The sequence below is a fragment of the Anabrus simplex genome, chromosome 2, assembly GCF_040414725.1.
Source record: "Anabrus simplex isolate iqAnaSimp1 chromosome 2, ASM4041472v1, whole genome shotgun sequence".
NCBI classification, from domain to species: domain Eukaryota; kingdom Metazoa; phylum Arthropoda; class Insecta; order Orthoptera; family Tettigoniidae; genus Anabrus; species Anabrus simplex.
The window spans coordinates 132,109,507-132,927,415 of record NC_090266.1 but is presented as its reverse complement, the minus strand read 5'-3'; the positions used below and the strand labels follow the sequence as shown (position 1 = coordinate 132,927,415).

At 39.0% G+C, this 817,909-nt stretch overlaps 1 protein-coding gene across 4 annotated transcripts; it reads right to left on the bottom strand.

The window, feature by feature from the left end:
• Positions 1-113,508: 113,508 nt before the first annotated feature.
• Positions 113,509-774,656, bottom strand: LOC136862701 (DNA helicase MCM8). Of its 4 annotated transcripts, none has more exons than XM_067138907.2 (15): positions 774,391-774,643; positions 760,351-760,476; positions 684,501-684,641; positions 648,969-649,201; positions 613,800-613,953; positions 535,839-536,095; positions 512,730-512,834; positions 508,669-508,827; positions 472,485-472,704; positions 422,114-422,274; positions 316,941-317,153; positions 316,715-316,848; positions 281,288-281,510; positions 230,062-230,223; positions 113,509-113,565 (listed from the first exon to the last, which is right to left on the bottom strand). In XM_067138907.2, exons 2-15 carry the CDS (start codon positions 760,469-760,471, stop codon positions 113,527-113,529), a joined length of 2,322 nt encoding a protein of 773 aa, XP_066995008.2. In that variant the 5' UTR covers positions 760,472-760,476; positions 774,391-774,643; the 3' UTR covers positions 113,509-113,526. The 4 variants fall into 4 exon arrangements, with proteins under 4 accessions (XP_066995008.2, XP_066995009.2, XP_066995007.2 ...); XM_067138908.2 differs by lacking the exon at positions 113,509-113,565 and adding an exon at positions 146,268-146,375; XM_067138906.2 differs by lacking the exon at positions 113,509-113,565 and adding an exon at positions 150,491-150,791 and having other exon boundaries at positions 774,590-774,656.
• Positions 774,657-817,909: the final 43,253 nt, after the last annotated feature.

The following is an 817,909-nucleotide window of genomic DNA, read 5'->3' as shown; positions in this document are numbered from 1 at the left end:
AATAAATTCTTTTCACGAAGGCGCATGAGTAATACTTTAACTTACGCCTCTCCCCTTGCATCAAACTCCCCTCAACCTCCCCTCACGGTCAGTCCTCAACGACCTTCGAGGACGTCACTCAGCTTTAGCACTTGAGGTGGAGTAGTCGACGTAGGACGGGCAAGCAGGTGAGTTACCAGATGGGCACTTAGTTCATATTTTAATTGAATTTATTCTTTAGTTCATTCATATTTTTCTTTTTCTTTTTAGGCCCTTATTGTCAACACATAATCATTCAACTTGTATCATCAGTGCAACTCCAACTTCTAATCAAGAAAGCTATTTTAATGTGGCATTACCACCACACTGTTTTGGGTACAATATGCATATAATTTTATTCGCACAGCCACTCACGTTGTTTTATAATTGGACAATTCGTCGTTTTTAACAACAATTTAATATGTGATTTTAACTGGACTTCGTGCTTCATATCATGTTCATGCCGCACCATTTTAACATTGAAGATTGACAAGACGCCATTACGCCGCATCATAGGATACAAAGATTTTTTATTACTTATTTCAACTTGTCCTCGCCTTTTTTTAAATGTTTTGTATTTGTGACTGAAGATGTCCCATAAGAGGACGAAACATGTATCACGAGTATAATCTAACGTCTTTAAAGACAATTACAGTATTGTAAAGGTGGAATTATAAATTCAAATTTTCACAAGTTGATACTTTGACAATACGGGCTCTAATATGAAATTTATAACGTGCAATGTTGATGCCAACCTGGCAGGTAGAGCTAACAAATATTTAAATCTTAAGACAAAAATCCAAAAATAGGTAAGGACATTCTATTCTTGAAAAACACTCTCAAGGAGGGACTCGTCCCTAATTTTCTTGAAATCTGTTCAAAACAAGAATCCATGAACCTACTGCGCTGGCGTAGCAGGGGGAGAGGTGATACTCCCAGGTGGCAGATAGAGGGGTCCTAACCGGCTTACCGGCAGACTTGAGGGAAATAAAATACCTCTCGCAGACCAAACACACAACCCCCTGTGGGTGGGGGACGCAGACGAAGAATTCACCCACAGTATCTCCTGCCTGTTGTAAGAGGCGACTAAAAGGGGCGCCCAAGGGATGATCAAATTAGAACTATGAAACTACTTGTGATTAGTACCACCACGCGGGGAACACCATGGGTCGCTTTTACTTGCGCGTAGTACCACTATGTTCGGTATCAAATAGGTTTGTGATTAGTAGCAAACGAGAGCGCGACGGCTTTTACAGTACCTGTGATTAGTAGCACTCTATGAGCGACACCATGGGATGACGGAACCCATGGTTCTGGATGCCTATGATTAGTACCCACTATATGAGGAACACTACGGGATAGTACGAGTCCCTGCGGTTAGGACACTTATGTGATGAACACCATAGGTTTGCGTTGCCTGTAAATGGCACCACAATATGCGAAACACAGTAGGTCTGTAATACATGTGCGAATTTCCTTACCTGTGAGTGGTACCACAAAGTGTGGGATACCATGAGTCTACGCTACTCTTGATTAGTACCACAACATGACAAATACCATGGTTCTACTTTTCTAGCAATAAGTACCATTGTGAGGGGCCGCTGACTTGGATTTTGGTCACCTTTCGACTACAAGTATCATCGATTCAGTATTGTGCTATAGAATCAGTCCCTTGGTCAGTAATACTAATTTTCTATGCCCACTTCTGTGCATGTGAGGCACTGTGGATCGGTTCCACTGATCGTTTTAAATTTTTATACATCCATTCATTCTTCGTCCTCACGTTTTCAATTGTGATCAGTGGATGAATTTTGGGCTTTTAATTTGCCATTACATTACGTCTCATTTCGTACCATTAGGGGCCGATGACCTCTATGCTAGGGCCCTTTAAACAACAAGCATCATCTTCAAAACAAGAATGCCATGTCGTACTGGCATAGAAAGACACAAAGAAAATCCAACATTCTATGGATCAGGAACGAAATTATATTGTATTTTATTTCGTCCAACTGATCATACAGTGATATGGGACACGTCAATAATCATATTTACAATAACAAAGGATAAAACAATAGTATACATGCCAAGATAAATAAAGAGAAATATACACTGACTGACAGAGCAAATGCAACACCAAGAAGGAGTGATCAGAACTTTATGCCAATTGCAGGGTACACTGACGTCACTGAGGTATGCTCATGATGTGAAATGCGCCGCTGTGCTGCGCACGTAGCGAACTATAAATGGGACACGGCGTTGGCGAATGGCCCACTTCGTACCGTGATTTCTCAGCCGACAGTCATTGTAGAACGTGTTGTCGTGTGCCACAGGACACGTGTATAGCTAAGAATGCCAGGCCGCCGTCAACGGAGGCATTTCCAGCAGACAGACGACTTTACGAGGGGTATGGTGATCGGGCTGAGAAGGGCAGGTTGGTCGCTTCGTCAAATCGCAGCCGATACCCATAGGGATGTGTCCACGGTGCAGCGCCTGTGGCGAAGATGGTTGGCGCAGGGACATGTGGCTCGTGCGAGGGGTCCAGGTGCAGCCCGAGTGACGTCAGCACGCGAGGATCGGCGCATCCGCCGCCAAGCGGTGGCAGCCCCGCACGCCACGTCAACCGCCATTCTTCAGCATGTGCAAGACACCCTGGCTGTTCCAGTATCGACCAGAATAATTTCCCGTCGATTGGTTGAAGGAGGCCTGCACTCCCGGCGTCCGCTCAGAAGACTACCATTGACTCCACAGCATACACGTGCACGCCTGGCATGGTGCCGGGCTAGAGCGACTTGGATGAGGGAATGGCGGAACGTCGTGTTCTCCGATGAGTCACGCTTCTGTTCTGTCAGTGATAGTCACCGCAGACGAGTGTGGCGTCGGCGTGGAGAAAGGTCAAATCCGGCAGTAACTGTGGAGCGCCCTACCGCTAGACAACGCGGCATCATGGTTTGGGGCGCTATTGCGTATGATTCCACGTCACCCCTAGTGCGTATTCAAGGCACGTTAAATGCCCACCGCTACGTGCAGCATGCGCTGCGGCCGGTGGCACTCCCGTACCTTCAGGGGCTGCCCAATGCTCTGTTTCAGCAGGATAATGCCCGCCCACACACTGCTCGCATCTCCCAACAGGCTCTACGAGGTGTACAGATGCTTCCGTGGCCAGCGTACTCTCCGGATCTCTCACCAATCGAACACGTGTGGGATCTCATTGGACGCCGTTTGCAAACTCTGCCCCAGCCTCGTACGGACGTCCAACTGTGGCAAATGGTTGACAGAGAATGGAAAACCATCCCTCAGGACACCATCCACACTCTTATTGACTCTGTACCTCGACGTGTTTCTGCGTGCATCGCCGCTCGCGGTGGTCCTACATCCTACTGAGTCGATGCCGTGCGCATTGTGTAACCTGCATATCGGTTTGAAATCAACATCAATTATTCGTCCGTGCCGTCTCTGTTTTTTCCCCAACTTTCATCCCTTTCGAACCACTCCTTCTTGGTGTTGCATTTGCTCTGTCAGTCAGTGCACAATGTAGTAAAGAGGCACAGATTTATATATTAAAAAAAGTGATACATAAGTTAATTTTCAAGAGCTAAGTATTCTTCAATAGAATAAAAACAAAGGTTAGAAACAAATTTGAATAATTCTTTCTTAAATTTTGAACATGGTTTTATCTGCTTAATGTAGTCTGGTAATTTATTAAATAAATGTACTCCTGCATAACTCAAACTTGATTTATATAGCTTAGTTTTGTGTGGTTCTATGTGCAGACAGTGTCTATTTATAGTATTATACCTATGTACATCAGAGTTTATGGTGTAGCTGTTTACATTCTCCTTCATATATACAAGTGTATGGAAGATATATAGGCTAGGCAATGGTAAAATAAAATAAAGTTTAAGGTATTTCTTGCAGCTTGTCCTCATGCCGACACCGGCCATTCCCCTAATTATTTTCTTTTGCAACTTAAAGATGACTTCGCTATATCGTGAATTCCCCCAGTAAATGATTCCATAGGTCAGTATGGGATGGACATATGTAAAATATATAATTTTGGCAAGCCTTTAAATTAAAACTATTTTTCAAAGATATTATCATGAAAACAATTCTACTAAGGTTTTTCCCTATAAACTCTGTATGTTTTTTCCAGGTTAATGATTCATCCATCCACAAGCCAAGAAACTTTGTTGATGATGAGTACTCAATTATGGTCTCTCCAAATGATATTGGACTAATTTCCATATTTAAATTAATCTTATGGTGAAATCTAATCACAGAAGTTTTCTGTTTACTTAAAATTAATTTACTATCTTCAAGCCAGCTCAGGATATTTTTTTCTATGGGCTTTACGTCGCACCGACACAGATAGGTCTTATGGCGACGATAGGATAGGAAAGGCCTAGGAGTTGGAAGAAAGCGGCCGTGGCCTTAATTAAGGCATAGCCCCAGCATTTGCCTGCTGTGAAAATGGGAAACCACGGAAAACCATTCTCAGGGCTGCCGATAGTGGGATTCGAACCTACTATCTCCCGGATGCAAGCTCACAGCCGCGCGCCTCTACGCGCACGGCCAACTCGCCCGGTGCTCAGGATATTACTCACTATATTGCCTGCCTTCAATTCTAACCCTTCAGAATTTTCATCAGCAACAAAAACAGTAATATCATCTGCAAACAAGGTTAATTGCATATCCTGAATATCATCGACAATTTGGACGATATCGTTAATAAATGCTAAACATAATAATGGTCCTAAAACTGACCCTTGTGGAACACCATGAGATATGTTTCTGGCACAGGAATACACATTCTTAATTAAATTTTTGCTCAAATCAGTACCGGTATATGATATTTCAACAATCTGTCTTCTATCCCCTAAAAATGATTTGAATCAGTCATAGGCCATTCCCCGAACTCCATACATGTATAACTTTTCTAAAAGCAAGCTGTGGTCAATTATATCAAAAGCTTATGTTAAGTCCAAGAAAATACCTAAACATGCACCCTTCCCATCTAGTGTGTCATATATCCGTTCAATAAAGTTAATGAATGCTGTGGTAGTTGATCTAGTTTTACGGAAGCCATTCTGGCAACCAGCTAATATATTATGCTTCTCTAAGAATGATAACAGTCTATCGTACATAATTCTTTCCAGTATTTTGGAGAATACAGAGGGGAGGCAGACAGGCCTATAGTTACCAACATCTTCTTCACTACCCTTTTTATGTATCGGAACAACTTTGGTTACCTTGAATTTGTCTGGAAATTTACCAGTGGTTAGTGACAAATTTATCAAATAACAGAGAGACTTGATTATGTATTGGTAACAGCATTTAATAAGGTCGTTTGAATAACCATCTAAACCAGAAGACTTCTTTTTACCCATCTGTTTTATTACCTTATCTATCTCTTCCTCAGTCACAGGAGTAAGAAACATGGATGATACATTCCTGTGAACTGTATTCAAGTTTGTTCTTGTCACTGATGTTTGAAAATTTTCCGTTAACCTCAAAACTGCTTCTATAAAATAGTTACTAAATATTTCCGCAAATTCTTCTGGATCACTGACTTCTTTCCCTGCATTTGTAAGAGTTATATTATTTTTTAATGGAACTAGAGTGCCTTTCTCCCTTTATATAATGTTCCACATACATTTAGACCTGTTTTTAGAATTTTTTAGCTCATTCTCATTATGCAATCTTTTGGCAGCCTTCAAAACTTCTTGATATATGTTCTTATATTTCTTATAATAATCCTTCAATTCAGATGAGGTGTTACTCCCTTTCACGCATTTGCTTAAAAACCTTAATCGTCTACTTGAAGTTCTAATTCCTGTTGTAATCCACCCTTTCCTATAATTATATACAATTACCCTTCTGACTGGTATTGCCACTTGATAATAATAATCGAACAAGCCCAAAAACTCACTGAAGGCCTCATTAGTTGAGTTATTTCTATATACACTCTCCCAAGTTTCCTTGGCCAATGACTGGTTAAAATATGAAATATTTTCCTTGTTACACATTCTAGTTTCCCTGTAAATTACATTGTTATTTTTTAAATTATGGTTTCCTATTACCCTAAAATTTAGATGCACAATTTGAGGAAAATGATCTGAAAAACCTGTATCATAAACTTCTATTTCATAGTTCCACATTTCCTCAGTCAATACAACTTGATCTACTGCTGACTTTGTATCCCCAGATATTCTAGTTGGTTGATTTACAACTGCCTTTAGACCGTACAAGGAAAACGACATTTCTAGCCCTTTCTTATCTCGCCCACCATTATTCCCTAAAATCTACATTGAAGTCGCCCATGATTATTACATTTTTGTTCTTATTCTGTAGGTCATCTAAAATAATTTCAATATTATTATAAAAAGTTTCAACATTACTAGAAGGATTTCTATAAATGCATATAAGTATTAACTTACAATCCACTAGTTCAACAAATCTAGCCTCGAAATGCTCCTCTACATTCAGATATTCAAAGTTATCCAACTGCTTACATTTGATATTATTCACATATATACATGAACCGCCACAGTTCATTTTCTTTCTACAAAACTTACTTGCAAGAGCATAACCTTCCAATACAAAGTTTGAAATCTCATCCTCTATCAACCAATGTTCAGTTAAGCATAAAACATCATACCCTTGCAGGTTATCTGCCGACAGAACCTCCATACTTAGAATTTTATTTCTTAAAGATTGAACATTCTGGTGGAACAAATTTAGCTCTCCCTTTAGATTATAACTATTGCTACCTTTTACCTTAAAAAATCTTGCTGTCTCTGATGATTGTGGTAGAATCACATTAATCCCTTAATTTCTTTACAGGAAAAAAGCATTACCGGTACTTAACACTCCATTGTCCCGTTAGAATGGAATTCATTTCAAAATTACGTAAATGATAAAATCACATACCTACTTGTAGATAAACAGAACAAGTTAGTCAACAAAACTAATACACTAAGGCGCAATAGTAAGAGAACTGTGACTGATTCTCCCTCGACTACGGATCATAACAATCTGATTCATTCAACCATTCCTGTATTTCAAGAGTCTGTTATTAACCTTTCAAAGACTCGTTTCGATAATTCCGAAATAAATGTTATGGAGAAAGGTCCCAAATTCAACTGGCCCATTCAATTCAAACTTAAAGACGCGATCACGATCACGGCGGAAACCGAAAGTACAATACAAAAGTTACTGATAGAGAACCAAACAGAGACTAGATTTCATATTAAGAAAAAACTCTCTAATTTCATAAATAATAACAAAGATAGGGTTTCTGCACATCACAACCAAACAATAGCTTCATTGAAACAGAACATTAAGGAGAATGGTTTGATCGTGACTAAGGCGGACAAGGGGAATGCGACGGTCATTATGAATAAAGAATCATACATACAGAAAACCGAAACCTTTTTCGCAGAGATTTCATTCAAAATTATAAAAAAAGATCCGACGAATATTATCCAAAGACACTTAAATCAACTTCTTAAACGATTTTCTTTCATCCTTAATGAAAGGGAGTCCCAAAAACTTATTAATATGAACCCGGGTATTCCGACGGATAGGGCACTACCGGTACCGAAGGTGCATAAAGAGAATATACCTGTAACACCCATCATTAACTTCAGAAATATCCCTATATATAAGACGTCTAGATTTATACACAATTTTTTTTAAAAACATTATAGATTTGAGGGTAAAAGGTCTATTAGGAATTCAAAAGAATTTTGCGATCGTATAAAAGATTTAAACATGCAATCGAACCATAAGATGTATTCATTTGACGTCAAAAATATGCTCTCGTATATTCCAGTATCAAAAACGATAAATCTTGTAAGGAATAATCTACTTAAGTACAGTAACTTTAGTAGGCAAGAGATAGCTGATTTTATTAATATTTTGGAGTTCGTCACCGCTAATAATTACTTTACCTTTAAGGCCAAATATACAAACAGGAAGGTTTTTCTATGAGGACCCAGCTTCGGGAATTATGGCGGATGGAGTTTCTTGAAAATAATAAAATCAACAACATTAAAGGAATAATAAGCTGGTTGAGATGTGTAGATGATACGTTTACAATAATTGATCATAGCATTACTAGTGGAGAGGAGGTATTAGAACAATTAAACAATATGGATTCACAGATTAAATTTTCTTTCGAAGTGAAAATAATAAAGCGTTAAATGTTCTAGACATTACAATTATTAATGACTCTAATAAACCTAGGTTTTTAAATATTCAGGAAACACAATCAAACGGTGAACGTAATTAGACAAAATTCCGTACACCCGGCAGCACATAAGAGGGACTCCTTTTACTGTATGATTTATAGAGCTTATAGTATATCCATGTCAGAAGTTGATCGTAAAAATGAGTTGGTTGCTATTTATTTTATAGCAAAAAAGCAACGGGTTCAACAGGCAATTTATGGATATAATGTTTAGCAAAATTGACAAGAAATCATTTTCCACATTAACCAAGGATACCAAAAAGAAACACGATAGTTACACCCCTTTCACATATACTCACAGTAAAAATATACAAAATCACGAATGTTTTCATGAAACTTAATACAAAGGGCACTAGGAAAATTTTGCAATGTGAGTGAACGCTTTAGACTTTTTCAAAATAATTTCCACCACCCTCGATACACTTCTCCATACGTCAAAACCAGTCACTGAAAAAACTCTGCCACTTTTCTTCGGTTACCACACTCTTGAGCCCACGCTGCCAGAAGCTCCTCGTCGGATGCAAAACACCGCCCTTTCAACATCTTCTTCACTTCTTGGAAGAGTGCGAAGTAACATGGGGCAAGGTCAGGGGTGTATGGAGGGTGAACAAGCACTGTCAAACCTCATCTGGCAAGAAAATCCATTGTTAGATTAGCACGATGTGCTGGAGCATTGTCATGATGCAAGAGCCAAGTGTTGAGCCATGACTTCGGACGGAGCTGCTTGAGAGTCTGGATGACCTGAGGCAGACAAATCTCACTGTTCAACTTCGCAGTAACTGTCCTTTGTGTTTCTAGCACCACCCGAGCCAGGATGCCCCGTTCAGTGAAGAATACTGCAATCATCCTTTTCTTCAATGACCTCAACTTTCGCACAGTAACAGGAATACCCTCAACTTCAAACAGCCACACCTTGTTCTGGGATTTTGTTGGGACATCGTAATAATAAAGCCAAGTATCATCACCTGTAACGATGCTATTGACGTTACGCGAAGTCCCATTTTCAAACTGTTTTAGCATTTTTAGGCACCATTTCACTCAATTTGCCCATTGTTCCTTTGACAGTGAATGGGGCAAGCAAAGGGAACAAATGGAGATTGTCGTGTAGAATTGAATGAATAACTGGTGCAGGGATATGGAAGGTCTCTTCTACCTGCCGATATGTCAACCGCCTGTCTTGCTCCAATATTTTCCTCACAGCTTCAATGTTTTCCTCAGTCACTGATTCAGACAGTCGCCCAGGAGGAGGATCGTCTTCAACCCCAAAATTTCCCCTCTAGTACTCTTTGTACCAATGGAAAATTGTTATCCGATGTGTATAGTCTTACCCCAGCACAGGAGTCATTTCCTCTAGGCAGTGGTCAACAGTTAATCTACGAGCAAAATTGTAGCGGATAATGGCGCGATATTCACCTTTAGACCACATTGACATCTTAACTTGCCTTCAGTCCCACTGCTATGTAACAACTGGTGTGAAGGTCGCGCCTTGCTGTCTTCTGGACCGGTTTTCACCCCTCTTTTCATTCCTCACCATAACAGGGGTGTCCAACCAGCCGTTTTTGCGTATTGCAAAATTTTCCTAGTGCCCTTTGTATGAAAGTTTCTTTTAAAACAACCAATAACAACGCCCATCTTTTCTTTAATCAGCACACTATCAATAGCGGCAATAGCAAATTTAAGAAATCAGGTATTTACAAATTAAGTGTCAGCAGTGTTCCGCCAGTTATATTGGACAGACAGGCCGCAATTTTAACATAAGGTATAATGAACATGTAAATGCGTAAAAGTATGGCAGATTCTCAGCATTCCGTTCTCATATGGACGATACCAACCATACATACAACAAGACCTTCAAATTCTCCATTTATGTAAGAAAGGAAATCTATTGAATATTTTAGAAAACATTTTTTATAAATATTGATCAAAAATGCAACCTGTTTTATAATCTTAATGAGAAATCGGAGGAAATCAATATACTTTCTGATGAGTTAATTAATAAATTCTTTTCAAGAGGGCGCGTGAGTAATACTTTACCTTATGCCTCTCCCCTTAGATCAAATTCCCCTCAACCTCCCCTCACAGTCAGTCCTCAACGACCTTCGAGGACGTCACTCAGTTAGCTTTAGCACTTGAGGTGGAGTGATCGACGTAAGACGGGCAAGGAGGTGAGTGACCACATGGGCACTTACTGTCGTATTTTGTATTATGGACACTCGAGTTTAGGCTTTAATTACAAGCGAATCAATCGGCCTATGGAAATTCGAGTTATACCAATATTTTCCTTGTTTAATTCTACATTAGCTTATATAAGACGCATTTTTTCGACGTTCATTAAATATTTTTTATTTGTAGTTGTAATAAATATTGCCCGGGTTTTTGGCTTCTCCTCTACGAAGCGCTCACTTAGGAATATATACAAGGAAAACGACTTGTCTGATTCTAATGAATTTTTTATATGATATAACCACATGTACTTTTAGTGTAATACTCAAGTTACAGGTTTTTTCAACCACTTCGAAAAAAGTTCTTATCATTTTTCTAACGCAACTCTTTCTCAGCCCAGGATAAAGGTACAGCAGCAAACTTGGGCTTATTTTGAAGCACGCAGTCATGGTTATCAGAAACTACAACAACTGTAGCCGTACAGTGTGGTACCGAATTTATGAAGAGTTATATTGAAGGGAGGATTTGTCCACGCCAGACCGTGCGATGAACAGCAGGCCGAGTGGTGAAATTGGGCGTAGTGTTGCCGCGTTCAGTAGTATTCACGCGCGCAACAAACACAGTACACTCGCCCCGGGCAGTTGTGAAACGGAATGCCCGTGACCTTGGTTTGTCCGGAAGTTATTTTCAGTTTCCCTATATTCTGCATGTTGACAACGTCACTTCAAGATGCCTCCGAGACCGCCGTTATCAGAGGGTGAACTTACAATGATTTTTTTTGTTATTTGCTTTACGTCGCACCGGCAGATAGGTCTTATGGCGACGATGGGAGAGGAAAGGTCGATGAATGGCAAGGAAGCGGCCGTGGCCTTAATTAAGGTACAGCTCCAGCATTTGCCTGGCGTGAAAATGGGAAACCACGGAAAACAATCTTCAGGGCTGCCCCCAGTGGGGTTCGAACCCACTATCTCCCGGATGCGAGCTCACAGTTCCGCGTTCGTAACCGCATGGCCAACTCACCTGGTTTGCAATGATTTTGAGTGCTATATTTTCTTTCAATGTGAGGGGGAAAAAGTAGGGGACAAGAGGTTCCCTGTGTACGGAAGGCGGCAGATTGTCTTGGATTATCGCTGTCGTCAGTGAAGACAGTAGGAGCCGCTTCAAAGGAGAATGATGGAAATACGACATCCAGGTCATAACTTTACACATCGGAAGTGAAGAACGATTTCTTGACGGTGCAGAACTTTGTTTTATTGGCAAGAAAAGTAGTGGTGATTACCAGAATGAGATGAACTCGACTCATTATGAAGAATGGTTCATGAAAGTCCTGAGTTTATTGCCTCAAAATTCGGCTGTCGTTATAGATCAAGCTCCATATCATACGAGGGTCGATCGTTCATCCTAAAACCCGAACATGTCATGGCTGAAACGTGAAATTATACATTGGATAACGTCAAATAATATTTCACTACCACCTGGAGTTGATGATTATAACAAATTAACTAAATCAGAGCTGATTGTCTTTGCCAGGCCTTAGTTTCAAACGCCGGTAAAGAAGCTGGAACAACTGCCTAAACGACTTCGACCAGATGTACAGATTATTTGGTTACCAGTGGGCCATTGCGAGCGTAATTCAATCGAGCTCATTTGAGCTTACGTAAAAGGGAAAATAGCAAAAACAAATATGACTAACACATTAGAAAATGGTAGAGGTATGGAAGTAATTTACGCTTTATGCCGAGAAGCCTTACGTACCGTGACCCCTGAACTCTGGAAACAATGTATTAAACACGCGAAGAAAATTGAAGACCACTACTGGGAAAAAGATGGACTGTCTGCAAATGTCCCTTATTTCGAGTCAGTCATAATCAACATTAATGACAGCAGCACCGATTCTTCGGAACACAGTGATTTTTCAGACGAAGAAAATTGATAGAATTAAATACCGTAAATATATGTAAATAATAATACAAATAACTCTTGTAAAAATTGTACAGTATGATATTTCTAAATTAGGAAGTTAACTATTTTTAAACCAGCCGTTGAAGGTCCAAATCCCTTATGAGAAAAGGTGATGGGAAGTGGAATTTATAAGAGGAAATAAAATTAAAGGTTGAAAGTAAACGTAAAGCTGTGTTCGTTGCGCGCGTGAATACTACTGAACGCGGCAACACTGCGCCCGATTTCACCACCCGGCCTGCTGTTAATCGCACGGTCCGGCGTACACAAAACTTCCTTTGAATATTACTCTTCATAAATTCGGTACCACACTGTACGGTTAGAGCTGTTTTAGTTTCTGATAACCATGACTGAGTGCTTCAAAACAAGCCCAAGTTTGCTGCTGTACGTTTATCCTGGGCTGAGAAAGAGTTGCTTTAGAAAAATGACAAGAACTTTTTTCAGGGTCGTTGAAAAAATTTTGACTTGAGTATTACACTACAAATACATGTGGTTATAGCATATGAAACTTTCATTAGAATCAGACAAGTCGTTTTCCTTGTACATATTCCTAAGTGAGCGCTTCCTAGAGAAGAAGCCAAAAACCCCGGCATTATTTATTACAACCACAAATAAAAAATATTTAATGAACGTCGAAAACAATGCGTCTTATATACGCTAATGTGGAATCAAACAAGGAAAATATTGGTATAACTCGAATTTCAATAGTCCTATTGGTTCGTTTGTAATTAAAGCCTAAACTTGAGTGTCCATAATAAAAAATCCGACAGTAGTTCACATTTTAATTGAATTTATTCTTTAGTTCATTCATATTTTTCTATTTCTTTTTTAGGCCCTTATTGTCAACACATAATCATGTTCAACCTGCAACATCAATGTAACTCCAACTTCTAATCAAGAAAGCTATTTTAATGTGGCATTACCACCACACTGTTTAATGTACAATATGCATATAATATTATTCGTTCAGCCACTCACGTTGTTTTATAATTGGACAATTCGTCGTTTTTAAAAACAATTTAATCTGTGATTTTAACTGGTCTTCATGCTTCACATCATGTTCATGCCGTACCATTTTAACACTGAAGATTGACAAGACGCCATTACACCGCATCACAGGATACAAAGACTTTTTATTACTTATTTCACCGTGTCCTCACTTTATTTTTAATGTTTTGTAGTTGTGACTGAAGGTGTCCCATAAGAGGATGAAACATGTATTACGAGTATGATCTAATGTAGTTCTTTTAATAAAGACAGTTACAGTATTGTAAAGGTGGAATTAAATTCAAATTTTCAGAAGTTGATACTTTGACAATACGGGCTCTAATATGAAATTTATAACGTGCATTGTGTTTTTAATTTGCAAATTATTGGCGACATGAGGGCGCTAGTATTGAAGACAGCGTGCGCGGTAAATAATCGAGACACAGCTGCAAGCTATGTGTGTGAGAGGGAGAGCGCTGTCACAGGCGGGGAGCATGCCGGATGATGTAATCTCCACGTGCAGCCAGCTCACCAGTCCAGAAAGTAACATAACATTTTTATATCTGCTAAACCCTTTTAGCTATAAAATAATAAGGAACATCACCGTAAAGCCCATATTTTAAATGTGAGCTGACCAAAGTTTCAAGAAAATCGACCTACAGATTCTCAAAATATTGAGCTGGAAAGAAAACATGTTTTCCGTGAGAAGCAGACAGCCAGCCAGCCTCGACTTCGGGTATATAAGAGCCACGACAGGAGGGGTATAATCGGTTGCAATCTACAACTCGACTATGACGGATTGTACGGTCGCCGTGTGCAGGTTTCGAACCTAAATTTTGTCGCGTTTCGCGAAGTCAGTCGTCGGACTTGGAGAAAACCCGGCGTGTACTAAGACGCACTCTAATATTTTCGGTATCTTATACATTTTCTGCAGTGCTACGGACTTAAAAAATCCAGCGTGTGCTAAGTTGAACTCTAATATTTCGATGATATGTCCGAACGTAGTAAAATTTCAGCGTGTGCTAGAATGAGTGTTTAACATTGGACAGTGAGATATCAGAACTTAGGATATTTCGAGAACTCGGAACTTAGTATTTGTCGTAACCGAGTGGGGACAGCTTTTCCCAATTTTTTTCCTACGGGCTTTGCGTCGCACCGACACAGATAGGTCTTATGGCGACGACTTTTCCAAAATATTACTTGTATTTGAACAGTGGTGTCAAATAACTTAGTAAATCTTAAGGGTATTTTTGGCAATTCCATGAAATATTAACGCAAGTGAAGTGAAATAACCCATAATATCCTCTTAATATTGGTGTTACAAATAATTAGAAACATTTGAATACATCTTTCGTGTGTAGTACATGGACTGAACTAGCACTTGTTATCCCGATAAGCTTTGAACTTCAGATTTCATTTTGAACCAAGTACAGCGTGTTCTGACTTGACAGAAACATTCTTCTCATGTGTAAATAGTAGAAATTATTTGAACGGTGTTACAAAAACTCGTATTATTTGAACTATGCTTAGAAAGTGTGAGTACCTAAAACTGTGGAAACTTTCGAGCAGTGATGTGTGCTTCGAAACCATAAATGTTTCAGACTGTGTTTTAATTTCACTCGAAAGCCATAATTATATTCAAAGTGTGAATATTACTTTGAATTTTACGTAACAGGCTGTGATTCAAATTGCGATTCTAAGTACTGTTTACCAGCGACTTGCTAATATTCACTTGCTAATCAGATAGTGCTATTTTTAACACTCACAATTAATCGTCAATTGGACTTTCTCGTGTGTCTTCACTATTAAGTGACACTAGAAATCTTGACCGAGTGTTTAATTCTCATATCAGCCTAACACCTGACTCGACTCGACGTGGGATATGGTACGTGGTATAACGTGGTGTTCACAACATCGAAGGAGTTCCAGATGCAGTTCATAGAACCACATTCCCCAGTTCCAGCGTCTTGAACATTCAGATGATGTGAGTGCATTTAGCATTAAACTTTTAAAAGCAGTGATTATTTGAAACCATTCAAAGCACTAGACATTTACGTACTTCCCGAAAAGGCACTTTATTCTTTTCAAATTATTCTTTTCAAGTGCTACTTTAACTACAAGTGCAAATCTAATTTCAAGTGCCGATTCAATTTCTAATTTCAAGTGATAAATTAAACAGACTTTAGGAGATTTAAAGTAATTTCATCTTAGAGAGAGTGTAGGTTATTCAAGTAATATTGTGAAGTGCTTAACTTAAAAAGACTGTAGGCATTATCAGTGAATGATTTAGAGAGACTGTAGGTCTTACAAGAGAATAAACTAGAAATACTACAAGGGTTTATTCCGGAGAATTCTAGAGACTCACGAAACAATATCTACTTTACAATTTTCATGAAGAAAATTAGTTCATTTTCGAATTTCATTTATTGCAAGAATTTTTCAGAATTCAAAATATTCAATTAAACATTCAAGAATAAACTTGACAGAAGATATTTCCAATTAATATCTACTTTTCAATGCGAGATGATAATGAAGTTATTTATGTGCCACGTCATTTGAATAAATCTTAATTTTGCAAAATAACATCTATTATTTCACTCTGCGAACTCCTTTCTCTGTACCGGCGCCTAACGACCGAACACTACCTAAGACCTTCCTCATGGTCCTTGTTACGGGGTTACCGGTGGACCAGCAGATGAGAAAGGAGGTGCCGGGGTGAATGGGTCTAACAACAATGCCACGAATTGATTTAAAACATTAACAAAGGTTATATTTCCTTAGAATTTCAAAAAAAATCAACATATAACAATGCAACAGGTACCAGTAGAAATAAACAAGTCTAGGAAAGGCAAGATTGGTGGTATAAACAGATCTTGGGCTTCAAGCCCTCACTTTACAGTTCCTGAGCTCCTAGCTCAAATTTACAAACGACACAAATTTACACAAGGGCAGAAATCCCTCAATACCTGGAGCGCTTGCTCCCAACATACAATATCCAGCCTTCAAAAGGCATTCAGTAGTCTTACTTTGAAAAAAACTAACAGGCTCTCAGTTTTCAAGCCTACTCAAGGCAACACCAAAAGTATCTTACATCTTTTGGCCTTCCATGGCCTAGCTTACAAACTGAAACAAGGGTGTCTCGTACCCAACCTATAGGGCCTTGGTGTAAAAAGAAGCAGTTAGATAAATGGCCTGAACACAAAATGAAAGGAGGCGAATGCTTGCACTCCTAGATATGAATTCTTAAAACCTAAAGGGCACTAGGCCGATGAAACAGGGGCTATTCCCAAACTATGGAGGTGACTCGTATAAGAAAAAAAAATTAAGACATTACGGAAGGGAAGGAAACCTGTTACAAAACGTAGTCACCTCAAACCAATATGAAGGGGAGCTCGAGAGGCTGCATCACCCTCTATCCCCGATTGACGGTTAAAGATTTTATGAAGTTATTACGCAAGCCGACAGAAGTTACATTTTCAGAGAAGTTGGTTACATAGTTAAAGTTTTGGGCCTCTCCCTCGGGTTAAACTGCAAAGCTAGCAAGAAATAAAGATGTTAATTCGTCATTACCTTGTCGGTGTACTCCTGCCTGATGAAAGAGGCGCCTCCCGCCTCCTGCTCGACACACACACTAAGTTAGATGACGATCAATTGGCCAAGAGACGTGAAAAGCCGCAGTTTATAAACCCTCGGGGAAAGTTCGAGACCTTTCATGAATAAACCAGCCACGCCCTGTCACTTTATTGGTAAATTTAAGAGTTACACTCAAAATCGAGGAAGAAGCCTGTGATAGGCGGAAATTAATTACAGAAATTCGTGATTGGCTAAATTCAAAACTGGCGGAGAGAAAAGATAAATATTGCTAAGCAAAAATATGGAACATTAATTAGTAAAAAAAAACTAATGAATACAAAACTTCTTTAAATCAAAGTTCATCCACTTCGCACCAGGGTGCATGATCATAGTTTTTGTAGTGACATCTGTTGAAGAAAGTCCAACTTCTTGATAAAGGGCAAACAAAACAAGTAGAAATTCACGCAGTACTAGAAACATCACAATAACAAAATTACGTCAAATTACTGTAGTGACATCTTCTGAGTAAAGGTTTAAGTAGGTCTAGTTTCAAGTTCACTGTTTCTCCTGTACAGGAGTTCTTTTAGGCGCAAGATTTGAATGCGTGGCATTGCGGTGTACCTCCCCGTACAGTCCTTATTCCAACAACTTTTCCTGGTACAGTATACATCTTTTTAAACCAGGTCTATAATAAAAACCAAACTCTCAATGATATTACCGATGTTAAAATACCTCTATATGAATCAACGCCTAGCTTATTGCGCATTTTGAACTCGAAACATAATAAATTCTTAAACATGTTTAAATCTTCGTACTTAAAAGCCCCCACTACCTCGCAAAACACTACGTCCTCCCCAGCCGCCCATAAAAACTCCCCCCCAGCCAATAGCACACACTTTCAAAGCTCCGCCTACCCCCTCTACCCCTCCATGTGCCCCATCCTTACCTTTACACCGGTACAATACTAGAAGTAGAAGCGCCAGTCAGGCAGGCACAGCCAGAGCATCCAGGCACGCCCAGCACAATTGAAGGAGTAAGTAACACGCACACGGTGACCTCGTTCAAGTTTAGCTGTCTTGCGTCACAGATCTCATTCTTCCATACCTTTCTTCACGTTACATATAATTTTCAATCATACTCCAGAAGTTAAGAGCCAACACCGAGCAACTGTGTCGAGGGTCACCATTCGATCTACAATTTCAACAACAGCGGTTGCACCTTCTTCAAAGTCGAGCAACAATTTCAGCTAAGCTTTATCAAGGACTTGTTACTCATTCAATTCATAACACATGAGAGCAAGCTGGATTCATCCAACAAACACATTATAACAACAGCAATTTCAACGTCAAATCTGACTGCAACTTAAACCAATCGTACAGCATAGATTCAGATAATGTCCTCATGATTAATGGTTTATAATAATCTGACAATTTTCACTCGTGATTGAGTTCACATTAGGCTCTGAAACCAAATAGCAATCCTTTTTCCAGAAATAACAAGTCATCAGACAAATGACTACTAACGTTTTTAAACAGTTCATACGCAAAAATTTTTGAAGTTCCATTTTAGTCATAGACATTCTGAACTTCACAATAGATCAGATAGGAATGACCAAATTCTAATTTTAGGAAAGTTTCTTTTATCATTAAGTTTTCTTTCATTAGTAATCATTTATATTAACCACAATTTTAGTTTTTATTGTATCAATTTCAAGGTATCATACAAGTACGAAATAATAAGAATATTTTAGGATCCTGACCAATGACTTTAAGGTTTGAGTCAAGGCTGATGATGCCCCTGGAGTAGGGCAAAACATGTACCAAATAAGACTGTATAATATTATGTAAATCTTAACTACAAGAACTTGTTTTGTACTGAAGAAGTCGTCTTAATAAACATTCTTGATAAACTAACAGGCATGATCGAAGCTATGCCAGCAGTTTGCCTTGAATGCCATAATTCCGTAGTTTTAACAAAAGTCGATGATGAGGTACCTGATCAAAGGCCTTACTCCAGTCGAGGCTCATTTCTAAAGATAATAGACAACTCGATATATTTGGAGTGTACAGATTGGGAAAGAGTAGCACTGACGCGGATTCGGAATTATTTGATACGATAGTCAGCTATGTGGGAAACGACATGGAACGAAATGTGATTGTAGCGGGAGATCTGAATTTGCCAGATGTCAATTGGGAAGGAAATGAGAACGACAGGAAATTTGACCAACAAATGGCAAATAAGTTAATATGGGAAGGACAGCTGGTTCAGAAAGTGATGGAACCAACCAGAGGGAAAAATATCCTGGATGTCGTGCTGATAAAACAAGATGAGCTCTATCGGGAAACTGAAGTAATAGATGGTATTAGTGATCATGAAGCTGTTTTTGTGGTAGTTAAAAATAAATGTGATAGAAAGGAAGGTCTTAAAAGTAGGACTGTTAGGCAGTACAATATGGCTGATAAAGCAGGCATGAGGCAGTTTCTAAAAAAGTAACTATGATCGGTGGAAAACGGTAAATAAAAATGTAAACAGACTCTGGGATGGGTTTAAAGAAATTGTTGAGGAATGCGAAAACAGGTTTGTACCATTAAGGGTGGTAAGGAATGGTAAAGACCCACCTTATTATAATAGAGAAATAAAGAGACTAAGAAGGAGGTGCAGACTGGAAAGAAATAGAGTTAGAAATGGCTGTGGAAGTAAGGAGAAATTAAAGGAACTTACTAGAAAATTGAAATTAGCAAAGAAGGTAGCTAAGGATAACATGATGGCAAGCATAATTAGCAGTCATACGAATTTTAGTGAAAAAAGGAAGGGTATGTATAGGTATTTTAAGGCAGAAACAGGTTCCAAGATGGACATTTCAGGAATAATTAATGAACAAGGGGAGTGTGTATGTGAGGATCGTCAAAAGTCAGAAGTATTCAGTCAGCAGTATGTAAAGATTGTTGGTTACAAGGATAATGTCGAGATAGAGGAGGAGACTAAGGCCAAAGAAGTAATAAAATTTACATATGATAACAATGACATTTACAATAAGATACAAAAGTTGAAAACTAGAAAAGCGGCTGGAATTGATCAGATTTCTGGGGATATACTAAAGACAATGGGTTGGAATATAGTACCACATCTGAAGAACTTATTTGATTATTCTTTGTTCGGAGGAGCTATACCAGATGAATGGAGAGTTGCTATAGTAGCCCCTGTGTATAAAGGAAAGGGTGATAGACATAAAGCTGAAAATTACAGGCCAGTAAATTTGACATGCATTGTATGTAAGCTTTGGGAAGGCATTCTTTCTGATTATATTAGACATGTTAGTGAAATTAATAACTGGTTCGATAGAAGGCAATTCGGTTTTAGGAAAGGTTATTCCACTGAAGCTCAACTTGTAGGATTCCAGCAAGATATAGCAGATATCTTGGATTCTGGAGGTCAAATGGACTGTATCGCGATTGACCTGTCTAAAGCATTTGATAGGGTGGATCATGGGAGACTACTGGCAAAAATGAGTGCAATTGGACTAGACAAAAGAATGACTGAATGGGTTGCTATATTTCTAGAAAATAGATCTCAGAGAATTAGAGTAGGTGAAGCTTTATCTGACCCTGTAATAATTAAGAGGGGAATTCCTCAAGGCAGTATTATCGGACCTCTATGTTTTCTTATATATATAAATGATATGTGGAATCGGAGGTAAGGCTTTTTGCGGATGATGTTATTCTCTATAGAGTGATAAATAAGTTACAAGATTGTGAGCAACTGCAACGTGACCTCGTAAATGTTGTGAGATGGACAGCAGGCAATGGTATGTTGATAAACAGGGTTAAAAGTCAGGTTGTGAGTTTCACAAATAGGAAAAGTCCTCTCAGTTTTAATTACTGCGTTGATGGGGTGAAAGTTCCTTATGGGGATCATTGTAAGTATCTGGGTAAGGAAAGATCTTCATTAGGGTAATCACATAAATGGGATGGTAAATAAAGGGTACAGATCTCTGCACATGGTTATGATGGTGTTTAGGGGTTGTAGTAAGGATGTAAAGGAGAGTGCATATAAATCTCTGGTAAGACCCCAACTAGAGTATGGTTCCAGTGTATGGGACCCTCACTAGGATTACCTGATTCAAGAACTGGAAAAATCCAAAGAAAAGCAGCTCGATTTGTTCTGGGTGATTTCTGACAAAAGAGTAGCGTTACAAAAATGTTGCATTGTTTGGGTTGGGAAGAATTGAGAGAAAGAAGAAGAGCTGGTCGACTAAGTGGTATGTTCCGAGCTGTCAGCGGAGAGATGGCGTGGAATGACATTAGTAGACGAATAAGCTTGTATGGCGTTTATAAAAGTAGGAAAGATCACAATATGAAGGTAAAGTTGGAATTCAAGAGGACAAACTGGGGCAAATATTCATTTATAGGAAGGGGTGTTAGGGATTGGAACAACTTACCAAGGGAGATGTTCAATGAGTTTCCAATTTCTTTGAAATCATTTCGGAAAAGGCTAGGAAAGCAACAGATAGTGGAATCTGCCACCTGGGCGACTGCCCTAAATGCAGATCAGTATTGATTGATTGATTGATTGATTGATTGATTGATTGATTGATTGATTGATTGATTGATTGATTGATTGATTGATTGATTGATTGATTGATTGATTTACACAGTCCACTTGGGATTTCTAGAATGGTCCACGGAATGTTGCCACTCATCAATTACTGTTGTTAAAAGTGTAGTAGTGGTACAGGATTTCCCAGGGAGGAATCCATGTCGGTAGGTATCCACCGGATTTGTATCAGCATGGGAGGTAAATTATATTTTGATAATAATTAAAATTAAGTCTGATATAATGTGAAGTGTGAAGAACTGACAGTACCACCGGTAACATTTTTCCTTTTAAAGCAACTACATTAGATGTAGCAAAATTGTGTTTCACTTTATAAAGTCGGTTGGGCAACTAAGTAAATCTCCCTTTACTCCGTTTACTTTGATTTTAAAGTAGTTTTTTAAAGAAGGAAGTCATACTCGGTTAATTCACGTTTAAAGCTTTTCTGCCTGTCAAAACACTAATTATAACACACACATTAATGTACCTGCAGTGTGTTATAACATTACTGGAATCAAATACCTGAAAAAATGTGAGTTTGATTAGTGTTTTAGCAGGTTGAAAAGCTTGAAAGTTTTATTTAAAAGAGATGTTTATAATTGGCTTAAAACTAACTTTAAATAAATTATTAATTTTGCACCAAGTCTCAAAAAAGAATATTGTTAGCCATCCAGACCTGCCAACCATTATGGATTTTCTGTAATTTGTACGGATTTCATGATAATATTGCCATATTATGATTTAGGGCATATTTATTATGGAACATCAATTTTTTGTTACTTTCCAAGGAGAAACTACAAAGTTTTGATCCTAAACGAAGCACCGAATGACAATGTGACATTACAATGTCCAAAGCGCATATGTGCATTTCCATCATGCCTCGCTCCGGTCATCCTTGTTTTTGCCTTCGCGGCTTCGCATTATGGCGCCATATTCATTCAGTCGGAGATCACACATGGTTCTTGTTCCAACTATTTTGTGGTTAAGGACTGTTTAAGTGCTGCAGAAATGAAGCATGCCTATGATTCCAACAAGAGGATAGGAAATTAAAATATTGTGCTCCAAAAGTATCCCGATAAATATACAGAAGAATGGCCCTGTCTAACAACCTCGAAAAGTAATGATCATCACGTGTTCTGTAGCGTTTGATGTGATTTTTCTGTGGCCCAACATGGAGAACAAGTTAAATGTTCATAACATAAGAAATTATCAACTGTATAAAATTGTAATATAGTTAACGGAGTTTCAACGACAATCATACAAGCCAAGCAACATTGAATCTATATAATTAGCCAGTTCTCAACGGTTTTAAAAAATAATTTTAAAGGATGTTCACCAGGTGAGTTTCGTCAATAAAATGTTAGACTTAGATTTTAGACAAATATGTTTTAACTCAAAGGCATCATTTTATTGTTATATGACTAGTAAAATATAATAAGATTTGTCAATCAGGTTTACAAGCATAATTTAATCCAATAGAATAGATTCATGATCGTATATAACCTTAAGTAAATTATATTTAGCTGATGTTGCTCACGAAAAAGGATTGAAACATATAACTTTAATCCAATAGAATAGATTCATGATCTTTTATAACCTTAAGTAAATGATATTTGGCTGATGAAGCCCACGAAAAAGGAGTGAAACATTTACCATATCAACAACTTAATAAATATGTAAGTTTTAATTACGTTTGTATTGTATTGAATAGGTGCTATTTAACAAAATTATAAGAATTTATATCACAAGTAGATCTTCAATAGGGCAAAAATGAAATTTATAACCTGCAATTTAATTCCCCAACCATCCTAATAATAAAATTAAGGACAGATTCATTAACCTTAAGGTTAAGATTAGTAAGATCGCGAAAGACATATGGTTATTTTAAAAAATGCTTAAAATGCAAACTAGTACCAAAGTTTTTGAAATATGTACAAAGACGACACTTATCTATACCAAATTTAGTAGACAATCAAAACAAAGTAAATGAAATCTGGCTAAAAACGAGATAAACACATTACAGAAAAAGTCGTTTTTAAACTTACAACTTTATCGCACACATTTAGAAATGTCTGAGATTTTAACCCCGTTAGAATGGCAATCAGTACAACATTTTACTGATGAGAAACATGTTGATATCTTAGAAAAGAAACAAAAAATCCAGAAAACAAAATATCACGTTTAAGAAAGAACAAAACAAAGTCCGAGAAACGTAATACAAGAGTAAAACAGACTAATTCAAACCTTAAAAACATCCCAACCACTGTAAAATTGTCGGGTATCGCCTTTACGGATAGTGAAATGAGCTTACTGAATAAAGGAGCAAAATTTAATTGGCCTAACCATCATCAAATAGAAGACGTAATAACCACTATAGCTGAAGTAGAATCTAATATAAGGAAATTGCCTTTAGAATCACAAAATGATACAAGATTCGAGGTTAAATAGGAACTACCAACTTTAGTAAAAGAAGTAAATAATAACTTAAATCTCGACCTCACTAAAAATCAAAGAATTCAAGACTAAAATCAACGAAAGTGATATAATAGTAACCAAAGCTGATAAAGGGGAAAATACAGTAAAATAAGCATGATTACATTAAAAAACAGAAGAATTTCTCTCGAATTGTGCCTGTTCGATAATACAGAAAGATCCCACAGTCAAAATTCAACGGAATCTAAAGGAATTGTTTAAAAATTCGTCTTTCCTCTTTAATGACCTAGAGTGTCAGTAACTAATAAATATGAATCCCAAGATACCAACAGCCAGAGCCATGCCCAAATTCCACAAAGTTAATATACACATGCGACCTATAATCAACTGCGTGAATAGCCCAACGTATATGACTTCTAAATGTATACATCATTTTTTAAAAAGCACATGGATTTTACAATAATTCTCAATCAATAACTCAATAGAATTCTGTGATAAGCTTAAAAAGTTCGAACTACAACCGCATCATAAAATGTGTTCATGTGATATAACTAACATGTACCCTTTCATAACGATTAATGAAACCATTAACATAATCAAACTCAATTTATTCAGTCACAGTAAATTAAGTAGTTGTGAAATAGAAGAATTCATAAATGTATTGAGATTTGTTTTAAATCATAATTACTTCACATTTAATCAAAAGATATATCATCAAATGTGCTTGAAAATGGGTGACTCTGCATCAGGTATACTAGCTAACATTTATATGTATTATTTAGAACATGTTAAAATTTTGAATAACATAGAAGGACTAAACCTTTGGCTGAGATACGTGGATAACACGTTTGTTATAACAGACAGTAAACGGAATAACAGTGATGATATTTTGATTTTTTAAATAAATTAGACAATAACATCAAATTCACTAAAGAAGATGAAAGTAGCAATTCGCTAAGTTTTCTAGATATAAATGTAACGAGAGCAGGAAACAAATTCGATTTCCAGATTTATAGAAAACCGACGTTTGCTCCAATAACTATTAAAACCGAGTCACTCCACCCCAATTCTCACAAACAGGCGGCATTCTTGAGTTTGGATTATAGAGCCCTAAAAATTCCACTAACAAGTAAGAGTTTCAAGAAAGAACTTAATTTCATAAAGGACCTGCCAGTCAATAACGGTTATAAAATAGAGATGGTTAACAAGATCATTAATAAAGTGAAAATAAAATTGGCCACAAATCTCATACCAGATAAAAATAAGAAATCCAAATTTGCAACTTTTACATTTACTAACCCAGCTGTATACCAAGTCACTAATACCATCAAAAAACGAGATATTAACATTACCTTCAAAACACAAAACACGAACGCAAATATTTTCTTCAATCACATTTATTTATTTATCACATTATAGATACAACAATAATAAAAAATATTTGCAATTAATAGTATTTACAGGTTCTTATTATTGACATATTCAACACACAAGGGTGAGACCAGAAAAAAGTATCTTGGGTTTCCCTGGTAGGCAGTGAGAGGATACTGCTCCACCATGTGCCGAACTGTTTGCTTCACAGCACCACAAATGCACGCTGCCGAATTAAGTATTCCCCATTTATGGAGGGAGTCGCCACATCTGCCATGGCCAGTGCGAATCCTGTTGATAGTTGTCCAGGTCTTCCGTGGAAGATCAAAACCCTCTGGTTTGTTTTTCAGCCATGGAAGGTAGTGATATTCTGATGGAGCACTGGATATCCATACTTGCTTCCAGGCCTGAAGCAGATTAAAGTTAGCGTCTGCTAGTTTTCTGGCTGTTATAACAGGTGGGCGTCTTGATTTTAGCCTGTTAATAAGAACATCATTCATGTCACCATTGATTGGCAACTGACCGTTGTTAGATATTTTCTTATCATCCCGTAGGAGGGCATTTTCTCGGCGGAGGTGAGGTGGTGGAATATGGGATAGAACAGGTAGCCAGAAAGTGCGAGTAGATCTAATTGTCCCTGATATGATACGCATAGTGTGATTCAGCTGAAAGTCAATTAATTTGGTGTGACTGCTGTTCAGCCATATTGATGAGCAGTATTCTGCAGGAAAGTACGCAAGACCAAGAGATGAAGACCGTAGGGTAGATGCTAATGATCCCCAGGTGGTTCCACACAGCATCTGTAAGATGTTGTTTCTTGATCGTAACTTAGCAGCCGTATTCTGAAGATGTTTCTTGAAGGACAGAGTTCTGTCAAGAGTAATCCCTAAGGTGAAAACATGTAACTTCACTTTTATTTGTATTCAGTTGTAATCTCCACTTGCGAAAGTACTGTCGCAAGGTGGTAAGATCAGCCATCAGTGTTTCAACAGTGTTTTCCATGAATTTATCTTGTATTGCCAGAGCCCAATCATCAGCATATCCGAATTTCCTAAAGCTAGTTTCAGGTATATCAGCTATGTACAGGTTGAAAAGCAGAGATTCTGGAATATATAGGCTTGCGTGTGCTGAATGCAATTTTTCTTATGTTGGCCAAACTGGCCGAAGCTTTATGATAAGATATCTCGAACATGTAAATGCACCAAAACACAAGAAACATTCTGCAATGGGAGCACACATGCTAGAAACTGGACACAGTTTTACAACTATTGAAAGGGATTTCAGAATTTTAAGAAGAGTAGAAAAAGGAAAAGAAATGAATTGGAAAACTTATACATTCATTTAGATCAGCAATATAACAAAAATAAAAAACCAAATGACGAAATTGAAATAAAGAACCCCATCTTAGTACAATTAACGGAATGAATACATATGCTTAAATCTGATATAAATAAATTCTATAAACATTTTAATCCGACAAAAGTTAATGATATATTGACGCAAACTAACTCAACCCCTCCACTTACTTCTCCTAGGCAATCCCCTCCAGAATCTACTGCAGCTATCAATGCACCGCCTACCTTCACTTCCCCTTCTCACTTCCCGCCAAAACGTATACTCATCCACACTCATTCATATAATTCAAGGAGTGCTAACAGAACAACAATTAGTTCTCAAGAGGCTAGGAGTAACACTAGACAATTACGCAGCAGAAAGAAAAGTAAGTGAAAAGTCTTCCGATAAGAAGTTAATACAGAATTATAATCAAAACCATAAACATATATTTTCATCTTTCATTACAGATATATCAACAAGCCCAATCTGGAACATACGAGAACCATTCAAATTCTACCTCACATTAGAAAGTGTTTATTCACCAACAAGTTTGTTCATGAACAATATTCTTGTATTGACAACATATATTAATGCCAATACAATTTGAACAAATGTTACTCCAGCAACATCGAGACCAAGTTAAATGTTCATAACATAAGAAATTATCAACTGAAGGAAGTTTTTAATATCGTTAACGGAGCTTCAACGACAATCATACAGGCCAAGCAACATTGAATCAATATAATTAGCCAGATTTCAACGGATTTTTAAAATAATTTTAAAGGATGTTTACCAGAGGAGTTTCGTCAATAAAATGTTAACTTAGATTTTAGACAAATGTGTTTTAACTTAAAGACATCATTTTATTGTTATATGACATGTAAAATATTATAAGATTTGTCAATCAGGATTACAAGCATAATTTAATCCAATAGAATAGATTCATGATCGCACATACATACATACATACATACATACATACATACATACATTATCATTATAGACTGTAATGCCTTTCAGCATTCAGTCTGCAAGCCTCTGTGAATTTACTAAACATCGCCACGATCCTCGATTTGCAACTAGTGTTGTGGCCTCATTTAATTCTATACCTCTTATCTTTATATCGTTAGAAACCGAGTCTAACCATCGTCGTCTTGGTCTACCTCTACTTCTCTTACCCTCCATAGCAGAGTCCATTATTATCCTAGGTAAATTATATTTAGCTAATTTTGATCACGAAAAAGGAGCGAAACATATGAATTTAATCCAATAGAATAGCAACGTTAACTAAATGATATTTGGCTGATGATGCTCACGAAAAAGGAGCGAAACATGTACCATATCAACAACTAATAAATATGTTAGTTTTTATTACGTTCTTATTGTATTGAATATGTGGTATTTAACGAAATTATAAGAATGTATTTCCCATACCACTTAGTCGAGCAGCTCGTCTCCTTTCTCCCAATTCTTCCCAGCCCAAACTTTGCAACATTTTTGTAACGCTACTCTTTTGTCGGGAATCACCCAGAACAAATCGAGCTGCTTTTGTTTGGATTTTTTCCAGTTCTTGAATCAGGTAATCCTGGTGAAGGTCCCATACACTGGAAACATACTTTAGTTAGGGTCTTACCAGAGACTTATATGCCCTCTCCCTTACATCCTTACTACAACCCATAAACACCCTCATAACCATGTGCAGAGATCTGTACCCTTTATTTACAATCCCATTTATGTGATTACCCCAATGAAGATCTTTCCTTATATTAACACCTAGATACTTACAATGATCCCCAAATGGAACTTTCTTTTCTTTTTTTTTTTGCTAGTTGCTTTACGTCGCACCGACTCAGATAGATCTTATGGCGACGGTGGGACAGGAAATGGCTAGGAGTGGGATGGAATCGGCCGTGGCCTTAATTAAGGTACAGCCCCAGCATTTGCCTGGTGTGAAAACGGGGAACCACGGAAAACCATCTTCAGGGCTGGCGATAGTGGGGTTCGAACCTACTATCTACCGAATACTGGACACTGGCCGCAATTAAGCGACTGCAGCTATCGAGCTCGGTAATGGAACTTTCACCCCATCAACGCAGTAATTAAAACTGAGAGGACTTTTCCTATTTGTGAAACTCACAACCTGAACTTTAACCCCGTTTTCAACATACCGTTGCCTGCTGTCCACCTCACAACGTTATCGAGGTCATTTCGCAGTTGCTCACAATCTTGTAACTTATTTATTACTCTATACAGAATAACATCATCTGCAAAAAGCTTTACCTCTCATTCCACTTCTTTACTCGTATCATTTATATATATAAGAAAACATAAAGGTCCAATAGTACTGCCCTGAGGAATTTCCCTCTTAATTATTACAGGGTCAGATAAAGCTGTACCTACTCTAATTCTCTGAGATCTATTTAGTAGAAATATAGCAACCCAATCAGTCACCCTTTTGTCTAGTCCAATTGCAATCATTTTTGCCAGTAGTCTCCCATGATCCACCCTATCAAATGCTTTAGACAGGTCAATCGCAACACAGTCCATTTGACTACCTGAATATAGGATATCTGCTATATCTTGCTGGAATCCTACAAGTTGAGCTTCAGTGGAATAACCTTTCCTAAAACGGAACTGCCTTCTATCGAACCACTTATTAGTTTCACAAACATGTCTAATATAATAAAAAAGAATGCTTTCTCAAGCTTCAACATTTACAAAAGAGACAAAGTCTCTCATAGTGCATTGACACTGTCGGTAAGTTTAAACAGCCTATGCAGTAGCCCCACCGTGAGCGGATTTCGTCGAAGTCTCCTTTTAAGTGGACTCAGATATTCTCTTACATATCCTATATTTTTGTGCGGCCGGGGTGACGTCTCAACTATACATCTCACCTCGCCTGGCCAAATAGCATAATTGGCTGTCCCTAAGTAGGTTGACGGCCGTCCCCAGCAATGTTATCCACTTGCATCATCCAGGACCTTGATCCCCATATCCCGGAAGAGGACATCTGTGAAGCCCTTCTCTCGACCGGTGTCTACTTTGTTCACCGCCTCTACCAATGCACCGATCCAGCACCAGAGGTCCTGCTCTACTACACGTCTGCCGCTGCTTGTCTCTCAGTCCAGAAAACCGGCGCTCTCATCCATCACCGCCTCCACTCCGTGGTTTCTACACCGGCTCACATCCAAGCTGAGATTGAAGCAGACGAAGAACTGGCTGCTAGTGCTGACATTACGCCTCCCCAGTCCCCACCACCCCTTTTACCTGTGTCTTCCTGCCCTTCCCCTCCTCCTCCTACTACCACCGTAAATACTCCAGCTTCCCTTACTACTCCTTGTATCGCATCTGTCACCACCACTTACCCTTCCCATTCACGGAAAGCACTTTCTCCAATATTCTTGAGTTTTATCAGAGGAATGAGGTGTGAGGGGAAGAATTGGAGAGTTTGAGGATTCTCTCAGAGGACAGGAAGGAAGTAGGCTGTGACAACAAAAAACGTAAGCGCTTCCACCAACAGAAAATGAGATTCATCTTGAATATTAAGTGGGAGGACTATGTGACCAACACGGCAGTTCTCGACAAAGCACAGCTAAATAGCACTGAGGCAACAATAATCGTTCATCAACTGAGATGATTAGGTCATGTTCACCTCATGGGTGATACCATACTCTCCGCCAAATTCTTTATGGTGAACTTTGCTCTTTCAGTATACCTCATGGAGCCCCTCTTAGGCGTTTTAAGGTCCAGCTGAAACATATCATGAAGATAACTGATATAGATATACAGACATGGGAAGAATGTGCTGTGGACTGCACACTGTGGCGGAACACCATTTCCACCGCTGTCAACGTGTTTGAAAGGGAACGCCACAGACATCAAGAAGCCAAGAGACAAGCAAGAAAACTCCGCCAATTACAAGTCCGCCCTCCTCAATCCATTCAGTGTGACTTGTGTGGCAGTATGTTTTATGCCAGGGTTGGTCTGTTTACTCATCGTAAACACAGTAAACACATCCATAAACTGAGTTGGACTAGTCAATTTATGCAGGAAGAAGTTATATATACTCGAATCAAGTTACAACCGATGGACGGTACGACGATATCAGAGGCATCGACTTTGCCTTCGTGAAATTAAGACCAAAACACCAGTCATTCATTCACCCTCCCCATATATCTGAGTTTGGGATGAGAATCTAGTAAGGTGGGATAATGCCCTAGGCAGTTTAATTTTTTAAATAACAAAAGTGTGAAATGGAGGAGAAGAGAATTCTATTAATTATGTGTGTTAATGGACACTTGATATGAATAGTCGGGTGCTTCAAACGATAACGTGCAATACCTATGGAAACCAGATTATGGCCAACTAAGACATAGAAACATGGTACAGCATGGGAGCAGAATTAAATAGGAATAGTGTTAATTCATTTTCACTGGATTGTTCTATGTTATTTTGGCTATTAAAATCAATGAAATATGAAGCACGAGGCAGTTTTTAAAAATTAACTATGATCGGTGGAAAACGGTAAATAAAAATGTAAACAGGCTCTGGGATGTGTTTAAAGCAATTGTTGAGGAATGTGGAAACAGGTTTGTACATTTAAAGGTGCTATGAAATGGTACCCACCTTATTATAATAGAGAATTAAAGAGTCTAAAAAGGAGGTGCAGATTGACAGAAATAGAGTTAGAAATGACTGTGGACGTAAGGAGAAATTGAAGGCACTTATTTCTAGGAAATTGAATCTAGCAAAGAAGGCAGCTAAGGATAACATGATGGCAAGCATAACTGGCAGTCATACTAATTTTAGTAATAAATGGAAGGGTATGCATGGGTATTTTAAGGCAGAAAGAGGTTCCAAGAAGGACATTCCAGGAATAGTTAATGAACAAGGGGAGTGTGTATGTGAGGATCTTCAAAAGGCAGAAGTATTCAGTCAGCAGTATGCAAAGATTGTTGTTACAAGGATAATGTCCAGATAGAGGAGGAGACTAATGCTAAAGAAGAATTAAAATTTACATATGATTACAATGACATTTACAATAAGATACAAAATTTGAAAACTAGAAAAAAGGCTCGAATTGACAAGATTTCTGGGGATATACTAAAGGCAATGGATTGAAATATAGCACCATATCTGAAGTAATTCTTTGATTATTGTTTGGTTGAAGGAGCTATACCAAATGAATGGCGAGTTGCTATATTAGCCCCTGTTTATAAAGGAAAGGGTGATAGACATAAAGCTGAAAATTACAGGACAGTAAGTGTGACATGTGGTGCATGTAAGCTTTGCCACCCCCACTCCACCAACCCCTGATCTACTCCGCCTTCTTCTTACTTCCCTCACCAACTTCTCCTCATTCTACAATACCTTCGCCTTACACCTTTTCCCTAGCCCACTCTCATAAATCATTATGCTATATCTCTGCTCTGTATCATTCATATTGCATCTCTGACTTTTATTTAATGGAAACAATAAAAAAAACTCATCATAATACTAAAGCCCCCTTAGCCACGAGGCCTTTCCTTTTCCATCCAGCCTTCTTCACATTGCCTTTTCCCAACTCCCAAGTTCCACACATCTCCTCCTCCCCGCCCAAGCTCTCGGCCAGAGGTAGGGCGTAACCCTTCAGGTGGTACGCCCCACCCCACCGCACTAACCATGCGTCTTGGTAGGTGTGTTATTTACCAAATGACAATCAAAATTAGCACACTGTGGTGAAACGCTGGAAAGAGGGAGGCCTACTTTGCTTCCTGTCCTCTGAGATAATCCTAATTATCTCCCTCAAACTATCCAACACCTCCCTCATACCCTATAATTCCTCGCTACACTCACAGTTCACACACTTGCACTCCTTAGCCATTCTTTACTGAATAATGAAAAGAAAAGGAAAATAGAAGATAACCTTTTCTTTGCAAAATAAAAGGAAAGAAATATTGTCTAAGATAGTTAACAAAGATCACACGACAATAAGGTAATTAATATAGGCTTCTACTACACTAAACACTACTTAGTTGTACGATATTTTATTCCTACAACACCCTAACAGGATGAAAATTGCTGCTAATTACTGAATACAGATAATAATACACAAGAATTACACAATTCTCTAACTGCAGTTAAGTCTACCCTAATTACTACAATAGATTTCTAGTAAGAGTGGTAATAAAGATACTACAGATTCTATACTACACAAATATTTCACAGTAATAGAATAAACGGACTAATTTCTAATAAGATACTGTAATACACTACAATCAGTTTAAACTACATTCAGACATATCCTAATTACATATCCTAATTACAACAGGTTATTACTAAGCACAAACACAAATGGAAATTACAATTAAAGTTTGAACTTCACAAGACTAGTAAAAATGATAGAATAAGCACCCTAATTTCTAATAAGTTACTACCATACACTACAATAAATTTAAAACTAAATTCAGATGTATCCCAATTACAATAGTTTGTTAGTAAACACAAATAGAAATGAAAATTACAATTAGGCAAAAAGTTAGAAATTTGCAAGTACTACTCATGGATTACCAACAAATTTAAACGCGTAGACAGATTAATATTAGTACTACTTTATCCTACTATGCTGCCATAGCAATGAAACCTGCCGTTTGGTTAAATGCGAAAGTATGGGAAGGGTTACCGTACACAAAGATACACACGAATATAACATGCAGGATACCATATCAACACTACAATTCTCAACTGAAATGTGTTTATTACAGATGGTGGATTACTATTATTTTCCCTACTCCGCAGGACAGAGAATACAAGTGTTCTTAAATGCTGATAAATATGATGTTGTTTACGATAATTTCTCAAAAATAATTCTGCCAAAACTACGCCAGGAGGGCAGATGATCAAATGAGGTGGGTAGGGTTGAGGCTCTGGTCATGGGGGATTCCATAGTTAGACACGTGGGGAAAGTGTGTGGAGGAAAGGGAACCAGGGTAGAGTATTATCCAGGAATTATGTTAAGTCAGATGTTGAGGAAAGTAGAAGAGAAGGAGGAGATGGTAGTGTTTCACGTTGGTACTAACAACTTAAGGCAAGCAGGTATAAGTACGAATATAGTTCGGGATGTGTGGGATCTGGTAAATGCAGCATGGGTGCAGTTTAAGGAAACGGAGATTGTTACACTGAAGAAATTGGAAATTGCAACACCCAGAAGGAGAGGTGTTACATTGCTGCAATTGAATATGCAGAACGAGTTTTCGGTTGTGATTTGATGATTATACTTTCAGGTCCCTCTGACCGCAAGTTTGGACAACAATCAATACAGGATGTGCCCACCACAAGCTGCAATACATTGATGAATTCGTCGAGGCATGGAGTCACTAAGGCCCTTCAACGCTTCCTAGGGAATTGTGGCCCATTGTTGCTGTACTGCACGGGTCAGTTGTTCCAGAGCTGTGGGTGGCTGGGGACGGTTGGCCAGATGTCGACCCATCATGTCCCACACATGCTCAATAGGACTGAGGTCCAGGGATCTGGCGGGCCATTCTAAGGTTGTGATGTTGTGGAGAGCTTCTCTGGAGATGCGTGCAGTGTGAACCCTGGCATTGTCTTGCTGAAACATCCCATTAGCAATGTTCGCCATCATAGGGACCACTGGAGTGAGTACTCTATCAACGTACTGTCGAGCAGTCATAGTGCCCCCAACAAGCACTCATTGTGATTTCACATGAAAGCCAATACCTCCCCAGACCGTAATGCTTGGTGTTGGCCCTGTGTGCCTCTCGACAATAAGATCTGGACGGTCCCTCTCCCCGGTTGGTTGGCTCACACGATCCCGGCGATCACTGCGGGCAAGACAGAAGCACGATTCATCACTAAAGACGACCCTATGCCATTCGTCGACCCACGTCGATCTTTCTCGACACCAGGACAGCCTTACACGTCGCTGTTGTAGGGTCAATGGAACACCTTCTGCACGGACATGTGCTCGTAAGCCAGCTGCACGCAGGCGATTACCTACTGTTTGTTGTGTAACGTGGGGTGCCACAGCTGCTCGAATTTGCGCTGCTGTTGCATGGGATTCCATCCGGGCCATCCGAATGATGCGGCGATCCTCTCTCACAGTTGTCTGTCGCGCTGGGCATGTGCGAGGTCTACGAGTGTGGGTACCTTCATTTGACCACTGCTGCCATACACATTGTACCGTAGATGCCTGTCGGCCAACACGTGCAGCGACAGTCCTTAGCGATAATCCAGCCTCACACAGCACAATTGAATAGTTTATTTCAGAAACCACCTAAGTGACACTTTTATCAAAATTGAGTTTTTGACGGGATTGTACTATTCGGAGATAAATATATTGTTTTTAGCAGAATCAACCCACATTCCATACAAGAAATGCTGTTAGGCAGCTGTGTAAATAATGTGTTTATTTCAGAAAGAACCTAAGCGACGACGGTAAATTCATTCCTCAGCTCATGACGGTTGGTGGCCCTGTTAGGATTACTTGTTTTGGGACTCACACAGAATCACACAGTTGTGAGTTTCTTATTGAATCTCTGTGACAGAGGTCAGTTTGAGACGATTACGCATAACTGCCCTGTCCGTGGCCACTCTTTTTTGCCTTGTGACAGGGATTTTGGAAGTATTAAACGGCTCTTGAGGAAGGTGGTCAGAATTTATACTCTAGATGAGTATCCTGAGCAAGGCAAGTGTGTCAGGACGTTTTACCGTTTATCATCTTACCTCGGACGATGTCTTAAATTTTGAACATTTGTGGCCTATATCGTACAGGAGAATAACAAACTCTAATGAAACTTCAGGCAGGGAAGTACCAAGAGAACGTAAGAAGCCATTCAAGGTTTCTAGTTACAAACAGTTTCTGTACTATAAAGTTACTTCAGGACAAGTTGTGACAAAGGCGTTTATTTGAGGATATTCATCTACTTTCGCACAACTGAAAACTGACAGCCCACCTGAGCTACCTTCCGAGAAGGCTTATCCTTTGTGAAAGGTAAGTTGATTACAATAGTATTATTAAAGGGATATAAAATTATTGAGCAAGTAAAAACATGTTGTAGTCTATAATAACTTTATAAACTTTTAATGGGTTCTGCACAACGCAATTTTTGATTTTAGGTTCCAATCAACAAAAAGGAAGTAGAAGACTTGAAAAAAATACTGGACTGCACCGTTGGTTATGAAGACTTTTATGGCAGCATCATTCAGTGGCCAACAACCGAGAGAGAACCTGCTGAGGATATGCCAGAGGCTGAATAAAGCCAGAAAGGGTTTTACTGTTCTAATTTGTATTTTGTGGTTCATTAACTGATATCTGTTAAATGTTGTATGAATAGAACGGTGTTATTTACGTAACCTTTCATCTTAAAACTTGCATAGATTAATCAAATAGCTGTGTTTTTAATAATTGCTACAAAAATTAACAGGAAAAGTTGTTTATTTCAGAAACAACCTAGGTGCAATGTTTTTAAAAAAATTGTTTATGGCATTTAAAATGTTTTAAAACTTATTTCTTGTTTGCTACACTTTTGTAGCACATTAAAGTTTAATTTAAAAAATTTAGAAGGAGATCAGAGTTCAACTTATACTCCCGCACAGTTTTATTCATTTTCCCAACAGTTTGAAAAAGTGCACTTAGGTGGATTTTGCAATTAGCGATTCAATTATCCGAACCCTCTCAAACGGCGACAGATGTTGATAGCGTGCTCTTCTCTGTCGCAAGGCATGTTTGACGGGAAACAAATCACTGCACAGACTGCAAGTCAACTACGCTACACCAGATTCCGTATACTGGAGTTGATTCCTCCGCGACCAATCGGGTGGGGAGACCTGTAGCAACAATCCAATGGGTCTGAAACTTTGATCGTTTACATACCTACATTGCATCGTTCCATGCCTTGAAAAACAACACAAACGACCAATGCCCTCATGGTGTTGCAATGTCCATTTTCTTAAGTGTATCAGTGGAATACTGTGTAGGAGGGATACTGATTGCAAGGTGATTGGGGATTTAAATGAGACTATGTAGTGGATATGTGGGAAACTCGCAGTGAGATTTCTAGATCCTAATGGGTGGATAGGAGATAGGGATCTGCGCTCAGGTGGCTTTCACTTAAAGCGCAGTGGTACATATAAGTTAGGAAATTTGTATAGAAGGGCTATAGGGAGGTACATTCAGCCCAACGGTGAGGTCTAGGGAGCGGTGATAAGGGAACAGGGAACTGGAAGTCATGTAAGGATGACATAAAAATGGTAGTGCTGAACTGTATAAGTATTGAATAGAAAGGAATAGAAATAAGGAATTTAATGGATTTACAGGGTGAACAAAAAATGTCGCACTTGTAGGTCGGCATGCGATTCCTCATCCTATTGCACGACGAAAGTTTCTATAGCTAAATCGGATCTGGTGCTGTTGGAAAACAAGTCGAAAACGAGAAACTGGCAACACTGTCACATCCTGCAGCGCATCAGAATGTAATAGAGCAACGTACATCATCCCATTCTACTGTACCCGCTGTCGCAGCTCACTTAGTAGACGGAAGGGTTATCAAACCCACATGCACCATGGAGCTACGGCTCGAATCTACGTCCGGTTGCTTTTTTTCTTTTGTGTGTGTGACGTCGAGTCTCTAGTTCCCATCGTGTAACTGCGTTTGTAAGCACGATATCTTGTTGTCACATGACAATAGTCGAATACATGACAGTGTGATACATTCAACTGAATGCATGAATCGACTAACCACACAGTGCACAACCATAACTGGTCCTGTCAAGTGCATGTAGGGAGGCTTCCTACTGGAGTACACACACGGCGAATACGTCGATATGCTTTAAGTGTTGGGTGCATCTGATAACCAAGCTTCTGCTGCTGCTACTCGTGAGTATGCAGCACGGTACCATCAAAGGCGCAAGCCCGATAAGAATGTTTTCGTCGCCTTGAGCAACGCCTGCGGGAAACCGGTAATGTTCGTCCACAAGTAGTTGACAGAGGTCTTCCAAGGACTAGACGTATTCCACAAACAGAGGACGACATTCTTGAAGCTGTTCACCAATCACCTCCGCGAAGTACGCTTGATATTGCAAGGCAGTTCCAGGTATCTCAAACACTGGTTGTTGACGTGTTGCACGACGCAAAACTGCATCCATATCATTACGCGCTAACTCAACACCAGCAGCCAGTAGACCGCATTCAACGAGTACAGTTCTCTGAATGACTTTACAAGTTGAAGATAATGAACATTTTATGAAGCATGTGATATGGAATGACGAATGCAGCTTCACTTGGGAAGGTATTTTCAACCATCACAACAGCCATTATTGGTCTGACCACAACCCACATGTCAACCGTGAACGTGGCTTTCAGGCACGCTTTGGCATAAACCTGTAGGATGGAATCTTGGGAGAAGTGTTTTAGGCTCTTACCTATTGCCGGACAAGTTGAATGCGCCCCGCTATCGTACGTTTCTGGGCAATACCTTGCCTGACGATTTAGAAAACGTTCCACTTGGTGTTGGGCGACAGCTATGGTTTCAGCATGATGGTGCACCGCCACACTTTGGAATGACTGTGCATAACTGGTTAAATGGAGAATTACCAAGGAAATGGATTGGTCATGGAGGTCCAATGTACTGGCCTCCATGTTCCCGGACTTTAATCCACTAGAGTTTCATTTGCGGGGACACTTAAAAGAACATGTTTATAGTACTCCATCCCATGGATGTACAAGACCTAATAGGTCGCGTGCATGCTGCATCGGCAAAGGTGGTTGCAGGTGTGTTGCGTAGGGTCCGACAAAGTATGCTCCAGCGAGTAGCGAAGTGTTTGCAAATGCAAGGTGGTCGTTTTGAACATCTGCTGTGAAGTGAATGTTGCTCGTAAATGTACGCACCAGCTCTGTGAGGATAAGGCTGGAAGTCACACGTACACCATGGAATTATTGTGCATAGCATAATGGGCAATGAAGTGTAGCCTACCTACTGTACTGTATTGTGTGTACTTGTTTCGCATTGGATAGAGACGATGTTACTGTATCCAATGTTATGTTCTACATATTGGCTTTATTTGTGCCATGGAAGGAACAAAGTGGTCGTTTACGTCTGTAGGAAGTTCATGTTATGTTTGAATGTTTAAATAAAGGTAACTATAACAGTAAAACAGAACATAGTGTACTGCATAGTGGAGGTGTACATTGGAAACAATTTGCTACATTAACTGAAAAATTTGGCGCGAACGCGACTCGAACACCGGCGCGTCCGCACAACCAGCATTTATGGCATTACCCTGTCTTACTGACCTAATGAGACAGCTCCGGCAGAGCGCCGAGTTCATGCGAACTATGGTTGGCCATGCTGCACGCTGTTACAGGGTTGCCAGAGCCACGTATTGGTGGGACTAGGTTTGGCAAGATAAAATTTTGTCGTGAACCGAGGAACCGCATGCCGAACTCCACGTGCGGCATTTTTTGTTCACCCTGTATACTTACCAGATGTTGTAATAGGAGTTGAATCATGGCTGAGAAATGATATAATGGATGCAGAAATTTTCTTACAGAACTGGAGTGTGTATCGTAAAGATAGGACAGGAATGGTACGAGGGGGAGTATTAATTCTGGTGAAAGAAGAATTTGTAAGCTACGAAAAAGTTAAAGATGACAAACATGAAATTCTAGGTGTAAGGCTCATCTCTAAAGATAATATGCAACTTGATGTCTTTGGAGTGTACAGAATGGGAAAGGGTAGCGCTGGCGATGTTTCAGAATTATTTGATAAGATAATCAGCTATGTTGGAAATGATGTGGAAAGGAATGTGATAGTAGCAGGTGATCTCAATTTACCAAATGTCAATTGGGAGGGTAATGCTAACGACAGGAAGCATGACCAATAAATGGCAAATAAGTTAATATGGGAAGAGCAGCTGATTCAGAAACTGATGGAACCAAATAGAGGGAAAAATATTTTGGACGTGGTGCTGGTAAAACCAGATGACCTCTATAGAGAAACTGAAGTAATAGATGGTATTAGTGATCACGAAGCTGTCTTTGTGATAATTAAAAATAAATGTGTAAGAAAGGAAGGTATTAAAATTAGGACCATTAGGCAGTACCATATGGCTGATAAAACGGGCATGAGGCAGTTTTTAAAAAGTAACCATGATTGCTGGAAAATGGTAAATAAAATTGTAAACAGACTCTGGGATGGGTTTAAAGCAATTGTTGAGGAATGTGAAAATATGTTTGTACCTTTAAAGGTGGTAAGAAATGGTAAAGACCCACCTTATTATAATAGAAAAATAAAGAGACTAAGAAGGAGGTACAGATTGGAAAGAAATATTGTTAGAAATGGCTATGGAAGTAAGGAGAAATTGAAGGAACTTACTAGGAAATTGAATCTACCAAGGAAGTCAGCTAAGGATAACATGATGGCAAGCATAATTGGTGGTCATACAAATTTTAGTGAAAAATCGAAGAGTAGGTATAGGTATCTTAAGGCAGAAACAGGTTAAAAGAAGGACATTCCAGGAATCATTGATGACCAAGGAGAGTGTGTATGCGAGGATCTTTAAAAGGGAGAAGTATTCAGTCAGAAGTATGTAAAGATTTTCGGTTACAAAGATAAGGTCCAGATAGAGGAGGTGACTAATACTAAAATTTACCTTTGACAACAATGACATTTACAGTAAGATACAGTACAAAAGTTGAAAAGTAGAAAAGCAGCTGGAATTGATAAGGTTTCACAGGATATACTTAAGAAAATGGGTTGGGATATAGCATTGTATTGTTGTATTGTATTTTATTTCGTCCAACTGATCATACAGTGATATGGGACACGTCAATAATCATATTTACAGTAACAAATGATAAAACAGTAATATACATGCCATGATAAATAAAGAGAAATATACAATGTGGTAAAGAGGCACAGATTTATACTTTTAAAAAAGTGATACATAATTTAATTTTCAAGAGCTAAGTAGTCTTCAATAGAACAAAAACAATGGTTAGAAACAAATTTGAATAATTCTTTCTTAAATTTTGAACATGGTTTTATCTGCTTAATGTAGTCTGGTAATTTAATAAATAAATGTACTCCTTCATAACTCAAACTTGATTCATATAGCTTAGTTTTGTGTGGTTCTATGTGCAGACTGTGTCTATTTATAGTATTATACCTATGTACATCAGAGTTTATGGTGTAGCTGTTTACATTCTCCTTCATATATACAAGTGTATAGAAGATATAAAGGCTAGGCAATGGTAAAATAAAATAAAGTTTAAAGTATTTGTTGCAGCTTGTTCTCCTGCCGACACCGGCCATTCCTCTAATTATTTTCTTTTGTAACTTAAAGATGACTTCGCTATATCGTGAATTCCCCCAGTAAATAGGATGGACATATGCAAAATACATAATTTTGGCAAGCCTTTAAATTAAACTATTTTTGAAAGATATTATCATGAAATAAATTCTTCTAAGCTTTTCCCTATAAACTCTGTATATTTTTCCCAGGTTAATGATTCATCACTCCACAAGCCAAGAAACTTTGTTGATGGTGAGTACTCAATTATGGTCTCTCCAAATTATATTGGACTAATTTCCACATTTAAATTAATCTTATGGTAAAATCAAATCACAGAAGTTTTCTGTTTACATAAAATTAATTTATTATCTTCAAGCCAGCTTAGGATATTACTCACTATATTGCCTGCCTTCAATTCTAACCCTTCAGAACTTTCATCAGCTACAAAAACAGTAATATCATCCGCAAACAAAGTTAATTGCATTCCGTCAATATCATCGACAATTTGGACGATATCATTAATAAATGCTAAACATAATAATGGTCCTAAAACTGACCCTTGTGGAACACCATGAGATATGTTTCTGGCACAGGAATACACATTCTTAATTAAATTTTTGCTCAAATCAGTACCGGTATATGATATTTCAACAATCTGTCTTCTATCCCCTAAAAATGATTTGAACCAGTCATAGGCCATTCCCCGAACTCCATACATGTATAACTTTTCTAAAAGCAAGCTGTGGTCAATTATATCAAGAGCTTTTGTTAAGTCCAAGAAAAGACCTAAACATGCACCCTTCCCATCTAGTGTGTCATATATCCGTTCAATAAAGTTAATGAATGCTGTGGTAGTTGATCTATTTTTACGAAAGCCATTCTGGCAACCAGCTAATATATTATGCTTCTCTAAGAATGATAACAGTCTATCGTACATAATTCTTTCCAGTATTTTGGAGAATACAGAGGGGAGGCAGACAGGCCTATAGTTACCAACATCTTCTTCACTACCCTTTTTATGTATCGGAACAACTTTGGTTACCTTGAATTTGTCTGGAAATTTACCAGTGGTTAGTGTCAAATTTATCAAATAACAGAGAGGCTTGATTACGTATTGGTAACAGCATTTAATAAGGTAGTTTGTATAACCATCTAAACCAGAAGACTTCTTTTTACCTACCGGTATCAGTTTTATTATCTTATCTATCTCTTGCTCAGTCACAGGAGTAAGAAACATGGATGATATATTCCTGTGAACTGTATTCAAGTTTGTTCTTGTCACTGATGTTTGAAAATTTTCCGTTAACCTCAAAACGGCTTCTATAAAATAGTTACTAAATATTTCTGCAAATTCTTCTGGATCACTGACTTCTTTCCCTGCATTTGTAAGAGTAATATTATTTTTTAATGGAACTAGAGTACCTTTCTCCCTTTTTATAATGTTCCACATACATTTAGACCTGATTTTAGAATTTTTTAGCTCATTCTCATTTTGCAATCTTTTGGCAGTCTTCAAAACTTCTTGATATATGTTCTTACTAGCAAGATACCCGTGCTTCGCTACGGTATTATACTGAAATTTATAATTGAATGCTTATTGTTTTAGATATATAATCCGCCGAAATTCGCGATCTGACTCGTTTTCTGCGAGAATCCGCCAAAATTCGCGATCGGACTCGTTTACTAATAGATTACGGCAAGTTTCCTCCCATTTTTCAATCTTTCTTTCCAGCAATCGATTTCGTACTTCCCGGGCTAGGTCCAGGTATTCCACCCAGTTAGTTGGGTCACTAAATCTTTGCCATCTTTTCCTACAAGCATTTTTAATATGGATGAAATCCTTCCGGGGATCTGTCGTGGTGTCGTCTTGGGTGCCTTGGCGGTAGCCTACTGAACCCGCGGCCGGACTGCATTCTTAGTCATTCCAGCGTGGTCCGCACATGTGACGACGGTCCAGAACATTATTATTATTATTATTATTATTATTATTATTATTATTATTATTATTATTCTTATTATTATTATTATTATATGTTCTGGACCCCCACAGCAATATGCAAGACCGCTACTTGGCGGTAAATTACATCTGCTGCCATTGTCATTGTTGACAATGTGACCAGCACCATTGTCGCGCGTAGGCATGTGTGCGGGATTTCTGGCGATACGAATGACATACCTCCGTGTATTATTGACCTTATTATAGAGGTGAACAATTTGACGGCCAATCTCATTCCATCGTTTATTTCAAATGTGTGTAAATTTTTATTTATAAGCCAGGAGAATCTACTGTAATCTAAGAACGTTCTCCGAAGGAAAAGATGGCTGTTGAAAAAGAACCCAGGAAAGATTAAAAATAATCGGTTTATGATCAGAATAAATACATCGAAAGTCTACAGCCTGTTTCCTATCATTCGACAGGATCAGGGATGGAATGAATAAAGCCCCATCTAGCGGCGAAAAGAGGAATTGTGCCAGCTGCCGAAGCTCCCCTCTGGGGCAATGATCGATGAGTGACCAATGAAATGAAATATTGGACAGTGTTGCTGGAATGAATGATGACAGGGAAAGCCGGAGTATCCGGAGAAAATTCTGTCCCGCCTCCATTTTGTCCAGCACGAATGTCACATGGAGTGACCGGGATTTGAAACACGGAACCCAGCTGTAAGAGGCCGGCACGCTGCCGCCTGAGCAACGGAGGCTCCTTATAAGTACATTATGAACAGTAAAATCAATTGGTCTCACCTCCTTTTACATCCCACCGCCGTTAAATTTATTTACCCCCACCCCCAAAAAATGAAAAGAAGGCGTGTTTCTTTATGTTTCAAGGAGATTACAAATACCAGTGTTCACGTTTATTACCTTCAGTTTTGAGATAAAAGTATCCCCTTAAAAATCATTAACTTTTTTAACTTCCTTTCACACTCCCCCCCTCACAAAGTGATATTAAGGCAAAAAATACTTGTTCCTTTAGTAGTAAAGGATCTTCTAAATACCAATTATCACCACTCTAACCTCTTCAGTTTTTTATTTATGTGCCCTCATGAAAGGAATTCAACTCCTTTTCACTCCCGCCCCCCCCCCAAAACGCGCTTTTTTTGTTTTTAAAGTAGATCAAAATACCAATTTTCACGTCTGTAACAACTTTAGATTTTATTAGCTGTATGTATTCTCATACAATTAAGTCAATTAATTTTTCAATCCTTTAACCCCCAAACCCCCTTCATTGGATTTTCCGAGAATACGTGTTTGTTTACTTTTAAAGCAGATTCCAAAAATCAAATTTCACGTGTGTAACATCTTCATTTTTGAGTTATCAGTAGCCTAATTAAAAGAATTCAACACCATTTTCAATCACTTTAACCCCGCCACTACCCAAGTGGTATTTCCGAAAACTAAAAATACACGTTTCTTTATTTTAATAGAATAAAAAATTACCATTTTTCACTTCTCTAACATGTTAAGTTTTTTTGAGATATACTGTAGAAATTCTCATTTTAATATTTCACCCCATTTTAGATCCCCTTAAGTGGAGTTTCCAAAGACAAATCACCTATGTTTCTTTACACTTACAGGAGATTCCAAATACCCACTTTTTACGTCTGTAACATTTTACGCTTCTCGGATATTCTGTAGATATAGTCTTTCAAAAAATTCACCCCAATTTGCCACTCCTGTTTAACCTCCATTAATAATTGAATTTTCCAAAAGCAAAAATATACATGTTTCTTTATTTTTAAAGGAGATCCCATTTACAAATTTTCAGTTCTGTAATATCTTCAGTTTCTGAGGTATATGTATCTTCATTAAAGGCATTCAAACCATTATTCACCCTTTTACACCCCTCCTATTGGGATTTAGAGAAAACAAAGAAATACGTGTTCCTTTATTTTTAAGGGAGATTCTAAACACCAATTTTTACATCTGTAAACGTTTAAAGTTTTAAGATTTAGACACACTCATTTTTAAAATTCACCCCCCCTTTTCACCCCCCATTATTTGGATTTTCCAAAAACGAAAAAATAGTTGTTTCTTTATTTTTAAAGTAGGTCCAAAATGCCAATTTTCAGGTCTGTAATATATTCAGTTTCTAAGATATAAGTATTCTCTTTAAAGGCATTCAACCCATTTTTCACCACTTTTCACCCCTCCTATTGGGATTTTCCGAAAACAAAAAAATACGTGTTCCTTTATTTTTAAAGGAGATTCTAAATATAAAATTTTACATCTATAAACTTTAAAAGTTTTCAGATGTAGATACACTCATTTTAGAAATTTCATCCCCCTTTTAACCCACCATTATTTGGATTTTCCCAAAACGAAAAAAATACCTGTTTCTTTATTTTTAAAGTAGATCCCATATACCAATTTTCAGGTCTGTAATATATTCAGTTTCTAAGATATAAGTATTCTCTTTAAAGCCATTCAACCCATTCTTCAAGCCCTTTTCACCCCTCCTATTGGGATTTTCCGAAAACAAAAAATACGTGTTCCTTTATTTTTAATGAAGATTCTAAATACCAATTTTTACATCTCCAAACTTTAAAACTTTTGAGATATAGATGCACTCATTTTAAAAATTCACCCCCCTTTTCACCCTCGCATTAATTGGATTTTCCAAAAACAAAAAGATATGTGTTCCTTTATTTTTGAAAGCGATCAAAAGTACCAATTTTGAGGTCTGTAATATCTTCAGTTTCTGAGATATAAGTATTCTCTTTAAAGGCATTCAACCCATTTTCACCCCTTTTCACCCCTCCTATTGGGATTTTCCGAAAACAAAAAAATACGTGTTCCTTTATATTTAATGAAGATTCTAAATGCCAATTTTTACATCTTTAAACTTTAAAACTTTTGAGATATAGATGCACTCATTTTAAAAATTCACCCCCTTTCACCCTCGCATTAATTGGATTTTCCAAAAACAAAAAAATATGTTTCTTTATTTTTGAAAGCGATCAAAAGTACCAATTTTGAGGTATGTAATATCTTCAGTTTCTGAGATATAAGTATTCTCTTTAAAGGCATTCAACCAATTTTCACCCCTTTTCACCCCTCCTATTGGGAGTTTCCGAAAACAAAAACATACGTGTTCCTTTATTTTTAATGAAGATTCTAAATACCAATTTTTACATCTCTAAACTTTAAAACTTTTGAGATATAGATGCACTCATTTTAAAAATTCACCCCCCTTTCACCCTCGCATTAATTGCATTTTCCAAAAACAAAAAAATTGTTTCTTTATTTTTCACAGCGACCAAAACTACCAATTTTGAGGTCTGTAATATCTTCAGTTTCTGAGATATATGTAGCGGTATCCTGATTAAAGGCATTCAACCCCTTTTTCACCCTTTTTCACCCCTCCTATTGGGATTGTCTGAAAACAAAAAAATACGTGTTTCCTTATTTTCAAAGAAGATTCTAAATAGCCATTTTCACATCTGTAAACTTTTAAAATTTTGAGATATAGACGCACTCATTTTAAAATTTCACCCCCCGTTTTCACCCCCTTAGCGACGGAATATCCAAAAATCCTCTCTTAGCGAGCACCTACATCTTAATATGAATATATCCCCAAAATTTCATTTCTTTATGTCCAGTAGTTTTGGCTCAGCGATGATGAATCACTCAGTCAGTCAGTCAGTCAGTCAGTCAGTCAGTCAGGACAAGCTACTTTATATATATAGATATTTCTTATAATAATCCTTCAATTCAGATGAGGTGTTACTCCCTTTCACGCATTTGCTTAAAAACCTTAATCGTCTACTTGAATTTCTAATTCCTGTTGAAATCCACACTTTCCTATAATTATTTACAATTACCCCCTTTGACTGGTATTGCCACTTGATAATAATAATCGAATAAACCCAAAAACTCACTGAAGGCCTCATTAGTTGAGTTATTTCTATATACACTCTCCCAAGTTTCCTTGGCCAATAACTGGTTAAAATATGAAATATTTTCCTTGTTACACATTCTAGTTTCCCTGTAAATTACATTGTTATTTTTTAAATTATGGTTTCCTATTACCCTAAAATTTAGATGCACAATTTGAGGAAAATGATCTGAAAACCTGTATCATAAACTTCTATTTCATAGTTCCACATTTCCTCATTCAATACAACTTGATCTACTGCTGACTTTGTATCCCCAGATATTCTAGTTGGTTGATTTACAACTGCCTTTAGACCGTACAAGGAAAACGACATTTCTAGCCCTTTTTATCTCGCCCACCATCATTCCCTAAAAATCTACATTGAAGTCGCCCATGATTATTACATTTTTGTTCTTATTCTGTAGGTCATCTAAAATAATTTCAATATTATTATAAAAAGTTTCAACATTACTAGAAGGATTTTTATAAATGCATATAAGTATTAACTTACAATCCACTAGTTCAACAAATCTAGCCTCGATATGCTCCTCTACATTCAGATATTCAAAGTTATCCAACTGCTTACATTTGATATTATTCACATATATACATGAACCTCCACAGTTCATTTTCTTTCTACAAACCTTACTTGCAAGAGCATAACCTTCTAATACAAAGTTTGAAATCTCATCCTCTATCAACCAATGTTCAGTTAAGCATAAAACATCATACCCTTGTAGGTTATCTGCCAACAGAACCTCCATATTTAGAATTTTATTTCCTAAAGATTGAACATTCTGGTGGAACAAATTTAGCTCTCCCGTTAGATTATAACCATTGCTACCTTTTACCCTAAAAGTCCTGCTCTAGTAATACTGGTCGTTTCCTACTTGACGTTCTTATTTCTGGTTGTTTGGCTTTCCCTCCTTCAGTTCGTCCTGATGGTGCTCCAACATCCAACTTCTCCAGTAACTCCTCTCCTCGTTCATCCAACTGACTGCTACTGACGATCTCAATGGTTTCCTCACAAGTTTTCCCTGAGTACTCGGTTTTTTCTGGTATTGCTGTCTCTGATGATTGTGTAAGAACCACATTAATCCCTTTCAGCTGATTTTCTTCTCCTAGGCATCCTTCTTTAATGGTAGCACTCACCTCAACTCTTCTTACTTTCATTACCTGCAAATTTTCTGCAACTTCCTCATCTTTATCGAACAGCAGTGGTATGGCATTATTCATGATAATTGTTCCTGGAGGCTGTTGTATTTTCTTTCTTATCATATTACATGTCTGCTTTTTCCCACTTCTGCTCAGATGCATGCCATGATTTGTGAAATATCCTCGATCCATATGTTTCTTATCAATTATTTCTGTATTTTGAAAACATTTGACAATTTTATGTAGCCGCCTGTTTGTATCATCAACTAACTTATTTACACAAGACCATTCAATTAAATCATGTCGATGTGGAATATTACATAATATTACATTGGTGGTCTTTAATTTGCAAAGTGCTTTCTTCACCCCAGAAATCACATTTGATGCTTCATTTCTAGCAATATCATTCGTCCCTGCCATAATAACCACGTAGTCATTCTCATTAAGTGTTCCCATCTCTTCCATATCTGACTGAAGAACCTCTTTGAACAGAGCACCTGGCTTGACAAAACCTACGACTTCAGTCTCCGGTAGCATATCACAAAGTTCGACAACAATACCCCGACCATGGCTATTCCCGTATACAACAACCTTACGTTCTTTCTTCTTCAACCCCAGTGCAGGCTTCCTTGTAATGGCTGGAACGTTATTAATCTTTACACATTCTTCTTCACTAGAGGTAATTGATTTAAGGACCTGGAACTTATTCCTTAATTCAATACCTAGGCCTACGCCCCGATCATGATTAGTTTTAGGCCTACTGTTGCAACTCCTCGTACTTACTTCCGACCATGTCCCAGTTTGCACTTCAGTCACACCATTTAAACTAAGTCTATTACGTTTAATACTTTCAATGTCTTCCCTTAACATTCGAATAATTTCATCCCTTGAGGCCAATTCGGATAATAAATTAACACAGTCAACACACTTTCCCGCTTCCGCATGCACGATGCGTGGGTCACATACACAAACATTTCGCGAATTATTTTCACTTTGGCCTATGACCATATCTGAAGTAGGTATTAGATTATTGGTTGTATGAAGAAGCTATACCATATGAATGGAGAGCTGCTAAAGTAGCGCCTGTGTATAAAGGAAAGGGTGATAGACATAAAGCTGAAAATTACAGGCCAGTCAGTTTGTCATGCATTGCATGTAAACTTTGGGAAAGCATTCTTTCTGTATATATTAGACATGTTTGTGAAATTAATAACTGGTTTGATAGAAGGCAGTTTGGGTTCAGGAAAGGTTATTCCACTGAAGCTCAACTTGTAGGATTCCAGCAAGATATAGCAGATATCCTGGATTCAGATCACATGGACTTTATCGCGATTGATCTATCTAAGGTATTTGGTAGGGTAAATCATAGGATACTACTGGCAAAAGTGAGTGCAAACGGACTTGACAAAGGAGTGACTGAATGGGTGGCTATATTTCTACAAAATAGATCTCAGAGAATTCTTCAAGGTAGTGTTATTGGACCTTTTTATTTTCTTATATATACAGTGTGAAGAGAAATTCACTCAGTCGGGCGTCGCAGCGCGACTCCTCACATGCCAGCAATTAAAAAAATGTGTTTCACAAACTTTAGTCCTGCGAGTATATCCGGCAGAAAAAGGACGTTGATGAGTGGCAATCTGGCAACACTGTAACCACATGTAGGGTAACTGCCTCTGTCATCACTTCTTATTAGTGCTGAACAGTTGGTGCAGTAGGTAGAGTTTTGGGTTAGCTTGCAGGAGGTCGAGGGTTCGATCCTGGGTTTAATCGTATGGTTTTTATTTCGTAAATGTACTCCAGGTGGTATGGAATCTGGCAACTTAATCGTCAACAGCGATTCCAGCGGGTCCTCTAGAAACCATTTGCACTTACATACTACGATCCTAGAAATGGATGAACAATCATTTTCATTGGTCAGCTTTGAAAGACGCCCTTTCCACGTCGTGGGCGTGAATTTACTCGCACCCCTTCATCTACTAGATGTGAAACCTGTTTTCTTTGTGTCCTCCTCCATTGGTCCCATAGAGTAGTACCAACTATTATTCTAGCCTCGTTCAGGTCCATTACATTTCGTTTGGGTCTTACGTTACCAGTAGGCCTAGGAACGTGCTTTGCGAATACTGGCCAAACTTGGTTACAATTTGTATGTGTAATCACCATTGTCCTACTAACATTGCGTCTGGTAACCGCATGCTGTTTAGTACGTATCTCAATGCATTATTATTATTACTCTATTGATGGGATTATGGAAACATCACGCGTATTACTGTTAGGGAAACAGTGTAATTCGAAACTGACCATTTCATAAGTACCGGTGTCGGGGTAGAATCATGCAGAACAATGTTTCAGAGGGATAATGCGCGTTAGGTGAAACAGCGCGCATGACTTATGGCGTGTTTATTACATAGTGTATGCGCTGTCCACCAGACAGGGACAAGTGGCAAGCGGAGTAACGCGCCCGTAACACACACCAATGCACATGCGTACACGTATCGAATGTCCTTGTTGTAAACTTTTAAACCAGTGTGGCAGACGAATGGCATGCACAAGCGATGAATATCTGGATATGCTTCTGGTCCTTGGTGCATCTAATAACCGGTCTGGTGTTGCCGCTCGTGAATATGCTGCTAGATATTCCCGTCGACGCCATCCAGATAGAAATGTGTTTCGTCGTCTGGAGCTGAACCTTCGGGAGTCAGATTCTCTCCTTCCACCATCGCGTGACGGAAGTCTCTACGGACTCGCCATACTCCAGCTACTGAGGAAGCTATTCTGGACGTCATACACCGAGAACCTCAGCGTAATACTGTACTCGTAGCGTAGCATGGCAGCTGCCGGTCTCGCAACGCACGGTCGTTAACGTGCTTCACGAGCATGGGCTGTCCCCCTATCATTATTCTTTCACGCAACACCTATATCCTGCAGATCGCCATCAGAGCGTGCAATTCTGTGAATGGTTCCAACTACAACAGGAAGCCAACGTTAACTTCGTGAACACCGTTCTATGGTCGGATGAAGCAGCATTCAGTCGTGAGGGTTTCTTCAATATGCACATTGCCCACCATTGGTGTGAGGTTAACCCGCACGTCTCCCACGACCGTGGATATCAAGTTCGCTTTGGTATCAACGTATGGGCCGGAATATTGGGCGACAGAACTTTGGGCTACTACATATTGCCTCATCGGTTGACTGCACGAAAGTACCATGCATACCTCTCAAACTATATGTCTGATGCGCTGGAAGATCTTCCACTACATGTTCGGCAGAGGATATGGTTCCAACATGATGGTGCACCTCCACACTCTGGAATTAATGTGCAACTGTATTAGAACAGAGCATTTCCAGGGAAATGGCTCGGACGTGGAAGTCCATTAGTATGGCCACCGCATTCACCTGACCTAAATACCTTGGATTTCTTCCCGTGCGGACACCTGAAGGAGCACGTGTACTCTACTCCGCCAACAAATGTGGAAGAATTGGTAGCACGTGTGCATGCTGCTGTTGTTACTGTGGACGCAGCTATGCTGCGAAGGGTCCGCAGATGTATGATCCGGCGGGTTGCGCAATGTTTGGACGTGCATGGAGGTCGCTTTCAGCATCTGTTGTTCTGAGGACAACGTATACTGTTGTGAAGGTCATGCGGTCATTAATATGGACAGTATTATTGCTGACGTGCTACATCTGAGCGCTCATAAAATTTACATATAGTACGTAAAAGACAAGTAGATGTTGCGTTATTGTACTGTGCTATTACCTTTAGCATCTCGAAAGTGATATTGTTTGTGTAGTTATTCTCTCCTATGACAGGCGATTTGTTTCAACTGTCTATTTCTTATTTGTCTAACCACGTATTTGTTTAGTTCAGCGTGATCTAAGATACGGTGTCTTACTGTACGTAATGTCCGATGGAAATTAGAAAAAATTAAAAAATTCGCCTCAACCCAGGATCGGACCCTCGACCTCCTGCATACTAACCCAAAACTCTATCCACTGCACCAACTGTACAGCACCACTAAAACCTGCTGACAGATGTAATTAACCTACATATGGTTATAGTGTTGCCAGATTGCCACTCTTCAACGTCCTTTTTCTGCCGGATACACTCGCAGGACGAACTTTTGTGAGAGACTTTTTTTATTGCTGACGTGTGAGGAGTCTCGCTGCGACGCCCGATTGCGCGAATTTTGCTTCACCCTGTATATCAATGATATGTGTAAATAAGTGGAATCAGAGATAAGGCTTTTTGCAGAAGGTGTTATTCTGTACAGGTCTCCCATAAGTCCAACCCCTCGTCCACGTCGTGGGAGACGGGCAACGTCATAAAGTAAGGGATCGCCTGGTGGGGGTGATGTACAGTGAGGACTGCGTGTGCCCCGTGACCGCTTCGGGAGATGTGAAGGCCCAGCAGGAACTCTGACAAGTGGTGGCTAACGGGGTTATGGTAGAGATGCTGCTGCCTTGTAGTATGTGGGGTTGGTTCTCCAAAGGCTACGGGAAGAAAACCCTGATTAAAAATTACCCGTCCTCCGGAAGAGGTTGGACATAGGGCTGACACTTCGCTCTGTAAAAAAGGTCAAGTTGCGAAACTTCAACGAAAGAAAGCCGGACTGATCAATGGAGACAAACTTCGCGTGGAAAAGGACAATGATAATCGACCATCAGTGCATGAAAGAAAGAAAAGTTATATAAAGCGTAAGTCAGATTTAGATATTGGAACCTGGAATGTGAGATCCTTGTAACGCAGAGGAGCCCTGAAGGTGCTGCTGAACCAAACAATGAAGCTGAAACAGAGTATCATAGCTCTACATGAAGTAAGGTGGACCTGAAGTGGAATCCTAGAAAAGCGAGAAGCTAGTATACAGTATTCTATAGCTGTAGCGAGGAGGAGCACGATTTCGGCACAGGATTTGTGGTCACCAGCTAAAGCACGTTGTAATTGGGTTTAAACCTATTAGTTCAAGAATGTCAGTACTCAGGATAAAGGGTAAATTGTTTAATTACTCTATAATAAACGCCCATGCACCAACAGAAGAATCTGAGGAAGAAGAGAAAGAATTGTTCTATGAACTTTTGGAAAGAACATATGACGGTTGCTCAGGCCATTAAAAAAGCTGCTGGTGATCTAAATGCTCAGGTAGGAAGGGAACAGATATATAAGCCAACAATTGGTCCCCAAAGCAAACATACTGTAAGTAATGATAATGGTACGAGACTTATATTATTTGCAGCAGCTAGAAATATGGTTGTGGGCTCCTCATTGTTCCCACACAAAGATATACATAAAGGAACGTGGACATCGCCAGGCGGAAACATAGTTAACCATATTGATCATGTGTTGATAGATGCAAGGCACAAGTCAGATCTCTTGGATGTGAGGAGTCTCAGATACCCAAATGTAAACTCAGACCACTTCCTGGTACGTGCGCGAATTAGGGCTTGGATCTCCAGTGTATTCAAAGGAACCCGAACCAACACACTAAAATACAATATAACAGCTCTAGAATCAACTGATGTTAAAAAGCAATACCAGGAGAGGATAATACAGATCCTTAAAAAGACTGAAAATGCAACGACATTGAGTATAGTGGGAAATTATAAAAATGCAGTGGAGAAGTCAGCAAATGAAACACTGGGGATTGAAACAAGATATAAATGATCTCCTTGGTTTGACACTGAGTGCAAGATAGCAACAGAAGAGAAGAACATGGCATACAGATGGACATTACAATCAAATTGGACAAGAAGAATGAAGGAAGTCTATAAATAAAAACGGAGGATTGAAGAGAAGATCCATCAGAGGAAAAAGAGAGAGTGGATGAAGGCAAATATCGAAGAAATGGAGCGTCTGAGAAATCAAAATGAGGCGTGGAAATTTTACAGAGAGGTAAATGCTGCACGGATACCCTTCTCTGGCAATAGCCCGATAAAGGATGAAACAGAAAAAATTGTTAGCGAGGAGAAATAGATATGTGAAAGATGGTGGTGACATTTTGATAGACTCCTGAATTTCAGAATCATAACAAGACACTCCATTGATGCGCAAGGAGAAAATGACCCTGACGAAAATACAGGTCCACCAACCTTAGAAGAGGTGATAACCGCCATAAAGAAATTGAAGAATAACAAGGCAACAGGAACAGATTATATTCCAGCGGAACTGCTCAAGCAAGGTGGCAATGAATTGGAACGGACTTTCCTAAGAATAGCTACTTCAGTATGGGATGAGGAGAAAATGCCTCAGCAATGGGAAGAAGGAATTATATGTCCTATATATAAGAAAGGTGATCAGCTTGAGTGTGATAGATATAGAGGAATTACGTTACATAACTTGGGATATAAAGTATTCTCCAACACTCTATTTGACCGCCTTCTCCTAATTTTTCAGAGAGAGACTGGGATTTATCAGTGTGGATTTATCCCAGGAAAGTCCACTATAGATCAGATTTTTACCTTAAGGCAAATGTTAGAGAAGACAATCGAATTTGGGATTGGCACGCATCACTTCTTCATTGACTACAAAGGAGCATATGACAGTATAGACAGAGAGCAATTGTACCATGCTATGATTGAACTGGGAATTCCTGGACAATTGGTAATGTTGGTGAGAATGACAATGAGTGGGATACGAAGAAGTATAAGAACGGGAGGAATGATGTCTTAGACATTAAATATTCAAACTGGGGGTACGGCAGGGAGACGCGCTAGCATGTCTCCTTTTTAATGTTGCCTTGGAGAAGGTGATGAGAGATGCAAACCTATTGAATAGGGGAACAATTTTCTATAGATCAGTGCAGATACTTGCTTATGCCGATGATATAGATATAGTGGCAAGAACTCGAAAGGCAATGGAAGGGACATTCATCGCCCTTGAAAAGGCCAGTAGGAAAATGGAACCGAACATCAACCAGCAGAAAACTAAATATATGGCTGCTGGGAAAGCACGTAAGGAGAACATGCCACATCAATAACCGTGGGCAATTACACCTTTGAGAGAGTTGATCAATTTAAATATCTGGGATCAACAGTCACCTACTCAAATGATACCTCTCATGAAATTAAACAGAGATTAATAGCAGCCAACAGAGCCTACTTTGCTCTAACAAGGCTTCTCTCCTCAAGGCGCTTGACCGTACCACTATCATTGTATCATTGTTGGATGCGCTTGAGAACGGTTGGCTGTTGAGAGAACTCTTGCATTATTGTAGTGATAAAGTAGTGAAAACCTATTGAAATAGCTTAATTTTGTGTATATCTGATTCATTTAGTGCTGTTTATATAGTGGTGTTTAGTGCTTGTTGGTAGAAATTGGGAGTAGTAATAATTATTTAAATTTTGTAACAAGTAATTCAGTTGGTCTTCAGTAAATTACGTTTTCTAGGTTAAGTAGGCTAGCTAGGTGCACCTTGTTTCGAATTTAGGTTTAGGTAATACTTTAGGTAACAATATTAACTTTAAAAATATTTGTAAATATCTGTAGATTCGTTGGTTGTACTTACAAAGACAGATTATCATAAGGAATAGTACCGTAACTTCTGCAGCAACTTCTCCGGTATTTCGTATAGATATACGTTCAAACTATCGCGAAGGTAATAATTTACTACATTAAAAAACACGATACGCCTGTAAACTTCCATTTAAAAATAAGTTAAAGAGATTACACGGTAATAGTTAACAGTCGTATTGTTATTGATTATTGTCGCTCCTCATATTCAAATATTGCATTGTTGGCTATAGTCGTGAACAAAGGGTGTAGTGTAGTCAAGTAAATATAAATAAAAATCAGCTGACCTTGTATTCCATTCATTTGTACTTCTGAGTAGGTAGTTAGTATCCGTAATTTATATTTCGCTCCCTCGATCTTTCAGTATTTATGAGCGGTTAGCTAATAATAATAAAGTTCATATATCCCAGTAATTGCAGTTCAAGTCCCTGGAGTAGTAGTGGTAGTAGTAGTTTTGATAGAAATATTTGAGAAATTATTGTAGACAACCTCGTATTTTTCAGTAGGCCTAATTAAGGACACTTCTTTTTTCTCCGTCCCGTGGAGTAGGGAAAATAATAGTAATCCACCAGCTGTAATAATCACATAACCACATTTCAGTAGAATTGTAGTGAAGACAAGGTATAATATATTAGATAGTATCTTGCCGGTTATATTCGTGTTTTTCTTCGTGTACGGCAATCCTTTTGATACTTAAGCATTTAACCAAACGCAGTGTAGTGTAGTGTAGATACATTGTAGTATAGATGCAGTACATTTAGATAGTGCCGTATCTTGCGTGCTATATTCGTGTGTTATCTTTCGTGTATATCTATTAGACCATAATACTAATAATAATTTGTCTAAGCATTTAGCTTCGTTGGTAATCTCTGAGTACAGTAGTTCTTGCAAATTTAATTTCTGTTGTGCTTAGTAGTGACATACGGTACGGTACCGGTATCGTAATTAGGATACGTCTGAAAGTAGTTTAAAAATTACTGTAGTGTACTGTACAGTAGTATACGAGTAATATCCTATTAGGATTTAGTGTGCTTATTTTATTATTGTAAAATATTTGTGTAGTACTGGTGTGGTAGATGTATCCGTAGAAACTCTTAGTAAAATATTGTTGAAATTAGGATAGGCTTAATTGCAGTTTGGAACTGTGTAGTTCTTGTGTATTACTTTCGATATTCAGTAATTAACAGCAGCTTTTATCCTGTTAGGGGTTGTAGGATTAAAAAAAAAATAGAGCACGACTAAGTAGTATTGTAGTGTAGTCGTATATTAATTACCTTATTGTTGTGTACTATCCCAGACAATATATCCCTCCGTTCATTTTTTTTGCAAATAAGTTATTTTATTTTTTTAATTTAAAATTTTCCCCCCGTAAAGAATGGCTAAGGAGCGCGAGTGTACTTATTGTGGGTGTGGTGAGGCATTGAGGGGTATGAGGGAGGAGTTGGAAAGTTTGAGGGAGATAATTAGGATTCTCACAGAAGACGGGAAGGAAGATAGGACTCCCTCAAACAATGTACAGGTTACAGTAGGTGTACAAGAGGGAGGGGAAGGAAAGGGATGAGTTGTAGAAGACAGGTGGTCTAATGTTCTAAGGGGAAGAAGATTGCAGGCCAAGGGCTCTATTCAGGATTAGAATTCAGGACAGCTGTCTGTGCGAAATCGGTACGAGTCACTCCAGGTAGAACAACAGAGGGAAGATGAGGGACAGGGAACTGTTGCTGAGATGCGTGGAAGTAGGAGGAAGGGAAAAGGTAGGAAAGGGAAATGTAGAGTAGAGGATAGGAAAAGACAGGTGGAACAGGGTCATGGGAAGGAGAAAAGGGAGGAGGAAGTAGCTTCTGCAGCTATCAGGAAAGATAGGGCTGACCAGGAGGGGAGGGGATCAAATGAGATGGGTAGGGTTGAGGCTCTGGTCATGGGGGATTCCATCATTAGACACGTGGGGAAAGTGTGTGGAGGAAGGGGAACCAGGGTAGAATGTTATCCAGGAATTAGGTTGAGGCAGATGTTGAGGAAAGTAGAAGAGAGGGAGGAGGGGAAGGAGAAGGTGGTAGTGTTTCACGTTGGTACCAACAATGTAAGGCAAGCTGATATAAGTACCAACATAGTTGGAGATGTGTGGGATCTGGTAAATGCAGCACGGGTGAAGTTTAAGAAAGCGGAGATTGTTATTAGTGGAATACAGTGTAGGAGGGATACTGATTGGAGGGTGATTGGGGATTTAAATGAGACTATGGAGTGGGTATGTGGGAAACTGGGAGTGAAATTTCTAGATCATAATGGGTGGGTAGGAGAAAGGGATCTGCGCACGGATGGCCTTCATTTAAACCGCAGTGGTACGTATAAGTTAGGAAATTTGTTTGGAAGGGTAATAGGGAGGTACATTCAGGGAAACGGGATGGCCTAGGGAGCGGTGATAAGGGAACAGGGAACTGGAAATCAAGTAGGGATGACATAAAATTGTTAGTGTTGAACTGTAGAAGTATTGTAAAGAAAGGAATAGAATTAAGTAATTTAATAGATATATATTTACCAGATATTGTAATAGGAGTTGAATCGTGGCTGAGAAATGATATAATGGATGCAGAAATTTTCTCACGGCACTGGAGTGTGTATCGTAGAGATAGGATAGGAAAGGTGGGAGGGGGAGTTTTCATTCTGGTGATAGAAGAATTTATAAGCTACGAAAAAGTTAAAGATGAGACACATGAAATTCTAGGTGTAAGGCTGATTTCTAAAGATAATAGGCAACTTGATATATTTGGAGTGTACAGATCGGGTAAGGGTAGCACTGATGCGGATTCGGAATTATTTGATAGGATAGTCAGCTATGTGGGAAACGACATGGAAGGAAATGTGATTGTAGCGGGAGATCTGAATTTGCGAGATGTCAGTTGGGAAGGAAATGCGAACGACAGGAAGCATGACCAACAAATGGCAAATAAGTTAATATGGGAAGGACAGCTGATTCAGAAAGTGATGGAACCAACCAGAGGGAAAAATATGTTGGATGTGGTGCTGATAAAACCAGATGAGCGCTATAGGGAAACTGAAGTAATAGATGGTATTAGTGATCATGAAGCTGTTTTTGTGGTAGTTAAAATAAATGTGATAGAAAGGAAGGTCTTAAAAGTAGGACTGTTAGGCAGTACCATATGGCTGATAAAGCAAGTATGAGGCAGTTTCTAAAAAGTAGCTATGATCGGTGGAAAACGGTAAATAAAAATGTAAACAGACTCTGGGATGGGTTTAAAGAAATTGTTGAGGAATGCGAAAACAGGTTTGTACCTTTAAGGGTGGTAAGGAATGGTAAAGACCCACCTTATTATAATAGAGAAATAAACAGACTAAGAAGGAGGTGCAGACTGGAAAGAAGTAGAGTTAGAAATGGCTGTGGAAGTAAGGAGAAATTGAAGGAACTTACTAGAAAATTGAATCTAGCAAAGAAGGCAGCTAAGGATAACATGATGGCAAGCATAATTGGCACTTATACAAATTTTAGTGAAAAATGGAAGGGTATGTATAGGTATTTTAAGGCAGAAACAGGTTCCAAGAAGGACATTCCAGGAATAATTAATGAACAAGGGGAGTGTGTGTGTGAGGATCTTCAAAAGGCAGAAGTATTCAGTCAGCAGTATGTAAAGATTGTTGGTTACAAGGATATGGTCGAGATAGAGGAAGAGACTAAGGCCAAAGAAGTAATAAAATTTACGTATGATAACAATGACATTTACAATAAGATACAAAAGTTGAAAACTAGAAAAGCGGCTGGAATTGATCAGATTTCTGGGGATATACTAAAGACATTCTTTTTTATTTTTTTGCTAGTTGCTTTAGTGGCACCGACACAGATAGGTCTTTTGGCGACGATGGGACAGGAAAGGGCTAGGAGTGGGAAGGAAGCGGCCGTGGCCTTAATTAAGGTACAGCCCCAGCGTTTGCCTGGTGTGAAAATGGGAAACCACGGAAAACCATTTTCAGGGCTGCCGACAGTGGGATTCGAACCTACTATCTCCCGAATACTGGATACTGGCCGCACTTAAGCGACTGCAGCTGTCGAGCTCGGTCATACTAAAGACAATGGGTTGGGATATAGTACCATATCTGAAGTACTTATTTGATTATTGTTTGGCCGAACGAGCTATACCAGATGAATGGAGAGTTGCTATAGTAGCGCCTGTGTATAAAGGAAAGGGTGATAGACATAAAGCTGAAAATTACAGGCCAGTAAGTTTGACATGCATTGTATGTAAGCTTTGGGAAGGCATTCTTTCTGATTATATTAGACATGTTTGTGAAATTAATAACTGGTTCGATAGAAGGCAATTCGGTTTTAGGAAAGGTTATTCCACTGAAGCTCAACTTGTAGGATTCCAGCAAGATATAGCAGATATCTTGGATTCTGGAGGTCAAATGGACTGTATCGCGATTGACATGTCTAAAGCATTTGATAGGGTGGATCATGGGAGACTACTGACAAAAATGAGTGCAATTGGACTAGACAAAAGAGTGACTGAATGCGTTGCTATATTTCTAGAAAATAGATCTCAGAGAGTTAGAGTAGGTGAAGCTTTGTCTGACCCTGTAATAGTTGAGAGGGGAGTTCCTCAGGGCAGTGTTATCGGACCTTTATGTTTTCTTATATATATAAATGATATGATTAAAGAGTGGAATCGGAGGTAAGGCTTTTTGCGGATGATGTTATTCTCTATAGAGTGATAAATAAGTTACAAGATTGTGAGCAACTGCAACGTGACCTCGAAAATATTGTGAGATGGACAGCAGGCAATGGTATGTTGATAAACGGAGCTAAAAGTCAGGTTGTGAGTTTTACAAATAGGAAAAGTCCTCTCAGTTTTAATTACTGCGTTGATGGGGTGAAAGTTCCTTTTGGGGATCATTGTAAGTATCTAGGTGTCAATATAAGGAAAGATCTTCACTGGGGTAATCACATAAATGGGATTGTAAATAAAGGGTACCGATCTCTGCACATGGTTATGAGGGTGTTTAGGGGTTGTAGTAAGGATGTAAAGGAGAGTGCATATAAGTCTCTGGTAAGACCCCAACTAGAGTATGGTTCCAGTGTATGGGACCCTCACCAGGATTACCTGATTCAAGAACTGGAAAAAATCCAAAGAAAAGCAGCTCGATTTGTTCTGGGTGATTTCCGACAAAAGAGTAGCGTTACAAAAATGTTGCAATGTTTGGGTTGGGAAGAATTGAGAGAAAGAAGAAGAGCTGCTCGACTAAGTGGTATGTTCCGAGCTGTCAGCGGAGAGATGGCGTGGAATGACATTAGTAGACGAATAGGTTTGAATGGCGTCTATAAAAGTAGGAAAGATCACAATATGAAGATAAAGTTGGAATTCAAGAGGACAAACTGGGGCAAATATTCATTTATAGGAAGGGGAGTTAGGGATTGGAATAACTTACCAAGGGAGATGTTCAATAAATTTCCAATTTCTTTGAAATCATTTCGGAAAAGGCTAGGAAAGCAACAGATAGGGAATCTGCCACCTGGGCGACTGCCCTAAATGCAGATCAGTATTGATTGATGAATTAACCATCTATAAAACACTTATAAGACCTGTGCTTACATATGCCCCGGAAACTTGGCCATTAACAGCAAAAGATTCTAAAATGCTGGATGCCTTCGAAAGAAAGATACTGCGAAGAATCATCGGCCCAGTCTGTGAAAGGGGAACATCGAGGAGGAGGTACAATCATGAATTGTACAACATTTATAAAGACCCACCTATTAGAAGAATAGTGAAATCAGCCAGATTGTAGTGGGCCGGGCATGTAGCACGGATGAGTGATACGGAAGTACCTAAAATATATTAAATGGAAATCCAGGGGGACAGAGAGGACGAGGTCGATCGAGAACCAGATGGATGGATGGAGTTACTGAAGATCTTCGGGAAATGGGCTATAGGAATTGGAAAGTTTTAGCGTTGGATCGAGATAAATGGCGGAAGATTGTTGAAGAGGCCAAGGTTCACAATGAACTGTAGAGCCATAGAAGAAGAAAAAGTTATTCTGTACAGAGTAACAGTGGCGTATACTGAGGGCTACCAAGGCTATCAGTGAAGCCCCAAACCTAAAATGCGAACGATGGAAATCTGAAGTACTTTATAATGTAAGCATCTAACACATTGTTCCATTTACAAACCTTGAAAGCAATGAGAAATCACGTCGCATGTATTTCTGAGAAGAAGGCTTCAGATACGGATATTGCAGCCCAGACTCTCGTCCCTCTCCCCTCGGCTCAACTCACGTGGTTTGCTACTGTATGCCCGGTAGGCGCGGGGACCCGGAGGAATAAGTGTGCTAAGCTTCGGCCCGTCAGATCGCCACTGCTAACTATCAATCATGTGTTACTCATCGTATATACTTCCTCACCTCATCCTTCTGACTTAATTATATAGATAACAGAGTGCCGGTATTTCTTTCCCGTTTACTTCTACATCGTTGGAGGAAGACACTGCAGAGCTGCTGTTGTAGGAGTAAATACAGTTTTACTTTTATAGGTATATCTACTAAAATGAAATGCAATTTTTCAGGTTTAATGTTGTCTTATGTTACTTGGATGCCTTTGCTGGCAGGACTTAGTGTTTACAGTGCACTGTGTCTTCTGGTATGGGCTAGAGCAATGTTGTTACTTTCATTGATCTGTTGCTGTCTTATCTTTGGCTTTGGCAGTACGAAGGTGACTGAGGTATGAGCGATGCTAGCAATGCCATTCCTTCTGCAGGCAGTCCCTACTATGAATGGTGTGAAAATGTTGCTCATAGGGTCGGTTGGTGCATGTATCTCAGTGGGCTTGGCAGACTGATATGTAATAGCAACTTCTGGCTCGGTGGGGGAAAGCAACGGGAAAATACCTCACTACTCATTTCCCTAGTACGCCTCTTCAGTGTTGCCTAGGCCATCTGTGACAGCTGATGGCAAATCTGTTGAGGATCCGACCAGCCTTAGGGCTGAAGACTGAACATATGTTAGTTAGAATAGAACCCATGATCATGGGTCGGACACGAGCAGTGATCTCCCGAGGAAGCTAATTAACCAGTGAACGATGGGTACCACCGCTGTAAAATTCAACATTTTAATTTAATGATGATGATGATGATGATAATAATAACAATAATAATGGTGCATGGCATCTGTACAGGCATGGTGGCGACGTAATGAGGATAAAATCAATGGCTAAGACGTGATAAACACTCAGTCCGCAAGCCAGGGGTTTGAGTCTGAAAATTGAACCGGGGGCATCGGACCAAAGGCAAGCAGTCTATCCTTTTAGCCACAAAGCCGGACTTCAATTTGCTATACCTTAGGCTACCATCTCGACTGATCAGGTGTTGAATATTGGCATTAGCAGAGGCCAGAGCAGTAGCTCGTGAAGCATCCTTGACAACACAGCAGACTTCTCTGTTGGCTATTGGCAGCAGCTCAAAACACTTAAGGGTTGACGTTCACTAAACCAGGTATTGAAATGGGGTAACCTAAGTCTAAGTGGTTGCCCCTGTCTTGATCCCAGCATACGCCACTGCAGAGTAAAATTAGTTCAAGTTTGTGAGCAACTGCAAACTGACCTTGATAATGTTTTGAGATGGACAGTAGACAATGGTATGATGATAAACGTGGTTAAAAGTCAGGTTGTGGGTTTCTCAAATAGGAAAAGTCCTCTCAGTTTTAATTGCTGTGTTGATGGGGTGAAAGTTCCTTTCGGAGATCATTGTTAATTATCTAGGTGGTAATATAAGGAAAGATCTTCATTGGGGTAATCACATAAATATGATTGTAAATAAATGGTACAAATCTCTGCTCATGGTTATGAGGGTATTTATGGGTTGTAGTAAGGATGTACAGATCTCTGCACATGGTTATGAGTGTATTTAGGGGTTGTAGTAAGGATGTAAAGGAGAGGACATATAAGTCTCTTGTAAGACGCCAACTAGAGTAGGGTTCCAGTGTATGGGACCCTCACCAGGATTACTTGATTCAAGAACTGAAAAAAATCCAAAGAAAAGCAGATTGATTTGCTATGGGTGATTTCCAACAAAAGAGTAGCGTTACAAAATCGTTACAAAGTGTGGGCAGGGAAGAGTTGGGAAAAAGGGGATGTGCTGCTCAACTAAATGGTATGTATATCAAAGTTTACAAACAAATGAATTATACCACCTTACCAAAACTTCACAATCCTTATATTTAGGATACAAACATTATAAAGATGTTAAAAATTGGGACATGTTTTGCTTAAACATAGTAAGCATCATCAGCCAGAAAAACAACCCCAAAGTTAGGTCAGGGCACTTAACCTAATTTCATAAAGTAGAATTGTTCATTACGGTCTAAAACTTCACAATGGTGAAATCTCAATCAACCATAAAAACTAGTCAAATTCCACTAAGGAGGACGAAATCAACAATTCTTTGAACATCTTGGATTTAAATTTAACCAGAGAAAATTATAAATTCATTTTTCAAATGTACAGGAAACCTTCTGCCGCTCCCTCGACACAAACGATTCTTTACACTCTCAGTCACACAAACAGGCTACCTTTTACAGTCTAATTTATCGGGCATTAAATGTTCCACTGTCTTCTGTTAATCGAAAGAAAGAATTCGAATATATTAACGAATTTGCTAAATTTAACGGCTTCAAACCTGATATAATTAATAAGATTATTGGTAGAATTAAATCAAAACTCACTAATAAAATTAATTCCGGACAAGTCTAGAAAAACAAATTTTGTCAGCAATCCGGCTATTTATCGCATTACCAATCCGTTAAAGAAGCATGACATCAAAATAGCAGGTGGGGTGGGGTGACAGTCGCATAAATCCTACGCTTCCGAGGGCTCGCTCAGACTGAGTAACTTTACCCTACCACAGCCGTGCGCCGCTGTTGTACCTCACGTCACTTCACCGAACACCACGTGACAAATACGGGAGTTCCTATTGGTAGAAACATCTCGAGATTGCCATTGGTCGATTTCGAGTTGAGAATTCCCGGTCGATCGGGCCGTTTATCGCTGTCATAGTTTGGAATTATGTGTTTTGAACTTGCCAACCCGTTTTTAATTTCAATTTCACTATATGCGAGTATGTTATTAATAACAATAGCTTGTGTAACATACATATTTATGTCACGTTATGGCTTTTCGGCTGAAAAAAAATTCGTAATTATTGCTTAGATGACCACGTGTGAGACCAGTTTACTTTGTCATTTTTGTTTATCTTCTTGTTTATGTTCGCTTTCATGCTCTGCGGGTGTTTTTCAGTTAAATTCTGAGTGGAATTTCTTATTTGAAGAAGTAGAATATATTTGAAGTAAGAATTCCTTATTATTCTTATATTATTAACCTCCTGATGCCGGAATATTAAATGCATATCACACCAATGTAAATGAAATTCTAATAAATATAACACCAACTTTTCGGCCTACTCAATGTTATATTTAGTTTATTGTTTAAAATATCTTTTTACGGGATATTTGATTTTATTTTTAAACAGTGTCCTCTTAGAAGAACACTAGGCCACAGGAAGTTATGTAAGTTATTAACTTGATGATTGATAGCTGTTTCTGTTCCCAAAAATATTTTTTTTTTAAAGTTTTTTCCGTGGTGGTTGTGTATCATATTTATTTACGTCACGTTATGGCCTTTTGGCTGAAATAAATTCTTAATTAATTTATTAAATTCAGTTGATGTAATATATTATTTCTGATAAGTCACTATCATTTTGATGGTATTGAATTTAGCAGTAAAAATATAAACTGTTGTCAGTGCTCTTAATTACTTTCTTCTATTTCTTTTCATTCCTTAGACCATGCATGGAAAGTGCCAAATTTGTGGGATATACACCAATAACGAAGAGTTCCGGCAGCAGGGAATCTTATCTTATTTCACCATTTCCCTGTTCCTAGACGTGATATTTGCAAAGAGTGGCTGGACATTGTGGGAATGCGAAAGTTGCAGCAGCTTTCTTCAAAGCAGCTGAGGAACCACACTGTGTGTTTAAGACATTTTCGGTGCTCCAGCTATCCAGGACCTCTATCAAAGATACTGTCCCAGATAGAAGTAAGTAATTATTATCATTATTAATATTATTAATGGTCACAGTACTATGACCTATCAATTTTTTCTGTTGTTCATTTCAAATTGCTCTCTGGAGGTAATTATGGTAAATTCAACTGTGGCAGACGAGGTTCAACCTCGCTTCTCGTAATGAAAATCACTGTAATGCCCGTCATACCTAGTCTTGCCTTACCTACTAAGTTAAAATTTGTACATCTCTTACAAGGAAACATTGGCAATGGGCAAGTCGCCGATCGCGTTGAAACTTGGAAAACACATTGAGGTACACGTAAAAAGGATGCCGGCATCAATTTTGGGAGCCAACATTCATTAGGGCGTTAACTAGGGGGCCTAAAAGTTGCGACATTTCAAATTCCGCGCGATCAGCGATGAATACCTGCTGGCCAATGCCACGTCTCTGCACCTCCTCCCCTCCCAATCCAATTGGTTCGCCAGCGCACGTTTCCCTACTCGTCGCGCTTGCCGGCTGTTAGCTGTCGAAGAGAACCGGTGCTACACTTTGCGTTCCTCATATCTCTCCTTTGTAATTTCCACATTGTATTAGTCAGTTTACATTTTCTGAAATGTTTATGAAAACGTTTGCACCGGGCGAGTTGGCCGTGCGGTTAGAGGCGTGCGGCTGTGTGCTTGCATCCGGGAGATAATGGGTTCGAATCCCAATTTCTGCAGCCCTGAAGATGGTTTTCCGTACTTTCCCATTTTCATACCAGGAAAATGCTGGGGTTGTACCTTAATTGAGGCCACGACCGCTTCCTTCCAACTCCTAGGCATTTCCTCTCCCATCGTCGCCATAAGACCTATCTGTGTCGGTGCGACGTAAAGCAATTAGCAAAAAAAGTATGGTACCTGTTGTTAATTGTGTTTTGTTTCGGTTTTCTCTTCAATTTTTAATGTTTCGAATAGACCAAAGATTGTTTTTGTTTACTATCTGTTATTGACGGGGAGTTCGCCTGATGTAATGTATACGGAGTCATTTATTGTGTTGCCTGTTAATTGTTTGTTGTTGTACCAGTTCGTACAATAGCCATTTCACTTTTTGCGTATGTAACTGCCATTATACCCAGAAGCCTGTAGTGTGATACTTTAATATCGGTACTTGTTGAATACATAGACCTTCGTCAGCTAAAACGCAAAAGTACCGGTAAAGTAAGGCTACAGGCCTGCCTGTGATTACTGTATATCTACTGCATATATAAATGCACACTTTTTTTTATTTTTCAAGACTTTTCTTATTACGTCAAACTTTACTACATTCCATGTCATACTCGCATCGAAGTTGCCTATGCATTTAATTTATTTATATTGGACAGCCGTTGCTGCAATTGAAATGTGTTGTGCCTGTCACTGCAAAACATAAATAAATCGTTCAGTACAAGCACAAATAAAAACATTCTACCTATAGGCCTATTCCTTATACCAGAGTAAGCAATACGGAAAATACCAGTAGTTTCAAACTCTAAGTTTATAACTGCTGTTGTTGTCGTCTGCGATGTCGTTTCGTTATGACACAACCGATAGCGTACACAAAATGGGTGGGGGATGAGGACATAAAAAGAAGATCTGGACCTATAACCAGGTTTTGATATCCCGAGGTACCGAATCTCATTACATTCATTGAGATCCTCTACCCGGGCACGTAATTTCTTTGCTTAAAAAGATGTTTAACGTTGTTTAAAGTTGGGAGATTTATTTAGTGGTGGGTGATTTAATTTAATTAATTCTATATGTACGTCCACTCTAAAGGACACTAACGACAGCTTTAAGGCGTTTTAGAAGTAAATAATAATTTACGCGTAGGTAGGACGCGGTACCCTATCCCACGTTTGACCACGCCCGGTGGTAGACTACGTAACTCGGAGTTGTACCCACGAATGTGACAACTCACCGGAATTAGCAGGAATGAAAACATAACATTTGAATAAGACATTGGTATATTAGTTTGGGTTATTTATTATCATTATGTGTGAAACGGAACGTTATTTAAAGGATTTCAATAAGTATAGTACGAAAAGAAGCAAAGTATAGAGCCGGTCCCGTTCAACAGCTATACTGGACTTGACTAAGTAGCCGGCAAGCGCGAGGAGAAGGGAAACGTGCGGTGGCGAACCAATTGGATTGGGAGGGGAGGAGCGTGCAGAGGCGTCTCTCCATGTACGCAGTGTCCCGGCCTAGCATTGGTCAGCAGGTATTCATCGCTGATCGCGCGGAATTTGAAATGTCGCAACTTTTAGGCCCCGTAGTTAACGCCCTAATGAATGTTAGCACCCAAAATTGATGCCGACATCGTTTTTACGTGTACCTCAATGTGTTTTCCAAGTTTCATCGCGATCGGCGACTTGCCCATTGCCGATGTTCCCTTGTTAGAGGCAGAGTGTAGCTGAAATTCTGAACATTTGAATGTACCTTTTTAAATTTTTGTCCATGTACCTCTCAGCATGTAGGGATCTACTTTTGAAGTCAGTGAATATCAAATTTGCAATAACAGTAATCAGTAGCGTAGCCAGGATTTCAGTTTGGGGGGGGGGGCATTCATCCAGAATTTTATTTTGATAGGTGTCCAAACTTCCATAGTTTAGGTGGTGTAGAATACCGAAAAAGGAAATGAGTGTCCTTGGGTCCAAGTAAGAGTGGTGGATTCGTGTGGATTCCGGAAGCTAATAGTAATTTCCTTCTTCTTTTTCCCCACTTTTCCCACATCTGTGGGGTCGCGGGTGCGAAATGTGTCGCACATGTGGATTTGGCCCTGTTTTACGGCCGGATGTCCTTCCCGACGCCAACCCTATATAGAGGGATGTAATCAGTGTTGTGTGTTTATTTGGTGGTTGGTAATGTAGTATGTTGTCTGAATATGAATATGTTGGGACAAACACCCAGTCCCAAGCCAGAAGAATTATTCAGACGCGATTAAAATCCCCGACCCAGCCGGGAATCGAACCCGGAACCATCTGAACCGAAGGCCCCAACACTGATCATTCAGCCAACGAGTCGGACTCCGGAAGCTAATATTAATGCACATTATATATAAAATGCTCAATAAAAGAACTTTCGTTAAAACTCCTGGGGTGTCTGGACTCCTTGGACAACCCCCGTTCCCCCAGCTATCTCTGTTACTCCTGTCCCAACATAACTGCAGCATTTCATATATTCCGCGTAGAAGTGAAATGAATGCAAGAATAAACACTTTGAGTAAGGATGCAATATTCTGGTTTAGAACAAATACGCTAATGTTATAATAATAATGGTCATGTGATAAGCAATAAAGAAGTGGCATTTTATACAAATAATGCGGCAAATATACACACACAAATACACACGCGCGCGCTTGCGCGCGCGTCGAATACAGATTTCTCGTCCTTCTTGTCCATGGCTAGATGATGAAGGCAAGAGAATGATGGCCCACCGTGACTCGTTATTTCGACATTATAAACAAACCCTAGATGACACAGACTTCGAATCTAACCGCATCTTAAGAAATCGCACAAAGCAGTTAATCAGAAATTTAAAAAATGCATATATTTTCGGATTTTAGCTAACAACTTAAATTCTAATCGCGCATGGGACCAACTTAGAGCTCTGGGAATAGGAAAACATCAACAGAGACAGACAACTCCTGACATTCCACTTGACGAACTGAACGATTACTTTAGTAGAATAAATATTCAACCTACCGAAATTAACAGCACCGACTCACCGCCCTCCCCTCCAGCCAATCCGCCATTCACATTTCACAGTGTCACAGAAAATCAGGTTAAAAGGCTTTGTACTCGATTAAATCAAAGACTACAGGTGTATATGATATTCCTATTACTTTTATACATAACATTATGGGTACTATCTCGCCTATACTGACGCACATACTGAACTACTGTTTACTAAACGGAACTTTCCCTACTGTATGGAAAACAGCCAATATTATATCGCTACCTAAAAGTTTAGATCCACAATCACCCTCTGACTATCGTCATATGTCCGTACTCCCTGCGCTTTCTAAAGACTTTGAACGTTTAGTATACGAGGAAGTTCTGGAATACCTAAATAAAAATGCTCTTTAGGACCCTTTGCAATCTGGATTTGAGAAGGGTCACAGTACCGCGACAGCACTTTTGAAGGTTACCGAAGACATTAGAAACGCTATGGACAAACGACTGCTCACTATACGTATCCTTCTTGACTTCAGTAGCGCCTTTGACACTGTACTAATTCCGACTATGATACAGAAAATGGAACTGCTAAATTTCGACCTGGCTGCGCTTAAGGTTTTTAGTTCTTATTTGAGTAACCGTCAACAGCGTGTAACAGTAAACGACAAGGCCTCTAAATGGAAAATGAAACTTAGTGTTGCCCCACAGGGCAGTATTCTACGGCCCCTAAGTTTCTGTATTTATATCAATGACATACCATCTGTGACAGGAAATAACACACATGACCTCTGTGCTGACGATCTTTAAATAGGCTATATCGACACTGCAAGACAAGATATTAACAGGGACCTCCGACGACTCAGTGTATATGCACAACGAAGCTCTCTTATACTAAACTGCAAAAAAAACTCAGACAATTATAATTGGATCACGAAAATTACTGAGCTTCTCAAACAATGTCGCAATCCCGCCTATCCTACTGAATGGTAACATTATATCCTACAGTAAAACGGTTAAAAATCCCGGCGTAATGATGAATGTAACAGTTGATTGGTCTGATCAAACGAAAGAAATACGTAAAAAGATTTTTGGAGTTCTTCACCCTCTTAAACGACAGAGGAATGTATTTCCATTTGAGCTACAGGCCAAACTAATACAGACACTCATTCTCCCTATTCTTGATTATTGTGACGTTGTTTTAGTTGACATGAGGAGAGAAGAAACACTTAAACTTCAACGAGCACTGAATTCCTGCCTGCGATTTATTTACAATATCGGGTACGATGTTCATATCACCCCATACTATCAGGCTGTCTCATGGCTGATGTCTCATAAACGTCGGCAGCTACACACTTTAACGATGGTGATCAGAGTGCTAGCTGAAAGTCAGCCAATTTATATTTCTTCTAAATTCATCTTTTTATCATCATTTCACAACATTAATACACGTTCTAGATCCATTCTTTCTATTCCACTGCACCGCACAAATAAAATTATTAGATCATTTGTGGTGACTGTCGCCAAATTATGGAATTCCCTGCCAGTTCAGGTCAGAGAAACTAGCTTTTTTAAATCACGATTTAAGGTCACCTACCGAGACTACCTGCTGAGGACAGCTGACTGAATGGTTGAAGTATGAATGTGTGCGTTCCTGAGGATTAGCCATGTTTAAGAGATTTTAATATTAATTAGTTCTAATATTAATTTAGTACGTAATTTATTTAAATTTATTTTAAATTCTATTAATCTATGTAGTTTTATCTATTTTAAGAATCTCAGTATTTTATTTAAGATTTTGATTAGTATGTGGTTAAGCGTACAAGAGGGCCGGGAGCCCTAACTTCGCCACTGTACTGAAGGCACTAATAAACAGACAAATAAATAAATAAATAAATAAATAAATAAATAAATAAATAAATAAATAAATAAATAAATAAATAAATAAATAAATAAATAAATAAATAAATAAATAAATAAATAAATAAATAAATACACTGACTGACAGAGCAAATGCAACACCAAGAAGGAGTGGTTCGAAAGGGATGAAAGTTGGGGAAAAAACAGAGACGGCACGGACGAATAATTGATGTTTATTTCAAACCGATATGCAGGTTACACAATGCGCACGGCATCGACTCAGTAGGATGTAGGACCACCGCGAGCGGCGATGCACGCAGAAACACGTCGAGGTACAGAGTCAATAAGAGTGCGGATGGTGTCCTGAGGGATGGTTCTCCATTCTCTGTCAACCATTTGCCACAGTTGGTCGTCCGTACGAGGCTAGGGCAGAGTTTGCAAACGGCCTCCAATGAGATCCCACACGTGTTCGATTGGTGAGAGATCCGGAGAGTACGCTGGCCACGGAAGCATCTGTACACCTCGTAGAGCCTGTTGGGAGATGTGAGCAGTGTGTGGGCGGGCATTATCCTGCTGAAACAGAGCATTGGGCAGCCCCTGAAGGTACGGGAGTGCCACCGGCCGCAGCACATGCTGCACGTAGCGGTGGGCATTTAACGTGCCTTGAATACGCACTAGAGGTGACGTGGAATCATACGCAATAGCGCCCCAAACCATGATGCCGCGTTGTCTAGCGGTAGGGCGCTCCACAGTTACTGCCGGATTTGACCTTTCTCCAGGCCGACGCCACACTCGTCTGCGGTGACTATCACTGACAGAACAGAAGCGTGACTCATCGGAGAACACGACGTTCCGCCATTCCCTCATCCAAGTCGCTCTAGCCCGGCACCATGCCAGGCGTGCACGTCTATGCTGTGGAGTCAATGGTAGTCTTCTGAGCGGACGCCGGGAGTGCAGGCCTCCTTCAACCAATCGACGGGAAATTGTTCTGGTCGATATTGGAACAGCCAGGGTGTCTTGCACATGCTGAAGAATGGCGGTTGACGTGGCGTGCGGGGCTGCCACCGCTTGGCGGCGGATGCGCCGATCCTCGCGTGCTGACGTCACTCGGGCTGCGCCTGGACCCCTCGCATGTGCCACATGTCCCTACGCCAACCATCTTCGCCACAGGCGCTGCACCGTGGACACATCCCTATGGGTATCGGCTGCGATTTGACGAAGCGACCAACCTGCCCTTCTTAGCCCGATCACCATACCCCTCGTAAAGTCGTCTGTTTGCTAGAAATGCCTCCGTTGACGGCGGCCTGGCATTCTTAGCTATACACGTGTCCTGTGGCACACGACAACACGTTCTACAATGACTGTCGGCTGAGAAATCACGGTACGAAGTGGGCCATTCGCCAACGCCGTGTCCCATTTATCGTTCGCTACGTGCGCAGCACAGCGGCGCATTTCACATCATGAGCATACCTCAGTGACGTCAGTCTACCCTGCAATTGGCATAAAGTTCTGAACACTCCTTCTTGGTGTTGTATTTGCTCTGTCTGTCAGTGTAAATAAATAAATAAATAAATAAATAAATAAATAAATAAATAAATAAATAAATAAATAAATAAATAAATAATGTAAAGCGTATGGGTATAGATATTTTGTTAGTTGGTAAAGAAAAATACACGTTACAACAAATGCTATGTAGGGTTTACCTTGTCCTGTTAGTTTCCAACGCGGTTAGGGCCACGCAGCTGTGAACTTGCATCCGGGAGATAGTGGATTCGAACCCCACTGTCGGCAGCCCTGAAAATGTTTTCCCGTGGTTTCCCATTTTCACACCAAGAAAATGCTGGGGCCGTACCTTAATTAAGGCCACGGCCGCTTCCTTCCCACTCCTAGGCATTTCCTATCCCGACGTCGCCATAAGACCTATCTGTGTCGGTGTGACGTAAAGTAAAATTGTTAATTACTTTTCCACGCAAGTCTGGGATACAGAATATAGTAGTATAAAGTTAGAGTTTCGTGACGCTAATATTCGTATCTATAATTTTTATTAACGTGCCAGAAATCAACGACACTGATCTGTTGCCATTTCAACACCGTTTTAAGGGTTACCGATCCAATCCGGGATTTGAATCTGCGAACTCAGACTCAGAAGGACAGCGACTCAACCAACTGAGCCACATGAAAAGGAGGCGTTTGTGATTATTGTTATAAATAGATGCAGCTAGTATTTTTACAAAGGTTTTATGAGGAGCATTTATTAAGGCGTACGTTTTTTTACTGTCCTAAACGCACGAGGCAGGACAGAAGAACTAGCTGGAAGCTAAGGAGCCTTACAGGGGTGTCGCTTCCTTCTCTGTTCACTTTTCCAAATCAAACTCCATGACGTAACAGCCCCGAAGCGCCATCGCCTACCAAGCGACGGCTGTTCAGGCCGGAGGCCTGCAGATTACGAGGTGTTGTGTGGTCAGCACGACGAATCCTCTCCGCTGTTATTCCTGGCTTTCTAGACCGAGGCCGCCATCTCACCGTCAGATAGCTCCTCAATTATAAACACGTGGGCTGAGTGTACCTCGAACCAGCCCTCAGATCCAGGTAAAAGTCCCTGACCTGGCCGGGAATAGAACCCGGGGCCTCCGGTAAGAGGCAGGCACGCTACCCGTGCACTGTGGGGCCGGCTGGTACTTTTAGGTCTCCTTATTTTCGAATTTGACTTAAGACATCCTGCATTAGATTCCCGGCACTGACAGAGTTAAGAAAGGCATTAGATGGGGAGGATACAGCCTTGTTTTTGGGTGCAGTAGAGTTTTCCTTGAGTCTCTCGTAATCGAAATATATACGGCCTGGAAGGTAGTCACCTTCACGGGTGTAGTACCAAAGTGGTTCCTTTTTCTTTAAGAAGACAAATTAAATGAAGATTCTACTTCCTCACAAACGAAGAACGATATTATCAATTTTACGAACAGTTTCAATAATGCAGCCGGTTTATGTTAAGAGTACAAAAGCTATGATTGTACATGGTAACAATCAAAACCAACAATATCTACTGAAGATCCGTCACCGCACTCGGTAGGTCCGGCTTTCTTTTCATATTCACCGGGCGAGTTGACCGTGCAGATAGGAGCGCACAGCTGTGTGCTTGCATCCGGGAGATAGTGGGTTCAAACACCTCTGTCGGCAGCCCTAAATATGGTTTTCTGTGGTTTCCCATTTTCACATCAGGCAAATGCTGGGGCTGTGCCTTAATTAAGGCCACGGCCGCTTCTTCCCACTCGCAGCCCTTTCCTTTCCCATCGTCGCCATTGAAGACCTACGGTGCGACGTTAAGCAAATTCTAATTAAAGAATAAAAAATATTTTCACAACCCCTTCCAAGGAAAAGTTGTATCCACACTACTGGCCTGGACTTATACCCCACCCACTGAAATTATTTTGTGGGTACGCCACTGCATCCACTCACCATTTAAGGTACAAGGTAAGTCCGAAGAATGGTTGGATACTCAAAATACACCACCATAAATGATGCGGTTCTGGCTCAAAAGTATAAAGAAAGGTAAGGGACGGGATCTAGTGTTTTAAGTAGAATCCGTATCAATAGAATGTGACTACCCATTTTAAAAATGTTTCATGCATCGACTGCGATTCAAGCCTGGGCCGTCCTGATGAGAAGATACAAGCATTGGAACTGAGTTATCACAAAAGCAATCAGAGAAAGAGCAAAGGATGCAGTGATCTACATATATGCAGACGACATGGTCCTAGGGTCAACAAAGAAGGAAGAGCTCCAACACGCTTTCTTAGCGCTGGCTGAATGGGCAGGAAATAACAGCCTGAAAATAAACTGGAAAAAAACTCAACAGATGGTCTTTCGGAAAGGCGGACGAAACGCAGCAAACGACAACATAGAATACGAAGACGGCAAAGTGGAAATAGTAAACTCATTCAAATACCTGGGAATAACCTTACAGACTACTGGGACGTTCAGACTACACATAAAAGACAAAGCAATTGCAGCCATGAAAGCCATGCACGACATCAACAATCTACAGCAGTTATCCTTAAAAACAGCTATGCGCCTATTTGACACAACGATCCTACCAATACTCACCTATGGAATCCACTTGATATGGGAAAGACTAACAAAGAGAGACCTGGCCACCATAGAAGGAGTTAAGGCAAAATTCCTAAAGACCATAATGGGCATTTCAAAATACACGCGTTCCCGCCTAACATACGAACTAGCACGGGAACCCTTTCTTATTGAAGAACTGAGGATAAAACTACCACTGCCATCCACAATGAATGTAGAAGCACACCTAGCGGAGAGGCGGAAGAAGAGAGAAGAAATTCCGCTAGAGTTCTACAGCACAGATGCCATGTTGGATCGAAATTGGACGAACGCCAACCAGAAGCTAAGACATGTGATAATAAAACTAGCAGTACACGGGTACCACCATAAAATATGTAAAAATATGTCTTATCACGACCCAAATGAAAAATGTGAATGTTCTCTGTGTGATCAGTTCTGTGACATGTATCACATCACAAGATGTAAAAACAACAACAAATCTCTATACGACTATAGCAAAGACTAAAACGGTCAATGATCTTTGTAATGCACATTCGTGCGCTTTTCTAATAATAATTATCACGCCCGCCAATTACAAAGTATTTACCCGCACTTTTGATGGTGCCATTTGAGGTTCCAATCAGTCCCCGGGCATTTGACAAAATATATAAGCCTACCTATCGAACTTAGGCACGCATCCGCGATTGTCTTGGCACTGTAAGAATTAAAAAAAAATACATTTCATAACTTGCCGAGGATGCACATAGTGTTGGCTTTTCAGTGACAAAACGGCCCCTCTTCAAAAAATGTTACTTATATGGCACAAAATGAGGAACTAACGTGCAGATCACAATCCTGTCACAGTCTTCCCAACGCTGCAACTCAAACACAGCACATCTCTCAACCACGGTGCAACCCGAGGATCCCTAGGACATTGTTGTTTCCTGAAACCGATCTGCAAAAGCTGACACGATGTTGTAAGCTTGCAGCTGTTTCTGGACGTGGCCCCCGTTATCTCGGTGGTCACGTTCCGGCCCCCTACTGAGTAATCCCTTGCTAATTGGCCCTTTCTTCATGTCTTGACATTTGTCAATACACGGTTTCATTCCCAATACTGAGGCCTCTACAGGGAAATATCCTCGCGCATCACAATTCTAAGTGTCTTCCTTTCATTCAAGCAGTACAAATATGGAGAATTATGTATGTCCCTATTGAGCCCTACTAATAGATTCTTGTCGCTACGTTAATTTAACATTTCGGCGTACGTTTTTAAGTTGTTCGTACCGTACGTAAAACAACGGCTAATCCTCGCTCTAGTTTCAGGAAATATTTTGGGGGGGCCCGGCCCCCTGCCCCCCCCCCTGGCTACGCCAGTGACAGTAATGTTTTCTTCATTAATTTCAACCAAACATGAACAGAGCAAAATCAGTCCTTTAATATCCATCAATACAATCAAGTGCTTAACGAATTTTGGTGGACAACGAGCTCAGTGTAATTTTATTCCTGTTATTCCTACCTTAAGAACTGTAGGAGGACCATAATTACTACAGATATATATAAATGAATGATGATTGCATTCACTGTAGTAGGGGATAAAAAAATTAATATCTTAGTGATTTTTTCCCCCATATAGATGTGCCTCGACATAAGTCTGGACGTCGGTCAGGTCCTTCAGCTGCTACGAGTTCTGCTGCAGCTGCTCCCACTGCCTCCACTCCTCCTGTTACCGGTTCTGCTGCTACTTCGACCACTGTTACTATCACTAGTAGTATTGCTGTTTCTACTACTACAGCCCTTATCAAAATGCTTAATTCCTTTTCATTTCCTACAGGCATTGGCACGGCTTTCGGAACAGTGTTAGAATCTCGAGTCAGAACTGTGAGTAGGCTAGTGATCAAAAAGTTTGGTCCCTCATTTTAATGAAGTTTCTTTGTCTGCTAGACTTCATTACAATGTGACTTTGGATTAAATTGGTAGATACAAATAGTATGGACACCTAGGATGTACCAACAGATTTGTTGTCATGCCACCGGGCGAGCTGGCCATGCGGTTAGGAGCGCGCAGCTATGAGCTCGCATCCGGGAGATAGTGGGTTCGAACCCCACTGTCGGCAGCCCTGAAGATGGTTTTCCGTGGTTTTCCATTTTCACACCAGGCAAATGCTGGGGCTGTACCTTAATTAAGACCACGGCCGCTTCCTTCCCATTCCTAGGCCTTTTCTGTCCCATCGTCGCCATAAGACCTATCTGTGTTGGTGCAACGTAAAGCGACTAGCAAAAAGCTGATCATGCCTTGGTGTTCATGGTTAGAGGTCTCCTCAGAAAATGGAAGCAACCTGTTGCTTACGTTTTCTGCAGAGCCACTGTATCCACTGAGAAACTTGAAAGATTTCAGATAATGACTGAAATATGTGTAGCCTCTGTAGTTCAGGTGGCAGCGCGTCGGCCTCTCACCGCTGGGGTCCGTGGTTCAAATCCCGGTCACTCCATGTTAGATTTGTGCTGGACAAAGCAGAGACGGGACAGGTTTTTCCCCGAGTGCTCTGGTTTTCCCTGTCATCTGTCATTCCAGCAACACTCTCCACCATCATTTAATCTCTCAGTCATTAATCATTGCCCCAGAGGAGTGCGACAGGCTTTGACAGCCGGCACAATTCCTATCCTCGCCGCAAGACGGGGCCTTATTCATTCCATCCCTGACCCTGTCACTGTCTGGAAAACAGATTGTAGGTTTTCAATGACTGGAATATGTATTAATATTATGTAAACCAAGTGAGTTAGGAGCACGCAGCTGTGAGCTTGTATTCGGGAAATAGTGGGTTCGAAACCCATTGTACCGGGCGAGTTGGCTGTGTGGCCAGGGGCACGTGGCTGTAAGCTTGCATCCTGAATTCGACTGTCGGCAGCCCTGAAGATGTTTTCCATTTTCCCATTTTCCCATTTTCACACCAGGCAAATGCTGGGGCTGTACCTTGATTAAGGACACGGCCGCATCCCTCCAACTCGTAGGCCTTTCCTATCCCATCGTTGCCATAAGACCTATCTGTGTCGGTGCGATGTAAAGCAACTTGAAATATATAACTAGCAGATATCTAGGTTATGATAGCTGGGCGGTCAGTGAAAGGTCCTAGGGAGAACACTGTGTATGGGTTAAATATTGTTGAAGACTTAAAATTAAACAATTTCAATTTGCAAAATCCTAATGATTGGGTATTAAAGTTTTTAATTTTATATTACAAAACACCCAGCATGTAGGTTACAGAGTGTAGTCACATATCTGTGAGATTGCGCTTGGGCAGTGGTGTGTTCGAGTCCCACTGACGGCAGCATTGAAGATGGTTACCCTTATTCGCAATAGGCAGGCAGATATACTAAGGCCGTACCTTAATTAAGGCCACAGTTGCTTCCTTCTGAGACCCATACCATCGTTGCCATGAATCGGTGCTATATAAAACTCATAGCCAAAAAAATGAGACATCATTATGAAGCCCATAATATGATTATAATTGTTCATAAAGGTGGGAAACAAGTATGTTCATGTACAGTGTTCTAATTCAAAATATGCCAAACATCTGCATGTTTCGGACTCCATTTGTCCTAATTGCATTCATAATGACTTTTATAAATTCCTGCCGTAGAGTTGTTGTATAATCGAACAATTTATTTAAACTTCATGGGACATTTATTATTAGCAGTAATATTATTATTACTATTAATATTATAAGGAGCATTAAGCATATCTGCTGAATGGGAAGTGACAAACTGTGGCGTTATTTTTCAGAACAATGAACGTTTCAAACGTGTGGTTTACTGTCCTCATAGTCTGTTTCTTTATATGAGCTCATAATTTCTGTAGAATTGTGTGAAAATGATCAAATACTTAAGTTTGTCATGAAATAACGTCTGGATGAATTTTATAAAGAAGTCTTAGTTTTGGTTTAAGCATCCATTTCTAACAAAGGTATTTTCACTGAAAAATTTGTATTTTGGAAAATTTCTCATCAGAAGCCAGGAAATATATTATGCTCTCTCTCTCCCCTCTTATTTGCAATTTGTATGCACATCTTCCTCTACAGAAATATGTGCTGGTATGTATTCAGTGTCCAAGTAACTAAATTAGTTTTTGTGAATTTTATGGTATTGGTAACTCATTTGATGTGATATTAACAATTGTACAAACTTTCCTTATCATAGTTGTCACCCTGTGAGTGGGCGCAGTAGAATAACACCCACGGCATCCCCTGCCAGATGTAAGAGGCGACTATAAAGGGTCCCATGGGGGCTCCGAGCTTGGGTAGGCGTCCGTGGAGCCCTTAGGTGAATCCTGGCATTAATTCCACTTACTTGTGCTAGGCTCCTCGCTTTCATCTATCAAAATCCCATCTACCTCGGTCACAACCTGTTCTTTTCTGACCCCGACTGTTTTACGTATGGAAGCCTAGAGTCTTATTTTCACGCCCTTCATGGCCCTGGTCTTTCTTAGGCCAGAACCTTCATTTTTTCGTAGTGTCGGTCCCCTTCGATTTCTTCTCTCCGATTACTAATATATAGAGGATGGTTGCCTAGTTGTACTTCCTCTTGAAATAATAATCACCACCAACACTCTTATCGTAGTCGGTGCGATAAAACTGAATAAGACATAAATTATCGGAAATTGCATTCCTTATAACTTTTGTTATGTGGTTTTTTTCCATAGGACCAATTATCCGGGGCGAATAAAATTATTTATAGCCTACATTGTAGTGGCATATTCTCCGACATAAAATACACATTTTAACTGAATTTTATTCAGCCATTTTCTCGTGACAGAAATGACGAAAATTTAACAACACCGGATAGTACGAGTCCCTGCGATTAGTACACCTAGGTGACGAACACCATAGGTTTGTGTTGCCTGTAAATGGCGCCGAAATGTGAGAAACGCCATAGGTGTGTGTTACATGTGCGCATTACTTTACCTGTGAGTAGTACCATCCCCGAGTCTACGCTACTTTTGATTAGTATCGCAACATGACAAATACCATGGTTCTACTTTCCTAGCGATAAGTACCATTATGAGGGGCTGATGACCTGGTTTTTGGGCCCCCTTTAGACTACAAGCATCATCGATTCAGGACTGTGGTTTAGAAGCAGTCCCTTGGTCGGTAATACTACTGCTTAACGCTAGTTGTTGGGAATGTGGGGCATTACAGGTTGGATCCAATGATTGTTCTAAATTCATATCCATCCATTCATTCTTTGTAATTGTGTTTTGAATCCTGGTCAGTAGATGATTTGGACTCTTAAATTGTTATTATATTTTGTCCCATTTCATACCATTAGGAGCCGATGACCTATAAACAACAAGCATCATCATCTTAGGCAAGGAGATTTGTGGTGAAGGCGAGGCATTTTGTGGCCATGACATATACTAGGAGCTGTCCCATCATTCGCCTTACTGCAGGCGAAAGGAAAACCATTCTCAGGACAGCCAGTGGTAGTGTAACAACCCCTTTCTGTGTCAAAATGCAGAGGTGTAGAGCCACGGTAGAGCCATGGCCACCCCTCCTCTATTCGGTTGGCCGGTCAGAGTGCAGTGCTGTCGGACCACGGATTAGTCTGACACAGATTTCTGCCTTGGACATACAGTAGGTACAAATGGCACTGTATTTGAAGTGAGTTTCCACTGCCTTTGACTGGCATTTTGACTAGGTCACAGCAAAGCCCCTTGCACGCGGTAATGTCGCGGAAGGTAGCAGCATATTGTTCATAATACTGTACATAAATTATAGACCAATTCCTTGGACGTAGATCTTAATAGGTTGAGCTATCTTGTGACGTGGCATGGGATTGTTTTGTGCTGGATCTGCTGCCATATTATTGTACGTAGATCCTAATGCTACATATTTCTTTCAATTTATTGGAACTCCTCCCCTGCGGATGGACTGAAAGGAAGCATTATTTGTACTTCCTGCATGTTGTAAGAGGGGAACAATCACAGAATCTGTAATCGCTTTCTTGTCTTTTAAGCCCATATACATATTTATGATTCTATCATTTTCCGTGTAGCAGAGAAATTTAGATATATCTTATTGTCACATGAAATAGAACATTTTAACTACCGGTACTGTAAATACAAGGAATGCATAAAATTTTGTAGCTTGACATTGTTTATTATCTAAATGCAGATGACTGATTGAATGATATGTTGTGTTGTGATGCAATATGTAAGAACAGAGTACGTGCTATCATGTCTTGGTTTCTTCAAACACTACTCTGCCGGAGACTTGCCATCCTCAAGCAGATACAAAAGAAGTACAAATCTCAATATTCCTCAGTGTGTGGCCCTACGTGCCTCATTAGACAGACAGAAAGATGTATCATATTGTAAGTTTCTTGAGATAATAAAAATGGTGTTGCCATAAGCTTTTGAGGTGTCAGTGCAACGTTAGACTGCAAAAAGAGAGAAAAGTATTTGTTATGTTGTAACTTGACAGTTCCAGTCTTTCTTTCATAAATGAATGATTTTGTGTTGTATTGTTTTCTGGCTGATGAATATGAATTCATGATTAACACTACCGAATGTAACTTACTGAAATTATGATATACTATGATCACAAAAAAGTTTGTGGAAATTTCTACACAATTTTTATACCTGTAATACTGTGGATAGTAAGTTGGGAGGGAGGATTTACACAAGTAGTACAAGAACCAACTCGTCTCAATAACTTGCTAGATGTATTCTTGGTTAAACCATGGGAAATTGTTGATAAAACTGAGGTAATTGAAGGAATAGGTGACCATAAGGCTGTAATAATGGATGTAGGACTTGTACCAAAAATGCTAATTAAGAGGGTCACAAAAGACAAGAAATTATACAGAAAAACTAAAGTTGATGAATTTGGGACTTACCTTAAATCACAATTCAGTTGTTGGATTAGTGAAGGGAATAATGTGGATACTCTTTGGGCTAAATTTAAAGGAATCATTTGAGAAGGAGAGAAGAGATTTGTACCTGTTAAGAAGGGTAAAATGACCTCAGACCCTGTTTATTATACAAGGGAAATAAGAAAATTAAAAAGAAAATGTAGAATAGTAAACAGGAAAATGAAAGAAGGTAGGAAGAGTAGAGAAAGTAGAAAACAGCTAATGAGGGAACTGAATAGAGTGAAAAAGGAAGCAAAAGAGAATTATATGAATGGCATTCTTCAAGAGGGTAATGACCACAAAGGGAAATGGAAAAAGCTGTATTCATATATTAGGAATCAAAAAGGAAATGGAATCCAAATTCCTACAATGGTGGGAGAAGGGGGTGAACACTATTTAACAGATACTGAGAAAGCAAACCTCTTTAGTAGGGAATTCCAAGATTCAGTAGAAGATTGTCAGGACTTGGAAACCGTAACAGAAGATAAAGAGGGAGAGACACAGAGGGAAACAAGAAGCTTCTCATTCACAAATGAAGATATTTTCAGAGAAATCCAACTGCTTCAGCAAGGAAAAGCAGCAGGAAGTGATCAAATTACTGGGGAGGTATTAAAGACAATGGGGTGGTATATAGTGCCTTATTTAAAATTTCTCTTTGACTATGTCATAAATAATAGTGTAATACCAAAGGAATGGAAGGAATCTATAACAATACCAATTTATAAAGGAATGGGTGATAAAAGGAAACCAGAGAACTACAGACCAATCAGCCTGACCAGTATAGTTTGTAAAATACTGGAGAGTTTAATAGCAAAGTACATCAGAGGGATATGTGATGATAAAAATTGGTTCATGAGGAGCCAGTATGGATTTAGAAAGAAATTTTCTTGCGAGGCACAACTGGTGGGATTTCAGCAGGACATATCAGATCAGTTAGATTCAGGAGGCCAGTTAGATTCCATAGCCATAGATCTTTCCAAAGCCTTTGATAGAGTGGAACATGGAATATTATTAAAGAAATTGGAGGGAATAGGATTGGATGTAAGGGTTATACGTTGGATAAGAACATTTCTAAATTCAAGGGTTCAGAAAGTCAAAGTAGGAAATAATATATCACAGGAAGAGAAAGTCTGGAAGGGAATTGCACAGGGTAGTATAATCGATCCGTTACTTTTCTTAATATACGCAAATGATTTAGGGAACAATATAACATCGACAATAAGATTGTATGCAGATGACATAATTGTTTATAGGGAAATAAATAACATTGAGGATTGTTCAGAATTACAAAGGGACCTTGACAGTATCCAAGAATGGGTTGAAGAAAATAATATGAAGATTAATGGAGGCAAATCAACTGTTACAACATTTACAAACAGGAGCTTTAAAACTGAATTTGAATATACTTTGGATGAGGTAGTTATCCCAAAAGATGGCAAGTGCAAATACTTAGGTGTGAGATTTGAAAGTAATTTGCACTGGAAGGGTCATGTTGATGACATTGTTGGGAAAGCATACAGATCATTACATGTCATAATGAGACTACTTAAAGGATGCAACAAAGAATTAAAAGAAAAAAGTTACTTAAGTATGGTTGGTCCATTATTGGAATATGCAAACAGTGTTTGGGATCCTCACCAAGAATACCTAATAAAAGGACTAGATGGTGTGCAGAGGAAAGCAGCAAGGTTTGTAACAGGGGATTTCAGGAGAAAGAGTAGTGTATCAGAAATGTTAAAGGAACTTGGGTGGGAAACTTTAAGTAAGAGAAGGGAGAAAACGAGACTTATAGGATTATATAGAGCCTATACAGGAGAAGAAGCCTGGGGAGATATCCGTGAGAGGCTTCGGTTGGAAAATAATTATATTGGTAGAACTGACCACAAGTACAAAATTAGAAGGAATTTTAGCAGAAGCGATTGGGGTAAATTTTCTTTCATTGGGAAGGGCGTGAAGGAGTGGAACAATTTACCAGGGGTAGTGTTTGATCCTTTTCCAAAATCTGTACAGATATTCAAGAAGAGAATAAACAACAACAGAGATAATAAATTAAATGTTAGAGGGCATTCGACCAGTGCAGGATATTGTAAATAATAAATGTGTGTGATTAAATTAATTCCATCCCCTGGTCTAAGGAGTTTGGACAGCCCAAGTAGGGGACTGCCTGTAGGGGTGAAGTACAGTGGGGAATTCGAGGGCCCTGGGACCGCTACGGTAGCTGTGAAGGCCCTTCAGGAACTCTGAAAAGTGGTGGCAAAAGGGGCTCTGGTTAAGACGCAGCAGCTCGTTATGCTACTTAGGTTCAAAAATGGGTAAAATATAAATATGTGAATAAATTCAGTGTTAATTTTAATCTTATACCAGTTGTATAGTATTATTAGAAGTAATTTCACATACCGTACTGTATATGAGTTGACTATGTTTGTAAGATATTATAAGTAGAATTTTGTAAACAATATAAATTTATTAAGGACGATGTGTGTGTTTAATAGAAAAAATTATTAGCGTAAATTGTGTAATATTGTATTCTAGGAAAATTTTCTTCGTCTCCTGTTAATTTAAAATTTAGTGCTTGACAATAATGTATTTTAGTGTACCATTTGCCACCGAGGTAGACACCTCATTTGCAAATAAAGAGATTTTGATTTGATTTGTAAGTATAATATAGCTCCATAAATCAAAAATCATGTTTAATTTCAATTTACCTTTGAATCCTACAAACTCCCTCCTTAGCATATGAGTTTCCTTTAATCATTTTGGTTCCTATGTATGGCTTTCTTTCTAATATTGTATTTATATTTCATTTCCTGCATAAGTGGCATATCTTGATACTTTTGACTTGAGGATGGCTCAGAGTGTGTTAAAGGGGACCGAGGTACGAGGAGATGTTAGTGTATATTTCTGTCGTAGTTCATAATCAGAGATAAGGATTGCCAATCCCACTCACCTTCTGGTCACTTCCTTCCTTCCTTCCTTCCTTCCTTCCTTCCTTCCTTCCTTCCTTCCTTCCTTCCTTCCTTCCTTCCTCCCTCCCTCCCTTTGCAAGTTAGCTTCTTTTTTCCTCAGTAGAAAAAAGCAGCACAGGCCAGTCCGGTTAGTGCCTTCCTTCACGGCTTTGTGAATTAGTAGAAATAAAATTATAATAAGCAGCACAGGCTGGTAAGCTTCTTTTCTCCAGCAAGAAAAAGAGAAAAATTAATAATGATAATAATAATAATAATAATAATAATAATAATAATAATAATGAAAAAGCACAGGCCAACCTTAAGGTGCATCATTGTTCAGAATGAAGTATTTCAAAAAAGGTAACAGAAAGAATGGAAAGAAAAAGATATGAAAGACAAGAAATGAATATATTTAAGAGTGGAGGGAGAATGAGAACCTGGGTACCCAACGCGCTAAACGATTTAAATCGCCCGCCCGGTAATTTTAGTTTACCCTACGGCCGCCAGAGGCGCTAAAATGCAGTTCCCGGCAGTCTTTGCGGCAGCCGCTTTGTACAGAAGTTAAAAATAACTTTGAGTTTCAACTCTTACACATTCTTTGCAAAACAGCGTACCGAACTCGTAACACTAATCGAAACTTTTTTCAATGCCAACACCGTAAACAGAACTCAGGATAAGTTTTCGAATTCTGGAATCTATAGATTGAAGTGCGTCCTATGTTAATTTTCTTTCGTGGGAAAAACTGTTCGAAGTTTCAGAACTAGATTCTTAGAGCATTACAATACATCAAATCACAGAACATACTCTTTCATGAGCGTTCACATGGAGGATACTGGGCACAACTTCACTACAATTGATCAAGACCTTCAAATTGTTAAATATGTAAGCAAAAGTAATTCAATGACTGAGTTTTAAAAACACTTAAATATTTTTAGATTAGCATTTCAATAATAATAATAATAATAATAATAATAATAATAATAATAATAATAATAGTAATAATAATAATAATAATAATAATAATAATAATAATAATAATAATAATAATAATAATAATAATATTTAAACGATGCCTCGGAAGTCACTTGTCCGATAATCGAACAAGTTCCCAATCTGCTCACTTATTTTGATGTAAATGTCAATTTCATTAAAATTTTCAACTATAAACTTGCAAACAACCCTCCTACTGCAACAGTAGCTACTTACGTGCCACCTTCTTACACTATATCCGCGCAGCCAGGCAGCCAGCCACTAACGCTCTCAATGTTACACCTACCCGTCCTCTCCTGACACGCTCGCGACCTTTGCAAGCACACCCCTAGGTTGCGTTCACAAAATACTACTCTCCAACTCCGAGTAAACTCAGAGTTCACTCTATCCGTTCACAAAAGTAAAGAGTTAACTGTATAAGGTGTTCAGAAAATGCATTCGAGTTAACTCAGAGTATACTCTTTTTACTCGGTGTAAATATGTGGGTAGATTTAACTCGACATGCGCAGTAATGCATTCATTGGTGGCGGTGAAAAATTTTTAAATGCGAGTATATTGACATGGCAATGAATTCAAATTATTTTCTAGTTTTTGACAAAGAAGGGCGTTATGTACAAAATAAGGGAGATATTTTCTTTTAAAATAGGAAAAATAGGTACGAATTTTAATAATCAGCGGAAATAACATGATTGAATTTTTATAAGAATACACATGTTATTAATGATCAGCTGATTCATTAACCTCAACTTTCTAAGATTTCCTTGGTAAATGTATAATACGTAACCTTTTTAAAATTTTAGATGACCTTCAGAATGTGACCATTTAATTATATGATCAGAAATACCCCGCAGTGCATTTATAACTCTCACGAAACGGATCTGTACGAATCAGGCGCTAAGAGCCAATTACTACCAGAAGTTGCTTTCGTGGGTCTTGCAATGATCTTCCTCGTACCCCGATTTTGGATTTAGAAAGTTTAGGGTCAATGACTCTGAGTAGATGTTCAAATGCTGATCCGGGCAATCGGAAATGTTGTTTAAATTCAGTTTCGCCGTAGTTGTTAGCAACATAATCTACATAGCTAGTTGTCCTAAATGGCTTATTGTGCACCTGTGCGGAGCCGATGTATTGGTATTCATCGTCAATGTAATTAGATTGTTCCTACGAGATAAAGAATAACGGATACTGTTTTAAGGCAAAACTTGGTGAGGAAAGCAGTAACAACTCATATAGCACGCTGCTATGAAGAAACTCACTTGGAAATTACACATTAAATTCCTCGCAAATGAGGTTATGGTAAAACAAATAACTTTCGTCAATTGATTAGCCACATTCTGTTACTCTGTATTCACTCCAGGCGTTCACGAAATAGCGTTACTCAGAGTTAACCTTACTAGTTACTCCGCGATACTCTACTCTACTCCACTCTACTCTACTCCAACTCTACTCGGAGTCTTATTTTGTGAACGCAACACTACCGGAACGAATAGAAATGCATAGTGTGACGCTTTCTGCTGGCTGATATGTTCTTACAATACGCGGCGCTTGTGTAGATAGAAGATGATCAGCTGTCCCCGAACATGTGATTCTAAATGAGATCTGATGTGACTTAATTAGGAATTTATCGTTTAAATGATTTAAAACCCTGTGTTAATTATTGTGATGTTTGAGTACTGTGTATTCTGTTCACTGGCCGATGACTGTGTTTATGTGCGATCTGTGTTTCGTTCAAATTCAGATATTGTGTTCTTTGTTTTGAAAATAATAAGTGAAAAATACGTAGGAAATATTTTGCATTTAGTAATGATTTAATGGCATTACATCTGAAATTGGTTCGTCGGTATCTTAACGAATATCTCAGACGTGTATGTGTCTATAGAGCTAAGTGATCTTTCAAAAACTGACCCCGAAATCAAACTCAGTTGCAATTATCAATTATAACCTTAAAAACCCATGTTCAACTGTTAGTGTACATGCTACGTAATATAAACATATTATAACTCTGCAGGCACCCACATGATTGTTACGTACTGGTATGGCATATACATTTAATTTCTATATAACTACTTAAAAACAGTCTAACCTAGTCAACGATCGGGAGCAGGCGTGCTGAGTTGAGTGTCCCGGTAGAGCGAGAGTGGAGTGTGAGCGGTGAGTGGAAAAAGTAAGACGGGAGAGAAGAGGAAGATGATTGGTGTGGATCAATATCGGGTAGTTATTGGAAGATGGCAGGGGAGATGGAAGAAGGAGGTAAAGTGGAACCAAGAATGATGGGTGAGATAATACTGGTGGCAGCGGTGATTATGGTACTGCTAGCTATACGGAATGTGGAAGTAAAGCCCGGCCCGACTTCCAGTGGCATTATTAGCTGGGAAGACTTGGAGGCCATAAAAAGAGTGGTTAAAGAAGTTGTGGAAGAGGTATTTCCGTTTGAGATGATTAAAAATATGATGAAGGAACAAGTGAAAGAATTTGAAAATATGAGGCTTTGGATACAGGGAAAAATAGACGAAACAATGAACAAAGTGGAAATCAACGAGAGAGAAATTTTATCACTCAAGGTGAAAATAAGGGAGATGAAGGAAGAGGTGGCGGAGCTGAAGGCAGAAATAGAAGACAGTAGCCAAGAACGCAGGAAGAAATGCTTATTTATATATGGAGTGCTGGAAAAAAAGGAGAGGACAAAGTGTTGGCACTCTTCAAAGTTGTGGAAGTCATCCAAAAATGATGAAAATTAACTTTAATGAAGTTGATATTGACCATGTGGAAAGGTTAGGTAAGGCACGGGGTAATAGGCCGATGAAAGTGAAGTTGTTTTCCACCTTGATAACGGAAATAGTGATAAGAGTCACGGATAATATACGGAGTACAAAAATTTGGATTAAAAGAGACATGGGAAGAGAAGGGTTTAAAAATATAAACACTCTGAAAAAACATTTAGGGGCTGCCCGGCCGAGGCGGTAAAGGCGTGCTCGGTTCGCCCGGAAGGATGTGGGTTCGAATCCCCGCCAGGAAGTCGTACAATTTAAGAAACGAGATTTCCACTTCCGGAGGTGCATATGGCCCTGAGGTTCACTCAGCCTACACCAAAAATGAGTACCAGATTAATTCCTGGGGCAACGGCGGCCGGGCGTAGAGCTAACAATGGTTAACAAAGGTGGAAGCCTTTACCTTCCACTCCTCCAAGAGCCTTCATGGCCTGTACGGAGGTGACTTTGCTTTGCTTTGAAGAAACATTTGTTATTTTTTCTCTCCATTACTGGATCATATATATAATGTAGATATACATTATATTCATTTATGAAAATGAAAACCTAAACCTGTTTTTCCAGTCTTTGACCGGGTCAGGGATGTGATGAATGAATCATATATAGGCTATTGGTACGATGGGGTCGCCACTCCCAAAGTGATTTATTAATGAGTGATAGATGCCATGAAATGAGAATGGAGAGTGTTGCTGGAATGAAAGATGACAGGAAAAACCGGAGTACCCGGAGAAAAATCTGTCCCGCCTCCGCTTTGTCCATCACAAATCTCACATGGAGTGACCGGGATTTGAACCACGGTATCCAGCGGTGAGAGGCCGACGCGCTGCCGTCTGAGCCACGGAGGCTCTTATATTCATTTATAAGGAGGGAAATTAGGGATTGGAATAACTTACGAAGGGAAATGTTCAATACATTTCCAATTTCTTTGCAACGATTTAAAAAAATGCTAGGAAAACAACAGACAGGGAATCTGCCATCTGGGCGACTGCCGTAAATACAGACCAGTCATCATTGATTGAACAGGAATGAGTTAGGCCACAAATGTACAATGACTAATAACGGATCCATTATATTGGTATTATAAATCATTCGGAACAAATTCAGGTTCCCTACGGGTATCTATATCCATATCATAAGAGGTATGTTCCGAGCTATCAGTGGAGAGATGGTATGGAATGAAATTAGTAGATGAATATGCTTGAGTGGAGCTTTTAAATGTAGGAAATGTAGAATATGAAGATGAGTTGGAGTTCAAAAGGACAAATTGGGGCAACTATACATTAATAGTGAAGAGGAATTAGGGATTGAAATAACTTATTGAGGGACGTATTCGATAAGAGTTAAATATGATTAAAATTGAGCCATCCTCTAGTGTTACCACCTACAGTTATTTGTTGTGTTGTCCTTAGTTATGTGCAGCCATATTGTAAGCAGTCGCGCCAGCAACTTGTCTTGTACATTGTGTTAATTGTGTCATTGTGTTAATCTTGTTCTCTTCTTGTGTACAGTAAACCTTCACTTTGGATTAACTGGCGTCATGTTTCACTTCGTGTTCCAAAGCCTTATTAATACGTTATGGGAAATAGAAATTGTAGAAAGACGCAAAGGCGTGGTTACATTATACTGGAACATTCCGTAACAAGGCAAGAATGAGAAATGGCATTATCTGCAATAATGCACATCGAAGTGCTTTTAAAACAGTCAACTTGGGTATATGGAAAATACGTATGAAAGCATTACTCGTTAAAAATGTTGCGTCGAACTGCGTAAGTAGTGCAAAAGGGAAGTCGAGGCAAGCGCAGAAAACGTGGCTGCAGTGATGTTGTGGGAAGCGGGAGATAGCAAGGCTATGTCAGGTATACTCCTAAGAATCTCTTCAGCAGAGTTGAAACAGGTGAAGAATTGTACGTCGCCATGAACTCTTTGGGAAATTTTGGAAATTGCCTACCAGCCCAAAGGCCTGCAAGGAAAACTAACCTACTGAAACAAATAATGCTCCAACGCTTGAACGAGGGCGACGATTTTTGTGATCATCTGCGAAGATTCTTCGATGCTGTTGACTGACTCAGTGACATAGAAGTGCCGACGAACAACGACCTTCTGCTGATACTGTTACTCTACAGTTTATCGCCGAGTTTTGATCATTTTCGCATTATGATTGAGTCACATTATGAGCTTCCGAGTCCCGAAATATTGTGCATACAAATAGTTTGAGAAAGTGACGGGCGATTGAGTAACCGATAAATTAATGTGCAGAATCCGATGTCGGTGCAGATACAGAACAATAACAACAGTTGGAACTGTGGGAAATCAAGTAAATCGAATAAGTACGATGGCGACACTTTCAGGTGTTTTAAGTTCAAAAGTCACAAAGCAACAAATTGTCGATCGAAAGTGATGAGTGATCAAAATACAAACAAGATTGAAAACACTTCGTTGTATGCTGCGCCAGTTTCGAGGACGTGTCAGAGAGCAAACTTCTCATTGGCTCATTCAACTTACAAGAAACGGTGGTGTTCGGATAGTGGGTGAACCACACACATTGCCAAGGACATTGACATTTTTAAATGCACTGAACTGAACATTTGCGAAACCCTGAACTTGCAAACTCCAGCTCCATGAAAATCAGTGCCAAAGGTATCACACAGTTGGTGACACAAGGGAATGAACACGATAAACAGTTGACTCGATTGAGGTACTGCATGTGCCAGATTTACGAACCATTCTTATGTCAGTCGGAAGAAATGTTGACAAGGGTTATCATGTGATATTCAATGAACACAAAGCTGAAGTTATCAACAAAATGGACAACAGTGCAATTTTGTACGTGGATCGGGACAGAGGGCTATAATATGCGAGTGATTTGCACGCGATCAAACCGGAAAAAGATGCTCTGTCAAGCTGCGAAGACAAATTTTTAATGGACTGGCACAGGAAGATGGGACATCTGAATATCAAAGATCTTCGAGAAGAAGCGAGAAACCACACATTGCAAGGATTTGAAAAGATATAAATTTAATTTTTGTCCCGTATTGAAGTGCAATTATAAGAAATAAATTGAATTCACAAGAGAGTCCACCTTTTCAATAGAATATATCAAGTAAATTATATTACATTAGCCTTCGGACTAGTTTCAGCCACTTAGTGGCCATCTTCAGTGAAAATTAAAATTAAACAGATCATATGATAACTAAACAATATGTATATAAGATAAAGACAATGTTGCAGGAATAGTAACATTAAAATACACACAGTATAATAACAAAAATTATGGTTGAGGTCCTAACTCAACTTAAAGGCATCATATTATGACAAGAATATCACACCATCATCATTTTTGTTATTATATGTACTGTATTTTAATATTATAATTATTCCTGAAAAATAGTCTTTATCTTATATATATGTTTTAGTTATCACATGATCTGTTTAATTTTTATTTTGGCTGAAGATGGCCACTAAGTGGCTGAAACTAGTCCCGAGACTGATGTAATATTATTTATTTGATATAGTGTACTTATAAAATGGACCCTCTTATCAGTTCAATTTATTTCTTATATTAGTGGCATTAACGCGGTCATTGGATGCGTGGTTTGTTTTCTGGAGAAAACGACACGTCAGCCATTTCCAAAATTGTCTCAAAGGAAATATGCTCCTGGTAACTCATACATGACCCATGAACGTCGAATTTAGTGGTCATGCCAGGTACTTTGTTACATTTATCGATGACTACATGGAGTGAAATTCATTTTCTACCAAAAAAGAGTGAAGTACTTGATGAATTCTAGGCCTTCAAAACCATGACTGAGACAAGAAGTTCCACAAGAAGATAAAATTCTTGCAATCTGATGATGAAGCGCAGTACATCAACAGGTAGTTTGACGACTTATTGAAGAACTCCAGCATTAAACGTTGATTGATGGCCCCGAACAAAACTAAGCAGAATGGCTTGGCCTAGCAGAAAAACCGCACCTTCGTTGAAATGGCTCGGTATCTACTGCTCCAGTCTGACCTTCCCCCCTTGTTCTCGGCAGAAGCAGTGTCAACTGCGAATTACATCAGGAATCACTGCCTAACTGCTGTATTAGATGGAAGAACCCTCATTCAAGCGTGGATGGGAGAAAAACCAGATGTGGGGAACTTTTAGGAGTTTGGTTCATTGGTCTAACATTTAAATCGAACCAAGATCTTGAAATGTTCTGGCAAGATATGAACAAAAAATGAATAAATGGTAACTAGAATAAAATATAAATGATGAAATAAATATAAATAACCACATTGGGCACCACCTGCAAAATATTTTCCGGAAAAATTAACTCTGTAGGCAATTAATGAACTCCTCCCAAGGCGACGGTCATCAGGCTGACGCGGCTCCAATCTTGCTTCATTACCTTATCTGCTACTATTAAAGTCTGGAAATAAATTTGGGTAGTAATGCCATGTTTTTCCTTACTCCACCAATAAAAGATTTACCACAAGTTCCACTACATGACTTTACTTCCAAAATAAAACAAAACAAACGCCAACAATTATTGCTGCCATTGATGCTTCACGGCCCGTACTTATAGACATGATATATGCTTTTGGGCTTATTACGTGTCAAGAAAATAAGGTGAAATTCTTTACCTTTCGCAGAGAACGTTGCTCTGCGTCATCAGAAGAAAATCTCGACTGTTCACGAGAAAGGCTTCTAAAGGAATGAGGTTTGAATTTAGACGTTATAATAGAGGTGGAAGTGGTACGATCATTCGTCACCAGATGGCTCACCGCAAGCGATACAGTGCTAGCGTTCGAAGCCGAATCTGACGGAACCATCAGAATCGGTCTATGAGGGAGTCACATAACAACAAGTGTACACACGTATAAAAGTATGACATAGATAAAAGACTGGAATGAAACATCTGGCGAGGCGGAACGTACGAATTTGGAAAACACCGAAACAAAATAACAATAGTGAAGGGACAGGGGAGGGGAACTACCTACGTAAACCCTTAATGGCTGGGAGCCATATTACTTAATTGAGGGCCAGTGTCCCTGTTGAAATTGTTAGGATTTCTGCGTACAATTATTTCCACAGGTTCCCATATAATGCTGGACCTGTATGTCTTGTGTGGGTAAGAGCTCGAGCATCTTGAAACAAAACATCATGACCCAACGATAGAACATGCTCAGCTATTGCTGATTTATCTGGCTGGTTGAGACGAATATTTCGTTCATGTTCCTTGATACGACTACTAATGGACTGGCATGTTTGGCCAATGTATAACTTCCGCAAGGACAAGAAATTTCGTATACCACAGGATGTAAAAGTGGGGACAATTTCTTTGGTTTTACCCGGACTGTGAGCAATTTTAGTGACTGTGCCGAACACGGTTTTTATATTGTGTTTGCGGATGTCCTTGGCAATTCGACCTGTGGTGTTGTAAATATAAGGCAGGTAGGCAGTTCCCTCCACTTCTTCCTTCTGTGAGCTTTGCTTGGTCGTTTATCTGGGATGCAGGGCTCTATGAATCTGCAAATCACTATAAACATTACCCTTGAACGCGACTATGAGCGTGTCCGTCTCCCCCAGGATATTTGATGGTTCAAAAATTCGTCTCACCCTCTTGGTAACTATCGTGAAAATGCCTTGTTTTTGTGCTAGATGGTGGTGAGAATCTGCGTGAAGATAGCGATTTGTGTGAGTAGGCTTACGATAGACGGCATGTCCTAAAGAGGCTTCTGGTTGCTTTCTTACTAGAACATCCAAGAAAGGAAGGCATCTGTCCGACTCCATCTCCATAGTGAATTCAATTGAAGGATGTTGCTGATTAGGTGGTTTAGAAATAGATGATTTTCTCAGGACCTTCTGTCCTAACCACAAATGTATCAACATACCTCCACCAAATTTTAGGTTTGACGAGCGCTGAAACAATAGGATCCTCCTCAAAATGCTCCACAAATAAATTAGCCACTACGGGCGAAATAGGACTTCCCATATCCACTCCGTCCACTTGTTCGTAAAAACTCCCACCCCACAAGAAATACAGTAGCTGGAAGTCATTGCTTCTTTTTCTTATTTTCTTCATGGGGCCTCTAAATAATAGTTCCTAATTAGCACCGACCTCTAAGATATTTTGCTACCATATTTTCCTTCACTCCCACCTAGATATACCTGCTCCCTTCACAAAGCTGCAAGTTGTTCTTAGTGGGTCTTCTTGGATTTTTTCTCTCTCTTCACCTGGTAGCCTTAGAGTGGAGAGTCTGATTCTATCCAGCGCCTCACATTCGAAAAGTATGTGTTCAGCTGATCCCTCTGCTTCGTTGCATTTCTTACATATGTTATCTCTTATTACTCCAATTCTATGTAGGTGTTTTTTCAGATGGCAGTGTCCTGTCAACAATCCTAGCACCCATCTTATATTTTCTCTGCTGAGTTTCAACAGTTCTTTAGTATGCTTCTTGTTTGGTCCTTTTATCAGTTCCTTTGCAAGCCTGCATCCTGGAGTAGTTTCCTTGTTCTCCATTTGTTTCTTTTGTAGCCATTTTCCTATGTAGTGTCGAGCTTGTCCATAGGAAATCCCGCATACAGGTTCTGGGCCTACAAAATGTGTTTCTGCCCCTTTCCTGGCCTGTTTGGCTGCCTTCTCATTTCCTTCTATACCTGCATGTCCTGATACCTATATTATTATGACGATGTTGTGCTTTGAGAGCTTCAGGAGAAGAGAATGGCGATACCACACAATTCTGGATATTGTCCGCAATGCTTCTAGTGCCTTAATGGCCGTTTGGCTTTCCGTAAAATAAAAATGTTCTTATTCCTGTAGTTTATTTTCAGATTTTCTTCAAGACATGTTGTGATAGCTATCACTTCCACTTGAAAGGCAGTAGTGTGTTTGCCCAGGCTCATGTGGATTGATCTCTCAGGTCTTCCCCGTTGATCCCTCCTCCTGTGCCATCCACAGTCCTTAAGCCATCAGTCCACCACACTATATCTTCTTTTTCAGTATTCCATTTGTTGATATCCCAGTCTTCATTTTCAATTATCTGGGTCTCAAATGGTTTTTCAAAGTGTCAGTATCATATGATCATATCATATGATCAGAAGCCCTGTGTAGAACTTCCTCTGTTATTACTCTCTCCTAGATTGGGTCTTTGTGCATTCCAACACTCTGATTGTGCCAGTCTATATGAACTCATTCTAGCCTGTCCTTTTATGAAATTGCATAGTGATGGGTGGTCTAGTGAAGTATTCAAGGCGTCTGTCGGCGTAGTTCTCATAGCCCCAGTTATGGCTATGCATGCCATTCTCTGTACGCTATGCAATGTACTACTGAATTTTCCTTGACTTACTTTCTGCCACCAGATGATTGCAGCATAGGCCATCAACGGTCTAATGATCATTGTATATATCCACATTACCATTGATGGTCTTAGGCCCCGTGTCTTCCCGACGGCTCTTTTACATGCATACAGCAAGTTCTTAGCCCGGGTTATGTTCCTATCTATATGTGGATTCCAGGTTAGATTTTTATCTATCACTACACCTAGGTGCAGTGCCTGTTCTTCCATATATATATATATATCTTGCCCAAAGAGCTTCAGTGATCTCTTTCCCTCTTATTTCCTTCTTCTTGTAAAAGGGACCGGAGGTATCTTGTTCGGGTTGATTGATAGTTGTTCTTCCCAACACCAGTTCTCCACAAGGTTAAGTGATCTTTGCATGAGGTCCTGGATAACATTCATCACCTTACCACGTACCACAATCATAAGTCATTTGCGTATCCTAGTGTATAAAAACTTTGTTCGTTGAGCAGAGCTATGATTTTGTTCACCACGAGGTTCCACAGCAGAGGAGAAAGACCCCCTCACTGAGCACAGCCTCGGGTGGCCCTATCCGTCAGAGTTTCTTCAAACAGGGTTGCTTTTATCTTCCTTCCGTCTAGCATGGATTTAATCCATTTGACGACGGTTTTACTCACCTTGCTCTTTTCCAATTCTTTGATCATAGTCAAAGGCTGTATTGCTGAAGGCTCCTTCTATATATATAAATCCCGCCAGTGCAATTTCTTTATATTCTAGGCTTTCCTCTAGTTTACAAACCAACTGGTGGAGTGCTACTTCAGTGGATCTGCCAGGTCTATACCGCATTTCACGAGAGTTTAATCCTGATGTAAACAAATAGGGGGCACCTTGGATTTGCACGTGGACATGGACGTAGTTGATTGGAGAAGCAACCGTCGCACTCACTCTTATGAATGCCAGCTCCAAGAAAAGTAGTACGTCGCATTAATTTTGTTTTATTACGTTTGGAAGAGAACGTAACCATATATATATGTGTATGTGTTTCTTTTATAAAATAGTGATTAAATACCGAGAAAGGAAGGCACAAGGCGTGATGTAATACAGGAAGTCTTCTCGTAGTGTGGGAAAGTCCCAAGCTGTACAGCGTGGAGATAATGTGTTGCATCTTGCAGAAGCAGTCAGTGTCAGTATTCATAGAGAGAGCGAATCACAACTCTTTCTTCGGCGGAGGCGTGGACATGCCATGTTTAGATCAGAATTTTAAACTCTCGTGAAAAGACATATATATGCAAACTGATTTGCATGTAACGCTGAGATCAGTTGAACCGTTCTTCTGATATATTTATCCAGAATTTTCTCCATTGCTTTCAGCATGAAGGAGGTTAAACATAATGGTCTGTATGCTTTGGCTTGGGCATAATTTACCCCTCCAGGCTTAGGTATGAATACTGCTTTAGCTTGACCAGGATTCCAACACGTACCCTAAAGCTAGACTAGCTCTGAAAAGGTCCGTCAGGGCACTGACGAGTATCTCCTGTATTTCCTATAGGAGTAACCAAAGTATCTCATCTGACCCCGGAGCCTTTATAGGATGAAACGTGTCGATTGCCCATTTTACATGGTTATCTTTTATGATTCTGTTAGCACAGTTCCAGTCTGCTCTTCGCGCGCCGGTCTCTGTTCCAACCGTTTCTTCTTCTGTCATCTCCTCAGCATCAGGAAAATGACACGCCATTACTATCTCCAGCGTGTCCCTCCCCGCCTGAGTAAATGACCCATTTGTATTCTACAGTGTCCCCACTTGATTTATATGGGTTGCTTTCAGAACCTTCTGGAGCCTTGCTGTTTCAGTATGTGATTCTACTTTCTCACAGAAAAGTCTCCAAGACTTTCTTTTTGCTTTCCGCATCTCTAGGTTATACTCGATGAGTTTTCTATTATATATGTCCCAAACACCATTTCTAGATAATCTATAAAACATCCTAAAATCTCTTTTCATTTTGGCTAGATTTTTGTTCCACCACCTTACTTTTATAGAGTTTCTTTCTTTGAGAGGACAGTTTACATGGAATGAGACTATAATGGCCTCTTCCAATAGTTCCACTGCCTCATCCAATTTTTCTGTCCTCTCACGTTAGTTTGAATTTTTTGTACAGCCATCCCTAGAACTTCTCTGTATCTGTCCCAGTTCTGTACATCTCAATCCCACATAGTCTCGCATCTATTGCAAATTGGATGTGCTGGTGGTCTGCCAATGATGGTTCCTCCAGCACCTTCCAGTCTTTAATAAAGTTTGCAATATGCGTAGTGCTTAGTGTAATGTCTATTACCTCCCTACGATTTTTATTTATAAATGTAGGCTTGTTTCCTAGGTTTAGTATCGTCAACTCAGTTCCAATAATAAACTCTAGTAAAGACTCACCTCTTGTATTGCAGTTTGTGCTGCCCCATGCCGTGTGGTGTGAATTTGCATCTGCTCCAAGGACTGGGTGTTCGCCTTTCCTCTTTACGTTGCAAATTAGGTTCTCAAATTCTCCTGATGGGGGCAGCTTCCAAGTTTAATCATGGCCACGATTAAGTCCCGGGAACAGTGTTCCTGCAACATAAGACATTTTCAGTCCCTGTTCACAAGAAGACAGGTTCTGGGTATTTCCGATGTTGTATCGTACAACAGCTTACCTCCAGATTCCGCCAGTCCTGCTACTCTGCCCTTGACTATACATGGCTCTTGAATAAGCGCCACGTCAATTGCCTTGGACTGGAACTTCCTGACGAAATTGGCCATTGCTGCTTTTTGTGCTGAAGATTGCTTTCAGTTCCATCTTTATCAACATTAGATTTCGTTTTTCCCATGATGACTTGAAACTTGATCTGCCCAAGTCCGAGATTAGCCTTAGGGCTTCTCTTTTTAAGCTCTTCAAAGTCTCTTTCACCAAGGGCTAAAACGACTGTCCTTCCTGTCTTATCGATTGAAATGGGATTCAGCACTTTCCACTCTTGTGTTAGAAGTTTGGTATCGTACTGAATGATTCTGACAGCAATCTGCTCTACTGGAGCTTCTGTTGTCATTTCTTGTTTTGAGTCGGCGAAAGCCTGTCCAATTGGGACTTCTGTCTCCATTTTTTCATCTTGGGCTTGCTTCAGGATCTGCTCTACTGGATCTTCCTTGGCCTCCCTTGATGTCGAAATTTTTGAAATTAGTTCTTGATAATCATCCACATTTCAATCAGTCATAGCTTTTTACCAATTCTAGGGTCCTGAGCGCCGTTCTCACCATCCGTGGCGAGGCACACAGCCAGACATTGTCCTCCCGGAACTCAGGCTCTCCGTAGCAGAGATCACGCCCCTCAGTCGTCCATCCAGAGGTCCCCCCCTGGCCCGAACGTAGCCAGGTTTGTTCCTCCTACAGTAGGCCTACTCACGTGGTCTCCACTTCGCATTATCATGACTGAGTTCACAGCCATGACTTTCCCCCTAGGTTGGCATCGCCTTTCCCATCCCGCTGCCTGTCCAGGCTACGTAGAGCAAAGTGATGTGTTGGTTCCAGCACCCCACAGTGAGCCTTCATCTCAATCAACAGCCCCACTACACCTGAACCACCGTATCGCCCATGTTGAGGAACCATGGATGCCTCTCTAGCATGTGCGGGAGAGGCCTCCACTTCCAAGCCTTGACTTGGGCTAGTAACCATCACAATGCCTCAAGACGTTTTTGGCAATACCTGTTTTTGGTCCGCGGGAGGGTATTTTACATCCCTCAGACCCTCCAGATAAGTCCGGAGGGCCCCTTATCCGCCACCTGGGACGCGCCCGATAGAGGGACAGGTAAGAAAACCTCCACGGAAAGTCATAGCTTACTAATGTCCTCAGGGAACAGGTGTTCAATGAGAGGCATGATCGAGTCAATCGGCATTTAGTTAACAAGGACTAAACATCGAAACTCACCAAAAGTGCATTAGGTTGAAGGATTATGGTTGACATCTTATTGACATGTCGCGAGCCCTGACGTATGATTCAGTACGTCCTATGTGTGGCTAAATAAATTTGCTTAGGTATTCATCCAGCGCATACGTAGGAGAACCTATTTTTTTAAATAAGTATTTTACTTTCTATAGCAAAGAAAATGATAATAATAAATTACAGTGCTGCTTAAATCAGACATACTGTTACAGATGAACATCAAACATAAAAGCAGCAAACAAACAAATCATCAGAGATACACGATCATTAAGATATATCGGTTTTTTAAATAACTAACACACGTGATCCATCACTTTAAAATGAAGCACAGAAAGGCGATTCACTTTCGTCTGTGACCGATAGCTACGATACAATTACATCGTTAATTTATTAAATGGAGAAACAAATAAATCCCTACAGAAACAAAGTAGTATTTACACAAGCTGTATCATCACAAGGCAAGAACATAGATTTCATTGAATTTCTACTGCCCTCGAGAACCACTATAAACTCTCAGTTTTTGTCTTGCTGTCTTGAGAAACTGCCTAAAACATTGTACAGAGCATCTCTCGTTGGTCTGCGCATAATGAAGAAAGCCTATTGCTAGCCATACTAGGGAAAACTGTTGTTCCTGTTGGGTATGTCCAAAGCAAACAAAATACTACATACATCGCTAGGGTTATTGGAAGATGTTAACTTCTCCACCAGATTCAGCGTCCATCGTCAAACGTCTATCATACCATCAAAACGTGTTAGTCTGTGGAGTTGTGTGTCAATAGTTGGAATCTCACATTTATTACACAAGGGTGGCTGGACCAAGTTGTGGCGAATTTCTTCTCCTCGGTTGGTATGGCATTTTGGATGGCTATGTATGCTGAAGTTTTCCAGTCTGTTGGGATATCTTGGGTTGTGAAATGCTTCCAGATATTTTTCCAGTTTCTAATGGGAATTTTTTTCCATGATCTGTGGGATAACAAGATGACGGTTTTTAAAGACGATTACTGGTCGAGTTGGTTGCGCGGTTAGGAGCGCACGGCTGTGAACTTGCATCCGGGAGATAGTGGGTTCGAATCCCACTGTCGGCAGCCCTGAAGATGGTTTTCCGTGGTTTCCCATTTTCACACCAGACAAATGCTAGGGCTGTACCTTAATTAAGGCAACGGCCGCTTCCTTCCAACTCCTAGGCCTTTCCTATCCCATCGTCGCCATAAGATCTATCTGTGTCGGTGCGCCGTAAAGCCACTAGCAAAAGAAGCAAAAAATAAAAGACGACTGTAGATGATTTGGAAAAGTCTGTCAAAGATGGCGACTACTGTGTGTGAGTCTGTGATATCCGTAGTAGATAATGGTGTAAGATGCAGTGACAAATGTGGCAAATGCAGAAGAGTAGTTAAAAATGGGATTCTGTGTCGTAAGTGTGATGAATGGTACCATTTTCGTTGTGCAAATATTGTAAATAGGACTGATATTGAAGAAAGTGAGTGGCTGTGTTCCGAGTGTAAACAAACTGATAGTGAGGCAGAACAACAAGAAAGAGAGACTTATGAACCTATAATTAAGATTTTAGGAGTGCTACAAGAGGACTTATGCGCTCTGAAACATGAAAATGAATGCTTAAAGGACAGAATAAAGAAACTGGAAGATAAAGAAGACACTGGAGAAGAAAGATCGCCGTGGACGGAAATGACGCGTGGCCATTTTAGGCCTAATGTTAAACATATGGGAGAAACTACGTACAAATTAAAACCGGGAAAAAACTCTTTGCAGTGCCAAAATAGATTTCAGTTATTGCAGCAAGTTCAAGAAGAAGACACACCAAGTTTTCCAAATAATTTTAAATCCAGTGGAGGTAAGAAAACCAACCGAAAGTCAAGATCGCCAAAGATTCATCTCTACGCAGACAGTCAAGGGCGGGGTATGGCAGAAGGCATCAAGGATGAGCTGCAGAATCCAGAGACTGAGGTTTTAGGACTAATAAAACCAGGTGCCAAAAGCGAAGACGTCCTTTCAAGTTGTGATCCTGTGTCAGAGAAGGACAATTATGTGGTGATTGTGAGTGGTACAAATGACATTGCTGCAAATGAAGGTGAGGAACTAATTACGACTCTCAGAGGTAAGATTTCCAAACTACCTGACTCAAAAGTAATTGTAGTAAATGTGCCACCCAGGTATGACCTTTTAGAGGACTCATGTGTGAACAAAGCTGTACATGATGTAAATATAAAAATCAAGAGATTATGTAAGAGTTTTAGAAATGTCTATGTAGTAGATACTTTAGGTCTTGGCAGGCAAATGTTCACTAGACATGGGTTACATCTAAATGGTAATGGAAAAGCAACTCTCTGTAGACAAATTGCTACAATTATCAACAGAGATTTGCAAACTAATCGGTACTTAAGAAAACCCATACCACTAAACTGGCACATACAGGGAAACTTGCCAGAAAACCCAGACCCTTAAATCAAGATCTATGTACAAGGATCTGGGTTCCAGGGAAGTTCTCAACTCATGAGTCAAACGTTACCCAATTGCAACAGTCAAGTTTTAGGGAGGAAGGAGGTCTGAGATTGCTCTTGGTAAACTGTCAGAGTGTAGTAAATAAACAATTAAAATTCGGTACATTGATGGAATCTTATGAGACGGATGTGGTGATAGGAGTGGAATCGTGGTTGAGAGAAGGGGTGGGTAATACAGAAGTATTTCCAGAAGGGTATACAGTCTATCGTAGAGACCGAGGAGATAAAAAAGGAGGAGGGGTATTTATTCTGGTGAAGGAAACTTATTGTTCGCATGAATGGTTTACTGATGAAAGGGATGAAATATTAGGGATAAAATTAGTTAGTGATAATATGAATGAGGTGGGAATTATAGGAACATATAGGCCTGGAAGAGAGGAAAGAGATACGGAAATATTTGAGAAAATAATAGATTATACTCATAAAAACAATAATGATACGGTAATAAATGGGGGAGATCTAAACTTGCCTGAAGTTGAATGGAATGGAGCTGCAAGTGAAGCCCATGAACAGAAACTGGCAAATAAGTTAATTTGGGAGGGAGGATTTACACAAGTAGTACAAGAACCAACTCGTCTCAATAACTTGCTAGATGTATTCTTGGTTAAACCATGGGAAATTGTTGATAAAACTGAGGTAATTGAAGGAATAGGTGACCATATGGCTGTAATAATGGATGTAGGACTTGTACCAAAAATGCTTAATAAGAGGGTCACAAAAGACAAGAAATTATACAGAAAAACTAAAGTTGATGAATTTGGGACTTACCTTAAATCACAATTCAGTTGTTGGATAAGTGAAGGGAATAATGTGGATACACTTTGGGCTAAATTTAAAAAGGAATAATTTGGGAAGGAGAGAAGAGATTTGTACCTGTTAAGAAGGGTAAAATGACCTCAGACCCTGTTTATTACACAAGGGAAATAAGAAAATTAAAAAGAAAATGTAGAATAGTAAACAGGAAAATCAAAGAAGGTAGGGAGAATAGAGAAACTAGAAAACAACTAATGAGGGAACTGAATAGAGTGAAAAAGGAAGCAAAAGAGAATTATATGAATGGCATTCTTCAAGAGGGTAATGACCACAAAGGGAAATGGAAAAAGCTGTATTCATATATTAGGAATCAAAAAGGAAAAGGAATCCAAATTCCTACAATGGTGGGAGAAGGGGGTGAACACTATTTAACAGATACTGAGAAAGCAAACCTCTTTAGTAGGGAATTCCGAGATTCAGTAGAAGATTGTCAGGACTTGGAAACCGTAACAGAAGATAGAGAGGGAGAGACACAGAGGGAAACAAGAAGCTTCTCATTCACAAATGAAGACATTTTCAGAGAAATCCAACTGCTTCAGCAAGGAAAAGCAGCAGGAAGTGATCAAATTACTGGGGAGGTATTAAAGACAATGGGGTGGTATATAGTGCCTTATTTAAAATTTCTCTTTGACTATGTCATAAATAATAGTGTAATACCAAAGGAATGGAAGGAATCTATAATAATACCAATTTATAAAGGAAAGGGTGATAAAAGGAAACCAGAGAACTACAGACCAATCAGCCTGACCAGTATAGTTTGTAAAATACTGGAGAGTTTAATAGCAAAGTACATCAGAGGGATATGTGATGATAAAAATTGGTTCATGAGGAGCCAGTATGGATTTAGAAAGAAATTTTCTTGCGAGGCACAACTGGTGGGATTTCAGCAGGACATATCAGATCAGTTAGATTCAAGAGGCCAGTTAGATTGCATAGCCATAGATCTTTCCAAAGCCTTTGATAGAGTGGAACATGGAATATTATTAAAGAAATTGGAGGGAATAGGATTGGACGTAAGTGTTATACGTTGGATAAGAACATTTCTAAATTCAAGGGTTCAGAAAGTCAAAGTAGGAAATAATATATCACAGGAAGAGAAAGTCTGGAAGGGAATTGCACAGGGTAGTATAATCGGTCCGTTACTTTTCTTAATATACGCAAATGATTTAGGGAACAATATAACATCGAAAATAAGATTGTATGCAGATGACATAATTGTTTATAGGGAAATAAATAACATTGAGGATTGTTCAGAATTACAAAGGGACCTTGACAGTGTCCAGGAATGGGTTGAAGAAAATAATATGAAGATTAATGGAGCCAAATCAACTGTTACAACTTTTACAAACAGGAGCTTTAAAACTGAATTTGAATATACTTTGGATGAGGTAGTTATCCCAAAAGATGGCAAGTGCAAATACTTAGGTGTGAGATTTGAAAGTAATTTGCACTGGAAGGGTCATGTTGATGACGTTGTTGGGAAAGCATACAGATCATTACATGTCATAATGAGGCTACTTAAAGGATGCAACAAAGAATTAAAAGAAAAATGTTACTTAAGTATGGTTCGTCCATTATTGGAATATGCAAACAGTGTTTGGGATCCTCACCAAGAATACCTAATAAAAGAACTAGATGGTGTGCAGAGGAAAGCAGCAAGTTTTGTAACAGGGGATTTCAGGAGAAAGAGTAGTGTATCAGAAATGTTAAAGGAACTTGGGTGGGAAACTTTAAGTAAGAGATGGGAGAAAACTAGACTTATAGGATTATATAGAGCCTATACAGGAGAAGAAGCCTGGGGAGATATCCGTGAGAGGCTTCGGTTGGAAAATAATTATATTGGTAGAACTGACCACAAGTACAAAATTAGAAGGAATTTTAGCAGAAGCGATTGGGGTAAATTTTCTTTCATTGGGAAGGGCGTGAAGGAGTGGAACAGTTTACCAGGGGTAGTGTTTGATCCTTTTCCAAAATCTGTACAGATATTCAAGAAGAGAATAAACAACAACAGAAATAATAAATTAAATGTTAGAGGGCATTCGACCAGTGCAGGATATTGTAAATAATAAATGTGTGTGATAAAATTAATTCCATCCCCTGGTCTAAGGAGTTTGGACAGCCCAAGTAGGGGACTGCCTGTAGGGGTGAAGTACAGTGGGGACTTCGAGGGCACTGGGACCGCTACGGTAGCTGTGAAGGCCCTTCAGGAACTCTGAAAAGTGGTGGCAAAAGGGGCTCTGGTTAAGACGCAGCAGGTCGTTATGCTACTTAGGTTCCAAAATGGGTAAAATATAAATATGTAAATAAATTCAATGTTAATTTTAATCTTATACCAGTTGTATAGTATTATTAGAAGTAATTTCACATACCGTACTGTATATGAGTTGACTATGTTTGTAAGATATTATAAGTAGAATTTTGTAAACAATATAAATTTATTAAGGATGATGAGTGTGTTTAATAGAAAAAATTATTAGCGTAAATTGTATAATGTTGTATTCTAGGAAAAATTTTCTTCGTCTCCTGTTAATTTAAAATTTAGTGCTTGACAATAATGTATTTTAGTGTACCATTTGCCACCGAGGTAGACACCTCATTTGCAAATAAAGAGATTTTGATTTGATTTTCGTGGGTGGAATGCACTGTTGATTCACATGAGGATAGAAGGATTCAATTGTATGCAGTACTCGTTTAAAGATTGAAGTCTGAGGTGATGTCCAAAGGTGCATATCATTTATATCTCCGAGTCCGTCCTTTGCCATTAGAATTGATCTCAGAAGCAGAGCCTGACATTTTGCGGAGACGGCGATGTGGCCTAGGCCCTCTTGGGCATCTGGCCTTCTGAGCTGATTTCTTGATATGCAATAGATGTATCCTCGCCATAGATAGTAACTCATTCCAAGGTCCACTCTTTGCGCATGTTTCTCTGAAATGGGAAAGACCTGAGCCGCGTACCATATCTTAGACAGAGCGAATGAGATAATGTGCCATACTTTCTCTATTAGATTAAGATTCCTGCTGAGATGCGTCGTCATTGTGTTCCGAACAGTGTTGATGACTGCAGTCCAATTCTTTTCGACTGTATCCTGAAAATTGCCTGTATATTTCAAACCGAGAATTTTTATTTCTTCTTTGACAGGGATTTCAGCAATTGTAATGTAATTTGGCCTGGTACCGAGAGGTAACAAGACAGATTTCTGATAATTCACTTTCGCGTTGGCGGCTCTTCCATACACGGATATTATTCCAAACAGCTGATCCGATAGGTCTCCGTTCCGTAATAAATGTGTTACGTCGTCGGCATACGTTCGGTCGGTAAACATCTTGTGCGGATTTGGTACATCCTTTAGGAGGTGATGGACAGCTCGAATGAAGGGTTCTACACTTAAGACGAAGAGGATCATAGATAGGGGGCATCCTTGTCGCACTGACTTTCGTATTGGAATAGGTTTGGAGAAATGACCATTGAGGAGTATTCTGGAATGAGCATGAGTGTATAGTTCTAATGATACTACATGTTGACTGTGGAATACCAAACTTATCGAGAATCGTGAACAAATAACCATGGTGAATTCTATCAAAAGCCGTATTGCAGCGTCATTGTGGGGGTAGTGTTCACATAATAATATAGCATCTCTTATTTCTTGGATATTAAAAGTGATTTTTTTGTTCGGAATGCCACACGTCCTCCCTAGCTGAATGATGGTTTCCAGAAACGGCCGTAACCTGTTGGCGAGAACTTTCATAAATAATTTGTAGTCTGCATTTCGTAAGGTTATAGGAGGACAATAGTCTGATACATTTCGGAGCATTGACATTTTTGGAATAAGAATGATTATGCCATCGCTGAATCCAGTTGATTCTTCGGAGTTGTTTAATAGAATGTTCATTAATTCTTTAATGATAGGTCAGTATTTTTGTATAAGGTATAGCTGAGGCCGTCTGGGCCAGGAGCTGATCTGTCACTTGCAGTGCCCTGGGCCTTTAAATCTTCCTCCTCAGTGATCGCACAGGTCAGCTGCTGTTTTCCTTCCTCAGGCAAACGTTGATCTAAGTAGGATAGTATTTTGTTTTGGTCGGGTATATTATCGGCACAATTTATCTTGGTTCATTTACAACCTAGTACTGAATCGGTCGACCTCGGCAATATTCGAGATACGTACTGGCATCCTTTGAAACACAAACTATATATCGCTTAAGCATCGTTGTGTGACATCTGGCGTACACTTTACGTACTAGTACTGTTGTTTACACAGTGAAGCCAAACTATAGAATTCATGTTAGGAAGAGGATTCGCATCGAGAAATGTTATATAATGTGTATGTGACACAGTTGTTGACTTAAGATAAAAACGGTTTAGAAACTTCATATCGATCGATCATACTCTCGATTCATTTCAGATTTCATTTTCATTCAGTTGGCAGCACTACCGGAACCCTCATTACTCCTCACCCCCGTACACAAATGCACCAAGATAAAGTGTGCCGATAATAGATACCTCACCTTCACTACATGTTCTCTGGAAGTATTTTTCGGCTTCAGTAATGCAGTCTCTTGTAGTGGTAAGAATCCTATTGTCGTCTGTAATTAACGAGTGAATGTACTTATTTTTCGCGTTATTCTTTTCGGAGGCAAAGTGGTACAATTGTGCTTTCTCTTCGTGTATGACTGATGTTGCACGGGAGCGAATGATTGCTCCTCGAAACTAGTTTCCTGAATTGAGTTGATTCGGCGTATTACTGCGGTCAAATGGTTGGATACGTCATTTCCGGCTTGCTGACGGGTGACAAGATCGTGAAGAAACACGTAATAAGAATCCAATGTACGGCGACTTTCGATAGCCTTTTCTACTCCCTTTCGTTTGAAAAAGCTCTGAATAGCTGGCTTAAACTTGTATAGCCACGATTTGATCGAAAATTGTCCACCTCTTCGCACTCTAGTTTCCAGATCATTCCACACGAGTGAACATTCATTTTGTATGTCGTCGTCAGACAGTAAGGAGCTGTTTATTTTCCAGTAACCCCTCCCCATCTTTACCGCTGGTCTATGCCCCGCAGTCTTCATCACTACTGCATGTTTATGGCTGAATGGCGCAAAATTTACAGCTACTGCTCGGATATTATTCTCAAATTCTTTATTTACATAAAATCGGTCTATATGTGAAGCACCCGTACCTCGGAATAAAGTATATTAGACTCTGTTACCATGAATAACTTCCCACACATCACAAAGTCTAAGTTCTCGATATATTCTCCCTAATGCCAGGGAGGGATGGAATTCACCTGTCTGATCTTTTGCATTTAATACACAGTTGAAATCACCTCCGAGAGTAATGTTATCGTAATTGTGACTCAGAAAATAAGGCAATTCCTTCTGACTGGAATCTTCCCCTTCTTGGCGTCTGTGTGTTCCTGAGTGTAGATACATTAATCATCAGTGCATTATCTTCGGCAAGTGTGGATGAGATCCTTCCACTCGGGTGACATCCACTGAGTTTGATAGTTATCTCTGCTCTATAGACTATGGCAGTTCCTCTTAAATTTTCTCCTGCACTGATTATATAACTGTATTGAGATCCACGGAAAGCTAAGTTCCTGACGTTAAATTCTTGCATGAAAACTACGTCAAATCATAATCTTCATAAATTCTTTTAGCAAGACCTGCTTGCGCTGACTTCGTAGGCAGTTCATATTCAGAGTACCGTAGCAGCTAACTACTGACGTCACAGCTAAGGTTACCAAGAAATATACATTAGCAGCCTCCATACTCGTTTGGCGTTATTCAACAGCACGTAAATGTAATTCAGATTAGTTTTGTGGAAGACATTTACTTAATTTTATTACTTTCTTCCTATCATACCCCTCAACCGGTCTTCTTAATATTGGATCCCTGTGACTAACTGCTTGGTGGGGTTTTGAATTGGTGGTTTCCGTTTCCATTAAACTACTTTCGTCACCGCCTACTTTATTTTTGTACTTCGCGGAATGCGTCTGCATGACTGGTGTCATTTTTTAAGCCAGTCATGTCACTGTTGGGTGTCGGGAACTGTTCGCTGACAGGTTCACAAAGTTGTATCTGTTTCTGTGAGGGTGGCTCTGATAGTACCGGTACATCTTTTAACTGGGTATTATTCTGGTAGGTCGATGAGCTTAGCGACTGTTCGACTGGGGAATTTCTGTCGCAAACAGGTTCTGTTGTCTCCTCAACGTGGTTGTGTGCCGGCTTGGCTACTTATGTCTCTTCCTCTTCTGTGGTAATTTCTGCCTGTTGTGCGGATGGTGTTTTTACATGTGAGTCTGGCGTATCAGCTGATCGTGTGTCCAACTCTGGAAAATCTGGGGTGAGTTGTGTTGATGTGAGAGGTATGCGTTGCGTCGTTAACTTCCCCGAGGCTGAAGTCAAGATCGCCCAGGTTGGCTTGTCGGGTGTAGCAAGTTATTTGTACTGATAAAGGTCGCTTCGGGCACTCAGTACGATAATGCCCTATCTTACTGCAGCTGGCACAGTTTGGTGGTTGGTTATCATAACTTACTAAAGCCTTACTTCCGGCTGTCTACGTAGGAAGGGATATGTTTTTAAGCATGATGCGTACTGCACGTATACCATTGTGCACCTTATATCGAAAATTGAACTCCACGTTTCATCACTTACTGAAAGTACAGTCCCGTATTGACGCAAAACGTCTGAAATGTGTCCATGAGATGTTTCGATGGGGAGATTAAAAACTCTCACAACTTTAATCCCTAGGCCGGCCGAATCAACAGTTATTTTAATACAATACCCAATTGCTATGAAAAAAGTATTGCTCACCTGCATAGTTCTTGAGAATACGATCAACTTCCACTTGCTTCCTGAAGAGTTGTTGGGAAATTCCGTTGAGTTGTAAGGTTTCGATGTCGGCTTCATTCAGTTTCAAATTTTCAAAAATCCACTCGTGGATTTCGTAGGGGGCTGGTCTTGGAATATCTCGTTCTGTGAATGTGATGACGATTGTATTTTTCCTTTCAATGATCATCGTTCGGTAATGACTTTACTTACTTAAGCGTATACTACGCAAAAGACTTATAAAAAACAGGCTTTAACCACTTCACTGTACGGCTCCATACATGTACACACTTGTGCGAGATGCGTGTTTTTCGTGCTAAGGCTAAACCGGAACTGACCCAAATTGCACTAACAAGAGATCTGAGGTGAACATCTTTTGTATGGATCTCATGAAGTCCATATACTCTAGGTGCCACTGCGTCCCCCGTCGACAGATGTTAGGCTCCTCTTTTTTGAAGCGATGATTGCCTTAAGAGCTTCACGGTGGCATTGGACACACCAGTGGTAATGTCACGTAAGCTCAGTCTGGCAATATAGCCGGGATCTTATTCTTACACTCGTCAGTGTCCTTAACCGCCGTTATCAGCTGACAGAATGGTCAATTCAGAATCATCTCCAAGTTCCTCCTCCACTCGCCTCTTGTTAAATTGGGAGCGGGTACAGCAGTAGGCCTTATGAGTCACACATTTCTGTCTTAACTCCTCAGCCTCTCCAGTAGGTAGTTTGTGGATGGCTGTTTCAACGGAAGAAATTAGCTCCTCAGTGGGAATTTTAGGGGGAGTGACAGCGCAATTGAGACCCCTAACCAGAACAGCCATTTGGTTCTCGGCCAAGGATTTCTTGGAAAGATTTAAGAGTTTTACTAGCATCCGGGTTCGTGCGAGACCGCCTCCAAAAAAGGAAGCTAAACATCTGTCCCCGGAGGACGCAGTGCCACCTAGATTATATGGCCTTCCTAAGATCCATAAAGATGATATTCTCCTCAGACCTATTGTTGGTGCGATAGGTTCTCCTACTTATGCTCTGGCTAAATACCTAAGCAAATTGCTTCATCCACACAGAGGACGTACTGATTCATAAGTTAGGGACTCTCGCTATTTCGTCAACAAGTTGTCAAACATAACCCTTCAACCTAATGCACTTTTGGTGAGTTTCGATGTGGAGGCCTTGTTCACTAAAGTGCCGATAGACTCGGTCATGTCTCTCATTGAACATTTGTTCCCTGAGGACACTACTAAGCTATGCCTTCCATCTATTTCTTGTGGGGTGGGAATTTTTACGACCAGACGGACGGAGTGGCTATGGCACTTTCGCCTATAGTAGCTAATTCCTTTACGGAGCATTTTGAGGAAGAGAAAAATCAGCAATAGCGGAGCACGCTTTATCGTCGGGTCATGATGTCGTGTTCCAAGATGCTCGAGCTCATACCTACACTAGGCACTACAGGTCCAGGATTATACGGGAAGCTGTGGTGATACGTAAATATCCTAACAATTTCAACAGTGACACTGGCTATCAATTAAGTAATACGTAGTTACCAGCCATTAAGGATTTACGTAGGTAGTTCCCCTCCTCCATCCCTTCACTATTGTTATTTTGTTTCAGTGTTTTCCAAATGCGTATGTTCGTCATGGCCAGATGTTTCATTCCAGTCCTGTATCTATGTCATACTTTCATGTGAGTGTACCCCTGTTGTTATGTGACCTCCTCTCAGACTTATTCTGATGGTTCCGTCAGCTTCCGCCTCGGACGCTAGCACTGTATTGCGTCCGGTGAGCCATCTGGTGACGAATGAACGTACCACTTCCACTTCTATTATAACGTCTAAATTCAAACCTCATTTCTTGAGAAGTTTTTCTTCAAATGAATAATATCCTACGGGTAAGATGACTGTCCATTTATAACCTTATATACATTAGCACAATAGCATCATCACCGTGGAATCCATTTATCCCGAGCCATAACTGTATGTTAAAGCAAACCCAGTCCCCTCACTATACTCTGTTAATCAAACAACTTCACCATTCAAAAAGAAACTTCTGTGGACTAGTTGCAAGACAAATGTCATGTCCAATCAATCAAAAAACAACACGAGCTGAACATTTGGGCAACGGTTTCTTCCTAGCAATAATGAGTTCTGTGCACATTGACATTACCACAAAGACGCACACACGAAATGCTGTAAATAAATGTCTACACTATTTTATTTACATGTTATTTACACATATTCTATACATACACACCAATAAGCTGCCCCCGAATCTCGCTCCCCTCGAGTGGCAATCAGATCAATCTACATTGCCTCTCTGATATGTTATTAATTTCTAAGAAGTAAAGAGTTAGCAGGGAACAATGGGAAGTGATACAAGGAGTATTTGCCGGTTTCCGAGTTAGACTCGCTACCACGACAAGAGTTTGTGTTGGTAAGGTGGTGTTAAAGTGTGGTATTAAGGGTCAGGGAAAACCACAAAGGCAGAAAATGGAAAGAGCCTGCGTGTAAAACCTGACAAATTTTGATAGCACATGCAAGGATGTGGGCTGGAAAAGTCCAGAGGTTGTGTTAGTCACGAATATGTGTCATTCAATCATAACTATTTCCTTGCCATTGTCAATTATTATGGGGATCAGTCCTTGTCCTTGCCGGATCGGCTAGGGTCCACTAGCGTCTGGGCTTTGAGCCACAGTTTCGGCCCATTGTCCAGCAGCCAATGGTCTCTGGTGCCAAGTCGCGTTTTGGAGAAGAGGACTAAGAGCCAAGCCTTACGTGGTGTAAGCGGTTATCTTCCTCCGCCTGGCGATTTCCCTCTCGTACGGTGTTGCTGGAGCACACTTGTCACTGTAGATCTGCAATTATACTAAGGTTATTTTTTTTGCTAGGGGCTTTACGTCGCACCGACACAGATAGGTCTTATGGCGACGATGGGATAGGAAAGGCCTAGGAGTTGGAAGAAAGCGGCCGTGGCCTTAATTAAGGTATAGCCCCAGCATTTGCCTGGTGTGAAAATGGGAAACCACGGAAAACCATCTTCAGGGCTGCCGATAGTGGGATTCGAACCTACTATCTCCCGGATGCAAGCTCACAGCCGCGCGCCTCTACGCGCACGGCCAACTCGCCCGGTACTAAGGTTATTCGTTACAATATATTTACATACCATATATACAGATGCCTGCTCTCGTGTCCAGGATTCTAAGTAAGTACAGAGTAAAAATAACACAAATGACTATCTAGATTAGTACTGCTGTCTTCGTTATAGGGTGCGGACTGGTTTCTGCTCCCGTGCCTCAGTCGGGGGAGGAGTTGGATTGATTCGTCTTTGGTCACCTGGCTGCTCTACCATCGTCTTCTTGTGTTGTGTTTCTGATCAATCTTTCCTCGCCTGGGTCTCTGGGGATGAAGACAGCTGTAATCATAGGAACATATTTACATAGATAAATGGTGTCCGCAGTGTAGTGTGTGCTTATGTAATGTATAGGTGTCAGCTTAGAGAGGGGGCCGGCTATTGGCCTCCCGCCTCCCAACCGTGTGGCTGAACAGAATGTGTTTCGGTGTGGGGTAAAAATTAGTATTTAGCGCCCTATCCCGCTTACTAGTGGGTTGATATTATTACGCCATGACCTGGTGTACATTCTGAGTGTTCGTTTAATTATTTGGTGCCTTATCGAGCTGACTTTCGCAATTGCGCGTAGGTGGCGTATTGGTGTGTCGAATGGGAGTCTAGCCGCTGCTCGAATGCATTTATTTTGTCTGTCGAACACGCACACATGTATATACAGGCTCGCTCCACGTGGCATAGCGTCTGCCAAAGCCCACTGGAAGCAATGATCCAAATGCCACATCTTTAAGCGTTTCTTGGTCAACGTAACCTCGTTCGAAATCGGAGCTTTAGGATTGGTTACCGAGCTGTCGATCTACAAATAGCTATCTTGCACGTTCATCCGCGTTGATGAATTACCAACTTCAGCATACACTTTCTGGTCGTAACCCGGGTTTCTAAACCATCTATACTGATATAGTCATTGTTTTCCTTGTTCTACAATCTTTACTGCTAGGCCATGTGCACAGGCTCTAAATCAAACAGAAATTTATACAAAATATAATGATGCACATATGCAGTATCCTCTGACTACAAATTCTTCTTACAATATTACGTTCCTATATCTTAATTTAACAAACTCACATTATACCCACTAGTTTATACACTAAAGCAAATGGAAATTGCAACACCCAGGAGTGGTGCTACATTGCTGCAATTGAACAAGCAGGACGAGTGTTCAGTTGTGATTCGATGATTACACTTTCAGGTCCCTCTGACCGCAAGTTTGGACAACAATCAATACAGGATGTGCCCACCACGAGCTGCAATACATTGATGAATTCATCGAGGCATGGAGTCAATAAGGCCCTTCAACGCTTCCTATGGAATTATGGCCCATGTTTGCTGCACTGCACGGGTCAGTTATTCCAGAGTTGTGGGTGGCTGGGGACGGTTGGCCAGTTGACGACCCATCATGTCCCACACATACTCAATAGGACTGAGGTCCGGGGATCTGGCGGGCCATTCTAAGGTTGTGATGTCGTGGAGAGATTCTCTGGAGATGCGTGCAGTGTGAACCCGGGCATTGTCCTGCTGAAACATCCCATTAGCAATGTTCGCCATCATAGGGACAGCCACTGGAATGAGTACCATATCAACGTACTGTCGAGCAGTCATAGTGCCCTCAACATGCACTAACTGTGATTTCACATGAAAGTCAATAGCCTCCAGACCATAATGCTTGGTGTTGGCCCTGTGTGCCTCTCGACAATAAGATCTGGGCGGCCCCTCTCCCCGGTATGTCGGCGCACACGATTCCGGCTATCACTGAGGGCAAGACAGAAGTGCGATTCATCACTAAAGACGACCCTATGCCATTCGTCGACCCACGTCGATATTTCTCGACACCAGGCCAGCCTTACACGTCGCTGTTGTGGGGTCAATGGAACACCTTCTGCGGGGACACAGGCTCCTAAGCCAACTGTACGCAGGCGATTACCAATTTTTGTTGTGTACCGTGGGGTGCCACAGCTGCCCGAATTTGCGCTGCTGTTGCATGGGGTTCCATCCGGGCCATGCGAATGATGCGGCGATACACTCTCTCTCACAGTTGTCCGTCGCGCTGGGCCTGTGCCAGGTCTACGAGTGTGGGTACTTTCATTGGACCATTGCTGCCATACACATTATACCATAGATGCCTGTCGGCCAACACGCGCAGCGACAGTCCTCAGGGATAATCCAGCGTCACACAGCCCGATTATCAGAGCCCTCTCAAACGGCGACAGTTGTTGATAGCTTGCTCTTCTCTGTCGTCGAGGCAAGTCAACTACGCTACACCAGAGTCCGTATACTGGAGTTGATTCCTCCGCGACCAATCACGTGGGGAGACCTGTAGCAACAATCAAATGGGTCTGAAAATTTGATCGTTTACATACCTACATGGCATCGTTCCATATCTTGAAAAACAACACAAACGACCAATGCCTTCATGGTGTTGCAATTTCCATTTTCTTAAGTGTATTACAAACTATTTTACGAACATTTCATAACCTAAAATCAGGGAACGTACTCTTGTACGGTTACAAGCTCATGCAAGTTTGAGCCAAGTGCACGAAAGGCCGTGTTCCTGGGCTTTGCAGTGGATCGCAAGGCCTTCAGAATTTGGATCCCTGAGAAACGTCGAGTGGCGAATTTGCGCAAAGTAACGAATCCACAAAGACGCACACGAGATGCTGTCAGTTGGTACAATTATTTTATTCGCATCTATTTACAAATTAAGCACACAAATAATCTTAATCACTGCTCTCACAAACAAAACACTCACATCACAAGCCGCCATTTTAAAAATAACTGAACGTCACTTCAATATGGAGATTGCAACTATTGCATGACAAACAAGATAAATATTCTTGTTACATCGTAACTCTACTGAACAATAACTCTCTTCGCCGTCAAGATCGTCTCCTTATATATGTACCTGGCCAGGCTTCCATAAAGATACGTTAAAAATATATTTTTGAACATTCTAGACTGCCTAATACATAGATTATAATGTACAGAACATTCTCAATCGTTCTAGTGCCTATTACCATTCTGGAAGTTATGGCGTGTTTCATATTTATGGATTACAAATTATATATACAGCTAAGAATGAATTATATACAGTTAAGAATGAATTATTTAAAATTTCTTACATTTCTGTACTGATATAAATGTCTATGTACAGTGCATGTTTCATGATATAATCTCATATACAGTACGATCATTCGACTACGTAAATAATAATAATAATAATAATAATAATAATAATAATAATAATAATAACAACACTTTCATGACAACCTCACACACACTACGATCATTCGACTACGTAAACAATAAATCTAATACTAACTGGATGTACTTCACTTCGTAGCCATACGTACAAGTAATAATAATAATCGTGAAATAATAATATTAATAATTCGAGCACGACATTTTCATTAGTTACCCTTGGGTGAGAGAATATTATTTTCAAGTTATATCTGTTTATCACACTTGCGTCAAACGTCCAGTTCTGAAAGAGCTTTAGAAAATGGATGGTCGCCGTCGTGAGGATTTCCACCCAGAACGGATGACCGATATCATCAAAACTGTTGACGATCTGAGTGTTGATGAGAGACCAGCGAAACATGTGTTGACAATGGAAACATTTGACGTCGTGGTGAGCAGGGATAACTCGACCAACATTCAAGTTCAGCAAGGATATATAGAACTGAATTTGCCAGATTAAGAGGACGAACCAAATTTCTTGGGCTTTGATGTGGATCCAGTTGCTGTTGAAGTTACATCGTTGACGAAGTACAGGCCGAGCAGGCCTAAGAGGGTTCCAACTGGAAGACCAGGCAGACCAAGGAAGCACCAGGTTACTGAAGAGGGAGTCTGAGATCATGCAGATATGTTGTAACTGTGCAGAGTATGATCCCAACTTCAGGTTACGAAATGTTTGTATACGCCTGACTATCTCCCAATTTTAGGTTAGGAAATTTTCGTAAAATAATTTGTAATATAAACGAGTAGATATCATGTCAGTTTTTAAATTAAGATGTAAGAACATAATATTGTAAGAGGAAGGTGTTGTTAGGGAATATTACATAGTGTAATTATGTATAAATTTCTGTTTGTGTAATAGTACCATCGTTGGATGCGCGAGCGAGTGGTTGGCTGTTCCAAGAGCTCTGTATTATATCAGTGATAAAGTAGTTAATAGTTGCAGAAATCTAGCAAATTGTGTGTGTGTGTGTGTGATACATTTAGTTCCACAAATATTGGTGTTAAGTTGTTTGTTTGTAATAATCTGCGATTAGTGGTATTTATTTACAATTTTCTCGCTGAGTAGTCCCACTGCGTGAAAGAAGAAATATCTCTCTCTCTTTAATATTATTATTAAAATATCAGTGAAAGAAGAAATATATCTTTGTTTTAAATATTATTATTAAAATATCAGTAGATTTGTTGATAAAATACTTACAAAGACGGGATATTAAGAAGTCGTAACTTCGGCAGCGGTTATAGTCCATTAGTGCAGGCATTTGACAGGGTATTTTAAATAGCAGTTCAACGGTTCCTCCTATCACGCAGGTAATAACGTCTTTAACCCTTAATTAGTCGCTCACGGAGATTTCCTCTGGGCCGATTACATTTTGCACGATACTGAACTTCCCAGTTGAACTGTAAGTCCTGGCCACAAAAACATACATGGTAACGAACAAGCTGATCGATTAGCCAAAGAGGCTTCCATATTAACTACACCCCCGCAAAAATTTACTGCTCCAGCATCTGATTTCTTTTCTCTGTTAAAAAGCCAACAAAAGAGATCGTGGCAAAACTTATGGAGTGCATCAACACGCTTGAAGGGAACTTTCTATCATAGTCTCCAACCACTATTACCTACAACGCACTGGTATCATAAAGCAATATACACGGAACTACTCAGCGAAAAAATTGTAAATAAATACCACTAATCGCAGATTATTACAAACAAACACTAAACACAATATTTGTGGAACCAAATGCATCACACACACACACACACACACACACACACACACACACACACACACACAATTTGCTAGATTTCTGCAACTATTAACTACTTTATCACGGATAGAATACAGAGTTCTTGGAACAGCCAACCACTCACTCGCGCATCCAAACAAACAGACAAACAGAAATTTATAGAAAATTGCACGTACGCAATATTCCCTAACACCTTCCTCTTACAATATTATGTTCTTACATCTTAATTTAAAAACTCACATGATATTTACTCGTTTATATTACAAATTATTTTACGAAAATTTCCTAACCTAAAACTAAAACCTAAAACAGTTACAACACACCTGCATGATCTCAGACTCCCTCTTCAGAAACCTGGTGCTTCCTTGGTCTGCCTGGTTTTCCAGAGAGAAGCCTCTTAGGCCTACTCGGCCTGTACTTTGCCAACGATGTAACTTTAACAGGAACTGGATCCACATCAAAGCCCAAGAAGTCTGGTTCGTCCTCTTACGACTTCGCCTTAACCACGCTCTAGGAAAGGTTATTCCACTGAAGCTCAACTTGTAGGATTCCAGCAAGATATAGCAGATATCCCGGAATAAGGACGTCAAATGGACCGTATCGCGATTGACCTGTCTAAAACATTTCATAGGTTGGATCATGGGAGACTACTGGCAAAAATGAGTGCAATTGGACTAGACAACAGAGTGACTGAATGGGTTGCTATATTTCTAGAAAATAGATCTCAGAGAATTAGAGCAGGCGAAGCTTTATCTGACCCTGTAATAATTAAGAGGGGAATTCCTCAAAGCAGTATTAATGGACCTTTATGTTTTCTTATATATGTAAATGATATGAGTGAACAAGTGGATTCAGCGGTAAGACATTTTGCCGATTATGTTATTCTGTATAGAATAAGTTACAATAACTTACAAGATTTTCAGCAACTGCAACGTGACCTCGGTAGTGTTGTGAGATGGACAGCAGGCAATGGTATGTTGATAAACTGGGTTAAAAGTAAGATTGTGAGTTTCACCAATAGGAAAAGTCCTCTCAGTTTTAATTACTGCGTTGATGGGGTAAAAGTTCCTTTTAGGGATCATTGTAAGTACTTAGGTGTTAATATAAGGAAATATCTTCATTGGGGTAATCACATAAATGGGATTGTAAATAAAGGGTAGAGATCTCTGCACATGGTTATGAGGGTGTTTAGGGGTTGTAGTACGGATGTAAAGGAAAGGGCATATAAGTCTTTGGTAAGACCCCAACTAGAAGATGGTTCCAGTGTATGGGACCCTCACCAGGATTACTTGATTCAAGAACTGGAAAAAAATCCAAAGAAAAGCAGCTCGATTTGTTCTGCTATACGTTGTGAAGGAGATTTGGATAAATTGTAATTGTTTAATCGTAATGTTGTTACTCTTTCAACTTTGATTTTTCATGAGCAATGGCATGGAATTTTTCGTTTATTATCAAAATGTAAGAGGACTTAGAACTAAGGTTGATATATTTATCCAAAATCTCCTGTGCTCTTCATACGATATTGTTGTACTTACTGAGACTTCTTTATCAAATAGTATATATGATAGTAAATTATTTGATAGTATATATTTAGTGTTGAGAAATGACAGAGATCCTTTAGTATCTGGTAAGGAGCGGGGTGGAGGAGTTTTGACAGCCGTCAAAAAAAATTTCAAGGCTAAACCATTATCCAAGTACTCTAAACAGTATTGTGAATCACTTACTATTTGCATCTCAAATAATAACAAGAAGTTATTTATAAATGTTGTATACATTACTCCAGCCATCATGTTTAACAGTTTATCAGGACTACTTTGGTTATTTAGAAAGCATTGATAATCTTACGATTTCGGATTGCGTTATCGTGGGTGATTTCAATCTTCCTGAAATTATTGGTACTGGTTACTCATTTACAGAAGAAACTGTGACTAGTAAAAGATTGGGTCAATTGATATCATATTTAGGTCTAACGTCGTACAATAATATTCTTAATTACAATTTTAGGACGCTGGATCTTGTACTGGCCAACTTCATAGTTGATGTGAAACGTGAAGAATTTGCTCTTGTGTATGAAGATTTACATCATCCCCCACTCTGTTTATCATTACCTCTAGTAAAGAAGTGTTCATTACAAAAAATATAAATCGAGAATACTATGATATCAAGAAAGCGGATTTTCTACAACTGTATTACGACTTAAGAGATATTGATTGGAACCCGTTGTATACCTATCAGAATGTGGATGAGGCTGTGGATTTCCTTTACTCGTCAATATATAGATGCTTTGATAATTGCATACCTAAGGGTCAAGTCATTAAAAAATAAAAAATTCCAGTCTGGTTTCATCACGATATCATTCAGACAATCAAAAAGAAAAGGAAATGTGCCAAAAAGAGGAAATTCTCCAGGTACTATGACGAATTTCCTTTACTCGTCAAAATATAGATGCTTTGATAATAGCATACCTAAGGGTCAAGTCATTAAAAAATCAAAATTTCCAGTCTGGTTTAATCACGATATCATTCAGACAATCAAAAAGAAAAGGAAGTGTGCCAAAAAGAGGAAATTCTCCAGGTACTATGACGAACGATTCAAACAACTCAGATCTGAATTGAAAGTAAAAATAAATAACGCACATCGAGATTATATCAGTGAATTAGAGGTAACTTTAAAATGTGTTATAACACATTTCTGGAGGCACGTTAAAAATAAGCGACTCACGAGATCAGGAGGAACTACGTCTGAGTATAGTGGTGAGAGATACGAAGGCGGTAATGTTGTTCATGGCTTTGCACGATATTTTTCGTCAGTTTATGTCAAATCAGATTTTAATTATACTTTGGATGATTTGGCTTTGGATGACATTCCTCTATTTCCCTCTGTTGATATATTATATGTCAGCGAGATTTCTGTTGAAGAGGTGAAAAATACTATTAATTGTAAACTAAAGCCTAAAAGATCGAGTGGTCCTGATGGCATACCTCCATATATAATTAGGGCTTGTGCCGATTTATTGGCTAATCAATTAACTTTCATTTCTAACCTTTCTATTCGCACTTCATCCTTTCCTGAAAAATGGAAAGTCGCTAAGGTTACGACCATTTTTAAGACAGGCAGTTTTGTAACGATATCTAATTATCGTCCCGTGTGTATTATCAATGCCGTAGTTAAGGTACATGAACATATATTGCACCATAAGATTTATAACCATGTTAAGATTGCTCTGTCAGAATTTCAACATGGATTTGTACCCAATAGATCAGTTATCACCAATCTTTTGGGCTATACTCAAATTTTGTATGATATCATAAATACCAACGGAAGGACTGGTGTTGTTTATATGGATTTGGAAAAAGCATTCGATAAAGTCGACCATAGAATTTTAATTACAAAAATGTATAAATTTGGTTTTTGTAAACAGTTGTTGCAGTTAATTTGTTCATATTTAAGAAACCGATAGCAGTTTGTTTATTTTAACAATGGAATTTCAGATAATTTTATCAGTCCTTCTGGTGTTCCGCAAGGTTCAAATCTTGGACCTCTTGTTTTTAATTCTAATTAATGATTTACCAGACAATATTTGCCACTCTAACTGTTTACTTTTTGCTGATGATTTGAAACTTTACAAATACATTAGCGACCACCACGACCGAGACGAGTTGTAAATGGACATTAATAATGTCATTTCTTGGTGTGAAATTAATAATTTGTCTTTGAATGTTAGTAAATGTAAATACATGACGTTTACCAGGAGGAAGGAATTTGAAGTCTCAGTCTATCATATACGGGGGGAAAATTGGATAGGGTTTTAACGTTTAAGGATCTTGGTATAATTTTTGACGGTAAGCTAACTTTCAACAATCATATCAATACAATAACAAAGAATGCCCACCGAATGCTAGGATTTTTGATAAGAATTTCGAGACCATTTACTCAGCCCTCTGTACTGAATAAATTATATATTACCTTGGTACGAAGCATACTGGAATATTCTGTAATAATCTGGAGCCCGTATACAAAACAACAAGTGAATGCCATTGAAATTATACAAAACAAATTCCTACGTTACCTTTATTTCAAAACTTTAAAGACTTTTTGCCCTTTCGACACATCAACCCAGTTATTAAGGAATATTTTACAATTTACTTCATTGAATACCAGACGGTCCCTAATTTTTATACAAATACTAAGAAAAATTGTAATAGGACGATATGATTCCTTGGACCTGTTAAGACGCATTTCATTCCATGTTCCGCAGACAAGATCACGTCAGCACCAATTATTTCACGTTCAAACGTCAAGAACATTGCATCAGTCAAATTCACCTTTCGTAAAAATGACAACGCTTTACAACACCATAACAAAAGAAGTCGATATATTCACCAAATCGGATAAAGAATTCAGTAAGAAACTAGAAGCCTGCCTTTACAATTTGTAAATTTTTGATAATTCCTTCTTTCTGGTATTCTTCATACTTCCCAGTGTACTCATCCATGTTTTAAGTTTCTTTGTTTTTGCATTATCTTTTGCTTTGTATTACTGTGTGATTTCTTAATGAATTTTTCATTTATTATACTGTAAATGGTATCATATATAATGTTAATTTTGTTCTATTTCGTTTTTTGTTCATTTTTAACTTTGTTTTTGTTAAACTTTAACTTCATAGATAGAGATTGTTACTGAATGTCAAGGAGGTACTTAATTGGGTATAAAACCTGTGTACTTTCAGATAAATAAATATAAATAAATAAATAAATAAATAAATAAATAAATAAATAAATAAATAAATAAATAAATTTCCGACAAAAGAGTAGCGTTACAAAAATCTTGCAAAGATTGGGCTGGGAAGAACTGGTAGAAAGAAGACGAACTGCGCGACTAAGTGGTATGGTCCGAACTGTCAGCGGAGAGATGGCGTGGAATGGCATTAGCAGACGAATAAGTTTCAGTGGCGTCTTTAAAAGTAGGAAAGATAACAATATGAAAATAAAGTTGAAACTCAAGAGGACAAATTGTGCAAATATTCATTTATAGGAGGGGAGTTAGTGATTGGAATAACTTACAAAGGGAGATGTTCAATACGTTTCCAATTTCTTTGAAATCATGTAAGAAAAAGCTAGGAGAACAACAGATAAGGAATCTGCCACCTGGGCGACTGCCCTAAATGCAGATCAGTTGTGAATGATTAATTTATTAACACCCCTCTATAAATTTAGATTTCGTCTACACCAGCATCCACTATGTGATTGTGGTTCAGCAGAATCTACCCGACGCCGCCTGTACTCAAGCTTACTAAATTTAAATCTCCTTCTACGAACGTGCATTGCATGTCTGGTCTATATCCCCTCTCCCACGATACTCAGTATATTAAATTAGTTCTTTGATGAATCGCATATACACCTCTAATCATTCGTAAGATACATTATTCGCCATCATATCAATTGTTTCTTAATATATTTGTCTCACTATTCGTATACTTCATATTAGGAATCTATCTTTTGAATTACTTCCCCTATTACGCCTGCGTTTAACCCAGTCTTCATAGCTACTGTCTATTGTCATACTTCCTCCCCCCCAGATTGCGGGTACTCCTTCATCTGACGTCATATTATCACAGCGTTACGAGGTTTGGATAGCTGCTTCCGACATCAACAAACCCTTCCTCAACCTATGTCCCCCCCAACACCATTTGTTAATTCAATACTTTCCCTCAGTCCAACGACCCATATTCCTTTAATGTTTCGGCCCTCAGTAGTTACACCTACTTTGCCTTTCTTGATCCGGTCTTCTTCGTCTTGTAATAAGTCGCTGAGGTGGATCACTCTGGCGTTAAAATTAGCACCTTGTGTCCTTGTGTGTTTCCTATATATACTGAGCATTATATAAGAAATGTTTACCACTAACGGTTGTATATGGGCTACGATTTCTAGTGAGCTTTTTCGTGTGCCTTTGTACCCACTATTTGTGCCCTGTTCACTCTCTTCTTAACTCAATCAGCAAGTCCTTGTCCATAAGGCAATTTTGAGAACATTATCTGTACACAAATTTATAGGAGTTCGGTGCGAGTGTAGTATCGTATAATTGTTTATAAGTATTGTATCTGGGTGACATAACGAGTCCATAAACATTTCAAGAAGAAGAAGAAGCAGAACTGTGGGTCTCCCCATCCCTATACCTTTCTCCTTGTATAATTGTCAACATTTCGGGGCGATCGTGCATTCTGTGCGCGAGTGTGGGATCATTGTTTTGACGAGTGACATCGCCTGGACGTTTCCTCCATGTGCGATTAAGTAAATTACCTTATATGTTAGTGCATATATTATTATTATTATTATTATTATTATTATTATTATTATTTTTGAGGTCGATGACCTTGTTGTTTTGTTCTTCTAAACTTATTTTAAAAAATATTACGAGTATTTCATATTTCATATGATGTGACCGTCGTAGGTAATGGCGAGTCTCACGAATTTAATATCATAAGATCATTCGACATATTTAAGGTGTACCGTATTCATCTTTTATATCAAACAAATTGTGTAAAAGTAACCTACAAGTAGTTAAAAGGGATTATTTTAATTATACCGAAGAAGTTATTTTAATTATACCGAAGAATACTGCAAACGAACATGCCAAAACAACATTTCAAAGGACGAAATTGACGCGCATTTTTAACCCCGGAAGTTACCTTCGTGCACGACTTGTAACGTACCGGTAATAAATTTCGTTCGACTAGACAAGGGTTAAATAACGCGATACTGTTGTAAATTTTGTTTAAAGAAATGATTTCAACAGAATATACAGTATTTCACTGGCGAAATATTGAACAGTTATATTGTTATTGATTATTGTCGCTCTTCATATTCAAATATTGGCATTGTTGGCTGCAGTCATGAACAAATGATGTAGTGTATCACGAAAATATAAATAAAAATCAGCTGATTTTTGTATTCCGATCATTTGTAATTCAGAGTAGGCAGTTAAAGTGTCCGTAATTTATATGTCAAACCCTCGATCTTTCAGTATTTACGAGCGGTTAGCTAATAATCAAGTTCCAATATCCCAGTAATTGCAATTCAATTCCGTGGCGCAGTTTAGACGGAAATACTTTAAGAAATTATTGTACAAACCTCACATTTTTCAGCATTTAAGGACACTTTTATTCTTCGTGCCGCGGAGTAAGGAAAATAATAGCAATCCACCATCTGTAATAATCACATAACCACATTTCAGTTGAGAATTGTAGGGTAGATACGGTATATTAGATAGTATCTTACCTGTTATATTCGTGTGTATTTTTGTGCAAACGGCAAGTTTAATTTCTATTTCAGCATAGTAGGACAAAGGTCGGTACTTGGTAGTCATGTGTTTCAACTGTGTTTTAAGGTTGCAATCTCCATGTGAAGTGACATGCAGTTGTTTCAAAATGGCGGCCATTTTGATGTTCTCGGAGTGAAGTGTTTTTTTGTGATACAGTGATTAATGTTATGCGTGTGTTAATTTGTAACTAGATGTTGATAAATAATTTTGTACCTACCAACAGCATATCGTTTGCGTATTTGTGGATATGTTAAGGTTAGGAAGCTGCAACTAAGGTGGGGAGAAGAAGCATATAAAGCTGGTGTTGAATTCCCTTGAAGAAATTACCCTATTCTCTAAACTGAACATGCAGTTGTTCAAAATTTTCACTTAATTTTGACTCTTTTGTGGTGATATCATACAGAGTGTTAATAGACTGAAGGGTAGACTTTATCATGGTTATCTGCTCCTTTGTTAACTTAATTAAGGATAGCTGTTCCTGCTCTAATTCATTAATTTTACTTTGATAAAAATCAGCATGCTCTTGATCGAGTGTACAAAACAGCGCCTTAGCTACGGTACCTACTACATTTATTAATCCTCTTTTGTTTCGTCTGCCTTCGATATCTGATACTTTTCCTTTTGAGATTTTCCGTATTATGTCCCTTATTCCCTGTATACGTTGTAATTGTATTTCTACTAATCTCACGTCATGTTGAGACAAGGTAAGTGCATTTCCTTCTCAATATAAATGCACAAATTCTGCGTCTTTTGCAGGTTCTTACGAGTTAAAATATACAACTCAGATAATTTGTTTAATCGGATGTACGCGACCAGTTTCTATTCTGTTGTGTATAGTCGCACTTCACACTTTCTTCAAAGTATACGCCTGGCGTGTTGTTGTACTGAGTTATCTGCAAGTCTAATGGTACTCCATATACGGTGGCTAGTGTTATCATAACCAAGGCCGTCGCCCTGAACATCGTGCCTGCTTGGCTGCGTTCGCCTGTAATTCAAATACGGTCTCTCTTATCTACGGTAGTGCTGACATAATGGTGTATTATGCTAAGTTTAGCACCTAGATGTTAGTATGACGAGGTGCCATTGCTTATTTCTGAGTGATTTTTGAAATATCTGCACTAGACATTATCACTCTCACCGATTATATGGCGGCTTACGGCGCCATGAGTCCTGGGTTCACAGTACCTTTGCATCACATAATTGGACTTGGGATATGGCTTGGAATTGCTCGATTGACCTTCAAGCAATTGGATAGCTACCCTGATTTGCGGGTAAAAATCCTTCTCAAGATGGTAACTCCCGACCATGATTGGCTCACCTTCTGGTACTCAACATGCTCCGAGAGAGGACGGTCGTCCGGGCTCAGTGATATCTCCGTAATTTGAGTACCAGAACTTTACCTTGTGGATGGCGCGCTGTGGTGCTCACCCAAAGTCGCCTATACAGTGTGCGTAGGGTATGCAGAGTGGTGAAGAGAAACATGTAGAGCAAATCTGTTGGTATCTCTCTATCAGAATACGGTTCATGTTGAACTTATCCGTTATGTTGATAATGTTACTACTACTGAGGTGGATACACTTTGGAAATTTTCCTCTGAAATACTTCAGAGACAGAAACTCTTCTGTCTACCGTCACTCTTTCCACTGTGTTCGAGCTCGGGACTGAATAACATCATAAAAGTGTAAGATTTCTCTCTGAAATGACTGGATTCTTCCAGGATTTTGTGCACGCTACAATCTGTTCTTCGAGAAATTTTTCTCAGTCCGAATTTGCTGTATGCGGTGTAGTTACCTCTTAACGGTTGCTCTTACTATAAACTACTTAAACTCGTAGATATTCGGTCAGGGTAATATGTCCCTGTCTTGGCCTATGTTCTTGCCTGCGCTTGTCCCTTGAATAGGGAGTCCATTAATCGCTTGATATGATTGATTGGACGGACCGTGGTGCTATTCTGCCTGTGTCTTGTGCTTAAAATTCTCTCACTCTTACCGTGTGTGCTGTGTTGTTTGTGTAATCTCTCGGCACCACATGGGTTTTCCCATGTTCTTTTTATTACTAGGACTCAACTGTTCTGTTTAGTAGTAAGAGAATTACTGTACAGCTGATCGTACCATTCAGTTTCCGAACAATTCAGCTGTGACTGTAACTTAATCATGGTTTCTTGCCCTTCATATTGGCTAAGTTGGGTGTGATTTCACTAATCACAACGTTTATTTATAAGGATAACAAGTTATGGGCTGGTAATATCCCTGTTAAGTCTCAATTAATACTAGGCCTTCTGGCTTCATTGCGTAAGTGAAGTTCGTGCTCAACTCTAGACCTCGTGGGTCAAGTTCGGCGAGGGTTGACGTCTGGACTCACAGCCTCTCCATTGTGGTCCCACTGACAGGTACTAAGGATCGTGCAATGTTTGACGTCCCGTACAAACAATCCAGGCTCTGTGTATTTCTAGGCTGAAATTTCTAATATCCCTAATTTAGCACGTGGCCTGATTGGGTATTTACACTAACCCCATCAGCGGCCATCAAAAATTAAAATTGCCGTTGGGGTAAAGGGAGTGTGGCTAACCGCAGCCTAAAATAGAGCAATTCATTACTATCTGCGATCTCCTAGTTGATATATAGCTTCAACCTATTTTTATAGACTCTGGTTTGTTTTCCTTGTTTATTTAGCTGAAGTGTGCAGTTCACACCATCTACCTTTGTTATTCTGTAAGGACCTTGATACGGAGGGGATAACTTCGACTTGCTACAACTGTCGTCTTAGGGTATCATTACGTAGTAGTACTAAGTCTCCTACTTTGAAGGAAACTTCATGCCACATGGTATCGTACCGTTCTTTCTCTTTCTCTTTACTTTTCACTAGCCTTCATAGCTATCTCGTGAATCTCTTGACGTCGCTGGGTCAATTCCTCTACGACATTTTGATATTCATTATGGTTCTGTTCGGGCTTCTTCTGAAGTACCCCTGGAATATTGGCCTTTCTTCTGAATATCAATTCAAATGGTGTGTATCCAGTAGTGGTATTGTACACAAACATAGCCATTGGGAGACACTTATCCCAATTGTTGTGAGCGCTACACACATAATATCTCAGAAATTCACCTAGAACTCTGTGTGATCTTTCTAGGCTTCCGTTTGATTGTGGTCGGAAAGTGGCTGTTTATACTTCCTTAATTCGCAATGTCCGACATAGCTTCTTAAACACATCCCCCATGAAATTCGCACCTTGACCTGTCAAGATCATTCCGGGTATAACAAAAATGCTAATTACATTATTGATCCGAGTTCTAGCTACTGTCTCTGTGCTCTGATCTTGCATCGCACTCACGACCAGGTACTTCGATAACTGGTCCTGACAAGTAAATATATAGCAATTTCCAGCCTCCGTTAAATCCATGGGGCATACGACATCTAATGATACTTTATCAAACACCGTGACAGGTATATCCACAATTACCATTGGCGCCTTCACTTCAGGCCCGGTAATCTTATTTTTCTGACAAGGACACGAATAAACATAGTTTTCTATATCTCTATGCATTCCATCCCATTGGATGGATGTAGTCCCTGACTCTAGCATATGCTCTAGCAATGCCTTGGTGACCTCCGACCAGCGAAACATGTGCTTCTTGAATTATTTCTAATTTTTCTTGCTCTGTTACCTCTAACTTCTGGCTACCTGTAGCAGGCGCTTCTGATCCATCCTCAGGCTCTGTCAGCTCTACCAAAACGTCCTCGGATTCAGAGCTGAGTCCGTTTGTCTGTTTATATTCCCCGTTCGAACTTGTGTTAGGGGTCGACGCCTCACCGCTACTTCCTCTCCCGTCACCTGCTGTCTCTGCCTCTTGGCCTTCAGAGCTAACTACCTTTACCTCGTGTTCAAGTACTACAGGTATTCGGCTCAGGGCATCCGCGTTACAGTTACGCTTGGCCTCCTTGTACACGATATCAAAATTGTACTCCGCTACTTTAAGTCTAAATTTGAGTATTCTAGAGGAGGGGTCTTGTACAATAAAGACGCAGTTTAATGGCTAATGGTTGACACCACAGTAAAATGGCGTCCAAACAGGTATGGAGGAAAATATTTCACACCGAATACTATGGCCAATGCTTCTCGTTCGGTGGTACTGTAATTTATTTTGGCCTTATTAAGCGTCCTACTGGCATAGGCTACAGGCAAGTCCTTGCATAATGGGCCTTGCGACAAAATAGCATCTAGTGCCTCTCCACTTGCATCTGTGGTCAGGATAAACGGTTTCTCAAAATCTGGATACTGTAAGATTGGGTTTTCAATGAGTTTTTGCTTCAGAACTTGGAATGCACGTACCTGTTTTTCTGTCCCCACATAGGGTACATCCTTCTTTAGGAGTTCATACAGCGGTTTCACTATTTTGGTATAGTTGGGTATGAATCTACGATAATAGCCTGACAACCCTAAGAATCCCTGTAACTGTTTTGTGGTGGTTGGTTGTGGAAAATCCCTTTCTGCTTGGGGTTTCCTTTCATCAGGCTGGACACCGTCCTTCGTATTGACGTGTCCTCAGGAGGTGACCTCAGTGCGCAAGAATTCGCGCTTATCTGGCCCTAATTTCAAGTTGCTTCTCTTAGCTTTTGAAATACATCTGGAAGCTTCTGATAATGGTCTTCTATCGAGCTTCTGTAAATAATTACGTCATTAGAATAACAGAGGCATTTATGTCCTCTAGACCTGTCAATGCGGTTTTCGTTAACCGTGTGAATGTTGCCGGGGCGTCCGTCAACCCAATCGGCATTTGCATATACTCATAGTGCCTACCTAGTGTAGAGAATGCAGTCTTCTGGCTTCAGCATGACCTGATGATAGCCGTGAGCCAGGTGTAGGGTGGAGAAATGCCTTGCCTTCCCTAAAGCATATAATAATTCGGTAATTAAAGGAAGCGCATACGCTGTACCGATAGTAATGCGGTTGAGCTCTCAAAAATCAACTACAACGCTGTATTTCTGCTTCCCAGAGGTGTCCATTAGCTTCGGAATTAAAAGAATAGGTGATGACCAAGGGGGAATCGAAGGCGCTATAATTCCATCGTCTAGCATTTTGTCACTCTGCCTACTTACCTCCTCTTTCTGAGCTTCAGGTAGCCTATATTGCCTTAAATGATTAGGAGGCTGATCAGCTGGTGTCAGAATGGCATGTTGCAGCACATCCGTGTGTGTCAATTTAACACCTTCCATGTAAAATATATCTTGTAGGCAGTACAGACTGCATATATTTTTGCGCGGACCTTAGGTGCTAAATGATTCAACCATAACTGTTCTCGCAGTCTTTGAGCTCTAGACTTAGTAATGGGATAGTTGGTTTCCGTTCGGTCATCATTATTATTACTACTACAGTCGGGGTGCAACGTATCCAGTTACATTCTCTAGATAAGGCGGCTCTTTTGACCTTGTTTACTACAAATGGTGGTTCAGCTGATTCAATCATTAGAGCATGAAGCTCCACTACTGGTCTTCGTAATCTCCAACCCTTATCTGTAGTATTCAGCATGCTAACAAGAGCCGTGTAATCTTCTGCCTTGGTCAGGCACTCGGCCAAATAAACACCCGGTTTAAATTCCTGCCTCTCAATTGTATTGTCTTTGTCTACTTCAATAACCACTATCTTTTCTGTCCTGGGTTGAAGTGTGTCCCACACAGGTTCCCGTGCACCACAAGGGTATTTTTTTCCTGCTATCAGCGCATAGCCCCCCTGGTGATTTAATATGCTATCGCGCAAGACACTCTACCCTATGATTTAATCTTGTCTTAACCTGAAATTTCAGCCCCGAAGATGGTTTTCCATTTTTACACCACGCAAATGCTGGGGCTTTACCGTAATTATGGCCATGGCTGCTTCCTTCGCACTGCTAGCCCTTTCCTATTCCATCGTCGCCATAAAACCTCTCTGTATCGGTGCGACGTAGAGCAACTAGCAAATTTTTTTATCATCACCCACTAGATGGAAATCTAGGATTTTCCCTCCTATCAGGATTCGAACCTCTCCTCTCGAGAGTACTGCATTTCCACTGATTCGTGTCAATTGGAATTTCCTTTCAATTCACGAAAACGTTCTTAGGTGCACACCTTTCTTTGAAAAGGGACATGTCACTGCCTGTGAAAGTTAGAAATTTCATTACAGCCCATACTGAACTGGGATTACAGTGAATTAAAGGTAATTCTGATACACCTTTTGGATACAATAATAATTTGTTGATGTGAATTATATCACATGCCGTTCATAAAACAGTGGTACTAGTACTAGTTTCGACACTAATTACGTGTCATCAGCCAGTGATACAATTAAGCAAAATACAAACATCCAAAAAATAGTATAAAACACATAACACACATACAATAGTAATTTAAAATAAGTTAAAATTATGGTACAAAATTATGAAATGAAGTAATATTCTTTAAAATCTATGGTGAGAAACTCAGTTGTTAAGTCCATTCACACATGAAAGATGACCCAGCTTGAGAATATAAGTCATAAAATGTTTATATCTTTGGCTTGTTAAAAGACAATGGCAAAACATATGTCATTCATGTGAAGAATAACTCTTGTTTGCCTAAGCTGTGGCATTTGACGGTCTTAACTCCGGTGGTTCCAGAGAAAATAGTATGGTCATATGAAGATCTTATTTTGAAACCATGCTTGATTCCCAGTTCGATATACGGGACCATGGAAACCTGATGAAAAAATTATGAAAGCAAATTAGGTATTGCGCCCTGGTGGGGGTGTGATAAGCGTCATTCAATTGCAATTAATTATTGAGGAATATATATTTCATTTTCAGAAGCAAGAATATCTTATTTTATATATTGTAAGTACAGGCAAGGCCGAGATAGTGTTGTGAAACCTGCCACAGACTGCTGTCGCCTCTAAGATTAAGAAATACAATGGCCAGCAGAACTAGAATTCACAGAAATTGTGATGAGGGGGAAGAGACAGGTAAGAGTTATTTCCAACTCAGTGGAAAGGTTTCAGAACCGCGGGCAAAATTATAGTGCGGCACACCGGATGAGGCCAGGTGCAGAATTCCTAGAAATGACGTCATGGGATCTCCAATGTACTAACGAGTGATGAACGCAAGGTTGGTACCTAAAGAAAAAATATGTAACTTCTCAGTCCCGCGTGAGCTTGGACCAATCGTAAAATTCGCAGACCAGAAGCAGGTACGACAACTTCGTATTGTAAGAAGCACTATCAACGTTAACTCCACGGATTAAATTTATAGAAGGAAGTGATTTATAAATTCGAGATAAGGTGAAATTTAGAAGCCTAACCATATAATAAAAGTTACTAAAAGTTATTGATTGAGGGAGATTGACTGGCGTAATTCTGAGAATTCATGGACGCTATTCGTTGATTGGCTGCAGGCAAGAGACGCGACAAAGCAGCGCGAAAACCCAGCCTGGAATACAGGAGCTAAATTAACGATTATATCAATTACCAGCGAACGACATTATTTGAGACTTGGTATAGAGGCTAATATAACATAATTACATTAGTGGATCCCAAGTTTAAGCCACTGGCTGGGCCGCATATAGTGGTATGAGGATATTGGAACTGTGTGCCCTAAGATGACCTCCCGTGAACTCGGAGGAGAGGGGAGTCGAATATAAATACATGGTTGTGGAGACGGAAGTATCATACTTGTGATAAATTGTTCGTGCTGTTACTACGCCAGGATGCGTACTTACTCGTGGAGAATTGTTTGAGATGTTATTAAGTTACGTAGCACAGTGATCCAGGACGTGCATTAGTTGGTATTACAGTCTTCAAAATCAAATCAAAATCTCTTTATTTGCAAATGAGGTGTCTACCTCGGTGGCAAATGGTACACTAAAATACATTATTGTCAAGCACTAAATTTTAAATGAACAAGAGACGAAGAAAATTTTCCTAGAATACAATATTATACAATTTACGCTAATAATTTGTCCTATTAAACACACACATCATCCTTAATAAATTTATATTGTTTACAAAATTCTACTTATAACATCTTACAAACATAGTCAACTCATATACAGTATGTGAAATTACTTCTAATAATAATATACAACTGGTATAAGATTAAAATTAACATTGAATTTATTTACATATTTATATTTTACCCATTTTGGAACCTAAGTAGCATAACGACCTGCTGCGTCTTAACCAGAGCCCCTTTTGCCACCACTTTTCAGAGTTCCTGAAGGGCCTTCACAGCTACCGTAGCGATCCCAGGGCCCTCGAAGTCCCCACTGTACTTCACCCCTACAGGCAGTCCCCTACTTGGGCTGTCCAAACTCCTTAGACCAGGGGATGGAATTAATTTAATCACACACATTATTTATTTACAATGTCCTGCACTGGTCGAATGCCCTCCAACATTTCATTTATTTTCTCTGTTGTTTATTCTCTTCTTGAATATCTGTACAGATTTTGGAAAAGGATCAAACACTACCCCTGGTAAACTGTTCCACTCCTTCACGCCCTTCCCAATGAATGAAAATTTACCCCAATTGCTTCTACTAAAATTCCTTCTAATTTTGTACTTGTGGTCAGTTCTACCAATATAATTATTTTCCAACCGAAGCCTCTCACGGATATCTCTCCATGCTTCTTCTCCTGTATAGGCTCTATATAATCCTATAAGTCTAGTTTTCTCCCTTCTCTTACTTAAAGTTTCCCAACCAAGTTCCTTTAACATTTCTGATACACTACTCTTTCTCTTGAAATCCCCTGTTACAAAACTTGCTGCTTTCCTCTGCACACCATCTAGTACTTTTATTAGGTATTCTTGGTGAGGATCCCAAACACTGTTTGCATATTCCAATAATGGACGAACCATACTTAAGTAACTTTTTTCTTTTAATTCTTTGTTGCATCCTTTAAGTAGCCTCATTATGACATGTAACGATCTGTATGCTTTCCCAACAATGTCATCAACATGACCCTTCCAGTGCAAATTACGTTCAAATCTCACACCTAAGTATTTGCATTTGCCATCTTTAGGGATAACTACCTCATCCAAAGTATATTCAAATTCAGTTTTAAAGCTCCTGTTTGTAAATGTTGTAACAGTTGATTTCCCTCCATTAATCTTCATATTATTTTCTTCAACCCATTCTTGGATACTCTGAAGGTCCCTTTGTAATTCTGAGCAATCCTCAATGTTATTTATTTCCCTATAAACAATTATGTCATCTGCATACAATCTTATTTTCGATGTTATATTGTTCCCTAAATCATTTGCGTATATTAAGAAAAGTAACGGACCGATTATACTACCCTGTGCAATTCCCTTCCAAACTTTCTCTTCCTGCGATATATTATTTCCTACTTTGACTTTCTGAACCCTTGAATTTAGAAATGTTCTTATCCAACGTATAACCCTTACGTCCAATCCTATTTCCCCAATTTCTTTAATAATATTTCATGTTCCACTCTATCAAAGGCCTTGGAAAGATCTATGGCTATGCAATCTAACTGGCCTCCTGAATGCAACTGATCTGATATGTGCTGCTGAAATCCCACCAGTTGTGCCTCGCAAGAAAATTTTTTTCTAAATCCATACTGGCACTTCATGAACCAATTTTCATCATCACATATCCCTCTGATGTACTTTGCTATTAAACTCTCCAGTATTTTACAAACTATACTGGTCAGGCTGATTGGTCTGTAGTTCTCTGGTTTCCTTTTATCACCCTTTCCTTTATAAATTGGTATTATTATAGATTCCTTCCATTCCTTTGGTATTACACTATTATTTATGATATAGTCAAAGAGAAATTTTAAATAAGGCACTATATACCACTCCATTGTCTTTAATACCTCCCCAGTAATTTGATCACTTCCTGCTGCTTTTCCTTGCTGAAGCAGTTGGATTTCTCTGAAAATATCTTCATTTGTGAATGAGAAGCTTCTTGTTTCCCGATGTGTCTCTCCCTCTCTATCTTCTGTTCTGGTTTCCAAGTCCTGACAATCTTCTACTGAATCTCTGAATTCCCTACTGAAGAGGTTTGCTTTCTCAGTATCTGTTAAATAGTGTTCACCCCCTTCTCCCACCTTTGTAGGAATTTGGATTCCTTTTCCTTTTTGATTCGTAATATATGAATACAGCTTTTTCCATTTCCCTTTGCGGTCATTACCCTCTTGAAGAATGCAATTCATATAATTCTGTTGAACAGTTTACTAGCAGGAGTTCGAATATATACAGAACTCATTAAATCAACACCTACAGACAGGAGTGTGAGGTTCTTTGTCAAGAATAGGAAGTACGTTACGTGAGAACGGTCGTGGGTGTTCGACGGAATTTCACCAAGTAAACAGTCAATTAATAACTGATACCTGGTCAGCTACGCGAACGTGAGACGGGAAAATTCGAGTGCGCGCCAGGCCGTTTAGAGTTATACCGAGATATCACATGTTCCTAATGTCCAGGGAAGGAACGAAGAATGTATATTTATATTAAGTGGGCTAAATAAAAAGCCAAGATTGTAAAATTTATGTGTTAAATTTAGAGTGGAAATTATTCCATGTGCTAAAGTTATTTTTTATAAGATTAAAATGTGTGATATTAAAAAGTGTCAAGGATTACCTCTTCAAGCTGGCATGAATACCAGTAGGATGCAGTGCTAAACACGAGTGAGGGCTATGTTCCTCGTCCGGTTTAGCAAACTACAGGCTGAGATGAGTACCCCTTAATATATATTTGTAGATTGCTATCGTTAGCGGGAGGAAATTATATTCTTTTATTATGGCAGCTTGATTGTGAAACGGACCGTTTCCGGCTCGTATAGATTCAGAGATAAATAGACAAAGGGACAAATTAATATGTACATAATTAGATCAAGCACTCATCATAATTTTGATTATTTAATAGAATAGAGTAGGGTTGATTTCTTTATTCAAGTGCTTGAATTGTTTGAAATGATATGGAGCACGTTCCACGTAAAGATAAGATTAATATTCATTTTAGAAGTCCTCAAATGTGGTTTTCAGTTATCGGAAACTTTATAGATATTAAGGCATGTGGTAACATTAGCCAGAGGTAGAGGGTTGCCAAGTGATTTTAATTGTTGTGGGACGGAATGAAGTCCATTGAATTGTTTGTAAATATCAATGATTACTTGTGCCGCGAAGTTTCGCCAGTGGACAGAAATATAATAATCAGTAGAAGTATCGGAGTGATAAATGAACATGGGTAATGTGTATATGCGTGTTTACAGTAATGCTTTGTGAATAATGGCACGGGCCTAGTTTGATGGAATGATTGCAAGTTAAAGTAATTTCAATGTCGAGATAACATATGGCGTGGACGACTTTAATTCAGGCAGTAAATTTGATTTTAACTTTAATTGTTGATTTAACGTTTCTGGACTCCATAATAATCAGAAATATTTGTTTAGAAGTGATAGAGGGACGTGTGTAGGATGGTCATGATATGTTGAAAGCCCAGAGTGGTTTGAGCCAATTTTTGAGATCGCAAGGCGTGCAGGACGAAAATTCGGCATGAGGTAAGAATTGAGCCGTACTGTTTTTGATGATGAAATAGATACATCTCGATGCCTACGTCGATATAATATGCCGATTCGGTGTCATGAGTGGCAGGAGTCCACGCACCGAAGACTAATGAATGAATTAAATGTTTGAAGAGTTCCAGTGGGGTAAATGGACTTCAAAATGAAATGGAAGGAATAATTTAGCACTTGCAGAGATTGGATGTATTTGCCCAACTGCGAGGTGCCGTGGGATTTGAGATCTGTCTTGGGAGGACATGGTGTTCCCATAAATTAACGACAGTACGAAAATAAGGTAGCGGGTTCGAATACCGTTATTATGTTCCAACCGATATGAAATCGGATCTTGGTGGTTCATATTTGGGAGTTAACATATATGACTAAGTTCTAAAGAGTGAAATTAAAATATAAAATTTCGAAAAATAATAATAATAATAATAATAATAATAATAATAATAATAATAATAATAATAATAACCTTCCAGGTAAATCGTGTTTTAATTGATTGATCAGTGCAAAACTAGACCGAAATTGTAAAGGGTTATGCGTTAAACATAATAATAGTTAACTGCCACGTAACAAATGAAATTTAAATATAAATTTTCAAACTAATAATAATAATATTCCAAGTACATCCCGTCTTAATTGATTAAGTGCCAAACTAGATCGGAATTGTAAAAGGGGTTATGCCTTAAACCTAATAATAGTGAACTGCCGTGTAACAATTAAAATATAGCATTTTCAAACTAGTAATAATATGAAGAAGAATAATAATTTATTATATTATTTCTGAGATTAATAATAATGGTGAAAAATGAAATTAAAACGTTAGATCAAAGTTGATAACCACGATCTCTACTGATAATAATAATAATGAAATTTTTTAAAATTATTTCGATTGATGATGTTGAATGATACTATAGGGAAGTTAGCAGGCGAAATAACGTAATAATGTCAAGTTGTTGTAAATAATAAGTTAAGTTGATATTTGTAGTGTGATGGCAAATCCCTACATCTGGACCGTTGGGTTAGAGTCCCTTTGTGGTTTCCTTCAGTTAACGATTAGGATATCTTGGGTAGGAACCCGGGGAGAGTTTGTAGTATCCCGCGTTGGTCTCACCTCAATAAAAGTGGAGACGATGACATGATTCATGTGATCGTGCCCACTTGGCCAACAGGTAATTAGTCCATGACCATCAATGGTCATTGTGTTCAAAAGGGTCGAACTGATACCTTCAGAAATCAACGGTTCCACCACTCAAATGGATGGGTGGTCAAAAGTGTAAAATATGATGTAAATTCTCAGGAATGATTTGCCAAATAAACTGCAAATTAAAGGTCAACAAATTTTGTTGTGTGTAAAAATTTTCATCTTAAATAAAATAAAATGCTCCTTTAGCATTTGCAAGGAAACAGTTCCAGGTTCTTGTTCTTGCAGCATAGTAAACCCTTGGTGACCGTTTAAATATCCGTCCCCTTTCCTAGGTCGGAGCCTTCATATTTTTCCCTTTGATATGATTTAATATATTTTCTTATGTGTTTTTATGATGAGCCTTAAAGTTAATGATTAGAGCGTCCTGTTCAACCCTGTAGTACTAATTGGATGGCGCCAATACATTTAATTGGAGATCTTATATCTTCATAATTTTTTATTATTGTTTATTAGTTGGGATATATTCGGACCGTAACACCCCCTGAGATAAATGCTGGTTGGGACTCAGGCTTTGAGCGGGTACAGTATGTTGGAATTACAATCGCGGAACGAGGAGTAGAAAAAGGTTTGAACTCACCTTGAACAGCGTGTTGGAGCAGTTAGTGAATTGAGTGGAGCTGAGGTTCTGAAAGAGTGCAGGAGCAGAGGCCAAGTGACGGCAAGAGAAGGAGGAAAGGGAGGGCATTGAGGAGGAGCAACAACAAGGGAATGGGGCTAAGGTGAGGTAGTGGGTATAAATGACGGGGATGTGCGTTGCATATGGCGTGAAATATCAAACTCATATTTGGAGATCTGATATTTTAAAAATAGTTGATTAGGAAAGCAAAAAGAACGCTAGGCTTCTTCGAAATTTCATTTAGATTAAAGTTGGGGGTAAAATATTGATCAAGATGGATAAAGCAATTGTCAATTATGTTCAGGGGAGGCCCTTTATTTGCTATTTTAAGGATTTCTAAGTCGTGCTCAATGTCAGTAATTCTATGATAAGAGTCAGAAATGTGTTGACCTATTGCCGAGAACCTATTATATTTTATGGCGTTGACATGTTCCAAATATCTTATTGTAAAACTACGTCCGGTCTGTCCCAGGTATGAAGAACTACAGTCATTACGCCTGAATCTGTAGACTCCAGACTTTGCAAAATATACTGGAATTATTTACTGAGGGGGAGTTGTACAGAAATTTGGAATTGGTATTGTTGGTTCTGAAGGAAATTTTTACATTATGCTTCCTGAAGATAAAAATTGGTTCATGAGGAGCCAGTATGGATTTAGAAAGAAATTTTCTTGTGAGGCACAACTGGTAGGATTTCAGCAGGACATATCAGATCAACTGGATTCAGGAGGGCAGTTAGATTGCATAGCCATAGATCTTTCCAAAGCCTTTGATAGAGTGGAACATGAAATATTATTAAAGAAATTGGAGGGAATAGGACTGGACGTAAGGGTTACACGTTGTATGAAAACATTTCTAAATTCAAGGGTTCAGAAAGTCAAAGTAGGAAATAACGTATCGCAGGAAGAGAAAGTTTGGAAGGGAATTGCACAGGGTAGTATAATCATTCCGTTACTTTTCTTAATATACGTAAATGATTTAGGGAAAAATATAACATCAAAAATAAGGTTGTATGCAGATGACATAATTGTTTGTAGGGAAATAAATACCACTGAGGATTGTTCAGAATTACAAAGGGACCTTGAGAGTATCCAACAATGGGTTGAAGAGAATAATATGAAGGTTAATGGAGGCAAATCAACTGTTACAACATTTACAAAAAGGAGTTTTAAAACTGAATTTGAATATAGTTTGGATGGGGTGGTTATCCCAAAAGATGGCAAGTGCAAATGCTTAGGTGTAAAATTTGAAAGTAATTTGCACTGGAAGGGTCATGTGGATGACATTGTTGGGAAAGCATACAGATCATTACATGTCATAACGAGGCTACTTAAAGGATGCAACAAAGAATTAAAAGAGAAAAGTTACCTAAGTATGGTTCGTCCATTATGGGAATATGCAAAAAGTGTTTGGGATCCCCACCAAGAATACCTAATAAAAGAAATAGATAGTGTGCAGAGGAAAGCAGCAAGGTTTGTAACAGGGGATTTCAGGAGAAAGAGTAGTGTATCAGAAATGTTAAAGGAACTAGGGTGGGAAACTTTAAGTAAGAGAAGGGAGAAAACTAGACTTATAGGGTTATATAGAGCCTATACAGGAGAAGCAGCATGGGTAAATATCCGTGAGAGGCTTCAGTTGGAAAATAATTATATCGGCAGGACTGACCACAAATGTAAAATTAGAAGAAATTTTAGTAGAAGCGATTGGGGTAAATTTTCATTCATTGGGAAGGGTGTGAAGGAGTGGAACAGTTTACCAGGGGTAGTGTTTGATCCTTTTCCAAAATCTGTACAGATATTCAAGAAGAGAATAAACAGCAACAGAGAAAGTAAATGAAATGTTAGAGGGCATTCGACCAGTGCAGGTTAATGTAAATAAAAAATGTGTGTGACTAAATTAATTCCATCCCCTAGTCTAAGGAGTTTGGACAGCCAAAGTAGGGGACTGCCTGTAGGGGTGAAGTACAGTGGGGACTTCGAGGGCCCTGGGACCGCTACGGTAGCTGTGAAGGCCCTTCAGGAACTCTGAAAAGTGGTGGCAAAAGGGGCTCTGGTTAAGACGCAGCAGGTCGTTATGCTACTTAGGTTCCAGAATGGGTAAAGGAAAAAAAAAAAAAAAAAGTAAATAAATGCAATTAAAATATCAAGGAAGGTTCAACCTTTTCAATACAAAACGTGTTGCATAAGATGTTCACAACATAATATTTATTAAATAGTTAGAACCGGTTTCGACGCTCATCGCGTCATCATCAGCTACAAAAATCACAAATGGGCAAAGTACATGTCATAAAAATTGCATTAATAACTCTTGCATGGCTGAATACAATGCAATTTTTATGACATGTACTTTGCCCATTTGTGATTTTTGTACCTGATGATGACGCGATGAGCGTCGAAACCGGTTCTAACTATTTAATAAATATTATGTTGTGAACATTTTATGCAACACGTTTTGTATTGAAAAGGTTGAACCTTCCCTGATATTTTAATTGTGAATCTCAGTTCAATACAGAAAAATGAAGTTTTTAACTTATAATAAATAAATGCAACGTAAATTTTAATTTTATACCAGTTGTACAGTATCATTTGAAGTAATTCCACATACTGTATATCAGTTGACTATATTTGTAAGTAGTACAGGATATATTATTAGTAAAATTTTGTAAACAATATAAATTTACTAAGGATGAGTTGTGTGTTTAATAGAAAAAATTGTTAGCGTAAATTGTATAATATTGTATTATAGGATAATTTTGTTCTCCTGTTAATTTAATATTTAGTGCTGGACAATAATGTATTTTAGTGTACCATTTGCCACCGAGGTAGGCACCTCATTTGCAAATAAAGCGATTTTGATCTTTTGATTTGATTTGATTAGTAATTTTGTAGACGTCGTTATTGAGAGTAAAAGTAGAAAAAATAGCGGCTTTGGATTTTTCTTTAGTAAGAGTAGTCTTAGGACGGTGTCTGAATTTACTGATTATCCGTTCTATGAAGGATTTATTATAACCATTAGACTTAGCAATTGCACGTATAGTATTGAGTTCGTTATTGAAGTCTTTCTTTGACATAGGTATTGTGAAGGGACGATGGACTAAACTGTAATATGTTGCATGTTTATGTGTTTGAGGATGTACGGAGTCCTGATGAATGGTGGTTGCTGTTTGTGTAGATTTCCTGAAAATTCTGTAAGATAGGGTGGAAGGATGTCTGTGAATAGTCAAATCTAAAAAAATTGATTAATTTGTCTGTTTCAGACTCAAGAGTAAATTCAATATGCGGATCGCTACTATTAAGAACCTGAAGGATGGAGTTCGCTTTATTAATTTCTTGGTTCATAATTACGAATTGTCGTCAACGAATCTAGCCCATAGGAGAATGTTAGGGAAGTTGTTATTGTTGATTTTTGAGTATTCCAAAAAGTCTAAATAAATCTCCGCTAAGATTCCAGAATAATACCAATATAAATGGTCCATTATTGGACATTATACATTTTCTAGCTAACTCGTTCCTGGTTGCCAGCGTTTCGCCTTGAGTGTGTTAAGTTGGGCTCATCAGTTGGTAAATAGCACACCTACCAAGACGCATGGCTGGTGCATACCGTGGAGGCCACTGCGTAGGCTAGTTGGGGCCATCTGCAGTGCCAATGCACTATGAGAGACTTTGTGTCATTACCAAAAGTTGATGCCTGCCTGGCCATCAAATGATATAGATGTTGATTCCCATAGGAAACCTGAAACATTTGTCCCGAATGAGTAAATATAAATGGTCCGTTATTGGACATTATAAATTTTCCAGCTAACACATTCCTGGTTGCCAGTGTTTCGCCCTGTGCCTTTCAATGATATGACCTACCAGGCAAAGCGAAAAGCCTACCACTATATGGACATAAAAATTAAGATCGCCAAATTGGGCAAACATATTAACTTCTTGAAACAGTGTATTACGTATGATCTAAGTCCAATTTTTTGAAAGGCAGCATTAAAAAACAACGTGCTGCACTGCACTCTATCAAAACTCATCAAAAAAATAGTAACATTTGGTTAAGTTATGAAATTACCTCCTTTTACACATGGAAATATCTTTCTAAAACAATAGACTTTATGAAACTCACCATGAAGCAGCCAATTTGCTTCCTATTGCTCAATGGAACCTATTCCAAAATCAAAATAATAATAGACTTTTTGACTTGCTTTCACAAAAACAACTTTCATCAGAGAAGAAATTTAAAACTTTAAGAATAACACAACTTCACGGAAAAATCAGTCCAAAGGGACCATAGTGTCAAGAAATGTAATAGAGCAACTCCACCCTCCTGTGTTTAATTTGTCTAAAGTAATTTTAAATGAGGAAGAAATCTCTATTCTATCGAAAGGCCCAAAACACAACTGGCCAAAGATGAACAAAATAAATATAGCCACAAATTCAGTTATAGAGTCTGAAGCCACCATAAAAAAAATGCCTCTAGAACAACACGACGAACTCAGATTTGATGTAAAAAGAAAATTAGACAAGATCCTCACTTCTGAAAATATCAATAAGAGTTTCTCCTCTACTAATCCTATTGACAATAGTCGATCTCTGAACATAAATAATTGCTGAACTTGAAAAGAAAATCTGTGATAACGACCTAATAATTACAAAGGCTGATAAAGGCAATACCACAGTTATAATGAAAAAAAATGTCGCAAAAACGAAATAATTTTTTTAACAACAGTATGTTCTCGATAGTTAAAAAAGATCCAACTCAAAAAAATACAGCAACTAATAACACAAACTTTAAAGAATACCTCATTTCTTCTCACGGACCAAGAAAAATCTAGACTTTTAAGTATGAACCCAGATCTACCCACAGCTAAAGCCCTCCCAAAGATCCACAAAGCTGGCACTCCCAGCCACCCATTTATTAATTATAGGCCTAGTCCTTTGTATAAAGCTTCTCAATTTATTTAAAGTTTCCGGTCTAAAAATTATCATTTTCTTTCCAGTAAGTCCATTATAAATACCATAGAACTTATTGATAAACTAAAGAATTTTGACATAAAACCCAATCATTCCCTTCATTCCTTTGACGTAGTCAACATGTACCCAAGCATTCCAACTGCATAGCTCTTCCCCATTATTGAAAGTAACCTAAATAAACATAGCTTCCTCAGCAAACTTGAAATACAAGATTTCATCTCCATCTTAAAATTGGTTGTTAATTACAACTATTTTACATCCGATAAAACTATTTTACAACAAGATGGCTTAGCAATGAGATCATCAGCTTCTGGAATCTCAGTGGAGATTTATTTAGACTTTTTGGAATACTCAAAAAATCAACAATAACAACTTCCCTAACATTCTCCTATAGGCTAGATACATTGACGACACATTTGTAATTATGAACCAAGAAATTTATAATGCGAACTCCACCCTTCAGGTTCTTAATAGTATCGATCTCCATATTGAACTTACTCTTGAGTCTGAAACCGACAAAGTAATCAATTTTTTAGATTTGACTATTCACAGACATCCTTCCACCCTAACTTACAGAATTTTCAGGAAATCTACACAAAAAGCAACGACCATTCATCAGGGCTCCGTACATCCTCAAACACATAAATGTGCAACATGTAATAGCTTAGTTCATCGTGCCTTCACAATACCTGTCAAAGAAAGTTTTCAATAATGAACTCAATACTATACGTGCAATTGGTAAATTTAATGGTTATAATAAATGCTTCATAGAACGTATAATCAATAAATTCAGACACCGTCTTAAGACTGTTCTTACTAAAGAAAAATGTGTGTTTTGTGTTTTATACTGTTTTTTGGATGTTTGTATTTTGCATAATTGTTGATGACACGTAATTAGTGTACCTTCATGCTTAGATACATCTGATGTGTTGGGACTTGATAGTATCTGGATTTTCACAGTCATCCCTTGCTCGTGATACCTTGTTTAACGCATCCCGTGACTTGAACCAACAGTCCTTACTCTCGTGAGACCATCACTTACATATATCACACCATACTTTGCGGCTGTGGCCACGCACAAGACTTCCTTCGACTTGCTGGTCCCTCCTTTTCGGACTAGCCTGTGCGTCCTTGCTAGAGTTAGGCTTAGCTGTATACTGCCACCGTAAATGGCCTGGGCTCCCACACGCATAACAATGCTTACATGTTCGTCTATGGCTCTTAGTACTCCGGCCATTCCTTTCCGGGCATTCGGGTCTCTTTTAACCCACTTCGTTACACTCGTAACACCGTACGTGGGTTGAGACCGCCCCTTTTGGTACCTTGTTTCCTGCGCACGCTGAGATCACGCCTGCGATGGTAACTTTGCGGACCTGACTATAATTACTTTTCTATCTGCAGGTATTCTCTTGTCTTTTGACTTTTTCTTTTACTCCCGTTTTTCATGGCCTATTTTCTTACAGTACATACATTTGCGTATGGCCGAATTATCCTTAGCCCATGGTCGATTGCACTCCCTTGCGATATGCCCCTCCTGTTTGCAATTAAAACAGGTCATGAGCACAGTTTTAGTCTTATACTGTTTGTTACCTGATGCCTTTTGTCGCCCTGCATTACCCTTGGTTGGTACCACCCGCCAACCTTCCTTACGAGGAGTTCTAGGCGGGCGTGGTTTGTACAATGCTTCGCGCTCCTCCTGGGAGTTTAACAGTGCCTCCTCCTGCCTAGCTTCGCTTACGGCTTCCTCAAAGGTCCTTGGGTTCCTGTCCTATACTTTATTCTGAATTTGCCTATTTCGGAGCCCATGGGTGAAACCAGTTATCGCTATCTTTACTATCAGCCGGTGCTGATACTTGCGGCCTTCTATAGGTTCCACCTCTAATATTGAATTTCTGAACATGACCGTAATTTCCTCTACTTCATGCGCCCAGTCTGCTACAGCATCTCTAGTCCCTAGCTGGGACTGGAATAGCTGACACAAATGAAACAAAAATGTGCCCTGCTTTCCGTAATATTCCCATAGAGCAACCTTTGCATGCCTCCAGTGAATAATATCACCCTGTGACCCTGTGATAACAACTTCTCACGACCTGGGCCCGTTATTTTTGTTGAGATGTATTGAAAGAACGGAGTTTTCTCATTGGGCCTTACATTTGCTATGAATTCGCGGAGGTGTTCTGGCTTACTGCTGTCAAATTCATGTCCTATTAGTTTATGGCCTTCTACATCTGATATATAAAAGTGTTCCTCTGCATGCACATTACCAGTATCAGATCCTGAGTCACTCACATGATCTACCATATTAGTAGATTCTGCCATGGTGATAGAGATAGTTACAGGTACTCACCCCTAGTTGCTGTTCTGCTCGTTGATGCTGGGCTGGTTTCTCGATACTCGGCTCGCTGCCTGGTCTGCACCGGTTCTGCTATCTCGTGCTGGACTGGATTAGTAGGCAGCTCACGTGCTGCTGGAGCCTCTCACTGGAACAGGAACTCCGGGGTGATATCTTCTCGCTTGACTAAGCCTCTTCTGTGGGGCTTTTAAAATTCAATATGTCTTCTTACCCAATGAGGTTGGATACGTCCAGACCTCACATTGCACACCAAACTTCTTCTGTCGTGATAGACAGGGTTTGGATCTCGTAGGAGGTTGATAGGTTGGCTGGACGACAGATTGGAAAGTTTCCGAGGGGTTGGGACGTCTAAGTTAGGAAGCTCCAACTAAAGTGGGGAGAAGGAGGATATAAAGAAGATGTTGAATTCCCTCGAAGAAATTACTCTATTCTTCTAAACTGAATATGTACACTATGTACAGATGATACAAGACTCTTAAGTGGCTGTCTTGAGCTGAAGTCGGTCCAGGCAAGCGTTCACACTTGACTACTAAGTTAAGAAAACATATTATTATTAGTTGCGTAATCGTCTTGTTGACCGACAAGGATTCTAGTTACAATTGAACCGCGAATTTCCAACGGAAGGCCCCGAGGCTGAGTGGCCGGGGCTTATATAGGATTTCCGGCCCCATCCAATCTTCTCAAAGCTCTTAAAATATTCTATGAGACGTCACTGTAGAACCTTCCATGGTTCTAGCCATCTAGCCATCCCCTGTATAATTCCTATATGTCTCGAAGTTGTCAGTGTCCTGACCTCTGTTCTGTGTACTCGTGAGTCACGGTCTTATGATTATTACTCTAAGTCTTGTGACCGACAGACTTCTTACCCAAAATTTCTCAGTATTCTAGAACACCACTCTCTCAACCAGAATGACCAATTATACGAATTACATTTTAAAGTGTTTTACCATATTTACAAGTACTTGTATTTGTAAGGACTGAGTCCCAGCATTTCTGCCGGTTACCCCTAATATGTCAGACCACAGCAGCTCCTCCTACTTCCCTACGGGTCGATCCTCGGAGGGAACCACTGTCCTGAGTTCATGTCCCGGGGAGGACACAACAGGAACATTCTGCAGTAATAAGATAATTGAGGAGGTGTGGGGAATAACATGGTTTTGAGAAGGACCTGAGATACGCTTACTGCTGATTAGCGCGGTCGAGACCTGTTTCCTGAATGAGGAGTAGAACAAGATGTCCTGTCCAGATAGAGGAAGTGACTAATACTAAAGAAATATTAAAATTTACCTATGACAACAATGATATTTACAGTAAGATACAGTACAAAAGTTGAAGACTATAAAAACAGCTGGAATTGATAAGGTTTCAGTGGATATACTAAAGACAATGGGTTGGGATATAGTACCATATCTGAAGAACGTATTTGATTATTGTTTGGTTGAAGGAGCTATACCAAATGAATGGAGAGTTGCTATAGTAGTCCCTGTGTATAAAGGAAAGGGTGATAGACATAAAGCTGAAAATTACAGACCAGCCAGATTGACATGCATTGCATGTAAGCTTTGGGAAAGCATTTTTTCTGATTATATTAGACATGTTTGCAAAATTAATCACTGGTTCGATAGAAGGCAGCTTGGGTTAAGGAAAGGTTATTCCACTGAAGCTCAACTTGTAAGCTTCCAGCAAGATATAGCAGATATCCTGTATTCAGGAGGTCATGTGGACTGTATTGTGACTGACTTATGTAAGGCATTTGATAGGGTAGATCATGGGAGACTCTTGGCAAAAATGAGTGCAATTGGACTTGACAAAAGAGTGACTGAATGGGTGGCTATGTTTCTAGAAAACAGAACTTGAAGAATTAGAATAGGAGAAGCTTTATCTGACCCTGTAATAATTAAGAGGGGAATCCTCAAGGCAGTATTATTGGACCTTTATGTTTTCTTATATCAATGATGTGTGTAAGGAAGTGAAATCAGAGATAAGGCTTTTTGCAGATGACGTTATTCTGTAAAGAGTAATAAATAAGTTACAAGAATGTGAACAACTGCAAAATGACCTCGATAATGTTTTGAGATGGACAGTAGGAAATGGTATGATGATAAACGGGGTTAAAAGTCAGGTTGTCAGTTTCACAAATTGGAAAAGTCCTTTCAGTTTTAATCGCTGCATTGATGGGGTGAAAGTTCCTTTTGGGGATCATTGTAAGTATCTAGGTGTTAATATAAGGAAAGATCTTCATTGGGGTAATCACATAAATATGATTGTAAATAAAGGATACAGATCTATGCACATGGTTACGAGGGTATTTAGGGGTTGTAGTAAGGATGTAAAGGAGAGGGCATATAAGTCTCTGGTAAGACCCAAACTAGAGTATGGTTCCAGTGTACGGGACCGTCACCAGGATTACTTGATTCAAGAACTGGAAAAAATCGAAAGAAAAGCAGCTCGATTTGTTCTGGGTGATTTTCGATAAAAGAGTAGTGTTTCAAAAATGATGCAAAGTTTGGGCTGGGAAGACTTGGGAGAAAGGAGACGAGCTACTTGACTAAATGGTATGTTATAGAAGTTGATTCCGATAGGGAATTCCGAGCTGTCAGTGGAGAGATGGCGTGGAATGACATCAGTAGGCAAATAAGTTTGAGTGGTGTCTATAAAAGTAGGAAAGATCACAATATGAAGATAAAGTTGGAATTCAAGAGGACAAATTGGGGCAAATATTTGTTTATAGGAACGGGAGTTAGGGATTGGAATAACTTACCAAGGGAGATGTTCAATAAATTTCAAATTTCTTTTAAATCATTTAAGAAAAGGCCAGGAAAACAACAGACAGGGAATCTGCCACCTGGGCGACTGCCGTAAATGCAGATCAGTAGTGAGTGATTGAACACAATCTTTCTGTGTTGTCTTCTTTCGCTAGAACTAGTTTTCCATCTGAGCTCTTAATATTCATATACCTAGTTTTCCTTTCTCCAAAAGTTTCCTTGATTTTCTATGCAGCATCTATCTCTCCAAGGACCATACAACTTTCAACACCCTTGCACTTCTCTTTCAGCCATTCTTCTTTAGTTGACCTGCACTTTCTCTCTACTTCATTCTTCAATCGCCTGTGTTCTTTTCTGCCCTCCTAATTTTTTGCATTCTTGTACTTTCGCCATTCATCAATCAAGTCTAATATATCCCAAGTTATCCACCGATTCATTCTTGAGCTTACCTTTCTCCGTAACTGTTCTTCAGTAGCTCTACTGATCTCGTTCTTCACATTTGTTCACTCATCATCTATTGTGTTTCCTTCAGCCTTTTCATTACTTTTTGTGCAAATTGTTCCTTGAAACAGTCCCTCGCACGCTTTTCTTTCAACTTATCTAGGTCCCATTTTCTTTCTTCAGTTTACATTTCATGACCACCACGTTGTGGTCGGATTCCACATCTGCTCCTGGAAACATCTTGCAGTAAAACAACTGGTTTCTGAATCTCTGTCTAATCATAATAAAGTCTATTTGATTCTCAGTTTTAACACACATTCATAGTTTGTTCCCCCCATATTTTTCAAATTTCTTTTTCCTCCCCACCCCTGGTTTTCAGGGTTTCAAGGTTCACTGGCCATTCTGAATAATAATAATAATAATAATAATAATAATAATAATAATAATAATAATAATAATAATTTATGAATATGAATTACTACACAAGAAACATACGAGGCAGCAGCAACACTCATTTAGCAGAACATTCTTCATATATTTCTTCCCTATTTATACTGAAGAAAGAATTTCGTTAATCTCAAAACAAAAACATTTTATTATGTGTTTAATTTCTGACGAAAATGCATTTATTAGAAAATTCTCAGTTTTTGACACAAATGCAAAGTTGGTTCCCTCCAGATTTTGCAAGCTGCCATTTCCCGCACCCCCACCCCCACCCCCTGTTTTTTTCAAGGTTTCCAGGTTCACTGGCTATTCTGAATAATAATAATAATAATAATAATAATAATAATAATAATAATAATAATAATAATAATAATAGAAAATACGTTAATTAATGGAAATGAATTACTACACAAGAAACATATGAGGCAGCAACAACTCTCCTTTGGCAAAACATTCTTCATACATTTCTTCTCCCATTGCAAACCCTACAGACCAAATTATAGCAGGAAATCATGAATTGGAAGACGGTCACAACAATGGGATCATTTAAAATTAAATATATAATTGAAAAAGTATATTTCAATTTATTTGCTTTATCAAGAACAATAATATACATGAACCATTCAACGATGCTGTATTAAAATGCCAGCATTAACTACAGAGTTTTCTGCTGACCACAGGCGGCTCTACTAATAATCTACTGTAAGTAATTGATACAACTGTGGACCTTTCTTCAGAAGAAATCCTTGAACATTAAGAGTAGATAAGAAGTTTCCAAAATCAGTAGCAGGCACACCAGCCATATTTGCCACTTCTTTCAATTCCTGGGTAGAGAATTTTGAACTGCTACGAATTTCTGCCTGTCGTTGCAGAGCATTAATGAATTTCTTGACCTGAAAAATGAAATGATGTTGTAACCAATACTAGTGGTTGTAAAATATATCTTTTGAGGAAAAAACGGAATGCATGGCAATGCATTTATTTATTTATTTATTTATACATACACAGTTCAAAAAAATTAGGGGAACATGTTTTGTAATGTCTGGTATGTGAACGTTAATTTGGTAGATGGGATTCCAATGGTCGTACAGCATACCTTGAGACCTCAGCTACTCAGGGTATGTCAAATTGAAGTTATACTCCATTTGTAGGCGTAGCCATGCATTAATCTGTCAGGTGACCCCTCAAAACAAAGTGAATAGCCATGCGTCCGCGTGTCGTTTTGAGGTACACGGACTACTGCGGTCATTTGAGCACGTTGTACGTAAACCAGCACGTGCCATAAGACATCTGAACAAGGTTCAAGTCGCAAGGGCTGTCACTTTGATCCAGGAAGGATGGACTTTTCGTCGTGTTGCTGTGGATCTCAATCTCTCTCCGTCGGTTATTCAATGCTTGTGGAATCACTACAGTGAGACAGGCTAGTTCACAAGGAGGGTTGGACAAGGTCATGGACGCATGACAACTCTACAGGATAACCGATATCTGACCATCTGTGAGTTGCGGCGTCGTTCAGCAATTGCCAGAGAACTGCAACAAGACCTTAGGAGGGTCACTGGAGTCATGGTGTCTGACCAGAGAGTAAGGAACAGGTTAAGAGAAGTGTCCTTACGACCCAGATGTCCTGTTCGAGTGGCCCGTTTAATGCAGCAACATCGGGCAGCTCGCCTTCTGTTTGCCCGTACAGACGTCAACCTGCAACTTCGCCAATGAAGATCTGTGTTGTTCACAGACGAGTCCAGATTTCCCCTGACACAGCGTGATGGACATCAACGTGTATAGAGACGCCGTAGTGAGCAGTATATGCCAAATATTGTCCAGGAAGGCGACCAATTCAGACAAGGTTCTGTGATGAGTGGGGTGGCATCGGTAATGATGGCCGCACGGATCTTGTCGTCTGTGGTAATCTTACCGCTGCAGGGTACATCGAGAAGATACTGCTACAGCTTGTGTTGGTTGCTGCATATGGTGTTGGCCCTGAATTCGTACTCGTGCACAGCAATGCCAGGGCTCATGTAGCGTGCATCACCAGCGCTGTCTTGCGAGAACTGGACATTCAAGAGGTGGAATGGCCAGCAGTGAGTCCCGACCTTAATCCCATCGAGCATGTGTGGGATAGGCTTGACAGAAGTGTTCGTGGGCGTCCTGTTCCACAACAGACTCTCCAAGACCTCAAATAGGCTCTCGTTGAAGAATGGGACCTGATACCGCAATGTGACCTCCGTTGATTTATACGGAACATATCACATAGGTGCCAAGCTGTGATAAATACTCGTGGAGGACATACACCACACTGAAGCTCTCCAACTGTGATAAAAATCCACCCTGGAGGACTGTTATCACTTTGTTTTCGGCCCTATTTGGACATTTCTGTTTGTGTTCTGAAAAAGAACGCGAATCCATCAATGTTCTTTTGCATACTTCAACGGCAAAGAATAATGGTTTAATTGGTAATATACCTGGGTGTGAGGTATTGTTTTGTAGAGCATGGCATACGTTCAAAAACAAGTTCCCCTAATTTTTTGGAACTGTGTATTATCAAAAAGTGAAATTAGTGATCATGTAGGAGCAATTAAAAAAGCTAAAATGTTTCTTCCTTTTCAATACTTCATTAGTAATGTACAAGCTAAAACATGTTGGGACTAGTTTTGACCTCTACTGAGATAATCTTCAACCAAGGAAACTAAAATTGGCAAGTTAAGACATGAAGATTTGGAATGAAGGAGTGTTAAAATAAGGTTCTGTTATTCAAAATGAACATTAAAATTCACAGTCTCAGTTGCTACACATTGTAGTCACGTAAAAGTTCCGTTCTAAAACGTTGGATAATGTTTCACCATCTTAGGCTTGTGGTTGAAATTGTTGGCACTGAATCACACAAATGAAAGGTTGTATCATAGTACATGTTGGGTATTCAGCCCAAAGGCTGGTTTGATCCTCCACAGCGCTGCCAAGAGCTGTCATAAATAGCCTATGCGTCACTGAAGAGGCATACTACAGAAATGATGAGTGAGGTAGTTTCCCGTTGCTTTCCTTACCGAGACAGAAGTTGCTATTACATATCAGCCTGCCAAGCCCACTGAAATGCATGCACCAACTGACCCTATGAGCGATGTTTTCACACCATTCATAACAGGGACTGGCTGCATGAGGAATGGTATAACTAGCCTCTCTTATACCTCAATCACTTTCAATCAATCAGTCAATCACTACTGATCTGCATTTAGGGCAGTCACCCAGGTGGCATATTCCCTATCTGCTCTTTCCCTAGCCTTTTCTTAAATGATTCCTATAAACAAATATTAGCCCCATACAGTATCTAACAAAAAGGACGGCTACGATCTTGATGTTTTGCGATAATTTGATCAAGTACTGTTCTGGGAAAGCAAGCGGCGGTGAACTTGCATTAGGGATCATCTTAGCATCGCATTCAGCTGGTAGAGAATTCTCAGAAATTATAAAGCAGAGAGTGGCCACAACAACTGGAAGGAGACAGAGCGCATTTCAACAGCTCTACTTCAAGACGGAAAGAGTTTCGTCAAATGTTCGCACTTATGCTCCTTCCTAATACTAATCTAGTATTTTTATATAATCAGATACAATCATGTTCTCGAGCCCGTAAGAGATGTTGCACCTTACATATATTAAGCCATTACTGTTTTGGGCCTCATATTGTCAAAGCCAAGGATGAGACTGAGACAGGAAAGTAACAAATTTATTCCAGCCCATACCGGAGGACATAGTGCACTGTAAACACTTCATCTCGCCAGCAGAAGCATATCATAGTACATAACTTACGGTATTTAATTGTTAATCACTTAAATAAAATGAAAATACAGGGCGAGTCAGACATATGACCAAATGTTTGATCGATTGCTGATGTTTGATTATTACTCTTACAGATGGAAGAATGGCACCATCGGAGAGTCAAGGCTACTTACTATCGATACACAACAATGCAATGAAATTGGTTATATTGTCAACCAAAATGGCACTGAATATGCAGCAGCAAGTTACCGTAGCCTGACGAAAGAGTGTAATGGACTAGTATAACTTGGGAACAATTCTCTAAACCCATGGATAATACTGAAAATATCAAGCTTGATTAGTAGGTATTATTATTATGGCTTGTGAGGTGTGACTATGAAGTTATTTACATCTATACCAAGCTCGATAGCTGCAGTCGCTTAAGTGCGGCCAGTATCCAGTATTCGGGAGACAGTGGCTTCGAGCCCCACTGTCGGCAGCCCTGAAGATGGTTTTCCTTGATTTCCCATTTTCACACCAGGCAAATGCGGGGGCTGTACCTTAATTAAGGCCACGGCCGCTTTCTTCCACTTCCTAGGCCTTTCCTATCCCATCGTCACCAAAGACAAATAGCAAAAAAAAAAAAAAAAAAAAAAAAAAAAAAAAAGTTTATGTCTATTATTATTATTATCTACATAGTTATGTACAACAGTTTGTCAATATGGACTTTATTTGGTATAAATCATAGTTGTATCATTTATTATTTGTGCTGTATGATCTGTATTGTGTAACAAAATATGTGAGGTTACGTCACATTACTTCTGCTGTATGTATATGAATATGACTTAGTTAATATAAGAACACGTAATTAATAGTATATAATTTATTATTAACTATAAATATGATGTATTATTATTACCTATAATGTTGTTCACCACGGGGTAAGATTCCACAGCAACACACCTTCGTCACTAGAGTTTTAGAGAATGTTCTGTTCATTTGTACATAGGTTACTGGAGACTCGAGAAGACACGAGAAAGCAGGTTGTGTCATACTTTTCTAGAAGCCTGGCCAGGCAAGGTCTTGGGAGTTGAGTTGTTAGGGAGGAGTTGTTAGTAAGTGTGTGAATTCATGTTGTAAGTTTGTTGTGTTGACATGCTAATGTCACAGTCTTCTTCTTCTTTGATTTAGGTCAAGATGGCAGTTCATTAGAGCGTGTATAATGTATATATAATTTGTAAATAAAACAGTGTACACATTTTGAAAGCATCTCCTGCGTATGTTTTTGTGAATACGATAAGCTGCATGTGCGACTGATTTTCAGAATGATAATGAGTCTGTGAGACACGTGAGACGACTGCTAACAACGGGAAATATCCATCAGGGAAAACTTCCTGGAAGACCTTGCAGCAGCACTGATGCAGCAACAACAGAAAGGACTGTGGAAGCATTCAGCCCGGAAATCAACACACCAAGGTGCACATGAACTTGACGTCAGTCAGTCCAGTGTGTCTCGTGTTTTGAGACGTGACAAGTACAGAACTTTCAAGCCGATTCGTGTTCATGAACTGATATTGTATATAATTAATTTTTGGCTGGGGATAGTCTCTAGAGACCAAAGCTAGTCCCAAACTGAATTAATGAAATTCTTACAAAATAAATGTGGTGAATAGGTGGAACCATTTTAGCAGTTGCCTTTTCTACTTGTTCATGAACTGAGTGAAGACGACCCTGACAGGTGGTTGCAACTGTATGAATTTGTGTTTAAGGGAATGTGAAATTGACAAACCATGGTATAAAAAAATTGCATTTTTCAGACAAAGCTGTATTCCAGGTGAATGGGAATGTTAATCGACACAACTAGAATTATTGATGATAAGCATACGAAATGTGGATCAGTGAAAGTTTGGGCAATGATTGGATGGGAAGGATTGCTAGGCATACGAATTTTGAGAGAGAGAGTTAACTGTGAAGGGTATTATGAAATCCTCAATGAAGTTTTGGTACCAGTGATGCCAAGTGTTCAGCACCAACATTGCGTATTCCAGCAGGATGGTGCATCCCCTTACTACCCTGTTGTGGCAAAGGAAATATTGAATCGCGACCGGCAGATTGACCAACTCGCTCTCCAGATATCACAACCTGCGACTTTCAAATGGGGTCATTCTTTTATCTATAAGAATTATAATTAAACATAAGCAATCGGTCAAACAAATGCCATATTTCTGACTCACCCTGTATATAAATATCCATTTGGGAGGTTTTGGTATAACTGATAGAAGTACATAAGAAATGGTATAGTTGCTTTCCAATTTGGATCAAATTAAAAGGTTATCTGAAAAAGACGAAAGATTTACTAAACTAGCCATGTTATTGAAAAAAGATAGAAAAATATGGCAATGTTGCTATGAAACTCACCCCTTAATTGTGATGTCCAAGGTGTGTTACCGATGCCATGACAGAAACCACAACAACATGTCGTTGAACTGGCATGAGTGAAGCGTTAGAAGGGCAAAGCGGAAGGCATGGTTGCCTTTAAGGTGGAGCTGCGGGGTGCAGAATGGTGGAATATTGATGGAGGGGTAATCTAAATGTATTATGAGAGAGGGTGTTTCAGTTTCTTGCCTGGTGTGAAAATGGGAAATCATGAAAAAACATCTTCATGGCTGCCGACCCACTATCTCCCGAATACTGGACATCTTTGTTTATCAAGGATTGGAATTATGTCAAATAAGATGTTAGGTTTTCTAAATATCTCGTTGAGTTTGAAATTAGGATTAGAATATTGCTGTAAATGGATTAAGCAATTTTCCATTATGTTAAGCATAGAGCCTTTATCAGCCACTTTAAGAATCTTCATATCTTGCCCAATGGATGTGAAATTGTGATAACATTCCTCCATATGTTGGTCCATGGCAGAGAATCTGTTGTATTTGATTGCATAAACATGTTCTGAATTCCATGCAGTAAAGCTTCTGCCAGTTTGGGAAACATATGTGAAGGTGGAAAATGTGATTTTAGGTGCTTTTTCTCTAGCTAAGGTGGCTGAAAGTCTGCATTTGATTATATTAATTTTTTTGATAAAACATCTACTGTAACCGTTGGAATTGGCGAAATTACATATAGTATTTAATTCAGAGATAAGATCCTTTTTAGACAATGAGATGCCGAAGGCTCGATATACCATATCATGGTAGGCGGCTTTTCTGTTTACTTGGAGGTAAAGAGTTGTGTTGTATCATACTAATTGTTTGCGTAAGTTTTCTACAAATTTGTAACTGAGGAAATTTGAATGTCTAGTAATGGTTAAATCCAAAATATTAAGGACATATTGCGATTCAGACTCTAAAAGTAATTTTGATATGTGGGTCAAATATGTTCAGGCTGGAAAGTGTAATAGTTGCATCTGTCATGCTTTTAACAATTATCACAAATGTGTCATCTACATATCTAGCCCAAAAATGGATATTGTTGAAAATATTGTTGTTAGTAATATTTGTGTATTCCAAGCTGCGTAGAAAAATCTCAACCAAAATTCCCAAGGTCGGCGATCCCATGGCTAATCCATTATGCTGATAAATTGTACTACCAAAACAAAAACAATTATTTTAAACCAGTTTTTGAATAGACATGAATTATAGGATTTCTTGTTGGCTTAATCTATTGTATTTCTTCAAATTCTTGTTTGATGATCCCACAAATTTCACCTATTGGAATGCTAGGGTACATGTTGAAAGAATGGATGGAATGACTTGTTTAAATTTTAATATCAATAACTTTATCAACCAATTCTTCAGTATTTCTCATAGATTTTTTAGCTAAAAATCAGTATAGTAATCTAGGTTTCAATTTCAATCACTACTGATCTGCATTTAGGGCAGTCGCCCAGGTGGCAGATTCCCTATCTGTTGTTTTCCTAGCCTTTTCTTAAATGATTGCAAAGAAATTGGAAATTTATTGAACATCTCCCTTGCTTAGTTATTCCAATCCCTAACTCCCCTTCCTATAAATAAATATTTGCCCCAATTTGTCCTCTTGAATTCCAACTTTATCTTCATATTGTGATCTTTCCTACTTTTAAAGACACCATCCAAACTTATTCGTCTACTGATGTCCTCCCACGCCATCTCTCCACTGACAGCTCAGAACATACCACTTAGTCAAGCAGCTCGCCTCCTTTCTCCCAAGTTTTCCCAGCCCAAACTTTCCAACATTTTTGTAATGCTACTCTTTTGTCGGAAATCGCCGAGAACAAATCAAGCTGCTTTTCTTTGGATTTTTGCCAGTTCCTGAATCAAGTAATCCTGGTAAGGGTCCCATACACTGGAACCATACTCAAGTTGAGGTCTCACCAGAGACAAATATGCTCTCTCCTTTACATCCTTACTACAACCCCTAAATACTCTCATAACCATGTGCAGAGATCTGTACCCTTTATTTACAATCATATTTATGTGATTACCCCAATGAAGATCTTTCCTTATATTTATACCTACATATTTACAATGATCCCCAAAGGGAACTTTCACCCCATCAACGCAGTAATTAAAACTGAGAGGACTTTTCCTATTTGTGAAACTCACAACCTGAATTTTATCCCTGTTTATCATCATACCATTGCCTACTGTCCATCTCACAACATTATCGAGGTCATTTTGCAGTTGCTCACAACCTTGTAACTTATTTATTACTATGGATAGAATAACATCATCTGCGAAAAGCCTTATCTCTGATTCCCCTTCTTTACACATATCATTGATATATATAAGAAAACATAAAGGTCCAATAATACTGCCTTGAGGAATTCCCCTCTTAATTTTTACAGGGACAGATAAAGCTTCACCTATTCTAATTCCCTGAGTTCTATTTTCTAGAAACAGACCCACCCATTCAGTCACTCTTTTGTCAAGTCCAATTGCACTAATTTTTGCCAGTAGTCTCCCATGATCTACCCTATCAAATGCCTTAGATAAGTCAATCGCAATACAGTCCAAATGACCTCCTGAATCCAGGATATCTGCTATATCTTGCTGGAATCCTACAAATGGTGGGCTTCAGTGGAATAACCTTTCATAAACCCAAACTGCCTTCTGTCAAACCATTTATTAATTTTGCAAACATGTCTTATATAATCAGAAAGAATGCTTTCCCAAAGCTTACATACAATGCATATCAAACTGACTGGCCTGTAATTTTCAGCTTTATGCCTATCACCCTTTCCTTTATATACAGGGGCTACTATAGCAACTCTCCATTCATTTGGTAAAGTTCCTTCATGCAAACAAAAATCAAACAAGTACTTCAGATATGGTACAATATCGCAACCCATTGTCTTTAGTATATCCCCCGAAACCTTATCAATTCCAGCTGCTTTTCTAGTTTTCAATTTTTGTATCTTACTGTCAATGTCATTGCTGTCATAGGTAAATTCGAATACTTCTTTAGTATTAGTCACCTCCTCTATCTGGACATTATCCTTGAAATCACTAATCTTTACATACTGCTGACTGAATACTTCTGCCTTTTGAAGATCCTCGCATACATATTCCCCTTGTTCATTAATTATTCCTGGAATGTCCTTCATGAAACCTGTTTCTGCCTTAAAGTACCTATACATACCCTTCCACTTATCACTAAAATTAGTGTGGCCACCAATTATGCTTGCCATCATGTTATTAGCTGACTTCTTTGCTAGATTCAATTTCCTACTAATTTCCTTCCATTTCTCCTTACTTCCACAGCCATTTCTAACTCTATTTCTTTCCAACGTGCACCTCCTTCTCAGTCTCTTTATTTCTCTATTATAATAAGGTGGGTCTTTACCATTACTTACCACCTTTAAAGGTACAAACCTATTTTTACATTCCTCAACAATTGCTTTATACCCATCCCAGAGTCTGTTTACATTTTTATTTACCGTTTTCCACCGATCATAGTTGCTTATTAAAAACTCCCTCATGCCTGTTTTATCAGCCATATGTTACTGCCTAACAGTCCTAATTTTAATCTCTTCCTTTCTTTCACATTTATTGTTAATTACCACAAAAACAGCTTCGTGATCACTAATACCATCTATTACTTCGGTTTCTTTATAGAGCTCATGTGGTTTTACCAGCACCACATCCAGAATATTCTTCCCTCTAGTTGGTTCCATCACTTTCTGAATCAGATATTAACTTATTTGCCATTTGTTGGTCATGCTTCCTGTCGTTCGCATTACCTTCCCAATTGACATTTGGTAAATTGAGATCACCCGCTATGATCACGTTCCTTTCCTTATCGTTTCCCACATAGCTGATTATCTTATCAAATAATTCTGAATCAGCATCTGCGCTACCCTTTCCTGGTCTGTACACTCCAAAGACATCTAGTTGCCTATTATCTTTAGAAATGAGCCTTACCCCTAGAATTTCGTGCTTGTCATCTTTAACTTTTTTGTTGCTTACAAATTCTTCTTTCACGAGAATGAATACTCCCCCTCCTACCATTCCTGTCCTATCTCTACGATACACCCTCCAGTTCCGTGAGAAAATTTCTGCATCCATTATATCATTTCTCAGCCATGATTCAACTCCTATTACAATATCTGGTAAGTATATATCTATTAAATTACTTAATTCTATTCCTTTCTTTACAATACTTCTACAGTTGAGCACTAACAGTTTTATGTCATCCCTACTTGATTTCCAGTTCCCTGTTCCCGTAACACCACTGCCTAGCGCACCCTGTTTCCCTGAATGTACCTCTCTATAACCCTTCTAAACAAATTTCCTAACTTATATGTACCACTGCGGTTTAAGTGAAGGCCATCTGAGCGCAGATCCCTATCTCCTACCCACCTATTAGGATCTAGAAATTTCACTTCCAGTTTCCCACATACCCACTCCATAGTCTCATTTAAATCCCCAATCACCTTCCAGTCAGTACCCTTCCTACACAGTATTCCACTGATAACAATCTCTGCTTCCTTAAACTTCATCCGTGCTGCATTTACCAAATCCCACACATCCCCAACTATGTTGGTACTTATACCTGCTTGTCTTACGTTGTTAGTACCAACGTGAAACACTACCACCTTCTCCTTTCCCTCCTCCTTCTCTTCTACTTTCTTCAACATCTGCCTTAACCTAATTCCTGGATAACACTCTACCCTGGTACCCTTTCCTCTACACACTTTCATGACATGTCAAACGATAGAATCCCCCATGACCAGAGCCTCAACCCTACCCACCTCATTTGATCCCCTCCCCTCCTGGTCAATCCTATCTTTCCTGACAGCTGCAGAAGCTACTTCCTCCTCCCTTTTCTCCATCCCATGACCCTGTTCCACCTGTCTTTTCCTATCCACTACTCCACATTTCCCTTTCCTACCTCTTCCCTTTCTCCTACTTCCAAACTTCTCGGCAACAGTTCCCTGTTCCTCATCTTCCCTCGGTTGTTCTACCTGCAGTGACTCGTCCCGATTTCTCAACGACACCTGTCCTGAATTTTGATCCTGATTGGAGCCCTTAGCCTGCAATCTCCTTCCCCTTAAAACATTAGACCACCTGTCTTCCACAATTCCCCCATTACCTTCCAATCCCTCTATTTCACCTACTGTATCCTGTACATTGTTTGGAGGCCTACTTTCCTTCCTGTCCTCTGAGAGTATCCTGATTATCTCCCTCAAGCTCTCCAACTCCTCCCTCATACTCCTTAATGCCTGGCCACACCCACAGGTTTGAAAATGATGATGGGTCTCATGGGGATGCCAGCCTTGAGGATTTTGGGGAATGCCCTAGTTGTAGGAAAACCAGGAATCATATTAAGAAGGTTGTTGCATTCTTAGTCGGTTAACAAACAAGATGTGTTCTTAAAAGATTTGTTTTAACTGGCGTTGAACCTTAGGTGTGGGGTACTTTTTAATTATGGAAAAAGTGCTAAGTGAAAATAAAATTCTTTGGTTTTGTCTACATATGGTATTTTATTTTATTCATAATAACAGTAGAATTGCTAGAATTGACATTATCAGCCTATGTACTCAGTTGACATTGTCGTACTACAGGAAACACACACAGAGAACACTGAACAGTTATCTGCAAGGGGAAAGATACCAGGATTTAAAATGATAGCAGCTCAAGACCATGCTAAATATGGAATTGCTACTTACATTAGAAATAACATTTGCAACTACAGTACCCTACCAGTAAGCGATCATCCAACCTATTTCTCCACCTCAGTACAAATAGAAGACATCATGGCAACGAATATTTACAAGCCACCCAATGAAACATGGCCTGATCCCATTCCCATAATATCCTCTCATAATAACATCATCCTTGGAGATTTCAACAGCCACCATACATATTGGGGCTATAAGCAAGACGATGAAAATGGAACTAAGGTCTCAGAATGGGCTGAAGTAAACAACCTTGCACTTATATATGACCCCAAAGATAAGGGAACGTTTCACTCTGGCCGTTGGAAATGTGACTACACACTAGACCTTTGCTTTGTCTCGCACAGTTTTATGTCACCATCTTGCCGTGTTAGGAGACAAGTGCTCAATAACTTCTCGCACAGCCAGCATAGACCCATAATCTACCAAATAGGAATTCAGATCCTAGTTATACAATATACACCCAGACCTCGCTGGAACTTTCAGAAAGCAGACTGGGTTGCTTATGCCAAGATCTACTGATGCCAACATCAGATGGATTAAACCTGTCCCAGAGAACTACATGAGGTTTGTTGGCTTAATAAAATCAGCAGCTAAAACATGTATTCCTAGAGGATTCTGTAAAGACTATATACCGGGATGGAGTGAAGAGTCCAGCAGACTGAGTAAGGAATTCGAAGAAAATAGCAGTCACGAGAAAGCAACAGATTTACTACAATCACTTGATCTTGCTAGAAAAGAGAAGTGGGTAAAGACCGTAAAAGACATGAATTTCACCCATTCTAGCAGAAAAGCATGGTCACTTATTCGGAAATTAGATTCCACATCCATACCACCAAAGCATCATTCACCAATCAAGGTAGAAGCAATAGCAAATCACCTCGTTTCCACCTCTAAAACAACAAGGAATAAACTGACTACGAAATGGGTTAAAACTGAGCTTAAACAGGCAAAACGAGAAACACAACCGAACGCGACCTATTCACAACCTTTCACATCACAAAAGGTTGACGAGGGATTAAAATCACTCCGAAATGGCAAAGCTGCAGGACTAGATGGAATCTACCCAGAACTCCTAAAAAGCTGTGGTCCAGCTACAAGAAAATGGCTCGCTGCATTCTTCAGCTCCATAATTCAGTCAGGAAGACTTCCCCCAATCTTCAAGAAATCAAAAATTATTGCCCTTCTGAAACCAGGTAACGATCCAACTCTCCCACAAAGCTATCGACCTATAGCTCTACTCTGCGTCACTTACAAGTTATTAGAAAGACTGACACTAAACCGAATAGCACCAGCCATCGAAGCATTCCTTCCAGTTGAGCAAGCAGGATTTCGACCTGGCCGTGACTGCAGTGACCAAGTACTGTCCTTGACCATATATCTGGAGGTTGGTTTTGAGAAGAAATTGAAAAGTGTCTCTGTCTTCTTAGATCTTACAGCTGCATATGACACAGTCTGGGGGGAAGGTCTTATGCTTAAACTGATTAAAGCTGTTCCTTGCTTAAAAATTACTACACTAATTGACAGAATGTTAAGCAACTGACTATTTCAAGTTCACTCAGAACACAAATTCCACAAAGTCAACAATGGTCTGCCTCAAGGGTCAGTTCTATCTCCTACACTCTTCAACTTATACATCCACGACCTGCCTGAAACAGTGTCCCGAAAGCTCATATATGCGGACGATATTTGCCTTACAATTCAATGGCCCAACTTCGCAGAAGCTGAAATAGTCTGTTGGAAGACTACTTTCAAAGATGGTTTCTTCATCCCAACCCACAGAAAACAGTGACATCTACATTCCATCTGAACAATGCAGAAGCAAATTACCATCCAAGGGTATTCTTCAAGGGTCATGAACTACAATATTGTGCCAATCCCAGTTACTTAGGAGTAACATTGGACAGGTCTCTTACGTACAAAAATCACCTGGAGAAAACCGCCAACAAACTAAAAAGTCGTAATAACATTCTCCAACGACTGGCTGGAACTTCTTGGGGAGCAGATGTAAACACATTAAGGACAACATCTCTGGCCTTGGTCTATTCTGCAGCAGAATACTGCTCTGGTGTCTGACTTAACAGTGCTCACACACAGCTAGTAGATTCACAACTTCGTCTAACCATGCGGATCATAACTGGTACACTTCGTGCTACACCGACCCAATGGTTACCGGTTCTCAGCAACATACTACCTCCACATATCAGGAGACAGAAGGCCCTTTTTCAGCTATGGACCAGAATGCTGAAGAATGAACATCTACCTGTTCATGAGGATATCAGACAGAAATGCACACGCCTTAAGTATCGCCAGCCTGCTTGGAAGACTGCAGTGAAGATAACATCCAGCGAATTCAACCCCACCTCTAAATGGTTAACAGAGTGGTCTTTATCCCCACCTCGGGCAATAGTGGATATTACTAATCCATCCACAAAGCTGGCAGGCTTCAATCTGCCACGTTGCACCCGGAGTAGACTAAATCGCACGAGATGCAGAGTAGGTAGAACAGCATCTACTTTACACACCTGGGGCTGGTCAGTTTCTCCATACTGTGATTGTGGGGAGGTTCGACAAACAATTAAACATGTAGTGCAGGAATGTCCACTCCGTGCTTTCACTGGCACCATGGAAGACCTCAACTCAGCAACACCCGAAGCAGTGAAGTGGGTGGCGGGTTTGGACATTCACATTTAGTGAGATGTACATCACTCGCACTCAATGTGTACATACGAACTGTCGGAGTTGATAGGTGGATAATGATGTAAATATATTGTGTTTTCTTCTTGTTCTTTCAAATTTTGCAAATTGCTTTCTTTGACTGTATAGATATGTTAATTTGTATTTACTTTGTATTCATCTTTCACTTGTTGTGTAAATAGTTTATAGGTTGTCATTATTCATCACACGCCAAATAAAATAAAAGCAGCCTATGTTATGATGAGGTCTTCAACTTAAATGACTTTCTTTCTAAGATCATGAATTTGCTTCTGCGTAATTGTCTTATTATTATTATTATTATTATTGGTTCATGGTGTAGGTCCTAGTTCGTGAACCATGGCCAAAGGCTGAGTGGCCTAGTAAGTGGTCCTGAGAGTCGGGATACCAGTTGCTATGGAATGGGAGTGGGCATCTCGGACATATTCTTAGTCTTGGCCCTCCATGTGCTCAGGCGGCTAGGACTATACAACCCACCGGTGGTCCCTAACCCATCAGAGGAGACATGCACACTTGGACTATGTGTACGTAAGGGTAGCATCCTGCTTCACAGAATTTTCGAGCACGCTCAGAATGTGTTAAGCAAGCCTCGCGCATGTGGAAGTTAATGGAGTCCCACTCCCATTTGACAGGCAAGGAACTCCTTGGAAACAACTTGGTGAACGAAATGGAATTTGATGGGGAGCTATTAATATTAATGGGGCTTATGGAAGAAAGAAAGTAGATCTGGCTTAGTCAGCAAAGAGGATGTGACTGGATGTGTAGGAGTTAATGAAATTTGGGTAAAGGGAGATAATGAGGAATAAATAGGAGGTTATAAAGTGAACTTGATGCATGTTAAGAAGGGAAGGGCAGAGTGTAGCATAGGACTGTTCATTAAGAATACTATTGCGTGCAAAATAGTTTCTGTTAGGCATGTAAATGAACGAGTGATGTGGGTAAATTTGGCAGTTGGAAGAACTAGGACAAGAAATGTCTCAGTTATTCACCATAAGGAGGTTGCAGATGAGGATGAAGTTGACAAGTTTCATGAAGAATTGAGCGACATCCTAGTCAGGGTCAACAGGAAGGATAGATAAGTACTAATGGGCGATTTCAATGCGAAGTTGGAAATAGAACTGAAGGATACGAAAAGGTGATTGGTAAATGTGGGGAAGATATGGAAGCTAATAGGAATGGGAAGCATTTGCTGGACCTCTGTTCTAGTATGGGAATAGCACTGATGAATACATTCTTCAAGCATAAGGCTATTCACCGCTACACATGGGAGCACAGGGGCACCAGATCCATAATAGACTATATCATAACCAACTTTGAATTCAGGAAATCTGTTAGGAATGTACGGGTTTTCTGGGGATTATTCAATAATACAGACCACTATCTGATCTGTAGTGAACTAGGTATACCTATGCCTAGGATAAAGGAAGTGAATTCTGTCTGCAGATGAATAACAGTAGAAATTCTCCAGGATGGGGAAATTAGACGGAAGTACATGGGTAGTATTAGTGAAAATTACAAACAATGGACAGTAAGCAGGTTATGGTTATGGAAAGATAATTGGTGTCATACAGGGATGCTGTAAAAGAAAAAGCAACAGAATGCCTAGGAAATACTGTGTGTAAAGATGGGGAAAAAAGCAAACATCTTTGTGGAATGATGAAGTAAGAGCAGCTTATAAACATAAAAAGAAGGCGTATCAGAAATGGCTCCAAAACAAGGACTGAAGTAGACAGGGAATTTTACACAGAAGAAAGAAAGAGAGCAAAACAAATAGCTGTTGAATCCAAAAAGAAGTGTGGGAAGATGTTGGTAATAACCTAAAAAGGCTAGGTCAAGCAGCAAGGTCACCTGTCTGGACAGTAAAGAAGAAAGGAAGGGAGGGGAAAAAGGAAATGAACAGTGTTTTGGGTAATTCAGGTGAACTCATAATAGATCCCAGGAAATCACTGGTCAGGTGGAAGGAAGGTTTTGAAAATCTTCTCAACCTAAAAGAAATCTTCCTAGTGATGTCGCGATCAAGCAAGCTCATGGGGAGGAGAACAATGATACTGGTGAAATTATGCTTGATGAAGTGGAAGAGATGGTAAACAAACTCCAGTTTCCTAAAGCAGCAGGAACAGATGAAATTAGACCTGAAATGGTGAAATATAGTGGAAAGGCAGGGATGAAATTGCTTCATAGAGTAATAAGATTGGCATGGATTTTTAGTAAGGTACCTTCTGATTGGGTAAAGGCAGTAATTGCACCTATCTGTAAGCAAGGGAACAAGAAGGATTGCAACATCTATCGAGGTATCTCGCTGATCAGTATACCAGGCAAATAGTTCACTGGCATCGGGGAAGGGAAGGTGCAATCCGTGACTGACAGTAAATTGGATGAAAACCAGTGTGGTTTCGGACCACAGAGGGGCTGTCAGGATCAGATTTTCAGTATATGCCAGGTAACTGAAAAATGCCACGAGAGGAATAGACAGTTGTGTTTATGTTTCGTAAGTCTAGAGAAAGCACACGGCAGGGTACCGAGGGAATAGATGTTAGCTATACTGGGAGACCATGGGATTAAGGGTAGATTATTAAAATCTATCAAAGGCATTTATGTTGACAATTGGGCTGCAGTGAGAATGATGGTGGAATGAGTTCTTGGTTCAAGGTATTTACACGGGTTAGGCAAAGCTGGAATATTTCACCTTTGTTGTTCATAGATTACATGGATCATCTGGTGAAAGGTATAAAGTGGCAGGGAGGGATTCAGGTAAGTGGAAATGTGGTAAGCAGTCTGGCCTATGCTGATGACCTGGTGTTAATGGCAGATTGCGCCGAAAGCCTGAAGTCTACTATCTTGGAACTTGAAAATAGGTGCAACAAGTATGGTATGAAAATCAACCTTTCCAAGACTAAATCAACGTCAGTAGGTAAAAAATAATGAGTGGAGTTTTAAAACTAGGAAAGAAGATAAAGTTGGAATTCAAGAGCACAAACTGGGGCAAATATTCACTTATAAGATGAGGAGTAAGGGATTGGAATAATTTAACATGGGAAATGTTCAATAAATTTCCAAGTTTCAAAATATTTAGTAAACAATCGATAGGGAATCTGCCACCTGAGTGAGAGCCCTCAATGCAGATGATTTGATTGATATATCCAGATGCTGCTGTCTGGAAGTAAATGAATGGTTATAATCAGTCTAATGATCGTTCATTGCGGAGAATGTAGTGTGTTTTTGGCATTGACATATTCTCTATTGTGACACACTCCAGGAAAACATACCTTATGCCGCGTGACAAAATTTTATGTCATGAAGAAAAAGGTGGGAAGGGCGAGAAATATTGATTTTTAGATTTCAGTGCAGTCTTTTAGCATGGTCCTTCAACTACGTGATGGAAGTAGTGACAGTTACGAGACCATACAGGAAATTCCTCAAAAGAAACTTGGAAACATTCCTTGCAGTCTAACAAAACCATACCATAAATCACAATGGGAATTTAACATTGGGGACTTAAGGTATGGTTTCTTAAATGGAGTTCCTGCATTGTCTTCTTGTACCAAAAATGAAATAACCACCTTGTGCATAAACATAATGTATAGTTAAAATTAGAGACATTTACTTGGCTTCATATTACACAACTAATAACTTATTTCTTCATGATAACAACTGCACTGCACAAAATAAAAACATCATGTGGAGAGTTATATCAGGTTTACATGAAGAAATATCAGTTTCTTTTCTGCCAGTGGGTCATACCAATTTTTCTTTCTTTCTTTCTTTCTTTCTTTTTTTTGCTTACTGGTCTCATAAAAGGAAGTACTGCATGACAGATATTGTCTTCATTTTTCACTGTTTTCAAAATTTGGCAAAGTATTCACTGGCATCTTGGAAGGGAGGGTGCGATCAGTCGTTGAAAGGAAGTTGGATGAAAACCAGTGTGGTTTCAGACCACAGAGAGGCTGTCAGGATCAGATTTTCAGTATGCGCCAGGTAATTGAAAAATGCTACGAGAGGAATAGGCAGTTGTGTTTATGTTTCGTAGATCTAGAGAAAGCATATGACAGGGTACCGAGGGAAAAGATGTTCGCCATACTGGGAGACTATGGAATTAAAGGCAGATTATTAAAAGCAATCAAAGGCATTTATGTTGACAATTGGGCTTCAGTGAGAATTGATGGCAGAATGAGTTCTTGGTTCAGGGTACTTACAGGGGTTAGACAAGGCTGTAATCTTTCACCTTTGCTGTTTGTAGTTTACATGGATCATCTGCTGAAAGGTATAAAATGGCAGGGAGGGATTCAATTAGGTGGAAATGTAGTAAGCAGTCTGGCCTATGCTGACGACTTGGTCTTAATGGCAGATTGTGCCAAAAGCCTACAGTCTAATATCGTGGAACTTGAAAATAGGTGCAATGAGTATGGTATGAAAATTAGCCTCTTGAAGACTAAATTGATGTCAGTAGGTAAGAAATTCAACAGAATTGAATGTCAGATTGGTGATACAAAGCTAGAACAGGTCAATAATTTCAAGTATTTAGGTTGTGTGTTCTCCCGGGATGGTAATGTAGTAAGTGAGATTGAATCAAGGTGCCGTAAAGCTAATGCAGTGAGCTCGCAGCTGCGATCGACTGTATTCTGTAAGAAGGAAGTCAGCTCCCAGACGAAACTATCTTTACATCGGTCTGTTTTCAGACCAACTTTGCTTTACGGGAGCGAAAGCTGGGTGGACTCAGGATATCTTATTCATAAGTTAGAAGTAAAAGACATGAAAGTAGCAAGAATGATTGCTGGTACAAACAGGTGGGAACAATGGCAGGAGGGCACTCGGAATGAAGAAATAAAGGCTAATTTAGGAATGAACTCGATGGATGAAGCTGTACGCATAAACCGGCTTCGGTGGTGGGGTCATGTGAGGCGAACGGAGGAGGATAGGTTACCTAGGAGAATAATGGACTCTGCTATGGAGGGTAAGAGAAGTAGAGGTAGACCAAGACGACGATGGTTAGACTCGGTTTCTAACGATTTAAAGATAAGAGGTATAGAACTAAATGAGGCCACAACACTAGTTGCAAATCGAGGATTGTGGCGACGTTTAGTAAATTCACAGAGGTTTGCAGACTGAACGCTGAAAGGCATAAGAGTCTATAATGATAATGTATGTATGTATGTATGTATGTATGTCAAAATTTGAACAGGTTTACATATTTAATTCCCGGAGAATAAAACTTCTAAATATTTACGAAAGTTATTTTAATACACAAATCTGATATTCCTTTATCCAGTGCAACAGTTGGATTTTCTCAAAACCTTAATTTATTATCGGAGTACTACTGTATATCCCATTTTCCAGTCGATTTTCTTGAAATTCAATAAATTCTGTCTTGCAACTTCAAAGTTACATAAAGTGATCAGTTTTTAAGATAGAGACTTTTCATATTCATGAAAATGATTGCAAATTTATCTACTATCAAAATATGCAATAAACCAAAAATTTGTATTGACAACTTAAAGTATGGTTTCCTCGAGAGCCATGCATATCGAACTGAAAATTCCTTCCAGTTTGACTCACGTAATGGGCATCACATTGGGAACTTCTTAATTTGTAAACACCAAATTGTGTACACTTATTGCTTTTGTTATAAATATGAATCTTGTAGAATACTTTGAAGTGGTGCTGTTTATTTTAAAAACAGTGTTAAAGTTCTCTTTTCTTTAATTACGTTTGTGACCTGAAATAAGTTACCATTTAAAGTAAAAGTGATAAAAAACTTTGCCAGGTTCTTTTTTGGATGTGTTTACCAGCTTATTCTTTATTTTATTAATGATTTTGTCCATGAAATTTTTATTGAAACGATTGTTGAATGCTGTGGTGTGTATGCTATTCATTTCTCTTTTATAATTCTCATTAGAAAGTGTTCAGTTTGAGTTATAGTGGTTGAATCAATTAAGAATCAATAGATAAATAAAATTCCTTTGCAAAAATAAATGAATATAAATGCCAAACTATATCATGAGCATCTGGTGAGTCCTCTTCTTTTGGCCCCGATAGAGTAAGAGTCTTTCCAATTCTATGTAATTTCTATATTCTCTCCCAAAAGCAAAACTCTTCAAATTAAAAACTGGAGAATCTTGAGGCCAGAAAATTAGCAAACAGTCTGAATAATGATCCTGTCTCTCACTATGAAAATATTACACATAGTTTTCATCCATCCATTAAGAATCTCACCAATTTACCTCTTAGTAAAACAGGACGGGACATCCTAAGTAAAGGACCAAAACACAACTGTCTGAATTTCTCCCCTCTGATAAACAAGATGAAGCCAGATACAAAGCAAGAAATTAAATAACATTGTCAACCTACAAAAAACTGATAGAACTACTAAACATAACAACAACAGTAATAATACCACTTAGTCAAGCATCTTATCTCCTTACTCCCAAGTTTTCCCAGCCCAATATTTGCAACATTTTCATAACACTACTCTTTCGTTGGAAATAGCCAAGAAAAAATCATGCTGTTTTCATTTGGATATTTTCCAGTTCTTGTATAAAGTAGTCCTTGTGTGGCTCCCATACGCTGGAGCCATACTCTAACTGGGGTCTTACCAAAGAATTATATGCTGTCTACTTTACATCCTTTTTTTCTTTTTTTGCTAGGGGCTTTACGTCGCACCGACACAGATAGGTCTTTTGGCGACGATGGGATAGGAAAGGCCTAGGAGTTGGAAGGAAGCGGCCGTGGCCTTAATTAAGGTACAGCCCCAGCATTTGCCTGGTGTGAAAATGGGAAACCACGGAAAACCATCTTCAGGGCTGCCGATAGTGGGATTCGAACCTACTATCTCCCGGATGCAAGCTCACAGCCGCGCGCCTCTACGCGCACGGCCAACTCGCCCGGTACTTTACATCCTTACTGCAACCCCTAAATACTCTCATAACCATGTGAAGAAATCTGTAACCTTTCTTTACAACCTCGTTAATGTGATTACCCAAATGAAGATTATTCCCGATTTTAAAATCCACGTACTTAGAGCGATCCCCATGAGGTTCCATCACCCCATCAACACAGTCATTAAAACTGAGAGGACGTTTCGCTTTGATGAAACATACAACTTGACATAATTTCATCCTGTTTGCCACCATACCACTGTCAATCTCACAACATTGTCTATGTCTTTTTGTAGTCGCTCACAATCCTGTAACTTATGTACTTACTACTGTATACAGGATAACATTATCTGCAAATATCCTTATCAACGATTCCAATATTTTACTCATATTATTTATATATACCGTGTGATTCAGTTGCCCCTTCCAATGTAGTTTTATGCGCGTGACCAAAACCGGTAATATTTCTTGTGAGACAGGATAAAATACTGTGTACAGTGTTATGTAGTGTTGATTAGGTGGATTCCTAATAAAAAGTCCTTCTACTGAAATCATGTAGCGATGTCCTATGATCATGTAAGGATATTAATGGGTCATGCTTCATGGCCGGGTGTAACAAAGACTGTACCTGATCAGAATAAAGGGAATTAATTGTGAGAGAAGTAGACTGATGGTAAAAAGGATAATCAAACAGGTTTATCAATGGAACAGATTTAGATGAAAAGTGAAAAGAAACCTGGGAGTTAACTGAATCAAGAATGAGCCCAGTGTGAAAAAAAAAAAATCAAAACCTAAAATAAGAGGAGACGATAAATGTTCAACCACAAGAAAGGTAAAAGGCCAGGAAAAATATTGCATTTTAATGTTTAAAGAAATAGTTCCAAGGACATAAAGGGGTTGATTAGATGCAGAAATACATTGCTGGGAAGATGGAACATACTGCAAATGAGGAAAATGGGCTTGTAATGATTCAAAGAATGATAAACTAATAAGGGATACAGCCGCACCCGAATCTAAAAAAGCAATGGATGGCAAATTATTCACAGCTATCAAACATGAGAAGTACATGGAAGAAAGGAAGCATTATTTACACTGGAAGAAAATTGAGGAACATTTTGAGCAGCAGAAAAGGTAGATGAAGGCAGGTTTTCCCCAATAATACGACAACTGCCTAACGACGCGGGTGGAAGGCGTTTCCCGAAAGTGAGACAGACTGAGAAGGGAAGGAAAGGGAAGGGGATTTTACCAGGCTGCTTAAACCCTATAAGTTCGCAGTGTGAGCGACTGCTCTGGCCTCAAGAAAAGTTCAGGAAGTGGCAACACTTCTAACATTTGTCCAGATACAGTTTATCTTGTAAAGTAGAAGATTAATTAAGATGTCAGTCTGAAGGACTCTGTTAGAATAAAAGCCATAAAGGCACAGAATAATCAATCGTTTAGTGTTCAAGTCTTGATGGAAAACATGAAAGATGAAAAGTTATAACATTTGCTCACCCAGTCCGAAGATTTTCAATGCAGCTTTTCACAGAATAAAAACGTAAAACATCACAACGGGCCAGCCGCGTGTGAAATGTTCCACTCTCTCCACTGAGGGATGTTTTCACTCGATGTCAGACCAGAGAAACAAAGTAATAGCACGCTTATATAGGTGGTGAAGTGAGTCCAGAAATTACTCTAAGGAAAATACGTAGCATGACGTCACAGCGGAGCAGCAACAGTGGAGTGGAACAGGCCAGTTTGTGAACGGCTGGGTGAGCAAGCAGATGGAGAGAAAATGCCAGCAGTAGAATGCGACGGATGGCAGACGGTAAGAAGAAAAAAATCTTGATGTAGTAATAACATAATCCACACATCAGTGCAAGGACGGCTGCACAACAGGTGAACACCAGCCATCTGTCCGTCTGGCGAATACTGCATGAACATAAATTTTACCCATACCATCTTGAGCTACACCGAGAGCTTCATGGGTGGGATTTCACAGCTCGAATGGAGTTCTGTCGGAAGTTATTAGGCAGGCTGGACAATGAAACAGCATTCGTATCGCACATCTTGTACTCAGACAAATCACGCTTCCACAATAACGGGAATGTCAATCACCGAAACATGCACTATTGGAGTCCGGACAATCCTCACTGGGTGCGACAGGCAGCCCATCAAGTACAATGGGGAGTGAATGTGTGGTGTGGAATCTTGGGGGATCGCCTGACTGGACCTTATTTCTTTGAGGGCCATTGGACGAGCCACGTTACTTGCACTTTCTACGTCAGGAACTCCCACTTGCACGATCACTCGATGATGTGGTTGCAACAAGATGGAACTCTGTCACATTCAACTACCAGTTTGTAACCATATGAATGAGGAACTACCAGGGAAATGGACAGGGTGAGGAGGCCCTGTTTCTCGGCCCATCAGATCACTGGATTAAACGCCATTAGACTTCTTCTTGTGGGGGCATTTGAAGAACGTCGTTTACACTCAAGCGCCAGAAAACCCTGATAAGCTCTGACAACTCATCACGGACGCCTGCCGAGCAATTACACCTGGAAAATGCTTCAGCACGCAAGATGATCTATTGGACACCGGGCCTGAATGTGCATAAACCAAACTGGTCATCACATTGAGCATTTGCTGTGATAAAATATTGTCAGGGCAGTTGTGTTCCTATTATTTCTGGTCCATATGTGTCTGGCCTGCTAACTAATCAGCTCTCCTTAGGGCCACAAACACATCTTTTTTTGCTACTGGCTTTACGTCGTACCGACACAGATATGTCTTATGGCGATGACGGGATGGGAAAAGGCTACGACTGGGAAGGAAGCGGCCGTGGCCTTAATTATGGTACAGCCCCAACATTTGCCTGATGTGAAAATGGGAAACCACGGAAAACCATCTTCAGGGCTGCCGACAGTGGGGTTCGAACTTACTATCTCCCGAATACCGGATACTGGCTGCACTTAAGCGACTGCAGCTATCGAGTTCAGTCACAAACACATTCACACACAATTTGCTTGAAGAGGAATGTTGAACTTACATTATGTGCGGTATGTATTAAACAATGCCTTTGCTGGCAAGATGTAGTGTTTACAGTGCACTATGTCTTCTGGTATAGGCTACAGCAATTTTGTTACTTTCAGTGACCCGTCTCAGTCTTATCCTTGGCTTTGACAATATGAAAGTGGCTAAGGTATGAGTGATGCTTGTAATACCATTCCTTATGCAGCCAGTCCCTGCTATGAATGATGTGACAATGTCGCTCACAGGGTTGGTTGGTGCACGCATTTGAGTGGGCTTGGCAGACTGATATGCAATAGCAACTTTCGGCTCAGTGAGGAAAGCAACGGGAAACTACCTCACTCCTCATTTCCCTAGTATGCCTCTTCAGTGACACCTAGGCCATCTATGACAGCTAATGGTGGACCTCTTGAGGATCCAGCCAACCTTTGGGCTGAACACTCAACACACACACACACACACACACACACACACACACACACACACACACACACACACACACATGTATTAAACATATATTTCAAAAATATGGAATCTTCGCCCCCGACAAGAACCTTTAACCTCACACATAAAGCCCTCTCCGCCGCGCCTTTACCAACTACACTACAGTTCCGTACATCACACTGATCAGCTTATAGCATGTATTAGGTTTACTGTGGTCACAATATCAATTTAGTGTTTCACCGGCGTGTCAGGTTCATATGATCTAGAAGGCATACACATGCCTTCCAGCATTTAATATGAGTGTAATATTACAGCATCCTATCGTGGTTAGGCCGTAAATACCAAGATATCGGGTTGTGTTGTCTGAGCATATCAGCAGGGCAGATGTTTTCAGGACAGAATTAATATTGAGGGTTGCATAAAACTACACTGGAAGGGGCAGCTGAATCACACGGTATAAAAATATGAAGGTACAATAATACAACCCTGTAGGAACCCACTCTCAATTATTACAGGATCAGGTAACACTTCACCAACTCTAATTCTCCAAATTCTATTTTATAGAAATTTACATATGCATTCAACCACTGTTTTGTCTAGTCCAATAGCCCTCATTATTGTCAGTTATCTCCCATGATCTACCCTACCAAAAGCCTAGGATAGGTCAATAGTGATACAGTCCATCTGACCTTCTGAATCTAAAATATCGGCTATATCTTGATAGAATCTGTTGTATGTCCGGCGCTCCCTTTCTCGCTCCACCAGCCAGCTGCAAGCGCGCCTGTGTATCATTCTGCTAGCTTCGACGCGCAGCCCTCAGTGCGCGTGCCTGACCATCGAGTGTACTATAAATAGGAGCTCCCTACCTGCTCAATTGCCCACTCGCCCCGGTGTCCAGCTCCAGAATACACCCTACGTCGAGCACGGAGGCTACTCCTCTTGAAAATGTGCTTCGACCAGGTGGACTGAATTTCTGGCAGTACGAGGTTTCACCTCTGGTCACCGCTCCCTTACCTGTTTCCGCTGCCTATGTACCGTAATTCTTTTACAAGCCATTTTCATTCCCTAATTTACGCAAGCTCCCTTAGTTTCGCTAGGTGGAATTTCTTCAATCAATTGAACTTGCTTTTTAGGAATTCAGGCACTTCAACAAACAAGGACTTTCAAAGACATTCATGTTAGTGTGCCAGATAGTTTTCGACTATCAACGTGTCAATTCACAAAGACTATCTTTTCAAGATAGAAGTGTATATAAAGACTGCAAACCTGTACATATTGTATAAAGACAGACTTTTCTCAAGATTCAATATTCCTTTTTGCTTCAAAATAAATTTCAGTTATTTGTGTAAATATCATAAAGTGAAGCAATAAAAGTTGTGTTCTGTAAACTTCAACCTTGGTTACAACACAACTCTATGGCGACGAGGTAAAAAAGCAACAACCTACAATTCTTCGACCCCAGTTGCCAACTCTATGGCGACGAGGTAAAAACGCAACCACCTACGATTCTTCGACCCCAGTTGCCAACTCTATAGCGACGAGGTACAAAGCAACAAACTCCACGTCATCAGCCCCAATCGCCAACTCTATAGCGACGAGGTAAACACGACACTGCAATTCAACAGGCCCAGTTGTCAACTCTACGGCGACGTGCTAAACAACAACGACACTCCAACCAGTTCTGACACACAGCTTACCTTACTATTTCCTGTACGCATCTCGCAATGGCTTCTGCGGAACAACTCGCTACGGTCTTCCAAGCCTTACAGCAGCAACAACAACAGTTTATGCAACAACAACAGGCAGCATTACTTCAGGCTATTCAAGCTATTTCTGTCTCTACACAGCCATCAGCTATTCCTCCGTTCTCTGCTTTTGAGCCGGCTAAGGAAGAATGGTCAGTTTATTTAGCCCGTTTACAACAACATTTCATCTGCCATTCTGTCACAGATGATCAACGCCGCCGCGCACTATTTCTTAGTTCGGTTGGCAATGCTACGTGTGAATTACTACGTAAATTAAGTCCAGAAGAACACTTAGCTGAGGTACCCTTCACGCAGCTCCTGGCCCGTCTCACGGAACACTATGCCAAAGCTCCTCACATAGTGGCTGCTCGCTATAAATTTTTTCAAAGCAGAAAGCAACCCCATCAGACACATACTGAATGGATAACTGAATTGCGTGGTCTAGCTAAACCCTGCCAGTTCATCTGCTCCAAGGACGGTTGTGGTTCATCCTACACTGATTCTCTCATTCGGGACATGCTAATTTTACATACTCCTGAAGACAAAATACGTTTTGACGCTGTCAAGCAGAGTAACCCTTCTTTAGAAGACGTCCAGCGTATTGCTACGGTTTATGAGCTTACTACCAAGACTGCCGCAGCCATAGCTTCTCCACACGAAGTTGCACAAGTCTCGCCTCAGGCCCGCAAGTCCTCTGCTACAGTGAACCGTACGGATAAGGCGCTCTCCACCAAGCATTCTCGCCAGGTTCCCTCTCGTAATGCTACACGGAAGCCCAATTCTAAAAGCACCTCGAAACTCCTGCCTTCCTGCCGAGGTTGTTTCAAGCATCATGAACGTCGTGACTGTCGTTTTTTCAAAGCTACTTGTGAACGATGTAATAAACTTGGACACATTAAGACTGTCTGTCAAAGTTCGCTCCGCCCTGCTAAGACTACTGCAGCACGCCGGAAGCATATACCGCCCCGCCAAGACATGGAAGTTGATCAGATCAATCTTATTCTTCCCACAAAGGATTCTCACAAAATCATCATTCCTCTCTCATTCTCTGATCGATCTGTCGATTTTCAATTAGATACTGGATCACCTGTCTCTATTATTAACCTGACTACCTACCACGACTTAAGTTCACCTTCATGTTCTCCAGCTGACATCCAGCTCGTGACATTTAACAAGAAGAAAATTGACATCAAAGGTCAAATTAAGCTTCAGGCTAGTTATAAAGGAATTCAGAAGGCCATTCCTCTTCTCGTAGTTAACAACTACACTGCATCAAACATTATGGGCATGGATCTATTTAACTTATTTGGTTTCCAGATACATGACAACATTAACGTCGTATCTACATTGCATCCTACTTCTGACGTTACCGCTCTCCTAGCGCAGTTTCCTGAAGTCTTCGACTCTCAGCTCGGCACAGCCAAAGACTATACAGCTCACATACAGCTGAAATCCGGAGCTAAGCCTCGCTTCCTCAAAGCACGTCCAGTACCCATAGCACTTCAAGACCAGGTCACGAAAGAATTAGAAAGATGGATACAAACTGGAATTGTTGTACCAGTTACTTCTAGTCAATGGGCTACTCCACTCGTGGTAATCAAGAAACCTGATGGTAATGTTCGACTTTGTGGCGATTTTCGATCTACAGTCAACGCACAACTCGACACAGATATCTTTCCTATTCCACGTCCAGAAGACTTATTCTGTCGTCTCTCTGGTGGACAATTCTTCTCTCGAGTTGATCTTAAAGAAGCATATCTCCAGCTACTTTTAGACGAAGAATCTAAGAAATTTCTCACACTCAACACTCCTCTCGGACTGCTCCAGCTCCAGCGGCTCCCATTCGGTATTTCATCCTCAGCGGCTATTTTTCAGCGCTATTTGGCTCAACTCACCGCCTCCATTCCCGGTTGTGCTAACTACCTGGATGATATTATTGTTACTGGAAAAGATCATCAGGAACATCTCACCAATCTACGCCTCCTTCTCCAGAAATTGAAAGACAATGGCCTACGAGCGAATCTCGCTAAATGTACCTTCTTTCAGCCTCAAGTTCACTACCTAGGACATATACTTGATAAGAATGGAATTCGTCCTAGTACACAGAATGTCTCAGCGATAGTAAACATGCCAGCACCTCAGAACCTCAAGCAGCTTCAGTCCTTCATAGGCAAAGCGAACTATTATAATAAGTTCATTCCCCGCTTCGCTACAGTGGCAGCTCCATTAAACGCTCTACGTAAAAAAGGTGTTAAGTTTCAGTGGACTCCGCAATGCCAACAGGCATGGAAAACAATCAACAACGCCTTAATTCAAGCTATACAACTCACTCATTTTCAGCCCGACAAGATCATCACGCTAGCTACTGACGCTTCAGACTACGGTGTCGGTGCCGTTCTCTCCCAGAAGGATCGTCATGGACAAGAACGCCCCATCGCCTTCGCTTCGAAAACACTTAATGACCATCAACGTCGATACTCACAGATAGAGAAAGAAGCTTTAGCCATCATCTTTGGTATTCGCCGTTTCAATGAATATCTCTATGGCAACCATTTCCTGATCATTACCGATCATAAGCCTCTCGTACACTTATTCCATCCTGGTAATAAGATCCCAGAGAATTCCCTCAGAAAGCTTCAAAGATGGTCCATGTTCCTTTCTGATTATTCCTATCAGATTGTATATCGAGCCACATCCCAGCATTGTAATGCTGATGCCCTCTCCCGCTTACCCGTTGGTCCTGATACTGCCTTCGATTCTCAAGAATCTGAATGTCTTCAGTTGGACATAGAACTTGAAGATACTGTATCCAGTTTTCCTATTGATGCTACCTGCATAGCTAAAGCTACGGATAAGGATAGTACACTTGCTACTGTACGTACTTACATCCGCAACGGTTGGCCTCTTCAGAGCACACTTCCTGCCCACCTGGCACCTTATCATCGTATGCAGCATCGTCTCACGACTCGTGCCGGCGTTGTATTAATAGAAGCAGGCACCATCTTCCGAGTGGTTATCCCACTTAGCCTACAGAAACAAGTTCTCGAATTATTACACCAAAGCCATTGGGGTATCTCCAGAACAAAGCAACTCGCCCGTCAACACTGCTACTGGCCCGGTATTGATGCCGCCATCGAAAAGCTAATACGTCATTGTGAGCAATGTCAAACGAATCAGAACGCCCCGTCTTCTGATCTTGCTTCATGGCCTCCTGCTACTACTCCATGGGAACGAGTTCACATCGATTTCGCAGGTCCTTTCCTCAATTCCATGTGGTTAATAGTCATCGATTCACTGTCAAACTTTCCATATGTCGTGGATATGCATTCGACTACTACAACCGAAGCTACCATTCGTGCTCTCCAGAAAATCTTTACTACAGAAGGTTTACCGCAAGTACTCATTTCGGACAACGGACCTCAATTTACAGCTACTGCTTTTCAGAACTTTTGTACACATAATGGCATTCGTCATATCCTAGCACCACCTTTTCACCCTCAATCTAATGGTGAAGCTGAACGCTTCGTACAAACATTTAAAAGAAGTATGAAGAAAGCTGTCTCTTCAGGCTTAACTAAAGACCAAGCCTTGCTCCAACTCTTAAACACCTACAGAACTCTACCCGGCGCTGATAATATCACTCCTGCACAGAAGCTCCATGGACGACCTCACAGAACTTTACTTTCTCTGTTACAGCCTCTTCCGGCCCAGCATAAGACCTCACCAACGAAGTTCTCCATCAACGACAAGGTCTACACCAGGACATTCAAATCCAACCCACTCTGGATACCTGGAGTCATCTGCAGATCTTTGGGTCATCGTCTATACGAGATACAGACTACGGAGAAACGTATCTGCCGCCATCAAGATCAGATACGTCTGCGCTACCGCCCCTGTCCAGCTATTGATGCTATTGCTAAACCTGATAAATCTATTGCTGAACGCGCTTTAGATCATTTAATAACAATGGGTTCCTTTCAGGACGAGACAGCGCCACTCCGCCCAGTTCCAGCTCCGGACAATACAACAGAGTCATCAGCAGCTCCGCCCCAGCATCGCAGTCGCCGCCAGCGCCGCCGCCGTTTCACGCCGTACCGGCGTATTTAGGAGGGGAGGGTGTTGTATGTCCGGCGCTCCCTTTCTCGCTCCACCAGCCAGCTGCAAGCGCGCCTGTGTATCATTCTGCTAGCTTCGACGCGCAGCCCTCAGTGCGCGTGCCTGACCATCGAGTGTACTATAAATAGGAGCTCCCTACCTGCTCAATTGCCCACTCGCCCCGGTGTCCAGCTCCAGAATACACCCTACGTCGAGCACGGAGGCTACTCCTCTTGAAAATGTGCTTCGACCAGGTGGACTGAATTTCTGGCAGTACGAGGTTTCACCTCTGGTCACCGCTCCCTTACCTGTTTCCGCTGCCTATGTACCGTAATTCTTTTACAAGCCATTTTCATTCCCTAATTTACGCAAGCTCCCTTAGTTTCGCTAGGTGGAATTTCTTCAATCAATTGAACTTGCTTTTTAGGAATTCAGGCACTTCAACAAACAAGGACTTTCAAAGACATTCATGTTAGTGTGCCAGATAGTTTTCGACTATCAACGTGTCAATTCACAAAGACTATCTTTTCAAGATAGAAGTGTATATAAAGACTGCAAACCTGTACATATTGTATAAAGACAGACTTTTCTCAAGATTCAATATTCCTTTTTGCTTCAAAATAAATTTCAGTTATTTGTGTAAATATCATAAAGTGAAGCAATAAAAGTTGTGTTCTGTAAACTTCAACCTTGGTTACAACAGAATCGTACAAGTTGAGCCTCAGTGGAATAACCTTTCCTAAGCCCAAACTGCCTTCTATCAAACTAGTTAGTAATTTTCTCCTAATCCATGGAATCTCCGAGGAACCGCGGGAGGACATTTAAGAAAAAGTGAGGGAAACCTTCCGAACGAAGTTGAACGAGGACTTCATGATGGAGAGATCGACTGGTGCCACAGGATTGGGCAGCCTCAGCGCTCAGCAGCTGACGTGGTATCTACAGGCAGGCGCCCAATAATAGTTAAATTTACCCGTTACCACGAACGTGACCGAGTGTGGAAGGCGAAGTGGCTCCTGAAGGGCACAAAGGTACTCATCACAGAGTCCCTCACCAAAACCCGAAAGTGCATATTAAACCTGGCTAGGGATCACTTCGGGCCATCCCGCGTACGGACCCAAGACGGACGCATCGTAATTCACCCGCCTAATGGGACGAAAAGATCCATCACCACTGTCACGGAACTGGATAGCATAAAAAATCTGCGAGATAACTGTGACAATTAAAATGGAACAGAACAGCTCAATAGTGCATCTGCTTGTTATTCATAAGTGTTTTTGTAAGTGTATTATGTGTGTGTCTGTGTGTGTGTTAGTGGTAGTCAGTGTAAGCATTTATCAGGATGTCGAGGTAAGTTGCATGCTATTTCTGTTCTACTATTTCGTTAACATTCCGTTATTCAGCTGATCCAGAGCTCTGTACCTGACACTGACCTTGGCAACATTCCCCCTCTCACCCCGTCACCTCTCACCACCGGCTTGCTCCTCAAACAGGCATTATCTCCCTCTACCAACTGTTTACAGTGCTGCCATGTCAACGCACTCTCCTTGGTAGCGCACTTCGACGAAATTCAAGCCATAATGAGGGAAAATAATATCCATATTTTTGCTATTAGCAAAAGCTGGCTTACACCGAGCATACCCTCTGGTATGGTACAACTTGACCGGTATTCCCTCTTACGTCATGATAGATCCAATGGCAGAAGAGGAAGTGGGGTGGCCTTGTACTGCAGAAACGATTTAAAAAGCCGGGTGATATGTGTATCATCTAACAATGCACAGCTAGGGCCAGAATTCATATTTGTTGAAGTCATTATTAACCAATAGAAACTCCTTATAGTTATTGTATACAAGCCGCCCAAAATAACAAATATGACTGAATTTGAATTTCGCTTACTTGACCTACTGCCTAGCTACAAGCATATTATTGCCGTAGGTGACTTCAACATTAACCTGCTTACTAAAACGCACGAAACTAAACAATTTATTGACATGTTTTCTTCCTGTGATATGACCATCCTCCGTTTAGAGCCTACTAATCATACTTACACAGAAAACTATGAAACACACACACTCATTGACCATATTGTGACAAATAACCCAAACAAAGTTATAACTCACGGCCAGATTCCAGTCCCAACCATCTCCACTCATGACCTTATCTACCTATCTTACTCCCTCCGAATGCCAAAATATAAACCTAAGTATGTTATTTCCAGAAACACAAAAGACATGGATATGGACGAGTTAAGACATGAGGCTTACAATCTACCCTGGAATGACATACTCCTATTGGACGATATAGACGCGAAAGTAGACAAGTTCAACTCCCTTGTAAACACTCTGTATGATAAACACGCCCCTAAGTGACAGATAAAAGTTACACGCCCATCTTGTCCCTAGCTAAATAATTAAATAAAAAACATGATGGTCCACCGCGATGCACTTTACCGACGCTTTAAACGAACTCGTGACCAAAGTGACTTTGAAAATTATCGGGTCCTTAGAAATAGAGTTAAACAGTTCGTTAGAAACCGTAAATTTACATATTTGCAAAACATGACTGCAAACATGAATTCTAGCAGTGCTTGGAACACACTTCGTTCCTTAGGCATAGGGAAACCTCGACAACAACCCCATGTGCCAGACATACCACTCAATAAGTTAAATGAGTTTTTTACTGAAGAAGGAACACCCCCTAATATACTAAATTCCCCAAACTCAGTACCCAACTCTGTTATGAACCATTTACCTGACCAACAACATTTCACATTCCCATCTGTTACTGCTAATAAAGTTAAAAAAGTATTATATTCTATCAAATCAAAAGCCAGAGGAGTGGATGATATCCCTATAACTTTCTTACACAACATTATTGGTGCTGTTTTACCAATTATTACCCACATTTTCAACTACTGCCTTAAAAACGGAACCTTTCCTTCACTATGGAAACTAGCTAATGTTATCCCTGTGCCTAAGAAACCTGACCCCTCCCTACCATCCGACTACAGATTAATTTCTATCTTACCAGCGATTTCCAAAGCACTTGAGCGTCTGGTTCATGAGCAGGTGTTGGAATACTTTAATAACCATTCTCTCCTAGACCCATTGCAATCTGGCTTCAAGAAGGGACACAGCACAGCAACTGCCCTGCTCAAAGTGACTGATGACATACGGCACGTAATAAACCAAAGACTAGTGACAATACTTACTCTCCTCGATTTCAGTAGCGCATTTGACACTATAAATATCCAGACTCTATTAAACAAGATGCAATCTTACTACTTCGATCAACGAACTATTAATTTCTTTTCATCGTACCTCAAAAATCGCGCGCAGCGAATTATAACCCTTGATCAAACATCTCACTGGCTAACCAGGAAGGAAGGCACACCGCAGGGTAGTGTTTTAGGCCCATTGCTCTTTATTTTGTATATAAATGACATTTCATCTAATTTAAAGAATTGTAGCTACCATCTTTATGCGGACGACTTACAAATTTACTGTCACTGTAAGACCTCTGATTTGCCGCATGCCATCGCAGGCATCAATGCTGACCTTCAGCGACTTAACGCTTACTCCTTGAAAAATTCCCTCCTCCTTAATCCCTCCAAGATGCAAGCAATCATTATTGGCTCTCAAAAATTGTTGGCCACACTAAGATACGAAACTATTCCCCCAGTTATACTGAATGGTAGAGTTATTCCATTCAGCCAAACTGTGAGAAATCTAGGAGTGACAATGAACGAAACTTTAAATTGGTCTGAATATATTAAGAATGTGTGTAAAAAAATATTTTCGATACTTCATTCGGTTAAAAGAAACAGCGATATTTTACCTTGTAATGTGAGAGTCAAACTCATACAAATGCTAGTGCTTCCCGTCCTCGACTACTGTGACGTCATTCTGGTAGACGCAACAAAAGAGCAGACTTCAAAACTTCAGCGAGCGCTTAATTGTTGCCTTAGATTTATATACAGTCTGAGTTATGATACACGTCACCCCATACTATCACACTATTTCATGGCTGAAACCTGACAAACGACGAATGTATCACATACTGATACAGATATACAGACTGCTCTCTGAAGACAGACCACTATACATTTCATCCCAGCTTAAGTATTTGTCCTCCTTTCACAGCAGTAATACCCGCTCTGGTTCCTCCCTTTCTATTCCTGTACACCGCTCCTCTATGTACAACAATTCCTTTGTTGTGGCGGGTTCTAGACTTTGGAATTTCCTGCCTGTCAGCGTCAGAAATTCCACTTCATTACTTAAATTTAAGACTGCTTGCCGAGACTACCTGCTGAATGCAGCTGACTAACTTGTATGACTGGAATGAATGAATGATCGAATGAATGTGAGTTAGAAAAGTGTAATGTATTTTTTTGTAGGTTATTATTTACTAAAATAAATAAATAAATAAATAAATAAATAAATAAATAAATAAATAAATAAATAAATAAATTAAATAAATAAATAAATAAATAAATAAATAAAACAAAACAAAACAAAACAAAACAAAACAATTCCTGCTCTGAGTGATTGAATCAGTAGTAGCGATTACAAAACCCCTCTGGAGATATCCGAGTGGCAGTGAAGTACTCGGAGTAACCGGAGGACTATAGGAGGGAAGGAGCGGTTAGTATGCAAGCGAGTCCTGTCCGGAGTTCGCATTTTTAGACTAAATGCCGTGACATCAATCTGCAGTTTAGCTGTTCTTTGAATGAGACACACCCAAGAAGTGGGCCAAACGTAAAGTGCATGAGCGTTCATTTGGAAAACGAGGAGGAACATGTAATCTGAAACATGTTCATCCCAACCAACTCAATTTGGACAAGAAAGATGATGTTCCCGTCTACTAACGGTTTTTGCAATGTGAGATACGGTCCACACTGGACATGAAACCAGATCCCAGTAGGGACATTATTGAAGAAATGAGAAAGACAACAGTCTTCTACGATAGATATTTCTCCAAAGGTGAAAGGGTAGCTGTTCGTGACTACAGGTCTCCCGATAAAATATGGGCCATAGGTACAGTCCGAAATAAGGATGGAGCGTTGAAATACACGATATCTGTCAGTGGCCAATTATGGCAAAAACATATCGACCAGATAAAGTCCTGCAGACCTTCAATTCAAGAGACACCCACTACAGTCTTCCAGCTCTCACCTTTACATCATCCAGAAAAGAAGAAAAACCATAATGACATCAATAACTCTACCATCGACACCGACAACCAGATTGTGATGTCCACTTCAGCCGATATGGACTCTGCCCTATAGCCTGTGTTGCGGAAACTGGAACCAGACCTAGCAATGTGGATTCACAGCCAACCGCGACACCTGAAAGAGAGCAAGCCCTGCAGTGCTCTACGAGAGGACTACAAATGCAGAGGAGAGATTGAAATTGGAAGGCACTTCTCTCTCCCTCTTAAACCTGGAAGAGAAGGCATGTTATATCTCTTTGGATTTTACCATCGATTTTATTGTAGCACCATTCGATATGTTAGATATGCAAAGTTCTTTTTGTAAAAATTTGGACCTAAGTAATATGTTATAATCCAATAGAGTATTCTTTTATATTATTAAACCAAATACATAAAGAAAATAACAAACATACTATGGCTGGGATTCGAACAGTGCCTGCTTTGGTGAGAAACCAGATAGTTGTTTTCATTCCATGTTAGGGGTGTCAACTATGATTATCTGGTAGTCTGGTGTTATGTCAGGACTAAGAAATGCACTACCATGAATTACATCACATTAGACACCTCCTATAAACACGTGTTCAGATCTCCGAACTTGTGTTGTAGAATCCATGTTTATTAGACATTTTTTTCTGTTTCGATGCATACGATGGTTAAATCTCTGAGGGAAATTATTGTTATTATTATTATTATTATTATTATTATTATTATTATTATTCACATGTTAATCTCATACATAGGCCTATTACAATTTGTGCATGTGCAGAATAGAGTTTGATTATTTAATATATTTTTTATGTTCCTCAAACTGTAAAAATGTGCTACTGGTACCTATATGACTTCTGTCAATAAATTATATTGATAACATCTGCCTCTTAACTGATTAATGAAGAATTAATGAAATGAAATGGCATATGGCTTTTAGTTCCAGGAGTGTCTGAGGACATGTTCAGCTTGCGAGGTGCAGGTCTTCTGATGTGACTCCCGTAGGCGACCTGCGTGCTGGGATGAGGATGAAATGATGATGAAGATGACACATACACCCAGCCCCCACTGTGCCAGTGGAATTAACCAATGATGGTTAAAATTCCAGACCCTGCTGGGAATCGAACACGGGACCCCTGTGACCAAAAGACAGCACGTTAACCATTTCACCAAAGTTCCTTCTCAAAGTCAGTAATCAAAACATCCAATATGTATTGTTACACGACTGCGAGTTGTAACCTAATTTGTTAAAATTTGCTAATAGGCCCTACAGCTTACACCCCTCCATTGTTGGAAGCGCTTGTGAACGGTTGGCTGTTGAGAGAGCTCTTGCATTATTGTAGTGATAAAGTAGTTAAAACCTATTGAAATTGTTTAAATTTTATGTGTGTGTGTTCCATTTAGTGCTATTTACATATTGGTGTTTAGTGCTTGTTGGTAGAAATTGGGAGTAGTGATATTTATTTGAATTTTATAACAAGTAATATATTTGGTGTGCAGTAGTTCACGTTTTCTAGGTTAAGTTAGGCTAGCTAGGTGTACTTTGTTCAAATTTTAGGTTTAGGAAATACTTTAGGTAATATTAACTTTTAAAACAATAATTTTTAAATATCTGTAGGTTCGTAGGTATAATACTTACAAAGGCAGATTTTCATAAGGAGTTGTAACTCGTTGTAAATTCCGCCGCAACATTTCCGACATTTCGTATGGATATCCGTTCAAACTATCACGAAAATAATAATTTATTAAATTAAATAACACGATTCGCCTGTAAACTTCGATTTAAAAAGAAGTTAAAGAGAATACACGGTAATTTCACTGGATAATTACGGTACTTAACAGTTTTTGGATTGTTGAAGATTCTATTAGAATTGTTGACGATTGTTGCAACCTGCATATGGTAGTTGCGTAAATAAATAAAAAATCAGCCAATTACTATATTCCGATAATTTGTAGTCTTAGTTCCCTGCATACTTTGTACTTTCCACCTTCGTTTATTAATCAAGTAAAAGTTAATCCCAATAATTTTGCAGTTCAACCCCCAGTGTAATTTTGACAGAAATTACTGTAGGCAACCTCTTATTTTTCAGCATTCTAAGGACACTTTTATTCTCCATCCCGCGTAGTAGGGTAAATAATAGTAATCCACCAGCGGTAAAAATTCATGTAACCACATTTCAGCTGAGAACTGTAGTGTAGATACAGTATATTCAGATAGTACCATATCTTGCCTGCTATAGGTGTGTGTATCTTTCGTGTGAATCTATTAGTGCATAGTACTAATAATAACCTGTCTAAGCATTTAGCTTTGTTCGTAATCTTTGAGTACAGTAGTTCTTGCAAATTTGAAACTTGCAATTTTCATTTCTGTTTGTGCTTAGTAGTGACATACGGTACCAATATTGTAATTAGGATACGTCTGAACGTAGTTTAAACTTATTGTAGTGTACTGTACAGTAGTATACGAGTAGTATCTTATTAGAATTTAGCGTGCTTATTTTATTATTGTAAAATATGTGTGTAGTACCGGTACAGTAGAGGTATCTGTAGAAACTCTTTTACTAAAACTCTGTTGTTATAATTAGGATAGGCTTAATTGCAGTTTAGATTTGTGTAATTCTTCTGTATTCCTTTCGGTATTCAGTAATTAACAGGTGTTGTAGGATAAAAATAGAGTTCAACTAAGTAGTATAGTCGTATATTAATTATCATATATTAATTACCTTATTGTCGTGCGACCTTTGAGTACTATACCAGACAATATATCCCTCCGTTCATTTTTTTTGCACATAAGTTATTTTATTTGTTCTTTTATTTTGATTTTTATCTGTAAAGAATGGCTAAGGAGTGCAAGTGTAGGGACTGTGGGTGTGGCGAGGCATTGAGGGGTATGAGGGAGGAGATGGAGAGTTTGAGGGAGATAATTAGGATTCTCATGGAAGACAGGAAGGAAGATAGGCCTCCCTCAAACAACGTACAGGTTACAGAAGGTGTACAAGAGGGAGAAGAAGACAGGTGGTCTAATGTTCTAGGGGAAGGAGATTGCAGGCTAAGGGCTCAATTCAGGATCAGAATTCAGGACAGGTGTCTGTGAGAAATCGGTACGAGCCACGCCAGGTACAGCAACAGAGGGAAGATGAGGAACAGGGATCTGTTGATAAGATGTGTGGAAGTAGGAGGAAGGGAAAAGGTAGGAAAGGGAAATTTAGAGTAGAGGATAGAAAAGACAGATGGAACAGGGTCATGGGAAGGAGAAAAGGGAGGAGGAAGTAGCTTCTCCAGCTATCAGGAAAGACAGGGCTGACCAGGAAGGGAGTGGATCAAATGAGGTGGGTAGTGTTGAGGCTCTGGTCATGGGGGATTCTATCGTTTGACATGTCATGAAAGTGTGTGGAGGAAAGGGAACCAGGGTATAGTGTTATCCAGGAATTAGGTTGAGGCAGATATTGAGGAAAGTAGAAGAGAGGGAGGAGGGGAAGGAGAAGGTGGTAGTGTTTCATGTTGGTACCAACAACTTAAGGCAATAACATAGTTGGGGATGTGTGGGATCTGGTAAATCCAGCACGGATGAAATTTAAGAAAGCGCAGATTGTTATCAGTGGAATTCGTAGGAGGGATACTGACTGGAGGGTGATTGGGGATTTAAATGAGACTATGGAGTGGGTATGTAGGAAACTGGGAGTGAAATTCCTAGATCCTAATGGGTGGGTAGCAAATAGGGATCTGCGCTCAGATCGCCTTCACTTAAACCGCAGTGGTACGTATAAGTTAGGAAATTTGTTCGGAAGGGTAATAGGGAGGTACATTTAGGAAACACGGGGTTGTCTAGGGAGCAGTGATAAGGGTACAGAGATCTGGAAGTCAAGTAGGGATGACATAAAAATGGTAGTGTTGAACTGTAGAAGTACTATAAAGAAAGGAATAGAATTAAGTAATTTAATAGATAAATCTTTACCAGATATTGTAATAGGAGTTGAATCATGGCTGAGAAATGATATAATGGATGCAGAAATTTTCTCATGGAACTGGAGAGTGTATCATAGAGATAGGATAGGAATGGTGGGAGGGGGAGTATTCATTCTGGTGAAAGAAGAATTTGTTAGCTACGAAAAAGTTAAGGATGAAAAAAATTAAATTCTGGGAGTAAGGCTCATTTCTAAAGATAATAGGCAACTTGATGTCTTCGGAGTGTACAGACCGGGAAAGGGTAGCGCTGACACTGATTCAGAATTATTTGATAAGATAATCAGCTATGTGGGAAACGACATGGAAAGGAATGTGATTGTAGCGGGGTCTGAATTTACCAAATGTCAGTTGGGAAGGAAATGCAAACACCAGGAAGCATGACCAACAAATGGCAAATAAGTTAATATGGGAAGGACAGCTGATTCAGAAAGTGGTGTAACCAACTAGAGGGAATAATATCCTGGTCGTAGTGCTGGTAAAACCAGATGAGCTCTATAGAGAAACCGAAGTAAGAAATGGCATTAGTGATCATGACGCTGTTTTTGTCATAGTTAAAAATAAATGTGTTAGAAAGGAAGGTCTTAAAAGTAGGACTGTTAGGCAGTACCATATGGCTGATAAAGCAGGCATGAGGCCGTTTTTAAAAAGTAACTATGATCGGTGGGAAACTGTAAATAAAAATGTAAACAGATTCTGGGATGGGTTTAAAGCAATTGTTGTGGAATGTGAAAACAGGTTTGTAACTTTAAGAAGTGCTAAGAAATGGTAAAGACCCATCTTCTTATAATAGAGAAATAAAGAGACTAAGAAGGAGGTGCAGATTGGAAGGAAATAAAGTCAGAAATGGCTGTGGAAGTAAGGAGAAATTGAAGGAATTTACTAGGAAATTGAATCTAGCAAAGAAGGCAGCTAAGAATAACATGATGGCAAGCATAATTGGCAGTCATACAAATTTTAGTGAAAAATGGAAGGGTATGTATAGGTATTTTAAGGCAGAAACAGGTTCCAAGAAGGACATTCCAGGAATAATTAATACACAAGGGGAGTGTGTATGTGAGGATCTTCGAAAGGCTGAAGTATTCAGTCAGCAGTATGCAAAGATGGTTGGTTACAAGGATAATATCCAGATAGAGGAGGAGACTAATGCTAAAGAAGTATTAAAATTTACATATGATAACAATGACATTTACAATAAGATACAAATGTTGAAAACAAGAAAAGCAGCTGGAATTGATAAGATTTCTGGGGATATACTGAAGACAATGGGTTGGGATATAGTACCATATCTGAAGTACTTATTTGATTAATGTTTGGTTGAAGGAGCTATACCAAATGAATGGCGAGTTGCTACAGTAGCCCCTGTGTATAAAGGAAAGGGTGATAGACATAAAGCTGAAAATTACAGGCCAGAAAGTTTGACATGCGTTGTATGTAAGTTTTGGGAAGGCATTCTTTCTGATTATATTAGACATGTTTGTGAAATTAATAACGGGTTCGATAGAAGGCAGTTCGGTTTTAGGAAAGGTTATTCCACTGAAGCTCAACTTGTAGGATTCCAGCAAGATATAGCAGATATCTTGGATTCAGGAAGTCAAATGGACTGTATTGCGATTGACCTGTCTAAAGCATTTGACAGGGTGGATCATGGGAGACTACTGGCCAAAATGAGTGCAAGTGGACCAGAAAAAAGAGTGACTGAATGGGTGGCTATATTTCTAGAAAATAGAACTAAGAATTAGAGTAGGCGAAGCTTTATCTGACCCTGTAATAATTAAGAGAGGAATTCCTCAAGGCAGTATTATTGGACCTTTATGTTTTCTTATATACATAAATGATATGAGTAAAGAAGTGGAATCAGAGGTAAGGCTTTTTGCATATGATGTTATTCTGTATAGAGTAATAAATAAGTTACAAGATTGTGAGCAACTGCAACGTGACCTCGATAATGTTGTGAGATGGACAGCAGGCAACGATATGTTGATAAACGGGGTTAAAAGTCAGGTTGTGAGTTTCACAAATAGGAAAAGTTCTCCGAGTTTTAATTACTGCGTTGATGGGGTAAAAGTTCCTTTTGGGGATCATTGTAAGTATCTAGGTGTTAATATAAGGAAAGATCTTCATTGGGGTAATCACATAAATGGGATTGTAAATAACGGGTACAGATCTCTGCACATGGTTATGAGAGTGTTTAGGGGTTGTAGTAAGGATGTGAAGGAGAGGGCATATAAGTCTCTGGTATGACCCCAACTAGAGTATGTTTCCAGTGTATGGGACCCTCACCAGGATTACCTGATTCAAGAACTGGAAAAAATCCATAGAAAAGCAGCTCGATTTGTTCTGGGTGATTTCCGACAAAAGAGTAGCGTTACAAAAATGTTGCAAAGTTTGGGGTGGGAAGAACTGCTCGACTAAGTGGTATGTTACATGTTATAAACCTCATTTTAGGTCCGTATTGAAAATTTAACAGTTCAACAATGATAAAGGTGTTTTAATTTATTCCACCTATTCAATACTTATATTATCACGTATAGTTGTTACATAATTAAATTGTTAGTTACATGGGACATGTTTCGCCCTCAATTAAGGGCATCTTCAGCCTAAATACAATAATCAAAAATACAACTAAATTAAAAGTGGACGTTAAATACAATCATCAAAAATACAACTAAAATAAAAAGTGGAAGTTAAAAGTTTAGTCTGTTCTTAAAATTCAGAACAATAAAATTGTGAAAAATGATAAAATAAAAAGATGCTAATGGAAAACTGTCTTATGATTAAACTATAATCTTGTCAGAGACTAAAACTTCTGTTAAAATTCGAATTAAAACAGTTCATATAAAATATTGGAAAATCAAAGTGGTAGTAATAAAAAGCCAACGACATGAGGGCGTGTACACAAGCATAAACTTGATTGTCATGAATACAATCTTTTCAAGGCCGTTGATGAAATTCGTAGTAAGTAAGGCAGAAGCATCTATTGAAAAATTGTAAGAGGCCGTTAGCACCGGTAGGTAATAAAATGGCTGAATCCTTGCCAGAAAATGTCAACAGATGCAGAAATAAGTTTTATGTAAGTGGAAGTTGTTATTTCTTAACTACTGTTGAGTTGGTTGCTGCCCGTCTGTTGGCTCTAAGTCTGGTGTTATATCTAAGCATGCACACAGATACAACACACGCAGCTTACGGGCATATGTTTAACAGACCCCCTCGAACGGCTAAGTCTCCGGTCAATGCTCATCCAACATAAGAGGTAAGCTATCTTAGACTCCCATTTTGAACACCCTATTTTCAAGGCCCGAGTACATCTTTTTCCCTTTTCCATTTTTCAGATTTCAGTTCACGCACTTGGCATCTTACTTTTTCCATTTCGATCTTGAACTCCCAGTAAAAATGAAGCGGCTTCAGGCGTGATCAATTCCTGTTTGAAGTGTTACTACTCCATGTCTGCTACAATATATGATTTCTCTTGCCCTTCTCACGTATCTATACAAGAGTGTGATTTAATTATTTCTTCATTCAAAATATAATTCATCATTTTTTTGTCATGATGAACATTCTTATTAACTGACTGGCAGTTTGATTATTACACTGCCAGCTCTGTGTTGTACCTTATGTTTTTAACCTCTGGCAACACGATGACGTGTTCTTTTTCCCTCACTTAGCCATGACGAACACATATATTTTCACTCTTGTTTTATGTTTGAACATTCTGATTGACTGACTGGTAGCAATGATACCCTAATGATTTTAATTATTTCATTATTATTTAATTATTTCACTACTTTCTGTTTTTATCCTCTGTTTCAACACAACTGTGTGTTTTTCTCTTAGCCATGTTGTAATATTTTATGTTTTTTTACACTAGTCTTAAGCCTATTTGATTTTCTAAATGTAAATGTTGTTTCTTAGAGTACCATATATATATATATATTTTTGCTATGGGCTTTACGTCGCACCGACACAGACAGGTCTTATGGCGACGATAGGATAGGAAAGGCCTAGGAGTTGGAAGGAAGCGGCCGTGGCCTTAATTAAGGTACAGCCCCAGCATTTGCCTGGTGTGAAAATGGGAAACCATGGAAAACCATTTTCTGGGCTGCCGATAGTGGGATTCGAACCTACTATCTCCCGGATGCAAGCTCACAGCCGCACGCCACTACACGCACGGCCAACTCGCCCGGTACATATATATTTTAAGGACACTAGATTTGGGGCCCTGACCTAACTTTAGGCTAAGATTTATTTTCAGCTGATGATGCTTACGACAGTTAAGCGAAATATGTCCCATCTTACAACACCTGTTGTAATGTTTATTTCCTAAATATAAGGAAAGTTAAGTATTGGAAAGGTGGTGTTAACTATTATTCTTATTTTAATGTTCATAAGTGGTATGTTCCGAGCTGTCAGCGGAGAGATGGCGTAGAATGACATTAGTAGATGAATAAGTTTGAGTGGCATCTTTAAAAGTAGGAAAGATCACAATATGAAGATAAAGTTGGAATTCAAGAGGACAAACTGGGCAAATATTCATTTATAGGAAGGGGAGTTAGGGATTGGAATAACTTACCAAGGGAGATGTTCAATAAATTTCCAATTTCTTTGAAAGCACTTAAGAAAAGGCTAGAAAAACAACAGATAGGGAATCTGCCACCTGGGCGACTGCCCTAAATGTAGATCAGTTGTTCTTTCCTGTATATCTCCCTCCTGCATCCCCCACTTCTTCCAAGTCCTTGTGAACCTCCTTAAGCCATAAAGTTTGTGCCTTCCACTTTTCTTGTAGACTAAGTATCCTGTGTGCCAGTCTCTTTGGATTCATCCTCTTAATGTGGTCATAAAATCATAGTATTCTTTTCCTCATAGTAGTTGTTATCTTCTCAATGCTTCCATAAACTTCTCAATTTGGTCTCAATCTGAACCTGGCTTGTGAATCTAGTGTTTTCTTTGGACCTACGATTTTCCTAAGGAATCTGCTTTCTCTTTTTCCCACGACTGGGTCTGTTACTTTCGTCATGGATTCCGCTGCTTATAGACACTGTGGTCTGAAGTCCTCAACAGCATCTACAGTGGAGAAGATGGACCTCAGTACAGTGTGAGATGATGCAGGAGGCAACCCAGTATTCAGGTTTTAATATGAATACAATATATCAAGACCAGCTGTAGTGTCTGTTCCCATATCATGCGGGTTGTTGGCCAGTGTCAACCCAGGGTCGGGTCAGCTGTTCACACATGCTCCACATCTTACCAATCTTGTTCTATTCTTTGGTGAGGCCTTACGTCGCACTCTGCTAACAACTACTGTCACACTAACTACCATGATGAAGAATTATTTGGTAAGATAATCAGCTATGTGGGGAACGACACAGAAATGAATGTTACTGTACTGGGTGATCTAGGTTTACCAAAATTTTTACAAAATTGCCTTTTTCAGCATACTTGAAAATATCTGGATAAATCTTGACCTAAGAAACAATCCTAACTTCAACCTCAACAAAATCTCAGAAAAAAGTAAGTATCCTTTTCAACAAAATAATAAAAATAAATTCACAGCAGCAAACTACAAAAAGCCTCTTGAAATAGCAACAAGCATGCCGCTCCCTTTTCCCCTTCACCGCCACTTCCCCTCAACAGCAGGAACGCAAGGCAGTTGCCTGGTAGTGCTCATTCAAATATCAACGCAACCAGACAGAATCTACATTACAAGGCTGGAGGAGGGGATATGAGTATTCAGGGCCGGATTAAGGGGGGGGGGCTAAAGGGGCTGCAGCCCCGGGCCCCACGTGCCAAGGGGCCCCAGCCCTTGGCCGAACCTAAAATTGCATAAAAAGGCCTGCTGCTCCACCTCCGTGCATGGGTATGAATAGTTACGCTCGCAAAATGTCGAATACGCACTCTTCCTTCCTTCTTATCAGCTGTCCGTGTTAGTATTTCATCACTGCTGGAATCAGTTACCGTCCGGAGACATGAATCCTCGCTACTTAAGCACTGTAATTATTGTAAAGGTTATTGTTGATGAAAATTTAAATCTGGCAGCTTGCAAGTACGGGCAGAAGAGGGAAGGGGTCTAGGAAGTGAGCGGGAGGGGACAGGGGAAGCACGATGGAATGCGCATGCACTATGTATTTGCATCAGGAAGAGAACTTCCAGTTCACCTCTGATTATTGAACCATTCGTTACAACTGTAAAGTTCTTGTAAATTGGATAGAAAATATCCTAGTAGTGCCAAAAAACGTAAATTAAAAGAACAACATTTGAAAGAAATTGAAAAGTTGCTGAAAATATCAACATTTTTTGACAGGAAGTCTACAAGTGCATCGACGACTGAAGAGACTGTTACTGGTGAATTGGAATCTTCTACAGGTAAGCGAATAGTGTAATATCTAAGTCTGCTGTTTTAAGAGATATTAGGTCTTTACGGAATTGGAAAGCATGAGCATTAGGAAGATGGTTTTAGGAACAATGAAAGGGAATCCTAATGTGTATTTTAAACTTCAGTCACATTGTATGGAATACTCGGAGTCGTAAATAATAAATTGCCGATCTCGTTGGTGTAGTGGTAGCAATAATGACTGCCACCCCCGAAGGCGCATGTACCTTCCCTGGCGCTGCCCTGGTGGGGGGGCTTGGTTACGAAGAAGGGGCCCCACATTTTTAAATAGCCCAGGGCCCCCAAACACTTTAATCCAGCACTGTGAGTATTTGTCTTACTACTCACCCAACTTGTTTTTTTCATTCTTGTTAGTCAAATTTTTGTCAGCACACTATTCATTTTCCTTATCTCTCTTTTTCTGGATATCTGTAGCAAATCACAGAAGAGCTGTACTACCACTGGACATTTTCAGTGTTCCATCTTGATGTTTGTATGATTAGAAGTATTCTGTCACATATTAAGGTCCACCCACATAAGATAAAAGAAAAGTTACCTCCAGCCTATTACGATCTTTTAACCACCAACCAATTTGATTAAGAAGATATACTCAAGAGAAAGAAATACACTGCAAGTTGTTTTTAAAATATCTTTTAAATCTGTTAATGTCTTCAAAACTTCATTTTACCTTGTCTCTTGCCTAAAATATTTTATGAATTTTAAGATGTCTCTCATAATCATTTATTACGTGAAAATTACCCAAGAAGGGTCAAAACATGTACTAATTTTAACACAGCTATATATCTGTGGTACAAAGGGAGAACTTGATGTGTCAAATAATTTTATTTTTTAGGAGGTGCAATTTTAAGTTCAAGTAACAAATCACTCGGGTGTATTAATATCTGTACTGAACATGTTGTTGTAAAGTGCTCAGCCCGAAGGCTGGTTTGATCCTCAACAGTTCCACCATCAGCTGTCATAGGTGGCCTAGGTGTCACTGAAGAGGAGGACTAGGGCAATGAAGAGTGAGGTATTTACCTGTTGCTTTCCTCACCAAGCCAGAAGTTGCTCTTATATATCAGTCTGCCAAGTCCACAAAAATGAACACACCAACTGACCCTATGAGCAATATTTTCACACCATCCATATAAGGGACTGGCTGCATAAGGAATGGCATTGCTAGCATCACTCATACCTCGGTCACTTTCATGTTGTCAAAGCCAAGGATGAGGCTCAGACAAGTTAAAGAAAGGAACAAATTTGTTCTAGTCCATACCAGAAGAAATAATAATAATAATAATAATAATAATATTGGCTTTACGTCCCACTACCTACTTTTATACGGTTTTTGGGGACACCAAGGTGCCGGAATTTTGACCCACAGGAGTTCTTTTATGTGCCAGTGAATCTATTGACACACAGCTGATGTATTTGAGCACCTTCAAATACCACCAGACTGAGCCAAGATCAAATCTGCCAAGTTGGGGTCAGAAGGCCAGCGCCTCAACCGTCTGAGCCACTCAGCCCAATCTACCAGAAGACATAGTGCACTGAGAACACGTCTTGCCAGCAAAGGCATGTACTGACATAGTGGAACCTTTATTTTGTGAACAGCGTATTCTACAGGCACCAGAATAATACCGGGCTTTGGCATCATACTCCAAGTTGCAAAATCTACCATACTGGCATTAAAAACGAAAATCTTATTTGTTTGACATATTGGGTTCTGCGTTAGTAACACCGATATACCATTTACATTTAAATGCATAATCTAAACTTGCATTGAATAGGTGGACGATCTACAGTATATATTTAAAACCCTATGCTAAATTTTGTTACTGTGAGTTTGAGAGAACCTACTGTGACAAAAGCTCTTGGCCTGTAGATTTACAGAGTGTCTTTTAAAGCATACAAATTTCTTGCTGTATATTCTTAACTTTACAAAGGTGAAAAATGAGAGTATCCTCCTAATGCAATACATTATAATATATTCCGTTATTAGACGGAGTAAACAAATTCAAAAATGTTTCGGCTCGTTTGAGCCATCTTCAGTGAAAAATTAGGGGGGTTGAAATAATTTACATAATATAAGTTGAAAAAATGCTAAAAAACAGTATTGAAGGAGCAAATGAAAAAACAAACAAAAGAGAGTCTAGTTGGAAACAAAATTAGCACAAATATACAATATTTACATCAATATGCGGAGCAAAAAACAACTTACTGCGACAAAATTCAGTGAAAAAGGTGTTAATTTAAAATAATAATTGAAACTATAAACTGTGTTAACCTAAGAAACAAAGGAATGAAAAGAAAAAAAAAAAAGAAAAAACCCGATGCAGATGGAAATGAACAATAGTAGCACATGGTGAGGTTGTGGGCCTCATAGTTTACAAAATATTGGTTTAGTAACAATAACAAAACAGGTTGAAATCACTGTCGAAAATCATCCTTGTAGAAACCCATCACATCAAATTGGTCAGGAGGGGAGCGGGAGCAAACATTTTTGAGAAACCAAGCCTGATATACCGTGCAGGCGAAAAGCCTGTGACAAGGAAAAAACACCAGTGAAATTTAAAGCTTTAGAAACAGCAGCATTCTCAATATCTTCTCAATCTAGCGGTCCCTTTCTTGATTATTGTTTCATAATGTTCGCTGGTGTCTTGCCTTATTATAAAGGGTTGGAAGGGCCACGATATAAAATTGAGAAGCTGTGTTAGGTAGAAGACAGATGCATAGTAAACTGTAAGTGATCTAGTGGAAACCGTCAATGAAGTTCTAATCTGTAATGGAAAAAAATGAGGTGGTGTGAGAAATGTGGGGTGATAAGTAAAAAGTGTGGAATGGGTGTGAAGAAAGCTTAAACTTACGGTGTTTAGCACATGGTTGTCCTCTCGAATGGCCTGGCCTTCTCAAAGTAATGGTCTCGTTCGCGTGATCGAGTCTATTGGTTCGGTTGTGTTTGCTAGGATGAAAGGAGAGAAGGGAAGGGGTGGTGCAGGGCTGGTGTGAGAAGGGGGGAGTGGTGGTGAGTTGGAGAGATGAAGGTGGGGTTTGTTCGTGTTATGGAAATTCTGACAAATATATGGGATGAATGTTTTAAGTAGAATGTTCTTTTTCTCGCTGACTTCATTTAAATTGTGAGAGGGGTTCATAAACTGATCTAAATCAATGTGGATGCTCTCCAGAACGTTGAGCAAGGTGCCTTTTTGCTCATAATGCAAGATCTTGAGGTCTTTATCTATTGAAGTGTATTCGTGGCTGGATGCTTTATGATGTTCACTCATAGCTGAAAAACGATTATCCTATGATATTACCAATATGTATTCCAATATTCCAATATTCCGGTAAGCAAAACGGTCAAGATTATTAAAACAAACCTTTTAAACCACAGTAAACTTAGCAAATGTGAAATAGATAATTTCATCAGTTTGTTAGAATTTGTACTTAATAATAACTATTTCACCTTCAATAATAGAATATATCATCAAAAGGGCCTAGCAATGGGTGACCCGATCTTGGGCATTCTAGCTAATATCTTTATGGATGATTTGGAAAATAACAAAATAATCAATAATATCAATGGTCTTCAATTATGGTTAAGGTATGTTGATGACACTTTTGCCATTATAGATACACAGAAAAATGATAGTCACAGCGTGCTAACATCCCTTAATGAGCTTGACAACGATGTCAAATTCACTAAGGAAGACTAGATCAATGGTTCTCTAAACTTTTTGGATTTAAACGTTTCAAGAGAGAATAATAAGTTCATTTTTCAAATATTTAGAAAGCCTTCTTGTGCCCCCATCACTATAAGAAATGATTCCTTACATCCGCAATCTCATAAACAGGCTGCATTTTTTTTAGTCTTGTCTATAGAGCATTAAAAATCCCGCTCACAACTTAAAATCGCAAAAAAGAACTAAACTATATCAAGGATTTGGCCAGAATTAATGGCTATAATCCCTTAATGATTAATAAAATCATCAACAAGATAAAATTAAAAACTGCAACAAAACTGATTCCGGACATGCCTAAAAAAAAACAACGAAATATGCTCCTTTACCTACACGAACACAGGCCTATTTCAAGTTACTAACCCTCTAAAGAAATACGATATTAATATCGCTTATAGAACCCGATATACGAACCGTAATATATTCTTCAATTCAAATATAGTTAACATTAATCACAATAAATTCTCAAACTCCGGTATCTATAGGCTTAAATGCACCCATTGTGGTTTTTCTTATATCGGACAGACTGGACGTAGCTTTTTGACCAGATACCTTGAACACTACAACACTTCAAAACATAAAAAGTATTCCGCCATGAGCACCCATATGGAAAAAACTGGTCACAGTTTTACGACAATTGAAAAAGACCTTCAAATCTTGAAATACGTCAATAAAAGTAAACTTATGACAGAGTTTGAGAACATTTACATATTCTTAGACCAGTATTTTAACAGAAATAAAAATTTAAATGATACTTCAGAAATTAAAAGTACAATAATCGAAAAAATTCCAGAACTACTCTCTCTTTTCAATATAAATAATAATAACTTTATGAGAATTTTTAATTATACAACCGCTAATAATATTTCCTCTGTAACAACAGCTACTGTTCTACCGCCCTTTCATGCGACACCCCCTCCACGAACATCCGATCCACCCAAAGAATCGGTCGCCCCTCCACCGCACATGACTCACTCCCCGCCTCTACGTTTACATACATACAACACTAGAAGCAGCAATAAAGCTACTCGCCAGTTTGCTTCACGCAGCTAACGCTAGCGGACACCTCACACTAGTCCCAAGGGTAAGCCTCCTCTTTCAATTTTTTCTTTACTCCTTCATTTTCCGTTATAACATAACTTAATTTTCCTCCTTTTTCTTTCATTCCAGATTTCAAACTCCAATTGTGCCATAATCTGCTTCATTCATCTACGGATTGCCTGAACTCTCCCTATATTCAAGATCGCAGTTACTCTTTAATGAGTTCATCATTGATGTTCTACATTGTATACGTTTTTAATTTTACTGCTAGCGCATGAATGTGGACTAGTTCAACTTGTATTTCCTTCTGGCATTGTGATTGTCTCTCCTACAGAATTCGCAACTACCGGAGATCACGTCATATCAACCTTGGTTACGTCGTCATGCGCCTTTTGACTGGTTCTATTTGACTCGTACTATTCAATTAACTCTATTTCAATGTTTGTTTTTGCACAATTGAAAGAACTCCATCGTCAATAATTAATCCACGCTTCACGCATTGACATATATTTTAAATGTCTACAATATCTGTCTTTTTACTTTAACAACCCCATGATTGTTTTTAACTTCACAGACTGCCATCGTTCAATGTATTTCACCACAAATTCCCGCTGTTGATCTGTACATACTGTTACAAATTAAGTCTAATGTTGTCATATTACTTTTTATTATGACATTGTTATTCTTTTAACAATTTTGATCACTAAAGTTCAGGGCCCCGACCTAGTCTTTGTACATTAACGGCTGATGATGTTCGTTATGCCGAATGAAACGTGTTCCGTTATTTAAGCCATTATTTAAGACACTTCATGATTATTTTATAATTCAATGAGTGTATTATATTGTATTGAGTAGGTAGTTGTTAATAAAAGAATTTTATAATTTTAATATATTATCTTCAATACGGTTCTATTATGAGATTAATTACATGTTACAGAGGGTTGACGAAAAGATTCAATCTGTCAGGTCCTCAGGTCATGTTCAGAGTTCTAGCATACAGAGACATATTATTAAGGAAACTGAGCTTCCTAAGTTTAATGGTAAGCAGTTCAACCCTCTGGAATTTCTCAAGGTAGTGGAGAAACGTTTTACTAGGAGCTTGGAGGAAGGTGTGTTAGAGTGGGACTTGGTAGATGATATGTTAGCTAGTGCGTTTACGGGTGAAGCTAGGAGTTGGTATGATGTTTATAGAGGTCAGATTAAGGATTTAAGGGGATTTAGGCAGTTGTTTATGGATAAGTTCTGGGATGAGGAGATTCAGGGTAGGGAAAGAGATAGGATTATGACTGGGAAGTATAAGGGTAATGAGGGTATTTCTCGTACGGAGTATTTTCTTGTGCACGTGGCTATTAGTCAGAACTTAGAAGAGGGTATGCCAGAGCAGGATATTGTTAGGAGGATGGCTAGTCATTTTAATGAAAATATTCAGTTGGTCACGTGCATACAGCAGGTTAAGACCATTAAGGGAATGGAAGGGCTGTTGCAACATTTCGATTCTTTGGGTAGGCAGGTAGGAAATAGGAGTGTGGGGGAAAGTAATCACAGGAGAGGAGTAGCATTTGAAAGTAATCGTAGGAATGGGAATGAGTATAGCAGAAGGGATCAGGGTAATGGGAATAGGCAGGAAAAACCAGGATTAATTTCAGGAATCAAGATAGTAGGAATTTTAATTCTAGTAATCAGTCTAGGGATTTGAATGATAGGGGGAGAAGGGATGAGAGAGGTAATAATAGTGGGAATAGTGGTGATCAGCAGAATCAGAATTTAAACTCCAACGGGATGTCCTAAATAGGTCCGTTAGGAGATCCCCACTTGATGTGCAAATCCATGTTATGAAGGAGGCTTTTGAGATTGATCTTGGTAAGGATTTGTTGTGTGACCAAGGTGTTGCTGAGGAAGGTGGTTCATCTGATTTATTGATCAACCCAGCTATGGAGGCTACCATATGGGGTGTTAAGGAGAAATTGCTTGTAGACTCAGGGAGTTATAAGTCTTGTGTAAATTTTAAATTTTGTGAGGAAGCTCGTCGCAGAGGTGAGAATATTGAGGAGATTCCTGTGAAAAACACATTTATTGTCACAGCAGCTGGAGCTAAGAGTAATCGTATTCGTAGTCAGGTTATTGTTCCTACTGAGGTTGGTGGTCAGACCATGTTGCAATGTTGCCTTGTTGTGCCTAACCTGGTATATTCCGTTATACTGGGGAATGACTGGCTATCTGAAACCAAGTGTGTGATTGATTATGATACTGCCGTGTTGAAATTTCTTGTTGGTGAAGAACGTAAACTTATTAAGTTTAATTATCAGGTGGACAGGAGTAGTTTTGTGCTTGATTGTAGTCATATTCAGGTTCTCGAGGAAATTGTTGAGGATGAAGTAAATGTTAAAGTTAATAGTGCAAGTATCAGAATTAACGACAGTATGATATCGGAAAGTCCGGAGTTGGTCAGCGAGTTGGAGGAGGCGGTACAACAGACATGCCTGGAGGAGCAACAGAAGAAGGACCTTTGAATGTATTGGAGGAGAACAAGGAGGTGTTCTCTGGTGAATTAGGATGCACTACTATGTACGAACACTCATTTGATGTTTTAGATAGGTCTAGTTTTAATAGTCCGAGATATCAGATTCCTCATGCTCATGCTCAGGCAGTACAGGAAGTGATACATAATATGCTTACAGGTAAGATTATTGAGCCTTCATGTAGAAAGTATGTTAATCCTTTGGTTGTTGTGGGTAAGAAGGATGGTTCTGTGAGAGTTTGTCTAGATGCTAGGCATATGAACAGTCGGATAGCTGAGCATCAGCAGAGGCCAGAGAATATTGAGAGTTTAGTTCAGAGATTTGAAAGATGTCATTGGTTTACTGCGGTTGACTTGAGTAGTAGTTTCTGGCAGGCACCGTTACGGGTGGAGGACCGGCCTTTTACTGCTTTTCTCTATAAGAACAGGTTGTTTCAATTCACCAGAATTCCTTTCGGAACCAGGATGTCGTCATCAGGGCTTATTAGAGCTCTATCTATTGCATTAGGGTTGGACACAGAAGAATTCACTACGTGTTACATTGACGACTTGGTTATTGCATCTCGTACATTTTCAGAACACATGACACACTTACGGAGTGCTTTTACGAAATTAAGGGAAGCGGGATTCACTTTGAAGCTGTCTAAATCTAAATTCGCGACGCATCAAATTAGTTTTATGGGGCACACCATCAATCAAAACGGGGTCACACCACAGGGGAAGAAACTGGACAGCATCTTCAATGCTAGCAGCCTACGCAATGCGAAGCAGTTAAGGTCCTTTTTAGGTCTCTGTAATTGTTTCAGGCGCTTTGTAATCAGACACTCTTATTTAATCAAACCTTTCAGCGAGCTATTAGTAAAGAATGCGAAATGGAGGTGGAACCATGACCTCAATGAGGCATTTGAGCACCTGAAAAGTGGATTCCACCAAGCTGTCACGCTGAAATTTCCATGTACCGAGCAGCCTTATATTGTAACGACGGACGCGTCTAATTCAGGTTTAGCTGGTGCTCTCTGTCAGCATGATGAGCAAGGTAATCTAGGCATTGTTTCCCTGGCAAGTCGAGGACTTAGCACAGCGGAACGGCGGTATATCACGAGCGAACAGGAACTTTTAGCGATTGTTTATTCTTTAGAGAAATTCCGCATTTACATTTTAGGCCATTCTTTTGAGATCCATACTGATCATAATGCTCTTATCTTTATGAAAACGTGTAAGTTAACCTCCAACAGGATGTCACGCTGGATTCTGGCAATACAGGAGTACGACCCTAAAGTTGTTCATGTTAAGGGTACTGATAATGTGTTAGCTGACTATTTGAGTCGGAACATTTCTGTGACAGCTGATGAGGTCAGCACTGATTTTAGTGAAAACATCTTGGTATGTGCTGATAAGTATGACGAATATAGAGAGGAGAGAAGGAAACTCTCGAAGATGAAATTGGAACAGGGACAGGATGAGGAGTTGTCTGATATTTTATCAGAGTTAGAGGCTGCTGAGCCTGATACTATTGTGGAAAAAGGGAATATGAGGTATAAACTTCCGAGTGGTTTAGTAGCTCGCATATGTCATAAGGATGTATGGAGGGTTGTAGTGCCTCAAGCCTTGCGGAAAGATATGATTTGGTATTCCCATAAGGAATTAGGTCACTTTGGTGCAGAGAAGGTATTATGTGCCATTCAGTATCACTTTGTGTGGCGCAATATGGGTACACAAGTCCGTCAGACTTTGGCTACTTGCGATGTGTGTCAGAAGTGTAAGCACCCAAATAGGTATATGCACGGGCCGAGGCAGGCCGTGATAACCGAGGATATAGGTGAGTTACTGTGTGTGGACATCTATGGACCGTTGGTTAAGTCTACCGATATATATTTGTAATACTCGACTCGTTCTCTAAATTTGTTAAATTATACCCACTTCGGAAGGCTTCTGTTAGAGGATGTGCCAATGCAGTGAGTAAGTATTGCGAGGAATTCGGTAACTCTAGGAGGATCCTATCCGATCACGGCTCACAGTTCACTTCGAACATCTGGAAGAAGACTTTACAGGACAGAGGTATTCAGGTAACATATTCATCTATAAGGTTTCATTGTGGAAACATGCCTGAGAGAGTCATGAGGGAACTTGGACGGATGTTTCGGATCTATGTAGGTCATAATCATAACTCTTGGTATGAACATCTAAGTAGGATGGAAAATTGGCTCAATGTCACAAGACATGAGAGTACTGGTCCTACACCCATCGAGGTGCACTTCGGGAGAAAACCTGATTTTGAGTTGGCCAAGATATTGAGGTTGTAGAGCGTGGAGGTGGTTTCTCAGGACATATTTGTACAGCTTGCTAGGAAGAAGCAAGTTAAGTCTGGTCAGAAACGTGCTAGGATAGTTTAGGATAGGTGCTCTGATAGTTTAGAGGTAGGAGATGAGGTATTGTTGCGAGTGCCTCACCCATCTAACGCATGGGGGTGAAGGTGAGATACGACAAAAGTACAACAGGCCGTATTTCAGGTCCATACCACTTGGAGGCGCTGCAGGGTGTAGAGTCGCGTCTTGATTGGCTGACTCGCCTCGTGGCCTATGCGCGTCTTGATTGGCTGGCTTGCCTCGTGGCCTATGCTCGTAAAATGAAAAATGGTGATTCAGTTCTGCACTGTTTAATACTGTTTAATTCTGTATGGTTATGAGAAGAAGTTGCGACGAAGAAAGAACCGGTTAAAGTTTTTAGATACGGTACGCTTAATGTCCAAGTGTTGCTGTATGTTTGAGTTCTATAGTTTTGCAATTTCATTGCAAGCTACATGTAATCAGAACGTAAACATTGTTATTTTCTGCCCGAAGATGCTAAGTACAGCGAAGGTAAGTTATGGAAATATAATTGTAAATAGTGTATTAAAGTATACTTTTTCATTCCTTCCATTTCTTTGTTTTCGGTATTGAAACTTTGTTTATAAACGTCATGTTCTTTATTTCAGGGAGTAACACCTTGAGGTTAAAGTACTCCTGCAAGTTTTCAGCATGTACAAGTGGCTATTATGTCGATATGACTGGCAATCTCAACATCAAGAATAAGCATTTTTATAAATAAAGATTCTCTGAAGCAGCGGAAGCATGTGTGTCGTGTGAGTGATGGTGTAAATTGTTCTAGTTTTTATGTTTGTGAAGTTCATTTTCTTGAGAAGGACCTTATTAAATACGGCACACTAGGCACCAATTAAATTATAATGTTGTTCAATCAATCAATCAATGATCTGCATTTAGGGTGGTTGGCCAAGTGGCAGATTACCTATCAATTGTTTACCTAGCTTTTTCTTTGATATTTTCAGGAAATTTATTTAACATTTCCCTTGATAATTTATTCCAATCCCTTACTCCTTGTGCTATAAATTAATATTTGCCCCATCTGTCCTCTTGAATTCCAACTTTATCTTCATATTAAACATCTGGAAACTATCCCCTATAATCCCTGTAACTTAGACATGCCTGTGTCAAGTAATAGCATGGCATAAAATAGAAATGTAGGCCTAAATGAAATTTTAGTAATTTCACAAACAGGATTTGTAATCTAGATATTTCAGTATTAAGTGATGTTGAAGTGGTTGAGGTTGGAGAAAACACACAAACTGTTATGGATGAAGGTGAGTAGGCCTATAATTTCTTGTCAGTAAATCATTTATATCTGTGATCAGTTACAGAATGCTAACAAATCTCTATCTGGTATGTGGTGGAATAAGGATAAGGTTATGGCACTTTCAATTTATAAATGTGGGCCTCTCATATATCGATATTTGGTTACCCGATAATCTTCCCTCTGTCAGGACTTTGAACTCTTTACCATCTCAAATACCTTATGACACTGGTCTGAATCCATCCATAGTTGAAGTGCTGAAAGTAGAGGTTCTAAAATGTCTGATATTGATAAATACTGTGCCCTCCCATTTGATGAAATGTCACTAGAAAAGGGGTTATATTATGAGGCTAATAAACAAGGTAAAGCCTATGTGGGTATGAAGATCTTGGTCCTTCAGGAAGGTCATCAGCTCTAGCAAATCATGCATTAGTTTTCATGTTAAGAGGTATTCACAGAACTTGGAAACACATAGTGTAATTGCCTACTATTTCACCACAAATTCAGTACCAGCATGTAATGTAGCCTTACAACAGCTGATTGAATTTGTTATAAGTACGGGTTAAAAGTTGTTTGCACAATTTGTGACCATGGCTCGAGAAATCGGAAAGCATTGTCAAGGTAATTTAGATAGACCCAGTCCATTCCATTTTCTTGCGAATAGTGAACCAATCGTTGTCATGTATCATGTTCCCCTTCTGAAAAATACCAGAAGTGCCCTAATTGAAAATAAGATTCAGGTTAATGATTACAGGGTGGTAAAATTTAAATACACTCAATATTCAATATAGACCAAGAGAAAAGATTTAAATCAATCAATCAATACTGATCTGCATTTAGGGCAGTCGCCCAGGGGGCAGATTCCCTATCTGTTGTTTTCCTAGCCTTTTCCTAAATGATTTCAAAGAAATTGGAAATTTATTGAATATTTCCCTTTGTAAGTTATTGCAATCCCTAACTCCCCTTCCTGTAGTCTAAATGTGTCCTTTTTGCCCAAACTGAGAAAACAACATTTCAACTTCCAGGATAGCTATGTGAATGAAAGTTGAAGTTGCTGCTGCACAGTTAAGCCATACCGGTACTGTGGCAGCTGTAATTGAAACATATGTAGCTACGGTACTCAAAGTGTTGCCCTCAGAAGCTATATACACAGCAGAATTTGTAGAAGCAAGTGACAACCTTCTGGATTCTTTGAACAGTTGTAACCAGAATGCCCATGAAAGTAAGATATATAGATGTGCCCTTTCAGGAAATTCTACACACATTGAGTTTCGGAACACTATTCTAAAAGAGATAGGTACCTGGATAATAAGAGACCTTAAAACTGGTAGAGATAAGACATGCACATTCAGTTTCATTGATGGGTGGCAGATTACTATAAGATCTATTATGTTTTTGTGGAATAGGTAGAAGAAAGTAGGATTCAGGTATCTTAATATGAAAGCTCTCAATCAGGAGCCCTTAGGGAATGCATTATGTTGCATATGACAGCATGGCATTTCCAACACAAATCCTACATGTTTTCAGTTTGTAATACTTTTAAAAACTTGTATTGGAAATAATATGGCTTTGCCCTTCAAGACTACGGGTAAGTGTGAGAGTGATAACTGTTTTCCCCTTAGCAATTTATAAATAAATAAATAAATAAATAAAATAAATAAATTAGCTGTATGAATCCCCTAAGGGCTATGGCCTCCTGCAATGCAGGGACAGTGCTCAGTTTAGCTCATCAGGTGAGCAGGTCCTGAAGAGCATTATTATATTGGTTAATCTGTAGTTTTTCATGATAACGTATTACCACATATTGTACACTTGTGTAGTCTCACACCCGAGTGAATGCAATTGTGTTTTTCTGGAACAACAATTCGCAAAAACGCACTGTTGCATTAATGACACGTGTACTCTTTTATCCCAGGGAGGGTTCAGGTTGCTTCTAGCTAAAAGCGTAAACTTGCACTCTTCGTTCTTGCATAGCTTCTTTTCCGAATGTTGTAGACGTTTCTTGTAATTTCTTGACCTTATCCTCCGTTGAAATTCTCCTGACATACATTGCAAGTGTATATCCTCCTTCCACTATGTGTTACATGATGTGTTATCATATCACTACTGCATGCAAACGTCTGTCTGTTTGACATTCGTCTTGCTATTCTCCCGAGTGCACAGAAGATGACCATCACGGTATCCTCTTCGTCGAAGCGTACAATTGTATGTTGTATTCTTTGCCTCTGTCCTGAGAGCGTACTTCAACATATTTTACACTTGCACGGCTTCTTTCCGCAGTGTACGCGAGGATGATAATTTTATATTCACCACTTCATAAAAACCTCTTTATATCAATTTTACTGTATTATGCCGTAGTGATCAGAGAGGTGATCTCCAGGTCTCTTTGCGGAAGCGCACTGTTGCATATTTCACTGCTGCACAATATCTATAATATATGTCTTGATCGACCTATGTTATCACAGGGCTTGAGCAAAGGTATATCCCGTAAGGTCAGTGATCTCTGCACACAATTTTTCCCAGCTCTTTCCACTCTTGCCTTATCTTTGCTGTTCTTGTCCATTGTTTTCCTCCCCATCTCACAAACCAGTCTGCCCATCTAGTTCTTTGCCTTCCCACGTTCCGTCTTCCTTGTCTGGGATCCCACATTGTCATTTTGTACGTTCATCGATTTTGCTCTAGTCTCCCTATGTGTCCTCCCCATTTCCACTTTAGCTGATCGGCTGTCGTCAGAGCGTCTTTCATGCCGGTTCTCCTTCGTATATCTTCGTTCCGTATTCTGTCTCTCAATGAGACCTGGAGTATTTTTCTTTCCATTTTGCGCTGGCATATCTGGATCATTTTCCTTTGTTTTAGTGTTAGCGCCCAAGTTTGGCATCCATATAGTAGGACTGGTATCACACATTTTTCTAGGACTTCAGCTTTAAGGGTGAGTTTCTGAGTCTTGTCTGTCAGTATGAACTTTAGAGACCAGAACCTCTTCCATGCTTGTCCTATTCGCCGTTTATATCAGTTTTTAAAAGTGCTGATGATGACAATCCAGGAGTACATAAGTGGCACTGGCTCTGTTGATCATGAAGGTATAAATTACTATCTCAAGTCAGACCAGTGAATCACACTCTGAACTTTTACAGGACAATCAAGCTGTGACATATGTAGAAGGATATATTTTGAAAGTTTTAGGTATAAATAATGAGTGTGATGTGTGCAAGGGAAATCTATATTTACCTAACTTGACTGAAGGCCATTTATTTACATATTTCAAAGAAAACAGTTCATCAGCTAACTTGCAGTATGCCAGTAAACAACTGAAAGATTTTCTGCTTCATATTCATGATGCATTGTATATATTTTTTGACAAATATGGTCATACAAAAGCATTAGAAGATAGCTTTAAAGGTGTATTCTCCAGGTCAGCCTACTCCTTTTGTAGGAAACATTGTTTTGAAAATGTAATTTTGCAGGCAACTCTTCCATTTCTCATTTAAAAGAGTGTAAACATTTGGCTGAGAGAAAGTATTCAGCTGGACATGACAAAAGGTTAAAAAAAAATTCAAATCCCAGTAACAATTGTGTATGTAAACAGTGTTAATTTTGCTAGAATTTATTATCAGGTTAGCTGTATGCAGGCTTAGGTAGTTTTAAGATTTGTGCAGTTGTATAGACTGTATGATTGCTTGTCCTATTTGCTGGCACCAATATATTTTCTTCATTGGTCAGTTGGGTTTGCTATGCCATATGTTGGCCTAGGTAATTTAGTTTTAAGACTTGTATGGTTGTAAGCATTATATATGTATAGCCTATTGTATACTGCTTCTCCTTCATTGATTAGGTTACACATTGTCATATGCAGGCTGAAGAATTTTAAGACTTGTGTGGTTGTAAATATTATCTTTTTTTTTTTTTTTTTTTTTTTTTTTGCTAGGGGCTTTACGTCGCACCGACACAGATAGGTCTTATGGCGACGATGGGATAGGAAAGGCCTAGGAGTTGGAAGGAAGCGGCCGTGGCCTTAATTAAGGTACAGCCCCAGCATTTGCCTGGTGTGAAAATGGGAAACCACGGAAAACCATCTTCAGGGCTGCCGATAGTGGGATTCGAACCTACTATCTCCCGGATGCAAGCTCACAGCCGCACGCCTCTACGCGCACGGCCAACTCGCCCGGTGTAAATATTATCTGTATATACTGTATGGGTTCATGGTGTGGGTTTCTGTAGTCACATCCTAGTTCGTGAACCATGGGCAAAGGTTGAGTGGCCTAGCATGTGGTTCTGAGAGTCCTGGGATCTGACAATTCGAAAAATGAAGGAACCTGTCAAAGAAAGAAAAGGGCCACAAGGGGCAGGAAAATGAAATACTCCCTAGACCTCCATATGTCATACCATCTGAGTTAGAAAAGAACAAGAGTTGACCAAGGGAAGTTGGATAGGATAGACTGTGAGGAGCCTGGCACAAGTAAGTGGAAACAATTCTAGGACTCAGCTAAGGGCCTCGTGGTCGCCAACCCACGCTCCCAATTCCAGGGCCCCTTTTAGTCACCTCTTATCACAGGGGATATTGTGGTGTTCTATCGCCCCCACTCACAGGAGGAACTAATGGATGAAGATGATTCCTAGGAGAATAATGGACTTGGTTATGGAGGGTAAGAGAGGTAGGGTGAGATCAGGACAATGATTAGACAGAGTTCTCAGGGATTTTAAGGTCAGGTTCACCTTTGGGGGGTGGGGGGATAGAATAACACCCACAGTATCTCCTGCCTGTCATAAGAGGCGACTAAAAGTGGCCCTAGTGGCTCCAAACTTGGGAGCGTGGGTTGGTGACCACGGGGCCCTTAGCTGAGTACTGGCATTGCGTCCAATTACTCGTCAGGCTCCTCGCTTTCATCTATTTTATCAGACCTCCCTTGGTCAGCTTTTGTTCTCTTTGACCCTGACGGTACTAGGTTGCGAATCGTAGGGAGTCTCATTTTCATGGTCCTTGTCTTCCTTTGGCTGATATCTTCACTTTTCGAAGTGTCGAATCCCTTCAATTTTTTCTCTCTGAGTAGTATTATGTAGAGGATGGTTGATTACGTGTACTTCTTCTCAAATCAATAATCACCTCTACCAACACTTAAAAGTCAGAGGTGTAGAACTAAAGGAAACCACAGAGCTAGTTGCGAAAAGAGGGCTTTGAAGAGACATAGTTAATTCACAGAGGATTGTAGGGTGAACGGTGAAGGGCATAACCGTCTATAATCAAGATATATGTATTTTATTGATGCTTGTACTTTTGCTGAAACTATGGTACTGTCATAAGAGGCGACTAAAAGTCACCTAGGCAATTTGAAGAGTTGTATGGTGGTAAACATTGTTTGTGAACATTGTAATGAAACTACCACCTCGGCGACAACTCTAAACGCACATCGCTGTTGACTGATTGTCTTCTTTCATGTACCAGGTACCTATCCTTTTTCTGAAGGAAAGATCAGTTTCATCTGCTTTTCCTGTTGTCATTTATAATGTTTGTAGTGTTTTCAATGTATTAATTAAGTTGCAATTCAATAAACTTCAAATGCCATTATGATTTTGTTTTTATTGGTTGATAAGTTTATGTTAGTGTTTCTCCCACAGAATACAAACCACTCAAAGCTCCTCATTCCAAACTGAACAGACAATGTCATTGTATGCAACGTTGTGGTCCTATTCCCAATGACAAAGTTTATTTTTCAGCTTGTAGGTTTCCAAATTTAGTGAGCTGGCCGAGGTGATAGGTATGAGAATCTTAGCTTGCAGAGTACTTCCTGGCATGAAAACTTTCGTTTTGTTACTTAGAATATCCTGCGTCCCCACACGTTTCTCAGTATTTTAACATATTGCATTTCGTTTCATTATGTATACGAAAGTCTGAAAATACAAAGTAATTTATGAACCAGTAGTAAAACATATTGCTCAGTCATGCCATATTCATTATGAGAGAAAAAATGTAGACTATTACATGTAATTCAACATGTTAAGATATTGAGAAACGTGTGGGGAGGCGGGATATCCTATACAAAAAACCGAAAGTTCTCATACCAGGAGGTACTTTGCAAGCTAACATTCTCATACCTATAACCATGGCCAACTTGATGCGTCGCTCTCGCTAGCGCAGCAAGGGATCCATTCGGCCGTGCTATCACTTAGGATCCAGACCACTAGGAGCGCTGCGGTCATCTTTGTTTCCAAGCTCTAACATGGACTGTGCACTTCTGTTATATATTGGTGTCTTGTGATCTAACACTGAAGATAAGACCATGTCTAAGTTTTTTCAATTGTTTAAGGGTCCTTTTATTGTTGCGAGAAGGATAGGGAGATGTGTACATTCCTTAATTGATGCTAATAGGAAATGTATTGGAACTTATAATGTGTTCAATTTGAGGAGATACCATCGGGATCCCTAATGTTGTATATTGATGTATATTGTGAGGAGCTGCCTTTGGGCCATCAGCCACCTGATTTGTGTTGTTTTGCCAACATTTGCATTTGTTGGAAAACAAAGGGGGAGTATTGTAACCTTACAAACCCCGGTCAGATATTCTTCTTCTTATTATTATTATTATATATAATTCGCTGGGGCCATCAAGGACCATGTTAAGTCTTGTTGCATTTGATACTGAACTTGGCCTTCTTTAGAGCCCAAATTTCCCTCATTCTTTGTGAGTGGGCCTGCTTACGCTCCTCTGTCCAAGGGGCACCGTGTCTTCTCTTCAGCTGCTCGTCTCAGTTTAGCCCGTTCGTCAATATTTTCTTGCGGAAGAGATCTCTGTTAAGGGCGTCTTCAGCTGAGATATGTAGCATTTGCAGGTCTTCTTTGGTATTTCTAAACCAGGGAATTGTTTTTTGGGGTTTGAATAAAAAAAAGTGAAAGATTTCTTTAGATAACTTTCTTCCGCCCATTCTTTTCAGATAACCGTAAAATCGTGCCCGTCTTTTTCTGATTGCGTCGGTAATTTTCTCTATTTTGCTGTAGACTTCCTTGCTGGATCTCTTTTGATGGATTCCATTTCTGTACTTTGATCCCAAGATTCCTCTCACAATTTTGCGTTCTCTTTTCTCCAGTTCTTTAAGGAGTACTTTGTTAGCATTTAGAGACAGGGTTTCGGCTGCATTTAGAACTACTGGCTTCAGAACTGTTTCATAGTGATGTATCTTGGTGTTTTGGGAAAGGCATTTTTTGTTGTAGATTGTGCGGGATGTTTGGTAGGCTATTTCCAGTTTGCGTACTCGCTCCTGAAGTGCTTCTTTGTCCAGTCCATTTTTCATGATGATCTCACCCAGGTATTTGAATTTGTCTACTCGGGTGATGTCCCCATATTTTGTATGGAGTTTTGGTGGAGCCTCTTTGATGTTAGTCATTACTTCTGTTTTCTCAACCGATATCTGCAAACCAGTTTGTTCGGCAATTTCCCTTAAAAATTTCAACTTGAGCTCTAGCGGTTTCTATGTCGTTTGAGAGAACAGCAATATCATCGGCAAATGCTAAGCAGTCTGTTGCGATCCCCTTGGATTTGGTTCCTATTCTCAATGGACTCTAGTTGGTTTCCTGCAATCTCACCCGCCAGGTTCTGATGATCTTTTCAAGAACACAGTTGAAGAGTATCGGGGATAGCCCATCACCTTGTCGGACTCTTGTTTTGATGTCAAAGGAATGCGAGAGACATCCGTGGAAATTCACCTTGGATTTTGTATCGGTCAGGGTGGCTCTAATTAATGCCAGCAGTTTCAAATCAATTCGAAATTCATTTAAGATGTTTAGCAGGACTTCCCGGTCAATGGAGTCGTACGCTTTCTTAAAGTGCACAAAGACAGACACATCCTGCTTGGACCTTAGTGTACAATATCTGATGATCATTTTGAGATTTTGGATCTGTTCAGCTGTTGAGCGACCTTTTCTGAACCCTCCTTGGTATTCACCTATTTGATGTTCGACTTGTGCTTCCAAACGCTCCAGGATGGCAAGTGATGGAATTTTGTAAGTCATGGGTAGCAAAGATATTCCTCTGTAGTTGTTGATGTTCTTCATGCTGCCGTTTTTGTGTAACGGATCGATCAAAGCTATTTTCCAATCTTCGGGTAGGGTCTCCTTGTTCCAAATTTCTTCTATTTGCTTTTGCAAGATATCAAGTGATTCCTCTGGGGCATATTTCCATAGTTCTGCTACTACTGAGTCATCCCCCGGCGCTTTGTTATTTTTGAGACGGCCAATGTGGCGCTTGATTTCATCTCTGTCGGGTGGTCTGGATTCTGGGTACCTGAGTAAGGGTTCCTTGGTCTCAATGGCGCTTTGCGGTTTAGAGCAATTAAGTAAATTCTTGAAGTAATCTGCCAGAATGCTGCAATTTTCTTCATTTGACGTCGTCAGTATGCCGTCCTTTCACTCAAAGCATAGAGATGGTGGTTTATAGCCAGTGAGTTTGTGTTTGAAGGCTCCGTAGTACTCTCTGCTTTCATTCTTCCTAAAGTTTTGTTCTATCTTTTCAATGAGAGATTTTTCGTATTTACGTTTCTCAGTTCTGAACACCCTAGCTGCTTGGGCACGTTGGGTTTTGTAGGTTTCCCAATCATTTTCTGATTTCGTAGAGTAGTACTGTTTCCACACATTGATTGAGTCTTTCTTGGAGGACTGATTCGCAGGTACTATTCCACCAGGCATGCTTTTTGCTTCTCTTGATTTCTGCAACGTCTTTGGCGGCCTCAACAAGGAGACTTTTGGCGTTGTTAAAGTCACAGTCATTTGGTCTAGCCTTCTCCTGGAACTCCTCGACCCTTTGCCGAAGTTTATCATTGTTGAAACGTGTTATCTGTTTGGTTGTCTTCCTTGTGTTTGCGGGAATTGGTTTGAATTTGGTAAGAGACATATAATGATCAGAGGCCACATTGATGCCTTTCTTTACCTCGACATTCATAATCTCAGGGCTGTTTCTCCTGGAGATTGCAACATATTCAATTTGGAACTCTCTGAGAGCTTGGACGGGAGAACGCCAAGTCATTTGCTTTCTGGGTAGATGGCGAAAGTGGGTCGACATGACCTGCAGGTTGTGATTTTCGCAAATGGACACCAGTCTTTTGCCGTTGGGATAGGTTCTTTTGTGAGCAGGGTAATTTCCTATAACTTTCTTGTACTTCTGTTCACGACCTAGTTGGGCATTGAAGTTACCCAAAAGAAGCTTGACATGGTGTTTGGGGATTTTGTTTAATTTTTCATACAGTAGGTCCCAGAAATTATCAACTTCGTCTGGATCAGACTTGTTCTTATCGTTTGTAGGAGCATGTGCGTTAACTAGGATGTAGGTTTTGTTCGCGCATTTAATTGTGAGTATAGACAATCTGTCATTCACAGGTTTGAAATTTGCAACCGATTTAAGGATCTTGGTTCTAACAGCAAACGCGGTTCCAAGCATCACAGCTCCATTGAGGATTCCTCTTTGCGCTTTGCTCTTGAAAAATCGGTAGCCTTCGGATTCAAGAATCTCTTCATCTGGGTACCTTGTTTCCTTAGGGCCATTATGGATATCTGATTTTCGTGAAGAGCTTTGGTGAGGGTTTTCAACTTGCCAATTTGTGTAAGTGAATTTATTTTGAAAGTTGCTAGAAAGGTTTTAGATTTTGGCCTGAGTTTTTGACTCTTCGGGGTACACCGAGACGCTCCGACTCATCTCTTGCATGATGTTGAGTCTCCGCCAGAATCCGAACGAGACTCGTGCGCCGTGGCATTCACGACGAGGGATTTATCCGAAGATTTACCCCCTGGGGTATGTTTCTTGAAATGTTGGGCCATCATGCTTTTTGACTTGACTTTGCTTTGGACGGGTACCCATCCTTTTACAACTAGGGTTGTTAGCCCTAGAGGTTGCCTCAAGATGTTTTCTGGCTTCGGGTCATTTACCAGTCTTCGCCGTAACCCCGGCAAGGGACCAGTTTTTTTTCACGATGGTATTTAATTGCCCTACTACCCTCTGACTCTGCTGGCGGCAGAGCCAGCGAGCTTCCCCAATTCCAATGGGACGTGCCCGATGGAGGTAACCGGTAAATCCCCACACAGGATTATTATTATTATTGTTATTATTATTATTATTTAATGTGTATACTTCAAATATGTGTATTTAGCCATCGCGGCATGGTAACTCTTATAGGAACTCTCATTATTATGGATACTCTCTAAATTTTATACACTCTCTATATTTTATTTGGGACTAGTGTGTTTCGATCACTCAGTTTATCTGCCGGTTGTGTACGTGACGATTCTCCGAGCGGGTGTTTACGTGTTGATGGAGCTGAGGTGGAAAATTCCAGGAACTGTGCTATTTTAGAATACTGTTGTGTGGGCTTGGACTAGCATGGAGCAGGCTAGCGTGTGGTGAAGGATTCCCAAGTTGGAGCTTGCAGTGCGCAGATGTGAGACTTGCTTTCGTTCGGAGTGTAATAAGAGGTGTTTTGAACGAGTTGTGGGAAGATGTACCAAGCCATATTGGGAGTTTGAGATCTGCTGTAGACGGAACCAGGAAGAGAGATGCTGGAGTGTGACAACATTCTATGATTATGAATCTCTACATAAGGTAACGTGTTGGGCCTTTTCCAAACTATATCAACGCTATCAGCAATGTGGAGTCCATTCTTGTAAAAATAGTCATGACTGCGTGTGAAAATTTTGCGTTTCGGAATAAACTGAGTACCAATTATTGAGAGAGAGTTACTTCATAATTAAGACATTAATTATTTATATCAATATTCTGTTTATTTTGTTATATATGTTCAAGGGTGTATCACGACGAGCTATGCTCAGATTTCAAGGTAAATACTGGTTTAATTGACCAAGTAAATTGTATGAGATTAAGATATATTCTGTTTAATTTCTAGGGGTGGGGGAAATTACCAGATGGACTCCTTTTCCAATATTATTTTTCAGGTATCAAGTGATTCAGATCTCCTTGTCACAAGGCAATGACCCTGAAGATGAGTTTCAACAGCCGGCAGTTTTAAGAATTATTTATTTATTTATATATTTCGATCGCTCCCAAATTTCTTTATTCATCATCTGTTATTATTTATTTAATAGAAGGATTACACTGCCTAGGCTCTCTTTTGTTTGTTTTTTCATTTGCTCCTTCATTATGTTTTTCTAGCATTTTTTCAACTTATATTACGTAAATTATTTCAACCCCCCTAATTTTTCACTGAAGATGGCTCAAACGAGCCGAAACATGTTTGAATTTTTTTACTCCGTCTAATGACGGAATATATTATAATGTATTGAATTAGGAGGATACTCTCATTTTTCACCTTTGTAAAGTGAAAACCATCAATACGGAATGATTCTAATATTTTGTAATGTATATTTCTAAGTTATTAAAGAAAAATGTAACATTCTGATCGCCAAGGCACTTGCCAGTACTCGAAGGCCACCTGGATTGTGGGAACGCTGAGCCATGCGATGGAAGAGGGGAGCTGGAAGGAGGCAAGTATGCACGCACATTCAGATGCATTCCTGGTCGACTGTTCCAGTTTGTGTTTTGTTGCAGAGTCGCTTGTTTGAGAAGAAGGTATCAGCGCAATGCTACTGTCCCTTTGTAGCTCTCCCTATATTTGCTAGCTTGAAATGAGCTGGAAAAATGTATAGTCCTTTTCTACATGTCGTAATTTCAACACTAAGGCTATGAACTTATTTCACTCTGGCAGTTAGGAAAGTGAGTCAATCGTCGTAATTTACTGTATGGAAACCCAAAGGTTTGTACCTTTACTACAAGCAAACAGCTAATGTGCCAATTTTCAATCTGATTTAGCTGGCACTGTGCTCAGAGCAAACCAGGAGCAACTTTCAGTTGTGTGTATGTTCAGTCCTCAGCCCTAAGGCTGGTTGGATCCTCAACAGCTCTGCTATCAGCTGTCATATATGGCCTAGGCATCACTGTAGAGGTGTACTAGGAAAATGAGGAGCGAGGTAGTTTCCTGTTGCTTTCCTCACCAAGTCAGAAGTTGCTATTACATATCAATCTGCCAAGCCCACTGAAATGCATGCATCAACTGACACTATGAGCAACATTTTCATACCATTCATAGCAGGGACTGAATGGGTAAGGAATGGCATTACTAGCACTGTTCATACCTCTGTCACTTTCATATTGTCAAAGCCAAGGATAAGACTGAGACAGGTGTATGAAAGTAACAAACTTGCTCTAGCCTATACTAGAAGACATAGTGCACTGTAAACACTAGGTCCCACCAGCAAAGGCATAACTTTCAGTTATATTAATGAAATTCTCGATGTACCCCAACAAAACAACACAAATGTCAAGAATGCATTTTTCATCAACAGTCCCGTGCACACTGGAAAAACATACACCGACAGACAAAAAATGTGGATCACTTTGTAAAAACAAAGTCATAATTGCTACACAACAATTATTAGCAAGAATTGTTCCATTAATTACATTAACTGTTGCATTAAGGCAGTTTCTAATGTGTATTCTGCAGAAGAATTGCATCAACTAGCAATAAAACCTTGAGTTTTACGATACTGGGGATGAATCTATTGATGGTTTATCAGAGTGTGATACAACATCTGCCACAAAAGAACATTTCCCTTCAGTTTCTCTTTCACACTTGACAAGTTAAGTTGCCTCTTAGACCAAAAGACATTTTAAGAGCAGTCACATTGGTGGATGGTGGATGCAGCATTCTTTATTCGGCTAATGCCATTGGTGCATCATATGGAAGCATCCAGTGTGCTTTAAGGGTCATATTCATGAACGAGACTTTGATTTAGACTTAGACTTAGAGGGCGGTAAGTCGCCATTTCCATTTTATAATCGCTACTTGGAGGTAAGTAAACTTAAATGGCGACTTTACTTCCAAGTCGCCGATGTTCCGTACTTAAGTAGACTCTGAGATCAGAAAAATAACAAAATGGCAGATATTGCTGGTGTAGTTAATTTTGTAGACGAAATTGAAGAGATCCAGGGAATTATTCAGTACATTGTGCCTAATCCTCGGCGTATTATAAGAGATGCACGGAACTTAGTTGAATTTTATATAGAAAATGAGTTCAAAAAGCGATATAGATTCGACAAACGTACAGTATTAGATGTACTAACAATGTTTGAAGACGAATTACAGAAATACAGGGTGGCGCACGATAAGTCACCTGATTTGTTCCATGAATAACATATTTGTTGTTGAGAAGATTTGTAATTTATTGATGTAGAAGTAAAGAATACAGCTTGGAAATACAACTTAATGAATCACATGTTCAACATGACTGCCGTTTTGTTTTACAACTTCTTCAAGTCACACACGTGCATTTGTGACGACTCTCCGACACAAATCTTCTGGAATGGCGCGGAATAACTCCACAGCGATGGCCCTAAGTTGCACTGCATTTTCGGGTTTTCTGTGGTACACCTTCTCTTTAAGGAACCCCCAAAGGAAGAAGTCACATGGGTTAATGTCCCGGCTGTGAGGCGGCCACATTCCTCCTCCTTCATAACGTTCTGGAAATCTGTTTGACAATACCCTAAGGCCAAGTCTTTCGTGTAGGAAATCAAGCACAACATTGGCAGTATGGGGGCGTGCTCCATCCTGCATAAACCATTGTGTCTGCAATGGAAGACCTGTGGCCATGAATTGAGCAAAGAACTGGTTTCGGAGCATGTCTAAATAGCGTTCACTGGTTACTGTAGCATAGAAGAAAAATGGACCGATGATTCCATGGCTTGACATCGCGACCCACACGCATACTTTCTCCCCGTAGGTGTCTTTCATGTGGATTATTCACGGAGGTTGATGTGCCTAAAATCAAACGTTCTGTTTGTTCACAACACCGTTCACGTAAAAATAAGCTTTGTCCGAAAACCATGTGTTGCGTAGCACTGCCGCTTGGTCTTGCTCGAATGCCCACCTTGCAAACTGTAGTCTCCGCTCCTTATCTCTCGCAATAAGCTTATGTGCCACAGTCATCTTGTATGGATACAAGCGAAGCAGGGATTGAATAATTCTTTGTACCGATCGGCGTGAAATTCCCAACTTGGCACTGGCTCTTTTTGTTGGTTTATTCGGACTAAGAGTCAAAGCCACTCGAACTGCCTCAATGCTTTGCGGCGAACGTACGGTACGTGCATGTGGCCGCTTACGAGTACACTCCAAAACATATCCAATACCTGCAAATTTGTGATATAATCTGCGTATTCCCTGTGGGCCCGGAGCCCACCGTGTGCCGAAATGAGCACGAAACCTTCTCTGTGTCAATGTAACACTGTTCGTCGCCGCGAAAAGTAGCACAATCTTCGTCTTTTTTGCGACGGTCAACCGTCCTTTGTCCGCCATCGCGGCAAACTGAAATGACGACTCAAAACGGAAGCGATGAACGTGTAACGACATCTGGGGTAATTTCAATGAACTGCACGAAGTTGAGCGCACAATTTGAAAGCTATTGCCCCAATAGTATACTTGTACGATCAAAATTCAATCGGGTGACTTATCGTGCGCCACCCTGTATAATAATCGAGGATCACCCATACCTCCAATAATACAGTTGCTAATTTCGTTAATTTTTTTTCTGTTTGCTTTATATCACATCGTCACAGATAGGTCTTATGGCGACGATGGGATAGGAAAAACCCAGGAATGGGAAGGAAGTGGTCGTGGCCTTAATTAAGGTACAGCCCCAGCGTTTGCCTGGTGTGAAAATGGGGAACCACGGAAAACCACCTTCAGGGCTGCCGACAGTGTGGTTCGAATGCACTCTCTCTCGGATGCAAGCTCACAGCCGTGCGCCCCTAACCGCACGGACAACTCGCCCTGTCATTAAGATATTATGCTAAAATTATTGTTACTATAGTGCAAAGTTTTTACACTTTCTACTCATCGTGTTATCTAGTTAGGTTAAGGGAAGATCAGTACAGATTAATGCATTTTTATGGTAAATACAATAGCCTTTCACACTTCCATGGTTTTCAGGTAACTTCCACATTGGTTCCGCAGATTTACGATTTAAGCCAGCCCTCAGTATGTAGAATAATCAGAAGAATATTGATCCTGACTGCCCGAAAGAGGTCACAGTTTGTTTTGTTCCCAAATGAATCTGAATGTCAAAATAATATGCGACGTGTGTATGAAAGATCCCGATTTCCTGGAGTGGTTTCAGCTACTGATTGAACCCATGTACCAATAATAAGTCCATGTGGCAACCATGCTGAGGTTTTCCGTAATAGGAAAGGAATTTTTAGTTTCATTTGTCAGGGCATAGTCAACCACAAGATGAAGTGTATTGATTTCATTTTCAGCTGCATCTTTCTTCTCTTTCACTAGTTCTAGTAACACCTCCCTTTCATAGTTGTTGAAGGCTGGCAATTTTTTCTTTCCATCCATCGCCGAGAAATAAAAATTAACTGTACTAACTGTATTGGATTGAGTTTAGAGTTCAATGCGATCTATAACACAGGAGACCGCTGAATTTATTATTATTATTATTATTATTATTATTATTATTTATTAAGAAAAAACATTGAGTGATGGGAGATGCTACACTGCTCTTCCATTGTTTTCATTGCCAACTTCATATCTAATTCTTCACATCGTAACTTACCAAAGTCTACTTACGCCAGAGTCTACTTTGTAAAAGTTGCGCCTATGATACAGACTTCCACGAAAATCAAGTAAGCAAACTTACGTAAGTCGAAGTCAAAGTCTCGTTCATGAATACGACCCTAAGACGATTTTGTTAAATCAGTACCTACCGCAGACAATCTGGATCAGGCCGCCGGAGCTTTACATCTGCTAGGGATGATATGTTCCTGGTCATCCAAGCCTTGAGAGAACGCCAATCTACCACTGTCCAAAACAGAAATCAATTTGAGGCAGGAAAGAAATTCCACTGTGATTCCGAGGACTGTCAGATGAAGTCTCCGAAAAGTCAATTTGACCTCAAGAAGACCTGCAACTGGTCCACAGCTTACCCCCAGCACAGAGCAGATCGATTACAGTGTGTGTGCCAACCTCAGAATTGGACTGTAAAGCAGTGGTCAATGGTACTCTTCACAGATGAGTCATGATTTTGCCTCCGGTCATCTGATGGTAGAGAGAGTGTGAAGAAGGAGTTGCGAGCGATATTCACCTTGCAAAATCTCAGAGAGGTCACCATTTGTGGGTGGCTCCATCATGGTATGGGCCAGTATCAGTTTTGAGGCCTGGACAAAACTTCTTTACATCCATAGAGGTACTCTGAATGCACACTGTTACATTGTAGAGGTGTTAGCAGAGCATGTAATCCCCTATGCTACCTTAGTTGGTGAAAATTTTGTCCTGATGCATGATAATGCTTGCCCCCATGCTGCTCGCTGTGTGACGGAATATCTACACGATGTCAGGATATGAAACCTTGACTGGCCAGCTCGCAGTTCAAACCCCAGTCCTACAGAACATCTGTGGGATATGCTCGGCCGAAATGTCTGGAGTTGCAACTTTGAGCCCCTCAACGCAATGCGGGCAATACTACCGGAAGAGTGGGAGCTCATCCCCCAGGAAATGATCCAGGACCTTCTAGCTAGCATGCTATGATGGATGGAGGCCGTAATCATCGCCATGGGTGGTAACTACCCAATACTAAGGCAAGACTAGTGTAAAATGTCATCAAGAAAACTTTCAGTGGTATGTCCGTAAGTTTGCTCTGTATAATGCCATGTTAATTTAAAGTAATGACATTTTCATAAATTACAGCATCTAAGAGCTCTTGCAATAACTTAAAGAAAAAAAAAAGGCCTTCCAGTAAGCAGTACGAGGTATGCAGAGCATGGTTAACTTTATTTTATAATAATATGCTCCAGGAATGAAGAAAAATCAAGGCTTAAGATAAATACAGTTTTTAGTCTTCAATTAAATTGATCCACATTTTTGTCCGCCAGTATATATATGCCGAATGCTGATGCTTAATACAAAAGTGCTTCAATTTAGGGCTTTGAGTTATATTAGTAGTGTGGAAAGGAATAGCCACCATTTTGCTTCCCAACAGTCCACCAGTGCATTATACATTCAAAATAGGCAGAGAGCTATAATCCCTCGAGATGATTTAACTCCATCAAATAAAACACATCAATTTTCTTTTAAGTGGCACCAATTTCCAATTTGCTTGGCATTTTGTATCGCGGTAAAAAAAGCTCAAGGGGAAATACTGGAACATGTAGGTTCCAATTTACCTCAGCCAGTTTGCAGCCATGGCAAGTGTCGCAATGTCAAGAGTGCGAACTTTTGATATCCTTGAAGTTCCAGTACTGCCGAAAAATAAGTGTACAAAGAATGTCGTATACAGCATGATTCAGCTGCCCCTTCCAATGTAGTTTTATGCAACCCACAATTTTCATTCTGTCCTAAAAACATCTGCCCTACAACATAACCGGATATCTTGATATTTACAAGTGATTATTTTCCTTATGACCGTATTGATATTCCATTATTAAATGTTAAACATTAATTTATTGAAACCACCTATTCAATACTGGTTGAGTCTTTATGACTACAATAATGTCATTACATTAGGTTTGAGTATGGTACATGTTTCGCCTGGCATTGCAGGCATCGAATCATGCAATGGATGTTATTCTCTATAGAGTGATAAATAAGTTACAAGATTGTGAGCAACTGCAACGTGACCTCGAAAATGTTGTGAGATGGACAGCAGGCAATGGTATGTTGATAAACGGGGTTGAAAGTCAGGTTGTGAGTTTCACAAATAGGAAAAGTCCTCTCAGTTTTAATTACTGTGTTGATGGGGTGAAAGTTCCTTTTGGGGATCATTGTAAGTATCTAGGTGTTAATATCAGGAAAGATCTTCATTGGGGTAATCACATAAATGGGATTGTAAATAAAGGGTACAGATCTCTGCACATGGTTATGAGGGTGTTTAGGGGTTGTAGTAAGGATGTAAAGGAGAGTGCACATAATTCTCTGGTAAGACACCAACTAGAGTATGGTTCCAGTGTATGGGACCCTCACCAGGATTACCTGATTCAAGAACTGGAAAAAATCCAAAGAAAAGCAGCTCGATTTGTTCTGGGTGATATCCGACAAAAGAGTAGCGTTACAAAAATGTTGCAATGTTTGGGTTGGGAAGAATTGAGAGAAAGAAGAGCTGCTCGACTAAGTGGTATGTTACAAGTGATGAAAATCATTTTTCGTCCGTATTGAAAGTTTCATAAACTGTATATAAGATAATATCTTTTGTTTATTTCCACCTATTCAATACATTACAAGAAGTTGGCATTTACTTTAAAACATTATTCAGATGAGACATGTTTCGCCTCTCACTGTGAGGCATCTTCAGTCATTATCAAAAACCTTATTATTTTACCAGGCATCTGGTTAAAGATATTCAAAAAAGTGTTTGACGATTATAAGAGAGGTAAGATTTACGTTAGTCATAAACATGTTCATGAAGTAACTAAAAATCTAATATATTGATAAAAACATATGTAGTTCTTTGTTGAATAGGACTTGTTTGATTGTACTATAGTAAAAGAAGGTGGCTTGAAGCCGTAGTCATTAATAGATGTCTAATACATAGTGGAAGGCATAAAATATCAGTTCTATGAGAATATACATTACATTCAAATGATACTAAAAACTAGTGGATTCAAAGGTAGTACATATAAAATGTTCAATGAAATAACTATAGATCTAATAAAATGATAAACACATATGTAGTTCTTTGTTAATTAGGACGTCGTAAGATTGTACGGCTTAAAGCCGTAGACATTAATAGATGTCTAATACATAGTGGAAGGCATATGAAATCAGTTCAATGAGAATATATAATACAAACAATTGATACATAAAAACTGGTAGATTCATAAGAGGTACATTTAAAAATGAAGGCGTCATGTGACTATAAAAGACAGTTGATGGCTTAAAGCCGTAGTCAAAGTTTGAAATGTAGGTCAAATAATTGCTAAATATATGGTAAAATGATATAAGACAAAATATACAGCTTAGTATAAAAAAATATGAAGGAAAAACATTCCAATTGCTTGACAAAAGTTACTTGACGTTGGCATGCGTTTGTCCGTGATATTTATTGTTCAACATTTCGTAGGTTATTTTAGATTTAGTCGGCAAGATTGCGTTGACAAGAAGTTCACCAGATGTTTATAGTTGGCCTAATTTGTAAAACGAAAGTTCCAGAGATGATGATGGGTGGAAATTCTCAACATTGGTATGGTTTTCTGACGTGAAGGTTGGAGAGCTGTTGTGTTCTTCTTCGATGACAATATATTTTATAAAACGTTGATTGTAAATAATTTATACTATTGAAGAGTATTATGGAAGTTTGATGAAGCTGTTGAATTATTGTTGTTATAGAATGGTTCTATGGCGTTGTAGGCCCATTCTATAACAACAATAATTCAACAGCTTCATCAAACTTCCATAATACTCTTCAATAGTATAAATTATTTACAATCAACGTTTTATAAAATATATTGTCATCGAAGAAGAACACAACAGCTCTCCAACCTTCACGTCAGAAAACCATACCAATGTTGAGAATTTCCACCCATCATCATCTCTGGAACTTTCGTTTTACAAATTAGGCCAACTATAAACATCTGGTGAACTTCTTGTCAACGCAATCTTGCCGAATAAATCTAAAATAACCTACGAAATGTTGAACAATAAATATCACGGACAAACGCATGCCAACGTCAAGTAACTTTTGTCAAGCAATTGGAATGTTTTTCCTTCATATTTTTTATACTAAGCTGTATATTTTGTCTTATATCTTTTTACCATATATTTAGCAATTATTTGACCTACATTTCAAACTTTGACAACGGCTTTAAGCCATCAACTGTCTTTTATAGTCACATGACGCCTTCATTTTTAAATGTACCTCTTATGAATCTACCAGTTTTTATGTATCAATTGTTTGTATTATATATTCTCATTGAACTGATTTCATATGCCTTCCACTATGTATTAGACATCTATTAATGTCTACGGCTTTAAGCCGTACAATCTTACGACGTCCTAATTAACAAAGAACTACATATGTGTTTATCATTTTATTAGATCTATAGTTATTTCATTGAACATTTTATATGTACTACCTTTGAATCCACTAGTTTTTAGTATCATTTGAATGTATTGTATATTCTCATAGAACTGATATTTTATGCCTTCCACTATGTATTAGACATCTATTAATGACTACGGCTTCAAGCCACCTTCTTTTACTATAGTACAATCAAACAAGTCCTATTCAACAAAGAACTACATATGTTTTTATCAATATATTAGATTTTTAGTTACTTCATGAACATGTTTATAACTAACGTAAATCTTACCTCTCTTATAATCATCAAACACTTTTTTGAATATCTTTAACCAGATGCCTGGTAAAATAATAAGGTTTTTGATAATGACTGAAGATGCCTCACAGTGAGAGGCGAAACATGTCTCATCTGAATAATGTTTTAAAGTAAATGCCAACTTCTTGTAATGTATTGCATAGGTGGAAATAAACAAAAGATATTATCTTATATACAGTTTAAGTGGTATGTTCCGAGCTGTCAGTGGAGAGATGGTGTGGAATGACATTAGTAGACGAATAAGTTTGAGTGGCGTTTATAAAAGTAGGAAAGATCACAATATGAAGATAAAGTTGGAATTCAAGAGGACAAACTGGGGCAAATATTCATATATAGGAAGGGGAGTTAGGGATTGGAATAACTTACCACGGGAGATGTTCAATAAATTTCCAATTTCTTTAAAATCATTTAGGAAAAGGCTAGGAAAGCAACAGATAGGGAATCTGCCACCTGGGCGACTGCCCTAAATGCAGATCAGTATTGATTGATTGATCAGCCATTAATTCTATCTCCAAGTCAGAGCTCTGAGTGGATGCTATTTTAGAATTAATCATAGTCAATATTATTTATATGATAGTGTAAAGGAGTGATCAAGCCGTCCATGTTTTAAAGTTCTAATGTGACATTCTACTTTTGTTCACATTTAATGGAAATATATTGACTGTTAACTTTCATAATGTCGGTAATGGGAACGGCTTGATGCAATTGGGATTAACATGTGCTAGAACTATTCTTAAAAACTATTTTTATACAATTTACATAATATATACAAACTTGTGGTACATTTTGGAACTGAACTGGTCGAACTTGTCTTGAAGCTTCAATGGGATGTCTTACTTATATCCTGTCAAATGAAGAAAATGCTTATACTGGGATGGCATTGTAGTCTATTGAAGTCATAGCATTTAAATATTCTTTTTATATTTGTAGGACATTGAAACATGTTCAGCTTATATGGTTTTATGGGGAGGTCTAAATATTCTATAGATCAGCATCACTTCTTAGAAGAATGAGCATCAATATTTAGGTGCCTTATAATGGAATGGCAAGAATGCTGTTAGAGAGTTTGATCAAGATTTGTTAGATAACGGATTAATACATGACCGTATAAACTTGTTGTATGTTGTTTTGTTGTGGAGCTTTTTTGAGGTTCTTCAGTATAAGGTTGAAGAGCAGTTTGCTAGATTCTGGATGTAGTGTGTGGCTGGTGGGTGTGTTGAAGTCTGTGGAATAAAACAAAAAAGTGTGTGAGGTGGTCTGAACAGTTGCTTTATCTCTGCTTCTCGTATTGTAGGTATGTGTCATTGTTGGCAGGGAGTGAGCTGGGTTATTGTTGGATTTATAGTTGAAGATTTAAAAAAAATTATTACCGTTTATGTTGAGAGATGACAATAAATTAGGAATTTGTTCCGTGACCGGGCTCTTTGTTTTTACGGTGTCATTTAGATTTTTGTTTTTATTGAAGTGTTGGTCTAAAAGGATGTAGGTGTTTTCAAATTCATTCATTAGAGTACCTTTATTGATGATCTTTAAGATTTGAAGGTCCTGGTCTATGGTGGTGAAGTTGTGTCCCATTTCTTTCATATGGATACTCATAGCGGAGTGTTTGTTGTGCTTAGATGCGTTGTAATGTTATAAATATCTTGTATGAAAGCTGCGTACAGTTCGATCTCTAACAGCATTCTTGTCATTCCATTATAAGGCACCTAAATATTGATGCTCATTCTTCTAAGAAGTGATGCTGATCTATAGAATATTTAGACTTCCCCATAAAACCATATAAGCTGAACATGTTTCAATGTCCTACAAATATAAAAAGAATATTTAAATGCTATGACTTCAACAGACTACAATGCCATCCCAGTATCAGCATTTTCTTCATTTGACAGGATATAAGTAAGACATCCCACTGAAACTTCAAGACAAGTTCGACCAGTTCAGTTCCAAAATGTACCACAAGTTTGTATATATTATGCAAATTGTATAAAAATAGTTTTTAAGAATAGTTCTAGCACATGTTAATCTCCAATAAGTTGTAAAAATGTATAGATGATTTAATCCCAATTGCATCAAGCCGTTCCCATTACCGACATTATGAAAGTGAACAGTCAATATATTTCCATTAAATGTGAACAAGAGTAGAATGTCACATTAGAACTTTAAAACATGGACGGCTTGATCACTTCTTTGCACTATCATATAAATAATATTGACTACGATTAATCCTAAAATAGCATCCACTCAGAGCCCTGACTTGGAGATAGAATTAATGGCTGATGATAGGTGATTTCAACAAATTAATGTTTAACATTTAATATCTTGATATTTACCGCCTCACCATGATAAACAAAACAGAAATTACAAATAAATAGAAAACTATATGTGATCAGACAAAAGTGAAACCAGATCTGAAATCAGCACATCAATCCCTATCTGACAGTACATTTACTTCTTTCAGCAAAAATTCATTGATGACCAATGAAATCAGCTTTCAGCTACTATGTCAACCACTTCCTGTATATGAGGGCAGGATTTTCTTAATGAACTGTATTCTGACCTGGTTTTTGCTGCTCATCCCTGACCCATGCTGAGATCGCTGGAAGTCAAGACCACCACAACCATCATTGAGGGTATCCACTAGGCTGTACTTCATTAGTTCAACTATATCAAGGGCATCAGTCTCCAGTACTTCATCTCGTAGCTCCAACTTGGCGCGAGCCTACAATATAAACCATGAAGTAAAGCAAATCAATGTCACATAACAATTGAGATATTGCAATAACCATTGGTACACTGATGACGTTCAAAGACACACAGGGGCCTCAAAACATTTACACACATTTCTATAGCAATTATTTACATTACATACATACATACATACATACATACATACATCCATACATTATAATTATAGATGTTATGCCTTTCAGCGTTCAGTCTGCAAGCCTCTGTGAATTTACTAAACGTCGCCACAATCCTCGATTTGTAACTAGTGTTGTGGCCTCATTTAGTTCTATACCTCTTATCTTTAAATCGTTAGCAACCGAGTCTAACCATAGTCGTCTTGGTCTCCCTCTACTTCTCTTACCCTCCATAGCAAGGTCCATTATACTCCTAGGTAACCTATCCTCCTCCATTCGCCACGCATGATCCCACCACCGAAGCCAGTTTATGCGTACAGCTTCATCCATCGAGTTCATTCCTAAATTAGCCTTTATCTCCTCATTACCGAGTACCCTCCTGCCATTGTTCCCACCTGTTTGTACCAGCATCATTCTTGCTACTTTCATGTCTGTTACTTCTAACTTATGAATAAGATATCCTGAGTACACCCAGCTTTCGCTCCCGTAAAGCAAAGTTGGTCTGAAAACAGACCAATGTAAAGATAGTTTCGTCTGGGAACTGACTTCCTTCTTACAGAATACTGCTGATCGCAACTGCGAGCTCACTGCATTAGGTTTACTACACCTTGATTCAATCTCACTTACTACATTACCATCCTGGGAGAACACACAACCTAACTACTTGAAATTATCCACCTGTTCTACCTTTGTATCACCAATCTGACATTCAATTCTGTTGAATTTCTTACCTACTGACATCATTTTAGTCTTCGAGAGACTAATTTTCATACCATACTCATTGCACCTATTTTCAAGTTCCAAGATATTAGACTGCAGGCTTTCGGCACAATCTGCCATTAAGACCAAGTCGTCAGCATAGGCCAAACTGCTTAATACATTTCCAACTAACTGAATCCCTCCCTGCCATTTTATACCTTTCAGCAGATGATCCATGTAAACTACGAACAACAAAGGTGAAAGATTACAGCCTTGTCTAACCCCTGTAAGTACCCCGAACAAAGAACTCATTCTACCATCAATTCTCACTGAAGCTTAATTGTCAACATAAATGCCTTTGATTGATTTTAATAATCTACCTCTAATTCCATAGTCCCACAGTATAGTGAACTAGGGTTGGGCATACCGGGACATTCAGTTGTTCCGCAACATTAGGAACTTGGAGGCTGAGCGTTTCGGTACAGAGTGCCGCCACACGGGACGCGGGACTGTAACTGCATAGTAGAGAGAGAGAGAGGCAACATGACATCCTCCGCGTCAGCTGGAATGTGCCTGTACCGAACGTGCTGTGTTGAAGGCCGCACTAGATAAGCTAGTTGGCCTTGGCTGTGTGCAGTGGGCACTTGGGACACGGGGCTGTAACTGCGCAGTATAGAGCGTTCCAACCTTAAATTGCAGTACAGCAGTAATGGGATAATTCCGTCTCTTTCCTTCTCTCATGTTTTGCGGATAGCGCTGTCCTACTCTAATGCAGCGGGTTTGCCAAATATCCGTAAATCAGAATGTTATCGGTTAAAATGGGTAAATATCGTGTTATGTATAGAATTTCAAGGCGCATTCGATGCCGTTAACAAACAAAATGTAAAAAAATACTTTAGTGTGAAAATGGTAATATAATGGAAAGTTTCGCCAAATGCAAAATCTTCATTGCATAGAACTTATCATGTCATAACTCCTATTTTATATTCATTACTTTCCTAATTTTTTCACTACTGGTAAAGAAACATTTCAGCTCGATGTAGATAAGTTTATTTTTAAATTTAAATAATAACAAAATGCAGTATATGCGTTTATTTTCAGTCATGTTCAAGGAATTTTATGTACAGGCACGAAAAAGTCAGTCGCTGGCCAGCGTCTTTCCTATTGAATTTGCATGGGGGGTCAAAGCGAGGCAAATGGTCTTCAGATATGGAAGTTATTTTTAAAACAATCCCGAAGTTCTTATCTTGCTTAGTTCTTAATTTGTGACAGGAAAAATATCTCCTTGAATTTTTGTTCCGCGCGTGGCTCGGCTGGCTGGCTGGCTGGCTGTCTGTCTGTCTGGCTGAAGTACCGGTAGTGATCTCCCAAACATGCGCTTTAAACATTTCCAGACAGCAGCATGCAGTGCAGTGCCCATTTCGTCAGTAGTATGTATAATAGTGATTAAATACATATCAGTGACATACGTACAATTCTTGAGGGAAAGTGTATTTCGTTTGTGTAGTTCGTGAGTTCGTGTTCGTGCGTGAGGATCTAATTTCGAAGAAAAAGTGCAGAAGGATCATGGCGTGGTTAAAGCAAAGCAAACGGTCGTCGGATATGGAAGTTATTATTAAATCATACCATTCATACCTCAAGTCCTTATCTCGTTATCTCTTAATTTATGACAGGGAGAACGTCTAGTTTGTTTACGTTTCACGAGTGACTCGGCTGGCTGAGCTTTTAAATATACTGACAGTCGTGTGCAGTGGTGTTCATTTAATCAGTATTATAAGATTGATTAAATAAAGGTCAGGTCTTTCGAGTTGACGCCGCATAGGCGACCTGCGCGTCTATAAGAATCGCGCCCTACCTGTGATGAATTCTAATGCTGAAGACGGCACACACACCCAGCCCCCGAGCCATTGGAATTAACCAATGAAGGTTAAAATCCCCGACCCGGCCGGGAATCGAACCCGGGGCCCTCTGGACCAAATGCCAGCACGCTAACCATTTAGCCATGGAACCGGACAAGATCAGTGATAAATGTATAGTTCTTGAGGACAAGTGGATTGTGTTTGTTGTGTTTGTGTAGTCTGTGTAGTTGTCAGTTCGTGCTCGTGCTCGGGGGGGTTCTTAGTTCGAAGAAAAAGTGCAGAAGGATGTACAATGGATCGCCAAATTAAAAAGAAACGTTCCGTAGGTAAACTCAGGGGAAAAGAACGCAATATTTTAATGAGTGTCCTGGATTATTTTTTATAGTCTATCCCGCAACAACAACAAAAAAAGCAAAAAACAGAAGGACGGCAGAAAAATGCATGGAAAATTAAATACGATGAAATTTTGCGAAGTGGAGTGCGTCGGGTGGTTCACTCTCTTTTATTTGCTAACATACCACCGACATTGAACGTGATTTTGAGTCGGGTAAATGGAGAAGATTCTTTGCCACGATTTTCCAAAACTACGTTGTATCGCTTCTTACATGATATAGGCTTCCGTTATTTAAGACGGGGTAATAAAGCAGCTTTCATTGAAACCGATGAAATTATTAATTGGAGGCACAGATATCTCAGGGAGATAAAACGTTTGAGGGCACAAAATAAAGTTATTATTTACACAGATGAATCGTGGGTAAATATTGGGCAGACAGTGACAAAAGAATGAAAGGATACGACAGTGAAAAGTGCACGGCAGGACGCCATTGAAGGGGTGAGTTCGGGACTTAGGCCACCGAAAAGCCGAGGACCGTGATTTGCCTTAGTCCACGCGGGTAATGAACATGGTTTTGTTCCAAATGCTGAACTAACATTTTTATGCCATAAAAACATAAGACAACTGGGCAAATTACGTGAAGGAAGTAAAGAAAAATGAAAGAGATTTGTGGAAAGCAGACGAATTACAGGACGATGTCGACGATAAAAAGTTTTTAATACGACGTTCTTAATCGTCCGGATCATTCTCAAGTTCATCTCCCGAACCCGGTTCATCCAAAGCGGGAACATTGCATTTCACTCTGTCGGGTTTTATTCTAGTAAAAATGTCCCAAACAGGACTTCTGTGCGACATCATGGAAACTTTACCGTCTTTTGTACGGTATATATTCCTAGACTTCAATAAAAACACACTTATAGAACAGTTAAACACAAAACAGAACACATTAAGTTATTCGCATGTACCGATTTACTACCGAAGGCCAGTGGCAGGCTGCAACGGAACTCACAGAACAAAGAGGATATGACAGAACACGGAACACTCCAACACGAGCAGCACGTGGCGGGACTGGCGGCGGCACGGGCACACTGCACTTCCGTCTGGCGCCTGACACTCAGGAGCCGTCATGAGCCGTCATCGGCTATATCCGCTGTCACTTGACTCATGGTGCCGAACGCATCGTGTCGTCACAGGTCCCGCTTACCTTTGATTACTTGCGAATCTTGAAGTGAAACCAATTAAACTAGTGTATTATTTAATTGTAAAATAGCCAAGAATAACTTCGTGTGCCCAGTATGTTCTACCCGTACTTCCTTTTATTATACACAAGGCTTTCTTTTCTTTCTTATAGTGTACGCATTCTCGAAGATCCCGCGTGAAAAGATGCTTTCAATAAGTAATCTGTAGCTTGCGGTAATGAGGTGAAGTTTGTTAAAACGTGAACTTGAGTTTCTTTCTTTCAGAATTTTCAGTGAAATTATTACTTAAGCTAGTGTATTATTTAATTCTCAAGTAGTTGCGAATAACTTGGTGGGCTCAGTATGTCAGAATGTTCTACATCCTTTAATTATAGGAAAACTTGAATCGTCATTTTAAGACGAAAAATTCAGGTGAAGAAGTGATATTTACAAGTCATGTAGATGTGTTTCATAATAATATTAGCGACTTAGTTTCTCTTTAAGGTGTTAGAAATAATGAATGTGTATCATGTAGCATTAGAACCGATTACAAATTGAGCACGCGATAGCATTGTGAGCGTTCAATTATGTCACTGAGCCTGTAATTCTGTTCACAATACACTCTGAACTCGAGGAAAGTGAAAATCATAAGTTCTGAAAAGCTCAAGCACAGGGAGAGTGTGGTGGCTAAATATCCTGCTACGACGATCATACACGAACTTAGCCGATAAAAATGAAATGGCGTATGGCTTTTAGTGCCGGGAGATTTCAGGACGGGTTCGGCTCGCCAGGTGCGGGTCTTTTGATTTGACTCCCGTAGGCGACCTGCGCGTCGTGATGAGGATGAAATGATGATGAAGACAATACGTACACTCAGCCTCCGTGCCAGAGAAATTAACCAATGATGGTTAAAATTCTCGACCCTGTCGGGAATCGAACCCGGGACCCCTGTGACCAAAGGCCAGCACGCTAACTTAGCCGATGACGGCTCCTGAGTGTCAGGCGCTAGAACAAAGTGCACACCGCCGGTATCGACAGTCAGCTAGTAGCCGAAGGGGAAGGGCAGTGCGTAGTGGCGCTTCTGACGGGATAGCAAGTCAATATCTCGGTCTCGCTTGAGAATGTTTCGGAGCAATTGACACTCCGTGTTCCGGAACAGCGGAACATAACTGTGCACCGGCACAGAGTCCCGAAACAGGGACATAGTGCCCAACCCTATAGTGAACATCTTTTCCCTCGGTACCCTGTCATAGGCTTTCTCTAGATCTACAGAACATAAACACAACTGCCTATTCCTCTCGTAATATTTTTAAATTACATGGCGCATACTGAAAATCTGATCCTGACAGCCTCTCTGTGGTCTGAAACCACACTGGTTTTCATCCAACTTCCTCTCAACGACTGATCGCACCCTCCCTTCCAAGATGCCAGTGAATACTTTGCCTGGTATACTGATCAATGAGATACCTCGATAGTTGTTGCAATCCTTCCTGTTCCCTTGCTTATAGATAGGTGCAATTACTGCTTTTGTCCAATCTAAAGGCACCTTACCAGCACTCCACGCTAATTTTACTACTCTATGAAGCCATTTCATCCCTGCCTTCCCACTATACTTCACCACTAAAGGTCTAATTTCATCTATTCCTGCTGCCTTATGACAATGGAGTTAATTTACCATCCTTTCCACTTCCTCAAGCATAATTTCACCAAGATCCTTTTCCTCCTCCCCATGAGCTTGGCTGTTTGCAACACCATAATGATGATTTCCTTTTACATTCAGAAGATGTTCAAAATATTCCCTCCACCTCTCCAGTGATTCCCTGGGATCTATTATGAATTCACCTGAATTACTCAAAACACTGTTCATTTCTTTTTTCCCTCCCTTCCTAAAAACCTTTATTACTGTCCAGAAAGGTTTCCCTGCTGCTTGACCTAGCCTTTCCAGGTTCTTACCAAAATCTTCCCATGACTTCTTTTTGGATTCAACAACTATTTGTTTCGCTATGTTTCTTTCAACTACGCACAAATCCCTGTCTGCCTCGGCCCTTGTTTGGAGCCATTTCTGATAAGCCTTCTTTTTACGTTTATAGGCTGCTCTCACTTCATCATTCCACCAAGATGTTCGCCTCTTCCCATCTCCACACACAGTTGTTCCTAGGCATTCCCTTCCTGTTTCTACTACAGCATCCCTGTATGCCACCCATTCACTTTCTATATCCTGAACCTGCTTACTGTCTACTGTTCGAAACTTCTCACTAATCATATCCATGCACTTCTGTCTAACTTCCTCGTCCTGGAGATTTTCTACCCTTATTCGTTTGCAGACAGATTTCACTTTCTCTACCCTAGGCCTAGAGGTACTTAGTTCACTACAGATCAGATAGTAGGCTGTATCATCAAAAAATCCGCAAAAATCTTGTACATTCCTGACAAATTTCCTGAATTCAAAGTCTGTTAAAATATAGTCTGTTATGGATCTGGTACCCCTAGCCTCCCAGTGTAGCAGTGAATAGCCTTATGCTTGAAGAATGTATTCGTAACAGCTAAACCCATACTAGCACAGAAGTCCAGCAAACGCTTCCTATTCCCATTAGCTTTCATATCTACCCCACATTTACCAATCACCCTTTCATATCCTTCAGTTCTAATCCCAACTCTCGCATTGAAATCACCCAGCTGTTAACCCTGACCACGATGTCACTCAATGCTTCATAAAACTTGTCAACTTCATCCTCATCTGCACCCTCACACGGTGAATATACGGACACAATTCTAGCCCTAATTCCTCCAACTGACAAATCTACCCACATCATTCGCTCATTTACGTGCCTAACAGAAACTATGTTGCGTGCAATGGTATTCCTGATAAAAAGCCCTACCCCAGACTCTGCCCTTCCCTTTCTAACACCCGTCAAGTACACTTTATAATCTCCTATCTCTTCTTCGTTATCTCCCCTTACCCGAATATCACTTACTCCTAGCACATCCAGATGCATCCTCTTTGCTGACTCAGCCAGTTCTACCTTCTTTGTTCCATAAGCCCATTAATATTGATAGCTCCCCATCGAATTCCATTTCCTTCGCCAAGTTGTTTCCAAGGAGTCCCTCGCCTGTCAAATGGGAGTGGGACTCCATTACTCCCATAGGTCCGAGGCTTGCTTAAAATGTTCTGAGCTCGGTAAATTCATGAAGCAGGATGCTACCCTACTTGCACATAGTCCAAGTGAGGATCTCTCCTCTAAAGGGTTATGGACCACCGGTGAATTGTATAGTCCTAGCCGCCTGAGCACAAAAAGGGCCATGACTCAGAATATGTCCGAGATGCCCACTTCCATTCCATATCAACTGGTATCCTGACTCTCAGAACCACTTACTAGGCCACTCAGCCGTTGCCCATGGTTCACGAACTAGGACATGACTACAGTAACCCACAAACAAGAACCAATTATTTATGCAAGTTTAAAAAATCTTAATTGAGTTATGGCAGCAAAGTGTAGTACAATATTATGCCGTCTCTAAAAAGGGTTACAGTTGCTATGGCATTTTGTGACCACCAAGAGAGCTGAACTAAAAAGCACAGGCTAGTTTAATGTTCAAACAACGTAACACCATTTTGAAGCAACATTTCCAAGTGGAGAACATGCACAGTTAAATGAAGAATGTTCACCATGTGGTTTCCTGATGAAGTTCAAAATTTAAATTAAATAGTACTCAGTTGCCATGATTGTGTTTGCTGGGATCCAGAAAATCTGCTTATTTATGTGTGTGCAATTTTAATTTCAGCCTGATGGTGCATCGCCCCACTACCACCCTAATGTTAGAGCCAATCTTGATGACATACTATTAGGATGTTGTATCGAACAAAGAGGTACTGCTAAATCCATGCCACTTTTCCCTGATTTCACACCCCTTGACTTCTACATGCATGGGGAATCTTGAAGGATGTGGTGTACCACCGAAATTCAGCTACTGCTGAGCCATAACTGATGGCTTGATTCTGTGAATATGACCCCTACTGTTGTCAATTTAGTCTCTAACTTGCAGTGTGGAAGTTTATTTATCTTTGCATTTTTTGATCTCTTGATTCAACATTAAAAACTTAATATCTGGTCCATATTGAAAGGAGATAACATACAACAGGGGGAAATTTAATTGATCCATCTTTTTTCAATACATAATATGTAAAAATAATCACATTTTTTTTAAAATTCAGTACCGGTTTCGGTGTCTATGGACACCATCATCAGCTGAAATAGGTTGTGTGAACAAAGATATAAAAGTATGTAGTACATATAATAAACCCACAGTAATAAGTGACATTAATAAGATGAGGTAAAAATACAATGCTTAAAAGAATATAAACAAGTTATATGCTTGTTGGTCAAAGTATAAAATGAAAGTGAGGATATTAACAAATGTTTAAAGACTTGATCACTTTGAAACGATTAAAAAGTCTTAAACGCAGCACAGCTAAACACTAGGTTAAATAAAACATGGGCATCCAAAAACTGACATGGGATGCAGGTGGTGGTGATTGGTGGTGATTATTGTTTTAAGGGGAAGTACAACTCATGGGATGCAGTCCTTCCACAGAGTATTGATAATAAAGTAACGTAAGTAAGTTTTCTGGTGGCTTGTAACATCAACTCATAAAAAGAAGCTGTCATTTATGAGGTACTCGAAAAAGAAGTGGATCATATTTTTTTTTGGCTAGTTGCTTAACGTCACACCGACACAGGTAGGTCTTATGGCGACGATGGGACAGGGAAGGGCTAGGAGTGGAAAGGAAGCGGCAGTGGCCTTAATTAAGGTACAGCCCCAGCATTTGCCTGGTGTGAAAATGGGAAACCATGGAAAACCATTTTCAGGGCTGCCGACAGTGAGGTTCGAACCTACTATCTCCCAAATACTGGATACTGGCAGCACTTAAGCGACTGCAGCTATCGAGCTCAGTGGATCATATTGCAGGCAAAGAGAAAGTGGATATATGGCCAGAAAGTTCTCGATCCAATTCGGAACCTGAAGTATGAAAAGAAAGTTAAGAGTTAAAATGAGATATTGGAAACAGGGCAAAACACTATAAAGTTAAGTAGGAGACTCACCTCAAACGGCCTGATGTTTGCGTGGAGAGTGGCAAGGAGCAAGTGCTAGAGTTTGCTAGAAGCACTGACCATCGTTAAGGGAGGAAAAGGGGTGGGGTCAGGAAGGGGGAGAGGAGGGATGATGGAGGAGGGGGAGTCAGATGGCGTGGTAGGTAAGGATAAAGTGATAACGTGGGACATATAATCAGAAAAAACAAGCTATTTTTAGGGAGTTTAACACTGTTGAGACCTGAAATAAGAAAATCAAATAAAATTCTGGGCTTTTTGGAAATGTCGTTCAAGTTGAGATTAGGATTGAAGTACTGGTCTAGATGTATGTAACAGGCTTCCGTGATATCTAGTAGGGGGCCTTTGCTCAATGTGTCTAATATTGTTAAATCTTGATCTAATCCATTAAATTTATGTTTATAATCTTGTATGTGCTGACCAACTCCGGAAAACCTATTGTATTTAATTGCATTGAGATGTTCGGCATATCTAATCTTGAAGCTCCTACCAGTTTGTCCTATATATGAACTGTTACAGTCACTGCACTGAAACCTGTAAATTACTGACTTAGTAAAAGGGTCCAATTTGTTGACCAGGTTGGAATTGTGGAGAATATCCATTATTCTGTTGTTGGTGCGGAAAGCAATATTGGTGTTATGTTTCTTGAATAGGTTGGTAACGCTGTAGATATTTCGATTGAATGTAAAAGTTGAGAATAACTTATGCCTGGGATTATCTTTTATTAAGTTAGATTTAGAGCGATGTCTGAATTTGTTGATAATATGTTCGATGAAACTTTTATTAATACCATTAAATGATACGATTATCTAATTCCCTCCATGGGAACTTAGAATTTCCATTCAGAATTGCTAGGCGGGCATTAATTCCATTGTGGAGTTTTATCTCCCGTAAGCAGTTATTAGACTGTGCCTCTTCTAATGGTCTTCTGATAAGTTCACTTGCATACACCCCAGCGTCACATTCCACTCTGATGAGTCTAGTGTCAAACCTAAACGAAACGCTGGTTAATAGAGCAAATGCCTGAAAAGCCATAAATCTAATTTTTTATCTGATTTTTGATATGCTCTATTGGTGGAAAAATATCTAATTCCCTCCATGGGAACTTAGAATTTCCATTCGATTAGCCAACTTTCAACAAGATATGCTGTCAGGGATAGATAAGTACAAGGGCGAAGTTGAGCAATAATTTCAGAATATTGAGGGCAAGATTGATGACAATGCCGAAGACCTCAAAGCGACTAAATTGGCATGGGTGTAAAAGTTTACCGGACTGAATGAGAATCTTAAACAAGTCGAGAAGGGGACCCTGGACGAAATAAAGACATCCCAGGCTGACAACTCCAAAAGGATGGACTACTTTTATGAATCACTCTAGGATAGCCGAACTGAGATGAAGTCCATTAAAGCTACTCTGATTAAGGAGATTCAAAAGGTCAAGGTCGACTCAAAAACCGATACCGATGATATAAGGAAGGAGTACTCAGATGGAATCAAGGAGTTGGTACATGAAATGCATCTCCTGAAAATCCAGAATGAAAACACTAGCACGATAACCAACTTGCTGCTGGAAAAACAAGCAATATTGGAACAGCGCTTAACCAGAACAACCCAGGCGTCAACCCCACTCATAGCAGTAGGACAGAGTGCTGCCAATCCGACTGACGTGTCTTCAGGACCGATGATAAATACATCACAGATGAATACGACTGGTCAGACGCAAATAGCCAACATTGTCAGACTCCACAAAGACCAGCCAAAAAAGTTCAATAACGTCCGAGGCATAATACCGAAAAGCTTCATAAATTAACTGCAGGACTACTTTCGTGATGCAAAAATCCCACCAGAAAGACAACTGCGAGTCACTGAAAGATTCCTGGAAAATTCAGTGCACACTTGGTTTGTGGCATTCAGGTTTTCGTCAATGACTTTGACGGATTCAAAAGGGCATTCCTGGAGAAATACTGGAATAGCGATGTACAGCATTACCTAAAGACAGAAATCTATGCCAGGAAGTATGCGTCGTCTATGCCTACCGAATACGCCGATTTCTTCGCTAGCCAACTGCGCACGCTTAGAGAACTAGATTCACCACCATCTGAGCCGGAATTGGTCAAGGTAATAGTCCGACAACTACCTGCTGATATACAGAGGATTATGATCGCTTCGAATACACAAACGGCAATCCAGGCTAAAGCGTTACTATGACAGCTGGCCATGATGTCCAAAGAACCAGCTCGTCAAGCACGAAATCCAGAACCACAGGTACATCAGATTTCTACCACAAACAAGGATGAGGAACAGAAATCAACCAACCAAGGGAGAATGTGGCAATGTAACCCCGAAGGTCAAGGCTTACACCAAGATAGCTCGCCAGTTCACCGAAAAAGACCCACAAGGAATTGGGAATATTCGCGACAGAATGGAAGGATAATATAAGGAAAATTGAGAAGTTTCCACCTTATCAATACATTAATTTATTTACTCTTACTTAAGTGGTAAAATCATTCAATACCGGTTTCATCCTCAGTTGGCACACAATGAAGTATTTAGAAAAACATCACATGTAAAAGATTGTATCTGGTAAGACTAGTTCAATTACATTAAATATGAAAGTTGTTAGGTTGTTAGTGAGAAAGTATTTGTATGTGTGCGGCACGTGACCACACTATGTCTAGGCTAACATATATTGAGGAGATCTTACATTTGTTCTCAATCATTGTTTAGGATGTTACATTCAGTATAGTTGTTTCATATTGATTAAAACATTAAAAATTGCTTGTAAAAGAATGTGTCTATCTTTGGTTTGAATAGCACTAATGGGTTTGAACCTGAACGTCACATGACACCTATATTACAGAACATAAAGTAAAATTTTTTTATATACACATTATTAATTGCGAATCTATTATGAAGTCTTAAAAATATTTTATTGCTTGAGGTATCTCACTTCATTGTATCTGTTTGTATAAAATGTCAGTAGGACTGTTTGCACTTTTTAGATGTTTGAGGTATTTCACTTTTATAAATAAGTCCAATCGGAAACAAACATGAAAAAGCTTGTTAAAATGATACCTTTTTGACTAGAAACACTTGTTATGTGGTACCTTATGTGTCCATTTTTTGTGCGTTAGGTCTGCATTTGTTGACACCAGTACAATAAAATTATTATAATCTATGATATATGTATAAAATATGATCCGACATGACAGGCCGTTAAAATATATAAAATATTAATCTAATAGGATAGGACCAAATTTCTTATTGGTACTGTCGTATTTTACCACTTGCACTAGTAAAGTACATGATATATAATATTGAGGTTAAAGCTTATGTTGTTTTTCATCCGTTATAATTCATAAATTGCTACTCGTAATGAAGTCGTCTTGATCTATGAATGTCGTAGACAAAAGCCGCGTATGTTGTTACTGGGTCAAATGGTGACGGTTATAAGTTTGATTCGATTTGAGTGTCGTGCAACTTGATGGAGATTCGAGTTGCACTTTATTGTGATGATAGCGTGGAGGCTTCAATATATTGTAGGATGTATGTATCTGTAAGCAGAAATAATATGTGTAAGAGATAGTGTATTGTGGAGATGCAAAAAGTGAGTTATGTGTTGTATTACTTACGTTAAATGTTGACGCTGTGTGCTCTGCATGCCTGCCTGTCGGGATCTGTTGCGTGTTATCCTAGGGCTGTAGTTCGCAGTGGCGGAGGGGAGGTTGAGAGGGATGGGTGGAGCGCTTGTAAGGGGAGCGGGGTTGGAGGAGGGGAGATCTTTGAGCGGTTCATTCGTATGTGTATGTTGCTGTTTGTTGATTCTTTTTAAGTAATATTTTGATAGGAAGGGAATAACTGTGTCAAAAAGAATATTGTTTTTATCTGTGTTTTCGTTTAAATTGAAAATTGGGTTAACGTATTGATCTAGGCTTATGTAGAATTCTTCTAATATGCTGAGTAAGGGTTTTTTGGGATTGGTATTGAGAATTTGCATGTCATTATTTATATTAGTAAATATGTGTTTTTGATCGTTGATATGCTGTCCCATAGCCTAAAAGTGTCTGTGCTTAACTGCATTTATGTGTTCATTGTATCGTATTGAAAAATTTCTTCCGGTAAGCCCTACGTAGCTGGCTCTGCAGTCATTACATTTCAAGCGGTAAACACCTGAGTGGTTGTATTTGTTAATATTATTAACTGTTTTGGAATTGTATAGTATATTATTACTGCGTGTAGTTTTGTAGGCTATTTTTTAAGGCCTTTATTTTTTTAAAATGTTTGTTATGGTGTGTATATGGTTGTTGTTGTAGGTAAATAATACAAAGTCTTTTTTATCTTTTGCGGTTCTGGTTAACTTGGTTTTTGATTGGCTTTTTATTTTGTTAATGACTTGGTTTATCATTTCTCTTTTATATCCATTTTGTTTGGCTATTTCATGAATTAGGTTCAGTTCTTTGTTTAAGTCTTTTTTAGTGAGTGGAATATTGTATGCTCTGTATATCATGCTGTAGTATGCGGCTTTCTTGTGGGTGTGTAAGTGGGTAGAATCTATTTTTATTGTGTTGGATGTATGGGTAGGTTTCCTGTATATGTTGTATGTTAAATGGTTGTTGTGTCTAGTTATGGATATATCTAAGTAGTTTATGGTGTTATTGTTTTCAGTTTCCATAGTGAATTTTATGTGATGGTCTATTTTATTTAGTTGTTCTAGGATTTTGTTTTCGTTAGTATGTCTGTTGTCTATTATAGTAAATACATCGTCGACAAATCTACACCAAAAGGGAATGTTTTCTATTTTTTGGATTTCTTGATGTTCTAGGTAGTCTATGCATATTCCAGGAACACTAACCAAACCCGAAACACCCAAAAAAAGACAAACCGAATATGGCTCAAAGAAGAGATCAAATTCATGCACAAGAAAAAACAACACCTCAACATACATATGTATGAAACACACTTGAAAGCTTCACGCGACTTACCACACACATATTGGAACAATTTCCAACAAATAACCAATGAAAAAATAGCAAACATAGCCATACAAAAGCAAAACACTTTAGATAAGAAATTTAAAGCACTAAAACAATCACAAGATCAGGATACATGCAATTCCTCACACAATAGACAGCATTTGACTACACCCACTGAGAACAACCAACATATATTTCACCCACCAGTAAAAAACCTAACTAATACAGTATTTAATGAAGTAGAATCTACTATACTGAGCAAGGGACCCAAACACAATTGGAAAAATGACTCAGTATTTGAAAACATCACTACTATCATCACTGAAACCGAAAATGCCATAAACAAAATACCTCAAGAACAACAAAATGAAATCAGATATGAAATAAAAAAAAACATTACCACAATACATTAACAGAATCAATCAAAAGACCAACAAACAAGATACAATCAACCACATACAAATTAAAGAACTCAAAAACAAAATCCAACAAAACAATTTACTAATAACTAAAGCAGATAAGGGAAACACAACAGTCATAATGAATAAAGATGAATATATAACAAAATCAAAAATTTGTTTCCAAGATGAAACCTACCAAATCAAGACCAAAGACCCCACCAATAGTATTCAAAAGAACTTAAAAACTCTACTAAAAAACACTCACCTCCTTTTAAATGAACAGGAAACTACAAAATTGATCACAATGAACCCAGGATTACCTACTGCCAAAGCATACCCAAAAATGCATGAAAATAATATCCCTATGAGACCAATAATAAACTACAGACCAAGCCCTACTTATAAATTATCACAATTCATCCAAAAATTTCTTAAAAAACATTATGCTTTCCAAGCAAAGAAAACCATAAAAAACTCTATAGAATTTTGCAACATCACCAAGAATATAAAAATAGAACACTACCACAAACTAGCAACATATGACATAGCAAACATGTATCCCAATATACCTACACAAAAAACCATAATAATCATTGAATCCAATCTCAAAAACCATAGTAAACTAAGTTAGAAATAGATGAATTCATAAGATTATTACACTTAGCCATTAACAATAACTATTTTAAATTTCACAATACTATATACCACCAACAAGGATTACCCATGGGATCAACAATATTAGGTATACTAGCTGAAATATACATAGACTACCTAAAAAATCAAGAAATCCAAAAAATAGAAAACATTCCCTTTTGGTGTAGATTTGTCGACGATGTATTTACTATAATAGACAACAGACATACTAACAAAAACAAAATCCTAGAACAACTAAATAAAATAGACCATCACATAAAATTCACTATGGAAACTGAAAACAATAACACCATAAACTACTTAGATATATCCCTAACTAGACACAACAACCATTTAACATACAACATATACAGGAAACCTACCCATACATCCAACACAATAAAAATAGATTCTACCCACCCACACACCCACAAAAAAGCCGCATACTACAGCATGATATACAGAGCATACAATATTCCACTCACTAAAAAAGACTTAAGCAAAGAACTGAACCTAATTCATGAAATAGCCAAACAAAATGGATATAAAAGAGAAATGATAAACCAAATCATTAACAAAATAAAAAAACAATCAAAAACCAAGTTAACCAGAACCGCAAAAGATAAAAAGGACTTTGTATTATTTACCTACAACAACAATTAAAAGTAATAAACTTCATTGTTAGTTCCGTATTGAGTTGAGACTATGCTTAAAGTAAATACAAAATTTTAAAATTCCACCTTCTCAATACTAAAAAATCATTTGATGTTTTTACAAAAACATTACAATGACATTAAAAGGTACTAGTTTCGGTCCACTGTGGACCATCATCAGCCTAGCCAAATTACAACAGTAAAAGACATAGTGATAAAAATAGTATGGAGAAATGAGAGAGGATCTAGAAGGATGGGATGGTGGTGGAATGACAGATAAAAGTGAAAAAACCGTATTTGCGAACAATGATAAAAGTAACAGAAGTGTTCACAATGACAAGTAAAATCTTGTGAAGTCACGTAAAAACTCTTGATGAGATAGTCTTTGGTTGGTAGTTGCTCCTCTGTTGCACGATTGACATATATAACTACGTATATGCTTCTAGAAAGTTGTAGATGTAAGTTCCACTTTTGCGTAGAGGGAAGAATTGTCCGATGAGACTAGCACCAGATTAAAATTGACAAAGTTGAACCTGTTCTATGGTGGAATTAAAGGCTTTCTGTGTTGAACTGAAGTAGTCTCAGTTCAATCGGGACCCCAATGAACCTGGGGAAAGAATATAGTATTAACGCGGGTAATCGGATAGAGAACAAGCGAGGCACAACCATATACACACCATAACAAACATTTTAAAAAAACAAAGGCCTTAAAAAATAGCCTACAAAACTACACGCAGTAATAATATACTATACAATTCCAAAACAGTTAATAATATTAACAAATACAACCACTCAGGTGTTTACCGCCTGAAATGTAATGACTGCAGAGCCAGCTACGTAGGGCTTACCGGAAGAAATTTTTCAATACGATACAATGAACACATAAATGCAGTTAAGCACAGACACTTTTCAGCTATGGGACAGCATATCAACGATCAAAAACACATATTTACTAATATAAATAATGACATGCAAATTCTCAATGCCAATCCCAAAAACCTCTTACTCAGTATATTAGAAGAATTCTACATAAGCCTAGATCAATACGTTAACCCAAATTTCAATTTAAACGAAAACACAGATAAAAACAATATTCTTTTTGACACAGTTATTCCCCTCCTATCAAAATATTACTTAAAAAGAATCAACAAACAACAACATACACATACGAATGAACCGCTCAAAGATCTCCCCTCCTCCAACCCCGCTCCCCTTACAAGCGCTCCACCCATCCCTCTCAACCTCCCCTCCGCCACTGCGAACTACAGCCCTAGGATAACACGCAACAGATCCCGACAGGCAGGCATGCAGAACACACAGCGTCAACATTTAACGTAAGTAATACAACACATAACTCACTTTCTGCATCTCCACAATACACTATCTCTTACACGTATTATTTCTGCTTACAGATACATACATCCTACAATATATTGAAGCCTCCACGCTATCATCACAATAAAGTGCAACTCAAATCTCCATCAAGTTGCACGACACTCAAATCGAATCAAACTTATAACCGTCACCATTTGACCCAGTAACAACATACGCGGCTTTTGTCTACGACATTCATAGATCAAGACGACTTCATTACGAGTAGCAATTTATGAATTATAACGGATGAAAAACAACATAAGCTTTAACCTCAATATTATATATCATGTACTTTACTAGCGCAAGTGGTAAAATACGACAATACCAATAAGAAATTTGGTCCTATCCTATTAGATTAATATTTTATATATTTTAACGGCCTGTCATGTCGGATCATATTTTATACATATATCATAGATTATAATAATTTTATTGTACTGGTGTCAACAAATGCAGACCTAACGCACAAAAAATGGACACATAAGGTACCACATAACAAGTGTTTCTAGTCAAAAAGGTATCATTTTAACAAGCTTTTTCATGTTTGTTTCCGATTGGACTTATTTATAAAAGTGAAATACCTCAAACATCTAAAAAGTGCAAACAGTCCTACTGACATTTTATACAAACAGATACAATGAAGTGAGATACCTCAAGCAATAAAATATTTTTCAGACTTCATAATAGATTTGCAATTAATAATGTGTATATAAAAAAATTTTACTTTATGTTCTGTAATATAGGTGTCATGTGATGTTAAGGTTCAAACCAATTAGTGCTATTCAAACCAAAGATAGACACATTCTTTTACAAGCAATTTTTAATGTTTTAATCAATATGAAACAACTATACTGAATGTAACATCCTAAACAATGATTGAGAACAAATGTAAGATCTCCTCAATATATATTAGCCTAGACATAGTGTGGTCACGTGCCGCACACATACAAATACTTTCTCACTAACAACCTAACAACTTTCATATTTAATGTAATTGAACTAGTCTTACCAGATACAATCTTTTACATGTGATGTTTTTATAAATACTTCATTGTGTGCCAACTGAGGATGAAACCGGTATTGAATGATTTTACCACTTTAGAGTAAATAAATTAATGTATTGATAAGGTGGAAACTTCTCAATTTTTCTTACATTATAGTACCAATCAATACGGAAATGAAGATAATAGATTATGATAGAATGGAAGGAAGCGACCATACACGGACTACCGTAGGAACTGGAAAAGGAACCAAGACTTCTGCCAGTCGAAACGACACAGGGATTGGCGAGAAGAAGGAAAGGAGAGGTTCCTTGAAGAACTCAAGAATTCAACTCATGAAAAAGAAAGGTGGAGAAGAGCGATCCAGAACCAGGATACCAACCCTGATATCGTGGGAGCGGAGAGCCTTCAATAACAAGAGGCCAAAGCTCGAAAAAATCAGCAGAAAAAATCGAGCCAGTAACATAGACAAGGCGCCGTGAAGAAAAAAAAACTTGATGTACAATAAGGAGAGCATGAATCCTGAAATCATGGTCGACGTGTCAAAGTCGAGACAAATCGTATGAAGGGGTCCAGAATGCAGCTAATCTGAGAGTTTACAGAACCCCTAAACAGTGAACTAACATCTAAGTAATCATCTACTTGAAGGAAAAATTGTATACTGAATAAAAGTCAAATTTGTGGAACACACTGTGTGAGAGTCCTAGCCCACATATGCAAGGAGCGGAACGGAGAACTTCTAGTCTCGTGAAGACCGAACACCTGTTGCGAGCTCAACTGTGCTACTTCAATCCACCCTGTAATAGAAATTTTCGGGACAAATATTTAATGGACACTACTAACACTAGCCAACATGATTTTGCGGTAAAATAGAAAATATGTAATTCTTATGGAAATCGCTGCCCTGATTCCGAAAATGATGCTATTTTTTCCAATCACGTCTAGTTTTGATGCAATTCGGTGTTTTAGTATCTGCATGAATTCGTAAGATGTAATGTTGAGAGATGTTCTCACGCACCTTTTTTTTAGAATACAATTATGTGATTTGATTTGTTATTGTTTGCAATTTATTATAGGTTTATTGCTGTCTAAATTTTCATTTTGTAGTTGGGGATTTCCTGGTAAATTCATAACAAACTCCCCCAGATACGCAATAGACCGCGAGGTATGCAGGATTGAAGATAAGGCAGTTGAGAGTTTGTCTTTCATCTTAGACCACTTGAATAATCAGACGTGTTAAAAGCCCCAGCCCTTAAGCAATGTTTATGATGGACTGATAAAGCAGTTTCCTTTCAAAGATAACAGTCCGAAAGTATTATACTCAAGAAGATGAACTTGTATTTTGTACGGATGTTTCAAATCTTCTATGTCGATTGGGAGAGAAAGAGTATGATCCTAGTAACTGGCGTGTTTTTATTGACTCTTCCAAAATAAGTTTAAAGGCTGTTTTGCTTCATAATACAAATGTTCTGGCATCCGTCCACTTGCACACTCCACAAAAATGTCTGAAACATACGAGACCTTAAAGTTGGTGCTTGAAAAAGTTAATTATCATGACCTTGGGTGGCAAATTTGCGGTGATTTGAAGATCATTGGATTGTTGCTGGAACAACAAAAAGGCTATACAAAATTTCCCCGTTTCCTATGCGAATGGGATAGCAGGGCATGGGATAAACATTGGGATACAGTGAATTGGACAGAAAGGAAACAACTACAACCAGAATCCAAAAATGTCTTGAATGTAAAGTGAGAAGTGCGCGTGTACCGACCAGCGGGCGACTTCAAGTTTATTTATAATCTTCATATATTATTTGATAGTGTTGTGACTTTGTGCCTGACAGAGTGTGAAACTGACCCATTTCTCCAATATTCATAAACATTTTGTGATTTCGCCTACTTGTTTTTACGGCTGACGATGACCTGGACTAGGGTCGAAACCGGTCCCATTTAAATAAGAATGTAATTACTACATTTCTTTCTTTTATGTATTGAATTGGTTGAACTTCAATTATTTAATTTTTAATGGGTGACAAGCTTCTCGAATAGTCACAACCAATTACAAGAGACATTGTGAACCAATGATCGTCTCGTGTTCGCATTAAATCCTTCTCTTACCGAGCTCGATAGCTGCAGTCGCTTAAGTGCGGCCAGTATCCAGTATTCGGGAGATAGTAGGTTCGAACCCCACTGTCGGCAGCCCTGAAAATGGTTTTCTGTGGTTTCCCATTTTCACACCAGGCAAATGCTGGGGCTGTACCTTAATTAAGGCCACGGCCGCTTCCTTCCCATTCCTAGCCCTCCCTTGTCCCATCGTCGCCATAAGACATATCTGTGTCGGTGTGACGTAAACCAAATAGCAAAAAATAAATAAATATATATAAATAAATAAATAAATAAATAAATAAATAAATAAATAAATAAATAAATAAATAAATAAATAAATAAATAAATATATCCTTCTCTTCTTCTTCTTCTTCTTCTTCTACTTTGGATTCCAGATTATTCTGCGCTGTGCTGCTGGCTACGTTCATCGGGATCACATGGGAATTAATTCAGCCTCGTAAACAGAAACATACTTTGCTAACTTACTGCAGTTATTTACGATAAAGTTTACAAAGTGTACTTCAAAATTAGTGGATCCAAGTTAAGTTTATTTCTCCACGAGAACATTAAACATTTCTGACTGGTGTGTGCAAATTTTAATGCTTATTGTATTATTTGCAGCTTAACATTACTGACACGTGGCAAAGACTCTTCCAACGGATCGTCATCAACTTCAAAATGGACTCTTCTTCTACAAGATTCAGCATAATTTCATCGTGGGACGTCTACTGCTGTGTCTCCATGACCTGCTAAACATGTAAGGCATTTCTGGCTGGAGGTGACTGACGGGAAATGCCGGAATGATGGACACTTCAACCGGGAATCGAACTTCAGCTAACAATTGAGTACCACTTTTAATTGTGTAATATCTTTCTCATCTATGTAAAACTAGATGATCTTTGTTCCCTGGATCGTAATTCTATTAGTTTTTGCAGTAGTTTGAGTTATTTCCATTTTCATTCTCAATGTGTCATGGTAGTTGAGTCACATTGTGTGACTGGAATTTGAGATTTATCAGACTGGTTGTTGTAGTCGTTCTTTTGAATGAATTCTCAAATGTAGGCTTTAGACATGTTAAAAATCACTGTCCACGTGATAAACTTCACTTGCTTACGTGTGATATTTGAAATAACGTGATATGGAGCTGTACTTGATTTTTGTGAAATAGTGTCGAATTGATTGTCATCTAAGTTCACTTGCAACTCTTTAGGATCGTGTCATCTGATTTCACAACATTTCAGGAGGACTGATAGACCTAATAATCACTAAAGATAATAATAAATTCAAATAGAAGACCGGGTTAAAAATGTAATTTAATGGCCGTGAGCTATAAATTGACTTAGAATATTCTCATATGATAATTAAAGTGCTCAGTTCATAATTGTGCCTGGAATATTGGTGATCCTGCGGGATATTAACTGAATAATTTGTTGCTTGTGTCCTTGGAGCACAGTATGCATTATAATAAATGTGGAGTACGTGTTGAGAATATTTCATGAGTGTAGGGAATAATAATAATAAAGCGATTAAGGCTCATGAACTCTAGACTTGCGATGTGTTAACCCATGTGATGGTGGTGATTATTGAATTCTATTGGAATCTTCAAGTTAATTTCTGAAATTTGGATGGATCTCCGTTGTTATTTAAAGATTATTTCGGCTAAAGTGATTACACTAATTTGATCCAGTCGTCTGTGAGACAGTGAGGTGAGCGGATGTGCTGAGTGGAGTGCGGAGCAATGGGTAACACGTTGACACAATATAGGATAGCGATTGGTAGCTGGAACTGTAAAAAGGGAAGTAGAATGGAAACAAGAATGGAGTTAAAGGGTGAAAAAAGGAGGATGGTGGCTACTCTACTGGTGGCGGCGGTGGTGATGGTGTTGCTGATAATAGGAGGAGTAGAGGTTAATCCTGGCCCAGGTCCAGTAGGTTCCATTGGATGGGAAGAATTCGAAGCGATTAGAGAGATAAGAGAGGCTTGTCAGACGGAGCAAATAAGAGAAATGTTCCGAGAGTTATCCAATGAATTTATGGACCTAAAATTGAGTATTAACGAAGATGTAAAGAAGATATTGGAAGAGGAAGGGTGAAATAAAGATGAATTAGACCCATTGAAGCACAAGGTAAGAAGTTTGGAGCGGGACCTGAGAGAAACGAAGAGAGAAGTAGAGAAGAGTGTACAAGAAAGTGTAAGAAACAATATCTTCATATATGGTGTCCAAGAAGAGGAAAGAGAGTCTAAAGTTGAACTAGTGTACAAAGTGGTGGAAGTGATCCAGAATAGGATGAAGATCAACTTTAGTGTTTATATAGATGATGTGCAGCATGTCGGGAGAATGAAGGGAAGGAGGCCAATTAGAGTGAAATTATTATCGACAATGATGGCGGACATATTATAAGAAATTCGAGCAATTTAAAAGGAGAGAAAGTGTGGATAAAAAGGGAGATGGACAGGGAAGCGATAGAGAAGAACAGAATCCCGAACAGGCATTTAAGAGAGGCAAGAAAACAAGGTCTTAGAGCATATATTAGAGGGCAGCAGATGGTGGTTGGAAACAGCAGATGGAATCGTGTGTGGGGGGGTGGGTAGGCTGAAAAAACTTGATGAAGAACATCAACAGCAGCAGAACGAGTCCTTGGCAACAGAGGGAGTAGCAAGGAAGGGCATAAGGAGTGGCAGTGACGTAGAGAAGAGTGATATTACGGAAGTGAGCAAAGTCCACATCACATCAGGTGCAGGAAACAGAGATATGCTGAACAGCAGTGCCAGCAACCAGATGGATGGAAATGCAGAGACCTTGAAGAGTCAACACAACACAGAGGTGGAGGAAGCAAGTAATGTGCCACAACTGGTGAGGAGTGCAGTGAAAGTTGTGAATGAAGGTAATACTAGGATGGGTAAGGATGCTTCCTCTCCGAGTAAAAGGAACACAGAAAATAAACTGGAAAAAAAGGCAGGTGCTAAATAAGGAATGATCATTAAGTTTGAAAGATTTATGGGGAAAGAAAAAAGGCGCAGGTATGGAGAAAAGGAAGGAAGACGGGAGAAAGGAGGATGAGGAGAGAGCTGGAGAGGACGTACAGGGAAGAGTGACAAGGAGTAGAGGATGAAGTGGAGAAGCACAGATGCAGAGAGGGGGAGGGAAGAAATAACTAGATACGGCGATAGGGTTGTGGAATATTGAGGAGTTGATGTAGAAGCTAGGGAATAAAGAATAAGAGAAAATAGTAAAGGAGTTTGAGATCATTGCCCTAGTAGAGACGTGGTTAGGGAAAGGGGTAGAAACTGAATTGGATGGGTATAGAGTAGTCAACGTGATAAAGAGAAAAATGGGGAGAATGGGAAGAAACACGGGTGGGATAACAATTTTAATAAAAATGAGATAGTAGAGAGAGTAGAGAGAATACAGAATGAGGTAAAAGGGGTGGTGTGGTTGAGAATTAAAATAGGAAGTGACGCGAAGGAGGCAGTTTGTCTGGCTCTATTATACAATCATCCTAAAGACTCAACTTATGCGAATAAAATATTTTTGAAGAACTGATTGAAGAAATAAACAAAATTAAAGGATTGTATGTGGAAGATGGAATGATATTGTTAGGGGACTGGAATGCAAGAGTGAGTAATAGGGTACCAGATTATGGGAGAGAGGATAATGAAGTGAGAGAGTACAGAAGAAGTAGTAGTAGTAAAGACAAAGGTATAAATAGCTATGGTGTAAGGTTGTTAGAGTTATGTGCTATAGAAAAATTATATATTTTACATGGATGGATGAAGGGAGATAGTAAGGGGGAACCGACATTCATCACATCGAAGGGTGGGAGTGTAGTAGATATAGGAGTAAGCACGGAAATAGATCTAAAGAAAATAGTAAGTTTTGAGGTGACAGAATGTGGGATAACAGAACATACGCCCATCAAGATAAAATTAAGAGAGGAGAATGATGAAGTGAAGAGAGGGGTAGGAAAAAGAGACAGGTATAAGGAGGGATGGAAGTACATTTCGAATGATACTACGATTGAGAAATTGAGAACAGAGTTAAAAGAGAGGGGAGAAAGTATAAGGGTTGAAAGTGAAAGAATGCTGGAAGGAGGGGACGTAGATGAAGTTTTAAAACTAATAGAACATCCAGTATGGAAGGTGGATAAGAAAGTGAGGATAAGAGAAGAGAAAGACAGAAACATAGGCACGGGGTGGTTTGATGAAGAGTGTAAGAGGAAACGAGAGGTTGTAATGACAGCTCTAGCGGACTTTAAGAAAGGAGGGGAACAAGGGAAAAGAGAGGAATATTGTAAATTAAGAAGAGATTACAAGAAGTTACTAAATGAGAAAAAGAAATGCTGGAAAGAGGCGGAAGCTGAGAGAGTGAACAGATATTGTAAAGAGAAGAGATTTGATAGGATTTGGGAAACTATAAATAAGATAAAGAGAACTAGATCGACGGGGAAAGGAACAATTATAGCAGAAAATGAGTGGACAGGATATTTTGCAGAGCTTTTGGATGGGAGGGGAGAATGGCAGGGGGCTATGGACAAGACGTATATTGTAAGAGAATTACAAATAGGAGTACAGTTACTAGATGAGGAGATAACAAGTCAGGAAATAGTTAGGGTGTTAAGCAAAGTAAAAACTAAAACAGCGGGTGGGGCAAATGGTATTACTAACAGGATATGGAAGGAAGTAGGGGCATATGAAGCAATGCTGAAGGTGATGGTGAAATTTTTTAACAAGATGTGGGAAACGAATAAATTTCCTAGCGAGTGGAGAAAAGGACTACTAAGTCCTATATACAAGAATAAAGGAAGTCGAAGTGATCCAAACAACTATAGAGGAATAACACACCTGGACTCGCTGTCGAAGGTATATACAGGAATTCTAGCTAATAGGATTAAAAATTGGGCAAAGAAGTATGGAAGGATATCGGAGTATCAAAATGGGTTTAGAAAAGAGAAAAATACTGTGGATAATGTATGGATTTTGGATACTTTAATTACGAAGTATGTGAAAATAGCAGGGATGAGATTATATATAGCAGCAATAGATTTAGAGAAAGCCTTTGATGCAGAGAATAGGGAGGCGTTATTTACTAGATTAAGAGATATTGGGTTATCGAAGAAAATGAGTTGGCAATAGAAGGAATATATGAGAAAGTATTGGTGATGATTAAATTACATGATGATGATGATGATGCTTGTTGTTTTAAGGGGCCTAACATCGAAGGTCATCGGCCCAATTAAATTACAAGGGGGTGGGTTGAGTAAGTGTATAGAATCGCAGAGGGGTGTGAGACAGGGTTGTAAGCTGTCACCGATATTACTTTTATTGTTTATAAATAATATATTAGACAGACATGGAGGTGAGAGATGGCAATGCCCTTGGATTGGGAATCAGGAGATACCGGGACTGCTATTTGCAGACGATTTATTGATCATGGCATTAACAGCAAATGGATTGCAAGCAGGGCTAAAAGAGGTAGTGGAATATACTAGAAGATGGGCGTTCAAAATAAATGTACAGAAGACACGGATAATGATATGTAGGAAGAGGAAAGCCAAAAAAGAAAAGAAATTCTGGATAGTCGAGCAGCAAGAAATCAGACCAGAAAAAAAAATGGAGTATTTAGGAGTAATAATTAGTAGTAACGGATCATGGGAAAATCAGAGCAGAAGGGCCAAATATAAAGGGAGGGGAGCACTTGCAGTAGTAGGGATATTAGAAAATAAATTCCCGGATATAAAGTACAAAATCCAGAGAATGGTGTTCCAATCAATGGTTAAAGGAAAAGTGTTATATGGGGTAGAAATATGGGGATTGGAGGAAAGTAGAAAAGAACTAAACCAGGTGGTGGCTAAATTTAGTAAGATTATTATGGGGGTCCCAGACTGTACTGCAAAAGTGGGGGCTAGATTAGTATGTAAAGAATCGATAGACATTACTATAGCTAAGAGGGTGATAAAGTAATGGATGAGATTGGAAGAAGGGAAGGGAGGGGATTTATTACAAGAGGCGTATAGGTTCCAGAAAAGTATGGAGAACGAGAGGTATTGGGTGAATAAGGGCAAAAATAAATTACGAAAACTAGGGCTAGGAGATCTAGGAGTTGAGAGATGGGGAGAGAGGAACGAATGGGTATGGAGAAGGGTTATAAGGAGAGTGGCCGATATAGAGAGACAGTTTAATAATGGAATGTAGAGAAAGAGCCTCACTATCAGTATTAAACAAACTGGTAGAAACTATGAACCCGAAAACCGAAGTTGAAGACAGGAAGGGTAAAAGAAGTTTATACTGGTGGATTAAAGAGGTTTATATGGGTGGATTATGGGAATTCCAAGAAATAGAGGTTGGATAGGTCGAGAAAATGCGGGTAGATGTATTCTATGTGCAGAAAGATGGTCGGACCTACATATATTTATCAAATGTAGTGAGTTAGAGGAGTTGAAAAAGAAAGTGTTGAGTAAGAAAGAGATAGAAAAAGTAGAACAAAGTGAAAGGATGACAGTATGGCTGGCCAGAGAATGGGGAAGAGGAACAAATATTTCCAAATATTTAAATATGGTTAGAGTTAGATTTTTAAAGAAATTAAGAGAATAAGAGGTAGAAGAGGGTTACAGAGGAAGGGGAGGAAATAGGTAGATGAAACTGTTAGGTTATATATAATCTTATTACAATAAGAGTTCAGAATATAAACAGATGAGATTGTATGATGAAAAGAAAATTGTATATATTGGGAGAGGATTGCATTATGTGATAGAACGTAGGTTGCAGCTAATGTAGTGATCAAAAGAAGAAAAGGACGATAATAGTATTAAGTATCGAGTTGGTAATAGCGGGAAAGAGACGGGATGAGTTGATAAATGTGTTATATGATAGTAAGCTGAACACAACAGAAGAAAACTCTAAACATTAGTTTAAGATTCTAATAAGTAACGAGTGGTTTTATGAGGGTTTTTTTTTAAAGTCCTAAAACAGATGAAAGATCTGTGAGGAAGAAGGAACTGTTGAACTGTTGACAAGTTGGGTGATGTTAAAAGTGTTTAAAGATTAACTATAGGGAATACTGGAGGAAAGTAAGCAAGAAGTGTGTGTACCACAGGGAATAAGTACTAATTAAGGATCGGTTGTTACAGAATAGAAACATAAATAAGTGGTAAGAAATGTGAGAATAAGGAAAAGACAGATTCGATTTGTTGGCAATTCGGTGTGTTTAAATATGTAAGTTCAACTATAGGGAAAAAAAAAAAAGTAATTAGGGAGTAGTTTCTAGTTTTTAGTCTAAGAGACGTAAGAAAGATGAAAGAAATGTGAGGAATAAGGAACTGGTGAATTGTCAACAAGTACGGTTGTAAATAGTATTTAAATATTAACTATAGGGCTTAGTGGATGATTATAACCAAACAGTGTGTAAAAGTCAATGAATAAATATTATAAGAGAGATGAACAGAGGCAAGGAAGAAGTTAGATGGGAAGATTGGGGAAGGAAGGGGGCGGGGGGGGGGGGGGGGGGGGGTATAAGAGGTAGACGGGTGGGGTGGAACAGACCCATCGCAAGGTGAAAGATTAAGCATGTCCGCTCACAGAAGAACAAGAGAATCAAGATGGGGCTGGAATGTGAAGTAAGACGACTCGGATTAATAGGCGAAGTAGTACATAAATGCGTGATGGATCGTATGATGGACTGGTTAACCGCCTCTGCGATTCGCCACACAAAAAGGGGACAGAAGCACGAGCTGTAGGTGGGGGTAATATCTGACCCGGGAGGAGTAGCTGATAGCGGTGCTGGGTGGGATGGTTCTCTCCTTACCAGGCAATACCGCGACCAGCCAGTTGTCTCTTTTTTTCTCTCTTTGTTTAGTTAGCTGTAGATAGCAGAATATGTGTTAGTACATTAGAATTGAGGTAGGGGATGCCCTAACATGCGGTAGGTGTTCCTCGCATGTCAGAGGCATCTCAATAGTTTTAGGCAAGGTGGTGCAGTACATGGTCTGGATTCTGCTGGTGCGGGCACCACTAAATGAGTAGAGTAGATAGTAAATAGTTTTAGTGTAGATAGTAAGAAGTTTTACAAGATATATAATAGTCTGTTAGTTCATTGTTTTGTTTTGTTTTTGTTTTATGTGTATTTCACGGTCTTTATTGCCTGTAAACCGATGGTGTACACTAGGGCGGGCAATAAAGAGTTGTATTCATATTCATATTCACTAATTCGATCACTAGCCACTAATTGTTTTGTTAATGTTACCGAACAAGAGTTCATCTACCGAATCTCATTGACGCAACCATGTAAAAATAATTGATTAATTCATTAAGGCAGGATTCGTTGTAAATATTTTGTACATAAAATACGTGTTACCCTTGTGTGAGTGTGGTGTGTGTGTGATGTAGTTAAGAATATTTTCATGTTTCCAATTGTTCATTGTGCTTTAATCTGGTTGTGCGTTCATCGCGACGACACAGATTATTTCAGTGTTGATTGGTCACCTTGATAATTTGTTTAGTATACCTTAAGGAACAATTTGCTGAGAATAACGTCAAGTAAGACTAGATTAGGATTTAATTTTCATTTAATGCTGATTTAAACGAAAGATAGTCTAGTTAATTTTCAGCAAAGGCAAGCGATTTATTAATAGGTCTTCAACTAATTCACACATGGTCAAAAAAATCTTCAAGTGCATTTATAATTAATTTTAAAGGATTTCTAACTGATCTTCCAAAACTTTAAATACTGTGCAATAAGAAATTAAATGTCTACTAACGACATAATTAAATTTGAGCTAAGGAGGTAACGAGAAATAATGATAATAATTAATTAATTAATTAATTAATTTGACAAGTGTGTCATGATTAGAGTGTGAATTATCTAATGAAATACATCAAGTTGTGAACACGATCGTGTGATAATTGAAGTAAATGTTACCCAGATAATTTACTGAAATAATGATAATATTTAATTAATTATGACTTTGGTGTTGACTCAGATTTTGTAGCAGAGTTTCTACTGATGTCATTAGCGAGTGTTACCTAGTGTTACCTACCTTAAGTAACGTATTTAACCATTAGCTAACAGTGACCACCTGTTGAAGTTCCCATGAGTAAATGGAATTTTCAGTTGAATTTTGTTACTGAATTAACCCTCTTGGAGCCAAGAGCCGATCTAGTCGGCCGCTCCCCATCAGCTGGAAGAGGCCAGAGCTCCGCCTCCACTCTACTACTGTAAAGTGCCAGGCCTTTTCAGTGGAAATACATGTATTTTAAAATTCGCGTATATCTAGCGTTGTATAGCAAATACCGGCATGAAATTTTCTACATATTGACTACGTAGAATAAGAAACTGGTTTGGAGTGATATAAAGAGTCAAAAACATTTTATTGTTGATTTATAGTTGTCGAAAACGTTAATTTTTAGGAAGAGAAAAATATTTTCGCACTTTCTCTCTCAGTATCTACTTTGAAAAAATAATATACGATACAAAAGAATATACGTAATTATGTATAATGTATTTCTAAATACAATTCTATAGAATAACTAATTTGAACGAGAAAAATAAAAACGTAAAACCTAAAAATTCAAACATATGTCACTAATAAAAACAAGACAATTTTACTCACCGATAAAATTCGCGTGTATGTATCGATGTTTGGCAAATACTGACAACAAATCTTCCACGTGCGGACAACACAGTATTAAAATAATAATGAATTATTAAATAAGTAAAAAATAGTAGTTGATATTATAGTTTTTTTTTCGGAAAAAATAGTTTCTCGTTTTCGGTTGTAGTATATATTAGAAAAATAATTTTACAATACAACAGAATTTACGAAATTAAGAAATGTATGGCACTAAAGCCGTGATTTGCTTTGACCTACTAAGCGACCGCTGCTCAGTTCGGTACCTGCACTTTACGAGGTGAATCGTGGCCAGTGAGACAGATCCTTTCAGTAATTATTCTTGGTTTTCAAGACCAGGGTCCCCTCACCCTCAGATATCTCCTCAATTGCAACCACTTAGGGTCACTTAGATTGAGTGAACCTCGAACCAACCCTCAGGACCAGGCGAAAATTCTTGACCTGGGCGGGAATCGAACCCATGACCTCCGGGTGAGAGGCAGGCATTCTACACTTGGCCCGCGGAGACCGGCATTTAGGTAATAATAGAGGACTATATGTGATTATAAGGTTTAGCAGAGAGTAAGTGAAAAGTAAATTGAAGTGTGATATGGGCAGAGAATCAGACGATAGGGCATGTTTAGGTCCAAGAACTTCCTTGAAGGAGACAGGAGGTTGAGGAATGTTGTCGGGTTCATTGGGACAAATTTCCACGAAATGTTCTCCAGAGACATCATCATCATCATCATCATCATCATCATGATATTCGTTATCACTAGTTTCATCTACCACCATATTCAGAGTAGCTTTAGTGCTGTTAGACACAATTAAACGTCTCTTCTTTAGCTGCGGTGATTCCGCGGACGTGTCCGGTATAATTTCGCCGCTACTCTCTGAACTAAATTCCGTATCGCTATCCGATAAATCATCAGCGTTAACTTCGCACTGTTATAAATACTGCATTAATTTATTGTGATCAATACCTGCTGAAAAACTATCGCGTGAATAACATGCCATTTTCCTGTCACAAATCCACTCACTGCAAGGAGCAATCTCTTACTGACCGGTTAGCGGTATTTGTAAACACAAGAAACGACTCTTGTGAAAGGTATAACACTCTCTTAGAACTACCAAAGCAAGGCCAGGCACACAATAACGTGTAGCCCCTTTACTACAGGTTGTAACAAAAGTGTGCACTTCGCTATAGGTTGCCTCAAAATTACGTATATCACAGAATTTTAAGCCGGCCGATGTAATCGGCTCTGGCAACTTCCGACTGGATTGTTAACGGCCGACCAGATCGGCTCTGGCAATTTAAAGGGCGGATGCTCGCACTACCGCCTGGCACCAAGAGAGTTAATAGACGAGATAGCTGCCGGCTGATTTCTTTTGTAAATGCAATTATGAATTATAGGAGGTGCAAGTTTTATTTTTATTTAATTTTTTTTTAAAGCAATAAAGGCCTAATCCTTCTGATTATTTGATTTCAGAGCCTAACCGTTGTATGCAAGGACGAACATCGTTTTTGTTGTTTGTAATTTAATACTGGAAGACAAGAAAACAGGAAAGCTCAAATGTATTTAACCTCAGCAAGGATATTTTGTTTGTTTTAATGAATGTTTATGTTAATAAATGTCAGAATGTTGTTTCTAAATTCATTTTTAAGCTTGGTCGTCACTCCTTTCCCTTAAAAGCCTCTTGAAAACAGAAGCCTTGAACAAACGGTCCCCCATGGGATCTCTCGCTTACTGGCTGGGCTTAGCTTGGTGATAAAGGGGGCAATATAACCTCAGTGAAAACTATACCAGATATCCAATTAACGATCCACAGCTGTGTCTTGTAGTGTTGGCTACTGAGTGTGATTCGAAGCAGTGCATCGATTCATTCAAGTGTCCCAGTGAATTGATTCACAGGAACGGCGAGCTCACGGCACACGATTCAGCTCACTCGCAGCAGACAGTGCTGAGTGGCTCACTCACTGATCAATCCGACACAACGCACACACCGTTCATTATCACCACACTGGACATTGGCGGGGAGCCGAACTTTTGCTGCAGCAAGACATACAGAGCCATAGCACACTAAAGGAATCGTACAGTATAACGGACTCCCACTCTCAGCTCATTTGAAAATAATACACACTTGCATTCACTGTCCTATTCTTACAGGGAGGTTTAAATAATAGATGGATGTATTTGCAGTCTTAAAAAGGTAATCATAGGTTATAAACTTCATGATTCTGCTCCGTATTGAATTGTAAGTAAAATATAATTGTTAAATTAATGTAGCCACCTTTCAATACTATAATATGTAATATTCTAAATTACATTAATTTGGGACTAGTTTCAGCCAGGGCTGGCCATCTTCAGCCTTAATGTAAAACATCTAATAACTAAACAAATGTACATGCACGCAATTGACATAAAACAAATGAAACAAATATATATAAATTGACATTTAAAAACTGTTAAAAAATATAAGGGAAAACATCCTTCATGCAGTAGAAGGTATATGAACTTAAACAGGACGTATCACCACACCTCTAACCCCCTCAAACCTAACCGGCAATACAGCACACCTAGACCCGAAGGTGATTATAAAAGAGACTTCCGGAATTCCACGGGCGACTGGAAGAGAACCGACTAGCTTCATCGAGGGATCGGTCAGTCTGTTAGGAAGGACTAATCTAAGGAAAAAAGTCAGTGAAAAAGAAGCTACTGACTGAGGCAAAACCCACTGGCATGAGAGTTAGCGCCTTCGACCTACAGAAGTACCAACTCTTCAAACATCTCCACCTGGAAGGAAGCAAAAACAAGATCTTACCAGACACGACAGAGCTACTCCACGATAAGATTCGACCCCTAGTGAAAGTATCATAACCGAGATCCTTTGATGATCTACGCAGAATCATTGCCCAGCTGGAGGAGGAACACATGAGCAAAGCTACGGAAGAGACCAGCGCAGTTAGGAAGTGCTACCAGTGTGAAAAACGGGACACCTGAAGAACAAGTGCCCAACCTTGACGTCGGAAAACTAGGTCCAGCTCATTCTGGATTGAAGGGGGATGGGACCAGGAACAGGAATGCACCTCATGACCTGACAGATAAGCAACCCTGGTCAGGTGGGAGAGGGATTGGTCAGATAGTGAGTAGAATAAGCCAACACCGCCCAGTTATCATCTTAAGGATTGGCAACGAGAATTTTTCAACCATACTCGACAGCCTTGCAAGCCATTCATTTGTCGACGGGACTGTTGCCAGATTACTACTGCATATGAAGTCTCACCGCCTCAGAAAGGTAGTGGGAGCAGCGGATGGGGTAACCTATTCCATCTAAGGGTGGATTAACCTAACTGCTAAATGTATGAGCGTGCCTATTGTAATTGACCTTGCAGTGATTCAGAACCTGATGCCTGACATCATCATTAGGTCATGACTTTCTGACGGAATACAAGGTGATCCTAGACTATGCAGCTCATGAAGTCTTTTTAGGAAAAGACAGACACCTGAGGTTCGCTTGGCACGATGGAAATCTCCGGACTCGCAAGGATACGGAAGTCAGCGTAGACCTGGGAGATATCCAGTTAACACATCTTTGACTGACTCAAGAAGAGGAGCTGAGACACACTTTAAAGGACTTTCCGGAAGTCATCACCAATAAAATAGGATGGACTACCACAGTAACACACACCATTGAATGCAGCGCTTCCTCAGCCATCAAGCAACGTCCATATCCAATCAACCTGGATAAGCGCAACTTCGTCATCCAGAAGATTCATAAGATGGATGGGCAAGGTCTCATTGAACCCTCTACATCCTGCTGGGCTTCACCAATCGTCCTGCTAAAGAAGAATGGGGAGTATCGTCTCTGTGTGGACTTCCTCAGGTTGAACGAGAAGACCGTAAGTGATGCCTACCCCATGCCTGACCTGAAAGATTCGTTGAAACAAGTAAGTTGGTCTAAGGTTTTCAGCACGCTGGATTTCAACTCCGGAAACTGGCAATGGAGGTCGAGGAAAGTTCTAGACCACTGACCGCCTTCATGACACCGAGAGGATTGTACCAGTTTGCAGTAATGCCTTTTGGATTGAAGAATGGTCCTGCTATCTTCATGCAAACTAATGGATAACGCATTGTCAGGATATGCCGGAAATTTCTGCCAAGTGTATCTTGACATCCTAATTCAAACAAGAATTTTCAAGAACATCTTGTACATCTGAGGAAAATGCTGAAACGACTAAGATTCATGGACTGACTTGCCAACTGGAGAAGTGCCACTTTGCCCCGTCCCATGTAGAATATCTTGGCCAAGTCCTGACATCTGAAGGCTTAGAAAGGCAACCGAAGAAGAATCGAACTATCGAAGAAGCTGAACGTCCGTGGACCAAGCGACAAATACGTCAGTTCCTTGGCTTGTGTGGATGGTATAGCAGCTTTGTGCCATACTTTGAAGAGAAGGCAATACAATTCACCGATCTACTCCATAACAACCGCCCGTTCCGATGGACCAGCAAGGAAGAGGCAGCATTCCAAGGCATTAAGGCTGCAATATGCAATGCTCCCAGTCTAGCCGATCCCGAACCTCAACACAAGATGTGCCTGCTTACGGACGCCAGCGACTCCAGCTTAGGAGCAGTGTTATTCCAGGAGAGGAGTGACAGCGGAAGGGACATAATCGAGTATGCGAGCAGGAAGCTATCTCCCACCAAACAACGCTACCGCGCTGCCGAGAAGGAAGCCTTATTACAATATTAGCTGTGGTGTGGGCCATGGGCAATTTCAGAGGCGACTCGGAGGGAAGTTCCAGCTCTACACCGATAACGCCGCTCTCAAATGGTTAAACTCTGTCTCTGGCTTAAAATCTACGCTGATGCCATGGGCTCTGTTAATTGCAGAATTTGATTTCGATGTTTGTCACGTTCCAGGACCAACGAATATAGCAGCAGACAGTTTATCCAGACACCCGGCGATGGAACGTGAAGCTAAGAGCACCATTGTCAAGAGGGAGTTCCCACGAAAACATCAGAGTGAGCCTAAGGAAACTGTCCTTATGACCATCAGGAAGGAACTGGATCTGGTAGTAATTAAACAGTGGCCAGAACAAGACAAGCCCTGTAGGACCATGACGCAGTGGATTAGGAGACAGAACACCGATAGTCGACTTGTCCCAAGGGAATTCAAGATGTGCTACAGAACCTTCGAGGTTGACGGAGGATTCTTGATGTGCAGATCTCAAAGAAAATCCGCTTCTTTAAAATACAGTCAAAAGGCATCAAACAGGCAATTATACTCCAAATGGGCATTTATAGGCACGATATAGTAAACAAAATCTAGCTACAAAGTCCCTACATTGGATTTTCTCAAAAGCCTATGTTTCTGAACACAGGAATAAAATATCTCTAGTTAGGACATTGTTTTTATTAGAAATATTTCAATTGTATTTAGGTCCTTTAGTAAAATATTGTCTTCAGTATAGGTCAAGTAAGAATTGGAAAGGTTTTTAATAGGGGAATTGAATATGCAAGTTTTAATACTGTTATTGTTTTTTACATTCCACTAACTACTTTTCTGCCCATTTTTGGAGATGCTGAGGTACCAGAATTTTGTTCATTTACATGCCAGTAAATCTACTGACACGAGGCTGACGTATCTGAGTACCATCAGATGCCACTGTACTGAGCCAGGATCAAACTAGCCAAGTTGCGGTTAGAAGACCACTGCCTCAACCGTCTGAGCCACTCATTCCGAATGCAAGTCTTATCTGTTGACCTAGGTGAAAAGGTATTATTATGAATATTATGAATACTGTTCTGTTTGGCAGTCTTTAAATTCTCTAATATTTTTTTCAAATTAGTTTTCTTTTTGTGTGAAGTATACTGAAGTTTATCACTGCCATAATGTTGAATAGAATGCCATTCAAAAGGTAGTAGGGAGCTAGAAGTTTCTAAATGTGCATTTTGAAGGTTAATGTTCAGGATTTTTTTTTTTTACATACAAATTTAATTTCCCTTTTGATCCATATTTTTTATCGTTTTAGTAAGACATTTTTAGCCTATTAAGTGTCACAATTTTTCCTTTGAATGGACGATAAAGTTCAATTTCAGCATTTATGAAATTTATTAAAACATCCAGTGCACAGGAGGGGTTTGTTTGGCCATTCCTCACAGTATGTTCTCACCTGCTTTGTTTTCTTGTCAGCGTCTTTCAATGTGCCGATTTCTCGCTGAGTTTGATGCAAGTGTCATAAACTAATATAACTTGAAAACAATATTCTCTCACCCATGGATAAATGATGCAAGTATCGAGCTCAAGTTATTATTATTATTATTATTATTATTATTATTATTATTATTATTATTATTATTATTATTATTATTTTATGATTATGATTATTATTATTATTATTATGACTTGTAATGTATGGCTTGAAGTGTTTCCATCCATTTAGTATTATTATTATTATTATTATTATTATTATTATTATTATTATTTACGTAGTCGAATGATTGCAGTGTTAGTGAGGTTATGTCATGAAGCATGTGCTGTATACAGTCATTTACATGAGTTCAGTTAACGTAAGAACCTGTAATTAATAGTATTTATTTTATTATTACCTGTATATATAATTTGTTATCCACTATAGTATTTTGAAACCACCGTAACATCCAGAATGTCACTAAGTAGACTAGAACTATGGAAAATATTCTTTACATTATACCTGGGCTTTAAGCACTCTAGAATTTATGAGAAGGTATTTTGTAACATATCTTTCGAGAAGCCTGGCCAGGCACATATATAAGGAGGTGGTCTTGATGGTAGAGACGAGTTACTGTTTATATGAAGTTATGGTTTAACAAGAGTATACTTGTGACCTCGTTTTGTGTTTAGGCAGACATGTTTGTATGCAGTCAGCAGTCAACTGTTTCAAGGTTGCAATCTCCATATGCTTAGTGATAGGCAGTTAAGAATGGTGGTTTGTTGTTATGGTGTTTTGTTGTGACGGCAGTTAATTAGGTTATGTGCGTGTGTAATGTGTAATGTGTAAATAAGTTCTAAATAAATAAGTGTACCAACTGACAGCATTTTGTGTGCGTCTTTGTGGGCACATCAAGTTTTATAGCAAATTATGCATTGTCTCCAAAATTTTCTGGGTGGTAATTCCATCTTTCACAGAGTGTGTGCACGTCTCCCCCTAGGATGATAAGTTCCGACTGTGGTCCAATTAGGCTTCTCGTGACCGTCCCTTGAAACTGCAGAAGCGGCTTTTCTTTTGCTGATGTCATGGTGTGAAGTATTCAAGCATTAACCAAGGCCGAACCAATAATAACTTACAGGGCTACTTTCCTGCATCATTTTAACCCTATCCATAGACCAGCATAATATGAAAACATTCGGTCGCTGAAACTGAACCCCCTTTTTAGCTCCGTTTTAATCAAGGACAGAGTGAGATTTCCTGACAGCTTTAATCTCTCTGTTTTTCTTTTCAGAGTCCACTGAACAACTGCTATGGCTCAGCAGTGTTGAAAACATTACAACAGGTCATTTGTCAACATACTTGATGACTCAAGTATCTTGCTGACACATTTTACTCACCACCTCTCCTTTCTTCCCCGCACACAAATGTTTTGTTCCTCAGCAGTTCTTCTGCCGGAGGTACTGAGGCCTTATTGAAGTGCTCATTTAATTAATCAGTCATTTATTCAAATGTACAGAGAATATTTCATTTTATTAAGTGCTAGTAACTGGCAGGAAACATCTACATTCAGCAGCACGTCGTAATTTCTGCAGGGAGCTTGGAGCTCGGATTTGTTTGCTCACCAGCTAAGTTTGGAAAGTGGAATTTCGGCATGACGCACATAAAGCCGAACAAGGGAACAATAGAATTCCAACGGACAACATTTTGGATGCCCGGGCGTGAAGCTAGGGTCGCTTATAAGAAATGTTTGAAGCAAGCGCCAGGCACGCGATGCGCCGAGCCAATGAAACGATAGAGCCACCGTCGATAAGGCTAGGCATTGGTCTAGGGAAAAGATGGCCCCAATCGAGGATATGACGGCGTCTTTGAGGACGAGTTAATAAAAACGATGACTGCGTCAGTTACCCTATTATTCGTCGAGATTCTGTGCAGGTAACATCGTAAGATTTTGTTGGAAGACGCTCAGTCTACATTTGATATACTCAAGTTTTCTAATACTGGGAGAATGGCATTTAACTCACGATTACCAAAGGGAGAGAACAGTTCCATTTAATTATTTCAAAGTGCATAGTAGCCTGCCTGTGTAAATCGTTTTCTGAGGGCATAAACTTTACCATTTTCAGTTCAACCGTTTATAATATGGGAAATATTTGACCTAGTTACGGGAGTAGATAAGAGAAGCGGTTCCGCGACTGAATGGGAACTGGTTTCACGGTCGGCGGAATTTACCCCCGGCTGTAGTATTCTTGTAACTGGCCGGTTGATCTTGACCTAATTTCTACATCGTGAACGAGGGGATGTTTTAGACGGCATCGTGAAGCAGAAGCAGCAACGGAAAATACGGCATCACCTTTCTACCCCTCGATGGAGACAAAAGGACTGATCCAAGTCTTTTCTGAAGGCAGCATTATCATCGATATGTCGGGCTAAAAAGCAAGATGGGATCGGCTGTCTCCTGAGGACGAGCGGCTATGAGCCAACATAACAGATGAGTACAGAATTTTTAATGTAATTATGTGAATGTGAACATGTTTAATGATGCAAAAGGGGATAGGTTAGTTTGATATTTAATTTCTGTAGATGTAGCTTTGTTTGGAAGGACTACGTTCCATTTAAAGTAAATGATAGGAAGCTCCTTAATGTAAATATAATTGTAACATAAATGTGGACCGTTTGCATGAGGTCGCAGCTTGCTGTCTTACATTTTATTCTGATTTATTTAGCTGAGTGGTTAGCGTCTTTTCCTTACGAGCCTGTTTCTTATTTTAGCCTCGTATATATTTTTTTATTTGTTTGCTTTGATGTTTGAGATGCTGTGTACGTCTTGGGGCTTAATTGTAATTGTAAGTAAGGATTCAAATTAAAGTCAGGAAGGACTAGATTAATGTATTATTAATGGGAGCTCAAAGTGTATGGAAACATGCCGTCACGTTTTCTGGGATTTATTGCATGATGTGTGAATGAGAGTGTGTAAGACGGTGGAGTGTGGATCCACGAAGTTGTTAGCGTCATCTTCACGACTATTTTGTATATCTAGGTTGTAAATTAGTAATTGATTCACAAGTTCCGAATATTAGAATAAAATTTCTGTAAAACGTATTATTATCATTATTATTATCCATATGAGTTTCTCGCGATGTGGGATTGAGATATTTCAGTAACTTTCCGATGTTCAGACATGATCGATTGTCAATGTGGCAATTTCTTAGTTTCAGTTTAACATATTTATTACAGAGTTGGCCACTTTATTATTCAGGTTTACTTTGTGCGCGAGTGCTTTGATTTGTGACCAGCGCGGTCGTGTTTCTTTCATGCGAGCGAATGTTAGACGACGTCCTTCATATTTCTTCAGTTTTACGCTACTTTAGGACATGAGAGATTATTTTGTGTGATTTTGAGTAAGAGGACGCGTTCCTCATCTGAAAGGCCTGCATTTTCTTGATTGCGTGACTTGCCTCGGGTAGTCTGTTGAGCAGCGTGTGTAAAGGGTTGGACCCTGTGATTTTGCTATTGCTGCTTTATTTTGGGACACATCGATCTCCACTTTGAGTCATTCCGCTGTGTGTTGGCGAGGGTGATATGTTTGTCTACCAAGGAGAGTTTTATTTGAGCGGCCTATACTTCGTGATTTTATTGTTTCTGTCCATGTCTCTACGGTTGTGGCAGTTGACGAGAGTTTTATATTGCGACGTTTGTTCTGGATTTTCTTTTATGATATAACCGCGCTGAGGAATATTTGTGTCATGTCATCTCTTCCAGGTTACAATGTTGAAATAAGTGTTGAAAGGTAAAGCCTACTATGTCTTTTCTTATTGATTTTGTGTCAAGTAATTATTTTTCAGGAACCTGTGTTGTATAGGAAGTATTGCTTAACGTCTAATTATGTTTCCTTTCATTTTCGTTGAGGCTTTAAGTGGATGCGAGTTGCGTGAATGCTGCATGCTTTCCTTGGTGAACCCTGGAAAATATGATATCATGTTTTTGTTTCTTTGAATGTATATATTGCCATTTACATGTTTTTTCGTTTGTGTGGCTCCTATCCACATTGTTTGCTGTTTGCATGAGATGGCTCATGACTCGAGAGGTATATTTTGTGCATAGGATGTTTTACCACTCAGCGTGTTGTATATTGTACAATTAGGTTAGTTCCCCCCCCCCCCCCCCACCCCTTTTGCACATTAAATCATGTCTTTTCTTAAGGTTAGGGACCCCACTGCAATGTTAAGTGTGCAGAAATGGGAAACGTACTCATCTGCAGTTAAAGGTGTTAACAGAAAGTAAAGCCAGGAGGTCGGCATACTTGTGAATTTGTAAAATATTCTCATTCTCAAGATGGACTTTATCCAGCTAAAAACTGAGTCGTGTAAATCTGGATTATTTGATACTTTTTCTATTTTTTTAAATATGTTTATCTTGTTAGTTTTTTTTAATTAACAGATTTTCCTCCAAAACTGACATCATGTTTTGCCTTGCTTTATTTGTACTTTTAATTGACCTCACCGTGTCCGTATTTAGTTATATGCTCTCCATCAAGATCCAGGGTGTACGTATTTTAGGGCATTATTTTTATCATATTTTGGACTGAGCACGCCTGGGATCGGCTGACTAGTCTGGGGCAAATTACCTTGATGGTAAAAACGGGGACAGTGCACTGGTGTAAAAATTATCACCATAGAGGATATGACCTTCATTTACAAATTCTCTTACAAGCTCCATTACCATCATTTCCAGTAGGTCTGACCAGCAAAGGCTATCATCTTTACTATCATCTTAAACATTTCATTTAAATGGCCTTGATATTATTGTCCTGTCTTTTTGTCAGTGTTCAGTTCACCACTGCATATGTTAGTATTGGGCAGTAGTACATCTTATACATCACCTCTTCACACTTCATTAGTACTTTCTTTCTCCACATCAGATGCCTCACACTCTGGTAGAATGCAATTCCCCGATGAATCCTTTTACCGATTCCAGGTTCGGCCCTGCATCTTCCATCAGTTTGTCTCCCATGTACTTCGAACACTCCGTAATTCCAAGATTTTACCCTTTATGTTTTAAATTCTCTTCCCTTTCTCCTCTAGTCAACACCAATGTCTTAATCCTTTCCATGCTGATTTTCATCCCATTATTTTGAATAATCTCACTCAAAATGTGAAGTTGCCCTTATGGTCTCTTGTTTGCTCCCCACACCACAAAATCATCTGCAAAGATCATTACCTTCCTTTGTCTCATTCACAGTTTCGTCCAATACTATTATGAACAACAGTGGTGATAGCACACCCCCTTGTCATAGTTTCCAAAAACCACTCTGTCCTTTCCACATGTGTTTGGAAACTGATACAAAATTTTTGGTATATAGCTTGCACATATTCCCTCGTTTGTTTTTCCAAATCCTTTCTGTTGCATTTCTTTCCATATTTTTGCTCTGCGTACACTACCATAAGCATTTTCTAACTTAAGAAATGTCATCACCATATCTCTTCACACATTCCCAATGTTTTTCCACTAACTGTCTCATACTGAAGGCTGGGGTCTAGCACTGACCTTCCATTGTCCTTCCACCTTTCTTCTTACTCTTTTTTTTTTCTAGTAACCTTTCAAATATTCTTGCTACCTGAGAGATGAGTGCGATTCCTCAATAATTATGACATATTTCATTTTTTCCTTGCAACTTACTTTACGCCACACCGGCACAGATATATTTTTGGCGATCATAGGATAGGTACAGCCCCAGCGTTTGCCTGGTCTGAAAATGGGAATCCATCTACAGGGGTGCCGACAGTGGGGTTCGAACCCACTAACTCCCGAATGCAAGTTGATGGCCATGTGACCCAAACCGTAAGCTACCTGCTACATACCTTCTTGTCTCCCTTCTTAAATATAAGTACAGGGTGTTTCAAAAAGAATATACATATTACAAAGTATTATTTCATCCAAACTATCGATCGCTGCACCTCGGCTTGGCTATTGGAGAAACGAATATAGAGTCTAGTTTATATTATTAGCCGCTAAAGTCAGTTGTCTTCTGTTTTGCTTGGTAACAGTCATATGTTTCAAATGGCTACTATGCAACAGAAATCATTTTGTGTTCTCAAGTTTGCAAAGTGCAATTCCGTGATTACAGTGCAAAGACATTTCAGGTTGAGGTACGAAATTGATCCTCTGAATGGGAGGAACATTCGCAGATGGTATCGACAGTTTGTAGATACAGGATGTGTATGTAAAGGAAAGATTCCTGGCCACCCTCGTGTTCCTGAAGAAAATGTTGCACGAATTGAAACTGCTTTCCAACGCAGTCCCTAAAAATCAACTTGTCGTGGCAGTCGGGAGTCACAACTACCTACAACAACAATTTGGCGTGTTTTGAGACGTTGGTTGGTTATGAAGCCGTACAAGTTACAGCTGTTACAAGCTCTGTGTCTTGATGACAAACGCATATGTGTGGTATTTTGAAACAAGATTCTTGATACTACTGACAATGATAACACTTTTGCACAACACATAGGGTTCAGTGAAGAAGTGACTTTCCATGTTAGTGGCCAGGTGAACAAACACAATGTTTGAATTTGGGGCCTACAGAACCCCCATGCAGTCATTGAACACGTATGAGATTTGCCAAAAGTCAATGTGTTTTGTGTGATATCCCAATCATCAGTTTACGACCCATTCTTCTTTGATGGAAACACGGTTAACAGTTGGCAATATCTCGCTATGTTACAAAACGGGTTGTTTCCGAGGCTGCACGAAGACAATTTCATTTTTCACTGGAGTCACCAAGTGCGTGAATATCTGAATGAAACTCTACCGAACCGTTGGATTGGTCATCAAGGAGCTGGCGACTTAGCATGTCTCAGCTGGGCTCCATGGTCACTGGATATGACACCCTGTGACTTCTTCCTATGGGGTTTCATTAAAGACAACATTTATGTACCACCAGTCCCTAAGAACCTGGAAGAGTTGAAGAACCGGATCCGTACTGCCATAAAATCAGTGACGAAGGACATGCTTGCCCGAGTATGGGAGGAATTTAAGTATCGATGTGATATTGTTTGTGTCGCTGATGGAGGACATATTGAACATCTGTAATCTGAAATTGAGAGATTCTTAAATATGTGTGTAAAGTTTCATATTCGTATGTCTTACAGTTTAATAAATATATGCATTCGAAATACATATATTCTTTTTGAAACACCCTGTATTATTACTCCTTTACTCCAGTCATTTGGTATAGATGTTTCTTTCTAAACAAGGCTAAGTAGCTTATAAAGACAATGTAGACCAACCGATTGTGCTGCTTTTACAATTTCCATACATAATTCATCCAATCCGCTGCTTTCCCCACTTTCATTCGTTTGACAGTAGTTTCCACTTCTTCCATTGCGATTTCACTCTCAGCACATTCACACTCTAACACTCTACCTCTATCAGGTTGTCTGCACCCTTTCTCACAGTCATAGGTTCATCAAAGTAATCCATCTTTTCTTTATCTCCTCTGATTGTGTTACATTCTCTCCTTGTTTCCCCTTCACCTGTGTAACGGACTCCTCACTTCACCAGCAACTACTGTTATGAACTTCGCCACGCACATAACCTTTTTCTACTATTAATATGGACTTACCCTCATCATGATATAAACCGCATTTTCTCTCCAACTGGAACTTACATACTTATGTGAATTTGCACACATCATACCTTGCACGAACTCTGCTCTATCCACCTTTACGATCTACGATAAACTAACTTCATTTTCGCCGCTTGACGACATGTGACATTGCCTGGTTTGTCACGCATGCTCCACTAACCTCTGGAATCTTCCAGACATATTTCTCATTATTCCACTCTATAAATACCCAGCCTTCCTCTGAATGTATTGAGATGGACTTTGGCCTGTGTGGAGGGAGCAACATCCAACGTCAACTCCGTCCTTAGGGACATGTGCCCAGAAGTCTCCATTTTTGGGCAGTTGGTGTAATTTGGTTCATGATGAGGTATGACAAACTGATTTCTTTACTGTAAATACCTTTAGTTGCATTGGGAGATACTTTCCTTGCAAATTCTGACTGGGAGCATGGCATTTCCAGGCCGAAATTTCACTTGTCTTTTTTGTATTTAAACTTTTCGTTGACGAACCTAGTAACGACTTTCTTTCTAAATGTGCGACTCCTACTGTACACACACTTCTACCCGTTCAGTGCCTCGCCATTTGAGTTTCTGAACGTTGTGAAGTATATTGTGATTATTCGCCTGTAGAACTACATTACTTTGTGTCAATCGAGTGATAACGGAAGTGGTTGTGACTTGCATATAGCATTTAGATTTTGCTCAGAAGATTTCCTGCTGGCATACTCGAATTTGGTAACTGTAAACATCCCCTTTTTCTCGTTGTTCTGGTTTTCTCTTTTTACAGCTATATTTATCCTTTCCTTGTTCGTCCCTTTCCATCACTGCGCTATTCTCTCTCATTTGCTTTCTTTCTCTTGGATATCTTATTTTACTATAATGAATCTGTATTTTGTATATGTGGTTGGGAAAATTTCATATTTGTACAGTTCTTCTTTCATGTAAATTGTTAGAGTTTTGATTTATTATTCTAATATATGTTTTCAAATTTTATCTTGGTTTCTCATCTATTTTCACCCGTCATGTCCCTTATTTCTCCTCACATTCTCTTTTAATTTTCTAATATTATCTAGCATGGTTTCCACTGCGCTATCTGTGGTTACTCTGGAATGCTTATTGGAGATTTTTTTTTTTTACCACGGCCTCCATTCTCAATTTGGCGTTTAACTCGCTGCGTAACATTACTACCTACTGATTGAAACTACTCGGTGTCACCGATACTTTGCGATTTCCCTCGGCGGTATTATTATGATATATCTATATATGCATATAACCCCCATGACGGGTTACACTTGCTTTATGTAGACCTTTTCTTTTCTCTTCCTTCTTGCAAGCCCATACAGCATACATTTACCACTATACACATCCCCTTCCAACTTTTGTGTAAATTCTTCCCTGCTTTTCTTCACCTACTACTTTCTCGCACCTTCTTTTAATTTCCTGATACTCTCCTCTACTTTCTTTCATTTTATCCCCATTCCATATTTGCTGTGCTTTCTTATTTTTCACTCTCTCCTTTATCCTTTCATTCCACCATGGAGTCTCTCTATCTTTTACTTTTTTGGCTTTTCTGCAACAAGCACTCTCTGCACAGCTTACATATGCCTTATTGAACGTGTCCCATTCCACCCCACCTCAGTTCTGGAAATGTGTTTCAGTTTATACTGGAATTTTAAATTCCAAACTTCTATTTCCTACTCTCTTATTTCTTTCACTTTTGCTATTTTTTTTATTTCCATTTTAGCTACCACTACTCTATCGTTTCCATCAAAGGCGAAGTAGTCTGGCAAGGCTGTTACATCTAGCAATAGTCTACAAGTTGCTCCTTCCATCAAGAAGTATTTAATTACTGTCCTTGTCCTTCTATTTCCCCCATCTATATCCTGTAATAATTCTACTATTCTTGTTCCTGTACCATGTATTTGCCACACTTAATCCATTTCTCACACAAAAATCCACCACCTTGTCTCCCTCTTCATTACTCTTTCCATATCCAAAAGGTCCAATCACTTCTTACTTTTCTGTTGCAACCCACCATTGCACTGTTATCTCCCATGACAGTCAGTCACACACTTTTTCTTTCTCTCTCCAGTGTCTCCAGGAATTTGACCATATCTTCTTCTTTGCATCCAGTCTGGGTTGCACACACTTGATGAAATTCTTTACTCCATTCTCTGTCCTTCACCATATCATTATTATTCTATCACTTATGTAGTCCAATTTACCTACATACCCATCTAAGATCTTGCTGATTATTATTCCTACTTTATTCTTTGTCATATGTCCTCCACTCCAGTAGAGTATGTATCCCTTCCTCAACTTCCTCTTTCCATTTCCTCCCCACTTAATCTCACTTAATCCCATCATAGCTATACAGTCTCCTCCTTCAGGAAACAAATCATCTCTTCTGAGTTTTCCAGTCAGTGACATGAGGTTGATTATTGCCACCTTCATAATGGGGCCGATGACCTTCGATGTTAGGCCCCTTTAAACAACAAGCATCATCATCATCATCATCACCTTCATAATGTTATCTACTGGTTGCCCACTTCTCACAGTTCCCCAATCACAAGAACTGCACGTCATTTCCGGAGAACACCCTGACCTTTTCCACAGCTGATTTAAAATTGCCATTTACATCTTAGGCTGTTATTACAATGGGGTCACGACACCCAGAGGCATTTCAGAGCAACTGCCAGCAGGTGATCAGGCTGCTCATAACATGGGGTACAGACCACATTTGCAGCCGGCCCTAACCTGGGGTCAGATGCTACTTGATGGGTTCCAGAGGCAATTCCTGCACTGAAGGGACTATCACCCCACCTAAGAAAATTGATCTGCCTGGAGCCGTTGGTCACCTTAGGGCAGCAGTGGCCAGGAATGTTGCACCTGCGCAGCACACTGATATGCTGTGCCATGGTTGCACATTAAAATTACCACCCCTCTGGAACTGCTCCTCCCAGCGTGACCGACTCGACTAGCCATTCGGGAGGGGAATGCTGCTCTCCCTCCCCACCGAGTAACAACAGTACAACACCCCAGCCATCTAGTCATAACAGTCATCCTTTCTAAGTCCGAAAATTTCACACCGTACATTATTTTATTATTTTATCTTTTAATTGCGGTTTATACACCATATACAATAAACAAACACAAATCCATACGATATGTCCTGGTTTGAGTAAACCTGTGACAATATATTCTATTTAACAAGATATCACATACGAAATGCTATTGTGTCTTATCAACGCTTCGTCAAAGTAATGATGAAACCAATGTCCGGCAAAAACATATGGTAAAAAGACAAGTTCAAGCCGTTTTGCAACCTTTTGTCACATAATCTTGCACGCAACTGTGGCTTGTGAAGTTTCATTACAGAGAAAAACCTCTCACAAACATATTGAACCAAATATTGAGAAAGCTTTAGCAGCCTCGTAATGGACACGTGGAAAGTCTATTACATGTGATAAATACCATTTTTGATCCATATTGATGATATTTGTTTGGAATAATAACAGCAAGTTAATTTATTAATTTGACCACCTAATCAATACAATAAGTCTTGTCTTAGTTGATTTATCTTGGCATGTTAACTAAAATGGTACATGTTTTGCCTTGTATTTAGGCATCATCAGCCATTACCTTAACCTTAAAATAAAATCAAGCACTTGATTTACATGTACATGAAATAAAACAAATTTTTAAAAAGCCTTGGAGAGACTTGAACTAAAATTAACATATGCTAAAAGACTTGTAATGAAGTTGGTTTTAAAGATATTACAATGAGTATTTGTAATATTGACTTTAGAAGGCTTCTATTATAATTAAAATGAAGAAAGCAACAGTCTGTAATGAACAAATGATAAGATTGCTAGAAAATTATGTTGGCCGACCAGCGGTTGCAACGAAAATGACGATGAAAATTGTATTTAATAAAAAATAATGTTGAAAGAAATAATGATGAAAGATGGTCAAGTGACCTGCAATTATTTGTTTACAAGAGATAAGAGTCGAAAGTCGATGGCATATGGTGATGTGGTTCACTTTGATCAAAAAATACGAAGTTGTAGTTGAAGGTTGAAGAACGATGTTTAAATTGGACCTTTATGGACCATCTCAATTTGATGCAATGCTAAAATGTTGTTAAGAATGTGGGTTTATTGACATTCTGGTCGAAATGGCAGTGTGACAGTGGAATCTGTAAAAGGAAACCAGAAACGTGGTGTTAATTGTGTGAAAAATCGTAATAAAATGTTTAAGTGGAAATTGTGTACACTTACCATTTAACGATGGTGAGGGTAATTTGTTACGTTATTAACTGAATGTTTTTGTCGACTGTCAACTTCTTACTACGAGTGTTATAGCTGTAGGTTTGAGTTGGAGGGGGATCTGTTTGCGAAGGCGTGACTATGGGATTGTTTGTAGTACTTGGACGGGAGCTACTATTGGTGAGAGAGAAAGAGGGAAGTGTATTGCTGCGCGTATTGTAACGGTGAGATGCTGTTGGAGGGAGTGGTATTACAGTGGGTGTGGCTACGGGTCTATTGGTTGCATTTGAATTAGAGGTACTGGCAGTGAGGGGAAAGGAGGGGAGTGTATTAGTTGTAGAGGAGGTAGGAGGACTTATTAATTTGAGGTTGAAAACTTTTAAGAATATATTGGTGAGGGGAAATTATTCTTGTAATATACATAAAATCTGTTCGTACAAGGGGCTTTTATCTCTTATCTCTTGTAAACAAATAATTGCAGGTCACTTGACCATCTTTCAACATTATTTTTTATTAAATACGATTTTCATCGTCATTTTTGTTGCAACCGCTGGTCAGCCAACATAATTTTATAGCAATCTTATCACTTGTTCATAACAGACTGTTGCTTTGTTCATTTTAATTATAATAGAAGCCTTCTAATGTCAATATTACAAATACTCATTGTAATATCATTAAAACCAACTTCAGTAAAAGTCTTTTAGCATATGTTAATTTTAGTTCAAGTCTCTCCAAGGCTTTTTAAAAATTTGTTTTATTTCATGTACATGTAAATCAAGTGCCTGATTTTATTTTAAGGTTAAGGTAATGGCTGATGATGCCTAAATACAAGGCGAAACATGTACCATTTTAGTTAACATACCGATGTAAATCAACTAAGACAAGACTTATTGTATTGATTAGGTGGTCAAATTAATAAATTAACTTATTGTTATTATTCCAATGTGGAAAGTCTACTCGCAGTTCTTTAGTACCTTTGACGAGGAAGAACTTATCTCGAAGGCATGCGGCAGACTGGAGATCAGCATATTCCATCTGCAAGTGAACAGGAACATCATCGACTCAAACAGTGAATGGTCTCGCAAATGTTTGTAGAAGAGGAGAAAGAATATTAATATCTTGGAATCATTCTGCAAATCTTTCTTGATATCTACGATTACTGAAATATGCTGTTCAAATGCAGCACAATTCACGAACAGAGTCCAATGTTGGAAAATGTGCTGCGTTCCCGCACTTGAGCTGGCTTCCACTTCCTCGACCATATAAGACATTATACCGTTTTCACATTGTACAGCAACGTTGAGAGCATTCATATGATTGGTAACATCAATTAGAAATGCAAAGTGTGCTATCCACTGAGGATCTTCTAATTTTGACTCATGTTTTTTTTCCCTCATTTAAGTTAACTATTATGAGTCTCAATTAAAAAAACCTACTTAAAACCTTACCGTGGCTAAGCCAATGGACGTCACTGTGGTACATAATATCATCATACTCTTCATCTCCTTCCCTCAGAAATTTCCTAAACTGTCGGTGAGTCAAGCCGTGGGACCTTAGGTGGCTTACAGTGCGCGGAACAACGGAGCAAAATGCAATGAACACCGGGCAACACGGTCTCATTGCACCCAAGTTTATTTTTTAACAGGGCAATGAATCCCTTTTTGTTGCCTTGCATTGCCGTTACACCATCTCCCATAACCGATACCATTTCATTTCAATCCAAACCGACTGCATCGATGATGACATCTTCTACAGCTCTACGGATGTCCTATACCCGCGGTGGTGTTGTTAATGGACACCATATCTAAAAGGTCCTTTCTAACGCGGAGTTTACTGTCCACTCCTCGGGAAAAAATAAACTGTGCAGTATCTGACATATCTGTGGATTCATTCAAGGTGACTGGAAAGGCAAAGAAATCCTTCATGCCTTAATTAATTGTCCAAGTTCATCGCTAGCCATGACACAGATGCGACATGTCTCTGTTTGTTGGGAAAGACGGACCTTTTCAACCTTGCTGGCTTCTGTGGGGCAGAGAAGTTTTGCTATTTCAACCAAGCACACAATTTCACCATTTTGCCATCGGCAAATGGCTTTCCCAATCTCGCTATTTTCAGTGCTATGTTGTCACTAGCTCTTAATGCCAGTGCGTCGAGATAATCTTCCTGAAAGTAGGAGATTGTGAGCCACAGAATGTTGGATCTTAAAGTATGTTTTCAAATGTTTAACTTACGTCAGAATCTGCCTGCTGACTGCGATAATGAGTTTTCAGATCCCGAGGCCTTGCTTCATGTTCTTTGCCTACTAACGTGTAATATTTTTCTTTGTGAACAGCATTATAGTGACGCTCGACAGTAAATTTCCAGTGTTCGCCGACAGTCCGATTTAGAATTGTTTCCGTCGGGTGTGAAAAAGAACTGCAAATCCCAGTCCATTTTAAAGAATTGCAAAATTTTGCCACCACTTCTCTTTTTTGATGTGCTTTCCATAATGCAATGCATTTGCAACAGCACTTCCAACAAAGTGCCGTCCTGAACTAGGTATGCTATGTTTCCTAGCCACCAAACTCACCTGGCCAACTCTACAATCAGTGCTCCCCACCACATTACGTCTCTCTCTCTCCCCGAGAGCTGACATGCCAACCAAGCACGCGTGCAAAGTCAAGGTGCGGTAACTGTACAACACTGAACTGTGCAGCGTTTGGGCACCGCAGCCTTAGGGGATCGGGTTATTTACCACCGCCTGACACTGATATTGTGACTCTAGCTGTACAGTCTACTCATTACCTTAGTGGGGTAACAAGCCTTGTTGCGTAACAGTTAAGACATAAAACAAAATTCTACTTGATATATATAATATTGATAATTCACTTTGTACATTCTTGAATGAAAATATGGCATATGAATAATTTCAATCTACTTACCTCACTGAGGCGAATCATGGATTCAAGCTGGCGAGTTGTGATTGGGGTACTATCCATAGCCTGGTGTTGGCGCCGTAGTTCCAGATAAAATCTCTGTAATATATTTGCAGCTGGGGGTGAAAGTTTAGGCTGAATATATTTACGAGCGTAAGCTATGTACTTTCTTAGCAAAAGATGAGGTATGGGTTCTAAAGTTTCATCCAGCCCCAATTTAAGACGTTGTCTGAAAGTAAAGAAATATATTTTACTAACTGTAAGTCTACAGGATAAAAATGCCAAATAATAGCATATTAATATACTATGTGACTGTGAAAGAAAAGCAGAATTCTGACAATGTTATGAAGCAGCAAAAGCAGAAATGAAAAGTTACTTTACACGAATTGTATAATACAGTTTTAAACCTCACATTAAGCTCGTCTTCTCACACTGAGGAAGGCTTATCAATTAAACTTCCTATTTTTGTTTTCATAAGATTGTACTGGGATACAAGAGTCCCTCATCAGAATGCTATTGTAAGTCACCTCCACCTCCCTCCTTTATCTCTTCTCATATCAGCAACTTTTCAAGATACGTATTTCTTCTCCTGAAATAGAAATTATCTTGATTTTTCACACATTACTGTCTACTGTTACATATCCTCTGTTACCATCAGCAGGAAATAACATAGCATCAACATTAAAATATTAGAACTGAAGTTACCATAGCCTCTTGAGCTGAAATTGCATTCTATATTCAGGTTAAATCAGGGCATTGCTCAATGTTCATCACTGTTAACCTCATTTCTTTTTTGAGTTTGTAAATCCATTACCAATATAGCTGCCTATTACCAGTCGCCACAGGTCTTTGCTGCCACTTTCCTACCACCATGCTACTGTACAGTATGGGAGGGCATTATTCCCAAGGGCTTCCACCAATTCATCGTAACATTCTCTCGCATTTCTCTCCCGGAGAACAGCTATTGTGATGTATGCATGCTGCTCAATATGGGTTGCTAACATCTCCCACGGCGAGTAACTGATTTCCCAGCACTCTATGTGCTATTACCAGCAATCAAAGAGCTATCTGTTGTTGTGAATACAGCCTGTGCCTGCATTGTTTCCACAGCACTCTAAGCACTTTAGAAATAGCAGAGTTCATTAAATTACTTGATTTTGCCATTAGTAACAACTACCTTAAATTCCATGATACTATTTATCAGCAACAAGGCTTACCGATGGGATCTCCCGCCTCTGGTATACTCGCCGTAATTTACACAGACCATTTAGAGCACACATCAATTAGTAAAATAGACATTTTTTTTTTTTTTGGTGTAGATTTGTTGATGACATTTTCGTCATCATCGACAATAGGTCCACAAATGAAACCGATATATTAGATAAACTCAACACAATAGACCCCATATAAAATTTACCACAGAAACCGAAAACAATCCCACTCTGAACTACTTGGACATAATGATAACCAGACATGAAGACCACCTGGCTTACAAAATATTTAGAAAACCTATGCACACCTCAAATACAATCAAAGTAGATTCCGTTCAGCCCAACACACACAAAAGTGCAGCTTACTACAGCATGATACACAAAGCATTTAATATACCGTTAACAAAAGACGACTTAAAGAAAGAATTGCAACTAATTCATGACATAGCTAAGAACAATGGATACAAGAAAGAAATGGTCAACAAAATCATTCACAAAATAAAATCCCAACCCAAAACCAACTTAACAAAAGCAGACAAATCCAAGAAAGATTACGCACTATTCACCTCCAATAATGTACACATATACCCCCATAACTAAGGTTTAAAAAAAACATAACTTAAGAATAGCATTTAAAACTACACACAACAGTACAAACATCATACATAACGTCAGGACAATCAACAACAACAAATACAACCACTCGGGGGTATACCGTATCAAATGCAATAACTGTGAGACAAGCTACGTTGGACGCACCGGTAGAAACTTTCTAACCCGATATAATGAACACATAAATGCGGTAAAAAACAAATCATTTCTCCTCAATAGGTCAACATGTTGAAGACTATAAACACAGTTTCACAAACATCGAGAACGACATGCAAATCCTGAACATAAACCCCAAGGGCCCCCTGCACAACATAACAGAAGAATTTTACATCTCTCTAGATCAGTATACCAATCCAAATTTCAACATGAATGAAATTACAGAAAAAACTAACATCATCTTCAATACACTCATCCCCGCTCTAAAAAACTGTTACCTTCAGATAATCAATAAACATAACACGACACGCGACAGAGAAACATCAAACAACACACCTAGCTTCACCCCTACCTCCACAACAGCAACTCTCCCTACCCCTCCTTCCCTTCCCCACACAGCAGCTAGTATGAGCCCAAGAAGAACACGAAGCAGTACACAACAAGATCGCATATCAAACACAACTCAACCACACCAATAACAGTAAGTACATATTCAAATTAGCACACACAACTCTTAGACATTCCTCCAACATAAAATATCACTCACAGCTCAATCTTATCTTCCACAGATAATATAACAGGGCTGGCCACAACGAGGCTCGCGAGCCGCATGCGGCTCTTGAGTCAGTCTTGTGCGGCTCTTGACACCAACCTTAAGAGTTAAATTAAATGATATAATTAATGGAATCTAACAACATCTCGCGGCTGGCGTCAGTCAGTAGCAGTGATGTGCGGCTTAACGCTATTAGCGCTGTAGGTCAGTAGTAAGACATGGGAGGTGAGGATTATTCCTGCGCCTTCCATTTGATAGTGCTTTGAGCAGGAGAGAGTGTCAGTGAGCCAGTGTTGTGAGGTGAAGCCAGTCGCGTTCACGTATAGGCAGTAGCGAGTGTCAATACTTTTCTGTGTGCTGCTGTGTGCTGTTTCAGTACAGAATCGACACTCGCTGCTGCCTATACGTGAACGCGACTGGCTTCACCTCACGACACTGGCTCACTGACACTCTCTCCCGCTCAAAAGCAATATCTTCCTTGTAAAGATATTTCTGAATTGGCCCAGACTGTATTTGGCTTTCATAGCAAGTTGAAGCTTTTTGGGAAAAACCTTCAGACTAAAACATTTTCTCACTTCAAATGTTTGAAGAAAATTACTGAAAGCCTTCCTGACGTTCAGGTGGAAACTGAAGATTACATGAGTAAAATGTCTGGCCTTCCTGAAGAAATCAATGGCAGATTTAATGATTTGAGATCATTCCTGGAAAATCCTATTTCTGTTGATGTTGTGAGCGATGGCTGTCCTGTTTCATGTCCAATATCAAAGGATACAGCAGCTGTAGAGTTGGAGCTACAAGAACTGCAAGAGGACGAAAGATTAAAAGGACTCAAACGAAGTGGCACTTCTACCATAGAATTTTGGAAGAATGTTCCAGAAGAAAAATACACACTAACAAAACAGTGTGCCAAAGGACTAATCTCAATCTTTGGGACTACTTATGTGTGCGAATCACTGTATTCAACGATTAAATTCATTAAATCTACATATCAATCTGAACGGACTGATGAACATTTAAGTGAAATTGTGCGAGCTGCGCCTACCAATTATCAGCCAGATTTCAAAAAAACTAACAGCAAAAATGAACACTCAGAAAAATCACTTCTCAAAAGTAAAATCTCATTCCTTGATGTGTACCTGAAAAATAATGTTCTGTGTAGTGTAGAAAATAAATGTTCCTTTATTTGTTATAAAATAAAAAATGTGTCTTCATTTTATAAACCATTTTCTGAACATACTCCCAATTTTTTGTCTCCAAAATTTGCAGCTCCCAGAAGTAAGGTTAGTGGCCACCCCTGTAATATAACATCACTGCACAGCTACAAATGAGAAAGGAGCCACTACTTTGAATCCAATGCCATTCAAATTTTACGGACGTCACAGGACAACATGATTCAATTTTAACATAAAGCAACAAGATTCAACACACAGCAGAGCTGTATACTGTATACATATTTTAGCCTAATTCTATCCATATGCTTGGCACTCCTTTTTAAAGTATTTTATTCTGCATATGTACATGAAGACAAAATCTTTTATACATACAACGTGACAATTTTACAAGCAAATCATATCATGCAACCAAGTGTACAACTATATAAATAAGACTTGAACACAGAAGTCAACCGATGAACTGAACAACACGCAAGACACAAACGTTTATGTGCATGAAGTATTCCTACATATATTGTCTTTGTCTTATATACTTATAAGTTAGTTTTAAGTAGAGATAGTGTTTTACAAGCTAATTTTAAGGCCTAAAGCATATCATTATAGACGTACAATTGCATTGTCGCACATAGTGACATACACGCCAGTTCCCGTTTTGACATGCCCCATTTGGATGTGACCAAATGTTTGTTATCATATGGCATTCCCTAGACAATGTAATCTTAATCATAGCTTCATGATATAGATGTGAATGTATTGTTCAGATGAAGATGACCCTATGTAGGGGGTCGAAACCAGTTCTGTAGCATAAGTGCAATAAATAAGTATTGATAGGTGGAAATCCTTTCCTATTTCTAATTGTGTAGTTCGTTAATACGGATTCGAAGATTATAGATTACGATACATTCAGCTCTTGTTGCGGCAATATAGCGATACTCATATGCACGTCACGCGACCACAAAACGCGAACCGCTATAGTTTACTGAAATTCACTGAAGTTAATTAGTCTGGAGGGTTTTATGCGTTGATAATAGATACCATTCATATCGTCTTTAAAAGAGTTAGATATCTTATGCGCCAACCCGCACCTTGGCATTACCTTAATAATCGCCATGGGTAGACGTTACTATCTTAATTCAATTTAACTGATTTCACGCCTGAATCAGAATAGTTTACACAGCACAGACACTGTGCAGAAAAATCACAGTCACAAATAATACTTTCGCGAATATAGCAACTCGCTTAGTTCAAATTTCACCAGAACTAAGCATCATGAGAAAAAATACGATGTCAGTGAGCAAACAAGTAACACCGATGAACAGCAAAGAAATTAATAAACTCTCCCCTCTACTTGATCTTATAAAGACTTACTCACTTCCATTTGAAACCGGGGAGACCCCTGAGTAAATAGGGTGTCGGTTCAACCGCCGTTTGAGTTTAAACAGCAAGCAGTTGAGAGTGCGAAATGTTTATATCAACTTTAAGTAATCAACATTTACACATACAGGCACTGGTAAAATTACGTCTATCACTCTGGACATATCAGAACTGTGGAATATTGCCCCGATGACGCATTCATCTCGTAACATATCACTGGTTCAGTCCTGCAGTTTACCAAGTTGGTTGTTGTTCGGTGGCTCCCAGGCACCTCATACTCCTCCTACCAGCTTGTGATTGGCTGAATTCGAACTTGCGGAACAAAGAGCGATGCAGCAGCTCTCCCCAGTGACTTAGTTCAAATATGAAAGAATCGTTGACACAAGCTAGGTACCGGCTGGTCTCTTACATTAGCGCGGTCCAGTATTCAACTGTCTTCTAACTGACTCCCACACAATGCTATGTCATGAAATAAACCCACAGTGTTATGCAATATTAAAATTATATACCTGAAGCATATAACGGTGTGGTTCAAGCTTTAAACTCAAAGTTGCAGGTCCACTAAAGCCAACTGGATCAAATATTCTCTGTGTCATGGAGAGAACGTTCCTAGCATAGGAGGTGACTCTTCACAAGAATCACCTGAAAACTCCCACCCTCTGAGATTAAAACCTACTTTAGCCATAACACCTGCAGCGGGAGTCTGCAGATACTCAGCCTCTGAAGGACTTCATAACTAAATTATCACCGTAAAATACCGTCTCGAATTTTTACAACATTGCACCCTCTCTCAACACATTTACTGAGATGGTGATCAAGAACAGCGACCAAGAGGAAGGGGCTACAGGTCACCGCGAAAACCACACAGGAGTGTCTCGATGTCATTAAATTTCCATCACGGTCCCACCACAGGAACTTGAGATAGTCTCGATCTTCAAGATGTATCACAACACAGCTATGGTGTTATGGCTAAAGTAGGCTTTCTCAATGTCTGCCTATTATTATTATTATTATTATTATTATTATTATTATTATTATTGTGAAGCAACCTCTGAGGACCATGTTACAATTTCATTTTTCTTCGTCTGAAGTTTCCTGTTCCTCCAGTACTCCATCATATGGGTGCTATGCTGTTTCTTCTGTTCATCTGTCCCGACACCCATGGTTTTCTCTGAAAATTGCATCAAAATTACGGGCAATAGTTCAATGAGATTCAGTCCTTGCTCCAAGCATTCATTACGAGAAGGAAAACGAGCAATTTTTGCAGAAGCATCAAAGAGGGGGTGCACCTTTGTGGTACTGCTAGTCTCTTGTACCACTGGACGATGGGGCAAGTAGTGTCCTTTACCATTCTCCTCCGCCTTCTTCATGATGTTATGTTTCAACCATTCACGAAATACCAATTCATAATCTTAAATAAACTGTTGGATCAGCGTATCTTTCTTGTTCTCACCAGCCGACACTCTGCCACTGCAAGATTGGAGGGCAATTCTGAAACAAGGGATCATGGAAGTCGAACTTGATATTGACCGTCCACATATTCAACAATTCTCTTAAAATGGTCCAAAGCAGTTAATTGCTTAGCTTTTCGATCCTGGTTCTCAGCTGGGTCACAGATACCAATGGCCTCAAGTTTCCAAAGATCAACACTGTCCCCATCAATTACAGTTGTCACAGTGTAGGTTGTGGCAAGTTTGGTACTGCAGCTACAATGGGCATTTTCTCACTGCCCATTAGAGTCCAACTAAATCAAGTTTTAACAGCTACAACACCAGAAGAAAGAATTACTCTGTTGCCCAACCAAATCTTGACCACAATATCAGCTCCTATCAGTACATCTATGGGCCGAGGCTTGTCTTCAGTGAGCTTGACACCTAATTGTTAAAGCTCTTCCTCCATTTCCGTGCTGGGCCTGGCCAATGTGAAAAACAAAGCAATGCTAACTTGGTCCAGTACTGACAACCTACAGGCGAAGTCTCTATTTAACCCTCGTAGATGAGATTTATAACATTGGTGCTTCACCAATTCAATGCTACAGCCTCCAAACAGAGAATGAATCACCAATGACATCATAGTTTATTTCACTTGCCAAGCTTTCTACAATATAAGAGCATTGTCATCCATTGTCAATTAAAACATAAACCCTTCGCTGCATATTACCACTGTACAGAATAGCACTGTAGGACGGCAAGAACACTTCATTTGAGACACCAAAAATCAATAATAGCAATTAATAATTAATAGCAAGGAGATCCAATTCCGAAGAAGGACGTGCCACAACATTTCCCTTTTCTACCTCTCAAATGGCCGTGACTTTGCTACACATCACCAGAATGTGTCGCCCTCTACAAGAACTACACCTCGCCCGACATCGACTTGCAAGATGGATCTTCTTGGTGCAGGTAAAGCAACAACCAGCCTGGCCAGAAGCTTCCTTTTCTCATCAATACACACAGTCATCACAGCCTTCTGGCAGTCAGTTGTACGGTGCTCGCCCTCACAAAACTGGCATTGATTCGAAAGGCTGAGACTGGCTAAGTCAGCTGCGGTAGTATACTGCTGAGTCTCACAAGGCGAATAATTTCCTCTATTCATTGGTTGTGAGTTAGAAGGAACGAATCGATTACAGTAGAACCTCGATATCCCGAATCACCTCGGGAGCTAAATTTTATTTCAAAATATAGAGAATACCATCGAAAGGGAGGTAGCAGTCTTTCCGTAGTTGCAAGGGCGGCAGTCTAGATGATTGATTGATATGGCCTTGTAATAATACTCAATATGGCTTAGCTGTGTTGATACTGCTACACGGCTGAAGGCAACGGGAAACTACAGCCGTAACTACCTCCCGAGGACATGCAGCTCTCTCTGTATGAATGATGTACTGATGGCTTCCTCCCGGGTAAAATATTCCGGAGGTAAACTAGTCACCCATTCGGATCTCTGGGTGGGGACTACACGAGAGGGGGCAATCATCAGGAAGATGGATACTGACATTCTGCAAGTCGGAGCGTGGAATGTTAGAAGTTTGAATCGTTGTGGTAGGTTAGAGATTCTGAAAAGGGAGTTGGATAGACTAAAGTTAGATGTAGTTGGTATAAGTGAAGTACATTGGCAGGAAGAACATAATTTTTGGTCGGGCAACTACTGAATTATCAACACAAAATCAAGCAGGGGGAATGCAGGAGTTGGTTTAATAATGAATAAGAAAATAGGGCAGCGGGTAAGCTACTACGACCAGCACAGTGAAAGAATTATTGCCGTCAAGATAGACACCACACCAATGCCCACCACAATAGTGCAGGTCTATATGCCTACTAGTTCAGCGGATGATGAAGAAATCGAAAGAATATATGAAGAGATAGAAGATTTAATACAATATGTAAGAGGTGACGAGAATCTGATTGTGATGGGAGACTGGAATGCAGTGGTAGGCCAAGGAAGAGAAGGTAGTACAGTAGGAGAATTTGGATTGGGACAAAGGAACGAAAGAGGAAGTCGGCTAGCTGAATTCTGCACTGATCATAATTTAGTCCTTGCCAATACTTGGTTCAAACACCACAAACAACGGCTTTATACGTGGGCGAGACCTGGAGACACTGGAAGGTATCAAATAGACTTCATTATGATTAGGCAGAGATTCAGAAACCAGGTGTTGGATTGCAGAACTCTCCCAGGAGCAGACGTGGATTCTGACCACAACTTGTTGGCCATGAAAAGCCATCTGAAGCTGAGGAAATTGAAGAAAGCAAAGAATGCGCAAAGATGGGACCTAGACAAGTTGAAAGAAAAGAGTGTGAGGGATTGTTTCAAGGAACATGTTGCAAAAGGGCTGAATGAAAAGGCTGAAGGAAACACAATAGAGGAAGAGTGGATAGTCATGAAAAATGAAGTCAGCGGGACTGCTGCTGAAATATTAGGAAGGAAGAAAAGATCAACTAAGAATCAGTGGATAACTCGGGAGATACTAGACCTGATTGATGAACGACGAAAAAACAAGAATGATAGAAATGAAGAGGGCAGAAAAGAATACAGGCGATTAAAGAATGAAGTGGATAGAAAGTGCAAGGTAGCTAAGGAAGACTGGCTGAAGGAGAAGTGCAAGGATGTTGAAGGGTGTATGGTCCTAGGAAAGGTAGATGCTGCATACAGGAAAATCAAGGAAACCTTTGGAGAAAGGAAATCTAGGTGTATGAATATTAAGAGCTCAGATGGAAAGCCACTTCTACGGAAAGAAGACAAAGCAGAAAGATGGCAGGAGCATATCCAACAGTTGCATCAAGGTAAAGATGTAGATAATTTGGTTCTGGAACATGAAGAGGCTGTTGATGCTGATGAAATGGGAGACCCAATTTTGAGGTCAGAGTTTGACAGAGCTGTGAGTGACCTAAATAGGAACAAGGCACCTGTAATGATGACATTCACTCTGAATTACTGACTGCCATAGGAGAAACCAGCATGGCAAGGTTATTTCATTTAGTGTGTAAGATGTATGAGACAGGAGAAGTCCCATCCTATTTTCGGCAGAATGTTGTTATAATCATTATAAAATATCAAAGCCATTTTGACAGTGCTGATATAATTATTTTATTATTATTATTGATATATACAGTCGTATCAGCACACACGTTTTTAAAACATAACCGGTTTTCGGACACTAAGGTCCATCATCAGTGTTAATATTTAAATTTAATTTCACATAAGTGTGTCGTCAAAATGAGTTAAAAATGAGTTTAAATTTGTAGCCCTGTTGACATCAACTGTAAAATGAGAAAAAAGAAACCAAGTGTTAAAATTATGAAATCAATACATGTAAACTTACAATGTTGTTGTAAAAATTATGGACATACCATGTTAAGGCTGGCTTTCCTTCGTGCTCAGGCTGTTGGTCGAGTACTAACAAGCGTTCAGCTTTAACTACGGAACCGCACTGCAAGTACATGATGTTACGTCACCTCAAGGTTACGTAGTGAGCACCTGATGTTTACGTCAACTCAAGATTGTAAACAAGATGTTGCTTGCGGCTGTTTCATTTAAAATTTTATCTGGTTCCCTAGTCTGCGCTAAAAATATCTCAATGTTTTCACGTGTATTTAATTCAAATCCATAATTACCTTTAAAAATTAACTTCATGTCCTTTTCGATCCCTAAAAAGCTATGGTTATTGTTATAAATGTGTTCCGCAAAAGCTGAATACTTGTTGTACTTTATTGCCTTAAAATGTTCTTGATATCTTTGATTTAAGGTTCGCCCGGTTCTACCTATATAAAACTTTTTACAGTCGTTACAAGTGAGCCTGTATACTCCCGAATTAGTATATATATCTTTTTTATTGACACTGTGTGCATTATATATATGTTCTGATATTTTATTTCTGGTTCGGAAAGCTGTTTTTAGTTGAAATTTCTTAAATATATTCGCGATTTTAAAAACTTGACTTCCAAAATATGTAAATGTCACAAATTTATTATGTTCATGGATTTTCTTTCTTTTCTCATGGCTTTTCTTTTTTTCTTCATTTTCTTTCTTACGTATAATATTGTCTATCATTTCTGGGTTGTAGCCATTTGCTTTAGCAATTTGTTTTATTATTCTAATTTCTTTCAGTTTGTTTTCATTACTCAAGGGAAGTTTTAGTAATCTACTAATGTAGCTGTTGTAAGCTGATTGTTTGTGGGTTCCTGGGTGGTTGGAATCTTTATTGATGGTAGTGATGGCCTGTGTGGGTTTCCTAAAAATATCGAAATCTATCCTATTGTTGGTTTTTGTTAATGTGAGGTCCAAGAAATTTAACTTTTTATCGATTTCTTTCTCCATAGTGAATTTAATGTTGCTGTCAAGCAAATTCAAACAACCCAGAAATGTTTCGGGAGTAATGAGGTCTCCATTTAAAAATACCACCGTGTCGTCAACAAAACGGACCCATAATTTTATTTCTTTCTGATATGTGTTCAAAATGGTTTTCTCAAGATTATTTAAATAAATATTGGCTAAGAAACCTGATAGTGGGCTGCCCATTGGTAAACCTGTGTTTTGCTGATAGTACTTCCCGTTGAATGTAAAGTAATTATTTTCTAATATTAGAGTTAATAAGTTTATCGTTTCATTAATTTCTATGTGACTTAGTCTATCTTGATTCTTTAAGTTTTCTTCTATTAAGTTTATGGTCTCTTTAATAGGAATGTTGGAATACATGTTGGTCACGTCATATGATACCATTACAGTTTCTTCGTTTATTTCTGTTGATTGTATTTTGGAAATAGCTTCCAGAGAATTCGATATTGAATTACTATTTTCTAGTGTAATGTGGTTTTGTAAGTGTTTAAGTAAATATTTTGATAATTGAAATGTGGGACTGTTACGACAATTAATTATAGGTCTAACAGGGTAATTCTCTTTGTGAATTTTTGGGAGAGACTTTAAAGTTGGGCATCTTGGGTTCATCAGGACTAATTTTTGTTTCTCTTTTTCATTTATTATGAACTGTGTGTCCTTTAGAGTTTCTTTTATTTTTGTGTTTAAGTTCTTGGTGGGGTCCTTCTTTATTTCCTTTATGCCATTTGTTTCTATGAAATCAATTGTTTTTTGGATGTAGTCGTCTTTATTTATGATGACTGTGACGTTACCCTTATCTGCTTTAGTTACAATCAAGTTATTATTTTTGATTTTAGTTTTTAGATTAGTTATTACTTTTTGTTGTGTACTACTTTCTTTATTTTCTGTAATAGGTTTGTTTTTGATGTTTTCAATTTGATTTGCTACTAAGTGTCTTACAGTTTCTTTTTTATTGTCAGGGACTTTTTGGATAGCTGATTCAGTTTCTGTTATTAGTTGTTTTAATGCGGCATTGTTAATGTTTTGTTTAAAACTGTGTTTGTAACCTAGTTTTAATAGGTTGGTTTCATTTTGGGTTAAAGGTGTGTCCGAAATGTTGACAACAGGTTCACAAAATTCGTGTTCAGTTAAATTATTGGAATCATCACGTGTATATTTGTTCTTAAGTTTATTTAATTTATTCTGAATTGTTTTTCGTTTTTTCTCAAGTCTAATTCTTATGTATTCGTGAATGTGTGTTGCGAGACATGTCCATTCCAGTTTATTGAATGTGTTCATAAGTTGAAGTTGAAGTTGAAACGCTTCTTCATTTAACTGGTCCTTCTTTGCATGTAGACTCTTGATTTCACTTTTTAACCATGTTGTCCGTGCTATTTTGACAGCTCGTTGGCTTTCCGAACCAGAAATAAAATATCAGAACATATATATAATGCACACAGTGTCAATAAAAAAGATATATATACTAATTCGGGAGTATACAGGCTCACTTGTAACGACTGTAAAAAGTTTTATATAGGTAGAACCGGGCGAACCTTAAATCAAAGATATCAAGAACATTTTAAGGCAATAAAGTACAACAAGTATTCAGCTTTTGCGGAACACATTTATAACAATAACCATAGCTTTTTAGGGATCGAAAAGGACATGAAGTTAATTTTTAAAGGTAATTATGGATTTGAATTAAATACACGTGAAAACATTGAGATATTTTTAGCGCAGACTAGGGAACCAGATAAAATTTTAAATGAAACAGCCGCAAGCAACATCTTGTTTACAATCTTGAGTTGACGTAAACATCAGGTGCTCACTACGTAACCTTGAGGTGACGTAACATCATGTGCTTGCAGTGCGGTTCCGTAGTTAAAGCTGAACGCTTGTTAGCACTCGACCAACAGCCTGAGCACGAAGGAAAGCCAGCCTTAACATGGTATGTCCATAATTTTTACAACAACATTGTAAGTTTACATGTATTGATTTCATAATTTTAACACTTGGTTTCTTTTTTCTCATTTTACAGTTGATGTCAACAGGGCTACAAATTTAAACTCATTTTTAACTCATTTTGACGACACACTTATGTGAAATTAAATTTAAATATTAACACTGATGATGGACCTTAGTGTCCGAAAACCGGTTATGTTTTAAAAACGTGTGTGCTGATACGACTGTATATATCAATAATAATAATAAAAAGAATGTTGTTATACCTATTCCCAAGAAAGCTGGTGCTGACAGGTGTGAAAACTACTGCACCATTAGTTTAGTATCTCAAGGCTGCAAAATTTTAACACGTATTATTTACAGAAGAATGGAAAAACAAGTTGAAGCTGAGTTGGGAGAAGATCAATTTGGCTTCAGAAGAAATGTAGGAACACGTGAAGCAATCGATAATGTTGATTGGACGAAGTTATTTACGATTCTAAAGATGATAGGGATCAGATACCGAGAACGAAGAATTATCTACAATCTGTATAAAAATCAGTCTGCAGTGATAAGAATAGAGGGCTTTGAAAAAGAAGCAGCAATCCAGAAAGGAGTGAGGCAAGGCTGCAGTTTGTCCCCTCTCCTTTTAAATGTTTACATAGAACAGGCAGTAAAGGAAATCAAAGAGAAATTTGGAAAGGGAATCACAGTCCAAGGAGAAGAAATAAAAAACCTTGAGATTTGCCGATGATATTGTTATTTTATCTGAGACTGCAGAAGATCTCGAGAAGTTGCTGAATGGTATGGATGAAGTCTTGGGTAAGGAGTACAAGATGAAAATAAATAAGTCCAAAATAAAAGTAATGGAGTGCAGTTGAACAAAGGCAGGTGATGAAGGAAATATTAGATTAGGAAATTAAGTCTTAAAGGAAGTAGATGAATATTGTTACTTGGGTAGTAAAATAACTACGATGGTGGAAGTAAGGAGGACATAAAATGCAGAGTAGCACAAGCAAGGAAGAGCTTTCTTAAGAAAAGAAATTTGCTCACTTCAAACATTGATATAGGAATTAGGAAGATGTTTTTGAAGACTTTCGTGTGGAGCGTGGCATTGTATGGAAGTGAAACATGGACGATAACTAGCTCAGAAAGAAAGAGAATAGAAGCTTTTAAAATGTGGTGTTACAGAAGAATGCTGAAGGTGAGATGGATAGATCGAATCACAAATGAACAGATACTGAATCAAATTGGTGAGGAGATCGATTTGGCTAAATTTGACGAGAAGAAGAGATAGAGTGATAGGACGCATCTTAAGACACCTAGGACTTGTTCAGTTAGTTTTTGAAGGAAGTGTAGGTGGTAAGAACGGTAGGGGTAGACCAAGGTATGAATATGACAAGCAGATTAGAGCAGATGTAGGATGCAATAGTTACGTAGAAATGAAAAGGTTAGCACAGTATAGGGTGGCATGGACAGCTGCATCAAACCAGTCTATGGACTGATGACTCAAACAACAACAACCACCATTTTTGACAACGTATAGCACAGAACTGAATCATATGTAACTACAGGCTTATACTGAATACATTATTTTTAACAGTATTTAAATGCAACCAAACTCTATTTTACAGCATCACTTTTAATTATAACGCTTTTTATAGTAACTTTTTTTAGATGACAGTTGTGAAACAAGAAACATACCCTGGTTAACACCTTTGGAAAAAATCTGTTAGTCTCTTCTATTTGTTACTGTTAGTCTTTCCTCCCTTCACGTTGTAACTTCTCACCAATACCACGCAGCCGAGATTCGTATATGAAGTTCGTCATCTGCAACTTCGGGGGTTGCTTTTGTACGTGACCGGCAATTAATTCAAATGTAAAAATTTTCAAACAAATTTATTAAAAACCACCATTCCAATACTTTACAATCTTTAAGCTTAAGATACAAATGTTACATAGATGTTAAAATGAGACATGTTTCGCTTAAGCTTTGTAAGCATCTTCAGCCACACTTAATCTAGAGCTAAGTCAGGGCCCTGAAATGGGTTCCTCGTTAAAGTATAATACATGCATTAATACAAGATAAAACAGTCATAAAAATCTAGTCTGTGGAGAAAGTGATGCTTAAATGTAACTAAAATTTAATAATAAACTTGTCATATGTACATGGAATGGATATTAGTGTTTGTCTAAAAATAGTAGAAGTTGATTATTTGTAAAATGAGACATAGTCATAATGATCCAACATACAATAGGACTGTACAAATTTGTTGATATTAATGAAGCGTAGATTCATTAAAATATCGAAAAATAAATCGTCGAACGTTGTTGAATGAGAATCAGGTACGTAGAATTCTTTTTTTCTGCTAGTTGCTTTACGTCACACTGACACAGATAGGTCTTATGGTGACGATGGGATAGGAAAGGCCTAGGAGTTGGAAGGAAGCGGCCGTGGCCTTCATTAAGGTACGGCCCCAGCATTTACCTGGTGTGAATATGGGAAACCACAGGAAAGTACTTAGAATTACAGTAGAGTTGTTAACTCCAAGTAGTTGCGTAATAAGGTCAAAAGGAGCTTAAAGCATCAGTGTGTAGAGGTGTTGTGTCTCTTTCATGGAATAATCTTTGTAGTAGATTGTAGTCATGAGCTGTCTTGCGTAGATTCAACAAATAAGGTGCTCAATAAAGCCTTAGATGTGGGAGAATTCTCAATGTGTTTCGTGTTGAAGACCCTAGTGTTGACAGAAAGGTGACTAGCCTTGTTGGTTGTTTGAGACGATTCATAACATGTAATTAATTCAAACCCGAGAAACAGTGACGCTTCACTGATTTTCTGATCGTTAGAAGTTTTAGTTTTTTGGTTCCCATCATATTAGCTCCCAGCATCATTGTAAACCTTTCTTTACTTGTTCAATGTTCCTCGCAAACCACAAATGCCGTATTGCACAGTTAATGTTGCACAAAATTCGAGTTACAGCTTATTTTTTGCTTCAAGGGAGGAAATGTTTGCTTTGAGAACCGTGTAACTAAATTTCGAGTAATAGAGAAATAAATACACATGAAGAATCGGACAAACGGCCGGGAAATTTAAGTTACTTCGAGACACTGAAAATTTCAGTAATGGAGGTTCAACTGTATTAGCAAGGGTCACACGCTCTTCCACCAGTACTTCTCTCCTGACATAAATAATTCAAATGTCCATCTGTTTCTCTAAGGTCACATCACAATCTCCATTAGTACGCTCCCACGGCTTTAACATTACTAGTGGCAAACATGTCTCCATTAACGGGAAGGGAATGGCAGCGTAATTATTGGATTTTAGAGTTTCGTATTCATATGACCAGTAACTAGTTTTAACAATTCCCTAATGTAATGTAGTACCAAGATGTCCTTACGACAGAATCTCTCCTTCAATGATCGAATTGCTTCGTCATAATTCACGCCTGAAGGCGGAAAAATTTCTTCAATGGAGTACCCTCAATTTAGGTACTGTAGCCTGTAAAAGGTATTGGAATTTTTCCTTGTTACTAAGTTTTTTTGTTTTGTTACTGGCTTTACGTTGCACTGACACAGATAGGTCTTATGGCGATGATGGGTTAGGAAAAGCCTAGGAGTTGGAAGGAAGCGGCCGTGGCCTTAATTAAGGTACAGCCCCAGCATTTGCCTGGTGTGAAAATGGGAAACCACGGAAAACCATCTTCAGGGCTGTCAACAGTGGGATTCGAACCCACTATCTCCTGGATGCAAACTCTCAGCCGCGCGCCTCTAACCGCACGGCCAACTCGCTTGGTGTGTTACTAAGTTCCGGGTCACTATCAATATGGGAAAACTGTGCCCAGAACCCTTTCCACAGGGAGTTCTCGCCACTGCACCTAGCCAATTCTAACTTTGGTAACCTAAGCGTCTTCCCAAATCACACAACTCGAAAACAGATCATGCCCCATTTACTTGGGACTTCTTCATTTCATCAACATCGCCTTTCATTGTACAATACTTCTCTTTATACTCATCAATTGACTGTAAGATTTCCTCATCAGTACACTCCCTTAAATAAAGGAAATCCTATTATATTAGTATTGAGAACCACAATATCGTCATACCTTACCACAACTACAGAAAGATTAGCGACAAATTTCTTACTCATCATTTCTATGACGGCGTTATAGTGCTTTGTGAATACCGACCTTAAAATTACGCTTCTTCACAGCCGATTTCAAAATGTCTTCTTTTTCCACAGTTGTCATCGCGATGGTCGGAAAAAAACTACTCCGAAAGAATAGACGATAGTCAATAACAACCGAACTTGATAGCACAAACAAGGTTCAGTAAAAGAGCAACTCCAATACAAGAGACGTGTCCTGTCATGGTCGCCAAATGTCATATATAACTTAATTAAACAGTTATTGGGACTGTTTATCCTTTTATTAGATGTGTATTTTAATGATTTGTCCCATACTATAATCAAGAGAGCATCTAAACATATAAAAAAACACTCACACATACCAAAAAGGTCCACGAAAATTTTTTATTTATAGTTCTGTGATTCACGCTGGTGCTGCCACAAGTCTGTCTACACTACTAATGTCAGTGAAGGTTTAATCAACCCATGCATCTGTAATGTCTCTGCAGCAGTCTCTAAATGTGTGACTGTTGTACTACACCATAGTTTCCACGTTAAAAGATTTAATGTGCAGGCATTTTCTGAGACATAATGGCAGGTCTTAACACACAACATGTTCTAACAGTGAGCAGAGAGTTGCAACAGAAATACTATTGTGTAGTTAGGGAGAGCTTGGTGACAAACCAGATAATAGGTGGCGAGTAGACGATTGCTGTTTTGCTCAAGGACAAGTTGTATAGCGACTTCTGTGCTGCATTTGTAACTGAGCAGTCATATTCAGGATGCACTGTGTTCATCCTGAATTGGGACTAATCATAGTTCTAATTATAGTCAGCCAAACCACTACCAGACTGGACAGGTGTATCAAGAGGGTTCACCATATGTGGGTGAAACTCAACAAGGAAAAATACCTTTGCTACAAGCAATGTTCAAACGCTGCTAAACACTGACAATAACACTCAATTACAAAATCGAACAGAAATTGTGGCTTGTGAATTGAAAAGATTTGACACTGACATTTGATGCAAGTGTGTAATGGACTCTTATAACTTGGAAACAATTCTCTAATCTCATGGGTAAATAGTGAAAATATCAAGCTTGAACAGGTATTATTATTATTATTATTATTATCTACGTAGTTATGTATGACAGGTTGTCAGTACGGACTTTATGGATACAGTACTTTTGCATCCATCTCTTGGCACAGGCCAGAGTAAAGTGTAGCTTCCACCGAAGTCCCAGTCAACATCCATGGCTGTGACAATATGGAAGTTGCTGGGATATGGGTAGTGCTGAGTAATGACATTCAGAGCATGACTAGTGCATCTGAGTTTTATGAAACGTGCTGCTCATAATAGGGTCAATCATGCTGCAATAGTACTTTCTGACCCAGTGAGGAAAGCAATGGCAAACTACCTCACTCCTTATCTTGCCTGGTACGCCTCATTTTGGTGCTGCCATTGGTTTTTGGGGTTTCCTTATAACTGCATAACATTTGGTAGTGCTATTTGAGGATCCAACCAGCCTCTGGGCTGATGACCTAACAGACACAGACATCATTTATTATTTATGTGTTGTATGAGCTGTCTTTTTCTTTAAATCTGTTTTACGTCGCACTGACACAGATAGGTCTTAAGGCAATGATGGGATAGGAAAGGCCTGGGAGTGGAAAGGAATTGGCCATGGCCTTAATTAAGGTACAGCCCCAGCATTTAAATGGTGTGAAAATAGGAAAACCATCTTCAAGGCTGCCGACAGTGGGGTTCGAACCCACTGTCCCCCGGACGCAAGCACACAGCTGCACGCGTATTAGCTGTCTTGCGTAACAAAACATGTGAGGTTATGTCACGATACTTCTGCTGTTATATATATTAATACGACTTTATTTAATGTAAGAACACGTAATTAATAGTATATAATTTATTACTACCTGTAAATATGATGTATAAATCCTATGTAATGTTGTTCAACACAGGGTAGAACAACGCACCTTTGTCACACAAGTTTTACAGAATGTTCTATCCATTTGTACATACGTTATTGGAGATTCGAGAAGATACGAGAAAGCATGTTGTGTCATACTTTTCAGAAGCCTGGACAGGCAAGGTATATAAAGAGACAGTCTTGGGTTGTTGAGTTCAGTTGAGTTGTTAGTAGAAGTAGCTAGTCGAGTGAAGTGTGTGAACTCATATTGTGATTTTGTTGTGTTAGTAGTTGGTTGACATGCTAATGTGGCAGTCGAGCTCAAGATGGTGGTTCATTAATGTGTGTGTATAACGTGTATATAATTTTAAAATAAAACAGTGTACACAATTGAAAGCATCTCGTGTGTGCATCTTTATGAATACGATACATTGCTGCTCTGAGTGAAATCAGGTGAGCAGGAGAAGTCAAGGAGCAATATACTGGATATACCCTCTATTGGAAAGTGAAAGACAATAACAAACCTCAAATTCACTGAATTGGATGTGAAATAAATAACAAAGTTGTTGATCATGTTGATGAACTTCCTTCCAGAATAAGAAAAAATACATAATACCCTGCCTCAAACTCACCAACAACCAGTGAGGTACTGTAATAAGTACAACTTGTAGAGTCTGAATGAATGTACCTCACTTGGACAAAATTATCCCTTTAGGAGATTTCAATCCCAGAGTTGGTAGAGACTACATTCTGGACAGGAACCATTGGCAAAGAGGTTGTGGGCAGGAGTAACTCTCATGGGATCATCTAGCTAACTGAATGTGCAGAAAATAATCTCATCATTAAAAAAATACTTTTGTTTGGAAATAGATTATGTTCAAAAGGTTATGGCAACACCCTAGGTCAAAGCAATGGAATCGAATTAAGTAATAGTGTGTGCCAGAGATCAGGACGATGCATAGATTATAAGAGACATGGCAAGTGCTCATGCTTGCTGAATAAACCAAACACCTGTTGCCTTAAAGATGAGGAATCTAAGTTGAACTTTCATATTCTTCTAAATGACAAAATACCATCCGAATATCCAGATAGCGTTATACAGTACGGGTCAGTATTTAAATCAGCAATGCTCTAAGCCTCTGAGGTGTCTAAGGATTCGTCAAGAGCAAGAACCAGGTCTGTTTGGACAAAAACTGTAAGAGAAACTCAAAGCCTCACAAATCAAAAATGAAAATGTACAACACCTGGCAAAATGATTCTCATTCAGCACCCTCACCAAAGTTACAAATCAAGAAGCCAAAGGTGAAGTACAGGGAACAACTCACAACCTGAAGAACCAATGGTGGACAGCAAAATCATCTGAAATGCAGAATCTAGCAAAGAACAATAATGCCAAAATTTGTAACACCAAAATCATACTGCTGATCAACAAAACGCTTTAATCACCACCATCTTCAGAAAAGGTGACAAGACTCAATGCAATAACTAGAGACGAGAATTATAAGCACTAAAAACAATTAAAATAGGCTCTTAAATTAGCCAAAATAGGCATGTAAATAGGCACTAATGTGTAAAATAGGCAAAAAGTAGGCATGAAAAATTACTTATAATTTAATAACACACTCTCAATTACTATATAAGGAATTTACAACAAGCAACTTTTCAATGTTTCCCGGTAACAGTCTTGTAGAATGTTTTGTACTGAAAGAAAGATCTCTCAACCTGACATGGAATGATCGGACAAAACTTCATCTGGCCTTAGTTACATTGTTTCATTTACCTCACCTCGTAGCACCCTGGTTACTTTTACCATTGCTTTCCATCCAGGATTCCGCTGCAGGACCCTATCGACCTTTTCGCTGACAGCGGCTATCTTCCCGGAGGTTCGGTCAAAACGTCCCCTGATTTCTTCCAAAATCCTAAATGACTCCACCTGGGGCATACCACTCTTATCCAACTCGGTGATTGCTCCCGGTAGCTTGTTGAAGTTTGAACATGATCCAGTTTATGCTCCCATCATTACAGTGCATAGGTCTGAAGAAAATTGTTGTAGGCCGCTCTTCACAGTGGTCTGGCAGAAAGGCTGCGTTCATACAGCATTTTGTACTCGTGTCAGATGCATCGCAGTATTTCTATGTCGATCTATATGGTACTTTTTTCACATTTGATATGAAAAATAAAAAATTGACTTAAATTACATTGTTTTTATATCTTACATTTCTACAGTTGGGCTAATTGGCAATAATGCTTAGTATTCATATTATGCATTTGTTTCATTAAAAAAAACTATTAGAGGTGATGTTTCCAGAAGTACAAAATTTTAAAGTAGGAACAAAGGAATTCGTAATTTACATGGAAATATGTCCTCAAACATTGATGATGATGATGATGATGCCTGTTGTTTAAAGGGGCCAAACATCTAGGTCATCGGCCCCTCCTCAAAGATTTTCCAGTTATAATTTGGCAGTATTGTGTCGAGTTCACCGAGTGAACAAAAATAATAAAAATGACATGAAACGGTACCTGACCAACGTAGAGGAGAGCTCCCTCCTTTATGCTTGGTAGGGACCCACCAAGCTGTCCCTAGAAGTATTCTTACTTGCATAGAAAAATTAAAACGGAGGAACTATAAATCTCAGATTTGTGAACATTTTATTCGTTGCTATTCGCCGGCTTTGGTCAGCCGGGTCAGTTGTCAAGAAGACTATTTTCTGTTGCCTGCAATACATCCTGCATCATGTGTGCCCACAAGGATGCCAACCACACTGAAAATTGGCAAACCGCGTAATCTGAAATTTATTACATGTAATAAATATCATAGCGTAGCAAGAAGTCTACTGTTGCAAATACTTCTTACTCATAATATTACAGCTATCTTTGTCACCGTCAAGTGATTCCACTTGTATATGCTTTTTCAACTAGAATATCTACAAACTCACAATTTACAACATTTGAACATCACTTCAAATTTTGAGATGGTCCATAGTGATCCTATTTGAAACTGTTCTTCAACTTCTATTCACCAACTTCATATCCTCAACGTGTTCTACAACTTCACCATATGCATCTGACTTTCATCCTTTATCTTCAAGATCATAATGAACTTCGGATCTCTCGACTAACTTTGACTTTTACTCTCTCCTCTTTACTTTGATTACATAAGATTTTTCGCCATCGTCTAATTATAACCGCCATTACTATCAACTTTACTTTTATGCAATCTTACTACTTGTTGTATAACAATCTGTTGTTTTATTCCATTGTACTTATTTTAGCAGCCTTCTAAGGTTAATTTTGTTAATACTTCCACTATTGTATCTCATCACATTGTATTTTCAAACCATCATTGTTATTTTTAATGTTATTTTACTTCAAATCTCTTCAAGATTTTAAAATTCATTTCATCACTACATGTTATTTAGACGCTTATTTTTAATTTAAGGTTAAGACTATGGCTGATGATGCCTTCAGAGAAGGCGAAACATGTCCCACTATTAGCTAACAAATTTATGTAAATCATCCAAGACGATTTTGTATTGATTAGGTGGTCTAATAAATAACTTAATGTTATTATTTTAATCTGAAATTGTCGTGGAATGTGCCCATAACCTTACTTTTTGTCACAGTTTGGCAAGACTCTAGAGAGGATGCTAGAGATTTATTGACAGCTTCGCTGCCCTTACCAGGGAGCTTACGCCCCCCCAGATTGTCTCTGCTTGCTCCCCAGCACAATGGTTACCAACCGGACCTCACCAATCCAGACCAACGGTCTTTTCACTGGCCTGGTCTTGTAAAGATAAGTCTTGGCAGCCTTGTAGAACACGCTGTGACATCGTCCAAACCGTGCCATGTTGTATGTCTAGCCTCTGTGACTCGTCCTAGCTGCGCCACATTGGATCTGTAACCTATGTTTTGCGAAGGCTTAGCGGAAGCGTAATAGGGCTCACGAAAGCCTACACATAGAGCTGGTGAAAGTTACGCACGATTTTTTTTAGAAATTGCATTTCAGTTGTAAATTTCTATTTTCACAGGAAATGAATCACAGTTCAAAATACCGGTTTTTAATTTTCATCCACTCTGTGACAAGAGACCACCCACATTATAACTCCTCGTTCAGTAATGAAATGATTATTTACATTTTAGCAATAAAAATATTGAAAGTTCACGACTAATACAGTATTGCAACAAAACAATTTGTCACAAGGCCTATGAATGCTACGATGAAATGCGATCACAGTTCTCAATCACAGAAAAAATAAAGGAAACAAAAAAAGGAACAAACGAACCTACCTCCTAATAGCAAGCTTGGAGGAAGACTACCCTTCCATCCGTAGTAAAATTGGGATCCCCGTGATCCACTGCTTCAGCCAGTAGGACTTTGATGATTTTTCTTCGGGCATTGCCGCAGACACATTTCTTCTTCTTCTTCTTCTTCACAATAAACCACAACACGTTCTGAAGATAAAGCGTATGCGTACAACAGTTCGCATCCAAGGGGGGTATAGGGGTTATGGGATGTGCAACATAGTTCGATGTTGATTGATCCTCGCATATGTCTTAGGAGGTTGGAGGGGCTGAAGGCTTCAATATCAGATTGTTCCTTGTTTGTCCTGATGGATATTTCTCAGCCACTATTCCTGGTGACTTCCGAGAATTCCCATATTTGTTCGTTGGGTAAACAGATATTGAGAAACGAGAAGATAATTCTGTCGAGCACACCAGCTACAATATCATGCACTGGAATAAAATCGGCTTCTTTAAAATACAACCAAAAGGCATGAAATAGGCAACTATACTCCAAATAGACACAAAGCCCTGAAATAGGCATTTATAGGCACAATAAAACCAACAAAATCTACCTATAATGACCCTAAAATGGATTTATATCTCAAAAGCCTATGTTTCTGAACACAGGAATAAAATAGGCAAATAGGCAAATTCCCGTCTCTAGCAATAATTATCGAGGGCTACATGGTCACTGTTGCTTGTAAAAGTTTACCAAGAATACTATCTAATCAGTTGCTACCATTCACAGAAGAATGCCTGTCGAAAACCTAGCGTGGATCTAAACCCATCTGAAGCACAACTGATATGGTGTTCACTGCCAGGCAAATGCAAGAAAAATCCAAATAACTTTTTTTTTGCTATTTGCTTTATGTCGCACCGACACAGATAGCTCTTATGGCAATGATAGGATAGGAAAGGCCTAGGAATGGGAAGGAAGTGGCCGTGGCCTTAATTAAGGAACAGCCCCAGCATTTGCCATCTTCAGGGATGCCGACAGTGGGGTTCGAACCCACTATCTCCCGGATGCGAGCTCACAGCTGCGCATTTCTAACCGCACGGCCAACTCGCCGGGTAAATCCAAATAACAGCCTCTTTATATGCCATTCATAGATCTTGTGAAAGCCTTCATTTCTATAAACTGAGAAGACCCTTGAGAAGTCCTAGCTTTAGTTGGATGTCTGCTGAAATAAATCAAAATACTTCAACTGCTACATGATGATATTCTGCAGCAACAGAACTGGACAACCCTTTCACAAGCAAGGATGTCCAATTGTTCTTTGTTCTCTATACAGAATGGTCTACCAATCCCTTAAAATTCTGAAGATGCACAATCCATAAGGTACAGCCCTAGCATTTACCTGGTATGAAAATGGGAAACAACGGAAAACAATCTTCAGAGCTGCTGACAGTGGGGTTCGAACCCACTATCTCCTGAATGCAAGCTCACAGCTGCGCGCCCCTAACCACTCAGCCAACTCACTCAGTAAGAGAAATATTTGCTGCCTCTGGCATTTGAACTGATAAAAAATATGCACCTCAAACAGGTAATTTCAAAGAGAGTTTAGAGGAGTACTTGGAGGAACTGAGGAGGTGCACTGAAGATAAATAAGTAGTGACAATGGGAGACATGAATTGGAACCGACAGGCAAGGTAAAGAAGAAATAATTGGTGCTTTCAGTTATGGAAATAAACATGCAAGAGGATTGATCTGATTTTCGCTGAGAGAGAGAAATGCAGATAATTGGAAGATGTGACAATTGTGCTAAGAGAAGGTTATGAAGGAGACCATAAAGTAGAAGTAGTTAAATTAAGACTTTAGTAAAATAGTGAAGATGTGACAGTTATGCCAAGAGAAGGTTATGAAGGAGACCATAAAGTAAAAGTAGTTAAATTAAGACTTGGTAAAATAGTGAAATTAAAGGAACAAGAGAAGATGAGACAAGAGAAAAAAATTAAAGGTAAAAAAATGAAAGGTGTGGAAATTAAAGGAAAAGGGAGCACAAGAGAAGTTTGATGAAGAACTGAAAAAACAAATTCCTAAAGGAGAGGTTGGGCAGTGCTGAAGAGGAATGGGCTAAGTTCAAACAAGGAATGGTGAAATGTGCAGAGGATACATGTGGTAGAGTATCACGGAAAAAGAAGGAAGAGGAGACACCCTGATGGAATAACAAAGTAACAGATGCACTGAAAGAAAAACAAGAAGCATGGAAGAGCTGGACAGGAGGCAGAAATACGGAGAGTAAGCAAAAGCATCACGAAGCAAAGAAAGCATGTCAGGAGATTGTACAGGAAGAGAAACAGAAGTGCTGGAAAAACTTCACAGAAACCTTGCGAGAGCATGTTAAAGAAAGTAAGAAAGTGTTGTATGAATTGGTTAAAAGCAAATTAAACAGGAGAGAAGATACAAAATTTGTAAGGACAGATACAGGAAAAAATTTGACACAAAGAGAGGATATTCTCCAGCAATGGGAGGAGTATTTTCCTAAATTACTTAATATCAACTTCAAAGAACTAGGGGAGGAGGAGGAACATGAAGAAGAAATGGTGGAGGAAGACCAAAACAAAGATATAACAATGATGGAAATAGAAGGTACTATAAAGAAGATGAAAAGTGGCACAGCATCAGGTGTGGATGAGGCAGCTAGAGATGATAATGTCAGCAGGAACAGTAGGATTACATTAGATACGGTACATAGATTATTTTGAGAAATATAGAAGAGAAAAAAGTACCAGAAGATTGGAGGAAGGGACTGATAATCCTAGTATTCAAGAAGGGTGATAAAAAGAATGTTGAAACTATGGAGGAATCACCCTCACTTCATATGTAACAAAGATCTTTGAGAGGTTATTAGGGGGAAGACTGAGGATGAAAGCAAAAGAGAAAATGGAGGAAGAACAATACAGATTTAGAAGAGATAGATCAGCTTTTGATGCATTAAGGAATATGATGGAGAAAAGATGTAAGTTCAGCTAGGATTCAGTGATGATATTTATATATATTGAGGAGGCATATGACAGTGTACCCTGGGTAGGCAGAGCATAAGTACAAATGATCAAAGCCATGTGTGAAAATTGTGTAAGTAGTGTGAAGATAGGACAAACAAATGGGAAGCAAAGACACAAAGGTCTTACTCTTAGCAGATGACATAGTAATATGGGGAGAAGATGAAATGGAAGTACAAGAACAAGTTAATGTGTGGAATCAGGAGATAAAGGAATATGCAATGAAAATAGGTGTGGGGAAGAATAAGACAGTAGTGATGAAGAGACATAATAGAGAAGGAACAGGAACATTGAAGTAGATGGAAGACTATTAGAAGTTGTAAAAAGCTTCAAATATTTGGGGAGTATACTTGCAGAAGATGGGATAATAAATGAAGAAATAGGAAAGAGAATCCAACAAGCCAATGGGTTTTACCAATGTGTGAGAGGTACAGTGTGGAACCAGGACGTACCAGAGAAATGCAAGAACATTCTGTACTCAATGTATTACGCACCAATTTTGACATACGCAGCAGGCACACAGACAACAACAAAACGTGATGAAAGCAGAATATAAGCAGCTGAGATGAAATTTCTTAGAGGAACAACTGGGGAGATATGAAGGGAAAAAATCTCAGAGAGAATTGGGTTCTTTAAACTGCAAGTCAAAATAGAGACCAGTAAGCAGAAATGGTATCGACACATGATGAGAATGGAAGAGGATTGAGTTCCAAAGCGAATATTTATGGAGAAAATAATAGGAGGAAGACAATGGGAAAGACCCAGAAAGAGGAGGATGTATACGGCGAAGGAGAGTGTAGAGAAGAGAGGAGTAAAAGTAGGAGTAGTATTGGAGGAAGGAAAGGAGTGATGGAGAGATAGAAAACTGTGGAGGTCTTTGATTCACAACCTGACCCTGAAGACTGGAAACTCGAAATGGAGGAGAAGAAGAAGGTGGATGGTATGTTATTTGTTGTTTTAGAATTTCAGTGACCAAGTGGTGTGTTGTTATGGGGCCTGGCTGTTCTATATCAGTAGAGAAAAATTAATTAACCTAAATGTTTGGTTTTGTGGATTTGTTGTCCAATTTCCCAGAGTTGGTTGAATGAAATAGATGCTAAATGTTTTTGAATTCAAATTTCCAGCAAGCTGTTGAAGGTAAGTAAATTTCTTATTTCAAGTAGCCTGTTTCATTTTATGGTATGCACCAAAATATATTCAGTACTGGATTTCGTGCAGCTCTCATGCGCACGTCCGCTCGTCGGCATATCATTGCATCCGCTTTATGTGTTCCTAGTATTGCAAAGAACATTGTGCTGTGAGGTTGAAGTTGAAAATGGGTCTCGAGACAGAGAAAAAATATTTCACAGTGGAGTATTATTTCACTTGTACAGAAATGGCTATCAAGGCAGGCCGAGTTTGAAGTTAGTGGCGGAACAATATCTAAAACAATTTAATATGGCGGCACCAAGGAACACAGTAATGTTGTCTAAAGTTACAAAATGTTGTAATGGTAGTGTATCGTGTCAATGAAAGGGAAGGTCTGGTACATCAGTAACTGAGTCTACAAATGAGAATCATGGATGTACTGGGTTTATACCCGGTAGCGTTTACAGGAAGAAGCGGTGGGCCGAGGGAATGGGGCGTAAAGGTGTGTTAAGTTTGCCAGATCACAATTTATTACATAAATGGAAGCCATTGCATTACTTCGATACACAATTTTTCAAACAGCACAGGGACATGTCCCATTTCAAAACCCAATTTACTAAAATACTATAAACACATGTGCCTAGCAGAATTTACTAGTTAACATACTATTCACTAGTAATGGGGGCTTAGCCCTAAAAACACAAGACATCGCCTTCACACAAACGCCAAATTGTAGAGTGTCTTGGTATCCCAGATTGCCAAAATAATCTTAGACTTAGAAATGCTGCGCGAAAGGCATATGCCTCGAAAGTGAACTCATTACAACTAGAAATAATAAAAGTACCGTAACATTCACCCTATTTACCAAAACATTCTGGTGCTTTCACCTACTCAGTAACTATGCTCATTTACACAGATCCTTTAAACTTCTCAAAGGAAGGACTTTACGCAACTTTAAATTTACAAACAACAATTAAAAATGATCGGTCCATATTCAAGAGACAACATAGCTAAGCGAAACACAGGTCGTAAGACCATAATATAAATCTAACATCCATACCATGTTTAAGAGTGAAGTATATACGGGCTGAGACGCTTTTAAAACTTTTTATTAACTGGGGCTATACACCTACTCAACATATACATAGCTTAAAGATTGTGATCCACTTCCTCAAACTCCTCATAACGAGCTACACAAGGGGAAAAATCTCTAAGTCTTATCTCCACGTCCAGTGAGTACTCAGTTTCGAGGCTGCGGCAGGACCTGCCCGCAAGTGTGCAGCGAACAAGCTAATAAGCCAGAATGATGACATGGTCAAGCGAGCGCTAGCCTGCCTGGAGCGGGGGAAGGCACACGCAAGGTGACCCGCCTCTGATTGGCGCACCAAATGGGGCGGGATGTTTCTACCAGAACGTGGAGCCAAGAGAAAGATAGCCAACTTAAGGTGGGTAAATACCCCAGGACGGGAAGAAACATCCCTTTATCCTGAGGCCATAAGGAGGATGAGGACCAGACCTTATTTAAGGAAGAAAGGACAATCCAAAGAATACATTGTACAATATAACATGTACAAATAAGAGTACAATTAAAACACAGCTTGCAAGCACAATCACAAACGAAGAACACAGATAAAATAATATGAAGGGGGAGGAGAGAAAACATTCTTCATGGTACAATGGACACTCATCAGATGTTGGAGTCACCAAAGCAAACACTTCAATGAACCTTGAAACTGAACATCAGCAATACGTCGCTTTGGCGATACAGGTTGGGCAATGATTTACGAAGCAAGTTGTGCATGCCAGGATTGTGTATTCTGCAAGATTTTTGGCCATGGTGTATGAGGATTCAGATTTCTTGCTTAATGTATGGTTCTCCAACAAAAATCTCCCTTGCACAGTTTCATCAATCGCCAAACAACTCGCCTTCTTGGTTTCAAGAGGTCAAATGTTGAGAATGTTTCAGCTGTATATATCCACCCAGAACTGTACCTGCATTACACAAGAAGATCGTCTTGGTTTTCAAGAATCTGCAGCAACTTGTGTTCCAAGCTATGTTTCAAAATCTGTGTGACCGTTATGAACACTGTCTACAGTGCGACGGCACACATTTTGAACATTTACATTATCGTCCCGTTAATTAACAAATAACAGTTCAATACTGCGTATACTGTTCCAGTACTGTATATTTTGGCACCAGTGTATTCCTTTGGAAAATTACAGTTCAAAATTGTCTGATGTGTTACATCAGTACTGCTATTATAATGCATCTCGAAGGGCCATCATCAATCCGATTTGTCTATTAAATAAAGTGCTGGTTTACGGGTTACCTTAGCTTTGAGTCAATAGCTATTTATCCTTGACCTCAGATGCTGCCAATGTCAATTTAGTACTTCTTCATTTATTAGTTTTTGATATTGGTGTAGCAAATTTTAGGCAGTATGCATATGTGTATATTCAGCTACTATGTGGTCTCCTTCCTTGCATAATTAAGAGGAGATTCTGTCTGAGCCTGCCACTTTGTGGTTCCTGAGCTGTCACATGGCTACTTTAAAGTTCTTGAAGAGAAGGAAGTTCATCTAAATGGTTTTGTATACTCTTTTGAGGAAATGTAGCAAGGATGATCTCAACATGCAAATCCTTGTTTAACAGTTCCTGTAAATGTTTTCTCCAATAACACTTGGAAAAGTTGACTTTGAGAAATCAAAGTGCTATCCTTAGATTAGCGGCATAGTATACTGTATTTAAAGGTAAAATGACAGAACCGAAAAAGGAACATCTGTATCTTCCAGGAAACTGACTCTTCAAGATTCCAACACAATGATCATCGTGGGCAATGACTGTCGAAGTCCACATGAATAGCTCAGCCACATCACTTGTGTTCTTTAACATGTCTTCCAAAGCAAGTGATGTATTCTTGATTGGAGGATGGACAAAGTACTTGGGGAGGACAGCAAATACGAGACCAGGACTTTCTAAAGTCTAATGTGAAAGAGTGCTCAAATGACATCACAAGCATCTGACCACAATACTCAGAATAACAACAACGAAAGTACAAGTCTGATAGAATAATTCTTTTATTAACAGACAGTCTTCTTTTTCTGGTACATTATATTATTGTCATAAATTTGTATCTTGTGTTCAATGCACTGAAAATCTTAAGGGTATTACAAGACAGAACGTCATAAAAATCATCAATAACAATATCTATTGACAGAAATGGATTTAACCTTACTAGTGCCGATGGTCAATTTATCAACCATGATAGTTTCTGCTAGAAATACCGTAGACTGACTGTGGATGGATTTATGGAAACTATATTTTATAGGGAAAAATGTGTTTCCCCAAAGGTTGCACTCTGATTAGAATTAACTTAATTTTGGAGTGTGTTGTTGTTTGAGTCATCAGTGCATAGACTGGCTTGATGCAGCTCTCCATGCACTCTATCCTATGCTAACCATTTCATTTCTACGTAACGACTGCATCCTACATCTGCTCTAATCTGCTTGTCATATTCATACCTTGGTCTACTCCGACCGTTCTTACTGCCTACACTTCCTTCAAAAACCAGTGTCTCTTCATTCGTGATTCGATCTATCCATCTCACCTTCAGCATTCTTCTGTAACACTACATTTCAAAAGCTTCTACTCTCTTTCTTTCTGAGCTACTTATCGTCCATGTTTCACTTCCATACAATACCATGCTCCAGATGAAAGTCTTTCTCATTGCTATATCAATGTTAAAGCAAGCAAATTTCTTTTCTTAAGAAAGGCCTTCCTTGCTTGCGACAGCCTGCATTTTATGTCCTCCTTACTTCTGCCATCGTTAGTTATTTTACCACCCAAGTAACAATATTCATCCACTTCCTTTAAGACTTCATTTCCTAATCTAATATTTCCTGCATCACCTGCCTTCGTTCAAATGCACTCCATTACTTTTGTTTTGGATTTATTTATTTTCATCTTGTACTCCTTACCCAAGACGTTGTCCATATCATTCACCAGCTTCTCGAGATCTTCTGCAGTCTCAGATAAAAATAACAATATCATCGGAAAATCTCAAGGTTTTGATTTCCTCACCTTGGATTGTGATTCCCTTTCCAAATTCCTCTTTGATTTCCTTTACTGCCTGTTCTACGTAAACAATGAAAATGAGGGGAGACAAACTGCAGTCTTGTCTCACTCCTTTCTGGATTGCTGCTTCTTTTTCAAAGCCCTCAATTCTTATCATTGCAGACTGATTTTTATACAGATTGTAGATAATTCTTTGTTCTCGGTATCTGATCCCAATTACCTTCAGAATCTTAAATATCTTGGTCTAATCAACATTATCGAATGCCTTTTCTAGATCTACAAACGCCATGCATGTGAGCTTGTCCTTCTTAATTCGATCCTCTAAGATCAGACGTAAAGTCGGGATTGCTTCACATGTTCCTACATTTCTTCTGAAGCTAAACTGATCTTCTCCCAACTCAGTTTCAACTTGTCTGTCCATTCTTCTGTAAATCATACATGTTAAAATTTTGCAGACATGAGATACTAAACTAATGGTGCGGTAGTTTTCACACTTGTCAGCACCGGCTTTCTTCGGAATAGGTGTAACAATATTCTGCCGAAAATCGGATGGCACTTCTCCTGTCTCATACATCTTACACACTAAATGGAATAACCTTGCCATGCTGGTTTCTCCTAAGGCAGCCAGTAATTCAGGGGGCATGCCATCAATTCCAGGTGCCTTGTTCCTATTTAGATCTCTCACAGCTTTGTCAAACTCTAACCTCACAACTGGGTCTCCCATTTCATCAGCATCAACAGCCTCTTCTTGTTCCAGAACCAAATTATCTACATCTTTACCTTGATGCAACTGATGGATATGTTCCTGCCATCTTTCTGCTTTGTCTTCTTTCCCTAGAAGTGGCTTTCTATCTGAGTTCTTAATATTCATACACTTATGTTTCCTTTCTCCAAAGGTTTCCTTGATTTTCCTGTATGCAGCATCTACCTTTCCTAGAACCATACAACCTTCGACATCCTTGCACTTCTCCTTCAGCCATTCTTCGTTTGCTACCTTGCACTTTCTATCCACTTCATTCTTTAATTGCCTGTATTCTTTTCAGCCCTCTTCATTTCTAGCATTCTTGTTTTTTTGTCGTTCATCTATCAGGTCTAGTATCTCCCGAGTTATCGACTGATTCTTAGTTGATCTTTTCTTCCTTTCTAATAGTTCTTCAGCAGTCCTATTGACTTCATTTTTCATGACTATTCAATCTTCCTCTATTATGTTTCCTTCAGCCTCTTCAATTAGTCCATGTGCGACATGTTCGTCGAAACAATCCCTCACAGCATTTTCTTTCAACTTGTCTAGGGCCCATGTCCTTGCATTCTTTCCTTTCTTCAATTTCTTCAACTTCAGATGGCATTTCATGACCAACAGGTTGTGGTTAGAGTCCACATCTGCTCCTAGGAAAGTTTCACAATACAACACTTGGTTTCTGAATCTCTGCGTGACCATAATCAAGTCTATTTGATACCTTCCAGTATCTCCAGGGCTCGTCCACGTACACAGCCATCGTTTGTGGTATTTGAACCAAGTATTGGCAAGGACTAAATTATGATCAGTGCAGAATTCAACCAGCCGACTTCCTCTTTCGTTCCTTCTTCCAAATCCAAATTCTTCCACTGTATTACTTTCTCTCCCTTGGCCTACCACTGCATTCCAGTCTCCCATCACAATCAGATTCTCGTCACCTCTTACATATTGTATTAAATCTTCTATCTCTTCATATATTCTTTCCATTTTTCATCATCAGCTGAACTAGTAGGCATATAGACCTGCACTATTGTGGTGGGCATTGGTGTGGTGTCTATCTTGACGGCAATAATTATTTCACTGTGCTGGTCGTAGTACCTTACCCGCTGCCCTATTTTCTTATTAATTATTAAACCAACTCCTGCATTCCCCCTGCTTGATTTTGTGTTGTTAATTCAGTAGTTGCCCGACCAAAAATTATGTTCTTCCTGCCAATGTACTTCACTTATACCAACTACATCTAACTTTAGTCTATCCAACTCCCTTTTCAGAATCTCTAACCTACCACAACGGACCAAACTTCTAACATTCCACGCTCCGACTTGCAGAATGTCAGTATCCATCTTCCTGATGATTGCCCCCTCTCGTGTAGTCCCCACCCAGAGATCCGATTGGGGACTAGTTTACCTCCGGAATATTTTACCTGGGAGGAAGCCATCATCAGTTCATGATTCATACAGAGAGAGCTGCATGTCCTCAGGTATTAGTTACGGCTGTAGTTTACCATTGCTTTCAACCATGTACCAGTATCAACAGAGCTAAGCCAAGTTGAGTATTATTACAAGGCCATATCAATCAATCATCTAGACTTCCGCCCTTGCAACTTCCGAAAGGATGCTACCCCTCTTTCGATGAACCATTCGTTATACCCATCCAATAGGGATGCATCTGCGGCTCGGCTATCTGCTTCATTGGGGCATGCAAGCCTCCCCACCATGGCAAGGTCACATGGCATGTAACTATTCTCATGTTTAGACCCGCATTGAAACTTGCTATAATTTGCATACAATTTTTTTTGGTCTTCCACCTATTCAATACATAATTGTTTTTTGTTGCTAGAAAATCATTTTACTACAATATTACATTAAGAGGGACATGTTTCGCTCGACTTCCGAGCATCCTATACCTTTATAACTTTTCTCAAGGTTAAGACATAACATTATTAGCTTATCATCTTAATATTAAGTAGTAAAATATATTAACAGAAAGACATTTGTGAACACAAGGAACAGACATTAATTCTATTAACACTGATGTCCAAAACATGGTAAATCCCAACAACAACGGCTGAGGATGCTCGGATGTCGAGCGAAACATATCCCTGTTACTGTAATATTGTAGTAAAACGATTTTCTAGTGACAAAAAAAAAAAATTATGTATTGAATAAGTGGAAAACAAAAATGAAAATTGTATGCAATTACAGGTTACATGGTTCGCATGGGAGGAATCTGAGTAATCACTGAATTTTGAACTGGTGTAGGAAGTGTTATAGGAATTCTAAGGACTACTGTAAATAAGGGAATTAATAAATTAGCCACTGCTTTTCTTCCTAAAGACGGTGATTGATTACCACATTCAAGATGAATAATTTCAGGGAATAAGATCATAGAAGTAAAACGGCTTGATAAATTAATGGAATGTCGTACTTTATATCTACACAGACAAAAGATAAGGAACAGGTCAGCCCCCTAAATCTGCTCTCGCCAATGGAGAGTGCATTTTTGCCATAAAAGAAAGAATCACCAATCAATTCATAACAATTTGAGCAGAAGCACAGTTGACTACTTGAAGTGCCGCCTTGATACAGTTGAGAATGAAGTAGACACCAAGTGCCACGTTCTGGATTTCTTGTGCCTGCCTCAAGATAAGAGCATTTTATGGCAATGAAGAGATTCTTCACTTAGCACCTTTTTAATTTCTACAGATACAAATGAGGATTTTTTGCTATCAGAACAGTTTCAACTGAAGACATTCGTTAAAGAAGGGCAAATGTCTTCAAGTAGATTAGGCAAACTATTAAAAACTCTACACAAGTCTCCCGAGCACTTAGGTGAGTTGAAGAAAGTGTTTCATGGAGTAGCATGCAATGCAGAACAATGGTATCTTGTGAAAGAGGAATTAGTTTCATTAGGAGGTGTCATCCAGCTAGCAGTAAATGAACCAGCTTTAGAAGACATCAACCCTGGTGTATCCACACAGAAATGGTATTTCTCGTCAGGACTACACCACATCAGAAGACATCAGACCAAATGCCCCAAATCCAACTAGAGCAGGGCATGCATTTTAAAACAAACCAGCATTATTTAATCTACAAATTGATAATGGGACTAAAAAATGAAAATTGGCAAAAATAAATCCTTCCTCCCACCCATCCCACGACTTCTGGCGAGTGAGATATACCAAAAATTTTCGAGGGCTGGTACAAATAAATCTTACTTTGTGAAGATCAATTTTAATACATTCACTGTATGAAACTGATTGTTTATAAGCAACTACAGCTTGTTATATAATGTAAAATAAAATATATATTCTATCCATAAAAACTAACCTTAGTGAAGGGTTTCCATTACTTCCAGAATGATATTCTGCAGAACTGGTTAAAGCAGAAGGTTGTGAATTTATTTTAGGATTAATGCCAGAGTGTATTCCCATAACATGCTCTGAGAGCAAATTATCCAATTGCTGGAAAGAAAACAAAAAGAATGATAGAAATGCTGAAAGTCAAACACTCAATGCAGAGAGTGGGAGGGTGAAGATACAATAAGTATACTCACTTCATCTGGTTGATCCAGAAGGATGAAAACTAAATCAAACCGTGATAAAAGAGCAGAACCAATGCGTAAATTTTCTGAAACTGTTTTAGCACGATTGTAGTGACCACCAGATGGATTAGCAGCTGCCAAAATAGATGTTCGAGCAGGAAGGGAACATACAACACCTGCCTTGGCTATACTTATGCTTTGCTGCTCCATTGCTTCAAGTAAAGCCTGAAAATTTAATACATTCTTAGAAAACCTTATCTTTTCTCAACACTGTTAAGTTGAAACACTATGAATAGTATCTCACACACACACACACACACACACACACACACACACACACACACACACACACACACACACACACACACACACACACACACACACACACACACACACACACACACACACACACACACACACACACACACACACACACACACACACACACACACACACACACACACACACACACACACACACACACACACACACACACACACACACACACACACACACACACACACACACAGAGAGAGAGAGAGAGAGAGAGAGAGAGAGAGAGAGAGAGAGAGAGAGGGGGGGGGGTTGTTTGGGAAATAAGTACAAATAACCTAATAGAAGGTAGGATGAAAGTCTACAGTTTTTAAAATATGATCTTTTTAATTTTTTATTTATTCAGTGAAAGGTGTGTCCAAGAGAGGAGCTTGAAGTAGAGTGCAATGTTTGAGAAGTAGATAGTTCCCTAGTTTGCCCCTTGGCATATACCACACAATGTACCATGCTTCAGGCAGTATATACTTACATGCGTAATGTGCAAGTTAAAAAGTTATATAGATACACTAGCAAGATACCCATGCTTTGCTACGGTATTATACTGAAATTGATAATTGAATGCTTATATATAATCCGCCGAAATTCGCGATCTGACTCGTTTTCTGAGAGAATTCGCCAAAATTTGCTATCTGACTAGTTTTCTGAGAGATTACGGCAAATATCCTCCCATTTTTAAATCTTTCTTTCCAGCAATCGATTTCGTACTTCCTGGGCTATGTCCAGGTATTTCATCCGGTCAGTTGGGTCCCTAAATCTTTGCCATCTTTTCCTATAAGCATTTTTAATATGGATCAAATCCTTGAGGAGATCCGGTGTGGTGTCATTTCGGATGCCTTGGCGGTACTGAACCTGCGGCCGCACTGCATTCGTAAGTCATTACATGGCCAGGACCCGTTTCCAGCGCGATCCACACATTTTGTATTATTATTATTATTATTATTATTATTATTATTATTATTATTGATTTTCTGGACCCCACAGCAAGATGCAAGACCGCTACTTGGCGGTAAATTACATCAACTGCCATTGTCACTGCTGACAATGTGACCAGTACCATTGTCGCGCATACGCAAGTGCACGGGATTTCTGGCGATATGAATGATATACTTCCTTGAATTATTGACCTTATTATACAGGTGAACAATTGGACGGTCAATCTCATGAGAATAATGGTTTCCAATCTCATTCCTATCGTTTATTTCAAATGTGTTTAAATTTTTATTTATATGCCAAGAGAATCTACTGTAATCTAAGAACATTCTCCAAAGGAAAAGATGGCTCTTGAAAACAAACCCAGGAAAGATAAAAAATGATCAGTTTATGATCAGAATAAGTACACTGAAAATTCACAGCCTGTTTCCAGTCATTTGACCCGGTCAGGAATGGAATGAATGAAGTTCCCATCTAGAGACGAGGACAGGAGTTGTGTCAGCTGCCGAAGCCTGTCGCACTCCACTGGGGCAATGATTAATGAATGACAAATGAAATGATATTATATTGGAGAGTGTTGCTGGAATGAATGATGACAGGGAAAACTGGAGTACCCAAGAAAAACCTGTCCCGCCTTCGCTTTGTCCAGCACAAATCTCACATGGAGTGACCGGGATTTGAACCACGGAACCCAGCGGTGAGAGGCCGGCGCGCTGCCGCCTGAACCACGGAGGGTCCTAATAAGTACATTATGAACAGTAAAATCAGTTGGTCTCAACTCCTTTTTCACCCCACCGCTGTTAAGTTGATTCACCCCTCCCCCCCCCCATGCCGCCAAATAGGAAGGCGTGTTTCTTTATGTTTAAAGGAGGTTCCAAATACCAATGTTCACGTCTGTTACCTTCAGTTTTGGGATATAAGTATCCCCATAAAAATAATTCTATTTTTTTTCACTTCCTTTCAAACTCCCCCCCACCCCACCCTTAAGGTGAATTTTCCGGCAAAAGATACTTGTTCCTTTAATAGTAAGCATCTTCTAAATACCAATTATCACTACTCCGGCATCTTCAGTTCTTGAGATATGTGTCCTCATAAAAGGAGTTCAACTCCTTTTCACTCCCGCCCTCCAAGGTGATTCCCCCCATAACACGTTTTTCTTCGTTTTCAAGGGAGATCCAAATACCGATTTTCACGTCTCTAACAACTTTAGTTTTTATTAGATGTAAGTATCCTCATACCTATTTTCAATTCTTTCAACGCACCCTCTCCCCCCCCCCCCCCCCACTTCATTGGATTTTCCGAGAATACGTGTTTCTTACTTTTAAAGCAGATTCCAAATACACGTCTGTAGCCTCTTCAGGTTTTGAGATATCAGTATCCTAATTAAAAGAATTCAACCACATTTTCAGTCACTTTTACCACCACCTCCCCCCAAGTGCTTTTTCCGAAAACTAAAGATACACGCATCTTTGTTTTTAATAGAGATAAAAAACATTTTTCACTTCTGTAACATGTCAAGTTTTTGAGATATACTGCATAAATTCTCATTTTAAAATTTCACCGCCTTTTCCTTTTTTTTTTTTTTTCTTTTGCAAGTTGCTTTACGTCACACCAACACAGATAGGTCTTATGGCGACAATGGGACAGGAAGGTGCTAGGAGTGGGAAGGAAGCAGCCATGGCCTTAATTAAGGTACAGCCCCAGCATTTGCCTGGTGTGAAAATGGGAAACCACGGAGAACCATCTTCAGGGCTCCCGACAGTGGGGTTTGAACCCACTATCTCCCGAATACTGGACACTGGCCGCACTTAAGTGACTGCAGCTATTGAGCTCGGTCACCACCATTTTAGTTCCACTTAAGTGGATTTTCCAAAAACAAATCATCTATGTTTCTTTACGTTTACAGGAGATTACAAATACCAATTTTTATGCCTGTAACATTCTATGTTTCTGAGATATACTGTAGATATAATCTTTCTAAAAATTCACCCCAATTTGTCACTCCTGTTTAACCGCCATTAATTGGATTTTCCAAAAACAAAAAATACTTGTTTCTTTATTTTTAAAGGAGATCCCAAATATCAATTTTCAGATCTATAATATAGTCAGTTTCTGAGATATAAGTATCCTCGTTAAAGGCATTCAACCCATTTTTCACCCCTCCTATTTGGATTTTCAAAAAACAAAAAATACGTGTTTCTTTATATTTAAATGAGATTCTAAATGACAATTTTGACATCTGTAAACTTTTAATGTTTTGAGCACACTCATTTTAAAATTTCAACCCGCTTTTCACCCCTGCCACTATTTGGATTTTCCAAAAACAAAAAATACATGTTCCTTTATTTTTAAAGGAGATCCCAAATACCAATTTTCAGGTCTGTAATATCTTCAGTTTCTGAGATATAAGAATCCTCATTAAAGACATTCAACCTATTTTTCACCCCTTTGAACCCCTCCTATTGGGAGTTTCCAAAAACAAAAAACAAAAATTACGTGTTTCTTTATTTTTAAAGGAGATTCTGAACACCAATTTTTACATCTGTAATCTATTAAAGTTTTGAGATATTGATACACTCATTTTAAAAATTCACCCCCTTAGCGATGGAATATCCGAAAATCCTCCCTATGAAAAAGAAAACATATGGTAACAAAATTATACCTGAAGAAAAATAGACTTAATTTATGATGATGATGATAATAATAATAATAATAATAATAATAATAATAATAATAATCAAGGGAGTACTAAAACTAAAACATCTAAAAGTAAACTACAGTGTGTCACTGAACTAGCCAGGGTGGCGAGGGGAGGGGGTAGGTTGGTGGAAGATCAACGGACTGACTAGCCAGCTGGAATTACACTAATGACAGAGTAATGGAAATGCAACAGCTTGTGCTCTATGCTGGAGCTGGGAGCACTGAGGACTTCATTAAAGTAAGTTCCTAAATTCAAGTTTTTAAGGATTTAAATAGAAATAAAAATAAATGTTTATACATTTCTAAAAGTACTTCTGTGTGAACTGATAGAATATGATTATGTTTTTCAAGAAAGGTACATGTCATTTTATTTTAATAGAGTTGTTTCTTTTTCAGGTATGTTTATCTTACAATATGTTGTTTTTTTTTTTTTTTTTTTTTTTTCAGATATTTTATGAACTTATTTATTCAAAATTAGTTTCAACAGACAGAAGAACCTAACAGTTATAAATTAACTGAGTTGAAACTGTAAAGAGATAGCTTCAGATATTAATAAAAACAAGTTTAAGAAGCAGTTCTAAGTACATCACTTCACCACGGCTTCAAGATGTATTCTGCATGCATAATGTGTAAGAAGCAATTATCACTGCACTGCAGCTTCAGGATGCATGTGTGCATAATGTGCAAGAAACAACTTATATCACTGCATTGTAGCTTCAGGATGCATGCGTGCGTAATGTGCAAGAAACTATTTACATTACTGCATTGCAGCTCCAGGCAGTATGAATATTTAAGTTGTATGGAAATGTTTTACGTACAAGAGGCAAACATTTCCACACTGGAAAATATTGTAATGTACGTCAGCAAAGCCTTATGTCATTCACCATTAAATACTAACCAAGCTACAAACATCAAATTTTTAACTCCATTTTTTTTTGTTTTTGAAATAGGACATTATTTTGATGTCATATATACTGGAGGTCATACCAATAACCAGCAGAAAAAAATATTTGTACATGTCTTCCAAATACACAGTATAGAGATAAACTGGCATCATACATTCCACTTTGTGGTACTGAATGTGACAATTATAGACAAGAAGAAATACTTCAGTAACCTTGATAAAAGTGAATTGTTAAGGAGACAAAGTGGTTAGAGCATTTCTTCTGCAGTATAGTTTCTCACTCAAATGGAGTGAAATGAAGTCATGTCTTTATATGACTTGATTTGACAATACTTCACATGTGGTTTTAATATATCAAGAGTGGTGCAATTATGGTAAATTCACCAACTATTCAGAAATCAGAGGATAAACAAGACCTATCAATTCCAAAGCACAGAGACCTTGCCATAATGTAAACCAAGAGAATGCAACTACTGCTCAAATTACATAACACTTTTTATAAAGGTTTATGAAGAAATAAATAACAAAAAGAATGTCAATTGCTGTTAGGTATGGTACTCAAATCAAATCAAAATCTCTTTATTTGCAAATGAGGTGTCTACCTCGGTGGCAAATGGTAAACTAAAATACATTATTGTCAAGCACTAAATTTTAAATTAACAAGAGACGAAGAAAATTTTCCTAGAATACAATATTATACAATTTACGCTAATAATTTGTTCTATTAAACACATACATCATCCTTAATAAATTTATATTGTTTACAAAATTCTACTTATAATATCTTACAAACATAGTCAACTCATATACAGTATGTGAAATTACTTCTGATAATAATATACAACTAGTATAAGATTAAAATTAACATTGAATTTATTTACATATTTATATTTTACCCATTTTGGAACATAAGTAGCATAACGACCTGCTGCGTCTTAACCAGAGCCCCTTTTGCCACCACTTTTCAGAGTTCCTGAAGGGCCTTCACAGCTACCGTAGCAGTCCCAGGGCCCTCGAAGTCCCCACTGTACATCACCCCTACAGGCAGTCCCCTACTTGGGCTGTCCAAACTCCATAGACCAGGGGATGGAATTAATTTAATCACACACATTTTTTATTTACAATATCCTGCACTGGTCGAATGCCCTCTAACATTTCATTTATTTTCTCTGTTGTTGTTTATTCTCTTCTTGAGTATCTGTACAGATTTTGGAAAAGGATCAAACACTACCCCTGGTAAACTGTTCCACTCCTTCACGCCCTTCCCAATGAATGAAAATTTACCCCAATCGCTTCTGCTAAAATTCCTTCTAATTTTGTACTTGTGGTCAGTTCTACCAATATAATTATTTTCCAACTGAAGTCTCTCACGGATATCTCTCCATGCTTCTTCTCCTGTATAGGCTCTATATAATCCTGTAAGTCTAGTTTTCTCCCTTCTCTTACTTAAAGGTTCCCAACCAAGTTCCTTTAGCATTTCTGATACACTACTCTTTCTCCTGAAATCCCCTGTTACAAACCTTGCTGCTTTCCTCTGCACACCATCTAGTTCTTTTATTAGGTATTCTTGGTGAGGATCCCAAACACTGTTTGCATATTCCAATAATGGACGAACCATACTTAAGTAACTTTTTTCTTTTAATTCTTTGTTGCATCCTTTAAGTAGCCTCATTATGACATGTAACGATCTGTATGCTTTCCCAACAATGTCATCAACATGACCCTTCCAGTGCAAATTACTTTCAAATCTCACACCTAAGTATTTGCACTTGCCATCTTTAGGGATAACTACCTCATCCAAAGTATATTCAAATTCAGTTTTAAAGCTCCTGTTTGTAAATGTTGTAACAGTTGATTTGTCTCCATTAATCTTCATATTATTTTCTTCAACCCATTCTTGGATACTCTCAAGGTCCCTTTGTAATTCTGAGCAATCCTCAATGTTATTTATTTCCCTATAAACAATTATGTCATCTGCATACAATCTTATTTTCGATGTTATATTGTTCCCTAAATCATTTGCGTATATTAAGAAACGTAACGGACCGATTATACTACCCTGTGCAATTCCCTTCCAAACTTTCTCTTCCTGTGATATATAATTTCCTACTTTGACTTTCTGAACCCTTGAATTTAGAAATGTTCTTATCCAACGTATAACCCTTACGTCCAGTCCTATTCCCTCCAATTTCTTTAATAATATTCCATGTTCCACTCTATCAAAGGCTTTGGAAAGATCTATGGCTATGCAATCTAACTGGCCTCCTGAATCCAACTGATCTGATATGTCCTGCTGAAATCCCACCAGTTGTGCCTCGCAAGAAAATTTCTTTCTAAATCCATACTGGCTCCTCATGAACCAATTTTTATCATCACATATCCCTCTGATGTACTTTGCTATTAAACTCTCCAGTATTTTACAAACTATACTGGTCAGGCTGATTGGTCTGTAGTTCTCTGGTTTCCTTTTATCACCCTTTCCTTTATAAATTGGTATTATTATAGATTCCATCCATTCCTTTGGTATTACACTATTATTTATGACATAGTCAAAGAGAAATTTTAAATAAGGCACTATATACCACCCCATCGTCTTTAATACTTCCCCAGTAATTTGATCACTTCCTGCTGCTTTTCCTTGCTGAAGCAGTTGGATTTCTCTGAAAATATCTTCATTTGTGAATGAGAAGCTTCTTGTTTCCCTATGTGTCTCTCCCTCTCTATCTTCTGTTATGGTTTCCAAGTCCTGACAATCTTCTACTGAATCTCTGAATTCCTTACTGAAGAGGTTTGCTTTCTCAGTATCTGTTAAATAGTGTTCACCACCTTCTCCCACCATTGTAGGAATTTGGATTCCTTTTCCAGTTAACTTCTGACCAATGGAATTAAGTGTTAGATCAGTGCAAAATGGTTGCCATCTTTGACTCCATTCACATCATAGGGTCACTGGCAGGGAAGGCATGTACTACAGTATTTACCCGGAAAGAAAAGGCAACAAGAGGCACTAGTATAGTAAGCTACAGGGTGGAGGCAGATTATCTGGGAAAAATATTGTTCAAGATATTACAAATATTTAAACTGCAATGAAGACCAGGTACAACACTTCACAACAAGAACTGTCAGTCACATTGAGAAAGTACATTAATGCTGTATGTTTAACAATCCATTAAATACTACAGGTCATTAGAGATGCCTAGAAGTAACTTGCACACTGTATGGGTTGTTCAACAATTGTTTGAAGAACATGAGGACGATTTTGCAGTTTCATCCTGGCCAACAAATTTATTTAATCTCATATCAGATGATCAGTTCTGGGATATCTTGAACAAATATGCAGACCAACCTCAACTTCATACAGTACACATTCAGCAGTTCAACGAACTATTCTTGGTCCTACATAAGATCTCACAGAATACCTTTATAGATACTGTATTGTGGAATGCAGGTCTAATAGGAGAGTAATCCTGACAATAAACATATCCTTACAAAGGGACCTAACTCTTCAGAGGGCACGCCGGTGTAAAATATCTTTATATTACTCGATATCTTCAAAGTCACGGAAGGTTTTATGACATCCCTCTGTGTATCCTTGATTGGACTCGTCCCCTCTGTCATCTGCACCTAGGGTTGACGATCTATTTTTACGCAGTTGGCCCTCACACCATGATTTTTGCGAGACTGCTCTTTAAGAATATGGGCACCTCCCCATGGTGAGTTTACCCAGTCAAATACACCAAACACATCCTCTCAAATAACTTATGAAGAGTGAATTTGTAAATTAATAATAGTGTTTCTTATTAGTTATTGGGTTCAGCTCTATGGCTAAATTGTTAGTGTGCTGGCCTTTGGTCCAAGAAATCCCGGGTTCGATTCCTGGACAGGTCGGTGATATTAACTTTCATCACCTTCATCATCATCATTTCTTCGGTCCAGCAAGCCAGGTGCGGTTGTGTACGAGCCTCCTCCAGTTTGTCCTATCCATCCACAGATGCTGCACACATATATGCGATGCCAGTTCACATCTCTAATTTCACGGTCCTTCATTATCTGTTTTTCCCAAACATCACGAGGTCTTCCTCTTGGTCTCTTTTCAGGAACATTGTGGTCAAAGTATGTTCAAGGAGTCCTGTGAGGATCCATTCTTTTCATGTGACCATACCACTGCAATCTCTTCACTTCTAGAGTCTCCAGCAAGCTTCTTTCCAATCCAAGCTGTTGTCGGATATCAACATTCCTTATTTTATCAATTTTTATTTTTTGTAGACAAGAACAGAGGAACTTCATTTCAGTTGCCTGAAGATGACTCTGTTGGTCCAGTAAGTGTTGCTGCTTCCGGGCCATACGTCAATATAGGTACTGCACCCGTCCACCTCCCGAGTCCCAGACTAGCATTTATCTCAGGGGTGTCGGTTCATTATTTAAGTCATCAAATATATATATAACGGCATAATAGAACACGGGGATGAACGGAGCAATTAAAATTAAAATAGGGAAGGCTCGATTGTAAACTTGAATTTAAGGACTCCATGATAGGACTAGGAAGTGACTGTTACTTTAAAAAGGGCATCATCTAACTACAATAAAAAGATTATGAGAGTGGTTTCCTTTGAAATAATTTGCCAGAAGGGGCGGTTTATTACGCCATCTAACGTATGAAACTTTGATACATTTGGCAACGACATTTAAATTTCCACACATGTTACATACACAAATCACTTGCCATACCGCAAGTGGTATCAATATCTTGCTGGGTTGCTTCTGAAATAAAATGACATTTTGGAGGTATAATTTACGGATCGATTCCATTTGAATCGAACCGTTGTTCAAAGATATAGCTTCCTTCTATCGGGAGCCCGAGCATAATCCATGTTACGGTCGGCTTCCCGATTTAACTAAGATGACGTACTCCGGCTATATACATTTTTCCGAGACCGGTGCTCGGACTGGGTAATGTTTCTCATGAATTACGAAAAATGGATTACACGGACAGTTCCTATCTTACGATATCCAGCTGATGCCATACCACTGAATCAGTATTTATATTTTATTTACATGTGATTTGAAATGTTGCAAAGTAGCGTCAACAGACTACTGACACAGATGAGATAACGAGAAGCGGTTGGGAAATACCGTGGCAATGGCCCCCCTCGCATCGCGAGCGAAGTAAACAAACACGCCAAGTATTACTGTCACATCGTCCCATGCGGAAGCCGTACGATAACGAGGTACCAAAATGACTCTAATATTATCATTCTCATTATTCAACATACGAATAGAGGGATGTTGTCACCAAATAATTAACTCCACCATCATCACAATATTCATGAATTTATCATCCTTGAAATTATTATTATTATTATTATTATTATTATTATTATTATCAACGGTTCCTGGCACTGTCACGTTGGATTAATATCGTCTTTATTATGCGGGATGCAAACACAAATCGTTAATACTGTTATTATTATATCCCTCTTGTGGTTATTATTATTATTAATGAATAGGTGACTCAAGATATTATTATTATTATTATTATTATTTACGTCACTCAAGAGGTTATTATTATTCACGTCACTTAAGAGGTTATTATTATTAATGAACCGGTCACTTCCGCCAAAATATATACAGATATCGGTCGCAATTACAAATATTTCACTGATCAACCAACGGCATCACACTGTTACTATTATGACAATTATTATTAATCTGACCGCGGTGATTTATCATCGTCCTTACATTATTATTATTATTATTATTATCGGTTGCATATTATCATATAGATTCCCGTTTAACATCTTTATCAACGCTCATTTAATTATGGCGGTCCAATCCTTTATCCGCAATATTTATTATTATTATTATCATCACGACATCATGATTGTCCTCGCTCGTCATTACAATGAATACAATATACGACCATTTATGTGGACTCTGAACTCTCATTATCCTTAGATCCGTTGTATCTCAACGAATAGCTGTGCAGTCTATTTATTTCGTACATGCTGTCACGGGTTCGAATGCTACCCGCTGCGTAACTCAGTATTTCTCTGTGACACTGCCCGTACATTTTACACTCATATCAATATCCTAAGTGTCTCTCGTACGGAATTTATTTTCCTTCCTATCTCAATATTCCTTGATTCGTTTATTTCTCACAGAATTATCAACTGACTTATTTATTCATTTCTGACATCGTACGACCTTTTATTATCTGACTGCAGATTCTTTAACATTTTTCTATCTCATTTTGACCTACGCCTTAGTTCATTTTCCACAAATAATCGTAACATCTTGAAATTATATTTACCAAAATTTGACAATCATGGTCTCGTAATATTAGTCCTACGTGTTCCGGCTAATGAATCGCAACCTTAAGACACGACATTTATACGTAAAAATATATTGGACAGTAATTTAAACCACACGTTCATAACATGTACGGATTATTAGCACCGATCTACATTTCAATATTATTAATTGATCAAATTAAATTACCACGCACTTTAATTCCGAATAAAAAAAACGACCTCCCGTCATTAAATGATTCCCAATAAACTCAACACCTGATCACATAAATTTATTATTACGCCCTGCTCACTAAATATTCCAATATCACATGAATTATTATTATATCCAAATTATATAAAAAAAAATATCTTCTTCAAAAAAAGTAGTTATATTATTTATTTATTATTATTATTAATAAAAAAAATAATAATTTTGTCTGTTACACGGTAGTCCACTCCTAATATGTTTAACGCATAACCCCTTTCACAAACTCAATTTATTCTGGCACTAAACACTCCAGATATGATTTACTTTGAAATTATTATTATTATAATCGCATCTCACAAATTTAACAACTTCACTATGAAATATGACCATATTAATTACAACAAAACACAACTGGTATGGCGAAGCTGGATTTTCCTTCCATGTCATTACATAGCTCGTTAAAATGATAAAACAGAAAACACATATCGGGTCTTATTTAACTACCATAACCAAATTCAAATGTAAAGAAAATTATTGACTACAAAGAAATATGAATGCATGCATGACTTAACGTACTACACTATATATACAAATTTACATCTCCAACAAACTGAATACATAAAAGACCCGATTATTTACATTATTATGATTTACTACTGTCCGTGCTACAAATTTAGGATGGGGTCGTTAAGCGACCCATCTTGTTACAGAAGGTAACCAAGTATAATAAAATTATTCCCATTTTTCCCATCACGATAACATTTCCCAAATATTATTTACAGTTTAGTACTCATCTTAGTTATCGGTATTCCATTACAGCTTTGCAGATGAGAGGCTCCATCCGGCCCCTCTCTGCGTTTTACTCCTCCATTCTTGATGGCGTAGTTCCACAAAGGATTTCCTGGCACATTACCATTTTACACTCGTATCTTAATTTCCACAAACCTTCACCATTTACAATGTTAACACTGAATACTTTAACTTTTATACAACAAATTACTATCCTAGACCCAAGAATTTAATATTTACACTATTTAATCTTCGTCCAACTACCGCACAATGGACCTGGACACGTACGACGAGGTGTCAACTTTTACGCCCGTCGCGATACGCTTGTTTCGTACGGCACTCTTGACGTGTTCATGACATCGGTTCGATATAGCAAAGTACAGGCTACTACTTCCATAAAGTACTGTTCGTCACACAGTCTATTATGTACGTACTTATTTGATATAATTTATACTACTCCCTTGCAGTGCAATTACTTTACATCACTGATATTTATAAATGACAAACACTGTCCTACGTTAACTATTTCTAGTTCATGTTGCTTGAGCGCGATCACATTTTACGAACACTGGCGGATGCTCGCGCCACTAAATGACTGTACGTCCGTAGAATTCTAAGTTAGCGGCGACCAACAGTTCAGCTCCCGATATTTAATTCAAGTGTACCGCGACCGTCAATTCAACTCCCGAGATTCACTTCAAGTGTGCTGGCGAGGATCCCTTGCCCCGTATATATGGATGAAGCCTTTTTCCCGCGGATTCGTTGACGTCATACCCCTGAGGGAGGGGGTGGATTTTTAATATCGGTACTTGCACTCCGAATTGGAAGTTAAAATTTACATCAAATTAATCCACTCCGCTAGCATATCTGCTGGATTAAATATGAACTCCTGGTGATCACAGATTTAGGAGATACGGGTGGATTTAGCTCCTCACATTTCGCGCCTTCGGTAGCGTCCCTTACAACGTGGTCTTCTTTCAGCCAATGAGATTCAAGCTGTCTGGTTTCCAAGAAATCCAGCCTTCAATTTATTTAATTTGCCAATAATTATTGATTATTTTTCCATGCGTGACATCTAATAAATTCATTACATCCATCCGTGTACTCACAATAATTTATTACTGAATACTTTTGTAGTTACGAAAATATCTCATCCATCATTCCTTAAGATGGTATCCCTGAGCCTTCCATTAAATTTTTACGATTGGCCGGCAAGCGGTCACGTGATTTAACTCTCCACCTGCTCGAACTTAGGCCAGCGAACGTACACGCAGCCGCTGTAATTTTCCACGAGCTCCCGGAATTTCCGTCCTGCCAAAAATATCCCAAGGTATTACTCATGTGGTGAGTTTCCTTTGTATGACTCTCCCCCTTCCTCTTTCTGACCAAGACTTATTTGTGGACTCTGTATTTCCTTGTTCGCCAACTAATGATATTCCCTGCTGTGAAGTAGCTAAAAGTCGTCGTGTTGAGCTAATCCGTCAGGCTCCAGTCTGTCGTCCTTCCTTCGCTCCGATTTCGACATTACATAAGCGAAATATTTTCAACTACACTTCTGTATTTCAATAAATGTACCATATATCATTTTATCAATCAAATCATGACTGACTATGGGCCTAAGTCACTCGGGTTCAGTACTAGATATATTTTGTACAAGCTGATCTTGGAAACTAACGGAAATGTTTCATCCCAAAGTATTTGATGTACAGTGTGATAGAATTTGGAAGCTTTCTGTATTCTGTTGCTAATCTTTTGGTGTATGGTATTGTCTGATGACAGAACACTACCTAAATACTGGAAGTTGTCTACAATATCCATCTCCTCATCTCCAATTCTTAGATGAACAGTTGGAGAGTTTCTACTCATCACCAAGCCAACTGTCTTCATTTTGCTGATTTTGAGATCTAAGTTTGTAAAAGCTTCATGCTAGAGATCTAGTCTAGTTTGTACTTCCGCTTCTCTCATACCATACCATTACATCATCAGCAAAAACCAGGGCATTATTTATTGGATCCTTTCTTTTAACTGCTTTTAAAACTTCATCCATTATGATTATAAAGAGAAGTGGTGAAGGCCAACTTCTTTGCTCGACTTCACTCTTCGTTTCAAACCAACCTGACCTTCCATCCTGGACCTGGACACAACACTTGGTTTCATCATATAATCGTTGTACTCGTGCTACAATGTCATCGGACACTTTCTTATGTAAGAACCTGTATATGTGATTTGTAATCCGCTGCAGAATTGTGTAACACATTGTAACAACCAGAATGGCACTAGATCAGACAAGATGATAGTAGAATATTCTGTACATTATAACCATGTTGTTAGGCACTCGAGAATTTACGAGAAGGTATTTTTGGAACTACTCTTTCTAGAAGCCTGGCCAGGCACCTATATCCCTTTCAGACCTGAAAGAAAACTGGCGGTGTGAATTTTTGTTTGTACGTCAAAAACTGACTAAAATGCTCCTAAATACATGTTTTTAGTTTATTCTACAAAATAAAAATTAACATCTGAAAAAAAAAAAAGCACTCGCACAATTGTGCGTGTCAGGACTTACTTCACGACTTACAAAAAGAAAAATGACCTCAATGCACGTGAATATACACATGTACATGATCAAATGTTCTATTTTCCAGTGGGAAATAATTTAAAACAATTAAATCTTCGTTCAAACACAAGTAAATTTTACATTTTCTACATTGAGGAGGAGTTTTGACATTACTGCCCTTTTGGCAGCAGCAGCTTGTCGTTAGACCTGAATGAAATCTGGAGGTGTCAAAACGTCAAAAACTTACTAAAATGCTCTCAAATACATGTTTTTCAGTTTATTTTACAAAATAAGAACTATCGGCTTAAAAACAGAACCCACACAATTGTGGGTGTCAGGACTTCCTTCACAACTTGCAAAAAATAAAAAAATAAAAAAATTCAACTCAGTACATGTGAATAAGCACGTGTACATGATCAAATGTTCTATTTTACAGAGTGGAACGATTTTAAACAGTTAAAATATTATACATCACATTTCTCATGTACAGTAAGAGTTTTTATTTCTCGGTCCTTTTTGCGACAGCACCCAGCACTCCTGCATGCATTGGCTGTAAGGAAACCTAGCCCGCACATATGTGCATATCAACATTCAAAACCTCATGATATTATGTACGATGTTGAAAGTTCACAATTTATGTTTGCTACTCAATCTACACACTTCATAGATTATATTCTGCTATTCAGTAAAGCTTCTAGATTAATATGAATGCAATAAATAAATACTTACTTTAGGCATTACTGCTTCCCGCCATATTGCTAATGAACTGTATTTTTAAACTCTTCTTCCTTCCCCCTGGTGATCAAGTACTAAATAAAAACAGCTGAAGTACATGCTACGTCTTCCGCACAAGCACTGCAGTCCGGTCTAGAGCCAAGAAAACGTCAAATAAGCTCAGACATACATAAAATACGAACCCGCACAATTGTGCGTACACGGTCTGAAAGGGATACAAAGAGGTGGTCTTGATGGTAGAGACGAGTTATTGTTTAGTAAGAGCCATGGTTTAACAAGAGTTGTTCTGATCAGAAGTGCGTCGTGCTAACGAGTGTTTGAATTGGTTTAGTAAAGTTGGTAGTTGACATGCAGTGGTTGCAGTCTCCATGTTGAAGAGATAGGCAGTTGTTAAAATGGTGGGTTGTTGATGTTTTCGGAGCGAAGTGTTTTGCAAGAGACTATCCTCATTTTTCCGTATTGAAAGACTATTAAAAAAGAAACAATAAAACTTTTGTATCCACCTATTCAATACATTAAAAGAAATTATAAAATTAGGATCTCATCCTTATTTTATTGCTTAAATATTAAAACATAGGACATGTTTTGTTCATATTTTGAACATCTTCAGCTATAAATATTCTTACAAGGTTAAATGATAACATTGTTTTAGAACTTTGCCACATAGGTGGATAAAAAAGTTTTAGCGAAGTGTTTTGTTGCGATGGCAGTGTTTTAGATTATGTGTATTAAATTTGTAAATAATTGTGAATAAATCCGTGTTCTGAAGATGATAACATTTTGTGTGCATCATTGGGGATACATTAACTTTACTCATCAAGAGTGATTTATGAACTGACAGATACTTGTTGTTTTGTTTGATATATACTACTATGGGCTACTTTATTCAGTTACGATGAAGATTATAAAGCAGCAAGGCACACTACCTGTTAGTGACATAGTGCCATATCTCTTATCTAGTTATGGTACAATTACACAAAGACGTCACAGAACGTTTTTTCCTTCTACTATTCAATGTATTATAACTGGCCAATTGGGATGCGGGAACACAAATCATTTACTCACACTCATTACCTCTTTAAATGGCATACGCTTCGAAATTATTTAAATTTTTGCAAAGTCACTATATCAACCACCATATACTATTCAACAAATTGTAATGCACAATGATTAAAGATGGTTTGAAATATTTTCAATTTAATGCGCATGAGCAAGTACCAAGTACCATCACCGGATGATGTACTTCCCAATTCTCTAATGATCTTTGACGATGTCGCTACAGAACAGCAAAACGTTATTCGTGCATACTTTAGTATGGGACGACATACATACATACATATATATATTTTTTTTGCTATTTGCTTTACGTTGCACCGACACAGATAGGTCTTATGGTGATGATGGGACAGGATAGGCTTGGAATGGGAAGGAAGCCGCCGTGGCTTTAATTAAGGTACAGCCCCAACATTTTCCTGGTGTGAAAATAGGAAACCACAGAAAACCATCTTCAGGGCTGCCGACAATGGGATTCAAACCCACTATCTCCCGGATGCGAGCTCATAGCTGCGCGCCCCTAACCGCACGGCCAACTCGCCCGGTGACATACATATGTACAGATTACATCTACTTATGTTAAACCTAGTCTCGTGTGCCTAAGCAGTTGATATGCGACAACAAAAATATTATTGTGCTTTTTCGGCAAGATGAGTGCAACATTCGACATGTGTATGATGATCATGTTAACAATGACATGACATTCAAGGACTTTGATATGTGTATGATGATCATGTTAACACTGATATGACATTCAAGGACTTTAAACATGTGTGCACTACATACTGGTCATCACATCGTTACGGCTTTTTAGTTCTTGATAAAGAAAGCGGTGTTCATTATAGACGGTATCGCATGTATTTTGATCATTTTATATGCATCAACACAGAGTTACAGACTCCACTCGATCAAAAACTGCCATCATAACAACATCCAGCAAAGAGATTACACAACATATAATCCGTGCTCGAAACAATATTCAACGAAAATTTAAAGGGCTTAAACATATTCAAGCAGGCACTGATTTATTTTTGAAGGCGCAACTAGGTATCTAGCTGTAAATATGGCATCAATAGTTGATCTTCCCGGTCTAAATTCTTGTTTTTCTTCTCAACTGTGAATCTATCTTGATTTTTTGTAAGATTATTTTGTCATAAATTTTCATGCAATGACACAGTAATGCTATTCCTCTGTAGTTCTCACAAAGTGCCTTATTACATACATACATTATCATTATAGACTGTTATGCCTTTCAGCATTCAGTCTGCAAGACTCTGTGAATTTACTAAACATCACCACAATCCTCGATTTTCAACTAGTGTTGTGGCCTCATTTAGTTCTATACCTCTTATCTTTAAATCGTTAGAAACTGAGTATAACCATCGTCGTCTTGGTTTACCTCTACTTCTCTTACCCTTCATATCAGAGTCCATTATTCTCCTAGGTAACCTATCCTCCTCCATTCGCCTCACATGACCCCACCACCGAAGCCGGTTTATGCATACAGCTTCATCCATCAAGTTCATTCCTAAATTAGCCTTTATCTCCTCATTTCCGAGTACCCTCCTGCCACTGTTCCCACCTGTTTGTACCAGCAATCATTCTTGCTACTTTCATGTCTGTTACTTCTAACTTATGAATAAGATATCCTGAGTCCACCCAGCTTTCGCTCCCGTAAAGCAAAGTTGGTCTGAAAACAGACCGATGTAACGATAGTTTCGTCTGGGAGCTCACTTCCTTCTTACAGAATACGGTTGATGGCAACTGCGAGCTCACTGCATTAGCTTTACTACACCTTAATTCAATCTCACTTACTATATTACCATCCTGGGAGAATAAACAACCTAAATACTTGAAATTATCGAACTGTCCCAGCTTTGTATCACCAATCTGACATTCAATTCTGTTGAATTTCTTACCTACTGACATCAATTTAGTCTTCGAGAGGCTAATTTTCATACCATACTCATTGCACCTATTTTCAAGTTCCAAGATATTACACTGCAGGCTTTCGGCACAATCTGCCATTAAGACCAAGTCGTCAGCATAGGCCAGACTGATTATTACATTTCCACCTAACTGAATCCCTCCCTTCCATTTTATACCTTTCAGCAGATGATCCATGTAAACTACGAACAGCAAAGGTGAAAGATTACAGCCTTGTCTAACTCCTGTAAGTACCCTGAACCAAGAACTCATTCTACCATCAATTCTCACTGAAGCCCAATTGTCAACATAAATACCTTTGATTGATTTTAATAATCTACCTTTAATTCCATAGTCCCTCAGTATAGCGAACATCTTCTCCCTCGGTACCCTGTCGTATGCTTTCTCTAGATCTACGAAACATAAACACAACTGCCTATTCCTCTCGTAGCATTTTTCAATTACCTGGCGCATACTGAAAATCTGATCCTGACAGCCTCTCTGTGGTCTGAAACCACACTGGGTTTCATCCAACTTCCTCTCAACGACTGATCGCACCCTACCTTCCAAGATGCCAGTGAATACTTTGCCTGGTCTACTAATCAATGAGATACCTCGATAGTTGTTGCAATCCTTCCTGTTCCCTTGCTTATAGATAGGTGCAATTACTGCTTTTGTCCAATCTGAAGGTACCTTACCAACACTCCATGCTAATTTTACTACTCTATGAAGCCATTTCATCCCTGCCTTCCCACTATACTTCACCATTTCAGGTCTAATTTCATCTATTCTTGCTGCCTTATGACAATGGAGTTTATTGACCATCCTTTCCACTTCCTCTAGCATAATTTCACCAACATCATTTTCCTCCTCTTCATGAGCTTGGCTGTTCGCAACACCACAAGGATGATTTCCTTTTACATTGAGAAGATGTTCAAAATATTCCCTCCACCTCTGCAGTGATTCCCTAGGATCTATTATGAGTTCACCTGAATTACTCAAAACACTGTTCATTTCCTTTTTCCCTCCTTTCCTCAGATTCTTTATTACTGTCCAGAAAGGTTTCCCTGCCGCTTGACCTAGCCTTTCCAGGTTCTTACCAAAATCTTCCCATGACTTCTTTTTGGATTCAACAACTATTTGTTTCGCTTTGTTTCTTTCATCTACGTAGAAATCCCTGTCTGTCTCGGCCCTTGTTTGGAGCCATTTCTGATAAGCCTTCTTTTTACGTTTACAAGCTGCTCTCACTTCTTCATTCCACCAAGATGTTCGCCTTTTCCCATCTTTACACACAGTTGTTCCTAGGCATTCCATTGCTGTTTCTACTACAGCATCCCTGTATGCCCCCCATTCACTTTCTATATCCTGAACATGCTTACTGTCTACTGTTTGAAACTTCTCACTAATCATATCCATGTACTTCTGTCTAATTTCCTCGTCCTGGAGATTTTCTATCCTTATTCGTTTGCAGACAGATTTCACTTTCTCTACCCTAGGCCTAGAGATACTTAGTTCAACTACAGATCAGATAGTGACCTGTATCATCGAAAAATCCCCAGAAAACTTGTACATTCCTAACAGATTTCCTGAATTCGAAGTCTGTTAAGATATAGTCTATTATGGATCTGGTACCCCTAGCCTCCCATGTGTAGCAGTGAATAGCCTTATGCTTGAAGAATGTATTCGTAACAGCTAAACCCATACTAGCACAGAAGTCCAGCAAACGCTTCCCATTCCCATTAGCTTCCATATCTTCCCCATATTCACCAATCACCCTTTCGTATCCTTCAGTTCTATTCCCAACTCTTGCATTGAAATCACCCATTAGCACTATTCTATCCTTGCTGTTGACCCTGACCACGATGTTACTCAATGCTTCATAAAACTTGTCAACTTCATCCTCATCTGCACCCTCACATGGTGAATACACGGACACAATTCTAGTCCTAATTCCTGCAACTGACAAATCTACCCACATCATTCGCTCATTTACGTGCCTAACAGAAACTATGTTGCGTGCAATGGTATTCCTGATAAAGAGCCCTACCCCAGACTCTGCCCTTCCCTTTCTAACACCCGTCAAGTACACTTTATAATCTCCTATCTCTTCCTCGTTATCTCCCCTTACCTGAATATCACTTACTCCTAGCACATCCAAATGCATCCTCTTTGCTGACTCAGCCAGTTCTACTTTCTTTCTTCCATAAGCCCCATTTATATTGACAGCTCCCCATCGAATTCCATTTCGTTCGCCAAGTTGTTTCCAAGGAGTCCCTCACCTGTCAAATGGGAGTGGGACTCTGATACTCCCATAGGTCCGAGGCTTGCTTAAAGTGTTCTGAGCTCGGTAAATTCATGAAGCAGGATGCTACCCTACTTGCACATAGTCCAAGTGAGGATCTCTCCTCTAACGGGTTATGGACCACCGGTGAATTGTATAGTCCTAACCGCCTGAGCACAAGGAGGGCCATGACTCAGAATATGTCCGAGATGCCCACTCCCAATCCATAGCAACTGGTATCCCAACTCTCAGGACCACTTACTAGGCCACTCAGCCGTTGCCCATGGTTCACGAACTAGGACGTGACTACAGTAATCCACAAACAGTGCCTTATTACCTTTTTTTAAAATAGGTACAATAATTGCCCATGTCCAATCATCAGGAATCTCTCTGTCAGTCCATACTATCTTCATTATTCTATACAGCCACCGCATTCAAATAGGTCCTCCAGCTTTAATCATTTCCACTGTGATGTCATCTATTCCAGGAGCTTTGTCATTCTTCATTTCTAATACAGCTTTTTCCACATCCAACATTTGTAAATAATCTCTTCCTATTTCATCTGATTGTTTATTTGACCCTTCCACTGTAATGATGATATTTATTTTACCTCCATCTATTTCCTTGGGTTCATTTGTTTCAATTTGTCCTTCATATAGATTTTGGAAGTATTCTTACCATACTTTCAAAACTTCTTTTTCTTCCCACACCGGTTTTCCATCATTGTTGATGACTTTTGATGTATTTTCTTTTTGCTTCCTACTGTTACCTAATATGCGGTATAATTTCATGTCATTCTTATAATTCCCTTCTATCTCCTTTGTACATTTTTCTCATGACATCTTTTTTAGCCAATGCTATCATTTTCCTTGTTGCTCTGCTTAGTCATTTCCATTTGTCTCTATTATGTTCCGTTCTGTTTCTGAACCATTCTCTCCATGCATTATTCTTCTTCATGACTTCATCTGCAATTCTCTCATTCCACCATGGAGTTTCTTTATGCCTGACTTTTGTTGATGTCCTTCCACAGGTTTCTTCTGCTGCTTTGACTAAAGCCTGTTTAAACCTTTTCCATTCTTCCTCTCATCTTTAGGAAGTTGAGTTTTAATCTTTCCCCTATACATCTCTTAGATTTCTCTATCTTGTAGTTTCCAGCATTTGATTTTTGCCTGTCTTTTCTCCCCATAGTTACCTCTTCTGAATTTCAACAGTGTCCTCACCAATAGTCTGTGGTCACCGTCAAGATTAATGCTTGGTATCACTTTCACATCTCTCAAGCATCTTCTAATTTCTTACATTATTATCCCTAGAACTGTAGACCGTCTTTCTGGAAGACAGTGCACGGTTTCGTCAAGTGCAATCGTCTTTCTGACAGATGGTGTCTTTCTTCTGCCACAGATTTATAACTGGATGCCAGATGGCATTAATATAGATACCACTTAAATACTGATACATTTATCTTCACTTTTGAAAGTCTTTGAAAAACAAGCAATAGTATGGAGAAGTTTATTTAGCTGTAGAAGTGAAAGTAGTTTCATATGTTCATAGAATCAAGATGGCAGCTCACTTTGTTGACTATTTTGGAATCGAGTGCTTGATTTCCGAAAATCTTAGTGACAGTAGTGATGGCGACAGCAATTAGTGTGTTAATAATTATTCGTTGAACGTGACAGCAAAGTAAAAGGTGCCTCGGAAGTAATGGAAAGTTCCGATAACCGGAATGATGTTGAAATCGGTGGAGGTTATATTATTATTGGCAGTACGTCAATATTTGAAGAAATCAGTGAAGGGATAAATGTGAACTGTTGATATTTGTGTATATTGTTATAAATACTTTGATCGCAAAACACACACACACACACACACACACACACACGCACGCACGCACGCACGCACGCACGCACGCACACACACACACACACACACACACACAAAGGAAACTGCCCTAAGAAAACTAAGATAAGCTGTAGGTTTGAAATTCGTGAAAAGAACTCAAAATCAGTATCGAGAAAAATATGCGTTTTACTTAGCTCTTCACATGAAAAGTGAAGAATTGTGTGGGGAAAATGTAAGAATATACCTGTGTATTTCAGAATATCATATTTCAGGAATAAATTATCTATCAGAAATGATTTTCTTAGAGCAAACTATTTCAACAATTCCCTTCGTTCAAAAAATATTTGTTTATTTCAATAGTTAGAAATAGAGACAGTTTTTTAAAATATTTCTGACATCTTCATGTAGATCGATCTTTCAGCTTTCTATTGGTGTATAATATAGATTTATTGGAACTAATACGAGTTTACAGGCATGATTTTATTTTCATAGTGTATATTGAGGAAAATAACTGCAGCATTTGACATATAAACCCGCAGCAGTTCTATCTGGTAAACTTGTGACTATCTCATTTGTTATACCATCCATTATCAATGATCCATTTATTTCTCAGACACATATCTAATAACATCTCCCCTTCATCACTTCTGTGATCCTTTCTGTGGCTTCCTATAACTGTTTCATATCCTCCTCTATCATTCCCAACTCTAGCATTGAAGTCTCCTATAATCACAGTCTTGTTAGATGTTACAAAATCCTCCAGTTTAGTGATAAACTCTTCCTTTTCATTTATTTCACAACCTATTTGAGGAGCATAAACCTGGATTATATCAAGGATATTTCCTTCCATCATTACCTGAACTTTAATTATTCTGTCGAAAACATAATCCACATTGAGTTCTTTGTTGGCCAGTTTTTTAGCCACTAAAATTTCAACACCGTTTCTTATTTTGTCTCTTCCTGACCACCACATTTTATATCCCCTCTATAGCACCTTACTACCACTCCCTTTTTTTCTTATTTCACTTGATCCCATTGTTGGTATGTTTCTCTCTGACATTATCTGTGTGATTTCTTGAATTCTTGCACCCTTTTCTAAGGATACTACATTAATAGTCCCAATTCTTATATTTTTCTTTGAACAGATTTGTCTATCATTGGAGCCATTTTGGCCGTCATACCTGACAGATCTGAACAAGGGCTTTGTCACTTCTGGTCTTGGTTTTACGTTTGATCCATGGCTCATTTGATTGTTGAAAGCGATGTTAATTCGCTACACTGGCTTGCTACGCCTATCATGGATCTTTCCGTTAATATTTTATTATGCACTAGCTGGTCCATGCCTGACATGCATTCCCTCATGTCAGTAAAGGTTTATGGTTTACCCGCCAATACTTGGGAGGCTAATTGCAGTGATTACCCACTGGGCGATGGGGTCGCCACATCCTTATGCCATAAGTTTTTAACTACAGATGTTATTGCTGAAACACCTACTACATCAACACAAGATCTACCTTCTTTGTCTGAGGTTATGATCACACCAGAATATGGTAATCAGTTTAAGACTTTAATTCAGAATACCAATGGATCTCCCTGCCAACAGTATCATCCTTAAAGGTGTTACGTATAAAGCTACTAAAGGTCTCTTAGAACTTCTTTTCTCACGAATACCTGACAATGATATAATTTCACAAGATGATCTTAAAAAATATAAAACAATACTTTTTGATACTGATGCAACATGACATAATTACAAGAGGACAGAAGCTGTAAATGCAAATAAGAGTTGCAAGTATCGAGAGTTTACTTTTAAGCTGTTTTCGTCGCATCAACCAACTGCACGTGGTCTTAATGTTATCTACAAGTCTTTGTTGCCATATGTAGATGTAAGATACTGGAATAACCCTACCTTACTGATAGAACGATTACAACTTCTAAGAGCTTCGCAAGATGCTGGTCACACAGGTCACATATCAGAATTTCTAGGAACAGAGAGAGAATTACGTCATGCGGGCATTATTCAGTCAAAGACGCACTTAAACATATTGTTGAACAATCAATACGCTGTCCAAGGCTCATCCAAACTGATCATGGTAAAGAGTTTTACAACATGGATTTTTCTTCTTACCTCAAGTTACTTGGCATTCACCACTACTCTATGTACAGCAATCTCAAGGAAAGTGTTGTAGAATGCTTTAATCATGCACTCAAGACAACGATGTGGCGAGAATTTACAGCTCAAGGTTCTTATTGTTGGACTGAACTGCTACCTAGACTCGTGTCTACCTACAATGATACACCTCATCGCACTATCGACACAAAGCCATGTCTGGTTACTAGGAATACACCATGCTTAGATGCTATTCATGTTGTAATCAAAACAGCTGATCCACGCTGCCATCGCTTTAAAAAAGGTGATTTTTTTGCATCAGCGAACAAGTCCATCTTTGCAAAGGAATACACGTAACTGGAGCACAGAAATTTTTCAAATCAGGAGTGTTAAGCTTACTAATCCAGTTACGTATTTTCTTTGCAATCTTTCATGACAGCGTATGAAGGAGGATTCTACATCAAAGAACTGCAGAAAACAAAATATCCTGACCACTATTTAATCAAACGTGTTATTTGTCGTCGTGAATATAAGCGGTATGTCAAATGGCTTGGGTTTAATAACAACTTCAATTCATGGATTAATAAAGAGGATGTACTTAGAAACTTGAATTTTTTATTATTCTGGAACCTCTACCTCTCCTTTCTTCTACTGCATAAGACAAGTTTAAACTTGCATGTCAACATTATTACTGCTGGTTAATTTAGGACATGGTGTGGGGTAGTATTAATATTAAAAAATCAAACACCACCTGGATTATGTCTCACAAATCGTATTTATTTTTGTATATATGCATTTCTCTTTCTTCAAGTAAATCTGTTCTGTCCTTTCTTACATAGATTATTTCTACTGTCTTCGCTGTTTAATGCCACCACCCAGTAACAGTTTTCCTTTCATTGGACTGGCAACAACAAGTGCTGCTATCTTCTCAGCAAATGTAGCATTAGGTGACGTCACACGCTGTATAGCTTTACGAAGCAGATTCTCATCAGCTACATATCTTAGTTCAGGTTTCCTTTGACGACAAGCAATGACATGCTCTTTGCAGGCAGCATCTAACACATTAATACCAGGATCACCACGTGTCAAACGGACGTCAAGTTGAGTTCCAGGGCCACAGTAATGATAATTAGGAAGTTGAAGCTCAAAAGGAAGAAGATCAATCACCTTATTGATGAGTTCATACCCAGCATGCTTCCTCACATTTCTCCAATATGTTTCTTCACTTTTTTTGTGACAGCTTGCTTACTCTTTTCGCAATCATGTTAAGTGTTTATAAGCGAAGACAACTCGTTAGTTTTAGGTCTGTGATACAGTTTAATGAGCTGACATGTATGGCACTGTCTCACTGAAGGTCTCTTAGCTAAACTCACTTGTTCATGATGTAAACTACACATTTGAAGCTCTGACAAAGCAGGATCTTGAGTCCACTCATGAGGCACCTTGTGCCAGATCTTCTTTACTGCATTCGCAGCTACGTAGATCAAACGTGCCTTTGGTAATGCATTCAACTCTTCTTCAGTAAAAGTGTTTAGATACTAGAAGCATAAAACTTTACGATTGCCTTTTCAACTGTGTTACACTTAGTATCAGATAGAAATGACATGATGTCTTTACTCTACACGTTTCTTTCACACTGTTGTCATTTCGACACTGCAATTTACAGATGTTGCTCACCTCCCGGCATGCACTGCAACACAACCAATCAAAGAACGTGCACACACGGCATGAAGACTGTTTAATAGTTTCTCCACTATGCTCCTTGAGAAGAGTTTCAAATGATGGACATCCTAATTCATGCATATAGATAATTTCACATGTTGATGATAGATAGTCATGCAATCATTCCTTCTTTTCACAACCTTTTAAAAAAACAAGATCTGCTCCTGACAAATGAGTGTTCATGATCACGGCTAGAAAGCTAAAAGGTATTCCTTTTTCTTCCCACTGCAGACCGAATTTTCTTCCTACCCATTGTGTCTGCTTTTAGTCTTTATCTGTTTGCAAACAGTAAGGGAAAGGTGGGCTAAATACTAAACCGACAAGTTTTGGTGCCCACAACACAGTGCAATCCAACACAGCCACCTCTTTGAACACAAATTTGTTGCCGTTCACTATAAAGCCTTGTGTATCTGTCATGATGGAATAAAGCGCTCTGCTCTCTATCACAGTATCTTAGAGACTAAAGAAAATACAAAGGGCACTAGGAAAGTTTTGCAATACGCAAAAACAGTTGGCTGGACACCCCTGTTATGGTGAGGGATGAAAAGGGGGTGAAAATTGGTCAAGGCAAGACCTTCACACCAGTTGTTACCAAGCAGTGGGATCGAAAGTAAGTTAAGATGTCAGTGTGGTCTAAAGGTGAATATCGCAAAATTATCTGCTACAATTTAGCTCATGGATTAACTACTGAACAGTGCCTGGAAGAAATGACTCCTGTGCTGGGGAGAGACTGTCCACATCGGCCAACAATTTTCCGCTGGTACAAAGAGTTCCAGAGGGGAAATTTTGGGGTTGAAGACAATCCTCATTCTGGGTGACCGTCTGAATCAGTGACTGAGGAAAACATTGAAGCTGTGAGGAAAATGTTGCAGCAAGAGAGGCGGTTGACATATCGGCAGGTAGAAGAGACCCTCCAAATTACTGCACCAGCTATTCATTCAATTCTACAACACCATGTCTATGTTAGAAAGGTTTGTTCCCTTTGGGTGCCCCGTTCACTTTCAGAGGAACAAAGGGCACATCGAGTGAAATGGTGCCAAAAAAATGCTAAAACAGTTTGAAAATAGGACTTCGCATAATGACAATAGCATCATTACAGGCGATGAAGCTTGGCTTTATTATTACGATGTCCCTACAAAATCCCAGAACAAGGTGTGGCTGTTTGAAAATGAGGGTATTCCAGTGACTGTGCGAAAGTCAAGGTCAGTGAAGAAAAGGATGAATGGAGTATTCTTCACTAAATGGGGCATCCTAACTCAGGATGTGCTAGAAACACAAAAGACAGTTAGTGCGAAGTAGTACAGTGAGACTTGTCTTCCTCAGATCGTCCAGGCTCTCAAAGAGCTCCGTCCAAGGTCATGGCTCAACACTTGGCTCTTGCATCACGACAATGCTCCAGCACATCGTGCCAATGTAACAATGGATTTTCTTGCAAGATGAGGGTTGACTGTGCTTCATCACCTTCAATACAGTCCTCATATTGCCCCATGTTACTTCGCACACTTCCCAGAAGTGAAGATGAAGCAGAAAGGGCGGCGTTTTGCATCCGACGAGGAGCTTTTGGCAGCATGGGATCAAAAGTGTGAAAATGTAACCAAAGAACAGTGGCAGAGTTGGTTCAGTGACTGGTTTCGACGTATGGAGAAGTGTATTGAGTGTGGTGGAAATTAATTTGAAAAAGTCTAAAGCGTTCACTCACATTGCAAAACTTTCCTAGTGCCCTTTGTATTCTCACTTACAGCATATGTGGGGAACCCATCTGAGGTTAGGTTGGCCTTCTCGTAGCGAGGTTACGTTAACACGTCATAACCTCAACTACCAGTCACCTAACCGAATGAACTCCTCCAAGGGGAGCCTGTGTGTGAGGTTAGGTTAGCGTTCGTGTGCAAGGTTAGGTTAACACTTCATAATATTGTCTTGACTTCATCTGCTGATCACTTAACTAATTTGTGGCTCCTCCATGGGCGCCCGACGGATTCGGCTCCTCCAAAGGGGGCCTGTCCGATCTGGCTCCTCCAAAGTGGCCCGTGAGGTTAGTATTGCCCTCGCACATAAGTGCATGATGTCGTAACCTCACCTAGCGGTCAAAATCATTCCAGGTTGCCCAGTGAGGTCAGCATTGCCCCCGTACGTATGCGTATGATGTCATAACCTCACCTAGGTGGTCAAAAAGCACCCCCAGATCATTCCCTGACCAGATAGGCCCTTCCAATGGAGTCTGTAAGGTTAAGCTTGCTCTTGTACGCAAGGTTGTGACGTTATTGTGTCTTCAATGGTTTGGAACCTACATAATCTTACTACTCAACTAGGGTCAATGACCTCATTCTAGAATTGACATAAACTTACTACTCAACTAGGGGTCAATGACCTCATGGGAAAATGCTGACTCAGCACCCATTGCTTTAGAAGAAACATTGCTCATACCGGTACTACTTATATTTCACTTTCTGTAAATGACAAAGATGAGTTGGTCTCATCATGTGATGATAGCTGTAGGTGTGTTTTTTGTTTTTTGCAAAGGACATTAGTGAAACTTAGGGTAGATGTTGCTTATTGGTAAAGTAAACAAAACTTGGCATGTTACCCAGATTCAATTTCAGGGATAAATAGTATCAGGTGAGATAAGCAAATTGGAGACCTCGTCAGTCTGATGATTGTCGCCTTGGGAGAAAGAGTTCATTTATGCTCCACAGAGTCAATAATTCCTGTAAATCCTTTGCGGGTGGTTCCCAATTTCATTATTCACATTTATTTTGTTATTTATATTTTATACAAGCAGTAGGAAAAGATGAAATTAGATCTGAGATGGTGAAGTATAGTGGGAAGGCAGGGATGAAATGGCTTCATAGGGTAGTAAGATTAGCATGGAGTGTTGGTAAGGTACATTCAGAATGGACAAAGCAGTAATTGCATCTATCTATAAGCAAGGGAACAGGAAGGATTGCAACAACTATCGAGGTATCTCACTGATTAGTATACCAAGCAAAGTATTCACTGGCATCTTGGAAAGGAGGGTGTGATCAGTCGTTGAGAGGACGAAGGGTTGGGACCAAAGAGGGGCTGTCAGGATCAGATTTTCAGTATGTGCCAGGTAATTATTGAAAAATGCTACGAGAGAAATAGGCAGTTGTGTTTATGTTTCGTAGATCTAGAGAAAGCATATGACAGGGTACCGACGGAAAAGATGTTCGCCATACTGGGGCACTATGGAATTAAAGGTAGATTATTAAAATCAATCAAAGGTATTTATGTTGACAATTGGGCTTCAGTGGGAATTGATGGTAGAATGAGTTCTTGGTTCAGGGTACTCACAGGAGTTAGACAAGCCTGTAATCTGTCACCTCTGCTGTCCGTAGTTTACATGGATCATCTGCTGAAAGGTATAAAATGGAAGGGAGGGATTCAGTTAGGTGGAAATGTAGTAAGCAGTCTAGCCTACACTGACGACTTAGTCTTAATGGCTGATTTTGTTTTTTTGTTTTTACTAGTTGCTTTACGTCGCGCCGACACAGATAGGTCTTATGGCGACGATGGGACAGGGAAGGGCTGGGAGTTGGAAGGAAGCGGCCGTGGCCTTAATTAAGGTACAGCCCCAGCATTTGCCTGGTGTGAAAATGGGAAACCATGGAAAACAATTTTCAGGGCTGTCGACAGTGGGGTTCGAACCTACTATCTCCTGAATACTGGATACGGGCCGCACTTAAGTGACTGCAGCTATCGAGCTCGGTAATGGCAGATTGTGCTGAAAGGCTGTAGTCCAATATCTTGGAACTTGAAAATAGGTGCAATGAGCATGGTATGAAAATAAGCCTTTCGAAGACTAAATTGATGTCAGTAGGTAAGAAATTCAACAGAACTGAATGTCAGATTGGTGATACAAAGCTAGAACAGGTCGATAAATTCAAGTATTTAGGTTGTGTGTTCTCTCAGGATGGTAATATAGTAAGTGAGATTGAATCAAGGTGTAGTAAAGCTAATGCAGTGAGCTCGCAGTTGTGATCAACAGTATTCTGTAAGAAGGAAGTCAGCTCCCAGACGAAACTATCTTTACATCGGTCTGTTTTCAGACCAACTCTGCTTTACGGGAGCGAAAGGTGAGTGGCCTCTGGATATCTTATTCATAAGTTAGAAGAAGTAACAGACATGAAAGAAGCGAGAATGATTGCTGGTACAAACAGGTGGGAACAATGGCAGGAGGGTACTCGGAACGAGGAGATAAAGGCTAATTTAGGAATGAACTCGATGGATGAAGCTGTACACAAAAACCGACTTCGGTGGTGGGGTCATGTGAGGCGAATGGAGGAGGATAGGTTACCAAGGAGAATAATACACTTTGTTATGGAGGGTAAGAGAAGTAGAGGGAGACCAAGGCGACGATGGTTAGACCCAGTTTCTAACGATTCAAAGATAAGTGGTCTAGTACTAAATGAGGCCACAGCACTAGTTGCAAATAGAGGATTGTGGTGACGTTTAGTAAATTCACAGAGTCTTGCAGACTGAACGCTGAAAGGCATACCAGTCTTTAATGATAATGTATAAATGTATGTAAAATTTTACTTCATTACCCAGATTTAGTGTACACATTTTGCCAAACATTTCACTATATCCCCTGAAATGTTAAACGAATGCTTTTCCTCAAATCCTTAAATCAGAATTAATCCAAGCATTCCTATTCCCAATTTTAGACTTCTTTAGAATGGTACTAGTCAATCCAAATGCTGAACAAGCTGCACGGCTTTAATGAATACAAAACTCGTATATATGATATGCCTACCAACTGTGTCATGACTCACATATTACACCACATTTCATAACGCTGGGTTAGCTACACATAAATGAATGAAGGAATGACACTTGTTTACCAACTTTCTCATTTTTGTCTCTTTTCCTCATTCCATGAAATTAGTACCCGTTATGTTTCCTTACTTGAAAATCCATTACATCAAATGAATTCCTACAATCATTCTTTTCTAGTTACTGGACCGAGATCTGGAATACACTCCCAATGGACATTTGGCACTTCACTTCCTCTCATACATTAAAATCTCCCTGCCAAATTTTTTCCTGTGCAAATATAATTGAGTTGTGAGTCATCGTGTGTATCTTGTGTGAATGGCTTTCTTTATTTTATTACAGAAAAACTTCCTAATTAACATTTCATTTTTTGTGTTTCCAATGTTTTAAATTCAATTTACATGTCTTACTGAGGATGTCCCAATGCCGGGTCGAAACATGTCTATTTATATGTAAAGTTTCGTCTTAATTGTACGTAAAGTATATAGTATGGAGTAGGAGGATTAAAATAGTTTTGTACAATTTTGTAAGAAGTTTCTTTTATTTATTATGCACTTCCCCCTCTAAAGAACCAGACGGTGAAATCCTACCATTCACCTCCCTATGGTAGGGAGGCAGCAATGGTTGTGTATATATATGTTGTTTGAGTCATCAATCCATAGACTGGAGTGATGCAGCTGTCCATGCCACCCTATCCTGTGCTAACCTTTTCATTTCTACGTAACTACTGCAATCCTACATCTGCTCTAATCTGCTTGTCATATTCATACCTTGGTCTACCCCTACCGTTCTTGCCACCTACACTTCCTTCAAAAACCAACTGAACAAGTCCTGGGTGTCTTAAGATGTGTCCTATCATTCTATCTCTTCTTCTCGTCAAATTTAGCCAAATCGATCTCCTCTCACAATTCGATTCAGTATCTCTTCATTTATGATTCGATCTATCCATCTCACCTTCAGCGTTCTTCTGTAACACAACATTTCAAAAGCTATTCTCTTTCTTTCAGAGCTAGTTATCGTCCATGTTTCACTTCCATACAATGCCACGCTCCACACGAAAGTCTTCAAAAACATCTTTCTAATTCCTATATCAATGTTTGAAGTAAGCAAATTTCTTTTCTTAAGAAAGCTCTTCCTTGCTTGAGCTAATCTTCATTTTATGTCGTCCTTACTTCTGCCATCGTAAGTTATTTTACTACCAAAGTAACAATATTCATCTACTTCCTTTAAGACTTCATTTCCTAATTTAATATTTCCTGCATCACCTGCCTTCGTTCGACTGCACTCCATTACTTTTGTTTTGGACTTATTTATTTTCATCTTGTACTCCTTATACAAGACTTCGTCCATACCATTCAGCAACTTTGAGATCTTCAGCAGTCCAAATAATTAATGAAAACAAAAAATTCCACCTAATCGATACTTTCTCTTTTATTTAGCCTTAGGCTATTTAAACAGACATTAAAATTAAATTCAGAACATGTTTCGAATGCTTTGCATTCATCATCAGCTGTTTACAATAAGCATAGGTAAAAATAGCTAAGAACGATCTCACAATTTACTGTAAAACCTTAAAAACAAGTGTTAGTTGAGCGCATGTGGGTGGATTGGAGGGGGGGGGGGTGTTGGGAGGGGAGGTTGCATTGAAGGCGATTGTTAGTTGAACTATGACTTATTATTAAAAACTTAATATTAAAAACACTGATTGGGCTAAAAATTATAGTTTCACTATGAGTCTTGTGAGTTTATCTATAAAATCATTGATTGTGGAAACTTGTAGATCCTTTGATGAAGTATTTCTGTAGAACAGTGTGTAAAACGTTTGTCTTCATAAGACGGCATCCGGTTGTTTTCATGTCTCTTGTCACTTGTTAGGTGGAGAGGTGTGGCTTGTTTTGATGAAAGAGGTTTACTATTTGATGTTTAAGAGACTTGTTAAAAATGGATCGTCTGTATCTCGACCCTTGTCTTGTGTGTTTACGTTTACTTCCCGTGCTACGGGAGTGGGTTTAATCCAGCTGCCTTCGATCTTGTATTGTAGCGGTGTACTGTCGTCTGTCTTTTTTTTTCTTTTTTTTTATAGATAAACTCACAAGACTCATAGTGAAAATATAATTTTTAGCCCAACCAGTGTTTTTAATATTAAGTTTTTAATAATAAGTCATAGTTCAACTAACAATCGCCTTCAATGCAACCTCCCCTCCCCACCCCCCCACCCCCCATCCACCCACATGCGCACGACTAACACTTGTTTTTAAGGTTTTAAAGTAAATTGTGAGATCGTTCTTAGCTATTTTACCTATGCTCATTGTAAACAGCTGATGATGAATGCAAAGCATTCAAAACATGTTCTGAATTTAATTTTAATGTCTGTTTAAATAGCCTAAGGCTAAATAAAAGAGAAAGTATCGATTAGGTGGAATTTTTTGTTTTCATTAATTATTTGGATCATACTATCGATACGGACATGAAGTGGATAGTATGTAACATCATCTGCAGTCTCAGATAAAATAACAATATCATCGGCAAATCTCAAGGTTTTGATTTCCTCTCCTTGGACTGTGATTCCCTTTCCAAATTCCTTTTTGATTTCCTTTACTGCCTGTTCTATGTAAACATTGAAAAGGACAGGGGAAAAAACTGCAGCCTTGCCTCACTCCTTTCTGGATTGCTGCTTCTTTTTCAAAGCCCTCGACTCTTATCACTGCAGACTGATTTTTATACAGATTGAACATAATTTTTCGTTCTCGGTATCTGATCCCAATCACCTTCAGAATCTTAAATAGCTTGGGCCAATCAACATTATCAAATGCCTTTTCTAGATCTACGAATGCCAAGTACGTGGGCTTGTCCTTGATTTGATCCTCTAAGATCAGACGTAAAGTCAGGACTGCTTCACGTGTTCCTACATTTCTTCTGAAGCCAAATTGATCTTCTCCCAACTCAGCTTCCACTTGTTTTTCCATTCTTCTGTAAACAATACGTGTTAAAATTTTGCAGGCATGAGATACTAAATTAATGGTGCGATAGTTTTCACACCTGTCAGCACCGGCTTTCTTGGGAATAGGTATAACAACATTCTGCCGAAAATCGGATGGCACTTCTCCTGTCACATACACCTTACACACTAAATGGAATAACCTTGCCATGCTGGTTTCTCCTAAGGCATTCAGTAATTCAGAGGGAATGTCATCAGTTCCAGATGCCTTGTTCCTATTTAGGTCGGTCACAGCTCTGTCAAACTCTGACCTCAAAATTGGGTCTCCCATTTCATCAGCATCAACAGCCTCTTCTTGTTCCAGAACCAAATTCTATACAACTTCATCTTGATACAACTGCTGGAAATGTTCTTTCTTTGATTTTCCTGTATGCAGCGTCTACCTTTCCTAGGACCATACAACCTTCGACATCCTTGCACTTCTCCTTCAGCCAGTCTTCCTTAGCTACCTTGCACTTTCTATCCACTTGATTCTTTAATCGCCTGTATTCTTTTCTGCCCTCTCCATTTCTAGCATTCTTGTATTTTGGTCGTTCATCAATCAGGTCTAGTATCTGCTGAGTTATCCAATGATTCTTAGTCGATCTTTTCTTCCTTCCTACCATTTCTTCAGCAGCCCTGCGGACTTCATTTTTCATGACTATCCACTCTTCCACTATTGTGTTTCCTTCAGCCTTTTCATTTAGTCCTTTTGCAGCATGTTCCTTGAAACAATCCCTCACACTCTTTTCTTTCAACTTGTCTATATCCCATCTTTTTATATTCTTTCCTTTCTTCAATTTCTTCAGTTTCAGATGGCATTTCATGACCAAGAAGTTGTGGTCAGAGTCCACGGCTGCTCCTGGGAAAGTTTTGCAATCAAACACCTGATTTCTGAATCTCTGCCTTATAATGAAGTCTATTTGATTCCGTCCAGTGTATCCAGGCCTCGTCCACGTATAAAGCCGTCATTTGTGGTGTTTGAACACGGTCTAGGGCCCATGTCCTTGCATTCTTTCCTTTCTTCAATTTCTTCAACTTCAGATTGCATTTCATGACCAGCAGGTTGTGGTCAGAGTCCACATCTGCTCCTGGGAAAGTTTCACAATCCAACACTTGGTTTCTGAATCTCTGCGTGATCATAATCAAGTCTATTTGATACCTTCCAGTGTCCCCAGGGTTCGTCCACGTATACAGCCATCGTATACATAAAAATTAGATTCTCGTCACCTTTTACATATTGTATTAAATCTTCTATCTCTTCATATATTCTTTCGATTTCCTCGTCATCCGCTGAGCTAGTAGGCATATAGACCTGCACTATTGTGGTGAGCATTGGTTTGGTGCATCTTGACGACAATAATTCTTTCACAATGCTGGTCGTAGTAGCTTACCCGCTGCCCTATTTTCCTATTCATTATTAAACCAACTCCTGCATTTCCTCTGTTTGATTTTGTGCTGATAATTCAGTAGTCGCCTGACCAAAAATCCTGTTCTTCCTGCCAACGCACTTCACTTATACCAACTACATCTAACTTTAGTCTATCCATCTCCCTTTTCAGATTCTCTAATCTACCACAACGATTCAAACTTCTCACATTCCACGCTCCGACTCGCAGAAAGTCAGTATCCATCTTCCTGATGATCGTCCCCTCTCGTGTAGTCCCCACCCGGAGATCCGATTGGGGGACTAGTTTACCTCCGGAATATTTTACCCGGGAGGAAGCCATCATCAGTACATCATTCATACAGAGAGAGCTGCATGTCCTTGGGAGTTAGTTACGGCTGTAGTTTCCCGTTGCTTTCAGCCGTGTAGCAGTATCAACACAGCTAAGCCATGCTAAGTATTGTTACAAGGCCATATCAGTCAATCGTCCAGTTTGTCGCCCTTGCAACTTCTGAAAGGCTGCTACCCCCTTTTCGACGAACCATTCGTTAGTCTGGTCTCTCAACAGATACCCATGCGATATGGTTGCACCTGCGGCTCGGCTATCTGCTTCATTGGGACACGCAAGCCTCCCCACCGCGGCAAGGTCACATGGTTCGCAGGGGAGGATAATTATTATATACAGGCAGCTAACGAATGTAGGGACCGATGAGCGGGTAGAAGGAAGGGCACTCTCTTGCCCTTGGAGTGAGGAACTGCTCCTAAAGATGGAAGACCCACTAGATGGCCAACGGCATAGGATGAGGAAGGGAACGGGAAACCACTCCATTTAAGACCTGAATGGGTACCCCAAGCATCGGCTGGTTGAGAACCTTCGAGGGTGTACCTATGTCGAGTAAGTGTACCTGCTAAAACTCAAGAAATATTTGGCTGAAGGACCACCTGCTATACATTGTAACCGGCAAATCCTACTCTAATAAAAGGAGTGAGGGCGAGTACCTGGCGCCTTAAAACTGGGACTACTAGGCTGCGGTATGGCAACCCTGACAGAAAAGCCTCTGGCTCTTCAGGTTGGGGACTGATACAAAGGGTTAACACCTCTATTGCGTAAAATTTTTTTATTGTTACGAATATCTCACATTTGCCTCAGATGAATAAGAATGGATATCAAAATATGACGACCCTGTAATGGAAATCGGCATTACGAATAGGAACTTGGAATGTAAGAGCCCCGTATAAACCAGGATCTTTCAAAATCATCAGTCAACAGTTGGAGAAGTATAGTGGGAACTGCTGCAGTTCAAGAGACTAGATTATTAGGTAATGGTATACAGGACATGGAGAAGTATACACTTCTTAAGAGTGGTAAAGAAACTGGACTCCACGAATTGGTACTGTATTTCGTTCCAAAATCCACTAATATCGTCAGTACTATCCTTTGAACATGTGAATGAAAGACTATTTGAGGGTACACTCCAAATGGTTTAACATCTCACTGGTGAACTACCATGCCCCGACAAACGACAAGGATGATCATGTTAAAGACTCCTTTTATGAGGATTTGTTAGAAATGTGGAATAAATTACCCAAACATGATGCCAAAACGAATTTGGGTGATTTTAATGCAAAAGTTGGAAAGGAAGAAATTTTTGTGCCAAGAATAGGAAGGAAAAGTTTGCATGACGAAGGCAATGAAAATGCCATTAGAGAGGAAAGAGACATGGAAATATTTGAGAAAAAGAATAGATTATACTCATAAAAACAATAATGATATGCTAATAACTGGGGGAGATCTAAACTTGCCTGAAGTTGAATGGAATGGAGCTGCACGTGAAGCCCATGAACAGAATCTGGCAAATAAGTTAATTTTTTTTTTTTGCTAGGGGCTTTACGTCATGCCGACACAGATAGGTCTTATGGCAACGATGGGATAGGAAAGGCCTAGGAGTTGGAAGGAAGCGGCAGTGGCCTTAATTAAGGTACAGCCCCAGCATTTGCCTGGTGTGAAAATGGGAAACCACGGAAAACCATTTTCAGGGCTGCCGATACTGGGATTCGAACCTACTATCTCCCGGATGCAAGCTCACAGCCGCGCGCCTCTACGCGCACGGACAACTCGCCCGGTAATAAGTTAATTTGGGAGGGAGGATTTACACAAGTAGTACAAGAGCCGACTCGTCTCAATAACTTGCTAGATGTATTCTTGGCTAAACCATGGGAAAATTATTGATAAAAACTGAGGTAATTGAAGGAATAGGTGACCATAAGGCTGTAATAATGGATGTAGGACTCGTACCAAAAATGCTTAATAAGAGGGTCACACAAGACAAGAAATTATACAGAAAAACTAAAGTTGATGAATTTGGGACTTACCTTAAATCACAACTCAGTTGTTGGATAAGTGAAGAGAATAATGTGGATACACTTTGGGCTAAATTTAAAGGAATCATTTGGGAAGGAGAGAAGAGATTTGAACCTGTTAAGAAGGGTAAAATGACCTCAGACCCTGTTTATTATACAAGGGAAATAAAATCAAAAAGAAAATGTAGAATAGTAAACAGGAAAATCAAAGAGGGTAGGGAGAATAGAGAAACTAGAAAACAGCTAATGAGGGAACTGAATAGAGTGAAAAAGGACGCAAAAAAATTATATGAATGGCATACTTCAAGAGGGTAATGACCACAAATGGAAATAGAAAAAGCTGTTTTTGTATATTAGGAATCAAAAAGGACAAGGAATCCAAATTCCTACAATGGTGGGAGAAGTGGGGTGAACACTATTTAACAGATACTGCGAAAGCAAATCTATTTAGTAGGGAATTCAGAGATTCAGTAGAAGATTGTCAGGAGTTGGAAACCGTAACAAGAGCTTCTCATTCACAAATGAAGATATTTTCAGAGAAACCCAACTGCTTCACAAAGGAAAAGCAGCAGGAATTGATCAAATTACTGGGGAGGTATTAAAGACAAAGGGGTGGTACATAGTACCTTATTTAAAACTTCTCTTTGACTATGTCATAAATAATAGTGTAATATCAAAGGAATGGAAGGAATCTATAATAATGCCAATATATAAAGGAAAGGGTGATATAAGGAAACCAGAGAACTACAGACCAATCAGCCTGACCAGTATAATTTGTAAAATACTGGAGAGTTTAATAGGAGAATGCTCAGCTGCAACCTGAACCAGTGCACTGTGAACTCTCTGCAGTACTGACCTTCACAGAGAGACCGACTCACACAGACTGGCACCTTAACGCAAACTGAACCACTTGAGCTTGTCCAGCCCCTAAGTACATCAGAGGGATATGTGATGATAAAAATTGGTTCATGAAGAGCCAGTATGGATTTAGAAAGAAATTTTCTTGTGAGGCACAACTGGTGGGATTTCAGCAAGACATATCAGATCAGTTGGATTCAGGAGGCCAGTTAGATTGCATAACCATAGATCTTACCAAAGCCTTTGATAGAGTGGAACATGGAATATTATTATAGAAATTGGAGGGAATGGGATTGGACGTAAGGGTTATACATTGGATAAGAACATTTCTAAATTCAAGGGTTCAGAAAGTCAAAGTAGGAAATAATATATCACAGGAAGAGAAAATTTGGAAGGGAATTGCACAGGGTAGTATAATCGGTCCATTACTTTTCTTAATATACGCAAATGATTTAGGGGACAGTATAACATCGAAGATAAGATTGTATGCAGATGACATAATTGTTTATAGGGAAATAAATAACATTGAGGATTGTTCAGAATTACAAAGGGACCTTGATAGTATCAAAGAATGGGTTGAAGAAAATAATATGAAGGTTACAACTGTTACAACATTTACAAACAGGAGCTTTAAAACTGAATTTGAATATACTTTGGAAGAGGTAGTTATCCCAAAAGATGGCAAGTGCAAAGACTTAGGTGTGAGATTTGAAAGTAATTTGCACTGGAAGGGTCATGTTGATGACATTGTTGGAAAAGCATACAGATCGTTACATGTCATGAGGCTACTTAAAGGATGCAACAAAGAATTAAAAGAAAAAAGTTACTTAAGTATGGTTTGTCCCTTATTGGAATATGCAAACAGTGTTTGGGATCCTCACCAGGAATACCTAATAAAAGAACTAGATGGTGTGCAGAGGAAAGCAGCAAGATTTGTAACAGGGGATTTCAGGAGAAAGAGTAGTGTATCAGAAATGTTAAAGGAACTTGGGTGGGAAACTTGAAGTAAGAGAAGGGAGAAAATTAGACTTATAGGATTATATAGAGCCTATACAGGAGAAGAAGCATGGAGAGAAATCCGTGAGAGGCTTCAGTTGGAAAATAATTATATTGGCAAAACTGACCACAAGTACAAAATTAGAAGGAATTTTAGCAGAAGCGATTGGGGTAAATTTTCATCCATTGGGAAGGGCGTGAAGGACTGGAACAGTTTACCAGGGGTAGTGTTTGATCCTTTTTAAAAATCTGTACAGATATTCAAGAAGAGAATAAACAGTAACAGAGAAAATAAATGAAATGTTAGAGGGCATTCGACCAGTGCAGGATATTGTAAATAAAAAATGTGTGTGATTAAATTAATTCCATCCCCTGGTCTATGGAGTTTGGACAGCCCAGGTAGGGGACTGCCTGTAGGGGTGAAGTACAGTGGGGACTTCGAGGGCCCTGGGACTGCTACGGTAGCTGTGAAGGCCCTTCATGAACTCTGAAAAGTGGTGGCAAAAGGGGCTCTGGTTAAGACGCAGCCGGTCGTTATGCTACTTAGGTTCCAAATAAATACAGTGTTAATTTTAATCATATACCAGTTGTATAGTATTATTAGAAGGAATTTCACATACTGTATATGAGTTGACTATGTTTGTAAGTACAGGAGATATAAGTAGAATTTTGTAAACAATATAAATTTATTAAGGATGATGTGTGTGTTTAATAGAAAAATTATTAGCGTAAATTGTATAATATTGTATTCTAGGAAAATTTCCTTTGTCTCTTGTTAATTTAAAATTTAGTGCTTGACAATAATGTATTTTAGTGTACCATTTGCCACCCAGGTAGACACCTCATTTGCAAATAAAGAGATTTTGATTTGATTTGACTTACCAATTTTGCTACATCCACAAGCATGAATGTGTGGAGTATCACCTCCCCACATAAACAAATATAGAACGAAATATGGTATTCATGTGACGGTAACACTGCCAATCACATAGATCATGTACTAATTGATACGAGGCACAGAAGCTCCATAACTTATATCAGAGCTTACAGAGGAGCTGAGATAGGATCTGATCACAATATGACAATTTTACTAGTTGCTATACGTTGCACCGACACAAATAGGTCTTATGGCGACGAATCTAGCAAAGAAGGCAGCTAAGGATAACATGATGGCAAGCATAATTGGCAGTCATACGAATTTTAGTGAAAAATGGAAGGGTATGTACAGGTATTTTAAGGCAGAAACAGGTTCCAAGAAGGACATTCCAGGAATAATTAATGAACAAGGGGAGTGTGTATGTGAGGATCTTCAAAAGGCAGAAGTATTCAGTCAGCAGTATGTAGAGATTGTTGGTTACAAGGATAATGTCGAGATAGAGGAGGAGACTAAGGCCAAAGAAGTAATAAAATTTACATACGATAACAATGACATTTACAATAAGATACAAAAGTTGAAAACTAGAAAAGCGGCTGGAATTGATCAGATTTCTGGGGATATGCTAAAGACAATGGGTTGGGATATAGTACCATATCTGAAATACTTATTTGATTATTGTTTGGTTGGAGGAGCTATACCAGGTGAATGGAGAGTTGCTATAGTAGCCCCTGTGTATAGAGGAAAGGGTGATAGACATAAAGCTGAAAATTACAGGCCAGTAAGTTTGACATGCATTGTATGTAAGCTTTGGGAAGGCATTCTTTCTGATTATAGTAGACATGTTTGTGAAATTAATAACTGGTTCGATAGAAGGCAATTCGGTTTTAGAAAAGGTTCTTCCACTGAAGCTCAACTTGTAGGATTCCAGCAAGATATAGCAGATATCTTGGATTCTGGAGGTCAAATGGACTGTATCGCGATTGACCTGTCTAAAACATTTGATAGGGTGGATCATGGGAGACTACTGGCAAAAATGAGTGCAATTGGACTAGACAAAAGAGCGATTGAATGGGTTGCTATATTTCTAGAAAATAGATCTCAGAGAATTAGAGTAGGTGAAGCTTTATCTGACCCTGTAATAATTAAGAGGGAAATTCCACAAGGCAGTATTATCGGACCTTTATGTTTTCTTATATATATAAATGATATGAGTAAAGGAGTGGAATCGGAGGTAAGGCTTTTTGCGGATGATGTTATTCTCTATAGAGTGATAAATAAGTTACAAGATTGTGAGCAACTGCAACGTGACCTCGAAAATGTTGTGAGATGGACAGCAGGCAATGGTATGTTGATAAACGGGGTTAAAAGTCAGGTTGTGAGTTTCACAAATAGGAAAAGTCCTCTCAGTTTTAATTACTGCGTTGATGGGGTGAAAGTTCCTTTTGGGGATCATTGTAAGTATCTAGGTGTTAATATAAGGAAAGATCTTCATTGGGGTAATCACATAAATGCGATTGTAAATAAAGGGTACAGATCTCTGCACATGGTTATGAGGGTGTTTAGGGGTTGTAGTAAGGATGTAAAGGAGAGTGCATATAAGTCTCTGATAAGACCCCAACTAGAGTATGGTTCCAGTGTATGGGACCCTCACCAGGATTACCTGATTCAAGAACTGGAAAAAATCCAAAGAAAAGCAGCTCGATTTGTTCTGAGTGATTTCCGACAAAAGAGTAGCGTTACAAAAATGTTACAATGTTTGGGTTGGGAAGAATTGAGAGAAAGAAGAAGAGCTGCTTGACTAAGTGGTATGTGGAAATTCTAAGTTCCCATGGAGGGAATTAGATTCTTTTCCACCAATAGAGCATATCAAAAATCAGATCAAAAATTAGATGGATGGCTTTTCCGGCGTTTGCTCTATTAACCAGCGTTTCGTCTTAGGTCTGACACAAGACTCTTCAGAGTGGGGTGTGTCAGACTCTACCCACTGACGCTGGGGTGTATGCAGGTGAACTTATCAGAAGCTTATTTATGAAGCACAGTCTGATAACTGCATACGGGAGATAAAACTCCACAATGGAATTAATGCCCGCCTAGCAAATCCAAATGGAAATTCTAAGTTCCCATGGAGGGAATTAGATTCTTTTCCACCAATAGAGCATATCAAAAATCAGATCAAAAATTAGATGGATGGCTTTTCCGGCGTTTGCTCTATTAACCAGCGTTTCGTCTTATCAGACTGTGCTTCATAAATAAGCTTCTGATAAGTTCACCTGCATACACCCCAGCGTCAGTGGGTAGGGTCTGACACATCCCACTCTGAAGAGTCTAGTGTCAGACCTAAGACGAAACGCTGGTTAATAGAGCAAACGCCGGAAAAGCCATCCATCTAATTTTTGATCTGATTTTTGATATGCTCTATTGGTGGAAAAGAATCTAATTCCCTCCATGGGAACTTAGAATTTCCATTTGGATTTGCTAGGCGGGCATTAATTCCATTGTGGAGTTTTATCTCCCGTATGCAGTTATCAGACTGTGCTTCATAAATAAGCTTCTGATAAGTTCACCTGCATACACCCCAGCGTCAGTGGGTAGGGTCTGACACATCCCACTCTGAAGAGTCTAGTGTCAGACCTAAGACGAAACGCTGGTTAATAGAGCAAACGCCGGAAAAGCCATCCATCTAATTTTTGATCTGATTTTTGATATGCTCTATTGGTGGAAAAGAATCTAATTCCCTCCATGGGAACTTAGAATTTCCATTTGGATTTGCTAGGCGGGCATTAATTCCATTGTGGAGTTTTATCTCCCGTATGCAGTTATCAGACTGTGCTTCATAAATAAGCTTCTGATAAGTTCACCTGCATACACCCCAGCGTCAGTGGGTAGGGTCTGACACATCCCACTCTGAAGAGTCTAGTGTCAGACCTAAGATGAAACGCTGGTTAATAGAGCAAACGCCGGAAAAGCCATCCATCTAATTTTTGATCTGATTTTTGATATGCTCTATTGGTGGAAAAGAATCTAATTCCCTCCATGGGAACTTAGAATTTCCATTTGGATTTGCTAGGCGGGCATTAATTCCATTGTGGAGTTTTATCTCCCGTATGCAGTTATCAGACTGTGCTTCATAAATAAGCTTCTGATAAGTTCACCTGCATGCACCCCAGCGTCAGTGGGTAGGGTCTGACACATCCCACTCTGAAGAGTCTAGTGTCAGACCTAAGACGAAACGCTGGTTAATAGAGCAAACGCCGGAAAAGCCATCCATCTAATTTTTGATCTGATTTAAGTGGTATGTTCCGAGCTGTCAGCGGAGAGATGGCGTGGAATGACATTACTAGACGAATAAGTTTGAATGGCGTTTATAACAGTAGGAAAGATCACAATATGAAGATAAAGTTGGAATTCAAGAGGATAAACTGGGGCAAATATTAATTTATAGGAAGGGGAATTAGGGATTGGAATAACTTACCAAGGGAGATGTTCAATAAATTTCCAATTTCTTTGAAATCATTTAGGAAAAGGCTAGGAAAGCAACAGATAGGGAATCTGCCACCAGGGCGACTGCCCTAAATGCAGATCAGTATTGATTGATTGATTGATTGATTGATTGATTGATTGATTGGGACAGGAAAGGCCTCAGAACGGGAAGGAAGCGGCCGTGGCCTTAATTAAGGTACAGCCCCAACATTTGCCTGGAATATGATAATTGCTTCTGTTAAAATTAAATTGAAAACTCTTTTAAGTCACAGAATGAGGCAAATGCAAAATTGATACTGAGAAACTGAAGCAGAAGGATGAAAGATTAAAGTATAATGTGGAAATTACAAACAGATTTGATATTCTGGGAGAAGATCCTATAGAAGACATTGATGAAACATACGACGAAGTTTGTGAATGAATGTGGAATAATGCAAAACAAATCATGACAACAGTAGCAATGAAAGTGATACGAAAACGTGTCAGTAAGAAAAAGAAATGGTTTGATGGGGCATGTCAAGATGCAGTTAATGAATTGGCAATATGGCATAATAAGTGGCTGCAGTCTATTAAGAATATAGATGTTGAGGAACTATACTGATAAAAACAGAAAGAATGTAGTAAATTAATTCATAGAAAGAAAAAAGTCTACCTGAGACAACAAAAAGAATCAATCCAAGATGACTACAGAAACAGGAACATCCGTAAGATGTATGGAACTGTCAACATGATTAAAAAAGGATTTCAATCAAGATCGAGTATTATGAGAGAAGTCTGGAAATTTAATTGCCGAACAGGACAAATTATTAAATTACCGTAAGCAGTACTTTGATTCCTTGCTAAATTGTGCTGATCCAGAAACATGTATTGGTAAACCATCTAGTTCCCCATCAGAATAACAAATACCAGAGCCATCATATCAAGAGGTATTACAAAGTATTATTTGTTTAAAAAACATTAAAGCTTCAGGTAGTGACAGCATTTCTGCTAAGCTTATTAAACATGGTGGAGAAAGATTACAGAAATACATATACAAGATCATTCTAAGGATATGGCACGATGAAGTTATTCCAAAAAGGATGGCAGGAATCACTTATTGTCCCATAAAGAAGGGGATAAGGAAGAACTTCAAAGGTATCATGGTATATCTCTTGTAAACACAGCTTACAAAATTATTTTATTCTTTTACAGTGTTTATGCTGAAAATGTTATTGGGGACTATCAGAACAGTTTTCATAGTAACAGATCTACTACAGAAAACATATCTGCAATTAAGACTAATAATGATAAGATGTGGGAACACATGGAGTCGGTTTATTATCTCTTTATAGAGAAGGACTGTGGAACATCATGATGGAGTTTGGCTTTCCCATAAAATTAATTAACATATGCAAACTATGTATGGATGGTAATGTTAGCTGTGTTTTGCTCAAGTGTAGAAAATCAAGTTCCTTCCAGAATAAAACTGGACTGAGACATGGGGATGCACTATCTCCTCTTCTATTCAACATTGCACTGGATAAGGCTATCAGGAAATAAGCTCTTGTAACTGCTGGCATCATATTGGGGAGACAACATAAAGTCCTCGCATATGCAGACAATATTCTTCTTATTGGCCACAATGAATTAGAAATTAGGCAGTTCTTTGTGGAACTAGAGGAAATGGCAGCAAAAATTGGCTTACGGGTAAATAATTAAAAGACACATTGAATGGTTGAACAGACACCGAATTATGAGGAGGTTGACAGACTGCCTTTGAATATTGGCAAATATGTATTTAAAAGAGTAGAAGAGTTTAAATTCCTTTGTGTACGTATTAATCGATGAGCAAAACCGAAGGCAACAGGAACACCAAGCTAGAATTAAGATAAAAATAACGCATTTTACTCTATGAGCCCTATATTAGGCTCTAAGTTTTTAACACCGAATGCAAAAATTCAATAATTCGACCAGGACCTCTGTGTGGTTCCAAGACATGGAGTATAACCAAGAAAGAGCAGCAGCAGTAGTTGCAAGTCTTTGAGAATAAAGTTTATAGAAAAATATTTGGTCCATAGTTCAATCCTCTCTCAAAGCTGGCAGAAAAGATCTAATTATGAGATTTACATCAGCAACACACTAAAATGGGTGTGATAGAATCCAACAGAATGCACTGTGCTGGACATGTACTGAGGATGCAGGATAACATAGCACCAGTAGATCTATACAAGGGAACTATTAATGGGAAAAGACCTTCAGGAAGACCCCGAAGCACCTGGAAGAAGGAGATCAACAAGGTATGCTGGACCCTCCAAATTGCTAACTGGGAAGAGCAGGCTCAAGATCGAAAAGGATGGAAGAGGATTGTGAGATCGGCATGGGAACTTCACGTAACTCAGCAACCTACCGCAGTGAGTGAGTGAGTGAGTGAGTGAGTGAGTGAGTGAGTGAGTGAGTGAGTGAGTATTGATCACTTCAGTCATTATTATTTCTTTTTTTTCAAATTCATATTTTTAATATTATCACTAATTGCCTTACTGATCTGTAAGCTGGTCTTAGCATATCTGTCCACAGTTTAATTTTTTGTAGATTTACTGTACAGGGTACAGGGAAATGGAAGTCAAGTAGGGACGACATAAAAATTTCCGTGCTCAATTGTAGAAGTATTGTAAAGAAAGGAATCAAAGTAAGTAACTTAACAGATATACTGTATATTTACCATATATTGTAATAGAAGTTGAATCATGGCTGAGAAATGATATAATGGATGCAGAAATATTTTCACGGAACTGGAGTGTGTATCTTAGAGATAGGATAGGAACGATAGGAGGAGGAGTATTCACTCTGGTGAAAGAAGAATTTGTAAGCTACCTACAAAAAAGTTAAGATGACAAATATGAAATTCTACGTGTAAGGCTCATCCCTAAAGATAATAGGCAACTTGATGTCTTTGGAGTGTACAGACTGGGAAAAGGTAGTGCTAACACTGATTCAGAATTGTTTGATAAGATAATCACTATATTGGAAATGATATGGAAAGGAATGTGATAGTACAAGGTGATCTCAATTTACCAAATGTCAATTGGGAAGGTAATGCAAACAACAGGAAGCATGAACAACAAATGGCAAAATAAGTTAATATCAAATCAAATCAAATCAAATCAAATCAAATCAAATCAAATCAAATCAAATCAAATCAAATCAAATCAAATCAAATCAAATCAAATCAAATCAAATCAAATCAAATCAAATCAAATCAAATCAAATCAAATCAAATCAAATCAAATCAAATCAAATCAAATCAAATCAAATCAAATCAAATCAAATCAAATCAAATCAAATCAAATCAAATCAAATCAAATCAAATCAAATCAAATCAAATCAAAATCTCTTTATTTGCAAATGAGGTGTATACCTTGGTGGCAAATGGTACACTATAATACATTATTGTCAAGCACTAAATATTAAATTAACAAGAGAAGAAAATTTTCCTATAATACAATATTATACAATTTATGCTAACAATGTTTTCTATTAACACACAGCTCATCCTTAATAAATTTATATTGTTTACAAAATTCTACTTATAATATCTCCTGTACTACTTACAAATATAGTCAACTGATATACAGTATGTGGAATTACTTCAAATGATACTATACAACTGGTATAAGATTAATATTTACATTGCATTTATTTATTTACCCTTTTTTTTTTTTTACCCGTTCTGGATCCTAAGTAGCATAACGACCTGCTGCGTCTTAACCAGAGCCCCTTTTGCCACCACTTTTCAGAGTTCATGAAGGGCCTTCACAGCTAAAGCAGCGGTCCCAGGGCCCTCGAAGTCCCCACTGTACTTCACCCCTACAGGCAGTCCCCTACTTTGGCTGTCCAAACTCCTTAGACCAGGGGATGGAATTAATTTATTCACACACATTTTTTTATTTACAATAACCTGCACTGGTCGAATGCCCTCTAACACTTCATTTATTTTCTCTGTTGCTGTTTATTCTCTTCTTGAATATCTATACAGATTTTGGAAAAGGATCAAACACTGCCCCTGGTAAACTGTTCCACTCCTTCACACCCTTCCCAATGAATGAAAATTTACCACAATCGCTTCTGCTAAAATTCCTTCTAATTTTATATTTGTGGTCAGTCCTGCCGATATAATTATTTTCCAACTTAAGCCTCTCACGGATATCTCCCCATGCTTCTTCTCCTGTATAGGCTCTATATAATCCTATAAGTCTAGTTTTCTCCCTTCTCTTACTTAAAGTTTCCCACCCAAGTTCCTTTAACATTTCTCATACACTACTTTTTCTCCTGAAATCCCCTGTTACAAATCTTGCTGCTTTCCTCTGCACACTATCTATTTCTTTTATTAGGTATTCTTGGTGAGGATCCCAAACACTGTTTGCATATTCCAATAATGGACGAACCATACTCAAGTAACTTTTATCTTTTAATTCTTTGTTGCATCCTTTAAGTATCCTCATTATGACATGTAACGATCTGTATGCTTTCCCAACAATGTCATCAATATGACCCTTCCAGTGCAAATTACTTTCAAATCTCACACCTAAGTATTTGCACTTGCCATCTTTTGGGATAACTACCTCATCCAAAGTATATTCAAATTCAGTTTTAAAGCTCCTGTTTGTAAAAGTTGTAACAGTTGATTTGCCTCCATTAACCTTCATATTATTTTCTTCAACCCATTGTTGGATACTTTCAAGGTCCCTTTGTAATTCTGAACAATCCTCAATGTTGTTTATTTCCCTATAAACAATTATGTCATCTGCATACAATCTTATTTTTGATGTTATATTGTTCCCTATATCATTTGCGTATATTAAGAAAAGTAACGGACCGATTATACTACCCTGTGCAATTCCCTTCCAAACTTTCTCTTCCTGAGATACATTATTTCCTACTTCGACTTTCTGAACCCTTGAATTTAGAAATGATTTTATCCAACGTGTAACCCTTACGTCCAATCCTAATCCCTCCAATTTCTTTAATAATATTCCATGTTCCACTCTATCAAAGGCTTAGGAAAGATCTATGGCTATGCAATCTAACTGACCTCCTGAATCCAACTGATCTGATATGTCCTGCTGAAATCCCAACAGTTGTGCCTCACAAGAAAATTTCTTTCTAAATCCATACTGGCTCCTCATGAACCAATTTTTATCATCACATATCCCTCTGATGTACTTCGATATTAAACTCTCCAGTATTTTACAAACTATACTGGTCAGGCTGATTGGTCTGTAGTTCTCTGGTTTCCTTTTATCACCCTTTCCTTTATAAATTGGTATTATTATAGATTCCTTCCATTCCTTTGGTATTACACTATTATTTATGACATAGTCAAAGAGAAATTTTAAATAAGGCACTATGTACCACCCCATTGTCTTTAATACCTCCCCAGTAATTTGATCACTTCCTGCTGCTTTTACTTGCTGAAGCAGTTGGATTTCTCTGAAAATATATTCGTTTGTGAATGAGAAGCTTCTTGTTTCCCTCTGTCTCTCTCCCTCTCTATCTTCTGTTTCGGTTTCCAACTCTTGACAATCATCTCCTGAATCTCTAAATTCCCTACTAAATAGGTTTGCTTTCTCAGTATCTGTTAAATAGTGATCACCCCCCTCTCCCACCATTGTAGGAATTTGGATGCCTTTTCCTTTTTGATTCCTGATATATGAATACAGCTTTTTCCATTTCCCTTTGTGGTCATTACCCTCTTGAAGTATGCCATTCATATAATTTTCTTTTGCTTCCTTTTTCACTCTATTCAGTTCCCTCATTAGCTGTTTTCTACTTTCTCTACTCTCCCTACCCTCTTTGATTTTCCTGTTTACTATTCTACATTTTCTTTTTAATTTTCTTATTTCCCTTGTATAATAAACAGGGTCTGAGGTCATTATACCCTTCTTAATAGGTACAAATCTCTTCTCTCCTTCCCAAATGATTCCTTTAAATTTAGCCCAAAGTGTATCCACGTTACTCCCTTCACTTATCCAACAACTGAATTGTGATTTAAGGTAAGTCCCAAATTCATCAACTTTAGTTTTTCTGTACAATTTCTAGTCTTGTGTAACCCTCTTATTAAGCCTTTTTGGTACAAGTCCTACATCCATTTCTACAGCCTTATGGTCTCCTATTCCTTCAATTACCTCAGTGTTATCAACAATTCCCCATGGTTTAACCAAGAATACATCTAGTAAGTTATTGAGACGAGTCGGTTCTTGTACTACTTGTGTAAATCCTCCCTTCCAAATTAACTTATTTGCCAGTTTCTGTTCATGGGCTTCACTTGCAGCTCCATTCCATTCAACTTCAGGCAAATTTAGATCTCCCCCAATTATTACCATATCATCATTATTGTTTTTACGAGTATAATCTATTATTTTCTGAAATATTTCCATGTCTTTATCCTCTCTTCCTGGCCAGTATGTTTCTATAATTCCCACCTCCTTCATATTATCACAAACTAATTTTATCCCTAATATTTCATCCCTTTCATCGGTAAACCATTCATGTGAACAGTAAGTTTCCTTTACCAGAATAAACACCCCCCCTCCCTTTTTATCTCCTCGGTCTCTATGATGGACTGTGTACCCTTCTGGAAATACTTCTCTATTACCCACCCCTTCTTTCAACCACGATTCCACTCCTATCACCACATCAGTCTCATAAGATTCCATCAATGTACCGAATTTTAATTGTTTATTTACTACACTTTGACAGTTTACCAAGAGCAATCTCAGACCCCCTTCCTCCCTAAAACTTGACTGTTGCAATTGGGTAACTTGAAATTCCTTACTATCCTGAGTTTCTTTTTCTAGTTGACTGAGCCAGCTTGAAGTACAGCTGGCTCTTTCTACTCGTTTTCCTGGGCAGTATTATAACTCATGGGAGTTGCCTGTTTTACAGTACATATCTTAAGATTAATAAAATCTAGAACAATATTTGCTATCTTTCGTTTACCTGAATTGTTTAGATGGAGGCCATGTTTTGTATAAAAGTATCTCTCAAAACTGCTGCATTCAATAACCTGAGTATTCCAAAAAGGTTTACAAATTTTAACAATATCTGTATTGACCTTGTCCACTTCAATGTTCACACACGAGTCTCTACTCAAATCATGCCTGTGGGGCACGTTCACTACAAAAACCTTAGTGTGGGTCAGTTTCCCTAGTGTATATTTAAGTTGTGATCTTACATTCTTGGGGTCGTCGTGAGCTACGTCGTTTGTCCCACCGATGATAAGCACTGCATCGCCGCTCCCGAAGTTCCTAGTTGCTGCTTCTACGTTTTCCACACCACTGCTGATAGAAGCTCCTGGATATATTTCTCCGGTTGCTGCTATATTCTCGTCGTTAATCACTCCCGCAATTCCCCTTCCTTGGCTATCACCAAACACAGCTACCTTCGCTGATTTAGGCCTAACTGGGTCTTGAATCTGAATTCTAGGCCTAAATTTTAAACTCGGCACGCCAACGGCAGCGGATCGCGATGATTTGGTTTCACGCGCGCGATCACTTTCTTCCAGAATTAAATTATTTAGGGCAGAAAACCTATTTCTGATGTTTATTTCCGGAAATTCAGTTGTAGATTTCTTCTTAGCCGGCCATCCACGAACTACTTGACACCACGTGCTCGAGTTTGTTACTTGTACCAGTATATCACTCGAAGAATGGTCAGTCCCAAATTCTAGCGATCGCAGTCTTTCTTTTAATTCTTGATTTTCAACTTTAAGAGTCTCATTGTCCTTTTTTAGAATGTTTATAATTTCGAATGCACTTTTATATTCCTCATCGACTGTTTTAGGTGCTTCGTCAACGCAGTCCCCAACAACAACATTCCGAACACACTGTTCACAAATCCAGTCAATATTTTCATTAGTTTTTACGTCTCTAGGGCAATTTCCGCACTTATAATGCCACCATCGATCACATGAATCACACAACATTCCATTTTTCACTAATCTTCGACATTTTCCGCACATTTTACGGTTAATTTACTCGGAGAATAAAACACTACGTCGTCATTACCGGGTGCCATTTTGAAAAAGAAAAAGGAAGGGGTGCTGATTCAGAGAGTGATGGAACCAACTAGAGGGAAAAATATTTTGGATTTGGTGCTGGTAAAACCAGATGAGCTCTATAGAGATCCAAAGTAATAGATGGTATTAGTGATCACAAAGCTGCTTCCGTCATAGTTAAATATAAATGTGAAAGAAAGGCAGGTATTCAAATTAGGACTATTAGGCAGTACCATATCGCTGATAAAACAGGCATGAGGGAGTTTAAAAAAAGTAAGTATGACTGGTGGAAAACGGTAAATAAAAATGTAAACAGAGTCTGGGATGGGTTTAAAGCAATTGTTGAGGAATGGTAAAGATCCACTATATTATAACAGAGAAGTAAAGACACTACGAAAAAGGTGAAGGTAGGAAAGAAATAGAGTTGGCTGTGGAAGTAAGGAGAAATTGAATGAACTTACTAGGAAATTGAATCTAGCACAGAAGTCAGCTAAGGATAACATAATGGCAAGCATAACCGGTGGTCATAAAATTTTTGTGAAAAATGGAAGGGTACGTACAGGTACTTTATGGCAGAAACAGGTTCCAAGAAGGACATTCCAGGAGTCAATAAAGAACAAGGGGAGTGTGCAAGTGAGAATCTTCGAAAGGCAGAAGTATTCACTCAGCAGCATGTAAAGATTGTTGGTTACAAGGATAATGTCCAGATAGAGGAGGTGACTAACACTAAAGAAGTATTCAAATTACCTGTGATAACAATGACATTTACAGTAAGATAGAAAAGTTGGAAACTAGAAAAGCAGCTGGAATTGATAAGATTTCTGAGGATATACTAAAGGCAATGGGTTGGGATATAGTACCATATCTGAAGTACTTATTTGATTATTGTTTGCATGAAGGAGCTATACCAAATGAATGGAGATTTGCTATAGTACCACCTGTGTATAAAGGAAAGGGTGATAAACACAAAGCTGAAAATTACAGGCCAGACAGTTTGACATGCATTGCATGTAGGCTTTGGGAAAGCATTCTTTCTAATTATATTAGACATGATTGCAAAATTAATAACTGGTTTGACAGAAGGCAGTTTGGGTTTAAGAAAGGTTATTCCACTGAAGATCAACTTGTAGGATTCCACCAAGATATGGCAGATATCCTGGATTCAGGATGTCAAATGGACTGTATTGCGACTGACCTATCTAAAGCATTTGATAGGGTAGATCATGGGAGACTACTGGCAAAAATGACTGCTACTGGACTAGAAGAAAGAGTGACTGCATGGGTGGCTATATTTCTAGAAAATAGAACTCAGAGAATTAGAGTAGGTGAAGCTTTATCTGACCCTGTAATAATTAAGGGGGGAATTCCTCAAGGCAGTATTATTCGACCCTTATGTTTTCTTATATATGTAAACGATATGAATAAAGAAGTGGAATCAGACATAAGGCTTTTTGCAGATGATGTTATTTTGTATAGAGTAATAAATAAGATACAATATTGTGAGCAACTGCAAAATGACCTCAATAATGTTGTGAGATGGACAGCAGGCAATTGTATGGTGATAAACGGTGTTAAAAGTGAGGTTGTGAGTTTCACAAATAGAAAAAGTCATCTCAGTTTTAATTACTGCGTTGATGGAGGTAAAAGTTACTTATGGGGATCACTGTAAATACCGAGGTGTTAATATAAAGAAAGATCTTCATTGGGGTAATCACATAAATGGGACTGTAAATAAAGGGCACGGATCTCTGCACATGGTTATGAGGGTGTTTAGGGGTTGTAGTAAGGATGTAAAGGAGAGGGCATCTCGTAAGACCCCAAATAATGTATGGTTCCAATATATGGGTCCTTCACCAGTATTACTTGATTCAATAACTGGAAAAATTCCAAAGAAAAGCAGCTGGATTTGTTCTGGTGATTTCCGACAAAAGAGTACATACATACATTATCATTATAGACCGTTATGCAATTCAGCGTTCAGTCTACAAGCCTCTGTAAATTTACTAAATGTCGCCACAATCCTCTATTTGCAACTAGTGTTGTGGCCTCATTTAGTTCTATACCTCTTACCTTTAAGGGCCTGTACTACGACAGCCAGATAAAAGTGCACTCACTAACGTATTTTTCAACAGTGATATAGACTGGGTATAAGCTATGTGTCCGTGAACTGCTCCCTGAACCTCTTATTCTAAGGAACACGACACCCCCAAACATTTTTGGCACAACAATGCACTTCAAAGATCTCATAAACCGTTGGACATAATAGTGGCTTTAACACAGATAAACTGGCATCTGAATACCAGTGATTCTTGATCAACTCCAAGAACTGTATCCGATTCCAGCCTCAATATATGTAATATTTGAAAATAACACCCTTAACCCCAAAACTGTACCATATGTATATATGCTATTAATAAGTAATTTTAGAATAGTGGTATCATGTTTATTTAATGGCATTCTTGTTTAGTTTTAATTTTAGTATTGTTTATTCTGTACAGTCGCTATTAAGTAAGTTCTCTAACAGCTGAAGGTGATCTATTTACGGGTCGAAACCAGTACTGTTTTTATGTAAATTATTGACACTATGTAATATAAAGTATTGATTACGTGGAGAACTCATCCTTCATACTTGTATAAATTTATTTGGGAGTTTGGACATTTATCTGGAAGTTCGGTTGAAAACGCGTACTACGACTTTCATTTATGTGCAATCTGGGAAAATATTCTCGAGTACAGCTATGCCGAAGTTGGAGAGGCTGTTAACGCTCTTATCTGGGACTTCACTCCTATCGGGGATGCTTCTGTAAAGAATCAAGATGGCTACACATCAAGACGAATATACATCTGCATGATGCTGTGCGAAATTAAGTTGTTACAATGTAATCTATGTACATATTTATAAAGTAGGTCATGCTTCCTGTCCAGCTATTACAGAATTCTTAAACATTTCCCATGCTAGCATGTTGTTGCTACTGACTATATCAGTAGCACACAAGCAGTGAACACGAAGCTTAATGGGTAGCCGTGGTCGTTAGGGCAACATCGTTTGCTGCTATGCAGTTTTTCGTGGGTTCGAGTCCCAATAGTCTAACATTTTTTTTCCTTCTAAATGATAGTCGGTAGGGTACTAGAGGTGATAGTACACATTTCCTAATCATTAAAATGCGTGTCAAAAATGTGGGTTCTATTCCAAATCTATCCACGACGCACATATGGAGTAAAGGTATACGACGTTGTTCATGGCGATTTGTCCATCGAATCAGGATGTTAAGGAGGTTATTTCTTTTTTTTTCTGCTTTACGTCGCACCGACACAGATAGGTCTTATGGCAATGATGGGACAGGAAATGGCTAGGAGTGGGAAGGAAGCGGCCGTGGCCTTAATTAAGGTACAGCCCCAGCATTTGCCTGGTGTGAAAATGGGAAACCACGGAAAATCATTTTCAGGGCTGCCGACAGTGGGGTTCGAACCTACTATCTCCCGAATACTGGACACTGGCCGCACTTAAGCGAGTGCAGCTATCGAGCTCGGTATATATTTCTTTTACTTCATAACAACTTGCTACAAAAGTATTTACGCTAAAGTGAGATAAATGCTTGCCAGTTACTATTCTCACATTGTATTGAAAAGAAAGAAACTAACTACTTACTCAATGAGCCAACAGTAAATTGAATTAATAAAAAGTTAATGATCCTACGCTGGATCAGTGGCATTAAGCACGAATATGAACTTTACTTTCGCTGTAACGCGCATCCTCGTAAATAGTACTAGAAGAAAAGATACATAACCTGAATCTTAACTTTTGCGTCCAGGTTACATTTTCAGTGTTTTTATTTTCTATAACAGTTTCAGTTTCGTTATACAGTTAATTAATTTTAACATTTCTTCGTATATGTATATTTCAGTCTTAATTCTGTTTTTGACCTGAACTTCCACATTATGGCTTAATATGAGTCTGATATTGGATTCTAGTAATACAATTTCAAAAGGAATAGAGTTAAACAAACAAAAACACCAGGGAACACGTATACCACCACGCTAAATTTCACTCTATTTTCAGTAACCTTATTACCAACCCAATAAAAATGTTACTACATCTTCCGCATTACAATACCGTTGTTAAAATCCATTGGTAGTATGCAAGAAAATATTTAACTTCTAGTTTGCAAAACTGCAGCAGACGTATCTGGCTGTTTACCTGACAGTCGTAGTACAGGCCCTAAATCATTAGAAAATGAGTCTAACCATCGTCGTCTTGGTCTCCCTCTACTCCTCTTACCCTCCATAACAGAGTCCATTATTCTCCTAGGTAACATATCCTCCTCCATTCATCACACATGACCCCACCACCGAAGCCGGTTTATGCGTACAGCATCATAATCTATAATCTTACTCCTCCATTCATCACACATGACCCCACCACCGAAGCCGGTTTATGCGTACAGCATCATAATCTATAATCTTAATCTTAATCTATATTTTAGCCGAATTTTATCCATACATCTGGCAACGTTTTTAAAAATTGGAAAGTTTTTTATCCCACATGAAGACTAAATCTTTTACTCATGCAATTTTACAACCATATCTTTTAAACTCCAAGAACAGCAGCTGAGTGTACAACTGTAAATGGGACTTAAATACGAGAGTTGATGAATTGACCAACAAGCAAGACACGAATGTTCATGTGCACGAAATGTTTTTTTTTATATATTGTATTTTATCCTGTACATATATATAAGTTAGTTTAAGTGAAGATATGTTTTATACACTAATTTTAGGACCTCAACATAATATTTTAGACATACAGTTGCAATATTGTGCATACTGACATATATGCCAATTCACGTTAAGACATGCCCCATTTGTATATGACTAAATGCACATCATCATATGACATGTCCGACTCGTTGGCTGAACGGTCAGCGTACTGGCCTTCGGCTCAGAGGGTCCCGGGTTCGATTCCCGGCCGGGTCGGGGATTTTAACCTTAATTGGTTAATTCGTACGGCACGGGGGCTGGGTGTATGTGTTGTCTTCATCATCATTTCATCCTCATCATGACGCGCAGGTCGCCTACAGGAGTCAAATAGAAAGACCTGCACCTGGCGAGCCGAACCCGTCCTGGGATATCCCGGCACTAAAAGCCATATGACATTTATCATATGACATTCCTTTGACAATGCAATTTAATCAAAGCTTCATCATATAAATATGTATTCATGGTTCAGCTGAAGATGACCTTGTATATGGGGTCGAAACCGGTCCTGTAGCTTAATATAAGCAATAAACAAGTATTGATTGGTGGAAATTCTTTCCTATTTTTAATAGGTTAATTATGCGTACAGCTTCGTCCAGCGAGTTCATTCCTTTGTTAGCCTTTATTTCCTCGTTCTGAGTACCCTCCTGCCATTGTTCCCACCTGTTTGTACCAGCAATCATTCTTGCTACTTTCACGTCTGTTACTTCTAACTTATGAATAAGATTTCCTGAGTCAACCCAGCTTTCACTCCCGTAAAGTGAAGTTGGTCCGAAAATAGACCGATGTAAAGATAGTTTCGTCCGGGAGCTGACTTACTTCTTACAAAACACTGCTCTTCACAACTGCGAGCACACTGCATTAGCTTTACTATACCTTGATTCAATCTCACTTACTATATTACCATCCTGGAAGAACACAACCTAAATACTTAAAATTTTCTACCTGTTCCAGCTTTGTATCACTTATCTGACATTCAATTCTGTAAATTTCTTACCTACTAACATCAATGTAGTCAAAAGGTGAAAAATAAAACCTTGTGTAGTAAATAAACAATTAAAATTCGGTACATTGATGGAATCTTATGAGACGGATGTGGTGATAGGAGTGGAATCGTGGTTGAGAGAAGGGGTGGGTAATACAGAAGTATTTCCAGAAGGGTATACAGTCTATCGTAGAGACCGAGGAGATAAAAAGGGAGGAGGGGTATTTATTCTGGTGAAGGAAACTTATTGTTCACATGAATGGTTTACTGATGAAAGGGATGAAATATTAGGGATAAAATTAGTTTGTGACAATATGAATGAGGTGGGAATTATAGGAACATATAGGCCAGGAAGAGATGAAAGAGACATGGAAATATTTGAGAAAATAATAGATTATACTCATAAAAACAATAATGATACGGTAATAATTGGGGGAGATCTAAACTTGCCTGAAGTTGAATGGAATGGAGATGCAAGTGAAGCCCATGAACAGAAACTGGCAAAGAAGTTAATTTGGGAGGGAGGATTTACACAAGTAGTACAAGAACCAACTCGTCTCAATAACTTGCTAGATGTATTCCTGGTTAAACCATGGGAAACTGTTGATAAAACTGAGGTAATTGAAGGAATAGGTGACCATAAGGCTGTAATAATGGATGTAGGACTCGTACCAAAAATGCTTAATAAGAGGGTCACAAAAGACAAGAAATTATACAGAAAAACTAAAGTTGATGAATTCGGGACTTACCTTAAATCACAATTCAGTTGTTGGATAAGTGAAGGGAATAATGTGGATACACTTTGGGCTAAATTTAAAGGAATCATTTGGGAAGGAGAGAAGAGATTTGTACCTGTTAAGAAGGGTAAAATGACCCCAGACCCTGTTTATTACACAAGGGAAATAAGAAAATTAAAAAGAAAATGTAGAATAGTAAACAGGAAAATCAAAGCAGGTAGGGAGAATAGAGAAACTAGAAAACAGCTAATGAGGGAACTGAATAGAGTGAAAAAGGAAGCAAAAGAGAATTATATGAATGGCATTCTTCAAGAGGGTAATGACCACAAAGGGAAATGGAAAAAGCTGTATTCATATATTAGGAATCAAAAAGGAAAAGGAATCCAAATTCCTACAATGATGGGAGAAGGGGGTGAACACTATTTAACAGATACTGAGAAAGCAAACCTCTTTAGTAGAGAATTCAGAGATTCAGTAGAAGATTGTCAGGACTTGGAAACCGTAACAGAAGATAGAGAGGGAGAGACACACAGGGATAAAAGAAGCTTCTCATTCACAAATGAAGATATTTTCAGAGAAATCCAACTGCTTCAGCAAGGAAAAGCAGCAGGAAGTGATCAAATTACTGGGGAGGTATTAAAGACAATGGGGTGGTATATAGTGCCTTATTTAAAATTTCTCTTTGACTATGTCATAAATAATAGTGTAATACCAAAGGAATGGAAGGAATCTATTGTAATACCAATTTATAAAGGAAAGGGTGATAAAAGGAAACCAGAGAACTACAGACCAATCAGCCTGACAAGTATAGTTTGTAAAATACTGGAGAGTTTAATAGCAAAGTACATCAGAGGGATATGTGATGATAAAATTGGTTCATGAGGAGCCAGTATGGATTTAGAAAGAGATTTTCTTGTGAGGCACAACTGGTGGGATTTCAGCAGGACATATCAGATCAGTTAGATTCAGGAGGCCAGTTAGATTGCATAGCCATAAATCTTTCCAAAGCCTTTGATAGAGTGGAACATGGAATATTATTAAAGAAATTGGAGGGAATAGGATTGGACATAAGGGTTATACGTTGGATAAGAACATTTCTAAATTCAAGGGTTCAGAAAGTCAAAGTAGGAAATAATATATCACAGGAAGAGAAAGTTTGGAAGGGAATTGCACAGGGTAGTATAATCGGTCCGTTACTTTTCTTAATATACGCAAATGATTTAGGGAACAATATAACATCAAAAATAAGATTGTATGCAGATGACATAATTGTTTATAGGGAAATAAACAACATTGAGGATTGTTCAGAATTACAAAGGGACCTTGAGAGTATCCAAGAATGGGTTGAAGAAAATAATATGAAGATTAATGGAGGCAAATCAACTGTTACAACTTTTACAAACAGGAGCTTTAAAACTGAATTTGAATATACTTTGGATGAGGTAGTTATCCCAAAAGATGGCAAGTGCAAATACTTAGGTGTGAGATTTGAAAGTAAATTGCACTGGAAGGGTCATGTTGATGACATTGTTGGGAAAGCATACAGATCATTACATGTCATAATGAGGCTACTTAAAGGATGCAACAAAGAATCAAAAGAAAAAAGTTACTTAAGTATGGTTCGTCCATTATTGGAATATGCAAACAGTGTTTGGGATCCTCACCAAGAATACCTAATAAAAGAACTAGATGGTGTGCAGAGGAAAGCAGTAAGGTTTGTAACAGGGGATTTCAGGAGAAAGAGTAGTGTATCAGAAATATTAAAGGAACTTGGGTGGGAAACTTTAAGTAAGAGAAGGGAGAAAACTAGACTTATAGGATTATATAGAGCCTATACAGGAGAAGAAGCATGGAGAGATATCCGTGAGAGGCTTCAGTTGGAAAATAATTATATTGGTAGAACTGACCACAAGTACAAAATTAGAAGGAATTTTAGCGGAAGCGATTGGGGTAAACTTTCTTTCATTGGGAAGGGCGTGAAGGAGTGGAACAGTTTACCAGGGGTAGTGTTTGATCCTTTTCCAAAATCTGTACAGATATTCAAGAAGAGAATAAACAACAACAGAGATAATAAATTAAATGTTAGAGGGCATTCGACCAGTGCAGGATATTGTAAATAAAAAATGTGTGTGATTAAATTAATACCATCCCCTGGTCTAAGGAGTTTGGACAGCCAAAGTAGGGGACTGCCTGTAGGGGTGAAGTACAGTGGGGACTTCGAGGGCCCTGGGACCGCTACGGTAGCTGTGAAGGCCCTTCAGGAACTCTAAAAAGTGGTGGCAAAAGGGGCTCTGGTTAAGACGCAGCAGGTCGTTATGCTCCTTAGGTTCCAAAATGGGTAAAATATAAATATGTAAATAAATTCAATGTTAATTTTAATCTTATACCAGTTGTATAGTATTATTAAAAGTAATTTCACATACTGTATATGAGTTGACTATGTTTGTAAGTACAGGAGATATTATAAGTAGAATTTTGTAAACAATATAAATTTATTAAGGATGATGTGTGTGTTTAATAGAAAAAATTATTAGCGTAAATTGTATAATATTGTATTCTAGGAAAATTTTCTTTGTCTCCTGTTAATTTAAAATTTAGTGCTTGACAATAATGTATTTTAGTGTACCATTTGCCACCGAGGAAGACACCTCATTTGCAAATAAAGAGATTTTGATTTTTTTGATTTTTTTTTTGATTCCCACCTATTCAATACATCAAAGTTTTATTGTTCACTTTTTAACAGACTTTCAATACGGAAAAAATGAGGATAATTTCTTGCAATCAATTTAGTCTTCGAGAGGCTAATTTTCATACCATACTCATTGCACCTATTTTCAAGTTTCAAGATATTAGTCGTCGCCATAAGATATTAGACTGCAGGCTGCAGTATAGGCTTACTACATTTCCACGTAACTGAATCTCCCCCTGCCACTTTATACCATTCAGCAGATGAACCATGTAAACTACGAACAGCAAGGGTGATTTTTTTTTTTTTTTGCAAGTTGCTTCACGTCGGACCGACACAAACAGGTCTTATGGCGACGATGGTACAAGAAAGAGCTAGGAGTGGGAAGGAAGCATCCGTGGCCTTAATTAGGGTACAGCCCCAGCATTTGCTTGGTGTGAAAATGGGAAACCACGGAAAAAGAATCTTCAGGGCTGCCGACATTGGGATTCGAACCCACTATCTCCAGAGTACTGGATACTCGCCGTACTTAAGCGACTGCAGCTATCGAGCTCGGTAAGGTGAAAGATTACAGCCTTGTCTAACCCTTGTAAGTACCCTCAACCAAGAACTCATTCTACCATCAATTATCACTGCAGCCCAATTGTCAACATAAATGCCTCTGATTGATTTCAATAATCTACCCTTAATTCCATAGTCCCCCAGTATGGCAAATATCTTTTCCCGCAGTACCCTGTCATATGCTTTCTCTAGATCCATGAAACATAAACACAACTGTCTATTCTTCTCGCAACATTTTTCAATTACCTGGCACATACTGAAAATCTGACCCCTCTGTGGTGTGAAACCACACCGGTTTTCACCTAACTTCTTCACAACCACTGACCGCACCATCCCTTCCAAGATGCCAGTTAGTACTTTGCCTGGTATACTAATCAATGAGATACTTAGATAATTGTTGCAATCCTTTGTCATAAGTACGACATCCTACTGGTGTAAAACCTTAAATTATAATGTTTAATATATTTTAATTATATTTTATAAAATGCTAAATTATCTTTTATTAAATGTTAGGTAAGACTAATACAGGGTTTCCCTGTAAACATGTATTATATATTTGTATAACCTCAAATACGTATTGTGTATAGATTTAACCTCAAAATCTATATATACAAGAACGGTAGAAAAACTCTATAATGTTCGTATATTAGATTTATTCCACTATAATTTAGTATATATGAAGGGTTCTGGAAACTTACTGTAAGGTTTATTATCCAGATACATGTTGAGACATTAGGTATATTGGAGAAATTTCTATGTGTATTGGTAAACAGTAATGAAGGTTCTAGCTAGATCCATTGCTTGAGTACTCCATTCGACTAGCTGGTTGATCAATATTTCAAGTGTGTTCCATTAGAGTGTTGTAAGAACCCTTCTAGAAATCGACAATTCTAGACGTCTGATTGAACAGTATATATATCGAGCTGTCAATCAGTGAGGAAGTCAGGTTGGACTCGAAGGCAAGTGATGGACTGGGAATGACTGTTGGGCTCTGAGGCGGAGTTGGTGAGTTCAAGAGAGCGTATGTTATAGTGCGCGAGTCAGTATTATAGTGTTGTTGATATCTGTACTTGTCAGAATCGACTTCAGGGTACTCCGCTATCAAGTGTTGTAGTGTCACTTGCTCGTGTGTATAATCAGACCAGTCTATGGACTGATGACTCAAACACATAATTGTGTGTTGTGACTTAGAGTGACAATAAAGTAATTGATACAAGAAAGTGAACGTGTTCTCATGTGATATTTATTTCCGTCAAATAAAATCGCATACCAGAATGATAAATTGGCAACCGGGACAGGACAGGACAGGACAGGACACTTCGAAACTCTGCAATGAAGATCAACCAAATGACTGTGGCGATGTTACAGAAAGTGAGGTATACTGACAGCCGGAATTAAAGCGGACTTACAAGAGAGGCTGTGCCAGGATTTGATAGACAATGAAGAGGACCCTTTTTTTTTTTTTTTTTTTTTTTTTTGCTAGTTGTTTTACGTCGCACCGACACAGATAGGTCTTACGGCGACAATGGAACAGGAAAGGGCTGGGAGTGGGAAGGAAGCGGCCGTGGCCTTAATTAAGGTACAGCCCCAGCATTTGCCTGGTGTGAAAATGGGAAACCACGGAAAACCATTTTCAGGGCTGCCGACAGTGGGGTTCGAACCTACTATCTGCCGAATACTGGATACTGGCCGCACTTAAGCAACTGCAGCTATCGAGCTCGGTGAAGAGGACCCAGTCAGTTTCGACTTCGAAGTCATCTCGGAGGAAGAAACCAACGACCAGGTAAGCATTATGTTCGCACAACTAACTGTTTTGATTCAGGCCCAGATTGAAAAAAATTGAGGCCCAGTCTAAAAACATTGAGGCCCAATCCGAAAAACTCAAGTGGAAAATCAAGGCCCAGTCTCAAGAAATAAACGACCAAATCAATTCTTTGGTCAACGAAGTGTGCTCTCTCAGAAGAGAAGTGATCACTGACGTCGTCCAGGACAACAAACTGGACGGGAAGCGATATGAAGTGATGCTTGTGGTTGTGAAATCCATAGTTCAAGGCCCAGCAGAAAAAGCAAGCGCCCTGTGTGAAAGTAGGACAGCTCTGGAGACACAGGTGAAGCCTGCAAACAGTGATGGCGGCACCAGCGTCGTGAAGATGGCTACTCCACGGGACAATGGGATCATTGCAGCGATCGCAACAACATGGCCAGTGAGACCCCTCAAGGAGATGAAGAACCAATGGGGTCTGAACCAACAACCAACAAACGAGGGTGCCCCCTGACCAGGACGTTAGTCCTGGCACGAAACCATATGCCGGTAGGAACCATGAATTCAGCACCCCGGCAAAAGAGAAGACTCAACAGGGCCAAGTCCGCAACATGCGAGCCTATCCTGTGCATCACACCGGTGGACTATGAAGAAGCGTGGGCCCTGACAGAACACAAAGGTGTGAACGAGCGGGAACTCAGTGGAGCTCTGACTGCCACGCGAAGACCTGCGGATCATCGCCACCGGGAACAAGGACACCGTTGGCCAGACCCAGCGGATCCCCCATGGAAAGGTGGTGGATACCGATCAAGCTATCTGGCTGCAAAATGTGTACTGCAACAGCGCCAATGAGAGGACAGTGTGATTGAAGTGTAAATTAACAGTGAGGACTAAGAGAGATGAAGACATAGATATAAGGACACCTAGATATAATTTAAGACCTAGAGTAAGGAATGTACAATATAGATATTAAAGGTTTTAGGGTGGATACCTTCCTGTTCTCTTGCTTATAGGTAGGTGCAATTACTGCTTTTGTCCAATCTGAAGGTACCTTACCAACACTCCATGCTAATCTTACTAGTCTATGAAGCCATTTCATCCCTAACTTGCCACTATATTTCACCATTTCAGGTCTAATTTCATCTATTCCTGCTGCTTTATGACAATGGAGTGTATTTACTATCCTTTCCACTTCCTCAAGCATAATTTCACCAACATCATTTCCTTCCTCCCTGCGAACTTAGTTGTTCGTGACATCACCACAAAGATGTCCTTTTACATTGAGAAGATTTTCAAAGTATTCCCTCCACCTGTCCAGTGATTCCCTGGGATCCGTTATGAGTTCACCTGAATTACTCAAAACACTGTTCATTTCCTTTTTCCTTCCCTTCTTAAGATTCTTTATTACTGTCCAGAAAGGTTTCCCTGCTGCTTGACCTAGCCTTTCCAGGTTATTACTAAAATCTTCCCATGACTTCTTTTTGGATTCAACAACTATTTGTTTCGCTCTGTTTCTTTCATCAGATCAGATGTAAGGCTTTTCAGGCGTTTACCCCATCAACCAGCATTTCGTCTTAGGTCTGACACTAGACTCATCAGAGTGGGATGTGTCAGACCCTCCCATCTTAACACAGAGTCGTTCCTAGGCATTCCCTTGCTGTTTCTACTACAGCATCCCTGCATGCCACCCATTCTCTTTCTATATCCTGAACCTGCTTACTGCCCACTGTTCGAAACTTCTCACTAATCATATCCATGTACTTCTGTCTAATTTCCTCAAACTGGAGATTTTCTACCCTAATTCGTTTGCAAACAGATTTCACGTTCTCTACCCTAGGCCTAGAGATACTTAATTCACTACAGATCAGATAGTGGTCTGTATCATAATCTATTAGTTTCATGTCCGTATTGATATTTGGTATTCACAAATATAAGGATAGGAAGCTTCCACCTAATTAATAATTTATTTTATCTTATTAATGTACAGGACCGGTTTCGACCTTTTTGGAGGTTATCCTCAGCTGGTCATTATTCTTAAGTTAACGTGACATATAATTAAAACATCACTAAATTCAATGAAGAGTGTCACATAATCCGAATAAAAGTGTTATAGTGTCAATATTACAGTTTCTTCCTCATGGCTTTAAAACAATCATCGAGTTCAATGACCTGAATATGAGACTTCAATTTTACTATTCTATACATAGATAAGATATATTTGGTTAAAATACAATGTTCTTGAGCTTAGAATGTTCACTGTGTACTTGCAGTCCAGAATAAAACTTCTGGGCTGAGATGATACAAATTTGTGATTACACAGGTGAGTTTATACGACGTTCTTGTATTTTTATACATATGCTACTAGATTACACTTATATCACCAACCATATTGTCTACTATTAACATGGCTGAGTATAAAACATTGCTGAATCCAGTGATAAAAGTTATATGATATTACTAGCAAGATACCCGTGCTTCGCTACGGTATTATAATAAAATTTATAATTGAATGCTTAACGTTTTATACATAATCCAACGAAATTCGCGATCTGACTCATTTTCTGAGAGAATCCGCCAAAATTCGTGATCTGACTGGTTTTCTGAGAGATTACGGCGAAGTTCTTCACATTTTTCAATCTTTTTTTTTTTTCCAGCAATCGACCGACTTCATACTTCCCGGGTTAGGGCCATGTATTTTTATTTTTTTTGCTAGTCGCTTTACGCTGCACCGACACAGATAGGTCTTATGGCGACGATGGGATAGGAAAGGGCTAGGAGTGGGAAGGAAGCAGACGTGGCCTTAATTGAGGTACAGCCGCAGCATTTGCCCGGTGTGAAAATGGGAAACCACGGAAAACCATCTTCAGGGCTGCCGACAGTGGGGTTCGAACTTATTGTCTCCCAAATACAGGATACTGGCCGCACTTAAGCGACTGAAGCTATCGAGCTCGGTGGTCCATGTATTTCACCCGGTCAGTTGGGTCCCTATATCTTTGCCATCTTTTCCTATAAGCATTTTTAATATGGATCAAATCCTTTAGGAGACCCGGTGTGGTGTCGTCTTGGGTGCCTTGGCGGTACTGAACCCGCGGCCGGACAGCAATCGTAGTCATTACCCGGCCAGGACCCGCTTCCAGCACGGTCCGCACATTTGGACGGCGCTCCAGAACATTACTATTATTACGGTGGGTGATATTAGTTGAATTTAGGTTATTATTCTTCTTCTTCTTTCTTCGTTTTGGCCTGCTGTGGACAACGTTATTTCAACCGTTTGCATCCTTGAGCTTTAATTCTTCCCCAGTACTCACGCATTCTCGTTCTGTGAGCCTCCTTTCTTTCATCAGTCCACTTGTTGCCTGCTTTCAACTTTGGCCTTTCTTGGAACCTCTTGTATCCCTGGAGCTTTTTCTGGAGAGGAGCACGTTTCTGGATGTCTTCGAGTGTGATTCCTATTTCTTGAAGGTCTTTTTCAACTTCGATAAACCAGAGTCCCTTGGTTTTCTTGTTAAGAAAGTAGGAAAATATCCTATTGGTCTGTCTCTGTGTGCTCATGCGTGCTATATGACCATAAAAATTAATCCTCCTTTTCCGAATCGTGTCCGTTATCCTCTCCATATGCTGGTACAGATTGCTGTTGTGTCGTCTCCTGTACTCACCATTTTCTTTGATTGGTCCAAGAATCTTTCTCAGGATTTTTCTTTCTTTAGCTTCTAGCTTCTCCATCAGACCTTTTCCGTTCATTGCAAGGCATTCTGCTGCGTACAGTGCTTCCGGGCGTACAACCGAACAATAAAGCCTAAGCTTGGCGTTGATGGACACTGATCTTTTGTTGTAGACATTCCTAGTCAGCTGATATGCCACCTCCATCTTGTTGATTCTGCACATGATTGCTTCTTTCTCAGAGTTGTTAGGTATTATCCACTCGCCTAAGTACTTAAACTTTTCCACCTGTTTGATTTTTCCCTGTTCCACAATGAGCTCTCTTGGAGCTGGCTTGATGTTGGTTATAAACTCTGTTTTTTGGAAAGAGATTTGGAGGCCAGCTTTTGCTGCTTGGATTCTCAGTTGGTTAATTTGTTTTTCAGCAGTATCTACGGAATCAAAAAAGATCGCTAGGTCATCTGCAAAAGCTAGGCAGTCTATGATAAGATCATCTTTCTTATATCCTATTCTAAGGCCATTCTCAACCTCTTCTTTGCACATCTCCTTGCGCCATTCCCGAATGATTTTCTCCAGAACGCAGTTGAAGAGAAGCGGTGATATTCCATCCCTTTGCCTACCACCAGTCTTGATTTCGAAGACGTTTGAAATTTCTCCCCTGAATTTCACCCTGGACATAGTGCTGGTTAAAATTTGTTGAATGATAGCTCTCGTTTTGTTGTCTAAGCCCATTTCCTTCAGAATGCGGAGGAGTGTGTGTCGATTTATGGAGTCGTAGGCTTTTTGGAAGTCAACAAAAGTAACTACAAAATTCCTATTCCTGGATTTTAGGTACGACAGGACAGACTTAAGGTTCATGATCTGCTCTGCACAAGATCGTCCTTTTCTAAAGCCTCCTTGGTATTCACCCAACTGTGAATCAAGTTGCTCTTCTACCCGAGTTTGAAGGGCTTTGGAGAGAATTTTGTATGTTACTGAGGGAAGGGAGATGCCGCGACAGATGCTTACATCTGTTTTGTCACCTTTCTTACGTAGGGGATGAATCAGGGCTGCTGTCCAACATTTGGGATCTTCTCTGTTTCCCAGATCTCGCAAATGATCTCAGTTAGTTTATCGATCGCCTTTTCACCCGCAGACTTCCAGAGTTCAGCAATTATCGCATCTTCTCCAGGTGCTTTGTTGTTCTTTAATGATGTAATTATCTGTTTGATTTCCTCTTTTGTGGGGGGATAATAGTCTGGGTTGGGATGTCTGGATTCTTCAAAGGTGAATTCTGATTCCGGTTCTTCGCAGTTAAGAAGAGATTCAAAATATTTAGCCAAGATTTGGCAGCTATCCTTGTCGTTGTAGGCAACTTTTCCATTGTGATCTCGGAAATGTAGACTTGGTGGGGTGTACCTGGTGAGGTTGCGTTTGAAGGTTCTATAGAAATCCCTAGTATTATTCATATTGAACTCCTGCTTGATCTGTGTCAGTTGGTTTTTGTCAAATGCGCGCTTTACTTGGCGGATCACTTTCGCTGCATGTTTCCTAGCCTCCAGAAAGTCTTCATATCTTTCTGGATTCTTCAGGGAATTCCATCTTTGTCTTTGTGTTATGGCTTCATCACATTCTTGAGTCCACCACGGATGCTTCTTTGGTTTCTTTAGCAATACTGTCTCCTCAGCCGTTTCAACAATGGCATTTTTCAGTTGTTCCCAATTTTCTGTGTCCAAAAACTGAAGTTTCTGAGTGAATTCTTCGCTGGTTTTCAGCTTTTCTGTATCAAATTTGCTAGTTTTCTTTATCTTAACTCTTTTGGTGTTTCTTGGACGAAGCTTAATTTTGATCTTGGATAGATAGTGGTCTGAGTCAAGGTTAGCACTTCTCAGGACTTTAACATTTTGGATCTCTTGTGTTGCTTTTCGTGCAATGGCAACATGATCTATTTGAAATTCTCCCAAGTGAGGATTTGGTGAAATCCATGTCTTTTGTTTTCTTGGTAGATGTTTGAAGGCTGTTGACTTAAGAACAAGATTAAATGCCTTACAAAGCTCTATAAGCCTTTCCCCATTTCGGTTGGTTCGTCTGTGGGCTGGATAGTTTCCAACGATATTTTGGAATTTCCTTTCTTTGCCAATCTGGGCATTGAAGTCTCCAAGCAAAATGATTGTGTGTTTGTCAGGAATTTTTGATATAACATCTTCCAGGTCCTCCCAGAATTTGTCTGTTCCTTCTGGGTCTTTCTTGTTTGCTTGGTTGATTGGCGCATGTACGTTCACAAGCGTGTGTACGTTGTTCTTACTCCGAAAGCTAAGCATCGAGACACTGCTGTTAGGAGAGCTGAAATCAGTGACTGAATCAATAATTTTCCTGCTAACAATAAATCCTGTGCCAAGGTGCGGAACAGTTTTCATCACACGTTTGCCAGTTTTGCCTTTGAAGATTCTATAACCTTGTGATTCAAACGCATGTTCATCAGTAAACCTTGACTCTTGAATTGCTGTAATTACGATTTCATGATTGGAGAGGACATCCGTAAGATGTTTGAGTTTACCAACTTTCAAGAGGGAGTTGGCATTGAAGGTAGCAAAAAAATTTCGGTGTTTGTGGCTGATTTTGTTCCTAGGAGTCTCTGATACCTCCTTGCATGTAGGTGCAGGCTCCCCAGAATCCGAAGGCCTGCTTGCGTCATTCAAGGCGACGGTGGATTGGTTACCACCTGGGGTACAATTTCCTGTTGACTTTTCCTCCATGCTTTGCAGTTGAAAACTTGTAGTCTGGGGTCGGTGTAGTTTTACATCGACCAAGTTACTTCCAAGATATTAAGCCTTGGGGAGAGCCTGGTGTTCGACTCGGGATGGCATTACATGTAATAAATATCATTTTTGGTCCGTATTGATGATGTAGATTGAAATAATAACATTAAGTTATTTATTAGACCACCTAATCAATACAAAATCGTCTTGGATGATTTACATAAATTTGTTAGCTAATAGTGGGACATGTTTCGCCTTCTCTGAAGGCATCATCAGCCATAGTCTTAACCTTAAATTAAAAATAAGCGTCTAAATAACATGTAGTGATGAAATGAATTTTAAAATCTTGAAGAGATTTGAAGTAAAATAACATTAAAAATAACAATGATGGTTTGAAAATACAATGTGATGAGATACAATAGTGGAAGTATTAACAAAATTAACCTTAGAAGGCTGCTAAAATAATTACAATGGAATAAAACAACAGATTGTTATACAACAAGTAGTAAGATTGCATAAAAGTAAAGTTGATAGTAATGGCGGTTATAATTAGACGATGGCGAAAAATCTTATGTAATCAAAGTAAAGAGGAGAGAGTAAAAGTCAAAGTTAGTCGAGAGATCCGAAGTTCATTATGATCTTGAAGATAAAGGATGAAAGTCAGATGCATATGGTGAAGTTGTAGAACACGTTGAGGATATGAAGTTGGTGAATAGAAGTTGAAGAACAGTTTCAAATAGGATCACTATGGACCATCTCAAAATTTGAAGTGATGTTCAAATGTTGTAAATTGTGAGTTTGTAGATATTCTAGTTGAAAAAGCATATACAAGTGGAATCTGTAAATGGAAGCAAGAAACGTAGAGTTAATTGTGTGAAAAGATATTTGAAAAATCTTGAAGTAGAATCGTATGCACTTACCACTTGACGGTGACAAAGATAGCTTGTAATATTATGAGTAAGAAGTATTTGCAACAGTAGACTTCTTGCTACGTGTGTTATAACTGAAGTTTTGTGTTGGAGGGGGATCTGTTTGCGTTGACGTAACTATTAGAGGGGGGCTGCTATTGGTGGGAGGGAAGGAAGAGAGTGTATTACTGCGCGTGTTGTAACGGTGTAAGGCTATTGGAGGGAGCGATGTTCCGGTGGGTGTGGCTATGGGTTTATTGGTTGTATTTGAATTAGAGGTACTAGCGGTGGGGGGAAGGGAGGGGGGTATATTAGCTGTAGGGGAGGTGGGAACTCTAATTGATGTGAGGTTGAAGATTTTTAAGAATTTGTTGGTGAGGGAAGTTGATTCTCGTAATAAAATAAGAATCTGTTCATACAAGGGGCTTTTTTTATCAATAGTGTCATTTAGATTTTTATCTTTATTAAAATGTTGGTCGAGGAAAATAAATAAGTTTTCATATTCTGTCATGAGTTTGCTTTTATCAACTCTTTTTAGGATATGGAGGTCTTGTTCTATTGTGGTGAATTTATGCCCGGTGTCCCTCATATGGTTGGCCATTGCGGAGAATTTGTTGTGTTTTTGGGCATTGTAATGCTCGGCGTATCTGGTAGAGAAGCTGCGGCCAGTTTGGCCAACATAAGAAAAATTACATGTAGAGCATTTCAATCTGTATATTCCTGATCCAGAGTAACTATTGTCTGTGATGTTGATAGAGTTGTGATTGAAGAATAAATTGCGATTAGTGTTTTTTGTTGTGTAGGCTATTTTTATTTCGTGCTTCATTAATGAATTGGTTATCGGGTAAATGCTATGGTTAGTGAACGTGAATTTAGCGTATTTTGGTTTGACGGGTTTTAATGGAGTTAAATTGGTAGCTAGTTTTAGTTTGGTTTTATTGATGATTTTATCAATCATATTCGTGTTAAATCCATTGAATTTAGCTATTTCCTTGATGAATAGTAATTCTTTCTTTAAATTAGTAGAGGACATAGGGATCTTTAATGCTCTATATATTAAACTGTGATAAGTGGCTTTTTTATGTGAGTTGGGATGTAAAGAATCATTTTTTATGGTTGTTGGAGAAAAGGTGGGTTTTCTGTATATTTGGAAGTCGAATTTGTTCAATGCTCGTGTGATTTTGATATCTAAGAAGTTCAGAGAGTTATTGAACTCATCTTCTTTAGTGAATTTAATATTATTATCTAAGTTGTTGAGGAATGATAGTATGTTATTGCTGTTGTTGATTTGTTTATCAATGATAGCTATGGTATCATCAACATAGCGATGCCAAAGACAGAGTCCGTTGATGTTATTAATAATCTTACTATGTTCGAGATTATCTAAGTATATGTCGGCTAGTATTCCAGATAACGGGTCTCCCATCGCTAGACCTTCTTGTTTGTAAATTTTCTTATTGAAGGTAAAATAGTTGTTGTCTAAAACGAAATTAAGTAATTTTAACCATTCATCAATTTCGATTTTACTCAATGTGCTATGTTTCAACAGATTGTTTTTTATGATGTTAATAGTATTGTTGATAGGGATATTAGTATACATGTTGGTGATGTCAAAAGAACATAAAACGTGGTTTGGTTGTAGACTGAACTTATTTAGGGAATTACAGAGTTCGATCGAGTTCTTTATGGGGTTGGAGTTGTGAAATTTGAAGTGTTTTTTTAGGAATTTGTGTAGGAATTGAGAGGTTTTATAGGTAGGACTATTGATACTATTAATTATAGGTCGAATGGGGACATCTTTTTTATGAATTTTGGGCAGTGATCTGACTGTAGGTAATTTTGGGTTCATTACAGTTAATTTCTGATAATCTTGATCATTTAAAATGAAGTTAGAATTTTTCAGAAGGTTCTTTAAGTTACGCTGTATTTTGTTTGTAGGATCTTTGTTAATTAAGGTATAGGTATTGTCTGAAAAAAAGGTTTCAGTTTTATTGATGTAATCTTGTTTGTTCATTATTACTATGGTGTTGCCCTTATCTGCTTTTGTAATTACTACGTTGTTGCTATGGATTTTGGATTTCAGGTTTAGAATTTGTTTCGAGACATTGTGGTTATTATTAGATGTTATCTCATTAATCAAAGTTGGTAGTTTCTTTTTTACTTCATATCGTACGTCATTCTGTTTATCAATTGGGATTTGTTTAACGATATTAGTTTCGGTTTCAGCGATGGTAGTGATGATGTCTTCTGCCTTTTTGTGATTAGGCCAATTATGTTTGATGCCTTTATCTAATAGATTTAATTCTTGGTTAGAGAAGGTTGCATTAGATAGGTTGATTGTAGTGGGAATGTTAGTCAAATGGGAAGGGGACACTTTGTTGTTTGTATTTTGGTCAGGAGTTTTACATTTGTTTTCTTGAAGACTAAGTAATTTATGGTTTAGGGTTTTCTGTTTCTTGTCTAATACGTAAGATAGTTTGAGGTCAGTGTACCTTAAAAATGAGCTCCATTCAAGTGGGGGTAAAACTATCTTACGTATTAGACAAGAAACAGAAAACCCTAAACCATAAATTACTTAGTCTTCAAGAAAACAAATGTAAAACTCCTGACCAAAATACAAACAACAAAGTGTCCCCTTCCCATTTGACTAACATTCCCACTACAATCAACCTATCTAATGCAACCTTCTCTAACCAAGAATTAAATCTATTAGATAAAGGCATCAAACATAATTGGCCTAATCACAAAAAGGCAGAAGACATCATCACTACCATCGCTGAAACCGAAACTAATATCGTTAAACAAATCCCAATTGATAAACAGAATGACGTACGATATGAAGTAAAAAAGAAACTACCAACTTTGATTAATGAGATAACATCTAATAATAACCACAATGTCTCGAAACAAATTCTAAACCTGAAATCCAAAATCCATAGCAACAACGTAGTAATTACAAAAGCAGATAAGGGCAACACCATAGTAATAATGAACAAACAAGATTACATCAATAAAACTGAAACCTTTTTTTCAGACAATACCTATACCTTAATTAACAAAGATCCTACAAACAAAATACAGCGTAACTTAAAGAACCTTCTGAAAAATTCTAACTTCATTTTAAATGATCAAGATTATCAGAAATTAACTGTAATGAACCCAAAATTACCTACAGTCAGATCACTGCCCAAAATTCATAAAAAAGATGTCCCCATTCGACCTATAATTAATAGTATCAATAGTCCTACCTATAAAACCTCTCAATTCCTACACAAATTCCTAAAAAAACACTTCAAATTTCACAACTCCAACCCCATAAAGAACTCGATCGAACTCTGTAATTCCCTAAATAAGTTCAGTCTACAACCAAACCACGTTTTATGTTCTTTTGACATCACCAACATGTATACTAATATCCCTATCAACAATACTATTAACATCATAAAAAACAATCTGTTGAAACATAGCACATTGAGTAAAATCGAAATTGATGAATGGTTAAAATTACTTAATTTCGTTTTAGACAACAACTATTTTACCTTCAATAAGAAAATTTACAAACAAGAAGGTCTAGCGATGGGAGACCCGTTATCTGGAATACTAGCCGACATATACTTAGATAATCTCGAACATAGTAAGATTATTAATAACATCAACGGACTCTGTCTTTGGCATCGCTATGTTGATGATACCATAGCTATCATTGATAAACAAATCAACAACAGCAATAACATACTATCATTCCTCAACAACTTAGATAATAATATTAAATTCACTAAAGAAGATGAGTTCAATAACTCTCTGAACTTCTTAGATATCAAAATCACACGAGCATTGAACAAATTCGACTTCCAAATATACAGAAAACCCACCTTTTCTCCAACAACCATAAAAAATGATTCTTTACATCCCAACTCACATAAAAAAGCCACTTATCACAGTTTAATATATAGAGCATTAAAGATCCCTATGTCCTCTACTAATTTAAAGAAAGAATTACTATTCATCAAGGAAATAGCTAAATTCAATGGATTTAACACGAATATGATTGATAAAATCATCAATAAAACCAAACTAAAACTAGCTACCAATTTAACTCCATTAAAACCCGTCAAACCAAAATACGCTAAATTCACGTTCACTAACCATAGCATTTACCCGATAACCAATTCATTAATGAAGCACGAAATAAAAATAGCCTACACAACAAAAAACACTAATCGCAATTTATTCTTCAATCACAACTCTATCAACATCACAGACAATAGTTACTCTGGATCAGGAATATACAGATTGAAATGCTCTACATGTAATTTTTCTTATGTTGGCCAAACTGGCCGCAGCTTCTCTACCAGATACGCCGAGCATTACAATGCCCAAAAACACAACAAATTCTCCGCAATGGCCAACCATATGAGGGACACCGGGCATAAATTCACCACAATAGAACAAGACCTCCATATCCTAAAAAGAGTTGATAAAAGCAAACTCATGACAGAATATGAAAACTTATTTATTTTCCTCGACCAACATTTTAATAAAGATAAAAATCTAAATGACACTATTGATAAAAAAAGCCCCTTGTATGAACAGATTCTTATTTTATTACGAGAATCAACTTCCCTCACCAACAAATTCTTAAAAATCTTCAACCTCACATCAATTAGAGTTCCCACCTCCCCTACAGCTAATATACCCCCCTCCCTTCCCCCCACCGCTAGTACCTCTAATTCAAATACAACCAATAAACCCATAGCCACACCCACCGGAACATCGCTCCCTCCAATAGCCTTACACCGTTACAACACGCGCAGTAATACACTCTCTTCCTTCCCTCCCACCAATAGCAGCCCCCCTCTAATAGTTACGTCAACGCAAACAGATCCCCCTCCAACACAAAACTTCAGTTATAACACACGTAGCAAGAAGTCTACTGTTGCAAATACTTCTTACTCATAATATTACAAGCTATCTTTGTCACCGTCAAGTGGTAAGTGCATACGATTCTACTTCAAGATTTTTCAAATATCTTTTCACACAATTAACTCTACGTTTCTTGCTTCCATTTACAGATTCCACTTGTATATGCTTTTTCAACTAGAATATCTACAAACTCACAATTTACAACATTTGAACATCACTTCAAATTTTGAGATGGTCCATAGTGATCCTATTTGAAACTGTTCTTCAACTTCTATTCACCAACTTCATATCCTCAACGTGTTCTACAACTTCACCATATGCATCTGACTTTCATCCTTTATCTTCAAGATCATAATGAACTTCGGATCTCTCGACTAACTTTGACTTTTACTCTCTCCTCTTTACTTTGATTACATAAGATTTTTCGCCATCGTCTAATTATAACCGCCATTACTATCAACTTTACTTTTATGCAATCTTACTACTTGTTGTATAACAATCTGTTGTTTTATTCCATTGTAATTATTTTAGCAGCCTTCTAAGGTTAATTTTGTTAATACTTCCACTATTGTATCTCATCACATTGTATTTTCAAACCATCATTGTTATTTTTAATGTTATTTTACTTCAAATCTCTTCAAGATTTTAAAATTCATTTCATCACTACATGTTATTTAGACGCTTATTTTTAATTTAAGGTTAAGACTATGGCTGATGATGCCTTCAGAGAAGGCGAAACATGTCCCACTATTAGCTAACAAATTTATGTAAATCATCCAAGACGATTTTGTATTGATTAGGTGGTCTAATAAATAACTTAATGTTATTATTTCAATCTACATCATCAATACGGACCAAAAATGATATTTATTACATGTAATGTCAATGCCAACCAGGCAATAGTAAAACCTAACAAGTACTTAAACCTAAAAATTAAAATAGGCAAGATTTCTAGAGATATCAAGTTTCTTAAAGATTGCTTGAAATTAGAGTTGGTACCTAAATTTCTCAAATCTTTACAAAGAAAAAGTCATCCCTATTCAAAATCTAATGCCACTCAAAAGAAAGTAAACAACATATGGTTGAAAAATGAAATTAAACTATTATACAAGAAGAAATCTTTACTAAATTTACAATTATATAGGACTCATTTGACCATCTCTCAGAAATTACCCCCACTTGAATGGAGCTCATTTTTAAGGTACACTGACCTCAAACTATCTTACGTATTAGACAAGAAACAGAAAACCCTAAACCATAAATTACTTAGTCTTCAAGAAAACAAATGTAAAACTCCTGACCAAAATACAAACAACAAAGTGTCCCCTTCCCATTTGACTAACATTCCCACTACAATCAACCTATCTAATGCAACCTTCTCTAACCAAGAATTAAATCTATTAGATAAAGGCATCAAACATAATTGGCCTAATCACAAAAAGGCAGAAGACATCATCACTACCATCGCTGAAACCGAAACTAATATCGTTAAACAAATCCCAATTGATAAACAGAATGACGTACGATATGAAGTAAAAAAGAAACTACCAACTTTGATTAATGAGATAACATCTAATAATAACCACAATGTCTCGAAACAAATTCTAAACCTGAAATCCAAAATCCATAGCAACAACGTAGTAATTACAAAAGCAGATAAGGGCAACACCATAGTAATAATGAACAAACAAGATTACATCAATAAAACTGAAACCTTTTTTTCAGACAATACCTATACCTTAATTAACAAAGATCCTACAAACAAAATACAGCGTAACTTAAAGAACCTTCTGAAAAATTCTAACTTCATTTTAAATGATCAAGATTATCAGAAATTAACTGTAATGAACCCAAAATTACCTACAGTCAGATCACTGCCCAAAATTCATAAAAAAAGATGTCCCCATTCGACCTATAATTAATAGTATCAATAGTCCTACCTATAAAACCTCTCAATTCCTACACAAATTCCTAAAAAAACACTTCAAATTTCACAACTCCAACCCCATAAAGAACTCGATCGAACTCTGTAATTCCCTAAATAAGTTCAGTCTACAACCAAACCACGTTTTATGTTCTTTTGACATCACCAACATGTATACTAATATCCCTATCAACAATACTATTAACATCATAAAAAACAATCTGTTGAAACATAGCACATTGAGTAAAATCGAAATTGATGAATGGTTAAAATTACTTAATTTCGTTTTAGACAACAACTATTTTACCTTCAATAAGAAAATTTACAAACAAGAAGGTCTAGCGATGGGAGACCCGTTATCTGGAATACTAGCCGACATATACTTAGATAATCTCGAACATAGTAAGATTATTAATAACATCAACGGACTCTGTCTTTGGCATCGCTATGTTGATGATACCATAGCTATCATTGATAAACAAATCAACAACAGCAATAACATACTATCATTCCTCAACAACTTAGATAATAATATTAAATTCACTAAAGAAGATGAGTTCAATAACTCTCTGAACTTCTTAGATATCAAAATCACACGAGCATTGAACAAATTCGACTTCCAAATATACAGAAAACCCACCTTTTCTCCAACAACCATAAAAAATGATTCTTTACATCCCAACTCACATAAAAAAGCCACTTATCACAGTTTAATATATAGAGCATTAAAGATCCCTATGTCCTCTACTAATTTAAAGAAAGAATTACTATTCATCAAGGAAATAGCTAAATTCAATGGATTTAACACGAATATGATTGATAAAATCATCAATAAAACCAAACTAAAACTAGCTACCAATTTAACTCCATTAAAACCCGTCAAACCAAAATACGCTAAATTCACGTTCACTAACCATAGCATTTACCCGATAACCAATTCATTAATGAAGCACGAAATAAAAATAGCCTACACAACAAAAAACACTAATCGCAATTTATTCTTCAATCACAACTCTATCAACATCACAGACAATAGTTACTCTGGATCAGGAATATACAGATTGAAATGCTCTACATGTAATTTTTCTTATGTTGGCCAAACTGGCCGCAGCTTCTCTACCAGATACGCCGAGCATTACAATGCCCAAAAACACAACAAATTCTCCGCAATGGCCAACCATATGAGGGACACCGGGCATAAATTCACCACAATAGAACAAGACCTCCATATCCTAAAAAGAGTTGATAAAAGCAAACTCATGACAGAATATGAAAACTTATTTATTTTCCTCGACCAACATTTTAATAAAGATAAAAATCTAAATGACACTATTGATAAAAAAAGCCCCTTGTATGAACAGATTCTTATTTTATTACGAGAATCAACTTCCCTCACCAACAAATTCTTAAAAATCTTCAACCTCACATCAATTAGAGTTCCCACCTCCCCTACAGCTAATATACCCCCCTCCCTTCCCCCCACCGCTAGTACCTCTAATTCAAATACAACCAATAAACCCATAGCCACACCCACCGGAACATCGCTCCCTCCAATAGCCTTACACCGTTACAACACGCGCAGTAATACACTCTCTTCCTTCCCTCCCACCAATAGCAGCCCCCCTCTAATAGTTACGTCAACGCAAACAGATCCCCCTCCAACACAAAACTTCAGTTATAACACACGTAGCAAGAAGTCTACTGTTGCAAATACTTCTTACTCATAATATTACAAGCTATCTTTGTCACCGTCAAGTGGTAAGTGCATACGATTCTACTTCAAGATTTTTCAAATATCTTTTCACACAATTAACTCTACGTTTCTTGCTTCCATTTACAGATTCCACTTGTATATGCTTTTTCAACTAGAATATCTACAAACTCACAATTTACAACATTTGAACATCACTTCAAATTTTGAGATGGTCCATAGTGATCCTATTTGAAACTGTTCTTCAACTTCTATTCACCAACTTCATATCCTCAACGTGTTCTACAACTTCACCATATGCATCTGACTTTCATCCTTTATCTTCAAGATCATAATGAACTTCGGATCTCTCGACTAACTTTGACTTTTACTCTCTCCTCTTTACTTTGATTACATAAGATTTTTCGCCATCGTCTAATTATAACCGCCATTACTATCAACTTTACTTTTATGCAATCTTACTACTTGTTGTATAACAATCTGTTGTTTTATTCCATTGTAATTATTTTAGCAGCCTTCTAAGGTTAATTTTGTTAATACTTCCACTATTGTATCTCATCACATTGTATTTTCAAACCATCATTGTTATTTTTAATGTTATTTTACTTCAAATCTCTTCAAGATTTTAAAATTCATTTCATCACTACATGTTATTTAGACGCTTATTTTTAATTTAAGGTTAAGACTATGGCTGATGATGCCTTCAGAGAAGGCGAAACATGTCCCACTATTAGCTAACAAATTTATGTAAATCATCCAAGACGATTTTGTATTGATTAGGTGGTCTAATAAATAACTTAATGTTATTATTTCAATCTACATCATCAATACGGACCAAAAATGATATTTATTACATGTAATGTCAATGCCAACCAGGCAATAGTAAAACCTAACAAGTACTTAAACCTAAAAATTAAAATAGGCAAGATTTCTAGAGATATCAAGTTTCTTAAAGATTGCTTGAAATTAGAGTTGGTACCTAAATTTCTCAAATCTTTACAAAGAAAAAGTCATCCCTATTCAAAATCTAATGCCACTCAAAAGAAAGTAAACAACATATGGTTGAAAAATGAAATTAAACTATTATACAAGAAGAAATCTTTACTAAATTTACAATTATATAGGACTCATTTGACCATCTCTCAGAAATTACCCCCACTTGAATGGAGCTCATTTTTAAGGTACACTGACCTCAAACTATCTTACGTATTAGACAAGAAACAGAAAACCCTAAACCATAAATTACTTAGTCTTCAAGAAAACAAATGTAAAACTCCTGACCAAAATACAAACAACAAAGTGTCCCCTTCCCATTTGACTAACATTCCCACTACAATCAACCTATCTAATGCAACCTTCTCTAACCAAGAATTAAATCTATTAGATAAAGGCATCAAACATAATTGGCCTAATCACAAAAAGGCAGAAGACATCATCACTACCATCGCTGAAACCGAAACTAATATCGTTAAACAAATCCCAATTGATAAACAGAATGACGTACGATATGAAGTAAAAAAGAAACTACCAACTTTGATTAATGAGATAACATCTAATAATAACCACAATGTCTCGAAACAAATTCTAAACCTGAAATCCAAAATCCATAGCAACAACGTAGTAATTACAAAAGCAGATAAGGGCAACACCATAGTAATAATGAACAAACAAGATTACATCAATAAAACTGAAACCTTTTTTTCAGACAATACCTATACCTTAATTAACAAAGATCCTACAAACAAAATACAGCGTAACTTAAAGAACCTTCTGAAAAATTCTAACTTCATTTTAAATGATCAAGATTATCAGAAATTAACTGTAATGAACCCAAAATTACCTACAGTCAGATCACTGCCCAAAATTCATAAAAAAGATGTCCCCATTCGACCTATAATTAATAGTATCAATAGTCCTACCTATAAAACCTCTCAATTCCTACACAAATTCCTAAAAAAACACTTCAAATTTCACAACTCCAACCCCATAAAGAACTCGATCGAACTCTGTAATTCCCTAAATAAGTTCAGTCTACAACCAAACCACGTTTTATGTTCTTTTGACATCACCAACATGTATACTAATATCCCTATCAACAATACTATTAACATCATAAAAAACAATCTGTTGAAACATAGCACATTGAGTAAAATCGAAATTGATGAATGGTTAAAATTACTTAATTTCGTTTTAGACAACAACTATTTTACCTTCAATAAGAAAATTTACAAACAAGAAGGTCTAGCGATGGGAGACCCGTTATCTGGAATACTAGCCGACATATACTTAGATAATCTCGAACATAGTAAGATTATTAATAACATCAACGGACTCTGTCTTTGGCATCGCTATGTTGATGATACCATAGCTATCATTGATAAACAAATCAACAACAGCAATAACATACTATCATTCCTCAACAACTTAGATAATAATATTAAATTCACTAAAGAAGATGAGTTCAATAACTCTCTGAACTTCTTAGATATCAAAATCACACGAGCATTGAACAAATTCGACTTCCAAATATACAGAAAACCCACCTTTTCTCCAACAACCATAAAAAATGATTCTTTACATCCCAACTCACATAAAAAAGCCACTTATCACAGTTTAATATATAGAGCATTAAAGATCCCTATGTCCTCTACTAATTTAAAGAAAGAATTACTATTCATCAAGGAAATAGCTAAATTCAATGGATTTAACACGAATATGATTGATAAAATCATCAATAAAACCAAACTAAAACTAGCTACCAATTTAACTCCATTAAAACCCGTCAAACCAAAATACGCTAAATTCACGTTCACTAACCATAGCATTTACCCGATAACCAATTCATTAATGAAGCACGAAATAAAAATAGCCTACACAACAAAAAACACTAATCGCAATTTATTCTTCAATCACAACTCTATCAACATCACAGACAATAGTTACTCTGGATCAGGAATATACAGATTGAAATGCTCTACATGTAATTTTTCTTATGTTGGCCAAACTGGCCGCAGCTTCTCTACCAGATACGCCGAGCATTACAATGCCCAAAAACACAACAAATTCTCCGCAATGGCCAACCATATGAGGGACACCGGGCATAAATTCACCACAATAGAACAAGACCTCCATATCCTAAAAAGAGTTGATAAAAGCAAACTCATGACAGAATATGAAAACTTATTTATTTTCCTCGACCAACATTTTAATAAAGATAAAAATCTAAATGACACTATTGATAAAAAAAGCCCCTTGTATGAACAGATTCTTATTTTATTACGAGAATCAACTTCCCTCACCAACAAATTCTTAAAAATCTTCAACCTCACATCAATTAGAGTTCCCACCTCCCCTACAGCTAATATACCCCCCTCCCTTCCCCCCACCGCTAGTACCTCTAATTCAAATACAACCAATAAACCCATAGCCACACCCACCGGAACATCGCTCCCTCCAATAGCCTTACACCGTTACAACACGCGCAGTAATACACTCTCTTCCTTCCCTCCCACCAATAGCAGCCCCCCTCTAATAGTTACGTCAACGCAAACAGATCCCCCTCCAACACAAAACTTCAGTTATAACACACGTAGCAAGAAGTCTACTGTTGCAAATACTTCTTACTCATAATATTACAAGCTATCTTTGTCACCGTCAAGTGGTAAGTGCATACGATTCTACTTCAAGATTTTTCAAATATCTTTTCACACAATTAACTCTACGTTTCTTGCTTCCATTTACAGATTCCACTTGTATATGCTTTTTCAACTAGAATATCTACAAACTCACAATTTACAACATTTGAACATCACTTCAAATTTTGAGATGGTCCATAGTGATCCTATTTGAAACTGTTCTTCAACTTCTATTCACCAACTTCATATCCTCAACGTGTTCTACAACTTCACCATATGCATCTGACTTTCATCCTTTATCTTCAAGATCATAATGAACTTCGGATCTCTCGACTAACTTTGACTTTTACTCTCTCCTCTTTACTTTGATTACATAAGATTTTTCGCCATCGTCTAATTATAACCGCCATTACTATCAACTTTACTTTTATGCAATCTTACTACTTGTTGTATAACAATCTGTTGTTTTATTCCATTGTAATTATTTTAGCAGCCTTCTAAGGTTAATTTTGTTAATACTTCCACTATTGTATCTCATCACATTGTATTTTCAAACCATCATTGTTATTTTTAATGTTATTTTACTTCAAATCTCTTCAAGATTTTAAAATTCATTTCATCACTACATGTTATTTAGACGCTTATTTTTAATTTAAGGTTAAGACTATGGCTGATGATGCCTTCAGAGAAGGCGAAACATGTCCCACTATTAGCTAACAAATTTATGTAAATCATCCAAGACGATTTTGTATTGATTAGGTGGTCTAATAAATAACTTAATGTTATTATTTCAATCTACATCATCAATACGGACCAAAAATGATATTTATTACATGTAATGTCAATGCCAACCAGGCAATAGTAAAACCTAACAAGTACTTAAACCTAAAAATTAAAATAGGCAAGATTTCTAGAGATATCAAGTTTCTTAAAGATTGCTTGAAATTAGAGTTGGTACCTAAATTTCTCAAATCTTTACAAAGAAAAAGTCATCCCTATTCAAAATCTAATGCCACTCAAAAGAAAGTAAACAACATATGGTTGAAAAATGAAATTAAACTATTATACAAGAAGAAATCTTTACTAAATTTACAATTATATAGGACTCATTTGACCATCTCTCAGAAATTACCCCCACTTGAATGGAGCTCATTTTTAAGGTACACTGACCTCAAACTATCTTACGTATTAGACAAGAAACAGAAAACCCTAAACCATAAATTACTTAGTCTTCAAGAAAACAAATGTAAAACTCCTGACCAAAATACAAACAACAAAGTGTCCCCTTCCCATTTGACTAACATTCCCACTACAATCAACCTATCTAATGCAACCTTCTCTAACCAAGAATTAAATCTATTAGATAAAGGCATCAAACATAATTGGCCTAATCACAAAAAGGCAGAAGACATCATCACTACCATCGCTGAAACCGAAACTAATATCGTTAAACAAATCCCAATTGATAAACAGAATGACGTACGATATGAAGTAAAAAAGAAACTACCAACTTTGATTAATGAGATAACATCTAATAATAACCACAATGTCTCGAAACAAATTCTAAACCTGAAATCCAAAATCCATAGCAACAACGTAGTAATTACAAAAGCAGATAAGGGCAACACCATAGTAATAATGAACAAACAAGATTACATCAATAAAACTGAAACCTTTTTTTCAGACAATACCTATACCTTAATTAACAAAGATCCTACAAACAAAATACAGCGTAACTTAAAGAACCTTCTGAAAAATTCTAACTTCATTTTAAATGATCAAGATTATCAGAAATTAACTGTAATGAACCCAAAATTACCTACAGTCAGATCACTGCCCAAAATTCATAAAAAAGATGTCCCCATTCGACCTATAATTAATAGTATCAATAGTCCTACCTATAAAACCTCTCAATTCCTACACAAATTCCTAAAAAAACACTTCAAATTTCACAACTCCAACCCCATAAAGAACTCGATCGAACTCTGTAATTCCCTAAATAAGTTCAGTCTACAACCAAACCACGTTTTATGTTCTTTTGACATCACCAACATGTATACTAATATCCCTATCAACAATACTATTAACATCATAAAAAACAATCTGTTGAAACATAGCACATTGAGTAAAATCGAAATTGATGAATGGTTAAAATTACTTAATTTCGTTTTAGACAACAACTATTTTACCTTCAATAAGAAAATTTACAAACAAGAAGGTCTAGCGATGGGAGACCCGTTATCTGGAATACTAGCCGACATATACTTAGATAATCTCGAACATAGTAAGATTATTAATAACATCAACGGACTCTGTCTTTGGCATCGCTATGTTGATGATACCATAGCTATCATTGATAAACAAATCAACAACAGCAATAACATACTATCATTCCTCAACAACTTAGATAATAATATTAAATTCACTAAAGAAGATGAGTTCAATAACTCTCTGAACTTCTTAGATATCAAAATCACACGAGCATTGAACAAATTCGACTTCCAAATATACAGAAAACCCACCTTTTCTCCAACAACCATAAAAAATGATTCTTTACATCCCAACTCACATAAAAAAGCCACTTATCACAGTTTAATATATAGAGCATTAAAGATCCCTATGTCCTCTACTAATTTAAAGAAAGAATTACTATTCATCAAGGAAATAGCTAAATTCAATGGATTTAACACGAATATGATTGATAAAATCATCAATAAAACCAAACTAAAACTAGCTACCAATTTAACTCCATTAAAACCCGTCAAACCAAAATACGCTAAATTCACGTTCACTAACCATAGCATTTACCCGATAACCAATTCATTAATGAAGCACGAAATAAAAATAGCCTACACAACAAAAAACACTAATCGCAATTTATTCTTCAATCACAACTCTATCAACATCACAGACAATAGTTACTCTGGATCAGGAATATACAGATTGAAATGCTCTACATGTAATTTTTCTTATGTTGGCCAAACTGGCCGCAGCTTCTCTACCAGATACGCCGAGCATTACAATGCCCAAAAACACAACAAATTCTCCGCAATGGCCAACCATATGAGGGACACCGGGCATAAATTCACCACAATAGAACAAGACCTCCATATCCTAAAAAGAGTTGATAAAAGCAAACTCATGACAGAATATGAAAACTTATTTATTTTCCTCGACCAACATTTTAATAAAGATAAAAATCTAAATGACACTATTGATAAAAAAAGCCCCTTGTATGAACAGATTCTTATTTTATTACGAGAATCAACTTCCCTCACCAACAAATTCTTAAAAATCTTCAACCTCACATCAATTAGAGTTCCCACCTCCCCTACAGCTAATATACCCCCCTCCCTTCCCCCCACCGCTAGTACCTCTAATTCAAATACAACCAATAAACCCATAGCCACACCCACCGGAACATCGCTCCCTCCAATAGCCTTACACCGTTACAACACGCGCAGTAATACACTCTCTTCCTTCCCTCCCACCAATAGCAGCCCCCCTCTAATAGTTACGTCAACGCAAACAGATCCCCCTCCAACACAAAACTTCAGTTATAACACACGTAGCAAGAAGTCTACTGTTGCAAATACTTCTTACTCATAATATTACAAGCTATCTTTGTCACCGTCAAGTGGTAAGTGCATACGATTCTACTTCAAGATTTTTCAAATATCTTTTCACACAATTAACTCTACGTTTCTTGCTTCCATTTACAGATTCCACTTGTATATGCTTTTTCAACTAGAATATCTACAAACTCACAATTTACAACATTTGAACATCACTTCAAATTTTGAGATGGTCCATAGTGATCCTATTTGAAACTGTTCTTCAACTTCTATTCACCAACTTCATATCCTCAACGTGTTCTACAACTTCACCATATGCATCTGACTTTCATCCTTTATCTTCAAGATCATAATGAACTTCGGATCTCTCGACTAACTTTGACTTTTACTCTCTCCTCTTTACTTTGATTACATAAGATTTTTCGCCATCGTCTAATTATAACCGCCATTACTATCAACTTTACTTTTATGCAATCTTACTACTTGTTGTATAACAATCTGTTGTTTTATTCCATTGTAATTATTTTAGCAGCCTTCTAAGGTTAATTTTGTTAATACTTCCACTATTGTATCTCATCACATTGTATTTTCAAACCATCATTGTTATTTTTAATGTTATTTTACTTCAAATCTCTTCAAGATTTTAAAATTCATTTCATCACTACATGTTATTTAGACGCTTATTTTTAATTTAAGGTTAAGACTATGGCTGATGATGCCTTCAGAGAAGGCGAAACATGTCCCACTATTAGCTAACAAATTTATGTAAATCATCCAAGACGATTTTGTATTGATTAGGTGGTCTAATAAATAACTTAATGTTATTATTTCAATCGGGATGGCATTTCCTCCATACCCCATGCTTCGGTTATTATTATTATTATTATTATTATTATTATTATTATTATTATTATTATTGATGTTCCGGACCCCACAGCAAGATGCAAGACCGCTACTTGGTGGTAAATTACATCTGCTGCCATTGTCATTGCTGACAATGTGACCAGCACCATCGTCGCCTGTAGGCAAGTGCGTGAGATTTCTGGCGACACAAATGATATACTTCCGCACATTATTGACCTTATTATAGAGGTGAACAACTGCACGGTCAATTTCATTTCTATTGTTTGTTTCAAATCTGTTTAAATGTTTATTTTTATGCCAGGAGAATCTACTCTAATCTGACTTTATGTTCTCCAAAGGAAAAGATTGCTCTTGTAAATGAACCCAGGAAATATTAAAAATGATCATTTTATGATCAGAATAAGTACTGTACATTACGAACAGTAAAATCAATTGGTTCCAACTCCTTTTTCACCCCACTGCCGTTAATTTGATTTACCCCCTCCCCAAAAAAAGGCGTGTTTCTTTATGTTTAAAGGAGATCCCAAATACCAATGTTCAGGTCTGTTACCTTCAGTTCTGAGATGTAAGTATCCCCATAAAAAGAATTCACTTTTTTTCACTTCCTTTCACACTCTCCCCCCTACCCTTAAGTTAATTTTCCGGCAAAAAATACTTGTTTCTTTATTAGTAAAGGATCTTCTATATACCAATTATCTAGACTCTAACATCGTCAGTTTTTGAGATGTGTGTCCTCATAAAAGGAATTCAACTCCTTTTCACCCCCGAGCCCCAAGATGATTCCCCCCAAACACGCTTTTTTTTCTTTGTTTTTAAAGGAGATCCAAATACCAATTTTCACGTCTGTAACAACTTTAGTTTTTATTAGATGTATCATCATACAATTCATTAAATTAATTTTTTAATTCTGTCACTCCCCCCCCCCCCCAGCCTTCATTGGATTTTCCGAGAATATGTGTTTCTTAATTTTAAAGCAGATTCCATATACCAATTTTCACGTCTGAGATAATAGTATCCTCATAGAAATAAATCAACTAATTTTTCAATTTCCCCCCCCCCCTTTATGGGGAGTTTCAAAAACAGAAAATATGTATTTTATTTTTAAAGGAGATTCCAAATACTAAATTTCACGTCTGTAACATCTTCAGATTTTGAGATATCAGTATCCTAATTAAAAGAATTCAAACCCATTTTCAGTCACTTTTACCCCTCCACCCAAGTCTTTTTTAGAAAACAAAAAAAACACATTTCTTTATTTTTAATAGAGATAAAAAATACTATTTTCACTTCGGTAACATGTTAAGTTTTTGAGATATACTGTAGAAATGCTCATTTTAAAATTTCACCACCTTTTTAGTTCTCCTTATGTGGAGTTTCAAAAACAAATCACCTACGTTTCTTTACTTTTACAGAGATTCCAAATACCAATTTTTACGTCTGTAACATTTTACATTTCTGAAATATACTGTAGATATAGTCTTTCTAAAAATTCACCCCAATATGTCACTTCTGTTTAACCCCCATTCATTGGATTTTCCAAAAACAAAAAATATGTGTTTCTTTATTTTCAAAGGGGATCCCAAATACCAATTTTCAGGTCTGTAATATCTTCTGTTTCTGAGATATAAGTATCCTCATTTAAGGTATTCATCCCCCTTTTCACCCCTTTTCACCCCTCCTATTGGGATTTTCCAAAAACAAAAAATTTGTGTTTCTTTATTTTTAAAGGGGATTCTAAATACCAATTTTTACATCTGTAAACTTTAAAAGTTTTTTGTTTTCTTGCTAGTTGCTTTACACTGCACCGACACAGATATGTCTTATGTCGACGATGGGACAGGAAAGGGCTAGTAGTGGGAAGAAATGGCCGTGGCCTTAATTAAGGTACATTTGCCTGGTGTAAAAATGGGAAACCACGGACAACTATCTTCAGGGCTGCCGACAGTGGGGTTCGAACCTACTATCTCCCGAATACTGGATACTGGCCACACTTAAGCCACTGCAGCTATCGAGCTCGGTTTTAAAAGTTTTAAGATATATAAGCACTTATTTTAAAAATTTATCCCTCTTTTCACCCCGTCCCCATTAATTGGATTTTCCGAAAACAGAAAATACCTGTTTCTTTATTTTTAAAAGAGATTTCAAATACCAATTTTCAGGTCTGTAATATCTTCAGTTTCTGAGATATAAGTATCCTTATTAAAGGCATTCAACCCGTTTTTCACCCCTTTTCACCCCTCCTATTGGGATTTTCGAAAACAAAAAATACGTGTTTCTTTATTTTTAAAGGAGATTCTAAATACTAATTTTTATATCTGTAAACTTTTGTGATATTCTCAGGTCTCATGATTTCTGTCTTGCCAATGATCAACCCACCAGGAAAAATTATTGTCTGGACAACATAATCACTAATGTTCAAAACAGTGACTTCACATGTGGTGTTACAGAGCATGTATTGTCTGACCACAGTGGTCTCTGGCTAAGTTTAAAAATTAATTTGGAAAAGCAACATTGGAATAGGCAATTTAAACATTTCAGGAGGTTGGGAGAAATTAATATTTTAAAGCTAAGAAATTAATTAATTCACATCAATTATGAAAACATTATACTAAACTCTAGTAATGCCTCTGAAGCAAATAACAATATTATACAGTTACTAGGTTACTGTGTGGAAGATCAGGTAAACTCAAAGGGAAGCATGAAGCGAAGTGGTATACTCCTGGCCTCGCAACTATCAGGAATTTAATGATGATCTATTACAATAAAACAAAGCAAGGAAAACAAACAGGTAAAGAAAATTATACCGTCACTAAAAAAATCTACCGTAAGAAATTCAACTGGCAAAACAACAAGCTAATGATTATTTTATTAATAACTCTAAAAATAAATGTAAGGTGGCCTGATCCATCATAAACGATGAAATTGGGAGGGTAAAGAAGGAGAATTCTGTGCCAATAGAACCGAATGTACTTAATGAATACTTTATAAACAGAGCCAAACATACGAATATCCGTAAAACCTCTGGAGACAATGACACTGCATACAACAATCTACTAAAGAATAGTGCAACTCCTGAAAATAACCGACCCCCCTTTAAATGGCAAGTTATAAACCCTAAGAAAGTTGGCAAAATAGTTTCAGAACTAAATTCTTCAAACTGTGAAGACTACTATGGCATAAGTAATTTTATTCTAAAACAAATTATTGACATAATAATAATTCCTCTAACTCACCTCATCAATTAGATACTGGCTGAGGGGACTTTCCCAGACTGTCTAAAAATTACAGTTACGATTCCTGTGTTTAAGAATGGAGATGTTATGGATCCAGGCAGTTATCGACCCATTTCAATTGTTTCAATCATATCTAAGATAATAGAACACTGTATAAAGGAACAGCTATCTGTATATTTTGAAAAGTATAATTTACTAAATGCCCCATAGTTTGGGTTCAGAACAAATAAATCCACCATTAAAGCCTTAGAAGCTGTTGTGATTGAAGTAATTCGAGGCTTTGAGTCTCACCACATTACAAGTGCTACACTGTTAGACCTCAGCAAAGCTTTTGATTCAGTACCACACAATATACTAATAAGTAAGCTGAGCTACTATGGCGTGAAAGATTTAGAGTTATTATTAATTACCTCCTACCTCAATGACAAGTATCAAATTGTACTGGTAGAAAATCAACGATCTGGGGCTCTCAAAGTAAAAACAGGGGTGGTTCAGGGTTCAGTTACAGGAACCTTCCTCTTCCTTGTGTATATAAATGATATTGTTAGTAATTTACCCTGTAGGTCAGTGCTCTATGCAGATGATATTACTATCATAACAAGCAATAGAGACTTAAAATATGTTGAGGAGGACAGGACAGAAATGCTACACAAATCATCCTCTTGGTTGCAGGCAAATAAACTTATCCTAAATAATAACAAGACAGAAGTGATCTATTTCCATTTAATTAATTCAGGTCTGGGTAATAATGATCAAAATTCTGTCAAATTATTGAGATTGTATCTGGATTGTAAATTAACCTGGAATACACACACACGAAAGATATGTACAAAACTGGCTAGAGTGATATTTTTGCTTCACAGACTTAAAGGATCAGTTAGTAGTAGTCAGATGATGAGTGCATACTATGCCTTCTTTCATTCACACTTATCATATGGTACCACGTTATGGGGTAACTCAACAGGGGCTCAAGATGTGTACAAGTGGCAAAAGAAGGCAATAAGATGTATTAAAGGTAAGGCCACAAGGTAGTCTTGAAGACCTATGTTCCAAGACCTTGCAATTATGACTCTTCCCTCATTATACATTTATCATGGTATACTCAATACTAAAGAAAATCTCATCGACGTAACAACTCGCAGCAATGTACACTCGTATGGCACAAGATATAGAGGAACGATTTAGATTCACCACATGTTAGGCTGAGAAAAACACAAGTAAACTATAGGTATAATGGCATTAAATTATTATTATTATTATTATTATTATTATTATTATTATTATTATTATTAAATTATTCAACAAACTACCTGCCCAAGTAAAGGATATGCCCCTATGTAACTTCAAAAGAACCCTCAAAAATTGGTTGACATCCAATAGCCTCTACTCAGTATCTGAATTTGAAGAAAAAATAACACTGTTTCGAGGGGGGAGGGAATAAAGGCCAATGCCATCCTAACATGTTGGTAAATTAGTAGTTATTTATCACTCTCTTGGATGAATAGTGTTATGTTTATTTTAACTTTTGTGTATATAGTTGTATTTATTTTCTGTGCTTAATGGGATACTTGTAATATTTTGTAACTATGCACCTATGAGTCTGTCCATTGCAACTGCCAGTTGCCTAACAACAATAAAATTATTCTATTCTATTCTACAATTATCTTCAGTTTAGAATTCTTCCATGGTATTCATGCAGTCCACATTAAAGCTTATATCTGTGCTGGGAAACATTCAACATGCTTTCCTGAGTTCCGAGCTAACTATTTTAGTTAAAATATCATAACATGTTATCTTATTCCATTTTTGTGACACACTGTGAAAACTCCCTCTTCACAGTTATGTTGTTGGACATGTCAATGATCTGTAAGAATAGTGAAAAGTGAAGTGTAAGAAATTTTCGTCTGCCAATTTGGAATGTCTGTAATGGGGGACCTTCACTGGTCAAAAAACATCATTTTTCAATTTATTGTTTTCCTTACAGAATCAACATTTTTCGTTAATATGTTGAAGGAATTTTGTAAATATCTCTAACAGTATTCAAGATATATCCCGTAATCTGTACACATGTTACGCAGCTTGTCCTTTTAAAACAGACAGTGACCACACCCACTTGCTCTACTGAGTAATTATTGCAAATGATTTGTTGCCGCTCAAATTTCCCGCTCCATTTCTACTTCTTGTTTGGCATGTATAATCTCTTTGACATTACAGGAACAGGAAATGTTGATAAAGCTTCTGTTTTGTTTATATTTTGTGGGATATTACAAAGGCAAACCTCGTGTGTACATTCATTGCGAATATTAGTGCCAGTAGCAATTCTTCTCAAAGTCATCAACTACAAATATAAAATGGCCAATCAGAAACCAACTTATAAAACAAAGAAGTGAAAATTTAATGGGAATAGGTTTGTAGCTAAGATTAATACTGACACTTCTAAGCCACAGATCTCTCCTAACCTAGAAAGTGCTTCTGCTAAGAAATTTGTAAATAGGACAAAATATGACAGTGTAACAAACACTAATAATGATGTTAATATTATTCGTAATGTAAATACAATGTTCTGGGAATTACAGAAGAGTCTGTGTTGTGTTTGTGGTGCCAGTGTACATTTTAATGTACATAGTGTTGTAGGCCTAGGTTGTAAAGTTGCAGTTGTCTGTGAAAAGTGCAGTGAAATTGGATCATTCAATAACTGTGACAAAATTGGGAAGAATGTTAATGTTTATTCTATAAACAGAAGGGCAGTGTATGCTATGAGGTGCATACATCAGGGTTGAGCTGCACTCAAAGTGTTTTGTGGTCTTATGAACTTGGCACCACCAGTAAAACGAAGTACCTTTACAAAAATAAATCACAGGATTTTGGCTGCTACTACAAAAGTAGCCAATGAATCCGCAAGTTCAGCAGCTGAAGAAGAATAGCAGGGGCATATCAGTAAGTTGTGATGGTACTTGGCTTACCAGAGGACACAGTTCCCTATATGGGGTGAGTGCTGTTATTGGTATCAAATCAGGGAAGGTATTGGATGTAAAGGTAATGTCCACATCCTGCAAGGGATGTGAACAGTGGAAAAGTAAGATAGACACTGTAGAATATGCGGAATGGGTAGAGAAGCATGAAAGTTTATGTACTATTAATCACAAAGGTAGCTCAGGCAGTCTGGAAGTGGAAGGAATGAAAATTATTTTTGGTCGGAGTGTTGATAAATATGAACTACGCTATTTGGTGATGGAGACACTAAAAGTTACAAGGCTGTTGCTGATGACCAATCCTATGGTTCAGAAACCAAAATATTAAAGAAAGAATGTGTTGGTCATGTCCAAAAGCGAACAGGGACTCAGTTGAGGAAGCTGAAAAGCACAATGAGAGGTAAGAAGTTGAGTGATGGGAAATCACTTGGAGGGAAGAACAGGCTGACCGATGCAGTAATTAATACCCTTACAGTATACTATGGCAATGCTATAAGGGCAAACAGTTCATCTGTAGATGGGATGAGAACTGCAATTTGGGCAATTTGGTATCATAAATGTTCAAATGATGAGAACCCAACTCACTACTTTTGTCCAAAGGGCCTTGACTCATGGTGCCCATTCCAACGAGCTGTTGCTGAAGGGACAGAGAACAGTTACAAGCACAAAAATAATCAACCTCCAGCCATCATGGAAGAAATAAAACCAGTTTTCAAAAATCTGATTACAACAGATTTATTGAGAAGGTGTGTGGGTGGCTACTCGCAGAATAATAATGAATCTTTCAACTAAAAAATTTGGAAAACTTGCCCAAAAACTGGTTTTGAAGGTCGCAAAATGGTACAAATAGCTGCAAATGATGCCATAGTAACATTTAATGTTGGAATGGAGGCTAGGCTTACGGTGCTGGAAGAATTGGAACTTGGCTTTAGTGATTTCTGTACACAGATGGTACATGAAGAGGATAGAATTCGACTTCTCGAGTTTTCCAAACTGGGTCTCAATGTTTTTAGCCAAGGAAATTAACTGTTCAAATATTACCATGGTCCTCTGGTCGTTCTTCATTTTTCGAGTCCAATAGATTCTAATAGTCCTCTCACGGTCGCCAGTTAACATATCCACAGAGACGCATACGAGATTCTGTCAGTTGGTACAATTATTTTATTCACATCTATTTATAAAGTCAACACACACATAACCTTAATCCACTGCTGTCACAAACAAAACACTCACATCACATAGCCACCATTTTAAAACAACTGCCAATCGTTGCACATGGAGATTACACCCTTGAAACACAGGTGAAACAGTTGCCTACCGACCGCCTATTTCGGCATGTCAGTTAACCACAACACGTGTTCACAAGTATAAATTTGCTACACCATAAATCTACTAAACAACAACTCGTCAACCAATAGCTCTCTCTGTCACCGTCAAGATCGTCTCCTTATATATGTCCTGACCAGGCTTCCAGAAAGATAAAAATAAAATTCTTTCAAGGTACTGTAATCCCACTTCAATACGGAACCAATGAAATTCATAACTGTAAGTTCCAGAAAGATATGTTGCAAAGAATACCTTACTGTAGAATGTTAATTAGTTTATTAATAATATTACCTATGAATATATTGAAGGATCTAATTAGTTTATTAATAATATCACCTATTAATATACTGAATAGGTAATATTATTAATAAACTAATTAGCATCCTACAGTACAGTATCTTCAATATGGATCCATATTGACATTTATCACTTGCAAGGAATACCTTCTCGAAAACTCTAGAGTGTCCAATATGTAACCTCCCCTTGGGGTTACAAGTTACAGAAATAATAAAGAGAAAATATTTGCTACCGTTGTGCATTTACCAAATACGTACACTACACGAGGCATATCAACATGTACGAAATTAAATTATAAAAACTTTAACCACAGAAACTAAAACGAACAGAATAACCAACATGACGGCTACGAAAGGATAACAGGGAAGCGGCTGGGAACCATATCCAGGGAGTGGAAGGTATTGATAATACTGAAGAAGCGAAGTCAATGTAATCCTAAACTTTACTTAACAATTTCGATGCAAATTCAAATATAAGACAATAACAAATACACCATTAAAATTTGACGACATTATTACAGCTGTTATTACAGTATACCTCGAGGTTAGATATAAATTATGTAATTTTTCACCGGAACATTGCACATGATGTTCCACTGTTTGTGGCGATACTTTTAAAAACCAAAGCAGTTTGAAAGAAGTAAGAGAAAGGCAAATTTACATTAAAGTGAAGACGTGCATGTAAGGAAATAATGTTTAAAATATAATCATGGAGCAGAGCGCCTTCAGTGGGTAGCCCCCTCAAAAACACTTCTGAGAAAGGGTACCTGACCTAAAGGGGAATACTGCACGATGAAGCAGAAAGAACGAGACAGTCCCGAGGAGTATTTACATTTAGTGGTTACATCGAACGGCGTATAAAATTTAATTTATCAGAACAACAAAACGGGAACTGTCTCTTTGCAAAGATGAGGCGACTTACCGAAATGGCTAAATCATATTAATGAAATTCGGTAGCTAAAGGAAACACGGGTACGCTCCGGCAAAGAAAATTAAACGAAACACTACATTTGAAACTGAATAACAGAAAAGTGAAAAATAATAAAGTGCTTACCGGATGGCGGGGCCAAGAAGACCCACACATTAGGAGGTGACCGTTCCCTTCAAAGGTCCAACAGCAAAAGACGCCTTCTCAGAGCCAGGCTCTAGCGACAACACTTCTCTCCGGAAATTAGGAAATCTTACAAATGGCCAATGAGCGTCCGATCTTTTCCTTCACCTACCAATCACATTCACTCTTATTTTCTCCAATTGGAGTACAGAAATTAGTGCTGACCAAGAACATTTGGGAATCCTCGAGAAATTACGAAACTGATGCAACTTTACGAAACCGGAAATCTCCCACGCCGATGTGACGCATGTGGTACAGAATGCACCAGAATTACCGTGATGATTGAATAATTTTAAAATCATATTAACATCCAAAAAAATTACACAATTCCAAAATTCACATACCGAGGAGAGACAAAAGGGAAAACAAATGAATACATACATTACATATATACAATTTCATCGCCATTTTCCGAGTCCAAATAATAGAATCCCAATAATCACAACACAATACATAGAAATAAAGTACAGAATATTCTCAATCATTCTCGTCTATCTATTACCATTCTGGAAGTTACAGTGTGTTTCACAATTAAGGATTACAAATTATATATACAGGTAAGAATGAATTATATACAGGTTCTTACATTAATTGAACTTATATATATATATATATATATACTAGCAAGATACCCGTGCTTCGCTACGGTATTATACTGAAATTTATAATTGAATGCTTATGGTTGTAGATATATAATCCGCCGAAATTCGCGATCTGACTGCGAGAATCCGCCAGAATTCGTGATCTGACTCGTTTTCTAATACATTACGGCAAGTTTCCTCCCATTTTTCAATCTTTCTTTCCAGCAATCGATTTCGTACTTCCCGGCTAGGTCCAGGTATTCCACCCGGTCAGTTGGGTCCCTAAATCGTTGCCATCTTTTCCTACAAGCATTTTTAATATGGATCAAATCCTTCAGGAGATCCGGCGTGGTGTCTTCTTGGGTGCCTTGGCTGTACTGAACCCGCGGCCGGACTGCATTCTTAGTCATTCCCCGTCCAGGACCCGTTTCCAGCGGGATCCGCACATTTGACGACGATCCAAGGCAAGTGTGCGGGATTTCTGGCGATACGAATGACATACTCCCGTGCATTATTGACCTTATTATAGAGGTGAACAATTGGATGGTCAATCTCTTTCCTATCGTTTATTTCAAATGTGTTTAAATTTTTATTTATGTGCCAGGAGAATCTACTGTAATCTAGGAACGTTCTCCGAAGGAAAAGATGGTTCTTGAAAACGAACCCAGTAAAGATTAGAAATTATCGGTTTATGATCAGAATAAGTACATCGAAAATCTACAGCCTGTTTCCAGTCATTCGACAGGGTCAGGAATGGAATGAATAAAGCCCCCGTCTAGCGGCGACAATAGGAATTGTGATGTAGATGTTGATTCCCATGAGGAACCTAAAATATTTGTCCCGAATGAGTAAATTTATAATACCAATATAATGGTCCGTTATTGGACATTATAAATTTTCCAGCTAACTCATTCTTGGTTGCTTGCGTTTCGCCCTCGTGTGCTAAGTTAGGCTCGTCAGTTGGGACTTAGTACACCACCCAAGACGCAAGGCTAGTGCATACCGTGGAGGCCATTGCATAGGCTACTTGAAGGCACCAGCAGTGCCAATGCACTATGAGAGCTATGTTTCATTTTCAAAAAATGATGCCTGCCTGGCCATCAAATGATGTAGATGAGTTAGCTGGAAAATTTATAATGTCCAATAACGGACCATTATATTGGTATTATAAATTTACTCATTCGGGACAAATATTTTAGGTTCCTCATGGGAATCAACATCTACATCATTTGATGGCCAGGCAGGCATCATTTTTTGAAAATGAGACATAGCTCTCATAGTGCATTGGCACTGCTGGTGGCTTCAAGTAGCCTATGCAATGGCCTCCACGGTATGCACTCGCCTTGCGTCTTGGGTGGTGTGCTAAGTCCCAACTGACGAGCATAACTTAGCACACGAGGGCGAAACGCAAGCAACCAAGAATGAGTTAGCTGGAAAATTTATAATGTCCAATAACGGACCATTATATTAATAGGAATTGTTCCGGCTGCCGAAGCCTGTCGCACTTCTCTGGGGCAATGATTATTAAATCACAAATGAAATGAATTGATACTGGACAGTGTTGCTGGAATCAATGATGATAGGGAAAACCGGAGCATCCGGAGAAAAACCTGTCCCGCCTCCGTTTTGTCCAGCGCGAATGTCACATGGAATGACCGGGATATGAACCACGCAACCCAGCTGTGAGAGGCTGCCTGAGCAACGGAGGCTCCTTGTAAGTACATTGCGAACAGTAAAATCAATTGGTCTCCCCTCCTTGACACCCCACCGCCGTTAAGACTATTTACCCCCCCAAAAAGGAATGAAAAGATGGCGTGCTTCTTTATGTTTAAAAGAGATTCCAAACACCAATGTGGTCACGTCTATCACCTTCAGTTTTGAGATATAAGTATACCCATAAAAATAATTCACTTTTTTCACTTCCTTTCACACTCCTCCCCCTCCCCACCCAACCAAGTGAATTTTCCAGCAAAAAATACTTGTTTCCTTAATAGTAAAGGATCTTCTAAATACCAAATATCACGACTCTAACTTTTTCAGTTTATCCTCACGAAAGGAATTCATCTCCTTTTCACTCCAGCCCCCCCCCCCCCCCCCCCCACACCCCAAGATGGTTTCCCCCAAAACGCATTTTTCTTTGTTTTTAAAGGAGATCCAAATACCAATTTTCACGTCTGTAACAACTTTAGTTTTTATTAGCTTATATATTCTCATACAAATAAGTCAATTAAATATTTCAATTCTTTAAACCCCCCCCCCCCTCATTGGATTTTCCGAGAATACGTGTTTCTTTACTTTTAGAGCAGATTCCAAATATCAAATTTCACGTCTGTAACATCTTCATTTTTGAGATATCAGTAGCCTAATTAAAAGAATTCAACACCATTTTCAGTCATTTTTAACTACCCCCTCCACCCAAGTGGTATCTCCGAAAACTAAAAGTACACGTTTCTTTATTTTTAATAGAGATAAAAATACCATTTTTCACTTCTGTAACATGTTAAGTTTTTTGAGATATACTGTAGAAATTCTCATTTTAAAATTTCACCCCTTTTTAGTTCCCTTAAGTGGAGTTTCCAAAAACAAATCACGTATGTTTCTTTACATTTACAGGAGATTCCAAATGCCTACTTTTTATGTCTGTAACATTTTACGTTTCTCAGATATTCTGCAGATATAGTCTTTCAAAAAATTCACCCCTGTTTGTCACTCCTGTTTAACCGCCATTAATTGGATTTTCCAAAAACAAAAAATACGTGTTTCTTTATTTTTAAAGGAGATTCCATATAAAAATTTTGAGTACTGTAATATCTTCAGTTTCTGAGATATATGTATCCTCATTAAAGGCATTCAATCTATTGTTCACCCTTTTAACCCCTCCTATTGGGATTTATAGAAAACAAAAAAATATGTGTTCCTTTATTTTTAAAGGAGATTCTAAATACCAATTTTTACATCTTTAAAAACATTTAAAGTTTTAAGATGTAGACACACTCATTTTAAAAATTCACCCTCCTTTTCAGCCCCCATTATTTGGATTTTCCAAAAACAAAAAAATACCTGTTTCTTTATTTGTAAAGTAGATCCCAAATACCAATTTCAGGTCAGTAATATCTTCGGGTTCAGAAATATAAGTAGCCTCATTAAAGGCATTCAACCCCTTTTCCACCCTTTTCCACCCTTCCTATTGGGATCTTCCGAAAACAAAAAATACTTGTTTCTTTATTTTTAAAGGAGATTCTAAATACAAATTATTACATCTATAAACTTTAGAAGTTTTGAGATATAGATACACTCATTTTAAAAATTCACCCCCCTTTTCACCCCCCATTAATTGGAATATCCAAAAACAAAAAAATATGTGTTTCTTTATTTTTAAATGAGATCTCAAACACCAATTTTCAGGTCTGTAATATCTTCATGTTCTGAAATATAAGTATCCTCATTTAAGGCATTCAACCCCTTTTTCACCCTTTTGCACCCTTCCTATTAGGATTTTCCGAAAACAAAATAATACATGTTTCTTTACTTTTAAAGGAGATTCTAAATACCAATTTTTACATCTATAAACTTTCAAAGTTTTGAGATATAGATACACCAATTTTAAAAATTCACCCCCCTTTTCACCCTCCCATTAATTGGAGTTTCCAAAAACAAAAAAATACGTGTTTCTTTATTTTTAAAAGAGATCTAAAGTACCAATTTTCAGGTCTGTAATATGTTCAGTTTCTGAGATATAAGTACTGGTATCCTCATTAAAGGCATTCAACCACTATTTCACCCTTTTTCACCCCTCCCATTGGGATTTTCCGAAAACAAAAAAATACGTGTTTCCTTATTTTTAAGGAAGATTCTAAATACCAATTTTTATATCTGTAAACCTTTAACGTTTTGAGATATAGATACACTCATTTTAAACTTTCACCCCCCCTTTTCACCCCCTTAGAGACGGAATATCCAAAAATCCTCTCTTAGCGAGCACCTACATCTTATTATGAATGTATCCTCAAAATTTAATTTCTTTATGTCCAGTAGTTTTGGCTCGGCGATGATGAATCAGTCAGTCAGTCAGTCAGTCAGTCAGGACAAGTTACTTTATATATATATATAGATATGTACAGCACATGTTCCATGACATAACACCACAAACAACACGATTATATAATAATAATAATAATAATAATAATAATAATAATAATAATAATAATAATAATAATAATAATAATAATTCAAGTACTTCAAGCTCGTTCCTGCATTATTTACTCAAGGGTGAGGCAATATATTTTTCAAATTATATCCATTTATCACACTTGCGTCAACAATTATAAATGTCTTCAATGTCTTCAATAGGATCTTCTTCCAGAATATCAAATCTGTTTGTAATTTCCACATTATACTTTAATCTTTCATCCTCCTGCTTCAGTTTCTCAGTGTCAACTTTGCATCTTACCTCAGTCTGTGATTTACAAGAGGTTTTCACTTTATTTTTAACAGAAGCAACTATCATATTGTGACCAGATCCTATTTCAGCTCTTTTGTAAGCTCTGATATCTGTTATGGAGCTTCTATGCCTGCTATCAATTAGCACTTGATCTATCTGATTGGCATTCTTGCCATCACACAAATACCAGGTTTCCTTATGTATCTGTTTATGTGGGAAGGTGGTACTCCTCACATTCATGTTTTTATAGATTTCACATGGCATGTACAGTCATCGCGTTTAACTGGAAAATCACACAGGTGTTTCACAAAATACATGCCTCGGTAAACTTTCAATGGTCCTAGGCATGAAAACATTTCTGTGTACTACTTTCGGGAATAATGGTTCATTGCAAATCGTTTTTGTCCACAATCACTTGGCTCTTCATTTTTTTGTTACTTTTACACATGCTGCTATCTTATTTAATGTTATCTTTACTTCACTGGAATAAATGTTTGCACTATACAACATAAATTTGCAACATAAGTAGGCAACAGAAGTGTTTATCAGTGCAGGAAACTCCTTACTATATCAGAGGTAATAGAACAGAAACTCAGCACATAAGCTGGCAATCTGAATTCATCAAAGAATGTTACTGAATGCATGCTCAGTGTTAAAGTTTGTACACAAATGTTGCTATCTAGTCATTTTTACATCAACTGTTTTCTAACAGCACATCTCCTACTCATGATTTTTTTTAACATTCACAGGTGAAATGAAGAATTTATAAAAGAGTATTTTGATTTAGTGAAATCTGTAATAATCAGCTTCCATATTGCTGTAGTATAAGTTAGGAAATCATAGAAACTACGGAAAATCGGTAGTGGTTTGAACCTCTGTAGATAAACAAAATTTGAGAGGCATGTTTGTACATTTGAAAGTTGATGCATATTCAAATTTGCACACTACTCAATGAATAGTGATGCTGGTAGCACCATTGTGACCTTGAAAAGCAAGTTTGCTTTAAATACGTGCAGTACACATTGTGAGTGTTAGTCAACATCCAGTGTTATAATCTATCAGCTTTATTGTCGTATTGATAGTTTGAGCACACAAGTATAAAGAATGAGAGTTTTCCACCTAATCGATACTTTATTATATGTACTGTATGTGTGTATGTCAGGTATTCAGCTCGAAGGCTGGTTGGATCCTCAACAGGTTCACCCTTAGCTGTCATAGATGGCCTAGGTGTCACTGAAGAGGCGTACTAGGGAAATGAGGAGTGAGGTAGTTTCCCATTGCTTTCCTCACTGAGCCAGAAGTTGCCATTGCACATCAGTCTGCCAAGTCCACTGAAATGCATGCACCAGCTGACCCTATGAGCAACATTTTCACACTATTCATACCAGGGACTGGCTGCATAAGGAATGGCATTACTAGCGTCACTCATACCTCAGCCACTTTCATATTGTCAAAGCCAAGAATAAGACTGAGACAGGTTAATGAAAGTAACAATTTTATTCTAGCCATACCAGAAGACATAGCGCACTGTAAACACTACATCTTGCCAGCAAAGGCATACTTTATTATATATCTAAAATATTTCAACCACATTAAAACACAGTACCGGTTTTGACCTCTTAATTAGGTCATCGTCAGCTGCTGATGAACCTGCTTATTCAACAACGACTGTACAATATAAAACATTAGACTAAACATGAATGCCACATATTCCAATAAAGTATAATGCTATAATGCTAAAATATAAAACAGGGTACAGTTCTTGTGGTCTAAAATCCTTGTGTCATGTGAATGCCACACCTTCCATTAAAATATTATGCTATAATGTTAAAATCAGGGTACAGTTCTTAACGTCTAAAGAGTCTCTGACATCCTTGTGTCAAGTTCAAATATCTTGTGCTGTAATGCCAACATTATATCCAACGGTTGTACAAGGTAAATTCAAGAGTGCATTGTTGGGCCGCACATATGCGGAAAAACGTTATGTTCAGTAGTATATGGGGTACTGTTCTGGTTTTATAGGTATTTATGCTCATCCTCAGTCCATTATTCTGCTGATTAACATGCTTGTTTTTATTAAGAATTTTTGTTGAGATATAAGTTGCTGTATATGAAGTACTGATATCAATAAAAGTAGGTGTGAGTGCTCCCCTCTTCATACTTGTGTTCCACTCGGGTAAAGTCAAAGTCTAAGTAATGTTTTTTTACATTGTAAAATTGTTATCAAATAAGCAGGTTCATCAGCAGCTGACGATGACCTAATTAACAGGTAGAAACCGGTACTGTGTTTTAATGTGATTGAAATATTTTAGATAAATAATAAAGTAATGATAAAGTGGAAAACTCCCATTCTTTATACTTGTGTGATCATCCAGTGTTGACGTAGTGAGGTAGGTGCGAGTTGAACACCCCTTTAAGGAGACGCAGAAGGCAGTATCAGCAGCTTACTGAGACTGAACGAGGCTGTGTAATAAGGCTAAGAGAAGGTGGATGTTCTTTCTATGATATTGCAGAAATACTTGGCAGGGATGTATTCTCAGTGCATCGGTGTTGGCAATAATAGTCACAGGAAGGCACTGTCTCAAGAAGACATGGACCACTACAGAGAGGGAAGATTGCTGTATTTGCCACATAGCTGTGGTGGATCGTACTGCCTCTGCAGCAGCCATTAGAGCTTCAGATGGCACCAGAGTGACACAGTGAACTGTAACAAATCGATTACTTGAGGGACCGCTCTGAGCCAGATGTTCTGTAGCGTTCACGCCACTAATTCTGAATCACTGCCACCTGCGAATTCTGCAGTGTCAAGCTAGAGCTCATTGGAGGGCAAAGTGGAGATCCGTTTTGTTCTCAGATGAGAGCTGTTGGTGCCAGGAATGGCCATAGGTTGGTATGAAGGAGGCTGGGTGAGCAGTTGGTACCAAGCTGTCCACGGTGTCATCACACTGGACCTACACCAGGAGTTATGGTCTGGGGGGGTGATTTCCTTTGACAGCAGGAGTACTCACCATTATCCAGAGAACCTTGACAGTGATTTGTACATCAGAGTGGTGACTGAACCAGTTGTGCTGCGATTCATTCGCAGTATTCAAGGGGGACGTTTTCCAACAGGATAATGCTCATCCTCACATTGCTGCTGTCACCCAACGTGCTCTACAGAGTGTCAACCAGTTGCTTTGGCCTGTGAGGTTACCAGACTTTTCACCCACTGAGCATGGACGGAACATTATGGGACGACAAACCCAGTGTCATCCAATACCAGCATTAATCCTTGCTGATTTGACTGACCAAGTACAACAAAATGACATACGGCACCCATATAACACAATGCATGTATGTTTGCATGGTAACTACAGCAGTTATTAATGTACCGCTATGTCACATATCTTCTTGTGCATACTTAAACCTATGATCTGGAAAGTTTAATCAAACAGATATGTTACCTAGACAACTGCTTATCCTAAATTTCATTCTTCTACACTAATGTCTTCATGGTGTTGTGATTTCATTTTCCACCAGTGTATATCTGTTGATTCTGTATACTGTGAACATATTTTACCATCAACTTAACAGCACACCGGTGTAAGAAAAAAAACAAAACAAAAAAAACAAAACACAAAGTCATTTATTATGCTGTATAAATATTCTTAGAACACTATAGAGTTACAGACCTGGTGTTGATTAGTCATTTTGTCAAATTCATCAATACAACAGCAGCCTTGATCAGCTAACACTAATGCTCCAGCCTCAAGAGCATAATCTCCGCCAGATTCTCGAGATAAGGTCACAGTCAAGCCTGAACTGGTACTAGTATTGCCACAAACATACATTCCTGCAAAGACATGTTTATGAAAGTTAAAAATAAAAACATCTATTACAAATGAACTTAGATAATGAACAAGCACAAATACAGTTGAAACTGGTTCATAAGTAACCCAATTATACATACTTCTTGTCAGTACCTATTTATTCGTATATACCGGTAGAAGTCCATTTAATTATATACTAGTTTAATCCGAATTGTGCATAACTGACTTATGTACAGGGTGGCCCACTTAAACCTTTCACTGCAGATATATCTGGAACAACAAGGGATATTGAAAAATGACTTTCACGGGCATGAAAGCAGGAAAGGGGCTAGTTAAAGTAAATACTATGAGCCAGTCCAAAACAAAGGAAAATAGTATTTTCAACATAAACTTATGTTTTTTAAATAGACACTCTGTATTATTTATTGCGCAATTGTTAACATTAAAAATCATATAAGTAATGGCGTTTGTTTCATCGCAATAGGTCAATTACATCCCGAGATATTGCAACGTTAAGTTGACGCTTGAGATAAACGAAACGCGCAGCAGTTGCACATCCCGAGAATCCAGCGCAAACCTCAAGGTCCTCTTACTCGCGATCTGATTGCCGTACTACGATGCGACAAGCGCTGTACTTAATGCTATTTGCACTATTATCACGATGGATGAAAATAAGAGAAGGGTTTCCTGCTACAGCAAAAGGATGTGTAAATAACAGTTTCTCTCCTGAGTGTTTTATTTACCTACATAGTACAGTGCAGTACTCAGTATTGTACTACTTCAGTATGTACATAATTCGTACAGCAGAGTTACTGTAACAAAATTTAATGTCACCGGTCAGTGTAAGCCGACCCATTACACTACCCAATAAGCCCCTCACTTCTGAAGGTCTGTACTGGAACGGAATGGTATGACATCACCGCTGTGTAGTGTGCGAAAGGTTCACTATGAAGAAGGTTGACTTGTTGGAGGTATGTTTGGGTGAATGACAGTGGTGTACTGTACACATTAATTGGTATCAATGTTTTAAACGTGGCATTAATATAACTGTCCACCCTTTCTAGGCATTTGATTTTCCATGTTAATGATTGCGCAAGAAATAATACAAGGTGTCCATTAAAAAAAACGTACGTTTATGTTGAAAATACTATTTTCCTACGTTTCGGACTGGCTCATAGTATTTACTTTAATTAGCCCCTTCCCTGCCTTCATGCCTGTGAAAGTCATTTTTAAATATCTCTTGTTGTTCCAGATATATCTGCGGTGAAAGGTTTATGTGGGCAACCCTGTATAATTAACCTTCATATTTATGCAATTTTCCAAATTGTGATCGAATAGTGCATATTTGTTTCAAGTTGTAACATTAAATCGGCTGCCGTGCTAGCTCGTGCTTCTTGTTGCCACATGAGAGTGTCAGATGCAGCTTCTTTCAGTCCATTTACCAGGGAACATCAATTACTGAGTTTTGCCATCAGTCATGTATTTAGTGTTGTACTGTAGCATTGATTTTGCTAGTTCTGCGGTTTCCATGGTGTGAGCAGACAACTGTTGACAATATTTACCTTGCAGTGATCACATGTGCAAGCTTTTGGCAGCTGTGTGCATTTTCTAGATTTTACACTGTTGTGCTGGCCTGTGAATGTATCCGCTCAACAGTATATACTTACACTAGCACTTCAGTTTCTTCTCAGAAGCCAAGGTGATAGGAAGAGGGTAAGTTACTCATCAAAGGATAGAGCTAACTCTGAGAAGCAGAAGGGAATCAACATAAATTAAAAGCAAACATAGCAATGAAGCTGAATGTGAAGTACACCAGGTACCTTATGCACCCTCAATGGAAAGGAGTAAGATTTGCAGGAATTTTGTAAAAAGAGGGGAAATTTACAGAATGGGAAAAGCACTTTACAAGTGGTTTCAACAAAAGCATGCCGTCAGTCAGCCTATATGTTAGTGGCAACAGACTACAATTGAAAGCAATAGAATTTTCCATGATGATGATGTACGGTTTGGTAATTGGTCAGAGGTATGAAGTACGACCACCTTATATAGCCTTTGGTAGAACTACCCTTTTGCCATATGTGGATCAAATTGAATTTGATTTGGGGTGAATTGCCAGAAAGTATATTCCACAATATTCAAGAAGTTTCATTACAATTAGAAGGTGCTGGGCTAAATGAGGTTTTTATGGTAGGTACAGAATAATTACAGGAGAATTTATTAAGGTTACTCACAATGAAGGGGAGAATCCTCTTTGAAAAACACATGTATTATTTACAAAGCAAGAACAACAAATACTGTAAAGGTACACGTTTGATATGACTTTGGTCTTTCAACAAATCTTATTATAATGCTGATAGCACCATTGACCATAGTAAGTAAAATGAAATTACTATGATACAAGTATGTACAAATTTAAAAGAAACTTCTGAAACTACAAGAATCACTGACTAGAATTAAACGAGATAAATCAGGACTTTGACAACACTAAATAATAACAAGAATTACATACGTTCATTTTTGTCTAAGACTCTCACAAATGCATAGAACGGAAGGGAGGGAGAAATGGAGAGTCCTTAGAAATGACTTATACTGAAATTTACTGAATGTCCGAGGCACAAGATTAAAGAGTTCTGTTTGAATTGATGAATGAAATATTCACATGAAATCTCACACTCCACAAAATGAATTAATTAAAGTCTTAGCAGGCATTCCACACAAAAGGAGTGTCAAGCACTCATAAATAATAAGAAACTGTCAAGGTACATATGCAAGCCATAGACTAAGTCCTGCTTTTAAGGACGAGCTGACTGTCGTAGTGAAAGGACGTACATGCGTCTCGCTGCACTTTCTCTCTCCTTGCCAGGCGCTCTGTACTTTTCAAGTATCAGCCAGGCACTTGTACTTATTAGTACATCTTCGAAGGAGCATTGTCTGAGCTGTAGCACTTTTCAGTGCTCGCTCTTTCTTCTGTTCCAGGATTTCTTACAGGAGGACCAGGATGGAGAAACTATCAGTTCCAGCGAGACCGGCCGACTACAACCACAATGGAGTGGTGGCGAAACTACAAGCGGTGCTCAGGTTGTTGGACGCGTCCGATTTGCGACGCCCGTCGCTGGTGGTGTACAACCAGTGGGGGAAGAACACCTACCGGGGAACCAGCAACATAATCGATCTCCTTAGTGTGATCGCTGAGTTCCTGGGAGAGAAGATCACCGAGATCATCGGCGAGGTGATCCCTTCCTGGGCGGTCATCATCCGCCCTAAGGACGCACGCCGCTTCGAGGTCTACGCGGAGATGGTGTCCCAACTGTACCAGGTCGCCCGGCTACCAGAACTCAGGGAGAAGCTGGACACCTGGGGCAGCCACGAGGATGCAGCCACCCAGATGGAGCCGAGGACGACGACGGCGGCGCTTCCAAGTGCCGCGATGGTGCGACCCCTGTTGGACCGCTGTGCTTTACGAAGTACACGCAGACCAACAAGGCCGCCAACCAGGATCGTCAACCACCTACCAAGGCGAAGTGGTCACAGACGCAGGCCTACCAGGAAGGGCCTGTTACCCGGGCGCAAACCAGGAGAGCGCTCGTGATGGTGGAGAGCAGCATAGCAGTGGAGAAGGACGTCCCCTGGCATTCCGAGGCTGCTGCCCAGGCCCAGCCTGCCTGAATGTCAGTCGAGCTGCAGACCTCGACGTGCTCCCCACAGGACAGGTAACGCAGTCAAGTCTTAGCACCGACCGCCACTGCCGCTGTCGCCAGCCAGGAGAAGGAAGAAGACGGCGACGCAGCGGAGCCACCAGCTACCCCGGGGTCACCAGGCCGGGAGGAGGGCCACCAGGACGAGGCCTCTTCCCCTGCCGAGAAGAAACCCCAGGGAAGAAGAAGACGCCGCCGGACTAGGAAGCAGAAGGCGACGCCGTCCCACCAGGAGAGGGCCGCCCAGCCGCAACCCAAGACTGCTCTCAGGACAGCAGTCAACCGAGGAGCCAATCAGGAGAGGACCTCAGCGGGTAGCGGCAGTCAGGTGAGAGTAAAACGTTCCCCTCAGCAGATCTTGCAGTGTTTCCGCTGTCTGAGGTGGGGCCACCGTCAGGTCAGCTGTGGGCTCAAGGTGAGGCGCAACCACTGTGGTGGTGATCACCACTACATGGCCTGCGTAACACTTAGGGAGGCGCCGGTGTGCGCCAACTGCTCGGGGGGCCACCCGGCCTCCCATCGCAGTTGCCCTATCTACTGGGTCATGGCGCGGACAGAGAGGAAGGAGGCCCGGCGCCGTGACCCATCCCCTTCCAGGAGGCCCCCACCTCGGCGGGCTTGGCCTCATTCTCCGGGATCGGAGACTGGGTACGAGGTACCCCAAGGAGGTGGAACCGTGCGGCAAGCCCTAGTGGTACTCGACGCATGGCTCCGCAGCCGGCAAGGACCGCGCTAGTCACAGCAGTGCCCAGACAGACTGCTCCCCAGACGATGGAATGGCGAGGAATGGGTTTATGTTTTGTGCATGTTACCTGTTCCTAACTAACACAACCTCTGGTCTTTTTCCAGCCCACATCCTTGCATGTGCTATCAAAAGATGTCAGGTTTTACATGTAGGCTCTTTCTTCTTTCTGTCTATGTGGTTTTTCCCTGACCCTTCAATACCATACTTCAACACCATATACCTAACACAATCTCGCCTGGTAGCGTGTCTGACATGGAAACAGGCAGATACTCCTTGTATCACTTCCCACTCTACCCAGCTATCTCTTTTCTTCTTAGAAATTAATAGCATGTCGGAGACCATGTAGATTGAGTCGATGGTCACGGCGGGGGAGCGGGCTACGGGGCCTCCCGTAAAAAAAAAATAAAAAGTCCTGCTTGGCCAGAGAGAGGGCATAACCCTCTAAGTTGCCCGCCCCATCCCTTCAAGGTGGGGAATGAAAACATTTGTAGATAGATAAGTCCCATGAACCTCCTTTGCCATTGGACTGTTTGCTATACTTAAAGCAGCCATGGAAGTTTATTGTCTATTAAAAAATGTGGACTCACCAGGTGGACAAAAGCAAATCAGCGAGGTCTCACCTCGGGATGAGCCCATTGGTTTCATCACAGCACGTGGATCAGCAAATATTCCAGCATCGATCTGTATTTTCCAGTATTCTCTACATCTCTCTGGGGTCTCGAGTCAACAACCCTGTACCCATACACGCCATATTTTTCTGCCACAACTACTGCTACTACCTGCACCACCATCTCCGTCAACATCTTTGGACAATTCGCCGCAGACACCGCTGCTGTTGCTCTCCACACAGCACTGATGTCCAGCAACGTAGCTCCAAATTATGAACCCCGCTTTCTACCAGTGATATCAGCTCATCATCCCTACACCTCATGAACACCATCCATGAGGAGGGTCCCACGATCAGCCAATAGAGAGGAACAAGCACCACCTTGCCTGGCAGTGGATTCAGCGCCAGCACCGCAGTTGATATAGATGTTGATTCCCATAGGGAACCAGAATTATTTGTCCCGAATGAGTAAATTTATATTACCAATATACCTGGACTGTTATTGGACATTATACATTTTCCAGCTAACTTATTCCTGGTTGCCAGCATTTCGCCCCAGTGTGCTAAGTTGGGCTCATCAGTTGGTAAATAGCACACCTACCAAGACACATGGCTAGTGCATACTCTGGAGGCCACTGCGTAGGCTACTTGGAGCCACCGGCAGGGACAATGCACTATGAAAGACTCTTCAACCCCTCCCATCACCACCCATTTAACCCCCACCTCCACCACCCCTCTGTAAACAGTTAAGCTGTGTCATCCGTGGCGTGGATCCCTCACTCACAGAAGATACGATTCTCGCTGAGCTTAACGTGGAGGGAATACCAGCTCAGAGAGCCTTCAGCATCAGGAATGCGGCGGGGCCAACATTCATGGTGCAGATCCTCCTGCCAACACCAGCCGATGTGGACGGACTATTTGCCAGTGGGATCTCAATCCACTGTAATCATCATCATAAAGTCGAACCGTCCTGCGCTCCACCTCCACAGTCTCTCAGTTGTGAAAAATGTCTCCATTATAATCAACACACAACAGCCCTGTGCAAAGCAAATCATCCCATCTGCCGTCATTGCACCCAACAACACTTCACCAACAAGTGCCCCAACACCCTTTAACCCCCCCAGTCTAACACCTGTGGTGGCAACCATGCAGTTTATTCTCACAGACATAGATGTCCCGTCGCACCTCTCCCAAACTGCCCTGAGTTAATAGCCTCCATTCGCACTATTGACCAACTAAACAACCACGCCAACCTGTTCACTATTTCCCCATCCTACAATTGAAGATTGGATCAGATTTATAACAATTTTACTGCTCAGTATCTACCCGTACAATAGATCTCTCGTTCTCAACCATCTATAGGCTGAAGCAAATCAGACGCTTCATTTACAGTTTCTCACAACACATTCAGGTTAAAATACACATTTCAACTTTACACCTTTAGAAACACGTGTACACGTGAGCAAGATTGTCTTAAATTGTTTAGCTCTTAACGTTACCCTAGAAACACGACGGGAGGTCACCAAACATCTTTTCTCATATGAAGCCTGAAGGAATTTTCACTGTAATGGTAGACCCAATTTCATACCATTAGTCACAATCAGCTTGGGATGTTTTCATTATAATGCCTTTTTGCATTCTCAGAAAGACTGTCTTAGCGGTTTTCCCAACTGAAATGAACATACAATGACGCCAATAGGAATGGCGCGATTAAAAGCAATGCTTTCACATTACGAAATACTCGTTCAAATGAAACACCACACATGTTGTCACTTATAACGAACAGGACTAAGCTGCCTAACTAACAGTCCAAAGTTCCAGACCTGGAATGACCAAACTGCAGACAGCCATGATCCGTGAACACTCTTGGGCTTTCTTCGGCGGGGAGAGGGTCGAAAAATAGAGACTCCCAGGGCAAAAACTATACCCTATTACTATTCTGTTTCCTAGGAGTACCCGATGAGTCGGAAAATATCAATTCACTACAATGGCAGCGGAAAAATCTATCTGACTTAAAGGCAAATTTTTCCTCCAAGCCAGAAGAGAAACCCCCTCTTCATGCTAGTTTGGAATAAATTGAATGTAGAATTTAATAACAGTGAAGAGAAAGAAGCTTTCCTTAAGAAACGGCTCTTTTCAAAGTTGAATTTTGAGTTATTTAGTGAATAGTGTAGTGCTATAATTTGGAAAAGGCCGAAATTGTTATTCTAGACCAGGCTATACTACTACTACCACCACCACCACCACCACCACCACCACCACCACCACCACCACCACCACTAACTGAGGCTCTGCCTTAAGTATGCACACTGCTCATTCAAAACAGCGCGTCAGAGTAGGGACCGAATAGCTGAAATACTATAATGAACCAGTGTGTTACGTACCAGCTGTATCAGAAAATGTATGAACCAGAGCAATGGCATGCTAAAGAAGAAAGTTTTCTAACTCCCCGGCTATGTCCCGCCAATATTGTCATGCTGTTATACTCGGTACGCAGCAGTAATCCTATCTATTGGAGTTGAGAGGCAGCATAAGAGACAAAGAACATCACAATAAACAATGGTCAATGTAACGTTATTGTTGATCAATATTATGCACATTCGATATTATAGGCCTTCATATTTCGTTTTCTTCCGACTCTGAAATGCCACTCTTATCATAGTCGGTACGGTCAAACTGAATAAAAGATAAATGATCGGAAATTGTATTCTCTATAACTTTTTAATATAGTACTTGTCAATAGGACCAATAACATTGGTATTTAAAAATTACATTTTACGCACCTTCCCCTAAACTACAATTTCATCCAGGATGAAAAAAATTGTTTATAGCTTAGACTGTAGTTTCTTATTCCCCGACTCTATATACCGATCTTCATTAAATTCTGTTAACCCATTTTTCTCGTGGCTTGGCGTTGATATGGACTTAGCAACAAAAAATACAAATTCATGAATATCTGTGTTATCTCAGCCGGTACGGTGAAAATGTATGACATAAATGGTCCGAAATTTAATTCTGTATAACTTAAATTAAAATTAAATTTTAGGCCTTCCCCTAAACTACCATTTCACTTAGCGTGAATAAAATTATTCATAGGCTAGATTGTAGCGACATATTCCTCGACTTTGCATACCAATTTTTATTAAGATAGAACTACTAAAAACATAAATAATTGAAAATTAAATTTTAGGCCTTCCCCTAAACTACCCTTTCTATCAGTGTGAATACAATTATTTATGGCCTAGATTGTAGCGACTTATTCCTCGACTTTGCATACCGATTTTCATTAAATTCTCTTTGGCCGTTTTCTAGTGATGCGTGTACAGACAGACAGACAGACAGACAGACAGACAGACAGACAGACAGACAGACAGACAGACAGACAGACAGACAGAAATTACGGAAATGTAAAAAGTGCATTTCCTGGTTACGGTGGACATGACCGATACAGAAATACCATTCTTTTCAAATTCTGAGCAATGTACAGACAAAACTCTTATTTTATATATATAGATATGTATTCATAACTCAATATTTGTAATGTATATCAGGCATAAGATAAGGAAAAAGAAAAAAATATTAATTAAAAAACAATGAAAAATTAATAATATTCATCTTGAATGTATGTATCTCACAATGAAACTCACTATATATATTTATGTATGTATCTTGTATAAATAATATTGTAACCACATGATAATTCAATAAAATTTAGCCCAGTGGCCATAAATTCCCCTTCCATCTCCTTAATTTCTCACATCCTTTACCCACCTCCCTCTTCCAGCACATCTTCCCAATCTGCCTGCATCTCTTGGCCAGAGAGAGGTCATTACCCTCTAGGTGGCCTGCCTCATCCCCTCAGGGCGGGGAATGAAAACTTCTGCATCCTCATCATAAGTCCTGTCGGTCGGTGTCTGCAGAGAGGGCTACGGCTTGTACGTGGTTCTACGGCTCTGCACCCCGACCGACTGAGCAGAGGCGGGGTGGCCGCAGCACTGACATGGCTGTACGCCTCTGCAATTGGGAGACAGAGAAGAGATGATTCCCACCGTCAGCTGTCCTGAGAATGGTTTTCCACAGTTTTAAATTCTCCTGCATTAAGTCAAATGCCGGACAGTTCCTAGTATAGGCAAATAGCTTAATATGATGTTAGTGGAAACTCTCCTCACATACCACACTGAGTAGTGGTGACAGTGTGTAGTGCTGCCATCTAGCACTCGAGGAGAACACTAGCACAACAAGCTATTAAAACACTGCACATTTCGACTTCGAAAACCCAATGAAAGAAAGATTTTAAGACATTTGCATTGTTCTTGTAACATAACATGGGGAAGAAAGAAGGTGGATGTTCATCTGAATGAACCAGTGATAATTTCAATTAAAACACTAAAACGTCGTGTTATGACTACAGTCTGATAACATCTCCAAGACCAAATTGCATATGCAGTATCTTTTTCAGTTTGATATTTTTACAGGCAAGATTTTTCTCTGTTCAATCATTGGTTCTATTAACATGCACCTTAATGAGGACTTTGAAATACTTGTCAGTCAGTAATTTTATACAGCTGTTACATATACCTTCACTACATTCCCTGATAAAAAACTGTCAGTTAATTTGCTTCTAATTCCATGTGTGCTGTCCAACAATATCAAAAAATGTTTCTGATATTTTGGCAGACAACTTTCCCCCACCCATATTTGGAAACACCATTTTAGAATTATCATATTTCTTCATTTCTATGCGCAAATTTTCGATGCTCTAATCATTATCATACTATGACGACAACACATCCCTACACTCAGCATGGGGAATCTTGCTACAAGCCCACCCCATGACATAATGGCCTGCATCTTCCTGTATTCAGTTAACGTAAGAAATTTCATTTTTCCGCATTGAACCAAGAATTACAATAAATAAACTTGATATTTCCACCTATTCAATACAATTTTAATGCTGTTATTCAATTACAACACATTAAATTTCACAGGACTAGTTTCGACGCGGACTTGCGTCATCTTCAGCTTTTTCGGAAAATAGGCAACCTTAAAATTCATGACATCTATTAAAATGTTTGGCATGAAATCCAGTTAAATCTATAATTAAAACCTTAACTCATTAAAAATTATTATGACAAGTAAAAACTTGCAAGTCAGTCGTATGATAAAAGTTCATTGGTTAAATGATATTCTTATGATCAAGCAGTTGTGGAGTCCTTAAATTTGTTGAGCGATTGATAAAATATTGTGTTCCATTTCACTACAACTTGTATACTGCTGAACCATCTTGAAAAATGTGAAGGTCAATCGCTCAACAAATTTAAGGACTCCACAACTGCTTGATCATAAGAATATCATTTAACCAATGAACTTTTATCACATGACTGACTTGCAAGTTTTTACTTGTCATAATAGTTTTTAATGAGTTAAGGTTTTAATTATAGATTTAACTGGATTTCATGCCAAACATTTTAAGACGTCATGAATTTTAAGGTTGCCTATTTTCTGAAAAAGCTGAAGATGACGCAAGTCCGCGTCGAAACTAGTCCTGTGAAATTTAATATGTTGTAATTGAATAACAGCATTAAAATTGTATTGAATAGGTGGAAATATCAAGTTTATTTATTGTATCTTCCTGTATTACATCATATTCATAATCATTTAACTCACACTGTTTACAGACATTAGCTTCAAAATTGCACTTCATCACATCATTATGAGCAGAGTTCGTGGTTTATAGCATTTAAAAATCAAAGATTTAGCATTTTGATTTTCAAATTTAGCGTTTTGTAGCATCTATACTTCTGAAGTTAGCGTTTTGTAGCAAAATTGTTAAAAATAGGCGTAATTTGATTGCAAAGTTGGCACATCAATATATATGTATCGCTTACATAAAAATGTTCCGATTTGTAATTCTTGGCACGCTGTTTGATTGTCACTTCGCTTCTACCCATGGCTACTAGACAATAAATCACTACCTTACTTTAAAACAGAACTAGTATTCAACATCTATGTCAATAATAACCGACCATGATCAAAGATCAATACAAAATGAATGAATGCGTGTGCTTGAAAGTGTATTAAGCTGTTTGACTGGTTTTTCTTTGCACTTCTCTTTGGCCACTGAAAGACATGCCACACACTGAAAGATTTAAGGAGCCATAATAATACTTCCCCCTGAAATATATAACAACATATATGTTATTTTTAAGAAAATGCATTTTATTTAAGAAGATATTTTGCATAAAACAGAGTATTTTGCATAAATAGTATAATTTCACATTTTGAACCGTTTTGCATTTTATCGCTAATTCAAAATCGCTTAAAGCCACTCGTAGGGGTCATATAAGAAGGTACATACACTGACCAAGTTTCAACATATTTCACATTTATCACACATGCTAAAAACCACAAACTCTAATTATGAGTCAATAAAAAGTTTGCAACATCAGATTCACAATTACCGTCATCAGAAGCACAGAGCTTCATTACCATTACGCCTCTTATGGCACTCCAAAAGTTTCTTGCGATTGGGAGTACACTGTTACCTCCTTTTGCTCTAATGATCAAAAAATTGTTTGCAATGCAGTCCTGTGTGATCCTCCTTGTTAACACATAATGGAATGCATAATTATTGTGTAATTTTGATCACAATAGTTTCAGTGCAGAAATACCACAAGGATATATACACCCTTGGCTTAAGTAATTTTTGTTTCTGAAATCCTTTTCTGTGAAGGGGTCTGAACACATAAATGTTCTGGTCCTTTAGTTAGGAGAATTTCATTTCAATCTGCCCGTATGCTCTTCACAACCCACTGAATGCACCTGAAAATTGGTTAAATGCGTAGGTTTAATCAAAACAATGTTTTAAAGAAATGACGTTCACATAAATAGAAAAAAATACAGGTTCATAAATATCAACAGGTATAAGCACAGCACTTTAATTTTATAATCTGTCAAATGACTTGCGATCACTGTTTCTTCTGTAAATAAAACACCCGTACATAGCACAAATAACTCCTCTTCCTGCTATTTCCAAAATAGTGATACATAACAAGCACAGAACTATCTGAATTACAAATGTGGCTCTTCTAACACACACAGCATATTGCAGTAGTGAGTGTAGGTATCTCCTCGAACTGCTAGGTGGAACGCAGAAGCAGTGTCGCCAGTTTCTCGCAGGAGTTTCCACTATTATTGTATGAAGCTATTTGGTACTGGCCACGGCCGCCATCCCCCTTACCTTCTCTGCACATCTCCTTCACTGTATTACATCTCCCTGCCCTAACAGACGGCGTTACCATCTAGGAGGCCCACTGTACCCTTCAGGGATGGGATGAAAATGAAGCAGCAGCAGCAGCAGCAGCAGCAGCAAGTCTCGTGAATTAATAAGTGTTTCTTTTGCTCACCATTTACTTGGAGAATATAGAAATCTCTTATGTTCAGGAAAAAAAGAGCAAGCTTGAGAAAAACCAATTGGTGCCCTCTAAACCACACTGGAGTCGTAAATGGACTGACCAAACGGTGGATTGTTCGGGCTTACATAGCAAAGTTCACGGAACACACTAGAACAAGGTGGAGTCTAATAAGTCTTCTGGAAGTTGCGGTAACAACAGCTTCGACGCAGGTGAAGGCCCATGGAGCAGGTCATTGATCAGCTTGAGTACGAGATAGTGTGCGGCAACTGACCCGGGAGGGACGAGATTTGCGGCCAGCGAAATGCAGTGTCGAAGTACAAAGGCGGATCAAATATAAATGGGAATTTGAATGTACCGCTGCTGTTAGTAATAATTCTGAGGCTGGGCTTTGCTAGGATGTTGGTGGGGGTGCCCAGAGAAGAGGTTTGCGTTGATAAACGACGGTGGAGAGCTGGCTGCTTCGGTGTACCATGAGTGAGCAAGAGGTGCACACAACTGTTTCTCACAAAAGAGGGCACCAAACCTTCCAAAATTTTGAGACGGCTCCGCACACAGTTTGGGGAAGAAACACTTTCGCAGACTCGAGTGTATGAGCGAACTAAACAATTTGCAGCAGGAAGAGAAGCTGTGGAAAATTAATCCTCATGAAAAGGAGACCGCGGACAAGCATCAGTGCATTGTTGCATTCATAACATTATTGGTGAAGATAGGCAAATAAAAATTTTACAAATTGTTTTAGCCATGGGAATAAGTTATGGAAGTGTTCCATCATCCATTCCATCATTTCATACAATTGTCTGCTAGGTGGGTTACTCATCTCCTCAACCAGGAACAAAAACTTTACGCTAGGAAGTTTGTCAGAGACTCTTGCGTCGCAACGTGGAAGGAGAGGATGTCTGGCATCGTATTGTGACAAAACTTGAGTGCATCATTACACCCCAGAGTCAAACCAAGCAAGCGTGGAGCAGCGGCGAAGAGACGAAGCAGGACCGGTAAAGACCAAAATGCCCATCCACTGGCAAGTGGCTTGCAACAATTTTCTGGGACTCCAAGTGGATTTTTTTCACGAACAAAGGATAATTAATGCAGCCTATTACTGTCACCTTTTGGATGAAGCAAAAGCTTCACATCACAAGTGACGCTGGCAACTGATCCGAAACGTCATTCTTCTACACGACAACGCAAAGCCGCATGCTGCGGCTTTAACGCGGGAAAAACTGGAGGAAATTCACTGGACACCTCTGGAACACCCACCGTACAGTCGAGATTTACCGTCCTGCGTCTACCATTTGTTTGGACCACTCGAACCAGGTCTAGAAGGACAGCGGTTCGATGATGATGATGCAAATGTAGAAGAGTTTGTGCGCAACTGGCTCCGCACAGGACGGCATCAAAAACTTACCAATCCAATGGAGAAAATGTGTATCGAAGGCTGGATACTATGTAGAAAAGTTATTTCTATATGTGTTTTTTTTTTTTTTTGATTGACACAATAAATTTAAAAAAATAATTCTCGTTTATATTTGATCTACCCTCATACGTAAGGTAGAGTTTCCAATAATTTCATATGTGCAACCGTTATAATGATTAACATAACAGATGAATTTAATGTGCCCACACAATGGTTGCAGGTGTTCAAGGATGACCATGGTATATTAGGGAGGATGATTTGTGGAGTCGATAGTCGTAGACACAACAGTGCAGCACAGCTTTTTCGAGATTACACACTTGATAATATATACAACTGTGATGAGACATTCCCTTTTACAATCTGCAGCCAAGTAAAACACTTGCTGAGAGAGGAGACCCATGTCACAGAGGAAAGAACAGTAAAATTTAGACAACTGTTCTGCTGGTTAAAAATTCTAATGGATCGCACAAGCTCCAATACCTTGTTAAAGAAAAGTCGCAAAATCCAGGCTGCTTCAAGAATGTCAAAACAAAGCTGAAAGATTAGAAAGGAAATTTTCATAATTTACTATTTGCTTTACGTTGCCACCAACAGAAACAGGTCTTACGGTGATGATAGGATAGGAAAGGGCTAGGAGTGGGAAGAAAGCAACCGTGGTCTGGTGTGAAAATGGGAAACCACAGAAAACCATCTTCAGGGCTGCCAACACTGGGGGGTTCAAACCCACTACCTCCCGAATGCAAGCTGATAGCTATGTGACAAAAACCGCCCAGCCACTTGCTCGATATAAAGCAGATACAATATTGTGGATGACTATGGCTTGATGGAGAAATGGTTGAAAGAACTAGATGCAACTATGAAGTAAAAAATGAGATTCTAATTTTTGTGGATCACTGTGCTGCTCATCCACCTCAAACTTCGCTGCAGAATGTTTGAGTAGAGTTCTTTCCAGCTATCTGTACCAGTGTGCCTCAACCCCATGATTTTGGCATCACTGCCAAATTTAAAGTCCATTACAAAAAAATGATCATACAACACACCATTGCTGAGACTGATAGAGGAAAATAGAATCCCATGATCAACATTCGTAAGGTGACTATGGCTTCCATTTTGTTTATCTTTAAAAAAAAATAAAAAATTACTGTATACTGTACTGTAACATCGACATGCTCGTTATTTCATTTGCTTATTTTAACTTTAAAGGCACTGAACTTCATCTCAGCTGCATGGAAACAGCTATCTTTATCAACCATTGTAAACTGCTTTCACAAAGTATGGATTGTAAAAGAAGATAAAAGACGAGAGCTCGAAGGATGAATCTCTCTAACACTTGCTGATGAAGATATAAACTTCGATTCTTATGTTCATTTTGATGAAAACCTTGCTGTCTGTGGAGAACAAGGTAATGAGGAAACAGTCAAGGCATGTAAACCCAGAAATAAGAACAATGATGAGGGCCACAAAGAGGAAGAAGAAAATTCTCCATCCTCTTTTCTGACTTTTGGTGAAGTTATTACTGCAATAAATCTGGGTAAGATTTCTGTGCAGTTAAAGTGGAACGCTGAAAGACTGTTAATATCACTGATTGACTTCTAGAAAGAGGTGAATTCACTCCATACAGAAAGTGCCAAACAGTGCAATATTTCAGAATTTTTTCTGAGCAACAATTCCTTTTTTTAAAGACAACAAGAATTAAAGTGATACATCAGTGAGTATTCTACAAATTAACCTCTTTTCTGCAATTATGGCCCGTACTTAGACATGAAATAGGCTTTTGGGCTTATGCCGAGTCAAGAAAATAAGGTGAAATTCTTTATATTTCGCAGAGAACTGTGCTCTGCATCATCAGAAGAAAATCTCGACTGTCCACAAGAAAGGCTTCTTTTAATTTTAAAGGCACTGAACTTCATCTCGGCTGCAGTCAAGATTTTCTTCTGATGACGCAGAGCACAGTTCTCTGTGAAACGTAAAGAATTTCACCTTATTTTCTTGACACAGCATAAGCCCAAAAGCCTATATCATGTTTATAGTAATACTGTTTGTAAAATGTACAAACCGTACTATACTGTGTTCTGAAACACGTCGTAAAGTTAGTTTTTTTTTTTTGCTAGTGGCTTTACATCACACCGGCACAGATAGGTCTTACGGCGACGATGGAATAGGAAAGGTCTAGGAGTTGGAAGGAAGCGGCCATGGCCTTAATTAAGGTACAGCCCCAGCATTTGCCTGGTGTGAAAATGGGAAACCAAGGAAAACCATCTTCAGGACTGCCCACAGTGGGATTCGAACCCACTATCTCCCAGATGCAAGCTTAATGCTGCGCGCCCCTAACCGCAGGGCCAACTCGCCCGGTGAAAGTTACTTTAACCCATTAGTGCATAGCGTCCACAAAAAAGGAAGTCATAAAAAAATTAATTTGTAAGATATTTATGCATGATACTTTCTTGTGCTGTAGAAAGCCTGTAGCTAACAATAACCAAGAATAGATCTTTCTTCATTCTCACCATTCATTGTTGAATCACACTTATTGCGAGCTTGGCGGCAAGATAGTACAGAGTTTTGTGAACAGTCGAGATTTTTCTTTATGTATGAACAAATATTTCCAATAATTGTAAACTTTGGTATGCACAGTATTGTTGACACTCCTACGAATCTACCAACATACAAAGCTGTCAATTATGTCTTATTATTGACGTGGCAGAGGCTTCCAAATATAGCTGTCCTGAAAATCGGATGCTATGCACAGGGAGTCCTACTGTCTCAAACATTTGTATTCCCTTACTAGTTTGATGGTGAGTGAAATATTTAAAGTTTTGGAGGAAGAACCAACATTTGGAGAGCAGCACATCAAACCTCAAATCAAATGACAGATGTGAAATGGTTGATGATAATGACAGATGAGTATCAGGGTAATCTAAATTACCTTGGCAGAAACCTACTTCTGAGTAAATGTGAAGGTCGAATTGCTTCAACAGGATATGAAAAAGGGAAGGCTAGTCCTGTGGGAGTCAAAATATTACTGAAAGTTCTACAGATGGAACTGAAAAACCAGAAAAACATTCAAAAGGAAGCTGGCATATGAAAATAAAGAGTGTCGTACACAAGATTGGGGATAATACCCCTGTTTTCGATATCCCTGATAGAAAATTCAAAAGGATTAGTAGGTCAAATTGTAACACAAAAGAAGCAACCCCAAACTGAACAAGATCACAATCTACATCTCATTCAGTGACTGACTGTGTACCTCTCTCCTCCTCCTGCCCCCAATGAGATGATGCACAAAATTGTGAAATTCTGCTAGAGATTTTTCTCTACCAGAGGCTATAGGATACCTTTCCTCCTTTCCAAGTGTATACAGCAATATGAAATGAAAGGCTCAAAGAATTTGGACTTAGAGGAAATGTAGTCCTACCTCTCCTTGATGCAGGTGGACCTGAATCACACAGGGGGCATACAATATTCTTGGACAACTACTTTACATTCCAGTAATTGGCTTCAAAGGGAATAAATGCAACAGGGACATTTCAAGGAAACCAAAGAAAGGTGGACAGGAAAAAACAAGCGGTTCATCTAGGTGGTCCGGCGTAAAAAAATATGAAAAGTGTCAGCACCGCAATGAAAATTGTTCGCGTCCTATAGCGGCATCCGGAGAGTGGATCAGTTTGACCAGTTTGGACTTCACCCGACATGCTCCTGTGGATATTATAATCAGTAAATTCATAACCGTAAATAGCATATACAGTATCATGATAAGTCTTTAGTGGAAATTGTAGATCTACTTTACAGCTAGCTAATCCCATTAAACGTTTATTTAATAAACACTATTTAATTTGTATTGAAAAGGTGGATTTAACTCACTTATTTTAATTTGGTTTCATCTAAGTTCAATACGGGTTCATAAAATGAAATACATTTCCCTAGATCTTCCGAGCTGTCAGTGGAGAGATGGCATGGAATGACATCAGTAGACGAATAAGTTTGCGTGGTGTCTTTAAAAGTAGGAAAGATCACAATATGAAGATAAAGTTGGAATTCAAGAGGACAAATTGGGGCAAATATTCGTTTATAGGAAGGGGAGTTAGGGATTGCAATAACTTACCAAGAGAGATGTTCGATAAATTTCCAATTTCTTTGCAATCATTTATGAAAAGGCTAGGAAAACAACAGATAGGGAATCTGCCACCTGGGCGACTGCCCTAAATGCATATCAGTAGTGATTGATTGATTGAAGTGTTTTGGTTGTGATACTGTGATTAAAGTTGTGTGTGTTAATTTGTAAATAGATGTGAAAAAAATAATTGTACCAACTGACAGCATCTCGTGTGCGTCTTTGTGGATACGTTAAACATGGCATTCATCGTTCATTAATTCCACAGTAGTTATTTTACATTGTGAAGTTGTATGGATAGATTCACATAGTACAGTGAGGAGATTAGGAAAGGGACAGCAATCGCATCTATACGAGATCACCACTCTGAAGCTTGGCCTTAAAAACTATGTACATACGTCTGTGAACCAAGGAGGCGATTCCTGTATATTGTAATGGTTATAGCGTCCGCTATGCCAACTTGCTACGGGTGTCACGGTTTCGGCATACCCCCTTACGCTCGACCGTGCCAATCATGAACAAAACTTAAGTGCTAGATTGGCCCCTTCTCACTTCCGTCCGTGGTAGCCAGCAGAGGACTATGGAAATTACTCAACGATTAATCTGGAGTCTTCCATCTCGCGAGGTTCCTGGATACATCTAGCATTAGGACTGTTCTGGAAGGGCCGGCGCAGGTATATAAGAGAGGAGTGACTTGCCTTTGGTTGGTGTATTTCATTCATGAGCCCAGTCAGTGAGTGACTGCCAGTACTGTGAAGTGTGCGGAATGCCGTGATTGTCGGACTAGCGCGCTACAGTGCGGACTGACGGCGAAGAAGAGAACGTGTGGCTGTGTGAAGTGTGACTTTGTGACATAACTGTTTACCTTGTGTGTGAATGTAAAACTGTGTAGTGTGAGAAGTGAGAAACTAAGAGTGAGAGAGAGCGCGCGCGCATACTGTGTAAGTGTGTGTATGAGCGAAAGTTATGTGTAGTCCTGTGTAGTTTAGTGTTTAGTTAATAAATCTTAGTACAGAAGCTACCAGTCTAGTGTTCATTTATCCTACTACCCCACCAACTTGTCACAATATTAATGTCCTGGAGCGTTGTGAGGAGCCTGACCAACCTTTGGAGATAGTTGTTGGAAGCTGGGAGGATTCAAGGAATCAGTGAAGAGACAGTTATAAGCTATAAATTTCATCTTTGTTCCGTATTGAAGTGCAATTATAAGAATAAATTGACAAGAGGTCCACCTTTTCAATACAATGAGAAAACCTACAACCTGTTTTCCAGTCTTTGACTGGGTCACGAATATAATGAATGAATCATATATAGGCTATTAATACGATGGGGTCGCCACTCCCAAAGTGATTTATTAATGACTGATAGATGCTATGAAATGATAATGCAGTGTGTTGCTAGGATGAAAGATGACAGGGAAAACTGGAGTACCCGAAGAAAAACCTAACCCACCTCATCTGTGTCCAGCATAAATCTCACATGGAGTGACCGGGATTTGAATCACAGTATCCAGTGGTGAGAGGCCGATGCACTACCAGCTGAGCCACAGAGCCTCTATCCTTTCGATACAATATATCAAGTAAATGATATTACGTAAATCTTGGGACTAGTTTCAGCCACTTAGTGAACATCTTCAGCCAAATAAAAAATTTAACAGATTATGTGATAACTAAAACATATGTATACCTTTTTTTTTTTGCTAGGGGCTTTACGTCGCACCGACACAGATAGGTCTTATGGCGACGATGGGATGGGAAAGGCCTAGGAGTTGGAAGGAAGCAGCCGTGGCCTTAATTAAGGTACAGTCCCAGCATTTGCCTGGTGTGAAAATGGGAAACCACGGAAAACCATCTTCAGGGCTGCCGATAGTGGGATTCGAACCTACTATCTCCCGGATGCAAGCTCACAGCTGCGCGCCTCTACGCGCACGGCCAACTCACCCGGTCATATGTATACCTCACAAAGAAAATGTTGTAGGAATTCTTCTTCTTCTTCTTCTTCTATGACCGCATAGAATCACTTTAGTAATTCCATCGTTCAGGTCACTTTGAAGGGATTGTTCGGGCTTTGCAGTCCTCCCAGTACTTCTTGAGGTGCTCCGCTTTTCGTGCCCTTTCCTCGCTTGAAAATATCCGTGTTGTTGGTTTGTTTCGCGTATGGGTAAAATGTAGGTTTGTATTCTTGAGTTTTGTATTCAATTTTATCTTATTTGTGGTGTCTTCTGTTGTAAGGCCTATTTCCTTCAGATCCTCTCTTTCTTCTCTGATCCATTTACATTCTGTTGTGGTATTTTTTGAGAGGAGATTGTATTGTACTAGTTGTTTCAGAAGTCTTGAATCCTGCATCCTCATGATATGTCCAAAGAATCCCAGTCTCCTGTAGTATCTGTAATGGGTTCTAGCTCTTTGTACACAACTTTATTAGGTATTATCCGCCACTGTCCATGTTCCTGGTATTTTTTGTTGATGCAGGTCCTTCCAATCCCCCTTTTAATTTTCTGAAGTCTGTCAGTCTTTGATTATTTATTCAGGAGAAAAAGTGTTTCTGTTGCATATGTAGCTTCCGGTTTTATAACTGTGTTGTAGTGTTTTATTTTTGCATTTATTGACAGACATTTCTTTTTGTAGATATCCCATGTTAATTTTTGTGCTTTAGCTAATCTATGTGTTCTTGTTTGGATTGAGATTTTTTCATTTATGTTATGTGTTATTACGCCTCCAAGATATTTAAATTGAGTTACTATTTTGATTTTATTACCATTTATGTTAACGTATTTTAGTTGTGTTGGTTCTGGGGCATAATATCTATTTTTTCAAATTATATTTTGAGGCCAATTTTATTTACAATGTTTTGAAGTTCTGATATCTGGGTTTTTGCTTCTTTTATGTCAACTGCTAGTAATGCTAAATCGTCGGTGAAACCAAGGCAATCTGTTTTAATTTTTCGGACAATCTTTATTTTTAGGGGACATTTCCTAAACCATTCCCTCATTACCATTTCTAGAGCACAATTAAGTAATAGTGGTGAGAGCCCATCTCCCTGCCGTAATGAAGTTTTAATTTCAAATGACTGATATTTTGCCCCGAAAATTCACTTTTGATTTGGTGTTAGTGAGAGTCAATTTTATCATGTTTATTAATTTGGAGTGTAGTCCAAGGTGTCTTAAAATTTTAAACAGAGATTCTCTATGGATGCAATCATAAGCTTTCTTGAAATCTACAAATGTTATCACCATATCTATGTTTCTTCTCCTGTTATAGTCCATTATCAAATTAAGACTCATAATCTGATGAGGCCAGCTCCTTCAGGGTCTGAAACCTCCTTGATATTCTCCTAGTTCTTTCTCAAGTTGTCAGTTCTCAAGTTGTAATTAGGATCAGTTTTCTCTCCTTTTTTGTGCAGTGGGTGAATGAGGGATGTTGTCCAGTGTTCTGGTAGTTCTCCTTTAATCCAGATAGAGACAAGTTGCTGATGGAGGACAAGTTTTGCTGATCTTCCTGCATATTTCCAGATTTCCACAAAGGTCTGATCTTCTCCTGGTGCTTTGTAGTTTTTAAATTTATCCACTGCTTGGTAGACTTATTTTATCATGGGGGGATTGATGTTCTCTGGTGGTGTTTTTACTGAGGTGTTGGTGTCCAAATGAAGGAGTTCTGTAGGTTCCTCACAGTTTAGAAGCTTGTTGAAATGTTTAGCCAGAATTTCTGCATTGTCTTTATTGTTATCAACCAGCTTACCATTTTCATCCTTCATCAGTAGTGTTTGGGGTTCATATTTTCGCGGCTGTTTTCTGAAGGTTTTGTAGTAGTCCCTTGATTGAGTTACTGAATTCTTCTTCAGTTAATTGCAATGTGTCTTTACGGTACGAATAATCTGAAAATACACAGCCTGTGTCCAGTCACTTGACTGGGTCAGGAATGGAATGAATGAAGCCCCCATCTAGCGGCGAGGATAGGAATTGTGCCGGCTGCCGAAGCCTGTTGCATGCAGGAATAATTATAACATTAAAATACAGTAAAACCTCCCTATAACGGACACCTTCGGGACCGAAAAAATGTCCGTTATGAAGGGGTGTCCGCCCGTGAGAGGTTATGAAACCGGTACCATTAAACATAAGTTGGAACACAATAACCCATGTATTGTATGTGTTAACAATTCTCGCAAATGTACCTTTAATTGTATACTGTATACAGTATTGTACAATATACTGCACTGTACTCACATGAGAAAGTTGTAGATGGGCTGCTGCAGCTGCGATGCACTGTATTAAAGAGACAAAAACACTTCTATGGAAACCTCTATTGAGCACACTGTACACTATTACCGTTCACCATGTTAAAATTAAGAAGAACGTATGAGTTTTTGAAACTTCAAATCAGTATGTAGATGTAGCAATATCTAGCACAGTACAGTAAAACATTAGCACTTGAAAAAATCCTTAATGTTTGTTTGTTTTGTCCATTTCGGTTTAGCAATGATGTTTTCACAAAGTGCAATTAAATCCTGGGTCAAATTTAAACCTATTTCATCGTTTTGTTTATAATAAAATTCTTTCAGTCGCTTAACAATGCCGAGAGCCTCACTGTACGAGGTTATTGGCAGCACATTCATTTCCGTATTTTCTTCAAAGTCGTCATTAGCATCACCTTCACTCCCGCTTTCGTCAGAATCTTCATTTTTGTCCCCCTTCCCTTGGATTGACTGAAGAATCGTTTTTGTGTCTCCACTCTCACACTCTGTTGGAATATCTGAATCAATTTCCATATAGGTGTTCACTTGTACACTGTAACCTGCTGCATTAATCAACTCTTGTGTTGTTTCCATGCTGTCAGGAAGGGTATCCGATTCTATTTCGGGATGTCCACCACTAGCGGGAAACCCAGCTTTCAGAAAGCAGTTACGAATTGTTGAGGCCGTGACGTTTTTCCATGCACTAGTTATCCATGAAATTGCTTGGAGAACATTCAGCCCCTTTGTCAGTGTTTGAAGGGTTACTTCATTCCCGTTAAGTTCTGATACTATGTGCTTCATCACTAACTGTCTGTACATAACCTTGAAGTTCTGGATCACTCCTTGGTCAAGTGGCTGAGAAACTGATGTTACATTTGGTGGGAGAAAGACGATCTTCACATTTTGCAACTTAATTGTATCCGGATGCGATGCTGCATTATCGAGGAATAATAACACTTATTTATCATGCCTTTGTAGGTGGCGAAGTTAGGGCTCTTGGCCCTCTCTTACACTTAACCACTGTACACATCATTGAGAGCAGAGTTTGAGTACATATTATATAATAAATGATAACCTACACAAAAATACCTTACACTTTTCTAACTCACATTCATACGATCATTCATTCTTTCCAGTCATACAAGTTAGTCAACTGCATTCAGCAGGTAGTCTCGGCAAGCAGTCTTAAATTTAAGTAATGAAGTGGAATTTCTGACGCTGACAGGCAGGGAATTCCAAAGTCTAGAACCCGCCACAACAAAGGAGTTGTTGTACATGGAGGAGCGGTGAACAGGAATAGAAAGGGAGGAACCACAGCGGGTATTACTGCAGTGAAAGGAGGACAAATACTTAAGCTGGGATGAAATGTATAGTGGTCTGTCTTCAGAGAGCAGTCTGTATATCTGTATCAGTATGTGATACATCCGTCGTTTGTCAGGTTTTAGCCATGAAATAGTGTGATAGTATGGGTAACATGTGTGTCATAACTCAGACTGTATATAAATCTAAGGCAACAATTAAGCGCTCGCTGAAGTTTCGAAGTCTGCTCTTTTGTTGCGTCTACCAGAAAGACGTCACAGTAGTCGAGGACGGGAAGCACTAGCGTTTGTATGAGTTTGACTCTCACAATACAAGGTAAAATATCGCTGTTTCTTTTAACCGAATGAAGTATCGAAAATATTTTTTTACACACATTCTTAATATATTCAGACCAATTTAAAGTTTCGTTCATTGTCACTCCTAGATTTCTCACAGTTTGGCTGAATGGGATAACTCTACCATTCAGTATAACTGAAGGAATAGTTTCGTATCTTAGCGTGGCCAACAATTTTTGAGAGCCAATAATGATTGCTTGCATCTTGGAGGGATTAAGGAGGAGGGAATTTTTCAAGGAGTAAGCGTTAAGTCGCTGAAGGTCAGCACTGATGCCTGCTATGGCATGCGGCAAATCAGAGGTCTTACAGTGACAGTAAATTTGTAAGTCGTCCGCAAAAAGATGGTAGCTACAATTCTTTAAATTAGAGGAAATGTCGTTTATATACAAAATAAAGAGCAATGGGCCTAAAACACTACCCTGCAGCGTGCCTTCCTTCCTGGTTCGCAAGTGAGAGGTTTGATCAAGGGTTATAATTCGCTGCACGCGATTTTTGAGGTACGATGAAAAGAAATTAATAGTTCGTTGATCAAAGTAGTAAGATTGCATCTTGTTTAATAGAGTCTGGATGTTTATAGTGTCAAATGCGCTACTGAAATCGAGGAGAGTAAGTATTGTCACTAGTCTTTGGTCCATTGCGTGCCGTATGTCATCAGTCACTTTGAGCAGGGCAGTTGCTGTGCTGTGTCCCTTCTTGAAGCCAGATTGCAATGGGTCTAGGAGAGAATGGTTATTTAAGTATTCCAACACCTGCTCGTGAACCAGAAGCTCGAGTGCTTTGGAAATCGCTGGTAAGATAGAAATTAGTCTGTAGTCGGATGGTAGCGAGGGGTCAGGTTTCTTAGGCACAGGGATAGTTTCCATAGTGAAGGAAAGGTTCCGTTTTTAAGGCAGTAGTTGAAAATGTGGGTAATAATTGGTAAAACAGCACCAATAATGTTGTGTAAGAAAGTTATAGGGATATCATCCACTCCTCTGGCTTTTGATTTCATAGAATATAATACTTTTTAACTTTATTAGCCGTAACAGGGTGGAATGTGAAATGTTGTTTGTCAGGTAAAGGGTTCATAACGGGGTTGGGTACTGAGTTTGGGGAATTTAGTACATTAGGTGGTGTTCTTTCTTCAGTAAAAATCTCATTTAACTTATCGAGTGGTATGTCTGGCACATGGGGTTGTTGTCGAGGTTTCCCTATGCCTAAGGAACGAAGCGCGTTCCAAGCACTGCCAGAATTCATGTTTGCAGTCATGTTTTTCAAATATGTAAATTTGCGGTTTCTAACGAACTGTTTAACTCTATTTCTAAGGACCCGATAATTTTCGAAGTCACTTTGGTCACGAGTTCGTTTAAAGCGTCGGTAAAGTGCATCGCGGTGGGCCATCATGTTTTTTATTTCACTATTTAGCCAGGGACTAGATGGGCGTGTAACTTTTATCTGTCGCTTAGGGGCGTGTTTATCGTACAGAGTGATTACAAGGGAGTTGAACTTGTCTACTTTTGCGTCTATATCGTCCAATAGGAGTATGTCATTCCAGGGTAGATTGTAAGCGTCATGTCTTAACTCGTCCATATCCATGTCTTTTGTGTTTCTGGAAATAACATACTTAGGTTTATATTTTGGCATTCGGAGGGAGTAGGATAGGTAGATAAGGTCATGAGTGGAGATGGCTGGGACTGGAATCTGGCCGTGAGTTATGACTTTGTTTGGGTTATTTGTCACAATGTGGTCAATAAGCGTGTGTGTTTTGTAGTTTTCTGTGCAAGTATGATTAGTGGGCTCTAAACGGAGGATGGTCATATCACAGGAAGAAAACATGTCAATAAATTGTTTAGTTTCGTGCGTTTTAGTAAGCAGGTTAATGTTGAAGTCACCTACGGCAATAATATGCTCGTAGCTAGGCAGTAGGTCAAGTAAGCAAAATTCGAATTCAGTCATATTTGTTATTTTGGGCGGCTCGTATACAACAACTATAAGGAGTTTCTGTTGGTTAATAATGACTTCAACAAACATGAATTCTGGCCTTAGCTGTGCATTGTTAGATGATACACATATCACCCGGCTTTTTAAATCGTTTCTGCAGTACAAGGCCACCCCACCACCTCTTCTGCCATCGGATCTATCAAGACGTAAGAGAGAATACCGATCAAGTTGTACCATACCAGAGGGTATGCTCAGAGAAAGCCACTTTCGCTAATAGCAAAAATATGGATATTATTTTCCCTCATTATGGCTTGAATTTCGTCGAAGTGCGCTACCAAAGAGAGTGCGTTGACATGGCAACACTGTAAACAGTTGGTGGAGGGAGATAATGCCTGTTTGAGGAGCAAGCCAGTGGTGAGAGGTGACGGGGTGAGAGGGGGAATGTTGCCAAGGTCAGTGTCAGGTACAGAGCTCTGGATCAGCTGAATAACAGAATGTTAACGAAATAGTAGAACAGAAATAGCATGCAACTTACCTCGACATCCTGATATATGTTTACACTGACTACCACTAACACACACACAGACACACACACAAATAACTTACAAATACACTTATGAATAACAAGCAGATGCACTATTGAGCTGTGCTGTTCTATTTTAATTGTCACAGTTATCTCGCAGATTTTTTATGTTATCCAGTTCCGCGCCAGTGGTGATGGATCTTTTCGTCCCATTAGGCAGGTGAATTACGATGCGTCCGTCTTGGGTCCATACACGCGATGGCCCGAAGTGATCCCTAGCCAGGTTTAATATGCACTTTCAGGTTTTGGTGAGGGACTCTGTGATGAGTACCTTTGTGCCCTTCAGGAGCCGCTTCGTTTTCCACACTCGGTCACGTTCGTGGTAACGGGTAAATTTACCTATTATTGGGCGCCTGCCTGTAGATACCATGTCAGCTGCTGAGCGCTGAGGCTGCCCAATCCTGTGGCACCGGTCGAAGCTCTCCATCATGAAGTCCACGTTCAACTTCGTTCGGAAGGTTTCCCTAATTTTCCGTAAATGTCCTCCCGCGGTTCCTCGGAGACTCCATGGATTAGGAGGCAGTTTCTACGGCTGTACTGTTCTCCTTCACTTTTCGCTCCTGATGTATCATTTTTCTGTCCAATTGTCCTAGCCACTCTGTCATTATTTCTCTGGTCATCCATGCTTTCCTATTCACTTTCCATTCAGTGCCAAACTTCGTAACGTCCATATTTTTAAAACACCTTGGTTTTGCAGCTTTTCCTATCACAAGGGGCTCCTCCCGTTCTCCACTCATACTTGCACATAACAAGACCGTAAGACGTTCTTTTGCAACTTTTCCACCAGTACAACGATTTCCTTTGAAACACAAAGTTTTGTCGGGTAAAGCACGGAAAAATAATCCAGTTTCATCGGCATTCAAAATATTTTCCGGAGCATACCCGTCTATGATTGATGGTATTTTTTCTTGCCAGTTGTCAACAATCTCCATATTAACACTGGATGATTCTCCACAAATCACTCTGAAGATGATACCATATCGCTTTCTGAATCTTTCTAGCCAGCCATTCGAGGCTTTGAAATCTCCAATACCTAATTCTGTCGCAAATTCTAATGCTTTTGCTTGTATGATTGGTCCTGAGACAAGGACATTCTGACTTCTTATTTTAGAGAACCACTCTAGCGTTGCCTTGTCAATGTGAACTCCACTACCACTTTGAAACAGCTTAATGCGCTGTTCGTTGCCATTTAAATGCCATTCTTTCACTAGTTCCTCTTGCTTTTTCACAATTTCAGCTGCCTGTGTCTTTCCAATCTTAAACACTTCGGACAGTTTACGCACACCATACTTCTCACGTTTATGATAGTCTATTATGCCTACCTTTTCTTTTAAAGTTAAAAACTTCCTCGGAGCCATGTTTACACACACTTACTAACGTAAAATTGAACACATCAAAAGCCCACGAGTCAATGAAAGTAACCTGACAGTGAAGGTACGAATTCCAGGGCTGTCGAGCATGTCAGATCACACAACTTCCGGAAGTGATAGCGTAGCTTAGTGTTGCCTTCCAAGAATGTGTACAGCCAGGATCAAAAGTTACAGTGTCTGTGATTCTTGGAAGTACCGGCTGTGAAAAAAGTAAGCGAATACATACTGTACAGGACACAAATACAGAATTTTTTGAAAAAGAAAGTGTCCGTTAGGAGAGGTTTAATTGGAGTTTCTCATGGCTATGGTGTGTTCGTGTCCGTAATAAAGGGTGTCCGAATAAGAGGGATAAATTACACATACACAACATGGCATTTAATTACGGACCTAGAAAATCGTCCGCCAATGAGGGGTGTCCGCCGGAGAGAGGTGTCCGTTAAGACAGGTTTTACTGTATATATAAAAACAAAAATTAAGGTTATGATCTTGTTACAATATGATGTATTTAAGTTGACTTAGGGCCTCAGGCAAAGAAGGAAATATCTAATGTCTGATGTAGAACAAGCACTGACTTGCTGGAGGAAGCAGGCAGGCCATGTAAATAAAGAGAAGTGGATAGGGAACAAGCACTGACTTGCTGTAGGAAGCAGGCAGTGATTATATATGCAATACTCTTGAAGAGGTGGACCCTTCTCTACCCTTTGATGGTCATTTGTTGTTTGTCGACTGTGGATTTTTTAGTTTGTGTAAGTGGCAAAATGAGTTGGTACCATCAAGTGATGATTATTGTTGTTATTGTTTTGCTTTGTTTCGGGAGTAAATTCACGTAGTGAAACTTCCGGCGAATCTTTTTATTGGAGTAAAGAAAAACCTGGCATGCCACCCAGATTCAATTTCAGGGTTAAATAGTAGCAAATTTGGAGCCTTGTCAGACTTATGACCATCACCTTGAGAGAAGATGTGTTCATGCTCAACTGAGTTATTTATTTCTGCAAGTATTTTGTAAATGACACCTATTCGAGTTATATATTTCAGTATTTTATAACCCACTATGATCTGCTACAGGCACCAGAGGCAAGATAGTCGACTTAGCACCTTCAGATGGACCAGGGGGTGTATTATCAACCCAGGTTGAAGATACGTCCCCTCTCAGTTTTGGTGCAGTCCTTGACATCATGATTCAAAATTCTTATACTGCAGACTTTTTGTAGCTGAGGAAGATAAAATCTCATCTTATAAGGGAGTTAGCATAAGCTGTGATCACAATTGCAGTTAATTTTTGGTTTGTATGAATATGTTTGAGGTGCTGATTATAAAAATGTACAATGAGTGGGTAAAAGTCATGGGAGGACACCGAATGTGATGTTAATAACGACTTGCTCCTAAGCAAGTCCTCAAAACGGCAGCATTACGGCTAGATGTCGACTCTGCAAGGTGTTGGAATCGTTCTGGAAGGATGTGGACCCACGCATCTTGCACTGCTACCCACAAACGGTCTTGTGTAGTTGGTGCGGGGTTCGTGGAGTGTACACCAGCATCGAAAGCATCCCATAAATGCTCGACTGGATTAAGACCGGGGGATCTGGAGGGCCAATCCATGGTCTTAACTTTACTGGAGTGTTCCTCCGACCACCTGCGTGCCACCACAGACTGGAGACATGGCGAACTGTCCTGTTGAAACATGGCATCTCCATCAGGGTACTCTAGGGCCAGAAAGGGATGCAAATGGTCTGAAAGAATGTCCACATTATGTTCACCTGTCAGCCCTCCCTGCAGCTGGACAATGGGGCCTAATTGTGACCATAAGAACACTGCTCTGACCAGAAATGAGCCATCTTCTGCCTGAACACAACCTTGTTGACATGTAGGATCCATAGCTTCATGGGGCACTTTACTGTCCTTTCCAATACAAGAATCCATCTACATTCGATGGGATAAAGTCTAAACATGTTTCAGCCTATCTATAGGCCATCTTCAGTAGAAGCTAAAATGTTATATGTATATGCAAACAAATAAAAACACTGAAAAATGTGGGGAATTAAAAGATAATGATCATGATTGACATATTAAATCACGTGTGAATGTTCAGGTAGAAAAAACCTCTCATCTAAAAGCTCTTCTGGTTAACATAAAACTTGCTAGGCCCTAGTCCTTTTTAAAAGTGGAAATCGATGTTGCTCGATATAGCGAGGCCGTCAATAAGGGGATAATGAGTGTGCATCGTCTGCAATGGGAGAAAAGAAAGAATGAACGGGTGAAACCAAATTAAACAAAATATTACATGAAAAGAAAGGATATAGGCCCAAACAAACTTACATTAGGAGGCTGTCGTCTCGAGTGGTACGACCTTTTCTGCCTCATGTCCCTATTGACAGTAAGCGTGTGTAGATAGCGGTGGGTCAGAGATGATGTGGTTGGGAGGTGAAGCGGAAGGGGGAAGGAGAAGGGGGAAGGACAAGGGGTAAGGAACGTGAGGGGGATACTGAGGGAAGGGCGGGTCTAGTTCTGAAACCTCAATGGTGAAACTAATTCTTTATTAACCAACTGCTGACAAATGAGCGGGACAAAAGTATCAAGTAAAGCATTCTTCTTCTCATTGATTCCATTTAAGTTGTGTGAAGAATTACTGTGCTGGCCCCGTGGTGTAGGGGTAGCGTGCCTGCCTCTTACCCGGAGGCCCCGGGTTCGATTCCCGGCCAGGTCAGGGATTTTTACCTGGACCTGAGGGATGGTTCAAGGTCCAGCCTATGTGATTAGAATTGAGGAGCTATCTGATGGTGAGATAGCGGCCCCGGTCCAGAAAGCCATGAAAAACGGCCAAGAGGATTCGTCGAGCTGACCACACGAGACCTCGTGATCTGCAGGCCGTCAGGCTGAGCAGCGGTTGCTTGGTAGGCCAAGGCCCTTCAAGGGCTGTAGTGCCATGGGGTTTGGTTTTGAAGAATTGCTGTATTGGTCAATATCAATATAAATATCATCAAGTATATCGAGTACCGTAAAATCTTCAAATCTTGGTCAATTGTTGTATATTTATGATTTAGATCCTTACAGTGTTCACTTGTAACTGAAACCAGTATAATAATGAACCCCATCTGTGTTGCACCAACGTTGGCAGTTAAGCCGTCCATTTGTGGTGTTACTGATTTTGTAGCGAGTCATGTTACTCTCACTGTCAACATAATCATGTGGTAATGAATCCTGGAAATATAGTAAGCATGATTGTCAGCCATTACAGACACAGAAAAAGATCCACAGAAATTACAGTAAAGGAGAGAAATGTAGCTGCATTCATAATCAATGTGATATATGAAACTGTGGCAACCGATGGTAATAATATACATCACGAAAATACAATAGATTATATTGAAGAATATGAATAAGCAGAAGACGATTTGTCTGATTGTGAAAAAATTATGGATGATCCAGAACCTGACAGTGAAGAAGAATTGTTAAGAAGTGATGGAAGCCAGTCATTTGCTTATCTGCCTAGCTCACCAAAGAGGAAGAAGTGGAGTGATGTATCTTTATGAAAAGGCAAAGGAGATAACTGCATTCCAGGATTCTGGGAAAACTAAAAGATTAAGCTTCCATACAGTAAGATATCGTATGATGCAAGACATACATCATCTATGATATTTATGTCACGTGGTAGAGTAAGGGGAAAAAGGCTAGCGCTCAAAACTTCATGTGCTTGACAATTATGTAGCTGACAAATTCAGATTGGCGAGAACTGTTCTCGACGTGAATGTTCATGACTGGGATATTCATGCTTGGGGTTTGGAAAAGGCCCAAGAAATAGGACTGACTCGATTCATTGGATCTATCCATGGATGGGTTGCACGGTTTAAATAGAGACACCATCTTGGCTCACGGGCAACAGCAAAATGTGTAACCACTAAAACCTGGAATACAAAGGGTGACATGAATGAAAGATGTGACTAGTTTCACAATGAGATAATTTCCTTAATGAACAACATGGAACTTATACATATATAATACCGATCAAAGTGGTATACACAATATAATTATTAAATTAATGTTGTAATGGTCCACCTTTCAATACTATAATATGCAATATTCTAAATTACATTAACTAGGGACTAGTTTCGGCCAGGGCTGGCCATTTTTTTTTTCATTATTTGCTTTACGTCGCACCGACACAGATAGGTCTTATGGTGACGATGAGGCAGGAAGGGGCTAGGAGTGGGAAGGAAGCGGCCGTGGCCTTAATTAAGGTACAGCCCCAGCATTTGCCTGGTGTGAAAATGGGAAACCACGGAAAACCATCTTCAGCGCTGCCGACAGTGGGGTTCGAACCCACAATCTCCCGAATACTGGATACTGGCCGCACTTAAGAGACTGCAGCTATCGAGCTCGGTGCTGGCCATCTTCAGCCTTAATGTAAAACATCTAATAACTGAACAAATGTACATGCACACAATTGACATAAAACAAATGAAACAAATATATACAACTTGACATTAAAAACTGGGATGAAATTATGAGTAAATTAGAAAATTTACTCATACCGTAATTTACTCTAAATTACTCATAATTTCATCCCAGTTTTTAATGTCAAGTTGTATATATTTGTTTCATTTGTTTTATGTCAATTGTGTTCATGTACATTTGTTCAGTTACTAGATGTTTTACATTAAGGCTGAAGATGGCCAGCCCAGGCCGAAACTAGTCCCTATTTAATGTAATTTAGAATATTGCATATTATAGTATTGAAAGGTAACCATTAATTTAATAATTATATTGTGATTACAATTCAATACAGAACAGAACCATGAAGTTTGTATCCTATGAAAGTGATATACAGAAAGCAATTCACTCATCGCAAAATCATCATTTCAAGGGAGAGAAGCCAGTAAGAAGTTTGGTGCGGAGTGATCCTGCAACAACTCATTCTTACACCATCCAACCCATTATGTTGGCAAGTGGATACATATTTCCAAAGATGCTGGTAATTTACCTGGAACCTATAGGTCAGTTTGGAGTGCAAGTAGTGCAACACATACTGAAACCACAAAATCTGACTCAAGTTGCCTCGAAGTCCAGCCTAGTTGCAAAACAAATCCTAAACACAATACTTTCAAGATGTCTACTTCCCATACGCAGCAAAGAAGTATCTTCCTCTGGCTGATTCGCTCGGGACATCGTGACAGAACACATATCGATGCTATCTGACCTCAAAACACGGTGTATAGAGTCAAACCATCCCTCCACGTTGCACACATTACATTCAGCCACTTGATGTGGTATTCTTCCGACAGTTCAAGGCGGTGCTGAAGTGGATTGAAGATCACAGTACCCTCAACGACCATCGCTGAGGGATTCAATTTCGTTACTGATGTGTATTCTAGACAATCAGTTCTGTTCTTCATTTTTCGCAGACTTTGTTTGGTACTCCTGGACTGTAGCTTGATGTGATGACTTCAGACCAGAAAGATTTAAAACACTGCCTGAACGTATTGCTGATGTTCAAAAGCAGTGTGACTCGGAAGACTGCTTAATGCAGGCATTCATGAAGTGCTCCTACTGTGATAAGCAACTCTGTTTTTGGCACTTTATACTCTGTGGACATGTTAATCCTCGTAATCTTTTGCCAAGAGCAACTGACAACCCATTTTTTGAACTTGGTAATTGAACATGCATGATTGCAACGTGCAGTGTAATTGTCAATGGCAAATATTGTATTGTTGTTAATTTATCAGTATCTTGCTTGCATTACTATCATGAAGTCTTTTCTGTGGTCGGTCGGTCGGTCGGTTACATGCAAACCAAAACATTCATGAAATTGCAATCGCAACGTGCACTAACTCCCTTGTTAGAGCTTCGACATTTTGCGCCATTTCTTGCAGAAGCAGACACTGATATTGGCCTGTCAGTTAGTGGTATAAAGAACAAGAGGGTATAAAGAAAAAACCAACCAACCGACCGACCGACCGATCGACCAACCACAGAAAAGACTTCATGATAGTAATGCAAGCAAGATACTGATAAATTAACAACAATACAATTATTCTACTTAGACATATTCTGATTATAAGCGACTAGGAATAACAGGCTGTTAACTGAAATGTGTAGTTACACTACACATGTATATACATACAGATTGTTATTATTATTATTATTATTATTATTATTATTATTATTCTTTCATCGTTTCGGCCTGCTATGGACCACGTTATTTCAACCATTTGCATCCTTGAGCTTTAATTCTTCCCCAGTACTCACGCATTCTCGTTCTGTGAGCCTCCTTTCTTTCATCAGTCCACTTCTTGCCTGTTTTCAACTTTGGCCTTTCTTGGAACCTCTTGTATCCCTGGAGCTTTTTCTGGAGAGGAGCATGTTTCTGGATGTCTTCGAGTGTGATTCCTATTTCCTGAAGGTCTTTTTCAACTTCGATAAACCAGGGTCCCTTGGTTTTCTTGTTAAGAAAGTAGGAAAAGATCCTATTGGTCTGTCTCTGTGTGCTCATGCGTGCTATATGGCCATAAAAATTAATCCTCCTTTTCCGAATCGTGTCCGTTATCCTCTCCATATGCTGGTACAGATCGCTGTTGTGTCGTCTCCTGTACTCATCATTTTCTTTGATTGGTCCAAGAATCTTTCTCAGGATTTTTCTTTCTTTAGCTTCTAGCTTCTCCATCAGACCTTTTCTGTTCATTGCAAGGCATTCTGCTGCGTACAGTGCTTCCGGGCGTACAACCGAACAATAATGCCTAAGCTTGGCGTTGATGGACACTGATCTTTTGTTGTAGACATTCCAGGTCAGCTGATATGCCATCTCCATCTTGTTGATTCTGTACATGATTGCTTCTTTCTCAGAGTTGTTAGGTACTATCCACTCACCTAAGTACTTAAACTTTTCCACCTGCTTGATTTTTCCCTGTTCCACAATGAGCTCTCTGGGAGCTGGCTTGATGTTGGTTATAAACTCTGTTTTTTGGAAAGAGATTTGGAGGCCAGCTTTTGCTGCTTGGATTCTCAGTTGGTTAATTTGTTATTCAGCAGTATCTAGGGAATCAGAAAAGATCGCTAGGTCATCTGCAAAAGCTAGGCAGTCTATGATAAGATCATCTTTCTTATATCCTATTCTAAGGCCATTCTCAACCTCTTCCTTGCACATCTCCTTGCGCCATTCCCGAATGATTTTCTCCAGAACACAGTTGAAGAGAAGGGGTGATAGTCCATCCCCTTGCCTATCACCAGCCTTGATTTCGAAGACGTTCGAAATTTCTCCCCTGAATTTCACCCTGGACGTAGTGCTGGTTAAAATTTGTTGAATGATAGCTCTCGTTTTGTTGTCTAAGCCCATTTCCTTCAGAATGCGGAGGAGAGTGTCTCGATCTATGGAGTCATAGGCTTTTTGGAAGTCAACAAAAGTAACTACAAAATTCCTATTCCTGGATTTTAGGTACGACAGGACAGACTTAAGGTTCATGATCTGCTCTGCACAAGATCGTCCTTTTCTAAAGCCTCCTTGGTATTCACCCAACTGTGAATCAAGTTGCTCTTCTGCCCGAGTTTGAAGGGCTTTGGAAAGAATTTTGTATGTTACTGAGAGAAGGGAGATGCCGCGGTAGTTGTTTACATCTGTTTTCTCACCTTTCTTATGTAGGGGATGAATCAGGGCTGCTGTCCAATCATTTGGGATCCTCTCTGTTTCCCAGATCTCGCAAATGATCTCAGTTAGTTTATCAATCACCTTTTCACCTGCAGACTTCCAGAGTTCAGCAATTATCGCATCTTCTCCAGGTGCTTTGTTGTTCTTTAATGATGTAATTATCTGTTTGATTTCCTCTTTTGTGGGGGGAGAAGAGCCTGGGTTGGGATGTCTGGATTCTTCAAAGGTGAATTCTGATTCTGGTTCTTCGCAGTTAAGAAGAGTTTCAAAATATTTAGCCAAGATTTGGCAGTTATCCTTGTCGTTGTAGGCAACTTTTCCATTGTGATCTCGGAAATGTAGACTTGGTGAGGTTGCGTTTGAAGGTTCTATAGAAATCCCTAGTATTATTCTTATTAAAGTCCTGCTCGATCTGTGTCAGTTGGATTTTATCAAATGTGCGCTTTACTTGGCAGATCACTTTCGCTGCATGTTTCCTAGCCTTCAGAAAGTCTTTATATCTTTCTGGATTCTTCAGGGAATTCCACCTTTGCCAAGCGATTTGTCTTTGTGTTATGGCTTCATCACATTCTTGAGTCCACCACGGATGCTTCTTTGGTTTCTTTAGCAATACTGTCTCCTCAGCCGTTTCAACAATGGCATTTTTCAGTTGTTCCCAATTTTCTGTGTCCAAAGACTGAAGTTTCTGGGTGAATTCTTCGCTAGTTTTCAGCTTTTCTGTATCAAATTTGCTAGTTTTCTTTATCTTACCTCTCTTGGTGTTTCTTGGATGAAGCTTAATTTTGATCTTGGATAGACAGTGGTCTGAGTCAAGGTTAGCACTTCTCAGGACTTTAACATTTTGGATCTCTTGTGTTGCTTTTCGTGCAATGGCAACATGATCTATTTGAAATTCTCCCAAGTGAGGATTTGGTGAAATCCATGTCTTTTGTTTTTTCGGTAGATGTTTGAAGGCTGTTGACTTAAGAACAAGATTGAATGCCTTACAAAGCTCTATAAGCCTTTCCCCATTTCGGTTGGTTCGTCTGTGGGCTGGATAGTTTCCAACGATATTTTGGAATTTCCTTTCTTTGCCAATCTGGGCATTGAAGTCTCCAAGCAAAATGATTGTGTGTTTGTCAGGAATTTTTGATATAACATCTTCCAGGTCCTCCCAGAATTTGTCTGTTCCTTCTGGGTCTTTCTTGTTTGCTTGGTTGATTGGCGCATGTACGTTCACAAGCGTGTGTACGTTGTTCTTACTCCGAAAGCTAAGCATCGAGACACTGCTGTTAGGAGAGCTGAAATCAGTGTCTGAATCAATAATTTTCCTGCTGACAATAAATCCTGTACCAAGGTGTGGAACAGTTTTCATCACACATTTGCCAGTTTTGCCTTTGAAGATTCTATAACCTTGTGATTCAAACGCATGTTCATCAGTAAACCTTGACTCTTGAATTGCTGTAATTAGGATTTCATGATGGGAGAGGACATCCGTAAGATGTTTGAGTTTACCAACTTTCAAGAGGGAGTTGGCATTGAAGGTCGCAAAAGAATTTTGGTGTTTGTGGCTGATTTTGTTCCTAGGAGTCTCCGATAACTCCTTGCATGTAGGTGCAGGCTCCCCAGAATCCGAAGGCCTGCTTACGTCACTCAAGGCGACGGTGGATTGGTTACCACCTGGGGTACAATTTCCTGTTGAATTTTCCTCCATGCTTTGCAGTTGAAAACTTGTAGTTTGGGGTCGGTGTAGTTTTACATCGACCAAGTTACTTCCAAGGTTGTAAGCCTTGGAGAGAGCCTGGTGTTCGACTCGGGATGGCATTTCCTCCATACCCCATGCTTCGGTTCTCCCGCCGGTACTCGGGTGGCTGATTGCAGTGGTTTCCCACTGGGCCTACGCCATATTATTATTATTATTATTATTATTATTAAACCAAAACACAAGCAAGATACTATCTAATAAAAATATCTACACCACAATTCTAAACTCCACTTAAACCTATCCTAATTACATGTTAACTAAAACTATAGAAATTAAGTAAGAGCTTAATTCCTGGAGAGACTTTCCCCAACTACATAAAGATTTGATAATTTTTAATAAAATAATTACACTACAATAATTCTAAATTGCATTAAAAAATATCCTAATTACAACAGGTTAACTGAAACAAAAGAAATGTAGTTAAAACTAAATATTTATCAGCCGAAACCCTTCAAAACACGATGTTCAATGGGGAACATATTTCGTGAAGGATTTACTTTTTAGGGTGTCAAAAGTTCAAACCTTTACATCACAGGCTGAATTCTGCAGGTTCCAGTGTTTTCCCTTCAGCTTTATTATTCGTGATAAAAAATGCCAAGTGAATCAGAAATTGGTGCCACTTAACTACTACTTTTTCTTCAGCATTTGTCCCTCCTGGTGGCGTGGTCTGCTACATGGATTCGTTGTCTCCATTTACAGTAGTTCTGTCCTGGGCCATGTCAGGGTGGAGACTGATGCTTTTCAGATCTGCGTGAACAGTATCGGAATATCGCTGTTTTGGTCGTCCTTTTGGTCTCCTACTGGCGGCTTCAAACATGTAACCCGTCTTTGCGATAATGTCGGCATCTAGTATATGTCCACACCAACATAGACGGCTCTCGAGCATTTTTTTTCTTGAATCGGAGCAACACCAAATCTCTCCCTGATGATTCATTGGAGATGTGATTCCATTTAGTGACACCAGCTGTCCATCTCAGCATCTTAGTCTCCTTGACACCTAATCAACGCTCTGTCTCGGTTGTATTTGGCCAACATTTGCAACCAAACAGTGCAACAGGTCGTACGACAATACGATAGATATTTGATTTGATATTATCTTTCATCCTCTGGTCGCAAATGACGCTGGTGGTTGTTCTCCATTTCATCCAGGCTGCGGATATCCTTTGCATTGACCTCTTCAACATGTCTGCCATCATCAGTTATCGTGGAGCCAAGATACTTGAATCTTGTCACTCGTGGCAGGTCCTCAGCATCTACCTAAACTCTAAACTAAGCTCTAAGCTCTAAAATGAACCACTTTTGTATTAAGCATTGGTATATATACCTTTTTCCAGTGTGTAATAATAATAATGTTATTTGTTTTACGTCCCACTAACTACTTTTTAAGGTCTTCGGAGACGCCTTTCCAGTGTGTACAGATCCAATGATCATAAATGCATTTTTTACATTTGTGTTGTTTCGCTGGGGCACATCAAGGATTTCATTAATTAAAATGAAAGTTGCTCCTGGTTTACTATGAGCACAATATCAGCCAAATCAGATTTGAAAATTGACACATTTGGTACAATCTTTAGGGTTTCCATAATAGTAAATTATGACATGGAGGATCGACTCACTTTCATAACTACCGGAGTGGAAGAATTTCACAGGCTTAGTATTAAAACTACGACAAGGAGAAAAGAACTTTACATTTCTCCAACATCATTTCAAACTAGCGAATACAGGGAGAACTACAAGGAGACAGCAACACTGCGCAGAATAGCTTCCTTCTCAACTAAGCAACTCCCTGCAACTACAACACAAACAGACTGGAACAGCTGACCACGAAGACTTTTGACTGTGCATGCATGCTTGCCCCCTTCCACTTCCCCTCTTTCACCGTATGCCTCAGCGCTACCACATTCAGGTGGCCTTGAAGTACTGGTGAGCACTTTGGCAAATCAGATTGCAACATTTTTCTTTAATAATTTAAAAATATACTGCAAAATTTTTTATGCTTTCAAAGACACACTGCAAATCTACAGGTCAAGAGGTTTTGTCAGAATGATTTACGATGTCGATCGGTTCAGCTGTTCTTCAAAAGTCGCTGGACGGGCGAGTTGGTAGTGCGGTCACAGGCGCATGGCTTCCATCCGGGAGACAGTGGGTTTGAATCCCACTGTCGGCAGCCCTGAAGATGGTTTTTCGTGGTTTCCCATTTTCTCACCAGGCAAATGCTGGGACAGTACTTTAATTAAGGCCACGGCCGCTTCCTTCCAACTCCTAGGCCTTTCCTATCCAATCATCGCCATAAGACCTATCTGTGTCGGTGGGACGTAAAGCCACTAGCAAAAAAAAAGATTTTTTTTTTTTTAAATCGCTGGAACAAAAATCAGACTACTGCTTTAAATATTTAGATTACAAGGTTGTTATTTTTGTATTCCTACAAGCTAACAGAAGTATATGAAGAATATGAAGAATATGAAGTATAGTTTGTAAAAAATACTGGAGAGTTTAATATCAAAGTACATCAGAGGGATATGTGATGATAAAAATTGGTTCATGAGGAGCCAGTATGGATTTAGAAAGAAATTTTCTTGTGAGGCACAACTGGTGGGATTTCAGCAGGACATATCAGATCAATTGGATTCAGGAGGTCAGTTAGATTGCATAGCCATAGATCTTTCCAAAGCCTTTGATAGAGTGGAACATGGAATATTATTAAAGAAATTGGAGGGAATAGGATTGGACGTAAGGGTTACACATTGGATAAAAACATTTCTAAATTCAGGGGTTCAGAAAGTCAAAGTAGGAAATAATGTATCTCAGGAAGAGGAAGTTTGGAAGGGAATTGCACAGGGTAGTATCATCGGTCCGTTACTTTTCTTAATATAAGCAAATGATTTAGGGAACAATATAACATCAAAAATAAGATTGTATGCAGATGACATAATTGTTTATAGGGAAATAAACAACATTGAGGATTGTTCAGAATTACAAAGGGACCTTGAAAGTATCCAACAATGGGTTGAAGAAAATAATATGAAGGTTAATGGAGGCAAATCAACTGTTACAACTTTTACAAACATGAGCTTTAAAACTGAATTTGAATATACTTTGGACGAGGTAGTTATCCCAAAAGATGGCAAGTGCAAATACTTAGGTGTGAGATTTGAAAGTAATTTGCACTGGAAGGGTCATGTTGATGATATTGTTGGGAAAGCATACAGATCGTTACATGTCATAATGAGGCTACTTAAAGGATGCAACAAAGAATTAAAAGAAAAAAGTTAATTGAGTATGGTTCATCCATTATTGGAATATGCAAACAGTGTTTGGGATCCTCACCAAGAATACCTAATAAAAGAAATAGATAGTGTGCAGAGAAAAGCAGCAAGATTTGTAACAGGGGATTTCAGGAGAAAGAGTAGTATATCAGAAATGTTAAAGGAACTTGGGTGGGAAACTTTAAGTAAGAGAAGGGAGAAAACTAGACTTATAGGGTTATATAGAGCCTATACAAGAGAAGAAGCATGGGAAGATATCCGTGAGAGGCTTCAGTTGGAAAATAAATATATTGGCAGGACTACCACAAATATAAAATTAGAAGGAATTTTAGCAGAAGCGATTGGGGTAAATTTTCATTCATTGGGAAGGGCGTGAAGGAGTGGAACAGTTTACCAGGGGTAGTGTTTGATCCTTTTCCAAAATCTGTACAGATATTTAAGAAGAGAATAAACAGCAACAGAGAAAATAAATGAAGTGTTAGAGGGCAATCGACCAGTGCAGGTTAGGTAAATAAAAAAAAATGTGTGTGAATAAATTAATTCCATCCCATGGTCTAAGGACTTTGGACAGCCGAAGTAGGGGACTGCATGTAGGGGTGAAGTACAGTGAGGACTTCGAGGGCCCTGGGACCGCTACGGTAGCTGTGAAGGCCCTTCATGAACTCTGAAAAGTGGTGGCAAAAGGGGCTCTTGTTAAGACGCAGCAGGTCGTTATGCTACTTAGGTTCCAGAACGGGTAAAAAAAAAAGTAAATAAATAAATGCTAGCTGCTTTACGTCGCACCGACACAGATAGGTCTTATGGCGACGATGGGACAGGGAAGGGCTAGGAGTGGGAAGGAAGCGGCCGTGGCCTTAATTAAGATACAGCCCCAGCATTTGCCTAGTGTGAAAATGGGAAACCATGGAAAACCATCTTCAGGGCTGCCGACATATAAATAAATCCAATGTAAATATTAATCTTATACCAGTTGTATAGTATCATTTAAAGTAATTCCACATACTGTATATCAGTTGACTATATTTGTAAGTAGTACAGGAGGTATTATAAGTAGAATTTTTTAAACAATATAAATTTATTAAGGATGAGCTGTGTGTTTAATAGAAAACATTGTTAGCGTAAATTGTATAATATTGTATTACAGGAAAATTTTCTTCTCTTGTTAATTTAATATTTAGTGCTTGACAATAATGTATTTTAGTGTACCATTTGCCACCGAGGTAGACACCTCATTTGCAAATAAAGAGATTTTGATTTGATTTTGAAATTAAAACTGTTAAATGCTGAAAAATTGAGGGTTCAAATGATAAAGTATGCCGTAGACTTGACCTACTCAGAACTACAAGTTATCAGAATACAGGAATCAGGTGATATTATTTTTGTTTTCCTGACTGCACTATACCATTTTTTCCTCAACCGTATGCCAGCAATGCAAGAGTGAATATGAAGAGCGGTAATAATCGATAACAAAAGAATGACTTAACTGTTCCGCCGGTGAAATACTGTACATACTCTTGATTTTCTTTCTTTAAACAAAATTTACAAAGGCATCCAGTTATTTAATTGAAGAAATTATTATCTTAGTGATAGGCGGAATCAGTGGATCAGCTCTTGAATTGCCATGTATACGAAATACCGTGACTATCGCCTGCATAAATGTTAAATCTGCAGAAGTTACAACTTCTTATAATATCCTGTCTTTGTAAGTATTCTACCAACAAACCTACTGACATTGAAATTTTTTTTTAAGGAGAATAATATTTCTTGTTTCCCCCAACCCAAAATTGAAACAGAATAAACCTAACCTACGTAACTAAGAATACACAATTTACCGTACTCAAACAGAACTACTCAATGTAAAATTTAAATAACCACTAATCTTAATTACTACCAACAAAAGACTAAACACCAATATTGGTAGCACTAAATGGAAGGAAAAAACTCACTCTCTCAATAAGCACCAATAGTGCATCCAGCAATACTACATACCTCACTGTTAACTCTACAACAGAGAAAGTATCTACAGAACTACTGTCTGTGACAAAACATCATGTCCTCTACTCCTGGAAGTACTTCAAATGGCCATCCCACTACTTAACTGTAAATATTTGTGAACAAAATACAACCCTCATTTCTCCCTTCTCAGTGCCTACCTGCTTTCTTGTAGAAACTACTGAGTTAGTAATCTGCCTCTAGGCAGTGGAGTAAGGAAATACCCTACACACTTTGTCACTTCCATTTTCTGGTAATGCCAGGTTAACGAAAGATAGTGCTGAAAGTTAAGCTGCATATAGGTGGAAGGATGTTGAGTCAATTGTGAATCGAGACCTATCAATCAGGCTATGTTTTCTAGAGCTAATTCGGAAGCGCAAGATGAAAAGTTAAGCTGGGAAATACCAGATTACACCTAAGTGGTTGACCTGTCATGCTTTCAAAGCAGGAATATGTATTTCATTACCATACTGACAACTTTTAATTTTAAATTTTAAAAATTCAATAATATGTGATAAAGTGTTTAATTAAGCAGTTGCCAAAGAAGCTTGATTTATGAAAAATGTTTCACTTTTAAACATATAATGTTGTAAAAAAATGTAGAAATACTGTAAACAGCATTAAAATTAAATGTAATGATCCTACTAGCCTAATTTATACACATTTTAAGTTTTCAGGGAGATACATAACAAAAGATATGTAATTACATAAAAATCCAGATGCTTGAGTCATCAGACAGCAATCTACAGATCTCAGGTGTAATAAATTTCACATTATCTGGAGAATATCACTTCTGATTTAACAGCAATTGGGATAAAATTTGGGTCAAGTTTGAGTACAGTTCTACAGATGTTATATTAGTGAGACAATGAAGGCCAAAAGTACAGAGGATTAAATCCACAATGGTGGTGAGAGGCGAAGATGTCTGCAGGCCAGCAGCAAACAAAACAATGCAGTCAGCGAATTGTTGAGGCTCATGATAAAGAAGCTCTTGGAGGAAACTGGAGCTAGTTAACAATGAAGAATTCACCCAGGATGATCTGGAAATGGAAATCACAGGAATCATCGACGGGCCTACATAAAGAGTGCAGCTGAGGATAGGGGTGAGTAAGTCATGAGTAAGAACATTTATTTACAGGATGGTCGTGAGTCCGTGATGATTCATTTCAGCGAGAAGTGAGTATGTCAGGCAGCTCAATGGAGCACAGTGAGGCTAGTTAGTTGTGAGGTGAACTATTCTGGAATGACACTGCGCTGTGAGAGGTCATGCTGGTGACATGAGCTTGACACACAACAAGGCTGTGTTCAATTACATCCATGAGAAAAAACTGTGTCAAGAAGGAACGCAAACAAACTTCTAAATAACTGTAAATAGTACTCGAATAAATTTAGTCTATAGTTAAATATGCTACCTCTCTCTGTAGTAATTATAGTTTTAAGGACCTTGGTAAAATGCCACATTAGCTTGGGTCACGATGCACATGCTTAATATGTCTTGGTCTCCACAGGACAATGATGCTTGCATTGATCTTAGGGTATGAACAGCTTGCATTGATCTTAGGGTATGAACAGTCAAGCATTTAACCTAATCTATCTTTCCATTTATGAAGTTAAGGCCATGTCGACTGTGCCTTGGGATGGAAACACCTTCAGCTGATGATTATGAGCATTATAATAGCTAATGAAGTTTTGAAGACTAGCAGTATTGACAAAGGCTTATGCTGAAACAACATTAATTTTAATTTAATTATAACTGTAGAAGGTGTTGCCACCAAAACTGAAGTAGTCACTGCCTTCAATCTACCTCAAGCATGCTGTGATTTGGATTTCCAACAGCCTTTAAAAAAAAAAAAAAAAATGGTTTTTGTTTTGCAAATGTGACACAATATTTCTGGCCAGACGGACATTATGAGTATGCTTAGTGTTTCCAGAATAGGGACAGGATGATCATGATGTCGCAAGCTGAACAGGAGGATCAGGTCTTGAAGACACACATTCACTTTCCTCTGAGCTTTCCAGTGACAGCTCCTTTTTAAGGGCGCAGGGTCACGTGCCCCCCCCCCTTAGCCCCTGCTCCTCTACATTCTCTTACAAGATATGAGCCTCCTTGCTTTTCAGGTAGAAATTAAAATTAGGAAATAATCGAAATGAAGGTATTTACGTCATCATGGCATACATACAGCGAATTATATGTATCTTATGCTTCTATTCTGCTAGTCACAGTGCTAAATGAAGATGAAGCAGCCAGACATAACCCCTCTGTGACTGAAGGAGCGATGTTATAAGGAAACCTTTCTGCTACTTTGCCAGAGCATGTGGACAAGGGAGAACACTGCAAACATAACAGGAGCCTCGGTCACAAGCTCGATGTGTCCAGAGGTCACAGCTGGCACTGTGGAGGGACGGCCGATTGGGGATTCCTAACAGTACTATCTTTTCACCCTGGAGTGCTGTTCGAAGGCTGCAAACTTGCTGTTGTAGTCAGTTTGTAACTGCGAAAGCAAGTGCGAGTGCGGTGGTTGATATTGATAAATCCAACAATTTAATTGTTATATTTAATAGTTTCTTCGCAAGGATGAAAACCGCCTGAATGATGGTTCACTCCTTAATTCAGGGTTCATTATTTACTATACAATACCCTTAGTGTATTCAGTTGACTATTTTACTATACAATGCACTCTATTCTGTGCATTGTAATTCATTTTTCTGTATATTCATAAGACTGTTGTAAATTTAAAAAATCTGGAGGATACTAATAATAATAATAATAATAATAATAATAATAATAATAATAATAATAATAATAATAATAATAATAATAATAATGTCAGCCTAAGTATTTCAGATGGTAGAGCACTGGCCTTCTGACCACAAGTTGGCAGGTTTCAACCTGGCTCAGTCCGGCAATATTTGAAGGTGGTCAAATACATCAGCCTCGTGTCTGTAAATTTACTGAAGCATGAAAGAACTCATGCATGGCAAAATTCCGACACTTTGGCGTCTCAGAAAACCATATATGTTCAATGGTGCCTTGTGAGCTAAGAATTTATTTATGTATTTATTTATTCATTCATGTATTTACTTGGTTCTGCTCCCGTCTGGTTGACCCCCTCAATTTATATCTCATGAGCTGCCACTGGAGCTTTCTGAAGAGACAGAATTCTCTGAATTGATTCAAAAGGAGAAAATTTCGAGCCAGACAAACATTATGACCATGCTTAGCATTTCCATGATAGGCATGGGATGATAATGATGTTGCAAGCTGAACAGGAGAATCAGGCCTTTAAGATAAACATTCACTCTTTTCCTGGGCTTTCTGAGAGACAGAATTCTCTGAACTAACAATTAATGGTGTGTAGCCTCCGAAGAGGCCGGCCCCATGGTGTAGGGGTAGCGTGCCAACCTCTTACCCTGAGGCCCCGGGTTCGATTCCCGGCCAGGTCAGGGATTTTTACCTGGACCTGAGGGCTGGTTCGAGGTCCACTCAGCCTACATGATTAGAATTGAGGAGCTATCTGACGGTGAGATAGCAACCCCAGTCTAGAAAACCAAGAATAATGGCCGAGAGGATTCGTCGTGCTGACCACACGACACCTCGTAATCTGCAGGCCTTCAGGCTGAACAGCGGTCGCTTGGTAGGCCAAGGTCCTTCAAGGGCTGTAGTGCCATGAGGTTTGCTTTTTTCTTTTTTTTTCTTTTTTTTGTTTCTTGACCTCCGAAGAAGCCTGGTGCAGGTGTTTCGAGCTGACGCCGTATAGGTGACCTGCGCGTCTATGAGGATGGGGCCCTACATGTGATGAATTCTAATGCTGAAGATGACACACACACACCCAGCCCACGAGCCAGTGGAATTAACCAATGAAGATTAAAATCCCCGACCCGGCTATGAATCGAACCCGGGACCCTCTGGACCAAACGCCAACACACTAATCATTTAGCCATTAAGCCAGACATTCTCTGAACTGATATAAAAGGAGTAAATTCTTTAGTTCTTGATCCAATACGACTCTACCTGCCTATGTGGTATTTCAAGGGCACAAACTGGATCCAAGGCAGTGTTGACGAGCAATGAAGAATTTTCACAGAGTTTTTAAATCATGATAACCTACCTACAAAGCATCCGTATTCCGTTATCCCTATTTTGATTTTAATGTAGGTCGAATTGTGAGGAAAGCAAGAGAAGTCCGACTCTGGTGGGGTGGTCATGTAACGAGAAAAGAATATGATTTTATGGCCAAGCCAGCACTCACCTCAATCCTGGAGGATGTAGACTGCATGGTATACCACGAAAGAGGTGGACTGATAACTTCAGGGATGATATTGCTAGTGCCAGCCCCGTGGTAGCCCCTATCGGCACTTCCAGTAAGGGGCTAGTGACTCACATGACCTGGGATCTCCCAGCTGGCTTGTGCGGTGGAGCCAGCCTTTCCATGTATTGTTCTCGTCGATCCGCTTACTTGTGAGTATCTTGGAGATTCAATGAGAATGTTCTGTTCTGCCCCTAGTAACATCGCGAAATTTCTGGCTCAATTCACGCGAGCTATAAAAAGGGAGGCTAGCCGCCGACAGTCAGTCGGCCAGTGTTGGACTCCAAGTCAGTACTGGACTCGGAGTGACAGTTGGGCTCCAAGGTGGAGTCAGTGTGTTGGTGTTCGGTGGCTGGGCTGAGGGCGACAGAGGTGTTGGCTGTCGCTGATGTCCCACCGAGGTCTGAACGAGCAAGCTGTTGCTGTGGTGTCGGAGAGACTAGTGAGTGCGTGAACTGGAGATGACAGAACAGAAGACTGTACTGTGTGTTTGTGTAATTCTGTGGACTGAGGATCACTGTGAGCCAGCGAGGAAACCCGCTATCGTGAGTGCGAGAATAAATAGACCCGTGTTAATGTTCGCTGTTGTATCATCCTGGTGTGGAATACTGTAGAGTTTAGTTGTTCGCTGTATGTGACTGTGTGAAGTACTGGACTATCTGTGGAGTCAAACCAATGAACAGTCGTAGTGTGTTGTGTAGCCAGTGTCACTGTGTTCAAATCCAGCAGTCTACACACAGCTGCTGTACGAGTTGACTGGACTTGGGAAAGTGAAAGCAAGAATTATAGCCGTTCCCAGGTAATTCCATCCGGCCGGGACACCCTGGTCGGTGTACAGAAGAGAGATTTGTAAATAGACAGTAATTAGTAAGTGTGGCCATTCATATCTGGTTAAACTTGTGTGTGTTCATATATGCGTGTGTGCATTTATTAGGTCATACTGAAGTAAATTAGAGTAATGAAACAGATGAAGTTTTATTCGTAACAATATGAATAATGTGGATCTCAAATTCTAAGATGTTCACAACAGAGCCCTATGGAAAAGACGCAGTAGAACAGCAGATTTCGTGCAAGGGGAAAAATTCCAGAAAAGAAGAAGTGACGGTCTTGAAACTACAGTCACTGCAAAGCTGCTTTAAACATTGCAAATAATGGTCTAAAAACTTACTAGGTTGTTTTTGTCCATTTAGCAACACACGCCTCCTGAAGAGTTAATTCTTAATTTCCCTATATATTAATAATAATAATTTTGTGTGGCTATTTCTAGCCGGGTGCAACTCTCGTAAGTCAGAACCTCCGATGAGGGTGGGCGGCATTTGCCATGAATAGGTAACTGTGTGTTATTATGGTGGAGGATAGTGTTATGTGTGGTGTGCGTGTTGCAGGGATGTTGGGGACAGCAAAAACACCCAGTCCCCGAGCCAAGGGAATTAACCGTTTAAGGTTAAAATCTCCAACCCGGCCAGGAATTGAACCTGGGACCCTCTGGACCAAAGGCCAACACGCTAACCATTTAGCCATGGAGCTGGACTCCCTATACATTGATTCATGATCAATGATGGTGCCTTGGTAAGTAACTTTCAATGTACGAGCAAACATTAGGACCGACATACTTTAACAGAAATTCGGGGGTGAAGCTGATTCCTGCACAGGTAGGCCTACTGTACATGGAACAGAATTCCAGTACTGAACAGAACAACAGAACTTGGCTGCCAGTTTATCTACTGATTACCTAGCATACAACACATGGATGAATCAGGAAATCAAGTTATATCCCAACTTCTTTAATTTCAGCTACACTTAAAACTGAATGACTTGTATCAATGATTCCAATGGACAGTAGAATTAGATGCATTTGGCTCCATTTCAAACTTATCTGGTCATAGCAAACTTTCCACCATCTTTATATTTTCCATTGCATGTATGTTGAGTAGTCAGACCAAAGGCTGGATGGACCTTCAACAGCTCTACCATCAGCTGTCAAAGACACCCTAGGCATCACTGAAGAGTCATACTTGGGAAATGAGGAGCGAGGTAAGATTCCCAAAGCTTTTCTCTGTGGACCAGAAGTTGCTATTGCATAGAAGTCCAACTAGCCCACTAAAATGCACACACTGACTGATCTTACGAGCAATATTTTCACACCATTCATAACAGCGACTGGTTGCAAAAGGAATGACATTACTAGTATCGCTCATATCTCAGTCACTTCCACTTTGTCAAAGTCGAACAGGGTGAGATGGTCTGCATGAAAGTAAAAAATTTCTTCTAGCCCATACCAGAAAACAGAGTGCACTATAAACACTAATTCTCACTAGCAAAAGCATTATTTTGCATTATTTCACTGTTTTAGTTCATTTATTATTAAGTTCACCTTTGAGTATTAGAAGGTTTTATTTAACTAAAAGAATTTTATCCAGGAGGTTTTTTTTTTAGAGTTTCTTTATGTCGCAACGATGCAAATAGGTCTTATGGCAACGATAGGATAGGAAACAGCTAGGAGTGGGAAGGAAGTAGCCGTGGCATTAATTACAGTACAGCCCCAATATTCGCGTGGTGTGTTAATGGGGAACCACAGAAAACCATCTTCAGATCTGCTAAAATTGAGGATAAAACCTACTATCTCCCAAATGCAAGCTCACAGCAATGCACCCCTAACTGCACGGCCAACTCACTCAGTACCTAGAGTTTAAATGAGTTCAAGAAACCATTAAGAACATAATGCAAGGAAAGATATGATTAAAAGATAACATGCTAAAAATAACAGGAAATTCTTCCCTGTAATGCACATTTAAGTAGGAAATGTGACACTGATATAGAATGAAGGTCAGACATGAGCAAAGACAACAGACTCAGTACCACTAGTTTACAAGATCACGCAATAATTTATCTTTTTTTTATTATTGGCAACAAAATAAGGGTATGGTATTCCTAACGGTTTACATCTAGGTTATAATAAATGTATGTCAGCACTATTGAGACAAAATTTTAGTTTAGAAATTTCTATTTTGCTTTGTTGCCAGACCATTTTCTTAAGGATAAATCAATGTCATCCATGAATATTCTTAATACATGGAGCTAAGGATTGAAAAAGGTGTCTGAGGACTTGAAATAATGTACTCTAACAGTATTTGCCAACAGTAAATGTAGAAAAAACTCTGATATAACCCACATTCAAGACAGGAACTCTTGGGGTCAGGATTCAATCATTTCCCAGCCGACTTTTTTTTTTTTTGCTAGTTACCTTACGACGCACCGACACAGATAGGTCTTATGGTGACAATGGGACAGGAAAGGCCTCGGAATGGGAAGGAAGCAGCTGTGGCCTTAATTAATTTGCCTGGTGTGAAAATGGGAAACCACAGAAAACCATCTTCAGGGCTGTCGACAGTGGGGTTCAAACCCACTATCTCCCGGATGCAAGCTCAAAGCTGCGCGCTCCTAACCGCACGGCCAACTCGCCCGGTCCAGCTTAATACAAAGCACAACTTCACAAAATAAGTAATGAACGATAATGAAACTTTTGAAGATGGAACTTTTCCAACCTACCTCTGGGAGCAACACTAGAACATGCTTGTAACATCTGTGACTTGCCCAAGCCAGGATCTCCAACCACTAAAACATGTGGATCACATCGTCCATCTTTGTGATGCTGGGAGCCCCCAAACAGAGCAAGTAACAAGCCTGCTTTTACCAGTTCGTGTCCGTAGATTGTAGGACACAAGGAATTTACCAGCAGTTTAAAGAGAGAAGGCTGTGAGCTGATATCCTAGAAGAGACAACATAAAAGTCCATCAATGTCAAGAATGCTTTCTTAACTAGCACACTAGCATTCTGGAAAGGATTCTAGGTAAGCTGACCCATACAAATGTGATAGTGACTAACGTGCCCCATAGATATGTTTTAACTGACTGGTCAGTTGTGAATAAAACTGTCAAGGACACAAATGAGAAATTCAGGCAAATATGTAGTCATTTGAAAAATGTTACACTATCAGACATCAGACCAGACATCAACCGAACATTTTTTTCTTTCTTTTTTTTTTTTCTATTTGCTTTACATCACACTGACACAGATAGGTCTTATGGCGATAATGGGATAGGAAAGGCCTAGGAATGGGAAGGAAGCGGCCTGGCCTTAATTAAGGTACAGCCCCAGCATTTGCCAGCTGTGAAAATGGGAAACCACGGAAAACCATCTTCAGGGCTGCCGACAGAGGGGTTCGAACCCACTATTTCCCGATTACTGGCTACTGTTACAGGTCATTATCCTTGTGGTTGTTCCATATTGAATGATATTATTCACATCAATTATAATAATAAGTATTTCTTGTCCACCTATTCAATACAAATCACCTTTATCACCTTTTCATACAATTAATTCTTCTAAAGGACATGTTTCGCTCATATAAAGAGCATCTTCAGCCTTAATTTTTAAATCTAAAAATGATGTTCCTGAACAGTCGTAAAGATATTAAAAAGACTACAGTAAAATTAAAATTACAGCAGTCAAATAATAATAATAATAATAATAATAATAATAATAATAATAATAATAATAATAATAATAATAATAATAATAATAATAATAATAATAATAATAATCATAATAATAATAATAATAATGTTATTTGTTTTACATCCCACTAACTACTCTTTTAAGGTTTTCGGAGATGCCGAGGTGCCGGCATTTAGTCCCGCAGGAGTTCTTTTATGTGCTAGTAAATCTACCGACACGAGGCTGACGTATTTGAGCACCTTCAAATACCACCGGACTGAGCCAGGATCGAACCTGCCAAGCTGGGGTCAGAAGGCCAGCGCCTTAACCGTCTGAGCCACTCAGCCCGGCACAGTAGTCAAAAAACCAAATTATATTACATCTAAAAAACAATATTAAAGCATTTCTAAAAACGTGATAACATAAACAATTAAAATTATCACAATGTCAATTTAAAACCTTGTCTGAAACTATTAGTGAATCTTCGTCTTAAAAAGAGTAGTAAATGTTTTTCTATAAAAACAGCACCAAGGTGAACACCAATCTTATGGAAAGACGAAAATTAAAATGCAACTTAACTGACATGGTATTACCAGAATGTAAGTTAAAATAGAGTGCCCACAAACTGAATTGTGAAAACACAGTAATCCACATTGCTTTAAACGTAACAGACAGAACGCAGAAGGTGTGCAGGAGTCAAATGTGGGCTCTAGTTGAAAGATGCTGATCAACTTGTTTATAAATGTAGGTAGTAAAATATGTTACGCAAATATGCGAGGTACAGAACGTTGTGCATGACCTCCGATTAATTTATGCAAATAGTGGAAAATGTAAAAAAAAAAAAGGGGGGGGGATTTAATACTATTTAATTTAATACTAATATTACAAGTGTGTGTGAATTTCCTAACTGACAACATTTAAATGGGAACTTACTTGTTATTATTAAGACGATAGGTACATCCTGTTGATTTGGAGTTGCTAACCTGTCTGCCAGTGTAGCTCCTAGTATTGTATTTGTGTGATAGAGGTGGTGGGGAACCTAGAGTGGGATAGGAGATGGGCAGGCCTTTCTGCGTTATTGCCGGTATAGGAGTGACGGGAACTTGGTTAACGTTTGGAGAGGAGGTAAAAGAGAATGGTGAACCCGGCAGGGGAGAGGAGATAGGCGGACCCTTATGCGTCATTGGCAGTGTAGGCGGGGCATTCTTGCGAGTGACGGGAGCAAGCTTAACACTTGTAGGAGGGTTATAAGCCTTTGTATTTAACAACTTAAACATCTGTTGGATTCCTTTCTGACCTGATTGAACAGTTTTTAGTAACTTAGGTGTTAATTTGTGTAAAAGACTTCTGACTTCTGTAACATCATTGAGATTTTATCTTTATTATAATTCTGATCCAAAAATATTGTTACCGGCACTACAGTGGCTACACAAACACAGTTAAAGGGAGGAAAATAAGTGCAATTACACGGTACCTAAGACACTACACACACAATAAAACATCTGATGAACTACGCGGAACTCCGCCGATAACAACACTGGTAAATATCAGTAGGGGACACTTGATGATAATAAACCAGGAACGTGGAAAGGAAACTGGGAAACCTTACCAAGGGCCATGGAGGTGCGAAGGTTGCGGTTTTCCGAAAAGCCAACAGTGATCTCTTGTTTTCAAAATATTATTTATAAAATCAGCAATACAAATTAACTTCCGAAACAAATTCGCCAGTACACCAAATCTAGACACACATTACACACGATATACACGTTCTTTGACAAGTATAGTTTTCGATGTTTCTAGACAAGAGCTTTGCCTTAAGTTCAAAGAGTTAAGCAAATACATCTCAGTACGAAACAAATTCCACAAATACCGTATATACGCGAATAATCTCCGCACCCTAACTTTAGTTAGGCTTATTTTGAAAAAAAGAAATGCCAACTTTGATGCAAAAAACCGCATCCCAATTTAGTGCCTCTAATTTTTTCAAAAATGTGCGGGTATTATTTGCGAATAATCCTCGCCACTGTATTTACGTGAATAATACCCGCCACCGAATAATCCCGCACCCTAAATTTAGGAAGGCTGATTTTGAAAAAAAAATGCCAACATTGACACAAATAAAACCTGCACCCCAATTTTGTGCCCCCAAAAAAAAAAAAAAAAAAATGTGCGTGTATTATTCGCGTAAATATGGTACAATATTGAAGGTACGAGGAAGCACAAAATACTATTATATTTTAGAGTGATATCGAAACTTGTTTTTCACATCTGATCAACCGAGTGGCGATTAGGGTAAACTTCTGTGATACACCAAGGAAAACTAAATGGAACTTAAAACTGGACAGAAAGCAACAGCGCTTACCCCAAGGCAGCCCAAGCTGGTACAGACGAGACGTTCACAACGTCATAAACTTTGGCAGGCTCGGCAGGCCAAGACCAAGACGGCTCAGAGACTTAAGACCTCTCACGAAATGCTGCCTAGCCCCTTTAAAAGGGAAATCTGGCCTTGGAGTAGCCAATCAGAACACAGGAGCTTGCCCGGATTAACCAATCACAACTCCTTCAGCAGTCGCAATCTTTGAACCATTTTCTCGAACACAAACGATCGCGATCCTTCCATTTCCAGGATAGTAAGAACATATTTCTCGAATGCGTAACTGACAATGGCCAGCACACCCTGTTCAAAAATTCGTGTTACAAACTTTCTGGACTGTTCCAGTAAATATAGAAATGTAATCTACTAGTTACAAATACAATATGTTACAAAAATATTTACACTGTACAGGTTAGGTAGTTAAATGGAATACAAATAAATATTCTATCACAACACACCAGATCATACAGTAAGTACTACTTAAAAAGTTTACAAATAAAACCCACTACAAACACTTTCCACTTCTAATATATTCTACACCTGTGTCAAATATATAAAGGCTTTCCAGTTCGTTCAATAGCTTACCTTTTTCCATACTCCTAATTATCGTCAAATCTTTCTCTGTGGAAGTAAAATGGTGTCCTGTCTCTTTCATGTGCATACTCATTGCTGAGTATTTATTATGTTTTTCTGCGTTAAAATTCTCCATGTACCTCGTAAAAAAGCTTCTCCCAGTTTGTCTGATATAAGAAAACCTGCATTCTGAGCATTTCAATCTATAAACTCCTGATTTTGAGTAATGATGGTTCCCTGATTAATTTTGCCATGATTAAAAAATATACTTAGATTCGTATTAGAAGTTCTAAAGGCAATGTTCATACCATGTTTCTTGAATGTATTTTTGATATGGTGAATCGTCAGGTTATTATATGTAAATATGGCATATTTGGTTTTATTAATTCTGTCTGGTATCAGATTTGTAGACAGCTTATTTCTAATTTTATTAACTAGGCGATTGACCATCTTGACTTTAATTCCATTTAATTTTGCTACATTCTTTATGTAGTTTAATTCTATCTTTAATGTTTCTTTTTTTGCTAGTTGCTTTACGACGCACCGACACAGATAGGTCTTATGGCGACGATGGGATAGGAAAGGCCTAGGAGTTGGAAGGAAGCGGCTGTGGCCTTAATTAAGGTACAGCCCCAGCATTTGCCTGGTGTGAAAATGGGAAACCACGGAAAACCATCTTCAGGGCTGCCGACAGTGGGGCTCGAACCCACGATCTCCCGGATGCAAGCTCACAGCCACACGCCTCTACGCGCATGGCGAACTCGCCCTGTTTTAATTTATTAGGAGAGAATGGAATTCTCAAAACTCTATAAACCAAACTATAGAATGATGCCTGCTTTTGTGAACTGGGGGTATAATGACGAGTTGTTTATGGTTATTGGAGCATGTGTTGGTTTCCTGTATCTCTGGAATTCAAAAGTGTTATATAATCTTGTGACTGTTACATCCAAAAAATTCAATGATTTATTAGACTCGTCTTCCTTCGTAAATTTTACGTTGGGGTCAATCCTGTTTAAACTTTCTAGTATCTCATTACTATTAGTGATGTCTTTATCAATAACAACGAATGTGTCGTCGACAAATCTTAACCATAAATCTATGCCTTTGATTTTTTTCCTTTATCTTCGTGTGTTCAATCGTGTTGATACCAGATATAGGGTCACCCATTGCAATTCCACTTTGTTGGAAAATGTTATTGTTAAATAGGAAAGTTGTTGTCCAATACGAATTCCAGTACCTTCATAAACTCATTCACTTACAATTAACTAAGGCCACTGTGTCTGGAGATGTTATGGTAAATAATTCTGACAGTTTCTTTCACTGGAATATTAGGATTCATATTGACTACATCGAATGAGCACATTACTTGATTGGGTTTCAAGGTAAACTTGTTTAAAATGTCACAAAAGTTGACCGAGTTCTTCACGAGTTGTTTATTATTAAATACATAGTGTTTTTTTTAGGAATTTATGGATGTATTTAGATACCTTGTAAATTGGACTATTATGACAATTAATAATAGGTCGGATAGGGATATCTTTTTTGTGCACTTTAGGTAAGGCTCTAGCTAATGGTATGTTAAGATTCATGTTGATGAGTTTCTGTTGGTCCTGTTCATTAAATAAAAACGTTGATTTCTTAATTAAAGATTTTACATTCCATTGTATTCTTATTAAAGGATCCTTTAAAACTATTCTGTAATTATTATAATTCAAGAACCTTTCTGTTTTTTAATGAACATATCTTTGTCCATTAGTACAACTGAACCCCCTTTATCAGCCTTCGTAACCAATATGTTTTTTTCTATTTTTGTTTTTGTGGTCTGTATTATGTTGATAAGGATAAAATTTAGTATCAAGTTCCTTTGCTAGCCTTTTTTTTTCTTCTTTATTTATGCTCTAATGTCACTGTGTATTTCATTCGGGAGTTTAGCAATATTTGCCTCCACCTCTGCCACTGTGTTAATGATATCTATTTCCTTCTTAGGCCAGTTGTGTTTCGAGCCTTTACTAACGAGCTCCATTTCCCCATCTGTAAACTGTATATTAGTGAAATTTATTATCTTAGGATTACTGGTATGTGTTGGAGTCTTATTAGGTGTATTTGTATCCTGTTCAGGTAATCGTGACTGGGAATCTTTTAGCTTTCCTAGCTTTTTATCTAAAGTTGCCTGTTTTTTTTATCTAATATCCCTATTAGTTTATAGTCCATATATTGTTGGAACGAATAGCATTCCAATGGGGCCAGAAATTGTGCCACCTTTAAATGGGACTTGTATAGTTGTATATTCAACTGAGTTTTCTTTCTATATAATCCTTTTATTTCATTTCATAACCAAATTTTGTTCGCCTTGTTTTGAGTTTTAATCTGGTTGGAATTACTTAAACTCCTTCTTTGTGTTGACTTTAAAAATTTTGGAATTAGTTTTTGTTTCAGACACTGTTTTAAAAAAGGTTATGTCCTTAGATAGTTTACATATTTTCATTTTAAGATTAATAAATTTGTTTAAATGACAATTTGCCTGCCTGGTTCATTGTTCCATTACAGGTCATTATCTTCATGGTTGTTCGGTACTGAATGATGTTATTCACAGCAATTATAATAAGAATTATTTCTTGTCCACTTATTCAATACAAATCACATTTATCACCTTTTCATACAATTAATTCTTCTTTTTTTTTTTTTTTGCTAGGGGCTTTACGTCGCACCGACACAGATAGGTCTTATGGCGACGATGGGATAGGAAAGGACAAGGAGTTGGAAGGAAGCGGCCGTGGCCTTAATTAAGGTACAGCCCCAGCATTTGCCTGGTGTGAAAATGGGAAACCACGGAAAACCATTTTCAGGGCTGCCGATAGTGGGATTCGAACCTACTATCTCCCGGATGCAAATTAATTCTTCTAAGGGACATATTATGCTCATATAAAGAGCATCTTCAGCCTTAATTTTTAAAACTTAAAATGATGTTGTTCTGAACAGTTGTAAACATATTAAAAAGACTATCGTCAAAATCAAAATTGCAGTAGTCTAAAAACCAAATTACATTACATCTAAGAAACAATATTAAAGCACTTCTAAAAACATGATAACATAAACAATTAAAATTATCACAATGTCAATTTAAAACCTTGTCTGAAACTATTAGCGAATCTTCGAGAACGGTTGGCTGTTGAGAGAGCTCTTGCATTATTGTAGTGACAAAGTAGTGAAAACCTATTGAAATAGCTTAATTTTGTGTATATCTGATTCATTTAGTGCTGTTTATATAGTGGTGTTTAGTGCTTGTTGGTAAAAATTGGGAGTAGTGATATTTATTTAAATTTTGTAACAAGTAATTCAGTTGGTCTTCAGTAAATTACGTTTTCTAGGTTAAGTAGGCTAGCTAGGTGTACCTTGTTTCGAATTTAGGTTTAGGAGATACTTTAGGTAATACTATTAACTTTAAAAATATTTGTAAATATCTGTAGGTTCGTTGGTTGTACTTACAAAGGCAGATTATCATAAGGAATAGTACCGTAACTTCTGCAGCAACTTCTCCGGTATTTCGTATAGATATCCGTTCAAACTATCGCGAAGGTAATAATTTACTACATTACTACATTTACTACATTAAAAAACACGATACGCCTGTAAACTTCCATTTAAAAAGAAGTTAGAGATTACACGGTAATAGTTAACAGTCGTTGTATTGTTATTGATTATTGTCGCTCCTCATATTCAAATATTGCATTGTTGGCTACAGTCGTGAACAAAGGGTGTAGTGTAATCAAGTAAATATAAATAAAAATCAGCTGACCTTGTATTCCATTCATTTGTACTTCTGAGTAGGTAGTTAGTATCCGTAATTTACATTTCGCTCCCTTGAACTTTCAGTATTAATGAGCGGTTAGCTAATAATAATAAAGTTCATATATCCCAGTAATTGCAGTTCAAGTCCCTGGAGTAGTAGTTTTGATAGAAATATTTGAGAAATTATTGTAGACAACCTCGTATTTTTCAGCAGGCCTAATTAAGGACACTTTTTTTTCTCCGTCCCATGGAGTAGGGAAAATAATAGTAATCCACCAGCTGTAATAATCACATAACCACATTTCAGTAGAATTGTAGTGAAGATAAGGTATAATATATTAGATAGTATCTTGCCAGTTATATTCGTGTTTTTCTTCGTGTACGGCAAACCTTTTGATGCTTAAGCATTTAACCAAACGCAGTGTAGTGTAGTGTAGATACATTGTAGTATAGATACAGTACATTTAGATAGTGCTGTATCTTGCCTGCTATATTCATGTGTTATCTTTCGTGTGTATCTATTAGACCGTAATACTAATAATAATTTGTCTAAGCATTTAGCTTCGTTGGTAATCTTTGAGTACAGTAGTTCTTGCAAATTTCATTTCTGTTGTGCTTAGTAGTGACATACGGTACGGTACCGGTATCGTAATTAGGATACGTCTGAAAGTAGTTTAAAAATTACTGTAGTGTACTGTACAGTAGTATACGAGTAATATCCTATTAGAATTGAGTGTGCTTATTTTATTATTGTAAAATATTTGTGTAGTACCGGTGTAGTAGAGGTATCCGTAGAAACTCTTAATAAAATACTGTTGTTGTAATTAGGATAGGCTTAATTGCAGTTTGGAATTGTGTAGTTCTTGTGTATTACTTTCGATATTCAGTAATTAACAGCAGTTTTTATCCTGTTAGGGGTTGTAGAATAAAAAAAAATAGAGCACAACTAAGTAGTATTGTAGTGTAGTCGTATATTAATTACCTTATTGTTGTGTACTATCCCAGACAATATATCCCTTCGTTCATTTATTTTTTTTGCAAATAAGTTATTTTATTTTTTAATTTAATTTTCCCCCCCGTAAAGAATGGCTAATGAGCGCGAGTGTACTTATTGTGGGTGTGGTGAGGCATTGAGGGGTATGAGGGAGGAGTTGGAAAGTTTGAGGGAGATAATTAGGATTCTCACAGAAGACAGGAAGGAAGATAGGACTCCCTCAAACAATGTACAGGTTATAGTAGGTGTACAAGAGGGAGGGGAAGGAAAGGGACAAGTTGCAGAAGACAGGTGGTCTAATGTTCTAAGGGGAAGGAGATTGCAGGCTAAGGGCTCTATTCAGGATCAGAATTCAGGACAGGTGTCTGTGCGAAATCGGTACGAGTCACTCCAGGTAGAACAACAGAGGGAAGATGAGGGACAGGGAACTGTTGCTGAGATGCGTGGAAGTAGGAGGAAGGGAAAAGGTAGGAAAGGGAAATGTAGAGCACAGGATAGGAAAAGACAGGTGGAACAGGGTCATGGGAAGAGGAAGTAGCTTCTGCAGCAGTGAGAGAAGATAGGGCTGACCAGGAGGGGAGGGGATCCGATGAGGTGGGGAGGGTTGAGGCTCTGGTCATGGGGGATTCCATCGTTAGACACGTGGGGAAAGTGTGTGGAGGAAAAGGAACCAGGGTAGAATGTTATCCAGGAATTAGGTTGAGGCAGATGTTGAGGAAAGTAGAAGAGAGGGAGGAGGGGAAGGAGAAGGTGGTAGTGTTTCACGTTGGTACCAACAACGTAAGGCAAGCTGATATAAGTACCAACATAGTTGGAGATGTGTGGGATCTGGTAAATGCAGCACGGGTGAAGTTTAAGAAAGCGGAGATTGTTATTAGTGGAATACTGTGTAGGAGGGATACTGACTGGAGGGTGATTGGGGATTTAAATGAGACTATGGAGTGGGTATGTGGGAAACTGGGAGCGAAATTTCTAGATCCTAATGGGTGGGTAGGAGAAAGGGATCTGCGCTCGGGATGGCCTTCATTTAAACCGCAGTGGTACGTATAAGTTAGGAAATTTGTTTGGAAGGGTAATAGGGAGGTACATTCAGGGAAACGGGATGGCCTAGGGAGCGGTGATAAGGGAACAGGGAACTGGAAATCAAGTAGGGATGACATAAAATTGTTAGTGTTGAACTGTAGAAGTATTGTAAAGAAAGGAATAGAATTAAGTAATTTAATAGATATATATTTACCAGATATTGTAATAGGAGTTGAATCATGGCTGAGAAATTATATCATGGATGCAGAAATTTTCTCACGGCACTGGAGTGTGTATCGTAGAGATAGGATAGGAATGGTGGGAGGGGGAGTGTTCATTCTGCTGAAAGAAGAATTTGTAAGCTACGAAAAAGTTAAAGATGAGACACATGAAATTCTAGGTGTAAGGCTCATTTCTAAAGATAACAGGCAACTTGATATATTTGGAGTGTACAGATTGGGGAAGGGTAGCACTGATGCGGATTCGGAATTGTTTGATAGGATAGTCCGCTATGTGGGAAACGACATGGAAAGAAATGTGATTGTAGCGGGAGATCTGAATTTGCCAGATGTAAATTGGAAAGGAAATGCAAACGACAGGAAACATGACCAACAAATGGCAAATAAGTTAATATGGGAAGGACAGCTGATTCAGAAAGTGATGGAACCAACCAGAGGGAAAAATATCCTGGATGTGGTGCTGATAAAACCAGATGAGCTCTATAGGGAAACTGAAGTAATAGATGGTATTAGTGATCATGAAGCTGTTTTTGTGGTAGTTAAAAATAAATGCGATAGAAAGGAAGGTCTTAAAAGTAGGACTGTTGGGCAGTACCATATGGCTGATAAAGCAGGTATGAGGCAGTTTCAAAAAAGTAACTATGATCGGTGGAAAACGGTAAATAAAAATGTAAACAGACTCTGGGATGGGTTTAAAGAAATTGTTGAGGAATGCGAAAACAGGTTTGTACCTTTAAGGGTGGTAAGGAATGGTAAAGACCCACCTTATTATAATAGAGAAATAAAGAGACTAAGAAGGAGGTGCAGACTGGAAAGAAATAGAATTAGAAATGGCTGTGGAAGTAAGGAGAAATTGAAGGAACTTACTAGAAAATTGAATCCAGCAAAGGAGGCAGCTAAGGATAACATGATGGCAAGCTTAATTGGCAGTCATACAAATTTTAGTGAAAAATGGAAGGGTATGTATAGGTATTTTAAGGCAGAAACAGGTTCTAAGAAGGACATTCAAGGAATAATTAATGAACAAGGGGAGTGTGTATGTGAAGATCTTCAAAAGGCAGAAGTATTCAGTCTGCAGTATGTAAAGATTGTTGGTTTCAAGGATAATGTCGAGATAGAGGAGGAGACTAAGGCCAAAGAAGTAATAAAATTTACATATGATAACAATGACATTTACAATAAGATACAAAAGTTGACAACTAGAAAAGCGGCTGGAATTGATCATATTTCTGGGGATATACTAAAGACAATGGGTTGGGATATAGTACCATATCTGAAGTACTTATTTGATTATTGTTTGGTCGGAGGAGCTATACCAGATGAATGGAGAGATGCTATAGTAGCCCCTGTGTATAAAGGAAAGGGTGATAGACATAAAGCTGAAAATTACAGGCCAGTAAGTTTGACATGCATTGTATGTAAGCTTCGGGAAAGGATTCTTTCTGATTATATTAGACATGTTTGTGAAATTAATAACTGGTTCGAAAGAAGGCAATTCGGTTTTAGGAAAGATTATTCCACTGAAGCTCAACTTGTAGGATTCCAGCAAGATATAGCAGATATCTTGGATTCTGGAGGTCAAATGGACTGTATCGCGATTGACCTGTCTAAAGCATTTGATAGGGTGGATCATGGGAGACTACTGGCAAAAGTGAGTGCAATTGGACTAGACAAAAGAGTGACTGAATGGGTTGCTATATTTCTAGAAAATAGATCTCAGAGAGTTAGAGTACGTGAAGTTTTGTCTGACCCTGTAATAGTTGAGAGGGGAGTTCCTCAGGGCAGTGTTATCGGACCTTTATGTTTTCTTATATATATAAATGATATGAGTAAAGGAGTGGAATCGGAGGTAAGGCTTTTTGCGGATGATGTTATTCTCTATAGAGTGATAAATAAGTTACAAGATTGTGAGCAACTGCAACGTGACCTCAAAAATGTTGTGAGATGGACAGCAGGCAATGGTATGTTGATAAACGGGGTTAAAAGTCAGGTTGTGAGTTTCACAAATAGGAAAAGTCCTCTCAGTTTTAATTACTGCGTTGATGGGGTGAAAGTTCCTTTTGGGGATCATTGTAAGTATCTAGGTGTTAATATAAGGAAAGATCTTCATTGGGGTAATCACATATATGCGATTGTAAATAAAGGGTACCGATCTCTGCACATGGTTATGAGGATGTTTAGGGGTTGTAGTAAGGATGTAAAGGAGAGGGCATATAAGTCTCTGGTAAGACCCCAACTAGAGTATGGTTCCAGTGTATGGGACCCTCACCAGGATTACCTGATTCAAGAACTGGAAAAAATCCAAAGAAAAGCAGCTCGATTTGTTCTGAGTGATTTCCGACAAAAGAGTAGCGTTACAAAAATGTTGCAATGTTTGGGTTGGGAAGAATTGAGAGAAAGAAGAAGAGCTGCTCGACTAAGTGGTATGTTACATGTAATAAATATCATTTTTGGTCCGTATTGATGATATTTGATTGAAATAATAACATTAAGTTATTTATTACACCACCTAATCAATACAAAATCGTCTTGGATGATTTACATAAATTTGTTAACTAATAGTGGTACATGTTTCGCCTTCCCTGAAGGCATCATCAGCCATAGTCTTAACCTTAAATTAAAAATAAGCGTCTAAATAACATGTAGTAATGAAATGAATTTTAAAATCTTGAAGAGATTTGAAGTAAAATAACATTAAAAATAACAATGATGGTTTGAAAATACAATGTGATGAGATATAATAGTGGAAGTATTAACAAAATTAACATTAGAAGGCTGCTAAAATAAGTACAATGGATAAAACAATAGATTGTTATACAACAAGTAGTAAGATTGCATAAAAGTAAAGTTGATAGTCTGGCGGTTATAATTAGACGATGGCGAAAAATCGTAATATAATCAAAGTAAAGAAGAGAGAATAAAAGTCAAAGTTAGTCGAGAGATCCGAAGTTAATCATGATCTTGAAGATAAAAGACGAAAGTCAGATGCATATGGTGAAGTTGTAGAACACGTTGAGGATATGAAGTTGGTGGATAGAAGTTGAAGAACAGTTTCAAATAGGATCACTATGGACCATCTCAAAATTTGAAGTGATGTTCAAATGTTGTAAATTGTGAGTTTGTAGATATTCTAGTTGAAAAAGCATATAAAAGTGGAATCTGTAAAAGGAAGCAAGAAACGTAGAGTTAATTGTGTGAAAAGATATTTGAAAATATTGAAGTAGAATCGTGTGCACTTACCATTTGACGGTGACAAAGATAGCTTGTAACATTATGAGTTAGAAGTATTTGCAACAGTAGACTTCTTGCTACGTGTGTTATAACTGAAGGTTTGTGCTGGAGGGGGATCTGTTTGCGTTGACGTAACTATTGGAGGGGGGCTGCTATTGGTGGGAGGGAAGGAAGAGAGTGTATTACTGCGCGTGTTGTAACGGTGTAAGGCTATTGGAGGGAGCGATGTTACGGTGGGTGTGGCTATGGGTTTATTGGTTGTATTTGAATTAGAGGTACTAGCGGCGGGGGGAAGGGAGGGGGGTATATTAGCTGTAGGGGAGGTGGGAACTCTAATTGATGTGAGGTTGAAGATTTTTAAGAATATGTTGGTGAGGGAAGTTGATTCTCGTAATAAAATAAGAATCTCTTCATACAAGGGGCTTTTTTATCAATAGTGTCATTTAGATTCTTATCTTTATTAAAATGTTGTTCGAGGAAAATAAATAAGTTTTCATTTTCTGTCATGAGTTTGCTTTTATCGGCTCTTTTTAGGATATGGAGGTCTTGTTCTATTGTGGTGAATTTATGCTCTGTGTCCCTCATGTGGTTGGCCATTGCGGAGAATTTGTTGTGTCTTTGGGCATTGTAATGCTCGGCGTATCTGGTAGAGAAGCTGCGGCCAGTTTGGCCAACATAAGAAAAATTACATCTAGAGCATTTCAATCTGTATATTCCTGATTGTCTGTGATGTTAATAGAGTTGTGATTGAAGAATAAATTACGATTAGTGTTTTTTGTTGTGTAGGCTATTTTTATTTCGTGCTTCATTAATGAATTGGTTATCGGATAAATGCTATGGTTAGTGAACGTGAATTTAGCGTATTTTGGTTTGACAGGTTTCAATGGAGTTAAATTGGTAGCTAGTTTCAGTTTGGTTTTATTGATGATTTTATCCATCATACTCGTGTTAAATCCATTGAATTTAGCTATTTCCTTAATGAATAGTAATTCTTTCTTTAAATAGAGGACATAGGGATCTTTAATGCTCTATATATTAAACTGTGATAAGTGGCTTTTTTATGTGAGTTGGGATGTAAAGAATCATTTTTTATGGTTGTTGGAGAAAAGGTGGGTTTTCTGTATATTTGGAAGTCGAATTTGTTCAATGCTCGTGTGATTTTGATATCTAAGAAGTTCAAAGAGTTATTGAACTCATCTTCTTTAGTGAATTTAATATTATTATCTAAGTTGTTGAGAAATGATAGTATGTTATTGCTGTTGTTGATTTGTTTATCAATGATAGCTATGGTATCATCAACATAGCGATGCCAAAGACAGAGTCCGTTGATGTTATTAATAATCTTACTATGTTCGAGATTATCTAAGTATATATCGGCTAGTATTCCAGATAACGGGTCTCCCATCGCTAGACCTTCTTGTTTGTAAATTTTCTTATTGAAGGTAAAATAGTTGTTGTCTAAAACGAAATTAAGTAATTTTAACCATTCATCAATTTCGATTTTACTCAATGTGCTATGTTTCAACAGATTGTTTTTTATGATGTTAAAAAATGTTTCAGTTTTATTGATGTAATCTTGTTTGTTCATTATTACTATGGTGTTGCCCTTATCTGCTTTTGTAATTACTACGTTGTTATCTCATTAATCAAAGTTGGGAGTTTCTTTTTTACTTCATATCGTACATCATTCTGTTTATCAATTGGGATTTGTTTATCGATATTAGTTTCGGTTTCAGCGATGGTAGTGATGATGTCTTCTGACTTTTTGTGATTAGGCCAATTATGTTTGATGCCTTTATCTAATAGATTTAATTCTTGGTTGGAGAAGGTTGCATTAGATAGGTTGATTGTAGTGGGAATGTTAGTCAAATGGGAAGGGGACACTTTGTTGTTTGTACTTTGGTCAGGAGTTTTACATTTGTTTTCTTGAAGACAAAGTAATTTATGGTTTAGGGTTTTCTGTTTCTTGTCTAATACGCAAGATAGTTTAAGGTCAGTGTACCTTAAAATGTTCTTTTGAAATCACCAACATGTATACTAATATCCCTATCAACAATACTATTAACATCATAAAAAACAATCTGTTGAAACATAGCACATTGAGTAAAATCGAAATTGATGAATGGTTAAAATTACTTAATTTCGTTTTAGACAACAACTATTTTACCTTCAATAAGAAAATTTACAAACAAGAAGGTCTAGCGATGGGAGACCCGTTATCTGGAATACTAGCCGATATATACTTAGATAATCTCGAACATAGTAAGATTATTAATAACATCAACGGACTCTGTCTTTGGCATCGCTATGTTGATGATACCATAGCTATCATTGATAAACAAATCAACAACAGCAATAACATACTATCATTTCTCAACAACTTAGATAATAATATTAAATTCACTAAAGAAGATGAGTTCAATAACTCTTTGAACTTCTTAGATATCAAAATCACACGAGCATTGAACAAATTCGACTTCCAAATATACAGAAAACCCACCTTTTCTCCAACAACCATAAAAAATGATTCTTTACATCCCAACTCACATAAAAAAGCCACTTATCACAGTTTAATATATAGAGCATTAAAGATCCCTATGTCCTCTATTTAAAGAAAGAATTACTATTCATTAAGGAAATAGCTAAATTCAATGGATTTAACACGAGTATGATGGATAAAATCATCAATAAAACCAAACTGAAACTAGCTACCAATTTAATTCCATTGAAACCCGTCAAACCAAAATACGCTAAATTCACGTTCACTAACCATAGCATTTATCCGATAACCAATTCATTAATGAAGCACGAAATAAAAATAGCCTACACAACAAAAAACACTAATCGTAATTTATTCTTCAATCACAACTCTATTAACATCACAGACAATCAGGAATATACAGATTGAAATGCTCTAGATGTAATTTTTCTTATGTTGGCCAAACTGGCCGCAGCTTCTCTACCAGATACGCCGAGCATTACAATGCCCAAAGACACAACAATTCTCCGCAATGGCCAACCACATGAGGGACACAGGGCATAAATTCACCACAACAGAACAAGACCTCCATATCCTAAAAAGAGTCGATAAAAGCAAACTCATGACAGAAAATGAAAACTTATTTATTTTCCTCGAACAACATTTTAATAAAGATAAGAATCTAAATGACACTATTGATAAAAAAAGCCCCTTGTATGAAGAGATTCTTATTTTATTACGAGAATCAACTTCCCTCACCAACATATTCTTAAAAATCTTCAACCTCACATCAATTAGAGTTCCCACCTCCCCTACAGCTAATATACCCCCCTCCCTTCCCCCCGCCGCTAGTACCTCTAATTCAAATACAACCAATAAACCCATAGCCACACCCACCGTAACATCGCTCCCTCCAATAGCCTTACACCGTTACAACACGCGCAGTAATACACTCTCTTCCTTCCCTCCCACCAATAGCAGCCCCCCTCCAATAGTTACGTCAACGCAAACAGATCCCCCTCCAGCACAAACCTTCAGTTATAACACACGTAGCAAGAAGTCTACTGTTGCAAATACTTCTAACTCATAATGTTACAAGCTATCTTTGTCACCGTCAAATGGTAAGTGCACACGATTCTACTTCAATATTTTCAAATATCTTTTCACACAATTAACTCTACGTTTCTTGCTTCCTTTTACAGATTCCACTTTTATATGCTTTTTCAACTAGAATATCTACAAACTCACAATTTACAACATTTGAACATCACTTCAAATTTTGAGATGGTCCATAGTGATCCTATTTGAAACTGTTCTTCAACTTCTATCCACCAACTTCATATCCTCAACGTGTTCTACAACTTCACCATATGCATCTGACTTTCGTCTTTTATCTTCAAGATCATGATTAACTTCGGATCTCTCGACTAACTTTGACTTTTATTCTCTCTTCTTTACTTTGATTATATTACGATTTTTCGCCATCGTCTAATTATAACCGCCAGACTATCAACTTTACTTTTATGCAATCTTACTACTTGTTGTATAACAATCTATTGTTTTATCCATTGTACTTATTTTAGCAGCCTTCTAATGTTAATTTTGTTAATACTTCCACTATTATATCTCATCACATTGTATTTTCAAACCATCATTGTTATTTTTAATGTTATTTTACTTCAAATCTCTTCAAGATTTTAAAATTCATTTCATTACTACATGTTATTTAGACGCTTATTTTTAATTTAAGGTTAAGACTATGGCTGATGATGCCTTCAGGGAAGGCGAAACATGTACCACTATTAGTTAACAAATTTATGTAAATCATCCAAGACGATTTTGTATTGATTAGGTGGTCTAATAAATAACTTAATGTTATTATTTCAATTCAATTAAGTGGTATGTTCCGAGCTGTCAGCGGAGAGATGGCTTGGAATGACATTAGTAGATGAATAAGTTTGAACGGCGTTTATAAAAGTAGGAAAGATCACAATATGAAGATAAGTTTGGAATTCAAGAGGACAAACTGGGGCAAATATTCATTTATAGGAAAGGGAGTTAGGGATTGGAATAACTTACCAAGGGAGATGTTCAATAAATTTCCAATTTCTCTGAAATCATTTCGGAAAAGGCTAGGAAAGCAACAGATAGGGAATCTGCCACCTGGGCGACTGCCCTAAATGCAGATCAGTATTGATTGATTGATTGAACAGAAGTAAAAGTTTTTCTATAAAAACAGCACCAAGGTGAACACTAATCATACAGAAAGACGAAAACTAAAATGCAACTTAAGTGACGTGGTATTACCAGAATGTAAGTTAAAATAGAGTGCCCACAAACTGAATTGTGAAAACACAATAATCCACATTGCTTTAAACATAACAGACAGGTCTCAGAATATGTGCAGGAGACATGTGTGGGCTCTAGTTGAAAGATGCTGATCAACTTGTTTATAAATGTAGGTAGTAAATTATGTTACGCAAATTTGTGAGGTATAAAACGTTGTGCATGACCTCCGATTATTTTATGCAAAAAGTGGAAACTGTAAAGAAAAAAAGGGGAATTTAATACTATTGAACCCATGACCTCTGTGCCCTAAGAACATTATGCATAGTGTAACAAAATAATTAAAAGTTGGATTCTTGATAGCATGGATTTGACACGTGACGAGGGGGTGATTACCTTCGGTCCCACGCTCTGGGGTACGTGACGTCAACCACACGTGTCGACGGCGGAAGAATCTCAAGTCATTTTTATGAACTATTTCAAAGCGCGTGTACACGGCGTGACCACGCCAAGTCAAAAAAATATAGTGCCTATCAAAGGAGGTCAATCATCTCACAAATCGAACCCGTAAAATTTTTAAATGTCCATGAACACTACCGCCAGAAATGTAGCAAGCATGTAGTCACTTTCAAAACTCTTGAAATTGCAGTTTAGGTAAGTCAGAAAATTTATAGAAATTTTCTTGGCGGCAAAGGGAGAGATCCGAAGAGAGGGGGTAACTGCTATAAATATGAAGGGACGCCATGACGAAGCTTCCTTCTCCGGCATTTGTGATACAAAGCGGACGAAAAATTGTTGAGCTGCTCTGCGAAATCAAACCAACGAAAGTAGACTGAGTTCGACTGCAGATTTTAGCCATTGCGGCTAAGTCTTGACTCCATGAGGAGATAGTTTTCTTGAGTGAAATAACTGTACCAGATAGGACGGTCAAAGTACTGAAATATTCTAATGTGATTGAGTAATTCGTGTGCGGGAATAATTGCAATCCATCGTGTGCGCCCAGCAAACAAGTGAAGGGTATTTTCTTTTTTTTTTATGCTTTATTCCAGGAAACCTGAAGAAACACAATGATATGTACAGCCATGAATGTAAAAATGGCTAAATAAAATGCCAGGGTCGCAGGTGAGCCCTATGACGAACAATGGTGTGACTACATAAGGTAATGTGACTTTCCATCTTACTACCTCTTATATCTCGTCTCGTGGTTTCTAAAAGTGTATTTGCATGGGGATATACGACGCAGTGGTCGCCCTACTCAGTTTTGTAAATGTGAGAGTACGACTAAAAGAGTCATTTGTTTTATTTTCCACTTGGATAAATTTTTGAAGTCTTGCGAGGGCCGTATAATGTTGTAAAAAGTTATTGAATAGGATTCCGAAGTGATATCACGTCCAATGTAGATCGTCATCCGTGTGAGTGTACTGCCTATTTTGTGATGTCAAATTAAGATGTTCATTCGACGTAAAATTCTTCTGTCTGCAATTTGACGTTAATAATAATAATCCATGGTTACTCATTTTCAATCGAGTGGAAGCGCGCTGTCGGGTGAGAACCTAGGGGATGAATTTGGTCACGGAGAGAAACGTTTTTCTATGCCCATTTTAAACTGTGTCTGACTGACAATAAAAGATCTAGTAGAATGTTTCAGTCATTTCTCGTAAAAATCAAGTTATTAAATACGATATCATTTATGCGAAGTTATTAATGAGTAATGCATTGTGCGATATTAGATGTCGGAATTTCTAGTGAGGATTTTATTCCAGTTCTTTGTCGATGATAATTGTGGAGCTGGGAAACAGAGGTTAGTTTTGTGAATCAGGTTGGACCTGTCATTGAAGCCGGGGCACTGAAGCCCGAGGAGTGTTTTATATGAGTTGAGATGAGATGTGCGAATCAGGTTAGAGTCCTGTCATTGAAGCCGGGATATGATAGCCCGAGGAATATTTATAATGTTGAGAATGGAAAGAAATTCATAGAAATCCATAGCGGTATAATTGGCGACGCGTATAATTAGTGTGGGCATCTTGAAGCATATCTGTGCATTTTGTTGGTTAGAATATCGTATTTGTTGAATCATGTCGGCAGAGTTTAAAGGGAGCATTTTGAGAAGTCAGTCATCTGTGAATAAACCAGGTGGTTCCTGTAACTGCCAAGCGAACATGGGGTGAGAGACCTAAGCGGACAGCGGGGATAATAACGGGAATAGGAGTGGAGTCGAGATTGTACTGCATTTCTTGGCCAGGGAAAACGTTAAAATGCTGGATTCAGTTGAAATTCATAGCCGGTAATGATCTGAGTATTGTGAAATACTGTAATTGAGGACGTAATGAACATTTGAAATCACGAACTTTGAGTATAAGGAACAGAGTAACCCAATTTCAGGGTTGTCCAAAATATAGAGCGATGGTCGTGATTGATCGGTTTGTCTGTGAGGGGTGTGCAAAATTCATAATGGTAATGACGAGATATGACATCGTAATTATATGGCGAGTTGTTTGGTTTGTACGTAGATTATTAGGATATCCAAGTGTTAATAACGGTTAGGATTAGATTAGATTTTAAAGTGTGATATCACGATACGAGATATATAGCTGGACATGAATGATGTAACAAATTCTTTTCCAGCCAGATAAACATCGCAATATTGAATTCACATCACAGCTGCATAGAAAGTTGTGAAGAAACCAGAGTCTGCGGAGATAAAATTTACTGTTCTTTAACTTCGATAAATCATTTAAATTTATTAAATTATTAAATTCAGTGAAACCGCATTTTGAAATAACTTTAATCAAGCGAATAACTTGGAGATGCATTCTGGAAATTTTAATTTGTTGTCTGGGGAATATTAAAATAAAGTAAAGATTAAAGGGACATATCCGAAGGAATGGATTTTTCTGCCACAAAGTTTGTGAGCATTGCTATTGTTGTAATTATTGAACTTTGATTGATTGAGCAGTGAATGTGCTGGGGATAGTAAAGTGGAAACTTTGGTCATCAACCGATGTAACTTAATTGTGTTTAGCCTTCAGCCTAGAAACTTGGATGGTCAGGGGGTCATCAACCTCAGTGACTTAGATTAGGGCCATATGCCATTGTAGCATCATTTCCTTGCGGTCATCATCCACTATGACTTTAAAGTAACTTAGAAGATTAGAGGTCGGTCCATGACATAGACGCAGGTCACATCGATTCAATTAAGGGTCCATGCCGTAGAACCACTGTGTGGCACACACCGATTGGACGGCCTTAATTATACTCAGAGTCCAAAGTTCGTGTTACGAGGGCTGGACCATAACGAATCACTATGATGGTACATGTGGTCTCACATGGAAGCCGAATTTAAGGATTTCCAGACTTTCCTTTCTTAAATGATTAATAATTGAGACAATGGTTTCTAGTAAGAATGCCCATCAGGCAATTACGTTAAAGTCTCACACCAGTGTTCTGACATTTATGTAAAAATGATTGTGGTGTCCAGTGGACACAATTGACTATGACATCGTTGACATAGTAAATTACTTCATTTCCCTGAATAAATAGGAATCGTTTAAATAGACCTTTCATTCCAGTAGATAGATTAGAATTAATGAACCCTACCTTTACCTCAGCAAGTGACGAAGAACCCGAAACGACCCAAGAGACAGATCTCATGAACTTTGCTGATAGGTAAGGAAGGTAGGTATCCCTCAATAAGGACCTAAAGGGTTCACTATAATACTACAAGTGTGTGTGAATTTCCTAACTGACCACATTTCAATGGGAACTTACTTGTTATTATTAAGATGATAGGTATATCCTGTTGATTTGGAGTTGCTAACCTGTCTGCCAGTGCAGATCCTAGTATGGTATTTGTGTGATAGAGGTGGTGGGGAACCTAGAGTGGGAGAGGAGATGGGTGGTTCTTTCTGCGGTTTTGCCGGTATAAAGGGGCTCTTTTACGGGAACTTTTTTAAAGTTTGGAGAGGGGGTAAAAGGTAATGGTGAACCTGGCAGGAGAGAGGAGAAAGGCAGACCCTTATGCGTCATTGGCGGTATAGGCGGGGCATTCTTACGAGTGACGGGAGCAAGCTTAACATTTGTAGGAGGGGTATAAGCCTTTGTATTTAACAACTTAAACATCTGTTGGATTCCTTTCTGACCTGATTTAACAGTATTTAGTAACTTAGGTGTTAATTCATGTAAATGACTTCTGACTGCTGTAACATCATTGAGATTTTTATCCTTATTATAATTCTGATCCAAAAATATATAAAGGCTTTCCAGTTCCTTCAATAGCTTACCTTTTTCCATACTCCTAATTATGGTCAAATCTTTCTCTATGGAAGTAAAATGGTGTCCTGTCTCTTTCATGTGCATACTCATTGCCGAGTATTTATTGTGTTTTTCTGCGTTAACATGCTCCATGTACCTCATAAAAAAGCTTCTCCCAGTTTGTCCGATATAAGAAAACCCGCATTCTGAGCATTTCAATCTATAAACTCCTGATTTCGAGTACTGACGGTTTCCCTGATTAATTTTGCCATGATTAAAAAATATACTTTGATTCGTATGAAGTTCTAAAGGACATGTTCATACATAGCATGTTTCTTGAACGTATTCGTGATTTGGTGAATCGTCGGGTTATTATACGTAAATGTGGCATATTTGGTTTTATTAATTCTGTCTGGTATCAGATTTGTAGACAGCTAATTTCTAATTTTATTAATTAGGCGATGGACCATCTCGTTTTTAAATCCATTTAACTTTGCTAAATTCTTTATGTAGTTTAATTCTGTCTTTAATTTATTATTTGTAAACAAGCTGATCAGCATCTTTCAACTAGAGCCCACATTTGACTCCTGCACACATTCTGCATTCTGTCTGTTATGTTTAAAGCAATATGGATTATTGTGTTTTCACAATTCAGCTTGTGGGCACTCTATTTTAACTTACATTCTGGTAATACCACGTCACTTAATTGGCATTTTAATTTTCGTCCTTCCATAAGATTTGTGTTCACCTTGGTGCTGTTTTTATAAAAAAGAAGTTTCAATAATAGTTTCAGACAAGGTTTTAAACTGACCATGTGATAATTTTAATTGTTTATGTATCACGTTTTTAGAAGTGCTTTAATATTGCTTTTTTAGGTGTAATGTAATTTGGTTTTTAGACTACTGTAATTTTAATTTTGACTATAGTTTTTTTAATATGTTCATGTTCATACCGTGTTTCTTGAACGTATTCGTGATTTGGTGAATTGTCGGGTTATTATACGTAAATGTGGCATATTTGGTTTTATTAATTCTGCAACTGCAACCTCAGCTACAACGATAGACAACATTTGTATCAATTTTCATTGTTCTAAAATGCTAGCATCCAATATAAATTTGGGATTATCAGATCATCATGTTCAAATTTTGCAAGTAGAACAGGAACATCATTTTAAGATTAAAAATTTAAGGCTGAAGATGCTCTTTATATGAGCGAAACATGTCCCTTAGAAGAATTGATTGTAGGAAAGTGTAAACACCAATAAATGTGATTTGTATTGAATAGGTGGACAAGAAATGCTTCTTGTAGTTCAAAACATTGCTGAGAATACTGGATACTGGCCGCAATTAAGTCACTGCAGCTATCGAGCTCGGTAAACCGAACTTCTCATACGTGAATAGACTAGGGAAGCAATATGTAAGCAAGTTAATAAGTAACATCATTACAAGTAAAGATCATGAAAGGACTGTCCTAGAACTACCTAGTATGGGAAACATGTTAGATTCTGAACCCAATAACATTTCAATCCAGAATGTGGGTCCAGAATTAAATAATGACTTGCAGGGTGGGAACAGGCAGTTCAAAATATTTCATCAGAACATTCAATGTCTTAAAAGTAAAATTTTAGAATTACAAGTACTTTTAAATTCAATACAGGATGTTATGTGTATCTGTTTGGATGAACACTGGTGAAATAATGATGAACTTGAACTCATTAATATCGAAGGTTATTATCTGGCAAGTAGTTACAGTCGGGTTAATAAGGAGCATGGGGGAGAGTTTGTGTTTTTGCTAAGTCAGGAATTGAATGTAAAGAAAGGAAGGATTTGAAGTGCATAATTCAGAACTACAATTTGAATTAACTTCAGTTGAAGTTAAGCTTCCCTATGGTAAAAGAGTAATTCTGTTAACCATGTACCGTTCACCGGATGCTGATGTTTGAGATTTTCTTAGGAAAATTAGATCAAATCCTTCATAACATTTTTGGTAGGAATAGCAGTGCAGAATAATACTTTGGGGTGATTTTAACATAGATTTCGCTGAAGAAAACCTTTCATCAACATCACAACTACTGCATATTCTTCAAAGCTGTAATCTAAGACAATTCATTTTTACACCCACCCAGGTAACTGCAACCTCAGCTACAACGATAGACAACATTTGAATCAATTTTCATTGTTCTAAAATGCTAGCATCCAATATAAATTTGGGATTATCAGATCATCATGCTCAAATTTTGCAACTAGAAACTGAAAATGTTAACAAGCATTCATCCAAAATGAAGCAAGCACAATTAATTTGTTTTTTCTCTGCAGCTGTATGATGCAATTTCATTGAAAGTCTTAAACTTCAGACCTGGGCTCCAATAATATTTGGTCACAGCATTGACCAAAGGTATAGAACATTTTTAAAGCATTTTTTAAATGCAATTTGAATTCAATTTTCCAAATATACTTGCAGTAATTAAGGAAACTTCAAAAAAGTCATGGATCACAAAAGGTATACGAGTTTCAAGTGAAAAATGTACATTACTAAGTACATTAGCACAGTAGACTTGTGACCTGGATTTTTGCAAGTATGTTTGAAGAGTTCTTAGGGCGGTTAAGATAATGCACAATAACAAGAAAGTTAAATAGTCATGCTATAAATTACGAACCATATTGTATGTGATCAAGGGAGAAACCAACAGACATGCTGTTGGAAATAAAGTTGCTGCCATAAAAAAAAAAAAAAATGATAAGGGAATACAAATGAATGACCCTCATCATTTGGCTAATTATATAAATGATTTCTTTCTATCCTTAAAGTACAAACTTGAAAATTCAAATAACTCAGATGTATTACCAGAACTTCCAACCTTTGTGCAAAACTCTATGCAATTAATTCCAGTAACAGAATTGGAAGTTCTTAAAATCATACAGTCTTTGAAGAATAAAACTTCCACAAAACTCGTTAAAAATGTGCTCCTTATCTGGTACAGCCTTTAACTTGTCTCATCAATGAATCATTTTCTAGTGCACAGTTTCCTAATCTCTTGAAAATAGCTAAAGTTATCCCAGTCTTTGGGTTCCGTGGTTCAAATCCTGGTCACTCCATGTGAGATTTGTGCTGGACAAAGCGGAGGCGGGACAGGTTCTTTTCTGGGTTCTCCGATTTTCCCTGTCATCCCTGTCACAGGCTTCGGCAGCTGGCACAATTCTCATCCCCGTCGCTAGAAGGGGGCTTCATTCATTCCATTCCTGATCCGGTCAAATGACTTGAAACAGGCTGAGGATTTTCATTTTTCATTTTCATCACAGTCTTTAAAAGTGGAAACTTACACGATTTACATAATATTATAGACCAATATCAATAGTTACTGTTATTTCAAAAATATTTAAATGTGCTATGAAAGATCAGCTTACTAAATTTTTAATCAAATATATCTTATTAAATAATGCACAACATGGGTTCAGAGCTGGCAGAAGTACTTTGTCTGCTTTATCACATTTTACACAGTCGGTTGTAAATGCCCTTGATAATAATGAAACTGTGATAGGACTAATTCTTGACCTTTCAAAGGCATTTGATACTGTTGATCATGAAATGTTATTGCACAAATTATAGCAGACTGGGGCTAGATGAATTGTTAATGACTGGTTTAGATCATACACGGATAAACAATCCCAGTTTGTTGAAATTACACATTGTAACAGTAAAGAGCATAATGAGACACGTCACTCAAGTGAAAAACATAGACTTAGGTATTCCGCAGGGTAGTATTTTGGGGCCTGTTCTTTTCGTGATGTATGTGAATGATATTCTTCACAATAATCAAATAGAAACTGCAGTTCTGTATGCTGATGATACAAACATAATTATTAATAATCCTGACCCTATGTCTATAGAATTTGCAGCAAATTCAGTCCTGTCTAGGTTAGAATCATGGTTCAGGAAAGACAAATTAATATTGAACCTGATTAAGATGCAATACACGGAATTCAAGGCATCTAACTACCATAACAAAACTGCAAAAATATACAAACTTACATTAAATGCAAATGCAATTGAAAATACGTTGACCACAACATTTTTAGGTGTTTGTATTGATGAAAAATTAAGATGGGATTGTCATATTAAAAAAATAGGAAGTCTCTGAGTTCTGTTTGCTTTGCCTTAGGATTTTGTCTAATAGTTGTAGTGAAGAATATGTTAGAATATATATTTCCATTCAGTCACCTCTTATGCTATTTGGTCTCTGGGACTGCCACAAATCAAATCTCGATGTCATTTTTCGAATACAGAAATGTGCTATCAGAATTATGTCAAGACATAACAGGTTAGATCATTGCAGACAATCAATCACAATTACCAGACGCGAATAAGAAATAATACTTTTATCGAGCACAAGAGTAAAACCACTGCCTTGCGACATGTAGTCTCTGTTGGTATCAGATTATATAATAAGCTTCCAAATAAGATTAAAGATATTAGTTCCCTCAGTTCATTTACCACAACTTTAAGAAATCTCCTGCTGAGTAGCTGCTTCTACAGTACAGAAGAATACATGATGAAGTGCTGGTAATGATGCCATTACATATTAACTTGTAAACGTTCTTAATATCTAGTATATAGCCTTAAAAATATGTTGATGTCACATTGATTATGTACGTATTGTTAACATCACACTCATAGATTTTTATTTTGTCTTGTAAATATTGATTCTTCTTCTTCTTCTTCTTTTATGACCACATAGGATCACTTTAGTCAGTCCGTCGTTCAGGTCTCTTTGAAGGGATTGTTCGGGCTTTGCGGTCCTCCCAGTACTTCTTCAGACGCTCCGATCTTCGTGCCCTTTCCTCAGTTGAAAATGTGCGTTGTTGGTTTGTTTTGTGTAAGGGTAAAGCGGAGGTTTGTATTCTTGAGTTTTGTATTCAATTTTATCTCATTTTTGGTGTCTTCTGTTGTAAGGCCTATTTCCTTTAGATCCTCTCTTACTTCTCTGATCCATTTACATCCTGTTGTGATATTTTTTGAGACGAGATTGTGTTGTACTAGTTGTTTCAGAAGTCTCGAGTCCTGCATCCTCATGATATGTCCAAAGAATCCCAGTCTCCTCTTATGCATAGTATCTGTAATGGGTTCTAGCTCTTTGTACACGACTTTGTTAGGTATTAACCGCCACTGTCCATCTTTCTGATATTTTTTGTTGATACAGGTTCTTCCAATCCTTCTTTCAATTTTCTGAAGTCTGTCAGTCTTTGATTGTTTATTCAGGTAAAAGAGTGTTTCTGCTGCATATGTAGCTTCCGGTTTTATAACTGTGTTGTAGTGTTTTATTTTTGTATTTATTGATAGAAATTTCTTTTTGTAGATATCCCATGTTAATTTTTGTGCTTTAGCTAATCTATTTGTTCTTACTTGGATTGAGATTTTTTCATTTAAGTTATGTGTTATTACTTCTCCAAGATATTTAAACTGAGTTACTATTTTGATTTTATTACCATTTATGACGACTTCTTTTAGCTGTGTTGGTTTTTGGGGCATAATTTCTGTTTTTTCAAATGATATTTTGAAGCCAATTTTATTTGCAATGTTTTGAAGTTCTGATATCTGGGTTTTTGCTTCTTTTATGTCCACTGCTAGTAATGCTAAATCGTCAGCAAAACCCAGGCAATTTGTTTTGATTTTTTGGCCAATCTTTACTTTGGGGGGACATTTTCTAAACCATTCCCTCATTACCATTTCTAGAGCACAGTTAAATAATAGTGGTGAGAGCCCATCTCCCTGCCGTAGTCCAGTTTTAATTTCAAATGTCTCTGATGTTTCACCCCTAAACTTCACTTTTGACTTGGTATTGGTGAGAGTCAATTTTATCATGTTTATTAATTTGGGGTGTAGTCCAAGGCGTCTTAAAATTTTAAACAGAGATTCTCTATGGATGCAATCATAAGCTTTCTTGAAATCTACAAATGTCATCACCATATCTCTGTTTCTTCTCCTGTTATAGTCCATTATCAACTTAAGACTCATGATCTGATAAGGACAGCTCCTCCAGGGTCTGAAACCTCCTTGATATTCTCCTAGTTCTTTCTCAAGTTGTAAACTTATCCTATTAAGGATGATTATTGAAAATATTTTGTATGTTATGTCTAGGAGCGAGATTCCCCTGCAGTTATTAGGGTCGGTTTTGTCCCCTTTTTTGTGCAGAGGATGGATGAGGGCTGTTGTCCAGTGTTCTGGTAGTTCTTCTTTAATCCAGATAGAGACAAGTTGTTGATGGAGGGCAACTTTTGCTGAGGTTCCTATTTCCTAACATTGAAGTATTTGGTGTTCTGGGTTTTTTCTTTTTCTTCTTTTTCAAAATGTTCATTATTGTTCATATATTATTGTTAGTATTAAGAAAACACTCGACAATTCCTATATTGTTGGCACATTTCAAAATATGTAATTGTACAGTCTAGGGAAGCTAAATATATGAATGAATGAAAATGAACACACTGAAACCTAATCTTTCTTATATTGCTGTTAATGATTTACATTAAGAGCTAGCTATGTTTAGAAACCAGCAACCAATGGCACAAAAAGAGGTGCAGATGTAGCAAATGATGGGGAAGTCATCGGCAGCTTTCATCTCCCATGGGAACGATTGGTCTCTGTAGCGACGGATAGGACGCCTGCTGTGATTGGTACTAAGAAAGGGCTCATTGGGTGTTTGCATGTGAAGCCATCCATTGCATTATTTTATATCCACTGAATATTGCACAAGGAAAATCTTTGAAAACAGCCAAATTGGGCAACATATTGAGTGTAGTGATAAAAACAGTCAATTTTTATCTGATCAAGAGTCAAAATCACCTTCTGTTTTGAACACTTTTTTTTCAGACTTTGAGTGTTGTTATGGTAGTAAATCTTATCATTGTGAAATTAGGTAGTTAAGCAAGGGTAAGATACTTGAGAGATCTTTCAAATTTTGTGAATACTTAACTCATCCAATCGCAAGCCAAATTAATTTTTTTTTAAAACACTTTCCTTGGTTCAAAAAACGCCCCTCAGTTTATAATCGGTATCATTAAGATACCCTTTATGGAAGCAATAGGAAAGAGTTCTGAAAAAATAACTCCAGAAGTTGCCTAAGCAAATTTTTACCAAATGTAAATTCAGGCCCAGTTTAATAAATAGTTGTCAAATATATAATTGATATACACTAACAACTTATTTCATCATCTTAAACATGCTAATATTCTCGCGTTTATTCAAACTTTTCCTGAGAAATGTTAGCCAACACGTTGTTAACTGTCATGAGAGTTACAAACAGTGCAAATTTAAAAGGCAGTGAGAGAACCAAGCAGTGTATGAACACAATCCTATACGGTTTTGTTCTACGTTGAATAAAGCTGTAAAACATATAATGCAAAATCAACATGTTGTACCAATGTTTGAACTGCAATCCGCAGCTAAGAATAGGAAACATACCGAGCTCGATAGCTGCAGTCGCTCAAGTGCGGCCAGTATCCAGTATTTGGGAGATAGTTGGTTCGAACCCCACTGTCGGCAGCCCTGAAGATGGTTTTCCGTGGTTTCCCATTTTCACACCAGGCAAATGCTGGGGCTGTACCTTAATTAAGGCCACGGATGCTTCATTTTCTATCCCATCGTCGCAATAAGACCTATCTGTGCCGATGCGACGTAAAGCAGCTTGCAAAGAAAAAGAAAAAACAGGAAACCGTATTTTACAGACCTCTATAATCCTTTCTACATTGTCCAGGATCCCTTTGCAACTTGCCCCCAATTCAAACAGTGCTCGGATATGGGAATTAAGAAATATTGTATTGTAATTTACTGAAACTGGCCAGAACTGCTCCCTGATTTGGAGGTTAGGACCATTAATCACTTGAATATTAATAGAAAAAGTATCCCTTCCAATTGCTTTGTTGGGATGAAAGCAATATTTTTTCAGTGTCGACTCAGTTAACACAACCTTAAAGCTTTGTAAGGTATTGAGAGACTTTAAAGTTTTACCTCCTGACTGCAGCATATTTCAGTTCTATTGCCTCCAGGTGATTAGATTCATGCAAGTGTACTGTCTATTGCACCTGAAACCCCAGCAAAATGGATAGTTCTTAGAAGTCGTGGATAATCTGTTGATGTTCTTCTACTGAAAGAATTGCCTCAAACAAATTAAATGAAAAATCGTCGGCCATACATTTCGAAAGTTTTTGGTCTCAACTGTGCTTGATGGCACTGTATGAAGACAGTGACAAAGAAACAGGCCTAAGTGACGGACCTGAATCTTCTTATGGCGATGAATGACTAAGCAATTAAATGGATGAAAATTTATTCGTTATGCTTTGTGCGCTTCATTAATAACTTGTTTTAAACATTTTCATTTCTGGTTTCCCAGGGGTCAGCTTACAATTGGTGTCAGCATATAAATGAATAAATATGGTAAACATCAATATTCATGGAAATTAAATGTGGCAGAGCTGCGAAACACAAAATGGGTTTATGCTGTTGCATTTTACATTTGACAAATTATTAGAACAACCTAAACTTATCTCTGTAGGGGAAACAAAAGCTCATAAATGACATATCTGATAAAAGTAACAGCCTTCAAGGTTAAACTTTGCCAGTGAAATATTCTCTTTCATAGAGCGATTGTGAAGAATATTCTGAAATATTTGTTGAAGAACAGGGAAAGTTCAAATTAAGATTCCAGGACTTGGACAATCTTGAATTTGACTTTGATGCATCTGCAGTTCCTTTCTCAGGAAATGCTGATTCCATCCCCTCACAGCTGTAGTTACGAAGTATTTAGCTACACTGTGATAGGGAGCAGAAGGACAATATCAGAAACAAAATTGAAGCGTAACAATTATGTGGAAATTTTACATTTCGGACCTTGTCAGAAAGCAAAAGTGATCTTGAAATTTGTATTAATGGAAAGGGAATTCGTCAATTACTTCTTCTATGATCTTTTAGAACATTACGATGGTTCTCAATAGCTAAGGAACTTGCATGTGAAAGTATTTAATAATTTTTAAGTTTCTGAATTCCATATGAACATGGCTTCGCTATTTTACATGCATTTTTGGAACTGGGAGAACAATAAGGCTGAAAATGTGTGCAACTGAACGTTCCAGTGGTCGTTATGGGTGATATCATATCTTAAAAGTATATTGCAACGCCATCTAACTCCGCACTTTGGAACTGGAACTTTGTCCATTTCTGTCCTCTTCATTGTGGCGAGATCCTCTAGCAAGCCTGGCATCTCTGTTGTCCAGACATTGTGGTGAGTAGATGTGTTCGTGGTGTGCCGGGCTACAGCACACTGCCAAGAGTCAAGATGAAGTAGAAACCTGCCTAACTTCATCTGATAGAGATTGGAGGAGTTGAAAGTGATTAATTAGTTTTGGTGACTGCTCAACTTGTCTTCCTGATTGAAAATGTAAATGATAATGATAGCAATGCTGGTAACTGGTATAATGGACTTACAAGATATATGTATTGATTTATATAATACAGAGTGCGAGTTATAACATTTTCTGTCATATCCTACTGTGAACTCTGGTGAATTTCAACATTCTAATTTGAAAAAATTGTTCATTTCTGATTGATGCAAACCAGTCAGTATCATGAAGTGATGCTATCCTTAATGATGGGAGCCACTGGCTATTGTCTTTCCCATATCTGATATTTTAAACCATTATGAATGATTTATTCTGTTCGATTTCCTAATATTCTCAAATTAAATACTATGTAAAATTTAAAAAGAAAAAAAAATGGGTTGCCTTTCTAATTTCGAAACTGTGAATGCTCCCTGGTAATATTCTGGTATGGACTACAGGCTTGTTGTGAGTTATTTTGGTTCAGTCACTTCTTATCATCCTAAATTGTATTAAAGATATTTAATAATGACCTAAGTAGAATTTTATGACAGTATATGTATACATCAAAGGGTTGATGTAAATTTTATCACTTACGAGTTTTTAAGTGACGTAACAAGCTTACATAACTAGCTATGTTTAATCACGCAGTGGCTCTCGCTGGCGAATTACCCCTTTTAAGAATGTGATTTTCCACATATTATGGTGTCCGTTTCCCATTTAATGATCTGAGATCTTAATCAGGTTGATGAGTTATGTTGAGCTTATTTAGTTTTCTTTCGGGTGTTACTGCCAGTTTAATTTTTGCATTCACTTTAACTTCCATTTATATGTGTTTAAGTTTTCTCCCCCCTGTCTTAGTTTTCCTATCATGTTCTGTTTTAAAAAATTTTGTATTTTATCGGTGTTGTGCATCACCATTCTATATTACTTTGGCATTTTTTGGTTTGAAATTGCTTCTTGTCCCTCTAAAGTTAATTACCTAATTACCTGCGAGGTATTCATTATTTTTTATTTGCCCGAATATGCACAGGGGTGTGTTACTTATGTGTTCTGAGGTTCAATTGAATTTGTACTTGCTGCACTTCCTTGTGGACCTCGGTGTGCTTTCATTTCCTTATCTTGCCAATGTAGCTGGTTCTCTCATATCTCTTGTTTTGCTTCCTTGTGGACGTAACCTACTGTGCTTTGGTCTCCTTGAATGTGCCTGTTGTTCTTCTGCCATGTGTGGGTGGATGTGGGTTTTGTTGTTGTTGTTGTTGATACTGATATTGTTAATGTGGAATTGATTTCATGTGGGTGTGTTTGGCCTTGGAACATTATTACTTATTCGTTTTGGGTTGATATTATAAAAATTATAATTTCTTTCTGTTCTCCGCACTAATTACTGAGGAATTGATTTATTGCTGGTTCGGTACTTAAAAAATGAATTTCTATTTACTGGATTTTATTGGACTTAGATTTCCTCATCATGTTTGCTGATATGTGTTTCTTATCTTTATGGTTCCTTTGATTATTTCCATACATTCTTCTCTTCCTGTTTTATTTTACTTTTGTGGGCTTACCTACGATGCCATTCGGGGTTTGGCAGGGAATTACGATACTGCTCTTTATTACTCATGTTATTTATCTTAAATTCTACTGATCGGGATCCCGGTGTTAACTTATAATTTTATCTTGTTACTTGTTAAGTTTAAAGATTATATTTTGGTTTTTAAAAACACATGCTCATCAAGTTATTTCGCTCTGAACCTTGTATTTATTCAGATTGTGAAATTATATTTTTCCCCTAGATTTAAAGAGGCAATTCATTTTTTAGTTATCACATCCTGGCATTCTGGGTTTCTATTACCTTTTTTTTCTTAATGAGGTGGGTTTCAGCACATGTTCCGGTGGGCTGTTCCTGGAGTGAGGGTGGTGGTAAGGTCTTGTGTTTGCTTTAATGTTTTGATGTTGTTGCTTGTTCTTTTCTCTTCCTGTGTTCACTCCAGCCTGGTATAAAACTGTGTACTATCTGTTAGTCATAAAATACAGTAGTAGCGGGTCACCATCGGGGGTAGCAAAACACACTTGAGAGATTACTACCACAAGTTTCCTCATTCAAGGCTCCAACATTTACACAATCTTTCAGCTAAGAAGTGTATGGTACAAAATATTTATGTAAGCAGCTATTTTTGGTTATTAAACCATGCAGACTGAAAAAAAAATGTTATGTAATGATATCCTGAAAGCTGTTCTTAGGTAAAATGTGCACATAATATAACTCCAAATATTAAATGCCTGGTTAAGGGCAAAATTATAGGCGAGCATTAAGACAACAATAGATTTACAAAAATCTCACTTCCACTGGCTGAGATTTTAAGTGCTGCAGCTTTGGTGGAAAGATAGTTGTGAAATCATTTTGTATCATGTCCACTGTAGATATCGAGAGGTCACCAAGTATAGACAATGCTTTAAAATGAACTTGATGTAATAGTATGAAAGCAGCCACAATGTGGAGCTTCAGGAAGATTACATATGTCTTGAATCATTGCCCAGTATATGAGACATATAGACATAAGAGTTGAAAGATGTGGGAATCTATGGGTATGTCGGGGCATCCACTGAAGTCTTGATGACAAAGATTAGCACCAAGAAACAAGTTTAAAGGCAGAAGCAGCTTCAGACGAGAAACAAGAATAAATCCTGCCATTTCCTAATAGGCACTTTACGATAGAAAATATAATACCAATATAAATGGTCCGTTATTGGACATTATAAATTTTCCAGCTAACTCATTCCTGGTTGCCAGCGTTTCGCCCTCATGTGCTAGGCTGGGCTCATCATTTGGTACCTAGCACACCTACCAAGACGCTGGCTAGTGCATACCGGGGAGGCCACTGCGTAGGCTAATTGTAGCCACCGGCAGTGCCAATGCACTACGAGACACTTTGTCTCATTATCAAAAATTGATGCCTGCTTGGCCATCAGATGATTAGATGTTGATTCCCATAGGGAATCTGAAATATTTGTTTATAAATAATTTATAAATTTACTCAATTTGTTTATAAATAATTTATAAATTTACTCATTTGGAACAAATATTTCAGATTCCCTATGGGAATCAACATCTAATCATCTGATGGCCAAGCAGGCATCAATTTTTGATAATGAGACAAAGTGTCTCATAGTGCATTGGCACTGCCGGTGGCTACAATTAGCCTACGCAGTGGCCTCCCCGGTATGCACTAGCCAGCGTCTTGGTAGTTGTGCTAGGTACCAACTGATGAGCCCAGCCTAGCACACGAGGGCAAAACTCTGGCAACCAGGAATGAGTTAGCTGGAAAATTTATAATGTCCAATAACGGACCATTTATATTGGTATTATAAATTTACTCATTCGGAACAAATATTTCAGATTCCCTATGGGAATCAACATCTAATCATCTGATGGCCAAGCAGGCATCAATTTTTGATAATGAGACAAAGTGTCTCATAGTGCATTGGCACTGCCGGTGGCTACAATTAGCCTACGCAGTGGCCTCCCCGGTATGCACTAGCCAGCGTCTTGGTAGGTGTGCTAGGTACCAACTTATGAGCCCAGCCTAGCACACGAGGGAGAAATGCTGACAACCAGGAATGAGTTCGCTGGAAAATTTATATTGTCCAATAACGGACCATTTATATTGGTATTATAAATTTACTCATTCGGAACAAATATTTCAGATTCCCTATGGGAATCAACATCTAATCATCTGATGGCCAAGCAGGCATCAATTTTTGATAATGAGACAAAGTGTCTCATAGTGCAATGGCACTGCCGGTGGCTACAATTAGCCTACGCAGTGGCCTCCCCAGTATGCACTAGCCAGCGTCTTGGTAGGTGTGCTAGGTACCAACTTATGAACCCAGCCTAGCACACGAGGGAGAAATGCTGACAACCAGGAATGAGTTCGCTGGAAAATTTATAATGTCCAATAACGGACCATTTATATTGGTATTATAAATTTATTCATTCGGAACAAATATTTCAGATTCCCTATGGGAATCAACATCTAATCAGAAGAGATCCTTCCGCAAGATAAACTGGTAGGAGACTGTTGGAAGTTGGACAGCAGTGAAATGCTTTGCCCCTACACCAATTCACATTAAGATGTCATCAACAGCTTCACTGGTAATGGTTCCATGACTAACTTGCTCAGACACAAGGCAAAAGGCAGCTAATTATGTTTAGTAATGAACTTCGTACTAAGTACAGATAATGCTCGCATGTGAATGGTGAATACTAAGGAAGTAGGAGAATTTTTTTTTTCTCATTACATCCCGGTGTCAAGGTTATGATGACAGTTAACACGGAGAGTACTCATGGAGGTACGTCAGACAGTACTCACTCACAGTACTGTACTCAGGGGCTGTATTTACAGAGGATAATGTCCACCTATGCAAATAGATCAAGTGCCTATAAGACACCACTATAATGTTCACTATAAGGTTGAAAGATCTGTAACTAATAAATAAATTCTAGGGTTTCTCTTTCCATTTATGATACAAGAGATAAAGTACTTAGCTCCTTTTACCACTTCTATAACAAGAACAGCACATTACATTTTTGAGTCAGAGTTACACAAAAATTCTAATATTTCAAGCTTTTACCTTGATTGCACATAAATCCTTCACTTCAAGCTTGACTCCCATGGCTGAGTTTCTGCCTAGAGATGACTGGTTCTTGTTATTAACAACAGACACAGCATCAATATAAAGCATGAACATGCTTGGAGCCTTTCTCTTTGTTGTCTCTTCATTATTTCGAACCTGGAAGATGAGAGCTTAACTAATTTTAAAGAACATTATTTTCTCTACACTATAAACGACATTATACAAAACTGATTTTAATTTAGTTACAGGTTAGAAACATATTGGGTCATCAGTTGCATACTCTTACACGAGTGACAATGCATGACACTGTACTGTTTGCTGTAGTATTTACAGCAGTAACTGTATGTCTTAGGAATTGGCATAGGTACTCTGGGCCAGGAAATATCATTTTATTCCATCATTTTCATGATGCAAGTGTGAATAAACCTAAGAAGAAACTAGATCCAAGATAGCAGCAGTTACAGCGAGAAATATAAATTTCAATCTTTGAACTGCAGTTTCTAAGATTTGACACACTGCCATCTGAGAACATAATTAACACATTTACTGCTGAAGATGGCTTTAAATGCCAGAACATTCTGAAATTCCATGCAGCTGATGCTTAGAGTTTTTACATTTGGAACCCTTCGATGATAAGAAATTATCTTAGAAGTAAATATTTAGTAAATAAAAAATGCCAACTACCAGATTTTATACAATTATGATTTTAACTCCTTGGTGATGCAAGGGTATAAAAAACTTACAAACGAACATGTTAAAGGAAGAGAATTATAATGAAATTTAAAAATTCTACCAAAAAAACCCTCTATTTATAACTAGGTCTGTCGCCTCATTTAGTTCTATCTTTAAATCATTAGAAACCGAGTCTAACCATCGTTGTCTTTCTACTTCTCTCGCCCTCCACGACCGAGGCCATTATTCTCTTAGGTAACATATCCTCCTCCATTCGCCTCACATGACCACACCAATGAAGCAGGTTTATGGATACAGCTTCATCAAACAAGTTAATTCCTAACTTGGTTTTACCTCCTCATTCCAGAGGACCCTCCTGCCATTCTTCAATCCTAATATTACCACAAATCATTCTCGCTATTTTAATGTCTGTTATTTTTAACTTATGAATAAGATATCCTGCGTCCACCCAGCTTCCACTCCCATACAGCACATCCAATAAAAAGACAGTTTTGTGCAGAAGCTGACTTCCTTCTTATAGAACACTGTTGATAGCAACTGCGAACTCACTACATTAGCATTACTGCAGCTTGATACAATTTTGCTTACTATACTACCATCATGGGAGAACACACACCCTAAATTCTTGAAATAATCTACCTGTTCAAGCTTTGTATCACCAATATAACATTCAGTTCTCTTAGGTTTCTTACCTACCGACATCAATTTAGTCATCGAAAGGCTAATTTTCCTACCATACTAATTGCACCCATTTTCAAGTTAAAGATATTAGACTGTAGGCTTTCAGCACAATGTGCCATTAAGACCAAGTCATCAGCATAGGCCACACTGCTTGCTACATTTCCACCTCCCTGAATTCCTCCCTGCCACTTTATACCTTTCAACAGATGATTCATGTAAACTACGAACAACAAAGGTGAAAGATTACAGCCTTGTCTAACCCCTGTAAGTACCTTGAACCAAGAACTCGTCCTACCATCGATTCACACTGTAGCCAATTGTCAAAATAAATGCCTTTGATTGATTTTAATAATCTACACTTAATCCCATTGTTCCCCAGTATTGTGAACATCTTTTCCCTCAGTACCCTGTTATATGCTTTCTCTAGATCTACAAAACATAACTGCTTATTCCTCTTGCAGCATTTTTCAATTACCTGGCGCATACTGAATATCTGACCCTGAGAGCCCCTCTGAGGTCAGAAACCACACTGGTTTTCATCCAACTTCCTCTCAACGACTGATCGCACCCTCCATTCTACGATGCCAGTGAATACTTTGCCTGGTATACTAATCAATGAGATTGCAATCGTTCCTGTTCCCTTGCTTATAGATATGTGTAACTACTCTTTTGTCCAATCTGAAGGTACTTTACCAACACTTCATGCAAGTTTTATTACTCTATGAAGTCATTTCATCCTTATCTTCCCTCTATACTTCACCATTGCAGGTCTAATTTCATCTATTCCTGCTGCTTTATGACAATGGAGTTTATTTACCATCCTTTCCACTTCCTCAAACGAAATTTCATAAACATCATTTTCCTCCTCCCCATGGGCTTTGTTGTTTGCGATGTCGGCAGGAAGATTTCCTTTTATGTTGAGATAGATTTTCAAAACATTCCTTCCACCTGTCCAGTGATTCCCTCGGATCTAGTATGAGATCACCTGATTACCCAAAACACAATTCATTTCCTTCTTCCCTCCCTTCTTAAGATTCTTTATTACTGTCCAGAAAGGTTTCCGTGATGCTTGACCTAGCCTTTCCAGGTTATTACCAAAATCTTCACAAGACTTCTTTTTGTATTCAACAAATATTTGTTTCACTCTGTTTCTTTCATGTACGTACAATTCCCTGTCAGTATCGGCCCTTGTTTGGAGCCATTTCCAATACGCCTTCTTTTTAAGTTTACAAGCTGCTCTCACTTCAGCATTTCACATAGATGTTCACTTTTTCCATCTTTACACACAGCTGTTCCTAAGCATTCCCTTGATGTTTCTACTACAGTATCTCTGTATGCCACCTATTCTCCTTCTATATTCTGAACCTGCTTACTGTCCACTTTTCAGAACTTCTCACTAATCATGTCCATGTACTTCTGTCTACTTCCCTTGTCCTCAAAATTTCCTTATTCGTTCACAGACAGATTTCACTTTCTCTATGGTAGGCCTATAGATCAGATAATGCTGTATCATCAAAATCTCCCAAGAAAACCTGTATATTCCTGACAGATTTCCTGAATTCGAAGTCGCTTAAGATAGAGTCTATTACGGATTAGGTGACCCTACCCTCCGATGTGTAGTGGTGAATAGCCATACGCTTAAAGAATGTATTCGTAACTGGTAATCCCATACTAGCACAGAAGTCCAGCAAATGCTTCCTGTCCCTATCAGTTTCCATACCTTCTCCATATTTATTCCATAACCTTTTTGTATCCTTCAGTTCTATTTCCAACTCTCAAATTGAAATACCCATTAGCATTATACTATCCTTGCTCTTGACCCTGACTATGATGTCAATCAGTGCTTCATAAAACTTGTCAACTTCCTCCTCATCTTAATACCTGGATCTGCCAAATTTATCCACATCATTAGCTCATTTCCATGCCTAACAGAAACTATGCTGCTTGTAGCAGTATTCCTCATGAGAAGTCTTTCCTTTTTTAACATGTATCAAGAACACTTCATAATCTCCTATCTCTTCCTCATTATCTCCCTTTACCTAAATATCAACTCCTGATACATCCATACGCATCCTCTTTGCTGATTCAGCACGTTCTATTTTCTTTCTTCCATAAGCCCCGTTAATATTGATGGCTCTCCGTCAAATTCCATTTTGTTCGCCAAATTGTTTCCAAGGAGTCCCTCGCCTGTCAATTGCGAGTGGGACTCCGTTATTCACATAGGTCCGAGGCTGGCTTAAAATGTTCTGAGCTTGGTAAATTCCGTGAAGCAGGATGCTACCATTACTTACACATAGTCCAATGTTCTGGGAAATTATGTTATAGAGTTCTCTGGGACCATTCATCCTTGTGGAACACACTGTCTATCAATTTGGAAATAAATCCATCTTTCCAGATCATTAACACTCATACATGGAATGGGATCTCTCAGCAGGACAATGCAGCATGTCACATTGGTAGAAATGTCTATCAGTGGTTCAAAGGTCATGAACAAGAATATCAAGCATTTTCTTGGCGCTATAATTTCCAGGACTAGGAACCCAACTGAGTATCTGTTGCACTACCTTGATTATTGTGTTCACCCTATGGATTCTCCGTCAAGCAAATGTGGGATGCACTGCAGGCAGCATGACTGTGACAACTTACTGAAGAGGACAAGGATACATAGGAATACACCTACCCACCTTGACTATTCCAACTAAGGTGACAACGTCGCCAGGCACACAGGAGTCCAAAAGATCTTCGGTTATTTCACATTCAACAGTCCGAGGAACTCTCCCGCCTTCACGCTAAAATCAAAAGGAGAAAAATGCGTTACTTCCATCGAACAATATATCAGTTATTAGCAAGTACATGCACAACACATACACTATCATGAATTATGGCAAGTTGGACTTGCTTTAAACACCAAATGAGAAAACAATCAGAAATGAGCTCCATAACAGAATATTGTAAAATTTATTATCATGTAGTATAGTTATTCTACTTCTATTCTAGAGATTTCCTTACTTATTCTGCAATGGCAACATTGCTCAGTTTGCCTGATATAACATCCCTGTTCAAGATGTTCCAGAAATTTCTTCATTGTAAGCCAACAGAGTGTAGCAATACGAAGAGTCAGCTGGAAGTAGCATTAATTCCTGTTAGTAATTGTTCATTGGTATCTTGAGAACTACACTGTTAAGCATGTTTTGCCAATTTGAAGTTTAAGTCTGAAATCAGGAATAAACACTGGCTAACCAGTGGATCGACAGCCTAAATGGACTCTCTGAATCAGAGTGGAAGGACGTGCCAAAATTGCAATATAATGCGGTTCCTGTACGGGCCCTCCCTGGACATAGCTGGGACGGAGCCTATCATTTTAGGAAGTACGACACTGCAGTGAGCCTGAAACCTTAGCTCATGTCGTTGGTTCATGCCAATCGGCAGGGGGGGGGGGGGGGGGGACGACACTTACTTAGGAATGTTAGGCACAACAGAATAAGATTCTCAGCATTCTCCAAGAAAGGTTATGACATGAGGTACATGAAGAGGTGGTATGTGTTGCTGGTGGTGGAAGCTATCGGAGAATAGATATAAGAGCAATTAACCAAGAAGAGGACTTTGCATATATTCTGGACTTACCATTAGATGTGAGGTTGACTCCTGTCAGCCAGCAGATGTAGACGCAGAGAAACGAGCTACCTGTGAATCAACCATCAACTACCTCAAAGAATCATACATCATCCCCAGTATAAGGGTTGTAGGAATTTTCAATGGAGCAAGAGGAACCATATCAAAATTCTTAGAAGAGTTTTACAGAAGTGTGGGCATTACCAAGAATCTATATTGTGATTTAGCCATCTTGGCTAATAAAGGCTCCGCCCTAATAGTTAGAAATCACCATTATAGTATTACATGCGAGAAGGACAAACTCCAGTATTTAAATGTCAGATTTAGGCAGACTATCATTGTAGGAAGTAAAAATAAATAAACAAAATAAAAAATGAAAACAAACACCCAACCTCTGAGCTAGAGGAATATACCAGACAAAGTTGAAATCCCTTAACCAGCCAGGAATCGAACCTGGGGCTCTCTGAACCAAAGGCTACTACACTGCACGGGCCCTCCCTGGACATAGCTATTACACTGGCCATTCAGCCAAAGAGCCGAACAGTTTTGCTGATACTCTATATTCTAATGTAGTGGATTATTTATGCCCAGACAAAAAAGCAACACAGTAAAATAAAATTCTTTCAAGGTCCACCTATTCAATACAATGACAATTTATTGTGATTGAATCATGTGTAAAATGGTACTAGTTTCAGCATCTATGTGTCATCATCAGCCGTAAGTACAAATTAAACAATTATATACATATGCCTAAAACATCTAAAACACATTTTAACACATTCTAAAACACATTTCTGTAATGATACATGAGATAAGTTAAAATTATGTTACAATTGATTGCTGTAATATAAAATTAACTACAACCGTCCTTCTGTCGGTGTTGAGGGTTCGTAGGTTTAGTAAATAAGCCTCGGCCAGAGTCAATGGTGATACATAAGATTCCACCCAGGGCATGGACATTCGAAGAGTAACAATGCAGTTCTACTGACATTTAACGCGAGGCCCTTATTAACGCAGCAAATAATATTTCAACTGACTATGCAAGGCTAAAATATATCTCATCTGAATAAAAGAAAATATCAAAATGTTAGTTTCTTGGAAGGATCTCCGATTTAATGAAATCATAATAACTAAACTAATACAATAATATCTACATCGCAGCATAGTTGGAGAATAATCATATATAAAATGAAATCAAACTCTTTGTTGGCTACTAACATTATCATTCACCATCATTAAAGAAATTAAATTTAAATTGAAAACTCCATCTTGATGAAATCAGACATGGGATTTGCTGAAGGCTTAGTGTCGTTCATAAAATTATTTCCTTGTTATTAACTGTCCGCCCATTATCAAAACATAAAATGAAAATCTCCAATGTCTCATTTATGTTTATCGTTCATGTATCCCAGATTTCATCTTTCAATGCCCTATCATTCTATCATTCTTCTCATAGACTGCCTAAGTGTTAATCAACTTGAGTTCCCTAATAATGACCTGTCATCAGCATGACCATCTTTAAATGAGCGATCGTATAGTATTAAAAGACATTATAATTGGATTTAGCAATAACTCAATCGAATAAGAACAGTGTGTCCCAGGAATTCACATTCGCCACCTGAAAAAGAATGCACAATAGCTAGCTGAAACTATCGTAATTAATAAGATCTAGAAATAATTAACGGCATCTGGTCTCACCGGAACTGTCCTCCTGAAAGAAAATCATGAAGGTCTACTATCTAAAACGATTCATGCTACAAGCAACTACACAAAGAACACAACTTACACTACACCAGATGATGATAATTTACTTAATATGGCACTCTACTACATCCATATTATGATTATTTAATGCTGAAGACCTCTTGTCAATGATCATTCATTTAAGATATTCGGTATCCGTACCACATCATGTCGCAAAATAATGTCTCGATGATCGTACACCAATGTCCACTCATAACCTTCGGACATGTTACACAACAAAAGTAATGATAACCTTACTGCTTGCCTATCTCGGATTCTCTTAATTTGTACGATGAACGCTTAAATCCACTTCTCAATCCTAAGTTCTTTGAAAACCACTAAAATTACTGATGACGCTTCCATAATACCTATTCTAAACGAACCATTTACTATAATAACTTCATTCATCATTTAAACACTTTATCGATGACCCTATCCTTATATTATTCACCATACTTCAAGCGCACCATACTTATGCACAATTACTTACCCCAAGAAATACACAAGCATCTATCTGAAGAATATTACCATCATTATAAGCCATATCACAATCATCGCTAATCTCACGAAATATTCGAAACTGTACAATGTACACACATGATATTATCACACAAGAAGACCTTCTTAAGATAGACATTAAATCACATCACCTCACAAAAATATTTATGCGGTACTAGTATGATTCAAATTATGAAGACAACGCCTCATTACATTCACAGTAATCATAAAGAATTCTGGGTAACTCACGACAAAAATGCGTATTCTACGAGCTGAATCTTGCATAGGACAAATTATATCAATACCTTCATCGAACTTAACTGTAATCACAAGTATCACTGGGCACTTGCGATGATCGCATTAGGTCACTCAAGCTGTTTCAATTAATACCACTTCATTATAAAATGAAATAAAATCTACTCTACCACTATGCATCTACAGATAGAATACAGAAGATGAAATCTTAGGTACTTATCAGTGCAGATCACTTAACACTGCACTCATCTCCATTCCATCGGTCTCGGTTTGGCATTCATCTTAGCACCATCCCGGGACTGTTAGGACACTAATCCTGTAACTCTGCATGTCAACTCTCATCATTACATCAAGGAATAGTGTTCATTCACTGTGAGTCCAAGGACCTGAAACTTATATAAATAGAATTAATACAGCTATATAGGCATTATACAATTATTCCAATATTATTCCAGAAGACTCGCCTTCTTTAAATATCAAATATAGGATCATTATTTAATACAATATCATTGTCTTCCTAATACGTCTTTCAATATTTCCTTTAAATTCTGCTACTCCAAAACGCTCCTCCTTAAGACGTGTGAATTGCAATTTTGTCAACCTTCAAACTCAGTTTTTCATACAACAAAATTGTTCATAAAAACAAATGTTCATTAAAATTGTTACATTTATAATATTGGTCCGCGTTTCATATCTTATGCTAAGTTTGCTACTTTGTAACTTCTCTTCCATATGTTTTTGACATTTGAGGAAATAAGCTCCGAGATAACATCTCTTCTGATTAGGAAGATGTATAAAGGAACACTTCACCATCTCTTTATCTTCATGATGTATGCAATCGATTTATTTTCTTCAACGCCTTCCTGATCATTTAACCTATAACGTTAAGTCATGGCCTCCACCGCGTTATTGCTGGACCTGAATATCATATGGTAGACTTGCTTCTTCTTGCTGTTGAAAATGAAAACTTTACTTGCTAGTCTCTGCTCATATATTAAATAACATTTTTCATGATTGTAAACATCTGATGACCACGGGGTTCTGAGCTTATGAATCTCCGTCTTTATTTTATCTCCATCCAATTTCTTGCTTGAATGAGTGAGTTATTCCGGTTATTATACACAGTTAGACGTATGACAACTTGATCTGTGGCTGCTGGACATATTTTAGGAGTAATTCCCGTTAATCTTTTCCTTAGCATGACCTTCAATGGCTCAATGACTGACTCACAAGCCATTGAATGGTTATATTTAAAATTCGTTATATAGTCCAGTCTGTGTGCATCCACGATAAGTGAATTTGTGCTGTTTTCAGCTGTCTATATGGGTGACACTTGTTCACTTTATACTAAGTGGTTCCAGGGAAGTTTCATTTAATCATGTAGGATCTTGATATAAATAGAGATGAATTCCCACTTCAATTTAAACCTGAAGAAGAAATTAGCCAAGTTAGATGTTGGAAGCAATGTATGGAAGTTACTAGAATCATTAGAATCATAAATGATGATTGACTCACCTTGAACAGCATGTTGAACGTGTTTGTTACACAGGCGGAGCCTACGATGTGTGTGTGATAGCTAAGGTAGGCAGCGGAAAAGGAGGCGGGGCATCTGCGAGGGAATGGAACTATGGCAGGGCGGAAGGATGGGGTAGTGGGGGTAATTCACGGGAGTGTGTGTTACGGATTACCTTGAAAATTGAACTGTTTTTTGATAGTTTGGTATTTTTAAGCCAATTGATTAAAAGATCGAAAAGGATATTGGGTTTCTTGTACATTTTGTTTATATTATAATTGGGGTTGAAGTATTGATCACAATGGCTCAGGCGGCAGCGTGTTGGCTTCTCACCGCTGGATACCGTGGTTCAAATCCCGGTCACTCCATGTGAGATTTGTGCTGGACAAAGCGGAGGCGGGACAGGTTTTTCTCCAGGTACTCCGGTTTCACCTGTCATCTTTCATTCCAGAAACACTCACCATTCTCATTTCATAGCATCTATAAGTCATTAATAAATCACTTTGGGAGTTGCGACCCCATTGTACTAACAGCCTATATCTGATACATTCATTTCATCCCTGACCCGGTCAATGACTGGAAAACAGGTTGTAGGTTTTCATTTTCTAATGTAACAACTTTCAATAATATTCATGATGGGTCCCTTATTTGCTGTTTGAAGAACTTCCATATCTTGTTCGATATCGGTAAATTTGTGATTAGTGTAATGCAAATGTTGACCCATGGCGGAAAACTTATTGTGCCTCATCGCGTTGACATGTTCTGAATATCTAATCATAAAGTTATGTCCTGTTTGACCCACATAAGAGCTGCCGCATTCATTACATTTTAATCTGCATATTCCAGATTTGGAGTAAATATTGGGGGTATTGATTGATGCAGAGTTGTGTAAAATTTCGGAGGTTCTATTGTTAGTTTTGAAAAAATTCTTACATTGTGTTTCCAGAAAAGGTTGGTGATTTTGTGGACGTCGTCATTGTAAGTGAAGGTGGTTAAAATAGGAGCCTTTTCTTTTTCTTTTATAAGTTTGGTTTTTGGCCGGTGCCTATATTTGTTGATTATTTGTTCTATAAATGACCTGTTGTACCCACTGAACTTGGCAATTGTCCTTATGGTGTTAAGTTCATTATTAAGATCTTTCTTTGTCATGGGTATGGCAAAAGCTCGATAGACCCTGCTATTATATGCTGCACGTTCGTGCATTAGGGGATGTATGGAATCTTTGTGGATCGTGTTAGCAGTTTGTGTACGTTTCCTGTAGATTTCATAAGACTAGAGATATTTCCAATAATGGTTATTTCTAGAAAATTGATTGTTTTATTGACTTCTGACTCTAGTGTGAATTTAATGTATGGGTCAATACTATTCAAGCCTTGAAGAGTGGAGCCTGCTTTCTTGATTAACTCATCCATAATGACGAATGTGTCGTCCACATATCTAGCCCATATGAGAATATTTGGAAAGTTGTTATTGTTGATTTTTGTGTGTTCTAAGTTATCTAAATGGATATTAGTCAAAATTTCTGAAGAAGTTGATCCCATCGCCAGTCCATTCTGTTGATAGATAATTTTGTCAAAAACAAAGAAGTTATTGTTGATGACTAGTTTTAGAAGCTGAATGAAATCTTGTATTTCTAGTTTACTGAGAGAACTGTATTTACTTAGATTATTTTCAATGATTTTTGGAAGTTCAGAAATTGGTACGCTCGCATACATATTTTCTATGTCAAAGGAGTGGAGGGAATGGTTAGGTTGTAGGTTAAATACCTTTAATTTCTCAATCAGTTTGAAGTGTTTTTTATGGATTTATTGGAGAGAAAGTGATCATTTTTGGTTAGGAAACTTTGAATGAACTGGGATGCTTTGTAGAGTCGACTGGGTCTATAGTTGATAATGGGTCGGATAGGAATATTAGGTTTGTGAATTTATGGAAGGGCTTTAACTGTAGGAAGGTCTGAATTCATGGTTACTGGTTTAGATTTTTCATGGTCTGTAAAAAGAAATGGTAAGTCCTTTAAAGTTTGTTTTAGTTGTTTCTGGATTTTTTGGATAGGGTCTTTCTTGATTATTTTAAATGTGTTGTTATTGAAAAATTCTTTAGTTTTGGATACATAATCAGTTTTATCTGCCTTTGTAATTCTTAAGTCATTATGTTTTATTTTCTTTTTAAGTTCTATGATTTGTTTGTGTTCAGAGATAAAATTGTCATCATTAGAGTTAGTGGAAATGGTTTTTCTGCTTACATTTTTAGCTATGCCCATCTCATCTAGTTTTCTTTTCATTTCAAAAATAATTTCGTCTTGTTTCTCTAAAGGCATTTTATTTATTGTGGCTTCTGATTCTATAATCATGTTAGTTATTATATTTATTTTATTCATGTTAGGCCAGTTTTGGTTCGGGCCTTTTGATAGGATGGCGATTTCCGTCAATTACCCCCACTACCCCATCCTTCCGCCCCGCCTTAGTTTCATTCCCCCACAGATGCCCCACCTCCTTCTTTCCCCTCGCCTCCTTTACCGCTGCCTACCTTAGCTATCACACACACATCGTAGGCTCCGCCTGTGTAACAAACACATTCAACATGCTGTTCAAGGTGAGTCAATCATCATTTATGATTCTAATGATTCTAGTAACTTCCATACATTGCTTCCAACGTCTAACTTGGCTAATTTCTTCTTCAGGTTTAAATTGAACTGGGAATTCATCTCTATTTATATCATGGTCTTACATGATCAAATTAAACTTCCCTGGAACCACCTAGTATGAAGTGAACAAGTATCACCCATATAGACAGCAAAAAACAGCACAAATTCACTTATCCCAGATGTACACAGACTGGACTATGTAACGAAATGCCCAAATTTTAAGAATTTTATATTACAGCAATCAACTGTAACATAATGTATCATTACAGAAATGTATTTTTGAATGTGTTAAAATGTGTTTTAAATATTTTAGGCATATGTATATAGTTGTTTAATTTGTACTTACGGCTGATGATGGCACATAGATGCTGAAACTAGTACCATTTGACATGTGATTCAATCACAATAAAATGTCAATGTATTGAATAGGTGGACCTTTAAAGAATTTTAATTTACTGCAATCCCGCTTCAATACGGAACCCAATGAAATTCATAACTATAAGTGAAACGGCCTACCAGGCAAAGAGAAAGGCCTATCAATATATGGGCCTAAAAAAATTGTTAAAGTTGTCCAGTTAGGCAAAGATATAAATTTCCTGAAGCAATGTATTACACATGATTTAACACCTAATTTTTTGAAAGGAACAATTAAAACACATCGTTATGCACCACATTTGATCAAAACTCAGCAAAATACCAACAAAATTTGGCTGAAAAACCAAATTTGTTTTTTACATAAGAAAAAAATCCTTCTTTAATAACAAATTGTATGAAACTCGCCTTGAAGCAGCTCATAGGCTTTTTTAAATTTTTTTTATTTTTTTAATTCATTTCAATATAGGCACCTGAGCCAAGGCTCTTCTTGGTGCAATACAAATAAATTACAATGGCAGCTATATTCACAATGTAATTACAAAATAAAATACAGTAAGTATATAATTTAACATGATGTAATAGATAAGATAGGACAAAGCTTCCTTACCAAAATTACCATACTACTTCAAGTATTTAGTTACATTACTCTTGAAGATAGATAAAGTTGGTAACATTTTTATACTTTTTGGAAGCGAGTTATACATAGTTATAGAAAAATGCCAAAGAGAATTTTGACCATAACTAGTGGAATGAATCTGATTGTAGTGAATATTATGAATAATTCTTGTTTCATAATTATGAATCTGTGAATTAGTAATTACTGATGTGTTTGAGTGGACCAATTTGTTTTGAATTTTATAGATCATAATTATAGAAGCCTTTATGCGGAGGTTTGGAAGTGATAATATATTACAATGTTTATACAGATCATTAGTCTGTGTCAGAATGGGCAGTTTGAAAATTATTTTTAGTGCTCTCTTCCTAAGGACCTCTACCTTTTCAAATAATTCTTTATTACAGCATGCCCACATATGTATCATATAAGAGATGTGGCTTTCAATAAGAGCATAGTAAATACCCTTCAACAACCCACGAGAGAACTTATATCGCAATCTACTGAGGATACCAATCACAGGGATAATTTTATTACAAATGGTCTCCACGTGATTACTCCACGACAGATTTTCATCTATAATCAGTCCTAAGAATTTAGTACTGTGTACTTTCATTACTCTGTGATTGAAGAAAAGCAGATTTTTATCCAAATTTAATACATATAAAGGTTTGTGAAAATTTATGTAGTTTGTTTTTGTTAGATTTATCGTTAATCGGTTGGAATTAAGCCATGTTTCAAGTAATCGAATATCCTGCTGCATATTTTGTTCAAGTTCCTGATTGCTAGAGCCTGTATAAAAAATATTGGTGTCATCAGCAAAGATGGATAGTCTTCCATTTAATTTAAGGTGACCAATATCATTAATGAAGATAAGAAACAATAAAGGCCCCAGCACAGGACCCTGAGGCACACCATGGATATCACCTTTACATTACTCTGAGTATTATTACATGTAACAAACTGCTCGCTATTAGAGAGGTAATCAACAAACCAATCCAATGCAATACCTCTAATGCCTGCTACTTCTAATTTATGTAATAGAATTTTATGATCAACTGTGTCAAAAGCCTTTTTAAGATCTATAAATAAGCCAGCTGCTAACATACCTGAGTCTAAAGCTTGTTGTAGTTTAATAACAATATCCTCAATAGCATTACTGGTACTCGAGTGAGATAGGAAACCATACTGAAATTGATAAAAATATTTATTATTTAACAAAAAATCTAATAATCTTTTTCTAACCACTTGTTCTAAAATCTTAGATAAAGGAGGTAGTACCGAGATTGGTCTGTAATTACTTACATTAAATTTATCCATACCTTTATAGATTGATACAACTCTGGCGATTTTAAGTTTGGCTGGTACTTTACCCTCTGATAGAGATTTGTTAACTAATTTTGTGATGTGAGGTATAAGAAATTTAGAGAGTCTCTTTATAAGAGTATTACTAATACCAAAACAGTCAACACTAGAACTGTTTTTAAGATTATTAATTATTTGTTCAATTTCATTTTCATTAGTACGGGTTAAAAACAAGGTATTAGATGGGCCAGGTTCAAGGTGAGGGTGTTTACACTGAGGAATGTTCTTAGCTAAAGACAGACCCATATCAGTGAAATAGTCATTAAATATAGTTGAAATTTGACTAGAGTCAGTCACCAACTTATCATTTACTTTCAACTGTATTTCTTCATTGTTACAGTTATTAGTTGTTAAAATATTATTAATAACTTTCCACTGATTATTTGTGCTGTTTAACCTATTGATATAATAATTATTTTCTAGATCTCTTTTCATTCTAGTAACCCTGTTGTGTATGTCTTTATAGTCTTGTATTAACTGCTGTGAAATATAGCCACATCCCATACTAAATCTCATCTGTTGTCTTTTAATTTTATAATATACATTATTTTTTTGTTTGATTAAATTTAACAGCTCTGAAGTAAACCATGGGCAAGAGGGTCTAACTTTCTTATTTAGATTAGGACTTTCATTTTTAACTAAAGCAGTACTTTCTTTAAAATATGTCATTAATTTATCTGTTATGATATCCGAGCCATCCTCTTCATTTATAGTTAATGGCGTTTGAGACATGTATTTTTCCATAGATGGGACATGGTATTTTGTAGGTTGCATTACATAATTTCTTTGTGTATTCATTTTGGGTGTAATATTAATATCCAAGATTAATAAATTGTGATCACTCAGATCATTTATTATGTTATATATTTTGTATTTGCAGACTCTGTTTACGTAAAAATAGTCTATAAGTGTACTAGTTGTCAATGAAATTCTAGTAGGAAAGAGAGTGTTACATGAACTCTGATTATAACACCCACACAGATTCTGAAGCTCAGCAGATATATGACTGTGTTCTAATTTATTTATATTAAAGTCACCAACAGTAATACAAAATGTTTTGCCACCTTTATTCCAAATATCCTCTAAACATTTTAGAAAACCTTTCGAAAATTTAGTACGAGGGTTATATACTGCTACTAAGTGAATGTCATTCACAAAACCCTTTATCTCAATTAATAATATACTATATGAACTAGCATTACTGTTAATAGATAATAATAAATTAGCCTTATACGGTTCCTTTATATAAATGGCAATTCCACCACCCCTATTATGTGATCTAGAGCAAAAGAGACCATCATATCCATTCAGATTGAAATATTTTTCTTCCTCAGGAGAAACCCATGTTTCAACAATTACAATGATTTCAGGATATTGTGCTTCCTGTACTGTATAAAGTAAATTACTCCACTTATTACGAATACTTTGGGAGTTGATATATAGAATTCTAGTTCCATCTTTGCTAGTAAGCTCCTGTAGTTCACTTAGTTGGAATTCAGAACCTTCCATAAAAATAACATGGATTATTCATCTACCTACAAGTAAATAGCCTACCTAAGTCCTAAGGGGAAGAGAGAGCTAAGACATCATCTATGTTTCTGATATGTATAATGCTAGAAGTATCATTTCTCCTTACAAAAATTCTCCCTTCCCTTGACCACGCATACTTGAAGCCTTTTGCTCTAAGGTCTTTAGCTCTCTTAAGAAGACCTTTAGATTTAGCTGTTAGGTGGTCATTGATGTAAATAGTATGGCTAGTGGCATTAATATTAAGTGCAGTGGATGAAAGTTGCCTAACATTTTTCTTTGCAACCATAAGTTCATGCTTCTTCCATCTATTCATGAACTTAACCACAATAGGTCTAGGCAGAGATTTATTGGATGTCGGAGTTCTATGAGCAATGTCAATGTCTGTTTTATTGATCACACAACCAACTGCTGACCCAATATCCGTGACTAATTTGTATACATCTTCACTTTGTAGTTCTGGTATACCATGAATTTCCACGTTATTACGTCGCGAGTATTGATTGAGTTGATCAATCTCGTCACAAGATCTGGATTTCATAGTTTCCAGTTCTAATTGCAGTTCTTTTATTTTTGTATCTTTTTCATTCACTACCTTTCTAAGATCTTCAATAATCTTCGTATTGAAGTCGATGCTGTCCTTAAGCCTATCAATTACTTTATCGATTAGTCGCTCAAGGATACAACAGAAGAACGTAGAAGAACTCAGTATTTCATGAACAGTTGATTCAAGATTGTCAAGTCCACTTTCAGCAACTCGGATGTTAGTTTCGTCCACTTCGAGACACTTTAACTGACCCTGGGTATCCATCATGCTCTTGTTCTTGTTCTTATTCTTTTGCTTTTGCTTATTCCGCGACATAACCTACAATTACACTATCACCAAGTGAGAATACGAAATTATATAATTACACAGCACTTTAAGGTTAGCCAGCAGTACGTGATTTTTCCTTTCAATAGTCACTCGGAAATGAACATTACTATACGTAGGAAAACTTCAAATTCCTTTAATAACCCGCCACAAACACTATTATAAGAGACAAACATACATCACACAATATTTAGAGCCGCCATTCCCACCGAAGGCTTTCTAGAGCACAATGGAACATATTTCAAAATCAGATTTTACAACAAATTGTTTGATATTCTTTCACAAGAACAGCTTGCTTTAGATAGAAAAATAAACACTTTAAAAAAGAATAAGCATAAGTTTTCACTTGAAAATCAACCCAAAGAAACCAATTTGACAAAAAACATAATTGAAAAATTTCATTCCCCTGTGGTTAACCTTTCCAATGTAAACCTTAATAAGGAAGAAATTGCCACCCTATCAAAAGGCCCTAACCAGAACTGGCCTAACATGAATAAAATAAATAAAATGACTAACATGATTATTGAATCAGAAGCCACAATAAATAAAATGCCTTTAGAGAAACAAGATGAAATTAGGTTTGAAATAAAAAGAAAACTAGATAAGATGGGCACAGCTAAAAACGTAAGCAGAAAAACAATTTCCACTAACTCTAATGACGACAATTTTATCTCTGAACACAAACAAATCATAGAATTTAAAAGAAATGACTTAATAATCATAAAGGCAGATAAAACTGATTATGTATCCAAAACTAAAGATTTTTTCAATAACAACACATTTAAAATAATCAAGAAAGACCCTACCCAAAAAGTCCACAAACAACTAAAACAAACTTTAAAGAGCTTATCACTTCCTTTTACAGACCATGAAAAATCTAAACTAGTAACCATGAATCCAGGCCTTCCTACAGTTCAAGCCCTCCCAAAAATTCACAAACCTAATATTCCTATCCGACCCATTATCAACAATAGACCCTGTCCATTCTACAAAGCAACCCAATTCATTCAAAGTTTCCTAACCAAAAATGATCACTTTTTCTCCAATAAATCCATTAAAAACACTTCAAACTGATTGAGAAATTAAAGGCATTTAACCTACAACCTAACCATTCCCTCCACTCCTTTGACATAGAAAATATGTATGCGAGCATACCAACTTCTGAACTTCCAAAAATCATTGAAACCGAGCTCGATAGGTGCAGTCGCTTAGAGGAGAACACAACACAAAAATCAAGTTGCCTCAGAATCAAAGAATGTATCAGTGTTCAACTATAAATTTGCTTTTGCTGTGCGCCGCTCCGCAGGCCGGTGAACTAAGGAAATACGAGTAACTGTGACGTCACTGCCCTGTAAGCGCTGAGCAAGCCATCCAGTTGATTATTACAGTACGCGCTCAGCCGCTCTTCCGTTTACTTGAAGTGTTGTTTATTATTATAGCACGGTGGCTGTTTGTCGAAATGCCTTCCTGTAGTGTGTACGGCTGTAACAACACAACGAGTAGAAACCGAAAGTGTAGAGAGAAAGAAATACATTTCCATAGGTTTCCAAATCGAAGTAAGTCGCCTCGAAGATTTAGCAATTGGGTACAATTTTGCAAGAGGAAACACTTTTCTCCCGGTAAGGGAGCTACTGTGCGCTCAGTGCATTTTAAAAATACAGACTATGATGAATCGCAACTTTTGAAAATGACGGTGATGCCTACAGAAAAGCTACAAGGTCCGAAATTGAAGCCAGGATCTGTTCCTTCAATAAGATGTCTGGCGTTGTCAGATGGAGATACTTCTCAGGCAGGAATGCTAATTCATACGGAAGCCGCTTCACAAAATACACTGTGGGAGTAGTTGTCAGAAACTAAAAAGAGCAGGACGGAAAGGTATGAGGCTAAAAGACGAAGGGAGTTTGTTGACACAGTATTAAACGAAAGCGATAACGATAATGATGTACACGACGTTCAGAATGATATGAGTGAAAATATTTCACCAGACAGACACGAATGTAGTGTAGAAGTACAGTGTGAGTTAGGAAGTGAAATAGCTAGAAAATACGTTGACGTTGCAACTTTCGGTACAGCGTTGAACAGTGACGTAATGGGAGAACAGTTGAATGACAGTTTCTATGAACCAGATGAAAGGACAGTGAAAGTTATATTAGTGATACTGATAACGAACACACTCAGGACGATGTACATATTACAGGTTCATATTTCTTTGCAGCGGGGACAAGTTTGCTCACACTCTTTGAAATTTGTTACAATTGTAAAAGTAAAGTGAAAAACATCTCACATTACATTAAAGGGACTATGTTGTGTGTAAAATCACTTTGCTATTGTGGTAATAAAGTCTGTTGGTATTCTCAACCTATGGAAGGAAAGAAACCGGAAGCAAATGTCCTAATATCATCAGCATTACTGTTGTCGGGTATTCTGTTTGAACCTTTTTGGTCATTCTGCAAGTCCATTAACTTACATATGATGTCACGAACTGTATATGATAGAATTATTCATAGAGTAACTCGTCCGATAGTGGAGGGTGCTTGGGATTAAGAAAGGACTAATGTTATTGATTGCTTGAAAAGCAGTGCCAAACCCGTTTGGTTAGCCGGAGATGGCCAGTACGATTCTCCCGGCTTTTCAGTCAAATATTTAGTGTATTCACCAATGGATATAAATACAGGCTGCATAGCTCATTTGGAACTTGTTCAGAGAGTGATGGTGAAATGTGATCTTGAAAGGGCTGCGTGTGAAATTGCGATGAGGAAGATTGTACAGGAAGAAAACTGTAATATAAAACTCTTCCTTTCTGATAGACACAAAGGAGTAAGGTATTTACTGAGAATGCAGTATCCTGATATTGAACATGAATTTAATGTTTGGCACGTATCAAAAAGTCTAATGAAAAAGATGAAAGCTCTCGATAAAAATCATCCAGAAGTTCAAGTGTGGAAGGCCATTATAATCAATCATTTATGGTGGGCAGCACAAACATGTAATGGAAACAGTTCTGTGTTAATCGATAAATTTTTGTCAGTTTTGCACCATGTAAAAAATGAGCATAAGTGGTTAGAAAACGGAGAATGGAAATCTTGTGAGCACGATACATTAATGGAGGAGGAAGAGAGAAAGAAAATGTGGATTAAAGGAAATTCAAGTTCATATGAAGCCTTGAAGAAAATAGTTTTAGACAAATCTTTTTTAAAAGATGTGGAACATAAAACACTACGTTCACACCAGAAGCCTAGAAAGTTATCACAACCTTAGTTTGAAATACGCTCCTAAAAGAGTTCATTTCTCATGCAGAGACTTAAAGCTCAGGTCAGTGATTGCTGCATTGGACTATAATTGGAACATCAATAAATTGAAAGCTGGTATCAAAACTCAGTACTCAAAATCAACAGGAGCCTGGGTGATAAAACAGAAATACGAGGCGTCAAGCGATGGATGGAAGAAGGCAATAATGAACAAAATAAATCTCTTGCAAACTACCGGTAACTATAGTAGAGCCTCACCTGAAGATCAAGCAATGGATCTGTCACTGCCTAAAAACATCACTCCAATACCTCGACCTTCCAATGACGACCTGATCAAGAAGCACTTCTCACGATTTCAATCGCAACAATAAATGAGGTGCCGTACTTCATGTCAAAATAATACATTATCTATATTTATCCTACAAACAAGCTTAGGAAACTCTTACATAATTCTACTGTTTTAATTTCATTTTTTCATTTACAGCTTGAAGCCCACATAGGTGCCATTGGGTTCCGGAAATGTGTTCCTCATGGTGTTGACAACACATGATGGTATGACAACTCTGTTCTTTTTACCAATTGCAGTCCATGAATTTACGCACGAAGTGAACTGTTTGTAACAAATAAAACGCCAAGTTCTATTTGATGGATTTAAAGCTGTCAGTAAATGTTTCTTTGCCATGTTCTTTGTTTTTAAGCTCATGTTATGCCTTGTCATTGTCAATACTTCATGGTCTAAAATAAGCCTTGTAAACGAGGGATTTCTTGTTATACACATAAATTTCTCATATTTCACTGCTTTTACATTGTCTAATTCACAACAGCATACACTTTCTTCATCCGTATCCATGATGGTACACTCATTACATTTACACCAAATTCGCGCGCCGGCACGGCCTCTAGTGTTTAGCATATCCATGTCAAGTCGCTATCTGAATGGGCATCAGCAAACATCGTTCGTTCTGGCTCATACTGATACGGACGAATGATATTTACTCCATTATACATAAAAATAAGCCCACTAACACTGGCAACAGAAGAACACGGCGGTAGCAGATGGAGTGCGGGAAAAGACTGTGCGAGTTTACTCCCAGCGGCAAGGCTGCCAGGTAGACTCTACAGTGCAGTGACGTCACAACCAGTTACTACTTCCGCACATAACTTCAGAATGGTTGGACACAGAGGCACCGGATTAACAGCATTGTTATTACATTCCGATAATACATATTTAGCAATGAATAACAAAATATGTGTTTTTGTGTTGTGTTCTCCTTTAAGTGCGGCCAGTATCCAGTAATCGGGAGATAGTGGGTTCGAGCCCCACTGTCGGCAGCCCTAAAGATGGTTTTCCGTGGTTTCCCATTTTCACACCTGTGCCTTAATTAAGGCCACGGGCGCTTCCTTCCTCTTCCTAGACCTTTCCTATCCCATCGTCACCATAAAACATATCTGTGATGGTGCGACGTAAAGCAAATAGCAAAAAAATATATATATATATATATAATTGAAAATAATCTAAGTAAATACAGTTCTCTCAGTAAACTAGAAATACAAGATTTCATTCAGCTTCTAAAACTAGTCATCAACAATAACTTCTTTGTTTTCGACAAAATTATCTATCAACAGAATGGACTGGCGATGGGATCAACTTCTTCAGAAATTTTGACTAATATCCATTTAGATAACTTAGAACACACAAAAATCAACAATAACAACTTTCCAAATATTCTCATATGGGCTAGATATGTGGACGACACATTCGTCATTATGGATGAGTTAATCAAGAAAGTGGGCTCCACTCTTCAAGGCTTGAATAGTATTGACCCATACATTAAATTCACACTAGAGTCAGAAGTCAATAAAACAACCAATTTTCTAGAAACAACCATTAACGGAAATAACTCTAGTCTGTCTTATGAAACCTACAGGAAACGTACACAAACTGCTAACACGATCCACAAAGATTCCATACATCCCCTAATGCATAAACGTGCAGCATATAATAGCATGGTTTATCGAGCTTTTGCCATAACCATGACAAAGAAAGATCTTAAAAATGAACTTAACACCGTAAGGGCAATTGCCAAGTTCAGTGGGTACAACAGGTCATTTATAGAACAAATAATCAACAAATATAGGCACCGGCCAAAAACCAAACTTATAAAAGAAAAAGAAAAGGCTCCTATTTCAACCACCTTCACTTACAATGACGACGCCCACAAAATCACCAACCTTTTCCGGAAACACAATGTAAGAATTTTTTCAAAAGTAACAATAGAACCTCCGAAATTTTAAACAACTCTGCATCAATCAATACCCCCAATATTTACTCCAAATCTGGAATATGCAGACTAAAATGTAATGAATGCGGCAGCTCTTACGTGGGTCAAATAGGACGTAACTTTATGATTAGATATTCAGAACATGTCAACGCGATGAGGCACAATAAGTTTCCGCCATGGATCAACATATGCATGACACTAATCACAAGTTTACTGACATCGAACAAGATATGGAATGCAAGTATGAACTATGCAACGAATTGCCGGAATTTTAAGAATTTTATATTACAGCAATCAATTGTAACATAATTTTAACTTATATCGTTTATCATTACAGAAATGTATTTTATTGCGAGAATTTGTAAAAATGTGTTTTAGATGTTTTAGTCATATGTATATAATTGTTTAATTTGTACTTACAACTGATAATGGCACACAGATGCTGAAACTAGTACGATTTGACATGTGATTCAATCCCAATAAAATGTCATGGTATATGAAGAGGTGGACGTTGAAAGCATTTTAATAAACTGTAATCTCACTTCAATACAGAACCCAATGAAATTCAAAACTATAAGTAAAAGAAAAAAGCAAGACTCATCACTTCAAATTATGTTTTAGTACATTACACTATTCAGAATTTCCTGTACTATTGGGGAATGACACCATTCTAAGAGCAGATATCAACTTCTGAAAGTCACATCATGGTTTTGCAGTTGTCTAGTAAGGTGCTTTTACTATTACGTTGCACAGAGAGTGGATGTGTTTGATCAAATGATCCTTTCAGCTAGAATCTCTTTCAACAACTTGAGTCTCCACAGCACCTGGTTCCTCTTGAACACACCTTTTGTAACATACCTCACAGTCTAGTCAGAACAGCAAAAAAACTGGCAATTTTACAAATGAACATTCTGCTTCTAGATGATTGGTGATCCAGTCTTCTCCATTCACCCATACAGACTTCAAATGTATTAATGAAGTATTCTTAGTAGAAATGGTCCTCAACATTGTAAATGAAGATGAACAACAAACACATGAGGATCTTTATACAGACTACACTGGTAGTGATTACAGAAAGTTAGGGTGAATCCAGTTAAGATTTGTATTCTTAAAAATATATTCCACTTGCTGTAGTTAGATTGCAATGCAGATTTTAAAAGATTACAATTTAACTTTGATGACTGTCAATTCACAAATTAATTTTTATTCATTAATAATTGCACCCATAATTTTAATTTAATTGTTCATCAGTTTCAACTCATAAGTGTGACAACAAAGGAGTGTTATTAAGAATGCTAATGTATTTTCAACACTGCATCACAATTTATTATTATTAGTCTTGGTTTATGATTTTAAATTACTTAAATGAAACAGTAGTGCTATACAGTATATGTGAATTAAGAACAGTGTTTAAACAAATCTAAATTACACAAGTTCAATAAGTATAAAAATTTACCATTAACGTAAAGGAGGTTTTTTATGAATATTTTTTTAACGATCTGCTTTATGTCGCACCGACACAGACAGATAGGAGTGGGAAGAAAGCAGCTGTGACCTTAATTAAGGTATAGCACCAGTATTTGCCTGGTAAGAAAATGGGAAACCACAAAAAAACATCTTCAGGGTTGCCGACAGTGGGGTTCGAACCCATTATCTCCCTACTGCAAGCTCACAGCTGCATGACCCTAACCGCAATACTGACTCGTTCAGTAAAAAGGAGGATTCACTCACTATTGTAACTGTTTATGTCATTAAATATACACTTAAATCAAATCAATCACCGCTGGTTTACATTTAGGGCTGTCGTCCAGGTGGCAAATTCCGTATCAGTTGTTTACCTGATTTACTTTGACTTAATTCCTGCTGTTCCTTGAGGAACATAGGGCATCAACAAAGCATCTCCATCTGATCTTGTTGCCAGCCAACCTCTTCACCTCTCTCCAGGTCTTACATTCTTCCAATGCCTCCATGTGTATAGATCTTTGCCACGTTTGTTTAGGCATTCCTCTCCTCCTGTTACCATGCAGGTTCCAATCCAGTGCCTCTCTCTCAATGGCTTCATTCCCTTTCCTACCCATTTCCATTTCCGCCGCTTTATGTGTATGGCCATCTCAGTTTCACCCGTCCTTCTCCATAGTTCATGATTGGAGATTACTTCCGGCCAGTAGTTGTTTAGAATCTTCCTTAAACAGCGGTTGACAAACGTCTGCAACTTGGAGGTAATCACTTCAGTCACTTTCCAGATCTCGGACCCATATAATACAACAGCCTTGACCTTACTTCGGAAAATGCGAAGTTTGGTTCTGATAGATATTTTGTTGTTCTTCCATACCGGATAGAGCAAAACCAAGGCACCATTTGCTTTCGGTATACGTTGAGAGACATCTTGTACTGCTCCTCCATCTTTGGTAACTATACTACCCAAGTAGGTGAAAGTATCCACATCCTCTATAGGTTCATCAATGAAGACAAATGGGTCTGGTTTGTTGGTGTTAGTCCTTAGGGCTTTGGTCTTCTTTGAGTTGATCGTTAGTCCCACCTTCTTTCCTTCTTTTACAAAGTCTTCAATCTTTGATTGCATTTCACCATGTGCCTCAGACAGGAGACACACATCGTCAGCAAAGTCTAGTTCCTCCAACCTACCAGCCAATCCCCACTGGATACCACATTTCACATTTCATGTTACGTTCCACATTACCGCATCAATCACCACCAGGAACATGGTTGGCAACAGAATAAACCTTGACGTACTCCTGAACGTACAGATCACTATCACTATCACTATCAACCATATTCAATCCTTTTTACGATGTGGCCTCTTTAAGTCCGAAGCAAGGTAGGTTTCCATGAGGTCTCTCCATCTGGGACGGTCTTGAGCGATGTTCTGCCAACTGATCCCATTAATCTTTCGGATGTCTTTATCCCATCTGTCTGGTGGTCTTCCCTTAGGTCTCAGATGATATTTTGGACTCCACTCAAGCACAAGTTTTGTCCATCTACCATCAGTTCTCCGAGCAACATGGCCTGCCCACTGCCATTTTAGGGTAAACACCCTATCTAAAATGCCACTGACCTTTGTGACTGACCTGATGTAATCTGCTCTCTTCCTGTCTTTCTTCGTGAAACCTAGCATAAACCGTTCCATAGCTCTTTGGGTTGTTCTGAGTTTTTGCTTAACAAACTCGCTCAATGTCCAGGTTTCACAATCGTAATTCAGTACAGGGAGAACACTCTGGTCAAAGACTATCTTCTTTAGGTGGATTGGCACGATGGATTTGAAGACTGAAGAATTTCTTCCGTAGGCTTGCCATCCTAGTTTGATATGTCGGAAAATTTCTGGTCTTAAGTCCCCTTTCACGTTTATAAGCTGCCCAAGATAGACAAACTCACTGACCTGTTGTAATGTGGAGTTTCCCACATGCAGCCTTCCGTACAGATATAGGCTCAGATACACGGCACTCATGAATGACTCTGCATGTATAATCACCATATGATTCCTGAATAAGATTGATAATTTGAGATGGCACTCCATACCGCTTCAATTTCTTCCACATAGCTTCTCTGTTGATCAAATCAAAAGGTTTTTCGAAGTCGATGAACACTGCATAGAGGCGAGATGACCACTCAGCACACTGCTCCAGAATTATCCTCAAGGTGTTTATTTGGTCTACACACGAGCGATTTGATCGAAATCCTGCCTGTTCCCATCGGAGCCTCAAGTTGATATACTCCTTAATTCCGTTCAGCAGAACCCTGGTGAAGACTTTGCTAGGGATTGAAAGAAGCGTAATGCCCCTCCAGTTGTTACAGTTTGATGTATCTCCCTTCTTTGGCAGCAACCCACATCTTCAATCTGTCGGCATTTCTCCATTAACCCATATCTTCTCAAATGGAGGCTGCAATACACATTGGCAGTGGTATCCATATCAGCCTTCATGACTTCTGCTGGAATACTGTGAACTCCTGCTGCCTTACCAATATGCAACTCTCTCAATGACCGCTTGATTTCCTCCAATGTTTGGAATGCAGACTTTAAACCTTGGGTCAGGCTGGGTTTCTTCTTCTTCTTCTTCTTATTATTATTATTATTCCTCCTCGCCTTCTCCCGCATCTACTTGCTCCTCCAGGGAGTGGTTTAAAACTACAGTAAAATTTTTCTGCCACCGCTTCAGTTGATCCTCATAGTCTGTTAGGAGGACACCATCTTTGTTTCTGACTGGAAGGTTTTTCTGCATCTGCTTCCTTGCCAGAACTCTGGTGATGGTCTAGAGTTCTACAAGATTTCCCAGTCTGGCTGCCTCCTCTGCTTGTTGAGATAGGTCATCTATCCATTTCCTTTGATCTCTCCTCGCACTTCTCTTTACTTCCTTATCCTTTGCAGCATATTTGGATTGTAATTCTGCCTTCCTTGCTCATGTCTTACATGCGTTCATTACTTCCTTTATCTCTTTCCTTTGATAATTTCCCATGTCTGGTCAGTCATCCAGTCTTTTTTCCTCCTGTCCTTAAAACCCAGGATATTTTCACTTACTTCAGTAAATACAGATCTAGTCTTCACCCATTTTTCTTCAATAGTTTCATCCTTCACCTCAGTGAGTGCTTGAAATCAATTCTTTAGTTCTATCCTGAATGCTTCTTTCACATTTCTGTCATCCCTTAGCTTTCCAACATCATATCGCTTCCTTGTCTGCTCTATCCTTCTCTTTTGTGCATGGGATAGGAAAGGCCTAGGAATTGGAAGGAAGCGGCTGTGGCATTAATTAAGGTACAGCCCCGGCATTTGCCTGGTGTGAAAATGGGAAACCACGGAAAACCATCTTCAGGGCTGCCGACAGTGGGGCTTGAACCCACTATCTCCCGATTACTGGATACTGGCCGCACTTAAGCTACTGCAGCTATCGAGCTCGGTGAAACAGAAGTTATCTGTCTGACGTACTTACTTCATGAATGGGGCGCACGTTATGAACATCTGACAATGAAATTTGTTGTTATCGAATGGTACAACTTGCCATTAGTGTAGACCAATTAGTCAGGAATTCTCCAAACAAGGGTCAGCTATGAAATTCTCATTATGATGCAGCATGCATATTTCCTATTGTTAGGATTAACACCACTCGATCCGATCAGAATTGCCTCATTTTGTGTAAATGTCACTTTTTCACTTCTTTAAGGTATTTATTACAAATTAAATCATGCAACAATCAGAAGGAAGCATTTAGAGAAATAGAAGGTTAGAGTTTAGTTTACCTGATCATCTGCTACCAATTCCTGGAGTCGAACTGATCGCCAATTTATAGTTTGAGTATAAGGTGATGAAAGAAGGGGAGAAAAACTCCTAGCTTTGCAGCCATCTGTCGTGCACTTCGTAGGTTCTGTGAAAATACCTTCTGGCTGTTTCACACATTGCATACCATGACATGTATTGCACTCAAAAGCCATCCAGGTACACAGTAATTTAATGTTTCCCACACGCATTATGGTGCCACGCACTGATACTAGTTTCCCTAAATAGGCAAATGAAAAGCAACAAAATAACAAACTAGAATACAATTATATTTTTAAAAACAAGCATTGATGAGCACTGATATCACCATAAATACTAATTAATGGATTGTAATTCCCACTTAGAAAACTGTTTAATGTTTACTTATACATCAGTAAGGTGGAAACACTAAAAGTGAAATCTCCTCTAACCCTCCACTCAAGCTTTCCTTTATTTAAAGTACATTTGGCAGGTCTCCAAGTAAATGCTGAATGAGAATTTCACAAATCTTTTTCTGAACGAATTCTTAATCTACATTGCATTTTAATTTATAACTAAACAGTTACTAAACTGATCCTAGTTTATTTTGTTATTTAAACAGGTGGCTGTATCTGATGGACTGCAAGGGTCACTTTGTCAGTTACACGTACATTTGTATTTTAAACACTACTGTTATAGTGCTGTATAGCAGCCCTACTCCTGGGATAGTTTTTAAATACTGGGGCATTCTCTCTCCAGAGATCAAAAAGCATGAAGGGTCCGAGTTCAGAGTGATAAGTGAACACCTCAAAGGTTTACTCACTGGAGAAGAAAGGCTTCACTGTGTGGTGAGTGAGAAAGAAAAGGCAAAATATTGATATCTGGGTAATATATATACTCCAGTGGAGCAGGTTTAAAAGCCATGTTAGGAGACAAGAGGCTGTGTGATAATCCAGCTGTAAAAGCAAATCACCACATCTGAATGGAATGCTGCCGAAATGAAGTTGTTCAAAGGCTAGGGCATCTTCCATAAGAAATCGTGTTGGCAAGGCCAGGCCAGCATGATAAATATATATATATTTTTTTTTGCTATGGGCTTTACGTCGCACCGACACAGATAGGTCTTATGGCGACGATGGGATAGGAAAGGCCTAGGAGTTGGAAGGAAGCGGCCGTGGCCTTAATTAAGGTACAGCCCCAGCATTTGCCTGGTGTGAAAATGGGAAACCACGGAAAACCATTTTCAGGGCTGCCGATAGTAGGATTCGAACCTACTATCTCCCGGATGCAAGCTCACAGCCGCGCGCCTCTACACGCACGGCCAACTCGCCCGGTATATGATAAATACAGAGTTAACATTGAATGCAAGGTGACAGTAAATAAGCTAGCCCCTATACCATATTTTGTGTCGTTCAATGTCTGCATTATATCTGGATGATATAATCGATGATTATGCTTGTTGTTTAAAGGGGCCTAACATCTAGCTCATTGGCCCCTAATGGTATGAGATGTAACAACAATTAAAATTTAAAATTTACCCACAGAACAGAATTTGAAAAGATGATGATGATGACAAAAATGATTATGAATCCTAAATAATCAGTGGACTTAATTTGTAATACCTTATTTCCTTATAAAATTATTTAAAAATACATTAAAATGTACTAGAACAGAATAAGGCATTACCTTCGAGATGCAATCATATATTTAATACAAATCAAACGTAAAAAACACATTTCAAATACAGAAAGACTAAAACAGGGCTAATAGAATAAAAACAGATTACAATAAAATACAAATTTTTCATCTCGCAAGTGATGAGGAAGGAGGAGGGGGAGGAGTAACACCTCGTAAAAAAACGAGGGTTCATCTGGCTCCGGATGATAGCACCCTGTAAGGGCCCCTGTCTGGGTTACAAACGAAGAAGGCGATCAACAGCTTTCACAGAAATAGAATACCCTCAATAACCTCAATGGTGTTGAAGGTGAAGAATAATCTATCCCCGACAGTTGAGCTACAATCCAGATACATCTGCTGGAAAGGAGCAACCCTAAGGCTTACAACTTTAGTGGTATCATGAGCTGACCCCGGTCGGCTCCCCCAACAACTCCCATTAACTCGCATGATGGAAACATTTCTTACGGAAACTACTCCAGGTGGCAGCCTCAAGAGGAAATCCACCACTGCTACAAGCAGTGCATTTGGGCCATCGGATTCTGGAGAGCCCAAACCACCATGCATAGATGAGTCGGAGCATCTAGGAAACCCATTGCCATCAGACACATCCAGACTGAATACAACAAAATTAAAACCTAAACGGAAACACTTTTTTGGCACGCTGAACATAAATTCACTCCTAAAAACAGGAAAACTTAAACAACTTACAGACGTAATGGACCAGCAAAATATTCTGATCATGGCACTTCAAGAAACAAGATTCATGGATGACATCGCGATGGAATCAAGCAACTATAGAATCCTGAAAGGCAAGGTTGGCATAAGGATCATGAAGAATATGCCACACTTAGGAACAGCATTTGTAATCAATAAAAAGATTCTAAATTCGGTTATAGACTTCCAGTCTCCAAATGGAAGGCTCTCACTACTAACCATTAAGTGTGCAAAGAAAATATACACCCTCATTAATGCTCATGCGCCAATTAATGACGACAATCGAACTAACCCACAAAAGGTAGATGGTTTTTGGGAAGAATTAGAATTGGTGACATCAGAAATTCCTGATAATCATGTGAAAATACTACTTGGAGATTTCAACGCACAGGTAGGACGAGAAAAAGTCTACAAGAGAATAGTGGGGGATTTCCCAGCTCATAGAAGAACCAACAGAAATGGGCAAAGACTTATAGAGTTCTGTAGGAACTTTAATTTGAAACTGATGTCCACTCATTTCAAGAAGCTTCCTAGGAAACAAACGACGTGGGCATCACCAAACAAACTATTAGGAGAATATCAAATTGATCACGTTGCAATCTCCCATAGAAGTCAAAAAGAAATCATGAATGTTAAAGTTAAGAAAGGAGCCAACATAGAAACAGATCACTATTTAACGATCATCAAGATAAAGTTTATTCCCAGCAGCAAGAAGAAACGAACAAACAACAGAGTACTAAGATTCGACACTCAAAAGCTGAAACAGAACAGCAACAAGTACCAAGAACTGACGAACATTGAAACAACTGAATGGAAGCAAATGCAGCAGACCATGATAGGAGCAGCCAAAGAAACAGCATTGCTCAAGAAAACACAAAAACATCCATGGTGGAATGAAAGATGTGAACAGGCAATATCACTCAGACTACAAAGATGGAAGAAGTGGTACTCATCAAAGAAAGAGGAAGATTACAACAGCTTCAAAGAACAAAGAAAATCAACAGCAAAAATCATAAGAGGAGAAAAAAGAAAATTTGAGAAAGAACAACTAGCTGCAATAGAACAAAACTTCCAAAAGAATAACACGAGGGACTTTTACAAGACATTTAAGAGGAGTCTTTCTAAATACCAACCACCGAGCTTGTGTTTCAAGAAAGAGGATGGCACCATCGCAACAAACAATGAAAAAAATTGCCAACTGTTAGCAGAATACTTTAAACAGCTACTTAACTGCCCAGTTCCAGAGGAGAAGCTCGCCACAGAACATACTCAACAGAACCCAGACTCCACACCGCCAGATGAAACAGAAATCACAAATGTAATCAAGAAGCTTAAGAACAACAAAGCAGCTGGTGAAGACTCAATAACGAGTGAACTATGGAAACATGTGAGCCCCCAAATGATCAAGAACCTATGCCAGTTAATGCAAGAAATCTGGAACACTTGTAAGATTCCTGATGATTGGAAATTAGCCTTAATACACCCACTACACAAGAAAGGGGACAGAACAGATGTCAGCAATTACAGAGGCATCTCACTCCTTCAAGAGACATACAAGATACTATCTATGGCATTGCTATCAAGATTAGAACAACAAGTTGAACACAAAATCGGCGAATACCAGGGAGGCTTTCGGAAGGGACGATCATGTGTGGAACAAATTTGGAACCTTAAGACAATACTGAAGGACAGAGTTGCCAGGGCAAGAAGTATGTAGCAGTTTTTGTTGACTTTCGAAAAGCATATGATTCAGTTGATAGGAGCACATTGTTTAACATCCTTAGAGAAATGGGTACAGATAACAAGACATTACAGCTAATAAAGGGGACCTTAACAAACACATACTCAAAGGTTAAGTTTATGGGAGAGATATCTGAACCCTTTGAAATCAAGACAGGTGTAAGGCAAGGAGATTGCCTATCCCCACTGCTGTTCAATTGTGTCCTGGATAAAGTCATCAAAGAATGGGAAAAAGAACTCGCAGAAAAAGGCATTAAAGACCAAATAAGGATAGGATACAAGAAAGAGAACATCACTATCAACTGCTTAGCATTTGCTGACGATCTTGTACTGTTATCAGAAAATATTGAATCGGCGATAATACAAGTTAACACTTTAAAAGAGGTAGCAATGAAAACTGGCCTGCAGATATCATTTGAAAAGACACATTTCATGACCAACATTAAAGAAGCCCCAAGATACATAGTAACAATAAACAATGATAAGATAGATAAAGTTGTTAAATTCAAATACCTTGGTGAGATTATACAACCTAATGGGCTTGATAAAGAAGCAAACCGTGAGAGAGCCAGAAAAATGGAGCTTGCATTCCACCTTACAAAAAACACATATAACAAGAAAGCGATCTCTATTAGGACAAAACTACGCCACTATCAGGCAGTAATTCAACCAGAGTGCTTATATGCTTCAGAATGCCTGGGATTAACAACCAGGAAAGACATTGAAGAAATCGAGAAGAAGGAAAGAAAGATTCTAAGAAAAATCCTCGGTCCAAAGAAATGTACGGACACATATCGATTACGCAGTAACAAAGAAATATATAAAACATGCAGTAGGATTTCAGATGTCATTCGAAAGCGAAGAGTTAAATTTTTTGGACATATTTCAAGAATGCCTGATAACAGACTTGCCAAGAAAATCTTTAACCACTTCAATAAGCCCAATAGGAAAGGCAGCTCTTATGAAAAATGGTTTGTTAACATGAAGAAGGATTTGCAAGAAATGAACATCACACATCAAGACATCCACAATAAAACCATCTTCAGAAACAAGTTACACACATTTAAGGGTTTCCTAGAGCCAGAAACAGCGACCAAGAAGAAACAACAATGGACGGCTGAAAGAAAAGAAGCAGCAAGCAGGAGGATGAAGGAGTACTGGCGCCAAAGAAAGTTTAAATCATGAGGAGTTATTTACGTGGTCCACAGCTGGCCAAAATCGATAGAAGAAGAAGAAAATACAAATTTAAAACATATAGAAAGTGAACTTTTAAACATAATAAAACAGGCCACTATCCGTGATAAGAAGGACGATAAGATCTACTGATTGCTCATCTTCTAGAATGAGGGAGAGGGCACTCCAAAATTTTAACGTGCAGATTGGCCAGGTCCGTGCAATGTGTAAGGATGTGTGCTACGGTCAGATGACTGCCGGAAGTAAGCACCACCGGGCCTTCTCCCTTCAGTAAGTAGGAGTGTGTTTCTATACCATGGCCGATCCAAAGACGTCATAATACCACCGCTTCTCTCCGAGAAACCCAAAGGGCAGTCTTCCATAGCTTCAGAGTTCCCTTAATCGTACTCAGCTTATTTGAAAGAGGGGTGGCCTGCCACTCCATCTCCTGATGGAGCATCACCAAATGTCACAGCTGACAATAAAATATCACTGGCTGGAACTTTACAAGGCAACGGGGGCAATGTGGCAACCTCCTTGGCAGCCCTATCAGCCAATTCATTTCCCGCTTTACCCATGTGGCTTGGAAGCTACAAAAATGTGATTATGCTGCTAGCACTCCAACACACGGCCAGCAAGTTCTGGATACGCTGCACCAGAGGGTGTCGTGGGAAACATGCATCAATAGATGCGAGCTCCAGCGGTCAGTTCACAGCAGAAAGTGCTGTGTACAAACTGCAGATTTCCGGTAGGAAAAAAAAAAACACCACTTATTATAAACAACGAATGCACAGCCTACTTTCACTACTGGCCTGAAACCATACGTGTAAACAACTCTTGAACTTGGATACTAGCTATACTCTTGGGCACGTAAGCCTATACACTAAGAGTACAACCTTACTCTTTGTCCTCTGTTAATTCTGAAGGTAGTGATTTATAGTTATTTCCTAACTCTTGGGTTAGATTCAGTGTCACTAACCACACACTTTAGGGACCTTACTTGCCAATACGTCTTACAGTCACTGTTAATCTGGCATGGTGGCACTGTACAGTCATGGTTTATTTTGTGACTTGCCAGAATTACTTACTGCCACTGCAGTACTGTTAAAATCACTAGTGTTACATATGCAGGTGTAATTAAATCATATTTTCTTTTTCTGTAGGATTGTAAATCTGTTTGGGTAATACCAGCTAAGTAGAACTGTGGCATGTTCAAATAGTGCATTTAATAACATAGTTTGTGAAATGACAAAAGCGGCATTTTATTCATTACGGTCTTATTCCGTCCAATACTTACGTATAGAATTAGATGAGGATGTCTAAGAAGCAAGAAAAATCCGCAAGAACTCCTCCAAAAATGAAAGCAGCGTTATCTCGTTTACAAAAATCAATTCAGAAGGCTATTATACATTGCTACAGGGTATTGAAAAACGAAGACGATGATAAAGGTATCACTCATAGTGATACAAACCTTATGACAAGAGTTTCAAAATTAACTGGGGTGAGTGTTTATTTTTTGATCTTGTTTATATGATAAGTTTCTGACATAATGAGAATCCGCTGAAATGGAAGAATATTTCATTATGAACCTAACCTAATCAGGTCTTGTCTTGACTTCGATATGGTTTGCAGACATAGCCTTTGTGTATTCTTATTGACTTACGGTATATGTGTATGTAATATATTTGCTTGTATGTATTATTACAGCATAGTTTCATTTCAGTCTGACAAGTAATAGGGAATTTAAAAAAGGGAGTTGAATTATCTACACCAGGCAAACACAGAAAGCGTGAGCATCCACTGACCGGCATAGACAGTTTTTCAAAGGAAGTGATAGCAAGGTTTATATATGATAAATTACATATAGGTAAGGTGACTTCACAAGGAATCTATTGCAACATTTACAGAAAATGGCACGCAGGTGAGATAACCTTCCAGAAATGTTTTGTGTCTGTAACAACATCCAGCTCTTTTGAGCACTCTTCTCTCCCCACAGGAGAAGTTGTAACAGTAAAAAAAGTTTTGGAACGCATGAATGCAAATTATGACACTTATGCGCATGCTTATGAGGGTATTTAGAGGTTATGGTAAGGATGCAAAGGAGAGGGCATATAAGTCTCTGGTAAGACCCCAATTACAGTATGGTTCCAGTGTATGGGACCCTAACCAGGATTACTCGATTTGAGAACTGGAGAAAATTCAAAGAAAAGCAGCTCGATTTGTTCTGGGTGATTTATGACAAAAGAGTAGCATTACAAAAATGTTGCCAAGTTTGGGCTAGGAAGAATTGGGAGAAAGGAGGCAAGCTGCACGACTAAGTGGTATGTTATAATCTACTAACTTCATTATCAGTATTGATGATTCCAATGATCGCAAATATAAAGATAGGAACTTTCCACCTAATCAATACATTTATTTATTATAAGGTATTTAAAATATTTTTACATAACAGCACCAGTCTTACCCTATGTGTGGGTCATCTTCAGCTGCTGAAGAACCTTAGTCTTAACAAAAGCAACGTGTAATATTAAAACAATACTTGTGCTAATTACAAATGTCTAATGGTAACTTACAATGATGTGTCGTGGTAATTAAATATGCTTGAAAGAGTAGTCTGAAAGTCTAAAATGTTCACCAGTTCGTTAGGACACTGATCTTGATGTTCACTCATATACTCTTTCATTCATCTGCAGTGTTACAATGTTGACACACTTACTTTAAACTAAAAACATCTTAATGCTGAGTTAAAAAGTACTGTATTATGTAAAATCTGCGCCAATACGAGGTTTGGTAATAAATAATCATGTATCTTGATGAGCTTGTGCGATGAGACAAGCGGGAGACGAGTGATTTGAACAATAAATTTAAAATCTTCTTATGCTTGGCTCAGGGTCAAGTTGTTGGGTTTGATGTCCCATTAACCAAGGTGCGAATGTTCCGCATCTTCATAATCGCGTTCTGTTGGAGTGTGTCAGATAATTTGCTGTCTTGGCCTGTCATTTACGTGCTTGTCGAAAGCACGCCCACTTAAAAAAGTCCAAACCGTGTCTAATCTGGGAGAGTAAGCCCATGTGGTAATAAGAATCACAAGAAACTAGTGAACTGGCTGTACAGTACGATCACCTCATTGAAGGGACAGGCCCAGCATTTTCCTGGTGTGAAAATGGGAAACCACGGAAAACCATCTTCAGGGTTGCCTACAGTGGGGCTCTAACCCACTATCTCCCAGATGCAAGCTCACAGCTGCGTGCCCCTAACCACAATTAGCTATGGCATGGCGGCAGTGAGGAAGTGCATGTGAGAGAGCTCCGTAAACCACCTAGCAAACCAGCAAGTTAAACTACAATTTGTGTGAACTAGATCAAGTTACATTACTAAATAACACTCAGGGATTAGATACATTCATTCACTATGTCCCTAAAGTCTTTGAACAAGCGGATTTCTTCATTCGAAGAAAAGCACTAACGACATCCAAGCTTGCTTCGAGAAGGCAACACGCGCCGCCAACAGCAGTGCTACCAACCCCGGCGATGTTTCCCTAGACGCACTCGCCCTGAGTTCCAGTCTTTCAGAGCTGCTGTCACCGAGGAGCTCAAGGAGAAGTCCAAACTTACTGAAATGCATAACCAGATCTCCAAACAGGACGACCTAATCAACAAAGCAGAGCAGTACAGCAGGAGAAACTGCCTATTACTCCACAGAGTGGCAAAAGCTCCAAACGAGGACGTCTATGATAAGGTGTTCGGTGTTGTGAAATCCCACCTAGGGATAGACTTGACAATGGACAATTTAGATTGCTGTCACAGGATTGGGAAAGCAAGGAAAACAACAGCAGAGGTAGTGACGGGAGGGAAAAGGCCCATCATTATAAAGTTCACGTGATATCACGAACGTGACCGTATCTGGCGTGCAAAGAAATCGCTGAAGGGATCGGGTATGATAATGGAATCGCTAACGGCAACGAGAAAGGACACACTAAACGCCGCGCGTGAGCACTTCGGTCAGAAATCTGTATGGACTAAGGATGGACATATCATAATTCTAAGCTCTGATGGGAAAAACTTGCAAGTGACCACACGAGTTGATCTTAACAATGTTATTGAAGCAGCCAGGGGGTGAAAGAGTGTAGTGAAGTAACGACAATATGGATTAGTTTAAGTTTGTATTATACTGGGTAATGTATTATTATTATTGAGTGTGAATGTGATTGAGTGCATGAAAAGTCGGCATGATATCAGAGGAGATTTGGAGGTAAAAAGCATGTATTCTTTGTTTTCTGCTTTGTGTGCTGTGTTATGTTGGTAGACGAACCTGTGACTTATGTCAACGACCCACATTCCTCGCCTCCCCTCTTAACTCAACCCTCACCCCTCCCATACCCTGAGGCAACGGGATCCATTCTGAGGCGACAGGTGATTGATCACCCGAGAGCTCTCTCCTGTTGCAACCTAAATTCACTATCCATTACAGCTCACCTGGAAGAACTAGAGACTATTTTCAAAAATAAGGTGCATTATATTGGCATATCAGAAAGCTGGTTATGTGGAGATTTGCAGTCTTATGCTGTAAATCTCGACGGATACTCGCTCTTACGACATAACCGCACTGACAGACGAGGTGGTGGAGTAGCCTTTTACCACAGGGATTATTTAAAATGCAAGATCATCTGCACCTCAGACCCAAGCCTTCCCCTGCGTCCTGAGTATATGTGTGTTGAACTCGAGTGCAATAAGAGAATATTAATAGGAATTGTATATAAGCCACCAAATATTAGACAAATGGAGGACTTCAAAGAAGCTTCAACAGATCTAATCTCGGTCTAGGAAGATGTCATAGTCATGGGTGACTTTAATACTGAATTGTTAAAACAAAGCAGTGAATCGGATAAGTTGTGTCATATATGCCATGCTCTGGACATGGAAATCCTATCACTTAATGCTTGCTTGCTTGCTTGCTTGCTTGCTTGCTTGCTTGCTTGCTTGCTTGCTTGCTTGCTTGCTTGCTTGCTTGCTTGCTTGCTTGCTTGCTTGCTTGCTTGCTTGCTTGCTTGCTTGCTTGCTTGCTTGCTTGCTTGCTTGCTTGCTTGCTTGCTTGCTTGCTTGCTTGCTTGCTTGCTTGCTTGCTTGCTTGCTTGCTTGCTTGCTTGCTTGCTTGCTTGCTTGCTTGCTTGCTTGCTTGCTTGCTTGCTTGCTTGCTTGCTTGCTTGCTTGCTTGCTTGCTTGCTTGCTTGCTTGCTTGCTTGCTTGCTTGCTTGCTTGCTTGCTTGCTTGCTTGCTTGCTTGCTTGCTTGCTTGCTTGCTTGCTTGCTTGCTTGCTTGCTTGCTTGCTTGCTTGCTTGCTTGCTTGCTTGCTTGCTTGCTTGCTTGCTTGCTTGCTTGCTTGCTTGCTTGCTTGCTTGCTTGCTTGCTTGCTTGCTTGCTTGCTTGCTTGCTTGCTTGCTTGCTTGCTTGCTTGCTTGCTTGCTTGCTTGCTTGCTTGCTTGCTTGCTTGCTTGCTTGCTTGCTTGCTTGCTTGCTTGCTTGCTTGCTTGCTTGCTTGCTTGCTTGCTTGCTTGCTTGCTTGCTTGCTTGCTTGCTTGCTTGCTTGCTTGCTTGCTTGCTTGCTTGCTTGCTTGCTTGCTTGCTTGCTTGCTTGCTTGCTTGCTTGCTTGCTTGCTTGCTTGCTTGCTTGCTTGCTTGCTTGCTTGCTTGCTTGCTTGCTTGCTTGCTTGCTTGCTTGCTTGCTTGCTTGCTTGCTTGCTTGCTTGCTTGCTTGCTTGCTTGCTTGCTTGCTTGCTTGCTTGCTTGCTTGCTTGCTTGCTTGCTTGCTTGCTTGCTTGCTTGCTTGCTTGCTTGCTTGCTTGCTTGCTTGCTTGCTTGCTTGCTTGCTTGCTTGCTTGCTTGCTTGCTTGCTTGCTTGCTTGCTTGCTTGCTTGCTTGCTTGCTTGCTTGCTTGCTTGCTTGCTTGCTTGCTTGCTTGCTTGCTTGCTTGCTTGCTTGCTTGCTTGCTTGCTTGCTTGCTTGCTTGCTTGCTTGCTTGCTTGCTTGCTTGCTTGCTTGCTTGCTTGCTTGCTTGCTTGCTTGCTTGCTTGCTTGCTTGCTTGCTTGCTTGCTTGCTTGCTTGCTTGCTTGCTTGCTTGCTTGCTTGCTTGCTTGCTTGCTTGCTTGCTTGCTTGCTTGCTTGCTTGCTTGCTTGCTTGCTTGCTTGCTTGCTTGCTTGCTTGCTTGCTTGCTTGCTTGCTTGCTTGCTTGCTTGCTTGCTTGCTTGCTTGCTTGCTTGCTTGCTTGCTTGCTTGCTTGCTTGCTTGCTTGCTTGCTTGCTTGCTTGCTTGCTTGCTTGCTTGCTTGCTTGCTTGCTTGCTTGCTTGCTTGCTTGCTTGCTTGCTTGCTTGCTTGCTTGCTTGCTTGCTTGCTTGCTTGCTTGCTTGCTTGCTTGCTTGCTTGCTTGCTTGCTTGCTTGCTTGCTTGCTTGCTTGCTTGCTTGCTTGCTTGCTTGCTTGCTTGCTTGCTTGCTTGCTTGCTTGCTTGCTTGCTTGCTTGCTTGCTTGCTTGCTTGCTTGCTTGCTTGCTTGCTTGCTTGCTTGCTTGCTTGCTTGCTTGCTTGCTTGCTTGCTTGCTTGCTTGCTTGCTTGCTTGCTTGCTTGCTTGCTTGCTTGCTTGCTTGCTTGCTTGCTTGCTTGCTTGCTTGCTTGCTTGCTTGCTTGCTTGCTTGCTTGCTTGCTTGCTTGCTTGCTTGCTTGCTTGCTTGCTTGCTTGCTTGCTTGCTTGCTTGCTTGCTTGCTTGCTTGCTTGCTTGCTTGCTTGCTTGCTTGCTTGCTTGCTTGCTTGCTTGCTTGCTTGCTTGCTTGCTTGCTTGCTTGCTTGCTTGCTTGCTTGCTTGCTTGCTTGCTTGCTTGCTTGCTTGCTTGCTTGCTTGCTTGCTTGCTTGCTTGCTTGCTTGCTTGCTTGCTTGCTTGCTTGCTTGCTTGCTTGCTTGCTTGCTTGCTTGCTTGCTTGCTTGCTTGCTTGCTTGCTTGCTTGCTTGCTTGCTTGCTTGCTTGCTTGCTTGCTTGCTTGCTTGCTTGCTTGCTTGCTTGCTTGCTTGCTTGCTTGCTTGCTTGCTTGCTTGCTTGCTTGCTTGCTTGCTTGCTTGCTTGCTTGCTTGCTTGCTTGCTTGCTTGCTTGCTTGCTTGCTTGCTTGCTTGCTTGCTTGCTTGCTTGCTTGCTTGCTTGCTTGCTTGCTTGCTTGCTTGCTTGCTTGCTTGCTTGCTTGCTTGCTTGCTTGCTTGCTTGCTTGCTTGCTTGCTTGCTTGCTTGCTTGCTTGCTTGCTTGCTTGCTTGCTTGCTTGCTTGCTTGCTTGCTTGCTTGCTTGCTTGCTTGCTTGCTTGCTTGCTTGCTTGCTTGCTTGCTTGCTTGCTTGCTTGCTTGCTTGCTTGCTTGCTTGCTTGCTTGCTTGCTTGCTTGCTTGCTTGCTTGCTTGCTTGCTTGCTTGCTTGCTTGCTTGCTTGCTTGCTTGCTTGCTTGCTTGCTTGCTTGCTTGCTTGCTTGCTTGCTTGCTTGCTTGCTTGCTTGCTTGCTTGCTTGCTTGCTTGCTTGCTTGCTTGCTTGCTTGCTTGCTTGCTTGCTTGCTTGCTTGCTTGCTTGCTTGCTTGCTTGCTTGCTTGCTTGCTTGCTTGCTTGCTTGCTTGCTTGCTTGCTTGCTTGCTTGCTTGCTTGCTTGCTTGCTTGCTTGCTTGCTTGCTTGCTTGCTTGCTTGCTTGCTTGCTTGCTTGCTTGCTTGCTTGCTTGCTTGCTTGCTTGCTTGCTTGCTTGCTTGCTTGCTTGCTTGCTTGCTTGCTTGCTTGCTTGCTTGCTTGCTTGCTTGCTTGCTTGCTTGCTTGCTTGCTTGCTTGCTTGCTTGCTTGCTTGCTTGCTTGCTTGCTTGCTTGCTTGCTTGCTTGCTTGCTTGCTTGCTTGCTTGCTTGCTTGCTTGCTTGCTTGCTTGCTTGCTTGCTTGCTTGCTTGCTTGCTTGCTTGCTTGCTTGCTTGCTTGCTTGCTTGCTTGCTTGCTTGCTTGCTTGCTTGCTTGCTTGCTTGCTTGCTTGCTTGCTTGCTTGCTTGCTTGCTTGCTTGCTTGCTTGCTTGCTTGCTTGCTTGCTTGCTTGCTTGCTTGCTTGCTTGCTTAGCTGTCCACTGTCCACTGTCATTTTACGAGAGATGTTCCTTACCATCGGTGCCCCACATTGTACTAATCTTCTACTTATTAGCCAAAGCCTGTTCAACAACAGACTTCTTTAAGACAATTGTAACTGAACATTGGTCTAGCAATTCAACTGAAACTTTGACAAAGTCTTCGTGGTATTATAGAATAACAACAGTGCATTGTATAATATTTTAGTTGCCAAAAGTATCACCAAATCAGACAGCCTATAACGCTTTTTAATATGAATTGATTACAATTATCTATTTAAGTTGTCATGTTTTAAATGTTTTCTAGTATATTTTAAATCACAACAAAGTACAGTGCGTTAATACCATTTTACAACAGCAGTGTTAATACACGTTTTTACCTGTATGTCAAAAACATAGAAGGGTTAATACTCCCTTCTTCACTTTTGTACCAAAAAAATAAACCCAATGGCACAACAGCCCAGAAGGGCCATAGACTACCAAGTGACCATTGCTCAGCCCAAAGGCCTGCAGATTATGAGATGCCATGTAGTATGCACGACAAATCCTATCGGCTGTTATTCTTGGCTTCCTAGACTGGGGCCACCATTTCACCATCAGATAGCTCCGCAACTGAAATCACTAGGCTGAGCAGACCTTGAACCAACTCGCAGGTCTAGGTAAAAATCCCTGACCTGGCCAGGAACCAAACCCAGGGCCACTGGGTAAGAAGCAGGCATGCTGCCTGTACACCGGGAGGGAGGGGTGGGGGGGAGGGTGGCGGCATTTCAGTTTTGAACATTAAGGTTAATTTTAATCAAGTATCAATTAGTCCTACATCGTATGCAACTGAAGATGTCCCAAATTATGGAGCGAAACATGTACTACTCTTTTTAACGTATATAATATTTTAGTGATTTAATATTCACTGAATGTTTTGTATTGTACTGAAAAAGGTGGGCTAACGTCAATGCAGGAGAAGGTGCTATGCGCTACGCTGAAATGTGCCGTTTCTGCTGTATTCAAAATGCATAAATCCAGCTCTCCTATTAATTGTTCCAACTCCCTTCCTCTGGTAAAAGCCATTTCAGAGTCCCATAATGGGAGATGGGCCTGAAAATCGCCCAAGAAGAGGAAAGGAAGTAGGTGGTGGCCTATAAGATCAATTACATATTGATAATAAGAGGCTGGCCTGGTGGGAAATAAACATTGTCAACTGTAGTCATAACAGGCAATGAAACACGTACCGCTACTGCCTCCAGCTGGGTTTTTACTGGACCCGCTTCACTGTAGGTATCAGAACGAGTAAGAATACCAATGCCACTGGAAGGCCAGTTAGCATAATCCCATTCTGTCGAGTACAGTCTAAAATTTTTCAAGCCTGTATGATGACCTGGTCTGAGATTAGTTTCTTCAATATGGACAATACTGTGAACTGACTGATTAGCTGGTGCAGCTCAGTAAGATGCCTGTCATATCTGTTACAATTCCACAGTAAGAGTGACAGTATGAACATTTTAGAGGAGTGTTAGGTTGTAAGCGGTGAGCTGCATTTCAACCAACACTAATATCTTGATCTGAAAATGGAGATGGACGTGCATCACCTCATCACCAGACGAAGTGATGTATGCCTTGAACTTCTTCGACTTTTTCCTGGGGCAGGGTTTTCACCTACAAGGGAACAAGGGAACGCACAAATTTTCCAGCACGATTATCTGCTGGCGCAGACATGGACCCTCCGGATGGTGAGTATGTGTCCGCATTCACAGGAGGGGTGGGGGAGCGCCCAGTAAGCGCATCCTTCTTTCCTTGTTTAGATGGGCTGGGAGGTACATTCCCAGCCTCGAATGAAGAAGCCTCCACCAGCATGGGCGAAGCATTCACCAAACTCTTGGGGAAAGGAGACTGTTTTCCTCCCCTGTTGTGATAGCTTAGGTTTCTTAGACGGCACAGACTTGTTTATGGTCGAAGGCTGGGATGACCCTGCCTTCAAGTTTGTACTTTCTGCGACACTGCTCACAGGAGCAACTACCACCTTCAGTGCAGTGATCTTCAGAGATGTTGCTTGAATAAGCGACGAACTTCGTAGATTCTTTGGTATCAAACAGAAGTCTACTGTTTTAGCAGGTGCATTCATAGAATTAAACTTACGGTGTGCTTGCTGGTATGAAAGACCATTCAGTGTCTTGATGTCCTGGATATTCTTCTTGCTGAGATAGACTGAACTGTTTCTGTCACAAGGTAAATGAGGACCAGGGCAGTTAGTGTAGCTGTTTGGAGGTGTGCACTCATCCGTACCATGAGCTTCTCTTCCACATGTACCACACATAGACTGATTCGAACAATGGGATACGATGCGTCAGAAACTTCGACATTTATAGCACTGCTGGAGAGGCGGGATGTACGGCCTCACATCGCAATGATAGGTTGTTACCTTGACTTTTTCTGGTAACACCGACAACGAGACTATGAAGGCACAGGTGGAAGCATATTCACCATTGACTTTGCGCATAATGTACCACAAGTATGTCACGCTACGGTTCTTCATGTCTTCATTCAACTCATTGTCAGTAGTCAAGATGAGGTCGCGGTGAAAGATGACTCCGCGAATCAGTTTCAAAGATTTGTGCTCTTCCACTTTGACGGGATTTTTCCAAAGTGGTCGCACTTGAGCAACTGATCTGCTTGGAATGCAGTGCACGTCTTGAGGAGCAAACTACCAATGCATATTTCCTTCAGATCTTCAAATTCGCCATATAAACCTTCAATGTGATTACTAAAAATAATTGATTTAACCAGCTTGAGATCTTGCCCACTGCTTCTGGTAGCAACCATGAACCTAGAAAAGATGGAACCCATCCTTTAACGCTGCACTTCTTCCCAGGGGGTGACACTCTGAGGGAATCAAAAGTTAAATATTTGGGTGTTGGGCCACCATGAACAGACTTGAGGCATTTCGCAGCCATGTCGAAAAGCATCCTCCCTGAATGCCACCTACTCCATTCGGGGGCCTATGTAGCCAAACCAAGCAGCCAATTCAATACCCACTTAGAAATAGCAGGAATTGCCTGTAGTCTGATGTTGGAAGATGCCTTATACAGGCTGACTGAGGCAATAAGCACCAGGACTCCCTTCCTCAAATCATCCGCAACAGCTTGTACCCCATAGCGTATGCAGAGTGGTAAGGATAGATGATTTTAAAAAAAATAATAATAACGATGTGTTCTCCTGGCATTCGGCTGTGTGGGGACCTGCATTGTCAGGCGGATACTACTGCCGAGTATATGATGGTCACACCCAATAGGCTGGGGATACCGTCTGGGCTTTCGAGAGTGGTCACACATATAGAAGGCCCCTCCTCAAGCCGCAAGCACATCAAATTCTGATTCGGTCTACAAACATCCCCTGCGAACAAATAATTCCCGGCGAACCATGTGACCCTGCCACGGTGGGGAGGCTTGAGTGTCCCACTGAAGCAGACAACCAAGCCACAGGTGCAATCATATTGGATGGGTATCTGTCGGGAGATCAGACTAAGGAATGGTTCATCGAAATTGGGGTAGCAGCCTTTCGGAACTTACAAGGGCGGCAGTCTAGATGATTGACCGATATGGCCTTGTAATAATACTCAACATGGCTTGGCTCTGTTCATACTGCTACACGGCTGAAAGCAACGGGAAACTACAGCCGTAACTAACTCCCAGGACATGTAGCTCTCTCTGTATGAATGATATACTGATAATGGCTTCCTCCCAGGTAAAATATTCCGGAGGTAAAATAGTCCCCCGTTCGAATCTCTGGTTGGGGACTATACTAGAGGGGGCAATCATCAGGACGATGGATACTGACATTCTATGAGTTGGAGCATGGAATGTTAGAAGTCTGAATCGTTGTGGTAGGTTAGAGAATCTGAAAAGGGAGATGGAGAGACTGAAGTTAGATGTAGTTGGTTTAAGTGAAGTACGTCGGCAGCAAAAGCAAGATTTTTGGTCAGGCGACTACAGAATTATCAACACAAAATTAAACAGGGAAAATGCAGGAGTTGGTTTGATAATGAATAAGAAAATAGGGCAGCGGGTAAACTACTATGACCAGCATAGTGAAAGGATTATTGTTGTCACGATATACACCAAACCAATGCCCACCACAATAGTGCACATCTATACGACTACTAGTTCAGCAGATGATGAAGAAATCGAAAGATTACATGAAGAGAGAGAAGATTTAATACAGAATGTTAAAGGCGACGAGAATCTAATTGTGATGGGAGACTGGAATTCAGTGGTAGGCTAAAGAAGAGAAGGTAATGCAGGAGAATTTGGACTGGGACAAAGGAATGAAAGAGAAAGTCGGCTGGTTGAATTCTGCACTGATCATAATTTAGTCCTTGCTAATACTTGGTTCAAACACCACAAAAGACTGCTGTATAACGTGGACAAGACCTGGAGACAATGGAGGGTACCAAATAGTCATTATAATTAGGCAGAGATTCAGAAACCAGATTTTGGATTGCAAAATTTCCCAGGAGCAGACATGGACTCTGACCACAACTTGTCGGTCATGAAATGCCACCTCATATTGAAGAAATTGAAGAAAGGAAGGAATGCAAGGAGGTGGGATCTAGACAAGTTGAAAGAAAATAGTGTGAGGGACTGTTTCAAGGAATATGTTGCACAAGGACTAAATGAAAAGGCTGAAGGAAGCACAATAGAGGAAGAATGGACAGTCGTGAAGAATGAGGTCTCTAGGGTTGCTGAAGAAATGATAGGAAGAAACGAAAGATCAACTAAGAATCAATGGATAACTCAGAACATACTAGATCTGACTGATGAACGACGAAAGTACAAGAATGGAAAAAATAATGATGGCAAAAAGTAATACAGGCGATTAAAGAATGAAGTGGATAGACAGTGTAGGACAGGTAAGGAAGAATAGCTGAAGGAGAAGTGAATGGATGTTGAAGTTTGTATGGTCCTAGGAAAGGAAAGGAAAGGCTGCATAAAGAAAATCAAGGAAACCTTAGGAGACTAAGTATGTGAATATTAAGAGCTCAGATAGAAAACCACTTCTAGAGAAAGAAGACAAGGCAGGAAGATGGCAGGAACATATCCAGCAGTTGTATCATGGTAAAGACATACAAGACTACTACTACCAAAATGTTTTCATTTCTCCCCTTGAACGGGGAGGCGGGCCTCTTAGATGGTGACGCCATCTCTCAGGCCGGCAGATTTGTTGCGGTGAAGGAGATGCTTGGAGAAGGCGAAGGGGTTGGCGACCATGGCCTATACTAGGAACTCTCCTGGCATTCGCCTTAGTGCAGGAGAATGGAAAACCACGGAAAACCCTTCTCAGGACAGCTGACGGTTGGGGCCAGCCATGAGGTCCAGCCCTGTCTCGTCTCCCGAATGCAGAACCGTAGAGCCGTGGCCACCCCTCTGCTTGGTTGGCCGGTCAGAGTGAAGAGCTGTTGGACCACGGACCAGCCGTGGCCACTCGTGGGCCGAGACCCACTCTGCATCTACCGACCACATAATGATATGGTTCTGAAAAAAGAAGAGGCTGTTGATGCTGATGAAATGGGGGACCCAATGTTGAGGTCAGAATTTGACAGAGCTTTGACAGACCTAAATAGGAACAAGGCACCTGGAACTGATGACATTCCCTCTGGAATTATTAACTGCCTTAGGAGAAAACAGCCGGGCTGAGTGGCTCAGACGGTTAAGGCGCTGGCCTTCTAACCCCAACTTGGCAGGTTCGATCCTGGCTCAGTCCGGTGGTATTTGAAGGTGCTCAAATACGACAGCCCCGTGTCAGTAGATTTACTGGCGCGTAAAAGAACTCCTGCGGGACTAAATTCCGGCACCTCGGCGTCTCCGAAGACCTTAAAAAGTAGTTAGTGAGACGTAAAGCAAATAACATCATCATCATCATCATCTAGGAGAAAACAGCATGGCTAGGTTATTCCATTTAGTGTGTAAGATGTATGAGACAGGAGAAGTGCCATCCGATTTTCAGCGGAATGTTGTTATACCTATTCCTAAGAAAGCTGGTGCTGACAGGTGTGAAAACTACCGCACCATTACTTTAGTATCTCACGCCTGCAAAATTTTAACATGTATATTTACAGAAAAATGGAAATAAAGTTGAAACTGAGTTGGGAGAAGATCAATTTGGCTTCAGAAGAAATGTACGAACACATGAAGCAATCATGACTTTACGTCTGATCTTAGAGGATCGAATTATGAAGGACAAGCCCACATACATGGCATTCGTAGATCTTGAAAAGGCATTTGATAATGTTGACTGGACCAAGCTATTTGAGATTCTGAAGCTGATTGGGATCAGATACCGAGGACGAGGAATTAGAGTTGAACCTGAAACTACTTGCAACTCAGAATTACCCTGGTACTTAGAAATCAGACTCACACAATACATCACATATATATTGAAAAACCAACAGAATAGACCTGCATGTGTAAATCCTTGCAAATTATAAATACATTTAAGACAGAAAATATTATTTTGAACTTGGCCCAGCCTTAAAGAAATCAGATAGTTTGACTTGTTTCAATTTTCTAGCATTAAGAGTATAAATCTCATGAGTTCTATTTTTGGGCTTATGCCGTGTAAATAATTATAAAACACACTCAACGTTTCAAAAGGAACCTTGCCTTTCTTCATCAGGAGACAAAAGAGAAGAGAAACGACGTATTGATGGTTGCTAGGAGAAAGCAACAAGGAAGCTACAAATGGTGCCCAAGATGTAAAGGGGACGCCATTTTAGCCCCATGCTAGAGACAATGAATAGTGGCAGCAAAGCATTACTCTCTAATGGTTCTGATTATAGGTAGCCATGATTCACTGAGGTTGTAACCTGTATCGCGGTTGAAATTATCTGGATGTTTACGTATTTCAACCGCCTCCCTGATAATTCTTGGGCGATATTGCTTTATACGGGCAAGAACATCCACTTCTTGGAACAAGACATCATGACCAGGTGTTAGGGCATGGTCAGCAACAGCTGATTTATCAGGTTGGTTGAGTCTGATACATCTGGTATGTTCTTTGATGCGAGTACACACCGTTCTCGAAGTCTGCCCAATATAAACCTTGCCACAAGTACAGGGAACTCTGTAGATACCAGGTTGTTGTAATTTAGGCAAACTATCCTTAGTTGGTCGAAGGAGTTGCCTAATCTTAACTGATGTTCCAAAAACAGTTCGTACATGGTACCTACGTAAGATTTTAGCAATACGATCCGTCGTGTTATGTATGTAAGGTAGGTAAGCAGTTCCTTTTACATCTTTTTTCTTAACAGACGTCCGATTATGTGCCGATTTCAGAACCCTTGAGATCAAAGCTCTGCTGTAACCGTTGCTCTTAAAGGTGGTTCTCAAGGTGTTAATTTCCTCTTGTAGATCTGACGCTTCACAAATCCTCCTGGCCCTGGTAGTCAGAGTTGTAAGGATACCATGTTTTTGGGCAGGGTGATGGTGAGAATCTGCGTGGAGATATCTATTGGTGTGTGTGGGCTTACGATACACGCTGTGTCCTAGAGATCCATCCTCTTTCTTGGTGACGAGAACATCCAAAAAAGGTATCTTGCCGTCAGATTCCATTTCCAAGGTGAAACAAATGGAAGGGTGCTGGCGATTAAGGTGATCCAGAAAGTGACCAAGATTGTCTTCACCTTCCGTCCATACGATGAACGTATCATCCATAAATCGCCACCAGATCTTCGGTTTGCAAGGTGCCGACGACAGAGCTTTCTCTTCGAAGTTTTCCATGAAGAAATTGGCCACAACAGGAGAGAGAGGACTTCCCATGGCCACACCATCTGTCTGTTCATAATATTTCCCATTCCATAGAAAGTAGGAGGAGGTCATGCAGTGATAGAAAAGCCTTGCGATCTCTTCAGTAAAAATATCATTAATGAGAGACATAACACCATCAACAGGTACTCTCGTAAACAGAGACACCACGTCGAGACTCACCAAGATATCGCCTGGCTGAAGTGATATAGTTTTTAACTTCTCAATGAAGTGCGTGGAATCCTTAATATATGAAGGGGTGTTACCCAGGTGTGGTTGAAGAAGACTACCTAAATATTTCGAAAGGGCATATGTCGGGGAACCAATCGTACTGACAATAGGCCTAAGAGGAACACCCTCCTTATGTATTTTGGGAAGGCCATACAGTCTCGGAGGAATAGCATCCCCTGGAAGGAGACTCTTTGCTGTATCTTCTGGAATAGAAGATTGCTTGACCAATTTGACGGTCATATTTGAGTAGCGAGTTGTGGGATCACGACTGTTAATCCTGTATATAGGATCAGCTAACAAGGACGAGATCTTGTTGTCATATTCATCTTTATCCATCACCACCGTCGCGTTACCCTTGTCAGCGGGGAGAACGATTACATCAGAATTGTCCCTTAGATCTTTTAGCGCCCGGATTTCATCTTGTTTTAAGTTGGACTTAGGTGGATTAGCGGTCTTGAGAACTTTGGAACATTCTTGTCTAGACAATCATTCTCCCCGCTGACAAGGGTAACGCGACGGTGGTGATGGATAAAGATGAATATGACAACAAGATCTCGTCCTTGTTAGCTGATCCTATATACAGGATTAACAGTCGTGATCCCACAACTCGCTACTCAAATATGACCGTCAAATTGGTCAAGCAATCTTCTATTCCAGAAGATACAGCAAAGAGTCTCCTTCCAGGGGATGCTATTCCTCCGAGACTGTATGGCCTTCCCAAAATACATAAGGAGGGTGTTCCTCTTAGGCCTATTGTCAGTACGATTGGTTCCCCGACATATGCCCTTTCGAAATATTTAGGTAGTCTTCTTCAACCACACCTGGGTAACACCCCTTCATATATTAAGGATTCCACACACTTCATTGAGAAGTTAAAAACTATATCACTTCAGCCAGGCGATATCTTGGTGAGTCTCGACGTGGTGTCTCTGTTTACGAGAGTACCTGTTGATGGTGTTATGTCTCTCATTAATGATATTTTTACTGAAGAGATCGCAAGGCTTTTCTATCACTGCATGACCTCCTCCTACTTTCTATGGAATGGGAAATATTATGAACAGACAGATGGTGTGGCCATGGGAAGTCCTCTCTCTCCTGTTGTGGCCAATTTCTTCATGGAAAACTTCGAAGAGAAAGCTCTGTCGTCGGCACCTTGCAAACCGAAGATCTGGTGGCGATTTATGGATGATACGTTCATCGTATGGACGGAAGGTGAAGACAATCTTGGTCACTTTCTGGATCACCTTAATCGCCAGCACCCTTCCATTTGTTTCACCTTGGAAATGGAATCTGACGGCAAGATACCTTTTTTGGATGTTCTCGTCACCAAGAAAGAGGATGGATCTCTAGGACACAGCGTGTATCGTAAGCCCACACACACCAATAGATATCTCCACGCAGATTCTCACCATCACCCTGCCCAAAAACATGGTATCCTTACAACTCTGACTACCAGGGCCAGGAGGATTTGTGAAGCGTCAGATCTACAAGAGGAAATTAACACCTTGAGAACCACCTTTAAGAGCAACGGTTACAGCAGAGCTTTGATCTCAAGGGTTCTGAAATCGGCACATAATCGGACGTCTGTTAAGAAAAAAGATGTAAAAGGAACTGCTTACCTACCTTACATACATAACACGACGGATCGTATTGCTAAAATCTTACGTAGGTACCATGTACGAACTGTTTTTGGAACATCAGTTAAGATTAGGCAACTCCTTCGACCAACTAAGGATAGTTTGCCTAAATTACAACAACCTGGTATCTACAGAGTTCCCTGTACTTGTGGCAAGGTTTATATTGGGCAGACTTCGAGAACGGTGTGTACTCGCATCAAAGAACATACCAGATGTATCAGACTCAACCAACCTGATAAATCAGCTGTTGCTGACCATGCCCTAACACCTGGTCATGATGTCTTGTTCCAAGAAGTGGATGTTCTTGCCCGTATAAAGCAATATCGCCCAAGAATTATCAGGGAGGCGGTTGAAATACGTAAACATCCAGATAATTTCAACCGCGATACAGGTTACAACCTCAGTGAATCATGGCTACCTATAATCAGAACCATTAGAGAGTAATGCTTTGCTGCCACTATTCATTGTCTCTAGCATGGGGCTAAAATGGCGTCCCCTTTACATCTTGGGCACCATTTGTAGCTTCCTTGTTGCTTTCTCCTAGCAACCATCAATACGTCGTTTCTCTTCTCTTTTGTCTCCTGATGAAGAAAGGCAAGGTTCCTTTTGAAACGTTGAGTGTGTTTTATAATTATTTACACGGCATAAGCCCAAAAATAGAACTCATGAATAGTTACACGGGCCGTGAAAGTCTAAATGATAGTATAAATCTCCTTTTGCAAACTTAGTAATGAATTCAAAGCATTTTCACTACAACTTTTCGCACTCATGTAATGCCTACGCACATCGATTGCACTTAACATTTCACTCAGTTCAGGTGTTTCAAGATTCAAGTCATTATCTCAATCTCCATTACTGTCACTATCACTTGTAGCTGGTCCATCACCACCACGTTGTTGGCATACATCAGCAATAACCTCATTGTCCGGTAGTTCTCCACATACAGAGAGATTATCATCGAAATGCACAAAAGTATCGAATTCTACACCCTCCGGTAGCATTAGCTCATTACATGTGATAATATTACATGTGATAAATATCATTCTTGATCCGTATTGATGATACTTGAATGGAATAATATCAATAAGTTAATTTATTGAATTTACCACCTAATCAATACAAAATACATTCCATTTAGTGTTAGCTCATTGCCAGACAAAACTTCGTCCCCTTAATCATCATTAAAGGCAGCCTCTTCTAGTAAGACACCAGCTTTGCAGAAATGAAATGGCATATGGCTTTTAGTGCCGGGAGTGTCTGAGGAAATGTTCGGCTCACCAGGTGCAGGTCTTTTGATCTGACTCCCGCAGGCGACCTGCGCATCGTGATGGGGGATGAAATTATGAAGATGACATACACCCAGCCCCATGCCAGAGAAATTAACCAATGATGGTTTAAATTCCCGATCCTGCCAGGAATCGAACCCGGGACCCCTGTGACCAAAGGCCAGCACGCTAACCATTTAGCCATGGAGCCGGACAGCTTTGCGGAAACAGTTGTTGATTGTGGAGGATGACAACTGCTTCCAGGCAACCGAAATAAAGTCCATGGTTTGTAGCAAATTTAATGGAGAGAGGTTCATTTCCTGCATCACTCAGCGTTATTAAATGTTGAACCAGCATTTTTCTATAATGCACGTTGAAATTTGCAATGATGCCCAAATCAAGCAGTTGTAGAACAATGGTACAGTTAAGAGGGAACAATTCCACTTGGACATTCTCCAGAACAATTTGAGGTGGATGTGCTGCACATCGATCCATAAGAAGAAGGATCATCTTCTGCTTCTTTTTCATTTTAATGTCCAGTGTTTTCAACCACTGTTCCATTAGAACCATAGTCATTCCAGAATTTCTGTAGGATTAATATTCCATAGGTTTTGTTTTCACACCCATAAAATACCTCGGATTCTTCGATTTTCCTATCACAAGTGGAGGAAGTTTGTCAGATCCATCTGCATTGGTGGCGCGAAGTACTGTTACACAAATTTTACTTTTCTTCCCTCCATGGCATGAGTCACCTTTTTCAGCTAATGTCTTATTAGGAAGGAGATTGCAGAATAGGCCGGTCTCATCACAACTGTAGATGTTTGGAGGCTGATAATCACTTACGATACCCGACAGAACCTCTTCTTTCCAGTGTTGCACTGTGATGTCGTCCACAGCTTTGGGTCACCGCAAATTGTTCTCCCTGTGATTCCACGACAATCTTTAAATCCTTGCAACCATCCTGATGAAGCCTTGAAATCGGCAGTGATACTCAACATTTTAGCTAAACCTATCGCCTTTGCCTTCAGCATGTCGACATTAATTGGTAGAGCTGCAACCCGCTTTTGCTGAAACCATGTGAAAAGTGCTTTCTCCAAATCTATGTACCTTCCTTCTTGATGACGGCTGCGCTTTGCTGATTTTGAACCCAGGTTTAAGAACCCATCCAAAATAGGGTTTCTTTTACTGATGACTGTACATAGCGTGGTATAACCAATCCCTAAGTCCGAAGCAATTTCAGTTTTTGTTTTCTGTGGATTAGCGTCCACTTCTCATATAAATTTTACTTTTTCATCTAGGGTATAACTTTTTCTTTTGTTTTCATGGCTAATCAAAAGCAACTGAATAACAAAATTACCCTTCAACAGTAAACACCAGATACCGGCACCGTGGATATTTTACTTCTCCGTTGTTCCCACGAAAAAATTCTGATATTCAAACAAATTTACTGTATTTTCTTTTGTTTCTCCACCAAAACCGCCCACTTTCCTTGTAATGTATCTCAATCTTTCGCGGCATTCTGAAGGTAAAAAATGACAAAGGTAGAGGAGGAGCAAGACAGAGAGCGAAGGAGCTCGCTCGGTTGGCCTTTGTTAAGCCGCCAGTAAGTAAGGGTCAACAATGTCACTAAGTGAAACTCTGTGTTTTCGGTTTCAGCACCGAAACCCGACCGCTCTACTTCCGCCTAGGCCGAAAAAGAGGAAACTTCATAAATACAGTAGTTTCTTTAAAAAAGCACGTGCTCATTACAATTACGCAACATTCAGTTATATTTCACTGACACTTAATACGTGTAACAGCAAATTACGTATAAATAAGGTTTGATTAACACGCTTTCAAATTACATTTTGCCGGATCTAAAGGAAATTTGGGGGTCAAAGGGGTAGTATGTGGTCCTGTGGGTACACTTCTTGCTGATGGAAGCGCACTAGTAAAACACAGGAAATGCCATGAATTCCTACCAAGTCCGATACATGCACGTCCATGCCGTGGCCTCTGGGCAACGAGTACATTCTTTAAGGTACACGGCTAAGACATGTAAGGGCGGAAAACGAGTTCCCGGCGCTTAAATGGGTACTGATCAGCTAAGGAAGACAACCCTAACAGAGAACATTGGTCCTCCAGGATTGCTGGGGGTTGGAGCAAGGCTAACAACCTTGCTCCAGAAAACAAACTGTTGCGAAGCCCCAGAATATGCCTCGGAATAGTGGATTTAATAAATGACGAGCTAAGCTAAGGAAATGGACTATGCAATTGGTACATGGAACGTACGCACACTTCTACGAGCTAGAGCATTGACAATATTGACGCAGAAACTAGAAGCCAACAAAGTGGACATAGCAGCCATCCAAGAAACGAGATGTTCAGGAAGAGGTGAGATTTGGGATACCAAAACCCACACAATACTTAGTAGTGGGAATTCAAGGAATGCACATAAGGGAGGAGTAGCATTTATTTATGAACACAAGCCAAAGGTGATGTACTACAGTTTTAGGCAGTAAATGAAAGATTGGCAACACTGCATGTTAAAATGCGATTCTATAATCTAACAATTGTAAATGTATATGCACCAACGGAAGACAAGGAGCAGATAGTCAAGGATCAGTTCTATGCTGAACTGGAACGAGTGCCAGATTCAATCCCATCAAACGATGCTAAGATGATAATAGGAGACCTAAATGCGCAAAATGGGAAGGAGGAGATATATCAAGGAATAATAGGGATCCATAGCTTATACAACAATACTAATGATAATGGACAGAGATTGCTTGACCTTGCTACCAGCAGAAACATGAAAGTGATGTCAACTTGTTTCCCTCATAAAGAGGTACACAAGCAAACATGGATATCGCCGGATGGAAAGACCTGTAATCAAATAGACCATGTAGTGATGGAGAAAAGATGGGCATCCAATATCATGGATGTCAGATCATACAGAGGAACAAGTTGTAGTTCCGACCACTTTCTAGTGAAGGCAATCTTAAGGTGTCGCATAATGAAAGCAAGGAAGGAAGGAGCGAGTAGGATAGAAAAGTACAATACTAGTGAACTGATGAGCAAGGAAGTATCAGAAAGATACGGGTAAAAAATGGCAGACGTTCTGGTAGAGAAATATAATAAGGACCAAACAGCAACGGTGGAAACCAAATGGGTTACTCTGACGGAAAGCGTTAAGACCGTGGCAAAGGACACACTAGACATTGCACCCAGAAGGAACACAAAGGAATGGTGTGATGAGGAATGCCAAAAAGCGATAGAAGAAAGAGCTAAGGCAGATAAAGCATAAATAGAGAGACCAACAAGGGTGAAGAAACAAGTGGTTGAAAATCTGAATAAAGAAGTAAGGAATGTATGTCAAAGGAAGAAGAGAAGAAAATTAAATGAGAAAATGGCTAGAATAATGCAGGAATTTAAAGAAGATAATAGCTATATGGCTTACAGAGAAGTTAAGGAAGTGAAAGAAGGATTCAAGGCAAGAATAAACATGTGTAAGGACAGAGATGGACAGCTTTTGGGAGATAAAGAAGGGATGCAAGATAGATAGGAGGAATATTTCCAACACCTCCTGAACCCAGTAGAAATGGAGGGGAAAACACCAACTACCTCAAGGAATAACTATGAGACAAATGAATCAGAAGTCACAGCACCATCTCTGCAAGAACTGATAGAAGCCATACAGCAACTGAAAAACAATAAAGCACCAGGTATCGGTGGAATCCCGGCCGAGTTGTGGAAATACGGAGGAACCACACTACAAGAAGCTTTATATGATCTAATTGTGAGTGTGTGGAATACAGAAGAAATGCCTGAAGACTGCCGCAAAGGCATCATATGCCCAATATACAAGAAAGGGGATAAGTTGGTATGTAGCAATTATAGAGGGATTACACTGCTGTGTACAGTATATAAGCTGTTCACCTCCATCCTGAAGAAGAGACTAGAATCCCTAGTGGAAGAAATCCTAGGAGAATACCAGGCAGGGTTCAGGAAGGGAAGATCTACTACTGATCAGATATTTACAGTGAAACAAGTGTTGAAGAAGTGTTGGGAACGGAGCATAGATGTGGTACAGATGTTCGACTTCCAACAAGCATATGACTCTATTGACAGGGATAAATTAATAGAGATATTAAGAGAGTTCAAGATACCAGAAAAGCCGGTGCGACTCACAGAATTAACTATGAGAAATAGGATGGTAGGAGTGAAAATTCAGTCAGGGAGCACACATAAAGCTCCCTAACTGTACACATTCGACCAGTCAACACTATTATATTACTGCATGTCCAACAAAACAAAACTACAAAGAGGGAGCATCTGCACCTACTCAATATCTTTTAACGAGATTAGTACCAAGAAAATGTAAATCATCCAACATTCTTAACTATATGAATTGACAAGATAAACAATATACATCGTTGAACGCAGGAAGAAATGCTTATTTATATATGGAGTGCTGGAGAAAAAAGGAGAGGACAAAGTGTTGACACTCTTCAAAATTGTGGAAGTCATCCAAAAAATTATGAAAATTAACTTTAGTGAAGTTGATATTGATGATGTGGAAAGGATAGGTAAGGCACGGGGTAATAGGCCGATGAAAGTGAAGTTGTTTTCCACCCTGATAGCGGAAATAGTGATAAGAGGCGCAGATAATATACGGAGTACAAAAATTTGGATTAAAAGAGACATGGGAAGAGAAGGGATTAAGAATATAAACACTCTGAAGAAACATTTAAGGGCTGCCTGGCCGAGGCGGTAAAGGCGTGCTCAGTTCGCCCAGAAGGACATGGGTTCGAATCCCCGTCAGGAATTATTATTTATAAGCTTCATTTTCCGTATTGATTGGATTCAATGTATGGACAAGAAAAGTGTTCCACCAATCAATACTTATTTATTGTGAATAAATTATTACACTAGTACCGGTTTCAGCCTTTCATGGCTGTCATCAGCTAGTACATAACATTTATAGTCATTAGACAAAATTACAAAGATGTTACGTTAGAGTATATTAAACACATTAAAACATATAGGCTACTGTGGCCACTCATATCCATGTACACTCAATAGGTTTTAGTTTATTGCAACCATCACCACCACCTTTAATCACAAATATTTTAACATAACATTACTGCAATATATTCTACTTCCATTATTCATTAGACAACCGGATGACCTAACGTAACATCTTTGTAATTTTGTCTAATGATTAAAAATGTTATGTACTAGCTGATGATGGCCATGAAAGGCCGAAACTGGTACTAGTGTAATAATTTATTCACAATAAATAAGTATTGATCGGTGGAACACTTTTCTTGTCTATACATTGAATCCAATCAATACGGAAAATGAAGCTTATAAATAATAATACGGAAGCCATCCAGGCAAAGCGCAATGCATTCAAATACCAAAACCTGAAAATCAAGCTAATGAACGCAACCAAAAGCATTGCCTTTTTGAAGGAATGCCTTTCAAACAACTTAACACCGAAATTTCTCCAGAAATACAATAACAAACATAGACGAACTGCTCAGACACGCAAAACACTAAACAGGACTAATGAAATTTGGTTAAAAGAAGAAATAAAATTCCTATATCGCAAAAAACAACATCTCAATAATGAACTTTATTCAACACGTCTCCAAGTATCCCATGAACTCCCACATAGCTATTGGAATTACTTTCAACAAATTTCTAAAGATAAAATAGAAGATTTAGCCATAAAGAAACAAAATACATTAAACAAAAAACTGGAAACACTGAAACAACAAAGCAAACCAAAACCACTAACCATAATCGAAAATAAAGATCCTTCTCATCTTAACAAGAATTCCCAACATAAATTCCATCCACCCATAAAAAATCTCACGCTAACCGCATTTGACGATGTAGAGACGGCTATGTTGAGCAAGGGACCCAAACACAACTGGGGTAATGCATCATCCCATCAGAATATTGTAACCAGTGTTACCGAAACAGAACTCGCTTTACAGAAAATCCCATACGATATACGAGACGAAGTTAGACATGAAATCAGTAGAAAGATCCCGCAATACATCAATAACATTCACAATAATAATCTAAACATGAATACCACCAATAAATCGAACCTAAACAAACTCAAAAACAAAATAAAACAGAACAATCTACTAATAACAAAAGCCGACAAAGGCAACAGTACAGTCATTATGGATAAGAATGAATACATAACAAAGACTAAAGAATGTTTCCAAGACAACACTTTTTCAATTAAATGCCGAGATCCAACCAATAACATACAAAGGAATTTAAAAAATCTACTCAAGAACACACTCTTTCTTCTCACTGAAACAGAATCTGCTAAACTTATAACTATGAAAAATGTAACAAAGGCTTTTCAGTCTGTCAAACACATAGCAAATACAATGTAAATTAAAACACTATAAACATATCTGTAAAACACACAGTATTTATCTAGACTGCCGATGTTAAGTCACCAACAACAGACTTAACATCAGCAGTCTAGATAAATACTGTGTGTTTTACAGATATGTTTACAGTGTTTTAATTTACATTGTATTTGCTATGTGTTTGACAGACTGAAAAGCCTTTGTTACATTTAACTAAGTCAACACTGGAAAACATGGCTTCATTTTTAACAAATTATAACTATGAACCCCCAATTACCATCCGCAAAAGCCTACCCTAAAATACACAAAGAAAATGTACTATTTTATCTTTAGAAATTTGTTGAAAGTAATTCCAATAGCTATGTGGGAGTTCATGGGATACTTTGAGATGTGTTGAATAAAGTTCATTATAAACTATAGAGCCAGTCCAACCTATAAATTATCACAATTCATTCAATAATTTAAAAAAAGAAACATTATTCCTTTTTAGCAAACAAAACAATACAAAACTCAATAAATTTTTGCAACAGAACCAAAGAACTAAAGATCGAACAACATCATACTCTTGCTTCATTTGATATAACAAACATGTACCCTAACATTCCTATCAAACAAACAATCAAAATAATAGAATCTAACCTAAAAAACCATAGCAACCTGAGCACCTTAGAAATAGAAGAATTCATAAATCTACTCAAATTCGCCATAAACAATAACTACTTCAGATTTCATGATACCATATATCAGCAACAAGGCCTACCTATGGGATCTCCTGCTTCCGGAATATTAGCAGAAATATATATATAGATCACCTAGAACACACATCAACAAAATAGATAATATACATTTTTGGTGCAGATTTGTCGATGATATCTTAATAATTATAGATAATAGATCCCCTGATGCATATACTACACTAGATAAACTTAACACTTTAGACCCCCAAATTAAATTCACTAAAGAAACCGAAAATAACTGTACCTTAAATTACTTGGACTAGACAATACCCAGACACAACAACCACTTATCTTGCAAGATCTACAGGAAACCCACACACACTTTAAATACCATAAAAAATGACTCCATTCATCTTAACACACACAAAAGAGCAGCCTATTATAGCATGATAGATAGAGCTCTTAATATCCCAATGACAATAGAAGATCAAAATAATGAATTAAAATTAATCCACGATATAGCCAAACATAACGGACACAGCAAAGAAATGGTCAACAAAAACATTCACAAAATAAAAATCCCAACCTAAAACTAAATTAATTAAAACAGCCAAACCCAAAAAAGATTATGTCCTATTTACCTTCAACAACACCAATATATATACTATAACTAATATTTTTAAGAAGCACAACCTGAAAATAGCATTCAAAACCACACACAACAGCACCAACACTATACACAACACCAAAACAGTCAATAATAATAATAAATACAACCAATCAGGTGTCTACCGTATCAAATGTAACAACTGTGACACAAGTTATATTGGACGTACAGGCAGAAACTTCACCATCTGCTACAATGAACACATAAATGCAGTAAAACACAACCCTTTTCATTAATAGGTCAACATATAGAAGAATCTAAGCATAGTTTCACAGACATCAATAATGACATGACGATATTAAACATAAACTCTAACGGCCCCTGCTCAACATAACCAAAGATTTCTATATTTCTCTGGACCAATACGCTAACTCCAATCATAACATTAACGACATTACAGAGAAAACCAGCATCATTTTTGATAAAGCCATTCCTGCAATAAAGAATGACTATCTCAAAATAGTAAACACACATCATAACAAACCGACGAATCACAAGCCTAATCCTGCCCCTACCTCCACAATAGCCACTCCTCCTTCCCCTCCATCTACATCCCTCCCCACAGCTAACATGAGCCCCAGATGTACTCGTAGCAGAACACAGCAAGTCTCCAAACATATCGGTACACAACCTCCACAACAACAATAGTAAGTACTCTTTTCATTTTCATACATCCACCAGGCATTCCTTCATACGCACACTATATTTAAATTAACTTATCTTTACAGATAACAACCACATAACGTGCATAGACAAGAGAGGTGTCGCCACCATTTGCTCCAAAACCAAACCCTGTCTCGCAGTATATATTGCTGCAAATGAAGGTGAGGAACTAATTACGACCCTCAGAGGTAAGATTTCGAAACTACCCGACTCAAAAGTAATTGTAGTTAATGTGCCACCCAGGTATGACCTTATAGAAGACTCGTTTGTGAACAAAGCTGTACATGATGTAAATATAAAAATCAAGAGATTAAGTAAGAGTTTTAGAAATGTCTATGTAGTAGATACTTTAGGTCTTGGCAGGCAAATGTTCACTAGGCATGGGTTACATCTGAATGGTAATGGAAAAGCAACTCTCTGTAGACAAATTGCTATAATTATCAACAGAGATTTGCAAACTAATATGCACTTAAGAAAACCCATACCACTAAATTGGCATATACAGGGAAACTTGCCAGAAAACCCAGATCCTTAAATCAAGATCTATGTACTGAAACGGGAATGCCCTGCAAGCATTCACGTTCATTCATTTCTTGAGAGGAACTCACTAACACAGACAACATGCAAGCTAGCACTGTTCCAGAACGCCGGCCAAGGCCAAGTGACGTCACACCGAAGGTTCTCTCGTGTTCCATGACATTTCATCACGAACGGAATGTAATATCATAATTTCGAGGACGTCACCTTGTAAGCCTGAACAATAAATGCTGCTAACCTAAATTTCACGTAAATCGGCGGAAGGATGGCCGAGATATAAATTTTTATAATGCCCACATGTGCAACCACGCCTTCCGACTTTCGGCAATAAAAGGCAGTCGCTAGCCTTGAGTAAAGCCGTGTGCAGTATGCGGGGAGTGCGTGTGTCACTCAGTGTGTGTATGCAAGCAAGCACATCGCTATACGGTTCGTCACTCTGTCCGGATGGGTACTCGCGTTCGAAAATGTTAGTGTTGAAAGCCTTCTCCGTGGACTTGGACTTTGTGCGTGAACGAAAGCATAATTTCATTTCTATCAGTCTGTAGAGCTGTGCATTTCTATTTCGTTTGTGGACTGTGAATTTAAAGAGAGTGTACGATTGAAACTGTGCTGTAGTTGTTTCCTCTACCGTGTTGAGCTACCTCGTAAAATTGTGTCCTAGTGACTGAGCAGTTGTTTTACGAATAGTGTTGTGTTATTTTATAAAGAACAGTGCCTACTTTTTTTTTCTCCCTCAAAGACTGTGCCTATCGCTCCACGTGAAAAGTGTTAATATTTCCTAACATAAACTGTGCCAACCTTCACTTCATTCGAAGACTGTGTCAAATCCTCTCATGAAACTGTCAAAAATTGCGCCTCAGTGATGACCTTGTCTCTGCAAAATTACGACGTAACAGGACTTGGACTGTCATAAACTATTTGTTTATATTTTCGTCGAAGCTCTAGTTTATTTCATCGAGAATGTGCGTGCTGTACTTATGTATACAGCGCAAAGACTGTATCCAAGGAATTTATTTTTTTTGAGATTGTGCAAAGTGTTTAATCATTGCATCTCGGAAGGTTCCAGATCGCTTTCATTGTTTATTTCAAGTACGATAGTGTCTACTGTGACTTTGATTTCATCTTCGAAAGTGCGTCCAACACTATTACTGGGGAAACTATTCAAAAGTGCTTCGCCTTAATTCGCGGTGCGGTAGAAAATGTCGCACCCGATCCCCTTGGCATTCTGTGCGGGAGTTCTTCACTTCTCCGCTCCTTAACAACTGGTTCACGCTGCACGATCTGCCTCAGGTCCGAGTCGTCGTCAACGTCCAGTGCTGAGACAACACCAACGACGGGGAACGACGCCGACACCGGCGACGAAGTACGACGCCGACGTCGCAGAATAACGTCTCCTCCGCACCTTCAAGGACAATCTCACAATACATCTGTAAAAGGTGATATAATTCCTTTGCTTATCTCTTGAATAAACAGCAAGTTCCCCATTAATCATAAATGTATTGCACTACTCTTCTCTCATACTCCCTAAGCATGGGCCGTACACGCCTTGACGTCATCCATGCTCTCCGAACAATTGAAGTACGGGCGTTCCTGTTTCAGAGAGAAGGTAGTGAATAGTAAAATGGCACCCGTGACGTTGGGGCCAGATTAAAGTGATAAAAATTAACTTTGATGAAATCAGTGTATCTTCACTTTTAAGTTCAAATAGAAGTGAATATTTCAAACTTTAATTTCAGTTCAGTGAATGCTTTAAATTTTACGAAGTTTAATTCAATGACTTTGGTAAAATCTTGAACTTATGGCACAGAACTCTGACTAATTTTATGGCACAAGTGATTATTTGTTTTCCTTCTCTTACTATTTAAACATTTCAGGCACAATATTTAATTTTATGCTCAGTCTCATATAAGTGTTTGATATTTGTGTTGGTGAACTATTGAACTTTACCATTGGACAATAATGGTGATCTTACATATGAATTGAATGATTGTATTTTCTACATTTAGTGAAAATAACGATATTAATATGGAGAATATACTAGCTGCTATTGAGGCTTTAAAAATCAGTATAAATGACAGGATTACGGAAAGTAACGCTAATCTCGGGCGTAGGATTGCTGAATCCAATGCTACTTTAGAATCACAAATTAAAGAGTCTAATGCTGCTTTAGTTAACCTAGAAAGCCGTATGAAGGCCACAAATACTAGTATAGGTCAGCTTAGGGAAGCTAACGAAGTAACTAATCGCAATATCACTCACCTTAGGGAAGCTAATGAAGCCAACATTGTAAAATTAACAGAATCGGTTGATCAAAAATTTGCAGAAGTTAATAATAATTTGGAACGTAGGCTCAATAGTGCAGGTGCCGAAATTGAGAAACGATTTAAATAATGTAACAAGAGAATGGATGCTAAGTTTACGGAAATAAATGAAAAATTAACACGTGACTTAGAAACCATTAAGCAAGACATTAAATCACAAGTATCAGAGCACTTAAAAACTGCTTTCCCGTCTTCTTCTCAGGAAGTCCTTAAAGAAGTAGAAAGCCAAAAGGAAGAATTTCAAGAGTCCCATGCTCAATTATCACTTGCGCAAACCAAAATAGCTTCTATTCAAGACAAACTTCATGAATCTGTTAAAAATAATTTCATGAAGTTGGGAAACAAAATCACTCTTCTGAAAAGTCAGCAAGAGGAGGCCGATAAACGTATCAAAACCCTATTAGATAGTACTCACACGCAGATTACTCATATCTGTAGCGATGTAGCAGGGGTTAAGACCGATTTAGAGAGGGAGGTCAAGGAAATTGAGAATTCCGTACAGGGGAAAATTAAAACCCCAAAACTCGAACTCCAAGGAGGTATGGAAGCTCTCAACAGCAAAGTATCCCAAATTGAACAGGATGTTTCATCATCTAGCCTTCACAACACTAGTGGAGAATCCATGAATGTTTCCACAGTTTTTAAAATGACTGAGGAAAAACCAGCCAAATTTTCGGGGAAGGAGGAGTATACTGCTATGGAGTTTCTCAACCTGGAAGAGTATTTTCAAGAAAATCACATTAAGACAGACCGGCGACTACGTATAGCATCTCGATTGTTAGAAGGCAGGGCGTTAATGTGGTTCACTGCTTTCAAATTCAGTATCAGCACTTACGAAGAGTTCAAGGAACCCTTATTAGACGGTTTTGGAGTGCTGAGGCCCAGCACCTGATAAAACTCCAATTATACTCCAGAAAGTATAACACTTCCGTTAATTCCTCACGATACTCAGATTATCTCATATCTCAGCTTAAAAACATGCAGTTTTTTGACCCTCCTTTGCCGGAGCAAGAACTCATTCAGGTCATAACACTGCAATTTCCTCCAAATGTTCAGGAAATATTGGTAGCAGCAAACGTCCAGGACTTAGAGCAGTTCGATGACGTCCTGAGGAGACTCGATACTGCGCACACTCAGAACGTAACAAAAGCAGGTAGAACCAAAGAAACTACGGCTAACTCTGCGGAAGTGAAGACTCTGGTTCAAGTAAATCCAGAACCGCGAGAAGAAAGAGAAACTCGTCAAGATACTCCGTTTCGGTACAGAAGACATAGAAATCGTCCCTACGGAGGGAGGGCTACATTTCAACCTGGACCTTCATGGAGGCAGGCAGCTAACCAACCCAATGATAATAGCAACTCCCAGCGGGAAGAATTAGAGAAACGTTGGAGAGAGACTAGGGAATATGTAAGGAACAAGAACAGGGAAGAAGGCTTACCTGGAGCAGCTTCTTTGGAATACCAGGCAGAGGTGCAGAGAAGAAATGAGAGAACGGAAATGGATCCCGAAGCTACGGGTACCAAAAAAAAAAAAAAAAATTTGACGAAGCAATAAAGAGATTGCCTGAAAACCCGGAGGGAGGAGAAGTAATATGTAGCACACTCATCAACCATTGGTATTTAGAGGATGCAGATTTACTATATGAGGATTCAACACCACGACAGCCTCGGATTCAGCGCGGCTTACCAATCATTATTAAGTTAGGCAATGTGATTGTCAATTCTTTAGTGGACTCAGAATCACAAGCCTCACTAATTTCGCAGAAATTAATAGATGTGGCGCAAGAGACGACCTACATTTCCATCCTGCCTGTTGCTCAAGTTAAGGTTAATGGTATAGTTCCTGACAAGGCTATTAAATGCAAATTCCAGGCGTTTCTCGAGATAGAAATTGGTGGTGTTAAGTTCCAACATCTATTTTTGATTTTCACTCAAATGAAATTTGATTTAATCCTTGGATCGGACTTTCTCATTCAACATGGGGGAATCGTTGATTATCCTGCTAATATGATTAAAGTTTTTCAAGTCGAATCTGTAGAGCTACAGTTGGTTGCATGTAATGAAGTGAAGCATCCGGAATTGGAGACACCGATGGATATAGTAGAAGGCAAGATGAGCGAGGCTCCACCTGTCGAAGAAAGCGTCCGCGAAGAGGGGAGACCCGAGGAAGTGGGACCCGTAGAGGACCAGATGGCGTCCATCATCGATGATGAGTTTAACGAGGACCACTACAACTTCACGATTTATGCCAGTGTAGCTGAAAGCCCAGATTATGATGATAATGACATTAAAGTAGCAGAGGCGATCCAAGAGCTTTTCAAGAAGTTTCCAGATGTATTTTCTGATAAACCTGCAGTTATCAAGAGTTTTAAGCACCACTTACATGTTACTGACACTTCACCTTATAAGAAACAGCCTTATCCGATACCCATGAAGTACTTGGAAGAAGCTCGGGTCATCATTAAACAGATGGAGAATGATGGAATCATATCAAAATGTGTCACACCTTACATTAATCCTCTAGCAATAGTGAGAAAACCAAATGGTAATCTGCGCATATGCCTCGATGCGAGGGCTTTGAACGATAGGCTTCTGATAGAATATGACCACCCTCCTCTACTCCGGGATGTAATTAGGAGATTTCATAACATGAAGGTGTTTTCTGCTATGGACATGGCTTCTTCATATTTTCACATTTTATTGGACGAAGATAGTCGGAAATTTACCGGATTCATCTTTGATAATGTTACTTATGCCTTTAAAAGCCTCCCTTTTGGCATTAAGAACTCTGGTGCAGTTCTCATTAGGGCCTTAGAAGAACAACTTTCCGACGAAGTAAAGGCAATCACCACCATTTATGTGGACGATATTATCGTCGCGTCTGAGTCCCTGAAACATGTACGGGATGTTCATAAGGTATTGAAGGAATTACAGACCAAGAACTTTAAAATTAACGCCAAGAAAAGCCAGTTTTTCAAAACTGAAGTTTTGTTTTTAGGCCATCTTATTGGAGGGAATGGGATCAAGCCCAATCCGGCTAAGATTCAATGTATTCTAGAATTTCCCAAACCCACCAGAATGAAGCACATCAGGCAATTCCTAGGCCTCTGCCAGTTCTTCGCGCAGCATTGCCCTAATTTTACGGAAACAGTGGCACCCCTGCAGCAGTTGTTGAAGAAGAACAACAGGTGGAAATGGTCTGATGTTTGCGACAAAGCATTTGTGGCAACAAAACAAATGTTGAAGGACAGTGTTCAATTGGCCTATCCTAACTATGAGCTACCTTTTTATATTGAATGTGACGCCAGCCACATAGGGATCGGTGCAGCTCTTTTCCAAATTGATTCAAATGAACCTGAAATTCGCATCTTTCTCTCATTCATGAGCCGCAAGTTAAGACCCCATGAAAAGGCTTATACGATAAGAGAATTAGAAGCCCTTGCCATAGTGCATTCGCTCCTTTACTGGAAGAAGATAATCTTTGGATATCCGTTGATAATTTACACAGACCATCAAGCACTGACATTTATTCTCAAATCAGACATTACAAGCGAACGGATAACCCGATGGGCGCTGTTTATACAGCAATTTGACATCACTGTCGTTCACAGGCCCGGAAGGAAAAATATCCTCGCCGACGCACTGAGTCGGAATCCAACAAATGAGGTTTCGATCCATGCGATTGAAGTCATGAATGATGAAGATGGAGAGTTCTTGCGATGACTAAAGTACCTACCGCAGGCTCAAGGAAGAGATCCTCTGAGCCATGAGCTGATTCGCTTTTTTAATGGATCTATCCCTCAAGATGACGATGAGCATCCTCGTATTTCTAGGATAGCTCAAAAATTTTGCTACCACGATGGTCTACTTCACAAGTACGTTGATCACGCTAGAACCACAGATCGTATTTATGCTCCCCCCCCGAATAACGACTGCCATTATATGGCATTGCACTTTCCATTTCTGGGCATGCCGGAACAGACAAGGTCCTAAACCTGATTAGAGAAAGGTTTACGTGGGAATACTTGCGCCATGACGACCGTAACACCATCAGGACTTGTGATATTTGTCAAAAGATTAAGCCAATAACAGGCTCCTCAGGGAATATCCACGACCTTTAATCCCTGAAAAACCTGGCCAGATCTTCACAATGGACCTATATGAACCTTTGCCCAAGGCGTTACGTGCCAAATGATACATTGTCGTCACCATAGATGTATTTTGTATGTACACTATGTTGCTTCCAATTCAGAAGGCAAACACCGGGAACATTCTCCGCAGGATTCGTCGAAACATCATTCCCGAGATGGGCAAGCCGGAATTACTCTTAACAGACCATGGAAGTCAGTTTACCTCCTTGGAATTCCAAGTTGCACTGGAAGAGCCTGAGATAAAGCATATCATGAACTCCATCCGACACCCGGAAGATAATCCAGCCGAACGCGTTATGCGAGAAATTGCGAGATTCTGTAGATTGTATTGTGGCCAGCAGCATTGGAAGTGGGTTGAGGTTCCTCCCGTTATGCAAAGGATCGTCAATACCACCATGCATGAGTCTATTCAGGACATCCCTTTGAGGGTACACAAAGGCGTCACTCCTGACAGACCTTGGGGTCAAACTTTGCCTGATCCACCTGATGCAGCGGTGAGCCAACAAGCTCACGTTACCAAAGCACTTCGGCAATTGCGGCATGCTACTCAAATCCGGGAAAGGAAGTTAAGACATCATAAATTTCGACAACCCTTACAAGTGGTTGACCTGGTATTAATACGCAAGCCTGCAGTTTCGCACCCTGACCTAGGATTTTATGCCAAATTCTGTCCCTTATTCATAGGACCCTTCAGGATTGTTACCACACTAGATAATGGTGCCTACGAAATAGGAAGGACAGATAGCGATGTTGAGGGAATTTTCAACTCACCCAACCTCAAGAAATATTTTATTAGGAGATGAGCAAAAAGAAAATCATCCAGCAATTTTCTTTTTTCCTGAGCAGGGGGGAGACGAAACGGGAATGTCCTGCGAGCATTCACGTTCATTCATTTCTTGAGAGGAACTCACTAACACCCGGCTGTATGCATTCAAAACGAGCGCCGAACGCGCAGGTATTGTGGGAGACAACATGCAAGCTAGCACTGCTCCAGAACGCCGGCCAAGCCAAGTGACGTCACACCGAAGGTTCTCTCGTGTTCCATGACATTTCATCACGAACGGAATGTAATATCATAATTTCGAGGACGTCACCTTGTAAGCCTGAACAATAAATGCTGCTAACCTAAATTTCACGTAAATCGGCGGAAGGATGGCCGAGATATAAATTTTTATAATGCCCACATGTGCAACCACGCCTTCCGACTTTCGGCAATAAAAGGCAGTCGCTAGCCTTGAGTAAAGCCGTGTGCAGTATGCGGGGAGTGCGTGTGTCACTCAGTGTGTGTATGCAAGCAAGCACATCGCTATACGGTTCGTCACTCTGTCCGGATGGGTACTCGCGTTCGAAAATGTTAGTGTTGAAAGCCTTCTCCGTGGACTTGGACTTTGCGCGTGAACGAAAGCATAATTTCGTTTCTATCAGTCTGTAGAGCTGTGCATTTCTATTTCGTTTGTGGACTGTGAATTTAAAGAGAGTGTACGTTTGAAACTGTGCTGTAGTTGTTTCCTCTACCGTGTTGAGCTACCTCGTAAAATTGTGTCCTAGTGACTGAACAGTTTTTTACGAATAGTGTTACGTTATTTTATAAAGAACAGTGCCTACTTTTTTTTCTCCCTCAAAGACTGTGCCTATCACTCCGTGTAAAAAGTGTTAATATTTCCTAACATAAACTGTGCCAACCTTCACTTCATTCGAAGACTGTGTCAAATCCCCTCATGAAACTGTCAAAAATTGCACCTCAGTGATGACCTTGTCTCTGCAAAATTAAGACGTAACAGGACTTGGACTGTCATAAACTATTTGTTTATATTTTCGTCAAAGCTCTAGTTTATTTCATCGAGAATGTGCGTACTGTACTTATGTATACAGTGCAAAGACTGTATCCAAGGAAATTTTTTTTTTTTTTTTTTGAGATTGTGCGAAGTGTTTAATCATTGCATCTCGGAAGGTTCCAGATCGCTTTCATTGTTTATTTCAAGTACGATAGTGTCTACTGTGACTTTGATTTCATCTTCGAAAGTGCGTCCAACACTATTACTGGGGAAACTATTCAAAAGTGCTTCGCCTTAATTCGCGGTGCGGTAGAAAAATGTCGCACCCGATCCCCTTGGCATTCTGTGCGGGAGTTCTTCACTTCTCCACTCCTTAACAACTGGTTCACGCTGCACGATCTGCCTCAGGTCCGAGTCGTCGTCAACGTCCAGTACTGAGACAACACCAATGACGCGGAACGACGCCGACACCGGCGACGAAGGACAACGCCGACGGCGCGGAATAACGTCTCCTCCGCACCTTCAAGGACAATCTCACAATACATCTGTAAAAGGTGATATAATTCCTTTGCTTATCTCTTGAATCAACATCAAGTTCCCAATTAATGATAAACTTATTGCATTACTCTTCTCTCATACTCTCTAAGCACGGGCCGTACACACCTTGACGTCATCCATGCTCTCCGAACAATTGAAGTACGGGCGTTCCTGTTTCAGTACAAAGATCTGGGTTCCAGGGACGTTCTCAACTCATGAGTCAAATGTTACCCAATTACAACAGTCAAGTTTTAGGGAGGAAGTGGGTCTGAGATTGCTCTTGGTAAACTGTCAGAGTGTAGTAAATAAACAAATAAAATTCAGTACATTGATGGAAACTTATGAGACTGATGTGGTGATAGGAGTAGAATCATGGTTGAGAGAAGGGGTGGGTAATAGAGAAGTATTTCCAGAAGGGTATACAGTCTATCGTAGAGACCGAGGAGATAAAAAGGGTGGGGGTGGGGTGTTTATTCTGGTGAAGGAAACTTATTGTTCACATGAATGGTTTACCGATGAAAGGGATGAAATACTAGGGATAAAATTAGTTTGTGATAATATGAAGGAGGTGGGAATTATAAGAACATATAGGCCTGGAAGAGAGGAAAGAGACATTGAAATCTTTGAGAAAATAATAGATTATACTCATAAAAACAATAATAATGATATGGTAATAATTGGGGGAGATTTAAATTTGCCTGAGGTTGAATGGAATGGAGCTGCAAGTGAAGCCCATGAACAGAAACTGGCAAATAAGTTAATTTGGGAGGGAGGATTTACACAAGTAGTACAAGAACAGACTCGTCTCAGCAACTTGCTAGATGTATTCTTGGTTAAACCATGGGAAATTGTTGATAAAACTGAGGTAATTGAAGGAATAGGTGACCATAAGGCTGTAATAATGGATGTAGGACTTGTACCAAAAATGCTTAATAAGAGGGTCACACAGGACAAGAAATTATACAGATAAACTAAAAATTGATGAATTTGGGACTTACCTTAAATCACAATTCAGTTGTTGGATAGGTGAAGGGAGTAATGTGGATACACTTTGGACTAAATTTAAAGGAATCATTTGGGAAGGAGAGAAGAGATTTGTACCTGTTAAGAAGGGTAAAATGACCTCAGACCCTGTTTATTATACAAGGGAAATAAGGAAATTAAAAAGAAAATGTAGAATAGTAAACAGGAAATTCAAAGAGGGTAGGGAGAATAGAGAAACTAGAAAACAGCTAATGAGGGAATTGAATAGAGTGAAAAAGGAAGCAAAAGAGAAATATATGAATGGCATACTTCAAGAGGATAATGACCACAAAAGGAAATAGAAAAAGATGTATTCATATATTAGGAATACAAAAGGAAAAGGAATCCAAATTCCTACAATGGTGGGAGAAGAGGGTGAACACTATTCAACAGATACTGAGAAAGCAAATCTATTTAGTAGGGAATTCAGATATTCAGTTGAAAATTGTCAGGAGTTGGAAACAGTAACAGAAGATAGAGAGGGAGAGACATATAGGGAAACAAGAAGCTTCTCATTCACAAATGAAGATATTTTCAGAGAAATCCAACTGCTTCAGCAAGGAGAAGCAGCAGGAAGTTATCAAATTACTGGGGAGGTATTAAAGACAATGGGGTGGTACATAGTGCCTTATTTAAAATTTAACTATTTCATAAATAATAGTGTAATACCAAAGGAATGGAAGGAACCTATAATAATACCGATTTATAAAGGAAAGGGTGATAAAAGGAAACCAGAGAACTACAGACCAATCAGCCTGACCAGTATAGTTTGTAAAATACTGGAGAGTTTAATATCAAAGTACATCAGAGGGATATGTGATGATAAAAATTGGTTCATGAGGAGCCAGTATGGATTTAGAAAGAAATTTTCTTGTGAGGCACATCTGGTGGGATTTCAGCAGGACATATCAGATCATTTGGATTCAGGAGGCCAGTTAGATTGCATAGCCATAGATCTTTCCAAAGCCTTTGATAAAGTGGAACATGGAATATTATTAAAGAAATTGGAGGGAATGGGATTGGACGTAAGGGTTATACGTTGGATAAGAACATTTCTAAATTCAAGGGTTCAGAAAGTCAAAGTAGGAAATAATATATCACAGGAAGAGACAGTTTGGAAGGGAATCGCACAGGGTAGTATAAGCGGTCCGTTACTTTTCTTAATATACACAAATGATTTAGGGAACAATATAACATCAAAAATAAGATTGTATGCAGATGATATAATTGTTTATAGGGAAATAAATAACATTGAGGATTGTTCAGAATTACAAAAGGACCTTGAAAGTTTCCAACAGTGGGTTGAAGAAAATAATATGAAGGTTAATGGAGGCAAATCAACTGTTACAACAGGAGCTTTAAAACTGAATATGAATATACTTTGGATGAGGTAGTTATCCCAAAGGATGGCAAGTGCAAATACTTAGGTGTAAGATTTGAAAGTAATTTGCACTGGAAGGGTCATGTTGATGACATTGTTGGGAAAGCATACAGATCGTTGCATGTCATAATGAGGCTACTTAAAGGATGCAACAAAGAATTAAAAGAAAATAGTTACTTAAGTAGGGTTCGTCCATTATTGGAATATGCAAATAGTGTTTGGGATCCTCACCAAGAATACCTAATAAAAGAAATAGATAGTGTGCAGAGGACAGCAGCAAGATTTGTAACAGGGGATTTCAGGAGAAAGAGTAGTGTATCAGAAATGTTAGAGGAACTTGAGTGGGAAACTTTAAGTAAGAGAAGGGAGAAAACTAGACTTATAGGATTATATAGAGCCTATACAGGAGAAGAAGCATGGGGAGAAATCCGTGAGAGGCTTCAGTTGGAAAATAATTATATTGGCAGAACTGACCACAAGTATAAAATTAGAAGGAATTTTAGCAGAAGCGATTGGGGTAAATTTCCATTCATTGGGAAGGGCGTGAAGGAGTGGAACAGTTTACCAGAGGTAGTGTTTGGTCCTTTTCCAAAATCTGTACAGATATTCAAGAAGAGAATAAACAGCAACAGAGAAAATAAATGAAATGTTAGAGGGCATTTGACCAGTGCAGGTTATTGTAAATAAAAAATGTGTGTGAAAAATTCAATTCCATACCCTGATCTAAGGAATTTGGACAGCCAAAGTAGGGGACTGCCTGTAGGGGTGAAGTACAGTGGGGACTTTGAGGGCCCTGGGACCGCTACGGCAGCTGTGAAGGCCCTTCAGGAACTCTGAAAAGTGGTGGCAAAAGGGGCTCTGGTTAAGACGCAGCAGGTCCTTATGCTACCTAAGTTCCAAAATGAGTAAAAAAAGTAAATTAATGCAATGTAAATTTTAATCTAAATACCAGTTGCATAGTATTATTTGAAGTAATTCCACATACTGTATATGAGTTGACTATGTTTGTAAGTATAGGAGATACTATAAGTAGAATTTTGTAAACAATATAAATTTATTAAGGATGATCTGTTAGTTTAATAGAAAAAAATTGTTGGCATAAATTGTATATTATTGTATTCTAGAAAAAAAAAATTTCTTCTGTTGTTAATTTAAAATTTAGTGCTTGACAATAATGTATTTTAGTGTACCATCTGCCACCGAGGTAGACACCTCATTTGCAAATAAAGACATTTTAATTTTGATTTGATATAAAACTTACTGGAGTACATTAATAGTTGAATTGCACAGTACTCAATTTTCATAAAATTTTAATGACAAAGAGTTCTTACAACACATCAATATAAAGTAGATCAGCCATAGAACATTCTCGATGATCACCTAATACAACTCAATTAGCACAAGAACCACAAGAAGATTGAAGAATGAATGCTACACATCATGAACTCAAATTTTAATAGACTTTTTAAAATATATACTATGTTTTAATGTGTTATATTTTTAAGTGTTTTATACTGTGGCCTATATGTTTTAATGTGTTTAATATACTCATATCCATGTACACTCAATAGGTTTTAGTTTATTGCAACCATCACCACCACCTTTAATCACAAATATTTTAACATAACAATACTACAATATATTTTACTTCCATTATTCATTAGACATCCAGATGATCTAACGTAACATCTTTGTAATTTTGTCTAATGACTATAAATGTTATGTACTAGCTGATGATGGCCATGAAAGGCCGAAACCAGTACTAGTGTAATAATTTATTCACAATAAATAAGTATTGATCGGTGGAACACTTTCCTTGTCTATACATCTCCGTCAGGAAGTTGTAAAATTTAAGAAACAAGATTTCCACTTCCGGAGGTGCATATGGCCCTGAGGTTCACTCAGCCTACACCAAAAATGAGTACCAGGTTAATTCCTGGGGGCAAAGGCGGTCGGGCGTAGAGCTAACCACTCTACCCCATCACGTGTCAAGGTTAACAATGTTGGAAGCCTTTACCTTCCACTCCTCCAAGGGCCTTCATGGCCTGTACAGAGGTGACTTTGCTTTGCTTTGCTTTGCTTTGCTTTGCTTTGAAGAAACATTTGGTCAGGGCTAGACTGCAAGGATTAAGAGCCTACATCAAGGGTCAACAATTAGTGGTAACCAATGGACAATGGACCAGATTTTGGACAGTGACGAAATTACGGGAAATGGAAGAGAATATAAAGAACGAAGTGGTAATGGGGAAGAGGGTGGATAAAAGGCAAGTTGGAGACAGTAAAGTTGGTGAAGACGGGCATGGGGATAAAGGAAAAACCAAGGAAAATAGGGCATTGGAACAGAGCTTGCAGCAGCAAGAAATTAGCAGGGCAGAGGAGGACGCGCATGCTATCTTCGAATTGATCGTAGAAGGAGCTAGGGAAGCAGCAATTGAGATGAGGAGGGAGACCGTGGCAATAGTTAAGGAACTGAGGACAGAGGCCAGTGTGAGAGAAGAAAGGAAGATACAGGGAGTGAATGTGGGGGGGGATAGCACAAGAGGTGACACGTGCACATAAACAAAGTGAAAATACTGCTTGGAGGGTGGAAGCAGAAGCAAGAGGTGCCTTGGCGAAAGGGAGAAGCTTGAGAATAAAAGAGATATGGGGTATGAAGGGTAATTTGGACGAAGGCGTAGTGACAAGAAGTAAAAAGACAAACAGCAGCAGTAAGTAAATTGTTTAAGCACATGAGAATAGTGCAGTGTTTGTGTTAGTTGTAACTGAGATAAGAGCGATTAAGTAGTTAAATTAGTAGGCAGTGAAGTGTATATATTAATTACTGTCATTAGATGGTATTGGAAGTCTGTAATTAAGATGAGGCGGGTATTTGGTTAGTAAGGAAGAGAGTGATAGTAAAAAATGGGTAGGTGATAAGGGTAAATGCTAATGGTAAAATGTGATGGCATAATTTAATATAGTGAGATGGTAAAATGTAGTGGCATAATTTAATATGGCGAGAGACTTGTGTGGCTATAGTTGAGATATTTTGGCTGGTGAATACGAGTGGTTGCAGGACGATTGTGATTTAAAGTTGCGATGGCATGTGTGGTGACTTTATAAATAATCACGAGGTTTAGTGATTAAGTTAATGTGTGGAGATAGATGGTATATGAGCTTATGGTCTAAGCTAATTGTTAGTGAATAAGATAGTAGAGTGGATGTAAAATTTTGAAGAGTTAAGGCTGGCAGATGAATAGGGTGATAGTGATGTTTGGTTGGTAATAGTATGGAATGGCAAGTGAGATGGTTTCATATAATGTGGAGAGTTGTCTGAAATTTTAAGAGAAAACAACTGCAGTGAGATGATAGAGTTTAACAGTGGACAATAGTAATGAAACGTAAGGAGAATAATTGCACACCGGCACGACAGTGGATGTAACACGGAAGCTGGGTTTGCAACTAAAGTAGAGCAACAGAGAGGTCAGTGTTCAGGAAGGATTGCGCTGTGTTGTGAACCCGGCCGGAAGTGATATGCAGTTTGTTTAAATTGCAGATGCCGTCTGCCAGCACTTGTACTCTACACAGTAATATGTTATTATTTTAGTTTCTTATTATCATACTGCCATACTACCTTCTGCCATGGCCAGCAGACCACCAAGAAGGATTGATCTTGGGCCAGGAGACAGTGTTTAACCTGCCTCATTGCCATTTTATTATTTATATTATTATTAATACTATTATTACGCCAGCCCCGTGGTGTAGGGGTAGCGTGCCTGCCTCTTACCCGGAGGCCCCGGGTTCGATTCCAGGCCAGGTCAGGGATTTTTACCTGGACCTGCGGGCTGGTTCGAGGTCCACTCAGCCTACGTGATTAGAATTGAGGAGCTATTGACGGTGAGATAGCGACCCCGGTCTACAAAACCAAGAATAATGGCCAAGAGGATTTGTCGTGCAGACCACACGACACCTCGTAATCTACAGGCCTTCGGGCTGAGCAGCAGTCGCTTGGTAGGCCCAGGCCCTTCAAGGGCTGTAGTGCCATGGGGTTTGGTTTTATTACTATTATTATTAATGGTTTTGTTCATGTGTCTGCCTATTTGGTGGCATTCTTTTCCTTTTCTTTTTGTGAGCTGGTTTAGGTCAGACTTGTTATTTTTTCTCTCCATTAATGGATCATATACATATAATGTAGATCTGGAGAAAGAATAAAGAATCAATCAATCAATCAATCAATCAATCAATCAATCAATCAATCAATCAATCAATCAATCAATCAAACTACTTAAAATATATTAACATGCTCAGCTTAATGAATCTTGCCAGCATTTCACCCCATCAGTCATTGACATTTTCCGGGTATGTTTTGCGGTCGTACGAGCTTGCATTTCTTTTCTTACTTCTTTATTCGGAAATAAAATAAGCATCGTATTGTAATGGAAAATTAATTTTGGTACCAAGTCCTGAGCAATGTTCAGTACAGCACCAAAGTCCATGAGAAACAGTAATTGGAGGTAAACTAACCAGGCATTCTTGAAATATTTCTCCCCATAATGCTTCTTGTACACTAAAATTTCTCGCAACTTCCTTTACATGAGAAAACATAAATAATTAATACGATGGGTAAATGGGATAGTTGGTTGAGTTACTATATTCTGGTAGACTTGTAAGAACTGAAAACAGACTGCCTTTTGCCTCCTTTGTATTGAATAAAATGACGTATGGGTTTTAGTGTCGGGAGTGTCCGAGGACAAGTTGGCTTGCCAGATGCAGGTATTTTATTTGACACCCATAGGCGACCTGCGCGTCATGATTAGGATGAAAAGAAGATGCAAACACCCAGCCCCCGTGCCAGTGAAATTAACCAATTCTGGTTAATTCCCTGACGGGAATCAAACCCGGGACCCCTGTGACCAAAGGCCAGCACGCTAACCATTTAGTCATGGAGCAGGACTCCTCTGTATTGTTTTGCAGAGAACCATTACATGCTGTAAAATCTGTCACTTTGCTTGCATTTTTAACAATATCCCCACAGAAGTGATGAATAACACTCATTTTTGAACTGGTGAAAGGAACTATTTGTTCATCTTCCCAACTTGATAATAGTGCCTGATCAAAGGTAAGTTTGCTGTAATTTTTTCCTGAGGTGTACTTATGATTTTGGCATTCTCTTTGACAACAGCTTATGCCATGGCTCTAATCTGACTTAAAGGCAGATCTCGATGTAGGATAGCCTTCGATCACTTTCAGAATAGAGTGGGATCTTTTGGGTATGAAAAAATGCCGTTCTTCATTTGAATGTTTATCGTAACCCGACTTGCAACCCGGCATATAGCAAGTTTTTTTTTTTTTTTTTTGCTAGGGGATTTACGTCGCACCGTTAGCAAGTTGTAGGCAAATTCACATGCGTTAGTAAATTGATGCATATGCCAAAGTATACGTCCTACTTCTCAAATGCTTAATCTTTTTCACTTTTAAATTCACGAAAAGTCAACACCCGATATTTTGCACGTATAAAACTATCGAAAAAAGACCACAAACTGTTTACACACTTCCACATTAAGCCGACAAAAATCGTGCATACTTGGACGTTTATCGAAGGCAGCGCTTTAGGTGGCGGAAAACATGTACACCGTGTCTGTTAACATGTGATTCAGAGAAAGTCGTCACACTATTAATTTTTATTCGTCCGGCCCCTACAATACACGTAGCAGTAAGCCAATCTGCCAGACCTTCATGAGCAGCCAAGGTGAACAGTCACCTCTCGGTTAACATAAGGGGTAAGCATTCATAAGTTCTGCTTTTAATTGAGTATTCTTTCACTCTTCACTATTGACACATCTTTTCTCCCTACATTTTCAGACTTTAACACGCAACATTATTGCAATTTATTCTACATCTAAGGCTAAGTTGAACGCCCTATATGGAACTCAAGTACCACAGTCTATGGCTTTTGCTCACCACCCGGAAAAAAGTTGGACAAATTTCCACACATACATATCATTTTAGACGGAATTCAACTTAACTGGACAAACTTTCGTTTTTCAACCAACTATTCTGTGAATTCCTTTTACCTGACTCTCGTTTTTCGACAATTTGAAATGAGATCTTGACCAATGGTTTTATTTTTTTGCTATTGGCTTTACGTCGCACCGACACAGATAGGTCTTGTGGTAACGATGGGAGAGGAAAGGGATAGGAGTGGTAAGGAATCGGCCATGGCCTTAATTAAAGTACAGCCCTAGCATTTGCTTGGTGTGAAAATGGGAAACCACCGAAAACCATCTTCAGGGCTGCCGACAGTGCGGTTCGAACCCATTATCTCCCGAATACTGGCCACGCTTAAGCGACTGCAGCTATAGAGCTCGGTGGTTTTATTTATCTATATCTCATTTAATCTGAAGTTTTCAGAAGGATTGAAGAGCACAGCTATGAACTAATTATATTATCGATATTGTAATGACTATGATTACTTCACACATGGTCAAAGTATAATTTTGATGTCATATTTCATATTATTCTTTTATATGACATAAGCAATTCTAACCATTCACTTATAATAATTTTAACTTAGTGCAATTTGACTAGTTTTTATGGTTGATTCAGATTTTACAATTGTGAACTATTAGACCTTAGTGAACAATTCTACATTATGAAATTAGGTTAAGGGCTCGGACATAACTTTGGGGTTATGTTTTTCTGACTGATGATGCTTACTATGTTTAAGCGAAACATGAATGTTTCTATCCTACATATAAGAATTGTGAAGTATTGGAAAGGTAGTATATTTCATTTGTTGGAAAACTTTGATATTCTGATCTCCAATACGGTTTATAATGAGGTTTATAACTTGTAAGTGATATGTTCCGAGCTGTCAGTAGAGAGATGGCATGGAATGATATCAGTAGACGAATAAGTTTGAATGGTGTCTTTAAAAGTAGGAAAGATCAAAATATGAAGATGAAGTTGGAATTCAAGAGGACAAACTGGGGCAAATATTCATTTCTAGGGAGGGGAATTAGGGATTGGAATAACTTACAAAGGGAAATGTTCAATAAATTTCCAATTTCTTTGCAATGATTTAAGAAAATGCTAGGAAAACAACAGATAGGGAATCTGCCACCTGGGTGACTGCCCTAAATGCAGACCAGTGATGATTGATTGATCGATTGATTGATTGATTGATTGATTGATTGATTGATTGATTGATTGATTGAACATTCTAGAATGCTTGGTACAAATATGCCTGTGAACGTACTTAATGCTTTGCCAACATTCATATAACTTCAAAGCGTACCGCAAGAACACAGTGAACATTTTATCGTATTTTAATGTATTATATGTTATTAGTTTTTATCACATCCATATCCTAGAATGTTCTAGAATGCTTAGTACAAACATAACAATGAACGTATTCAACGATTCACCAATACGAACTAAACTTCAAAGTGTACCTCAAGAATGCTACAAACATTTTAAGTGTAGAAATTGTATTTCACCAAATTATCTATTACTCACGAACAGCACACCAGAATTTTATGTAACATATACATGTCATAGAACATCGACGCTTGTTTTTTAAACCAGAAGACACATCATATCAATGTATATTTTATATAGTGTATATTTTAATATTCTCACTGATATCATGTGACATTCTTCATTAGATTTAGTATTGTTTTTAAATTATATGTTAAGTCAGCTTTAGATCTCATGACCAGCTGAGGATGACCTCTGTGAAGGTCAAAACCGGTACTGCATATTAACAAGACATAATAAAGTATTAATTAGGTGGACGGTACCCATTCTTTGTGATTGTGAATACCAAGTATCAATACGGACATGAAACTGATAGATTATAAAATCGACAAGTTTGGCGGGGAGCAACTGGGGAGGCCATGACCCAAAAACAGGCCGCTGCGCCATAGGTAAGGTAAGGTAAGCTAAAGGAAATTACGTACAAATACGAATTACGTAGAACAGAGTTACGTATAAAGCAGGTTCAACTGTATCTACAATCTGTATAAAAATCAGTCTCCAGTGATAAGAATTGAGGGCTTTGAAAAAGAAGCAGCAATCCAAAAAGGAGTGAGGTAAGACTGCAGTTTGTGCCCCCAACATTTCAATGTTTCTATAGAACAGGTAGTAAAGGAAATCAAAGAGGAATTTGGGAAGGGAATCACAATCCAAGGAGAGGAAATGAAAAACCTGAGATTTGCTGATGATATTTTTAATTTATCTGAGACTGTGGAAGATCTGGAAAAATTGCTGAATGGTATGGACAGAGTTTTGGGTAAGGAGTACAAGACATGAAGTCTTAAAGGTAGTAGATAAATATTGTTACTCGGGTAGTAAAATAACTAATGATGGCAGAAGGACATAAAATGCAGACTAGCACAAGCAAAGAAGGCCTTTCTTAAGAAAAGAAATTTGCTCACTTCAAACATTGATATAAGAATTAAGAAGACTCTTTGAAGACTTTTGTATGGAACATGGCATTGTATGGAAGTGAAACATGGACGATAACTAGCTCAGAAAGAAAGAGAATAACAGCTCTCGAAATGAGGTGTTACAGAAGAATGCTGAAGGTGAGATGGATAGATCGAATTACGAATGAAGAGATACTGAATTGAACTGGTGAGAAAAATTCAAGGCAACGTGATGGATATTTATGAGTATGGAGTCATACGAATCAGGAGATTTTATACTGATTTATGGTATAAAGAAATGTCTTACATAATTAATGCATCACTAATGACGCACTTCATGCGGGTGCAGCTAATTACAAACAGATGTTTGGGTCTTGGCCGTGAGACAGAAATCCAGGAATCCCCACAGCATGCTGTCTAAAGCTGAAAATTATCAAGTAACGCTTTACAGATTGCGAGCGACCCTACGATGTGATCGGGATGAAATTTAATCAGGAGAAAGAAGAATATTTGATCTTCCATTTGATACCGCAATTGGTGTTGAGAAGCAAATATTAGTGGACCGATGTTTGGAAAGTAGGCGTGGGCTTCCACCTCCACTAGCACCAAGCCAGCTCCCCTATATAAGAAAGAGCTGCTTGAAGTCATTTACTCAATATATTCTACATCTTGTGTGGGTATGCAGTGACATACGTATGCAGTGTATTCATCATCTTGTGTGGTTCGCATCCACTGTTTTACCCAGTCATCTATAAACACGGTATCAATTACTGACATGTGCAATTACTTCCCCAAATAGACGGAGTTGTGAATTTATTCATTCTTTGTGAAACTTTACTGTCACGGGTGAAACAACATAAACCTAGTGCGAGTGCTATTCAGTTATACTGAACCGTGTTGTAATTGGGAGACGTTTATTAAGTACGGATTGATATATAAAGTAAATTAATCAGTACATGGGTCAGACAAAGAAAGGGAAGTGAAAATTGCTAGAAGAAATAGCGGCTTATGTGTGTGCTACTGACAGAATGGGCAACGTCTGCTAAATATCATAAACCCAGTGCGTAACATGTCCTACGAATAGTAAATGCCGTGAACCAAGCAAATGTAGCATGAGTAATACACAAAGTGTTAAACTAATTAGAAGCGTTCGTGTATCCAGAGACAGTGTTCGGGTGATTGTGTGATGCTCTAATACCTAGCTGATTATTATTAACTGTCATAGGCAAATGAGAGGAAATAGGTAACGAACTACAGGACTAATATCGTTACTAGGCTAGTTCACTTGAGCCTTGAGTGATCCTAGTTGCAGCAAGTCATAATATGTTGCATAAAATTAACATAGCAGTAACAGAATAATTTCCTCATTTGCATATATGAACGAGCGAGATCATCAAATCCAGGAGGAGTCTACTAGCTGTTTGCCTTGTGTCCACTCCCAGTGTACCAGAGAACTTATAGATCATCCGACAGCATTTGAAATTCTAGACGGCATGAACGGGACTCGGAAGCAGGCGAATCAGGGAATCTCCATTAGTGAAGCCTCTCCATTAGCGAAGCCGCTGTGACGACAGCCTAAGCACCATGGATGTACCTGCCCGATGACAACTGACCACAGAGCTGAAGTGATAAGGACATTTCCAAAATTCTAAGCCTGAATTTCATATCACAATCCCATAAATATAAATAGATACATTTTATGCATGTTAATAAATTAGAGGACAGGCAACTGTCCTAAGCTGTTTCTAAGGGATTGGAGTTTTTCTTAGTATTATCAAATTTTATAGAGAATTTGTCTTCAATGGTTTGGGTAACAATGTTTATTGTGACCCCAGGGAAGTTAATGCATGAAGTACTTATAAGATCCTAGAACTGACTAAATGTGAAGCATTGTAATGAAGGGAGTTAGTATTAATTAGATTATTTTCAGTTATCACCAATTCACAGATTGCTATGAGTCGTCAAAACGTTTCAAAGTTATTTCTTTAGTGCTTCACATGTAATATAAGTGACCACCCAGTTTGTAGTTTTAAGACCAGCGACCAGAGGATACGACAATGGGGTGCGAACCATGATTGACCTAGTACACGAGTGTTACGATTAATTTAAAAACCGGATGGATAGTCTTCTACATAAATACGCATGTGTTTGTTATATCAGTGTGAGTGTGGGAACCCATCTCGCGTGTCAATGTTCGGGCTGGATCGAATATAGAAATGTGAATCTCCAAATGATTATATGTTAGTGCAAAGTAATATGCCGCACCGTGAATAATGATATCGAGGCTGATAAAAGCCGGATTATCAAAAAAGAGAGATATTTTTTCTGCGATAATAATAAGAATAGAAATTGCCACAGAGTATTGGAGATGGAAAGTAAGAGTAGCCCACAACTGGGAACTCCTTGATATATTTACGGCCCCTCTGTCTGAGAGAGGGAGAGGCTCGAGCAGATTCCTTGCCTGCCAGCGCTTGGAACATTAGGCGAGGTGTTCATTTCGTCTCACCATGATATAACATTCACGTGCAGGATCATATATTACTATCGTCGTCGTAGAATCAATATTTCACAAGATGAAATAACTCCTCCCATTTTCTTTCTTTATTAAATCAAATTAATGTAGGGGATTTCAGGGAAATGCGCCCCAGATGTCTGAAGAGCATGTGTTTGACCTCATGTGACAGTGGTGACCATGATCATTGTCAGTAACCTGGAAGGATCGTACATTCCACAAGCATTCTTGTATATCAAATGTGGTGCTCCTTGTATTTCTTTTTCAGGTAATTGCTATTGTTCGTGTCTTATACTGTGTGCTTGTATTGTTCGTTGAATATATCGTCATGTAGGAAAACAACGCTGTCTGGAATCTGCTTTGTAAGATAGTATTTAAGAAAATCCTGGAAAACCTAGCGTTATGTGACAGTATAATAATTCATAAAAATATTCAGATAGGAGTTAATATGCTAATCCTATGATATCATTTTCACATGTCTTGGACGTGTGCTTATTATAGCTTTACTAACCCTTAATTGGGCGCGTAGCTGTCTAAACGACCGACCTCTAAAAGTTTTGGTCAGGGAATACGTCTGAAGGTCAGCTATGCTCCCCCCTCCTCCAGACTATCTCCCCCAAGGGATCATCTAGCCAAGTGATAGGGTGGCCCCTCGTCAGACACCCTGTAGACAGAAAGGTAGATGTTCGAGTCAGTCTGCGGTCTTTAACACCGATGCGCCCGTTGGTGTAACTTGTGTCTCGGTCATTGTGACCAGTACGCGCCCGGCTGTGTTTTACTAGATTCGTTTAGTTTCGTGTGCATATACACCTCAATATGGATCCTGCTGACGAGGAAAGGATCCTATTATTGATAGAGAGTGTTGAAAAGGCAGAAAGTGAAAGAATAACTGCATTTGTGAAAGACAGAGACAAAGCAGTAGGATGCCTATAGGAAGAAGTTGATGAGGCAGCAGAAGATACTTCCAGACAGCAGCCACAAAGTGATGATGAAGGTGAAACTGACAATCTTCAGGTTACTGACCATGATACAAATAGGGAGCTGTCTGGTGATGATGGATGCGGTGCTGGTGTTTCTGAAGTGAATTTGACAGGCAAGGACGGTAAGACATAACGGCATGCGCACCCAACATTCGCAAGGACTGGTCGTGGACCAGGTCATAATATTGAAACATGCGTTATAGGGCCTAAAGTTTTAGCCAGGAATGTTAAAACTCCTATTGGAACCTGGGAGCTATTTTTTCCAGACGATATTGTACAAAAGATTGTCGACTATACCAATATTTGGTTTAAAAAATGACAATAATTCTTCAGTGTGTTCACGTAAAGAAAATAATGCGAAATTGAACTTGAATATGAACTCAAATATACGTAAAATATTGTGTAATTCTCTCATATACATGTTTTTCACAAAGGTGGTAGTTATGCTGTAAGATTAGAACTTTTTATCATTTGAAATACAAATATTTCTGAAAAAACGGTGTTTTAATTTATGATTACTTATGACAGAAATATTACAGTGACAATGGATGAAGGGGAGGATAAATATATATCAAGTTCAAACAGCTTCCATTTTACAAACCAGAAAAAACAAATAGAAGAGAAAGTTATTTTTTTAAAGCTTTCAAAATTTATTTGTAAATCAACTCAGTTTTCAACAAGTTTTTATTTTTCTAATGCGGTCATTGAGTACGTAAAATGTTTTAAATATTATCTAAATAATAGTAAATTACTTGCAACAGTGTTAAACTTCAACATTTTTATTAGATTCCAAGGCAGTACAATAAATTATGAAAATAATCGCTGCGGTCTAAAAGACCGCGCACGCCCGAGAGTGTTCGTCGGAAGAGCGCTCCCGATTGAGGGTTAAAACGCCTCAACCACAATGAAACTGTAAAACAAGAATAGTGAATAATTATATTCATTCTATGAGATGTGCCCTTCATTATTGGTGTTTGTTTAAATTACTCAGTGTGCAGTGATATAATAAATGTAAGCGAGTAATTTGTTAGTTAGAAGGGGGATGCCTCTTTGATAACATTACGAGTATGAAGTGCGACCTCCCGAAGGTATCACCACCTTGACGAAGGCAAAATATATTTTGCCGGGTGTTTATTGGAGGCTTGCGTGGTCAAATGATCCTTAGAGCTATGCCGGCGGGACCATCTGCTCCTGGTAGGGCCACCCAAGCCGGACAGGTCTAAGGTGATGATCCAGACTAAGAGTGATACCCTGGTCCTCCAGGTTGGGGGTTGAGCGTAGGGTTAACTCCCCTACCTCGTAAAAAAAACAACTGTTACAGATACCTTAAGAATGAATAAAGCAGGACTGGAAATCTTGGTGACGAACCGGTGAGAAAAACGGCTAAAGAGAAGGAAAAAGGATATTATATTAGCAACGTGGAATGTTAAGACATTGAAGAGACCTGGCAAGTTGAAAGAATTAAGGAATGAAATAGATAAGTATGGAGTGAAAATAGCAGCTCTACAGGAGCTGAGATGGAAAGGGCAAGGGATGATGATGTCTGGACAACATATCTTGATGTACAGTGGAGAAAAAGCAGGCAGTTTTTTTTTTTTTTTTTTTTTTTTTTTTTGCTAGGGGCTTTACGTCGCACCGACACAGATAGGTCTTATGGCGACGATGGGATAGGAAAGGCCTAGGAGTTGGAAGGAAGCGGCCGTGGCCTTAATTAAGGTACAGCCCCAGCATTTGCCTGGTGTGAAAATGGGAAACCACGGAAAACCATCTTCAGGGCTGCCGATAGTGGGATTCGAACCTACTATCTCCCGGATGCAAGCTCACAGCCGCGCGCCTCTACGCGCACGGCCAACTCGCCCGGTAGAAAGCAGGCAGTAATGGCACAGGATTCCTCATACATAAGTCGGTAAAGCAAAGCGTGATCAACTTTACTCCAATCAATGATAGGATGTGCTCTGTGAGAATTAGGGCAAAATTCTTCAACGTAACTGTGTTTTGTGTGTACGCCCCTACTGAGGAGGCAGAAGATGAGAAGAAAGATGCATTTTATACTAAATTGGAGGAAGAAATTAATAAAGTTCAAAGGCATGATGTGAAAATTATCCTTGGAGATTTAAGAGAAGAGGTGTACAAACACTCAGTAGGGAAAGAAAGCCTGCATGAAGTAAGTAATGATAACGGATTGAGATTGATTGATTTTGTGAGTGGAAAGCAGATGATAATTAAAAGTACTTGGCATCCTAGGAAAGACATTCACAAGGAGACCTGGATTTCACCAGATGGTGTGACAAGAAATCAAATAGACCATGTTATCATAGACAGTCAACATGCATCAGATATTATGGATGTTAGAAGCTGCAGAGGTGCTGATGCAGATACAGACCACTATCTTGTTAGAGTCAAGTACAGACAAAAAATAGATTTGGCAAGAACAGAAAAAGTAACAAGAAAGGCAAAGCACAATATTGAAGGTCTAAAAAATGAGGAATTGCAAGAGAAATACAAAAAGAAAATGGCTGAATCTTTGGAAACAAAAAGGGAATTATGGGAGAAAGGAGAAGTGGAAGATAAATGGGAGATACTGCTTAATTTTAGTAACAATATCTGGCTGGCCAAACATTCCTTGCAGCTCTACATTTGTTCTCATTCTCCACCCATCCTGCTCTCTTACTGCACCGAATATCTTTCTCAATATCTTCCTTTCCCACCGTAACAGCCACTGTTCTTCCCTAGAGGTCATCACCCAGCATTCTGATCCATACAAAACTATTGGTCTTAGTACTGTTGTGTATATTTTAATTTTTGTATTCCTGCTGACATTCCTGGATTTAAACATATTTTGCAAAGCGTAAAAGCATCGGTTTCCACTTGTTATCCTCTCCTGTATTTCCACGGAGGTTTTATTGTCCTCTGTTATTATAGAGCCTAGATATTTGAAAGATGTGACTCTTTGATATTCCTTCCCATTTAATCTTACTGGGGTCCTTCCTCTTACTCCCTCTGTATCTCCCATCTTCATATATTTTGTTTTGTTTATATTCACTTCTAGTCCTAGGTCCCGTGCTTTCTCTTCTAATACCGAGTAGCTCTCTTCAAGAGCTCTTTCATTTCTTGCAATTATTGCTACATCATCAGCATATGCTATCACTTGTACTAATCTGTTCAAAATGGTTCCCCCTGGGTTGATGGGCAATTGACGGATTACTTTTTCCAATGCAAGGTTAAAAAGCAGTGTGGAAAGTACATCTCCCTGTCTTAGTCCTCTCTCCACTAAAAACTCCTCTGACAGATCTTGCTCCACTCTCACCTTGCATACTGTTGTTTTCAAAGTCATTTCTGTTAATCTAATCAATTTCCTTGGGATTCCAAATTCTTTCATAATCTTGTAAATTTTACTCCTATCCAGACTGTCATATGCCTGTTTAAAATCCACATAAAGCTGATGTAGCTGTTTGTCATATTCATAAAATTTCTCTAACACTTGTCGTAATATAAATATCTGATCCAGAGTAGAGCGATGTTTTCTAAAACCTGCTTGGTAATCCCCTAATATTCTTTCCATCCATAATTCCAATCTTAAGGCTAGTACCTTACCAAAAACCTTGTACGTTCAGAGAATGGCAGAAACCTGCACCGTTAAAAAGGTGTTTACAGGGAAACTTAATGGAAGGAGGAGGAGAGGAAGACCTAGGAAAAGATGGATTGATGATGTTGAGGATGACCTTAGAAAGTTAGGAGTTAAACGTTGGAGAAGAAAAGCTGAGGACCGAGATGAATGGAGGCAGGTGATAAAGGAGGCCAAGGACCTACAAGGACTGTAGCGCTGACCAGTAAGTAGTAAGTATGAAGTGAGAAGATGCAAATCAGATAGAGACTGAAGAAACATTTAAGTCACTACTCACAAAGCTAATGTATATTTCTTTTATGTAAGAACATATAGCATATTTCTCATATATGATTTTGTATGTGTTTTTCTCAGTTTATTAAAGGTTATGTTTTTAAAGTAAGGAACACCATTCTTATTATTTGGTAGTGAAAGTTGTATTCCTCTCATATTTAGATTCCCCTACCTTCTAGATAATTAACTTAGTGCCCATTTTTATAGCGAACAGACCATCGACCCATTTTGCTCTCGAGCTTAGCCATGGAAAATGTAAAGGACTTCGATGCCGGGGGTTGTTTCCAAAGGTCTCGTCTAACATATTCCATTCAGTCATTTTATTTGTGGCCTAGGATAATTAAATGATGCCCTGGACCCCTGGACAGGTGCAATATCAATACCATATCATTGGATCTTACTTATAACAAATTTCTGTTCTGCTTTCTAACAAACAAACAAAATGTTGCCATTGATGCTTTTACGGCCCATACTTATAGATATGATACTGTATAGGCTTTTGAGCTTATGCTGTGTCAAGAAAGTAAAGTGAAATTCTTTACGTTTCACAGAGAACTGTGCTCTGCGTCATCAGAAGACATCTCGATTGTCCACGAGAAAGGCTTCTTAAACAATGACTCTTTAAATTTAGACGTTATAATATAAGTGGAAATGATACGCTCATTCGCCACCAGATGGCTCACAGGACGTGGCACAGCTCTAGCATTTGAAGCGGAGGCTGACCGAACCATCAGAATCAGTGTAAGAGGTTCACATAACATGTGTACATAACATATGACATTGACACAAGCCTGGAATGAAACATCTGGCAATGAGGAACGTACGAATTTGGAAAACACTAAGACGAAATAACAATAGTGAAGGGACAGGGAAGGGAACTACCTACATAAATTCTTAATGGCTGGCAACCAGGTAGTACTTAATTGATAGCCCGTGTCCCTGTTGAAATTGTGAGGATTTCTACGTATTTCCATAGCTTCCCGTACAATCCTGGACATGTAACGTCTAGTGTGGGTAAGAGATCGAGCATCTTGGAACATGACATCAAGACCCGATGATAGAGCGTGCCGATTTGTCTGGTTGGTTGAGACGAACATTATGTTCATGTTCCTTTATACGGGCACTGCCACTAAAATTGCTCACAGTCTGAGTAAAACCAAGGACAAATTGTCCCCACTTTTACATCCTGGGGTATACAAAATTCCCTGTACTTGCGGTAAGGTGTACATCGGTCAAACATGCTGATCTATTGGTACCCGTATCAAGGAACATGAACGTAATATTCGTCTCAACCAACCAGACAAATCGACAATAGCTGAGCACACTCTATTGTCGGGTCATGATGTCATGTTCCAAGATGCTCGAGTTCTTATCCACACTAGACACTACAGGTCCAGGATTATACGGGAAGTTGTGGAAATACGTAGAAATCCTAACAATTTCAACAGGGACACGGGCTATCAATTAAGTAATAGCTGGTTGCCAGCCATTAAGAATTTACGTAGGTAGTTCCCTTCCGTCCCTTCACAACTGTTACTTCGTCTCGGTGTTTTCCAAATTCGTACGTTCCTCATCGCCAGATGTTTCATTCCAGACTTGTGTCAATGTCATATGTTATGTACACATGTTATGTGAACCTCTTACACTGATTCTGATGGTTCGGTCAGCTTCCGCTTCGAATGCTCGCGCTGTGCTACGTCCTGGGAGCCATCTGGTGGCGAATGAACGTACCATTTCCACTTCTATTATAACGTCTAAATTTAAAGAGTCATTGTTTAAGAAACCTTTCTCGTGGACAGTCGAGATGTCTTCTGATGACGCAGAGCACAGTAAAGAACTTCACCTTATTTTCTTGACATGGCATAAGCCCAAAAGCCTATACAGTATCATGTCTATAAACAAACAAAAGTTTCTGAAGAGTTATGCACTTCATTTCTTTACCATATCTAGTTTCATGGGTTAGCTTTTAGAAATTTCTGATTCTTTTTCTTATATTTCGTTTGGTACTATCCACTATTTCCCTGTGGGTGGCCAAGTACTTGCATTTTCTTACGCCTAGAGCTGGGATTTTTATGTAGTATTAAATGTCAAGTTATGTACATAAATCTTTCTTTCTTTCTTTCTTTCTTTCTTTCTTTCTTTCTTAATCTGCTTATCCTTCAGGGTGGCTTTTCCCTCGGACTCAGCGAGGGATCCTACCTCTACCACCTCAAGGGCAGTGTCCTGGAGCATGAGACATCGGGTCGTGGGATACTACTGGCGAAAATGACCAGTACCTCGCCCAGACGGCCTCAGCTGCTATGCTGAACAGGGGCCTTGGAGGGGGATGGGAAGACTGGAAGGGATATACAAGGGAGAGAGAAGGAAGCAGCCATGCCCCTAAGTTAGGTACCATCCTGCCATTTGCCTGGAGAAGAAGTGGGAATCCACGGAAAACCACTATCAGGATGGCTGAGGTGGGAATCGAACCCACCTCTACTCATATGACCTCCTGAGGCTGAGTGGACCCCGATGTACATAAACATGTAACAAAAAGCAGTAAATATGTACAATGGGTAAAACATGGCATATCATACATCTATGTATATAAAATAACATGTCCTGACTGACTGACTGACTGACTGACTGACTGACTGACTGACTGACTGACTGACTGACTGACTGACTGATTTATCATCGCCGAGCCAAAAGTACTGGGCATAAAGAAATGGAATTTTGGGGATACATTTATATGAGAGTGCAGGTGCTCACTAAGGGAGGATTTTTGGATATTCCATCGTTAAGGGGGTGAAAAGGGGTGGGGGGTGAATTGTTTAAATGAGTATACCTATATCTAAAAATCTTTAAGGTTTAGAGAAGTGAAAATTCATATTTGGAATATCTTTTAAAAATAATGAAACACGTTCTTTTGTTTTCAGAAAATCCCATTAACGGGAGTCAAAAAACGTGAAAAAAAGGGTTGAATACCTTTTAATAGGATACTTATATCTCAAAAACTGAAGATGTTAGACATGAAAATTGGTATTTCAAATCTCTTTTAAAAATAAAGAAACACTTATTTTTTGTGTTTTTGGAAAATCCAATTAACCTTTACAGTGACCACTGTTCTGCTGCGCCCATAATATTGCGAGCGTGACATTCTTCTGACTTTATCAACTCAATACTGCCAATGTTGACATAAGAAGTCATTCAAACTCTGTGGGCGGATACATGCATCTCTCTGCAGTAGATAGGAGCTTACGAAATGACAATCTGTTGATTCATTCACGAGTTGAGATAAATACGACACTCTGCTTTACGAGGTGCTCTGCGGTATGCCCGGCGTGCAAGCTAGCAGTGAGGCCCACGTCAGGGATGAGTAAGCTACAGTATGTCGACCGCCAGTAAAGCGCACGATCTTACCGAATCCGAGGTTGTAAGAGTGCTATCCACATTAGAATCGGAAGATGAATATTCCGATTTTAGTGATTTCGAGAATGATGATAGTGATGACACCGATTATAATGAAAGTACAGAAGTTGTCCAACCAGCTGGGACAAATCGCTTAGACTGACAGAGAGACATTTTCCTTACCCTGTACCACCCACCTCAAAGAAGAGATTTCCTGCCAGGTACTGCCATGTGAGTTCAAACACCACGCTTGATGAGAAAAAGAGGAAGGAAAGTAGATATATGTGTGAAAAAACAACGTTGGCCCCTGTGTACACCCCTGCTTCGGAAACTACGATACCCTAGTAAGGTACTGAAGGAGACGAACTTGTTTCATGCAAATGAACACTTCCAAAGAAGACATGAGATTTGAAAAAAAATGTTGGCTACCCACAGTTTTGGAATTACTAGTTTTGTACAACCCTTGATTAACTGGTCTGGACCATTTTTTATTTTGATATCAAACCAAGATGTATAGGAATTTTTAATGCATTATCAGTGTTTTATCTTGAATAATATTTTACCGTAAAATTTAGATACATTTTTACTCATTTTAGACACCCCTGTCTTCAGTTTAGTTATATATCGTTGCTTGGAAGTGGACAGCTAGAACCACCTGTAGCCACTGAAACATGTAAGTTGAGCTTTTTACTGTTATTTTTAATTATTAGTTCAATTTTTGTTCAATTGTTGGACTTTCATGTTGGACAACCTTGAATTTCCTGCACAACATATAGCTAATTTTGTGTTAGAAAAATCAGTTTAGGACCTTCCATATTTAGTATAAAAATATATGACAAGCAGAAATTAGAACCCTCTGGTTTTTCCCATCTTATTTCCGACTTTTATGTATTGAAGTTAATTATTAAAAGTAATTCAGCACAGGGCTTTTACAAAACAGGATTTATCTCAGCAATGAAAAGGTTAACAGGAGTGACAAAGTAGGTGAATTTTTAAAATGACTATTTCTACAGTATATCTCAGAAACGTAACATGTTACAGACGTCAAAATTGGTACTTTTAATCTCTTTTAAAAATAAAGAAGTAATTTTTTTTGTTTTTGGAAAAATGCTTAAATTCTTTTTATTATGATACTACCATCACAAAAAAAGAAAATGTTACAGTCATGAAAATTGGTATTTGGAATACATGATTTTTGGGGGGACATCCACTTATAGGGTAGGGGGAGGGGGTGAAGGATTTGAAAAATGTGTTGAATTCTTTGTATGAGGATACTTATATCCCAAAAACTAAAGACGTTGCAGACGCGAAAATTGGTATTTGGAATCTCCTTTAAAAATAAAGAAACAGGTATTCCTTCATTTTTGGAAAATCCACTCAGGGGGAGGGGTGAAAGACTTGAAATATGTGAATTATTTGAATGAGGATACTTATTACTAAAATAACTAAAGATGTTACAACGTCAAAATTGGTATTTGGAATCTCCTAAACAGACATTTTTTGGGGGAAATCAACTGGGTGGGGATGGAGAAAAAAAAAAGGAATTGAATGCTCTTTATGAAGATGCATATATCTCCCACCCAGTTGAACCATGTGACCTTGCCGCGGTGGGGAGGCTTGCATGTCCCAATGAAGCAGGTAGCTGAGCCGTAGGTACAACCATATCGGATGGGTATCTGTCGAGAGACCAGACTAACGAATGGTTCATTGAAAAGGGGGTAGCAGCCTTTCGGAACTTGCAAGGTCTTGTAATATTATTTAACGTGGCTTAGCTATGTTCATGCTGCTACACAGCTGAAAGTAACGGGAAACTACAGCCATAACTAACTCCCAAAGGACATGCAACTCTCTCTGTATGAATGATGTACTGAAGATGGTTTCCTTCGGGGTAAAATATTCCGGAGGTAAAATAGTCCCCCATTCGGATCTTCGGGTTGGGACTCCACGAGAGGAGGCAATCATCAGGAAGATGGATACTGACATTCTGCGAGTCGGAGCGTGGAATGTTAGAAGTTTGAATCATTGTGGTAGGTTAGAGAATCTGAAAAAGGAGATGGATAGACTAATGTTGGATGTAGTTGGCATAAGTGAAGTACGTATGCAGGAAGAGCAGGATTTTTGTTCAGGCAACTACAGAATTTTTTTTTTTTTTTTTTGCTAGGGGCTTTACGTCGCACCGACACAGATAGGTCTTATGGCGACGATGGGATAGGAAAGGCCTAGGAGTTGGAAGGAAGCAGCCGTGGCCTTAATTAAGGTACAGCCCCAGCATTTGCCTGGTGTGAAAATGGGAAACCACGGAAAACCATCTTCAGGGCTGCCGATAGTGGGATTCGAACCTACTATCTCCCGGATGCAAGCTCACAGCCGTGCGCCTCTACGCGCATGGCCACCTCGCCCGGTAACTACAGAATTATCAACACAAAATCAAATAGGGGAAATGCAGGAGTTGGTCTAATAATAAGAAAAAAGGCCAGTGGGTAAGATACTACGGCCAGCATAGTGAAAGGATTATTGTTGTCAAGCCAATGCCCACCACAATAGTGCAGGTCTATATGCCTACTAGTTCAGCGGATGATGAAGAAATCAAAATAATATACAAAGAGTTAGAAGATATAATATAATATGTAAAAGGTGACGAGAGTCTAATTGTGATGGGAGACTGGAATGCAGTGGTAGGTCAAGGAAGACAAGGTAACAAAGTAGGAGAATTAGGATTGGGACAAAGGAATGAAAGAGGAAGTAGGCTGGTTGAATTCTGCACAGATCATAATTTAGTTCTGGATGAGGAGTTGTGATTTCTGCGTCCGAGTGATGAGTGGGTAATTGGACTGAAGACGGCGAACTGGACAGCAGACTGTAATTTTTTTAAGTACTATGTGTGTGTGTGTGCGCGCGCACGAGCGCGCGCGTTCGTGGGTGTGTGCACGTGAAATAAATTACAGTAATAAAACAGACTGTTTTATTCATAACAAAACTGGTGTCAGAAATTAGAATAGACCCTCATGTGTTATACATCATTGTAATAAGAGTGAATCGGCGAACACAGAGGATAGCCAGAAGAAGGTGGGTGACGGACAGGGAAAAGTCGACATGGGACTCAACGAGATGAAGCATGTTCCGCAGGTCGACTCACTGTACTGCAGACCTTGTCCAGAAAATTGCACATTTTGTCCAGGAAGGAGGCCAAGTACGAACCTCCATGCTGAATGACGACCGTGGAGCTCGAAGGAAACTGCAACCATGACGCCTGCACGGAAACACAAAGAGACAGGGATAACAACATTCCCCGGGTCCCACTGGCTTACCAGTCTTCAGTGCATAAGGCCATGGGACCAACAAATGGACACCATCGGAAATCATGAGAATGACCTAGGAAGGCTACATAACCTCGCAAGGAAGAGAGGCTTGTCTCTCAAGCTCCAGAGAATGCAAAAAGATACTTACCACATTCTGAGGGAATTAAACGATGTCAGCTACAAAGTACAACGGAGGCCAAGGTGCAAGATGTAGGTGGTACATCTAGACCGATGGGTGCCCTACTGAGGAACAGCTGAGATTATAACTGATCGGGACGATCAGCTCTCGAAGAGCCCTTTGGTACCTTCTTTCGGTACTTCTTGGGAAGGGCTAGTGAGTCAGATGACCGGGAATCTCGCAGCCGGCCTATGGGGTGGGGCTGGCGTTTCCGTGTATTGATCTCGTTGGCTGGATTACCTGTGGGTTTCTGGGAGATGCAACGAGAATGTTCCATCTCTAGCCACGTTGCGAATATTCTGGTACACCTCACCCAAACTATACAAAGGAAGGCTAGCCATGGACAGTCAGTCAATGTTGGACTCAGTGGTGGAGTCTGTACTGGACTCGGAGACAGTGTTAGAGTCCCTATGGGATTCAGTGTTTGAATAAGTGAGAGACATAATCGACAACTTTAGAACCGGAAAGAACTGCACATCACAGGTGCTCAACTTAACTCAGCACATACAGGATGGGTTTGAAAGATGTAAAATCACAGGAATGTTATTCGTGGACCATACAGCACCGTACGACCGTGTACATCATAGAACTTTGCTCACCAAGCTCTGTAACTTCACTAGAGACTATGTTGCAACGAAGATTGTTGAAACTCTCCTGCAGAACCGCCTGTTCTTTGTTGAGTTTCAAGGAAAGTACAGTACGTGGAGGGATAAACGGAATGGACTTCCCCAGGGCAGTGTCCTGTCGCCAATCCAATCTTTAACATCTACACAAATGACCAGCCAAGGCCTGTCTATACAAGAAGCTTCATTTATGCTGATGACCTGGCTTTAGCGGTCCAGTGTGACGACTTTCAAACCAATGAAGTGCAGCTCTCAAATGCACTTAAGGAACTTTCATTGTACTATCAGAAGAACCAGCCAATGCAAAACCCAGCTAAGACCCAGGTGTGTGCATTTCATCTTCGAAATTGAGAAGCTACTAGGCAGCTGTGCGTGATGTGGGAGGGTAAGTAACTGGAGCATTGTTTTACACCAAGGTATCTGGATGGCACCTTAGATCGAACATAACGTAAGTTACAAGAAACATTGTGTTAACTCTGGACAGAAAGTCTCAGCCCGAAATAACATTCTCTGTAAACTTGTCTCAAGCAAATGGGAAGCCCATCCAACTATGTTAAGAACCTCAGCTCTTGCTCCGAGTTTCTCTGAGTGTCCATGTCCTGTCTGGTTCAGCTCAGCCCATATGAAGCGGGTGGATACAGCCCTTAATGAAACATGCAGAATAGTTACTGGGTGTCTGAAACCTACTCCCACTGACAAACTTTAATGCTTGGCGGGTATTGCTCCTCCAGACATTCGGCGAGAAGTGTTTTCAAGGCAAGAGGTCGAATGTGCATCTCACAAACATCTACCCATATTTTGGACATCGACCTCCACCCAGAAGACTGAAGTCCAGGAAAAGTTCCCTCAATGTCTCCAAAGCTCTGGATAAACCAACAAGAACAGCATGTTGTGATATGTGGTGAGCAAAAATGGAGCATCTTTCTGACTGGATGGTTGACACAAATGTAATAGACTGATATAAACTTGAAAACAATATCCTTTAACCCATAGGTGAATAATGCAAGTATCGAGCTTGAATTATTATTTTACAATTATGATTATTATTGTTATGACTTTTTTTTTTTTTTTGCTTTACATCGCACTGACACAGATAGGTCTTATGGCGACGATGGGAGAGGAAAGGCAAAACCATCTTCAGGGCTGCCGACAGTGGGGCTCGAACCCACTATCTCCCGATTACTGGATACTGGCCGCACTTAAGCGACTGCAGCTATCGAGCTCGGTATTATGACTTGTAATGTATGGCTTGAAGTGTTTACATCCATTTTTTATTATTATTATTATTATTATTATTATTATTATTATTATTATTATTATTATTATTATTATTATTATTATTATTATTATTATTCACTTAGTCGGATGATCGGATTGTTTGTAAGGTTATGTCATGAAACATGTACTGTATATAGAAATTTATATGAGTTCAGATAATGTAAGAACCTGTATATAATTTATTATTACCTGTATATATGATGTGTAATCCACTACAGTATTGTGAAATACACTGTAATATCCAGAATGACGTTTCTTTGACACTAGATGATGGTAGAATATTCTGTACATTACATCTATGTATTAAGCACTCTAGAACTTATGAAAAGGTATTTTGTAACCTATCCTTCTTGAAGCCTGGTCTTGATGGTAGAGACGAGTTATCGCTTAGTTGGAGTTATGGCTTAACAGGAGTTGTACTTGTGATCAAGTGTTGTGTTTGTGCCGACATGCTGTGGCCGTCAGCAGTCAACTGTCTCAAGGTTGTACTCTCCATGTGCTCTGTGATAGGCAGTTGTTAAAATGGTGGTTTGTTGATATTTTTGGAGTGAAATATTTTGTTTGCAACGGCAGTGATTAAGGTTATGTGTACATAATTTGTAAATAATTGTGAATAAATCCGTGTATGCAAGTTGACAGTATTCTGTGTGCATCATTGTGGATTGTGGTACTTCAACAGGCGACCATGACGAGGACATAAGAATTTATGAGTGAATATGAGTGTAGTGCAAAATAGATCAAAATGCAAGTGATACTAGAAAATATGTTGGTGAAACCGCTCAAAGACGAACTCACCAAGAGAAATCTCCCAACGAACAGGGAGAAGAAATCACTGTAGACGCAGTTACGGGAAGATCTACCTGAAAAAGGAGAAGATCCTGAAAAGTTTTTCGAGTCGATGAAGATCCAGATGAAACTTCGGAAGACGAGGTAAATATGACCAAAATGTGTTCTAAGTTAACGAAAATTATACAGACACTCAATTCCACCTTAATAGACAGCATTTCGAAATTAAATGACAAAATTTCAGACGTAAATGACAAACTTTCAGACAAAATTTCTCAAGCTAACTCAGTTTTAACTGGACAAATATCACAAGTGTGCACGCAGGTTTACAAAGTTGAACAGGGCCTAGAATGGAAAATTTCAAAAGAAAATGGAAAAATGTCATCCCAAATTAGCGATGTCACTAATCAATTAATGCAGCAGATATCGGACATCAGGTCAAAACTGAAACCGGTTCAACAGATCGATAGTAGGGTAAGCCAGCTGAAAAGCGACATCTCAAACCTCAAGGAGGAGGTGGAAATCCAGGTTTCCGGCAGAAAGCAACAGGTGCAAAGCCGTATCTCTGCCATCGAGGGAAATTTTGGGAGCTGTACTTCTGCTGTTGAAGTGAAGGTTAGAAAACCAGTTTTTTAACCATCAAGGGAGATGTGCAGAATATAAGGGAAAGCATCCTTCATGCAGAAGAAGATAGATTAACTCAAACAGGATGTATCACCACATCCCTAAACCCCTCAAACCTAAACGGCAATACAGGACACCTAGACCCGAAGGTAATTATAGAGAGCCTTCCGGAATACCACGGACAATTGGAAGAGAACCCGACTAGCTTCGTCAAGGGATCGGTCAGTCTATTAGGAAGGACTAATCGACCAGAGGACATCTGTGTGCAACTCATCACATCACGATTAAAGGGGCAAGCCGCTACTTGGTGGAATAACTTAAAGGTTTCAAATTTAACCTGAACGGACTTCAAGAGGAAATTCCTCGCTAGGTTTCATTCTGAAGGGGCGAAGAGCTCCTTGAAATTATTATTTTTTATTTTTTTACAATTTGCTTTACGTCAGACCGACACAGATAGGTCTTATGGTGACGATGGGATGGGAAAGGCCTAGGAGTGGGAAGGATGTGGCCGTGGCCTTAATTAAGGTACAGCCCCAGCATTTGCCTGGTGTGAAAATGGGAAACCATGAAAAACCATCTTCAGGGCTGCCGACAGTGGGGTTCGAGCCCACTATCTCCCGAATACTGGATACTGGTCGCACTTAAGCGGCTGCAGCTATCGAGCTCGGTGCTCCTTGAAAAGGAAACTACTGACTGAGGGACAACCCACTAGCATGAGAGTTAGTGCCTTCGTCCTACAGAAGTACCAACTCTTCAAGCGTCTGCACCCGGAAGGAAGCGAGAACGAGATCTTACCAGACATCACAGAGCTACTCCACGATAAGATTCGACCCCTAGCGAAAGTATGACAACTGAGATCCTTTGATGATCTATGCAGAATCATCGCCCAGCTGGAGGAGGAACACAAGAGCAAAGCTACGGAAGAGACCAGGGCAGGTAGGAAGTGCTACCAGTGTGGAACAGTGGGACACCTGAAGAACAAGTGCCCAGCCTTGACATCGGAAAACTAGGTCCGGCCCATTCTAGACTGAAGGGGGATGGGACTGGGAACAGGAATGTGCATCAAGACAGGACAGACAAGCAACCCTGGTCAAGTAGGAGATGGATAGGTCAGATTGTGAGTAGAACAGTCCAACCCTGCCCAGCTATCATCTTAGACAATAAGAATTTTTCAGCCATACTCGACAGCCAAGCAAGCCATTCATTTGTCAACGGGACTGTCGCCAGATTACTACCGCGAATGAAGTCTCACCATCTTGGAAGGGTAGTGGGAGCAGCGGACGGGGTAACCTATTCATGGTGAGGACAGACTAACCTAACCGCTAAATGCATGAACATGCCTATCGTAATTGAAGTTGCAGTGATTCAGAACCTGATACCTGACATCATATTAGGTCATGACTTCCTGGTGGAATACAAGTGATTCTAGACTACGCAGCTCATGAAGTCTTTTTGGGAAAAGACAGACGTCTGAGGGTCGCCTGGCACGATGGAAATCTACGGACTCGCAAGGATACGGAAATCGACGTAGACCTGGGAGATATCCAGGTAACGCACCTTCAACCAAGTGAAGAAGAGGAGCTGAGATGCACTTTAAAGGACTTTCCGGAAGTCATCACCAATAAAATAGGAAGGACTACCATGGTAACGCACACCATTGAATGCAGCACCTCCTCCTCACCTATCAAGCAATGGCCATACACAATCAACCTGGATAAGCACAACTACGTCATCCAAAATATTCAAGAAATGGAAGGGCAAAGTCTCATCGAACCCTCTACATCCCGTTGGGCTTCACCTATCATCCTACCAAAAAAGAAGCATGGGGAGCATCAACTTTGTGTGGACTTCCACAGGTTGAACGAGAAGACCGTTAGTGACGCCTTCCCCATCCCTGACCTGAAAGACTCACTGAAACAAGTAAGTGGGTCTAGGGTTTTCAGCACGCTGGATCTCAACTCGGATACTAAAGAGTGGAGGTCAAGGAAAGTTCTAAACCACTGACCACCTTCATGACACTGAAAGGATTGTACCAGTTTTCAGTAATGCCTTTTGGATTGAAGAATGCTCCTACCACCTTCATGCAACTGATGGAAAAGGTATTATCAGGATATGTTGGAGATTTTTGCCAAGTGTATCTTGGCGACATTTTAATCCACAGCAAGAATTTTCAAGAACACCTTGTACATCTGAGGGAAGTACTGGAACAATTGAAGATTCATGGACTGACCTGCCAACTGGAGAAATGCCACATCGCCCAGTCCGCGTAGAATACCTTGGCCATTTCCTAACATCTGAAGGCTTAGAAAGGCAACCGGAGAAGAATCGAGCTATGGTATAGAAGAAGCTGCACGCCCGCGGACCAAGCGACAAGTACGTCAGTTCCTTGGCTAGGTGTGGAAGGTATAGCAGCTTCGTGCCACACTTTGAAGAGAAAGCAATACCACTCACCGATCTACTCCATAACAATCGCCCATTCTGATGGACCAGCAAGGAAGAGGCAACATTCAAAGACATTTAATGCTGCGATATGCAACGCTCCCGGTCTAGCCCATCCCGACCCTCAACGGAAGATGTGCCTGCACACAGAGGCCAGCGACTCCGGCTTAGGAGCAGTGTTATTCCAGGAGAGGAGTGACGGCAGAAGGGACATCATCGAGTATTGTTGCCACTGATGGTTTCACGACCCATACTTATAGACATGATACTATATAGGCTTCTGGGCTTATGCCTTGTCAAGAAAATAAGGTGAAATCCTTTATGTTTCACAGAGAACTGTTCACTGTGTCATCAGAAGAAAATCTCGACTGTCCACAAGAAAGGCTTCTTAAACATTGAGTATGTCAGCAGAAAGCTATCTCCCACCGAACAACGCTACTGCACTGCCGAGAAGCCTACGCCGTGGTGTGGGGCATGGGCAAATTCAGAGGCTACTTGGAGGAATAAAGTTCCAGCTCTACACTGATAACGCCGCTCTCAAATGGTTGAACTCTGTCTCTGGCTCAAAATCTAAATTGATGCGATGGGCTCTGTTAATTGCAGAATTTGACTTTGATGCGTGTCACGTCCCAGGACCGACGAACATAGGAACAGACAGTTTATCCAGACACCCAGCGATGGAACCTGAAGCTAGGAGCACCACTGTCGAGAGGGAGTTCCCACGAAAACATCACAGTGAGCCTAAAGAACCTGTCCTTATGACCATCAAGAAGGAGCTTGAGTAATCAAACAGTGGCAGGAACAAGACAAGCCATGTACAACCATAACGCAGTGGATTAGGAGACAGAAAACCGATAGTCGACTCGCCCCGAGGGAATTCAAGATGTCCTACAAGAACTTCCCAAGTTGACTGAGGACTCTTGGTGTAAAGATCTCACCTCTCCAACATGCTTGCATTAGTGGTGATCCCCAGACAGCACACGATGGACATCCTCGAGACGTTTCACGACAGCACTGAATCCGGACATCCAGGAAGCGAAGAGACATATCAGTCTATCCGACGAAGATTCTTCTGGGTTAACATGCTGAAAGACATCCTGGACTATGTGAAGGGGTGCTACATCTGTGCCTGTGCCAAGGCGAGCAACAGAAAAGCAGATTCCAGTCAGTGAGGAAGACAGCCGCAACGCCCTTGGGAGGTCATAGCAGAGGACTTGATGGGTCTTTCCCTAGAACACCATGGGGTAAAACAGGACTCCTAGCAATCACCGACCTCTTCACAAGATAGACTGAGCGAGGCCTTTCCGATACCAGAAGCCATGACCGGACGCATCACCAGCCTTGTACAAGATGAGGTATTCAGCCACTACAGTTACCCGCGGTGTATTCTGTTAGACAACGGGAGTCAGTTCACGTCAAGGAAGTGGCAGCAAATGATGACTGAATGAGGTGTGGAGCACTGGACCACCCCTATCTACAACCCAAGGGCCAATCCAGCAGAACTACGGAATGAGGAGCTATAAAGGATGCTACAGGTCCGCTTAATAGAAAAAGAACATCGACTCTTGGGTCGTCAGATACCGCAGTTACTCTTTGCGACGATGCATCAACCGTGTCACAGGCTATTCCACAGCGGAGCTGTTCCTTGGTCAACAGCTATACGGCACCAGGGATTGGGAGATTCGTCCACCACCCACTTCTGGTCAAGATGATGCAGATGTTTCTCTGGCAGAGTGGGAGCGGCAGCAACAGCAGCAGCAGTAGCAGGACATCAAGGAAAAGCAAGCTTTGGCCGAGAAGAGATTCCTTACCCAGGGCAAGGCTCAAGATGTCGAAGAGACCCAGATCTTCCTACCAGGCCAACAAGTACTGCGACGTAACCACCCAGTCAGTAATACAATTGGAGGGTTTCACGCAAGTCTCGCACCTAAGTGGGTTGGTCCCATCGAGGTGGATAAGCAGCTGGACCATGGGGTCTACTTACTAAAGAACAACCCTCCTGTCAAGGTGAACGCATCGGTATTACGGCGAGTCAACCAACCGCTGCGCATACAGAGTAAGCCTGGTATTGTCACAGGTCCACCTGGAGGAGAGGCTAGTGACGACACAGCTCAGTCTGGTCATGAGAAAAATGCATCGACTATCATTGAGGAAGAGGCTGGCGGCGAGGCAACCCCAACCTCTGACACAGCACGATCTGGTCAAGAGGAGGAGAGCACATCCAGCAACGTCGAGGAAGAGAGAAGATACAATCTAAGACCAAGGCAAAGTTAACGAGTGTGGCAGACTCTGGAAATTGTTTCAAGTTATAGGGGGGATATTGACGCAAGTGTAATAGACTGATATAACTTGAAAATAATATCCTTTAATCCGTGGGTAAATAATGCAAGTTTCGAGCTCAAATTATTATTATTATTATTATTATTATTATTATTATTATTATTACTACTGTTGTTGTTGTTGTTATTTTACGATTATGATTATTATGACTTGTAATGTATGGCTCTGAAGTGTTTACATCCATTTATTATTATTATATTATTATTATTATTATTATTATTATTATTATTATTATTATTATTATTATTATTATTATTATTATTATTTATGTAGTCTGATGATCGCATTGTTTGTGAGGATATGTCATGAAACATGTACTGTATATAGACATTTATATGAGTTCAGTTAATGTAAGAACCTGTATACTGGTATATATGATGTGTAATCCCCTACAGTATTGTGAAATACTGTACCATTCAGAATGACATTTCTTTGACACTAGATGATGGTAGAATATTCTGTACATTATATCTATGTATTAAGCACTCTAGAATTTACAAGAAGGTATTTTTGTAATATATCTTTCTAGAAGCCTGGCCAGGCACATAGATAAGGAAGTTGTCTTGATGGTAGAGATGAGTTATCGCTTAGTTGGAATTATGGTTTATCACGAGTTGTACTTGTGACCACGTGTTACTGTTGTGTTTGTGCCGACATGCTGTGGCCGTCAGCAGTCAACTGTTTCAAGGTTGCAATCTCCATGTGCTCCGTGATAGGCAGTTGTTAAAATGGCGGTGTGTTGATGTTTTCAGAGTGAAGTATTTTGTTTGCAACGACAGTGATTAAGGTTATTTGTAAATAATTGTGAATAAATCCATGTATGCATTTTGACAGCATTTTGTATGTGTCACTGTGGATACTTCATGGTGCCTTCTGAATTTCCACCCCCTAGTCATCATTTGGAATGGACAGCCTGGAAGGCACTGAATCGTTTGAGGAATGGTGTAGGTAAATCAAAGGATAACCTAAAAAAATGGGGTTATTTGAAAGATCAGTCAGACTTCTGCGATTGTGGGGATCAACAAACTACGAATAGATAGATAGATAGATAGATAGATAGATAGATAGATAGATAGATAGATAGATAGATAGATAGATAGATAGATAGATAAATAAATAAATAAATAAATAAATGTGAGACCCAGTGTGTTGGGTTTCGGTGGCCAGGCTGAGGGTGACAGAGGTGTTGGCTGTCGCTAGAGTCCCACCGAGGTCTGAATGAGGAGTCGTGGTTGTTGCGTTGGAGAGATGAGCGAGTGGCTGGACTGAAGACGGCATACAGGACAGAAGACTATGTACCGCCTTTTAGTGAGAGAGAGAGAGAGAGAGAGAGAGAGAGAGGGGGAGACTGAGGACAACCGTGAATCAGTGACTGAAGCAGCTATAGTGAGTTGTAATTGGATCTGTATTAATAACAGATGTTGTTAGTATTAACCTGCTGTTGAATACTGTTGAGCTGTTGCTGTTTAGTTGTCCACTGAATGTAACTGCGTGAATTAGTCAAATACTGGACTGTCTCTCGAGTCGAATCAAGAAACAGTGATCGTGTGTTGTGTAGCCAGTAGCATTGTGTTCAAATCTAGATGTTTGCATGCAGCTGCTGTATGGGGTGACTGGACTTAGAGAAGCGAAGGCAAGGCAAGCTTATGAATAGGATTAAAACCCTCTTAGGTAATAATGAGCAGGACCACCCACTGTATGAGAAGAGCAGAGCAGAGACTTCTGAAAGCAATTAGTGAGTGTAGTCATTCATAGCTGAATAGAATTGTGTGTTATTAATAACACATGTATCCCTTTCTCATCTTTTTTTCTTCTTTACCCCTTCCACTCTACTCCCACATCATTGCTTCATTCTCTTTCTCCATAAAATCAATTATCTGTCAGTGTCATCACATTTATGGCCCTCACCTTTATGGTGTTGGTTACTTGTCACTCAATTTTTGCATTTCCCCAGCACCCTGAGAACTGCAAAAATACTAAGAATACTTTCATTAAAATGTACCACAAGATTTTCATAAGACAGAACTAAATCAAGCAGGAACAAATTTCTTTCATTTCCTTTTTTCTTTTTTACGTCACACTGAAACGGATAGGTCTTATGGCAACGATGGGTTCGAAAGGACTACAAGTGGGAAGGAAGCTGCCATGGTCTTAGATAAGGTACAGCCCCAGCATTTGCGTGGTAAAAATGAGAAACCATGGAAAACCATGTTCAGGGCTGCCGACAGCGGGGTAGAAACCCCCTATCTGCTGGATGCAAGCTCACAGCTGCACACCCTTAAGTGCACGGCCAACTCGCCCTGTTTTCATTTCTTAGCCTAGTTAGATTGCTCTTCTATTTTATTTTCCCTTTCCCAGCTGAACATGTTGCCAGCTACCTAATGAAAAGAGAGTCAACACTACCAGGAAAAAAGTTTGTATCCTAACCAACAAGACAATTTTTTTTAACCTTTTTCAGTACTAACATTAATAATCTCAGAATGATAGCTATAATACTTAAACACTCAATAAACAGATTAAGATTTGTTATTTTTGCCCATATCACTGCTTTAAGCACAACACCTGGAAACTAGTTCATAAAGTTGCACATCAAATAACAACACAACCATCACCACCAACATCATCATCATCATCATCAGCATAGACATATTCCTCGTCATTATTTTGTGCCACCCAGTGGCACAGCCTGCTCTACTGTTTATTATTAAATAAATATAATTCTAACAAATAATGGAATACAAACCATAGTAATTGGTCTTGATATTTTTCAATTGTATTATGGGTTCATAATTCATAATACGAGCACGGATTATTGGTACAGTGACAGCTGGCAAATCCTGTTGGTTGTCTTCAACCACTCTTGCTTTCAGTTTACTTTTAATTTCACTAACCACAACCTGAAAGCATAATATTAAAACCATTAATTTGCTAAATCAATTACAAAACAACAATTTTTTTTAATATTGCCAGAATTTTGTCCTGCAGAAGTTCTTTTATGAGCTGGTAAATATTCCAACATGGGACTGACTTATTAAAACATTCTCAAATACTACTGGACTAAGCCAGGACTGAATGTAACAAGTTAGGCTCAGAAGGCCAGCGCTCTACCAACTGAGCAACTCATCCTGGCGAAGATAATAATAATAAATAATAATAAATAATAATAATAATAATAATAATAATAATAATAATAATAATAATAATAATAATAATAATAATAATGTTCTTTTGAAGAACTAGAGTTTCACAAGAAACTAGTGAAAGGAAAACAAATTTTACTCTACAAAGGTAAATTTAATGTGTCCTACACAATACATAACTCCATCATTAGATGGAGTAATAAAAGTCAAACATGTTTCAACTCGTTTGACCCATCTTCAGTGAAAAAAGGGGATTCAAGTTATTTACATAATAGAAGCTAAAAATGTGCCAAAAAAATAATGAAGGAACAAATGAAAAACAAAAGAGACATGATGGAAAATAAAAACAGTTCAATATATACATATCTCCATCATTAGATTTTTTTTCCTATCTGCTTTACGTCGCACCGATACAGATAGGTCTTATGGCGACGATGGGACAGGAAAGGCCTAGGAATGGGAAGGAAGCGGCCGTGGCCTTAATTAGGGTATAGCCCCAGCATTTTCCTGGTGTGAAAATGGGAAACCATGGAAAACCATCTTCAGGGCTGCCAACAGTGGGGTTCGAACCCACTATCTCATGGATACAAGCTCACAGCTGCGCTCCCCTAACTGCACGGCCAACTCGCCCGGTGTCATTAGATGGAGCAACAAACAACTTGCCTGAGACATCCTCAGTGAAGAAAAAGGGTTAACATTTTTATATAATTGAAGCTAAAAAGTGTGTTAAAACCCATGAAGAAAAGAAGAAAAACAAGTGAGATAAGACAGAAATGAACAATAAGTGTTTTTAGTGAGGTCGTGGACCTCCTAGTCCAAATTTTTTTCTTTTTGCATGTGATATACAACCTGTGACAATAAAGTTTGGTGAATGAAGTCAGAACGGTCGATCCGGCAATACTGGCGACACACAAGGCTGCACCTACGTAGCAGCAGCAGGTTTTGACCACCTGCTCCCAACGTCGTTCAGTTGGGCATCGTGTGTGTGCCGTGTAAGACCTGTTTGACACAGCGCGTGTTTAATGCGTTGGTTCTCAACTGCGAACAGGAACATGAACGACGAAAACATCAATGTACAGTTTTGTTTTAAGCTTGAGCAAGACACCGAAAGAAACGCAAGCGATGGTGGTACGTGTTTATGAAGATCAAGCACTGTCCTTGAAGTGTGTGTACGAGTGGTTCACCCGTTTTTGAGGAGGCCGGGAAAGTGCTTCTGACAACCCCCGTAGCAGAAGACCGACGACTGCCATCAGTGACAAAAACATTGAGAAGGTGAGGACATTAATCACGAATGATCGGCAATTAACTGCGCGCATGATAGCGGATGAACTGCAGATTGACCATGAATCCATGTGACAAATCGTTACCCAGAAGTTAGGGAAGAGGAAAACGTGTTCTCGTCTTGTGCAACATCACTTGACTGACCATCAGAAGCAGGTACGTTTAGAGGCCAGATCTCAATCCTCCAGACTTCTTCCTATGCCCACGACTCAAACTCAATTTGAAAGGAAAGACATTTGATGATATTCCTGATATCCAACGAAACGTGACAAGGCTTTTGAACACCATCCCAAAGGAAGCCTTCTTGCAAAGTTTCCAGGACATGTATCGCCGATCACAGCAGTGCATAGTTATGGAAAGGGACTATTTCGAATGACAGTAAGGTCACTGTTGTGCATTGTTCATCTATGTTGATAGTACAGGACTATTCACAGAACTTTATTGTCACAGGTTGTAATAAAAAAAATAAAAAAACAGGACAAAATCACTGTGTCAAAAATTCAGAATTGGCAGTCCATCTTTGTAGTCACCATCACCACAAATAGTTAAAGGGGAGCGAAAAACTTGAGAAGCGAAGTCTGAGAGGAAACATGCACCAGGCGAAATGCATGTGACGTGTGATGGGAAACTGCCAATGAATGTCAAATTTAGGGATAGTAGCACATGTCACATGCATTTCGCCTATGGACTGACTGATCAATGAGGGTAAGTCCCTCACTGACTGTTAAGCTCTTCATTTCACTGCACAAAGTCAACTGGTTCCGCATTGAACCGAGAACTCTTACCACCTATGACTTAGAACCGGTCTGACCTTCATATGCAACCTTCGCCACCATAAGAAGCACTTCAATACCAGCTGCAACAGCATCATTGAATTTTAACTTTATTCACATTCTGTTCGCAATTGCATTCCATATATATTATTTATCATTATGTTGATTGAATTCAATTCTCTTCAGCATCAAGAATAATTACCTAAACGACCTTCATGTGCCCCATTCTAATGTATAATATGCACGGCCAAGTGTTAACATTGCTGTGACCATTTCTCACAGACAATTTTATCTTTTTAATTGATTAGTTTAATCCATGCATATTTCCTGTTATGTGCTTGTACAATGTTTTTGGACTTTTTTATGCCTTGGATATTTTGTGCCATTGGCTGATGATGACCCAGATCTGGAGTCGAAACTAGTACCATGTATAAACAACTTGTAACGTAACTCGCATTACAGAATATTTTGTATTGAAAAGGTGGAACCGATAGAATATAACTAATTTTTAATGTAAAGGCACATCTGGTAACAATTCTTGTAGCACTGCATGCAATAGGGAAATATGCAAAAAATGTTCTTGTTGTGATAAACGATACACTTCAGCAAATTTTTCTCTTATGGTCTCAGCTACTCAAAATAATCCATGTGCCAAACCTGTGAAGTGGACCATATTGGGGTAAAACACAGACAATGCAACTGCGGCTTTTAGCATATAGCATGCAGCATCTGAGTAGAGCACCAACACGTTTTCTTCGTTAATCCCTAGCAATCTAAGTCCGTTGATGAATCGCGAAACTGTAGCATGATTTGGCTGTTCCAGTGCTTTGCAGTAAATTAGAGACTTACACGGAGTCTCTGGATCCAAATTGCTATGAGATTTGCAATGAAACAACATGCAATGTAGTGATTAGCTTGGACGGTGAAAAGATGTGAGGGTAGGAATGACGGCTGGTGGGAGAAGCATGTGATTTGAAAAGTTTACTTAATGGCTTGGTTTGCCGAGTTCAGCTCTAATTGTTCCCATTGTGTCAATGCAGCAGTAGTCTGAAGAGTTTTTCTGGAGTGTTGATTAATCCGGAATATTGAAGTTGCAATATTTGCATAGGAATCCATAAAACAACAGCACTCCAAATTTAAACCGTGGTATGTTTGCAGCGACCACTGACATGCAGAATTCAATTAAAATTTGATTAATCAGGTGATTAATCAATTAAAGGCATTCGGTTAACCGATCAACATTTTAAATCAATAGACAGCTCTACCAGGAATAATAATAATAATAATAATAATAATAATAATAATAATAATAATAAACTCCGCCAGTGCCGGTACCAAGCCCGGGGCTTCATCTCGCAAGTGATAAGGAAGGAGGAGGGGGAGGAGTAAGACCTCGTAAAAAAACCAGGGTTCATCTGGCTCCGGATGATAGCACCCTGTAAGGGCCCCTGTCTGGGTTACAGACGAAGAAGGCGACCAACAGCTTTCACAGAAATAGAATACAGAACCTCAACGGTGTTGAAGGTGAAGAATAACCTATCCCCAACAGTTGAGCTACAATCCAGACACATCTGTTGGAAAGGAGCAACCCTAAGGGGGCTGTCACACTGGATCGATCGAACGACTGCGATCAACCGACCAAAGAAACAAACCTGTTGTGTCTAATGGCAGCAGTCACATAGCATCGATCGTCAGCGATCAACAGGGAGCGACAGCGATCGACTGGTTTGTGAAAACAGACGTGTTCGTTTTCAAGCGATAGTCGATGATCTGTGATTGGTGTTCTGCATCTGATACAAGCATGCAACATTCTAAAATGGCGGACGAAAGTACTTGGTCGGTTGACGAAACTGATCAATTAATTTGTTTAGTTAGAGGGAATGAAGTGCTGTACAATCCGAAGCTTCCTGGATATAGCAACAGGGATACGGTAGAGTTTATATGGAATTCTATAGCGTCAAGAATCCAGACCAAAAATGGTAAGGACTGTAATCATATTTATCTTAGCGTTTAAGTGAAAAAAAAGTTTTGTTTTCCTTAATTGATATAATATACTACTCGCAGTACATTCAATGTAGGCCTAAAAAATTAGAAACAAAATTAACACTAAACCTCTGTCATAGTTAAGAAATCTAATGGACATCCGTATTTCCTTTAAACACAAAAAGTAGCCTAACAAGATGAATTTCAGTACTTTAATAACAACATTGTAAATCTTTGTTTCAGCAAAACTTTGTGCCAAAAAGTGGCAAATTTTGAGAGCTGGCTACAGAAGTAGAAGAAGCAGCATGCACCCATCAGGCTCTGGTGCAAAAAAAATTCAGAAATGGGCTTGCTTCGATACCCTGAGTTTTCTGGAACCATTTTTTGCTGGAAGAAGGTAAGATTCATTTCTTCAAAATCCCATAAGAAATTTAGGAAAATATCCAGGAGAACCCAATTTATTTTTACTACGGTACATGTTCCGTTACCAATAACTAAAATAATTGGGATAGATTAGAGGGGATTATGGTCTGCTACATATTGTGATTTGCTTTGCCACCAAAGTGTTTCACTTCCATGAATGCAGTACAGAAGGGTCTCATACCACAGACAAATATTTTTGTATTCTATGTAACACATCTTGTGTTTATCCTTTATCATGTGCATTGCAAAGAAGAGAGACAGAGGACCTCGGCAATGTTTGTGGCTGACCATTTGTAAATGTTTGTAGGCCCACATAGTGTGCTTTGCTGTTTATTTGATATTTTTTGTTAGGTTCATTTTAATATATTTATTATTCATGTAGATCAGGGTAGCCTATATGTTTATTTCAGTTAATGTGAATACTTCTAACCTGTCAGGTTTTCCTGGATATTTAACAGAATTCAGAAGGATGCTCTTTTATTAGCAGAAAAGTATAATATTTACATTTGAAGATATTATATGAGTTGTCATTACCTTTTTAGTGCTATAACAAACATCCCAGTGGAATCGAAGGCCCCCGAGGAGTTAGCAGACCTATCATCAGAAGATGCAGATGAGGAGCAGGACAATGACGGTACAGAACTTCTGATAGAAGATACTTCTGCTACCTCATCAAATCGTGTGTCTAGTGGAGATATGCGAAAGTGCAGTGGGAAAAGGAAGAAAGGTGATGGTGATGTGCTAAACGAGTACTTAAAGAAAAAACTTAATAGCAATAATAAAAAATCATATACATTATTATTTTTTGAAAGTTTAGTTGGGGACGTGGAGAAACTTAGTGCGAGAGGTCAAAGAAACTTCCAGCTGGAGGTACGCGAACTATTAAACAATGCATTAGATGCTGAAGGTGTATTGTGATTTTAAAATAAAAGTCTTGTTTTTAATTAATTAATAAATGTATTGCTTTTTATGAATCTAGTGTCTTACATTTTCAGACGGAGTCAAAGGTAACTATTTTTTGCATTGAGCAGGGCAAGAAGTTTAGACACCTTGTAGGCTAGATGGTCCCATATTAAAGATAACTTTTTCAGTTTCACTAGAGTAGAACCAGTAGCTTCACTAGTGCTGGATAAGGTTGCTACATGTTCAGTACTTCCAAATACATAAAACTTAACCTAGCCTACACTATTCTTCACTTCTGGAGATCATTATGTGGCACAGGCTTCTCAATTTACACTTTGTTTATCTTATGGTTATATTTAAAAGCTTTTGCAGTAGGCCAAGTTGAAGAAAAAATTTATTTTACCATGAAACATCATGCCAAATTGTGTGTAACAGTGAGAAGAATTTATTTTATTTACACAGAAAAGTGCACAATGTGCAGGGGTATAAACTTAGTTTATACAAAGTTTTGTCAGAGAACACGGTCTCTTCGGGCACTCCAGTGCGTGGTAACAACCACAGAACTTCTCACACCATCGACATACACAGTCATGGTTTGGATCGTGAAATCTAGGTACAACACATGCCTTGTGATGGAAGCCATGGACAGCTGCACGGGTCACTATATGTCTGAGGTCGAAGCAGCTCTGACACCAATTGACTGTTGTCATTGCATCCGTTATATAGAAATCACTCCAAATTTTTGTCTTTAATTTTAATTCATGTAAGAGCTCTTGATATGCCTTTGTTGATTGTAGAGTCATTGTATGTCGCAAGTCCTCAATGAAGAAAGGTTCTCGGGTCAGTTCATACACAAGTCTAGAGGGTGTGTATTTAGAAACACATAGGGCTCTTAAGAAACAATCAAAAGTATATTTGATATTACAAAATCATACAGAACATGTATAACTCTTGTTCTTAAAGTCATTAAAGCATAATTAAATGGAACGCGAGTGAATTTGTCAGCAAGATACCTGTGTGTACTGTACTGGTACCATACATTATGAGAAAAGTAGAGGGTTAATCATAATGATTCTCATTCACAGCATAGGAAAAGCACTGTTCACTGAATTAAGCTGAAATATGTGCTAAGAGCTAGTTATGAGCTGAAACTTACATTTTATTGAACATCTTTAAAATAAATACAATTTACAGTCTGTGTACAGAGTGATAAACAACAATACCTACACGACAAATAATGAAATATTATCAATAATATGACAAATTTTAGTCACGTTAGTCTAGATGTTTTTGTTGAGGGTGAAGTATCAGTCTATTTTTAATGAACAAAATGTAACTTGCAATTTACTTCTTGAAATTTGATAGCAATTAGTAGATTTTAGGACTTGATATGGAGTACATTGAATGGGAAAATTTAAGTGATAACGATAACTTTTTTCAGTTGCACCACAGCAGAACCAGTAGCTTCACTAGTGCTGGATGAGGTTGGTACCTATTAAGTAGTTCCAAATACATCAATCTTAACCTACAATATTCTTCACTGATGGGGATGTTCTTACTCCTTAAGGTACCACTTTTGAGCATATGTAAAGATGTATTTTCTTCCACGAGATCAAGGGTTATTAGCAATAAAAATTTTAAGAATTAATTATATTGTAAAGTAACTCAAATTGCAAGTCATATCAAATTTTAAAGTCACTAACACTACTTGGGAAACGATGACATTTTAAATTCCAAGGCATCATTCTTGGTCTCACTTAGCAATGGTAGCCACTTAATGTCCCATCGTTGAGTGTAATAGGAAAAAAATTAATATATTTTTCTCACTTTTTAAGTCAAACTTTCCTGATTTTGCTACATTAACTCTTAAGGGATATGTACATTAAACAATGGAAAAATTACATCAAGTTTACCTATATTCATGCAGTTAAATGTTCAATTTTGATGTCCAAATTCTGGGACATCTTCGTTAACTTGATGCAGGCATGTATGAAGGCTCCTCTATATATGTCTGCACATTATTTTGTTTCAGTCTTCTTATCATGTCATCTTATATACTGATACAGCTTGTTGACAGCGTGACCAACAGAAGAAATTAATACTGTCCAACAAAAATTATATACAACTTTAAAATAACTGATGAACTTTGTTGCATAAACAGAAGGGGGGATGGAACCTGTGTGCCATTTATTAAAGTGCTCGAAATTAGGTTCTGGGGGGCTATAAAGGTGCATGAACTATATATAATTTACTGTTGAAGAGTGTGAAAACAGGTATGTACAGCACAGGTGGTAAGTAATGGGTAAGACTCACTATATTGTAACAGAAATATTTTCAGTAGGAGAGAACAAGTATGAAATCCAGGTTTAAAAGGAATTGTGTTAGTAATTGAGTGATAAGGAGAGATCGAAGGAACTTACTAGAAAATCGAATTTATCAAAAATTTTGGCTAAGAATACCATGACAGCAAACATAATTGGCAGTCTTATGAAGTTTAGTGAAAAAATGGAAGGGTGATATGTGGTGTGGGTTACCGTAGTCACCTCCTAGTTCGTGAACTATGAGCAACATGGGCCTGGCCTAGTGAGTAGCCCTGAGAGTTGGGACACCAGTTGCTATGAAACAGGAGTTGATATATTACGAGCCTTGTAAACCATCCACTTTGCAACCATGATAACTTCATGGTCCATATCGATAAAACAAGTAGAGAAATTTTCCACCAATCTTAAAAGCTGAGGCTAGGAGTGCAGGGCCACTCCCAAGGCAGTAAGAACGTGGGGTAACGCTTCTATATTCGGGGTCGTATCGCAAACCAACTAACCATTCAATGCTCAAACTTTTGAATTCTGGGAGCAGTATTAAATTCCACCATAAATATCATTCTCAACATATAAGACACAACTAGGAATTTCCAGTTCAAACACAGTGCTATAAGAATACAGGTCACATTCTACGTTCCAAGGTATGGGAACACAAAAAGAGCGAAGAATTTTTTAGTAATCAGTTATAACATGTATTTAGAAATATTTACTAGCCATAAGTTTCAACCAAAACATATATAGCTGAGTTCTTAATCTTCCTCCCACCCCCAACCCCTCTCCCCTTCCAATGTTTTTAAAGATCTAACCTTTAAAAGTCTTAATATGTTAGAGTTTTTTTTAAGATTCATCTAAAATTACATGTCTCTACTTTTATGAATTTCTACCTATACCAAAAAGTTGATGATATTTAGTCAATCTAAACAAAATAAGTACTACTTGTAAATAAAATTTGCCAAAGGCAAAATAACAAGTATCAATTTGGTGGAACAATTTCCCTGCTTGATTTATTGATAGTCTGAGTCATTGCCCTCCTGGTGCTCAAGCAGCTAGGACTATACAATCCATTGATGGTCCCTAACCTGTTGGGAGAGATTGTCACTGTGACTAAAAGTGTAAGTAGGGTAGCAACCTGCTTCACAGAATTTTTCTCAAGCATGCTCAGAACATTTTAAGTAAGTTATGAACCTATGGGAGTAACAAGAGTCCCATTTCCATTTGACAGGTGAGGGAGTGATTGGGAACAACTTGGTGAACGAAATGGAATTTGAAGGGGAGCTATCAATATCAATGGGGCTAATGGAAAAAATAAAGTAGAACTGGCTGAGTGAACAAACAGGAAGTTGTTATAATTATTCATGAGTTATATTTTTGGGCTTATGCCGTGTAATTAATTATAAAAACACACTCAACGTGTTTTGAAAGGAACCTTGCCTTTCTTGAGTGTTTTTTTTATAATTAATTACACGGCATAAGCCCAAAAATATACCTCATGAATAGTTACACGGACCGTGAAAGTCTAAATGATAAAGTTGTTATAATGTTTGCTTATCTCTCTGCATAATATAGTCTGTTGAAATATTCCTTGAAATTGTCTCTAATTTCTCTTGAACAACGACTTGATGCATTCACATTCATTTCTTTGTTGCTGTGTACTGGTGTGTCATTGGTGAGGTTTGCAAATGCTTCTGGAGCTGGCAGAAGTTCATCACACAATTCCCCATCTCTATCCAATATCATATTATGCAGAACACAGGCAGCTTTTATTATTTTATCAACATTGACAGGTTTTACTGATATAGGTGAGTGGAAAATCCTGAACTTAGAGGCCAGTACCCCAAAGGCACACTCAACTGTGCTTCTTGCATGTGACAATCTGAAGTTGAACTGTCGCTTATCATCAGTGAGCCCTCGCCTCGGATAAAGTTTCATAAGATTGGGTAACAATCTAAATGCCTCATCAGCCACTAGCACGTGAGGCATTGGTTGTCCTCCTTCACACAGTGGCTTATCATCTCGGAAGTCTATCTGTTTGTTTATTATTTTCTTCCCAAATGCCGAATTAGCAAACATCCCACCATCACTGTTTCTCCCATATGCCCCAACGTCAATTACGATGAAACGAAGGTCTGCAGATACAAGTGCCATAAGGATAATGGACGTGTACATTTTATAATTAAAATATTGCGAACCACTATTGTCTGGCTTTTGTATTCTTACATGCTTCCCATCTAAAGCACCCACACAATTGGGAAATTGTTTTTTCACTGCAAACTTCTGTGCGATGGTTGCCCAGTCTTCTTTCTTAGGGCATCCCAAGAATTCTGGCTGCAATGATGAATAAATGGCATCACAAATTTCAGGGATGAATCCACTGATGGTATTGTGTGCCATTCTGAATCTATAGGATGCAGACATGTAGGAGTCACCGGTTGCCAGGAACCTATAAATAAATATGACATTTATTAATTGTGGTGTAGGGACTAGAAGTTAGAAATGGTAAAATGATACTTCACGTATCTACGACCATTTCAGTTGGCTAAATAGGTCCTTCCCATACTGATATAACATTAATCTAACCTACAATTTCTGTGCATACTAACACAGCATTATCCAGGTAAGGTCAAAGTAGTGGTAAAGTACAATTTCGCCAATAACCATTACCGTTATTATCTAGTTCACAGCAAATATTAGAAAAAATAGTATATTTCTTTACTGTTTTATTTCTAATTGTTTTCTTACAAATCAAGTTGATTATCTTCAATTTCTACACCACAAATCGCAGAATGGTTTGAAAATGCTTACCCACCTTAAAGTTACAATCAGCCTTTCTTCCAAACTGATGCTTTTCCTGAAATTTGAATGTCCAATATCTACTAGTGGTCTCACATTCTCCACTAATTTCTTGTATGCATTACTAGACATTCGGTAATAATTCTTAAACTTTTCCTCGTCATCCCACAAGGAAGGTACAAGCTGGTGGAACTCCCCCAAGCTTTCGCGTTTAAGAAATATCTGTCTTGTCCACTGTGCTCTTCTACGTCTTTTCTTTCTCTTAAGATATTCGGCAATCAAAATAATTTCTTCACCAGAACCATTACTCTCAGTACTCATGACTCCGCATAAGTTCCCGCGCAAGGCACACGTACAGCTGTTTCAACGCGGATGATCGCCATCAATCGCTATCCTATGTGACAGGCGGAAAAAAGTTAGTCGATCCCACTCGATGGTAGTCGGTCGGTCTTAATCGATCGATGCTCAGTGTGACAGCCTACTAAGGCTTAAAACTTTAGTGGTAACTTGAGCTGACCCCGGTCGGCTCCCTCAACAACTCCCATTAACTCGCATGATGGAAACATTTCTTACGGAAACTACTCCAGGTGGCAGCCTCAAGAGGAAATCCACCACTGCTACAAGCAGTGCACTTGGGCCATTGGATTCTGGAGAGCCCAAACCACCATGCATAGATGAGTCGGAGCATCTAGGAAACCCATTGCCATCACACGCATCCAAACTGAATACACTAAAATTAAGACCTAAACGGAAACACTTTTTTGGCACGCTGAACATAAATTCACTCCTAAAAACAGGAAAACTTAAACAACTTACAGACGTAATGGACCAGCAAAATATACTGACCATGGCACTTCAATAAACAAGATTCACAGATGACATCGCGATGGAATCAAGCAACTATAGAATCCTGAAAGGCAAGGTTGGTATAAGGATCATGAAGAATATGCCACACTTAGGAACAGCATTTGTAATCAATAAAAAGATTCTAAATTCGGTTATAGACTTCCAGTCTCCAAATGGAAGGCTCTCACTACTAACCATTAATTGTGCAAAGAAAATATACACCCTCATTAATGCTCATGCACCAATTAATGATGACAATCGAACTAACCCACAAAAGGTAGACGACTTTTGGGAAGAATTAGAATTGGTGACATCAAGAATTCCTGATAATCATGTGAAAATACTACTTGGGGATTTCGACGCACAGGTAGGACGAGAAAAAGTCTACAAGAGAATAGTGGGGGATTTCCCAGCTCATAGAAGAACCAACAGAAATGGGCAACGACTTATAGAGTTCTGTAGGAACTTTAATTTGAAACTGATGTCCACTCATTTCAAGAAGCTTCCTAGGAAACAAACGACGTGGGCATCACCAAACAAACTATTAGGAGAATATCAAATTGATCACGTTGCAATCTCCCATAGAAGTCAAAAAGAAATCATGAATGTTAAAGTTAAGAAAGGAGCCAACATAGAAACAGATCACTATTTAACAATCATAAAGATAAAGTTTATTCCCAGCAGCAAGAAGAAATGCACCAACAACAGAGTACTGAGATTCGACACTCAAAAGCTAAAACAGAACAGCAACAAGTACCAAGAACTGACGAACACTGAAACAACTGAATGGAAGCAAATGCAGCAGACCATGATAGGAGCAGCCAAAGAAACAGCATTACTCAAGAAATCACGAAAACATCCATGGTGGAATGAAAGATGTGAACAGGCAATATCACTCAGACTACAAAGATGGAAGAAGTGGTACTCATCAAAGAAAGAGGAAGATTACAACAGCTTCAAAGAACAAAGAAAATCAACCGCAAAAATCATAAGAGGAGAAAAAAAGAAAATTCGAGAAAGAACAACTGGCTGCAATAGAACAAAACTTCCAAAAGAATAACACGAGGGACTTTTACAAGACATTTAAGAGGAGCCTTTCTAAATACCAACCACCGAGCTTGTGTTTCAAGAAAGAGGATGGCACCATCGCAACAAACAATGAAGAAAATTGCCAACTGTTAGCAGAATACTTTAAACAGCTACTTAACTGCCCAGTTCCAGGGGAGAAGCTCACCACAGAAAATACGCAACAGAACCCAGACTCCATACCGCCAGATGAAACAGAAATCACAAATGTAATCAAGAAGCTTAAGAACAACAAAGCAGCTGGTGAAGACTCAATAACGAGTGAACTATGGAAACATGTGAGCCCCGAAATGATCAAGAACCTATGCCAGTAAATGCAAGAAATCTGGAACACTTGTAAGATTCCTGATGATTGGAAATTAGCCTTAATACACCCACTACACAAGAAAGGGAACAGAACAGATGTCAGCAATTACAGAGGCATCTCTCTCCTTCAAGAGACATACAAGATACTATCTATGGCATTGCTATCAAGATTAGAACAACAAGTTGAACACAAAATCGGCGAATACCAGGGAGGCTTTCGGAAGGGACGATCATGTGTGGAACAAATCTGGAACCTCAAGACAATACTGAAGGACAGAGTTGCCAGGGGCAAGAAGTATGTAGCAGTTTTTGTTGACTTTCGGAAAGCATATGATTCAGTTGATAGGAGCATATTGTTTAACATCCTTAGAGAAATGGGTACAGATAACAAGACATTACAGCTAATAAAGGAGACCTTAACAAACACATACTCAAAGGTTAAGTTTATGGGAGAGATATCTGAACCCTTTGAAATCAAGACAGGCGTTAGGCAAGGAGATTGCCTATCCCCACTACTGTTCAATTGTGTCCTGGATAAAGTAATCCAAGAGTGGGAAAAAGAACTCGCAGAAAAAGGCATTAAAGACCAAATAAGGATAGGATACAAGAAAGAGAACATCACTATCAACTGCTTAGCATTTGCTGATGATCTTGTACTGTTATCAGAAAATACTGAATCGGCGATAATACAAGTTAACACTTTAAAAGAGGTGGCAATGAAAACTGGCCTGCAGATATCATTTGAAAAGACACATTTCATGACCAACATTAAAGAAGCCCCAAGATACATAGTAACAACAAACAATGATAAGATAGATAAAGTAGTTAAATTCAAATACCTTGGTGAGATTATACAACCTAATGGGCTTGATAAAGAAGCAAACCGCGAGAGAGCCACAAAAACGGAGCTTGCATTCCACCTTACAAAAAACACATACAACAAGAAAGCGATCTCTATTAGGACAAAACTACACCACTATCAGGCAGTAATTCAACCAGAGTGCTTGTTTGCTTCAGAATGCCTGGGATTAACAACCAGGAAAGACATTGAAGAAATTGATTTATTTTTTTTTGCTAGGGGCTTTATGTCGCTCCGACACAGATAGGTCTTATGGCGACGATGGGATAGGAAAGGCCTAGGAGTTGGAAGGAAGCGGCCGTGGCCTTAATTAAGGTACAGCCCCAGCATTTGCCTGGTGTGAAAATGGGAAACCACGGAAAACCATCTTCAGGGCTGCCGATAGTGGGATTCGAACCTAGTATCTCCCGGATGCAAGCTCACAGCTGAAGAAATTGAGAAGGAAAGAAAGATTCTAAGAAAAATCCTCGGTCCAAAGAAATATTGATTACGCAGTAACAAAGAAATATATAAAACATGCAATAGGATTTCAGATGTCATTCGAAAGCGAAGAGTTAAATTTTTTGGACATATTTCAAAAATGCCTGATGACAGACTTGCCAAGAAAATCTTTAACCACTTCAATAAGCCCAATAGGAAAGGCAGCTCTTATGAAAAATGGTTTGTTAACACGAAGAAGGATTTGCAAGAAATGAGCATCACACATCAAGACATCCGCAATAGAACCACCTTCAGAAAAAAGCTACACTCATTTAAGGGTTTCCTAGAGCCAGAAACAGCGACCAAGAAGAAACAACAATGGACGGCTGAAAGAAAAGAAGCAGCAAGCAGGAGGATGAAGGAGTACTGACGCCAAAGAAAGTTTAAATCATGAGGAGTTATTTACGTGGTCCACAGCTGGCCAAAATCGATAAAAGAAGAAATAATAATAATAATAATAATAATAATAATAATAATAATAATAATCGTAGTGGTTTTACGCCCCACTAACCACTTTTATGGTATTCGGAGAACAGAGGAAATAATTATGTTTGGTCATGAGGCCGTAAGCTTCCACTTCAGAATTGCTGATTTCGAACTCTACCCTCACAGCCCTGAATATGGCTTTCCACAGTTTCCTATTTTCACACCAAGCACAACATTCAACCACTAGCATATATGTAATTTATAAACATTTTAGTCTATCGAACACGAATATAACATTTTGGACACTATAAAATACCTTTTCCTAACTTTGCGTCTTACAGGAAATGACGTCCCGAAAGATGTGATCAACAAAAACTAAAGAGGAGGGAACTTAGAGCTCGCCATTCTGACCATGTTTCCGTCCTAAAGTGGAGTGATAAGAAAGATGTCAAAACAATTTCTACATTCCATGGGGCAGAAACAGTCACAAAGAAAACAGAGCATGATCAGGAAAGAGAATAGCATAATTCTGTTGCTGACTATAATGATCACATGGGAGGAGTCTATAGCTATCTTCTAGAGAGGAAACAGATTAAGTGGTACATAAAGTTATTCAGGAAGTTAATGAATGTTGCAATTCTAAACACAATGATAATTTGCCAGAGAAATTCATCAGAATCTAGAATAGATCATTTGAAATTTAGAGTGGATGCTGTCCAGTCACTACTTGTGGAACATTCAGGTTTATTTGAAAGGATGGTGCCTGGACATCATTCTTCAAAGAAAAATGTGCCCCATCTCACTGAAAGGCATTTCCCTGAGAGAATTCTACCATCCGAGGGAAAGAGTAGATCAACCAAACCAAGCACAAAATTGGGAGAGAGATAGGGTTTTGGTTTCCAGATTGCAAAGTGGGTATCTGCGCTGAGGGATGCTTTAAGACATTTGACACAAAACTCGAATATTACGGTAAGATAGCATCAAATTTTCTAAAAGAATGGAATTTTCTAAACATGCATGTGAAAGTATTATTTATTTTTAATTGGCTTTACATCTCAAAAAACACAAACAGGTCATATGGCGACCATGGGGTACGAAAGGGCTAGGAGTGGGAAGGAAGCAGCCATTGTCTTAATTAAGGTATAGACCCAGTATTTGCCTGGTGTGAAAATGGGAAACCACAGAAAACCAACTTCAGGGCTGTTGGCAGTGGGTTTCAAACCAAGTATCTCCCGAATGCAATCTCACAGCTGTACGCGGTCCTAATCATAGGCAATGCAGATCCATGGTGCATCACACATTATGGTAACGCCCACAGGCAACAAAATCCTATGGTGTTCCTCACGTAATAATACTACTCATTGGCAACACAGACCAATTGTTTTCCTCAAATAGTGGTACTAATCACGGGCATGAATCAAACACGGGGTCTTTCTCACATAGTAGTACTAACCGCAGGCAACATAAACCCATGGCGTTGCACATAAAGTGGTACTACTCATAGGTAACGCAGACCATACTGAACACTGTGGAACCGACCAGTGGAATGCACATGACCTCTTTCACAAGCAACACTCAGACCAGTAATGTTCTGCACACAATGGTACTGCTCCTATATAACGTAGAACCTCGCGAGGTGGTAGTAGTAACAAGTAACGTTGACCCATGGTGTTCTGCACTTAATGGTACTAAGCACAAGTAATTTCATGGATCTAATGTCATCATCCCTTGGTCGCCCCTTTTAGTCGTCTCTTATGACAGGTAGGGGATACCTTGCTTCTAGTCTACGTCCCCCAACACAGGGGTTAGAGAGAGAGGGGGGAAAGGAAAAAGAAGGGATCTGACACTTCGAAAAATAAAGTACCAGACAAAGAAAGGGGTCACGAAGGGCATGAAAATGAAAGACTCCCTAGCACCCGAATGCTCAAATACCATCACGGTCGGAAAAGAACAAGAGTCGACCAAGGGAGGTCGGACAGGATAGATGAAAGTGAGGAGCCTGCCACAAGTAAGTGGAAGCAATGCCAGGACTCAGCTAAGGACCCTGTGGTCGCCAACCCACGCTCCCAAGTTGAGAGCTCCTGGGTCCCCTTTTAGTCGCCTCTTACAACAGGCAGGGGATACAGTGGGCATGACGAATAGAAGAACGAAGTGTGATGACTCATCGAGTTTAAGCGCGCCCTGCCAGGCAGTGCTAGAATGTCGTAGGTCCACAGTACTGATCAGCTGGTCTTAGGAATGGTAACGCAGGAAATGTATCTCCGTAACTGATAAGTATATACATTGTCCTTTTTTTTATAAATGAGAGATTACAATTAAAATACCGCAGCAGAGAACAATGGAAAAATATCATACACGGAAATAAGAGCTACGACCTTCATCACATGCTGCGTAAAGCACAAGTTACTCGAGTGTACATATACGAGGGCAGTTTTTTTTTTTTCAACCTCCGGAGGGTCATAAATAAAAGACAAGTGTACGTATCCAAATGAATTTATTACCAAATGTCCGGCTCCATGGCTAAATGGTTAGCGTGCTGGCCTCTGGTCACAAGGGTCCCGGGTTCGATTCCCGGCAGGGTCGGGAATTTTAACCATCATTGGTTAATTTCACCGGCACGGGGACTGGGTGTATGTGTCATCTTCATTATCATTGCATCCTCATCACGATGCGCAGGTCACCTACGGGTGTCAAATCAAAAGACCTGCACCTGGCGAGCCGAACATGTCCTCGGACACTCCCGGCACTAAAAGCCATACGCCATTTCATTTCATTATTACCAAATGTTAGGTACAAATGTGGTTACTTTTCAACATAATCACCATGAAGGTTGAGGCATTTGTCATACCTGCGGACAAGCTTTTCGAACCCCTCTGCACAGTAGATAATCATTTAAATTTTTTGGACATAACGGTTACTCGATCACTTTCTTCTGTTTTTATATAATATCTATAGAAAACCTACTCATATGGCATTTTACTAATAGCCATCTCTGACTCAATGACAAGTTTTGTAACTGTATTGGTGGGATTTAGACATGGCCAGTTGTGCTTTGGACCTTTAGCAAGAATAGCCCTTTCATCCTCATCCCAGGTTGTGTTGGAGAGGTTGATCAAAGGAGGATGGAATTGAGTCAAAAGATCAGCATCAGGTTCTCGATTTCCAGTCTGTTTGACTGAAGAGCCTCCAGAATTAGCTTTGTCTAAAAGTACTCCGAGTTTCTTGTCTAGTGTGGACTGTTTTGTGGCTAGTATATCTGATAACTTAGCAAAAGTTTGTTCTTGAAATAAGTTCCATTGGGCTTCAGTAAGTAAAATGGAAGCTCTGAGGTGAGCCTCATATAAACGGTGATTAAGGAAAGATTTCTTCCGATATAAAAATAATTAAAAACATGATCATAAACATTAACTTATAACCTAAACCTAAAAATATAGCACCAAATGTCTTAAAACTTTGTATATGTACTTCCTCTTGAGAAGAATCCTCTGAATCCAAAAGCGTTGAATAATATGTGAGCAGATTAAATTGAGCCGAGGACAAAAACTAATATTTCACTATTTTAAAAGTCCAAAACGTGGCTGTATTCGGTCTGCTGAGTATTCAATAACAAAATTATTTTTTTTATTTCACATGAAAATAAGGCGGATGCCGTGTTTCCAGGGTACTGAACTATATTCTAGGTTCAAAATGGGACCTGAAGCAGATAAAGAAAAAGAGGAGAATGTTAACCCTCTACTGCATACTGTTGCCTTTTGGCAACAAATAACTTTTCAGCTGTATAAATGGATAAATATTGTAGACAGAGGTAGTTTTACGGCACACCTTCAACTGTACAATCAATTAAACACATATCCCAGTGATGCCTTCTTTTTTTTTTTATATAACATAAGTCAAAACAGCCCTACAACCAAAGGTATTGTACTTGCGCCTTGCAGTACGTACCCATGGCCAGTAGGTAGTAATGTTCGGTCTTTGAATGTTAAAAGCTTAGCGTAAAATTGTGAAAAATCGTATATATATTCAACTATGGCAATCCACATCACATATGAGTGTTAAGCTATTAGCCCCAGTTAAGAGCTGCTGGTACATCTAATACACTGAACATATGTTGAACATTAAAGCTTGAAATTTTCTTCACCAAACGGAAACGAAAAATAATTCATAAACCATGACAAGCGCAGGTGTTCTGTTAGGATCTTGTAAACAGATGACCTTGAAACTGCAGGAAAGTTCTCACACAACTTGCTTACGGTAAACCTTCGGTTCTTGTGAACCTCTTGGTCAATTTTGTGTACAATGTCATCTGTAGCGACAGACTTGTGTTTTTGCCTCCCTTCATCGTAAACATCGGTCCGGCCTTCTTTGAACTTCCTGCACCATTCACGCACAACACCAACACCAACACGTTTGGACCATATACTCGACTCATTCATCGATGAATGTCAGCTGCACTATTCCCTTCTGCTTGAAGGAAACGTATCACAATACGCACCTCACATTTGGAGGGAGCGTCAATAGTAGCGGCCATGTTTCCGTGCCAATACCTCGGCTCACACTGGTGTGAGGAAGTTGGCTGTGACCACGGGTAGACGGGAGGACTTGCGCAGTTACCTTCCATGTGCAAACAGTTCCCACAGCTTGTGTGCTTCTTTACCTGCGCGATCGGAGGTTGAAAAAAAAAAAGCCTTCGTACATAAATAACACATAACTCCCAGCATATTAAAACAAACACCCATGAACTATTTAAAGGTAATACTGTACTTACCAACTCAGTTTGTCGGTTACTGGACTTTCAAAAGCTTGTGTGAAGATTTGGCGAATGTTCGAGATTGTAAATCTTGCCAGATTTCTTTCATTGTGAAGAAAAATCGGCACTTCAGATAATGAAAAACAAGTCTGGTGATTATATCCATAACATGTTGAAGACAACAGCCAGCTCCTGAACGATCAACTGAAATTCTGTCTATAGAATCGATATCGATACAATCAAAAAATATTTTGCCCCACATCATTTTGAGTTCAGTTTTTCAGGAATTACTATCTCAGCCTGGAAAAGAATGTCACATATACTTTCCGAAGGGGTGGTAAAAACACTTCATTATTGCTTGAACCATAGTATGTTATTTCAAGTCTAAAAACTTCATGTTAATTCCGTACTGAACCGAGAATCTAATGGGAACAAGTACCGGTTTCAATGCTGGTGTGCATCATCATCAGCCATAAAATTAGAAAAACATACTCTGACAAGGTTACAAAACAATGCGTAAAGTGTACACAAATTTTACAAAATTAGGCATGACATAATTAAAAACATGATCATAAACATTAACTTATAACCTAAACCTAAAAATATAGCACCAAATGTCTTAAAACTTTGTATATGTACTTCCTCTTGAGAAGAGTCCTCTGAATCCAAAAGCGTTGAATAATATGTGAGCAGATTAAATTGAGCCGAGGACAAAAACTAATATTTCACTATTTTAAAAGTCCAAGAGCATATTTCCTTATTTTGTAAGATTATTTGTATAAAAGATTTTCTTGCTGAATATCCACAGAGTCTTGAAGTAACAGGTGCAATTAATAAGAAAATATTTTACTATTGGTTAAAAAAGTCTGTCGTTAAAATAACGTAACCAGTCCTAAGACGTAAAAACTTCTAGAACTAAACAGAACATGAAGAAACTTCAAACACTGTTTTGCATAATAAAATACATGTCTTCTCTAACTTAAAGAACGTGGCTGTATTCGGTCTGCTGAGTATTCAATAACAAAATTATTTTTTTAATTTCACATGAAAATAAGGCGGATGCCGTGTTTCCAGGGTACTAAACTATATTCTAGGTTCAAAATGGGACCTGAAGCAGATAAAGAAAAAGAGGAGAATGTTAAGAAAGGCCTTTGAAAAAGGATAAAAGATAAGGTCCTGTCGGTAAGAATTAACGTGAATATGAGACTCACATCAGGCAGCGTGTATGATATGTATAATCAAACGTTAGAGAAGACACTGAGAGCCGCAAGACACCGTGACGAATGTACCTGTGTTGGAGGGGAAGGGAGAGGAAAGTAGATAATCATTTAAATTTTTTGGACTTAACGGTTACTCGATCACTTTCTTCTGTTTTTATATAATATCTATAGAAAACCTACTCATATGGCATTTTACTAATAGCCATCTCTGACTCAATGACAAGTTTTGTAACTGTATTGGTGGGATTTAGACATGGCCAGTTGTGCTTTGGACCTTTAGCAACAATAGCCCTTTCATCCTCATCCCAGGTTGTGTTGGAGAGGTTGATCAAAGGAGGATGGAATTGAGTCAAAAGATCAGCATCAGGTTCTCGATTTCCAGTCTGTTTGACTGAAGAGCCTCCAGAATTAGCTTTGTCTAAAAGTACTCCGAGTTTCTTGTCTAGTGTGGACTGTTTTGTGGCTAGTATATCTGATAACTTAGCAAAAGTTTGTTCTTGAAATAAGTTCCATTGGGCTTCAGTAAGTAAAACGGAAGCTCTGAGGTGAGCCTCATATAAACGGTGATTAAGGAAAGATTTCTTCCGATATAAAAATTTAAGCTCATTTCTTAACCAAAGTTTGTTAGTCTTAAGGTAAACATTACGCCGGTGAAAGGGTAACAAATTTGGTTTTAATGTATTCTTTAAAAAATTTGAAGGTTTAGCCTTATACATTGTTTAATACATTTCCTAGAAAATAATGCTATAGTTAACAATTTAACCTTCAGTAATATTCATTTCTGGGCCAGATATGTGGACGATAATTTCGTAATTCTTGATGAACGGTCCACAGATGATAAAACTACTCTTGATAATCTTAACCGTTTAGATCAAGATATAAAGTTTACCTTAGAATCCGAGAATAATAATCATTTACAATTTTTGAACTTAATGGTTACTCAATCACTTTCTTCTTTTTTATATAATATCTAAGTTAAAGAACACCTACTCAGACTGCTATCACCATCAGGAATGATTCTTCCCATCCTCAGGCCCATAAAAATGCTACCTATAAAAGTCTGGTTGACACAGCCTTCAGAGTTCCTATGTCAAAAGAATTTGAATAAAAAATTTAATTTGGGGGTTAGCTAGAAACAATGGTTTCAAGAACGTTTTCATTGAGAGAATCATCAACAAGTTTAAGTACCGTCCTAATACTACCCTTCTGAGAGGAAAACCCAAAGTTAATACTTTTTCAACTTTCACCTTTACAAATAAAATACACAGTGTCACCAACGTCTTCAAAAAACATAACACCAAGATTTCTTACCCAACTAATAATAAAAGTATTGACATCCTGCATAACTCCACTTCATTAAATAGAAATAATGTTTTTCATAGTTCTGGAGTGTACAGATTATGCTGTCATGACTGCAGCAGTTCTTATCTTGGACAAACAGGACGAAACTTTAAAATCAGATATGCGGAACACGTTAATGCCGTTAGATACAATAGGTGTTCGGCAATGGGGCAGCATATGAAAGATTTTCGGCATAATTTTACTAGCATTGATCAGGATCTCACAGTTTTACAGGTTCTTAATACAGGTACTTTGCTTGACATCACTGAGAGCTGTTTCATTCACCTGGATCAATACTTTAATGCTGGTTTAAATCTCAATGATATTTCGGAGAAACCAAAAGAATTGTTCGATTTTTTGATAGCGTTTTTCAGACTCAATAAAGCTTCCAACAGCAAATTAGCCTTTCAAAGCATACAGAAAACGTTCTCACGCCACGCCCCCTCACCGCATCACCCTGCATAATTCCTCTCCCTCTTCCCACCGTCCTTCATTGCCGTCAGCTCTAAGCCCCTCCTTCGCCTTCCCACTTTCCCTAGCTACCCTGCTATCTCCCCTCAGTACCTCCCCTGATCCACTTTCCCCTCCCTTCCCCTCCAACACAGGTACATTGGTCATGGTGTCTTGCGACTTTCAGTGTCTTCTCTAACATTCGATTATACATATTATACACGCCGCCAGAGGTGAATCTCATATTCACGTTAATTCTTACGACAGGACCTTATCTTTTATCTCCTTTTAAAGGCCTTTCTTAACATTCTCCTGTTTTTCTTTATCTGCTTCAGGTCCCATTTTGATCCGAGAATATCATTTACTACCCTGGAAACACAGCGTCCGCCTTATTTTCATGTAAAATAAAAAAAATTACTTTGTTATTTCATACTCAACAGACTGAATCCAGCCACGTTCCTTAAGTTAGAGAAGACATGTATTTTATTACGCAAAACAGTGTTTGAAGTTTCTTCATGTTCTTTTTAGTTCTAGAAGATTTTACGTCTTATGACTGGTTACGTTATTTTAACGAAAGACTTTTTTAACCAATAGTAAAATGTTTTCTTATTAATTGCATCTGTTACTTCAAGACTCTGTGGATGTTCAGCAAGAACATCTTTTATACAAATAATCTTACGAAATAAGGTAATATGCTCTCGGACTTTTAAAATAGTGAAATATTAGTTTGTGTACTTGGCTCAATTTAATCTGCTCTCATATTATTCAACGCTTTTAGATTCAGAGGACTCTTGTCAAGAGGAAGTATATACAAAGTTTTAAGACATTTGGTGCTATATTTTTAGGTTTAGGTTATAAGTTAATGTTTACGATCATGTTTTTAATTAAGTCATGCCTCATTTTGTAAGATTTGTGTACACTTTATGCATTGTTTTTGCAACCTTGTCAGTGTATGTTTTTCTAACTTTATGGCTGATGATGATGATACACACCAGCATCGGAACTGGTACTAAAAATAATAAAATGTTATAAATTATTTTATAACATTGTATGGTATTGAATAGGTGGACCTTTCTGGTTCCCATTAGATTCTCGGTTCAATACGGAATTAAGATGAAATTTAAAACTTGAATGAAGCAGCCAACCAGACAAAAGTTACAGCCCATCAATATATGGGTTTAAAGATTAAAATTGGAAAAATAGGCAAGAACATTAGATTTATAAAAAAATGTATAAGGCTAAATCTTATGCCAAATTTTTCAAAGAATACATTAAAACCAAATTTCTTACCCTTTCACCAGCATAATGTTTACCTTAAGACTAACAAACTTTGGTTAAGAAACTTAAATTTTTATATCGGAAGAAATCTTTCCTTAATCACCGTTTATATGAGGCTCACCTCAGAGCTACCGTTTTACTTACTGAAGCCCAATGGAACTTATTTCGAGAACAAACTTTTGCTAATTTATCAAATATACTAGCCACAAAACAGTCCACACTAGACAAGAAACTCTGAGTACTTTTAGACAAAGCTAATTCCGGAGGCTCTTCAGTCAAACAGACTGGAAATCAAGAACCTGATACTGATCTTTTGACTCAATTCCATCCTCCTTTAATCAACCTCTCCAACATAATCTTGGATGAGGATGAAAGGGCTATTCTTGCTAAAGGTCCAAAACACAACTGGCCATGTCTAAATCCCACCAATACAGTTACAGAACTTGTCATTGAGTCAGAGATGACTATTAGTAAAATGCCACATGACCTCCAAGAGGAAATCAGATTTGATGTTAAAAAAGAACTTGAAAAATCTTTTCTTTATGAAAAACGTGCATTAGTCCTTAATATTAATAATACAGAACCTTTTAAAGTAAGAAAGAAAATTTAGGACCTCAAGAAGAAAGTATCTGTTAATAAACTTATCATCACTAAAGCTGATAAGGGCAATACAATCGTAGTTATGGAAAAAACAGAATACATGCAGAAAACCAAAGCCTTTTTTAATAATGATTCCTTTCAATTATAAAGAAGGACCCTACACAACTCAAAGACAGTTAAAAGAAATCTTAAAAAATCCTTTTTACAGAACAAGGAAAACAAAAGTTATTATCCATGAACCCGAGTTTGCCGACAGCGAGATCACTTCCCAAGATTCACAAGGCCAGTGTCCCAATTCGACCTATTATAAATTATAGGCCCAGCCTCTTTACAAACTAGCACAGTTTATTCAAACATTTCTTGCTAAAAATTACAAAAAATAATTCCGAACAACTCGATTAAAAACACCACGGAATTAATTAAGAGATTGGATCTTTTTGTTCTTCGTCCCCATCACACTATGCACTCTTTCGATATAGCTAACATGTTTCCCAGTATAAATACCAAGGAGCATCTTCCTATCATCTAGAAGAATCTTCTTGCTAATAACCAACTAAGTAAATCAGTAGTTCTAAATTTTATGAGTCTTCTTAGCTTGCTAATTAACAATAATTACTTTACTTTTGATAACACCATTTATAAGCAGAATGGTCTGGCAGTCGAGTCACCAGCCTCCAGGATTTTGGCAGAGATTTATTTAGATTTCCTAGAAAATAAGGCTGTAGTTAACAATTTAACCTTCAATAATACTCATTTCTGGGCCAGATATGTGGACGATACTTTCATAATTCTTGATGAACGGTCCACAGATGATAAAACTACTCTTGATAATCTTAACAGTATAGATCAAGATATAAAGTTTACCTTACAATCCGAGAATAATTATCATTTAAATTTTATGAACATGAACGGTTACTTGATCACTTTCTTCTTTTTTATATAATATCTATAGAAAACCTACTCAGACTGCTATCACCATCAGGAATGATTTTTCCCATCCTCAGGCCAATAGAAATGCTACCTATAAAAGTCTGGTTGACACAGCCTTCAGAGTACCTATGTCAAAAAAAATTTGAATGAAGAATTAAATTTAATTCGGGCGTTAGCTAGAAACAATGGTTTCAAGAATGTTTTCATTGAGAGAATCATCAACAAGTTTAAAGTACCGTCCTAATACTACCCTTCTGAGAGGAAAACCCGAAGTTAATACTTTTTCGACTTTCACCTTTACAAATAAAATACACAGTGTCACCAATGTCTTCAAAAAACACAACACCAAGATTTCTTACACAACTAATAATAAAAGTATTGACATCCTGCATAACTCCACTTCATTAAATAGAAATAATGTTTTTCATAGTTCTGGAGTGTACAGATTATGCTGTCATGACTGCAGCAGTTCTTATCTTGGACAAACAGGACGAAACTTTAAAATCAGATACGCGGAACACGTTAATGCCGTTAGATACAATAGATGTTCAGCAATGGGGCAGCATATGAAAGATTTTCGGCATAATTTTACTAGCATTGATCAGGATCTCACAGTTTTACAGGTTCTTAATAAAGGTACTTTGCTTGACATCACTGAGAGCTGTTTCATTCACCTGGTTCAATACTTTAATGCTGGTTTAAATCTCAATGATATTTTGGAGAAACCAAAAGTATTGTTCGATTTTTTGATAGCATTTTTCAGACTCAATAAAGCTTCCAAAAGCAAATTAGTCTTTCAAAGCATACAGAAAACGTTCTCACGCCACGCCCCCTCACCGCATCGCCCTGCATAATTCACCTCCCTCTTCCCTCCTTCCTTGATTGCCATCAGCTCTAAGCCCCTCCTTCTCCATCCCACTTTCCTTACCTATCCTGCTATCTCCCCTCAGTAACTTCCCGTAACTACTTTCCTCTCCCTTCCCCTCCAACACAGGTACATTGGTGACGGTGTCTTGCGGCTCTTAGTGTCTTCTCTAACGTTTGATTATATATATCATACACACTGCCAGACGTGAGTCTCATATTCACGTTAATTCTTACGACAGGACCTTATATTTTACCTTTCTTCAAAGGCCTTTCGTAACATTCTCCTCTTTTTCTTTATCTGCTTCAGGTCCCATTTTGAACAGAGAATATCACTTAGTACCCTGGAAACACGGCGCCCGCCTTATTTTCATGTGAAATAAAAAAAAAAATTTTGTTATTTAATACTCAGCAGACCGAATCCAGCCACGTTCTTTAAGTTAGAGAAGACATGTATTTTATTACGCAAAACAGTGTTTGAAGTTTCTTCATGTTCTTTTTAGTTCTAGAAGTTTTTACGTCTTACGACTGGTTACGTTATTTTAACAACAGACTTTTTTAACCAATAGTAAAATGTTTTCTTATTAATTGCACCTGTTACTTCAAGACTCAGTGGATGTTCAGCAAGAACATCTTTTATACAAATAATCTTACGAAATAAGGAAATATGCTCTCAGACTTTTAAAATACCCCGTCACTTCGTCGCCACACGGAAGCACTTCCAACTCCCAATGAAGCTCATCCCCGAAATAGCGACTCTCGTCCTCCGAGGCTCCATCAAGATCCTGAGACACCACCTCTACAGCTACATCTCTGAAATGCCGCACTAATTATACTGTTCCTTCTAATTTAGAGTTTTCTTCAATTAATAGATCTGTACAGAAAATTGTATATGTTTTACCTTGTACTTAGTGGCAGCCTGTAAATACAGGAGGTTGTTCCTAAATAAATGGAAATGTATATATACTTGGCTCAATTTAATCTGCTTTCATATTATTCAACGCTTTTAGATTCAGAGGAATCTTGTCAAGAGGAAGTATATACAAAGTTTTAAGACAATTGGTGCTATATTTTTAGGTTTAGGTTATAAGTTAATGTTTACAATCATGTTTTTAATTAAGTCATGCCTAATTTTGTAAGATTTGTGTACACTTTGTGCATTGTTTTTGCAACCTTGTCAGTGTATTTTTTTCTAATTTTATAGCTGATGATGCACTCCAGCATTGAAACCGGTACTAAGAATAATAAAATGTTATAAATTATTTTATAACATTGTATGGTATTAAATAGGTGGACCTTTCTTGTTCCCATTAGATAGTCTGTTATTTCGGAAAGAACTGAAAATGTACTTTGATTATTGTCACGTAGAGAATGGGCACAGGGCGAACACTTAATATATTTAGAAGAGTGATTAACAACGTACCCAGCCAAGGTCTGGAGAAATTGCTGAATGGTATGGACAGAGTCTTGGGTAAGGAGTACAAGATTTAAAAACAGTCCAAAACAAAAGTAATGGAGTGCAGTCGTACCTACTCAGGTGATATCGGTAATATCTGATTAGGAAATGAAGCCTTAAAGGAAGTAGATGAATAATGTGACTTGGGTGGTAAAATAATAACTAACGATGGCAGAAGTAAGGACAAATTAACATGCAGACTAGCTCGAGCAAGGAAGAGCTTTCTTACGAAAAGAAATTTACTCACTTCGAACACTGATATAGGTATTAGAAAGATGATGATTGTTGTTTAAAGGGGCCCAACAGCTAGGTCATCGACCCCTAATGGTATGAGTTGCAACGAAATGCAAATTAAAATTAAAACTTCAAAATGTATCGACTAGAATCTAAAATGAATGGTCTTTTCGGCATCACAAAGCACACTAGAATAATAACCCAAATTTTGATCAACATTAGACTGATCTTTTAATTCTCCATTCGCTGATGCACTCCCGTCTTCAATCTTCTTTCTTCTTTTCCTAGTGGTGTCTACATTCTTTTTCCTAATAATAATAATAATAATAATAATAATAATAATAATAATAATAATGCTATTTGCTTTACGTCCCATTAACTACTTTTTAAGGTTTTCGGAGACGCCGAGGTGCCAGAATTCAGTCCCGCAGGAGTTCTTTTACACGCCAGTAAATCTACCGACACGAGGCTGATGTATTTGAGCACCTTCAAATACCACCGGACTGAGCCAGGATCGAACCTGCCAAGTTAGGGTCAGGAGGCCAGCACCTCAACCGTCTGTGCCACTCAGCCCGGCGATTCTTTTTCCTGTTGGGAGTTTCACGGGACTTAATCTCACTTGAAAGGTATTTCAGCAAATTAGGGAAAATGTGAGACACTGCTCCTGGACGTAATTTCCATCTCACACGAGACATAACCACTTTTTCACCATTCACTATAAAATTATCTGATTTTACTATCAAATCATCAGAGAAATGAACTTGACAAATTCTACTATTATGCGTTAACACAGTATCCTTTCGTGGAATAGCTCTGGCCCATTTTTCAAATTTATTTATATCCTTCAGTGGTGAAATGAATCAATACCATTAACTACTCTACCATAGCCTGACTTACTGCCAGGCACAAAACAGTACAGCATGTTGAATTATTAATTTAATCAAGCAACATAACACACATGCTTTAAGTGCACAACACACAATGAACTGATTTTAGGAACTGAAAGCAAAGAAAATTCGACTTATTGACCTGAAATATCTCGCACAATAACGTCTCCCGCACTTTCCTACACATGATTTGCTAGAACAACTGGCGCACGTGTTGGACACCGTCGCTCGCAGTGTTTGCAGTGATGGGTCCACAAACTACCATGCTATAACGGCTGAGTCATCACACTTGTTATTCTATTTATCATGCCGTGGGTGTATTCTTCACCTGCGTCCCCCACCCAAACGGGGTACCAGGCATTAATGTATCCACAAAGACGCACACGAAATGCTGTCAGTTGGTACACTTATTTATTCACATCTATTTACAAATTAAACATACACACAATCTTAATCACTGCTGTCACTAACCAAACACACACATCAACAAAGCCGCCATTTTAAGAACTGCCCATCACTTCAACATGGAGACTGCAAACACTGCGTGTCACAACACACGAGGTCACAAGTATAACCTGCTACACCATAATTCTACTAAACAATAACTCGTCGTTACCATCAAGACCACCTCCTTATATACGTGCCTGGCCAGGCTTCTAGAAAGATACATTAGCAAAATACCTTCTCATAAATTCTCGAGTGCCTAACATCATGGTTATAATGTACAGAATCTTCTACCGTGATCTAGTGCCATTCTGGAACTTAAAGTGTGTATCACAATTCTGTAGCGGATTACACATCATATACAGGTAATAAACAAGTACCACTCAAAACCAAGATGACACTGTATAAAACATACTACACCCCTATCCTCACATACAGCCTGCAAACTGCTACATTAAAAAGAAAGGACAACTCAAAACTACAAGCAGCAGAAATGAAGTTCCCATGCACAATGATCCAGGAGACCAGGAAGGATAAAATCAGGAATGAAAAAGTCAGAAGACATAGGACAAGAAGAATCCTTACTCCAGAAGATCCAAAAGGCAAGACTGAAGTGGTTTGGTCATGTGAAGGGAATGAGTGGCAACAGGTCTGCAAGAAAGGAGTATGAAAGAGTAAGGGGAAAGAGACCAGTGGGCAGACCTAGACTTAGACACAGACTTAGTGAAGAAGGATGTAGAGGAGAGAGAGGACAGGATTGGGAGCGGACTGTGAACGAAGAATGGTTCATAGACCGAACAAAATGGAAGGGGCTCGTATACCACACCTGGGGAACTGGAGTTGGTCTACGACGACGACGACGACGACGATGATGATGATGATACAGGTAATCATAAATTATATAATATTAATTTACAGGTATTTACATTAACTGAACTCATATAAATATTTATGTACAGCACATGTTTTATGATATGACCCCACAAACAACGCGATCGTATCGTAGTAATAATAATAATAATAATAATAATAATAATAATAAAAAATTCGAGCTTGATACTTGCATTATTTACCCATGGGTGAGAGAATACTGTTTTCAAGTTATATTTGTTTATCACACTTGCGTCAGCATTTAAATACACCGCACTGAAGGGTTAGGCACACAACAAACCTGGGAGTAGTATTGTAGTGTAGTCGTATATTAATTACCTTATTGTTGTGTACTATCCCAGACAATATATCCCTCCGTTCATTTATTTTTTTGCAAATAAGTTATTTTATTTTTTTAATTTAAAATTTTCCCCCCGTAAAGAATGGCTAAGGAGCGCGAGTGTACTTATTGTGGGTGTGGTGAGGCATTGAGGGGTATGAGGGAGGAGTTGGAAAGTTTGAGGGAGATAATTAGGATTCTCACAGAAGACGGGAAGGAAGATAGGACTCCCTCAAACAATGTACAGGTTACAGTAGGTGTACAAGAGGGAGGGGAAGGAAAGGGACGAGTTGTAGAAGACAGGTGGTCTAATGTTCTAAGGGGAAGGAGATTGCAGGCCAAGGGCTCTATTCAGGATCAGAATTCAGGACAGGTGTCTGTGCGAAATCGGTACGAGTCACTCCAGGTAGAACAACAGAGGGAAGATGAGGGACAGGGAACTGTTGCTGAGATGCGTGGAAGTAGGAGGAAGGGAAAAGGTAGGAAAGGGAAATGTAGAGTAGAGGATAGGAAAAGACAGGTGGAACGGGGTCATGGGAAGGAGAAAAGGGAGGAGGAAGTAGCTTCTGCAGCTATCAGGAAAGATAGGGCTGACCAGGAGGGGAGGGGATCAAATGAGGTGGGTAGGGTTGAGGCTCTGGTCATGGGGGATTCCATTGTTAGACACGTGGGGAAAGTGTGTGGAGGAAAGGGAACCAGGGTAGAATGTTATCCAGGAATTAGGTTGAGGCAGATGTTGAGGAAAGTAGAAGAGAGGGAGGAGGGGAAGGAGAAGGTGGTAGTGTTTCACGTTGGTACCAACAACGTAAGGCAAGCTGATATAAGTACCAACATAGTTGGAGATGTGTGGGATCTGGTAAATGCAGCATGGGTGAAGTTTAAGAAAGCGGAGATTGTTATTAGTGGAATACTGTGTAGGAGGGATACTGACTGGAGGGTGATTGGGGATTTAAATGAGACTATGGAGTGGGTATGTGGGAAACTGGGAGCGAAATTTCTAGATCCTAATGGGTGGGTAGGAGAAAGGGATCTGCGCTCGGATGGCCTTCATTTAAACCGCAGTGGTACGTATAAGTTAGGAAATTTGTTTGGAAGGGTAATAGGGAGGTACATTCAGGGAAACGGGATGGCCTAGGGAGCGGTGATAAGGGAACAGGGAACTGGAAATCAAGTAGGGATGACATAAAATTGTTAGTGTTGAACTGTAGAAGTATTGTAAAGAAAGGAATAGAATTAAGTAATTTAATAGATATATATTTACCAGATATTGTAATAGGAGTTGAATCATGGCTGAGAAATGATATAATGGATGCAGAAATTTTCTCACGGCACTGGAGTGTGTATCGTAGAGATAGGATAGGAAAGGTGGGAGGGGGAGTTTTCATTCTGGTGAAAGAAGAATTTGTAAGCTACGAAAAATTTAAGATGAGACACATGAAATTCTAGGTGTAAGGCTCATTTCTAAAGATAATAGGCAACTTGATATATTTGGAGTGTACAGATCGGGAAAGGGTAGCACTGATGCGGATTCGGAATTATTTGATAGGATAGTCAGCTATGTGGGAAACGACATGGAAAGAAATGTGATTGTAGCGGGAGATCTGAATTTGCCAGATGTCAATTGGGAAGGAAATGCGAACGACAGGAAGCATGACCAACAAATGGCAAATAAGTTAATATGGGAAGGACAGCTGATTCAGAAAGTGATGGAACCAACCAGAGGGAAAAATATTTTGGATGTGGTGCTGATAAAACCAGATGAGCTCTATAGGGAAACTGAAGTAATAGATGGTATTAGTGATCATGAAGCTGTTTTTGTGGTAGTTAAAAATAAATGTGATAGAAAGGAAGGTCTTAAAAGTAGGACTGTTAGGCAGTACCATATGGCTGATAAAGCAGGTATGAGGCAGTTTCTAAAAAGTAACTATGATCGGTGGAAAACGGTAAATAAAAATGTAAACAGACTCTGGGATGGGTTTAAAGAAATTGTTGAGGAATGCGAAAACAGGTTTGTACCTTTAAGGGTGGTAAGGAATGGTAAAGACCCACCTTATTATAATAGAGAAATAAAGAGACTAAGGAGGTGCAGACTGGAAAGAAATAGAGTTAGAAATGGCTGTGGAAGTAAGGAGAAATTGAAGGAACTTACTAGAAAATTGAATCTAGCAAAGAAGGCAGCTAAGGATAACATGATGGCAAGCATAATTGGCAGTCATACAAATTTTAGTGAAAAATGGAAGGGTATGTACAGGTATTTTAAGGCAGAAACAGGTTCCAAGAAGGACATTCCAGGAATAATTAATGAACAAGGGGAGTGTGTATGTGAGGATCTTCAAAAGGCAGAAGTATTCAGTCAGCAGTATGTAAAGATTGTTGGTTACAAGGATAATGTCGAGATAGAGGAAGAGACTAAGGCCAAAGAAGTAATAACATTTACGTATGATAACAATGACATTTACAATAAGATACAAAAGTTGAAAACTAGAAAAGCGGCTGGAATTGATCAGATTTCTGGGGATATACTAAAGACAATGGGTTGGGATATAGTACCATATCTGAAGTACTTATTTGATTATTGTTTGGCCGAAGGAGCTATACCAGATGAATGGAGAGTTGCTATAGTAGCCCCTGTGTATAAAGGAAAGGGTGATAGACATAAAGCTGAAAATTACAGGCCAGTAAGTTTGACATGCATTGTATGTAAGCTTTGGGAAGGCAATCTTTCTGATTATATTAGACATGTTTGTGAAATTAATAACTGGTTCGATAGAAGGCAATTCTGTTTTAGGAAAGGTTATTCCACTGAAGCTCAACTTGTAGGATTCCAGCAAGATATAGCAGATATCTTGGATTCTGGAGGTCAAATGGACTGTATCGTGATTGACATGTCTAAAGCATTTGATAGGGTGGATCATGGGAGACTACTGGCAAAAATGAGTGCAATTGGACTAGACAAAAGAGTGACTGAATGGGTTGCTATATTTCTAGAAAATAGATCTCAGAGAGTTAGAGTAGGTGAAGCTTTGTCTGATCCTGTAATAGTTGAGAGGGGAGTTCCTCAGGGCAGTGTTATCGGACCTTTATGTTTTCTTATATATATAAATGATATGAGTAAAGGAGTGGAATCGGAGGTAAGGCTTTTTGCGGATGATGTTATTCTGTATAGAGTGATAAATAAGTTACAAGATTGTGAGCAACTGCAACGTGACCTCGAAAATATTGTGAGATGGACAGCAGGCAATGGTATGTTGATAAACGGGACTAAAAGTCAGGTTGTGAGTTTTACAAATAGGAAAAGTCCTCTCAGTTTTAATTACTGCGTTGATGGGGTGAAAGTTCCTTTTGGGGATCATTGTAAGTATCTAGGTGTTAATATAAGGAAAGATCTTCACTGGGGTAATCACATAAATGGGATTGTAAATAAAGGGTACCGATCTCTGCACATGGTTATGAGGGTGTTTAGGGGTTGTAGTAAGGATGTAAAGGAGAGTGCATATAAGTCTCTGGTAAGACCCCAACTAGAGTATGGTTCCAGTGTATGGGACCCTCACCAGGATTACCTGATTCAAGAACTGGAAAAATCCAAAGAAAAGCAGCTCGATTTGTTCTGGGTGATTTCCGACAAAAGAGTAGCGTTACAAAAATGTTGCAATGTTTAGGTTGGGAAGAATTGAGAGAAAGAAGAAGAGCTGCTCGACTAAGTGGTATGTTCCGAGCTGTCAGCGGAGAGATGGCGTGGAATGACATTAGTAGACAAATAGGTTTGAATGGCGTCTATAAAAGTAGGAAAGATCACAATATGAAGATAAAGTTGGAATTCAAGAGGACAAACTGGGGCAAATATTCATTTATAGGAAGGGGAGTTAGGGATTGGAATAACTTACCAAGGGAGATGTTCAATAAATTTCCAATTTCTTTGAAATCATTTCGGAAAAGGCTAGGAAAGCAACAGATAGGGAATCTGCCACCTGGGCGACTGCCCTAAATGCAGGTCAGTATTGACTGATAGCAGAGAGGTCAGATCTAGCCAGCAGTGTAGAAGTGGCTAGTAAGAGCTTGGTTCTATGCCTAAAGGAGTGTGTTTAACAGTAACTATCTCAGGATAAGATTAGGGGAAGGGTCTGAAAATTTATCATACAGTAATATCCAAGTACGAAAAGAAGCATGAGAAAAACCAGGAGAAATTCACACTCAGAATAACTCCTGAGGAACACCTGAGATTTGGCTCCTTGTTTCTTTATACGGCCATGGAGATAACAAGAGATCTCAACCAGACACACCAAGTAAGTTGGCAGTGTGGTATCGACTATGTAACTGTGACCTTGCATTCAGGAGATGATGGCTTCAAATGCCACCATTGCAGCCCTAAATGTGGTTATCCATGGTTTTCCCATTTTCACACCAAGTAAATGCTAAAGTTGAACCTTAATTAGACTGCAGCCATATCTTTCCCAGTTCTAGCCCTTTCCTATATCACTGTTGCTGAAATACATCTGAGTTAGAGGGACGTTAGAACACTGGTAAAAAAAGAAAAAATCAACCAACCAGATTAAAAGCTGCTCCATGGAACAATTCATGAGATAATTAAAGATAATTATGATAATATAAAACAGTGAATCAACTCAATACTTTACCTGATGCATAGCCAGACCCAGGCAGCAGAGTGAATGCTCTGCATTTTCTGACAAATCAACTTGGAAAGTAGGCCAGGATGAAGAAAATTCTTCATCAGTGATTAGGCTCTTGATATCAACAGAGAAGGCTCTGCGTTCCATTATATCTGTAGCTGAGTACAACTTTATACTCTTTCTAATAAAGGTTTCCATAGCTTTAACTTTAGCTACAGTGGCAGAACCAGGTTGGTAACCTACAAACAGAAATATGGGTAGCATGCACTGTCTAAAATATATAACAAGTAATTCATTACAATAGACACACATCAAAAAAGTTATGCATCAACACCCCAAACAAAAGTTATAAGGTGTTTTTTTTTTTTTTTTTACAACGTTGAAGTGCTACTTCAAAAGTAATGCATATACCAGTTTACTGATCACCAAATCCTAACAAGTCACTTGGACTGTAAACTAAAACACAAATCACTCTTTTTCCTACAAGCTGCTTTACGTCGCACCGACACAGATAGGTCTTACGGCAACAATTGGACAGGAAGGGGCTAGGAGTGGGAAGGAATCGGCCGTGGCCTCAATTAAGATACAGCCCCAGCATTTTCCTGATGTGAAAATGGGAAACCATGGAAAACCAACTTCAGAGTTGCCAAAAGTAGGGTTCAAACACAGAATCTCCCAAATACTGGTAACTGGCCGCACTTAAGCGACTGCAGCCTTCCAGCTCGGTAAATGACATTTCATGAGGTAAGCAAAGTCATTCAATACAGAGTAACATGTTCCCTTGCATGAATGCAAGTCTGCACCCTACGTAGCATGCTGCCCACGAGTTCATTTAACCATTGCTGGTCTAATTTATCCCATTCTTCTGTGGCAATCCTGCGTAACTCCCATAGATTTCGTGGTGGAGCAGGAAGTGTTCATACAACACTTTTCAATATTTCCCAAGCATGCACCATAGGATTCATATCGAAGGAACAAAAAGGTCAATCCACTTGGGCAATACCTATCGTAATTACAAACACGCATACACGTAATGCTATATACCAATATAAATGGTCCGTTATTGGACATAATTTTCCAGCTAACTCATTCCTGGTTGCCAGCGTTTCGCCCCCGTGTGCTAGGTTGGTCTCATCAGTTGGTACCTAGCACACTTACCAAGACGCATGGCTAGTGCATACCGTGGAGGCTACTGCGTAGGCTACTTGAAGCCACAAGCAGTGCCAATGCACTTGAGAGACTTTGTCTCACTACCAAAAATTGATGCCTGCTTGGCCATCAGATGGTGATTCACCATAGCCATGCGTCTTGGTAGGTGTGCTAGGTACCAACTGATGAGCCCAACCTAGCACACGGGGGCGAAACGCTGGCAACCAGGAATGAGTTAGCTGGAAAATTTATAATGTCCAATAACGGACCATTTATATTGGTATTATAAATTTACTCATTCAGGACAAATATTTCAGATTCCCTATGGGAATCAACATACACGTAATGCTGTCAAATGTGTACACTGTTTTATTTACAAATTATATACACATTATACACACACATTAATGAACCACCATTTTGAACAAAATACTTTCCCATTTTCACATCAGGAAAGTACTGGGGCCACGGCCGATTCCTTCCCACTCCTAGCCTGTCAATTGTGTATACTGTTTTATTTACGAATTACATACACATTATACACACACAATAATGAACCACCATTTTGAACAAAATACTTGACTGAACAGAAGAAGAAGAAGAAGAAGAAGAAGAAGAAGAAGAAGAAGAAGAAGAAGAAGAAGAAGAAGAAGAAGAAGAAGAAGAAGAAGACTGCCACATTAGCATGTCAACCAACTAGCAACACAACAAAATGACAACACGAGGTCACACACTTAGCAAACGACTTCCAACCACCCTTTTTATATACCTTGCCTGGCCAGGCTTCTAGAAAAGTATGACACAAGATATTTTCATGTATCTTCTCAAGTCTCCAATAACCTATGTGTAAATGCAGTGGCGTATGCTGGGATTAAGACATGGGCTACCACTAGACTTAGGTTCCCCCTTTTTGATGGTTGGTTTAGTGAACGTCAAGCCTTCAGCGTTTTGAGCTGCACCCAACGGAGAAGCCTCTTGTGTTTCAAATTATTTACAGGCTACTGCCCTGGCCTCTGCTACTGCCAATGCTCAACCCCTGATCAGTGCAGATGGTAGCCTAAGGTTTAGCAAATGAAAGTCCGACTTTGTGGCTAAATGGATAGAACGTTTGCCTTCGGTCCGATGGCCCTGGTTCAGTTTCCAGAATCAACCCCTCATACTGTTAATTCCCCTGGCTTGGGGACTGGGTGTTTATGATGTCTTCACCATTCATTTTATCCACATTAGGTCAACACCGAGTCTATATAGATGCCATTCCCCATTATTATTATTATTCATACACTTCTCCACAGGAAATATGGGTAGTAATGGGGCACGGGATGCACCAAGTGCCTTACATAATTAAAGTATTTACACATTATAATACAAACGTTGATGTACAGGTATATACAAAACTATAGATCACGGGATCTTCATTCTTGCGAGAGGAACGATCGCACAATGTTGCATGTTGACAGGAGGACAGAATGTTGCATAATTTTGTAGATGTTTGGTGGAAGACCCAGTTCTCGCAGACTCTTGTGAAGTGTGTGTGGAATGACGCCGTTGACTGACAGAATCACAGGAACTATTCGTATCAGTTTCATCTTCCAGATCCTCTTTATCTCTTCTGCAAGTTCTTTGTACTTGGAGATTTTTTCACTGTACTTCCTGTCAATGTTGGTGTCATTGGAGATAGCAATGTCAATAATCAAAGTCGTCCCAGTTTTCTTGTTTACCAGTATGATGTCTGGCCTGTTATGGTTGACTGTTTTGTCTGTCACTACAGCAGTGTCCCAATAAAGCTTAATCGACTTGTTCTCCAGGAATGGTGTTGGATGGTATTTGTAATAAGGAATACGCTCCTGAATTAACTGGTTTTCCTGAGCAAGTGCCTGGTGTATGATTCCCGAGACATGATTGTGTCGTCTCGTGTATTCTACGGGGGCAAGTACTGGGCAGCCCACAGTAATACGGTCGATGGTTTAGAGATGAACGGAGCATCGTCTGCATTTGTCGGAGAGTACGCTGGTGTCTTTGATGATGTACTTTTTGTAATTGTTTGTAGCTATTACTTGGTCTTGTATAGCAACTGCAAATCCCTCTGTCTCCCCAAATAAGCGCCCACTTTGTAACCACATACATGACGCATTCTTGTCTATGCTCTGTTGGTTTAGATTGCTGTAGTATTTTCCGTGGAGGGTCTTCTCTCGCCATGTCCTTTCTTTCTCCTGCAGGGATACTTGGTGATTTGTATGTGGGTCAGGGGCATTGTATGGATACAGAACAGTGGACTTGTCAGCAAGTACTACAGCTTTATGGAGAAGGCTGTTTTCTTGCTTTTTATGGAAGTATCTCCGTAGGTTCTTTATCTGATTCAGGAGCATGACTTGAAGATCCAGTACTCCTCGGCCTCCCGATTTTCGTGGGAGAGTGACCCTTTCCATGCATGAATTGGGATGATGTAATCTATAAGTGGTGAGCAAAGTTCTCGTTTTTCTTTGTATGGTGTCTATTTCTGTAGCAGACCATTTCAGAATTCCAAATGAATAAACAAGGGTTGGAATGGCGTACGTGTTTATTGCTTTAATTTTGTTCTTGGCATTTAGGTAGCTGCGCAAAATCTGATGCAACCTCGATGTATATTTATCAGTGAGTTCCTGTTTGATTTTCTTGTGCTCCAGAGTTGTATTCTGAGCAAATCCAAGGTACTTGTATGTCTTTGTTTGTGTCATTCCCTCAATTAAAGATCCGGTATGGAGCTCATATGGTTGGGAGTTTGTGAACCGACCACATTCAATTGTTAGCAGCTTACATTTCTTTACTCCCAATGTCATTCCCACATCAGATGAGTAAGAGTCTATTATATTCAGCAGGGCGTTCATTTGTGTTTCGTTGTGGGCATATACTTTCAGATCATCCATAAAAAACAAATGAGATATTCTGTATTTCCCATTGTTATATTTAATATCAAATCCAAAACCAGTAGCTTTTAGAAGATTGGATAGGGGATTCATTGCAAGGCAAAACCACAGAGGACTTAATGAATCTCCTTGAAATACACCACGTTCAACTTTAATTGTGTCGGACATGATACATTTATTTTCTGTCTTAGTGCAGAGCATTGTCTTCCAATTGTTCATAGTAACTTCAAGAAAATGAATTATGGCAGGACTGATCTTGTACAAATGAGGTACTTCTTTTAACCATTAGTGGGGGACTGAGTCAAATGCTTTCTGATAATCTATATACGCTGTGTACAGGTTCCTTTGTGAGTGTATTGCCTGTTGTGTTACAACGGAGTCTATGATTATCTGTTCTTTGCACCCTAGTGATGACTTTTTGCATCCTTTCTGCACCTCAGTCAGAATGTTATAGTTGCTGATATGTTCATACATTTCTTCTGTGAGTATGGATGTAAAAAGTTTGTAGATCGTTTGTAGACAAGTTATTGGTCTGTAAGGTGATGGATCTTTAGCATTTCCACCTTCCTTAGGTAGGAGGTATGTAATTCCTAATGTAAGAAATTCAGGACACTCCTCAGGATGATGCATGAGATAAGTGAATTGTTGGAAATGTTTATACCAAAAATTTTGTATTTTGTCTGTACCTGGTGCTTTCCAACTTTGAGTTCTTCTGACAGCATAACTCACATGGCTTTCTTCTATGGTATGAAAACTCATTTCTGCATACCCATTGTTGTTTTTCTCTTCCTTAATCCATGTTTTGTTTGTATTGCGGACTGTGTTGGTACACCAAATACGTTTCCAAAAGTCTTCCGTGTCCTGCATACTTGGAGGTTCTTCTGCCTTAGTTTGCCAATTTAGCTTGAGTGTTCTGTTATTATTATTATTATTATTATTATTATTATTATTATTATTATTATTATTATTATTTTACAGTGATCGTACTCATCGTTCACTGGTTAATTAGCTTCCTCGGGAGATCAGTGGTGGTGTCTGACCTATGATCACGGGTTTAATTCCAACCTACAAAAGAAAACACTAAACCTGAATGATGGCATTTCATTTTAGCAGATCTACCAATAAAAATAAAACGATATTGCTCCTCTAATAGCATCCTTGCAGTTTCTTTCTACAAGGATGTAGAAGTAGACAGGAGTGAGGAATACCCACACTATCTTATCTATATGATTATGTCAGAAGTATGAGGTGAGAAAGTAAATACGATGAGTAACGCATGGTTGATAGTTAGCAGTGACGATCTGACAGACCAAAGCCCAGCACACTTATCCTCCGCCGGTTCCCGCTCCTATCCTATATACAGCAACAAACCGCGTGTGGCGAGTCTAGAGGAGAGGGACGAGACTCTGGGCTGCGATATCAGTCTCTAATGCCGTGCTTTCAGAAATATGTGCAACGTTTTTTCTCACTGCTTTCAAGTTTTGTAAATGGAACAATGTTTCAGATGCCTGCATTATAATGTACTTTAGACTTCCATCATTCTCAACTGAGATTTGGGCTTCACTGATAGCCTTGGTAGCCCTCAGTATACGCCACTGTATAAATGGATAGAATATTCTATAAAACTCTAGTGCCATGTGTATGTCATTTACAATTCTATATTGAGGCTTCCAGTAATTTTCTTTAATTATGTTGTACATATAAAGTTGTTTAATTCTCAAGAACCTTTCCTTCTGGTACATCCCTGTTAACATATCCTCACTTAAGCTAAATATTCCTGTGTTTTCATACCAAAAGAATGCTTTGACAATACGATTTTGTAACATTTGTACCATGTTTATGTCTGTAACAGAAGCTGATCCCCATACACTTACCCCATATGATATAAGTGACTCAACAAGTGAATGATAAACCATTTTTAAGCTATCATGAGGTATTATATACTTAACCATTTGCATTTTTAACAAGCTTAGCCTCAGTCTTTCACACAACTTATTAATATGTTGCTTCCATGAAAAATATCTATCTATTATTATACCTAAATATTTCATGTTATCAACTTCCTCTATTACATAGTCACAATTGCATGATTTTTGTTCACCATCATGAATGCACTGAACTGAATGGCCTGTTATTTTAATGTTTTCTCTTTGCATTTTTGGCGTAGTAATGTAGAAGACTTTTGTTTTTGAAGTGTTAATTATTAGACCCTTATCATGGCACCATTCTTGAAAGTAGTTGTACTCCATTTGTAAATGCTTCTCTGCCACTTTTGGGTTTTTATGTACTGATACAATTAGTTTATCATCTGCATACATGAAATATTTACAGTTTTTAAAACATGAGCTTATATCATTGACAAAAATAATATACAAAATGGGTCCTAGGATACTTCCTTGTGGAACACCTCTTTTAATAGAAGTTATTTCTCCATATATATTATCAATTTTTACCCTATACGTTCGGTCAGTCAGATAACTTTCAAAAACTTTTAGTGGTGTTCCTCTTACCCCAATTTTGCTTAAGGCTGCAATAATTTTTTCATGGGAAATTGAATCAAATGCCTTTGAGAAATCAATAAACATAGCTAAAATGTGCATACCTTGATTTAGCTTCCCATTGATCAAATTGGAGAATTCCTCAAGAAGATTACTTGTACCCTTGTGTTTTTGATAAGCAAATTGATGTTCGTCTATTATTTTAAATTTTTCTAAATATGAGATTAGGTGATCAGCAATGTATCTTTCAACTACTTTACCTATAGTTTGAAGAATAGATATCTGTCTATAGTTTTCATACTGTAAATGTGAACCTTGCTTGTAAATAGGTCTCACTATGGCAGTCTTCAGATCCTTTGGGAAAATACCTGTCTCTCTTATTTTACTGATTAGCTTCTGTATTACTCGTGTTATTGTGTCTATATTATCTTTCAGATGTTTAACTGTTAATTTATCCATGCCTGGTGATTTATTTATGTCCATTCCTTCAATTATGTTTGCTATATCTGCTGTACTTGCTAGTGGTGGGTAAAATGATGAAAGTCTCTCTGTATTAGGTAATGGTCTTTGTTGTACCCTACATTCATGAACTACCTTGTCTAGCTGTTCTGAAAATGTTTTTGAAAAGTTATCAACTATATTTTCTAGTGAGTCTTGCCTTCCTAAATTACCGTTTCTTCTATTGTCCATTTCTTTTTAGTCTTTAGCACATCATTTATTACTTCCCAAGTTTTCTTCATGTCCCCTCTACAACTTTCAAACAGCAATCTGTAATACTTTCTTTTTGCTTTATGAATATCAGCTATTATATCATTCCTCATTCTTTTATATAACCTCCTTAAATTTTCCTTATTTTCTGGATTTAAATTTGATGCATTTTTCCATCTTTTGAAAAGTCTGTCCCTTTCTTTGATTTTTTCTATTATAGCACCCGTCAGCCATGGTTGAGTGTCTTTCCTTCTCTTCTGGTTTTTTGTATCCTTCGTTTCATTAGTTGCCTTGTTTACTGCATTGCAAATCTTCAAGTATATATCATCTGAACTCATATTCTCATTAATTTATTTTCAAATAATTTCTATTTCTGTTCTTAACATGGATTTACTCACCCTTTCCTGCATGTTATCTATAACTTTTTCACTTGGAACATATTTATTACACCTAGTATCATGTGATATCTGTACAGTTATTATATAATGATCAGAAACTTTAGTCTGAATTACAGAAGAATCTCTTACATTTTTCCCATTCCTAATCAATGCATGGTCGATGCAGGATTGTGTTAGTTTTCCATTTAGATATTCTTCCCTTGTGAACTTGTTAATGCAATGAACTAACTGATGATCTGCTAGCACATTATTGTACAAGGATGTGACTCTGCTGTCTTTCAGAATATCTATGTTCATGTCCCCAATAATTATTAAGTTTCTGGCATTCATACTGTGTAAATGAAGATCTAACTCCTCCACAAAATCCTTCGGATTATAGTCAGGTGATAAATTTTCAAACTGATTTGTTATACATTTCTTTTCTTTAAATATGAACCCTTCCTTGACAAAAATTACTACCGGGCGAGTTGGCCGTGCGCGTAGAGGCGCGCGGCTGTGAGCTTGCATCCGGGAGATAGTAGGTTCGAATCCCACTATCGGCAGCCCTGAAGATGGTTTTCCGTGGTTTCCCATTTTCACACCAGGCAAATGCTGGGGCTGTACCTTAATTAAGGCCACGGCCGCTTCCTTCCAACTCCTAGGCCTTTCCCATCCCATCGTCGCCATAAGACCTATCTGTGTCGGTGCGACGTAAAAGCCCCTAGCAACAACAACAACAAAAATTACTATTCCTCCACTCCTAGAAACATTTCTTATTGAATAATGCATACTATATCCTTCTAACTCATACTGCTCAATTTCCATTTCATTATTTACATTTATTTCACTAAATATTAGCACATCTACCAGTGGCCTGCTGTGTCTTAATATTATAACCATCTGATCCCAATATTTTCTAATTGATCTTATATTCATATGAAGTAGAGACATTTCACTTTCTTGTTTCTTTGTCATCTGTAGCCATTCATCACAATTATTGTATACCTTTGAGTCTAGTAATAAACTACAACTATCAATGTAACTAACATCCATAACTAAATTTAAGATACACTAGAGTAAAATTAAATATTGATACTTTCAGCCAGTTACTGGATTTTTTCAATGTCTTTTTTTGAAAGAATTCTTACTGGAGTAGTTTTCTCTTCCTTTCTAGTGAACAGCTTTCCCTGCTTCACCCATACATACTTCCATCCTTTGATGTCCGCCTGTCTCCATGCCTCCCAGCAAAGATTAGCCATGTAAGGGGACAGTTGCTCCGTGACAAGTACCTTCCCTCCTTCAGTTGGTCCAATAACTTTGGAGTTAAGGATGGTCTTGTTTTTCCTTCTTGCGAGCATTAAGTCTCTCTTCTTCCTTGGAAGCTGAATTATGATTGGTTTGGGTACTCCTTCTTTCCTGGTTGGAACTCTGTGTGCTGCATCTATTTCAGTTTTACACAAAGGAACATCCAGCTCTGCTGCAATTCTGCATGCTATTTCTTCAACATCTTCCTCATCTTTCTCTGGAATACCATGTAGCAAAAGGTTTCTATTTCTGGAATATTGTTCAAGTTCTTGTATTCTTATTTCCTGTTCATGAATTATATCATCCTTTTCTTTGCATGCATCTGTTAAACACTCCACTTTCTTTTCCAACTCCTTTATCTGTTTAATCATGCTCTGCATTCCTGTCCTAATGTCCTCATACTGTTCACAAATGAACTTCTGACTTTTAACACTTTCCCTCAGTTCTTCCTTCATTTCATTCACTGCATCTTTGAAGTCCACAACTATTGTTAATTTTTTGTTGATGTCCGTCAAGTCATCGCTTTTTTTAGCGTTACTGCTAGTGTCCACTTTCTTTCCTGCATTCAGCAAATCGCCATTTTGTTTTCTTGTCCTTGCTCATCGCACGGTACGAATTTTCTTTCAGGGTGGAGCAATCATAGTGCCATGCATTTCCGCACCCCTTGCACTCCACATAGCCCCCGTCATTAGGCAGTTCGCACTCGCACGCTTTGCAGTATTCCATGACGTATGCAGCAGTTGGCAATACTACCGTGTTTTGTTTCTCGTTCCTTACACCGCCACTAGAAGCTCTGATGTCGTACGTTAACTAAATGGCGACTTAAATTTTAACGAACTCAACAATCAAGCAAACACAGTTTTTACTCTTGTACAGGTTTCGAGTGAAATGTTAATTATGTCAATTCAAAGAACTTCACTTAGTATTAAGTAATGTAACTGAACTGTACCTCAATAATGTCACTTTCCACTTGAAAAATGAAACTCTCACAGCACTGTATACAAACACGTCCTTTCACCATCAAAATAATAATAATAATAATAATAATAATAATAATAATAATAATAATAATAATAATAATAATGATGTTACTTCCTTTACATCCCAATGATTACTTATTTTTTGTTACAGTTTTCGGGGACGCCGAGGTGGAGGAATTTAGTCCCACAGGAGTTCTTTTACATGCCCATAAATCTACAGACATTAGACTGACGTATTTGAGCACCTTCAAATACCACTGGACTGAACCAGGATCGAACCTGCCAACTTGGGGTCAGAAGGCCACCGCTCCACCATCTGAGTCACTCAGCCCGGCACCGTCTAGAATACAGAGAGGCATTGTGGAGTCTGTTTCGTACAGTTCAGTTGGACACGTGACTCCCAGTGGCCCTCATAATGTCACTGTTAGTCATGCCACCCTTATGACGTCCTGCGATGATCACAGATCAGGAAACTCTGCTAATGTATAGCCCCTCTCCCTTCTCAATGAAACCCTAGCCATTTTTTATTATTGTAATATTTCTCAGTACAGACAAGGATGATAGAGTGTGGCAGATAGTACTGTGATTACTGCAAATTTTATTTCATTCTACCATTGTAGATCTTTTCTGATTGGATGAAACAATAATCACACTTATGCAGGCCATAAATCCAGATACTGGAGACCGCAGTTGTTGCCCTAGGGCGACCAGTATGGGACAAGTCATGAACACTACCTGTGTTTTGAAAATTACTCCACATCTGTACCACATTACTCTGGCTCAGCGCTATTCACCTCGCTATGTCACTTGTTGATGGTCCTAGCTGACATAAAACAACAATCTGTGTGTGATCAAACATTGATATCTGTCATCTTGCCATCGCAAAATATCCATAAGTTACACTGATTACAAAAGCCCTGCACGTTTGTCTGAGCAAAGGTACACATGTATCTGCCTCAGACATTCAACGAAATGGATATGCTTGCAATATATGGGGCTACACATAAGTTTGTTTATATGTTTAAACAGTTCAAAGGACGAGGTGTTTCGCATCAGGTCAATGTAGGTCAAGGAGGAATGTGTTTATGGCATATACAGATGTGCATAACTTCCTTTTTTTTTAAATGTGTGAACTTGAACAGCTTCCAATATGTTGAATAAACTATGTTATTTATCATGGTTCTGATCTGTATTGAATTGTAAGTACAATATAATTATTAAATTAATGCAGTAATGGTCCACCTTTCAATACTATAATATGTAATATTCTAAATTACATTAATTAGGGACTAGTTTCGGCCGGGGATGGCCATCTTCAGCCTTGATGTATAACACCTAATAACTAAACAAATGTACATGCACACAATTGACATAAAACAAATGAAAACAAATATTTACAAAGTGACATTAAAACTGGGATGGAATTATGAATAAATTTGAAAATGAACTAGGTTCGAACATCTTGAGTATGTTCATCATTGAGAATAATTTCAAGTATTAATTTATATACACAGAAGTGTTAGTTCTAATACTGCTGATCATTAATATTTCAATAATAAATGGGAACTGGTAAATGTTGATCCTGTAGTTTGTCATCAAATCTATTTGTGTGGTGTTAGCTATATGTAATCCATTGGACACCGCTGTAAATAACCACTAGCTGACGGGAAACAGTTAGATGTTGTTTCATCCTCAATCAAAGTAATAAATGAGATGCTCTCATGGTGCTTGTTAAATCTTGCTGAAATGTTGTTGGACATTGTCAGGACAGCATATGAAGATGTGGTTAACACAGATACATTGTGTCTGGTATAAATTTTTTTTGCAATTAATTGCGGTGCCCATGAAGTTAACTGATAAATTAGATAAAATTAAATTAATGAATTGAATGAGAGAATGTGTTAGATGGCATAGGTTATATGAGACTTACCTCTCAATACAGCATGAGGTGTGTGGTCTATTGTTGAGTGTGCTTCAGACTAACTGTTGTGAGATTCAAATGAAAAGGAAGGAGAGGGGAGGGGAAGGTCATGAAGGAGAGGGGGTTGGGGAAGGGGGTTGGGGGAGGGGGATTAAGGTGGGGCTGAAGGATTTGTGAAAAAGGATGGCTGTTGAGGAAAGGTGCTGTGAATATTATGAAAAACTGAATTTGACTTGTTAGTTTGACATTGCTGAAAATGAGAATTAGAAGGTCAAAAAGGATATTTGGTTTTTCTGAAATTTCATTAAGATTATGATTTGGGTTGAAATATTGATCTAAATGTATGAAGGAGGGGTCCTTTATTGATGATTTTGAGAATTTCCATATCTTGTTTTATGTCTGTGAATTTGTGCTTACAGTCATGCATATGCTGTCCTACAGCTGAAAATTTATTGTATTTCAGGGCATTGACGTGTTCCGAGTACCTTATCTTAAAATTTCTCCCGGTCTGTCCGACGTAAGAAGAATTACAACTGTTGCAAGTGATCCTGTATACTCCTGATTTTGAATAACTATTGAACTTGTTTATGGATGTGGCATTATGTAAGATTTGTGCATTCCTATTGTTTGTTTTGAAAGCTACTTTTACATCGTGCTTTTAAAAAATGTTGGTGACTTGGTAGATTTGTTCGTTGAAGGTAAAGATAGAAAGAGAGGAGTTGTTTTTCTTATCTTTTTTCCAGGTGGTAGAAGGGCGGTATTTATTGATTATTTTTTCTATAAAGAAACTGCTGTATCCATTGGATTTAGCTATATCACGAATAGTGTTCAACTCATTTTTGAGGTCTCTTTTAGACATTGGAACATTGAAGGCTCGGTATACCATGCTGTTGTATGCTGCTCGTTTGTGAATTTGGGGGTGTGAAGAATCTTGACGGATTGTGGTGACTGTTTGTGTGGGTTTTCTGAAAATCTTATATCTTAAGTAACTTGAGTGTCTGGTAATAGTTAGGTCTAGAAAATTTATTTTCTGTTCAATTTCGGATTCAAATGTGAATTTTATATGTGGGTCAATGTAATTTAGATTAATGAGAGTGGTAGCTGCGTTTGTAATGCTCTCATTCTTCTCACGTCGGACAGACCGGGAGAAATTTTAAGATAAGGTACTCAGAACACGTCAATGCCCTGAAACACAATAAATTTTCAGCTGTAGGACAGCATATGCATGACTATAAGCACAAATTCACAGACATAAAACAAGATATGGAAATTCTCAAAATCATCAATAAAGGACCCCTCCTTCATACATTTAGATCAATATTTCAACCCAAATAATAATCTTAAATGAAATTTCAGAAAAGCCAAATATCCTTTTTGACCTTCTAATTCATATTTTCAGGGCTGCCGATGGTCGGGAGATAGTAGGTTCGAACCCCACTATCGGCAGCCCTGAAAATGGTTTTCCGTGGTTTCCCATTTTCACACCAGGCAAATGCTGGGGCTGTACCTTAATTAAGGCCACGGCCGCTTCCTTCCCACTCCTAACCATTTCCTCTCCCATCGTCAGCATAAGACCTATCTGTGTTGGTGCGACGTAAAGCAACTAGCAAAAAAAAAAAAAAAAAAAATCCCCATTTTCGGCAATGTCAAACCAACAAGTCATAATTCAGTTTTTCATAATATTCACAGCACCTTTCCTCAACAGCCATCCTTTTTCCCAAATCCTTCAGCCCCAACTTAATCCCCTCTCCCCCCACCCACTTCCCCTTCCCTCTCCTTCCTTTTCATTTGAATCTCACAACAGTTAGTCTGAAGCACACTCAACAATTGACCACACACCTCATGCTGTATTGAGAGGTAAGTCTCATATAACCTATGCCATCTAACACATTCTCTCATTCAATTCATTAATTTAATTTTATCTAATTTATCAGGTTAACTTCATGGGCACCGCAATTAATTGCAAAAAATTTTTATACCAGACACAATGTATCTGTGTTAACCACATCTTCATGTGCTGTCCTGACAATGTCCAACAACATTTCAGCAAGATTTAACAAGCACCATGAGAGCATCTCATTTATTACTTTGTTTGAGGATGAAACAACATCTGTTTCCCGTCAGCTAGTGGTTATTTACAGCGGTGTCCAATGGATTACATATAGCTAACACCACACAAATAGATTTGATGACAAACTACAGGATCAACATTTACCAGTTCCCATTTACTATTGAAATATTAATGATCAGCAGTATTAGAACTAACAGTTCTGTGTATATAAATTAATACTTGAAATTATTCTCACTGATGAACATACTCAAGATGTTCGAACCTAGTTCATTTTCAAATTTATTCATAATTCCATCCCAGTTTTTAATGTCACTTTGTAAATATTTGTTTTCATTTGTTTTATGTCAATTGTGTGCATATACATTTGTTTAGTTATTAGGTGTTTTACATTAAGGCTGAAGATGGCCAGCCCCGGCCAAAACTAGTCCCTAATTAATGTAATTTAGAATATTACATATTATAGTATTGAAAGGTGGACCATTACTACATTAATTTAATAATTATGTTATTTATATCAAACTTTTGTGAAATACAAACTGAAAATTAAGTTATCATTCTTAAATTTTTTATGAAGGGTAAGAAACCAAAGATGTGAGTTTTGTACATGTTTCTCTCTTTAAAAAAATAAAGATATTAACCTCCCATCAGAACGTTTGGCCATGTTGGCTTTGTACAGTAAATATACTGGCATTTAAACTACTGTGCAGCAGATCTTGTCGATAAAATGGCATGCACAAAAAGGGTGCCTGTAATTTTATAGCAGTGTGTTAGTATTGGTTTGTCTTTCATTCAGATTGGTGTTATCAAGACAAATTTTATTGCAACTTCATTACTCTGAAAACCATAAAAGTTGTTAGTAGGATGAAAACCCAAACATCACAGTTACAGAAATCGGTGATGATTAGGGCTCTCTATTAGTAAGCTAAATGGTTATGCCAACCAGATCTGTACTAAGGTAAAGTGGTGCATCTGTTCTCAGCTTTACAAAATAAGCAAGATCACGAGGGCTGTTGGACCTCCACCACATTATGGAAAGAAACAGGACGAGATGTGTAAGAGAAAGACATTCCTTCCATCGACCTTCAGATAATGTACATTTAAACTGTGTGACCCAGTGTGGCCATATTTATGATGTCTCGTGATGATCACAGATCACAAAACTCTGCTAATGTATAGCCCCTCTCCCTTCTTGTTAAAACCCTAGTAATTTTTATTATTTTATTAGTTCTCGGTATAGACAAGGATGATAGAGTGTGGCAGATATTACTGTGATTACTGCAAATTTTATTTCATAATCAAGGAAAGATGGGGCACGTTTTACCATTGTAGATCTTTTCTGATTCGATGAAACAATAATCACACTTATATTCCTTCCATTTGATCGTCTCGATGGAAACCATTCTCATAATCTGCAGGCCCTCAGACTGAGCAGCGGTTGCTTGGTAGGCCATGGCTCTTCAGGGCTCTTGCGCTGTGGGATTTGGTTTGGCTCTTTTGATGGAAACTACTACACAGAATAAGGAGTATGGTACATGGCTGCACTGGAAATAGAATCACGAACGTCCTGAGCCAAGCTAGAGGGATATTTTCCTTGGGTTGTGAGGGCAGTCTTATGTTGTGAACTTTTAAAACTTCGCCAATTCTGTCCGTAATTGTCAAGTTGTATGGAAGGAATGTCTTCTTGTTGCACGTCTCATCCTGTTTCTTCTCAAAATGTGGTGGAGATTCAACAGCCCGCATTAACTTAGCTTGTAAAGCCGAGAAGATATACATCACTCCACCTAACTACAGCTCTGGTAGATGCAACTTACCCAGCTTACTTGTTTCTGTAAAAGGCGATATAGTGCTTTTAGATCCCAGTAATAAATATTAAGTTTTCAAAATAGCGAAAGCACCTTTAAATACTATAGGACTGAACTGGGATTAAACCTGCTAACTTGGACTCACAAGGTCAGCACTGTACCATCTGAATCAATCAGTACATTTAGGCTAGTGACGCGAGTTTTGGGTAAAATACATTGGCAGAAAATGAAATCCCAACACAAGAAGTCATTAGTTTAGAGGAATGCAACTTAGGCTAAGCAATAATTGTATAGGTAACTTATTAAATTGAATAAAGTTTCCAGGTCACAGGTTCAAATACTCATGACAAGGCATGTGACATGGGGGTACATTAATAAACACTGCAGTCGCCATGATTTTGAATGAAAACATGCATACAATGTGCCGTAGAGGTGCCGTATGTCATTTTGTGGGATGGAGTTCCCCACCTGTTGCACTTGGTCATTCAAATCAGCAACAGTTAATGCTGTTATTAGATGATTCTGGACTTGTCATACCATAATGTCCCATCTGTGCTCAATGGGCGAAAGATCTAGTAATCTCAGAGGTCAAGGCAACTGGTCAACACTCTGTAGAGCATACTGGGTAACAGCAGTGGTATCAGGATGAGCGTTATACTGTTGAAAAACACCCCCATGAATACTGTGAATGAATCGCAGCACAACTAGTTCAATCACCAGTCTCACGTACAAATCCACTGTCAAGGTTCCGGGGATAATGACAAGAGTTCTTCTGCTGTCATAAGAAATCACTCCCCAAACCACAACTCCTGGTGTAGGTCCAGTGTGTCGACGCCACAGGCAACTTGGTACCAAGCACTCGCCTGACCTCTTCTTTACCAACTTACAGTCATAACTGGCACCAAGACAAAAACAGCTCTCGTCTGAAAACACAACAGATCTCCACTCCACCCTCCAATGAGCTCTAGCTTGACACCACTGAAGTCACATATGGCAATGATTTGGAGTTAGTGGCGTAAGTGCTACAGGATGTCTGCCTTAGAGCTGTCCTTCAAGTAATCGATTTGTTACAGTTTGCTGTATCACTCTGGTACCAAATGTAGATGTAAGGATGCTGCAGATGCAGTATAATCCAGTAAAGCCATGCAGCAAATATGGGGCAGTCTTCACTCACCATAGTGGCTCATGTGTAGCCAGAACCCAGTTTTCTTGAGATAGTGTTTTCCTGTGACATCCTGCCAAGTCTTTCTCCAATAATGCAGAAAGAACATCCACCTTCTTATTATTACATGGCCTCGTTCAAACTCAGTAAGCCGCTTATACTGCCTTCTTCGTCTCCTTAAAGGCATGTTTGACCGACTTCTACCTTACAACGTCAACACTGGATGATGACAAATGCTCAGGACAAAATTCTTGGTGGAGATTTTCTGCCTGCAATGCTGTTCATTATGAGTTTCATTCCTGAATTGAAAGAAAACAATTGGATACCAGAACAAATATACAACACCAATGAATCTATCTTTTCTGTAAAATGATGCCTTCAAACATCTTGGCCTCACAGTTAGAGACTTCCACCAATAATAATAATAATAATAATAATAATAATAATAATAATAATAATAATAATAATAATAATAAAACAACAACAATAATAATGGCGTATGGCCTCCGGAGAGGCCAGCTGCAGGTCTTTTTCTAGCAGACGGCCTATTAGGCGACCTGCATGTCTGAAGATGAGGGCCCTACCTAGGATGATTTCTAATGTTGAATACGCCACACACACCCAGCCCCCGAGCCATTGGAATTAACCAATGAAGGTTAAAATCCCCAACTCGGCCGGGAATCGAACTCTGAACCGAAGGCTAGTATGCTGACCATTAAGCCAACGAGGCAGATGACCACCGGTCATAAGACCAGTAAAGAAAGGCGGCTAATAACGACTTGTTAAAATGCATCAGGTTCGCGCGAACACAAGTTGACAGTTATAGGCCGAGCAAAAACAAAATTTGATGCTGTCTGTATTTAAAAAAACAAAAAACTCTTAAGATAAAGGTCTTCCTTTCAATGCTGCTGTTCTGTTAGATAGCGCATCCTCACACCCATCAGAATTAATCCTGATTTTTCAGACAGTGGCCTTGTATTTGTACAATACCTTCCACCCAATGTAACTTCCTGGATTCAGTGAATGGATCAAGGAGTAATAATGCCTGTCAAATGAAGGTACAGAAAAACGAAGCTTTGATTTATCCTTGAAGAGGACTGTATTGGATCCATGTCAGAGAGACTGAATCATGGAAGGTGAAAGATCATTTTCCGTTATACACATGCATAGGAAAATGAACATGACGAGAATTGTTCTGACGAACTGCACACCAATATGTGGCTGGAAGATGACCAGTTTCTAGTACACATGTAAAAATAAAATATGATGTTTATTGTAAATATATGCTATCAGCCTATCAACTATCCTTTGGCAAAACTTTTCACCACAAACAGTTGCCTGTATTCATGGAGCATCATTTTTAGCACAGCACTGCTTGCATTTCCTGGCCTTGTATTTAGTGTAAGGAACGGTATTTAATGTCAGGGTAGAAGGCACTACAATTTAGGCTACAAATAATTTTATTCAGGCTTGGTAAAATAGAAGTTTACTGGAAGGTCTTAAAAAACAATTTACTAACATCTCTGTCAATACTGACTGGTACAATCAATAAATGTCACAAACTGAAAGATGGAGAAAACAACATTTTCAATATTATGCACAGTACAATTTGATCCTACAATGAATATTAACAGAAATATTTTTGATCTTTGTATGTTTTATCCTTGTTTCTTACCATTATTGTCAAGCTTACTGAAGAATACTTTGCAACAAAGAGAGGAAGAATAATAATGTTTAATCCTCCATTCCTCTTATGTTTTCATAATAGAAGGTAGTATAATAACAATAATAATAATAATAATAATAATAATAATAATAATAATAATAATAATAATAATAATAATAATAATAATTGTTTTACATGCACTAACAACTTTTACAGTTCTGGGAGACACTGAGGTGCTGGAATTTTGTCCTGCAGGAGTTTTTTTATGTCCTAGAAAATCTACCAACATGAAGCTGACGTAATTGAGCACCTTCAAATACCACCGGACTGAGCCAGAATCGATCGTGCCAAGTTGGGATCAGAAGGCCAGCACCTTAATCGTCTGAGCCACTCAGCCCAGCAGAAGGTAGTGTCTGCCCCAAAGTGGCCCGTGAGCGGACATCTGCGCAACACACAATCAAGGGAAGATACCTCGCCTAGTGAAATAGCCACAGTCTGAACACTAATGGGGAAGAGGTAGGGAGTTAACTAACTTTCCTTTTCTTAGCTTGACATTTATCGCGATCATACATATTTTGGTAACTGTCAGTACTTGACACACAGCTATATCATAATATCAAAGCTATTCCATCCAGGCTATGGAGACACATATACGAATGGGAATTTTGTGCACTAAACAGAAAACAGCAAAGCAGTCTTCACTGCTGTCTGCGACCAAGTCATTCTAGCACTGGAACTTGGCAATGATAAACCACAAGTGCAGCATTCTTATTGAAATGTGAAAACCTGTGGTGCATTTTATTTGATCGAACATTTCTGGCTTCTAACTGCAACCTTCAAATTAGTTAATTATTACTTTTCTCCATTTATCTGAACCATCTACAGGGCCCACCTGTTGAAGACAAGTACGGTAGGAGGTACTGATACACATGAGGTTGATTTTAGGCATTAGAGTTATTATTATTAACAAATACAACACAACTGGGAAATATCCTGGTGGCAATTGTCACTTATAATAGTGTGATAATAAAGTTCAACAACAACAACAACAACAGCAGCAGCAACAACAACAAGCAAATCTATAATACAAATATAAATGGTCTGTTATTGGACATTATACATTTTTCAGCTAACTCATTCCTGGTTGCCAGCATTTCGCCCCAGTGTGCTAGGTTGGGTTCATCAGCTGGTACTTAGCACACCTACCAAGACGCATGGCTAGTGCATACTGTGGAGGCCACTGCGTAGGCTACTTGAAGCCACCAGCAGTGTCAATGCACTATGAGACACTTTGTCTCACTACCAAAAATTGATGCCTGCTTGGCCATCAGACGATATAGCACATGGGGGCAAAATGCTGGCAACCAGGAATGAGTTGGCTGGAAAATTTATATTGTCCAATAACGGACACTTTATACTGGTATTATAATTTTACTCATTCGAGACAAATATTTCAGATTCCCTATGGGAATCAATATCTATATCATCTGATGGCCAAGCAGGCATCAATTTTTGGTAGTGAGACAAAGTCTCTCATGTTGCATTGACATATCCAGTGGCTTCAAGTAGCCTACGCAGTGGCCTCCACGGTATGCACTAGCTATCCGTCTTGGTAGGTGTGCTAGGTACCAACTGATGAGCCCAACCTAGCACCCGGGGGCAAAACGGTGGCAACCAGGAATGAGTTAGCTGCAAAATTTATAATGTCCAATAACGGACCAATGTGTATGTTCAGTCTTCAGCCCCAAGGCTGGTTGGATCCTCAACAGCTCTGCCATCAGCTGTCATAGATGGCCTAGGCATCACTGAAGAGGTGTACTAGGGAAATGTGGAGTGAGGTAGTTTCCCGTTGCTTTCCTCACCAAGCCAGAAGTTGCTATTTTTATATTGGTATTATAAATTTCTCATTCGCGACAAATATTTCAGATTCCCTACAGGAATCAACATCTATATCATCTGATAGCGAAGCAGGCATCAATTTTTGGTAGTGAGACAAAGTCTATCATAGTGCATTGACACTGCCGGTGGCTTCAAGTAGCCTACGCAGTGGCCTCCACAGTATGCACTAGCCATGCATCTTGCTAGGTGTTCTAGGTACCAACTGATGAGCCCAATCTAGCACACGGGGGCAAAACGCTGGCAACCAGGAATGAGTTAGCTGGAAAATTTGTAATGTCCAATAACGGACCATTTACACTGACTGACAGAGCAAATGCAACACCAAGAAGGAGTGGTTCGAAAGGGATGAAAGTTGGGGAAAAAACAGAGACGGCACGGACGAATAATTGATGTTTATTTCAAACCGATATGCAGGTTACACAATGCGCACGGCATCGACTCAGTAGGATGTAGGACCACCGCGAGCGGCGATGCACGCAGAAACACGTCGAGGTACAGAGTCAATAAGAGTGCGGATGGTGTCCTGAGGGATGGTTCTCCATTCTCTGTCAACCATTTGCCACAGTTGGTCGTCCGTACGAGGCTGGGGCAGAGTTTGCAAACTGCGTCCAATGAGATCCCACACGTGTTCGATCGGTGAGAGATCCGGAGAGTACGCTGGCCACGGAAGCATCTGTACACCTCGTAGAGCCTGTTGGGAGATGCGAGCAGTGTGTGGGCGGGCATTATCCTGCTGAAACAGAGCATTGGGCAGCCCCTGAAGGTACGGGAGTGCCACCGGCCGCAGCACATGCTGCACGTAGCGGTGGGCATTTAACGTGCCTTGAATACGCACTAGAGGTGACGTGGAATCATACGCAATAGCGCCCCAAACCATGATGCCGCATTGTCTAGCGGTAGGGCGCTCCACAGTTATTGCCGGATTTGACCTTTCTCCACGCCGACGCCACACTCGTCTGCGGTGACTATCACTGACAGAACAGAAGCGTGACTCATCGGAGAACACGACGTTCCACCATTCCCTCATCCAAGTCGCTCTAGCCCGGCACCATGCCAGGCGTGCACGTCTATGCTGTGGAGTCAATGGTAGTCTTCTGAGCGGACGCCGGGAGTGCAGGCCTCCTTCAACCAATCGACGGGAAATTGTTCTGGTCGATATTGGAACAGCCAGGGTGTCTTGCACATGCTGGGCTGCCACCGCTTGGCGGCGGATGCACCGATCCTCGCGTGCTGACGTCACTCGGGCTGCGCCTGGACCCCTCGCACGTGCCACATGTCCCTGCGCCAACCATCTTCGCCACAGGCGCTGCACCGTGGACACATCCCTATGGGTATCGGCTGCGATTTGACGAAGCGACCAACCTGCCCTTCTCAGCCCGATCACCATACCCCTCGTAAAGTCGTCTGTCTGCTGGAAATGCCTCCGTTGATGGCGGCCTGGCATTCTTAGCTATACACGTGTCCTGTGGCACACGACAACACGTTCTATAATGACTGTCGGCTGAGAAATCACGGTACGAAGTGGGCCATTCGCCAGCGCCGTGTCCCATTTACCGTTCGCTACGTGCGCAGCACAGCGGCGCATTTCACATCATGAGCATACCTCAGTGACGTCAGTCTACCCTGCAATTGGCATAAAGTTCTGACCACTCCTTCTTGGTGTTGCATTTGCTCTGTCAGTCAGTGTATATTGGTATAATAAATTTCTCATTCAGGACAAATATTTCAGATTCCCTAGGGGAGTCAACATCTATATCATCTTATGGCCAAGCAGGCATCAATTTTTGTTAGTGAGGCAAAGTCTCTCATAGTGCATTTACGCTGCCGGTGGCTTCAAGTAGCCTACGCAGTGGCCTCCATGGTATGCACTAGCCATACGTCTTGGTAGGTGTGCTAGGTACCAACTGATGAGCCCAACCTAGCACACGGGGGTGAAACGCTGGCAACCAGGAATGAGTTAGCTGGAAAATTTATAATGTCCTATAACAGACCATTTATATTGGTATTATAAATTTACTCACACGGTGACACAGGTGCAGAATATATTGGAAAGTGTTTATAGAAGTTTTTATTTGTAAACCTTGTTAAGTAGTCCTACTGTATGATCTGAAGTGTGGTGATAGAATGTTTTATTTGTATGCCATGTAATTACCTAACCTGTACAGTGTAAATATTTTGGTAACATATTGCATGTGTAACTAGTAGGTTTCATTTCTATATTTACTGGAACTATCCAGAAAATTGTCACATGAATTTTAGAACAGGGTGTGTTAGCCTTTGTTAGTTATGTATTCTAGAAGGTATGTTCTGACTATCCTGGAATTGGAAGATTCGCAATCGTATGTATTCGAGAAAGTACTTAAACATCGCGACTGAAGTAAGTGTAATGATTGGTCGATCCGGGCAAGCTCCTGTGTTCTGATTGACTACTCCAAGGCCAGGGTCCCCTTTAAAAGGGACTAGGCAGCATTTCGTGAGAGGTCTGAAGTCTGAGGTCTTATGTCTCTGTGCCGTCTTGGTCTTGACCTGCCGAGCCTCCCGAAGTTCTTGACGTCGTGAACATCTCCTCGGTACCAGCATGGCCTGCCTTGGGGTAAGCGCTGTTTCTTTCTGTCCGGTTTTAAGTTCCATTTAGTTTTCGTTTGGTGTATCACAGGAGTTTGCCCTAATCGCCACTATTGGTTCAGATGTGAAAAGCAAGTTTTGATTTCACTCTAAAATATTTTGTGCTTCCTCTTACCTTCAATACTGTATCTGTCGAATTTGAGTTGTACTGAGATGCACTTGTTTAACTCTTTGAACTTAAGGCAAAGCTCTTATCTAAGAACACTTATACTGTAGTTTGTCAAAGAACATACATAATGTGTAGTGTGTATCTAGATTTGGTGTACAGCTGAATTTGTTCCGGAACTTAATTTGTACTGACGACATTGTAAATAATATTTTGAATATCAAAGATCACTGTTAATTTTTCCGAACCGCAACCTGGAGATATCCATGCCCCTGGTAGGTTCCCAGTTACGTCCCACGTTCCTTGTTTGTTATCGTCAAGTTGCCCTCACCGATATTTACTTCTGCTGTCTTCACCACAGTTCATTACATGATTACGGTGTGTATAGTGTTTAGGTACCTTGTAATTTGATTTACTTTCCTCCCTTTAACTGTGTTTATGTAGCCGCTGAAGTAACGGTTACACTCAGGACAAATATTTCAGATTCCCTATGGGAATCAACATCTAAATCATTTGATGGCCAAGCAGGCATCAATTTTTGGTAGTGAGACAAAGTCTCTCATAGTGCACTGACACTGCCGGTGGCTTCAAGTAACCTACGCAGTGGCGCCCACGGTATGCACTAACCATGCGTCTTGGTAGGTGTGCTAGGTACCAACTGATGAGCCCAACCTAGCACACGGGGGCGAAACGCTGGCAACCAGGAACGAGTTAGCTGGAAAATTTATAATGTCCAATAACGGACCATATATATTGGTATTATAAATTTACTCATTCGGGAAAAATATTTCAGATTCCCTATAGGAATCAACATCTATATCATCAAGCAAATCCATGGAAAGAAAATATTACAAGAAATATTACTAGTTTAACATTCTAAATCCAGCATCATCATATACAAATTCACTGATACGAGTAATGGAAAACATTCAAAAGAAAACAGCAAAATTTGTTCTGGGGGATTTCTGACAAGAGTAGTGGTATAAAAATGTTGCTAACTTTGGGCTGGGGAGACTTGAGAATAAGGATATGAGCTGCTTGACTAAGTGGTATGTTCTGAACTGAGGGTGGAGAGTTGGTGTGGAATGACATTAGAAGATGAGTAAGCTTGAATAGAGCTTTTAAAAGCAGCCAAAATATGAAGACAAAGCTGGAATTCAAGGACAAATTGGGGGCAAATATTTGTTTATAGGAATAGGAATCAGGGATTGGAATAATTTACCAAGGGAAATGTTTGATAAATTTTCCAACTTCTTTGGAATCATTTAAGAAAAGGCTAGATAAGTACTTGATAGGGAATCTGCCAAGTAAGTGACAACCCAAAATGCAGATCAGTGGTGATTCATGACAAAATGCAGGAAGTGCATTAAGAGTTCAAACTGGTCTTGTTTCATAGTTTGCAGAAAGGCTGCAGACTCCATAAATGCATCCCTACTGAAATTACCTTTCAGAGTGGGATTCTACACTATTCCCATACTGAGATCAAGCACCACATATACTTCATCGCCTCTAACAGACTCCCATCCCAGGTCCTAACATGTGACCTTGGCTTCCAAACATTCGCCAGTAAGCACTATCCAGCATATCTGTAGATCTCCTCTAATATGACATAACCTTCTCAAAGAAAGCTATGAATGCATCTAAAACACTAGTAAAATCCTAATATAATAACTTATTAAGATGCGCTCGAAAGAGCATTACTTAACCTAGTAAAAACATTTACAAATTAGCAATTTTTTATATTCTCAGTTCATAACTTTACAGTATTCCCTACTATATTCGCTAATTGATTTCACCCTTTCCGGACATTACATTATATGATATACACTGCACTGATCACAGACGGGGCAAACGCACTCATTGTTTGGTTTATGAAAGATGGTATTCCTACAAATACAGTTTAACGTTAAGAATTTCATTCTTCGGGTTCCGTATTGAATCAAGATTCAAATTAACAAAGCAAATGATAAGATCCACCTTTTCAATACTATATATTACGTGAAAATTTCTACATTTCTATTAAATCACCATGTTTATGAACTTTTGGTACTGGTTTCGACAAAACTATATGTCATCATCAGCCTAGGATAAATTATACAAAGTGGTGAAAGCCATGTATGGCTGGCCTGGTAACAACATGCCTTTGCTCTTGACCTTCTTTGGTCCAGTTTCTCTCACACATAGCGCTTGCGCTGTACAACTCCTCTTCTATCTCTTCTCTCTTCGCATCTCTCTGTCGTTGAAGCTTCTGGCTTCATCTAGTAGCTGGCAAAGAGTATTTTAATCATATGTCTTCTATGAAGAAGGTTTCCCTCATAAGAAGATAAACTAGCCTAGAAGGGGATGCCTTGTTCACACCCATAAACTCTCTTCATGAAATATGCCTTCACCTTCTCAATTTCCATTAAGTCACTAAATGACAGCTTTTCCCATATTATTTCAATACCATAGGTGACTATTGACTCTACTGCACTGTGAAAGACTTTCATCGCCGTATCAGTTGACAGCTGAGTTGTATTTCTTATTTTATAAGTGGCTCTTGATGGCCGCTAAGGATTTTTCTTGAATATGTATCCTGAAGGAACTTCCTGTCGGTTGCATGGTGATTCCTAAGTACTTGTATTTCTTAACAACTTGAAGCGGTACACCTTCTAACAATATATTGTCTTTTGCTGCTTGTTTCCCTCCTTTTCTGAATACCATTTGGACAGTTTTCTCTTTATTTAAATTAAGATGATTCACCTCAGACCATTTCTTTTTTTTTTCTCTTTCTTTTGCTAGGGGTTTTACGTCGAACTGACACAGATAGGTCTTATGGCGACGATGGGATAGGAAAGGCCTAGGAGTTGGAAGGAAGCGGCCGTGGCCTGAATTAAGGTACAGCCCCAGCATTTGCCTGGCGTGAAAATGGGGAAACCACGGAAAACCATCTTCAGGGCTGCCGATAGCGGGATTCGAACCTACTATCTCCCGGATGCAAGCTCACAGCCGCGCGCCCAGACCATTTCACTAGTTCAGCTATTGCTGTTTGCACTTCTTCTTTGTTTGATGATCCAATCATTATGTCATCTGCATACATGATCAAAGTAGCCTTCGAATTATCGTTTATAATTTATTTGACATCTGCCATTAGTATATTAAACAGAGTAGGACTGATAGGATCACCCTGCATGACACCATTGGTTTGCCTTATTTTCCTTGATCTTATATCGTTGTTACTAATTTCAATGTAATTGTATCTCATGATTATCAAGGTGAGTGGGTGGCTTTCCCCTATAACACCTCTCAATTTTTCCATTAGCATTCTTCTGTTCACTAGGTCAAGAGGCTTTTCTGTAATCTACGAATACTGCATAGTACTTTCCCTTGGGATGTCGCAATGCTTCTTCTAAATCGTGCATTAGAAGTGTCACGGCCTGTATTGAGCTCCTCTGTTTCCTAAAACCAAACTGGGAGTCTGGTAGATACGGATCAATTAGTATATTAAGATTTTCGTTGATGATACATGTGAATACCTTAAAAAGGACATCCTCCAGCACAATTCCTCTGTAGGAATCTGGGTTGTCGAATGATTCTTTTCCTTTGTAAATAATTTTCATGTTTGCTGTCCTCCATTTTTCTGGTATTTCCCCTGTTTGAAAACATTTGTTTAATAGGGACATCCATAGGTCTATCAGGATATCTGCAGATTCTTTCAGGTGTTCCGGAAAAATTCCATCCGGTCCTGCCGCTTTTTTAATCTTGGTTCGTTGTATTACCCTCATTATTTTCTCTTTAGTAATTACTGTGTCAATTGAAGGGGTTAAAGGTATAGTGGTGTAAGTCACTTTATCATCGTTTTTAGGAAATGAGCACAATATTGAGGACAATATATTAAAATTATAAAATCCTTTTAATCACAACCACCTACTCAATACATTATATTACTCATTGAATTATAAAATAATCATGAGGTGTCTTAAATAAAGGAACATGTTTCGTTCGACATAGCGAACATCATCAGCCTTAATTTACAAGGATTAGGTCAGGGTCCTGAGCTGAATGATAAAAATTGTTAAAAGAGTGACAATACCATAATAAAAAGTAAAATGATAACATTAAACATGAAATTATAACAATATGTACAGATTAACAGCAAGTATGCAGAGGAATACTTTGAATGATGGTAGTCTATAAAGTTAAAACAAACATGAGGTTGTAAAAGTAAAAAGATATAGATATAGTAGATCTTAAATTATATGTCAATGCGTGAAGCGTGGATTAATTGTTGACTGTGGAGTTCTTAATTGAGCAAAACAAAAGTTAAAATAGAGTTTATTGATTAGTGCGAGTCAAGTTGAGTCAGTTAAAAGGCGCAAAGCGACGAAGCTAAGGTTGAAATGACGTAAACTTCAGTAGTTAGGAATTCTGTAGGAGAGCCAACACAATGCCAAAAGGAAATACAGGTTGAACTAGTCCGTATTTACACGCTAGCAATAGAATTAAACTTATACAACGTAGGACACCAATGTGGACTCGTTAAGTAACGATAACTTGAAAGTAGGGAGAGTTCCAGCAAACCAGAATGGATGGAGCAGATTATGGCACAATTGGAGTTAGAAATCCTTGGGACTAGTGTGAGGTGTTCGCTAACGTTGGCTGCGCGAATCAAACTTGTTAAAAGAGTGACAATACCATAATAAAAAGTAAAAGTTTGATTCGCGCAGCCAACGTTAGCGAACACCTCACACTAGTCCCAAGGATTTCTAACTCCAATTGTGCCATAATCTGCTCCATCCATTCTGGTTTGCTGGAACTCTCCCTACTTTCAAGTTATCGTTACTTAACGAGTCCACATTGGTGTCCTACGTTGTATAAGTTTAATTCTATTGCTAGCGTGTAAATACGGACTAGTTCAACCTGTATTTCCTTTTGGCATTGTGTTGGCTCTCCTACAGAATTCCTAACTACTGAAGTTTACGTCATTTCAACCTTAGCTTCGTCGCTTTGCGCCTTTTAACTGACTCAACTTGACTCGCACTAATCAATAAACTCTATTTTAACTTTTGTTTTGCTCAATTAAGAACTCCATAGTCAACAATTAATCCACGCTTCACGCATTGACATATAATTTAAGATCTACTATATCTATATCTTTTTACTTTTACAACCTCATGTTTGTTTTAACTTTATAGACTACCATCATTCAAAGTATTCCTCTGCATACTTGCTGTTAATCTGTACATATTGTTATAATTTCATGTTTAATGTTATCATTTTACTTTTTATTATGGTATTGTCACTCTTTTAACAATTTTTATCATTCAGCTCAGGGCCCTGACCTAATCCTTGTAAATTAAGGCTGATGATGTTCGCTATGTCGAACGAAACATGTTCCTTTATTTAAGACACCTCATGATTATTTTATAATTCAATGAGTAATATAATGTATTGAGTAGGTGGTTGTGATTAAAAGGATTTTATAATTTTAATAAATGAGCATAATGCGAAAGGTATTGTAGTTAATTCAGTAGACAAGTTTTTGTGATGGTATTGTTTTAGAGGTACTACGTAGGTCCAAACTTAGGGATTAGGCTTAATTTGAAATTTTTTTTGCTCAAAAGTTGTACCTCACGCACTAACCAAAGTCACTTGCACCACTGTGCCTTACCAAAGCCTGTGACATACACCACTGTATGACCTAAAACCAAAGACTTACACCACTATGGACATCAACAAAATGATGTAAAGTTGACTTGCACTTCTCAAACACATTTTTATTGAACATTACACAAAGTATAAGAATAATACAAACAATTTAATTTTTTATCACGAATGGAGTCTTAATGTTTTTAACATGGCAATACGGATTCAGTCTATTTCATCAGGATATGTGGTTTCCACAATTTCCAGAGGTCCAACATCTACAAGCTCCTCACCTTCTTCAATAGTGGTTCGCAGGGAAACGAAGAATTCATGTTTCACTGGTGGAATGTATGGCAGAAGATCAAGCATATCTTTCTTTTTAGCCTCGGTAACAGGCCTTCCCCTTGGGTACAAAACATCTTGAGAAACGTTGGCCAGAGAATGTCGCCTACCGGGCTTTGCTGCCTTCAGATTTAGTTTAGAAAATGGGATATCCTCATTCACAGTTTCTTTGTAGAAGAGAGTGTAAGGTTGATCTTTCAAAATTCGTATCCATTGAATTTTCAACCAATTAACAGCAATGTTGTTCTCATTTTTCTTTCGTCGCGTGATACAACTTTCCAACTTTGCAACAGATTTGAAATCCTCTCGGCTCATTTTCGTCACCATGAATGGATTGTTCCTTCGGCACTTCATTATGATACTGTACCAGTCGTCTGCAGTATAAATGGACTTGTTCTTTGCGTACGATTCAATTGATCCAAATTCAGCGTCGTTGGGTAGAAAAGAGTGGCCACTTACCATAAATTTGTGATCGATAATTTCTGCATTGCTTTGAGGGCCCTGTATGTACTTCATGAGGTACAAGGAAAACTTAATATTACGGTTTTGGCCCGTGCATGCGTCACTGTACAACACTATGTGCCTAGCAGATGACGCTCTTGCTGCAAGATGTTTGACGATACAGGAACCAATCTCTTGAGACCCACGAGAAGCGATCGTTTCATCCCAGCAGAACATGAAGCCTAAACCTGTTCCAAGTTCATGGCAGCCAAGGTTATAACAATACATATTCCGCTTATAGTAAGCCACGGACGTCGTCAAAACAGGAAATGGCAAAGCCTTTTCGAGGTCGAATGTCAGACCATAGAAAGATTCGTCTTCCCGTGCTTTCACTTTGTCCCGATCTCTAGCCTCTCTCACCTTTTCGGCATTTCTGAGGTGTAATTCTTTTTCAGCCTTCAGCTTTGTAGATTCGTCTTCATCTTCACACACTTCAATCTTCTTGTCAAGCACATCGCATCTGGTGCACGTATCTTTAAGAGGCCGGTGGAAATGCAAGTTGAACTCATTGCTAAAGGTTCGACGGTAGATGGCTTCAGAAACAGGAATATCACCTTTTTCCGTGCACTTTTCTTTGTACAGTTCATACATTGTACGTACATTCATGTCAGGAGGAAGGTATTTCCTGTTAGGGTTCTCTGATCTACTGTAGTGCGATTGATACGATGGGAAAGATGCTATGTGGTCACGCACACCATTCATGGCAGCCTCCGGTGTTTTATTTTTGGGGGGATGGCGTCCTCGGCCATCACTTCCTGGTTGTTGACCCTCTCGTACTTTTTGTATTGCCCTTGTCATTCGCCCATCCGAAACTTGGAGTGTTTGTAAGAAAAAACGCTTGCACACAGTAACGCTATTGCCTCTGACTTGGAATCTGAAGCTGTTTGAAACAGACTTTGCATTTCTCGTTGAATTTCGTGGGCGTCTTACATTAGGTTTCTGTTGCACAATCAAACCACATAAAAATACGTTTTGTTCAGAAAAACTGCTTAGCTTCCAAAAGGTGTCGAAAATTTCTCGCCTCGCCACTTCAGGTACGTTCTCCACACACTTTTTTTTACATTTACAATCAAAGTTCTGATACAGCTTACCGGCCACTTCTTTTCCTCTAGAGGACACGTACGGGAGCCCTGAATTTCGTGCTCGCTTTCGCTTTTGAGCTTTACTTTCGTGTTTTTGTCTTTTCCTCGTTCTCGGGTGAGCGTTTTCTCGATTCTCAGAAGTTCCAGCAGTAGGAAATTCGCTGGAATGGTTGCGCTGGCGTCCGCCGTCTACCTCTTCATCTCCTTCTGATTCTGAAACAACAAACATCTTGTTACACTTACTACCGAAATAAAAAACTGCAGGGGAAGCTTCGATTCAGCATTCAAAATTACGTGAAAAACGATACTCAACACGACCATTTTCAATAATCACAGAAAATTCACTAAAAACATCACTCTTCATGTATTTTTCTCCATTTTTCCTTTCTTTTTTTCCGAACCGATTACAAAGGTGTATTATTCAGGGAATAGTAGACCAAAAGGACCTAAGGCATAATCTAATGTAAGTACTTGCTAAAAACGTTGCAACAAAATAGGTTAGTAGGTGAGTAACTGAGAGGTTAGAAGGTGAATAGTACTTACCATCATCTGTTTCTGATGTGTTTTCTCCTTGTTCACGCTCCCATTCATCACTGGACTCCAGCTCATCCAACGGATCACTTAAACTTATTTCAGAATCCATCGTTTCTTTGAGTATTCACGCATGCATTCAACACTCGATGAAAATCGCGGAACAATTACAACCACACTGGTGTAAGTCTGACTCACACCACTTCAGTTATCAGCAAAACAGATGATCCATTACCAGTCTAACTTGTGCTGCCATCTAACGACGAAATGAGTGAAGCTCTGACTTACTCCACTTTTTCTATGAACAGTTTTTTATTTCTACATCGCCTTTCTGTGCCTAAGTCAACTTCTACCGAAAATTGACTTACACCACTTTGACTTTAACCCCTTCAATTAACTCACCTCTTTTGGGCTCAACATTGTATGCCTCATCTGAGTTCATTTGATTTAAAATTCCAATGAAATGTGTCTCCCACGCTTCAATAGAAATTTCACAAGACGTATTTGCAGTTTTCTTATTTAATGCCAGGTAAGGATTTGTTAAGGCCTCTTGTACTTGCTTTTTCGCCTCTTTTTCTAGATACTCCTTTCTCTTCGTTTCCAGTGCAATTTTATATAGTCTTCTCCTCTGCGCATATTGTGCCAAACTTTCCTTTTTATTGGACATTTCGGCTATGTGTAGAGCCTCCAAAACTACCTTTCTTTCTCTGTAGCATTCGTTATCGAACCATAACTGTACATATCTCTCCTTACGTTCCACGCAGGCTGATTGCAGCAGGCTTGTAGCAATGTTTGTGGCTTCATTTAATTTTCCCTCTTCAATGTGCTGTTTTGCCTCTTCAACCTCGTCGTCATTTTCTTTTAATTTCTCTACATCTAATTTTCTGGTGTACCTGTGCTGGATTTCTGTCTTCCTGTTCCTTGCCGGCTCCCTCCTTTTGATTGTTGTCAATGGTACATGCTTCCTTATTGGTGCAGCTGCCGATGTCCATAGTCCTACCTGTTCAATTATGTTTATTTCATATCCTCTGTAGAAAACCAGGTCTATTGCACTAGATCCATTCGATGCTATATAAGTTATGAGCTCTGGTTTGTTTATAAGAGTGAATCCTTCCTCATTCATAATATCCAGTATGATTTCTGTTTTCTGATCTGGTTTATCTATCCTTGCGTTGAAATTTCCTGCAAATATTACGTTTCTTTTGGTTTCTACCTGTATTATTGCCTTCATGGCTGATTCCACTGCATCCCCTATAGAGGTGTCTGGTTTTAAGTACATTCCAATAATAGCCAAGCTTTCCGTTTTCACCATTACTATGTTGTATTCTTTCCTTATTTCTCTGATCTTCCCTACTGTTGCTTTGAGGAGTATTGAGACACCCCGGCCTACCTAATGTTGGAGTGGTAAGTGAGTGTACACTGTAGAGTCCTGGAAGCGCATGTACTCATAAGTCATCTCCATTTACCAGCATTGTTTCTGTTAGTATAGCAATGTCAAACTTCTGAGAGTAGTTATTGGGCAGCATAGCAATTGCATTCTTCATCCCTTCTACATTCCATAGTAGTATTTGCTCCTGCAGTCGATTCGCTACGGAATCCTGGTGTTTGTAACCTGGTGCCCTCTTTGTGTCATCAAATCCTTATGTGGCCCCAACAGTCCAGTAAAAGGAATTTTCTGCTCACCATACGCAGTATGCAACTCAAGCTACACTCTCTAAATGTAACTATAAGCAGAAGTTTCATAGACACATTCTATGTAATCATCTTTTACAAGAGACAAGTCTTCTTGGGTATAACCTACATCATTTTCTGCTCTATTGGAATCACTAGTAAAACTGCTTACACTGATTTCTTCACCTCTGAACAAAGGACTAACAATTTCAGAAAACAATAATAATAATAATAATAATAATAATAATAATAATAATAATAATAATAATAATAATAATAATAATAATAATAATAATGTTATTTGCTTTACGTCCCACTAATTACTTTTTAAGGTCTTCAGAGACGCCGAGGTGCCGGAATTTAGTCCTACAGGAGTTCTTTTACGTGCCAGTAAATCTACCGACACGGAGCTGTCGTATTTGAGCACCTTCAAATACCACCGGACTGAGCCAGGATCGAACCTGCCAAGTTTGGGTTAGAAGGCCAGCGCCTTAACCGTCTGAGCCACTCAGCCCGGCAATTTCAAAAAATAAAAGACCATGTGAACGCCCTGCTATATTTCACAGTACTGGTAATTACTCTGGCAATATTCAGCTTGATCTTTCAAAAGTATCATATAATCAATGCTTAAATTCATAGTACAGAAGGCAGTCAAAATCAAGGTGCCTAAGAGCCCATAGTTTCAGCTTTTCCTTAACAGAGTGCAGCAATTCAATGACGTATAAAATGACAATTAAATACCGTATTTGCTCACATATAACTCGCCACCACGTACATCTTGCACCCCATTTTTAACATCTCAAACTGCAGGAAAAAATTCCCCACTTATAACTTGCATTCATTTCTGACATACACGAAATAAAGTTTGGGTATTCCGTGGACGTGCCTATAGTAAGTATCGGGACTGTACCAACTGCTGCTATGGTACTTTGTACGTGACAATACAAGAAGAAGCTGCATTTCTTTCTACCTGCAGAACGGTATAGGCTAGCTGTTGTAACAAAAAATACCTAAATTGCAAACCCTCACCCCAAGATTGCATTCCTAGCCAGTCATATTCAGCCACCCCTCCCACTCTTCTGTCTTTGTCAACATGCTTATTACTACCCGTCCGGTAGAGCTGATCACGTGAACTGGAAGTGTTTCCCATTCCCTCTCCAGGCAGTCAAGTAATCACGGTATTAGGTATCGTCCATCTATTGTATTGTCGACAAGTACCCGTATTCCGTCTTCACATTTCATTGTTTTTTCTCAGTTAAGATTTCTTGTGTAGGTCAATGGTAGTTATGGTGAAACGTGGGAATTATATGGCCGAGTTTATACTCAAAGTAATAAAATGTGCTGAAGGACATGGTGACAGAGCTGCCAGTCGAGAATTCAGTGTGACTGAGTTTAATGTTCGCTACTGGCATGAACAGAAAGCTACACTAGAAAACACCAACCCAACACGTAAGGCATCCAGAGGGGCAAAAATTGGTAAGTTTCCTGAGCTGGAAGACGAGTTGCCTCATTACGTTACAGAGTTGCAAAATGATGGCTTTAGTATCTCGCATGAGATGCTACATTTAAAAGAGCGCGAACTAGCGATTAAAGGATCAGCTGATCGGATCTGAAAGTGAGCCAGGGTTGGATCTGTAGATTCATGACACGAAATGGATTGTGTCTGCGAAAGCGAACATCTCTATCAGAGAATGCCAAGCGATTTCAGCCTCAATAACAGCAGTAACAGTCTGAGAACTCTGCCAAGAAGACAACTTAGGCCATACAAACCAAAATCAAGGTATGTCCTTTCTTTGCTTTAATCAATTCTTTAATGAACTTGTAGATCAGATATAGACTGCTAGATAATATAAATGTACGTAGAACAGAGTGAACTCAGTACATTTCATTCGAACATAATTTTATTACACTTAGAATTTCACTTCCTTTAGAAATTTCCTCATTTGTGGATCTATTCAATACTGAATATAATACTCTGCCTTATAACAATGATGCATACCTACACATCCCATGTTGTTCCATGTACTCAATTCCCGCATATATCACGCACCGAAAATGGCCACTTATTTTTTGGTCAAAAAAGTGAGAGTTATATGCAAGCAAATATGGTACTTTTTGTGAAATATAGGTGGTCAGAAAGATCAAGGCTTCTAGAATTCACTGGTATACACAATTTCTATGATTGCTCAACACATACCGTAAAAATGCTGTTTTTGCATAGGAGTGAACAGAACGTACATTTATACAGTGTACCACCAGTGTACACAGAACCTGCTTGGGAGGTTAAGTAATATTTTCACTGTCCTTCCAATAATGAATTGACATGTTTCTTTGATTACAATCACAAACTCAAAAAATGAAGATTATATGTGAAAATATTCTTGAATGTCTACAATTTTAGTCATGACTTATACTTTTTTTAATGTCTAACATATAAGCATTTCAATAACACAATGGATAAAAGAGACCCTGGTCCAACTGCCACAATGTACATTTGATTTAAACAATAAATACATAGTAATCAGCTGAGAAAATTATTAATTCAAGCAAACAATTACCTCTGCAGTTGCAAGTAAAAAAATATTTCTTGGACTCTACCATATACATGTCCTACCTTCTTGTGGAAAGTATTGTTTCCAACCATCATATGGAATGGGCACAATTTCAAAGGAATCCAAAGTCTTTTGATAGGTACCATGCTCAGAGAAAGGTGCTTTAGATGAACTAGGAGCTGGTCCCCGTGATGGTCCATGCCCTAAAACACATCAAACAGTTAATAAATACATGTAAGCAGAACTCAAATTATTAAAAAAGAAGAAAATAATATGAAGAATTATTAAGAATTGTCACAGAAAATCTACAATGCCATAGGACCAGATGCTAGAAGAAACAGACAGGAGGTTGGTTCAGTTTTCTTAATATTCTTAATGGTCTCATGCATAACGAAGCATTAAAAAACTCGCAAGTAAGCTCATGTTAGTGAATAAGGTAGGTCAGAATTTCAGAAGTGACCGGACGGGATGAGACCTTACGTTTCTTTCTCTCCCTTTGTCCTAAGTTTTTACCAACTCCATTACAAACAACCAGTAGCTAGTAGTTTTACTTCTTACCATTCAACTATGAAGAATTACAAATATCATAAAAGTAAGAGTGGATGAATAAGATAGAGCAATCAGAAGACCGTGAAACTAGCAGATGCAGGATTGATTCTTTTGCTATGGGCTTTACGTCGCACCGACACAGATAGGTCTTATGGCGACGATGGGATAGGAAAGGCCTAGGAGTTGGAAGGAAGCGGCCGTGGCCTTAATTAAGGTACAGCCCCAGCATTTGCCTGGTGTGAAAATGGGAAACCACGGAAAACCATTTTCAGGGCTGCCGATAGTGGGATTCGAACCTACTATCTCCCGGATGCAAGCTCACAGCCGCGCGCCTCTACACGCACGGCCAACTCGCCCGGTACAGGATTGATTCCTGACCACCCATGTCTTATTTCATGATGTTCAATTCTTGAGAGTAATTTAATTTTTAAACTATCCTGTCACATAAAAATGTGCTTATGCTTGAAAGCAAAATTCTCAAGGGCATAACAGAAAGGTTACAGCAGTGCACCTAGAATTTTTTTTAAATGCATATTTCTCAAAGTATCTCATTTCCAATACCCTGAATGTATTTCTGACTTCCAGCATATTTGTTTAGAATTTATAAAATAAGACAGGGTCAACACAATGAAACTAAATATATTGCAACAAGAAGCTAGTTTTATTCCATTTTTTAATTTCCATGTTGCTATGAAAGTCCTCGAAAACTTGGTCTTAATGGCAGACTGTGCCAAAAGCCTGCAGTCTAATATCTTGCAATGACAATTATATGAAAACAAGCCTTTCCAAGATTAGACTGATGTCAGTAGGGAAGAAACCTAAGAGAATGTCAGATTGGGAATACAAAATTGGAACAAGTGTATTTTTCTCCCAGGATGGTTGTATTGTAAATGAGATGGAATCAAGGTGCAGCAAAGCTAATGCAGTAAGCTTGCAGTGTGATTGATGGTATTCTGTAAGAAAGAAGTCAGCCTGCAGGTGAAAATATCTTTACACCAGTCTGTTTTCTGACCAACTTTGCTTTGTGAGAGTGAAAGCTGTGTGGACTAAGGATATCTTATTCGTAAGTTAGATTAGAAGTAACAAACATGAAAGTAGCGAGAATGAACGGTGGTACAACAGGTGGAAACAATGGCAGGAGGGTATTTGGAATGATGACATAAAGGCTAAGTAAGGAATGAACTTGATGGGTGAAGATGTACATATTAACCAGCTTCGGTGGTGCAGTCATGTGAGGCAAATGGAGGAGGATTGGTTACCCAGGAGAATAAAGGACTTGGCTATGGAAAAGGAAGACCAATACAACTATGGCTATACTCAGTTTCTAACAATTTAAAGATAAGAGGTATGGAACTAAACAAGACCACAGAGCTGGTTGTAAACAGAGGACTGTGGTAGCATTTAGTAAATTCACAGAGGCTTGCAAACTAAAGGCATAAGTCTCTAACTATGTATGTATGTATGTATGTATGTATGTATGTATGTATGTATTTATTTATTGTGACCGTATGCAGGTCTTGGTTGAGTGAATATGGGTCAGTGTGTCACTGGACTAGCTTTGTTGGCATGTTGCGTGTGTCCATGAATCATGTGGTGACTGGTTCTTAACCTAAAGGGGGAGTTTGACTGACTAGGGGAAGTAAAAATATAAAAATAAAAGTATACGAGAGATGAAAATAGTTAGAATATGTTCATCTGCAGCTACACTGGATTTATAGCAAAGGAAATATTTATAATAATGTTTTGGAAAGCGTGATATGCATATTTAAGATGTACAATAATGATATTTGGTTGGACAGTGCTAATGATATCACGTGTGAATTGTAATAATTAGTAACTGAATTTTTAATTTAATTTGAATGATATTTCGGCAGAAATTAAGGTGAATTTAATTAATGAAACCAATAAGAATTCAGTACTTGAATTGACTCTACTTCCTACAACGAGTGCACATCTACGGTACTTAAAACGAGCCATATGTATACGAGCTCTCACATGCTCACATACTGATAATTCACTCACTCCTGTCACTTCGTTCGCTTCGCCAGAACGTCAGAGGGAAAACAGTCATCGACAGGGATATTGGACTCATTTCCTGTGTTCAACTTTTACTTCAGATTGTGCTAGTTGACGACTCAAATTAGTGTAACCAACAGACGTCGAAATATCAGATAACTCATAAATCAATCATCAGAGACTTTAAACGTGGAAGAGGACCTCTACATTGTGCATCGCCAGAAGATGGAAGTTCGTGCCAGAGACTCCACACATTTCATCATGAGTTTCTAAGTTCATAGACCGGCGTCGACAACGGAGAAATGCAAGCATTTCCGCCCTAGAATGTGTGATTGAGGACCCCAGGAGTTTGACATGAAGACTTCAGTACAAGTTAAGTCGACAACGTCTTATTTATATCTGTTCCCTGTAGCTCTTTATTTCTACTATTATTCTTTCTTTGAGATAATCTTATTATCAGTAGTTGATTTCATTTTCACGATTTATTGATCATTTCCTTATATTTGAGATAGGACTTGAAACTTAATTCGTGTACTTGTTCGATTTCCGACCACGCATTGTTGAGTTCGGAAATGACAGATCAGTTGAAGTTATCCATGTGTTATCAGAACCATCCTTTCTTATTGTATGAATTTCATTATTATAGTGAATTAATCTGTGTAAAATGGATGTATCGAGGTAATATTTTCCCAATATTTTTTAATATTTTCTTGATAAATGAACTCGTACCTAGTGGTAATGATAGCATGTCATCAGGATATTAATTCTGAATCGAGATTATGGATTTATTAAGAGTTCATGTGCCGTGATATATGATTATTAATGGATTATTTAGTCATCGAGACAGAGTTAATGGGAATAAAACTTGTTTTGGGGATGATAACAGGTTCTTATAATTTTTCTGACTACACATTGTGTGATATGCGGTTATGATAAGTAGTAGTCGTCATTATAATGTTGTTACGGTATGTGGAATTTATGTGAATTTAGTACATGTGATATTAGTCTTTGTGATATTGAATTGTCACGTGTTAATGTGGCGACATTTGTATACATGACGTTGATCCTGGCAGATGGGAGATAATGAATCTTCGAGATTATATGAGGTGTAGTTACTATAGTAATGTCTTCCGATGATGATAAGAATAAGTCCATGCTAATCAATGTGCTCAATAATTCAGCTTTAGTATTTTGGAATAAGCTTATCCTGAGAACTCATGAAAGTCAGTAATTCGAAGTTTCAAGTATGGGTAAATCTTACAGGAGGACCTTATGTCTGGGAAATAGATCCTCAATTTAATATCCTAATAATTATATTATATAGTTCGATACCAGGCAAACTCACTTTTCATCGCCATGATTCGTACCCATGTGGAGACTTTACATTTTCAACAATACTTCTAAACGAACTTATTGGAAAGTGGTGATATTGATTAATACCCGAATGTGACGTGTAGATACTGTAGATCAGGGGTATCCAAACAGCGCTCCCCGAGCGCTAGCGCTCCGGCCGCGCTCTAAGCCAGTGCTCCGAGCGCTTTGGTGGAAGGTAGTTTCAGTAGTGGTGGGAGGAGCTTGGCTGGCTGAGCGAGCAGCCGATCCATCAGTCGCTAGTCCAGCCCAATGCGCTTTGTTGACAGCGTGCAACTAAGTCAGTTTTGCAGTTGGCACGACTGAACATCATACAAAAGAAGGGAGTGGTGAAGCAGCAGCCTTTAAAGCAGAATGGGAAATTTCATGTTTCTGTGCAGGTTATAAATGGCATGCCAAATGTTTAGTGTGCCAACCACAGGGATGATTACGGTGATTTGACAGGCGCCCATCACCAACCGAAGTTGGAAGAATTGAAAGAAAATTTCAAGAAGCACTATTCTGTAAGTATTATTGTTTTAATTTGAAAATGCTTGTTTACAAACGGGAACTAAGAAATGATTGAATTATCTGAAGAACACTAAAATTGTGACTTGCTGTATTTTTGTCTCACAGGAGATTGAGGAGAGTGAGGTTGGTGGACCCATTTTACGAGCAAGCTACAAATGTTCGTTGCGAATTGCCAAATCCTGACATTTACTCTAATAAGAGTTATAGAAAATTACCACTCTTAATGCATCAGCAAAAGGTTGTGGCAACCCAATAAACCCTACTTTATTAGGCCCTTTACGAATTTGAATATAACCCAAAACCTTCCGTTCTTCACGGAAGGGAATTTAATCAAGGAGTGCCTAATGGACGCGGCGGCATGTATTTGCTATATGGAGCTAGTTGAGAAATTTGACAAAATCTCTCTTTCTTCTCAAACTGTTGCTCGCAGAATAGGCGATATGGCCGTTGATATGGAGCAGCAATTAATGGAGAAGGCAGCAAATTTTGTATCCATTTCCATCGCTCTCGGCAAATCAACCGACATTGCGGACACAGCTCAGTTTGTTTTTTTCATTCGAGGAGTGGATGTCGATCTTCGGGTCACTGAGAATTTCCTAGACTTGGTAGCTCTCAAAGACACCGCTACCGGTTTCGATATTTTCCAAGCTGTGGAGGGTGTTTTTGAGTCGATGGGATTAAAATGGGAGTGGTTGACGAGTGTAACGACGGATGGAGCTCCTGCTTTACGTGGTCTATGCACTGGGTTCCTCAGCTATGTAAAATTAAAAATGGCTGAGAGCGGTAGTATCCTAATGGCGGCGATCCATTGCCTGATACACCAGGAAGCAATCTGTGCAAAAGTCGGCAAGCTTAATTAAACACGTAATGAGAACAGTTGTGTGAATGGTAAATATTCTTCGCTCCCATGGACTCACGCACCGTCAATTCAAAGAGTTCTTGGATGACATTGAAGCGGAGTATCCGGATATCCCGCACCACGCAGAAGTAAGATGGCTGAGCAAGGCGAAGGTGTATCATCGTGTTTTTTTGCTTGCGGAATGAAATAGATACCTTTTGTGACATGAAAGGGCGGCACGAAGTTCTTTTGCGTGATCCTAAGTGAGTGGCGGACTTGGCATTTTTAAGTGACATTACTGCCCATCTGAATACTTTTAACACTTCGCTTCAGGGCAAAAAGCACAATGTCTGCGATTTGGTGGAAAAAATTCAAGCGTTCAGAAGACAACTGATTTTGTGGGAAAACCAGTTGCGTGCAAGGAACACAGGACATTTTCAATTCCTTGAAACAGTGAAAGAAGGTGTCGACTTTGATGAGTACTTGCAGGTAATTTGCCTATTACAAGAAGAGTTTGAAAATAAATTTTCAGAATTATCAGAACTCCAAGCGGTGTTAGATGTATTTGTTCGACCATTTTCTCTTAGTGCAGACAGTGTTCCACAGCTATTTCAAATAGACTTTATTGAACTGCAGTAAAATGTTCGTCTTAAAGACCGCTTTCTAATGTCACCAAGTTTAGAAGAATTTCACAGCGGCTTTCCGCAAGAAGAATACCCCCTTTTGTATGAACATGCATGTAAAGTTCTGTCAAAGTTCGGCTCAACGTACATTTGTGAGCGTTTCTTTTTGGTTCTTAAGCTTACCAAAAGTAAACATCGTGCAACGATGAGAGATAGAAACTTGCACAATTATTTAAGAATAGCTGTGTCCAGAAACATTGTAGGGCCTACCCTATTTGGAGGAGATAGTTCGCTCCAAAACTAAAAGCTCATAAAAACGACTGAGCAAAAGTCACTCAAGGCCTGTACCATCTGTTCGTATTGGTAAAATTTTGTTGAAGTTTGCTCTAAGATATGTTCACATTTCAGTTTTGAATAAATCACACTATTCTTTACTTAACACTTGATTTAGTTTCCTGCATATTCCATACATCGGAGTACCTTTCTATCTGTATACGTGTATGCGGTATATTTGTTATGGCATAACAACCCTATCAAATTGATATCAACAAACCCACAAAAGCCATCGGCCGCACAAATGTACGTACGTATCTAGTCAGCGAGGTCCGAACATTGTCCGTCCCAGGTCTCCTCGCTGCCACACTGTAGTGGTGGTAGGGGAATGAGCGCTAGTCTGACTGCCCAGTGCTCCCCGAGCGTGGGCGCGCTCTTGGAGCGCAATGACTGGATGGCCCTGCTGTAGATAGTTCTTCTTTGGAATTTTCCAGTAATTAGTGGTAGATTTGGTAAGATTTTTAGTGCTAAGACATTTCTTGAGTATTTGGGATGTGATACCACTTTAGTGGTATTTTAGTCATAGTTGAGGACAGGATTTCCACGTTGATGAAGTATACTTTTTCTATTTAAAGATTTATTTTTTTCGAGGAGTCATAATGCTGATTTCAGTTCTCATGATGACCATGCGATGGTAAATTTAGTTGTTAATTCTCACGAGGAAATAAGTGGGAAGGACGATGAACAGATATACTCGACGTGTCAAATTAACTTTACCAGAAAACTAAGTTTTTTCTAGTTTCATTAGATGTTAATAAAATTTTCGATGAGCATAACCTCACCAATATTTTGTTAAAGGAAGTAGCTTGAACATTTTGCCTTACACACTTCATTAAAATGCAATGTATTTCTTTCAGACTGTTCAAGGAATTAGTGGAGACAAGCTCATATTTCAAAGTAATATATTTCAAATTATTAAATTAATGTTTACCAAAAAGAAAATACATTATATTCAACACTCTGTTAGAATTGTAGGGAAACTAAGTCACGTGTACCATCTCATTTGTTAGTTTGTGTTTTTTTTGTCACATCAAGATTCTGCAGTAAATGAAGTAACGTAGCGATCATTTTTCATCATCATAGATATCAGGATGGCAAATATTTTATTTTATTTGAATAAATGTGTGATATGATTTCTAAACTTAAACATTCTTATTTCCGAACCTCATGTCAAATCCTGCCACTTGTATTTATTAAGCCAAAAATACTGTCGAACTGAGCACCCCTGAGGTGTCTCTTGTTCACCGGCAGACCTAGTTACGGGGACAGTATGTATAATACTGTAATTCCAGGATCCATACATACAGTAATATATGTTTTTTATACATGAACAGATACATATGACAGGATATACACAATGACAGGACATCAGAAAAGGGAGCAATAGAAAAGGAAACAAGGACAAACATCAATCATCAAAAGGTAAAAACAATCTTCATACAATTCCATCTTTAAATAGATGGCTCCCTCCCCATCAATCCCAATTCTTCGACATCCATTCCTTTCCAAATCAAGACTGAAGATCTTGAAGACAGCAGTGTATAAAGGTGTGGAGATTGTCATTGCCCTTGTCGGCCTTGTCCTTTTGAGTTTTCATGTTTATCCTTCTCTTTTCTATTGCTCCATCTTCTGAAGCCGATATGTCATTGAGTTTGTCTTTGCATGTTTATATTCACGATCCTAACTTTCTATACAAAACATGATTTGTCATTCGTTGTTCCTTCCCATGCCCAGTTTTAAAGATACATATGACAGTACGTCAGTGACCTTTTCAAGCAACTGTTAAGCAGCCTCAAGCAGGGCTGTATTACATCATTTTATCACCACAATGGGAAAAATGTATTAAAAGTTTTCTCTCAACACATTGAAATTCTGAGCAGTTTATCATGATACATCTTTCAAATATAACTGATGCCATTAGGAACCAGAGAAAGAGTGGATCTTCTTGGTGTGAAACAGGAAACCATAAAAAAGCAAGAAAAATCAACTTCACGGACGCAGATAGTAGGGTTGGAACTCAGCCTCTCCTGAATGCAGGGTCACAGCTATGGTAATTGCCTAGCACAGTCAACTTACTCAGTCAATCCAAGAGTATATATTCCACGGAGCAGCCGCCATTTCAAGGATTCGGACTACAGTGTCAGCACAGAACCAAGAATTCTACTTCCAAATGCCACTCAACCTATATTTGAACATATTCCGAAGCACAAACAAACAAGTTCACATTCACGAAACTCAACCTTGTAAGAAACTTGAAGATCGTGAGGAACCAATCACATCTACATTCCACCTGTAATTCTTGAGTTTGGTGAATTCAACCACATTAAGAAGAGCTTAAAACAAATTGGCAGGCATTTCAACAAAGGGTACAGAAAGAGAAAGAAAAACAAAAAAAAATAGAAAGCAGAAGAAGAAAGTGCTGTGAAAAGCAGAAGAAAAAGCCAAAAGAAAGGTACAGAGTGTCAGCTGAGGACAAATGAAACATCCGCGTGAAAATTGCTGAGTATTTTGAGTGCAGTGCAGAGGATGCAGACAAATGGCTGGTGCGCCATTCCTCGGACCCTGGATTCCAAATTCTCAGGGACGATGAATTCATTCAAAGAGTGAGAGAAGAAAGTTGATACCTGGAAGATGACAACACTGCTACTGAACCAGACACCGATCTGTTTGTCTGAGTGTGACCATCTACAGCTGCTCACCATCTAGAAGATGCGAGGCTTGGCTGCCCGGAAACGGGTTCAGACAGCGAAACAAATGACTATGACTGACTGACTGATTGACCAATATTATATAAAATACAAACATCACTGTTCTTGTATTCATTAAGTTAATGCATTATAAGTAGAGCCCGGATTTCCATGCAAATTCATGTTTTTAAATAAGCTAGTTACACTGGTGTCCGGCTGGCCATTTTTGTTCTGTACTTAACATCTCTTCAACACGTACTACATGTACGTAACGCGACCTAATACATTGAAAGTCTGTTTCGATTACAATGCGGTCGTGAAAATTCAATATTCATTGAGATGTCCCACAATGGGCGACTTAAACGCACTCTACAGTGTGCTAGCAGCAGTGCCAGACCTGTAGCTCAGATCCTTTCAAACAGAACAAAGATGGCCTAGGCCACCCTAGCTCAATTGGTAGAACAACCGACGCGAAATCGGGAGGTTGTGAGTTCGGATCCCACTGGTGTCTGGCTGGCCATTTTTGTTCTGTACTTAACACCTCTTCAACACGTACTACATGTACGTAACACGACCTAATACGAAGAAAGTCTGTTTCGTTTACAAATATTAGTTTTATGACTTAATGATTCCAAATAACCGTTCTTTTTTCCTGCTGCCGGGCTGAGTGGCTCAGACGGTTAAGGCGCTGCCTTCTACCCCCAACTTGGCAAGTTCGATCCTGGCTCAGTCCGGAGTTATTTGAAGGTGCTCAAATACGACAGCCCCGTGTTGGTAGATTTACTGGCACGTCAAAGAACTCTTGCAGGACTAAATTCCGGCACCTTGGCGTCTCCAAAGACCTTAAAAAGTAGTTAGTGGGACGTAAAGCAAATAACATTATTTATTCTTCCCTGCATGTTTGCATGTTTTGGCCTTTTTAGGGAAAAATATTTGGGATTTAATAGCGAATATTTGGATGTTTATATTGCATAATATGACTTTTCTTCTCACTGTGGCGCATATATAATGTTAACTTGCATGATAGTGCATCTGATGAATGGTGGTTTGCGGAATGTGGGACCATTTTTCCACGTTTTACAGTAGATCTGTTATTGAGAGGCGGAGGGAATGTATTCCTGACATCCTATCTGACAACCAAAGTTAGTAGCACACATACGGTAGAGATCCTATAAACCAATTAACCAAGCACTTTCTTATCTGTTGCTTGAGTAAACATTGACGTAAGCTGGAAGGCCCCACGTCGATCTCTGTAATTCTTAGGAATAAGGTGTCCCAGTTATAAACTGCTATAAAATGAACGTTACTAAATGACGGCTCATTTTTTTCTTCTATGTTAGACGAAATAAATAAAACTTGTACCACACTTCTGCGAGGCTGCGTTACTGAGATAGCAACTTACAAAACCTTGGCTTTGCACGGAACCTTCCGTTGTTATCCGGGAATTTCCCACCCGGAACTCTCACTCGTTACACGTCTTTGTTTTGCAGCTTCAACCTTTAGCAATTTTTTAAGACATCATCATATGCAATCATCGCATGGAGAAGTAGCTGTGACAGCTAGAGATAAGCTGAACAGTGATCCCTTCAAATCTTGATTTTGAATTCATCAAGCTTATAAAAGAAGTATTGTGGTGAAAAATGCAAAGACATAAAATTTGACCTCATTTTGTCCCAGTTGTCTTCATTTAATTATGTACCTGTCACTTCTTGTGATACAGAAAGGTCATTTTCTATGCTTAAAAATGTGCTGATATATAAAAGGATGAGCTTAAAAGAAGACAATATGTAGAAATTACATTTTGTACAATGTTTCAAAAGAAACTGAATTTTCATAGTGCATATTTTCCAGTTCATTGTGCATGTTTTGCCATATGATAGGGCATGAATGCATGCATATTTCGAGGTTGGATAATGCATGGAAATCCGGGCTCTAATTATAAGCAAATTCTGTTTCTTTTTATTCTAAGAAATAATTAGTTTTATCCTAGGTTATCCAATTATCCTGGTATTTGATTATGCAGATATTGGGTCTGGTCCTAACTGACCTGGATCATCATCATCATCATCATCATCATCATCTATAGAACATATGCTACACTTTAGATTTATTTTCCTGATTAGGGAGATACTGAGGAAAAAATATCTAGCAAGGCAGATTCCACTACATGCTAAGTTATCACATTTGTATACATAAGTCTCTTAAAAAATTTTCATGATGGAGACCCACATTATTCAATGTTAACTCCAGAACAATATTAAATATTAATGCCGGGCTGAGTAGCTCAGACGGTAGAGTGCTGGCCTTCTGAGCCCAACTTGGCAGATTGGATTCTGGCCCAGTCTGGTGGTATTTGAAGACGGTGAAATACGTCAGCCTTGATTCGGTATGTATATTCTGACATATTAAAGAACCCCTGCAGGACAAAATGTTGCCACCTCGGCATCTCCTAAAACTGTTACAGTAGTTCGTGAGACATAAAATCAATAACAATATTATTAAATATCAATGCTTGCATGGTTCCAAAATAGATTACTTTATGTACGTACTAAGTTTACTATACAAAAAGAAGTTAGTATAGCTTTACAGCGTGAGAATATCACATCAATTATTGGGACACTACAACCTGGTAAGGAGTTGGAAGAAGTTTTCCTTCTCTCAAGACAACTTCATATATATGATAGAAATTGCATTTCTTCGTCATAATATATACATATACTAGCTGTTACCTGCGGCTTCACTAATGTGGATTTAGTAGTTTTCATGTCTGTAACATGTTAAGTTTTTGAGAAATACTGTAGACATATCTTACTCATTTTAAAAATTCACCCACGTTTTCAATTTTTTCACCCTCTTAAGTGGATTTTCCACAAAAGAGTTTCTTTATTTTTAAAGGAGATTCCAAATACAAATTTTCACGTTGGTAACATATTCAGTTTTTGAGATATACTATAAGTATCTTCATAGAAAGAATTTAACTCCTTCTTCACGTCCTTCCACATGACCCCCCCCCCAACCCCGCTAAGTGGACTTACCGAAAAACGTACGTGTGTAAAATACTCAGTTTTGAGATATAAGTATCCCAATTAGGAGATTCAACCCCTTTTTCAGTCTTTTTCACCCCTCTTCAGTGCATTTTCCGAAGAAAAAAGATGCATGTTTTATTTTTTATTTTTAAAGGAGATACCAAGTATTAATTTTCACGTCAGTCAAATGTTCAGTTTTTGAGATATAAGTATTCTCATAAAAATTATTCAACCTCGTTTTCTGTCTTATTCACCCATTAAATGGATTTTCCAAAAATGAAAAATACGCACTTCTTTATTTTCAAAGGAGATTCCAAATACCAACTTTCACATCTGTAACATATTCATTTTCTGGGATATCAGTATCCCAATTAAAGGATTTAGCCCCATTTTCAGTCCTTTTTCACCTTGCCTTACGTGGAGATTCCAAATAACAATTTTCACGTACGGAACACGTTACGTTTTGAGATATGCTGTAGATATACTTACTAATTTAAAAAATTCAACCAATTTTTCACTTCTTTTCACCCCCTTTAAGTGGATTTTCCGAAAACAAAAGAAATACATGTTCCTTTATTTTAAAAGGAGATTCTGAATACCAGTTTTTACGTCTGTAACATCTTCAGTTTTTGAGATAAAAGTATCCTCATAAAATCGATTCAACCCACTTTTCACTAATTTTACCCCCCACCCTCATAAGTGGATTTTCTATTTTAAAAAATTGTTTCTTTATTTCTAAAGGAGATTCCATGTGCCAATTTTTACATCTGTAATATCTTTAGTTTTGGAGATTTAAGTATCCTCATAAAAAGGATTCCATCCCCTCTTCAATTATTTTTACCCCCATGAGTGGCTTTTCCAAAGATAAAAAATATGTGTTACTTTATTTTTAAAGGAGATCCCAAATACCAATTTTCATGTCTTTAAGCTGTTAAGTTTTTGAGATATAGATATACTCATTTTAAAAATGTATCTCCTTTTCACCACCTTAACGACGGAATATCCACAAATCCTTCCTTAGATTATTTTTTTACTTCACCACCTTTCCATCTCCGGCCAAAGGAGTCCTACGAGTGTCTTACACAATAGTATACTTTTTCCAGATAGTACCATAAGACATACGTATACCAATTGTGGTTGGCAGCTATGCCCAAACGAACATGCATAATCTCGCTGCTGTAGAATCCTGGAGCTGACATTGCCATGGCTACGGCAGTTCATTTCTTTATCCGATTCCTAGAGCAGGGGTAATGTGGTGCCAACATCTCCATAACGGTTGGTTTTAGGGCCTTAAAACATGGTTTTGGGGTCCATGAAGCTTGCCGAGTTTTGTTCTTTGCTTCAAGAGGCTTATAATGAGCTTTGTCTCGTCCTTGTAGGAAAAATTCAATATTTCACCTATATTAGCCTATTATTTTTATATCTCCTCCCGTTGCCCTACCCCATCGAATTGTTTTGAAAATAAAATACAGCCCATGTACCTCACGGATAATGTATCTTTATATCAGTAAAATAATTTTTAGAACCGGTCCAGTAGTTCCTGAGATTAGCCATTACATACAAACAAAGTTTACTTTTTATATATTAGTATATATACAGAGAGAGAGAGAGAGAGAGAGAGAGAGAGGGGGAGAGAGAGAGAGAGTGTGTGTGTGTGTGTGTGTGTGTGTGTGTGTGTGTGTGTGTGTGTGTGTGTGTGTGTGTGTGTGTGTGTGTGTGTGTGTGTGTGTGTGTGTGTGTGTGTGTGTGTGTGTGTGTGTGTGTGTGTGTGTGTGTGTGTGTGTGTGTGTGTGTGTGTGTGTGTGTGTGTGTGTGTGTGTGTGTGTGTGTGTGTGTGTGTGTGTGTGTGTGTGTGTGTGTGTGTGTGTGTGTGTGTGTGTGTGTGTGTGTGTGTGTGTGTGTGTGTGTGTGTGTGTGTGTGTGTGTGTGTGTGTGTGTGTGTGTGTGTGTGTGTGTGTGTGTGTGTGTGTGTGTGTGTGTGTGTGTGTGTGTGTGTGTGTGTGTGTGTGTGTGTGTGTGTGTGTGTGTGTGTGTGTGTGTAAAATAACTTGTCCTGACTGACTGATTCATCATCGCCGAGCCAAAACTACTGGACATAATGAAATGAAATTTTGAGGATACATTTATAGTACAACGTACGCGCTTGCTAAGAGAAGATTTTTGGATATTCCATCACTAAGGGGGTGAAAAGGGGGGTGAGATTATAAAATGAGTGTATCTATATCTCAAAACTTAGAAGTTTACAGATGTAAAATTTGGTATTTAGAATCTCCTTTAAAAACAAAGAAACACTTTTTTTTTTTTTTGAAAATCCCAATAGGAGGGGTGAAACAGGGTGAAAAAGGGGTTGAATATCTTAAATGATGATACTTATATCTCGGAAACTGAAGATATTCCAGGCCGGAAAATTGGTTTTTGGGATCTCCTTTAAAAATAAAGAAACATGTATGTTTTTGTTTGTGGAATTTACTTTAAGGAGGGGGGGTGAAAGGGGGGATGAACTTTTTAAATGAGCGTATCTATATCTCAAAACTTTTAAAGTTTAGAGATGTAAAAATTAGTATTTAGGATCTCCTTTAAAAATAAAGAAACATGTATTTTTTTGTTTTCAGAAAATCCCAATAGGAGGGGTGAAAAGGGGTGAAAAATGGGTTGAATGCCTTTAATGAGGATACTTATATCTCAGTAACTGAAGATATTACAGACCTGAAAATTGGTATTTAGAATCTCTCTTCAAAATAATGAAACAGGTATTTTCTGTTTTTGAAAATCCAATTAATGGGGGCGGGGTGAAGAGGGGAAGAATTTTTAATATAAGTGCTTATATACCTTAAAACTTTTAAAACCGAGCTTGATAGCTCAGTGGCTTAAGTGCGGCCAGTATCCAGTATTCGGGAGATAGTAGGTTCGAACCACACTGTCGGCAGCCCTGAAGATAGTTTTCTGTGGTTTCCAATTTTCACACCAGGCAAATGCTGGGGCTGTACCTTAATTAAGGCCATGGCCACTTCCTTCCCACTCCTAGCCCTTTCCTGTCCCATCGTTGACATAACACATATCTGTGTTGGTGCGATGTAAACCAACTAGCAAAAAAACAAAATTTTTTTTTTAAAGTTTACAGATGTAAAAATTGGTATTTAGAATCCCCTTTAAAAATAAATAAACACACACTTTTTGTTTTTGGAAAATCCTAATAGGAGGGGTGAAAGGGAGTGAAAAGGGATGAATACCTTAAATGAGGATACTTACATCTCAGAAACAGAAGATATTACAGACCTGAAAATTGGTATTTGGGATCTGCTTTAAAAATAAGGAAACATGTATTTTTTGTTTTATGAACAGCAAAATCAATTGGTCTCAACTCCTCTTTTCACCCCACTGCCGTTAAGTTGATTCCCCCTCCCCCTCCAAAAAAACAGAAGGCGTGTTTCTTAATGTTTAAAGGAGGTTCCAAATACCAATGTTCACGTCTGTTACCTTCAGTTCTGAGATATAAGTATCCCCATAAAGAGAATTCACTCTTTTTCACTTCCTTTCACACTCTCCACCCCTCCCCTTAAGTGAGTTTTCCGGCAAAATATACTTGCTTCTTTATTAGTAAAGGATCTTCTAAATACCAATTATCTAGACTGAAACACCATCAGTTTTTGAGATATGTGTCCTCATAAAAGGAATTCAACTCCTTTTCACCCCCGGCCCCCCAAGATGAATTCCCCCCAAAAATGCTTTTTTCTTTGTTTTTAAAGGAGATCCTAATACCAATTTTCACGTCTGAGATAATAGTAACCTCATACAAATAAATCAATTAATTTTTCAAATCCCCACCCTTTAGTGGGATTTTTGAAAACAGAAAATATGTATTTCTTTATTTTTAAAGGAGATTCCAAATACTAAATTTCACGTCTGTAACATCTTCAGATTTTGAGATATCAGTATCCTAATTAAAAGAATTCAACCCCATTTTCAGTCACTTTTACCCCTCTACCCAAGTGGTTTTTTTTAACAAAAAATTCATGTTTATTTATTTTCAATAGAGATAAAAAAGATACTATTTTCACTTCGGTAACATGTTAAGTTTTTGAGATATACTGTAGAAATGCTCATTTTAAAAATTCATCCCCTTTTTAGTTCTTCCTATGTGGAGTTTCAAAATACAAATCACCTATGTTTCTTTACTTTTACAGGAGATGACAAATACCAATTTTTACGTCTGTAACATTTTACATTTCTGAAATATACTGTAGATATAGTCTTTCTAAAAATTCACCCCAATATGTCACTTCTGTTTAACCCCCATTCATTGGATTTTCCAAAAACAAAAATATGTGTTTATCTTCAAAGGAGATCCCAAATACCAATTTTCAGGTCTGTAATATCTTCTGTTTCTGAGATATAAGTATCCTTATTAAAGGCATTCAACCCGTTTTTCACCCCTTTTCAACCCTCCTATTGGGATTTTCCGAAAACAAAAAATACGTGTTTGTTTATTTTTAAAGGAGATTCTAAATACTAATTTTTACATCTGCAAACTTTAAAAGGTTTGAAATATAGATTAGCTCATTTTAAAAATTCATCCCTACTTTCACCCCCACCCCCGCCCCCCTTAAAGTATATTCCACAAACAAAAACATGCATGTTTCTTTATTTTTAAAGGAGATCCCAAATACCAATTTTCATGTCTGGAATATCTTCAGGTTCTGAGATATAAGTATCATCATAGAAGATATTCAACCCAGTTTTCACCCCTTTTCACCCCTCCTATTGGGATTTTACAAACACAAAAACAAAATATGTGTTTCTTTATTTTTAAAGGAGATTCTAAATACCAATTTTTACATCTGTAAACTTTTTAAGTTTTGAGATATACAGGGTGAAGCGTAATTCGCGCACTCGGGCGTCGCAGCACGACTCCTCACATGCCAGCAATAAAAAAATGTCTCTTACAAAATTTCGTCTTGCGAGTATATCCGGCAGAAAAACGACGTTGAAGAGTAGCACTCTGGCAACACTCTAACCACATGTAGGGTAACTACCTCTCTCAGCAGAAGTTAGTCGCACTGTACAGTTGGTGCAGTGGATAGAGTTTTGGGTTAGCATGCAGGAGGTCGAGTGGTCGATCCTCAGTTGAGGCGTATGTTTTTTATTTCGTAAATGTAGTCCAGGTGGTGTGGTATCTGGCATCTTAATCGCCAACAGCGATTGCAGTGGGTCCTCTAGAAACCATTTGCACTTACATACTACGATCCTAGAAATGGACGAACAATCGTTTTCATTGGTCAGCTTTGAAAGGCGCCCTTTCCACGTCGTGGGCGCGAATTTATTCACATCACTTCATCTACTAGATGTGTAACCTGTTTGTTTCAGCTGTCTATTTCTTATTAGTCTAACCAGGTATTTGTTGTTTCAGCGTTACAAAAGGTTGTCAATGTAGGATGCATGTGACCTCAGAAACGGTGTCTTACTGTATTTCAGTAGGTAATGTCAGATGAAAATTAGCAAATAAAAAATGCTCCTCAACCCAGGATGGAACCATCGACCTCCTGCATGCAAACCAAAAACTCTACCCACTGCACGGCACGACAAGAACGTGCTGACAGAGGTAGTCACCCTACATATGGTTACAGTGTTGCCAGATTGCTACTCTTCAATGTCCGTTTTGTACCGAATATACTCGCAAGACGAAATTTTGTAAGAGACATTTTTTTATTGCTGGCATGTGAGGAGTCGCGCCCGAGTGCGCGAATTACGCTTCACCCTGTAGATACACTTATTTTAAAATCTTACCCCCCTTTTCATCCCCTTAGCGATGGAATATCCAAAAATCCTCCCTTAGCAAGCGCCTATGTTGTACTATAAATGTATCCTCAAAATTTCATTTCATTATGTCCAGTAGTTTTGGCTCGGCGATGATGAATCATAATACCAATATAAATGGTCTCTATGGGAATCAACATCTGTATTATTAGATGATGAATCAGTCAGTCAGTCAGTCAGTCAGTCAGTCAGTCAGTCAGGACAAGTTATTTTATATATATAGAGAGAATGTTCGGCAAGATGAATACTGAGTTCAACTCGTCGCGTGCAGCATGACATGCGAGTCAGCTGTGAAGAATGCGAACTGAACTGCTACAGTCTGGTCTGCTGCTTATATTCCATACCACCCAAGGTTGCTTGCCACGTCACTGGGGGAAGTGTGATTCCTTTCTTGCTTATATCTCTTGAATGCCGTGATGGATTTTATTGAAATTAACATATGTTTACATTTAGAACATGAGCTACACGATGATGCATGTCTCAGTTCCATATCTTTATCGTCTGAAAAATTAGAAATTTTCCTTCCAGTACATTCGAAAGAAAGGCGTGCAACATGTGGCAGTGACGTCACCCGCAGGTTCATTGCTCCTGACGTGTCCAGCTTGCCACGAGGAACTTCATATTGCGCTCGCACAAGATGTCGGGCATACAAACATATATTTCTGTCGTCCCTTTTCCATATATTCCGGCAATTTTAAAGTAATGTACCGGGCTGGAACAGTTCCTGGTACATACTCCTCCCTCCTCGAATTAAGAAAATTCTAAGGATTTTCTTATCTTAGTTGCCTACTCTTCTTGTGGAACATATTTCTTGAGATTAGAGGAATATGGGTGACACATGGCAAAATTATGCCATCGTTCTTCATCTGGCTAATCAATGCTCTTGCCTTGTCTCGATATTTCTCAGGAACTGGATATGCTTTCCGTTTATAAGGAGAACTATCATTAACGTTGAGGTGATACTCAAAACCTGGAATTTCCCCTGGTTTCTCATCAAAGACATTGGGGTACAATTTAAAAACTTCTTGTCTAGCCGAATCAAGCTTTGCTTCTGTTTTGGCTCTTCAATTGCACTGGTTACGGATCCTAATAAAGAAGCGCCGACAATGGAACATTCATCAAATACGGACATTTCCTCGTCCGTTCCAGGGTTTCCCATTTTCAATAGCTTTACCATGGGTAGCGCATTCTTGCATTCAGCGGGCTTGTCCATGTCGCTACCGGGTTCTTCAGCAGGGGTTCCCGCTTCACGAATTTCCGCATCACAACGATCCACCAGCTGCAATTCTACAGTTTCAGCGTTGCTTAAACTCACAAGATTTGATTTGTAATTTATAGTTCCCTTATAGTTGATCATGAAGTCTGATCCCAATATAACACTGAAATTGAGACGTGAAATGACAAGAAAAATATGTTCGAAAAGTCTTCCACTTATATAAAATTCTATAAATGCTTGTAGTTTACACTTAATGCTGCGATCAGGTACCACACCTCGAACCTTTAGTTGAGCTACAGGCATTAGTAAGACAGTGTCTTTCCCAAAAAAATCTGTAAGTTTGTCCGAAATAAGCGAACCTTGTGCACCAGAGTCAACCAAAGTCATCTCATTAAGTTTTCCAACTCTTATGAATATGACAGGCAATGATCTCTTAATTATGGGCCTATCATGATGTTCATCCTCAAACAATAATTCAGAATCATCAATGTGCCAGTATTGTACTTCTGTAAAACAAATAACTTGATGATCGTCCCCTTCTTCGTTTCCAGGCAATCTCCAATTTAGTTGATCTGCAGTTTTTTTTTAATAGTGCCAGTCGATCTGAGGTCTTTGTCAGTCTCTTCTTGAATTCTCACATGCTTTTGGTGTTCTAATGATGTGGCTCCTAAGTCCTCATTAGTTCTGTTTCTGTCTCGAATGTATTCTCTGGTTTCTTTCGATCTATTTTCAAGATCTTCCCTCCGAGCACTTCTGGCTTCTTCGGAAGTTATCTCCGGTTTTCTCCAGGGAAGTCTTGTTCTGTATGTAGTCTGTCGCTGGTCCGGTTGTCTTTGGAATTTCCTAAACCTGGGAGGAGTACGTGAATTATTTACAACATTTTCCCTTGGTGTTATTTCTTGATCCGTAGTCTTCACCTAGGCTGAATTACTGGATACCCCTTTAAGTTTTGTATTCTTTGGAGTTGACTGCGTATTAGCCGTGTCTAGTCATCTTAATATAGCATCCAAATGTTCAAGAGTTTGGATATTCGCTGCCACTAATATTTCCTGTATATGGGATGGGAACTGAAGTGTCATTATTTGGATAAATTCTGGGACCTGTAGTGGAGGATCCAGATATTGCATCTTCTTCAATTGCATCAAACAATAATCTGATTTTCTAGATGTATTCACTGATGTATTGTATTTCCGTGAATACAACTGCATTTTCACAAAATGCTGTGTCTCTGTGTCCCAAAAACGATTTAATAATGCCTTTTTAAAATAATCATAGGTCTTGAAATTGTTCTTAAAGGCTATGAACCAAGATAATGCCCTGCCTTCCAACAATTTAGATACTGTGCATAATTGCCTATCATGTCCTATGCGATTTCCTTGAAAGAAATCCTCAACGTTTTGAAGAAATTCCCTAGCAATATACTCATCTCAACCCAAAAATTTAGTTGGTTTGTCGTCTTGAATTTTAATGAGTGTCGTGGTGTTAACTAACTCTCTAGATGTACCTGGACTGGAGATAAATGAGTTTTCTCTTAACTTAATCGAAGAGACTTCTTCAGCAAGGGTGTCTACTTTTATCTGAAATGTGTTATCAAGAGTTTTAATTTCAGATTGTAAATCAGTTTTCAAAGCTTGAATCTTTACAAAAGGTGGTGCGCTGTGTGTGTGTGCTATCCATTTGACTCTTGAAACGCTTGTGCATTTCGGCTTGTGTGGATTTCGTAAGTCCCACTTCAGCATTGAGTTTGCTTATGAACGATTTGAATGAGTCCCTAAGGCTCTCCTGGATATGTGCCATTTTTATTTGAGCCTGCGAAATGTGTCCGTGAGACTCTTGGAATTCGGCTCGAAGTGCTTTTAACTCCTCAGAAAGGGACTGAACATTTTTGAGATCTTGTCCAAATGATTGAATAACTTGACCTTTAATTTCTTCATTCAATGTTTCAAGATTCTCTACGAATTGAGTTTTTATTTCTCCTAACTTGGATTCGACTTTGTCACTGGAATCCTTGAGCAGCTTTTCTAAATTAGCATTTGCCTAACAAAATCTTTGTTCGAGATTAGCAGTTGATTCAGCAAATCGATTATTAAAGGATTTATCTGCCTCTGCAAATCTTTCCTCTAAAGAAGCTTGTGCTTCATCGAACCTTGAGTTAAGGTTATTAGCTAACTCTTGCATTTTATTATGAGTAGTTTTTATCTGTTGACCTAGTTGTTTGTTAGCCTGATCAACCCTAGCATTTGACTGATCTACTTTTGTACTTAATTCCTTGATTTGAGTACTTGATTGAGCATTTAATTCCTGCATTTGAGTGCGAAGAGCTTCACTTGCTGCTACTACATTGTCCATGGTGACAAATGTTTATAATGGACTTGAGAATTAATTATGTATTCTGAGGATCAAAAAAATGCAATTGACTGTGCGTAATCTGACAATGCGTGTCTCCTAGCGTTGTCTAAACACATTCGCAAGTTATTTTGAATATCATCTTTCAAAATGTGCTGTTATGCTTGGTATCTTGTAAAGCTTAAGTATAACTTTATTCAATATCCTGTTAGTTTTCGTGTTATAATATCTATCACAGCTCCTATCGAAATCCCTAAGTTGGCCTTCATTTATTATTACACACGGGGTGTCACTACGCATTTGTTGCTAGCGTGATATATCTCCTTTCAAGACCCCTTAAGTTGGCCTTCATTAATACCACTTTCGCGACCCCTTAAGTTGGGCTTCATTTAGTACTCCTTTCGCGGCCCCTTAAGATGGACGCCATTAATACCTTCTCTCCTCTCTGTACCAGCAAAAGTTGATTTTCAAGAGCATGAGGTCTTTCTAAGGGGTGCCTAGTCCTTAGGAGAAGGTACAGAGAGGGAGGATCACTAGGCGAAATAATAGATATTATATCTTACTTTCCTTTATTCAATCTCTGGAAGGTCACCCTATTATATCACCGAATCATAGATATTTACTAGAAAATAAATCCCAATTTCAACAACAGAGTATCAAAAAATCAAGTTGATCAAGCAAAATTCAACTGAATAATGTCTTTCTCAATCAGTCATGTCCATCATAGCTTTCATGGCATAAATTAATAATAAAGCATGTTGTAAGTAAATAAGAAATCCTAAAGTCTTTTCTATTGGCACTTGCAATTTCAGATTACGCTTTCTACATAAATTAAACAAAGTAAAATCTGTAATTCCTTCTTGTAAACACATAAAACTCAAATATGAAACACATGAAATTAAATTTGATCTTCTGGTATAAAGTTCTGAGTATTGTAATTTTTTTTTTTGTGTAACTTATTATGCACTTGACGTAAATATCATAAATCAAGAGTTTATGGTACACTTTCACTATGAATGAAACACTCAGTTGAAATCCTAAAATTCCAATATGTGAGAAAATACGACGTGAGAGCACACTGTTATTTGAAAGTCTGTCTTTACTTTTGAGTGTCGTAAAGCGTTAATTTTCGAAGTTTATGAAATATTAAATAAGTGAGCTTTTGATGTTCTTTGTAATTAATGACACTGCTATAAAAGTTCTGTTCAAAGTCAGATTATGTTTTTGAATGGGAAAAAAACCCCAGACTCATATCACCTGACATATGACTTCTTGTTGAGCCCGAACAGTTGAATACTGCTCTGCAAGCAGCAATCTGCAACTCAGCTAACAGCTATCACCAAGATGTTCCAGAGTACCATGTTTCTGGAACTGCCCCTTGTAGTACCAAGTCCATGTTGATCTGCATTAAATCTCCGTCGATCTCCGTCGTCTTGAGTCAGGATTTCTCATGTTAATAAAAGAGTGGCTTTAACACAAGAAAGTCCAACTGACCAGGTTGAAATGTGCACCATTTGATTTGCACTGTTAGAACTGATTATGACTGTCTCATAAATAATCACCGTTCACTGGATGAGAAATATGTCGAAGCACTGACTATTATCATAAATTACGATAATTGAAAAATAAGAAAAAATACTTCCACGCGTAGTTTATCTTGACACTTACTGCACACTGTTCGTATTGTCAAGAACAACTTTCATTCAAAGCACAGTTTATCAAGGCTCACTTTCACAACAACGAAATAAATAAATATCTCGTAATGTTCCTTCTCACTATCACAGTTCTACAAGTATTTGTGCATGAATATTATACTTCACAATATCACTGAATTACGAAGTTCATTATACAGTCTATCCACATGGGTTGTTTCAAATGGTACAGTCTGTTACGATACGCAAACAGTCTTTCAGCATGAATAAAAGTGCTCTAGGCCCTGATAATACTCAAAATAGTCAACGTGTTGCAAACTGCACTCACGATATTCTAAGCAGAAATGGTTCAAGATCATTACAATTTATAGTAGCCATGCTAACTTCAAGTTTGTTCAAGTCATTCACACGAAAATTGAGATATTTGTCAAGTCCAGATATTGGCGAAATATTACAAGACTTATGACTTTGATGTTATACACACGTTAATTTCCTAAGTTTGAATGTCTGGCGAATTGCAAGTCCAACGATTTATAAGTTACTCACTGGTATTCACAGAAACTAAGTGTCAACTTGCAGTCGAAGTTATATAAGTATTATAATGTTCCGGCAAGATGAATACTGAGTTTGACTCGTCGCGTGCAGCATGACATGCAAGTCAGCTGTGAAGAATGCGAACTGAATTGCTACAGTCTGGCCTGCTGCTTATATTCCGTACGACCCAAGGTTGCTTGCTACGTCACTGGAGGAAGTGTGATTCCTTTCTCGCTTATATCTCTTGAATGGCCGTGATGGATTTTACTGAAATTAACATATGTTTACATTCAGAACATGAGCTACACGATGATGTATGACTCATTTCCGTATATTTATCGGCTGAAAAGTTAGAAATTTTCCTTCCAGTACATTCGAGAGAAAGGTGTGCAACATGTGGCAGTGACATCACCCGCAGGTTCATTGCTCGTCACGTGTCCAGCTCGCCACGAGGAACTTCGTATTGCGCTCGCACAAGATGTCGGGCATATGAACATATACAGTGACTGACAGAGCAAATGCAACACCAAGAAGGAGTGGTTCAAAAGGGATGAAAGTTGGGGAAAAAACAGAGACGGCACGGACGAATAATTGATGTTTATTTCAAACCGATATGCAGGTTACACAATGCGCACGGCATCGACTCAGGATGTAGGACCACCGCGAGCGGCGATGCACGCAGAAACACGTCGAGGTACAGAGATAATAAGAGTGCGGATGGTGTCCTGAGGGATGGTTCTCCATTCTCTGTCAACCATTTGCCACAGTTGGTCGTCCGTACGAGGCTGGGGCAGAGTTTGCAAACGGCGTCCAATGAGATCCCACACGTGTTTGATTGGTGAGAGATCCGGAGAGTACGCTGGCCACGGAAGCATCTGTACACCTCGTAGAGCCTGTTGGGAGATGCGAGCAGTGTGTGGGCGGGCATTATCCTGCTGAAACAGAGCATTGGGCAGCCCCTGAAGGTACGGGAGTGCCACCGGCCGCAGCACATGCTGCACGTAGCGGTGGGCATTTAACGTGCCTTGAATACGCACTAGAGGTGACGTGGAATCATACGCAATAACGCCCCAAACCATGATGCCGCGTTGTATAGCGGTAGGGCGCTCCACAGTTACTGCCGGATTTGACCTTTCTCCACGCCGACGCCACACTCGTCTGCGGTGACTATCACTGACAGAACAGAAGCGTGACTCATCGGAGAACACGACGTTCCGCCATTCCCTCATCCAAGTCGCTCTAGCCCGGCACCATGCCAGGCGTGCACGTCTATGCTGTGGAGTCAATGGTAGTCTTCTGAGCGGACGCCGGGAGTGCAGGCCTCCTTCAACCAATCGACGGGAAATTGTTCTGGTCGATATTGGAACAGCCAGGGTGTCTTGCACATGCTGGGCTGCCACCGCTTGGCGGCGGATGCGCCGATCCTCGCGTGCTGCGCCTGGACCCCTCGCACGTGCCACATGTCCCTGCGCCAACCATCTTCGCCACAGGCGCTGCACCGTGGACACATCCCTATGGGTATCGGCTGCGATTTGACGAAGCGACCAACCTGCCCTTCTCAGCCCGATCACCATACCCCTCGTAAAGTCGTCTGTCTGCTGGAAATGCCTCCGTTGACGGCGGCCTGGCATTCTTAGCTATACACGTGTCCTGTGGCACACGACAACACGTTCTACAATGACTGTCGGCTGAGAAATCACGGTACGAAGTGGGCCATTCGCCAACGCCGTGTCCCATTTATCGTTCGCTACGTGCGCAGCACAGCGGCGCATTTCACATCATGAGCATACCTCAGTGACATCAGTCTACCCTGCAATTGGCATAAAGTTCTGACCACTCCTTCTTGGTGTTGCATTTGCTCTGTCAGTCAGTGTATTTCTGCCGTCCCTTTTCCATATATTCCGGCAATTTTTAAATAATGTGCCGGGCTGGAACAGTTCCTGATACAATATATATAGTAATGAAACTTGGTTCAGTGTAGAGAAGGATATGTTTTGTTAAAACAAGGTAACAGTTAATTCAATGGTACATTACATGCTTGAAAGATATTATTTTTATTCAACCCTTTGTATCAAATTTCATAATAACGTTGTCGTTAATGAGCGGTAATTTTCCTTAACTTATAAACGTTCCTTGTTATAAAATTTTACAATGCACGTCACTGCATCAGTGTGGGTTCAAGACCCAGACGTGGGGCCGATGACCTTAGATGTTAGGCCCCTTTAAACAACCGATGACCTTAGATGTTAGACCCCTTTAAACAACAAGCATCATCATCAGACCCAGACCTTGGACTTTACAAGCCTGCGAAACAAGAGCGAGTTGGTCATGCGGTTAGGGGGCACAGATGTGAGTTTGCATTTGGGAGATAGTGGGTTTGAACCCCACTGTCAGCCTAAGACCTATCTGTGACGGTGTGACGTAAAGCAAATTGTAAAACAAAAAAAGAAAGATCAAACCAGCAATGCACTTCCAACTCTGCTTTAATAACTCTTGAAAAGGAAAGGTGAAGCAACTGCAATATCAAACAAATCATAGTCTTCTAACAATTTTAAGACACCTAGCTACACATTGGATAATTCAAGACTGTATTTCTTTCAAATCTGGGCAAGAGCTCTCAAGCCCTCAACCCTCTGAATAGTACAAAATTTCAGGTATCAGCATCTTGGGTGAAGAAATTCAAAACTCAATTCAAGATTGTGTCTTAAAACCAACATACAGTATATTAAGGAAAGTTACCCAACAAGAGACTGATTTTTGGCATCAAGTGGACACATCTCTACAGGAGACATGACAGTTAATTGATAAAAATGATTTAAGCCTTGTGAAAATAATTAACCCTTGTCCAGTCGCACAAAAATTATGATGTTACTAGTCGCGCATGGAGGTGATCACTGGGGTTAAAAATGCGCGTCATTTTCATCCTTTGAGATGATGTTTTGGCATGTTCGTTTGCAGTATTCTTCGGTATAATTAAAAGCAGCCCTTTTTAGTACTTGTAGGTTATTTTTACACAATTTGTTTATTTAAAAAGCAGAATAATGTAGATCTTAACAATGTCGAATGATCTTATGATATTAAATTTGTGCGACTCGTCATTACCTACGACGATAACATCATCTATATACACTGACTGAGCAAATCTCATGGGATAGCGGAGCACTGATGCGCAAGTGTGCTGTCTGCGCACCACACGCCCCCTGTGCCAGCAGCATTTGTATAGGAGACCTTGTGAGCAGTGGCTGTGCATGTGACAGGTGTAACATGGAACGTCGTCGTGAGCTGACACCGTTCGAACGGAGTATGATGGTCGGTGCCCGACGGATGGAAAGTGCGATTTTGGAAGTGGTGCAGGAATTCGGCTTCACACGATCAACCATGTCCAGGCTGTATCGTGAATGGTTGAGTGCGGGTGTCACCATCCACAACAGACGAACAACCGGCCGTCTAGCCACCCTCGATGACCGTGACCGGTGACATCTGAGACGGATTGTCAATAGTGACAGACGGGCAACCGTGCAACAAATCATGGCTGAATTCAACACAGGCCGTGCTAGACACGTCTCCCAGTGGACAATCCGTTGGAACATGGGTTCTATGGGGTATGGGAGCTGGTGCCGCACACAGGTGCCACTGTTAACCCAACGTCATCGGGCACAACGACGTGCATTTGTTGCCAGTCACCAGGGATGGACACTGGAACAATGGCGTAACGTGATATGGTCGGACGAATCACAATTTCAACTGCACCATGCCGATGGCAGGCACCGTTTATGGCGCAGACCACATGAAGCGTTGGATCCCGCCTACCTCGAAGGTGTGGTCCAGGGCGCTGGTGTCTCTGTTATGGTCTGGGGTGCATTTTCATGGTATGGAATGGGCCCCCTAGTTGTTCTGGAAGAGATTTTGAATGGTACGCGGTATGTTGAGCTGCTCACAGACCATCTCCACCCATTTTTGGCCTTCCAGCGCCCAGACGGTTCAGCAGTGTTTCAAGATGATAACACGCAGCCACATCGGTCTCACGTCACCCGGGAATGGTTCCAGGAACATGCAGCGGAGGTCCAACGACTGCCATGGCCACCCATCGCCCAGGTGGCAGATACCCTATCTGTTGTTTTCTTAGCCTTTTCTTAAACGATTTCAAAGAAGTTGGAAATTTATTGAACATCTCCCTTGGCATGTTATTCCAATCCCTAACTTCCCTTCCTATAAATGAATATTTGCCCCAATATGTCCTCCTGAATTCCAACTTTATCTTCATATTGCGATCTTTCCTACTTTTAAAGACGCCACTCAAACTTATTTGTCTACTGACGTCATTCCATGCCATCTCTCCACTGACAGCTCAGAACATACCACTTATTGCAGGTTATAAATTTCATTTTCTTTGTCTGTATTGAAGATCTACTTGTGATACAAATTCTTATAATTTTGTTAATTACCACCTATTCAATACAATAAAAACGTAATATAAACTTACATATTTATTAAAATGTTGATATGGTACATGTTTCACTCCTTTTTTGTAAGCATCATCAGCCAATTATTATTTACTTAAGGTTATATAAGATCATGAAACAATTCTTTTGGATTAAGATTATGCCTATAAACCTGATAGACAAATCTTATAATATTTTACGAGTCATATAACAATAAAATTATGTCTTTAAGTTAAAACATATTTGTCTAAAATCTAAGTCTAACATTTTATTGACGAAACTCATCTGGTGAACATCCTTTAAAATTATTTAAAAAATAAAAAACTTTTGAGATCTGGCTAATTGTATTGATTCAATGTTGCTTAACATGTATGATTGTCGTTAAAACTTCGTTAACTATATTGACAATTTTCTGCAGTTGATAATTGTCTATGTTATGGACATTTAACTTGTTCTCGTTGTTGCTGGAGTAACATTTATACAAATGTATTGGCATTAATTTTATATAGTCAATACGAGAATATTGTTTGTGAACAACCTTGTTGATGAAACACTTTCAAATGTGATATAGAATTTAAAATGTTCTCGTATGTTCCAAAATGGGCTTGTTGGTATATCTGTAATGAAAGATAAAAAATTATATGTTTATATAATAATAATAATAATAATAATAATAATAATAATAATAATAATAATAATAATAATAATAATAATAATCATAATAATAATAATATAATAAATTCTATAAACATTTTAATCCAACAAAAGTTAATGGCTCATTGACGCAAACAAACTCAACTCCTCCCCTTACTTCTCCAAGGCAATCCCCTCCACAATCTACTGCAGCTATCAATGCACCGCCTACGTTAACCTCCCCCTTCCCACTCCCCACCAAAACGTAAACTCATCCACACTCACTCATATAATACAAGGAGTGCAAACAGAACGACAAGTAGTTCTCAAGAGGCTAGGAGTAACATTAGACAAATATGCAGCAGAAAGAAAAGTAAGTGACAATTCTTCCAATAAGAAGTTATACAGAATTATAATCAAAACCATAAACATATAATTTTTTATCTTTCATTACAGATATGCCAACAAGCCCACTTTGGAACATACGAGAACTTTTTAAATTCTATATCACATTAGAAAGTGTTTCATCAACAAGGTTGTTCACGAACAATATTCTTGTATTGACAATATAAAATTAATGCCAATACATTTGTATAAATGTTACTCCAGCAACAACGAGAACAAGTTAAATGTCCATAACATAGACAATTATCAACTGCAGAAAATTGTCAATATAGTTAACGAAGTTTTAACGACAATCATACAAGTTAAGCAACATTGAATCAATACAATTAGCCAGATCTCAAATGTTTTTTATTTTTTAAATAATTTTAAAGGATGTTCACCAGATGAGTTTCGTCAATAAAATGTTAGACTTAGATAGATTTTAGACAAATATGTTTTAACTTAAAGACATAATTTTATTGTTATATGACTTCTAAAATATTATAAGATTGGTCAATCAGGTTTATAGGCATAATCTTAATCCAAAAGAATTGTTTCATGATCTTATGTAACCTTAAGTAAATAATAATTGGCTGATGATGCTCATGAAAAAGGAGCGAAACATGTACCATATCAACATCTTAATAAATATGTAAGTTTATATTACGTTTTTTATGGTATTGAATAGGTGGTAATTGACAAAATTATAAGAATTTGTATCACATACCACTTAGTCGAGCAGCTCGTATCCTTTCTCCCAATTCTTCCCAGCCCGAACTTTGCAACATTTTTGTAACGCTACTCTTTTGTCGTAAATCACCCAGAATAAATCGAGCTGCTTTTCTTCGGATTTTTACCAGTTCTTGAATCAGATAATTCTGGTGAGGGTACCATACACTGGAACCATACTCTACTTGGGGTCTTACCAAAGACTTATATGTCCTCTCCTTTACATCCTTACTACAACCCCTAAACACCCTCATATCCATGTGCAGAGATCTGTACCCTTTATTTATTTACAATCCCATTGATGTGATTACTCCAATGAAGATCCTTCCTTATATTAACACCTAGATACTTACAGTGATCCCCAAAAGGAACTTTCACCCCATCAACACAGTAATTAAAAGTGAGAGGACTTTTCCTATTTGTGAAATTCACAACCTGACTTTTAACCCCGTTTTATCAACATACCATTGTCTGCTGTCCATCTCACAGCATTATTGAGGTCATGTTGCAATTGCTCACAATCTTCTAACTTATTTCTTACTCTATACAGAATAACATCAGCTGCAAAAAGCCTTACCTCTGATTCCACTACTTTTTTTTTTTTTTTTTTTGACTAGTTGCTTTACGTCGCACCGACACAGATAGGTCTTATGGCGACGATAGGACAGGGAAGGGCTAGGAGAGGGAAGGAAGTGGCCGTGGCCTTAATTAAGGTACAGCCCCAGCATTTGCCTGGTGTGAAAATGGGAAACCACGGAAAAGCATTTTCAGGGCTGCCGACAGTGGGGTTCGAACCTACTAACTCCCGAATAATGGCTACTGGCCGCACTTAAGTGACTGCAGCTATCAAGCTCGGTATTCCACTACTTTACTCATATCGTTTATATATATATATATATATATATATAAAAGAAAATATAAAGGTCCAATAATACTGCCCTGAAGAATTCCCCTCTTAATTATTACAGGGTAAGATAAAGCTTCACCTACTCTAATTCTCTGAGATCTATGTTCTAGAAATATAGCAAGCCATTCAGTCACTCTTTTGTCTAGTCCAATTGCACTCATTTTTGCCAGTAGTCTCCCATGATTTACCCTATCAAATGCTTTAGACAGGTCAATCGCGATACAGTCCATTTGACCTCCTGAATCCAAGATATCTGCTATATCTTGCTGGAATCCTACAAGTTGAGCTTCAGTGGAATATCCTTTCCTAAAACCGAACTGCCTTCTATCGAACCAGTTATTAATTTTGCAAACATGTCTATTATAATCAGAAAGAATGCTTTCCCAAAGCTTACATGAAATGCATGTCAAACTGACTGGCCTGAAATTTTCAGCTTTATATCTATCACCCTTTCCTTTATACACAGGGGCTACTATAGCAACTCGCCATTCATTTGGTATAGCTCCTTCAAGCAAACAATAATCAAATAGGTGCTTCAGAACTGGCACTATATCCCAACCCATTGTCTTTAGTACATCCAAAGAAATTTTATCAATTCCAAACGCTTTTCTAGTTTTCAACTTTTGTATCTTATTGTAAATGTCTTTGTTATCTTATATAAATTTTATTACTTCTTTAGCATTAGTCTCCTCCTCTATCAGGACATTATCCTTGTAACCAACAATCTTTACATACTGCTGACTGAATACTTCTGCCTTTTGAAGATCCTCATATACACACTCCCCTTGTTCATTAATTATTCCTGGAATGTCCTTCTTGGAACCTTTGTATAACTGCCAATTATGCTTGCCATCATCTTATCCTTAGCTGCCTTCTTTCCTAGATTCCATTTCCTAGACTGCCAATTATGCTTGCCATCATCTTATTCTTAGCCGCCTTCTTTCCTAGATTCAATTTCCTAGTAACTTCCTTCAATTTCTCCTTACTTCCACAGCCATTTCTAAATCTATTTCTTTCCAATCTGAACCTCCTTATTAGTCTCTTCATTTTTCTATTATAATATTTTTTGCTAATTGCTTTACGTCGCACCGACACAGATAGGTCTCATGGCGACGATTGGACAGGGAAGGGCTAGGAGTTGAAAGGAAGCGGCCGTGGCCTTAATTAAGGTGCAGCCCCAGCATTTGCCTGCTGTGAAAATGGGAAACCACGGAAAACCATTTTCAGGGCTGCCGACAGTGGGGTTCGAACCTACTATCTCCCGAATACTGGACACTGACCGCACTTAAGCGACTGCAGCTATCCAGCTCGGTCTATTATAGTAAGGAGGGTCTTTAATATTCCTTACCACCTTTAAAGGTACAAACCTGTTTTCGCATTCCTCAACAATTGCTTTAAACCCATCCCAGAGTCTGTTTACATTTTTTACTTACCGTTTTCCACCGATCATAGTTACTTTTTAAAAACTGCCTCATGCCTGCTTTATCAGCCATATGGTACTGCCTTATAGTCCTACTTTAAGACCTTCCTTCCTAACACATTTATTTTTAACTAAAACAAAAACAGCTTCATGATCACTAATGCCATCTATTACTCAGTTTCTCTATAGAGCTCATCTGGTTTTACCAGCCCAACATCCAGGATATTTTTCCCTCTAGTTGGTTCCATCACTTTCTGAATCCACTGTCCTTCCCATATTAACTTATTTGCCATTTGTTGGTCATGTATCCTGTCGTTCGCATTTCCTTCCCAATTGACATTTGGTAAATTCAGATCCCCCGCTACAATCACATTCCTTTCCATGTCGTTTCCCACATAGCTGATTATCTTATCAAATAATTCTGAATCCGTGTCAGCGCTACCTTTTCCCGGTCTGTACACTCCAAAGACATCAAGTTGCCTATTATCTTTAGAAATGAGCCTTACACCTAGAATTTCATGTTTGTCATCTCTAACTTTTTCGTAGCTTACAAATTCTTCTTTCACCAGAATGAATACTCCCCCCTCCCACCATTCCTATCCTATCCCTACAATACACTCTCCAGTTCCCGTGAGAAAATTTCTGGATCAATTATATCATTTCTCAGCCATGATTCAACTCCTATTACAATATCTGGTAAGTATATATCTATTAAATTACTTAATTCTATTCCTTTCCTTACAATACTTCTACAGTTCAACACTAACATTTTTATGTCATCCCTACTTGACTTTCAGATCTCTGTACCCTTATCACCGCTCCCTAGACAACCCCGTTTCCCAGAATGTACCTCCCTATAACCCTCCCAAACAATTTCCTAACTTATACGTGCCACTGCGGTTTAAGTGAAGGCCATCTGAGCGCAGATCCCTATCTCCTACCCACCCATTAGGATCTAGAAATTTCACTCCCAGTTTCCCACATACCCACTCCATAGTCTCATTTAAATCCCCAATCACCCTCCAGTCAGTATCCCTCCTACACAGAATTCTATTGATAACAATCTCCGCTTCCTTAAACTTCACCCGTGCTGCATTTACCAGATCCCACACTCTCTTCTACTTTCCTCAACATCTGCCTCAACGTAATTCCTGGATAACACTCTACCCTGGTTCCCTTTCCTCCACACACTTTCCCCGCATGTCTAACAATGAAATACCCCATGACCAGAGCCTCAACCCTACCCACCTCATTTGATCCCCTCCCCTCCTGGTCAGCCCTATCTTTCCTGATAGCTGCAGAAGCTACCTCCTCCTCCCTTTTCTCCTTCCCATGATCCTGTTCCACCTGTCTTTTCCCATCCTCTACTCTACATTTCCCTTTCCTACCTTTTCTTCCTCCAACTTCCACACATCTCAGCAACTGTTCCCTGTTCCCCATCTTCCCTCTGTTGCTCTACCTGGAGTGGCTCGTACCGATTTTGCACAGACACCTGTCCTGAATTCTGATCCTGAATAGAGCCCTTAGCCTGCAATCTCCTTCCCCTTAGAACATTAGACCACCTGTTTTCTACAGCTACCCCCCTCTCCCTCTTGTACACCTACTGTAACCTGTACATTATTTGAGGGAGGCCTATCTTCCTTACTGTCTTTTGTGAGAATCCTAATTATGTCCCTCAAACTCTCCAACTCCTCCCTCATACCCCTCAATGCCTCGCCACATCCACAGTCCCTACACTTGCACTCCTTAGCCATTCTTTACGTGAAAAATGAAAATAAAAGGAAAAATAAAATAACTTGTGTGCAAAAGAATGAACGGAGGGATATACTGTGTGGGATAGTACTCAAAAATCACACGTCAATAAGGTAATTAATATACGACTACACTACAATACTACTTAGTAAAACTCTACTTTTATCCTACAACACCCTAACAGGATAAAAAGTCCTGTTAATTACTGAATACCGAACGGAATACACAAGAATTACACAAATCTGAACTGCAATTAAGCCTATCCTAATTACAACAACAGAAGTTTAGTAAGAGAGTTTCTACGGATACCTCTACTATACTGCTACTACACAAATATTTTACAATAATAAAATAAGCACGCTAAATTCTAATAAGATATTACTCGTATACTACTGTACAGTACACTACAATAAGTTTTTTTTGCTAGAGGCTTTACGTCGCACCGACACAGATAGGTCTTATGGCGACTATGGGATAGGAAAGGCCTAGGAGTTGGAAGGAAGCGACCGTGGCCTTAATTAAGGTACAGCCCCAGCATTTGCCTGTTGTGAAAATGGGAAACTACGGAAAACCATTTTCAGGGCTGCCGATAGTGGGATTCGAACCTACTATCTCCCGGATGCAAGCTCACAGCCGCGCGCCTCTAAACGCACGGCCAACTCGCTCGGTTACAAAAAGTTTAAACTACGTTCAAACGTATCCTAATTACAATACCGGTACCGTATGTCACTACTACGCACAAACAGGTCATATACTGGGAGATAAAGACAGATGAGGACAAACTATTGCTTCAGCAGGATTTAGATACAATTGAAAACTGGGCGCCTGAAAATTGAATGAAAATCCACAGTGGGAAAAGCAAGAAATCGTGTTTCGGTAAAAAGAAAATGACAGGAAAGAGGGATTACGAAATTGGATGAGAAAGTTTTGTTGAAGTTGATAGTTGTAAGTACTTAGGTGTTACTAATAGAACAGACTTAAACTGGTCAGAGCAAGTGGAAAATGTAGTTAAGAAATTCTGGAGATCGTTACATTGTATTATGCAGAATCTCAAGAAAGCTAATTCTGGTGCCAAAAGTAAAGCTTAAAAAATGCTTGGTACGACCAATTCTCAAATATGGATCTGCATGCTGGGATCCATACAGGGTGGGTTTAATAAATTCCCTAGAAAAAATTCAAAGAAGAGCGATGCGTTTCATTGATGATGATGATGATGATGCTTGCTATTTACAGGGGCCTAACATCTAGGTCATCGGCCCCTTATAATGGTACTCATCGCTAGGAAAGTAGAACCATGGAATTTGTCATGTTGCGATACTAATCAAAAGTAGCGTAGACTCGCGGTATTTCACAGGGTATGGTACTACTCACAGGTAATGTAATGCGCAAATGTAACACAGACCTATGGTGTTTTGCACATTGTGTCACTATTTACAGGCAACGCAAACCTATGAACTAAGCTACCACATATCAACAAACATCGGAAGACGGCACAGTCTGGCAATTTAATGAACACGACGAGTTTTTATTCAACACATGGCAACTAATGCATCTGTGAAATGAACATTTTAACATTTTAGGACTTGATTCACCTTTAATTTCACGATTTTAGGAATGTTGTTGAACTTGAATTTTACGAATGTAAAAAATTATAGCCATCACAGAATTTTAAGGACAACTCATGAGATTTTACAATTTTGACTCACAAGGGTTATCTTGCTTGTAACTTAGAGTTTTAAACTTACCATTAGATAAAAATTAAGGAGTTAAGTATATCAGTATGTTGTTTTGTATTGTTATATCTTTAAGTTTTCTCTACTTATTGCGCAGCTGATGATGGTGCCTTAATAGAGCGCCGAAACTAGTACTGCAATAAATATATGTTGTAAAAAGTCATCTAACAACAGTGCATTTGTATTGAACAAGATGGAACCTTAAAGATTTTTATTTTAATTGTGATCTCAGTTCAATACGGGCAAATGAGATGAAGTTCCTCATGTTTAATGATGAAAAACCTATGATGTTCTTCACATAAGTGGATTAACCACAGGGACTCACACTATCCCATGGTGTTCCTCACACAGTGGGTACTAATCATAGGCAAGGCAGAACCATGGTGTCGCTCATATAGTGGTACGAATCAAAAGTGCTGTAAAATGCATCGTGAGCACACACTGTCGCTACTAATCACAAACCTATCATGTAAGCAATAGTGGTACTACACGCAAGTAAAAGTGACCCATGGTGTTCCTTACATGATGGTACTAATTACAAGTAGTATCATGGTTCTAATTTGACCATCCCTTGGTCGCCCCTCTTAATCACCTCTTACGACAGACATGGGATACTGTGGGTGTATTCTTCGTCTACAGACCCCACTCAAAGGGGGTTGTGTGTTTGGTCCGCAAGAGGTATTTTATTTCCCTCAAGTCTGCCGGCAAGCCAGTTAGGACCCCCTTATCCATGGGAGTATCACCTCTCCCCTTGCTACGCCAGAGTAGTAGGTTCGTGGGATATGTTTCGTAATCGGGAATAGGAGAAATACCATTAATTGGGAAATTCTTGAATCTAGAAGAACCAGAGCTCGCCTGTGTTGTCTTTATAAGAGCTATACGGGAAGGGCTGCCTGGAGTAGTATTACGAATAGGTTGGAACCTCCCTCATACTTATCGAGAAATGATCATAAGCATAAAATTAGGGGCCAGAAACCAGCATACGGACGTGGGCAAGTTTTCCTTCATTAACAGGACCATAAGGGATTGGAATAAATTACCTGCAACAGTCTTCGATAGATTCCCTTCCAGTATCAAGTCATTTAAGAAGACCATTAGTGCTAGTGTAAAGTGAAAAGTAAAAGTTGTAAATTACGGACACTGAATTTGTGAATTTCTGCTTGGTTTAGATTGTGAAACTAGGAGTTTTTTCTTGTGGTATTCTCTTTCCAGGGAAATGCTTGTTGTGCTCATGTTGTTGTAGTTGGGTAATTACCAATGTTTTTAACTTTACTTTATTATCACTTGTAATGTTAAGCTAGTAGTATGTTGCCACCTATGTCCGACTCGGGTGAATGGTCAGCGTACTGGCTTTCGGTTCAGTGGGTCCCGGTTTCGATTCCCAGCCGGGTCGGGGATTTTAACCTTCATTAGTTAATTCCAATGACCCGGGGGCTGGGTGTTTGTGCTGTCCCCAACATCCCTGCAAGTCACACACCACACATAACACAATCCTCCATCACAATAACATACAGTTAGATACCAATGGCAGATGTCGCCCACCCTCATCGGAGGGTCTGCCTTACAAGGGCTGCACTTGGCTAGAAATAGCCACACAAAATCTATATATATAAAATAAGAGTTTTGTCTGTACATTGCTCAGAAATTGAAAATAATGGTATTTCTGTCTGTCTGTCTGTCTGTCTGTCTGTATGTATGTACACGCATCACGAGAAAACGGTTGAAGAGAATTTGATGAAAATTGGTATGTGAAGTCGGGGGATGAGCCTCTACAATCTAGGCTATAAATCATTTTGCACACGCTGAGTAAAATGGTAGTTTAGGGGAAGGCCTAAAATTGAATTCTCAACTATTTATGTTATTAGTGGTCTAATGAAAATCGGTATGTGAAGTTGGGGGATGAGCTTCTACAATCTAGGCTATAAATCATTTTACTCACGCTGAGTGAAACGGTAGTTTAGGGGAAGGCCTAAAATTGAATTCTCAACTATTTATGTTATTAGTGGTCGTATTTTAAAGAAAATGGGTATGCAAAGTTGGGGAATAAGTTGCTACAATCTAGGCTATCAATAATTGCATTCACGCTGAGAAAAATGGTAGTTTAGGGGAAGGCCTAAAATTTAATTCTCAAATATTGTTGTTATTAGTAGTCCTATCTTGATAAAAATTGGTATGCAAAGTCAGGATATAAGTCGCTATAGTCTAGGCTGTAAATTATTTTATTCACGCTGAGTGAAATGGTTGTTTAGGGGAAGGCCTAAAATGTAATTCTCAAATATTTGTTATTAGAGGTGTAATCGATGAATGCTACGTAACTAAGGTTATATAGTATTAAATTTCCTAATATTCATGTCTTATGCATTGTTACCGTACTGGCTATGATCACAAAGATATTCATGAATTTGGATTTTTGTTACTAAATTCATATCAGCGCCGAGTAACGAGAAAATGGGTAAACAGTATTTAATGAAAATCGGTATGTAAAGTCGGAGAATAAGAAAGTACAGTTTATGGTATAAAATATTTTCCAAATCACAGAGTCGAAAGAAAACTAAATGTGAAGGCCTACAATATAGAAAGCTCATAACACTGATCAACAATAACATTACATTGACCATTGTTTGTCGTGATGTGCTTTGTGTCTTCTGTTGCCCCTCATCTCCGGTAGATAGGATTACTGCTGCGTACAGAGTATTTTTTATTTGATTTACTTTGCACCGACATAGATAGGTTTTATGGCGACGATGGGATAGGAAAGGGCTAGGAGTGCCTTAGGCCTTAATTAAGGTACAGGCCCAGCATTTGACTGGTGTGAAAGTGGGAAACCACGGAATACCATCTTCAGCGCTGCCGACAATGGGGTTCGAATCCACTATCTCTCAGATGCAAGCTCACAGCTGCGCACCGCTAACCACACAGTCAACTCGCCCAGTCGTACAGAGTGTAACAGCCTGTCTGAATATTGATGGAAAGTAGCTGGGGAGTTAGATAACTTTCTTCTTTAGCATGCCATACCCCTGGTTTATAAATTTTCTGATACTACTGGTACGTAACTAACTGGATCCAATCATAACATTTGGGCTATTCATTCCCTACTCTGAGGCACCGATTGGAATGAACAGTGTGCACATTTAGCGGAATAATGGCAGATGAGTGTTCATGGCAATCTGCGGCCTGGTCATCCCAGCTCTGGAACTTTGGACTATTAGATTGGCACCGCAATCTAACCGCAGCACTGTTCGTTAAAACTGATAAAACGTGCGGCTTTCCATTTGATCGAGTATTTTGTATGATAGCGTTGCTTTTAATCGCTACATTCATACTTACGTTTTTGTAATGACCTATGTTGATTTCAGGTTAGGAAAACCACAAAGTCAGTCTTTCTGAGAATCCCGTAGCGAAGCACGGGTACATCAGCTAGTTATTATAATATAGTTCAACCTATAGTACTGTAAGCTGTAGTGTTAAGCACTGGGAAATACTTAAGTTTTGTGTGAATTTGTATAGGAGGATGATGATGAGGATGGATTTAGAATTTTAAACTTAGACTAGTAGTATTTCTTGTAATATTTTCTTTCCAGGGATTCGCTTGTTGTACTGTTGTTGTTCTTGTAGGGTAATTATGTTTTTAACATAACTTTATTAACATTGTAATGTTAAGCTGGTAGTAAGTTCAATCTACAGTATTGTAATTCGTAGTGTTAAGTACTGGAAATATTTAAGTTGTGTGTGAATTTGTATATGATGTTGCTGGATTTAGAACGTTAAACTAATAATAATTCTTGTAATATTTTCTTTCCATATATTTGCTTGTTGTACTCTTGTTTGTTTGTTTGTTTGTTTGTTTGTTTGTTTGTTGTTGGGTAATTATGTTAATTTTACTTTATTATTACATTACTGTAAGTGACCATTGCCACCAGGATATTTCCCATTTGCAATGTATTTATTAGTAATAATAATAAAATTATTATCAAAGAAAGACAAAAAAGAATATATTGTATGCAAGTACACTATCTGGATGGCCTTGAATGTCACATCTCACCTAAAGCAGACCGACTTCTACTAAAGCAGACTGAACACATGCCCCGAAAACAATACACAATAGTCTTTTTCAAATTCCAATCAATCAATCAATCAATCAATCAATCAATCAATCAATCAATCAATCAATCAATCAACCAATCAATCAATCTGCATTTAGGACTGTCGTTCAGATGGCAGATTCCCTATTAACTGCTTACCTAGTCTTTTCTTAAATGATTTCAAGGGACTTGGAAGTTTATTGAATATCTTGCTTGATAAATTATTCCATTCACTAGTTCCCCTACATATAAAAGAGTATTTGCCCCAATATGTTGCCTTGAATTCCAACTTTATCTTCATATTGTTATCTTTCCTACTTCTAAAAACACCACTCAAACTTATTTGCCTACTAATGTCATTCCACATCATCCCTCCACTGACAGCTCGAAACATCCTGCTTACTTGTTACAAATCCCATGACTGGTCCGCATTGAAATGTACATTAATTGAACATAATACAAAAGTTTATTGAGATCCACCTATTCAATACACATTGGGTTCTTAAGAATTAAGATTTACATCTTGTCATACTAATTTAACGGGACATGTTTCACCCACTGTATGGGCATCATTAGCCGAAATCTCATGCCTAAAAGATAAAGATCAGGATCCTGATTACTCTAGTCACGGTGTTACATAGAGAAAAAATATGTGTTATAAAAATGAGGTAGCTTGTTGTGAGATCCTAAATGACAATTTACACAAGTAAAACATGTTCAAAAATATGTACGAGAAAAAATGATTAATGGTGGTGCAATCTTACATTGAAATCCTTAAAATATTTTTAAAAAAGCCAATCTATCCTTATTTACATGAATGATAAGAAAGTCTGCAAGGTCAAAATATGAATGGAATCTGGTTAAGGTAAGGGTGTATTCTGCCCGAAGACAGATCTGAACCTCCGCAGATGTGTGCCTGAGCCGAAGTTTACGTACGGTAGGGTGGCCAGTTCCTTTCCGCTCCTCCATTCCCTTACCCCCCACCAACAGCGCGTGGCAATCCATCCAGATCTTGACCACGCCCAATGTTGCTTAACATCGGAGATCTCACGGGATCCGGTGTTTCAACACGGCTACGGCCGTTGGCAATCTGGTTAAAGGCAACCCAATTTTAAGTTATAGAATGGTTACAATGAACCTTAAGTGGCTTAATCATTTAAAGGTGACATTGAATATTCTTGTAGAAAGCTTGTAGTATTATCATGGAGTATACAGCTGTGTGACTGATGGAGTTGTTATTAAACCCATATTTCTTATTTTTGTTGAAAAAGTGATAAAAGGTTCACAGCGGAGTGTTGCCATGTGTGTATTTACTAGCTGATGTGATTGTTTCCCCTTGTACTAATAAGTCAAATGGGAATGCATTAAAAGAAAATAGTGCTGCGAAAGCCTCCCACAAGGCCAACCCCTCGTCCACGTCGTGGGAGGTCGGCAACGGCATGAAGTAGGGGATTGCCTGTAGGGGTGATGTACAGTGGGGACTGTGTGTGCCCCATGACCGCTACAGTAGCTGTGAAGGCCCTACAGGAACCCTGAAAAGTGACGGCTAACGGGGCTCTGGTGAAGACCTCAACGGCAGCAACAGCGGAGAAGGGGTCCTTTGGTATGGCGAAGCTGGCGGATGAGGCAACAGTTCTTCTTGGGGATAAATAAAGAAGAAACCACTGCTTTGTGGTAAAGAGGGGTCTTTAAAGGCTAAGGGAGATAACCCCTACAGAAAAATCCTGCGGTCTAGCGCAGACAGGAGGCAGCCCCTCCACTGGACTTAGGGTGCTGTGAGCTAATAACTCTTACACCTGAATTAAACTTATTACAGAAACCAGACGAAATTTATACCGGCCGGATTTTATGGAGACGACTTTTGCAATGAAATACAGAACACGAATCGGATTCTGGAATGTTAAAACTAACAAAAAGACTAAAGAAATGCGCATAAACCATCGTAACAATTGCAACTTGACTCTAGATGGAATGGATATAGAAAGGGTAGAGGAATTTTGCTACTTAGGAAGCATGGTAAGCCAGGATGGAGGTGCTTTTAGAGATGTGGTGAGTCGTATAAATAAAGCCAAAGGAGCTTTTGCACAGTTATGACCAATAAGGAGATCCCCTCATATTCGTATAAAAACGAAGCTAAGGATATTCAACTCAAATGTTAAATCTGTGTTACTGTACGGAAGTGAGACCTGGAAAGCGATCAAAGACATTACTACACGGTTACAGACTTTTATAAATCGGTGTTTGAGGTACATTATGAGAATATGGTGGCCAAAAACTATCTCAAACAAAGACCTTTGGGAGGCCACAAGTCAATGTCCCATACAGGAACAGATAATGAGAAGAAAATGGAGATGGATTGGACACACCCTGAGAAGACCACAAGAGAGTATCACAAGGCAGGCATTGAGTTGGAATCCAAAAGGCAGTCGCAGGCAAGGCAGACCGAGGATTACCTGCAAGAGAACCATAGATAAGGAGATTGCTGGAGTTAACAAGACATGGAGGGAGGTGAAAGCATTGGCGGCAGATAGAACAAGCTGGAGAAATTTCGTCGAGGCCCTATGTTCCACAAGGAATTAAAGGAAAGCCCTATGTTCCACAAGGAATTAAAGGAAATAAGTCAAGTGCTGGGAAAAGATAAGTGTGGGAATGACTTTATGTTGTTATAGATGACAAAAGACAGAAAACAGAATTTGTGAAATGCAAAATAGGACAGCCAATCTAGAAAGCCAAGAATAACAGCCGAGAGGATTTGTTGTGCTGACCACACGGCACCTCGTAATATGCAGGCCTTTGGACTGAGGAGCGGTCGGTTGGTAGACCAAGGCCCTTCAGGGCTGTGGTGTCATTGGGTTAGTTTTTTTTTTTTTTTTTAATGTTACGGTATTAAATCAAGAAAAGATGTTAAGAGTACGTTGTTGAAGGACAAGGGTCATCGTTTTCATTTTGGTTTCGTTCCATTTGATTTTGTAAAATATGTTCATTTGTCTTGCCTTGAAAAATTGACTGTGGACTAAGAAGAACTTTTAGTGTCTTAATTTGGTTATTGTGTAAGATTTCATAATGTAAATAACAGTGTAATTAGTATCTGGATTTAAGATAATAATTTGTGTGGCAGGGGGTAGCTGCACGTGCCTGCGTTGGTAAGATGCTTCTAGTGATTTCCTGTTGCATCACAAAGGAAGATTCTGGAAGATGTAAAGATTTTTCCTCATAAAAATTTCAGAGCTCTGATTGGCTAAAATAACACGATTCCTAATGGGTGAATGTAAGACCCGCGGGTGCGCTAATTGGTTATCTCTTGATTGCCCAATTTCTGGCTCCTGGCGACTTGGCCAGGGCCAAGCTTGTGTCCGTCGTCTTTGATTTGTGACCGGTGAAAGGAGCAGTCTTCTCCTCCATCTGATGGGACCTCCGGCCCTCCGAGGTGAGCACTATTTGGTTCATGTTTTGGATTTGAACCTTTAAATGTAAATTCTTATTTTAAAATTCTTTCCGCGCCGGAGTTTGCCCGGGGTATCTTCCATTCGCCAATTTTAAGTTCAAATAACTTAGCCCTCGCAGCTAGTCATACCCCCTTTGTTTGGAGGCATTCCCCTTTTCTTTGATTTCATATACTGTGTAATAAATATGTAAATTTTAATTTCCTCCGGGATTGTCTCCAGTAGTCCTGTTTCATCTTAACGTATTCCCTTTTAAGATATGCACCTTATTCAGAAGAGTTTTTGAAAAGGCGGCTACTTGATTGGGCTCTGAGTTAGGATTTTTTAATAATTAACATGCTTTCTTCTCTTTTTTTTTTTGCTCGTGGCTTTACGAGGCACCGACACAGATAGGTCTTATGGCGATGATGGGATAGGAAAGTCCTAGGAGTGGGAAGGAAGCGGCCGTGGCCTTAATTAAGGTACAGCCCCAGCATTTGCCTGTGTGAAAATGGGAAACCACGGAAAACCATCTTCAGGGCTGCCAACAGTGGGATTCTAACCCACTATCTCCCGGATGCAAGCTCACAGCCACGCGCCCCTCACCGCACGGCTTTCTCTTCCTTACTAATGTCTTAACCTGCATGTGGTGTTATGTTAATGTGTATTTTTCTTAAACTTCTTTGGTTGTAGAGGGATAGTCCTTGCTAAATTGATAGCTCATTTTCTTATATGTAATTTTAAGTTGGTATCGTCCGCAACTACCTCACGAAACTACCATGTCATGACTTCAAATTATGACTGTTAAAATTTTCTTTACATTGTTTTTAAGTCGTTGGCGTGAAGCTGAAGCTTTTTTGTAATCTATTAATTCCATATCCGTATTGATGGTTAATATACACAATTATAAAAAATGAGCTGAAGCTTGTACTACTGACACTATTGATTTCTTAAAATTTGTTTATTTACTATGTTAACTTAATTTGTATTTTATTATTGGCCTTGTTTTGTAACATCATTTTCCATTTTTTTAATTCAGTAAATGTAGTGTTCATTTGGGATAAACGTTAATTTCGTTTTCCCAGCAATGCACTACCTTCCCACGGACCTGGCAGGGTTTCCAACTGCTTCCCATTTCCTTTCTTTTAGTTGTCATATTGGTTAAACTGTCATTTATATATCTACATTGTTTTCAGAGTATTAACATGGTGTGTATGTTTCATTTATTTTGTGCAATCAAAATTTTTTATTTTTAAAATTTTATTCACCGTCTTGTTCCTTGTTGTGTAATCTGTAGCGGATACATTTAAAATATGACAGTGCCTCTTACAAAGCTCAAATACCAACAAATTAGCAAGGCATAACTGCACTCAATCTTCTTTGAGCCAGATGAGTGCTTCATGCAGAAGAGTTATTCCTATCTCTACAAAACAAAAAACAAAAACTTGTGTTAAAATATGTCCCTAAAATGTACACCCTTTCAATGATGTGTCAGGTACAAGCTTTCAAATCGTAGAACATGAATGAATGTAGGAAATGATTTGAGTAAAACAAGGTGTGGGTTACTGTAGTCACGTCCTAGTTCGTGAACCATGGGCAACGGCTGAGCGGCCTAGTAAGTGGTCCTGAGAGTCGGGATACCAGTTGCTATGGAATGGGAGTGGGCATCTCGGATATATTCTGAGTCATGGCCCGCCTTGTGCTCAGGCGGCTAGGACTATACAATTCAACGGTGGTCCATAACCCGTTAGAGGAGAGATCCTCACTTGGGCTATGTGCAAGTAGGATAGCATCCTGTTTCATGAATTTACTGAGCTCAGAACAGTTTAAGGTCCCTTGATCAGTTGCATTAAGATATATGTATATTTTTCCCGCTTAAAGTGTTCTGTTGTAAATATATTTCCCGGTTAAACAGTTCAGATTTTAGAGCCCCTTGAGATAGAAAACGTCCGCTCAAAGCAGCCCATGGTTAGAACCCTCCAGTCTCCGTGCAAGTCGCACCCTATGTTAGACCGTTCACGCACTAGTGGTGTGTCTCTGGTGTCATGGAACCTGTGCAAGCTTGCCAAGGCCATACGACGTCATGCTATGACAACACAGACACCAGATGCTCACTCTCACCTTGTGGAATCGAATCGAACTCATCAGTCGAAATTTCCACTCCACCGTTCCATCTAGCGGAATACAATTGAACGGGATTCTACGTGAGAAACAAAAAGCGCACAGTGGATGGTTTGATAAAACTTTAATGCAGTAATTTGCGGGCCGCAACAGGGTGAAGTCATTAATCGAGGTGGCCTAAACATTAATTAAAAACTGTTGTGTATTTGTCCACAACATTACTGTTGATCTACCACGAAATTGAATATTCTAACCTGTTTGATTTTTCATTCCCTTGCTTATTTCCTTCCGGGTATTCTCTCTTATGTTGTTGTTGCAATAATACTTATGGGTCTTGTCGTAGACGAAATTACGTTTTTGAACTAAACTGATAAGATTTTCCGTGTCCATTACACTGGGCAACAAAATTTAAATTTTTGTTTGTTAAATGGAAGTGAAAGGGTGTTTTGGGTACACTTTTTTCTGCTGATTTCAAAACAGTTTTTGAGTAATTTTCAAAAAATTAAAAAATGTTAAAAATTGTTATTCCTACAAAAATTTATTATCTTAACTTAAATTGAATTTACATGCATTTTAATTTACATACATTTTTTTCTGCTGATTTCAAATCCGTTTTTAGAATTTCTCCATCACTCACAGTTTTTGAGTAATTTTCAAAAAATTAAAAAAAATGTTGTTCCTACTAAAATTTATTATCTAGACTTAAATTTCATTTACATACCTAAAAAGTATGAGAGGTAGATTTTCGGCTGAACTTAGCTTGAGGAACATCCCTTTTGAGTGACCAGCAGTAGTCAGCCAGCATATTTGGACCCCATTTTCCCTGGTAACGGCTTTCAAATTCGACGATGTCTTGATGGAAACGTTCCCTGTGTTCGTCTGAGAAAGCGCCGAGATTTTCAGGGAAAAAGTCAAGATGCGAGTCCAAGAAGTGTATTTTAAGAGACATATTACATCCCATATGTTTATAGTTTTGTAGAAGTTCACTAATATGTTCCCTGTAATTCTCTGACCTGTAGTTTCCTAGAAAGTTTGTGACCACCTTCTTAAATGATGACCATGCAGCTAGTTCGTATGTTTTTAACTTGCTTTCAAACACTGTATCTTTCATCAGTTCTTTGATCTGAGGACCAACAAATATGCCTTCCTTTAGTTTAGCTACAGATATTTTTGGAAATTTGGTTTGGAGAAATTGAAATGCATCCTTACTATGATCAAGTGCTTATACAAAATTCTTAATCAAACCTAGTTTTATGTGTAATGGGGGCAGTATGATTTTGTCAGATGCAACAAGAGGCTGATGAACGACATTTTCCTGTCCTGGAGTATATGACTGTCTTTTTGGCCAGTTCTTTTTTATATAGTGATTATTTCTATCTCGACTATCCCACTTGCATAAAAAGCAGCAAAATTTTGTATATCGTAACTGCAAACCAGGTAAGAGAGCTACAGCTTTCAAATCTGAACATATCTGCCAGGAATACTTTTCATACTGGATAGCGGATAGTACCATTTTCATGTTCTCATATGATACCTGTAAGTTAGCTGCATGGGCTACAGGAACTGATGGAAATGTATTTCCATTGTTAAGCAGTACCGCTTTCAAACTTCTTTTTGAAGAATCAATGAATAAACGCCAATCTTCTGGATTATGCTGCTGCCCTAGTAACTCGAAGAGACCTGTAACATCATTGCAGAAAACTAGTTCTTCCTTTTTAGAAAAAAGATGCTCAAATTCCTTTTGACGTTGGCAGAAGAAGCAGACTTTGGTATCTTTCTCTATAAGGTTCCAGCCTTTTAGTCTTGAAGCGAGTAATTCTGATTTTGCTTTAGAAAAATTAAGATCACGAACCAAATCATTTAGATCTGATTGTGTAAGTAAATGAGGCTCAGAAGAAGCAGCAGAACTTTCTACAAAGGGTTGGTCATCATCCATTTTATCATCACATAACTCTTCACCAACATCAACTTCTTCATCTCCATGCATCAACGATCAATCTGGTGGAGAAGGTATAGGAAGCCCTGGACCATGTAGAACCGGTCTGGTTGGTGATTTCAGAGACGGATATACAACTGTATGTTTTGACTTTGAAGATATACCAGAGATATTAGTCACACAAAAATAGCAATTGGTCAAATGATCCGTAGGTTCCCTCCACTGCATCGGAATTCCAAAAGGCATATGGCGAGTCCCCTTCATCCATCCAGTCAGTAGAGTTAGACATGAAGCACAACATATGTTACGGGCCCAATTCTGATTCACATCCATCTTGCAATCAAAATACAACTCATAAGCTTCCTTAATTAAAGTAGTAACACTTCGCCTCTACGCTTTAAGGGTTAACTCGCCACATATATTACAGAAACTATCTGGTTTATTTTTACAGTTGCGAGGCATTTTTCACACAATAAAATAAAACACTACTGTAGCCTATATTGAACACAAACTATCTCCTTTCAATAGACTTTGGAAGCACAACTCTATGCAAACAGTCGCATGAAAGAAATCTCTAATTCAACTGACAACTGCAATGTTTTAAAGTTTCTAATTGTTGTGGCAACAATGAATAATATGGAATTCTGTACATTCTTAAGAGAATAAAAATTAAAAAAAAATAGTAAGAGTATGATAAACCAACAATTATAATAGTTTATTAATCTTTGTTAATGGTAGCATGCTAACCCGTAAATATGAAAACAAAGATTTGAAATTACAAAAAAACTGTGGGTGATGGGAGGTTTCTGGTTTCATATTCGTAATCAGCACACAAAAGTACATAAGAATCACCATAAATTATACATTTAACAAAATCATTGTTGACCAGTGTTATTAGTGAGGTGAACAAAAACAACTTCCCGAGATCCCGACTCTATGCAGGAAACAGCCGACTTGCCAGTTGATACACATGCAGCCAAACAGCCGGCCGAAAGATCCCGATCGTCTACGAAATTGAATGAATGTTGATAGCCAACTGGGTGTTGGTGGGAGGCACACAGAGGCATTGCAATACCACGTGTTGGCATAAAATTGAAAGTTATTTTTAATTTTACCTTTATACGAGCTAAACATTGTATTATCGTGTCACTCGTAATTATTACATCGCATTATTAGAACGCAGCACAAGGATGAGGAGACATGAAATAAAATTCTCATGGAGAAAGAAACTGTTTACGTTTAGATGTGCTAGCGTTGCTGCTGCACCTTTATCACTCCCACGTAATACCCCAGATACTTTTCCATGCACTCATTTCTGCAACTTCGAACCTGTGTTTCTTTTCTTCATTACCTATAGCATGACGAGGATTGAGGTGGGAAAATAAACTCAATACTGGCTTGGCCATGCGGTACTTGCGAACGGCCAGAAACTACACCCGTTGCCGTGACAACCAGTAGGAATGCAGGGGCGATTTAGGCCTAAGTTCTAAAAATCTCTAAGAATAAGTTGCCAGATTTCCCATTTGCTGCCGTTATCCTTTAAGCAGGTGTCGGGGGTGTGAGGAAGATAGAAAACACATGCTTACAAACTGTAGCACACGTCTTGTCTTTGCATCTTGTAAGCCTAAGCTACGGATTCCCAAGCATAGTGTAGCGTCGTAATTAGTATGAATAGGAGTCGGTGAAGTTAGTTGTACTTGTAATATCAACGTACAAACGTTTCAAGTGAAAATGAGTGGAACTCAGAGGAAACAGATCAAGCAAAAGGCACTAACAATAAAAGACAAAGTGGAGATTATACTGTAAGGAAAGTGGAGTCATCTACACTGCCCCGTGTTGCTTTGGTAAAGGAGCTGGGGATGCCGCCATCTACTTTGAACGGCAGTATAGCGAAGAAAGAAGAGATCTTTGCTTCTGCAGGGAATACTTCAGCAAATTGCAAGGAAGTTAAATATGAAAAGTATGATGAAATAGAACAAGCTCTGCTAATATGGTTTAAACAGCAGCGAAGTTTAAACATACCTTTCAGTGGGATTATTGTGCAGGAGAAAGCCGCATGCAAATTAAGGGTACCTTTTACCGCATCCAACGGGTGGCTGGACCGCTTTAAAAATCGAGCCGGCATCGTTTACAAAACAATTTGTGGCGAAGCAGAGAGTGTAAGTGCGGAGGAAAGGGAAGTGTGGAAGAAAATGGTTCTGCCTGCTAAAATAAGCAAACCTTGCAACGTTTTTAATCTCGATGAATTCGCACTTTTTTACCAGCTTATTCCGGATATGTCTCTACTTTTGAAGGGAGAATCTTGCCACGGGGTAAAATCAAGTAAAGTGCGAGTTACGGTATTGGTTGGTGCTAATATGGAAGGAACTGAAAAACTACCTCAACTGATGATAGGAAAGTCTAGGAAGCCACGTTGTTTAAAAAATGTCAGGAATTTACCGTGCAAGTACACCAGCAACAAGTCAGCTTGGATGACAAGTTCCCTGTTTAAAGAGTACATGCAGGCATTAGATGCAAAAATGAGGAGCCAGAACACATTAAGGCAATGTGGGAAATGGAGAGGTTTATACTTCAAGAAAGCAGTAAAAACCTGAAACAGTCAACCCTGGACAATTTCTTTAACAAGTAGGAGCCTAGATTTTTGTGTTTGAAAATGTATTTAATGTCTAATGCAGTACAGAATTTACATTATGTACAGTTCCCTAAAACAGCTAAGTGCATTCATTTATGGATTTTAACTCTTGTGCAAGGTTTTATATAATATGTTCCCTTCTCTTATCAAAAATATATTTATAATACGGTATGTTCAATTATTTTACTTTATCTCTAAAACTATTGTCATGATAATCAAATTTTTATATTACGACTTTCTGTTAGCAACTCTTATATATCGGCCTAATTCGGTATTGTTCACAAACAAGGAAAACTGTTGGCTGTGTGTTTCACATGTATTTCAAAGTACAACAGAATAAGGTTTTTTTCAGTCCCATGAAAAACTTCTTAACAGAGTTTCACTGTATTACATATTTTCTTTATAAAATACTTTCTCTTTTTCCATTACCATTTTACTAATTTGGCTTTTATTTCTATTTAGAACTTTATTCATTTCATTTATTTCTGCATTGAACTGTAAATCTTCTCCACCATTTTTGAATTCTTTTTTTAACTTTCTGGTTTTTTTAAGGACTTTTAATTTCTTTGAATGACTTCTATTTACCATCTTTTTACATTGTTCTCTGCGTGTGCACGGATTGTTTTCTCGGCTATACTACTACCGTGGATGATTTGCAGCTGTTAGAACTCCGTATCATGTTATATGTAATTCTCAAGAATCTTTGTTATCCTTCAACGACAACTACTGCATATGCATTTTTAAACATAATCTGAAACTTTTATCACCTATGAGACCTTACCTGCAATACGTCCAACACATCGCAGCGCAACTAACAGAACTTCATAAGGAGTAATATATGCAAACCTAAAGAATCTTCAACGCCCAAATTATTCTACTTGAATTCTCCCTACAACAGCTAAGTGCATTCATTTATGGATTTTATGCATTATCCAAAACTTTTACAACAAATTTGACCTTTTCACATTTATAGTGTCAAACCACTGTGTTTCCACGACTTTTTTACAACTTTTATGAACTATCAGATACATTGTGCAACTCGCGTTTTGGTCTATGATGACCTTAAAAAATAGGTCGAAACTAATTCCAATAAATGTTTCTTCCGTAATGTAAACCACATTAATTCATTTTGTATTGAAAAGGTGGAAATATTTTACTTTTTTTTAAAAATTTAATTGTCATATTTTGTTTATTCAAAATATTGGCCATCGGCTTCTACACACTTCGCCCATCTTTCAGGTAAGTTATGAATACCATGCCAGAAAAACTAATTGTTTTTGGTGGCAAATAATTCATCGAGCCATATTCCAACTTCCTCGAAAATGCTCGAGTGCTGCTCGGCGAGCGCGTGCCCCATTGATGCAAAGAGGTGATAGATGGCGCCAGGTCGGAGCAGTACGGCGGGTGCAGAAGGATGTCCCATCCAAGAGATTTCAAGGTGTCTTTGACTAGTTTTGCTGTGTGAGACGGCGCATTGTCGTGTAAGAAAATCACTTTGCCATGTCTTTTGGCCCATTCCGGTCGTCTTTAAATCAATGCGTTATTTAATTTAATCATTTGTTGGTGATAGCATTGTGCATTAACAGTTTTGCCAGACTTTAAGAGTTCGTAATACAGAATACCACTTTTGTGGTCTACCAGAGCGCACACTGTCTTTCACACATTAAAATCATCGAAACCATGTCTCACATATTCTAATCAATGGAGCGTGTTCACCATATATTTCTACCAGCAAACAATGACTTTCTACAGCATTTTCCTTTTGATTAAATAGGGCAAAGCAATGCGTGCCGCAAATGTCTTTTTCAGGCACAAACGTCGACATGATCATTGAATGATACAACGCAGACGCTCATGTTTGGCAGACTCAACTTGTGTGTGTTGGTAGGTTTATGTCAGACAAAGAAACTGACGTATGTGTCAAATTCATACGCTGTGAACTGTTCGCTGGCATCATCTCTTAGTTTAACCGGAAAAGACTTACGCATACACCTGGTATCCTTATATTTGTATAACTTTTAATTAGGGTAACAGTCTGTACATATGGCCTAGCAGTGAAGGTTGTGTAACATGGGAAACAGTGACTATGTTGGTAAAGACGGCTGAAGTCAGTTGAAAGTGTTGGAAGAAGTGGCTTGGAAACCCAGGGTACAGCCGAGAAATGCTCTGGTTTTGAATGAGGTCGCACTGACAGAGATGCTTGAAGATGTTTCAGTTGCAGCGTTGCTACCAGTGGACTTTTGCAAACGCTTCAGACACATGGAGCAAGCCTACATACACATGTATGCTGAAGGCTAAAGATTGTTATTCATCAATGTGGATGAACACACGAGATTGCTAACTTTAGTATTGGCCACTTAATAGCCAATTTGCATGCTCCGGTTTTGAATGAGGTCGCACTGACTGAGAGACGCTTGAAAATGTTTCAGTTGTAGCGTTGCTGCCAGTGGACTTTTGCAGACACTTCAGGCACACAGAGCAAACCTACATACACATGTGTGTGCATGCGACAAGCTAATTAATATAGAGAACCAGTACAGAGTAGACTACAGAATCATGAGAAATTTATGCGGTGTGCATTCGGTGGAAGACGCTACATAGTGTTCATTTGTCAGTCATACTCTGGTTTATTCCTCTCCGAGACAATGTACAGTGTGTGTGTGATGGTTTTATATGTGTAACCTGGAGTTAACGTGCTGTTGTGCACAGAATTGATTATTGCTAGATGAAACTGTAGGCCAAGTGTTCAGTGCTTGGTCATTCTTTGACGGATTTTACACCGCAAAGTTGTATGGCTTCATTAACAGAATATAGTGAGGTGACTGGGATTGTCTTTTTGTACAGTTGTAACCCGTAATCAATTGATTCCACGGTGATGATGCTATTTTGATCATGTAAATGAGGTTAAGAATAGGCAGTCATCTTATCCGTATGAAATCATCAATCTGAAGTGTAGCTTTCAGAACTATGTACTGTATCGGTTACGACCTGCACATGCGTATTTTTTTATGATTACTTGCATTCAATCATCACGCAAGACATTCAGAGCAAACTTGGTTTGTTTACGTTCGGAGGAACGAGCAGGCGAGCCGAGGACAGCTGTGTGTGTGACGTAAATGCAGGGGCAGGATAGACTACCCGCCTGGCGCGGCACGTGTAGCCTGCCTGACCTGGTATGTTCTGGATATGAAAGTCACACCTTCGCGAACATTCGATTGAAAAAATTTCAGAACTTCTCTAATAATTATCGCAGTGACTTGAGCGATACGTCATTCTGAAGAGAGTAACATAAACGTCTCAAATTATGAATCTCAAGGAAATCCGTCGAGGGATTCGTTAGATAACCAGCCTCGAGGGATCATGTTATATGATGACGTAGGAGCCCCCAAACTGAATATAAGGAGAGCTCACTTTACCCAGATCAGACAGTCATAGCTGAGTGTTCAGCCTGACTCTCCACGCTGCCGTAGTCGTCAGAGACTATCTTCGAATATTTAAAGTCTTCATGTGGGACTTAAACTCTGACAGTCGTGTTGAACTTATCAATTGTGCGCGTGTGAACTCTAATGTTACTCAAATTCTTTATAATGGATACTGAGTCCATCAGTCAAGTTGAACTTGTAATTTCTTGCGAGTGATGAAGAACAAATTATTCAAGGTCTTTATTTGAACTTATAAAATTTGTGTGTGTTGGAACTCTGATTATGACAAGTCATGTATTGGACTTAAGTGACAACAGTTCAGTTGAACGTATGTTCTGAGCACTTGTAGATACTTCTCGATATAACTTACTTTCGTTCTTATAGAACTGAGTTCACTGCCACGTTGCCTGTGTGAAACTTAATCTCCAAACCAATATTAATTTAAATGTGACACTACTGCAATATTCTAGGAACTGTGATTTTTTTCTTTACATTTCGGTCAGCATAATTTCTTTAATAGACACGAGTATTTATGAAAGTGTTCGAACTTTCCCATGAATATTACTGCAAATGATCACCATGATAAAAGTATAATCGTGTGCTGCGACACAAGTGTCTCTCTGTGAATTCAAACTGTTTTTTTTTTTTTTTTTATCCATTTCAAATAGAACTGTGTATTATTCTTCTGAACAGTGTGGAAATTATTTGTGTGTGACTGACAGCAGTATCTTTGATAAACTCTCGAACAGTCACCTATTTTATTCAATGTCAAGTGCGCCTAACAACGAACTGTGCTTTTCATTTCAACCTTATTTCTTCATCAAAGTGTTTAGTATTATTGCATGACTGACAGCAGTGTCTTTGATAAACTCTAGAGCAGTCATACATTTCTTTCAATGTCAAGTGCTAATTTACTTAGTGGAAAATCACCACGAACTGTGCCAAGTGCGTGAACAATTTTCATTTTCATTATTTCTATTCATAAACTGGGCTTTATTTTCTTCCAATTTCGATGCTAATCGCATCTACACCTTTAGTGAACTTTTAAATTCTATCTATAAGATTAAGAGTGAATTCGACGGCATATCCCAACCACATTAAATGAAACAGTGTTGTTAAACCAAAGTGTCGGGGAACTGTGTAATTCTGGACACTCGTATAAGTTATGTGATGAGTGATTACCCCGCAACATCCTCAGAGAACGTCGTAGAACGTTGGAGATCGTCCAGAACGTCGAAAGTTCGAGACTCAAATCCATATCAAACCGACTTGGGTGTTCCAGCCTTATCTCAACGAAGTATTGGCAACTTCCAGAACGTGTTCCAGCCCCGTTCAGCCTGATGAACTGGAAGCACGGATCATCAAAAGGCGATATTGAAGACAGCGACTATCAACAGTAAGGTGATGTGCACTTTGATATGCATTTCCTGAATAAAAAACTATTATTCAATCCAATTAAAATTTTTCTTGCAGATAGGACCCTGCCTCCTGTACCAAGCCCTAGCTAGTAACCACCCAATATTGCCCTGAGGACTACTTCATACTAATTTTAAAGTTAAATCATAGAGTCGGGCTCTTTTACTGGTACAGAGAGGAGGGTAATATACGTGGCACCCTACACGTTGGGGCACGATAGCTAGGTTAACAGTGCTATCAAATTAATAGACAATCACAACACCCTGGACGTGGTGTTTCTTTTTGCAAAGTGAAACTTATGCCCTGGACATGGCAAATGATTTGCGTTTTATATGATCTTGTCATATGGTTGATTTATATGTGTTGATATATGCTGAACTGAGTGCAAGTGTCACATTTTGAGGTATTAAAATTGCCATAAATATGGAAAATATACTCGCAGCAATTGAAGCCCTTAGACTCAATATGAGTGAGACTAACGCCAATTTAGAGACTAGGCTTACTGCAACATGCGCTAACTTAGAGCAACGCCTCGCTGAAAATAATAGTAATCTCTCTAGTATAGCTGAGGCTAATGTTCAAACTAATGCTAATCTTGCCAATGTAGACCAACGTTTAAATAACTTAGCCCAAGCAAATGTTGAATCTAATGCCAACCTAGATAGGCGATTAGCTGAAGCAAATGCCTAAACTAAAGTCACTCTTGCCAACTTGGATAAGCGATTGGTGGAATCTAATGCTAAACTGGAACAGCGTTTAGCCGAAGCTGATGCCAGGTTAGATAAGTGCTTTACTGAAATGAATGCGAACTTAGAATCTCGTTTCGATCAAGCAAGTGTTAGGATAGAAAAGATTCACAGAATCCAATAAGAAAATTGATGACCGGTTCACTGAAATCCATTCTCAACTAACTCGTAATGTCGAGGAGATGAGAAAAACTGTTAAAGACCAAGTCATAGAAATTGTTTAGGAAGATTTGAAGAAGGTTTTTCCTTCAGTCCAACAGCTTTCGCAGGATATTGAGGATTTCAAGGCTGAATTTCAGGAGTCACATGGTCAGCTCTCGCAAATGCAGGCTAAAATTGTTTCTGTCCAAGATACTCTTAGGGACACGGTTAAGAATGACATTTCCAGAGTTGGAAACGAAGTTGCTTTATTAAAAGCTAAGCAGGGCGAGTTTGACAAGCGGTTCACTCAGCAAGCCGATAATACGACCACACAAATTAGTTGTATTGCAAAGATGTTGGTGAGCTTAAGACTGAATTAAAGAATGATGTCAAACAAGTCGAAGGAATAGTCCAACTCCAGTTGGGGGATGTCAAGAATAATCTCGAACAACTAGCTACTAAAGTCGTTAATCTTGAATCGCGAGATACGTCCAGACCTATTCATAGTTCGATAGAGGGAGTCGGAGAAACATCATACCAGACGACTATTGTTAAAGTCCAAGAGGAAAAACCTCCTAAATTCTCCGGTAAAGAAGATTACACGGCTAAAGAGTTTCTGATTAATGTAGAGGAATATTTTCAAGAGCACGAAATTAGTGAAGATAGAAAACTAAGAACAGTTGGCAGATTATTAGAAGGCAAGGCTCTTTCCTGGTACGCAGTCTTCAAATTTAATTTTAAGACATACTCTGACTTCAAGAAGGCTTTAATTGACCGTTTTTGGAACGCAGAAACTCAGCACCTTATCAAACTTCAACTGTATTCGAGAAGGTATAACACCTCAATCAACACCTCTCGATATGCATATTTTTTATTATCTCAATTGAAGAAGATGTAGTATTTAGACCCACCTTGGCCTGAGAAGGAACTCATACAGGTCATTACGTTACAGTATCCTTCTCACGTTCAACAGATCTTAGTAGCAGCGAACATTCAGAACTTGGATCAATTGCATGCTGTATTACGACGTCTTAATACTGCTCATGCGCAGGGTACTTAAACCGAACAAGAGTAAGGACGTAGTCGCCCATCCAGTTCAAGTTAATACTTCTGAACAACCGCGACAAAATCCTGAACGAGCGGATAGAAGGGAAGAGAGAGATACTCAATCTTCACCTACACGGTATAGATGGTATAGGAAACGCCCATACCGTGGCCAGGCGCCCTACCAAACCAAACCTACCTGGTTAAAACAAGAGAAAAGACAAGAAGAGAGTAGAGACTCAAACAATTCTGACTTGCACAAAAGGTGGAAGGAAACGCAGGATTACCTCCATCAGAAGAAACAAGAGGGTCATCAACCTGGAGCGACTTCTCTTGAATACCAAGAATACCATAAAAGAAACAACACCTTTGGTCAAAATCCAGAGTCCACAGGTGCTGTTGCCAAAAAAAAAGAAATTTAAATTTTTCGGAAATAAGATTGCCTGAAAATGAGGAGGTCTGGTCATTCCATGTGGACATAATTAATTATTGGCACATTGATGATGACTTAGTATTTGAAGACGAATTACCCATTCGTCAACATGTCCAACGAAGTTTACCGGTATTACCATTGGGGAATTTCAAGTATCATCACTAGTGGATTCAGGAGCGCAAGTTTCCCTAATATTTGACAAGTTGATAACATTAATCAAAGACAGATATAACATTCTCATTTTGCCAGTAGCGCAAGTTGAGATCAAGGGCATTATTCCTGACAGGAATATCAAATGTAAGCAGCAAGTCTTCCTTGAGTTCGCTATCAATGAAGAAGCGTGTGAGCATATTTTTCTGATAGTCTCGCCTATGAAGTTTAACCTTATCTTGGGTTCAAACTTTCTGTCTAAATATAAGGCTACCATTGACTATTCTGCCAACACTATTCATCTATGTAGGATTGGATCTGTAGAGTTACAGCTGGTAGACAGCGAGGATCTTAGACTTCAAGGGATTGATTTACCCCGTACACAAGTCGATGGTGTGATTGACGATGCCGCCCCAGTCGACCAGGTACAGAAAGAAGAGGGTGATCCCGAAGAAGAAGAGGGACCCATCGATGAAATTTTGAATGACAAGGGGCCTGATTTCCTCACCTACATCTCCAGTGTAACTGAAACCCCAGATTGCCACCCTAACATAGCAGCGGCTGAAGAAGAGATTTATCAGACATATCCGGACGTCTTTGATGAGAAGCCTGGAGAGATTAAGAATTTTAGACACCACTTCAACGTCAAGGATACTCTGCCCTATAAATGCAAGCCATACCCGGTGCCAGAGAAATATAAGGATGAAACCAGGACACTGATTCGTCAGATGGAGGCTGACGGAATTATCTCCAAGTGCGTTACGCCCTATATTAATCCCCTCACCATAGTAAGGAAACCCGATGGTAACCTGGGTTTATGCTTGTGGACGCTCGTGTCTTGAATGACCGACTGGTACTTGAATACGACCACCCTCCTCCGCTTAAAGATGTCATTAAGCGATTTTATGGAAAAAATATTTTTCAGGCATGGACATGACATCATCTTACTTCCATATTGTATTGGACGAGCACAGCCGGCTCTTTACCGGGTTTATCTTTGATAATATCACCTATGTCTTCAACCGTTTGCCCTTTGGCATCAAGAACTCGGGAGCCATCTTGATAAGAGTGTTGGAAAGCCAATTATCTGAAGTAAAGGCCATCGCCACTATTTATGTAGACGATATATTGGTAGCATCCGATACCTGGGAGCAACACTTAGAAGATGTACATACTCTGCTCAAAGAATTGAGAGAAAAGAACTTCAAAATTAATTTGAAGAAAAGCCTATTTTTCAACACGGAAGTTCTTTTCCTTGGTCATGTCATCAGCGGTGAGGGAATCCACCCAAATCCTACTAAAATTCAATGCATTGTGGATTTTCCTACGCCTTGCAGGATTAAGCAAGTTCAGCAATTCCTTGGACTTTGCCAATTCTTTTCGCAACATTGTCCTCAGCACACGGAGACTGTGGCGCCTCTCCAGGAATTACTAACAAAAAATAATCAATGGAAATGGACTACAGAATGTGAGCAATCCTTTATTGCCACTAAAAGGATGCTCAGAAATAATGTGCAGCTCTGCTATCCTAATTATGAATGGCCTTTCCATATTGAATGTGATGCCAGTAGGATAGGGATCGGAGCAGTTCTCTACCAGGTCGATCCTAGTGAGCCCGATGTCAAGCTGTTCATTTCGTTTTTAAGTCGAAAGCTAAGGGCGCATGAGAAAGTGTACACCGTCACAGAGCTAGAAGCCCTAGCTATTGTATATTCGCTTCTATATTGGAAGAAAGTTGCTTTGGGTTCCCGATCACCATCTATATGGACCACAAGGCACTAACTTTCATTCTGTCTTCCGACCTCACAAATGAATGGGTCACTAGGTGGGTGGTATTCATACAGCAATTTAATGTCTCCATTGTGCATCGACCTGGAAAGAAAAATGTACTAGCCGAAGCCCTCAGTTGGAATCCCGCAGATGCAGCCATAGCCTGTCCGATTTCAGTCACTGATAGTGATGGTAAGGAGTTTTTGAGAAAACTTTGGTATCTATCCCAAGCCCAGCGGAGAGACCACAGGCTAAGATAAATTATTCGTTTCTGTGAAGAATCGATCCCACAGCACAATCCAGACTACGCCCGGATTAGGCAGGTAGCCCAATATTTTTCATGGGACTACAACCTACTCTATAAGTATGTTAACGCAACCAGGACCACTAAACAGATTTATGCCCCGGCTAAATTTCGAGAAGCCATCATTTGGCATTGCCACTTCATCACAGGACATGCTGGAGTGGATCAAGTGGCCAGTGTAATTAAGGAAAAGTTCATCTGGGAGTACCTCCGGAATGATATTAGAAGTACTATAAGAACTTGCGACTTATGCCAACGGATTAAACCGAACAATTATCTCATGAGGGAATATCCAAGGCCTATCATCCCAGAGAAGCCACGGGAAGTGATGGCGCTCGACCTGTACGGCCCACTTCTGAAGGCGACCAGAGGTAACAAGCACGTCTTAGTCTTCTCGAAATTCACCATGTTGTTGCCTATCCAGAAGGCAAACACCAGGAATATTTTAAGGAGACTCCGCAGCAATGCCTTTCCTGAGATGGGGAAACCTGCATTCCTGCTGACAGATCATGGAAGCCAGTTCACATCCGCAGAATTCCAGGCGGCTATAGAAGAGTTAGAAATTCGTCATATAATGAACTTCATCCGTCATACAGAAGCCAACCCTGCTGAGCGACTGATGAGAGAAATCGCCAGATTCTGTCAGGTGTACTGCCAGAAAGAACACTGGAAATGGATTGATGTGCTTCCAGTTATGCAGAAGATAGTCAACTCCACTATCCACGAATCTACTAGAGATATTCCAATGTTGGTACATCATGGGCATATTCCTCATCGTGCATGGGATGCTATTCTCCCTGCTTCGCCAGATGCAGCAATTGATCAAGAAGCGAAACTGAGGCATGCTGCCAACATCAGACAACAAAGGAATAGGAACCGAAAGTTTAGACAACCCTTGCAAGTGGGAGACAAGGTGTTAATTCGGAAACCTGCAATGACTCGTCCGGAATTAAGGGTATATGCAAGATTTTGTCCCTTACAGGATTGCTGAGTATTTGGATAACTGTGCCTATAAGATCACGAGACTAGACGGCAGCCTTGAAGGCATCTAGAATGCTTCCAATCTCAAAAAATACTTTGAGTGAGATGAAATCAAAAGAAAATCTCATGGTATTTTCTTTTCCCTGATAGGGAGGGATATGTACCGGTTACGAGCTGCACATGCGTATTTTCGATGATTAATTGCATTCAATCATGCAAGATATTCAGAGCGAACTTGGTTTGTTCACGTTCGGAGGAATGAGCAGGGGAGCCGAGGACAGCTGTGTGTGTGACGTAGCTGCAGGGGCAGGATAGACTACCCGCCTGGCGCGCCACGTGTAGCCTGCCTGACCTGGAATGCTCTGAATATGAACGTAACACCTTCGCGAACATTCGATTGAAAAAATTTCAAAACTTCTCTAATAATTATCGCAGCGACTTGAGCGATGCGTCATTTTGAAGAGAGTAACATAAACGTCTCAAATTGTGAATCTCAAGGAAATCCGTCAAGGGACTCGTGAGATAACCAGCCTCGAGGGATCACGTTATATGATGACGTAGGAGCCCCCAAACTGAATATAAGGAGAGCTCACTTTACCCAGATCAGACAGTCATAGCTGAGTGTTCAGCCTGACTCTCCACGCTGCCGTAGTCGTCAGAGACTATCTTCGAATATTTAAAGTCTTCATGTGGGACTTAAACTCTGACAGTCGTGTTGAACTTATCAATTGTACGCGTGTGAACTCTAATGTTATTCAAAGTCTTTATACAGTAATGGACATTGAGTCTATCAGTCAAGTTGAACTTGTAATTTTTTGTGAGTGATGAAGAACAAATTATTCAAAGTCTTTATTTGAACTTATAAAATTTGTGTGTGTTGGAACTCTGATTATGACAAGTCATGTATTGGACTTAAGTGACAACAGTTCAGTTGTGCTTATGTTCTGAGCACTTGTAGAAACTTCTCGATATAACTTACTTTCGTTCTTATAGAACTGAGTTCATTACCAAGTTGCCTGTGTGAAACTTAATCTCCAAACCAATATTAATTTAAATGTGATACTACTGCAATATTCTGGGAACTGTGATATTTTTTTCTTTACATTTCAGTCAGCATAATTACTTTAATAGACACGAGTATTTATGAAAGTGTTCGAACTTTCCCATGCATATTACTGCAAATGATTACCATGATAAAAGTATAATCGTGTGCTGCAACACAAGTGTTTCTCTGTGAATTCAAACTGTTTTTTTTTTTTTTTTATCCATTTCAAATAGAACTGTGTATTATTCTTCTGAACAGTGTGGAAATTATTTGTGTGTGACTGACAGCAGTATCTTTGATAAACTCTCGAACAGTCACCTATTTTATTCAATGTCAAGTGCGCCTAACAACGAACTGTGCTTTTCATTTCAACCTTATTTCTTCGTCAAAGTGTTTAGTATTATTGCATGACTGACAGCAGTGTCTTTGATAAACTCTAGAGCAGTCATACATTTCTTTCAATGTCAAGTGCTAATTTACTTAGTGGAAAATCACCACAAACTGTGCCAAGTGCGTGAACAATTTTCATTTTCATTATTTCTATTCATAAACTAGGCTTTATTTTCTTCCAATTTCGATGCTAATCGCATCTACACCTTTAGTGAACTTTTAAATTCTATCTACAAGATTAAGAGTGAATTCAACGGCGTATCCCAACCACATTAAATGAAACAGTGTTGTTAAACCAAAGTGTCTGGGAACTGTGTAATTCTGGACACTCGTATAAGTTATGTGATGAGTGATTACCCCGCAACATCCTCAGAGAACGTCGTAGAATGCCGGAGATCGTCCAGAACGTCGAAAGTTCGAGACTCAAATCCATATCAAACCGACTTGGGTGTTCCGGCCTTATCTCAACGAAGTATTGGCAACTTCCAGAACGTGTTCCAGCCCCGTTCAGCCTGGTGAACTGGAAGCACGGATCATCAAAAGGCGATGTTGAAGACAGCGACTATCAACAGTAAGGCGATATGCACTTTATATGCATTTCCTGAATAAAAAACTATTATTCAATCTAATTAAAATTTTTCTTGTAGATAGGACCCTGCCTCCTGTACCAAGCCCTAGCTAGTAACCACCCAGTATTGCCCTGAGGACTACTTCATGCTAATTTTAAAGTTAAATCATAAGTTCGGGCTCTTTTACTTGTACAGTACATTTGTGGTGTATAAATAGTAGATGTCTGTGGGCGTTTATTTTGTAAGTGGCAAAACATGTCGGTCCCATCACGTGATGATTATTATGGTTGGAGTTTGTTTTGTTTTGTAAGGAAATTCACATAATGAAACTTATGGTAAATATTTTATTGATGGAGTAAGGAAAAGCCCGGCAAGCTACCCAAATGTATTTTTGGAGTTAAGAAGTAGCAGGTAAGGTAATGAAGCAAGTTTGGAGTCTCGTCAGCCTCGGGAGGAGTTCATTCATATTCTACGGAGTCAATTAACACAAAATGGATAATTTGTAAGTAGAATAAAATATAAATAATGAAATTTGGTTGCCACCAGTACATGATTTACAAGAAGACATAATATATCAAGCATTTGTCTTCCTACTTGCAAATTATCCATTTCGTGTTTCAATTTCATCAAGTTACGGTTTACCTCTGAATCTACATTGATGCAGGAGTGAAAGGGTGCCAGTCTGGCCCCGCGGTGTAGGGGGCAAAGCGCCCGCCTGCCACCCGGCGGCCCCAGGTTCAATTCCTGGCTGGGTCAGGGGTTTTAAATTGTAATTGATTAATATCCCTGGCCTAGGGACTGGGTGTTTGTGTCGTCCTTAATGTTCCTTCCCTCACATTCAACACTCTACACTTCCAGAATTCCACTTACACGCAGGTTCCTCTGAAATGGTGAAAGTAGTGGCATAAGATCTTCATAGGTCGACGCCACGAACAAATATTTTTAAAAGAGGATGCCATATCACCAAGTGGTGTCATAAGCCTTTTCTAAGTCAAAGAAAACAGCCACCAAATGCTGTTTTCAGAGAAAAGCATCCTGGATAGAACTCTTCAGCTGCATCAAGTGGTCAGTGGTGGAGCAAGCAGAACTGAAAACCACACTGGTACTAAGACAAAAGTCCTCTTTTCTCCAATACCACACAAGTTGGCGATTCACCATCCTCTTAAACAGCTTACACACACAGTCAGACAAATAGGTCTGTAATTTCCTGCAAACTATACCCTCTCGCCACTGTGATGGAAACTCACCCTCTATTCAGTTCTGGTTGAACACGCCAAGGAGATAAGAGGCTATCATCGCTGAGGTGTTTAAACATCTGGTTATGGACATTATCTGGTTCAGGAGACTTGTCCTTGCAGAGTTCTCACTCCATAAAGGGCTTTCAGAAAGTTGGGTAGCAAAACTGAGATGATGACGTTCTGCCTACCTCTTCAGAACCAGGAAATCATGACGTTAATTCGCGGAACCAGACACATCTGCGAAATGACGTCCTAGATGGTTAGAAATCGCGCGAGTCAGTGACAATACTGCCTTCAATGGAAATTCCCGGTACTGAAGATGGTCCTTGTACTCCGCAAATAGGCTGACGTTTAGTCCACACTGGAGATGACAGTGTGTGACGTCATAGACAACACATATCTTTCCCATGAACCTTTCTTATCCTGTCAAATAAGAACTCACGCCTTAGTGCGGAGATTTTTAAATGTGACCAAGTTGGCCACAGTAGGCTGCCTACGATAGCATGTATGAGCGCAACGCCGTTCTTATATAGCTGCTGCAATTTCTTCATTCCACGAAGGAACGAGTTTTCATCGAAGAGTCCCAGAAAAAAGATGGAACGGACTCCTCAGCAACAGGAATAACTTGTGTGATGTAAGTTATATCATTGTTTACACTCCGGCTATCTGCATTATTAAAGACCAATCAACATGCTTAAGAATCCATTGGAAAATAGTCATAGGTTATAAACTTCATGGTTCTGATCCGTATTGAATTGCAAGTACAATGTAATTATTAAATTAATGGACCACACACCTCATGCTGTATTGAGAGGTAAGTCTCATATAACCTATGCCATCTAATTAACACATTCTCTCATTCAATTCATTAATTTAATTTTATCTAATTTATCAGGTTAACTTCATGGGCACCGCAATGAATCGCAAAAATTTTATACCAGACACAATGTATCTGTGTTAACCACATCTTCATGTGCTGTCCTGACAATGTCCAACAACATTTCAGCAAGATTTAACAAGCACCATGAGAGCATCTCATTTATTATTTTGATTGAAGATGAAACAACATCTAACAGTTCCCTGTCAGCTAGTGGTTATTTACAGCAGTGTCCAATGGATTACATATAGCTAACACCACACATATAGATTTGATGACAAACTACAGGATCAACATTTACCAGTTCCTATTGAAATGATCAGCAGTATTAGAACTAACAGTTCTGTGTATATAAATTAATACTTAATACTTGAAATTATTCTCAATGATGAACATACTCAAGATGTTAGAACCTAGTTCATTTTCAAATTTATTCATATTCCATCCCAGTTTGTAATGTCACTTTGTATATATTTGTTTTCATTTGTTTTTATGTCAATTGTGTGCATGTACATTTGTTTAGTTATTAGGTGTTTTACATTAAGGCTGAAGATGGCCAGCCCAGGCCGAAACTAGTCCCTAATTAATGTCATTTAGAATATTACATATTATAGTATTGAAAGGCGGACCATTACTACATTAATTTAATAATTACATTGTATTGGAAAATAGTCTCAATGGATTTCATTTTCAGCGAAGAAGCAAGAATAATAAGGAAATGGTCACCGTCAAAGAGGTCATCGTGTGCATTCCACCGAAGCAGGGGAATGAGCGCTCAGCTGCACAGACTAACATCAATGCTGGTGTAAGAGCGAATGCTATCTCGGCCATCTTAGATCCATTTGGATGGTGACAATATTAGATAAGGGATGAAGGAGGCCGTTAAGTTGCCTGCCTCAAGTTTCGGTCTTTCCACTTTACTACATTAAAAGATGTCCAAGCCACACAGAATATCTCTATCATGGTGTACAAATAGAGTCGCCGCATTACAACCAGATGGTCCAAGTTCATTTCCTGGCCGAATGCTATCTCAGCCATCTTAGATCCATTCAGAATACAGATGTACTGAAAAGAGTCATGAAGAAGTCTCCGAATTTCCTTCTTTTCCTGTGTCAGAAAGGTTTTGCTAAATACAAGTAAACTTCCATGAATATTAAATCATTATTCAGAAGATACTGGCAGGAAGTCAAAGCCAGAACAAGAACAAGACCTAGACACTAAAATGAAGATGGTTGTTACCACGCAGTCCACAGAGGCTCAACTCGATGTATTTTTTTTTTTTTTAATTTCACAGGACCAGGAAAATTTTCCAATATGGACAGTTTTCCAGTTGTTGAAACTTACAGTCTGACTTAATTCCATTTACCATCATACCATTGTCTAATCTCCATCTCACAACACTGCCGAGGTCTTTTTGCAGCTGCACAGTCCAGTAACTTATTTATTACTCTATACTGTAAAACATCATATGCAGAAAGCCTTACGTGTGATTCCACTTATTTTACTAATATCATCCTTTACCGGCAGGACCTAGTGTTTACAGTGCACTATGTCTTCTGGTATAGGCTAGAGCAATTTTGTTGCTTTCATTGACCTGCCATAGTCTTATCCTTGGCTCTGACAATATGAAAGTGACTGAGGTATGAGCGATGCTAGTAATGCCATTCCTTATGCAGCCAGTCCCTACTATGAATGGTGTGAAAATGTTGCTCATAGGGTCGGTTGATGCATGCATTTCAGTGGGCTGATATGTAATAGCAACTTCTGGGTCGGTGAGGAAAGCAACGGGAAACTACCTCGCTCCTCATTTCCCTAGTACGCCTCTTCAGTGATGCCTAGGCCATCTATGACAGCTGATGGCGGAGCTGTTGAGGATCCAACCAGCCTTCGGGCTGATGACTGAACATACATACACATCATTTACATACATAAGAAATTATAAAGGTCCAGGAATACTACCCTGCAATCTGGGCGAGTTGGCCGTGCGGTCAGGGGCACACGGCTGTGAACTTGCATCCAGGAGATAGTGGGTTTGAATCCCACTACCGGCAGCCCAGAAGAGGGTTTTCCAACGTTTCCCATTTTCACACCAGGCAAATGCTGGGGATTCTACCACTCTTTTGTCTACTCTCATTTTCATCAACAGTCTCCCATGATCTACCCTATCAAGAGCCTTGGATAGGTCAATAGCAATGCAGTCCATTTGACCTCCTGAATCTAATATATCTGCTATATCTTGCTGGAATCCTACAACTTGAACGTCACTGGAATAACCTTTCCAAAACATGAATTGCCTTCTATCAAACCAGTCAGTAATTTTGCAAACATGTCTAATATAATCAGAAAGAAAGCCTTCCCAGACATTACATGCAACTGGCCTATTATTATCTGTTTTATGTTTGTACATTGGGCTACTATTGGCACTCTCCATTCATTTGGTATCACTCCTGCATGCAAACAGTATTCAAATATATATTTCAGATATGGCTCTGTATCTCAACCCAATGCCTTTAGCATATCCCCAGAAATCCTATCAATCCCAGCTGTTTTCTAGCTTTCAACAGTTGTATCCTTTTGTAAATAATTATCACCATAACAAAATTCAATACTTTGCGCGTATTTGTAACCTCCTCTACCTGGATATTTTTCTTATATCCAACTGTATTTACGTACTGCTGACCGAGTACTTCTGCCTCCTTTAAGTCCTCACATATACACACATCCCTTGTTCATTAACGAACCTGGAACCTGTTTCTGTCTTAAAAGTACCTATTCATACCCCTCCAGTTTTCCCTAAAATTCACATGACTGCCAATTTTGTCTGTCATCATATTCTTCTTAGCTGACTTTTTTCACTAAATTCAATTTTCTCATAAGTTCCAACTCTCCTTACTTCCACAACCATTCCTAACTGTTTCTTTCTAATCTGCACATCCAGCTTATTCTCTTTTTCTCTGTTATAATTAGAGCCCGGAAGTTCAGGCATTCATTTTTGTTAAAATAGGCAGGCAAATAAACACTTAACATTTAGGAAATAGGCAGTAAAAATTATTAAAATAGGTATCCATAATGGCAAGAATGGGCATTAAATTAATAAAGATGCTTTAATGTAAGCTACGTAACACATCTGCAACACATATTAGTACTTAATCTTATGTTCCCCAGTGGATGGGGATGATAGAATAACGTCAATGGTACCCCTGTCTGTCGTAAGAGAAGATAACTAAAAGGGGACCAAGGTCTTTCAACTCGGGAGGGTGGGTTGCCAACCACGGTTCCCCTAGCTGAGTCTCGCATTGCTTCCACTTATTTGCATCAGGTTCCTCGCTCTTATGTAGCCTGTCTGACCTCTCTTGGTCAACTCTTGTTATTCTCCGACCCCAACTGTATTAGATTTACGAGGCCTAGGGAGTCTTTCATTTTCATGCTCTTCTTTAATTTTGCCGATACCTTCATTTTTTCGTATTGTCAGACATCTTCCATTTCCCTTCTGATTAGTGTTAGTAGAGGACTGTTACCAAGTTGTTGTTCCTCCTCAAACAATAATCACCACCAGCACTTAATTTTACGTAGCAAGGACGGGACCTGGCAACCATTGACAATTTGGCTTGTAGAGTTTTCAGTACAGATTTGGGTAATATGAAAATATTATTGTGTAAATGTTATTTTTAATCTATTAAGTTAGAAAGAAATTAAACTATGGTTTCCTTCTGGGTACTTAATTTTTTATATGTAGGCAAAAGGAAGGCATTTATACAAGTGGAGGTACATGCTTCCCCTAGTGCATCATCATTGCATTGTAGTACATAGGAGGCTTGTAGGGGTGTAGCAACGGCGTAACAGACGCCAGGGTCTTGGGAAGGTACAGCAATACAACTGATGAGCCCACTGCTACGCCAAGGCAAAGCGCTGGTAATTTCACGACTGAAAAGGCCTAAAGAGCTTAAATGTTTTTAAATTAAACGCTTTCTTTATTTTAATACAGTACATTGGAATTATATAGTTTTTCTTTCCATTGATAAATTTTAATACATAAATAACAGCAGAAAATATCCACAACTTTACAAAAATGCAAAACAAAGGCATTAAACTGTCAAATAGGCTACAGCATCTAAAATAGGCACCAAAAACAGGCAACATAATAACCGGTCCTATCGTTCCTAAACTTACGGATACATGTTTGTCTTTATGTGACATTTTGATAATCCACCCAGATACATTTTGCCTAACTTCCGGGCTCTAGTTATATTAAACTGGGTCTTTCCCATTCCATACCACCTTCAAGGCAAATACATATTTTCACACTCCTCAACAATTTCTTTAAATCCATTGCATAGGCTGTTTAAATTTTTAAACTGAGTCTCAAAGCACAATAACATGGGTTTGAGGCCTTACCTGTTTAAGCATTCTATGCACAAAAATATTTTATTTTCTCTGCTTTGCACTGCTTTTCTCTTATAGATTCCATTACATTGTCTTCCTCAGATTCTACTAAATGTTCAAGGTGATTTGATGTTGGTATTTATTAATTTGACCGGTTTTTTGTCTCCTTTGGTCCGTATTGACTTTTACCAACAATCTCATTACACTGATAATCACAAGTTTAATAGGAGTCCACCTTGTTCAATACTAAATTCCCTTAAACAAAACACTTTGTATGCCAGCACTTTTTGAACACCCTGATTCTGATATTATTTTGCACCACGAAGCAAGAATCCACTTACACAGAAGACTGACTGATGCCTTCTTAATCTTGCTAGATGGTGTGAGGGCATAGTCTCCTTCCAGAAGCCAATCTGAGTGTTTCCAGAAATAGTACTTGAACAGCTTGTTCACTATGACATCAAGAACCTGTAGTTTCAAAGTCATACTTCTAGGTATGACGACAAAGTCTGTCTTATGTGAAGTAAATTTAGATAAAGTTAATAAACAAAGTGTTTTGTTTAAGAGTGTATAGTATTGACAAGGCGGACTCCTGCTAAACTCGTGATTTTCATTGTAATGAAATTTCTGATGTTGGTAGGACGATGTATTGTTCTTCCTGAAATGTCTGATGTTCATTTTGTTCATCTTCTTTGAAGATTTCATGTTCACATCTATGAATACCACAAATGCCTTTCTGTGAAGACTGGAGTCAACAGTGACAATCTAATGTCAACTAACTATTCTCTCCAAATTTGGGTTGTGATAACCGAGTGTAACAGCCATTGGCTTCTCTCCAAGGTGGATTCGGTTCGAATCCTGGCCAATACATCTGGAATGTTTGAAATGAAATGTCCTATCCCGGCAGCTCAGAATCCACATAAAACATCCTGAGGCCATAATCATGATATCAACATTCACCAAAAACTACAAGCAACCTTATAAAAATCAATCTCAAAATGCTTTTTGTTCATGTCTTTTACATTTTCTATAGAAGTTGAATTATGTCAAACGGCTCACAAAAGAGGTGACCGGTAGTACAGTAGTTACAGTTTTAATTCCCATCAACTTACAGCCAGTAGCATATACCGTATTGCATATAAGCTGCACCATCAAAATTTAGAATGAATTGAGGAAGACGTTCCACCTAATCTGCACCTCTATATATATTAAAATTTTATTTTAGACTAGCTTTGGTACATATCGTACCATCTTCAGTAAAAGATATGAAAAAATTTAAAAGCATAAATTAGCACTTTGAGAGAAACCTTAAAATAATATAAACATCTTAAATATACATGGAACACTTGTTAAAAGAAGTCCAATGTAACCATGTTGTGGATGAAAACCTAGTCTTATGATTACAATTAAAACAAATACAGTCGAAACTGTTTAAGACGTCCCTCTCTAGCATGTTTCCCTAGTTATTATGTCATTATTCAAAAGTCCCAGTCCATGTCCTATTAAATACATGTTAAAGAAACCTGGATAGCACATTTATGGCACTCTTTAGCACGTTTGTAATATTCCCACCACAAGGAATTTAAATTAGCGTTCCTGGCCATGCTGCACGCAGGATGCGGCAGTGGCGACTGGCCTGGGTGAGGATTTGGTAGAGAACTTAATTTCACGGCCCTACCGTGTCGGCCTACAGCTGCAGCGAGCGTCAGTCACGAATGAAGAGGTATTTTATGACACAAGTAAAAAGACAGCGGGATAACCTAATAGGCCATATACTTGGACATGATGGGTTATTGAAGAAAATAATAGACGGTTCCATAGAGGAAAAAAATTTTAGATGACGATCAAGATTAGAGTACATGATGCAAATATTAGATGACACGAGATGTGACTCCTACAACAAACTGAAACGTGAAGAATGGAGAGCTGCTGTCAACCAGCCCCACAGCTGATGACTAGAGAGAGAAGTTAATTGCATAACAATGTACATAAATTAGGCCTACTGTACTTAGGCAAAGTGGTTTGCAGGACATTCAGTTATGGAGAAGAAGAAAGCTAGACATTTTACAACCAGGCAAATTGGCAGTGCGGTTAAGGGTGCGTAGCTGTGAATTTGCATCCGGGAGATAGTGGGTTCGAACCCCACTGTCGGCAGCCCTGAAGATGGTTTTCCGTGGTTTCCCATTTTAATAATAATAATAATAATAATAATAATAATAATAATATTTGTTTTACGTCCCACTAACGACTCTTTTACGGTTTTCGGAGACGCCGAGGTGCCGGAATTTAGTCCCGCAGGAGTTCTTTACGTGCCAGCAAATCTACCGACACGAGGCTGACGTGTTTGAGCACCTTCAAATACCACCAGACTGAGCCAGGATCGAACCTGCCAAGTTGGGGTCAGAAGGCCAGTGCCTTAACCGTCTGAGCCACTCAGCCCGGCGGTTTCCCATTTTCACACCAGGCAAATGCTGGGGCTGTACCTTAATTAAGGCCACGGCTGCTTCTTTCCAATTCCTAGGCCTTTCCTATCCCATCATCGCCATAAGACCAATCTGTGTCAGTGCAATGTACAGCAAATAGCAAAAAAAAAAAAAAAAAAGACATTTTACAAATGATGAAAAATTAAAGTTTATTGAGAATGCGGATGATAATCCGCACATGAAATATATGCAAATAGCCCAGCTGTTGGACATTCCTACGATAACTTTAAACATAATTGTAAGCGACGTGTATAGTTTGCATCTCTAAAAATGTTTAGCCTTGATATTTTGCTATGTTGTTCTTAAAATGTATTATTTCACTGATTATAATTGTAAACACTTGTTTCTTTGTTTTCATCCTAATTATTTTTACGTTCAAACCTAACCTTAAATTAAACAGCGTAATTGTTTTTCACTTTTTAGCACGTTCTCTCTTTAGGACATTATTTTCTTTGGTCCCCAAAAAACTGTCCTAACCAGTTTTGACTGTGTACAAGACACACAAGGTAAAATATGTCCATTTTGTTAACCCTAGAACAGCAGAAGGGGTCAAAATGACACCCACCTTCAATCTTCCTTTAATAATGTGCGTACTCCTACATCGTTTCACTTCAAATATCTTGACTTTTAATAGCTTTTCGTCCTGTTTATGGTGATGTTTCACACCCAGCAAAATACTTTTATTTTCATAGATTTTTGACCCAGGACAGCGAAAGGGGCCATTTGACACCTATACAATTCCTTATTACAACACAGAAGTTTGCATTGCCAGACATCGTGGTGTACTCGGCCCGGATAATTAGTACTGCTTTGCTATTACTGTCAGATAGTGTTCCAATTAGCGGGATTATTGTATTCATCTCAACATTTAGAAAGTGTTCTTCATACAGACATTTGTTACAATTGTCTTTTTACTGAAGAGGTGTCTCGTATGCTAGACAAGTCAGATGCTGAATCTGAAAATGAACTATCTTATTCAAATGATGATTTTTTGCAAGTGACAAGCAAGACTAGTGAGGATGAAGATTATAATGAGAGAGGATGAGTTATCAGCAGAAGTCCTAAGTGTTCACCTGCCTCCGACTCGCTTCAAGTGTCTCAATCTCAGTTTGGTGTTTCATCAGTGAAAATGGTCGACTGAGATGGAACCGAGTGGGAGGTCATGGATTCAAACTCTTCATTTGGAAGTCTAGGCTGCAGTGAACGTCCTGAAAGAGCGGAGAGGTCCCACAACATATGCTTATCACAGAGTTGACGATTCTGTCATTAGTGCCTTTCAGCTTCTCCTCTTTGATGAATCCATGCTTTGTCTAATAAGAAAACAACACATAGAATCAATCCAGAAATAACACCAGTAAACGGACTGGACGTGTAACTCGAGGAGTTGGAGGCTATGATCGCCATCATGTATACCCCGGGGTGTTCTGTGTTCGAAAGGTGTGTCTGTGAATGATCTATGTTCGCCTTTTTGTGGACAGCAATCTGAAGGACAATGTCAAGAGACAGATTTCGAGAGCTTACCACATTCAAACATTTTGACAAGAAATCAACCCGAACTGAGCGCCTGCCAGCTAAAAAGTTTCCTCTTGTCTCTGAAATCTGAGTCAAATTTGTGGAAAATTGCCTTCACTGTTACTGCCTAATCATCTTGCGACAGACTGGAACCATACAGTGCAACTTGACAGTGTACCAAGGAAAGAAGAACAAGAATGTCCTTCTTCTTAGCACACGGCACGCTCAAGTAACAATGAGCACAGAACAAAAGAAGAAGCCAGAAACTGTAATTTTCTACAATGGCACGAATTACGGGGTAGATGCTGTTGACCAGAAGTCTCGTAAATATACCACTAAGGGTGCATGCAGAAGGTGGCCAAAGCATGTCTTTTACAACATCCTAGACCTAACAGCTATCAATACTTGGGTCATTTACAAGTAAGTAACTGCTAGGAAGATAAAGTGGAAGAAGTTCATCCTCCATCTGGCAGGTGACCTAACAATACAGAACGTGCAAGTGCAACAACAAGGGGAGGTTGTAGGACAATGTCCATCTAAAAACTGGAAGAAAGGCCAAGTTGGTCCGTGGAAAGGCAACAAGTCTAGCAATGCCTGCAAGTGCCCCAAAGCAATGTTCAGAAAATGTGCACAAAAAAATGTGTGCAAAATGTGTTTAAGTTGTTTTTAATTTCCTTAAAGTATTTCTGATAATGTATAATTGTTGCAATATGGATGACTGACTAACAAAAGGTGTTCAACTGGTTAATTTTGAGAAAACTCCTTACAGAAACAGAAACATGATGCCGTTGTATGTGATTATTCATGTGTCCATTAGTAATATTAAAAGACCATACACTAAAGTCAGGTCTTTGTGTGTGTAAAATAAATTTGTGAAAACACAGCAGAATAAAGTACATCTCTTATTGAGTTCTAATTTGAACATTTCCAAGCATTTCTTATCATGGGACAAAATGACCCTTTACTGCTCTTCTAGGTAAATAAGATTCTCAGCCATTCTAGTGTTGATGAAAACGTATAATTTAGAAACACTAATTTAAAAGAGCTCAACAACTCCTACTTGTAGACTGACATTTAAAATTAACACATTAAAAGTGCAATACGTCCTTGTTATGTATAAGAATGTGAAGGTTGGAGTGGTATTCACCAAGTGGAGCTAGAATTTACATATGTAGTGTAGAAACATTGATGTTAAAGCATCAAATTTGAGGTGAATGTTCCTTTGTACGCAAATGAGCTGCAATGAATAATCACTTACGGTGAACCAAAATCTGACTTGGTCCTTAGTATTGTAGCACATTAGTGGTGGTGGTGGTGATTAATGTTTTAATGGGAAGTACAACTAGGCAACCATCCTCTTAATGTAGCAATTACAAAGTGATATACTGTTAAATTGTGCTGAGGGAAAACAACATGCCTAATTATAACATTGCATTTTGACCTGATGAGAGCCAGCCCCGAAATCCATTATGAATGGAATGGTGCAATTTTCCTCTCATCCTTATGCTGCATCTGACAGTGTTAGTTGTGAACTGCCTGACTGCCTCTTAAGTATCGCCAATAGCAGCATGGAAATGATAATCATTAATTATGATACCATCAAAATTTGATGGGGAAGAAAGGAAAATACCAAAAAGACAGAAAGGAAGGAGAAAAAGGAGAGATTACGGAGAAAAAAGAGATATTATAAGTGTTTACGCATGTGGTCTTTGAATGGCTTGTTCACAACATCAAGCAACTACAGTTCCAAAGTCGTACCTTAAGATATGATGACAAGGTTCATCTTCTGTGAAACAGGCTTATTCTTCATTTCAGATGTGAGATGACCTTTAAAGCCATCCAAAGTCAGCATGGCACTCTCACTGAGCAATGCAACACGTCACCGATTCCAAACAACAGCCAGCCACTCCATCATCAGCTCAGTTCTCATCCAACCCTTTTCCTAGCAGCGAATCACTATGCTCTTAGGAAAGTTCTCTTTGGGTGAAGTTTTACACTTCCTAAATCAGACATAACAGTTAACATCACCGTTATTCTTAGCTTTTCATTTCCGGTTATTGTTAATATGACACTCCCCCACACCCCTTCTGGTCCACTGTCATACCACTTAACATATTAAGAAAAACGGGTGTTTCATCACCACAGCAAATCTGGTCCAGTAGGAATGAATGATGTACCACTGGAAATTGGCCAATTTTTCAACAAAATCTTCTCGCAATCTCTCTGTGCTAATGAAGTTCCTGCAAGGCTGCATCTTCACACAAACACATGGGACCAACACATTCTTCCATGAAATTCTGTCTGCAGTTTGTTCAGGGATTTCACAATTTCCAAGGCCTTTACCTAGACAATTTCTGGCTATCTTGCACAAAGAAGATACCTGGAATTTTTCCACATTTTGGTCCCCTGAAAACCTTTCTTGTTGAAACAGAATTGTGCTATTTCTGAGCTGAGGCTACCCAACGTCACACATTCGATTTATCTAACCCAAGTTTTCTACTGGCTTCTCTGTTACCTACCCCATTAGCATAATGCCCAACTGTTGCTTTGAAACTTGCACCGTAACTATGCTGAATTCCTAAGCTTGTTAATACCTTTCACTCAAAGTAATCGTTCACAGAAAAAAAAATTAACAATATTACTGTTCTACTATCATACTAGAATGCTTTAGGAAAACTTAAGTACTGCTCAAAAGGTTAACAACAGTCACAATAATGCCTCGTTCAAATATCGCATTCTTAGGTACAAGAGTAATATTACACTTCTGCTGACCCTAGCAACAATGTTGCAGTATTAACAAATTAGATACAAGCACTATATTTGAACTGTATAATGTTGAGATCTGCAGCTTATTTTCGGACCAATACAGTAGACACATCATCCATGCGGGATGGAAAATCCCTGTCAGAGTCCCAGCAAGAAGAATCACCAGTTGTACCTCAATCTTACTGGATTGGGGATGTTACTCATAACTGACCAATTCTATACAAGACTTTATATGTCCTTTCAATTCCTTCATTTCTTCATGAGGTAACTGAATAAACTATCTGATCATTATCATATCAGGGAAGATTCTAGAAAATGCTGAGGTAAAGATTTGACACTGAACACCTCCCTTCTAACTGCTTTCTCAAATGGGAGAAAAACACCCTGAAATTTGACAAATGAGAGAAAAACACCCTGAAATTTGACATCTCTTTACTACTGATGTTTTTCAATTAAAATCTTAACTACATTCTTGTTCTAGTAGTAAATATTAACAGAAACAAGAATATGAAAGATAAATTTCCATAAACCTACCATACACAATGTTATGACCTGGGAGAGTTGATTTATTTACAGGCCGGTGTGAATGTTTTCCATAGGATCCACCTCTTCCTTGTCGATAATATTTTCCTTTGCGCTCTGTGCGACTCTCCATATAGGCTGCAAAACAAAGAATAAATTATTTATGTTTGAACTGTTATAGAGTTTTAGAGTACAAATTTAAAATTAGACAGAAAGGAAAACATGAAAAACGATTCTGTGACAAAATGCTCTCTCAACAGTCAAAACCTAGTCCATTACTATAGGAACTACAGAGAAAAAGGTTCTCTAAACTTTCTTGCGCCTCCTGGGCATATTATTATGATCCAAAACTTGACGTGTTTCCAGATGAACTAAAGCATTTTAGATAGGATCCGTCTCTCTCATAAAACTGTTAACTTGCATTCTTGTGTATGCTCAGCAGGTGATATCATTATTTGAAAAAGAACAATATTGAGGTTACAGAAAGACTAAAACTCTCTCATGTTAATACAGGCTTTTTAAATTAAAAGTGTTATGTCATCAAGCTTTCAGGATCCTTCAAATTTTCTGTTAACAATTAGGACTATCTGCTTAATATGTCACAATGTGCTCCAATCTCTCCAATCAAACCATTCTAAAGTCAATCACTATCCTTTTTCACACAAAATATAATAAATTCACAGTAAATGTAAGCAAGCTGCATAGTTTTTAATTGATTATTTAAGGATGCCATTTTTTCAGTGTGGAGTTAGTTAATATTAACTTTTTCACTGTGTTAAAGCAAAATCTAACACTTTGAACACTATAACATACCTGTAAAGAAACACAGTAATAAGAGAATGACTTGTTACCTTCTACAAGTTTGATTTTACCATACCACTTATACATATGTAGTGTATGTACAGTGCATGCACGATGTAAAGACCTCTCTATTCCATAATTCAGCCAATGGTGTGGCTCATAATGGCTTGTTTGGGGAACTAGAAACAGCATGGTTTAAAGCCAATGCTACCAATCCTCCCACCAAGTCACCTGTCTTGTGTTGCATAGTCTGCCATGTACATACACGTAACTTGAGTGAGTAAGATATTCCCGTTAGGTACTGAGATTTTATTTACTGCAGCGTATTGATATAGAGATGGCATATGGTACTCCAGGACCATCTGACGAGCTGAAAAATCCCTCTAAAACAAGTTAGTAAATTTTTCATAGTGCTGAGAGGAAGATAATAGCAAACTTTCTGAGATATTGTGATAAAGACAGAGAGAGCAAATCATTATTGGTTCCTCTTAATCAGTATCTTAAAAAGGCCACTGATTAAACAGGTGTTAAGTGCCTTGACTCTTAAGAAAGCGAAGTTTCTGCGTATATCATTCAAATAAATCTCCACAGCACCAAACAAGAAAATGTAGGCCTATTGTGGTTTGATGCAGATACAAATCAATGTTTTATGTAGCCTATTTACAAAACAATATAGTACAATGTTTTCCCCATCAGACCGAAGAAGAGCAGCAAGGTCATGCTGGACAATTTCAAAAAATGTTGTACTCGAGATGCAATTGAAGAATTCTACACGGTGTGGAAAGTCATCCCCACCATTCACAAACTCGTCCCTAGCTTACAAAGGAGGATAGGCTGAAAACAGGGACTAACTTGTCTTCGAAATGTATTGAAAGGCATGGGCTTTGTGCGGAAGAGTCTTCAGAATAAACATGTACTATTATTAGAGCGTGGTGATGTTGCTGACTGGCGTGCAAAGTATCTCATTACAATACAGCATTTCAGGAAAGCTCTATCTTGCTGGAATCCCATAAGTTGCCTTCTATCAAACCAATTAATAATTTTGCAAACATGTCTAATAAAATCAGAAAGGATGCTTTCCCAAAGCTTACATGCAATGCATGTCAAACTGACTGGCCTGTAATTTTCAGCTTTATGTCTATCACCCTTTCCTACATACACAGGGGCTACTATAGCAACTCTCCATTCATTTGGTATAGCTCCTTCATGCAAACAATAATCAAATAAGTACTTCAGATATGGTACTATATCCCAACCCATCGTATTTAGTATATCTCCTGTAACCTTATCAATTCCAGCTGCTTTTCTAGTTTTCAACTTTTGTATCTTACTGTAAATGTCATTGTTGTCACAGGTAAATTTTAATACCTCTTTAGTATTAGTCACCTCCTCTATCTGGACATCATCCTTTGTAACCAACAATATTTACATACTGCTCACTGAATACTTCTGCCTTTTGAAGCTCCTCACATACACACTCCCCTTCATCATTAATGATTCCTGGAATATCCTTCTTGGAACCTTCCAGTTTTCACTAAAATTTGTATATGCCGGGCTGAGTGGTTCAGATGGTAGAGGCGCTGGCCTTCTGACCCCAACTTGGCAGGTTCGATCCTGGCTCAGTCCAGTGGTATCTGAAGGTGCTCAAGTACATCAGCCTCGTGTCAGAAGATTTACTGGCACATAAAAGAACTCCTGCGGGGCTAAGTTCCCACACCTCGGCGTCTCCGAAAACCATAAAAGTAGTTAGTGGGAAGTAAAGCAAAATAACATTATTATCATTAAAATTTGTATGACTGCTAATTATGCTTGCCATCATGTTATCCTTAGCTGACTTCTTTGCTAGATTCAATTTCCTCGTAAGTTCCTTCCATATCTCCTTACTTCCGCAGCCATTTCCAACTCTGTTTTTTTTCAACCTGCATCTTCTTCTTAGTCTCCTTACGTCTCTGTTATAATATAGTGGATCTTTACCATTCCATACCACCTTTAAAGGTACAAACCTATTTCCACATTCCCCAACAACTGCTTTAAACCAATCCCAGAGTCTATTTTCATTTTTATATACAGTTTTCCACCGATCATAATTACTTCTTAAAAACTCCATCATGCCTGTGTTATCAGCCATATGGTACTGCCTAATAGTCTTACTTATAATATCTTCCATTCTTTCACATTTATTTTTAAGTAACACAAAAACAGCTTCGTGATCACTAATACCATCTATTACTTCCTGGTTTTACCAGCACCACATCCAGAATATTCTTCCCTCTGGTTGATTCAATCACTTTTTGAATCGGATGCCCTTCCCATATTAACTTATTTGCCATTTGTTCGTCATGCTTCCTGTAGTTCACATTACATTCCCAATTTGACATTTGGTAAATTGAGATCACACGCTACAATTACGTTCCTTTCCTTATCGTTTCCTACATAGCTGATTATCTTATCAAATAATTCTGAATCAGCATCGGAGCTACCCTTTCCCCGTCTGTACACTCCGAAGACATCAAGTTGCCTATTATCTTTAGAACTGAGCCTTACACCTAGAATTTCATGTTTCTCATCTTTAACTTCTTCGCAGCTTACAAATTCTTCTTTCACCAGAATGAATACTCCCCCTCCTACTATTCCTATCCTATCTCTACAACACACACTCCAGTTACAAATGATGAAATTCATTTTTTGTCCGTATTGAAATTGTCATAAAATGTACATAGGAAAATATTTAATATTTATTTCCAACTATTCAATACAATATAGGATGTTGGCATTTAAGTCAAAACATTTTTTTAAATGTGAGACATGTTTCGCCTCCTACTGTGAGGCATCTTCAGTCACTATCCAAACATTATTTTTGTCGGGCAACAGGTTAAAATTATCCTAAAATGTCTTTGGTAATGATTGTAGGTGAGATAAAAATATTTACAGTTATTGTAACAATGTTCAAGAATAACTAAAAACTAATATAATGATGAACTCATATGTAATTCACTTGATGAATAGGACGTCATTTGATGGTACAGTAGCAAGACGATGGCTTGAAGCCTTAGTCAATACCAGATATCCAACACATAGTATAGAGCATATAAAAAAACATTACAGTGAAGATATACAATACATTCAAATGTTATTTAAAAAAAAAACTAGTAGATCCTTAGGTAGTACACTTAAAGATGGAGGTGTCATACAATTATGAGTTACAGTTGATGGCTTAAAGCCGTAGTCAATGTTTGAAGTATAAGTAAAATAACATGCTAATATATAGTGAATAAATATGAAATAAAGTACATTGTTGAAGATAAAATGTAAAGGAAAAATATTCCAATTTTGCTGGGCAAATGTTATTTAACGTTAACGTATATTTGCCCGTGAGGTTTAATGGTCAACAGTTCATAGTTATATACAGATTTTGATCGGCGAGATTGTGTTGACACGAAGTTTGTAGTTAGCTTAAATTTATTTTAAGACATCCAAGTAAGTTTGTAGAGATGATGATGAGCTGTTATTCTCTATGTTGGTATGATTTTGACGTGAAGGTTGAATGGCTGTTGTTTTCTTCATCTGATGACAATATATTTTTTTCAAAACATTGATAGTGGAAAATTTATATTATTGAAGATATTGTGGAAGTTTGATGGGGCTGTTGAATTATTGTTCTGATTGGTTGGTTCTGAAATGAAGAAAAACTGTAGTTAATTTTGGTGAGAATTAAAAGAAAAAACTTGGGAATGTTTTATCAAAGTGTTATTGGAGAGAAGATGTTGGTGCTTACCTATGGCGTTGTTGGCCCGTTTGACTTGTTGTGTGAAGTGTTATCAGGATACTAGTGATCACTAACGTTTTTACTCCTTGTGTTGTATGTATGCCGTCTGGGTGAAGGTGGATGGGTTGAAGGGGGCGGGGTTGTAGGCTTGTGATTGGCGAATGGGAGGGAGTTGTGTGTAGTGGGGGAAGCGGGGGGGGGGGGGACGTGGGGCATTTAATGACTTAAGATCGGCATGTGGAAGGGAATTACGTAAGTTGGGAGGGGAAGGGGGGTGTGATGTATTTGTTGACGTGGAAGGAGTGTTTATTGACACCGTTTTGAAAATATTAAAAAAATGTTTGTCTTGAAAGTTTATTTTATTGAATAATGCTACTATTTGATCATATAAAGGGCTTCTATTGTCTATTGGATCATTTAAATTCTTATTACTATTGAATTTTTGATCCAAAATATGTATAATTTTCGAATTCGGTCATGAGTCTACCTTTTTTTAGTCTTTTTAAAATTTGAAGGTCCTGTTCAATTGTGGTAAAGTTATGCCCAGTTTCTTACATGTGATTGCTCATTGCTGAGTGTTTATTGTGTTTCTGAGCATTGAAATGCTCGGTGTACCTAGTTATGAAGCTTCTTCCTGTTTGTCCGATGTATGAGCTGAGGCACTCATTACATTTTAATCTATAGATACCGGAGCCTGAGTATTTATTATTTTCAGAATTTATTGTATTGTGGTTGACGAACATTTTTTTGTTTGAATTTTGAAAGCTATTTTGATCTCTTGATTTTTTAAGGTATTGGTTATTTGATGTATGATTGGGTTGGTGTATGTAAAGGTTGCGTACTTTGATTTTTCATTATTTTTTTGGGGGGGGAGAGGTTTGTCGATAGTTTCAATTTAACCTTATTAATTAGTTTGTCTATGATGGAGGGGTTGTATCCACTAAAAGTGCCTATTTCTTTTATTGTATTTATTTCATTTTTTTAATTGGTGGTTGAAAGGGGAATTTTTAGAGCTCTGTACACCATACTGTAAAATGAGGACTGTGTGTGTGATTGTGGATATAGGGAACATTGTTTAATAGTTATAGGTGTGAATGAATTTCATCACTTGTAATAATAAAACCAACCAGGCTAATAAAAACAAGTATCAAAATCTTAAAACTAAAATTAGTAAGATCTCAAAAGATATTCAATTCCTGAAAGAATGTGTAAGATCCAATCTAGTGCCAAAGTTTTTGAAACCAACTCAAAGGAAAAACATTCCAAAACATAAATCTGAAGACATTCAAAACAAAATCAACAACATTTGGCTCAAAAATGAAATAAAACTAATGTATAGAAAGAAATATTTTTTAAATACACAACTTTATTGTGAACATTTGATTATCGCGCAATCGTTATTTCCTCTAGAATGGAATTCTTATCAACAACATATTGCATATAAAATACAAATTACACTGAACAAAAAACAAGAAACCCTAAACCGTAAATTAACACATTTAGAAGAAGAAAAAGCAAAATCGCTAAACCAGAACAGTAGTATAAAAATATCCCCATCCCCTTGGAACAATGTTCCAACTACAATCAATCTATCTGACATCACCTTCTCAGATAAAGAAACACAATTGTTCAACCAAGGCCTAAAACATAATTGGCCCAACCCACATAAAGCAGAAGATATAATCACCATAATAGCCGAAGCTGAAGCAAACATAAATAAACAAATTCCAACAGACAAACAGAACGATGTAAAATATGAAATTAAAAAGAAATTACCTGCCCTTGCAAAAGAAATTTCTAACAAAAATAACTCTACCTCACAAAAACAGATCCAAGAATTAAGAAAAAAAGTGGACACTAATAACATCATAGTAACTAAAACCAACAAAGGCAACACTATAGTCTTAATGAAAAATCAGGATTACATCCGTAAAACAGAGGAGTTCTTCTCTACTGAAACTTATACAACAATCCCAAAGGATCCCACTACAAAAACTCAACGTAATCTAAAAACACTTTTAAAATACTCTTCATTTTTTATTTAATGAACATGAATACCAAAGTCTCATTAACATGAACCCCAAACTACCCACCGTCAGATCATTACCGAAGGTACATAAAACGGACGTTCCCATTCGACCTATCATAAACAGCCAAAATAGCCCAACATATAAAACTTCACAATTCCTCCAAAAACATTTCAAATTCCCTAACAAACACCCCAAAAATTCAATAGAACTATGTGAAACCCTTAAAAAATTCAACTTAAAACCTAATCACATAATGTGCTCTTTCGACATCACTAACATGTATTCAAACATTCCTGCTAAAAAACTACAGAAATAACAAAAAACAATCTTTCCAAACACAGCAATTTAAGCAAAACAGAAATAGAAGAACTCTTAAAAATACTAAACTTTGTCTTACAAAACAACTATTTAACTTTCAACAATAAAATATACAAACAGGAAGGCCTGGCCATGGGAGACCCTTTAGCCGGAATCCTTGCTGAAATTTTTATGGATAACCTCGAAAACAGCAAAAAAATAAAAAACATCAATGGATTAAATCTCTGGCTACGCTATGTTGATGACACGCTAGTAAAAATTGACAAAAATCTCAACAAAAGTGGAAACATATTAACTTATTTAAATAATCTAGATAACACTATCAAATTCACTAAAGAGGACGAGAACCAAAACTCAATTAGTAATTTTCTTGACATCACAATAACAAGAACTTCCAATAAGTTTGATTTTCAAATTTAAAGAAAACCCTCATTCACACCTATAACTATTAAACAAAGTTCCCTACATCCACAATCACACAAACAGTCCTCATTTTACAGTATGGTGTACAGAGCTCTAAAAATTCCCCTTTCAACCACCAATTTAAAAAACGATATAAATACAATAAAAGAAATAGCCACTTTTAATGGATACAACCCCTCCATCATAGACAAACTAATTAATAAGGTTAAATTGAAACTATCCACAAGCCTCTCCCCAATAAAAAATGAAAAATCAAAGTACGCAACCTATACATACACCAACCCAATCATACATCAAATAACCAATACCTTAAAAAATCAAGAGATCAAAATAGCTTTCAAAACTCAAAATTCAAACCAACGAAATGTTCGTCAACCACAATACAATAAATTCTGAAAATAATAAATACTCAGGCTCCGGTATCTATAGATTAAAATGTAATGAGTGCCTCAGCTCATACATCTGACAAACAGGAAGAAGTTTCATAACTAGGTACACCGAGCATTTCAATGCTCAGAAACCCAATAAACACTCAGCAATGAGCAATCATATGAAAGAAACTGGGCAAAACTTTACCACAATTGAACAGGACCTTCAAATTTTTAAAAAGACTAAAAAAAGGTAGACTCATGACCGAATTCGAAACATACATACATTATCTTTTTTTTTTGCTAGTTGCTTTACGTCGCACTGACACAGATAGGTCTTATGGCGACGATGGGAGAGGAAAGGGCTAGGAGTGGGAAGGAAGAGGCCGTGGCCTTAATTAAGGTACAGCCCCAGCACATACATTATCATTATAGACTGTTATGCCTTTCAGCGTTTAGTCTGCAAGCCTCTGAGAATTTACTAAACGTCGCCACAATCCTCGATTTGCAACTAGTGTTGTGGCTTCATTTAGTTCTATACCTCTTATCTTTAAATCGTTAGAAACCGAGTCCAACCATCGTCGTCTTGGTCTCCCTCTACTTCTCTTACCCTCCATAATAGAGTCCATTATTCTCCTAGGTAACCTATCCTCCTCCAGTCGCCTCACATGACCCCACCACCGAAGCCGGTTTATGCGTACAGCTTTATCCATCGAGTTCATTCCTAAATTAGCCTTTATCTCCTCATTCCGAGTACCCTCCTGCCATTGTTCCCACCTGTTTGTACCAACAATCATTCTTGCTACTTTCATGTCTGTTACTTCTAACTTATGAATAAGATATCCTGAGTCCACCCAGCTTTCGCTCCCGTAAAGCAAAGTTGGTCTGAAAACAGACCGATGTAAACATAGTTTCGTCTGGGAGCTGACTTCCTTCTTACAGAATACTGCTGATCGCAACTGCGAGCTCACTGCATTAGCTTTACTACACCTTGATTCAATCTCACTTACTATATTACCATCCTGGGAGAACACACAACCTAAATACTTGAAATTATCAACCTGTTCTGGCTTTGTATCACCAATCTGACATTCAATTCTGTTGAATTTCTTACCTACTGACATGAATTTAGTCTTTGAGAGGCTAATTTTCATACCATACTCATTGCACCTATTTTCAAGTTCCAAGATATTAGACTGCAGGCTTTCGGCACAGTCTGCCATTAAGACCAAGTCGTCAGCATAGGCCAAACTGCTTACTACATTTCCACCTAACTGAATCCCTCCCTGTCATTTTATACCTTTCAGCAGATGATCCATGTAAACTACGAACAGCAAAGGTGAAAGATTACAGCCTTGTCTAACTCCTGTAAGTACCCTGAACGAAGAACTCATTCTACCATCAATTCTCACTGAAGCCCAATTGTCAACATAAATGCCTTTGATTGATTTTAATAATCTACCTTTAATTCCATAGTCCCCCAGTATGGCGAACATCTTTTCCCTCGGTACCCTGTCATATGCTTTCTCTAGATCTACGAAACAAACACAACTTCCTATTCCTCTCGTAGCATTTTTCAATTACCTGGCGCATACTGAAAATCTGATCCTGACAGCCTCTCTGTGGTCTGAAACCACACTGGTTTTCATCTAACTTCCTCTCAACCACTGATCGCGCCCTCCCTTCCAAGATGCCAGTGAATACTTTGCCTGGTATATTAATCAATGAGATACCTCGATAGTTGTTGCAATCCTTCCTGTTCCCTTGCTTATAGATAGGTGCAATTACTGCTTTTGTCCAATCTGAAGGTACCTTACCAACACTCCACGCTAATTTTACTACTCTATGAAGCAATTTCATCCCTGCCTTCCCACTATACTGTGGCAATGTAAACAAATGTTGTTGTTTAAAAGGCCCTAACAGATAGGTCATCGGCCTCTAATGGTACAAGATGGAACAAAAGGACATGATAATTAAAATTTTAAAATATATCCACTGACTAGAATTTAAAATAAATGATGATGAAAAATGATTATAAGATTAAAACAATCAGTTTTCTTTTGGCTAGGGGCTTTACGTCACAGATAGGTCTTAAGGCAACGATGGGATAGGATAGGCCTAGGAGCTGGAAGGAAGCAGCCATGGCCTTAATTAAGGTACAGCCCCAGCATTTGCCTGGTGTGAAAATGGGAAACTGCCGACAGTGGGATTCGAACCCACTATCTCCCAGATGCAAGCTCAAAGCCGCGCGCCTATACGCGTACGGCCAACTCGCCCGGTAAAACAATCCGTAGATCTAATTTGCAATGCCTTATAAAATTATAGAAAATATAGGTTACAATGGAATAAGTTCAGAGAAATATATCATTCAAGTTAGAAGTTAAAATAGCACATTATAATATGCAAACACAAACTAAAATGGAATCAATAGGATAAAGGCATACTTAACAAAAATACACTAATACAAAGGACATTATTACACATGATGAAAAAGACCACTATCCCCCATAAAAGGGATGACGAGGTCTGCTGACTGCACGTCATCTCGTAGGATGAGGGAAATGGCACTCGGGAGTTATAGACTACGGCGCAGATCAGAAAGGTCCACACACTCCGTAAGGATTTGTACCACGGTTATATGACCGCCACAAGTACACAACGGGCGTTCACCCTTCAGTAGGTAGGAGTGCGATACTATGCCATGGCCAATCCAAAGACGACAATACCACGGCTTCTTTCATACCTTCGCAGTTCCTTTTACTGCTCTCAGATTGTTTTGGAGAAGGGTGGCCTGCCATTTCATCTCCCAATGGGACATAACCAGATGTCTCAGCTGAGAGCAAATGTCACTGGCTGGAACCCTGTAACGCAACGAGGGCAAGGTAACAGCCTCCTTGGCAGCCTTATCAGCTAACTTGTTTCCCCCTACACCCATAAACATAATTCTGGTGCAGACATCTGAACACCCGGCCAGCAGGTCCTCGATCTGCTGCATCAGAGGGTGCCGAGGGATACATGTATCTATAGGTAGTGGTGCGCTCAAGGAGTCTGTACACAAGAGAAATCGCCGGCATTCATCGGACAGTGTGTAATACAGAGCTTCACAGATGGCACAGAGCTCTGCTGTGTACACACTACACATTTTCGGTAGAAGAAAAATAAACCTGTTATTGTCAACAACGAACGCACAGCCTACTCCCGCTTCTGCCCTCGAACCATCCGTGAAAACAACGCCCAAATCAGGGTACCGGCCAACAATGGACAGGAAGAGTCTCTCATAAATGTAGGGATCCATGTTTTCCTTCATGCTGGTGTGCAAATCTAGAATGATTTCAGGTCATTGTATTATCCAAAAAGATACCCTACTTGGTCGCCTGTCAAGACAAGGAACCGAAGGTACATCAAATAATCTACAACTGCTATCCAAGCGTATTCCAACCGGCTGCGTTGCTCGAGGTTAAGCAGCGTACAGCCGACGGGTTCCATTGTGGAATTCGCAAGGATAGCTTGGGTGAAGTAGAATCTGTTGCAAATTTGCAGCATGGGACAGAAGCATTTGTTGGTGCCGCAGATGTAATTTTTGCTATTTGCTTTACGTCGCACCGACACAGATAGGTCTTATGGCGACGATGGGATAGGAAAGGCCTAGGAGTTGGAAGGAAGCGGCCGTGGCCTTAATTATGGTACAGCCCCAGCATTTGCCTGGTGTGAAAATGGGAAACCACGGAAAACCATCTTCAGGGCTGCCGATAGTGGGATTCGAACCTACTATCTCCCGGATGCAAGCTCACAGCCGCGCGCCTCTACGCGCACGGCCAACTCGCCCGGTCCGCAGATGTAAAGGCAGCACACCAGATTCAGTGAGCAGACTAGCAATGGGGCTTGTATGAAAAGCTCCCGTTGCCAACCACACTCCGCTGTGGTGAATGCTATTCAGTTTGACTAAGACGCTTTGCCTTTCTGATCCATATGCTGAACTGCCGTAGTCTAATCTGGATAAAATAGGTGTCCTATAAAATTGTAGGAGCACCGTGCAATCCGCCCCCCAAGTAGTGCCGCTAGGGAACTTCAAGGTAGTAAGTGCATTCGCTTCTAACTGCCGCACTTGTGGCTCCACGATAATTTGCTATCGAAAAGGAGCCCAAGAAATCGGTGTCAACTACCGGAAGAGAGGCATTCCCCCCCCCAAAAAAAAACTCAGCATGAGAGTGAAGAATGCACTTCCGGCAAAAGTGAACAACAGAGGTCTTTGCGGTTGAAAACCGAAAGCCACGTTGTAAGGTCCACTGTTCCACTCTCCTAATTGCTTGCTGTAATTGTCACTCAAGTAAACAAAGGTTTCTGTCTTCGGAACTGTCTGACAGTGCTTGTACTGGATAGATATCAGCAATATCTTTGAGTGAATCCATCCATTCACTGCTAGATAATCCCTCAGGATATTGTCAGCCATCTGTCGGTTGTCATATATATTTTTTCTTGCTATTGGCTTTACGTCGCACTGACACAGATAGGTCTTATGGCGACGGTAGGACAGGAAAGGGCTAGGACTGTGAAGGAAGCAGCCGTGGCCTTAATTAAGGTACAGCCCCAGCATTTGCCTAGTGTGAAAATGGGAAACCACGGAAAACCATCTTCAGGGCTGCCGACAGTGTGGTTCGAACCCACTATCTCCCGGATGCGAGCTCACAGCTGCACGCTCCCAACCACACAGCCAACTCGCCCAGTCTACGTAACTCTGGTAGTTAAATAGACTAATTGGAAGGCTACATATCATACAAAATTTTGAGAACTGGTAGACCTAAACTGTAATGTGATGACCTGGATACTCCTACAAAGTGACAACCATGACAGATCAATATTCAATACACTCACGCAGAAGCCAGATCGATCACAACCAGCACATGCCACGGCAGCTTCAAACATGGCAGTTTTCTTATTTTCACGAAATGTTGCTGCCCTGCGACCACAAAATGCGAGCTCTATCGGAGACAATACTGAACATAACTGCTGGCCAATAACAACAAAGAAACTGGTAGCATTTCCCTGTTTTATGCTATTTCACTTTCAATTCTTCTATATAACCAACAATAATCCTTGGGGCAAGTTGGTGGGTCCCTGGCAAGTATAAAAGATTAATTTCACCTCTCTGCTACTTAACATATTATAAAATATAGTTTTTCAATTATTTCAGATATGTGGGAAGGGTACCAAAGCGCCACTGTTGATGGCAAACTGTCTAGTGCTACATATTTGTGGAGAAATCTTATATTCCATATACCTGACAGTTGTGTCAAAACACATCTTACATTTTCCAAACTATGATTTCTGTGGCTCAAAAGTCAAAAAATGCAACATTACTGGAGACACATTTTTCTAATGCCTGCAAGGAATGAGCTAGGAAATGATACATAAATAATCTCTTAATTCTTCTTGAGGATGGGAAAATTTATGTAAACATATGATCAAAAAGGAGTAATGTTTACAAAAGAAATGGGTGAAATAAATGATTTTGTGCAGAAATTAGTAGTGAATTAAGTTAGTATACCCTCATTGTATGTAAGTTTAATGCTCTGTAATAAAATAAATAAAAACCTCAACAGTGTATACAAACATCACTCATAAGTAACTCTTAAATGTAAGTTAAAGTTTTTAAGTCTGTTGAACACAAAAGTTCAATATAAAGATTACACTAATATACCTGTAAATAAATAGCACTATTAAACAAAGAATGTTTATGAATCGACACTGGAAAGTATAGCTTCGTTCTTAACAAATAAGTAAATTCTATCACTATATCCTGCTGCGGGCTTGTCATTCTGTGGCACTTTGGTATCTATCGCATATATTTGGAATCATAAAAAATTAACATATTGTAGGTTTACAAACAAAAATTGAAGTCAAAATCTTCCTTCTGAGAAAAGCTAACAACTTGCTTTAGGTTGCACCGACACAGTTAGGTCTTATGGCGACGATGGTATAGGAAAGGGCTAGGAGTTAGAAGGAATCGACCATGGCCTTAATTTAGGTACAGCCCCAGCATTTGACTGGTATGAAAATAGGAAACCACAGAAAACCATCCTCAGGGCTGCCAACAGTGGAGCCCGAACCTAGTATCTCCCGGATGCAAGCACACAGCAACTCGCCCTGTACTGAGGAAAGCAGGCTTGAAGGTTTTCGGTCTTGCAATGGCAATATATGGTCTCAGTATAACAACATTTATCCTTAAAATCATCCAATGTGTTTGTTCGAGTATCAAGAATAGAGCTGCGTAGCAAAAAACTGAATTAACATCCATCTCGTGAGATTTAAAAACATGCAAATTAGAAAATTATGTAACAAAAATTACCTCCTACAACTTCCCGGATATATCCAGTGAAAAGAGCAGAAAAAAATCACATGCGATACCGTAAAAACGTCAAAAAACGAACGTGATATAATCCATGATATTCAACACGTGGTTAACGTAATAACTCAAACGAATGCGTGCTATACAAATTACTCAGGGAAAAAAATATCTAAGTAGAACTCAGTTCAGAATTAGTTACCATCAGTCAGACTGATAACATCACGCAATCAAGTCAATAAAACATCCGAACGTCCCCGAGTCCCAAGAGCCTATACAAGGATCATATAAGCCTATATGAAAGCAAAGCAAACATCCCGCCTTGCTACATTCTTCTTCTTACGCCACAACCCAAGGATTGTTCTGTTCTGTTCGTGTAGTTGATTTGGGCTCGTTATTTCACCCAGACATAATACTGTATTATATTTGTAATAGTTCTACACGCGCACACAATTCCAATAAAGTAGTACACCAATGCAGTTTAGAATGATTTCTGAGTACGACGTACTTGAAAATTGAGGGAAGTATTCTGTTCTGTTCGTGAAGTTTATTTGGGCTCGTTATTTCACCCAGACACTATACCGTATGATATTTGTACTAGATCTACACACGCACACAATTTCAATAAAGTAGTACACCAATGCAGTTGACAATGTTTTCGGAGTACGAAGTACTTGAAGATTGAGGGAAGTAGACCATGCAGCAGACTCACAAATGGGTTCAAAGCACTGAAAGTAGATCAAGAATAGACGTATCACCTAGACAATTAAAAGTGAGGAATTACGTATACAAGACTAGGAAATATAGGAAAAGCACAGGGACACAAGGTATACTAATCTTCACGCTAGAGTGGCCGTCTCAGCGACTTCTACAAAACATACACACCGGGCCAACATATAAGGGACAAGCAGGAGAGGGCAGGGGAACGACGGAGGGGTGGATATATGTGAGAGTGTAGGACTTTGGACGGATGGAAGGAAAGATCTGAGCAAAGTATATGGGGGATGTAGGGAGGGGAAAGTGTCGGTGAAATCGTAAACAAAAGAGGAAGAGGGGCGATATTGTGTTGTTATGAACATCAATGAAAAGGTACACGCGATCGGCGGAGGGGGAGATGAGAAAACAGTAGCTATGTGTCGTGGTTGAAGAGGAGGCGTTAGGGAGGGCGGGAGATAAATGAGAATATGATGAAATATGTAAGTAGTGTCAATGTATTGTGGGAAAGTGGGGTTAGAGTTGTAAATTAGAGTGATCTAAGAACTGATTTAAGATACGTAAGATTGTGGGAGAGGGCTTGTAGACGAGACATACAATTGACGTGGGAAGTGGATAATTGTATTGTATTAAGTTGGAGTACAGGCATCGACGAGGAGAGTTATACAATGGGCATTGAAAAAAGAGATGATTGATATCAGCATCTACAGATCCACAATGGCATATGGGATGAGGTTGTAAGCGAAATCGAAATTTATAGAGAGGGGTAAGGGAATGATTAAAGCGAAGACGTATGATATTGATGATATGACGACGAGTGTAGGTGGCGTGTTGATACCAGAAAGTAGTAGGTAGTATGGGTTGGAGAGTATGATAGAACTTGCCCTTCTGACATGCAGATGTTGTCCATGTGTTTTGCCATGTTTGTCGTTGTTGTGATTTGAGGAGAGATATGAAATCTGTGGCTGGAACAGAAAATGTAGCTGGGGTTGTAGATAAGAGGGAAGCCTCTTTCGCTAAGCGATCGGCTCGTTCATTGCCTGGTATGTTCTTATGTGCAGGTATCCAAATGAGGGTGATTTGGACACCTGATTGGTGTAAATTGAAGAGGATGTGTTTGACGTTATAAACATACCAGTTCAGCGTAAACTTGTTAGATTTTAGTGTTTGTAGCACAGAGAGAGAATCAGTGAATATATTAGCAGATTGTATGGATGAATGTTTGATGTAGAGTAATGTTTGGCGTATGGCAAGGAGTTCAGCCGAAAAAATAGAAAAGTGGGACGATAAGTGAAACAATTCAGCATACTGAGTCTGTTCGTAATAAAAAGCAGCGCCGACACCACAAGAATTTTTCGATCCATCAGTATAAAAATTGGGACAGGCATTAGTGGATGATATGCGAACTTTTTTAGAATGTAGAGGAAAATATGAAAGCCGGTAAGGGAGCATAGCAAAAGAAGATTCTTTAGAATGAATAATAGGAGGTGTATATTGAATCACATCGTATGCCACAGAATAGTATGGTAGCACATGACTACGAATAATAGTAGATTTAAAAGGGGAGACAAACTGAAATGCCCAAATTAAGGCAGGGGCTCGGCAGGAATGTGGGATAGGCGTTGCGAATGATTGAGCGAGTAATTGTATTTTGGGTAGAAGGTTATTGGAGAGTACGAGAAGTCGTTTGAGGAGATACTTAGCTGCTAGAAATCTGCGTCGAAGGATAAGAGGAGGGTCACCAGTTTCAACTAATAAGGCATTAGTAGGTGTGGTAGACAACGCACCAAAACAAACTCGTAGTGCTTGATTTTGAATTGTGGTGAGGGATTGAAGGGCAGATGGTGATGCTAGATCAATTATATGTGCACAGTAGTCGAAACGAGCACGGATCGTGGAGCAGTAGACTAATTTTGCTGTAGCAGGATCAGCTCCCCACGAACGACGTGTAATGGCTTTGAGGAGGTTAATATACGTGGCAGTACAGTTACGTAGGTGTTGTATATGTTGGGAAAATTGTAATTTACGGTCAAGGATAATGCCAAGATATTTATGGTGCGAACGTATGGAAATTTCATAAGTATCGAACAGTAACGGCTCAGAGTTGTAAATCCGCTTGGTAGTAAAGATTACTGCAGAGCATTTATCGGGTGATAAAGAGAACCCATGAGTATGTAACCAGGACTGAACTTGAATGAGTAGCCGTGTTATACATTTGCGAGCAACATCTACGTCTTTATGGGAAAAGTAGAGAACTATGTCGTCAGCATACATAAGAATTCGGGCAGATTGGAGGGCAAGTTGCTCGAGGCCGGATAAATATAAAGCAAACAGTATTCCACTGAAGATATCACCTTGAGGGACGCCGACATTAGCTTGACGAGGGGATGGCGTAGTGAGAGGAGGTTTGAAGATTAGAGTGCGAGACGTTAAGAGATGACGTAGAAGAGTTATGAAAGTGGTTGGGATGCCTTTCTGTGATAACACATCCCATAACATATTCAGGGGGACGGAATCAAAGGCACCTCGTATATCGAGGAAGACAGCAATAGTGTGTTCTTTTCGAGATTTAGCTAATAAGATGTCTATTATAAGCATATTGATCGCATCCTGAGCATTTCGACCCTTACAGTAAGCATACTGATACTTGGAAAGGAGGGAATAATATTCCAAGTACCAGAGAAACCTTTGGAGCAGGAGTTTAAGAAATAGTTTGCGTATACAAGACGGCAAAATTATTCCTCGAATATTGTGAGGGGAGGTCATTGGACGTCGAGGCTTTGGAACCGGAACTAGGAAAAAAGTGTTCCACTCGGGAGGAGGAGTCGTAGTATGTAACACAAAATTAAAGTACTGAACAAGCACGTGTAGGGCTTTGGTCGGCAACTGTTGTAACATGGCATAAGAGATATAATCAGGACCGGGAGTGGATGATTTGCAGGAATTAAGAACGGACGTGAGCTCAGGGAGAGTGATGGGACGTGAAAGTACTGAACAATTACGAGTGGAAGCAGAGATAACTGGAGTATAAGGTGGAAGTGCATGATCTGGAGTGAGGGACCTGATAAAGTCATTCAGAATAGGCGGCGGGATTTGAGGGCGTGGAACGTGAGTGGAAGCCCGGGTGAGAGCACGGATAGCATTCCATAAGCGAGATGCAGAAATATGGTTATGGAAAGAGGATATAAAAGTTTTCCATGCCTGTCGTCGTTTTTGATTGAATACACGTTTGATATGCGCAATATGATGTTTGAGGTGAAAGTAGTGTGAAGGGGTTAGAGTTTTACGATAAATTTTGAAGAGTCTCTTGCGTTTAAGGATTAGTTGGTGACATTCACTGTCCCACCACTTTAATTGAGAGGCACCAGTGGTCATGGAGTTTGATGGTGTCGTAAAAGGATGGTAGAGGTCCAGATACTGTGTTATTATTTTGAGCAGGGAGTGATAGGATAATTCTGTTACAGGGAAGGTCTCCAATTGGGTTACCATGTAGGAGTTAAAGCACGAAGCATTGAACTGTTTCATGGAACGTAGCGGAGCGATATAATGGTCGTTAAGGGGATTTTTAGTGATATACCCGTGGCCATAAGTAATGAGGATAGGAAAGTGATCACTTGTATGAGTGTCACTGAGTACTCTCCACGTGGTTATAGAGGCAATGGAGTTGCGGCAAAGTGATAGATCGACTGCACTAGGCAACGAACCAGGAGGAGTGAGCCTGGTAGGGGAACCATCGTTCAGAAGCAAGAGATTATGTTGAGTTACAGCATGTAAGAATTGTGTGCCTTTGGAGGTGTTGAGCGGAGCTCCCCACTGAGTATGATGAATGTTGACATCGCCTAAAAACAACAGTTGGGTATCAGGTGGAAACTGATTAAAAAATTTGAACCATTGGGCAAAAGATATGTAGTTATCAGGGGGATTATACAAGTTTATAACATATGTGTTCTGATATATAAGACCTAGGGAATAGGTATTTGGTATTATGTATTGTAGATGTAATGGAGTGTACGATAACGAAGTATGTATCATAAGTGCGACACCATCAAATCCTGGTCCGTCATGGCGTTCGATAGAATATCCTGGAAAGTAAAAGTGAGTTGTATGAGAAAACCAAGTTTCTTGCAAAGCGACTATATGAGGAGATGTGTCGTGCATGAGAATTTTGAATTCGTAGTGTTTATTTTGTAGGCTCCTAGCATTCCATTGAAGGATGCGTACTACCATTATTAAAGATAAGGTGTAAACTTTCGCGAAGTTGACTAATAACTGGTAAGATATTGGGGTGATCGCCAATTAGTTGAGTAAGCTGCATGAGAAGATGGAGAACACACTGATGAACATGTTCTCGCTGAGGAAGTGTAGTACCTGTTTGAGAATGCTGTGCGGGTTGCAGAGGCATTGACGGGCTCGATGTTGAGGGAGTGGGCTGACTGGGTTGAATGGGGTATTGATAATTCAGAGATTGAGAGGGGTGAGATGATGTAGTGGATTGCACTAGCTGGAGATACGCAGCTCTATCATAGCCGGGAGAAGGTTTAGGTGGCAAATCCTTAACAACCACTTGTGTGAATTTGCGTTTGCGAGGGGCGTCTGGTAATGGAGAAGGATGTTGAGAGGGTAGGGGAGGAAATTGTTGGACGTTATGATACTCAGAATAAGTAGGTGGAAATAGTCGAGCTGAAGCTTCTGAGAACGAAATGTTATCAGTGCACATAAGTTTTTTTATTTCCACTTGCTTCTGATGAACAGCACAATCTGATGAACCCGTTTCGTGTTCCCGATTGCAATGTACACATAACTTGACATTAGCAAGGCAGTCTGAGGTAGAATGGTTCAAACCACAGTTGCGACAGCGAAAGTTAGTGGACTGGCAATTGCGTATGGTGTGTCCATAACGCTGGCATTTGGAACAAATAATGGGGTAAAATATAAAGGGATTGACTTCTAACATTACATGATAGATTGAAACATATTTGGGCAACGTTTTGGAGCAAAAAACAATCTTGACGGAGCCGGTAGGTAGATATACTGACTGACCATCTTGGAGGGATTTGCGGCGTAGGCGTTGAACAGAATGAACTTTGACGTCACTCTGAAGTAAAGTAAGAATATCGGATTCAGTTAGATCTTTCTCAACACCGCGTATAATGCCTACGCGGAAGATATTTGAGTGAGGAATAAAGGCATGCAACTTTTGTGTCTCAAGAAATTTATTCTGCAGAAAGTCATTAGCATGATTAGGAGAGTGAAAGTTTACCTGAATCCTGTTACGGCCTTTATACTGGATGGATTTAACAGGAAATTTCCTTTCATGGAGTAGACGCCCTATAGCCATAGGGTGTAGATTGCCAATGTTATTACCTTGTTTGGATGAAACAAAAACAAAATATGGTCCTGGGTGGTTTAATGGGTATAAATTACATGCACTAGTATGAGGAGGTTGAGCAGGAGGGGGAGGGTTAGGATTGGATTGAGTCGCGGTTTGCAACGAAGGGGTAGGAGTAGAATTATCATTCACGGTTGTATCCATTTTCATTTCTTCTTCCCGTTCAACATTACAATTTGACGCGGGATGAAAGTCCCGAGTACCTCCACTATCAGAACTCATGCCACCACCACTGCACAATCACACGCAAGCTAGCACCCGAACGCACGAGTAAATTCTAGAAACGTCAGACACCGAACACGAAACCTCGAACACAACGAACCGTACAGTACGATGTCGCGGACGAGACTATTGAGGGAAGTAGACCATGCAGCGGACTCACAAAATGGGTTCAAAGCACTTGAAGTAGTTCAGTAAAAGACGTATCACCTAGACAACTGAGAGTGAGGAAATACTTATACAAGACTAGGAGATATAGGAAAAGCACAGGGACACAAGGTAGACTAATCTTCACGCTAGAGTGGCCGTCTCAGCGACTTCTATAAAACATACACACCGGGCCAACATATAAGGGAGAAGCAGGAGAGGGCAGTAGAACGACGGAGGGGTGGATATATGTGAGAGTGTAGGACTTTGGACAGATGGAAAGAAATATCTGAGCAACATATATGGGGGATGTAGAGAGCGCAAAGTGTCAGTGAAATCGTAAACAAAGGATGAAGAGGGGCGACAGTGTGTTGATATGAACATCAATGACAATGTACACGCGATCGGTGGAGGGGAGATGAGAATAAACGGTAGCTATGTGTCTTGGTTGAAGAGGAGGCGTTAGGGAGGGCGGGAGGCAAATCAGAATATGATGAAATATGTAAGTAGTGTCAATGTATTGTGGGAAAGTGGGGTTAGAGTTGTAAATTAGAGTGATCTAAGAACTGATTTAAGATACGTATGATTGTGGGAGAGGGCTTGTATACGAGACATGCAATTGACGAGGGGAGTGGATAATTGTATTGTATTAAGCTGGAGTACAGGCATCGGCGAGGAGAGTTGTACAATGGGCATTGAAAAAAGAGATGATTGATATCAGCATCTACACATCCACAATGACATAGGGGATGTGGTTGTAAGCAAAATCGAAATTTATATAGAGGTGTAAGGGAATGATTAAAGCGAAGACGTATGATATTGATGATATGACGACGAGTGTAGGTGGCGTGTTGATACCAGAAAGTAGTAGGTAATATGGGTTGGAGACTATGATAGAATTTGCCCTTCTGACATGCAGATGTTGTCCATGTGTTTTGCCATATTTGTCGTTGTTGTGATTTGAGGAGAGATATGAAATCTGTGGCTGGAACAGAAAATGTAGTTGGGGTTGTAGATAAGAGGGAAGCCTCTTTCGCTAAGCGATCGGCTCGTACATTGCCTGGTATGTTCTTATGTGCAGGTATCCAAATGAGGGTTATTTGGACACCTAATTGGTGTAAATTGAAGAGGATGTGTTTGACATTATAAACATACCAGTTCAGCGTAAACTTGTTAGATTTTAGTGTTTGGAGCACGGAGAGAGAATCAGTGAATATATTAGCAGATAGTATGGATGAATGTTTGATGTACAGTAATGTTTGTCGTATGGCAAGGAGTTCAGCCGAAAAAATAGAAAAGTGGGACGATAAGTGAAACAATTCAGCATACTGAGTCTGTTCGTAATAAAAAGCAGCGCCGACACCACAAGAATTTTTGGATCCATCAGTATAAAAATTGGGACAAGCATTAGTGGATGAAATGCGAACTTTTTTAGAATGTAGAGGAAAAAATGAAAGCCGGTAAGGGAGCATAGCAAAAGAAGATTCTTTAGAATGAATAATAGTAGGAGTATATTGAATCACGTCGTATGCCACAGAATAGTATGGTAGCACATGACTACGAATAATAGTAGATTTAAAAGGGAGACAGACTCAAATGCCCAAATTAAGGCAGGAGCTCGGCAAGGATGTGTGATAGGTGTTGAGAGTGATTGAGCGAGTAATCGTATTTTGGGTAGAAGGTTATTGGAGAGCACTAGAAGTCGTGTGAGGAGATACTTAGATGCTAGAAATCTGCGTGGAAGGAGAAGAGGAGGGTCACCAGTTTCAACTAATAAGGCATTAGTAGGTGTGGTAGACAACGCACCAAAACAAACTCGAAGTGCTTGATTTTGAATTGTGGTGAGGGATTGAAGGGCAGATGGTGATGCAAGATCAATTATATGTGCACAGTAGTCGAAACGAGCACGGATGGTGGAGCAGTAGACTAATTTTGCTGTAGCAGGATCAGCTCCCCACGAACGACGTGTAATGGCTTTTAGGAGGATAATATACGTGGCAGTACAGTTGCGTAGGTGTTGTATATGTTGGGAAAATTGTAATTTACGGTCAAGGATAATGCCAAGATATTCATGGTGCGAACGTATGGGAATTTCATAAGTATCGAACAGTAAAGGCTCGGAGTTGTAAACCCGCTTGGTAGTAAAGATTACTGCAGAGCATTTATCGGGTGATAAAGAGAACCCATGAGTGTGTAATCAGGACTGAACTTGAATGAGCAGCCGTGTTATGCATTTGCGAGCAACATCTACGTCTTTATGGGAAAAGTAAAGAACTATGTCGTCGGCATACATAAGAATTCGGGCAGATTGGAGGGCAAGTTGCTCGAGGCCGGATAAATATAAATCAAACAGTATTCCACTGAAGATATCACCTTGAGGGACGCCGAGAGTAGCTTGACGAGGGGATGGCGTAGTGAGAGGAGGTTTGAAGATTAGAGTGCGAGACGTTAACAGATGACGTAGAAGAGTTATGAAAGTGGAAGCCTTTCTGTGATAACACATCCCATAACATATTCAGGGGGACGGAATCAAAGGCACCTCGTATGTCGAGGAAGACAGCAATAGTGTGTTCTTTTCGAGATTTAGCTAATAAGATGTCTATTATAAGCATATTGATCGCATCTTGAGCATTTCGACCTTTACAGTAAGCATACTGATACTTGGGAAGGAGGGAATAATATTCTAAGTACCAGAGAAACCTTTGGAGCAGGAGTTTAAGAAATAGTTTGCGTATACAAGATGGCAAAATTATTCCCCTAATATTGTGAGGGGAGGTCATTGGACGTCGAGGCTTTGGAACCGGGACTAGGAAAAAAGTGTTCCATTCGGGAGGAGGAGTCGTAGTATGTAACACAAAATTAAAGTACTGAACAAGCACTTGTAGGGCTTTGGTCGGCAACTGTTGTAACATAGCATAAGAGATATAATCAGGACCGGGAGTGGATGATTTGCAGGAGTTAAGAACGGACGTGAGCTCAGGGAGAGTGATGGGACGAGAAAGGACTGAACACTGACGAGTGGAAGCAGAGATAGCTGGAGTATAAGGTGGAAGTGCATGATCCGTGGTGAGGGACCTTAGAAAGTCATTCAGAATAGTCGGCGGGATTTGAGGGCGTGGGACGTGAGTGGAAGCACGGATAGCATTCCATAATTGAGATGCAGAAATATGGTTATGGAAAGAGGATATAAAAGTTTTCCAGGCCTGTCGTCGTTTTTGATTGAATACACGTCTGATATGAGCAATATGATGTTTGAGGTGAAAGTAGTGTGAAGGGGTTAGAGTTTTACGATAAATAAGAGTCTCTTGCGTTTAAGGATTAATTGGTGACATTCACTCTCCCACCACTTTAATTTAGAGGCACCAGTTTTCATGGAGTTTGATGGTGGTGTAAAAGGATGGTATAGGTCCAGATGCTGTGTTATTATTTTGAGCAGTGAGTGATAGGATAATTCTGTTACAGGGAAGGTCTCCAATTGGGTTACCATGTAGGAGTTAAAGCACGAAGCATTGAACTGTTTCATGGAACGTAGCGGAGCGATATAATGGTCGTTAAGTGGGTTTTTAGTAATATACCCGTGGTCATAAGTAATGAGATAGGAAAGTGATCACTTGTATGAGTGTCACTGAGTACCCGCCACGTGGTTATAGAGGCAATAGAGTTGCGGCAAAGTGATAGATCGACTGCACTAGGCAACGAACCAGGAGGAGTGAGCCTGGTAGGGGAACCATCGTTCAGAAGCAGGAGATTATGTTGAGTTACAGCATGTAAGAACTGTGCGCCTTTGGAGGTGTTGAGCGGGGCTCCCCACTGAGTATGATGAATATTGACATCTCCCAAAAACAACAGTTGGGTATCAGGTGGAAACTGATTAAAAAATTTGAACCATTGGGCAAAAGAGATGTAGTTATCAGGGGGATTATACAAGTTTATAACATGTGGGTTCTGATATATAAGACCTAGGGAATAGGTATTTGGTATTATGTATTGTAGATGTAATGGAGTGTACGATAACGAAGTATGTATCACAAGCGTGACACCATCAAATCCTGGTCCGACATGGCGTTCGATAGAATATCCTGGAAAATAAAAGTTAGTTGTATGAGGAAACCAAGTTTCTTGCAAAGCGACAATATGAGGAGAGGTTTCGTGCATGAGAATTTTGAATTCGTATTGTTTATTTTGTAGGCTCCTAGCATTCCATTGAAGGATGCGTACTACCATTATTAAAGATAAGGTGTAAACTTTCGCGAAGATGACTAATAACTGGTAAGATATTGGGGTGATCTCCAATTAGTTGAGTAAGCTGCATGAGAAGATTGAGAACACACTGATGAACATGTTCTCGCTGTGGGAGTTTAGTACCCGTTTGGGGATGCTGTGCGGGTTGCAGAGGCATTGACGCGCTCGATGTTGAGGGAGTTGGCTGACTGGGTTGAATGGGGTATTGATAACTCAGAGATTGAAAGGGGCGAGAGGATGTAGTGAATTGCACTAGCTGGAGATACCCAGCTCTATCATATCCGGGAGAAGGTTTAGGTGGCAAATCCTTAACAATCACTTGTGTGAATTTGCGTTTGCGTCTGGTATTGGAGAAGGATGTTGAGAGGGTAGGGGAGGAAATTGTTGAATGTTATTATACTCAGAATAAGTAGGTGGAAATAGTCGAGCAGAAGCTTCTGAGAAGGAGATGTTGTCAGTGCACATGAGTTTTTTGATCTCCACTTGCTTCTGATGAACAGCACAATCTGATGAACCCGTTTCGTGTTCCCGATTGCAATGTACACATAATTTGACATTAGCAAGGCAGTCTGAGGTAGGATGATTCAAACCACCGTTGCGACAGCGAAAGTTAGTGGACTGGCAATTGCGTATGGTGTGTCCATAACACTGGCATTTGGAACAAATAATGGGGTAAAATATAAAGGGATTGACTTCTAACATTACATGATAGATTGAAACATATTTGGGTAACGTTTTGGAGCAAAAAACAATCTTTACGGAGCCGGTAGGTAGATATACTGCCTGACCATCTTGGAGGGATTTACGGCGTAGGCGATGAACAGAATGAACTTTGACGTCACTATGAAGTAAAGTAAGAATATCGGATTCAGTTAGATCTTTCTCAACACCGCGTATAATGCCTACGCGGAAGATATTGGAGTGAGGAATAAAGGCATGCAGCTTGTGTGTATCAAGGAACTTATTCTGCAAAAAGTCATTAGCATGATTAGGAGAGTGAAAGTTTACCTGAATCCTGTTACGGCCTTTATACTGGATGGATTTAACAGGAAAGTTCCTTTCATGGAGTAAACGCCCTATAGCCATAGGGTGTAGGTTGCCAATGGTATTACCTTGCTTGGATGAAACAAAAACAAGATATGGTCCTGGGTGGTTTAATGGGTATAAATTACATGCACTAGTATTAGGAGGTTGAGCAGGAAGGGGAGGGTTAGTATTGCATTGGGTCGAAGTTTGCAACGAAGGGGTAGGAGTAGAACTATCATTCACGTTTGTATCCATTTTCACTTCTTCTTCCCGTTCAACATTACTATTTGACGCGGGATGAAAGTCCCGAGTACCTCCACTATCAGAATTTATGCCACCACTTCATAATCACACGCAAGCTAGGACTCGAACGCAGGAGTAAGTTCTAGAAACTTCAGACACCGAACACGAAACCTCGAACACAACGAACCGTACAGTACGATGTCGCCGACGAGACTCCATAACCCAAGGATTGTACTCACCCGGACCTGTCTGACAACACAACCAATCTCAGCCTTGAATCAGGGTTGCCAAATACAGTTCTCTTCTGTTCGTGAAGTCGATTTGGGCTCGTTATTTCAACCAGACACAATACTGTTTTATATTTGTACTAGTTCTACACGCGCACACAATTCCAATAAAGTAGTACACCAATGCAGTTTACAATGTTTTCTGAGTACGAAGTACTTGAAGATTGAGGGAAGTAGACCATGCAGCGGACTCACAAAATGGGTTCAAAGCACTTGAAGTAGTTCAGGAAAAGACGTATCACCTAGACAACTGAGAGTGAGGAAATACTTATACAAGACTAGGAGATGTAGGAAAAGCACAGGGACACAAGGTATATTAATCTTCACGCTAGAGTGGCCGTCTCGGCGACTTCTACAAAACATACACACCGGGCCAACATATAAGGGAGAAGCAGGAGAGGGCAGTAGAACGACGGAGGGGTGGATATATGTGAGAGTGTAGGACTTTGGACAGATGGAAAGAAATATCTGAGCAACGTATATGGAGGATGTAGAGAGCGCAAAGCGTCAGTGAAATCGTAAACAAAAGATGAAGAGGGGCGACAGTGTGTTGATATGAACATCAATGAAAATGTACACGCGATCGGTGGAGGGGGAGATGAGAATAAACGGTAGCTATGTGTCTTGGTTGAAGAGGAGGCGTTAGGGAGGGCGGGAGGCAAATCAGAATATGATGAAATATGTAAGTAGTGTCAATGTATTGTGGGAAAGTGGGGTTAGAGTTGTAAATTAGAGTGATCTAAGAACTGATTTAAGATACGTATGATTGTGGGAGAGGGCTTGTATACGAGACATGCAATTGACGAAGGGAGTGGATAATTGTATTGTATTAAACTGGAGTATAGGCATCGGCGAGGAGAGTTGTACAATGGGCATTGAAAAAAGAGATGATTGATATCAGAATCTACACATCCACAATGACATAGGGGATGCGGTTGTAAGCGAAATCGAAATTTATATAGAGGTGTGAGGGAATGATTAAAGCGAAGACGTATGATATTGATGATATGACGACGAGTGTAGGTGGCGTGTTGATACCAGAAAGTAGTAGGTAATATGGGTTGGAGACTATGATAGAATTTGCCCTTTTGACATGCAGATGTTGTCCATGTGTTTTGCCATATTTGTCGTTGTTGTGATTTGAGGAGAGATATGAAATCTGTGGCTGGAACAGAAAATGTAGCTGGGGTTGTAGATAAGAGGGAAGCCTCTTTCGCTAATCGATCGGCTCGTTCATTGCCTGGTATGTTTTTATGTGCAGGTATCCAAATGAGGGTTATTTGGACACCTAATCGGTGTAAATTGAAGAGGATGTGTTTGACATTATAAACATACCAGTTCAGCGTAAACTTGTTAGATTTTAGTGTTTGGAGCACGGAGAGAGAGTCAGTGAATATATTAGCAGATTGTATGGATGAATGTTTGATGTACAGTAATGTTTGTCGTATGGCAAGGAGTGCCAAATACAGAAATGTCCCACAGAATATACAAACCTTTTTTTTACTGTCTGTCAAGGGCCCCATGCACGCGCAAACTTAGTCGGAGGTAAGTCTGCGCAAACCAGTCTCTTAAGACATGTCTGTGTGTATGGCCGATAAGTCTGCCGACAAAAAGTCTGCAGGCAAGTCTCTGACATTCTGGCGCTGCTAAAATTCAGCCGGAGACTTTGCGAAGAAAGCGCTATCTCAGACTTGCGGCAGGAAATGTAAATGTGATAACCTACAAATGTGAAAATTGAAATTCCTTTTTTGCGCGTCTTTTTCGTGCAGAGCGCTACATTGTGTCCAAATAACGACTTATCTTCTATACCGACTATCTAATTAATTTCAATCCGCATACATTTTTCAACCATCCGAAGCGCATAATCTTAAACAGAAAAACAGCTGAGCTCGACATATTCAAATTCCTCGGTAAATAATCATTTAGTCTCAGCGTGTGTGGGCAACTGCATACTTCCGACTTACCTCCCGGAGGCAAATCTGTGCAGGTAAGTATTCCAGAATTCTGCGCGTGTATGGGGCCCTTGGGAGAGTGAAAATTGGTCGGGTATAAGCGAGTTTTTCTCTCGATATTTCAAGGCAATTTTTGATATTTTGTGTCGCAGTTAAGATTTGTTATGAGCACAACGATGGCACCTTATCTTTGGATATTTTCAGATGAGCTATCACTGTAACTTAATTTATACCGAGGCCAATGAGAGCTGCAGTATGAGGTTTACCATCACCGGCAATTACAAGTAGACTAACGCTACTCGAAAATTTACGACTGAAGTGTGAAGTTCTCATCTTTAGTGTATTTTTAATCTCAAATCTATCAACTGTAGAGTGTGTAGCATTTGCGCGCTCGTGTGGTTAACTCAGTGAAAGTGATCGATCAGTTATTCTCAATATTTGTGCAGATTGGTTTAATGTATAATAACCAGCCATACAGCTTCTCAGTAGAGTTGCGTGGTCCATGTACCGTTGCGAGCCATTGTTGATGTGAACAGGGTGAACAATCTTTTTCTTCTTCTCTTCTTCTTGGTGGTTTTGGGCTCTGAACATTTTGCCCAGTCCAGAATCCCGAACTTAGTAATAACAAATACAGCAGAGACAATTCGCCACACTCTGCGAGATATTGAGGGACAGCAATTAGAGCTCTATCTAGCGGAGTGACCTGAGAGTTACTGATTCTGTCACAAGAGCATGTGTATATGTTTGTGGTGTTTTGGGGGTTATTTATGCATTTGCATTAAGTTGACATAAGTAAATATTAGCGTATGTCATTCCTTTATATCTCCTGTCAACATGAGTGGAAAGATATGTGCTGCGTTTGGATGCAGTAACTATGAAGTGCAGAAGGATTCGCGGTCTTCTGTTTCCCTCGTGACAAGAAAATGTAAGTAAATACTGTATTTGCATATATATTCTTACAGTTAAAAACATATTTGTATAAAAGGCGTAATTCCTAATCTTCTGAACGGCGCGACCTATATTTTAACTGGATTAAAATATAATAAGCTTATTTTATTGTATTAGTGCAGCAGTTAACTTTCAATACCGATGTGTTGTTGTAGGTGTGATCTGAGGGTTTTGATTTAATCCAGGAAAATGCACATGCATACGTGTGTGGCTGGTTGTGTTCCAAGTTACCCCGTTTGGAATGCCGTAATGCGTTGTGAAGCACTGAAGAAAATATGGGTGATTTAAAAAAATGTGATAATGATGCAAATTTGCTTTACCCTAATGTAATGGCAAGTATAGCTTATAGGGAAAATTTGAATGTTTTTGAGGCTAAATTTATAGATTTTCTTTTTGTTAGTAGGCTTCAAGTTAAAAGGAAAATTGTCCAGCTATTCAATGTAAATTCATTGTATCACGTGTGTAAGGAATGTGCCGATATTTTTATTGACAAGTGTCCTAATGTGGTGTACAATGCTTTTAAATGAGAAAAAAGACCAATATAGCAGTGAAAATTCAGGCAGGTGTGCTAAAACTAAAAAAGTAATGCATAAATGAAAGATCAAGCCCTTTCAGAACAGTCCATTTCACATATTGATTATATATCTATTTTCAGTCTTTAAATAATAACCTGTTAAATAATTCTTCATTTATGTATCCAGAATTACTTTAGCAACTTTGAAGTTAATATTTTAGCAACACTTTCCTCTAGAAATAATTTAATTATCCATTTCCGTATATACATTTCCAATGATATTTGAATTTAGCGCGAATTTTCAGTTCACGCCAATAGGAGCGCCACTTGCGAATTGTTTCCCATTTTAACAAGGCTAAATCCGGAAGTGTCGCGTATTGTCTCTACTGTATTTGGTAATAATACTTGCATGAGATCAAAAACCAATCTATGGAAAACTGATGGTAACGTATGAATTCACACTTGTAGAGCACGAAGATATTAGATTGCAGTTCACTCAACGCATAGAGGCAATAACACCAATGGAAGCAGAAGAAGGATAGAAAAAGCCATCGCAAGAAAGGCACATTGTAATACAATGTAAGGTTTGCATCGTAAAGAAACGTATTGATCACATTGACCATAGCAGTAGTAGGATTATATAACAGACAAGAAACACTGGTTGAAAGGGGATATTTAAGATGTACAGGACTGCGTACAAGCGTCTGACGTGCAAGTACAGCTATAGGACATTGAAAAATTAAATGATTCCCATCTCCATCGCTATTACCCCACGAGGAGTTTGACGTTGGAGTCAGATGAAAACAAAATTTATATTGAGGCGTAAGAGCATGATTAAACCTTAAACGGATGATATTTCTCATAACTCTGCGAGAGTAGGACCCTCGCATATACCAAGGTTTCTGTAGAATGTTCGATTGTAAACGATAATAAAAGTTGCCCTTGACTTGAACTGTCTGTCGCCAATCCGCTTGCCAAGCAGTATGTGCGATACCTTTGATCCTGAGAATATAATCGGAAGGGGGAACGGCAATACTAAAAGTAGGAGGGGCAGGCCGAGTAGATTGTTTTGCTAAACAGTCGGGTTTTTCATTGCACAGAATCCTTGTATATACAGGCACCAATACTAGTGTCAAGTAAATTCTTGATTTATCAGGAATGTATATGAAATGTTTAACATTATATAGGTACCAATTTGTAGAGAGAGTATATGAGGCCAAGGATTGCAAAACACTCAGAGCATCCATATATAAAGTAGCTCGTGTGCAAGTGTGGTGTATAATAAAAAGAAGGGCTTGTCGTATAGCAAACACTTCGGCAGTTAATATTTAAAATTTCTCTTTGGCTATGTCATAAATAATAGTGTGATACCAAAGGAATGGAAAGAATCTATAATAATACCAATTTATAATGGAAAGGGTGATAAAAGGAAACCAGAGAACTACAGACCAATCAGCCTGACCAGTATAGTTTGTAAAATACTGGAGAGTTTTATAGCAAAGTACATCAGAGGGATATGTGATGATAAAAATTGGTTCATGAGGAGCCAGTATGGATTTAGAAAGAAATTTTCTTGCGAGGCACAACTGGTGGGATTTCAGCAGGACATATCAGATCAGTTAGATTTAGGAGGCCAGTTAGATTGCATAGCCATAGATCTTTCCAACGCCTTTGATAGAGTGGAACATGGAATATTATTAAAGAAATTGGAGGGAATAGGATTGGATGTAAGGGTTATACGTTGGATAAGAACATTTCTAAATTCAAGGGTTCAGAAAGCCAAAGTTGGAAATAATATATCCCAGGAAGAGAAAGTCTGGAAGGGAATTGCACGGGGTAGTATAATCGGTCCGTTACTTTTCTTAATATACGCAAATGATTTAGGGAACAATATAACATCGAAGATAAGATTGTATGCAGATGACATAATTGTTTATAGGGAAATAAATAACATTGAGGATTGTTCAGAATTACAAAGGGACCTTGACAGTATCCAAGAATGGGTTGAAGAAAATAATATGAAGATTAATGGAGGCAAATCAACTGTTACAACATTTACAAACAGGAGCTTTAAAGCTGAATTTGAATATACTTTGGATGAGGTAGTTATCCCAAAAGATGGCAAGTGAAAATACTTAGGTGTGAGATTTGAAAGTAATTTGCACTGGAAGGGTCATGTGGATGACATTGTTGGGAAAGCATACAGATCGTTACATGTCATAATGAGACTACTTAAAGGATGCAACAAAGAATTAAAAGAAAAAAGTTACTTAAGTATGGTTCGTCCATTATTGGAATATGCAAACAGTGTTTGGGATCCTCACCAAGAATATCTAATAAAAGAACTAGATGGTGTGCAGAGGAAAGCAGCAAGGTTTGTAACAGGGGATTTCAGGAGAAAGAGTAGTGTATCAGAAATGTTAAAGGAACTTGGGTGGGAAACTTTAAGTAAGAGAAGGGAGAAAACTAGACTTATTGGATTATATAGAGCCTATACAGGAGAAGAAGCATGGGGAGTTATCCGTGAGAGGCTTCGGTTGGAAAATAATTATATTGGTAGAACTGACCACAAGTACAAAATTAGAAGGAATTTTAGCAGAAGCGATTGGGGTAAATTTTCTTTCATTGGGAAGGGCGTGAAGGAGTGGAACAGTTTACCAGGGGTAGTGTTTGATCCTTTTCCAAAATCTGTACAGATATTCAAGAAGAGAATAAACAACAACAGAGATAATAAATTAAATGTTAGAGGGCATTCGACCAGTGCAGGGTATTGTAAATAATAAATGTGTGTGATTAAATTAATTCCATCCCCTGGTCTAAGGAGTTTGGACAGCCCAAGTAGGGGACTGCCTGTAGGGGTGAAGTACAGTGGGGACTTCGAGGGCCCTGGGACCGCTACGGTAGCTGTGAACGTCAGGAACTCTGAAAAGTAGTGGCAGAAGGGGCTCTGGTTAAGACGCAGCAGGTCGTTATGCTACTTAGGTTCCAAAATGGGTAAAATATAAATATGTAAATAAATTCAGTGTTAATTTTAATCTTATACCAGTTGTATAGTATTATTAGAAGTAATTTCACATACCGTACTGTATATGAGTTGACTATGTTTGTAAGATATTATAAGTAGAATTTTGTAAACAATATAAATTTATTAAGGAAGATGTGTATGTTTAATAGAAAAAATTATTAGCGTAAATTGTATAATATTGTATTCTAGGAAAATTTTCTTCGTCTCCTGTTAATTTAAAATTTAGTGCTTGACAATAATGTATTTTAGTGTACCATTTGCCACCGTGGTAGACACCTCGTTTGCAAATAAAGAGATTTTGATTTGATTTGATTTTTGAAGTATGGGGGAAAGGAGGATTCTGGACCATGGCGTCAGCATTTTTATCCTGAGTCCGCACACGAAGTCAACGACTCCTAGTAGTATATCTAGGCGGGTTCTGACCCCGAGGTCGCTGACCCTAGTATAGTAGTATGGCTAAGCAGATTTGCGGATTATGCATAAGAGAGCAAGCCTAACCGCGCAGACGCAATCTTAGAGGGGCCCAACATCATTTTACGGCCAGTTGCCCTTCCCGACGTGGAGTATGCATAAGAGAGCAAGCCTAACCTCACAGACGCCATCTTAGATGGGCTAACCTCAATGTGACAGTCAGATGCCCTTCCCGACGTCAACAGCCGCCATCCTGGAGGGGCCTAACCTCTCTTTAACGGCTAGATGACCTTCCCGACGCAGTCTTGCGTAGTAGGCCAGTGGGGATTCTCACGACGCCCCCTTAAGTAGTAGGGCTATGGGGATTCGCATAAGAGAGCATTCCTAACCACATGGAGGAGTCTAACTACACAGGGGCCCTAGTTTTACGGCCAGATGCACTGCCCGACGTCAATTGCAAAAGATGGCAGCTATACACAGGCTCTTGTAGAGAAAGCTGGTGTAGAAGAGACATAGGATTTAAGGAGAATCCCTAAGGGCGCTTGCGCAAGATGGCGGCTATACACAGACTCTTACAGAGAAAGCTGGTCTAGAGGAGACATACGATTTAAAGAGACGGCCTAAGGGCGCTTGCACAAGATGGCGGCCATGGAGATGGAGAAAGCTAGCCTAGAGGTTACTGCGCAAGGTGGCGAATATACACAGGCTCTTATGGCTTCCTCATCCGACGGGGCATAAGAGGTTAGGTCATGACTTTATGTCTCCATCCGACAAGTCTAAACATGCATAACTATGACGACGCGATCTTATGCTTAAGGCTTTACGCATCACAGGAGTGAGCACGTGCTAACTATTCTGTTTTTAACCTGTAGTGATAACGCCATCATGGTTATGCATGTCTAGACTTGTTCGCTATCATGGTCACTATCTCAAGCCTTTATATATTATATGAGTTTGAATTTTTCTAAATCTCTTAGACACTACGATAGAGAATAGATTGCATTATTGCAACATGAGACGTACATTAATAGTTGGTGTACAAGGCTTCAAGGTAAACGGCAGCAAATTTGTGTTCAAAGAGGTGGCTGTGTTGGATTGCACTACGATGTGGGCGCCAAAACTCGTCAGTTTAGTATTTAGTCCACCTTTCCCTTACTGTTTGCAAACAGATGAAGATAAAATGCAGACTCAATGGATTGAAAAAACTTAGGACAGCAGTGGGAAGAAAATCGCTTCTTATCTTTAATCATGAACAAACATTTTTCAACAGCAGTTCTTCTTTTTTAAAGGGTTGTGAAAACAAGGAATGGATGCGTGAGTATCTGCCAGCCCCGTGGTGTAGGGGTAGCGTGGCTGCTCCTTACCCGGAGGCCCCGGACTCGATTCCGGGCCAAGTCAGGGATTTTTACCTGGACCTGAGGGCTGGTTCGAGGTCCACTCAACCTACATGATTAGAATTGAGGAGCTATCTGGCGGTGAGATAGCGGCCCGATCTAGAAGCCAAGAATAACGGCCGAGAGTATTCGTCGTGCTGACCACACGACACCTCGTACTCTGCAGGCCTTCCGGCTGAGAAGCGGTCGCTTTGTAGACCAAGGCCCTTCAAGGGGTGTAGTGCCATGGGGTTTGGGGGTTTGCGTGAGTATCTACCATCATCATGTGAAATTATCGACATGCAGGAATTAGGGTGTCCATCACTTAAAATTCTTCTCAGGGAGCATAGTGAAGACACAATTCAACAGTCTTTACGACACGTGTGCACGCTTTTTGATTGTTTGTGTGAACAACATACGTAAATTGCAGTGTCGAAATAGCTAGTGTGAAAGAAACATTCATCGTCGCCATAAGACCTATCTGTGTCGGTGCGACGTAAAGCAACTAGCAAAAAAAAAAAAAAGAAACATTCGTAGAATAAAGATATAATGTCATTTCTGTCTGATACTAAATGTAACGCAGTTGATAAGGCAATCGTAAAGTTTTTGCATGCAAAAAGTAACTAAACACTTTTACTGAAGAAGAGTTAAATGCATTACCAAAGGCGTTTTTGGTAAATGTAGATGCGAATGCTGTGAAGAAAATCTGGGATAAGGTACCTCGTGAGTGGACACAAGATTCTGTAATGCCTGAGATTCAAACGTGTAGTTTACATCATGAACAAATGAGTTTAGGTACGAGACCTTCAGTGAGACAGTGCCGTACTGGTTAACTCATTAAACAGTATCACGGACGGATCTAAAACTAACGAGTTGTCATCGCTTATAAACACTTGTCATGGCTGCGAAAATAGTAAAAAAGTTGTCTCAGAGAAAGGTGAAGAAACGTGCTGGGAGAAAGGTGAGTAAGAATGCTCTGCATATTCTCATCCATAAGGTGATTCATCTTCTCCCCTTTGAGCTTCATCTTTCTAGTTACCAATACTACGACCCTGTAAACGACTTGACGTCCACTTGGCACGTGGTGATCCTAGTATTAATATGTTAGATGCTGCCTGCAAAGAGCATGATATTGCTTATCGACAAACAATCCTGAACTAAGACGTATAGATGATCAAAATCAGCTTCGCACAGCTATGCAGCGAGTGTCGTCACGTAGTGCTTCAGTTGCTGAGAAGATAGTGGCACTTGTCGTTGCCGTTGCAATGAAAGGGAAACTGTTACTAGGTAGTGGCATTAAACGGCGAAGGCAGTAAAATAAAGAAAGGACAGAGCCGATTTATTTTAAGGAAGAAAATGTATATACATCCTAAAATAAATATGAATTGTAAAGCATTTGCTGGTTTTATTTAATATTAATCCTACCCTACACATTGTCCTAAATTATCTAGTAGTAATAATGCTGACGTGCATTGTCTTATGATGTAGAAGAAATGAGAGGTAGAGGTTCGAGAATAAAAACACAAGATTTCAAGTACATCCTAACTAATGTATGAATTGTAGTTGTTATTAAAACCAAACCATTTGACTTACAGTTTATTTCCACAATGTCGAATAACACGTTCGATTAAATATTGATCAGGATATTTTGTTTTCTGCAGTTCTTCAATGCAGAATCCTCCTTCAGTAGGCTATCCTCTGAGATCGCGAAGTAAATACGTAACTGGATTTGTGAGCTTAACACTCCTGATTTGAAAAATTTCTGTGCTCCAGTTAGGGGTGTATTATTTTGCAAAGATAGACTGTAAATAATAATTTCGTATGGCTATTTCTAGCCGAGCGCAGCCCTTGTAAGGCATACCCTCCGATGAGTGGGGCGGCATCTGCCATTTGTAGGTAACTGCGTGTTATTGTGGTGGAGGATAGTGTTACGTGGTGTGTGTTTGAGTTGCAGGGATGTTGGGGACAGTACAAACGCCCAGCCCCCGGGCCATTGGAATTAACCAATTAATCTTAATATAATCTACCCGGCCGGGAATTGAACCCGGGACCCTCTGAACCGAAGACCAGTACTCTGACCATTCAGCCAACGAGTCGGACCCAAAGATAGACTTGTGTTTGCTGATGCGAACAAAATCACCTTCTTTAATGCGATGGCATCGCTCATCAGCCGTTTTGATTACAAGAAGAATAGCATCTAAGCGTGATGTATTCTTTCTAAGACGACGTGGCTTTGTCCCGATAGTGCGATTAGATGTATCGTTGTAGGTAGACACGAGTCCAGGTAGCAGTTCAATCCAACGAAATGAAGACTGAGCTGTAAATTCTCGCCACGTCATTGTTTTGAGTGTACGATTAAAGCGTTCTACAACACTTACCTTAAGATTGTTGAACGTCGGAAATCACCCAGAACAAATCGAGCTGCTTTTCTTCGGATTTTTTTAAGTTCTTGAATCAAGTAATCCTGATGAGTGTCCCATGCACTGAAACCACACTCTAGTTGGTGTCTTACCGGATACTTATATGCCCTCTCCTTTAAATCCTTACTATAACTCCTAAACACTCTCACAACCATGTGCAGAGGTCTGTATCCTTTATTTACAATCCGATTTGTGTGATTACCCCAAAGAAGATCATTCCTTATATTAACACGCAGATACTTACAATGATCCCCGCACGGCCAAATAGGAAAAGTCCTCTCAGTTTTTCTTACTGCGGTAAGGAGAAAAATCCTTGTTGTAGAACTCTTTACATTGATCGGCTTGAAAAAGCCTTGGGCAGCATTTCGATTGTTCAACAATATGTTTAAATGCGTCTTTGACTTGAGCTGCCGTCTTAGAACGCAAAAGTTGTGCAAAAGCATACTTAGAGTACACATCGATAACAGTTAGTAGATACTTATACCCCTTATTGCTAGAAGCATATCGAATCATTTCTAAGTCAACTTGCCAGAGATCATCTTTTCCACGTGTAATAACACGTCTGCGACAGTAGGTGTGACGTGCTGGTTTATGTAACTCGTGTGTGGTGCTTACATTTACAGGTGAGGTTTTATCTTGACGAGCCATTACTGAAAAATGTTGTAATTATCTCTCTATTTCTAGAATTTCTGCTTCGTGACCTGTGTGACCAGATGCTGTTAGAAAGTTGTAATCGTTCAACGAGAAAGTTTGGGTCATTCCAGTGTCTTACGTCTTCTCACAACCTGACTTTTAACCCCGTTTATCATCATACCATTGCCTATTGTCCATCTCACAACATTATTGATGTTGCAGTTGCTCACAACCTTGTAACTTATTTATTACTCTATACAGAATAACATCAACCGCAAAAAGCATTACCTCTGACTCCACGTCTTGTATATTCATATCATTTTTATATATAAGAAAACATAAAGTTCCGATAATACTACCTTGAGGAATTACCCTTTAATTATTACAGGGTCAGATAAAGCTTCGCCTACTCTAATTCTCTCAGATCTATTTTCTAGAAATATAGCAACCCATTCAGTCACTCTTTTGTCGAGTCCAATTGCACTCATTTTTGCCTGTAGTCTCCCATGATACACCCTATCAAGTGTTTTAGACAAGTCAATCGCGAAACAGTCCATTTGACCTCCTGTATCCAAGATACCTGCTATATCTTGCTGGAATCCTATCCCATCGTCGCCATAAGACCTATCTGTGTCGGTGCGACGTAAAGGAAAGCGCAAAAAATTGTTACTCTGATCCACCCTTCCACTGGTATTTGACACCTTATTCTTCCCGTCATTAAATTATATTCGCTCACTAATTTCCATTAAAGTATTACTTTTCTGAAAATTCTCAACAACTTGAGAAGCAACACGACCGTCAAGCGCCATCTTACTTATTGCTTGGTGGCATATATGATGATATATATATGGGTGGTATATACTAATATAACCGTGTAAACGGTAAGAAGGAAAGAATGCGTCAAAATATTACCGGGCTGTGAGCTGAATTGAGTGGTTATATAATTATTGAAGGCAGTTGCATCAATATTATTCACAAAATTGAACTAAACCATGTCTCGCACATACTGAATTTAGACATTCATAACTATAACACACTACAAACAGGTGACATTAGCTCCCTTTCAAATACACTCATAAACGTATGGCAACTGTAGTTTCAAGTTCTCAGACATTCAATCATATAATCGTCTTCCAAGAGATTTAAAATCACTTTACAATCTATCATCCTTCAAAATGAAATTAAAGAACCATGGAATCAGTACCTAAGTAAATAAACGATTTTCTGTTAAGACTTCGTGTAATGGTAACGTAAAGTAAATATTGCAATATTTAGAGCAGCGTTCATTACAACACATTTATGTACTGATTTGCAGCCAATGTATGTGTACTATATTAATGTTAGACGCTAAACGAATTTTATTGTGTACATCCTGTATATGAGCCTTTGGCTAGTTGGAATTAATTTATAAAATAAATTAGTATTAATAATTTTCGGAGGGAGCGCACGTTACGTATAATGCCATGTTGTTACGGGTACAATGGATCCCCGACAAATTGTTAGATCCACGTCACTGGAGGGGAGCTCCTGGCGGAGTTAGACGAGTGGGTGAACCATAATTAAGAACGGATAGGTCATAATGAAGAGTCGCAGCTGGATGATGGGTGCCTTTAAGCGTATCTGAGGAACTACCCCACATCGTATGGTGACTGTTACAATATCCTAAGAGAAGGATCTTCGACACAGTGTGAAACTGGTGAAAAAAGTTCGACCATTGGGTTTCAGTAATATATACGTATATCGCGAGGACAATAAATATTGGGAATGTTGATGTTTTGATAAAGATTACCTACAATAAAGTTATTAGGGATCTGGTAGTGGATATTCAAGAGTTTGTATGACGATTTGTTCTGAACGATGATAGCAACGCCATATCCCGGTCCATCACATCGTTCCATGTTATACCGTTTTACATTAATTTTTGGATGAGACGAAAACCATGTTTCCTGTAGTGCTACATTATGGGGTGTAGTTTGAGCAAAAATTAAATTTAGTTAAGGCTCTTCATTGAGGACGCTCCTGGCATTCCATTGTGTTAGTCTGATCATAGAAAGAAAGTATATTATATACACTGTAAAGAAATAGAGTTAGAAATGGCTGTGGAAGTAAGGAGAAATTGAAGGAACTTACTAGAAAATTGAATCTAGCAAAGAAGGCAGCTAAGGATAACATGATGTCAAGCATAATTGGCAGTCATCTAAATTTTAGTGAAAAATGGAATGGTATGTATAGGTATTTTAAGGCAGAAACAGGTTCCAAGAAGGAAATTCCAGGAGTAATTAATGGACAAGGGGAGTGTGTATGTGAGGATCTTCAAAAGGCAGAAGTATTCAGTCAGCAGTATGTAAAGATTGTTGGTTACAAGGATGATGTCGAGATAGAGGAGGAGACTAAGGCCAAAGAAGTAATACAATTTACATATGATAACAATGACCTTTACAAGAAGATACAAAAGTTGAAAACTAGAAAAGCGGCTGGAATTGAACAGATTTCTGGGGATATCCTAAAGACAATGGGTTGGGATATAGTACCATATCTGAAGTACTTATTTTATTATTGTTTGGTCGGAGGAGCGATACCAGATGAATGGAGAGTTGCTATAGTAGCCCCTGTGTGTAAAGGAAAGGGTGATGGACATAAAGCTGAAAATTACAGGCCAGTAAGTTTGACATGCATTGTATGTAAGCTTTGGGAAGGCATTCTTTCTGATTATATTAGACATGTTTGTGAAATTAATAACTGGTTCGATAGAAGGCAATTCGGTTTTAGGAAAGGTTATTCCACTGAAGCTCAACTTGTAGGATTCCAGCAAGATATAGCTGTTGAGAAAAGTGCTTATTATGTAACGTTAACACAATTTAACACAAATGCTCCAATTTATTTACATAAAACAAGTTTACATTCACTGCACTGACCAAGAGATACATTGTACGCCATGATCTACACCACAACCAAAGATTACACAAACTAGATAAACAGTGTTGTGTCACTTGTAATGTTCATAGATAAGCCAGTAAGATATGACACGGCAGTACATGGAATAAATGTGGTTCCGTAACATCCTCCCACCTTGCAATTGTTATTTTCAATTGCAAAATACTCCGTACCGCAACTGAAACACAAACACATAACACAATAAATAAATGAACACAAAAGCAAGGTCACATCAAGAGTATTCACAAATCAAGTCTTGATGGCACATTAATTCTCCGCCCCCCTTTTAACAATTTGAATTCTTCATGTGGAGGCTTTGTCTCAGGCGAAGTGATAGTCACAGTTTCAGACTGCTTCCAATCCTCTGGAGTTGTGTGCACCTCCAATGGATAGAGACGCTGGAGTGGTCTGATCAGCTCTCCTTCAGATGTCTTCAGTTTGGCTACTCTTGCTACTTCATCCTTCCTTGGATACACTTCCAAGACGACCGCGAGGGGCCAGTTGATGCGTTTTGTGGAATCTGCTCCTATCAATACCACATCTCCCAACTTGATGCTGTTGGTTTTCCTCTGGCTGTGGTGAACTAGGAGCGAAAAATATTCATTCCTGAATCTTTGTCGTAGGTCCTCACGTAGTTTCAGGAGGTAATAATAAATAATAATAATCGTATGGCCTCAGCTACCGTGTGAAGACATTTCAATTTGACGCCATCTGGCTATCTGCTCGTCAATTTCGACGTTCCGTTTTACTCTAGGCCCCCACTAGATGGCAGACCGAATCAACCGAAACTCTCTTGGGCGTCTATGGCTGAGATTTAATGAATCTTGTCGGGTAAACACCAAATGTGTCACCAGAGATCTTTTACATGCCGACATCGTACGACATGGAGTGTCGAATGGACTTTTTTCCGCCCTTCAAAAATCCGACTACCTCTGCCGGGTTTGAACCCGCTATCTTGGGATCCGGAGGCCTACACTCTACCGCTGATCCACAGAGGCAGCTATTTCTGGAGGTACCAACATCGTTTAACATAGTCAACCTTATCAACTGCATCCAAATCTGGAGTCTCATTTGTAGGAATACCCTGCAGAAATGTTGCTGATGTCAAAGGCTTTAGTTCAGACGAATGGTCCGCAATGTATGTAAGTGGTCTAGAGTTGATCGTCGCCTCGCAATCACACAACACAGTATATAACTCTTCATAGTACACAGAGGTTCGTCCCAAGATTCGACGCAGTAGTTCTTTCACTGTTCTGACGAGTCTCTCCCATCATCCTAACCACCAGGCTGCTGTAGTTGGGATAAATTTCAAAGTAATCTTTCTCACAGCCGAGTGGGTGACAATCTCATCCCAATCCAACGCTCTCAGGGCATTATTAAGTCCTATGAAATTGGTCCCGTTGTCTGAGTACAGCACAGAAATTCTTCCAGGCCGGGCAATGAATCTTCTTAACGCCAGAATGAAAGCATCAGTTGTCAAAGACTGCACCAGCTCCAGATATATCGCACGATACACCGCACAAGTAAATAATACAACCCACGCCTTTTCTCCAGACTTTAGGTACAGCGGTCCAGCATAATCCACTCCCGAGACCTCGAAAGCTGCTGTTGAGCCCACTCTATCCTTGGGCAAAGGAGCAAAAGCTGGTGCTGTAGGACTAGCCTTGTACCTTTTACACTTTACACATCTTGCAATAACTCTTTTTGCCACTTTCCTAACTCCAAGAATCCAGAATCTTTCCCTGAGTCTAGCTAACAGCGTCAGTAGCCCTGCATGCTGTGACCGATGATGTTCGTCCCAAACCAATCTGGTCACGATGGCATGGTTTGATGGCAACAAGATGGGTTTCGTGAATGCTTCACTTTCTTCCCCAAAGGTAAGTTTTGTTTCAACCCTCAGAACTCCCATTTCGTCCTTGAATACCCTGACTTTCTTCTCAAGTTCCTGCTCGTGATCTCGAAAGCATTCCTGCTGCACAACTCTCAACAAGGTATTCTCGGCTTGTTGCATTTCTTCACCCGTGAGTTCACCTCTTCTTGCTTGTTTTGCCTTAGCAAGGTTGCGGAAAAATCTGATGATCCAACCAATCATTCTGACTATCTTGACATAACTTGAGAAATACAAGAGGCGCGAGCAAAAGTCAGGTGAACTACACACCACACTCGATTTAACTGTCTTCCGTTTCTCAATATTGACTTCGTCTTCAGGTGCGGCAATTTCATAAAACGGCCACTGCTCTGGATTATCCTTTAGCCACCGTGGTCCTTCCCACCATTTGCTCTCAAAGAGCGCCTTTGGACTGCATCCCCTTGATGGAAGATCTGCTGCGTTCAGAGTCCCCGGTAGGTGGCGCCAATCATCAGTATTGGTGTACTGTCGTATTTCATGACAACGGTTACCCACGAATGTACTCCAGTTGTCCGCCCGCTTTATCCAAGTCAAGGCTACTGACGAATCGCTCCAAAAGAATGTTCTGCACCGTTGTAGTCCCAACGCCTCTTTCACTTGGGTAGAAATTCTGGTAACAATGACTGGTGCCAACATTTCCAAACGTGGTATAGTGACATGTTTGACAGGAGCAATCCTCGCCTTAGCCTGGACCAACTGGACCGATACCTCTGTGCCTCTCCTTGCCCTTAAGAATACACAAGCTGCATAAGCAAGTTTGCTCGCATCACAAAATACATGAAGACTGATATCTTCCGCTCCCCAGTCCACTTGTACCATTCTCCTTGGAAGGCGACATCTAGCTAACCATTGCATCTGCTCCACCCAGTTCTTGAATTTACTTGTAACGCTATCCGGAAGCTCTTCATCAGATCGATATTTGTGTTTCCATGTTTCTTGCAGCATCAGCTTTGGTAGTAAGGTAGACGGACATGTGAAGCCAATTGGGTCGAAAACACGCTGAGCCACAGACAACAGATTCCTTTTGGTAACTCGACAAGTGGTCATCGCAATGGTTTTGACATCACAGAGAAGCTTATCTGTAGTGACATCCCATAAGAGACCCAGGACTGGAACAACTCCATCTTGCATCGCAGCTCTGTCTTCTTGATGAACGGGGCTGCTGATCCATCCGCGAAGATCAAATTGTGCTGTAGACATCAGTGCAGTAGCTTCCCTCACAAATTTCTGCAGCTGTTCTTCATTGGCTACACTGGTAACACAGATGTCCACGTAGAAAGAGTCTCTGAGTCGCTCTGCAGTACTATTCAGTTCCTCAGGCGCATGTCTCAAGTGATGTGATATAGTCTCACCCAGGAGAAATGGACTAGACGACACTCCAAAAACACTCTGCAGTGCCTGAGGATTGCCACCTCTTTGTTGCGACAGTCCTTCCACCAAAGAAATCTTAAAAAATCCTTGTCATCTTGGGCTAACTTGATTTGTAAAAATGCCTTTCTGATATCAGCTGTCACTCCAATAGCATGTTTTCTGAATTGTATCAACAGCTTGGGTATTAATTTCACCAAATTGGGCCCTTTTCTGGGCAGCTGTTAAGTGAGTTGCCTCTTTTATCTTGGGCTGAAGCATCGAACACAGGCCTAATTTTGGTGGTCATACTAGATTCCTTTATTACTGGCTGGTGAGGGAGGTAGTGACCATCATTCTTGCTGGCAGAGGGTATCATTTCCACTATGCCCTCCCGCAGCCATTCACGAAAGATTTCATCATACTGTTCCAATTTGCCAATGGTTTCAAGTCTTTTGCTTACACTCAACAATCTCTTCTCCGCTAGGTCGTAGTTGTCCCTCAGCTGCGGGTGCCCCTCTTTCCAGGGTAGGCAAACATCGTATCTTCCTTCTTGGTCAACTTTCACTGTCTTCTCGAAGAATTCAAGTGTCTCTGCTTCCAGAACTTCTTTGGTTTTGACATCTGCCGGTTCGCTAATGCCTATGGCTTCCAGACGCCACAAATCAGCTACATTAAAACCTGCCATACAAAAGAGGTCAGTTACTGTATTGCAGTTGCTGAATATTCTACGCTGCCCCATCACCGTCCAGCCCAGCTTAGTTTCGAGAGCAACCATCGTGTCATTTAAACTAATCTGCAGCCTGTTAGCAGTTGCCCCATTACGTCTGCCCCAAGTAATATCTTTACCTCAGGAACATTATAGCCTACATCTGATAAGATTATGTTGTGGTTTCGAAGCACTGGGTAATACCGCTGGGTCTCAAGCCGGGGTACAAAATCACAAATTTTCTGTTGGTCCAACATAGGAATGGTGCACTCAAATTTTTCATCTAAACTTCTAAGAGTAACTTCATAAATACCATGCACTTCTCGCCCTGTCTCTACTCCACCAAACAGATTATATATTAACGTCTCTTCCCCTATCTTCTTCAGCCCAAGCTTATGAACACTGTCCTTCGTGATGTATGATCTTTGAGATCCCGAGTCTAGTAACACTCTTGTCAACTTAACAACCTTGTCCACCGACACTTTAACTACCAAAGTTTGCAACAATGTCTGACCCTTTTGATGAGACAGTAAGTTCTCTGTTCTACCTGGTTCGTTTCCTTTCTCAACTGAACTTTTCTTGCTGCTATCGACTGGAATTATATCCTTTAAACCCTTGCACATAATAGTGTGATGCCCCTTGCAACAAATCAAGCACTTGAGTACAACGTTGCACTTTTTTGCACTATGGCCCACCTTGAGGCAATGAAAACATGCTCCTTTCTTTTTCAAAACTTCTTGTTTTTTCTCTGTAGTGAGACCTCTAGCTTTAAAACAGTCCTGAGACATGTGGTTCCCTTTATCGCACAAAATACATGCCCTATCACCCCTTTTCTCTTCACTCGAGAAAATTACTGCTCTGTCGGTAGCTTTTCTTTGTTGTTTTGCGATGCACTCCCACAGCCACCTAGGAAATTAGAACGAACCAGAAGGAGACGTTCTTCACTTTCTACCTCTTGTCTCAAAAATCTCAAAAGTGTCTCGAGATAATTAGATTGGTCACCCTTCTTACATGCCTGCGACTTACAAGACCGCTCCCATGCTTTCAAAATGTCATCTGGTAGTGCTGATTCTACAAGCGGGTAGAGCATTGCGGCGTATTTATCGCTAGTAACCCCTAGTGACTCTAGTGCCCTTAACTGGGTCTCCAGTTTATCAAAAAGACTCCGTAGACTTATATCATTTAGCATGCTACTCTTTTGAGGTACTAATTGCACGAGTTCACGAACGTAAATCTCAATCAGAAGTTCATCTCTTGCAAACCTCGATTTTAATTGCTCTATAGCTTTCTGATAATTTGAAGCTGAGGGTGGGAAACTTTCCACGATTTCTCTAGCTGACGTCCCGGGTACAGTAGCCTGGCAATGGTATTGGAATTTATACTCTTCCTCGATTTCGTCATCCTCATGTATCTTTCTGAACTGCCCCCAGAAGGCTATCCAGTTACGCACATCTCCATCGAACTGGTTTAAGTTCTAATTTAGGCAATCTTAATTTTTTTTACTCCTGGATTTACTAGAACTAGTACTAGCAATACTATTTGCCCCAATGTCACTGAGTGTGTCATCATGCAAAAAATTCTCATACCTGGTCTTTTAGGTTAACCACCTTTCGCGGTATCCCTCCATGATTTCGTATTCGGCAGCGATCTCTTCTTCTTCATCGTGCTCTCCGGCGTACCAAACATCACGAATTTTTTCATCGAGCACGAATAATCGTTCAGCTTTGTCCTCGAAGATCTTGAATCCTGCGGAGACCTCTTCTCCTGTAGGTTGTTCTGCATTTAACTTCTGTTCAAAGTCATTGCCAGCACGTGTAAACAATCGGCACAATTGTGTTCGTTCACTTTTCAATTTCGTAATTTCTGCCATATTTAAGCGGAAACTAGTCTTGTCACGGTCGCCAGATGTTGAGAAAAGTGCTTATAATGTAACGTTAACACAATTTAACACAAATGCTCCAATTTATTTACATACAACAAGTTTACATTCACTGCACTGACCAAGAGATACATTGTACGCCATGATCTACACCACAACCAAAGATTAGACAAACTAGATAAACAGTGTTGTGTCACTTGTTATGTTCATAGATATGCCAGTAAGATATGACACGGCAGTCCATGGAATAAATGTGGTTCCGTAACAATAGCAGATATCTTGGATTCTGGAGGTCAAATGGACTGTATCGCGATTGACCTGTCTAAAGCATTTGATAGGGTGGATCATGGGAGACTACTGGCAAAAATGAGTGCAATAGGACTAAGCAAAAGAGTGACTGAATGGGTTGCTATATTTCTAGAAAATAGATCTCAGAGAATTAGAGTAGGTGAAGCTTTATCTGACCCTGTAATAATTAAGAGGGGAATTCCTCAAGGCAGTATTATCGGACATTTATATATATATATATATAAATGATATGAGTAAAGGAGTGGAATCGGAGGTAAGGCTTTTTGCGGATGATGTTATTCTCTATAGAGTGATAAATAAGTTACAAGATTGTGAGCAACTGCAACGTGACCTCGAAAATGTTGTGAGATGGACAGCAGGCAATGGTATGTTGATAAACGGGGTTAAAAGGCAGGTTGTGAGTTTCACAAATAGGAAAAGTCCTCTCAGTTTTAATTACTGCGTTGATGGGGTGAAAGTTCCTTTGGGGATTATTGTAAGTATCTAGGTGTTAATATAAGGAAAGATCTTCACTGGGGAAATCACATAAATGGGATTGTAAATAAAGGGTACAGATCTCTGCACATGGTTATGAGGGTGTTTAGGGGTTGTAGTAAGGATGTAAAGGAGAGTGCATAAAAGTCTCTGGTAAGACCCCAACTAGAGTATGGTTCCAGTGTACGGGACCCTCACCAGGATTACCTGATTCAAGAACTGGAAAAATCCAAAGAAAAGCAGCTCGATTTGTTCTGGGTGATTTCCGACAAAGGAGTAGCGTTACAAAAATGTTGCAATGTTTGGGTTGTGAAGAATTGAGAGAAAGAAGAAGAGCTGCTCGACTTAGTGGTATGTTCCGAGCTGTCAGCGGAGAGATGGCGTGGAATGATATTAGTAGACCAAAAAGTTTGAATGGCGTTTATAAAAATAGAAAAGATCACAAATTGAAGATAAAGTTGGAATTCAAGAGGACAACCTTGGGCAAATATTCATTTATAGGAAGGGGAGTTAGGGATTGGAATAACTTACCAAGGGAGATGTTCAATAAATTTCCAATTTCTTTGAAATCATTTAGGAAAAGGCTAGGAAAGCAACAGATAGGGAATCTGCCACCTGGGCGACTGCCCTAAATGCAGATCAGTATTGATTGATTGATTGATTGATTGATTGATTGATTGATTGATTGATTGATTGATTGATTGATTGATTGATTGTAGTTGATATGTTGCATTTGACAATGGGGTGTTGTCACCCAACATTTGTATGAGTTTTAAGAGCTTTTCGTGAATGCCATTTTGTCAATGGACGCGTTCGCGTTGAAGATCACTAGTTGTTGGAGGACGGGGGCCTCCACCAGTCATGGCTCGTGCTACCGACAAGTGAGGAGTGGGTTGAGCTGGTGTATTTGAATGGGGCTGAAAGGGAGCTGGTTGAGTTGCATGCATGTGTGATGCCCGGAGTAATTTCAGGTATCCTTCGCGGTCATATCCAGGAAAGGGAGTAGGTCAGGGCGCATGCATGACCACTTGTTTGAATTTACGTTTTCTAGGGTGTTCAATTGTCGGGGTGGGGATTTTCCCTAGTAATTGGGGGAAGAGTTGAGGCTGCTTCTCTGGATGAAATACTGGGGGATGCAGTTTGGAATTAGCTTCGTGAAAAGCAAGATTGTCAGTACCTATTATTTTTTTTAAACTAGAGTCTGATGTTGTTGCGCTGGGCAAGTTGGGGACAAGGTTGAATGAAACTTTTGACAATGTATGCATTTACTGAAGTTTTCTTTGCATTCCGCCGTGGGGTTCTGCAGTGAACAGCGCCTGCACCTTGGTGTTGTAGCTCTACAATTTTCATCAGTGTGCCCATACCAATGACACTTCCTACCTAGAATGGGTGAAAATATAAACGGTTGGACATCCATAAATACATGATATACGGAAACCTGTTGAGGCAATGTTTGCGTACGAAACCAACATTTATGGATCCTGTGGGCACATATTCGACACGTCCTTGTGGGGTAACTTTACGGCTTAAGCGCTGGGTAGATTTGACTGGCACCATTGATTTAAGATTTTTGAGAATTTCAGAGTCTGATAAGGTGTCCACACGGCGAATGATGCCCACACACAGTACGTTAGAACTAGGCATGTAAGCTTTAACGTAGAGATTTTTTAGGATGGGGTGTCATAAAAAAATCATTCTCTTGCACAGCATAATTAAATTCGACCAGTAGACGATTGCGACCATTTCGGGTGATAGATTTAACTCATATATTGGATTCAGAAAACATACGTTCCAAGGCCATTCTACATGAACAACGAAGGGACCATAATGAGATCTTGGGTAGGCCTACGTTTCTTTTTCAACCGGGTTTGGGGGAGTATAAATATTGTGATCAGTCGAACCAGCAGGTGTTTGTAACAAATTGTTAGGCGTTTGAGATTCGTCATATTGTAGATTATCCTCCATGCGTACTGTCTCTTCCCTCCGACTATTAAATGTGGAGGATCGGACGTTTCATCACCTCAATTTTACTCACTGTACACTATCAGTTTATGTTGATAAGCACACGGATTGGCTTGCACCTCGCTACACATGTCTCCCAAGCACAACGAATACTACGCACTACATTAGACAACCGACCTGTAGCGCTGTCAAGCAGGAACTGCTGCAACGTCGACTGCCACACATTGTAGCAATGTTACGGAAACATTCTTTGACTTCTCCGACAGAACGCTTAAGAGTTAGAATAGTGGTCCATTGTTTATGCTGGAAGAGCTCTCATCAAATTAAATTAGGTGAAAACTTCCCTGCGTAACAGAATGTCTTCAAATATTGCTTACCATAAGAGCAAGATTGAGACCGGTGGACAAGTGTTACTGTGATTATGAAATGTCACCAGATATTTTGAAAAGATAATGAGGCCATGGCTTCATATGCAGTCACAGAAGTTCAACCCAGCAGATCAGTTTCAGTGCGGGGAGGAGAAGATGATGACCTCTTTTTCTAAAACTGGCGATTGTTCAGTTAATTTACTTTATTAAAAAAAGCTGATATTTACTATTTTGCTTCAGTTCAAAAAATAGGTGAACTTATGAAATTCTAACTAACATTTAGCGGAGAAAAGATTTCTCCGTTGGCAACACTGATAGCGATCAGTGACAGTGACAGGTCGATCGCTAACAGTACGCGGCAGTGTTATTGAGGGTTTTGGTTCAGTGTCGTGCGAGAATTCAACTGTAGCAGATCGTTGAAACTGTTCCCTGTTCTTGACTGGTGCTGACCTTTTCGGAGTGTGTGAAGCTACTACGTCCTGTCACTGGCTACCTGTAGATATGTACTGGAGTGAATAAGTTAATGGATGTCTGTAGATAGTGGCGGTGGAGGTTTGGTTAGACCTCCAAATTCGATTCCGGTATCTAAGGAAAATTTATCTTGGAACAAGTTTATTTAGACGGCCTGATTATTGATAAAGTTTTACACAATCAAGAAGCTATGGATAGATACAGAGTTCCAAATAATAATGCAGTGTCTCGCATTGATAAACTCAACACCTATGCGGACACTCACATAGGGCCGTACATTGTCTATGTCGAATCGGATGATCCGGAAAGAAAAGTAGGATACTTACACCCTATGGATTTAGGCAGACTTTTTATGAACGGCAGATTCCCAACATCAAAGCCATTGATAAAAAAGGCCGCAACCGAATTCAAATTACTTTTAGGACTCGCAAGGATGCTCACACTTTTCTTTCCCACCCAATTCTTGAAGAGAAACACTTGAAATCGTTTGTACCTTCCTCCAATATGCATAGAATTGGTTTGGTGCGGGGGTTGATACATCTATATCACAGCCTGAACTCTTACAGTGCATAGATTCACTATACCCGGTGATAAAGGTTCAAATAATGAATCTAAGATCGTCCAAGAGGGTAAGACCGAATACATACCTACCGGTACGGTAAAGGTAATTTTTCAATCTTAACAACTACCAAAGACCATTTCTGTATTTGATGTAATTCTGGAAGTCCAAGCATTCATTGTTGCACCTCTCATTTGTCGTGAATGCCAAAGATATGGCTATCCATCGACAAATTGCAGAGCTAGGGATCCTCGCAGCGGAAAATATGCATTAAATCATAACACCCAGGCCTGTACACAGACATTGGTAAAATGCATCCATTGTGAAGGTAATCACCCGGCAGGGGATGAAACGTGTACCGTACCGAACATCAGAGACAGAAGGAAATTAAACGGATCATGAGTGTTGAGAACAAGACCTTCTTGGAGGTAAAAAAACATTTTGCTCCTTTCGAACAGGATTTTAATCCTTTAACACTACCACAACATTTCCCCCCGTTAGTACTTTCTTCTAGTACATCTGAACCATTACCCCCTCGTAAAAGGAAGTTTTCTGCTATTATAACTAGCCCACCCCGAAAACAGTGTAGACCAGGTTTCGATAGAAGTAACTACCTCAATTTGATAAGGAACCCTCCAAGAGAGAAACAATCTATTCCGGAAATCTGATCTCAGTTACTTTCTAACCCTGGAAACGTCTCCCTCATTCATAGCTCTACCAATACAGACCAAGTCCGCTCTGTGAACTGTGTTCGCTTCTGTTTATATGACGGTCGAATCTTCTAATGTACGCATTCAGTCTGAGGGGAAAGTTCAAGAATTATCGAAAATATTTGACTTCATAATGAATCAAATGGGACAAGATGTTCAGTGGCGTCATTCACTTGAAGTTTTACACGATGAAGTTATTACTTTATTAACAAATAACTAAAATGAAAATTTTGCAGTGGAACTGTCGGAGTATTTTAAACAAGAAACACGAATTAATTCACAATTGATGCACAATCGTCATCCTTAGTGAAACATGGCTCAAAAGAAAATATCACTTTCGAGTCACAGGTTTCAATGTCGTACGAATAGATGGCCATGTTGCGAATGGTGTGTGTATCCTTATTAAAAATACTATCGATTTCCAGGTCAGAGAGATCGAAAATGAGATTCCTCATGTTCGAACAATCGCAATTGCCATAAATAATTTAACCATCGTTTCTTTATATTGTCCTCCTAAAATTAGACATTCATATAACCAATGGAATAATTTCTTCGCACAATTCCACACGTCCACTATTATTGGGGGTGATTACAATGCCCATAATCCGATTTGGGGAAGTGTTTCTTGTTGCAAAAAAGGCCGGGATATTGAGATCATAAATAAGTCCCCTTTTACAATTTTGAATGATGGCTCACCAACAAGGATCACTGCGTCCAATACAAATCCCAGTGCTGCCGATCTAACTATTGCAACTATTGATTTGGCACATAAACTGTTGTGGCAAACAGGGAATGATACCCACCAAAGTGATCATTTTCCTATTTTTAACACTATCACGTCGAACGCGCTCCGAAAGCCACAAAAATTTCCGGGGAGTGTACGACAAATGAAACATATGGATACTTCGTTATTTCAAAGGTATATTCAGGATAAATTGTCCGTTGTCGATAACAACGGGAATAATGAGTAATACCAGACATTACTAAATATTATAACGCCTTATTTAGACACTTGCAATCCACTTGAACCTAAATACCCGTCGCAGTATTCATCAAACGTTCGTTGCTGGGATGAGGAATGTACAGTATGGGTGCAGCGTCGAGAAAATGCTTTAAGGAAATACTGGTATGAAGGGGCAATGGCGTCTTGTCTTCAATAGAAGACAATAGCAGCACAAATCCAAAAATTATTCAATGAGAAGCGACGTTTGTTTTGGAAAATATTCACAAATTCATTAAATACGCAAACTCCTCTTCAAGACGTCTGGTCTGCAATTCGAAAGTTATGCAACTCCAACCGCAATAATCCCCCCAATAATGACTGGGATAGTACAACTCTCCTTCAATTTTATCAAATTCTAACTCCTTATTATGTGGTACCTCAGCTCCAATATCCGATAACTGGAATTACGCATAACTTTCAAACCTTGCTTCGACCAATAATCCCATCGGGATTCAATGTTGCTTTATATAATACGAAAACCACTTCCCCAGGAATGGATTATATATCATATCATATGCTTACAAGCTTTCCCCCACAAGCTAAGAATATCCTCCTTCAAAAATTTGACCTGAACTTGGAATTTGGTAATATACCTATGGAGTGGAAATATTTCGTACTAGTACCTATCAAGAAACCTGGTAAACCGAAACATGATCCAACTAGTTAAAGAGGAATTTGTTTAAGTTCTTGTATTCGGAAACTGTTTCAAAGGATCTTACTAAACATAATAATGTGGGGTCTAGAATATTATGACCTTGTACCGAAGTACCAATTTGCATTCCTCAAAGACCGCAGCACGAGAGATGTTTTGAATATTTTATTATTCGATATATTGTTAGCAAAAACCAGAAAACAACACGTTATGGCTGCCTTTTTAGATATTAATGGTGCTAATGACAATGTTAATATTCCCATCTTACTCCAGAAACTAAGGAATGTGGATTTTCCTACCACGTTGATTAATATAATAGGACAATTCTATACGCATCGTCGCGTATGTCTACCTCAAATCCTCCATCAAAGCAATTGCCGTACTTTATCCGTTGGGCTTGCACAAGGGGACATTTTATGTCCGATTATGTATACGTTGTACACTGCGTATCTTGAAAGAGAAATTTTAAAAACAGCTCGGATACTGCAATATGCCGATGATAGAGTAATCTACTGCACTCAAAATACCATAGAAGTATGTCGGCTTACGCTAGAGAAGAAATTAGAAGTACTGCAGACGTGGATGATACAAAATGGTTTAGCGGTAGCACCGGCTAAAAGTTAAATTCTCATATTTACCCACAAACGTATAAGTTCTGAGTAGTTTTTGACAGAAATGTTCGCTAGGACTTTAATGCACTTCTTCAAAATTTTTATAAATGGCATGCGACACTTGCAGGCATAGTCAGCATTACTTAAGATATTTTCAGCCATTTGGAGACCTAGTTTCACTACAGCATTTCCCTAATTGTCTAATTTCAAAAAATGTGGTTCATATTCAATACTGATAAGGTTTTGGAAAAGGCAGTACACATCAAAAGTAAGGGATAGAAGGAAAGCTGAAGGTTGCTTCAATCCACCTCTGTTTAGCTGAGTGAAGTATGAATAAAGTTCCATATTATCACAATCAAGAAGTAGCTCTTCATCAGACTGTAGCATAACTTTACATTCCAAACACTTCCCTCTTTTCCTTAGTTTCTCCAGGACGGTCATGCTCGTATAACTAACAATGCATACCAAAATTCTCTGAGTTTCTATAGGAATAGTTGAACAGCGAGACTCATCATTAGCAGGTTCCGAAACATCCACGTTTTCATCTACTTTCCTCTTGGTGAGTGTTACAACTAGTTCCTTCAAGGTAAACTCTCCTAACTTGGCAGACTTTAACTTCAGCAAACGTAGGACTTTGAGTCTTCGATCAGATTCAAGTATCTGTTCAACAGATACATTGTACGTGCAGCCACTCAGTCTCCTATAAGCTGCGAAGTTTCCCTCCAAACTATCTGTCTGTAGCTTGGATATGAGTATATAGTCATAATTGTACTTATAAAAAACGTATTTACATAGATCAACAATTGTGAGGAGTGTATGAGTTAATGCTGTGTATGTGTCATTAGTGAGTTTCCCTTCGGTCTGCGACATGTGTCAGATATAAAAGTAACTTTTCAAAGTTTGCAAAAAGAGGAGTTTAGTGTCATTGGCCCCATAAATTCGGTTTTTCATCCTCATTTAAGGTGTATGTTCTCTTCATAACATGCTGAACATTAACAATGTTCCATAATTTAGAGATTAAATTTAAAAATTGGATGGTACCCTCAGAGATAACCATACCCTCATTTCGTAGCATCTCTAAGGCCACAATGTTTTATGGTCAAAATACTCATAGCTAGAGCAACTTTCTGCCTCTCAATAGCCGCGGGATACTAAAGCCTTCCTGGTCAAATTTGGAGATAGCTTTAGTAACATCCTCTTCTCAGAATGAAATAGGTCTCTCAAGTCTGAAAAATTAGCCTGAATGGTTATGAATTGGCATGTCGTCTTACCTTCAGTAATGTTCAACATGTTCTCAATGACAGTGAATGCCTGTTTAACATCTGGGATAACAAATGATTCACTGGACCTGTTTAACCAATTATTCCGAATACTCTTCAATAGATGCACGTTGTCAAAGAGAAGAAACAGAGACTTGGAAGGATCAGCTGGATTAGGGACACAAGTTTTTAGTATCCCGCCGCTTAGTAGATCAAACATTTTCCTATTTGTTCGATGATTATCAGAGACTAAGCACGCTACATCAAAGTTTTGTTCATTCATAACTTTGAGAACATATACTGTTAGTTTCAGTAGTGTCTCAGCATTCATGTTTTTTACTGGGAAGAGACCTATGGCATCCTTGTACTTGGAATGTAAGGATGAACACATAAAATCCTGCATAGTGGTGGCTGCCTCAGACTCAGACCCATTTTCAGCAATGCCTATTATCTTTCCTGCTTTATATGTCAGCTTGGCATTAACATAAATTTCATCCATCATGACTGTAACAACTTTATCCCCATCATTCAAAAGTTTAGACTTCTCCATTAAGAAAGATTTTTGAGAAGATACAATACCACAGCCTTTTGGACCTATTCTACCTAATAATTGACGAAGATATTCATGATGAAGTGGAGTCATAAGGTTTGTTTTACGAATGGACTGATAGGCTCCTGGATATGAGTAAGAAATTGTGGCAGCCCATATCAGAAGCTCTGACGAATTCTGTACATGACTTACTACAGACAATTCCAATGTTCTAGAGCAAATTTAATTTTTCTACATCTTACTATATCCAGATCACTGTCAAGAACCAAGGCCTCCTTTAAAAAAATCACTAGAACAGAAATGCTATCATATGTGGAAACATGTTCATCACTGTAATTTGAAAGGTGACTCACCAAATTGTCCAGTTTACTCCACCTATTACACTTCAGTTCACTGTTTCCTTCATACTGCAGTATCCACTTGAACTTCTCAGTAGGCACACACAGATTCTTATAAAATACCTTAACATCTAAGGAACTCGATACTTTTTTTTGCTAGTTGCTTTACGTCGCACCGGCACAGATAGGTCTTGTGGCGACGACGATGGGACAGGAAAGGGCTAGGAGCGAGAAGGAAGCGGCCGTGGCCTTAATTAAAGTACAGCCCCAGCATTTGCCTGGTGTGCAAATGGGAAACCACAGAAAACCATTTTCAGGGCTGCCGACAGTGGGGTTCGAACCTACTATCTCCCGAATACTGGATACTGGCCGCACTTAAGGGAACCTGGGACACAGTTTTTTATTTTGCACAATTTTTGAGCAATCACAATGAAATTGTTATGAAATATGTAGGACTATAATGGAAAGAACATATCTTAATTTCAGCTTAATATCCTCATTATTTTATGAGATATGATGTACTTTGTGTTTATGACACTCACAAAACAGGACATTTCAAAAAGTTCCCTGTGGGGTTGATTTTTACCTAAGAGTTTGAACACTTGCGAAATGGTTCTTTCTTATAATATAAAAAAACTCAAGGGAGGTATTTTTAATTCACCCTATGTTGCTCAATTAACTCCGGTTTCAATTTCTAAATTTTATTTTATGTAATTTTCCACTAATTTTCTGTATATTTTGCCCCATAAAATGAGTATATTGAAGAAGAATGCAAAATCCATCCCACAATTTCTTTGTTAGGGCACATAGAAGCTACATACCAACTTTGGTAAATATAGGTTATGATTTGACACGCATGGAACACTGCAGGTTACAAAAAATAGTGTTTTGAGTTAAATCAAGTTTTGTTCTATAACCACTTAAAAATTTTCATAATGGCCTTTAAAAATCTCTTAAAATTCACCAGCACTATAACTCCTACCCTTCTGCTTATTCTTTTCTTCCCTGTCCACCTTGAGGATTTTCAGCTTTTTCCTGGCTGTTTTCTTTTGTTGGGTGACTGACCGCTGACTGTCAAATTTTCTTCTTTCATCACTTTGCGTCGCAAGTTTGGTAGATACTGGTAAAAGTTTCTAATTCCTTACTGCCATTTTCATTTCTTGTGTTGCACTACATCCCATGTTGTATTCTGTAAGTGCATTAGAAACAGCTATTCCAAGTCTTTTTGAGGACACAAAAGTGTCTTTTGGGCACTTTTTCCATATACATGCATGAAGACTTGCATTGGCATTTTGAGTAGCCCCTCTACAACATCTAGACAGAAGTTCTGTTGATGCCAGCTTTTGGTATACGGGCACAATTTACAGCACCATTGCAGTTGTGAACTGAACTGGCAATTTTTTGTGGGTTTGAGGGGCTTGTCCATTTGGGATACTCTTGTTGTAGAAACACCATGATTCAGGTCCTTGGGGGTATTTCATATGCTTAGGATCTTCATATGTGGAAGAGTAATGGTATAGTGTGGAAGATATTGCAAATTTCATGTTATCTACTGAGGGAATACTTGTACATATTGCCTGCCTATAATAATTTGTGAGATTCACAATAGTTGCTTCTTTCAAACTTCCAGGCGCCCTTCCACCAAGTGTAGTTCCTTTTACTTTCCACTCTTTCACCAAATTCCTCAAACCAGTCCCCATCCTTTTTGCAACATGGTTAATGAATTCTTCTTTCTTCAATTGTACATCTGGTCCATATACTGCTTCATTAGAAAGGTGGAGAAATGTTTTGGCATACCCATCAGAAAGCACAGTTGTGTAGCGCATGCTACATTTTTTAGTGTAAACAAGGAATTGTATAGGCCGATGTCAGGCTGTCCACTAACTTATTAAATATATGCATTTGATTACAACTGTCAAACATATTAAAACACAT

Coding starts and splice junctions, on each gene's coding strand:
- LOC136862701 (XM_067138906.2), bottom strand. CDS start 760,471: ATGGAGAGTCGCACAGAGCGCAAAGGAAAATATTATCGACAAGGAAGA. Junction 613,954..648,968: donor TGGGTCTGGCTATGCATCAG/GTAAAGTATTGA, acceptor TTATGCTTTCAG/GTTGTGGTTAGTGAAATTAA. Junction 150,792..230,061: donor GGATGAGCAGCAAAAACCAG/GTCAGAATACAG, acceptor TTCATTTTTCAG/GTCAAGAAATTCATTAATGC.